The sequence below is a fragment of the Scyliorhinus canicula genome, chromosome 9 (assembly GCF_902713615.1).
Source record: "Scyliorhinus canicula chromosome 9, sScyCan1.1, whole genome shotgun sequence".
Classification (NCBI taxonomy): domain Eukaryota; kingdom Metazoa; phylum Chordata; class Chondrichthyes; order Carcharhiniformes; family Scyliorhinidae; genus Scyliorhinus; species Scyliorhinus canicula.
In genome coordinates this window covers 75,838,802-76,753,451 of record NC_052154.1, presented here as the reverse complement: position 1 = coordinate 76,753,451, position 914,650 = coordinate 75,838,802, and the positions used below count along the sequence as shown (strand labels likewise).

Here is a 914,650-nt window from a genome sequence, read left to right as displayed (position 1 = left end):
TTAATCTGACTCGATCTAGTCTTTACCGCTAGTTTTGTTCACTCTCATTGTTCATCCTTTCCTCAACTGCCTCCAAACACACTATTGGAAGATATTTTGTCACTGGTCCAAACTGATGGAGGTCTTATCTCAAGATTGTATGAACGCAGGCTTTCCTCTGGCCCTCTCCTCTTTGCAAGGTAAGAGATGACTAGTAAGTGGAACTTGGGCTTGACCTTATGGACAATTGGTGGCCTTTCTTAGGGTCAACTCCACACCCTCCTGCTCCTGTGCTCAGCTATGCTTAATTCAATTTAAAGTTTGCACTGAATTCTTCACCAAGGCCAGAATCAGCTTTTTGAAATATGAGCAACAAATGCGGCAGGTGTTCACTTGCCCCTGCAGAGCATATCCACATGTTCTGGTCGTGCTTGATTTCTGGTCATCTTTTTTGACACTCTCTCCAAAGTCCTAGATATTGACTTGAAGCCTTGTCTTTTGATAGCCATATTCGGAGTCCCATCGGAACTGGGCAGTCTAAGTAAGATTAATGCAGACACTATTGTTCACTTATAGCCTGCAGACGGTTTCTATTAGCTTGGAAATCCTCCAAGCTCCCACTGTTTCTTCATATTTAGAAGGCTTGATGTTTTTGCTTGGAGAAAATTAAATATACAGAGATCTACTGAGAAATATGTCATAGATGGCAGCTTTTTTCTTTCTTTAAACAGTTCATTGCTGTCCATTTTTAAATTGTTCCCTGTTATTGTGTAGTTTCTGTGTGTGCTTGCGTTTTGTTTGCTGGGGGTGGGGGAGCTGCTTCATTGTACTGTATTGTACTTTGTTTGACTGCTCCTTATCTCCCTTTCAAAACTAATTAAAAGACATTAAAAAAAATAATGGGCCATATGTTTAAAATGGAGGTGAAGCAAAAGTGTTTCTCTCAGAGGGTCATGAATTTTTGGAATTTTCTCCCTGAAAAGGTGGTGGAAGCAGTCTTTGAATATTTTTAAGGCAGAGGTAGCTGGATCCTTGGTAAGTAAGGGGCTAATAGGTTATCAGAGATAGGCCATATGCAGATTTGAGGTGATGACCAGATCAGCTATGTTCTTATTAAATGGTGAAGCATGATTCAAGAGCCGAATGGCCTACTCCTTGTCCGTAAGTTTGTATACAACTTCACAGCGTTTATCTCTTCCTCTTGACAGAATCCCCGTCTGGAGTCAACCTGATTGACAGATTTGATTAAGGGCATTCCGAAGCAGGCCAACCTTTTTTGAGGGCTAAAATTCACCTCTTTATTTAATTTGAAACAAGTTCAGTTTGATAATTACTTTGGAACTATCTGCGCTGATACAAGTAAATTATTTTCACACGAAACAGCTGATACAAAATGAAAATCAAACTTTCTCATGCAGGCTCTCGTGCCTGTACTTTTGTTCACCATGGCAATCAAATTTGTCTAATAACCATCACGACAAAATCAATGGCATATATTGAAAACCAATTGCAGGACTGAAGCAAACATATTAATTAAGCTACACATAAAAGCTAAGATAGCAACAAAAATGTCTTGCCTTATGTAATGTAATCTCTCTTCTCCAAACACTTCTGTTTGATCACAACAGAACTTTTACACACAGCCTCATATGAATGTTGATTTTTGATTTAGCACTGTTTGAATATTTGATACTGAAAATACAGAACCTAATACAAACAGCTGATATGTCCCAGAGCACCTGCCTAACCGCACTGCTGAATGCACTTATCTCAGAACCCAAACAACTCAAGATCTCAGACGCTGAATAAATACTGATTAACAAACCTGACCATCTTAAAGAATAAAGCCAAAGCTAACACATCAATTTATAATTCCTTTTGGGCATTAGCACAGTTTAATTGATAATGCTCTCCCTTTGCAGTGAAGAAATTGTGGGTTCAAATATAGTCCAGAACTTGAGCACATAAACTAAGTTGAAACTGCAGTGTGGTGCTGGGATGTGCTAGATGTTAAAGATTTCATGTTTTAGTTAAGACGTAGGCTGTGAAATTGGATCCAGGTATCGCAATGTGTAATTAATCCATGCCCATTGCTTCTGCTGCAAGCAGCACACAAACCTTGTGCTGCCTGCTGATCTGCATACAGCCAACGCTAAATTTGCTTTTGAACGGTCGTACACCTCAGTGGGGGTCTAAGGGGTCCTTAATTGTATAACTCAGTGAAGTTAGAACCACTTAAAGCTAGCTTACATTACTTAAACCCAGCCTGCATCTCTTAAAGGAATGTACATCCTGATTGGAGCAGGTGCTGGAACAGATTGAGGAAGAGTCTGTGAACAAGATGAACAAGAGAGCAAAGTTTTCTGATGTTGCACTGGGCATCTTGACAGAGGAGATGGAAATGCAGAAAAGTCCTCGATTCACAGGGGCTCAAAACAAACTGTGCAAAGGTATGCAAACATACAAATTAGGAGCAGGAGTTATTATGATCCCAGACTAGAGTCCAACAGTGGCGAGGATACTGGACCAAAATCCCAGTATTTTAGTTTATTTGTAAGACTGTGCAGAAAGAATGATTTGCTCCAAGAGTGATTGCATGAGAAAATAGGGCTTTGGTATTTCTAAAATAAAACTATTATAAATACAATATTAATCTTTTTAACTTCACACCCGAAAAAGGACAGCTTACAATTACCCCTTAACATTACGACTCAATTTCCCATTAAACACCAAGGAACACACGGCTCTCAATCCATCTTTAAAATCATCAGGGCAAAGAGTAATTCAAGATTCTGGCTCTTGTTCGAACTCTTTCAGACTCTGGCTGAGCATTTTGAAATAGCTGCTTTATCTGGGTTGTTTCAGCCTCTTCCTTGTCTTCAGCCAAGACTGTTCTGCTTTTTAAATATTACTCTTTTTTAAAACTATCCTATTAGGAAAGGAAACTGCTCTTACTTATGGTCTAAAAAAACAAGGGTCGCCAGATCAGACTTCACTTCCTTTCTCCAAAGAAAATCTCTGAGCTCCACCCAGCACTGACATAATCTCCTCAAGCTAAAAAACAAATGAACTTTCCAGGGACTGAAAGCACATTAACTCCCCAGGGACTTCTTCAGTCAAACCATTATGCATAAGCACAGACTGAAAAACAGTAAGAAGTCTCAACACCAGGTTAAAGTCCAACAGGTTTGTTTTGAATCACTAGCTTTCGGAGCACTGCTCCTTCCTCAGGTGAATGAAGAGGTGGTTTCCAGAAACATATATACAGACAAAGTCAAAGATGCAAAAAGATATTTTGAATGCGGGTCTTTGCAGGTAATTGAGTAACGGAGCAACTGGAGGGATAATTGCTGCAAACAATGGTTTGTTTGAGGTTGCGCGGTTGTTTGAAGACAAGTAGTGGGGGATGACTTTGGCAAGATGTTCGTCTTCATCGATGACGTGTTGAAGGCTGCGAAGATGTTGTAGTTTCTCTGCTCCGGGGAAGTCCAGGACGACGAAGGATACTTTGTAGGTTGTGCCCCATGTTGTCTTCTGAGGAGGTCGGTGTGGTCGGATGCTGCTGCCCTAGACGCGACATGCATGTTCAAGGCGTCAGGAGTCACGTTAATATCAGTTTCATCAGTCGCATTCACAAGACAGCCCCGAACGTCACCCAAGCACAACACAATGCCATCCGCGCTCTCAAGACCAACCGCAACATCGCCATCAAACCAGCAGACAAAGGAGGGGCCACCATCATTCATTTTTTTTCCAATTAAGGGGCAATTTAGTGTGGCCAATCCACCTAACCTGCACATCTTTGGGTTGTGGGGACCAAAGCCACGCAAACACGGGGTTAATGCGCAAACTCCACATAGACAGTGAGCCAGAGCCGGGAATGAACCTGGGACCTCGGCGCCGTGAGGCAGCAGTGCTAACCACACTGCCACCGTGCTGCCCAACTCCACAGTCCTGTCAACCCCGACAACCTTTCACCCCCATATTAATCAAGAATTTATCCAGCTCTGCTTTAAAAATATCCAAGGCTCTGTTTCTACTGAGGAAGAGAGTTCCAAAGACTCACGACGCTCTGAGAGAAATAATTTCTCCTCATCTCCGTCTTAAATGAGGAACCTCATGCATGATTCTCCAACCCCCCCCCTCCCCGACCGGGTCGGAGAATCGGCGGGGGGCGGGGGGGGGGGGGGGGGGGGGGGGGGGGGGCATGAATCCCGCCCCTCCGCTCCGACGCCGGCTGCTGAATTCTCCGGCGCTCGTTTTTTGGCGGTGGCGGGGATCGCGCCGCGCCAGTCGGGGGCTGTTGGCAGTGCCCTCCCCCCCCCCCCGGCGATTCTCCGGTCCCCAATGGGCCGAGCGGCCGCCCGTTTTCGGCCAGTCCCGCCGGCGTGAGTTACACAAGGTTTGTACCAGCGGGACCTGGCTCTGAGGGCAGCCTGCGGAGACCTCGGGTGGGCGCGGGGGGATCTGGCCCCCACGGTGGCTGGGCTCGCGATCGGGGCCCACCGATCTGCGGGCAGGCCTGTACCATGGGGGCACTCTCCTTCTGCACCGGCCTGTGTAAAGCTCCGCCATGGCGGCGCGGAGAAGAAACCCACTGTGCGTGCGCAGGAATCACGGCAGCGGTTCTGGGCAGCACGCTGGCCCTCCTGCGCATCCGCCAACTCGTGCCGACCGACAGAGGCCCATCAGCGTGGTTGGCGTGGCGCCAATCACTCCAGTGCCGGCCTAGCCCCCGACAGTGCGGAGGATTCTGCACCTCCCGGGCGGCCCGATGCCAGAGTGGTTCACACCACTCTTTGGCGCCGGTACGGCCCGCCCGCCAGATATGGAGAATCCTGCACCTCCTATTTTTAAACAGTGGCCTCTTGCTCCAGATTCTCCCGCAAAAGGAAACATCCTCTCCACATCCATTTCTACTGAACAACCCCGCTGACACCAGCACATCTCAAGGGTAGCGGGCATAACAGGGTGGCATGGCGACCCCAGTGACACTGGTAAGTCGGCCAAGGCTAGGCCCTCCAGAGGACATCTGCCAAGCGCATCAAAGGCCACAGGGCATGGAAAGCAGCAGGCTGTCTTCATCTCTAATGTGCATCTTGGGGCACAGCTAGATGTAGCACTAGACCACAGAAGATCAAGAAGAGTGAAGAGCACTGACTGGGCACTGACAGCGTGGGTGTGGTGGGGGTCATCATTTATAGTTAGGGGGAATAGAAATATGTCAGTGATATTCTCACCATTTTTGGCCGTGAGCTGGAAATCGCCATTGGGAGTGGGATGGCTGAATCACAAAATGGTTCATGTCTGGCGTAAATCTCGATTTTTCCCTCTCCTGCTATTCACCCTAATTTGCGCTGGACACAGATTGCTGTGTTGCTGAATCGCGCCCAAAGGCTTTAATCGGACGTATTGCAAAAAATCCGAATGGCCATGGATAATGAAATGCTTGTTGCATTGGCAGGCCTGCCAGAAAGCTCTGACAAGATGATGAACGAGTCCAGGTCAACATGGCACAGGGTTTTGCACAGAGCTCAGAGTCCTTCCTTCCAGCATGTAAGTGGTGGCCAACCCCTGGACATTTTCAGGCTCAACCATGATGCAACATCTGATGGCTGATATCTCAGCCATCATTGCAGCCCAAGTGAAGTCACCAAATGTCTGAATTCTGGAGTAGAAGTCATGCAAGTTCAATCTACTCTCACGTGAACTCCACCAGCAGCCATCATGGATGTGGGTACCAGTGTTCAAAGGGACTTGCAGGATGTCATAACTGTCCAGTAATCTGTCCTCCAACAAATTACTGCGAATGCTGATGCACTGCCTTGAGGAAATGGGACTGTGGAGCAGGAGCCTGCTGTCCTCTCTCAGGTTTACAGCATTCTTCCTCCCAACTTTGCCACTTGGCCAGTGCCCTCGTGTTACCAGTCAGTAAGTCTGCCCAAACTGCTGAGATAACTGTCCTAATCTGGGTCTTCCAGTGTCAGAGCTGTTCAATGTCATCCTACAAGGCTATCTGCAATCTTCCCCAGTGAAAGTCAGCAGTTTTTCAGTAGCCATGCTGCATCTACTGGGATAGCACTACACAGAAACACATGGAAGACAGGCACCAAGGGAAAACACAAACTGAAGCTAGCAAACAACATTGTGTGATTTAACACCTACCACTACTTCCAATTAAGCAACCCAATACAATTCAAATGCTATTTATCAATAAAGTTAACACAACAGGTTTACTTGTGGTCCTCTGTGTAGATACTTTTTAAGAGACCCTTTCAAGAGCAGGTCCAGTACACTTCTGTCTTGTAGGACTCAAGTCCCATGGCAAACTGTTGTTCAATTAACAATTTTATAAGACTGAAAAACTACAGACAGACATGGCTCCTCCCATTAATCACATCATCTGTATCCCACTATTAAGTTCCATGACCTGTTTAGCTAGGACTAAATAAAATCCTTCATAAATTATCTGCTCTCCAGGGAATCTCCACCAATCATAACAATATCCCATTACCCTTTACCTCTAACCAAGTAATAGTTGGAATGAATGATTACCTCACCATTTATGGCTCTTTAATTACAGCTTTAGCAGTCACATAGTCTCCTAGGTTCATTAATAATATTACTGTAACAAATATATATCTTAACCCAGGCTTTTAAAAACATTACTGAAACAAATATAAAATACAATATATGACAATTTCTACATCTATCAGAATTTGGTTTGGAATATTTGTGGTTGCTTTTATTTTTACACTATGGTCAAGAGGATGAAGTGATGATCAGTGACAGAGAGAAGGTAAGCTGTAGGACTATTGGTGCATGGGAAATTGGGGCTGCATTCACTGGTGCTATAGTTGGATGAGTCAATGACATACAGTGGCCAGAATGGAGATGTTTGTCGCTTGGTCACACTTTGTGTAGCAGTACAGCTTTCGTTGCGTGCGTGCTACCATGTGTGTGAGTTGTGCATGGAATTATGAACTGTGTGGTCAACCGATAGCACTTGTTGCCTAGTACCTACCCTCTGGTTTGTTGTGATGGCTTAAATAATAATAATCTTTATTGTCACAAGTAGCCTTACATTAACACTGCAATGAAGTTACTGTGAAAATCCCCTAGTCGCCAAACTCCGAGGCCTTTTCGGGAACACTGAGGGAGAATTCAGAATGTCCAATTCACCTAACAGCACGTCTTTCGGGACTTGCGGGATGAAACTGGAACACCCAGAGGAAACCCACGCTGACACGGGGAGAAAGTGTAGACTCCACTCAGAAAGTGACCCAAGCCGGGAATTGAACCTGGGACCCTGGTGCTGTGAAGCAACAGTGCTAGCTACTGTGCTACCGTGCCGCCCAATGCAGCTGGCACAGTGGACTACTGCAGAATGAAGGAATGATGACTACTGGGCATTGACTTACATGATACGTTACATATAATTGCACATCAGCTGAAAATTCAGGGTGTTGAATTCCTTTTAGTTACGGTGCATCTCATGTGTTGATATGTGCGTGCGTTCAATGGTACCCTGCACAATGATGAAGCCTACAATTGTCAGAAGGTTGCATGCATGCTTACTCTGCCTGCTTTGTTCCCGCAGGAAAATTAAATGCATTCACCTCTTTTGCAATACAGAGCCTCAGTGGTCTCTCCTCTTTCCAAGGGCTGGTGCAGAATCGATAGGCCGAATGGCCTCTTTCTGCACTGAAAATTTTATGATATGATTCTAATTCAACAGTGGATGGCAAATTGTTGCTGATATTACCTGCTCCAACCTGGAAGGAGTCCAACGCACACAGGTTCATGTTTACACCTTCACAACCACTGGCAATGCTCTCCTTGCCCTTCTCTGCGGCTGCAGCAAATGGCGAGGATTTCTTTTAGTGAAGCGGATGGGATGTGGGTGTTTTTGGCAAGATCAACACTCATTGCCCATCCCTAATTGCCCTTGGGAAGGTAGTGATAGACTGATCTATTGAGTGGCATGCTAGGCAGTTAAGAATCACATGCAAGAATGACATATTTCCTTCCCCATAGGACATTAGTGAACCAGCTGGATTTTAATGACAATCCAATAGTTTCATATTCACCATTACTGACAGTAGCTTTTCATTCCAGATTTATTTAATTCACTGATCTTAAATTACCCGGTGTCATGGTGGGATCTGAATTCATGTCCCCAGAGAAATACCCCAGACTTCTGGATTACTAATTCAGTAATATATCGAACATGCTATTGTACCCCTAGGTTGACACACTCTTTCTTGCTGAGATTCAAGTAGAATTAATTCTTGAACACACAAGATGGTTATGACCTCCTCCTGAGAGCCCTTCTCCCCTTCTTTCTCTATCTTACTGCTCTGTGTTACCTCTGCTCATTTCCCCGTTATGTTTCAGTCTGAGGGCAACTACTGCACCATGTCTGGGAGCAAATGACTTTCCTCCAGGATTCTTAAACTCAGGGCAAATTCCTTCAGCATGTACTATATCCTGTAGACTTTAACAGCTTTGGAAACTGCCAAATGTACCTGTAATCCAACAAGAACTAGCAGAAACCAATTACCAACTAACTTTAAAGTAGTTGACAACCCCTTTAAATAGTGCTAAGTGCATGTCCAGCTATATGAAGGTTATAAAAGCACCTTAACTGGATTAACTCCAAACTGGCAACGCTAGCATCAAATTAGTGTTACTTTCGCAATCTACCTATTTGGCATATTCCTCAGCTGGTACTCCCTGTGTGCTGTTAATGCCTTCATCAAAATGACATCTAGCATGGCTAACACCAGAAGTACGTATGCATCAGAGATGTATTTTGGAAGCAAACGGTTACCCGCAGCACCAAAAAACAGGTGTTACAGGACCACATTTTGTGGCGATGAATTCAATTCACTGTCGACTTGTCCAAATATTTATGAAAGACCCCACAAAAATTAATTGTAGGTATTTTTGATGAGATTTTGTTGTGCCTAATTTTAATTACTGCATTCCCTCACATGATTACGTTTCTAAAAGGAAAGCACCATTGGGATATTTTAAGGATACGATAAGGATATAATAATTGCATTCATTGAGAGGCTGTTCCTCCATACGTATGCTCTTTGGTGAAGAGCAGTGCTTACAGCACGCACTCTGAGAAAGAAACCGTGAGCAGACAATATTTGCTTTTTCCATAAATTAACTTAAATGCAAATCAGAACATGGATCTGCAATTTCCTGAACAGCAGTCCCTGTGAGTGCCATTCATTGCTGAGATTCCCCAATGGGGAATCAGTCTGAGATTCCCTTATTACTTCTGAACATCTCGATAGTACTCCAAACACTTACTTCTGCTGTTCAGCAACAGTTGTTGTATCAGTCAAAACACAAAGGAAATCAATGCTAAGCAGGAGGTCAACACAATTCCTAAGCAATTTTTTTCTCAATTCTGTCTGGAGAGGGAATAAGTAGAGTAGACAGTCAGAGACTTTTTCCCCGGGTGGAACAAACCATTACACGGGGACATAAATTTAAGGTGAATGGTGGAAGATATAAGGGAGGGATGTCAGAGGTAGGTTCTTTACCCAGAGAGTAGTGGGTGCATGGAATGCACTGCCTGTGGAAGTAGTTGAGTCGGAAACATGAGGGAACTTCAAGCGGCTATTGGATAGGTACATGGATTACGGTAGAATGATGGGGTGCAGATTAATTTGTTCTTAATCTAGGACAAACGTTCGGCACAACATCGTGGGCCGAAGGGCCTGTTCTGTGCTGTATTTCTCAATGTTCTATGTTCTATGGAGAGGGGTTAAACAGAATGTGCAACTGGGCATAACAATGTCAGATGAAATACAGACAGGTGAAAGGAATTATGGGACACACAATGAATGAGTGGGACTGAACTATCTGAGTGTGTTCTGGAAGTATCCTTAGGATAAAAATCAACAAAATTATATTACCAGATCAATAGAGTATAATTTGAGTTTTGGTGAACCTGTACCAATTTTCTGGCCAGGCCATTGCTTGAATGCTGTCCGTTTGTCAGGTCTGATCACTAAGAGGCAAGCATATAGAAGTAAAAAGGATTGAGAATTTTATCCATGAAATCACAGGATTATGTGATCGAGATAGATTGGAACTTAGGGGGAAATTCTCCTATTTTGAGGCTAGGTGCCATGACGGTGGGATCATGGAGTGTTTCCAGTTGTGGCAGCCGGCAGGAAAACACACCAAATCCCCTGGCCCCAACCTCACTAATTCTGCACTCGGGTGTTTTATGCGATATTCAGTGGCCTGGATGGCACGTAGACCACCATCATGTCTCAGTGCATATTGAAAGGGTGCCCAATATCGTTAACCCATTATTTTTTAAAAATAAATTTGGATGACCCAATTCATTTTATCCAATTAAGGGGCAATTTAGTGTGGCCAATCCACCTACTCGGCATATCTTTGGGTTGTGGGGGCGAAACCCACGGAAACACAGGGAGAATGCACAAACTCCACACGGACAGTGACCTAGAGCCGGAATCAAACCTGGGACCTCGGCGCCGTGAGGGTGCAGTGCTAACCACTGTGCCACCGTGCTGCCCTATCATTGACACTATTGAAACAATAAGGTAGATCTCTTGAAAATGAAGATAGAGTTCTGGAACATTCTGAGGCTGGAAGATGGATCCTCTTCAAACACCTAATCTGGAAGATCCAACTGCACCCTTGACCCACTGCTGTGGTGGTCCAGGGTCACGGGTGCCCTCCATCCTGAACACCGGAGGACCACCAGGCATTGCTCAGATGAATCCCGATATCTCCACCCCATGTTGTTCCAGACGTTTTTTTTGCTGTGGTGTGTATTCCCACCAGCATTGTGGAGAATCTAGTGTGGGTGTTGGGTCTTTATCTCTATCCCATTAACAAGATGCAAATGAGGTTCATGCTGGCCTTTGGTAGGCTTTATGACTCGCCATGGCGGGCACCGACAGAAGATCCCACAGTAAATTTATGCTGATTTGAAACAAATGTCTGGGCATCTTGCTATATTCTTCCCTGATTATTGCCATCAAACTTGCTGGCAGGAACTAGGGAGAGTTTGGCCCATACTCTTTCCAGCCTAAAAGAAGCCAAATGAAAGGGTATTTCAGAAATATTGAACCGGTTAGAGAAGATGCACCTGGAGCATAATTTTAAATTAACCTTCAACTCCCAATCACATGGACATGGTGATCAACTGGAAAAAGGTAAATTCTGGTCATGTATGAGGCAGCATTTCTCCATGCATTGATCAATGCCATTGGTAGGGTAGTTGAGACAAAGCCTGTCAGGTTATTCAAGAGGCTCTTCCATGCTGTGATAAGAATTGCAGAATACAAGGAAAGATGAGCCAATATTATTTGAATGTCCTTCTCATCTCAATTTCTTTCCTGAGCCTATTGGTTTGCAGGAAATGGCTCCACAACATGGTAATGATGTGGCAAATAACTTTGACTATCTGACTGCCAACATGTGGATCTTTTTTCACCTTCTTCCTGTCCCCACAAAAAGATTAGGGCTTGGTTCCTGATGGCTCTCCTGTCAGAAGTTGCCAGAAGAGCTGTTAATCAAACATGCAGATGATAGCAATTCAAATCTACCCATTTCCAAGTTTGACAGATGTAGAAGGGGCTTCCATGAGATTTTTGTTGATTGATTTATGGAATGCCAGTGTCACTGGCAAGGCCAGGATATACTGCTTATCTCTAATTATCCTCAACAAGATTGTAGTGAGTCGCCTTCTTGATCCACAGCAGCACAGCGAACTGTGCTGAAGGTACATCCACAATGTTGTGAGGGAGGAAGTTCCAGGATTTTGACCGAGCAATAATGAAGGAACAGTGATATATTTACAAGTCAGGATGATGTGTATCTAGGAAGAGAATTTGGAGGTGGCGTTGTAACCATGCATCAACTGCCCTTATCCTTCTTGGTAGGAGAAGTCACAAGTTTCGGAGATGGGGGGCAAAATTCTTCCCTACCCGGCGGGGCGGGGGGGTCCCGGCGTAGCGGAGTGGCGCCAACCACTCCGGCGTCAGGCCTCCCCAAAGGTGCGGAATTCTCCGCACCTTTAGGGACTAGGTCCGCGCCGGAGTGGCTCCCGCTCCGCCAACTGGCGCCAACAGCCTTTGGCGCTACGCCGGCCGGCATTGGGGCTGGCCGAAAGGCCTTCGCCGGCCGGCGTGAGTCCGTGCATGCGCCGGAGCGTCGGCGGCCGCTTACGTCACCACCGGCGCATACGCGGTGGAGGGGGTCTCTTCCGCCTCCGCCATGGTGGAGGCGTGGCAGCGGCAGAAGAAAAAGAGTGCCCCCATGGCACAGGCCCGCCCGCCAATCGGTGGGCCCCGAACGCAGGCCAGGCCACCATGGGGACATCCCCCGGTGTCAGATCGCCCTGTGCACCCCCCAGGACCCCGGGGGCCCACTTGCGCCGCCAATCCCGCCGGCACAGAGGTGGTTTAAACCACGTCGGCGGGATTGGCCTGTCAGCGGTGGAAGTTCGGCCTACCGCGGGCCGGAGAATCACCACCGGGGGCACGCCGAACGGCGGGGCGTGATTCCCGCTCCCGCCGATTCCCGGGTGGCGGAGAATTCCGGCCACGGCGGGATTTACGCCGGCCCCGGGCGATTCCCCGACCCTGCGGGGGGTCGGAGAATTCCGCCCGGGGTGGAAGAGGTCTTGGTAAATAATTACAGTGTTGCTTGTGTATTGTACACACTGCAACAATGGTGCATTGGTGATGGAATGAGTGATTAAGGTGATGAATTGTGTGCCAATCATGCGCTGCTTTGTCCTGAATGGTGTGAGCTTCTTGTGTATTGTTGGCGAGTACTCCATTTTGCTTTTGATTTGTGCCTTGTAAACAGTAGAATGGTTTTGGGGTGCTGGAGAGTGAATTAGTTGTCCTGGAATACCTTTGTAGCAACAGTATCAATGGGCTGAGTTCTATAAAGGAGGAGTGGGATCTATGGTCCCTAGCATAACTGTCAACGGCGAGCGTACTTGTGCTTGGGTGGACTTGTCCCCCCAAAGAAGAGAAGGTCTCACATCTGAGAGCTGCTGGTCAATATCTCTTCCCAACTACCCCATTTGCTGTCATCTTCAAATTTTGAAATTGTCAGTGGGATTCTCCGTCAGCTGATTCCAGAATCGGGATGCGCGATTGTGCAACCCAATACAATTCAAATGTCAATCCGTTCCGACGCCAAAATCGTGGTGGGCGCTGGTTTCATGCCAAATTATAATTCTCCATCGCCTCGACAGCAGTGTCAATGCATTCCACTCCGCACGTACAGTAACATCCTTGGAATATCATTACAGGGCCTGACACGGTATTCTCTGGGGCCTCCACGATTCTCTGCCTGCACTGGGGAAAATTCCTGACGGTGAGGTTCATTTGTGCGTTTAAAAATTCTGAAACTGGTGGCATGGCTGATGAGGGAGAGAGAGAGAGGAGATAGGTTCCGCAGAAGCGTGACTGTGGGCTGCTGGGCTGGACACTGGCCGGGGTAGGGTGTGGTGACAGGGAAACAGGCCGTGAGCCCGAGGTGACCTCCCATGGGACTGGGGTGGTGTCCAGGCTCGGACTGCTATTTCTTTTTTTTTTTTTTTTTAAACTCTCCACTGGTTGGAGTCAGACCGAGCACAAAGGGAGATGGTTCTGGTTGTTTGAACCTCAGCCATTTTCTGCTTATTCATATGTCACCTTCCCACCAGTGATGAGGATGTTCAGGCAATTTAGCATAGCCAATCCACCCCACCCGCACATCCTTGGACCGTGGGAGGAAACCGGAGCACCCGGAGGAAACCCACGCACACACGGGGAGGACGCGCAGACTCCGCACAGACAGCGACCCAGCCGGGAACCGAACCCGGGACCCTGGAGCCGCGAAGCACCCACGCCAACCACCATGCCACCCCGCTGCCCGGACTGCTATTTCTGCGGCCTGCCATCTTGCTGGGCACCCCACTGATGACCCACCTTGGCCCCTGGTTCTGCAGAGTGACAATGGCCGTATGGGTGCCCCTAACCCCACACCCCAACCCCTACTCTCCTACCTCACCACCCCCGCACCTCAGCCCCCACCCCCCCCCCCCCCCCCACCCCCCACACCGCACTCTCTGCCATACTTCCCCCAATCGTCCGGCAATAACCAGCAGGGCATCAGGGGGCCCACTCAGGATAAAGCCCACTGTAGTCCTTAGGAGGGCGCAGGATGGATGTCGCGGAGCATACTGCCAGCAAGGGCAGGGCCATCCAATGGTATCTCTGGCATCAGGGATGGCAGCCAAGGCTGGAGACCCCCACGGTTCCAGCCACCAATGGGGTCCAAGGGCGGAGACGAGGAGGGAACATGCAGGGGCAGAGCCCGCAGTGCCAAATGAGGGCACCATGTAGCCCATTGTACCTGAATGGACACGGGGGTGCGCACCATGCTAACATATTGGCCTTTTACCCACTGCAGGCAATGGATATTGGAATCCAACCAGCAATGGTGGCCTTCTCCTAGTCGCCGCAGCCCTGGGGGATGCGCTGCGGCATTACTAGTTCCAGCTGCTCGAGGAGGAGGAAGCTGCAACAGCGGAGCACACAGAAGCGGAACAGGAGGCAGCCGCTCAGGATGGAAAGCCTGACCCACAACAGGCCGAGAAGAAGGAGGAGTAGATGACGCAAAGGAGGCGCCGCATGAGGACTCGCGTATACCGGCACGCCTGTCATTTGAGGACCTGGTGAAGACTCTGGCTGAGTAGAGACAGGGCGACATATCTGTCAGATCATGGCGCACCTGGCACCGTGGGGGAATAGGGGAGGACATTCACTCCCTGTGGCCCTCAGAGTGATGGTCGCCCTGAACCTCTATGCCACGGGATCCTTCCGCGCCGTCACGGAAGCCCAGTTGGCACAATACATCCATTTCAATACGGACCGAGCCCACCAGGATGCCCGGGCAGCAGAGTTAGCCGCCATCGCTGACATGTCCCGGGTCTAGGGGGTGATCAACTGGATGCATTTCACCCTACGAGCACCTGCAGATGACAGGCCACTCTACACAAACCAAAAGGAGTTCCACTCGATGAACGTGTAGCTTATGTGCATCATGCACGTCTGCGCCCAATACCCGGGCAGTGCACACAACTCCTTTACCTGGCACACTCGATTCCTGGCTGGAGGGGTTATCCACTGCGGTCGTAGCTGATGACATCTATCAGGAGGCCACCGACTGATGTGGAGACCTGCTACAACGAGGCCCATGCTTTGACTACGTGCTCCAGTATGAGAGGGTTGTCCGTATTGTGGCAGCCTGCTGTGTCTTCCACAACATTGCTCAGCAGAGGGGCGACATGCAGGGGAGGATGAGCGGCAGTCGACGAGGAGGATGCAGGGGTGGGCGAGCATGGACGGGCCATAGGGCCCAGGCAGTCACGGGAGGCCGCACAGCATGTCCGTCAGGGCCAACGTGCACGGGATGCTCTGATCGCCTCCAGCTTCACCAACTGGGGGGGACGGGGGACGGACTGGCCAGGGGCATGGACACGGCATCGCACCCCTACACTCCACCCCTCTTCCCGGCACCCACCCATCTGCAACCCGCTCCATAATACATACCTGTCGTACTACGGGAGTGAGGGCCCTGGGTTGGCAGGTCTGGTCCATGGGATGGAGGATGATGGGAACTTGCTCTGCCATTAGATCTGGTGCTCCATATCACTCGTCAATGTCTGATTGCTGCCCACGGTAGCACTTCCCACAGTCCACCTGGGTGATCGCTGTGTGCAAGCTGGCCATTCCATCACACAGTCCCATCAGATCCCTGGGGTGGCGGAGGTGGGGATGGTGCAGGGGAGGGTGGGAAGCCCAGCCTCCCATCCCCTCCCCCTCCACATCCCCTCTCGGCCAGTCTAGACCAGCCCACCACTCACACGCTTCTGACAGAGCACCGAGGCAGGTTGTAACAGTGTGAACTGGTGTTAGTGTGAACAAATATATACAGTCGTACCCTTGACCCTATCACTGTACTGTGCCCTGCACCCATGCCAACCTAACTGGTGTTTCTGGCCTATGGGCCCTAACGCTAGATCTAGGTGGGTCCCCAGATGGTACATCAGGAGTGGAAGCAGCCTAGTGGGGATATTTTTAAATATATTCAAGCACTACCAAGTTTGATGAGAAAGATGCGGAAGTCTTTTTTAAATCTATTATGAGAAAGTAGTTAAACAATTGAATTGGCCAAAAACCATGTGGGTATTGCTGGTTCAGACAAAGTTGGTAGGTAAAGCTAATGAGATATTAACATCACCTTTAGTGAAGGTATCTTGGGATTATGATGAAGTGAGAAAAAACATTTTAAGTGCATATGAACTAATTCCAAAGCCTATAGCCAAAGGCTTAGCAATCTAGGGAAAGAATCTATGGTCAGATGTATGTCGCATTTGAAAGAATTAAACAAAACAGTTTTGATAGGTGAATATTAGCAGTAAAAATTGCTCTTTCGTATGAAGCTCTTAGAGAAACGGCTACTTTTGAGGAGTTTGAAGGTTCACTTGCTGTAGTAGTGAGAACTCATGTGGAAGAGCAAAGCATTAGAACTGCTAGCCAGGCAGCAGAAATGGCAGATTATTTTGAATTAATTCGTAAATCAAGGTTAGGTTTCCGACATTAATTTCAATCGGCGAAATTTGGGAAAACAAAAATCCACAATGGTCAAGGCAAAGGTTGGAGATATTAAAGAAACTTTGCCTCAGGTTAAAAAGGAAACTTATGAAGGTGGAAGAGAGAACAGAAAACTTAAATATATTAATTGTAATAAGGTTGGACTCAAAGTCGCAGTGTTGGTAGCTTAAGAAAAGTAGTGGGAAGACATACTCTTTAAAATGGGATAAGCCAGTAAAGTTTATTTAAGTGAAAAAAAAACATGGTTGAAACTGAAGACGTGCAAAAGAGTGATCAGAGGTTGGTTGATTCGGGGCGCGATTCTCCAATAATGGAGAATAATGAATAATTTTCCAATCTATCGATGACTCCCGACCCGCGCCACGTAGACTGTGCACACACGATTCCCAGCTTGGGTCTGATGCCCATTCTCCGCTCCCGCGCCGATCGCGATTTCTGTGATGCTGTTAAGTTCAGGAGGCAGGGATGGATGATCCAGTTGGCACTTCTGGCTGAGGATTGTTTCAAATGCCTCAGCCTTATCTTATGCACCAATGTGCTGGGCTCCCCCAGCAATGAGGATGGGGACATTTGAGGACTCCCCTCCTCCAGTTAGTTGTTTAATAGTTCACCACTGTTCACGACTGGATGTGGCAGGAGTGCCGAGTTGATATCTGATCCGCTGGTTGTGGGATTGCTTATCACTGTTTATTGCATGCTGTTTTCACTGTTTGACGTGCAAAAAATCCTGTGTTGTAGCTGCACCAGATTGACACCTCATCTTCAGATGTCTGGTGCTGCTCCTGGTATGGTCTCCTGCAATCATTATTCAGCCAGGATTGATCCCCCTTTTGATGGTAATGATAGAATGAGGGATATGTCAGGCCATGAGGTGACAGATTGTAGTTGTATTTAATTCTGCTGCTGCAGATAGTCCATAGTGCTTTGTGGATGCCTGGTTTTGAGTCGCTAGACCTGTTCAAAATCGATCCCATTTAGCATGATGGTAATGGCACAAAACACGATGGTGAGTATACTCAATCTGAAAACAGGACTTCCTCTTCACAAGGATTGTGTGGTGGTCCTTCCTAACAAAACTGTCATGGACAAATACACCTGCAACAGGTAGATTGGTGAGGATGAGGCCATGTATGTTTTTAACTCTTGTTGGTCCCCTCACCATGGTAATGTGGCACTCTACAATCGGTGGCATTACCATTGCTGAATCCCCCATTATCAATATCCTTGGGGTAACCATGACCAGAAACTGAACTGTAATAGCGATAGAAACAGTGGTTACATGAGCATGCCAGAGGATAGGAATCCTGCGGTGAGTAACTGACCTCCTGACCCGTCAAAGCTTATGCAACATCTACCAAGTACAAGTCAGGAGTGTGACAGAATACTGACCACTTGCCTAGGAGACTGAAGCTCTAATAACACTCAAGAGGCTCAACACCATCCAGGACAATTTGATTGGCACCTCATCCACAAACATTCACTCCCGCCACCACTGATGCACGATGGCAGCAGTGCGTACAAGTTGCTTGTAACAGCAACTTACCAAGACTCTTTGGACAGTATCCACCAAACCCATAACCACTACCATCTAGAAGGACAAAGAAAGCAGACACATGGGAACAGGCCACCTGCACATTCCCCTCCAAGTCACTCACCATCTTATCTTGGGACTCCCTCTGTAACAGAACTAAGGTTGTACCTCCATCACATGGACTACAGCGTTCAAGAAAGCAGTCCACTACCATCTTCTCAAGGTCAATTAAGGATTGGCAATAAATGCTGACCTACACCCATGCCCCTTGAATGAATAAAAAAAAAATCCAATTTCCCAATAAAAATAGATAGAGCTAAAATAAGGTACTGAAACAAGTAAGATTTATGTTTGGATATTCTTTTGCTCCATTTCATTTTATTTTTGTCTCTTTGTAGCATATGCTTTTAAAATTTCTCTAATGATTTATTGTCCTGTTTCCACCACTGGCTCTGGTAGAGCATTCCTTGTCCTAGCAACTTTCTACTTTATATAACAAAAAATCTACTAGCTGCTTGCTTCATTCTTTAGTTGATGACCGTAATCTTACACCTGTCAGCGACTGACTTACTAATCAGTGAAAATTGCTTTTTTCCGATGCATACTTAATAATTTTGAGCAACTCTATCACTTCAAATATACTTTCAAATGTCACTTAAATGAAAATCCCACCAGTTTCCTAGTATGTTTTCAAATCTGAGGTCCCTCAGCCCTGGTATCATTTGAGTGAATCTCTTCTGTACTCTCTCCATGGCTTCCTAAAGAAAGGTTAGTCATAACAGTCAAACTGTGGCCTAATGCTTGATTTATATATATATATGGCATTATTTGCTTTGATACCTCATAACGCTATCGATCAGATCTTATTTACATTTTAAGGCTTTATTAACCTTTCCTCCAATCTACCTTGTAAATTGTGTCTATAGCTATATGGACCCTGGTAGTTACATTTTCCATGAATAAATGTTTACAAATATAAACCAGATGAGAACCACATCCATAAAAAAAAACTATTACAATCACACTCACTTGAAAGCTTTGCAAACAGAAGTTCACCATAAACAACACTTCACCCAATCATATCATACAGGTAAAGAAGGCAGCAAATTTCAGACAGCATTAACACCTGCTCCTATTTTACAACTTTTACATAGTCCTCTTCACAAGCATCATAAATAATGGGTTCAACAGTTTTCAAGCCAATTTCTACTTATAAGGCTGATGGATGTTTTCTGCTTTTGCATTAACACAATTAAAAATGTTACATGTAGCATTCAAGCATCTGTTTGCTGCTGTTGGCCTGGAAGCACTATAATCGGACCAAAGTTGGTCGCAACATTCAGAAATATATTTAATAACTGGACTGCAGTCTCTTGGAAACACACATTGAATGTACAGTATGAAGTCTTACCACAGCAGGTTAAAGTCCTACAGGTTTATTTGGAATCACTAGCTTTTGGAGCTGAGCTCCGCTCCGAAGAGGGTGAGCTACGCTCTGAAAGCTAGTGATTCCAAATAAACCTGTGGACTTTAACCTGGTGTTGTCAGACTTCTTACTGTGCCCACCCTAGTCCAACGCCGGCATCTCGGCAACATTGACACCTTAGGGATAAATGCAAGGACTTGTACAAAATATTCATTACTTTATTTGATCTCCCATGATACTGTTCTTTTAAGAAAAGAGAACACATGAGCATTATTAAAAAAAAAAATGAGCATTATTGAAGCGACAGAAGAAAAGGTTCAGAGTCAAGTATGTTTTAAAAAAGCAAAAATAAACAGGACTTGGTGGAGGTCAGGAGATAAAATGAAGCAAGCAGAGCTGGGTCCATTTAAAATGAAAAGATAATTCAAACAGACAGACAAATAGAAGGTACAGACCAATAAATATTAAAAGAAAACAGCACAACAAATCTAATATTTAAAAATGCAGTGGGAAACTGCATTTCAGAAACTGCGTTTCAGAAATTAAGGGTGCAATTCTTCCAAAGCGTTTCTAAGTCTGATAGCGAGCGGAAACTGCCGCGAGCTCCCCGGCACTCAGCCCAGTGAGACCATCACTGCAAGTTAATTGGTCCACTTAAAGTGGCCCCATGGGCTTCATGCTGCAAATGAAGGCTCGCCAGCCGATTCACCAGGACCACGCTCGGCAGCCCCCCACAAACAGGATCAAGCAATACTTCAACAGAACTTGCACAGCCAATCCCATTCAGCTCGCATCATGGTGCTGCGATGACCGGCCCCACGATTCAGGCATGCAGATCTGGGGAGCCTCTTGGAGGCGGTCAAGGCCAGGAGGGATGTCCTGTTCACCTGAGGGTCCCAGAGTGTGAGTCACAGGGCAGTCAATGCTTTCTGGGTTGAAGTGGCAGTGGCCATCAGCTCGGGAAGTGTGACCAGGAGGACCAACACCCAGTGCCGTAAAAACGTCAATGACCTATACATGGCTGCACAGGTGAGTTGGCGCACCACCCCCCCACGAGCCTGCACCTGACACCACCCAGCACCGTGCCTTGGGGCCACCCATGCTGCCTCCTCCCCAAACCCCCTTGAATCATACTCCCTCCCACCCCAAACCCTCTCTCCAACCCCCCCCCCCCCCGCAGAACGCACCCCCCCACCCCCCTCCCCGTGCTCAACCAGACGCATGGCTAATGATGTCCTCTCTGTGTATTAACAGGAAAAGCTGTCAAAAAATTGTTGTGAGAGGACTCAGACAGGCGGCGGGGTGCCACCTTCAGGGAATGGGCCCTGGAGGTAACGGGGGTGGCCAAGGACAGAGCTGTCACCAACATGGAATTCGGCGCACTCCTCAGAGGTGAGGGTCTATCGGGCTAAACCCAGATGGACTGTCACATGTGAGTTGTGAATGCCATACTGAATGACCCATCCCTCCCACTGACCACGTTTCCAGTCTCCCGCAGGTCCTCCAGTTAACAGTGTCAGCATATCTGGGATTGTCCCCCACCCTCCCCCCATGAGACCACCTTGCTGGAGAGCTCTGAGGATTGATACATCACAGCTGTAATCCCCACCCTTCACCAGCGTAGACACACACCTCAGTGGGCAAGGTTAGTGGACAGGCTTCAGGGCACATTCTGATGAGCACCACAGAGTTGCTGATGCACATCAGGTGGAGGCGGTATTGCCCAGGCGAGACAGCAGTTGGAGGTCTGCTGGATTTCAGGCCCCAGCTGCATCCCAGTTAGATGCTGAGCCTCTGGACCAGGCTATCCCGGAGATGATGGAGGCATTAGGGTGCGGCCGGGACATTCATTGGGAGATGTCAGCGACATTCCAGCAGGTCCATCGCTGATTGGCAGAGTCAGAAAGCTATGGGTGCAGGATGTGTCGACGGCAAAGTGTGGTACCGAGGCCAACACTGCTAGGGTGGAGACTGCAGTGGAGAGTCCGGTGCACAATGTCAGCAGCATTAGTGGAGGTGTCCAAGGCGTGGCGCAGTCAGCGACAGCCATGGTTGAGGGCCTCGGAAGACTGTCCGACTTGACGTGGAACGTGACCCAATACCAGGTGGTCCTTGATGAGGTTCTGCAGGACATGTCCCTGTCTCAGATGGGAATGGCCGAGTCGCTGCGGAGTTTGCCCCATTCGCAGGTGGGCATTTCCGAGGCACTACATAGCATGGCCCGGTCACTGAGGAGCATCGACACCATGGTGCAGATATTTTGGAACTGCCAGGGCCAGCACAGCCAGATGATGCAGGGGCAGCAGGGACTCAATCCCAGTTCCTCTGTCCTGGAGTGAAGCCCAGGGGCCCAATGGGCACTGAGCGGGATGAGGGGGCGCTAGGTACCAACCCGGACCCATCCCATGGAGTCCACTCCTCTCACGATGCCAGTTCTCGCAGTCAGCACACGGGGCAGGGTAACGCGGGTGTGCATGTGCCGCCATCAAGTGTGCTAGGGCCATCCAACCCCAGAGGAGGCCCACCAGGGGCATCGAAGGCTACCCCCTGTCCTCGACAGTGGCCCGCTAACAGTGCCGCACAGTCCCATCACAATGGATTAATATAACACACACCCTGGGTGGGCAGACAAGGCCACGTCCTATGTGAAGCGGGTGAGTTTGAGGGCCTCCTAGGCCTTCCTGGCGGACCCTCGCCACAGCCGCCTGTCCTGTAGCCTCCGACTGGTCCTCCGGTCCCTCCCCGGGATCGTCCTCCAGTCTTCTGCTCCGGCACCTCCTCATCATCCTCGTCCTCATCTTCAGAAGTGGCCACATGTCCCTCATCCCCCACCTCTAGCACGCCGCCCCGCTGCTCTGCCAGGTTGTGGAGGACACAGCAGACCACCACAAAGCGTGTGAGCCTTCGGGGGGTGTGCTGCAGGGCACCACCGGAGTGGTCAATGCATTGGAACCGCATTTTGAGCAGTTCAAGGCACCGCTCAATGTCAGCGCGGGTGGCCATATGGGCCTCGTTGTATTGGCTCTCCGTTTTGGTCACCGGCTTCTTTACTGGCATCATTAGCCGGGTCCTCAGCAGGTACCCCATATTCCCCAGGATGTAACTGTCGTGCACACTTCCTGGGAAGCTTGCAACACGTGCATGGTCCTAAGGTGGTGGTCGCACACGAGCTCGATATTCAGGGAGTGTAACCCCCTTCCTGTTAATGTAGGGCACTCCCAGATGGCCTAGTGCACGCAAGGCAACATGTGTGCAGTTTGTCATCCCCTGGACCTGGGGCATACTGGCAATTGGGGAGAATCCTGCTGCCTGGGTATCTTATTAGGCTAAGTCCATGCCAAAGTTTTCCATCCAGGCAAACAGGGCACCCACAACCTGTCAGATGCACCTGTTGGCTGTAGCCTGAGAGATGCCACACAGGTCCCTGCTCAAGCCCTGGAAGGATCCCGAGGCGTAAAGGTTCAGGGCTGCAGAGACCTTTACAGCCACAGAGAGTAAGTGCCCTCCTCCTCTACGTGGTGCCAAGTCCACGAGGATATGGCACAGGTGCCGCACCATCTCCTGTTGAGGCAGTGCCTCCTGCAGCACGCGCTGTCCATCATCTGCTCAAATGAACATTAACGCTTGTACACCTTGGGCCGTCGCAGGCCACTCCCTCTGGGTCTCACCCAGGCCAGATGGGCAGCTGGGTCCTCAGGGTGTGGGCGGTGTTCGGCACATGGGTAGCCCACTCGAAGCTCTGCAGACGCTGCTGCCATCTCTGGCTCCTGGCCATGCTGCCTACCAGTAGCAACACTAGGGCTAGTTCTGCGGGGTCCAAAATACTGTCCATACTGTTCAATATCTGTAAGGAATTGGGAGAGGGTGTTAGACTGGAAAACAGCGGTGCTCCTCCATTCCCCCATTGATCCCACCTCCCCTCCCCCCTTCCTGCAAAGTGCAGGAGAGCGATAGTTATAGGGGGACTTTATATTAAGGGGCACAGATAGGCGCTTCTGTGGATGTGAAAGAGACTCCGGAATGGTGTGTTGCTTTCCTGGTGCCAAGGTCAAGGATGTCTCGGAACAAACACAGGACATCCTGAAGGGGGGAGGGTGAACAGTCAACGACCGTAGTACACACAGGTACAAATGACATAGACAGGAAGAGTGATGAGGTTCTGCAGAAGGAGTTCAGGGAGTTAGGCAGTAAACTAAAAAGCAGGACCTCTAGGGTTGTAGTATCAGGATTACTCCCTGTGCCACGTGCCAGTAAGGCTAGAAATAGGAGGATAGTGCAGCTAAATATGTGGCTAAACTAGTGGTGTAGGAGGGAGGGTTTCAGATTTCTGGACCACTAGGATCTCTTCTGGGGAGGTTTGACCTGTATAAAAAGGACGGGTTGCATCTAAACTGGAGGGGCATCAATATCCTGGCTGGGAAGTCAGCTAGTCATTTGGGAGGATTTAAACTAGTGGTAACCAGAGTGTTAGGTTAGAAGGTGTAATAACTGAAGGGGAAATAGAGAACAAAAATAAGAGAACAACATCATCCTGCCTGCTCAAACGCTGCGGTTTGAAGTGTAATTGTTTCAACACCAGGAGTATAGCAGATAAGGCAGATGAACTGAGAGCACTTATTAGTACTTGAAACTATGATGTTGTGGCTATCACAGAAATGTGGTTATAGGAAGGGCAGGATTGGCAGCTGAATATTGGAGGCTATAGATGCTCCAGGGGAGATAGAGGAGGATGTAAAAGGGGTGGGGATATAGCATTACTGGTTGTGGTGAATTCATACTGTATTGTAATTCACACTATTGCATTGCATTGTATTATGTCCTTGTGGGCTCTGTATGTGAGCCGTTGCACGGCTCTGCCCATAGGGAGAGATGAGGAGCTTATACAGGGCTCCACCCATGGCTCCGCCCATGGCCCCTCCCACTACCGGAGATATAAAGTACTGCAGCCGTGAGCCTGCCCTCAGTTCTTCTGGTCGCAGGCAGGCTCAGTTGTAAGACTATTAAAACCACAGTTTACTTCCAACCGTGTCTCTAGTGAATTGATGGTCACATTAATTTAATAGTCTTAGAAAACTTGAAGAAAACTACTATGGAATCAGCCCTCAAATCTGATCGACTAGAACTCGACCCGCAGGCTGCAGAGGCGAAGGAAATCTTCCTACACTGGCTTCGATGTTTCAAGGCCTACATGGCTGAATCAAGCACATCTGAGACTACAGAGGAGCAGAAACTCAGCCAACTGCACGCACAGGTGAGCCATCGTATCTCTACACAAATCAATTGTACCACCTCATATACGGAGGCACTGGCTATGCTCGACCGATTGTACGTGCGGCCGATTAACGAGGTCTACGCGTGGCACATTTTCACGACCCGCTGCCAGCGCCCCGCAGAGTCACTGGAAGACTTCCTGCACGACTTAAAAGCCCTTGCTCGGGACTGCAATTTTCAGGCTGTAACGGCCTCCCAACACATGGAACTCGCTGTCCGTGATATATACGTTGCAGGGCTCAGGTCAAATTATGTGCGCCAGCGACTACTTGAAAAAGGGGCCCAGAACTTGGAGGACACTGTAGAGTTAGCAACGACTATGGAGGTCGCGTTCCGCAGTCTGAACTCATTCCCTGCGGACCCAGCGACCCCATTGTGGGCCTCCGACCAGCGACTGCCCCAGGCCTGCACTGCGCGGCCACCCACCCACTATGGAGCGCCAGCGTGCCATTTGTGTGGCCAGCCCCAACACCCAATGCAGCACTGTCCGGCCCGCAACGCGACCTGCAGCGGCTGCAGTCGCAAAGGACACGATGCCCGAATCTGCCTGGCAAAATCGAAAGTTTCTAATTCCCCCGCAGTCCAGAGCACTCGCCTCCCAAACTCACAGGACCGCAGACCCCGTAATGCTGTAGCATGTCTGCCGACTCCGCCTCCGCCTGACACATGCGACTCATGGAGGCCGCCATCTTGGCAATCCTCCCCCACGCGGTCGACCATGTGCGAGTCATGGGGGCTGCCATCTTGGATGCCATCTTCCTCGCCACCCGCCACGTGCGATCCACAGGGAAGGCCATCTTGGAAGCCATCTTCTTCATCACCCGCCACGTGCGATCAACATGCGATTGGCCATCGACCGAATCTCACCTCGGCGACTATGACCTCAGTGGACAGTCACCACGGGGCCACTCCAGCACTGCTGATCGAGCCGCCGACTACCCTCAACTCAACGTGGTCACGCTGGACCAGTCGCGTCCGAAACACCTCCAGAGCTCGATGATGTCCGTTAAAATCAACGGGTGCAGGACACCGTGCCTCTTCGACTCCGGGAGCACCGAGAGCGTCGTACATCCGGACCTGGTAAGACGCTGTTCGCTCCCAACTTCCCTGCACGGCAAACTATCTCCCTCGCCTCAGGCTTGCACTCAGTCCACATACAAGGGCGCACCATCGCGACCCTAACGATTCAGGGCGCCAGCTACTCTAATTTCCAGCTGTATGTACTCCCTGACCTCTGCGCCCCACTCTTACTCGGGCTCGAATTTCAATGTAACCTTAAGAGCCTCACACTCAGCTTCGGCGGACCCCTACCTCCACTCACTATCTGCAGTCTAGCGACTCTGAAAATCGACCCCCCTCCACTCTTCGCTAATCTCACTGCTAACTGCAAACCCGTAGCCACTCGCAGCAGGCGGTATAGCCTGCAGGACAGGGTATTTATAAGAGCCGAAGTCCAGCGGCTCCTACGTGAGGGAGTCATAGAGGCCAGTAATAGACCCTGGAGAGCTCAGGTGGGGTGGTTATAAGGACCGGGGAAAAGTTCCGGATGGTGGTTGATTACAGCCAAACCATTAACCGGGTCATGCACCTCGATGCATACCCCCTCCCCAGAATTGCAGACATCGTCAATCAGATCGCCCAGTACCACATATTCTCCACAGTGGATCTGAAGTCTGCTTACCACCAGCTCCCAATCCGCCCGGAGGACCGCCACTACACGGCGTTCGAGGCAGACAGCCGCTTCTTCCACTTCCTCCAGATCCCCTTTGGCGTCACGAATGGGGTTTCGGTGTTCCAACGAACAATGGACCGAATGGTGTACCAGTACGGGCTGTGGGCCACGTTTCCGTACTTGGACAATGTCACCATCTGCGGCCATGATCAGCAGGACCACGATGCCAACCTCCACCGATTTTTCCAAACCGCCCAGAAACTTAATCTCACTTCTAATACGGAGAAATGCATTTTCCGCACTATCAGACTAGCCATCCTCGGCTATGTCGTAGAAAACAGAGTCCTGGGCCCCGACCTGGACCGTATGCGCCCCCTCTTACAACTCCCTCTCCCTCATTGTCCCAGGGCCCTCAAGAGGTGCCTGGGATTCTTCTCGTATTACGCCCAATGGGTCCCCCAGTATGCGGACAAAGCCCGCCCACTATTTCAGACCACACTCTTCCCTCTGTCAGCTGAGGCCCGCCAGGCCATCAACTGCATCAAGGAGGACATCGCCAAAGCTGCCATGTGGGCGTTGTATGAATCCGTCCCCTTTCAGGTGGAGAGCGACGCCTCAGAGGTCGCTCTCGCCGCCACTCTGAATCAGGCAGGGAGACCAGTCACCTTCTTCTCCCGAACCCTCTCCGCTTCGGAACGTCGACACTCCTCAGTCGAAAAGGAAGCTCAAGCCATTGTGGATGCCGTAGGCACTGGAGGCACTACCTCGCAGGTAGGAGGTTTACCCTCATCACCGACCAAAGATCGGTTGCCTTCATATTCGACAACTCGCAAAGGGGCAAAATTAAAAATGATAAAATCTTGCGGTGGAGGATCGAACTCTCCACCTATAATTATGATATCATATATCGACCGGGGAAGCTCAACGAGCCCCCAGATGCCCTATCCCGCGGCACGTGCGCCAGCAGGCAAGACGACCGCCTGAAGGCTATCCACAATGACCTCTGCCACCCGGGGGTCACCCGGCTCGCCCACTATGTCAAAGCACAAAATCTACCTTTCTCCACCGAGGAGGTAAAAGCCATCACCAGGGATTGCCCGATCTGCGCGGAGTGCAAACCGCACTTCTATAGACCAGACAAGGCCCACCTGGTAAAGGCATCCCGGCCCTTTGAAAGCCTGAGCATCGATTTCAAAGGGCCACTCCCCTCGACCAATCAAAACGTGTACTTTCTTAACGTCATCGACGAATTCTCCCGCTTCTCCTTTGCCATCCCGTGCCCCGATATGACCTCCCACACAGTCATCAGAGCCCTGCACAGTGTCTTCACCCTGTTTCGTTTCCCCAGCTATGTACACAGCGACAGGGGTTCGTCCTTCATGAGCGACAAGCTGCGTCAGTACCTGCTCGACAAGGGCATCGCCTCGAGCAGGACACCAGCTACAACCCTAGGTGGAACGGGCAGGTGGAGAGGGAGAATGCGACGGTCTGGAAGACCGCCCTACTGACCCTCCGGTCCAGGAATCTCCCGACCTCCCATTGGCAGGAGGTCCTCCCCGACGTGCTCCATGCAATTAGGTCCCTCTTATGCACCGCCACCAACCAGACCCCTCACGAACGACTATTTGCTTTCTCTAGGGGCACTACCATGGGGCTTCGCTCCCATCCTGGTTGAGGACACCGGGCCCGGATCTCCTCCGGAAGCACGTCCGGACACACAAAACAGACCCACTAGTAGAGAGAGTGCTATTGCTTCACTCGAACCCACACTACGCCTTTATTGAATACCCCGACGGCCGTCAGGACACCGTTTCCCTCCGGGACCTGGCGCCTGCAGGATCCACCACCACCACCACCACCACCGCCGAGGTACCCATCACACTACACCACACCCAACCCCCCATGCCCCGCGCCTATAGGTTTCCTGCGCCCTCCCATCGCCCGTTGCACCGGTCAGGAATGAAGCTTGGGCTGAAACACCCCCGGAGTCCACCCTCATACCCACACCGATCGTCACCACCCAGCCACCCGAAGAGGCTGCAACCCCGGTGCTCCGCCCTGAGGACTGGAGAATAGCTAATGTGGTACCGCTATTTAAGAAAGGTAGCAGGGATAATCCAGGAAACTATAGGCCAGTGAGCCTCATTCGGTAGATGGTAAATTATTGGGGAGAATTCTCAGGGACAGGATTTATACCCATTTGGAAACAAATGGACTCATCAGCGATAGGCAGCATGGTTTTGTGAAGGGGAGGTCGTGCCTCACTAACTTGATCGAGTTTTTTGAGGAAGTGACAAAGGTGATTGATGAGGGGAAGGTGGTGGATGTTGTTTACATGGACTTCAGTAAAGTCTTTGACAAGGTGCCTCATGGCAGACTGGTACAAAATATGAAGTCACACGGGGTCAGAGTTGAGGTGGTAAGAAGGATACAGAACTGGCTCGGTCACAGAAGGCAAAGGGTAGCAGTAGAAGGGTGCTTTCTGAATGGAAAGTTGTGACTAGTGCAAAAAAGACAGAAAAAGACATTGTTAGACGCATGCAGTTGGATGCATGTAGCATAGGGGGTGGGAAGCTGGTGGCCTTCATGGCCAGGGCATCTGGCCATGGCAGCCGGTATGGGTGCAGGCATGTGGTGCAGGGTGTAGGTTCGGTCACACTCTGGGTGGGGGGAGGGAGGGGTGGGGTTCTGGGTGTGTGGGTCGGGGGTTAGTGCCGGGGCACCGTGCTGCCTGCTCACCCTGGCCACCCTGAGGAGGTTGTGCAGTTTCTTACAGCACTGCTGGCCAGTCCTGGTGGTGTTTCCCCCTGTGCCAAGGCCCGGTGCACAGCAGCGGGTGGCAGCCTCCTTCCCACCCTGGGGTACAGGGTGGCCTGCCTCTCCTAGCATTGTCTCCAGTTCCACATTGGTGAAACGGGGTGCTGCTCTTCTTGCTGCCATCTTGTTGGCTGGGATGAGTGTGTGTGTTTGTTGCACGTGGCACCGGTGCTAGCCCATTAATGGTCGATGAATTGCAGACGACATTAAGCTGGGTGGCAGTGTGTGCTGTGAGGAGGATACAAAGAGGCTGCAGGGTGACTTGGACAGGCTGACTGAGTGGGCAAATACTTGGCTAATGCAATATTATGTGGGTAAATGTGAGGTTATCCACTTTGCTGGCAAAAGCAGGAAGGCAGATTATTATCTGAATGATGGCAGTTTAGTAAAAGGGGAAGTGCAACAAGTCCTGGGTGTCACAGTGGGACAGGTGCTGAAGGTCGGCATGCAGGTACAGCAGGCGGTGAGGAAAGCTAATGGCAGGCTGGCCTTCATAGCGAGAGCATTTGAGTATAGGAGGAGGGATGTCTTGCTGCAGTTATACAGGGCCTTGGTGAGGCCACACCTTGAGTATTATGTGCAGTTTTGGTCTTCTAGTTTGAGGAAGAACATTCTTGCTGTTGAGGGTGTCCAGCATAGGTTCACCAGATGTAGTTGTACTTGAAAGTGGATTCCAAACTTTGATGTTCGTTCAATATGCTTTATTGAACACGTTAAGCAGTGCACATAGTTCGCTGTGGGTTTGCCACTCTGCTAACCTAAGCATGCTTACTATAACTAACTAGACCAGACTAGCTCTGAGCCACGTGGAGAAGATGCTAACTGATATATACACCCTGACTGTCACTACAGTTGTCACCAGTGGAAAGAGGCAGAGTGCTGATGCCTCGTGTGTTTTATAGTGGGAAACTACCTTCTAGTGTTCTGCCTGGTGATTGGTTGTGTTCTGTCCTGTGTGTTGATTGGCTGTACTGGTGTCTGTCACTGCCTGTCTGTATCTCATTATGTGCATATCATGACAGTAGTAATGCCATTGAATGTCAAGGGGCAATGTTCAGGTCATCTCTTGTAGGAGATGGTCACTGCCTGGCACTTGTGTGGCATGAATGCTACTTTCCACTTGTTAACCCAAGCCTGGATATTTTCCAGGTCTTGCTGCATTTGGACATGGACTGCTTCAGTAGCTAAGGTGTCGCAAATGGTGCTAACATTGTGCAGTCATTTGCAAACATCCCCACTCTGACTTTATGATTGAAGGTTATTGATAAAGCAGCTGAAGATGGTTGGGCCTCGGACACTACCCTGAGGACTTCCTTTCAGAAATTACCATTTTGGGATACCAATATGTGCAATTTCAGGCATGATGTCGTAAATGTAGCGTGCTTGGGAGGAGTAGGTGACTTTGGACCAATGATTCCATAAGCTCTCAGCCCTTGGGCTTCCTCAGGCCATGAAAAATGTTTTAAATGAACAAGATGCCATTATGTTTTGTACAAAGACAATAGAGTACATTTAAAACATTTTTCTTGGTCAGCAGATGGTGAAGTTGCACTTGGTGAAAGGTTGATCTCCAGGGCTTTGCAATGCTTAGTAATTGCACTTCAAAAAGGACATTAAATATTTGGCTATTGTTGTGTGGTTTGACGGAACACAGTGGTGGGGCAAATCACTGGACCCTAGGCTTGTGTTCCTATTGGCCCTGAATCGGTTTCAGCAAACTCTTCTTTGTGATGATATGCCTAGGGGCTATAGCATAGTTGGATGGTGTGTGACCTCCAACCAGCAGGTCATATGACCTGTGACTTGGATATAAAGGGAGACACATCCGGCCATCTTCAGAAGAAAATTGAGAGGGTACTTAGACGTACATGTAATTGGTCAATGCGAGATGTGAATTCCAGAGGAGTAGCAAGACTCCACAATAACGTGCTCTGTATCAGATTGCCATCTTACCACATGAGACACAATAAAAGGATCCTGATTTGGAATTATCAAAGTGTTTGGTGAGTTACTTTGTAAAGTACAAGGGACCAAACACAACATCCTCAACTTGAACCAGGCTTTCTGACTGCCCTTTGCTGACCTTTTGGTAGATCTAGGAGAGGCTTTGACTGAAAAATACTGCTACATCCCACTTCTGTCTTCTTTATCCGCTTTCCTGGTGCCAAGCCCAGCAGATGTTCCCTTTATTATTTGAATGGATGCAAGGAAAGAGAACACAATGAGGGACATATGTCCTCCAATTTATTTCCAGTATTTGCATCATTTGAATATTGGATGCAAAGGACAAAACTTGCATTGGATAGAACTTTTAAAATAAAAAAACACCCCAACATGCTTCACAGAGGCATAATCAGACTAAAATCCACACTTAGCCAAAGGAACAGATATTAGAAAGGATAGCTAAAGGTTTGTCTAAAGAGATGGGTTTTAGAAGATGTCTTAAAAGGACACGAGGAAAGAAAAGTAGAAGTTTAGAGAAACAATTACAGAGCTTAAGGCCAAGACAGCGGAAAACACAGCAGCCAATGATCAGGCAAAGAATTTATTGAAGAATTTTGGATGATCTGAACTTCATGGAAGGGGAAAGATAGAACATAGAACAGTACAGCACAGAACAGGCCCTTCGGCCCTCGATGTTGTGCCAAGCAATGATCACCCTACTCAAACCCACGTATCCACCCTATACCCGTAACCCAACAACTCACCCCCTTAACCTTACTATTAGGACACTACGGGCAATTTAGCATGGCCAATCCACCTAACCCGCACATCTTTGGACTGTGGGAGGAAACCGGAGCACCCGGAGGAAACCCACGCGCACACGGGGAGGATGTGCAGACTCCACACAGACAGTAACCCAGCCGGGAATCGAACCTGGGACCCTGGAGCTGTGAAGCATTTATGCTAACCACCATGCTACCATGCTGCCCATAGGAAGCTGGCAAGCATTGCCTATGTTAAAGGCAGAGTTGAGAGTTTTGATAATGGATGGGATGAGGCAGGGGTGGAAATTGGCTATATTAGAGATATAATTCAGCAGTCTTTGTGCTGGAGACGATTATGGGATTGGCAGCTCAGTTAAATAGGAGGCTGAGGTTCTAGAATTAACTGAAAGATTAATCAGTAGCCAGGATGGAGTTAGCGCTGGAATGTAGAGTTTGAAGCTGGAATTGAAAACAATGGCTGGTGGGCTCGGATATCCAGTATTCAAAAGTAAATGGAAGGTGCCTGAATTTTTTTATGGCAACCCAGGACCGTTGCAAATTTTAAGAGAATGGACAGGATTTTCCCATAATTTGTCAGTGGGTTAGGCTTTGACTGAAAACCTATTATGTATTTTTTTCTTTTTCTTTTCATGTACTTAATGATCTGTTGAGCTGCTCACAGAAACATACTTTTCACCGTACCTCGGTACACGTGACAATAAACCAATCCAATCCAATCCAAACTGACTTGTATCCCTCCAGATACACTGCTGAGTTTACAGACCAGGCTTTCAGACGGCAGGATTCTTCAGCCGCTCCCACCCGCCAACCAGAAATTCCCACCCAAAGGCAACAGACCTTTACATGGTCCCTGTTCCGTCCGTGGTGATCTTGGTGCGGGCATGGCTGATGAATCCATCCCAAACTCTCGACAAAAAAACAGGATTGTGGTTTACGCCGTCACTCTGGCAGGGTGGAACCTTCTGGAGCTGGCATAGCCGGCTCCACAGGGAAGGGGGGGCGTCATCCCTCACACCAATCTCAATCAGCACTGATCTTAAAACGTCTCCCAGTATCCACACACCACAAAGGTATCAGGTACGTGCCCCCCTCCCACCACACAATTATTGGAGGCTCCCCCCACACCCACCGCACAATTATCTGGGGCTCTTTCTTCCCACCCTCCCACAACCACCATGGTAGTATCGTGGGCACCCCCCCCCTCACTGGCAGGTCCTCACCTCACAGCCACACATAATGTGAACTCCCCCCACCCGAGCCCAGGTGGCTAGAGAGCCCACCTCAGAGAGCCCACCCTAGCACTGGCCTCTGGCAAAGTATCGGGAGCAGTACCCTGCATGTTGCTCTACCCCCCCAGAGGCTGTACTTATCATGGGGCTCCCGGCAGGATCACCTCGACTGTTTCCTGTCCTCTCAGAGCTATTGTAAAGCTCACTGACGTGACATGCATGAAGGGTGATCACGTGGTGGGGAGGCCCTTTAATCATATTTAAATTCATTGAGATGTATTTAAATGAGGTTCCCACCATTACATGACCAGTGAGGAGCAGGGAAAATCTGGAAATGAGATCTCACTGGTGAGAATCTCGTTTCCCGACTCTTCTGAGATTTTGTGTCCGCATCGCCGTTCTTGCTTGTGACAAACGTGGGTGCAAAATCGCCCCAGTGACTTCAATAGACTAAAGAGGATGCAGCAACATTAAAAAAAACTTTTATAAGCAGCACACGATCACGACCTGCCAAACACATGTGCAGTTACGTGGGTGGCCAAGATTAGTGCGCAGAGTTACGGGTATAGGGCAGTGGAGTGTCGGTGCAGACTCAATGGGCTGACTCACCTCCTTCTACACTGTGGATTCTATAATCCTATGATTATGGGTTGTTCATCAGAAGGATATCTACTAGAGTGCTCAGCCTTTGCAGAGGTTTGGTTTAGCTCAGTTGGCTGGACTGTTGATGCAGTGAGGCCAACAGCGCAGGTTCAATTCCTGTACCGGCTGAAGCTATTTGTGAAGGCCCTGCCTTCTCAACCTTGCTCCTTGCCTGAGGTGTGCTGATCCTCAGATTAAATCACCATCAGTCAGTTCAAAGGTGAAAGCAGCATATGGGACTCTGGTGACTTTCTTATTCCAGTGTCTGCTATCCCACCAAGGTAGATTCTTGGATAACATTGCTTTCGACAAAGTGAGCTTAACTGCACACTTAAATATGCAAATTGGTATACCCCTCAATGACTCGCAAGATCCCGTTAGATCGCGGCCTGTGTTTCTTGTGGGGATCAAACATTATGCACCAGATTATCCTGTTTTGACATGGGCATAGTACGTCAGGCCAGCTTTAAAAGTGCCGGGCAGGACACAAATCTGGAATTACTGCCCTATTCCTGGGGCCAGCAATTTTTAATAGAGTGGGATAAGTGAGGTCAGGGGTCTGGATGCTGTCATCCCAATGTTGCCGGCATTTCTGAACCCACGCAATTTTGATGGAAGAAGGCAGGCATTGATAGATGACATGATTCATACCAGCAATGTGGTATTGTAAACCATGGTTTGGAGGTGGGAACATTTTGAGAGGGAAATACAAAAGGAGAAGCTTATTTCACATCATTATGAATTGCTGTAGCATAAACTATATCTCTTTTTACTACAGTGATTGACCACGGTGCTTTGTTTTGAAGAGGCTAGTGATCATTAAATAATGTGGTTGTCATGTTGTTACTTGTGGAAATTGGCAAGCAGTCATGGCAAAGAATAGCACTGTGAAAGTGGAAACGTTTCCAGATGCATTACACACATTATTAACTGGAGAAAGTATCTATCCTGCATAGAACTCTGCTGAAATCCAGATCTGATTGTGCGGAATATTCCCAATGCTTTATTTTATTCTGTAAAGTTCAGATTAGCCATCTATTTGGATATTTCAAAGCTTTGACAGATGGCTGAGCTTATGGTTGAGTTCCAAGACTCTAATAGATTCTGCTCAGCAGTAGTTTTTAAAAATAAAGTTAGAGCACCCATTGTTTTTCCAATTAAAGGACAATTTAGCATGGCCAATTCACCTACCCTTCATATCTTTTTTAGGTTGTGGGGGTGAGACCCATGCAGGGTGACAGGGAGAATGTGCAAACTCTACACGGACAGTGACCTGGTGCCGGGATTGAACCTGTGTCTTCAGCACCATGAAGCAGCAGTGCTAACCACTGTGCCGCCCCTCGCAGGTGTTCTTTATATAGTTGTTTAGTGGAATGTAATTGTAAATGCTTGGCTGCCTTCCAACCCATAAATTGATTATGCTCAGCAGTGTTTGTTGACACAGATGTCAAGGAGGTATGTGCGCTTCTTTATTATGACAGATTTCTGAGCTTTTAAGAGGACAATGGTTTTTAAGTGGCCATTTAAGTAAATATTCAATTATTTTGACAGATTTATGAACTTTTCCAAAGATTTCCAAAACCTATTATAAGGTGTAAGGGTTTTTCCTGTTTAATCCCTTATTTCCCCTTTCTTTTATTTTGCTGTTATCATTTTTGATCCAAGGGTGATTCATGGGCATGGATCTTTAAGTCAAGCAGCAGAGAGAATGGGGAATTCAGAACACTCTACAAGTTTCTGATAATTTGAACAAGAGCTTCAGCCACCAACAGCCGGTGGAATTTGAATTTAATTAATAAGATCTGGAATTGAAAACTAGTCTCGATAATGGTGACCATGAAACTATCATCGATTGTTGTAAAAACCCATCTGGTTCCCTCATGTCCTTTTGGGAAGGAAGTCTGCTATGCTTACCTGGTTTGGCCTACATGTGACTGCAGACTCACAGCAATGTGGTAGACTCTTAAATGCCCTCTCTAATGGCCTAGCAAGCAACTCAGTTCAAAGGCAATTAGGGACGGACAACAAATGCTGGCGTTGCCAGTGAAGCCCATATCCCATAGAAGAAGTTTTAAAAGTTGTCTCGTTGTCTGAAGATTGTGATTGTTGGCAAACAAGGACAGTTGCAGGTCACTACTATAGTAGTGGCTACACCACATTTGTCTTTCAGATTTGGTGATTATTGTCCAATCCAGTATTAAAGTCCTGAAGGAGGACACCCTGTCAATAAGAAACAAAAACAATGCGGTTTTGACAGAACTCAGCTGAGTTCAGTAGTCTTTATCATTGCTACTTACAGTTGGTGCAGATATGCTTGACTGCAGATGCACAACGGTACATTCTTACCATCATGTTTCTGTTGTCAATGTTCCTTTTGAAACTTACAAGTTTATCTCAGTGACCTGAATGATCGAAAAAACCAACCCCTTATTCATGTCTCTCATTTTCAGCCCTACGAATCCAATAGAATATGCACCACCCATTGATTTCCCTCAGCTGGCTTTCTTCTTTCTAAAAGGCCAGCAATGTTGATATTGTAAGGGATCAGCTCGCATGCTGTTTTGTCTCGGAGGTCACTGTCGACCCTCTGTCAGTGAAAATGTTATGTGTTGGGATTCGGTTTCTGAGTTTTCCAAGTGTTAGTATGCTTTCAGTAGAAGTAAGCTAGAGTACTATTATACAATGCTGCTTCATAAGTACTGACACTCCAGCTAATACAAATTCCTGTTGTTGACCAAAGACACAAGTTTCTCCATAAGTAACATTGAGTAGCACTGAGACCAGATGTCCCAGCACCATCACCACTCTACCACTAGGTCTAGATGCAAAATGAGAACTAAAAGGTGCAAATCAAGCAACTATGAGCAATGAGAGTAGTCCACAGGACTAAAAAAAGTTTTTATTGAGTTTGTTGTGGTGTACAAAACAAGGAGAAGTGTGGAAAAACAGTAGGAGATAGAGGATAAAGAAAAGTATTTACACGCACGCCGGTCGGTTTCAATTATTTACAGACATATATTGTCGTGCTTTTTCTTGCATTATTTGCAGTGGTGGTGGACATTTCTTGTTTTTCGTTCCCCATTGGTTTTTTGGTTCTGGCTGTTTCCCCTGCTCCCACCCTCCCTATCCTCCTCTCCCCCGCTTGGCCCTTTATCTTGCCTTCTTCCCTCATCTGCACATGTACCCTGCTCCTGTTACGTTATGTTGGTGTGATAGTGCTTCTCATGCTTCATTTGTTGGGCATGGTTGGGTTCCAAGTCTGCGCAACCCCCACACCCCTTTCCCCACCCCCCTTCCTTGCTGTGTTGTGACTACCCTCTCCTGTTCTTTGACTTCTTAGTTGTTGGCTCCAAACAGGTCTTGGAACAACCGAGTGAATGACTCCCATGTTTTGTGGACATCCTCACCTGACCCTCGGATGGCGAATTTAATTTTTTCCATTTGGAGAAATTCCGATATGTCGGACAGCCAATCTGCAACTTTGGGTGGTACTGCTAACAGCCAGCCGAGCAGGATTCTCTCGCGGGCAATTAGGGAGGCAAAACCAAGGGCATCCGCCCTCCACCTCATGAAGAGATCTGGCTGTTCTGATACCCTTAAGTCTGCCACTCTTGGGCAAGAACGTGGAGTTGACTCTGTGCAGGTGACTTTCCTGATTGGGCTTTTCTGTCCCCCGCTCTTGCGGGATCAACCATACTTACCTGGTGGATGCGCCCCTGCACTCCGGGATTTCCCTTTGATCGGGGGACGTCCAATATGGCCGCGGGCACTGTTCGCCCCATGATGTCAGGTCCCTGCGCTCTGGGGTTTCCCTTTGTCCAGGAGACACCCAGCATGGTCGCCAGCTGTGAGTACGTCATGCGAGTGAGCCTCTGCACTCCGGGGTTTCCCTTCGTTCAGGGAAACTCCAAATTGGTTTCTTGTAGCACCATTTTGTTCCAAGTCGCCATGTGTGGCCTGTTGTAGCCAGCCTAATGCCCTCATTCCCTCTTTGCCTGTCTTTCACTTGTAGTCCTTTGTACCCCCCTGTCCTTTCCCTCCCACCCTGTAGCTGCACCGCCCTTCTCTCTCCCCCCTGTTTCTTCCCCTGGTTGTCCCCTCATTCCTGATGTCTACCCCCCTTGCCAGGCGCTTTCCCCCCTGCGGGGATGCACCGTGGCCTCTCTCTCCTGCACGCTTCCCAGTGCTAGCTATCTCTCTAGGGTTGTGGCCCCTCTCCCGGGGATTGTTGTGCGTCCTCCCGTCGTCTAATCCCCAAGCTTCTTGTCTGCCATTCCACCACCATCTCCTATGCTTTGCTACACTCGTTTCTACTTTCCTCTCTTTCCCCTCTCGTCCCCAGAATGAGGCAGTATAGTCCTGTGCAAAGTGTTCGACATGGTGATGATTCACAGTTGGCAGTACAGAATGTAAAAGTAGACATTAAGCATTAAGAGTATCATCCAGTAGGCTTTTCAGCGCTGTCCCTGTTGTCACTTCTCTAGTCCGGTCACTGAAATGAATGTGTCCGTGTCTGCAGGGGCCGTGAAGAGGTGCTCCCTGCCTTGGAACGTGACCCAGAGCTTGGCTGTGTACCTTCTGCCATTTTTGTATAGCACGGCATTCGCCCTATTAAATTCGGCCCAGGGCTTGGCCAGGTTGGCTCCAATGTCCTGATGAACCAGAATCCGGTGACCTTCTCGGTAACAGTTTTTGGTTTGTTTGGCCCATCGCAGGACTCGTTCCTGGTCCTGGTACCGGTGCACCTTGCCGATTTTCGCCTTTGTCTGTTCCCAGGCTTTGGGCCAAGCGACCGTTGTGCTCTGACAATTTCTGGTGCGTTGGGGAAGCTATCCCTTCCCACCAGGTTGCCCAGCATTTGGGCCACATAGTCTGGGGGTTCCCTCCGGCAGGTCCACGATCCGTAGGTTTTGACGTCTCGATTGGTTCTCCTTGTCCTCGATTTCCCCTTTCAAATTCCCCTGCTTCGCGACCAGCCTTGCTACCTCCTTCTCCAAGGCGATGATCCAGTCACCCTGGTCTGTTGCAGCTTTTTCCAGTTCCTTAATCGTTTCCACCTGGGCTTCCTGTCGCCTTTCCGCCTTATCCAGGGCTACCTGCATGGTCGCCAGAGCTTTGGCAACCACACCCTTCACTACAGCTTGAATGTCCGACTTTGTCTCTTCCCGATGCTCTCTCAATTCTCTTGAAAGAAACAACCTCCACGCATGCCCTGGTGAGGGGGGGGGGCTTCTCATACGGCGGGCCAGTTCCTCTCGCTCTGGTGAAGCCCGGGTTTCGCCGCCTCGTTTGTCGGCTGGCTTGGTCGCTTGCTTGTCGAGGCTTTTTCCACGTCTGGTTTCCACCCATCCTCTGGAGGGCTGCTGTTTGGTATTTTTCTCTCCTTGTCTTGTTGCTTTAGTGGCGTGGGGATGATTTTTGGTGTTTGTGGGTGCTTTTCGGGCAAAAAGAGCCTATTTTTCAGGTTTGTGGGAGGAAAGCTACCTGATGTGCAACCTCTCAGCACGTCCCCAGCACCGGAAGTCCCACGGAAGAAGATGTTAGTGCTATCTATAACTGTGACATTCTTAGTTGAATGCTAAAGTGTATTCCATATTCTGGTAGACATCCCCACCCACCTCAGGTTCCATTCTATTGTGCAACACCTTATCAATGCTACTGCTGTCCTCACTGTTCAGCTTTCTGTCCATCACCAGATCTGACAACTGAATTGGCATGTGATGCTCACTCAAGCTGTTCCCATTTTGCCATATTACAAATGAATACTCAGATGCCATTGCAACACTTCATATATTTTTTATGCTGTTCCTTGTTTTGTGACACTAGTATGTCAGAAGACATTTTAAAATTGCAGAACAAGATGAGGTTATTTGCCTCATCAAACTATGTGCTTCGACAGACATTGTACACCCCTTTCACAGTATTTGGCTATCCTAACCCCGTCATACCTATTTATTCTCCTGATGGAAAGTTGAGTGAATATCTATCAAGTGATTAAAGGGAAGATACCTGTTTATACCTAAATCTTAACCACTTCATATTAGGTCAATCAACACATCTGGGGTCCATTAGTGAAATAATTCATTTTATACTTATCGTGCATTCAATCACCTTAATATACGCCTACAATCATAACCATTGATCACATTTCCCACCAAATACTTATTCAGCTTCTTTTTGAAGGAGCTCATTAACAGTGGGCGGGATCGGGCAGCACAATGGTGCAGTGGTTAGCACTGCTGCCTCATGGCACCGAGGACCCTGGTTCGATCCAGGCCACAGGTCACTGTCCGTGTGGAGTTTGCACATTTTCCCCTTGTCTGCTTGGGTCTCACCCCCATAACGCAAAAAGATGTGCAGTGTAGGTGAACTGACCACGCTAAATTGCTCCTTAATTGGAAAAAAAGAATTGGGCACTGTAAATTTATTAAAAAAAAAACAGTGGGCAGGATTTTCTAACTGTTCCTGCCAGCAGGATTTTCCGGTCCCGCCAACAGTAACCCCCCACCAACCAATGATGGTCCGCCTCTGCAAAAAACGCCGTGATAGGTGTGGAAAATCTCTCCCAGAATATATATTGGCTTGGTTAGGAGTCTATTCCATATAATACATTGTAGTGCAAGGATAAAATATCATTTCTAGTATCAATTTGTTTGTCAGTTTTGCACACCAGACCCTGGATACTAGCAGGGATTCCTAGGCATGTGAACACAGACATCAGCACGGTGAAAAAGCTAATTACTGCGGATGCGGGATTCTGAAAAATAAAAATAAAATATTGGTCAGGTCTGAATCTCATCCAGACTCGAAATGTTAGCTCCCTCTTCTCTCCACAGATGCTGTCAGACCAGCAGGGTGATCCCAGGTACGAGCATTCAGAATGGTCCCTGGGTACACGCATCCAGCTGCCTGCATAGTGGTCCCAGGCAGGCGCATCCAGGGACCTGTTAGACGTCTTGAGCTGTTTTGACAGAAATAATATGTGGGGTGTGCACTATCAATCAGCTATTAATTAAAAAGTTATCTTGTTATGTGGACGTTGAAAAAAACTCTCAATTAACATGCTAATCCATATGGATTGGCTATTATTTCCATGCAGATTTACATGCTCGTCCAGTTCCCAACATGTGGATGGCGAGCAATTCTATATGTGCATGCAAAACACATAGTGGGCTGGATTCTCCCCTGCTGGGATTATCCGTTGCACCGGCAGCCTGGGGATTTTCCGACGTCGTGGGGCTACCCACAATGGGAAACCCCATTGGCCGGCTGGCGAGACGAAGAATCCCAAGGGATTCCTGGTGCAGACGGGGAACCCGCCCAGCATTTATATTGAATTAAGTTCATCTGCAGTTTGAAATGAATGAAATTCACTCAAAGTGAGTCTCATGTGCCCTGTGCTGCAGCTGTTAGCAGCACCCTTGAAGACCCTAATTATTTGTGTGATACATAATTGGCTAGTAGACTTACACGCTGCATTAAATAATGGCCCACACCGCAGCCTCTGTAACGTTTCCTGGTGGACAGGAGCATCAGTTGCACCACTCGATCCCCTGACTTCCTGTGTGATAAAAGAGCAAATATTAGTTTGAGACTCATTACTATGGAAATTATTTGTACTTTACCACTTATCTGCAGTAGCACATGCAGCATTAATGTTGACCTACAAGTCATATTACATCTAATTGACATTTATGGTGTTACAATAAGCAGCTGCATTTTATTGCCATGATCAAGAACTTACTGTTGTTTACATTTCCTAATGACGCGGAATAATGCAAAGTTTACCTTTCAGCTCCCCTGGTCCAGAAAACTTCATATGTTATCTAACATTGCCTGACTAACTCAGCTGGACTTCTTGTCCATGGTACAGCCTCGTTTACAACTTACATCAAGTGTTCTTTGTGCCAATGATCTAACTCCTCTGGCAATTAGACATTATCCTAGCTACAATTTAATACTATTACAGTGAAAGTTCTTCTACAGTAACTGCACTACCATCCCAATTACTACCTCCTAATAATTGTCCCAATCCCAACTTGCGTGTACTTGCACTGTCTGCTATGGAATTTCCCTGTTGTAGCTGCAGTTTCATTTTACAGCTCCAATTTCACTTAAAGGAAAACTACAGCCATAAACATTAATCTTTGCCTTTCTGAATGACTTCAGAGTGAATAGCCTAACGGTATAGGTAGCAACTTTATCAAGTTACAGTTATCAAAATGTTACCTTATCAAAAATAGAAACTCAATAGAGTTCGAGTAACAAACAATAATTTGGTAAGTAAGATAGTAAGACATCTCTACAATGCCTAATAAACAGGTAATTTATAGTTACAATAGAGTACACTCGAGGGCCAGGTTTGTCTGACCCCGTCATGGTGGCCTGATGATATTGGCAGCGGTGTTAAATTACCTACTCCTGTTCCTATATTCCTAAAAGCGAAATACTACACATACACCTATAGGTCCACCTTTTGAACGTTCGTCGCATTATCATCCCCCTTTGTCTTGAACTGTCATCTTTTTTCAACATTTAATCCCTTAAACCTTCCACCCTGTCACAGAGCTTCCCTAATTCTTCCACTCTACACCATCCCACTCTCCTGTATCAATACTTGATTAAAACCTGTTGTATCTCTTATCTTTTTCCAACTGTTACGAAAGGCCACTGACTTGAAACATTAACTCAGTATTTTTTAACTTTATTCTTTCACATGATGTAGGTGTTGCTTGCTCGGCCTCCATTGCCCTTGAGAAGGTGGTTTCCAGAAGATATCTGATAAGGTGCCACATCAAAGGTTATTGTGGAAAATAAACGCTCCTGGTTTATGGGGTAACATAAATAGAAGATTGGTTAGCTAACAGGAAACAGACAGCAATCATAAATGGGTCATTTCCTGGATGGCAGGATGTAACAAGTGGTGCGCCAAAGGGATCAGTGCAGGAGCATTAACTTTTTACAATTTATATAAATGACTTGGATCAAAGATTTGGGGCGAGATTTACCAGCCCTGATGCGCCCGAAAGGCAACGCAGCATGGCGCAACACAACTGGTAGATGCCAGATGATCCCTCTTCCGGGACCTAACTGGCTCGTCATGCCTTGCAAGATCCAATACAAACTTGTGGGACGTCACGAGAATCCCGCCAATTGCGGGCGGGATCACTTTTTAGCAAATCTGCATATTAGAGTGAGACAGCTAAAATGTGTTCCCGAGGTCTATACAAGGCATGGGATCGAACCCACTCGTCTTGGAGATCTTAGGCAAGCGCTGTTCAGTGCTGACCCCACAAACGGGGACCAAACAGAACAGCACTCATGGGTGTCTCCAGGGGATCGGAGCCCCCCAGCTGTTTGTCCTCTGGACAGGGTGGCAACCTGGCACTGCCAGTCTGGCACCATGGGAGTGCCAGCGTGGCACCCTGGCAATGCCACCTGGGTCCAGGCCGGCAATGCCCAGGTGGCACTGACAGGCTGACAATGCCAGAGTGCCAGGCTGGCATTTCTCCCATGCTGTGAATCAGGCCTGGGGTGCCTTGTGTGAGTGCGGGGGGGGGGGGGGGGGGGGGGAGGTGGTCCTGAGGGCTCCTTATTGGTGAGTTGGGGCATTGGTGGGGGGGGGGGTCGGGGTTGTCAGGGGTTTGAAAGATCGGGATGTCATTTTAAATAGTGACCTGATCTCTCCTTGCACTGAGGAGTTCCAGCAAGCAGAGCTCCTTAGTGCAGTAAACAGGACTAAGTGCGTCCTCAGCTGCGTACTCCCCACTGAGGACTTCAGTCTACCCGAATGGCTGTTCGATATGATGTTTCTCGGTGCTCCGAGCGCCAGGAAACACCTGGCTAATCACGCGCTACGGGACTCTGTTCCTATGTAGGTAGATCACGCTAAATTTACCTCTGTTTGCTAAATTTGCCTGTGATACAAAGATAGGTAGGAAAGTAAGTTGTGAATAGGACGCAAGCTGACAACAAAAGGATATAGTTAAGTTAAATGAGTGGGAAAATGACATATTTTTGTTGATTACCACAAAGAGAAAAAGAAGTAGAGGCACCACGCTCATAAGTTTGTAAAAAACATGCTTGCCTAGACTGTGGGACAGCTGTCAGGTTTGGCACAAGGTGGGCGGCATGAGGCGCAGTGGTTAGCACTGGGACTGCGGCGCTGAGAACCCGGGTTTGAATCCCGGCAGGCCACTATCCATGTGGAGTTTGCACACTCTCCCCATGTCTGCGTGGGCTTCACCCCCACAACCCAAAGATGTTTACTCTAAATTTATAAAAAATAAGTTTTGGCACAAGGCTCCTGATATTAGTAAGGACGCCTTTGCACGGTCAACAGAGTTGGCTTTTCCATTGACATTTCTGGTGCCCAGGCCTGTTGTCCATTTAACTTCATTCCTTTTGACTTTGTTGCGGTTTGATACGACTGAGTGGCTTGCGAGGCCATTTCAGAGGACATATAAGAGTAAACACATTGCTGTGGGTCTGAAGTCAGACCAGACCAGATAAGGATGGCAAATTGTTTCCCCAATGAATAGTTCATTAGTGAACTCTTTCCAGAGAGAGTGCCAGACCTGTTGAACATTTCCACCATTAGTTGCACTGAACTTTTCATCAAAGCATTAATAGAAAGAAAACAGTTTTCCTTCTTGTACTGTTTGTTTATTGCATGATGCTTGTGTGTGACGCCAGAACTACAAAAAAAGTACTATTTGTTTGTGTAGAATCAGAGTTATTGCTATTGAAACACTGAAGTGCTGTTATGGAACACCCTCTATCAACATGACAGCTGGTATGGCTAAATAGTGTGCTTGGCAATAGCTGAAAGTCCATCTGCTGCATTTAATATGTGTGCAAAGAGGTAGATTTTCAAGAAAGATGGTGTTATCCTTTACATAATTGTCTCTAAAGCACGTCAACAGCAGTTTGGGGTGGCTTGTGAACATTTCCCCCTGTAACTCTTTACACAGTGATTAAGAACCTAAAAGTGTAATTTCCTGTTGCTATGCACTGCTTTTGTCAGTGCCACTTCATGTAAGGTATGTCAATAGTGTGATGAATAAAATTGATATATTTTATATATTTTTTGCAGTAATGTTATTAAAACCTGGGTTATGATGCATACAGTAAGTATGTCTGCTAAGGCTGTGATTAAGGGGTCATACAAATGAGATAATCATTGATTTTGCAGGTGAAGTGTTCTGATAATAGATGTGAGAACCATTTACTTGTTTACAACTAACTAGCTATTAGAATATTGTTTACATTTAAAGGACAATTGGGGGGTAGATAATTTATATGGAATATTTTATTTTGTCCTGGTTAAACAGGTCATGGGGCATCTTGTGGGAGGAAGCAGAAAAATGCCTTAAGCCTTGGGTACAGATGATATAATTAAGGGGAGGAGCCAGTTCTGTCTGAAAAAGTTAATTCTTCCTTGAATTTTAATCTGAACAGAGGAGCTTCAGTTTTGGTCCTGGATGATATGGTGGGATCAGGGAAGACGTGGGCCTCGTGTGGAGTCCCACACTGTTGTGAGAACCAGTAATCGGAAGGGATGTGGGGGACGAGATGGAGAGAGGAGGATAGGGTTTTGAATATTTATCTTTTTCTGTCTAGTTTGAGGGGGGAAGCGAGGGGATAGGATGGGAGGGTGCATCGAAGCTGACGTTGAAAGTAATGTTAGGACGCTGAGATATAGAAGTCGGTGGATGCCTTATGGAGGCCCAAAGGGGTGCAACTCGACGACTTGGGGGTGACTGGCTTAAACAATAATATGGATGATTGGGGGTGGTGGGTGCTAGGTGCCCCCTCACATGGTAACTTGGAATGTTCAGGGACCAAATGAACCTGTTAAGAAGTCGTGCGTATTTGTGCATTTGAAGAATCTGAGTGCGGATGATGTTTCTCCAGGAAACTCACTTATAGGCGGCAGATCAGATAAGACTAAGAGAGTTCTGGGTCAGTCAGGTCTACCATTCAGGATCTGACATGAAGAGGAAAGGAGTGGCTGTGTTAATAAGCAAGAGAGTGGCTTTCACACTGAAAACAATTGTTGCCAATCCGAGTGAAAGATTTGTGCTGGTGAACGGTTAGTTGGAGGGCTCCCTGGTTGTGTGGGAGGGGGGGCGGAAACCAAACCAAGTTCGTAAAAAGCAGACTATTAACAACCAAAATACTGAGGCTATTAGACGTAATTATGATGCCCGCAGGAGGAAGTGGGATGGAATTTGTAGTGTCAATGGATGCCGAGAAGGCGTTCGACTGAATTGAATGGGTGTACCTGTTTGACATATTGGAGCGGTTTGGGTTTGGACAGGAGTCTGCAAAGAGACATAGATAGGTTAAGTGAGTGGACAAAAAATTTGGCAGATGAAGGATAATGTAGGAAAACGTGAACTTGTCCACATTGGCAGGGAGAAAAGAAAAGTTGCATATTATTTAAATGTACAGAGATTGCAGAACTCTGAGGGTGCCTGCGAACCAGGAAAAGGTAGTATGCAATTACAGCACGCCCTTCTGCACTGTAAATTCTATAAATCTATAAATTAGGAAGACAAATGGAACGTCAAGATGTCCGGGTGGCATTTTGCCCATTCCGGGGACCGGGACCTGGGGTGCTCTGCCCTTATGAGGTGGGATGCACGGGGCTCCAGGACCCCTTTACAGGTGAGTTGTTGGGGGGTGGGGTTCGGAGGCCACAATGGGGGGGGGGGGGGGGGGGGGGGGGGTGTCGAGACATGGTTTTTAAATGGTGCTCCGATCTCTTCCTGCACTGGCAAGCAGAGCTCGTAGTGCAGAAAACAGTACTGAGTGCAGCCTCAGCGGGATGTTCCTAGCTGAGGTCCCGAAATGAAGCACATTCCTATTCAATAGCATGGTCTTTCTCTGCTTGATTGCATTGAGATTTTCGAAGTGCCCTGCTATAACCTGTTTAATAATAGATTCCAGCAATTTCCCTACGATAGATGTTCAGCTAACTGACCTGTAGCTTCTTGCTTTGGTCTGTGATCAAATACACATGCCGCTCTGAACCCAAGTTAGTGTCTGGGGATTTCTCTGCAGATTCCTCCCAGATGAGTTTCCAAACTCCACTCAGAAGACATTTTAGAGTCTTCTCCCTATGTATGTTTGTCTTGATTGTTGTGCAAACTGCTCGCAATTGCTTTAACCCTCCATTCCCAGACTGAATTAAAATGGAATCAGATGTTTGAATGCTGTTGTCCTACTTTAAATCTGATTACTGCAATTGTCTATCTCAGAAAATGTGCTTACTCTTCCTTGAATTCTTTTGAACCATACCTTGGTCTTTGCTCATTTAACTCCAGATTCCTTGGATACTCCTCTTCATTTCTCTAGTTTTGTTAGCTAGCTGGACTTTAGATTGCCAGCATTTGTTTTCTTAAACGTTACTCCATAGTTTGGCTTTTCGTCTAGTAAGGCAGAGGGAAATGTTACCTCTTTAGCCTTCTAAAACCAACTGCTACCAACAGAGCTGCCTTCTCTCTCACTACCTATCTCCAACTGTAATCAAATTAGCTAATCAAAACTTAAAAGTTTCTATCTTCCAAGGCCCCAGTTGCCAAACAGCCACTGCTGGTTTATTTACTCTTCACACCATAGCCCTATCTAAGGACAATAGAAACACAGTTGGAACTTAACCAACCCCTACACATACAAACACCTTTGTCCAGCATGAATCTAACTATAGCTTTTCCCCTTCCAGGCATAGAAACATTAAATTAAACATATTTAAATCTATTCCTTATTTATAATGTTAATCATTACAAATATAAATCCCTTAAAACTATCTTTGTTTTCCTAACAACTGGTTCAGATGCCTTCTGCAGTCCTTGGCATTGCTGACAGCCCATATGGTGCGTGGGTAATTCCCCCCCCCCTTAACGATAAAACAATGACATGGAGTCCAAAATTGATTTTCTCTTGATAAATATATTGCCAAATGTTAATGTCAATCTTTCCTCAAACATAATGTCCTTAATGAAGTTAATGCTTGATTCACCAACATCAGTCACTGACTATTTTCCCGTTTAGCCAAATTCTGGTTTCAATCAACTTAAGTATCTTAGGCTATTACGGCAGCCATGCAGGACTAGCAAAAATGGTTCTTAAGGGAAAATAGGCTGCATTACCCCAAATTGCAAAAGTGTTTTACTTGCTTTCAGTGAATCTAAAATTGGTGATTGGTGAATATTCACTTAATATTTATCTGCTCACTCGACTTATATTAAAACATTTGGTGATGGCTTTCTGCACATAACATGACTACTGTTTTTTTTAAAAAGATGATTTTCTCTTCCAGGTTTTGCTCTTCCTCTTTCAAGGTTGAAATATGGCTCCAAGGCCACCAGCTGTTCTTGTGTACCTCAGCTAAGGGCCATTCATCACGTGTCAGATTAGAAAATCAACTGTTTTTTTTCCACTGTAGGGAACATCACAGTCAACCTCGACTCCATTGTCACTTTCCACTCCCACGTGTCAAAACCCCAGAGGCCACTGGATGACATTCAGTTGTGAAAACCGTACCCTATTATAGCCCCCTCTCACCCAGAAGCATACGCTACAACCAAGATCAACAAACAGGCTGAGGGTCAAACCTAGAATCTTGTTTGGGTGTGCAGCTTACCTACCTTGTAGCCTTAGTAACTAAGCTACAAATAAGGTGCTCATATGAGCCTTGTTGCTCATATTTCCCTCAATTCCTCCCCAGCCAGAAAAAAAATCTTTCATAAATTAATCGTTTGGGTTTAAAACATTTCATACCTGAAGTACACAAAGCATGTTGACTAATGAAGTTAAAATGTAAATGTCGCTTTATCAGAAATAGGGCAATTTCCATAAATAGCTTGCTGATGTTTGTGCTCAGTGTCACAAATGGATTGAGGTAGAAGCACATTTTCATCTGTTAGAAGAAGTGCAGTTTAAATTTAGCTCCTGGATGGATAATGTTACTATATTTATTTTGGCTTTTAAAAAAACAGCAATCAACTCAAATACATCAGGAGCTGTGCTACTAAGCCTCTCCAATTATCAGTGACCACAAACAGCTGTCATGAGGAAGAGTGCAAAGGAAATCACATGTGGAAACAAGTTACTAACATCTAGTTTCAGAGTTGAATAACTTTTCATTACCAGCTCAACCCCACCCTTGTTGGAGCAATTTTACCACACCATATGGAAACTTCATGTCTTGGAGGTCTTACTTACTCAATGTCTATATCTCTAAAGACTTGTCCAGTCATCAGTGGTGTTTAGTTAATGACTATACAATGCTGCCTTTAAGTGGCATTATTTTGTATTTGTCCTTCCAAGCTTCTAAAAGCAAGTGCAGATACAAAAAGCAATCATAAAGACTAATGGAATGTTGACCTTCATAACCAGTGAGTTAAATTTCAAAGGGAGGAACTGATGCTTCAGTTGTCTGCAGCCTTGGTCAGACCACATCAAGATTGTTCACTCAGTTTTGGCACCATAAACGTGGGAAAGATATACTGACCTTGAAGCATAGATTTACCAGAATTATACCAGTACTTAGAGGGATGAGGACAGATTGCATACATTTAGTTTCTATTCCTCTGAGTTTAGAATGCTGAAGATCTCAAGATCTTTAAAACAATCAAACAATGGAGTAATCCGGGTGAAGAAAACATGATCTGAATTGAAGGGTATGATCTATCAGCCGCATTGTGCCTCGTAGATGCCGGGAGATCCCTCTTTTGGGATCAACCTGGCTCGCCACATGTCGCGATGTGAATCCCACCCAATCTGCGTATAGAGTGAGACAGCTAGTCTCACACTAATATGAACTCACACGATCTACCCAAGGTGTGGGATCTAACCCCCCTTGCCTTGGATATCTCGAATGAATGCCACTTAGTGCTGGTCTGCACAAACGGAGACCAGATGAAATGGCATTCATGGGGGTCTCCCAGGAGATCGGAGCCCTCAGATGTTTGCCATTGGGGCAGTGTGGCACCTTGGCCATCAGGGCACCTTGGCTCAGCCATCCTGACACTTGCACCCTGGCAGTGCCACCTGGATGACAGCCTGGCACTGTCAAAGTGCCCAGGTGGCAATGCCAGTTGGCAGGGTTGGTGCCAGGCTTGCATTGCTAAGGTACCAAGCTGCCATTTTCCCAGTGCTGCGGGTCAGGCCCGGGTGTGCCCCATGTGAGTGTAGTGTGGTGTGGGGGGCCTGAGGGCCCCTTTAAAGGTGAGTTGGGACTTTGGGGGTCACATCAGAGAGTTGAGAGATCGGGATGCCATTTAATCTCCTTCTGCACTGAGGGGTTTCAGCAAGCAGAGCTCCTCAGTGCAGAAAATGGAACCAAGTGCGGGCTTGTGGGGGTGTTCTCCGCTGAGGCCCCATATCTACCCGAATGGGCATTCAATAGAGTGGTGTTTCTCGGCGCTTTGAGCACCGGAAACACCTGGCTGAATGAACTCGCTATGGGACTCTGTTCCCAATCGGGTAGATCGCGCCTGTGATTCAGAAATCAGGCAAGTCTTACTGCATTTGCCATTAATGCAGCATTTGACCAAGTCAGGCACCAAGGAGCATAAAGTCAGGGAATCCAGAATCCCAGAAAGATTCTCTGAGGACACAGGTTCATATCCCACCTCAGCAACCAGGGGAATTTAAATTCAATTAATGTGTGAGTGGCACGGTAGCACAGTGGGTAGCACTGTTGCTTCACAGCTCCAGGGTTCGCGGTTCGATTCCAGGCTTGGGTCACTGTCTGTGCGGAGACTGCATGTTCTCCCAGTGTCTGCACAATTTCCTCCCACAGTCCAAAGATGTGCAGGTTAGGTGGATTGGCCATGCTAAATTGCCCTTAGTGTTAGGTGGGGTTGCTGGATTGTGGGGATGAGGTGGAGATGTGAGCTTGGGTAGGATGCTCTTTCCAAGGTCCGTTGTATACACGATGGGCTGAATGGCCTCCTTCTGCACTGTAAATTCTATGATCTATGATAATTCTGGAATTAAAAGCTAGTCTAGCCACAAAACCATGTCAAATTTGGCGCTAATGGGGATCAGGGGGAAACTGGTTGAAGTCATACCTAGCACAGGGGAGGATAGTTGTGGTTGTTTGAGGCTAATCATTTAAGCCCAGCACATTGCAGCAAATGTCCTTCGGGGACATTCTCCAGGTCCAACCATCTTCAGCTGGCTCATCATTGATCTTCCCTTCATCATAACATTAGGAGTGGGAATGCATGCTTATTATTGCAGTATTCACTCGCTTTTCTTCAGATAAGGGAACAACCCATGCATATACTTGGCATCGACAGTGGTTGATAAGTGGTAAGTAAAGCAAAGCTCTGTTTATCGGCGGCGGCAAGTGGCCTGCCAATCTCAATGGGATTTCCCATTTAATCTACCCCCCCCCCCCCCCGCCACCAGGAAACCCATGGTAGGGGTTCGCCATTGGCAGGAGCAGACGATCCCGCTGGTGACAACGACTGGGAAATCCTTCCCGGGGTCTGATCTGAACAGTGACCTGTATAATGTCACAAAGGTGTCCTCTGATTTATATTGAAGGGTTATATTAACACAAACCAGTATAGTATGCTGTTGTCTTTAACTATGGTTTCCTTATATCGGCAATCAACTTTCATGGCGTTGTGCACAATAGAACATTACAGCGCAGTGCAGGCCCTTCAACCTCAATAGCTCCCAGAACTTTGCCTCTCTTGACCTATTTCTGTATTGTTCATTACAAACATAGAGCAAAGATGGTGGCATATTGGTAACGTTACAGTACTAGTAATCCAGAGGCCTGGGCTAATGCTCTGGGCACATGCATTCAAATCCCACCATGGCAGTGGAATTTGAATTCAGTTAATAAATCTGGAGTATAAAGCTAGTCACTGTAATGGTGACCATGAAACTATCTTTGCTGCAAAAAAAACCATCTGATTTCTTAATGTCTTTTAGGAAAGGAAATCCGTTATCCTAAGCCAGTCTGGTCTACATGTGACTGCAGACTCACAGCAACATGATTGTCGTCTGAAATGGCTGAGCAAGCCACTTAGTTCAAGAGAAATTAAGGATGGGCAATAAATGCTGGCCTTGTCAGTGATGCCCACATCCCATCAAAGAATAATGGGAAAAAAACATACAGGAGACTACATTTATCAAAGTTAAATATTATTTAGGAAATTTGTGGCCCACACTCTTATCACCAAAATATTTTTGCATTTGATTGTACTCCTCTTTTGATTTAACCCACTCAGATTTTAGTGTCTCCTGCCCATACTCCCAATACTGTTATCCAACATTGATAAATAGCAAGAAGAGTAGCGGGCCTAGAACAAACCCTTAGGGACAGCAATAGCAATATATCTCTAAGCTCCCTCAATTGCCTTTGACCTTCTCTTAATTAGCCTCAACCTATCCTCTGTTATCCTCAACTATTAGGACTTCAGCACTGACCTAACCTCTCTAATCCTGTATTTCTCCACATTCATGTTTGACCTCCTATTTGTAGGGATTGATTCTCCCTGTGTAGTCCAGCTAACTCCAGCTACCTCCCTTTGTCCCTCCACAAGTCCTCGTAGGTCTGCCACAACCAACCCACTCTTGGTCAGCCATACACAAATCCTCTATGCACAGGCAGCATCCCTCCTCCCGACATCCCTTGGTTAGCTATGTTCCGATCCTCTTGCACTGCCACCACTCAATCTCAATGCTTCAGTGCCTCCTCTCCCATGGTCCAACAAAGCTTCCTATGGAAAAAAAAGCATCCAACTCCACAAGGAAAACTATCTGGCCTGCTACACGCCATATTTAACCAGTTGTGAGTCTGAACGCACATGTCTCTTGTTTGCTGCAGAGTTAATTGCTAAATTATTATTTAATCTGTGAAACGGTATATTAATAAGTATGGATGATATGCTAATGCATGTAATAGTAGGTTGCTGCCACTTGCTATCAAACTACCGCAAACTTAATTCTCTACTTTCATCCCGCCTTAGTAATCTGTGATGAATGTAGAAATTTAAGATATATATTGTATTATGTGTGTCTGGTGCAGTAATGGGTAAAAGTCTGGGTTAGTGTGTGTATATCTTTACTGCAGCAAAGTTTTAAAAATTCTGGTTTAAAAGACACAGACACTGGAACAACCGAAGGGGCAATTAAAGCATTGTAAAAATTAGATCATCATTCATTCGAACCATGTATAGAGTTTACTTAACTAGGGCTAACCGAATTTTATTCATGGAAAGAAGGTTCCCTTTGGTTTAGATAATTGTGGGGTTGTAGTTAACCTTAGTAAGATGGTCACAGCCCAGTTAGTGGGATAGAGATTTGCAGTTAATGGGAGGAGCCAGGGCTGAAGCAGTCAGGTGTTGAATTTCAGTTTAGATTTTGCTGTGAACAGAACAGGGTTTTTTTGCCAAATGTTGGGAAGTTAAACAGTAGTCTGACACAGGCAAGAATCTGCAGGATGTTTCCTGAAGAATCACTCTCTCAAAGCAGTTTCTCTAAGACATCTACATAAGCTATTTTCCAGTCTCGGAGAACTACCCCGAACTCTATAAACTACCAATGATATTGGCAAGGGGCACTTTCTTATCACCCTATTATATAGACCTGGAGCCCGATCAATTCTGAGATTTCTTAAACTATCTAAGATGACATTACTATTTCAATATTAATAATGCTGTTCAATCCAGGACCCCCACCTTCTGGAACATGAACATCATCCAGGAGTACAAACTGATGCAAAATAGTCAATTTAGTAGATTGGCCATAACTTGAGAATCTGTTTGAATCTGTTGGCTTTAATAGGTTCTTTAATGGTCTTTTGACTTCTAACACAGCTGAAAAATATTTGGTTATCAGAACCAGTTATGCACCAGAGATCCCCTGACTACACTTATGACTATTTTTGGTACACTGAATTACATGCAATATTTTTCCATGTTCTCCCATAAATTAAATGCCTTCATGGGCGGCACAGTAGCACGTGGCGACTAGCAACTTTTCACAGTAATTTCATTGCAGTGTTAATGTAAGCCTACTTGTGACAATAATAAAGATAAATTTATATAGAATATGTAAAAGGAGGAAAACAAGACCGAAAGAGCAGCACGGTAGCACAAGTGGATAGCACTGCGGCTTCATAGTCAGGATCCCAGGTTCGATTCCCCGCTGGGTCACTATCTGTGTGGAGTCTGCACATTCTCCCCGTGTCTGCGTGGGTTTCCTCTGGGTGCTCCGGTTTCCTCCCACAGTCCAAAGATGTGCAGGTTAGGTGTATTGGCCATGATAAATTGCCCTTAGTGACCAAAAACATTAGGAGGGGTTATTGGGTTACGGGGATAGGGTGGAAGTGAGGGCTTAAGTGGGTCGGTGCAGACTCGATAGGCCGAATGGCCTCCTTCTGCACTATATGTTCTATGTTTCAGCAGGTTGCACGTTGGGTGGCTCCAGCCAGAATCCTCAGTTTTTGGCCTTCTTCACCCGCTTTTGGGGGAGAATTTGATTGGAAACCTTTCCCAGTTAAATGTTGGTTATGAAAGGATGCCCAAAAGTCAAAGAAAGAATACTTTGAAGAAAGGTGCGAGTGCTAGTCTTCCGGCATTGTCGAGTTCAGTGAGGCGACGGTGGAAGGAAAGATGGCGGAGGTGAGCTTTCTGGGTGGGGCTGTATGTGGAGTGGTAACGATGGAATCGCTGGCGAAGGTGATAGCAGCTGAGTTTGAAGCAGTTCAGCAAGCATTTCGAGTGGCAGCGGAGAGAAATGTTGGAGAGTCTTAAAAAGTCGGTGGAAGACGGGGCAGCACGGTAGCATTGTGGATAGCACAATCGCTTCACAGCTCCAGGGTCCCAGATTCGATTCCGGCTTGGGTCACTGTCTGTGCGGAGTCTGCACATCCTCCCCGTGTGTGCGTGGGTTTCCTCCGGGTGCTCCGGTTTCCTCCCACAGTCCAAAGATGTGCAGGTTAGGTGGATTGGCCATGGTAAATTGCCCTTAGTGTTGGGTGGGGTTACTGGGTTATGGGGCTAGGGTGGAGGTGTTGACCTTGGGTAGGGTGCTCTTTCCAAGAGCCGGTGCAGACTCGATGGGCCAAATGGCCTCCTTCTGCACTGTAAATTCTATAATTCTATGAAAGGCCGGTTAGGCCCCGATGAGGGAGACGATTGGAAAGATGTCAGAGTCGGTGGGGAAGCATTGTGAGGTGTTGAAGGGGGCGAAGATAGTGCTCTCAAGGCACAGTGACCAGCTCGCTTCTTTGGAAGCTGAGCTGTTGAAGGTGGGGGACAGTAATAAGCGCCGAAAAGCAAAGCCCTGTGCAGCTGAAAGTACTGGGAGTATATGCTCACCATGGGAGCGTTGTATAGGAGCTTTACCCAGGGGGTGAACCCTGTTCCGAGCCCGAACCGCTCCAGTATCTCTATGACGTACTTCCACTCAACTCTGTCAAAGGCCTTTTATGGTGTTCTCTCCCTGGATGGGGTCATTACCATGTTCAACAGACGCCTGATGTTCGAGGTTAGCTGTCTACCTTCGACAAAACCCGTCTGATGGTAAATCCTGGGGAGGGGATTAGAATACCATCTTGGATTTGAGGGTGAACCCTTCAAGCCAAAGTAATTGTCCCCTTCAGGGGAGGCGAAGGTGTTGGCGGCGCTCATGAGGGAGGTGGACAGGGCAGACCCGTGGAGGTTCCTACACCCATGGGGCAGGGAGTTCTCTTTCTTCTCAACGGTGCATAAGGTCTTTTCATGTATTGGTTTTTTTTTATTATGAGAGGTCTCTGTTGCCAGGGATTCGGGGAGCGGAATATTCGACAATTTTAATTTCAGATCATGTCCTGCACCTGGTAGATGTGGTCCTGGAGAGGCTGCTGGCTAAACAGCCGGCCTGGAGTTTAGATGTAGGGCTGTTGGCAGATCTGGGGTTTGCTGTGAGGGTGGCAAGAGCGACTGATGAGTATGTTGGGTTTAATAAAAATGGGGAGGTCTTGCCGTCAGTGTTATGGGAGATGTGTTTGTGTGATAAGACAGTCCCACCATCCCCGGAACAAATCTGGTGACTTGTTGCACTCCCTCTATGGCAATAATATCTTTTTTGAGCTGAGGAATGTAAGATAAGATAATTAAAGTAAAATCATGTAAAACAATTGCAAGCCCTACTTAAACAATTACAGTTGGCAGATCTAGTAATAAGCCCTGCCAACAGTGAGTTTGCGAAGGCGTGAGTAACTTATCTTGTGCATATCATAGGGCAGGGACAAATGTTGCCAAGAACAGCAAAAGTAAAGGCTTTGATAGAATTCCCTGTCCCTAAAACAAATGGGAGATCATGAGATTTTTTGTGATGTGCTACTTCTATCATATGCTTGTGCCAAATGTCAGCACAGTAGCTGCTCCACTAACTGAATTGTTGCAAAAGAAAGAAAAGGTGATATGGTCAAGAGAGTGCCAGACAGATTTTGAGAATCTTAATGCCATCCGAACTAACCAACAGGTGTTAGCTGCCCCTAATTTTGATAAACCCCTCAAGGTGGCAATCGATGCCAGTGACTTGGTGGTGGAGGTGGTCTTACATAGAACATACAGTGCAGAAGGAGGTCATTCGGCCCATCGAGTCTGCACCGACCCACTTAAGCCCTCACTTCCACCCTATCCCCGTAACCCAATAACTCCTCCTAACCTTTTTGGACACTAAGGGCAATTTAGCATGGCCAATCCATCTAACCTGCACGTCTTTGGACTGTGGGAGGAAACCGGAGCACCCGGAGGAAACCCACGTAGACACGGGGACAACGTGCAGACTCCGCACAGATAGTGACCCAGCGGGGAATCGAACCTGGGACCCTGGCGCTGTGAAGCCACAGGGCTATCCACTTGTGCTATCGTGCTGCCCGCTTGTCTTATGGCAAGATGAATCGGGCATAGAAAAGCCAGTGGAGAACTTTTGTAAAAAATTAAATCAGCATCAAAAGTTATACTGAGGTAGAAAACAAAACCCTGGGATTGTTACTGACTCTTAAATATTTAGAGGCATATACCTGTCATGCTGTGAAGAAACCCTGATATAAAATGACCATAGTGCTTTGTGGAAACATTCAACACTCAGAATGATAGGCTGCTCCGATAGAGTTTGCTAATACAACCTTACATCTTTAAGATTGTTTGTGTTTCTGGGAAGGACAATGTAATTGCTGATGCATTATATAGAATGTAATTTATGTAGAATTACCTGGAAAGTAAGAAAGTCAGAAAAAACTGTCCAGACTCTCTATATAGAGTGAATGGCTGAATGAGTGCATGCTTGAATTTTCTTCATGTATTGTGCATATCTTTCCTGTCCACTTTGTAATGAAACTCATTTAGAAATGGTGCTTCATTTCTAATGGGCAGAGGTGTTGGAAAAACCATGGCTAATCCACCTAACCTGCACATCTTTGGACTGTGGGCGGAAACCGAAGCATCCGGAGGAGACGGCGGAAGCGTGTGGGACAGTGGCTAGCACAGCTGCCTCACAGCGCCAGGAACCTGGCTCAATTACAGCCTTGGGTGACTGTGTGGACTTTGTACGTTCTCCCTGTGTCAGCATGGGTTTCCTCCAGGGGCTCTGGTTTCCTCCCACAGTCCAAAGATGTGCAGGTTAGGTGGATTGGCCATGTTAAGTTGCCCCTTAGTGTCCAGGGATGTACAGGTTAGGTTCCAGGGATAGGGCAGGAGAGTGGACCCAGGTAGGTCACTGCAGACTTGATGGGATGAATGGCCTCCTTCCGCACTGAAGGAATTCTGTGGTTATATTCCATGGTTCTAAGAAACCCATGCAGACACGGAGAGAATGTACAAACACCACTCAGTAACCCAAGGTCTGAATTTAACACGGGTCCCTGGCATTGTGAGGCAGTAGTGCTAACTAGTGTGCCACCGTGTTGCCCGTGTTAAATATGTTCCCGCCTTGCTTACTTCAATTATCTTATTCATTTATAATTATCTCAATTAAATGTTGTGTTCTGATGTTTCGGTAAGACATTTGTAGAAGCTTGTCAGTTTAATGTGACACATTTATTAACAAAAGTATTTTTTTAAATACAAAACTTTGAAACCAGTCAACATTTAACTTAATGTTTAACTTTATCAACTGAACAATGACATAAAACTATCTCAACTAAAAATTTCTCACAATAAAATATATTTTCTCACTTAAATGCAAAATTTCTGTCTATTTGTGGAAGGAGGGGGGGGGAGGAGAGCAAGGAAAGATGGAGGGAGGATAAGGTTTTGACAATTGTTAATTGACAAGCTCAATGTCTGAAAGCAGCAGCTGCTGAAGCACAGTGTTCTGACACATAACTCTGACATCATTTTGCGGTGTCTTTTGGCAGTACAATCTTTGGGGTATTGATTCGCTGCAATATTTGTCACACAGATAGTTCACATTAGCTTAGAGGAGGCTTGCAGCTTGCATATATCAACTAAAGCAGGGAGTCTCATAAACAACTCACCGCAAAATACATTGCAAAATCCAAATGTACTTTAGTTCTGAATCACCTGGGAGGATAGTCGTGCTAATATTAGTGTCCTGGAAGGAATCAATAGCACCAGTTTCAAGGCCATAATCATCCAAAATCAACTCTGCTGGGCCGCCCATATGCTTAGGATGTCAGAGTCCCGACTGCCAAAGCAAACTTTCTTCATCCAGCTCAAGGAAGGATCCCGAGCAAGAGGAGGACAAAGGAAGCTCTTCAAAGACACCTTGTAGGCTTACCAAAAATGGAACATAGACTTCAATGCATGGGGGACCTTTGCTCAGACGAAAACTACTTGGAGGAACCTCCTGATTGAAAGGTCACAACACTTCGAGAACACCCGATGGCAAGAGGAGGCCTGGAAAAGGAGCCTGAGAAAGGAATCCCTGTGACTTGGCGTCCAAGGACTGATGCCACCTTTTGGAAATTCCTGCAAAGTGAGTGATTGAAGATGCGGCTCTAGGATCATGCTCATCACCTACGCAAGGACCCACAGAACCTGTAACCAGTAACACGGAGTATCTTAGGTGGACAATCATACCCGTTAGCGAGTGATCATTGCATTGGAAACATAGAAAAAATAGGAGCAGGAGGCGGCCATTCGGCCCTTCAAGTCTGTTCTGCCATTCATTATGATCATGGCTGATCATCCAACTCAATAGCCTAATCCCGCTTTTCCCATTTCCTTTGATCCTCTTCGCCCAAAGTGCTATACCAAACTGCTTCTTAAAACCATACAATGTTTTGGACTCATCCACTTCCTGTGATAACAAATTCCACAGGCTCACCACTCTCTGGGTGAAATTTCTCCTCATCTCTGTCCTAAATGGTCGACCCCGTATCCTCAGACTATGCCCCCTGGTTCTGGACACACCCACCATCAGGAACATCCTTCCTGCATCTACTCTGTCCAGTCCTGTTAGAATTTTACAGATTTCGATGAGATGCCCCTCGTTCTTCTGAACTCCAGCGAATACAATCCTAACTGATTCAATCTCTCCTCATACATCAGTCCTGCCATCCCTGGAATCAGTCTGGTATACCTTCGCTGCACTCTCTCTACAGCTAAAACATCCTTCCTCAGATAAGGAGAGCAAAACTGCACACAATATTCCAGGTGTGGCCTCACCAAAGCCCTGTATAACTGCAGCAAGGCACCCCTGCTCCTGTTCTTGAATTCTCTCGCAATGAAGGCCAGCATACCATTTGCTTTCTTTACCGCTTGCAACTGCATGCTTACCTTTAGTGACTGGTGTACGTGGACACCCAGGTCTCGCTGCACACTCCCCTCTCCTAATTTATGGCCATTCAGATAATACTCTGCCTTGTTGTTTTTGCTACCAAAGTGGATAACCTCGCATTTATTCAAATTATATTGCATCTGCCATTAATTTGCCCACTCGCTCAACTTGTTCAAATTACACTGAAGGATCTCTGCATCCTCCTCACAGCTCAGCCTCCCACCCAACTTGGTGTCATCTGCAAATTTGGAGATATGACATTTTGTTTCCTCATCTAAATTGTTAATATATATTGTGACTAGCTGGGGTCCTAGCACCAATCCCTGAGGTACCCCAGTAGTCACTGCCTGCCAATTTGAAAAAGACCTGTTTATTCCTACTCTTTGTTTCCAGTCTGCTAACCATTTTCTAGCCATCTCAATACACTACCCCCAATCTCATGTGCTTTAATTTTACACACTAATCTTTTATGCGGGACTTTGTCAAAAGCCTTCTGAAATTCCAAATACACCACATCCACTGGCTCCTCATCATCAATTCTACTGGTTACATCTTCAAAGAATTCCAGTAGATTTGTCAAGCATGATTTCCCCTTCATAAATCCATGCTGACTCTGTCTGATCCTGCCACTGGTTTCTAAGGGTTCTGCTATAAAATCTTTGATAATGGAATCTAGAATTTGCCCCAGTACTCATGTCATGCTTACTGGTCTATAATTTCCTGCTTTCTCTCGCCCACCTTTTTTAAATAGTGGAGTTACATTAGCCACCCCCCAATCTACATCCACTATTTCTCGAGCCATCTCCTTCAGTACACTGGGGTGTAGATTATCAGGTCTGGAAATTTATCAGCCTCAATCCCATCAATTTCCCCAACACCATTTCTTTACTGATATTAATCACCTTCAGTTCATCCTTCTCACTAAACCCTGCATTCCCCAACATTTCTGGTATCTTATTTGTGTCCTCATTTGTGAAAACAGAACCAACAAAGTATGTATTTAGTTGCTCAGCCACTTCTTTGTCCCCTATAGTACATTCCCCTGTTTCTCACTGTAAGGGACCTACATTTGTCTTCACCAATCTTTTTCTCTTTTTTTTAAATCGCTTATTGTCACAAGTAGGCTTCAAATGAAGTTACTGTGAAAAGCCCCTAGTCGCCACATTCCGGCACCTGTTCGGGGAGGCTGTTACGGGATTTCTTCACATACAAATTATGTTCCCTGCAAGCTTACCTTTGTACTCTATTTTCCCCTTCTTAATCAATCCTTTGATTCTTCTTTGCTGAATTCTAGACTGCTCCAAATCCTTAGACCTGTTGTTTTTCTTGGCCAATTTTTATGCTACTTCCTTGGATCAAATACTATCCCTAATTTCCTTGCAAGTCATAGATTAGCCACCTTTCCCGTTTTACTCTTGTGCCAGACAGGAATAAACATTTGTTACAGTTCCTCCATGCACTCTCTGAATGTTTGCCATTGCCTATCCACTGTCACCCCTTTAAGTAACATTCCCCAATTACTCATAGCCAACTCACGCCTCATTTTATCAGAGTTTCCTTTGTTAAGATTCAGGACCCTAGTCAGAATCAACTACTTCACTCTCCATCTTGATGAAAAATTCTACCATATTATGGTCGCTCATTCCTAAGGGGTTGTGCACAACCAGACTGCCAATGATTCTGTTCTCATTCCACAGTACCCAATCTAGGATGGCCTGTTTTCCAGTTGGCTCCTCAACATATTGATCCAGAAAACGATCCCGCATACACTCCAGGAATTCCTCTTCTATGGTATTGTGGTCAATTTGATTTTCCCAATCTATATGTAGATTAAAATCACCCATAATTACAGTTGTTCCTTTGTCACATGCATTTCTAATTTCCTTTTCAATGCCATTCCCAATAATATCACTGCAGTTTGAGGGTCTATATATAACCCTACTAACGTTTTTTGCCCCTTGCTGTTTCTCAGCTCTACCTATGCAGATTCTGCATTATCGGAGCTAATATCCTCCCTCACTATTGTGTTAATTTCTGCTTTAACCAGGAATGCAACACCACCGCCTTTTCCTTTTGTCTGTCTTTCCTAAATACTAAGTACCCTTGGATATTCAGTTCCCATTCCATGTCACCCTGCGGCCATGTATCCGTAATCCCGACTATATTTTACCGTTCACGTCCATTTGTGCGATTAATTCATCCACTTTATTGCGAATGCTGATATTTTCATCGATTGCACCCGTCCCGCCAAAGACAGCGGGAGCACATCCCACTTCCTAAAGTCCCCTTCATCTGTTCCACCAACCAAGACAAGTTCAGCATGTGCAGCTGCTTCCACCCACCCCCGCGTCACTTGAATGCCCAAGTACCGAGAGTTCCCCTCTACCACCCTAAATGGCAACCCCCCACCTCTTCTCCTGCCCCCTCGTTTGGATTTGAAAAACCTTGCTCTTCCCCATATTCAATTTATACCCCGAAATTCGTCAAATTCCTGATAATCCCCCAATACCTTCCAACAGGTCCGAAATATACAACAGCAAGTCATCTGTATACAGCGAGACTCTATGCTCTAACCCCGTACTATTCCCTGTCATTCCCTTGATGCTCTCAGCGCCATTGCCAGAGGCTCTATAGCCAAGGCAAAGAGCAGTGAGGAGAGGGACATCCCTGCCTCGTCCCCGGTGCAACCTGAAATATTCCGAGCTCACCCAGTTTGTCCGCACACTCGTTACCAGAGCCTGGTACAGTAACCGGACCCAGTCCACAAACCCCTGTCGAAACCCAAACCGCCCCAGTACTTCCCACAAATAGTCACACTCCACCCAATCGAAGGCCTTCTGCGCATCCATGACAACCACCACCTCCACACTTCGTCCCTCCGGGGGCATCATTATATCATTCAGTAACCTCCCAATGTTGTCCGACAGGTGTGCCCCCTTAACGAATCGCGTTTGATCCTCCCCTATCACCCCCATCACAGTCCTCAATCTTTGAGATCAAAATCTTGGCCAGTAACTTGGCATCCACATTTAACAACAAAATCAGCCTGTAGGACCCACACCTCTCTGGATCCTTGTCTTTCTTTAAAATTAAGGCGATCGAGGTCTCCGATATCATTGGGGGGGGGGGGGAGCAAACCGCTCCCTGCTCCCTCGCCTCATTAAACACCCTCACCAGCGAGGCCCCAGGTGCCCCGAAAACCTTTTGAAGAATTCCACTGGAAACCCATCCAAGCCTGGGGCCTTCCCTGCCTGCATCGCCCCGAGACCCTCCACCAGGTTCTCCTCCACCCTCGGGAACTCCAACCCCTCCAAAAATCACCTCAATCCCTCCACCCGGCGGGGGACTCCGACTCATACAGCCTCCTATAAAAATCCCTAAACACCCCATTCACCCCCCCACTGACCGTGATCCCCCCTATCTTTCACTTTTCTGATCTCCCTCGTTGCCTCCTCAGTTGATGTGCAAACATCCTGCTCAGCTTTTCCCCATATTCATAGACCGCCCTCTTCGCCCTCCTCAACTGCACTACCGCCTTACCCGTAAATAATAACCCAAACTCCATCTACAGTTTCTGCCGCTCCCTGAAGAGCCCCACCTCTGGGGCATCCGAATATCTCCTGTCCACCTGAAACATCTCCTCCACTAACCTCGCCATCTCCACCCACTCCGCCTTATCCCTGTGAAAAAAGAACAAGAACAAAGAACAATACAGCACAGGAACAGGCCCTTCAGCCCACACATCTCCAATAAACCTGTCCCCCCTCACCTTGAACTTGTGCCCCCTTGTGATTTTCAATTCTGCCCTGGGGAAAAGCCTCCAACTGTTCACCCTATTTATACACCTAATAATTTTATAAACTTCTATCAGGTTGCCCCTCCGCCTCCATCTCTCTGGGAGAACAAGCCCAGTTTATTAAATCTCTCCTCATAGCTAATACCCTCTATACAAGGTAACATCTTGGTATTCCTTTTCTGTACAGCCTGGACGCCTGGAACTCGACCCGCAGGATGCAGAGGCTAAAGAAATCTTCTCCCACTGGATGCAGTGCTTCAAGGCCTACCTGGCAGAAGCGAGCACAGCCGAAACAACAGAGGATCAGAAGCTAAGTCTACTGCACGCGAGGGTGAGCCACAGAATCTCTACGCAACTAAACTCGGCCAGTTCATATACTGCGGCGCTAGCAGTTCTCGATAAAATTTATGTAAGGCCTAGTAATGAAGTTTACGCTCGCCATGTGTTCACGACTCGCCGCCAGCGGCCTACAGAATCACTCGCCGAATTTCTAAGGGAACTCAATAATTTGTCCAATGACTGTAATTACCAAGCGGTTACCGCGGCTGAACACAGGGAACTTGCTGTACGCGATGTTTTTGTAGCGGGCCTCAGGTCTAACTATGTGCGCCAACGACTGCTGGAAAAGGGGGCCCAGAACTTAGAAACGACTGTGGAAGCTACTACCACGATGGAGGTCTCCTTCCGCAGCCTGAACTCGTTCCCCGCGGCCCAATCATTGGCCCCTGACCAGCAACTCCCCCAGGCCTGTGCTACGTGGCCGCACAGCCACCATGCTGCCCCAGCCAGCACTATGCTGTTCCAGCCAGCCACTATGCTGCTCCAGCCTGCCATTTCTGCAGCCAGAACCAGCACCCGCGGCAACACTGCCCGGCCCGCAACGCGACCTGCAGCAGCTGCGGGCGAAAAGGCCATTACGCAAGAGTGTGCCTTGCTAAAAGGTCCCCAGCTTCCAACTCCCCAGCGACTCGAAGTAATCGCTCCCCTCACTCGCAGGCCCGCGGGGCCTGAAACGCTGCGGCCTATGCCCCGAATCCGCCCCCTCCAGCCACGTGCGATCCATGGGGGCTGCCATCTTGGAAAACCTCCACCACGCGGCCGGCCACGTGCGACTCATGGGGGCCGCCATCTTGGACGCCATCTTCATCGCGGCCCGCCACGTGTGATCCACGGGCCCGATCGGCATCTCCGCGCTCGGCCAACTCTGCGGAAGAATTCGAATATGAACTCAGAGGGCCGTCATCACGGGGCCACTCCAGCACAGCTAATCGAGCCGCCGACTACCGGCAACACAGCGCGGTCACCCTGGACCAATCACGACCAAAGAATCTACGAAATTCGATGGCAGAGGTCCATATCAACGGGTACAAAACGCCATGCCTCTTCGACTCCGGGAGCACGGAGAGCTTCATACATCCAGACCTGGGAAGATGCTGTTCGCTCCCCGTTTTCCTCGTGCAGCAAACTATCTCGCTCGCTTCAGGCTCCCATTCGGTCCAGATCCAGGGGCGCACTGTCGCGACACTCATAATCCGAGGCGCTAGCTACTCGAAATTCAAACTCTACGTTTTGCCTGAACTCTGCGCGCCACTCTTATTAGGCCTAGACTTCCAATGTAACCTCAAGAGCCTCAGCCTCAGTTCGGAGGGCCCCTGCCTCCACTCACGATCTGCAGCCTCGCTATGCTGCGAATTCCCCCCCTCCTCTCTTCGCCAATCTCACAAAGGACTGTAAACTCGTAGCCACTCGTAGCAGGCGGTATAGCCTGCAGGATAGGGTATTTGTCAGAGCAGAGGTCCAAAGGCTACTCAGTGAGGGGGTTATAGAGGCCAGCAATCGTCCTTGGAGAGCTCAGGTGGTGGTCGTTAAGACAGGGGAAAAATTCCGTATGGTGGCCGACTACAGTCAGACCATAAATAGATTTACGCTCGACGCGTATCCCCTCCCCAGGATTACAGACATGGTAAACCAGATCGCCCAGTACCGGCTCTTTTCCATGGTGGATCTGAAATCTGCATACCACCAGCTCCCAATCCGCCCGGAGGACCGCCACTACACGGCATTCGAGGCCGATGGCCGCAGCTTCCATTTCCTCCGGGTCCCTTTCGGCGTCACTAATGGGGGTCTCGATATTCCAATGGGCAATGGACCGAATGGTGGACCAGTACGGGCTGCGGGCCACGTTTCCGTACTTGGACAATGTCACCATCTGCAGCTATGACCAGCAGGACCACAACGCCAACCTCCACTGTTTTCTCCAGACGGCACAGAAACTGAATCTCGCGTACAACAAGGAGAAATGCGTTTTCCGCACAACCAGACTAGCCATCCTCGGCTATGTTGTGGGAAACGGAGTCCTGGGCCCAGACCCGGACCGTCTTAGAACTCCCCCTCCCCCATTGCCCAAGGCCCTCAAACGGTGCTTGGGCGTCTTTTCCTACTACGCCCAGTGGGTCCCTCAATATGTGGACAAAGCCCGCCCACTCTTTAGGGCCACACGATTTCCCCTGTCAGCCGAGGCACGCCGGGCCTTCAACGGCATCAAGGAGGACATCGCCAAAGCGGTCATGCGGGCGGTAGATGAATCCACTCCATTTCAGTTAGAGAGCGACGCCTCAGATGTAGCTCTTGCAGCCACTTTAAATCAGGCAGGGAGACCAGTTGCATTTTTCTCCCATACCCTCTCCGCTTCAGAACTCTGACACTCTTCAGTCGAGAAAGAAGCACAAGCCATTGTGGAGGCTATCCGTCACTGGAGGCACTACCTCGCAGGTAGGAGGTTCACCCTCATCACCGACCACAGATCGGTTGCCTTCATGTTCGACAACTCGCAAAGGGGCAAAATTAAAAACGACAAAATTCTGAGGTGGAGGATCGAACTCTCCACCTACAATTACGATATCAAATATCGACTCGGGAAGCTCAACGAGCCTTCGGATACCCTATCCCGCGGGACATGCGCCAGCGCGCAGATCGACCGATTAAAAGTCATCCACAATGACCTCTGCCACCCGGGGGTCACCCGGCTCGCCCACTACATCAGAGCCCAAAACCTGCCTTTCTCCAGCGAGGAGGTAAAAGCGGTCACCAGGGACTGCCCGATCTGTGCGGAGTGCAAACCGCACTTCTATAGACCAGACAGGGCCCACTTGGTCAAGGCTTCTAGGCCCTTTAAACGCCTCGCGATTGATTTCAAAGGGCCACTCCCCTCAACTAACAAGAACGTTTATTTTTTAAACGTCGTAGACGAGTTCTCCCGTTTCCCATTCGCTATCCCGTGCCCCGACATGACCTCCCACACAGTCATTAGGGCCCTACATAGTATCTTCACCCTGTTTGGTTTCCCCAGCTACGGACACAGCGACCGGGGTTCGTCCTTCATGGGTGACAGTATCTGCTCGACAAGGGCATTGCCTCGAGCAGGACTACCAGCTACAACCCCAGGGGAAACGGGCAGGTGGAAAGGGAGAACGCGACGGTCTAGAAGACCGTCCTACTGACCCTCCGGTCTAGAAAGCTCCAGGTCTCCCAGTGGCAGGAAGTCCTCCCAGACGCGCTCCACGCTATTAGGTCCCTTTTGTGCACGGCAACCAATCAGACCCCGCACGAGAGGCTCTTCATTTTTTCCAGGGGCACTACAACGGGGGTCTCACTTCCGGCATGGCTGAGGACGCCGGGCCCCGTACTTCTGAGGAAACACGTCAGGGCGCACAAAACCGACCCCTTTGTTTAAAAGGTGCGCCTGCTCCACTCCAACCCCCAGTACGCATTCGTCGAGTTCCCTGACGGCCGTCAGGACACTGTATCCCTCCGGGATCTGGCACTCGCCAGATCCAGCGCCCCCTCTACCCCCACAGAAGGACCTCTCACCCTACACCCCATGCTGCCGCCCCCTCGCTTTCCCGAGCCCACGAGCTCGCTCCACCAGTTCCGCGCACCCGCGCCGGCCAGTCCCCAGCGCCCCCAGACCCTGGCCGAACCAGGAGAGTATGAAGCTCACATACAACCCTCCCTGAAGTCCGCCATCGTACCCCAGCACACAACACCATCCAGCCACCGCAAGAGGCTGCAACCCCGGTGCTCCACAGATCACAGCGGACAATTCGACCACCGGACAGACTGACGTTGTAGTCCACCCCCGCCGGACTTGATTTTTTTTTCAGGGGGTGAATGTGGTGAGTGCAATATATATATATTATATATGTCCTTTGTAAGCGCAGTAGCGCTATCCTACCACTAGGGGGAGTAGCTCTGGGAGTACTCAGGAACTTGTACTGGGCTCCACCCTTGGCTCCGCCCATGACTCCTCCCCCTAGTGCCGCTGTATAAATACCCTTGTCCAGAGTCAGCCTGAGTTCACTGAGAGTTCATCAACGGGTAACAGGCTGGCTCTGAAGTAAGTCGATTAAAGCCTAGATTCATATCGTAAACACGTGTCTGGTGAATTGATGGTTCCATCACTCTCCAAAGCCTCCATGTCCTTCTGGTAGCGCGGTGACCAGAATTGAACACAGTATTCCAAATGTAGCCTAACCAACGTTCTATAAAATTGTAACATAATTTTTGAGCTTTTGTACTCAAACCCCATCCTATGAAGGCAAGCATGCCATATGCTTTCTTTACCACCATTTCCACCTGTGCTGCCATTTTTAAGGATCTGTGGGCCTGCACGCCCAGATTTCTCAGTGTCTCTATGCTCCTGATGGTTCTGCCATTTACTTTATAGCTCCCACCCGAATTGGATTGACCCAAATCCATCACCTCGCATTTGTCTGGGTTAAATTCCATCTGCCCTTTCTCTGCCCAATTTTGCAGTCCATCTATATCCTGTTGTATTTTCTGACAACCTTCATCACTATCCCCAACTCCTGTAATCTTAGTATCATCCGCAAATTTGCTAATCAGACCCACTACATTTTCTTCCAAATCATTTATATTTATTACAAAGAGCAGAGGTCCCAGTACTGATCCCTACGGAACACCACTAGTTACAGACCTCCATTTGGAAAAAAACCCTTCCACTGCCATCCTCTGTCTTCTATGTTCAAGCCAGTTCTGAATCCATCCAGCTAGTTCACCCCTGACCCCATGTGATTTAATCTTTTGAACCAACCTGCAATGAGGGAGCTTATCAAATAATTAACTAAAGTCCATGTAGACAACATCCATAGCCCTTCCCTCGTCAATCATTTTTGTCACCTCCTCAAAAAAATTCAATTAAATTACTGAGACATGACCTCCCTCGTACAAAACCATGCTGTCTGTCGCTAATAAGACCATTCATTTCCAAATGTGCATAGATCCTATCTCTGAGAATCTTTTCCCACAATTTCACTATCAGTGACGACAAGGTCACTGGCCTATAATTACTGGATTATCCTTGTAACCCTTCTTAAATAATGATACAACATTGGCTATCCTCTGGGATCTCACCTTTGGCCAACGAGGACACAAAGATTTCTGTTAGAGGCCCAGCGATTTCATCTCTTGTCTCCCTCAATAATCTGGTATAGATGCCATCTGGCCCTGGGGATTTGTCTACCTTAATGCTTTTTAACACACCTAACACTTTCTTCCGCGTCCTAATGACCTGTTCAACAGTGTTTACACATCCCACTGAGACACCACCAATCAATGTGTCCCTCTCCTTTGGGCAGCACGGTAGCATGGTGGTTAGCATAAATGCTTCACAGCTCCAGGGTCCCAGGTTCGATTCCCGGCTGGGTCACTGTCTGTGTGGAGTCTGCACGTCCTCCCCGTGTGTGTGTGGGTTTCCTCCGGGTGCTCCGGTTTCCTCCCACAGTCCAAAGATGTGCAGGTTAGGTGGATTGGCCATGCTAAATTGCCCGTAGTGTCTTAAATAAGTAAGGTTAAGGGGGGGTTGTTGGGTTACGGGTATAGGGTGGATACGTGGGTTTGAGTGGGGTGGTCATTGCTCGGCACAACATTGAGGGCCGAAGGGCCTGTTCTATGCTGTACTGTTCTATGTTCTATGTTCTATACCGATGCAATATACTCATTAAGGACCTCACCTACTTCCTCTGGTTCTACACATAATTTCCCTCCTTTGTCTTTGAGTGTACCAACTCTTTCTCTAGCTACCTTCTTGTTCCTAATATATGTATAAAATGCCTTGGGATTCTCCTTAATCCTGTCTGCCAACAACATTTTGTGACTCCTTTTTGCCCTCCTTACTCCTTGCTTGAGCTCTTTTCTACTTTCCTTGTATTCCTCAAGTGCTTCATCTCTTTTTAGTTGCCTGTACCTCACGTATGCAATCTCAATTTCCCTGGTCATCCATGGTTCCCGAATCCTGCCTTTCCTGTCCTTCCTTTTTACCGGCACATGCCTGTCCTGCAGTCCCATCAACTGCTCCTTAAAAGACTCCCACATGTCAAATGTGGATTTACCCTCAAACAGCCTCTCCCAAACAACAGCCTCCAAATCCTGCCTAATCTGGTTGTAGTTAGCCTTCCACCAATTTAGCACCTTTACCCGACGACAACACTTGTCCTTTTCCATGAGTATCCGAAACCTGAAGGAATTGTGGTCACTGTTTGCCACATGTTCTCCCACTGCAACTTTGATGACCTGGCCGGGCTCGTTGTCTAGTACTAGGTCCAATATAGCCCACTCTCTACTCGGACTATCCACATATTGTTCCAAAAAACCTTCTTGGACACACTTAACAAATTCCCCACCATCCAGTCCCCTAGCCCCAAGGGATTTCCAGTCAATATGAGGAAAATTAGTCTCCCACTACAACAACCCTATTATGTCTACATCTATCCAGAATCTGCTTTCATATCTGTTCAACTTCCCGTGGGCTGTTGGGAGGCCTGTAGTACACCCTCAGCATAGTGACCGTCTCCTTCCTGTTTCTGAGTTCTACCTACAGTGCCTGGTTACTTGATTCTTCCATGGTGTCCTCCCTCTGTGTGCCCGTGTCGATATAAAATCCCCCTTACTACTGCCTTCAATGCCAACCTCACCTGTGTCGTTCAGCCTCGGACTCGACCGATCCAACTTTGGATCCAAAACTGTGTTAAAATCCCCCTCCATTATCAATCGGTGTGAGTCCAGGTCTAGGACCTTCCCCAACACCCGCCTGATGAACTCTACATTGTCCCAGTTCGGGGCATAAAATTCACCAATACCACCGGCACCCCTTCCAATTTCCCACTCACCATAACATACCTCCCTTCAGAGTCTGCCAGTATGCTCCCCAATTCAAAAGCCACCCGTTTATTTAACAATACCGCCATCCCCCCTCGTCTTCAGGTCCAATCCAGAATGAAACACCTGCCCTACCCACTCTTTCCTAATCCTAGTTTGATCCCCAATCTTCAGGTGCGTTTCTTGCAGAAATGCGAAGCTTGTCTTTTTAACATTATTAGTCCTGCTCCAAATATTTTTCACTGTGGCCCAGTTTGAATCTGGCTCTTGGTTTATCTGCCTATCACTTTTCTTATTCCCCTTTCTGTCTTTTGTTTTTGTCCTTATTTTCTCCTCCTCTCACTCCTCGCATAGGTTTCCACCCCCCTGCCATATTAGTATAAAGCCTCCCCAACCACTCTAGCAAATACTCCCCCGAGGACAGCAGTCCAATTTGTTCTGGTACCACCTCTTCCAGAACCGGTCCCAATTCCCCAGGAATCTGAAACCCTCCCCCTCACACCATCTCTTCAGCTACGTATTTATCTGATATATCCTGCTATTTCTACTCTGACTAACATGTGGCACTGGTAGTAATCCTGAGATTACCTTAGAGGTCCAACTTCTCAACTTTCTTCTTAACTCCTAATATTCTACTTATCGGACCTCATCCCTTTTTTAAAAAAACCTATGTCATTGGTACCAATGTGCACCACGACCACTGGCTGTTCACCCTTCCCTTCCAGTATGTCCTGTAACCAATCAGAGTCATCCTTGACCCGAGCACCATACCATCCTGTAGTCTAGTTTGCGGTCACAGAAATGCCCAGCTATTCCCATTACAAATGAATCCCCTATAACTATTACATTCTCACACTTTCTATTCCTCCCCTCTGCAGCAGAACCAACCGTGGTGCAACAAATTTGTTGCTGCTTCCCCTTGAGGGATCATTCCACCCAACAGTATCCAAAGTGTTTTGCAGGGGAATGGCCAGAGGAGATCCCTGCACTGCCTGTCTAGCTCTCTTGTCCTGCCTGGCGGTCACCCATTCCCTTCCTGCTGGTGGAGTCCGGGTCGGCTTTCTGACCAGCTCTCTACACGTGCTATCTGCGACATTCTCAGCTTCGCGGATGCTCCACTGTCCCCAGCCACTGCTCCAGCTCCGAAACCCAGACATCCAGGAGCTGCAGCTGGAGACATTATCCGCATACTTTATTGTTCCTTTAATGGTATTAACATCCTCATGAAAAACTAAAGTCAAAAAAATTATTCTTCCACCTTGTGTGACTTAGAACTCACTTTATACAGTAAAGTACACTTTTAATTCACAGCCTCATGACAAACCAAAGCTAAAATCAAATATATACCTTCCTTTCATTTTAGTTGCATTTTAAACATATTTATAAACGTCAAACACTAATAATATAAAACATTAGCCGACCAAAAAAATGTTTCCTGATGTCTCCCGTCTCTGCGAGACTGAAAAATCTCCATGTAAATAAAAAGGCGTAAAAACGCACCACAAATCTGGGTCAGTGGCCCAAGTTGGCTCTGTAGCTGGATTTTTCATTCAGCTGCTCCAGCACAATGCAGGGCTGTCAAAGAAAACAGCTGGGAGTTTTGAACATCATGCACTTTTAGCGCACCTGTCTGAAAGCCTGTCACGTCGCGCATGTGCAGCGCACTAGTGACTTAAATCGTGCAGGAAGTTATGGGCCCATACCTTCAGCAGCTGTCTTTTTCTTCTAATATTCGGGAGGATTTTGCATTATTTGGACATTGGATTTGTTTTGAAGGTCATAAGTTCACTACAGAATGTTAATAAGTAAGTTTTTTCTAGGAAATCACATGATTTCAGCTTCCGTGAGTTCCTCTGGGTGCTCCAGTTTCCTCCCACGATCCAAAGATGTGCAGGTTAGGTGGATTGGCCATGCTAAAATTGCTCCTTAGTGTCCAAAGGTTAGGTGGGATTATGCGGTTACTGGGGCGGGGCAGGGGCCTAGGTAGGGTGTCCTTTCAGTCAGATGGTCAGTGCAGACTCGATGGACCAAATGACCTCCATCTGTACTGTAAGAATTCAATTAATGTCTGATTAGCATGGCCCTTGAAGGGGGACAGCTGTTTTTTGTTTCAACTGCAATTATCTTAATTGCTACAAAAACCTGCTTTAAAGGCAAAAACTTGGTAGTTTTCTGGAAATCACCAGACAGAGGGGCTTTAGATTTTCAACCTGCTGTTTTTGAAATCAATTTTGGGGAATTAGCCGAGAAAGAACGTTGCCCTAACTCACTTTCTTCCTGCCTTACCTGAAATTCTGCGTGTGGTTATCAATCTTTAGTCAGGGGATCCTCATCTGAGTATAATCTTTCTACATTTGGAAAAATGTAAAGCTGAGGCAAGAAAAATTTATTCCAGCTCATATTCTTCTCCACCTCAAAGCTCTGTTGGTGAGAACCTCCAGTCTTCTACTGGGAGCAGCAGTACGTCATCATACAAAAGTGCTCCAGTTTGACAGTGTCAAAACCATGCAAATTTAATCCTTTATTTATAAAACCTATTCCCACCCCAATGACCATGCTGCGTTGGGCATGGATCCGGGCGCAACAGGTGAATCGCGAGTCACCTGACTCACTCTGCCCGGCACGATGAGGATCTCGCCCAGATCTGCATAACCGGATGCCGGATTCACCCGTCACCCGGGAGTCAACAGCCATTCCTGCGAGACCTCGCGAGGCGCCATTTAGCACTGGTTTCTACAAACGTGGACCAGGTGTGACAGTACCTCGGGGAGGTCTTGCAGGCCATTAAAGACCCCTGGATGGTCAGGGACAGGGTTGGTACCCTGGCACTTGGGCATCTTGGCAATGCCAGCCTGGAGAGGGGATGGAGAAAGATTGGGTCTGCCGGTCAAAATGGCGTTCCAATCTGTGAGCAGGAAATCTCTCTAAATGGGGTCTTGGCGGGGAGAAGCTCCCCAAGGCTCAAAAACCGGCAAAGTGCCAGTGAGTAGCGGGATGAATCTAGACATTGCAGCTACCGAGGAACACCCTGCCAAATGCGCCCAAAAGCAGACTTTAGCTTTTGTTCGCTGAATCATGCCCCTTATCGGTTTAGTTTGTTTGCGTATGTGTATGTGTTGGAGAATTTTTAAGAAGGGATTGATAGTCATACTTTCAGACTGCAATTGTGTGTGCAGCAGTTCTTGCAACTTGATTTTAAAAACAAGTTTTGTTTGATAATGAATCAATTTAATAGGCTGGCCATGAAAAAACTTGACAGTTCCACAGACCTAAACTGTTTTGTTATACTCTTGATGTAGCATCAGCTGCTTCCTTGATGTGCACTCTGACAAAGGAAGGTTCAGACTTGGAGATAGCTTTGACACATTTATTTATTTATTTATTTTTTATTATAAAATTAGATTACCCAATTATTTTTTCCAATTAAGGGACAATTTAGCGTGGCCAATCCACCTACTCTGCACATTTTTGGGTTGTGGGGGCGAAACCCACGCAGACACGGGGAGAATGTGCAAACTCCACACGGACAGTGACCCAGAGCCGGGATCGAACCTGGGACCTCAGTGCCGTGAGGCGGTTGTGCTAACCACTAGGCCACCGTGCTGCCCTGCTTTAACACATTTATTAAACTGTTAACGATTCTCCTACTTGGATTCGACTCTCCTGTTAATCCTGCTATAGCTACTCAGACTACCTAACCAGTCTGCTACAATCCACGTGGTGGGTGTGATGTGTTTCAAATCAACCCTGTCTGTACTCACTAAGTGTCTCCACTGGAAAGAGGAAGATCATGGGCTGGATTCTCCTCTACCCGGTGGGGCGGGGGGTCCAGGCGGGATGGAGTGGCATGAACCACTCCGGCGCCGGGCCACCCCAAAGGTGCGGATTTTCTCGTGGAAGGCCTTTGGCGCCACGCCAGCCGGAGACGAAGGGACTTCGCCGGCCGGCGGAAATCCGCGCATGCGTGGGAGCGTCAGCGGCTGCTGACATCATGCGCAGGGGAGGGGTCACTTCCATGTCAGCCATTGCGTAGTCTATGGCCGACGCGGAAGGAAAAGAGTGCCCCCATGGCACAGACCCGCCCGCGGATCGGTGAGCCGCGAGCGCGGGCCAGGCCACCGTGGGGGCACCACCCGGGGCCAAATCGCCCTGCAGCCCCCCCAGGACCCCGGAGCCAGCCCGCGCCGCCAGTCCCGCTGGTAAGGGAGGTGGTTTGATTCACGCCGGCGGGACCGGCATTACAGCAGCGAGACTTTGGCCCATCGAGGGCTGGAGAATCGCCGGGGGGGGGGCCCGCCGACCGACACGGCGCGATTCCCGCCCCCGCCGAATCTCCGGTGCCGGAGGGGGCGGGATTCATGCCGGCCCCCTGCGATTCTACGACCCGGCGGGGGGTCGGAGAATCCAGCCCCACGTGTGCTGTGTCCTTATATATGGGTTGGTGTAATGCCCCCCTGTGGTAGTGTCACCTCTGTGTGTGTCGTGAATGCCCATTGGTAGTGTCCTATCTTACTGACCTATTGGTTGACTGTCTTTGTGTCATGATGTCTCTGGTGTGATGTTTCGGGTGTTCCCTCTAGTGTATATCTAGTCTTAGTGTATATGCATTAACCCCTTGTGTATTTAGTGTCCTTGTGTGTCTGCATTATCCCCTTGTATATTTACAGTAATGCATATTGTATATGCATCAGGGCAGCAGGGTAGCATGGTGGTTAGCATAAATGCTTCACAGCTCCAGGGTCCCAGGTTCGATTCCCGGCTGGGTCACTGTCTGTGTGGAGTCTGCACGTCCTCCCCCTGTGTGTGTGGGTTTCCTCCGGGTGCTCCGGTTTCCTCCCACAGTCCAAAGATGTGCGGGTTAGGTGGATTGGCCATGCTAAATTGCCCGTAGTGTCCTAATAAAAAAAGTAAGGTTAAGGGGGAGTTGTTGGGTTACGGGTATAGGGTGGATACGTGGGTTTGAGTAGGGTGATCATGGCTCGGCACAACATTGAGGGCCGAAGGGCCTGTTCTGTGCTGTACTGTTCTATATCACCACATCCCCCTTTTTTCGTGTTACATATTTTCTGTACAGTGTTAAAGAAAATTGAACAAAAACAGGTAGATAAGTGATGCTATGTACAAGTTATGATGACTGTGGTGACTATACAATAGTATACAAGACCAAATAATGGTTGCGATGACTTTGAGGATAAGATAATACAAAATAAAAGTTATGAGTCCAAAGTTCATGAATTTATATGGTCTGGTATGGATGTGTCAATGGTGATGTTGTCATTCCCTTGTGAACACCGTCAGTGTCCCTGTGTTTACTGAACCAAGAAGTGGTCAAATTACTTTGTTGGCTGACGTGGACTCTTTCTTTCTTTCGATGCGTGTGGTGGTAATTCTTGATGGCCTGTGTCCTGAAAGCCGGGTTGCCTTTTGGTAGTGTAGCAAACGTGAATTGGTAAGATGCATCGTCCTGCCATGGTATGTCATTGTACTGAGCTGAACAGTAACAGTGTCCCGCATTTGCAGAGTCATACCATGTTATACCAGTCGTAGTTCCAGTGGCGTTGTGTTTGTCGAGCTTGTTGTCGACACTGTTGCCTTTGGTATGCTGCTTGTTATTGTCTCTGATGTTGTTGTTGTGTTGGTTGGTTTTGTTGTCGCCTTTGCTGCGCTCAAGGACCACACTGTGGATAATAGGAATCCTTCACACAGTTACTTGGGTCAGCGTGCTTTGTGGCATCTTCTGTTTCCTTGAGCGTGCCGTCACTGAGTTTGCGGCGCTCCCCGTCTGGAGGCATGTCCGCCTTACTTAAATCAGCTTTGGCTTGTCGATTCTCCCCGTCTGGAGTCTGGTCTGTTTCACCTGAGTCAGTTTTGGCTCGTCGATGCTCCCTGTCTGGAGCCCTTTCTGGTTCACCTGAATCAACTTTGGTTTCTTGCTGCTCCCCGTCCGGAGTCATTGCAGGTTCACTTGCATCTTCTGAGGTTTCTTGATGCTTCACGTCCGGAGTCAAAACGTCTCAGGCATGCATTTGCTTGTGGAGAGGCTCGAGCGAATGAGGTCTGAAGTAACGTGGTGTCACCGGAGACACCAGTAGTCTCACTGTGATTGTCGAGTGCCTCTGTACACACTAGCTGAGGTCTGTCACGTTGCACATCTTGTATGGGAAGTGGGATGCCGTCGTCACTTGTCGCACATACAGTGAGTGGAGCCTCAGTGTCTTCTTGTCGTTCACTTGAGCTGGGTAGACTGTCAGAGTCTTCTGGTGGCTCAAACAATCTGGGTGGACTGTCATAGTCGCTGTGTTGTTCACTGGAGCGTGGTAGACTGCCATAGTCTTCTTGCTGTGCACTTGAGCGTGGCAGACCTGCATCATCTGCTGCTGGTTGCTCAGAGGTTGCTAGACCCTCATGGTCTTTTTCATGCAAGGACTGCGCTCTGGAGTCTTGTGTTCCTTCCATCGTGGAGTCCGTCCACGAGCTCGCTGTGGTGGCTTGTGTCACTGGAATCACTTTCTGTGTGGAGACGTGCAGTTGTCTCGCTGTGGAGTCTTTCATCGTTTTCTGTGTGGAGGCTGGGACCCTTTGTGGTGCATGGACCACTCTCTGTGTAGAGTTGGGGACTCTTCATGGTGCGTGGACCACTCTCTGTGTGACAGCAGGCCGTTCTCTGTGGGCTTGTACCGCTCTGGGTCTCTTGACGTCAGGCCGCAGCATAATCCTGACACTCACAAGTCGGGATGTCATATATGCTGGGCTGAGGATTCCCCAATCCGAAGAACTCGTCGTCGGGGTCTTCAATGTGCACCTCCAGTTGCAGTTCGGATGTGGTCCTGGGGTAGCCACCTCCCAAAATGAAATCATCGTCTGAGTCATTGTCTTCCAAGATCATATCATCTTGTAGGGCGGTGCTTACTGCATGTTGCAGGCTCCTGCGAAGGTTACTTTCAGCTACTGGTCGAATTTCAGGCATTGTGCTGTCGTTCCAGGTGAAAGAATCTTGTTTTGAGACGTTTAAATGTTTTTCCGTGTTTTGGGACATTTCCCTTTTAAGTGGGCGTGGTCCGGGGCCTCCGACGTCACGAAGTGTGTGACGTAGAACGTAGGAAGCGATTGCGCATGCGCGGATCGCTGTTTCTTCACTTGGGGCCTTTTTCGCAATTGCGCATGCGCGGCTTCTCGCCCATGTGCAAACGGACCTTCCCGTTCTGTGCGCTCATCGCGCAACTGCGCATGTGCAGCTCCTTTTCCAAGATGGCTGCAAATCAAAACTGCCGTTTGTTGCTGCAGGCCTACCTCGTGGTGAGTGTTGGCGCCTCTTTTACTGATTTTTCTTCTTAGATCTCGAATCTCTGCCTGAACACACGCCAGTTTTCACTGAGATGCCTTGGTACCTGAGCTGCCGTGGAACCAGAATCTCGAACATCATCTTGCCCGAGTGCCGTTGCTGGTTGTCGCTGTTTGCTGAGTTGTAACTATATGGATTTAAACAGTTCACGCACTGGTACCATGTTTTGTTATGCTCTTGACGTAGCATCAGCTGCTTCCTTGATGTGCACTCTGACAAAGGAAGGTTCAGACTTGGAGATAGCTTTGACACATTTATTAAACTGTTAACGATTCTCCTACTTGGATTCGACTCTCCTATTAATCCTGCTATAGCTACTCAGACTACCTAACCAGTCTGCTACAATCCACGTGGTGGGTGTGATGTGTTTCAAATCAACCCTGTCTGTACTCACTAAGTGTCTCCACTGGAAAGAGAAAGATCATGTGTGCTGTGTCCTTTTATATGGGTTGGTGTAATGCCCCACTGTGGTAGTGTCACCTGTGTGTGTGTCGTGAATGCCCATTGGTCGTGTCCTATCTTACTGGCCTATTGGTTGACTGTCTTTGTGTCATGATGTCTCTGGTGTGATGTCTCTGGTGCTCCCTCTAGTGTATATCTAGTCTTAGTGTATTTTCATTAACTCCTCGTGTATTTACAGTGTCCTAGTGTATCTGCATTAGCTTCTTGTATATTTACAGATACATATCACCACATTAACTAAGTTTTCTGAGTATTTACGTCTACTCTAGAAAATCATAACTCTCACACTGTGCATTAAGGCCCTCACTCCAGCAAAGGTGGGTCTGTTTGAACTCAACAGTAAGTTCACTGGTCCTCCTGTGCTTCGGTTTCCCCCATTCGAGTCACATCACACCCCTTTCCTCTAGCGGCAAAAATAGGATCAATTGGAAATGGGGCATGAGTTATGGATCCGGGTTCCAAGTTCCATTTTGAATAAGCCATGGAGTCTCCAAAACTCCATGGAAATCTATTCATTAAATAAACATTCTTATTCCAGTCTCCAGCATTACTCCGGACTCTGCCTAACGATATTATCAATAGTGAATTGTGGTAATATTCTTCAGTATTACTAATTATGGCTAGAGAGTAATCCAATATACAGATATTATGCCTGCTTCCTTCAGTGTCATTATTCAAAATTCAATAGAGTAAGAAAGATTTAAGATTTATCCTAAATGTTAAAAGAAAAACAAATAAAGAGTTGCTGATATTCACATCCAATTTTAAGTAAAAAAGGATTGACTAATGCAATGAAGAGCAATAAATACCCAACCTGGTATCGAGTAAATGGTATCATACGCATTCATTAGTGGTAGTCTGCAAAGTATTGCAAGTGTGCAAGAGTTTGGCACGGTCATTACAAACAAATTCTGCCACGATACTTCAGATTTACCAAGAAATAATTTGTGTTCCTCTGTTCAGAACATACTTTACTCCACTGACATATTTTGAAAGACTAGAAGAGATAAATTCAAAAGTTCATAAGATATAGGAGTAGAATTAGGCCATTTGTTCCATCGAGCTTGCTCCGCCATTCGATCATGGCAGATCTCATCCTGGCCTCAACTCCACTGTCCTGCCTGTTCTCTATGACCCTTCAACCCATTACCAATTAAAAATCTGTCTAACTCCTCCTTAAATTTACTCACTGTCCCAGCATCCACCGCACTCTGGATTAACGAATTCCGCAGATTCACAACCCTTTGGGAGAAGTAGTTTCCCCTCAACTCTGTTTTAAATTTGCTAAGAGAAGGAAAAAGAAGGGAGAATGTGTGAAGTATCTGGATGAGTTCCTCAGCAGTTTTAAATACTCTGTTTTGGAGTTAAATAATATGTTTAGCTCCCATTTTGAAGTCTATCCTAATAGTTTCATATCAAATCAAAGCCTTCACTCTACTTTTATTTGTGGTTTCATGCTGTGTATTGTGGCGACATATTATTTTTATGCATGTAAAACCCAAAGCTGTTGGTAAATAGGGCAGGTCCCAGACTAGTTACTAGTCTAGACAACGGTGTTGAGAAAAGCTACAAGGGAAATTTAAATTAACCCGCAGACCTTACAGCAATTAGGGACAAAAGAGACATATGGTTTACAAAAAAAACTATAAAGGGATGTGGGATGAAAGGGGGAAGTATACTTTTAATGTGAGCATATCAGAATCAAATTTAAGAGGTTGACACGTCAGTAGGATGAAAAAATGAGAGAGTGGATGACCAAACCTGAAAATCAATAACCGACTATGTACGTGGTTCAAATATTGAATAGAAATCTCCAATCAAAGGAGGGGTGGAGGTCTTGGTGCTATCAAGAGACAATTTGCTGGAAATTTTATAAGTAATAAATATATCACTCCATCCCTCTCCATGGCAACGATTTGAGACTAAATCGTGATGTCATATTTGACACCAGGATTAGCGTTCAACCATATTTACACTCCATCATTAAGACCATCTATTTCCACTTCCATAACATCGAATGATTTTTGCCTGTCTCAGCTTATCTGCTATTAAAATCCTTATTCATGCCTTTATTGGGTGGGATGTTTTGGCCGTGCCTGTTCGACGACAGGAAATTCCGGCCCGACGTCAACCGACCCCGGCCCGTCAGTGGAGATCTTACGGCAAGCATAGCCGAAATATCCAGTCCTTTATCTCTAAACTTGACTATTCCAAATCATTCCTGACAGATCATCCACATTCACCCCTCTGTAAACTTGATGGCAACCAAAAATCACAGCAAATCCATTTCCCTTATCACACCTATTGCCTATACTTGCTAACCTCCACTCGCTCCTGGTGAAACAACGCCTTGATTTAAAATTTTTTATCCTTGTTTTGAAATCCCTCCATAGCTTTCATCCTCTTTATCTCTGTAATCTCCTTCAGCCCTACAACCCTCTGACATTTCTATGCTCCTCAAAATTTGGACTTTTGAGCATCCCTAATTTTCAGTGATCCAACATTAGTGGTTGCATATTAGGTTTAACTTAAGTGTATATGAAACTGGAGCAGAAGTAGGCCATTTGGTCCCTCAAGCCTGCTCTGCCATCAATAGGATCATGAATGATGTGACGTGATTGTGGCCTCAACTTCACCTTCCTGCCTTCCACCCATAGCCCTCGACTCCCTTGTAGATCAAAAACCTGTGTAACTCAGTCTTGAATATATTCAATGACCCAGCCCCCACTACTCTCTGGGGTAGAAAATTTCAACGATTACAACCCTCTGAGGAAAGAAATTCCTCCTCATCTCCAGCTAGCCTGAGCTCTGGAATTTCTTCCCTGCATCTCTCTGCCTCCTTACCTAGCTTTCCTCCTTTCAGACACTTGTTAAAACTTACCTCTTTGACCAAACTTTAGGCCATTGACCTAATGTCACCTTATGTGGCACAGTATCATTTTTTTAAATAATACTCCTGTGAAACACCTTGGGACATTTTATTATGTTAAAGGTGGTGTCTAAATATAAGTTGTTGTTGCAGTAGCTTGGAAAATAAATTGTTATAAACCTTGAATGAAAATAGAAGTTGAAATTTTACTCTGAAGAAGCCGGGCATGAATACGCAGTGTGAACTTGATAGGGAAGATGAAAAAAAACCAGACAGGAATTGCGTGTAATTGTGTTTAATGGGCAAATAGAACATAGAACATAGAACAGTACAGCACAGAACAGGCCCTTCGGCCCTCGATGTTGTGCCGAGCAATGATCACCCTACTCAAACCCACGTATCCACCCTATACCCGGAACCCAACAATCCCCCCATTAACCTTACACTACGGGCAATTTAGCATGGCCAATCCACCTAACCCGCACATCTTTGGACTGTGGGAGGAAACCGGAGCACCCGGAGGAAACCCACGCACACACGGGGAGGACGTGCAGACTCCACACAGACAGTGACCCAGCCGGGAATCGAACCTGGGACCCTGGAGCTGTGAAGCATTTATGCCAACCACCATGCTACCGTGCTGCCCATGGAATGAGAAATGGAAATGAATCAGGGAGAAATTACTTGGGAACCATGGATGTCCCAAGGGAATACGCTTTGAAGCAATCATTTATTACCGTGACAGAAATTTAGGCCGCACTAAGTTTATGAACACTTTTCTCAAAAGTACAGAGAAAAGTGTGCCCCTATTCCCAGCCACAGAAACTCCTGTACATGCAGCAGGAAGGCTTTGCAAAAAGGAGAGTTCTAAAGGAGGAAGCAAGAACTGTTCAGAAGCACAAAGACGGAGTCTAAGCACTTTGGCAGGTGTTTAAGGAGAAATTAAGGGAAGATGGAGACAAATATCTAGGAGATTGACAGCTTCAAGAAAGTGGAGGTGTGGGACCAGGTGAGAAGCCTGCCAGGAAGGAAGGCAGAATCCAGGTCATATAGAGGAGCATTGGCAGAATGAAATAGGCAAGAGGACAATCCAGAATCAAAATAAAATGTTAAGCGGCCAGAACTAATCTGATAAAACAATGGTGGAAATAATTGAGGAGATTTGTGGACTCACATAGTAGAAAGAAATAAGAAACCCTCAGCCCTGAATTTAAATCTGTGAGAATTGTAGATAATAATTATGATTTATAAAACTCAATAAATTTAATGCATTCAATCAGCACATTATTTAATAAGTTATTGGATACTTTAATTATTTATCAAGTTCACTCAGCAATCTATTCAATTATTAAACAAATTCAGAATTTAAATGATTTATTCAATTTGGTCTGCACAAATCTTGTCTTCTTTTCTTTGTCTTCTATTTTAGATTATATGCATATCTTAAAACTGAATTTGTAAAACCAGGTAAAACACTTGCACTTCCTTTAAAGATATAGCTATTATGGGCAGCACGGTAGCACACTGGTTAACACTGTCGTTTCACAACACCAGGGTCCCGAGTTCGGTTCCCGCTTGGATCCTGTCCGTGCGGAGTCTGCACGTTCTCCCAGTGTCCGTGTGGGTTTCCTCCGGGTGCTCCGGTTTCCTCCCACAATTCCCGAAAGACATGCTGTTAGGTGAATTTGACATTCTGAATTCTCTCTCTGCGTGCCCGAACAGGAGCCAGAATGTGGCGACCATGGGCTTTTCACAGTAATTTCATTGCAGTGTTAATGTAAGCCTACTTGTGACAATAATAAAGATTATTATGTTGACTTCTGTCTCTTTTACTAATATAACCACAGTGTGTTAGTATACCCGTGTATTGAACAAATGATCACACAAGTTTATTTATTGAACATAGTTCTATACTTTTTTTTAATAAATGTTTTTATTGGGTTTTTTGAACAAGGTATAATTACCGTTATGTACACAGAATAAGAAACACTTATATATATATATATATATATACACACACATTTAGAGGAGAAGGGCACACCCCAACATAAAAAAAAATACAATAACATATGAAATGGAATAACTGGTGGGGTATTGTGCACCAGCTCGACAGCGGCATCTCAGTACATCTGGCAAAATTACCCACCCCACATAAGTAGGCGACTGCCTGCGGGGGGGTGGGGACTGGGGGGGCAAGCACACCTTTGGGTGCCAGGGAGAAAATCACAGCGTGCGATATTCGGCTGTGCTGTGTGTTGCTGTCGCCCACCCTTCCCGGACAGGTCTCGTGCCGTCCCACGCTCGCCCCCGCTTCTACCGCTCCTCCCGTCCTCCATCTCCAGTTTTCTCGTTCCCCGCTCCTGGAGATGTCATGCACGTTTTGGCATCCCGTGTCCTCCCTCCGGCTCCCGCTTCCCTGCTCCCCCCCTCCACGGTTCGCCTCCCTCTCCCCAGGTTTAGCTGTTCCCCACCCCCCCCCCCCGGTTCGCCCATCCCTCCTCAGGTTTAGCCGTTTCCCCCCCTCCCTCCCAGTCCATCTCTATTAGTTCTATACTTAAGAAATCACACGTTCCTTCACATTAGACTATAGCTATCAGTTTAAACGACCTTGACTTAACTTCCAAATGACAGGCTCAATAAGGGTGGATAAGGCCTTTATCTGTTTCCTCACGTGTGGCGGCTGGAGGTCGGCTGGGTCGTCTGTGCTGACTGATCGTCTTCCAGTAGATGCTGTGGGACCTTGAATTTGGCAGGTGTCAGGAGCTGTGCTGCAGTTGGTGGTCAGGAGCCAGATCAAAAGAGACTGAATGCTGGTTGCGCAGTTCTTCTTATCCTCCGATCTTTCACGCCCTTTTGAGCGATCCCAGGTGGGGATCCAATGGATCGATAGGGTTTTGATCACCCTAATCGATCCTGGCCAATTAAGGGTGGGTACCGTGATGGCTGGGCAGGTCCTAGTCAGCTATGGCTGTTAATGTCCAAGGCACGTAGGCCCTCCCAAATAAGACAAACAGGCGTCCCCCCAGTCTGCCATGTATTGTTAGTTTCTATCTGGAGTCCATTGTCCCAGGAAGACCTTTGAGTGGCCTTCAGCAAGTGGGAGTTCCTGCATAAGTCTGAGCTGTTGTTTGTAAATACACAAGCTGAAGCTTGTTTGTGTCCCAAACCTGACCACAATTCCCATCATTCTTTGCGGGTGGCCATCTTACGGCCACAATTATTATTATTCATAGATGTCCCCAGTCCAGGACAAAAAGCACAGGATTTACTTCAATCTGCATCATCACTGATTTGACAGCTGGTTCTGTCTATCACAACAGTTCCAATTTGAGAACAATGGTAGGTTCAGCATGATTATAAATGTGTGTTGTAGGGGCGGCACAGTGGCTAGCACTGCTACTTCATGACGCGAGGTCCCGGGTTTGATCCGTGTGGAGTTTGCACATTTTCTCCATCTCTGCTTGGGTCTCACCCCCACAACCCAAAAATGTGCAGGGTAGGTGGATTGGCCAGAATAAATTGCCCCTCACTTGCAAAAAAAGAATTGGGTACTCTAAATTAAAAAAATATATATAAATAATTGAGTGCAGTAAAGTTCCTTTAGTGTGATGATTGGGAGCAACCCCAAAGCAATGGGTCCACCATGAAGATCTACTATTTATTTGACAATGGGTTCACAGAATTGACAAGGTAGTTGCCAGAATTGAATCTGTTTTCTTCTGTTGTCTGAACGTAAAACTGCAATAACTTGTGTTATACCTGTATTCGAAGGTGTTAACATTGGGCACCTGGAGTAAATGTTGTTGCATTCTCTCAAGGATTATCTTGGCAGGCACAGCAAAAATGTCTGAAAACATTAGCGTGTCAAAATCAGAGGAATGTTTGCTCAGAGTCACGATAGGAGAGGTAGATTACAAGGATAGAAAGCACAGGAGACAGTGGAAGATGTGCAGATAAGTAAATGTTTTTTAAAACTGGAATTCCCTCAGAACTAATGTTGGCATAATTCCACACTAAGCGATTTATAGAAAAAGGGATATTGCAGATGATGAACTGGCAGCCTGGCGAAATGCAAGGTTTGCATTTTCCTGTATGCTCAAGGTGGTGCTCAGTGGTTGGCTGTGGCAATCATATATTTCACAGGTTGATCAGCAGTTCTGGAACCAGCAAGGGTCAGCAAAGTTTCGAATATAGTGGAAAAGACTAAGAATAGTCGTGAAGCTATGGCCGTGAATTGGCGATCGTGTTGTTCCTGACGCGGATTGGGGCGTGCTGGGTGAATAGCGGGAAAGGGCAAAAATCAAGATTCGTGCTGGATGCAAACCAATTTGCGATTCACCTGGCCTGCTTTCGATGGTGTGTTCTGAATTATGTCCAAAAATGGCAAGAATATCTTTAACCCTCATTTGCATTTATTTCAAGCAAAGGGTGGGTCAAAATACAGCCAGTGCTGCCTGGGACGAGGTGGCGGCAGCAGTCAGTTTCAACAGTATGACCAAAAGGACTGGCCAGCAGCGCAGGAAGAACATCAACGACCTACACAGGGCAGCACAAGTGAGTGGACACCAATGCAACCGGCACCCCCTGCAAGGGAGCATCCACCCACCAACTCTCCAAGTGACCCGTCGCCTTCCCTCCCCTTCCCCCCCAATCCCGCCTTCACACCCCTCTCCCACCACTGTGAACCACGTGTGTGGCTAATGATGTCTCGGTGTCTCCTCAGGAAAAGCTCTCCCACAATCGGTGGGAGGGGGCCCAGACTGGTCGGTCTTGAGAATCCTCATGTCCTTCGAGGAGCAGGCCCTGGTGGTGAGCGGTGTGGCCATGACAGGGCTGTCACCAATGCAGAGGTTGGCGGATACCGCAGAGGTGAGGAGCCACCAGGACCAACCCGGAGGACGTGTCAAACATGAGTAGTGATTGTCTTACTGACTGACCCATCCCTCCCACTGACCCCGGGCGAAATTTTCCGACCCCACGCAGGGTCGGAGAATCGCCCGGAGCCGCCGAAAGTTCCGCCCTCGCCGTGGCAGAAATTCACCGCCACCCGGGAATTGGTGGGGACGGGAATCACACCACGCCGATCGCCGAGCCCCCTGCGGCGATTCTCCGGCCCGCAATGGGCCGAAGTCCCGCCGCTGGGAGGTCTCTCCCGCCACCGAGGTTTGAACCACCTCTGGTGGTGGCGGGATCAGCGGCGCGAGTGGGCCCCCGGGGTCCTGGGGGGGGGGGGGGGGGGGGGGGGGGCGCGGGGGGTGCCCCCACGGTGGCTAGGCCTGCGATCGGGGCCCACCAATCGGCGGGCGGGCCAGTGCCGTGGGGGCACTCTTTTTCTTCTGCCGCCACCACTGCCTCCACCATGGTGGAGGCGGAAGAGAATTCCCCCAGCGTGCATGTGCCGGTGGTGACGTCACCACCGGCGCATGCGCGAACCGTCAAAGGCCTTTCGGCCAGCCCCGGCGCTGGGCGTCAAAGGCCACTGGTGCCGGTTTTGGCGCCAGTCGGCGTGGTGTCAACAGCTCCGGCGCGGGCCTAGCCCCCAAAGGTGCGGAGAATTCCGCACCTTTGGGGAGGCCTGACGCCGGAGTGGTTGGCGCCACTCCGCTACGCCGGGACCCCCCGCCCCGCCGGGAAGGGGAGAATCCCGCCCCCCATGTCCATTCTTCTGCAGGCTCTCCAGCCGACGCCACTGGCCCATCCTGAATGGCCCCCTCTCCTGACTCCGAGGAGAACACCTCGGAGGAGAGCTCAGTGGATGCAACCGTTATAGTCACGGCACAGGTGTAATCACCATCCTCCACCAGCATAGATACACACATCTTGGTGCGACATGTTAGCGGACAGGCTTCTGGGGCACAATCTGGTGAGAACCACACTGCAGCCGATATACATCAGGTGGAGGCAGGAACTCCAAGCGAGACAGCAGTCGGAGGTCTGTTGGATCCCAGGACCCAGCTAGGTCGCAGCCTGATGCGGAGCCTCTGGAAGTGGATTACCAGATCTGATGGATACAATAGGGAGTGGCCGGGACATTCAGAGGGTGATGTCAGCATCACTCCACTAGATCCATAGCCACTTGGAGGATCCCAGAGGCTACGGGCTCAGTAGATGGTTTCGGCAATGAGTGGCACCGAGGCCAGCAGTGCTAGGTTGGCGACCGCAGTGGGGAGCCTGGTGCACAACGTCGGCACCATGAATGAAGGTGTCCAAGGCTTTGCGCAGGCAGTGGCAGCATTGGCTGAGGGTCTCGGCAGTATGTCTGCCTCGCTGAGGGATGTCACCCAGCACCAGGCTAACCTTTACCTGCGAGACATGTCCCATTCTCAGATGAACATGGCCAAGGCAATGCAGAGCTTGTCTCAGTCACAGGTGGTATTGCCAAGGCACTACAGAGCATGTCCCAGTCACAGAGGAGCATCGCCGAGGGCGTCGACTCGATGGTGCAGACCATGAAGAACTGCCAGGGCTGGCAGAGCCAGATGACGCAGGGGCAGCCGGGGCTCAAATCACCTGCCCCTCCGTCCCAAGGTTAACCCCAGGGATCTATGGGCACCTTTTGGGAGAGAGGGTGCTGGGTGCCAATCCTACCCATCCCACCGAGTGGCAACAGTGGTCAGCAGTTCCCCCGAGTTCCACCCCTCTGATGAGTCTGTGTCTCACAGGCGGGACACGGGACAGGGCGGCACGGCTGTGCATGTGCTGCCAACAAGTGAGCAGGAGCTCTCCGGTCTCAGAGGATGCCCACAGTCTCAGAGGATGCACACAAGGGGAATCGAGGGCCATGGGACGAGGTAAGCAGCTGGCTGCCTCCACCTCAGATGTGCATCCTGAGGAAACACCAAGACTTAGTGGTAGAGCTAGGAGGGCCAGGCACATTGAGGATCACTGAGGGCACCGGGGTAGGGGGTATTGTATAGCACATTAAACAACTTTTTGCACAACCATTATGATGCATCTGTCACTTTCCTCCACAATGCGGGCTAACCCACAGACCCTTTGCCCATCTCTCCAGGCAATCCCCCCCCCTCCCGTGGCACCCACCCATCCTCCAGCTGTTGTCATGTCCCCGGAGCTGTGCCCCATCCCCTGGGTGTTCGGATGTTGGCTGCTGCGTTTGTGATGTTGTCTCCCACAGTATTCAGGCACAGTGTCCAGGCATCAAGGTGCGATTGGAAAGCTAGGCAACGTGTCCCATATGCTAAGAGGCCCACCTACTAATGGGAATCCATTTGGCATTTGTCAAGTGCTCACTTATCCACGATTGCTAATTCCCTATTAGAAAAAGCCTTCAGCCGCGCAGTCAGAGGCCTCAGCAGTCGGTGGGTGGGGGGGGGGGGGGGGGGGGGGGGGGGGGGGAGGTTATGGGTGATCGGTGGGCCGCCAGGTTCACGTTTTTAATAAGGAGTACTAATCAGCACCAGCATGACCACTTACTGGTGAGGCCGATGAAAGACTGAGGCTGGTGGATATGGGGTCGCTCTTATTGATTGTATGGAAATGGGGCTTAAGTGGTGATAATTGGTTTCTTGCCATGCTACGGCGTGATCCCGATTTTGCCTTTGGGAGCGGGCCAGTTGCATCGCAGACTGTTTGGCGCTAGGGAGGATCTCGTTTTTGGCCTCTCCCGCTATTCACCGGCCTTGTTACACTTGAGCATGAGTGTACATATAGTTACATAGAACAGACAGTGCAGAAGGAGGCCATACGGCCCATCGAGTATGCACCGACCCACTTAAGCCCTCACTTCCACCCGATCCCCATAACCCAATAACCCCTCCAAACCTTTTTGGTCACTAAGGGCAATTTAGCATGGCCAATCCACCTAACCTGCACGTCTTTGGACTGTGGGAGGAAACCGGAGCACCCAGAGGAAACCCACGCAGACACGGGGAGAACGTGCAGACTCCGCACAAACAGTGATCCAGCAGGGAATCGAACCTGGGACCCTGGCGCTGTGACGCCACAGTGCTATCCACTTTTGCTACCGTGCTACCCAAACGAGGCCAGAAGATCGCGCCCAGCATTTTGAAGAAATCCAGCCAGAGTCTGCTGGGGTTCTAACAGGAGCCAAATCTGTCCTGGAAAATAAGTATTACTCTGTACCATTGGGATGTAGGTTCGATTGAGAGCCATATGTTTTATCTCTTTTGTTTAATTGGGAATAGAGATAGTAATTAAGGGTATTTACTGTATTGAGTAGTATTGTTTAAGAAGTAATTGTAGGCTATTTTTGGGTGTGTTGTTAAAGAGTTGAATATTGTGTTGACAGTAAAGTTTTGTTTTAAAAATACTAAATCCCCATTTCTTCATGCAATTATTCCTGGAGCGAATCATTTTTTCCCACATAGTTTTACAAAATAAACTAAAATATTGGGGTTTTAGTCCAGTATCCTAGACGGTGTTGGGGTCTAGTCTGGAAGCATGCTTAGAAACAATTCACCATCAGTGGCATAACAAAAGAAATTGATACTGCTTATTCTTCATAGCATCCTGCCCTCTGCTCCTCATTCCCCACATCACACTATCCCTGCTCCTCATCCTGCCCTTGTTACTCAGCACTCACGCCCTGCCCACTGCTCTACAGTCCCCACTCCATCCTGCCGTCTACTCCTCTTTCCCCACTCCATCCAGCCCTCTGCTCCTCTGTCCCCACTCCATCCTGCCCTCTGCTCCTCTGTCCCCACTCCATCCTGCCCTCTGCTCCTCGGTCCCCACTCCATCCTGCCCTCTGTTCCTTTGTCCCCACTCCATCCTGCCCTCTGCTCCTCTGTCCCCACTCCATTCTGCTCTCTGCTCCTCGGTCCCCACTCCATCCTGCCCTCTGCTCCTCGGTCCCCACTCCATCCAGCCCTCTGCTCCTCGGTCCCCACTCCATCCTGCCCTCTGCTCCTCGGTCCCTATTCCATCCAGCCCTCTGGTCCTCTTTCCCCAATCCATCCTGCCCTCCGCTCCTCGGTCCCCACTCCATCCTGCCCTCTGCTCCGCTGTCCCCACTCCATCCTGCCCTCTGCTCCTCTTTCCCCACTCCATCCAGCCCTCTGCTCCGCTGTCCCCACTCCATCCTGCCCTCTGCTCCTCTGTCCCCACTCCACCCTGCCCTCTACTCCTCGGTCCCTATTCCATCCTGCCCTCTGCTCCTCGGTCCCTATTCCATCCTGCCCTCTGCTCCTCGGTCCCTATTCCATCCTGCCCTCTGCTCCTCGGTCCCCACTCCATCCTGCCCTCTGCTCCTCGGTCCCCACTCCATCCTGCCCTCTGCTCCTCGGTCCCCACTCCATCCTGCCCTCTGCTCCTCGGTCCCCACTCCATCCTGCCCTCTGCTCCTCGGTCCCCACTTCATCCTGCCCTCTGCTCCTCGGTCCCCACTCCATCCTGCCCTCTGCTCCTCAGTTCCTATTCCATCCAGCCCTCTGCTCCTCGGTCCCCACTACATCCTGCCCACTGCTCCTCGGTCCCCACTCCATCCTGCCCTCTGCTCCTCTTTCCCCACTCCATCCTGCCCTCTGCTCCTCTTTCCCCACTCCATCCTGCCCTCTGCTCCTCGGTCCCTATTCCATCCAGCCCTCTGCTCCTCGGTCCCCACTCCATCCTGCCCTCTGCTCCTCGGTCCCCACTCCATCCTGCCCTCTGCTCCTCTTTCCCCACTCCATCCTGCCCTCTGCTCCTCGGTCCCCACTCCATCCTGCCCTCTGCTCCTCGGTCCCCACTCCATCCTGCCCTCCACTCCTCGGTCCCCACTTCATCCTGCCCTCTGCTCCTCAATATCCTGCTGCTGTTGCTTAGTCCCTGCCTTCCTTCCAGAGGCTGCTCAGAACCCTCTCTTCCCTTTGGCCAGCCCTCATGTTGTACTCAATGCCATCACGCTCAGCCCCCACCTCCTGCCCACTGCTGCTCAGCCCTCCCCACCTACTCACTGATCATCATTCCCCACCCCAAGGGGCGGTACGGTGGTGCAGTGGTTAGCGCTGCTGCCTCACGGCGCCAAGGACCTGGGTTCGATCTCGGCCTCGGGTCACGATCCATGTGGAGTTTGCACATTCTCTCTGTGTGGGTCTCACCCCCACAACCCTAAGATGTGTGGGGTAGGTGGATTGACCATGTTAAATTGTCCCTGCCTGCTGCAGCTTAACCTACCCATCTGCCCCCACACCACCACCCTGATGCTCATTGCCCTTCCTGCTCGCAACTAGTCAGCCCCTCTTCCACCCACTATGGCACTGCTCTTGCCTGCTGCTGCTGAGACCTTCTTATCATCTGCTGCTCATACCCTCTGTAATGTTGCTGTTGTGCATTGCTGTTCAATCTACCTTCTGCCCATTCCTCATTTCCCAAACACCCCCCCCCCCCCCCCCCCCCCCCCCCCACCCCCCGCACCCAATATCTCTCACTCTGCCTGCTCCATCCTCTCTCGCATTTTTCAGCCAAGGTCGATTTGGAGGAGCACAATTAAACACTCTCCTAATAGCCTTGCTTTTGTCTCTTCCTTTCAGCTGAATATTTATGTGTGGGTGTGCGTCTGGGAAATCATTTCTATATTTTATATTTAAAGCCTGAAGACAGATCAAACAACACAGCAGGCAAATGTTGCCTGAGTTGAATTAGTATGTCTGCTGAAGATATTTGTCTCCAATAATTGTGGAGCCAAATTTGGAATATGCCTTTGAAAACACCCTTACCAAATATACTTATGCTGATTAAAGGGATCGATAATTCCTGTAATTTTTCTGTTAAAAGAATGATAAAGTTAAATATAAACCTAGTTGCTGTATAACTATCGTAAGGACTGCTTAGGTTATACTTATGGTCAACATCTCAATCTCCTGACCATACATGTGGGTAGCAATGTTACTCATTAAAAAACTGGTTAAGAATCAAAGTACTGGGACAAGTCAAATTATGGACTTAAAAGGTTTAACTGCAGTTATTAAACATAGCCTGAATTCAAGCTACTGCATGAATAAGACAATGCTAGGAAACCAAGGGGCTAAAACTGGTCTGTGCAGCAGTGTGAAGCAGGTCTATAGCAAATCGACAATCTGTTTTACATCAAGCCTGAATTTATTTTCTCTATTCACGTCTAATGGCAAAGATTAATTTCAAGCCTCAACCTATTGACCTTCAAGTACTTTTGAACAGATTTAAAAAAAATGTAATTTGAAGATTGTCTATGAGCAGAAGTAGGGAAGAAAGCAAGATAAAGCAAATATTAGTGGTTTGGCTGTGACAATCTGTGGTATTAAAAGCCTTAAGATTGCAAGTGGGCAGGGCCATGGGAGGTAACAAGCTTCACAGTTTAGCAGTGAAAACGAGAATGGAGTTAGAAAGTGCAGTGAATGTTCACTCCAACACAGGATTAAATTTATAGGGTGGTGTACTTAGAAATTAAGTTTAAGAAGAAACTCAATCCAGTTCTAATAAAAAAGATAAAAATCAATCCTCAGCATTTTGACTGTTTACTAAAAGCAAAACGTGACCGGCTGGGCTTCTCCGTTCTCTGCTGTCGCCAGCAAAGAATCGCGACTGGTCTCCACTGGTGCACGAGAGTCTCTCCCCTCTACCATGCTAATTTATGCATGGAGGAGAGCTCACCAGATTCCATTAGAATCCTGGTATTTAGCCGCCATTCTGAGTGGGCGACTCGATACCAAGTTACGGCGGCAGGCACTCTTCCTCTGCACAATGCAAATCCTTCCCCTCCCTCCCGTCGACAAGTCGGGGCATCCTCGCACCCCCCCCCCCCCCCCCCCCCTTACACAGGAATAACGGGTCACTCCCCCACAGCATGTATGCATGAGGGTGACCCAAACCGCCCAGACTCTCCACCCCCACATCAGACCCCCTCATCGGAGACCCCCACCCCCCAGCAGAGACCGTCAACAGTCACACTCGCCTGAAAGCTGAAGAGCAGTGCAGGCTGACAACAATGAGCATCCTCCCAATCCCACCAGGGGAATAACAGGAGACTCCCAATAGCACACACAACTCCTGCCATCAGACCTCCCAATGAGTGACCCCTCAATCAGTGAAGCCCCATCAGAGATCCCCATCAGATACCAACCCCATCAGAAATCGTCCCCATCCCCATCATAGACCCCCAAGAGAGATCCCCAACAGTTACCCCTGCCTGAAAGTTGAACAGCAGTACAGAAGTAGAGTGAAAAATCACTGCATTTTCACTTACCCTTTCCTAATATCTACTGCCTCAGACAAAGGAAGCTGGATTGAGTTTCTGAGTTTCTGCCTCTTTCTGCAACGTAGGGACTCTATGATTCTATGAAGTGCAGAGGTTTCCTTTGAAATGCAAATCTTCAATTTAATTTCACATACCAATACATTTCACTAGCTTGAGGTTGTACTGGTCCAGACACAGCTGCATAGGGGTTTGTTTATTTATCTTTCCCTTTATGCTTGAATGCATCTCAAGTACCCTCCATTGATCCGAACCACAGGGCATGATTCTGCAGAAAAAGAGCTGTAGCGAGCGGGAACTGCCGCGTGTCTCCTGGCGCTCGGCCTGGCGAGGCCGGCAACACTATTCATTGTTAATTGGTCCACTCAACGAGGCCTCACGCCCCAAATGCCAGCTCGCCAGCCACCCCCCGCTAACAACGCTGAGCAGCACTTGCTCAGCCAACCTCAGCCAGCAATGACGCCGAGGAGACCGGCCCCAAGGTTCGGCGATGCTGACCAGGGGAGGCTCCTGGACGCAGTGGAGGCCAGGAGCGATGTCTTGTTTCAACGAGGAGATTGAGCCACAAGGCAGCCAGTGCCGCCTGGGATGCAGTGTCAGCAGCAGTCAGCTCAGGCAGTGAGACCAGGAGGACTGACCTCCAGTGTCGGAAGAAGGGCAGCCAGAGTGAGTAAACACCAATGCCCCCCCCCCACCCCCCAGGATGCATCCCTCCCAGACAACCCCCAACACTCCCTCCACCACTCTTCCCCTTCAGCACTCCCGCCCCCACCCCTTCAACTCTCCCTCCACCCAAACCCTCCCTTCACACCTGTGAATCACGCGTGTGGCTAATGATGCCCCCCCTGTGTCCCTTCAGGAAAAGCTCTCCCATAATCAGTGGGAGAGAGCCCAGACTGGCAGTGGGGTGCCGGACTTGAGAATCCTCACCTCCTTCGAGGAATGGGCCCTGGAAATGACTGGTTTGGCTGAGGACAGGGCAGCTACCCACGTGGAGGTCGGCCGATGCCGCAGAGGTGAGGAACCATCGGGCTCCACCCGGAGGATCTGTCAAACGTGAGTAGTGATTGCCTCACTGACTGACCCATCCCTCCCACTGACCACATGTCCATTCTCCCGCAGATCCAGCAGCCGATGGCGCCGGGCCATCCCGGGCAGCCACCTCTCCTGACTACGAGGAGAACACCTTGGAGGAGAGCTCTGAGGATACAACTGTTACAGCCGCTATCACCCTCCAGCTGCACAGATACACACAGCTTAGTGGGAAATGTCAGTGGTCAAGCGTCTGGGGCACAATCTGGTGAGCACCACACTGCTGCTGATGTACGTCTGGTGGAGGCAGGAACCCCTACGCACGACAGAAGTCGGAGGTCTGCTGGATCCCTGGACCCAGCTGGGTCCAGCCTGATGCCAAGCTTGTGGATGTGGGTTACCCAGAGCTGATAGAGGCGATAGGGAGTGGCCGGGATGTTCAGAGGGAGATGCCAGCTTCGCTCCAGCAGATCCATAGCCGATTAAAGGAGTCCCAGCAGCTACGGGCTCAGGAGATGGCACTGGCAATGAGTGGCACCCAGGCCAACACTGTTAGGGTGGTGACCACACTGGAGAGCCTGGTACACGACGTCAGAACAATGATTGAAGGTATCTAAGGCGTCGCTCAGTCGGTGATGGCCATGGCTTTGGGTCTCGGCAGTATGTCTGCCTCACTGGGGGATGTCACCCAGAATCAGGCCGATCTTGATGGGGTTCTGTGGGACATGTCCTCAGATGTGCATTCTGGGGAAACACCAAGACACAGTGGTAGATCTGGGAGGGCAAGACACGTTGAACATCACTGAGTGCATTAGAGTAGGGGGGAGGGGGCCGGGCACTCTCGGAATGGGGTATTATACAGCACATTAAATAACTTTTTGCACAATCATTATGATACCTCTGTCACTTTCTTCCGCTGTGTGGGCCGACCCCCGGACCCATTGCCTATCCCTCCTGGCAACCCCCCTCCCCATGGCACCCACCCACCCTCTGCCCATGGTCGTGTCCCGGGAACTGTGTCCCATCCCCTGTCGTTCGGATGTCAGCTGCTGCGTGTGTAGTGCTTTAAAAAAAAATTAGAGTACCCAATTATTTATTTTTCCAATTAAGGGGCAATTTAGTGTGGCCAATCCACTTAACAAGCACATCTTTGGGTTGTGGGGGTGAAATCCAAGCAGACAAGGGGAGAATGCGCAAACCCCACATGGACAGTGACCCAGGGCTGGAAATTGAATCCAGGTCCTCAGCGCCACAGTAGTGTTGACTCCCACACAGTGTCCAGGTATCAAGGTTTGATTGGAATGCTAGACAATGACTCCCACATGCTACATGGCCCGCCTACCGATGGGAAACCACTTGGCATACGTCAAGTGCTCACCTAACCACAATTGCCAATTCCCTACTGGCGACAGCCTTCAGCCACGCAGCCAGAGGCCTCAGCAGTCGGTGGGGGTTCTGGAAGATCGGTGGGGCAGATGGGCAGGGACAGGGGTTGCCCCCAGCAAAGGGTTGGGATCCAAGGGTTGGCATGGTGGTGCCACGTGGGATTGTCCTCCAGCCTGCACTGCTGCTGCTGCATTCCTCAGCATCTGGCTGCCTGGGCTGCCACCAGCACAGTGAAGGCTGCCTCTGCGGGACCGACAACACCAGCTATATTGTTACATTTGTAAGGAATTGGAGAAGAGGGACCAACAATCAGACAGGGCAAACCTGGAACCCTCAAATCCTTCAAGCCTCCCCCACCCTTAAATGTCCCGCCTTCTCTCAGCATGCCATCCACCGAGCCATTTGTGGAGAACCTCGCTCCACACACTCACCCCGGCCACATCAGGACCCCTTAGACACCAGACCCCAGCCTCTGCCAAGAACATTAGGGAACCGTGTACCAGTACCCACCCCTGTTCCACACACTTACCCTTTAGTTGGGAGAATATCCACAGTGCTGAAGCCCAGTTCTTGAGTGTTTGATTATTGGCTGCTGCCTCTATTATTGGCTGCTGACGCTCCTGGAGTTTTGGCACAGTGTTCAGGCTTCAAGATTTGATTGAAATGCGATGCACTAATCATCCTCTGAGACAGAGCACGTGTGCCCAGGAGAAGTCACTTGAGAATATTTTGTTTATTAAACGGTCAATAGTAACAAAGATTTGAAAATCAACTACGTAGCATTCCACATAGAAAATAGAACATAGAACGATACAGCGCAGTACAGGCCCTTCGGCCCTCGATGTTGCACCGACATGGAAAAAAAATCTAAAGGCCATCTAACCTACACTATGCCCTTATCATCCATATGCTTATCCAATAAATTTTTAAATGCCCTCAATGTTGGCGTGTTCACTACTGTTGCAGGTAGGGCATTCCACGGCCTCACCACTCTTTGCGTAAAAAACCCACCTCTGACCTCTGTCCTATATCTATTACCCCTCAATTTAAGGCTATGTCCCCTCGTGCTAGCCACCTCCATCCGCGGGAGAAGGCTCTCGCTGTCCACCCTATCTAACCCTCTGATCATTTTGTATGCCTCTATTAAGTCACCTCTTAACCTTCTTCTCTCTAACGAAAACAACCTCAAGTCCATCAGCCTTTCCTCATAAGATTTTCCCTCCATACCAGGCAACATCCTGGTAAATCTCCTCTGCACCCGTTCCAAACTTCCACGTCCTTCCTATAATGAGGCGACCAGAACTGTACGCAATACTCCAAATGCGGCCGTACTAGAGTTTTGTACAACTGCAACATGACCTCATGGCTCCGGAACTCAATCCCTCTACCAATAAAGGCCAACACACCATAGGCCTTCTTCACAACCCTATCAACCTGGGTGGCAACGTTCAGGGATCTATGTACATGGACACCGAGATCCCTCTGCTCATCCACACTACCAAGAATTTTACCATTAGCCAAATATTCCACATTTCTGTTATTCTTTCCAAAGTGAATCACCTCACACTTCTCCACATTAAACTCCATTTGCCACCTCTCAGCCCAGCTCTGCAGCTTATCTATGTCCCTCTGTAACCTGCAACATCCTTCTGCACTGTCTACAACTCCACCGACTTTAGTGTCGTCTGCAAATTTACTCACCCATCCTTCTGCGCCCTCCTCTAGGTCATTTATAAAAATGACAAACAGCAACGGCCCCAGAACAGATCCTTGTGGTACGCCACTCGTAACTGAACTCCATTCTGAACATTTCCCATCAACTACCACTCTCTGTCTTCTTTCAACTAGCCAATTTCTGATCCACATCTCTAAATCACCCTCAATCCCCAGCCTCCGTATTTTCTGCAATAGCCGACCGTGGGGAACCTTATCAAACGCTTTACTGAAATCCATATACACCACATCAACTGCTCTACCCTCGTCTACCTGTTCAGTCACCTTCTCAAAGAACTCGATAAGGTTTGTGAGGCATGACCTACCCTTCACAAAACCATGCTGACTGTCCCTAATCATATTATTCCTATCTAGATGATTATAAATCGTATCTTTTATAATCCTCTCCAAGACTTTACCCACCACAGATGTTAGGCTCACCGGCCTATAGTTACCGGGGTTATCTCTACTCCCCTTCTTGAACAAAGGGACCACATTTGCTATCCTCCAGTCCTCTGGCACTATTCCTGTAGCCAATGATGACCTAAAAATCAAAGCCAAAGGCTCAGCAATCTCTTCCCTGGCTTCCCAGAGAATCCTAGGATAAATCCCATCCGGCCCTGGGGACTTATCTATTTTCACCTTGTCCAGAATTGCCAACACTTCTTCCCTACGCACCTCAATGCCATCTATTCTAATAGCCTGGGTCTCAGCATTCTCCTCCACAATATTATCTTTTTCTTGAGTGAATACTGACGAAAAGTATTCATTTAGTATCTCGCTTATCTCCTCAGCCTCCACACACAACTTCCCACCACTGTCCTTGACTGGCCCTACTCTTACCCTAGTCATTCTTTTATTCCTGACATACCTATAGAAAGCTTTTGGGTTTTCCTTGATCCTACCTGCCAAAGACTTCTCATGTCCCCTCCTTGCTCGTCTCAGCTCTCTCTTTAGATCCTTCCTCGCTTCCTTGTAACTATCAAGCGCCCCAACTGAAACTTAATGCCTCATCTTCACATAGGCCTCCTTCTTCCTCTTAACAAGAGATTCCACTTCTTTGGTAAACCACGGTTCCCTCGCTCGACCCCTTCATCCCTGCCTGACTGGTACGTACTTATCAAGAACATGCAATAGCTGTTCCTTGAACAAGCTCCACATATCCAGTGTGCCCAACCCTTGCAGCCTACTTCTCCAACCAACACATCCTAAGTCATGTCTAATGGCATCATAATTGCCCTTCCCCCAGCTATAACTCTTGCCCTGCGGGGTATACTTATCCCTTTCCATCACTAACGTAAAGGTCACCGAATTGTGGTCACTGTTTCCAAAGTGCTCACCTACCTCCAGATCTAACACCTGGCCTGGTTCATTACCCAAAACCAAATCCAATGTGGCCTCGCCTCTTGTTGGCCTGTCAACATATTGTGTCAGGAAACCCTCCTGCACACATTGTACAAAGAACGACCCATCTAATGTACTCGAACTATATCTTTTCCAGTCAATATTTGGAAAGTTAAAGTCTCCCATAACAACTACCCTGTTACTTTCGCTCTTTTCCAGAATCATCTTCGCCATCCTTTCCTCTACATCCCTAGAACTATTAGGTGGCCTATAGAAAACTCCCAACAGGGTGACCTCTCCTTTCCTGTTTCTAACCTCAGCCCATACTACCTCAGAAGAAGAGTCCCCATCTAGCATCCTTTCCACCACCGTAATACTGTCCTTGACTAGCAGCGCCACACCTCCCCCTCTTTTGCCCCCTTCTCTGAGCTTACTAAAACACCTAAACCCCGGAACCTGCAACAACCATTCCTGTCCCTGCTCTATCCATGTCTCTGAAATGGCCACAACGTCGAAGTCCCAGGTACCAACCCATGCTGCCAGTTCCCCTACCTTATTTCGTATACTCCTGGCATTGAAGTAGACACACTTCAAACCACCTACCTGAACACTGGCACCCTCCTGCGAAGTCAAATCTGTGCTCCTGACCTCTATACTCTCAATCTCCCGTACCCCAAAACTACAATCCAGGTTCCCATGCCCCTGCTGAATTAGTTTAAACCCCCCCAAAGAGCACTAACAAATCTCCCCCCCAGGATATTGGTGCCCCTCAGGTTCAGATGTAGACCATCCTGTCTATAGAGGTCCCACCTTCCCCAGAAAGAGCCCCAGTTATCCAGAAATCTGAATCTCTCCTGCCTGCACCATCCCTGTAGCCACGTGTTTAATTGCTCTCTCTCCCTATTCCTCATCTCACTATCACGTGGCACGGGCAACAACCCAGAGATAACAACTCTGTTTGTTCTCGCTCTGAGCTTCCATCCTAGCTCCCTAAAGGCCTGCCTGACATCCTTGTCCCCTTTCCTACCTATGTCGTTAGTGCCAATGTGGACTATGACTTGGGGCTGCTCCCCCTCCCCCCTAAGGACCCGGAAAACACGATCCGAGACATCACGTACCCTTGCACCTGGGAGGCAACATACCAAACGTGAGTCTCTCTCGCTCCCACAAAATCTCCTATCTGTGCCCCTGACTATTGAGTCCCCAATTACTAATGTTCTACTCCTTTCCCCCCTTCCCTTCTGAGCAACAGGGACAGACTCCGTGCCAGAGGCCCGTACCCCATGGCTTACCCCTGGTAAGTCGTCCCCCCCACAAGTATCCAAAACGGTATACTTGTTACTCAGGGGAACGACCGCAGGGGGTCCCTGCACTGACTGCTTCTTCCCAGTCCCTCTTACAGTTACCCATCTATCTCCAGTCTTTGGTGTAACTACTTCCCTGAAGCTCCTATCTATGACCCCCTCTGCCTCCCGAATGATCCGAAGTTCATCCAGCTCAAGCTCCAGGTCCCTAACACGGTTTTTGAGGAGCTGGAGTTGGGTGCTCTTCCCACAGATGAAATCAGCAGGGACACTGACGGCGTCCCTCACCTCAAACATTCTGCAGGAGGAGCATTGTACTGCCTTCCCTGACATCACCTCTAGATTAAAAAAAAACAAGAAAAAGAAAAAGAAAGAAGAGCTTACCTGATATTACCTCAAACCCTGCTCCCGCTGAAAGGTAAGCAAATTTAAAGGCACTCACTCACCTTCACGACAGGCCCCTGCTCCCGCTTCCCAACCACCATGGGGTGGGGGGGTTGGTTAGAGGAGGAGGTAGGGTGGGAAACACTCACAAAGTGTTTCGGGTTTAACTGTCACTTGCCAATAGCCTCTCCACAAACCACCTTCAACTTAGGCTGACCGCACTGCACGTATGCAAATTTCCCCAGAACAGCTGATCAGTAGCTCTGCTCTGCTGCCCTCTGCTGGATGATTGCCTTCACTCAAACTCCTCGGGTCTACTTCGCAGATTCACCTTCAACTTAGGCTGACCGCACTGCACGTATGCAAATTTCCCCAGAACAGCTGATCAGTAGCTCTGCTCTGCTGCCCTCAAATATGCCCTCATATTGCAGTAACATTTAAACAACAAGGAAATGTCACTGTTCCATATTGGTACCAATACAAAGCTAGATCAGCTGATTTTCACAAAAACAACCTAACACACGGTATACCCCTCGCAGGTTCCTTAACAGAAAGTGAGGATAAGCCTGAGAATGTGTTATTATGTCCAGAACTTTGACGTAGAAATGATCTGTCTATCAATGTGTTACTTGTTCCATGCATCAGTGCCATTCTCTGTCCTGGTGCCACAGCTGTGCAGGCCCTCCCACACAGCCCAATATCACTGGAACCAAATCCTGGCATCCACATATTCCACCGGAGCTCAAGGTGCAGCAGAACATCCTTGACTTCCAACGTGTTTAACCCATGGTGACATGCCAGCTACATGTTACACTCATCACACCAGCAACAAAAGCATCTCTTCAACAGCGTCATCAGGAGGTTGATTTAAATTAGTGTTGCACACCAGATCCCATAACGTCATCTTGCCTCAAACCAGATTGCCTTCTGGATCCATATGTCCCCCCCAAGCCTGTTGTTCGAGCACCCAGGTATCTTAGAACAAATTGTCCTTCTTTTTGTTACAGAACAGGAAGGAAACAGCAACTGCAGTCTCCAGGCATCTGAAGCCACCAGCAGGAGAAAGCAGTAAAGTGCTCTCACAACTAACTAGGCCAAATACTCATTAACAATAGCCTTCATGTATGAAGCTTGAGGCTGCTCACAGTAAAAGGGAGTTAAAATGACCTTCAGCATAGAACCAAGAACAGGACTCTCTGCCCTGGAAGTGTTTGTTCAGATGGACAGACAGGCAGCAACTGTAGTTGGCCCTGTTTTGGGTCTCCGCAATATTTAAAAATGGCTTGAAGGCCTCACAGACGCAAAGCCCTCACCCCACCAACCCAGGGATGACCCCCAACCTGCAACGCTTCAGCCCCCCAAAAGAGTCCAACATCCCTGAGAAACCTCCCCAACCCCAATTTTGGCCTTTCCAGCTATTTAGCCGCCCAGATCCGCGGCAGGCGCAACACGGTGGTTAAAAAGCACTCTCTATCTACTTTCAGACAGTAGAAATGGTGCATTTCTGACAAGTTTATTTATGTCCCCTGCATAGCTGGATGAAATACCAATATGTAAGAAGGGACTGGATACATACTGAGCTCAAATCTCTAACCACTGCAGATAGTGCTCTTGTACCTTGGTAAATACTTTGTCATGTGTTTAAAAGCTGACTCATTACTCTTGTAGAAATGAGAAAAGGGACTTGTATAATGGAACTGGTTTGGATAGGAATATGTGGGTGTTTTATGTCTTAGAATCATAGTATCATAGAATCCCTACAGCGCAGAAAGAGGCCATTCGGTCCATCGAGTCTACACCGACCCTTCAAATGAGCACTTTGCCATTTACGAGTGTCCATCCCGCCCTATCCCGTAATCCCATAACCTAACCTGGACATTAAGGGACAATTTAGCACGACCAATCCACCTAACCTGCACATCTTTGGAAAAACCCGGAGGAAACTCATGCAGACACAGGGAGAACGTACAAACTCCACACAGTCACCCAAGGCTGGAATTGAACCCGGAACCCTGGTGCTGTGAAGCAGCAGTGCTAACCACTGCACCACTGTGTCACCCTTGCATACCTCATAATGAAACGTCCGTGCCCAGAAGTTTCATTCTTTGGAGGCGGGGGGGAGGTGGGGGTTGTAAGGATTCCCTTTTTAAATCCCTGTCGGTCCTCCTTCTTCCTTTTAATTTCAGTTAACCAGTCCGCTATTGACATTTTTTGACCATGGATGGTTAATGCCTTGAAAGACCAAGCAGCTTACCTTTAATTTAAAAACAGGAAAACTCCAGCAGGATGTGCTGTATGGTCTGACATCACTGATGACCCAGACTGACTGCCTTGGCTGGTGGCCAATGAGCTATTCCCAAGAGCCAGGTCTTCGAGGGTGAAGCAGTAATTGGTTCTGCTGTCTCTGGAATGTTCCTTTGGGAGACCAGGTTTTACTTTTGATTTGGTCAGAAGCTGGAGGGTTACAGCCCTGATCTCTTTGGATTCTTTCTGAAGACCCAAAGTAAAGACCTTTCTCTCTCCACAGCCAGATTGAACTGCAGATAGATTAAGCCCAGGCATTAGCAGCAGGCAGTGTTAGGTAGAATCATAGAATCCCTACAGTGCAGAAGGAGGGCATTCAGCCCATCGGGTGTGCACCGACCCTCTCTCAGAGCACTACACCAGGCCCATAACCCACCCTATCTCCATAACCCAAGAACCCCACCTAACTTAAGGGTTAATTTAGCATAGCCAACCCACCTAACCTGCACATCTTTGGACTGTGTGAGGAAAAATCCATTTTAAAATCTAGTGTGGGGAACTCTGTTCGCGTCTCATTAAGGCTGGTGGTGATTCTGGTGGAGCTGAAAACAAGTAAGAATTAACCTTTGTGAGGCGGATTCTCTGAATGAAGACCCAGATTAATAAAAGTTAACGTGAATCCCCAGAGGCAATCTTGCTGCTTGGGAGTTCTAACTGAATGCTCTAGCGAGAAGATCCTCGTTAGTTGGTGGTTCTAATCACTCCGTGTGCTGGGAGGACAGCCTGCTGCAACGACCTCAACATCTGCAACAAGGACACTCTTTTCACCCTAATCCCTCTCAATTGTACCCCTCCCCTTCCATCTGTGTTTGTCTGTCTTGTGTGCGTTAGGGTAGAGGGTGGGATGGTAAAAGGAGATTGTACTTTAGCTCGCCATTAGTGCGTCATAATTATTGCATATTTCAACTTTGTTCCTGTTATAAATAAACAGTTATTGTATTCAACCTACAAATCTGGTGGTTATAACTTATTGAGCAGTCAAAGGCCAAAGGTTCTGCAAACTTTATACAAATTATTGGTTAAGTCACTTGTGGTTGGGGTATGTTGGGCTGGAATGGACTGCAAAATAGCCCAGGGTGTCATAACACTTTGTACAATGACCTTAAACACAGCTGCAAGATACATTTTCACAATAGGGTCCAAGACAGCTACATGAAGGTTATATATGTTCAGAATTACTAAAATGTCTTTATGACGTTGGCATTATTTTCTCCCCATTCCGTATTTAGGTTTCAAATTGGATCACATCAATCTCCAGCGGATGATCTGCTGCCCTGTGCTCTGCAGTAATATCTGGGGACATCTGCCTTTTGTACATATTAATGTTTGAATTATTGAATTTCATATGATATTCTTCAGTTTCCTCCAAACTTTTCAATTCTATAATTTTGGAGAAGGGTGTCCAAAAGATTATAATGTATACGTAAGCCAAGAACTTGTATCCAGTATAACGCTGAAATTTTATGTTCTGGAGAATATACCAGGTGCTCCCAAGTCACACAAGCACAGGGTTAGATGCAAGGCAAAACTCCCCACAGTACTACCTCACCAATCACACCTCGGCCAGGTGCATCACAGGTTAGGTCAAAATAAAACAGGCTACACATTCTCCACAACAAGAGGAGCCCCATCTCCAAAAACCTGGCATCACATTGACCAGAGTGAAAGTGAAAACTGCTTGTGCACAAAAAATGGTTAATCTAAGGTGTACAATCAGGGCTGCTGACAGGAAAGATGGTGGTAGCCTAAACTACTGGTATTAAAATTCAGCTACATAGAAATCCTCGGTCACTTAATTTTCATTTTGCTTTTCCTATTAAATTTAAATTTTATATTCAGTTGATTTGTTATTCTTCATTTCTTTTGATCGATTTCAAATATTTTTATACTTGTCCTTTATGCATTTCCTCAATAGTTTTAATTTTGTCAGTTTTAATTTTGACCTTGCAGCTTTCTAGGTTTGTATTACAATAACCTGTGTAATGTTGAATATTAAGTTGAAGGAGAGTGAAGAAAACCTCCAGAGCCATTCATTACCACTGTGAACAGGTTGGTGGAAAATATTGTGTTTTGAAAGCTTGATGGTTCAAATTCCTGCTTTTCGGTTTGTGCATTAGGTTCTGTTTCTGTTTGACACAATTTCTACACAGATAATTGCTGTGGTTCCTGATCGCTCCCAACAATTTAATTGTATGTGTCTCTCTCTCCCCTGCCCCCGGAATACATTAGTCTGAATTTTACATGCCCCTGGCGGGTGTGTTTACCATGGGGAGCACTTAAAATAGGATGGATGCCCACCCTATGACCTTCCTGCCCACCCCCAAATAATAGGGGATGGGTGGGTTTTGAAATAAACAGTCCCCCACCGTATTTAAACAGATAATCAAGGATTAATGTGACTTGTTATGAAGCTAATTGATCCTGATTATACACTGCCTATGCCATAAAATGTTTGGCATTGGAAATCGGGCAACAGCGGTCAGCTCGATTTTTTCACTTTGTGTTTTAACAGAAAGGACGGAGGGCAATCATTCTTTGGGCACTGCCAATTACGGGGTGGCCCCCTAAGATCAAATACCCCTTCTTTCCTACCCGCTCTTTCCCTTACATCCACACCCTCTTTCCCCCCGCCCACAGCACTCCTCTATCTAATCTACTGCTACTGGCAGGCCTAAAATCCTGGACTTAGTTGCTTTCGGGATCCATGGGCCTTGGTCTTTTTCTGCAGTCCTGGCAGCAGCCAGTGATGGCCTCCAGGCGCTGCTGTAACTGGGACTATTGCAGAAGGGTGGAGGTCCCACTCGGCCCTCATTAATTTGCCCTGCAGCGCTTCGTGGCTGCAGGGCAGGTTGTCGTGGACTTTGTTTCCGGGACTCGGTGGGGCGCGCATTCCCCTCCCTCCTCTACTCTGCTCATTAATGCTCAACATGTCATACTAGTGCAAATCAAATAATGAACTGTTTGTTAGAGGCCAATGATCTCAGTCCCAGGACATTGCTTTCGGAGTTCCTCAGGTTAGCATCCTGGACCCAATAACCCCCAGCTACTTCATCAATGACCTTCTGTCCATCAAAAGGTCAGAAGTGGATATTTGCTAATAATTGCACCGTGTTCAGTGCCATTCATAACGACTCAGTTACTGAAGCAGTCCGCCCTTTGCAGCAAGACCGGACAACATTCACACTTGGGCTGAAGTGATTGGATTGGATTGGATATGTTTATTGTCACGTGTACTGAGGTACAATGAAAAGTATTTTTCTGTGAGCAGCTCAACAGATCATTACATGAAAAGAAAAGGGAATAAAAGAAAATATATAATAGGGCAACACAAGGTATATAATGTAACTACATAAGCACCGGCATAGGATGAAGCATACAGGGATGTAGTATTAATGAGATCAGTCCATAAGAGAGTCTGACAAGTAACATTAGTGCTACACAAGTGCCTAGCAATAACCATCTCTGACAATCTAACCATCTCTCCATAACATTCAACAGCATTACCATTGTTGAATCCTCCACTATCTTAAACTTCCTGGGAGTTACCATTGACCAGAAACTTAATTGGACGAGCCATATAAATATTGTGGCTACAGTAGCAGGTAAGAGGCTGGTAATTTTGCATTAACTCACCTTCTGACTCTTCATGATGATGGAGAAAACCCCCCAAATTATGTACAGACATACTGAACTTTAAAAACGGACATACAGTTACATCCTCAGCCAACGACAGCTGAAGATTTAAATTCTGGGAATGTAAATTCAGTCACTGCATGAATTGCTCTGGTGTGGGTGATACTAAGAGAGACAATAAAATATCACCACTTGTTTCCAGACAGGGACATATCAAAGTCATGAAAGCCATACAGAAACTAACTGCCATCAACTGATTATCATCACAGCAGGAATTATATTCTTATAAATTATGTCCTAGACTGGTTTGTCGATTTTCATCTTCCAGGAATATACAAGAGACTGGGATAAAAAGCCAGCTGAAAAACTTGGTCAGTGTGGCCTAATGCAGGGTGTGTCAAAGTGTGGGGTACAAAAACACAAAGACAGCAGAGTCCCCACTCCCCTAACCCCCCTCTCCAGGTCCAAGGCAGGTAATAATAATAATCTTTATTAGTTTCATAAATAGGCTTACATTAACACTGCAATGAAGCCACTGTGAAAATCCCATAGTCTTCACAATAAGGCGCCTATTTGGGCATACTGAGGGAAAATTCAGAATGTCCAATTCACTGAACCAGCACATCTTTCGGGACTTGTGGGAGTAAATCGGAGCACCCGGAGGAAACCCATGCAGACAAGGGGAGAATGTGCAGACTCTGCACAGACAATGACCCAAGCAGGAATTGAACCCAGGTCCCTGCCGCTGTGAAGCAACAATGCTAACCACTGTACTACCGTGCCGCTGAATACAAGCCTGGCTCTCTCTCTGATACCTGAATCAAGCCAAGTCAGCAAAGGCACAGCTGAAAAGGAAACAGGGCAATTTCTCAGCTAAACCACAGGTCCCTTGAGTCTTGAAACCAACCAGTCAACTGCTGAAGTGAGCACTTCTGGACTCCCGACTCTCAAACGCCCATAGCGTTTCACCTACTCCTCACGGACAAATAGTTAAAGACTGACTTGTATATCTTTTTTGAGACTTATTTTTGGACTCAATTATCATTTCTTAGCTGCGTGAATGCATATGCATGCATTTTATTATATTCCTCACATTTAGTATCTAATAAGCACACTTGTTCTTTAACTGAAGAAAGCTTGGTTAAATTGGCTCTTTGTTCATCCCTCCTCACCTGAGGCATAACAATGTCTGTTGGGGAGGGTGGATGAAGTGTTCTCCCCTCTGGAATTGAACAGGGCTCATCGGGCACTGCAGCAGAAACCACAGCTGAATGAACCAGCACGGGCGGTGATCGTCCACTTTCACAGTTTTCAGAGGAAGGAGCAGGTCCTGGAGTGGGTCACCAGCTGCGCATTACTGGGATGAGTCACACGATGCACATTTATCAGGACATTGGTACCGAGTTGGCAAAGCGGCAGGCGGACTTAAATAAGGTGAAGGCTGCACTGTACAACAAGGGTGTGTGGTTCGGGGTGGTGTATCCAGCGAGACTGAAAGTCACGGTGGACTCAAAGGATCATTACTTTGACATGCTGGAGCAGACAGAGTCCTTGATCAAGGATTAAAGCACTGGGACTGGATTGAGGAGGGTTAGTGGGATCATGTGTGTGAAAGTCGGGTTGGGTGGGTTGCAATAACGTTTTCGTTCTTCTTTTTCTTGGAGGTTGGCGGGGCGAGGGGGGGATTTGCTTTTTTTTTTTTGCTTTCTTCTCTTGGGGCCAGGGTCATGGGGGACGGTAAAGCGGGCGGATTGACATGGTTATTGAAGGGAAAGACAAATGTGGTAAGGATGCTGGGATTTGGCCAAGGGAGTAGGGGGCTGGTGTTGTTGCCCTTTGTGGTCATTTGTGAGCAGGGCCTTGGGATTCACCTTGCTAGCACTAAGGGGTATGCTAGTGAATGGGAGTGGTGTGGGGGGAGGGGCTGTGACTTGTTGGGCCAGTTTGGTGGGGCTCAATACTGATGTGTTAGGCAGGTTGGTTCGATGTGGACTGCACTCGATGCAGAGAAGTTAGAAACAGACATCTAACACTGGAGAATGTCCAACACTGTTTGATTCAACTATAGAACTTCTATACATATTCAGCTGCGGGTCGACACTATACTGATCTGACTGGTGACCTTGTAGTAGCCTGACCAGACTTACTAGCTACCGCATGGTGTTTGCACTTGCTAGCTCGTGGACTCTGACTGTCTCAGTAGCTGGATCCCGAGAGAGCGGGAAACCTAGTGCCCTCTGGCTTTATAGTGGTAGTGTCCTGTCTGGTAATTGGTTGTACTGTGTTGTATGCTTACTGGTCATCCTATGTGTCAATCACTGCGTGTCTGCATCTCATTATATACATGAGTGGATATTATGACAAATACTTCTGGAAAGAGAGGGTTAGTGAGGCAGCAGGCAGTCTGCCAGCTTTGTGTGCGCGTGTGGGGGGGGGGGGGGGGGGGGGGGGGGGGGGTGGAGCTATCAGTGACCAGGGAATTTTCTTTGTCTCACCCGCTGGGTGAGGCAAGTGACCACCTTAGGTGCGTCTGGGGTCTAGATCCTCGTGATAAAGGTATGATGCATCACAGTGGTAATGACTGACTCAAGGGTAAGGGGAGGGGGATGAGAGGCCCCCAACAAGGTTAGTCACCTGGAGCCTGCAAGGCCTGGGGAGACTTGAAAAGAGGGTGAGGATTCTTTCACACTTAGAGTTTGGGAGCCGGCATGGTGTTTTTACAAGGGATCCATTTGCCGGTACAGGACCAGATTAGACTCCGGAAAGGCTGGATGAGTCAGGTGTTTCACTCGGGCTTTGATAGGAGGGCCTGGGGGATAGCGATCTTAAGAGGGTCCGGTTCCAGGCAGAGAGGGTCATAGCTGATTAGTGGGAATTGTATGGGATGGCTGCAGGTACATTAGCGGGGAAGTCAGTGGTTCTAGTGAACGTGTACGCCTTGAATTGGAACAATGTATCATTTATGAGGGGGTTGCTGGCTACAGGACCGGATCTGGACACCCACCAATTGATTTTGGAGGTGATATGAACAGTGTATTGGACCCGAAAGTGGATCACACTAAGCTAAAGTTGTTGGTCCAGGTTGGGATGGCAAAGGTACTGTCTGGGTTTATGGAGGAAACGGGGTGGGGGAAGGCAGATGCATGGCAATTTACGCATCCTGGAAAGTAATTCTAGTTTTTTCCTTGGAATGCAAGTTGTATTTGAGGATTGATTATTGTATTATGAGTCAGACTCATCTCACTGGGGTGAAGAAGACTGAGTACTCGGAGCTGGATATTTCAGACCATGACTCCCATTGGATGGACCTGGTGTCGGAGGTCAGTTGGGAGCATCACAGAAGGTGACAGTTGGATGTAGGGTTGCTGTCGGACTTGGGGTTCTGTGCGAGGATTTAAAGTGCCATTTGGCAGTTTGTGGAACATAATAATAATGGGATGGTCTCGTCCTCGTCTTTGTGGGAGGCGTTGAAGGCGGTGATCAGAGAGGAGAGATCATAGCATATAAGGCACATGTGGATGGTGAGGTGACGGTGGAGTGACAGAAACTGGTGGTGGATCGTAGATATATGCAAGGGACCCGACCCTGAAGCTCTTGGCATGCAGGAAAAAACTGCAAATGCAGTTTGACGTGCTGTCCACGGATAGGGCCGCCAATTGAGGAGTGCAGGAGAGTTGATGTACGAGTATGGAGAGAAGGCCAGTTATCTCTTGGTTCACCAGCTAAGGCGGCCAGGGAGATTGTTCAGGTTAGCGATTTGGAGGGTAGGCTGGTCTCCGCCCTGGAGAAGGTGAATAGAGTTTTTAGGGCCTTTTATGAGAGGTTGTATAGGTCTGAGCAGCGGGAGGACAAATAGAGAAAGGCAGAGTTCTTGGAGGGGGTTTGGAGTTTCCCAAAGTGGGGGAGGAATTTGGGAGGATCTGGAGCCACCATTGGGCCTGAAGGGGTTCAGATAGCGTTGAGGTACATGCAGGCTGGGAAGACACCGGGGTTGGAAGGGTTCCTGGTGGAATTTTATAAGATGTTTTCAGATCATTTGGGCCCGTGGTTGCTGGGCATGTTTCAGGACTCCTTGGTGCAGGGGACGCTGGGGTAGGCATCTGTCTCTTTGGTCCTGAAAAAGGATTAGGACCCACAGAGAGTCTTTTTCTGAAAGATCGAGTGGCTTGTCTCCAGCTTTATTTGGGAGGGGAAGGCCCGAGGATTTGGAGGAGGTCCTTCAGCGGGACAGACAGGCAGGGGTTCTTGCGCTGCCAAACTTGCTGTTCTATGTGGAGAAGGTGTTGGGGTGATGCAGGGATCCGTGGGCTCTTTGGGTTCAGATGGAGTCTGAGTCATGTAGAGGGACAAGCTTGGGGGCACTGGTAACAGCGCAAGGTACTCAGCGAACCCAGTGGTGGTGTCCACATTAAAAATACGGAGGGAACTCCGCTAGCATTTTAAGTTGGGGCAGGCTCAAGCCTGACTCCCATTTGTGTGAACCACCTGTTTGTGCCGGCAAGGCTGGATGCCACATTTGGTGCATGTAAAGAGAAAGGGCTTGAGAGAGTGAGTGATTTTTTTGTTTGGAAGGGCAGTTTGCCAGCTTGGAGAGATTGAGGGAGAAATTTGGGCCGTCCGGTTTGAACATGTTTAGGTACCTCCAGGTATGGAGGTCTGTTAGGAGGAGTTTCCTGAGTTCTCGGTAGTGCCACTAACATGCTTAGTGGAGAGGATTCTCTCTTGCCAACATCTTCATGCACAAGTTTGAACAAGACCTCCTCACCGCACAGGACCTTCAACCAACGTTATACACCAGATACATCGATTTCCTTTGGACCCACGGCGAAGAATCATTGAAACGACTACACAATGACATCAATAAGTTCCATCCCACCATCGGACTCACCATGGACTACTCTACAAAGTCAGTTGCATTCTTGGACACACTCATCTCCATCAAGGACGGTCACCTCAGCACTTCGCTTTACCGCAAGCCCACGGATAATCACATGATGCTCCACTTCTCCAGCTTCCAACCTAAACACATTAAAGAAGCCAGCCCCGATGGACAAGCCCTCCATATACACAGGATCCGCTCAGACGAGGAGGAGCGTAACAGACATCTACAGACGCTGAAAGATGTCCTCGTACGAACGGGATATGGCGCTCGATTCGTTGTCCAGTACTTTCCCGGAGTGGAGAAACTACGACATCTTCTGCACAGCCTTCAACACATCATCGATGAAGATGAACATCTTGCCAAGGTCATCCCCTCACCCCCACTATTTTCCTTCAAACAACCATGCAACCTCAAACAAACCATTATTTGCTGCAAAGTACCCGGCCTTCAGAACAGCGACCACGACACCACACAACCCTGCCATGGCAATCTCTGCAAGACGAGCCAGATCATCGACATGGATACCACCATTACACGTGAGAACACCACCCACCAGGTACATGGTAAATACTCGTGCGACTCGGCCAACGTTGTCTACCTCATACGCTGCGGAAAGGATGTCCCGAAGTGTGGTACATTGACGAGACCATGCAGACGCTGCGACAACAAATGAACGGGCATTGCGCGACAATCACCAGGCAGGAATGTTCCCTTCCAGTCGGGGAACACTTCAGCAGTCAAGGGCATTCAGCCTCTGATCTCCGGGTAAGCGATCTCCAAGGACATGCAACAACGCAGAATCGCCGAGCAGAAACTTATAGCCAAGTTCCGCACACATGAATGCGGCCTCAACCGGGACCTGTGATTCAAGTCGCATTACATTAATTCCCCACCATCTGGCCTGGGTTTGCGAAATCCTACCAACTGTCCTGGCTTGAGACAATTCACACCTCTTTAACCTGGGGTTACCCCTATCTCTGGATCTATAAAGACTTAATTACCTGCAAATGCTCGCATTCAAAGCATTGTCTGCCATCTTTGAATTTGTCTATATATATGTTTCTGGAACATACCTTTTCATTCACCTGAGGAAGGAGCAGTGCTCTGAAAGCTAGTGTTTGAAACAAACCTGTTGGACTTTAACCTAGTGTTGTAAGACTTCTTACTGTGCTCTTGTTCTGGGTCAGAGGAGGGCAGTACGGTATGTATAAACGGATTGTAGCTCAGGTATTTCAACCCCACAACCTCAGGTAGTTCAAACCATCCAGAAATTCCTGCATCCCCCGATACTCCCCCAGTGGCCCCAACCTATACAACCTCTCATAAAACTCCTCAAACACCCTATTAACCTGGTTCGGAGCCACCATCAACTTCCCTGCCCTATCCCGCACCTGAACAATTTCCCTCGCCGCTGCCTCCCTCCGAAGTTGGCCTGCCAACATCTGCCCTGCCTTCTCTCCATACTCATAAACCACTCTCCTCGCCCGACTCAGTTGGCGCACTGCCTTCCTTGTGGACAGCCGATCAAAGCTCGCCTGCAACTCCTTCCTCTTTTCCAACAGTTCTGGATCCCCATATTCTGCATACCTCCTGTCTGCCTCCAACATCTCATCTATTACCCTTTGTCGCGCCACCCTCTCCTCCTTATTCACCTCTGCCTTAAACAAAATTACCTCCCCCCTCACCACCTCCTCAGAGCTTCCCATACCACTGCCTGCGAAACCTCCCCCGTACAATTAAACCTCACGTACTCCTCAATTACTTTCCCAATCTTATCACAAAACCCTCGGTCCCCCAACAGCCCACATCTAATCTCCAACTCTGCCTCTGCACTGCCCCCTTCTCCAACACCATATCCACCCAATGCAGCGCATGATCCGATTTCGCAATTGCCAAATATTCCGACCCCTTGACCCCGGACAACAGCACCTTCTCCACCACAAAAAAAATCTATCCGCGAATAGACCTCATGAACCAAAGAGAAAAATGAATACTTCCACTCCCTCGGGTGCAAAAACCTCCAAGGGTCCACTGCTCCCATTTCCACAATTAGTCCAGCCAACGCCTTTGCCCCCTCCCTGACAGGATAAATGAGCGCGGCCGTGACTTGCCAATCTTGGCTCCTGCACCAAGTTCCAGTCTCCACCCACTATCAATTCATGTGAATCCATGTCAGAGATGGCCCCACACACCTTCTTTACAAACCCTACATCATCCCAGTTGGGACCATACACGCTTACCAGCACCACCAACCTCCCCTCCAATGCCCAGTCACTATCACATACCTACCTTCTTACCCGCCACCATTTTCTCCATCTGGAACCGTACTCTTTTATGAACTAGAACCGCTACTTCCTGTCTCTGCCATAAAAACCCGAGTGAAACACCTGACTAACCCAGCCCTTCTAAGCTTCACCCTCAAGTGAGTCTCCTGCAGCATCGCCACATCAGCCGTCAAATTTTTCAGGTTCCGTAAGCACCCTCGATCTCTTGACTGGGCCTCCCAACCCCATCACGTTCCACGTAACTATCCTAAACTGGGGTCTCACACGCCCCCCCCCCCCCCTTCTTATCCGCCATCATCATATCTCCGGCCCTGCCCCATGAGCCTGACCCTCCCCTATCCACTGTTAACATCGACCCCCCCTCCCCAGTCCCAGAATCCCCCCTACATTTCCTCTCGCAAAAGCCTCCCCCAGTATTGATCCCACCTCTCCCATTTCACACCTCCTAGGCCCATTGAAACATGCTCGCCAGGCTACAATGTCCGTAGACCCCCCCCCCCCCCCCCCCCCCCCCCCCCGCCCCCTCTGTTCACTAGCTGATTTAGGTTTCCTAGTGCGGGGGCCCCTGCCCAGGCTTTCCTCCCCTCCCTTCTCCCAGTCCCAAGAAAAACAATCAAACACATACATCTCAGAAAGAAACATCGCTACAAAGCATAACAATAAAAAACTTAACCTCTATAACAGCATGAAGTAAAAATATAAGACAAAACTACATATATACACTCTCCCAAACCCCCTTCCACAGTCCACCACACCGCTTCAGTCCCATTCTTCACTTCTGTCCCAAGCCTTCCTACTTCACAAACACCTCTGCTGCCTCCACCCTCTCAATATGGAAGTCTCTGAAGTTGTAGGTTACCCTCAGTTTCGCTGGATACACCACTCCAAACCGCACCCCACTGTTGTACAATGCCGTCTTCAGTCGGCCGAAAGCCGCTTGCCTCTTTGCCAGTTCCACCATCAAGTCCTGGTAAATGCGAACACCAGTACCTGCCCACTGCACCTCCCACTCCTGCTTTGCCCAGTTCAAGATCTTCGCCTTCGTGTGGTACCTGTGAAAACAGATGATCGCTGCCCCTGGCGGTTCGCTCAACCTTGGCTTCGGCCTCAGCGACTGATGAGCTTGGTCCAGTTCATACTGAAAGGGTTCCACTCCCTCCCCCATCATTTCCATCAACATCTTGGCTAAGTACTCTGTCGGCTGCGGGCACTCCACCCCCTCGGGTAGGCCCACAATCCTCAGATTTTGCTGCCTTGAACGGTTCTCCAAGTCCTCCAGCTTTGCTCGCAGCCCCTTATTGGCCTTGACCACCCTCCACAGTTCATCCCCCATCGAGGTGAGCTGGTCACCGTGCTGCGACATTGCCTCCTCCACTCCCTTCATCTTCTCGCCCTGCTCCCTTACCTCGGCTGATATCATCGCCACGGACATCCTCACCGGGCCAATTGCCTCCTCCACCAACGCCTTCAATGCCACCGCCATCTCCTTTCTCAGCACCTCCATATATTTTGCAAACTGCTTCTCCAACTCTAAATACATCACCTCAGTCATCTTCTCTGCCATAAGCAGTGTGGTCCCACCCAGCAAGCAGCTTCCGCCATCTTGCCAGCTCCCGGGCTGGCCCTCTCACTCAACGGTGAACCCTCACTCCCTCCCTTCTTCACGACTGTTTTCCTTTGACTTTTTGACATTCTTTGCCTTCTTTATACCTTCCCACACCCAATCATTCACAAATTGCCCCCCGAACTGGACATTATAACTCCTAAAAACACACCTCGAGCAGGATCCACCCAACATGCCACTTCCCCTCTACATGCCGCCACTGGAAGTCCATGTTAAAATATTAATAAATAAGCATTTTGAAAAAAAGTTCCCCATCAACCATACATCATCTTGATTTGGAATTATATTGTCATTCCTTCACTGTCACTGGGTCAAAATCCTGGTTCTCCCTTCCTATCAGCACTGTAGGTGTACCTACACCATCTGAACTGCAAGAGTTGAAAAAGGCTGCTCACTAACACTATCTCAAGGCCAATTAAGAATGAGCAGCAAATGCTGGCTTTGGAAGAAATACTCAAATCCCATGAAAGAATAAAAAGATCTTTAAACTCTGATCTCTAAGGCCTTGGCAACTTTAAATTTAGAGTACCCAATTATTTTTTTCCAATTAAGGGCAATTTAACGTGGCCAATCCACCTCCCTGCATATTTTTTGGGGTTATGAGGGTGAGACCTATGCAGACACGGGGAGAATGAGCAGACTCCACACAGACAGTGGCCCAGGGGCCGGGATCAAACCCGGGTCTTCAACGCCGTGAGGCAACAGTGTTAACCACTGCGCCACCCTGCCACTCTAGGCCTTGGCAACTTAATCCCTCAGGATTCTAAGCTTTAGCGTGCTGGGCCCTGGTGCTTTGTCTTCTTTTAGCCTAATTAACTGAACTAAAATTTTGCTTTGATCCATAGTAATTGTTAATTGCATAAATACATGGTGTAGGGCATTGATTGGATAATTGCTTGATCACAATTCAAGAGACACTTATTTACACTGGAGTAGGAATAGACTTGGAGCTATTCACTTACAGCGCGGGATCCTCTCGTCTCCCCATGGCGCGTTTCTCAGTGGTGAGAGGTGGCCCTGCCACTGTCAATGGGATTCCCCATTTAATTCACCCCACGCCGCTGGGAATCCCACAGCGGGAGTGTGCTGCCAGCGAGACCGGGTGATCTGCAGCGCGGTAGCATAGTGGTTAGCACAATTGCTTCACAGCTCCAGGATCCCAGGTTTGATTCCCGGCTTGGGTCACTGTCTGTGCGGAGTCTGCACATGCTCCTCGTGTGTGCGTGGGTTTCCTCCGGGTGCTCTGGTTTCCTCCCACAGTCCAAAGATGTGCAGGTTAGGTGCATTGGCCATGCTAAATTGCCCTTAGTGTACAAAATTTCATTTAGTGTTGGGTAGGGTTATTGGGTTATGGGGATAGGGTGGAGGTGTGGGCTTGGTTAGAGTGCTCTTTCCAAAAGCCGGTGTAGACTCGATGGGCCGAATTACCTCCTTCTGCACTGTAAAGTCTATGATCCCGCCAGCCAGAGGGATTTGCCCATAATGTTTCACTCTGTGAATAAATCTAAAAAAGTGAGAAAGATTGGCATTTGGTCTCCTACTACACCCTGACTGTCAGAAGTCTAACACCAATATTGCTCATCTCATTCTCAAACATTTCAGGACTCACCTCCTCTCCAATATGCTCTATTTAACCAAGCATGCAATGTACTATCGTCGCCACTTTTTTATCATCACCTACAGATTGACAATCCTTGCCACTCAGGGATCCAAACCCTGAGAATTTAACAATTCTCATTTTATTGATATACTGATGTACTTGTAAAATACTTTATGGTTCCATTTGATCATTTTTCCCCTCAGTCCCTCATATCCTTTGTTATTCCACACTAACCTTCCAAACACTTCCGCAAAGAGGCAACATTCTCCACCTCGTGGCACCGCAAACGCAAACCGCACTCGGGTGAAGAATCAGGAATCTGGCCAAAATCAAAGCCTCTAAACATGGATGCGGTTGGTGGCACACGGTGCTTCTCTCCACCGCACAACCAGGTGCCACCCTGCTGGAGGGATAACACACAGCCCACCCAGTGAGGAGACCTACAGTAAGTCCCACAGGGGAGACAGGGCAGGGACCACCGAGCCTATCGCTGACACGGATTGTGGCAGCCATGGATACCCCTGTTGACAGGGACGGGTGGTGGGGATAGAGGCTCCCAGGTGCCACACATTACCGGCGATAGGGGTGCAGTGTGGAAGACAACATATCGGGGGGAATTGCTGAGGGGTGAGGTGGGAGAGGGGACATGTAGAAGGTGGAGCTGAAGTGCAACTCAGGCCTCCAGCCAGTTGGATCTGGATGGTCAAGGAAACACTCACCTTGCTCACGTGTTCTCTTCCCCCCTCCCACCCTGGAGAGAATGAATTTCGGAGTACAGTGAGGAATGTGCATTATCTACCTGGCCACAGCTGCCGTCGCAAATGCAGAGGCTGGAGGCACAGGGCTTGCTCAGGAAGGACCCTGCGCACGAGGAGCCTGACCCAGAAGAGCAGGGGCCAGCCAGTGAAGCTGAAGAGCCAGACGTCCAACAGGCCAAGGAGGAGGTGCGTCGCATCAGGCCACATTTATACCGTTGATGCCAGTCCTAAGAGGACCTGCCAGACCGTGTGTGCCACCAGACTCCAGCTAATCAGGGAGACCATGCACATGTGCCAGGGGTTTGGGGGAGGATACCTGCTCCCGGTGGCTGTCAAGGTGACGATCGCCCTGAACTTTTATACTTATTTGTTTTTCAGGAGCTAAGCGGGGACCTGTCTGGAATATCTCAGACATCTGCACACAGGTGCATCCACGATGTGACGGATGCTGTATGCTCTTGGGCAGCGGACTATATAAACTTCAATCTGGACGACATCGCGCAGCAGAGGGGTGACATGCTGGAGGAGGCGGAAGAAGACCAGGCATCTTCTGATGAGGAGGATAAGGAGGACGGCCAGGAAGAACCAGAATTGGAGCCCGGGCTGACACGGCAGGCCACCCTATGTGTGCTCCAGGGCCTCTGCACATGGGACAACCTCATAACCTCCAGATTTGCCAACTAGGAGGTATGGCCACTGCCAGCTCCGCCACCCTGTCACACCTCTCCATACTCTCCCTCCCAGTGAGGGGGGCCGCTGCCAACGGCCCCCAACCAGCGTGGTGTGATCCCGCCTGAAAAAACCAGCAGCGGAGAATACGGCAGCCGGCGTCGGAGCAGGAATAGCGCCACCCCCAGGGATTCGCCGACCTAATCCCCCCACCAAAGTCTCTCAAATGTAGAATTTTGCCCAAGGTGTCAAACAAAAGATTAATAGGCACAGTGATTAGCACTACTGCTTTACAGCACCATAGACCAGGGTTCAATTCCAGCCTTGGATGACTGCCTGTGTGGAGTTTACACGTTCTCCCAGTGTCCGTTTGGATTTCCTCCGGGTGCTCCGGATTCCTCCCATAGTCCAAACATGTGCAGGTTGATTGGCTGAGCTAAGTTGCCCCTTAGTGTCCATGCTAAATTGGACCTCAGCATCCAAAGATGTGCAGGTTAGGTGGAGATACAGGGATAGGGCAGGGGAGTGGGCCTGGGTGGGGTGCTCCTTTGGAGGGTTGGTGCATATTTGATGGACCAAATAACCTCCTTCTGCACTGTAAGGATTCTATGATAAGTATGCATGGAGTTGGAGGTAAGATATTAGCATAGAAAGACGATTGGTTAACAGATAGTGGACATAATGGGACTTGTCAAGTTGGCAGGTAGTGAATGGTGCGATACCACAATACCACAATGTTCAGTGAATCACAGACTCACAGAGGTCATTTGGCCCATCAAGTCTGCACTGGCCCTTGGAAAGAGCATCCTACTTAAGCCCACACCTCCAACCTATCCCCATAACCCAGTAACCCTACCTAAACCTTTTGGACACCAAGGGCAATTTAACATGGCCAAACCTCCTAACCTGCACATCTTTGCACTATGGGAAGAAACCAGAGCACCCAGAGGAAATCCACACAGACATGGGGAGAAAGTGCAAACTCCACACAGATAGTCACCCGAGGCTGGAATTGAACCTGGGTGCCTGGAGCTGTGAGGCAGCAGTGCTAACCACTGTTCCACCCTTGCACCCGGCCCAAATGCGTGGGTTGGTGCGACACCCATTTGGCGCTGGGAAGGGAGGCTGGAGCACCATGCTGGCCCCCCATGGGGGTCAGAATCGTTACTGCCCGCAGCCGTATCGCACCGTCGTGAAACGCGACAGCGTTCACAACGGCACAAACATTTAGTCTCCATTTTGGAGAATCGCGGTTGGGAGGACACAGCGATGCTGCAAAGTGATACAGACAGGTTACCTGAGTGGTCAACAAAATGGCAGATGGATTATAATGTAGAGAAGTGTGAAGTTATTCACTTTGCTCAAAAGAATAGAAAAGCTGAATATCTTTTTAAAAGGTGAGATACGTTAAATATTGACGTTCAAAGAAACTTGGGTGTGCTGTTACAAGGAATGCAAAAAGTTAACATATGGGTACACCAAGCAACTAGAAAGGCAAATGGAAGATTGACCTTTATTGCAAGGGAATTGAAGAATAGAAATACAGAATTTTGGTCTTTCAAGAATCAAGGGATATGAGGAACGGGCAGGGAAGTGGAATTGAAGCCCAAGATCAACAATGATCATATTCATTGGCAGAGAAGGCTCAACAGGTCTACTCTTGCTCCTATTTCTTGTGTTAATCTTCTCTTAATTTCCTGCAGATGTTTTCAATATTATATATGTTTTAAGTCCTCTTCAATTTTAAATGTTTTCCAATCTCTTTATTTATGCTCAGCATATTAAATCAAAAGTCTTTTTTTAAAAATGGATTCTATTTTCATTTTATACTTTTTTAAAACCATCCCACTATTAATCTGTGTGCCAATATATCTCCTCCAACTTCATCTCAGATAGCTCACTACTCATCTTTCTTGAATCTCTCCGAACCCAATCTGATTTTCCAATTTTTGGATTGACCTTTTCTTTTTGCAATAGAATCATAAAACCTTTACCATATGGCAGTCAATAATTACCACAACTACAGTATTTTTAGATTAAAAGGTTTATATCCATCTATTCCTTCTCCTGAGTCTTTCATCATCACCACCAAAGAAAGGTTCTTCTGTTGCACCTCAGACAGCTAATAAAATCAAATATAACTTGCCAATCCAAACTGATGCATGCTTCTTGTAAAGTTTCTGAAATCATCTTACACGCACCATCATGTTCCATTCTGAACCTTGTCTTAACTGATAGATGCATCAGGTGGCTGAAACTGAATTGCTGCTCAAATATAACTAATTATGCCTATTACTAGCCATAATTTTTTTTCAAAGAGACGATTCATATATAGTGATATAACTATACTGTCATGATTTATGTTCTGAAAATGGATGTCATGTTACAGCCATATTTATAAAGGAAAAAGATTGTTAGATTAAGAAGTTATGTAACTTTTCATGAATAGTTGAATATTCAGAACTACACAGATTTTTTTTAAAGTATGTTTATTAAGGTTTTATATTTTTGCAAACAACCCAAAAAATAACAAACATTTTCAGCGAGCAAGGAAAAACGGTTAAACATACATGAATACAGAGGGGGACATGATAATGTAGTGATATGCCTATGGGCTATATCATAGTTGGAAGGTGTGTGACCTCCAACCAGCAGGTGGCGATACAGCCACACCATGCGGTCGTAAGACTAAGTCATGTGATCTGTGACTCCAATATAAAGGGAGACACATCTGGCCATCTTCAGAAGAAGATTGAGAGGGTAATAAGACATACATGTGTATCATCAATGCTAGGTGCAAGTTCCAGAGGAGTAGTTAGCAGACTCCATGATGACGTGCTCTGTATCAGATTGCTATCTTACCACATGAGACTCAATAAAAGATTCTGGTTTGGACAAGCCAAGTGTTTGGTGAGTTCCTTCGTAAAGTACAAAGGACCAAACACACCATGGCACCACGAGTGCTGACGATTTAAAAGATAGCGACGGCAGTGACAACGTTAAGCATTCGGCTTGCAGACCAGTCTGGTGAACTGCAACCTTTGGCGATCCAACATGCAAGAAAATGCTGAAGCTCAAGATGGATGGACTGAGGCACCGCACCAGCTTCAGATATCCGGTAACGTAGATGAGAACGGGCGGCTGTTCAAACAACATTTCAAACTTTATGTTGGGTCTGTGGGCCTGCAGGCCCAGCCTGATGAAAGGCGAATTGCGTCGCTCCTAACAGTGTCAGGTCCACAAGTGCTCGAACTGTAAAACTCGTTTGTGTTTGGTAATGAGGAGGATCACAAGAAATTTGATGAAATGATGAAGTGATGAAGCACTTCGATAAGCACCGTTTCCCTAAGACGAATGAAATGTTTGAGCGTTATATGTTCCGTATACTTACCCAGAGACCTGGCAAATCATTTGACAGTTCTGTCACAGACTTGAGGCTAAAGGCCCAGTCATGCAACTTCAGTGACCAGAAATCTTCGCTAATCTGTGACTAAATTGTCTTTGGTTTACTTGATGATAAGCTTTGGGGCGATATTATTGCCGGAGGAAGATTTGGTGCTAGAAAAGGCAGTGAAGATTTGCCAGGCGAGCGAGATTGCTGCACAAAGAATAGGCACATTCTGCTCAAAAAATGTTGGCGCCAACATGGAAGTAATAAGACATACATGTGTATGATGAGTGCTAGGTGCAAGTTCCAGAAGAGTAGTTAGCAGACTCCATGATAACGTGCTCTGTATCAGATTGCTATTCTACCACACAAGACTCAATTAAAGATTCTGGTTTGGACAAGTCAAAGTGTTTGGTGAATTCCTTCATGAGGTACAGAGGACCAAACATAACAGAGAACAGCAGTGTAACTAGCTCGATACAATCATTAGGCATAGCTATGTACCTCTATAAGCTCTACCTGAGGTCAAGAGGAATACAGGATGAAGCCATGAAAACATGGTAAAATGGTACATTCCCTCCTACACAACTTTTGCTTGCAATTATCACACGAGTTCAGGATAAATTTACCGCACCATGTTTAGGTGCGCACCAATAATATATCTCCCTCAACTCTAGTAGCACCAAGGGCACCAATGACACACCACAGCCTCCTCACCTCGGATACCACACCTGTCTGCACCCATTCAGGAACCAATCACAGATTCTTTACACCAACCCTTACAAAGAAAAGAAAATACAAACAAAATACGTGAAAACACTAGTTCGAAAAGGGAGTTACATATAGATCACACCACATAACTTAAGTTCAGCCCAAGTTCAGGATTCAGCTCAACCCAGGCCCCTGTGCATTGAAGAAGCAAAAGCAAGCCTCTCTGGATATCCCTAATAACTGCCTTCGAGAAGGGGCAGCCCAAGCTCCAGGAGGCAACATGATACCAGCCACAGCACCAGACCTGACCTAGCCTAGCACACTGTGACACACAGGAATCAGTACCCCCAGGACTTCAAATACACCCTGAAACCTACATCCCAGCCATACCTACATCTCACCATCTACACCTAGAGCAGAGCATTACCCCCATTTACACTAACAAAAAAAGGATAATTACGCCAGCTCCAGCCGGGGAGACCCCATCACCAGAGAAGAAGAATCGTCCAGCACCTCCCTATATAGATTTTAAACCTAGTTTCTATTCCAATGAAATGCATACAAAATATCTGAGTTCCATGTTCATATCATACTCACATGGCAGAGCGCACATAGCTTAGGGCAGCGACAATCCTGGCCTCTATTCCTATTGCTGTACAAGAGAGGTCACCATTTTCCTGTCCACTTTTTCTCTGTTGACGACGCTCCTGCACACTGCTCAAAAATTGTTTCAACCCTGTCTTAAGCTGTTCCTCATTTTCATTTTCTTCCCTGGAAGAAGAATGTACAATTAACAAAGTACATACCTAAAATGCACTGTTTCCATTCAGAATGCCCATAAGAGAACTTTAAAGGAGATTTATTGTGTCATATCAGAACAATGGCACCAAAAACCTTTATCTCCCAGTCAAATTACAATTAAAAATTACTTGATGGAATGCAAAATCTTCCAATAGGCAGTTTATCTTGTTTTTCTTTTTCTGTACAGAGGACAATTTTGCAAGTTAGTTAGTTTGCAAGTTCCAGAATTAGTGTAAATCCAATTTGACTATTGAAATTGTTAAACATGTCATTATAATTGCAAGAGTAAGATGCTGGAATCTAAAGTGCCATTGTGGAGATACCACCCATCATAGACGCTGCCCAACTTATATATCCATTGAAATCAACAGCAGTTGGAATTGGACAGTTATTATAACTGGCAGCCAATTTGTAATGACAGTCTTACATGGGCAATAAGTCGTACACTTACTCCAGTACACCTACATATTTCCATCAGGAGAACGGGTAGGAACAAGGACCCTAGCTAATACTTCCCTCCTTTAAACCAAGGATGCTGAGGGTGACTATTACCCTTACTGTCACTCTGGCTGAGATCGGCTTACTCACCACACACTGGAGATCAAACTTAGAATGTTTCTGGTCTGTTTGGCTCAGCTTTTTAATGAAATTTGATAGATCATTGAGAAAATTGAATAGTAGAAGTCCAGTGTTTATACAATATTATTCTATAATTCACAGCTATACGAGTGATAATAAATGCTCAGTCCTCATCATATTTAAAATTATTCAACTCAGGTTAATGACAAACTCAAAAAAAATTCATAGTTACCTGAAACATAAAACAGTGTCTATTTTTACTTCAACATGATAGCACTTTACAGGGATTACTGGTTATTTGTATCTTGTGGTTTATGGTATATTAGAATCTCAAACTACAGTAACGGTCACGTGAGAGTACCTTTAAGAAATGGGCGTTTAAGAAATGTACCTTTAAGAAATAGAGCTGCTCATGTTACTGGAGTGATGTTAGAGTGTGGGTGGAGCTAAGCTTTACTGCTTTTTAGTCTCAGTTTGAGAAAAAGCTGGGTGTGTCTGTGTTTTTCAGTAAGCTGCATCTGGAGTCAAAACAAATGCTGTACTGTTGATCTCTGCCATCCAAAGACTATCTCTGGATCATTTGGAGAATTCAGAAGAATTATAAATGTTTTCAACAGTGACTGTAAACTCTGATGTGCTTATGTTTAAAGGTTTGTTAAGTCTTTTGGGTGAAAAGGGACAGCATACAGGTTACCTAGTGTTGTATTCTTTGGGGGGTGTATTTGATTTACTGGTTGCTAAGATATTCACTGTTTGTTTTGAAAAGGTTAACTTGAGTTCATAGAATAAACATTGTTTTGCTTTAAAAAAGAACTTGTCCATTGTCTGCTGTGCCACACCTGTAGAGTGGGCCATAACATAATTTAACACAAATAACATCAGAGTAAAAAATTAATTACCAATTTTGACAAAACTAGCTCAGAAAGGATAAACTAATGCTAGTAAATAGTGAGTCTTGCGTGGCACTACTGAAAGTAGACCCACTGGACAATATGCGTCATCGGTTTCCTAATGAGATTCAGCAGGCTTGGATTTTGATGGAATGCTTTCAATTTCAGTACAGTTACAAGAATACATACTATTGCTTTTCAATGTGTTGACTTTTTACTTCTGCTGATCTGTACAGCTATCAACTTGGAATGGAATAAAAGGGAGAAAAGGTAGGCACAGAGTCTGTTCTCCTGAAAGTCAGTGACAGAAATGGCATCGAAAATATATTAAAAGCAATCCAGAACATTCCTAGAAGGGGGACTCTCATAACTGGCTGACTTGCATGAATGACTTGACATCTCTCTATTGTTTCTCTGTGACTGATATGCTAAACAATGCTTTACATTTGCGAACAGATTTTTTTAAATGATTTGCTCAGAGACAAGAAGGCAACAAACTTCAGTTTCATTGCGCAAATAGCAGCTATTTAAAACCTACCTCGGTATACAATGTAGCTTAGCAAGGCATGTTGAAATGTTAATGTTACTCTTCCTACCTCATAACAATTGACATAATAATCTTTTTACAATGTACACAGTTGCCGGTCACATAATTAATCCTGAGTCAGCTCGTCAGCCCTAATAACACCATACAATGACAAGTCCTCATTAAAGATCACTTATATAATAAACCAAGGCAAAGCAATGATGACTCAGTTGATGGGCTTAGTTTCCTACAAAACTGACCCAGATTTTCAACAGATATGTTGACCAACTAATATGAATGAAGTGAATCTGTAAATTACTCACTGTAACAAATATGGAAACTTTGGACTCTGTTGCAGAACCTTCATAATTTTTGTTCTTATGTACTTTGCCCATTTATCTCATCAATAAATATACTTACTGATCTGAATTGGACTTGGAATCTTCTTCACTACTCTCAGTATCACTGAAGACAGCAGCAAAAACTCTCAATTTCTCTTCTTTTAAATTCTCTGTAATACAAGATGATTTGGTGCCAGTGATATTTACAATAGGCCTGATCACAGTCTTCTGGCTGTACTCCTCATACACCTCTGCAGCGGGACAGAAAGAGGCAGGGTTAAATCCTGGAAGGACTGGCTAGATTATCTGAGGATTACCACAGTTTGTTACCAGATTTAAGAGTCAAACACAACAGGTACAGCAGGTGGCAAAAGCTAAATCCCCCAGTAAATAATGAACAAACATGCCTTTATATATTGTTATGCATTGTTCAGGTCATTCAGTTATTTCAAAGTGCTTCTTTGCCAATAACTTATTTGAGGCTCAGTTACTTTCATAGTCAAATGTGGCAGGCAATTTTGCAGCTCTCAGAAAGAACAAAACAATGGAAGCTCCAATATTTTTATATTACTGGTATTGATCTAGTGAATGTTAACCAGGATGCTAGGAGAACTCATATGCTGGTTCAAATAGTGTAGTCGCATCTTCTACATCCACTCAGGGTTATTGAATTCCAAAATATTAATAGTATTAGTTCATGAGCTGAAGAGCTTGGCTCTCAAACAAGTTTTTTTGTTATCAGTTTCTGACATATCATGACAGTTAGCAGGTATTAGTGAGAGATAATTGTTATGGACGCCGGTCAACCTCAACAATGACTAAGATACTGAACCAGAAACAAAATGTTTTTAAATTTTCAGACTGCAGAAAAGATGGATTCATTCCGGGAGTGATGATATAAGAAATTTGGCTTTGTTATTTTATAAATAAAACCTTATTAAAAACAAAAGAAAAGAAAACAACATTTAAACTTTCAAACTTCACAGTTCTAACACTTAACAGATTATATGCAGTTTCTTAACACAAGGTCCCATTAAACAACACTTGGCATTAAAATACAGCTCTCGTTCCACTTGCACATCTAGGCAAAGGCAGCACTTTCATTTGAGAAGCAATCTTTCTTCTATTAAGACATCTCTTTCAGAATCCTTTTTTCACAGCTTTCTCTCTCTGTGGCAGTTTCCATGACCTATTCCATAGTTGCTTACACCTTTAAGCTACCAGGCTTCATGACCTGACTGGCTACTCTCCACAGGTTTCCTGACCTGTCTCTTTGGCTGCCCATCTGCTTTGTTCTTTGTTGCCAAAAGGATCTCTCTCTCTCTAAGCACCACCCAGCCCTTCGAACAAAGATTCTTCCCCTGAGGGGGTCAAACTTGAATCTATTCTCATTTTTTGGCTGATAGCCCATTCCCATTTATACAAAAGGCCAGAGCTATGCGAATCATATGAAACTATCTTCCATTGACCATTGGGGCATCAGACTCTGTTAATAGGATAATGGCTGGTCATGTAGGAATGTCCCTAAAGACAATGGGTCTTTGATGACTAACATTGTGCATCCCCTAATAAATTTTAAGTCTGAATGGGAGCTTGTGACTCAGCCAAGTAAGGGCATATCCCTTTGCATTCAGGCTAACAGCATTTTGCTTCAATCTGTTTAAATCTTTACATCGTCTGCTTCATTTTGGACTCAATTTCTGAACCCAAATGTCTAATATCTCTTTATCATGATATAGTACACTTGTGATTGGTTTTGCTTTATCGGTACCTTGCTCATTCCGCACCAGGATGATGGTTTTTGTTCCTATGGCACAGATAGTTGATCGAAGATCCTTTGGTCCAACATTGGGAAGGCAAATATCATAAAGTGCAGTAACTATATGTGCCAATTCTTGAGTGGAAACCTACAGAGGAAAAAGATCTACAGTTAAGTGAGTCATAAGATCATAAGAAATAGGAGCAAGAAAAGATCATTTGGCTCTGCAAATCTGTTCCGCCATTCAATAAGATGATTGTTGATCTGATTGTGGCCGTAACTCCATTTTCCTGCCTGTTCCCCACAATAACCCTTGACACCCTTATAGATCAAAAATCTAACTAAGCCTTGAATATATTCAATACCTCAGTCTGTTTTTCTATCTGGGAAAGAGAATTCCAAATTTTAATGACCATTTGAGAGAAGCAATTTCTCCTTACCTCAGTCATAAACATTTAAACTGTGCCACCAGGCACAGAATCCACCATGAGGTATGGCGGGACTGTCATATGAGGAAAGATTGACTAGGTTGGGATTGTTCTCGCTGGAGTTCAGAAGAATGAGGGGGAATCTCATAGAGACTTATAAAATTCTAACAGGACTAGACAGGGTAGAATGCAGGGAAGATGTTACCAATAATAGGTGTGTTCAGAACCGGGAGTCACAGTCTGAGGATTCAGGGTAAACCATTTCAGACAGAGATAAGGAGACACTTCTTCACACAAAGAGTGGTGAGCCTGTGGAATTCATTACCACAGGAAGTAGTTGATGCCAAAACTTTGAATGTATTCAAGAGGTGGCTGGATATAGCACTTGGGGAGAATGGGATCAATAGCTATGGTGAGAAAGCAGGATAAGGCTATGGAGTTGGATGATCAGCCATGATCGTGTTGAATGGCAGAGCAGGCTCGAAGGGCCAAAAGGCCTCCTCCTGCTCCTATCTTCTCTGTATCTGTGTATCTATGAAACATCCTTTCAGCATCTAACCTGTCAAGCCCCTTCAGAATTTTACATGTTGGAGAGTTTGCATGTTCTCCCCGTGTTTGCATGGGTTTCCTCCAGGTGCTCTGGTTTCCTCCACAGTCCAATGGTGCTAAATTGCCCATTCTCGGGTTACAAACTGAACCCAAGCAAAAGTGAAATCTTCGCGGTCAACCCCAAGGGAGAGAGGCAGAGCTGGAGAGACTGCCGTTTAAACAAGCCTGAAACAAATTCTGCTACCCGGGGATCCAAATTGCCCACGACTAGACACGGATCCACAAATGGAATCTGGAAAGTCTGATGGAGGAAGTAAAGGAGGACCTGCAGAGGTGGGACACACTCCCACTCTCCCTGGCGGGTGGATGCAGATGATCAATATGAACGTACTGTCCAGGTTCCTCTTCCTGTTCAGATCCATACTGACCTACATTAGAAGCTCTTCTTTAACACAGTAGACAAACTGATCATGACGTTTGTGTGTGAGGTGGGAGGAGAAGAATCCAAGGATCCCCAAAACAGTCTTGCAAAGAATGAGATCATGAGAGGCCAGGTCCTCCTAAACCTGCAATACTACCACTGGGGAGTAAGAGTGAGGGAATGGGGAAAGGAACCAGAGTGAGGGGATGGTTTAAGGAACTATAAGCAGATAGGGTAAGAATGGAGGAGAGCTCTGCACAGGGCGTCCCTCTGGGCCCCGGCCACAGCAGAGCTCCCATCCCCACCAGCCAAGCACTCAACAAGCCCAGTGGCAGTAGCCACACTCCGGACATGGAACCAACTCAGGCAACACTTCGATCTGAACGAAATGTCCACTGTGGCCCCCATCTGCAACAGTCACAGGTTCACGCCAGCCAAAATGTAGGCCATCTTCAACAGGTGGAGATAGGACAGTGGGTCACTAACAGTTAGTGACTTCTATACGGACAACAGACTGACAACGCTAGAAGAACTGTTGGAGAGGCTTCACTGACCAGTAGAAAGATTACAACATGTGTAAGTCAAAAACTTCCTCTGTAGAGAAACAACGTCCTTGCCGGGACACTCATTATTAGAAGAAGACCCAATCAGCGTCAACTAGTTACAAAACCGGACCGGCCTGAAGTGACCTCCTCAGGGCGGCCAGGGTGAGTAGGCAACACTGTGCCACTGACACGATCCATCATTCCACACACACGTGACTCTACCCCCGCCCACCTGGAGGGCAGCCAAACCCCCACCTTGCACCATATGCCGGCACCCATACCGGCCGCTATGGCTGGGTGTCCTGGCCACTGAGGCCACCAGCTTCCCACCCAATGGGCTGCATGTGTCGGACTGTCTAACACTGTCGTTTTCTGTTTCTCCCCCCACCCTACAACCCCCAGGAGAAGGCCGCCATAACCGCTGGGCGCGGGAGAAAATTGGAGGGGGACTGCCAGACCTACAGCCCTTTAACGTGGCAGAGCAGCATGCCCTGGCCATAGTTGGCGGCCCTGAGGAAAGGGAAGTCATCGGGGTGGAGGTTTGCCGCGGGCGAGGAAGTGACACCCTGCTTATGGTTCCCTCCCGACATTGATTTTTCATCACAGCTGTCTCCCAACACCCTCCACCATCCCAGACACTCACCTCGGTTAACCACTTTATAAAGAGGCTCCTGAGATACCCTTTCGTGCGCACCACACAACTGCTCCAGTACATCAGGTGGAGGTATGAACTCCCAAGGGGGCGGACGGTCAGAGGGCAGGCTGATCTCGGGGACTAGCTGCCATACAGATGAATTTGGGGCTTCTGGAACGGACAGTCCCATCTACAGTGGAGATGCAGTTGCAGAGCCAGGGACTACATGAGGGGTTGTCAGTGAACATTCATCACCTGCAGGTGCAGCTGGAGGAGTCCAACCACGTGCAGGAGTAGGAGATGGTGCCGAAAAAGCATGCCACCCAGACCAACACTGGGTGGTCTCTGTGGTATAGGCCTTGGGGACGAGTGTTTTGGCTATGGATCAGCATGTCCAAGGCCTGGGACATTCTGTGCAGGCGCTATATGCCAGAGCCACCTGGACATTGCAGCGGTGCTCCTGAGCATGGCCAAGTCACAGCAGGCCATGGCTGAGAACATCAGTGACATTGCCCAGCGCTGGCCGACGTGGCACAGACACAGAGGGAGGTGGCCCTTTCCCAGAGGGAGATGGCGCAGTCACTGGCTGTTGTGGCACAGACCCAGAAGGTGGTGGCACAGTCACAGCAAAATGTAGCGCAGGGTTATCCACTGTGTTTGTGGCTGATGATGCCAACAGACCAACTGTCATGGGAATGTCACTGTAAGAAATGCTTGTCAGCTCAAGTGGCTGCAGTGATTTGCAGAGTGTGGGTGAAGCTGAGCTCTGGCTCTGCTTTTTAGTTTCGCTTTGAGGAAAAGCTTGGGTGTGTCTGTGTTTTTTGGTTTTGTTTTAGTGTTGGAGCTGAAGCCAGCCAAAGAAGGTGTAATTTCAATCGCTCTGCCATCTAAAGACTATCTCGATCATTTGGTGAATTCAGAGTGATAACTGCTCTCAGTAGAGAATTTAAACTTGATGTGCTTCTGTAAAAAGGATTTTTGTCTTATGGATGGGCCAGCGCACCATGCAAAACATGTTCTGGGGCTGTGAGAAGTTGAAGAGAAACTGGGAAGTGGTGTTTGGGACACAATTGAAGATTGTGGGGGTAGAAGTCAGGCCGGACTCAATGGTGGCGATCTTTGGGGTGCCAGAAATGCCGGAGCTAGCAGAAGGGAAGGGGGACGATGTTGTGGTCTTCACCTCTCTAGTTGCCCAGCGAAGGATATTGCTAGATTTGTAGTCAGCAACAGTGCCAGGGGACCTGTATGACTTCCTTCAATTAAGTTTGAGTTGAGGGGATCAGTGGAAGGCTTTGAGACTCATTGGGACTGTTCATGACAATGTTTGAGGAATTGTTTGTCGCATGGAGGGAGGGGGTGAAAAGGGAAAGAAAATTGCACAAACTGAATTGTTTGGGTGTTGAGAATGTTATTGATTTGTGTTGTATTTTTGAAGATGTTTGGAACAAAATACATTTAAAAAAAAAACTGGTTGGCAGACCCGAAGCAATGAGTAAGAATAAACGGATCTCTTTCCAAATTGCAGGCAGTGACTAATGGAGTACTGCAGGGATCGCTGCTGGGTCTCCAGCTATTCAGTATATATTAATGATTTAGATGAGGGAACAAATGTAATATCTCCAAATTTGCAGATGACACAAAGCTTGGTGGGAAGGTGAGCTGTGAGGAGGATGCAGAGATTCTTCAGTGTGATTTGGACAAGTTGAGTTGAATGAGTGGGCAGATGAATGGCAGATGCAGTATAATTTGGACAAATGTGAGGTTATCCACTTTGGCAGCAAAAATGGGAAGATAAGCACGCAGGCGCAGCAGGCAGTAAAGAAGGCAAATGATATGTCAGCCTTCATAGTGAAAGGATTTGAGTGCAGGAGTAAGGATGTCTTGCTGAAATTATGCTGGGCATTGGTGAGGCCACACCTGGAATATTGTGTTTTGGTCTCCTTATCTGAGGAAGAATGTTCTTGCTAGAAGGATTGCAGAGGTTAACCAGAGTGATTCCTGGATGACAGGACTGACGTATGAGTCATGCTGCTCTTGAATGTGGGAAAACTGCCTGCCCGGGGTACTTACTGACCCTCTAAGCCATAATGTTGCTGCTGAGCTCATGTTAGCACTGAATCTGGCAACTCTATATGTCAATGAGCCTTCGGCATTGGCCATAGAGGCCAGCTGTGCCCCATTTCTCTCTCTTTGTCCTTTCAGGAGAAATGGACACATAAATGGGCACAAAAGGATACAGACTGGAGGAGGGGTTCCCATCCAATACATCGTCACTGCCGTGGAGGAAGGAGCAATGGAGATTGACAGGGTTACTGACCATGAGCAAGTTGAATAGGCATTCCTGGTGGAGAACAGAAACTGCAATGCCTAGATGATGGGGATGCAGTGCTGTCCAGCCTGTCAGTTGGCATTCTAAAAACTCAGCTTCACTGGGAAGCCTCAGCATTGCAGAGCTTCTTCTCTCCAACAGCGGTTCTCATGATCTCTTCTCGTGTCTGCCATTGGTTCAAATATCTCAGGGAGTACAGATTACTGTGTCGATATCAGGCCAAGCGCTGCCAGAAGAGAGCTCAGAGGAATCACCGTCATATCTTACAAGTACATCCTCAATCAGATCAGATACGCAGTTATCATAAGTGCCTAGAAAGAGTGGCACTGGTTGATGAGCACATCACAAATAGGCTGGAGGAGATGCCAGAGGAAGCTGTGGTCAGTACCCCTTGGAGAATGGAGCACAGGCACAGCCATGCTAAGCTGAGCAGAGTTGCAGGGCCTTACTAGAAAAAGGCTCTAATTCAACCATCAGGAACAGATGTACATCCAAATGTCAGAGTTCACTGAAACAATGCATAGGCTGAGAATAGGGGAATCCATTTAGCCCATGATAACCACCTAGGTTAAAGGCTTTTGAGTCTATGAGCTCCTCCTTTGAGAGAGTAGTCAACTCAGGGAGAGCCAAAAACGACAACATGAGTGCATGCAGGAACTTCACTCTGACATTCACAGAGTGCATGCCATACTATATAGTATAGACCATGGCCCTGGTGGTGCACAGATGTTTGGAGGGATTGCTGGCTGCACCCCAATTGAAGGCCTCTCCAGCCACCCAAAGATTCAGAATGAGGCATTCACCAAGGAGATGAGTCTCACTCCTCATGCGCTATCATTATCAGCATCCTGGGCCCCTGTGACTGAGGGAGAATCTGCACATCAGGGTCCCATGATGGCAGCTGCTCCCATAATGATGCTGATGCAGCAGCCTCTGGAGCTGCCCCATTGACACCTTCATAATGAGGGTGACTGTTACAAGCTTCGGAGTCGCAAGCAGGCTGCCTCTACCTAATCCGAGGCACCAATGGAAGCACCATATAGGGTATTTCACATATGATTCTGCTGGAAAGAGCAGCTTAGGAGAGTCGGTGGCAGAACAAAGCAGTGCTAGTGTGAGCTCCAAAGCAGTATAAAGATGATTTATTGAGGTATGGCTTTGTTAATTCTGCCAAAACAAATCAGGATGCCAAACCCATGTTTGTTATATGCAGGGAAGTCCTGGCAACTGAGAGAAGTTTCAGATTTTGAAAGAGCAGCGGTGGGTGGAAAATTCCTTTTGAGGTTGAGAGCCCAGAATCAGTTATTAACGTAGAGCTGACTCCAAAGTAAAAGTCTACGCTGCACTAGCTGACCTGTAATATCACATTAGAAACACGCTGTTAGCATTCTGCCAGCAGTATCCAGTGCTGAGCAAAACAGGCATTCTGTGCTATAGCCCTTCACCATGCCTACATGTATGTACGAGGTTGGATTTCCACTTATCATAAAGATGAAGATGGCATAAAGGAACCGGCTCAATTCAGCACCTGATATGCGCATTGTCCTCTCCTCCTTTGAAACTGATTCAAGTAAAATTGTGAGGACCAAGCAGGCTCCCCTTTTGCATTAAAGGTCAGAAAACGTGGCCTGTCACTAAGGGCAGCTGGTGGCAAAAGTGTGCCCTGGGAAAAAAAGTTTGAAGAACATTTCAATAGATCATGCCCTGCCCCTGAGAGAATCCAGCATTGGGGGTGAAATTCAATGCCTTTTGCGCCTTTGAAGCCCCCATTTTCTGGAATTGGATGTACTGTCCAGGTTTCACAAATAGGCTAACAGTGAACTGTATGAAATGGGGGTACAGTCTTTTGTGAGTCACCACCAAGGTCTGAAGCTGATACTTGGAAGGAACCAGAGGCAAAGTAGTTTATTGCAATAGTAATTTTTTTTTACAGCTATTGGCAGGACATGGCGAGCAGTGCTACAAGTTACGAGTGGGGACAAGTCTCCATGACCATCATCTCAAGGTAGCTCCATCTTCGGCGGTAGATCCTATGTTGAGAAACAGCCTCCATTTCCTTCCTACCATTCATCCCTTTTTTCTGCCATCCTGAAATGAAGGCTACTAACATTTGGTTGGTGGATGTTACTCCTCACTGCCACTCGACCAGAAATATGAAAGTCGTGATCCCATTGCTAACTGCTGCCTTCCTCGTGACCAGGAGGCTTCCCAATTATGTCTGGAAGCCTGGCCCTCTCCTCTCATCTATGGGACAGTGATGATTCCCTGCAATGCTCAAATGAGATCACTCTTCGCACAAACTGTGCACACCTGATGGCACCTGTGTGCCTGTGCCAATGAATAAGTGTCTTTCTCACCTGTTCTCCTTTGTGAATCCACCTAATTTCTTGGGATAACTATGACTTGCTCCATGCTGTGTTACAGCCTCCATTCACCTGACCTTTCCCCCCCCATCCCCCAACCCCAACAAAATCTCAACATAGCCCTCTCAGTGGGCTCCTTAACTACCTTAATTGGACTCAAAAGCATGGAAGGCTTTCAGGGCTGACATTCCTCCAGCCGAATGAAACTTAGATGTAGAAAACTGACACCACTATTTTCATCACCTCAACGTTTTACAACCATTGGAGTTTCACCACTTCGGCCTCTGAAACATTAAAGCATATGAATGGATCAAAGCTGCAGATGGATTTTACAAGCAGTCAATCACGTCTGCTAGAGGAGGCGTGAGCAGGCAGTGCATTGTTTGGGGGAGGGGGGTGATTTCCTTCCTTAGATGGGCTCTACCAGCATGGACTGGCATGATGAACCTTGCGGTGTGCCAAGGGGCAATCATTTCTCCCTTGGCCCACTACACCAGGGTCACAATTGCTGAGGCCACTAATGATCCACGCCCATGTGTTTCCTGGCTGCGGGGACCATAGAATCATGGGTGGCCAGAGCATAGGGTGCAATTGGGTCATTTAAGACCAATTTGCATTTGTTTACATCCCCCCGCCGCTACACATCGTGGACCTCATTCAGGCGCCGATACCAATTTTCTCCCGACCCGATTTTTTGTCCCTTTGGGGAACACATTCCTGGAGTCCCAGAATAGAGAATCCCGACCCTTATTTCTCATAAGCTCCCATAACAAATGGATATGTTAAATTAAATTTACTCAGATAATCACCCCTAATCGTTCTATCTGTATCTTGGACTTGGAGCAAGTGTTCCTGGGCACTTAAAAATCTCTAACTTTCTTTGCTACACCTCCTTCATCAGCACATTCAGAATTTTGTTGAAAGGGGCAGTTTGCCAATCTTTGTTCCAGGCAGTCAAGGACAAATTAAAGTGACCAGTTGTCTTTTAAGTGCTTTCAACAACTGTTACATTCCTCATCCTGATACGATAGTGGTCTCTCTGCATCTGAGAAACATATAATTTCCACAGCCCTGAAAAGTGTCTTTTCCTTCCCTTTTATTTCTCAATGCCACTATAAAGTTTCACAGCTATAAAGTATTTTCTTCTGCGGATCTGTATTATTATTTCCAGCCTCAGTCTCCAGTACAACCCAACAGCACATGTTATTGGAACCAACAGTTCATTGGCCCATTTTTAATTTCAGGCACTTTTACATTGGATATTATTGCAATGTAGATTATTAATATCCAATATGTATAATATAGATTAATCAATGGTGTTATTCTATCCATCTTTCCTATTTTTTCCAATGCTAATCCATTATATAACTTCTGCTGTTGTCAATTAAGTCATTTGCTCACCTCAATGTTTGACCCCCTTATTCCTCACAAACCAATCACTCATTCTCTGTTTCTCCAGTTGTCCCCATAGTTATTACACGCCAGGTCTGCAAATATCAACACAGTTAGCATATAGTTCATCAATCCAGCCACAAACTTAGAAAAGAAAACATGGAAAGAATTTATGCCACAGGAGGAAGTAATTTGGCCCATTGTGACCATGCCAGCAAAAACATGTTATTCAGCCTAATCTCCTCTTTCAGCTCTTAGCCTAATCCCCTCTTTCAGCTCTTAGGTCCCAGCCTGTAGGCCACGAAACCTCAAGTACACATCCAGGTAGTAATTAAATGAAGAGGGCTTTTGTCTGTACCACTCTTACAGACAGTAACCTCCAGACCTCCAAGACCCTCCAGATAAAAAAAATGACTCAATTCCTCTCTAATGCTTCTACCAATTACATTAAATCAATGGTCCCTGGTTATTTAGCTTTATGCTAATTAATAGGTCCATCTTATTCATTATATCTAGGAACCCTATAATTGTATACATATCAATTACAACCCCAGCCTATTCAATCTTTCCTGATAGATAAAATTCTGCATTCCTGGCAACTTTTGTCATAGGTCTCCTGCGTAAACCCACTAATATGATCGCATAAATCCGTACAGCGCAGAAGGAGGCCTTTCAGCCCATCGAGTCTGCACCAACTCTCCAAAAGAACACTCTACCATGTCTATTCCCTGCCGAACCCACCCTATCATGGTAAAATATGGCTTCGTCAAGGAGAGGTCATGCCTGACAAATCTGTTAGAATTCTTTGAGGAGGTAACAAGTAAGTTAGACAAAGGAGAGCCAGTGGACGTGATCGATTTGGATTTCCAGAAGGCCTTTGACAAGGTGTCATCCAGGAGGCTGCTAAATATGATCAGAGCCCACGGCATTAGGAGCAAGCTACTGGTATGGATGGAGGCTTGGCTGACTGGCAGAAAGCAGAGAGTGGGGAAAAAGAGGTCTTTTTCAGGATGGCAGCTGGTGACTAGTGGTGTTTCGCAGGGGTCAGTGTTGGGATCACAATTATTCACAATCTACATTAACGATCTGGAAGGAGGAACTGAGAGCATTGTTGCTACATTTGTAGGTGATACAAAGTTATGCAGAGGGACAGGTAGTGTTGAGGAAGTGGGGAGGCCAAAGAAGAAGGATCATGACAGGCGAGGAGAGTGGGCAAAGAAGTGGCAGATGGAATACAATGTGGAAAAGTGAGAGGATATGCACTTTGGTAGGAAGAGTAGAGGTATAGACTATTTTCTAAATGGGGAAAGGCTTCGGAAATTTGAAGCACAAAAGGACTGAAGAGCCCTACTTCAGAATTCTCTTAAGGATAACATGCAGGTTCAGTTGGCAGTTAGGAAGGCAAATACAATGTTAGCATTCATTTCAAGAGGGCTAGAATACAAGAGCAGGATGTACTTCGGAGGCTGTATAATGCTCTGGTCAGACCCCATTTTGAATATTGTGAATGGTTTTATGCCTGTATCTAAGGAAGGGTGTGCTGGCCTTGGAGGGAGGGAGTCCAGAGGCAGTTCGCTGATCCCAGAAATGAAGGGCTTGTCATATGAGGAACAGTTGAGAACTCTGGGTCTCTACTCGATGGAGTTTCGGAGGATGAGGGGTAATCGCACTTACACAATACTGAGAGGCTAGATAGAGTAATGGTGGAGAAGATGGTCCATGAGTAGGAGAGACTAGAACCCGAGGACACAGCCTCAGACTGAAGAGACAATCATTTAAAATTGAGATAAGGAGTAATTTCTTCAGCCAGAAGGTGATGAATCTGTGGAACTCATTGCTACTAAAAGCTGTGGAGGCCAAGTCAGAGTGTCTTTAAGACTAAGGTAGATAGGTTCTTGATTAATAAGGTGATTAGGGGTTATGGGGAGAATGGGGATGAGAAACATATCAACCATGATCGAATGGAAGAGCAGACCCGATGGTCTGTCCCTGTAACCTAACTTGCACATCCCTGAACACCTAGGGGCAATTTAACGTGGCCAATCCTCCTAACCTGCACACCATTCCTGAAGCATGGTGACCAGAATAGTACACAGCAGCCTATAGTTCAGTCATTTTCAAACTCAAGGACGCGGGCGGGTGTCAGGAATGATCAGTCACAGCGTTCCGTTTAAAAATGCCGCAACCGGCTTTCAAGAATGCCGGCTGTCCCGTGCATGCATAATCCCTCAGCTGGATCTAGCAGTGCGCAGATCCGGAGCACAGTGGGGCAGACCGCCTCCTCCTGATGTCAGCTCGCTATCCCAAGACCAGATTTTAAAAATAAATCAATGCTATCTTCCCACCAAAAGTTGTGGCAGAGAGCAAGCCACGCACCCTGTACACTGATGTCATGAGCTCTAGGTGCAAAATTGGAGGAGAGATTCCTCCATTTTGTAGCTGCCAGCAAACGAACAACAGGACTGAAGAACTGAAAATGGATCGTTTCATAATAAGGAAGAGAGGGTCTGAGGCACAAACAGCCATGATCTTGCAACTAAATCTGCTGGAGAGAGCTGCACAGGAGAGTCCAGGGCAGGAGAAAGCAGTGGTGGTGTGAGATGCACAGGAGAATCCCCAGCAAGTCAGAGCAGTGCTGGTGTAAGCTCCAGGGCCTCTCATGAACAACCCATTGAGAAAAAAGCTAAAATCTGGGACAAAGCAGCATAAAGATGATTTTTAGAGGTATGGCTTTATTAATTGTGTCAATGCAAATCAGGATGCAAAGTCCATGTGTGTTATATGCCGGGAGGTACTGGCAAATGAAAGATGAAAACCCTCAAAACTTCAATGGCATTGAAAGACCAGGGCATGGAGAGTTTGATCACAAACCTCTTGATCTTTTTCAAATGATGCAACGAGAACTTAAATAATCAGATGAAGTCCTTAACATTGAATGACAAAGCAAGTGAGATCATGAGGACAAGCAGACTCACCTGTCGCATTAAAGGGAAGCAAAAATGGTGTGTCACGAAGTTCAGGTAGCGTGGGTCACAAAGATCGGCTGGCGTGGGCCGCAAAGGTTGGCCGTTTGGTAAAAGTGGACCAAAAGACCAAACAAATGCAAATGGTCTTAATGACCCCGGGAAAAAAAGTTTGAAAAATGCTGCTATAGTCTGCCTAATGTTTTATGTAATGTTAGCATAACCTTCTTGCTCTTACATTCAAGGAATTGACCAAAAAAAGAAGTATTGTGTATGTTTTCTTGATCACCGTTGGAAATGTAGCCCAAGGAGCCTCTGATTCTCAGATTCCTACCATTTATTGAGTATTCCCTTGCCTTGTTTGTTTGGAAAATCCCACTGGATTCCAGTCCAATGCTTGTCCACCATTACCCTTTTCTTCCCGTCACTGAGCCAATGGATCCAACTTCCCTTGGATCCTCTGAACTTTTACATTTTCTAATCAGTCTGTCATGTGGGGACTTGTCAAAAGTCTTGCTGAACCAATGTAAACTGAAAAGGCACCATCTTCCATTTTACTCCTGAAAAAATTTAATCAAGTTAGTCATTCATAACCTTCCCTAAACAAATCCATGCCTTTCTAAATGACAATATATATATATATATAGTTGGGCAGATTTTTTTTCTAATAATATGCCCAGCATCAAAGTTAGGTTTACAGCCCTGGCTATCCCTTCCTCCTATTTTGAACAATAGTACAATGTGAACAGTCCTCTAGCATCATACCTGAAGTGAGGAAAATGACAATCGCAGCTTCTGCTATTTCTTCTCTTACTTCATTTAGCAGACTGGGATAAATTTCATCTGAGCTTGATAATTTGTCAACTTTCAAGTAGATTAAACACTTTTAATATGTCCTCCCTTACTATGTTTATCCCATCCAATATTTCACATGTCTCCTCCTCAACTATAATGCATGCTTTGTCCCCTCCTTTGTGAAAATAGATGCAAACTATTCATTAAAACAGACCCATGTCTTTCACCTCCACTCACATTATTTTTATTATTTTTATTGGTGATGTCACTGTTTAAGTCTACTTTGAAACATTAAAAGAACAAACCTTTAATCCAGTAACCATCCTAGAACCTGGCAACCTGTCATGCCCCAGTATCATACGGCCATAAAACGGAGGAACAGAAGTGAGCTATTCGGCTCATCAAGTCTACTCCACCATTCAATGGAATCATGACTGATCTGAATTAATAACCTTCAACTCCACTTTCCCACCTTATTCCCATAACCCTTGATTCATTTACTGATTAAAAATCTGTCTATCTCAGCCTTGAACATACCTAACAGACTAGCCTCCACAGTCCTCAGCGATAAAGATTTCCACAGATTCACTACCTTCTGAGAGAATAAATTCCTCCTCATCTCGGTCTTAAATGGGTGATTCCTTATTCTGATATTATACCCTCTGGTTCTAGACTCTCCCACAAGGAAAAATGCCTCTCAACATCTACCCTGTCAAGGCCCCTGAAAATCCTATATGTCTCAATAAGGTTGCCCCTCATTCTTCTAAACTCCAATGAGTACAGGCCCAACCTACTCAACCTCTCCTCATAAGAAAATCCCGGCATACTTGGGATCAACCTAGGTGAACCTTCTCTGACTGCCTCCAATGCCAGTATATCTTTCCTTACATAACGGGACCAAAACTGTTCACAGTATTCCAGATGTGGCGAACAAATGCTATTTACCATTTTGGAAAGACTTCCCTATTTTTATACTTCATTCCTTTTGAAATGAGGGCCAACATCTCATTTGCTTTCCCTATTACCGGCTGGACTTGCATGTTAGGTTTTTGAGATTTATGCATGAGGACCCCCAAATCCCTCTGAGTTACAGCTTTCTGTATTTTCTCCATTTAAGTAATATTCAGCTCCTTTGTTCTTCCTATCAAAGTGCATAAACATGATTCTGACTAAATAAGTCAGCACCTTATTGTGTGATTTCAATCTGCATAAACATTGTGTATGAACAAGTGCACGTTCTATTTTATTGTATCAAAGGATTGCAGATGCAATAGTTACTGACGGGAAGATTGGAACCCACTATAAAATGCTGACATAATGACTTCCTTAATCAGTGTGCCTTGTCAAAAGTTAGTCGTAAAGCTGTTACTTTTAGAGACTGAAGAATGTGCTGGTGTCCAGGATCTCCAAGAGAAAAAGGGGATACCTTATTTTCTCTGGCTTTACTTGATCAGATCATGAAACTGCTGCAGCACTTCTGCATTCCTGGGAGAGTTGATAAGTGTCACTTGATGCCAGAATGACACATGACCTTTTAAACAAAATAATAGATTTCTTGTCTTGGACACCCAATGCTTTAGATTGGATTGCCCCACAGGTTTCAAGACCTCAACATAGGTCATAGAATTTACAGTGCAGAAGGAGGCCATTCGGCCCATCGGGTCTGCCCTACCCAAGCCCACACCTCCACCCTATCCCCATAACCCAGTAACCACACTCAACACGGAGGGCAATTTTGGACACTAAGGGCAATTTAGCATGGCCAATCCACCTAACCTGCACATCTTTGGACTGTGGGAGGAAACCGGAGCACCCGGAGGAAACCCATGCACACATGGGGAGAACGTGCAGACTCCGCACAGACAATGACCCAAGCTGGGAATCGAACCTGGGACCCTGGAGCTGTGAAGCAATTATGCTAACCATTATGCTACCGTGCTACATTATGCTACATGACTGGGACCAATAGAGGTCCAGAACCCGCACTTGCGGACAGTGAGACCAATTTTACTGGAGGCACCCTCTTGATTAGCCCCTTCAAGTCTTCCATCCATTTAAGGTCAAAGGTGGGCCGGCTTCTGATGGTGCCAGCCCACCCAGTGCTAAGAGCTCTGAAGATTCAGCAATGCCAAAGAGAGAGATGGACGCTGCTGAGACAGGCAGGATATCTTGAGCCTCGGACAGTTAATTCAAATAAAAAAAGATTAGGGTGAAAGACCCCAAAGATTGGAGGGAAAAGGCCTCAGGAGGGGGAATCTTTGGGCTGCAAGATCTGGCTTTCCTGCCCATGGCCTCCTCTGCAGGCCACGGAGCCTCAGATTCCAGTGACACCCCTTTTGAACCCAGTCTGCTGCAGGGTTGCTGACTTGATGAAGCTGGCAGCTTCCTCAGAAGTTGCTGTAGTTGAACATATTTTTTTAGTTATGAGCAGAGTTGTAAAATGAACTATGGGTAGAAGTAACAGAATGATGGGAAAATTACAACTTCTGAGAAACCCACACTAACCAGCTAAACCTATTGGTTTGAGGGGATAACTAGAGTAGGAAGTGTACTTCATTCAAGGCTGGAAGTGGCGCAGACAACCCGAAAGAGATGCAACAGGGGGTAAAGAAGTCTATTTGAATATACAGTGCACTGCACATGTCCTTTAGACATTTTGTTCTTGTGAAACTAAATATGTATCTACAGTTTAATTTAGGATTTGGTTTACAAATAGTTTATAAATCTGAATGAATGTCCCAATAAAAAAAATCCAATTTTTAAAAAATATCCCATTTTATTTAAATATATTTACATTCTTCATACAAGGCTCTGATTTAAACCTGGAACCTCAATCACCTCAAATCAATGGCGTTACCTCCAAACATATATACGCTGGTAGATTTATATTTTTCCAAACATTGCACAATTCTGAATTCTCATTACAGTGTTTAGACTGGAGTTATTACAACAGATATAAAAGATATTAACTGCAAATAGATGACTGTATGGACTTCAAAGTCTTTAATTTCCGGTGATGGCAAAGTAGACTAGTCAATTAGATATCATATAAAGAAACAGCACTCCCAGCAGTTTCCCAATAGTACCACTGCATTTAACTGCCCACAGTCAGCTAATATGTTAAAGCAATTTCACTAACTGAAGATGGACAGGCAATTCACTGTGCTATTTTCTCTGAGCCAAGGCTGAGAACTGTCCATTAGTGTTAGTAACACAGTAAAGGCTTCTGGAAAAACCACAATCACAGCTTATCTATTGCAGCTTTAGAGAAACTTATCTGAATTGCAGCTGTGGTTTCAGATAGCAAAGGAAACATTTCTTATTGAACATTAAAGGATAACTACAATCTAATGCAAAAGAGTTCCAGGTTTAATGATTAACATGTGTACCTATTTTAGTTCTCAGGTTAATTACATTCTATTCATGGCCCACTCCAATTAATTCCCCTCTCCAAGTATACAATAACAATCGCCAAAAAAAAATACTCCCAAACTAACAATGTTTAACCAAGAGATTTGCAACGGTGGTACAGAGACATCTCTAAGCTCCATCTGTTAACAGTCGGAAATGGTTGTTTTTTCAGCACTTTCCAGAGCAATGTTCCTGATATAAGTTGCTGAGTGAAAGGTGGTACATTGGAATAGGGTTAAGCTATTTAGACCCTCGAACCTTGATGCGCTATCAATTGCACTTAAAGACTCGAATCGGTACAAGAGAGGCATTATTACCGTGAGATGTTTATCCTCCGACTGCAGCTGGTAGAATGGCAGCTCAGGAAAACTCATACACATATTTATACTGCTCCCTGTAGGCGTAGCTAGCCGGCAGGGGCTACCGACAAACCTGTAATACAGGTACTGCTGTACATCCCGTAATACAGGCACACACACAATTACACAGTGGTGGATCACCACAAACCTGTTCTGCCATTCAATGTGATCAAGGCAGATCTGAGACCTAACTCCATAAATCTGCCATTTTTTGTTGACCAATCTTAGTTTTAAAATCATTCGCAGAGGAGAGTGTTTCAACTTTACCAGTTTTGCAAATAAAAGTTTCAAAATATCGCTGCTAAAAGATCTGTCTCTGACTTATTTATAAGCTAGATTTCCGAACCAGCAGAAATAATGGGCGCGATTCTCCGGAAAGATTTCTAAATGTGGTAGCGACCGGGAACTGCCGCGAGCTTCCTGCCGCTTGGCCGGCAACGCGATTCAACGTTAATTGGTCCACTTAACGAGGACCCACAGGCTTCACGCTGCAAATTAAGGCTTGCCAGCCGATTCGCCGGGATCATGCTTGCCCCTCCGCCAGCAAGGTCGAGCAGCACTTAAACAACACTTGCACAACCAACACCACTCCAATCGCAGCCATGGCGCTGAGACAACCAGACCCAAAGTTTGAAGATGCAGACCTGGGGAGGCTCCTAGATGCGGTGGTGGTCTGGAGGAATGTCATGTCCCCCGCCGCCCCCCCCCCCCCCCCCCCCCGCGGGTCCTGGAGGGTGAGCCATATGGGACAAAGTGGTAGAGGCCGCCAGATCGGGCAGCATGACCAGGACAACTGGCCTCTGGTGCCGCAAGAAGGTCAACGACCTACACAAGCAGCGTGCGCGAGTTGACACCCCCCCCTTTGTGAAACCCCCTACCCCCCAATATGACCAGTACCCCCAACCCTCCATTTGCCCCCAACCCACCCATCGCCCCCTCCCATCACAACCCCTCAACCCTCCCTTCACACCCCCCCTCACCAATGTGAACTGCATATGTGGCTAATGTTGCCCTCTCTGTGTCTCCCACAATCGTCAGGAGAGGGCCCAGACCAGCGGAGGGCTGCCGGACATAAGAATCCTCATGACCTTCGAGGAACGGGAATCCTCATGACCTTCGAGAGGGAAAGCATAATTTAAAAGAAGATTTGAAAATGGAATTTGAAATCACTCGTGTGAAAGCTGGAGTTTAGTGAGACAAGGCGGTTCATGGTATAAGAATCATCTGGGGAGATTGTGAGAAGAAATCCACAGTACTTCATTTGGGTTTAGGGATGAGCGTGTCTTACCACAGTCATCTTAGAAAAATTTCAAACTGCAGTTTTGGGCTCGTTTGGCAGGGTGTTTTGCCACGGCTATGTTGGAGAGATTGAAATATATATTCAACGGCACTTGGTGCCAAAAATGAGCCCCCACGAGAATCTCGACATTACTGACTCCATCGCCAGACTTGTGATTCGCCTGACTCGAGCCTCAGCAGCTAGCTGCTATCAAGGGGGTGCTGCTTTTAAACATCCCTCACCACTCACTCTCAGTCAACACACAAGCATGGCATTTAGGGATGCCGAGCTCAAGTCTTCTCAACACTATGGATGAGAGGTGGGCACCCTGTTCTCCTGCGGGGGTTGGAGGACCAGCCACAGGGTCAGCAATGCCACCTTGGAGCAGTGGCAGTTCTGTCAGTGCAGGCACCACGATAAGGAGGACTGCCATCCAATGTATGAAGATGACAAACGACCTCCAACGAGCTGCAAGGGTAAGTTACCACCTCTTTCCTGGCATCAGTTCTGCCAAATTTCCAAACCCCACCCCCAAATCCACTTCACCTCGCACCCTCCCCATATCCGATCTTCGTGCTTGTTCCTCAGAACCCCCTGGCACCCACGAGCACAACCACTTCATATACAGATGCGGTGCCCACACATGACGCTTGCTATAAACACCCCTGACCCATCAAGCAAGTGGCTCATTATGTCTCCTCTTTATCCCCGAAGGAGAAGATAGCCCGTGAAAACAGGATAGGGCCAAGACTGGAGTCCTCACCTCCTGTGAGGAACAGGCCCTGGAAATCGTGGGCTTGCCCGAGGAGAAAGCAGTCACTGCTAACAAGGTTGGCCTGCGCTAGAGAGGTGCCCCTTCACACAGATGACCCATCTCAAGTTAGTTGCTCGTGCGAAACGAAGCTATCCTTCCCTCTCTGAGAACATGTCCATTGTCTCGCAGGATCTCCTTAAGATGGGACCGGGCCATCTGGAGTCATAGCACCCCCCACACCTCCACCCAAGAGAAATCTTGGAGGAGAGGTCCGAGGAGACCACCGCTCAGGTGTCACAGCTATCACTCGCAACTTCCACCAGCGCAGAGATACACACCTCCGGGGGTGGGGGGGGGGGGGGGGGGGGGGGGGGGGGGGGGGGGGGGGGGGGGAGACATAAATGGACAGGCTTCTGGGACACAACCTGGTGAGCACCACACAGTTGCTTATGCACATCAGGTGGAGGCAGAAATATCCAAGGGAGGCAGCAGTCAGAGGTCTGCTGGATCCCAGGACACAGCTGGGTCCCAGCCGGATGCTGAACCACTGGACAAAATTCTCCCAGAGCTTATGCAGATGATAGGAACAGCCGGGAGATTCTTGAGGGGATGCCAGTGACTCTCCAGCAACTGCAATGCCAATTGGAAGAGTCCCAAAGGCTTCAGGTGCAGGAGATGGTGCCAACAATGTGTGACATCAAAGCCAACAAAGCTAGGATGGTGACTGCAGTGGAAAAACAGGAGCACGTCTTGAGTGGTGTCCAAGGCATGGCACAGTCTGTGATGACCATGGATGAGGGCACAGTGGTCCAAGATCAAAACCCCCAAATTCAGATGGAGGACATGCTGCGGCAAGGGTCTGACATGCCAGGAGGACCAGGAAGCCTCCGATGCAGACCCCTTTCAAAGCATGGGTGTGAGCGCGCTGTCAGCAACAAGGCAGGAGTCAGGAGGACTTGCTGGAGGCCCACCCGGGGCCCGCCACCAAGGAGATTATAGTGGCCTTCAGTTCTTCCAAAATCCTCTTTCTGACACAGACACATCTCAAGAGCAGCAGGTAGATCAGGGTGACACGGCAATGCTAGTGACACCAATAAGTTCCCCCCCCCCACCCCGCCCCCGAAAGGCTCCATGTCTCCCAGAGGACGTCTGCCAAGGGCATTAAAGACCATAGGGCGCGGAAGGCTGCAGGTTGCCTCCGCCTCCACCTCTGATGTGCATCCTGGGAACACACCTAAACGTAGCAGTAGACCACGAAAGACCAAAAAGTGATGAGCATTAGGTGGGCACTGGTGAGGTCACTATCTACAGCTAGAAGGAATGGAAATCTGTCACAGGAAAATGCTCACTATTAAAAATGTCGCACTTCAACTTCCAGTGGCAGCCATGCGGTGAGTGGTTGCACATTTGGTAGCTCCCACTTGTGGAGGTGTTTTTAGACCTCTTCCCCGGCTAACGGGCGGACTTGTTCATGAGAAAATGTGCAGGAGTGGCAGAAGAAGTGTGTTGCACCGGTGAATGGATTTGTGGACCTGAAGTGGTTTTAAGTGAAAGGACCTGTTGGAGCTAGAAACTGCCTGGGACACAGAGAAAGATGGTGGAGGGTAAGGGACCGTCCCTAACATCTCAGTGGTCTATGGAGCAACTGGTGGACTTCTTGAACAAGTAGTTTACCCAGCAGAGAAAGGAGACTCTGGAGGAATTTGCCAGAATGGTGGATCAGATTAAGGCAGGGATTGACTACGTGGAGATGAGGTTGGAGTCTCCAAGCCAGGCAATCCAGAAGGTGGAGGAGACTGTGGGGGAGCACGAGGAGCAGCTTACTTCGATTGCAGCAGAGATGGGGGTGATGCGGGATAATCAGAAGCGGCTACAGGAGAAGGTGGAAGATTTGGACAACTGGTCCAGAGACAGAACCTAAGGATGGTGGGGCTGCCGGAGGGCAGTGAGGGAGGTGGCGGTCATGATAAATAAATGGGTAGCTTTTGAAATGGGGAGCATAATGGAAGATCCTGGGGGGTGATTCGTTATGGTGAATGTTGAGTGGGAAATTGGAGGGGATGCCGGTGGTATTGGTGACTGTTTATGCCCCAAAGTGGGACGATGTAGAGTTTGTGAGGCGGATTCTGGAGAAGATCCCAGACCTGGACTCGCATCGGTGGATAATGGAGGGGGGGGATTTTAACACAGTTATGGAGCCAAATTGGATTGGTAAAGACCGAGGTCAGGAAGAGCATCGGCAGTGGGGAGGGAACTGGGAGGGTTTATGGAGCGCATGGGGAGGGGGTAACCGTGGATATTCGGAAGGCCAAGAACGAGGGAATTCTCGTTTATCTCCCATGTGCATAGGTGCACTCCCAGATCAACTGTTTTGTGTTGGATAGGACGTTGCTGGCGGGGGTGGTCGGTTCGGTGTATTCAGCAATTGTGGTTTCGGACTCCAGTGGGTCCTTCCCCTTTTTCGGGATCAATGAAATCAATGCCTGTGCTAATGTAGCCGGCAACTCCCCCTTTTCCACCGCTTCACTAAACATTTTTTTTTTTTATAAATGTTTTTTTATTGAGTTTTCATATTTTATATATGACAAATTACAAGTTATTAGAGAGAGAGAAAAAAAAAAAGGAAAACACAAAAATTTAACATGAATATTTACAGGTAAGCATCTTCATAACAATAATTGTGGCCGCCCCCTTGAGCCAGCATACATATTTTACATTCCCCAATATGGCCGAGGCACATGTTTATAGGCATTTATTTATAGTTTGGTTTTGGGCCTTGGCTTGCCATCAAACCCCCATACCGAGCCCGTAGCCCCCCCCCCCCCACCCCCCCTCCCCCCGGCTACCTTCCCCCGATTCCCGCCCATTTTCCCCTGGTTCTTGGCCACCCGACTATTCTTCCTCATGTACGTTGGCCACAAACAGGTCCCGGAACAGTTGCATGAATGGCTCCCACGTTCTGTGGAAGCCGTCGTCCGACCCTCGGATGGCGAATTTGATTTTCTCCATTTGGAGAGATTCCGAGAGGTCGGACAGCCAGTCTGCAGCTCTGGGTGGTGCTGCTGACCGCCAGCCAAACAGGATTCTACGGCGGGCAATCAGGGAGGCAAAGGCAAGGGCGTCCGCCCTCCTCCCCAGGAATAGGTCTGGCTGGTCTGAAACCCCGAAGACCGCCACTATCGGGCATGACTCCACCTTCACCCCCACCACTTTGGACATAGCCTCGAAGAAGGCTGTCCAGTACTCCACAAGTCTGGGGCAAGACCAGAACATGTGGGCGTGGTTGGCCGGGCCTCTCTGGCACCGCTCACATTTGTCCTCCACCTCCGGGAAGAACCTACTCATACGGTTTCTCGTTAAGTGGGCTCTATGTACCACTTTTAGTTGCGTCAGGCTGAGCCTTGCGCACGTGGAGGTAGAGTTGACCCTATGCAGTGCTTCGCTCCAGAGTCCCCACCCTATCTCCATCCCCAGGTCGTCCTCCCATTTCCTTCTTGTTGTGTCCAGTACGGTGTCGTCCCTATCTACCAGTCGGTCATACATGTCACTACAGTTCCCTTTCTCTAGGATACTTGCGTCCAGTAGGTCTTTCAGTAGTGTCTGTCGTGGCGGTTGTGGGTACGTCCTTGTCTCCTTTCGTAGGAAGTTTTTGAGCTGCAGGTACCGTAGCTCGTTCCCCCCAGCTAGCTGAAATTTCTCTGTCAGTTCGTCCAGTGTTGCGATCCTGTCGTCCGTGTATAGGTCCCTGACTGTCAGTGTCCCCCCGTCCTGCCTCCACCTTTTGAAGGTGGCGTCGGTCAGTGCTGGTTTGAACCTATGGTTGTTGCAGATGGGAGCCTTGTCCGACATTTTGTACAGGCCAAATTGCTGCCGCAGTTGGTTCCAGGATTGGAGGGTGGCTGTCACCACTGGGCTGGTGGAGTGTTTTTTGGGTGGGGATGGGAGTGCTGCCGTGGCAAGGGCCCGGAGGGAGGTTCCCATGCAGGAGGCCTCCTCCGCACGCACCCACTCGGCTTCTGGCTCCTGGATCCATCCCCTTACTCGCTCGGCTGTTGCCGCCCAGTGGTAGAATTGTAGATTCGGGAGGGCTAGCCCCCCCCTGGATTTTGTTTTTTGTATGACCTTCTTTGGGATCCTAGCATTTTTACCCCCCCATACGAACGCCATGATATGTTTGTCCAGCGCTTTGAAAAAGGCCTTGGGGATGTAGATCGGAATGGATCTAAACAGGAAAAGGAACCTGGGCAGTACGTTCATTTTGATCGTCTGGACTCTCCCCGCGAGGGAGAGCGGGAGTGTGTTCCATCTTTGCAGGTCCTTTTTAACTTCCTCCGTCAGGCTGGTGAGGTTCCATTTGTGGATCCCTTTCCAGTCATGGGCTATTTGGATCCCCAGGTAGCGGAATTTATTTCGGGCTTGTTTGAACGGCAGGCCCTTTAGTGCTGCACCCCCCCCTTGCGGGTGTACTGGGAAGATCTCACTTTTGCTCATGTTGAGTTTGTAGCCCGAGAAGGCTCCAAACTCTTTCAGGAGCGCTATGATTCCGTCCATGCTGCTTTGTGGGTCCGAGATATAGAGGAGCAGATCATCCGCATAGAGTAAGACTCTGTGCTCTCTACCTCCCCTTCGGATCCCCCTCCAATTTTTTGCTGCCCTGAGCGCGATTGCTAGCAGTTCGATTGCTAGTGCGAACAGCAGCGGGGACAGTGGGCATCCTTGTCTGGTGCCCCTGTGCAGCTGGAAGTATTGGGAGTTGGTATTGTTGGTCCGTACACTCGCCATGGGAGCGTTGTATAGGAGCTTTACCCAGGCGGTGAACCCTGTTCCAAGCCCGAACCGCTCCAGTACCTCTATGAGGTATTTCCATTCGACTCTGTCGAAGGCCTTTTCTGCGTCCAGGGAGACGATCACCTCTTGTGTTCTCTCCCCGGAGGGGGTCATTATCACGTTCAGCAGGCGCCTGATGTTCGCGGTAAGCTGTCTACCTTTGACGAAGCCCGTCTGGTCCTCTGTGACCACCTCAGGTACACAGTCTTCTAGCCTTTTGGCTAGGATTTTGGCCAGTATTTTGGCGTCTGCGTTCAGCAGAGATATGGGTCTGTATGACCCACATTCCGTTGGGTCTTTGTCTTTCTTAGGTATCAGCGAGATTGAGGCCTGTGCTAACGTGGGTGGCAGTGTGCCCCTAGCTAGCGAGTCTGTGAACATCTCCCGCAGGTGCGGGGCCAGCGCTGTCGCGAATTTTTTGTAGAAGTCCGCCGGGAATCCGTCCGGTCCCGGCGCCTTCCCCGTCTGCATGGAGCTAATGCTCTCCATGATCTCTCCCAGTGCTAGTGGTGCTTCCAGATCCCGTTTTCTGCCCTCTCCCACGACTGGTATGTCCAGTCCATCAAGAAACCGGTTCATCCCAGCCTTCCCCGTTGGGGGCTCCGAGGTGTATAGCTCTTGGTAGAAGGCCTTGAAGGTTTTGTTAATCCTCTCTGGTTCTGTTTCCCACGTGCCTCTGGTACCTCTGATTTGCGCAATTTCCCTGCTGGCTGCCTGCTTTCTCAGCTGGTGTGCCAACAGGCGGCTGGCTTTGTCTCCGTGTTCGTACAGGGCCCCGCGTGCCTGGCGGAGTTGGTGTACTGCTTTCCTGGTGGAGAGCAGGTCAAAGTTCCTTTGTAATTCTTTTCTCTCCGCCAGGAGCTCTACGGTCGGGGCCTCGGAGTATTTACGGTCTACCTCCAGTATGGAGTCGACCAGCTTCTGCCTAGCCACCCTTTCCTCCCTATCTCTTTGCGCTTTGTAGGCAATGATTTCCCCTCTTAGTACGGCCTTAAGCGCTTCCCAGAACGTGGAGGATGAGACCTCCCCGTTTTGGTTGTTCTCCGTGTATTCCGCTATGGCCCGCGCTATCCTTTCGCTGAAGGCCTTGTCAGCTAGTAAGGCACCGTCCAGCCTCCATGTGGGGCGCTGGGCCCTTCCCGTCTCCAGCCGCACGTCCATGTAGTGTGGGGCGTGGTCTGATATCACAATTGCGGAATATTCCACCTTGTCTATCCCTGGAAGCACCGTTTTCCCCACCACAAAGAAGTCAATTCTGGTGTACACATTGTGTACTGGGGAGAAGAAAGAGAATTCTTTCTCCCCCGGGTGGGCGAATCTCCAGGGGTCCACTGCTCCTATTTGCTCCATGTAGTGACTGAGTTCCCTTGCCATGTTTGAGGTTTTCCCCGTTCTGGGGTTTGATCTGTCCGTCTTTGGGTCCTGTACACAGTTGAAGTCCCCCCCCCATGATTAGTCGGTGCGTCGCTATGTCCGGGATTTCTGCCATGGTCTTTTGGATGAAGCTCGTGTCGTCCCAGTTGGGCGCGTACACGTTAACTAGAACTACCGGCGCCCCATCCAGGGCCCCGCTGACCATGACATACCGTCCCCCTGGGTCCGTAACCGTCTTTGTCGCCCTAAACATTGTCCTCTTGCCAATCAGGATCGCCACCCCCCTGGCCCTTGCCCCATAACAGGAATGATAGGTTTGTCCCACCCAGCCCTTTCTTACCCGCAGTTGGTCCTGCTCCCTCAGGTGCGTCTCTTGGAGGAAGACTATGTCGGCCCTCATGTTTCTAAGGTGGGTGAGGACTCTAGATCTCTTCACTGGGCCGTTAAGTCCCCTTACGTTCCAGGTGACTATTCTGGTGGGGGGCTTCTGCCCCCTTGCTCCTGTGGGGTTAACCATATTTGTCCGGTGGACGCGCCCCTGCCCTCTGGGGTTTCCCTTTGTTAGGGGGCCGTCCAGGATGTCCACTATCACTGCTCTCCCCATGCGGTCGGGTCCCTGCGCTCCGGGGTTCCCCCTTGTCCCGGGGACACCCGCCATGGCCGTCCACTGTGTGTCCGCCACGCGGGTAGTCCCCTGCACTCCAGGGGGCCCCTTCACCCACAGACCGTACTGGGTGGGTGCTTGCAGCGGTTCCCTGTTTCGAGCCCTTGTCCGTGGCACTTTGTGGCCCTATTCCCTTTCTGGCCTCTTTTGTCCCTTCGTCCCTGCATTTCCCCTCCCTGGTCTCTCGCCCCCCGAGTGCCCCCCCCCCCGCTCTATCCCTTTTCCCCCCTCCCCTGTATATCCCTCCATTGCCCCTCTCTCCCCCATTCCTGTCCCCATTTGCACTCCCACCTTTGATGGGTGATCCCCCCCCCTCCCCTGCCTGGCGCCTTCCCCCCTGTTGGGGGTGTGCTGCGGCCCTGCTCTGTTGCGCGCCCCCGTCGCTAGCTTTCCTGCTAGCACGGTGGCTCCCCTCTCGGAGGTTGCTGTCCCGCTTCTCCTCTCCCCTCTCCAGTACTCCCGTTCCCTCGTGCCGGGGCCTGGCCTCCCACCTGGAGCGGGCCCTTGGGCATTGGGTTGTTTTTCGTTCTGGGTGTTCCTGCCAGGGGGGAGGGGGCTGGCTTTGCCTCGCCCCTCCCCACCCCCCCGTCGGCATGACGTTTCTCCTTGCCATGGGCCCCTCGTCCCTACTTCCCATGGCGTTTTTCCAGCCCGTGCTCCTCGACGAATCTATTCGCCTCGGCAGGGGCTGTAAAGAAATATTCCTTGTTTTGGTATGTGACCCAGAGTTTTGCTGGGTACAGCATACCAAAACGTACTTTGTTCTTGTAGAGAGCTGCTTTCGCTCTGTTGAACTCCGCCCGTCTCTTAGCTATGTCCGCTCCAAGATCCTCGTAGATTCGGATGGCGTGCCCGTTCCATTTAAATAAAAATTTATTTCCCCCCTTCTTTCCTTTACCCCTTTATTTTACCCCTTTCTCTTTACCAGTTTTCTTTTGGGTTTTTTTTAAAAAAAGAACAGAAATATAAGTCTCTTTTTTCTTTTGTTTTCTCTCCCCACTCACCCAGGAGAGAGAGAGAGAGAGTCCCTTTGTCCTTGCCACGTGGTGGTCACTGCAGTTGGGGGGGGGGGAGGGGCGAGTGGGCCGGTGGTCGCTGCCGGTTAGGGGGGGGGGGGTGTCCCCGCTGCTGGTTGGGGGGGGGGGGTCCCCGCTGCTGGTTGGGGGGGGGTCCCCGCTGCTGGTTGGGGGGGGGGTCCCCGCTGCTGGTTGGGGGGGGCGCTTCACTAAACATACCCACCAGGTTGGGACAATTCAGTCACAAACTGCTTGTAAAACTCTTGCCGGAAAGCTGTCCGGCCTCGGGTTTAGAGAACACCAAAGTGTATCATGGAGTTCACCTGACCCACACCCTTTAATAGATTGTGGTATGGGGAGCACAGGGGCCTACTTTACAGGTGTGATGCAACAGAGATCTAAAGTACTTTTAAAACACAACCATGTTTATTTATGAATCCCGTTAACACTTTATGAACACACAGTAAACATCTTAACAACCATCAACACCAATAATCCCCACAGATACAATATTCTACAAGTAACCCGTCATAATTTTCCGAACAACATCCATAAGTCCAAAAGACCCTTTTTACAGAAAGACAGCGGGTTTAAATACTCTACAGAAACAGGTATTACTTTGAAATCACCCAAATGAACATTCTTTAGCTTGTAGAGATATCCACACACATCTGCTTGCTTTCACTGCAGCTCTTCACTCTGAAAACGAAACTAAATCATACAGACACACCAGCTTTTTGCTCAAAGTGAAAGTAAAAGCAGAGTCACAGCTCAGCTCTAGCCACACACTGACATCACTGCAGCTATTTGATAAACACGCATTTCTTAAAGGTATTAACTCTTACATGACACACTCCATCACCTCCCTTAACCTCAATGGCTCCTTCGATGCCTGCCTCTTCCCCTCCTCCAACTGTGTACTAAGGTCCAGGGTTTAGAGAACCCCAAAGTGTATCATGGAGTTCACCTGACTTTTAACTTTTAATTTATTGTGGTTATGGGGAACACACAGGCCTGCCTTTCAGGTGGTATTCAACAGAGAGTTACAGTACTTTCAAATTAAACCAATGTTTATTTATGAAACCAGTTAACACTTTATAAACCCACAGTAAACATCTTATTTTTTAAAATTTAGATTACCCAATTATTTTTTCCAATTAAGGGGCAATTTAGCGTGGCCAATCCACCTACTCTGCACATTTTTGGGTTGTGGGGGCGAAACCCACGCAGACACAGGGAGAATGTGCAAACTCCACACGGACAGTGACCCAGAGCTGGGATCGAACCTGGGACCTCAGCGCCGTGAGGTGGTTGTGCTAACCACTAGGCCACCGTGCTGCCCTCACAGTAAACATCTTAACAACTATCAACACCAATAAATCCCCAAAGAATACAGTGCTCTATAAACAACCCTTAATGAATTCCCAAACAACATCCGGAAGACAAAAGACCCTTTTAACACAGAGATCAGGTTTAAATTCTCTAATGAGAGCAGTTATTCCATTGAAATCACCCAAATGAACACACTTTGAAGAGAGATCCATGCACGTCTACTGGCTTTCACTGCAGCTCTTCTCTCTAAAAACGAAACTAAAACTCACTCTGAAGCAGCCTGCTCATAAACGAAAGTAAAGCAGACAGACAACTCAGCTCCCCTCACACTCTGACATCACTGATAAACACCCATTTCTTAAAGACCCATATCTTAAAGGCACTCTCACATGACACCTCCCCCCAAGAAAAATAAATAAACCATCAACTTTAAGATGGTTTCATTTTTCACCTTTTCACTTTCCTTTAAGAAATATGGACAATGAACATACATTTTTTTTAACAAAACAAAACACGCAAACATTGATAATAATATAGTCCGTTTAGTTCTTCTTCCTCCAACAGGAATCCTTCTCGATTGACAGTCTCTTTGAACAACGAGGTCTTTGCTCAATCCGTCCATTACTCTATGCCTCGGCATTTCTCTTTAAAGTCAGATACTTTAGTTCAATCTGATCACAGAGTCCCTTGTAATTCTCCAACACAGGAACATCGGTTATCACAGCTTTCAGGCAGTCAAATGCCTGTTGACACTCCGCTGTCCACTGGAATTTGTTACGCTTTTTGAGCAAGTCCATCAGTGTCGAGGGTATCGGAAACTCCCAAATAACTTTGTTTTCACACCCCGTGGGACCATTCGACCCTGTCCTAATTGCATAGCCAAGGAAAGTGACTTGGGCATTTCCAAATTCACTTTTGGCTAGGCTTACCACCAAACCCGCCTCCTGAAGTCGATCGAATAACTCCATCAGATGTTTTAAATGTTCTTTCCATGTCTGGCTGAAAATTACCAGATCGTCAATTGGGTAATCAGGAAGCAACTTTGTTAGTTAACCGTTGAAATGTGGCTGGGGCGTTTTTCATGCCAAATGGCACAACTTTGAATTGGTATATACAATCTGGAGTCACAGAAGCTGAAATTTCTTAGCCCTGTCGGATAACCTTTAAGTAAATGCAGTTTGGAAATAAAAGCTGATTGTCCCACTTTCTCAATGAAATCCTTCAAACGTGGAATAGGATAAGAGTTAATTCTTGTAACTGCATTAACCTTTCTATAGTCCATACACAACCGTTGGGTACCATCCGATTTTGGTACCATCACTATGGGTGAGCTCCATTAGCTGCAACCCACTTCAATTATGCCATTTTTAAGCATACTTTCAATCTCTTTGTTAACCTGTGCCAATTTTAAAGGGTTAAGTCTACATGGATGTTGTTTCACTGGAACAGCATTCCCAACATCTACATCATGCATAGCCATTTTAGTACTTCCCAATTTATCTCCACAAACTTGCCCATGTGATATCAATAACTTTTTCAGGTCAGTCCATTTTTTCTCTGGAAGGTAACTCAACAATTTATCCCAATTTTTAAGAACATCCTAATTTTCCAATTTAATTTGAGGTATGTCAAATTCACAGTCATCTGGATTTGGTTCGTCACTTTGAGTTACAATCATTAAAACCTCCCCCGTTTGCTCTCCTTCAAACAAACAATTTTATTGAGGTATTTTTCGGCATTGTAAACAGTTACAGATAACCAAAAAAAAGCAAAAATGTGCAAACATCAACGTAAAATCAATACTTCAATCAAACCATACTGCACAAACCCGCTCCTCTCCCATAGACACTACCCGCCTATTTATCCCTCCTACTCTACTCTAATCTCCCCCCCCCCCCCCCGCTGACATTCACTCTCCCGCGAAGAAGTCAATGAATGGTTGCCACCTTCGGGCGAACCCCAGTACAGATCTCCTCAAGGCGAACTTAATTTTTTCCATACCCAGAAAACTTGACATGTCCGAAAGCCATAGTTCGGTCGGGGGTTTTGAGTCCCTCCATGCCCGCATTATTCGCCGCCGGGCTATTAGGGAGCAAAGGCCAAAACATCGGCCTCTTTCTTGCCCTGGACTCCCGGGTCTTCCGAAACCCCAAAAATTACTACCCCTGGACTCATCACCACCCTTGTTTTTAGCACCCGGGACAAATCCCTCCCAGTACCCCCTAAGCTTAGGACATGCCCAAAACATGTGAACGTGGTTCGCTGCTCCTCCCGCGCATCTAGCGCACTTATCCTCTACCCCAAAGAATTTGCTCTTCCGAGCTACCGTCATGTGGGCCCAGTGAATGACCTTAAATTGAATCAGGCTGAGCCTGGCACATGTTACGGTTGCGTTTACCCTACTCAGGGCTTCTGCCCACAGCCCGTCCTCCATCTCCCCGCCAAGCTCCTCCTCCCATTTGAGTTTCAGTTCTTCCCATGAGCATGAGCACCTTGTAAATATCCGAGACTCTACCCTCTCCTCCTTCTCCTCTAGAGACTATTCTGTCTTGGATCCCTATTGGTGGGAGGCGTGGGAAGAATGGTACTTGTCTGCGGACCAAGTCCTGCATCTATAAGTGCCTAAAGTCATTACCTCTTACCAGCCCAAATTTCTCCTCCAAGCCCCTCAAACTCGCAAAGCTCTCGTCCAGGAACATATCGACCACCCTCCTCACCCCCGCCCGCCACCATGTTCAAAACCCTCCATCCACGTTCCCGGGGGCAAATCGATGATTATCACATATTGGAGCCCAGACAGATGCACTCACCTCCCCCTACATGCCTCCTCCACTGGCCCCATATCCGCAGGGCCGCCCCCACTACCGGGCTGGTGGAGTACCTGGCCAGGGCTGCCAAACTGGTGCCCCTGCACGAAGCCGCCTCCACCTGCTCCCAGATAGACCCCGTACCGACCATCCACTGCCTTATCGTGGCTATGTTAGCCGCGCAGTAGTAGTTGGTCAGACTCGGCAAGCCAGCCCTCCCTCGCTGCGGCTCCTTTCATGCATCGCCTTCTTCACCCACGGGGATTTTCCCGCCCAGACAAAGCTCATGATGATTTTGCCAGTCCTTTTGAAGAAGGACCGTGGGATAAAGATCGGGAGGCACTGGAAGGTGAACAGGAATCTAGGGTGGATTGTCATCTTTACAGTCTGCACCCCCCCCCCCCCCGCCAGTTGACTGCGACAACTCTACTGGGTATCCATCTGGCCCCGGGGCTTTCCCCGACTGCATGGCCTTTAGGCCCCCCACTACATCCTCCGCTCTAATCAAGGCCCCCAGCCTGTCCACTAGTCCCCTGCCTACTTTTGGGAGTGCATCCCATCTCCGAAACTCCCTCTTCATTTGTTCCACCACTCTGATCAAATGTAACTTGTGCAACCTGCCCCAGTCTCATGCCACCTGTATCCCCAAGTACTGGAAACTTTCCTCAACCAGCCTAAATGGCAGCTCCTTCAGTCTATTCTCCTGGCCCCTTGCCTGCACCACAAACATCTCACTCTTGGCCATATTTAATTTGTACCCTGAAAACCGGCCGAACTTCCTCAATGTTTCCAGTATATTTTCCATCCCGGCCAGTGGGTCCAAAACGTACAGGAGCAGGTCGTCCGCATAGAGAGTGACCCTATGTTCCACCCCCCCCCCCCCCCCCCCGGTCATTCCCTTCCACCCCTTCGCAGCTCTCAACGCAATCGACAACGGCTCTATGGCCAGCGCGAACAGCAACGGGGAGAGTGGGCATCCCTGTCTGGTCCCGCGATGTCGTCTGAAATAATCTGACATTACCCTATCCGTCCTAACGCTAGCTTTTGGGGCCTGGTACAATAGTCTGACCCAATTCACCAGTCCCTCCCCGAACCCAAACCGTCCAAGCACCTCCCACTCCGCCCGGTCGAAGGCCTTCTCAGCGTCCATTGCCACCACTACCTCCACCTCCTTGCCCGTCGGGGGCATCATGATCATATTAAGCAATCTTCTCAAGTTAGCTGTCAGCTGCCTGCCTTTCACAAACCCTGTCTGATCGTCCCCAATCACCTCCGGTACGCAGTCCTCAATTCTAATCGCCAAGACATTTGCCAGGAGCTTGGCGTCTACATTGATCAGGGAGTTTGGTCTGTATGACCCGCAAGATTCCGGGTCTTTGTCCTGCTTCAATATCAGCGAGATGGTGGCTTGCGACATCGTCGGCGGCAGGGTCCCTCTGTCCCTTGCCTCATTAAAAACCCTAGTCAAGACCGGTCCCACTATCTCCGAGAACTTCTTGTAAAACTCTACTGGGTATCCATCCGGCCCCAGGGCTTTCCCCAACTGCATGGCCTTTAGGCCCCCCACTACCTCCTCCACTCTAATCGGGGCCCCCAGCCCGTCCACTAGTCCCCTGCCTACTTTTGGGAATGTTAGCCCGTCCAGGAACCTTTTCATCTCCTCCGGCTCTTCCGGGGTTTCTGAAGTATACAGCTTACTACAGAAGTCCCGGAATACCTTATTCAGTCCTGCCGTGTCCTCCACTCTGCTCCCCTCCCCATCAATCACTCTACATATTTCCCTGGCTGCCTCCCTCTTCCTGAGTTGCTGCGCTAGCAATCTGCAGGCCTTCTCCCCATGCTCATACACCACTCCCCTCGCCTTCCTAAGTTGTTCCACGGCCCTACTCGTGGATAGCACCCCCAGTTCCGCCTGTAATCTCCGTCTCTCCCCGAGTAGGTCCTCCCTCGGGGACCCCGCATGCTCCTCGCCTATCCGATAAATTTCCCTAACCAATCTGTCCATTTCTGCTCTGTCCGCCCTGACCCCGTGAGCCGAATTGAGATCAGCTCCCCCCTCACTACTGCCTTCAATGCCTCCCACAGGGTCCCTGCTGAAACCTCCCCCGTATCGTTCACCTGCAAGTAGTTTTGCGTACACTTCCGAAGTCTCTCAAATATCCCCTCCTCCGACAACAATCCTACGTCTAACCTCCATTGCGGGCGTTGATAATTCGCCCACCCCCAACCTACAGGTCCACCCAGTGCGGGGCATGGTCCGAGATAGTGATTGCCGAATATTCCGTATTCTTTACCTCCCCTACACAATCCCTGCTCAAGATAAAGAAATCGATCCTAGAGTATACTTTGTGAACATGTGAGTAAAACGAGTAGCCCCTTCCGGTCGGCTGTCTGGCTCTCCATGGGTCCACTGCCTCCATTTGCTCCATGAACCCTTTCAGCTACCTTGCCATTGCTGGGAGTCTACGCGTTCTGGGACAAGACCGGTCCAGCCCCGGGTCAAGGACCGTATTAAAGTCCCCCCCCCCCCCCCCCACCATTATCAACCTACGTGAGTCTAGGTCCGGGATCTTCCCCAGCACTCTTTTGATAAAGTCCACGTCGTCCCAGTTCAGAGCATATATGTTCACCAGTACCACTCTTCTCCCCTCCAGTTTGCCCCTTACCATAAGGAGTCTGCCCCCGCTGTCTGCGACTACGCCTTCCGCCTCAAATTGAACCCGCTTATTGATCATAATTGCTACCCCCCTGGACTTCGAATCCAAGTCCGAGTGGAAGACCTGACTAATCCAGCCCTTCCTTAGCCTAGTCTGGTCAGACACTTTCAGATGTGTCTCCTGCAACATAATTACGTCCGCCTTCAGAGCCCGCAAATGCGCGAACACACATGCCCTTTTAACTGGCCCATTTAGTCCCCTGACATTCCAAGTGATCAGCCTGGGTGGGGTGCACAACCCCCCCCCCCCCCCAACGCCGGTCAGCCATAACCTTTCTTGGGCCCGCCCCCGGCCCGTGCGCCGCGCCATTCTTGGCTCGCCTCTTGGCCACCTCCACCCCCGACCTCCTTCCCATTGCCTACTTCAGATCCCCCCCCCCCCCCCCCCCCCCCGTCAGCAGAATAACTCCCCCCCCCCCTCCTCCTCCCCCCCCCCCCCAGCAACATCCCCGGTAACCCCACCCCTGCCATCCATTGGCTGTATTCTCGCCCGCCACCTGCCTCCCTTGACTAGCCAATTAGCTAGCCGATGACTCATCACTCTGTCGCCCACTTGTCCCACTCTCATTGTTTCCCCGACCTCATCCCCATTCCCCAGCACACCATCCCCCACTCCAACCCACTGGAGCAGTCTCACTAACACAGGAAGGTCAAACAAGATGTAAACCTCAAACACCCCCGCAAGGCTGCTCCAGATGCAATACAGTTCCAGCCACGTACACAGAAAAGTGTTAACCCACATCCCTTTCCGAGCATTAATAAAATAACACCACAATAACCCAGTACCCATACAACACCCACCCGAAACAAACATAAAACCATAAACATAAATGAAACGAAAGCCCCCAACCAACGACTTTAATCCCCATTGCTGACTGGCCACCCCTTTGTTGCAATACCGGCTCCAGTGCACTCAGAGAGCCCAACAAAAGGTACTCACCACAGCAGAAAGACCAAGAAAAAATAAATAAAAGCAACAATAAAGGAAAAAGACCATACGAAGGGGGGGACGGGGGGGACCTCCCCCCACACCCCCCACAGGCAAAAACTGCCCACAAAAGAATACCCCACATGGCACCTTTAAAACAGTAAAGAGTCGACCAACAGTCCAGGCACAGTCGGCATCCCTTCAAACGGTAGTTCTCGGACCCTAGCTTGCGTCCGTGGGACCTCTTTTCGGGACCAGCCCCTGATCCCTCGCAAAGTCCATCGCTTCTTCGGGCTCGGAGAAGTAGTGGTGTTGACCCTAATGCGTAACCCAAAGACGGGCCAGGAAGAGCAGACCAAACTTCACATGCTTCTTGAACAACACCTCCTTAACTTGTTGAAAGGCTGCTCGCCGCCTAGCCACCTCCTGGCTTAGGTCCTGGTAGATGCGAAGAACACTGTTATTCCACGTGCTGCTCTTGGCGCTCTTTGCCCACCGCAGCAGCCGCTCCTTTTCCACAAACCTGTGGAACCTAATCACCATCGGACGGGGGGGGGGGGGGGACCCCCGGACGCACCCGTCTCGCCTGCACTCTGTGTGCCCCCTCCAGCTCCGGCGGTCGGGGAAAGGCTTCAGCCCCCATCAGCTGCGTCAACAGGTCCCCTCCGGGAGACCGATAATCCTCAGATTTTGTCTGCGGGCTCTATTTTCCAGCTCCTCTGCTCTGTCCAGCAGTCTTCTCTGCCTCTCCTTCAACCTGTCGACTTCTAGCGCCGCAATCGTCTGCGCATCCGCCTGCTCCTCCACCGCCTCTCCCAGCTCCTTAACTTTTTCGTCCTAGGCATCCAGTCTCAGGTTCAGCTGATCACTGCCTTCTGAAGTGGGTTCAAATTATCCCACTTCAACGACTCAAAGCTGCTCTTAATAACCTGCAGCATGTTTTCCAGTGCTTGCTGGATTGCTGGGTCCGAGGTCCGCAGGTCCGCCATCTTGGGTCCCGGGTCAGCTTCTCCTGCACCTTGTCTTTGTCCCTTCCTCTCCCGTTTTCGCTGCTTCCTGCTCTCCCATGGTTCCATGCAGCTCTGCCCGCTCCTCCGTGGCCGTCCTTTCACCGCTCCACAGTCCCGCAAAACCGGGGAACCAGGTCCTCAAATCCCGCCGGAGTGAGAGCCCCCGAATGTGCAGCTCGCTCACTCATTGCCGCAACCGGAAGTCAACTTTGGATTTCTTGTCCGCTACCTGTTTCATCACATGTTGTGCAACTTTTACATGTCGTCTAGCCAATGCCCCTGCTCTATTTAATCGTTCCCTAAAATTTGACACATAATCCAACAATGTAATTTCCGATTTCTCACTCACCAATTTTTCCGTAATCAATTTAAGTGGTCCTCTTACCTCATGACCAAAAATTAGCTCAAAAAGACTGAATTTGGTTGACTCATTAGGTGCATCCTTAATTGCAAACAGTGCGAATGGAATTCCTTTATCCCACTCCTCTGGATAATCTTGGCAATAAGCCCTCAACATTGTCTTTAATGTCTGATGCCACCTTTCTAACGCTCCCTGCTATTCTGGATGGTATGCAGTTGATTTAAATTGTTTTATTCTTAAGCTATCCATAATTTCTTTGAAGAACCTGGAGGTAAAATTTGATCCTTGATCCTATTGTATTTCTGTGGGTCGTCCATATCTAGTAAAGAATTGAAGTAACTCCTCCACAATCTTTTTAACTGTAATATTACGTACTGGAATAAGCTCTGGAAACCTAGTAGACACTTCCATTATAGTCAAAAGATATTGATTCCACTTTTAGTTTTAGGAAGCGGTCTTACGCAATCAATGAAGACACTTGTAAAAGGTTCCTCAAATGGTGGAATGGGTATTAAAGGCACTGGTTTTATCACTGCTTGAGGTTTCCCTATCACTTGACATGTGTGACATGATCGACAAAATGTAACTACATTTTTATGTACAGGCCAATAAAAATGTTTTTGGATTTTAGCGTGAGTTTTCCTTATTCCCAAATGACCTCCCATTGGTACCTCATGTGCAACTCGCAACACCTCCTTTCTATATCCTATCGGCAATACTACTTGATGAACTTCTGCCCACTTTTCATCCATCTGCATGTGTAAAGGTCTCCATTTTCTCATCAAGACATCACTTTTACGGGAATAACACTCTGGTATACACGCAGATTCCTCTTCCGTGCATGCTTTCTGATATATTCGGTTTATTTCTACATCTTTCTGTTGTAACGCCACCAACTTTCGTGAACTAAAAATATCTGCCTCATCCTCCACCTGTTCTTTTCCTTTTTCAACCAGCTGATCAAAAATAGTTTCTGATAATTGCACTTCAACTTCACTCTTTGATTTCTCCTCTTGTCTTAACCTGTGACTTTGCGACCCTTGTTACTACACAATCCGGAAAAATCCCAGGATATTCGTCCTTCAACACTTCAGTTGTCTGATTTTCCATTGGCTTATCAACCACAGTAGGCATCACTCCAACTTGTGATCCAGCTATATCATTACCCAAGATAAACTGTATTCCTGGACAAGATAGTTTCTCTATTACTCCTACTACCATTCACCACTCTTCACTGGACTTTCCAACCTTACCTTATATAATGGAACACTACTCTTTTCACCCTGAATTCCACATATTACCACTTTTTCTGGCAACGTCCTTCCCAAATTATATAACTCCGGTAAGGTCGGCCGGCGTGGGTTGTGAAGGTCGGCCGGCATGGGTCGCGAAGGTCGGCCGGCGTGGGTCGCGAAGGTCGGCCGGCGTGGGTCGCGAAGGTCGGCCGGTGTGGGTCGCTAAGGTCGGCCGGCATGGGTCACTAAGGTCGGCTGCGTGGGTCGCAAAGGTCGGACCGCGTGGGTCGCAAAGGTCGGCCCGCGTGGGTCACAAAGGTTGGCTGGTTGGTAAAAATGGTTCCCCGGAAAAAAAGTTTGAAGAACACCGGCCTCGTTTATTACAGTGAAAACATTTGAAACTTTTCATTTCTTTTCCACCCTCCTAGATTTTTAAAAAATCCGAGGTACACTCTCCTTATTATCTCCCATCAGATCTCCTTTACCTCTACCACTTGAGTATTTCTCATGTCCCCAGTTTCTATCCCTCACAGGTTGCAACTGATGTCGGAAACCAAACTTTGATTTATGAACTAATTCATAATCATCTGCCATTTCTGCTGCTAATCTCGCAGTTTTAACCCTCTGCTCTTCCACACGAGTTCTCACTACAACAGGAATTGAATTTTTAAACTCCTCCAAAAGTATAATTTCTCTGAGAGCTTCATACGTTTGGTCTATTTTCAAAGCCCTTATCCACCTATCAAAATTACTGTTTGACCCTTTCAAACTCCATACACGTTTGACCAAATTCTTTCCTTAAACTCCTGAATCTTTGTCTGTAGGCTTCAGGCACTAGTTCATATGCACCTAAGATGGATTTGTTCACTTCCTCATACGTGCCAGATACCTCCTCCGGTAGTGATGCAAACACTTCACTAGCCCTACCTACCAGTTTTGTTTGAATCAGTAATAGCCACATGTCCTGTGGCCATTTCATTTGTTTAGCCACCTTCTCAAATGAAATGAAAAAAGTTTCTACCTTCTTCTCGTCAAACCTGGGCAATGCTTGGGCATATTTAAATAGATCCCCACCAAGCCTTCGACTATGATGCTCTTTCTCACTATCCTCATCGCTATCATCCAACTGTACGTGTCCCTTTACGCCTGCCAATTTTAACTGACTGTCATGTTTCATGGCCATTTTCTGAAGTTCAAACTTTCTCTCTTTATCCTTTTTCCTGATCTGTATCTCCCTTTCTCTTTCGTTTTGCTCTGCTAGGGTTATTCTTTCTTTTCTCCTTCTCTTTCCTCTCTCTCTCTTTTGTATTCAAGCTGCTGTAATTCTTCCTCATGGTCCATTTGCTTAATTTGTAACTGAATTTTTGCCATTTCCAATGAGTCAAACTGTATCTCAGGCAATTTTGAATGCTTAGCCACCGCCATAGTTACCTCATTGTTTTGCATTTTGTCAGGTCATGCTAACTGCAATGTTTTTGCCAACTCCAAAAGCGTGTTTTAGTCTCTGTCCATAAAGGTACTGCATGTGACCGTCTCCAACCCAAAGACTTCAGAGCCTCTGAAAGAGCCATTGTCCACAACACACTCCCTACTTAAACTGAAATACCACACCTGAAAAGCAACCACAATATGCTCACCCTTCACTGTCTTTAAGTTCACTAAGCCAATCTAATAGGTAGACTTTTAATCCCGGACGAGCCCCCAATTTGTTAAGGTCCAGGGTTCAGAGAACCCCAAAGTGTATCATGGAGTTCACCTGACCTTAACTTTGAATTTACTGTGGTTATGGGGAGCACACAGGCCTGCCTTTCAGGTGGTATTCAACAGAGAGTTACAGTACTTTTAAATTAAACCAATGTTTATTTATGAAACCAGTTAACACTTTATAAACCCACAGTAAACATCTTAACTATCAACACCAATAAATCCCCAAAGAATACAGTGCTCTAGAGACAACCCTGAATAAATTCCCAAACAACATCTGGAAGACAAAAGACCCTTTTAACACAAAGATCAGGTTTAAATTCTCTAATGAGCACAGTTATTCCTTTGAAATCACCCAAATGAACACTCTTTAGTTTGTAGAGAGATCCATGCACATCTGCTGGCTTTCACTGCAGCTTTTCTCTCTGAAAACGAAACTAAAAACTCACTCTGTAGCAGCCTGTTCAAAAACGAAAGTAAAGCAGGACAGACAGCCCAGCTACCCCCCCCCCCCCCCCCCCAACACACTCTGGCATCATTGATAAACACCCATTTCTTAACCCATTTCCTAAAGGTACTCTCACATGACATGTGGTAACTCCAACCCATCCAGAAACTGAGCCATATCCTCTGCCTCCCCCAATCAGCACAGCCCTATACAACCCTTCGTAGAAGCCTTAAACACCTTATTTATGCTCTCTGGCTCCAACACCACCTACAAAATTTCCCTGGACACTGCCTGACGCTGGAACTGGTGGGCCAGCATACAACTCGCCTTCTCCCCACTCTTACTACAGCCCCCTTGCCCTCCGCAGATGCCTCACCGCCTTGCCCATTCTCAACCGGTCAAACTGCCCCGCAACCTTTTCGTCTCTGCCAACAGCTCCTTCATGGAGGTCGAGTAACTTCTGTCAACCTTAACTATCTCGTCCAATAACTGCCGGTGCTCCTCCCTCCTCATCCTATCTCTACGTGCCTCGAATTAAATAATTTCCCCTCGGACCACCGCCTTCAAGGCCTCCCAAAATGTAGCTCTAAGGGGGCAGCACGGTGGCCTAGTGGTTAGCACAACCGCCTCACGGCGCTGAGGTCCCAGGTTCGATCCCGGCTCTGGGTCACTGTCCGTGTGGAGTTTGCACATTCTCCCCGTGTCTGCGTGGGTTCCGCCCCCACAACCCAAAAATGTGCAGAGTAGGTGGATTGGCCACGCTAAATTGCCCCTTAATAGAAAAAATAATTGGGTAATCTAAATTTTTAAATAAAAAAAAATAAAAAAATGTAGCTCTAACACGTCACATTTCTGGTTGCGCTCCACATTGTTCTTAATTGCCACTCTCACCTTTTCACAAAACTCATTATCAGCCTATAGTCCCAAGTCCAACCTCCATCGCCGGCCTCTGCACCTGTCCCGAACAAAGCCTCACATTAAACCAATGCAGCGCATGGACCGATCACATTTTCTGCATATTCCACCCCTACTGTTCTCATCAGCACCACCCTGCTCCCACAAAAACAATCAATCCCAGATACACCCTATACACATGGGAGAAGGAATACTCCCTCCATCTTGAGTTCCCAAACCTCCACAGATCCACCAACCCCAACGTTTCCATGAACCATTCGTCATTCTCGACCTTCCCAGCGACTTGCGGCTCAACCTAGCCAACCTCGGCTCCATTAAACAATTAAAATGCAACCCCCTCCCATGATCAACAGGGCCGGAATTGCTCCCAGTAACCTCTTTACAAAACAGGCATTGTCCCAATTAGGCTCATCCACATTTACCAACACCTCAACACCACCGGCGTCCCCTCTAACACCCCACTCACTATCACATACCATCCCCGGTTCTGCACGTTCCTGGCACCCTTAAACCCCTTTCTCTTGCCCAACAAAATGGCCACCCCCTTGACTTTGAATTGAACCTCGTGAAACATTTATCCCACCCATCCCTTCCTCAACCTCATTTGATCTTTCATCCAGAGATGCATCTCCTGCAAGAAAATGACCTCAGCTCTCAAGCTCTTCAGATGTACGAACACCCGGAACATCTTGACTCACCCATTCAGCCTACGGACATTCCATGTCACGATTCCCACCGGAGGCTTACACCTCCACTCTCCTCTAAGTATTCTCCATCGCCACCCTTTCGGCTCGGCCTTGCCCATTCCCACTCTAGCTGGGCCCATCCAAGATGTCCACATGCATCCTCCATACCTGCCACCTCTTCCCACCCTCCCTCCACCAAATCACTGGGCCACGAAAAGGGCCAAAACCAACACCTTCAAGCAGGAGATCCCCTGTGTGCAACTACCCACTCCATGGCCACCATTGGAAGCCCAGGTGTTAAAATTAATTAGCGGTCCTGGACTATGTTCCTCCACGTTTTATAAGAAAACAGCAAAAATTAGTCTTTTGAGTCAGGGTCCATTGTGCGATTTTCCCGTCCAGTTAGAACACCAACTGGGTTCATAACACTAGCCACCATGATCTGGCACACCTTACATAAAACCTTCAGAGTGATTAGTAGAGATTTAAGTTCATATTCTATCGATTTTTAAATTGCTTTGGACACATTATCTGGATGAAAAGTGTTGAATCTACTCAGGTCCCTTTTGACAACTCCACCTAATATTTTATATTCCATTCAAAGCATGTTCATTTTGCACCCTACATTTTTCAGTATTGAACTTCACCTCGTCTTCCCAATTGCACAAGTCATCTAAATTGCTGAGAGTTGTTTACTGCATTCTGGATCCACTACTCTTCCTAATCTTCTGTTGTCTGAAACATTTGACAAACTTATAATTGATTCTAGTACCACATCAATTCCTTAAATTACCTTCCTACAGTCTGCTACTACATCACTCATTAAGTTTACCTTTTTCTCAATTTCTTATCCAAGCACACATGGTCTACCTCCATTCTATGGATACAGTTAAATTAGAAACATGTGTAATTATGAAAAACATCTTGGAAATCCAGATAACCCTTGCTAGAGAGTTCCTTTATCTACATTATCTGTATTTAACCTTAATCAAGTTGGAATTTTTGGACACAATTCTCTCCTTCTAAATCTATGTTAACCATTTCCAACGAAATTATTGCTGAATTGGCACTCTTCCATTTTGCTCAGAATGAGCCATTTTATTTATTTTCAGCCATATTTCCGTACCAGGTTTTTTCTCCTTCTGTGATAGATTTGTTTGCTTCCAGTTCTTTGGAAGAACCTCATCGTTGCAATTATAACCATTGGCAACATCTCACAAATCTTCTCCAATTTAGCATGCCAAAACATATGGCAGCATGGTAGCATAGTGATTAGCACAGTTGCTTCACAGCTCCAGGGTCCCAGGTTTGATTCCCGGCTGGGTCACTACCTGTGCGCAGTCTGCATGTTCTCCCCGTGTCTGTGTGGATTTCCTCCGGGTGCTCTGGTTTCCACACCAAAGGTAGCCACACCAAAGGTACTGGACAAGAGTAGCTGGGTTACAGTCAGGGGAAAGAAAATTAACAGGCAGACAGTGCAGGGATCCCTCGTGGCCGTTCCCCTTCAAAGCAAGTATACCGTTTTGGATGCTGTTGGGGGGGATGACCTACCGGGGGAAGGCCCCAGCGGCCAGGTCTCTGGCACTGAGTCTGGCTCTGGGGCTCAGAAGGGAAGGGGAGAGCATAGAAGAGCAATAGTAATAGGAGATTCAATGGTTAGGGGAATAGATAGGAGATTCTGTGGTCGTGAGCGAGACTCCCGAAAGGTATGTTGCCTCCCGGGTGCCAGAGCGAGGGATGTCTCGGATCGTGTCTTCAGGATCCTGAAGGGGGAGGGTGAGCAGCCAGAAGTCGTGGTGCACATTGGTACCAACGACGTAGGTAGGAAAAAGGGTGTGGAGGTAATAAACAAGTTTAGGGAGTTAGGCTGGAAGTTAAAGGCTAGGACAGACAGAGTCGTCATCTCTGGTTTGTTGCCGGTGCCACGTGATAGCGAGGCTAGGAATAGGGAGAGAGTGCAGTTGAATACGTGGCTGCAGGAATGGTGTAGGAGGGAGGGCTTCAGGTATTTGGATAATTGGAGCGCATTCTGGGGAAGGTGGGACCTGTACAAGCAGGACGGGTTGCATCTGAACCAGAGGGGCACCAATATCCTGGGGGGGAGGTTTTCTAGTACTCTTCGGGAGGGTTTAAACTCATTTGGCAGGGGAATGGGAACCGGATCTGTAGTCCAGCAACTAAGGAAGCCGATATTCAGGACGCCAAAGCACGTAGTGATGCAGTGGGGAAGGTAACGCTGACAAAGGAGAGTACTTGCAGGCAAGGAAATGGGTTGAAGTGTGTATACTTTAATGCAAGAAGCATCAGGAATAAGGTGGGTGAACTTAAGGCATGGATCGGTACTTGGGACTACGATGTGGTGGCCATTACGGAAACTTGGATAGAAGAGGGGCAGAAATGGTTGTTGGAGGTCCCTGGTTATAGATGTTTCAACAAGATTAGGGAGGATGGTAAAAGAGGTGGGGGGTGGCATTGTTAATTAGAGATAGTATAACAGCTGCAGAAAGGCAGTTCGAGGGGGATCTGCCTACTGAGGTAATATGGGTTGAAGTCAGAAATAGGAAAGGAGCAGTCACCTTGTTGGGAGTTTTCTATAGGCCCCCCAATAGCAGCAGAATGTGGAGGAACAGATTGGGAAACAGATTTTGGAAAGGTGCAGAAGTCACAGGGTAGTAGTAATGGGTGACTTCAACTTCCCAAACATTGAGTGGAAATTCTTTAGATCAAATAGTTTGGATGGGGTAGTGTTTGTGCAGTGTGTCCAGGAAGCTTTCCTAACACAGTATGTAGATTGTCCGACCACAGGGGAGGCCATATTGGATTTAGTACTTGCTAATGAACCAGGGCAGGTGATAGATTTGTTAGTGGGGGAGCATTTTGGAGGTAGTGACCACAATTCTGTGACTTTCACTTTAGTTATGGAGAGGGATAGGTGCGTGCAACAGGGCAAGGTTTATAATTGGGGGAAGGGTAAATACAATGCTGTCAGACAAGAATTGAAGTGCAGAAGTTGGGAACATAGGCTGTCAGGGAAGGACACAAGTGAAATGTGGAACTTGTTCAAGGAACAGGTACTGCGTGTCTTTGATATGTATGTCCCTGTCAGAGATGGTCGAGTGAGGGAACCATGGTTGACAAGAGAGGTTGAATGTCTTGTTAAGAGGAAGAAGGAGACTTATGTAAGGCTGAAGAAACAAGGTTCAGACAGGGCGCTGGAGGGATACAAGATAGCCAGGAGGGAACTGAAGAAAGGGATTAGGAGAGCTAAGAGAGGGCATGAAAAATCTTTGGCAGGTAGGATCAAGGAAAACCCCAAGGCCTTTTACACATATGTGAGAAATATGAGAATGACAAGAGCGAGGGTAGGTCCGATCAAGGACAGTAGCGGGAGATTGTGTATTGAGTCTGAAGAGATAGGAGAGGTCTTGAACAAGTATTTTTCTTCAGTATTTACAAACGAGAGGGGCCATATTGTTGGAGAGGACAGTGTGAAACAGACTGATAAGCTCGAGGAGATACTTGTCAGGAAGGAAGATGTGTTGCGCGTTTTGAAAAACTTGAGGATAGACAAGTCCCCCAGGCCTGACGGGATATATCCAAGGATTCTATAGGAAGCAAGAAATGAAATTGCAGAGCCGTTGGCAATGATCTTTTCGTCCTCGCTGTCAACAGGGGTGGTACCAGAGGATTGGAGAGTGGCGAATGTCGTGCCCCTGTTCAAAAAAGGGAATTGGGATAACCCTGGGAATTACAGGCCAGTTAGTCTTACTTTGGTGGTAGGCAAAGTAATGGAAAGGGTACTGAGGGATAGGATTTCTGAGCATCTGGAAAGGCGCTGCTTGATTAGGGATAGTCAGCACGGATTTGTGAGGGGTAGGTCTTGCCTTACAAGTCTTATTGACTTCTTTGAGGAGGTGACCAAGCATGTGGATGAAGGTAAAGCAGTGGATGTAGTGTACATGGATTTTAGTAAGGCATTTGATAAGGTTCCCCATTGTAGGCTTGTGCAGAAAGTAAGGAGGCATGGGATAGTGGGAAATTTGGCCAGTTGGATAACAAACTGGCTAACCGATAGAAGACAGAGAGTGGTGGTGGATGGCAAATATTCAGCCTGGAGCCCAGTTATCAGTGGCGTACCGCAGGGATTAGTTCTGGGTCCTCTGCTGTTTGTGATTTTCATTAACGACTTGGATGAGGGAGTTGAAGGGTGAGTCAGTAAATTTGCAGATGATATGAAGATTGGTGGAGTTGTGGATAGTGAGGAGGGCTGTTGTCGGCTTCAAAGAGACATAGATAGAATGCAAAGCTGGGCTGAGAAGTGGCAGATGGAGTTTAACCCTGACAAGTGTGAGGTTGTCCATTTTGGAAGGACAAATATGAATGCGGAATACAGGGTTAACGGTAGGGTTCTTGGCAATGTGGAGGAGCAGAGAGATCTTGGGGTCTATGTTCATAGATCTTTGAAAGTTGCCACTCAAGTGGATAGAGCTGTGAAGAGGGCCTATGGTGTGCTAGCGTTCATTAGCAGAGGGATTGAATTTAAGAGCCGTGAGGTGATGATGCAGCTGTACAAAACCTTGGTCAGGCCACATTTGGAGTACTGTGTGCAGTTCTGGACGCCTCATTTTAGGAAGGATGTGGAAGCTTTGGAAAAGATGCAAAGGTGATTTGCCAGGATGTTGCCTGGAATGGAGAGTAGGTCATACGAGGAAAGGTTGAGGGTGCTAGGCCTTTTCTCATTAGAACGGAGAAGGATGAGGGGCGACTTGATAGAGGTTTATAAGATGATTAGGGGAATAGATAGAGTAGACAGTCAAAGACTTTTTCCCCAGGTGGAACACACCATTACAAGGGGACATAAATTTAAGATAAATGGTGGAAGATATAGAGGGGATGTCAGAGGTAGGTTCTTTACCCAGAGAGTAGTGGGGGCATGGAATGCACTGCCTGTGGAAGTAGTTGAGTCGGAAACGTTAGGGACCTTCAAGCGGCTATTGGATAGGTACATGGATTAGGGTAGAATAATGGAGTGTAGGTTAACTTCTTAAGGGCAGCACGGTAGCATTTTGGATAGCACAATTGCTTCACAGCTCCAGGGTCCCAAGTTCAATTTCGACTTGGGTCACTGTCTGCGTGGAGTCTGCACATCCTCCACGTGTGTGCGTGGGTTTCCTCCGAGTACTCCGGTTTCCTCCCACAGTCCAAAGATGTGCAGGTTGGGTGGATTGGCCATGAAAAAGTGTCCAAAATTCTATGATTAACCTAGGACAAAAGTTCGGCGCAACATCGTGGGCCGAAGGGCCTGTTCTGTGCTGTATTTCTCTATCTATCTCTATCTTTGCCTACTGTTAATGAACTCCCTTTGTTGTTACTGAAATTCTCCAGTGTATTGTTGCGAGCCACCAGAATGGTGATGAGGTAAGCACTTCCATCGTTACTCTTCTGCAGGGATTTGGAGGCGGGAGTGTGTGTGTGTGTGGGAGGGGATGGGGGAGGAGTTGGAAGAAGCCTCCAAAGCAGGGTGAGAAATCGGGAACCATCTATCGTAGCACCCGGAAAGTGATTTGAAAATTAGAACCGTTTGACCGGGGCCTGAAGACTGGTGCCAGTACATACGGCTCCACTATTTCTTCACAGCGAATGAAATAGCTGGGGAAGGTGATACTTTTGATGGTTTGTGTGCCTCAAACCTACAACCTGATAAGAAATTTGATGTCCCCGGAGTCTCCGGACTCAAAAGTCTTCGACCATTTAGTCACGTTGGTCAAGGAACATTTTAACCCAGGCCCTCGCTCATCCTACAGCGGTATGAATTCACATCTGCTGTGGGGACCCAGAATCATAGAATTTACAGTGCAGAAGGAGGCCATTGAGCCCATCGAGTCTGCACCGGCTCTTGGAAAGAGCACCCTACCCAAGGTCAACAACTCCACCCTATCCCCATAACCCAGTAACCCCACCCAACACTAAGGACAATTTTGGACACTAAGGGCAATTTATCATGGCCAATCCGCCTAACCTGCACATCTTTGGACTGTGGGAGGAAACCAGAGCACCCGGAGGAAACCCACGCACACACAGGGAGGATGTGCAGACTACACACAGACAGTGACCCAAGCCGGAATCGAACCTGGGACCCTGGAGCTGTGAAGCGATTGTGCTATACACAATGCTACCGCCTTCGCAGCCAGCCTCTGTCAAATAGCTGAGCGTTTGGTGCAGCACTCAGCGATATGCTGCATGTCTATCTAGTGTATGGAATTAACAACCTCCGCATCCAGAAAAAGCTGGCTGAAACTAAAAACCCAAAAGACAAAGTGAGTGAGATAGCTCATGTGACGAAGTGCTCCAAAAAAAGACTCATTTGAGCTCCACAGCATGCCAGAAGGGGAAGTGAATCATTTGTGGGGTGGTATGACCGCAAGGTGCATGGAAGATAAACAGGCACGGTAGAAAACCTGACACGGTCCTAGGGACCAGGCTGAAGTCAGAGAACCTGGAAAAGAATGGGTCATCAGCCTAAGACGGAGGTGAATTGCTATCAATGTGGGGAGGTCACCCCCAGGAAGCTTGACATTGTCTTTGTCTGTTTTTGTTGCAATCAAAAAGGCCATACCCAAGCTAGCTGCCATGTGAGATAGAGCATGTCAATGCAAAGAAAAAACAGCAGCAGCAATCCACAACACCACTGAACCAAGTGGAGAAGAGTTCTGATGGGGACCACAAAATGTACCGTCTGAATGTTGTCAAAGTAAATAAGATAGCTCCAGTTGAAATAATTCTGCAAATGAATGGAAGACCTTTGGAGATGAAGGTCAACACCGGGGCATCGGTTACAGTTGTGGGGGTGCTGACGTTTGATTACATTCGAGAAGGGACTCAGATTCTGAATATGAGTAGCACGATGGCCAAGCTGTCAACCTATACGGGGCAAACCCTAAAAACTTTTGGGACCTCCTGTACACCAGCAGTTTACAAAGAACAAGAGGCATAGCTGCCTTTGATTGACTTAGAGGAGCACAGACCAAGTCTGACTGAAAGGGACTGGTTACAGCGAATTAAACTAAATTGGCTGAAAATCTTTAAAATCTCACAGCATTTTGTAAGATTCCTGCGCAAGATACGAGAATGTGTTCCATAATGCGTTAGGCCAGATCAAGGGCATGAAAGCCAAAATTCATGACAATCCTTACTTGACACCCAAGATTTTTAGGGCCAGACCAGTCCCTTATGCCCTGCATCAAAAAGGGTGAAACTAAGCTAAAGCGATTAGAGGAATTGGGAAGAATTAAACCGGTGCAATTTCTGAGTGGGTGTCTTCCATCGTACCCATGCTGAAGCCAGACTGATCAACAAGAATATGTGGAGACTATAGCTCACCATCAACCAGGCTGCCCAGGTGGATAAATACCCGATTCCCCGAATCGAGCACCTCTACGCCAAGCGGGCTGGAGGCCTCACATACTCCAAGCTGGATCTCAGCCATCCGTTCCTGCAGTTTGAATTAGACAAGAGTTCCAAAGGTTTGTCACGATCAATACACATAAACGAGGTTACTGTTCGGCATTTCCTTGGCCGCGCTATTTTCCAGTGTAACATGTAAAACCTTCCTCTGGGTATCCTAAAAGTGATGGCTCACCTAGACAATGTTTTAGTCACTGGAATCACACATGAAGAGCTCATATAAAGTTAGGAAGAGGTATTAAAGAGATTCAGAGATGCAGGAATACACCTTAAATGTGAGAAACATACCTTCCAAACTACAGAATTCACGTACTTGGGGTTCTGAGTGGAGGCCACAGTTCTCCATACACTTGAAGAAAACGGAAAAGCCATACAGGAGGTCGCAGCACCAAGGAATGTAGCTGAACTGAAATCCTTCCTAGGAATGGTGAACTATTATGGCAGGTTCATTCCAAACCTGGCCACTACATTGGCGCCACTGCACCAGTTGCTATGGAAACAACATTGGCAATGGAAAGGGCAGCAAGAGGAAGCTTTCTGCTTGGCAAAACAAGCTCTGCATCTTCGAACCTTTTGAGTTCATTTCGACCTGGGGCAAGCCAATTGTTCTCACATGCGATGCATCGCCATGGGGAATAGAGGCAGTTCTATCCCACAAGATGGGGGATGGATCAGAATGGCCAAGGACAGTCCTGAAGAGGATTAAACATTCCATTGATCCCGAGAGCAATGTCAGTAGTCTGAAGCTCTTGGCAGGGTCACCCATTATGGTAAGGTCAGAAGGGAGAAACCAGACAAAGCACAATCCAAACCAACAAGTCCTCAATGGCAGGTCAGGCGGAAGATACTCATTGTATCAATGGCTGCGATGGTGGATGAAGGCTGCAGCAGTAAGGAGATTCCCAGTCATCAAGGTTCTCTTGCCACTGGAACTGGGCCTAGACTCTGGCTAGGACTATGTGTCTACTGATGTCCAACGGCATACCCACGTTAAAAAATGCCTACACCAGGTATCTACCTAGAGGAAACCGGCATATCCCCCACACAGACAAGCTCTGCAGCAATCAGCGAGAGCTGACGGGGACAGCGCCATGAGATCTGAAAGTCCCTATTTCGGACTGTCATGTAGGTGGTGAAGTTTGATTCAGTCGTCTCACACTTGGAATAGGAACAGGTGAGCGTTTCTGAAGCTTTCTTCACAACTGAGCAGCCCTCTTCAGGATCCAGTCTGTTCACACTGCATGGGGAAAAAGGAGAGAAAAGTGCCCTAAAAATAGGCTGTACTGTCCCCAACCTGGCAGAACACCAAATCTAGCAGGCTCATCTACCTGCGGTCAGAAAATCAACGTCAAACTGTATTTCAGAACCTGTAATGTATGAACTCTCATGGATAATGAGCAAAACATTCAACTGGGCTGAATATCCTTATTGCTCATGAACTCAGGCACTTCAAAATTGATGTCGCTGCCCTTAAGAGACCCACAGAGCAGGCAAAAGTTAACTGAGGGAATTTAGTGGTGGCTACTGCAGAGGAAAACCCAATGATCAGTCCAGATAGAATTGTTTTCGCCATCAAGAACAAACTAGTCAACCAACTTGGAGTTCCCTGTCGGCATCAATGAGCACCTCATGGCCCTTTGTCTACAACTTGCTAAGAATGAGCAGGCAATGGTCATGAGTGCAATGGTCACGGGTGCCTACAACCCTTGATGCCAAAGATGAGTCCAAAGAAGGCTTCTACTCCACCCTAGGCATGATACTCTCCAACAGTCCTAAGGAATATAAAATCATTCTCCTTGGGGATTTCAACACCAAGGTTGGAAAGGACTCATAACACTGGAAAGGAACCATCAGAAAGGAAAAAGTTTGGAATTGCAACTCTTGGTGGGTTTCTCCTGCTCACCAAATGTGTAGAGCACCAGCTTGTCATCACTAACACATTATTCCCCAAAAAGGCAAATTCAAGGCTTCCTGGGGACATTCACGATCAAAGCAATGGCACATGATCAACTTTGCATCATCCGATCCAGAGAGCAAAAGGATTCCCTCATCACCAAATGACCAGTGCAGATGACTGCTGGACAGACCACCGGCTCATTTGCTCCTCTATGTCCATTAAACTCCATCAGAAGCAGCAAATGATGAAGAAACAGCTCAGAAAAAAGAACAATGTTGAACAGCTTTAAGAACAATGCATGCTAGCGAACTTCTAACAATGTCTTTGCCAAAATATCCAAACTATCCATTCTAATGGAGTGGAGGAAAACTGGAAAGAGGCTGAAGACAGCTATCATCTCAAGCTGTAAATAAACCATCGCTACAAGACCAGGAAACACCAATACGGTTTGATGATAACGACCACACCCTCCAAGACCTCCTCAGCAAGAGGAGGAAAGCTTTCCGCGCCTGGAAAAGCTACATAACCAACAACGCAAAGTGGAGAGCTCATCAATTCCCAAGGCGGAGGTATAAAAAAGAACTAGGTAAATCAAGAACCAATGGTGGACTGAGAAAGCTAAGAAGCTGCAATTCCTCACTGACACGAGATACACCCGGGCCTTTTTCGGTGCCACAAAGGCAAATATGGATCAAATACCCTAGGCATCAAACCAGTGCAGAATAAGGACAGAACCCTCGAGGGACAGGGAAAACATCAGTCTAATCTGCAAGCCCAACCTTTGGGCACCTAAAATACAAGGGTCTTTGACGACCGCGATATCGGTACTGACACCAAGATCCACTTTTACAAGGCGGTCGTCCTCCCAACTCTCCTATACTGCTCAGAAACTTGGACTATATACAGACGCCACCTCAAGGCCCTGGAGAAGTACCATCAATACTATAGAACATAGAACATAGAACAGTACAGCACAGAACAGGCCCTTCGGCCCTCGATGTTGTGCCGAGCCATGATCACCCTACTCAAACCCACGTATCCACCCTATACCCGTAACCCAACAAACCCCCCCCCCTTAACCTTACTTTTTAGGACACTACGGGCAATTTAGCATGGCCAATCCACCTAACCTGCACATCTTTGGACTGTGGGAGGAAACCAGAGCACCCAGAGGAAACCCACGCACACACGGGGAGGACGTGCAGACTCCGCACAGACAGTGACCCAGCTGGGAATCGAACCTGGGACCCTGGAGCTGTGAAGCATTTATGCTAACCACCATGCTACCGTGCTGCCCCTATCTGAGATGGACTCTCTGCATCAACTGGGAGGACAGGCATACTAACATCAGTGTCCTTGAATGAGCCAAGAGTACCAGCATCAAGTACATGATCATCTGCTGGGCCAGCCAAGTGCTTAGGATGTCAGAGTCCTGACTGCCAAAGCAAATCTTCTTCGCTCAGCTTAAGAAAGGCTCCCGGACAAGAGGAAGACAAAAGAAGAGCTTCAAAAGACTCCCTGACGGCTAACTTCAAGAAATGAAACATTGACGTCAATGTCTGAGAGATCCTTGCTGACTTAGAGAAACCACCTGATTGAAGGGACACAATTCTTCGACATAACCCGATGGCAAGAGGGAGCCCAGAATAGGAGCCTGAGAAAGGAATACCAGTGATCTGGAGTTCAAGGACCAATCCCACCACCCGGAAACACCTGCCAAGTGATTGAAGATGCAGCTATAGGATCAGGTTCATCAGCCATGCACGAACCCACAGAACCCATAACCAGTAACACGGAGTTTCTTAGGTGGACAATCATACTTATTGGTGAATGATCATCAAAGACGACAGCTATACCTTACAACACAGGCCTGGCACCCAAAAGCCAATGCAGGCGCATTGAGTCGACTTCCCTTGCCAAAGAACTTGGTGTTACTGCCTGGACCCCAAGAAATCATCTTGTCATTGAACTTCTTCGACAGCTTGCCACTGTCATCCAGACATATATGAAATTAGACTCAGTGAGATCCGGTATTATCCAAGGTGAAATGGATGATACAAATAGGTTGGCACCAAGGGAAGTCCGGAAAGTTGAGGCCCTGCTTAAACCTGCAGGTATAAACTAACCTACGAAGATGGAGTCATACTTTGGGGCTCTGGAGTCGTAATTCCACTCCCAGGGAGGGAACTCCTCTCACAAGAATTACAGTGCCCAGCCGGGCCTAACAAAGACAAAGGTTTGCAGTTATATATGGGGCCGGGAATCGATGAAGCTATTGAGGAAGTGAAATGGCAATTCAACAGTCATTACCTCCTTCAGCCAATCTCCACCCCTGGAAGTGGCCAGATCGCCCATGGACCTGAGTGCACGTCGACTATGCAGGCCCTGTTCTTGGGCAGAATGTTTCTTGTCTTGATGGGATGCTCATTCCAAATGGCAACCCATTCAAGAGATGGAAGCTACGACCTCAGCAGTTACTGTGGTTGCCTTATGCCAGGTATTTGCCATACGTGGCCTACCAGAAGCCATGCGTCCGCTAAAGGCACCCCTTTTACTTGCGACGATTCACAGCACTACATTCAGACAAACACAATTTGGCATCCTAGGATTGCCCCATATCACCCTGAATCCAAGGGGTTAGCAGAAAGGGCCTTACAGAATTTACAGTGCAGAAGGAGGCCATTCAGCACATCGCGTCTGCACCGGCCTTTGGAAAGAGCACCCTAGCCAAGCCCACACCACCACTCTATCCCCGTAACACAGTAACCACACCCAAACCTTTTGGACACTAAGGGCAATTTAGCATTGCCCATCCACCAAACGTGCACGTCTGTGGACTGTGGGAGGAAACCGGAGGAAACCCACGCAGAGACGAGGAGAACGTGCAGACTCCGCACAGACAGTGACCCAAGCGGGGAATTGAACCTGGAGCTGTCAAGCAATTGTGCTAACCAATATGCTACCATGCGGCCCTTGTTGAAAAATGGTGACAGATCATTGCTGGTCGTAGTTTGATATTTCATCTCAGGGCCATTCTGGTTGGCTGGAAGGATCGTCTCCCAGTCTGAACCCAAATCATGTGTGGTAAATGTCAATTGCAGGACTGTGCGGAAGCATGTCGACCATGTGAGGAGCTGGGGAACACTAACCCCATTCCAGAACAGATGGGTCCAACTGTGCCACCAGTACTCCTGTTGATGTTTCAGAGCGGAGGGAGCCGGGAACTTTAGTCAGCTGCGCCAGAGCTCCAGGTGGGAGCTGGCAATGCGAGCAGCTCTACAGAAGAGGCAGAGTCAACCGAATCGTTGTCTTCTGAAGAGAACAAGACTACCTTAGAGATGGTGGAACCGGCTGGGAGACGAAGGAGGGTCACGAGGAATCGTTTGTCCCTGGAGAGACTGACTCCATGATGAACTTTTTTCCTTCAAGTCTCCTGGCCTTGCATAAAGTTTACTTTGTAAAATGTAATGAGGACTTGAGGGGGGTGGGTTGTGGTGGCCCCATTCAGGGGGTGGGCTTTGTGGACTGCTTGAATGGCTCAGGACCAATTGCGTGGGAACCTGCGAAACTCGGCCAATAGAGTGAAAGCGTGGTGCCCTAAAAGTGGGACTTGGGCAGTGTGGACCCCAGCGCTGTAGAGTGAAGATCTAACTAGCATTACTCTGTTCCTGTGTATAGTTGCCTTTTCCTACTGTTAGTAAACCTCTTTTGTTGCTACTCGAAGTCACCATTGTATTGCCTTGAGCCATCATATTAACAGTCTTTCATGTGGTCCTCATTCCTTGCATTCTGGAACACTGATTTTTAAATTCTTCAGGTTGAAAGATCCCTTTTCAAATGGATCAGTAAAGACGGACCTTGAATAAGTTATATTATTTAATAATCATAATGTGAAAATGCTGCATGCAAACAATGTTTTAATAATGTTTGTAAGGAAACAGCTATGTACTCACAGATTACCTACAGTTCTACAAGCTGAAATCAGCACTCCTTTGGACACATTCCTGTTCCAGTCAGTCTCTCCAGAAACATAGGATTCCTCACGGACCTCCTTCGTCTCCCAATCCACTTTGCACTACACATGTGGTGGCCATACTCCATTCTTGCCTTATCAGGCTCATCACTGGTAGCCAACCCACAAGGTTGGCCCTGCTCAGTAAGCATGTTCACGCTATTTTGAAGATCCCCGAAATCTCTATGGACCCCAGTTTGAGAACTATTCTCCCCTATACCGAGAATTCAGAATGTCCAAATTCCCTAAAAGCACATCTTTTGGGATTTGTGGGCGGAAACAGGAGCACCCGGAGGAAACCCACGCAGACACAGGGAGAACGTGCAGACTCCGCACGGACAGTGATCCAAGCCGGAATCAAACCTGGGACCTTGGCGCTGTGAAGCAACAGGGCTAACCACTGTGTTACCGCGCCGCCCATTTTCCCCATGACCGTCATAATTTTATTTTGCCTTTTACCTCTTGGCTCATCCACTGCTGTTTTTTATACAATTTTAGCTCTTGCACCATAAGGTTATAAACTAGTCTGCTTCACATTTAATTATTTTTGAACACTATCCACTGATCTGTCATTTCACCCATTAACAGATTTACTTTCTTTCCTGTACACAGTCTGTCTCATTTCATTGAGGTCAATCTTACCCAAATCTTACATCTTCATAGAAGTTTCATGTTTCTCACATTCTAATGTTACATCGAACTCATATTATGAAGGCTTTTAGATATATGTTCCTGTTTGGTTACTGTTAATTCAATCTGGTTTGTGACTCATTAATAAATTGAATTTGGCATGCCCACTTGTTAGAATTCGGACTTGCTGCAGCAGAAAACTATTCTGAACACGCAATAAATTCACTACCTTTCTGACATTTTAGTTCATAAAAGTCTTCTATTTGTTTACAGAAATTTAATTGTGTTCACTGCAAAATTAAAAAGGGAGTCATTTTCCAAAAAGGATTCAATCTGTTTTTGGCACAAATATAGGTGCTCCAGCAGTGTGATCTTGACCGCAATTTTCAAGCACGAGAATAGTTATTATTTCCCCCCACGTGAAAAATGCTACGCATGAGGCATGAAGCGTTCGACTTACCTGCCCCGGAAAGCATCTGAGCATGTCAATGAAGTGGATTTTTAAAAAAAAATTATTTTCATCTTTTTATGGTGCATAGTCTGGCAATCACTGAAAGGTAAATGCTTCATATTCACAGAGCTCCCTTGGAGAGGCAATCAGAGACACATAAAACAGAAAGAGAACATATAAATATTCAAACAAGGAACCTGATGACTATTTACATGTGTCCCCCCCCCCCCCCCTTGCCCCCCCAATGGCTGCGGACCTATCTACCCATTCTGCCCTTGGGTTCACGATGTTGGCCCTGTGTGTGTCGCCCAGCATGCTGGTGTTGCCCCCGTTTTTCGCAATTGTCCTCAAGCCCATGCTCCGCGGCTATGCTGCTTGCATCCGTGGTCTCCTGTGGATTTTTTGCACCCCCCCTGCTCCCCCTCTCGCCCCCTTCCTCCACTTTCCCTCCCCGCCTGCTCCCCCTCTTGCCCCCTTCCTCCACTTTTCCTCCCTCCCTTCCGCTATGCGTTTTGAGGCTTGCTTGTGCCTCCCACTCCCCATCCCCCCACTCTGCTCTAGTGGTTGTTGGCTTCGAACAGATCTTCGAACTAGTTGGTGAATGGCCTCCACTTCTTGAGGCCCTCTTCTGACCCACATATGGAGAATTTTATTTTCTCCAGTTGGAGGAATTCCGACAGGTCTGACAGCCAATCTGCAGCTGCCGATCACCAGCTGAGCAGGATTCTTCGGTGGGCGATGAGAAAGGCAAAAGCTAGGGCATCGGATCCCTTCCTCACGAAGAGTTCAGGGTGGTCTGAGACCCCCGAAGACTGCCACTTTTGGCAAGAATCCGCCCTCAACCTCACAACCTTGAACATTGCCTCAAAAAAAGGTTGTCCAGAACCCAAGTCTGGGGCAGGCCCAGGACAGTGGGTTTGGTTGGCCGGCCTCCCTGGTACCATTCACATTTGTCATCTACCTCTGGGAAGAACTTGTTCATTCAGGTTCTGGTTAGATGCACTGTACTACCTTTAGTGCATTAGGCTCAGCCCTGCGCATCTGGAGGGAGAGATTGTCCTGTTTAGTGCTTCAATCCAGAGACCCCCCTACTTCTAGTTTTTCTCTCGTCTCATCTGGGGGGGAGCGTGCCTCCTCCAACAGTCGTCTGTACAGGTCCCCGCAGTTCCCTTTCCCCAAGTCGCCCGTGTTCAATGGTTCCTCTACCAGTGAGTGTCTTGGCGTCCATGGGTATGTCGTCATTTCCCTATGGAGGAAGCTTTTGATTTGTACGTACCTCAATTTGTTCCCTTTGGCCAGCTAGAACATCTCAGTCAGTTCCTCCAAAGACACTAGTCTATTGCCTGCGCACCTGTCGTTAACTGTCAGCGCCCCCTTGTCCTGTGTCCACTATTGTTGCTGGTGTGAACCTGTGATTGTACAAATGGGGGCCACAATGACATTTCAGTGAAGCCAAAGTGTTGCTTCAGCTAGTACCATGTTCGGAGAATGGCTACTACCACTGGGATTTTTGAGTGTTTGGTTGGTGGGGTTGGGAGTGCTGTGGTGACTGCGGCCCGGAGGGACGTCCCTGCAGATACTCTTCTCCATCTTTACCCATTCCCTCTCTCTTTTTTCTGAGGCCGCACAGTGGTAAAATTGTACGTTTGGAAGGGCCAGGCCTCCCATACTTCTTTTCCTTTGTAGGACCTTTTTTTAGATCCTTGGAGTCTTCCCTCCACACACAAACTGCTGAAGGTGGTCTTTGGGATGTAGATCGGCAGGGATCTGAACAGGAAGATGAACCTGGGAAGTATGTTCATCTTGATTGTCTGCGCTTTCCCTCCCAATGAGAGTGGGAGTGTATCCCACCTCTGCAGGCCCCTTTTTACTTCCTCCACCAGACTAGTCAGGTTCCATTTGTGGATCGTGTCCAGTCATGGGCAATTTTGATCCCCAGGCAGCGGAATTTGTTTTGGGCTTGTTTGAATAGTAATCCCTTTAGTTCTGTCCCTCTCCCTTGTGGGTTCACCGGGAAGATTTTGCTTTTGCTCAAGTTGAGTTTGTATCCTGAGAAGGCTCCAAACTCCTTCAAGAGCTTCATGATCCCTTCCATACTGGCTTGGGGATCCGAGATATAGCGGAGAAGATCTACCGCATAGAGTGAGACTTATACTCTCTGCCCCTCTCTGGATACCTCTCCAGCCTTTTACCGTTCTGAGTGCAATTGCCAGTGGTTCGATTGTCAGGGCGAACATCAGTGGGACAACGGGCATCTATGCCTTGTGCCTCCGTGCAGCTGGTAGTATTTAGAGCTGGTGGTGTTAGTCTGTATGCTCACCATTGGAGAACTGTCCAGAAGTTTCACCCAGGCGGTGAACCCCGATCCATGCCCAAATTGTTCCAATACCCCTATGAGGTATGTCCACTCGACTCTGACGAAGGCCTTTTTGGTGTCCAGAAAGATGATTACTTCCAGGTCATTAACACATTCAGCAGGCGCCTGATGTTCAACATTAGCTACCTGTCCCCTGACAAAGCGTGTTTGGTCCTCTGTGACCACCTGGGATACGCAGCTCTCCAGCTGCCTAGCCAAGCTTTTTGCTAGAATTTTCACGTCGACGTTGAGTGGCGAGATGGGTCTGCAGGACCCGCATTCAGTTGAGTCTTTGTCTTTCTTGGGTATCAGCGATACTGAGGCTTGTGCCAGTGTTGGTGGCAGGCAGCCCCTTATCAGCGAGTTGTGAATATCTCCCGCAAGTGCGAGGCCAGAGCTGGCACGAAAGTTTTGTAGAAGTCCACCAGGAATCCATCTGGCCCGGCACCTTCCTCGCCTGCATGGAGTTGATACTCTCCATGACATCTCCCAGTTCTAGTGGTGCACCTCAGGCCCCATCTCTTATATTCTCCCATGACTGGCCTGTCCAGGCCATTGAGAATGCGACGTGGCAGGATTGAGGATGAGTGGAGTGGATATGGAGGATGAGTGTGCAGTTTTGGTCTCCTAGTTTAAGGAAAGACATTCTTGCTGTTGACGGTGTCCAGCGAAGGTTCACCAGACTAATTCCCGGGATGGCAGGACTGACATATGAAGAAAGATTGGATCGACTGGGCTTGTACTCACTGGAGTTTAGAAGAATGCGAGGGGACCTTTTAGAAACATAAAATCCTGATGGAACTGGACAGGCTAGATGTGGGAAGAATGTTCCCGATGTTGGGGACATCCAGAACTAGGGGTCACAGCCTAAGAATAAGGGGTAAGCCTTTCAGGACTGAGATGAGGAAGAACTTCTTCTCTCAGAGAGTTGTGAACTTGTGGAATTCATTATCACAGAAAGCTGTTGGGGCCTTCATTGAATATATTCAAGAGGTAGCTGGAAGTGGCCCTTGCAGCTAAAGGGATCAAGGGGTATGGGGAGAAATCGGGAGTGGGATACTGAATTTGCATGATCAGCCATGATCCTATCGAATGGTGGTGCAGACTTGAAGGGCCAAATGGCCTACTCCTGCACCTAATTTCTATGTTTCTACGTAACAGCTGCACATGTCACTGAATTAAATATTATTATTCTTCACTACCTTAACACCTCACATTTTTCAATCCTCTTCCCAGTGGCTTAGAGCTTCCCCCCAATGGGAGACACTTGTTCTCATTGGCCCTCCAACCTACCAGACAGTTAGGCCCTCGCAGTGTGAATGTTTAATTTGCAGTGATAGGACTCGGGCATAATTCTGTGAACCCGAGACCCATGCCCCTCATCTCCCTCCCAAGTAAAGAGACAAAAGGAATGTAGGAAGATTCTCACTCGGACATGAGCTGGGGAGTCAGCATGCTGGCATCAACAGACAGACAGGATTCAGGCATAAGCAGTGGCTGAGGAGCACTACAGACCATTCCTCAATGTGAGCCATCATCACCCTCCTGCATTGACGGGGCAGCAAGGACGCATGGACTTCCCAATCCCAGAACCCTGACGATTAAGGTCTCTGCAACTGTCATCCCCTGGTCGCAGAGGGTTTACAACGTCCTTGGTGGTGGTGGGGTTGGCGCTGTTGGACAACATGCTGGTCCTAACCCAGGGGAGGCAGTGGGGTAGTGGTATTGTTGCTGGACTAGTAATCCAGAGACCAAGGATAATGATCTGGGAACCTGGGTTCCAATCCCACCATGGCTGGTGGGGGAATTTTATCTCTATATCTAGAATTAAAAGTCTAATCATGGCCATGAAGCCATTGTTGATTGTCAAAAAAGCCAGCTGGTTCCCTAATGTCCTGTAGGGAAGGAAATGTGCCACCCTTACCTGGTCTGACAACTCCAGGCCCACAGCAATGTGTTGACTCTTAAATGCCCTCTGAAATGGCCTAGCAAGCCACTCAGTTGTATTCAACTGCTACTAAAACACAAAAAAGGAATGAAACGGATGGACAATCCCGCATCGACCCAGGCACTGGAAAAGGCAATGGCAAATCCAGGTCTGACGACCCTGAAAAGTCCAATTCACTAACATCTGGGGGCTTGTGCCAAACTTGGGAGCAATATCTCACAAACTCGTCAAGCAACAGCCTAACCTAATCATACTCAAGAGAATCATGCCATACAATGTCAGAGACTCCGTTATCACCATTCTTGGGTATGTGCTGTCTCACCGGCAAGGAAGACCCAGCAGAGGTGGCAACACAGTGGTATACAGTCGGGAGGGAGTTGCCCTGGGAGTCCTCAACATCGACTCTGGACCCCATGACGTCTCATGACTTCAGGCTAAACAAGGAAACCTCCTGCTGATTACCATGTACCAACCATCATCAGCAGATCATAGAATCATAGGCTTTTACAGTGCAGAAGGAAGCCATTTGCCCCATCGAGTCTGCACTGGCCCTCGGAAAGAGCACCCTACCTGAAGGAAACCTGCTATTTCTGATAGGTAAAAGGATCATTGATTTAGCCATTTTGTTAGAAACACTAAAGCCCAGTTCAGAAATCATTTTAAAAAATGGATCACATCATAAGACTGCAAACACAACCTCAGATTACAAAAGCTCATAGCTTGCAATAATAAAAGCATGGATTTAGAAACATTTGCAGCCTAACCAGAAGCAAATGCAACATTTCTACTGAAGGTCAAAATGAGCACCATAGTTAAAATGAATCTACCATTGTTCAAAATGTGAATAGTATGGCAGTCAGCAAATACTAGACCTGATAATAAGTGTAAGTTTACATTCCAACACACAGAAGACACCCAAAAATGCAACATAGTCGTATCTATGTTGCACATTGATGATTGACAATTAACCATCCAATCAAATGCATTCTCATCCAAGCAAATCAGCATAATACAAAGGTAGGAACAGATAGACTCAGATTGATTGATAACATTTTCCTTAAAGATAGAGATCCGGGCAGCCATTTTCCATTCCAGGATCACTCTATAGGATATGCTTGACTATCTACTATCTTATTTTGTATTTTCATATTTCCACTAACTCTTAAGTCTGTGCAAGCTGTTTTGCTTTGAGCAAGAAACCATTATTGTATTTTGAAAGTTAAATTTGTTTGTACGCTACTATGTTTAATGGTATCTCTTAAAGTCTTCTGCTGGTAGAGGCTTTATTGAGAATATTTGATTTGTAACAACAAGAAGATTTCAAACTCTCAATTATAATCAATAAACACAATAAAGATTTCATTTCGCATCCGAGACGTGTAGTGCAAATTTCTACTTAGTTAGGTGTATACGAGACTACACTTAACCATGGGTAGGCTTCATCACTACCTAAGCCCACACCTCCACCCTGGGTGAAGGGTGTGCAGCCGCAGCCCATACAGGAATCCCCTTCATGTGGTCGTGAAAGGGCACGGGGGTGGGGGGGGGGGGGGGGGGGGGGGGGGGGGGGTGGCATTTCCACGAGGCATATAAGGTTGTGTGACTCTGGCTTCCCAGAGGGGGTTCAGGGCTGCTTGGGGCCAATGTGCAATTTCATACGAGCAAGGGTACACTCAGATGGGAGTCTACCGCACACCTGCACATCCTCGAGACCACGAGTGCCTAATGGGTTGGGTGGATGAGGTGGATGAGACCCCACAAGAGAGGGCAATACCCTTCACTTCCTTGCCCTCGCCCAGACACGCCTCAGTGGCGTTGTTGCCACTCCGAAGCGGAGATCCCCACTGGGAGGTCCTTCCATGGAGCAGTCCTACCCCTTAATCTCAAGGATCTGGGATGGAGGGTGTTGCACGCAGCAGTCCCATGCAACTGTCTATTGCCCCGGTTCACAGACTCCCAAGATGCCTGCCTTTTCTGCGGCCTCGAGAAGTCTGTGGACCATGTCTATGTTAATTGTTATAAGCTGTTTTTAAGGTTTTTAACAAACCTTTTACTACAGTTTTCTTTGCACTTCAGTCCAAGTGTGGCCGTTTTGAAGTCATGAATGGCATTGGCCACAAGCTGGATATCCAAGGTGGGCAACTGATATTGTAAAGGGACAACTGTTGATGGTCAATTGGTTTGACGATCAGGAGTCTCAGGAATGTCAGAGGGCACAATTGCTTTCTGCTTCAGGGATAGGCAAAGCTAATCGGCATCCTTCTTACTCAGACTGCACCATTCAGAGATCTCATTGCTGTCATGCCTCTGCACCTTGACTCTCACTGCACCCCCCCCCCCCCCCCCCCCAATGTGGCTCACAGCCAGCCCATATTCCCATACCACATACATCAGACTAACACAGCCCTCTTAAGAATTTTTAAACAACAGTGAGACGACCAGGACCACCCACATCAGCCATAGCCCCATCCCAAAACACCACCCACCCCTCCCCCAGAGCTAGCCAGCAGGCTCTGTCCCCTCAGACTCACTGGTGCAAGGTGGAGACTGTAGTGTTCACCTCCTTCCTCCATCTCGGAGGTCATGGCACCTTATTTCCATTTTTAAAAAGCAGTAATAATTCGCACCAGTGTGATGTCATGCCTGGTGGGTGGGAAGGTTCAATGAGGACTGAAGATGCGATGTTAACAATGCTAATATAATAGATACAAATTCACGCAAATAGAGTAAATGGAGAGGGCCCAGGAAGACAACATTCTGAACTCTCGTTGGTGCAAATCTCATTTTTGACCTCTCAAGATTTAGGGGCCATTATGGGATTTGCAGCCATGACTAATGTGCCCGCTAAATTCTGCTCAAAGCGTCACAACAAAGTCTGAATTGTAACAAAGTCTGAATTGTAATAATCCATTCCAATCTGTTGAATAACCAGAATTCAATTGAATACAAATGTCCTTGAAAATACCGTGAAAAGTGATAGAAAAATAATTTATGTAAAAGGTAACAGGCAAGCCAACAGAATGTGAAATGTTTGACACAATAGCACTGACTGAATTGTCTGAACAATGGCAATTTTATTATAGATTATGCTGGATACACTCATTTTTGAAAAGAGACAGGGTTCAAGAATGCTCAGAGTATTAAATGCCTACAACAGTGGTACCCAACCTTATTTTTTTATCTCATGGGTCATCTTTATATTGTAAAAGGTTTGAGGCACACCACCTATTTTCTCCAAATTAACTGCCCTCTCGCAAAAAAGTCTTTTATCTCTAAAACCTCAAAAAAAAATGTCAAGCCACCATTTAATATAATTTTCGTTAGTTGAAGAAGTTTACAATGAAAGCCCCATCACCATATGGAGCCTGGGATTTCTCCTATCTTAACTTTATTGGCTCAGGCTTCTTCCCTCACTGGGAACTTTTTTTTTTACTTCTCCCTATCTTCTCCTGTTTTTCTTTCAACCTCTCCCTGTCTCCCTCGCTTCTCCTAGGCTTTTGCGACCTTTTGTATTTTTGCTTATTGAACAGGGCCTATGGCTTCAACGCCGTGGTCGGCATCTCTTGGGATCTCATATGCTTGCGCCAGCTGGGAAAGGGATACACATGCGCAGTTCTGATTTTTTGTATCAGTTCGGCCCATGCACATGCATATGCGCCTGACAAATGTCAAAAATCTTAACAGCGCATGTGTGGCCCATTCCCAGCTTGCGTTGTATGGGAGACCCAAGGTTCATCGTGAGTTGAAGATGCCGACCACGGAGTTGAAAAGGAAGATTGGATTTACTTTATTTTCATTAATGTTTAATCATTTTGAATCTTATTTTGCAGTATGTGGTGAATGTAACTTAGTACTTCACACTGTATTTACCAATACCACTGTAAGCGCAGTAGCGTTATCCGACCACTAGGGGGAGTAGCTCTGGGAATGCTCAGGAGTTTGTACAGGGCTCCATCCTTGGCTCCGCCTATGACTCCTCCCCCTGGACTGCTGTATAAATACCCTTGTCCAAAGCCAGCCTGTCAGTTCATCGAGAGTTCAATGGGTAACAGGCTGGCTCTGTAGTAAGTAGATTAAAACCACTGTTCATATCTTAAAGCTCGTGTCTAGTGAATTGATGGTTCCATCAATTTAATCTACTTAAGAACAGTCAGGATCGATCATGGAATCAGCCCTCAAGCCTGGACCTCGACCCACAGGATGCAGAGGCAAAAGAAATCTTCTCCCACTGGCTGCGGTGCTTTAAGGCCTACCTGGCAGAAGCGAGCACAGCCGAAACAACAGAGGAACAGAAGTTAAGTTTACTGCACGCGAGGGTGAGCCACAGAATCTCTACGCAACTAAACTCGGCCGGTTCATATACTGCAGCACTGGCGATACTCGATAAGATGTATGTAAGGCCCATTAATGAAGTTTACGCACGCCATGTGTTCACGACTCGCCGCCAGCGGCCTACAGAATCACTCGCCGAATTTCTAAGAGAGCTCAATAATTTATCGAATGACTGTAACTATCAAGCGGTTACCGCGGCTGAACATAAAGAACTTGCTGTACGCGATGTTTTTGTAGCGGGCCTCAGGTCTAATTATGTGCGACGACTGCTGGAAGAGGGGGCCCAAGACTTAGAAACAACTGCGGAAATTGCTACCACGATGGAGGTCTCCTTCTGCAGCCTCACCTCGTTCCCCGCGGACCCTGCGACACAATCACGGGCCCCCGACCAGCGACTCCCCCAGGCCTGTGCCACGTGGCCGCCCAGCCACCATGCTGCCCCAGCCAGCCACTATGCTGCTCCAGCCAGCCACTATGCTGCTCCAGCCTGCCATTTCTGCGGCCATTATCAGCACCCGTGGCAGCACTGCCCGGCCCGCAACGCGACCTGCAGCAGCTGCGGGCGGAAAGGCCACTACGCGAGAGTGTGCCTCGCAAAAAGGGCCCCAGCTTCCAACTCCCCAGTGGCACGGAGTAATCGCTCCCCACACCCGCAGGCCCGCGGGGCCTGAAACGCCGCGGCCTATGCCCCGATCCCGCCCCCTCCCACCACATGCGATCCATGGGGGCCGCCATCTCTGGCAAACCTCCACCATGCGGCCGGCCACGTGCGACCCATGGGGGCCGCCATCTTCCTCGCCGCCCGCCTCGTGCGATCCACAGGCCCGACCTGCATCTCCACGCTCGGACAACTCATCAGAAGAGTACGACCTCCCCGGGCGCTCGTCACGCGGCCCGCAACTCGGCGCAGCCACCCTGGATCAATCACGCCCGAAGCATCTGCAAAATTCGATGGGAGAGGTCCAAATCAACGGGTACAACATGCCATGCCTTTTCGACTCCGGGAGCACTGAGAGCTTCATACACCCAGACCTGGTAAGACGCTGTTCGTTCCCCGTTTTCCCCGTGCGGCAAACTATCTCGCTCACTTCAGGCTCCCATTCTGTCCAGATCCAGGGGCGCACCGCCGCAACACTCACAATCCGAGGCGCTAGCTACTCAAAATTTCAACTCTACGTTTTGCCCGGCCTCTGCGCGCCACTCTTATTAGGCCTAGATTTTCAGTGTAACCTTAAGTGCCTCACCCTCAGCTTCGGCGGGCCCCTGCCCCCACTCACTATCTGCAGCCTTGCTACGCTGCGAATCTCCCCCCCTCCTCTCTTCGCCAATCTCACAAAGGACTGTAAACCCGTAGCCACTCGTAGCAGGCGAGATAGCCTGCAGGATAGGGTATTTATCAGATCAGAGGTCCGAAGACTTCTCAGTGCGGGGATTATAGAGGCCAGCAATAGTCCCTGGAGAGCTCAGGTGGTGGTCGTTAAGACCGGGGAAAAATTCCGCATGGTTGTCGACTATAGTCAGACCATAAATAGATTTACGCTCCTCGACGCGTATCCCCTCCCCAGGATTGCAGACATGGTAAATCAGATCGCCCAGTATCGGCTCTTTTCCACGGTGGATCTGAAGTCTGCATACCACCAGCTCCCAATACGCCCGGAGGACCGCCACTACATGGCATTCGAGGCCGATGGCCGCCTCTTCCATTTCCTCCGGGTCCCCTTCAGCGTCACTAATGGGGTCTCGGTGTTCCAACGAGCAATGGACCGAATGGTGAACCAGTACGGGCTGCGGGCCACGTTTCCGTACTTGGACAATGTCACCATCTGCGGCTATGACCAGCAGGACCACGACGCCAACCTCCAATGTTTTCTCCAGACGGCACAGAAATTAAACCTCACCTACAACAAGGAGAAATGCGTTTTCCGCACAAACAGACTGGCCATCCTCGGCTACGTCGTGGAAAACGGAGTCCTGGGCCCAGACCCGGACCCCTCCCCCATTGCCCCAAGGCCCTCAAACGGTGCTTGGGCTTCTTCTCCTACTACGCCCAGTGGGTCCCTCAATATGCGGTCAAAGCCCGCCCACTCTTTAAGGCCACACGATTTCCCCTGTCAGCTGAGGCACGCCAGGCCTTCAACTGCATCAAGGAGGACATCGCCAAAGCGGCCATGTGGGCGGTGGATGAATCCACTCCATTCCAGGTTGAGAGCGATGCTTCAGAAGTAGCTCTAGCAGCCACACTAAATCAGGCAGGGAGACCAGTCGCATTTTTCTCCCGTACCCTCTCCGCTTCAGAACTCCGACACTCCTCAGTCAAGAAAGAAGCACAAGCCATTGTGGAGGCTATTCGTTACTGGAGGCACTACCTCACAGGTAGGAGGTTCACCCTCATCACCGACCAAAGATCGGTTGACTTTATGTTTGATAACTCGCAAAGGGGCAAAATAAAAAATGATAAAATTCTTTGGTGGAGGATCGAACTCTCCACCTATAGCTACGATATTAAGTATCGACCCGGGAAGCTCAACGAGCCTCCGGATGCCCTATCCCGCGGGACATGCGCCAGCGCGCAGATTGACCGACTGAAAGTCATCCACAACGACCTCTGCCACCCGGGGGTCACCGGGCTCGCCCACTACATCAGGGCCCAAAACCTGCCTTTCTCCAACGAGGAGGTAAAAGCGGTCACCAGGGACGGCCCGATCTGTGCGGAGTGCAAACCGCACTTCTATAGACCAGACAGGGCCCACCTGGTCAAGGCTTCTAGGCCCTTTGAACGCCTCGCAATTGATTTCAAAGGGCCACTCCCCTCAACTAACAAGAACGTTTACTTTCTAAACGTCATCGATGAGTTCTCCCATTTCCCATTTGCTATCCTGTGCCCCGACATGACCTCGGACACAGTCATTAGGGCCCTGCATAGCATCTTCACCCTGTTTGGTTTCCCCAGCTACGTGCACAGCGACTGGGGTTCGTCCTTCATGAGCGACGAGCTGAGTCAGTACCTGCTCGACAAGGGCATTGCCTCGAGCAGGACTACCAGCTACAACCCCAGGGGGAATGGGCAGGTGGAGAGGGAGAACGCGACGGTCTGGAAGACTGTTCTACTGACCCTCCGGTCAGAAAGCTCCAAGTCTCCCAGTGGCAGGAAGTCCTCCCAGACGCGCTCCACGCTATTAGGTCCCTCTTATGCACAGCGACCAATCAGACCCCCCATGTGAGGCTCTTCATTTTTTCCAGGGGCACTACCACGGGGGTCTCACTTCCGGCATGGCTGAGGACACCGGGCACGGTACTCCTGAGGAAACACGTCAGGGCACACAAAACCGACCCCCTTGTTGAGAAGGTGCGCCTGCTCCACTCCAACCCCCAGTACGCCTTCGTCGTGTTCCCTGACAGCCGTCAGGACACAGTATCCCTCCGGGATCTGGCACCCGCAGGATACAGCGCCCCCTCTACCCCCACAGAAGGACCCCTCACCCTACACCCCATGCTGCCACCCCCTCGCGCTCCCGAGCCCACGAGCTCGCTCCACCAGTTCCGTGCACCCGCGCCGGCCAGCCCCCAGCGCCCCCAGTCGAACCAGAAGAGTATGAAGCTCGGACACAACCCTCCCTGGAGTCCGCCATCGTACCCCAGCACACAACACCCATCCAGCCACCTCAAGAGGCTGCAACCCCGGTGCTCCGCAGATCACAGCGGACAGTTCGACCACCGGACAGACTTACCTTGTAGACCACCACCCCCGCCGGACTTGATTTTCTTGCAGTGGGTGAATGTGGTGAATGTCACTTAGTAATTCACACTGTATTTACCAATACCATTGTAAGCGCAGTAGCGTTATCCGCCCACTAGGGGGAGTAGCTCTGGGAATGCTCAGGATTTTGTACAGGGCTCCACCCTTGGCTCTGTCCACGACTCCTCCCCCTGGACTGCTGTATAAATACCCTTGTCCAGAGCCAGCCTGTCAGTTCATCGAGAGTTCAATGGGTAACAGGCTGGCTCTGTAGTAAGTAGATTAAAACCACTGTTCATATCTTAAAGCACGTGTCTAGTGAATTGATGGTTCCATCACAGTACACATGTGGAGCCTACATGACACACGTTGGGAACCTCTGCCTTAGAGAGCACTGGAGTGCACACCTTATACATTGTCACAGAACAATGTAATATGCAAAACAAGTGGATTGTGGACTGCAGCAGCGAAATCCAGGAAAGCACTGTAGCAAAAAAGAATCAATTTCACCCTGGGTGCAGAAATTCTCCCAGGACCTGCCTGGTTACTTATTATCTTCATTGTGCTTCAAGAGCTCTCAACACAGAACATGTTAGAGGTTTTACAGCACGAGTGCAAAAATACTGGAAATGCTGCACTGTACTAATGAAACAACAGTTTAGGACTGACAGGTTACAAAAATCATGTCAAGTGATGGTAGCTGTGTTGAAAGGCTATTGAACTAAGTGAAATGATGAAGAGTTATCCAAACTCAAAATGTTAGCTCTGTTCTCTGTCCGCAGATGCTGTCAGATCCACTGAGATTTTTGTGACAGAATGGGCGCCCAGTTAACATAAGAATAAATTAATTGCGAAGCCAATTGAGTTAGCTGCATCCAGTTGTATCAAAAATTCTGCTGCTGCAATTGGCAATAAAATTTGAGTTAATGGTTCACTTTCAGAGATTTGCAAGTCCACTGTATGTATTACTTCAGTTCCTGTTTAATCAGATTACGATCCATTTCAAAGTTCTCCCAGAAGTAAGAAAGAAATGTAAACAGGACTTAAACAAATTAAAAAATAACCCATCATTTTTTGGATTGATGACCCGAACAGCTTCTTGAATGCCCATGCCAATTGTTATCTATACACCAAAGGGAACACCCCAGAGCAGATCAAACTGCAGCCAAGATTATTGTTATACAATCTCGTCTTCATTAAATGGTTCAGTTTACACTTCCAGAAATGATTTCAATTGCTGCTCACTTAGAATCTTTTTCATCCTCTCCTCTTCAGATCAAATTACAATATATTTCCCTGCAATTTAATTTAAAACTATTCTTAAATGTTCCACTTAAGAGTTATATTAAGAGTTCTGAACACTCTAGCTAGTTTCTAATTTGCACCTTTCATGTCAATGGCAAAAATTTACAGAACCCTTCCAAGAGTTCATCTAACTGCAGCATTGGTGTGCAAGAAAGGGACATAAGGAGGTTACAGATGGATATAGATAAATTTAGTGAGTGGGGGAAATCTGGAAGAATATAATGTGGGAAAATGTGAAGTTATTCACTTTGGTAGGAAGAATAAAAAAAGCAGATTATTACTCAAATGGAGAACCACTGCAGAATTCTGAGGTACAGAGGGATTTAGGTGTTCTGCTGTATTACTCACAAGAAGTTAGTATGCAGGTACCACAAGTAATTAAGTATGCTTGTGAGAATGTTATAAGTTATACAGGGCATTGGTAAGACCGTAACTTGAATACTGTGTGCAGCTTTGGTCTCTTATAATGACGGATGTAAACCCTTTGGAGGCAGTTCAGAGGAGGTTTATAGATTGATAACTGGAATGAGCAAGTGACCTTTTGCGGAAAGGCTGGACAGACTGGGCTTGTTTCCACTGGAGTTTAGAAGAGTGAGGAGTGACTTGATTGAAGTATACACGGTCCTGAACGATGTTGACAAGATGGATATGGAAAGGATGTTTCCTCTTGTCGGCGAGTCCAGAACTAGGAGTCGCTCTTTTAGGATGGAGATGAGGACATTTTTCTTCTTTCAGAGGACTCTGCCTCAGAAAGTGATGGAGGTGGGGGTCATTGAATATTTTTGAGGCGGAGGTGGATAGATTTTTGTTTGAAAACGGAATCAGTTTGAAAAGGGAATCAAAGTTGTTTTTAAGAATCTTTTTATGGGAGTGCTCAATTTTCTTTTACAGGAATCGCATCAAATAAAGGGGTGGGCACAGTAAGAAGTCTTACAACACCGCATTAAAGTTATACAGGTTTGTTTTGAATCACTAGCTTTTGGAGCACAGCTCCTTCCTCAGGTGAACGAAGAGATGGGTTCCACAACCACATATATAGACAAATTCAATGATACAAGATGATACTTTGAATGTGAGTCTTTGCAGGTAATTGAGTCTTTACAGGTCCAGACTGTGCAACTGGAGAGAGAGACAATCACAAGTTAAAGAGGTGTGAATTGTCTCAAGTCAGGACAGTTAGTAGGATTTTGCAAGCCCAGGCCAGTTGGGGGAGGGTGAATGTAATGAGGCATAAATCCAAGGTCCCGGTTGAGGCCGTACTCAGGCATGCAGAACTTGGCTATCAGTTTGGCTAACAATGGACAAGCAAAGCGCAAAACAATAGTCAATGAAAGAATGGGAACAAATACGACCGGATAAATCAGAGATGAAAGCCCCCAGGGCAGCATGGTGGCGCAGTGGGTAGCACTGCTGCTTCACGGCGCTGAGGTCCCAGGTTCGATCCTGGCTCTGGATCGCTGTCTGTGTGGAGTTTGCACATTCTCCCCATGTTTGCGTGGGTTTCGCCCCCACAACCCAAAGATGTGCAGGTTAGGTGGATTGGCCACGCTAAATTGCCCCTTAATTAGAAAAAAATTGGGTACTCTAAATTTATTAAAAAAGAGAGATGAAAGCCCCCATATATTCCTTTCATGGATACAAGACACGTCTGAATCAGAACAGAATACAGGCAACATGGCAGACTGACATACCCATAGCTATAAAACAAAATGACAGAAGGAAGAAAACAATATCCCGAGAATCCCAGAGCTAAAGGGGAAATCGACTACCACTCACAGTGCAAATTACACTCTTCTCCAGGTCCAGGCCAGAACAGGCAGCTAAACTGAAGGATGATGAGGGAGGACCAGGCACCACCAAGCCTAAAATCCTAACCTAGGGTCTCACATGGAAAAAAGGATACACCCATCCAAGGAGCAACAGGATACTGATCACTGATCCCAGAGCTAAGCTTGGCATGATCACCAAATTAAAAACTCAGGAGAGCTAAGGTACAAGGATTAACATCACACCCAGCAGTCAAAGAGGGAGATCTATATCAGGAAAAATGACTCACTCGCTCCTAAAGGGGAGCCACACAAATCCCATTCCTCAACATGGTAACACACCATCTGCCTGGGTCTGAAGAAGGAAAGGCACTAAACAAAAATAAGAGACTAACTCACATTGGGGGGTGTCCTTCCTTGAATATAGTAAGGACAAAACTAATCCTACCAACCACTCCCCTCCACTCCTCATCCCAGTCCGCTCATCCTCCTACCAAGGATACAGTAGCATAAAGAGACTCCACTAATCCCAAACTCAACATTCAGCATAACATGAATTGATTGAATCAGGATGATCAACTGTGCAGGACATCACACCCAAACTATTCACTTCCTTGAAAACAAATATATTGACAACATCAACGGACAGCGCATAATTATCAGGGAGCAAAGTCTAGGATAACAACTGTGATGTGAGGTCGCTATCAAGATAAAGGGTTCTCCACCAGCACAAGAAAAAGGTAGAATCAAGGATGATGCAGGATCAAAAATAGTGAGCAATCTTCAGGGATCTTCCATGGATTCTAATGATCAAAGCACGAATCCTCATTACTTCCAACATTCCATCTCACCCGAACCCAGGCAGTCAACAACCTAGGCTCCAGCAGCGAGAGGTGACCCTAGCCAGATCAATTACCTCCAACTCCTCTCAATCAACATCAGGAACAGGACAACGCAGGAGCAAGAATCTGGAGGCCAATCCCATCCCTAGCCTCAAAGACAGGTTTAAATGTGCTTCATCGACAGTGCTCACTCTGTAGCAAGAACCACCTTGTGTGCTTCCAATAAAACACCTTGAAACTCTTTGAAATTGGACTTTGACAATGTGCACCACAGAGCCAAGACATTCAGATGGATTAATAGCGTCATGAGCACCCATCATCTGTCAGTATACACCGCACCGTCAGGATGGGAGACCTCACAAAAAAAAAGCACTGAAGAGAATGGCCCACCCCAACTCCTTCCAGCCGCCACAGACCAACAACAATTTAAGCATTTTGGCTTTACTCAATGCTACCAAAACACTGACCGACAAATCTCGCAACATTATAAAAACTATGTAAATGATCACATGGCCCCCTAGGAATCATAGGTTATGTGGGGGGGCGGGGGGGGGTTGGAATCCTAAACATGAACAAGTCAGCCATGATGTTATTCAACCCAATGTCCTACTTCTGCTCCTAGTTTATATGTTCGGAAAATGCAGTACACCTCAGGGCTTGAATGGACTCCACTGAAACAGAGCTGGACTTCCATGTTTTGTGCACTCTCAAGTCAGGGTGGGAACTTTAGAATTCCGGTCAGCATCAATTCTTAACTGGGTCACTAGACAGTGAGACCTTAACAATGAGGCAAGCTCTCTCTCTTTGGGTGTGAATCCTATCCAACACCTGGGCATTGTTAAAATTAGCTATGAACATGCATTAACCTTTTCCAGTAGTCTGAATCCATTTTAGGTCACAGTATAACCTACCTTATTGTGTTGGCAAACTGCAGCTGTAATAAATGTATTTGTAAGGGCCCTTCCTGTTGATTCCCTTTTTTCCAACTCTCTGTATTTTTGCTGTCATCATTTTGATCCATGGATGCTTAATGGTCATATCGAGAAGAGGAAATGAGGAACTTGAAAAGTTACTTAGTATACTGTCCTAGTTTTGGACAGAAAAACTCAGACAATAGGTGGGAAAATGCCTGGAGCCATGGGCGTGATAGTTCACAGAAGCGCAGTGGGGGGGGGGGGGGGGGGGGAGCAAATGTTATGCTTGTTGAAGGGGGCTGTGTGTATAGTGCTGTTACTGAGGGGGTGGGGGAGAATGTTCTGCTGATGGGGAAGGGACTTTTGCTGTGGGACAATAGGGAGGTTGGGGATGGAGGCTGCCCACGGGCCGGCCTGTGGATGCGTGGGGTGCGGGCTGGAGACTGACCCAAGAAAGGTGATGGCTGATCAGCGGAGAGGGGGGGGGGGGGGGGGGGGGGGGGGGAGAAGCCCCCCAACCAGGCTGATGACATGGAATGTTAGAGGGCTAAATGGGCCGGTTGAGAGGGCACGCGTGTTCGCGCATTTGAGGGGGCTGAAGGCGGATGTGGCAATGTTGCAGGAGACGCACCTTTATTGATCAGGTCAGATTAAGGAAGGGATGGGTCGGGCAGGTCTTCCACTCGGGGCTGGACTCTAAGACTAGAGGGGTCGCGATCCTGATTAATAAGCGAGTGTCATTCGAGGCAGGTAGAATAGTTGCGGATGTGGGGGGTTCGGTACATCATGGTCAGTGGGAAGCTGGAGGGGCTGCCGGTGGTATTCGTGAATGTGTACGCGCCAAATTGGGATGATGTGAAGTTCATAAGGAGGATGTTGGGGAAGATCCCGGACCAGGATTCGCATAAGCTGGTAATGGGGGGGGGGGGGGGCGGGACTTCAACACAGTCATTTACCCAGGGCTGGACCGGTCTAGCCTCAAGGACAGGCAGGGTACCAGCAATGGCAAAGGGGCTAAAGGGGTTTATGGAGCAGATGGTGGGGGTGGACCCATGGAGATTTGGGCAGCCGAGAGTGAAGGAGTTTTCCTTCTACTCGCATGTGCATAAAGTGTACTCCCGGATTGACTTTTTTTTATCCTGAATAGGGCTTTACTGAGAGGGGTAGTGGACACTGAGTATTCAGCGATCACGATCTCAGATCATGCCCCGCACTGGGTTGACCTACAGGTGAGCAAGGGGGGTGGCCAGCGCCTGCACTGGAGGCTGGACATGGGACTCTTAGCGGATGAGGAGGTGCGTGGGCGGCTGACAAAATGTATCCAGAACTATCTGGAAGTCAATGACACGGGGGAACTTTCGGCTGCAGTGGTCTGGGAGGCGCTGAAGGTGGTGGTTAGAGGGGAGCTGATCTCGATACGGTCCCACAGGGAGAAGGTAGACAGAGCAGAGACGGACCGACTGATAAAGGAAATACTACAGGTCGATAGGAGGTATGCGGAGGCCCCAGAGGCAGGGCTTCTCACGGAACGACGGAGGCTTCAGGCGGAGTTTGGCTTGTTAACTGCAAGGAAGGCGGTGGTGCAGCTGTGGAAGGCGAGGGGGGCGATCTATGAATATGGGGAGAAGGCCAGTAGAATGCTTGCGCAGCAGCTTAGAAAGTGGGAGGCAGCCAGGGAGATTGGGAAAGTTAGGGACAGGGATGGGAACCTGGTTGGAGATTCAGCTGGGATCAATAAGGTGTTTAAGGAATTCTACAGCAGGCTGTATGAGTCGGAACCCCCAGCTGGGCCGGAGGGGATGATGCAATTCTTAGGGAGGCTGAAGTTCTCGAAGGGTGACGAACAGTTGGTAGAAGGGCTGGGGGCCCTGATCGGGTTGGAAGAAATAGAGAAAGGCTGAAGGCCATGCAGCCGGGTAAAGCCCCGGGACCGGACAGGTACCCCGTGGAGTTTTACGAAAGGTTCTCTGGGATACTGTGGTCACCGCTGATGAGGACATTTAATGAGGCAAGGGATAGAGGGGGGCTTCCCCCGACGATGTCACAGGCCACTATCTCATTGATCCTGAAGCGGGATAAGGACCTGGAGCTATGCGGGTCCTACAGACCGATCTCCCTACTAAATGTAGACGCCAAACTGTTGGCTAAGATCTTGTCCTCAAGGATTGAAGACTGCATTCCGGACATGATTGGGAGGACCATACGGGATTTGTTAAGGGGAGGCAGTTGGCGGCTAATGTAAGAAGGCTGCTGAATGTAATTATGATGCCCCCAGAGGGTAGGGACAAAGAGGTAGTGGTCGCAATGGACGCAGAGAAGGTATTTGACCGGGTGGAATGGGATTATCTGTGGGAGGACTGAGGCGATTTGGATTTGGATGGGGCTTCATTGACTGGGTCAGGCTGCTGTATCAGGCGCCCGTGGCGAGTGTTCGGACGAATTGGTTGACATTTAGGCTGCACCGGAGGACGAGGCAAGGATGCCCCCTCTCCCCGCTGTTGTTCGCACTGGCCATGGAGCCGCTGGCAACTGCGCTGAGAGCTTCAAGGGGCTGGTCCGGGGGAGGGTGGAACACAGAGTCTCACTATACGCAGACAGCCTGCTCTTATATGCATCGGATCCACTGGAAGGGGTGGAAGAAATTATGAGGATTCTGGGGGATTTTGGCCGGTTTTCGGGTTACAAATTGAACATGGGGAAAAGTGAGATGTTCGCGATCCAGGCAAGGGGGCAGGACAAGTGATTGGGGAAGCTGCCGTTTAGAGTGGTAGGGGGAACCTAGGCGTCCAGGTAGAATGGGAATGGCTGCACAAGCTAAATCTGGCCCGATTAGTAGACCAAATGAAGGAGGATTTTCGAAGGTGGGACGTGCTCCCGCTGTCACTGGCTGGGAGGGTGCAGACAGTGAAAATGACGGTCCTCCCGAGATTCCTGTTTGTGTTTCAGTGTCTCCCCATCTTTCTTCCACGGTCCTTTTTTAAGCGGGTCAACAAGGTGATCTCGGACTTTGTATGGGCAGGTAAGACCCCGCGAGTTAAAAGGGGATGTTGGAGCGCAGCCGGGGGGGGGGAGGGCGGGCTGGCACTCCCGAACTTTAGTAATTATTACTGGGCAGGGAATATAGCCATGATTAGGAAGTAGGTGGTGGGGGTGGGGGGTGGGGGGGTGTTGATGTGGGAGCGAGTAGAGGCAGCATCATATAAGGGCACTAGTTTGGAGGTGTTGGTAACGGCTCCTCTGCCGTTCCCGCCGGCACGGTACTCCACCGGCCCCGTGGTGGTGGCGGCCCTGAGAGTCTGGGGGCAGCGGAGACATGTGGGAGCAGAGGGAGCTTCGGTCTGGTCTCCAATTTGCAATAAACAACGGTTTGCCCCGGGGAGGCTGGATGGAGGATTCCGTAGATGGCAGAGAGCAGGGTTCGAGAGGTTGGGAGATATGTTCATAGAGGGGAGCTTTCCCAGCCTGAGGAAACTGGAAGAGAAATTTGAATTGACGGGAGGGAATGCGTTTAGCTACCTGCAGGCGTGGGACTTCCTACGCAGGCAGGTCTCAACCTTCCCACTCCTACCATCAAGGGGGATACAGGACAGGGTAGTTTCCAGAATGTGGGTGGGAGATGGGAGGGTTTCAGACATTTATAAGGAACTCATGGGGTCAGAGGAAACACAGACCGAGGAGCTGAAACACAAATGGGAAGAGGAGTTAGGAGGAGAGTAAGAGGATGGTCTCTGCGCAGATGCATTGAGTAGAGTCAAGTGTCCACAACATATGCCAGACTCAGCCTGATACAGTTTAATGATGTTCACCGGGCTCACATGACAGTGGCCCGGTTGAACAGGTTCTTTGGGGTAGAAGACAAGGTGCGCAAGGTGTGCAGTTTTCCAGGACGAGAAGATCCGGGATTCCAGGAGGAGAAAGAGGCAGACGTTCTGGCCTTTGCCTCTCTGGTAGCCCGGAGACTGATATTATTAGCTTGGAGGGATTCAAAGCCCCTGAAGTCGGAGACCTGGCTAACTGACATTGCTAGCTTCCTCTGTCTGGAGAAAATCAAATTCGGCCTGAGAGGGTCAATGTTAGGGTTTGTCCGGAAGTGGCAGCCGTTCATCGACTTCTTTGGGGAAAATTAACCGCCAGCACAAAGGTGGGAGTGGGGGGTGGGAGGTTGGGGGTTAGTTTAGTTTAGAGTTGGGGGTTAGAAAAGGTGGGACCTGTGAGGGAGGAAGACAGCTTTTGCACTATGTTTATATTTGTACGTACACTGTTTCTTCGGTTATTGTTATAAAACCATAAATACCTCAATAAAATGTTTATATAAAAAAAGAAAAACTCCGACCTTTTAGCATCTGAGAGATCGGCGCAACTTGGTCCGATTGGTTTGCTGGTGGCCAATATGCAGACCAAAATATTTCTTGAATTGACCAAAATGCTATATTCTGCCCGGTAACAAGCAGTGATCGGGTCCTGCCTGCGAAGGATGATTTTCAGAGAGCCAAGGAAAACACAGATCTGGACCCTCAGGGAAAAGGACCTGCTCTCGCTACCTCCTTCATGTTTTCTCCAGAAAGTCTGCTGTATTTCTGAAACTACAGAGGCCTGAATGAATCTACAGTAAAAACCATTACATATTGGAACAGAAATCTCAAACTGAAAGCCTTGAAGGAATGTGTGCTAGAAGCAACCATCTGAAACAAAAGACACTGTAAGGAACTTGTCAAATACTTGTCTGATTCATGTTTCTCTTTTTTAATTCCTGTCCAGCAACATTATAGACTTTTGGTTCTCAGCGGAAACTACCCTCTCCCCACAAGCTGCAATTTGGACTAACCAGTCAAACCCCTTGTTGATTCAGTATGTTCTGTGGCATGGCCCATGATGTCATTTTGATAGACATGGCAAGCAGCTTATCAGCGCTTTTGAAATCCGTGTCTTTTGTTAGTTTCTCGATTGTGATTGGTAGAGCTTTCCAGATGATTCTGGAAAAACCCAGGCAAGCTCCATTTTGTCCCTTAGTTCTGCACAGACATGGAAAGCAGCATATAGCCAGTCTAGGCTCTCTCTGTCACCTCACTGCATAGCGATTTAAAAAGCTTCTAGCCAGCCTGTGAAAAGTTCCACTGGAAGATCTCTCCCAGCTGGGGACTTGAGACAAAAATACTTTCCTCTTTCTATATAACCTGGGAGCTGTAGGCAAGTAGTCATTTATGTTCTGTTAAGACTCCAGGAACAGCCAGGAGCTGGTTTATGCACGCTCTCCCTATCAGGCCTGTGAAGGTTTAACTACTGGTTGAAAGACTGCATTTAATAGCCAGGTCTGTGAAAGTTTAAATCTTTAATTGGAAGGCTAGGGAGCTGAACTGACCTTTCTGTCTGCAGTCAGTTTAACCTGTGGGATATTTCCATTCCAGTGGCACCTGCTGGCAGAGAGGTTGTTCGAAAATCCAGTTCAACCCTATAGAAGTGAGTGAGATTGATAGTCCATTTGGTGGGTGCAAGTGAGAATTACACCAATCTGAGGGGAATAATCTGTGCAAGTCCTGAAGAAATCTTGCAGCTTGAAAGATCACATTGAAGGTAGATATTAAAGGATCCCAAACCCACCGATGGTTTGCAACACCTCACGTTCGGAGAAGAACATCACCTACAAAGACCACAACCTCAGCAGTTTAGATACTCATCTTTCATTTGCCAGTTTTATCCCTGATATTTTCATCCTTTCCTACCCTTCACCATATGTCTATCTTGTGTGTATCTGGGGAGAGGGTAGGACGGGGTATGGGGAATAGCTAGTTTAGCAGACCCTTGTTTTTGCCATTCCATGCTTGTTTCTTCTTGTGTTATAAATAAACAATTTTTTAAAATGTTTTACTTAAAATTTGGTGCCTGTAACTCATTGGAGCAATCAAGGGTCAAAGGTCTCAGGAAAATAAACAAATTATTGGTTACTTCACTTATGTTGGGGTCTGTGGGGTTGGAATTGACTGTGCACTCACCCAGGCTGTCATAATAAAACCCCTCTTTTTCCCTCTGTGTTTGTGTGTTTATATATATATATATATATATATAATATATATTTAATATATAGAGGATGGGGCGAGTTTAAGTGAGGGGTTAGGAATTAGATAATCGTAAACCCGTTGTATTTGCTGCATATTTAATTATACTTACTGTTATTAATATATTTAATGGGGTTTACATTTACAAACCTGGTGACTGTAGTTATTGGGCAGCTAAGGGCAAAGACTTTTGAGTGTTTTTTCTGCAAAATATTTCTTAATTTCAATTGTGTTGTGACTCTGGACCACGTGAGGCTGGAATTGACTGTGCACTAGCCCAGGGGGTAGTGACACAAGGTATTACAGGCCACTTCATGCAGTAATTGTTGCACTGATCTATTCAATAAGAATAATTCAGATCAAATTATAATCTTGCATCACTTGTGATGGAAGTTTTCAAAAATATTCAATCATGATAACGACAGATTATTTTAACCTCTCCTTCAATTTTGTGGCAACAAACCTGAAATCAAGATACCAGTGTTGCTACACCTTAGAGAGGAGCCATGTACACAGTTAATGGAGGAGCTGCTCACTGTGGATTTGTATCAGTGTCCGATGACAAAGAAAACAATGGCCAGAATTTTACCTCTAGCAGGCCAGGTGGCTGATGAATCTCTATCAGGGGATTGGACTTGAAACTGCAGCCACATTGTCATCTGACACTGAAGGTGCTGGTCACATGTTTACAGGGCCGAGGCCTAAATGCAGCTTGTCCAGGAGGCAGCCTAGTCACAGAACAGCTCTCGGAAGCAAGAAACTCCCATCCTCAACTGCATACCATCCCTCTTCAGCCTGAAAGCATCCCCTCTGCAGATCAAAAGAACACTCATCAGCCTGAGACCACCCTTCTGCACTCTGCATGCTTAATGTCTTTTAGGGAGGCAATCTGCATCCTTACTCTGTCTGGCCTACACGAGGTTCCAAATCCATAACAACGTGGTTGACTCTTATTTGAAATGGCCGAGTAAACTGCTCCTTCTCAAGGGCTAGTTGATCCCTGATGAGCCCGAGGTATAAAAAAAATCAAAGTCAAATGAGCTTGAGAGCCATTGCATTGGATACCCTCCAATGCAATCAATGGTCGCCTCTTTCACCATCATAGTGCACAGGTTAGCCATAGCCCCTCAGGACAGGCACAATCTTCAGCAATGTTGCTGATCTAACATCTGGAGGTAGCTCATGAATGTCTGCCAAGCACAGCAGCCCCAATGGTTTGTGGCCTGTGCACTGCTAGTAAAATTCTGAAGTGCTCATAAAAATTGGTGACAATTGCTTCCTCAACTATGTTAAATTGGCCTTTAGCTGTTCATTTCCAAATTGGAAGGGCATCCTCTCTTGGTTCACCATCCATCCCTGGTGAAATTGCATGCTGGCATGATGTCGTTGGGAATCATAATTTTACAGCCCACCCATACCTCCACGCCATAGTTTTGCAGAGGTAATATCCCAACCAATGTGTTAACACAAATCAAGTGGTAAAAGCAAAGCGAAGAAATAAATCTAAACTTTTTATAAGCACATCCTCCCCAAAAAGGTACTGAAGAGCCACCAGAATAACAAACAGTGACATTTCAACATTCAGAAATAAAATGCCAATGTTTCTCATATCTCAGTTGAAAGGATCAAAGGTCACACCCCCTCCTGTTGGAAAAGCTACAGGAGTTTTATCTTGCTGTTCCTCTATAGGTCTGATGTCCCCAGGTGCTCTTTGTACAGCCACAGTAATGAAAAGCTGTTGATTATTATAACTCGCATTTCAATAGTACCCTGTACAGTGCAAGATGAAATACTGAAAACACAGATCTACATTTTGGGAATAAAACCACAGAAGACACGCACAGGGCGGGGGGGGGGACTTGCCCATTACGTCAATGTATCCTTTGCTACACCGACTCAAAAATAATCCCTTTGCCCTGCTCTCTCCTATAGCTCTTTATAGAAAAACTACAAGTTACTCTTTTGCATTTTTGTGTTAGATATGGCCTTATCATCAATGTTATTGGTCGCTTCTATAAGCAGTCCTTCAATCCCTACAAGTGCACACCTTTATCTTCCCAATATTCAGGCAAATACAGTAAAATGCAAAGGTCAGACAGTGACATTGTTGCTGTCATTGTCCAGCTTACTGGAATATAGCTTATGATGAGGTGATTTCATGGACTTTTGGTGGACAAAAAATAAACCATGGTGTGAACAATAAATTATTAAATATAAAACAGACAAAAGAACTCAGTATAAACAGTACATTTATAGTAATTAGATAAAAGACTAAACTCCTTGAAACTGAAAAAACTCATTATACACATCTGCTGTCCTGATTATCAACACAGGACTAACCCTGAAAAAGCAAAATCATTGAAGGAAGGTTTTATACCCAAAACATCCTGTATTTTATGTTACAAGACTGACTTTAAAGAACTGAACATAGGCAGCCAAATACAAGTCCCTCAATTGGAGATTCTGTTCAATAGCCTACAAAGAATCGTGGACCCTGTCCCTCTCAGAACTGACTCCTGTGTATAGTCCTGCGTGTCTGTCACATGACATACAGTTGCTAATCACCTAGTGAATTACTTAAAAAGTTCTCAGAATGGCTATGATACTTGAAATATGTGGTTTGAACACCACACTGCACATCCCCCAAACCAGCAGAAAAAAAACATCCAATCAGAATGCAATTAACATCCACGATGTCAGAGATAAATGGTGACCATCAAAAGCCTGGTACAATCTTTTCTTTAAGTAAACCTTAGATTTATCCATGAAACAGTGACTAAACAGTAAGGAGCAGGACAGAGTCCAATAAATAACCGAATAGGTCAGATGCCCATTTTACAATCTGTTCAATTTTACTCTCCATTGGTACCTGTTGAAAGCAAAATCAGGGAGGATCAGTGACATATTTCTAATTCAGGACCTTGTGTGACTTGGAGTTGGTGATGTTCCCATACACCTGCAGCCTTTGTCCTTTTAGTTAGTAAAAGTACCAGACTTGGAACATGCGGGTGAATCCTTAAGTTGATGCAGTGCAACTTCCCGTAACACCCTCCCCGAACAGGCGCCGGAATGTGGCGACTAGGGGCTTTTCACAGTAACTTCATTTGAAGCCCACTTGTGACAATAAGCGATTTACATTTACATTACATTAATGTTATACAATGCCGCCGCAATTAATTCACTGGTGGTGAAGGGAGTGAATTTTTAAAAGGGGCAGATGGTTTGCCTATCAAGCAGATTATTTTGTTCTGGATGGTGCTGAGCTGAAGCTGCATTTATCCAGGCAAATGAAGAGTATTACATCACATTCCTGACTTATGCTTGTAGATGGAGGACAGGTTTGGGGAATCAGACGTTCACAGGATCACAGAAAAGTACAGTTCAAAAGAGGCCCTTCAGCCCATCGAGTCTGCACCGACACATAAAAAATACCTGACCTGCCCACATAATCCCATTTGCCAACACTTGGCCCTAGCCTTGAATGTTATGACGTGCCAAGTGCTCATCCAGGTACTTTTTAAAGGATGTGAGGCAACCCGCCTCTACCACCCTCCCACGCAGTGCATTCCAAATTGTCTCCACCCTCTGGGTAAAAAAGGTTTCCCTCAAATCCCCCTTAAACCTCCTGCCCCTCACCTTGAACTTGTGTCCGCTTGTAACTGGCCCTTCAACTAAGGGAGAACTGTTGCTCCCAATCCACCCTGTCCAGGCCCCTCATAATCTTGTACACCTCGATCAGGTCGCCCCTCGGTCTTCTCTGCTCCAACGAAAACAAACCAAGCCTATTCAACCTCTCATCATAACTTAAATGTTCCATCCCAGGCAACATCTTGGTGAATCGCCTCTACGTCCCCTCCAGTGCAATCGCATCCTTCCTATAATGTGGCGACCAGAATTATACAGTACTCCAGCTATGGCCTCAAAGTTCAGTACAACTCCAACATGATCTCCCTGCTTTTGTAATCTATGCCTCAATTGAAAAAGGCAAGTATCCCATATTCCCTTTTCACCACTCTATTAACTTGCCCTTCTGCCTTATGAGATCTATGGACAAACATCCATGGTCCCTTTGTTCCTCAGAACTTGACAGTGTCAGACCATTCATTGAATACTTCCTTGTCACATTATTCCTTCCAAAAAGTGTATCACCTTTTCAGGGTTAAATTCCATCTGCTACTTTTCTGCCCATTTCACCATCCCGTCTATATCTTGCTGTAAACCAAGACACTCAACCTAACTGTTAACCACCCGGCCTATTTTGTGTCATCTGCAAACTTACTGATCCTATCTCCCACATAGTCATCTATGTCATTTACATAAATTACAAACAATAGGGAACCAAGCACAAAACCCTGTAGTACGCCACTGAACACTGGCTTCTAGTCACTAAAGTACCAGCTGTCATCACCCTCTGTCTCCTACACCTAAGCCAATTTTGAATCCACCTTATCCAGTACCCTGTATCCCATGTGCATTTGCCTTCTTTATAAGTCTCCCATGTGGGACCTTGTCAAAAGCTTTGTTGAAATCCACTTGAACTACATCAACTGCACTACCATCATCTACACGCCTGGTCACATGTTGAAAAAATTCAATCAAATTTGTTAGGCATGATCTCCCTCTGACAAAGCCATGCTGACTATTCCTGATCAAACTTTGTCTCTCCAAGTGGAGATAGGTTCCCTCCTTCTGAATTTTCTCCAATTGTTTTCCGACCACTGATATGAGACTCATTCATCACAGAATCCACAGCTTTTAACCTGATCGTGTAGCCATATTATTTATGTGGCAGGAACAGTTAAGTTTTGGTTGAATGTGGAACCCCAGGTTTTGAGTGGTGAGGGATTTGACAGTGGTAATGCCAATGGACGTCAAGGGGAGTTGATCAGATTTGGATCTTGTTGTAGATGGTCATTGACTAGCCTTTGCTGTCCATGTCTTGCTACATGTGGGAAAGGATCTCTTAGTTGTGAATAGAACTGAACATTGTGCAATCATCAGCGAGCAACCCTACTCTTGACCTGCAATAGATGGAAGGCCAATGATGAATTTGCTGAATAATAATAATCTTTATTGTCACAAGTAGGCTTAAGTTAACACTGCAATGAAGCTACTGTGAAAAGCCCCTAGTCGCCACATTCCAGCGCCTGTTCGGGTACACAGAGGGAGAATTCAGAATGTCCAATTCACCCAACAGCACGTCTTTCGGGAGTTGGGTCAGGAAACCGGAGAAAACCCACGCAGACACAGGGAGAACGTGCAGATGCTGCACAGACAGTGACCCAAGCTGCAAATCAAAGCTGGGACCCTGGCACTGTGAAGCAACAGTGCTAAGCATTGTGCTACCGTGCAGCCCTAAGATGGAATGACACACTCGGATCACAAAGCATCAATCAAAGAAATGTCCTATACTTTTCAATCTCTTGTTTTAAGCCTTTTGCTGTGTATACATACACATAATATACATAAAATATATATACATTCCCACATATCTTTATATTATGGAAATATTTTATGGCAAGCTATTAATAAGTACAAAATTTAATCTGCCATACAGCAGTAACATTTGCATTTACAAACCAGTTTTACATAAACTGCCATTAAATAAAGTTACAATTTTAAATTTTTATCAGAATCACAATCTGATATTTTTAACAAATAAAACAAACAATTCAAACTTTGCCACATGTTGATTACACATATGCATCATATTACTAACATTGACAAAAAAAAAATCACTATTCAGTATTTTTAGAAGGTGACACAGTTAAGGTAATTACAGCAAAAGCGTCATTTTGTACTTCACTGCTACAACCATAAATGGTGGTAGTGGTGGGTGGTGAGGAAGAGAGAACAGTAACTACAAAATATTAAATGTATAACCAAGTGGTTGGGAGCTCTCTCAGTGAACTGTTATTCTGGTCATCGTACATGTTTTTACATTGTCCGTACATATTTTTCTCACTCTCCCTCTGCTTGACAACTATATCATGTCCTCCCCACCGTATATAACTAATGTTGCACAAAAGGGATCAATTAATCCAAGGCATGCGGTCTTCACCCGTTTCAACAGGAAGAAAAATTCTCAGGTTGGGAGCAGAAATTTCAATAATGGCATTCATTGATTTTTATTCAGTATTACAGGAGCACAAATGCATTGCTCCATCAAAAATAAACCTGGACAAATAAGAGCAGTGCAAATGAAATTCAAACTGTTTTTCATTAACACATTGTGATATCCACATATTAAACCTCACAGCAAAGACAAAACAATCATCTTGATTCCCTCACAAAGAACAAAAGTACAACCTTTAATTCAGCAAGTTGTCGGCCATAAGCATTGTTTTCCAACCAAGTCACAGTTACTACCCCAAAGCTACAGTCATAGAATTACTGAGGGGAAAAGAGTTCATATCACAGAATACAGATGGAATAGAATTGAGCCCTCGATGCACTGAAATGTACGAGCTAGGAATCAAATCAAACACTTGTGGCAGTGTGAACTCTGCTGCACTGTGGGCCAAGATGGAAAATTAGATCCTCCTGTCCGCAAATAATAAATTAGATTGTGTACTTAATCATGTGTTTCAAAGACAATAATGCAGAACATAGGTTGGTATCCTTCACATCAATTAATTTCAGTGTGATAATATTCAGCAAGACTACCGACAGAACTTCTCTTCCCCAAAGGAAAGTTTCCAGGAAGTACATTAAAAGATAAAGATGCACTGAGGGATCCCTGGAAGTCCCCAAGCAGAGACCGCATGGGAATTGCCCATGAGGTTCAAACCTCTGATGGGCAATTACCCTGCACTGGCAACTTTAGGATTTAAACTGGAGAGGTTGTATAGTTCCCACTCTCACAGCAGATTAGTTATGCAGGAAACAATACAAGGATTAAAAACAACTTTTAACTCCTGGTTAACTATAGAATCGACTCCCAACATCCCCCCACCCCAGAATCCACCAATTACACCCCCAACCATACACCAGTGCCCACCCCCCCCCCCAACTACCCTTCCAAACACCCTTCCCATGCCAAACTACCCCCTCCCACCCCCCCAACACCCACTATCCCTACACCACTCCCCCATCCTACCTTCTCCCTTCTTCCACACTAGAATGTCGTCCAATTCTGAGACTGTGAACTGGACAAGTTGTATCCTGGAAAATAGAATAGCCTAGTGGCTGAGAGGCTTCATTTGCCCATAGAGTTTCTCTGCTGCTGCTGCTAGTGACTTTGGCGTACCCCTTGAAATCTTCTCAAGTATGAGAACACCAGGGCAGCACGGTGGCCTAGTGGTTAGCACAACCGCCTCACGGCGCTGAGGTCCCAGGTTCGATCCCGGCTCTGGGTCACTGTCCGTGTGGAGTTTGCACATTCTCCCTGTGTCTGCGTGGGTTTCGCCCTCACAACCCAAAAATGTGCAGAGTAGGTGGATTGGCCACGCTAAATTGCCCCTTAATTGGAAAATATAATTGGGTAATCTAAATTTATTTTTAAAAAATGTATGAGAACACCTGAACTAGGTGTCAAGTAACGTCAATATTGAGCGTCTTCACTTAAAGTTGTGATTGCGTTCCTGAAAATTTCAACTTTAAGTGAATCGACTTTAAGTGAATGTGGGTTTCCATAGGAATACATTTCAAAGCCAGAGTTCGGTTCCTTCAGACATTTGTCGTCAGGAAAAACCAATGTACAAGTTGAAATACTGTACTGTGCGTTCCTAGTTAAAGTAACTTGAATACATCATTAAATATAAAAGAAATACAATACATTATGGGTAGGATTCTTCCAGCCCGGGGCCAGGCAGGAGATTCCCTGCAACCAGGCCACGCCGCCCCGACGCCGGAACGCAATTCTCCACAGAGCAGAGAATTGGCGCTATTGGCGCCGGCGAGTTTGGCGCGGCGCCGGTCGCAGGCCGCCAATTCTCAGCCCGGGATGGGCCGAGTGGCCGCTCAAAAAAGGCAGAGTCCCACCGGCACTGTCAACACCTGTTCACTGCCGGCAGGAAGTCTGCACGCAGGGTCGGGGGCGGCCTGCGATGGAGGGGGCGGGTGCGGCCTGCGATGGAGGGGGAGGGGGCTCCATCCCCGGGGGGTGGCCTCCGATGGGGCTTGGCCCGCGATCAGGGGCCCACCGATCGGCGGGCCGGCCTCTCGCTCCCCAGGCCTACTTTCTTCTGCGCTGGCCCCTGAACTCAAGCACCATGTTGCGTCCGGGCCGGTGCGTTGAGGGAGGCCGGCATGCGCGGGTTGGCACCGGTGCCATTGCGCATGCGCAGATCCCACAGTGCACAGTTCACGCCGGGATTTGAGGCTGGAGTAGCATGAACCGCTCCAGCGCCGTGCTGGCCCCCTGTAGGGGCCAGAATCGGTACTCCCAGCGGCCTGTTCATGCCGTGGTGAAACACGACTGCGTTTCCGACGGCGTGGACACTCTGCCGCCGAATGGAAGAATCCCGCCCTATATATTTATTTGAAATAACACCTAATTTTAGGCTGACGAGGCTCCATCTAGTGGCAGACATTGGGTAGTGCAGGAAGTTGCTGGAATTCTGGGACTACAGCACTGACTAACATCTGCCACTAGATGGAAGCTAGCAGTTCAGTTCGGAATCAGAGTCAGCAGCGAAGTGAGCAGCTGAAATAGACCCTGGTAAGAACAGAGGGTTGGAGTGAGGGCAGGAGGCAAGGCTACAGAGGTGGCAGGCTGGAGAGTAGTCAGGTTGGTGACATGCCAAAGTACCATGTTGAAGTAAACATATGCTCTGAGGCAAGGGAGGCAGCAGGGGGAGACGAGAATGAACTAGGGTGAGGAAGATTACAGGTTGTGTGTGCAGGCAGGTCACAGAAGAAGTCAGTGTCAAACAACTTTAAAGTGAAACTGGCGCCGTTAAACAAGTATTCTGACACTACTAATGATGTTAAAGTGAAACAATGTTAAGTGAGCCAACATTATGTTAAGATTTATACCATCGAGAAAGGAAAGCTCTTTGAGAAGGATGCATAATCTGTGAGTAAATAAGCAGTTAGCAACTGCTATCTTGAAACTCAAGAGGTGAAAGGAGGGTGGAACTTAAAACAAACACCATCACCAGGGAAATGGTACGAGGAAAGTTATTAGACCGAAAGGCTGACAAGTCCCCAGGACCAGATGGTCTACATCCTAGGGTTTCAAAATAAATGGCTGCAAAGATAGTGGAGACAGTGGTTAGAATCTTCCAAATTTGCTTAGATTTTGGAAAGATTCCAGCGGATTGGAAAATAGTAAACATAACACCATTATTCAAAAAAGAGACGCAGAAAGCAGGAAACTATAGGCCAGTTAGCCTAACACCTGTCATTGGAAAATTGATCAAATCTATTATTAAGGAGGTTATAGCAGGATACTTATAAAATCAAAATGGGATCAGACAGAGTCAACATGGTTTTGGGAAAGGGAAATAGTGTTTGACTAAGGTTGATAAAGGGGAACCTAGAGATGTGGTGTACTTGGGTTTCCAAAAGAGATTTGATAAGGTACCAAATCAAAGGTTACTACACAAAATTAAAGCTCAGGGTTTAGGGGATAACGTATTAGCACATATAGGCTTGGTTAGCTAATAGGAAGCAGAGAGTATGGGTAAAAGGGTCATTTTCGAGTTGGCAAATTGTAACTTGTGGAATGCCGCAGGAATCAGTGATACAGCACGGTAGCATTGTGGATAGCACAATGGCTTCCCACCTCTAGGGTCCCAGGTTCGATTCCGGCTTGGGTCACTGTCTGTGCGGAGTCTGCACATCCTCCCCGTGTGTGTGGGGGTTTCCTCCAGGTGCTCCGGTTTCCTTCCACAGTCCAAAGATGTGCAGGTTAGGTGGATTGGCCATGATAAATTGCCCTTAGTGTCCAAAATTGCCCTTAGTGTCCAAAATTGCCCTTAGTGTTGGATGGGGTTACTGGGTTATGGGTATAGGCTGGAGGTATTGACCTTGGGTAGGGTGCTCTTTCCAAGAGCCGGTGCAGACTCAATGGGCCGAATGGCCTCCTTCTGCACTGTAAATTCTATGAAAATCTATGAGGCCTCAACTATACAATCAATATCAACGATCTGGATGAGCAGACTGAATGTATGGTAGCTAAATTTGCCAATTACACCAAAATAGGTAGGAAAGTAAGTTGGCATGAGGAGGTAAATAGTCTACAAAGGGATATAGATAAAGTGAGTGGGCAAAAAGTTGGCAGATGGAGTATAACGTGGGAAAATGTGAACTTGTTCACTTTAACAGGAAGAATAGAAAAACAGGATACTATTTAAATGGAAATAGATGCAGAACTCAGTGGTGGAGAGGAATCTGGGTGTCTTGGTCTATGAATCACAAAACGTTAATATGCAGGTACAGCAAGTGATTAGGAAGGCAAATGGAATGTTGGAGTTTATTGTAAGGGGAAAAAGTGGGGAAGTTTTACTGCAGTTGTACGGAGTCTTGGAGAGATCACGTCTGAGTACTGTGTACAGTTTTGGTCTCCTTATTTGAAAAAGGATATAATTGCGTTAGAAGTAGTTCAGAGAAGGTTCAGTCTGCTCATTCCTGGGATGAAGACCTCATCTTATGAAGAAAGATTATACCTATTGGAGGTTAGAAGAATGAGAAATGATCTTTTGAAACATACAAGATCCTCAGGGGACTTTGTAGGGTGGATCAGAGGATCTTTCCTCATGGTTATGCTGAATTATACAAGACACCTGTTATACCTCAGCTGGAGAATAGTGTACAGATTTGGGTGTCACACGATAGGAAGGATGTGAATACATTGGAGAGAATGCAGAAGAGGTTTACAAAAATGGTTCCAAGGATGAGAACTTCAATTGAGTGTAGATCGGAATGGTTGGGACAGTTCTCCTGGGAGAGATTTGACAGATATGTTCAAAGTCATAAGGGGGTGGTGGGTTGGGCAGAGTAGATATGGAGAAATTGTTCCACTTGTAGATGGATTGAGAACTAGAGTGCACAAAGTTAAAGTGATATGAAAAAGAAGCAAACTTTGTGAGAAAAAATAAAAAAACGAATGGATCACATCTGGAATGCACTGCCTGGAAGTGTGGTGGAGGCAGGTGCAGTTGAGACATTCAAGAGGACATAAGATGATTATTTGAATGGAAACAATGTGCAAGGGTACAGGGAAAAAGCAGGAGAATGATGCTAAGTCACAATGCTCATCTTGAAAGTCGGTGCATACGTGGTGGGCCAAATGGCCTCCTTTTAAGATGGAGATGAGGAGAACTTTATTTTCTCTCAGGTGGTCGTTAATCGGTGGATTACTCTTCCCCAACAAACAGTGGAGGCTAGGTCATTGAAATTACTTAAGGTTGAGTTGGATAGCTTTCAAGGGCGTCAAGGAGTCTGGAGAGCAGAAGAAAGTGGAGTTGAGGCCACAATCAGATCTGCCATGATCTTATTATATGGCGGAGCAGGCTCACAAGAGCTGAATGTCCTACCCCTGCTCTGATGTTTCTACTGCATTTCACGTGCACCTCCTTTCAATTTGGGCATTCGCTGCTCCCAATGTGGTCTCCTCGGGGAGACCCAACCCAAACTGGGTGGTCGCTTTCTGAGCACCTTCAGTCTGTGCGTATTCAGGACCCTGGCCTTCCTGTTGCTTGCCATTTTAACACAAGGCCCTACTCCCATGCCCATATGTCTGTCCTTGGCCTGCTGCAATGTTCCAGTGAAGCGCAAAGCAAACTGGAGAAACAACATCTCATCTTCCGATTAGGCACGCTACAGCCTTCCGGTCTCAACATCGAATTCAACAACTTCAGATGATTAGCTCTACCCCACCTCAACCCATTTGTTTTCATCCCATTTCAATTTAATTGCCTTTTACCACTTCTTTCTTTCTTTATATATATTTAACCCCCCCCCCAATCTTATCCACCTTTCCTTGCCCTTTCTCCCCTTTGCTTCCCCCTTCCCCTCCCCCCACATCCACATCGGTCGCAGTTTACCCTTTGATGTTAGTTTCTCTGCTGTTTGGCCTTTCACATCTTTTGGTCTCTCTGGGGACTGCCATTAGCACTCTTTCCCCTTGGTTTCTGTGTCTATTAGCGCCCCGTTTGCCTGGGTTTCTGTGGCTATGACTCATCTTTCATTCTCACTCCACGGTATAAATATTTTCCACTTTCTCTGCCTTTTAGCTTTGACAAAGGGTCATCTGAACTTGAAACATTAGCTTTTTTCTCTCCCTGCAGATGCTGCCAGACCTGCTGAGATTTTCCATCATTTTCTCTTTGGTTTCAGATTCCAGCATCCACAGTAATTTGCTTTCATCTTTGAATACATGCACCATACTAGGTTGCTTACAAATCAAAAGTTACCTTCCAAATGTCCATTAATGCCATCAAGCAATGAGGCCAGGTGTAGGAGCAGCACAAATAGCAAGGCTGGAGATCAGAGAAGCAGAAGAAGAGAATTAGAAAAGGAGAGGCTGGGTATTGGTGCAGCTCTGCTATCAGGCTGAGATTCTTGACCGCAAGGGAGAAACGCGAACATTGCACAGTGAAGTCAGGTCAAAGGATAATGAGTCACGTGGGACGGGTATACTGGTAAGCTTTTAATTGAAATTAATCAACTATAAAATAAAACTTGATAAATTAATTAACATAAAAACTAAAGACAATTTGACAATTTATCATATAATTACAATCAATGTTCAACTAATTAATCAGATCTAGGGGATAAAATTAAACAGCAAGTAATTGTAATATCAAAAAGCTCTGAATTATTCTACAAATTAAAATCTGGGGTATACAGATAGTAAGGGTTAAGCAAAATACTTAAGTTAACTCCCTAAAAAATAAAGTGGCATCAGCAAAAGGGAAGCAGCTGATTTATGAGTGGCTATTGAGTATTCATTTAATTATTGAGTTTATTTGTATTAAGCCAGTTAAACATCTAATAAATAGAGGCACAGCAGAGCATCTCCTTTTTGTGGAGTGCAATGCATATCCTGTTCCATGTGGGAACCCTTTATGCATCCTGAACAAGCACATGTGCAGGAAATATCATCAGCTGGAACAGCTCAAGTTCCAGGTTTTAGAACTTAAGCAGAAGCTAGCATCGCTGCAATGCATTTACAAGGCTTAGACTTTTGTGGATAGCGCCACAGACATGAATTCTGGATGTTACCAAGATCAAGGATATCACTCAACATCTGCTGAACACTCTTGAGGGGAAATGGTGAACATCCAGCAGTCATGGTCCAGATTGGCATCAATAACAGGTAGGAAAAGGGGGGTGGAAAGACACATGATGTCCTGTAGGCAAACTTTACAGTTATTTGAAAGAAACTAGCAAGCAGTACCTCAAAGGTGGTAATTTTCAGATTATACCTAGTGCCACTTGAAACTCAGTATAGGAATAAGAGGATGTGGCAAATGGATGCATGGTGGAGAGATGGTGCAGGAGAGAGGGCTTTAGATCTCTTGGACATTGCAAATGGACCTGTGGAAGATGGGACCTGGACAGGCCTGTTGCACCTGAACAAAGCCTTTGCCAATCTCTTTGAGGTGCAATTTGCTGTGCTATTGGGAAGGGTTAAAACCAATTTAGTTTGGAAATCTAGAAGTAACAGAGAGGGAAAAACAAGGAACACAGAATTTGGAGAGACACGGCATTAGAGAAAGAAATAAGGTATTAGGTGGGGTAAGAGGAATGCAATGAGACGTAAGAGAGAGAGGGGATTACCTAGCGAACTCAAGGGGAGAAATTATTTTGCAAGAACTAAGAGCCACCTACTAGTGGATAAATACTGAGGCAGAAAATAGGAAGGAAATTTGAAAAAAGTACAAAAACTATATAATTATAATGGGGACAATCCATAATTATCCTAATATAAACTGGGATAGTAATAGTATAAAGGACAGAGATGAAAAGAGTTTCTGAAGTGATATTAAGGGATTTCTCTAGATCAGTATGTTTCAGGCACAATGAGGAAAGAGGCATTGCTGCATCTGTTTCTATAGAATGAGATGGGTCATGTAGATCAACTGTCAGTAGGAAACCATTTGGGGGGACAGTGATTATAGTATAAGGTGGTTTAGGTCATCTAGGTTAGAAAAGTCAAGGGAAAATACAATTTTTTTTAAAAATTGGAGAGGGGATACTAATCTTAAAAGGATTGAGAACAAATCTGGCCCAGGTAAACTACAATCAAAAGTGGCAAGTAAAACTGTATTGGAACAATCAGCTACCTTTAAAGAGGAGTTAGTCCGGAAGAAGATGTTGCCACAGTCAAAGTGAAAGAGGAGGGAGTTGAGACATTTGATGGAGTTAAAATTGGTTTTAAAAAAAGGAGTATATCGATAGCTGGCTGTACTTAGAAGTTGATAAGTGCTGGAAAACGGGATTAGGCTGGGGAGTCTCGTCTTTCAAGCATCACAAATATGATGGGTAGAGTGGCTTCCTTTGGTGCTGTAGATTTTTATAAATTTTTCTAAATATCACAAAAAGAGGAATATGCCTAGATGTAGTGAGGGTAGGGGAGTGGCGGTACATGAATTGTCACTTGGGAGAGCCAGCATAAACATAATGGGATGAATGATCTTCTATGCTGTAATCATTCCATGAAGGACTTCAGTGACATGGATAGATTAGAGAAGCTGGGACTTTTCCTTGGAGAAGGCCGAGATGATACTTGGTAGAGGTGTCCAAAATCATGAGGTATCTGGTCAGAGCAGATAGGTTATTTGTGGGAGAGTCTCGGACCAGAGGGCATAATGACAGATTATGGGGTTGCCTATTTAAGACAGAGATCAGAAGAAATTTATTCTCTGAGGGCAGTGAATCTGTGGAATTATTTACTGTAGAGGGCTGTAGAGTCTAGGTCATTAGGTTTATTCAAGGCAAAGATATCTTTTAATCAGTACAGGAATCAAGGGTTATGGGAACAAGGCAGAGAAGTGGAGGAGTGGATTATCAGAAGTTATGATCTTATTGAATGGCAGAGAAGACTCAATGGGCTGAATGACATACTTCTGCTCCTACATCATATGCTCTACAGGGATAAATGTAGCCATTGGCAGAAAGGTTGAAAACCAAAGGAGATAGTTTTAATGTATTTGGCAAAAGAACCAAAGGTACCATGAGGAAAAACATTTTGACACAGTAAGTGATTAGGATCTGGAGTTCACTGCCTGAGATTGTGATGACAGCAGATTCAAAGGAGAATTGGATAATTATACAATGGGAAACAATTTGCTGGGCTATGGGGAAAAGGCTGCCGAGTGAGATTAGCAGAGTTGCTCTTACAGAGAGCCAGACATGACAGACAAATGGTCATCTTCTGTGTTGTAATCATTCTTCTCTGGCCATTCTTTTACTGATGGTTCTTAAATTGTATGTATGATTGCACTGTATGTGGAAGTGATAAACTTGTCCCTGGTCAGTGCCTTTTCTAGCCTTAGTTTGAGTAGATACCTCTGATCCTAGACGAGCCATTGATTGTATCCTGTTGAGCGTCTCTTACACCTGACAGTGGTATTTTACAGTTAATTTCCGAGCCTGCCTCTCCCAATCTCCCTTTGCTCAACTGTCCTCCTTAGACTGGCTGTCTGCTGCCCCTCTTACCCCTGCAATCGGGTGACCTGCATTTTTTAGTCGGAGTAGTCTGCCGAAATCGACGACGAGGGGGGTGACAGTGAATGCTCGCCACCCTGCCGACTGCCGAGACCGGGCCCCCGCTCCGCTGAATCTCTGCGCTTCCAGCCAGACGCCCAGGTCGTCCGTCGCCATCCTCCCCTTCGCAAACAGAGGCGCGCGCTACCATGGCAACAACAGCTTCCGGTGTCGGCCGGCAGCTCGCACGCGCGCTTGCTCGAGCTTCCCATTTCAGCAATGACAGTTAGCCAAAATGCACGAGAGAGCAAGCGCGCGCGCCTGGCAGCACCGAACTCGTGAGAGTCAATGGAGCCGCCCCCACAACCCTCTCTTTCGTGGAAGAAAGAATTTACTTACAGATAGACGTTTGCCAAAAGTGCCACGTAAAAGGCTTGGCTAGGAATGTTAAAAGCCCTCGGGATAATGAGGACAGTGGCAACATGGACACAAAGTTGGCTGACCGACAGGAAACATTAATATCACTGTCTTTCTCGATCTATATTAATAAGTAGACTATCCTAGTCTGGGTATTGTGTAATGAGAATAGAATTATTGGCAATCTAGTTGTGTGAGCCACCTTGGGAATGAGCGACCACAATAAGATAGAATTTTTCATCAAGGTTGAGAGTGAAGTAGCTGGTTCTGTGACTAGGGTCCTGGACCTTAATAAAGGAAACTACGATGGCGTGAGGCGCAAGTTGGCTGTGATAGATTGGGAAATGTTACTTAAAGGAATGACAGTGGATAGGCAGTGGCAAACATTCAAGGAGCACATGGGCGAACTGCAACAATTGTTTATTCCAGAATGACACAAGAGTAAAATGGGAAAGGTAGCCAATCCATGGTTTACAATGGAAATTAGAGATGGTACTCAATGCAAGGAAGACACATACAAATTGGCCAAGAAAGACAACAGGTCTGAGGATTGGGAGCAGTTTAGAATTCAGCAAAGAAGGACCAAGGGATTGATTAAGAAGGGGAAAATAGAGTACAAGAGGAAACTTTCAAGGAACATAAAAACTGACTGTAAAAGTTTCCATAGGTATGTGAAGAGAAAAAGATTGGTGAAGATAATGTAGGTCCCTTACAATCAGAAACAGGGGAATTTGAAATGGGGGAATGAAGAAATGGCTGAGCAACTGAACACATACTTTGGTTCTGTTCACAAATGAGGACTCAAATTGGATATCAGAAATATTGAGGAACATAGGGTTTAGTGAGAGGGAGGAACTGAAGGAGATCAACATTATAGAGAAATGGCGTTGGGGTAATTGATGGGATTGAAGGCAGATAAATCCCCAGGCTTTATAAAAAATATCCCAGAGTACTTAAGGAAATGGTTCTAAAAATAGTGGATACATTGGTGGTCATCTTCCAGGATTCGATAGACTCTGGAACAGTTCCTGCAGATTAGGGGATAGCTAATGTAACTCCAATATTTAAAAGGAAGGTAGAGAGAAAACAGTGAATTATAGACCAGTAAGCCTGATTTGAATATTGGGGAAATTGCTAGAATCCATTACCAAAGATTTTATAGCAGAGCACTTAGAAAAACAGGATCAGACAGAGTCAGCATGGATTTATGAAGGAGAAATTATGCTCGACAAATCTACTGGAATTCTTCGAGGATGTAACTAGGTGGAGCCAGTGGATGTGGTGTATTTGGACTTTCAGAAGACTTTTGACAAACTCCTGCATCAGAGATTAGGGTGTGAAATTAAAGCACATGGAATTAGAGATAGTGTATTGAGATGGATAGAAAACTGGTTGGCAGGCAGGAATCAAAGAGGTCTTTTTCAAATTGGTAGGCAGTAACTTATGGGGTATCGCAGGTATCTGTGTTAGAACCCCAGCTATTCACAATATATATTAATGATTTAGATGAGGGAACAAAATGTAATATCTCCAAATTTGCAGATAATACCAAGTTGTGTGGGAGGATGAGCTGTAAGGAGGATGCAGAGATCCTTCAGTGTGATTTGGACAAGTTGAGTGAGTGGGCAAATGAATGGCAGATGCAGTGTAATTTGGAGAAATGCAAGGCTATCCACTTTGGTAGAAAAAAGAAGGCAGACTACTATCTGAATGACCATAAATTAGGAGAGGGGAATGTGCAATGAAACCTGGGTATCCTCGTACACCAGTCACTGAAGGTAAGCAGACAGTAAAGAAGGTAAATCGTATATTAGCCTTCATAGTGAGAGGATTCGAGTACAGGAGCAGGGATGTTTTGCTGCAATTATACAGGGCCTTGGTGAGGCCACACCTGGAATATTATGTGCAGTTTTGATCTCCTTATCTGAGGAAGGATGTTCTTGGTCTAGAGGGAGTGCAGTGAAGGTTTACCAGACTGATTCCTGGGATGGTGGGACTAGTGTATGAGGAGAGATTGATCAGTTAGGATTGTATTTGGTGGAGTTTAGAAGAGTGAAGGGAGAATCTCAGAGAAACCTATAAAATTCTGAACAGGACCAGACAGGGCAGATGCAGGAAGGGTCTTCCCAATGGTGGGTGTGTCCAGAACCAGGGATTACAGTCTGCGGCTATGGGGTAGACCATTTAGGACAGAGATTAGGAGAAATTTCTTCACCCAATGAGTGGTTGGCCTGTGGAATTTGTTACCACAGGAAGTAGATGAGGCCAAAACATTGCATATTTTCAAAAAGCAGCTAATATAGCACTGAGGACAAAGGGGATCAAAGAACAACTTCAAAGTTTGCTGGTGACACAAAACTTGGTAGAACTGTGAACATGGTAGTATTGTGAATTTCATAATAATAATCTTTATTATTATCACAAGTAGGCTTACATTAATGCTGCAATTAAGATACTGTGAAAAGCCCCGAGTCGCTAAACTCTGGCATGAGATAGGACTTAGGCTGGCGTTAATGGGCGGATACGTGGCAGGTGAAATTTAATGCAGAGTAGTGTGAAGTGATACATTTTGGGAGGAAGAACGAGGAGAGGCAATATGCACGTTTGTGCAGGAACAATGGCAATGGATGACCTGAGTGTCTGGTTGGAAGTGCAGAGATTCAGTGGAGCGGTCCATGCAGTCCGCACAGTGGTGATCCTTCAATGTTACTCACATCCCCCATCATCAGTTTTGGCTGACTGCCCTGTTTAAAGCTCACAATTCTAAAGGGGTGCAAGGTGGAGACATCTGGAGAAACGTGTGCACAAATTGTTGATGTTAGCAGGGTTGGGTGAGGAAAAAGATTTAAAGGGTACGTGGGATCTTGGGCTTTATGAATAGGGGCAACATGTTGAAAAGCAAGGAGGTTTTGGTGAACCTTTATAAAACGTTGGTTCACCCTCAACTGCAACATGGTGTCCAATTCTGGGCACCAACTTTAGATCGGATGTGAAGGCATCCAAGAAAATGCAGGAAGGAATGTTTCTACTGATGGGTTTTCAGTGACATGGAAAGATTGGAGAAGCTGTTGCTGTTACAGTCATAGAGTTTTTAACAGTACAGAAAGAGGCCCTTCGGCCCATCAGGTCCACGCTGGTCATCTAGCACCTATCTACTCTAATCCCATTTTCCAGCATTAGCCCATAACCTTGTATTCTATAGCTTTTCAAATGCTGATCGAAATATTTCTTAAAGATTGTAAGGGTTCCTATCTATACTACCCTTTCAGGCAGTGAGTTCCAAATTAAAACCACCCTCTGGGTGAAAAGCTTTTCCTCACATCCCCTCTAAACCTCCTGGCCCTTACCTTAAATCTATGCTCCCAGTTTATTGACCCCTCCACTATGGGGAAAAATTCCTTTCTATTCAGCCTATCATTGCCCCTCATAATTTTATACACCTCAATCAGGTCCCCACACAACCTTCTCTGCTCCAAGGAAAACAACCCCAGCCTATCCAGCCTATCCAGTCTCTCGGCACCCTCTTTCGTGCAATCACTTTGGTCCGATAATGTGGCGACAGAACTGCACACAGTACTCCATCTGTGAGTTTTATACAGCTCCATCATAACCGCCCTGTTCTTATATTCTATGCCTCAGCTCATAAAAGCAAGTACCCCATATGCCTTCTTAACCACCTTATTTACGTGTCTTGCTGTCTTCAGGGATCTATGAACATGCACACCAAAGCCCCTCTGATCCTCTGTACTTTCTCAGGTCCTGCCATTCATTGTATATTGTTCTAGGAGAACAGAATCTTTAATCGTACTTAATGAACACTTATGATAATTTGTGAGTGGGCATTCGTGAATAAAATGCCACGTAAGCACGGTAGCATAGTGGTTAGCACAAATGATTCACGCAGACACGGGGAGAACGTGCAGACTCCACACAGACAGTGACCCAAGCCGGAGGAGATTTGATAGTGTTCAAAATCGAGTGAGATCTGGATAGGGAGAAACTGTTCCCATTGGCGGAAGGGTCAAAAACTAGGGGGCACCCATTTGAGGCGATTGGCAAAAGAACCATAGGGAAAACTTTTTTACCCAGTGAGCGGTTAGGGCCTGGAATACACCACTGCCTGTAAGTGGGGCAAACGCAGATTAAATCATGACTTTCAATACCGAATTGGATAATTATCTGAAGAGATAAAAACAATTCCAGGGACATGGCACTAGCTGAAATGCTCTTCCAGAGAACGGGCATGATGGGCCAAGCGATTTCATTCTGTGGTGTCTCCAATCTATGATTACATAGAATTTACAATGCAGAAGGAGGCCATTCGGCCCATCGAGTCTGCACCAGCTCTTGGAAAGAGCACCCTAGCTCCACCCTATCCCCATAACCCAGTAACCCCACCTAACACTAAGGGCAATTTGGACCCTAAAGGCAATTTAGCATGGCCAATCCACCTAACCTGCACATCTTTGGACTGTGGGAGGAAACCAGAGCACCCGGAGGAACCCCACGCAGACACGGGGAGAACATGCAGACTCCACACAGACAGTGACCCAAGCCGGGAATCGAACCTGGGACCCTGGAGCTGTGAATCATTTGTGCTAACCACTATGCTACCGTGCTTACGTGGCATTTTATTCACGAATGCCCACTCACAAATTATCATAAGTGTTCATTAAGTACGATTAAAGAGTAAAGCGGTTCCCACCATTTCGCAAAGGACAGCGCAAGCTGTGCATGCAAAATCAGCAGAAACGCCTACAATTCCCACAAAAGCCGATATCTGGGCGCAGGCTCACTGTTAGTGTGGGATCCCGCTTGGTTGATTGGATGTGAAGACGTAAGGACGTGGAGCTGTTCACTAGCTGGGTGGTGCTGCAACTGGAGAGAGAGAGAGAGCGAGAAGGGTGGGAGGAAAGCAACGTGTAGGCTGGCAATCAGAGGCAGCATTACTACAGGGAGAAACTGTATGAAGCACTAGCTGTATTCAGCCACAGTAGAGCCTGCCCGTGCTCCGCCCGGGGAACTAAATCCACACTTGCTGTGTTCAACCACAAAGAGTATATGCCAGGGGCTGGTTGCACACACCCAGAGGATGAAACCAGAGACTGGGTTAATCACTGCTCATTTACGAATCACTAGCTGCATTCAAGCCACTGAAATTAGATCCAGGGATTAACTGAATTCAGCCACAGATAATATAACATTGGTTTAGCTTCAGAAAGTTGCTTCAGGGACTGGCAGTTACGATCCCGTCAAATATACCAAGGACCGGCAGCTTCAGTCGAGGATTACATGTAAATCTGGCAGCTTCAGCCACGATAAATAGGACCACCTGGCTTCGACTCGGAGCAAATAACCCCGGACAGGCTGGATTTGGAAGAAGTAAGTACAACTGTAGCCTGTCTACCTCTTGCCGAACGTATACTAGCTATTGGGTTCCTTCTACACTTTTTATTGCACGGTAGCTGGACCGGAGATGGATCCTTAAAAAGGTGCTGTGCCTTTCTTTAAACTAATTGTATGCTCTTCTTCTAACCCGCTCATTGCCTTTAATTCTAATCGCTTTAGACAAACAAGGATCATACCGCCCAGAGTGTGTATGGTACACAGCTTAGATTATCCATACTGATCTTGTACTTTTTGAAACGTTTTTTGCATTTACTGGAATGGCCATTATTTGAGCCCCTTGGGCACATTTTGAAAACTATATGTAACCACCGGAGTTAGGGTGTCAATAAGTAATGTATTTCCGAAATCGTGTTAACGGAGAACTGGATTACTTTAAAGTCTATCATTTTACTGTATGATTTTGGTTTATAATATTTCTCAGTGAAAATGTAGAATTATTTCTAGAGAATTAGCAGATCGTCATTCAGAATGCGAATATTACTTACTTGCAGTCGGATTTTCCTCATGCCCGCGCATATTATCTAACAAGTAATGGATATATATTTGTGTGTGTTAGGGGGAGGGGTTCCAGTTTACTATTGTGTTGGGAGGTGGCAAACTAAATGTTTGGGTTTGGACAGCGGGAGTCCATAGACTGCTCTTGTGTTCATTGAATGGAAGACAGCCATGTGCTGTGTAGTAGATACCTTGTGTGGAATAGCTAATACAATGATTGAGGTACGTGGCCATTAGGGTGGGTCTGCTCGTTCCTCGGCATCTTGGTCAGACAGCCTTTGTGTGTGTACTATGTGAATGACTATTTCTCCATATCCCTGGGAAATTCTGTTGTTCACATAGAGGAACGAAAATCGCTGGGAAATGTGTGTGATCTCTCTAGTCGCAACCTTTAGAAGCACTTGCAGTTTGGATTCAGGACGTTGCTATAGGGATTATTTCCGACCGTGTAACCATCTCCGGCGAGTTGGCAGACTCAAGAGTCAGGGAACTGATATTCCAAATTCCCTTGCTTGCCTACTCTCTGCCTCCCTCACTCTTTGTTCACCCCCCGCCCGCCCGCCCCGATCTCTCTTTCTCTGTTCTTCCCCATTATTCCTCACTCACTTTTGCTTTCGCAGCCTGTTTTCTGTTTCTCTCCCCTCGCTCTGTCATACCTCAGCTGTCATTATTTCTACGTCTGTTCAGTACATCTCCCTCCTCTACCCCTTCCTCACTTCACACATTCCGCACATCCCCCTCCCTCCAACCACCCTCCTCTTCCAATTAATTCCTGCTCCTCCCCACACCTTTCGGCCCTCCCTCGTTTCCCCTCCCGTCCCTCCCTCGTTTCCCCTCCCGTCCCTCCCTCGTTTCCCCTCCCGTCCCTTTCTTTCCCTCCAATTCTTTCCCTCCTCACCTCCCTACCATTCCTTCCCCGACCCCCACCCCTCCTTTCCCCACTTCCATCCCTTCTCCCTCCCTCCTATTCCCCCAATTCCATCCCTTCTCCCTCCCTCCTATTCCCCCACTTCCATCCTTTCTCCCTCCCTTCTATTCCTCCTCTTCATCCCCTCCCCTCCTCCAGCCCTTCCTCCTCCCCATCCACCCTCCTCCCCCCCGCCCACCCTCTTCCTCCTCCCCCCACCCACCCACCCTCCCCCTCCTCTCCCCGCCACCCCCACCCCTCCTCTCTCCCCACCCCACCTCACTCCCCAGCCCCACCGCTCCTCCCCCACCCCCACCGCACCTGCCCCACCCCCACCGCTCCTCCCCCACCCCACCTCCCCCACACCTCCTACCCTCACCCCTCCTACACGCACCCCTCCTCCTGCCACCCCTCCTTTCACCACTTCCATCCCTTCTCCCTCCCTCCTATTCTCCCACTTCCATCCCTTCTCCCTCCCTCCTATTCCCCCTCTTCATCCCCTCCCCTCCTCCCGCCCTTCCTCCTCCCCCACCCACCCTCCTCACCCCACCCACCCTCCTACCACCCTCCTCCTCCCCCACCCACCCTTACCCACCCTCCTCCTCCCCCACCCGCCCTCCTCCTCCTCCCCACACCCACCCTCCTCCTCCTCCCACCCACCTCCTCCTCCCCACCCACCCTCCTCCTCCTCCTCCCCCACCCACCCTCCTCCTCCTCCCCCACCCACCCTCCTCCTCCCCCACCCACCCTCCTCCTCCTCCCCCACCCACCCTCCTCCTCCTCACCCACCCTCCTCCTCCCCCCGCACCCACCCTCCTCCTCCCCACCACCCACCCTCCTCCTCCTCCCCACCTCCCCCTCCCACCCTCCTCCTCCTCCTCCCCACCTCCCCCTTCCACCCTCCTCCTCCCCCTCCCCCTTCTCCCTCTCCCCCCCTCTCCTCCCCTCCCCCTCTCCTCCCCCTCCCCCTCTCCTCCCCTCTGCCCCTCCCTTCCCCCTCCCCTTCCCCCTTCCCCTTCCCCCTCCCCCCCTTCCCCCTCCTCCCCTCTCCTCCTCCTCCCCCCCTCTCCCTCCTCTTCTCTCCCCTCCCCTCCTCTCCCCTCCCCTCCCCCCTCCCCCCTCCCCCTCCCCTCCCCCCTCCTCCTCAGTCCCCTCCCCTCCCTCTCCTCCTCCCCACTCCCCCTTCCCTCCTCCTTCCCCCCTCCCCCACCTCCCACGTCCCCCCTCCCCCACCTCCCACGTCCCCCCTACCCTTCTTCCTCCCTCTTCCCCCTCTCCCCCTCCTTCATGCCTCTCCCCCCCCCCGCTCCTCCTTCCCCCTCCCTCGTCCCTCATCCCTCTCTCATCTCTCCCCCCCTCCCTCGTCCCCCTCCCCCTCCCTCGTCCCTCCCTCCCTCCCTCCCTCCCTCCCTCATCCCTCTTCCTTTCCCATCCCTCTTCCTCTCCCTCAACCCTCCCCCCTCATCTCTCTCCCCCCTCATCCCTCATCATCCCTTCCCGCTCCTCCTCCCCTTCCCCACCCGCTGCACCCCACCCCCCCCCCCCCCCCGCCCCCCACCCCTCTACCCCCTCCCTCATCCATCTCCCCCCTCCCCGATCCCCCTCCCTCATCCCTCTCTCCCCGCCCCCTCATCTCTCCCCTCCCTCTCCCAAGAGGTGCGGTCTTGGTCCCCGGTCTTTGCCACTATTAGCACCAGTATGAGTAGTTATTTTGTCACACTGCTACCCTGATAAAATAACTAATGGTGTTTGGTGCTGGCAGTGTGGACACTGTCCTGAACACACTCTCCAGCGATGCACCGTTTCCTGTGAAATATTTCTGCTGCCTTTGTCCCAAGTTGTGCTGCTTCCTCGCTGAACTTGAACCTGGTCCAAATGTGAAATGTCTATGATCTCAGTTTGCTCTCTGACCCTTTGTCCGTGTGTTTAGCGCTTGTGTACCGCTTCATCGGCAAACCCGATAGGAGGCAGAAAGAGGAGGCTTTCTGGGCAGTTTAAGAGGTTGAGAAACGAGTCCTCTGACCGTCTGCGTTTTTCCCTTTGTTTGTCTCGCTGTGTTTCTGCCCAGTGTTTGTGTTTTTCCTTCAGTCCCTTCTCTCCCCGACTATTTATTTCCGTCTCCACCACACCCTCACCCCAATTTGGCTGGCGACCCCTCTCTTATACCAAGAAAGCTCAACCAATGGGGTGATGGAGTTAGCAAGAAGAGGACAATGCGTGAGAACTGACCATGGAATAGAAATTTCGACGAGTTGGAGCAATTCCCTGTAGGCGTGGTGCAAAAAAAATGAGCGCTGTGATCCTAGTTATATCCATTGTCGAAAGAGCTTGTGCCACTTGAAGCATTGTTTGAAAAATTCACCAATGACTCTGACGTTTCATACCAGAGATTCATCATGGTATGATTGGCGAATGTGAAGGTACCTTGCAAAAGTATTTTACAAAGATGTACATGCAAAATTAGACTCAACTAGATGGACAGAGACAATATAATCATTAAAACAACAAATAAACAGAGAAAAACGAATATCCTGACAATCATGAAATGTTGTATCCATAAGATAAAACTTGGGATTGGATTAGAAATTGATTGAAGTATATAACTGTTAAAGGGGTCATATCAGGGCGGGGAGGATTTGTTAATTGTATATTAATTGTGTGCAGGTGGTGAGCATTAACTTGAATCCCTATAAATAGACTGGAACTGTCCTTGTTGGGTTAGGATGTATATGATGTTTGCAAATAAATATTAAAATGGACACAGGTTTTCTCCAGTTCAGTCCTTCACCAACTGACTTTTGGGAGTAACAATTGGTGGAAGAGAGTGATTGCCTAAAGGTGAAGACCAAAAGTTAAGACAAATGTGTTCAGGCAGGAAACTATAATTCCAGTAGCCAATGTGGAAAATGGCCAAAAGCAAGAATAATTTTTTGGGATATGATTGCCCTCTGATGTTCTCCCATGTGACCAGTGGAAGAATAAGGTAGATAGGAAGAAACTTCCCCCCTTAGTTGCGGGATCAATAACCAGGGGCATAGATTTAAGGTAATGGGCAGGAAATTTAGAGAGAATTTGAGGAAAAACGTATTCACCCAGAGGGTGGTGGGAATCTGAAACTCACTGCCTGAAAGGGTGGTACAGGCGGGAACCCTCACAACTTTTACGAAACATTTAGATGAGCACTTGAAACACCATAGCATACAAGGCAGCAAAATGCGATCAGAATAGATAGGTGCTCAATGGCTGGTACAGACACAATGGGCCGAAGAGCCTCTTTCAATTCTGTAAAACTCTGTGACTGTATAGTGAAGGGGGTATGTAGATATCGGTTACCTCCCTACCAAAAAGGAGAAAGGGGGCGGCTTCAATGTTGTCGCTTCCTGCAAGGAGTAAAATCATACATAAAGTATTTTGTGAGGTGGATGCATGTCAGTTAGATAGTGATGAAGATTTAGAGCTTCTATTTGAGATGATGGATGACACTTACAAGAAAGACGGTCTTAAATGCCTCAGAGGTATGGTCAAACTTTGATCTACTTGAGAAAACAGATGGTCATTCCATGGTAGAATATAACTGGATTGTGCTGAGGTGCCTCATGAGGACAGGCTATTGGTTCCAACTAATGTTCAGTTTTTTGGAGAGGGCAATCCTGTTAGATCAGTTGTTTGCTGCCTTGAAAACAGAATGGTCATTTTAGTGACACAAAGATTAAAGGATGCAACGATTGTGAAATTTCAGAATGGTCCAGGTCTGGACACAGGTGCCAATATGATGGAAGTATTAAAGACAGGCAGAATGAGGATGAAAACACCTTTAGCAAGTCTGGATATTTCAACTATTATTATAAAATGGTTTACTCCAGCTACATTTACAAGTAGTAGTGTATTCTCCACTGAGATGTCCATGCATCGGAGTGAATCTTCTTTGAAAAGAGCAGAAAATAAACTTGAATTGGTGCGTGATTTTTGGAAAATCAGTGAACTTGGAGTTTATCCAGTCAGGACAATTTTCATTGGAATATAGATAAGTATCATTGGCACCGAGTGTTAAGATTGGGAGACAAAAAGCAGATCGTCTTAAACTTGCATAGACTTGTTTAAAATGCAGGTGTGGTTGATAGGGTTGCCAACCATCAAGAATTGGCCAGAGTCTCCAGGAATTGAAAATCAATCTTCAGGACACTACTGTGTACAGCCCTCGAAAAAAAAATTGTAGGGGCATAAAAGAGATTGTTTTGTCATTTTCTTTGAACATTTCTCTTTACCAGATAAAAATATTGAAAATGGAGGGAAAAAGATTTTTGCCAAGCATCATGCAATTGATGAATCAAATCCTGTGATGAAACCTCCAAGAATACATTTAATCACAGTTGGAAACCTTAATGGTGATGAACAGTATGCAAGGCTAATAAAATAGATGAATGAGAAGTGTCAAACCTATAAAACGTATCAGAAGATGCCATCACAACTTATTCTTATGTCTTCGATTGATATGTGACGTTAACAAAGTAGTTGCCATGGATCTAAAGATGGAAATATTTTCAGTCTACATTTTATAGACCTGTGACCAGATTTAGTATTTCCACAATAAAACTCAGTAAGCACAAAAAAGTTATTAAAGACAAAATAATGGAAAATGGACAGGGACCAACAAAGTTTCTGACTGATAAGGGAAGTGAATTTGCTAATGTAAAGAATTCATTCCAGATGGTTGGACAATATAACCCTATCAATTAGTCTTGTGGAAAAATCCCAAATTGCCATCTGTGCTGTGTGATATTCCTCCTGATCTTGAAGGTACTGCAATTAGTTCAACTTTTGTCTGAATATTTGAATGCTTTACATGCAGGGAGACAGGGGGCTGAATTCTCCCAAAATGGGACTATGTCCCCACGCCGGCGTAAAAATGCTGGCGTTTCACTCTGAAGATTCCTGTGGAAAAGCGGAGCCAATTCACTGACCTACAGGGGGCTAGCAGGGACCCAGAGTAGTGCACGCAGCTTTAGCTGCAGATACGGGCCCCTGCATGTCCGGTTTTGAGTCCGCGTATGCGCACACCAGTGGCCTCCAGCCGCCGCGCCAAGCGCCATGACGGACCCGGACCGCGGAGGCAGATGAAAAATGTAGACCCGCCCCGATCGGCGGCGCACCTGAAGATCCAACCCTGTCGATCTGTCGATTAAGTTGATAAATTAAAGCACCTTGTATTGCTATAACTAAGCCAATTAACAACATCTATACATTGCTTTTGACAGTATTGTTCCTCCAAGTCTGCCTCTCTAACAAATGGCGGCAGGTTAGTCCATCCTGCCGTGATATTCACCCCTGTGTTGGACACCCTGAAAATGTCTCCACCCGTGGCGCTGAGCACAGATACCAGAATTTACCCACACCCAAACTTGTGTCATATACTCCCTTTATGTCCACATTACCAGCCATGTAATTAGCGTGAAAGTTTGAGGAATGTTACCTTAGTCCCCTTTTGATAATACAACCTGAATGACACGTTGACTACTGGTCGCGTCTCTATCAGAAATCTATATGTTCGGTTTCCTTATCCATTCTCTGCTTCCTCCTTTAGGTAACTGCATGTACTGTCCTGGATGCAGACAGATGGTTTTATTGATGTGGTGGGCGCGTCCCGTGCTGTTGCTATTGTTAAGAGTGTGATGGCTGCTGCTGCCATCCTCCAGATTGCCGTTGCTCTGAGGATTTGTATGAAACAAAAGAGTTAATGGTTTCTTTCCTGATGACAGAAATAGACTCTGAGATATAAGGTCTTGCCTGTGACCAATGCTTCCAAACATACATGTGTCACTAGTCATTATTATCTGGTAAGGTCTTTACCATCGTGGTGCAAATCCACACATTCCGGTGCCCCCATAACCATTACCTTAACCCCTACTTCTGGTATGTCCTGGGGGAGGTGCACCCCTCATTTCCTTCCTGGTCCACTATCCCCTGCTGCTGACTCACCTTGGACTTCAATTCCTTGAGGAGTACATAACTCTACAATGCACCTTCTTACCCTATCATTCAATGGCCAGTATCATTACTTCCAGTTTTGGTTCCCTATTGGAGCGCATAGCCCTGCCTGTCACCATGGTGTTAATCCTATGATCCTACTGGATGTAGCTCACAGGTGCATTAAGATATCAGACATATAGGGGGCGATTTTGAGCCTGCACTCTCCACCTGTCAGAAACCCGGCACATGCTCAAAATCTGGAGAGAATTGAAAAATGCCATTCACTCCAGCATGATTATGTATTAGCAATTTCAACCCACCTCTCTGGTGCACCACGGGAGTCCGGGAATCTCATTTTAATCTATTAGCATGTCTGCTATAACCCCAATGGAGGACTATACGATTTCCTATGGCCTCCCTGGAATATGAACTTCCCCTGTAAGACAGGCAGGCTTTCACCTTTAAGGGGGCGGGGTTGCCCCTTTACAAGCAGAGCTCAATGTATAAAAACCCCTGCCTAGCTGCAGGTCAGGGAAGGTGACCCTGAGGGAAGTAGAGGGGTATTGTAATTATATAGAATTAAACCTTGTTCTATAATTTCTACTTTTGTCTATGCATTCTGCGAACCGCAGATTCAACAATGTCATTAATGCGCATTCTCCAGGCCTTCTCCCTTCACGGAATATTCACCAGACCACCCCGGCGTCATTTAAAATAGGGTTTCCCTAGACCCAGGTGTGAGGCAATTGAGGGGATTCCTCGGGAGCATCGGGCGTCGACACATTTAAATGAACCTAATAGCTCACTTAAATATGCTAATCTGGACCTCCTCCTCACTGGGCGAGATCCAGATTAGCATATTTAAGTGAGCCATTAGATCCCAACGTCTCGAGAGGTCTTGTTCCGAATGTTGCAAATCTAACGAGAGACGTCTCTCAAGATTTAAGAGCCTCATCACATCACCGAATCGGGCCAACAAGGCCATTCCGATCACGCCCTATGTCTCTGGATCTTTGCTTATCACCTGCTGTATGGTTCCAATGTCTAAACTGATGGCAAAATTATCAAATATAGTTCACAGTTAATGCTCATATGTTGTGTCCCTTTCCCCTAACTCTATCTCCTGCCCTTAATCATTTTCTCATACCGTTTTACACATGCAATAGTGCCATCTTATCTCGTTCAGTTCGGCTGGAGAGACTTTACAGTCCAATAAAATGTTCTTATAATACCCTTAAAATTGAAGTCAAAAATTTCAATTTGATTCCAGGCATTAACATGTTTTGCTTCTTTGTCTTCTTTCCCTTAAACAACATTTTGAATTTCTTGAAAGTAACCAACTAAATCGTGCCTGACCTTTTTCATTTTAAATTTATCCTCAAATCAAATGGCAGTGTTGTTCAGCTGACAGGTTTTGTTCGTGTTTAATTTATTTTTTCCAAAAAACAGTTCTTCTTAAACTCTGCCACAAATTGGATTTCTGCCAAACTCCTTCAAGACTTCAGGCTTATCTTTATTTAGGGAACAGACTTACAAGCACATTTTAAAAAATTTCCAGCACAGCAACTTGTAGCATTTTGAATTAATGTCAATTGTTTTCAAACCTTAAAAAAAAATCCCTTCCGTCTTTGAGAACTTTATCAGGAAACAAACCTCAAATCTTTAAACTTTGAAAGCAGTTTCCAACTGAATGTCGATCAAACTGAGGATCAATTGTTTCAGAATTACAATTCACACTATCAAAATTAAAGCTATACTGTTCTCATGTATGTGAACTTGTATCCAGATCAAAAGTTCCACGTTTTCAACATTTATTTTAGATGATAACATAGTTTTCCAAATAAAACTTGATGAAATGTTTGACATTCATTGGTCACAACTGGCCTAAATAGGTTGTCATTTTTTTAAACAGGTAAAGTAAAGCCTCTAGACCATGACTGTGTTGTGGCATTGAAAATCTACAGATAAATTCTCAGATTCTAGAAGCTACTAGGCAACTAGAATCCGCACAGAGTGAACACGCATGAAACAAAGGGTAGAATGCAAAAATACTGGTCTGTGCGCGGTACGGAGGCGTATACTGAACAGTGGACTGGTGCTAGTGCGTGGAGCTCATGGGCGGAGCAAGTGCAGCAGTGTAACGTTGAGAATAGGCTCGGCAGATTCAGCGTTGAGAATAGGCTCAGCTTTTTCTGTCGGTGGCCGAATTTCCACGTCAAAGTCAGATGGATTTGCGTCCGGCATCTTGGCATCCTGGAGCTCGACCGGCAGCGGAACCGGGAGCAGCAGGGGCGATGGAACATGCAGAACCGGGGTAGCTGAGATTGGGTCTGGCAATTCAAGGACGCCATTATGGAGGTGGTCCACGTGCCTATTCGATTCATGGCCTTTTGGGCGCATTTTGTGGGTGTCCGGTCAGGTCTGTGACAACACCACGCCCGGGATCCATGTGGTGCTGTTGCCAAAATTTCAGACATGTACAGAATCGCCTTGAGCGAAACCTCGCAGGGACGTATAGAGGGCCCTGTCCGCCTTGGACCTTTCCTAACTGCGGTGGACCTTCCCACCAATGTCCGGGAATGCCAACCTCAGCTGTGTGTGGAGGCAGCATCCCATCAGTAGTTGGGATGGTGCAAACCCTGTCATGGCTTGCAGCGTGGTCCGATAGCAGAAACGGAACCAGGCCAACCGAGTCTCCTAAAATCCAGAGGTCTGCTTCCACATGTCTTGCTTGAACATTTGGACCGCCCATTCGGCCAGTCCATTGGAGGCCCGATTGTATGGAACGCTGTGCACATGGCGAATCCTGTTTGCAGTTACAAGTGAGCTGAACTCAGTGCTGGTGAAAGCCGTGACATTATCTGAGACTAACACCTCGGGTATCCCATGAGTGCTGAAGGTCTGCCGCAGGCGTTCGATTGTGGCCTTCATGGCAGTTGCCTGCATCCGGTGGACCTCCATTCACTTGGAGTGGGCGTTTACTAAGATGAGAAACATGGAGCCCTGGAATGGCCCCGCAAAGTCAATGTGGAGGCGGGACCAGTGTCAACCTGGCAATTCCCATTGGTGAAGTGGCACATCCAGTGGCGATTTCTGGTGCTCTTGGCAGGGCACATAATGCTAGCCAAATTCCTGATGTCGGCGTCTATTCCTGGCCACCAGACATAACTGCGGGCCAGCAGCTTCATCTTGGATACTCCCTGGTGACCATTGTGGAGGTCTCATCCCAGAACCACGACACATGCTCCCTACGGAATAAAGCCATCCCCGACCCTCAACTGTTGGATCTTGGCCCTCAGGTCATCTCACAAAGCGCGTGCTGGGCCCCATTTAAGATCATGTGTTGGAAGCAAGACAACTGCTAAAAGGAGACACAACGAACAACAGTATGAGTAGTTTGGCTGGGTCAAAATGGGTCAACAATTTGGACGATGAGAACCATCTATTTACCTCAGAAAAAGCCGCTAATTGTGGTTGAGCCCATTCCCAAACGTTAGCCCTTTTTCAACAGTCATTGGTGGTGGGGGGGCTTAATAGTGTCGCCAAGTTGAGGATGAATTTCCTGCAGTAGTTTACGAGCCCCAGGAAAGAATGAAGGAAGTTCCGTTGGACCCTCCGGCACTGGAGCCTGTCAGATGGCTCGAACCTTGCCCTCGACAGGGTGCAAGTCGTGACAGTCCACGTGGTATCCTAAATACGTGACTTCCGCTGCCTTGAACACACATTTCTCCCAGCGCAGGTGAACGGCAACCTCCTTGAAACACCGTAGGACTTTGACCTGGTTCTGTGGATTCTCCTGGTCGGACGAGCCCATAATCAGTACATCGTCCAAGTAGACTGTCACTCAGGCAATCCCCGCAAGATGTTCTCCATCACTTTTTGCTGGAAGATAGCATATGCCGAGGAGACCCCAAAAGGCAAGTGGGTATATTCATACAGCCCTTGGTGCATATTGATTGTCACAAACTGGTGGGAGCCGGGGTCCAAAACCAGTTAGAAATATGCGTTGCTCATGTCTAATTTTGTAAAAATGCAACCACCACTGGGCTTTGGGTATAAATCCTCAATGTGTGGAACCGGGTAACGGTCCAGGCGGAAAACACAGTTCACCGTCATTTTGTAGTCACTGCAAAGACGTACAGAGGTTCATTGCGAGTATAACTAGGGTTGCCCAGTCAGAGTACTGTACTGTACTGTGTATAATGCCCAAGCTTTCCAAATGATCCAGTTCTGTATCCATTTCAGGCCTCAGTGCACATGGGATTGACCGAGCACGAAAATAGCACAGCTGCGCCAATGGATCAACACTAATTCTTGCCACTGCCCCTTTTATGGTGCCCATGCCCTCCTGAAAGACGTTGGTGAATTTTGCCAAGACCCCTTCTGGCCCATGTGGGTACATGCGGCAGAGATGCTGCCAATCCAAACGGAGGTGCTGCAACCAGTCACGACCCAGCAAACTCGGTCCGCCTCCGCGTACCAATACCAACTGTACATTTGCCCATTGCTGCCCATACGTGACCGAGACCACTGAGGTACCTGCAATTGGCAATGGCTCCCCCCCTATACGCCACCAGTCGGGCATCGGTGTCCCATGGAGCCAACATCTGGATGCCCAACCGGATTATGTCGAACGGCGACACGGCTGACCATTGAGATCGCCACTCCGGTATCCATCTCTATCTGTATTGGGTACCTGTTTACCTGAGGTGTGAGCTGGATCGCTGCCAGTGTAACTGCTGATACGAGCTGTCGTCCTCACCTTACTGATCGCCAGGCAGAAGCTACTGCTCATATGAAAGTCAACACACTGCCCTGGGCCTCAGAATGGCTCGCTGACCTGGTCGTATTGATGAGGCTGGAAAAAAATCAAATTAAAAATAAAAAGGTTCGAACAGAGATTCCACACCACGTGGAGCAAATTCACAAGCTTATTCACAGACCCGTTTTGTAACCAGCAGCCAGTCAGACTAGCTAGGTGGGGGGGGGGGGGGGGGGGGGGGGAGAGGGGAGGGGTAATAGAAATGGGGGTAGGGGGGGTAAGGATAGCTGCCCAGAGAGAGGAGAGCTGGAGAAGAATAGGGAAGGAAGGAGGAGGAAGGCCATCTCCTGTATGGAGCACAGGCCTCCCCTATCTGGGGAGAGGCAGAGGTAACAAGCAGAATCACCCCCTCTCGAAGGCCTAAAGACTAAGGGGGGACCCCCCCATCAACAGAATGAAGGCTAAAGACAAATATGGGGGAGACTCCAAATGTACCAGGATACAGAAGGAGGAAACAAGAAACGACTCCTTCCGCTAAGTGACAAATACCCTAGTGAAACCCGAAGTACTGTTCTGAAAATTGAACATTGGTGTATAAATGTAAATACTATCCAGTGTTAAAGCCCCAGTCATGACTATGGTGACAAGGAGGGGTCCGAGATTGGTCATTCAAGCCTATGTTAGTGTACAAAACTTTGTGTGAAAACCAGTTTTTCTTTTCATTTTTTTCCTCGTGTTTTCTTCTTTATTCTGTAACTGTTATTTGAATATCAATAAAAATATTTTCCAATCAATTAATCAATCAATAAATCAATAAATACATACATACATATATAAAGGGATCTTCGAGGTTTCCAGCTACAGCAAAAATAAAAATGACCAATGCTCACATTTCCTTTGCGCCTGGGTGTCACTGCTCACTACACCCTCCAGGGTATACCCTCTCTCACTCTCTCTCTTTCTCTCTCTCCAGAACAAAAAGCTTTAGTGACTTAAATATTCATTCTCTTTTACTAACATCAATTAAAACATTTTTCACTTTTTAACCCCTGCCCGTACTAACTGAGGTAAAAGGACGAATGGTATTGCTGCTGGACTAATAATCCAGTGATCCAACGTAATTCCCCGGGGACTGGGGTTCCAATCCCACTGTGGCAGGTGATGAAATTTGAACTCAAAGTCCAATGATGACCATAGAACCATTGTCAACCGTGGGTGGCACGGTGGCACAGTGGTTAGCACTGCTGCCTCACAGCGGCAGGGACCCGGGTTCGATTCCGGTCTTGGATGACTGTCTGTGTGGAGTCTGCAGTTTCTCCCCTGTCTGGCTGGGTTTCCTGGGCTCCGGTTTCCTCCTGCAGTGCAAAGATGTTGGGTGGATTGGCCATGATGAAATTGACCCATAAATTAGGTGGGGTTATGAGGATAGGGTGGGGAGTGGGCCTAGGTAGGTTGCACTTTCAGAGGTTTAGTGTTGGACCGAATAGCCTCGTTCTGCACTGCAGGTATTCTGTGGTTCTTAGGTGCAGAATATTACTCTTTCCTTCTCCTCTAGGTGAAAAGTAATCTTAAATATTTTCTACTCTTTTGGCCACATAATCATGGAAGCGGAAGAGTGCATTTCCGTCGGATAATACTATTCACATAAAGTCTTTCTGAAATCACCCAAAGAGGCAGATGGAAAACTACAAAAACTAAAAAATGCATCTATGGCCTAAATTATGCTTTCCAAGCTGCCTTGTCTTTTGGTGAGATCTGTTTTATTGAATATCAGCTTTGTTCAACTAAAAGCAAATGCTGCAATTTTTATTGGTTCAATGAGGAGTGCAGAAGAGCATGCCCAAGAGCAGAACCAGGCATACTCTACCCAAAAGTGTAATGCCAATCTGGTGAAACTACAACATAGGCTAAAAGGCAGAAGCAGCATCTTTTAGACTCTGCTAAGTGATCCCACATCCTAGCGATCAAATCAATGTTCTGCAGTCCTGCAGTCTTGAATGATGGTCGACAGTACAACTAACTGGATGAGGCTTCACAAAAATTCCCATTCTCAATGATTGGAGAGCCCAGCGCATTAATACAAAAGATAAGGCGGAAGGATTTGCAACCATCTTCAACCAGGAGTGCCAAGTGGATGATACCCTGATCACCCTCTGATGTCCCCAACATCACAGATGACAGTGTTTAGCCAATTGATTCACTCTGCTTGATATCAACAAACAGCTGAACATTCTGGATACAGAGAGGGCTATGGACAATGAGAACATCCCAGTCGTAGTACTGAAGACTTATGCTCCAGAACTAGCCACATCTCTAGCCAAGCTACAACTGCAAGATTGGCATATACCAACAAAATGGAAAATAGTCCAGGTTTATCCTGTCCACAAAAAGTAAGACAAATCCAATACGGCCAATTCTTGGTCTATCATTCTATTCTCAATTGCCAGGAAATAATGAAAGGTCTCATCATCAGTATAATAATAATAATCGCTTATTGTCACAAGTAGGCTTCAATAAAGTTACTGTGAAAGGCCCCTAGTTGCCACATTCCGGCACTTGTTTGGGGAGGCCGGTACGGGAATTGAACCCATGCTGCTGGCATTGTTCTACATTGTTCTGCATTACAAGCCAGCTGTTTAGCCCACTGTGCTAAACCAGCCCCTGTGACCAAATGACATTACCAAATGACACTTACTCAGCAGTAACTTGTTTTCTCAGTTTGGGTTCTGCCAAAGTCACTCAGCTCCAGATCTCATTACACCCTTGGTCCAACCATGAACAGAAGAGCTGAATAATTCCAGAGTTGAGGTGAGACCATAGGAATCTTACACTGGAGAAAGAGGCCATTCAGCCCATTGTGTCTGTGCCGGCAAAAAAAAGAGGAAAAATAAACTAGCCGCTCATTTCCAGTATCTAATCTGTAGCCTTGCAGGTTACAGCACTTCAGATGCTTTTAAATGAATTGTGTGTTTCAGCCTGGACCACCAACTTAGACAATGAATTACAGATGCCAGGTGAGAGTGACTGATCTTGTCATCAATCAGCTTTTGCCCAAATATAGCATCAAGAATCACTGGAAAAGTTAAAATAAATAGGAATTGAACAAGTGTGTATGAGGGGCAGGGGGCATAAAGGGGGTGCAGCAGGGTGGCACGGTGGCATAGTTGTTAGCACTGCTACCTCACAGCGCTGGGGTTCCAGATTCAATTCCAGCCTTGGGTGACTGTCTGGGTGGAGTGTGCATGTCCTCCTGTGTCTGCATGGGTTTCCTCCGGATGCTCCACTTTCCTCTCACTGTCCAAAGATGTGCAGGTTAGGTGGATTGGCCATGCTAAATTGTCCCTTAGTGTCCAAGGGGCTGGTTTAGCTCACTGGGCTAAATCGCTGGCTTTTAAAGCAGACCAAGCAGGCCAACAGCACGGTTCGATTCCTGTACCAGCCTCCCCGGACAGGCACCGGAATGTGGCAACTAGGGGCTTTTCACAATAACTTCATTGAAGCCTACTCGTGACAATAAGCGATTTTCATTTCATTTTTTCATTTCATTTTCAGGTTGGGCGGCATTACGGGGACAGGGTAGGGGAGTGGGCTGCGGTCGGGTGCTCTTTCGGAGGGTCGGTGCTGACTCGATAGGCCGAATGGCCTCCTTCTGCACTGCAGTTAAAAAAAAGATCTTGCCACTAGTTGTATCATATCTAGCACCAAGAAGCGGTTGTCGGAGACTAATCAGCTCATCCCCAGGATATACATGCAGGAGTTCCTCAGGATCGTGCTCTAGGTCCAACCATTTTCAGTTGTTACATCTATAATCTTCTTCCAACATGAAGTCAGAAGTGCAAATATTGCTGATGAATGCACATTTGCTTGTATAACTCCTCAGATACTAAAGGAGTAAGGCAACAGATGCTTGGGAACACTACCACCTGCATTTTCCTCTCCAAGTCATTCACCATCCTAACTTTAAACTATATGACCATTCTTTCACTGCTGCTGGGTCAAATTCCTGGTTCTCCCTTGACTATGAAAACAGCATCACGGATGTGCTTTCACCCCATGGATTGCAATGATTCAAGAAGGCGGTTCACCACCATGTTCTCAAGATTAGTTAGGGATGAAAAATTTGCTTGCCTTGTCCGCAACGTTCACATCCCATTAATTAATTTAATACTAGAATCGTAAAGGAAAACTTACAGGTATCTTCATGATTTCTTATAGGGTGGTACTGTGGAATTTATTATTACTATTGGGCATAATTTAACTGAAAAATGTCTTTTAAAAAAATGCTTATCAAACATTTTTCAAAATAAACACAATCATAAAAAACAATTCACCAAGTTACACAATAAAAGAGCAAGGCTAACAAGCACAAGCACATATTAACAACCACAAAAAACACAATTAAACCCTCTAACAGCTTACGGTGACTAGCTCTTTAAAAAAGGAAATGAATGGCTGCCATCTCATGTAGGACACTTCTACCGACCCACTAATGGTCTACAAATGTAAGAAAGACATGAGGTCACCCAACCAAGCCGAAGCACTGGGCTGAGTAGGAGACCTCCACCCAAGCAGAATTCCTGTTCGGGCTATCAACGAGGCGAAGGCAAGGACACCCACTTTCACCTCCATCTGAAGCACCGCCGCGTCTGATGCCCCAAAAATGGCCATCAGCAGACATGGATCCAAATCAACATTGAGTATCTCTGACATGGTGTTGAAGAAAGTGGCCCAAAAGTTTACCAACTTGGGACAAGGCCAGAACATATGACTGTGATTAGCTGGCCCCTGAGAGCAACGCTCACATTTGTTCTCCATCCCAGAAAAAAATCCACTCATCCTCGCTTTAGTCAGGTGCACCCTGTGCACCACCTTGAATTGGATCAAACTTAGCTGAGCATATGAAGATATGGAGTTGACCCTGTGAAGGGCCTCACTCCAAAGAACAAAGAAAAGTACAGCACAGGAACAGGCGCTTCGGCCCTCCAAGCCCGTGCTGACCATGCTGCCCGACTCAACTACAATCTTCAACACTTCCTGGGTCCGTATCCCTCTATTCCCATCCTATTCATGTATTTGTCAAGATGCCCCTTAAATGTCACTATCGTCCCTGCTTCCACCACCTCCTCCGGCAGTGAGTTCCAGGCACCCACCACCCTCTGTGTAAAAACTTGCCTCGTACATCTATTCTAAATCTTGCCCCTCGCACCTTAAACCTATGCCCCCTAGTAATTGACCCCTCTACCCTGGGGAAAAGCCTGTGATTATCCACTCTGTCTATGCCCCTCATAATTTTGTAGACCTCTATCAGGTCACCCCTCAACGTCCGTCGTTCCAGTAAGAACAAACTGAGTTTATTCATCTGCTCCTCATAGCTAATGCCCTCCATACTAGGCAACGTCCTGGTAAATCACTTCTGCACCCTCTCTAAAGCCTCCACATCCTTCTGGTAGTGTGGCGACCAGAATTGAACACTATACTCCAAGTGTGGCCTAACTAAGGTTCTATATAGCTGCAACATGACTTGCCAATTTTTATACTCAATGCCCGGCCAATGAAAGCAAGCATGCCGTATGCCTTCTTGACTACCTTATCCACCTGTGTTGCCCCTTTCAGTGACCTGTGGACCTGTACACCTAGATCTCTCTGATTTTAAAACTCTTGAGGGTTCTACCATTCACTGTATATTCCCTACCTGCATTAGACCTTCCAAAATGCATTACCTCACATTTGTCCGGATTAAACTCCGTCTGCCATCTCTCCGCCAAAGTCTCCAAACAACCTAAATCCTGCTGTATCCTCTGACAGTCCTCATCGCTGTCCGCAATTCCACCAACCTTTGTGTCATCTGCAAACTTACTAATCAGACCAGTTACATTTTCCTCCAAATCATTTATATATACTATGAACAGCAAAGGTCCCAGCACTGATCCCTGCGGAACACCACTAGTCACAGCCCTCCAATTAGAAAAGCACCCTTCCATTGCTACTCTCTGCCTTCTATGACCTAGCCAGTTCTGTATCCACCTTTCCAGCTCACCGCTGATCCCGTGTGACTTCACCTTTTGTACCAGTCTGCCATGAGGGACCTTGTCAAAGGCCTTACTGAAGTCCATATAGACAACATCCACTGCCCCACCTGCATCAGTCATCTTTGTGACCTCTTCGAAAAACTCTATCAAGTTAGTGAGACATGACCTCCCCTTCATAAAACCATGCTGCCTCTCACTAATACGTCCATTTGCTTCCAAATGGGAGTAGATCCTGTCTCGAAGAATTCTCTCCAGTGGGAGTAGATCCTGTCTCGAAGAATTCTCTCCAGTGGGAGTAGATCCTGTCTCGAAGAATTCGTACCTCAACATCCAGAATAGGACCCAACTCACCCTCCTATTTTGTCTCCAAACCTCTCCAACCCCTACCCCACCCATGACTTAAATGTTGAGTCCAAACCCGCTGGTAGGAAAAGGTGGCTATTGCAAATGGGGCCAGCAAAGACAGGGATCAAAATACTACCTGAACTGCTTCCAGATTCTCAGGCTGGATGCCACAACTGGATTCAGTAAAAATCTTACCTCAGAGAAAGGCAATGATATGATTACTATGGCACCAAGGCTAGAAACTGTGCAGGAGCTCTCCTTAATTTGTTCTCATATGGAACCAGATTCACTGAACCAGAACAATAGCTTCTGAATATTGGCAGCCCAATAGTAAAATAATAAATTGGATAGAGCCAAGCCCCGAAACTGCCTATCTCTTTGGTGAAAAGCCCAACGGATTCTTGGAGTCTTGACTGCCTAAATAAATGAGGACATACAATCATGGGGCGGGATTCTCCCCTACCCGGTGGGACGGGTGGTCCCAGCGGGATGGAGTGGCGTGAACCATCCAGCGTCGGGCCGCCCCATAGGTGTGGAATCCTCCGCACCTTCAGGGGCTAGGCCGACGCCGGAGTGGTTTGCGCCCCGCCGGCCGGCGTGAAAGGCCGTTGGCGCCGCACTTGAAAGGACTCCGCCGGCCAGCGCGGGTCCGCGCATGCGTGGGAGCGTCAGCAGCTGCTCACGTCATCCCCGCGCATGCGCATGGGGGGGGGTTCACCTTCACATGGGCCATCGCGGAGGCCTACACGGCCGGCGCATAGGAAAAGAGTGCCCCCACGCACAGGCCCGCCCGTGGATCGGTGGACCACAATCACGGGCCAAGCTACCATGGGGGCACCCCCCGGGGCCAGATCCCCCCGCGCCACCCCCCCCCAGGACCCTGGAGCCTGCCCGCGCTGCCAGGTCCCGTCGGTAAGGGACCTAGTCCAATTTACGTCGGCGGGACCTGCATAGAATGAGCGGGACTTCGGCCCATCGCGGGTCAGAGAATCGCCGGGGGAGGGCGCTGTGAGCGGGCGCCGACCGGCACAGCACGATTCCTGCGCCCATCAAATATCCGACGCCGGAGAATTCGGCAGCCGGCGGGGGCGGGATTCACGCCGCCCCCCCGGTGATTCTCTGACCCGGCGGGGGGTCGGAGAAGACTTTGACCAAAAAGGACTTGGACTGGAAAATGTGGGGGCATTGAAAAAGAAATAAAAATCTTGGGAGTACATTCATTTTAATAGTCTGAATCCTGCCCACTAAGGACAGGGGAGGTTATCCCACCTCTGTAAGTCTGACTTGACACCATGGACCAGACTATTTAATTTAATTTAAATTTATGAAATGAGGCCCAATTGTGGGCCACCGGATTCCCAGATAATGAAAGCTAGCCTTGCCAAGGTGAAATGTCCCCAGTTGGGCTCCCCACCCCGGGGGATTGATGGGGAAGCATTCACTCTTGTCCAAGTTCAACTTGTACCCTGAAAAGGAGCCAAAAGTGCGAAGCAGCTTCATTATGTTGTGCATGGAGGGTACTGGGTCCGTAATATGGGGAAGTAGGTCATCCGTGTAAAGGGACACCCGATGTTCCACCTCTCCCCACTTTATCCCCCTACACTTAACAGAGGACCTCAGCACTATTGTAAGTGGTTCTATTGCCAAAGCAAACAGGAGGGGACACAGTGGACACCCCTGTGCCTCTACTCACAGGAAGTATTAAGAATTGAGAGCATTCGCATGAACACTGGCAGTGGGGGCCCTATACAGTAGTCGAATCCAGGAGAAAAGCTTGAGTTCAAATCCAAACCTCCCTAGAATCTCAAAAAGATATTCCCATTCCACTTTATAAAATGCTTTTTCGGCATCTAGGGAAACAATCACCTCCTGTTCAGGGACTGAGGAGGGGAAAAGGACAACATTTTGCAGGCGACGTATATTGGCCGACAATTTCCAACCTTTAACGAAGTCTGTCTGATCCTGTGAGATTGCCTCTGGGAGGCAGAGCTCAAGCCGCAGTGCCACCATTTTGGTACGTAACTTAAAATCCACACTTAAGAGTGACATAGGTCGATTCTCTGTTGGATCTTTGCCTTTCTTGAGAATCAAAGAGTTAGAGACCTGTGTGAGGGTAGAGGGCAACAAACCCTGGGATAAAGTATCATTAAATCTATCCAGAATTCAAAACTGCTCTGCAAACTTACAAATTTCAATGCGGAAGCCATCCAGGTCAAGGCTTTACCGGTCTGCACCAACAGTCTATTTGGCAATAGAACTGCTTTCATAATTTCCTATGGGCCCAACAGGGATTCCAAGCTTTCCAAAAAGTCAGTCATGACCGATCCCTCAGCTGGAGACTCTGATTTATAGAGACCCCAATAGAACGACTCAAAAGCTCCATTAACTTGAGGAGGGACAGAAACCAGGCTGCCGCTCGTGTTTCATACCTGTACGATCTGCCGGGAAGCTGGTAAACTAAGTGGCAACTGGCCTACTCGCCACCCGGCACCTTGGGACTGGCGCCCTGACAGTGCCACCCAGGTCCATCGTAGCAATGTCAGGGTGCCCAGGTGCCATTGCCAGGCTGACAGGGCACTGCCTGGGTACCAGGCTGGCAGTGCCAAGGTGCCCAGGTGGCATCCTGCACATGCCGTGGATCGGACCCAGGGGTGCTCTGCCCTGATGAGGTGGGGTGAGGGAGGCTCGATAAGTTGGGACATTGGGGGGTCTGGGGGTCATGTTGGGTGCCTGAAAGATCGTGGCAACCCAGTCTTTTCTTGCACTGGCGAGCTGAGCTCCTCTGTGCAGGAAATGAAAGTAAGTGCAGCCTTAGTGGGGCATTCCTTGCCAAGGCTCAAAAAAAGAACAGAGTCCCGTTTAATAGAGCGGACGTTCTCGGCGCTGAATGTGCCGGGAAATACCCCGCTAAAGTGCCCACAACCGGCCTCTTTTTTTTCCATTAGATCGCGCCCTTTGGCTTGGAATTATCCAGACTTGGGTTCAGAACATAATTTAAGGCCGCCACCCAAAATAAACTATTGCAAATCCAAATCGTGGAGGAGGCCAGCAGATTATTAATAAAATTCATATTTTCCCAATTTGGAGCACAGACATTAACCAGAACCACCAGACTGCCCTCCAGAGAGCCACAGATAATACCATGTCTGCCAAGATCTTCGTGGCAGAAAACTAAACACTTTTATTAATTAATATAGCCGCACCCCGGGTCCTGCTATTGAAGCCTGAATGAAAGACTTGTCCCACCCACCCCTTCTGCAGCCTTGTCTGGTCTCTGATCCGCAAATGAATCTCTTGCAAAAATACAACACCAGAATTTAAACTCTTAAGGTGAGCAAATACTCTCAATCGTTTCACTAGGCCATTTAAGCCCCTGACATTCTGACATTCCAGGTAACCAAACAAATTGGTCTCCAAACCCCCCCCCCCCCCCCCTCCCCCCAATCCAGAATCAGCCATTTCCACCAAAAGAGATTAACCCAACCTATTCATAACAGGTACAGCAGCCAGGCCCACCCAAGATGGCCACAAATCACAAGACTAAACAAAGAAAAATCTGCAGACACCATTGGAAAACTACCCCCCCCCCCCCTTGTCCTCATGGTCAGATGCCATTACACTCAAAATTGCATAAAAATAGAAGGCAAACACAAACAACTAAACTCTACTTCTAACAAACCTAAATTTAAATAAAAGCAGAATTCTAAGTTCACTAACTGAAAAACAACATAATAAGCTGCAAGCAACCCTTCAACACCTCTCCCATTAGCTAACTCTTAAGTTAGCAGGGAGGTTCCCAACTAGAGTCCAGAAAAATTGTTACAGACAACAAAATACTAAAACCCCATACACCATTGTGCTCCATCAGGGAGCCATATATTTTCATAACTATTAGAACAGAAGCCCACATAAACTAAACCACAAACCCAAGCCCAAACTGTAAAAATTCAACTGCAACAAGAACAAGAAAATGCAAAAATAAACATGGAACCCCAACAATTCAACATGCCCGTCCCCAACCCCAAACAATTCAATCACACTGCACCAAACACGTGTCTCATAACTAAGGAATTCGTCTCTCCCAGTGCATCAAATAAATTGTCCTTTCCCTCGTAAGTCACTCTTTGCCGCACTGGGTGCACCACACCGAATCGGACTCTATTTTTGTCCAGAGTAGCTTTGGCTCTGTTGAACGCAACCCTTCTCTTCACCAGCTCCGCTCTCACATCTTGGTCAACCTGATGGTGGAGCTTCCCCATTTGAAGTCACAATGTTCTATCTCCCATCTCAGAACCCGCTCTTTCTCTTTCTCACCACCGCATGTGGTGTATCCTCAGGATGACCGGCTGCAGGCTCAGTCCAACTCAGGAGGTAATGTGAATCCACCCTCCCCCACCATTTTCCCGAACATCTCTGCAAATTACTCTTTGGGTGTTGGGCCTTCCAACTCCTCTGGCAGCCGTACAATTTGAACGTTTTGCCTCCTGGGGCTGATTCTGTAAATCATTTACCTTTGTCTTCAGCAATTTTTTCACTTCGGCCACCAGAAACATCACTGCTTCCAATGAGGGAATCTGATCACTATGTCTTGAAATGGCCACTTTCATGTTTTTATCGTGACTCCATGGGCTTTCACGGTTTCATTGGTTTTCTCCAGAGACACTCGGATGGGGCTAAGGCCTCCTCCATTGATTTCCAGAGGTCCTCCGACATTGCCCGCCAGTGTTTATCGAATTCATTCACCAAAGTACTTGAAAGCACTTTGGCCACCAGTGGAGTGGCCGGAGCCCCGGAGAATGCCTCTGCCTCGTTCTCTGCCAACAAGCAATGAGAGACCTCCGATTCTGTCGACGAACCTCTACCGTTTGCCTTTTTTACCTTGGCTTTTTTGGGAATTTCACCTATATAGGATCCTTATTCTATTAATTATGTGCGTATTCAGAAGAAAATATTCCTAAAACTATGAGAAAAGGGCAAAAGGAGCAGTACCCTAGCGAGAGCCACCTTGTGCGTGTCTTCCCCCTACATAACGTCACTGGAAATATCATTTTTGGGTGTGATTGAAGGAGGGGGTGTGTCTCGATGGCTGGGTTGGCGAGATCATGGCCCGTATTTAATGGCCCTTAGCATCGAAAATAAGCCCCAAAGAGCTTCCCACCATTACCGGTTGTCTCACCACCAGACTCATGCCTCAGCACCTCGCTACTTACGCTCCCTCACCGCAAACATGGCAGGGCTCAGTCCTGCTCCTCGTTTTGGGAATGTCGACTTGGCAGGCTTCTCAATGCCGTTGATGTGAGACGGGGCATCCTGTTCCCCCGAGGGGGTCGGAGCACCAGCAGCAGGGTCAGTAATGCTGCCTGGGAGGCAGTGGCAGCGGCTGTCAGTTCGGGCAACATGATAAGGAGGACCGGCGTCCAATGTTGGATGAAGACCAACGACCTTCAGCCATGATGAATGGGCCCTGCAAATTGTAGGGTTGACTGAGGAGAGAGCAGTCAACAACACCGGAGTTGGCCTGCACCAGAGCGGTGAGGATCCACTGCTTCCTCACCCAGAAGACCTGTCTCCAGTGAATACTTCTTGTCAGACAAAATGATCCTCCCTCTCACTGACCACACATCCATTGTCTTGATGGGTCACCATCTAATGAGGCCAGGTCATCCGGAGTCAATGACAGCACATGCGGAAGCATGGGCCTCATTATATCAGGCCTCTGCCTTGGTCTCAGGCCTCTGCACCGGCATCATCAGCCAGGACCTCATCGGGTATCTTTTGTCACCGAAGAGCCAACCCGCACAGGACCATCACAGGGTGGTCCTTGAAGACGCCGTGGATCTCTGAGTGCCCCATGATTTAGCTGTCATGCACACTCCCTGGGTAGCGGGCACACAAGTGCATGATACGGTGAGGGTGGTCGCACAAAATCTGAACATTCAGGGAGTGGAACCCCTTCCTGCTAATAAAGGGCACTCCCTGATTCCCCGGTGCTCACAGGGCGCCGTGCGCGCCATTGATTGCCCCTGGACCTGGGGCACCCTGAGATGGCAGAGAAGCCTGCAGCCCGAGCATCATGATGGACCTGGTCCAGCTCAAAAGTGATGTAGTTGGTGCCCGAACATACATGACATCCTTGAGCTCCCAGATGCACCTGTGGACTGTGGCTTGTGAAATTTCGCACAGGTCCCTGCTCGAATCCTGGAATGAGCCGGTTGCATAAATGTTCAGGGCTGCGGTTGCCTTCACTGCCACTTGGAGTGGGTGTCCTACTCCTCCATGGAGTGCCAGGTCCGTGAGCCGGTAGCACAGGTGCTGCACTATCTCTGTTGAGATGGAGTTTCCTGCGGCATATGCTGTCCACCACCTCATCGAAAGACCAACAATGCCTCTACACCTTAGGCCATTGCTGGCCTCCCCGTCTGGGTTTCCTCCTCGGTCTGATGGGCGGCCGGGTCTTCAGGGTGTGTGGCGGCGTCCTGCACAAAGAATGCTGCCTCCAGCCTGTGTCGCCGCTGCTGCCTTCTTCGGCATCTGGCCGCCTGGGCTTCCACCAATAACATAATGGCAACCGCTGCAAGACCGGCACCACCATCCATTTTGATATCTGTAAGGAAATGGACTGATAATCAGTCTGAGCTTCCATCCTGGGGCCCTCAAATTACCCAGGCTCCCCCACCCTTCCATGTCCTGCCTTCTCTCAGAGTGCAATCCAGCGAGCCAATTGTGCTGGAAAACCTTGCTCTGCACACTCAGCCACATCTGGAGGCCCTGGATCCCAGACCCCTGCCAGGAACATTAGGGAGACCATGCTCAGGAGTTCTCTCCTGATCCACACACTTACCCTTTGGTCGCAAGAAGATCCCCAGTACTGAAGCCCTGCTTTTTAGTGTTCGATTGTTGGCAGCTGCCGCTAGGGTGCTGACACTCCTAGAGTTTAGGCACACTGTACAAGCATCAAAGTTTGATTGAAATGCTGTGTACTAATCATCCTCTGAGACATGCCACGTATGCTCTCGAGAAGCCACATGAGAGTTGAGGATTGCAAAGTGCTCTCAGCTAACAAGGCCAATTCCTCATTTTCAATAGCATTCAGCTGTGAAGCGAGAGGCTGCTCACAGTCAAAGGAAGTTAAAGTGACTTTGAGCATAGAACCAAGAAGAGGGCTCCGTCCAGGAAGTGTTTGGTAGGACAGATAGGTTGCTATCCCCTGTTAGGGGTCTCCACAATATTTAAAAATGGCTTGAAGGCCTCATAATGCAAAACCCCTCACTCCCTCCAGCCCAGGGGCAACCTCCAACCTAGAATGCTTCAGCTCGCCGAACAAGGTCAACCCCCCTGAGTGGTGTCCCCCCCCCAATCCGAGCAATGGGCCAACACCTCCTGTGCCCTTAAGCTGCATGCCAGAAAATGGAAATGATTACTCACCTCCTCACTTACCCTCAGTAGCCACTGTGCCAAATTCACGTTTTTAAAAAGGATTATTAAACAACGCCTGTGTGATTTCTCATTGCGGAGTCAGTTAATTCCTGGGAGGCCGCTGCATTCGATTTCAACTCGCTGATGAGACTGAAATTAATGCAAGTGAGGGTTGATGATATGCTGACCATTTTTTTACAAGATCCGGAACTCGCCATCTGGAGCAGGCCTGGGAAATTGTAAACTGGTTTGCACCTGGTGTGAATCTCAATTTTGGCCTTTCTTTCTATTTGCCCGGCGCGGCCAGATCCACGACGGGCATAACATGGTGGTAAAATCATTATCTATTATTAGCAATTCTATCAGAGTAGATTTTAAAATTGGGAGTCAAGCTTGTGGGGTTTTAAATATGTTGGTTTAGCTATGAAGCAGAATAGGTCCGGAATAATTTTAAATCGACAATCCTATTTCGAGAGTGTTACTTCCATCCCAGTTAGTTGGGTGGCATTTTCTCAGCCCAGGGCCGGGCCGCAGAATCGCCGCGACCGGCGCGAATCGTTCCTTTCTTCCGCGCCGGCCCCTGTAGCCGTGCGCCATTTGCGTCGGGGCCGGCGTGGAGAAGGGAGCCACTGCGCATGTGCGCGTTGGCGCCGGTGCCACTGCGCATGCGCAGACCTGCAGCGCCCATCTGATGCCGCAATCAGCAGCTGGAGCGGTGTGGATCGTTCCAGTGCCGTGCTGACCCATGTAGGGGCCAGAATTGTAGATCCTGAGGCCATGTTGACGCCAGGAAATGCAATGGCGTTTACGACGCCATCAACACAGCCTCAGGATCAGAGAATTCCGTCGATTGTACTCGGCCCCACAAAACGTTGATGTTATATCAAAAAATATGTCAAGGCAATTGTTAAGATTTTTTGGTCAGTTCAACTTGTTGGATGCTCAGACTAGACCACATGCTGGTTTTTATGTGTTAACGTTTAGTACTACGGTAAAACACCCTAAAGTTTATAGTATTTTATTTGCTCTTAAAACATTGAAAACATTCAATTTGGTTAAATGCATCCTTTAAGATCTCTTTCTTGGGTGATCCAAAGACCATGAAACTCGTCATTTTCGGTATGCTTCACATGGTAATCTTTCCGATGGTATTCTATTGAAGCTGCTTTCACAATAGTTCTTATTGGATGAAAATGGGAAATGGTGTGCATTAGCTTGGTAAGCTAAGAAAGTAAAAAGGGCTGTTAAAAGTTCTTTGGTTATCCAAACAGTGGCTTTTGTAGAGGTATGGGATTCTACTTGTCAAATAGAATTCTGAGTATGATTTTGTACAATGGGTGTACTGAAGATAGTACTGATTGAATGTAATGTAGAAAATTGATTATTGTGGCATAATATACACTCTCCATTAAATGTTTTAGTAAAAAAGGTTTGACTTTGCTGGCTTGAAACAAATATTGGAAGAAAACGAAATCTCCAAACTAAAATGGGTGGATCAAGTCAGTTTTACAACGCAAAATGCATGTACAAAGAAATTGTTAGGGGTCTTAGAGGAGGTGTGTCTCATAAACTAATGCTTTGCCCAAAGTGTGGAACTTTTGGATTTACTTTGTTTTCAAATTGTTGATTTACATCTTCACTCTTTTTTTATGTAAACAGAGAGGGAATCTGTTAATTGTATATTAATTGTTTAATTGCAATATGCAGGTGATGATTCACTTGAATCACTATAAATATACACAGACTAAGATGTTGGTTTAGGAGATGTGTTCTTGTAATGTGTGTTACAATCCCAGTTGATGTTACAATTAGACGGGAGGATCCCAGAATGGAACCCTGGCTTAAAAGATTATAACGTTTTTTTATAAAGTATGGAAGAACTGAGTCACTGGACCGCTAATTATTTTTAACAACAAGGAAAAAACATTTATTGAACATGAAAAAAATTGGATTGTGATGCAATACATCTTTAAGGGCGGCATGGTAGCACCCCAGTAGTTAGCACTGTTGTTTCATAGCGCCAGGGTCCCAGGTTTGATTCCCGGCTTGTGTCACTGTCTGTGCGGAGCCTGCACGTTCTCCCCAAGTCTGTGTGGGTTTCCTCCAGGTGCTCCGGTTTTCTTCCACAAGTTCCAAAAGACGTGCTGTTAGATGAATTGGACTTTCTGAATTCTCCGTCAGTGTACCCGGACAGGCGCTGGGGTGTGGCGATTAGGGGATTTTCACAGTAACCTCAGGGCAATGTTAATGTAAGCCTACTTGTGACAATAATAAAGATTATTATTATTTACTCCCCACTTATCTTAACAAATGCACAAAGATTTAAAGATTAACATGGATTACAAAGTACATCTTAACCTATAATGGTCTCATTAACATAAAGACTATTTTAAGCACACTAGATGACTGTGTTCAAATACATGAACTCCACTCTGAACCCCAAGTGAATATTTGTGGATTTCTCCTCAGAGTCCCCCTTGATAATGACCACATGAGAGTTTCCATACCCCAATCCCAAAAACATGCGTTAAAATCTTCTCTCATAATAATACATTTCCTTATCAATTTGCATCATGAAGTCCAGTCCAGGTTTTACAAATGGTGCCTTTAAACAAAGCTTCTGCACCATTTTTAACAATGAATCCGTTCCGGGATTTTACACTTTAGGTTTCCTTCACGGGACTGTTTTTACACAAATTCCGAGATCCAGACACCGATTTTCACTGTTAGTTCAACTCATGTTCCACAGGCTGTAGTAAAATCTCACAAACATAAAAAACACTTCAAATATCTTTCTGGAATCTCAGCCTTCTTCTCAGTTCAGTCTGCCTTTACTGAACAGTGCTCTGTTCTAGTACCTTTAACCTCAGACATCTTGGAAGCTTCCCTTCATTTCTCTAGTCTCCTTAACTGGCTGCTCTTAAATTGTTTAAAATTCAGATCTCTGCAATCGTTTCTTCACCGTTACTCCCTGGTATGGCTTTTCTTCTAGCAAAGCTGAGAGATGTTTCCTTTCCAGCCTTCTAAATGTACTGCTTCTAGCAGAGCTGATGGAGCTGCCTTCTCTCTCACTACCCACCTTCGACTACAATCAAATTAGCTCAACTAAAACTTAAAAGTTCCTCTACCTTTACAAGGCCCCAGTCGCTAAACTGCTACTGCTGGTTTATTTATTTTTCACGCTGTAGCCCTCTCTAACAATAGAAACACAGTTCGAACTTAACCAACCCCCACACATACCTTTATCCAGCATGAATCTAACTATAGCTTTTACCTTTCCAGGCACATAACATTAAATTCAACACACTTAAAACTATACCTTATTTCTAATCTTTACCGATAAAATCTAATTCTCTTAAAACTACCGTTGTTTGCTTAACACTGCAAATAAATATGATAATAATCTTTATATAAACGTATGTACAGATTGGCTTCAGTTCTATCCTTCACCACCTGGTTTCTGGAGTAAAGCCATGTGTGGAAAGGTGCAGGGTGGTTGGTGGAATTAATTATTGGGGTGCCATGGTGATGTTGTTGAGATCCTGTTATTTAAAATTGCCACTTTCTGAATCACTTGGTTTGTTCTCACTGGAACAATGGAGGTTGAGGGGCGACCTGAAAGAAGTCTACAAAATTATGAGGGGCGTGGATAGTCAGAAGTTTTTCCCCAATTATTAGGGGACATAGGTTTAAGTTGCGAGGGGCAAAGTTTAGAGGAGATGTGCGAGGGAAGTTTTTTACACAGAGGGTAGTGGGTGCTTGGAACTAGCTGCTGGAAAAGGTGGTGAAGTCAGATACGATAATGACATTTCAGGGGCGTCTTGACAAATACATGAATAGGATGGGAATACAGGAAGTGTAGAAGGTTTTATGTTAGATGGGCAGCATGGTCGGCACAGGCTTGGAGGGCAGAATGGCCTGTTCCTGTGCTGTGCTTTTCTTTGTTTTTTGTCCGTTGTACTCTTGTGAATGGTGAACCAAGGTTGAAGCTGAAAGGGATTCTGGACATTTTAGTGTATCTGTCAATGAGCATGTCCCATAGTGTCACAACATCCTAAACTAGTGCGCGGTCAATTCCAGCCCTACTTGACCTGGAGTCGCATGCAGGTGATACTTTATAATACCTGAGTCCTTGGTTGAGCCCAATAAACTACAGTCATATTATTGTAACTTTAAAACACATGTAACCTTTTATTAAATACGATATTATAATTAACAGAAAATTTAACTATCGACTACCCTTTTCTCAAACCCCCTTCCAAACTCGCCCCACTCTCCATATATACACACACACACACACAAACAGTCAAATAACACAGAGGTGAAGGGTGGTGGAAAGGGAAAGAAAATATAAATAGAATAAAAGGTTAAGGATCTTTAATGAACTGGAATAACGTTCAGTCAATGTCTTTCTGAACTTCAGGCTTTCGGTTTGGTCATTCTTCCTTCTCGGCTTAAGATGGTTTTCTCTGGCAAGGTTGTCTATTTTCTCTGCAGACTCAGTATCATTTCATGTTCACAACAAAGGATATGCTGGGACTCACTTCTTTCAGAACAATAGAGCAGTTCTTTCACTTCAGCAAGCAGGAGAGAGAGAGAGAGAGCGAGAGAGAGTTCCTTTCCACTTCACCAAGCAAGAGAAAGATGGAGGGAGAGTGTTTCTTTCAATTCCAATGTCTAAACACTTCTGCCCTGTTCTCTCATAAAGCATCCTGCAGGAACCAATCATTGACCATTGTCGGGCAGAGCACTGCCCCTGGCCAACCCACCAGTTGCCAGTTAACCAATCAAACTGACTCCTTCCAAAGCTGGTTCCTAAGATCCACATGGTGCTGATGAGTCTGGCTTCTCCTTTCCAAAATACAAAACCTGGGAACACAGTGTCCTGGCGAGCAAGCTGTTTCAACTGAGTCTTCTGCTTAAAGGCACATCCCCATTTGGGACCACTGACCAAAATAAGAAAATAAAACAAATGGGAACAAAGTAAATAAACAGGAAGGACTCTTACACACAGCTTATGGAACATCAATTAACAAGACCAATAGAATATTGAACAATTGAACCAGAATAGAATACAAGTTAGGAAAAGTCTTGCTTAAAGTGTACAATGCTCTGGTCTGCCCACACGTTGAGTACCATGAGACACAAGGGATACATTCAGGACTTAAAGGCCGAAGGCAGTTCAGAGACAAGACACAATGCTGACTGCTGGCATCAGACAATAGTTCAAAAGAAAGATTGGAAAAACTTGGGTTTTTCAGAGTTCAAATGAGGTGACCTATTGAGGTATATAAGATAGCATCAACAGAAAATTACTTCAAATTCAACTGTGACTGTAGGACAATAAGTTACTGGTTCAGACTCGCAAAATGAAGTCTACGATTAATGGTATGAATTTTTCATACAGAGAATGAACACATGCAGTGAACGTCCAAAATAGGGTAATGTGAATTAAAATCTTGGAATCGTTCAGGAAACAACTGAATGCTGTGTTGGTGGGAATTGCAGGGTCATGCTGGAAGGATGAGCAAAGATGATCTTGCTCATCAATAATGGCTCAGTTGGTAGTACTGTCTGATGAGTATGAGACACACTCTAAGACATGAGCACATATTAACTGATACTCTCGTACAGGACTAATTGAGCACTATTATAAGAGATGTAATTCTTGGCATGAGATGTTAAAACAAAGCCCCATCTGTTGGTTTAGGTGAAAGATCCCATGATACTATTTAAAAGATGCTTTTATGTATGTGCCAGTTAGATCCCCAAGCACGGATCTTGCACAGCTAACTAAATATAAAATTGCCAAGATGTCATAAGACTGGCTATCTTAAAGACCCGCTAATTTCTAATGAGTCTTCTCAATTACTGGACTCAGTGAGCCCTGGAAGTTGTAGAGTTAGTTTGCAATCAGGATACTTGGGAACCTATAATGAGGAGTGCGATACATGGGTGTTAAAGCACAGATGTTGAACACTTAATTCTCCTAATAATTTGGCCAACATTCCCCGCCTTCCAACAAAAACAAATTAAGTGATAATTAAACTAATTTCTATTTGTCAGATCTTGCTTTGCAAAATGGTTACGGTGTTTGTTAGGCATGGAGGATTTGTACTTCAAAGCAATTTTCATTGTATGTGGAGCCTTCAGATGTTTCTGATCAGGCATTACGTAAAAATGTATTATTTTTCTAAACAAAATCAATGTGTAGAATCCCAACATTTTCTGAGATACTAATCTTTAAAATGTGGTTCATTAAAGACACTTTTTTGACAATGGATGTAGGGTGCACAGTGAAAAGGGTTTGTTCCACTAGATTGATTCCCAGTGATGCAGAGACCTGCCATGGTGATTAAATGATTCCAGAAATAAAACAGCATAATTTTTTTACTCCACTTCTAAAAGAATCTGCCCTCTCATCTCTGCCCTGTGCAACATTACAAGCTTTTTGTAATGCTCAGATGTGGTTGCATTTTTGCAATTTGTGAAATGGAACTTCCAAATGATTTGAGACCTGTTTATTTTACAAGCTGCATACTAAGCAGAGCATTGAAACCACAAGAAATCAATGCATCCTGTGGATTGTTCAAAGAAACTACAAAATCTATTATAAATATGAGTACTGGACTGGTAAACATGAAGAGCTGATCTTGCTCCAGAAATACTTACGATCTGGAATTTAGTGGAGGATTATCGTGAGACATGTATCAGGACTGGCACCAGGAATACAAACATTCTTATAGAACATACTTCAAGCTGTTTTTCTCTTTTTGATTTTGTTGTTTTTTTAATATTTGCTGCACTTGCACAGTTTTTAATAATTTTCACTTTGCACCCTAGATAATATATTTTCATTGCCCTGGACATGAGACGGCAGTTTATATTTAAGCCAATGGAACTGTTTATGTGATAACTAAAGGTGCAGGATAAACTGCACTGCATGTAGCATTATTCTCAATGGCTCACATTGATAGAGGTGAGGTGGAACGAGTGAGACTAGGAAAAGGGCAGAGGAGGCACTGGGCGAGCCAGTTGAGACTAGCTAATCAGTGCACGAAGCGGCGGAACGGAAGTATCGCCGCATCAAAAAGAGCTGGGTAGACAGGTGCATTCTCCCCCGGGGCCAGGGGGGACCTGGAACTGGAAGGCAGCCTTTTCCGAGGCGCTGAGGGAACATCAGCAGGTAAACAAGGCAGAGGCTAGGGCAGACATAGAAGCTGCAGTGCAGGCAGCAATGGCCAAGGCCCTGACGGAGGTGCAGCCTGCCCTGGCAGAGCAGAGGAGAAACTGGAGGCCCAAGGGGAGAAACTGGAAGCCCAAGAGGCGACCATAAAGGAGCTGGGGAAAGCAGCGACTGACATGAGCGACCGGATCACGGCCCTGGAGAGGGAGGTGGCGAGACTGGGCACAACACAGGGGAGCCTGAACGGCAGAGTGGACGACCAGGAAAACTGCTCGAGAAGGCAAAATGCCAGGATAGTGGGCCTACCAGAGGGGATCGAGGGTAGAAACCCCACGACATACGTGGCCGAGATGCTGTGCAACTTAATGGGGAGGGAAACCTTTCCCAACCCACCAGAAATGGACAGAGCACATCGGTTGCTGCGCCGAAGCCCAAGGCAGGAGATCACCCGAGAATAGTCATAGCTAAACTGAAACAATCCTGCGCTGGGCCAGAAAAAATAGAACATGCAAATGGGAAGGACACTCCATTAGAATCTACGAGGACATTGGGGCAGACCAAGCCAAGAGACGGGCCGAGCTCAATAGAGCGAAAGCAGCTCTTCACAAGAGCAACATGCGCTTTGGTATGTTGTACCCAGCGTAACTCTGGGTCACATACTGCCCCCACCGAAGCAAACAAGTTTGTCGAGGAACACAGGCTGGAAAACCAGCAGCGAGGGTAGAAACGAGGGACCCCTGGTAAGGTGCAACAACACGCCGACAGGGGGGAGGGGAGGGGTGAGGCAATGCCAGGCCCCCCCCGCCCCCACCACGGCGAGTGCACCCTGAACAAAGAACAAACCACTGCCCGAGGGACCGCTTCAGGTGGGAGACCAGGCCCCAGCATGAGGGAACGAGAGTAGCAGAGAAGGGAGAGCAAGCAAAAGGAGTGCAGGGTAGGATAGGGGAAGAGCGGGCAGAAAACCGCAGAGGCCGGGCAGGGGAGAAGCGAGACAGTAACTCCCGAGAGGGGGGGCCACCACACGAGCAGGAAAGCTAGCGCCGGGGGCAAGCAACAAAGCAGGGCCGCAGCACGCCCCCAACGGGGGGGAAGGTGCCAGGCAGGGGTTGGGGGGGACCACTCAACAGAGGCGGGAGAGCAAACGGGGATAGGAACAGGGGAAAGAGATCTCTCTCAGATCGTCTCCCAAGACGCAGAAAAGGCCTTCGACAGAGTCGAATAGAAATACCTCATAGAGGTACTGGAGCAGTTCGGGCTTGGAACAGGGTTCACCTCCTGGGTAAAGCCCCTATACAACGCTCCCATGGCAAGTGTACGGACCAACAATACCAACTCCCGCTACTTCCAGCTGCACGGGGCACCAGACAAGGACGCCCACTGTCCCCGCTGCTGTTCGCTCCAGCGATCGAACCAGTAGCAATCGCGCTCAGAGCAGCAAAAAGCTGGAGGGGGATCCGAAGGGGAGGCAGAGAGCACAAAGTCTCACTCTATGTAGATGACCTGCTCCTCTACATTTCGGACCCACAGACCAGCATGGACGGAATCATTGCGCTCTTGAAAGAGTTTGGCGCCTTCTCGGGCTACAAACTCAACATGAGCAAAAGCTAGATCTTCCCAGTACACCCACAAGTAAGGGGGGGGACTAACGGGACTGCCGTTAAAAAAAGCCCGACACAAATTCCGCTACCTGGGGATCCAAATAGCCCATGACTAGAAAGGGATCCACAAATGGAACATCACCAGTCTGACGGAGGAAGTAAAAAAGGACCTGCAAAGATGGAACACACTCCCACTCTCCCTCGCGGGGAGAGTCCAGATGATCAAAATGAACGTACTGCCCAGGTACATCTTCCTACTTAGATCCATTTCGATCTACATCCCCAAGGCCTTTTTCAAAGCGCTGGACAAACTAATCATGGCATTCGTATGGGGGGGGGGGAAATGCTAAGATCCCCAAGAAGGTCCGACAAAAAACAAAATCCAGGGGGAGGCTGGCCCTCCCAAACCTACAATTCTACCACTGGGCGGGGACGGCCGAGCAAATAAGGGGATGGATCAAGGAGCCAGAAGCCAAGTGGGTGCACGCGGAAGAGGCCTCCTGCACGGGGACCTCCATCCGGGCCCTCACCATCCCATCCCCACCCAAAAAACACTCCAGCAGCCCGGTGGTGATTGCCAGCCTCCAATCCTGGAACCAACTACGGCAGCAATTTGGCCTGACCAAAATGTCGGACAAAGTTCCCATCTGCAACTACCATAGGTTCACACCAGCACTGACTGACGCCACCTTCAAAAGGTGGGGGCAGGACGGAGGCACACTGGCAGTCAGTGACCTATACACGGATGGCAGGATCGCAACACTGGACGAACTGACAGAGAAATTCCAGCTAGCCAGGGGGAGCGAGCTAAGGTACCTACAGCTCAAAAACTTCCTACGAAAGGAGACAAGGACGTACCCACAACCTTCACAACAGACACTATTGGAAGAACTACTGGATGCAAGCATACTAGATAAAGGAAACTGTAGTGACATGTATGACCGACTAATAGAAAGGGCCAACACCGTACTGGACGTAACAAGAAAGAAATGGGAGGAGGACCTGGGGATTGAGATAGGGTGGGGCTCTGGAGCGAAGCACTGCATAGGGTCAACTCCACCTCCAGGTGTGCAAGGCTCAGCATGACGCAGCTAAAAGTGGTACATAGAGCCCACTTAACAAGACCCTGTATGAGTAAGTTCTTCCCGGAGGTGGAAGGTAGATGTGAACGGTGCCAAGGAGGCCCGGCCAACCACGCCCACATGTTCTGGTCTTGCCCCAGACTTGCAGGGTATTGGACAGCCTTCTTCGAGGCTATGTCCAAAGTGGTGAGGTTGAGGGTGGAGCCATGCCTGAAAGTTGCGGTCTTCGGGGTTTCGGACCAACCAGATCTATTCCTGGGGAGGAAGACGGACACCCTTGCCTTTGCCTCCCTGATTGCCCGCCGTAGAATCCTGTTTGGCTGGCAGTCAGCAGTACCACCCAAAGCTGCAGACTGGCTGTCCAACCTCTCGGAATCTCTCCAAATGGAGAAAATCAAATTCGCCATCCGAGGGTCAGACGACGGCTTCCACAAAACATTGGAGCCTGTCTGTGGCCAACAAACAAGCAGAAAAATAGCCAGGTAGCCAAGAATCAGGGGAAAGTCGCCAAAGCGTATGAGGGAGAGATAGATCCGGCCCGGGGGGGGGGGCGGGGGGGGTAAACCTAAGAGGAAAGAAAGGCGAATCGCAGGAGAGAGGAAGGGGGGGGGGGGGAGAGGGAAGAGACAGGGAACAAGAGAGGAGAACCAGGGAGGTGATGGGGAGGCAGGGAAATGAGAGTCGGAAAGAAGGCACAGGATACAATATTGAACATGGCATCTCCAGGAGCAGGGAACGAGGAGAATAAAGATGAAAGATGGGAGGAACGGCAGAAGCGGAGGTGACCGCGAGACGGCAGCGAGATCTGTCCAGGAGAAGCAAGTGACATTCGAGTTTGCCCACTGTAATTGTTTCTCCGGCACCCAAATGTATATTCATCTCCCCAGTCTCCCCCCTCCCCCCCTCCCCCCCACCAACAGTCTCCCATTTATGTGTTGTAAATAATTTTGCCAGGTGTACAGAGTTGCTGCTGTTGAGCTGGTGCACTATACCCTATCAGTTATTCTATTATTTTTTATTGCATTTTTCTTTTTTTTTTATTATTTACTATTTTCTTTTCGTTGGTTTGTTTGGGTGTGCCCTTCTCTTCTATATATGTGTATATATATGTCTCTTATCCTGTGTACATAACGGTAAATATACTTTGTTCAAAAATCCAATAAAAAACATTTATTAAAAAAAAGAGGAGGCATGGAAGCAAAGGAAGATGGAGAATTACTGTCCCTGGAAATATCAGAGCTGTATGTTGGTATTGACTGTGTTGCAACTGCAAAATAGATTATTGAAATACTATGGTAGAAAATTTTGCCCAGACTCCACTGTACCTCTTCCAATTAGGTTATATCCTTCTATAGAAGGAAAGGCTGAGAAGAGGTTACTGCAAAAGTTGTCTGACCAACACAGTGTTCTCATACTGGTGGCTCAAGGGTAGAATCAAGTTATTCGAAGAATGTACAATCCACTTCCATTGACTTGTCCACTAACAGATCAAGTCAGTTGTGAACAGTTTGGATGTTTTCATCATAGAACAATTTAAAGATCCATTAAACCCACAGTCTGTACCAGCTCCTTGTGAGAGCAATCTAAACTGACCCCACTGCTCTCATTACGTAGCACTGTGTCTTCTGCTTAAAATATTTATCCAATTTTCCCTTAAATTTTGAAATGGTCTCTGCTGCAAATCATTGCATGGTCTTACAAAACTCATTAAATTCTCCTAACCTTTCTCATTTGTTTTGCAACAACTTTAAATTGTTGACCCCTTATTATCACTGACTCCCCAACCAGAAGAAATAGTCTTTCATGATTTATTCTACCAGAACACTTCATGATACAAAACAATTCTATTACATTTCCTCTTAATCTTCATCACCTCAAGGGTACAATAACAATGGTTATGTTTCCAGACAAGCATTCCAGAGGCCTAATGATCTGGAGACATGAGTTCAAGTCCCACCATGGCAGCTGGGGAATTTAAATTTAGTTAGTTGAAAGAAAATCTGGAATAAAAGCTAGTATCAGTAATAATGACCATGACATTATCTGTTGTTGTAAATTCCCAATGGTTCACTTATGTTCTTTAGGGAAGGAAATCTGCTGTCCTTATCCGGATTGGTCTATATGTGTCTCCAGACTCACAGCAATGTGGTTGCCTCTTAACTACCTTCAAAATGGCCGAACAAACAATTCAATTATATTCAAGTCAGCTCACCACCTCCCTCTTGAGGACAGTTGGGGATGAGCCTTATCAGCGGCAGCCTTGTCCAGTGAATACATTTTTTAAAACTCCAGTTGAAATATACGACTCCTCATTAATTTTCTACCTGTGGCATAATGCCAGAATCTATGTTGTATGCTCCTCACTGCTTTATTATCTTTTCTGTATTGGGGTGCTCAAAATTATACACAATGTTCAAATTGTAGACCTAGCCATTAGAACTTTGAAGAGGAGTAAGGCTGCACTTGGAATATTGCGCTTAATTCTGGTTGCCACACTACCAGAAGGATGTGGAGGCTTTGGAGAGAGTACAGAGGAGGTTCACCAGGATGTTGGCTGGTCTGTACCAGAATGTTGGCTGGTCTGGTCTGGTTAGCTATGCGAACAGGCTGAATAGACTCAGACTGTTTTCATTAGAACGTCGGAGGTTGAGGGGTGACCTGGCAGAGGTCTACAAGATTATGAGGGGCACAGATAGAGTGGATAGTCAGGCACTCTTTCCCAGGGTGGAGGGGTCAGTCACCAGGCGGCATAGGTTTAAGGTGCGTGGGGAAAAGTTTAGAGGAGATATTTGAGGCAGATGTTTTAAACAGAGGGTGGTGAGTGCCTGGAGCACGTTGCCAGGGGACGTTGTGGAGGCAGATACATTAATGATGTTCAAAAGGCATCTTGACAAATAGATGGGTAGGATGGGTATAGAGGGATACGGTACTGGGAAGTGCTGAGAGATTTGGCCAAGGGTGGTATCATGACCGGTGCAGGCTTGGAGGGCCGAAGGGCCTGTTCCTGTGCTGGTTTGTTCTTTATTCCTTGCATCAAGGTGTCATTGGGATGCTAGGCATGACTCCCACAGGCTACATGGCCCACCCATCCACAGGTTGTGTGAAGTGCTCACTTAACCTAATTGCCAATTCCCGATTAGCACTAAACTTCAGCCGCACGACCAGAGGCCTCACCAGTGATTGGGGGTCGGTGGGGCAGAGCGGCAGTGACAAGCATTGTCCCCGGAATGGATACACATGATCCAGGGGTTGGCATGGTGGTGCCTCATGCGGTTGCCCCTCCCCCCCCCCCCCCCAACCCCCAGTCTAATGGGATATCCCCCACCCCCAGCCGTTCATGCCCCCACCCAACGCCAAGGACTGGGGTGGCAGTCCCAGCGACCCCCAGGCACTTTGCCTGTGAGCAAAGATGGCTATTCACCTCCTCGGCTCCCCACAGACGCTCTTCCGCCATGTTCACCTTTTTAAAAAGGAGTATTAATTGGCGCCAGTGTGAGCACTTGCTGGGGAGGCCACTGAATGACGTTGGATATGGACTGGCTTCCGTTATTTGTATGGAAATAGGGCTTAAGTGGTGATAATCGCCACCCTATGGTGCGGTCTGATTTTGCCTATGGGAGCAGGCCAGTTGCATTGCAAACTGCATGGCATCCAGCGCGGATCCCGTTTTTGGCCTCTCCCGCTGTTCACCGGCCTCGTTACAAGTCCACGGCCGGAGGATAGGTGAGGGGGCGTTGCCTGGAGAGATGGGCAAAAGGTCCGAGGTCACCCAAGGCCGGAATCGAACCCTGGTCCCTGGTGCTGTGAGGTAGCAGTGCTAACCACAGTGTCACCATGCCACCCTCTCTCTCACCTCCCTCCCCTTCAAGTCAGCCATTTCCACCGTGAGAGCGAATCCAGAGCCAACCCAAGATGACTGCTTACCCCGCCCCACAAATGGGACAACTTCCTGCCCCCAGCCACCATGAGCACGCTAACCCCCTCTCCTCCCACCATCTCAGAATTCTCTCATCCACTTCTTCTCAAACTGCTGCCTCGCTCTTGCAACCCCTTGCCCTACAATTCGTAACTTCTAGGTTCAACGACACCTGCCTAAACAGGTTCCACAAGCCGCAGCCCCTCCCCCCACCTTGCTCCCGTTCACTAGCCAATCTCATTCAGCTAGCAAGGCAGCACTCCCCCAGAGCCCATCCTATCCAAATAAAGCATCCAAGACAAAAACCGGACTTCTAACCGAAACCAAAAATCTACCACCGCCACCTTCCACCATCCAAAACTGCCCAACTCCTCCCGAACGCCCCTCATTAAAAAAACCCATACAACATAAGACAGAAGGATAGAATCCCCCAAACCAACCTGTATCAATTTTAATTGTCACCAACTCTGTACAAATACATGCGAAGGGGGTAGAAGGAATAAGGGAAACAAAAAATATACTTACAAACACAGTTACTACTACAATAACCCATCCCAAGCACCAACCAAGTTCCATGCAAGTCCCTTCAGTACAGTACAAGTTCTTCAGCATTAATAAATGCCTCTGCTTCTACCAGCGAATCAAAGTGATATTTATCCTTGTGTGACACCCACAGCCTCGCCGGCTAAACCATGCCAAACCGTACCCCAGTCTTGTAGAGCGCCAACCTCCTTGCCAATTCTGCTGCAATGTTTTGATAAATGCGGATGCTGCTGCCTTCTCATCGCACCTCCCAATTTTCCTTGGCCCACCTTAGGACTTCAAAATGGTTGCCGAACTGTTTCTCAAATTCCACAGCCATTACTTCCGCCAGGTTGTCTGCTGTGATAGGTGCGGCCCCACCCAATAAACTTGCCTCCGCTACCTTAGGTCCCCCTGAGCTTCCCACATTGCACGGTTCTTCTGACAGTCTACTGCTTCCACCTTTCTTAGTTATATTTTTTCTTGCGCCTTTTGGCAGCTTACACCAAATACTCTTGAATGGGACAAGTCTGTCCACTAATTACTCCCAGGAACCGGGTAAAAAGAACCAAAAACCAACGATTCTAGCGGGAGCTACCTTTCGTGTGACCTCCTTCTACATATCACCACTAGACGTCTCCCCAGAATATTTGAGCTTTAATAGAAGTGAGGAGATTTCACTCTGCTCGCTCTGGGAGATGCTGAAAGTGGTCATTAGAGGGGAAATTATCTCCTTTAAGACGCAAAAGGAAAAGAGAGAAACGGCAGAGAGGCAGAGTTTGGCGGATACCATCTTGAATGTGGACTGTCGAGGCAGCACGGAGGTGCAATGGTTAGCACTTCTGCCTCAATGCACCAAAGACCAGGGTTCGATCCCAGCTCCGGATCACTGTCGGTGTGGAGTTTGCACTCTCCCCATGACTGCGTGGGTCTCATCCCCACAACCCAGGGTAGGTGAATTAGTTACGCTAAATTGCGCCTTAATTGGAAAAAAGAATCGGGAGTTTTAAATTTCTAAAAAAAAATAAAAAAATTTTTGTAATGGTTCACTATCAATACTCGATCAATCAGACACTGGAATTTAAAAAAAATATAGAAATTTAGAGTAACCAATTCTTTTTTGTCCAATTAAGGGGCAATTTTGTGTGGCCAATCCACCTACCCGGCACATCTTTTTGGGTTGTGGGGGTGAGATCCATGCAGACATGGGGAGAATCTGCAAATGCCACACGGATAGTGACCTAGGGCCGGGATCGAAACCGGGTCCTTTGTGCCATGAGGTGGCAGTGCTAACCACTGCGCTGCCGTGCTGCCCGCAATCAGACACCAGAAATGCTGGCTATTAAGAAGAAGCTACAATTGGGGTTTGGGCAGCAGTGCACTTGCTGCAACATTTGAGGGGGGGCTCTTTATGAACATAGGGGAAAGGTTAGTCCAGGGGTGGGCAAACTTTTCCGTGCAAGGGCCACATTCAGAAATTCACAATTTTAAAGGGCCGCATAGTATTAATAGTCCCGGTTGTAACCAATTAGCGTGCGGCATATACCTCAGCGCTTTCCCCGGCGGCATCCTGCCTTTAGCCCTCTTTATCTCTACTTTTCAAAAATGGCGCTTCACCCGGTTATGATTCTGGGTGCCTCAGATAGAACATAGAACAGTACAGCACAGAACAGGCCCTTTGGCCCTCGATGTTGTGCCGAGCAATGATCACCCTACTCAAGTCAACGTATCCACCCTATACCAGTAACCCAACAGCCCCCCACATTAACCTTATAAAAAAAAATTTAAAAAATAAAAAAATTTTAAAAAGTTTTTTTTTATGACTTGATCTTGGTGGGCCGCATAAAGACCTTTGGCGGGCCGTAGTTTGCCCACCCCTGGGTTAGTCGCTTGTTAGCCCGTCAGCTGAGGCAACAGGCAGCCTCTCGGAAATAGTGGAAGTTAGGGATGGGGGAGCGGGGCGGTAGACTGATTTCTACATCGATCAAGGTTAATGGGGCCTTCGAGGCGTTCTATCGGAAACTGCGAGTCAGAACCCACAGAGGATGAACCCTCAATGTCAGAATTGTTAGACGGTTTGTCCTCCCGATATTGGAACAAGAGAAGAGGGAGGAATTAGAAGCTCCTCTGGAGGAGATTAAGGAGGGCATGTGTTTAATGCAGTCGAGGAAGGTTTCGGCACTGGATGGGCGTCCGGTGGAATTTTACAAAACGTTTGCCGGGTTGCTGACCCCAGTACTGCTCGAGATATTTGAAGGTTCTCTGACTCGAGGCATGTTACCAGCATCTTTGGTCAAGGTGATTATCTCCTTGATATTGAAGAAAGATAAAGACTGGAGGGGTGTGGGTCATACCACCCCATTTCATTTTTTTTTAATAAACAATTTTATTGAGGTATTTTTGGCATATAAAATAATGACATTGTACAGTACCGTACAAAAGGAAAAGCAAATAACACAGAGTGCAAACCATGACTCCAATCGCGCAAGGATCTGCCTAAACCACCACTCTACACTACTCTAGCCCCCCCCCCCCCCCACACCTGCTGACGATTAATTCTCCGCGAAGAAGTCAATGAATGGTTGCCACCTCCGTGTGAACCCCGATAGTGAACCTCTCAAGGCGAACTTAACCTTTTCTAGACCGAGAAAGCTCGCCATGTCCGATAGCCATGCTTCGGTTTTCGGGGCTTTGAGTCCCTCCATGCCAACAGTATTCGTCACCGGGCTACCAGGGAAGCAAAGGCGAAGACATCGGCCTCCTTCTCCTCCTGGACTCCTGGGTCCTCCGACACCCCAAAGATTGCCACCTCAGGACTCATTACCATCCAAATTTTCAAAACCCGGGACATGATGTCCGCGAATCCCTGCCAGTACCCCCTGAGTCTAGGGCACGACCAGAACATGTGCACGTGATTAGCCGGCCCACCGGCGCATCTAGCACACTTGTCCTCCAGCCCGAAAAATTTACTCATCCGGGCCACCGTCTTGTGGGCCCGGTGCACGACCTTAAACTGAATCAGACTAAGCCTGGCAAACATTGCAGTCATGTTTACTCTATCCAGAGCTTCTGCCCAAATACCGTCCTCCATCACCCCCCCCCCCCCCCCCCCCCCCCCCCCCCCCCGCCCCCCCAGCTCCTCTTTCCACTTAAGCTTCAGGTCATCAGTCTGTGTATCCTCTGCTCCCATTAGTTCTTTGTAAATATCTGACACTCTACCCTCACCTACCTCTCCCCTAGAAACTACCCTGTCCTGCCTCCCCTTTGGCGGGAGGCGTGGGAAGGACGGCACAAGTCTGCGCACAACATCCCGCACCTGTAAGTATCTAAAGTCATTCCCTCCCGCCAGCCCGAACATCTCCTCCAACGCTCTCATGCTCGGAAAGCTCCCTTCCAAGAACAGATCACATGCCCTCACAATCCCCGCCCTCCGCCACAGTCGATATCCACCGTCCATGTTCCCCAGGGCAAATCGGTGGTTGCCGCAGATTGGGGTCCACACCGATGCTGTCACTTCCCCTATATGCCTCTTCACTGGCCCCAGATCCGCAAAGCCACCACCACTATTGGGCTGGTGGAGTACCGCGCCGGCGGGAGTGGCAGAGGCGCCGTAACCAGGGCCGCCAAACTGGTGCCCCGCACAATGCAGCCTCCATCCGCTCCCAGACCGATTCCATGCCCTCATACATTTCCTCATCATCGCTATGTTGGCCGCCCAGTAGTAGTTGCTAAAGTTCGGCAACGCCAGCCCCCCCTCCCCTCTGCTCCTTTCGAGCATCACCTTCCTCACCCGCGGGACTTCCCCGCCCAGACAAATCCCACGATAATTTTATTCGGCCTCTTAAAGAAGGATCTCGGATGAAAATGGGGAGACACTGAAATATGAACAAGAATCTTGGGAGAATCATCATCTTGACAGTCTGCACCCTCCCCGCTAGTGACAGCAGGAGTGCATCCGAACTCCGAACCTCCTCCCTCACTCATTCCACCAATCAGGATAGGTTGAGCTTATGCAACCTGCCCCAGTTCCGTGCCACCTGTATCCTCAAGTATCTAAAGCTTTCTCCTACCAGCCTGAACGACAACCCCTTCAGCCTACTCTCCTGCCCCCTCGCCTGAATTACGAACATCTCGCTCTTAGCCATATTCAATTTATATCCTGAAAACTGGCCAAATTCCCTCAGGATTTCCATGATGCCGTTCATCCCCGCCATTGGGTCCGCTACGCATAACAACAGGCCATCTGCGTATAATGAGACTTTATGTTCCACTCCCCCCCCGGACCAGCCCTTTCCAGTCCTTTGAAGCTCTCAGAGCAATTGCCAGTGGCTCTCTGGGCAGCGCAAACACCAGTGGGGAGAGAGGGCAGCCCTGTCTTGTCCCGCGGTGTAGTCTGAAGTAATCTGATGTCATCCTGTTCATCCTTACACTAGCCTCTGGGGCCTGGTATAACAACCTCACCCAGTCATTGAACCCCTCCCCGAACCCAAACCTTCCCAGCACCTCCCACAGATAGTCCCACTCGACCCGGTGAAAAGCCTTTTCCGCATCCATAGCTATCACTATCTCTGCCTCCCTGCTCTCTGGGGGGCATCATGATTACATTAAGCAGCCTTCTTAGATTGGCTGCCAGTTGCCTACCCTTTCCGAACCCAGTTTGGTCCTCCGCAATTACGTTCGGTACACAGTCCTTAATTCTAGTCGCCAAGATCTTGGCCAGTAACTTAGCGTATGCGTTGATCAAAGAGATCCACAGGCCTCGGGGTCTTTATCCTGTTTCAGAATAAGCGAAATAGTGGCCTGCGACATCGTCGGGGGTAGGACCCATCTCTCTCTTGCCTTGTTAAAAACCCTGACCAGCTCCGTCTCCACTATCTCGACAAATTTTTTGTAAAACTCCACCGGATACCCATCCGGCCCCAGGGCTTTACTCGACACTGCATGACCTTCAGGGCCCCCAGTACCTCTTCGATTCCAACCAGGGCCCCCAGTCTGTCCACCAACCCCCTACCCACTCTTGGGAAGGTCAGTCCGTCCAGGAATCGTTTCATTCCTCTGGTCCCCTGGGGGGGTTCCGAAGTGTATAGCTTACTATAAAAGTCCCTGAACACCTTGTTCAGCCTTACCAGGTCCCCCACCAGATTTCCCTCCCCATCAGCTATCCTTCCTATCTCCCTAGCTGCTTCTCTCTTCCTTAGTTGTTGCGCGAGCATTCTTCTGGCCTTCTCTCCATGCTCATATATCGCGCCTTTTGCCTTTCTAAGCTGCTCTACAGCCTTGCCTGTAGTCAGCACTCCGAACTCGGCCTGCAGCCTCTGTCGTTTCCTGAGTAACTCTGGCCTCGGGGACTCCGCGTAGCTCCTGTCTGTCCATAAAATTTCCTGAACCAGTCGGTCCGTTTCTGCCCTGTCCTGTCCCTATGGGCCAGGATTGAGATCAGCGCCCCTCTCACCACTGCCTTCTGTGCCTCTCAGAGCACCGCTGCTGAGACTTCTCCGGTATCTTTTACCTGCAGGTAATTCTGCATGTATTTCCTGAGTCTCTCATACACCACCTCGTCCGCAAGCAATCCAACTGCCAACCTCCATTGTGGGCGCTGGAAGCTATCCTTGCAAATCCGTAGGTCTACCCAGTGCGGAGTATGGTCCGATATGATATTGGCCGAATATTGTGCCCCCACCATCCCGGCTAGCAAGTCCAAGTCCCTACTCATGACAAAGAAATCAATTCGGGAATACACCTTATGGACGTGGGAGTAGTCCGAAAACCGACGGCCGGCTACATCTCCACGGATCAGATCCCCCCATTTGCTCCATGAACCCTCTCAGTTCCTTTGCCATCGCTGGCAACATGCCCGTTTTTGAAGACGATTGATCCAGGCTCGATTCCAGGACTGTGTTAAAGTCCCCACCCATGATCAGTTTGCGTGAGTCCATGTTGGGGATCTTCCCTAGCAACCTCCTGATAAAATCCACATCGTCCAGTTAGGGGCATACACACTGACCAAGAATATTCTCACCCCTTCGAGCTTACCCCTAACCATAACAAATCTACCGCCCCCATCCGCAACTGTACCCTCCACCTCAAATTGAACCCTTTTATTAATCAGGATCGCAACCCCCCTACCCTAGTCTTAGTGTCGAGCCCCGAATGAAAGACCTGACTAACCCAGCCCATCCTCAACCTAACCTGGTCTGCCACTTTCAGGTGCGTCTTCTGCAGCATGACTACGTCCGCCTTCAGAACCCGTAAATGCACGAACACACGTGCCGTCTTCACTGGCCCATTTAGCCCTCTAACATTCCAGTTGATCAGCCTGGTTGGGGGTGCACTTCGCCCCACCCCCTTTGCCGATCAGCCATCCCCTTTCCTTGGCCAGCCCCCAGCCATGTTTCACGCTTCCTCTGGCCCGCTTCCTGGCCAGCTCCACCCATGACCTCCTGACTGTTGCCATGTCCAGGTTCCATCCTCGTCAGCTGATCAACTTCCCCCCCTCCCCCCCCTAGTAACACCATCCTACCACCTAACCCCTGCTCTAGTCTAACTATAAGAATCCCCCCCACCTGGCTTCCGTTGACTAGCCCACCCAGCTAGCCTGTTGTCCAGCTCCTCCAGCCTTTCCAGGAGCATTTTTTGTTGATCCCTCAGCCACCGAATCTCCACGTCCGCCACTGTTTGAAAGTCTGCCTGCTCCTCCACTGTCTTCTCCAGTTTCTGCAGCTTCTCAGCCTGGTCATCCAGCCTTTTTTCCAATCAGTCCATCGGCTTCTGGAGCGGCTCCAAATTATCGCGCTTCAGAGCTAAAAAGCCCTCCTGCAGGGTCTGTAGCAGCTGCTCCATTATAGGCTGGGCTGTCGGCGCCTTGCTCTGGACACTGGCCATATTGGTCTCTCTCAGAGCCTCCACCGTGCCCTTGTTTGACCACTTCTTCTGCTGTTTACGGTCCCTCCGGCTTCTTAAGTCCATACAACTCTGTATGGGTTCAGTGCCTGAGTACTATTGCTTTCCAGTTCCACGCTCAAAAGTGCAAAAAAGTCAGGGGAAAAGGTTCAAAAGTCCAACCGAAACGGGAGCCACCAAATGTGTGACCTACTCCTTCATAGTCGCCACAGGAAGTCTTATACCACCCCAGTTCTTTGTTGAATGAAGTTGCAAAGTTGCTGGCGAAGATCTTGGCAAGGTACATGGAGCCTGCCTCCCAGGGATCATACCGGAGAAGCAGACGGGATTTATCAAGGGGAGACAGCTGAAGGCTGCTCAATGTTCTTTGCCTCTCTCCATCCCCTGAAATGGAGATGATTATTTCTCTAGGTGCAGAGAAGGCGTTTGATAGGGTGGAGTGGAGCTATTTATTTTAGGTCTTGCACAGGTTTGGTTTTGGGCCTAGGTTTATATCCTGGATCTGACCTTTGATTGGAGGCCCCACTGCGAGAGTTCATCCAAATGCTTTTAACTTGAAATATGTTCAACTGGGAAGAAGCATGAGACAGGAATGTCCCCTGTCCCCCTGACTGCTTATGGATCAACTCCAGCCTCCCACGCGGTCTCGATCCATTGCAGTTCGCCTATCACCGCAACCAATCCACAGCAGATGCTATCTCCCTGGCTCTACAATCAACACTCGAACACCTTGACAACAAGGACACCTACGTCAGATGCTGTTCATAGACTACAGCTCCACCTTCAACACCATTATCCCGACAAGACCCATAACCAAACTCTGCAATCTTGGACTTGACCCCTCCCTGTGCAGCTGGATCCTTGACTTCCTCAACAACAGATCACAATCTGTCAGGATAGGTTGGCAGATACTTATCAATCTATAGGTATGTAGGTACCTACATACCTGTGGGGGTGGCATGTGGAACAGTGGTTAGCACTGGGACTGCGGCTCTGAGGGCCCGGGTTTGAATCCCGGCCCTGGGTCACTGTCCGTGTGGAGTTTGCACATTCTTACAATGTCTGCGTGGATTTCACCCCCAGAACTAAAAGATATGCAGGTTAGGTGGATTGGCCATGCTAAACTGCCTCTTAATTGGAAAATAAAATAATTGGGTAATCTAAATTTATTTTAAAAAGAGGATAGGCAACAGCACCTCCTCCAAAATAGTCCTGAATATCAGGGCCCCGCAAGGGTGTGTGCTCAGTCCTCTACCGTACTCCCTATACACACACGACTGTGTGGCAAGATTTAACTCCAACTCAATTTGTAAGTTTGCGGATGATACGACTGTGATGAGTTGTATCTCAAACAACGACGAGTCAGACTACAGAAGGGAGATAAATCACTTGGTTGCATGGTGAACTGAAAACAACCTCTCTCTAAAATGAAGGAAAGACCAAGGAACTGATCATCGACTTCAGGAGTAATAGAACGACATACACCCCCGTCAACATCAATGGCTCCGAAGTGGAGATGGTTGATAGCTTTAAGTTCCTGGGGGGTCACCATTACCATCAGTCTGTTCTGGTCCACTCACGTTGATGCAATAGTCAAGAAAGCCCAACAACGTCTCTAATTCCTAACAAGCTAAAGAAATTTGGCATGTCTACATCGACTCTCACAAACCTCTACATATGTGCCATAGAGAGCATCCTATCTGGTTGCATCACAGTTTGGCACGGCAACTGCTCGGCCCAAGATCGCAAGAAACTGCAGAGTGTGGTGAACTCAGCCCAACGCATCACACAGGCTTGCCACCCGCACATTGATTCTGTCTACACCTCCCGCTGCCTCAGGAAGGCAGACAGAATTTTCAGAGACTCCTCCCACCCAGGCTTTGCCTTCTTCCAGACCCTTCCATCAGGCAGATATACAGAAGTCTGAAGACTCGCACATCCAGACATAGGAACAGCTTCTTCCCCACAGCTAATAGACTTCTCAATGACTCTCCCTCGGACCGATCTGTACCCTGTAAGAACACTATTCACGATGCCCTATGCTGCTTTTGCTCATGTATTTGCTTTGTTTGGCCCCTTGTTTTGCACTGTAACAAATCACTGTTTGTCGATGTACCATTTGTCAATGCACTCTGTCGATTATTCTTTTTTGTCTACTATGTACGTACTGTGTACGTTCCCTTGGCCGCAGAAAAATACTTTTCACTGTACTTCGGTACATGTGACAATAAATCAAATCAAAATCCAAATCAAACGCTGGCTATTGAGCCTCTGGCTATCACACTGAGAAAGTGGAGGGGAATAGATAGAGGAGGAAGGAGTATAGTGTGCCCTTATAACGGATGACCTGTTATTGTATGTGACGGACCTTCCAGTGCAGAGGAGATAATGAAACTGCTTGAGAGCTTTGGCTCCTTTTCAGGGTACAGATTGAACCTGGGTAAAAAAGAATGTTTCTGCTGAATCCCCCTGGAAGGAAAGCTGACCTGAGGAAGTTGCCTTTTCACCTGGCCAGGTACAGTTTTTGTTATCTGGGAGTCTGGGTGGCCCACAATTGGGCCTCGTTACAGAAGCTAAATTTTGGGGTCCTGGTTAGAGCAGTGAAGGAGGACATAAAGAGATGGGATAGCCTCCCGTTGACTTTGCTGGAAGGGTCCAATCGATTAAAATGAAAATGATCTCAAGATTTTTGTTGTCGTTTCAGTGCCTTCCAGTTTTTCTTTCAAAGTCTTTTTTTACAGGAGTCAGTAAAGTGATTTTATCTTTGATTTGGGCGGGGGACCCCGCGGATCCGTTGGGGTTTTTACAAAGGAATAGGCAATCAGAGGGCCTTGCATTACTCAACATATAGAACATAGAACAGTACAGCACAGAACAGGCCCTTCGGCTCTCAATGTTGTGCCGAGCAATGATCACCCTACTCAAACCCACGTATCCACCCTATACCCGTAACCCAACACCCCCCCCCCCCTAACCTTACTTTTTAGGACACTACGGGCAATTTAGCATGGCCAATCCACCTAACCCGCACATCTTTGGACTGTGGGAGGAAACCGGAGCACCCGGAGGAAACCCACGCACACACGGGGAGGACGTGCAGACTCCACACAGACAGTGGCCCAGCCAGGAATCGAACCTGGGACCCTGGAGCTGTGAAGCATTTATGCTAACCACCATGCTACCGTGCTGCCCATGTTATATTATTTTTGGGCGGCGAATATTGAAAAGGTGCGGGGGTGGGATAGACAGAGTCAATGCGGGGGCAGATGGAGAGGAATTACTGCAAAGGCACCAGCTTGAGGATATCGGTTATTGTATCCCCTTCCGTTTTCCACAATGAAATGGAGTGCTTACCCGGTGGTGATAGCCATCTTGAAATTATGGGGACGATTTAGACGGCACGTTAAACTGGGGGCTATGTTGATGTTGGCCCCAATCTGTGGAAACCATCGTTTGTGGGAGGGGAGGGTTGGCTAAATATTGAGGGGTGGATAAATATTGTTTACTTTTGTACATAGATGGTTGTAATGGTGTTATTCTGAAAAAATGTCGACAACATTTTTAAAAAACTGGAATGAGGGGGGAAAACAGGTTGGGTGGCAGGGATATTTTTGTATATTGTATGAATCAGGTTGAATATTTTGTATGTTTGTAAACAGAAAATTTGAATAAAAATATATATTTTAAAAAATTATTTTTCAACGCTGATCATCCCACAAACAGATTTTGTCCTCCTTAACTCTTTTACACTTTTTCTTGCTATCTGACAACTCCAGATTTGTGCCATCATCAAATTTCAGGTTCTTTCTCTCTATGCCGAAGTCGGAATCTGAATATATTGAGCCCAAAAGTCAATCAAGCACTGACACCTGACCTGCACCATGTACAGTAATTCTTTAATCTGAGTAATGTCCACTATTTTTTACCTTTATCCTCCTGCTCATGGTCCAATTCTTTATTGATGTTTTTTTCTTGGACAATATATTTGCATATTTTTGTAAAACGCCTCCTGTGAAAGCCTTCTAAAAATCCATAAACACATCTCCTGCAATTCTTTTATGCAACTGGTCATTTCTTCAAAAGGAACTCGATTAAATTTGTTAACCAGTTTTAACAAATCTATGCTGGTTGTCCACGATTATACCCAGCATTTCTAAATGGTCACTAATTTTATTTTGAATTCTAAGAGCTTGTCCACAACTGACATTAAACAAATTGGTCTGATATTTCCCAGTTTAGCTTTCTGTCTCATCTCAAACAGAGATATTAGTTACATTGATTACACTCCAGTCCCAGTGCAATAACTTCACCAAGGCTAGCCTTCCAGCACCAAACCCTATTATTGAAGTAACAAACAAGGCCACTGCTGCGGCTAACAACACACAATTCCAAGTATGGGGACCTACAAGATGCCAGCCCATGTTGGAGCAGTGGGTTTTATGCCCCCATTGTACATGTCCTATTGGGCGAGCTACTACCGCTTAATAGGGGAATTTGTATTCCACAATGCCCATGGGGAGATCTATTGACGATCCCCCGTGTCCTTTATGGCTACAATAACACTCTCCCCACTCAAGTCCATTTTCCCCTCAGTATTCCTTCTGCCTCTTAGCAATTGGTCTGAGGTGTGTCGAGGATGGAACTGGATCTGGAGGTGTGAATCGAATTGAAGACCTTTGCTTCCAAAGAGAGGTCGAAGAGTTACTGACACGGGTTCCTCCTCGGGGTCTGCTTCAATTGGAGCACCAGCTTCCTCTGCCTCTATCTCGGAGCCATGACCTCGTTGCCAGGGGAGATGAACGCAAGGCTCGCTTCAAGCTGATGCTCTGTACTAGTGATGACCATCTCAATGGCTGGTAACAAGGTTTGCCCAGGGACAGACTTCCTACTTCTGAGGTGGTCCAGGTGTTTCCTCATGGCCCTATTCTGGACCTTCACTTGTAGGATACTGGTTTTGTGTTCTTCATTATGATTCCAGGGACCCACTGGAACCATCTCCGAAGTTCCTCACAAACCAGATCACTTGTCTTAAATATTCTTTCGGTTCTCGTAGAGTCGTAATTTATTTTCTGGTTCTCTTGTTGGGACTCCACTCACGACGCCAGGATTGGAAATAGAACATAGAACATAGAACAGTACAGCACAGAACAGGCCCTTCGGCCCTCAATGTTGTGCCGAGCCATGATCACCCTACTCAAACTCACGTATCCACCCTATACCCGTAACCCAACAACCCCCCCCTTAACCTTACTTTTATTAGGACACTACGGGCAATTTAGCATGGCCAATCCACCTAACCCGCACATCTTTGGACTGTGGGAGGAAACCGGAGCACCCGGAGGAAACCCACGCACACAGGGGGAGGACGTGCAGACTCCACACAGACAGTGACCCAGCCGGGAATCGAACCTGGGACCCTGGAGCTGTGAAGCATTTATGCTAATCACCATGCTACCCTGCTGCCCCAAAATCAAATAGTAGACTTAGTCTCGTATGAAGCCGCAATCCCATTAACAGTTCCATTGGAACGATTCCTGGTGTTATATGAGGAGTGGTCCTGTAGTCGAAAAAAATCTGTACCAATTTGGTCTCTGTGGATGCTGCCAGTTGTTTTTTCATGCTGATCTTAAAGGTCAGCACCACCTGTTCTGCCAGCCCATTTGATGAAAGGGTGACAAGGTGCTGTTGTGATGTGTCTGATGCTATTGGATTGCATGAAGCTTTGGTACTCACCAGTGCTGAAGGCAGTGACATTGTCAGAATCCAGGACTTCTGGAATTCCATGTGTGCAAAAACTCTGCCATCTCTTCTCAATCGTGGTTTGTGCCGTCATGGAGTCCATGCGGTATGTCTCCAGCCACCTGGAGTGCATACACCAGGATCAAAAACGTGCCCATAAAAGGCCCAGCAAAGTCCACGTGCACTTGCACCAATTGCCTGTCTGGTTACTTCCATGGATGTATGAAAGGCGAAGGGGGCACAAACCACATTGTTTCACCAAATCTATGATGCCTAAGTCGAGACTGGGCCACCAGACATAGCTCCTGGTGAACATTTCCATTTAGTTACCTCAGGGTGGCCATTACGCAGTTTCACTAGTAATGGGCGGCACCCTGGGTGAGGGACAACTACCCGGGACCCCCAAAGAATGATACCGACCTCAAAATTGAGTTCATTTTTCTTGGGTAGATAAGGTTTCAATTCTGCTGAGGGTTGTCCTTGAACTCCACTGGTCAGGATCATATGCTTCAATTTTGACAGTGTTGGGGGGCTGGTTTAGCACAGGGCTAAATAGCTGGCTTTTAAAGCAATCCAAGGCAGGCCAATAGCGCGGGTTCAATTCCTGTACCAGCCTCCCCGAACAGGTGCCGGAATGTGGCGACTAGGGGCTTTTCACAGTAACTTCATTTGAAGCATACTTGTGACAATAAGCAATTTTCATTTCATTTCATTTCACACTATCTTTCCTACAGTCTGTCTTCTAGCCTTCTCCTCAACATTCTCCCAGAAGTCTTAGCATCGATGCTTTATATAGTTCTGCATCCTTTAGTGGTTTATTTGGACATAACATTAACCCTTACAGTTCTGTACATTTATCATAATGTCACAGCCACCATAACATCTAGGCACAATTTAATCAGCCATATTCTGTGTATTATGTTCCCTTTAGATTTAATTAATCCAAATTGCATGAGAGTCATTGAGTGCTGATGAATTATTTTACTGACATGTTCAATGGTCGTGGTAAATGTTATGAACGGGCTATCTGTACATAGACATATGGCACCTATCAAGGTGTCAGAAAACACATGTGGCAGGTTGGTCTGGGACCAGAAAATCAGAATATATTAAGAGCAGCAGGGTAGCATTGTGGATAGCACAATCGCTTCACAGCTCCAGGGTCCCAGGTTCGATTCCGGCTTGGGTCACTGTCTGTGTGGAGTCTGCACATCCTCCCCGTGTGTGCGTGGGTTTCCTCCGGGTGCTCCGGTTTCCTCCCACAGTCCAAAGATGTGCGGGTTAGGTGGATTGGCCATGATAAATTGCACTTAGTGTCCAAAAAAATGTCCTTAGTGTTGGGTGGGGTTACTGAGTTATGGGGATAGGGTGGAGGTGTTGATCTTGGGTAGGGGGTAGGGTGCTCTTTACAAGAGCCGGTGCAGACTCGATGGGCCGAATGGCCTCCTTCTGCGCTGTAAATGCTATGTAAAAAAAAAAAAGAGAGGTACTGGTTCAGAGTCCAGGAGAAAACTGATTGGCTGAGAGAAGAACTGGTTCAAAGTTTTTGAACGATTGGGGTATATTACGAGATGTACTGGTGCACAGAGTCTGGGAGAAACTGGATACACTGTTCAATGCACCAGTCACAGAGGAGCACCAGTCACAGAGGCCTAACCCTAACATGGATAAACTGAGAAAATGCTGGTTTACAGATCTAAAACTTCTGAAATTATGAAATGTTCTGGCACAGAACCTGGGAGTGACTGGGATAAAGTGAAAGCTTTAAAGAGTTTGTGAATGACCAGGATAGACTGACAGACGTACAATTTCGCAAGTGTCACTATTGTGTTATTGTTTCAATTCTGGTTTTGATGTGGAATTAATCACAATTATATGCTTTTCACCCCAATACATTTACCTTGATAGGGGTTAATAAATTTATCATTCTGAATGCTATAGTGGAACATAGAGCAGAGAATCTCAATATCCCTTCATTGAAAATGTGTTCTTTCAATAAACCCAAGTCTGTTACACGAACAGTACTTGAGCTGAAAAGGAAACCATTTGTTTGGTCCAGTAATTTTCCTGGATTTGTTGGTACAGGAGGCTAAAGGTGAAGAGCTCCAATGTGAACCACATAAACTTAGACAGCTGCAAAAATACTGAGCAAATGCAAACATTCATAAACACGATTGGGAAAGCAGCTAAACTGTTTCAAACTAGACCAGTCACCACATAATCCCATAAATTGGTTATTTTCTAAACTCCCAGCTTTCTAGCTTCTAATAGCTTTAGCCTGGTAGAAACTGTTGACAGACTACTGGGAGCCAATAGTGGATCTGTGAAAATCACGCAGCAGTACAGGTACCGGTTCCATTCTCTCACAATTGCCTTATGTCGACACAGCGTATGCTGAACTTTGAGGTGACCTGGGGTTGCTAACCTTCAGGATTGTCCAAGAGTCTACAAAAGTTGAAAATTAATTTTCCAGTTTTGCTGTGAGCAATATATTAGAAAAAAGTTTATTTTTCATTTTCTTTGAACATGTTTTTTATTCTTCATAAAAATTATTGCAGGTGGAAAAATAGGTTGTTTGACTGTTTGAAAAGTTGTCAAAAGGCGACAAAACCGCCAGGAGTTCATCCAATCAGTATCCAAGTAATAAGGACTCATGGACTCTACTGTTGCAAAGCTTGGGACCTTGGGTGGAATCTATTCACACTAGTCCCTGTTGGAATGGTGGGACCTAACTCTCTTGTGCCTTGTGGTTGCTCTTTTCCAAAACAAATTAATTATCAGCCCACGAGGTACCCAACCAATCAGGGAGGGTGGGTGGAATGATGGAACTGAAGCTGTAATGAAGGAACCCCCGGCTGGAATACAAATGCCAGTAGTAAATGTAGGAAACAATCCAGTGTGGTGGAAGAATAAGCAGCATGAATGGAATATGTGGATGGGCTGATCCCTGGTTTACAGACTTGTCCATGGACATACTGATTGAACCATTAAAGACACAGCGAAAAGTAATCTTCTTTGAGGATGGCAGGAAGCAGCTGGTGTGGCTTCCAGTTCCTGAGGCTGCTAGTAGCTAAAATTGCCAGGATATGAGTCCAGTGCTGGAAAAGGTTCAATGACCAGCAAGATGCGTATCCTGGAACAATCAGCTAACAACCATCACTTTCTAACCTTCATTTTTTTGTCTTTAAGTTATTTTTCCAATTACGGGGCAATCGACCTACCCTGCACATCTCCAAGCTTTGACAAGAGTCATCCAGACTTGAAACGTTAGCTCCCTTTTCTCTCTACAGATGCTGTCAGACCTGCTGAGATTTTTCAGTATTTTCTGGTTTTGTCAAAGCTGAGCATCGGGGTTCATATATTAAATGGGTGCTTGTGGAGCAGCAATGGAAAATATGTGTCCTCTGTCAGAATTCCCAGAGGCAGTGTGCAGTCTTGCATAGAAAATGGTGGAGTTCATCTCTTGTATGAGTGCCATGATGTCTCAAGCATCTGGACTGATGATCACCACCTTCAAAAGAGTATCCAACCTTATGGCGAATCAAATTTTGATTTAAAAAAAAAATTGATTTATTATCACATGTACCAAATGACAGGGAAAAGTATTTTTCTGCGGCCAAGGGAACGTACACAGCAGACAAAAAAGAATAATCGACAGAGTACATTGATAAATGATATATCGACAAAGAGTGATTGGTTATAGTGTGGAACAAGAGGCCAAACAAAGCAAATACATGAGCAAGAGCAGCATAGGGCATCGTGAATAGTGTTCTTACAGGGAACAGATCAGTCCGAGGGCGTGTCGTTGAGGAGTCTAGTCGCTGTGGAGAAGAAGCTGTTCCTATGTCTGAATGTGCGGGCCTTTAGTCTTCTGTACCTTCTGCCTGATGGAAGGACCTGGAAGAGGGCAAAGCCTGGGTGGGAGGGGTCTCTGATAATTCTGTCTGCCTTCTTGAGGCAGCGGGAGGTGTACTCAGAATCAATGTGAGGGTGGCAAGCTTGTGCGATGCGTTGGGCTGAGTTCACCTCACTCTGCAGTTTCTGCACTGTCATCTACCGCCTAACTAATTTCCTTACCTAACCCAGTCAATAATTTGCCTTCAGTTCTATGAACTATAACCTTAGCTGCAGTATCTCAGGTTCTAGTCACATTAGCTGCACAGTTCTGAAAAATAAATTAAATCTTTCTAAATGGGTTTCTCGCAGATATTAAAACTGAATGGGTTTAAGGTAATCGACTTCCCAGCTCGCGGGAAACTGCACTTTTCCTCTGTCTCAACAGCCATCATGGGAGAGCTGAGAGAGGCAAATCCTTTAGAAAGCAAGGACTCGGGAGATTCCCCTGCTGGCTCCCAGGCTGATCCGCACTGAAAAATTCATGAGCAGCAGAAAGTCGGCCACGGCAGTAACTCTCACTCAAGAGAACCTTTTAGAACATCTTCTGCAAGTCCATCTGGGCTACACCCTAGACTTTTTCTGTCTACTATTTTAGTTATTCCCTGAAAAAATAAGTTAAGTTAATAAGACATGTCCAGCATTTACAAATCCATATTGTCTCTCTTTAATCATCTCAATTGTTTCTAAATGTTCATCATTTTGCCCTAAATTAGTTTCCAATAACTTCACAAGAACAGATGTTAGGGTGGCTGTTCGTCTGGTTTTATAATAGTCCATTTTCTGAGCTGGTCTGTCCACTGTCCAGAATCAGATACATGTATGTCCTGTATTTTTATTTTGGGGCCACGAACAATGCATAACAGTTGCTGCCTTGAACAGGATTGTCCCTCTGCCTCTGACTGACTGCTCTGCTGCAGTGACACACCATGTGGGCCTAAGCTCATTCCTTTCCCTGTTGTTATTTGCATGGTTATTATTATTTAGTTAAGTACTACACAAAAGCTTGGATGGGAGGCCCTTCACGACTATTATCTCTATGCACAGGGTGATGATGCATTTCTGTGCATCTCTGGTCTGGTGTCTATCTTCACCTCCAGTGGCGGACTGGCCAGGGTGTCAGCTTGCCCAATGGCAAGTGGGCCCCTGATGAAGTGGGCCCCCTATATCAAATAAAAATGCAATAAAGAAACAAACACAGACAACTGTTTTAGTAATAAAAAGGAATAAGAAAAAAAAGAGAACAGGACACAAATAAGCAGTGCATGAAAAGGAACGAAGCAGGGGAGGTAGTGGAAGGATGTGGAATAGGGGGGCCCGGGTCGGGCATAATAAAGGAAATTCCATGTTTTCAGCAAGAGTGTGTGAATTTTAAAATAAAGTTACAATTCGTGATTTGAGATGGTCGGCAACTTCAAAGGATATCAAGCAGTAGTCTTGGTTCAGCTGGTACATCGGTCCGGGGCCCGGAGAGCCAAGAAGGGGTCCGTGAATCTCTGAAGGGCCCTTAAAAATTATAATTAATTAGATAAATAAATCTCCAACTTCTTTCCTGAGATTTGTATTCTAACTTAATAAAATATAATTGTTTTTAAAAAGAGCAATACCAAATAAAAATGCAATAAAGAAACAAACAAATAATCACTCAGTGTATGAAGGAACAAAGCAGTGTTAAACGGATGTGAAAAGGAGTGGAGGGAAGGGGGGGGGGGGGGGGGGGGGCTGGTTCACCCGTGTCGGACATAGTTGGAAATCCACGTTTTCAGCAAGAGTGTGTGAATTTAAAGATAAAGTTACAGTTCGTGATTTGAGATGGTCGGCAACTTGAAAGGATATCAAGCAGTACATAAGGTCGTGAGGTCACCAAAAAGGAGACGAGGTACCTTTGACCGTGAATCATGAGGTCAAAGATATTGAAGTGATAAGCCATGATCGGTAAACTCAAAGGGTTGTGACTTGTAACACTACACTGGTATCAAACTGGACATGTTAACTTTGGTCGTGGGACCATTCTTAATGTCTTACTATAATCGGACCAAACTTCTAAGTTTCAACAGTTGTTTCAGTTGCTTGCTGGTGTGAACACTGAACAGTGGATTGTCTCCTCTTCTGAAGCTGCATAGGCTACAGTAGTATTGACTAATGAACATAGCCTATTGAAGTGTAAGTAAGTTATTTTATTTTTTTTATCAAGTAGGGGTTTATCTGGCGTTCCTTCAAGTTATTCTTGCAATCATCAATATTCATTTTTCCCAATGTGGGCTATTTTTAATTAGGTTTTTATTTCAGGAATATTACCCCTACCAGCATGGAAATGAAAAGGCATAAATCTGGGTCACTAAAACACAAAGAACAAAAAGAAGCAGAAAGGAAGGAATCAGCTAAGCGACGCAGGCCTATTACAGAGTTTATAATACCACAAGCACAATCCACATCAATATCCAGTTCTGCAACAAATAATCAAGAAGCAAGAAACAATGCTCCTGGTGATGACCTGCGAGTTACAAGAACAGAGAAGAGCTACTTTGAACGTAGAGACAAATATAAGTGCATCCATTACTAATCAATCAGGCCCAATATTTCTTCTGGCTTCCTTGTTCCGGTATCTGTACTGCCTGTAGTTGCAACATCTGAACACATAACTTCAACTAGTGACAGGGAATCAGATATTCCTTCAAGCATAAATGACTTGGCTTCTGAAGCACATCCTGTAAATGAACCTACGCAAGAAAATGAAAGATCAATTACTGGAATCTTCCAATATCCATCACGAGCAAAGCTAAAACAGTTTTTTGCTGAACATCCACTTCAGCCACTTGATGATCTGCCATTTGATGCTCGTTTGTGTGAGAGGAAAATTATAAATGACTCAGTCCCAAGAAAATGGCTAACATATAACAAAGAAAATAGATGCTTATATTGTTCATGCTGCTTAGCCTTTGAGTTTCCCAACACTTGTAATCCATCACCCTTTGTACGTGGCTTTAGTGACTACAGGCGTATTAGCCAGAGCTTGACTTTACATGAATCGACAACAACACATGTCAGAAATGCTCAGCAATATATCAGTGTGGTTAATGATGGCACCTTAGATAAATTTTTTACAGCATCACTAATTAAAAGGAAAGAAGAAGTATTGAAGCAGAGAAGTATTGTCATGAGGATTATAGACATCATAAAGATGTTAGGCACGCAAGCACTTCCTTTTCGAGGTCACAGAAATGAATCGGCCTACACTCTAGATAATGAGGTTCTGAATCATGGCAATTTTTTAGCTACAGTGCAGTTGATGGCAAAATATGACCCCATTATGGCAGCTCACGTTTCTGCAGTGCAAAACAAGTCTAAACAAAGAATCAAACGATTAGAGCAACAAGGAAAGGCTCAAAGTAAAGTCAGTGGTGGACTTGTTACATACTTGAGTAAAACAACTATAAACATGTTAATCAAAATTATGAAGAATACGATACAAGGAAGAATTAGTTGAGAAATTCCTCAGATTCTCTAGCTGATTTTCGAGTAAATGTGTTTAACCTAATAATGGATCGCATTGTCCAGTCACTAGAATCACGCTTTGTACAACACAAACAGTTGTATAAAGATTTGTCCTGCTTGGACCCAGCAAAGTTTAAAACTATTGCAGAGAAGGGCCTTGAAGATGAAGCATTGGAAGGTATTATTAAGCTGTTTCCACAAATCAGCAAAGATCAAGTAATATTGGAATTGTTTTCTTTTGCTTCAAACTTTGATGTATTAAAGCTATTGCTTAATGATGGTGAGAATATGGATTCCAGTTGCAACAATTGTAAAATTTGCAGCACTTGCCCATCGTGTGTACTAAAAATTCTGGCGTCCAACAGACTTCATGACAAGGCATATGATAACCTTTATGAACTTTATAAAGTCATCTGCACACTATCAGTTACTCAAGTCCAATGTGAGAGGACATTTTCAAAGCTAAAGATCATAAAGACAAGGTTAAGAAATTCGCTGTCTGAGGAGAATTTGGAATCATACATGATGCTATCCATTGAAAAGGAATTGTTAGATGAATTGGATGCAGAAGCAATTATTGGCAGATTCGCACAATCATCTAGCGAACACAAAAGATTGCTCTTAATATAGTGGACTGCATGCAATGCTCTATTGTGCTTTTGAACTATCTGTTAATGTGTAAATTGTGCAGTAAACTATTTAAAAATATCAACCAATTACTTAAAATTTAAAAAAATAAATAAAAAATTCAATAACATTCTGTATTTACATTTGGTATCTACTGCCAGTAATATGTACAGTCCATGTACACTGTAATTACTAAGAAATACACATTTTTTCCACAAACATTTTAATTGTACCTTTTTTCCATATGTATTTTTTGAAAATTTTATTTATTCGTTATGAAAATTAAATGATAGCATTGTAGTTGTGGGTGGGCCCCCTTTGTCTCCTGGCAACCAATATTTTTAGACCCAGTCCGCCACTGTTCACACAGTAGCCACCTTACTATAGCCACCTTAGATATTAGTTTGACTGATCGGTAATTCTTCACTCACTCATTCTTCTTAAATATTGAAGTTACATTTATAATGTTCCGATTTAAAGGGGTAATTCCTGAATCAAGAGAGCTTTAGAAGATTCCAAAGCACCTACTTTTTAAAAAACCATCAGGTCATGAGGATTTATTTGTCACCTGCAGTGCCATTATTTTTTCTAATATTGCTTTCATACTTAACGATAACTTTAGTGAGTTTCGGTCCTTGATTCCCTCGTATTGTCTCGTATATGATCCTCTTCCTCCACTGTGAATAGGGAGACAGCAAAGTCAGCGGGACTCTGCTTCATCACAAACAGGTACGGCTGGACTGCCAGGATCCAAATGCAAACTGGTTCGCCAGCCAGCTCTTGAGTGAGAGAGCTACTGCCGTGGCCTACTTTCTGTTGCTCATGAATTTTTCAGTGCGGATCAGCCAGCAGGGGAGCCTTCCGAGTCCTTGCTTTCTAACTGATTTGCCTCTCTCAGCTCTCCCATGATGTTGAAACAGGGGTAAAGAGCAGTTTCCCGCCGAGCTGGGAAGTCGATTACCTTAAACCCATTCAGTTTTAATATCTAAGAGAAATCCATTTAGAAAGATTTAATTTATTTTTCAGAACTGTGCAGCTAATGTGACTTTCTGTTGATTTCCCTCCCGTGGCATTCCTTGATCCATCTTCCGTGGTTTAGTTGAGACACAGATGGGAGCTCAAGGGGAATGGACGATAAAATAGATTCCGGGGGAAACTGGGGACGGAAATAAACCCGGGGCTGGAACAAACATCACACACAAATCAGACACGAAAGATCAATAGAAATGGGCTCCGCACTCGGGGCTCAGATGGTCAAAGCATCTTCGGGAGTGGTACTGAGCTGCAGTGTCCAAAGCATCGCTCGGTTAGTTCAGTTGGCTGGTCCATGATGCGGAGTCAACAGCAACAGCGCGGGTTGAATTCCCGTGTCTTACTCTCGCCTGAGAGGCGTGGCGACTTTCAGCTTCAAGCATCAGCCCTCAAAGGGGAAAACAGCCTCTGTTGATGCTCACTGATAAATTCACTTAGTTGAGGCACCGAACGACTTGAAGAGTGTAGAATGCACACAAGTATGAGTCAGTGGCTTCAGGAAAGTGAACGTTAAATCAATATTTAATTCTAGCAGTTGCAAAATTGCAGCGATTACTGAAGTTCTTGTGAGGCATCTTCAATTTTTCGCTTCTTTTAATGCTTGATCTTTGCTGAATTGTAGCATATTCATCAAAGCGAGGGATGTCGGTGCTGGTGAATTAACAACTTTTTTCCTTTAGACATGAGTACCAGCATGAAGTGCTCAAAGGTCAAGCATATAATAGCTGATAGCTGAGGAATTAACTTTCTCTTGCACAGCCACAGACAGGAAAGGAGGAATGAGACTGACGGATCCCATCTCCAGTAGTGAAATTGATGTTCCACATGCACAATCGGCAGACCACCTGAGACTTTAGATGGATTAAATTAACCTTTCACATGTAGAATAAACAAGAAGTTAGCCCACTAAAACCATGCTATTCAAACACCTGACGATTCAGCTACCAAGGCATACTTGTGGGACTTGGCAGATTTCTGTTGTGCTTTTCCTGGCTTTGCACACAAGCCTCAGAGATTTATTTTCACTTTTTCCTTCTCCAGTTTTTTCTTTAAAAGACTGGTTCTTTCAGCAGTATCAAAGCAAACAACAATGGTCTATCAACCATTCACTTAGTGTCAGGCTATCCTTTGTTAAGTAACAAGAATAAACATTTAGAAAGCAGAAATTATCCTTAGATGTACACCAGATTTTAGTTTTCTTTCTTCGCTCAGTTAATTCTCTCTCATACACATATACTGTTCCTATCTTTCACTAACTGTTGATTTATTTTTGTCTTTCTTCTTCGGTCTTCCTTTCTCTTGATCTACCTTAATATGTCTTTCTTTGTCACCATCTCCTTTCATGCTCTTGATCTTTGTCTCTCTCTCTTTGCCTGCCTCTTTGTTGATTTCCCTTTCCCTTTCTCTGTCTGCGGTTGTGTTTCTCCCTTTCCTATCGGCCCTATATTTCCTGTTTGAACTTAACCAGGATAAAGTGCATTATGATTTGATGCAATGCATCATCCATGAATGCTTCCTGAACATCCGGTTCCACCGACCGGTTGGTTGCTTCATGATTTTCTGTCCATTAAGAAACAAAGTATGCATTGATTAGAGAACCGACAGCTCAAATGTCAACGCTCATATTTCCAGAGATAAACTGCTGATCTGCTTTTACATCCCAGACCATATTTGTAATTGCTGGGCTGATGGTTCAATTCATGGAAACTATAAATGATATAACATGCAATTTCAGATGTGGCTCATTAAGCAGAATGTGCCTGCTAGCAGTGTGCCAATAACATATGTCTCCAAGGGCAGCACTTTAATTGTATCTGCATCAGTTTCCATTTTACCAGTTTAGTGAACAGCCACAATAAATGAGCAGAATTGAACTGAAAACAGTTGATGAACCCTGTTATGCCTGAGTGCAACACAAGGTGCAAAACCATTGCAAAGCAAATGTCCATCTGTAGCCATTCTGTGATTCAAAATATATTTTCCACTGACAGTAACCTTTGAAAACTCAACAATGGTTAGAAATAGGTTACTGATGGTTGGCTCATATATATGTATATAGAATCTCCATTTCTGTGGGTGTTTGTAATAGTGCATAAAATATCTCTTGGAACATCTATGCATAAATGTTGACATTGCATATCTACATTTCCTACTTCTGTTTAAATAGCAACACCATTAATACATGTTTACACAGGATGTGTACTTTGTGTACATTGTACACACATATGTATGATTTAAATGTGCATTGAATTACAACTGTGTGGTTATGGACACATTGCATGCATGTTTGTATTGTTTATATTTATGTCTGTATGTATGTCTAATTTAGATATGTTTAATGCACTTCTGACATATATTTTGTGATTTTAATACTTTTTCTTATCCTCAGTGTTTCAGTATATGCTGCAATTCTTTGATCAATGCTTTAACTCATATAATTTGTGTATTTCAAAATGCCAGGATAGGGAGGAACCTTTGTCACGCATCGAATGCCTTATTTTTAAAAGTATTTTTATTCAAGGCATTTTCCATTTTACAATATACATAACACTCATTCAACCTTATACAATTTTCATGACAAACAAACAACCCACCATCCCACCCTGTGTGCCCTATTTTATTATTACAAACTCCCACCCCTCCTCTCTATTTGCGGCGACTACCAATTCTTGAAGAAGGAGAAAAAAGCCTGCACCTCAAAGTGAATCCTTCCTCCGACCCTCTAATGGCATACTTAATTTTCTCCAGATGCAGAAGCTCCAACAGATTACCCACCCACACCCTTGCCCTTGGTGGCTCCGAAGCCACCTTAGCAAAATCCTCCTTCAGGTTATCGATGAGGCAAAAGCCAATGCATCAGCCTCTCTCTGCACCTCCGGCTTATTCGATACCCCAATTATCACCACCCTCGGACTTGGAGCTATCCTCACCCTAGAATCTAACATTATCTCAAAAAACGACTTCTGGAACTTCCCACTTTTGGGCAGGACCAGACATGTGTGTGCGGCTCGATGGCCCCTTGAACATCACTCACGTCTATCCTCCATCTCTGGGAAAAAAACTCATGCATGAATTGGTCGTATGCGTGCTGTGCACTACTTTAAACTGCACCAAGCTCAGTCTCATGCATGAGGAGGTAGAGTTTATCCTATGGCCTCACTGCACCGCCCACCCCTTCAAGTGCACTGCCCAACTCTTCTTCCCAATTCCTCTTTGATGCGACCATCAATTCACTCGAGACATGAGTAGAAGTAAACAGTGGCTTTAATCAACTTAGAACAGTGCCTGCCTGCGACTGAACCAATACTGGGAACCGCCTACAGGTCGACTGCTCTTCATACCTCCCTTCAAGGGGAGGAGCCATGGGCGGGCGGAGCCCATACATGCCCCAACATGTTCCCCTATGGATAATGCCATACAATGGCTCATCGGAGAAGCCCACAAGGGCAACAGCATAGCACAGATACAAATACAAAGGCAACAGCACAGATACAAATACACTGATGGATTATTGGTATAATACATTCACCACACTCTTGATCTCCTCCAGGGCAGCCTTTTCCCTCTCCATCAATTGCCCATAAATATCCAAAATACTTCCCTCCCCTATCTCATCTTCAGACACTGCCTTGTCCATCAGTGAGGGGGGTGGCAATCGCAGAAACATAGCCAGCTCCTTCCCCACAAAGTTCCAAACCTGTAAGTACCTCAACTCATTTCCGTCAGGGAGCTGGAACTTTTCCATCAATTTCTTCAACCCCATCAGCAGATTCAATAAGGGGGGAGGGGGGAGTCAGGCTATTTTTTGACTATATTAGGCGGGAACAATGGGAGATGGAGGGATGTGTTACGCACTGAACTATGTTCACATTTGTATCTTTTATTGTTATAAAACCATAAATACCTTAATAAAATGTTTGCAAAAAAGATTCTCCTCCACAAACAAATCCCTAAACTTCTCAACCCCCTCCCTTTCCCAGACCATTTATGTCGAGTCCAACCCCGCCGGCGTAAATTTGTGGTCCCACATATTGGTGCCACAACGATATCGTCTCTAACTTAAAAGGTTACACAAATGGGTTCTGTGGGAGTCACCACTGTTGTATTTCTACTGCATACGAGGGTATTACGGTAAGGCCCCTGTACTACAGGTTCGGGGGTAGATCCCTGCCTGCTGGCTCCGCCCAGTAGGCGGAGTATAATTGTGTGTGCTCACCGAGTTGCAGCCATTTCGGCAGCAGCTGTGGGAGGCTCCACATCTCTGCATAATAAAGCCTCGATTACTCTCTACTCTCGTCTCATCGTAATTGATAGTGCATCAGGTTCCAAACTCTTAACGAGGCTACCACCACCAGGCTCATAGAGTGCGTGCCCGGTGAGAATGAATGAGGAGTCATCACAGGTGCCTCTCAAACTTGATCCTCCACCTGCCCCCACAAAATTCTTCCTCCATGACCCACTTCCAAACCTTCTGAATATTCACCGTCCAGTAGTTCATCAAATTCAACAATGCCAACACCCCCCCCCCCCCCCCCCCCCCCCCCCCCCATCCTTCTGCAAAAATACTCTCCAGACCCAGGTGCCTTGCCTGCCCAAACAAAGGTGAAATCAACTTATTAATCTTCCCAAAGAAGGATTTGGGTAAAAAGATCTGGAAAATAATTAAAGATTTTGGGAGGAGCGCCATTTTCATCATTTGAACCCACCCTGCCAACAATAGCGGTAGAGCGTCACACCTCTTCAAATCTCCCTTTATGCCTTCTACCAGACTGGCCAAATTCAACTTATGCAACAATGCCAGTTGTGAGCCACCTACACTCCCAAATACCTGAAGCTTAACCTAGCCAGCCAAAACAGCAATCTCTCCAGACCTCCCTGTCCCCGCGTGCTCAACGGAAACACCACACTTTTCCCCACATTAAGTCTCTACCCCAAAAAGGAACCACACTTACTCAACACCTCCATAATCCTTTGCACACTGGAGAGAGGGTCTGTTACATACAACAGAAAGTCGTCCACATACAAGGACACTTGGTGATCCATACCCTCTACTCCATCGATGACCTCAGTGCGATAGCCATGCGGTTCAATTGCCAACGCAAAAAGTAACGGGGAAAGTGGACATCTCTGCCTTGGTCCCCTATACAGTCAAAAGTACATTGAACTTGAGGCTGAACGCTGGCAGAGGGGGCCTTATGGAACAATCTAATCAAGGAAATGAACCTGGGCCCAAACCCAAACTGTCCCAGTATCCCAAAGAGATAGTTCCATTCTACCCAGTCAAACGCTTTCTCCACATCCATGGAGATTATTGCTTCCAGCTCCAAACCTGAGGGGGGGGGGGGGGGGGCGGGGGGGGCGACATCACCACATTCAGCAATCTCCTCATATTGGTCGACAACTGTCGGCCCTTCACAAATCCGATTTGATCCTCAGCTACTATCCTTGGCAAACATTCCTCCAAGTGAGTTGCCAGCACCTTGGCCAATAATTCACGTCGGCATTCAATAGAGATATGGGCCGATAAGACCCATATTCCTCTGGATCCTTACCTTTATCAAGATTAGAAAGATAGAGGCCTGTGCCAATGTGATCGGCAACTCTCCTTAGATAACAGATCATTAAATATCTCCAGAAGATGTGGTCCAGCTCCTTCGCAAACTTTTTATAAAATTCCACTGGGAATCTGTCTGGTGCCAGGGCCTTCCCAGACTGCATAGAGAAGATGCACTTCATAATCTCCCGAGCCCAAGTAAAGCCTCCAGCCCTTGCACATTCCTCCTCCTCCACTGCCGGAAAGTCTAACCTATCCAAGAACCCTTTCATGACCGCGTCCCCCTCCAGAGGCTCCGACCTGTACAACCCCGGTAACTGGTTTCAAACATTCTATTTGCCTTTCCTGTATCCAAAACCACTCAGCCCCTCTCCCGAGTGCTTTATTTGCACTATTTCCCTCGAGGCCGCCTGCTGTCTTCATGTTGCGCCAATAGCCTACTAGCCTTTTCCCCTGCTCATAGAACGCCCCTCATACATGTCACAACTGGCCTACTGTTTTTCCTGTCGATACCAATTCGAACTCCATCTCTCCTTCAACAACTCCCCCTTTGAGGTAGCCAAGCACTGTCGGTCCACTGCCAGAATATCCTCCACCAACCGCTGTCTCTCCATCCTTCCCGCATTCTCTCTCTGCCTTAATCGAGATCAGCTGCCCCCTAATAATTGCTTTTAACACCTCCCAGAACATGGAAGGTAGACCTTCTCGCTCTTATTAAACTCCACCTTCGTTCCTATGGCCATAGCTATCCTCTCACATACCCCCTTATCTGCCAACAATGCCATATCCAACCTCCACGGTGGTTGCTGTGCTCAACCCCTCTCCAGGCAGAAATCCACATTGTGTGGCGCATAAGCAAATATGACAGTCGCCAAGTATTCCGACCCTATCACCCCAGCCTTACCCACTATAAAAAAGTCAATAACCTTTATTAGTGTTAGTGTTACAAGTAGGCTTATATTAACACTGCAATGAAGTTACTATGAAAAGCCCCGAGTCGCCACACTCCGACGCCTGTTTGGGTACACAGAGGGAGAATTCAGAATATTCAATTCACCTAACAAGTACGTCTTTCGGGACTGGTGGGAGGAAACCGGAGCACCCGGAGAAAACCCACGTAGTCACAGGTAGAACATGCAGACTCCACACAGATTGTGACCCAAACCGGGAATCAAACCCGGCTCCCTGGTGCTGTAAACAACAGTGCTAACCACTGTGCTGCAATGCCAGTGCACATATGAGAAGGAGAACTTTTTCCCTCTTGGATCCCTAAACCTCCTCGGATCCACCATCAGTTCAATGAACCCCAGCAGCTCCTTCGCCACCCCAATATCTTCAGGGATTTGGGGCATGACCTGTCCTGTCTGGGGGTCAAGCACACAGTTAACATCTCCCCCCAAACCTCCAGTTGCAGCATGTAGGTAGAGGTCGCATGTTTGGTGTCTCCTGTCAGCGCAGTCATTTTTGGCCCTTTAAGCTCAGTGTTTGGGGAAGATTTGTCTGTGAGAAGCTGTGGAAAGATTTGGGGCATTTATAGAATGTCAAAAACCGGAAAGAAGAATCCAGGGAAGGAGGCAGTGAGCGAAAGTCCGCCGCCAAGTGTGGTGAGGGGGGCAGTAGGAGGAAAGGTGGCGAGAGAGAGACCATCGAGTGGGGCCGTGTTCATCACGGTGGAATAGATAACAGGAGTGATGGCTGGTGAGTTCACACAGTTGTTTTCAAAGCATTTTGAATAGCATCAGATGGTGATGATGGCTTTGCTTAAGGTGTGGGTGGGTGAGACTCTTGCCCTGGTGAGAGAGATGTTGGTGAGAACTTCGACAGCGGGAGCAGGGGGAGAAAATGAAAAGGATGGAGGAGGCATTGTCGCAGCATAGGGACCATTTCACATCGATTGATGAGGAGCTGTGGAAGGTGGCAGAGATTAGTAGGGGGCTGAGAGCCATGGTAGAAGACCTGGGGAATAGGTCAGAAGACATAACCTGAGGATCGTGGGTGTGTCTGAAGGGGTGGAGATATGGACGCCGACAGAATATTTAGCTGATATGCTAGCGAAGTTGATGAAGGAGGGGGAGGACCCTTCCCAGTATGAATTGGGCAGGGCCCACTGGTCACTCCAGCCGAAACCGAGGTCAAACAAAATACCAAGGGTGGTGATCATGTGCTTCTATAATTTTTAAGAGAAGGAGAAAGTGCTGAGATGGGTGATGCAGAAGCACGAGGTGCGGTGGGAAGGTAAGGGTATACGGATAGACCAGGACTTGACGACACAGCTGGCGAGGAGGCGGGAGGCTTTCAGGCGAGCCAAGGCTGCGCTGTACAAGCGCAACATGCAGTTTGGTGTGGTCTACCCAGCAAAGTGCGGGTCACGCACAACAGCAGGGACTATTATTTCAAGACGGAGGCATTTGTGAAGGTGGAAGGCCTGAGACTGGATGGAACTAGAAGGGGCTGGTTTAGCACACTGGGCTAAATCGCTGGCTTAGAAAGCAGACCAAGGCAGGCCAGCAGCACGGTTCAATTCCCGTACCAGCCTCCCCGGACAGGCGCCGGAATGTGGCGACTAGGGGCTTTTCACAGTAACTTCATTGAAGCCTACTCATGACAATAAGCGATTTTCATTTCATTTGGACTTTTGACAATTTTTGACTGAGTTTTTCTTTGTTTCTCTTTTGTTGGGTTCTTTTTTCTTCTATAGGTGATATGGTTAACACTGTTTTTGATGTAATGGGGGTTTAGGTTGGGTTGGTTTGGGACTCAGGGTTTTTGGGGTTGGTGGGGTTTGCTAGGATGTAGGGTGTGGGGTGTTTGGAGGGGTGCATTGGGGTTGGTGTGGTTTCTTTTTCGATGTGGGGGATGAGGCTCTGGCAGGGGTCTCTGTGCTAGCAAACGTATTGTTGGGGAGGGAGAGGCCGTGGTCGTTGGAACCGGTATGGGCAGGTTTTGATGGGCATGGGAGGTGTAAATGATGAGGGGATGGGGATGGTGCTAGGTATTTTCAAGAGGAAGTGGTGAGGGGTTGCTGGGAAGGAGGGGTGCGGTGACAGTGTCTAGGGCGGGGGCTGGGTCCTGACCGTGAGGCATGGCCTGTGTGGTGATATGATCTGCATACCTGTCTGCCATTGGGCCAGAACGTCAGCTTACCATTGGCCCTGGTCAGTCATGTGCCTCTCGACCGATTGGCCGAGAGGCTGAGTTAACCACGCCTCTATTAACGAGGTATAAATGGTCAGACGCCTGACGATCGTCCTTTCCATTGTAGACGATCGCAGAGCTGTGTTCTAGTCAATTAAAGCCAGACTTTGGTAAATCACTCGCCTCGCGTACAATTGATGGTACATCAGCCTGGAAGGATGGTTTCGGTGGGTCGGAAGGGTGGTGGTGGTGGGGGGGTGGGGTTGGGGGTGAAAGACCCCCTGTCAGAGTGGTGAGGTGAAACGTGTGAGGGTTGGGGAGACCAGTGAAGAGAGCACGCGTTTTCTCACATTTAAAGGGCCTGAAAGCAGATGTGGTGCTGTTACAGGAGACCCATCTCTGGGTAAAGAACCAGATGAAGCTGAGGCAAGGTTGGGTGAGCTAGGTGTTCCATTCTGGCTTTGATAGTAAAGCGTAGGGGGTGGCGATACTGATGGGTAAACGGGTGAGGTTCCAGATGGAGAAGGTGGTGGCGGACCAGGGGGCAGCTGCGTGATAGTGATGGGTGCATTGGAGGGGCGATTAGTGGTGTTGGGTAGTGTGTGTGCCCCAAACTGGGATGATGCTGCATTTGTGAGGAAGGTTTTAGCGGCCATACCAGACTTGGATACTCACCAGTTGATACTGGGGAATGATTGGAATATGGTGGTGGACCCGAGGATCGAAAGAACCCTGCCGCACTCGCTGGTCCCTTTGGTGGGGAGAGCAAAGGTATTAGCCGGGTTTATGAAGGAGATGGGGGGGGGGGAGGGGAAGGCAGCATGGTGGCACAGTGGTTAGCACTGCTGCCTCACAGCGCCAAGGTCCCAGGTTTGATCCCGGCTCTGGGTCACTGTCTATGTGGAGTTTGCACATTCTCCCCGTGTTTGCGTGGGTTTCACCCCGACAACCCAAAAGATGTGCCGGATAGGTGGATTGGCCACGCTAAATTTCCTCTTAATTGGAAAAAAATAATTGGATACTCAATTTATAAATAAAACAAAAAAGAATGAAGGAGATGGGAAGGGTGGATCCGAGGAGGTTTCTGCACCCACGGGTCAGGGAATATTCACTTTTCTCACTGGCACATAAGGTGTACTCGAGGATCGACGTTTTTATGGTAGAAAAGGCGCTGCTGGCTGGAGTGAAGAAGGCAGAGTATACGGCAATCGTGATATCAGACCATGCTCCGTACTGGGTGGATGTGGTCTTGGAGAAGTGTCTGGTCCAGAGGCCGGTGTAGAGGCTAGATGTGGGCATGTTGGCAGACCTGCATTTTTGCATCAAGTTGGAGAAGCTGATTGAGGAGTATGTTGAATTCAACCGAAATGGAGAGGTCACGTTGTCAGTGGTTTGGGAGGCATTGGAGGGGGTAGTGAGGGGTGAGGTCATTTGATTCATGGCAAAGGGAGGTGTGAGAGGATCTGCAGCCGATAGAGGAGCTTTTAGAGGTGGATGGAAGATAGAGGAGCCAGGGCTATTGGTGAGGAGGAAGAGTTGCAGATGAAGTTTGACCTCCTGTCTATGGGGAGGGCGATTCGGTAGTTGAGGCGAGCGTGGGGGGTTGTGTATGAGTATGACAAGAGGTCCAGTCGATTGCTGGTGGGTCAGTTCATTGGCAGGCAGCGGCGAAGGAAATTGTGCGGTTTAGGGATGGAACAGGAGGAGTGTGGCTCCGGAGCAGGTGAATAAGGTGGTTGAGGACTTTTCTAGGGGTTTATATAAGTCAGAGCTGCCAGAGGATGAGTTGGAAAATAGGGAGTTTCTGGAGTGACTGGTTTGGCCGGAGGAGGAGAGAGCCTGGTTAGAGGAGCCATTGGGAGTGGAGGAAGTGAAGGCACCAATAGGGAAGATGCAGTCAGGTAAGACACCAGGGCCAGATGTCTTCCCGGTGAATTTCTGTAAGAATTTTAAGGACAAGTTGGCGCCGCTGATGGTGGAAATGTTTGAGGATGTGATGATAAAGGGAGGGTTGCCGGAGACAATAAGGCAGCCATCCAATTCATTGTTACTTAAACAGGAGAAGGATCCTCTCCAGATCACTCTATACGAGTGTGGGAGGTACAGGCCCATTTCTGTACTGAATGTGGATGCCAAGATACTGGTGAAGGTGTTGGCGGTGAGGCTGGAGGAGTGTCTTTCGAAAGTGTTTGGGGAGGATCAGACGGGGTTCGTCAAGGGCAGGCAGCTGTTGTCGAAAATGCGGCGGCTTCTGAATGTTGTGTTTTCTCCGGCAGAGAGGTGGGAGTTAGAGGTGGTGGTGCCGTTAAATGCGGAGAAGGAATTTGACAGAGCGAGTGGAGTTGTCTGTTTGTGATACTGGAGAAATTTGGGATTGGGCTTAAGTTTGTGGCTTGGGTGAAATTGTTATATGAGGATCCGAAAGCATGTGTGTGAACGAATGATACACAGACGGAGTACTTCAAATTATCATTGCAATGTTAATGTAAGCGTATTTGTGACACCATAAAATGTGATTATTATTCCGGGGAATGAGGCAGGGGTGCCCCATAGCCCCCCTCTTGTTTGCGTTGGCGATTCAGCCCTTGGCTATTGCGCTGAGGGGTTTGGGCCAAAGGAGGGGGATAGTGAGGGGGGAGGAGGTAGAGCTTAGGGTGTCTCTGTACACAGATGATTGCTGCTGTACATTTCGGACCCAGGCTTATTGGTGAGGGACATAATGGGGTTGCTAGGGAAACCTGGGGTGTTTTGGGGGTATAAATTGAATTTGGGGAAGAGTGAATATTTTTCCGTCTTCTCCAGGTGTTGGGATTGGAGTGAATGGGTTGCCATGTAGGGTAGTGACAACTCACTTTGGGTATTTGGGGGTGCAGGTAACACGGGACTGGGCACGGCTCCATAAGCTAAATTTCACGAGCATGGTGGGGAAGGTGAAGGAGGATTTAGGAAGATGGGATAGTCTCCCTTTGTGTTTGGCTGGCCGGGTGCGGGCAGTCAAAATGAATATTTTTCCATGGTTTCTGTTTTTATTCCAGTGTATACCGGCCTTTTTGCCAAAGGCATTTTTTTGAGGGGTGGATAGGCTGGTCTCGTCATTTGTGTGGGCAAGGAAGGTACTGAAGATAAGGAAGGCGATGTTCCTAAGGGGGCGGCAGTCAGAGGCTTTGGCCCTTGTGAATTTGTTGCATTATTACTGGGCGCCGAATGCGGAGAAGGTGTGGGGCTTTGTGTGTGCGAGTGGAGGTGGGTTCCTGTAAGGGGGTCGGTCTCCGGGCGCTGGCCTCATTGTTGGAGGAGGTGCTGTTGGTGGGGGGCTAGAGAGTGGGGTTGTTTCAGCGATCTACAGTAGGATTATGGAGGAGGATAAGGAGTCCATGGAGGGGATTATGGCCAAGTGGGAGGAAGAGTTGGGGAAGAAAGATTATGATGCAAAGTGTTGCGAAGGGTCAATGCCTCAACTTCATGTGTGAGGCTGGGGTGGATTCAGTTTAAAAATATGTGTGGGGCGCACTTAACAAAGGCAGGGATGAGCCCGGCTGTTTGAGGGGGTGGAGGATAGTTGCCTGTGGTGTGGGAGGGATCATGCCAATCATGTCCATATGTTCTGGTCCTGCCCGAAGTTGGGGAAATATTGGGGTTATTTTTTCCGCAACATGTCCGAATTTCTGCATATGGAACTGGAACCGGCTCACCAGGAGGCCACATTCGGAGTGTCAGACCTGCCGGAATTTCAGACGGGGGCAGGGCGGCCTTCGTCTTGTTGATTTCTCGTAAGTGGGTTCTGTTGGGGTGGAGATCAGCTACTCACCCGTTCCTCGGTGTGGCTGAGGAACGTATTGGAGTTCCTGCATTTGGAGAAGGTGAAATTTGGTCTTGAGAAGGGTGGATTAGGTGATGAGGGGTTCCACCAGAGATGGGGTTTGTTTGCTTTACATTTTGGAGACCTGGTTGCTGTCGGGAGGCAGAGGTTGGGGGGGGGGGGCAGCGGTCGGACATTGTGATGGTAAAAATGATGAATCAAAATATATATAGTCAGCCAATGGGAATCCAAATCCAGGACTGCTGTCAGCACCCTCTTAATAAACTCTATAGCCTCCCATTTAGGTACATATACATAAACTAAAACCACAGGGACCCCCTCCAACCTTTCATTTTCCGTCATGTATCTGCTCTCCTGGATCCACTGCGATGTTACCCACTAAAAATACCACCCTCTTATTAATAAACACCGTAGTTCCCCTCGTCTTTGTGTCAAATCCAGAATGGAATACTTGCCCCATCTACCCTTTGCTCAACCATTCAAATATCCCCTCGGCTATGTTCCTTGATAAAGTCAATCACCTCCTCCGGTGAGTTAAAACAATGTTCTCTACCCCTGTGTGTGACCCACAGGCAAGCCAGGCACACAATTCTAAACCTCACCTCGCTCCTAAAAAGAGCAGACTTGGACTTATTAAACCCAGCCCTCTTTTTTTCCAGTTCTGCTCCCAAGTCCTGGTAGATTCTAAGGTGTGGCCTTCCCAGCTATACTCTCTTGTTTCTTTCGCCCACCTCAGGATCTTTTCTTTGTCCAAGTGCCTGTGTAGCCGGACTATGATTGCCTGTGGCAGCTCCTCAACTCTGGGCTTCTTCCTCAGCGACCAATGGGCCCGGTCTACTTCAGGAGGACTTGCAAAGACCTCCTCCCCCGCCAACTGCTCAAACATCTTTGCCACGTATTCTGTGGCCTTCGCTCCCTTTATGCCCTCAGGCAGCCCAACGATCCTCAAGTTTTGTCGTCTGGAACAGTTCTCCAGGTCGTCAATCTTGGTCTTCATCATTTTTTGCCCCTCCAACATCATCATCACCTCTGCCTCCAAAAAGGCAATCTGATCCTCATGGTTTGAGACCGTCTCCTCCACCTTTTGGATCGACAAACTCTGCCACATGTTTGGTAGTATAAGTAGGATGCAGCTGTAGGAAATCGTAACATCTACAAATGTCTCTCAAATTTAACCCTGGCGGTTGCCAGAAACAAAGACAGTAGTACCCACAATTAAATCACCAATTTTTCGTATTGTGTGCAAAAACCAGCAACCCTAATTAACATATGATTGCCTCTACATTTAACTGAAGATTGGAACCATCTTCGACTTTGGAACCAATGGATGACAGTATGCATTATCAGGTCAGATTCACTGAAGGTTAGATGCAGGATAAAATATTTGTTACTTCCAATAAACACTTACAGACAAGTATAAAATGTGGTTGATATGAATAAAGTACCCTCCTCTCTAAGTCAGATCATGCTTTTTGTTGTGGTGTTTCCTCACATTCTTGACTGTTTTGATCATGATGGCAAAAATAAAGTAGTTTTGATTGACAGTTGTTCCTTTAAATCGATGCATAGTACATAAGCAATTTAAAACTGTCTAAAGTGCAAAGTTCAGTTAGTTGCAAGCTTCAGAGAGAATAATGGAAAGTTAAAAATGCTGTGTGATCGGTTCACTTAGTAAAGGACAAATGGGAAATGTGGAGCAAAGAAACTGTGCTGTTTGAAACTGTCACTTTGAAAATCTTTGGGGGAAAAGAGCCAGACCATTTAAAACTCCTGAGAGACAAAAATTGGTTTAAAACTTCCAGGAGGTAATTTCGATTAAATCTGGCTTGCAAAGTGATTCAAAATTTCAAAAAAGAAACCCAGTATAATGTAAAAGTTACTCACAAAAGATTAGTTGTACTTCGAGTTGTGATCCTCTTATTGTTTTTCCACTCACATTAGGTGGAAGGGTTTCTACTGTAAGTATATAACTGTACCATATAATTGCTTGTTCGATTTTTAAAAATTAAATATATTCACTTAGTTTTAAGTTCTAACAATTACAGAATCATGCAGAAGGAAGCCATTCAACCCAGCATGCCAGTGCTGGCTCTCTGAGAGGTCTTCAGTTAGGTTCTCTCTCCAGCCCTTTTCCCTCGCACTGCAACTCACTAAGTATTTGCCAATTACCTTAAATCTGTGGCTTCTAGTTACCGACCCTCTTAACATTAGAATGAATGAAAAAATGAAAATCGCTTATTGTCACGAGTTGGCTTCAGTGAAGTTACTGTGAAAAGCCCCTAGCCTCCACATTCCGGCGCCTGTCCGGGGAGGCTGGTACGGGAATCGAACCGTGCTGCTGGCCTGCTTGGTCTGCTTTAAAAGCCAGCGATTTAGCTGAGTGAGCTAAACCAGTCCCTGTTTCCCCTCATTTATTCTATCAAAACCCTTGATAACCTTGAGCATAAAGATATGACTATCTTTTTTAGAAAATATTTGACTGAAGCATTTGTAATTTTAAAGATCTGACTCTCTGTTCACTCATTGAAAATGAGAGCGATTCTACGATTGCCCAGAGGAAGTCCTGTAGTTAAAAGCAATTGATGGAAATGGTTTCTGCTAAGAGTTTATGTGTCACTTAAATTTCCTATACCAACTGTCCTTGAAGCCTCAGTCAGACCAGAATGTTGTTGACAATTAGCGTTGAATAATGGGCAATTTTGTACAATGGTTGCATGGCAACCAGGAGCGAAGTTGCGACACTCCAAACTCACTTCACCCTGTACTTTTAACGGTTGGCAGAAAAAGATTTTTACTGCACCAATCTGAATTGAATTCAAGCATAACATTTCAATATGACTGCATTAACAGTCTTAATGCATAAGAAAAGTAAACAGTTTGGTGAAAAGTACACCTTGAGATCATTACTGGGATGTCTGTATGATGCAGCCTTTATTTTAGCACTTCTCATTATATGATTTGATTTGATTTGATTTATTGTCACATGTACCAAAGTACAGTGAAAAGTATTTTTCTGCGGCCGAGGGATGTACACAATATGTACATAGTAGACAAAAGAATAATGAACAGGGAACATTGACAAATGGTACATTGACAAACAGTGATTGGTTACAGTGCGGAACAAGGGGCCAAACAAAGTAAATACATGAGCAAGAGCAGCATAGGGCATTGTGAATAGTGTTCTTACAGGGAACAGATCAATCTGACGGGGAGTCGGTGAGGAGTCTTGTAGCTGTGGGGAAGAAGCTGTTCCTATGTCTGGATGTGCGAGTCTTCAGACTTCTGTACCTTCTGCCTGATAGAAGGGTCTGGAAGAAGGCAATGACTGGGTCTGGCAGTCCCCATATCATGCAAATGAAGTGATGTATCATTTCAGTTACTTACCCATGGTAGCACAAAGAACCCACTTCAAGAGGAAAGGTTCAATATCTGAAACATTAACTTGTGTTCTCTTCTGGGATCCTGTTGACTGTTCCTATTGCTTTTTGTTTTTGTCTTAGATTTCCAATATATCCAGCATTTTGCTTATGTTTCTCTGCCACATCACTAGAAGCAGTAATGTTAATGCAGCATACAAAGCAGTCACTGGCTTGTATGGTCCTTTCCAGCCAGCAATGGTCTCAAATGCCATAGTCACATTTACTGTTTTTTTTGTTGTTGTTGCTGATACCACAAAATCTGCCTCAAATGTAAATGGGGCAGAATATTATTAAAAATTACTATAACGCCTTTTATGTTGAACAGTCTCAAAGCACTTTAGACAATGAACTTTTTCAAGTGCAGTGACTGTTGTTATGTAAGTTTCTTAGAAATAGAGCATCTTATTTGAAGTGATCTTTTTAACATAAAGTCACTGAAAGATGATCCTCTTCAAAAAATATGTAATATGAGCTCGAACTGGAAGGTATAACATGAGATTCTTAATTAACACAGCCAGCCGGGTCAACAGCTTCTATTCATCCTAACTAGTCCACTGAAATGAAATCAGGTAACTATTTAAAGAATGTTTGTTCTGGTCAGTTAACCACTGACATATATTGTGACAAGGATTGACAGCAAATAAACAGCCAGTGCAGCTGAAAACACAGTGGGTTAAGGTGATAGCAACCCCAAAGGTTACCAATCTGTGAGCTCCCTTCTCTAATCATTAGTTTTGATACAGTTCATGATAGCAACAATTTGGAGGATGTCTGAGACCAGGAAGGGAGAGGGAAAGAAAGGACTGTTGGTTTTATAACATGTACATCGACCAGAAACTTGACTGTCAGGCATAATAAATAGGGTATGTGTGAGATGAAGAGAGAAAGCGAACGAGAGAGAGAGAGAGAAAGGAAGACAAAAGAAACTCAATTAAGTTTTAAAGTACATTTTGCATATTTGGATGCTGTAGAACCCGAATGGGAGAGATAACAGGAACACACGGTAGGGTAGGATTGAACGACTGGTTAATTATGGTATACACAAAATTACAAAACTACTACAGTACTCCTCTCCCTGAAGGGTCACCCTCCCTGACCATTTTTATTCAGAGTAGTTTCCCCTTGTTAAGGGAAAACCCTGCCCCCAATTACTGGGGGAGTTCATATTCAGCTGTGTAAGGGAAAAATCGAATGAGCACAGTCCTTGGCCCCCATAAGCTGCCCAAAATCCAGGTACCATGATCATCAAATATCATACTTACCTCAGTCCGTTATCACATTGCCTTCTCACCTTTGGGATTTGGCTTTCATTCTTGCGTGGTTGGTTGGTGCAAATTATTTTTCTTTTTTTCTCTTGGGTGTAAGTGATGTAAAGAAGATTTGAGACAGACTCAGCCCACTTCAGGTCATGAGCTCACACCATAAAACAGCTTGTAATTTTAGTAATCTCAGCAAAAGGCACCATACAGATGATTGGCCGGGGAAATGGAAACAAGACACAATTAGGAATCCTTTCTGAAATTGTTTAATCTGGGTACTGAGTTGATGGCAAAGATTAAATGCTGAAAAATCTCAGCAGGTCTGGCAGCATCTGTAGGGAGGGAAAGAGCTAACGTTTTGAGTCCAGATGACCCTTTGTCCCGCATCCACAGTAATTGGCTTTTATCCTGAGTTGATGGCATTGGATTTTGTTTTAATCTATTAACCTAAAGGGAGCAAATTAGAAAGCAGTAATATTGTGATGCCAAACATGAGTTTTAAAGTCCTGAGGATTGTAGAAGGGGAGGATAAAGAGTTAGAATCATAGAATTTACAGTGCAGAAGGAGGCCATTCGGCCCATTGAGTCTGCACCGGCTCTTGGAAAGAGCACCCTACCCAAGGTCAACACCTCCACTCTATCCCCATAACCCAGTAACCCCACCCAACACTAAGGGCAATTTTGGACACTACAGGCAATTTATCATGGCCAATCCACCTAACCTGCACATCTTTGGACTGTGGGAGGAAACCGGAGCACCCGGAGGAAACCCACGCACACACTGGGAGGACGTGCAGACTCCGCACAGACAGTGACCCCAGCCGGAATAGAACCTGGGACCCTGGAGCTGTGAAGCAATTGTGCTATCCACAATGCTACCGTGCTGCCCTTTGTTATGTTCTGAGAAAAAATGAATAGTAGAAAACTGTCATAAGTTATTATTTTGAAACAAAGCTGAGGTTAGAGAGACAACACGCAATAAATTATTTGCAGCTTGGCAGAAGCAAGAGAGGAAACTTCAGAATTATAACAACTGTAGCAGCGTCATTAGAGAGAAAATGACAAGAATGATTAAGACAAGAAGAGTAATTGCCTATCAGATGGCAAACTTTCTTACATCCAGTTGAGGAGTGCAAGTAAGGACTGAGCAGACTCTTCATAGCATTGCTACAATACAGAGGCAAAATGCTGTGGATGCTGGACATCTGAAATAAAAACAGAATGTACTGAAAATGCACTGCAGGCCTGGCAACATCTGTGGAGTGGAAAAACAGAGGCCAAGATTCTCTGGCCTCCCTATGGTGTGTTTCTCGGCAGCAGGAGGCTGCCTGCTATTGTCCGGTGGCGGGAACTTCTGGTCCTGCCACTATCAATGAGATTTCCTATTGAATGCATTCCAAGCTGCTGTGAAACCCGCAGCAGTGGTGCGTCATTGGCAGGACCGGAGGATATCACCGGCGAGAACAGTCAGAAGATCCCGCCTTGAGTTAAACCTCCAGGTCAATAACCTATCATCAGGTCTGGAATAAATTGGAAATGTAGCATGTAGCAAGTACTAAAGTAGGCAAAGGTGGTGAGTGTTGATAGCGAGATGAATAAAGATTAAGAGGAAAGGTCTGTAATAGCGTGGAAGGCAGGATACATTCAAAGACAAAGGGGATGATGGTGCAAGGCAAAAGGAAATGTTAATGGAGCAAGTAAGGAAACAAAAGATGGGTGCAAAGAAGGTGTAAATGAGAATGGCAGAATCATCACCACCTACTGCCATTTGCAAAACTGGGGGGCAGAGATTATGATCTGAAACTGTTGAACATGATTTTGATTCAAGAGGTCTGTGAAGTGCCTAATTAAAGGATGAGGTTCCTGCTCTTTCTTTAGCTTTATTGAAACAGTAGGAGGCTGCAGAAAGAGAGATCAGTGGAGAAGTACAACAGAGAATTTAAATGACAGGTGACTGGAAGCTCAGGATCTTGTTTGCAGACTGAATAGAGGTATTTCGCAAAACAATTACCTGATTTGGATTTAGTTTTCCTCATGTAGAGAATACCAAATTGTGAGTAGTGAATACAACACAAAAATTTGAAAGAATTACATACAAATTGTTGTTTCATCTGGAAGGACCGTGGATGGGAAGGAGAGAGGAGATCAAAGGGTTGGTGTTGTATCTCTTGCACTTACATGGGAAGAGGAAGGGTGTGTTTGCGCTAATTGAGGGGCAGACTCCAGAATGTTGCAGAGGGAATGGTCTCTTTGGAGCAGTGAAAGGAGAGGTGATGGGGTGGATGTGTTTGGTGGTGACATCAGGCTGGACATGTGGAAATATCAGAGGATGACCTGTTTAATATGGAGACTGCTGGGGTGGAGAGTGAGGACAAGGGGAATCTAATCATGGTTCTGGGAGGGAGGGATGTTATGAATGTGGAAGTGTGGGAAATGGAGTGGACATAGATGAGGGCTCCATCAACCAGTGTTGCCTGTGTCATTATACTGACGAGTTTAGGTACCTAGACCTGGATCATTCTGCTTGTTCGGTTGGAGTTGGATAAACTGTGCCTGTACTCTTGGGTTAATTATATTGTACAAGTGAAGCAGGCACTACTGGGCGAATAGGATGGATAGGCTCTGTGTATACTCCCGACTGAATGGATTCGGATTGGTGGTGGATGTACTGCTGGGATAAATAGATTGGATTTGTTTTGCCTGTACTGCTGCGTGAATAAAAATTTATAATTACTTTGTAAATGAAACTTATGGAAAATAAATAAGACAGCCAGCTTGTTATAACCCCCATGAGGACCACAGAGAAACCATTGTTGATCTTCCCATAGGACTCATGGAGTATGAGCTTCCCAGATCGGGGCGGAGGCTACCCAGCTGGAGCTCATTACAAACGAACATAAAAGCCGCCTCCAAGGAGGGCCTGATGTGGTTAGTTCTCCCAGCAAGGCCTGTACTGGGAACGAGTTGCTGCCTTGAGCAGAATATTGAATATAGTTAAATAAACCTCTGTAGTCTTACTGCTGGCTTCCTCAAGTTGGTGGGAGAACTAATTGCCTCTCATTGTCGGCCCAACACAAAAAATAAATACCCTCCATCTGGGAGGAAAAGAACCCCCCCCCCGCAACCCCCCTCTACCCATATCTTCCATTACTCCAGAGTACCGGCACTTCCGTCTCCCAAAATTGTTCAGTTCTTCCCCCAGTTTGTGCTCCTTGATAAAGTCATTGGCCACTTCTGGGGTCTCAAAAATAATATTCACGGTCCTCATAAGTCACCCATAGTTTTGCTGGGTAGAGAACCCTAAATCTGATCTTCCATCAGATTGGCCCTATTGAACCCTGCACGCCATTTTGTCAGTTTAGCTGCAATGTCCTGGTATATTTGGACCTTGTTCCCTCCCATTCACAGTTCCATTTCTCCCTTGCCCACTGCAGGAACGTCTCTTTCTCCACTAATTTGTGGAGTCTCACGATCACCGCACGTGGTGGCTCCCCATCTCTTGGCTTCTGCCTCAGAGACCTGTGCGCCCTGTCCACCTCAGGGGCCTTATCCAGCATCCCCTCCGCCACCAGCCCCGCTAGCATCCTCGAAACGTACCTCGTGGCACTCGTGCCTTTCACTCCTTCAGGCATGCGATGATTCAGCTTGGGGAACAGCTCCCCGGGTTAGAACATAGAACATAGAACAGTACAGCACAGAACAGGCCCTTCGGCCCTCGATGTTGTGCCGAGCAATGATCACCCTACTCAAACCCACGTATCCACCCTATACCCGTACCCCAACAACCCCCCCCCCTTTAACCTTACTTTTTAGGACACTACGGGCAATTTAGCATGGCCAATCCACCTAACCCGCACATCTTTGGACTGTGGGAGGAAACCGGAGCACCCGGAGGAAACCCACGCACACACGGGGAGGACGTGCAGACTCCGCACAGACAGTGACCCAGCCGGGAATCGAACCTGGGACCCTGGAGCTGTGAAGCATTTATGCTAACCACCATGCTACCGTGCTGCCCATGTTTTGTAATTGTTTGTTTATGTTTTGTAATTATTTGTATAAGTTTGGAATAAACTACATTAAGAAAAAGGTACAACAAGCAAACCCACGCAAGATGGCCACGAACCCAAGTCAAAAGACTGGAAAAGAAAAATCGACAGACATTGTCAACAAATTACACCCTCCTCTACCACCGCCCTCCCCCCTCCACACCCCTCACGCCGTCGCCCTGGAATACAACCACACCCAAACGCAAATCCAAATAGAAGGAAAACAAACAAATCTGTGTTCTGAAAAGAAGCTATATTTTATCATAATGAATAAAACTCCACATGGTGCAAACTCTAAATTTAAACAAGAACTGTAAGAACTCAACTTCAACAAGAACAAGAAAAAAACAGAACAAACATGAAACCCCCAAAAATGAACAATTAAGCATGCCTGTCAACAGAACTGAAAACCTAATTACAACCCTCCCAATTTGTGTCTTTTAACAAAAGAGTCCGCAATTCCTGGTGTGTCAAAGAAATCGGGTCGGATTCTCCGTTTGGGAGACTATGGGCTGAATTCTCCGCCGTCGGGATTCTCCATTTTGCCGGTGGTGCAGTTGATGTACCATCAATTGAACGCGAGACGAGGTGCTGAACAAAAGTATGGCTTTAATATACTAGATATTAAGTACTGCGGTCGATTACAGTAGAAGGACGACCGCCGGGAGTACTGGGTATTTATACCCCGCCCTGGAGGCGGGGTTAACTCAGCCTCCCGACCAATCGGGGAGCCGTCACATGACTGGTCTCAACCAACCGGTCGAGAGGCACATGACCGAACAGGGCCAATGGTAAGCCGGTGTTCTGCACCAATGGCAGGCAGCTATGCTAATCATACCACCACATTCACCCCTTGCGGAGAAAGAAGCCGGGGGGGGGGTGTCAACGAGAGCTGGGGGGGGGGGGGGAACTGGTGGTATGAGTAGTAAGGAGAAAAAAAATGTATCCTTGGCTTCCCACTGGCCCAGACATTTAGCAACAGTACATAGTGTCCATACAACGTCCATGGTGGTGTTGAAGTTAAATGGACTCGATCAGCCTTTTCGTTGCCCGTGACGTCCTGGCAGACCGCCGCAGGGGAGTTGGTGACGTTGGTTCAGCCGATTGTGGTGGTTCAGCTAATGTCCTGGACTCCGGGAGCGATGTTCCTTGAACTGTCTCCGTACCCCGGGCTGGTGGTGGAGACGCCATGGATGGGAAAGGGGTGGCCTGGGTGGGGCGCTGGGGGGAAAGGGGCGGGGTCTGTGGTGAAGTGGGGGGAAGGCCGCACGCCGGCAGGTGCCAGGTCCCGGAGGGAGACCGTGTCCTGCCAACCGGCGGGGTACTCCACGTATGCATACTGCGGGTTAGCGTGGAGTAACTGGACTTGTTCCACCAACGGGTCGGACTTGTGCACCCGCACATGCTTCCGGAGCAAGATGGGTCCGGGGGCGGCCAGCCACGTCGGGAGACGGGATCCGGAGGACGACTTCCTGGGGAAAACAAGAAGACGTTCATGAGGTGTTTGATTAGTTGTTGTACAGAGGAGGGAGCGGATGGAATGTATGGCAGCGGGGATAACCTCTTGCCAACGGGGGATAGGGAGATCTCTGGACCGGAGGGCCAGTAGGATGGTCTTCCAGATGGTACCATTCTCCCGCTCGACCTGTCCGTTACCCCGGGGGTTATAGCTGGTCGTCCTGCTAGAGGCAATGCCCCTGCTGAGCAGGAATTGACGCAGCTCGTCGCTCATAAAGGAGGACCCCCAATCGCTATGTATGTACGCGGGGTAGCCGAACAGGGAGAAGATGGAGAGGAGGGCCTTAATGACGGTCGATGTGGTCATGTCAGGGCAGGGAATGGCGAAGGGGAAGCGGGAGTATTCATCGATCACCGTCAGGAAGTAAATGTTGTGGTTGCTAGAGGGAAGGGGCCCCTTAAAATCTATGCTGAGACGTTCGAAGGGGCGGGATGCTTTGATCAGATGCGCGCGCTCAGGGCGGTAGAAGTGCGGTTTGCACTCTGCGCAGATGTGGCAGTCACGGGTTACTGTCCTGACTTCCTCGATGGAGTAGGGCAGGTTGCAGGTCTTTATGAAATGATAGAAACGGGTCACCCCTGGATGGCAGAGGTCCGCGTGGTGGGAGCGGAGGCGGTCTATCTGCGCGCTGGCGCATGTACCACGGGACAGGGCATCAGGAGGCTCATTGAGCTTCCCAGGACAATACAAGATCTCATAGTTGTACGTGGACAACTCGATCCGCCGCCGCAAGATCTTGTCGTTCTTAATCTTGCCCCTCTGTGCATTATCGAACATGAAGGCTACTGACAGTTGGTCTGTGAGGAGGGTAAACTTCCTGCCGGCCAAATAGTGTCTCCAATGTCGCACAGCTTCGACTATGGCCTGGGCTTCCTTCTCCACTGAGGAGTGGCGGAGTTCGGAAGCCTGGAGGGTTTGGAGAAGAAGGCCACGGGTCTGCCCGCTTGGTTCAGGGTGGCCGCCAGAGATACTTCTGATGCATCGCTCTCGACCTGGAAGGGGAGGGACTCGTCGATGGCGTGCATCGTGGTCTTTGCGATGTCCGCTTTGATGCGGCTAAAGGCCTGGCAGGCCTCTGTCGACGGCGGGAAGGTCGTGGACTGAATGAGGGGACGGGCCTTGTCGGCGTAATTGGGAACCCATTGGGCGTAGTAAGCAAAGAAACCCAGGCAGCGTTTGAGGGATTTGAGGGTATTGGGGAGAGGGAGTTCCATCAGGGGGCGCATGCATTCGGGGTCGGGGCCTATCACTCCATTACGCACTACGTAGCCGAGGATGGCTAGACGGTCGGTGCTAAACACGCACTTATCCTTATTGTAAGTTAGATTAAGGAGTTTTGCGGTTTGGAGGAATTTTCGAAGGTTGGTGTCATGGTCCTGCTGGTCGTGGCCGCAGATGGTGACATTATCGAAATACGGGAAGGTAGCCCGTAATCCGTACTTGTCGACCATTCGGTCCATCTCCCGTTGGAAGACCGAAACCCCATTTGTGACATCGAATGGAACCCTGAGGAAGTGGTAGAGGCGCCCATCTGCCTCGAACGCGGTGTACTTGCGGTCACTCGCGCGGATGGGGAGCTGGTGATAAGCGGACTTGAGGTCCACCGTGGAGAAGACTTTGTATTTCGCAATCTCGTTTACCATGGCGGAAATACGGGGGAGAGGATACGCGTCCAGTTGCGTAAACCGGTTGATGGTCTGGCTGTAGTCGATGACCATCCGGTTTTTCTCACCAGTCCGGACCACCCGCGCTTGGGCTCGCCAGGGACTGTTGCTGGCCTCGATGACCCCTTCCTTCAGCAACCTCTGGACTTCGGACCTGATGAAGGTCCGGTCCTGGGCGCTGTACCGTCTGCTCCGGGTCGCGACGGGTTTGCAATCGGGGGTGAGATTAGCAAACAAGGAGGAGGGGTCTACTTTGTGGGACGCGAGGCTGCAGACAGTGAGGGGGGTATAAGGCCGCCGAATTGGAAGGTCAAGCTCCACAGGTTGCACTGGAAGTCCAGTCCTAGGAGTGCTGGTGCGCAAAGGTCGGGGAGGATAAGGAGTTTATAATTTTTAAAAACCTTTTCCTGGACTGTGAGGTCCGCGATGCAGCACCCGGTGATGCGGATGGAGTGCGGACCACCCAAGATGGCGGCGCCCGCAGAACCCTCGTGGTTGCTGGGGACGGGGTTAGCGGTGCCGGCGGGCCAATCAGAGCGGCTGAGAGTGGGGGCAGAGAGGCGCGCAGGCCGGGCGCAGGGGCCCGGGGGGAGATTGACGCGGTGCGCTGGAAGGGCCCGGAAGGTCCCGAAGGAGTATATCCCCGGTCGCTGCACGGCTCAGGGCCGGATAGCGCGGGCGGGGGTGTTTGGCAAGCCCACAGAAATAGCAACGGGGGGGCCCCGCGGACTTGTCAGGCGTTCCGCGGCGCAGGCCTGAGGGGGGTCGGGAGAGGCGGATGGCGGTGGGGAAGCATGCCAGGAGGCCCAGGGCGCTGCAGCGCGGCTAGGGACATAGGCGCGGGCTTTTAAGACGGCGACCTCCAAGGAGGTGGAGAGAGTCCGTGCCTCAGTTAGGCTGAGGTCGTCTTTTTCCAGCAGCCGCTGGCGGATTGCGGCGGACTCCATCCCAGCCACGTAAGCATCTCTGATTAAAAGTTCCATGTGCTCAGTGGCTGAAACTTGGAGGCAGGCGCAATTCCTCCCCAGGAGAGCGAGGGCCCGGTAAAAATCATCTAAGGACTCACCAGGGAACTGTTGTCTGGTAGCCAGCAGATGTCGGGCGTACACTCGGTTTACCGGCTTAAGAAATTGTCCTTTTAGCGTATCCATGGCCACGTCATAGTCGTTTTCTTCCTCTATCATCGCGTAGGCCGCCATGCCCATGCTGGAATGGAGAATATGAAGTTTCTGTGCCATGGTGGGGGGGCTGCTTGCGGTCGCCAGATAGCTATCGAAACACGCCAGCCAATGCTTGAAAATTGCCGATGCGTTCGGAGTTTGCGGGCTGATGCGGAGGCAGTCGGGCTTGATCTGGAGCTCGATCTTCAAATTTCTAGTATATTAAATTGATGTACCATCAATTGAACGCGAGACGAGTTGCTGAACAAAAGTATGGCTTTAATATACTAGATGTTAAGCCCTGCGGTCGATTACAGTAGAAGGACGCCTGCCGGGAGTACTGGGTATTTATACCCCGCCCTGGAGGCGGGGTTAACTCAGCCTCTCGACCAATTGGGGAGCCATCACATGACTGGTCTCAACCAACCGGTCGAGAGGCACATGACCGACCAGGGCCAATGGTAAGCCGGTGTTCTGCACCAATGGCAGGCAGCTATGCTAATCATACCACCACAGCAGGGGGACCGAGAAACCCGCCCTAGGAGCCGGATTCTCCGACCCACAGCACCTGTTTTCTGGTACGACGCCATCCCGCTGGCAGTGGGCTTCTCCATCCCGGCAGCCGGCCAATGGGGTTTCCCATTGTGGGCACCCCCACGCCGTCGGCAAATCCGCGGGCGTGAGTGCGCTGCCGGTGAAATGGTGGATCCCGCCGATGGAAAATCCAGCCCCATGTTCTCCTGCCGGAGTTGAATTACAGCAATTTTACGATTCCCTTGCATTGGAAAGTGGGATGCAATTCAGTGCTCCATGCCATGAAAATTTATTTATTTTTTAAATAATGTATTTTATTACAAACATGTATCAAAACAGGTTACAATGAATAAACACCCTGAGAAACATACTTCCCAACAATCAACTATACAGTGTGTACAGATGTTTCCCCTTTTTCAACCCCCCATGACGAAGAGCCCTCAAACAGGGTCACAAACATCCTCCACCTTTCCTCAAACCCCCCCTGAAGACCCCCTAACCTCATACTTAATCTTTTCTGTCATGATATGCAAACATGCAACCAATGAACACTCAGAATAGGACACAGCCAATGGGCAGTCAGGATACTCAGAGGTGGCATCACCACAAGAGAGCATGACATAAACGCTATAAAAGGGACTAGGCACTCACACCCTGCCTCTTTCCACAGACAGGCATCTAGAGAGTTAGACAGGGTTGATCAGCAGCATCACACCCCAGCACGTGGCTTAGAGCAAGCTGTTATTGTTAGACTGAGTTACTACGGTTAGATTAGCAGAGAGTCAAACTCATTTGAGAACTGTGTTAATAGTTCAATAAACACGTTGAACTCATTTCAGAATCTGGAGCATCCTTTAGTTAAGACTGCATCAAGTAGCAGTCTGTGTTATCCGAAGCGGCATAACACAACATTCTCTAATTGCAGGAAGTCGTACAGGTCACCCAACCAAGCCCCAACCCCCAGTGGCGATGCCGACCGCCATTCCAGCAAAATGCGCGCCCTGCAATCAGAGAGGCGAAGGCCAGGACATCAGCCTTCCCCCTCGCCATGAGCTCCGGCTTCTCTGAAACTCCAAATTCCGCCACCAAAGGTTCTGGGTCCACCTCCTCCTCCACTGTCCTGGCTAAGACCGCGAACACTCCAGCCCAGAGTCTTCCCAATTTTTCGAAACCCCAAAACATGCACACGTGATTCGCTGGCCCCGCCCATACCTCTCACACTCCTACCCCCTGAAAGAACCCACTCATTCTCGCCCGAGTCATATGCACCCTGTGCACCACCTCAAACTGTATCAGGCTCATGCTTGCACAAAAGGTGGTCCCATTTACCCTACGCAGTGCCTCTCTCCAGACTGCCATGCAAATTTATGCATGGCGCAGAGTACGAGGGATTGCCAGGGAATTCCACTATTGGCCCACCATCTTGAACGGGCGGCGCGATAGCGAGGTCCCACCGTTGTTCCCTCTCTGCACCGCAAATCGGCCCCGACACCCACCCCTGCACAGCAACTAGGCCCTAACTCCCCCCCCCCCCACACTTAATGGCAACCCCACACACCCAGATTGCTTGGGTGGCCCCCCCACACCAAGGTACCCTCTGGGGGTGACACGGCCCTCCCCGGGACCCCTGTAATAGGTGGACCCCCCAGGGACCCCTGTAGTAGGGTGACCCCCACAAGGACCCTATAATAAGGGGACCCCCATGAACCCCTGAATTAGGGGACTCCCCCCTCCCCCCACATGGACTGCTGTAATAGGGGGACCCCCCACATGGACCCCTGTAATAGGGGACCCCCCGCACATGGACCCCTGTAATAGGGGGGCCCCCATGGGGCCCTGTTGACTAATGGAACCCCCTCCACAGACCTCCCCCAACACACAGAATCCCCCTACACAGACCACCTCCTTTCCCCCTGATCCCGATTTTGGCCCGATGCCTGATTCTCCATCCCATCAGAGAACGCATTCCAGGCATCCCAGGACGGAGAATCCACCCACCCCATAGTCTTTTTCCTTGAAAATAACTGAGCCAAGCCAGAACCAAACCAGACTCCACTCTTATACAGGGTGACCTTTACTCCATTGAGCATGGCCCTCTTCTTTGCTAGCTCCGCATCCATGTCCTGATAGAACCTGCTGGAGTAGCCTTCCCACTTAAAGTCGCGGTGCTCATTTGCATATCGCAAAAGCCTCTCCATTTCTTTGAAGCTGTGGAACTTCACTATTACCGCACACGGTGGTACTTCAGTACGAGACCTCAGCCGCAGTGTACGATGGGCTCGGTCTAATTCAAGCGGGATGTGAATCCACCCTCGCCCACCATCTTGCCGAACATGCCCGAAAAGTACTTCATGGGCGTTAGGCCCTCCATCCCCTATGGCAACCCCACAATCCGAATATTTTGCCTCCTATTTTCTAGGTCATTCACCTTGGCTTTCAATAATCTATTCATTATGATCACTGTAGTAATCCACGGGAGGCAGGAGTTCCGTCACCACACCAATATTTATTTACAATAACGATATTACAGGAGCAGCTACAAACAGTGCTGCTAGCAGTCCAGTCAACTTAAGACTGGCTCACAAAGCCTACACAGGTGATTATATGGGCCCCCTCTATGAGCTATCATTGAGGGAGCTCATACTCCAATTGGCCAACCAATAAAGCCAATTGGAGTTCATTACAATTACCAAAGACAATTCCAATTCCAGTGAGGCAATCCGATCTCTGTGGCCCGACAAGGCCATATCCATATCTTTGATTGTGAAACTGTGATTAAGGGGTTAACACTCATGGAAGGGGTTGGGTATGCTTATTGTTTTGTTTTGCAGCCCTGCCTTGTGCCTATTGTTTTTAGTTTCATTTTTAGGATTCTGCTCTGGTTTCTGAGGAAAGGAGGTGTGTTTCTCATACTGACTTCTGAAATAATAATATTAATCTTTATTAGTATCATCAGTAGGCTTATATTGAAAATGAAGCCACTGCAAACATCCCCTAGTCACCACTCTCCGGCGCCTGTTCAGGTACACTGAGGGAGAATTCAGAATGTCCAATTCACCTAACAGCACATCTTTTGGGACTTGTGGGAGGAAACCCACGCAGACACTGTGAGAATGTGCAGACTCCACACAGACAGTGAACCAAGCTGGGAATCAAACCCAGGTCTCTGGCACTGTGAAGCAACAGCGCTAACCACTCTGCTACCATGCCCCCCCCCCCCCCCAGCTTCTTTCCCAAGGACTTTGTGCATAAATCTGTAAGCCACTGAATGTTAACGGTATTAATAAGTGGCACTTGACCTGTGTGTGTATTTTGCTTAATTGATAGTTTAGAAGCAGCTGGGAAAGTAAGGTCAAAGACCTTTCTTTACTTTTAGAACTATCTAACTTAATTCTAAAGCTGTTTTTTCCTTGGGTGTTAAGGGGTTAATTCTGTGTTAATAATAAAGTTTGTTTTGATATAAAACATCCCTAGCTGTCGGTGGAATCATTCCTGGAGCGAAGTTTACTCACAGTTTACAAATTGAAAAGTTGTTGGGATCTCGTCCGGTTTCCTAATATAAATAGGGCCCAGGTACCGCAACACTAGGACGTATCTTCATCCATGAAGCTCACAGGGAAATTATGGTAAGGAGCATTAATTATTCAAATACTCCAACCCCACCTAATTTAACAAAAGAAAAGCGGGGTGAAATGGTTCTTGGTCAGTAGCACAATATGGGCAGTAGCAAATCAGCTGCCTGTTTTCCACTTTGGCCAACTTGTAGTCATGGTAAAGAAACACAGGTAGAGTGTAAAGCAGGCGGCTGATTTCTTATCACCTATTATCCATTACCGACCTAGATCATTTACACCTCAAACAGTTTATGTTTTTCAAATGGGGTGAACTAAAGAATGTTCTGTGCATTTACTTTTTGAACTTGATATGAATTAATTTATTACACGTTACCTTAAGCAATACAATGCTACAGTGTAGTATATTTAGTACATATATTGTAATGTCCACAACCCAGACTTCTTGGGATAGAACATCCAGGAAATTACCCATGGTAGTCCAGCCAAAAAGATCAATGAGTGAAGGAAGCAAAATCAAAAAAATAGGAAATGTAACAGTGTATTTCTTGTGCATTACTTTTGAATCACTCCAACATGAAATGTATAAGGGTGCATTCATATTCTGCACGCTGAGCATTGATGTAGATAGATGTCAAGGCCTGAATAGATTATGCAGCAAAACAGAGTTGCCTTCTTCGTGGAATTTCACTTAGCTTGGTTTCAGTGTCAGGTTGTGTCCTGGTTCCTGATTTGAGCTTCTTTTACATTGTATTAACCATGTATATTGATAGTTATAGGATGTCTTGTGGAATACTGATAGCTCCCCTACCTCTGGATCGGAAGCTCCAGGTTCAAATGCAATGCCAGAACTTGCTGGCTGTGGAAGGAGCATTCATAACATGGATCATTATGCTCATTGTCAGCTCGGAAATCCTTCTGCCACTCTTCCCCACTATTCCGCAAAGGATAAAACAGTGTGGGTGTCGAGACAGGAGCAGGCTCAAGGGACTGTTCCTTTTTTGTATGTTTGTTTGTTCAATTATGAGTCATCATTATGACATCATAAGTCCTAATGGACTTTCTATTTGGCACTATGTTTGTATAGACGTGTCTGACAGCAGTGTATTGAATACAATGACACTGGCACTGTCTTTGGAATATCACACATAGTATCATAGAGGCATAGTACTTAACACGGTACTGCAAGTGTACTCCAGTAGGGAGTGTAGAATGCATGTCTACTCACCAGGTTAAATCATGTATTTCTCCAGCATCATCGATCAGATGCTTTGTTGAAACAAGGCTTTGCCTGTCCTATCAGGTGGGCATAAAATATCCCATGGCACTATTCAAAGAAGAGCATGGCGTTCTCTCCAGTGTCCCGGCCAATATTTATCCCTCAACCAATATCACATAAAACAGAGTATGTAGTCATTATCCATTTGCTGGTTTTGGAATTCTGCATATAAACTGGCTGCTGTTGTTTTTTACATTATAGAAATTGCTTCACTTGAAATGTTCTAGATTGACTGTAAAGTACTTTGAGGTTTTGTGAAAGGTGCTTTTTGTTGCACGTCTTTTCTTTTAACTGAGGCCCTAATGTGTGCAGTGCAGCACTTTACCCCAGAGCAGACTAAATTGTCCTCCAGCATCAGGCAGCACTGTACTGTACTGCAAAAGTGCACTGCACTTTATTGTACCCTCAATATCAGTGAGACTGCATTACACCCCAGTCGTCATTGAATCCCAATATATCCCCCATATTGATTATGGCACCATACTAAACACTAATGCAGATAATAAAGTACACAGAAGTGGACACATTCTCTCCATCATGCCCATGCTGACTCTTCCAGAGTAATCAAAAACAAACCTTACTATCCTGGTCCCCCCCCCCCCCCCCCCCCCCCCCCCCCCCCCGCCTCCCCATATCTTCCTCTACTTCAAATGTTTATCTGTAGTTCCATTAGAGCGTGTTGTGGTTTCTTCCTTAACTACTTACTACAGCAGAGCATCCCACACTCTAACAATACTTAGGGCGAGATTCTCCAGCCTGGTTGTGCTCTTGCTCGAGTGAAACGAGACCGGTGAATAGTGGGAGACGCCGAGCCCACAGGTGCATCTGACAGGTCACGGATGCCCTGTTTGCCCGGGTGGGAAACTACATCAACTTTGACATGGACCGAGCCCAGCAAGCCTGGGCAGCAGGTTTCTCCGCCATCGCTGGGATGCCCCAGGTCCAGGGGTAGTAGATGGCACGCATGTTGCCCTGTAACCCGGCCATCTGGTAGTGCCCTACAACAACGAGCTCGTGTGCGACCACCACATGAAGATCACGCACGTGTGTGCACGCTTCCCGGGGAGCATCCATGACAGCTACTTCCTGGCGCTGTCGGTCATCCCCGGCCTCTTTGATGGCTGCCTGTCTCCTGGGAATAAGGGGTACCCACTGAAGACCTGGCTAATGATGCTGGTACGGAGGCCAGTGACTGAAGTGGAGACCCAGTACAATGAGGCCCATGTGGTCCCCTGGCTGTGATTGAGAGGTGCATCGGACTCCTCAAGATGTGCTTCCGATGCCTCGACTGCTTGGGTAGTGCTCTCCAGTACACCTAGAGGGTCGCCTGCTTTGTGGTGGTCTGCTGTGTCCTCCACAACCTCGCACAGCATTGAGGCGAGGAGATGGAGATTGGTGATGAAGAACGTGTGTCCAACTCCGAGGATGAGAAGGATGATGAGGTGGCACCGGACCAGCAGGAGATGGAGGACCAAGCCAGGGAGGAGCGGAGGATTAGCCGGAGGCAGCAGGATGGGTGGCAGCGACGATGGGCTGGCAAACCCGGAGGGCCAGGGATGTCCTCATACTCGCCGGAATCACTTAGGATGTGGCCTGGTCAGTCATTCACCCCCATCTCCCACACTCCCAGGATATGTGTGCTGGGACTGTGTCGGCACTGTCAGTGGGTCACTGTCGAGAGCAGGGGAGGGATGATAACCCGCAGAAAGCTGAGCCCTGGTGCTCCTCAATCTATGCCATAGTCTGACCCCTGCCTGTATGCTGGGTGCTCACTCACACCTATCACCTGTATGCGGTGTCCCTGGAGAGGGGGGGAATGCATAGAGAGATGGGCCAAGGGTTTGGAGGTCGTCTAGCATTGCAGAGACTTCATACTGGTCGTGCACAAGGATGGTTATTGCGTTTTACAATTCCCCACACTCCCGATGGTGCCGCCCTCTCCCCGTCCAACCACCCCTCACCACCTACATACCCCCCACCCTCTTCCCCCCCTCCCCCGGTGCATTCAGTTACCCTCAACGTGCATTGTCTTCCTAACTCTACTGCTATGTCTAGGTGCACATCAGACATGGAGGCAGCCAGCTGCTGACCTCATCCTGTGGCCTTTGATGCCCCTGGCGGGCATCCACTGGGGGCTCTGGGGGCTGGAGGGCCCTGGTGCACTTGTCGCCGGTTGCACATGCACAGCCAGGTACTGACTTTGAGATGTGACCTCATCAGAGGAGTGGAACTCGGGGGAGCTAGTGGTCACCGTCACCACTCCATGGGACGGGTCCTGGTTGGTGCCCATATGACCCTGGGGTTCACCTTGCGATGGAGGGGCAGCTGGGTCATGCCCGGCTGCCCCTACATTATCTGGCTCTGCCAGCCCTGATGGCTCCTTATGATCTGCACCATCATGTCAATGCCCTCAGTGACTGGGCCATGCTCTGCAGTGACTTGGCAATGCCCACCTGCGGCTGAGACAAGGTCTGCAGCTCCTCGGCCATGCCCATCTGAGAGCTGGACATGTCCCGCAGAACCTCATCAAGGTCAGCCTGGTATTGAGTAATATTCCCCAGTGAGGCGACCACTCTACTGAGACCCTGGGCCATGATTCTCATTGACTTCACTGCGCCTTGGTCGCCTTCACTAATGGTGCCAACATTATGCATCAGGCTCTCCACTGGGATCACCACCCTAGCAGTATTGGCCTCGGTGCCACTCATTTCCGACGCCATCCCCTGTACCCGTAGCCTCTAGGATTCCCCCTCTCTGCATTGTATCTGCTGGAGTGTCGCTGACATCTCCCGTTGATGTCCTGACCGCTCCCTATCGTCTCTATCAGCTCCGGGGTAGCCTGGTCCAGAGGCTCAGCATCAGGCTTGTACCCAGCTGGATCTGGGATCTAGCAGACCTCTGACTGCTGTCTCCCCTGTGGGGTTCCTGCCTCCACCTGATGTGTATCATCAGCAGTGTGATGCTCACCAGAATGTGACCCAGAAGCCTGACCACTAACATTTCTCACTGAGGTGCATGTATCTGCGCTATGGAGGGTGGGGATGACAGCTGTGACACCTCGATTGTGTATTCCTCAGAGCTCCCTTCCGTGGTGGTCTCGTGGGAGGCTGGAAAGGGGCCCACCCGGGATGGGCCTGTGCCGTCGGCTGGAGGACCAGTGGGAAAATGGACATGTGGTCAGTGGGAGGAATGGATCAGTCAGTAAGGCAATCATAACTCATGTTTGACAGGTTCTCCAGGTGGAGCCCGGTGGTTCCTCACCTCTGCAGCATCCGCCAAACTCCGCATTGGTGACCACCCTGTCCTCGGCCACACCAGGCACCTCCAGGGCCTGTTCCTCTAAGGGGGTGAGGATTCTTAAATCTGGCACCCCACCGCAAGTCTGGGTCCTATCCCGCCGATTGTGGGAGAGCTATTCCTGAGAAGACACAGAGACATCATTAGCCGCACACGGGGTTCACAGTGGTGGGAAAGGCTGTGTGAAGGAATGGTTGGGGGGTTGAAGGGAGAACGGGGGTGAAAGGAAGGTTGACGGGGGTTGAAGGGAGAGGAGGGAGGTGGGAGGGTTGAGGCGTCGCATGGAGCGTTGGGGGGATGGCTGCTCGCGTGGGGATGGAATGGTCTTGGGGTGTGAGGGATGGTGTTGGTGTCTCGTCCCTCATGCTGCCCGGTGTAGACCGTTGACCTTTTCCCAGCACTGGAGGCCAATCCTCCTGGACACACTCCCGTATCTCAAACCCGGTGCCACCTCATCCCAGGCAGCACTGGCTGCCCTGTGGCTGATCCTCTGGTACCCTTGGGGGAACAGGGGCCGCGATTCTCCAAAATGGAGACAGAGTGTTTGCGCCTTCGTGAACGCCGTCGCGTTTCACGACAGTTCACGCCGCTCCAGCCTCCCTTCCCGGCTCCAAATAGGCACCACGCCAACACGCGCATGCGCAGTTGGGCCGTGCCAACCCACGCATGCGCGGGGGACTTCCTCAATGTGCCAGCCCAGATCCAACATGGCGTGAGGATTCAGGGGCTGGCTGCGTAATAAAACAGGGCGGGGCTGGAGAGGCCGGCTTGCCGATTGGTGGGCCCCGATTGCGGGCCAGACCCCATCGGAGGCCCCCCCCCTGGTGAAGGAGCGCTTTTCCCCACCCCACAGGCCACGTCCCGACCCTACGCTTAGAGTTCCCACCGGCTGCGAGCAGGTGTGAACGGCGCCAGCAGGACTTGGCCGTTTCCATTTCAAGGCCGGAGAATCGGCGGCCCAGCTGCGGCCTGTTATCGGCGCCGCACCAAACGCGCTGCCCCAAATGGAGCCGATCCTCCGCTCCTCGGAGAATCTCCTGCCGGCGTCAGACCGGCGCCACGGGAAAAAAATGGCGCGAACGGCGATTGTGCCATACGGCGCAGCATGGGAGAATCGCGCCCAGGACATCTCTCCTGGCCTCCACTGCGTCTAGGAACCTCCCCAGATCTGCATCTTTGAATCTTGGGGCCAGTCTCCTGGGTATCATTATTGTGAGCTGGCTGGGGTTGGCTGGGCAAGTGCTGCTTAAGTCCTGCTCAACCTTGTTGGCGGGGGGGGGGGGGGGGGGGGGGGGGGGGGGGGGAGCGAGCGCGGTGCCGGTGAATTGGCTGGCGAGCCTTCAATTGCGGCGATAAGCCCGTGGGGCATTGTTAAGTGGGCCAAGTGCCTGGAAGCTTGCAGTTCCCGCTCGCTACCACACTTAGAAATCTTCCCTGAGAACCGCGCCCTTAGTGTAAAGACATTTCTCCCAGCCTCATTCATCATTCTCTCAGTGACAATTTTAAATTGATAGAGGAAACAACATGATCATATTCACCCTATCAAAACTTTCATAACCTAAGAACCTCTATTAAATCTCATTTGTGGCCTTCTTCGTTCTAAATAAATAATCATGCTATCTAAAGTTTCTCCTCATAATTATACTTTCTCATCCTTTGTTTGATTTTTGTTCATATTGTGTGTTAACATTAATCAGATTGTACCTGATACAGGGCACGTGGTACTGCACTAAAAGTTAGAACTGACATTGTAAAGTATTTCCCTAGTGTACCTAATACCTTACAGATCACGCTTCTATACACAAGTGTACTTACATTTTTGTACTCCAGGATTGATTTTATGGGGCGCGATTCTCCGCAAATGCGGAGAGTCGTGAAGGCTGCCGTGAAACCGGCCGTGTTTCACGGCAGCCTCCACGCCCCCTCCCGGGACCCGATTCTGCTCCCCGGTCGGGGCTAGCATCGCGGCCCCGTGAACTTCGGCATCGCAGGCTTAACGAACTCCGCTAAGCCCGCGAGCCAAAGTTAACGGCGGCTGACGCGCATGATGACGTCAGCCGTGCATGCGCGGATTGGACGGCTCCAACCCGCGCATGCGCGGATGACGTCATCACGCATATGCGTGAAACCCGCGCATGCGCGGGCCGTTATGCCCCTCAGCCGCCCCGCGGACTGATCCAGCGGGGCGGCGGAGGAACAAAGAGTGCGCGGGATTCTTACCCGCTGCCCGCGATCGGTGCGGCCGTGCCAATCGGTGCCATGGTTCCCCAGAGCGGCACTTTGCGGCCGTTTTCACGAACGGTGAGAGCAGGTGTGTTGGAGTTCGTGAAAACTGCCGTAAAGGTCTGGGAAATCGGCCCATCGGCTAGGGGAGAATCGCTGCTCGCCGTAAAAAAACAGCGAGCAGCGATTCGTGTCGGGGGGCGACCGTGGGGGGGGGCAGAATAGCGGGAGGTCGGGAAAAATGTCGGGAAGGCCCTCCCGTTATTCTCCGACCTGTCGTGGGGGGCAGAGAACCGCGCCCCATGGTGTATAAATGTGTCCCAATACCAGCCAATACTAAGATATATCTCAATACTAGTAGTACCATATTGCACCTCCGTACACTATAGTTGTATGAACTCAAATTAGAAAATACTGCAATAAACACCTTATTACAGATTATAAATGAAATAACTTTGCCTTTTTATGGCACATTTCACAACCTCATGATGTTCCTTAAATGTACTACAACAGTGAGGTGGTTCTAAAAGGTAGTCACTGCTGTAATGTAGGCAAACAAAGAAAGTTTCTATTAACAACAATGAAATATTGACCGGATAATCTGGTTTTGTACTATTAGTTGAGGAATAAATATTGGGCATGACACCACGGAAAACTCTGCAGCACCTCCTTTGAATGGTGCCACCTTATTGCAGTCATAGAATTCCTACAGAGCAGAAGGAAGCCGTGCAGCCCATCGAGTCTGCACTTACTGGACCTAGGGCATCCAACCTAGGTCCAATCCCCCACTCTCTCCCTGTAACGTTGTGACCCCATCTATCCTTTGGACACTAAGGGGCAATTTAGCATGGCCAATCCACTTAACCTGCACATTTTTGGACTGTGGGAGGAAACCAGAGCACCTGGAGGAAACCCACACAGACATGGAGAGAACATACAAACTCCACACAGACATTGACCCAAGGCCAGAATTGTAACCTGGGTCTCTGGCGCTGCGAGGCAGCAGTGCTAACCACTGTGCCACTGTGCTGTGCTTCAATTTAGGTTCATCTGAGATGGTAGACTCTGTTTAAAGCTTCATCTGAAAGATGGCACCTCCAATAGTGCAACACTTCATCAGTACTGCAATGAAATACGTGCTAAAGTGGTGAGATCATATCCTGAAGTGGGGCTGGAATCCCCAGCCTTTGGATTCTGAGGCAAAATTTCTACAATTGAGTCAAGGTGTGGTGTACGTACTGCAGATAACATACTGCAGTGTTCTCCGGTGCAAATCATAAAATATTGTAGAGTATTCCTGTAGACAACACAAATGCAGTTTGTAAACTACTTATTGTTTGATTTGATTGATTTGATTTATTGTCACATGTACCAAAGTACAGTGAAAAGTATTTTCCTGTCGCAGAGGAATGTACACGGTACGCACATAGTAGACACAAGAATAATCAACAGGGAACATTGACAAATGGTACATCGACAAAACTGTGATTGGTTACAGTGTGGAACAAGAGGCCAAACAAAGTAAATACATGAGCAAGAGCAGCATAGGGCATTGTGAATAGTGTTCTTACAGGGAACAGATCAGTCCGAGGAGGAGTCGTTGAGGAGTCTTGTAGCTATGGGGAAGAAGCTGTTCCTATGTCTGGATGTGGGGGTCTTCAGACTTCTGTACCTTCTGCCTGATACAAGGGTCTGGAAGAAGGCAAAGCCTGGTTGGGAGGGGTCTCTGATAATGCTGTCTGCCTTCCTGAGGCAGCGAGAGGTGTAGACAGAATCAATGTGGGGGTGGCAGGTTTGTGTGCTGCATTGGGCTGAGTTCAGCACAGTCTGCAGTTTCTTGCGATCTTGGACTAATCAGTTGCCATACCAGGCTGTGATGCAGCCGGATAGGATGCTCTCTATCACACATCTGTGTAAGTTTGAGAGAGTCGATGCAGACATGCCAAATTTCTTTAGCTTCCGCAGGAAGTAGAGACGTTGTTGGGCTTTCTTGACTGTTGCATCAACGTGAGTGGACCAGGACAGACTGTTGGTGATGGTGACCCCCAGGAACTTAAAGCTATCTACTATCTCCACTTCGGAGCCATTGATACAGACGGGAATGTGTGTCGTGCTGCGCTTCCTGAAGTGGATGATCAGTTCCTTAGTCTTTCCAACATTTAGAGAGGGGATTTTTTCCGTACACCATGCAACCAAGTGATTTATCTCCCTCCTGTGATCTGAATTGTCGTTGTTTGAGATGCGGCCCACCAAAGTCGTATCACCCGCAAACTTATAGATTGAGTTGGAGTTAAATGTTGCCACACAGTCATGGGTGTATAGGGAGTACAGTAGAGGACTGAGCACACATCCTGGTAGGGCCCCGGTGTTGTGGAGGAGGTGCTGTTGCCTATCCTGACAGATTGCAGTCTGTCGGTGGGGAAGTCGAGGATCCAGCTGCAAAGGGAGGGGTCAAGTGCAAGATTACGGAGTTTGGTTATTAGTCTTGTCAGGATAATGGTGTTGAAGGCGGAGCTGTAGTCTATGAACAACAGTCTTACATAGGTGTCCTTGTTGTGGATTGCAGAGCCAGTGAGGTAGTGTCTGCTGTGGACCGGTTGCGGTGATAGGCAAACTGCAGTGGATCGAGACCGTCTGGGAGGCTGGCAGTGATCTGTCTCATGACTAGCCGCTCGAAGCATTTCATGATAACAGACGTTAGGGCCACCGGTCGGTAGTCGTTGAGACAGGCTACCTTGGTCTTCTTTGGTACTGGTATTATGGTGGCCTTCTTGAAGGAGGTGGGGACCTCAGAGTGGAGGACTGAGGTGCTGAATATATCTGCGAATACACTCACCAGCTGGTCTGCGCAGGCTCTGAGTGCTCGCCCAGGGACTCCGTCGGGGCCCGTCGCTTTCCGCAGATTTACTTTCAAGAAGGCAGCTCTTACCTCTGAGGCTGTAATAGTGGATATGGGTGTGTCCAGGGCTGTTGGGGCGGGTGGCACTGAATACATTGGCTGACTGCTCAAAGCGGATATAGAACTTGTTCAGATCATCGGGTTGGGATGCTCCAGCCCCAGATATTCTGCCTGGCCTTGCTTTATAGCCTGTGATCTTGTGTAGGCCCTGCCATAGTCGTCGTGGGTTAGTGTTGTTGCCTGGCACTCTAGTTTGACGCGGTATTGTCTTTGTGCATCCCTGATGGCTTTCCGTACATCGTACCTGGATTGCTTATATAGGTCAAGGTCGTAAGACTTGAACACCTCCGTCCAGAACTTCAGCAGGGAGGGAGCTTTTTGGTTGAGCCAGGGTTTCCGATTGGGGAATACCCGTATTGTCTTCTTTGGTACACAGTCTTCGACACACATACTGATGAAGTATGTGACCGTGATTGCGTACTCATCCAGGTTGGCTGCCACTGCCTTGAATATTGACCAATCCACAGTCTCCAAGCAGTCGCGGAGGATGTCCTCAGATTCCTCGGACCAGCACTGCACGGTTTTCTTGACTGGCTCAGCACACTTGAGTTGCTGTTTGTAAGCCGGAAGTAGAAATATCGACTTGTGGTCGGATTTGCCAAAGTGAGGTCAGGGAATGGAGCGGTAGGCTCCTTTGATGCTCGTGTAGCAGGGTGTTTACACCTCTGGTGGAGCAGGAGATATGTTGATGGAGTTTGGGTAGGACCTTCTTGAGGTTGGCCTGGTTGAAGTCTCCGGCCACGATTGTCAGGGCTATGGGGTGATTTGTTTCTTGGTTGTTGATGGTGAAATGTAGTTCGTCAAGTGCTTTCTTCACTTCCGCCTGGGGTGGGATGTAGACTGCTGTGATGAGTACAGAGGTGAATTCACGTGGGAGATAGAAGGGGCAACACTTTGCGGTTAGATATTCTAGGTCTGGGAGCAATGGCACTCTTGGGACACCACGTCCGAGTACCAGGAGGTGTTCTTCAGGAGGCAAACACCCCCACCTTTTGACTTGCCTGAGGTTTTCGTGCGATACATTCGGTAGATTGAAAAATCTTCGGGTTGGATGGCACAATCTGGAGTAGCTGGAGTGAGCCATGTCTCGGTGAAGCAGAGACACAGCAATTTCTCACTTCACTCTGGGAAGTGAGTCTAGCGGTGAGGTCGTTCAGCTTGTTCTCAATCGCTTGGACGTTCGCCAAGCCAGCGAATGCTGGGGAGAGGAGTCTTGAAGCCGCGCAATTTAAGTTTCACCTTCAGGCCGGCCCGTTTCCCCCACTTCCTGGGTCGACGGCTGCTCTCGACTGGCAGGGCTGGCTTTGCGTAAGGTAGGGGATTGCGTTCGGACGGGTGGTGGATGGTGGCGGTGTAAGGGTCACTGGATGGGGTTGTGAATGAGCAGGTCTGGTCTCGTGGGGCGGTGAGGTTGGGTTCACCTTCCGGTGGGGTCGAGCGGGTACCTGTCGCTCCGGAGTTGGCTCAGGCATTCCCGCTTCGCTGGCGAGGCCCTGCACCCCCACGGTCTAGTCACGCTGAGGTTGTCCGTGGTGGGGTCTGGAAAGGATCCGTCTTTTCCCTTTTCTTCCTTGAGGTGCTACAGGATGATGGACAGGCTGAACAACAGGTGGCTGGGTCAGGTCACGTGGTCAGAGTCTGGAGGGAACGGCAACGTGGTCGGACTCCGGTATGAGCCTAGTCAGGCCTCCACAGAGGAAAGGATGCAACAGTTCTCCTGGGCCAGGTAAGTTAAAGAGTTTTTGCTGGGGCCTTAGGTGTTCGCTGGGCAGGGGTCTGCGGTCTGGGTCGGTCGCTGCTCGGGGGGGCTTCGGTCTGCGGGTGATTGCTGGGCGGCAGGGCTCCAGTCCGGGGCCGGCCACTAGGCAGGTGGTCTCCGCTCGGGCGGGGCTTGGCTCCAGGGCCGGTCGGTGCGCGGGTGGACGCTGCTCAGAGGGGCTCGGGTCCGGGGCCAGTCTGTGGGCAGGCAGTCGCTACTTGGGGGGGCTCCGGTCTGGGTTCGGTTGCTGGGCAGGCGGTCGCTGCTCGGGGGAATTCGGTCTGGGTTCGGTTGCTGGGCAGGCGGTCGCTGCTCGGGGGGGCTCCGGTCTGGGTTCGGTTGCTGGGCAGGCGGTCGCTGCTTGGGGGGGGGGCTCGGTCTGGGTTCAGTTGCTGGGCGGACAGTCGCTGCTCGGGGGGGCTCCGGTCTGGGTTCGGTTGCTGGGCAGACAGTCGCTGCTCGGGGGGGCTCCGGTCTGGGTTCGGTTGCTGGGCAGGCGGTCGCTGCTCGGGGGAATTCGGTCTGGGTTCGGTTGCTGGGCAGGCGGTCGCTGCTCGGGGGGGCTCCGGTCTGGGTTCGGTTGCTGGGCAGGCGGTCGCTGCTCGGGGGAGTTCGGTCTGGGTTCAGTTGCTGGGCAGGCGGTCGCTGCTCGGGGGGGCTCCGGTCTGGGTTCTGTTGCTGGGCGGACAGTCGCTGCTCGGGGGGTGCTCCGGTCTGGGTTCGGTTGCTGGGCGGACAGTCGCTGCTCGGGGGGGCTCCAGTCTGGGTTCGGTTGCTGGGCGGACAGTCGCTGCTCGGGGGGGCTTCGGTCTGGGTTCGGTTGCTGGGCGGACAGTCGCTGCTCGGGGGGGCTTCGGTCTGGGTTCGGTTGCTGGGCAGGCGGTCGCTGCTCGGGGGGGCTCCGGTCTGGGTTCGGTTGCTGGGCAGACAGTCGCTGCTCGGGGGGGAGTTCGGTCTGGGTTCAGTTGCTGGGCGGACAGTCGCTGCTCGGGGGGCTCCGGTCTGGGTTCGGTTGCTGGGCGGACAGTCGCTGCTCGGGGGGGATTCTGTCTGGGTTCGGTTGCTGGGCGGACAGTCGCTGCTCGGGGGGGCTCCGGTCTGGGTTCGGTTGCTGGGCGGACAGTCGCTGCTCTGGGGGGCTACGGTCTGGGTTCAGTTGCTGGGCGGACAGTCGCTGCTTGGGGGAGTTCGGTCTGGGTTCGGTTGCTGGGCGGACAGTCGCTGCTCAGGGGGGGGGCTCTGGCCTGGGTTCGGTTGCTGGGCAGGCGGTCACTGCTCGGGGGGGCTCCGGTCTGGGTTCTGTTGCTGGGCAGGCGGTCGCTGCTCGGGGGGGCTCCGGTCTGGGTTCTGTTGCTGGGCGGACAGTCGCTGCTCGGGGGGGCTCCGGTCTGGGTTCGGTTGCTGGGCGGACAGTCGCTGCTCGGGGGGGCTCCGGTCTGGGTTCGGTTGCTGGGCAGACAGTTGCTGCTCGGGGGGGCTCCGGTCTGGGTTCGGTTGCTGGGCAGGCGGTCGCTGCTCGGGGGAGGGTCTCCGGTCTGGGTTCTGTTGCTGGGCAGGCGGTCGCTGCTCGGGGGGGTAGGGGCTCCGGTCTGGGTTCAGTTGCTGGGCGGACAGTCGCTGCTCGGGGGGGGGGGCTCCGGTCTGGGTTCAGTTGCTGGGCGGACAGTCGCTGCTCGGGGGGGCTCCGGTCTGGGTTCGGTTGCTGGGCGGACAGTCGCTGCTCGGGGGGGGGGCTCGGTCTGGGTTCAGTTGCTGGGCGGACAGTTGCTGCTTGGGGGGTCTCCGGCCTGGGTTCTGTTGCTGAGCGGACAGTCGCTGCTCGGGGGGGCTCCGGTCTGGGTTCGGTTGCTGGGCAGACAGTCGCTGCTCGGGGGGGCTCCGGTCTGGGTTCGGTTGCTGGGCGGACAGTCGCTGCTCTGGGGGGCTCCGGTCTGGGTTCGGTTGCTGGGCAGACAGTCGCTGCTCGGGGGGGCTCCGGTCTGGGTTCGGTTGCTGGGCAGACAGTCGCTGCTCGGGGGGGATTCGGTCTGGGTTCGGTTGCTGGGCGGACAGTCGCTGCTCGGGGGGTGCTCCGGTCTGGGTTCGGTTGCTGGGCGGACAGTCGCTGCTCGGGGGGGGGGCTCCGGTCTGGGTTCGGTTGCTGGGCAGACAGTCGCTGCTCGGGGGGGATTCGGTCTGGGTTCGGTTGCTGGGCGGACAGTCGCTGCTCGGGGGGGGGGCTCCGGTCTGGGTTCGGTTGCTAGGCAGGCCGTCGCTGCTCGGGGGGGTCTCCGGACTGGGTTCTGTTGCTGGGCAGGCGGTCGCTGCTCGGGGGGTGCTCCGGTCTGGGTTCGGTTGCTGGGCGGACAGTCGCTGCTCGGGGGGGGGGCTCCGGTCTGGGTTCGGTTGCTGGGCAGGCGGTCGCTGCTCGGGGGGCTCCGGTCTGGGTTCGGTTGCTGGGCGGACAGTTGCTGCTCGGGGGGGCTCCGGTCTGGGTTCGGTTGCTGGGCAGGCGGTCGCTGCTCGGGGGGGGGGGGGCTCAGTCTGGGTTCTGTTGCTGGGCAGGCGGTCGCTGCTCGGGGGGGGGGGCTACGGTCTGGGTTCAGTTGCTGGGCGGACAGTCGCTGCTTGGGGGGGGCTCCGGTCTGGGTTCGGTTGCTGGGCGGACAGTTGCTGCTCGGGGGGGGCTCCGGTCTGGGTTCGGTTGCTGGGCGGACAGTCGCTGCTCGGGGGGGGGGCTCCGGTCTGGATTCTGTTGCTGGGCAGGCGGTCGCTGCTCTGGGGGGCTCCGGTCTGGGTTCGGTTGCTGGGCGGACAGTCGCTGCTCGGGGGGGTCTCCGGACTGGGTTCGGTTGCTGGGCGGACAGTCGCTGCTCGGGGGGGCTCCAGTCTGGGTTTGGTTGCTGGGCAGGCGGTCGCTGCTCGGGGGGGATTCGGTCTGGGTTGGTTGCTGGGCGGACAGTCGCTGCTCGGGGGGGCTCCGGTCTGGGTTCGGTTGCTGGGCGGACAGTCGCTGCTCGGGGGGGCTCCGGTCTGGGTTCGGTTGCTGGGCAGGCGGTCGCTGCTCGGGGGGGATTCGGTCTGGGTTCTGTTGCTGAGCGGACAGTCGCTGCTCGGGGGGGCTCGGTCTGGGTTCTGTTGCTGGGCAGGCGGTCGCTGCTCGGGGGGGATTCGGTCTGGGTTCTGTTGCTGAGCGGACAGTCGCTGCTCGGGGGGGCTCGGTCTGGGTTCTGTTGCTGGGCAGGCGGTCGCTGCTCGGGGGGGGCTCGGTCTGGGTTCGGTTGCTGGGCAGGTGGTAGCTGCTCGGGGGGTACTCCGGTCTGGGTTCAGTTGCTGGGCAGGCAGTCGCTGCTCGGGGGGGCTCCGGTCTGGGTTCGGTTGCTAGGCAGGCCGTCGCTGCTCGGGGGGGCTCCGGTCTGGGTTCGGTTGCTGGGCAGGCAGTCGCTGCTCTGGGGGGCTCCAGTCTGGGTTCGGTTGCTGGGCGGACAGTCGCTGCTCGAGGGGGCTCCGGTCTGGGTTCGGTTGCTGGGCGGACAGTCGCTGCTCGGGGGGGATTCGGTCTGGGTTCGGTTGCTGGGCGGACAGTCGCTGCTCGCGGGGGATTCGGTCTGGGTTCGGTTGCTGGGCGGGCGGTCGCTGAGTGGGAGGGTTCTGGTCCGGGGTCGGTCGCTGGGCTGGCGGTCGCTGCTTAAGGGGGGGGGGGCTCCGGTTTGTGGGCGGTCGCTGGGCGGGAGCAGTGGTCTGGCGGCACGTGTGGGATGCCTTGGATGTCCGGTCCTCGAGGTTCGTAGGATCCTCAGATCTGAAAGAAAACGTAGAAGAGCATTGTTAGTAATTATATAAGAAGAAAATAGTTTTAATAGGTCAGAACGCTGATAGGGGAGAGAGCTCGCAGAGAGTCGCCATGCTCCGCCGCCATCTTGGAATAAACAATTGTGGCTTAATGCATGTTATAAAACGTTGTCGTTTGTCCAAATTTTGTACTCTGTACCCCAGTAGAGATTATGAAATGCTTTAGTATACCTAATGAAGATTAAATACCTTAGCCTTAGTTTACACATAATACTGTTCCTCTCTTCGGATAGTATTAGATAACACACCAATACGGACTGGAAAGGAGACTGTACCTAAATGTAGATAATATACTTGACTGCAGAAGGGAATCATGGTGGCACAGTGGTTAGCACAGCTGCCTTATTCAACACAAGGGCCAAGTTGGCCCTTTACAAGAACAACATGTGGTTTGGGATGCTGTGCCTCACCAAACTCTGGGTGATTTTCCAAGGTAGGTAGTACGACTTCACCGCATCAGCAGAAGCAGACAAATTTGTGCACAAGCACGAGCTGGGAAGGCAACAACACCAGCAGTGGGACAGAACACTAATTTTATTGGCTTAAAAAGAAGAGGCTATTTGCATGGGACAAGTGGCGGTCTGACTCACAGCTCCCGATGGGGAGAGTGCCTGGTTGCGGAGGGGTGAGAGAAAACTGCAGATGGGGGGAAGGGCGGGGGGGGGAAAAACTGTGGGGGGAGGCCCACAGGGGTGTTGGGGGGGGGAGGAAGGGGGGACGGAGAGGCCCAGGTGGAAAGTTGACTTTCGCGGGAGGGGAATAGAAGGCTGGCCTCGACAGTTCACATATGGTGACAACAGAAACAAGGGCACCACAAATGTCGCGAGAAAAGATTAATGAAGGACTTCCGGTGGCGGCCATGGAGTGAGTGGTCACACACAGAGCAGCACCGGCTCAAAAGTGTTGGCTTGAGCTCCTTTTACTCGAACGTTGGGTAATTTTGACAGGAAAATGTAGCTGAATGCGTGGAGGAAAAGTGCTTCCCGGTAACCGTGTCTGCTGGTTACCAGAGCTAGCAAAAAAAGATTAAGGACCTGGCCAAGGAACCGGAGGAGACCTGTGGGCGCAGTAGCAATTGTGAAGATGGCGATGGGGGAAGAATTGTCTAAGTTGGATATAGGGGGCGGAATTCTCCGCAAGGCCCAACGCCGTCGTGAAACCTGGAAAGGTTCACGACGGCGTCGGAAGCCTCTCCCGCACCCTATTCTCCCCTACCCAGGGGAATAGGCGGGCCGTACCGGGAAACTCGGCGGCCGGGCCTTGTCCCTGGCTTCAAGGCACGGCGCGCCAAGAATGACGCCGCGGCGGAGCCTAATGACGTCAGCCGCGCATGCGCGGGATGGACAGCTCAAATCCGCGCATGCGCGGTTGCCGTCTTTTCCCTCAGCCGCCCCGCAGGACGTGGTGGCTTGATCTTGCGGGGCGGCGGAGGGGAAAGAGTGCGTCCCCTTGAGACGCGGCCCGACGATTGGTGGGCACCGATCGCGGGCCAGTCCCCTCCCGAGCACGGTCGTGGTGCCCGATCCCCGATCCGCCCCCCCTAGGCCCCACACTTACCTGGCGCGCCATGTTCACGACGGCAGCGACCAGGTGTGGTTGCCACCGTCGTGAACAGGTGGGGAACGGCAGGCCGCTCGGCCCATCCGGGTCGGAGAATCGCGGGCCGCCGTGAAAAACAGCGGCCCGCGTTTCTCCGAGCGGCGTGTCGGAAAACCGGACACGCCATTTTTGGGGGGGGGGGTGGGAGAATAGCGGGTGGTGCGGGGATAGACCTCCCGCTATTCTCCCACCCATCGTGGTTGCGGAGAATCGCGGCCAAGATGTGAAAATCCAATAAAAACATTTTTTTTTAAAAAAGCACTGCTGCCTCGCACCCTTTGGACCCAGCTGCCCATCAGGCATCAAGAGAGACGCCTGGTGGGACAGCACGGTGACACAGTGGGTTAGCACTGCGGCCTCACACCGCTGAGGTCCCAGGTTCGATCCCGGCTCCGGGTCACTGTCTGTGTGGAGTTTGTACGTTCTCCCCGTGTTTGCGTGCGTTTCGCCCCACAACCCAAAAAAATGCAAGCTAGGGGGATTGGCCACGCTAAAATTGCCCCTTAATTGGAAAAAATGATTGGGTACTCTAAAATTTAAAAAAAGGAACAAAAAGAAAGGCCTTGGCCAGTACATTAGACCAGGGGTGTTTTCAGTTTGACCAATGTCTGCAGTTTAAAACAAAATCTGCAATGTTACAGGACAGAAATTTTTTAAGAAAAGAAACAGGGAACAGACAAGGATTTAACAAGTTCCAATATATCAATCACATCTATTTCTCATTCTCTCTGATTTAATTGAGTTGCAATACTTCAGATGTCCAAGAAAGAAAGGAAGCCGTGTATCGATATTCATTCTGAACTTGTGGAGGAATCAATGTACAATCTGTTACGACCAAATGAGAAGCGGTGAATTGGCTCCCCTCTCTTCAACCTCCTTGGTTGATCACAACAAAGGTTTAAGTTTCTTTATCACGAGCATATGTCTTTTTCAAATGAGAATATATTTAACTCTTTAAGCTGCGATCAATAAGGAGCCAATCAAACAAAGTTATCCTGAGTCAAAGAAAGAGCAAATTTAATAACCACGGAATCAAATAAAAATAAAAGCTGCAACATCAAGCATTCGGCCCTCATGCAGTCATTTGGGCCCACGCACAAACACACACGAGCAACCAGAGGAATTAGAGTCCAAACAAAGGTAAATGAATATCGGGCGGGATTTTCCGGCCGCCGAATTCTCCGGCACCGGACGTTCGGCGGTGGCGGGAATCACGCCGCGCCGGAGCGGCCTCCCCGGCGATTCTCCGACCCGCGATGGGCCGAAGTACCACCCGTTCTTTGCCAGTCCCGCTGGCGTAAATTAGACCAGGTCCCTTACCGGCGGGACCTGGCGACACAGGCGGGCTCAGGGGTCCCGGGGGGGGGGGGGGTACGGGGTGATCTGGCCCCAGGGGGTGCCCCCATGGTGATCTGGCCCGCGATCGGGGCCCACCGATCCGTGGACGGGCCTGTGCTGTGGGGGCACTTTTTTTCTACGCGCCGGCCGTGTCAGCCTTCACGATGGCCAAAGCGAAGTTGAACCCCCCCCCCGCCTCCGCATGCGCGGGGATGACGTCAGCAGTCGCTGACGCTCCCGCACATGCCCGGACCCGCGGCGGCTGGCGGAGTCCCTTCGGCCCAGGCTGGCGTGGCACCAAAGGCCGTCCATGCCGGCCGGTGGGGCGCAAACCACTCCGGCACCGGCCTAGCCGGATTCCACACCTTTTGGGCGGGCCGATGCCGGAGTGTTTCACGCCACACCATCCCGCCGGGACCCCCCGCTCCACCGGGTACGGGAGAATCCCACCCACAGAGTCTGATTGTTCTTGTGGTGTAGATTTTAAACATCAAAATGGAGAAAAGACTCAAATGTAATTGATATTTTGCTCATAGATGTCTTCAATATGAATGTGCTAGTAACACCTTATGGGAGAACATCACTTCTGCAGCTGACTATTTTCCTAATACATGTATATTGTTGAAAGAGTGTCCAGTGCAGACATTCTGAATCATTTCTATGGTTGCTAACTAGAAAGTTAAAAATTAAATATATGATTGGGCCATTTGGCCAGATTGAACCATATCATTGGGCACCCCTAGACTGTGGAAGTACAAATGGATAATGCTCATATAACTCTGTAGTATTGTGGCCACGTAACCCTATGTGACAACTAGCCAGTAGGTTACTTGTTCCTCATTGTGACACATTTCAGTTAAGTATCTATACTTACTTGATTGATTAAATGCTCTTTGTAAGAATAATGATTCTCCCATTGGCCCCGTGCAACAATAACTTTTTGAAGGTCTATAGTTCCTATAGGTTAGCATTCCATGGTTAGAAATCTATTCATATGCAGGGGCTCCAGTTTGGAAGCCCTGGTCACGGCTCCTCTACCGCTGCCGCCGGCCAAGTACACCACCAGCCCGGTAGTGGTGGCGACCCTGCGGATATGGGGCCAGTGGAGGAGGCATGTGGGGGAGATGGGGGCGTCTGTCTGGGCGCCAATCTGCGACAACCATCGGTTTGCCCCCGGCAGTATGGATGGGGGGTTCCGAGTATGGCGGCGAGCAGGGGCGGGAAGGGTGGGTGATATGTTCCTGGAAGGGAGCTTCGCGAGTTTGAGGAGCTTGGAGGAGAAATTTGGGTTGGTAAGGGGAAATGATTTTAGATACCTACAGCTGCGGGACTTTGTTCGTAGACAGGTCCCATCTTCCCCGCGCCTCCCGCCAATGGGGTTCTAGACAGAATAGTCTCTGGGAGGGACGAAGGGGAGAGTAGAGTCTCGGGTATTTATAAGGTGCTCATGAGGGAGGAAGGGTCCCAGACAGAGGAACTGAAACTTAAATGGGAGGAGGAGCTAGGCGGGGAAATGGAGGATGGGCTGTGGGCAGAGGCCCTGAGTAGGGTAAACTCGACCGCGACATGTGCTAGGCTCGGGCTGATCCAATTTAAGGTCGTTCACCGGGCCCATATGACGGTGGCTCGGATGAGCAAATTTTTCGGGATAGAGGACAAATGCGCTAGGTGCGCGGGAGGACCAGCGAACCATGTGCACATGTTTTGGGCATGCCCTGAGCTGAGGGGGTACTGGGAGGGATTTGCGGGGGTCATGTCCCAGGTGCTAAAAACAAGGGTGGTGATGAGTCCAGGGGTGGCAATTTTTGGGGTTTCGGAAGACCCGGGCGTCCAGGGGGAGAAAGCGGCCGATGTGCTGGCCTTTGCTTCCCTGATAGCCCGGCGATGAATATTATTGGCGTGGAGGGACTCAAAGCCCCCGAAGATTGAGTGGTGGCTTGCGGACATGTCAAGTTTCCTGGGGATGGAAAAAATTAAGTTCGCCTTGAGGGGATCTGTGCAGGTGTTCACCCGGAGGTGGCAACCATTTATTGACTTCTTTACGGGAGAGTGAGCGTCAGCAGGGGGGTGGGGGGAGGGGGGGGGGGGCGGGTAGAGTAGAGTAGGAGGGAAAATATGGCGGGAAAATATACGGTACGATGGAAGTATTGAAAGTACGTGGATGTTTGCACATTTTTGCCTTTTTTGCTTCCTTTCTGATGATGTCTGTAACTGTTTATAAAGCCAAAAACTACCTCAATAAAATTGTTTATTAAAAAAAAAGAAATCTATTCATAAGCGTGTAATTGGGCTTTGGAATAAAACAATATTGTTTAAGAACATTCAGGAGCAGCTATTTCTGGACCTTTCCAGTTGCCATCTTGACAAATTATTGACACTCTAGTATAATGCCTGTGGGAGAACACTTGAAATGTAAAGTAATTATCTCCTGCCTCTAATTGTATATTTATGGTGTTCTTTGTTAATGCCAGTCCAATCAGGTCTGCATTTTGAGCAGTAATATCTGTCATTTTCTGTGCACACCTCTTCATCTCCATTTAGCTATCTGTTCTTCTATTAAGTCTCCAATCTACTCAAAAGATGTGCATTAATGTGGTAGAGAGTTGACTTGTGCAGCTTTTCTTTCTGCATTCAGATGTTTTTCTGTGGTACCAACAAATAATCTGTGATTTGAAATTGGCCTGAAAGAGTTAACGTGATGAGGACAGATTACAGGGCAGAATCTTACCAGAATTTGGCAAAATGTCAGGCTCAGACTGAAAACTGGTGTGTAAATCTCCAGTTGCACAGATCAGTTTTCTCTCTAGATATTGAGCCTCATAGAGAAAAATAAATGAATGGGCGTGGTTTATGGCATCACTTTGGCAGGGCGGGGCCTCATAGAGCTGGCAACCAGCCCTACAGAGATCAGGATGCCATCTTAAAAGGTATTCTCCCCCCCGCGACGATCCTCGCCAGCATCCCCCCCCCCCCCCACTAACACCGCGGATGAATCATCAGCACACCAAACCCTCTCTTGGTATCTGCACTCCCCCCCCCACACACACACACACATAAATGAAAGTACCCCCCACGGGGCTCCCACTTGGGCCCGCACCTGGCATTTACCCTAGCATAGGTTGGCACTGCCAGGTTGGCAGTCATGCCCCCAGGGCTATAGTTATCTCTGCATCTCCAGAGGCTTGCCCTCAAGTGCTTCTTGTGTGGCCAAACCCGTTGTGAATCTCGCTGACGTTACATCACGTTGGTGAGGTATAAGAATAATAATAATCTTTATTAGTGTCACAAGTAGGCTTGCATTAACACTGCAATGAAGTTGATGGAACCATCAATTCACCAGACACATGTTTCCGATATGAATCTAGGCTTTAATCGACTTACTTCAGAGCCAGCCTGTTACCCGTTGATGAACTCGTAGTGAACTCAGGCTGACTCTGGACAAGGGTATTTATACAGTGGCACTAGGGGGAGGAGTCATGGGCGGAGCCAAGGGTGGAGCCCAGTACAAGTTCCTGAGTACTCCCAGAGCTACTCCCCCTAGTGGTAGGATAGCACCACAGCACTTTACAAAGACAGATTGGGGCAGCGCGGTAGCATGGTGGTTAGCATAAATGCTTCACAGCTCCAGGGTCCCAGGTTCGATTCCCGGCTGGGTCACTGTCTGTGTGGAGTCTGCGCGTCCTCCCCGTGTGTGCGTGGGTTTCCTCCGGGTGCTCCGGTTTCCTCCCACAGTCCAATGATGTGCGGGTTAGGTAGATTGGCCATGCTAAATTGCCCGTAGTGTCCTTAAAAGTAAGGTTAAGGGGGGGTTGTTGGGTTACGGGTATAGGGTGGATACGTGGGTTTGAGTAGGGTGATCATTGCTCGGCATAACATCGAGGGCCGAAGGGCCTGTTCTGTGCTGTACTGTTCTATGTTCTATGTTCTATGACAGTGTGAATTATCATATATACACATATATTACATTCACCACATTCACCCCCTGCAAAAAAATCAAGTCCGGCGGGGGAGGTAGCCTACAACGTCAGTCTGTCCGGTGGTCGAATTGTCCGCTGTGACCTGCGGGGCACCGGGGTTGCAGCCTCTTGCGGTGGCTGGATGGGTGTTGTGTACTGGGGTACGATGGTGGACTCCAAGGAGGGTTGTATCCGAGCTTCATACTCTCCTGGTTCGACCGGGGATTGGGGGCGCTGGGGGCTGGCCGGCGCGGGTGCGCGGAACTGGTGGAGCGAGCTCGTGGGCTTGGGAGCGCGAGGGGGTGCCAGCATGGGGTGTAGGGTGAGAGATCCTTCTGTGGGGGTAGAGGGGGCGCTGGATCCGGCGGGTGCCAGGTCCCGGAGGGATACCGTGTCCTGACGGCCGTCAGGGAACTCGACGAATGCGTACTGGGGGTTGGAGTGGAGCAGGCGCACCTTTTCAACAAGGGGGTCGGTTTTGTGCGCCCTGACGTGTTTCCTCAGAAGTACGGGGCCCGGCGTCCTCAGCCATGCCGGAAGTGAGACCCCCGTGGTAGTGCCCCTGGAAAAAATGAAGAGCCTCTCGTGCGGGGCCTGATTGGTCGCCGTGCACAAAAGGGACCTAATAGCGTGGAGCGTGTCTGGGAGGACTTCCTGCCACTGGGAGACTTGGAGCTTTCTAGACCGGAGGTTCAGTAGGACGGTCTTCCAGACCGTCGCGTTCTCCCTTTCCACCTGCCCGTTCCCCCTTTGGTTGTAGCTGGTTGTCCTGCTCGAGGCAATGCCCTCGTCGAGCAGGTACTGTCACTCATGAAGGACGAACCCCGGTCGCTGTGTACGTAGCTGGGGAAACCAAACAGGGTGAAGATGCTATGCAGGGCCCTAATGACTGTGTGCGAGGTCATGTCGGGGCACGGGATAGCGAATGGGAAACGGGAGAACTCGTCTACGACGTTTAAAAAGTAAACGTTCTTGTTAGTTGAGGGGAGTGGCCCATTGAAATCAATCGCAAGGCGTTCAAAGGGCCTAGAAGCCTTGACCAGGTGGGCCCTGTCTGGTCTATAGAAGTGCGGTTTGCACTCCGCACAGATCAGGCAGTCCCTGGTGACTGCTTTTACCTCCTCATTGGAGAAAGGCAGGTTTTGGGCTCTGATGTAGTGGGCGAGCCGGGTGATCCCCGGGTGGCAGCAGTCGAGCAGGTACTGATGCAGCTCGTCGCTCATGAAGGACGAACCCCGGTCGCTGTGTACGTGTCTGGGGAAACCAAACGGTGAAGATGCTGTGCAGGGCTCTACTGACGGTGTGGGAGGTCATGTCGGGGCACGGGATAGCGAATGGGAAACGGGAGAACTCGTCTACGACGTTTAAAAATTAAACGTTCTTGTTAGTTGAGGGGAGTGGCCCTTTGAAATCAATCGCGAGGCGTTCAAAGGGCCTAGTAGCCTTGACCAGGTGGGCCCTGTCCGCACAGATTGGGCAGTCCCTGGTGACCGCTTTTACCTCCTCGTTGGAGAAAGGCAGGTTTCGGGCCCTGATGTAGTGGGCGAGCCGGGTGACCCCCGGGTGGCAGAGGTCATTGTGGATGACTTTTAATCGGTCAATCTGCGCGCTGGCGCATGTCCCGCGGGATAGGGCATCCGGAGGCTCGTTGAGCTTCCCGGGTCGATATTTGATATCGTAATTATAGGTGGAGAGTTCGATCCTCCACATCAGAATTTTGTCGTTTTTAATTTTGCCCCTTTGCGAATTGTCGAACATGAAGGCAACCGATCTTTGGTCGGTGATGAGGGTGAACCTCCTACCTGCAAGGTAGTGCCTCCAGTGACGGATAGCCTCCACAATGGCTTGTGCTCCTTTCTCGACTGAAGAGTGTCGGAGTTCTGAAGCGGAGAGGGTACGGGAGAAAAATCCAACTGGCCTCCCTGCCTGATTTTACGTGGCTGCAAGAGCTACATCTGAGGCGTCACTCTCTACCTGAAATGGGGTGGATTCATCCACCGCCCGCATGGCTGCTTTGGCGATGTCCTCCTTGATGCCGTCGAAGGCCTGGCGTGCCTCGGCTGACAGGGAAATCGTGTGGTCCTAAAGAGTGGGCAGGCTTTGTCCTTATATTGAGGGACCCACTGGGCGTAGTAGGAAAAAAATCTCAAGCACCGTTTGAGGGCCTTGGGACAATGAGAGGGAGGGAGTTCTGGGTCGGGGCCCAGGACTCCATTTTCCACGACATAGCCGAGGATGGCTAGTCTGGTTGTGCGGAAAACACATTTCTCCTTGTTGTACGTGAGATTCAGTTTCTGTGCCGTCTGGAGAAAACGGTGGAGGTTGGCGTCGTGGTCCTGCTGGTCATGGCCGCAGATGGTGACATTGTCCAAGTACGGAAACGTGGCCCGCAGCCCGTACTGGTCCACCATTCGGTCCATTGCTCGTTGGAACACCGAGACCCCATTAGTGACGCCGAAAGGGACCCGGAGGAAATGGAAGAGGCGGCCATCGGCCTTGAATGCCATGGAGTCGCGGTCCTCTGGGCGGATTTGGAGCTGGTGGTATGCAGACTTCAGATCCACCGTGGAAAAGAGCTGGTACTGGGCGATCTGGTTTACCATGTCTGCAATCCTGGGGAGGGGATACGCGTTGAGGGGCGTAAATCTATTTATGGTCTGACTGTAGTCGACCACCATACGGAATTGTTCCCCGGTCTTAACGACCACCACCTGAGCTCTCCAGGGACTATTGCTGGCCTCTATAACCCCTTCACTGAGTAGCCTTCGGACCTCTGCTCTGATAAATACCCTATCCTGCAGGCTATACCGCCTGCTACGAGTGGCTACGGGTTTACAGTCCTTTGTGAGATTGGCGAAGAGAGGAGGGGGAGGGATTCGCAGCGTAGCGAGGCTGCAGATCGTGAGTGGGGGCAGGGGCCCTCCGAAGCTGAGGGTGAGGCTCTTGAGGTTGCTTTGGAAGTCTAGGCCTAATAAGAGAGGCGCGCAGAGTTCGGGCAAAACGTAGAGTTTGAATTTCCAGTAGCTAGCGCCTCGGATTGTGAGTGTCACGGCGGTGCGCCCCTGGATCTGGACCGAGTGGGAGCCTGAAGCGAGCGAGATAGTTTGCTTCACGGGGAAAAAGGGGAGCGAACAGCGTCTTACCAGGTCTGGATGTATGAAGCTCTCAGTGCTCCCGGAGTCGAAGAGGCATGGCGTTTTGCACCGTTGATATGGACCTCTGCCATCGAGTTTCGTAGATTCTTTGGTTGTGATTGGTCCAGGGTGACCGCGCTGAGTTGCGGGTAGTCGGCGGCTCGATCAGCTGTGCAGGAGTGGCCCCGTGATGACTGCCCTCTGAGTTCATAGTCAAATTCGAATTCTTCCGCAGAGTTGTCTGAGCGCGGAGATGCCGATCGGGCCCGTGGATCGCACGTGGCGGGCGGCGAGGAAGATGGCGTCCAAGATGTCGCCCCCCATGAGTCGCACGTGGCCGGCCGCGTGGTGGAGGTTTTCCAAGATGGCGGCCCCCATGGATCGCACGTGGCTGGAGGGGGCGGAGTCGGGGCATAGGCCGCAGCGTTTCGGGCCCCGTGGGCCTGCGAGTGAGGGGAGCGATTACTTTGAGTCGCTGGGGAGTTGGAAGCTGGGGCCCTTTTAGCGAGGCACACTCTTGCATAATGGCCTTTTCGCCCGCAGCTGCTGCAGGTTGCGTTGTGGGCCGGGCAGTGCTGCCGCGGGTGCTGGTTCTGGCCACAGAAATGGCAGGCTGGAGCAGCATAGTGGCAGGCTGGAGCAGCATAGTGGCTGGTTGGGGCAGCATGTTGGCTGGGCAGCCGCGTAGCACAGGCCTGGGGGAGTCGCTGGTCGGGGGCCCATGATTGGGTCGCGGGGTCCGCGGGGAATGAGTTAAGGCTGCGGAAGGAGACCTCCATCGTGGTAGCAGCTTCCACAGTCGTTTCTAAGTCCTGGGCCCCCTTTTCCAGCAGTCGTTGGTGCATATAGTTAGACCTGAGGCCCGCTACAAAAACATTGAGTACCACCAGCTCCCTGTGTTCAGCCGCGTTAACCGCTTGGTAATTACAGTCATTGGACAAATTATTGAGTTCCCTTAGGAATTCGGCGAATGTTTCTGTAGGCCGCTGGCGGCGAGTCGTCAACACATGGCGAGCGTAAACCTCATTAATAGGCCTTACATAAATTTTATCAAGAATTGCTAGCGCCACAGTATATGAACTGGCCGAGTTTAGTTGCGTTGAGATTCTGTGGCTCACCCTCGCGTGCAGTAGACTTAGCTTCTGATCCTCTGTTGTTTCGGCTGTGCTCGCTTCTGCCAGGTAGGCCTTGAAGCACCGGATCCAGTGGGAGAAGATTTCCTACCCTCTACATCCTGCGGGTCGAGTTCCAGGCGTCCAGGCTTGAGGGCCGATTCCATAATCGATCTTTAATCGATTAAATTGATGGAATCATCAATTCACCAGACATGTGTTTCCGATATGAATCTAGGCTTTAATCGACTTAGTTCAGAGCCAGCCTGTTACCCATTGATGAACTCGTAGTGAACTCAGGCTGACTCTGGACAAGGATATTTATACAGCGGCACTAGGCGGAGGAGTCATGGGTGGAGCCAAGGGTGGAGCCCAGTACAAGTTCCTGAGTACTCCCAGAGCTACTCCCCCTAGTGGTAGGATAGCGCCACAGCACTTTACAAAGACAGTGTGAATTATCATATATACACATATATTACATTCTCCACAGAAGTTACTGTGAAAAGCCCCTAATCGCCACACTACAGCGCCTGTTCGGGTACACGGAGGGAGAATTCAGAATGTCCAATTCACCTGCGAAGCATGTCTTTCGGGACTTGTGGGAGGAAACCGGAGCACCTGGAGAAAACCCACACAGACACGGGAAGAATGTGCAGACTCTGCACAGACAGTGAACCATGCCGGGAATCGAACCTGGGTCCCTGGCGCTATGAAGCAACAGTGCTAACCACTGTGCTACTATGCAACCCAAAATATGTAGTGAGGGGGCAATTATGTGGTGGGGGACCCGCTAATAGCATGGAAATTGATGCAAAACTATAAAAATGAAATTCATGCCCTTTGTGGGTGTGAACCTCGTGACGTCGACGATGAGGGGTGCGGAAAACTGGGAAGTGCTATCCCTCCGCGAGAATTACACTTCCCGATTCTCGTGGGATTTTCTGCCCATGTCGCCGATCACACGCATGGCTAGTGTGCTCTCAAGATCACTCCCTAGGTCTTTATTCCCTTGAGTATAGAGAATTGAGGGGTGATCTCTTTAGTTGTTTAAACTGATCAAAGGATTACATGAGGTAGTTCGAGCGACTCTATTTCTTCTGGTATTGAGTTCAGAACAAGGGAGCATAACCTTAAAATTCAATCAAGGTTGTTCAGGGATAATGCCAGGAAGTAATTTCACACAAAGGGCAGTGGCGATCTAGAACTCCCTCTCTGAAGATGTTATTGAAGATCGGAAACAATTGAAAATTTCAAAACTGAGATTGTTGGATTTTTGTTATCCAAAGTTTTTAAGGGTACTGAATTAAGTCAGGTGAATGGAGCTAAGACGCAAATGTGCCATGATCTAATTCAAGTTAAGTTTTAATCCAGCCTTATCTCTGAGAGCAACTGCAGCTAATTAATTAGATACCTCGCTCAAACTGGTTTTCAGAAGCTTAAATCAACTATTTTACATGGAGCATAAAAACAGGCTTTCCCAGTGCAGTTTTGGTCTGCACTGAGACTGCTGCTTCGGGAGCACACACATGAATGTAAAGTGGACGTTTGGTCAGGGCGGTGTTCCTTTCTTCTTCTAACCTTTTAAGCCTCCAGTAATTGTCTCTTACTTTGGTACAGGGGACTAAGCTGATTGATGAGTAACTGGTAAGTTATTCTACTTATTCTAATTGTAATAAAGAGCATTTGAAGTTAAGGTACAACAGATCAGATCGGCCAAGTGGAATGTACATCCTGTGGTATGTGAGAAGACATGGGTGCACCATTTGTCCTGGTTGACCACATTTGCAGAAACTTGTTCGCCAGATTTTGGATCTCGAGCAGTGGCTAGAGTCACTGCTATACATCCGAGAGGCAGAGAACTATGTACATAGCACTTTTAGGAAAGTGCAGGTTAGGAACTTAGGTCAGAGAGGGAATGGGTTTTGGCCAGGCAGTCTAAGAGAACCAAGCAGGCAATACAGGAGTCTCCTGAGTCTATTTTTCCTGCTAATAGGTTTTCAATTTTGGATACTGCTGATCGTAATGGTTCCTCAGGGGAGAGCAGCCAGAGCCAAGTCTGTGGCACCATAGGTGGCTCAGTTGCACAGGAGGGGAGGAAGATGAGTGGAAGAGCAATAGTGATAGGGATTCCATAGTAAAGACATCAAACAATAATTTCTGTACTCCCCATAGCAGTATCCCATCTTCCACAGTGATCTGCTCTCTTCTGCTCCAGTAGGGATGGAATTCTGCCTGGACTGGTCTTTCCATCTCCCCTGTTAGCACCATGTATTTATTTTTGCTAAAACAGAGTCCCTTTCTGTCCACAAACGAATGCTTTGTGCGGACACTGGAAGGGTGTCCAGGAAATATAGTGTCATCACCGTTCTTCTATTCTGGGCACCAATGGTGAGGTGTCCGGTAATGGCGTCCTGCCTAGTGCGTCGGCGTTTGCCACCCTGGTTCCCGGCCGGTGCTCCAGTTAATATTGGTACTCTACCAGTATAAGGACCCGGCGTTGGATCCGGGTCAAAACTATTGGTGGCACCGCTTTGTCTTCTTTCTAGGGTCTGGTTTAGCTCACTGGGCTAATCGCTGTCTTTTAAGACTAAGCAGGCCAGCAGCACGGTTCGATTCCCGTACCAGCCTCCCCGGACAGGCGCCGGAATGTGGCGACTAGGGGCTTTTCACAGTAACTTCATTGAAGCCTACTCGTGACAATAAGTGATTTTCATTTCATTCATTTCATTTCATTTTCAGCAAGCCCAGTAATGGCTTATGGTCTGTGATTATCGTGAACATCTGCCCATACAAAGACTGGTGAAATTTCTTCACCGTGATGATCACAGACAGTCCTTCTTTTTCAATTTGGGCCTACTTTTGCTCTGCTATTGCTAAAGTCCTGGAGGCTGTTCTGCCCTCTGTGTGTCAGAACTACCCCAATGCCATATGGAGAAGCATCGCAAGTGAGCACCAACTCTTTCCTGAGGTCAGAGTGTGCCAAGACATTTTCTGAGGAGAGCTGTTGTTTGATCTTCTTGAAAGTCCGTTCTTGATGGGCAGACCATTGCCCCTTTTTAGTAATTGGTGTAGGGGGTCCAAGATGGAAGCCCTGTTTTGTATGAACTTTCTGTAGTACGTCACCAGTCCTAAAAAAGATTTTAACTCCTGGATTGTGGTGGGGGTTGGGGCATCTTTAATCGCCCGATCCTCCAAAGGGTGTAGCCCTGATTTGTCAACCTTGTACCCCAGGTAAGTTACTTGAGGTGCTAGAAAAACACATTTCTCCCTCTTTAGATGCACGCCTGCTGCGGAAAATCTCCTAAGGACTTCCTCCAGGTTTTGCAGGTGTTCTGCCCTTGATTTTCCCATAATGAGGATGTTGTCCAGGTAAATGGCAACCTGTGGTATCCCCTGTAATATATTCTCTATTGTCCTCTGGAATATCGCACAGGCTGACGTTACCCCAAAGAGTAATCTTGTGTACTAAAAAACGGCCCTTCAGGGTGTTGACGGGATACTGCTATGGGGAGCAAGAGTAATAGTTCCAAGTCAGGACCATACTGGCCGAACTACATCATGGGCACCCTGGAGTTTCAAAAATGAAGATGCTGGCCAGGAGCTATGTCTGGTGGCTGGGCCTGGACACAAACATAGTGGCATTGGTAAGTCGGTGCCAAGAATGCCAACAAGGGCAGAAAGTGCCACCGGCAGCCCCGCTGCACCCATGAGAATGGCCGGGTAGACCATGGTTGCGACTTCATGTCGATTTTGCAAGCCCGTTTATGGGTTCAATGTTTTGTGTGTTAATAGACGCCCATTCCAAATGGCTGGATGTCTACAAAATGAACTCGGCAAATATAACAGCAACCATCGCAAAACTTCGCAACTCGTTTGCAACACGTGTCGGTTTCAGACAATGGGTCGGTTTTCCCCAGCCAGGAGTTCACAAAAGTCATGAAGTCAAACGGCATTCGGCACATAAGGATGGCACCATACCATCCGGCATCAATGGGTTGGTGGAGAGAGCCGCCCAGACTCTAAAAGTTTTAAAAAACAGCCAGCAGCATCAGTATACACCAGGCATTGTCAAACTCGGGGGAGCGACCCGCGGGTGTCAGGAGGGTTGCGGAGCCATCCATCGCGGCTCTCCCGATTGCGCAAATCCGCGCGGAGCAGCCAGCTTTTAACTATGCCAGCTGCAAGCGGCCTTCAAAATGGCCACGAACATATTTTAAAAGTTCGGCCGCACTGCGCATGCGCACCGATGATCTGGCACGCATGCGCAATGTGGCTGCATTTTTTATATGGTCGCAGCCTTTTTTTGTACAAGTTCGGTGGGGCAAAGGGACCATTGGGGCAAAGAGACCCAAAAGTATTTCCTCCATTTTGTCAGCAACAAACAAGGTAAGAGAAAATGGTGGGCTGCGCAGGTCAGCCACCGTGGGTCGCGAAGGTCGGCCGGCGTGGGTTTCGAAGGTCGGCCGGCATGGGTTTCGAAGGTCGGCCGGCGTGGGTCTCGAAGGTCGGCCGGCGTGGGTCGTGACAGTCGGCCGGCGGTGGTCATGACAGTTGGCCGGAGTGGGTTGCGAATGTCAGCCGGTATGGGTCGCGAAGGTCGGCCGGGTTGGGTCCTGAAGGTTGGCCGGATGGTAAAAATGGGTCCCCGGAAAAAAAGTTTGAAAAACACTGGTATACCCTAAACTATCATGCAGACTATTCGACTATAGGCCAACTCCACACGCCACAACGGGAATTTCACCGGTGGAGCTACTCATGGGCAGACGACTCCGAACCAGGCTGAGCCTACTCTTCCCAAATTTATCCGGAAGAGTAGAAAAACATCAAGATGCCCAATGCAGAGGCCACAACAACACTCGCCAGGAAAGGCAGTTCAACGCGGTGAAAAGGTATGGGTCAGAAATTATGCCAATAGCCCCACATGGGTAGCATGAACAGTCAAGGCCAGGACAGGACCTGTGTTGAATCTGATACATGTGGGAGAACACGTCGCAAAAAAAGCACCTGAACCAGATGCAGGCCTCGTATTCGTTTCCTCCCCCAGGAGCTGACTCAGACCAGCATACCGAGGACCCTGGAGAGTCCTCCCCGACAGACTATACATGGCCCTCTAGTAAGGACATTGAACTCTGAGATGGATACCATGGATGATGCTGCGGCTGTCCACCTGGAGGAACGGGGCGGAACGCTCCTCAGGCGCTCTCATTGGAAAAGACGGGCGACTAGCGTTATACACCCCATACGTCGGAGGCCGAAGTGGAGGATCCGGACTAATGGAGAAACAAAGAAAGAGACTCATGGGACCACGGGGCTCTTCGGACTTTGTGGGGGGGAGAGGGCTGTAAAGACTTAGACCAGACCTTTGAGATTGGCCAATTTGAATACGAGTTCCCTGATTAGTGGCTCAATCAGGGGACTTCTCTGTATATAATAGGGAGTGTCAGATCCTCTGCACTCCCAGTGTAGACAGCAATTGAATGCACTGTTGTACTGTTGTTGGTTTTGTTAATAAAAGGAAAGCTGGTGAAGGGTCCTCTGCCTCCGTGGACTTATTACAGTTTCTATGAGATTCCGCCCTCATTTTTCTAAACTCCAGCAAATACAATCCTAACCGATTCAATCTCTACTCGTACATCAGTCGTGCCATCCCAGGAATCAGTCTGGTGAACCTTCAGTGTACTCCCTTTATAGCCAGAACATCCATCCTCAGATATGGAGACCAAAACTGCACACACTATTCTGGGTGTGGCCTCACCAAGGCCCTGTATAATTGTTGAAAAATATCCCTGCTCCTGTACTCGAATCCTCTCCCAATGAAGGCCAGCATGCCATTTGCCTTCTTTATTGCCTGCTGCACCTGCATGCTTGCCTTCAGTGACTGGTGTACGGGCACACCCAGGTCTCATTGTACATTCCCTCTGCTAATTTATGGCCATTCAGATAATACTATGTCTTCTTGTTTTTGCTACCAAAGTGGATGACCTCACATTTACCCAAATTATACTGCATCTGCCATTCATTTGCCCATTCGCTCAACTTGTCCAAATCACACTGAAGGATCTCTCCATCCTCCTCACAGCTCACCCATCCATCCAACCTGGTGTCATCTGCAAATTTGGAGATATGACACGTTGTTCCCTCATCTAAATTATTAATATGTATTGCGACTAGCTGGGGTCCTCACACCAATCCCTGTGGATCCCCACTAGTCACTGCCTGCCAGTTTGAAAAAGACACATTAATTCCAACTCATTGTTTCCTGTCTGCCAACCAGTTTTCTATCCATCTCAATACACTACCCCCAATCCCATGCGCTTTAATTTTAAACTCTCATCTTTTATGCGGGACTTTGTCAAAAGCCTTCAGAAAATCCAAATGCACCACATCCACTGGCTCCCCTTCATCAATTCTACTAGTTACATTCTGAAAGAATTCCAGTAGATTTGTCAAGCATGATTTCCCCTTCATAAATCCATGCTGCCCGATCCTGCCACTGTTTTCTCAGCGCTCTGCCATAAAATCCTTGACAATAGATTCTAGAATTTTCCCCACTACTGGCATCAGGCTTACTAATCTATAATTCCCTGCTTTCTCTTGACCTCCCTTTTTAAATAGTGGAATTACATTAGCCACACCCAATCAGCATGAAACTGCTCCGCAACCAATAGAATCCTGGAAGATGACCACCAAAGCATCCACTATTTCTAGAGCCACCTTCTTCAGTACACTGGGAGGTAGATTATCAGGCCCTGAGGATTTATTAGCCTTCAATCCCATCAATTTCCCCAACACCATTTTTCTACTGATAGCGATCACTTTCAGTTCCTCCTCACTAAAGCCTGCATTCCCAACATTTCTGGTATCCTATCTGTGTCCTCACTTGTGAAGACAAAACCAAAGCATGCATCCAGTTAGGGATGGTTTTCTTGAGCAGTATGTTGAGGAGCCGACTAGAGAACAGGCTATTTTAGATCTAATATTGCGTGGTGAGAAAGGACTATTTAATAATCTTGTTGAAAAAGAATGTTTAGGGATGGGTGACTACAATATGATAGAATTTTACATTATGTTTTAAAGTGAGGTAGTTAAATCTGTAGCCAGAGTGTTAAATCTGAAAAAAGGAAATTAGAGGGGCAAAAGGGGAATGACGGGCTAAATGGCTGAGATGGATTGGGATAATACATTCAAAGTTATGACGGTACATGAGCAAAAATCATAATAGTGGACTGTAAAAGCTTTTGTCGGTACGTAAAAAGGAAATGTTTGGCTAAGGCAAATGTGGGTCCATTAAAGGCGCGATTCTCCGCTCCCCAGGCCGGGTGGGAGAATCGCGGCAGGGCCGCTCTGGCACCCCCCCGCGATTCTCCCACTCCCCCTAAAATGGCGTGTCGCGTTTTGCGACACGCCGCTCGGAGAATCTCCGGCCCAGATAGGCCGAGTGGCCTGCCGTTCTCGACCTGTTCACACCGGCGGCAACCACACCTGGTCACTGCCGGCGTGAACAGTGCGTGAAAGGTGGGTTTGGGGCCTGTGGGCGGCGGAGAGGGCATTGAGCACCACGGCCGTGCTCGGGAGGGGAATGGCCCGCGATCGGTGCCCACCGATCGTCGGGCCGGCGTCTCTAAGAGATGTACTCTTTCCCCTCCGCCGCCCCGCAAGATCAAGCCGCCACGTCTTGGTGGGCAGCGGAGGGGAAGACGGTAACCGCGCATGCTTGGGTTGGAGCCGGCCAGCCTGCACATGCACGGCTGACATCATTAGGCGCCGCCGCCCGCATCATTCTCGGCGCGCCGGGTTCTCCGCAACACCGCTCCTAGCCCCCCCGGGGGGGGGGGGGAGAATGGGGGCTGAGGAGCGGCCTCCGACACCGTCGTGAAACACTCCGGGTTTCACGACGGCGTCGGCCGTTGCGGAGAATTCCGCCCATTGTGTTGGAGAAATTAATGGGACTAAGAGTTGATAAATCCCTGGGACCTGATATTTGACATACCAGTTATGAGGATGGTGGATGCATTAGTGATTATTTTCCAAATTTCCATAGATTCTGGAACGATTTCTGCAAGTTTTAAGGTCATAAATGTCACTCCACTATTTACGAAGGAAGGGAGAGAGAAAACTGGGAGCTACAGACCTGTTAACTTTACATCAATAGTAAGGAAAATGCTCAAGTCTATTACAAATGATGTGATTAATAGGCGCTGAGACAATAATGATTTGATTGGACATTGTTTTTTTTAAAAAAGTATTTTTATTCCACAAATTTTCAACAGTTTTACAATTTATAACAAACCCCCCCAACCCACTAAGCCACCCCCACCGACCCCCTCCCTCCCTCAGCAGTCAATGGTAACCAACTCCCCAAAATGCTAAATAAACAAACCCCAACTATAGTCGAACCCACCACTCGACCACCTCAGAGCGAATTTCACTTTTTCTCGAGCCAAAACCTCCAGCAGGTCCCCCCACCACGCTGACACACAGGGTGGAGAAGCTGACCTGCATCCCAAAAGGACCCGCCTGAGAGCAATTAGCGAGGCGAAGGCTAAAACATCTGCCCCCGCACTCGTCTGCAGCTCTGGCACTCCGAATATGGCTTCTAGGGGACCGGGCTCCACCTCCACATGTAGAACCCCCAAAATGGTGAGGAACACTGTCCTCCAAAACGTTTCCAGCTTCAGACAGGCCCAAAACACGTGCACATGGTTTGCAGGGCCCCTCCCACATCACTCACAAATATACTCCACCCCTTTGAACAGCTGGCTCATCCTAGACTTTGTAAGGCGCACTCTGCACATTGCCTTCAGCTGTATCAGCCCCAGCCTCGCACACACGGTTGAGGCGTTTACTCTCCACAGCACCTCGCACCATAACCTCTCCTCCAGTGTCACCCCCAACTCTTCCTCCCATTTCACCTTAACCCCCTCCATGGACACCCCATCTTCCTTCAACATACTCCCATAAATCGCCGAGATGACCCCCTTCTCCAACCGCCCCGCTGACAGCACCGCCTCCAATAACAATGAGGCAAAGGTCGGGAAGATCTTTCTTGCAAAGTCCCGCACCTGCATATACCTCAAATTTTGGCCCCATGCCAGCCCAAACTTCTCGCTCAGCTCCTCCAAATTTGCAGATTGCTTTCCCAGAAACTCTGTCTTCCCATCTCCAGAGCCTTGAATCCTTCCTCCCCTGCTCAAACCCATGATTCCCCCTAATAGGCATTCCACCCCCCGACCCAGCTCCCAAACGAAAATGATGTCTAAACTGCCTGCAGATCCTCAGCGTGGCCACCACCACCAGACTCACCGAAGCTTGGAATCATCGGGAGCGCCACCTCTGCCAGCACCCGCAACCCCGACCCCCTACAAAAGCCCGCCTCCACTCTCACCCACAAAACTCCCCTCTCCCGATTCCATTTCCTTGATCCCTCCTCTCTTCCCATCTCCGGAGCCTTGCATCCTTCTTCCCCTGAATCTTTTCTGCATTTTCCACCCAATAGTAATACATCAAATTTGGGAGGCCCAGCACCCCCCAAGCTGACCCCTCTGCAATATCACCTTCCTAATCCTAGCCACCTTTGCTGACCAAACACTGGAGTTGAAATCACCTCGTGCAGGTTGTTATTACACCTGTTCATGTTATTTGATGGAGAAGCTCGAAACTGATAGGGTAATATAGGGCATCGCAAGGTTAAAATCCAGCCCATTTTGTTCGGTTGGTGAATTGATAACAAGGTACATAGATTCAAGATTGTTGCTTCAAGGACGGAGATAAATTTTGGAAGAAACTTTTTCATACAATGGGTTATTATACTCTGGACTATTTCATTTGTGCGTTGCCATGGTGGTGAAAGAATTGGACACACTTTTGAAAAGGAAATGTATAAAAGGCAGTTAGCACAAAGCAGGGAAATAGGATTAGAGTATTTGGCTTTTGCTCAACAGCTAGTTGAGGAAATGATGGATCAAATTATTTTTGTGCTGAAATTCTATGACAGAATAAACAACACCCTCTATCATTACACATGCTTATGATAAAGTATCTAATTGCTGGTTAGTTATGCTGACTGATTATGCAGCACTCTGTTTTGTCTGTACCCTTATATAAGAGGTAATATTACACAAGCTTCCACTAACCTACGTCATTGAGAGTTTGGATGGATAGTGTTACACAGACAGATGGGACAGTTGTTCACTGATGTGTAGACAATGCAATGGTTTGCACATAGTTTGCCACAAGGACAGTGTCAGCAAACAGCTTGTCACAAATTTAAGCCCAGCTTGTTGCTAGCACAGCTAATATATTATCTTCAGAGAAGAGTTTCTTTAAAGTGGACCAGAGCCAAATGTTCACAGTCTTTTTGTCGGCTTTCTGAGTTTCTAATTTGCACTAATTCTGCTACGGTAGACAAGGAAACATATTTATGCACCCTTTTGTATATATCTGCCTGCAAGAAAGTGGCTCACCACCCCATTCTCAAGACCAATTACAGATGGGTAACAAATGCTGGCCTTGCCAGCAACGCTCACTATCCATGAACAAATAAAGCAAAATCAATAACACCGTGTGCGCATACATATCTACATGTGTATTCACACATTTGTGCTATACAACTGGTGAAGAGAAGCAGAGTCTACAGAGAATGAACATTGGCTCCGGATAATTAGGGCACACTGTAATTGGTTAGGATAAAATTGAGGGTAGAGTCAATAAGAACAATCAGAATTTGTGGAGTGCAGTGATGTAACGGATCTTGGGGTGGTGAAAATTACAGAGATAGAGAGCAGTGAGACCATGAAGCAATTTGAAAACAAGAATGAGAATTTTGAAATCAAGGCTTGATCGAGAACCAGTGTATATTAGTGAGCACAGGGAAATGAGTGAGCAAGACTTGGTGTGAGTTATGTTGCAGGCAGCAGGAGGATTTGGAGGTCACAGAAAACGAGCATGCAGGTACAGCAGATAATAAAGAAAGCGACTGGAATGTTGGCATTTATAACTAAAGGAATAGAGTTTAAAGGTAAGGAAGTGTTGTGGCAACAATAGATAGCATTGGTGAGACCATACCTGGAGTACTTGTGCATTGTTTTGGTCCCCTTATTTGAGGAACAATGTAGTGACATTGGAAGTAGTTCAGAGGAGGTTCACTAGATTGCTTCCAGGGATGAGGGGCGGGATTCTCTGCTGCCCGACGCCGATATCGTAATCGGCAATCGGGCGGAGAATCCATTCTGACACCCAAATCGGGGGTGGAATTCGAGTCTCTGCCCCCTCCGAAATGGCATCATCGCATCGCATGCCGCACCCTGTAGCAACGCCATTGGCGCGTCATTGGCAGGCCATCCTGCGAAGCTCCACCCCCGATGGGCCGAGTTCCCGATCGCGCGGTTGACGTGTGATCTGAGTGGTCAAAGAACCCGGCGTGGAGGCTGCAGACTGTTTCCAGCGCTACCTCACTCGGCAAGTGGTATCCTGTGGGGTCGCGGATGGCGGGTGGGTCCGCACACGGCCGGCGCCATGTTGTACGGCGCGACCGCTGCAGAACATCGCCATGCACATGTGCAGTCAGGGACCCGCCCATTCTCAGGCCGCTTTCGGCACGGGAACCGGGAGAATCCATCCCGAAGGGTTTGTCATATGAAGAGAGATTGAACAATTTAGGCCTATACGCTCTAGAGTTTAGAAGAATGAAGGGAGATCAAATTGAGGTATACAAGATCATAAACAGTATGGATAAAGTAGACGTGAAGCGGTTGCTTCCTCTTGAGGAATTAAGGGCTACGGGGAGAATGCTGGTAGGTGGAGTTGAAATGCCCATCAGCCATGATTGAATGGCGGAGTGGACTCGATGGGCCGAATGGCCTTACTTCCACTCCTATGTCTTATGGTCTTATGGTCTTATGGTGAACTCTGGAACAAGAGGTCATAGTCTTAGGATAAGAGGTAGCAAATCTAAAATGGAGTTGAAGAGAAACTACTTCTTCCAAAGATTGTGGGCGCGATTCTCCGACCCCACGCCAGGTGGGAGAATCGCGGGAGTGCCGGGCGAATCACGCCATGCCGCCCTGGCACCCCCACGTGATTCTCCCCCCCTCCCCAAATGGCGTGTCGCGTTTTGCGACAGGCCGCTCGGAGAATCGGCGCTTGCCGTTTCTAACGGCGACCAGCGATTCTCCGGCCCGGATGGGCCGAGCGGTCTGCCGAATCTGACCGGTTCACGCCGGCGCCAACCACACCTAGTCGCTGCCGGCGTGAACATTGCGCGACTGCTGCGTGTGGGGCCTGTGGGTGGCGGAGGGAGGATCGAGCACCAGGGGCATGCTCAGGAGGGGTCTGGCCCGCGATCCGTGCCCACCGATCGTCGGGCCGGCGTCTCTGAAAGACGCACTCTTTTCCCTCCGCCGCCCCGCAAGATCAATCCGCCATGTCTTGCGGGGCAGCGGAGGGGAAGACGGCAACCGCGCATGCACGGGTTGGCGCCGGCCAACTTGCGCATGCGCGGGTGACGTCATTTAGGCGCGTGAGATTGACGCGTCGCCGCTCCTAGCCCCGGGGGGGGAGAGAATAGGGGGCGAGGAGTGGCCTCCGACGCCGCAGTGAAACACTCCGGGCTTCACTCCGGTGCCGGCACTTTGTCTCCCTTTGGGAGAATTTCGCCCTGTGAATCTGTGGAATTCGCTCCCCAGAGTGCGTTGGATACTGTGAAAGTGAGTAAATTTAAGGAGGAGTTAGACAGATTTTTAATTGGTAATTGGTTGAAGGGTTATAGTGAACGAGTAGGTCGGTGGAGTTAAGACCAAGATGAGATCAGCCATGATCGAATGGTGGGGAAGTCTCAATGGGCCAGATGGCCTAATTCTGTTCTTATATCTTATGATATATCTCATGAACGTATGAACTTCTGAGCAGAGGTTGCATGACAGCAAGTGTGTGGTGGGTAGAACGTGGGAAACAGGCCAGGAGTGCACTGGAATAATCAAATCTACAGATAACGATGTCATGGATGAGGATTTTAGCAGCAGATAAACTGAAGCAAGTTTGATATCGGGCGATGTTACGAAGGTGGAAATAGGTGGTCTTAGGTGAAATTGCATGATCAGAGTCTTCAATTATTTACAATCTATAGAACAGTACAGCACAGAACAGGCCCTTCGGCCCTTGATGTTGTGCCGAGCAATGATCACCCTACTCAAACCCACGTATCCACCCTATATCCGCAACCCAACAACCCCCCCCTAACCTTACTTTTTAGGACACTACGGGCAATTTAGCATGGCCAATCCACCTAACCCGCACATCTTTGGACTGTGGGAGGAAACCGGAGCACCCGGAGGAAACCCACGCACACACGGGGAGGACGTGCAGACTCCGCACAGACAGTGACCCAGCCGGGAATCGAACCTGGGAGCCTGGAGCTGTGAAGCATTAATGCTAACCACCATGCTACCGTGCTGCCCGTCTTGGGGTATACTTGTTCTATATTGATTAATGATTTGGTTGAGGGGACTGAGTGTATCATTGCCAAATTTACTGATGATGCAAAAGTAGATGGAAAAGCAAATTATGAGGAGGACACAAAGAATCTGCAAAGGGATGAAGATAGGTTGATTGAAGGGAAAAATATTCAGAGGTGGAATATAATGTGGGAGAATGTGAAGCTGTCCACTTTAGTAGGAAGAATAGTAAAGGAAAATATTTAAATAGAGATCACAGAATGTTGAAAAACAGAAGCATCTGAATGTGCACATGTATGAAGCACAAAAGGTCAGCATGAAGGAATGCCAAGTCGAAAGGTTAATGGAATATTAGCTTTTATTGCAAGAGGATGGGAGTATAAAATTAGGAAAGCCTGACCACAATTGTACAGGATGTGGGCTAGACCGCACCTGGGAGTGCTGTATACAGTTTTGGCCTCCTTATTTAAGGAAGGGTATATATGCTTTGGATGCAGTTCAGAGATGCTTCATAAAGTTTATTTCTGGGTTGAAGGGGTTGTTTTATGAGTAATGGTTGGGCCGAGACTCATGAGAGATCAGAAGGATGAGAGATGATATTATTGAAATGTATAAGATTCTGAGGGAGCTTCCGACAGTAGATGCTGAGAGAATGTTCCATGTGGAATGTAGTACCAGAGGCATAATTTCAGAATAAGGTGTTGCCCATTTAAAATGGAGGTGAGGAGGAATTTCTTCTCTCAAAGGGTCATTAATCTTCAAAATTCTCTAGCCCAGGCAGCAGTGGAAGCTGGGTCATTGAAATATCTACGGGTGAGTTGGGCGGATTTTTAAAATTTAGGGAAGAACAGGATTAAAGGGAATAGACAAGAAGTGGATTGAGGCCAAGATCAGATCAGCCAAAATCTTAATGATTGGCGGAGCTGGCTCGTGGCGTTATATGACCCATTCCTGCTCCTCCTATTTCTTACGTTCTTATGTATTCCTACTGAACCATGACCAAGATCTTGTATAAAGACAATGCAGATGTCCTCAAAGAAGTTCTGCAATTGCTTCCACGTTGAACCATAATCTGCAAAGTCAGTTCTTTTTTCCAGATAGATGTGCCTGGGTCTGTAGATACAAACGGTGACATAACACAGGGGGCCCGATCTAACCGAATTACAACAAGGTCCAGTATCGAGCATGTTTAGCCGCGTGTTTTACTTGAACAAACTCTCATTTTGACCCAGCCTTAGTTTCAGTAATTTTAATAATCAAACAATAAACAGAAAAGATCCAACTTTTGACTGCTCCATTTTTTTCCAGGGATATGCAAATTGACCTGTTAAATGCACGAGTAATCTGAACTCTTTTATATGTGCACAGTTGGAATTATGTTGTGTAGGCATGCGTTATTGTTACCCTACCATAGTCCAATTTTGGACTGGACGAAAGATAGCATCCACTTGGCTTCCTTGGGGCACCAGTCAGATCATTGGAGGCTTTTGCAACAAACACTAAACATTACCAATACTCATCCAGTCTCGAAACGTTAGCTCCCTTCTCTCTCCACAGATGCTGAGATTGTCCAGTATTTTCTGTTTTTGTTTCAGATTCCAGCATCCACAGTAATTTGTTTATATCTTTATGTCAGTTGCTTCTTTCCTTCCATTCTTTTATCATTTGTGTCTGATCACATGAACTGGTTTACTGTAATAAATTCAATAGGATGATGTGAATTGAGTTCTACATTCTCTCTGTTGAGACAGTGAATCAAGTATATAATTTACTCAGTATCAAGTGACATATTACAGGGGATGTTTCATATTGAATTAAAGTAATTTAAATGATGTGTTTTGCTTCCAAGTAATAAGCCTGTTGTTATTATTTGAAGGTTTTTAATGACATGTATAGTGACAAATCTGAATTGCATTGTCCTGCTTTGATAACCGTAATCAGTCAGTGCAGTGCTGCGTGCAATGGCTGAGGGCTCTTGCCACACACACCCTAATGCATAGGATGTTTGTGTGAAGTTCATTGGATACCTATTTATACGTTAGTGCTGTGTGCAAGAACACCCAAGTGGTCCATCCAACAAGTTGTGGATGCCAGGGTCGCTGCTGCTCCACAGAGAAATCGCACTCATCATTGACAAAGATCAAATTCAAAGGCATCCAGGCTGAGTCCTGTCCAGAATGAAAGGGCAGTTTCTAGACCTGCGGTGCCAAAACAAATGAGCAAGAGGATCAGGCAAAATTTTGGTGGAGGCTAGCCATGTACCGGGAGCCAGCACGTTGGCCTCAAAACAGATGACGATTGGTCAGCGGAAAGGCGCTATCCTTTATTCATGGTGAGATGACGAGCATGGGGGAACACATTGGCCAGCAGTAGCTGTCAGCTTTAACTTGGTGCTGGGGGAGCAGTAGAGTGAGGAAGATTTTGTTTCCTTCTGTGCCCAAGTGTCAGACACAGGTGTATTGTTCGGCTGCTTCCTCGAAAGGTTGTTGTGGGTATTCTTGAAAAATGTCACACAATTGATGAGATCTGCAGTGAAGTTATCTGAGAGTCATGTGAGTAAGTCCAAGCACTGTTCCTTCATTAGCTGGTTGTCTCCAAACTGATGCTAAAGTCTGTAGGCTGAAATCTAGTACAAAAACACTGCGGACGCTAGGAATCTGAAACAAAGAGAAAATGCTGTAAAAATCATGGCATGTTCACTCACGCCTCCTCCAGTCACATTTTTGTTTCCTTATTTATCTCATCACCACTCCCTTTGGTTTTGTATGATTGTGGTGAATGTAATTCACACTGTAATATATATTATACCATGTCACTGTAAACTCGACATACGAGCAGTTGCGTTGCCCTACCACTAGGGGGTGTTGCACTGGGAATGTACAGGAGTTTGTACTTGGGCACCACCCTTGGCTCCACCCACGGCTCCTCCCCCTAGACTGACGTATAAAGGATGATGCCGAAGAGCCAGCCATCAGTTCATCTGGAGTTCATCGTGTTACAGGCTGGCTCTGTTTTAGAACATAGAACATAGAACAGTACAGCACAGAACAGGCCCTTTGGCCCTCGATGTTGTGCCGAGCAATGATCACCCTACTCAAACCCACGTATCCACCCTATACCCGTAACCCAACAACCCCCCCCCTTAACCTTACTTTTAAGGACACTACGGGCAATTTAGCATGGCCAATCCACCTAACCCGCACATCTTTGGACTGTGGGAGGAAACCGGAGCACCCGGAGGAAACCCACGCACACACGGGGAGGACGTGCAGACTCCGCACAGACAGTGACCCAGCCGGGAACCGAACCTGGGACCCTGGAGCTGTGAAGCATTTATGCTAACCACCATGCTACCGTGCTGCCCCTTTTAAGTGGATTAAAACCACTGTTCACATCCTAAAGCACGTGTCTCGTGAATTGATGGTCTCATCAATGATGAACCCTTTTGTCATTTAATCCCTCCTGTCCTCCACTATCACAATCCTTTGCTTTTGTTCTCTTTCCATCCTCCACCTTTTTAATTTGCTCAAAACCTATTACATTCCTCATTATTCCTAGTTCTGATGAAAGTTCACAGACCTGAAAAATTAACTCAGTTTCTTTCTCTGCAGATGCTGCCAGACCCTCTGAGTATTTTCTGTTTATATTTCTGTACGATGAACTCTCATTTTAAAGATTGAACTCCAGTTTCCATGTCTCCAGCAGCCCACAAGCATGATGTCACTACCACTTGCCCTTACCTTCCCTGTCAGCATTCCAAAGGGACCATTCCCTCCGTCATTCCCTGTTCCATTCCTCTATCCCCCTCAACACCTCATCCCTTCCCACGGCATCTTTCCATGCAGTCACAGGAAATGTTATACCTGCCCTTTTAGCTCCTCTTGTCTCACTTTCCAAGGCCCCAATGACTTATTTGTATTTCTTTAAATTTAGTCTACTGTATACGCTGCTTACAGTACTGTCTGCTCTACATTGGGAAGACCAAATGCAGACTGATTGACTGCTTTTTAGAAAATCTCCACTCGGCCCACAAGCATGATCGTGACCTCCTGGTTGCTTGTCATTTTAATTCATCACCTTGTTCTCAGATATCTGCTGAAAAGTTTGTATGAAGCTCAAAGCAAGCTTGAGGAACAGCACTTTATCTTCCAATTAGGTACTTTACAGCCTTCTGGACTCAACATTAAGTTAAACAACTTCAGATCATGAACTTTGACCTCCACTTTGATTTTCATTTGGCCATGTGTCAGTCTGTATTTTGGTTTTATATTTTTGCTTTCAGACGGAGCCATTTATTATCCTTGTGGTAGTATGGCGAGAGAGATCATATTACCGGAGAACCAGGCTGCCATTGGTACAGCAGCCTCGCTGCCCATTGGCCCAGGCAAGTCATGTGCCTCTCTGCCAATTGGTTGTGGCTGGTCATGTGACTCCCCGCCGATTGGCTGAGAGGTTGGTAGTTCCGCCTACAAGGTGGGGTGTAAGAGCTCGTGTTGGCTGGCAGTCGGCCTTTCTCTGTACGACCACTGCCTGGCTCACATCTAGCGTATTAAAGCCTGTTGTTTGGAACTTCATTACGACTCAAGTCCAATTGATGGTGCATCAGTCCTGCCATTAGCACTCACGCTAGACCAAAGCTTTGTTTCTTTACAATAATTATCACTCCATTTGCATTTTCTTCGGTTACATTTTTGTTGTTTAATCTCTCCTTCACTCTAACCTATACCAGACATTCCCTTTGTTCAAGCTCTACCTGTCCCCTTTCAACAGCAGAAAACCCACAGTTCTACCTTCAATTCTGAAGAAGTCCTTCAACTTGAAACGTTAACTCTATTTTTCTCTCCACAGATGCTTCCAGGCCTGCAGAGTTTTTCCAGCACTTTCTGTTTTCAAAGTCGCAGTTTGCATGTTTTACACTGGATTTCGACCAATGACAATGCAAACAAACTACCCAGAAAACCTTTTTGTACATACCTCTCCTGACCACCAGTGGGTGCAAATCATCTTACACTGACCTAAAAACAGAGCAACACAAATATGGTAATTATCCCTCAGTATCCCACACCTCTTGAAATTCAGCTTTGCCATGCTGGACATTGCAGTGTGTTATATTTGTGTGTGAGAGTGTGCAAAATAAGGAGAGAACACTTGGAGAATGGACATATCATTGGCAAATGAATTTCAATAGTTAAGTGTACGGTATTGCGTCCTGGTAATAAAAATAAGGATGTCACACATTAAATGGAAACTAAAATTCTAAATGGGGTAGAGAAGCAAATGTTCTGGGAGTTCCAATATGCAAGTCACTAAAATTAGCAACATAGGTTTGTAAACTGTTGTTGAGCTAGTGCATAATACCCTACCAGTTTTTTTTGTGTTTTCTTATCTTCTAGTTATATATATATATTTTTTTTTTTTTATTCTGTGTATATAACTATTAATATACTTTGTTCAAAAACCAAATAAAAAACATATATAAAAAAAATAGGTTTGTAAAGCCATTGATAAAAGAACAGTAATCTTTAGGGTTTATTTCGAGAGAGATAGAAATTATGTTGAGTAGTCATGCTAAACTTCAACTAAACACAGAGTATAATAATAATCTTTATGTTCCTGCGCCTGCTGGGTACACAGAGGGAGAGTTCAGAATGTCCAAATTACCTAACAGCCTGTCTTTGATGACTTGTGGGAGGAAACCGGAGCACCCGGAGGAAACCCACGCAGACATAACAAGAACGTGCAGAATCCACACAGACAGTGACCCAAGCCGGGAATCGAACCTGGGACCCTGGAGCTGTGAATCAACAGCGCAACCCACTGTGCTACTGTGCTGCCTGCATTGTCACTGTGTCATAAAAAAGCATTGCACTGGGGAGGGTAAAAAAAGATGTACCAGAACTGCGAGGTTCTACCTATCAGGAAAGGATGAGCAGGCAAGCTCTCTTTTTTTACTGAAGATTTAAAATTTTCACAATTATCTCATCCAAACAAATTAAAAAGAGAAAAAAAGCCATAGGTATCAATGCAAAACAGGTACAGCACATAACAGAAGTTATTACAAGCAGAGGAACAAATAAGACTGGGTGAGTTGGGAACAATATCCCCAAAATGTTTTGTCAACAAATACAAGATCCTCCTGCACCAAAACAGGTTACAGTCAACAGCACAGAGTTGCATCGTACCTACAGCTTCAAGAAAAGTTACAGAGGAATAAAAAACCTGAGAACCCCAGAGCTAAGGGGGAATTACACTGATAAACAATGCAATCAACTCCATTCCATGATCAGGACAGAGCAGACAACTATCATATAACATGCAGTCTGCCTGGGCCTAAAAAGAAAAAGCATGGATGCTCTGAATCCAAATTAAAAAGTTGAAAAAAACCCCAAACTGGTTAGTTCTAACTGGTGGGAGCTTCCACGATCAAAGCGAGGATGAACTAACCTTACCAACTCTAACCCTCAACCCATTGCCCTGCTCCAGCTCCGCTCATCTTCCTTCTAAGCGAGATGAGGGTGGGGGGAGACAACAAAAAGCACCCTCTCCATCCACCACAAGGATTGTCAGACAATATAAGACCCACATATATTTAGGATAAAGATTGTGCATAAATCCCAAATTCAACATTCGGCTTGACATGATATGAACTTGTTAAATCAGGATAATCAACAATACAGGTCATCACACCCACATTATTCACTTGCCTGTAAATGTAAAAATATTGACAACATCAAGCTGACAACAACATGATCAACAGGGAGCAAAGTCCAGGATAATAACTGAGATGCAGAAATACAAGGCAGGCCTCAGGATAAATACTTCTTCACCTGCGCACGAAGAAAGCCAAAATCAAGGATGAGGCAGGATCAGGAACAATGAACACTCTTCGGGATCTCTCAATGATCATAGCATGAGACACCATTACTTCCACCATGCCATCTCTCCAGAACTCAGGTGGCTAACAACCTAGACTCCAGCTGTGGGGATGACTTATCTGGTTTGGCCACCCCCAACCCATCACGACCATCCAGAACAGGGCACCACAGGACCAGTGATCGGAAGGCCACACCAACTGCAGGTCTGGAAAACAGGAGTAAATGTGCTCCTTCGAATTTAATTTGCTCAGCTTCCAGATCGAGATTCCTCGAACATGGAACCCAATTCTCGAACTCAGCTGGGAACTTCTCCACTGCCTCACCTTGGGGACCGAGCCCAGCAGCAATCCTCTCCTGTTTCCCGTCTTTCTCTCTCCCGACTCCATCAGGATGGATGAAAGACGATGCAGCAAGACCTCGACTATACTGAGGAGGCTCCCACCAGGGACAGTGGTCCCTCTATTGCAAGAACCTCCTCGTGCACCTCCATTGCCTCCATAAAAACACCCTGCAAATCTTGGAATTGGACCTTAATATACCTTAGTGCCATGATTTTCAGCCAGAACATCATCGCCGCTGGTAGCCATCATCTTCCGATGCACACCACACCGTCAGGGTGGGAGCCCACTCGAAAATAACTGTGCCACTAAAGACAGGGTCCCAGACAAGTCCTTCCAGCCGCCATGAACAAGCAACAATTTGAACATTCTAACTTGGCTCTATCATGCAGAAACACCGACTGACAATTCTCGGAACATATTTTAAACTATGTAAACCAAGAAAAAAAAAAGAAATATGCACAAGGATGAAAAGACAGATTGAAAGCTGAGCAGAACCAGAGCTCGCAAAAATGCTTAAATCATCCTCCCCTCCCACAATAGAAAGTCCATTCGCATTGATGTGAGGGCAGACAAACGTGAAACCTGACTGGTCTCCCGAAGCGTGCACCTAACGAGCAGAACCCCAAGCGGAGCTCAGGTAAATGCATCGCTCAGGAGAGAGAGAGTAATTCCTGGGCAATGCCCAAAACAGCACCCTAATCTTCAAAAATCTAAGTTGCTGTTGGTGCAGGCTCATTCAGGATCCACCTCATCAACGTGACAATGTAGGAACTGTCCCTTGCCTTTTCTTTTTCTCAATGTCCCTAACGATGCGGCAGAGAAAGCCGCCGTTGGTGCCGGAGTCTTCAACACTGCTTTCCCCGCCCATTATTCAGGAAAATTCAATTCAGTGTTTTCATTTGTGGGAATGACATCAATATAGGATCATCACCAAGCAATCAAATAGGGAATACATGGGGAACATGTGATGTGAGCGGGGGAACGGCCCATGTTACGGACCGATTTCCACAGGCTTCTCTCTGTAACTGTTCAGAACAGCATTGTTTCTCTCTCTCTTTACCTCTCCCCAGCCCCTCAAACAAAGGTTCTCTGCTGAGGTGGCCAGACCTGAATCCATTATCGTTATCTTGGCTGTCTGATTTCCCACTCCCATTTTTGCAAAAGAACAGAGCTATGCCATTTATATGCAACTATATGCAACTAACCTTCCATTGATGGACAGATAGGTCTTCAGACTCAGTGATGGGCTAATGGCTGGTCAAACAAGGTTATCCCGAATGACAATTGATCTTGAGTTGATTATCCTGGCTGAACCGCTGCATCCTGTATATTCCCACTAGCAAAATTACATCTGAATGGGACAAGGTAACTGAGGCTGTGGGTGTATACCTCTAAATCTGCTGCAAGCAGTCTGTCCCCTCAGTCTGTTTAACCCCTAAAATGCCTGCTGCATCTTGGATCCCATTTCTGGAGCCAAGTTCCTAATACCTCTCCAACGTTACACCTCTCTTCCTAGAAAAAAATGAACCCTCAATATACACAAATGGCTTCATTTTCCGAACCCTTTTCAATTTTAAACATTTCTTAAGGTTACATACAGTTTACATTGTATACAGTATATATCTCTTTTCATTTTTAAATAAGCAAACATCACATGAATATAGTCTACTGTAGTCTTTTCCCATGCATTAGTTTTGTCCATGTAGTCCTGGTATTATCAGCCCTAAACGTGGTCTTGATGACAGTCTCCATACTTTTACACAACAAAATTTTTATCAATAATATGGCCATGCTAAGTGCCCAAAAAGGTTAAGTGGGGGTTACTGGGATGTGGGGATAGGGTGGAGTAGGGTGCTCTTTGTCGAGGCCGGTGCAGACTCGATGGGCCGAGTGGCCTCCTTCTGCACTATAAATTCTATGATTCAATAATTCAGTTTTCTGTGGCCAGCATGGTGGAACAGTGGTTAGCATTGTTGCCTACGGCGCTGAGGACCTGGGTTCGAATCCTGGCCCTGGGTCACTGTCCATGTGGAGATTGCACATTCTCCCCATGTCTGCGTGGGTTTCACCCTCACAACCCAAAAATGTGCAGGGTAGGTGAATTGGCCACACTAAACTGCCCTTAATTGTAAAAATAATTGAGTAGTCTAAATTATTTTTTTTTTCATTCAGTTTTCTAGCTTTACCAACAGAGTTTTCCATTTGATTGTACAACAAATTGTTGATCGTTGTTGCTGCAACAGTTTGTCACATTTATCAATGGTTTTGGATCCTGCCTCTTTTGCTGTCTGTTGAAGCTAGCAGAAAATAATTGGTAAGATCTGGTGCATTTGGATGTCAAACACCAGTCATTGCATGTTGAAAGGTTTGCTGACTATTTTGGCTACATTTGTACCAGCTCTTCAGCCTCCAGATTCTGTATTTCAGCACTGAGGATGCTCTCTGTGAAATGGTGAGATATCTTTAGTCCTTCATCTGTTCCTCCTGACCGGAACCGAGTATCGTCACTTCCTGTGTCACCATTATGATAGGAATTTGACTGCTCTTGGAACTCCACAGTTCCTGCAGTTTCTTTCATTACAACCTGATGTCTCGTGAGTAGCTCTCCCACTTGGTTAAGGTGTTTTCACTCCTCTACGATCTCATGCAGATGATTGCTGGCATGCTGGATTTTCTGTGCAATTTGATGTCTTCCTGAGTTACAACGACTAACACTTCCCGCGGCAGAGTGTCCACGCCATCGTAAACACCTCCGCGTTTTACGACGGCGTGAATGGGCCGCTGCCAGGACTAATTCTGGTCTCTCGAGGGGCCAGCATGGCGCTGGAGTGGTTCACGCTGCTCCAGCTGCCGATCCCGACATGAACTGGACGCCGGGGGAAGTGCGCATACGCAGTGGCTCTGGCGCTAGCGCGTGCATGCGTAGTGGCCTCCTTCAACGCGCCGGCCCCAACACAACATGGCGCAGGACTACAGGGGCCAGCGCGTAGGAAAGGAGGCCCCCAGCCAGAGAGGCCGGCCCGCCAACCGATGGGCCCCAATCGCGGGCCAGGCCACATCGGAGCCCCCCCAGGGTCGGCACCCCCGTCCCCCCTCCACAGGCCACCACCCGACCCTTCCGCGCTGAGTTCCCGCCGGTTGAGAGCAGGTGTGGACGGCGCCGGCGGGACTCAGCGTTTCCATGACGGTCGCTCGCCCATCCCGGCCCGAGAATCGGCGTAGAGCGGCCCGTGGCCGGCGTCAATGGCGCCAATTCTCCGCTCTGTGAAAACCTGCATGCTGGCGCCGGGGTGGCGTTGTCTGGTCGCGGGGATTCTTCAGCTCGGCCCTGGCTCAGAGAATCCCGCCCACTGTGTGAGTCCTCCTTCTGTCTGGTGTTCTTATCAAATGATTCACCTCACTCAGTTTCCCTTTTGATCTGATAAGGCCCACTAAATCTTGCTTTTAATGGTTCCTGGAATGTGGGAATGGGTATTAAATGCTGATTACCGCCTTGGTCCCTATTACCTGACATGTGTGACATGTACTGCAAACTTCAGCTACATCCTTATGCAGCCCAGGCCAATAAAGGTTTCTTCATACTTTTGCTTGAGTCTTACCCCTGAATGACCCCCTACTGGAACCGCATACGCTACCGGAAAATCTCCTTTCTGTAACCCACCGGTAATGCCACTTGATGAACTTCTGCCTATTTCTTATCTGCTTGGATCTGTAAAGGTCTCAATTTTCTCATTAATTCATTATTCCTCATGTAATAACACTTAGATCCCATTTCCGGATATGTTTTCTGTATAACTTATTTATCTCTGAATCTCTTTCTTGTAATTCAACCAACTTGCTTGAACGAAAGACATCTGCTTCATCCTCCACCTGGTCTGGTGCTGTACTACCAATCTGATCAAACATGGTTTCTGACAAATCAATCACAGCCTTCCTATTGGCACTCCTCAAATTCTCTTCCGCTTGTCTCAGCCTGTGGCTTTGTGTTTGGGTTACCACACAATCTGGAAACACTCCCGGATATACTTCTTGCAATATCTCTAATGTTTGATTTTCCACTAGCTTTTCAACTACAGTAGGCTGCACTCCCACCTGTGACCCAACTATATCATTACCCAGGATAAATGGGGCCAGCACCACTTTTCAACAGACTCTCTACCCTTACCTTACATCGTGGCACACTACTGCTTTCATCACCAATCCCACATATTACCACCTTTTCCGACAAGATGCCTTCCAAACCATATATCTCCTTGTCTCTCACCATTAAAGATTGACTTGCCCCTGTATCCCTTTAAGATCTTAATATTGTTACCTACTCCACCTTGTACACATGAGTAAAACTTCACCCTCACAAATAAAATCTTTAAAAGGTTCTGACATCTGCTTATTCACCAGTCTCTGAACAGTTTGTACATTCTGTGGCACCTCTTTTATTGGGACAGTGTTTTTTCTTCCTGCTTTAATAAACCCCACTGGCTTATCCTGTTTTACCCAGTCTGTCTTCCCAGTACTTTCCTCAATCCACCAACACTGTGACTTCACATGTCCAACTTTATTACAATTAAAACACTTATGTTCTCTTATCTCTCTACAACTATCATTGGTTTCCTTTTTATTCTGAGGCACACACTCTTTAACATCACCAACTACACCTCCTCTGCATGGACTCCCTGTGAATTTCTCATGTTCCCAGTTTCTATCCTTCACGGATTAAAATTGATGTTGGACATTAAACTTTGGTTTATGAACCAACTCAAAATCGGCAGCTATTTCTGCGGTCTGTCCAGCCGTTTTAACTTTCTGTTCTTCCACATGAGTTCTCACTACTGCAGGAAGTGAATCTTTAAATTCAACTAAAATGATTATCTCCCGAACTGCCTCATACGTTTGGTTTATTTTCAGTGCCCTTGTCCACCTATTCAAGTTAGCTTCTTTAATTTGAGTTATTTTTTTAAAAATGTATTTTATTACAAACATGTATCAAAACAGGTTACAGCAAACAAGCACCCTGGGAAACATGGGGTGGGATTTTCCGCAATCCCGCGGGGTGGGCTGTACTGGCGCCGAGGAGTGGCATGAACCGCTCCGTCGTCGGGCCGCCAAGTAGGTGCGGAATCCTCCGCAACTTCAGCGGCTAGGCTGGCGCTGGCGGGGTTGGTGCTGCACCAGCCAGCGCCAAAGGGCTTGGCACCACGCCAACCGGTGCCAAAGGGCCTCCGCCGGCCATTGCAAGTTGGTGCATGCGAGTGAGCGTCAGTGTGTACTGCCGTCATCCCAGCGCATAGGCAGGGGGGTTCTTCTCCGCGCTGGCCATGGAGGACTGTTACACGGCCGGCATGGATGGAAAGGATGCCCCCACGGCACAGGCCCACCCGCGGATCGGAGGGCCCCCCCGGGGCCAGATCTCCCCCCCCCCGAGGACTCCGCAGACCGCCCGCAGAGCCAGGTCCCGCTGGTACGAACCTGGTGTAATATACGCCGGCGTGACTGGCCGAAAATGGGCAGCCACTCAGCGCATCGCGGGGCGGAGAATCGGCGGGGGGGGGGGGGGGGGGGGGGGGGCACTGCCAACAGCCCTCGACCGGCGTGGCGCGATTCCCGGCCTCTGCCGAAATGCCGGCGCCAGAGAATCCAGCAGCCTGCATCGGGGCGGCGGGGTTGGATTCACACCCCCCCCCCCCCCCCCCCCATGGAGGGGGGGGGGGGGCAGGGAATCCTGCCCATGCTCCCTACAATCAACTGTACAGACCTTGCTCCCACGCAATGAAGAGCCCCTCAAAAATGGGCTTAATTTGAATTATATATAAGTCTGACCTGGTTCTTTTCATAGAGTTCTAAACTTCTGACCATAGGCTTCTGGCACTAGTTCGTAGGCACTTAATATGGTTTTCTTCACCACATCATAGTCTCTAGACTCCTCCGCTGATAGTGGGGCAAACGTCACTAGCTTTACCTACTAACTTTGTTTGAAACAACACCATCCATGTGGTCTTTTTCTCTTAAATATTTTTATTTGCCATATTTTTATCATTTTCACCATAAAAAAGAGAAACAAAAACAACCCCAACAATATAAAAAAGAAAACAAACCCGCCCAAACCCACATACCTCCTCTCCCCAATTACCCCCTCAACAGTCAATGGCAACCAACTCCCGAAAGTGCATAATAAACAAACCCCAAGAATTGTAGAACCCCTCCTTTGCCCCCCTCAGCTCAAACTTCACCTTCTCCAGGGTCAAAAACTCCAGTAGGTCCCCCGCCACATCGAGGCACAGGGTGCAGAGACCGACCTCCACCCCAACATGACCCTACGAGCGATCAGTGAGGCGAAGGCTAGTACAGTAAGTTTGGGAGGTCTAGCCCCTCTGTCACCCTCTCTGCAGGAGCACCCTCCTAATACTGGTCACCTCCCCCCCTCCCCCCCTCCCCCCCCCCCCCCCCCCCAGATAAATGAGGAGATCAATTTGTCCACCCCCATGAAGAAGGACTTCGGTAAAAAGACCGGCAGGCACTGGAATAAGTACAAGAATTGCGGCGACACATTGATTTTGACTGCCTGCACCCAGTCGGCTAACGATAGAGGGAGGCTGTCCCACCTTAACAAATCGGCCTTCACCCTTCCCACCAAACTAGTAAAATTGTATTTTTGGAGCCTTCCCCAATCCCGGGCCACCTGCACCCCCAAGTACCTAAAGTGAGTTGCTGTCAAACGGAATCGCTGCCCCCACCCCCCCCCCCCCCCCCCCCACCCCTCGCCTCGACTCCTGGCTGCGAGACCATGAAATACGCGCTCTTGCCTAAGTTCAATTTATGTCCCGAGAACGTCCCGAATCTTTGGATCAGTTCCATTACATTCCCACCAACGTGCTCGGTTCTAAGATATACGATAGTAGGTCACCGGCGTATAAGGTACCCTATGCTCCACCCCCTCCTCCCCTTCCACAGCCCTGTGCTCCTTAGCGCGATAGCCAAAGACTCACTATCCAATGCAAACCAGGAAGGACATAGGTCACCCCTGCCTCATACCCTGGTGCAGTGCAAAGTACCCCAAATTCATTTTATGAGTGCGAATGCTCACCATTGGCTCCTTGTACAACAGCTGCACCCACGCCATAAACCTCGGCCCAATTCCAAATCTTTCCAATACCGCCATCAAATAACCCCACTCTACCCGATCAAACTCCTTCTCGACGTCTAGTGCCACCACCACTTCTGTCTCCTTTCCCTCTTCTGGATACATGGTTATATTCAGCAATCTCCTCATGTTCGAGAACAGCAGCCTTCCCTTCACAAACCCTGTCCCCAGTCACCTTCTGGAGACATCCCTCCAACCTTACCACCAGAACCTTTGCCAATATCTTGGCATCTACATTCAGTAGAGATATGGGCCCATATGATCCACTGGGTCCTTATCCTTCTTCAGCAGGAGCCAAATGGAAGCCTGCCCATCGCCTGAGGCAAGATATCCCTGCGTATCCTTGAACATTCGCATCATCAGCGACGCCAACCTATCCTTAAATTCCTTATAGAATTCAACTGGGAACCCGTCAGGCCTGACCGCCTTACCTGCCTGCATCCTCCCAATTGTCCCTTTCACCTCCTGCTCACCAACCGGCCCCTCCAAGCCTGCTCTTGCTCTTCACCCAACCTTGGACACTCCAACCTGTCCAGGAACTTCCTCATCTCTTGCTCCTCCCCCACGTGGCTCCAAACTATATAGTTCCTCATTAAACTCTTCAAATACTTTATTGATCTGCACCTGGCCACCACCAACTTCCCCATCTTATCTTTCGCCTGAACTATCTCCCTCGCCGCCGCCTCCCTCTGGAGCTGGCCAGCCAACATACCTTCTCCCCGTGCTCATAGACTGCCCCCTCACCCTTCTCACTGGTGCTTCGCTTTCCCTGTGGGCAACTGTCGAACATTGCCTGAAGCTCCTTCCTCATAGCCAAGAGGGCCGGGTCTGGGTACCCCACGTACCTCCCATCCAACTCCAGAATCTCCTCTGTCAATTTTTGGCGCTCGTCTCTCTCCTCCGGTCCACCTTAGCCTTAAAGGAAATCACCTCCCCCCTCACTGTTGTCTTCAGAGCCTCCCAAACCACTGACTGCTAAACTCACCCCATGCAAATAGAACATAGAACATAGAACAGTACAACACAGAACAGGCCCTTCGGCCCTCGATGTTGTGCCGAGCAACGATCACCCTACTCAAGTCAACGTATCCACCCTATACCAGTAACCCAACAACCCCCCCCCCCCCCCCATTAACCTTATTTTTTAGGACACTAAGGGCAATTTAGCATAGCCAACCCACCTAACCCGCACATCTTTGGACTGTGGGAGGAAACCGGAGCACCCGGAGGAAACCCACGCACACACGGGGAGGACGTGCAGACTCCGCACAGACAGTGACCCAGCCGGGAATCGAACCTGGGACTCTGGAGCTGTGAAGCATTTATGCTAACCACCATGCTACCGTCCTGCCCTAAACCCCACACATTCCTTGATCACCTTCCTGATCTTATCACAAGAACTCTGGTCCGCTAACAACCCCACGTCCATTCTCCACCCAGCCTCTGGGCCATCCCCTTCCCCAAAACCACATCCAATCAATGCGGAGAGTGGTCCGAAATCATTTTGGCTGAATACTCCGACCTCCTAACCCCAGCCAATAGTGCCTTCCCCACCATGAAAAAGTCCATCCTCAAGTGCACTTTATGTACTGGGGAGAAAAACGAATACTCCCGTTCCCTTGGATGTAAAAACCTCCACTGCCCCTGAAACCGGGCATTAAATTCCAAAAACCAGAGCCACGAGCAGGAGCTACCCAACGCACGACTTTTACCTACATGCCACCACCGGAAGTCGCCCATACGGCCTTTGGCCAGTTCAATTGTTTAGCTACTTTTGCAAAGGATATAAAGTACGCTTCAACATCGTTCTCATCGAATCTTGACAAGGCTTGCATATATTTAAACGTGTCCCAACTAAACCTTTTGACTATGGGATATTTCTTCTTCCCCTAAAACTCCCTCAGCTCCTGACTTTGCCTCCTACATTTTAAGTTGATGTTTTCTTTGCAATGCCAGTTTCTGAAGTTCAAATTCTCTTTCTTTTTCCTTTGCTTCATTTGCCATCTCCATTTCTCTCAGGTTTTGTTGCTTTTCCAATTCTTTCATTTTTAATTGGATTCGAGCTAATTCTCATTCAAGCTAATGCTGGTAAGTTTAAATATTGAACCATGGTTATATTATCTTAGCCTTCTTTGCCCTTTTTGGCAGGGCTAACTGCAGTTTCGCTGCCAAACTCAACAGCTTTTTTTTCGATTCCCCTTGTAACGCCTCCCGAGTGGAGTGTGGGTCATATAGGCCCATTTCTCTATTGAATGTGGATGCCAAGACACTGGCAAAGTTGTTGGCATTCAGGATGGAGGAGTGTCTTGCAAAGGTGTTTGGGGAGCAGCAGACGGTGTTCGCTAAAGGCAAGCAGTTGTCATTAAATGTGCAGTCGCTGCTGATTGTGGTGCTTTCTCCGGCAAAAGGAAGTTAAAGGTGGAGAATCCCGGCCCGTCTGTTTGAACTGGCGAGGTTAGATGCCAAATTTAGAGGATGGGAGGACAAGGGGTGGAAGAAATAAGGGATTTGTTTTTGGAGGGGCGATTCGTGAGCTTGGAGGCATTGTTGCAGAAATTCGGGTTCCCACAGTCAGAAACCTTTCGGTATTTTCAGGTTTGTAATTTTGCAAGGAAACTTTTCCTGACATTCCCAGAAGTGCCACCATCTGCGTTGTTGGAGAGAGACAGAGAAGGGGCGTACTTTGAGAATTTATGGGAGGTTCCTGGCAGAGGATATAGCATTGCTGGAGAGGATTAACACCAAGTAGGAGAAGAGTTGGGGGCAAAATTGGATGATAGGGTGTAGTGTGCGGAGCTGTGGGGGTGAATGCCATATCCTCATGTGCAGGACTTGGGCTAATACAATTGAAGGTGGTTCACAGGGCGCATTCAACCAGGTCTAGGATTAGTAGGTTGTTCGTGTGAGCGTTGTGGAAGTGGCCCGGCCAACCATGTGCACATGTTCTGATCATGTCCTGAGCTCGTGAGATTCTGAGTCTCCTTCTTTAGCATCATGTCAGCAATTCTGTAAATTGAATTGGAGCCTTGTCCCTTAGGAGCTGTATCTGGGGTGTTAGACCTGCCAGAGCTTCAGACTGAGGCAGGGGCCGACGTTGTGGACTTCACCTTGCTGATCGCTCGCAGGCAGGTTCTGTTGTAGTGGAGGTCAGCTTCTCCACCCAGTGACTCAGTATGGCTGGGGGACCTCATGGAGTTTTTACACCTCAAGAAAGTCAAGTATGCATGAGGGAAGCTGTTGAGGGGTTCTACAAAAGATGGCAGCCGTTTATTTTGTACTTTAAAGAGTTGGTCACCGTCAGTTGTTCGGGAGGGGAAATGGGTTTATGAGGGGGTTTTGGGTGTGGTTACTGTTGCTTTTATTTGTTTTATGGTTTTATTGTTATGCAATTCCCAAAAGTGTTGAATAAAAATATATATTTTTAAAATTCCTATTGAGAGTTAGGCGGGTCCATGTGACAGTTGGTTGGCAGGTTTTGTTGTAATATGGTGGATCCGAAAGTTTAGTTCTGACAGTTCTTGTCCTTTTCCTTCCTCACTTTTCTTCAGATCTGGCAGGGTGTTAGGAGCATTACCTATATCCTTCATAATTTTGATGCCCTTGAGGACTTGTGTTGGTAGTGTTGGAAGATGAGTCTAGGTGGCACAGAGAAGCAAATATCCATTATTATAGTTATTGCTGGCTAAATCCTTTTCTTGTGTTGATGGTCTCAGTGGTCGGGGGGGGGATCCCATAATTATGGGATGAAGGGATGGGGACAGGGGTGCAGGGTGGCCCTCTCTCCAGGGCACCCCCCAGTTGGGGCCCTTTCTGATGACCCTTCCATCCTGGTGTGGGTTTCCCCTGTCTTTCTGACTGGGACCAGGATATTTTCCTACTAGGTCTTGGGTCTTGACCCCAAAGTTGCTTTTTGCCCTATTGAGGGTAGTGTTGGTGTTATAGTTTGATCACATGTTTTTCTTTGGTCTTGGGGCTGAGTAATGGGGTTTTGGGGTTTGATCCTTCACTCTTAGCTCTTGGTTTGCTCTTTTTACTTTCTCTGTGGGATACCGTTGATTGTTCATATGGTCTGGTTGTATCTGGTGCTCTCCTTGAATTTGTCTTTGTTTTTTTGCCATCTTGAAGTGAGAGTGGCTGCCTGTTCCAGTCTGGGTCAGGAGAAGGGTTCAAATTGAGCTGTAAGAATTAACCGAATTTCCCTTCCCGGGTATTGTTTTCTTCTTCTGTCATTCTATTTTTAAGCTCTGGGTATGATGTAGGCCTAAATGTTTGCCTGTATCCCGTTTGGATGCAGACGCTCATTTATCCGTGGGGAATCTGTTGGGGATTTAGTATCTGATTCATCTGGTCTTGACGTTGCTAATGCTGCAATGATTGTTGTTTTGGGCTGTACCTGTTATACATTGACACCTGTACCATTCTTTTTTGCTTTTGCGTGTTTTCTGCGAATCTGTAAAAACTGAAGAACTCCAATAGGCAGACATTTAAAAAAGAAACAGGGAATTCAGAAGAAACATATCTACCCAAAGAGTGGTGACAATATGGAACTCACTGCCACAATGAGTAATTGCGTTGTATTGTTCTTTGTTCTTTAGGGCTTTGGCCAAGGGTGGTATCATGACCTGTACAGGCTTGAAGGGCCAAAGGGCCTGTTCCTGTGCTGCATTGTTCTTTGTTCTTCAAAACATTTAGGGAGAAGCTGGATTAGGAAATGAGGGAGAAGGGAACATTGAGTATGCTGACAAAGCTAAATGAGGAAGAGTAGGAGGATGCTCGAGTGGAGCATTGAGATCGAATGGTTAGGCCGAATGGCCTGTTTCTGTGCTGCATATTTTATGTAATTTTATGTAATACTTTTAAAGGTATAATACTAACTATGCAGGACAAATACTAACAAGCTCCAACTGAGCAAACATGACTCCAAATGGACTAACAAAGAAATTAAAAGTGCGATAAAGCAAACCAATAGCCTCTATAAATCATGGAAAGAGAAAGGTGAAGGAGTTTACTGGGATAACTGGAAGAAAATGAAGAAACATGGTAAAAGAGTGATCAGAGGAACAAAACGATACCTGTGAAAATACGATGCAGCTGAGAGTAAGCTTAACAGTAAAATGTCTGTACCACAACAATGTGGAGTGATTAAGAGAAAAAAATTAAAAGCAGAAAAAAATGGCAATTTACTTGAAACTAAAATAGTAAATATTTGGGATTGGCTTCTCTGCCGGTGCGATTCTCTGTTCCGCCAGCAGCGCACGAGTTTCCCGGTGACGTGGGGTGGCCACAATGGGAAATCCCATTGGCAGGTGGTCGGAATGGAGAATCCCGCTGCCAGTGAGGGCACGATGCCATGGAACACACAGCTGGCAGACCGGAGAATCCCATCCTTTGTGCAAAAACTTCCTCCGAATATTCACAAGGGAAGAGATGAGCAACATGTTCTCCCCAGACAAAGAAATCCCAAGTGAAACCAGTGAGTTTTTTCATTTACACAATATGGATGTTCTGGGTTGGGCTAAATGGGTTCAAAACAATTAATTCCAATGGGATAGATGGTATTTATACCAGAATCCTGAGAGAGACAAGGGAAGAGATTTGTGAGGCATCAACTATCATTATAAAGGAGTCAGTGAATACTGGAAGGTACCAGTTAATCGTAAACAGGCTAGTGCGGAGCCACATTTAATATAGGAGGGGAAAAGATAGCCATAGTCTTTATTTACTTTATGCCCTTCACATTCTTATACACATTAACAAGATCATCTCTTGGACGCCCCTTTTGCCATGTGAAAGGCTGCAGTTCATCTGGTCTTTCCTCATAACTCACATCTCGAATTCCAGAGATCCGCCTCATGGCTGTCTGCATAGTCCCCAACAGTTTAATATCTCCTGTGTTCCTTGGCAACCCAGAATTACTTAAACTAGCTGCATGTAAGTTTAAGACTTATAGTGGGAAAATCCTCTCTGCACAGAATAATTAAGGTCTGAATGTGTTCCCAGGTAGAGTAGTGGCAGCAAAAGGTCTGGAAATATTTAAATAATAAAATACTGCAGTAGGGTGTGGGAAAGGGGAGGAGCTGTTTAAATCTCTTTGATAGATGTGTTACGATGCGTAAAATGGCTCCCTCATATGTGATTATCTTGTGATCTTGTAAAATCATAATGAAGAAATCATGACATGAGATATTAACTTGGAATGCTTTTTAGACTTTACTCCCTCTATTGCTGCAATATTGGGGAAGCATTGTGGTATTCTCACTGTACTAATAATCCAGAGACCCAGGGCAATTCTCTGGAACCATCACGGCAGATGGTGATGTTTGAATTCAATTAAAATCTGGAATAAAAGTCTAACAATGACTGTGAAACCATTGATGATTGTTGTAAAAACCCATCTGGTTCACTAATGTCCTTTAGGGAAGGAAATCTGCCGCCCTTACCTGGTCTGGCTTACATGTGACTACAGATCCCCAACAATATGGTTGACTCTTAAATACCCTCTGAAATGGCCTAGCAATCCATTCAGCTCAATTAGGGATGGGCAATAAATGCGGTCCTGCCACATCCCATGAATTAATATTTTTTAAAAACAGACCCTTCGGCCTTGGTGATGTCCTGTTCTGTGGAATTTTCAGCCACCCAAGAAGCCAATTGTCCAGTGACAACTCATACTCATCCTTCAGTTTAAAACATGGTGCTTATAATGAATTTTAACAACATTGGCTTTCCACTGAGGAGTTGTAAACACTGTTTAAAAGGTGCCAAAGATTACGGCAGAGCAAGCAAGACTGAATGTAACATTTGATTTAATGAATTGAAATACCACGAGCAGACAGAAATTGGCACAACAGTATATTGCTGCTGTAGAAATCCAGGATTCATAATTTCAGCCAGTTTTAAGACTTTCCCTTTACTCAGCCATTCAGTATGTAAGATTGGTGTTACTAGGAATCATTAAGATTAGATACAAAAGCAGTCATCTGTTGCAGATGCATGAAATCCCTCGTGGATCATTGTTATTGTCCACAGTACAGAAAGCCAATGTAAGCTGTAGAGCCATCCAGTAGAAGTGATATGTCTGAGGATAACTTTATTAAACCAAGTGTATGACAAGGTTATGTGACATTCAGGAGTACATCTCTTACTATAAGTTCTGTATGATATTTCAAGGGTACATCCCTAAACATAAGCTCTGTGCGATTGTTATGATCAGGTGAGGAGAGGTGGAATGGCTCCTCTCTTTTCACACTCACTGTTTGACTGCAACATTTTATTTTTAAAGGCTATCTTGCCAGTGCAATGAATGTTTAACTGTTCATGTGCAGTGACCATAAAGGACACAGACAGGTTTCTTTGCAATTTTTAAAAAAGGAAAAGAGCACTGTTTTACTCTGACCAGAGTAAAATAATAAAAACGCTCTTACTTTCACGCACGTATACACTCAGGTTCACACATAAAAAAATAAATGGCGAAGTCTCAGAGAATAAATTAGGTGATCATTTTAAAGTCCAATAAAATGTAAAATATGGTCCTGATAGGTTGATGACTTGGGTGGATCCAGGTTGAGCTTGGTGGTTGAGGCACCCTCAATTACGACGCGAGAGCGAGGTCGGTAATCAAAAGGCTTTAATCTACAGACAACTGAACAGCATCCGAGAGAAGTGTGCTCACCACATGGAGCCTTATCGTATATACCGTTTCCTGGGGGCATAGCCAGAGGCGGAGTCCCCCAGGGTTCCAAGCATCTTAAAGGGGCAAGGTATTAAAGGTCAGGTACCGTTTACAGCAGTTATTAATACTGTTCATCCCCTGTTTAAAAAAAACACATAGTCCGCGGGGGTGAAGGGGAGTTATAAGTTCAATCTTTGTGGTGATCTGATCGTCCGTGCTGACTTTCGCTGCTCCGGTGGTGGCGCCGTGGATGCGGTCGGTTCCGATGGTGGTATGTCCGGGAGCACGGTTCACTGAGCGTTTGCCCGCCTTGGAGGGGGGAGGGTATCAGGGGTGATTAGGGTGATCGGTGCCGGCGCCAGCTGGGACACTATGGGGGGGGGGGGGGCGCTGTCGGAGTCGGCACGAGACGGGGAGCGTCGGTAGAAGGGGGGGGGGGGGTTGGTGGGGAAAACGTCGGGGTCGGTGGGAGAGTCGGTGGGAGAGCCAGCGGGTGCCAGGTCTCGCAGGGAGACGGTATCCTGCCTGCCGTCGGGGTGCTCGACGTAGGCATATTGAGGGTTTGCGTGCAGCAGGTGGACCCTCTCGACTATTAGATCCGTTTTATGGCTCCTCACGTGTCTCCGGAGTATGACTGGACCCGGAGTCGTCAGCCAGGGTGGAAGCGAGACCTCAGAGATGTACTTCCTGGGGAAGACAAACAAACGATTGTGAGGGGTCTCGTTCGTGGCCGTACAGAGGAGCGACCTAATGGAGTGCAGGGCATCGGGTAGGACCTCCTACCAGCGGGCGATTGGGAGACACCTTGACCGTAGGACTAGGAGGACAGCCTTCCAAACTGTCACGTTCTCCCTCTCCACTTGTCCGTTCCCCCGCGGGTTATAGCTCATCGTTCTCCCGAGACGAACCCTTGCTGAGCAGGTACCGACGCAGCTCATCGCTCATGAACGATGTACCCCGGTCGCTGTGGATATAAGCGGGGAAACCAAACAGTGTGAAGATGCTGCGCAGTGCCTTGATCACGGAGGCCGATGTCATATCGGGGCAGGGGACAGCAAAAGGGAAGCGGGAGAACTCAGCGCTGATGGTGAGGAAATAGATGTTGCGGTTGGTGGATGGGAGGGGCCCTTTGAAGTCCACACTTAGTCGCTCAAAGGGCCCAGAGGCCTTTATCAGGCGAACCTTGTCTGGTCGATAGAATTTCGGTTTGCATTCCGCACAGATCTGGCATGCCTTAGTCATGGCCTTGACCTCTCCTGTGGAGTAGAGCAGGTTGCGGGACTTGATGAAGTGGGCAAGCCAGGTGACCCCCGGGTGGCAGAGGTCATCGTGGATGGATCTCAGGCGGTCCAATTGCGCGTTGGCGCACGTGCCGCGGGACAGGGCATCTGGGGACTCGTTGAGCTTCCACGGGCGATATTTAATATCGTACGTATAGGTGGAGAGCTCTATTCTCCACCTCAGAATTTTGTCATTCTTTATTTTGCCCCGTTGTGCGTTATCGAACATAAAGGCGACCGACCGTTGGCTGGTGACGAGGGTGAACCTCCTACCGGCTAGGTAGTGCCTCCGGTGTCGCACGGCCTCCACTATGGCTTGTGCCTCCTTCTCGACTGCAGAGTGCCGGATTTCTGAGGCGTTGAGTGTTCGGGAGAAGAACGCTACTGGCCTGCCTGCCTGGTTGAGGGTAGCAGCCAGGGCGACGTCTGATGCGCCGCTTTCTACTTGGAAGGGGATGGCTTTGTCCACCGCGTGCATGGCGGCCTTGATGATGTCGGCCTTGATACGGCTGAAAGCCGACTGGGCCTCAGCCATCAGGGGAAAAAAACGTGGTCTTAATGAGTGGTCGGGCTTTGTCAGCATATCTGGGGACCCACTGGGCGTAATAAGAGAAAAGCCCCAAGCACCGTTTGAGTGCCTTGAGGCTACGGGGAAGGGGAAGTTCCTTAAGGGGACGCATGCGGTCGGGGTCTGGGCCTAGGACCCCATTGTCTACGACGTAGCCGAGGATGGCTAGCCGGGTTGTGTGAAACACGCATTTCTCTTTGTTGTACGTGAGGTTGAGGGCCCGGGCAGTCTGGAGGAACCTCCTCAGGTTTGCGTCGTGGTCCTGCTGATCATAGCCACAGATGGTGACGTTGTCCAAGTACAGGAAGGTGGCCCTTAAGCCGTACTGGTCCACCATATGATCCATTGCCCTCTGGAAAACAGAGACTCCGTTTGTGACACCAAAAGGGACCCTGAGGAAGTGAAACAGCCGACTGGCTGCTTCGAAAGCCGTGTAGGGGCGGACCTGTGGACGGATAGAGAGTTGATGATAGGCCGATCTAAGGTCGACTGTGGAGAATACCCGATACTGGCCGATTTGGGTCACCATTTCTGCTATGCGGGGAAGTGGATACGCATTGAGTTGCGTAAAGCGGTTTATGGTCTGGCTATAATCCACGGCATTCGTTGCTGTTCCCCGGAGCGGACTACCAATACTTGAGCCCTCCAGGGGCTGTTGCTGGCCTCTATGACCCCCTCTTTTAGTAGCCGCTGAACCTCTGACTTGATGAAGGTCATGTCTTGGGTATTGTACCGGCGACTCCTGGTGGCGACGGGCTTACAGTCGGGAGTGAGGTTCACGAAGAGGGAGGGTGGCGCAACTTTGAGTGTCGCCAGGCTGCATACCGTGAGTGGGGGCAGGGGTCCGCCGAACTTCAGTGTCAGGCTCCGGTGGCTGCACTGAAATTCCAGACCGAGCAGCAGGGGGGCGCAGAGGCGAGGGAGGATGAAGAGTTTAAATCAGGTGTATTCAGCGCCTTGAATTGCGAGGCCAGTGACACAATACCCCGTGATTTGTACCGAGTGGGACCCTGAAGCGAGGGTGATAGTTTGGGAGTCGGGGTGGGTGCGCAGGGAGCAGCGCCTTACCGTGTCTGGATAGATAAAGCTCTCCGTGCTCCTGGAGTTGAATAGGCAGGGAGTGTCGTGGCCGTTGACTTGAACCCGCATCATCGAGTTCCGCAGGTGCTTTGGCCGCGATTGATCGAGTGTGATCGCTCCTAGTTGCGGGCCGTCAGAGTCGAACTCACAAAATGGCCGCCCGGAGTCGCAAGATGGCCGCCGCCGGTCGAACGTTTCGGGTTTCGAAGATGGCCGCCGCCAAGAGGGCCGCTCCCGTGACTCGCACGAGGTCGATGACGCGTCGGAAGTGGGTGTGCCTGGCCGCAGCGTGGGCACGTTGCGGGGTCTGTGAGACCGGCAGCTTGATTTCTGGGCCTGGTGAGGGTTTCGTTTGTGGCCTTTGGGCCCAGCGAGGCAGACTTTAGCGAAGTGCCCTTTCTTCCCGCAGTCGTTGCAGATCGCGGAGCGGGCCGGGCAACGCTGACGTGGGTGCTGGCCTTGCCCACAGAAATAGCATGGGGAACCCCCGGAGTGAGCGGATCGCCACGCGGCACAGGCCTGTAGCGTGGTCAAGTCTGGAGGGGATCGAGAGGGGCTCGCAAGGTCGGCGGAGTACGTACGGAGGTTACGGTGGGCCGTTTCGAGAGAAGAGGCGAGCGTTACCGTGCCATGGAGATCCTTTGCTCCGTCTTCTAGGAGCCGCTGCCGGATGTACGAGGACCTGACACCGTACACAAGGGCGTCGCGAATATGCAAGCTCCTGTGGTCTTCTGCCGTCACTGCTTTGTGGTTGCAGTTCCTCGCGAGCGCAGTGAGTCTTTCCACGAACTTGTCCAGCGTTTCCCCGGAACGCTGGCTGCAGGTTGAGAGCAAATGTCTGGCGTGTACCTCGTTAGTAGGTTTTTAGGAATCGTTTCTTCAGTATTTCGACCGCCGCATCATAGGTCGTAGCGTTCTCGATCACGGCGGAGAGTCGGTGGCCCACCCGGCCATGCAGTAAATGCAGCTTGCGAGTGCTGTCAACATCAGTCGTTGAGGAGTCCAGATAGTCCTCGAAACACCAGAGCCAATATTTAAACATTTCCGACCTGGCGTCCAGGTTGAGTTTCTCCGGTTTTAGAGCGCTGTCCATCTTGATGTCTGTAGATTAAATTGAGGCACCCTAAATTACGACGCGAGAGCTAGGTCGGTAATCAAAAGGCTTTAATCTACAGAGAACTGAACAGCATCCGAGAGAAGTATGCTCACCACATGCAGCCTTATCCTATATACCGTTTCCTGTGGGCGTAGCCAGATCCGGAGTCCCCCAGGGTTCCAAGCATCTTAAAGGGGCAAGGTATTCAAGGTCAGGTACCGTTTACAGCAGTTATTACAGCAGTTATTAATACTGTTCATCACAGTGGTGTTTCTGGTTTCAGCACGGAGGCAGTGTAAAGATGTAGTCAGATTATTTATCTGTTCTTCTGAAGACAATAGCTGCTGGGCTGAGATCTTTTTAAAAAACGGCCTACAGAACTTGCATACTCAAACAGCAGACAGAGTTCAAGCATGCAAGGCGGATGGGACTTGAGTGGAAGGCCAGCACAGTGACCTTGTCACGTTTGGTGTATTTTCTGCTTCTTTCTCTGACCTGGAATAGACAGTTTCTTAAAACACAAGAGAGTTATTTGGCGTGTCATGATCTCCCACACCAACTGCCCAGTTATCCAAATATAGTCATGCTAAGTGCAACATTTTGAATCCTGAATTTCTACAGCAGCAAGATTAGATTGTGGCTGGGTGAATTATTTTCTCAGCCAGAGTCTATTATCTGAGATAATTACTCCTAATGTGCAATCCCCACCCAGGTGATTGTCTGGATATTCCATGAATGGGAGAGGAGATTATCCCATTCACACTCCTTTAAGGTAATTGCTTCTGATGGGATTTTCTGGCTGCACTAATGGCTTTGGAATTTATCATGTACAGGGATGCAAATATTCAGCCATCTTGAATCTGTGGTTTCAAGTCATAGGAATGTTGTCTCAGTGTGCTTAAAATTCAATCAGTGCTTCTCAGCTAGCAAATATATAAAACCATTTTCAACATAAAGCAAGGCTTTGGGTACCATGGTGGCGCAGTGGTTAGCACTGCTGCCTCACGGTACCAAGGACCCAGGTTCGATCCTGGCCCCGGGTCACTGTCCATGTGGAGTTCGCGAATTCTCTCCGTGTCTGCGTGGGTCTCACCCCCAAAACCCAGAGCTGTACAGGATAGGTGGATTGGCCACGCTAAATTGTCACTTAATTAGAAAAAAATAATTGGGTAATCTAAATTGATAAAAAAAATAAGTAAAAAAATAAACCATGGCTTTGCAACTGTGATATTCAGGAGTAAATCTTTTAATTTAAGCTGTGTATGATATTCAGTGTATGCAGATCCTTAACAGAAGCTATGTGTAATATTCAGGCACCATCACCAAGGTTGAGTAGGGGGAACAATGAAGAAATGAGATTGCTGTGATTTTCTGTTCATCTACTTGTATGTCCGCAAAACCCATCCTAGAACAGAGGAATCATGTGCAGGTGAATCCAAAGCAGAAACCCTCCCTTCAGTTTGAACCAGCATGTGCAAATGACCGAATGTCCTCTTTCTGTTCTGATATTTGCATAATTCTGTGTGCAATATTTAGGAACACACCTGCCACATTATGCACTATGTTTGATATTCAGGATTAAATATTCGGGTATATTTCTGTTCTTCATGGCTGATGGCGCTAATGAAGAACAGTGAATGTGGCTGAAAAAATATGCAAAGAACCATGTTACTGGATCCTGTCACAGCACACAATCATCTAGCTAGTGTTTCAGATTATTCTTAAGCAGTTCTCACACAAAATGGCCTAGAATTCCTAGTATCATTGACAGAAAATTCCTGCTCCTCTGTCTCTACCACCTGCTCCTCCAGTGTTTTGCACTGTGACTCACAGAGATACCCTGGCAAACGCACTCATTTCAGCTTCCGAAGTGAATATTGACGCTTGTAATCATTGAGAGTAATGCAGAGTGCTGGAAAATGCTGTCTTATTCTGGGCCACTGGCAAGCTGCTGCTCCATGCCTACAATGACGCAAAATGAACAGATGTTAGAGCAGCTGTTTTCATAATGTCCCTTCCAATACAACCTACATCGCAAGATACATGCATGATGTTTGTGTGGTGATGCATACCCCTATGCATACTTCCTGAAGAAAGCAATAAATAACATAGATGAGTGAGGTAGAACCAACCCTGAGTTTTGGGTGCTTGATGATTGCACCTTCTCCCACTCTGTTCATGTTCTTATATCTAAGGATATCTAGGGTGGCTTCCTCCAAGGAAGTGGAGGGCCTCTAATTTCTGAATCCTCCTCTAGTTCAGCTCTGTCCCTTTATGTTATATGTCCCTACGGGAAAAAAACTGCGGGCGGAATTCTCCGCTCCCGCGCGGCATCGGGAAGGCCGTCGTAAACTCGGCCGAGTTTCACGACGGTCTCAGAGGCTGCTTCTCGCACCTTATTCACCCCCCCCCCCCCCCCCCCCCAGGGGGCTAGGAGCGTCGCTCCATAAATCTCAGCCGCCGGACCTTGGACGCTTGCACCGAGAATGACGCGACGGCGGTTCCTAAGTGACGTCAGCCGCGCATGCGCAGGTTGGCTGGCTCCAACCAGCGCATGCGCGGTTGCAGTCTTCCCCTCCACTGCCCTGCAAGACGTGGCAGCTTGATCTTGCGGGGCGGCGGAGGCGATCGCGGGCTAGTCCCCTCCCGAGCACGGCCGTGGTGCTCACTCCCCTCTCCGCCCCCCACAAGCCACAAATGAACCTTTGGCGCCATGTTCACGACGGCAGCGACCAGGTGTGGTTGCTGCCGGCGTGGACAGGTCGTGAACATCAGGCCGCTCAGCCCATCCGGGCTGGAGAATCGCCGGTCGCCGTGAAATATGGCGAGCGGCGATTCTCCGAGCAGGGGGTGGGAGAATCGCGGGGGGTGCCAGGGCGGCGTGTCGTGAGTCGCCCGGCCCTCCCGCGATTCTCCCACCCGGCGTGGGGAGCGGAGAATCCCGCCCTGAATCTTTCACAATTTCAGTACATCCCAAAGTTCTTTAATTCAATTAAGTACCTTTGAAATGTAGTCACTGTTGTAATATAACTGGGGAGTTGGTGGCATTATGGTAACATTACTGGACTACTAGTCTCGAGACCCAGGGTAATGCTGTGTGGATGATGAAATTTGAATTGAATAATAATCTGGGATTAAAAGTCTAATCATGAAACCATTGTTGATTGTTGTAAAAACGCATCTGATTCACTAATGTCCTTTCGGGAAGGAAATCTGCCATCCTTACCTGGTCTGGCCTACATGTGAATCCAGACACAGCAATGTGGTTGACTTTTAAATGCGTCTGGGAAATTATGGATGGGCGACGCCGCATCCCATGAACGAATAAGCAGAGAAGTAGACCCTGATATTCCTCTTATGTGTCTGGACAACACTACCTGAGGATTTCCTTGGGGAGTGGAGGTGGGTGGTGTATTTGTGTCCGTAACAACCGCATATAAATGAGGTGGCAGGACTTGGAGAGAGCCTTCTGCCTTATTTTCTTGCAGGGCTGCTCCAATGGGATCACCAGAATATGTTGGTGGTGTACCTTTCACCCAATCCCTTCAGATCAGTGTTTAGAAGGAGAGCAGGCATTAAGATTCAAGAGGCCTAAAAGGTAAGTGGTTTACTTTTCTGTACTGCACTAGATGCTCTTGGGTTGTGAGATCTCTGGTTATTTGTCTTGAGATGGCAGCCAGGAGACTTTGGATCTGGCATCATTCCAGTTTTTGCAGACCTCTCAGGGCTGTAGTAGAACTCAGAATTCTCTTTCACCAATTCCGGGTAACAGTATCTGCCTGCTGAATGGGACAAACGGAAGTTGGAAATGCAGGCAGGTTCAAGTCATGTGTGTTGAAGAGTATCCAAGTGGAAGATGGCTGGTGCTCTGCTGATATATTGAAAGGAGACAAGCCACAGGCAGTTCAAAATCAAACAAATGGATTTTCCACTCCCGTTACTGTTGGGCAGGCTCGGCGATAGGAGTGGGAATAACATGAGAAGGCTAAAGCTGCATTTTTTGTTGGCATAAAAGCTTGCCGTGATCATCCTATCTTCCATCGCTGACAGGCTGCGTTTCCCACCGTTCAATGTCGGGTACATCATTATTATACATTTGCATCTCATTTTGGGGCCCATACGCCGGAATCATAGCCCCTGTCAAATAATCTATCCATGGCGGTGTGATTTCAAAATGGTGTGAATCGTGATTGGCTTTGACTCGGGAATGACCAAACTCTGACTGGGGGTGACCAACCTTAGATTTGGGGGTACCGGTTCAACTTGGGGGTGACCAGTCTTCGACTGAGGGTGACTAGCCTTAGACTCAGGACAACCAACTATTAACTCGAAGGTACTGGCTCTAACGGGGGGGTGCCTAGTCGGGGGAGACTGGGGTAACACTGGAAGGGTACCGGGGCGAAGACTCGGGGAGACTAGGTGTTGACTCCAGGCAACCAGAGGAAAGAGTCCAGGGGAATTGGGGCGCTAGTGAACAGAGAATGGGGGGGAAGACTTGGGGGAGACCAGAGGGTTGACTCCAGGGTACTGGGAGCCTAGCTGAGGGAGACTGGGACATGGGGAGGGGGAGGCTGTCAAGAACTGTTCCTCAAATCGTCTTCTGCTGCTGGACCATAGATTTCTTGGAATGGCCTTGCAGAGGGAGTGGAAGCCTATGGCAGTGTGATGGGTGGGTGGGCAGTCATTCTAGACCAATGATTCTATTTAAATCTGGGAGAGTTTCTGGAAGCAAATGGAAATACATGTCAGTGACCATTATCCCATTGCAGCCATGACCGTTCAGCTGTAACTTAATTGACATGCTTGGAGTCTGACTACTCGCGCGACTATGCCCACTCAAGCACCACATGTGTGTGAGTGGCACTGATTGATGCTCAGCAGTTAACTCTTGGCACATTAAGTTCCAAAATGGCTGAGTGCCATGGTGTCCTTGCACCATTGGCTGACTGGGAAAGCAAATGCATTTCCTTAGACAGTTGATAATGACACACTGCCCGCGGAAAGTGCTCCTAACCCTTGGCTGTGTGCTGATGTGCATATTGACAAGTGCCCCCCCCCCCCCCCCCCCCCCCCATAGACCTGGTTGAGCACAAGGTCTTGGAGTGAAGTTTGGGTTGAAAGCTCAGGATGCAGTAGAGTGAACTAAGCTGTGGCCACTCTGTCAAGTGGCATGTGGCAAGGGTGCTGTAAATTCTTGCCCAACCAGTATGCGAATGAAGGACAGAACATCGACGTGGTGGCCAGGACATGAGTCAGTGAGCTTTGATGGGCAGTTTCAGATGACGAATGGGCAAGGAGTGGTCCTTAAGAGTAAATACTAACTGTCAAGTCTCTCTCTTTGATACTGTGATAAAGAGAATGTATGAAACATGGAGCCTGGTGATCTTGCTGTCATTGGTCCAATCCATAGTCACTATATTGCAGAAGGATGATGGTGACGTGCAGTGGGAACAGTGCATGAATCCTGATAGAAATTCTGTGGATGTCTGACTCCTGTCTGGCTGATGGCAACGCGCTTAATTTCAGTGACTGAGGTCATATCTTGGAAATGCAGAGGGGAAAGTTTCACCTCTCCTAGTCTTACTTCATCCTTCGTGAGCTGTATCTTTGAGGTTCAGTGTCACTGAAGGCTGAGGCATTTGGAATAGGGGGCCCATCCGCAGCGCAAAAGGTGCAGAGAGCACACATTGACAATGGCTGAAATGAGTGATGCAAGCACTTTACATTGTGGGAAACATCTTTATACCCTGCAAGAAATAGGAATGACTCATATATTCAGTCTTGTGAAGAGATGCCACCAATGTGCTGGAAACCTTGCCAAGAAACCTGGACTACGTACCTTGCCCTTTTCTGGTACAGGAATCGAGTTTACAGATTGGGACTACAGGAACACAGCTCATCAGAACAAGGAGCCACAGCAAGGGGGCAATTAGTGAGGGTTTATTTTCAGAGATGAGCAATGTGTGCAAGTGCTTACCACCAATGCCCATGCAATGCAACTAGGAGCTTCTTAACTTTTCTAACCTTGCGCCATGTCTTGGTACATCCCCAACATCCACAGCGGAGGTGGAGGCAACCTGCTGTGTGCCATGCCCTGTAGTCTGTGATGACCTTGCGGGCAAACTCTGGAGCGCTGAGACCTGAGGGGTCCTGGCTTTCATGGTACTACGATGTGGCAGTGCCGCCTTCTTGGCCCTATGGAGCAGAAGCGATCACAGGGAGAGGGCATTCAGATGGGTGGCCACTCCCGGAGTCACATGGGTGGATGGTTTTGGGCTGGGTACCAGGCGTTCCTCCTTCCTTTGGTGCCCAGGGGGCATGTCATCTGACTGGGACTCAGCACATCCCTGGCCTCCAGTAACCCTCTGACAGCCGGCACCCTGGGACATCCCTGTCTCTGCCTACTGTGGATCTGAAAGTGTGATGTGCTCACCAGAATGTGACCCCAAGGCTGCTCTGAAGGTAGGTCCCACTGAGGTGTGTGTTTCTGCACTGGTGGAGCACTGTGAAGGATTTTCAATATCAGCATGTGTGAATTCCTCTTCTACACTGTGCTTGGTGCTAGAGTCAGAGGACTTGGCTGGTGGACTCCCTGGGCTGCTTCCCAGATGTGATTGCAACAGAAAAGAGAGATCATTGGTGCATGGCTGGGGCCTTTGGAAACAGGAAACATGACTCACAGCATTGGTTGTGTGATTAATGATGCAGCGCTGAATCTTCACCTGGTTTATCACAGCCAATCTCACCAGCAACACAGGAGCAGTCAATGTCCTTCCTGGACAACTGGATGGCTCTGTCCTTGAAGTCCATGAAGACCTTCAGCTGTAGAATCCCTCTGCTCATCTGTGATCGCTCTTTCTTGTTGTGAATATTGCTGCATAAAAACAGATGCAGAGTGTAAGCAGGACATGTGCAAGGGCAGATGATAAGGATACCCGGTATGCGTGGATGGTGAGTCGGACCAGCGAGTTGATGAGGACACGGCCCGCAGAGGAGATGGAGGTGTGTGGGAAGCGAGTGGTGATGTCCCTTGAGCTGGCAATGAGTGAGATCCCTGTGGATATGTGATAGGTGTGTGAGTTGATAGTGATGAGGAGAGTGACTTACCCTGGCAGAATGGAGAATCCATCCTCTCCTTGCACTGGATGGCTGTGCTCTTCTGCGGGGCTTTATCGCTCACCTATGCTTGGGTAGAGGACATCATGTCAGACGTGAACTGCATCCAAGAGACTCTCTGGGGAGGTGTCTGAAAACTCGGGGGCAGATTTCCTGGCAGCCATGACTTCTTGGCAACCTGCGAAGTGTGGCTAGTGTGTGCTGGGGCAGCCTTTAAATGTGACACCCCGCTGATTGCAGCACTGGGATGATGGTAGGGTGAGCAAATCAGAGGCCTCCCCGCCAGCGATAAGGCGTGGAACCCATGACATGAAAATATTTGGCACAAAGTGCCGCATTATACGGTGGGAAAAGCTTCCATTGCCACCAGTGGGTTCCATGCTGCTTTTCCCACCCACTATCAATCAACCGTTGCCAATTTCCAGGAACATCTTACCCAACATTTTCGGAGAGTCCCCAGTAATTGTCCGACAGGTTGCCATGTATACTTGGATAATCTCATCAGTAAATTAAAATCCGATATTTGAAATTTGAAATAAAAACATAAAATGCTGGAAAAGCTCGGCAGGGAGGTGTGATTCTCCCAAAATATGACTAAGGGATGGATTCTCCACCACCGATAGCAGGGTTCCTGATTCGGCCGAGAATCAAGTGTCAGGCTAAAAATGGGATCGGCGTTCACCAATGCTCTAGTCATCTGATTAACAGGCTAGAAGACTGATTCTCCACTCTCCCGTGATGCCCTGGCCCACTTGGCTGGGATCCACATGGGCGTGGAGTGGTGCAAGCATTTTCAAGAGTGGCCTGATGCAGTGGATCCCGTGTTGGGTGAAGGTGGTAGGTATGTAATGTAGGTAACCCAAAAGTCCCTCCCCCCTGCAATGCAAATTCTGCCACTCATCCCCGGACCCGTCATCAGAGACCCAATAGAGACGTCCTCATCAGACCCCAAACAGAGCACCCCTCCCATAAGAGACCCAAAAGAGATGCCCCCATCAAAGATCCCGGCATGAAAGCTGAAGAACAGTCCAGGCGGTAGGTTCAGAAATCACTGCATTTTCACCTACCCTTTCCTAACATCTGATGCCTCAGACAGACATGTTCAAAGCAGCATCCATTATAAGTATCAGAGGCTTCCTGGAAGGTCCAGTGTACTTCAAAGGGCATGAAATCCCTTGATAGCCTTTGAAATGCACAGTGCCAAAATGCCAGGCTGGCATTTTTCCCGTGGCAGGGCTGAGGCCCCGGGGTGCTCTGCGCATATGAGGTGGGGTGCAGGGAGGAGTGCCGAGGATCCCCTTATTAGTGAATTGGGGCTTTGGGGGGGGGTTGAGAAATTGCCCAATCTCGTCCTACATTGAGGAGGTTCAGCGAGCGGAGCTTTTCTGTGCAAGACTAAGTGCGGCTTTGACTGGGTGTTCCCCGCTGAGGCCCTGAATTGAAACAGAGACCTGATAGATAGTGTTGTGTTTCTCGGTGCTGCGAACAGCAGGAAACAGCCAGCTAAAAGCACTCATCACGGGACTCTGTTCCAATTTGGTTAGATTGTGCCCTTTGTCAAAGAGGTAGGTTTTAAACAGAGGGCACATTTCTCCGGCCTTGTTGAGTTCTCGCTCAGGCATAACGAGGCCGGTGAATAGCGGGGGAGACAAAAAACTAGATCCGCGCAACGTGCCAAACAGTTTGCGATGCAACCGGAATGCTCCTCTGGGGGAAATCGGGATCTCACTGTGGCATGGCGAGAAACCAATTATCACCACTTAAGCCCCATTTCCATACAATTAACGAGAGCAACCCCTTTTCTAATGGCCTCCTGTCATTCAGCGGCCTCTCCAGCAAGCGCTCATGCTGGCGCTGATTAGTACTCGTTTTGAAAAACGTGAACCTGGCAGAAGGGCTTCTGTGGGAAGCTGAGGAGGTGAATAACAATCTTTACTCACTGGCAATGAGCCCGGGGGTGCTGAGTTTGCTACCCCAGTGCTCAATCGGGGGTGGGGACCCTCGGCTGGGGGTGGGGGGCCCTCTGCAATGGTGGGCCACTATGGGGGGCAACAGGGGGGCAACTGTTCACAGCACCAACATGCCAACCACTGGATCGTGTGTACCCATTCTGGAGGAAACCCCTGTCCCTGCTTGTCTGCCCCAACAACTATCTATAGCCCCCACGGACTGCTGAGGCCTCAGGCTGAGCAGTTGAAGGCTATTGCTAACAGGGAAATGGCAATCGTGATTAAGTGAGCACTTCACATGTGCCAAATGGATTCCCGTGGGTGGGCGGGCCATGTAGCATGTGGGGGTCAGTGCCTAGCATCCCAATCAAACCCTGATGCCTAGACACTGTGCTTGAACACTCCCGGAGGCAACACCAATGTGGTAGTCACCACTGTTGTATTATATTATATATACTGAACTGCATATTGGTATTACGGTAAGGCCCCTGTACAACAGGTACGGGGGTAGAGCCCTGCTTGCTGGCTCCGCCCAGCAGGCGGAATATAAATGTGTGTGCTCTCCAAACTGCAGCCATTTCAGAAGCATCTGTAGGAGGCCACACATCTCTGTGTAATAAAGCCTAGATTACTCTCTACTCTCGTCTCATCGTAACTGATAATGCATCAATTTATTACACAGAGATTTTAAAATGATGGATCTCCGCATCAAGCCTGGTCGCCTGCAGCTGCATCCTCAAGCAAACAACGCCAAGTCAGCCTTCGCACATTGGCTAGCTTGCTTCGAGGCATACATCGGATCTGCGACTGAACCACCCTCAGAGGCACAGAAGCTCCAGATCCTCCACATGCAGCTGAGCTCGGAAATCTTCCCCGTCATCCGGGACGCGGCGACTTACGCTGAGGCTATGGCGCAACTGAAGGAGAACTACACGCAGCAGACCAACAAGATCTACGCCAGGCACCTCCTCGTCACGCTGCATCAACTCCCCGGTGAGTCTGTGGAGGATTTCTGGCGTGCCCTCCAAATCCTAGCGAGAGACTGTAATTGCCAGGCCAGGCATAGAGTCGGCCGACATCCGCCAGCGACTCATAGAAGGAGCTACCCTCGACCTCACAGCGACCAAGAAACTAGCACTCTCGCTCACAGTCGCCTCGTGCAACATTCAAGCGTATGCCTCCGACTGCGCGGCCCACCCCTCCTGGACATCGTGGAGCCCGCCAGCGAACGCCCTACTGTGCACCCTGTCAGCGACAGCCGCCAGCCAACCCCAGGCCTGCACCACGCGGCAATCAAACAACCCTGGGGGATCCAAGTGCTACTTCAGCGAACAGTCAAAACACCCCCGACAACGCTGCCCGGCACGGAGCGCGCTCTGCAAGGTCTGCGGTAAGAAAGGACATTTTGCTGCTATGTTCCAGGCCCGCTCGGTCGCCGCCGTTGCCCCAGCGCTCCCAATGTGCGACCCCCGGGCGCCGCTATCTCCCTCCCCACAGACCACGTGCGGCCCGTGGGCGCCGCCATCTTGCCCGCCCCAGGACACGTGTAGCCCGTTGGGGCCGCCATCTTCCCCGCCTCAGGATCCCTGCTCATAGGACACCTCATCGGGCTGTTCATCGCCTGCAACCGCCGCCGACCAACCACGCCTGACCTCCATTACGATTGACCAGACACGACCGCACAACCTCGCGACCACGTCAACGATGGTGAAGATAGATGGGTACAAGGTTTCCTGCCTTCTGGACTCTGGGAGCACTGAGAGCTTCATCCACCCCGATACGGTAAGGCGTTGCTCCCTCACAGTCCACCCCACCAACCAGAGAATCCCCCTGGCCTCCGGCTCCCACTCCGTGGTGATCCGGGGGTTCTGCACTGCCACCCTCACCATCCAGGGCATAGAGTTCAGCGGCTTCCACCTCTACGTCCCCCCCAACCTCTGCACTGCCCTGCTACTCGGCCTGGACTTCTAGTGCATCCAGAGCCTCACCTTGAAATTTGGCGGGTCCCTACCACCCCTTACTGTACGCGGCCTCACAACCCTTTAGGTCGACCCACCTTCCCTGTTTGCTAACCTCACCCCGGATTGCAAGCCCGTCGCCACCAGGAGCCGACGGTACATTGCCCAGGACAGGACCTTCATCAGGTCTGAGGTCCAGCGGCTGCAACGGGAAGGTATTATCGAGGCCAGCAACAGCCCCTGGAGAGCCCAAGTTGGTAGTGGTATAAACTGGGGAGAAAAACAGGATGGTCATTGACTACAGTCAGACCATCAACTGGTACACGCAGCTCGACGCGTACCCCCTCCCATGCATATCTGATATGGTCAATCAGATTGCACAGTACCAGGGCTTCTCGACAGTGGACCTGAAATCTGCCTACCACCAGCTCCCCATTCACAAGGCAGACCGCCAGTACACTGCATTTGAAGCGGATGGCCGCCTTTACCATTTCCTTAGGGTTCCCTTCGGCGTCACTAACGGAGTCTCGGTCTTCCAACGGGAGATGGACCGAATGGTTGACCGGTACGGACCGCTGGCCACTTTCCTATACCTGGACAACGTCACCATCTGTGGCCACGACCAGCAGGACCACGATGCTAACCTTTCCAAATTTCTCCACGCTACCAAACTCCTTAACCTAACCTACAACAAGGAGAAGTGTGTGCTCAGCATGGACCGATTAGCCATCCTCGGCTATGTGGTTCAGAACGGAGTTCTAGGGCCCGACCCCGATCGCATGCGCCCCCTCATGGAACCCCCCCTCCTCCACTGCCCCAAGGCCCTCAAACAATGCCTGGGGTTCTTTTCATACTGCGCCCAGTGGGTCCCAAACTATGTGGACAAGACACGCCCACTCATTCAATCCACCGTTTTCCCACTGATGGCCTAGGCTTACCAGGCCTTCAACCGTATCAAGGCTGACATCGCCAAGGCCGCGAAGCGCACGGTCAACGAGACGCTCCCCTTTCAAGTCGAGAGCGATGCATCAGACGTCGCCCTTGCCGCCACCCTCAACCAAGGCAGGCAGGCCCGTGGCATTCTTTTCCCGCACCCTCCATGCCTCCGAAATTCGGCACTCCTCCGTCGAAAAGGAGGCCCAAGCCATCCTAGAAGCTGTGCGATATTGGAGACATTACCTGGCCGGCAGGAGATTCACTCTCCTCACTGACCAATGGTCGGTTGCCTTCATGTTTAGCAACACACAGCGGGGTAAGATCAAAAACGATAAAATCTGAAGGTGGAGGATCAAACTCTCCACCTCCAATTATGAGATTTTGTATCACTCAATGAGCCCGCCGATGCCCTATCCCGAGGTACATGTGCCAGCGCACAAGTAGACCGACTCCGCACCCTGCACGACGATCTCTGTCACCCAGGGGTCACCCGCTTTTATCACTTCATTAAGGCCCGCAATCTGCCCTACTCCATTGAGGAAGTCAGGGCAATCACCAGAGACTGCCAGGTCTGTGCGGAGTGTAAACCGCACTTCTACCAGCCAGACCGTGCACGCCTGGTGAAGGCCTCCCGCCCCTTTGAACGCCTCAGCGTGGACTTCAAGGGGCCCCTCCCCTCCACCGACCGAAACACGTACTTCCTCAATGTGGTTGACGAGTACTCGAGATTCCCCTTCGCCATCCCATGCCCTGACATGAGGTCTGCCACCGTCATCAAAGCTCTTAACACCATCGTTGCTCTGTTCGGCTTCCCCGCCTACGTCCACAGCGACCGGGGATCCTCATTTACGATGAGCTGCGCCAGTTCCTGCTCAACAGGGGCATTGCCTCGAGCAGGACAACCAGCTACAACCCCCGGGGAAACGGGCAGGTGGAGTTGGAGAATTGGATGGTCTGGAAGGCCGTCCAGCTGGCCCTACGGTCCAGAAATCCCCCGGCCTCCCGCTGGCAGGAGGTCCTCCCCAACGCACTTCACTCCATTTGGTCGCTCCTGTGCACCGCGACTAACGAAACCCCCCATGAATGTCTCTTTGCCTTCCCTAGGAATCCACCGGGGTTTCGCTCCCAACATGGCTGGCAGCTCCAGGACCCGTTCTCCTCCGTAAACACGTGCGCCTACACAAGGCGGACCCGTTGGTTGAGAGGGTACAACTACTCTACTCGAACCCGCAGTACGCATACATAGCGTACCCGTACGGCCACCAACACACAGTCTCCCTCAGGGACCTGGCACCAGCTGGGTCCCCACGCACCCGCCCGTCCCGTCCCGGCACCACCCTCCCTTCCCCCGGCGCATCCCACCACAGCCCCCGCTCCAGGACGATCCGTTCTCCCCTTGGTCCCACCCAGGGATGAAGAGGATGCCGACACGCTGCCGGAAGCACTGACGACTGAGCCGACGCCTGACTCGCCACATACACTGCGGCGCTCTTAACGACGGATCACGGCGTCTGATCGGCTGAATTTGTAACCTCCTCTGAAATTTTAATGACAACCTGTATGTAAATAATTTTCCACCACCCCCGCTGGACTCATTTTTAACAGGGGGTGAATGTGGTAGTCACCACTGTTGTATTATATTGTATATACTGCACTGCATACAAGGGTATTATGGTAAGGACCCTTTACTGCAGGTACGGGGGTAGATCCCTGCTTGCTGGCTCCGCCCAGTAGGCGGAGTATAAATGTGTGTGCTCTCCGAACTGCAGCCATTTCGGAAGCAGCTGTAGGAGGCCACACATCTCTGTAATAAAGCCTCGATTACTCTCTACTCTCGTCTCGTCATAATTGATAGTGCATCAACCAACACGCAACATCCTAACTCCTCAGGGATCGTACACAGCTCCAGGGAATGCCCATGGCCGGAGGGTGGGTAAGCACCATGGGGAGGGGGGAATGCCTGGAGAGATGGGCAAAGGGTCCGGGGGTCAGCCTGCATTGCCGAAGGAAGTGACAGAGGCATCATAATGGTTGTACAAAAGGTGTTTAATATGTTGCACAAACTCCACTCCCGATGGTGTCGCCCCCCGCCCCCCCCGCACACCCCAGCCCCCAACCCCCTACCTTGGTGCTCTCAGTGATCCTCAATGTGCTTGGCAGCTCCTAGCTCTACCACTATATCTAGGTGTTTACCCAGGATGCTTACCTGGTCTTGGGGCCTTCGATGCCCATGGTTGGCCTCCTCTGAGGGCTCTGAGGCCAGAGGGCCCCAGTCCACTTGTCGGCAGCACATGCACAGCCGTGCCGCCCGGTCCTGTGTGCTGACTCCGAGTCCCGGCCTCATCAGAGAGGTGGAACTCCATGGGACAGGTCCAGCTTGACACCCAGTGCCCCCTCCTCCCGATCAGCACCCACAGGGCCCCTGGGATTCACCTTGGGATAGAGGGCCAGCTGCTTCGAGCTCCGGGTGCCCCTGCATCATGTGGTTCTGTCAACCCTGGCAGTTCCTCATGGTCTGCAGCATAGTGTCGCACCCTCGGCAATGCTCCTCAGTGACTGGGACAAGCTCTGCAGTGCCTCCACCATGCCCATCTGAGAGTGGGACATGTCCCACAGAACCTCATCAAGGTCGGCCTGGTACTGGGTGACATCCCCCAGCGAGGCAGACATACTGCCGAGACCCAAAGCCAAGGCCGTCACCGACTGCACGACAACTTGGACACCTTCGCTCATGGTGCCAACGTCGTGCACCACGCTCTCCACTGCGGTCGCCACCCTCATAGTCTTAACCTCGGGGCCACTCATTGCCAGCGCCATCTCCTGCGACCATAGCCTCTGGGACTCCGCCAAGCAGCTATGGATCTGCTGGAGTGATGCTGACATCTCCTTCTGAACGTCCAGGTTGGTCCCTATCATTCCCATCAACTCCAGGTAACTCTGTTGCAGAAGCTCAGCATCAGCTGGGACCCAGCTGGGTCCTGGGATCCAGCAGCCCTCCGACTGCTGTCCCGCCTGGGGATTCCTGCCTCCACCTGATGTGCATCATCAGTGATGCTAACCAGATTGTGCCCCAGATGCCTGTCCACTAACATGTGCCACTGAGGTGTGTGTATCTGCACTATTGGGGGGTGGGGATGACAGCTGTGCCATGACTATGGTGGTACCCTTGGAGCTCTCCTCTGAGGAGATTTCCTCGGAGTCAGGAGAGGGTGACCACTTGAGATGAGCCGGCTCCATCAGCTGGAGGACCTGCGGGAGAATGGAAATGTGGTCAGTGGGAGGGATGGGTCAGTCAGTAAGACAATCACCACTCACATTTGACAGGTCCTCCGGGTGGAGCCCAGTGGTTCATCACCTCTGCGGCGTCCGCCAGCCTCCACGTTGGTGACCACCCTGTCCTCGGCCAACCCCATCACCTCCAGAGCCCGCTCCTCGAAGGACATGAGGATTCTTATGTCCGGCACCCCTCCGCCTGGGCTCTCTTCTGACAATTATGGGAGAGCTTTCCCTGCGGAGACACGGAGAGGTCATCGTTAGCCACACATGTGGTTCACAGTGTTGGGAGAGGGTGTGTGAAGGAGAGGTTGGGGAATCAAGGGGGGTGGGGGTTCGCATGGGGAGTTGGGGAATAGATGTTCCTTTGGGGCAGGGGGGTTACGTTGATGTCTATGGACTCATGCTGCCCAGTGTAGATCTTTGACCTTTTTCTTGCACTGAAGGCCAGTCCTCCTGGTCATATCCCCCGAGCTGACAGCTGTCGCCACCTCATCCCAGTGACTCCGGGACCCTCGGATGAACAGGACATCCCTCCTGGCCTCCACTGCATCTAGCAGCCTTCCCAGGTCAGCACCTCTGAATCTCGGAGCCAGTCTCCTGGGCGTCATTATTGCGAACTGGCTGGGGTTGGCTGAGCAAGTGCAGCCTAAGTCTGCTTGACCTTGTTAGCAGGCAGCTGGCGAGCGCGGTCCTGGCGAATCAGCTGGCGAGCCTTCATTTGTGATGAGAAACCCATGAGGCCTTGTTAAGTGGACCAATTAACGTTGAACTATGTTGCTGGCCTCACACGGCCGAGTGCCGGGAAGCTCGCGACAATTCCCGCTCGCTACAACACTTAGAATGTTTTCTGGAGAATTGCGCCCATAGTCTTTAAGACGTCATTTAATGGGAATGTACATATGCCTCTAGGACCTAAATACAATTTACCTTTTTATAAAGCTGTAGGGAGGCAAATATTACTGGCAACGTCCAGGAAAAGCAAAACACATCTAGAGGCAGGAAATGGAATCAACTGGCAATAGATACGAGTAGCACCCAAAAAGCCAGTGAGGAACACCCTGCCAAACTCACCCAAAATGACACTTAGAAACTTTTGGTTAAATCGTGCTGATAAAATGGTGGAAACATTAATCTGATCAAGCAGCTTCAGTGGAGAGAGAAAAACAGAGGTCTTGATATTGAAAATGATGGGTATGTTGTATGCTGTGCCACAGTGTGGAACCACATTAGCAGTTTAGCAGAAGGATTCATGTTTAAAACATCACTGAATCGTGTTTTGTGTTGTGGTGTTATAGAATACACTAATTCCCACCTCTCCTGCTGTGGCTGCCCGTGACCAAATGTGGAGTGAGACCTCACTTTGAATATTGAATGGGAGCTCGACAGGTGCCATATTGGCATGTGCAAAGCCTCCTGTGCTTCTGCATCGCTGCTCAATGCCAGCAATGGAAAACATATCTCCACAGGGTGCAGCCTTTAAAGTACAGCTCTGAAGGTGTCAGATCCTTCAGTCAAAGCTTAAGACTCTGTTACTGATTTCCTGACACATTGTCAGTTTGCTTTACTACCAGTCATAGACTGTATTGCCTGGAAATTAATGTGAACAGTTTTATCAAATTCCCCTCTCCACTTTACTGTTTATTTCAAGCATGTAACCAGAGGGAGGAGAGGAATCTGATGCAAACATTTTAAACTTTTGCACGATATTGTAATCTCCAGCTGTATATTTTTTGTAAACTGAGACATTGCTGCAAGGCTCACTGAAAGTATTTGGGCCAAATCCAAAGAGGAAGATGTTAAATGATATTTCTTAGCTGCTAGGCAAAGGTCCAGCAGGTCATCAAAGCTCGTTCAGGACAGCAAAATCCTTTTTTTCTCTCAGGGCAGTTCACGTTATTTATGACAGAACCATTCTCAGAAGATATTTGTTCCTGATTTTGTAATAGGGTAGATTAGACAGAATGAGTCCAGACAGCAGTATAATCCCCACAGGAGAAAAAGAGACATCAAGATGTAATATTTAGTAGAAGATACATAAATAATTTACACATTTCAGTGCATGCAGTCTGGCAATTCCGTTACAATTGGAAATTTTCTGAATGCAGCTCCTGATCTAGGTCCAGGCTCTGGGAGACTATTCCCTGTATTTTTCTGTAACTTCAAGCTGAATGCCCCTGGCATTTTCAGTCTTGTGTCCAACACTTTACAGCTATTTGCTCAAATGGACTGGGGCGCTGATCAAGCACCAGATGTGCGTAAAGGCATCCATGTCCAAAATATTTGAGTTGCAAAATGTAAAATACTGTTGCGCTGGTAATCTGAAAAAAAAAGAGTCCTGTCGGCATTCAGCACGTCAGACAGTATCCATGGACTTTTCAGGCATAAACCCTTCCTCAAAACTGCTAAAATGTTCCATACTATGCAGACCTGCACCATTTGTGTCATCATACGGAATAAAATGTGGGCGGGACCCATATCGTAATGCCTCACGAGATCTGGCGTACAGCTGTCAGGAAGCCCGGGGAGGCCTCTCCCGGAATCTCCCAGCCATGTCCCGTTCCGATTCCTGTGGGACGGGGTAGATCGTGCCACTTATTTCATAGGGGAAATTTATTAATGGAGTACATTTTTTTCGACACTACTCCTCTCTACACTGTTGTGGTGAATGAGATTCACACGGTATTATAAGTTACCAATGTCACTCTGTTCCAAGTATATATATGTACCAATATTGTAAGTGCAGTTGCACTACCTGACCACCAGGGGGAGTAGCTCTGGGAGTACTCGAGAGTTTGTACTGGGCTCCCCCCTTGGCTCCGCCCAGAACTCCTCCCCCTGGAGTGCTGTATAAAGATCCGTGCCACAGAGTCAGCCAGCCAGTTCACCGAAAGTTCAACGGCTAACAGGCTGGCTCTGTTGTAAGTATATTAAAACCGCTATTCTAATCCTACAAGCACGTGTCCGTAGAATTGATGGTTCCATCAACTGTGATGTTCATTGGTTCTTGAATATGTAGAGTGGGTCATTCAACATGCAAGTGTCAGAGATTAGTATGAGGGGTAAAAGCAAGTTACTGCAAATGCTGGAATCTGAAACGAAAGAGAAATCTCCCTACAGATGCTGCCAGACCTGCTGAGATTTTCCAGCTTTTCTCTTTCGTCAGCATGAGGGGTCATGGGGATGGGTGGAAGAGCAAAGACTGGCATTGGGAGCATGAAGGGGTGTGTGGAAAGGAATATCCTGCAATAGAGGCACAAGGGTACATAGGGTAGGGTGGATGGGCAGAGCCTGGCATAGGGAGCATGAGGAGGTGGATGAGGGTCCAGAGTCTGGCATGAATGGCCTGAGGGGGTGTAGTGGGGTGTACATTGGTTCAGGAGCATGAGGAGGACCTTTTGAACTTACCTTTTAAAGGTCCCATCGTGTATACCCCTAAGGGGCCGTGAACCACAATCATTAAAAACCTGATGTGGATTCACCTGAGGAAGGAGCAGTGCTCAGAAAGCTCGTGTTTGAAACAAACCTGTTGGACTTTAACCTGGCGTTGTAAGACTTCTTACTCTGCATTAAAAACCTGGTCCAACTCCATTAAAATTGAGGAGGAGTAGGGATGCCTATCTCCGCAACAGAGTCAAACAGGCCAGAAGTGCTTGATGTGGGCTTCTGACACGAAACATCCTTTAAAGGCATTCCAAAAATGCGATCGGCCTGGAAATGGGGCCAGTAATCCTGGAATCGGAATCTGCCTGCCATTTTAAAAGGATTCATGAGTCATCATTCATGAGTCAACCCTAATCCACAGGAGGCAGGAGTTCCGTCACCACACCAATATTTATTTACAATAACGATATTACAGGAGCAGCTACAAACAGTGCTGCTAGCAGTCCAGTCAACTTAAGACTGCTCACAAAGCCTACACAGGTGATTATATGGGCCCCCTCAATGAGCTATCATTGAGGGAGCTCATACTCCAATTGGCCAACCAATAAAGCCAATTGGAGTTCATTACACCCCTCCCCCCCAAGGTCCGAGGAATTCCTGCCAGCTGGCATTCCTCTGAGCTTCTTCCTGCTCCTCATGTCTGGGTCTGTCACCTCTGTGTCGTCCGCCGGGTCGTTCTCCGAAGTGGGCGGGGTGTACCTTATAGGTGCCCGTCTTTTCCTTGACGACCTCCTTGGAAGTTGCTCTTCCTCCTCCTCGGGGAGAGGTGTCGCGGCGGCCTCGTCGAGTGTGTCCATCTCCGACTCTGATGACTGGATGACGGGGTCTGGAGAAATTGCTCGGGGCTGGGGTGTGGGTATCCTTTCCGTTGGGCTATCCCAGCTTGAGGCGGTCCTGCTTCGCCTGCCTCCAGGTGTGGTTCCGCTGCCCTTATTTGGTCTAGGTGTTTCTTCAGCACCTTACCTCCTATTGAAACCTCATAGGATATGGGCCCTGTTTGGGACTCTACCGTGCCTTTGACCCACGTTGGTCCATTCCCATAATTCTTGACCCAAACCGGTGCCCCCACCTGGAAATGTCTCTGCTGCCGACTATTATCATGCCCCCTGCGTTGGGCCTCCTGTTGTTTCTCCACTTTCCCCGTTAAATTTCTGAAAAGGAGACTCAGCCTCGTTCGCAGCCGCCTTCCCATTAAGAGTTCAGCTGGCGGTATGCCCGTTGTGGAATGCGGTGTGGTCCTGTAATCAAACAGCCAGCGGGAGAGCTTTGTGTCTATTGACGCTGCCGGCTGCTTCTTGAGTCCCGCTTTAAGTGTCTGGACCGCACTCTCTGCCAGGCCGTTGGTCGCTGGATGGTAAGGGGCCGTTTTGATGTGACGGACTCCGTTTTCCTTCAGGAATTTTCCAAATTCCCCACTTGTGAATGCCGTTCCGTTGTCCGACACCAATACCTCCGGAAGTCCATGTGTTGCAAACGAGGCCCTGAGCTTTTCAATTGTCGATGCTGTGCTTGCCGTGTTTACCCGGTGGACGTCCAACCATTTGGAGTGGGGGTCCACTATCACCAAAAACATTGAGTCCATGAAAGGGCCGGCGTGGTCAGTATGCAGGTGGGTCCACGGTCTGCCTGGCCATTCCCACGGGTGCAATGGCACCGCTGGTGGCACTCTTTGCCCCTATTGGCACTCCTGGCACCGACGTACCAAGGCTGCTATGTCTGTGTCCAAACCTGGCCACCAAACGTAGCTTTGAGCTAGCATCTTCATTTTAGACACCCCTGGGTGTCCGTGATGTAACTCAGTTAAGATTGCCTGACGGCCCTGAGCTGGGACGATTACCCGGGCTCCCCGTAATAGGATACCGCCTTCTACGGTTATTTGGTCACTTCTGCTCCAGTATGGGTGCATCTGGGGCTCCACTGGTCTTTCCAGTTCCCCTGTTAGCAGTAAATGCTTCATCTTGGCTAAAACTAGGTCTTTTTGCATCCACAACCGAATATGTTGTGCGTCTACTGGTAGGGTGTCCAAAAAATTTAGAGTCATTACTGTCTCCTCTACTTTTGGTATTTGCGGCGGAGTGTCCGGGAGGGGAAGTCTGCTCAAATCACCTGCATTTGCTACTCGCGTTTCCGATCTGTGCTCCAGAACGTATCTATATGCTGCCAGTAACAACGCCCAGCGTTGGATTCTAGCTGATGCAATCGGTGGTATTGACTTGTCTTCTTTTAATGACCCTAATAACGGCTTATGGTCCGTCACTATGGTGAATTTCCGCCCGTACAGATACTGGTGAAATTATTTTACTGCGAATATCACCGGCAGTCCTTCCTTCGCGATTTGGGCGTACTTCCTCTCAGCCATCGCCAAGGTCCTCGAAGCATAGGCTATTGGCCGTTCTTCCCCATTCCTTCCTCTATGGGCTAAGATGGCTCCTACCCCATAGGGGGATGCATCACAAGTGACCACCAACTCCTTCCTTGGGTCATAATGCTCTAGGACATTTTCAGATGACAGCTGTTCCTTAATGTCCCTAAATGCTCGGTTTTGGCGGGTGGACCATTTCCATTCTTGCCCCTTTTTTAGTAGCTGGTGGAGGGGTTCTAGGATGAACGCCCTATTTTCAATAAATTTTCCATAATAGGTTACCAACCCTAGAAATGATCGTAATCCCTGGACCGTGGTGGGAGCTGGGGCTTCTTTTATTGCCCTTACTCTGTCTTCTAATGGATGTAAGCCTGACTCGTCTACTTTATATCCCAGGTACGTCACTTGTGGGGCCAGAAAAACACATTTTTCCCTTTTTAGCCGCACGCCTGCCTTTGCGAAACGCCTGAGCACTTCCTCCAGGTTCCTTAAGTGTTCCCTGTTTGTCCTACCCGTGATTAAGACATCGTCCAAATAAATCGCCACCTGCGGTAGTCCCTGCAGAATATTTTCCATCGTACGCTGGAATATAGCGCAGGCTGATGACACTCCAAAAGGTAGCCTAGTATAACGAAAAAGGCCCTTCAGGGCGTTGATTGTAGCGAACTTCTGGGAGCCCTTGTCCAGTTTTAACTGCAGGTAGGCGTGGCTCATGTCTAGTTTCGTGAACAAAAGCCCACCTGCCAATTTGGCATATAGGTCGTCTATTTTCGGGATTGGGTATTTGTCCAGCAGTGCTTATTTGTTTACTGTCTGTTTGAAATCTCCACAGAGACGTATCGAGCCGTCTGGCTTCAAAATTGGTACCACCGGCGCTGCCCATTCTGAGAACTGTACTGGTCTGATAATGCCGTCGCACCGTAACCTTTCTATTTCGTCATCTACTTTCTTCCTTAATGCAAAAGGTACCGGCCTGGCCTTACAAAATTTCGGAAGGGCTTCTGGGTCCATGTGCAAAGTTGCTTTGGCGCCTATGATTTCCCCCAAACCTTCCTGGAAGACCTCCGGGTATTTTTGGAGTACTCCACTCAACTGCCCGCTTCCACTCTGGAAAATTTTCATCCAATCTGATTTCAGGTCTTTCAGCCAGTTCTGTCCAATTAAGCTCGGTCCGGAGCCCTCTACTATCGTCAGCGGTAATCTGAGCAATTGTTTCTCATATTCCACAGGTACATGAGTCGTGCCTAGAACTTCCAGGGGTTCCCCGTGTAGGTTTTAAGTTTCGTCGATGTTTTTGTTAGGGTTAGTGGCTGGAGTCCATCTTTGATTTTTCTAAATGCTGCCACTCCCATTACTGATACGGCTGCACCCGTGGCTATTTCCATTTTGTCGGCCGCCCGTTCACCCGTGGGGTAATCCTAATGGTTTCTGCTTTCTTCGTTGCAATATTATATAATTGTTCCCCTTCGGAGGAGGATGGGGCGTCTAGGTTGTGTACTTCCCTGCGTCCCCACCTGCTATTCCTCTTTTGCCACCTCCTTCTAGGGTTTCTGTCGTTGTTACCCCACTCTGTCTGGTGCCAGAAACGGTCCTTCTCTGTTGAGGGAGCCTCAGCCGGTACTTCCCTCTGTCTCCAGTTAGTCCTGGCAGACTTGGGGGCAGTTCTGGGGTTTTCCTTTTCCCTCTATTCCTCAGGTTTTTCCTGAGAGCGGCTATCTGGTAGCAGGACCCGTTGTGGTAGTCCCTCTCACAGGTATCTACCTCCATTGGCGTGCCCTGTAGTTCCTGCACCCCACTTGCTGCCTTTTCTAGGGACAGTGCGAGCTGTAACGCCTGCCTGCAGTCTAGCTCCATTTCCGCCAACAGGCGTTTCTGTATTGTGAGGTCGTTTATACCACACACTAATCGGTCCCGAAGCAATTCATTTAGCGTCGGGCCGAACTCACATTTTTCCGCCAGCCTTCTCAGGCGGGTCAAGAAATTCGTGACTGACTCCCTGTCTTCCCGCTTCGCTGTGTAGAATCTGTACCTACGCAAAATGAGGGGTGGTTTTGGGTCGTAGTGCTCTTTCACCAATTCCGTTACCTCTTGGAAAGTTTTCGTGTCTGGCGCATCGGGATAAGTCAGACTACGTATAATGGCGAAAGCGGAAGGTCCGCACGCCGACAGCAGGATAAGCCGTCTCCTTTCGTCCGTCAATATATCATTTGCCCGGAAGAAGTAACACATTCTCTCCAAATACTGGGACCAGTCCTCAATAGCCGGGTCGAATGCCTCTAACCTCCCAAAAAACGGCATTTTTAAAATGGCAAGGCTTACCCTCCGAGTGCGACAGCTGGTCTCCGCAAAATTCGTAGTTTACCTCGTCGCCACTGTAGTAATCCACGGGAGGCAGGAGTTCCGTCACCACACCAATATTTATTTACAATAACGATATTACAGGAGCAGCTACAAACAGTGCTGCTAGCAGTCCTGTCAACTTAAGACTGCTCACAAAGCCTACACAGGTGATTATATGGGCCCCCTCAATGAGCTATCATTGAGGGAGCTCATACTCCAATTGGCCAACCAATAAAGCCAATTGGAGTTCATTACATTGCCCTTCATATCGGCTACTTCGAGGGTCTTACGCTGCCCACTCCTCCAGCCTCTAATGATTTTTTTTTCAATTTGAAAAATTAGCTGCTCCAGGGAAAAATAAATTGATATCAACCATTGAAATGAACTCTAAAGTGTTTGTGCTCTCTCTTTAATGCGGTTGGTCATTGGCAGTGAATGAACAGAGACACAATAGGGTTTAGGTTAACAGTTTTCTTTGGGCCAGTGTTCTCAATACCCCCTGAACTTTTTGATTGCTTGTTAGTCATCCATAAGTATATCATTTATTATTTGTAGCTGAGCCTTGATGTGTTCATAAGCTATTGAACATCAAAGGCCTTGCGACTGAACACAATCCTCCCCTCACTTGGGGCCCACGTATGCACATTCCGACAGGGTTACTGGAGAAGTACCACTGATTAATTTGCTTTCCTTTAACCTCAGCAGAGGCCAATTGTAGCATTCCTAAAATTGCCTATCCTGGCTGGCCAGGAATAGAGTGGACCATTTATATATAATAATAATCATTATTGTCACAAGTAGGCTTACATTAACTCTGCAATGAAGTTACTGTGAAAAGCCCCTAGTCACCACATTCCGTGCCTGTTCGGGTACACAGAGGGAGAATTCAGAATGTCAAAATTACCTAATAGCGCGTCTTTCGGGACTTGTGGAGGAAACCCACGCAGACACAGGGAGAACGTGTAGACTCCGCACAGACAGTGACCCAAGCAGGGAATCGAACATGGGACCTTGGTGCTGTGAAGCCATAGTGCTAACCACTATGCTACTGTGCTGCCCGAGGAAATGCTGTCTCCACCAAATGGAGCCATCAAACTCAAAGATTTTTTATAAATACATAAAAAGCAAGGGGATAAACTAAGGAAACAGCAGGGTCCATTAGAGGCCAAAAGGGAACCTACATTTGGAGGTGGAAAATGTGGACATGCTACTTAATGAATACTTCACAAAAGAGGGGGATGATGCAGACACTATAGTTAAGGAGAAAGTGTATGAAACATTTAATTGGATGAACATATAGGGAATATTAACGATTTAGCGTATTTTAAAGTAAATAACTTGCCAGATCCAGATGAAATGTGTCCCTGGCTGTTAAGAGAAGTGAGGGAGAAAATAATGGGAAACATTTTCTTGAACTCTGACAACCAGTTTCCAATCGCCTGTGCCTATTGGTCTGGTACTGATGGACCGCTTAAAAAGATAGGAAGGGATGGACCAAGTAATTGCAGGCCAGTCAATCTAGCCTGTCATTTGAGTGTCCCTTTAAGAAATGTTTTTGTCTTATCACATAGCTTCAGTGATGTAATTGTGTGGGTGGAGCTGGGTTGTGGCTCTGGGAGTTGGCTTTACTTTCGCTTCGAGTTTGAACTGTTTTGTTCTGCACAGGTTGAAAAGAAGTGTCTCTCTATCTTCATTTTAAAAGCTGTTTCCAGACTACTTGATAACTTAACAGAAGTAATTCAAACCTGCTGTTTGAATTTTCTAAACCCTGGCCCAAACCTTTGTGGGGACAAATTATTTGAAAAAGTCTGAGGATCTGTATAAATCATTGTTTAGAAAGGCACAGGTTACTTCAAGACAGTCACCGTGAATTTGTTAAGGAATCGTTATGTTGACTAAAGACTGATTTTTTTTCTCTTAACAAGGAAGGTTTATGAGGGTAGTACGTAGTCTGCATGGATTTTTGCAAACCTCTTTACAAGTGGCACACTGGCCATAAATAGGAGCTCATGGATTCCAAGGAAAAGTGACAAGTTGGATCCAAAGTTAGTTTATTGGCACAGGAAGGAAAAGGTCAGTGGGTATGTTTGTGACTGGAATGCTGTTTCCATCAGAGTTATGCAGCATTCAGTACTCGATCTTCTGTTATCATGGGATATCTCAATAATTCAGATTTAAGATAAAAGGTTTGCAGATAATACAAATATTGGTCCTGGTTGGAAATGAGGAAGGAAACTGTAAACTGAAGGAAGATATCAAGGAATGGTTAAGTGGGCAGAAAAGTAGCAAATAGTATTCAAATTGGATACGGGTGAAGTAATGAATTTGTGGAGGACATAGGGAATATACAATTAATGGTAGGATACTGAAAAGTGTAGACAAACAGAAGGACTTGGAGTGGATGTTCACAAATCCCTGAAAGTGGCATGACAGATAGATAAGGTGCTTAAGAAGTCATGTGGGATGCATTCACATCATTGAATATGAGAAAAGGAAGGTTATGATAGAGCTGTATAACACCAGTTAGGGCATATCTAATGTACGGCATGCAGATCTGATCATTACATTACAGGAAGGACTTTATCATATTTGAACTGGTACAGAGCAGACTTCCAGGTATGGAGAATTTATGGTATGAGGCAAGATTAGAAAGGCTGCCATTGTTTTCTTTGAAACAAAGAAAGTTGAGAGAAATTTAATTGAGCTGTATAAAATATATAGGGCTGGACTTTTCAGCCGTTGCTGCCGCAAAATCACCACCGGTGGGACGGGGACCATGTAAAGGTCTGTTGGCCTCGGGCGGGAATTTCCGGTCGCCAGGTGGGCGTGGCCAAAAAATCCCACCCATAGAGTGGATAGGAAGGATCTATTTCCCCTAGCAGAGGAGTAAATAACCAAGGGACATAGATTTAAAGTAATTGGTAGAAAGATTAGAAGAGAATTGAGAATTAACATTTTAACCCAGGGTGGTGGGGTATGGAATTCACTGCCTGAAAGGGTGGTAGAGGCTGACACGCTCACTACATTACATTTTAAAATATTTGGATAAGCATTTGAGGTGCTATAATCTACGGGGCCACAGTACACAGTCGATTCTAGCCCAGCACAACCCAAAGCCCAACACAAGCAAATTAATCAATAATTCGCAAAACGTTTCTGGGATCTTTGGCCCTTGACTGCTTCAATGACTTACAGGCACCAGATTTGTAAGTGAAAAACAACAACTGTTTATTTATAACAAAAATGCAGCTAAGACATGTAATAATTATAATACAATAACAGAATATTACTCCCCCCTTTCGCAGTCCCACCCTCAAACATACACAACTCAGACACACACAGAGGGAGGGGTAGGGGTAAAAATAATAAGAGGATAATATGGAATGGAAGATGAGGGTCCTGGCTTCGGACATTGAAGATGCTGCAGCAGCAGGCTGTCCTCCCAGGACGCAGAGTGATTTGAACCACCGGTTGGATCGCTAACAAGGATCTTCTGGCAGGACCATTCAGTCAGAACCCCCAGGCTGAAAGGGTTCCACTGGAGAGTCACTTTAACTTTTCTTAACCTGAGCCTTCACTCAAAAGAACAGCCTCAGGCCATTGTAATTTGTATTTGTTTCCAGTTCCATTAGAATAACCAGCAGTCATTTTAAAAGGGTTTATAAACTACTGACCCTGCTTTTAGCTGGTGGCTTATCTGGATGTGCTTAAGATTTTCTTTGTCTCTCCTCCAACCAATGAGAGCTGTCTCAGCCTGAGTGTTACTCTCACTTGGTTTCCAGTCTCACTAGTATGCCCTCCATCTTTACTGAGGAGGAAATAGTCTCTGATTGGGTGTCTGAGGGAGATTTACCCTTTCAGGAAGAGAGAAACTCAAAGAGCCTCCTTCAGCTCTGATTCAAAATTAGAAACATAGTCTCTATGAGGAGGGAACATTCCAAAATGGTCAGTACCAATCAGCATAGATTCATTGATAAGCCCTGGTAATCTGAAACGGTCCATTGGCTGACAGCCAAGTCCATCAAGATATGTCATCCTTTACGCGCCCAACTGGGACGACAGGAGCTTCATCCAAAAGACCATGGCAGAAATCCCGGACATAGCGACGCATCGACTAATCATGGGGGGGGACTTCAACTGTGTACAGGACCCAAAGACGGACAGATCAAACCCCAAAATGGGGAAAACCTCAAACATGGCAAGGGAACTCGGTCACTTTATGGAGCAGATGGGAGCTGTGGACCCCTGGAGGTTCGCCCACCCGGGGGAGAAAGAATTCTCCTTCTTCTCCCCAGTACACAACGTGTTCACCAGAATTGACTTCTTTGTGGTGGGGAAAACGGTGCTTCCAGGGATAGACAAAGTGGAATACTCCACAATTGTGATATCAGACCACGCCCCACACTACATGGACGTGCGGCTGGAGACGGGAAGGGCCCAGCACCCCACATGGAGGTTGGACGGTGCCTTACTAGCTGACAAGGCCTTCAGCGAAAGGATAGCATGGGCCATAGCGGAGTACACGGAGAACAACCAAAACGGGGAGGTATCATCCTCCACGTTCTGGGAAGCGCTTAAGGCCGTGCTAAGAGGGGAAATCATTGCCTTCAAAGCGCAAAGAGATAGGGAGGAAAGGGTGGCTGGGCAGAAGCTGGTCGACTCCATACTGGAGGTAGACCGTAAATACTCCGAGGCCCCGACCGTAGAGCTCCTGGCGGAGAGAAAAGAACTACAAAGGAACTTTGACCTGCTCTCCACCAGGAAAGCAGTGCACCAACTCCGCCAGGCGCGCGGGACCCTGTACGAACACGGAGACAAAGCCAGCCGCCTGTTGGCACACCAGCTGAGAAAGCAGGCAGCCACCAGAGAAATTGGGCAAATCAGGGGTACCAGAGGCATGTTGGAAACAGAACCAGAGAGGATTAACAAAACCTTCAAGGCCTTCTACCAAGAGCTGTACACCTCAGAGCCCCCAATGGGGAAGGCTGGGATGAACCGGTTCCTTGATGGACTGGACATACCAGTCGTGGGGGAGGGCAGAAAACGGGACCTGGAAGCACCACTAGCACTGGGAGAGATCATGGACAGTATCAGCTCCATGCAGACGGGGAAGGCGCCGGGACCGGACGGATTCCCGGCGGACTTCTACAAAAAATTTGCGACAGCGCTGGCCCCGCACCTGCGGGAGATGTTCACAGACTCGCTAGCTAGGGGCACACTGCCACCCACGTTAGCACAGGCCTCAATCTCATTGATACCTAAGAAAGACAAAGACCCAACGGAATGTGGGTCATACAGACCCATATCTCTGCTGAACGCAGACGCCAAAATACTGGCCAAAATCCTAGCCAAAAGGCTAGAAGACTGTGTACCTGAGGTGGTCACAGAGCACCAGACGGGCTTCGTCAAAGGTAGACAGCTCATCTCGAACATCAGGCGCCTGCTGAAGGTGATAATGACCCCCTCCGGGGAGAGAACACAAGAGGTGATCGTCTCCCTGGACGCAGAAAAGGCCTTCGACAGAGTCGAATGGAAATACCTCATAGAGGTACTGGAGCGGTTCGGGCTTGGAACAGGGTTCACCGCGTGGGTAAAGCTCCTATACAACGCCCCCATGGCGAGTGTACGGACCAACAATACCAACTCCCAATACTTCCAGCTGCACAGGAGCACCAGACAAGGATGCCCACTGTCCCCGCTGCTGTTCGCACTAGCAATTGAACCGCTAGCAATTGCGCTCAGGGCAGCAAAAAATTGGAGGGGGATCCGAAGGGGAGGCAGAGAGCACAGAGTCTCACTCTATGCAGATGATCTGCTCCTCTACATCTCGGACCCACAAAGCAGCATGGACGGAATCATCGCGCTCCTGAAAGAGTTTGGAGCCTTCTCGGGCTACAAACTCAACATGAGCAAAAGTGAGATCTTCCCAGTACACCAGCAAGGGGGGGGGGCAGCACTAAAGGGGCTGCCGTTCAGACAAGCCCAACATAAATTCCGCTATCTGGGGATCCAACTAGCCCATGACTGGAAAGGGATCCACAAATGGAACCTCACCAGCCTGGCGGAGGAAGTAAAAAAGACCTGCAAAGATGGAACACACTCCCACTCTCCCTCGCGGGGAGAGTCCAGACGATCAAAATGAACGTATTGCCCAGGTTCCTCTTCCTGTTTAGATCCATTCCGATCTACATCCCCAAGGCCTTCTTCAAAGCGCTGGACAAACTTATCATGGCGTTCGTATGGGGGGGTAAAAATGCTAGGATCCCAAAGAAGGTCCTACAGAAAACAAAATCCAGGGGGGGGCTAGCCCTCCCGAATCTACAATTCTACCACTGGGCGGCAACAGCCGAGCGAGTAAGGGGATGGATCCAGGAGCCAGAAGCCGAGTGGGTGCGTGCGGAGGAGGCCTCCTGCATGGGGACCTCCCTCCGGGCCCTCGCCACGGCAGCACTCCCATCCCCACCCAAAAAACACTCCAGCAGCCCAGTGGTGACAGCCACCCTCCAGTCCTGGAATCAACTGCGGCTGCAATTTGGCCTGAACAAAATGTCGGACAAGGCTCCCATCTGCAACAACCATAGGTTCAAACCAGCACTGACTGACGCCACCTTCAAAAGGTGGAGGCAGGACGGGGGGACACTGACAGTCAGGGACCTATACACGGACGACAGGATCGCAACACTGGACGAACTGACAGAGAAATTTCGGCTAGCTGGGGGGAACGAGCTACGGTACCTGCAGCTCAAAAACTTCCTACGAAAGGAGACAAGGACGTACCCACAACCGCCACGACAGACACTACTGGAAGACCTACTGGACGCAAGTATCCTAGAGAAAGGGAACGGTAGCAACATGTATGACCGACTGGTAGAAAGGGACGACACCGTACTGGACGCAACAAGAAGGAAATGGGAGGACGACTTGGGGATGGAGATAGGGTGGGGACTCTGGAGCGAAGCACTGCATAGGGTCAACTCCACCTCCACGTGCGCAAGGCTCAGCCTGACGCAACTAAAAGTGGTACATAGAGCCCACTTAACGAGAAACCGTATGAGTAGGTTCTTCCCGGAGGTGGAGGACAGATGTGAACGGTGCCAAAGAGGCCCGGCCAACCACGCCCACATGTTCTGGTCTTGCCCCAGACTTGTGGAGTACTGGACAGCCTTCTTCGAGGCTATGTCCAAAGTGGTGGGGGTGAGGGTGGAGCCATGCCCGATAGTGGCGGTCTTCAGGGTTTCAGACCAGCTAGATCTATTCCTGGGGAGGAGGGCGGACGCCCTTGCCTTTGCCTCCCTGATCGCCCGCCGTAGAATCCTGTTTGGCTGGCAGTCAGCAGCACCGCCCAGAGCTGCAGACTGGCTGTCCGACCTCTCGGATTCTCTCCAAATGGAGAAAATCAAATTCGCCATCCGAGGGTCGGACGACAGCTTCCACAGAACATGGGAGTCATTCATGCAACTGTTCCGGGACCTGTTTGTGGCCAACGTACAAGAGGAAGAATAGTCGGGGGAAGGTAGCCGGGGGGGGGGGGGGGGGGGGGGGGGGCTACGGGTTAGTTACGGGGGTTTGATGGCTAGCTAAGGCCCAAAACCAAACTAAATAAATGCCACTAAACATGTTGGGGAATGTAAAATATGTATGCCGGCTAAAGGGGGAGGCCACAGTTATTACTACGAAGATGCTTACCTGTAAATATATATGTTAATTTTTGCATGTTCTTTTTTTTTCTTTCTCTCTAACAATTTGTAATTTGTTCAATATAAAACATGAAAACTGAATAAAAAACATTTATTAAAAAAAGATATGACATCCTTGATGTCAGACCAAACAGCACATCCTGCTGGAGGTTCTTTTTAAAAAAATGAAAAGTGAAGTCCATCCTAAAGGCATAGAGCAATTAAATGTCCAGGTACAAAAACTGAAATTGTCGAATAACAGAAATTAATTGAATTGGATGTGTTTATTGTCAAGTGTACCCAGGTACAGTGAAAAGTATTGTTCTGCGTACAGATCATTTTGTATATGAAAAGAAAATACATAGGGCAAACATAAAATACACAATATAAATATATAGTCACGGGCGTTGGGTGAAGAATACAGGAGTGCAGTGCTACTCAATTAAGAAGATATGTGAATAGATCAGATCAGTCCATAAGAGGGTTGTTTAGGAATCTGATAACAGCGAGGAAGAAGCTGTCTTTGAATCTGTTAGTGGGTGTTCTCAGACTGTTGCATCTCCTGCCTGATGGAAGAAATCGGAAGAGTGAATAAGCCGGGTGGGAGGGGTCTTTGATTATGTTGCCCGCTTTTCCAAGGCACCAAGAGGTGTCGACAGAGTCAATGGATGAGAGGTGGGTTTGTGTGATGGACTGGGCTGTGTTCATGACTCTCTGTAGTTTCTTACAGTCTTGGGCCAAGCAGTTGCCATCCCAGGCTGTGATGCAGCCAGATAGGATACTTTCTATGGTGCATCTATAAAAGTTGATATTATTCAATGTGGACATGGCGCATTTCCTTCGTTTCATGAGAAAGTATAGGCGCTGTTATGCTTTCCTGGTTGTAGCGTCGGTGTGGGTGGACCAGGACAGATTGTTGGTGATGTGCACACCTAGGAATTTGAAGTTGTCAACCATCTCCACCTTGGCACCGTTGATGCAGACAGGGGTGTGTACGATACTTTGCTTCCTGAAGTCAATGACCAGGGGCAAAATTCTCCCATCGGGAGACTAAGTGCCGACGCTGGAGTGAAAACCGGAGTGTTTCACTCCGGCGTCGGAGGCCGCTCCTCGCCCCCTATTCTCCCACCCCCAGGGGGCTAGGAGCGGCGCCGCGTCAATTACACGCGCCGGGCCTTGGCGCCGCGTCAAAGCGGCGCCGCGTAAATCACATGGCCGGCGGTACGTACATGACGTCACCCACGCATGCGCAGTTGCCATCTTCCCCGTGGGCGCCCCGCAAGACATGGAGGATTGATCTTGCGGGGAGGCGGAGGAAAAGAATGCATCCTTTAGAGACGCTGGCCCGCGGTCGAAAGCAGTGGTCAAAAGTCTCTGATGGTCCAGACCCCTACTGAGCTGGTGCTCAATACCCCCCCCCCCCCCCCACAGGCCGCACACACACCTTTCGCGCGCTGTTCACGCCGGCAGCGACCAGGTATGGTTGCCGACAGCGTGAACCCATCGGATTGGGCAGGCTGCTCGGCCCATCCAGGCTGGAGAATCGCTGCTCAACCGTTAGAAACAGCGAGCGGCGATTCTCCGAGCGGCCTGTCGTGTAACGCGGCACGCCTGTATGGGAGAATCGCGTGCAGGTGCCAGGGCGGCGTGGCGGGAATCGCCCGGCACTCCCGCGATTCTCCCACCCGTTGTGGGGGTCGGAGAATTGCGCCCCAGATCTTTAGTTTTGCTGGCATTAAGGGAGAGATAGTGGCCATTACACTACTCCACTAAGTTCACTATCTCCCGCTTGTATTCTGACTCATTGTTGTTCGAGATCTGACCCACTACGGTCTTGTCATCAGCAAACTTGTAGATGGATTTGGAGCCAAATATTGCCACGCAGTCGTGTGTATGTAGGAAGTATATTAGGGGTCTAAGTACACAGCCTTGCGGGGCCTCAATATTAAGAATTGTCATGGAGGTAGTGTGGTTGCTTTTCCTTGCTGATTGTGGTCTATGGGTCAGAACGTCGAGGATCGAGTTGCAGAGTGAGGAGCCAAGTCCTAGGTTTTGGAGCTTTGATATGAGCTTGGCTGGGATTATGGATTTGAAGACAGAGCTGTAGTCAATAAACAGGAGTCCTTGTTGTTGAGATGCTCCAGGGATGAGTGTAGGGCCGGGAGGTGGTGTCTGCTGTGGACCGGTTGTGGTGGTATGCAAATTGCAGTGGATTTAGGCATTCTGGGAGTATGGAGTTGATGTGCTTCATGACCAACCTCTCGAAGCGCTTCATTATGATCAATGTCAAGGCACCGGATGATAGCCGTTGAGGCACGTTGCCTGGTTCTTCTTTGGCACCGGTATGATGGTGGTTGTCTTGGAGCAGGTGGACCTCAGAACGGAGTAGGGAGAGGTTGAAGATGTCTGTGAACACATCTGCCAGCTGGTCCGTGCAGGATCTCAGTGGACAACCAGGGACCCCGTCAGGACCCATCACCTTCCGAGGGTTCACTCTCAAGAAGGCTGTCTGACTTTGGAAGCTGTGACGGTGGGTACGGTTTGATGGCTTCCTGCTCAAACCGAGCATAGGATGCATTGAGTTCATCGGGGACGGGTGCGTTGCTGCCGGAGGTTCTGCTCTGCTTCACTTTATAGCCCGTTATGTTGTTTAAGCCTTGCCACAACTTGATATTGTCTCTTGGCATCCCTGATGACTTTGCGGAGGTCGTACCTGGATTTCCTGTATCAGTAGGGAGTCAATCTCCCGATTAAGCCATGGTTTCTGGTTGGGAAACGTATGTACTACTTTCTCTGGCACACAGTCGTCTACACTTGTGCTGATAAAGTCTGTAACAGAGGTGGCATACTCATTTAGGTTGGTTTCATGTTCTAAATATGGACCAGTCCACTGACTCCAAGCAGTCACGTAGGAGCTATTCTGGTGTCTCGGACCAGCACTGCACAACCTTCTTAGCCGGATTCTCCTGCTTAAGTTACTGCTTGTATGCAGGGGGAAGGAGCACCATCTTATGGTCTGATTTTCCAAAGTGCGGTTGGTGGGTGGATCCATATGCGCCCTTGATTTTTATGTAGCAGTGGTCGAAAGTCTCTGATGGGACAGGAAATGAGTTAGTGGAATTTTGGCAGTACACTCTTGAGGTTCACCTTATTGAAGACCCTGGCCACAATGAACAAGGCCTCCGGGTGAGCTGTTTCATTGTTATTTGTAACTGTGTACAATTCATCCAGCACCTTCTTCACTTCTGCTTGGGGTGGGATGTAGACCATTGTGATAATGGCTGAAATGAATTCCAGTGGAAGGTAGTATGGGCGCATTTCGGAGTCAGGTATTCCAGGTAAGAGGAAAAACAAGGGGCAGACAGTGATGAACAGGAGAGCCATTACACTGGAAAGCTATTTTTCAACTTGCACAGGCAGGATTAACCAAATTCCCACCTCCTGTGTCATAATTTCTGTGATGGTTTGACTTTCTCCCTTTCAATTTATTTCTTTTAGAATATGGGCTACGCTTTATTATTGAACACTCAAGAATAATTCTTACTTGAGATTGTACTTGGGGCTTTTTCTGTTTGTCCTGTTTCCTTTGCTTGGGATTGATCAGAAATATGCAATTACTTTGCAGATATTGAATTTAAAATTTAAAAAGTTTGTTTACGTCACAAAAACTGGCCCTTCAATATTCAAGAAGTTAGAGTTTAAATAATTCCACGTTTGTTTCTACAGAGTGAAGCTGGAGCAGACAAGACAACCACTGAACTGGGAGCTTGCAGGAAAGCCACATTCTCACCTGTGGTTGTGACCATTTGTCAAAGGTTAGTTAACTTTCATTATCAGATGGCAATTCTCCATATAATTTCAGGGAGCTTTCCTTTATTTATAGAGATTTTGAAGATCTAAATCCAGGAGTGTATAAACTGTAGGGAATGAATCCAGTTTGTGGATACTGTAGGAATCTAATCCCAGTTACTAGACATTGTAAAATTGAATTCTAATTTGTGGATGCAGCTGGGAATTTATCCAAATTGATAGATTCTGCAGAACTCCAATTGCAGTTTCTAGACACTAGCCAGAATTCTCCAGTCGTTGCGATTCAATTTTCCTGCCGGCAGCGCAGCCCCACCAGCGTGTTTCCCAGCAGCGTTGGGGTGGTTACAACGGGAAATTCCATCGACAATCGACAGGAAGATAGAATCCCACCGCCAACGAACGGCGCACGGTCGAGAAACAAGTGGCTGGCGGATCTGAAAATCCTGCCCACCATAAGGATCTAATCCCAATTTATAGATACAATAGGGAGCTCATTCTAATTTATGGGTACATTGGGTATCTAATTTCAGTTTCCAAATACAGGGCGAAATTCTCCGACCCCCAGCAGGGTCGGAGAATCGCCTGGGGCCGCCGAAAATCCCGCCCCCGCCGTGACAGAGATTCTCCGCCACCCGGGAAGTGGCGGCGGCAGGAATCTCGCCACTCCGATCGGAGAGGCCCCTGCGGTGATTCTCCGGCCCGGATGGGCCGAAGTCCCGCCGCTGGGAGGCCTCTTCCGCCGCCGAGGTTTGAACCACTTCTGGAATGGCGGGATCAGCGACGCGAGCGGGCCCCCAGGGTCCTGGGGGGGGGGGGGGGGGGGGGGGGGGGCGGGGGGCGATCGAACCCCGGGGGGTGCCCCCACGGTGGCCTGGCCCGCGATCGGGCCCCCCGCTCAGACTCCGTGCCAGCGCCCTGGGTGCACTATTTTCCTCCGCGTCCGCCACGGCCTCTGCCATGGCGGAAGCGTAAGAGAACCCCACAGCGCGCATGCGCCGGCAGTGACGTCAGCGGCCAGCTGCCGCTGATGTCACTGCCGGCGCATGCGCTGACCGGCGAAAGCCTTTCAGCCAGCCCAGCTGCCGGGGGCGCCGGTTTATTGCGCCAGTCTTCTGGTGCAAACCGCTCCGGCGCGGGGCTGGCCCCCAAAGGTGGGGAGAATTCCCTACCTTTGGGAAGGCGCGACCCCTGAGTGCTTGGCGCCACTCCCCTACTCCGGGACCCTCCGTCACGACGGGTAGGGGAGAATGCCGCCCACAGTTGGGATCTAATCCCATTTGCGATACCATAGAGCTTATTCATATCGTCACTTTGGTATTGGAGCCCAAAGCCATCATAGCAACGTGCAGAACATTCAAAGAGATTATGGGCGTGATTTATTTTTTAAATGTAGAGTACATTCTGGGCAGGATTAGCAAGACCATTCCAGGTGCTACCTGCTATCTAACGGCACTTTGTTGCTATTTGGCCCCTGACAGGAAATTTCCCCCCCAAGGCCACACTTAGCATCATTTCCTGCATTGAGGAATGATGAGGCATTACTAGGGTGCCAGGCTGGCAGTGCCAAGGTGCCCAGGTGGCGCCAGCAGTGCCAGGGTGCCACTCTGCAAGAGTCCGACCATCTGTGGTCCTCCAATCACCATTTGTGGGGACCTCTGGCTAGGGCCTCCTCAGCGATGTGAGTAGATGCCAGGTGGCTGTTTGATGTGGTGTATGCATAGTTAAGTAGGCTTTTTCTTTCAAATGTATTTTATTCCAAACTTGTATAAATGATTATAAAACATAAAAAATCCGGGGAGCAAACTCCCCAACACGTCATTATACAGTTCATACAAATGATTCCCCTTTTTCAACACCCCCCCTGCCCACGCCCCCCGATGAACAACTCCTCAAACATGGCCACGACTATCCTCCACCTTGCCTCGAAGCACTCCGCTGAACCCCTCAATTCGTATTTGATCTTTTCCAGCCAAAGGAAGTCATGTAAGTCACCCAGTCAGGCGTTACCGACCGCCATTCCAGTAAGATCCTTCGCCGGGCAATCAGAGAGGCGAAGGCTACAACATTGGCCTTCCTCCCCTCCATCAGATCCGGCTTCTCTGATATCCCCAATATTGCCACCAAAGGGTCCGATCCAACCTCCTCCCCCACTATCCTTGTTAGCCCGCAAATATTCTCGCCCAGAATCTCTCCAACTTCTCGCACCCCCAGAACATTTGTGCGTGTGATTCGCTGGTCCTCGCCCACACTTCTCGTATTCATCTGCCACTCCGCGCCCACTCATTCTCGCCCGAGTCATATGTACCCTGTGTACCACCTTGAACTGTATCAGGCTTATCCTTGGGCACAACAAAGTCGTGTTTATCTGCCTAGTGCCTCACTCCATAGTCTCCAGTTTATCTCCCCTCCCAGCTCCCCATCCCACGTCTCCTTAATCTTCACCATCTACTCGCCGCCCTGCTCTCCCAGCACACATATATGCCTCTAATCCTGCCCTCCCCTTCCATGTCCGGAAGCAGCAATCGCTCCAACAGGACATATCTCGGTAACGTGGGGAACCCTTTCCAAACCTTCCATGCGAAGTCCCTTTCCTGTCAGTACCTAAACTCACTTCCTGTCGGGAGCTCTGCCCTTTCCTTCAGTTCCTCTACACTGGCAAACCTCCCTTCCAAATACAGATCCCTTTCCCTGACCAGCCCCACTTCTCTCCACTTCTTATACTTATGTCACCCCCGGCTTAAATCCGTGGTTTTCGCACAGTGACATCAACACCAACATCCCCTTTATCCTCCTTAGCTGGTTCCAGACCTTTACTGTGGACTGTACCACCGGGTTCTCCGAGTCTTTCCTTGGCTCCATTGGCAATGCTGCCATCACCATTGCCCTCAGGCAGGACCCCCTACAGGATTCTTCCTCCAGCCTGGCCCACTCTGCCCCCTCTCCTTCCCACCGCCACCTCAGCTTCTCCGCAATCGCCGCCCAACAATAATGCAGCAGGTTGGGCCATGCCAACTCCTCTTCTGCCTCTGTTTCTGTAACAGGGTCCTCTTAAACCTTGGTAACTTCCCTGCCCACACAAAGTCTGAGATAATGGTAATGTCCCACTGTAAACATTTACATGTGACGGGTGCGTGGGGTGGGGAGAGAGATATTAATCGAGGTGGTAACACAATGGGGTAGGTCAAACCTCCTCATTTATGGGATGGGCTAGTAAAGGAAAATCCAGTCCTACATGACTTAGTAAACAAGTTATCGATGTTGGACAACTGAAAACACTTCAAATGACAATGATAACCGCTGATTTCCGCATGCATAGTTATTTCCTTGCAAGGTATACTGACAAATCAATGCAAATTAATTAATTTCCAACCAATTCAGATTCACTGTTCGCTATCTGATAGTAACTGGTTTTGTGTCTAATCATGTCAAAATGGGTGAAATCGATATGTGTTTGCACTATGCACCATCTTCCCTACTACTGTGTGAATACATCTTACAATTGTCCTATCTTAAGTGCTCTCCTCTCTGAAAACATATTAGGGGTGCAGATGTAAAGCAGTTACACTGCTGTGATTTCTTATAGTTCAGCAACCAGCAGAGGACTTTCCTACTGGTATAAGCTACATTAGAGCGTTCTTGTGCTTTGCTGCAGGTTTCAACAGAGTTACAATTGAAATGAGAGTGAACTGATGCCAATTGTGCTATTATAGCAGGATACCTCTTGATGGAAATGGGTTGTTTGTACACTGATCGTTATATCTCTCAGGGGCTGAAATCCTTCTTTCAAAACTCTCATTGAAATAGGGCTGAATAACCTCCGAGGGCTTCTTCCTGAAGCAAGAAAGGCTCGCAGTGTGAGCAGCTGTGGTGGTTACAAATTCTGTGGACCATCCAAGTATTCCTGCAACATTGACAAGCTGCTGCAAACATCCTTTATTCAAACATGTCAACAAAGACGTCTCTCTGAACATTCCAGGCAGAATCTTTCCACATTTTTCAACCGAAATCTGGCATTTAGCTCTCCAGCTGCATAGCCGATTTTTAAATCCAGATCTTGAGCCTCTCTGAAAACAATTCAGGGGACGTGGTTTACACCATCACTGTGGCCGGATCGGGGCCTGATAGAGCTGGCAAGGTCGGCTCCACAGAGATAGGGGCGCCCATTTGCGAAATTTTGTGCCTGCACTGACAACAGACGTGGACGCGGACGCGGACATAAAATTGCGCCCTCCTTCTTTATTCTTTCATGGGATTTGGACGTCGAGGCAAGGCTAGCATTTGCTGCCCATCCCTAATTTCCTTTGAACTGAGGACAATTAAGGGTGAACCACGTTGCTGTGGGTCTGGAGTCACATGCAAGCCAGACCAGGTAAGGATGGCAGATTCCTTCCCTAAAGAATACGAGTGAACCAGACGGGTTTTACGACAATCAATGATAGTTGTCATGGTTAGCATCACTGAGACTAACTTTATATTCCAGATTTATTCATTGAATTAAAATTCCATCAGCTGCCGTGGTGGGATTTGAATGCATGCCACCAGGGCATTAAACCTGGGCCTCTAGCCCAGCAGCACTGCTGTATCACAGCGCCAGGGACCCGAGTTTGAGTCTGGTCTTGGGTGACTGTCTATATGGAGTTTGCACGTTCTCCCCATGTCTGCGTGGGCTTCCTCCCACAGACAAAAGAAATGCAGGTTAGGTGGATTGGCCATGCTAAATGAGTGTCCAGGGATGTGCAGATTAGGCAGGGTTATGGGGATAGAGTGGGGTGGACAAGAGAGTGGACCTGGGCAGAGTGTTCTTTTGGAGGGTCCGTGTGGAATTGATGGGCCGAATGGACTTCTTCTGCACTGTAGGGATTCGACTCCACACCATCTCCCCTGTTGTTGAACTCCCACCACTATGTGAATCAGGTTGTATATCACGACCTCGCAGTTGAAGAGAAATTCCTTCACTGGTGAAGAGAGCAGATGGTCGGCTGTCAGTAATGAACCACTTGTTGAAATTTCTGTTGGCAGCATCACATTCGACTCTCACTCCCTGCAGTAGTGGTACTCAGCTGATAAGTCCTATTAACGTTACATGCCACAGGATTAAGCTCAGACATGCCGGCTTTGTTTTTCATTACTCTAACTGTGGGCTATTTACTTCTACACAGCCACATAGCTGCAGTTTGGGAATGATTGAACTAAGGGTGATTCCCTTAACAGCTGCATCCTCTTCCTGTAGTGTCCCCAATCTGTGCCAGTCATTATTTGGCTTTGGAATGTGAGCTTCACGTACAGGAAGTAAACCTTGCCATAGTGATAATACTATCCCACAGGATGCACACACATTTGTAATATCCTTCTGAGCATGTGAGTGTCAGAACATTCTTGCAGCAAACTTTTAAACGTACCATTTGTCCCTTAATGCGCCATGTAATGCTTTATGACAAATTGTTTATTGAGCTCTGTGGAAAGAAAGTGGCCCATGGCATGAAAGGTCAATCTGTTATTCCAGTGAGCAATCCGTCTTTGTTTGACATGCGATTTTTAAAACGCTACCTGATTCTTCATGGCTTTGCTCATAGTGAGTAAGCAAAAGCATTTTTTGATCAGGACAACAGTGTAGCACATAGCATACAATGATGTCCTTTGAGGAAGGAAATCTTGGCCTGGCCTTCATGTGACTCCAGATCCACAGCAATGTGGTTGACTCTTAAATGCCCCTGAAAAGGCCTAGCTAGCCACTCAGTTGAAAGGTAATTAGGGATGGCCTCTGCCAGCGATGTCCACATCCCATGAAGGAATTTTAAAAATGTTATTCTACTATCAAGGTGCATTATATAACTGACATGTACCTTCAAGGCTGTAGTAGCTGTTCTAGTTTCCGTTACTAATGGTTATTTGGACACATTTTGATCAAATAAGGAAAGTCAGCACAAACTTGTTCAGAGAAAAGCATGTTTAACTTATTTGGTTGAGTTTTTTGATGAGGTAACAAAGACGATTGATGAAGATAATGCAGTGGATGTGGTGTGCATGGACTTTGAAAAAGTGTTTGATAAAGTGCGACATAACAAGCTTGTCAGCAAAGTTAAACCCACTGGATAAAAGTGACAGTGGGAGCATGGATATGGAGTTGGCTCAGTGACGGGAAACAAAGAGTATTGGTGAAGGGTTATTTTTCAGACTGGATGAAGGTGCATAGTGGAATTCCCCAGGGGCCAGAATTAGGACCTCTGCTTTTCTTGATCTATGAAGTCTTACAACACCAGGTTAAAGTCCAACAGGACTTCACTCACCTGATGAAGGAGCTACGCTCCGAAAGCTAGTGATTCCAAAAAACCTGTTGGACTTTAACCTGGTGTTGTAAGACTTCCTACTGTGTCCAATGTCGGCATCTCCACATCATGGCTTTCTTGATCTATATTAATAATCTCGACATGGATGTGCAATTAAAACATTTTAGGATGACACAAAACTTGGGAGTATTGTGAACTGTGAAGAAGATAGTGATAGACTTCAAGGGGACATAGACAGGCTCGTGGAATGCACAGCCGAAATTTAATGCAGAGAAGTGTGAAATTATATATTTTGGTGGGATAATGGCAAAAGGCAAATTGGTTAATTGGGCATACGGAATCTAGGGCTTTATAAATAATAATAATCTTTATCAGTGTCGCAAGTTGGCTTACATTAACACTGCAATGAAGTTACTGTGAACAGCCCCTAGTCGCCACACTCCGGCACCTGTTTGGGTTCACAGAGGGAGAATTCAGAATGTCCAATTCACCTAACAAGCAAGTCTTTCGGGACTTGTGGGAGGAAAATAGAGACACAGGCTGGAATATATTGGGTTCATTGATTATGAACTGGGAGGCCAGGGGTGAAATCTGCCTCACGCTGCCGGTAGTGGAGTTCCCAGTGAGGCTGAGAATCCAGCGTCGGGGAGAAAACAGGATCAGTGCCCGTTTCTTATGCTCCAGCCCGCTGCTGGCAGCAGGCTCGGGAGTCACGCCTGTGCGGGCCAGGCACCATATTCCCTGGGCATGTGTGATTCTCCGGTCCTCTGGGCCGGGAATCACATGGGTGAGAATTACTGCAGGTGTGGACAAGTGTGGCCCTGACTTGGTGGACCTCACGGTGGGCAAAGGGGGTAACTCCTTAAGAGAGTTGCCCCCAAAGTCTATCTGAGGACCACCCCCTACAATGCAAGACCAGCCCACCCCACCCCCACCAGAACCCTCCCACTGCCCTCCAGAGATCCCCTAAATAAAGAAATGCCTGCAAAAGACCCCTTAAACAGGGAGACTCCTAGAGACGCTCTAAGAGACCCTCCAGAGACCGCCTAAATAAAGAGACCCCCAGAGACTCCCTAAATATAGAGACACTTCCAGAGATTCACTAAATAAAGAGACCGCATAAATAAAGAGACCCCTCACAGAGACCCCCTAAATAAAATGACCCCTCACAGAGACCCCCTAAATAGGGAGACCCCCTAAATAAAGAGACTCCCCAGAGATCTGCTAAATAAGGAGACCCCCTAGAAACCCTTTAAATAAAGAGACCTTAAATGAAGAGACCCTCCCACAACACCCCCAGAAACAAAACCCCTGTCTCAACAATAGAGAGCAGTCCGGACAAAAGCAGTGAAAAACATTACTGTTGGAACACTCACCTGGGCAATACACCTGCTGGTTCCGACACAAGAAGCACCACGTGTCAATTCTTGGAAAGAGAAAACCAGTCAGCTGTGTTTAAACCCCCTCAGATCCTTGAGCTGCAAACCATTCATTAATTTCCCTTACTAGGCTGTGATTGACAGCTTCCACATACACACAGCTGTCAGCTTTGTTCCATTCATCTTCCTTCACGGTTGAGTAACTCTGGCGTCAATCTTTGATTGACAGATCCTGGCCCACTTCAAACAAAATTAAATGCTGTCAATTAGAATAGCAAAGGGGGAACCCTTTGGGGGGTGTAACACAGGGGGCCGCAATCACCACAGCAAACACTGTAAGAAAGGAATAAAGAAAAGTGGGAAACTGGGATGTATCTATGTAAATAGCCAAATCTATGAGTAAATAGTTTTCGTTTTACTTCTTATATTCTCTTGTTTAAGTCCCACTGTTTGTTCATATTTATATTTGTTTTGCATATCAAAAACACAATAAAAACATTTCAAGGAAAAGAAAGGAAAGGGTTGCCCATTTAGACAGCGATGAGGATAATTGTATTTTCCTCAGATTGTCATGACTCTTTGAAACTCTCTATCTCAAACTGTTGAGTTAGTGCTGTCCGTCACCACTGGCTTGTCTTTAGTTCATGCATTTTAGTTTTAAAATTTAGAGTACTCAGTTAATTTTTTCCAAATAAGAGGCAATTTAGCGTGGCCAATCCGCCTACCCTGCACACCAATGGGTTGTGGGGGCAAAACCCACGCAAACTCGGGGAGGGATGTGCAAACTCCACACGGACAGTGACCCAGAGGAAAGATCGAACCTTGGACCTTGGCGCCGTGAGGCAGCCGTGCTAACCACTGCACCACCATGCTGCCCTATTTCATGCATTTTAATACAGAGAAACATGCCAGGCATTTGAGGCCAACCAGAGAAAGTTATATCAGGAAGGGGTGGCTGAAAGCTTGGTCAAAGAGATGGGTTTAGGGATGGTCTGAGAGGAGGAGAGGGAGGCAGTGAAGTGTAAGGATATAGGAAGAGAATTTCCAAGCAAGGGGGCTGAATGGCTAAAGACAGGGCTATCAAAGGCGGAGTTAATGGTGGTAGAGTGGGTTAGGTGGAGCTCAAGGAAGTTGCAGAGCCAGAGAGGCCATAGAGGACTTAGAAAATAGAACATAGAACAGTACAGCACAGAACAGGCCCTTCGGACCCTCGATGTTGTGCCGAGCAATGATCACCCTACTCAAACCCACGTATCCACCCTATACCGTAACCCAACAACCCCCCCCCCCCCCCTTAACCTTACTTTTTAGGACACTACGGGCAATTTAGCATGGCCAATCCACCTAACCCGCACATCTTTGGACTGTGGGAGGAAACCGGAGCACCCGGAGGAAACCCACGCACACACGGGGAGGACGTGCAGACTCCGCACAGACAGTGACCCAGCCGGGAATCGAACCTGGGACCCTGGAGCTGTGAAGCATTTATGCTAACCACCATGCTACCGTGCTGCCCCGACATGAAGATGAGAATTTTAAATCTGAGTCATTGTGGGGCAGGGAGCCAATACAGGTGAATGGGGAAGCAGGGTTTGGTGCACTACAGCATACAAGCAGTAGAACCTTGGATGAGTTAAATATTATGGAGCTTGGAATAGTCATCGGTGAATGACAAAGGCACACATAGTGGTTTCAGTAGCAGATGTGTTGAGGCAGAGACCAAGACAGGGCATGTTACAGAGGTCACGGTTGATGATCTTTGTGATGGATGGGTTATGGGATTGGAAGTTCAATTCAGGGTCAGTCTGGTTCAGTCCGAATAGTGGACTGGGATTGGGATGGAAACAGTGACATGGATATGGAGTTCATGACTTTGGCTTTTATCTTTCCTGCCTTTAACTGGTGGAAACTGTAGCTCATTGTGGTAGTATGACTAGGGGTATTACGGTACCTGGATGTGTGAGCTGCCATTGGTGCAGAGGACTCGCTGCCCATTGGCCCAGGTATGTCATGTGCCTCTCAGCCGATTGGCTGAGAGATAGGTAGCTCCACCTACGAGGCAGGGTATAAGAACCCATGTTCCCCGGCAGTCTGCCATTCTTCTGTACGTCTGCTGCCGGGTACACTTCTTGTGTATTAAAGCCTATTGTTCGGACTTTATCTACATTTCGTGTCCATTAATTGTGCATCAATCATCCAAGACTGTAGGACTGTATTGGGCAACCGGTCACTGAGTCTGTGGAAGGGTTGAGAGAGATGATGGAGAGGTAGAGCTACATGTCATCCCTGTACATGTACGAATACACCCTGTAGTCCCGATGGGAAGCTTTTGAACTGAGTCCAAGACACAAAATGGGAAGGTGCTAGCTGTCAGACAGGATTTTTTTAACATTGAATCATAAGGGTTAAAATCAATGTGCTCCAGTAGAAAAATAGGTTGACACCTAACATAGAATATATTATACAAACACCACAAAAAATAGTGGAAACATTGCAATAAATTGCAACCAAACTCCAAAAGAAGTTCAGGGTTTTTTTGACATTTTTTTTCCACAGGCTGTGCTTGGGAATGTGTTATGTGGGTTCTGTTTAAATCGTGTGTTTTAAAATTAAATGAGTCAGCATAATTGAATTAAATATTCAATAGGTCCAAGTAAATATTGGGAAGACTGAAACCATTAACTTCGGTCTCTGCCCCAAACTCTGTTTCCTTGCTCCCGCTGACATCCCTTTCCCGAGCAGCAGTCTGACACTGAACTAGTCTATTGATAACTTTGGTGTTGTACTATTTCCTGTTCAACAGTTAGATAAATAATGACTGCAACTTTTAACTACATATAACTCTGAGACAAAGGCTAGCAGTCTCATGGTTGCAAGTCAGATTCCAGGATTGAACTGGCAGAAAGCCGTGCTTTCTAGGGTGATCCACCAGCCTGGTCCCTGATTGCTTACCTGGGTCATGTGACTCTCTCAGCCAATCCCCACCCCATGAAGGGGACAAACATTACATCCCTCCCTCTCTGAAGTTATTTTACACATCGATAATTAAATTTCTTAGTCCATAATAATTAGAACAATAAACACATGCAATCAGTGCATCATAAATTGTATCTTTCAGGTGGTTTCTGATTTCTAGTGGAGCAGTGTAACTCCTCTGCCGGGGATGCTTCCACTGGGATGCTTTCTGTAGAAGTCACTATACCCGGCATTTTCTGAGATACTGGTAAATCAGCTTTGTTTGTTTCCGTAGGGACAACAGACTCACCTGTCACAGGCTATATTCAAGAGGCGGCTAGATATGGCACTTGGAGCGAATGGGATCAAAGGCTATGGGGAGAAAGTAGGATTAGACTATTGAGTTGGATGATCAGCCATGATTGTGATGAATGGCGGAGCAGGCTCGAAGGGCCAAAAGGCCTCCTCCTGCTCGTATCTTCTATGTATCTATTTATCGATGGTAGGTACTTCACTGCTTGGATAGTCAACAACGTTTCCCGCTGGCAACGTGGTTTTGGTGACAGTACTGGCTCTGGTACAACTCTCGTCCTCGTTAATGGTCTAAATGCGTCCGGACAATTCTTCCTTGTACATCCACTTCATAAGACAAAGGTTGTTTGATATAACAGCTCCTGGGACCCAGCTCAAGCCACTTCCAAAATTTCTGACATACACATCTTACTCCACTGAAGCGACCTTGTTGATGTGCCCGAATCATGGTTTTTCTTCTATCTTCCCTGAAAAATTCAGAAACACTAGACTTAGTCTGGTTGTAAAACGACAGCCCATCAACAACTCTGCTGGCGGCACTCCCGTTGAAGAGTGTGAAGTAGTTCTCTCGCCCAGAAGGAATTGTGAGATTCTGGTCTCCAGGTTCACCCCTGATTGCTTCTTAAAGCCTGCCTTGAAGGTTTGGACTGCTCATTCAGCCAGCCTGATGGATGCTGGGTGGTAAGGCACAGTCCTGATACGATTGACACATTTAAGGAGGTGACATTTTGAAATTCAGCACTCACGAAGGCTGTTCCATTATCCAACACTATGATTTCAGGTATCCGGTCGGTCGAAGAACACTAAAGCATTTCTCAATTGTGGCATGCGACGTTGGCGCCAAATTGAAAGAGCAAAAACATTGTGCCTAAGAACGGCCCTGCATAATCAACATGAACTCATATCCCTGGCTGGCCCGGCCATTCCTCAAGGTGCAGTAGGGCTGTAGCAGGAAACTGTTGTTGCATTTGGGACTGTTCACAGTGCTTCACCAGACTCTCGATGTCTGCAGCGATGCCAGGCCAGCGTACATAAGTCCTGGTGAGCATCTTCATCTTAGATATACCCGGGTGGGCACCGTGCAATTCGGCTAGGAGAAACGCCTGGTTCAGGGACGACTACTCTGGCTCCCAAAGTATATTGCCATCTTTGCAACTTCATTCATCCTTGCGTATAGAGTATGGTTTTGTCTCTTCAGAAACTGGCTCACCGGCCTAACCTCTTAGTATCCTGTGCCTTACTTTAGACAACACCGGTTCCCTGCTGGTCCAATACTTGACTCATTGCATCGAAACTGGCAATGTGTCCAAGAAATTCAACACCACAACAATTTCCTACATACTGGAGGAGATGCTACACTCTGGTAAAGACGGGCAACTAACCACATCTGCAACTGTGATATGTGTTCCAGTTCGGTGCTTGGAATATGGAGAGGCATCACAGGTTAAACCCAATTCCTTAGATAGGTCAAAATGCACCAATAAATTTGATGAATGTAACAATTGCTTTACTGTGTTAAAAGCTACTCTTTGGGGTGCCTTCCAAACCCAATGCTGGTCCTTCTTTAGTAGCATATGCAAAGGGCAGTGGGCTAGACAGCTGGTTTGTGATGCAGAACAAGGCCAGCAGCGCGGGTTCAATTCCTGTACCAGCTGAGAATTCTGAATTCTCCCTCTGTGTACCCGAACAGGTGCCGGAATGAGGCGACTAGGGGCTTTTCACAGTAACTTCAATGCAGTGTTAATGCAAGCCTACTTGTGACAATAAAAAATTTTTTTTTATTTATTTATGTCCACAAATTTGGTAGAATACACCCATAGTAATTCATGATTCCGAGGAATGACTTGAATTCAGATGTGTTTCTGTGACCGGTGCTTCCTTTATTGCTCTGACCTTATCTTCCATGGGGTGTAATCCTTGGGCATCTACATGATACCCCGGAGGGGCTACTTCAGTGACTTGAAAAGTAAATTTTTCCTTCTTGAGGCGTTCTTCAGACTCTCTAAAGTTCTTTGGCTTCACCTCCAAGTTAGCTAGGTGCTCAGTTTCTGACCATCCAGTTATCAGAATATCATCCAGGTATACTACGACTTGTGACAGATCTTAAAATAGACTTTCCACTGTTCTCTGGAAAACAGCAACAGCCAACGACATACCAAAGGGTAGGTGCGTATACTGAAGCAAACCTTTATTCATTTTTATTGTTACTCAAGTTGCTGATATGAATCGTATCTAGCTTTGTATAAAACTGACTTCCAGCTAGTTTTGCGTACAAGTCTTCAATCTTGGGGATTGGATACTTAGGTAACTTGGCAGCCTGATTAACTGTTAGTTTGTAGTCTCCTCAGATGCGAACGATCTCGTCAGGTTTTATCATGGGGACTATGGGTGCTGCCCACTCTGTGAATTGAACTGGCTGGATAATACCCAGTTCTTCCAATGTCTTCAATTCAATGTCTAATCTTTCTCGCAAGGCATATGTTATTGGTCTTGCTCTTGTCATGAAACACATTGATGTTATCTGCAAGGGTATCCCAACTCGGAACACCAGTTTGTGGGAGTGTATAGAATTGTTTTGGTATAAGGAGACAAGTGAAACCTCAGTGAGAATAAACAGTCCAGTCATTGTGAACAATTATTAAAGACTATTTATTAATGAAAAGACAAATATACACAAACAGACTACTCTCACGCAATTAAGATATATAAATTACTAAACACACACGCAGTTTACATAGGAATTAGCCCTTGTTCCAAAATATATCAATTAAAAACTGAACTCCGTAAGACATTCCCATTTCCCCAAACAACAGCTCAGTTGGCTGGACAACTGGTCCGTGATGCAGGGAAAGGTCAACACCGTGGGTTCAATTCCCATACCTGGAAACTAGAGCAGTCTAGACAGAAACAGTGAAAAAATTTAACTGCTTTAAAACTCACCTGTGCAATATGCCTGTTGACTCAGGCAGAGGACGCAGCACATGTAAATTCCAAAAAAGAGAAAACTACATCAGCTGGGTTTAAATCCCCTCAGATCTTTGATCTGCAATGCTTTCATTCACAATAATGGGAAATTTGTTTTACTAGGCTGTGATTGATAGCTTATACACACCCAGTTATCTGAATTGTTTCATCTCATTTCCCTTCATGCTTGAGTGGATCTCAAGTAACCTGCTGTGAAACTAATGGCAATGTTTATTAAAAAAAAGCTAGCTATGACTGACAGCTCCTGGACCACATCAGAGGCAGTTAAATGCTCTCACTTCCTCTTTTTCTCTGCTTCCAGGCAGAGGTCTCTGTAATGGGGGAGGCTACCAGACAGGGCTCTATGTAATGGGGGCTTCCAGGCATGGGTCTCTGTAATGGGGGGAGGCCTCCAGGCAGGGGTCTCTGTAATGTGGCGGTTCTGGTGGGGTGTCTCTTATGTGGGGGAGGGCATTTGTGATGAGGGTTTGTCTTATGAGGGGGCTTCTGGTGGGTGTCTCTCTTATGGGGGTTCTCTGGTGGAGGTCTCTTATGTGGGTATCTGGTGGGGGGTGCAGTGAGGGGGACTGGTGGGGGTGGGTGGGCAGGGTTCGCATTGTGTGGGGGAGAGGGGCCCTCCAATGGACATTGGGGGTAAGTCCCGAAAAGAGTTACCCGAGGTCCACCATGCCAGGGCCACGCTGGGAAATATCTGCATCAATTCTTGCCCACGTGAATCTCAGCCCAGAGGACTGGACATTTAAAGAATCTGGTGCCCCGTCCATTAATAGGATGCATATGGGTGAATTTGATCTATTTGCATCCTCCCGCTGGCGTGGGGTGGAACCTTGAGGCCGCACCAGTGGGGGACCGGAGCATCAGAATGGGCGCCAAACCTGTTTTTTGGATGATGCTGGATTCACCACCACATCGGCTGGCAGCCGGCGGAGAATCCAGTCCCGTATATTTTAATGGTGTTAGCTATACATTATAATATGACAATCTCTTCATACTAATTTCTCGCTGATTAAATTCACTCTGTGGAGACACAGCTGCAGCTTGTTCAGCAGCACCCCTAAATAAATGAGCTTTCATTGTCACATCCAGGGCAAAGTAATCCACTTAGTCCACTTAATCCACCCCCATCCAACAGCTTAAGCATTCACTGCCTTCACAATTTCCTGAGAATGAAAGAGAAACACTGTTGACAGGAAAATCATCTGGACTTCAACCTCCAATTTCAATTGACCTATTTTAGGATCATTATCACAGAATCACAGAATACCGTGCAGAAAACGCCCTTCGGCCCATCGAGTCTGCACCCCCGCATGAAAAACACCTGACCTGCCTACCAAATCCAATTTGCCAGCACTTGGCCCATAGCCTTGAATGTTATGATGTGCCAAGTGCTCATCCAGGCACTTTTTAAAGGATGCAAGGCAACCCGCCTCTACCACTGTCCCAGAGAGTGCATTCCAGGCTCCCACCACCCTCTGGGTAAAAACATCATTTTTTCCTCAAATCCCCCTAAACCTCCTGCCCCTTACCTTGAACTTGTGTCCCCGCGTAACTGGCCCTTCAACTAAGGGGAACAGCTGATCCCTAACCACGCTGTCCATACCCCTCATAATCTTGTACACCTCGATCAGGTCGCCCCTCAATCTTCTCTGCTCCAGCGAAAGCAACCCAAGCCTATCCAACCTATCTTCGTAACTTAAAGGTTCCATCCCAGGCAACATCTTGGTGAATCACCTCTGCACACCCTTCAGTGCAATCGCATCCTTCCTATAATGTGGTGACCAGAATTGTACACAGTACTCCAGCTGTGGTCTCACCAAAGTTCTATCCAACTCCAACATGACCTCCCTGCTTTTGTAATTTATGGCTCGATTAATAAAGGCAAGTGTCCCATTTGTCTTTTTCACCACCCTGTTAACCTGCCCTTCTGCCTTCAGAGATCTATGTACAAGCACACCAAGATCTCTTTGTTCCTCGGAGCTTCCCAGTGTCAGGCCATTCATTGAATATTTCCTTGTCACATTACTCCTTCCACAGTGTATAACCTCACACGTTTCAGAATTAAATTCCATCAGCCACTTGTCTGCCCATTTGACCATCCCGTCTATTTCTTCCTCTAACCCAAGGCACTCAACCTCACTGTTAACCACTCGGCCAATTTCTGTGTCATCCGCAAACTTAGGGGAACAGCTGATCCCTAACCACCCTGTCCATACCCCCCATAATCTTGTACACCTCGATCAGGTTGCCCTCAATCTTCTCTGCTCCAGCGAAAGCAACCCGCATAGTCATCTATGTCATTTATATAAATGACAAACAATAGGGATCCAGCACAATCCCTGTGGTTCCTTCTAAACTGATGGTGTTCCTCGCCATTACTTTCCAGAAGGGAGAAACTTTAGGGCAATGTTTGCCTCACAACACTAACCCCCACCTGCCAATGAGTATGCAGTTTAGCCATGTTATAGAACTATTCAACTTTCGTCAAGTCATAAAATACTATAAATGTGGAAAATGCTTTTATAAAGTTTTTCCTGTGTGGTGGATTATTTATATTTATTTCAATTAATTTTCCATCCAAACAAAAATGAAGTGTATTAACCCTCACAAAACCCATGGGGATCATAGACTCCCTACAATGCAGAAGGAAGCCATTCGATCCATCGAGTCTGTACCGACTCTCTGAAAGAGCACCCTTCCTAGGCCCACTCCCCTGCAAACCCATAACCACACCTAACCTTTGATTTGATTTGATTTATTGTCGCATGTACCGAAGTACAGTTGAAAGTATTTTTCTGCAGCTGGGGAAACGTACATAGTAGACAAAGTAGACATAGTAGACATTAAGGGGAAATTTAGCATGGTCAATCCACCTAACCTGCACATCTTTGGACTGTGGGAGGAAATCGGAGCACCCAGAGGAAATTTGTGCAGATACTGGGAGAACGTGCAAACTCCACAAGACAGTCACCCGAGGCCGGAATTGAACCCGGGTCCTTGAAGCTGTGATGCAGTGCCAACCACTGTGCCATTGTGCTGCCCTTGATCTCCCGATTGATGATTGACTCAATTGATCTCCCCTTGGGGCTTGTGGAATTTGAGCTCCGCTGATGGGCGGATGGGGCTCATAGAATGAACCCTTAAAAGCCAGCCCAGATTCGGACGGCATGATCGGTAGTCCCAGTTGGGACCTATGTGGTGTACGCCATGTTTCAGCCTTTTCTCTTGGTTATAAATAAACCTACATTTGAATCACCTTCTCTGATCTCCTGAGCTTTTATATGAAGTATGTTGCATTTAAAGTAAGTGAATCTGGTGCAGAATACAATACAGGAGTGAAGGTAGCTTTTAGTATTGTATATATAGGGTGGAACGTGCATTGTGAGGCTCTGGTTGAGCTTAAATAACATTGATGAAGAAGAAAAGCTGGTCAGATACATTAACTTATGGTCTGCTTGCTCATTCTGATCTTGCCCTCTGCATGTCTTGGTAATTTAATCCAAAAGCAGTAGAATTCCCCAGTTGAAACCAGTATCCTGCTTGCTTCCCAATTCCAAAATAAATAAGATGAGCCATTTCATCAAGCAGTGGTTAAAAGTTAACAAATAAAATAATAGCAGGGTTTTAACAAAGAGCAGGAATGGAAATGGTGATGGTTTATCTCAAGTAGATTAGGTGAAGACATTCAGTTTTAACTGTTTGTTAGTGCTCAGATCATCAAGCACTCCCATGCAATCTTGCCACCTATAACAATTAGATTCAGATGGAGCTAGAGTCCACTATGAATAGACTTATTTTCTTAATTAATCTTCGTGGAGCAAACTGTAGCTCAGTCATTCCAGGAAAACACAAATGCAACCTGATGCGCAATAGTTTGTAATATTTGTCAGCTTGTCAGAAGATCCAGAGCAGTAACCATGGTAACAGCTAAACAGTCGTGAAGGCAAATTACATTGAGGGTGTGAGTAGGCAGAGTAGGCATGTTGCAAAAATGTTGAGTTGTACATTAGGGGTAATTTGAAGTCCGCACGACAGATGCATTAAAATTTCATAAATCTGAAGCACAATCCAAACCTGCTTCAAACCTGCCTACCTCTGGTTTTAATGGAGCTATTGGAGAATCAGGCTCTCTGGAGGCAGATCACGTATTTAAATATGTTAATCAGGCTATGAGCCTCAGAATTTAGCAGCCCCTGACACATGGACTCCCCTCAAGCACTATCTCCTCACTACTCCACCAACAATATCCCTAACCCAGAATTTTCCCCAACCCTCAGTCTTCGTCCCCAGACAAATGACTCCCCTTACCCACAATCTTCCCAACATGGGTTCAACCCCCTCCCGCATTGTTTTCTTCAACCCCTCTTGTGATCATTTCAACTCTCAACCTACAACCTCCTCCCTATCATGATTTCCCCAAGACCCATGATCCCCTCATATTTGCAAACTTCCAAATCCATGATCCCCATTCCTGTGATCTTCCAAAATCCATGATCTCATATCGTGAGGGGGAGCACAGTAGCATAGTAGTTAGCACAATTGCTTCACAACTCCAGGGTCTCAGGTTTGATTCCCGGCTTGGGTCACTGTCTGTGCGTAGTCTGCACGGTCTCCCCATATGTGCGTGGATTTCCTTCGGGTGCTCCAGTTTCCTCCCACAGTCCAAAAATGTGCAGGTTAGGTGGAGTGGCCATGCTAAATTGCCCTTAGTGTCCAAAATTGCCCTTAGTGTTGGGTGGGGTTATTGGGTTATGGGGTTGGGGTGGAGGTGTGGGCTTGGGTAGGGTGCTCTTTCCAAGAGCCGGTGCAGACTCAATGGGCTGAATAGCCTCCTTCTGCACGATAAATTTTATGATTCTATGACCTATAATCCCACACCCAACCCTCATGATCTCACCAACCCACGGTGTGTTCCTTTGACCTGTGATTTCTCTCTCCCTCAATTCCATACCACACCTATGTATTCCGGCCTGATAGACAATGTGTCTCTGTCTAGCAGGGCGCTGACTGCATAAAGAAGGAATAGAGTGTTAAAAGAGTTCCGGCCGACATCCGATGATGGGGATGTGCCAAGAGGGTGCATGAAAGGTGGCTCTGCTCCTACAAGCCCAAAATTAGGCTCCTTTACTCAAAATTGCCAGCTAAAACAGGGAAAAAAGTATCCCCTAACCTTACCTAACAAAAGCACAAGAGACGATGCTGAGCAGCAGTAGCTCCAGAAGCAGCAGAATCCAGGAGAAATGAGCATCGAGACAGCAGACGCGTGAGGCGATGAAGTGCCAGCCACACCAGAACGAGAGATACCGACAAACCGCACACAGGGCACCCCCTCCTCCCCGGAGAGTGGATGGAGGAAGTTCCTCACTCGAGAGCTAAGGGAGCTCAAGGAGGAGATCAAGACCGACATTAAAGCGGCCGTCAAAGTGGTGGTCACAGAGGCCTTAGCCACCATGCAAGTGGCCCTGGACAAGGCAGAGAGACAATTGGAGGCCCAGGGGAGCACCATGAAGGAATTGGAAAAAGATTCAATGGACCAGAAAGACCTGATCGCTGCCCGAGAGACAGAAATAGTGAAGTTGGTGGCGATGCAGGGAAGTCTAAAGGGAAATAGCGGATCAGGAGAACCAGTCACGGCACCAGAATGTAAGGATAGTGGGCCTGCCGGAGGAAGCCGAAGGCAGGGGCCCCACAGACCATGTGGCCCAGATGTTGGTAAATCTGGTGGGAAGGGACAGATTCCCCAACCCGCCAGAAATAGCCAGCGCCCAACCGGTCACTCCAGCCAAAAAATTGCCGAGGGCAATAATCACCAAAATGCACTGGTACCAGCACCAGGAAAGAATCCTGTGGTGGGCCAGGCAAATTAAGAGCTGCAACTGGGAAGAATACCAGATCAGGATTTACCAGGACGTTGGGGCAGGCATGGCAAGCGCCGGGTGGAATTCAAAAGAGCGAAGAGCAAAGTGAAATTTGCGATGCTGTACCCGGCCAAACTTTGGGTCACATTCCAGGGCAGTGACCACTTTTCACGACCCCTGTAAACACTAACAAATTTGTCGAGGAGAACTGGCTGGGAAACAGCAACAAAGACAGCAGTGAAAAGATCACCCGAAGGGACTGAAATGACCTGAGAGACACATTGCGTGGGACTGTACTGCCTCGCTCTGAATCTGGGAGCCAAAACGTAGGAAGGAAGGGGCGAGGGCAGCGGAGGGCAGGAGAGGGTGAGGAGGAAGCAGAGAGGTGAAGCCATATAGTGGGCGAAGGGTAGGCTTATCACTGACCCAGGGTGGTGGGCACCACACTAGTGGGAAAGTTAGCGGCAGAAGGTGCGAGTGGGGGGGGGGGGGGGGGCGGCAGCGCATCTCCCGCAGAGGAGAGAGCACTGGCGAGGGGGGGGGTACACACCACCAGCGGGGGATAGCTTGGGGGGTAAATGGGGGAGGGGGAGTAGGGAAAGGGGACAGCAATATGATGAGGGGGAGAAGACAGGGGGGGAACAGAATCATGAGGGAAACAAAGGCACAAGGGGAGGGGCAAGGTCTGAAGGCTGGCTACAACAGGCCACATGAGGGAAAATGGAACAAACTGGCACCGCAAGCAGCCACTTTGCAGAGTCCCCAAACAAAGGGAAAGCCCGGAGTGCAGGGAAACACCCACATGGCGTACACACAGTTGGCAGCCATGTTGTGTGGCCACTGGACAAAGGTAAATCCCGGAGCGCAGGGGCTCTGCCTCATGGTGAGTACGGTGACCGCAACCATCGTGGATGGCCCCTTAACAAAGGGAAACCCCAGAGTGCAGGGATGCAACCACAAGGTAAGTATTTCCCATATAATAGTCTAAATGCTTTTTAAAAGACAAAATTCTACCCGTCTCTACTACATAAAAACATAAGAACTAGGAGCAGGAGTAGGCCATCTGGCCCCTCGAGCCTGCTCCGCCATTCAATGAGATCATGGCTGATCTTTTGTGGACTCAGCTCCACTTTCCGGCCCGAACACCATAATCCTTAATCCCTTTTTTCTTCAAAAAACTATCTATCTTTACCTTAAAAACATTTAATGAAGGAGCCTCAACTGCTTCACTGGGCAAGGAATTCCATAGATTCACAACCCTTTGGGTGAAGAAGTTCCTCCTAAACTCAGTCCTAAATCTACTTCCCCTTATTTTGAGGCTATGCCCCCTAGTTCTGCTTTCACCCGCCAGTGGAAACAACCTGCCCGCATCTATCCTATCTATTCCCTTCATAATTTTAAATGTTTCGATAAGATCCCCCCTCATCCTTCTAAATTCCAACGAGTACAGTCCCAGTCTACTCAACCTCTCCTTGTAATCCAACCCCTTTAGCTCTGGGATTAACCTTGTGAATCTCCTCTGCACACCCTCCAGTGCCAGTACGTCCTTTCTCAAGTAAGGAGACCAAAACTGAACACAATACTCCAGGTGTGGCCTCACTAACACCTTATACAATTGCAGCAACCTCCCTAGTCTTAAACTCCATCCCTCTAGCAATGAAGGACAAAATTCCATTTGCCTTCTTAATCACCTGTTGTATTAATATTTTATTGTTTAAATAATAATCCCGTTTGCTGTTATTCCTACCAAAATGGATAACCTCACATTTGTCAACATTGTATTCCATTTGCCAGACCCTAGCCCATTCACTTAACCTATCCAAATCCCTCTGCAGACTTCCAGTATCCTCTGCACTTTTCGCTTTACCACTCATCTTAGTGTCATCTGCAAACTTGGACACATTGCCCTTGGTCCCCAACTCCAAATCATCTATGTAGATTGTGAACAATTGTGGGCCCAACACGGATCCCTGAGGGACACCACTAACTACTGATCGCCAATCAGAGAAGCACCCATTAAACCCCACTCTTTTCTTTCTATTAATTAACCAATCCTCTATCCATGCTACTACTTTACCCTTAATGCCATGCATCTTTATCTTATTCAGCAGCCTTTTGTGTGGCACCTTGTCAAAAGCTTTCTGGAAATCCAGATATACCACATCCATTGGCTCCCCATTATCCACTGCACTGGTAATGTCCTCAAAAAATCCCACTAAATTAGTTAGGCACGACCTGCTCTTTATGAACCCATGCTGCGTCTGCCCAATGGGACAATTTCTATCCAGATGCCTCGCTATTTCTTCCTTGATGATAGATTCCAGCATCGAACATAGAACATAGAACAGTACAGCACAGAACAGGCCCTTCGGCCCTCGATGTTGTGCCGAGCAAATGATCACCCTACTCAAACCCACGTATCCACCCTATACCCGTAACCCAACTACCCCCCCCCCCCCAACCTTACTTTTTAGGACACTACGGGCAATTTAGCATGGCCAATCCACCTAACCCGCACATCTTTGGACTGTGGGAGGAAACCAGAGCACCCGCAGGAAACCCACGCACACACGGGGAGGACGTGCAGACTCCGCAGAGACAGTGACCCAGCCGGGAGCCGAACCTGGGACCCTGGAGCTGTGAAGCATTTATGCTAACCACCATGCTACCGTGCTGCCCTACTTCTTCCCTACTACCGACGTTAAGCTCACTGGCCTATAATTTCCTGCTCTCTGCCTACCTCCTTTTTTAAACAGTGGTGTCACGTTTGCTAATTTCCAATCCACCGGGACTACCCCAGAGTCTAGTGAATTTTGGTAAATCATCACTAGTACCTGCAATTTCCCTAGCCATCTCTTTTAGCACTCTGGGATGCATTCCATCAGGACCAGGAGACTTGTCTACCTTTAGCCCCATTAGCTTGCCCATCGCTACCTCCTTAGTGATAACAATCCTCTCAAGGTCCTCACCTGTCATAGCCTCATTTCTATCAGTCGCTGGCATGCTATTTGTGTCTTCCACTGTGAAGACCGACCCAAAAAAATCTGTTCGGTTCCTCAGCCAGTTCCTCATCTCTCATTATTAAAACTCCCTTCTCATCCTGTAAAGGACCAATATTTACCTTAGCCACTCTTTTTTGCTTTATATATTTGTAAAAACTTTTGCTGTCTGTTTTTATATTCTGAGCAAGTTTACTCTCATACTCTATCTTACTCTTCTTTATAGCTTTTTTAGTAGCTTTCTGTTGCCCCTTAAATATTTCCCAGTCCTCTAGTCTCCCACCAATCTTTGCCACTTTGTATGCTCTTTCCTTCAATTTGATACTCTCCCTTATTTCCTTAGATATCCACGGTCGATTTTCCCTCTTTGTACCGTCCTTCCTTTTTGTGGGTATAAACCTTTGCTGAGCACTGTGAAAAATCGCTTGGAAGGTTCTCCACTGTTCCTCAACTGTTCTACCATAAAGTCTTTGCTCCCAGTCTACCTTAGCTAGTTCTTCTCTCATCCCATTGTAATCTCCTTTGTTTAAACACAAAACACTAGTATTTGATTTTACTTTCTCACCCTCCATCTGTATTTTAAATTCCACCATATTGTGATCGCTCCTTCCGAGAGGATCTCTAACTATGAGATCATGAATCAATCCTGTCTCATTACACAGGACAAGATCTAGGACCGCTTGTTCCCTCGTAGGTTCCATTACATACTGTTCTAGGAAACTATCGCGGATACATTCTATAAACTCCTCCTCAAGGTTGCCTTGACCGACCTGGTTAAACCATCGACATGTAGATTAAAATCGCCCATGATAACTGCTGTACCATTTCTACATGCATCAGTTATCTCTTTGTTTATTGCCTGCCCCACCATAACATTACTATTTGGTGGCCGATAGACTACTCCTATCAGTGACTTTTTCACCTTACTATTCCTGATTTCCACCCAAATGGATTCAACCTTGTCCTCCATAGCACCGATATCATCCCTAACTATTGCCCGGATATCATCCTTAAATAACAGAGCTACACCACCTCCCTTACCATCCACTCTGTCCTTCCGAATAGTTTGATACCCTCGGATATTTAACTCCCAGTCGTGACCATCCTTTAACCATGTTTCAGTAATGGCCACTAAATCATAGTCATTCACGATGATTTGCGCCATCAACTCATTTACTTTATTCCGAATACTACGAGCATTCAGGTAAAGTACACTTATGTTGGTTTTTTTACCTCTGTTTGAATCTTAACATCACCAGTTTTACTCCTTTTAGTATTACTGGGCCTATTCACTGAGCTCCCCTCAGTCTCTGTACCTTGTACAGTCGCCCTTTTTGATTTTTGACTATGTCTTCTCTGTCTTGCACTTTCACCCTTACTTCCTTTTGCTTCTGTCCCTGTTTTACTACCTTTCAACTTCCTGCATTGGTTCCCATCCCCCTGCCACATTAGTTTAAACCCTCCCCAACAGCTCTAGCAAACACCCCCCCAGGACATCGGTTCCAGTCCTGCCCAGGTGCAGACCGTCCGGTTTGTACTGGTCCCACCTCCCCCAGAACCGGTCCCAATGCCCCAGGAATTTGAATCCCTCCCTCTTGCACCATCTCTCGAGCCACGCATTCATCCTATCTATCCTGACATCCCTACTCTGACTAGCTCGTGGCACTGGTAGCAATCCTGAGATTACTACCTTTGAGATCCTACTTTTTAGTTTAACTCCTAACTCCCTGAATTCAGCTTGTAGGACCTCATCCCGTTTTTTACCTATATCGTTGGTGCCTATGTGCACCACAACAGCTAGCTGTTCACCCTCCCCCCCAGAATGTCCTGCAGCCGCTCCAAGACATCCTTGACCCTTGCACCAGGGAGGCAACATACCATCCTGGAGTCTCGATTGCGTCCACAGAACCGCCTGTCTATTCCCCTTACAATCGAGTCCCCTATCACTATAGCCCTGCCATTTTTCTTCCTGCCCTGCTGCGCAGCAGAGCCAGCCACAGTGCCATGAACCTGGCTGCTGCTGCCTTCCCCTCGTGAGCCATCTCCCCCAACAGTATCCAAAGCGGTATATCTATTTTGCAGGGAGATGACCGCAGGGGACACCTGCACTGCCTTCCTACTCTTGCTCTTTCTTTTGGTCACCCATTTTCTATCTCCCTCATTAATTTTCACCTGCGGTGTGACCAACTCGCTAAACGTGCTATCCACAACCTCCTCAGCATCGCGGATGCTCCAAAGTGAGTCCATCCGCAGGTCCAGAGCCGTCAGGCGGTCTAACAGGAGCTGCAACTGAACACACTTCTTGCACGTGAAGGAGCCAGGGACAGTGGACGTGTTCCTGAGCTCCCACATTGCACACGAGGAGCTTGATACTACTGCCTCTGACTGCTCGTCCCAGACACTCACCACTCTCTGTGTGCAACAATTGCCCCTCAGGACGCTTTTGTATCTCTCCCCTCTCACCGTAAACCTATGCCCTCTAGTTTTATATTCCCCAATCTTTGGGAAAAGATGTTGACTATCTACCTTATCTATGTCCCTCATTATTTTATAGGCCTCTATAAGATCACCCCTAAACCTCCTGCGCCCCAGGGAAAAAAATGACCCAGGGCTAGATTCTCTGCTGGGCCACATTTCTGTTTCACCCCACCGGTGGGATTCTCCATTTCACCGGCTGGTCAATGGTGTTTCCCATTGTGGGGCAGCCCCATGCCATCGGGAAACCACCGGGCTGCCGGCAAAACGGAGCATCCCGCCGGCGGAGAATTCAGCCCCCAGTCCATCCAGCCTCTCCTTATAACTCTATAAGATCACCCCTCAAACCATAAAGTGCCAGTAGCATCTTAATAAATCTTTTCTGCACTCTTTATAGTTTAATGAAATCATTTCCATAATAGGGTGACCAGAACAGTACACAGTATTCCAAGTGTGGCCTTACTAATGTCTTGTACAACTTCAGCAAGACATCCCAACTCCTGTATTCAATGTTATGACCAATGAAACCAAGCATGCTGAATGCCTTCTTCACCACTCTGTCCACCTGTGACTCCACTTTCAAGGAGTTATGAACCTTACTCCTAAATCTCTTTGTTCTATAACTCTCCCTAACTCCCTACCATTAACTGAGTAGATCATGCCCTGATTCCAAAATGCATTACCTCACATTTATCTAAATTAAACTCCATCTGCCATTCATCAGCCCAATGGAGCAAGATCCTGTTGCAATCCTGGATAACCTTCTTTACTATCCACTATGTCACCAACCTTGGTGCGGCAGAGTGGTACACAGGTGCTCTATCCAGCACCCGAATGAACAGGTTCTTCTTCTCGGAGGTGGAGGACAAATGTAAACAGTGCCACGGAGGCCTGGCCAACCACCTACATGTTCTGCGCTTGCTGGGTTCTGGACAGCCTTCTCTGAGGCAATGTCCAAGGTTGTGGGGATGAGATTGGAGCCAAGCCTGAAAGTGGCAGTCTTAGGGGTATCAGACCAGACAGAACTCTTCATGGGGAGGTGGGCCGGATCCTGCTCAGCTGGCGATCAGCAGCACTACCCAAAGCTGCAGACTATCTGGTTGACCTGTCGGAATTTTTCCAATTGGAAAAAATCAAAGTTGCCATCCAGGGATCGGATAAGGGCTTCCACCAGATGTGGAATGAATTCACCAATTTGTTCCATGTCCTGTTTGTAGCCTACAGCAAATAGAGCGGCGGGGGGGGGGGGGGGGGGGGGGGGGGTAAGCATATGAGCCATAGCTAGCAAAAGGAAAAGGGGGGGGAGGGGGTTAAAAACTTCCAAGAAGACCACATGCTGCAAGAGGCACAGAGGCAAGGGGATAAACCCAAGAGAAAAAAGAAGACTAGAGGGTGATGCGACCATCAATTCACACGAAACAGGGAGTAGATGTAAACTGTGGCTTTAATCGACTAGAACAGTGCCTGCCTGCGACTGCTCTGCTAATGATAACTGCCTACAGGTCAGCTGCTCTTTTTACCTCCCCTCAAGGGGGCAGAGCCAGGGGTGGAGCCCACAGGGCACCAACATGATACATTCTGTGTAGTATCGTACAATGGTCCATAGGTGGAGCCCACATGGGCAACAGCGTGGTACAGTGTAATACAGTGGTGAATGGTTAGTACAAAAAGTTCACCACATTGGGCATACTTATAAATGATAATGCACAAGCCAGGGCCAACAACAGGCAATGCAGCAGAGGCTGACTGGCCGAATAAAGTACACAGCCACCAAAGAAAGAAGAAGCAGGCAACTGTAAATATGTAGAGCTATTCTAGTCTGTTTGAGCTCGGGTGAGCTTGTTTGATTTTCTTCTTTTTTCTCTCTATTATATTTTTTAATTCTTTGTTTTCTTGTAACATGCATCTCTTTTGGGTTTTTTTTCTCCTTATATAAACTAGAACCACACGCAGATTACTTTCTGTAAAATACTATTCGCAGGTACGCCACCTGTAACTTAATGTACAAGCAAGAAATATGTGATACAAAATTAATTGTCAAATTTATAACGTGAAAATCCAATAAAAACATTTTTTAAAAGAGCTCTGGCCATTATATTTGGCAAGATCATCATGTTGCTCACCTTTCTGTAAACTGCCCAGCTGCTACAACCACTACTCCCACCAGCTATCGATTCCCTTGTCAAATTGCTTGCAAATAATATGTCATACACAGTGGGCTAAACAGCTGGCTTGTAATGCAGAACAATTCCAGCAGTGTGGGTTCAATTCCCCTATCGGCCTACCCGAACAGGCGCCGGAATATGGCGACTAGGGGCTTTTCACAGTAACTTCATTGAAGCCTACTCGTGACAATAAGTGATTATTATTATTATTATTATTATTAACGGTTTGAAGTATGGAACGATTTCCTCCTTCCCACTCCTTGGTTCCAAAGACCTATTTGAGGTATGGGTTTGAGGGAGTGGGATTTTCCAGCCCTGCCCCAAATCGGCAGATCGTTTGCTGGTCCATCCAATTTTCCGTCTGCCCACAACGCAGCGGGCGGGACCAGCAAAACCACCCAAAGGTGTTGAGATTTGTCAGTGGTTTATATTTATTTGAGATAAACTTTCATCCCTTTATCGTCTGCGTGCTAGTCTCTTGTCTCCCCAACGATGTTGCACCTTCACCAAGGAAATTTGATTATAGGAGTCAGTCTCTGCCTCTTGATATTGCGATTGAGTTGTGTCCCTGTGGAGTTTGCACATTCTCCCCGTGTCTATGTGGGTCTCTCCCCCACAACCCAAAAGATGTGCAGAGTAGGTGAATTGGCAACACTAAATTGTCCCTTAATTGGAAAAATAAATAATTGGGTACTCTAAATGTATTTTTTTAAATTGAGATTGAGTTGGAATATTTCAATCTTTTCTCCATGGGGCATACTGTAGGAATATTAGCTTTTTGTGAATGTTGTACCAGCTGAAGTACAGTAGCACAGTTAGACACTGATACTCTAATTCAGAGACTTCCAGTTCACCTCCCAAATCTGTGCCCAATTTACATGGAACTTCTCTCAAATCACCCCTGCAGCACTGAAACAGCCAAAGTCACAAATAACAAGTTCTGTATATGTAGTGCATTAACCTGCCTCGATCTCTCTGTTGGTCAAGGGTGAGGTTAATCTGAAGTCAATCACACCATCCTCTTCGAACGTTCTTTTCCCATTGTCCAGCTCATTGCCCTTAGCAATGTGATTTCATCCAGACCTTCTCTTTCAACTTCTCCAGAGTTTCCAAGACCCTCTTTAAATCCACTGCTATGTTCAAACTTTGGTTGTCCCTCCCAGTATTTTTATTTGATTCGCTGTTCTTTTTTGTTTGATTATAGTTCTTTGAAGTGACTTCAGATGTTTTTCTAGATTAAAGGTGCTTTATAAATGTGTTGCTCTATTTATTTATCTCAGTGAACCACAAGCATTTCCCTTGTATCAATCAAATGACCACACAACCAGTTAGTTAGTTCAAAAGATGGTTTATTTACATACACAAGAGTTACCTCAACATGCAAACACAATATCTACTACGAGTTAAACTACACATATTAGCTACAATAACCTATACTTAACTTCAGGGCGACCGGCACTGTGCAAATGGATAAGGCCTTTATCTGGATTTCACTTGGCTGGTTCGAAAGAAATGGCTCTGTCTCTGCTGGGCTCATCCGTCAGGTAGCGATCGTTGGTCTTGAACTTGGCTGGCTGTTTCTGCTGCAATTGGGTGGCACAGGCCGGATCCAAGAGAGACAGAACACATGGCTGCGCCCACTTTTATCCCCCTGGGATTTTGCGTTCTTTGGGGCAGTCCTTAACCTTGGATCCAATAGTTTTATAGGGCTCTGATCACTCTTCGATTTCGGCCAATAAAGGGGCGGGTGCCTTAGTAGCTGGGCGGGTCCTTAGCGGTCATTGACCTTGGCACTTGTGCTTTCTGAGCAACGGAGTGGCGCCGATCAGCCTATGGCTGTACCGGTTGCTTGATTGGAGTTCTATTGTCCTGGGAAAATGGGCCATTGAAATGTAAACGAGCGGGGGTTTCGGTCAGGTCTGGTTATCTGTGTTTTAGATACACATAGGCTGTGTATCTGTCTGAGTCCGGGGTTGGCCATAATTCCCATGGTACTTTGCAGGTGGCCATCTTAGATGGCTATAAATGCACATTTTTATTGTTTACGATATTTTTTGCAAATCTAGAACTGATCTGCCTTTGAAGTTTCAGCATTCAGTACACTGAGTCATGCTAAACTGTTCTCACTGGCAGCAGCCTCTATTACAATCAGAGGTTATGCCTTCCAGTAGGATGCATTTTATGTTGTGTCTCTGTTAGCAAGGAAGCAGTATGTGTGTAAGATTAGAGAGTTACAGTGAGAAGAATAATCCCAAGGATGCTACAGTATCTAGGAAACATGACTAATGTGGAAAGATCACAGATATTAATAAAGTTTTATAAATTATGTAACTCTATAAAATCCTTTATTTCATTTTAAATATATTTCTTCATTTATTTATTGTATTTTTGAAAGATTTCAGGCAGCTATAAACAGGTGACCATTTTTATTCAACTGCAAATAGACCTCATTGTGAGTCCGAGGATTCACTGTTTGCAATAATAGGGGTGATCATGCCATGGAGGGGATAATGTCAGGCTGACTGAATTACAGTGACTAAGTAAACTCTATTTTTATCAAATTATATTCTGTGACCTTTCCTGGTGCTTTGAGAATTGAATTACCTATGTGCATTATTCTGTGAAAACTGTAGATAAGTAGCCTTTATGTCCATCATATTATCCTTTCCTTTCTGGCAGCCTTCCATCTTGTGAGATGACGGTTTGTACCTTGATAGTCAACTCTTACGTTAAATATCGCCTGGTGTGGCTCTGAAGACCCACACTGGCACTTTCTGCAGTTGATGGCAATAGACTACAGGATTTACTGGAGTCTGTTTTCTCTGGGCTCACATCTCAGTCGGATGAACTTCCAGTTTATCCTTGCACAGGCGATCGAAGACATGATCACCAGTCTTGAGAGTAGTGGCACCAACGTTGGTCTACAGATCAGTTGGGAGAAGGATAAGAGAATGAAGACTGGATGGCAACAAGGCCTGGCCATCGCCATCAGGCAACAGAACATTGAGGACATTGGTCACGTATCCTACCGAGATAGCAACATCTCCAGGAAGGTGGATGGCGAGATTGATGTCTACACAAAACTTAGCAAAGTTGTTTTGGTCTTCCAACGGCTCCACACAGAATGGACAGCCAACACCATCAACATGGCCATGAACCTGCGACTCCATATGCTCATCGGAGTACCAACTGCAATCTCTGCCAGTGGAGAATAGCAAAGTGTCACATCAGTTGAAATTCTTTCATGAGAAATTCCTAGATTAGATTCTGGTCACCATGTGGACAGACAACATCACCAATGAAGAAGTACTATAGAGGACTGGTCAGAGGCACCTGTGGGACATTGTGAGTGATGCTGGCAGGAGAATGGGCACCACTGCCAAAGAAGACCTAGTAAAGTACTTTAAGGAAGTCATCAAGGGCAGGACACCACCACCCTTGGAGTGAGATTTCAATGGACCAGGGTCAGTGGCGGAGTCTTGCTGCTCCTTGCCCTAGGTGAGACTGAAGGAACTAACTCAAAGAAAGTAAGTATTCCAATGCCCCTCTGAGCAGTACCGAACGTTCGCTGATGTTTCCCAGTTGTATGTGTCAATGTCCATAACTAGCAGGTGTTCATTAGCAATGGACGTCTAGTAGGTCATAACCCAGTGGACACATCACCAAACAAAATGTATAAGCTACGTGGCTGTCATCCATCCAGTGAACTTGGCCAAGCCTTCGCACAGCCATTGTCTTAGTAGAGTGAATGATATATGTTATTTATATTAAGATGAATATCAAGATATCTATTCAACCATTAGGTGCCATTGAATTGGTGCCATCTTGCATTGAGCTTTGTATTGAGCTTTGTATTGTATTGAGCTTTGACAAAGGGTCATCTGGACTCGAAACGTTAGCTCTTTTCTCTCCCTATAGATACTGCCGGACCTGCTGAGATTTTCCAGCATTTTCTTTTTCTTTATCACTTGATGTTTAAAATAGTAAGAGATAAAAATTAAACATTGGTGAAGGTATTTATACAAGGTATATATTTTAAGTCCACCTGAGAGGGAAGCTGAGGCTGTAGTAGAAAATGTCTCATCGGAAAATGAAACCTGATAATGATGGAGCACGTTATCAGTACTACACTGATGTTCTGGCCTAGATTATGCACACAAATCACAATGAGGCTTGAACCCATGGGGTGAATTTGCCATTGGGTGACGCCGAAACACGATTGGGCGGAAAATCGCGGCAGGCCAAATTGATGCCAAATTGCAATTCTTCGTCACCTCAAAAGCGGTTTCATTGCGGTCCGGAACACAGGTACAGTACACACCGTTTGCATATCATTAGCGGGCCTGACCCGGCATTCTCTGGGGCCGCCGCGATGCTCTGCCTCTGATGGTCTGAGTTCCCGACGGCGCGGTTCACTTGTGCTTTTAAAAATCATGAAACTGGCGTTGTGGCTGATGAGGGAGAGAGAGGCGGAAGGACATAGACAGGAGCAACAGTGGGCTGCCGGGACGGACACTGGCTGGGCTGGCTGTGGTGGGGGTGGGGTTTGCCAGAGCAGGAGGAGGGGGAGTGATGGGGGAATGGGCCAAGTGGCTGTGGTGACCCTCAGCGTGACTGGGGCAGTGTCCAATCACGGACCACCATTACCACGGCCTACAAGGCAACCTTCTTGCTGTGCACCCCATTGACCGCCTACTTTGGCCCTTGGTTCTGCAGACTGACACCAGCCGTATGGGTGCCCTGACCCCGCCCCCCCCACTCCCCCTACCAACCCTCCGCCATATTCCCCCCCCCCCGGGCCGCCATCTGCCGACGGGGCTGTAATGATATGTAGACTGACATGAAACTAAGGGGTTAATCAGAACACCCGGCTGTGGCACGAAGGCTAGAGGGTGCTACACAACTCATTATAAAACCAGACACACACTAGACCCTCCCTCTCACTCCTGGTAGGGACTGTAGGATTAGCACCAGAATAGTTTTGATCTCAGGCTGGGTCACCACATGTGGCCTAGATCCCAGTTATACAGTTAGTCATTATCACTGAGTTACTAGAGTTATATCAGCAGAGTGTTGAACTCATTTATCTAGTTGTTGTTACTGAATAAATCCTTTCAACTTACTTCAAGGACTGGAGTGTCTTTCAACGTTGTCTATGATCAGTAGCAACTTACGTTAATCAAACAGCATAACATAAGGGGCATCTGGCGGCCCACCCAGGGCAACGCCAATAGTAGCCTCGAGAGTACCGCTGGCAAGCGCAGCGCCAACCAGCAGTACCTCTGGCATCAGGAATGGGCGCCAGGGCCAGAGGCCCCCACGATGCCAGGCAATGGCAGGGCGAGATGTACAGGGATGGGGGAGGGAACATGTGGGGGTAGAGCCCGCAGTGCCAACCGGGGCCACCACATCGCCCGTTGGACCTGGGTGGGCACAAGGGTACGCATCATGCTATCATGTCAGCCTTTCACGACCTGCAGACAATGGATATTGGAATTCAACCAGCAGAGTCGCCGCAGCCCTGAGGGATGCCCTCCGGCTATAGGAGCTGGAACTGCTCGAGGAGAAGGAGGAAGCTACAGCAGCAGAGCGTGCCCAAGAGGAACAGGAGGTAGCCGCCCAGGATGGAGAGCCAACCATCCAAGAGGCTGAGGAGGAGGAGTTGCAAGGGGATGCCGCATGAGGCCTCGTGTGTACCGGCAGTGCCTGCCATCCGAGGACCTGCCGGACCAGGCATGCCGTCGAGGACGCCGGCTGAGCAGAGAGACAGTGCGACATATCTGCCAGATTATGGCGCAGCTGGCACCGCAGAGGTATGGGGGAGGGCACCCACTCCCGGTGGCCGTCAAGGTGATGGTCACCCTGAACTTCTACGCGACGGGGTCCTTCCAGGCGCCAAGTGGACACCTGTCCCGGATCTTACAGACCTTAGTTCACGGGTGCATCCAAGCCGTCACGGAGGTCCCAATATATCCAGGTGGCTCGATACATCTACTTCAATGTGGACCGAGCCCACTAGGATACTGGGCAGCAGGGTGGGGGGTGTTGAGGATGGGGTTGGTGTCGGGTGAGTGGGTGGGGGTGATGTAGGATGAGAGTAGTGTTGGGTGAGGGTGGTGTGGGGGTGAGGGTGGTGTTGGGTGGGGATTGACACATGTGTCATGGGGAAGAGCAACTAAGCAGCCCACGGCCGAACTCCACCTCGGCGACCTCCCTTTCCTCTGGCCCACCAACAACATCCAGGACCCTCTGCTCAGCCGGGTCCAGCGGTTCCCCTCCAGTCTTCTCCCTCTCCCGGTGATTGTGGGCGGCCTTCTCCTGTGGGGTGGGCAGCAAACAGAAAACGACAGTGTTAGACAGTCCGACTCATGCAGTCCAGAGGGTGGGTAGCTGGTTCCCTCAGTGGCCAGGGAACCTGGCCATAGTGGCCGGTATGGGTGCCTACATGTGATGCAGGGTGGGGGGTTCGGACGCCCTCTGTGTTGCGGAGGTGGGGGGGGGGGAGGGGTACGGGTGCGGGGACAGGGGTTGGCCAGGGGCACAGTGCTGCCTACTCCCCCTGGCTGCCCTGAGGAAGTCATTTTTTTTCAGCACTGCTGGCCATTACGGATGGTGTGCCCACGGCATTGACTGCCTCTGTCACATATGCCCAGGCAAGGCGAATTGCGCCAGCTGGCAGCCACCTTCCCGGGCCTCTCTTCCAAGAGGGTCTCCAGCTCAGCGTCGGTGAATCTTGGGGCCGCTCTCCTTGCAGCCATCTTGTTAGCTGGGATGGTGTGTGTGTGGAGTGAAGTATATGCAACTGCAGCTTGTCAGGCTCCTCAGTGTCAATTGCAAAACCAGCGAATCTGGCACTGTTTCGCATTGGTATCGATTCTGTTCCACGTGGCGCCAGTGCTAGCCCCTTAACAGTAGCAGAACCGGCCCAGGTGCAGAGCAGTTTTGCGATCATGGAACGCCACAAATTATGCGCCGGTGTCAACACTTAGTCTCAGGAACCGAGGGCGGGATTCTCCAACAGCCCGCCGGGTCGGAGAATTGCCGGGGGGCACCATGAATCCCGCTCCGCCGCTCCGACGCCGGTTGCCGGTTAGCGGAGTCCTCGGGGGGGGGGGGGGGGTGGGGGGATCCGGCCCCGGGGGGGCACCCGTGATTATCTGGCCCGCGATTGGGGCCCACCGATCTGCGGGCGGGCCTGTGCCGTGGGGTCACTCTTTCCCTCCACGCTGGCCTCTGTAAGGCTTCGCCATGGCCGGCGCGGAGAAGAAACACCCAGCGCATGCGCAGGAAACTTGCTGGCAGTTCTGCGCATGCGCCAGAACACACCGGCGGTTCTGCGTATGCGCCAACTTGCGCCGGCCCACAACGGCCCTTTGGCACCAGTTGGCGCACCGCCAACCCTGCTGCCGCCGGCCTAGCCCCCGACAGTGTGGAGGATTCCGCAACTTCCGGGCGGCCCGACGCCGGAGTGGGTCGCTCCGCTCTTGGCGCCGGTGTCAGGCCGTCCCGCAAATTGCGGTAGAATCCCGGCCACAGAATCCCACCCATGACCTATTCACTGAAAGGAAAGAGTTCTGGGCGGAATTCTCCCAGCTCGGTGCCAGGCTGGAGAAACCCCGCGACCAGCGCGAATCGCGCCACGCCACCCCGCCGGAACGCGAGAATCGGCGCCATTGGCCCTGGATTGGCCGAGCGGCCGTCGTAAAAAAGCCAAGTTCCGCCGGCACCGTCCACACCTGCTCTCAGCCGGCGCGAACTCGGCATGGAAGGGTTGTGGGGGCGGCCTGTGGGGGGTGGGGGGGGGGGAGGGGGGTCCGACCCCGGGGGTGGGGCCTCCAATATGGCTTGGCCCGCGATCAGGGCCCACCGATCGGCGGGCCGACCTCTCTGGCTGGGGGCCTCCTTTCTTCCGTGCCAGCCCCTGTAGCCTGCGCCATGTTGCGTCGGGGCAGGCGCATTGAAGGAAACCACTACGCATTCGCGCGTTGGCCCCAGTGCCACTGCACATGCACGGATCCCGGGGTGCTCAGTTGACGTCGGGATCAGCAGCTGGAGCGGTGTGAACCGTTCCAGTCCCGTGCTGGCACCTATTGCTGATCCTGAGGCCGTGTTGACGCCGTCGAGAAACACTTAGCCTCAGGATCACAGAATCCCGCCCTCTACTTCTGACTTGAAGTTAACACACGGGATCTGATTATATTCATGTATTTGGAAAGACATAATTAATTCCAGAACACATATTGACAATACTGCGTATGTTCTGCAGAACATGAAAATTAATTCAATATGTGCACTGTACATTAATTAAAATACATTTATTTCAGAATAAGATATCGACATAGTCCAAAACACACTCAATTCATTCCAGAAACTAGTCGTCTACTGTTGATTACCGTTTATACATTTTTTCAGAACAAATAAATACAAACTCAGGAAGCTGCACATCCTGAGAACACCAGCTGGTTTTGGTTATGTTACTGTGGAAGGCAATAGTGGATCAGGAAGTATATAATTGCACAAGTGTCTGACAACAAAGAACTCCACAAATCAGCATAGATCCTGGTGTACCAAGCAGTTGTCATCATTACATTCGCAGTGAAACCTGGGCCGGGATTCTCCACACCGCAATTGCGCCCGGCGCGGGGGCGGAGAATGGGGCGTCAGACCCACAAAACCTTTCCGTGATTCTCTGGTGACCTGAGAATCTCCGCCAGTCACGCGTGCGCATGCGCGGTCGACGGCCGCCGGTCGGTGGCCGTTGAAAGAGGCCCCTGCGGTGATTCTCCGTGGATGACCGGCCGGGTTCTCACCGGCGTGGTTCACGTATGGTTCCACCCGGCGGATCAGCAATAGGGGCCAGCACGGGACTGGAACGGTTCACACCCGGCGGGAGCTCGGAGTCGCGGCTGCGGCAGTCGTTCTGGCGGGGGGTTCCGTCACCGGGTGGAGGAGGGGGGGTGGGGGGTGGGGTCCTCCACGACGGCCAGGTCCGCGATCGGGGCCACCGATCGGCGGGCATGTGCGATCTGGGGCGGCGGCCTACTTCTTCGGTGCCGGCCCGCGGCCAGAAGTGCAGGGCTCCGTATCAGCAGTCGGAGCTGCATGGAGCATCCCGGGGCCCTTCAAGCCCCCTTAAAAACGGAGAATCACCGCAAAAAAAAGTCTGGAGTGATTTGCACCCGTTTTCTCGCGAGAGTGGGGACATAGCCCCATTATTGGAGAATCCCGTCCCTGGGGTCTGTAACAGCGACACATTTTGAGCATTACAGAAATATCATCACCATTGCATCAGCCACCTCTGAATTCAATTGGAGGACTGTTAAACAATGTTAGCGTCCTTCTTGAAGCCAGGTTCACAAGCATTCAGACAAAAATCATTCCCTCTCCAAGTCTTGTTTTCTCAACTTTCAAACAACACACCAGACCATCCTATCGTTTCAGGCAATGAGACCCTGTGTGAGAACCTCTCTGGCTACATCGAGGGCATCTTAAAACCCATCGTACAAGGTACGCCCAGCTTCTGTCTCGACACGACGGACTTCCTACAGAAGTCCTACAGGGACCAGTTGAACCAGGAACATTCCTCGTCACAATGGACGTCTCGGCACTCTACACCAGCATCCCCCATGATGACAGAATTGCTGCAACAGCCTCAGTCCTCAACACCGACAACTGCCAATCTCCAGACGCAATTCTGCACCTCATCCACTTCATTCTGGATCACAACGTCTTCACCTTCGACAACAAGTTCTTCATCCAGACGCACGGAACAGCCATGGGGACCAAATTCGCACCTCAATATGCCAACATCTTCATGCACGAGTTTGAACAAAATCTCCTCACCGCACAGAACTTTCAACCGACGTTATACACCAGATACATCGATGACATTTTTTTCCTTTGGACCCACGGCGAAGAATCACTGAAACGACTACACGATGGCATCAATAAGTTCCATCCCACCATCAGACTTACCATGGACTACTCTCCAAAATCAGTTGCATTCTTGGACACACTCGTCTCCATCAAGGACGGTCACCTCAGCGCTTTGCTTTACCGCAAGCCCACGGATAAACTCACGATGCTCCACTTCTCCAGCTTCCACCCTAAACACATTAAAGAAGCCATCGCCTATGGACAAGCCCTCCGTATACACAGGACCTGCTCAGACAAGGAAGAGCGTAACAGACATCTACAGACGCTGAAAGATGCCCTCGTACGAACGGGATATGGCGCTCCACTCATCGATCGACAGTTCCAACGCGCCACAGCAAAAAACCGCACCGACCTCCTCAGAAGAAAAACATGGGTCACAACCGACAGAGTACACTTCGTCGTCCAGTACTTTCCCGGAGCGGAGAAACTACGACATCTTCTTTGCAGCCTCCAACACGTCATCGATGAAGATGAACATCTTGCCAAGGTCATCCCCACACCCCCACTACTTGCCTTCAAACAACCGCGCAACCTCAAACAAACCATTGTTTGCAGCAAACTACCCAGCCTTCAGAACAGCGACCACGACACCACACAACCCTGCCATGGCAATCTCTGCAAGACGTGCCAGATCATCGACATGGATACCACCATTACGCGTGAGAACACCACCCACCAGGTACGCGGTACATACTCATGTGACTCGGCTAACGTTGTCTACCTCATACGCTGCAGGAAAGGGTGTCCCGAAGCGTGGTACATTGGCGAGACCATGCAGACACTGCGACAACGAATGAACGGACATCGCGCGATAATCACCAGGCAGGAATGTTCCCTTCCAGTTGGGGAACACTTCAGCATTCAAGGGCATTCAGCCTCTGATCTCCGGGTAAGCGGTCTCCAAGGCGGCCTTCAGGACGTGCGACAACGCAGAATCGCTGAGCAGAAACTTATAGCCAAGTTCCGCACACGAGTACGGCCTCAACCGGGACCTGTGATTCAAGTCGCATTACATTCATCCCCCACCATCTGGCCTGGGCTTGCAAAATCCTACCAACTGTCCTGGCTTGAGACAGTTCACACCTCTTTAACCTGGGGTTATCCCTATCTCGGGATCTGTAAAGATTCAATTACCTGCAAATGCTTGCATTCTAAGCATTGTCTGGCATCTTTGAATCTGTCTATATATATGTTTCTGGAACACACCTCTTCATGCACCTGAGGAAGGAGCAGTGCTCCGAAAGCTAGTGTTTGAAACAAACATGTTGGACTTTAACCTGGTGTTGTAAGACTTCTTACTGTGCTCACCCCAGTCCAACGCCGGCATCTCCACATCACAACTTTCAATTGGCCACCATTCCAGGGGAGGACAAAGAAAATGTTTCAAAGACACTCTCCTCAAAATTCTGCAACGCTAACCTTAGTGACTGGGAGGAGCTTACTACCTATCGTTCAGCAAGCGACAATTTTCCGATCAAGCTGCATCATGCCTTGAGTCTCACCTTAATGATGAGACAGAGCAGCGACAGAGAAGGAATCAAATCCCGCACTTCAGGCGTTGCTATTGCTGGAAAGATATATGGGCCGGGATTCTCCAACCCGGCGCCGGGTCGGAGAATCCTCGGGGATGCCCCAACGCTGGCATCTCCAATCTCCGGCGCCGATTCTCGGGCGTCCACGGGATTCCCACTGCGCCGGTCGGGGGCCGTTGACAGTGCCCCCCCCCATCCCCCCAGCGATTCTTCGGGCCCCGAGTGGCCGAGTACATAGAACAGTACAGCACAGAACAGGCCCTTCGGCCCTCGATGTTGTGCCGAGCAATGATCACCCTACTCAAACCCACGTATCCACCCTATACCCGTAGCCCAACCCCCCCCCCCCCCCCCCCTTTAACCTTACTTTTTTAGGACACTATGGGCAATTTTTCATGGCCAATCCACCTAACCTGCACATCTTTGGACTGTGGGAGGAAACCGGAGCACCCGGAGGAAACCCACGCACACACGGGGAGGACGTGCAGACTCCGCACAGACAGTGACCCAGCCGGGAATCGAACCTGGGACCCTGGAGCTGTGAAGCATTTATGCTAACCACCATGCTACCGTGCTGCCCAGGTAGTTTGCCGAGTCCCACCGGCGTGGGTTACTCATGTCCCACACAGCGGGACCTGGAAGGTGAGTGTGCGAGGGCCGTCTTGGGGGGGGTCCGACCCCGGGTTGGGGGGGGGGGGGGGGGTGGCCACGCTGGCCTGGCCCACAATTGGGTCCTACCAATTGGCGGGCGGGCTGGTTCCGTGGGGGCCTACTTTACTCCGCGTCAGGCCCCTGTAGGGGTCCACCATATTGCCCGGGGGCTGGCGCGGAGGAGGGAACCCCCGCACATGCGCGGAATTGGGCGGCCGTAGCGCGCATGCGCAAATATACGCCGGCTATTCCGGCACGAACCATGCACGAACTAGCGCGGGCCGTTCCACGCCGGTTGGAGCTGCAGGGACCACTCCGGCGCCAACCTAGCCCCCTAGGAAGGAGAGCATTCCCCATTATACGATGACGATTGACGCCGGAGTGGTTGGTGCTGCTTTTCACGCCAGCATGGGGACACAGCCGCATTATTGGAGAACCCCACCCATGATGTTGAAGGTTTTTACCTTGCACTCATCAGAACAATTCCACAAATGCCAAATGTAAAGGAAACAACAATTTATGCTTCATTAAAGGAGGGTGTTGATTCGTTGGCAAGTGGACTCTGATTGATAGAGGCATTACCATGGAGAATGCACCAGTTTACTGATGACTGACAGTTAACTGCCAAACTTTGTTTACATTCAAAGCAGGCAGGTTGACTTTGATTAGTCAACGCATAGCCCTGGAGAATAAACCAGAGAATGTCTGTTGCTTACCTTTTTTAGTTGAAATAGATGCAATGTGTATTCAATGTTCTTTTTGTCTGCAAATGTAGCTTCTACCATAACAAGTGCACCATACTGCGAGCCTGACTGATAATTTCCTGAACAATCCGGAGTGTGTTAAGAATTATGCCAACAACCAGTCAGTTGGGCTTGCAGTGTGGCACACCTACTTACTCACAGAAAAACAGAAAATTCTTGAAATATTCAGCAGGTCAGGCAACATCTATAGAGAAAAAAAAGTTAACGTTTCTGGTCAATGACGTTTCATCACAACTGGGTGAAATTAATAATGTAATGGGCGGGGGATTCTCTGTTGCCTGAAGCTGAAATCGACAACAGCGATCGGGCAGAGAATGGCTCCTGATGCTGAAATCGGGGAAGGTGCCGGTTTGTTCGTGATGCTCCACCCCTCCAAATCGGAGTCATCAGGACGAAAGCCGCGCGTATTCACAACCATGTTGGAGCGTCATCAGCTGACCCACCTGCGATGCGCTGTCACATTCGGTTGAGATCCGTGCTGCTGGCCGGGGGTTGTGGTGGGTCTTAGCCAGGAGGTGGGCTGTGGGGTCGGGGTTTGCGGGTACGTGGTCTAGCATGGCCGGTATCATGTTTTCCGGCATGACCGGTGCTTGTGCGGGGGGGGGGGGGGGGGGGGGGGGGGGGGCATAGGCGTGCACGGCATCCCAGCAATTATCCGACCGTTTTACGCATGTTCCGTGGGTGGTTCATGTGGCGCCAGTGCGAGCCAGTACCGGAATCAGTGAGGGTTTTGTGCCGGTTTTCCGGTCGTGAAACACCATGGATCCTCCATTGGCATCGGCACAGCCTCAGGAATGGAGAATCTAGCCCAATATGTTTTATACAGGCGAAATAGGGTAGGATAGAAACAGAACAAAAGGGGAAATCTGTGATAGGATGTCTCCCTTTTTCCCCTCTGTTGTTCTCCCTCTCCATAGATATTTGCCTGACCTGATTATGTCCAGTATTTTCTGTTTTATTATGTGCACCTTTCATGGTTAACATCTTCCTGTCTTGTAAAGGCAGCAGTGCCCTTGGCTGCTTCCCAAGACACTTCATTCTTACTGTGTCTCAGGTTGGAGGGCTCCAGCCCCTCTGATATGTTCAAGGGAAAAAAAAGCACACAAACTCACATTTAGCTGATGCTGAAAAAAAAAACAGTTTTGTAAAGCTGTAAATCGAGGTGCAGTTTGAACACAGCATTAACCGCTGATCAGCAGACTCAATCAGCAGGCTCCCTGACGTCAGCATTTCCCAAGACGTATGCTACTCCTGTAAATGTATGAAATTTGATTATCGAAAGGGCTGTTAAACCTTTAATCTGTGGATCAAACATTGAGATACTACCTGATTGTGTATTAGTCCGTAATGTGCGGGCACTAGCAGAGTTGGGTGGCACGCTGAGCCAGTGCTATTTCCAGCAACAAAAACAGACTCATTAATGAGAGCTGAACTAAGTAGACCTGCAGGACATTTATTAACCCCTGCCCGTGAACTTGCACTGTTTCCATTCCCTTCTGTGGCCAGCTTCCCCAGCAACCCATTAGTGAAAGGCTGCATCTGAAGAACTCAGTCAAAGACCTCCATTTCCCAGATTCAGCCTTGTAATGAGTCAAAGAATATCCTTACTCCGGAGTTAGCAGGACCACATTGAACTTCTGCCAGCACAAACTGTGACAGCACAACATAATGCACAATGAGTTCCTGAAAGTGATCATGTATTTGAGACGAATACTGCGCAAGTTGAATATTGCACATTAGAAATCGGGATAGATATCAATCATGAATTAAATAGATTTATGACTTGCAATTTTAGTTTTATTGATGTACCGTCTTAATTTAGCTGACTAAAAGTGTTGTAGTATTGTTAAGATGTTTAGATCAGGATCTGACTGTGACATTAGCGCATTACACTATCGGCTTACACAATAATAAGATAAGTCATGTGTCAGCTATTGTCTATGGCAGCCTAGTCATCATGTTACTTGACCAGTTGTCCAGAGACCTGAACTAATAATCCAGAGATACAAATTCAAATTGCACTGAGACAACTGGGGATATTAAATTCAGTTCATTAAATAAATCTGGACTAAAAAGATGGTGGATGAGCTAGTGTTGGTAATTGTGACCATGAAACTACCAGGTTGTTATAAAAACCCGTCTTCTTCCTTTGGGGAAAGTAATCTGCTATCCTCATCCAGTCTGGCCTTTATATGACTCCTGACCCATGGTGATGTGGTTGACTCTTAGCTGCACTCTGAAGTGACCTAGCAAGCCACTAGTATCAAAAATGTTAGGAAACGTCTATTAATAAATCCAGAAGATGAAAACATCCAAAGATGTGCAAGTCAGGTGGATTGGCCATGCTAAATTGCCCCTTAGTGTCCAGGGATGGGCAAGGATGGGGTGGGTTGAATGCTCTTTCGGAGGATCGGTGCAGTCTCGATGGGCCAAATGGCCTCCATCTTCACTGTAAGGATTCTATGATACAATGAATTTTGCTGAAAAAGAGACATGACGTAGAAGCTTTGACCCTTGAACGCATCAGAAGAGTTGGCAAGAAAATACAAAGAAAGTACCAAAATAATAGGAACAATAAGTTATACTGCAGCAGAAGAGAGTGCTGATTGATTGGCAAAGTGGACTCTGGTCGAGAGGTTGCCATGGGGAATGCCGCAGGATATAGTTAACTGCCAAGCTTTTTTGTTCAAATTCAAAACAGGCAGGTGGACTGATTGGTCAAGCCATTGCCATGGATAAAGAACCAGGAAATGGCTATCCCCCAAGCTTTTGTTTGGTTGGAAAAGGCGTAATGCATGGATATGTCCTTCTGTCTGCCAAGGGCAGGGCCCTGTGTGTGAATATAAGTGGCTTCTGCAAGCTTAAGTGAGCCATGCTGTGAGCCCAATTGATAATCTTAAATTGTTTTTCAATGTAATTCTTAGCATAATCAGGGCTGTTGTGGTTATATAGCACTTGCTAATGTTGGACATTATGTTTTGAGTTTTGCAGCACTGTCTGGTTGGGTATGGTCAGTACTTTTCCTGCCATTCATTGAGACACATGGCCTACAAACATATGCACATGTGAAACAGGAGCAAAAGTGGACCATTAGGCCCCTGACACCTTCTCTGCCATTCAACAAGATCATGTCTGATCTTTTTGTGTTGAGTTACATTTCCCCATCTGCCCCCGGTAATCTTTGATTCCCCTGCCCAACAAAAATCTATCCATCAGTGATCCCATTTCCACTGTCTTCTGAGGCAGAGAGTTCCAAAGTTAAATAAACCTCTGAGCGATAAGAAATTCCCCGAACAGGCGCTGGAATGTGGCGACTAGGGGCTTTTCACAGTAACTTCATTGAAACCTACTTGTGACAACAAGCGATTATTAATATTATTATTATTAAATTCCCCTCATCTCTGCCCTATAATGGCGACTCCTAATTTAAAAACATTGCTGCCGAGTTCTGGACTCAGCCACAAGAAGAAACATCTTTTCAACAGCCACCTTGTCAATACCGTTCAGGATCTTATATACTTCGATCAACCCCACCCTCACTCTTCTAAACTATAATGGAAACAAGCCCAACCTTTCTAACCTAGCCTCGTGATTACCTGCTCATTCCAGCTATCAATCTAGTATACCTCTTTTGAACCACCTCCCTACCAACCTGGCATCACACTGGCATGGAAATTCATATACCACGGGTGGAATTCTCCGTCCCGCCACACCAGCAACGTGATTCTCCGTCCTGCCAGCCGACCAATGGGATTTCCCATTATGGGCAGCTCCACGCCGTTGGGAAATCCCTGGGCGTAGGTGCACTGCCGGCGTAACGGAGAATCCTGACAGAGGAGAATCTAGCCCCATATTACTCATTTGTGCGATAGGCAGACCACGAGCTAGATTCGCCGATTTTGTGGCGATGTCGACACGGCGACGTGGGAACAGTGGCGTTTTACGATAGAAAATATGGCGTAAAAAGACCACCGATCCTCTGTTTAGTTGGGGGCTAGCATCAAGGCAGTGTAGAGCACCCGGCTCTCACTGTCGATACCGCCCGGAGAATTGACGAATCCGTGGCCTCGCATGCGCATGGCGGCAGCTTGCAGCAGCCACTTCGTGCAACATGGTGCTGGCCGCTCGCGGACCCAGCCTGCGAAATAGTGCCCCCCTTTTGGCTGGCTTGCGCGCTCCAGACCGCCCCCCGACTACGGGAATGCGGCTGGTCAGGGGCGCAGCATTGGGGGGTGGGCCTCAGGCGACGTCCTGAGGCAGTCGGTACAACGCGCTGTGGGGGTGGAGCATCGCAAAAGCAATGGCATCCCTGATTTGGTCGTGAACTGGGATTCTCCGTCCAATCGCCGAATGCGCTTTCGGCGTTGGCGACCAGAGAATACTACCGCATCTCTTTGGCTTGATGGTAGCATCCTGTTAGTCCAGAATAGCAAAAAAACTATCCAGCATTGACCTCGCAACCAGCCATGATATGATAAAGCCACATTAAGCTCAGTCAATCCTGCAAAGTCCTCCTCATTAATATCTAGGGACCTGTGCCAATATTGGACAAGCTGTCCCACAATTTAGGCAAGCAACAGCCTGATATAGTCATAATCACAGAAATGGGCATATCAGCCAACATCCCAGATTCCTCCGTCACCACACAAGGCGGCAGCACGGTGGTATACTGTAGGGTGGGGGGGGATTTACCCTTGGAATTTTCAGCATTGACTCCAATCTCCGTGAGGTGCAGACACAATGGGCTGAATGGCCTCCTTTGGCACTGTAAATTCTATGAATCTATGAAAGTCTAGTGGCATTAGGTCAAATATTGGCAAGAAAACCTTCTTCTGATTTCCATCTACTTTCCTTTCTCAGCCAACGAATCAGTACTCCTCCACACTGAAAGCACTCAGAAGAAGCTGAAAGTACTCTTGTTAAAGAAGCTTCAATGTCCATCACCAACAGTGCCTCAATACTCCCACAATTGATTGAGCTAGAGAAACGCTAAAGATTGGGCCTGTGCCAGGCGGCGCATGAGCCAACATGAGGCAATCAATCTCACCTGTTACAAGCTCCTCTGCTGAGAACAGTATTTGTAGAAGTCTTCATACAGAGGACACACATTGTGTTGTGTGGCACTATCACTGTGCTAAACGGGATAGTTTCAGAACAGATCTATATCTTAACAATGGGAATTCACGAGGCACGGTGGGCTATCAACAATGGCAAAATCTGTAACCTCATGGCCCAGCATATCCCTCCCTCTACCATTACCATCAAGCCATGGGATCAACCACAATTCAATGAGGAGCGTAAAGAGGATGCCAGAGCAGCACCAGGCCTACCTAAAAATAAGGTGCTGCCCTGATGAAGCTACAGGACAGGAATATATGCATGAAAAACTGTGGATGCAGCTTGCAATAGACAAAGCAAAGCAATCCCACAATCAACAAATCAGATTAAAGCTCTGAAGTCCCTTCACATCTAGTTCTGTGGTGATATGCCTATGGGCTATATCATAGTTGGATATGTGTGGCCTCTATTCAGCAGGTGGCGGTACAGGCACACCATGTGGACTCTAAACTAACGTCATGTCATCTGTAACTCGGCTATAAAAAAAGACACATCCGGCCATCTGGAGAAGAAGATTGAGAGGATAATAAGATGTACGTGTGAATGGTCAGTGCTGGGTGCAGGTTCCAGAGGAGTAGTTAGCAGATTCCTTGATAACGTGCTCTGTATCAGATTGCTATCTTACCACACGAGATTCAATAAAAGATTCTGGTTTGGCCAAGTCAAAGTGTTTGGTGAGTTCTTTCGTGAAGTACAAAGGACCAAACGCAATACAGTCATGAATGGTGGTGGACAATTAAACAACTATCGAAAGAAGAAGGCCGTATGAATATCTGCATCATCAATGATGGAAGAATCCAGCACGTGAATAGAAAAGATAAGCCTGAAATGTTTGCAACCATCTTCAACCAGAAATGGCAAGTGAATGATCAATATCAGCCTCCTCTTGAGGTCTACAAGATAAGAAAAGCCAGTCTTCAGCCAGTTTGGTTCACTCACTGTGATAGCAAGACGTGGCTGAAAGGACTGGATATGGCAAAGGAAATGGTTCCCAAAAACATCCTGGCTGTAAGTAGTGAAGATTCATGAATCAGAATTAACCATGCCTCTGATAAAGCTGCTCTAATACAGCTACAAGACTGACATCAGCCGAAAAGTGGAAACATTCCCAGGTCCTTCCTGTCTACAAAAAGCAGGACAAATCCAAATTGGCCAATTACCATTCCATTAATCTACTCTCAATCATCATTAAAGTGATGTATAAAGTTGTTAACAGCGCTGCCAAGCAACATTTACTCCCCAGTAACCTGTTTGCTGAGCTCAGTTTGGGTTCCTCAACACCACCTGGCTCCAGACCTCATTACAGCCTTGGTCCAGAAATGGACAAAAGAGCGGCATTCCAGAGGTGAAGCAAGAGTTACTAACCATGATGTCAAGGCAATGTTTGATCAAATGTGGCATCAAGGAGCCATTGTAAACAGTCAATGGGAATGAGGAGGAGAACTCTCCACCAGCTGGTGCCATACCTAGCACAAAGGAGGGTGGTTGTTGGAAGTCAATCTCAGCTCCACGACATCACTGTGGAAATTCCTCAGGATAGTGTCTTAGGCCCAGCCATCTTCAACTTTTTTATCAATGAAATTCTGTCATAAGGTTTGAAATGGTGACCTTGACGACTTCCGATGATGGTGATGTGTTGAGTGGACGCACTCAGGTGACTCCTCAGACCAGATATTCTGAGGCGCATTTTGCTTGACAATTCAAAGGCAAATTTACCTCAATGGCAAGAAAGCAACCTCATAATTTTTTTTAAATTCATTTACGGGATGTGGGCATCACTGGTTAGGCCATCATTTATTGCCCATCCCTAGTTGCCCTTCAGAAGGTGTTGGTGAGTTGCCTTCCTGAACTGCTGGGGTCCCTGAGGTGTAGGTAAACCCACTGTGCTGTTAGGGAGGGAGTTCCAGGATGTTGCCCCAGTGACAGTGAAGGAACAACAAAATATTTCCAAGTCAAGATGATGAGAGACTTGGAAGGAAACCTTCAGGTGGTGGGGGTTCCCAGGTAAGTGCTGTTATTGTCCTTCTAGATGATAGTGGTCTTGGGTTTGGAAGGTGTTGCCTAAGGAATCTTGATGAGTTACTGCAGTGCATCTTGCAGGTGGTGCACATGGCTGCCACTGTTCATCGGTGGTGGAGGGTTTGAATGTTTGTGGAAGGGGGACTTTATGGCCTAGTAAAAAGATCTAAAGTCTTCGACCACTTAAGGAGTTTGAAAGCTGACATAGTCTTCCTGCGGGAGACACACCGGAGGGAGAAGGACCAACTGCGGGTACGAAAGGGCTGGGTAGGACAGACGTACCATTCATGCTATGGGATGAGGGCTAGGAGAGTAGCCATACTGATTAGCAAGAGGACGAGGTTTACAGCGACAAGGACGGTCATGGACCAAGGGGGATGGTATGTCATGGTCAGCGGTGTCCTGGATGGGACACCGGTGGTACTGGTAAATGTGTACGTGTCCAACTGGGATGACCCAGACTTCATAAAAAAGACAATGGTGGAAACACACCGACTGATCAGGGGGCGACTTCAGCTGTGTACAGGACCCACTGACGGACCGATCGAGCCCCTTATCGGGGAAAAGGACAGGCATGGCTAGGGAACTGGGAGCATTCATACAGCAGTTGGGGTGGTGGATCCATGGCAGTTCCTACACCCCGGTGAGAAGGAATTCTCGTTCTCTTCACCGGTGCACAAGGCATACACAAGGATAGACCTTTTGCAGTGGGAAAAGCGGTGCTTCCAGGAATAGTAAGGGCGGATTACTCCACGATAGTCATCTCGAACCATGCTCCACATTGCGTGGATGTGAGGTTAGAGACAGGCCCACTCTTGGCCGACAAGGTCTTCTGCCAGAAAACATCACAGGCCACAGGCGAGTACGTTACTAATAACCAAATCAGGGACGTCTCATCTTCCACGTTCCGGGAGGCATTGAAGGCTGTGATTAGGGGAGAGATTATAGCCCACAAGGCAGGTAGAGATAGGGAAGAGAGGGCGGCCAGACAACAACTGATCGACTCCATTCTGGAGGGCGACAGAAAGTACTCCAAGGCCCCGACCATAGAGCTTCTAGCGGTGGGGAAAATGCGACAAATGGACTTTAACCTGCTATCCACTAGAAAAGCAATGCATCAACACCGCCAGACACGGGGGACCTTCTATGAATACAGAGAACAGGTTGGCCACCTACTGGCTCACCAGCTGAGAAAGCCAGCAGCCCCAAGGGAAATAGGTCAGGTGAAGGATAGCAGAGGCTGATTGGTAACCGAGCAAAAAGGGGTCAACCGGGCATTCTCAATCTTTTACCGAGGGCTGTACACCTCTGAATCCCCCGAAGGAGATGCGGAGATGAAACAGTTCCTCAATGGACTGGACATGCCAGTTGTGAGGGTGGACAGACGGGGGGAACTGGAAGAACCAATTGGACTGGGAGAGGTTATGGAGAGCATCAACTCCACGCAGGCGTGGGCAGCACAGTGGCGCAGTGCGTTAGCCCTATTGCCTCACGGTGCCGAGGTCCCAGGTTCGCTCCCGGCTCTGGGTCACTGTCCATGTGGAGTTTACACATTCTCTCTGTTTTTGCATGGGTTTCGCCCCCACAACCGAAAGATGTGCAGGCTAGGTGGATTGACCACGCTAAATTGTCCCTTAATTGGAAAAAATGAATTGGGCACTCTTAAAAAAAAAACTCCATGCAGGCGGGGAAGGTGCCGGGACTCAACGGGTTCCTAGTGGACGTCTATAAAGAATTTGCACCAGCCCTGGCACCACACGTATGGGACATGGTCGTAGACTCGCTAGCAAGGGGCACCCTGCCTCCAACGCTAACACAGGCCACAATATCGCTGATACGCAAAAAGGACAAAGACCCGACGGAATGTGTGGATCTTACAGACCCATTTCACTGCTCAACGTAGACACGAAGTTGCACCCGAAAGTCCTGGCCAAGAGATTGGAAAACTGCGTACTGACGTTGGTCGAAGAGGACCAGATGGGCTTTTTCATGGGTAGACAACTAACTGTGAACATCAGACGACTGTTAAATGTAATAATTAAGTCATCTGGGGAGAGAAAACCAGAGGTGATTGTCTCCCTGGATGCACAAAGGCCTTTGACAGAGTTGAGTGGAAGTACCTCCCTGAGGTAGTGGAGCGATTTAGGCTAGGGATGGGGTTCATCTCCCGGATGAAACTCCTGTACAATGCTCCCAAAACGAGCATTCGAACCAACACCACCAGCTCTGAATACTTCCAGCTACACAGAGACACAAGGCAAGGATGCCCATTATCCTCGCTGCTGTTCGCCCTGGCAATTGAACCCCTGGCGACCGCTCTGAGAGACGGGAATAGCATCCCAAGAGGAGCAGAGAGCACAGAGTGTTGCTCAATGCGGATGACCTGCTCCTCTCGGACCCACAGAACAGCCTGAAAGCAATTGTGCAACTCCTGGAAGAGTTCGGAGCCTTTTCGGAATACAAACTCAACCTGGGTAAGAGCGAGGCATGCCCGGTGAAACCTAATGGGGGAATGACAGAGCTGGAGGGACTACCATTCAAACTAGCCCAAAACAAATTCCGTTAACTGGGGATCCAGATAGCCCACGACTGGATACGGATCCACCAGTGGAATCTGACCACTCTGGTGGAGGGAGTTAAAAAGGACCTGCAAAGGTGGGATGCACTTCCGCTTTTCCAGGGGGCGGGGGGCTGTGCAGACAATTAAGATGAACGTACTGCCAAGGTTTCTTTTCCTATTTAGATCCATACTTATCTTCATCCCCAAGGTCTTTCTCCACAAGGTAGACAAAATTATCATGGCATTTGTGTGGGGGGGGGGGGGGGAGAAGAACCCAAGGATCCCTTAGTCAACACTGCAAAGGAGGAAAAATATGGGGGTATCTGGCCCTGCCAAATCTACAGTATTGCCATTGGCCAGTCACAGCCGAGAGGGTGAGGGGATGGATATGAGATCCCAACATGCGAGGCTGGAGGAGACCTGTTGCAAGGGAATGACCATCCGGGCCCTCACCACAGCAACTTTCCCATCCCCCCGACAAAGTACGCAACCTGCCCAGTGGTGGTAGCCACACTGAACACATGGAACCAGATGAGGCAGCATTTTGCTTTAACTGAGATGTTCCCCGTGGCCCCCATCTGGGGAACCACAAATTTCCACCATCCATGCTCGCCACCACCTTTAAAAAATAGAGACAGGATAGGGGGATGCTAGCAGTCCGGGACTTTTACATAGGGGACAGATTTGCGACCTTGGGCGAACTGACGGAAGCTCTGGAACAATCGACAGGACAGGACCTCAGGCACCTTCAAATTGAAATGAAATGAAAATCACTTATTGTCACGAGTAGGCTTCAATGAAGTTACTGTGAAAAGCCCCTAGTCGCCACATTCCGGCGCCTGTTCGGGGAGGCTGGTACGGGAATTGAACCGTGCTGCTGGCCTGCCTTGGTCTGCTTTAAAAGCCAGCGATTTAGCCCAGTGTGCTAAATCAGCCCCTATTAAATTAAACACTTGGTGGCAAGATACCCCAGGGCCCAGCGAGACACACTACAAGAGGAACTAATAAATACTGACAGTAAGGACGGTAGGGACTGTTGTATATGGATGGTTACTGGATAGGGCAAGTAGGTTGGGGACTCCGGAGCGAAGCACTGAGCAGGGCCAACTCCACCTCCTCCTGCACTGGGTTAAGCCTCATGTAGTTTCAAAGTGGTGCACGGAGCACACCTGACCAGAATCCAAATGAGCAGATTCTTCGTGGAGGTGGAGGATAAATGTGAACGGTGTCAGGAAGGCCTGGCCAACCACACCCCCATGTTCTCGGCATGCCCTAGACTTATCAGGTTCTGGAAGCCTTCTTCGATGCAATGTTCAAGGTTGTGGGGTGAGGGTGGAGCCATGCCCAAGAGTGGCAATCTTCTGGGTATCGGTTGTGTTCTGTCCTGTGTGTTGATTGGCTGTACTGGATGTCTGTCACTGCCTGTCTGTATCTCATTATGTGCATGAGTGCATATCATGACATCTCCCCTTTTTAAAAAAAATGTTGGTTGCTTAGAGCATATGTGACTATATTTACATGTAGAACTAGTTACATTAAATGGCGAGTGGATGAATATATACATAAAAGGTGTCTAGCATGCAGATAGAGAACAAAATTTACAAGATAAATGTCTATAAGTCCAATCTTTGGGGCTTGCCTCCGATCCTTGACGACCGACTGAGAGGTGGAAGTGAGGACGAGGGCGCCTTGACAGGCGGGATTGCTGCCAGATTGGTGGCCTCGTGGTGTGAGATGTCCGGAGAAGGCATAACAACATATGGAAAAGGAGGATCTGGTGGTGGGCAGGCAACTTTGCGCAGTACCCTTCTGTTGCGCCTGACAATGGAGCCATCAGCCATACAAACTACAAACGATCTGGGAGCAGCCTGTCGAACAACAACAGCTGGAGCTGACCAGCCTCCATCAGGTAGCATCAGGTGATCCGAACAGCATCCTCCGGAGATAGCACAGGCAAATTGGTAGCATGAGCATCGTATGTCAGCTTTTGCCGGTTCCTGTGTTGCTGCACCTTTTGCAGCACCTGGAGGTGATCCAGGTCTGGTAAGTGTATGGCTGGAACAATTGTCCTCAGGTCTCTATTCATGAGGAGTTGAGCCGGAGATATACCGGTGGACAAAGGGGTTGCCCTGTACGTCAACAGCGCAAGGTTGAAGTCAGAAGCAGAGTCCGCAGCCTTGCAGAGCAGTTGCTTCACTATATGGATCCCTTTCTCAACCTTCCCGTTGGACTGCGGGTAATGTGAGCTTGAGGTAATGTGGTTGAATTGGTACGACTTGGCAAAATTGGACCACTCTTGGCTGTGGAAGCAGGGACCTTTGTCACTCATGACAGTGAGTGGAATACCATGCCTGGCAAATGTCTCCTTGCTGGCCTTGATGACTGTCCTTGATGTGAGGTCTGACAGCTTCACAACTTCCGGGTAATTTGAGAAGTAATCTATGATGAGCACATAGTCACGCCCATTGGCATGAAAAAAGTCAATTCCCACCGTGGACCACGGAGAGGTCACGATCTCGTGTTGCTGGAGTGTGCCTTTTGTTTGAGCAGGCTGGAAACGCTGGAAGGTCTCACAATTGTGGACCATGTTGGATATGTCCTGGCTGATTCCAGGCCAATAGACAGCCTGCCGGGCCCGGCGCCTACATTTCTCGACACTGAGGTGTCCCTCGTGGATTTGTTTGAGCGCTAAGCTCTGCAGACTGTGAGGAATAATAATACGATCTACTTTGAGGAGGCTCCCGTCGACGACTGTCAGGTCATCCTTCACATTAAAGAACTGAGGGCATTGCCTTTTTGCCAGCCATTTGAAAGGTGGTGGATTACATGCTGCAGAAGAGGGTCTTTGGCAATCTCTTCATGAATGCTGATCACTCTTTCATTTGAGGCTGGGGAGGTTGCTGGCACGCAGCTGCACCTGTGCCTCAATCTGGTGGATGAAGTCAACATGTTCACAGGGCAAGATGATGGAGCGGGACAGGGCATCTGCAATTATCAGCTCCTTGTCTGGTGTGTATATTAACTCAAATCATACCTTTGGAATCGAAGGAGAATGCGCTGAAGCCTGGCCATCATGTCATTCAAGTCCTTATGAATGATATGGACCAAGGGTCTGTGGTCAGTCTCCAGTGTGAATGTCGGAAGACCGTAGACGTAGTCATCGAACTTTACATTGCCAGTTAGGAGGCCCAGGCACTCTTTTTCTATTTGGGTGCACCTCTGTTCAATAGGAGTCATGGCCCTTGACGCATAAGCAACTGGAGCCCAGGATGAGGAGGAGCACCACACCAATACTGTCCTGGCTTGCATCCGTGGAGATTTTTGTTTCCTTGTCCGGGTCAAAAAAGTGAGTACCGGAGCAGTGGTGAGCTTTGTTTTGAGCTCGAGCCACTCTGCTTGATGTGTGGGTAGCCACTGGAATGCAGTGGACTTCTTCACCAGATGCCTGAGAGCCGTGGTATGTGAGGCCATGTTGGGAATGAATTTTCCCAAGAAGTTCACCATTCCGAGGAAGCGTAGTACCGCCTTCTTGTCTTCCAGGGTCTTCATGGCGTTAATGGCCTTGACCTTGTCCGAATCTGGTCGCACACCCTGCTGGCATATCTGGTCGCCCAAGAACTTGATGGTTGACATGCCAAAGGAACACTTGGCCTTGTTCAGCTTGAGGCTGTTTGCATGGGACACGTCAAAAGACTTGTTTGAGACAAGATATGTGTTCCTCGGGGGTCGTGGACCATATGATTACATCATCTACGTAGACACGCACACCCTCAATGCCCTCCATCATCTGCTTCATGATCCTGTGGAAGATTTCAGAGGCCGAGACAATGCCGAACGGCATACGGTTATAACAGTACCTGCCAAATGGTGTGTTGAACGTGCAGAGCTTCCTGCTGGACTCGTCCAGTTGTATCTGCCAGAAACCACGCAATGCATCTAGCTTTGTGAAGAATTTGGCGTGTGCCATCTCACTGGCCAGTTCCTCCCACTTCGGGATCACGTAGTGTTCCTGCATTATGTTCTGGTTAAGATCTTTGGGATCTATGCATATCCGCAACTCTCCGGAAGGCTTCTTCACACAGACCATCGAGCTGACCCAGTCAGTTGGTTCCGTCACTTTGGAGATGATGCCCTGGTCTTGGAGCTCCTGTAGCTGTGCCTTTAAACGTTCCTTCAGAGGAGCCGGCACCCAGCGTGGTGCATGGATTACAGGCATGGCATCAGGCCTGAGTAGGATCTTGTAGCAGTATGGCAGAGTGCCCATTTCATCAAGCACATCTGGATATTGAGCAAGGATGTCATCAATGTCAGCCTAAAGATCCACATTGGAAGAAGACATGGCATGGACTCGCTGTACGAGGTTGAGTAGCTTGCATGCATGGGCACCGAGCAGGGATGCCTTATCAGGCTTGACGATTTAGAATCACAGTGTGACATTGGTGGTCTTGTTGGAGACGTGTTGCCTTTTCTGTGGCTCTGCTGTAACTATGGCAATCAGTGAGTTTGCCCTCCTTTCTTTTGATATCTATATTCTAATGCTCAGAGTCGCCAGGTATCAAATGATACCACCACAAGGTTCAACCAGCTATCGATCAAAGAGCCAAACACCAGTTAGTTAGTTCAAGGTCAAGGGTACTTTATTTACACACACAATTAGTCATGCAACATAAACACTACTAGTTAACTACACCTATCGACTAAGACAACCTGTACTTAACTTCAGGCACCCGGCTTAGGTCAGAGGAACAGTGGCCGCTGTTTGATTCTGGATCTATCGAGCCTGTAGCAGTAACTGCTGCTCAGCTAGGCTCATCCGTCTGGTAGCGGGCGTTGAACTTGAACTTGCTTCTGGTGGTGCTGCGATTGGAGATGGTCGGTGCCTGGGCACCAGGTGCAAAAGAGGACGAACGCATGGTGGACTCTCTTCTTATGCTTGGGGGTTTTTGCGCTCTTTTGGGCGGTCCTTCAGTTTGGACCCCACTAATTGGGTGATCCCTGATCACTATGTTCGATTTCTAACCAATAAATGGGTTGGTACCTGGATGGCTGGGCGTGTCCCAAGCGGTCACTGACCCTGTTGTTTACGCTTCCCTAGAACAGGGAGTGGTGCCAAAATGTCTGGGACTGTACCGGTTGCTCAAGTACCAGTCCTTTGTCTTGACGGTGATGGACCTCAAATGCTCATCGGTCCATCAAAATGCTAATTGTTCAGAGTTTCGATACCGCCTGTACTCCTCTCTTGCAAATATATATTTCAGGCTCTGAGCCTGCCTGAATCTTGCTCTGTCTATTTTACCCGCTAGGCCTTGCGAGTTTCTCTGTCCCTGGTTGTAAGTAACCATCCCAGATGGCTACAGACGAATAGATGACAAGATTCTCTAATGGCATTGCCATTATAATTGAGGAGCTGGCAGGCTGGCGAAAGAATTTTGGGTTGCTTTTTAATGCGGTCAAAATCAGCTTGAAAGATGAGATTGGCAGAAGCACCAGTGTCCAGCTTGAACTGGATGCTGCATTGATTTACTGTATGACAGCACGCCATTCGTCCTCGGAATCCACATTGAGGATAGATAGGTGTCTTGCTGAATTTGAGGAGGCATACTCACATGTAGTGATGATGCCCACATGATAGGGGGACTCCAGGCAGTCGTCCTCTGGATCTGTAGTGCTACCAGGATCAGAATCCAGTGGCCCTTGCTGCACACATCGAATGTGCTTTCGTTGGAATTGGGATCGCTGGCCCTTGACTGGTGGTGCAGACCTGCACAAGGCTGCATAATGTCCAGGCTTCCCGCAGTTTAAACATTGCCTGCCTTTTGCAGGGCATTGCCGCTTTAAGTGGGCGGTGCCGCAGTTCAGGCACGTCATGACGTTGACGTCATTACGCTCCGTGCGTCGTCGCACATGCGCAGTGCGGTCAGCCGACATTTGCACGTGCGCAGTTTGGTTTTCGGCCGCTTTGTTCTCCCATTCATGTTGGTTATGCGTGGGGCCCTGGGAAATGCGCACAAAATGGCCACTTTCATCGATACTGAGGCGCTGCATCCGGGCAATGGCCTGTACACTCTCTGCCTCGTGGGAGGCAAGCTTTTCGTATTCTGCCGATTTGAAACGGGAGTACCGATTTCTCGCATGCTCATGCACTACACACATCTCGATTGCGACTGGCAGGGTCATGTGCTTAACTTTGAGGAGTTGCTCCCGCAAGGAATCGGAGTGCACCCCAAACACAATCTGATCCCTGATCATGGAATCAGTGGTTGCACCATAATTGCAGGACTGCGCTAATACACAAAGATGGGTTAGAAAGGATTGGAAAGGTTCATCCTTACCCTGAAGGCGTTGCTGGAAGATATAGCGCTCAAAGCTCTCGTTTGTTTTGACTTCACAGTGACTGTCGAAGTTCTCCACAACGGTCTTGAATTTGGTCTTGTCCTGACCTTCGGTAAAATTAAGCGAGTTGAAAATCTGGATGGCTTGGTCCCCCGCAGTTGATAGGAACAGCGCGATTATTCTGGCATCGGACGCATCCTCGAGGTCTGAGGCCTCAATGTAGAGAAGGAACCTCTGCTTGAAGACTCACCAGTTGGCGCCGAGATTGCTGGAGATCCGTAGCTGTGGAGGGGACTGGATCTTCTCCATGCTGCTGGAAGGCACTTGCTGGTCGTCACGAAATCACTCGAGGTAAACCGCTTAGAGATAGTAGACTACAGGTACCATGTCGTATCACCCTGGGGTAACACAGACTGCAACTGGATGCAGTTGTACTTGAAAGTGGACTCCAAACTTTGATGTTAGTTTCGTACGCTTTATTGAACTGGTTAAGCAGTGCACACAATTCGCTGTGGGTTTGACACTCTACTAATCTAAGCGTGCTTACTATAACTAACTAGACCAGACTAGCTCTGAGCCACATGTAGAGGGTGCTAACTGATATATACACCCTGACTGTTACTGCAGTTGTCACCAGTGGAAAGAGGCAGAATGTCACTGCTTCGTGTGTTTTATAGTGGGAGACCACCTTCTAGTTTTCTGCCTGGTGATTGGTTGTGTTCTGTCCTGTGTGTTGATTGGCTGTCCTGGGTGTATGTCACTGCCTGTCTGTATCTCATTATGTGCATGAGTGCATATCATGACAATGCTTATCATTGCACTGGAGCTGGCCACATCAGGTATGCACGGTTTACCACCCAAACCAGCCTGCACCCTTAAAAGGCACTCCCAAAATGTGGAAATCCTGGGAATAGGGTCAGGAATCCTGAATTGGGCCTGGCCGCCATGGAAAAGATTCAGAGGAAGGCCATTTGAAGAATAATTTGTTTCAAGGTCCTTAAGCTACAACATTGAATCTTTCTGCTTTTATCATCGCCTTCAAAAGAAGGCACCTCTGACAAAGCAGCACTCCCTCATTACTCTCCAGCCATGCCAGCGTAGATTATGTGCTCAAGTCTCAGGATTGGGCTTGAACCCACTTTCAGTCTCAGATGCGAAACCTTTACCATTGAGCCAAGCCTGACAGTTGAAGTGTTCACTCTAGTCATCCTGAGTGCATGACCCTCTTTTGATTCAGAAATGCTCAATGCTTCTGATATTAATTTGAGAAGTCAGGATAGATGTCTTCCTGGGAATATGTCCTATATCATTCCATACTGTGCCCTGTGAATCTATGATCATCTCCTGTCCATTCTGTGCCTCTCTGACATCTCATGCGCCGCTCTGATGGCACATTATCTACTTCATTGAGCTGCACTCTTACTGAGACAAACCAAATACATACTTAAGCAGGCAGCCAGCATTACCATGACAACCGGTAAAGAAGATAACTGTGTGAAATTGAGTGCTTGTGTGGCTGCTGGTTGGATTATCAGTGGTTGCTCATTTACTGGTTGTGTTGTGGATCTAAGGTCCAAAAGGCTTTGAAGACACTTGTTTTTTTAAGCATTGTGCTTTAGGGATCAATTAGCAGGGGGTAAACAGCGCCTTGTAAGTGCAATTGCAAGCTTTTTAACAAACAAGTACACAAGGCTGGTGTGCAGCCTCATTCATAGACAGACCCCCACTCCGCACTCAGTCTAGACTCATTGACATTCTGTAAACAACCCTGGATCCACACCAAATGCAATCCAGAATTTATGTTCAATTACGCAATCCCGTGAGGTTGATTCAAATTTTGGGACTGTGATTTTAAGACTTCTACATTCCTTATGTTGTGAAAGCTCTTTAATGTACAGTTCTGTAAGGGTGCCGATTCCTGTGCCCTGAATCAAACTGATTTAATGCATTAGTTATTTTAGCCGGGACCCTTCCCAGTTAAAGACTTCCACTTTGGCTTTCCTGCAATGATCATCATATGCACATATCACAATCACTCTCTCGCACACTCACTAAACCACGTGCACCCATACACACTTGCTCATTCACAACAACACTAGTACATAGACTGACTCACACACAGACTCAGGGCGCGACCTTCCGTCCTCATTACACTCGCACTCAAGCGAAACAAGGCCGGTGAATAGCGGGAGAGGCCAAAAATGAGATCCGTGCCGGGCGCCAAACAGTTTGCGATGCAACCGGCCTGCTCCCATAGGCAAAATCGGGATCCCTCCATCGTGTGGCAAGAAACGAATTATCACCACTTAAGCCCCATTTCCATACAATCAAGGAGAGCAACCCCACATCCACCAACTTCCCATCATTCATCAGCCTCCCCAGCAAGTGGTCAAGCCGGCCCCGATTAGTACTTCTTTTTAAAATGTGAACCTGGCGGAAGGGCGTCCGTAGGGAGCCGAGGAGGTGAGTAGCCATCTTTGCTCACAGGCAAAGAGCCTGGGTGTGCTGGGCTTGCCAACCCAGTGCTCGGCGGGGGGTAGGGGACCCTCAGCAGGGGTGGGCTGCCATGTGAGTGTGGGGGGGGGGCACTGGGGGGGGAATCACTCATGACATCACCGTGCCAATCCTGGATCGTGTTTACCTGTTCCGGGGGCAACCCTTGTCTCTGCCCGTCTGCCCCAATGATCACGCATAACCTCCACCGACTGCTGAGGCCTCTGGCTGCATGGCTGAAGGCTACTGCTAATAGGGAATTGGCAATCATGGTTAATTCAGCACTTGACACATGCCAAGTGGATTCCCGTGGGTAGGCGGGCCATGTAGCATGTGGGAGTCATTGCCTAGCAACCCAATGGCATCTTGATGCCTGGACACTGCCTGAACACTGTGGGAGACAATACCACACACGCAACGGCCAACATTCAAACACCCAGGGGATGAACACAGCTCCAGGGACATGATCACAGCCAGCGGGTGGGTGGATGCCATGGGGAGGGGGGGGTTGCCTGGAGAGATGGGCAAAGGGTCTGCATTGCGGAAGGAAGTGAGAGAGTCATCATAATAGTTGTGCAAAAAGTTGTTTAATGTGCTGTACAATACCCCATTCCCGATAGTGCCATCCCTCCCAAAAAAACCCCAACCCTCTCCCCCCTACCCCGGTGCCATCAGTGATCCTCAACATGTCTGGCCCTCCTAGCTCTATAACTACGACTTGCTGTTTCGCCAGAATGCACATCTGAGGTGGAGGCAACCAGCTGCTTACCTCGTCCCATGGCCGCCATGCCACTGGCGGGCCTCCTCTGGGGACTCTGGGGCTCACTTGTCGGCGGCACATGCACAGTCGTGCCGCCCTGTCCCATGTGCTGCCTGCGAAACGCGGCCTTATCAGAGGAGTGGAACTCAGAGGAGCTGATGGCCACAATTGCCACTCCATGGGACGGGTCCGGGTTGGCACCCAGTGCCCCTTCCTCCCGATCGGGGCCCTTAGGGTTCTGAGTTCACCTTGGGATGGAGGGGCTGCTGGTTTGAGCCCCGGCTGCCCTTGCATCACCTGGCTCTGCCAGACCTGGCGGGTTCCCATGTTCCACACCATGGTGTCGACACCCTCAGCGATGCTCCTCAGTGACTGGGACATGCTCTGCTGTGCCTCACCAAGGCCCACCTGTGACTGGGACAAGCTCCACAGCACCTTGGCTGTACCCATCTGAGAGCGGGACATGTCCCGCAGAACCTCATCAAGGTCGGCCTGGTACTGGGTGACATCCCCCAGCAAGGCAAACATTCTGCCGAGACCCAAAGCCATGGTCATCCCCCGACTGTGTGACGCCTTGGACACCTTCACTCATGGTGCCAACTTCGTGCACCAGGCTCTCCACTGCGGTCACGACCGTGGCAGTGTTTGCCTCAGTGGCTCGCATTGCCAGCACCATCTCCTGCACCGGTAGCCTCTGGGACTCCTCCAAGCGGCTATGGATCTGCTGGAGTGACACTGACCTCTCCCTCTAAATGTCCCGGCTACTCCCTATCGTCTCCATCAGCTCCGGGTAACCCACTTCCACCAGCTCAGCATCAGGCTAGACCCAGCTGGGTCCTGGGATCCTGCAGCCTTCCGACTGCTGTCTCACTTGGGGGTTCCTGCCTCCACCAGATGTACACCAGCAGCAGTGCGGTGCTCACCAGATTGTGCCAGAGAAGCCTGTCCACTAACATTTCCCACCGAGGTGTGTGTGTCTGTACTGGTGGAGGGTGGGGATAACAGCTGTGCTGCAACCATCCTCCGAGCTCTCCTCCGAGATGTTTTCCTCGGAGTCAGGAAAGGGGGACCACCCGGATGGTCCGGCACCGTCGGCAAGAGGTCCTGCTGGAGAATGGACATGTGGGCAGTGGGAGGGATGGGTCAGTCAGTAAAGCAATCACTACTCAGGTTTGACAGATCTCCCACGTGGAGCCCGGTGGTTCCTCACCTCTGCGGCGTCCGCCAGCCTCCGCGTTGGTGACCGCCCTGTTCTCGGCCACACCAGTCACCTCTAGAGCAGACGCCTCGAAGGAGGTGAGGATTCTCAAGTCTGGCATCCTTTCACCAGTCTGGGCCCTCTCCAGCCGATTATGTGGGAGGTATTCCTGAGGAGACACAGAGAGAGCATCGTTAGCCACACGTGTGGTCAGTGATGGGAGGGGCTGTGAAGGCAGGGTTGGGGGGAAGGGGGAGGGAGGGCTAGGGGTCACTTGGCGAGTTGGGGTGTTGATGCTACCTTGGGGGGTGTGTGAGGCGTTGGTGTCTACTCACTCGTGGTGCCCGGTGTAGGTTGTTGATTTTCTTCCTACACCGCTGGCCAGTCCTCTTGGGTATACTGTTGGAGCTGGCTGCTGCCGCCACCTCATCCCAGACAGCACTGGCTGTCTTATGGCTCACCCTCCGGGATGCCCAGGAGCACAGGACGTCCCTCCTCGTCTCCATCGTGCCCAGGAGCTTCCACAGGTCTCCGAACCTTGGGGTCGGTCGCCTTGGCGCCATTATTGTAAGCTGGCTGGGGTTGGCTGAGCAAGTGCAGTTTAAGTGCTGTTCGACGTTGTTAGCGGGAGGAGCTGACGAGCGCGGTCCCGGCGAATCGGTTGGCGAGGCGTTATTGGTGCCAAGAAGCCCGTGAGGCCTCCTTAAGTGGACCAATTAACTTGGATTGCGTTGCCGGTTTCGCTGCGCCGAGCACCGGGAAACCTGTGGCAATTCCCTCTTGCTACAACACTTGGAAATGTTTCTGGAAGATCGCGCCCTCAGTCTCACATCCTTACTTATTCACACACAAGCCCGTATTCACTTACGTACACAATCTCACACATATACAAGCGTCAACTGAAATTGACACATGTACTCAGACTTAATCAATACACTAGAGTCATAGGGCGGGATTCTCCCGCACTTGGCGCGATGGCTCGACGCCAAGAACAGCGCGAACCACTCCGGCGTCGGGCCACCCGGAAGTTGCGGAATCCTCCGCACTTCTGGGCGCTAGGCCGGTGCCGGAGGGGTTGGCACCGCGCCAACTGGCGTCGAAGGGCTGCCGTGTTCCTGCGCATACGCAGGGAGGTTCTTCCCCGTGCCGGCCATGGCGGAGCCCTACAGAGGCCAGCGCGGCACGGCACAGGCCTGCCCGGAGATCGGTGGGCGCCGATCGTGGGCCAGGTCACCATGGAGGGCCTCCCCTGGGGCCGGATCCCCCCGCGCCCCCCCCCTCAAGGACCCTGCTAGATGGCCGACAAGCCAGGTCCCGCCGTGTCCATTTTACGCCGGCGGGACTGGCCAGGAAACGACGGCCGCCCGGCCTATTGGGGCCCGGATAATTGCCAGGGGGGGGACCGCTGCCAATGGCCCCCGATGGCGCACCGTAAACCCCGCCCCCGCCCGCAAACCAGCGCCAGAGAATACGGCAGCCGGCGCCAGAGCGGCGGGGCGGGATTCACGCCGCCCCCCGGGCGATTCTCCGACCCGACGGGGAGTCGGAGAATCCCGCCACTAGAGTTTTGACAGCATGGAAAGAGGCCCTTTGGCCCATCATGTCCATGTCAGCCATCTAGCATCTTTCTACTCTTATCCCATTTTCCAGCACCTGGCCCATAGCTATACTAAGACACTACTTATCACAAGCACATTAGCTCTGTCTCACACACATGAGTTCATTCTTACATTCTCACGCTTTCAAACATCCTGGGCGGGATTCTCCGACCCCCCGCCGGGTTGGAGAATTGCCCGGGGCCGGTGTCAATCCCGCCCCCGCCGTGTCCCGAATTCTCCGCCACCCGAGATTCGACGGGGGCGGGAATCGTGCCGCGCCGGTCGGCGGGCCCCCCGCGGTGATTCTCCGGCCCGCGATGGGCTGAAGTCCCACCGCTGACAAGCCTCTCCCGCCGGCGTGGATTAAACCACCTACCTTACCGGCGCGAGCAGGCGGGCGACGGGGTCCTGGGGGGGGGGGCACGGGGCGATCTGACCCCAGGGGGTGCCCCCTCAGTGGCCTGGCCCGCTATCGGGGCCCACCGATCGGCAGGCGGGCCAGTGCTGTGGGGGCACTCTTTTTCTTACGCCTTCGCCATGGTCTTCACCATGGCGGAGGCAGAAGAGACCCCCTCCCCTGCGCATGCGCCGGGATGACGTCAGCAGCCGCTGACGCTCCGGCGCATGCGCGGACTTACACCAGCCGGCGAAGTCCTTTAGGCCCCGGCTGGCGTGGCGCCAAAGGCCGTTCACGCCAGCCGGTGGAGCGGGAACCACTCCGGTGTGGGCCTAGTCCCTCAGTGTGAGGGTCTGGCCCCTAAAGGTGCGGCCCGCGCCGGAGTGGTTCACGCCACTCCAACATGCCGGGACCCCCTGCCCCACAGGGTAGGGGAGAATCCCGGCCCCTCTCTTTGCTTACACACAGCCATATAGACTAATTCTTTCATACAAAGTACACTAAATTCCTCACTCTGTTACACTTAAAAACATGCTCACACAAATAACCATGCACACACACTCCCAATCTATCATTTACTCGTACACAGACTAATCTTCGCTAAATAATTCACATTCTCATTCTGCTCTTACAAAGAAATTTACTCTCATGCTCATGTAGACAGACAAACGCTCACTCACATATCTCCCTACAGACACGCACTTGTAGTTGCGTGCACTGCACATTCATATACATACCCATCTACTCATGCACAAGCACACACTCTGAACTGACACATTAATTCACCCAAACAAAATGTGAATTTGCTCACATGCATACATACACACCTGTACATTCCACAGAATGGTCAGTCACAAAAACAGATTCCGACACACATACATTCACACACATTCTCACACATAGGGCGGGATTCTCCGCGCCGTCGTGAACGCCGTCGCGTTTCACAACGGCACGAACAAGGCCCAGGCACGACCTATTCTGGCCCCCACAGGGGTTCACGCCACTCCAGCCTTGGCGCCAACCTGCACATGCGCAGTTGGGGCAGCTCAATCCTGCGCATGCGCAGTTGGGCCGCACCATCCTGCGCATGCGCGGGGAACATCCTACACGCGGCGGCCCCTCACCAACATGGTGCCGGTGTTCTGGGGCCGGCCGCGGAAGGAGATAGGCCCGGAGGGCGGAGAGGCCGATCCGCCGATCGGTGGGCCCCAATCGCAGGCTAGACCCCATCGGAGGCCCCCCCCCCCCCCGGTGAAGGAGCACCCCCCCCTCCCCACAGGCCACCCCCCCCCCCCCAGTGTTCCCGCACACTTCCCGCAGGCAGCGACCAGGGGTTGACGGCGCCGGCGGGAACCTGTCGTGTCGGAGAGGCCGCTCGGCCCATCCGGGCTGTTTTGCTCGCGTTTGCGGCGATTCTCTGAGCGGCCCGGCGCAATTCCCGCAGCGTTGGTTTCGGGGGGGTGGGAGAATCGTGTGCGGGTGTCGGGGCGGCGTGGCACGACTTGCGCGGCACCCCGGGGATTCTCCCACCCGGCGTGGTGGGGGAGAATACTGCCCATAGTATTCGACTCATACAATTTGCAATGAACATTGCCAACATTACTTTGGAGACCAGATCAGCGCCTGTTGAGTTTATCACAATTCCTGGAACAATCAAATTGATTTCTGTCTGAACAGCTGCTGGATGTGAACCTGGTATTCTTATTTAAACCAGACAACATATCAGAAATTGCGTTTGTAACAGTGACCACAGAATGACCGAGTTTAACATAATTTGGGACACAATTATGCCAGTCATTCAAAGTCAATTTTAGAACTAAATTCTGAGGGACAATCGAAGAAGAATTAAAACAGATGGATTGGAGGCAGATGTTTGCTGACATTTGAGCAGAAGACAAAATAGAACACCTCTGAGAGGATAGTGCTGCACATGAAAAACAAGAATATAATCGAGGTCAGCAAGTTCTAAACAATTAAATGCAAATCCAGGTGGATAAACAAACAAATTAAAAATGAAACAAAGAGAAAGACTGACTCTTTAGGATGTTAGAGGAGGTAGGGGATATAGAGGTGGTATCTATAGAATCATACAGAATCAAATTCAAAAGGTGAACCATGACAGACTTAGAGAGAAGCAGAGGCAAAATACTAGTTTTAATTTCTTTCAGCCTTACATTAGTAAAAGGACTGTCAGAGAAATGAGAACATTAAAGGATGCAAATGAACTTTAAACTTCAGCACAAGAAAGTAAATATTTTCAACAGTAACTTCATCAACATATTCACAAGGGAAGGAACAAAGAACCTGCCTTGCCACAAAAAAGAGTCACTCAGCAATCAGCATGATTCAAAACTTCAGAGGGAGGAGGGAAGGGGCTGGAGAGGGTGGGTAATTTTTCCTGGAGGGGCGGTTTGCTAAGTCAAGAGGAATTAATGGAAAAGTTTGGGTTCTCGCGGTCAGACTTATTTCGATATTTACAAGTTCACAACTTTGCGTAACGGATTTTTCCCGACATTCCCCATGGTGCCACCGACCTCTCTAATAGAGAGGGTTCTTTCGCTCGCTAGGTCGGAGGAGGAGTGGAGCAGCTCCGGTATTTATGGATGGACTATGTTGGAGGATTCAGTGTTGGTGGAGGAGGTTAAGGCTTGGTCAGAGGAGGGGTTCAGGCCCACATTAGATGACGAGGTGTGGAGTGAGGCCCTGTGCAGGGTGAACTCTACGTCCTCGTGTGTGAGGCTTTGTTGAATCTAACTCAAAGTGATTTATAGGACTAAGTCCAGAATGAGTTGTTTCTTTGCAGGGATGGAAGACAAGTCTGAGCACTGGTCTAAAGGTCTGGCAAACCACGTGCACATGTTCTGGTCTTTCCCCAAGCTTGTGAGTTTCTGGGTCTCCTTCTTTAGCACCATGACAGCAATTCTGAAAACTGAGCTGGAGCCCTGGGCCTTTGTGGCCATATTTAGGGTATCAGACTTACCAGAGCTGCAGACGGTTGACAGGCCCGATGTCACGGTCTTCACTCTGTTGATTGTCCGGAGGCGAGCACTGCTGGGACGGAGATCTGCATCTCTGCCCAGTGCCCCAGTGTGGCTTGGAGATCTGACGGAGTTCCTATACCTCGTGAAAGTCAAGTACACCATAGGGAGAGCAACTGAGGGGTTTTACCGAAGCTGGCAGCCGTTTATTGTCTATTTCAAGGAATCAGTCACCCTTAGATGCTAAGGGAGGGAGGGAGGAGAAAGAAAGGTGGGGGGGGGGGGGGGGGGGGGGGCGCTGTGTGAAGGGTTAGTTTATGTTTTGGGGGGTTTATGTGTGTTTTTGTGCGGCATTTGTTCTTGTTATCTTGTGTTATATAAACTGAAAAGTCTGACTAAAATTTAAAAAAATAAATATGACAGAAGGTTTAAATACACCTTGAAAGCAAAAATCAAATCAATACTGTGAGTTTGATGATATTTGTCTCGGAATGGTGAGTGAGACTGGTGAGGCACTGACAATCAATACGAAGAAATTGGACCCTGAGGAGCTATTAGTTGATTTGAAGAAACTAATATAGCTGGCCATATTTAAAAAGGGAGACAAAGCCGACTCAGGCAACAACAGACTCGTTAATCTTACAGTCAAGAAATTCATTGTCAGTAGTTATGGATTATTTTGTCAAACAACCTAACAACCTCCCAGCTCCATAAAAGAGCTGAATGCCAGAGGTGAGGTGAAAGTGACTTCCCTTGATATCAAGGCAGCATTTGACAGAGTATGGCATCAAGGAGCCTTGGAAAAACTGAAGTCAATGGGAATCAGAGAGAAAACTCTCCGCTGGTTGGAGTCGTACCTGGTACAAAGGAAGTTGGTTGTGGTGGTTGGAGGTCAATCATCTCAGCTCCAGGATATCACTGCAGGAGTTCCTCAGGGTAGTGTGCTAGTCCCAACCAACTTCAGCCGCTTCATCAGTGACCCCCCTTCCATTATAAGGTCAAAGGTGGGGATGTTTGCAGATGACTGCACAATTTTCAACACCATTTGCGACTCCTCAGATGATGAAGCAGTCCATGTCCAAATGCAGCAAGACCTGGACAATGGCTTGGGCTGACAAGTGGCAAGTTACATTCGCGCCACACAAGTGCCAGGCAATGACCATCTCCAACAAGAGAGGATTTAACCATTGCCCCTCGACATTCAATGGAATTACCATCATTGAATCCCCCACAATCAAGATCCTGGGTGTTACCATTGATCAGAAACTGAACTGGACTAGCCATATTAATACTGTGGCTACCAGGGCAGTAACTCACCTCCTGACCCCCCCAAAGCCTGTCAAACATCTACAACGCACAAGTCAGGAGTTTAATGGAATACTCTCCACTTGCCTGGATGAGTGCAGCTCCAACACTCAAGACACTCGACACCATCCAGGACGAAACAGCCCGCTTGATTGCCCCCCCCCCCCCCCCCCCTTCAACAAACATTCAAACCCTCCACCACCGACGAACAATGGCAGCCATGTGCACCATCTACAAGATGCACTGCAGGAACTCACCAAGATTCCTTAGGCAGCAACTCCCAAACCCATGACAACTACCATCTAGAGGGATAAGAGCAGCAGATACCTGGGAACTCTCCAAATCACTCACCATCCCAACTTGAAAATATATCGCCATTCCATCACTGTCGCTGGGTCAAAGTCCTGGAAGTCCCTCCCTAAAAGCACTGAGGGTGTATCTACACCTCAGAGACTGCAGCGGTTCAAGAAGGCAACTCACCCCCACATTCTGAAGGGCAGCTAGAGATGGGCAATAAATGCTGGCCCAAACAGCCACACCCACATCCTGTAAATTCATTTAAGAAAACATAAAACTTGAAGACCATTGTCGATTGGCACATGCTGCCCTATCCCCATCATCTGATTGACCTCCGTAAATATGACCCTCCATTGCCTGGGCCAGCCCCTGAGCCAGTTTATTTTGGTGCATCCCTGGGTGTGTGGCCCAATGACCCTAGAATTGAGACTCGCAGACCAATTTTCTATGATCCTATTACCACTGATCTCATTAGATGGGTGCAGCAACACAACACTAGGGCTGCACCTCAATTTAGGCACGATCCAATTTCTAGGCTTGGTTCATGCTCGGGCCTTATCAATCAGCAACAGTTTACACGGGTACCCAATGGCAGAAGCTATGTGACCAGCAGATGGAAGTTGGGTTCAGGTAGCTGTCAGGGATCAGAGCTAAGTGGGTGTCTCAGCATCTAAGGCTCCTCCAGTGGAGCAGCATTGCCAGTGTCTGTAATAAACTGTCAGTGTGTGAAACCTTCAGGGTAACAGCACTCCCAGGTGGGACTAACCACCCTGACTGTAGATAAATTAATCTTTTGGAACCATTTAATTTGAAACAGTCTGAATGTCCTTCAGAGTCTTTTGGTGAGTTCCGGCAAATGTCAGGGAATGTTGCTGCATCTTCCTAAACAGGAAGAGGAAAAGGTTATCTGTCAGCATTGCAGGTTGCAACAGGCATGGGGACAACAGTGCCAGGGACAGAAGCTGTGCAGAGGGCAAACACCATGTCATGTCCTCTGTCAAGTTGGAGCTGAACTCCTCCATGCTCCTTCGCAGTGACAGGAAGCTGCCAATGCAACCAGCAATATTTCCCCAACATTTTCATGTATGGCGCCCCACCGAGGTCCTGATCTGAGTGCTCTTTTTATCTTGTACTTGTCTAGTATCTGTCTTCCACCCTCGTCCTACAGTGAGCTGGCAAATTAATTATCTCTTCACTGTGGTATGCTTGCAGCCCTTTCATGCCTGGTGACTCACCATGTGTGGATCCCAACTCCACACTCCCCACCAAGGTAAAGAAGTGCCAATGTCTGAGCTGATGACTGAGTGTCAGATCAAATGATGGTATTTCTTCCTCAGTACTGTTGCTCTCTTTCCTCCTTTTGGGACTTCTTGTGGCTGGACAAGTGGCAGTTCTTAGGTATCTGAAAGCCAGGACTCAGAAGGGGAGGTTGGTGGTGAGGAAAGGAGGGTGCGGTGGAAAGCAATATGTTCATGGTCACATAATCAGCAGTTTATTCATCATGCTGGATAGCAGGATGAGGGTGAGCTGGGAGTTGAGAAGTGGCGTGAGTGAAGAGGATATGTCATCATCAATGTTCTCAACAATGTTATATTCCTTATCTAAACAGACATCATGAAGCAGAGGGGGTATCCTCGCTGGAACTCAGAAGATGCAGGCTTTCTTGTCCCCACAATAGTTCTGCTCTGTTTCCTTTAATTGTGTCCTGCAGGAGAGAGGGCAGAACGTTAGTGGCTGTTTTGCATTGTGTTTGGTGGCTACCACGGTAGCACAGTGGTTAGCACAGTTGCTTCCCAGCTCCAGGGTCCCAGGTTCGATTCACGGCTTGGGTCACTGTCTGTGCGGAGTCTGCACATTCTCCCCATGTCTGTGTAGGTTTCCCCCAGATGCTCTGATTTCCTCCCACAGTCCAAAGATGTGCAGGTTCGGTGGATTGGCCACGCTAAATTGCCCTTAGTGTTCTGAGTTACGGGGATAGGGCAAGGTATGGGCTTGAGTTGAGTGCTGTTTCCAAGGGCTGGTTGCAGACAAATGGGCTGAATGGCCTCCTTCGGCACTGTGAATTCTATGAATCTATGATATTCCTGCCGTAGCTGAATAGATACAGGAATGTGGAGGCAGCGAGTGCGGATGTGAGTCTGGCAGAATTGGTGGGTGTGTAAGAGTGAGATAGAGAACTGGAATGTTAGGAAGAGAGTCCTGCGAACCAGGGAATACGGATGGATTAGTGAGAGATGTTGCGCATTGAGCAGCATGAGGCAAATGTGATGTGGTGGGTGGGAGATGTCATGTGAAGATGCATTCACTGAGCATGATCTATTTGTGAGATAAATTGACATCTTGCAGCACTCCTGCATGTCCTTGGGTCCAGTCTCTGGGAGTTGGCCTTATTGGCCACCTGCTCACTCCCCCTTGTTGATGGAGGTTACTTGAGGGTCTCCTGGCATCCTTTGGGACCATGGTGCATCTCCTCATGCCCTCCTGCACCACTGGTGCCCCCAGTGCCACATCTAACACTTCTCACTGCTCTGGTGTTCAGTTTGCGAGAAATTCAATTGCATCAATTTGTTTGTGCAGCTCCCTTTTAAAAGCTAGCCTGCCTTTAAGAAAGAGCAGGCTGCCTGTACCGCATGGTCATCAGCAACACTGGTTCATTGCTGCTGCCGTCTTGAGTATGTAGAGCTCACCAGTAATGCTGAGAAAGAGCGAGCAGCATTGGAGGTACAGTGTCAGTGCCACAATCATTCAAATATGATGATGAGACTAATTTTGTGTCCTACCCATTTTGGTATGAACAGGTATGGGCACATTTTTAACCCCTGCTTGATAATCAAGAAAGCAGATGGAATGCAAGTTTTCATTGGATGGGGCATCAATAAAAACTAGCTAGTCATGCTACAGTTGTATAGAATGTTGGTGCGGCCGCACTTGGACTATTGCGCACAATTCTGGTCGCCACACTACCAAAAGGATGTGGAGGTTTGGAGAGAGTGCAGAGGAGGTTTACCAGGATGTTGCCTGGTCTGGGGGGTGTTAGCTATGCGGAAAGGCTGAATAGACTCGGACTGTTTTCATTAGAACGATGGAGATTGAGGGGCAACCTGTACCAGTCTCCTCGAACAGGCGCCGGAATGTGGCGACTAGGGGCTTTTCACAGTAACTTCATTGAAGCCTACTTGTGACAATAAGCAATTATTATTATTAGAGGTCACCAAGATTATGAGGGGCATGGATAGAGTGGATGAGTGGGTCAGTCACTAGGGGGCATAGGTTTAAGGTCCATGCAGCAAAGTTTAAAGATGTGCGAGGCAGGTTTTTTACACAGAGGGTGGTGACTGCCTGGAACGTGCTGCTAGGGGAGGTTGTGGAAGCAGATACATTAATGGCGTTCAAAAGGTATCTCGACAAATACATGGATAGGATGGGTATAGAGGGATAAGGCACTAGAGTTTTGGCCAAGGGTGGTATCATGACTGGTACTCTCTTGGAGGGCGGAAGGGCCTGTTCCTCTGCTGTTTTGTTCTTTGTTCTTTGCTTCAATGTGCAAATATCCCAACCTTAGATTATGAAAAGAGTTTGGGGAGTGTGGTGAATGTGATTCACACTATATATAGTTGCCAATATCACTCCATGTATATATGTTCGTTATCTACCCATTGTAAGATCAATGCTGCATATAGTTGCCAATATAACTCCGTGTATATATGTTCACTATCCACCATTGTAAGTGCAGTTGCACTATCCGACCGCAAGGGGGAGTCGCTCTGGGAGTACGCAAGAGTTTGTACTGGGCTCCTCCCTTGGCTCCGCCCAGGACTCCTCCCCCTGAGACCAATGTATAAAGATCAGTGCCTTAGAGCCAGCCTGCCAGTTCATGGAGTTCAACGACGAATAGGCTGGCTCTGTTGTAAGTGTATTAAAGCCTCTGCTCAGATCCAACTACACGTGTTCGCTGAATTGATGGTTCCATCAATTTAATACACTTAAGAAGCTGCCGAAGTAAAGCATGGAATCTGCTCTAAAACCAGGACGTCTAGAACTCGATCCGCAGGATGCAGAGGCGAAAGAAACCTTCTGCCACTGGCTGAAATGTTTTAATGCCTACCTGGCCGAAATCAGCACCGCTGAAACTACGGAGGAACAAAAGCTCAGCCTACTGCACGCGGGGGTAAGCCACAGAATTTCTACACAACTAAATCCAGCCGGTTCCTACACACAGCGCTGGCGATTTTGGACAAAATGTATATTAGGCCCATGAACGAGGTCTTTGCCCGCCATGTGTTCACGACTCGTCGACAACGGGCTACTGAAACATGAGCTGAATTTGCACGCGAGTTGAACAATCTCTCAAATGACTGCAATTACCAGGCCGTAAATGCGGCCGAACATAGGGAGCTTGCTGTACGGGATGTTTTTGTAGCGGGCCTTCGATCTAGCTATGTACGCCAGAGACTATTAGAAAATGGGGCCCAGGGCTTAGGGACTACCGTAGAGGCTGCTATCACAATGGAAGTTTCCTTCCGCAGCCTCAACTCGTTTCCCGCGGACCCCGCTAACCCCGCATGGGCCCCCGACCTGAGGACCCGCCAAGCCTGTGCCGCAAAGCCCCCCAGCTATCGCGCTGCCACAGCCGGCCGCCCTACTGTCCCAGTCAACTACTCAAGCTATCCAGCTGCTCCAGCTGATTACTCAGCTCCCCCAGCCAGCTACTCAGCTCGCCAAACCAGTTATTCAACTGTTCCAGCCTGCCACTATTCAGCTCCCCAAACCAGTTATTCAACTGCTCCAGCCTGCCACTTCTGTGGACAAAGCCAGCACTTCTCAGCCCGATCGGCGACCTGCAGTTATTCAACTGCTCCAGCCTGCCACTTCTGTGGACAAAGCCAGCACTTCTCAGCCCGATCGGCGACCTGCAGCAGCTGCGGGAAGAAAGGCCACTATGCTAAAGTGTGCCTCGGCAGAAGGGCCCAGCCTTCAACACCCCAACAGTCCAAAAACATCGCCCCCAGCACCAGCAGGCCCGCGGGGCCCGAAACGCTGCGGCCTACGCTCAGGCTCCGCCCCCTCCCGCCACGTGCGATCCATGGGGGCCGCCATCTTGGCAAACCTCCACCATGCGGCCGGCCACGTGCGATTCATGGGGGGCACCATCTTGGATGCCATCTTCATCACCACCCTCCACGTGCGATCCACGGGCCCTGGCTGCATCCCCAGACTCAAACAGCTCATCGGAGGAGTACGACCTCCCCGGGCAGTCACCACATGGCCCGCAACTCAGCGCAGTGTTCCTGCATCAAGCTCGCCAGAACGCAGCGGCATCTACTCGACAGGACGCCCGATCGGAAGAATTCAACTCCCCCGGGCATCCACCATGCAGCCCGCAACTCAACACGGTCACCCTCGACCAATCTCGCCCCAAGCATCTGAGAAATTCGATAACGGAGGTCCAGATCAACGGGTACAACACGTCGTGCCTCTTCGACTCCGGGAGCACAGAGAGTTTCATACACCCAGAGCTGGTAAGACGCGGTTCCCTCCCTATTTATCCCGTCAACCAAACTATCGCCCTCGCTTCGGGCTCCCATTCCATCCAAATCCAAGGCCGCACTACAGCAACGCTAACGATTTGAGGCGTTAGCTATTCCAAACTTAAACTGTATGTCTTGCCCGACCTCTGCGCGCCACTCCTCTTAAGCTTGGATTTCCAATGTAATCTCAAGAGTCTCACCCTCAGCTTCGGCGGGCCCCTGCCCCCACTCACTATCTGCAGCCTCGCCACGCTGCGCATCGTCCCCCCCTCCTCTCTTCACCAACCTCACCCCGGATTTCAAACCGGTAGCCACCCGCAGCAGGCGGTACAGCCTGCAGGATAGGGTATTTATCAGAACGGAGATCCGAAGGGTGCTCAGTGAGGGGATCATAGAGGCCAGTAACAGTCCCTGGAGAGCTCAGGTGGTGGTCGTCAAGACCGGGGAAAAATTCCGCATGGTCGTCGATTATAGCCAGACCATCAATCGCTTTACGCTCCTAGACGCGTATCCCCTCCCCAGAATTGCAGACATGGTAATCCAGATCACCCAATATCGGGTATTTTCCACGGTGGATCTGAAGTCTGCATACCACCAGCTCCCAATCCGCCCGGAGGACCACCACTACACGGCGTTCGATGCCGATAGCGCCTCTTCCATTTCCTCCGGGTTCCCTTCGGCGTCACTAACGGGGTTTCGGTGTTCCAACGAGCAAAGGACCGAATGGTAGACCAGTACGGGCTGCGGGCCACGTTTCCGTATCTGGATAATGTTACCATCTGCGGCTATGACCAGCAGGACCACGACGCCAACCTCCACCGTTTTCTCCAGACGGCCCAAAAATTAAACCTTACATATAACAAGGAGAAATGCGTGTTCCGCACAAACAGACTAGCCATCCTCGGCTACGTCATGGAGAACGGAGTCCTGGGCCCAGACCCGGACCGCATGCGCCCCCTCTTAAAACTCCCCCTCCCCCATGGCCCCAAGGCCCTCAAATGGTGCCTGGGGCTCTTTTCGTACTACACCCAGTGGGTCCCCCAATATGCGGACAAAGCCCGCCCACTCTTCAAGGCCACACTATTTCTCCTGTCTGCTGAGGCGCGCCAAGCCATCAGGTGCATCAGGGACGACATCGCCAAAGCAGCCATGCGGGCGGCGGATGAATCCACTCCCTTTCAGGTTGAGAGTGACGCCTCAGAGGTAGCGCTAGCAGCCACTTTAAACCAAGCAGGGCGACCCGTTGCATTTTTCTCCCGTACCCTATCCGCTTCAGAACTCCGACGCTCCTCAGTCGAGAAGGAAGCACAAGCCATCGTGGAGGCTGTCCGACACTGGAGGCACTACCTCGCAGGTAGGAGGTTCACCCTCATTACCGACCAACGGTCGGTCGCCTTCATGTTCGACAACTCGCAAAGGGGCAAAATTAAAATTGACAAAATTCTTCGGGGGAGGATTGAACACTCCACCTACAATTACGATATCAAATATCGACCGGGGAAGCTCAATGAGCCCTCGGATGCCCTATCCCGCGGGACATGCACCAGCGTGCAAATCAGCCGCCTAAAAGCCATCCATGATGACCTCTGCCACCCAGGTGTCACCCGGCTCGCCCACTACATCAGAGCCCGAAACCTGCCTTTCTCCAACGAGGAGGTAAAAGCGGTCACCAGGGACTGCCCGATCTGTGCGGAGTGCAAACCGCACTTCTATAGACCAGACAGGGCCCACCTGGTCAAGGCTTCTAGGCCCTTTGAACGCCTTGCGATCGATTTCAAAGGGCCACTCCCCTCCACTAACAAAAACATTTACTTCCTTAACATTATTGACGAGTTCTCCCGATTCCCCTTCGCCATCCCATGACCCGATATGACCTCCCACACAGTCATTAGGGCCCTGCATAGTGTCTTCACACTGTTCGGTTTCCCCAGCTACGTGCACAGCGACCGGGGTGCGTCCTTTATGAGTGATGAGCTGCGTCAGTACCAGCTCGACAAGGGCATCGCCTCGAGCAGGACTACCAGTTACAACCCCAGGGGGAACGGACAGGTGGAGAGGGAGAACGCGACGGTCTGGAAGACCGTCCTACTGACCCTCAGGTCCAGAAAGCTCCAAGTTTCCCAATGGCAGGAAGTTCTCCCTGACGCACTCCACGCAATTAGATCCCTCCTGTGTACAGCTACCAATCAAACCCCTCACGAGCGGCTCTTCACATTTTCCAGGGGCACTACCACAGGGGTCTCACTTCCGGCGTGGCTGAGGATGCCAGGCCCGGTTCTCCTAAGGAAGCACGTCAGGGCGCACAAAACCGACCCCATTGTTGAAAAGGTGCACCTGCTTCATTCCAACCCACTGTACGCATTTGTTGAGTTCCCGGACAATCGCCAGGACACAGTATCCCTCCGGGACCTGGCACCCGCTGGATCCAGCCCCCCATCCACCCCCACCGAGGAACTCCTTTCCCCGTTCCCTATGCGGCCGCCCCCTTGCGCCCCCGATTCTGCGAGCTCACCCCACCAGTCCCGAGCGCCAGCACCAGCCCGCCCCCCGCGCCCCCAGTCTCCATTCGACCAGGAGGTGTGTGAGGCTCGGACAAGACTCTCCCCGGAGCCGGCAACCGTACCCCAGACCTCGACACCCGCCCAGCCACCGCAAGAGGCGGCAACCCCGGTGCTCCGCAGTTCAAAACGGACAATTCGTCCACCGGACAGACTGACTCTTTGAGCCATCACCCCCGCCGGACTTGATTTTTTTAACAGGGAGTGAATGTGGTGAATGTGATTCACACTATATATAGTTGCCAATATCACTCCATGTATATATGTTCGTTATCTACCCATTGTAAGATCAATGCTGCATATAGTTGCCAATATAACTCCGTGTATATATGTTCACTATCCACCATTGTAAGTGCAGTTGCACTATCCGACCACCAGGGGGAGTCGCTCTGGGAGTACGCGAGAGTTTGTACTGGGCTCCACTCTTGGCTCCGCCCAGGACTCCTCCCCCTGAGACAGATGTATAAAGATCAGTGCCTCAGAGCCAGCCTGCCAGTTCATGGAGTTCAACGACGAATAGGCTGGCTCTGTTGTAAGTGTATTAAAGCCTCTGTTCAGATCCAACTACACGTGTTCGCTGAATTGATGGTTCCATCAGGGAGTACCCATGGGAGTGGCAGGGGAGTAAAGAGGATAGATTGGAAGCATTCAACTGTAGCTCAGATTTGCCCCCAAATGAACTCTGAAATCTCTGGGTTTAAAAATCTTAAAGCCTTTAGCAATTTTTACTGTACTCTAAACAATTTGCATCATAATGAGACACAGTCAACTCATGGAATTAACCTCTATTCCGTAGCGGTAATGGAAGAAGAAACCTGAAAAATAAATGATACCATCCTGATTTTTAGGTTTCATTGCTCCTTTCATGTTCAACTGATGCAAATAAGATGAAATTAAGAAAACAAACAATCAGTGTTGGGGGAAGTATCTCAGATATGTGTTCCCACTTTCTGGGCAATGCTGAGCTGACAACTTAATAAACTTACTGAGTTGTCATATCCCAGTTTCTGTATCTTCGAAGTCTGGATCAAATTGTGAATGAGAAAAGAGGGATTTCCATTTATATCAGTCCTTTCATAACTCCAAAGCACTTTACAGCGAATGAAGTACTTTTGAATATTGGTCATTGTTGAAATGTAGCAAATTCAGCAACCAATCAGTTCACAGCAAGTTCTCATAAACAGCAACCTAGATAACCTGTTTGACTGTGTTTGCTGTAAACATTGCATATTGGCCAGGACTCCAGGGAATCATATTATCATAGAATTTACAGTGCAGAAGCAGGCAATTCAGCCCATCAAGTCTGCACCAGCCCTTAGAAGGAGCACCCATTTAAGCACACGCCTCCACCCTATCCCTGTACCTCAGTAACCTCACCTAACCTTTTTTGGACACTGAGGACAAATTATCATGGCCAATCCACCGAACCTGCACATCTTTGGACTGTGGGAGGAAACTGGAGCACCCGGAGGAAACCCGCGCAGACACGGGCAGAACATGCAGACTCCGCACAGACAGTGACCCAGCCGGGAATCGAACCTGAAACCCTGGAGCTGTGAAGCAACTGTGCTAACCACTGTGCTACTGTACTGCCCTATATAATAGCTTCCCTTTTTGTCTTAAAAATAGTGCCATGGGATCTTAGGGCAGGCAGGGCCTCAGTTTAACTTCCGCAGGTCAGCACCTCTGACAGTACAACACTCCCTCAGTATTGCCTTTGAGAGTTGGATTGGATTTTTGTGGTCAAGACTCTGGACTGGGACTGTGACCCACGATGTCAGGGACACAGAGATAAGAGCATTAACACTGATCCAAGGGCTGTCACAGTTTGATGTAAATGAATGCTGACTATAGATGTGACATGGGCCTACACTGGCCCTTTTGGGAGGATAGAGTAGAGCATTCTATGCCACTATCCTGATTACCTCAAGTGTACCAAAAACATCCCTCATCGGGCACGATTTTCCGGAAACATTTCTAAGTGTGGTAGCGAGCAGGAATTGCCGCGAGCAATCCTGCCGCTCAGCCCAGCAAGGCTGGCAACGCAATTCAACATTAATTGATCCAATTACCAAGGCCTCTCAGGCTTCTCGTCGCAAGTGGCAGCTCGCCAGCTGATTCGCTGGGACCGCGCTTCCCAGCTGACTGCTAACAAGTTCTAGAAGCACTTAAGCTGGACTTGCTCAGCCAGCTCGCAACAATGGCGCCGAGGAGACCAGCTTCAAGATTCGGGGTCTCTGACCTAGGGAGGCTCCTGGACGCGGTGGAGGCCAGGAGGGACGTCCTGTTCCTCCGAGAGTCCCAAAGGGTGAGCCACAAGGCAGCCAGTGCTGCCCGGGACGAGGTGGTGGCAGCTGTCAGCTCGGGGAGTGTGACCAGCAGGACTGGCCACCGGTGCTGGAAAAAGGTCAACAATCTACACCGGGCAGTATGAGTGAGTATACACCAAGCTTCCCCACCCCTCCCCAAACCCCCCCAAAGGGAGCATCCATCACCCCAACACACCAGGCTGGTGGTGGGGTGCCAGACATCAGAATCCTCACCTCCTTCAAGGAATGGGCCCTGGAGGTGACTGGTGTTGCTGTGGACAGGGCGGTGACCCAGGTGGAGGCTGGCAGAGAGCTGCAGAGGAACCACTGGTCTCCACCAGGAGCACCTGTCAAATGTGAGTAGTGATTGACTCACTGACTGGCCCATTCCTCCCACTGACCACATGCCCATTCTCCCGCTGGTCTTCCAGCCAACGGAGCCGGCCCATCCCAGACGGCCCCCTCTCCTGACTCCAAAGAAACACCTCGGAGGATAGTCGCGGCACAGCTGTCACCCTCCACCATGCAGATGCACACACCTCGGTGGGAAATGTTAGTGGTCAGGCATCTGGGCACAATCTGGTGAACACATCTGGTGGAGGCAGGAACCCCCAGGTGAGACAGCAATCAGAGGGCTGCTGGATCCCAGGACCCAGCTGGGTCCCAGCCTGATGCTGAGCCTCTGGAAGTGGGTTACATGGAGCTGATGGAGACTATAGGGAGTGGCCAGGACATTCAGAGGGAGATGTCAGCGATACTCCAGCAGATCCACAGAAGTCCCAGAGCTAGGAGCACTGGAGAAGGAGCCGGCAATGCGTGGCACTGAGGCCAACACTGCTTAGGTGGCGACCACAGTGGAGAGCCTGGTGCACGACGTTGGCACCACGAGTGAAGTTATCCAAGGCGTCGCGCAGTCGGTGACGGCCATGTTTGAGAGACTCGGCAGTATGTCTGCCTCGCTGGGGAATGTCACCCAGTACCAGGCTGACCTTGATGAGGTTTTGCTGGACATGTCCCGCTCTCAGATTTGAATGACCGAGGCACTGCAGAGCTTGTCCCTATCGCAGGTGGGCATTGCCAAGGCGCGGCAGAGCATGGCCCAATCACTGAAGAGCATCGACGAGGGCATTGACACAATGGTGCCAGCCCTGTGGAACTGCCAGGGCTGGAAGAGTCAGATGATGCAGGAGCTCGAACCAGCTGCCCCTCCGTCCCAAGCTGAACCCCAGGGTCCTATGGGCACTGACCGGGAGGAGGGTGCGCTGAGTGCACTAGCTCTCCCGAATTCCACCTTTCTGATGAGGCCGCATCTCGAGGTCAGCACACGGGACAGGGTGCCGCGGCTGTGCATGTGCCGCTGGCAAGTGAGCCGGGGGCCTCCGGCCCAGAGCCCCCAGGGGACTCCCGCTGGGGCATCAAAGGCAACGGGACAAGGTAGGTAGCTGGCTGCCTCCACCTCAGATGTGCACCCTGGGGAAATACCTCAACATAGTTGTGGAGCTAGGAGGGCCAGGCACGTTGAGATTCACTGTGGGCACCGGGAGAGGGTGGGGTGGGAGGGCTTAGGTAGGCGGTGGGGAGTGGGATTTGGGTGGTGGTGGTGGGGGGGGGGGAGGGGGGCGCACCACCAGGAGTGTGGTATTGTAAAGGACATTAAACTCCCTTTTGCACAACCATTATATTTTTTAAATAAATTTACAGTACCCAATTCCTTTTTTCTAATTAAGGGCCAATTTAGCGTGGCCAATCCACCTACCCTGCACATCTTTGGGTTGTGGGGCTGAGACCCACGCAGACATAGGAAGAATGTACAAACTCCACACGGACAGTGACTCAGAGCCGGGATCGAACCTGGGACCTCAGCACCGTGAGACAAGCAGTGCAACTCACTGCACCATCGTGCTGCCCTTTGCACAACCATAATGATGCCTCTGTCACTTTCTTCCGCAATGTTCCCTGACCCCTGGATCCTTTGCCCATCACCGCAGGCATACCCCATGGCACTCCCCACCCTCCAGCCGTGGACATGTCCCCAGAGCTGTGTCCCATCCCTTGGGTTATCGGATGTTGCATGTGAGGTGTTGCCTCCCGCAGTGTCCAAGCAGTGTGTATAAGGTGCGATTGGGGTACTAGGCAATGACTCCCACATGCTACATGGCATGCCCACCCAGGGGAATCCACTTGGCATGTGTGAAGTGCTCACTTAACCACGATTACCAATTCCCTATCAGCAATAGCCTTCAGCCACGCAGCCAAGACCTCAGCAGTCGGTGGGGGGTATGGTTGATCATTGGGACAAGGGTTGCCCCTGGAACAGGTAAACATGATCCAGGATTGGCATGATGGTGCCATGAAAGGTCGCTCCCCCGTTCCCCCCCCCCCCCCCCCCCCAGCGCTTCACCCCCCACGGCAGCCCATCTCTGCGGAGGGTCCCCCATTCCCAGCGCTCACAGTCTCTTTGCCTGTGAGCAAAGATGGCTACTCATCTCCTCAGCTCCCCATGGAAGCCCTTCCTCCAGGCTCACGCTTTTCAAAAGGAGTACTAATCGGCTCCAGCATAATCACTTGCTGGGGAGGCCGCTGAATGACGGGAGGCCATTAGATATGGGGTCATTCTCGTTAATTGTATGGAAATGGGGCTTAAGTGGTGATAATTGGTTTCTTGCCACTCTACAGCGAGATTCCGATTTTGCCCATGGGAGCAGGCTGGTTGCATTGCAAGCTATTTGGCACCCGCCGTAGATCTCATTTTTGGCCTCTCCCACTATTCACCGGCTCCATTACGCTTCAGAGCGCAACGAGGCTGGAGAATTGCACGTGTTGTCTTTTCTGATGTCTGCACCAGGCCGTGCCTAAAGAGGACGCAGTGATATCAGAATTCCTCTGCTAAAAACCATGGTAATACTGTTTCTCGCAATACTTTTTGGGCTCAATGTGACAGATTGGTATTAACGAGAAAATGACTATCAAATTGCTTATGAAATAAAATGATTTTGCTGCTTCATTGTTTGTTGTTGTACAGCACCAGTCTTGTGCACTTAATGAATGAGGCAATATGACTTGAAATACCTTTTTGATATTCGCTGAAGAAAATTACTTGGTCTTCTCTTGTGTTACTGACAAAGAGAAGCAACACTGCCCCTAACTACCAATACCATCCTGACTGCAGAGGGAAGCCATTCATATTCAAGCCAACAGCCCATTCCATCGTTCTTCCTGGTTTCACTGCTTTTGTTCTTTCCTCCATCCATTGTCCCCTCTAAGACAGATTGTGCTGAGGTTTTGTGTGGGTGGGAGGAAGGTGGGGGGTGGTGTAGGGATGGCATTTGGGCTGACTTCTATTTATGAGGTTTCTACCAACGTGCCAAGGACAAGGCAGCATCAAGTTTTAAAAATAGTAAGACCACATAAATGCAGGTGGGAGCTTCTGGCTTAGAGACTAAATCAAATGTTTGTTCTCTCAAATACCAGAAGTAGTCTATGCCCACACTCAGCATATCCTGGCTTCATTCAGTTCATTCAGGCTTAAGCTGATAAGTAGCATAACATTTGTGCAGTGGTGCTAATTGCCAAATCCCAAAGGAAAACAATAGTCTATGTATCGCAATTCTTTCTTTCGCATTTTCACAATGAAAAGATTAGTTTACTGAATTCAGAAGCCACAAATTCCAGTAGCACTTTCAGATTTTAAACATCAAATTGAAACATTTATTAAGAAAAGACAATTAAACACACAAGAGTATATTTACACGGTTAAAATAAGTCTTACAGAACATTTCCAAAAATACTTCCTACTACTTAGCTCATATGTAAACATCCCTTTAGGCAACTATCCTTTATGTTCAACTATGAAAATTCCTGTAATATTACCACAATACAAACCCACTGTTGCTGTGGGGAAAGTATGTCACAGGACATCTCACCCTCTATTCCACTCTGCTGTGGAAATTCAGTAACTTCTAAATGCCAGATTGTTTTTTTCACAATTGAAAATACACTTCCTTATCTCCTAATGCAAATTTCTACCCACACCTTAGTTACTTATAGAACATTCAAATTGGCCATATTTACTTCACGTCCTTGCTTTTCTTATCTAGACATTTTGATGTCCTAACCTTGTGGACAATCAGTCTTAACTTAATTAAATTATACTCACACACAGACACACATGCAACCACAATCCTGCTTCACTGAATAACACAATAAACCCCCAAAATATTAAAAATAATAACATCTTACTTCATACATGCAATGGCTATATTCAACAGTGAGAATCCAACTATCTCCCCTTGTCATTCGATGGCATTACCATCACTGAATCCCCTACCATCAACATTCTGGGAGTCACCATTGACAAGAAGCTTAACTACATACATATTGTGGCTGTAAAAGCAGGTCAGAGGTTGAGTATTCTGTAGCAAATGACTCACATCCTGACTCACTGAAACCCTTTCCCCATCTACAATACATAAGTGAGGAGTGTGACAGACAACTCTCCCCTTACTAGAATGAGTGAAGTTCCAATAACACCGTGTACCTGATCATTATCCTGCGATCCCTGCTAAAAAGTAGTTAAGATGAAGTTAGGTCAGGCTTTGCTGTGATGCCCCCTTCAGCAGACTAACTCATTTTCAAGGTTCAACCATAACAAATAGCTAGTTGGACACAGAGCATCAGTAAAACCAGGCACCAGCAAGGAGTCAATAGCTTCAAGAAGAGAGGGGAAAGAGAAAAGGGCAGGGGATCTTGTTAATTGATTATTTACATTGCAGTAAAGATCATGGAAAAAAAACTTGCATTAATCATAATTCAGGCAGGACTCCATCCAATCAGATTTGATTATAAATTTGTTTTGCGGTCTAATAACACACTATTTGTCTTTGATTATCAGCAATTTGTTTCTCTGTAGGTGCCTATTTTAGCTGCCCACATGCTGCCAGTGTGCTGCCACTTCCCTGTGGTGGCACTTGCAGTGGTGACTGAGAAGAGATAAGAATGTTGAGCTGAGGTCTGCAGCAAGTGCACGGCATGCAGACACTCAATCCTGTGTGGGTTGTGTGGTAACTGCACCGTGCCTGTCTCTTAGCAATCAGGAAATGAAAAGTAAAGCAAGTACATCCGTTCTCAAAACAGGCTTCTGTTCACAATGGCAGCAGTATTTCCAGGCAAGATGCCATTGCAAATACCTCCAGTTCCCTGCAGATTATTCTTCAGACACTTGTAATGCTTTGTGTCAGGTACTTTTCAACCTGTGTGCAGCTTGGTAAATTTACATCATGAGTGAAGAATGATAACCAAGAATTACCAGCACTACTGCAAGAGGACGTAGTATTCCTGTACAGTAAGTGAACAATATCAGTACTTACTAAAATTCATGAAGGAGCCTCTCAACTAGCTCATTTGCATGCTGATAAAATCCTGTTGGCTTTCGCTTGCACTGCCTGAGGGGTTTCCATGGTCACTTCAGAGATGGAAATGGATGCCCTGGTCAGACATGCCGCAGCTGCAGACACAGGTAACGTTCCACTTGTGAGATCACCGTACTTCTGTATGTTGCACAGGATAAGGTCCTGGCTATGTTTGCCCTGCATTTACTAGAGTTGCTAAGGGAAGGCAATGAGACAGGTAATACATTCAGTTGAGCTGGAAGGCTGAGATGCTTACGTTGGACTGGTCGTGCATTATGACTGCTTAGTGGAACCGAGTGTGTTGGTCTAGGGGTAACGTGCCGGCTTACAGTATGACTGCTTAGTGGATGGAGTCTGTTAGGCGCAGTCTAAGGAGCAGGAGAATGTGTGCAGAGCCCTGATACCTGTTGTCATCATATCCCTTACAAGTAATGTAAGATGTCTCGGATATTCCAATTTATGGAGCCGCTCACTCTGCTCCCTCTAAGGAGTCAAAAATGGTGGTGGCACTCTTACTTCTGAGTCAGGAGATTGACAGTTCAAGCCTCACTGCGGAGGCTTGGGCGAACATTGGCCAGTGCAATACTGTCAGAGGTGATGTCTTTCAGATGAAACATTTAACCCAGGTTTTGCCTGCTCTCTCAGGTGGGCTCAAAAGTTTCCAAAGGCACTATTTGAAGAAGAGCAGATGAGTTTCCAGTGTCTTGGTCAACATTCCCTGTAAGCTATGTGAGTGCCTTGCCATGTGGCAGTCCAGAACTTAACATGCAGGTGACAAACTGGACATGAGTGAGAAGTAGCCCCTTTAAGATGTCCACATGGGCAGCCATGCAGTGCAACAAACAGGCCATACCCAACAAAGGGAATTTATAGGCAAACATAGTCTTGGCCAATATTTATTTCACAGCCAACACCTATTGCATATGATCTGGTTGTTTATTTTATTGTTGTTTGTGAGTGCTTGTCATTTACCACAATTCTTGCGTTACAACAGTGAGTACACTTCAAAGAATTTCAGTCGCTATAAAAGTACATCCTGAGGCTGTGGTAGCTGCTTCCTCACACTTTTATTCCACACTCCTACCCTGTCATTGTACAATCACTGTAACTCCTGCTGCCAACCTGAAAGACATCAGAAACGGTTGTGCATGTGCATTGTGCATAGGTAGGTTGTGCATTAGCCTACCATGTGGCACAGTCATAGAACAGAATCATAGAATACCTATAATGCAGAAGGAGGCCATTCAGCCCATCAAATCTGCGCCCCACCCCAGGTCCCTTACCCCACCCTCTCCCTGTAAACTGGCGCATTGATCATGGCCAACCCATCGAACATGCACAACTTTGGACAGTGGGAGGAAATTAGTGCATCCAGAGGAAACCCCCACAGACATGGGGAGAAAGTGCAAACTCCACACTGTCACCCAAGGCCAGAATCAAACTTTGGTCCCTGGTATGGTGAGGCAGCAGTGCTAACTACTGTGCCTACGACCTATATATTGTGTGGAACCCAAATGTACCAAGTGTGCTTCTTGTTCTTCATCCTACAATATATAGACTTTATTTCAACAATAAACAGGAATAGGTTTTTACTGTGACAGTTCCTCTTCTAGTAAAAATGAAGCTGGGAAATCAGGTAATGTATTCAATTTTTGCTCTTCACCAGTCTGAGCAGAAACCTTTGTACAAGGACGTTTTGGCAGTTCTTTGTAATCTTCAGAGTTTGAATAACAACTTTAAAAATCCCTGATGTTCCTGCCACCTGCCGATTGGAAAAACATCAAGAACAATTATGAATACATGGGCGACCTTGGTCCCTGAAGGTAGTAGAGCAGGTGGATTCAGTGGTTACGAAGGCATATGGTATATTTGCCATTATTAGACGAGGCATAGAGTTTACAAGCAGGGAGGTTTTGCTGCAACTGTAAAAAATGTTGGTTAGGCCACAGCTAGAGTATTGTGTACAGTTCTGGAATCCAAATTACTGGAGGGATATGATAGCACTGAAAAGCGTACAGAGGAGATATACCAGGAAGTTGCCTGGGCTGGAGAGGTTTAGTTGTGAAGAGAGATTGGGTAGACTTGAATTGTTTACCTTGGAGCAGAAGAGACTGAGGGGGAACATGATTGAGATGTATAAAATTAGGAGGGGCATAGATAGAGTAGGTAGGAAGAAACGTTTCTGCTTAGTGGAGGGATCAATGACCAGAGGGCATAGATCTGAGGTAAGGGGCAGGAGGTTTAGAGGGGATGTGAGGAAAAGCTTTTTTTAGAGGTGGTGGGAGTTTGGAACTCGCTGCCTGAAAGGTTGATGGAGGCAGAGACCCTCATAACATTTAAGAAGTATTTAGATGTGCACTTGCGATCCGAAGGCTATGAGCCGAGGAAGGCACGGTGGTGCAGTGGTTAACACTGCTGCCTCATTACGCCAAGGAACAAGGTGCGATCCCGGCCCCCGGTCACTGTCCGTGTGGAGTTTGCACATTCTCCCCATGTATGCGTGGGTCTCAGCCCCACAACCCAAAGATGTGCAGGATAGGTGGGTTGGCCACACTAAATTGCTCCTTAATTGGATAAATAAAAATAATTTGGTACTCTAAATTCAAAAAAGATACAAGGCTATGAGACAAGTGCTGGGAAATGGCATTAGAATAGTTGTTTTTGACCGTCGCAGACTAGATGGGCCGAAGGGCCTTTTCTCTGCTGTATGACACTATGACCCTATGATTCTATGGATCTGGTGCTGTTAGTTGAAGAAAGAACCAGAACACCAGATAAGTTCCATTTTGATGTTTTTGCATCCATCTACAGAATTGGATGGGAATTCTGCTGCATATTGTATATAAGAAACGGCACCTCTGAATGCAGCATGCCCTCTGAGCTCTATTGGAGACGCCACCCTAGATTATAGGTTTACGTGAGAGAGGCATTTAATCCCACAATCTTCTCATTAGGTGCTGGCACTAATGACATTGAATGTTTCTGAAAGACTCTTTTATGCATGTCTTGCCTGGGCGATAAGTGTCTCCAGACTGAGTGTGTGATCACTCGGTATCATATCATACAGTAAATTGCAGCAGTCCTGGATCGCAAAGAGTGTGCATGGTAGTTACAAGTGCAAGCAGAAAGTGCAAGCAGAAAAGGTTTCTGTTTGTGTTTCAGAACATCCCAATCTTTGCCCCCAAATCGTTTTTTAGGAAAGTCAATGGGCTGATCTCTGGGTTGGTGTGGGCGGGGAAGACCCCATGGGATAGGCGGGCTTTCATGGAGCGGGCGAGGGGGAGGTTGCTGGCATTGCCGAATATGACGAATTACTACCGGGCGGCGAATACTGCTATGGCTAGAACAAAGAACAGTACTGTTGCTCTGTTTATCTGGTTATAAATACAGCGGTCAATATGGTCGCCTTCCTTAATCCTAATTACGTTTGCTCTAGAGTCGCCAGGTATCTTTCGATACCGCCACAAGGTTCAAACCCAAATACTGATCAAAGAACCAATGTACCAGTTAGTTGGTTCAAAGTCAATACTATTTATTTACACACACAGAAATATCTACTCATGCACAAAATATCACCAACTAAACTATCTCTAACGCTAACCCCTACACTTAACTTTGGGTGCCCACTCTGTCATAGGAACAATGGCCGTTCTTCGGATCTGAGGCTGTTGGGTACGAAGGTGTAACAGGAGAACAGTTAAGGTCGTCCGTCTGATGGCGAGCGGTGACCTTGGACTTACTTGCTTCTGGTGCAGCTGGTGGACGGGTCTCTCCGTTTCGAGAGCCAAGTCCAAGAGAGCGATTCTCTCTCGGGGGCTTCTTCTTATACCCAAAGGGGCTTTGCACGCTTTTGGGCAGGCCTTGAATTTGGCCCCAATCAATTGGGCCGTATCTTGATCACTCGTATTGATCTTGACCAATAAAGGGGTGAGTGCCCTGATGGCTGGGCGTGTCTTAGGTGGCCATTGGCCTTGCTGTGTTTGTGTCTTTCTGGCACCGGGCTGTCTGCTATAGTATCGGTTACTTGAATGTCATTCCTTTGTTCCCGGAGATGGGCCATCAATATGCCAATTGCCTTACAGTTTCAGTCTCGTCTGGGGTCTGAGGTTCCAATACGCATACAGGCTCAGTGCCTGCTTTCTTAGCATTGTCCATAGTTCCCTATAGTCTTTGCAAACATCCATTTTGTATTCTGGAAGTGGCCATCCCAGATGGCTATAGTACAGCACAGGAACAGGCCCTTCAGCCCTCCAAGCCTGTGCTGACCATGCTGCCCATCTACACTAAAATCTTCTCCACTTTCGGGGTCCGTATCCCTCTATTCCCATCCTATTCATGTATTTGTCAAGATGCCCCTTAAACATCACTATTGCCCTTGCTTTAACCGCCTCCTCCGGCAGTGAGTTCCAGGCACCCACTACCCTCTGTGCAAAAAACTTGCCGAGTACATCGCCTTAAACCTTGCGCTCACACCTTAAACCTATGCCCCCTAGTAATTGACCCCTATACCCTGGGGAAAAGTCTCTGACTATCCACCCTGTCTATGCCCCTCATAATTTTGTAGACCTCTATCAGGTCGCCCCTCAACCTCCGACGTTCCAGTGAGAACAAAACGAGTTTATTCTATCTCTCCTCATGTCTAATGCCCTCCATACCAGGCAACATCCTGGTAAATCTCTTCTGCACCCTCTCTAAAATCTCCACATCCTTCTGGTAGTGTGGTGACCAGAATTGAACACTATACTCCAAGTGTGGCCTAACTAAGGTTCGATAAAGCTGCAACATGACTTGCCAATTTTTATACTCAATGCCGCGGCCAATGAAGGCAAGCATGCCTTCTTGACTACCTTATCCACCTGTGTTGCCCCTTTCAGTGACCTGTGGACCTGCACACCTAGATCTCTCTAACTGTCAATACTCTTGAGGGTTCTTGAGGGTACTACCATTCACTGTGTATTCCCTACCTGCATTAGACCTTCCAAAATGTATTACCTCTCATTTCTCCAGATTAAACTCCATCTGCCATCTCTCCGCCCAAGTCTCTAAACAATCTAAATCCTGCTGTATCCTCCGACAGTCCTCATCGCTATCTGCAATTCCACCAACCTTTGTGTCATCTGCAAACTTACTAATCAGACCAGTTACATTTTCCTCCAAATCATTTATATATACTACGAACAGCAAAGGTTCCAGCACTGATCCCTGCGGAACACAACTAGTCCCCACACCGACCCCTCCCCCATGGCCCATCTCCTAATATTGAATATTGAAAAATATTACGGTAGATAAGTCTCCAGGGCCTGATGGGATCTACCCCAGAATACTGAGGGAGGCAATCAGAAAAGCACCCTTCCATTGCTGCTCTCTGCCTTCTATGACCTAGCCAGTTCTGTATCCATCTTGCCAGCTCACCTCTGATCCCATGTGACTTCACTTTTTGTACCAGTCTGCCATGAGGGACCTTGGCAAAGGCCTTACTGAAGTCCATATAGACAGCATCCACTGCATCAATCACCTTTGTGACTTTCTCGAAAAACTCTATCAAGTTAGTGAGACAAGACCTCCCCTTCACAAAACCATGCTGCCTCTCGCCAATACATCCATTTGCTTCCAAATCGAAGAAATCTCTCCAGTAATTTCCCTACCACTGACATAAGGCTCACCGGCCTGTAGTTCCCTGGATTATCCTTGCTACCCTTCTTAAACAAAGGAACAACATTGGCTATTCTCCAGTCCTCTGGGACATCACCTGAAGACAGTGAGGATCCAAAGATTTCTAGTCAAGGCCTCAGTAATTTCCTCTCTTGCCTCCCTCAGTATTCTGGGGTAGATCCCATCATAAGAACATAAGAACTAGGAGCTTCACTGGGCAAGGAATTCCATAGATTCACAACCCTTTGGGTGAAGAAGTTCCTCCTAAACTCAGTCCTAAATCTACTTCCCCTTATTTTGAGGCTATGTCCCCTAGTTCTGCTTTCACCCGCCAGTGGAAACAACCTGCCCGCATCTATCCTATCTATTCCCTTCATAATTTTAAATGTTTCTATAAGATCCCCCCTCATCCTTCTAAATTCCAACGAGTACTCCCAGTCTACTCAACCTCTCCTCATAATCCAACCCCTTCAGATCTGGGATTAACCTAGTGAATCTCCTCTGCACACCCTCCAGTGCCAGTACGTCATTTCTCAAGTAAGGAGACCAAAACTGAACACAATACTCCAGGTGTGGCCTCACTAACACCCTATACAATTGCAACATAACCCCCCTAGTCTTAAACTCCATCCCTCTAGCAATTAAGGACAAAATTCCATTTGCCTTCTTAATCACCTGTTGCACCTGTAAACCAACCTTCTGTGACTCATGCACTAGCACACCCAAGTCTCTCTGCACAGCGGCATGCTTTAATATTTTATCGTTTAAATAATAATCCCGTTTGTTGTTATTCCTACCAAAATGGATAACCTCACATTTGTCAACATTGTATTCCATCTGCCAGACCCTAGCCCATTCACTTAACCTGTCCAAATCCCTCTGCAGACTTCCAGTATCCTCTGCACTTTTCGCTTTACCACTCACCTTAGTGTCATCTTCAAACTTGGACACATTGCCCTTGGTCCCCAACTCCAAATCATCTATGTAATGATGTAATAAGCCCTGGCGACTTAATTACTGTAATATTTTTCAATATTCAATATTAGGAGATGGGCCATGGGGGAGGGGTCGGTATGGGGACTAGTTGTGTTCCGCAGGGATCAGTGCTGGAACCTTTGCTGTTCGTAGTATATGTTCGTAGCAGTGGTGGTGGGGGGGGGGGGGGGGGGCAGTGGTGGGGGGGGGGGGGCAGTGGTGGTGGTGGGGGGGGCAGTGGTGGTGGGGGGGCAGTGGTGGTGGGGGGGCAGTGGTGGTGGGAGGGCGGTGGTGGGGGGCAGTGGTAGTGGGGGGGCAGTCGTGGGGGGGGGGGGGCAGTGGTGAGACAGTCAGGCACCCCTGTACTGTGGGGGGGGGGGGGGGGGGGACGAGAGGAGGTGGCCCAGAAAATCCATGGGGGGGGGGGTGTTGAATTGTACTGTAAGAGGGGCTGAATTGCGATGCAGGGGGCCCAGCCACCAGACCTCGCTATCAAGCCACCCACTCAAATGGCGGCTTGATAACTAGTGAGTCCCTCACAATCCTCGCCATGCATAAAATTGCATGGCTAAGAATTAGGAATTGCTTCCTGATTTGTGCTTCCAGTGTGAGTGCAAATCAGGTACAATTTAGCACCCACATGAGAACATATTAGTCTCCCAAACAGAGAATCCTGCCCCTTGTATTTCTATGTTTGCTTAATAGAAATTTACCAATCTCAAGTACAACTGGCAAATTAAATGGAGGTTAGGTTTATTTGAAGATGTAGTACAGGATCGGCTCAGCAGACAGATTTACTATAAAACCTCAACAGCTATTATTAACAGGAAGGTGTAACTCTAATTCATTCACACCACATGCAACAAGCTAAACTGAAAGCTCCTGCGAACAATTTCTGCTGGTCACATGATCTACATCCTGGCTACTTACTTATTAGCATATTCTATCTTAAAGCCACATCACAACTGTTAACTACTGTGTGTCGGTAGTAGAGGAGTGAATGTTTAAGGTGGTGGATGGGGTGCCAATCTGTAGGCTGCTTATGTCGAGCTTCTTGAGTTGTTAGAGCTGCACTCATCCGGTAGAAATTATTTTATCACACTTCTGACTCATGCCTTGTAGATGGTAGGTGCGTTTGGGGGGTCAGGATGTGAGTTATTCGCTGCAGAATTCTCAGTTTATGAGAAAGAAAGACATGAATAAACATGAATGGAACGATAATTTGTCATTAAATGTGAGGTTGCATATTTTGTAAGAAGAATATGGAGGTTACTTATTTCTTAAAAGGTGCAAGTCTCAGTGGAGTAGAGGAACAAAGGGATCTTGAAGTACAAATATATCAATCACTAAAAGTTGTGCCACAGGTTAGCAAGCCCAGACTCTGCTTTTTAGCCACAGTATTTATATGGTTGTTCTAGTTAGGTTCTGGTCATTGGTAATCCCTAGAATGTTGTTGGTGAGGGATTGAGCGATGGTAATGCCGTAGAATTTTAAGGGGAGATGGTTAGATATTCTGTTGTGGGAGATGGGCATTGCTTGGCACTGTGTGGTATGAATGTTACTTGCCACTTGTCAACACAGGCCTCAATGCTGCCCAGGCCTTACTGCATATGGATACAAACTGCTTCATTAATAGAGGAGTGATGAGTGATATTGAACACTGCAATCAACAGCGAATATTTCCACTTCACACCTAATGATGGAAGAAGGTCATTGATGAAGTAGCTGGAGATGGTTGGGTCGAGGACGCTACCCTGAGGAACTCCTGCAGTAATGATTTGGGACTGAGATGATTAACCTCCAATAACCACAACCATCTTCCTTTGTGCTGGGTATGTCTCCAACTAGAGCTTTCCTTAAATTTCCTTTGGCTTCAATTTTTTTAGGGCTGCTTGATGCCACACTCAGTAAAATGCTGCCCTGATGTCAAGGACAGTCACTCTCATTTAACCTCTAGTTGAATTATTTTGTCCATGTTTGGACTGAGGCTGTAATGGGATTGGTAGTGAGTGCCTTTGACAGAACCCAAACTGAGCATCGGTGAGTAGATATTGCTGTGTAAATGCCACTTGACAGCATTGCCGTCAACATCTTTCATCACTTTGCTGATGATCAAGAGTGGATTGATGGGGCAGTAATTTACCAAATTGGATTTGTCTTGCTTTTTGTGGAGAGGACATACCTGAGCAATTTGCATATATGATTAATTTGATATCTTTACAACTGACATTAATTAAGAATCTATACACCTGATTTGTTTGGAACCTGAACACCTGGATAATTAAGAATCTGTACACCCAACAAATTAGGGATCTAGACACCTGATAACTTTGAATTCTGCACATCTGGTTAATTTGGCATCTTTACAACTAATTAATTATGAATCTATGCTCTGATTTAATTAAGAATCTGAACACCTGGTTAATAATGAAAGTGTACACCTGATTCATTTGCAATCTCTGCACCTGGTTAATTAGGCATCTATGCACCTGCTTGATTAAGAATCTGCACACCTGGTTAATTTAAAATTTGTGTTTAATGAAGTCAATTGAGTAGATGGAGTGAAACTATTACATGGAGATTTATATTTAGGATTAGAGCTAGGCCATTCAGGGGTGCTGTCAGGATGCACAAAGAAGAGTATACAACTCGAGCTCTATCCTAAAGAGCTGTTGAGGCAAGGGGTCAATTGAAAATGTTAAAACTGGGATTTTGTTAGGCAAAGCTATTAAGATTCAAAGTGCATGCATACTATCCAGGACTGCAGAGGTTCAAGAAGGCAGCAAGGAATGGACAATAAATGTTGGCCTAGCCAGCAAAGTCCACATCGTGTAAACAAATTTTTTTTAAATACCAACATATGAAAAAGGAGCAGGTCGGCCATTCAGCCCCTCGAGCCTGCTCTGCCATTTGAAAAGATCATGGCTGAGCTGATTGTGGCCTCCGCTCTACTTTCCTATCTACCCCCTAAACCCTTTAACTCATTTGTCAATCAGGGATGACTCAGCCTTAAAAATATTCCCCCTCCATGGGGGAAGAGAATGCCATAGATCAACGACCCTCTGAGAACCAAATTCTACTCATCTCCATTTTAAAATTAGAATGCCCTGTGTTGCTTGATTCTAGTCTCTCTCATAAGAGGAAGCATTCTGTCACCATCCACTCTATCAATTCCCCTCAGGATCTTACATCTTTCAATAAGATAATCTCTCATTCTTCTAAACTCAAATGGATATGACACCCAGGATTTATTATAATTGTACTCCAGGACTATGGACCTTGTGCATGGGATTAGTGAACTGTTGTATGCTGAGAGTTTCATAACAGTAGGTTTCACCATGACATTCCATTTCTCTGAAGTCTTAACACTTGCCCCTGTGTTAATCTTGGCCAATAACGGGGTAGTTACCAACTTTCTTAAGGCAGATCATTTTAGTGGAAAAAGATGTTTTCCACAAGATTGACGGTGTGAAACATGTCTTCACCAATCTTCATCTTTTGCACATCATCATTTTCTGGTTTGTCAATCACCTCTATGTTTGCATGTATATGTTTCTGATGGGATACTGGATGGCCATTCTTGTTGCTTGAAGGTGCCCTTTGTGTATGGTCTGTTAGGATCAAGGCATGGCTCTTGGCAGCTGCATCAGCCCTTGCTCTGGTGCACTGCTACTGCTAATGGCCCTTTCTGCCAAATGCTGTGCATTTTTGGTGCATGCAGAAGGCCACACCTTCCAAATGTCTTGGTATATTTGCGTATTCTAGTAAGTGTGTAACCAACTGGGGTTGTGATTAGGACTTGTAATTTTTATCAACCTCTGAGGATCGCTTTGTGTTTACGTCCATCCTTGATGGATGCTCTTTAATGCTATATGTTTCGAGCTCATCTGGCAGATCTTTCTCAAATGCTTCCATGGGAGTGGATGCGACCACCAATTCAACAATTCTGTCAGCTCGTTCTGAATCTGAAAAATCACAGAATGCACCCTTTTTCTGCATCTGCGTCTGTGGATTCCATAGGCTGTTGTTAGAATGACATGATCCCTGATTGATGAATATGGAAGTTTAACCTGATATTGAATCAGTCTTCCAAATAGTCAATTTGGAGATTCTTTAGCTCTTCTGCTGTTAATCCTGACATGTTCCGCCTGCATAGATCTTTATTCCTAATTGTTCGGTGAATTTTGATGGTTTGCTTGTCTGGTTCAGACACATCTGAAACAAAAATTACTAACTCTGTACTTGGTTTAAAGATTTTGTCATTTGTTAGTAGGTCATTTGCTTTCCAAATGAAACTGGGAAATTTTGTGGACATTCTGACAATAGCCTTTTGACCTTCTTTCTTCTATCGTACCTGAGATGAGTGTTGCAGTGTCACGTGCTTATTCAGAGCTCTGCCCATCTTAATCGCAACCTCCTCTGGCCCTATTTTATGCTTGTTTTATTTGTCTGGTTGGACTCTCCCTCACTCGCTATTGATCCAGCCCACACTCTGATCACTCGCCTTTCCCCACTGAGCTAACCTGGTGCTGGTCCTCTTGATGTGTTGTCCCACCAACCACAAAGGATCCATCTGCATCCCAGCTCTTTATTTGAACACCACCTCTGCATTGTGTCTTCAAAGCTTTTCTGTGCAGTCACCACACTGCAATTTCAACACTCTCCGTACTGCGGTATTTTTGCAATCTAAGCAAAACTTTGAAGGTTTTCTCTTGCCATGTAGCATGATCTAAAATGGTTCACCAAGTCGTACCTGTACTTAATATTGCAGCCATGTTGTTTAGAAGGAACCAATACTGTACACCATGCCTTGTGTGTTGTAATGATGTAAAGGCAGCAATCACTTATGGGATTGTGCAAACATGTTGTGGTTTATTTATTAGTTCCAGGTAGATGCGAACATATATGCCTAGACGGAGAGTTTGAGGACATCAGAGCTGCAGAACTGTGAGGCTGTGTTCTGCTCCAGGTCAAAGAGAAATTGAGACAGGATTTCATGACATACTTCCCATAAACTGATGACATGCTCCCATTCCTTGAAGACATATTACAACTTTAACAACAACATTCCATTTGCCTTCCTTATCACTTACTGTACTCTGCATTTAAACGTTTTCTGATTCATGTACCCAGGACACCCAGATCCCTCTGGATGGCCGAGTTTTGGAATTTTCCGCCATTTTAGCAATATACTGCTGTTTTATTCTTCCTGCCAAAGTTAACAAGTTCACATTTTCCCACATTGCAGTCTATCTGCCAATGTTTCACCCATTAACTTAACCTATCTAAATCCCTTTATTTTCCTGCATATCTTTGAGTCATTTGCAAATTTAATAACCGTGCATTCGATCCTTTTATCCGAGCCATTTATATAGACTGTAAATAATTGAGGTCACGGCACTGATCTTTCTGCCACTCAATCGGTTACAGTTTGCCATCACAAAAATGACTTATTTGTCCTTTGTGCTCCCTATTACACGACCAATCCTCCACCCATGATGTGTTACCCCGACACCATGTGCTCTTATTTTTCTTTTTTTTAAAGTATTTTTATTAAAATTTCTAGCATTTTACAAAACAAAACAAAGCAAATACATGACATCCCAAAATACAATAAACCCTGCCCCCCCCCCCCTCCCCAACAGTTGACGATAACCAGCTCTCCTAAGTGCAAAATATACAAAACCCCTTTCTTATGGAACCCCTCATTGTCGCTCTTAGGAAAAATTTCATTTTCTTAAGATGTTGGAACTCCATTAGACCCCCCAGCCATGCCGAGGCACAGGGTGGAGAAGCTGACCTGCGACCCAGAACCCACCTGCGACGATCAAAAAGGCGGAGGCTAAATAAATCTGCTCGGCACCCGCTTGCAACTCCAGTAGGTCCAACACGCCAAGTATGGCTCCCAGAGGACCTGGCTCCAAATCCATATGCAGGTTCACCGACATGGTGCTGAAAAACGACTCCCAAAATTTCTCCAACTTCAGGCAGGACCAGAACATGTGCACATGATTAGCCGGGCCCCTCCAATACCGTTCGCAAGTATCCTCTACCCCCTCAAACAGTCGTCTCATTCTTGAGTTCATCAAATGCGGCCTGTGCACCACCTTCAACTGTATCAACCCAAGCCTTGCTCACTAGGTTGATGCATTCACCCTCCGTAACACCTTACACCACAGTCCCTACTCCAGCACCATCCCTAACTCCTCCTCCCACTTGGCCTTAACCCCATCCATAGATGTGGTATTATCATAAATGTAAGAACTGCAAGGGTTAATGAAATGTCTAGATCAGCCACTAGAGGGAGCTAGAGTTACAAGTATAGAAGACATTGATGCTAAGCCTTGTGGGGGAGAGACGTGAAGGAGTTAGCTGGAGTACAGACTGAAGGAAAGATAGTGTGAGTAAAAGTAGATCATAGTTTATAATAGTGTAGAGATTAGTTGTAGGTGAGTGTAGATTATATGTTAATTATCAACTATTATTTAGGAGTACATGTTGAATCCAAATTAGTAGTGTTAATAAATTAATAGCTTTGTTCAAATTAAAGCTATTTTGTGGTCTTTGTGAACACTACGCCAACCAACGCAAAGAACACCTCAATAGACACATTATCCTTCTCCAAAATCCTCCCATAAATCGCTGAGGCGACCCACACTCCATCCCCATCACCGACAGCTCCTCCTCCAACACCGAGGGGGCAGGTGTGAGAGAAATGGTCAGAAAAACCTTTCCAGCAAAGCCACTCACCTGCATATACTGAAAACCTTTCTCATGCGGAAGCCCAAATTTCCCCCTCAACTCCTCCAAGCTTGCGAAGCGCCCCTCCAAAAACAAATCCTTCATCTTCTTCACCCCCCTCTCTTCCCATTCAGGAAACCAAGCATCCTTCCTCCCCGGCTCAAATCCATGATTCCCCCGGATTGGCATTACCCTCGACCCCGCTCCCAACCTAAAATGCTGCCGAAATTGCCTCAAAATCTTCATCATGGCAACCACCACAGGACTTCTCAAATGCTTCCCTGGGGCAAAAGGAAGCCATCACATCGCCAGGGCCTACAACCCTGACCCCTACAAGAACCCGCCTCCACCCTCACACATAAAGCCTCCAGCTCCCTACTCCAGCCCCCCACCTTTTCCGCCCAGTAATAATACAGCAAATTGGGAGGGCCAAACTCTCCCAACTGCCAGCTCCTCTGAAGTGCCGTCTTCCTTATCCTGGCCACCTTCCCTGCCCAAACAAATGACAAAACCAACCTGTCTACCCCCTTAAAGCTCTGACCTATACAACTCCCTTCAAAAATCTTGTTCACCTACTCCGGAGCCACCACCAGCTCATCTGTCCTGCCTCTGACCCAAACTATCTCCTTCGCCTCTGCCTGACTGTTGAGCTGGCCCGCCAACATGTGGCTGGCCTCCCCATGCTCATAAACAACCCCCCCTCACCCTTCTCAGCTGCCAAACCACTTTCTCCATAGACTGAAGATGGAACCTTGCCTTGTAACTACAATCTCTTCACCAGAAGATCCAGGTCCTCCGCATACCTCCTATCTACTTCCAAAATCTCCTCTATCAACCATTGCCATTCCTCCCTCGCCTCCCTATCCACCTGTGCCTTAAACAAAATTACCTCACCCCTCACTACCGCCTTCAACGCTTCCCATACCACTGACGGTGAAACCACCCACATCCCCCCCCCCCACCCCCGGTGAGGTCAGCAAACGCAGCTGGGACCTGTCCACCTTTGGCACCAACACTGTGTTCCAGTAACCCCCGCCCCCGAGTATTCCAGCTCCCCCACTTCTGAGTAAAAACTCGTGAGGATCTAAATTCAGAATGGTGGCCAGCTTTTCTTTGCAAACCCAACATTATCCCAACTTGCGGCACATACGCTAACCAGCACCAACAACCTCCCCTCCAACACACCCTTACTATCACGTACATACTCCCCTGATCCACCACCACCTTCTCCATCTGCACCCTCGCCCTCTTGCCCACCAGAATCGCCACCCCCAGACACTGCTGTCAAAGCCTGAGTGAAACACCTGGCTCTATACAGAATGCATTGACAGCGGCCCCTCCCCCCGCCTTCTTCCCGTTCACTAGCTAACCTGTGCTTGCTAGCAAGGTGGCCTCTGTCAGACCCCATCCCCCACACAGAAACAAAGCCAACACCCAATCCCCCTACGTCCCAGATCTTCCAAACTCTCCATCCCATAATCCCACAAAACAAACATAAAAAACCATACAAAATCCCAGCCAATCCCTACCAACCCCCAAACCTTCACTTCCCCACTACCACACCAAAAATAAACAACAGGCCCCAAATAACAAGAACAACGAGAGGGGCAATAAATCAAAAAAAAGAAAAGAGAAAAGATCACACTTAGCATCATTAAAGTCCAAACTCATCTCTATCCCAGTCCTTCAGCCTTCATGAATGCCTCCTCTTCCCCCGCCGTCTTAAAATAAACGTCCTCTGAGTTGTGAGTCACCCTCAGCTTCGCCGGTTAGACCACTCGAAAACTCACATTGCTACTATACAACACCGCCTTTACCCGATCAAAGGCCTCCTACCTTCTCGCCAGCTCCGCCGTAACATCTTGGCATATTCGAATACCAACGCCTTCCCACTTTACCTCCCGATTCTGATTCGACCTTCTTCTACACCTGGTAGCCGTGAAAGCAGACTATCACAGCCCTCAGTGGTTCCTTTGTGTTTGGCTTCAGCCGGAGTGACCAATGGGCCCTGTCCAACCCGTAAAGGCAGGGGTGCTCCTCCTCCCCCATCAACTTATCGAATATTTCCACAAAGTATCTGTCGGCCTCCGGCCTTCCACCCTCTCAGGCAATCCCACGAACCTGAAATTCTGCCATTGTGATCTATTCTCTAGGTCCTCCACTTTGGCTCTCAGCACTTTATTGCCCTTCATCACCCTGTGCTGCGATAATGCCTCCTCCATCCCCTTCAATTCCTCTCCTTGCTCCTGCATCTCCGTCAACATCTTAGTCAAAGCTGCCTTTATTGGGGCAAGAGTCTCATCTACCCACTCCTTGAGCGAGCCCATCATCTCTTTCCGATGCATATCGAAGTGCCCGGCGAACATTCGCTCAATCTTTCCCACTTCAGTCAGCATTTCCATCGTAATGGAAGCGGCCTCTCCTGATGAATTAGCACCCGCTATCTTCTCTCCTGTTGGATTCACAGCCACAGTCACCGATGGACTTTCTCTCGCTCCCTTCCTCCCCTGATTCTTCTCCTGGAACTTAGACATTCAGGAACCTCTTCAGATCATCCAACACGTAATCATTCAAAAACATCCCCCAAAACTGGGCACAAAGGGCAAAAACCAGAAACTCTAGCAGGAGCCACCCAACCTGCAATCTCCACCTACATAACCCAGCTCTTATTTTTCTTAATAACCTTTGATGTGGCACCTTATAAAATGCCTTTTGTAAATCCAAGTGCAGCACATTTACAGGGTCCCCTTTATCCACGTCGCTTGTTACTTCCTCAAAAAATTTATAAATTATGCAAACAATGACATCCTTTTCTCAAAACCAGGTTGACTCTGCCTAACTGTATTAAGATTTTCTTCGTGCCCGGCTATATATTTCAGCATTTTCCCTATGACAGATATTAGGTCAGCTGGCCTATTGTTACCTTTCTGTCTCCTTCCTTTCTTGAATAGAGTTACAGAATCTGATTGGAACTATTCAGAATCAAGTGAATTTTGGAAAATTAAAGCCCATGCATCTACAATCTCCACAGCCATTTACTTTATGACTTATCAGCCTTTACCTTTAATAATTTTTCAGTACCCTTTCCCTGGTGACTGTAATTATTTTACATCCCTCCATCTCTTTCATCTCCTGATTTATGAGTATTTCTGGGATGTTATTTGTGCCTTCTAAAGTTGAGGTAGACACAAAATATCTGGGGCTGGATTCTCCGCACCCCGACGCCGGAATCGCGTCCGGCGCCAGGGCAGAGAATCCACTTCCGTGAATGGAATCGGGACCAGCGCCAGTGCCACGATTCTTTGGGCCCCGAAAAGCGGGGTACTGAGTATGTCGCGCCACATGCCCCCTACCTGCGGCCAATCCAGGAAGCCCACCCCGCCATTCTCCGTCCCCGAGCGGCCGAAGTCCCGGCGGCGTGGATCGAATGTGGTCCTGCTGTTCGGGATACTTGCGTGGCAGCTGCTGACTCAGTCCTCGGCCGCCATGGTCAGGGGTGGGCCGATCGGAGGGCGGGGGCGTCATACGGGCTATTTTTGAGTGGGCGATCAAGCATGCAGTTGGTCAGGGGCGCTATTTAGGAGGTCCAGCTCCGCGGCCTGGGTCTGCCATGGAGCACGGCGCAATCGCTGGAGGCCGCCGTCGTGCGCATGCGCGGCCTCTGACCCGGACGTGTGGGGGCCCGTATCTGCAGCTAAAGCTGTGAGCTTCCTGACGGGTCCCTGCTAGCCCCTGCAGGTCTAGGAATAAGGGCCTTTTCACACCAGTTTTTCTGGTGTGAAAGGCCACAGTTTTTACGACGACATGGGGACATAGTCCCAAAAATGGAGAATCCAGCCCCTGATTAATGCTTCCGCCATTTCCTTATTTCCCATTATTAATTCCCCAAGCTCACCCTCTGGATGACCCAAGCTCACTTTAGATATTCTTTTCCTTTTTAAATATTTGTAGATTTTTTTTATATTTCTAGCTAGCTTTCTCTTGTTTGCTAATTTATCCCTCCTTATTACTTTTTTAGTCATTCTTTGCTTGTTTCTAAATTGTGTCCACTCTTTTGGCTTACCACTGATCTTCACAGAATTGTATGCTTTTACTTTCAATTTGATACTATCTTTAGGTGGATAAATGGAGTTGAGATGCAGATTAGCCATGATCTAACTGTATGGCTCAAGGGGCTGAATGTCCTATGCTGGATCCAGTATTCCAAGCATAGTATTCCAGGGGGGACACGATAGCACAATGGTCAGCACAGTTGCTTCACAGCTCCAGGGTCCAAGGTTCGATTCCCGGCTTGGGTCACTATCTGTGCGGAGTCTGCACGTTCTCCCCGTGTCTGTGTGGGGTTTCCTCCGGGTGCTCCGTTTTCCTCCCACAGTCCAAAGATGTGCAGGTTAGGCGGATTGGCCATTCTAAATTGCCCTTATTGTCCAAAAAGTTTAGTTGGGGTTGCTGGGATAGGGTGGAGGTGTGGACTTGGGTAGGGTGCTCTTTCCAAGGGCCGGTGCAGACTCGATGGTCTGAATGGCCTTCTTCTGTACTGTAAATTATATGATTCTATATTTGTCCCTTTCCTTCATAAATACTTCATTCCTATATTAGAAGTGGCTGTGTGGATTGACTAAAATGAATTAGTATGTAAATGCACTCTTTACCCTGGGATATGGTGACTACTATATGTGACTCAATCAAGCCCTGCAGTCTGTTACTGTTACAGCACCACGGTATTAGGTCTTTCAGCTGCCAGGTTCTGACAGTGCCCCTTGCTGAAGTTACCTTGTGCGTGACAAGACAATGTGGAATGTGGAGCCTCCATGTTGAATTTTTCAGTCACCTCTGGCTGCCCAAAGAGTGGACTGTGTGCAGAACCCCTACACATTTTACCCATTCGTGGGTGAGTTTTTATTTGGGAGCGTGAACCTCGTGAGGCTCATCTCACTGAGCTTTTATCTTCCAGCGATTGAGGCAGGTGATGCTTTTGGCAACTAGCCTTTACTCAGGTACAATTATACAATCTCCTCCTGTCAACTGTTTGCATCTTCACCATCGAACAGCACAAACAACATATCGGGTGCTCCACATGGGCACAAGGGGAATGCCATTGCTCCTGATATTTCAACAACCTGACCGTAGCGATATAATCGGAATTATCACACGTGTCGGAAAGCACTTCCATCAATAAGAGGGCATGTGATGAGAGGGCATGCCAATGGGGAACATGCGTGCCAATTTAAGGTTGTCACTCACCAAACGAGTAGTTATTCTGCCAATCCTTCACGGAGTCTACAGGAACTAAAGATTAACCTCCAGGAAACTGCTATGAAACCCAGGAGAAAAATAATCGGGGTGATTTTAGAAAAAGTGTTTTCTTTCAACAATTTTATTTATTGTTCTCTTGCGCAAACTCAATTTTAATCACTTTACTGTTCGTAAATGTGCATCATTGCTTGACATTTAACAACAACAACTTGCATTTATCGAGCACCTTTAAAATAGTAACACATTCCAATTCACTTCACTGAAGAGTTATTGAACAAAATTTGACACTGGGCCACAAAAGGAAATAATAAGATAGGCTTGGGTCAGGCTTGGGTCAAAGGGGTAGGTTTTAAGGAGAGTGGCATAGAGATTTGGGAAAGATAAATTCCAGCGCTTAGAGCTGATGGCACAGCTGCCGGTAGTGGAAGATTTAAAATTGGGGAAACGCAAGAGATCAAAATTGGAAGAATGCAGAAATCTACAGAACACTGATTCTATCAGAAACAGGATAATTCAAGGAGTGAAGAACTCCGATATTTCTCTTTAGGTTTCTGTTCCCATCTTAAATGGTCGTCCATTTTCCTGTTCATTAGCCAATGTAGCGCAGGCCAAGAAGGGATTGTCACCATTGCAAAGTGTTAGGCCTTCCACACTGATACTTTGCATTGAGTCCCTGACAATGTTTTACTTTTCATTTTTAGTATACAAACATGTTGCTCTCACACGATTAGTCTCAGGGGTCAGCTGGTATGAATAAAATGCAGCCTCAAGGCTGTTTAGCATTTTCTTGGGAAACCAGTGGAAATGGCAATTGGGAGAGAGGTAAATCGTGTGGCTGCATTGATATCACCCATTTTATACAATTAACCAAAGTCAAAGTGATTCCATGTGTGTGTGGGTCTGTGTGTACGTGCAGTACATTCAATACCTCTGATGCCAGTGTAAATGGTTACTGTGTGCTAGCAGTGCGCCCAGTCCCAAAACCTTGTCCGCTCAGATAAAGATATCACTTACAAAACAAAGATCATGAGAGGGTCTCCTCTAAAATACTGAGGTAAGGAGCAATGAGCTTCAGGAAATATTTCTTGTTCCTGACTTTTGCTTTACTCTTCCATGTGTTGTGGGCCTTGCTGCCATGGTAAGCATTTATTGCCTATTGCTGAATTGAGAACATGGTGGTGAGCCACCTTCTTGAACTGCCGCAATCATCTGGTGTAGGCACACCTTTAGTGCTGCTGGGAAGTCAATTCCAGGATTTAATTCCCAGACAATGAGGGAATGGCGATATAGTCCTGAGTCAGGATAGTGTGTGCCTTGCAAGGGAAATTGCTGTTGGTGGTGTTCACATGTGCCTCATGAATGCCCAGTTTTGTGCTGCTTGATCTGTATCTATTCGTTTAGCACAGTGTTAGTGCCATAAAACACAATGGAGGGCGTGCTCAGTGTGAAGATGGATCTTCGTCTCCACAAAGACTATGCAGTGGTTACTCCTCCGTATGTTAGAATCGTAGAATTCCTACAGTGCAGAAGGAAGCCACTCAGCCCATCAAGTTTGTACCGACCCTCTGAAAGAGTGCCCTACCTAGGCCAATCTCCCACCCCGTAACCCCACCCAGTCTTTGGACATTTAGGGGTAATTTAGCGTGGCCAATCCACCTAACCTGCACATCTTTGGACTGTGGCAGGAAACCGGAGCACCCCGAGGAAACCCACGCAGACACGGGCAGAACATGCAAAGTCCACACAGACAGCCACCCGAGGGCATTTAAAAGTCAACTACATTGATCTGGCGTCCCTGACACTGTGAGGCTGCAATGCTAATGCTAATCACTGTGCCACCGCGGCCCCCCCAGCCCCCGTTCATGGGGCGGCATGGTGGCACAGTGGTTAGCACTGTGGTTGTCAGGACAGATGCACCTCTGCCAAGTAGACTGGTAAGGATAAGGTCCAGTAGGTTTTTCTCTCTTGTTGGTTATCTCACCACCTGCCGTAGGCCCAGTCTGGCAGATATATCCTGCAGGACTCGGTCAGTAATCGTGTTACCAAGACACTTGTGGTGATGGATATTGAAGATCCCCGCCAAGTGTACATTCTGTGCCCTTGCCATCCTTATTGCGTCTCCAACTGGTATTCAACATGGAGAAGTATTAATTCATCAAATGAGGGGTAGGTTGTTAATGATAATCAGCAGGAGGTCTCCTTGCCCATGTTTGATCTGATGCCATATGAATTCATGGGATCATGAATCAAATGACGACACCCAGGACCTTCCTAATTGTATAACACTGTGCCGTCACCTCTGGTGAGTCCGTTCTGCTGGTGGGACAAGATGAACAGAGGGATGCTGATGGTGGTGTCTGGTAAATTGGCTGTAAGATACAATTCGGTGATGTCATACTTTTGCTTGACCTTCTGGTTATTGCTTTTTCAATTTTCAGTAGTGGTTTAGTACAACTGCATAGTTTGTTCTGCCATTTCAGAGGGCATTTAAGTCTCAACCACATTGGTCTGGTGTCACATGTAGGCCAATCCAAGGAAGAACGGTAGATTTCCTTCCCTAAAGGAAATCAGTGAACAAGATGGGTCTTTAAAACAATCGATGTTAGTTTTGTGGCACTTTTACTGACACTAGCTTTCAATTCCAGATTTTTAAAAACTAATCAATTGATTAATTATCAAATGTTAAATTCCACCAACCACCATGATGAGATTTGGACCCTTGTGTCCAAGGCATTGGTTTAGGTTTACCGAATTACGGGTCCAGTGACATTATCGCTATGCATCATCTCTCCCTAATTGTTCTTATTCATTCTAGTAAGCTGCACAATTTAAGTGAGTAAAAAGTAAATTTTCACGGTATTTTTAATAAATGACAGCCAACAGGAATTTTTTTAAGGCATTAGGCGTGATTCAATGGGACAAAAAAAGAGTCCCATTTTGCTTGTGTTTAGTGGGGTGCTTCTCGCCACCTGTAGAGCCGAGAAGCATTGTGCTAGTTTACAGGACTCTGCAGGGTTTTTTGGCCTCCGGGGAGGTCATTGGAAATAGTATGGTCCTGATTCCGGGACCTCCATTGGGGTTATAACAGTATCCAGCACTGTGGAGGCTCCAGGTTACTCGGCAATGTTCCCAGAATATCCAGCAGTGTAGAGACTCCCTGTTACTCGGTAACGTTCCCAGAATATCCAGCAGTCTGGAGGCTCCATGTTACTCTGCAATGTTCCCAGTGTATCCAGCAGTGTGGGGGCTCCAGGTTACTCAGCAATGCTCCCAGAGTATCCAGCAGTGTAGAGGCTCCCTGTTACTCGGCAATGCTCCCAGAGTATCCAGCAGTGTGGAGGCTCCCTGTTACTCGGCAATGATCCCAGACTATCCAGCAGTGTGGAGGCTCCCTGTTACTCGGCAATGATCCCAGAGTATCCAGCAGTGTGGGGGGCTCCAGGTTACTCGACAATGCTCCCAGAGTATCCAGCAGTGTGGAGGTGCCCTGTTCTTCGGCAATGATCCCAGACTATCCAGCAGTGTGGGGGGCTCCCTGTTACTCGCCAATGATCCCAGACTATCCAGCAGTCCCTGTTACTCGGCAATGCTCCCAGAGTATCCAGCAGTGTAGAGGCTCCCTGTTGCTCGGTAATGATCCCAAACTATTCAGCAGTGTGGAGGCTCCATGTTCCTCGGCAATGATCCCAGACTATCCAGCAGCGTGGAGGCTCCATGTTCCTCGGCAATGATCCCAGACTATCCAGCAGTGTGGAGGCTCCATGTTCCTCGGCAATGATCCAAGACTATCCAGCAGTCTGGGGGCTCCAGGTTACTCGGCAATGATCCCAGACTATCCAGCAGTGTGGAGGCTCCATGTTCCTTGGCAATGATCCCAGACTATCCAGCAGTGTGGAGGCTCCATGTTCCTCAGCAATGATCCCAGACTATCCAGCAGTGTGGAGGCTCCATGTTCCTCGGCAATGATCCCAGACTATCCAGCAGTGTGGAGGCTCCATGTTCCTCGACAATGATCCCAGACTATCCAGCAGTGTGGAGGCTCCATGTTCCTCGGTAATGATCCCTGGGTATCCAGCAGTGTGGAGGCTCCATGTTCCTCGGCAATGATCCCAGACTGTCCAGCAGTGTGGAGGCTCCATGTTCATCGGCAATAATCCCAGACTATCCAGCAGTGTGGAGGCTCCATGTTCCTCGGCAATAATCCCAGATTATCCAGCAGTGTGGAGGCTCCATGTTCCTCGGCAATGATCCCAGTCTATCCAGCAGTGTGGAGGCTCCATGTTCCTCGGCAATGATCCCAGACTATCCAGCAGTGTGGAGGCTCCATGTTCCTCGGCAATAATCCCAGACTATCCAGCAGTGTGGAGGCTGATGATTGCTGGCTCCCTCACCACCTGCTAGAGTCCCAGCCTAGCAGCTATGCCCTTTAGAACCTGGCCAGCTTGGTCTGCGGTGACACTACCGAGCCACTCTTGGTGGTGGACATTAATGTCCCCCACCCAGAGTATATTCTGGACCCTTGCCACCCTCAGTGCTTTATCCAATTGGTGTTCAACATGGAGGGGATCTGATTCATCAACTGATGGTGGCCAGTATGTGATAATCAGCAGGAGGTTTCATTGCCCATGTTTAACCTGAAGCCATGAGGCTTTGTGCGGTCCAGAGTCGATTTGAGGACTCCCAGGACATCTCCCTCCTGACTATAGCAGAGTGCCGCCACCTCTGCTGAGCCTGTATCCAACAGTGTGGAGGCTCCATGTTACTCGGTAATGATCCCAGAGTATCCAGCAGTGTGAGGGGCTCCCTGTTACTCGGCAATGATCCCAGAGTATCCAACAGTGTGGAGGCTCCATGTTACTCGGTAATGATCCCAGAGTATCCAGCAGTGTGGAGGCTCCATGTTACTCGGTAATGATCCCAGAGTATCCAGCAGTGTGAGGGGCTCCCTGTTACTCGGCAATGATCCCAGAGTATCCAACAGTGTGGAGGCTCCATGTTACTCGGTAATGATCCCAGAGTATCCAGCAGTGTGAGGGGCTCCCTGTTACTCGACAATGATCCCAGAGTATCCAGCAGTGTCGGGGGCTCCCTGTTACTCGGCAATGATCCCAGAGTATCCAGCAGTGTGAGGGGCTCCCTGTTACTCGGCCATGATCCCAGAGTATCCAGTAGTGTGGGGGGCTCCCTGTTACTCGGTAATGCTCCCAGAGTATCCAGCAGTGTAGAGGCTGCATGTTACTCGGCAATGGTCCCAGAGTATCCAGCAGTGTAGAGGCTCCCTGTTACTCGGCAATGCTCCCAGAGTATCCAGCAGTGTGGAAGCTCCCTGTTACTCGGTAATGCTCCCAGAGTATCCAGCAGTGTGCGGGCTCCCTTTTACTCGGCAATGATCCTAGAGTATCCAGCAGTGTGGGGGGCTCCCTGTTACTCGGTAATGATCCCAGAGTATCCAGCAGTGCAGAGGCTCCCTGTTACTCGGCAATGATCCCAGAGTATCCAGCAGTGTGGGGGCTCCCTGTTACTCGTCAATGCTCCCAGAGTATCCAGCAGTGTGGGGGGCTCCCTGTTACTCGGCAATGCTCCCAGAGTATCCAGCAGTGTGGGGGCTCCATGTTACTCAGCAATGCTCCCAGAGTATCCAGCAGTGTGGGGGGCTCCCTGTTACTCGGTAATGATCCCAGAGTATCCAGCAGTGCAGAGGCTCCCTGTTACTCGGCAATGATCCCAGAGTATCCAGCAGTGTGGGGGCTCCCTGTTACTCGTCAATGCTCCCAGAGTATCCAGCAGTGTGGGGGCTCCATGTTACTCAGCAATGCTCCCAGAGTATCCAGCAGTGTGGGGGGCTCCCTGTTACTCGGTAATGCTCCCAGAGTATCCAGCAGTGTAGAGGCTCCCTGTTACTCGGTAATGCTCCCAGAGTATCCAGCAGTGTGCGGGCTCCAGGTTACTCGGCAATGATCCCAGAGTATCCAGCAGTGTGGGGGGCTCCATGTTACTCGGCAATACTCCCAGAGTATCCAGCAGTGTAGAGGCTCCCTGTTACTCGGCAATGCTCCCAGAGTATCCAGCAGTGTGGAGGCTCCCTGTTACTCGGCAATGCTCCCAGAGTATCCAGCAGTGTGGGGGCTCCCTGTTACTCGGTAATGCTCCCAGAGTATCCAGCAGTATAGAGGCTCCCTGTTACTCGGTAATGCTCCCAGAGTATCCAGCAGTGTGGGGGCTCCCTGTTACTCGGTAATGCTCCCAGAGTATCCAGCAGTGTAGAGGCTCCCTGTTACTCGGTAATGCTCCCAGAGTATCCAGCAGTATAGAGGCTCCCTGTTACTCGGCAATGCTCCCAGAGTATCCAGCAGTGTGCGGGTTCCAGGTTACCCGGCAATGATCCCAGAGTATCCAGCAGTGTGGGGGGCTCCCTGTTACTCGGCAATACTCCCAGAGTATCCAGCAGTGTAGAGGCTCCCTATTACTCGACAATGATCCCAGAGTATCCAGCAGTGTGGGGGCTCCCTGTTACTCGGCATTGCTCCCAGAGTATCCAGCAGTGTGGGGGCTCCCTGTTACTCTGTAATGCTCCCAAAGTATCCAGCACTGTGCGGGGCTCCCTGTTACTCGGCAATATTCCCAGAGTAGCCAGCAGTGTGGGGGCTCCCTGTTACTCAACAATGCTCCCAGAGTATCCAGCAGTGTGGGGGGTTCCCTGTTACTCTGTAATGCTCCCAAAGTATCCAGCAGTGTGGGGGGCTCCCTGTTACTCGGCAATATTCCCAGAGTAACCAGCAGTGTACAGTGTAGGGGGCTCCCTGTTACTCGGCAATTATCCCAGAGTATCCAGCAGTGTGGGGGGCTCCCTGTTACTCGGCAATGATCCCACAGCATCCAGCAGTGTGGGGGCTCCCTGTTACTCGGCAATGCTCCCAGAGTATCCAGCAGTGTTGGGGGCTCCTTGTCACTCGGCAATATTCCCAGAGTATCCAGCAGTGTGGGGACTCCCTGTTACTCGGCAATATTCCCAGAGTAACCAGCAGTGTGGGGGCTCCCTGTTACTCGGTAATGCTCCCAGAGTATCCAACAGTGTGGGGGCTCCAGGTTATTCGGCAATGATCCCAGAGTATCCAGCAGTGTGGGGGGGCTCCCTGTCACTTTGCAATATTCCCAGAGTATCCAGCAATGTGGGGGCTCCAGGTTACTCGACAATATTCCCAGAGTAACCAGCAGTGTGGGGGCTTCAGGTTACTCGACAATATTCCCAGAGTAACCAGCAGTGTGGGGGCTCCCTGTTACTCGGTAATGCACCCAGAGTATCCAGCAGTTTGGGGGCTCCAGGTTACTTGGCAATGCTCCCAGAGTATCCAGCAGTTTGGGGGGCTCCCTGTCACTCGGCAATATTCCCAGAGTATCCAGCAGTTTGGGGGCTCCAGGTTACTCGACAATATTCCCAAGTAACCAGCAGTGTAGGGGCTCCATGTTACTGGACAATGTTCCCAAAGTATCGACCTGTGTAAAGGTTCCATGTCAATGGGTATTACTCCCATAATACACACCACAATGGGGTTCCACGTTACTGGACAATATTCCCTATGTATCCAGCAGTGTGTGAGCTCCATTTACTGGACAATATTCCCAGTGTATCCAGCAGTGTGGGATCTCCATGTTACTGGCTACAAAATACATACTGAGCCCAGAGCATAATTGATTATTCACCATTTTGTGAACCACAGTTTTGAATCAATAGTTTGCTTTCAAATTTGGCGTAATCAAGTTTCAAGCAAGTTTTGTATGCAACTGACAAGGTCCTGTAAATTTGGTCGCTGATTATGTTTGAAAAGTAATGGAAAGAAAAGACTGACATGATGTGCTGTTGGGACTTGATACATCCATAGAAAAATGCACAAAGGAAGGAAAGATCATCCCAGTAGGAACAGATTTTGACAAGCAGCCCATGCTGAATTCCATTCTGCGCTCTCACACCCTGAGAGCCTCACACGTCAGCCCTGATAATCATTCCCCATTTCTTAATGATCTAATAGGATTGACCTCGGACCTTGCCTTCTCTCTTCTTATCACATCGGAAAGGTCCTGATGTTGCTATACTGTGTATAAAAGACTAAAGAATCCTTACCACCATTAAGAGCAACACTGGCTATTTTACATTCTTTCTGGAGTACTCAAGCAAGAGTTATGTATCTGCAACAGAGCCTGCCAGTTCACTGACCTCTCTCGAATGGAAGGGCACTCAGCCCCAATATGGTTGCGCTCCTAATGAAAGAAAGAAGACTTTTTTTTAATGTATTTTATTACAAACAGGCATCAAAACAGGTTACAGCAAATAAAGACCCAGGAAACATACTTCCCAGCAATCAACTATACAGTCTGTACAGATTTTTCCCCTTTTTCACCCACCCTCATCCCCCACCCCACCCTGCGATAAACAGCTCCTCAAACACGGCCACAAACATCCCCAGCTTTCTTCAAACTCCGCTGCTGAGCCCCTTAACTCATACTTTATCTTCTCCAACTGCAGGAAGTCGTCCAGATCACTCAACCAAGCCAACCGCCACTCCAGTAAAATTTTCCACCGTGCAATCAGAGAGGGTGTGGTAGACACCACTAGTGTTATATTGTATGTATTACGGCACTGCCCGTATATTACAGGTACGACGGTAAATCCCTGCCTGCTGGCTCTGGTGGAGAGCGATGCATCAGATGTAGCTCTGGCCGCCACCCTCAACCAAGCAGGCAGACCCGTGGCCTTCTTTTCCCGCACCCGCCATGCCTCCGAAATTCGGCATCCTCTGTCGAAAAGGAGGCCCAAGCCATTGTGGAAGCTGTGCGACATTGAAGGCATTACCTGTCCGGCGGGAGATTCACTCTTCTCACTGACCAACGGTCGGTCGCTTAATAATACACAGCGGGGCAAGATCAAAAATGACAAGATCTTGAGGTGGAGGATTGAGCTCTCCACCTATAATTATGAGATCTTGTATCGCCCGGGGAAGCTCAACGAGCCCCCTGATGCCCAGCCCTGCGGCACGTGTGCCAGCGCATAAGTGGACCGACTCCGGGCTCTCCACTATGACCTCTGCCAAACCGGGGGGTCACTCGGTTCTTCCATTTTGTGAAGGCCCACAACCTGCCCTACTCCATTGAGGAGGTTAGGACCGTCACCAGCGACTGCCAAGTCTGCGCAGAGTGCAAGCCACACTTCTACCGGCCAGATCGAGCGCACCTGGTGAAGGCTTCCCATCCCTTTGAAAGCCTCAGCGTTGACTTCAAAGGGCCACTCCCCTCCACCGACCGCAACGTGTATTTCCTCATCGTAATTGATGAGTACTCCCGGTTCCCTTTTGCCATCCCATGCCCCGACATGACATCTGCCACGGTAATCAATGCCCTGCACAGCATCTTCACTCTGTTCGGTTTCCCCACCTATATCCACAGCGATCGGGGATCCTCTTTCATGAGCGATGAGCTGCATCAGTTCCTGCTCAGCAGGACGACCAGCTACAACCCCCGGGGAAACGGGCAGGTGGTGAGGGGGAACGGGACGGTCTGGAAGGCCGTCCTGCTGGCCTTGCGGTCTAAAAATCTCCTGGTCTCCGGCTGGCAGGAGGTCCTTCCCGACGCGCTCCACTCCATCTGGTTTCTCCTCTGCACCGCCACTAATGAGACCCCTCACGAATGTGTGTTTGCCTTCCCCAGGCTATCCACCTCCGAGGTCTCGCTCCCAACATGACTGACAGTTCCTGGACCCGTCCTCCGGAAGCATGTGCGGAGCCATAAATCGGATCCCTTGGTCGGGAAAGTCCACCTCCTACATGCAAACCCGCATTCCGCCTACGTGGCACATCCCGACGGGCGCCAAGACACAGTCTCCCTCCGGGACCTGGCACCCACTGGGTCCCCACCCACCACCTCCGGCCTGACACAGCTCCCCCCCCTCCTCCTCCCCCCCCCCGCTGCTTCGTTCACCCCTGTGCCACTCACCCTCCCTCCAGCGAACCTCACCGCAGCCCCCACCCCAGCAGGATCCGTCCCTTCACTGAATCCATTCGGGGTGACGAAGACGAGGACAACACGCTCCCGGAGCCGCAGGTGACCACGTCAGCGCCCACATCACCACCAGGACTGAGGTGATCGTGGCAGAGGGTCAAAGCCCCCGACAGACTTAATTTGTAATGTTTTCGTCACCCCCGCCAGACTCTTTTTGAACAGGGGGTGAACGTAGTAGACACCACTGGTGTTATATTGCATGTATTACGGCACTGCCCGTATATTACAGGTAAGATGGTAAATCCCTGCTTGCTGGCCCCTCCCAGCAGGCGGTGTATAAAAGTGTATGCTCTCCTGCGCTACTTCCATTCTGGTTCCAGCTGCGGGAGGCACACAATCTTGTGCAATAAAGCCTCGATTGTCTCACTATTCTCACTCGTGGTAATTGATGGTACATCAGAGGCGAAGGCCACGACATCGGCCTTTCTCCTCTCCATGAGCTCCGGCTTCTCTGAAACACCAAATATCGCCACAAATTGGTCCAGGTCCACCTCGTCCTCCATTATCTAATCAGCTAAGACCGCAAACACTCCCGTCCAGAACCTGTCCAATTATTCGCAACCCCAAAATATGTGCGTGTGATTCGCTGGTCCCTGCCCACACCTCTCACACTCATCTGCTACCCCCTGAAAGAACCCCCTCATTCTCACCCTAGTCATATGCACCCTGGGCACCACCTTAAACTGTATCAGGCTCATCCTTGCACATGAAGTCCCGTTTACCTTCTGCAGTGCCTCATTCCATACCCCCAATTTGATTTCCCCTCTCAACCCCGCTTCCCATTTCGCCTTGTTCTTCACCACCCGCTCGCCCCATGCTCCCCCACCCAGCTCATTCCAGCTCATCCAGAAACCACCCCATGTCCCCCTTCCCACCCCCTTGTTCCACCTCATAAAGTCCCTGGAAGTTTTCCTAAAGGCCTCGTTTATCTTCCCGGGCTCCGACACCACCTTCCAAGCCCCAGTCTGTATCTGCAATATTTCCCTGAATGCAGCCTGCATCCGCAGCTGGTGCGTCAGCATGTGGCCCGCCTTCTCCCCATACTCATATTGCACCCCTCTTGCCCATCACAGTTGCCCTACCGCCCTCCCCATTGTTAGCCTGCCAAACTGCCCCCGCATCTTTTTCCTCCTTGCCAATCCCTCCACGGTGGATACATCGAATACTCCCTAGCAACCTCCCCTATCTTGCTCACTATACGGTCATGTTCCTCCTCCATTTCCCTATCCGCACAAACAAAATAATTTCCCCCTGGACCAGTGCTTCCCAAAAAATGCTCACCAACACCTGCCCGTTCTGATTCAACACATATTCTTTAATCACCGCCCGTACCTTATCACGTAAACCTCCATCTGCCAACAACCCCGAATCAAACCTCCACCCCAGCCTATGCTCTCGTCCCGATCTAAACTGAATCTCCAGCCAGTGGGGCACATGGTCTGATTTAACTACCCTGCATACTCTGCCCCCTCCACCCCAACCAAAATCTCCCAATTCACTACAAAGTAATCAACCCTCGAATACACATTATAGACGTGTGAAAGAAGGAATACTCCCTTACCCTTGTGTTCTGAAAGCGCCATGGATCCACCATACCCATCCTCTCCATAAACCCCCCCAGTCCCTTGCCATTCGTACCCTACCCATCGACCTGGGGCTCGACCTATCCACCCTCGGCTCTAGGACACATTTAAAATCTCCTCCCATCATCAACTGGTGCATGGCCAAATCTGGGATCGCTGCCAGCAACCCCCTCATAAAACTCACATCATCCCAATTTGGGGCATACACATTGACCAACACTACTTGCACCACCTCCAATACCCCACTCATATTCACATATCTCCCACCCGGATCCCTCACCTCCTTCACACTCACAAATCCCATTTTTTTGCTCATTAAAATCGCTACCCCTCTCGATTTCGAATCAAACCCTGAGTGAAAAACTTGCCAGACCCACCCTTTCCTTAGCCTAACCTGGTCCTTCACACCGAGGTGTGTCTCCTGCAGAAAGACCACCTCTGCTTTCAAGCTCCTGAGGTGCGTGAACACCTGCGACCTTTTAACCGGCCCATTCAGTCCCCAGACGGTCCACATTACCAGCCTTACCTGAGGCTTACGCCTCCAATCCCCTCTACCATTCGTCATCTTCCCCACTTAACACCCGCCCCCTTAATTCCATCCTATACCTAGCCAATCCCAGATGACCTCCTTCTCTGCCCCTGATCAAGTCATCTCTCACCCCTGGCACATCGCAACAGCCTCCCCCACGCCCCCACCCACCTGTCTCGGCCTTCTCCCCCACCGCCTCACTTCCGTTCACCAGCACTACTTGCAAGTGCGGCAGCCCCTGCCCAAGGGCACCTCCCATTCCTCCCCCCCCCCCCCCCCCCCCCCCCCCCCCCCACCAGTCCTCGGCTCAAGGAAGAAGGCTCCCTGCTGACCGTACCCTACCCCGATGAAAACAAAGACTTCTCCTAAACTCCAGGCCGCCTCCTCCAAAAGCAAACAAAGAGGGCCGGCTCAAGGTACCGGCAACTCGGGCAGTCGCCCGGGGCGCCATGTGCTAGGGGGCGCCATCAGTACTGAGGTTGTAAGATTCTAAGGACGATCTGCGCATTTGCAACATGTTGCCTCCGCTTGACGGCAGCTACGCATGCTCAGTAGCTGCCCACGCGCAACCCGGAGTCACGTGGGGTGCTCCTTCAGCCCCGGCCCCAGCCCCGCCCCCTGTGCGGCCGCCATGTTGATTGGCCTCGGCCGCCTGCCGGTCTGGTTCAGCCGCTGGCAGCTGCTCAGTGTCTGTGTGAGGCAGTAGCTGCACAGAGGGTCCTCGGCGGGAGGGGGGCCGCCGAGGGGAGCAGGAAAAGGCTATCCGCAGCGGGAAAAGGTGATGGAGCGCAGCGCTGGAGGCCTTTAAAATTGGCACTTGTAAGGGCTGTTATGTAGGATCACTACAAGGGCGCCGAAGTTCAGCTTGCCCTGGGCGCCAGCAACCCTAGGGCCGCTGCTGCAAACAAACAAATGCGGAACACAAACAGTCCCATATAACAGGAGGGAGGGATGGGAACCTCCAACTCCACATAAACGTTTCATGTCTACAATCCATTACAATCCCAACAGTAAACAGCAAACCCCAAAAAATGAACCCCTACAAACCGGAGGGACCGAAAATCCCCCAATTCCTACCCTCACTTCAAACATGCTACCAACCATTACGAAGTGCAAGCACCACAGTTCCCAAGCATTGTCCACTCAGTTCCTCCCCAGTTTATACTCCTTAATAAAGTCTTCGGCCGCTCATGGGGTCTCAAAATAATATTTCCGGCCTCTGAACGTCCCCCATAATTTCGCCGATAGAAGCACCCCAAACCTGATCCACAGCACTGCTTTGTTGAACTCTTTCCTCCGCTCCGCCTACTCGGCTCCAATGTCCTTATAAATTTGGATCTTATTCCTCTCCCAGTCGCAGGTACGCTTCTCCCTGGCCCAATGCAAAATCTTCTCTTTCTCCACAAATTTGTGGAGTATCATGATCATCGCCCGTTCTAGGCTTCTGCCTCAGGGACCTATGCGTTTGGTCCACCTCAGGCGCCTTATTTAGCACCCCTTTTGCCACAAGCCCATCAGCGTCTTTGAGACGTACCTCGTGGCACTCACACATCCACTCCTTCAGGCAGGCCCACTATTTGCAGGTTCTGCATTCTTGAGGTATTCTCCTGCTCCTCCACCTTTGCCCTCAACGTTTTACAAAAGTCTCCTAGGAGCTGCACCTCCAGAGCCACCACACGATCGCTGTGATCCGAGGTCACTCCTTAGATCTCCCGAATCTGTGACCCCGTGCATCTCCAACACTTCTCCACCCTTTCCATCAAACTCTTCAGGGGTGCCGCAGCTCCCCCAATAGCCTTCGAGCCATCCTCCCAAATTTCCTTCTTCTGTTAGTGGAATTCCTCCTTCATAAAAGCCATCAACTGCTCCATTGGGGCTTTCCACCTTGCACCAGCCCTTCCCCCGCAGCCATCCTTACACTGGCTGCTGCAGCACAGGTTTCCTCCAACTCTTTCGTCGGGTCTCTCACCGTCTTCTGCCGGGTTTGGTAACCAGCAGATATACCACTCCCGGCGGAAACCCTCGGAAGGCGACGGGTCCGGACGGGATCCCTGGTCGTGCACTCAGAGCCTTCACGAACCAGCTGGCAGAGGTATTCGCAGACATCTTTAACCTGTCCCTACTCCACTCCAAGGTCCCCACCTGCTTCAAGAAGACTACCATTATTCCGGTGCCAAAGAAGAACCAGGCAACGTGCCTCAATGACTACCGCCCGGTGGCCCTGACGTCAGTTGTAATGAAGTGCTTCGAGAGGTTGGTCATGAAGCACATCACCTCCATACTCCCGAAACGCCTTGATCCACTGCAATTCGCGTACCGCCACAACCGGTCCACAGCAGATGCCATCTCCTACACCCACCTTGGAGCATCTTGACAACAAGAACTCCTACATCAGACTCCTATTTATTGACCACAGCTCCGCCTTCAACACCATAATCCCAGCCAAACTCATATCAATGCTCCAAAACCGAGGGCGTGGCTCCTCACTCTGCAACTTTCTGACCCACAGGCCACAATCAGTAAGAATAAACAACAACACCTCCTCCACAATAGTCCGCAATATCAAGGCCCCGCAAGGCTGCGTACTTAGCCCCCTACTATACTCCCTCTACACACAACTGCATGGAAAGATTTGGTTGCAATTCCATCTACAAGTTTGCTGACGATATGACCATAGTGGGCCGGATCTCGAATAACGACGAGTCAGAATACAGGAGGGAGATAGAGAACCTAGTGGAGTGATGCAATGACAACAATCTCTCCCTCAATGCCAGCAAAACTAAAGAGCTGGCAATTGACTTCAGGAAGCAAAGTACTGTCCACACCCCTGTCAGCATCAATGGGGCCGAGGTGGAGATGGTTAGCAGTTTCAAATTCCTCGGGATGCACATCTCCAAAAATCTGCCTGGTCCACCCATGTCGATGCTATCACCAAGAAAGCACAACAGTGCCTATACTTCCTCAGGAAACTAAGGAAATTCGGCAAGTCCACATGAACTCTTTCCAACTTTTACAGATGCACCATAGAAAGCATCCTATCTGGCTGCATCACAGCCTGGTATGGCAACTGCTCGGCCCAGGACCGCAAGGAACTTCAGAGAGTCGTGACCACAGCCCAGTCCATCACACAAACCCGCCTCCCATCCATTGACTCTATCTACACCTCCCGCTGCCTGGGGAAAGCGGGTAGCATCATCAAAGACCCCTCCCACCCGGATTACTCACTCTTCCAATTTCTTCCATCGGACAGGAGATACAAAAGTCTCAGAACACGCACAGATTCAAAAACAGTTTCTTCCACACTGTTACCAGACTCCTAAATGACCCTCTTATGGACTGGCCTGATTAACACTACACCCTGTATGCTTCACCCGATGCCAGTGTTTATGTAGTTACGTTGTGTACCTTGTGTTGCCCTATTATGTATTTTATTTTATTTTCATGCACTTTTTAATGATCTTTTGAGCTGCTCGCAGAAAAATACTTTGCACTGTACCTCGATACACATGACAATAAGCAAAATCCAATCCAATCCAATCCTCCAACCTTCACCTACACCTTGACATCAAAATTCCACCCAATATCGGGTAACAAGAGCTCTTTTCTGTGTCTTCAAGCAGGAGCTGCCCTGTGTGCGACCACTCACACCATGGCTGCCACCGGAAGTCTCGAAAGAAAGCAGACTTGCATTTGGATCAGACCTTCCACTACATCAGGGTGTCCCAAAGCACTTTATAGCTAAGGAATGAAGGCTCTCCACGCCCTCACAGGACCGCCCCCGCACACTTACCTGCCAGGTCCCACCATGAGTAATTCAGGCCGGCGGGTCTGGCCAAAACTGGACGGCCACTCAGTCCACCGGGGCCCGGAGAATCACCGGGGGGGTGCCGGGGGGGGGGGGGGGGGGGGGGGGGGGGGGGCGCTGTCAATGGCCCCTGACTGACGTGCTGGGAATCCCGCTGCCACCCGAAAAACAGCGCCGGAGATTAGGGCAGCCGGCAACGGGACGGATGGGCAGGATTCACGCCTCCCCCCGGGGTTTCTCCGACCCAGCGAGGAGTCGGAAAATCCCAACCAATCTGTTTGTGATATTGGTTTGAAGGATAATAATGGGCCAGGACCCAGGGGAGAACTTCCCTGCTCCTTGAAATAGTGCCATGGGATCTTTTATGTCAGTGGGAAAATGGTGCCATGGTTTGAAGATAACGCATTCAACGGTATGGTATTCCCTCAGTACTGCACATGTGCACCAACCTAGCTTTTGAATCCAAGGCTCTGGAGTGAGACTTGAATCCACAACTTCTGACCCAGGGCCAAAACTGACCATTAGCACTGACAACTGTACAACTGACATCAGCTAACCTAAATTGGGATTATCTTGTTATGTGTGGTTCAGCTACTTACTACCTTAATCAACTGAATCACTAGAGAGGCTTTGCTGCTGATCAAATCTGTGTCAAACCACTTGGGTCTGTACAATGGCAGAGCTTGCCAAGGTTAAGAGGTCTCAGTAAATGTGAATTCTGTCTAAATGCATTTCTGTGCTGTGGCAGTAATTTCCTTTGAACTTTGATGCTAGTTTGAAGGCAACAAAGCAGAAAGGATTTATATATTTTAATTTAAACTAAAATCACCAATAAAGCTGTTCTATCAAAGCAGGTGATGCTTTCTTTTATAACCCGCCAACGGATTCATGACTTGTTAACACTCAGAAAAGGGCACGGTCACCGCCTCCTGGTAACATTGCCTGAATTTGTTCAGATTGCCAACAAGCCTCACAGCAGACAGTTTGGGTGAAATTTTTTGTTTCATCAACAGCATTACCTTCATCAACCCTTGTTGTTACCTCCTCAAAAAACTGCACCAAATTAGTTAAGCATGATTTCCCTTTAGAAATTCATGCTGTCTCTTCCTAATCAACATCTAATAATAATAATAATAATCTTTATTGTCACAAGTAGGCTTACATTAACACTGTAATGAAGTTACTGTGAAAAGCCCCTAGTTGCAACATTCCGGCACCTGTTCGGGTTCACAGAGGGAGAATTCAGAATGTCCAAATTACCTAACAGCATATCTTTCGGGACTTACTAGAAGAAACTGGAGCACCCGGAGGAAATCCACACAGACACGGGGAGAACGTCCAGACTCCGCACAGGCAGTGACCCAAGCCGGGAATCGAACATGGGACCCTGGCGCTATGAAGCACAGTGCTAACCACTGTGCCACTGTGCCGCCCTTGCGATATTGTTACACACCCTGCCCTGGGCTAGTGCACAGTCAATTCCAGCCCCACTTGACCCAGAGTCGCAACACAATTGACTTAACCAATACACCTCAGAAAAATACCGAAGCTTTTTGGCCATTGGCTGCCCAGTAATTACAGTCAGCAGGTTTGTAAGTTTAAACACAATTACTGTTTAATTATAACAAGAACTATCATGAAATATGCAGCAAACACAACTGTTAACTATTATCTAATTCCTAATCCCCCCACTTTAACTTGTCCCCCAACCCTCTACACACACAGACACACAAAACAGACAAATACAGAGGAGCGGAGAGGGGTGAAAATCATAAGTAAAAGGAAAAAGAGTCTTTGTTTCAGATGGTTATCTTTAAGCAGACCTCCCTTCAAAGTAAGCTTTCAGATCCAGGTTGTGTTTTCAGCCTGCAATGGTTTCACTGTAGATTTGTGCAGGTCTCTGCAGTTTCAGAAATACAGCAACTCACAGCCTTTCTGGAGATTGAGAGAGAGAAAGCGAGAGAGAGAGAGAAGAAGAAGAAGATCAGGTCCTTTCCCTGAGTGTCCAGAATTCAAACTGAGCTCCTTGGGTCTCTGAAAATTATTGCACTCAGGCAGGACCCAATCACCATCTGTTACCGGGCAGAATACAACTCTTGGCCAATTAATTGGCCACCAGCCAATCAATCAAACCAAGTCCCACCCCATCTCCTGAATGCCGAAAAAGTCTGAGTTCTCCTGTTCGAAAAACCAGTACCATATACTGTTGAAACTTTTTGAATTCCTCATTCTCGCTGCTACTTGACTTAAAGATATAAGTCCATTAAGCATCCATGGATCAAAATGATAACAGCATAAATAAGGAAAGGGGAAATAAGGGAATCAACAGGAAGGGCCCTTACAATATAGTTGTTTCTAGAAGCTTGCCCACCACTAATGTTAAACTGACTGGCCTATAATTTCCAGAGCTCTCCTGACAACCATTTTGGAACAAGGGAATAACATTTGCAATTCTCCAGTCCTCTGGCACCTCCCCTGAGTCGAGAGAAGACTGGAAGATTATGGCTAGAGCCCCTGAAATTTCCATTCTCACTTCCTTCAATATTCGTGGATGCATCTCATTCTGTCCTGGTGCCATGTCAACTTTCAATATCAACAGTCTATTCAGCACTTCGTCCTTATCAATTTTGAATCCTTCTAGGGGCAGAATTTCCTCATCTGTCACCATGTCCTTTGTACATCCTTGGTGAAGATGGATGCAAAATATTCATTTAATATCTCAGCTTTGCCCCCACCCTCCATGTATTAATTCCCTTTTAGGTCCCAATCGGCCCTACTCCTCCTTTTACCACCCTTTTACTATTTATATGCCAGTAAAAGACTTTGGGATTCCCTTTATGCTGGCTGACAGTCATTTCTCATAATCCCTCCTTGCTTCTCTAATGTGCTTTATCACCTCCCCGCTGAGCCTACTATATTACTCTGTCTGTGTGAGAGCTACTTTGTATAGTGAGAGGTCAGTGTGTGTGAGGGGTCCACATGTGTGAGTTGGCAATATGCATACAGCGGAGTCAGAGTTTATGCAGGATCAATATGTATACAGAAGGGTTTGTGTGTCTACAGGAGGGGTCAGTTTATGCATCCTCAATTCCCAGCACCCTGTCCTCTGCATTAGTGACTTCAGTTGCAGATGGTAAAGAGCTGTGAGATATTATTCTTTGTGATGTCTAAATGTAAGTGATGGGTATGGATACATTCCAACACAACCTATTTTCAAATTAAGCTCTGTTCGCAAGATCCAGGACCTGTCAAATTTCTATCTGCAACTACAGTTCATATTTTGCAGCGGTTGATGGTTTGATCATACATGATTTGCTGCTGTATATGAGCAAGTATGTTTCTGCAGTTCCGGTACCATTTTCCTTGCATTATCTGCTTCTTGCTTATGGAATAGCATAGGGGGTCCAGGATGTGTGTAGATCTTTGCATGGAAATCCCAAATGTGAATGTGTAAACCCTACCCAAATCTAATTCCTTTATTCAAAAAGGGAGAGAGACAAAAAGCAGGATACTCCAGGCCAATTCACCTAGCATCTGCCATGGGGAAAATGTTAGAAGCCATTATTAAAGATATTATTGCAGGACTTTGGAAAAGTTCAAGGCTATCAGGCAGAGTCAACATGGTTTTGTGAAAGGGAAATCATGTTTCACCAATTTATTTGAGTTCTTTGAAGGAGTCACATGTGCTGCGGATAAAGGGGAAGTGGTGGATGTACTCTACTTAGATTTCCAGAAGGCATTTGATAAGGTACCACATCAAGGTTATTGCAGAAAATGAAAGCTCACGGTGTAGGTAGTAACACATTGGCATGAATTAAATATTGGCTTGCTATCAGGAAACCGAGAGTTGGCATCCATGGGTCTTTATCTGGTTGGCAGGAGTGGTGTGCTGCAGGGATCAGTGCAGGAGCTTCAACTTTATATAATTTATATAAATAACTTGGATGAAAGGACTGACAGTATCGCTGCTAAATTTGCATACAACACAAAGGTAGATCGGAAAATAAATTCTGAAGAACAAAGAAAAGTAAAGCACAGGAACAGGCACATCGGCCCTCCAAGCCTGTGTCGATCATGATGCCCTAACTAAAAAAAAACCTTCTGCCCTTACTCTGTCCGTATCCCTCTATTTCCTCCCTATTCGTGTACCCATCCAAATGCCTCTTCAAAGTTACTAATGTGCCTGCTTCCACCACATCCTCTGGTAGAACCCACCACTCTGCATAAAAATCTTACTTCCCCTTAAACTTTCCCTCTCTCACCTTGAACCTGTACCCCCTTGTAATTGACACTTCCACCCTTGGAAAAAGCCTCTGACTATCCACCATGTCCATGCCTCTCATAATTTTGTAGACCTCTATCAGATCTCCCCTCAGCCTCCAGTGAAAATAATCCCTAGTTTATTCAGCCTCTCCTCAAAGCCAACACCCTCGAGACCAGGAAACATCCTGGTGAACCTTCAAAGCTTCCACGTTCTTCTGGTGACCAGAACCGCATGCAATATTCCATATGCGACTTAATCAAGGTTTTATACAGCTACAACATGATTTCCCAACTCCTGTACTCAATGCCCCAGCTGATGAAGGCAGGCATGCCTTATGCCTTCTTAATCACCTTGGCCACCTGTGTTGCCACTTTTAGGGAACTGTGGACCTGCACGCCCAGATCCCTCTGTATGTTAATGTTCCTAAGGATTCTGCCATTTACAGTATAATTCATACCAAGATTTCATCCTCCAAAATGCATCATCTCGCATTTGTCCAGATTAATCTCCATCTGCCATTTCTGTGTCCAAGTCTCCAATCTATCTATATCCTGTTGTATCCTCTGACAATCCACAGCATTATCAGCAACTCCGCCAATCTTTGTGTCGTCCGCAATCAATCAGACTACCCACATTTTCCTCCAGATCATTTATATATGCTACAAACAATGGAGGTCCCAGCACTTTGTTCTTTACAGAGGGTGGTGAGTGCCTGGAACGTGCTGTCGGGGAGGTTATGGAAGCAGATACATTAACGGCGTTCAAAAGGCATCTCGATAAATACATGGATAGGATGGGCATAGAGGGATACGACACTAGGAAGTGCTGAGGGTTCTGGCCAAGGGTGGTATCATGACCGGCACAGGCTTGGAGGGCCGAAGGGCCTGTTCCGGTGTTGTATTGTTCACATGTATGCCAAGCAAGGTAAGGATGGCTGATGTACGTCCCTAAAGGACGTTAGAGAACCAGATGGGTTTTTATGGCAACCAATGATGGTCTCATGGTCACCATTACCGAGACTAGTTTTTAATTCCAGATTTTATTAATTCAATGCTGCTAGCCCCCTGCTGGGGCCACGCCGTACAACATGGCATCAGCCACGTGCAGAAAAGGCTGCAAAAAACTACCCCCCCCCCCCCCCGTAACCCCCCTCGCCACCCCCTGACCACCCCGCACCAGTCCCCCCAGCCCCCGCCAAAGTCCCCTCTGCCAATGGAATGGCTCCCCCCCCCCCCGACTGTGGTGGCACTCGATACAGTTCGTAGCTGCCACGCAAGATCCCGAAGGTTGTGAGGACACGTGTCTCAAGCCATCGGGGACTCGGCCCAAAGAGTGGCGAAGCATTGGGGGAGGACCTCAGGTGGCGTCCTTAGGCCGTCCCGACGGCGTACGCCTTTTTTGAGGGGGCGGAACATCGGAAAAACAGCACCAGCCCCGATTCCAACGTAAAAACACATTCTCAAGCCAATTGCCAAAAGCGATTTTGGAGTCAGCAATCGGAGAATCCAGCCCTTTTTGTTCCAAATTCTTTAGATTTCTGCTTTTAAGTACAGTTATTGATTTTCAACATCACTTTCTTTAGCGGTCTTCAGACAAGTTGTTACGTTGCAAATACAATTATCTTTCTATTGATTGACTTTTTGTTGCAAATCCTGTGACTTCATTGTCACGTGACAAACTGTTCATCAAACAAGGAATGAATTTCGCCCTAAATTGGCAGCCTTGCTCTGAGAGACTGTCGTCGCTGAAGGAAAAAGCAGTTCAAAATTTCCCTGTCCCAACAGAAATCAGCAATACTGGGTCCAGTAATACTGAAATTCCATTTTAAGGTACACAAGACCAGTTCAGACATGTTTTCCCAAGTTTTATCGTTTTTTTTCCTTTTGAGATGGAGAGACATCATGCTGGTGGTATAGGGGATAATCTCATGAGGTTGGTGCCAGGGCAGGATTTGCACTTGGATCATGGAGTCTGATGTTCCAGAGCAGTGGCTTCTAGAACATGGTGCACTTAAATTGGGAGTGTGTGATGCTGTGTACTGGGTGTTGTAAAAATGAATCAATCCACCACTCACCATAAAAACTTCTTTGAAAAAACTTAAAAGCAATTACCAAGTGTGATTCGGTGCCACCACCACTGATTGAAGTGGCTGAGTCCTGATAGGACATAACTGCCTGACTGGGCCTGCAGGAGTTGATAAGACAACCAACATTTTTTCATCACTGGTCTACCTGTTGTCATAATATCCACTCATGTATATAATGAGATGCAGACAGGCAGTGATTGACACACAGGATGGCCAATGAACACACAACACAGAACAACCAATCACCAGACAGGACACCACCACTATAAAGCCCATGGGGCATTAAGACTCCCGCTCTCTCGGGACCCAGATGCTGAGACAGTCAGAGTGCACAAGCTAGTGAGCACTATTACCATGTGGTAGCTAGTAAGTCTGGTCGAGCCAGTAAGAGGTCGTCAGAAGGATTAGTAGAGTGTCAACCCACAGCTGAACATGTACAGCAGTTCATAGTTAAATAGAACAGTGTTGGATCATCTCCGGTGTCAGACGCTTGTTTCTAGCTTCCCTGCATCCAGTTGAAGTCAACGTCGAAACAACCTGCCTAAAACACCATGGTACCGGAGTGCTATTAATCTTGCCGAACCTACCTCGAGTGAATCTGCAACGACCAGCAAGCGGCCATCCAGCGAAATGGAAAACATCCAGCCTCCTCCGCAGCTCCGCATCTCCGGCAACCTCGCCGCCAATTGGAAAATCTTCAAGCAAAAATTCCTCCGGTATATCGAGGCCTCTGACCTCGAGGATGCATCGGATGCAAGGAAGATCGTGCTATTTCTCTCGACCGCGGGGGATCACGCCATCCATATCTACAACTCGCTTACGCCGACGGCGAAGGCAAGACGAAGTTCAAAACAGTTCTGCTAAAATTCGACAGCCACTGCGACATTGAAGTGAATGAGAGCTTTGAACGGTACATCTTCCAACAGAGGCTTCAGGGTAAGGATGAAACTTTTCAGTCCTTCCTGACCCATCTCCGCATCCTGGCGCAGTCCTGTAATTATGGCTCAACGGCTGATTCCATGATCCGGGCTCAGATCGTTTTCGGGGTCCACTCTGATACCCTGCGGCAGCAGCTCCTCAATATCAAACAGCTCACCCTCTCTATCGCTATCGAGACGTGCGTAGGCCATGAGCATGCCAAGAATCGTTACTCTCACATCAGGGTGGCAGAAACTGCAGAACTGGCCTCCCACAAGACAGAACGGGTGCAGACCATTGCAAAAATGCAAGGCCTGAGTATCGAGGAGAGTGGCCGTTTTACGCGCTTATCCCGGGTCCCTATGCATGCGCGCCATGACCGGGTGGACGACGAGGCCGAAAACCCTAATCCGCAGGTGCGTACGTCGGTCGACAGCACTGCGCATGCATGTTGGCGCATGGAACGCGTTGACGTCAGCGTTATGACGTGTCCAAATTGTGGCTCCGCCCATTTAAAGCGGCAATGTCCAACCAAAGGACGGCGATGTCTACAGTGTGGGAAGCCTGTCCATTACGCGGCCTGCTGCAGGTCCGCTCCACCGATTATCAGCCAGCGATCCCAGACACAGCGCAGAAGTGTCCACTCGGTACAGCTAGACATGCAGGATTCTGATCCCGACAGCCCAACGGACCCCGATGCTGACTGCCTCGAGTCTCCATATCGGGTGGGCATCATAACCACACGTGAGCTGGTTTCCACCGCACCTGCAAACCGCCTTTCGATCCTCAGTGTGGATCCCGACGATGAGTGGTGTGCTGTCCTCACAGTCAACCAGGCTCGCATCCGATTTAAACTGGACACCGGCGCGTCTGCGAACCTATCACAGTCAAATCCCGACAGCATCCATGACCAACCAAGCATTCTTCCACCAGCCTGCCAGCTCCTTGACTACAATGGCAATGCCATAGCTGCCAGTGGATCGTGTCAGCTAGGGGTATCTCACAAGGTAATCAAGGCAACTTTACGATTCGAGATCGTCCGGCCTGACAGGGTGTCCTTGCTCGGTGCTCGCGCCTGCAAGCCCCTGAATCTGGTCCAGCGAGTCCACACCATGTCCTCGACACCGGCGACTGCCTCGCCCGATGTGAATCTCCAGGCCGAGATAGACGACATTCTCACACAATACCACAACGTGTTTGATGGAATGGGCATGCTCCCATATCGCCACAAAATTTTGCTCAAGCCTAACGCCACCCCAGTGATCCAGGCACCACGCCGGGTGCCGGCTCCTCTCAAGGATCGTCTGAAAATGCAGCTGGAAGACCTCCAAGACCAGGGCATCATCTCAAAGGTCACGGAACCAACAGACTGGGTCAGCTGCATGGTCTGCGTAAAAAAAACCTCTGGTGAACTCCGCATTTGCATTGATCCCAAAGACCTGGGGCGGGATTCTCGCCTACCCAGCGTGACGGGGGGTCCCGGCGTAGGGGAGTGGCGCCAACCACTCCGGGGTCGGGCCTCCCCAAAGGTGGGGAATTCTCCGCACCTTTGTGGGCTAGCCCCGCGCCGGAGCGGTTGGCACCAGAAGACTGGCACAAAAAACCGGCGCCCCCGGCAGCGGGGCTGGCCGAAAGGCTTTCGCCGGTCCGCGCATGCGCCGGCGGTGACGTCAGCGGCAGCTGGCCGCTGACGTCACCGCCAGCGCATGCGCAATGTGGGTTTCTCTTCCGCTTCCGCCATGGCGGAGGCCGTGGCGGCCGCGGAAGAGAAAGAGTGCACCCAGGGCAATGGCCTGGAGTCTGAGCGGGGGGACCCAATCGCGGGCCTGGCCACCGTGGGGGCACCTCCCGGGGGCCGATCGCCCCGTGTCCCCCCAGGACCCCGGGGGCCCGCTCGCGCCGCTGATCCCGCCGTTCCAGAGGTGGTTCAAACCTCGGCGGCGGGAGAGGCCTCCCAACGGCAGGACTTCGGCCCATTGCGGGCCGGAGAATCGCCTCGCCGATCGGAGTGGCGTGATTCCCGCCGCCGCCACTTCCCGGGTGGCGGCGAATCTCTGCCACGGCGGGGGCCAGATTTTCGGCGGCCCCAGGCGATTCTCCGACCCTGCTGGGGGTCGGAGAATTTCGCCCCTGAACTGCAACATCAAGCGAGAGCACTACCCGATCCCGAAGCATGAAGCGTTAACCAGTGAGATGGCTCATGCCAAATTCTTTACCAAGATGGACGCCTCCCATGGCTTCTGGCAAATACAGCTGGATGCGTCCAGTCTGAAGCTGTGCACGTTTAACACTCCGTTCGGCTGCTATTGCTGCAACCGCATGCCCTTCGGTATCATATCAGCTTCCGAAGTATTTCATCGCATAATGGAGCAAATGATGGAGGGCATCGAGGGGGTGTGAGTCTATGTGGACGACGTGACCATCTGGTCCACAATGCCCGGGGATCACATTGCTCTCTTCAAACAGGTCTTCCAGTGGATTCATGAAAATGGCCTCCAGCTCAACAGGGCCAAACGCTCATTTGGTCGATCCGCTATCAAGTTTCTGGGTGACCACATTTTACAGCAGGGTGTGCAACCCGACGCCAACAAGGTGCTGGCGATCAACGCCATGAGGACCCTGGAGGACAAGAAGGCAATCCTCCGCTTCCTCGGGATGGTAAATTTTCTCAGGAAACTCATTCCCAATTTGGAAGCCCACACCATGGCCCTCCGGCATCTCGTAAAGAAGTCAACGGTGTTCCAATGGCTGCCCACACATCAAGCGGAGTGGCTTGAGCTGAAGGCGAAGCTCACCACAGCCCCAGTACTGGCATTCTTTGACCCAACCAAAGATACCAAGATATCCACAGACGCAAGCCAGGACGGCATTGGGGCGGTGCTCCTCCAGCGAGACGACTCCTCGTCCTGGGCTCCAGTGGCATACGCCTCCAGGGCCATGACGCCGACCGAGCAACAGTATGCCCAGATCGAGAAGGAGTGCTTGGGTTTCCTGACAGGAATAGTCAAGTTTCATGACTACGTATACAGCCTGCCAAAGTTCACGGTGGAAACAGACCACAGGCCTTTAGTCCACATAATCCAGAAGGATTTAAATGATATGACACCTCGGATACAGCGAATTCTTCTTCGTCTCCGCTGATATGACTTCGAACTCGTCTACACACCAGGTAAGGAGCTGATCATCGCGGATGCCCTATTCCGATCCATCACCACGCCGCGTGAACAGGGCGACTTCATCTGCCACAGAGGCACATAGGTGCAGTTGTGTGCCAGCAACCTACCAGCCACTGATGAACGATTGGGCCAAATACGGGAAAAAACTGCCAAAGATCCTCTACTGCAGCACGTGATGCAACACCTCGCCCATGGCTGGCAAAAGGGGCAATGCCCCCAGTTCTTTAACGTTAAGGACGAGTTAACGGTTGTTGAGGGAATCCTTCTTAAACTGGATAGGGTCGTCATTCCTCAAAGCATGCAAGCTATGGTGCTCGGACAGATCCATGAGGTCACCTTGAGGTCGAAAAATGTCAACGCAGAGCTCAGGAGGCGGTTTATTGGCCGGGCTTCAACCAGGACTTTCTGACACGGTCCTCAACTGCCCAACCTGCCAGAAGTTTCAACCAGCTCAGTCCAAGGAAACGCTGCAACAGCACGAGATTGTGACCTCTCCGTGGTCTAAAATGGGGGTAGACCTCTTTCACACCAATGGGCTTGAGTACGTGCTCCTGGTCGACTACTTCTCCAGCTACCCGGAAGTGGTGAAACTGTTGGACCTCACGTCCAGGTCCGTCATCAAAGCCTGCAAAGAGACGTTTGCCAGGCATGGGATACCACTCACTGTAATGAGTGACAACGGTCCATGTTTCTGCTGCCAAGAGTTGTCCGACCTTGCACGATCCTACAACTTCAGTCATATCACATCCAGTCCCCATTATCCGCAATCAAACGAAAAGGCTGAGAAAGGGGTCCATATTGTCAAGCGGTTGTTGTGCAAGGCTGCAGACTCCGCCTCGGATTTCAACCTGGCGCTGCTGGCATACAGGGCAACCCCTCTGTCGACTGGTTTATCTCCGGCGCAGTTGCTCATGAACTGCAACCTGAGGATGACTGTTCCAGCCATCCATATTCCAGACCTTGACCACCTCACGGTACTGCAAAAAGTGCAGCGATCCAGGGACCAGCAGAAGATCACATATGATGCTCATGCCACGGATCTGCCTACGCTGGCTCCAGCCATGTTGTTCGCGTTCAGCTGCCTGAGGGTTGGTCAGCCCCAGATGTTCTCGTCAGACAGGCTGCTCCCAGGTCTTTTGTTGTCCAAATGGCTGATGGCTCCATTTTACAGCGCCACAGGAGGGCGCTGCGTAAAGTTCCCTGCCCATCACCCGACCGCACTTCTCCACATGTCATCATGCCTCCTCCGGACGTCTTGCACCACGAGGCCACCGATCTGGCAGCGATCCCGCCTGTCCACAAGGCCACCGAGATGGCAGCGATCCCGCCTGTCCAGGTGCTGGTGTCCCCCCCCCCCCCCTCCACCTCTGCGGCGATCGACGAGAATTCGTCGCCCACCACAAAGACTGAATCTATAGACTTAAATCTTGTAAATTTTGCTCAGTTTGCTCTGTATCTGCACAATAGACACCTTCCCATGTACATATGTTAATTCATTTCCCACTTGTAGATAGTTATGCATGTATATACAGCCACGTTCCAAAATTTATTTAAAAAGGGGGAGATGTCAGAATATCCACTCATGTATATCATGAGATGCAGACAGGCAGTGATTGACACATAGGATAACCAATCACCAGACAGGACACCACCACTATAAAGCCCACAGGACACGGCTAGGGATATAGTCGCAGTGCACAGGCCAATGAACATCATCACCATGTGATAGAGAGCTAGTCTGGTCAAGCCAGTAGGAGGTTATCAGTTAGGTTAATAGAGTGTCAACCCACAGCAAATTATGTACAGCAATCAGCAGGTTCAATAAAACAGTGTTGGACCATCTCCTGTGTCGGAAGCCTGTTTCTCGTTCCACTGCATCCAGTTGCAGTCGATGTTAGACCAACACAGATAACACATCAGTGGCCACATGAACAAGTCAAAGGCTGGGTATTTTGTGACATGTAGCTCACTTCTTTACTTCCCTAAGCCTCCTATCATCTGCAAGGCCGAAGTAAGGAGTGTGATGGAGTACTCTCCACTTATCTGGATCAGTAACACTTCAACAACATTCAACGGCACCATCGACGACACAGCAACTCACTTGACTAGTACACCATCCACCACCTGAAAGGCTCACCATCTGGTGTATAGAGGCAGCAGTGTGGGTCATCTACAAGATGCACTGCAGAAGCTCGCAAGGATTCTTTGACGGCACCTTCCAAACCCATGACCTTGACCACCTAGAAGGACAAAGGCAGCAGACAGATGAAACATCACCACATACAAGTCCCCACCAAATCACACACCATCCTGACTTTGAAATGCATCACAAGTACTTCAATTTTGCTGGTTTAAGATCTTCAAACTCCCCGCCGAACAGTACAGTGGGTATAGTTACACCATACAGACTAGAGTAATTCAAGAGAACAACTTACCATCAACTTCTCAAGGGTAATTGTAAATGGACAATAGATGTTGGCTTTGCTATCAATGTCCACATCGCATAAATAAAACTAAACGCAAAAACTAAACATGTACACAGAAGTGCCGAGGCATAGTTTGTTCAAGGGGTTTGTGTTGTCGAAAAGACAGATCACAGCAGCAAATTCCCTGCATCTTCTTTGTATGACAGTCATTTATCCAGTCATCATGAACACTTCTTGCACCCTAACATTATCTTGTTTTAGGGTTCATACACCAGTCCTGGACTTGTCCTGGGTAACTAGCTATAATTAATAGTGACCATAAATCAGTGAAGCGTAAAGAACAAAATCAAAATATTGTGGACACTGGCAATCTATATTAAAAACAGTGACTACTTTGGTTTCAAAAGTACTCCATTGGCTGTGAATCCCTTTGGAATATTCATAAGTTGTGAAAGTTGCTGAATAACCAAATCACAGTATTGTTACCGCGCAGAAGGAGGCTTTATGTTGTTCTATTCATTTGCGGGATGTGGATGTCGCTGGTTAGGCCAGCATTTATTGCCCATCCCTAGTTGCCCTTCAGAAGGTGGTATGAGTTGCCTTATTGAACCGTTGCAGTCCTTGAGGTGTAGGTACACGCACTATGCTGTTAGGGAGGGAGTTCCAGGATTTTATCCCAGCGTCTGTGAAGGAACAGCGATATATTTCTAAGTCAGGGTGGTGAGTGACTTGGAGGGTGTTGCTCTTTTATAACCACAGAGTGTGTTTTAACCCGTATGGTGGACAAATAATCACACAAGTATTTTAGTTCAATCAGAGTTTATTTATTAGACTCAAGGTTATTTACTTAAGTAATCACACGTTCATGCACATGACTATAACTAACACACTTAAACAACCTTAACTTAACTTGCAGGTGACCGGCAGACATAGAGTAGATGTGACCCTATCTGTTTCCTAGCTTCTGGCAGCTGGGGTTCTTGTAGATAGTCTGTGTTGTGTTGTCGTCCTTCGATGGATGTGGCGGGCCCTTGAACTTGGTTGATGTTGGTAGCTGTGCTGCAGTTGGAGATCAGTCAAAAAAAACAGTCCAAAAGAAGAAGAACGCAGGCCTGCGCTGCCTGTTTAACCGGCTTGAGTTTTCCCTGCCCCTTTTGTGGGCGGTCTCTAAGTCGCTGTCAATCAATTAATCAGGGCTCCACCTGCTAATCGGTCACATCCAATCAAGGGATGACACATCACTTTTGGGGTGGGCACTCAGTGGCCAATCCTGGGAGTGCTCCGAGGAGGGGCTGGTGCCGCTTCGTCTGGGAGATGTAATGGACAAGATTGTCCTATTGTTCCGTTAATTGCCTTTTAATGGTCCTTTTGCAGGTGTGAGTTTCTGCATAAAGTCTGGGCTGCAGCTTGTATATTTGCAAACTGCAGCTTGCCTGTGACCCAGCTTGGCCACATTTCCCATCATTCTTTGCAGGAGGCCAGGTAGTGGGGTTCCCAGGTATCTGTTGCTCTTGTCCTTCTAGATGGTAGAGGTCATGGGTTTGGAAGGTGCTGTCTAAGGCAGGCATTGTCAAATTCAGGGACGCGAAACGTGAGTGTGTCGAGGGCAGGTGTCGGGAGGGTCGCGGAGCTGTCCGTCGCGGCGCTCCCAATCGCGCAAATCTGTGCGCAGCAGCCGACTTTTAATAGGGCGGCACGGTAGCATTATAGGGCAGCACGGTAGCATTGTAGGGCAGCACGGTAGCATTGTAGGGCAGCACGGTAGCATTGTAGGGCAGCACGGTAGCATTGTAGATAGCACAATTGCTTCACAGCTCCAGGATCCCAGGTTCGATTCCGGCTTGGGTCACTGTCTGTGCGGAGTCTACACGTCCTCCCCGTGTTTGCGTGGGTTTCCTGCGGGTGCTCCGGTTTCCTCCCACAGTCTAAAGATGTGCAGGTTAGGTGGATTGGCCATGATAAATTGCCCTTAGTGTCCAAAATTGCCCTTAGTGTTGGGTGGGGTTACTGGGTTATGGGGATAGGGTGGAGGTGTTGACCTTGGGTAGGGTGCTCTTTCCAAGAACCAGTGCAGACTCGATGGGCCGAATGGCCTCCTTCTGCACTGTAAATTCTATGAATGCCGGCTGCGAGCGGCCTTCAAAATGGCCAGGAACAGATTTTAAAAATTTGGCCGCACTGCGCATGCGTGCCCGATCATTGGTGCGCATGTGCACGGATGATTGGGCACGCATGCGCAGTGTGGCTGCATTTTTCTTTATATGGTCGCAGCCTTTTTTTTCAAGTTCGGGGGGCCAAAGGGACAAAGGGACCATTGGGGCCAAAGGGACCCAAAACCATTTCTTCCATTTTTGTCAACAACAAACAAGGTAAGAGAAAATGGTGGGTCGTGCAGGTCAGCCAGCGTGGATCATGAAGATCGGCCGGGTTGGAAACAATGGTCTAAGGTATCTTGGTGAGTTACTGCAGTGCATCTTGTAGATGGTACACAAGGCTGCCACTGTTCTTCGGGGTGAAGGGTTTGAATGTTTGTGGAAGGAGGAGCAATCAAGCGGGCTGCTTTGTTCTGGATGGTGTCCAGCTTCTTGAGTGTTGTTGATGGAACTGCACTCATCCAAGTACGTGGAGAGTATTCCATTACACTCCTGACTTGTGTCTTGCAGATGGTTGACAGGCTTTGGGGGGCTCAGGAGGTGAGTTACTCGTCGTAGGATTTCCAGCCTTTGACCTGCCCTGGTAGCCACAGCATTAACGTGGCTAGTCCAGTTCAGTTTCTGATCATTCGTAACCCCCAGGATGATGATTGCGGGGGATTCTGTGATGGTAATGCCATTGAATGTCAAGTGGTGATGGTTAGATCCTCTCTTGTAGGAGCTGGTCATTGCCTGGTACTTGTGTGGCGCGAATGTAACTTGCCACTTATCAGCCCAAGCCTGGATATTGTCCAGGTCTTGCTGCATTTGGACACATATAATATAGAATTTACAGTGCAGAAGGAGGCCATTTGGCCCATCGATTCTGCACCAAGCCTTGGAAAGACCAGCCCACTTAAGCCCTATCCCCGTAACCCAATAACCACTCCTAACCTTTCTGAACACTAAGGACAATTTAGCATGGCCAATCCACCTAACCTGCACATCTTTGTACTGTGTGAGAAAACCGGAGCACCCGGAGGAAACCCATGCAGACTCGGGGAGAACATGCAGACTCTGCACAGACAGTGACCCATGCCGGGAATCGAAGCTGGACCCTGGAGCTGTGTAGCCACAGTGCTAACCACTGAGCTACCATGTTGCTGGTGGGCTGCTTCACGGACTGCTTCAATTTCTGAGGAGTCGCGAATGGTGCTGAACATTATACGGTCATCCGCAAACATCCCCACTTCTGACCTTATGATGGAAGGCAGGTCATTGATGAAGCAGCTGAAGATGGTTGGATCTAAGACACTAACCTGAGGAACTCCTACATTGACCGCCAACCACCACAACCATCTTCCTTTGTACCAGGTATGACTTCAACCAATGGATAGTTTTACCCCTGATTCCCATTGATTCCAGTTTAGCTAGGGCTCCATGGTACCATACTAGGTCAAATGCTGCCTTGATGTCCAGACATTCACTCTCACCTCACCTCTGGCATTCAGCTCTTTTGTCTACGTTTGAACCAAGGCTGTAATGAGGTCAGGAGCTGAGTGACCCTGGCGGAACACAAAGTAAGCGTCCATGAGCAGGTTATTGCTAAGTATTGCTTGATAGCATTGTTGCTGACTCTACCATCACTTTGCTAATGATGGAGAGTAGACTGATGAAAGAGAGAGCAGACTGATGAAAGAGAGAGCAGCTGGAGCAGGAAGGTTTTTGTTGTGCGCCACAGGTGAAGATGGTGGGGGGCAAGGGGACAGTGTTGCCAGCCCAGTGGTCAACACAACAGCTGGTGGAGTTTGTGAATAATAAATTTCAGCAGCAGAGGAAAGAGTTTTTGGAAGATTTGACTAAGGTGTTTGGCCCGCTCAAGGTGGCGATTGAGCGTGTGGAACAGAGGCAGAAGGCTCAGGGCCTGGCGATCCAGAAGGTCGAGGAGTCGGTGGGAGAGCATGAAGATCGGCTGGCCTCGCTGGAGACGGAAATGGAATGGTATTGAGCAGTCAAAAGAGGCTGAGAGAGATATTGCAGGACCTCGAGAACTGCTCCAGGAGGCAGAATTTGAGGATTGTCAGGATGCCTGAGGGCATTGGGGGAGCGGAGGCCGCCAAGTGTGTGGTGAGCATGCTGGAGAATTTGATGGGGGAGGGGGCCTTTGACCGGCCCCTCGAGGTGGATCAGGCGCGCAGACGCTGAGGAGGACTTCGCAGGTGGGAGAACCGCCGAGGGCGATGATTGTGTGGCTACATTCATTTTTGGATAAAGACAACGGCCGGGATTCTCCCCTACCCGGCAGGGCGGGGGGTCCCGGCGTAGCGGAGTGGCGCCAACCACTCCGGCATGGGGCCTCCCTAAAGGTGCTGAATTCTCCGCACTTTTAGGGGCTAGGCCCGTGCCGCAGTGGTTTCCGCTATGCCGACTGGCGCCAAAACCGGCGCCAACGGCCTTTGGCGCTATGCCGCCCGGCATCGTGGCCGCCAGTCCGCACATGTGCTGGTGCGTCAGCAGCAGGTGACATCACCACCGGCGCATGCGCGGTAGGGAGGGTCTCTTCCGCCTCCGCCATGGTGGAGGCCGCGGCGGCGGCAGAAGAAAAAGGTGTGCCCCCACGGCACAGGCCCGCCCGCTGATTGGTGGGCCCCGATCACGGGCCAGGCCACCGTGGGGGTACCCCCCGGGGTCCGATCGCCACGTGCCCCCCCCCAGGATCCCGGGGGCCCGCTCGCGCCGCCAATCCTGCCGGCACCAGTGGTGGTTTAAACCATGTTGGCAGGATTGGCCTGTCAGCGGCGGGACTTCGGCCCATCGCGGGCCGGAGAATCGCCGCGGGGGGCACACCGATCGGCGCTGGGGGCACACCGATCGGCGGGGCGTGATTCCCGCTCCCGCCAATTCCCGGGTGACGGAGAATTCCGGCCACGGCGGAGGCGGGTTTACACCGGCCCCGGGCGAATCCCCGACCCTACGGGGGGTCGGAGAATTCCGCCCAACATTCTGAAGTGGACGAGGCAGACCAAGAAAAGCATCTGGGAAGGGAGTGAGCTGCGGATTTATCAGGACCTGGATGCGGAGCTGGCGAAGGAAGCCCAGATCAAAGGAGTTTTCATATTTTTCCTATGTGTAGCAGGTGTATACCCGGCTTGATTTTTTTGTGATGTGCCAGGGTTCTGCTGATGGGGGTGGCCGACTTGGAGCATTCGGCGATTGTGGTTTCGGACTACGCATCGCATTGGGTGGATTTGCAGCTGGTTCAGGGGGAATCCCAATGGCCACAGTGGAGGTTAGATGTGGGGCTGATGGCGAATGAGGGGGTGTATCAGCGGGTGAGGGCTGCCATTTGGGGCTAGGTGGAGGTGAATGACATGGGAAAGGTCACAGCCACTACGGCACAGGGAGAGGGTTTAGTGGGAGGAGATAGCAAGGCTGGTAGATGAGATTCTGAAGGTGGATCGGAGGTACTCAGTGGCACCGAGGAGGGGCTGTTAAGAGAAAGGCAGCAGATGGAGCAGTTGGGCAGTTGCAGAGGGCCAGAGTACGGGGAGAAGGCGAGCAGGATGCTGACCCACCAGTTGAGGAAGTAGGCAGCGGCAAGGGAGATTGGTAGGGTGAGGGTTGAGAGGGATAAGATGGTGATGGATCTGGAGGGGTGAATGGGGCATTTGAGGTCTTCTATAGAAGGCTGTATGAGTCAGAGCCCCCAATGGGGGAGGAGGGGCTACACCAGTCCTGGATGGGTTGGAGTTCCGTAGGGTGGAGGGGGAGTGGGTGCAGGGGCTGGGGGAGGTGATGGATGGCGTGGGTGCGATGCAGGCAGGAAAGGCCTCGGGCACGGATGGATTCCCCGTCGAGTTTTATAAAAAGTTTGGTATGGAGCTGGGGCCGCTGCTGGTGAGGATGTACAATGAGGCGAGAGGGAATAACTCTCCCCTACATTGTTGCAGGCTTCCATCTCCCTGATTTTAAAGGAAGGTAAGGACCCAGAGCAGTGCGGGTCATACTGCCTGATATAGCTGCTGGACGTTGATGTGAAGCTGTTGCCGAAGATGTTAGCATCAGAAATTCAGGACTGTGTGCCTTGGAGTGATAGGGCAGGACCAGATGGGATTTGTGAAGGGAAGGCAGTTATCGGCAAATGTGCGGAGGCTACTTAATGTAATTGTGATGTCCTCGTAGGGGCTGGAGGTAGAAGTAGTGGTGTCTATGATAGCGGGGAAGGCTTTTGACCGAGTGGAATGAGCGTACTTGTTGGAGGTGCTAGGGCGGTTTGGGTTTGGGCAGGGGTTTGTTGATTGGGTCCAGCTGCTGTACAGGGTGCTGGTGGCGAGCGTTCGGATGAACCGGATGAGTTTGGGATACTTTGGTTTACATCGTGGGTGAGACAGGGGTGCCCTCTCTCCCCGTTGCATTTCACCTAGGCGATAGAGCTGTTGGCAATGGCGTTTAGGGCATCGAGGAATTGGAAAGGCATTGAGCGGGGCGGTGCCAAGCATAAGGTTTTGTTATATGCAGATGATTTGTTATTATATATCTCGGACCCAGTGGGCAGCATTGGAGGGATTATAGAGGTTTTGGGGAATTTGGCCGGTTCTCGGGGTATACGTTGAACGTGTGAAAGAGCGAGGTGTTCCCGATCAATGTTAAAGAGCAGGAGAGGAGATTAGGGGAGTTGCTGTTCAGGATGGTGGGGGTGAGCGTTAGATATTTAGGAATCCAGGGGTGCAGAGCTGGGCCCAGCGACACAAATTGAACTTGGCACGATTGGTGGGGGGAATGAAGGCAGATTTTTAAGGGGTGGTATATGTTGCCGCTGTCGCTGGCTGGGTGCGTGCAGATGGTGAACATGATGGTGCTCCCCAGATTTCTGTTCGTGTTCCAGAACCTTCCTATCTTGTCCCCAAGTCGTTTTTCAGGAAGATTAACTGGACAATTTGGGGGTTTGTGTTGGCGGGGAAGACCCCGCCTGTGAGGCGGATGTTCCTGGAGAGGGGTCGGGGCAATGGTGGATTTTTCTGCCGTATAGTTCAGCGTTTAGAATAAAAGAAATTGAAGTCGTAGGTTCCACAACATATCGCTGGTGGGGAGGCTTCTGATTCACCCGTCTGTCAGCAACCTAGATGCATGAGTATTGGGATGGCATTTTTAAAGGCCGCCGCAGCACAGAGTGAACAAACCAGTTCACCCTGGAATCCCCTCAGGTACTACCCTGGCACCCCCTCCAACACTACCCGACACTGTCCCTGGCACTGCCCAGGCTCTGCCCCCACAAGCTGCCCAGTTCATTCCGGGGGCAGTGCCAGACAGTGTCAGGAGATGCCCAGGCAGTGCCTGTGCAAGAGCCTCTCCCCACTGAGTGCTGCACTCGTGTGAGCTCCCCTGGGATGTCATCTCACGAAGTACATGCCCTCTGAGACCAGCCGTGATTCACACTGTTCTGCCATCACGCCGCTGTAGATGGACTTTCTGATGGGTGGGATGATTGCTGCAAAGGGGCCTGATAATATCTGTATATTAGCACACTGGGCTAAATCGCTGGCTTTGAAAGCAATCCAAGGCAGGCCAGCAGCACGGTTCAATTCCCGTAACAGCCTCCCCGAACAGGGGCCGGAATGTGGCGACTAGGAGCTTTTCACAGTAACATCATTTGAAGCCTACTTGTGACAATAAGCGATTTGCATTTCATTTCATATTTATTATCGTGATGTTCTTGATGTTGAAAGTCACAAAATGTGCCCTGTCACTGACGGGGGGAGCAGACAATCGCGTCATGCATTTACACCGATGTATACCATGACTTTGCAGTTCTCACAATATTTTCTGCTCCTATTGTTGAACCCGCCTGACGTGAAGGGAATGGGAAATCCCGGCCGTGGTCTCAATGATGCCCTGTTCTCCCTACTTTTGTATTCGCTTTCCCCCACAGTAAACAATCACATTCTATTGGCTTTCCTAATTGCAGTACCTGCATATTAACCTTTTGTGATTCATGCAATAGAACTCCAAATGCCTCTGGTTTCAATGCTCTGCAATCGCTCACCATTCCGAAAATACGCCTCTTTATTATTCTACCTGCCAAAATGGTGATGTACCATCAATTGAACACGAGACAAGTTGCTGAACAAAAGTATGGCTTTAATCTACTAGATGTTAGCCCTGCGGTCGATTACAGTAGAAGGACGACCGCCGGGAGTACTGGGTATTTATATCCCGCCCTGGAGGCGGGGTTAACTCAGCCTCTCGACCAGTCGGGGAGTCGTCACGTGACTGGTCTCAACCAACCGGTCGAGAGGCACATGACCGACCAGAACCAATGGTAAGCCGGTGTTCTGCACCAATGGCAGGCAGCTATGGTAATCATACCACCACAAATGGATAGTTTTCCCACATTATACATCATTTGCCAGATCCTTTGCCCACTCACCTGAGCTAACTATATCCCATTGCAGCCTCCTATGTCCTCGTTACAATATACTTTCCTGTCTATCTTTAAGTAATCAGCAAATTTAGCAACCATGCCTTCATTTAATTGCAAAACATTGAGGCCCCAGCAGTCATCCATGTGTCACGGCACTCATTACATCACACCAGCATTCACTCATATCTGCTAGTCAGAACTGCTGTTCTGGTTACAGGACCATCCTCATAGACCAGAGTAAGAAGGCCCTATGTGAGCTTTGGATTGAAATGGCCCTACATAGGGTAAACAAATGTGAAGTACTTTAAGAGATTGAAACTTATTTTGACTGCTTGTCCCCATGTAAGGGTCCTTCCTGTTTATTCCCTTGTTTCCCCTTCCTTTTATTTTGCTGTTCTAATTATTGACCCATGGGTGATTAATGGACATATATCTTTAAGTCAAGCAGCAGAGAGAATGAGAACTTCAGAGGTTACAGGGGAGAACACTCTGCTAGTCTCTCTAGTTTGAACAAGAGCTTTGAACTTTTCAACACCAGAGAGAGAGACAGGGTGGGACTCGTTTGATTTTTTTTTAGAATTTTTTTTTGGGGTTTTTGAACAAAGTATATTTACCGTTATGTACACAGAATAAGATATATATAAGAGAAGGGCACACACAAACATTAAAAAAAAAAATAATAAAAAATAAAATAAAGTAACTGGTAAGGTATGATGCACCAGCTCAACACTCAGTACAATTGGCAATATTATCAATATTATTTATAACACATAAGTGAGCATCTATTTGTGGGGGATGGCGGGAGGGGTGGGGGGGGGGCAGACTGGGGAGGTAGATATGCATTTGGATGCTGGAGAAACAATTACAGTGGGCAATATGCGAATGGGTCTCGTGTTGGTGTTGTCACTTGCTTCTCCCAGATGGATTTCACCACCGTTGTCTCTTCACTCTCCACCCCCCCTTCTGCACCCTCCCCCCGCTCCTGTGGTTCACCTTTCTTTCCTCTTAGGCTTCGCTGCCCCCCCCCCTCACCCGTCTATCTCTCCCTCTCATGCCTTGGCTACTTTCCCTGATTCTTGGAGACCTGGCTGTTCTACTGCTTGTTCGTTGTCCACAGACAGGTCCCGGAACAATTGGGTGAATGGCTCCCACGTTCTGTGGAAGCCGTCGTCTGACCCTCAGATGGCAAATTTGATTTTCTCCATTTGGAGAGATTCCGAGAGGTCGGACAGCCAGTCTGCAGCTCTGGGCAGTGCTGCTGACCGCCAGCCAAACAGGATTCTACGGCGGGCAAACTCGTTTGATTGATTGGTTGGTGGCCAATGAATTGGCCAAAGGCTGTACTCTGCCCGGTAACAGGTGGTAATTGCAACCTATCCCAGTGGAATAGTTTTCAGAGACCTGAAGGAGTAGGTGAGTCCTAGACACAGAAACACAAGGACCTGCTTTCTCTTCCTCTCCGGAAAGGCTGTGAGTGCCGAGAATCTGAATGAATGTATCTACAGGGGAACAATACAGGCTACAAACAAAGACAATAACCTACTCTTTCTCTCTCTCTCCAGAAAGACTGTGAGTGCTGTATTTCTGAAACTACAGAGACCTGAGTGAATCTACAATAAAACCTCAAACTGAACACAAATTTTGAAGAGGGGTAAGGTGCTAAAAACCACCATCTGAAACAAAGACTATTCTTTCCCTTTTACTTATTTTGTTTTTGACCCTTTCTTCCCCTCTATGTTTGCCTGTCTTGGGTGTGTGTACTGAAGGTGGGAGCCAGGTTAAAATGGAGATTAGGAATTAGATAATAACTAATCAGTTCTATTTGCTGCATATTTCTTTACAGTTCTTATTATTAATAAACATAATAGTCTTTACATTTACAAACCTGGTGACTGTAATTACTGGGCAGCCAAGGGCCAAAGACTTTGGGTATTTTTCTGAGAATTTTTGGTTAATTCACTTGTGTTGTGACTCCGGGTCAAGTGGGGCTGGATTTGACCACGTTCTAGCCCAGGGCATCATAATACCCCAGATACCTTGTCCCACATTTCTAGGACAGCCTGTGGGAGGCTGATCCTGCTAGACTCCAGGGTGAATTTGAGTGATTTGAGCAGGACTGCAGGTGAGTGAGTCGGCCAACAGACAGATGATAATGTTGTGGCTCAACAAGGAAACTTTTATATTGATTTTCAAACTCTCCCCCACTATCATGGTCACAAGACACACCCTCCCTCACCCTGCCCTGCCCTCATGGTCAGCATCACCACCCTGGTCAAAATGTCCCTTATTTATTTCAAGGTTTGGTCATCCTGGCTGTGAGTTTCAGAGTTCCAGACATTTTCTAATTTCTCCCGTCACAGACAAAATTGCAAATGGATCCTAGTTAACAATTGTCTTTATATTATGATATGCAACATATGAACGAAAGTTTTGCAGTGCCATGATGGCAGTGCCAAGGTTCCAGTCTAGCAGTGCCAAGGTGCCCATGTTCCAGGGGGAGGGACGGAGTTCCACCCTGCCCTGACCACCCTGAGACATCCAAAGTCCCCCCCCCCCCCCCCCCACCCCCAACCCCCCCCCCCCCACCCACAGAAGGGTTTGCCTTTGTGTAGGGCGCCTGGCTGGGAACTCCCTGGGGAGATAATTAGATGCAGGGAGCCTGGTAGATTACGGGAGAGCCCGCCTATGTGGGCTTAAAACCAATTTTGGCGTGTGAGGCTTGGTCACACCCATTGTGGGCGGGAACTTGATTGCAATGCCTCACGAGGTCTGGATAGATCTCACAAGACATACTGCTGCTGGGAAGCCCATGGGAGGCTTCTCCCGGCATCTACCAGCTGCATCGCGCTCTCGTTGAGACGCAACATGGCCGGTAGATTCTGCCCATAATTAACATATGGAATGACTCAATTAATTCCCACATTGACATTGTGCCAGGATGGATACAGGATGGATATTCTCTTTGTGAGCACCAAGATTTGGCCTGATTAAGGACCATTTGTGACAGACAGATTTGTGTTTATATGGTGACTTCCATGATCACTGAACACCTTAAAATGTCAATGATGTGGTTTTGAAGAGTGGTCAGTGTCGTCATGTAGGAAACACAGCAGTCAATACTGAGCACAGCAAGCTCCCAAAAATAGCCGATGCTCAGATAATGGACTGGATTTCCTGGTCGCCGACACCGAAATCGCGTCCGGCCGGTGAATCCAAGTTTCTGACCAAATTGGCGGAGGTGCCGCTTTCGCGATTCTCCGCCCCCTCCAAAGTGGCATAATCTAGGAATACGCCGCACTACGTATCGACAGCCTCAGGACATTGCCCCGATGCTCCGCCCCCGACCAGCCGAGTTCCCGACGGCGGGGGTCTCTCATGTTCTCACCCGTCGGGAACTCGGCATTACTGCTGTGGACTCAGTCCAGCGCCGCCACAGTTAGGGGAGGGCCAATCCGCTGACGGGGGGGACATTATTCACGGCTGGGGGCACTGTGGGGGGGGGGGGGGGGGGGTGGCCCGGGTTGTGCGAGCTTGCCGAAGGGGGGGCTATTTTGTGGGTTGGGTCCACGAGCAGCCGCCACCATGTAGCTCGACGCGGCCGGGGCCTCTATGCTGCCAGCCTGCTAGCCCCCAGGAAAACGGAATCGTTGGCCGTTTTGCGCTGGTTTTTCTGGCGTGAGAGACCACTGTTCCCACGCCGGCGTGGGGACATAGCCCCAGAATCGGAGAATCCAGCCCCATGTATTTTGATAATGTTGATTGAGGGGTAAATATTTGTTAGCTGAACAGGGAACCCCCCACCCCTCCTCCGCCCCACCCATGCCCCCTACCCTTCTGCAAAATAGTGCCACAAGATGTTTTATGTTATTTCAGAGAAAGGTGGGCTTCGGTTTGATATTTCATCTCATCTAAAAGATAGTACAGCACTCCCTCAATTCCACACTGGATAACAGCCTATGTTTAGGTCCTGGAGAGGATCTTGAACCACCAACCTTTTGACTTTGAGATAAGAATTATAGAATCATAGAATCCCTACAGTGCAGAAGGGGACCATTCTGCCCATTGGGTCTGCACCAACCCTTCGACTATACCCATTTACACTCCCTCACCCAGCCTGCCTTATCCCCATAACCCCAAACCTGGACATTGAGAGGCAATTTAGCAGGGCCAATCTACCTAACCTGCACAACTTTGGAATGTGGGAGGAAACCGGAGCACCCGGGGAAACCCACTCAGAAACTGGGAGAACGTACAAACTCCGTACAGACAGAGACCAGGATTGAACCCGGGACCCTGGCTCTGTGAGACATCAGTGCTAACCACTGCACCGCTGTGCCGCCCCTTGTACCACCATGCCGCCCCTAAAGAGTACTACCCAACTGAACCATAGCTGACACATTATCATTCAATCAATATCAGAGTACTGTAGACATCCAGTTCATGTGCAAAAGCCAATAAATGCTAAACACAATGAACTACTTGGAAGGAGAGAGCATAGACAGTATCAGTAAAAACATTCTCAGTGTGATGATAACACATATATGTGTGGGTGGGTCAAATGTCATGATCTTTATCTCAAGTGAGGAAACTTTATTGTTTCCATCTGTTGCTGAAGTTCATTGGAGGTTATCATCACCACTGTTTTCAACGTGCAATAAGGTTGAAATTTTTAAACTGAACATTTTATTTGTAGCGTGTATGTAGCAAATCAGCTGCATCTGTCATTGAGTGAACCTCCAGTGTTTATTTCCCAATAGGTTCTTTCTGCATTGTCTGGAAAAGAACAATGATAATGGCCAAACTTTTCCGGCCATTCCCACTGTTGGGATCTTCTGGTTCCGCCAATGGCAATCCCTTGCCGCAGGTTCCCCAGTGGCTGAGGGTGTGACCAAGGGGAAAATCCATTGGCAGTGGCGGGATTAGGAGATCTTACCGCTGGCCAATGGCGGGTTCCCTCTACAAATCACGCAGAGAACTGAAAAATCCAGCCCAATGGGCAGAACTTTCTCATTTTCCGTCTGTGAACACAGATGGGAAAAGTGGAGTATAGCCCGCAGGCTGCACTACCAGCTCTTCCTGACACATTTTTAAACAAAAAAAAAACGTGATGGGGTGGGTCCCACGGCCAGCAACCTCGGCTCCTGACAGATCAGGAGGGGGGTATTTTTAAAAGACGTAAAGAAAATAAAAATAGAAGAGGACACTCCCAACCTCGGATTTCCCTGCATCACAGAATTCCCCCCCCCCCCACAGACATGTGGACCCCACAAACATGGAACCCTTATCACCTCTCCCACAGATCCACCCCAGCACTGTCCCCAGGCACTGCCCCCGGAACTGCCCGGGCATTGCCCCATGACCCCCTCCTTCTCCCTGGCTGGTTCTGATTGCCAGTTCCCTGTTTTTAAAAACTGGTTGTAAACCTTGCTGACATGATGTCACACTGCTGGAGGAGGGGTGATTTCCTACATGCTGGGGGGGATTTTACAGTGGGAAGGCCTGCTAATTATCTTAAAATGTATTTTATGTCACTGGCGGGGCGGCAGGGGAAATCCCACAGGCATAAAAATTGTTTTGGACTCCCCCCCCCCCCCCCCCCCCCCCCCCCCCCTCGATTCTCCGCCCCCTCCACCATTCCTGTCCCCTGAAGACAGGGGGTGGGAAACCCTCCTGGGAAACCCTCCCTAATGTGTTTTTTTCTCTATTTGCTCCCCTTCCTGATTTCCTCCCCTGATATTTAACAGAACAGTTTCAGAAATGGGCTGACCACCCATAACTCATGCCGCACGGCTGAATGCTACTTTTTTTTGTAAAATATTTTTATTCTCCATTTTCACATTTTCTTCAGAATTTACACCCCACCAACAAGCAGTAAACAGTAACAAATGCAAAGTCAATCCCCTTATCAACAACAACAATCTCATGCCCCCCCCCCCCACCACCCCAAACAATGCCCCACCTGATAATATAAGCATCAAATAAAACAAACCCTCCTACGTTGGGAAAAACAAAGGCAAAAAAAGAAAAAGGAATCAGGAATCGCCTATGGTCACTATTGACCTATAGAGACCCCCCCCAACATTCAATGCCATCCAATCCCTAAAAGAGTACCGTAAATGACACCCATGAATTATAATCCCCCCGACTCCTCCTCTCCACTTCCTCTTATAAAACTCCTCCCCCCAACCTCTGTTCCTTTCCCCCAACTTTCCACCCCGGCTGGACTCATCAGAACCTGTCGCAGCCCCTCCCCCCCCCCCCCCCCCCCCCCCCCCACCTCACTCCCGTTCACTGGCCGGCTAAACCGGCCAGCATGGCGGCCCCCGCCCGGGTCTCTTTCCCCCTTGCTCGGTCCCAGGAAAACCAAGAAATCCCCTTTAGCACACAAACCCCGCATACACACCCAAGCCCCAAAGAACCATCATTTCAAGCGAAAGTCCCATCTCTTCTCTTGCCAAATATATACAACGTTGGCTCGTTTAGCACATCCACCAACCGCAGTGAAAAAATACAGTTACATGGGCTACATCGATACATGTCCACTTCTCAATTCAGCCACAGTCCTTCTGCCTTCGCAAACTCCTCCGCTGCTTCCGCCGCCCGAAATAAAAATCCTTGCATTTGTAGGTCACCCTCAACCTAGCTGGGTATACTATGCCGCACTGCACCTTACTGATGTACAGTGCCTTCTTCACCCAGCTGAAGGCAGCCCGCCTCCTCACCAGCTCCACCTTGTAGTCCTGATATATACCAACTCCAGCCCACTGCACCACCCGCTTCTGCTTCTCCCAGCACAGGACCTTCTCCTTCACACTGTACCTACGAAAACACAGAGTCACTACTCTTGGCGGCTCACTCTCCTTTGGTACAGGCCTCCACGACCGATGAGCCCGATTCAGTTCAGATCGGGACGGATTATCCCCCTCCCCCAATAGCTTCGCCAACATCGTGACAAAATACTCAGTCGGCCTCGGGCCTTCCACTCCTTCGGGCAGACCCACAACCCTCAGATTCTGTCGCCTGGATCTGTTTTCCAAGTCGCCCATTTTGGCTCGCAGACCCTTGTTGATCTCTATCACCTTCCGCATCTCCTTCCCCATCAAGGTAATTTGATCACTGTGCTGCAATAATGTCTCTTCCACTTCCTTCAGTGTCTCACCTTGCTCCCGCACCTCTGCCACTGCACTCAATACCGCCGCCCTCACTGGGGCAATCGCCCCCTCCACCAGCACTTTCAATACCGCCCCCATTTCCTTCCTCATCGCCTTCATGTGTTTTGTGAACTGCCTTTTGAGTTCCACAGCCATCACCTTAGTCATTTCTTCAGCCATGGGCAATGCGGCCTCGTCTGGTGCCCCAGCCTCCACTTTCCTTGCCGTCCCCGCGGTGACCTTTCCACTCCCTGACGGACTTTCAGCCGCTTTTTTTACGGCCGTTCTTTTACTTATTTTTGACATTTCCCTTCACTGTGCCTTCTCCCTGCTTTTGCCGCCTCCGTTGCCCCTGGGACCGGGCGTTAAACCCCGAAAATGCCGTTGCCGAACGGGAGCCCTCCAATGTGCGGTTGCCTCCCGTCCGCCATCACCGGAAGTTCCACCGGCTGAATGCTATTGTTAATAGAGAATTGGCAACCGTAGTTAAGTGAGCACTTCACAGCTCCCAAGTGGGTTCCCGTGGGTAGGTATGTCATGTAGCATGTGGGGGTTATTGCCTAGCATCCCAATCAGACCATGATGCTTGGACACTGTGCCTGAGCACTGCAGGAAGCAACACCATGAACGCAGAAGCCAACATCCAAACACCCAGGGGCTAGACGCCAGCACCGAGGACATCTATGCAACTAGAGGATGGGTGTGTGCACCAGGGAGAGGACCAGCGCCCCGGCCAGGGAACGTTACATGCACTGTCTGGGGTACAGAGTCTAGGGTCCGGTGACCAGGGACCCCCACTGCGGCCAGGGCGTGTCGAAGGTTGGGGATGTGGGGTGGGGGGGAGCAATGGGGAATGGAGGGTCCTGAATTGGAAGACACTGCTGGTCACCAGTCCCTCACCCTCTCCAACTCCTTACAGATATTACATGGGATGGTGATATCTTGGACTCCGCAGAGACTGACCTCGCGGTGCTGCTGGCAGGCCAGGCAGCCAGACACCGGAGAAAGCAGTGGCAGAGGCGTCAACAGAGGATTGAGGCAGCGGTCCATGTGCAGGCCCCCGTCTCACACCCTGAGGATCTGGCCGTCCATCAGGCCAGGGAGAGACCCAGAAGGGGGAGGCCAACGACGGCCTAAGGTATGCACGCACCGCTGGTCTTTCGAACAGATGGTGGACAATGTGTGCCGCAGGAGGCTCCGCCTCAACAAGCGGACGGCGTGGCACTTTGCCATGTAACCTGGTGCCACGTGGTTGATACCCACTCCCAGTGGCCATCAAGGTCACCCCACCCTTGAATTTCTACACCTCAGCATCTCACAAGCTACAGACCACAAGTACATCCGTGAGGTTTGGATGCCCTATTTGCCCAGGCAGCTAACTATATCAACTTTGGCATGAATTTGGTCCAACAATATGCCAGGGCAGCAGGATTCTCCACCATCGCCGGGATTTCCCAGGTCCAAAGAGTAATAGATGGCACACATGTCACCTTGCGCTTCCCAGGCGGTATGCAACAGCTACATCCTGGGGCAGTCGGACATTCCCAGCCTCTTCGAGGACCACCCCATGATGGCTGGTTTGCTCTTTGAGGATAAGGGGTACCTGCTGAGGACCTGGTTAATAAGGCCAGTGCGGAGGCCGGTGACCAATTCGGAGGCTCGATACAAAGTGACCCATACGGCCACCTGGGCTGTCATTGAGCGGTGCTTTGGACTCCTCAAAATGCGGTTCCAATGCCTCGACCGCTCTGGTGGTGCACTGCAGTACACAGCCCCAGAGGGCGGCCCACTTGGTGGTGGCCTGCTGTGTCCTCCACAACCTGGCACAGCAGCACGTACTGAGGACGGCGGGGGAGGAACATGTGGCCATGAAAATGGAGGACAGGTGGCAGGGGCGAAGGCCTGACAAGCCAAAGGCCCTCATCACCGCTCCCTTCACATAGGACGTGGCCTCGTCTGTCTTCGCAACCCCTCCCCCCATATCCCCCCTTCACACTCTCCTTCCATTCACCCCTACCGATTTCACCCACCCATCCCCCTCCACTCCCCCTCCCCTCTCCCCCTTTCCCCTTACCCATCTCCCTCTTCCCCCCTCTCCCTTCCCTCTCCCCATACCCCCTCACCCATTTCATCCCTAACCCCCCCCCCCCCCCCGCCCTGTTCCACCCTCACAGGGTCTGTGTAACATCACTCCAGGGTAATGGGACTGTGTTGGCACGTGTCAGCGGGTCACTGTCGAGGGCAGGTGGGTGATGATAACCTGCTGACAGCTGAGCCCTGGTGCTCCTCAATCTATGCCATAGTCTGATTCCTGCCTGTCTGCTGAGTGCTCGCTCACACCTATCACCTGCACGTTGGGTGTCTGGGTAGGGGGGGTGCCCAGGACCTCCATGCTCAGGAGGCTGGGGCAGGGGATTGGTGGTCGGTCCACATTGCGGGAGCAAGTGCCAGAGTTGCCATATATCTCAGGTGCAATGCTGTACATATGTGTCCCCAACTGCCCCTAGCTCACAATGGTGCCACCCCACCTTCCCCACCCCTCCTCTCCCATCCCCTCCCCCCACCACCCCTCCTATCCCCACCCTCCCCCTTTATCCCCTAGTGCAGCACCTCAATCTGCTTAGCTCTTTGTGCTCTACCGCTGCCTCTAGGTGTGTCCCCAAGATGCACATCAGAGGTGGAGGCAGCCTGCTGCCAACCGCGTGCCCTGGCCTTCGATGCCTCGGCACATTCTGTGGGCTGGCCCTGGGGCCGGAAGACCTCGGCCCACTTGCCAGCGGCACATGCCCCACCTTGTCACCCTTTTCTGGCGGTTGACTATAAGATGCATCGTTGGCGGGGGGGGGGGTTGGAACTCAGGGGAGCTGTTGGCCGCTATCACCACTCTGTAGGCTGGCTCTGGGTTGGCACCCAGCATCCCGTCATTCTGGTCGGTACCCATAGGCCCCTGAGGTTCACCTCGGGATGGAGGGGCAGCTTGACTCCCCAATTTTTGTAGCATGGTATAGATGCCCTTGGCGATGCTCCTCAGTGACTGGGACATGCTCTAAAGCACCCCAGCAATGCCCACCTGTGACTGGGACTCCTCCCCCAGTGACCGGGACATGCTCTGGAGTGCCTGCCTAAGACTGGGGCATGCTCCACAGCACCTCATGAAGGTCCACATGGGACTGGGGCAAGTCCCCCAGCGTCTGAGGCACGCTGTTGAGGCACTCAGCCATGGCCGTCACTGACTGAGGAACGCCTTGGACATCTCCACTCATGCTGTTGACATTGTGCACCAGGCTCTCCACTGCGGTCGCCACCCTAGTAGTGTTGGCCTCGGTGCCACGCATTGCCGAGGTGCTATCTCTTGCATCCTTAACCTCTGGGACTCCTCCAATTGACAATGGACCTGCTGGAGTGTTACTGACATCCCCCTCTGAATATCACGCCACAGTCTATCGACTGCATCAACTCCGGGTAAACCTGGCTCATTATCTGACTGGGACCCGGGTGGTTCCTAGGATCCAGCAGACCTCCGACTGCTGTCTCACCTGGGCATTCTTGCCTCCACCTGATGTGCGGCAGAAACTGTGTGGTGCTCACCAGAATGTGCCTCAGAACCCTGTCCACTATTATCGCCCACTGAGGTGTGTGTCTGCACTGGTGGAGGATGGGGATGACAGCTGTGCTGCGAATATAGTGGTCTTCTCGGAGCTCCCCTCCGAGGTGTTGTCATGGGAGACAGGGTGGGGGGTGGGGGAGACGACCGGATGGACTGGTACTGGTGGATGGAGATCCTGGGGGAAAATGGACATGTGGTCAGTGGGAGGAATGTGTCAGTCTGTATGGCATTATCAACTCACGTGTGACAGGTCATCTGGGTGGGGTCGATGGATACTCACCTCTGTGCCGTATGCCAATCTCTATGTCGGTGACCAATCTGTCCTCTGCCACCTCCACAACCTCGGGGGCCTGTTCCTTGTAGGGGGTGAGGATTCTGATGTCCGGCACTCCCCTGCTCGTCTGGGCCCTCTCCTGCCTGTTGTGGGCCAACATCTCCTGTGAGGACACGGAGGGGGCATCATGGGCCTCACGCTACGTTCATTGTGGATGGGGGAGAGGAGGTGGTGTGGAGTATGGGGGATGGGGAGTGTGAGGGGATGGATGGGGGGGAATAGGGGGGTGAGGAGTATGGGGGGCAGCATGGGCAGCATTGCTGAACATGGGTGGGCCAGGCACGGTACAGTGCTGGACAGAGGCGGTACCAGACGCATGCCCACAGAGGGGAGTGTTGGCGGGCGGAGGCGGGGGAAGGGGCATGGTCGGTGCCGGGGGAGGGGGGGTGTCAACCCAGGCTTGCGGCCCGGTGGAGGAGGTCGTTGAAAATCTTGCGGCACTGGGCGCTGGTCCTCCTGGTGATGCTTCCCGAGCTATGTGAAAGGGGCGGTGATGAGGGCCTTCCTGCCCCTCCCAGGCGGCACTGGCTGCCCTGTGGCTGACCCTCGGGGGAATAGGGCATCCCGTCCGGTCTTGACTGCGTCCAACAATCTAACCAGGATGGCATCCCTGAATCGTGGGGCTGGTCTCCTCGGTGGCATGGCAGCTCTGCAGAATTGGTTTGAGTGCTGCTCCCCCTTGTCAGCGGGGAGCTGGCGGGAAAAAGCCAGCAGGACCACCATTTGGGGCGTTAAGTCTGTGGGGCCTCGTTAAGTGGACCAATTAACATTTGATACCGGTAACGGTCATGCTGGGCCGATCGTCGAGAAGCTTGCAGCAGCTCCCGCCCTCTACCACACTAAGAAACTTTTCCATTAAATCGCGACCCCGTCAGGTGAATGCAAAAGATTGTTTTGGGTTATTTTGAGTACGAGCAGGGTATAAGGTTTCCCCGGTGTACTGCCAATATTTATACCTCAACAAACATCACAAAAGCAGATTACCTGATCCCTATTTCATTGCCGTTTGTGGGAGCTTGTTTTGAGTGAATTGCATTGGTTCTTGCATTACAACATTGATTTCTCTTCAAAAGCACTTAATTAGCTGGAAAACATTCTGGGATAATCTGATACCAATGGCCAGGATTTTGTGGCCCCAATGCAGCTGGTCTCACCAAGGCAAATGCTGTAAGCCACCCAAAATTTAATTGATATTGGTGGGAGCGGCAAATCCCTCCAGTGGTGGGGTGGGGAAATGCTGCCCATTATAAAAATGCTTCTTTCAGTTGATATGTAATATTAGAGCACATAGAATCATAGAATTTACAGTGCAGAAGGAGACCATCGAGTCTGCACCAGCTCTTGGAAAGAGCACCTTACCTAAGGTCCACACCTCCACCCTATACCCATAACCCAGTAACCCCACCCAACACTAAGGGTAATTTTGTACACTAAGGGCAATTTAGCATGGCCAATCCACCTAACCTGCGCATCTTTGGACTGTGGGAGGAAACCGGAGCACCCGGAGGAACCCCTCGCACACACGGGGAGAACATGCAGACTCCACACAGTGATCCAAGCCGGGAATCAAACCTGGGACCCTGGAGCTGTGAAGCAATTGTGCTAACCACAATGCTACCGTGTCGCCCTCATAGACCCCTCAGAAAAAGCAAGGCTATAATCAGGCAGTAAAGTGGGAGTTAGAGGTAGGGGAGGAGGCACAGAGATACAATAATTATCTTTCCAACTAAACACCCATCCACTGTGGCTGCAAGCAATAAAGGGAGCGCCTTGTTTGCATTTAGCTTGAGATACTAGTCTGAGATGGCCAGTAACAAAGTGGATATCAGCCAGAAAGCTTGGGTGGGATTTTCTAGCCCTGCCCACTGATGGGATCTTCTGGTCCTGCTGAAGTCAATGGACTTTTGGCTGGCTCACCGCATCTGCCGCGGTGGGATCCACCATGCCAAGGCCAGAAGAACCCGGCCCTTGTATACATTGCCTGACTGGACCTGCTTTCTCCACACCAGAAGAGAGGGAGGCTTTTGTGGACATACAGTTAAAGGTTAAATGTTTTAAGGATGTGGGGCTGGATTCTCCGTCGGCGGGATCCTCTTTCGCTGGCAGCGCACTCGTGCCCGTGGATTACCTGCCGGCGTGGGGGTGCCCAGAGTGGGAAACCCCATTGGCCGACTGCTGGGACGGGGGTTCCCGTTGCCGGCGGAGGCACGGCGCAGCAGAAAATGGATTGGGCAGGACGGGGAATCCTGCTCGTGGCGTCTAAACATTTAAATTAACTGCAGATGGGTTGAAAAAATGTCACAAGAAGCCCTGATGAGCTGGTGAGCAGTTTATAGACCATAAGATTTAAAAGATTCTCATCCTTGTTTTCAACTGCCTCAATGGTCCCGTCTCTCTCTATCTCTGTGATCTCCTTCAGGCCCACAACCCTCTGAGATCTCTGTACTTCTTCAATTCTGGTATTATGCACAAACCCAATTTTCATCTCTCCCTCATTGGTGCCTGTGCTTTCAGCTGTCGAGACCCAAAGCTTTAGAGTTCTCTCCCTAAACCTCCCTGTCTCTGTACCACTGCTCCTTTAAGATGCACCTTAATATTTACTTCCTTCGTCAAGCCTGTCCTAATTTTTAAATATATTTCTTCATGAGATGTGGGCATCGCTGGCTAGGCCAGTATTTATTGTACATCCCTAATTGCCCTTCAGAAGGTGGTGGTGTGGGCGCCACGGTGGCTCAGTGGTTAGCACTGCTGCCTACGGCTCTGAGAACCCGGGTTCGATCCCGGCTCTGGGTCACTGTCCGTGTAGAATTTGCACATTCTCCCCGTGCCTGCGTGGGTTTCACCCCCACAACTCAAAGATGTGCAGCGTAGATGGATTGGCCAGACAAGTGGCCCCTTAATTGGAAAAAATAAATAATTGGGTACTCTAATTTAAAAAAAGAGAAGGTGGTGGTCAGCTGCCTTCTTCAACTGCTGCAGCCCATGTGTCGTAGGAACACTCACAGTGCGTTTAGGAAGGGAGCTCCGAAGGATGGAACGGTGGTGCAGTGGTTAGCACTGCTGCCTCACGGCGCCGAGGGCCTGGGTTCAGTCCCAGCCCCGGATCACTGCCCGTGTGGAGTTTGCACATTCTCCCCATGTCTGCATGGGTCTTACCCCCCATAAACCAATGATGTGCAGGGTAGGTGGTTTGGCCACGCTAAATTGCCCCTTAATTTTTTTTAAATGAAGGGAGTTCCAGGATTTTGACCAAGCAACGTGATATATTTGAAGTCAGGGTGGTCTATAAACTGGAGGGGAACTTGCAGGTGGTGATGTTACCATCCATCTGGTAGAGGTCATGGGTTTGAAAAGTGCTGTCGAAGGAACTTTGGTGAGTTGCTGCAGTGCAACTTGTGGATTGTACACACTGCTACCACTGTGTGTCAGTACTGGAGGAAGTGAATAGTGATTGTTGGTGGATGGGTGCCAATCAAGTGGACTGTTTTGTCCTGGATAGTGTTAAACGTTTTGAGTGTTGTTGGAGCTACGCTCATCCAGGCAGGTGGAGAGTATTCCATCACACTCCCGACTTGTGCCTTGTAGATGGTGGAGAGGCTTTGGGGAGTCAGGAGGTGAGTTACGCACTCCAGAATTCCCAGCCTCTGTCTGCTCTTGTCGCCGCAGTATTTATTTTTAAAATCTTTTTATTCTCCTTATTTTCAACATTTCCATGAAATAAGCAAAAGAAAAAACAAACAAAAACAAATACAATAGCAATCCCCCAAACAAAAACAGCACCCCTTCAATATACAGACTGAAACATCCACCCGTACATTCCAGGTAAAAAAAAATTAACAATCAGTAAACAGTGTAATCAAAAACAATAGCCCCAGCTCCCCCTTCCCCACCCTCAATGTTCGATGGCAACCAATTCTCGATTTGAGTGCATAATAAATGTGCTGATATGCATATGCACATCAATGTACACAGTTATCAATCAATGTATATAAGTAGCGGTACGACCTCCGACCAGCAGGTGGTGATATAGATCCACCATGTGACTTGAGAGATTTGGCAGTTGGTAGTGAGTCGTGCTAGAGGACAGTCGCATTAGAAGTAGCTCCAGCAGAATTCACTGAATTTATTAGTTACCGTTTATATTATAGATCGTTAGTTATCCTTCCACGTGTTAATCTTGCTAATAAATTACCTTACTAGTCCAGGAACTAGATGTTTTGTGTGCATCTGTAATACAGAAATAACATAAGAGCATAACAATAAACAGTCCCTATGAATTGTAGAACCTTTCCTTCATCCCCCTCAGCTCAAACTTCACCTTCTCGAAAGGCAGAAATTCGAGTAGATCCCACCGCCATGCCGAGGCACAGGGAGGAGAAGCTGACCTCCACCCCAACAGGACCCACCTCCAGGCAATCAGCAAGGCAAAGGCTAAAACATCTGTCCCCACATCCGGATGCAGCTCAGACTGGTCTGACATCCCGAGAATGGCTTCTCGGGGCCCTGGTGCCATGTTCATGTGTACCACCCCCTAGTTGACACTGAAAACCTCCGTCCAATACTTCTCCAGCTTCGGACAGGACCAAAACATTCATACATGGTTTGCGGGGCTCCTCCTACAGCGCTCACATATGTTCTCCGCTCCCTCAAAGAGTCGGCTCATCCTCGCCCTCTTCAGGTGCACCCTATATACCCCTTTTCCAAGTTCAATTTGTATCCTGAAAAATACCTAAATATTCGGAGAAGTTCCATTATGTTCCCCATGTACTCGACTCATATATATATAAAACGATAAATCGTCCACATACAGAGACTCCCTATGTTCCACTCCCATCCATACTATTCTTTTCCACAGTCCCAAGCTCCTTAAAGCGATGGCCAAAGTCTCTATCGCTAATGCAAATAACAAAGGGGACATAGGACACCCCTGCCTGGTCCCCCTGTGCAGAGCAAAATACCCCAAACTCATGTTGTTTGTGCGGTCACTCGCCATCGGTTCCTTATATAATAGCCACACCCATTCCATAATTTCCGCCCGATCCCAAAGCTCTCAAGAACCGCCATTAAATACCCCCATTCTTCTTCATCAAATGCCTTTTCCACGTCTAGGGCAACTACCACCTCCATCTCCTTTCCCTCAGGTGGCGTCATGATTACATTTAAAACCCTCCTAATATTTGAGAATAGCTGCCTTCCTTTCACGAACCCCGTCTGGTCCTCCCCTATCACCTACAGGAGGCACTCCTCCAACCTAACCGCCAGTACCTTCACCAGTATCTTTGAATCAATATTCAGTAGTGATATAAGCCTGCTAATGCACCTCGGCTGATGCCTTCAACACCGCCGCCTTCATTAGGGCACTCGCCTTCTCCACCAGCATCTTCAATGCTGCCAACATCTCCTTCCTCATCACTTCCATGTGCAATGCAAACTGTTTTCAAATTCCACAACCTCGGTCATCTTTTCTACCGTGAACAGTGCGGCCCCACCCAGCCTCCCCCATCTTTCCAGTTGCTGAGCTGACCCTCTCGTTCAACGGTGAACCTTCACTCGCTCCCTTCTTCACGGCGGCTTTCTTTTGGTTTTTGTACATCCCCCTCCTTCCTCATGTCTTCCTTCACTTATTTGATGAAAAATTGCCCCTGGGACCGAGAATTAAATTCTAAAAAATAAAGCCTCGAGCAAGAGCCACCCAACGTGCAACTTCCTCCTACATGCTGCCACTGGAATTCTCACCACAATATTTATATGGCTTGTCCCAGTCAGTTTTTGGTCAGTGGTAACTACAGGATGTTGATAGTGGTGATTCAACAATGATAATTCCACTGACTGTCAAGGGGAGATGGTTACGTTCTTTTTTTTTGGAGATAATAATAATAATCTTTGTTGTCACAAGTAGGCTTACATTGCAATGAAGTTACTGTGAAAAGCCCTTAGTCACCACATTCTGGTGCCTGTTCGGGAACACAGAGGGAGAATTCAGAATGTCCAAATCACCTAACAGCAGTCTTTCAGGACAAGTGAGAAGAAATCGGAGCACCCGGAGGAAACCCATACACAGACACAGGGAGAATGTGCAGACTCTGTATAGACAGTGACCCAAGCCGGGAATCGAACCTGGGACCCTGCCGCTGTGAAGCAACAGTGCTAACCACTGTGCTATCGTGCTGCCCATGGTCATTGCTTGACAGTTGTGTGGCAATGGTACTTGCCACTTACCAGACCAAGTCTGGATATTGTCCAGGTCTAGCTGCATATAGATGTGTGGACTGCTTCAGTATCTGAGGATTCATGACTGGTGCTGAACATGAACAACCATCCACAAACATCCCTATTTCTGACCTTATGATGGAACAGCTGAAGATGATTTGGTTATGGTGGAACAGCTTGAGATGATTTGGTTATGATGGAACAGGTGAAGATGATTTGGTTATGATGGAACAGCTGAAGATGATTTGATTATGATGGAACAGCTGGAGATGATTTGGTTATGGTGGAACAGCTGGAGATGATTTGGTTATGGTGGAACAGCTGGAGATGATTTGGTTATGATGGAACAGCTGGAGATGATTTGGTTATGATGGAACAGCTGGAGATGATTTGGTTATGGTGGAGAGCTGGAGATGATTTGGTTACGATGGAACAGCTGGAGATGATTTGGTTATGATGGAACAGCTGGAGATAATTTGGTTATGATGGAACAACTGGAGATGGTTGGGCCAGGACACTACCCTGAGGAACTCCTGCAGTGATGTCCTAGGATTGAGATGACAGACCTCCAATAACCAAAACCACCTTTCTTTGTAATCAAAGCAAAATATTATGAATGCTGGAAATCTGAAATAAAAACCAAAAATGCTGGAAATGCTCAGCAGGCCTGGTAGCATCTGTGCAGAGAAAAACACAGCTCTGAGGAAGAGTCATTCAGACTCAAAACATTAACTCTGTTTCTCTCTCCACATGCTGCCAGACCTGCTGTGTTTTACCAACATTTTCTGTTATTATTCCATCTTCCTTTGTGCTAGGTATGACTCCAACCAGCGGAGAGTTTGCCCTTGATTCCCATTGACTCCAGCTTGCTGGGCTTTCTTAGTGCCATACTTGGTCTAATGCAGCCTTGAAGTCAAGGGTAGTGCCTCCCATCTCACCTCTTGAATTCAGCTCTTTTGTCCATCTTTGGACCAAGGCTGCAATGAGGTCAGGAACTGTGTGGCCCAGGTGGAACTGAGCGTCAACTGAGAGCAAGTTATTGCTGAGTAATTGGCATTTGATGGAACAGCTGATAACACTTTCTATCGCTTAATTGATGACCACGAGCTTACTGTTGAGGCGGTAATTGGCCAGGTTGGATTTGTCCTGCTTTTGTGTTCAGGACATACCTGGGTAATTTTCCACATTGCTGGGTAGATGCCGTGTTGTAGTGTACTGGAACAGTTTGGCTAGGAATTTGGCTAGTTCTGGTGCGCAAGTCTTCAGTGTTATTGCTTGAATATTGTCAGGGCCCATAGTTTTGCAATATCCAGGGATTTCAGCGATTTCTTAATATCATGTGTATTGAATTGGCTGAACACTGGCAATTGTAATGCTGGGGACCTCAGGAGGAAGCCAAGTTAGATCATCCACTCGGCACTTCTGGCGTAAGATGACTGCAAATGCTTCAGTCTTTTCTTTTGTGCTGATGAGCTGGGCTCCCCCATCATTGAGATTGGGGACATTTGCATCATAATTATCCACCACTATTCATGACTGGATGTAACTGGACTTAGATCTGATCAATTGGGATCGCTTAGATCTGTATTGCATGCTGCTTCCGTTGCTTGATAGGCAAGTAGTCCTGTGTTCACCAGGTTTACACCTCATTTTTAGGTATGCCTGATGCTTCTCCAGACATGTTCTCCTGTGCTCTTCATTGAACCAGGGTTGATCCCCAGGCTTGATGGTAAAGTGGGGGATATCCCAGGCATATCTACAGATTGTGGTTATATACAATTCTTCTGTTGATAATGGTCCACAATGCCTCATGAATGCCCAGTTTTGTTCGAAATCTATCCCATTTAGCTCAGTGGCAGTGCCACACAACACGATGGAGGGTATCCTCATTGGGAAGTCAGAACTTTGTCTCCACTTGGACTGTGCGGTAGTCATTTCTACCAATGTTGGCATGGATAGATGCATCTGCAACAGATAGATTAGTGAGGATGAGGCCAAGTAGGTTTTTACCTTTTATTGGTTCTCTCACCAAGTCCAGCAGTTATGTCCCTTAGGACTCAACCAGCTCAGTGTATAGTGGTGCTATCATACCGCGGTGATGAACATTAAAGTCGCCCACTGTAAAATCTCTTATTTTACTTCCAAAATAAGGTAACCAGTCCGGTTGAATAGAGGTGTCCAAAACACAATTTTATTGCTAAATATTCACTTATTACACTTACATAAAAACTGAATCAAAACTTAGATCAAAATAATACATAAACTTGGCAAGACATAGCAAAAAAGCGTTAAAACATAAACACAAGAAAAATGAAAAGAAAATGCTTTGAAAATAGAAGTAATTTCAACAGATGCTTCAAGAATTCTGGAAGGCTAGAATTCAAGAACAAAACCTCGCCCACAAGGTCTTACTTTGAAGGGAATTCATATCTATGGTGGAACTCATTATTTACTCTCATTGGTTCTAATTCTCAGCTGAGGCTTTATGATTTATTCAAACAACTGTCTGTCACTTAGAACATGATTTATTACCCAGGCATTGGTCATTACTTAAGATTCATTAATGTCTATCAAATTAATTAAATGTCTACGTGCACCCTCCACCTATGCCATCCCTCCAAAGATAAGGAGCTGGATTCTTCATCGTCGGGATGCTCCATTTTGCCGGCAGCCCGGGGGTTTCCCGACAGTGTGGGGCTGCCCCACAATGGGAAACCCCATTGACCAGCCGGCGAAAGGGAGCATCCTGCTGGCGTGCTGAACCAGAAATCTGGCGCGGGACGGAGAATCCAGCTCATGGTACTTGCATTAGCCTTGCTTTTTTATAAGACTATGCTACATTCTCATTTTGTTGCTAAGACTATGATACATTCTTATTACTAAATGTATTGTGGAACAATGGTCTTCATTACGAAGGCTTTTATGCAACTTCTCTTGAAACAATGTCAGCTTTGTACAGCAATTCTCATATTTTGATCTGAAACCCAGGACATGGGATTCTGTGACCCTGGGCCGGGTCGGAGAATTGGCGGGGGGGGGGGGGGGGGGGGGGGGGGGCACGATTCACACGATGTCGGTCCGACGATCCTCCAGCGCAGTTGGCACAGTGCCGGTCAGGGGCCGCTCTACGTGCCCCCCCCCCCCCCAGGCAATTTTCTGCGCGGGGTGGGCCAAGTGGCAGCCGAGATAGGCCGAGTCCCGTCGGTGCAGTGCACATGTGGTCCTACCCAGTGGGACCTCAGCATCCATCCTGCAGGGGGCGGCCTGGTGAGGGGAGGGGGCCGGTCCGACCCCATGGGGGGGGGGGGGCCTCCACCGTGGCCTGGCCCACGATCGGGGCCGACTGATTGGCAGGCCAGCTTCTCCTGGTGGGGGCCTGTTTTACTCCGCGCCAGGCCCCTGTAGCTCTACGCCATGCTGTGTTGGGGCCGGCACGGAGAAGGAAACTAGCGCGCATGTCCGAGTTTTGCGGCGGTCGTAACACGCATGCGCGAATTCGCACCAGCCACATTGGCATGCGCAGACCCGCAGCGCCCGTTTGACGCCGGTATCGGCAGCTGGAGCTGCGTGAGTCGCTCCTGTCCTGGCCCCCTGTGGGGCGCAGGATCGCTGACCCTGGGGGCCTGTTGACGCTGTCATATAATGCGACGGCATTTACAACTGTGTCAACACTTAACCTCAGGACCAGAGAATCCCGTCCCATGACTTTGGCTTTGTGAATATTCCATTTTCAGCCTAAGTACTGAATTTAAAAATGATCTTGCATCAGTTCTTAATGGTCCCAAATGAATCAATGAAGCAATCAATAAATCTGTAATCTATCACCCACCCAGAGCACATTTTGTGCCACTGCCATCCTCAGTGCTTCCGACAAATGGTGTTCAACATGGAGGAGTACTGAGTCATCATCTGAGAGGAGATAGTAGGTGGTAACCATCAGAAGGTTTCCCTGCCCATGTTGACCTGAGACAGGGTCCAGAGTCACTGCTAGGACTCCCAGGGAAACTCCCTCCTGACTGTATACCACTGTGCCACCACCTCAGCTGGTCTGGACTGCTGGCAGGATAGAACATGCCCAAGTGTCGTCATGGAGAAGGGTGGTGGAAGCAGATTCAAGGGTAACTTTCAAAAAAGAATGGGTTAAACATGTAAAGGGAAAACAAATTACCGGGTATGAGGAAAGAGCAAGGTAGTGAAATTAATTATGATGTGGAGATGCCGGCGTTGGACTGGGGTGAGCACAGTAAGAAGTCTTACAACACCAGGTTAAAGTCCAACAGGTTTGTTTCAAACACGAGCTTTCGGAGCACGGCTCCTTCTTCAGGTGAAGAAGGAGCCGTGCTCCGAAAGCTCGTGTTTGAAACAAACCTGTTGGACTTTAACCTGGTGTTGTAAGACTTCTTACTGTGAAATTAATTGGCTAGCTCTGCTAATGAACTGGCATCTGCGTGAAATTCCAAATATCCTTCACCTGTGCTGTATCATTCTTTGTTTCCATGTGGCTCCTCAGTGATCGCTTCTGCTGGGGACCTGGTTAGTGATTGAATACTCATTGGAATGGTGATGGTGAGGGTGGCACGGTGGCACAGTGGTTAGCACTGCTGCCTATGGCACTGATGGCCCGGGTTCGATCCCGGTCCCGGGTCATTGTCCGTGTGGAGTTTGCACATTCTCCCCATGTCTGCGTGGGTTTCACCCCCACATCCCAAAGGTGTGCAAGATAGGTGGATTGGCCACACTAAATTGCCCCTTAATTGGAAAAAAACATTTGGGACTCTTAATTTATATTAAAAAAGAAAAAAAAAGGAATAGTGATGGTGGTGTTTGGGATGTTGTCTGTAAGGTATGATCTCGTGAATGTGAATATGTCAGGCTGTTGCTTGACTAGTCTGTGGGATAGCTCTCCCAATTTTAGCACAGGTCCCCAGATGTCAATAAGGAGAACATTACAGGATCGACAGGACTGCATGTGCCGTTGCCATTTCCGGTGCCTAAGTCGATGCCAGGTGGTCTGTCGGTTTCATTCCTTTTAGATGTCATAGCAGTTTGACACTGAGTGGCTTGTCATTTCTGAGTCAAGCACATAGCTTTAGGTCTGTAGTCCAGACCAGGTAAGGACAGCAGATTTCCTTCCCTAAAGAGTATGGCATTAGATAGCAATGGTTTTGTGGCCCCCAATAGACTAGTTTTTGATTCCATATTGATTAATTGAAGTTAAATTCCACCATCTGCTGTGGTGAGATTGGAACCTGTGTCTCTGGAGCATCAGCCCAGGATTCTGGATTACTAGTCCTGTGACATTACCACTAAGCTACTGCCTCCCGCTAATATCTCCTTATGTAGCTCTGTGTAAAAATCTGCCTGATTACACTCCCGTGAAGTGCCTTGGGATGTTGTACTATGTTAAAGGAGACATCTGATTGTAATTTGTTGCTGTTTGTCTGGAATTGCATCCCACACAGCTTCAAACTCAGGAGGTAAAGGCTGCTTTTTCACATAGCGTCTCTCTGGAATGGTTTGTACAGCTGTGAAGGCAAAATTGTGCATATCAGTGCCATGCTCTGTTACTGCCAGCTGCTAGAATCGGAGCTCCTGGAGCATCAATTCCACTTTAATCTTTTAAGGATTAATAACGTTGGATCCTTTCTTCTTATTTAAAAATCATTGCAAGGCTATTCGTGGAGATAGTGGCTAGTTTCAGTGATGCTGCGAATACAGCTGTGATATTACGAATTAAGGATAATCTGGACACCAGGGATATTGCGTGCCGAGCTGCACTTGCTGACAGCTCAGCACAGTATGTTGTATGATGGTGAAACTGTTCAGTGACGTCTCAAAGCTAAGCCTGACAACACTTGAAAGCCAAAATGCTGAATGCCAGAATATGTTTCTTCATTGATTGTTTTAAAGCTAACCAAAAAATAATACTATCAATTAGCAATTACTGTACAGCCGGCACATTCCTTACAATAACTACTGAACATAATCCCCAAGTATTGAACAATTAATTAAAATAAAGGCGTTGACAGCTTTTTTTCCCCAGTGATTACATTAATAGTGTACAGTCTCATGCTGACAAACCAATTAACTGTTTTTTTTAAACAAACAATTTTATTGAGGTATTTTTCGGCATTGTAAACTGTTACAGATAACAAAAAAAAAAGCAAAAATGTGCAAACATCAACGTAAAATCAATACTTCAATCAAACCATACTGCACAAGCCCGCTCCTCTCCCATAGACACTACCCGCCAATTTATCCCTCCGACTCTACTCTAATCTCTCCCGCCCCCCTGCCGACGTTCACTCTCCCGCGAAGAAGTCAATGAATGGTTGCCACCTTCGGGCGAACCCCAGTACAGATACCCTCAAGGCGAACTTAATTTTTTTCCATACCCAGAAAACTTGACATGTCCGAAAGCCATAGTTCGGTCTTCAGGGGTTTTGAGTCCCTCCATGCCCGCATTATTCGCCACCGGGCTATTAGGGAAGCAAAGGCCAAAACATGGGCCTATTTCTCACCCTGGACTCCCGGGTCCTCCGGAACCCCAAAAATTGCCACCCTGGACCCATCGCCACCCTTGTTTTTAGCACCCGGGACATGATCCCCACAAATCCCTCCCAATACCCCCTAATCTTAGGACATGCCCAGAACATGTGAACGTGGTTTGCTGGTCCTCCACCGCATCTAACGCACTTGTCCTCTACCCCAAAGAATTTGCTCATCCGAGCTACCATCATGTTGGCCCGGTGAACGACCTTAAATTGAATCAGGCCGAGCCTGGCACATGTTGTGGTTGAATTTACCCTACTCAGGGCTTCTGCCCACAGCCTGTCCTCCATCTCCCCGCCAAGCACCTCCTCCCATTTGAGTTCCAGTTCCTCCGTCTGGGACTCTTCCCCCTTCATGAGCACCTTGTAAATATCCGAGACTCTACCCTCTCCTCCTTCTCCTCTAGAGACTATTCTGTCTTGGATCCCTATTGGTGGGAGGCGTGGGAAGGATGGGACCTGTCTGCGGACAAAGTCCCGCATCTGTAAGAACCTAAAGTCATTTCCCCTTACCAGCCCAAATTTCTCCTCCAAACCCCTCAGACTCGCAAAGCTCCCCTCCAGGAACATATCGCCCACCCTCATCACCCCCGCCCGCCGCTATGTTCAAAACCCTCCATCCATGTTCCCGGGGGCAAACCGATGGATATCACATATTGGAGCCCAGACAACCCTACATGCCTCCTCCATTGGCCCCATATCCGCAGGACCGCCCCCACTACCGGGCTGGTGGAGTACCTGGCCGGCGACAGCGGTAGGGGAGCCGTGACCAGGGCTGCCAAACTGGTGCCCCTGCACGAAGCTGCCTCCACCCGCTCCCAGATAGACCCCGTACCCACCATCCAATTCCTTATCATGTCTATGTTAGCCGCCCAGTAGTAGTTGATCCAACTCGGTAAAGCCAGCCCTCCCTCGCTGCGGCTCCTTTCAAGCATCACCTTCTTCACCCGCGGGGATTTTCCCGCCCAGACAAAGCTCATGATGATTTTGCAAGTCCTTTTGAAGAAGGACCGTTGGATAAAGATCGGGAGGCACTGGAAGATGAACAGGAATCTAGGGAGGATTGTCATATTTACAGTCAGAACCCTCCCCGCCAGTGACAGCGGGAGTGCATCCCATCTCCGAAACTCCCTCTTCATTTGATCCGCCACTCTAGTCAAATTTAACTTGTGCAGCCTGCCCCAGTCTCGTGCCACCTGCATCCCCAAGTACCGGAAACTTTCCTCAACCAGCCTAAATGGCAGCTCCCTCAGTCTATTCTCCTGGCCCCTTGCCTGCACCACAAACATCTCACTCTTGGCCATATTTAATTTGTACCCTGAAAACCGGCCGAACTTCCTCAATGTTTCCAGTATATTTTCCATCCCGGCCAGTGGGTCCGACACGTACAGGAGCAGGTCGTCCGCATAGAGAGAGACCCTATGTTTCCCCCCCCCCCCTGGTCATTCCCTTCCACCCCTTTGCAGCTCTCAATGCAATCGCCAACGGCTCTATGGCCAGCGCGAACAGCAACGGGGAGAGTGGGCATCCCTGTCTGGTCTCGCGATGTCGTCTGAAATAATCTGACATTATCCTGTTCATCCTCACTCTAGCTTTTGGGGCCTGGCACAATAGTCTGACCCAATTCACCAGTCCCTCCCCGAACACAAACCGTCCAAGCACCTCCCACAAATAGCCCCACTCCACCCGGTCGAAGGCCTTCTCAGCGTCCATTGCCACCGCTACCTCCACCTCCTTGCCCGTCGGGGGCATCATGATCACATTAAGCAATCTTCTCAAGTTAGCTGCCAGCTGCCTGCCTTTCACAAACCCTGTCTGATCGTCCTCAATCACCTCCGGTACGCAGTCCTCAATTCTAATCGCCAGGACATTTGCCAGGAGCTTGGCGTCTACATTGATCAGGGAGTTTGGTCTGTATGACCCGGAGAATTCCGGGTCCTTGTCCCGCTTCAATATCAGCATGATGGTGGCTTGCGACATCGTCGGCGGCAGGGTCCCTCTGTCCCCTGCCTCATTAAAAACCCTAGTCAAGACCGGTCCCACTATCTCCGAGAACTTCTTGTAAAACACTACTGGGTATCCATCCGGCCCCGGGGCTTTCCCCGACTGCATGGCTTTTAGGCCCCTCAATACCTCCTCTGCTCTAATCGGGGCCCCCAGCCCACCCACTAGTCCCCTGCCTACTTTTGGGAATGTTAGCCCGTCCAGGAACCTTTTCATCTCCTCCGGCTCTTCCGGGGATTCTGAAGTATACAGCTTACTACAGAAGTCCCGGAATACCTTATTCAGTCCTGCCGTGTCCTCCGCTCTGCTCCCCTCCCCATCAATCACTCTACATATTTCTCTGGCTGCCTCCCTCTTCCTGAGTTGCTGCGCTAGCAATCTGCAGGCCTTCTCCCCATGCTCATACACCACTCCCCTCACCTTCCTAAGTTGTTCCACGGCCCTACTCGTGGATAGCACCCCCAGTTCCGCCTGTAATCTCCGTCTCTCCCTGAGTAGGTCCTCCCTCGGGGACCCCGCATGCTCCTCGCCTATCCGATAAATTTCCCTATCCAATCTGTCCATTTCTGCTCTGTCCGCCCTTACCCTGTGAGCCCGAATGGAGATCAGCTCCCCCCTCACTACTGCCTTCAACGCCTCCCACAGGGTCGCTGTGAAACCTCCCCCGTATCGTTCACCTGCAAGTAGTTTTGCGTACACTTCCAAAGTCTCTCACGTATCCCCTCCTCCGACAACAATCCTACGTCTAACCTCCATTGCGGCCGTTAGTAATGCCCCCCCCCCCCCGACCTGCAGGTCCACCCAGTGCGGGGCATGGTCCGAGATAGTGATTGCCGAATATTCCGTATTCTTTTTTTTTATAAATGTTTTTATTCAGTTTTCATATTTTATATTGAACAAATTACAAATTGTTAGGAGAGAAAAAAAAAACAAACACGCAAAAATTAACATACATATTTACAGGTAAGCATCTTCGTAGTAGTAACTGCGCCCCCCCCCCCCCCCCCCCTCAACATGTTTATTTAGTTTGGTTTTGGGCCTTAGCTAGCCATCGAACCCCCGTAACGAACCTGTAGCCCCCCCCCCCCCCCCCCCCCCCCCCTCCCGCTACCTTCCCCCGACTATTCTTCCTCTTGTACATTGGCCACAAATAGGTCCCGGAACAGTTGCATGAATGGCTCCCACGTTCTGTGGAAGCCGTCGTCCGACCCTCGGATGGCAAATTTGATTTTCTCCATTTGGAGAGATTCCGAGAGGTCGGACAGCCAGTCCGCAGCTCTGGGCGGTGCTGCTGACCGCCAGCCAAACAGGATTCTACGGCGGGCGATCAGGGAGGCAAAGGCAAGGGCGTCCGCCCTCCTCCCCAGGAATAGATCTGGCTGTTCTGAAACCCCGAAGACCGCCACTATCGGGCATGGCTCCACCCTCACTCCCACCACTTTGGACATAACCTCGAAGAAGGCTGTCCAGTACTCCACGAGTCTGGGGCAAGACCAGAACATGTGGGCGTGGTTGGCCGGGCCTCTTTGGCACCGTTCACATCTGTCTTCCACCTCCGGGAAGAACCTACTCATACGGTTTCTCGTTAAGTGGGCTCTATGTACCACTTTTAGTTGCGTCAGGCTGAGCCTTGCGCACGTGGAGGTGGAGTTGACCCTATGCAGTGCTTCGCTCCAGAGTCCCCACCCTATCTCCATCCCCAGGTCGTCCTCCCATTTCCTCCTTGTTGCGTCCAGTACGATGTCGTCCCTATCTACCAGTCGGTCATACATGTCACTACAGTTCCCTTTCTCTAGGATACTTGCGTCCAGTAGGTCTTCCAGTAGTGTCTGTCGTGGCGGTTGTGGGTACGTCCTTGTCTCCTTTCGTAGGAAGTTTTTGAGCTGCAGGTACCGTAGCTCGTTCCCCCCAGCTAGCTGAAATTTCTCTGTCAGAATATTCCGTATTCTTTACCTCCACTACACAGTACCTGCTCAAGATAAAAAAATCAATCCTAGAATATACTTTATGAACATGTGAGTAAAACGAGTAGCCCCTTCCTGTCGGCTGTCTGGCTCTCCATGGGTCCACTGCCCCCATTTACTCCATGAACCCTTTCAGCTCCCTTGCCATTGCTGGGAGTCTACCCGTTCTGGGACACGACTGGTCCAGCCCCGGGTCAAGGACCGTATTAAAGTACCCCCCCCCTCCCCCCCATTATCTTTTTTTTTAAATAATTTTATATTAAAATATTTAGGAAATATAAACATCACAACAATATTAACAAAACAACCGCGGCAAAAACCCAAGAACAGCACCCACCCAACTTCAAAAGCAACTGCAAACAAAAGAAAAAACAAAAGAACACCCAAGCAACAAAAGGGAAAGAGATAACACCCGCCACATCCCACAAACCCATGTACACAGTTTTCCCTCCCACCGACCCAAACCCCCCCCCCCCCCCCCCCCCCTCCGGGTTGCTGCTGCTGCCAGCCTATTTCCCTACCGTTCCGCCAGGAAGTCCAGGAAAGGCTGCCACCACCTAAAGAACCCCTGTACTGATCCCCTCAGGGCAAATTTCACCTTCTCCAATTTAATGAACCCCGCCATATCATTGATCCAGGCCTCCACGCTTGGGGGCCTCGCATCCTTCCATTGGAGCAAGATCCTCCGCCGGGCTACTAGGGATGCAAAGGCCAGAACACCGGCCTCTTTCGCCTCCTGCACTCCCGGCTCCACTGCAACCCCAAAAATTGCGAGTCCCCAGCCTGGCTTGACCCTAGATCCCACCACCCTCGACACCATCCTTGCCACCCCCTTCCAAAACTCCCCCAGCGCTGGGCACGCCCAAAACATATGGCGTGGTTCGCTGGGCTCCCCGAGCACCTAGCACACCTGTCCTCGCCCCCGAAAAACCTACTCATCCTCGTCCCAGTCATGTGGGCCCTATGCAGCACCTTGAACTGTATGAGGCTAAGCTTCGCACAGGAAGAGGAGGAATTCACTCTCTCCAGGGCATCCGCCCACGTCCCCTCCTCAATCTCCTCACCCAGCTCCTCTTCCCATTTACCCTTCAGTTCCTCCACCGAGGCCTCGTCTACCTCCTGCATTACCCGGTATATGTCCGAAATCCTCCCTCCTCCAACCCACACCCCCGAGAGCACCCTGTCCCGTACCCCACGTGGGGGCAACAAGGGGAACCCCTCCATCTGCCGCCTGGAAAACGCCCTCACCTGCATGTACCTAAACATGTTCCCCGGGGGGAGCCCAAACTTCCCCACTAACTCCCCCAAGCTCGCGAACCTCCCCACCACAAACAGGTCCCTCAACCTCCTAACCCCTACCCTGTGCCAGCCCAGAAATCCGCCATCAATGCTCCCTGGGACAAACCGATGGTTCCCCCGTATCGGGGCCTCCATCGAGCCCCCCACTTCTCCCCTATGCCGTCTCCATTGCCCCCAAATTTTGAGGGTAGCCGCCACCACCGGGCTCGTGGTATACCTCGTTGGAGGGAGCGGCAACGACGCCGTTACCAGCGCCTCCAGGCTCGTGCCCACACATGACACAACCTCCATCCTCTTCCATGCTGCCCCTTCCTCGTCCATTACCCACTTACGCACCATCGCTGCGTTGGCAGCCCAATAGTACCCACAGAGGTTGGGCAATGCCAGCCCCCCTATCCCTGCCCCGTTCCAGGAACATTCTTCTCACCCTCGGAGTCCCATGCGCCCACAGAAATCCCGTAATACTCCTGTTGACCCTCCTAAAAAAGGTCTTCGGGATAAGGATGGGGAGGCACTGGAACAGGAACAAAAACCTCGGGAACGCCGTCATCTTAACGGACTGCACCCTCCCCGCCATTGACAGCGGTAACATATCCCACCTCTTGAACTCCTCCTCCATCTACTCCACCAATCTTGTGAGGTTGAGCTTGTGCATGGCCCCCAACTCCCAGCCACCTGGACACCTAGGTACCTGAAGCTCTTCCCTGCCTGCTTCAGTGGGAGCCTACCAATCCCTTCCTCCTGATTCCCCGGGTGCACCACAAACAACTCGCTCTTGCTCAGGTTCAACTTATACCCAGAGAAACCCCCGAATTCACTAAGAATCCTCATCACCTCCGGCATCCCCCCCACCGGGTCCGCCACATACAGCAACAGGTCGTCCGCATACAGCGACCCCTGATGCTCCTCCCCACCCCGCACCAGGTCCCTCCATTTCCCTGACTCCCTCAACACCATGGCCAGGGGCTCAATCGCCAACGCGAGGAGCAAAGGGGACAGGGGGCACCCCTGTCTCGTCCCCCGGTACAGCTGAAAGTAGTCCGACCTCTTCCTATTCGTGGCTACACTCGCCATCGGGGCATCAAAGGCTTTCTCCGCATCTAATGCCACCACTATCTCCGCCTCCCCTTCCACAGCCGACATCATAATAACGTTGAGGAGCCTTCGTACGTTCGTATTCAACTGCCTTCCCTACACAAACCCCATCTGGTCCTCATGAATGACCCCCGGCACGCAATCCTCTATTCTAGTGGCTAGGATCTTTGCCAGCAGCTTGGCGTCGACATTTAGCAGCGAGATCGGCCTATATGTCCCGCACTGCAGAGGGTCCTTGTCCCGCTTCAGGATCAAGGAAATCAGTGCCCGTGACATAGTTGGGGGCAAAGCCCCCCCCCCCCCCTCCCTTGCCTCGTTAAAGGTCCGGACCAACAGGGGGCCCAACAGGTCCAAATACCTTTTACAAAATTCCGCCGGAAACCCGTCCGGCCCCGGCGCCTTCCCCGACTGCATGCTCCCTATCTCTTTAACCACCTCCTCCAGCTCGATCGGCACCCCCAGTCCTTCCACCTGCTCCTCCTCCACCCTCGGAAATCGCAGCTTGTCCAAGAAGCGCCCCATTCCACCCCCCTCCACCGGGGGTTCCGACCGGTACAGTTCCCCATAGAAGTCCCTGAAGATCCCATTAACATCTACCCCCCTCCGCACCACCTTCCCAGCCTTATCCGTCACTCCCCCAATCTCCCTGGCCGCGTCTCGCTTTCGGAGCTGGTGTGCCAGCATCCTGCTCGCCTTCTCCCCATATTAATACACCGCCCCCTGTGCTTTCCTCCACTGAGCTTCCGCCTTTCTGGTAGTCAATAGGTCGAACCTGGCCTGAAGGCTACGCCTCTCCCCCACCAATCCCTCCTCCGGAGCCCCCGCCTATCTCCTATCCACCCTCACCATCTTCCCTATCAGTCTCTCCCTCTCCCTCTGTTCCCCCCTCTCCCTATGGGTTCGGATGGAAATCAATTCCCCTCTAGTCACCGCCTTTAATGCCTCCCAGACCGTCCCCACTCGGACCTCCCCGTTGTCGTTGGCCTCAAGGCACCTCTCGATACATCCCCGAACCCTCTCAGCCACCTCCTCGTCTGCCAGCAGCCCCACCTCCAAGCGCCAGAGCGGATCTCTTCCCCCAGCCCGAGGTCCACCCATTGCGGGGCATGATCTGAAATTTCAATGGCGGAGTATTCCACATCCTCCACCCTCGAAACCAGCTCCCTGCTCAGGACAAAAAAATTAATCCTCGAATAGGCCTTATGTACGTGGGAGAAAAACGAGTATTCCCTGGCCCTTGGCCTCGCAAACCTCCAGGGATTCACCCCCCCCCCCCCCCATCTGGTCCATAAATCCTCTCAACACCTTAGCCGCCGCCGGCCCCCTACCCGTCCGGGACTTGGATTGATCCATTGGGGGATCCAGTACCGTGTTGAAGTCCCCCCCCCCATGATCAGGCCCCCCACCTCCAGGTCCAGAATGCGGCCCAACATACGTCGCATAAACCCCGCATCGTCCCAATTTGGGGCGTAAACATTCACCACCACCACCCGCTCCCCCTGCAGCTTACCACTCACCATCACATACCTCCCGCCACTGTCAGCCACCACATTTAACGCCTCAAACATCACCTTCTTCCCCACCAGGATCGCCATCCCCCGACTCTTCTCATCCAGCCCTGAGTGAAATACTTGCCCCACCCATCCCTTCCTCAGCTGAACCTGGTCCGCTACTTTCAGCTGTGTCTCCTGGAGCATGGCCACATCCGCCTTCAGCCCCTTCAGGTGCGCAAACACCCGGGCCCGCTTAACCGGCCCATTCAGCCCCCTCACATTCCAGGTTATCAGCCAGATCAGAGGGCTCCCTGACCCCTCCCCTGCCGATTAGCAATAACCCATCCCTTGCCCACCATCGGCCAGCGTCCCCCGCTCTGCCAGTTCCCCACGGCGGCAACTCCCCCCCTCCAGCACCCCCTGCGTCCTCCAGCTCCTTCCTGACCGTTTCAGCAGCAACCCGGTACCCCCCCCCCCCCCCCCCCAGGCTAGGACCCCTACTAGCTGCGCCCCTCCCTCCATAGCACTCCCGTGAGACAGCTAACTTCTGCTGACCCCGGCGACTCCCGCGCTACCTTCGACTCCTCCCCACGCGGGACTGCTCCTCCTCCATCGTGCCCATCAGCGGGTTCCCCCCCCCCCCCGCTCTTGCGCGGGAAAAGAAAACAGCCAGCAACGGCCCGCGCTTCTCAGCCCCGACTCCGCCCCCACCATCTCCCAGCGCGGGAAACCCAAGAAAAGCCCGCGCTTTTGCCCTGCCCAGCCACGCCTCCTCTAGGGCAACACCCATTGTCAGTCCCCCCCACCAGCTCCCTGAGCTCCCCGTTTACCCCCCTGCCCGAACCCGTCCACCAGACCCATACAGAAAAACCCATACAAAAAAGACATAACGACATCACCCCACCTACCGTAAGGCCAACCCACATCTTAAATTAAACAGAGCAAATACAAGTACATTATTATACAGCATCCCCCATCTTAGATCGTCAGTTTGAGTCCAGTTTCTCGGCCTGCACAAAGGCCCACGCCTCCTCCGGGGACTCAAAATAATGGTGCCGATCCTTATAGGTGACCCACAGACGCGCCAGCTGCAACATGCCAAACTTCACGCTCCGTCTGTGGAGCACCGCCTTCGTCCAGTTGAACCCGGCCCTCCGCTTCGCCACCTCTGCACTCCAGTCCTGGAAGATCCGCACTTCCGTGTTCTCCCACTTGCTGCTCCGCTCCTTCTTGGCCCACCGGAGCACACACTCACGATCCACGAACCAATGAAACCACACCAACACCGCCCGTGGCGGCTCGTTCGGCTTGGGCCTCCTAGCCAGAATTCTGTGGGCCCCCTCTAACTCCAGGGGCCCCTGGAAGGACCCAGCCCCCATCAGCGAGTTCAACATAACAACCACATAGGCCGCCAGGTCCGACCCATCCAGCCCCTCCGTGAGGCCCAGGATCCGCAAATTCTTCCGCCTTGACCGGTTGTCCAGCTCCTCGAACTGCTCCTGCCACCTTTTATGGAACGCCTCGTGCATCTCCACCTTCCCCCGCGACGGCCACGGCCTCATCCTCCCTTTCGGAGGCCTGCTGCTGCAGCTCCCGGATCGCGGCCCCCTGGGCTGTCTGAGTCTCCATCAGCTCTCTGGTGGTAAACTTCAACGACTCCAGCAGCTCCACCTTAAGCTCCTGGGAGCAGCGCAGCAGAGTCGCCTGCTGCTCCTGCGCCCACTGCCTCCACTCCTCCGGGCCTCCACCGGCCGCCATTTTGTTTTTCTTCCCTCGCTTTTCCAGGGATGTTTCCACCGTTTTTCTTCTTACCCCACTCCTGGTCCGGACCATAGAACCGTAGGGATCGACTCCTGTCCTCTTCCCACGTCGGGATTTGCCGACAAAGGGCCGTTGGGGGCCCTGAAAAGAGCCCCCAAAGTCTGTTTTCAGTGGGAGCTGCCGAACGTGCAGCTTAGCTCCGCTACCGGGAAGTCTCTCCCCCCCCCCCCCCCCCCCCCCCCCCCCCCATTATCAACCTACGTGAGTCTAGGTCCAGATCTTCCCCAGCACTCTTTTGATAAAGTCCACGTCGTCCCAGTTCGGAGCATATATGTTCACCAGCATCACTCTCCTCTCCTCCAGTTTGCCCCTTACCATAAGGAATCTGCCCCCGCCGTCTGAGACTGAGACTACACCTTCCGCCTCAAATTGAACCCGCTTATTGATCATAATTGCTACCCCCCTGGACTTAGAATCCAAATCCGAGTGGAAGACCTGGCTAATCCAGCCCTTCCTTAGCCTTTCAGTGTCTCCTGCAACATAATTACGTCCGCCTTCAGATCCCGCAAATGCGCAAACACACGTGCCCTTTTAACTGGCCCATTTAGTCCCCTGACATTCCAGGTGATCAGCCTGGTTGGGGGGCACAACCCACCCACCCACCCACCCCACGCCGGTCAGCCATAACCTTTCTTGGGCCCGCCCCCGGCCCGTGCGCCGCGCCATTCTTAGCTCGCCTCCTGGCCTCCTCCACCCCCGACCTCCTTTCCATTATCTACTTCAGATCCCCCCCACGTCAGCAGTATAGCACCCCCCCTCCCACCCCCCCTAGCAACATCCCCCGGTAACCCCACCCCTGCCATCCATTGGCTGTATTCTCCCGCCCCCCACCTGACTCCCTTGACTAGCCAATCTGCTAGCCCAGTGACTCATCGCTCCGGGGCCCACTTGTCATCGCTCCGGCGCCCACTTGTACCAATTAACTGTTTAAGGATTTGAATCTCAAGGGCCTATTTTGGAGTAAATCTAATGTGAACTAAACTCTAGAATGATTAAAGACCATATTTTCTGTAGATTCAGCATGCATCCACACCTTCTGCAAATCTGCAAAGGGGATAATGTTAAAATACTGACCTACTGTACAAACATGGAATTCCATTTCACCACAGCAACAGGAATTCAATAGTCCCACATGGTGTTATGTTCAGACATTTGAACTGTGAATTCTCTCTGAAGAGCTAGATTGCATCTGTGTCAATTCATCTTACATTTGTGATGTACCATCAATTGAACGCGAGACGAGTTGCTGAACAAAAGTATGGCTTTAATATACTAGATGTTAAGCCCAGCGGTCGATTACAGTATAAGGACGACCGCCGGGAGTACTGGGTATTTATACCCCGCCCTGGAGGCGGGGTTAACCCAGCCTCTCGACCAATCGGGGAGCCATCACATTACTGGTCTCAACCAACCGGTCGAGAGGCACATGACCGACCAGGGCCAATGGTAAGCTGGTGTTCTGCACCAATGGCAGGCAGCTATGCTAATCATACCACCACATTCACCCCTTGCGGAGAAAGAAGCCGGGGGGGGGTGTCAACGAGAGCTGGGGGGGGGGGGGGGGGGGGAGAGAGAACTGGTGGTATGAGTAGTAAGGAGAAAAAAAAAATGTATCCTTGGCTTCCCACTGGCCCAGACATTTAGCAACAGTACATATTGTCCATACAAGGTCCATGGTGGTGTTGAAGTTAAATGGACTCGATCAGCCTTTTCGTTGCCCGTGACGTCCTGGCAGACCGCTGCAGGGGAGTTGGTGACGTTGGTTCAGCCGATTGTGGTGGTTCAGCTGATGTCCTGGACTCCGGGAGCGATGTCCCTTGAACTGTCTCCGTACCCCGGGCTGGTGGTGGAGACGCCATGGATGGGGAAGGGGTGGCCTGGGTGGGGCGCTTGGGGAAAAGGGGCAGGGGGGGTCTGTGGTGAAGGGGGGGGCAGGCCACACGCCGACGGGTGCCAGGTCCCGGAAGGAGACCATATCCTGCCGACCGTCGGGGTACTCCACGTACTCATACTGCGGGTTAGCGTGGAGTAACTGGACTTGTTCCACCAACGGGTCGGACTTGTCAACCCGCACATGCTTCCGGAGCAAGATGGGTCCGAGGGCGGCCAGCCACGTCGGGAGAGGGGATCCGGAGGACGACTTCCTGGGGAAAACCAGAAGACGTTCATGAGGTGTCTGATTTGTTGCGGTACAGAGGAGGGAGCGGATAGAATGTAGGGCATCGGGGATAACCTCTTGCCATCGGGAAATAGGGAGATCTCTGGACCGGAGGGCCAGTAGTATGGTCTTCCAGATGATACCATTCTCCCGCTCAACCTGTCCGTTACCCCGAGGGTTATAGCTGGTCGTCCTGCTAGAGGCAATGCCCCTGCTGAGCAGGAATTGACGCAGCTCGTCGCTCATAAAGGAGGACCCCCGATCGCTATGTATGTACGCGGGGTAGCCGAACAGGGAGAAAATGGAGAGGAGGGCCTTAATGACGGTCGATGTGGTCATGTCGCGGCAGGGAATGGCGAAAGGGAAGCGGGAGTATTCATCGATCACCGTCAGGAAGTAAATGTTGCGGTTGCTAGAGGGAAGGGGCCCCTTGAAGTCTATGCTGAGAAGTTCGAAGGGGCGGGATGCTTTGATCAGATGCGCGCGCTCGGGGTGGTAGAAGTGCGGTTTGCACTCTGCGCAGATGTGGCAGTCACGGGTTACTGTCCTGACTTCCTCGATGGAGTAGGGCAGGTTGCGGGTCTTTACGAAATGATAGAAACGGGTCACCCCTGGATGGCAGAGGTCCGCGTGGAGGGAGCGGAGGCGGTCTATCTGGGCGCTGGCGCAGGTACCGCGGGACAGAGAATCAGGAGGCTCATTGAGCTTCCCAGGATGATACAAGATATCGTAGTTGTACGTGGACACCTCGATCCGCCACCGCAATATCTTGTCGTTGGCGCGCATCGTGGCCTTTGCGATGTCCGCTTTGATGCGGCTAACGGCCTGGCAGGCCTCTGTCGACGGCGGGAAGGTCGTGGTTTGAATGAGGGGACGGGCCTTGTCGGCGTAATTGGGAACCCATTGGGCATAGTAAGCGAAGAAACCCAGGCAGCGTTTGAGGGTATTGGGGAGAGGGAGTTCCATCAGGGGCCGCATGCGTTCGGGGTCGGGGCCTATCACTCCGTTACGCACTACGTAGCCGAGGATGGCTAGACGGTCGGTGCTAAACACACACTTATCCTTATTGTAAGTTAGGTTAAGGCGTTTTGCGGTTTGGAGGAATTTTCGGAGGTTGGTGTCATGGTCCTGCTGGTCGTGGCCGCAGATGGTGACATTATCGAGATACGGGAAGGTAGCCCGTAATCCGTACTTGTCGACCATTCGGTCCATCTCCCGTTGGAAGACCGAGACCCCATTTGTGACACCGAATGGAACCCTAAGGAAGTGGTAGAGGCGCCCATCTGCCTCGAACGCGGTGTACATGCGGTCACTCGCACGGATGGGGAGCTGGTGATAAGCGGACTTGAGGTCCACAGTGGAGAAGACTTTGTATTTCGCGATATCGTTTACCATGGCGGAAATACGGGGGAGAGGATACGCGTCCAGTTGCGTAAACCGGTTGATGGTCTGGCTATAGTCGATGACCATCCGGTTTTTCTCCCCAGTCCGGACCACCAGCACTTGGGCTCCCCAGGGACTGTTGCTGGCCTCGATGACCCCTTCCGTCAGCAACCTCTGGACCTCGGACCTGATGAAGGACCGGTCCTGGGCGCTGTACCGTCTGCTCCGGGTCGCGATGGGTTTGCAATCGGGGGTGACATTAGTAAACAAGGAGGGGGGGTGTACTTTGAGGGACGCGAGGCTGCAGACAGTGAGGGGGGGTATAGGGCCGCCGAATTGGAAGGTCAAGCTCTGCAGGTTGCACTGGAAGTCCAGTCCTAGGAGTGCCGGTGCGCAAAGGTCAGGGAGGACAAGGAGTTTATCATTTTTAAAAACCTTCCCTTGGACCGTGAGGTCCGCGATGCAGCACCCGGTGATGCGGATGGAGTGCGAACCTGAGGCTAACCCGATTTTGTGTTTTACAGGGTGGACAGGGAGCGCGCAGCGTCTTACCGTCTCAGGATGTACGAAGCTTTCCGTGCTCCCGGAGTCCAGTAGGCAGTCCGTCTCGTGCCTGTTGAGGTGGATTAGCGTCGTCGTCTTGGCGAGCGTGCGAGGATGTGACTGGTCAAGCTGAATGGCCGCGAGCCATGGAGAAGATCCATAGTCGTCGGCGGCCAGTCCAGGATAGCGGCGCCCAGGACCCACACGTGGAGTCGGGGCCCCAAGATGGCGGCGCCCAGGAACCGCACGTGGGGTCGAGGCCCCAAGATGGCAGCGCCCAGGACCCGCACGTGGAGTCAGGGCCCCAAGATGGCGGCGCCCAGGACCCGCACATGGCGTCCGGGGCCCAAGATGGCGGCGCCTGCAGGACGCCGTGGTTGCTGGGGGCGGGGTTAGCGGTTCCGGCGGGCCGATCGGAGCGGCTGGGAGCGGGGGCAGAGAGGCGCGCAGGCCGGACGCAGGGGCCCGGGGGCGGGGGGGAGGGAGATTGACGTGGTGCGCTGGAAGGGCCCGGAAGGGCCCGGAGGAGGAGATCCCCAGTCACAGCGCGGCACAGCAGCGACCGATTTGGCCTGGCAGACCGTCGAAAGATGGCCCTTCTTCCCGCAGCTCTTACAAAGGGCAGAGCGGGCCGGGCAGCGCAGGCGGGGGTGTTTGGCAAGCCCACAGAAATAGCAGCGGGGCCCCGCGGACTTGTCGGGGAGTCCCGCAGCGCAGGCCTGAGGGGGGTCGGGAGTGGCTGATGGCAGTGGGGAAGCGTGCCAGGAGGCTCAGGGCGCTGCAGCGCGGCTGGGGACATAGGCGCGGGCGTTTAAATCGGCGACCTACAGGGAAGTGGAGAGAGTCCATGCCTCAGTTAGGCTGAGGTCGTCTTTTTCCAGCAGCCGCTGGCGGATAGCGGCGGACTGCATCCCAGCCACGTAAGCATCTCTGATTAAAAGTTCCATGTGCTCAGTGGCTGAAACTTGTAGGCAGGCGTAATTCCTCCCCAGGGCAGCGAGGGCCCGGTAAAAATCATCTAAGGACTCACCAGGGAACTGTTGTCTGGGAGCCAGCAGATGTCGCGCGTACACTCGGTTTACCGGCTTAAGAAATTGTCCTTTTAGCGTATCCATGGCCACGTCATAGTTGTTTTCTTCCTCTATCATCGCGTAGGCCGCCATGCCCACGCTGGAATGGAGAATATGAAGTTTCTGTGCCCTGGTGGGGGGGCTGCTTGCGGTTGCCAGATAGCTATGAAACACGCCAGCCAATGCTTGAAGATTGCCGATGCGTTCGGAGTTTGCGGACTGATGCGGAGGCAGTCGGGCTTGATCCGGAGCTCCATCTTCAAATTTCTAGTATATTAAATTGATGTACCATCAATTGAACGCGAGACGAGTTGCTGAACAAAAGTATGGCTTTAATATACTAGATGTTAAGCCCAGCGGTCGATTACAGTAGAAGGACGACCGCCGGGAGTACTGGGTATTTATACCCTGCCCTGGAGGCGGGGTTAACTCAGCCTCTCGACCAATCGGGGAGCCATCACATGACTGGTCTCAACCAACCTGTCGAGAAGCACATGACCAACCAGGGCCAATGGTAAGCCGATGTTCTGCACCAATGGCAGGCAGCTATGCTAATCATACCACCACAATTTGTATCTTTGAAGAGACCCATGGCATTTGGTTGGAAGTATAATAACATAATGATCTGAAACTGAATCTTGACTCACCTCCGATAACCGATCAATAGGTTAGATATGAACAGAGGCTTAATCCTTCTCCCACCATCACAATAACAGACAAATAAACTGGTCATGCAGTAGACTCAATATAGCCCTTCGTGATCAATATTGGGTTTGTTTAGTAGGCCACAAATGAGTCTGAACCGAATTGCTAAAAAGAAAACTTGGTTTATTGCAAAACCATTATATTTACAATATATGGGCGGCACAGTAGCACAGTGGTTAACACTGTTGCTTCACGGCGCCAGGGACCCAGGTTTGATTCCCAGCTTGGGTCTTTGTCTGTGTAGAGTCTTCACATTCTCTCCATGTCTGTGTGGGTTTCCTCCGGGTGCTCCGGTTTCTTCCCACAAGTCCCGAAAGACATGCTTGTTAGCTGAATTGGACATTCTGAATTGTCCCTTTGTGTACCCAAACAGGCACCTTAGTGGTGACTAGGGGATTTTCCACCAATGTAAGAGGGAAGGAAATTAAGGATGTGTAAGTGGCCAGTATTTCAGAAGCACAGAGATCTTGGAGGGGTTGTAGGGTTGAAGAGATGGATGAGGTGAAACCATGAAGATATTTGAAATCAAGGATAAGAATTTTAAAACCTGCGGCTGGATTCTCCAGTCGCCAAAATCGTGTTTGACGAATAGTCGGAGAATCATAGTTCCCGACCAAATTTGGGGGGGGGGGGGGGGGGGGGGGGGGGGGCGCTGCTTTTGCGATTCTGTGCCCCCTCCAAAGCTGCGTACTCTCTGAGTACGCCGTGTGACGTATCGACGGCCTCAGGACATTGCGTGAGGCCCCCTCCCCGATGCTCCTCCCCCGACCGGCCGCGTTCCCGACAGCGTCGGTCATGTCATGTCTGGTCTCATCCGTCAGGAACTCAGCATGGCGGCTTTGGACTCAGTCCAGTGCCACCATAATCGGGGGAAGGCCGATCCACGGGCAGGGGGAACACTATCAGAGGCTGGGGAACTGTGGGGGGGGGGGGGGGGGGGGGTCCAGGGCACGCGAACCGGCGAAAGGGGAGACTATTTTGCGGGCCAGATCCACGAGCAGCTGGTGCCATGTAGCACGGCATAGCCGCTGCAGGCCACCACCACGCCCATGTGCGGCCACAGACTCGGCAATTCTCCAGGCCGTATTGGCTGCTAGAGCCAGGTGCACTATGCTGCCGGCATGCTAGCTCCCAGGCAAACGGAGAATCGGTGGCCGTTTTAATCTATTTTTCTGTCATAAAACGCCGGCGTGGGGGCATAGTTTCAAAATCGGAGAATCCAGCCCCTGATGTTTTAAAGTGCACAACTGGTTTGAAAGGTGACCACATTGATTGTTGTCAAGTATCCTTGGAACCACAAGCTGTTAGATTCATCCTACTCCAGAAATCAGATCCTGTGTGTACTGCTGACATTTGTGTGAGATATTGCATTGAGGGAACAATCACACAGCAACATTCTTTATTTAGAATGAATAGTGAAAGAGACAAGGATATAAATGTTGCAGTAATGAACCAGGGTACAGAGTTATTAATGAAACTGTCCCAAAATATGCAACTGTCAAACCATAGTCTTCATCACACAGCTTGTGAAGGCACAAGGGGATTGAAACAATGCTTCAGTCGTCATTCGGTACTCATGTATCTTTCTTCAGTCAGCTCTGTACTTGCTGCAGGTGAACCTGCACATTAAAAAATGAGGCTCCTTGTATTAGACTCAAAAACGGCGATTTTCCATTTCATCAATTTGCAAACATTTAATTTGGCAGCTCTAGCGTTGAACACCCTCAATCTCAACACCCTATAAATCAGCCGAAATCCATAGAATCCCTACAGTGCAGAAGGATGCCAAATGGCCCATCGAGTCTGCACTGACCCTCCAAAAGAGCACCCTACCTAAGCCCAGTCCCCCGCCATATCCCCAAAACCATATAACCCCAGCTAGCCTGCACATCTTTGGACACTAAGGGACAATTTTGTATGGCCGATCCACCCAACCTGCACATCTTTGGATTGCCTCTGCCTTCACTCTATCTGAGCATCAGTGTGCTACTTTATCTGTCTCACTAGAGGGTATTGTTTAATGGTGTCAATTTGGGTTTCTGTAGGAAAAATTGTGGAATCAGGGATTCCCATCTGATATCACGGCATCATAGTTGACAATGGGCTGAACAAAAAGTGGAACTGATGGCCTTTGTGAGTGATTTACCTTCCTATCAAAAGCGCTATGGAATCAAGAGGTGGAATTCTCCGCGTTGGAATCAGGAAACTCGATTGGGTGGAGAATCGGTTCTGATGCCAAAATCTTGGCGGGCGCCGGTTTCAAACCAAATCGCAATTCTCCATCGCCTCAATAGCGGCATCAATGTGTTCCAGAATGCACGTACAGTAAACACTCTTGGCATATCATTAGCAAGCCTGACACAGTATTCTTCGGGGCCTCTACGATTCTCCACCTCCACTGGGGCAAATTCCCGACGGTGAGGTTCGCATGTGCTTTTAAAAATCGTGAAACAGGCACAGTGGCTGCTGAGGGAGGGAGAGGGGGTACGGAAAGTATTCAACATCGCCATAGTTTGCTAACAGTGTGCCTCTGTCCGGGGTGCTTCTGCCAGGGCTGGGAGGAGTAGTGGCGGGGGGGGGGGGATCAGGAGGTGGGCTGTAGGGTCGGGTGGGCAGGCACGGAACACCATTGCCATAGCCTGCAAGCCAGCCGTGCAGCTGCGCATGCTGCTGATGACCCACCGTGAACTTAGGAGCGCAAGTGGTATGGGTCTCCCGCCTGGGCACCGCCATAGGTGCCCTCTGGCCCCAGCCGACCCGTCAGTGGGATGGGCGTGCCCCAGTGCAACCAGTGCCATCTTGTTGGCTGGTATAAATGTTTGTGAGGAGTGAAGTGTGTATATGCAGCTGCAGCTTGTCAGCCTCCCAAGTGCCAATCACAGACTCGGCGAATCCCACAATGTTTCTCATTGAAATCAATTGTGTTCCACGTGGCGCCGGTGCTAACCCTTCTACAGCCGCTGAATCGGTTCAAGTGCGGGCCAGTTTTGCTGTCATGGAATTCCACAGATTCTGCCCTGATGTCAACACACAGGGAGAATCAGAAACAGAGAATCCAGCTGAAGGTGTTCAGTAAAAATAAACTTTCCACCCAGTTGAATTCGCTGGTGAAAACTCATAAGATACAAGTGAATGGCGATAACTCAAAAACTTAGAAACAAAATCTACTTACATCAGAAGAACCCATGTTCAGCATAAATGAACAAAGTGCCATTTAAAGAGAGAATATGTTATGCAAATGAAAAAGCTACTAAAGGATAGTTTTGACATTGTGATTTTTTTTCCCTTTGCCCTTGTAGATAGGCCTGATACAGATAACAAGAGGAGAGCTCATTAGATGCTCCCATGCTGAAAATGTCCTCTAAAGATGCTCAAGGCTTTGCATTGGGCTAAAGATTGAATAAGAAAATACCATTTTCCCTTCACCCTACCAGGTGTCATTTTTGGTGAGAAATCCATGTTCTCATCAGTATCTTTTCAATGAAAACCAATATTTTGCCTCTATCCACAAACTCCTCCTGATGTATGTAAAGAGAAAAATATTAATAAAAACAAATGTACAGTCAGGCAAGGGGGGAATTCATAATGGGGAACAAAGAAATGGCTCAGGAACTAAATTTGTACTTTGCTTCTCTCTTCACAAAGGAAGACATGAATAATGTACCAGAGGTTCTGAGAAACACAAGTTTTAGTAAGGAGCTGAAGGAAATTAGAATTAATGGAGAAAATGTTTGAGGAAATTTATGGGATTGAAGACTGATAAATCTCCAGGGCCTGATAATATTCATCCCAGAGTACTTAAGGAAATAGTCCTAGAAATAGTAGATCCATTCGGGGTGATTTTCCAAAATTCTTTGGACTCTGAAATGGCTCCTACTGATTGGAAGGTAGCTTATATAACCCCGCTATTCAAAAAGGGAGGTAGAGAGAAAACAGGGAACTATAGACCTAATGAGCCTAACCTCAGTCATAGGAAAGTTGCTGGAGTCCATTATCAAGGATTTCATGGCACAGCATTTGGAAAATAGTGGTATAATCAGACAAAGTCAGCATGGATTATGAAAAGTAAATTATAGAACAGTACAGCACAGAACAGGCCCTTCAGCCCTCGATGTTGTGCCGAGCATTGCCCGAAACCAAGATCAAGCTATCCCACTCCTTGTCATTCTGGTGTGCTCCATGTGCCTATCCAATAACCGCTTGAAAGTTCCTAAAGTGTCCGACTCCACTATCACAGCAGGCAGTCCATTCCACACCCTAACCACTCTCTGAGTAAAGAACCTACCTCGGATATCCCTCCTATATCGCCCACCCTAAATCTTATAGTTATCCCCCTTGTAACAGCTACATCCACCCGAGGAAATAGTCTCTGAACGTCCACTCTATCTATCCCCCTCATCATCTTATAAACCTCTATTAAGTCGCCTCTCATCCTCCTCCGCTCCAAAGAGAAAAGCCCTAGCTCCCTCAACCTTTCCTCATAAGACCTATCCTGCAAACCAGGCAGCATCTTGGTAAATCTCCTTTGTGCCCTTTCCAATGCTTCTACATCCTTCCTATAATGAGGTGACCACAACTGCACACAATACTCCAAGTGTGGTCTCACCAATCTATTGTAATTCTTTGAAGATCTAACTAGCAGAGTTGACTAGGGAGACCCGGTGGATGTGGTTTATTTAGACTTTCAGAAGGGTTTCAACAAGGTCTCACTTGGCAGATTATTACATAAAATTAAAGTGCTTGGGATTACGGGTTTCCCAATGCAAAGCCTTGAGCATCTTTAGATTTCTTGAGATGGATAGAAAGCTGGTTAGCAGACAGGAAGCAAAAAATTGGAATAAATGGGTCTTTTCCGATTGGCAGGCAGTGACTAGTAGGATACCGCAGGGATCTGTGCTGGGACCCCAACTATTCACATTATATATTAATGTTTGGATGCGAGAACTAAATGTTTTATCTCCAAATTTGCAGATGATACAAAGTTGGGTGGGAGAGTGAGCTGTGAGAAGGATGCAGAGATTCTTCAGCAGGATTTGGACAGGATTAGTGAGTGGGCATATGCATGGCAGATGCAGTATAACATGGATGAATGTGAGGTTATCCACTTTGGTAGCAGAAGTAGGAAGTTAGCCTAGTTGTGCCAGACTCCTTGGGGAAGAATGACCATAATATAATACAATTTTTCATCAAACTGGCGAATGACACAGTTGATTGAGACTAGGGTCCTGAGTCTTAATAAAGGAACCTACAATGGTATGAGGTGTGAGTTGGCTATGATGGATTATGAAATGATACCTAAATGGGTGATGGTGGAGAGGCAATGGCAAATATTCAATGAGTACATGGGTGAACTGCAACAATTGTTTATTCCTTTCTGGCACACAAGTAAAACTGGAAAGGTGACCAAACCATGGCTAACAAAGGAAATCAGAGATAGTACAAGTTCCAAGGAAGAGGCATACAAATTGGCCAGGAAAAACAACAGACCAGAGGATTGGGAGCTTAGAGTTTAGAATTAGGCAAAGGAGGATCAAGGGATTGATTAAGTTGGGGGAAATCGAGTATGAGAGTAAGCTTGCGGGGAACATAAAAACTAAATAAAAATTTCTATAGGTATGTGAAGAGACTGGGCATCCCAGTGGCACAATGATTAGCACTGCTGCCTAAGGGTTCAATCCTGGCCCTGGGTCACTGTCTGTGTGGAGTTTGCAGTCTCCCGTGTCTGCGTGGGTCTCACCCCCACAACCCAAGGATCATAGAATTTACAGTGCAGAAGGGAACCATTCAGACCATCAAGTCTGCACCGGCCCTTGGAAAGAACACCCTACCTAAGCCCACACCTCCACCCTATCCCCTAATTATTTTTTCCAATTAAGGGGCAATTTAGCATGTCCAATCCACCTTATCTGCACATCTTTGGACTGTTGGAGGAAACCGGGGCACCCGGAGGAAACCTACACAGACACGGGGAGAAAGTGCAAACTCCGCACAGACATGGGAATCGAATCTAGGACCTTGGAACTGTGAAGCATCAGTACTAACCACTGTGCTACCGTGCCCCCCCCCCCCCCCCCCCCCCCCCCCCCCCATGTACAGGCTTATGTGGATTTGCCATGCTAAATTGCCCCTTAATTGGAAAAAAATAATTAGGTATTCTAAAAAAAATTTTAAAGTATGTGAATGGGCAGCACAGTGGCGCAGTGGGTTAGCCCTGCTGCCTCACGGCGCTGAGGTCCCAGGTTCAATCCCGGCTCTGGGTCACTGTCCGTGTGGAGTTTGCACATTCTCCCCGTGTTTGCGTGGGTTTCGCCCCCACAACCCAAAGATGTGCAGGGTAGGTGGATTGGCCACGATAAATTGCCCCTTAATTGGAAAAAATAATTGGGTACTCTAAATTTATTTTTTTTAAAGTATGTGAAAAGAAAAAGATTAATGAAGACAAATATAGATCCTTGACAGACAGAAACAGGGGAATTTATAATCAGGAACAAAGAAATGGCTGGCCAACTAAATACATATTTTTGTTCTGTCTTCACAAAGGAGCACACAAATAACATACCAGAAATGTTGGAATGCACAGGGTTTAGTGATAAGGAGGAACTGAAGGACATCAGTATTAGGAGAGAAATGGTGTTGGGGAAATTGATGGGATTGAAGGCCAATAAATCCCCAGGGCCTAATAACCTACATCCCAGAGTACATAAGGAAGTGGCCCTAGAAATAGTCGATGCATTAGTGGTCACCTTCCAAGATTCTATAGACTCTGGAACAGATTGGAGGGTAGCTAATGTAACCCCACTATTTAAAAAGGGGGGTAGATTGAAAGCAGGAAATTATAGACCAGTCCGCCTGACATCAATAGTGGGGATATTTCTACAGTCGATTATCAAAGATTTTATAGCAGTGCACTTGGAAAACAGGGGTAGAATCGGACAGAGTCAGCTTAAATTTACGAAAGGGAAATTATGCTTGACCTATCGATTGGAATTCTTCGAGGATGTAACTAGTAGAGTTGATGAGGGGGAGCCAGTGGGTGTGGTTTATTTGGACTTTCAGAAGGCATTCGACTAGAGATTAGAGTGTAAAATTAAAGCTCATGGGATTGGGGTGCTGTATTGAATTGGATGAAAAAATGGTTGGCTGGCAGGAAGCAAAGAGTAGAAATAAATGAATCTTTTTCTGAATGGCAGGCATTGCCAAGTGGGGTACTGCAGGACCTCAGCTATTCACCATATATATTCATGATTTAGATGAGGGAACTAAATGTAATATCTCCAAATTTGCAGATGACACAAAGTTTGGTCGGAGGATGAGCTGTGAGGAGGATGCAGAGATTCTTCAGCAGGATTTGGAGAGGTTGAGTGAGTGGGCATATGCATGGCAGGTTCAGTATAACGTGGATGAATGTGGGGTTATCCACTTTGGTAGCATAAATAGGAAGGCAGATTATTATTTGAATGATAGAAATTGAGAGAGGTGAATATTCAGTAAGATCTTGGTGTGCTTGTGCATCAGTTGCTGAAAGTAAGCGCGCAAGTACAGCAGGCAATAAAGAAGACAAATGGTATGTTGGCCTTCATAACGAGAGGATTTGAGTATAGGAATAGGAATGTTTTACTACAATTGTATAGAACATTGGTGAGGCTACACCTGGGGTATTGTGTGCAGTTTTAGTCTCTTTATCTGTAGAAGGATATTCTTACTATGGAAATGAAAATGAAATGAAATGAAAATTGCTTTATTGTCACGAGTAGGCTTCAATGAAGTTGCTGTGAAAAGCCCCTAGTCGCCACATTCCGGCACCTGTTCAGGGAGGCTGGTACGAGAATCAAACCGTGCTGCTGGCCTACTTTAAAAGCCAGTGATTTAGCCGAGTGAGCTAAACCAGCCCCTGGAGTGCAGCGAAGGTTTACCAGGCTGATTTCTGGGATGGCAGGATTAATGGATGAGTTGGTTAGGATTATATTCGCTGCAGTTCAGAAGAAAGAGGGCGGGGGGGGGGGGGGGGGGGGGGGGGGGGTCTTATAGAAACATATGAAATTGTTGCAGGACTAGACAGGGTAAATGCAGGAAGGATGTTCCCATTGGTGGGGGTGTCTGAGCCATGGGTAGTGTAAGGATACAGGATGCTGAATGGCCTACTCTTGCTCTTGTTTTCTGTTTCTGTGAAGCTAATAATGCCTCCTGTCAAACACAGCACTAGTCAGCAGTGTCAGACTATCCAGCTCTGAACAGGACCATGCCTGAGCTTTGGCCGCAGGGCATGGAGTAATGAAGAGTTCAGTGAGCCATCGGGATGGCAATCTGCATGTTGAATAACTGATGCTTAGTGTAAGTCGCAGCAGCTGATAAGTGATTGATTGAAGTTTTCAGCACACCGAGTAATAATATAAATATGCTGCTTAATAATATTGGAAAACAGTGCCATGCAATAGCAATGCAAAACATTGCATAATGCACCAATAATATAGTAGCACTGCTTTGCAATGTGATTGATAATGATATAGTGGTATAGTAATGTGATGTACTAATAATATTGTAATGCTGTACTCCATTGAAGTACAATACTGATGTAGTAATGCTCTCTCATGATGAGACACACTAATGAAATAATATACTGGCACAGTAGTGTTTCATACCAGTATAGTAGTACAATACTGCAGTGATTATTATAATTATACTTTCAATAACTCTTAAGGAGCTCAACAACACCTAAGACAAAACAACCCATTTGATTGGCAACGACCCATCATCAGCGTACAATGCAGCAGAGTGTACTATCTACAATATGTACTGGAGCAACATGTCAAGAAACACTATTATATATAACCGAGCTGTATCACAGAGCTGAACACATGATATACAGTGTCATGCTGATTTCAGTTTGGCAGATTTATGATGTAAAGCTTCAGATACGTGGATAAGATTGGTGAAATTGAGACTGTTCTACCGATGTAGAACGTTGAGAAAATGTTGAAAGAAGATTTGATAGAGGATTTCCAAATAATGAAAGGACAAGACAGAGTCGATTGGCAGAAGCTGTTCCCATTTTGGGGCAGCACGGTAACATAGTGGTTAGCACAATTGCTTCACAGGTCCAGGGTTCCAGGTTCGATTCCCGGCTTGGGTCACTGTCTGTGCGGAGTCTGCACATTGTCCCCGTGTCTGCGTGGGTTTCCTCCGGGCGCTCCGGTTTTCTCCCACAGTCCAAACATGTGCAGCTGGGGTTACTGGGTTACTGGGACAGGGTGGAGGTGTGGGCTTAAGTGAAGTGCTCTTTCCAAGAGCCGGTGCAGACTCAACGGGCCGAATGGCCTCCTTCTGCACTGTATGTTCTATGATTCTGTGATTGACGGCAGAGTTGAGAACCAAAATATACTGATTTACGGTGATTGACAAAAGATCAGGGGCGGGATTCTGCGACCTCCCACCGGGTCGGAGAATCGCCCGGGGCCAGCGTCAATCCCACCCCCGCCGTGTCCCGAATTCACCGTCACCAGAGATTCGGCGGGGGCGGGAATCGCGCTGGTCGGTGGGCACCCCACGGCGATTCTCCGCCCCGCGATGGGCCGAAGTCCCGCCGCTGTCAAGCCGCTCCCGCCGGCAGGAATCAAAACACCTACCTGACCGGTGGGATTGGCGGCGCGGGCGGGCGCCGGGGTCCTGGGGGGGGCGTGGGGCGATCTGACCCCGGGGGGTGCCCACACGGAGGCCTGGCCCGCGATCGGGTCCCACCGATCGGCCGGCGGGCCTGTGCAGTGGGGGCACTCTTTTTCTTCCGCCTTCGCTATGATCTTCACCATGGCGGAGGCGAAAGAGACCCCCACCCCTGCGCATGCGCCGGGATGATGTCAGCAGCTGCTGATGCTCCAGCGCATGCGCGGACTTACACCATGGTGAAGACCATGGCGGAGGCGAAAGAGACCCCCACCCTTGTGCATGCGCTGGGATGACGTCAGCAGCCGTTGACGCTCCGGCACATGCGCAGATTTACGCTGGCCGGCGAAGTCCTTTCGGCCCCGGCTGGCATGGCGCCAAAGGCCGTTCACACCAGCCAGCGGAGCGAGAACCACCCCGGCGCGGGCCTAGCCCCTCAATGTGAGGGCTTGGCCCCTAAAGGTGCGGGGACTTCCGCACCATTGTTGCGGCCCGACGCCGGAGTGGTTCACGCCACTCCAACACACCTCGTGTTGAGACCCCCCCGCCTCGCCGGGTAGGGGAGAATCCCAGCCCAGAGCAGCCATGAATAAAAAAAATTATGCAGTAAATGGTTATGATCTGGACTGCACTGCCTAGAGAGTGTGGTGGTGGCAGATTCAATCATGGCTCTCAGAAGGGAATTGGATAAATATCTGAAGAGAAAACAGGGTTGCATGGCAAAGGTGGGGTGCGGGATGAGCTGAATATCTCTTTCAGGCAGTGACACCACACAGCAGGCTGAATGCCCTCCTTCTGTGCTCTAACTATTTTATGGTTCTAGAGGATTGTTAGTGGGTGAAGTTCTCCTGTCATTGGATGGTGTTAGTGCTCATGTTGGGACCTGTCCACCCTCAGTTCCAGCACTGTGTTCCAATCCCCCATCCCCCACAATCAACTCATGGGTATCCAGATCTGGGATGGCACTCAACACTCTTCACAAACCCCATTGGGGTCGTAGAGATTTACCAGCGCCACAGCCTCCCCTCCAGTTCACCCATCACCATCATATACCTGCCCCTGATACGTCACCACCTTCTCCATCTGAAACCTCACCTGCCTGCCCACCAAGATCGCCACCCACCGGGCCCTTTCTGTCAAACCCCGAATGAAACACCTGGCTCACCTACCCGATCCTGAGCTTCACCTGATCCTTCACCCTCAAATGGGTCTCCTGCAGCATCACCTCATCAGCTTTAAAGCTCTTCCAATGTGCAAAATCTCTCACTCTCTTCACTGATTCCCCCAGCCCTCATGTTTCATGTCACCATTCTGACCACACATACCCCTCCCCCCCCACAGCCCCTCCTATCTGCTATCTCCATTGCCCCAGGCCCTGCCCATCTGGCCGGATCCGCCCCAACCTTTGGTTTACGTAGACCCCTGTGCCCCCGCTCCATTCACTTTCTCTTGCAAACACCTCACCCAGTATCGATCCCCTCTCCCCATCATTCACATCTCCCAGGCCCATCGAAACCTGCACGACAAGGCTCCAACAACCGTGGCCCCTCCCCCATCACACGCCTGTTCACTAGCCGACCTACCTTTGCCAGAGCCCCCCACTCCTCCCCACCCACTCCTCAGTAACCTGGCCCCTCATGCCCAAAACACACCTCCCTCGATCCAAGAAACAAAACAGAACCGCACCCATAAGGAAAAAAACCAAACACATGTAAATAAGCCCCCCCATTTAAGAGACAGAAACAAAACCCCAATCAAAAGAAGACCTTCAATACGAAAAAAACTAACCCTGTCCCCATCAACCAAGTCCAAATCTCATCTCTCATCTCAGTCCCAGTCCTTCAGTCTTAACGAATGCCTCCATCGCCTCCATCATCTCAAAATAAAATCCTTTGAGTTGTGAGTCACTCTCAACTTGGCTGGGTAGACTACTCCGAATCTCATTCCACTGCTGGGCAATGCCGCCTTCAGCCATCCAAAGGCCGCCCACCTTCTCACCAACTCCACCGTCAGACCTTGGTATATGCATATGCAAACGCCTCCCCACTTCACATCTCGTCTCTGCTTTGTCCAGCTCAAAACCTTCTCCTTCACACGGTAGCTGTGGAAGCAGACTATGATCACCCTTGGTGGCTCATTCGCTTTAGGTTTTGGCCGAAGCAACCGATATGCCCTGTCCAACTCGTAGTGGGAGTGTTCTTCCCCCTTCCCCATGAACTCAGTAAACATTTTTGCAAAGTACTCAGTCGGCCTAAGGCCCCCTCGGGCAGACCCACAAATCTCAAATTTTGCCTCCTCGCCCTGTTCACCAAGTCCTCCATCTTGGCTCCGAGCCCTTTGTTGACCCTTCACCACCCTCCGCAGCTCCTCACCCATCGAGGTGAACTGGCCGCTTTGTTGCGACAGAGCCTCCTCCAACTTCTATTCTTGTTCCCACTCCTCAACGACATCTTCATCACTGCCACCTTTGCCAGGGGCAGTCACTCCCTCCACCCACTCTTTAATTGAAGCCATCTCCCTCCGAAGCACCTCCAAATGCCTGGCAACAGCCTCACAAACTCCACCAACATCACCTTGGTAAGACCTTGGTCACTGTGAGGGGAGTGAACCTGCCCGATGACCCGATGACCCAGTCCCCGCTATCTTGCTTCCTTTAGAACTCATAGCAATACTCACCGTCGGACTTTGGCTTGTCCCTTCTTTCCAGGACCTATCCTCTGGGACTTCGACATTCCCCAACCTCCTTATAACTTCCTATACCAAGTTACCCAAAATCTACCCCTGAGACCAGGCATGAAAGTCCAAAACCAGAGACTCTAGCATGAGCCACCTAACGGGCGACCTCCACCTACATGCTGCCACCAGATGTCCCCTCATGAAGCCTGTTTGATCTTCCAAAATTATACTTGGTGGGGAGGGGCAAGGCTCCAAACAGAGCACCAGTACCTTAGCCAGCAGATTAACGCTTGTGTTTAAAAGCAGGATGGGTCGGTATGAATCACACTCAGTCGGGTTCTTGACCCTCTTAAGGAGCAAGGAAATAGAGACTTAAGTGAGGGTTGGAGAAAATGAACACCGAGATAGGGAGTCATTAAACATATCCAATAACAGGCACAAGCTATTCCAAGAACTTCTTGTTAAAGTTGATCGGAAAGCCTTCCGGACCAGAGGCCTTGCCCCACATTACCCCAATACATTTTAAAATCTTGTCAGGGCATAACGGGGAGCTCAAATCACAGCCCTAATCCACCCCAACAATTGGGATGGTCAGACTGTCCAAAATGTCAGACATGATCAATATATCTGCAGGGGGTTCCCATTTTTAAAGGTCACAGTCGTAAGATTCAAAAGCCGCATTGACTTGGAGAGGGGTGAAAACGAGGCTGTCGCCCAGATTGATTGTCTGAGGGATATCATGGGAGGCCACTTGACGTTTCAGTTGACAAGCCAGGAGACGACTGGCCTTCTCCCCGTACTCATAAAAAGTACCCCTGTTGTGCTATAACTGACATATAGCTTTGTTAGTAGACAGTACTCAAACTGGGACTGTAAGTGTTTCCTGCTTGCCAATAGCTCTCAAGTAGGATGAGTGAGTATTGGTGATCCATCTCTAGAATGGAATCCACCAGCCTCTGCTGCTCCAACTTTCTTGTCCTCAGCAGGTATGCCCCATAAGAAATAATCTCCCTCCCCTAAGGATGGCCCTTAAGACCCCCCCACAACGTGGAAGGGGAAATTGAGTCGGACTTGTTTAATTTAATATAATCATGTATGGAGGTGGACAAACACTCACAAAATTATTTATCTGCCAGCAGAGTAGTATCTAATTTCCAGAGTGGGCGTTGGGTGGGGCCGGACTCCAGCCAAGATGAGGGGCGTGGTCAGAAATAACAATTGCTAGGTACTCAGCCGCCACAAGCGAAGGGAGGAGAGCCCTACCTAAACTGAAAAGAATCAATGTGGGAATATGCCAGGTGGACATGTGATAAAAAGGAAAAATCCCTGTCATTCGAGTGCAATAAAGCACCAGGGATCGATCATCCCCCCATCCGTGCCATAAAAGAAGATAAAGTCCTGGCCATCCTGGATGGGACACGAGATTTAGGTTTGGAACGATCCAATTTAGCATCAAAACACAGTTCAAGTCACCTCCTAGAATAAGTTGGTGCGAGTGAAGATTAGGTAGGGAAGCTAACAGAGTAGATGAATCTCATGTCATCCCAATTGGGGGACCATGACTACTGGGGTGTTTGACAGTGGGCCACAAACAATAAAATATCGATCGTTAGGGTCAGCTATAATCTGAGAGGAAGAGAATTGAGCGCTCTTATTAATTAAAATCGCCGTACCCCTGGCCCTTGCCATTGAAAGCTCTGATGATTGTTGCTGGCTGATGTTCTCCTATCTTAAATATGGCAGTGGAAGATTCAAAGTGATGGTAATTTTACCCGTTTGATCTGCACAAACCTGTAGCAGAAGTCAGAAGAATTGCTGCAATACTGGCTTCTGGGGAAACAAAGGTGTTGAATACTCCTGTTCCCTGTCTCGTGCTGCTAAGCACGATCTGAAGTTGTTTGATTCTGTCGTGGCATGCCAAAGAGGGAACAGTATTAATAATTTAATATACTTTTAAAATGTGCTATAAGTTCTAAAATATCTTGCCTACATATTAGAATGCGCTACTGGAGGACTGGATAAATAGTTTTTCTTGTCTTCATTCAGACCTCTGGAGGATGGGAGAGTGAGCAGCTAGACAGTGGATGTTTTAATAAATCCAAACCCCATAGTGTACAGTTTTGTCAGCACAATACAAATTCCAGTTCACGCTATCCACAATAATTTCCATTTTGCTTTTCCTACAGGTGATTTCCTGCTGCCGTTCTGTGGAAAGATGTATTAAGCTGAACTATTTCCAATGGGCTTTGAATGGATCTGCACAGACCAGACCTGCATAGTCTCCAATTTTTGACAAGCAGCTTTTTAAGCTTATTAAACACTGCCCCTTATACGCCTTCACTTTCCTTAAAAAGAAAATGGTGAAATTGTCTCCTAGATGATTAAATCTAGAGTCATCGGAGATACCTGTCAACTTTCCCAATGCAGTGATGACTTTGGCATGATGTAGGAGTTTGTAGACTGCAGCCATCATTCTGTTGCCATGGTTTTGTACACATCCGCTTTTCCAAACTCCTTCCTACAAACTCTTCACTCCCTGGCCTGGGCACTGATATTTCCCTGCTATTGGTTGACTGACCGGCTGTTGGTGTCTTTTCTGCCTACCACCTATGAGAAGCATCAAAGAGGAGATGATCCATGTTACCTGCGGGCTCTCTGTCTTACCATTATCATTCCCATCTGCCTGGCTTTGCTGATTGCTTCTCTGCCATTCGCATTGATAGGCTTTGTGATCTGGGCACCTCTCCAATCTGCCCGGAGACCATATGTTTACTCAAGATTTGAGGAGAAATCTGAAGCTGGCATGGTAACGGGGCCTAGTAATTGGAAAGCAGCAGGTGGGAGAAGCTTCTGCTTTGCCACAGCCAACGTCTGCCTGTTGCCGGATTCCTTGGCCCGTTTCACCAACCTCTCCAACACCCAGATTAGATCCTGTGAGGTCGGCAAAAGAATCCGAAACGGGGCCAGCAGACCTCAAATTAAGATTTACATTGACTCCCCGACCAACACGTCCATAAGTGCAGCAAGTTGGAGCAGCCTGGCGTGCCCCCAAGGTGGCGAGAATGTCAATCGTGCAAACAGCGCAAGCATCAGGCGAACTTCATCCATGGATTACAAAGGAGATAACTTCATTGGCAACTGCAGCGAGGATGGCAAGGACTCCAAGCATGGATGGGAGCAGAATGATGGAGACAGCAACTCCTGCATTGTTCGCATCAGTGGCGATGAGGCGACCCAATTTCCAAGCAAGGAGGTAGACACCTCTGGTGTGCAGGTAACCATAACCGAGCCTGCAGAGCAGCTGGCAGAGAATGAAAGTGAAGAGGAAAAATGCCAGACCCCCAACCATAAACAGAGAGAAGGGGATGTCGTCAGTTTAGATAGCAACACTGCTTCTCGAGAATCTCTGATCAAGTTCAGGATTGCTGATGGTGCAATGGAGAGCAGTGGTGCACCCACTAACAAATTTGTCTACAAGGCTTCAGTCATGAAGAAGGCTTCACTAAAGAAAAAGAGGCACCTGGGTGACACATTTGACCATGAGCTTTCGGCTTTCTTCCCTGCCAACCTGGACTTCCTTTGCCTCCAGGAGGTGTTTGACAAGCGTGCGGCAGAGAAGTTGAAAGCGCAATTAAACCCCTACTTTCAATATATACTATATGATGTGGGGAGGTATGCTTGGCACAGCTGCTGCAGCTTCAAGTTTTTGAACAGCGGGCTATTTTTTGCAAGCCGTTACCCAATTTTAGATGTTGAATTTAAGTGTTATCCTAATGGGAAAGGAGACGATTCACTGGCAGACAAGGGTGCCCTGTTTGTTAAGGTAGGCCACAATTGTTGGAAATATTTATTTGTCTTCACAGCGAAAGGAATCATAAAAAATAACTAATGCTGAGTGAGACAACACATGAGGGAATAACTGACAACAACAGCAACTTGTATTTATATAGCTTCTTTGATGTAATAAAATATCCCAGGCACTTCACAGGAGCATTATACAACTGAATTTGACACCAAGCGATATATCGAGACTTTAGTGCAGATTGGTGGAGTGATTAACATTAAGGATGCTGAAGAGGCCAGAGGAGTGCAGATATCTCAAAGGGCTGGTCTGGAGGAGATTACAGAGATAGAGATTTTTTAATGTATGTTTATAATTTAATATTTTGGATGCAGGCAAGGCTAGAATTTATGTCTATTCCTAATGTTTAACGTGCACTGAAAGCATAGGAATTACCACATTCGCTAGTTATGTAGAATGGTTACAACACAGAATGGGTACAGGCCATTCAGCCTGTTGAGAGCAGTCCAGCAAGTCCCACTCCCTGCCCATTCCTTGTAGCCCAACAGTTTTTTTTCCCCTTCAATAATTGACCTAATTCCCTTCTGAAAGTCTGAACTGATTCTGCCTCTATCACCCTTTCAGACAGTGCATTGCAGATCATAACCACTCACTACATACAAAGCTTTTCCTTATGTCACCTTTGGTTCTTTTGGCAATCATCTTAAATCTGCGTCATCTTGTTTTTGACCTTTCTGCCAATGGAAATGCTTCCCCCTGTGTAGACTCATTGAATCTCTCCTCTCTACCTCTCTGCCCGAAGGAGATAACCCCAGCTTCTCCAATCTATCCACTCAGCTGGAGTTCCCCCATCCCTGGAACTATTTTGACAAACATTTTCTTAACTCTGTCTAAAGATTTCACATTTTTCCTAAAATGCGATGCCCAGAATTGAATACAGTACTCATTATCACCAATTAAGCCCCATTTCCATGTAATTAACAAGAGCGACCCCATATCCTTTTTCTAAAAATAATTTTTATTAAGATTTTCACAAAATATAAACAACAAAACAATATTAACAAGACAACCATAGTAAAAACCAAAGAACAACAACCAACCCCCCAGCAACTACAAAAACAAAAAAGCAAACAACAAAAAGGAAAGAGATAACATCCGCCACATCCAACCAACCTATGTACACAATTCTCCCTCCCACCGAACCAAACCACCCCACCCCGGCGGCCTATTTCCCTACCGTTCCGCCAGGAAATCCAGGAAAGGCTGCCACCGCCTAAAGAACCCTCTCAGGGCGAATTTCACCCTCTCCAACTTGATGAACCCCGCCATGTCATTGATCCAGGCCTCCACGCTTGGGGGCCTTGCATCCTTCCACTGAAGCAAAATCCTACGCTGGGCTACTAGGGACGCAAAGGCCAGAACACCGGCCTCTTTCGCCTCCTGCACTCCCGGCTCCACTGCAACCCCAAATATCGCGAGTCCCCAGCCTGGCTGAACCCTGGATCCTACCACCCTCGACACCGTGCTTGCTACCCCCTTCCAAAAGTCCCCCAATGCTGGGCATGCCCAGAACATATGGGCATGGTTCGCTGGGCTCCCCGAGCACCTAGCACACCTGTCTTCACCCCCGGAGAACCTGCTCATCCTCGTCCCGGTCATATGAGCCCTATGTAGCACCTTGAACTGTATGAGGCTAAGCCTCGCACAGGAAGAGGAGGAATTCACCCTTTCCAGGGCATCCGCCCACGTCCCCTCCTCAATCTCCTCACCCAGCTCCTCTTCCCATTTACCCTTCAGCTCCTCCACCGAGGCCTCATCTACCTCCTGCATTACGTGGTACATGTCCGAAATCCTCCCCCCTCCAACCCACACCCCCGAGAGCACCCTGTCCCATACCCCACGTGGGGGCAACAGAGGGAACCCCTCCACCTGCTGCCTGGCAAATGCCCTAACCTGCATGTACCTAAACATGATCCCCGGGGGAGCCCAAACTTCCCCTCTAACTCACCCAGGCTCGTGAACCTCCCATCCACAAACAAATTCTCAACCTTCCACTACCTACACTGTGCCAGCCCAAAAACCCGCCATCGATGCTCTCTGGAACAAACCGGTGGTTCCCCCGTATCGGGGACTCCATCGAGCCCCCCACCTCCCCCCATGTCGTCTCCATTGCCCCCAAATTTTGAGGGTAGCCGCCGCCACCGGGCTCATGGTATACCTCGTTGGAGGGAGCGGCAACGACGCCGTTACCAGCGTTTCCAGGCTCGTGTCCACACAGGGCGCCATCTCCATCCTCTTCCATGCTGCCCCTTCCCCGTCCATTACCCACTTACGCACCATCGCTGCGTTGGTAGCCCAATAGTACCCACAGAGGTTGGGTAGCGCCAGGCCCCCCCCCTATCCCTGCACCGCTCCAAAAACACCATTCTCACCCTCGGAGTCCCATGCGCCCATACACATCCCGTAATACTCCTGTTAACCCTCCTAAAAAAGGCCTTCGGGATAAGGATGGGGAGGCACTGGAACAGGAACAAAAACCTCGGGAGCACCGTCATCTTGACGGACTGCACCCTACCCGCCAGAGACAACGGTAACATACCCCACCTTTTAAACTCCTCCTCCATTTGCTCCACCAGCCTTGTGAGGTTAAGCTTGTGCAGGGCCCCCCAGCTCCTAGCCACCTAGACTCCCAGGTACCTAAAGCTCCTCGCTGCCTGCTTCAGTGGGAGCCTACCAATCCCCTCTTCCTGATCCCCCGGTGCACAACGAACACATCGCTCTTACCCAGATTGAGCTTATACCCAGAAAAGCCCCCAAATTCGCTGAGAATCCTCATCACCTCCGGCATCCCCCCCACCGGGTCCGCCACATACAGCAACAGGTCGTCCGTATAAAGCAACACTCGATGTTCCTCCCCACCCCGCACCAGGCCCCTCCAGTTCCCCGACTCCCTCAACACCATGGCCAGGGGCTCAATTGCCAGCGCAAAGAGCAAAGGGGACAGGGGACACCCCTGTCTCGTCCCCCGGTACTTGCGTGGGGAAATAAAGACAAGCAAAGGCCCGCGCTTCTCAGCTCCGACCCCGCCCCATCACCCCGCAGCGCGGGAAACAAGAGGAAAGCCCGCGCTTTCGCCCTGCCCAACCCCGCCTCCTCTAGGGCAACTCCCATTGCCGGTCCCCCCCCACCAGCTCCCCGCACTCCCAGTTTACCTCCCTGCCCGAACCCGTCCACCAGACCCATACAAAAAGACATCGCCCCACCCACCCTGAAGCCAACACATATCCAGCATGAAACAGCGAACCTCCCCTCCAAAAAAATAGACACAGTTACATTTACATACAAAACCCCCATCCCTGACCCTCAGTTTGAGTCCAATTTCTCGGCCTGCACAAAGGCCCACGCCTCCTCCGGGGACTCGAAATAATGGTGACGGTCCTTGTAGGTGACCCACAGACGCGCCGGCTGCAACATGCCAAACGTCACTCTCTGTCTGTGGAGCACCGCCTTCGTCCGGTTGTACCCGGCCCTCCGCTTAGCCACCTCCGCACCCCAGTCCTGGTAGATCCGCACCACCGTGTTCTCTCACTTGCTGCTCCGCTCCTACTTGGCCCACCGAAGCACGCACTCCCGGTCAACGAACCGGTGGAACCGCACCAGCACCACCCGCGGCGGCTCATTCGGCTTGGGCCTCCTGGCCAGTATTCTGTGGGCCCCCTCCAGCTCCAGGGGCCCTGGAAGGACCCAGCTCCCATCAGCGAGTTCAGCAAAACGACCACATAGGCCGCCAGGTCCGACCCCTCCAGCCCTCCGTGAGGCCCAGAATCCGTAAATTTTTCCGCCGCGACCGGTTCTCCATCTCCTCGAACCGCTCCTGCCACTTTTTATGGAGCACCTCGTGCATCTCCACCTTCCCCGCGAGGGCCGCGGCCTCATCCTCTCTTTCGGAGGCCTGCTGCTGCAGCTCCCGGATTGCAGCCCCCTGGGCTGTCTGAGTCTCCAGCAGCTTACCGGTGGTAGCCTTCAGCGACTCCAGCAGCTCCACCTTAAGCTCCCTAAAGCAGCGCTGAAGAGTCTCCTACTGCTCCTGCGCCCACTGCCTCCACTCCTCGAGGGCTCCGCCGGCCGCCATTTTGTTTTCCTTCCCCCGCTTTTCCAGAGGCGCTGCCACCGCTTTTCTGCTCGCCCCACTTCTGGTCCAGACCATAGAACCCTGGGGATCGACTGTAGACCCCTTCCCACGTTGGGAATCGTCGATCAAGCACCGTTGGGGGCCCTAAAAAGAGCCCCAAAGTCCGTTTCTGGCGGGGGCTGCTGAACATGCGGCTTAGCTCCGCATCACCGCCACCGGAAGACGCGACCCCATATCCAATGGCCTCCTGTCATTCAGCGGCCTCCTCTGCAAGTGCTCATTCTGGTGCTGATTTGTACTCCTTTTGAAAAACGTGAATCTGGTGGAAGGGCTTCTGTGGGGAACCGAGGAGGTGAGAAGCCATCTTTGGTCACAGGCAAAAAGCCCGGGGGCGCTGGGATTGCCGCCCCTGTCCTCGGCAGTGGAGGAGGGGGGAAGGGGGGGGGGGGGGGGGGGGAGCTTGCCAGGGTGGGGCAGGGATGAGAGGCGGGCCGCCGTGGGGGAGGTTGGGGAGGAGGCAACCGTGGGACAACCGCTCATGGCACCACCATGCCAGCCCCTGGATCATGTGTACCAAGTCCGGGGGCAATCCTTGTTCCTGCCTAACTGCCCCAATGATCACCTGTACTCCCCACTGACTGTTGAGGCCTCTGGCTGCGGGGGCTAAAAGCTATTGCCAATAGGGAATAGGTAATCGTAATTAAGTGAGCGCTTCACACATGCCAAATGGATTCCACTTCGGGGGCGGGCCATGTAGCATGTGGGAGTCATTTGCCTGACATCCCAATCACACTTTGATGCCTGGACACTGCTTGAACAATGCGGGAGGCAACACCTCACACACAACATCCGAACACCCAGGGATGGGATACAACACTGAGAACATGTCCACGGCCAGAGGGGGGGTGAGCGCCACGGGGAGGGGGCAAAGGGTCCGGAGGCCGTTCCGCATTGTAGAAGAAAGTGACAGAGGCATCATAATGGTTGTACAAAAAGGAGTTTAATGTGTTTTACAATACCACATTTCCGATTGTGCCACACCCCCCCCCCCCCCCCCCCAAGCCCCCCCCCCCCCCCCCCCCCCAGCCCCCTGTTCTCAGCCACACCAGTCATCACCAGGGCCGGCTCCTCGAAGGACGTGAGGATTCTCAAGTCTAGCACCCCACCACCAGTCTGGGTTCTCTCCCGCTGGTTATGGGAGAGCTTTTCCTGAAGGGTCACGGAGAGGGCATCGTTAGCCACACGCCTGGTTCACAGTTGTGGGAGGGGGTGTGAAGGGAGGGTTGGGGTGGAGGGAGGGTTGAAGGCGTGGGTGGAGGGAGTGCTGAAGGGGGGGTGGAGGGAGGATTGGGGGTTGTCTGAGGGGGATGCTCCCTTGGGGGGCTGGGGGGTGGGACATTGGTGTCTACTTACTCAGGCTGCCTGGTGTAGGTCGTTGACCTTCTTCCGACACTGAACGCCAGTCCTGCTGGTCACACTGCCCGAGCTGACTGCTGCCGCCACCTCGTCCTAGACAGCACTGACTGCCTAATGGCTCACCCTCTGGGCCCCTCGGGGGAACAGGACATCCCTCCTGGCCTCCACCGCGTCCAGGAGCCTCCCCTGGTCAGCATCCCTGAATCTTGGTGCTGGTCTCCTCAGCGCCATTGTGGCGAGCTGACTGGGTTGGCTGAGCAAGTGCACCCTACGTGCTGCTCAAACCTGGTGTCGTGGGGCTGGCGAGTGCAGTCACAGCTAATCAGCTGGCTAGCCGGCATTCGGGGCGAGAAGCCCATGAGGCCTCATTAAGTGGGCCAATTAACGTTGAATTGTGTTGCTGGCCAAGCCGAGCTAAGCACCGGGAAACTCATGGCAATTCCCTCTCACAACAGCACTTGGAAATTTTTCTAGAGAATTGTGCCATATACCTCTATTTACCCTATATGCTTTTATTAACCAATTTCACAACCTGCCCTAACACCTTAAATTATTTGTGCGCACCCCTGTTTCTCTCTGTTTCTGCACCCCATTTAGAATTGTATTTTTTGGATAATACTGCCCCTCTTCTTACTTCCAACCAAAATGTATTTCTTTGCTTTTCTCTGCACTAAATTTCATCTGCCATGTGGCTGACCGTTTCACCAATCTATGTCAGATTTTGAATTAGTGCCCGACACATCCAAAACCTAGCCATTAATATATATCATGAAAAGTAGTGGTCATGGTAACAACACCTGGGGAGCTCCGTTTTATACCTTTCCCCAGCCTGAAAAATAACCTTCCACCACGACTTTTACCAATTTCATATCCATGTTGCCACTACCCCATTTATCCTGTGACCTTTGACTTCATTGACGAGCCTAATATTTGGCATTTTACTCAGCACCTTTTAGAATCCCATTTACACAACATGAATGCCTTCATCAATCCAACGTTACCCAAAAAACTCAATCAAGTTGGTTAAACATGATTTGCCTTTAACAAATCAATTCTGTTTCCCTAAGATGTAAAATAGATATTTAAGCAGGAGAAAGTGAATTACAAAGAACAAGAAAAAAACATTGTAAACACACACTGTAACTACCAGATATGGGTAAATTTTTTTATTCAACCGTCAGCTTCAAAACAACAAAACCCACAGAGCAATTTTGTTAAACTTCCTTCCTCAGGTTTCACCAGAACAGCTGAAAAACACAAAAGAGGTCAAGGTGTGAGCAATAAAAATGAAGCTACCATTAACCTTGCAAAGCTAAGGAAAAACAAAGATAGTTGCTTGAATTTCAGTTTTATTTGTGAGGTATATCATGTATAATTTATGTAAAAATGCTGTCCAATGAATCTTTGGAGCCCTTCAAATTACAGAGGCATTTAATTGCTGAGCATGAAATACATAAGGACAAGCAATGTTTGTTTTTATAATTTTTTGACTAATTTGCATCCAGAAAATATACCGTGTTGTGTTACAGGAGGTTTGTAGAATGTCAATGACACGGCTGCAGGTTGGCTGCCAATATGAAGTTTATTTGAACCTCTCTTCTCACCTGGCATGGATGGGATGCCAGCAGAACCACAAGGTGCCTCATCCATGTCTCATATTGGCAGTGACCTGCCAATGTGTGGGCTCACAGATCTGATTGCAACCCCAAAAAACCCTGATTGAGTTCCTGGAGCTACCTCTCCATCAGAATCAGAATCATCCTTTCTCTATGGAAGAGACTGTGCATTCACAACTCTGGGCTAATGCCATGCTCGTACTCCACATGGACCTCTCCAATGCAGAGACCATGGCATGCAGACCCGCAGAAATCTCTGCCAGAATGCCTGCTGGGTATTCAGCATTTGCCATCTAATAGACAACTCCAGAGGTTTATCATTTGCCTCGGGTTCAACATCATCCTGATGTCCATAAATCCTCTAATTGTCGGCATGCTAGGGACTCTTTGCCTTAAACGACTGTGACATGCCTTCACCATTGTGCACGAGCATGAACGCTTAACACATATGCATCTGTATCTGGTGCATGGTGCACAGGAGGGATGTGACATGGGTGCATCAGGGTGCAGGTCACCCTCTCATGTCAAGGGATGATCTTCAGGGTCGATCTGCAATCTCGAGGGTGTGCTATTTGAGGAAGGGAAAGCATATATGCCTTGAGCAGCACTAAAAACTCAGAATGTTTGTAATCTGGGAGCTTCTCGGAATGGAAAACTGGCTGAGCAAATAATTGTGAATGGAGAAGCAACAGAGATTAGTGGGTTTCACATGTCAGACTAACAACCGCTGTCCTACATCTCTTATACCCTCGCCCAATATCTTCCTTGCCCACTGAACTTTTATCTTCCTCCGAGATCCTTGCCTTTCCATGACTAGTGGACCTGGCTCCTCGTTCACAAGCCATCTCACAGAACATCTCCTCTGCCTGACTCAATATCAGCAAATTAGGGACATCGGCACACTTCATCCTTGTTCCTGTGCATTGTGAGGATTGTAAGGACAAAAGTGTTTTCAATAGTAGCCCCCACCCTACCCCCCCTACATGCCAAAACATACCAGCCTCCCCCCACAAAGACAGAGTTCAGGTGCCCATCACATTGCGGAACTTCACCTTTCACACATGCCACCCACTCTGTCTAATTACTTGCCGTCTTGTTCAGCACAGGAAGATGTGCCTAATTAGCCTGGGGATTTCACACCTGTGAGCCTCAACGAGTGCTGCCACACACAGACACATCTCTCAACGGTTACATCTGGAATCAATACTCACTCTTGAAGAGCACTGTAGGTCATTGAGCCTGTTCCTGCACTGTATCCAGGTCCTTTGAGCCACATCATGTCCACTGGCCAGAGTTGCCACCCTGTGTATGCCTCGTTGTTAAGTGTGGTGGACTCCTCTTGCCATCATGCAGTAGCAAATTTTGCCAACGTGCACTGCCAGCCTCCAATTGAACTCAGCTGAAAAGTTGCCGGGGGGTGGGGGGGGGGGGGGGGGGGGGGGGGGGCTGATTGGTCCAGCCATTTCCATCCCACCTGGCATGGATTCAGGGTCCAGAATGAATATTCCAGCCACACTTTACAGCACAGTGTTTCAACACTGTAGTCTTTTCCGTTATATGTGTAAAAATACGCAAGCGAGGGAAGGAAACATTTCAGTTACATGATGAGAGGCTAGGGTGGTGCAGGCAGGGTAAACCTTCCCAATTTCACAATGAGTTGAGGTCAATCTTTCTTTCACAAGAGGGACATTTCCAAACCACCTGCAGCCTTAAGAAGGTCTCCATCTATCTCCCTCTCCACATTTTTGCACTCTGCAGTGTAGTTACTGTAAACTCATGGCAGGTGTTTTGAGGAACTCGATGACTCAGAACTTCCCTTGTATATTTTGACTCACATGAGGCTTCATTCTCACTTGTGTGTCTGTTCACCCTCTCTGAATCGGCAATGAGGATGGAAATCAGCCAAGGGTGACACTCCCAAAATGATAAAGAAAATGATGAAGTCAGTTTATCACAAGGGTGTTTAACATGCACATTTTAACCTGACCCCACTCTAAATTGCTCCTCCCATTGTACTTTGCCAACAAAGACTGCTCGGATGACAGCTGGACAATTGGTGGAATTCTCCCAAAGATTTTCTAAGTGTTGTCCCCAGCGGGGAAAGTGGTGAGATTCCTGCTTTCATATTGCAATCCACCCACACTTAGTCATTTTTTATGGAGCTTGGTGGGATGTGTAGGACCTAAAGATGTCATCAAGGCCAGCTCCATGGAGATGCCCCGATCTCCAGAGAGCCCTATGGCCCCCTCCCCTTTCTACTCGCTGGCAGAGAATCTTCCCCCGCTCAAAGTGTCCCCCCCCCCCCTCATTTTTGTTCAAACGCCCCTCCCCCAAGTGAACAGTACCCTGGTATGGGTTGCTGAAGGTCCCCCCCCCCCCTCCATGACCACCTTCATGCCCCCCCTTTCATGGCACTGCCCATTGTCAGTGCCTCTTCACACGCTATCAATATCAACCTGGTACTGCCAGGGTACCGGGAGACATGGCCCTGCCCCCGACCACCTCGGGTTCCAATGACACCTGAACCCCTTTACGCTGGGCTGGTGTGGACGGAGAATCGCAGGAGCCAGGAGACTCCGGCCTGAAACAACCTGAGCATATTTAAATACACATTTGAATATGCTCATCTGCAGGGCCTGAACCAGATTACATCCAGTGCCGCGGGATGGGAGCATCGGCCACCGTTTGGCATCCGGCCTTTAGGGGCTCTCCCGCTATTCTCCAGGAATAGCAGGATGTGTGCCAGGCACATCGCCCGGGAGACTCGCTCCCAAGGTGCTTGAAATGCCTGCTCCTCTCTGAGCTAACATCGCCCTGTTAGAGCCAAAAAATCCAGTAACATCAAAAGCAAAATACTGCAGATGCTGGAAATCCGATACTCAACAAGCCAACAAGCCAAGCGACATCTATGGAGGGAGAAACGGAGCTAACATGTCAAGCAATTGATCTTTTAAAAATGTTCAGAGATGTAGTAGATTTTAACCGTACAAAGACATGGGGAAGAGCTCGAGGGAAGGTCTGTGACAAAGTGGAAAGCAGGAGAAATGAAGTGACAAAAAGAATGGCAGTGGAAGGCAGAAGAAGATAATTCATCAAGAATCAAAACAAAAGATGGTACAGCAGAATAGCAGAGGATGGGGGGGACAATGGTAAATCAAGAAATGCGCAGAAGGTTCTAAGGCACTGGAATGTCTGAGGAAGGCAAGTAGATTTCAGAGTGCCAACCACAGTGGGAGATAGGCAGAGCTACTGGCGAAATGGCTCAAAAACAGTAATTTCTCTGTGGGTTCTTTGCATGTCCAGCTGAAAATACAGCAGGAGGTGGAGAGAATCCCTATGGAGTTCCTAGACTTCAGTGATTTTGTCCAGTCAATACTACTCTGATGTCCTTTTTGGATTTATTTGCTTATGACCTCAGTTGGTAAAATTAATTGGAATGCGCATCAGCTCCCGACCAACATTATCTGTTGTCCTAGAAGTGGCTGAGGGGAAGACTGAGAATGTGATATATTTATGTTTGTCCTAAACAATCATGGGGCGCTCTTTAGCACCCAGTCCTTTGGCACTATGAGTATTGCTTTGGATCCAAAATAGCGTCCGCGACATGTGCACATACTTCTGGTGTGAGCTTCGGAGGATACTATTTTGGCGCACATGAAGTGTAAATATGTAGAGCAGGCAGATCGTAACATCAATCAGTGCAATACTGATTTGATGCCAACAAGACCATTTTGGAATCAATATTCCAGCTAATGCCCTCTTTTTGCCTCACACAGCTGAACACACGTTCAGCACCACACTCATACCATTTGAAGGGATCATCAGCTTTTTTGGATTAGTTGCTGACTAATTTCTATTGGCTGTTGCTGTGATTGTAGAAATGTTTATTTCCTTCTGGCTGAGCTGCCCCCGATTGATCCATCTGACTGCAGTATGAGTAAACATAACTCAAATTCCTCATTCATTAACAGTCCCACACTTTCTCTCTATCACTGGCCATTATGACATCCTCTTGGTCCCAGTGCAAAAGCCATCATAAGATAAATATTAAAAAGCAAAATTATAAATATCACATGCAGAAGTGGACCAATCACCCTTGTACTTTCCTGTAAGAGCCTACGCAGGGCCTCCGGGGTGTGAATGATTATCTTCCTGTGACCCTTGCCGAGTATAAGCTCCCTCGCTAGGGTACTGACCAGAATAGGAACCCGATTGGGATCTCCCGGGTAGAGTATATATCGTGTTGTAAATAAAACTATGTTTCTTTACTTCACTCGGTGTGGACTCCCCGTGTCCTTATTAAATTCCCTTAATAGTCATCCCTGTGTGCATTTGACTGTCATTGCTCTCCAACACAGTGATCCCCAATGCTTCCAGCCTGGCTGGTATGTTGTCTTTCAGTGTAGGAGACTGCATATGCCTGAGTACATTTATTCTCTATGGAGCTACCACCACTACCCTGGGGTGGTGGATCAGCAGTCCTAGTAATCCATGGAGCACAGGTTGCTGGATTTTTGTGATACTCTGTAAGCCCCTTGAACACTGGTATCCACAGCCATGGAGGCAACAGTGTGTGTCACAGCAAGCGGAGATTTCATGAGAATAGTGTGGGTTGGCAACAAGCTGACCTTGCATTACAGAAGGCTGAGCTTCTACTGTTGTACTCGGATGTTGGTGGCTTCTGCTAAGATATCAGCTGTTATCTGCTGCATCATAATCGGGTTCACAAGTGTGCTAACAAAGTTGGCTATCAATTCCATTTTGTAAAGTTTGGTCTCAAGCTCCAAAACCATGTGGCAAGTTGGAACCAGGCCTTTCCATGCTACTTGGCATTGATCACAGGCTTTCTGACAAGCCTGCAATGCCTTAATTATTTCATTTCACATACTCAATAACCATTTGCTGTAGTCTGCCATATCAAATTCCTCATCAGAGATCTCTGTAACAGAACTCATGTACAACATTATCATCTGGGGAACTGGCACCTTCACCTATCCCTTTCCCAGGTGCAGGTCACACTTGCCTGGTGATTCCACAATTAAGTTATCCTTTAAAATACACAACTGGTGTGATTTAAACACAGCGTTGCACAGCGTGGATTGGGGCACGCCGGGTGAATAGTGGGGAAGACCAAAATCGAGATTCACGTCGGACAGGAACCAGTTTGTAATCACACGGCCTGCCCCTAATGGCCAATTCTGGATCTCACCCAAAGAGAGCAAGGATATAATAAACCCTCATCTGCATTCTATTCAATCTCATTAGCAAGAATGAAGTCAAATGCAGCGGTCTCCCGGGAATTAACTGACTCCCCTGAGAGAAATCGTGTGGGGTTAGTACTGCTTTTAAAAAACGTGAAGCTGGCGCAATGGCTTCTGAGGGAAAGTGAGGAGGTGAGTAGCCATTTCCATTTTCTGGGCTGCAGGTCAAGGGCACTGGAGCTGCTGTCCCAGTACTCGGGGTGTGTGGGGGGCCCCTCAGGGAGCTTGGGCTTGGTCAGGGGACTGAAGCATTCTAGGTCGGGGGTCGCCTCTGGGCTGCGGGGTGGGCGGGGGGGTTGCATCTGTGAGGCCTTCAAGTCATCTTTAAATATTGCGGCGACCCAAAACAGGGACAACCACAGCTGCAGCCTGTTGTCCTACCAACATTTTCACAATTAAGCCCTGCTGTGGTTTCCATCCTGAAAGTCAATTTCAAACCCTTTGACTGTGAGCAGCCTCTAGCTTCACAGCTGAAGGTTATTTCAAATCAGGGATTAGCCTTGTTAGTTCTGATAGCACTTCACACTCCTCAACTCTCAAGTGCCTCATAGAGTGCACACGTGCCATGTCTCAGAGGATGATTAGTGGATAGCATGTCAAGCAAACTTTGATGCCTGAACAGTGCGTGTGAACTTGAGGAGCATCAACATCATAGTAGCAGCTGCCAATAATCAATGACTAAAACCCAAAGCTTCAGCATTGTGGATCTTCTTGCGACCAAAGGGTAAATGTGTGGATCAGGAGAGGACACCTGAGCACGGCCTCCCTAATATTCCTGGCAGAGGTCTGAGAACTGGGGGCTCCTGATGTGGCTCGGGTGAGTGTGCAGAGCAAGATTTGCCAGCACAACTGGCTCGCTGGATGGCACTCTGGGAGAAGGCGGGACATGTAAGGGTGGGGGAGGCTTGGGGGATTTGAGGGTCCCGGGATGGAAGCCCTCACCTATTGTCAGTCCCTTGCCTTCTCCAATTCCTTACAGGTCAAAAAATGTTTGCAGGGTTGATCCCGCAGAGGCTGCCTTCGCGTTGCTATTGGCAGCCGAGGTGGCCAGACGTCGGAAAAGGCAGCAGCGACGAGACAAGCTGGAGGCGGCACACCGTATGCAAGAGACTGCCGCACACCATGAAGACCCAGCCACCCATTAGGCTGAGGAGGAACCCAAAAGGAGAGGCCAGCAACTGCCCACAGTATACAGGCGTTGTTCATTCAATGAGCTGATAGACACCATGTCCTGCAGAAGACTGTGTCTGAGCTGAAAGACAGTGCAGCACGTGTACCATGTCCTTGTGGACTTGGCACCCCGTGGAGGAAGGGGAGGACACCCTCTCCCAGTGGCTGTGAAGGTCATTCGTGAACCTTTATGCCACCGGGTGATTCCAGGGCTCCGGCGGGGACCTGTGTGGCATATCACAATCTACAGCCTACAGGTGCATCCGGGTGGTGACGGATGCTCTGTATGTCCGGGCATCAGACTATATCACCTTCCAGCTGGACCAGGCCCACCAAGGTGCCCGGGCTGCAGGATTTGCTGCCATTGTCAGGATGCCCAAGGTCCAGGCGCAATCGATGGCTCGCATGTCACCCTGCACTCACTGGGGCATCAGGGAGTATCCTATATTAACAGAAAGGTATTCCACTCCATGAATGTTGAGATTGTGTGGAACCACCACCTCCATAGCATGTACATGCGTGCCCGCCATCCAGGGAGCGTGCATGACAGGGGCACTTGGAGATCCCTGGTGTATTCGAGGACCATCCGAGGATGATGGGTCGGCTTGTGGCGAACAAGAGATCTCCACTGAGGTCATGGCTGATGACGCTGGTGTGGAGGCCTGAGACCAAGGCAGAGAACCGATACAATGAGGCTCATGTTGCTACCCGTGCTGTCATTGAACGGTGCACCGGACCTGCTGAAAATGCAGTTCTGATGCCTGCACCGCTTCAGTGGTACCCTGCATTCCATCCCCCAAGTGGCCGCCTGCTTTTTGGTGGCCTGTTGTGCCCTCCACAATCTGGCACAGCAGCGGTGTGATATGCTGGAGGAGGAGGAGGGACATACAGCTTCATCTGACAAGGAGAAGGCAATCAGGAGCAGCCGGAGGACGAGCCCAAGGAGGAGCCGGAGGACGGAGGACAGACAGCAGCAAGCTTCCGAAATGCCAGAAGGGCCGTGAGGCATTCATCATCTCTAGATTCCCATAGGACAAGGCTGCATCCGTCAGCTCAACGCTCTCCAATACCCCCTGGCCCCCATTTCCCTACTCGCCCAGTCCCCCAATCCCTTCTCCTTCCCCCAATCCCCCTCCCCCCATTTTCTTCCTTTTCCCCAATCCCCCCTTCTCCCAATCCTCCCCTCTCCCCCATTTCCCCCCCATCACACCACCCCCTCTCCGACCACCCTGTTCTCCCCTCCAAGGGCCTGTGTAACATCACTCCATGGTGATGGGCCTGTGTTGGCACTGTCAGCGGTTCACCATCCAAACAGGAAAGTGATGACAGCTCGCTGGTGCTCCTCAGTTTATGCCAAAGTCTGACTCCTGTCTTCCTGCTGAAAGTGCGCTCACACCCATCCTCTGAACGGAGTCAGCAACAGGGCTTTTAATCTTGGACCACTGTGCCCATGGGGGCAGGGAATGGAGGGGGTGGCAGAGGGCAACAGGGGGCGAGGATGCGGGCAAGCCTGCTGTGAAGATTAATATTACAGTGACTTCACATGTATGAGGTGTGACATGTTTTAATAGTAAACATTTTCCTGTGACAGATTTCCATTCCCCCTAGCTACAATTAGTGGCCTCCCCAGTGCCCACAGCGTTCCTCACTCTTCTTGGTCTTTTGTGGTCTAGTGCTATGTCTAGGTGTGTTCCCAGGATGCATATCAGAGGTGGAGACGGCCTGCTACCTTCTACGCCCTTTGATGTCCTTGGCGGACATCTGCTGGAGGGCCTGAAGCTGGGGAGGCCCCAGCCAACTTTCTGGGGTCACTGGCGAGGCTGTGCCACCCTGTTCTCCCCATTGTCGTTGTTTGCATCAGGAAGAGGAGATTTGGAAGAACTGGAGACCACCATCATCTCCTTGGTGGCAGGCCTCGGGTTCGCCTCCAGTGCTTCCTCCTCCCTGATTGGGCCCGCAGGGTCCTGGGAGACTCCATGGGACAGAGGGGTCACTGGCATGAGCTCCAGAGACTTCTGGGTCATTTGGAGCTGCCAGTTCTGGTGGCTCCCCATTATCTACACCCTGGTGTCGACACCCTCAGCGATGCTCCTCAGTTATTGGGCCATACTCTGGAGTGCGCCGGCAGTGTCCACCTTCATCTGGGCCATAACCCTCATCAAATGGGAAATGATGTCAAGGGCCTCAGTCACGATTGTCACAGACTGAATCATGCCTTGGGCACCACCACTCAAGATGCAGATGTCGTGCTCCAGGTTTGCTATTAAGTCACAACCCTATAATAATATAATAATAATCTTTATTGTCACAAGCAGGCTTACATTAACACTGCAATGAAGTTACTGTGAAAAGCCTCTAGTCGCCACATTCCAACACCTGTTCGAGTACATGGAGGGAGAATGCAGAAGGTCCAAATAGATGGCTGTGCTGATTGGAGGTCAATCATCTCAGCTCCAGCACATTACTGCAGGAGTTCCTCAGTGTAGTGTCCTCGAGCAAATCAACTTTAGTTGCTTCATCTATTCCATCATAAGGTCAGAAGAGGGAATGTTTGCAGATGATTGCACAATGTTCAGCACCATTCGCGACTCCTCAGATACTGAAGCAGTCCATGTTCAAATGCAGCAAGATCTGGACAATGTCCAGGCTTGGGCTGACAAGTGGCAAATTACATTCGTGCCATACAAGTGTCAGGCAATGACCAGGCCATACAAAAGAGAATCTAACCATCACCCCTTGACATTCAATGGCATTACCATCACAGAATCCCCCACAATCAACATTAACACAATCAACAATCAGTGCATGAGGCTAGTGATGCAAATCGTGGAATGCGGCATTTAAAGTTGTATTCACTGAACACGACCAGGTCACTGAATGATTTGCTGCACTGTATTAAAGGTTGTTGGCACTATCATGGTGTTGAACACCAGAGCTGTCTAGAACCAGTACATTCACAAAGTGGAATACTGTACAGATACTGAGGTTTGGGCCTCAGCTGTTTGAAAACTATGTCAATGGCTCATATGAAAGGACGAGTATAATATATCCAAGTTCCCTGATCATTAGATAAACTGTGAGAAGGGTGTACGGAGGTTGCAAAATAATTTAGACTGTTTAAATGATTGGGCGAGAACATGGAAGATAACGTGGAGAAAAATGAAAGTTATCCACTTGCATAGAAAAAATAAATGGTAGGGGGCTGGGAAATGTTAGTATTGAGAAGCATATGGGGTTAGTATGGGAAGCTCGATTTGTGGTAGAAGACCACTCATGATCTTATTGAATGGTGAATCATTCCTGAAGGGACTGATCCTATTTCTTATGAAACAGTCTGATCTTTGTTCTTTCTCTTCTTCCAAACTATTTAACTTAGACGGAGACTCAACAGCTGCAGGCACCTGTAGTGCATTAAATGCAATCAGCTTTTCCAACGTGTTTGTTGTCGGTGCTACTAATGGTGCTGCAGGATAGAAATAGGCAGACTGTCAAACCACTGCTGGTTTCCTGAGACATGATAGGCCCTGCTGTGTCCCTGTCTGTATGTACATCTGTATAAACTCCTTCCGGAGCTTCAGACAGGAGTAACCAGGAAGAGTTTATGTTGCTGTTTTAATTGGTGGCACCATCCCCAAACAGTTACATTTGACACATGATTTTTGGATATGTGAGCAAACCACGAGGCCCCACAAACAACAATGAGATACTCTGATTTAATGATCCAGCACTAGATTCTCATCCTGAAGGAGAGTGAAGGAAGTCGAGGAGATTTCAGGCTTGGCCCACCAGCCTCTGGAGAACGTTCTCAGAAACGTGGGGTCTTCATTGCCAGGGGGGTGGGCATGGGTTGGCATCAGGCCAGCCGCCACGGGAAAAGGTTTGGTGGCAGCCACAAGTGTGTTCGGTTGGAGAGGCAGGGGTGTTTAAAGCGGCTAGATTGACTACCGTTTGCCATTGGTAGCTGAGTTCCTGATGTGGCAGAGAATCCAGCACCGGCCAAAAAATGGGCGTCGATCCCATTCCAATGCTCCAGTCGCCCGCTAGCGGTGGCATTGAGGTTCATGCCCTGCACCGGAGAAAATCCACGCAGACATGGCGAGAATGTGCAGACTCTGCACAGACAGTGACCCAAGCGGGAATCGAACCTGGGACCCTGGCGCTGTGAATCAACACTATGCTACCATGTCTTCCAATACAGCTGTTGATATTTTGCATCCATCTGAGATGACAGATAAAGGCTGGTTTAGGGTGCAAACTAACGGGCGTGTTGCGCCCAGCACGGAACCATGCGAGCCGGTTAGATCGTGGGAGAGGCCGAAATCAGGATCCTTGCCGGCTGCCAATCCGTTTCCCACCTAACCAGCCCGCTCCCATTGGCGGTTCCAAATCCCAAGTGCACGTGGCGGAAAACTATTATCACTAAGTAAAGCCAATCTCCATATTGTTAACGGGATGGACACCCGAACAAACAGCCTCCCGTGATCTAACTGGCTCCCCAGTGAGCGGTCACGCGTGCATCTTTTAGTACATCTATTTAAAAACATTAAACTAGCGCAATGGCTGCTCAGGGGATTGGAAGAGGTGAGTAGCCATCTTCAAGATCAGGTAATCAGCCAGGAACTCTTAGCTATTGTCCCAATGCTCGGGGATGGGAGAGGTGGTGGTGGGGGCCTGGTTGGGGGGGTCACCCCTGGGCTAGGGGGTGAGGGGGGGGAGGGGTCAACCCTTGGCTAGGGGATGAGGGGCTCAACGCCCACAGGTCCAACATGCCACCCGCAGATTGTGTGTACCCTGGATCAGCGCAGCTCCAACAACACTCAAGAAGCTCAACACCATCCAGGACAAAGCGCCCCGCTTGATTGCTCCCCCTTCCACAAACATTCAAACCCTCCACCACCGACTAACAGTGGCAGCCTTGTGTACCATCTACAAGATGCACTGCAGGAACTCACCAAGGTTCCTTAGTCAGGACCTTCCAAACCCACGACCACTACCATCTGGAAGGACAAAAGCAGCAGATACCTAGAAATCCCACCTGGAGGTACCCGTCCAAGTCACTCACCCCCCCCCCCCCCCAACCCCTGCAACGAACAACAATTCCTCAGCCACTGGCACAAACACCCCCTACCTGTTCTCAAAACCCTCTGCTGAACCCCTTAACTCGTATTTGATCTTTTTCAGCCAATGAAAGTCATCCAGCCAGGCCGTCACCCCTGGTGGCGTTGCTGACCTCCACTCCAATAAAATCTGTCGCCGGGCAATCAGAGAGGCGAAGGCCACAACATCGGCCTTCCTCCCCTCCATCAGCTCCGGCTTCTCCGATATCCCAAATATCACCACCAAAGGGCCAGCCCAACCTCCTCCCCCACTATCCTTGCTAGCGCCACAAACATTCCCGCCCAGAATCTCCCCAACTTTTCCCAGCCCCAGAACATTTGTGCGTGTGATTCACTGGTTCTCGCCCACACTTCTCACACTCGTCTGCCACCCCATGGAAGATCCCACCCATTCTTGCCCGCGTCATATGTCCCCTGTGTACGACCTTGAACTGCATCAGCTCATCCTTGCGCACGAGGAGGTCGCATTTATCCTTCGCAGTGCCTCACTTCATACTCCGCATAGTTTATCTCCCCTCCCAGCTCACCTTCCCACTTCTCCTTAAATCTTCACCACCCGCTCACTTCCCTGTTCTCCCAGCCACCTTTATATGTCTCCGATCCTGCCCTCCGGAAGCAACAGTCGCTCCGGAAGGGTGTACCTCGGCAACCTGGGGAACTCTATCCAAACCTTCCGCACACAGTCCCTTACCTGCAGGTACCTAAACTCACTTCCTCTCAGGAGCTCTACCCTCTCCTTCAGTTCCTCTATACTGGCAAAACCCTCTTCCAGGTATAAATACCTCACCTTAACCAGCCCCACTTCTCTCCACTTCCTATATGTGCCATCTACAAATCTACAACCCCCCGCCCCGGTGCGAAACCATGGTTTTCACACAATGGCAATAACACCGACATCCCCTCTATCTTAAAGTGCCTCCTCAGCTGGTTCCAGATCTTCACCGTGGACTGCATCACCGGTCTCCCTGAGTATCTGCTCAGCGCCATTGGCAATGCTGCCGTCATCATTGCCCTTAAGCTGGACCCCCTACAGGATTCCTCCTCAATCCTAACCCGTTCTACCCCCTCTCCTTCCCACCATCGTCTCACCTCCACGTTCGCTACCCAATAGTAATGTAGCAGTTTCGGCTACGCCAACTCCCCGTGCTGCCTCTGCCTCTGTAAAAGGGTCCTTGTGGGTGGCACTTAGTACAGAGGTTAGCACTGTTGCTTCACAGCACTAGGGTCCTAGGTTCAATTCCCATCTTGGGTCACTGTGCAGAGTCTGCGCGTTCTCCCCGTGTCTGCGTGGATTTCCTCTGGGTGCTCCGGTTTCCTCCCACAAGTCCAGAAAGACGTGCTGTTAGGTGAATTGGACATTCTGAATTCTCCCGCTGTGCCGAACAGGTGCCGGAGTGTCGCAGGGCAGCACAGTAGCATTGTGGATAGCACAAATGCTTCACAGCTCCAGGGTCCCAGGTTCGATTCCTGGCTTGGGTCACTGTCTGTGCAAAGTCTGCACTTTCTCCCCGTGTGTGCGTGGGTTTCCTCCGGGTGCTCCGGTTTCCTCCCACAGTCCAAAGATGTGCAGGTTAGGTGGATTGGCCTTAGTGTTGGGTGGGGTTGCTGGGTTATGGGGACAGGGTGGAGTTGTGGACCTTGGGTGGGGTGCTCTTTCCAAGAGCTGGTGAAGGCTCGATGGGCCGAATGGCCTCCTTCTGCGCTGTAAATTCTATGATTATCTATGATAACTAGGGGATTTTCACAGTAACTTCATTGTGGTGTTAATGTAAGCCTGCTTGTGACAATAATAAAGATTATTATTATTAACCCTTGACACCTTCCCTGTCCATACAAAGTCCAAAATAATTGTGTCCAGTTTCCAAAAGAAGGCCTTTTGCATAAAGATCGGGAGCTTCTGGAATATGAATAAGAATCTCGGCTGAATGTTCACCTTTAGCACTTGAACCCTCCCTGCCAAAGTCAAGTGCAATGTGTCACACCTCTTGAAATTCTTCCTAATCTCCTCCACCAGTTTTGTTAAATTCCATTTGTGAAGCAGCGCCCATTCCCTCGGTGCCTGAATCCCCAGGTATCTGAACCTGTCTCTAGCCAGCTTAAATGGCATCCCCCCTAAATTGGCTCGCCAGCCCAACTCATTCACCGGGAAGACTTCTCTTTTCCCGACATTTAACCTATATCCCGAGAACGCTGCAAACTTCCCCAACAGGCCACTAGGATTGAGGATTGTGTGCCGAGTGTTATTAGGGAGGACCAAATAGGGTTTGTTAAAGGGAGGCAACTGGGGGCGAATATAAGAAGATTGCTCAATGTGATCATGATGCCCCCAGAGAGAAAGGAGGTGGAGGTAGTGGTGGCAATGGGACTACTTATGGGAGGTGCTGGGACGGTTTGGATTTGGGGTGGGTTTCATCAACTGGGTCAGGCTGTTATATCAGGCCCTGGAGGCGAGTGTGAGGACAAACAGGATGACTTCCAACTATTTTAGGGTTTCATTGTATGCAAATGACCTGCTTTTGTACGTTTCGGACCCGATGGCAGGGATGGACGGAATCATGGAGACCCTGGGGGAATTCGGCTGGTTTCCGGGGTACAAATTAAATATGCCAAAAAGTGAAATGTTTGTAGTTCAGGAGAGGGACCAAGGGGACCAGCTGAGGGAGCTGCCATTCCGGTTAGTTGGGGACAGTTTCAGGTACCTGGGAATACAAGTGGCGCGGGATTGGGGTCGACTGAACAAGCTGAACCTGTCCCGGCTGGTAGATCAAATGCCAGGGGAGTTCCAGAGGTGGGATGCACTCCCGCTGTTGTTAGCTGGGAGAGAACAGACAGTTAAAATGACGGTCCTCCCGAAGTTCTTATTCGTGTTCCAGTGTCTTCCCATTTTCATTCCACATTCCTTTTTTAAGAGGGTAAGTGATGTGTGCCATCAATTGCACGAGAGACGAGTTGCTTTACAAAAGTTAGGCTTTAATAAGCTAGAACTTAGCCCTGCGGTTGTCTACAATAAAATGGACGACCGCCAGGCGGTTGACTATTTATACCTCGGCAAGGAGGCGTGGTTAACTCAGCCTCTCGACCAATCGGTCGAGAGGCACATGACCGACCAGGGCCAATGGTAAGCCGGTGTTCTGCCCCAATGGCAGACAGGTATGCAAATCATATCACCACAGTAAGCAAGATCATTTTGGGTTTTGTATGGGCGGGCAAGTCCCCGCGAGTGAAGAGGGTGATGCTCGAGCGGAAGAGGGGCTTGCACTGCCGAATTTCAGCAACTACTATTGGGCGGCTAACATAGCCATGATAAGGAAGTGGGTCGTGGGGGGGGATTGACTTGAGAGCGGGTGGAGGCAGCCTCATGTAGGGATACCAGTCTGGGGGCATTGGTGACGGCACCTCTGCCATTCCTGCCGGTGCGCTTCTCCACCAGTCCTGTAGTGGTGGCGGCCCTTCGGATCTGGGGACAGTGGAGGAGGCATGTGGGAGCAACGGGAGCATCGGTCTGGTCCCCAATATGTGACAACCATCGGTTTGCCCCAGGGAGGTTTGACGGGGGGTTTCGGGTATGGCGGAGAGTGTGGATTGAGCGGATGGGAGATTTGTTCTTGGAAGGGAGCTTCCCTAGCTTGAGGGTGCTGGAGGACAAGTTTGGGTTGACGAAGGGCAATGAATTCCGGTATATTCAGGTGCAGGACCTTTTGCACAGGCAGGTTTCATCTTTTCCACTCTTGCCTCTAAGGGGGATCCAAGATAGGGTCGTGCCTAGAGGATGGGTGGGGGAGGGAAGTGTCTCGGATATTTACAAAGAGCTCAAATGTGCGGAGGAGACGCAGACCGAGGAACTGGGAGGAGGAGTTGGGAGGGGAGATTGGGGAAGGCCTGTAGGTGGACGCGCTGAGCAGGATTTAAGGTTGTCCACCGGGCCCACATGACAGTGTCCCGGATGAGCATATTCTTTGGTGTAGAGGACAGGTGTGTAAAGTGTCTGAGAGGACCGGCAGACCATGTCCACATGTTTTGGACGTGTTCAAACTTAGGAGATACTGGTAGGGGTTTGAGGACGTCATATCTAGAGTATTGAACACAAGGGTGGCAATGGGTCCAAAGGTGGTGGGGTTTCAGAGGCCGTGGAAGTCCGGGGGGGGTGAAAGAGGCCGACATTTTGGCCTTTGCTTCCCTGGTAGCCCGGAGATGGATACTTCTAGCTCGGAGGGAGTCAAAGCCCCCGAAGTCGGAAGCCTGGCTGTCAGACATGGAGAGTTTCCTCGGCTTGGAGAAAATCAAGTTCGCCTTGAGAGGGTCGTTGTTAGGGTTCACCCGGAGGTGGCAACCATTCATTGACGTCTTTGCGGAAAATTAATTGTCAGCAGTGGTGAGGGGGGGGGGCGTTAGGGGAATGTAGTATAGGGGGTCAATTAGGCAGATCTGGGTGGGACGGGTTATGGCAATTGCACTATGTACTTTGTTTATTGTACAGTCCTTTTGTTTTCTCGTTCTGTAATTCTACTGTTCACAATGCCAAAAAATACCTCATTAAAATTGTTTATCAAAAAAACTTGCCCAACAGGCCCATGATCCTCTCCATGTTCTCCAGCGGGTCCAAAACATTCAATAGTAGGTCGTCAGCATAGAGCGACACCCGATGCTCCCTTCATCCCCTCGTAATCCCTTGCCACTCTACCGACCCCCTAAGAGCCATTGCCAGAGGCTCTATAGCCAACACAAACAGCAGCGCCGACAGCGGGCATCCTACTTTGTTCCCCTATGTAATTCGAAGTTTCGTGAACCCATGTCATTGTTTCGCACACTCGACCTCAGTGCCACATATAACAGGTGCACCTGTGCCACAAAATTCGGCTCAAGCCCAAACCTTCCCGGGACCTCAAATGGGTACTTCCACTCCACCCGGTTGAATGCCTTCTCCACATCCATGGAAACCACTACCTCTGATACCTGAGCTCCCAACTGGATCATAATCACATTTAACAGCTTCCTTATGTTATTAGAAAACTGCCTGCCCTTTACGAAGCCTGTTTGGTCCTCCGCAACCACACCCGGGACTCAACCTTCCATCCTTCCTGCCATCAACGTAGCCAGCACTTTCGCATCTGCAATTAACAGCGATATGGGCCTATGTGACCCACATTCCAATGGGTCTTTCCCCTTTTTTGCTATCAATGTGATTGTTGCCTGCGTCATCGTCTCCGGCAACTCCCCCTTCTCCAATGCCTCATTAAACGCCCCCAAGAGATGTGGTGCCAGGTCCTTCGGGAATTCCTTCTCAAATTATGCCAGTTAGCCATTGGGCCCCAGGGCCTTCCCCGACCTCATATCCCTTATACTGCGCAATATTTCCCTGAGGTTGGGGCTCCTCTACTGCCTGCCTCTTCTTTTCCTCCAGCTGCGAAAACTCAGTTCACCTAACATTCGACTCGCCTTTTCTCCAATACCGGAGTTGTTCCCTGATCGTTGGCCTGCCTTTGTTTTAGCTAGTTTTAGATAGTTAGAGGAGAGTCTGTCTTGGTCCAAATTTTTACCTAAACAATTTTACATACACATCATCAAAACTCTATGGGGGCGCTATGTCATTAAGGACATGCATTACAAAACAAAAAAACTGGAACCTCTAACTACCCTCAATAAACTACTCTCACTTAAACCATTCAAAAATATACTAACTTCTTAACTGTAGAAATAGCAGCATTCAAATTCTCTCTGGTTTGGCAGTCAAACGCAGAGTTTACATTTCTTTATTCAACAATGAAGACACACAAACGAAAACGAATGTTCTTTATTCCATGTCATGGGGTTCGGGGGCCTGGTGGAAACCGAAAATAGGGGATCTTATTCTGTATACCGGGGTGCAAGAGCGGTAGGCTCTCCTTTGCCACTTCTTCATACGAATGGTCTGCACGATACTGCAGAGTATCGGCAGTGCTAGAAGTGCTTCAACAACATACGACAGGGAATACCATGTGATAAACTTATCACACCATGTTGGGGTACTGTTGACTGTTACTGGGCTCTGTGTGATATGGGTGAGTGAATCATTGATGGCCTGTGGGGTGGGGGTGAGGGGGTTCATGTTCGCACGCAACCAAATGGATCCTATGATCCATGCAACAAACATGGAAACATGCAACCATCCACTGCCTGAGTAACCGGAAAGAATGGGCAAGAATGTAGTCATCGTGGGGGTTGCAGTACTGTCTCTACCGTCAAATCAGAAGAGCAGTTATGAACTAGTTTCTGGCAAGATCTCAACGGTTTCAGCTGATAAGCTTGCTGGCAAGTTTTCAGAGGTGTCTGCGGACAAACTAGGCGTGGGGCTGTGAAACCCTGTTTAAATTTAAAACACTGAACATTAAACAAACACAAACGAACAAACATGCAACAAATATCGTGCAGGCTCCATCAGAAAGGACACCGTTTCTCTCTAGCGGTTCCTTTTTAAAACATCTGGACACCTCAGTTTTCAGTTGCGAAAAGGGTCGCAAAGGGATTTGCGTGGTGGGAGTCAGACGCAATGTCATAATCTTCTCCCAGCTGCCATACTCTTGACTGGATAAGTCTTGCTAAAACTGCATGAGGTGACTTGGGGTTCATCTCATCGTTCCTGATGAGCCTGAATGAGTTGTCGTGGTGCCATATGTGTGAGTCAAGTTGGGAGGTACTGGAGTTCAGTTTGTCCTCGTTGGGCGGTGGGTCTGGGTCTGGGGCTTTAATGTATGTGATCTCGAAGGGATCACTCGAATTGTTCTCAGAGTCGCTGGGATTGGGGCCTGTTGCAGGGGGATAGTATCGTGGTGTGCTGTGGCTGTCGTCAGTGCTTTCGCAGTCACTGTCGCTGCTGTCTGTGGGCGGGGATAGGTGGAGTTGTGTCCCGGGGGCGGAGTCGAAGTCGAGTCTGTGGACGGGCTGGAGTGGCTAGGGGAGGGTAGGAATGCGAGCGGGGCTCAGTTGCGAAAAGGGTCGCAAAGGGATTTGCGTGGTGGGAGTCAGACGCAATGTCATAATCTTCTCCCGGCTGCCATACTCTTGACTGGATAAGTCTTGCTAAAACTGCATGAGGTGACTTGGGGTTCATCTCATCATTCCTGATGAGCCTGAATGAGTTGTCGCGGTGCCATATGTGTGAGTCAAGTTGGGAGGTACTGGAGTTCAGTTTGTCCTCGTTGGGCGGTGGGTCTGGGTCTGGGCGGGGCGAGCTCGTCTGCTGCGGCGAGCAGGATGTGGTGTGTGTGGTTGGACTGCGAGCCATAAGCCTTGAACTGGTTAATATGAAACCACGCAGACTTTCCATTGGGGTACTTAATCTTGTAGACAGAGGGGCTTACTTTGTCCGAAATGGAGTACGGACCTGAGTACTTAGGTGACAGGAATGTGCTGGGGTTGTAAAGGGATAGCATAACCTGCTGCCCTACTGCAAACTCAGTCAAATGCACTGTCTTGTCGAAACAAGCCTTGCTCTGTTTCTTTCTTGTGCCCATCCTTACTGTGGCTGCTAGTTGTACTGTTTTAACATAATCTATTAGCTGTCGCACAGCGTTCTCGTGGGTGAGGGCCGTCACCTCAGGGCTGGTCAAGTCTAATCCTAACAAATATTCCGGTCCTTTCATGGGGCGTCCGGTCATGAGAGTGTGGGGGGCGTATCCTGTGGACGTGGATACCGTGTTTCGTAAAAACATCAGTGCAAATGGGAGAACTGAGTCCCATGTGCTATTGTTTTGCTGAACCATCTTCCTAAGTGTGGCCTTTAGTGTCCTATTCATTCTCTCAACAATACCACTTGACTGGGGGTGGTACGCGATGTGAAATTTTTGAGTGATTCCAAATATTGTCAGGACGTTTTTCATAACGCGTCCTGTGAAATGGGAGCCTTGATCGGACTCTATGCTGCGGGGGAGTCCCCATCTCGTAAAGATGTGGTGGGTCAGTATTTTGGCTGTGGTCTTTGCCGTATTAGTTCGCGATGGGAATGCTTCTACCCATTTTGTAAATGTGTCGATGACCACCAACACATATTTATATCCATTTCTGCAAGGGGTTAAGGGTCCTATAAAGTCAATCTGGAGGTTAGTCCATGGGCCATTAACGGGGCGGGTGTGGCTAAGTTGAGCCTTCTTTGCATATCTGTCCGGATTGTTCTGGGCACAGATCAAGCAATTCTCAACGTAGTGCGTTACGTCTGCTTTCAAATTTGGCCACCAACAGAGCGGTCTGAGGTGGGCTAAAGTGGGTTCAATTCCCTGGTGTCCATGATTGTCATGGAACAAACAAATGAGTTAGTTCCTATCCTGCTCAGGAACCACATAAAGGCCATCTTTAAGAATCACACCGTCATGTGTGGTCATAGAATTCTTAAATTTGTCATAAGGGGCTGGGAAGGTTCCCTTTAAAACTTCCCTGAGCTTCTCATCTTGTCTCTGCGCCTGGGTTAAATCCTGTATGTTGGTCTGTGAGACCTGAACTGCATGTACTGGGGCGCTTTCGGGGGGGTTCCAAAAATAACCATGCCTGGAACCTGCTTTTGCTAGGGCGTCTGCTTTAACATTTCCAGGTGGGGAAGAACGGTGGTGACTATGAACTTTTATAATGCCATATTTTCTGTCCTTTGCCTGTTTTAAAATATGGCAGAGTAATGGGGCCGAGGGTAGGGGTTTTCCGTCTGCGGAAACAAATCCTCTTGCTTCACACAAGGGTAGAAATTCTGTCAAGTTGTTACAGACATACAAGCTGTCCGAGTAGATGTCTGCTGGGCTGGGGAACGAATCGGGGTGATCAACTATGTACGCTATTGCTGCCAGTTCTGCTGCCTGCGAGCCTAAGTGTCCTGGCAACTTTAGGGAAATCTCTTCTAGGGCGCGTCCTCTACGTAAATACCGCATCCTGTTATGCGTTTTCCATCTAACACTGTGGAAGAGCCATCCACATATATCTTCAGGGGTGCGCACGTGTCTGTGGGCTGGGGTCTCTGGGGTGAAGTACCTATCTTCCTGGGAGGTGTCTTTGGAATGAATGGGCCTGTGTTGTGCTGTGTGGAGATAATCTCACATTCATGAGGGGGGCCTGGGTACTGTAAATTGTCTGCGAGGAATGTGTGTGTCTCTGTACATTTAACGGTGATGTCCCGTCCCTGTAAAGGAAGAGTCCAACGGGCTGCTCGGATTTGGCTGACTGTGCCATCTTTAAGTCGGCCGTCTAATAATAGCTGTGTCGGGGTGTGTTCTGTGAGGGCGGGGATGGGGTTGAGTCCTGTTATGTATGAAAAATACTGAGCTGCCAAAAAAACTGCGAGAAGGTGCCTTTCACAGGCAGAAAATCCTTGCTCGACAGGGTCTAAAATTCTTGATGCGTATGCCATGGGGTCGTAACTGTTCATGCCGTTCCTGGAGGAGCACGGCCGAAAGGGTTCGGTCGGTGCTTGCTACTTCAATAGCGTAGGGGGAAAGAGGGTCTGGGACCTGTAGTGCGGGGGCAGTGCTGAGTGCTCTTTTTAAAGCATCCACGGCATCTGTATGCTGCGGAAGCCATTCCCAAGGTGCTTTTTTCTTGAGTAGGTCAGATAGGGGCGCTGCTTTAGTGGCGAAACCGTCGATGTGGTTTCGGCAGTCGCCAACCAGTCCTAAAAACGACCGGAAGACTGAGATGTTGTGGGGAAGGGGCAATTTGACAATCGAGTCAATCCTTTTGTGCTCGATCTCATGTTTAGCATGCGTGATAATTGTTCCCAAATATATCACCTTTTCTTCCAAAATCTGGGCCTTTTTGGGATTAATCGTACATCCAATTTCTTTTAGGAGTCCCAGGAGTTCTGCTAGAAGCGAAATGTGCTCTGTCTTTGTGTCTCTCTGGAGTAACAGGTCGTCTACGTACTGGACCAGACATTCGGGGCAGGAAAATTTAGCTAATCCATTTGGCAGCTGTCTGTGGAAAATGGAGGGGGAGTTGTGGAATCCTTGTGGAAGGCATGTCGACGTGTACTGCTGTCCTTTAAAAGTGAAGGCGAATTTGTACTGGCACGCTTTAGCCAATGGAATGGACCAGAAGCCGTTGCTAATGTCCAAAACCGTAAAGAATTGTGAATGGAGTCCCTTCTTGAGCATGGTCTAGGGACTTATGGCTACAGTGGGGGCTGCGGCTGGGGTTACTTTGTTAAGTTCCCGGTAATCAATGGTCAGTCGCCATGATCCATCGGGTTTTCTGACTGGCAAATCAGAGCATTATTAGTGGAGGCTACTGATCTCAGTACGCCCTGTTCTAATAAGCTGTCTATAACCTTTGAGATTTCTCCCTCTGCTTCCTGGGGAAATCCGTACTGTTTCTGTGGTCAGGTGCTGTGCAAATGCTGCTTTGTGGTCTTGCAGGACTGCTCTAACCTGTTTGTCTGAACTAATTGTCCTTGTATCAAACCAGTATTCGCCTACTGTGCTGATCCTATTAGCATAATCTCCTACTGTGAGCGTGGCGGGGGCTCTAGGGGCTGGTTTAGCACACAGCTAAATCACTGGCTTTGAAAGCAGAGCAGGGCAGGCCAGCAGCACGGTTCAATTCCCGTACCAGCCTCCCTGAACAGGCGCCGTAATGTGGCGACTAGGGGCTTTTCACAGTAACTTCATTTGAAGCCTACTTGTGACAATAAGCGATTTTCATTTCATTTTCTTGCTGTTTTTGCCATTCTCCAGACACATTTGTTTACTGGATCAAATGATAGGTTGTGGGAGCTCATAAAATTGGTTCCAAAAATGTGTTCTGCTGTGTGGGGTAGATCAACTAACACTATGAGGTGTTTGGTTGTTGTATTGCCGATTTGTATGGATACAGGGGCTGTGATGTGTCCTTGCTGTGAGTGGCCTGTAAAGCCGCTGAGGGTGATGGTGTCTGTAATGGGCCATGTGTCCCTCTGAAACAGAGTGGAGGAATTGAGTGTGGTGCGGGACCCTCCTGTGTCCCAAAGAAATTCAACGGGCTGACCCCGTACTTTTGCTGCAATGACCGGTCGGCCGGACTTATCCAAAAGGGTGTCGCAGACCCAAATTGGGGAGCCCGGTCACCGTCAGTCTGTGCCGTTCATGTCTCCCTAGTCTGAACGGGCACTTACACTGTGAATAGGCTTCGTCCTATTCCTATTTAGGGTGCCTGTCTGTTGGGCTCTCTGTGCTTTCTGCGGGGCATTGCACTCTCGAGCAACGTGTCCTAACTGACCACAGTTGTAACACTCCTGTGATTTGGGCTGGGGTGGGCTATATGAAATGAAAATGAAATGAAATGAAAATCGCTTATTGTCACGAGTAGGCTTCAATGAATTTACTGTGAAAAGCCCCTAGTCGCCACATTCCGGCGCCTGTCCGGGGAGGCTGGTACGGGAATTGAACCGTGCTGCTGGCCTGCTTGGTCTGCTTTAAAACCAGCGATTTAGCTGAGTGAGCTAAACCAGCCCCTTAGTGAGCTAAACCAGCCCCTTAGTGAGCTAAACCAGCCCCTTATCTACCCTCATTCATCCATGCGGGGTTCTGGTGCGCTTTAAATGCATGCATATCTACATCTGCCTGCTCTTCATCGGGTTTCCTAAAATTGGTCTTATTGTGTACGGATTGCTCCAAAGCGCGGGACAACCTTTTCAAAACCCATTTCTCGTTGTGGGCCTCATCTGAGGGGTCATAATTTGCGCAAGCTCTCTGTCCTGCCTCTGTGGCATGAGAGATCAGGATTCAAGTCCATTTTGCAATGTTATCTGAGGACAAATGGGCGCGGGCTAATTCTCCGAAAACTGCAGTGAAATGAACCCACAAGCGTCCAGCGAACGCTGTGGGGTGCTCTGTCTTTTGCCTGCATCTATTCAGGCCTTCTACCAGGTCCCCTTTGTTATAGCCGATCGCATCAAGGATCGCTGTGTGCATCTCTGCTAGGGTGCCTCCTCCTACATTCTGTGGGTCGGGAAGGGCTGCTACCACTGAAGGATCGAGGCTCAAAATTGTGAGCTTCACCTGCTCTCGCTCGTCCAGGCCGTACATGGTGGCCTGCTGTTTAACTTTTGCAAAGAATTGGTGGGGGTCTGAAGTGGGGAGGAACGGTGTGATTTTCTCGCACGTGTCCCGTAATTGGGTCACGGTTAAGGGGGTTGTGTACAGGAAATCTGTGTCTCCGTCTGCTGCGGCTCTGCAGTGGGCGGTTACCGGATTCATAGGGGTGTGTTCTACCTGTTCTGTGGGGGGTTGGGGTGCTCTTCTTTTCTGGGGCTTCTCCTGCATACATGCTCCATGTACGTACCTATGGGCTGTTTCATTTAATTCCTGCCAATCAGGGCCGTTTTCCTCATCTAGCTGGGATCCAAATGTGCTCTGAAAGCCATTTTGGACTGAAAGCAGAGATTGCAATTCTGCAATTTGCTTCCGGCACTTTGCATGGTCTACAGAGCTCTGCCTTTGTTCCGTTGTGGAAACATGGAGTGCTCGTAGGGCCGCCTTTAAATCGCTGCACTGCTTCTGCAGTGCCTCTACCTGCTGTTCTGTTTCTTGTCTTACCAGGACCGCACGTTGTGTGTCCTGGTAGGCCTTGTCATAGTGGGTCTGGAAGCTGCTTAAGTGTGCCAGACAAGACTGGTGTGCCCTCTTGGCATCATCCACCTCTCTGTCTTTTGCTGCCAACTTCCCTTTTAACTCTGTGTTCTCTTTCTCTATCTCGCTCACATCTACTTTGCTTGTCCTATCTCTCTCCTCTATCTCTCTACGGAGCGTCCTAACAACCTCCTCTGTGCCTCGCACTTGTGCCAGACAGGACACGATTGCCATCGGCTTGCGAGCTTTTCCCAAGCTCTTCTTGTGAATCTCTGTCAGGTTCACCCACCAGGTATGTCCTATACTCCCGGGACCTGTTTCTTCATTTGCACAAAATTCGCTCCAAAGGGGCCATCCTTTCCCTTTGAGGTACTTCCTAATCTCATCTTCCCAAACGGGACACTGTCCTACTCTACTGGTCGCTGCGACCACGAATTCCTGCGGGTTCATAAGGCGTTCCATTGCCTTCATTGCCATTTTTCTATATCTGGGTTCGTTACTAAATTTGGAACAGGGGGTTATAAAGCGGTGATGCAAACACGGGTACGGCTTAGGCTAATATCCGGCCTACAAAACTCCCGACAGTTTTTCGCAACAAAATCTCTCAGGTTTTTCTTATATCCTTGTTAGTATGCATGCAAATAACACACTTCCGAATTCTGGAGGATTGATGAGTACTGCTTAAACTCTTGGGTTCTTTCTGTTTCCAATTGGATTTCTAATTCAAATTTAGGGTTCTCTCGGAGTGGGGGGGGGCCACTTCTAAGTCGAATCCCACCAGAGTCGCCAGTAAATGTTGCTCGTTATGCTTTCCCTTAATTTGCTCTGTTTTAATTACCTTTGCTCTAGAGTCGCCAGGTATCTTTCTGATACCACCACGAGGTTCAAAGCCAAGTACTGATCAATAACTCAATACACCAGTTAGTCAGTTTGAAATCAATACACATTTATTTACACACAGTCAATTATTACTCATGCATAAACTCTACTCGCTAAACTACATCTACTACTAAAAGCCTATACTTAGCTTCAAGTGGCCCACAGGGTCAGAGGGACAATGGCTGTTGTCCGGTTCTGATACTGCTGGCTTCGAACTGGTAACTAGGAGCGTCTATTTCGTAGCGTGCGTTGATCTCAGACTTACTTGGCTGGTGCAGCTGCTAGGCAGGTCTCTCCTCGCTGAGAGCCAAGGCCAAGAGAGCGAACTGAACTTGGGGATGCTATCTTATAGTCCCCAGGGGTTTCGTGCCCTTCTGGGTGGACCCCGGACTTGGTCCCAATGAATTGGACCATGTCTCAATCGTTCCTATCGATTTTCTCCAATACCGGAGTTGTTCCCTGATCGTTGGGTGGGCCCTAGGTGGTCGTTGGCCTGCCTTTGTTTTAGCTCCCATTGGCGCCAGGGAGTCTGTCTTGGTCCCGATTGTTTCAATGTTTCTTTTTGTCCCTGGAGATAGCTCATTAATATGTTAATGGCTATTGGTTTCAGTTCTGTCTGGGTTCTGCAAATCTTAATACACAGGAAAGCTTGCACCTGCTTGTTTTCTCTGGTGTTGTCCGTTTTTCCCTGCACTCCTTGCGAGTGTCCATTTTGAATTGGGACGTGGCCACCCCAGGTGGCTATACCCATCACCCTCCCTCCCCCCCCCCCACTCTCCCCCTCGCCTCTCCTTCCGCGCCCCCCCCCCCCCTCTACGGCCACCTCTCTCGGCCTTCTCCCACACCTCACTTCTGTTCACCAGCATTACTTGCCAGCATGACAACTCCTGCCCGAAGGCTTCTCCCACTGACCTCCCCCCCCCCCCCCCCCCCAACCCTCCCCCGCCCTCACCTCCCTGTTCTGTGAAGATGGCTGACCTCGCCCTCCCCCATCCGAACAAAGACCCATGTTGAACTACAGGTCACCTTCCCCAAGAAGAAATAGAAAAAATCACACAGCCCCAGGCATCAGGAGGGAGGATGGGAACAGCCACCCCTTACAAACGTTTCAACCTGCTACCCTTTGTCAATCCAACTGTAAAAATAAAAGAAAAAAACCCTCCACATCGGAGGAAAAGAAAATCCCCCGCTCCCTCCAACCCCACTCTACCCATATTCCCAATTAGCTCAAGGCTCCGGCACCTCAGTCTCACAGAGCTCAGTCCTCCCCCAGTTTATGCTCCTTGACAAAGTCATTGGCCGCTTCTGAGGTCTCAAAACAGTATTCCTGGCCTTCATACATCACCCAAGTTCTGGTGTATATGAATACCAGCTCCTTCCCACTCCACCTCATGCCTTTGTTTAAGCCAACTCAGGATCTTCTCCTTGACATGGAATTTGTGGAAACAAATTATGACCGCCCTTGGCGGCTCGTTTGCCTTCGGCTTGGGCCTAAGCGACCAATGAGCCCTGTCCAGTTCGTAATGGGAGGGATTATTCCCCTCCCCCAACATCTCCGCCAACATTTTCGCAAAGTACTCAGTCGGCCTCGGGCCCTCCACCCCTCAGGCAAGCCCACAATTCTCAAATTCTGCCGCCTCAACCTGTTCTCCAGGTCCTCCACCTTGGCTCCAAGTCCTTTGCTGGCTTCCACCACCCTCCACAGCTCCTCACCCATCAAGGTGAACTGGTCACGGTGTTGCGGAGGAGCCTCCTCCACCCCCATCAACTTCTCTCCGTGCTCCTGTACCTCGGCCGATGTCTTCTTCACCGCCGTCTTCACCGGGACCATCGCCTCCTCCACCAGCTCCTACATCGCAGCCATCATCTCCTTACTCATTAGCTATGTGTTTGGCGAACTGCCTCTCAAAATCTCCAGACATCACCTCGGTCAAAGTCTCGACTGTGAAGGGCGCGGCCCCACCCAGCGACCCAGCCTCCGCCATCTTTCCTGCTCCAGGCTCACCCGTTAACACAAAGGTGAACTTTCGCTCGCCCACTTCTTCCCAGCGGCTTTATTTTGGGGGTCTGCGACATTCCCCTCCTTCCATATGTCTTCCTGCACCAGCTTATCCAAAAACTGCCCCTGGAACCGGATATTAAACTTCAAAAACCAGAGCCTCGCACAGGAGCCAGCCAACGTGCGACTTCCATCTACATGCCGCCACCAGTAGTCTCTACAATTGTGATCATAACTGCTCCTAGCTGCCGTTGGTGCCTCCCCCCAGCATGTGCCTATTTAGTGATCGTCAAACTGCTTAGTCCTCCGTCCTCTGCCGCTACATCTAGATGTGTCCTCAGGATGCATATCAGAGACAGAAGCAGTCTGCTGCATACCGCACCCGGTGGCCTTTGATGCCCCGGGCGGGCGTTCTCTTTGGGCGCTGCGGTCAGAGGGCCCCGGCTGCCTTGCAGGCAGCACAAGACTCGCCGATCCACCCTGCTCCGCCCACTGGCCCCTATATGCACTGTTGTCAGGAGGGGGATACAAGGGAGAGCTGGTGACCGCGGTCGCCTCCTTGTACGGAGGTTCCTCATCAGACTCCAGTGCTCACTCCTCCTGGCTGTGCCCGTAGGGCCCTGGGGCTCACCTTGGGACAGATGGGTGCCTGCAGTGAGCTCCAGTGGTCCCTGCATCACCTGGCTCTGCCAACCCTGATGGCTCTGCAGTGTTTCCACCGTGGTGTTGACACCCTCAGCGATGCCCCTCTGTGATCGGCAATACTCTGGAATGCCTAGGCAAAGTCCGCTTATGTCTAGGACACGTTCCTCAGCAACTGGGACATGCTCTGGAGTGCATTGGCAATGCCCACCTGGGACTGGGACATGCTCAGCAGCACCTCAATAAGGTCCAGTTGAGTGAGGGATACGCCCCCCAGTGACTGGGACATGCTGTTGCAGCGTTCAGCCATGAGCAACGCCTTGGAGAGCATCACTCATGCTGCTGCCGTCATGCCCCAGGCTCTCCACTGCAGTCGCCACCCTTGCAGTGTTGGCTTGGTGCCATGCATTGCTGATGCCATTTCCTGCACCCGTAGCCTTTAGGACTCCTCCAATCGGCTATGGACCCATTAGAGTGTCACTGACATCCCCTCCTGAATCACACAGTTGCACCCGAGCATCTGCATCAGCTCAGGGTAAACCTGGTCCAGAGGCTCGGCATCTGACTGAGACCCAGCTGGGTCCTGGGATCCAGCAGACCTTCGACTGCTTTCCTCTTTGGACATTCCTGCCTCCACCTGATGTGTATCAGCAACTGTGTGGTGCTCACCAGATTATGCCCCCGAAGCCTGTCCACTAATGTTGCCCACTGCGGTGCGTGTGTCTTTGTGCTAGTGGATGGTTGGGATGACAGCTGTGTGCTCTTGGAAGGTGGGGGGAGGGCCACCCTGGATGGGCCGGCACCAGTAGATGGAGATCCTGCTGTAGAATGGACATTTGGTCAATGGGAGGGAAGGATTATTATGTCTGGCATGAAGAACGCAAGTGTGACAGGTCATCTGGGTGGGCATCGGTTGATCCTCACCTCTGCAGTGCAGGCCAACCTCGATGTCGGTGGCCACTCTGTCCTCGGTCACGCCAGCGGCCTCCAGGGCCTGTTCCTTGTTGAGGGTGAGGACTCTGATGTCCAGCACCCCGCCGCCCATCTGAGCCCTCTCCTGTCTGTTGGGCCTACTTGTCCTGTGGGGACAAAGAGAAAGCATTGTGAGCCACACACTCCATGCATCGTGGGGGAAGGGATGGAGGGTGGCTATGGCGGGGGACAGGCGTTGACACCACTGCTGGGCATAGGTGGGGTGTGCTGGTGGGTGCCAGGGTGTGCTGGGGAACAGGTGTGATTTTGTGCTGGGGGGGGGGGGGGGGGGGTAGTGCCATCCGGCAATTCGTTGCGTGGGGGGGGGGCAGGGAGTAAGAGGCAGTGCCGGTACAAGCGGGCCGATGCCAACTCCCCCATGTGGCCCGGTGGAGGTTGTTGAGCTTCTTATGGCACTGGGTTACAGTCCTCCTGGTAACGCTCCCTGCGCTGGCGGCTGCTGTCACTGCCTCCCAGGCGGCATTTACTGATCTATGGCTGACTCTCCAACCCTCTCGGGGTACTGGGTGTCCCACTCTGTCTTCATTGCGTCCAGCATACTGGCTAGTTCAGAGTCTCCGAAACGTGGAGCAGGTCACCTTGGTGACATGGCTGCATGCTCTCTGAGGTTTGCTCGGAGGGAGTGGCTTGAGAGCTACTGCCCCTTGTTAGCGGGGAGCTGCCAGGCGCCATCTGGGCGAATCAGCTGGCACGACTGCCATTTCTACCATGAAGCTCACGGGGCATCGGTACAGGTCCTAATTGGTTAGATACCGGTCGCGGTATCGCTGCCTCGGCCGTCGGGAAGCACCTGACAATTCTTATCACACTTAGTGCTTCTTACGTTCGATTGCGCCCTTAATGGCTGATCCAAAAGTCCGCAGTTCCGACAGTGCAGTACAAGTATCAGCCTAGATTATGTACTCTAGTCCCTGTAGTCTGTTACCAGATTTATGGCCTTTAGAATGTGATCACTGGTAATCTGGGTTTGAACCCACAGCCTTCTGACTCAGAGACAACAATGCTACCAACTGAGCCACAGCTAACATTTTGTTTCACTTTTACCTGGTAACTCTTTATCCAGCAGTAGGTTAAAATTCTATTTGATTCTTTCGAAAGGCTTTAAGAATTAAAGTATTTCACCTTTATCCAAATTTTCCAGATCCTCCAGTTAGCCATTGACGCTTGTGAATAATCGTGTAAATGAGCCAACCGTGAAGAGTTGAATGCAGTCAACACATTTCACTCCAGGAGAGATTTGCTCAGTTATTACCCATTGAGGATCAAGCCTCACAGGGCTTGAAAATCCAATCTTTCCAAGCATTGAATAATTTTCCACCAGAGCACCTTGAGCCTTCTTACCAGTGTGACCGAACTCAATCAAGTCTTGTGTGGAATTGGATAAATGGCTCTTATGAAAGTCCTTGGCTCTCTGCTCTATTCTGCTGGGTCCCTGTTACCAGATGTGTGGGTTTTACGAGTGTGATCACTGGTAACCTGACCTCTGCGCAGATGAGGGATTTGCAAAATAATCATATCTGCGTGAGCACTCTAAGCTGCTTTGCTGCCTGTTATGAATAATGAAACAGAAAGCCCCTTTTATCTTGGCTTCTGGGTTCAGGATGGAGTTACAAATGTCAGAAACTGAATACAGATCTGAAAAGCACTTGTTTTCCCAGCTGCCCCCCACTCAGCTGGAAGTCCCAATAATTCAATCTATTGGTGCTTTACACCCAATGAACTAAATGGCTTTCTCACAGCGGTAAAGAGCAATCAGCCTGCAGACGGCATTGCTTTGAGTCAGCCCAGCTCCTTTTATTCCTTCCAAATCTCTGTTTCACCTTGCGATTGTCAGAGTAGGTTTTTGGAACAGCAGCATGGGGAAGGATTGTAACCGGTGACACTTTGTTCCCAACAATAAAACTGGAAATGAGAAGCGCTTCTGCTCTCTTGCTTTTTGCCGGCTCCCATGCAATTCCTTTTTTTTCAAATAAAAAATAGAGTACCCTATTATTTTTATTTCCAATTAAGGAGCAATTTAACGTGGCCAATCCACCTACCCTGCACATCTTTGGGTTGTGGAGGTGAGTCCCATGCAGACACAGGGAGAAACTCCAGGGTCGGAATCGAACCTGGGTCCTGAGCGACGTGAGGCAGCAGTGCTAACCACTGCGCCACTGTGCTGCCCTTGCAATTCCAATTAACATTTAAAGTGCAGGCAGCATGCAAAGACAACCCATGCGATCCCGTGGCAGGGAATCATGCCATCAGCAGACAATGGTGTATGGCTGGGCTATAAAAGAGCTTCCTGGACAAACATGGAGGTTCTGCAACGCGGCCACAAATTTCCTGCCCACTCCCGCTGCTATAAACATCAGATGAGAGCACAAATTTCACATTACATTCATTTCCTTTTATTCTTATGTTTCATTGTTATTTGTTGAGACTAGCTTAGTCAGAGAACTAAATGTACTGCAAGACACAATAATGAACATAAGAAAGAAAATGAGAATGGGAGATCATAAGAAAATGATCAAATGCAAGAGCAAGGAGGTGAGAGTGTGAATAAAAATTAACAGGCTGGAGCTCTTTTCTCTAGAAGGGGGAAGATTGGGGGTGATGTGATATGACAGAGATTTTTTAAATTAGTTTTGTAACTTAATAGGATAAATGTAGAGAAGATGATTCCATATGGGGGAGACCAAACCTCGTAGTCATTAATATAAGATAGTGATCAATAAGCCTAATAGGGAATTCAGGAGAAATTTCTTTAGCCAAAGAGAGATGAGTGCGTGATACTCATTACCACAGAGTTGTTGAGGATCAGTATTTAAGGACAAGCTAGATAAGTATATGAGGATGAAAGAAATAGAAGAATATGTTGATATGGTAAAATGAAAAGGGGCAGAAGATAACTCGTGGGGAACATAAACAAACGAGAAAGAGACTGTTAGCGAAAACAATAGAAAGAATTACAGAAACAGAATGTGAGAACAAGAGTGGGAACAAAGTGCAGAATTGCAGTAAGAATTAAGACAAGGAAGAGAATTTTAGGACAAGAGAAAAAGAGAGCACAAAACCTGGGGGGATGGGTGGGAGTGGGTGGGGGAGGAATTGGAATTACTGTCATTTTCAGATGATCATTTTCAATGCAATTTGTGTCACCACTGTATGTGTATACTGTGAAAAAATACATAAATTTAAAATAACAAGTTAATCAGACTGAAGGGTTGTTCAGTGAATGGTGAATTATTTTAGTTCCTGTTAATTCCTGAGATTTACCTTCATAAAATGTTGATAGCAGTAGAGAGGAAACAGTTTATTCTAATGGTTCAATCTGTCTTTGTAGAATATATATTCTGTAATTGACCACCTCTTCTTCGAATGTTGATGGTTCTCGCTATGATGGTTATCTTGTACACTACCTCTCTCAGCGGGCTTGAGAATGCAATGCATCCAACAGAATCATTAAACAGTCTCAGACACCAATGTCTCTTAGCCTAATCAGTCCCGAAGAGCATACCAGCTGGGCATAGGCGATCCATCATGCAGAGCATCACCAATCTAATGTGTAATACCTGAGAGTGAGCCTCCATTTGTGTGAGGTTCTGTGTACAGAGCTGGTACAAAATGATGAATCCTGAAATGTATTTTTAAAAACAAAGCATACAAATGCCTTAATAAAAATATTTTAATTTTTTACATGCCTTAAAAGCTAACGAGTGAGAAAAGGGCATCAGTCTCTGGGAGAAGCAGGTGCAGGTTAACTCTCATGTGACTCAAATCTACAATCCTGGAAAGTATTGGACACAATGGAAATGTGGAGCATGTTCAAGGAACAGCTACTGCGTGTCCTTGATAAGTGTGTACCTGTTAGGCAGGGAGGAAGTGGTCGAGTGAGGGAACCATGGGTTACTAAAGCAGTTGAATCACTTGTCAAGCGGAAGAAGGAGGCTTATGTGAAGATGAGACGTGATGGTTCAGTTGGGTCGCTTGAGAGTTACAAGTTAGGTAGGAAGGCTCTAAAGAGAGAGCTAAGAAGAGCCAAGCGAGGACATGAGAAGTCTTTGGCAGGTAGGATCAAGGATAACCCTAAAGCTTTCTATAGGTATGTCAGGAATAAAAGAATGACTAAGGTAAGAGTAGGGCCAGTCAAGGACAGTAGTGGGAAGTTGTGCGTAGAGTCCGAGGAGATAGGAGAGGTGCTAAACGAGTATTTTTCGTCAGTATTCACACAGGAAAAAGACAAAGTTGTCGAGGAGAATATTGAGATACAGGCTACTAGACTAGAAGGGCTTGAGGTTCATAAGGAGGAGGTGTTAGCGATTCTGGAAAGTGTGAAAATAGATAAGTCCCCTGGGCTGGAAGGGATTTATCCTAGGACTCTCTGGGAAGCTAGGGAGGAGATTGCTGAGCCTTTGGCTTTGATCTTTAAGTCATCTTTGTCTACAGGAATAGTGCCAGAGGACTGTAGGATAGCAAATGTTGTCCCCTTGTATAAGAAGGGGAGTAGAGATAACCCCGGTAACTATAGGCCAGTGAGCCTTACTTCTGTTGTGGGAAAAGTCTTGGAAAGGTTTATAAGAGATCGGATGTATAATCATCTGGAAAGGAATAATTTGATTAGAGATAGTCAACATGGTTTTGTGAAGGGTAGGTTGTGCCTCACAAACCTCATTGAATTCTTCGAGAAGGTGACCAAACAGGTGGATGAGGGTAAAGCAGTTGATGTGGTGTATATGGATTTCAGTAAAGCGTTTGATAAGGTTCCCCACGGTAGGCTATTGCAGGAAATACAGAGGCATGGGATTCAGGGTGATTTAGCAGTTTGGATCAGAAATTGGCTAGCTGATAGAAGACAAAGAGTGGTGGTTGATGGGAAATGCTTTGACTGGTGTCCAGTTACTAGTGGTGTGCCACAAGGATCTGTTTTGGGGCCGTTGCTGTTTGTCATTTTTATAAATGACCTGGAGGAGGGCGTAGAAGGATGGGTGAGTAAATGTACAGATGACACTGGAGTTGTGGACAATGCAGAAGGATGTTACAAGTTACAGAGGGACATAGATAAGCTGCAGAGCTGGGCTGACAGGTGGCAAATGGAGTTTAATGCAGAAAAGTATGAGGTGATTCATTTTGGAAGGAATAACAGAAAGGCAGAGTACTGGGCTAATGGTAAGATTCTTGGTAGTGTGGACGAGCAGAGAGATCTCGGTGTCCATGTCCATAGATCCCTGAAAGTTGCCACCCAGGTTGAGAGGGTTGTTAAGAAGGCGTACGGTGTGTTAGCTTTTATTGGTAGGGAATTGAGTTTCGGAGCCATGAGGTCATGTTGCAGTTGTACAAAACCCTGGTGCGGCCGCATTTGGAGTATTGTGTGCAGTTCTAGTCGCCACATTATAGGAAGGATGTGGAAGCATTGGAAAGGGTACAGAGGAGATTTTGAAGAATGTTGCCTGGTATGGAGGGAAGATCATATGAGGAAAGGCTGAAGGACTTGAGGCTGTTTTCGTTAGAGAGAAGAAGGTTAAGAGGGGACTTAATTGAGGCATACAAGATGATCAGAGGATTAGATAGGGTGGACATCGAGAGCCTTTTTCCTCGGATGGTGATGTCCAGCACGAGGGGACATAGCTTTAAATTGAGGGGAGATAGATATAGGACAGATGTCAGAGGTAGGTTCTTTACTCAGAGAGTAGTAAGGGCGTGGAATGCCCTGCCTGCAACAGTAGTGGACTCGCCAACACTAAACGCATTCAAATGGTCATTGGATAGGCATATGGACAATAAGGGAATAGTGTGGAGGGACTTTAGAAGGGTTTCACAGGACGGTGCAACATCATGGGCCGAAGGGCCTGTACTGCGCTGTAATGTTCTATGTTCTATGTATCCATCAGACTGCCATTGGAGCTGGCCTCCAGCTCAACGCTGAATGCCTGTCGCTGGCTGATTAATTAGAATTGCCAGGAGCAGCATATTATTATGTTAAAATAATCTAAAGAAGATAAAGTGGTCTAGCCTGAAGAACCCCAGCAGAGTGAGAACAGAAGTGCCAGCATTTTGCTCAGCTCTTCCAGAAGTCTCTCAGACAAAGTGTGGCCAGCTACATTATCACTATCAAACACCCAGGGGAATCTGTCAGCATATTTAAATAGATAATTACATGCATATAAAGTGATGCTAAAGAGCACCAAAACCCAGTGAGAATTTATATAGTAGTGGAGCTCCTATGGAGTGCACACGATGAGTCAAGGAAGCACTCCATTATAACAGCAAAGGGCAGGATTCTCCGTTCAGGAGACTAAGTTCTCCCGCCTGAGTAGAATCGCTCCTGGTCTGCACTGGCGCGAGGAGCGGAGCATAGGAGCGGTTCCTTCTCGCTTGTCATGCAAGTTTATACATGGCGGGAAGCTTGCGGGATAGTGTCGGAATCCCAGGCTACCATTTTGAACGGGTGACCTGATACCGAGGTCTGGCAGCATCCCCCCCCCCCCCCCCCCCCACAATGTAAACCCTCCCCCCCACCCCCACTGGCAAGTTGAGGCATCCTCCCCCAACCACTATGGGAATTCTGGGTCACCCCCTCCCCACAGCATGCACGAATGAGAGTGACTCACCCCCCCAACTGGCCCCGCCATCAGACCCCCAGCAGAACCCCCCATACATCCCCATTAGAGACCCCATATCAGAGACCTTCCATCAGAGACCCCCATATCAGAGCTGCCCTGTCAGAGACATTCATATCAGAGGACCACAATCAGAGAGCCCAATATCAGAGACCTTCCATCAGAGAGCCCAATATCAGAGATCCCCATCAGACCCCCATATTAGAGCCCCCATTAGAAACCCCCATATTAGAGGACCCCAATCAGAGACCCCAATACCAGACCCCCATATCAGAGACCTCCATGTCAGAAATCCCCCAAACAGAGATTCCCCCATCAGCAATTCCCCCATCAGTCACCCTGTCTTGAAACTAAAGAGCAGTCCAGTCAGGAACAGTGAAAAATGACTGTGTTTTCACTTACCAGTCCCTTACACCTGCTGCCTCAGACAGAAGTGTTGATAGCAACAGCTGTTACAGGTGTCCTAGGCTTCATAGAAAGTCAAAACACACCACAAGACTTTAAACCCCCTCATATCCTTTGGCCTGTGAGGCTTCTGTTCACTTTCAAAGAGAAATAGCTTTTGTAGGCTGTAATTGACAGGGTAATAGCTTCCAGACAGACCAGTATCTGGATTGTTGTTTATTTTCATTATCCTTCATGCCTGAATGCATTTCAAGTGTCCTGCTTTGAACCTAACCACAGTGTTTATAAACATATAGGAGGCAACTGCTTTCACTTCCTCTTTTTCTCAGCAGAAAATGCTTAACTGCTTTTGACTGGTCAGGAGCTGTCAATCATAGCTAGATGTTTATAATGATTGACTGCTCATGGACATCGAGTCGGCACCAACCCTCTGAAAGAGCACCTTACCTAGGTTCACACCCCAGCCTATCCCCTGATTACTCATTTAAATATGTGGATCTCGATCATGCCCAGCGAGGGCAATATCCAGATTGCAAAAGGCGGAGCGAGTCGAGTGACTCACGGTTGGCCGCCGTGGACCTCGATTTGGGGCTCTCGCGGGATTAACCCGCTGTGCCTGGCTCCATGTTGGGTACAATGCATTCACTAAGTTGCCCGAGGAGTTTCTGCCGGGACTAAATAGCATGCGGTTTGCGTTCCCATTGCGGCACTATTCAGAAAGCGAGTCAGGACATGCAAATTGGCCAGCACTCTACTGGCATGAATTTAGAGCAATTCCCGACCCAGCGGATGTTCTAACAGCATGGTCTTGATGCTGTGGACCCAGTGGTGAGTCAAGGGGTTCAGTGCATAACTGACGTATCCCCCAAAGTCCACTCCCGCATAACCCAAATCCTGCCCAGCCCCCACCTGCCCCCCATCGACCCCTGAACCCCCATCAAACTACCCCATCAGACCTTCAGTCCTCCCATCAGACCTCCATCAGAAAACCCCCGAGACCCCCAACGGAGACCCCCAATAGAGACCCTCATTGGAGACCCACAACTGAGATTCCCATCAGAGACCCCCCAACAGAGACCCCCCAACAGAGACCTCCAACAGAGACTTCCATCAGAGACCCCCAACAGAGACCCCCTAACAGAGACCTCCAACAGAGACGTCCAACAGAGACTTCCATCAGAGACCCCCAACAGAGACCCCCCAACAGAGACCTCCAACAGAGACGTCCAACAGAGACTTCCATCAGAGACCCCCAACAGAGACCCCCCAACAGAGACGTCCAACAGAGACGTCCAACAGAGACTTCCATCAGAGACCCCCAACAGAGACCCCCCAACAGAGACCTCCAACAGAGACTTCCATCAGAGACCCCTACCTGAAAGCTGAAGAGCAGTCCAGGCAGTATAGTGAAAAATTACTCCATTCCCTTACATCTGCTGCCTCAGACATAAGTGTTCAAAACAGCAGCTGGTACAAGTGGCTTTCTCAAAAGCTCAGTACACTTCAAAGAGTTTCAAATCCTTTGACTTCCTTTGAAATGCAAATCTTCCATTCAATTTCACACAACAGTATTGCATTAGCCAGTGATTGACAGTTTTGTAACTCCAGAGGCATGTGCTTGGTGGATTCATAGAATCATAGCATCCCTACAGTGCAAAAGGAGGCCATTTGGCCCATCGAGTCTGCACCAACCCTCTGAAAGAGCACCCTACCTAGTCCCATGTCCCCACCCAATCCCCGTAACCCAGTAACACCGCCTAACTTTTTTAGACATTGAGGGGCATTTTTAGCATGGCCAATCCATCTAACCTGCACATCTTATAGTAAGAATAATAATCTTTATTGTCACAAGTAGGCTTACATTAACACCACAACAAAGCTACAGCATTGGTGAATGTCTAAATCACAGAGTAGTGACTGCACAGTAAAACTGTGAACAGTGCTCCAATAAAGCGCCGATAAGTAGACGCGTCCCTTGTGGCGAGATTGCAGCTCATAGCCTGTCAGTTCAATGAATGGGACAGCAAGTCAAGAGGCCCAGCTTAGTTGGTAAAGATACTGACGTTACTGTGAAAAGCCCCTAGTCGCCACATTCCGGCGCCTGTTCGGGTACACAGAGGGAGAATTCAGAATGTCCAATTCACCTAACAGCACGTCTTTTGGGACTTGTGGGAGGAAAAGGAGCACCCGGAGGAAATCCACACAGGCACAGGGAGAACGTGCAGATTCCGCACGGACAGTGATCCAAGCCGGGAATCGAACCTGGGCCCCTGGCGCTGTGAAGCCATAGTGCTAACCACTATGCTACCATGCTGCCCATCTTGGGACATTGAGAGGAAACCGGGGCACCTGGGGGAAACCCACGCAGACATGAGGAGAACATGCAGACTTCACACAGTCACCCAAGGTTGGAATTGAACCCAAATTGTTGATCTATCTTTTTCTTCACACTTGAAGTGAGCTCTGCTTGATGCAGAAATTAGTGGTAGAGGGAATCACACCTGGGCGCCACTCCTAGCGGCAATGGAGACTAGGAGCCCGTCCTTGCTGGCGGGAGCATTTAGTCTTCAGAACGGAGAATCCAGCCCCTGATGTCTTCAAGCTTTATGCCTTTGTATAAATATTCTTATGTGCGAAGTCTTATAAATGAACCTATATGTTTGCACAATCTCTCAGGAGCAATTCGTACCTTTATATAATTTAAAAAGCATGACATGGTATGCAGCAGTGGTTCCTTCTAAACAACATGGTGGCCAGGCAACAAGATTCAGCGCAGATACAACATGATAAACAGCCTTAGATCATGGTGCATGGCATGAGAAAACCCTCAAAGCTTTGGTCAGACCACAACAAAGCTATAGCATTGGTGAATGTCTAAATCACAGCATAGTGACTGCACAGTAAAACTGTGAAGAAACAGTGCTCCAATAAAGCGCCGATAAGGAGACGCATCCCTTGTGGCGAGATTGCAGCGCATAGCCTGTCAGCTCAGTGAATGGGACAGCAAGTCAAGAGGCCCAGCTTAGTTGGGAAAGTCACGTAATCAGGGTGTGGGCTGGATTGATAGCGAGTGAAGGAGCGTCAAACATAAAGACCAAAATGATCATCAAAATCGGACAACAAGCAGAGCTTTGGAAAAGCGTATGAAACCGTTACACTATTCCTAGGTACTACAGCAGAAGGAAGTTCAAAGGGAAATTGTCAAAATGTCCATGAAATTCATCATTTTGAATTGAGAAACAGTTGACCTACGATCTGAATGCAGAATATTTAAACAGCGTACAGAGCTCTGGATTCTCCGAGCCTCCACGCCGAACGCAGATCGGAGAATGGGTGTCGACGCCAAAATCCGGCGCGACACTGCTCCCGCGATTCTCCGGTCGCCGGTGAATCGCCGTGAATCGCGCGCATGGTCTATTTGCTGCGAGTAGGGGGCCACTGACAGAGGCCCCCGCGCCGATTCTCCAAGTGTAACTGGCCAAGTTCCCGACGGCGTGGTTCTCTCATGGTCCCACCTGTCGGGTACTCGGCGTGGTGGCTGCGGACTCAGCCCACAGCCGCCCTGGTGAGGGGCGGGGGGATCTTTCACGGGGGGGGGGGCCTCACAGACGGCCAGGCTATCGATCAGGGACCACCGATCCTCGGGGGCACGTGATCTCGGGGGGGCCTGTCTTTTTGTGTGGGTCTGGCATGTCACGCGGGTCGGCCGACATAGACCGCCGCCGCCGCCTTGCGCATGCGTGGGCCCCCGACCGGGATTGCAGGGCCTCGTATCAGCAGCCAAAGCTGCGAGGACTACTCCGGGGCCCTGTTAGCCCCCTCCAGGTAGGAGAATCACTCTGGACTTTATTCAGGAAAGTCCGGAGTGATTTGCCAGCGTTTTCACGCTGGAGTGGCGGCATAGCCCCATTATTGGAGAATCCCGCCCGTGGTTTGTTGTCTGAGGTATATCTGAACCAGGCAGGCACACCATTAAAATTCACCTAGCAAATGGGAACGAAGATCCAGGCAGGCTGAGCATGTCAGATTAACATTAGAATATCTAGAGGAACTCCAAAAGACATGGATTACAAAGGAAGACCAGTTCAAAATCAGGTTAAACTTCTATATTCATCAACTAGAGTTCATGTGCATGTCATTTCGACAAGGGACTACAGAAATCACCTTGTCAGCAGGTGCAGTGAAGAGGGTACTTCCTGTAATTTTTCAAATGCAGAGCAAGCAGACAGAATTGTTGAGTTGGTCATCTACTCCCATGGAGGGATTGCAGAAACATGTGCTCGACAAGCCCAAAACATGTAACACCAAAGAACTACTCAAGGATGGATACAAGTACAAACTGATCCTTGCAGGTTGGCAGAGCTTACGAGTGTACAATGGTTCACAAATTCCATGTGCAAGTTCTATAGTCCTAGAGTACAAGCACAATCAATCCTCCTGGACGTTACAGATGTTCTACATACTAAAGTCCCAATGATTGCAGGTCTCCTGGCATGCCATGACCCCACACCAGTCACAATCCATGGAATTAATCAGACAGACCAAGATCAGAACCCAGTCCGATCACCTCAGTTCACCACCTAAATTTGAAATATACTGAATGTTTCAACAACATTGTCAGTTTCAAGGGAGCTGCAACATTACACTTGCAGGAGGTTGCATGTCCATCAATTGATCTGGTGTATTTCGCCCAATGCAAATGCCAGCAGCTACAAGAAGAAACAGCAAAATATTCCACACCAGACAAACTGTAGAAAACCACCATTGAAGGATGGCCAGAATCAATTCAGCGTGTCCATGAACATGTGAGACCATTTCAACCGTACCAGGGTGAGCTGGCATTTCCCGAGGGAGTCTTCTTTTAAGACAGGCGGGTCATCCAACCGGAATCTTTGCGACCTGATATTCTTCAACAATTTCATCAGTCATGCATCGGCATAGATCACACAAGAAGGCTCATAAGAGAGACAGTCTATTGGACTGATATGAACAATGATATTGAAGTCAGCATCAGGAAGTATGCCATATGCCAAGAGCAAATGCCAAGTCAGCATAAGGAACCGGTAATTCCACATGAAGTTCCGACACAATTTTGGTCCAAAATCACACGCTAAAAATTCAGGTACAGAATTGCCAAGCTTACTGTTGGAGCAACAAGTTCACATCCAAGACCAGGCCCTATGAAGTCATTACAAACAAAGGCTCAATTATCTGGCATAACCAATGACAAATCAGATCTCCTTCCAGCCCCTCAACCACCTTGTAGTCCTATTGCATCTAGGACAAGATCACAAATGTAATCAGGAGCAAAATCCAATAATGACAATCCCACAGGTCGCTGTGAGCAATTAAAGAAACCTCTGGAGAAAAATCTGGGTCTGACTTCCAGTGGCGGCCATGGAGTGAGTGGTCGCACATTTGCCAGCTCCTGCTCGAGGTGGTCTTTTCAGTCCTTTTCCCCGATCGCCGAATGGATGTTTTGAAGGAAAAGGGTGCAGGGGTGGTGGAGGAATACTTTACTCCACCAGAGAATGGATTCATGGACCGGAATTGGATTTCGAAGAAAGGAGCTGCTCTTTGTGCGACACAGGGAAAGGTGGCAGAGAGCAAGGGGTCGGCCCCACCAGCTCAATTGGTCGACAGAACAGCTGGCGGACTTTCTGAAAGAAAGGTTCAGTCAGCAGAGGAGGGAGGCTCTTGAGGACCTGGCAAAGGTGGTAGATCCACTGAAAGTGGAATCAACCGTGTGGAGCTGAGGCTGGAGATCCAGAGCCAAACAATCCAGAAGGTGGAGGAGGCGGTGGGGAGCACGAGGAGCAGCTTACTTCGTTGGTGGCCGAGATTGGGATGATCATAGAATTATAGAATTTACAGTGCAGAAGGAGGCCATTCGGCCCATCGAGTCTGCACCGGCTCCTGGAAAGAGCACCCTACCCAAGGTTAACAACTCCACCCTATCACCATAACACAGTAACCCCACCGACCACTAAGGGCAATTTTTGGACACTAAGGGCAATTTATCATGGCCAATCCACCTAACCTGCACATCTTTGGACTGTGGGAGGAAACCGGAGCACCCGGAGGAAACCCACGCACACAAGGGGAGGATGTGCAGACTCCACACAGACAGTGACCCAAGCCGGAATCGAACCTGGGACCCTGGAGCTGTGAAGCGATTGTGCTATCCACAATGCTACCATGCTGCCATGATGCGGGAGACCCAGAAGCAGCTTAAGGAAAACATGGAGGATTTGGAGAACTGCTCCCAGAGGCAAAGTTTGAGAATTGTGGGGATGCCAGAGGGCATCAAGGGAGCAGATGCTGGCTTTTATGTAGCCAAAATGCTGGAGAAGCTGCTGGGGGAGGGGGCCTTTGATTGTCCCCTGGAGTTTGATCGGGTGCACAGGGCACTGATGAGGAAGCTGCAGGCGAATGAGCCACCGAGGGCAATGGTGGTGTGGTTACATCGATTCCTGGATAAGGAGAAGATCTTGAGGTAGGCCAGGCAGACGAGGAGATGTACCTGGGAGGGTAATGAGCTCCGGGTAGACAAGGACCTGGGTGCAGAACTGGCAAGAGGAGGTGAGATTTAACCGAGTCAAGACTGCTTTCTATAAGGGGGTGAAGTTCAGGATGCTGTACCGGGCCCACCTCTGGGTGACCCATAATGGTCATGAGTATTATTTTGGAGCACCGGAGGAGGCAATGGAGTTTGTGAGAGACAATGGACTGACAGGAGAAGGAGGACATTGAACTCTGGAGGAGATGTAAGGAGATGCTGGTTCTCTCTCCCCACTTTTGGTTGCTTGTTTTTTATTGTATTGTTGTTTGGGGTGACTCGGGGAGAACCTCGTTTCACTCAGGGTTCGTTTCTCTTTCCTGTGGGGTTCTTTGGTGGGAGGCTGGAGGATCATATTGGGTGAGGGCACCTTTTTTTTCTCATTGTTATTGATGTTTGCACCATGGAAGTATGCGATCTGGGGGGGGGGGGGGTGGGGGGGGGGGGGAATTAGTGGAGGGTAGGATGTTTGGCTGCCTGGCTAGCTGGGCTAGCTCGTTCATGTGAGCGCTTAAGGGGGAGTTTATGTAGATATGGACACATAGGGACAAGGTGGAGTGGGCAGAAATGGCTAGGCAGTAGATAAGATGCTGCAGGTTGATAGGAAGTATTTAGAGGTCCCAGAGGCTGGGATGTTGAAAGACTGGCAGAAACTCCAGATGACGTTCTGGCAGGTGTCATCGGTAAGGCAGTGAGGCAGTTGCGGACGGCCGGGGGCACAGTAAGTGAGTATGAATGGGGTTTCAAGGACTTTTGCAAGAGGTTATGTGAACCGGAGCCCCGACCAGGGGGAGGGAATGAGGTATTTTCTCGACGGGTTGGAGTTCCTCAAGGTGGTGTAAATGATGGAGGGTATAGGGGTGATGCAGGCAGGGAAAGCCCGGGTCCTGATGGCAGAATATTATAAACAGTTTTGGGAGGGGGCCTGGTGCCCCTGCTGGTAAGGACATTTAATGAGGCGAGGGAGACGTTATCGCAGGCCTCGATATCCTTGATTTTGAAGAAGGAAAGGATCCGGAGCAGTGCGGCTCCTTCCATCCAATACCACTGTTGAATGTAAATGCCAAGTTGTTGGCCTTGCGTATTGAAGACTGTGTGCTGTGGGTGGTAGGGGAAGGCCAGACGAGGTTTGTAAAGGGAAGGCACCTGTCGGCTAACTCTAGGCCATTTCAGTGGCATTTAAGAGTCAACCACATTGCTGTCGATCTGGAATCACATGTAGGCCAGTGTGGTAGTCACCACTGTTGTATACATCACGTACGAGGGTATTACAGTAAGGCTCTTCTACTACAGGTATGGGGGTAGATCCCTGCCCTCTGGCTCCGCCCAGTAGGCGGAGTATAAATGTGTGTGCTCACCGTGCTGCAGCCATTTCGGCAGCAGCTGTAGGAGGCTACACATCTCTGTGTAATAAAGCCTTGATTACGCTCTACTCTCGTCTCGTCGTAATTGATAATGCATCAATTTATTAAGCAGAGATTTTACAATGATGGTCCTCCGCATCAAGCCAGATCGCCTGTAGTTGCACCCTCAAGCAGACAACGCCAAGTCGGCCTTCGCCCACTGGCTAGCTTGCTTTGAAGCCTACATCGGATCTGTGACAGAACCACCCACAGAGGCACAGAAACTCCAGATCCTGTATACACGGCTGAGCTCGGATATCTTTCCCCTCATCCAGCACGCGCCCACCTACGCTGAGGCCATGGCGCTTCTGAAAGAGAACTACATCCAGCAGACCCACAAACTCTACGCCAGGCACCCCCTGTCAACACGGCATCAACTCCCCAGTGAGACTGTGGAAGATTTCTGGCGTGCCCTGCACGCCCTGGCGAGGGACTGCGATTGCCAAGCCGTTTCGGCCATTGAACATTCCGAACTCCTAATCAGAGACGCTTTCATTACGGGCATAGGGTCAGCATACATCCGCCAGCGCCTCTTAGAAGGGGCTACCCTCGACCTCGCGGCGACCAAGAAACTCGCGATCTCACTAACGGTCGCCTCCCGTAATGTACAAGCAACACCCCCCGACCGCACGGCGCCCCCCTCCTGGACACCGTGGACCCCACCAGCAAATCCCATCATTCACCCCACCAGCGACCGCCCCCAGCCAACCCCAAGCCTGCGCCACACGGCAGCCAGCCAACCCCGGGGGAACCAAGTGCTACTTCTGCGGACAGACAAAGCACCCCCGGCAGTGCTGCCTGGCGCAGAGCGCACTCTGCAGGTCCTGCGGGAAGAAAGGACATTTCGCTGCTGTGTGCCAGGCCCGCTCGATCGCCGCTGTAACCAGGCCCATTGTTCCTGCACCCCCCACGTGTGACCCGTGAGCGGCGCCATTTTCGCCCCCGCATCCCATGAGTGGCCCGTGGGCGCTGCCATCGTCCTCACCTCAGAACACGTGCGGCCCGTGAGCGCCGCCATCTTCCCCCCATCAGGCCCGTGGGTGCCGCCATCTTTAACGCCGCCCGCCACATGCGCCCCGTGGGTACCGCCATCTTCCCCGCCTCAGGACCCCTGCTCGTCGGGCACCACATTGGGCCGCTCATCGCCTGCAACCACCGCCAACCAGCCAGGGGCCTTCCAAAACCAGCTACAGCTCGCCTCCATCACGATCGACCAGACCCGGCCGCACAACCTCGCAACCGCGTCAACGACAGTAAAGGTCGATGGGCACAAGACATCATCCCTTCTTGACTCTGGGTGCACAGAGAGCTTCATCCACCCCAATACGATAAAGTGCTGCTCCCTCGCGGTACACCCCATCACACAACAAATCCTCCTGGCCTCCGGATCCCACTCCGGATCGACAAGGAGTGGGATCCGGAGGCCACTGCACCACCACCCTCACCATCCAGGGCGTAGAGTTCAGCGACTTCCGGCTCTACATCCTCCCCAACCTCTGTGCTGCCTTGCTACTCGGCCTGGACTTCCAGTGCAACCTCCAACGTCTCACCCTGAAATTCGGCGGCCCCTACCGCCCCTTACTGTATGCGGTCTCACGATCCCTAATGTCGACCCACCTTCTCTGTTTTCAAACCTCACCCCGGATTGCAAACCCATCGCCACCAGGAGCAGACGGTACAGCACCTAGGACAGGACCTTCATCAGATCTGAGGTCCAGCGGCTGCTACGGGAAGGCATCATCAAGGCCAGCAACACCCCCTGGAGAGCCCAAATGGTAGTTGTGAAAACTGGGGGAAAAAACAGAATGGTCGTTGACTACAGCCAGACCATCAATCGGTACACGCAGCTCGACACGTACCCCCTCCCACGCATATCTGATATGGTCAATCAGATTGCACAGTACCGGGTCATCACAACAGTGGACCTGAAATCTGCCTCCCACCAGCTCCCCATTCGCAAGGCGGATCGGCCGTACATTGCATTTGAACCTGAGCTGGTTTAGCACACTAGGCTGTATTGCTGGCTTTTAAAGCAGACCAAGGCAGGCCAGCAGCACGGTTCGATTCCCGTACCAGCCTCCCGAACAGGCGCCAGAATGTGGCGACTAGGGGCTTTTCACAGTAACTTCATTGAAGCCTACTCGTGACAATAAGCGATTTTCATTTCATTTTTCAACTCTGTAGTTTGAAAGAAGATGACTAAATTATTTATATGAATTGAAAGCAAAGGATGGCTGATGTGGTAATTAGGAAAAGGCCACGTTGAATACTCTTAGTGAAGATTTGGCAGAGGCATGCTGTTGGGCCATTGAATCAAGTGATCTGAATATGGTTGACAATGGTTCCAAGCCTACTTGTGACAATAAGCGATTTTCATTTCATTCATTTCAAGCAGACGGCAGCCTTTACCACTTCCTTAGGGTTCCCTTCAGCGTCACTAATGGGGTCTCGGTCTTCCAATGGGAGATGGACCGAATGGTTCACCGGTACGGACTGCGGCTACCTTCCCGTACCTGGATAACGTCACCATCTGTGGCCATGACCAGCAGGACCACGACGCTAACCTTTCCAAATTCCTCCACACCTCCAAACTCCTCAAACCTATGTACAACAAGGAGAAGTGCGTGTTCAGCACCAACTGCTTAGCCATCCTCGGCTATGTGATGCAAATAGGAGTTCTAGGGCCCGACCCCGATCGCAGGCGCCCCCTCATGGAACTTCCCCTCCCCCACTGCCCCAAGGCCATCAAACGATGCCTGGGATTCTTCTCATACTATGCCCAGTGGGTCCCTAACTATGCGGACAAGGCCCGCCCACTCATTCACTCCACCGCTTTCCCCCTGACAGCCGAGGCTCACCAGGCCTTCAACCGTATCAAGACCGACATCGCCAAGGCTGCGATGCACATGGTCGACGAGACGCTCCCCTTTCAAGTCGAGAGCGATGGATCAGACATCGCTCTGGCCGCCACCCTCAACCAACCAGGCAGGCCCGTGGCATTCGTTTCACGCACCCTCCTGCCTCTGAAATTCGGCACTCCTCCGTCGAGAAGGAGGCCCAAACCATCGTAAAAGCTGTGCGGCATTGGAGGCATTACCTGGCCGGCAGGAGATTCACTCTCCTCACTGACCAACTGTCGGTTGCCTTCATGTTCAATAACACACAGCGGGGCAAGATCAAAAATGATAAAATCTTGAGGTGGAGGATCGAGCTCTCCACCTACAATTATTAGATTTTGTATCGCCCCGGTAAGCTCAATGAGCCCCCCGATGCCCTATCCCGAAGTACATGTGCCAGCGCACAAGTGGACCGACTCTGGAACCTACACGACGATCTCTGTCACCCAGGGGTCACCCGGTTCTTTCACTTCATAAAGGCCCGCAATCTGCCTGACTCCATTGAGGCGGTCAGGGCTATCACCAGAGACTGCCAGGTCTGCGTAGAGTGCAAACCGCACTTCTGCCGGCCAAACCGCGCGCAGACAGCACGGTAGCATTGTGGATAGCACAATCGCTTCACAGCTCCAGGGTCCCAGGTTCAATTCCGGCTTGGGTCACTGTCTGTGCGGAGTCTGCACATCCTCCCCGTGTGTGCGTGGGTTTCCTCCGGGTGCTCCGGTTTCCTCCCACAGTCCAAAGATGTGCAGGTTAGGTGGATTGGCCATGATAAATTGCCCTTAGTGTCCAAAATTGCCCCTAGTGTTGGGTGGGGTTACTGGGTTATGGGGATAGGGTCGGGTGCTCTTTCCAAGATCCGGTGCAGACTCGATGGGCTGAATGGCCTCCTTCTGCACTGTAAATTCTATGAAAAATATGAAAAAATCTAGTGAAGGCCTCCCTCCTCTTTGAATGCCTCAGTGTGGATTTCAAAGGGCCCCTCCCTTCCACCGACCGAAACACGTACTTCCTGAGCGTGGTCGACGAATACTCCAGATTCCCCTTCGCCGTCCCATGCCCCGATATGACGTCTGCCACAGTCATCAAAGCACTCAACACCACCTTTGCCCTGTTCAGTTTCCCCGCCGACATCCACAGTGACCAGGGATCCTCCTTTATGAGTGATGAGCTGCGTCAGAACCTACTCAGCAAGGGCATCGCCCCGAGCAGGATGACCAGCTACAATCCCCGGGTAAACGGGCAGGTGGAGCGAGAGAATGGGACGGTCTGGAAGGCCGTCCAGCTGGCCCTACGGTCCAAAAATCCTCCGGTCTCCCACTGGCAGGAGGTCCTCCCGTACGCCCTTCACTCCATCCGATCGCTACTTTGCACTGCGACTAACCAAACCCCCCATGAACGTCTCCTTGCCTTCCTCAGGAAGTCCACATCCGGGGTTTCGCTTCCAACGTGGCTGGCAGCTCCAGGTCCCGTTCTCCTCCGCAAGCATGTACGGCTCCACAAGGCGGATTCGTTGGTCGAAAGGGTACATCTACTCCATGGAAACCCGCAGTACGCCTACATGGCGTACCCTGACGGCCGCCAAGACACAGTCTCCCTCAGGAGCCTGGCACCAGTTGATTCCCCACTCCCCCCCCTGCCCCGGCGCCACCCTTCCTCCCCACAGCGCAACTCACCACAGCCCCCGCTCCAGGATGATCCATCCTCCCCTTGGTCCCACCCGGGGATGAAGATGAGGTCTACACGCTCCCGGAGTCACCGGCAACCGAGCCGACGCCTGCATCGCCACCGGGACTGCGGCGCTCACAACGGAGGATCAAGGCACCTGACCGGCTGAATTTGTGAACTTTCCCCAAAATGTTTACCTTAAAATGCATGTAAATAGTTTTTCCACCAACCCGCTGGACTCTTTTTTAACAGGGGGTGAGTGTGGTATATATCACATATGAGATGTAATACGGTAAGGCTCCTGTACTACAGGTACGGGGGTAGACCCCTGTCTGCAGGCTCCGCCCAGTAGGTGGAGTATAAATGTGTGTGCTCACCGAGCTGCAGCCATTTCGGCAGCAGCTGCTTAACAGATGAGCTGCTTAATAGGCTGAAGAGCATAATCATCTACCATTTCCATCACCATCCAGTCCATTGGCACCATTTGTGATTGTCCGCACTGCCAGCAATGTATATGTTGTTAGTTAACCCATACTGAAATCAGAGTTACCTTTTCCTTGCTGGACTGTCAATGAAGCCTAATAAGATCAACCAATCAGGAGCTGTCTGGTTTCGAGGCACCAAACACGTGCCTTCATATCTCTAAAAAGGGATCAGCAAATTAAGCCAGGCAGTAGGAGTTTGATTAGGAGAGAATATTTGAGATGCTGATCACGTGGGACTTTTTGCGAATGAAGAGCACCTCAACTCTCTTCACCAACTCAGTCCTTCCTGACCCTTTGACCTCTAAATTAAATATTTGATTAATACCCAACAGTTGATTTCTCGTTTTGGACAATCATTAGTTTTTACCCCATGGATGTGTGACATTTCAAGTGCGACACCTTTGAATGTTATGAGATACATGCTTGTATTGAAACGCCACATAAACACACATACAAAAAAGCACTTTGGGCATGCAACTTTACATAGACCAGATGTGCAATCACATATGCATGCATGAACCACACACCTGAGCAGTCACACTTACATACGAAGGTGGGCAAGTGACCATTTCCTCTGCTTCGGATCCTCTCCCCATGCCTCTATACTGATTGAAACACCTGACCGTTGCTGCATAACAGGCAGATACTGCCTGATCCCTACCTGCTTCTTCACAATGGACTGCAATTAAACTCTGATTGGCAGCATTCTCTGAAATGGTAACGAAAAGGTCACGACACAGACTCATCTGGCAAGAATCAATCTGACATTTGGAGTTTTGTGCTTCAGTGTGCCTCATTACATTTGGTGATGGAAATGACGCATTCAATTGCTCCTTAATGATAAAATGGAATTAGTTGCTAGGGACCGGAGTTCTGCGCCCGAATATTGGGTTTTCTGAATCCATGCCACTCACGTAAAGTGTAAATTATAATTTCAACATGTAATAGTCAGGCAAAAGCTTTGAAATATCTGAATTATGTCAGGCCTTCACAGCATTCAATGGTAATGTGAAATTATGCCTTCCTTTTTATGAAAAGTGTAATTCCAAACTATTGTACGATAATTATTTGTTACGGTGCTGAATCATTATCGAAATAGAAATAATTTGCATTTATGAAGTGCCTTATGATGTACAATCATATGAATTAGGAGCAGGAGTGGGCCATTCGGCCTTTTGAACCTGCTCCGCCATTCAATAAGATTATGGTTAATCTGACCAAAACCTCAACTCCACATTCTCGTCCACCTCCAGTAACCTTTCACCCCCTCACTTTTCACAGCCCAAAGTTTTCCAAAGGATATGGGTGTGGTGATAGCAGAAGGGCTTGTCATAATCTTCCAATCTTCCCCAGATTATGGGAAGGTGCTGGAGGATTGAAAAGTGCCAAATGTGACCCTCTATTCAAGAAAGTGTGAATGAGCGTTCCTAGCCTGGTCAATTGAATGCAACAGGGCTATGTGTAGACAAGACGCAGATGGAATCTAATACAAAGAAGTATGATGTGATGCTTTCCAGTAGAAGGGATAGGGAGAGTCATTGTAGACTTTTTAAAAATCATTTTATTTGGGTATTTGTATTTTTTAGAATAATAACGATAACAGCAACATTAAACATGGTACATAAAACATTTCCATCCCTATCACATTCTTCGAACCTCCAACAATGAAACAATAGCCTAGCCCCCCCCTCCCCACCCCAGACTTCTGCCTCTGCTGACACTTTATTTTTCTCTGAGGAAGTCGACGAACGGCTGCTACCTCCAGACAAACATTGACCCTCTTAGGGCGAACTTTATCTTCTCGAGACTGAGAAACCCAGCCATGTCGCTAACCCAGGTCTCTAGTTTTAGGAGCTTCAAGTCCATCCACATTAACAGAATCCATCTCTGGGCTACCAGGGAGGCAAAGGCCAAAACGTCAGCCTCTTTCGCTCCCTGGACTCCCGGCTCTTCCGACACTCCAAAGATCGCTACCTCTGGACTCGGCACCACCCGTGTTTTAAGTACCGTGGACATTGCCTCAGCAAAACCCTCCAAACTTCGGGCATGCCCAAAACATGTGGACACGATTTGCTGGACCACTCGCGCACCTCGCACACCTGTCCTCTACCCCAAAAAACTTGCTCATCCGGGCCACCGTCATGTGTCCCCGGTGAACTACCTTAAATTGTATCAGGCTAAGCCAGGCACATGATGAGGATGTGTTAACCCTGCTTAAGGCATCCGCCCACAGACCTGCCTCTATCTGGTTGGTTTAGCTCACCAGGCTAAATCGTTGGCTTTTAAAGCAGACCAAGGCAGGCCAGCAGCACGGTTCGATTCCCGTACCAGCCTCCCCGGACAGGCGCCGGAATGTGGCGACTAGGGGCTTTTCACAGTAACTTCATTGAAGCCTACTCGTGACAATAAGCGATTTTCATTTTCATCTCTCCCCTTAGCTCATTTTCCCACTTGTCCTTTAGTTCCTATATCGGAGTTTCTTCCGACTCCATAGGTTCTTTGTAGATATCTGATACCTTCCCCTCTCCCACCCATGTTCTGGAAACTACCCTGTCCTGTATCCCCCGTGGTGGCAGGAGCGGGAAGGTTCGAACCTGCCTTCTCAGAAAATCCCGTACCTGCAGATATCTGAACCCATTCCCTGCTGGCAGTTCAAATTTCTCCTTCAAATCCTTCAAGGTAGGGAAGCTCCCATCTATAAATAGATCTCCCATCCTCTCAATTCCTATCTCTGCCATTTCTGAAATCCTCCATCCAGTCTTCCCGGTACAAACCGATAGTTGTTGTAAATCGGGGCCCAGACCGATGCTCCCTCCGCTCTCCTATATTTCCTCCACTGCCCCCAGACTCTCAGAGCCGCCACTACCACCGGTGGCTTGTGGAGTACCAGGCCGCCGAGAATGACAGAGGTGCCGTTATCAGTGCCCTCAAACTTGTGTTCTTACACAGTGCTGCCTCTACTCGCTCCCACACCGACCCCCCCTCCCAACTACCCACTTCCTAATCATGGCTATATTAGCTGCCCAGTCGTAGTTACAAATGTTCGGCAGCGCCAACCCACCCTCCCTCTGACTACGCTCCAACAACACTTTCTTCACTTGCGGGGTTTTACCCACCCACACAAAGCCCAAAATCACCTTATTCAACCGTTTAAAGAAGGCCCTCGGGAAAAGATGGGGAGACACTGAAAGACAAACAGGAATCTGGGGAGGACTGTAATTTTCACAGTCTGTACCCTCTCCACCAGTGACAGCGGGAGTGTGTGTCCCATCTCCTAAAGTCCTGCTTCATTTTACTACCAGCCGGGATAGGTTTAACTTGTGCACTGTCTCTCATTCCCATGCCACCTTGATTCCCAGATAGCAAAAGCTCTTCCCTACCATTCTAAGTGGCAGCTCTCCCAGTCTCCCCTCCTGCCCCCTCACCTGGATCGCGAGCATCTCGCGTTTCCCCATATTCAATTTATACCCCGAGAACCTGCCTTATTCCCCTAAAATCCGCATAATCTCCCCCATCCCCTCTAACGGGTCCGAAATATACAGGAGCAGGTTATCTGCGTAAAGCGAGACACGATGCTCCACCACCCCCCCCCCCCCCCCCCCCCCCCCCCCACCCCCGGACCAGCCCATTCCAGTTCCTGGAAGCTCTTAAGGCTGCAACCAAGGCTCTATGGCCAGAGCAAACAGCAGCGGGGAGAGGGCCCCCCCCCCCCCCCCCCCCCCCCCCCCCCCCCCCCCGAGGGCATCATTATAATGTTTAAGAGCCTTCTAACATTGGCCGTGAGTTGCCTGTCCTTTACAAACCCCGTCTGGTCTTCCCCTATCACGTCCGGGACACAGTCCTCTTTCCTTGTGGACAATATCTTAACCAGCAGTTTGCCGTCCACATTCAATAGGGAGATCGGCCTGCCTGACCTGCATTGCTCAGGGTCCGTCTCCCGTTTCAGAATCAATGAGATCGAGGCCTGTGACATTGTTGGGGGAGGACTCTCCTCTCCCTTTCCTCATTAAATGTTCTCACCAGCAGTGGGCCCAATATCTCTGATAACTTCTTGTAGAATTCCACCGGGTAGCTGTCCGGCCCCGGGGCCTTGCCTGACTGCATGGCCGCCAGCCCCTTCATTATTTCCTCAATTCCAATTGGGCCTCCCAGCCCTTCCACCAGTTCTTCCTCCACCCTCGGGAACCTCAGCTGACCCAAGAACTGCCTCATCACTCCCACCCCAGCTTGCTATATAACTTGCTACAAAAGTCCTTAAACATCTCATTCACCCCTACTGGGTCCAGGACCACATTCCCACCTCTGTTCTTTATTCTCCCTATCTCCCTGGCCGCATCCCTTTTCCTCAGCTGGTGTGCTAGCATTCTACTGGCCTTTTCCCCATACTCATACACCGCTCCCCTTGCCTTCCTCAGTTGTTCCACCACCTTCCCTGTAAATAACAGCCCAAATTCCACCTGTAACCTCTGCCGCTCCTTTAGTGGCCCAGCAGTAGAGCCCTGCTCAGGATAAAAAAAGTCGATCCAAGAATATACTTTGTGGACATGGGAGAAAAAAGAAAACTTTTTCACTTTTGGCCGTCCGAACCTCCATGGGTCTATTTCCCCCATCTGCTGCATAAACCCCTTTAATTCCTTCGCTAAGCTGGCACCCTCCCAATCCTAGATTTTGACCGGTCCAATCCTGGATCAATGACTGGTTCTCCCCCCATGATCAGATTATGTGACTCTAAGTCCAAGATCTTACCTAACACCCACCTCATAAATTCCACATATCCTAGTTTGGTGAATATACATTCACGAGTACTGATGTGACCATCAATTCACAAGACACGTGGTTGGAAGTGAACAGTGGTTTTAATAGTCTTACAACTGAGCCTGCCTGCGACGAGATGAACTGGCAGCAGGCTCACAAATGCAGATCTTTATACTTCCAGTTAGTGAGAGGAGCCATGGGTGGAACCATGTGCGCAGCCAAGGGTAGAGCCCAGTACAAACTCCTGATCTCCCCCTATGGGCAGAGCCACGTATCTGCTCGTACACCGAGCTTACAGAGACACAACACATACAATATAACACAGTGTGAATTACTAGGATTGTGATTCACCACATTCACCCCCTGTAAAAAAAATTAAGTCCAGCGGGGGTGATGGGTCTACAAATTGAGTCGCTCCGGCGGTCGAGTCGTTCTCTGAGATCTATGAAGCATCGGGGTTGCAGCCTCTTCTGGTAGCTGGGTGGTGGCGGTTGGCGAGGATACCATGGCAGACTCCAGGGGTGATTCAGTCCGAGCTTCGTACCCGACTGGTTCGACTGGTGCCGGGGAGCGCCGGAAACCCATAGGCGCGGGGGCGCGGTGCACGGGCAGTGAACCTGCAGGCGGGGGGCGCCAGGCGCGGGGGGTTGGGTGGGGTGTAGTGTGAGGGGCGCCTCGGCGGTAGTGGTTTCGGAGTTGAATCCTGCAGGCGCCAGGTCCCAGAGGGAAACAGTGTCCTGACGGCCGTCAGGGTATTCGATGAACGCATATTGGGGGTTCGAATGGAGTAGGAGCACTCTCTCCACAAGTGAGTCAGTTTTGTGGGTCCGGACGTGCTTCCGGAGGAGAACCGGGCCCGGTGTCTTCAACCATGCTGGGAGCGAAACCCCCGTGGTAGTGCCCCTGGAAAAAACAAATACCCGCTCGGGAGGGGTCTGTTTGGTGGCCGTACATAGGAAGGACCTAATAGCATGAGCGCGTTGGGAAGGACCTCCTGCCAATGGGAGGTCGGGAGCTTCCTGGACCGGAGGGTCAGTAGGACGGTCTTCCAGACCGTCGTGTTCTCCCTCTCCACCTGCCCGTTCCCCCAGGGTTGTAGCTGGTGTCCTGCTCGAGGCAATGCCCTTGTCGAGCAGGTACTGACGCAGCTCGTCGCTCATGAAGGACGAACCCCTGTTGCTGTGTACGTAGCTGGGGAAACCAAACAGGGTGAAGATGCTGTGCAGGGCCCTAATGACTGTGTGGGAGGTCATATCGGGACACGGGATAGCAAAGGGGAAGCGGGAGAACCCGTCTATGACATTTAGGAAGTACACATTCCGATTGGTCGAGGGGAGTGGCCCTTTGAAATCGAGGCTCAGGTGTTCAAAGGGCCGGGAGGCCTTTACCAGGTGGGCCCTGTCTGGTCTATAGAAGTGCGGTTTGCACTCTGCGCAGATTGGGCAATCCCTGGTGATGGCTTTTACCTCCTCGGTGGAGAAAGGCAGATTTCAGGCTTTGACGTAGTGGGCGAGCCGGGTGACCCCTGGGTGGCAGAGGTCATTGTGGATAGCTTTCAGGCGGTCGGCTTGCGCGCTGGCGCTCGTGCCGCAGGACAGGGCATCTGGGGGCTCGTTGAGCTTCCCCGGTCGGTACATGAGATCGTACTTGTAGGTGGAGAGTTCGATCCTCCACCGTAGGATCTTATCGTTTTTAATTTTGCCCCTTTGTGAGTTGTCAAACATAAAAGCAACCGATCTTTGGTCGGTGATGAGGGTGAACCTCCTACCTGCGAGGTAGTGCCTCCAGTGACGTATAGCTTCCACGATGGCTTGTGCTTCATTTTCGACCGACGAGTGTCGAAGTTCCGAAGCGGAGAGGGTTTGGGAGAAAAAGGCGGCTGGTCTCCCTGCCTGATTTAGAGTGGCTGTGAGAGCGACCTCTGAGGCGTCGCTCTCCACCTGGAAAGGGACGGATTCATCCACCGCCCACATGGCCGCTTTGGCGATGTCCTCCTTGATGCAGGTGAAGGCCTGGCGAGCTTCACCTGATAGAGGAAAGAGTGTGGCCTTAAATAGTGGGCGGGCCTTGTCCGCATACTGAGGGACCCACTGGGCATAATATGAGAAAAACCCCAGGCACCTTTTGAGGGCCCTGGGACAATGAGGGAGAGGGAGTTGTAAGAGGGGGCGCATAAGTTCCAGGTCGGGGCCCAGGACTCCGTTTTCCACGACATAGCCGAGGATGGCTAGCCTGGTCGTGCGGAAAACGCATTTCTCCGTGTTATACGTGAGGTTGAGTTTCTGGGCAGTCTGGAGAAATCGATGGAGGTTAGCGTCGTGGTCCTGCTGATCATGGCCGCAGATGGTGACGTTGTCCAAGTACGGAAACGTGGCCCGCAGCCCGTACTGGTCCACCATTTGGTCTATTGCTCGTTGGAACACCGAGACCCCATTCATGACGCCAAAGGGAACCCGGAGGAAGTGGAAGAGGTGGCCGTCGGCCTCGAATCCGGGCGGATTGGGAGCTGGTGGTATGCAGACTTCAGATCCACCGTGGAGAAGACTTTATAATGGGCGATCTGATTCACCATGTCTGCAATCCTGGGGAGGGGGTACGCATCGAGGAGCGTGAACCGATTAATGGTTTGGCTATAGTCCACTACCATTCAGAATTTTTCCCCCGTCTTGACAACTACCACCTGAGCTCTCCAGGGGCTATTACTGGCCTCTATGATCCCCTCACGTGGGAGCCTATGGACCTCGGTTCTGATAACCACCCTGTTCTGCAGGCTGTATTGCCTGCTGCGAGTGGCTACGGGTTTGCAGTCCAGCGTGAGATTGGCAAAGAGTGGAGGGGGGTCGATTTTTAGCGTAGCGAGGCTGCAGATAGTGAGTGGGGGCAAGGGCCCACCGAAGCTGAGAATGATGCTTTTGAGGTTGCACTGGAAGTCGAGTCCCAGTAAGAGTGGGGCGCAGAGTTCGGGGAGTACGTATAGCTGGAAGTTCGAGTAGTTAGTGCCCTGGATCGTTAGGGTCGCGACGGTGCGCCCTTGGAGGTGAACAGAGTGAGAGCCCGAAGCGAGGGAGATAGTTTGCCGTGCAGGGAAGATAGGGAGCGAACAGCGTCTTACCAGATCTGGGTGTACGAAGCTCTCGGTGCTCCCGGAGTCAAAGAGGCACAGGTGTCCTGTACCCGTTGATTTTAACGGTCATCATAGAGTTGTGGAGGTGTTTCGGACGCGACTGGTCCAACGTGACCGCGCTGAGTTGCGGGTAGTCGGAGTGGCCGCGTGATGACTGCCCTCTGGGTTCGTAGTCTTCGAGGTGAGTTTCAGAGTTTGAAGAGGATGGATCCCAAGATGGCCACCCCCGTGGATCGCACGTGGCGGGCGGCGAGGAAGATGGCGCCCAAGATGGCGGCCCCCATGAGTCGCATGTGGCCAGCCGCGTGGAGGGGGGTTGCCAAGATTGCGGCCCCCATGAGTCGCACATGTCGGGTGGGGGCGGAGTCGGAGTACAGGCTGCAGCATTTCAGGGCCTGCGGGCCTGTGAGTTTTGGAAACGAGTGCTCTGGGCTGCGGGAGAGTTTGGAGAGAGGGATTTCTTCACTGGGCATACCCAGGCATAGTGTCCTTTGCGACCGCAGCTGCTACAGGTCGCGTTGCGGGCCGGGCAGTGCAGCCGTGGGTGCTGGGGCTGTCCGCAAAAATGGCACACTGGGGCTGCGTAGTGGGTGGGTGGCCGTGCGCACAGGCCTGGGGCAGTCGCTGGTCGGGGGCCCAGGATGGGGTCGCTTGGTCCGCGGGGAATGAGGTGAGGCTGAGGAACGAGACCTCCATGGTAGTAGCTAATTCTACAGTGTCCTCCAAGTTCTGGGCCCCTTTTTCAAGCAACCGCTGGCGCACATAGTTTAACCTGAGCCCTGCCACGTACACATCTCTGACAGCGAGCTCCATATGCTGTTCAGCTGATACAGCTTGGTAATTACAGTCCCGAGCTAAAGCTTTTAAATCCCGCAGGAATTCATCCAACGACTCCGCGGGGCGCTGGCGGTGGGTCGTAAAAATGTGCTGCGCGTAGACCTCGTTGATGGGCCTCACGTACATTCAATCTAGCATGGCTAGGGCCCCCGTATACGAGGTAATACTGTTAAGTTGAGTAGAGATACGGTGGCTCACCCTTGCGTGCAGTAGACTGAGTTTCTGCTCCTCTGTACTTTCTGATGTGCTTGATTCAGCCAGGTAGGCCTTAAAACATCTGAGCCAGTCTTGAAAGATTTCTTTCGCCTCTGCAGCCTGCGGGTCGAGTTCTAGTCGAGCAGGTTTGAGGGCTGATTCCATAGTCGTTTTCTTCAAGTTTCCTAAGACTATTAAATTGATGTGACCATCAATTCACAAGACACCTGGTTGGAAGTGAACAGTGGTTTTAATAGTCTTACAACTGAGCCTGCCTGCGACGAGATGAACTAGCAGCAGGCTCACAACTGCAGATGTTTATACTTCCAGTTAATGGGAGGAGCCATGGGCGGAACCATGGGCGGTGCCAAGGGTGGAGCCCAGTACAAACTCCTGATCTCCCCCTATGGGCAGAGGCGCGCAACTGCTCGTATACCGAGCTTACAGAGACACAACACATACAATATAACACAGTGTGAATTACTAGGATTGTGATTCACCACAAGTACCACCCGCATCCCCTCAAACTTCCCACTCATCATAATGTACCTGCCCCCCCCCCCCCCACGTCTTACACGATTCTCCCAGCCTCAAATGCCACCCATTTATTAATCAGGATCGCGATTCCCGTGGTCTTCGAGTCCAGACCTGAATGAAATACCTGGCCAATCCACCCCTTCCTCAATCTGGTCTGGTCCACAACCTTTAGGTGTGTCTTTTGTAACATTGCCACGCCGCCTTCAATCCCCTCAGATGCGCGAACACGCGAGCCCTCTTAAGCGGCCCATTTAGCCCTCTGACATTCCAAGTAATCAGCCTAGTCGGGGAACTCCCCCACCCCCCACCCCGGGTTTGAACATACATATCCAAAGCATCGCAGTCCCCAGTAAACAAACAGTAGAAAAAATCCCTCCACCCAACTTCCAATGAAACAGACTAAACTTTACATTTCTGAGCAGCTGCTCAAACATCTTATCACAACGAAAACCAAAGAAAAAAAGGAAAGGGCAAAAGCAACCAAAGGAAAAAAAAGAACAAGAGTCAAAAATAACTCCTTGTTACAGAAAGCAGTGCATATTCGAAACAAAACAGAAGTGATTTTGACCAAATTGCCACCTCAATGCCCTCCCCGAAGTTCAGTGACCTTAATGCCCTGCTAGGCTTTTGTCCTTGATAATGTTCATCACTTCATCCGGTGATTCAAAATACAGTTCCTGGCCCTCAAACATGACCCAAAGACGCGCTGGATACAACATCCCCAACTTCACCCCCTTCTTGAAGTGGGCCGATTTTGCCCTATTAAATCCGGCTCGCCTTCTGGCCAGTTCCGCACACAGGTCCTGGTGGATGCGCAACATACAGTTCTCTCACTTGCAGCTCCGTCCCTGCCTGGCCCACCGCAAAATCTGTTCCTTGTCCAGGAACTGGTGCGTTCGCACCAACATTTCCCTCAGCGGTTCATTCGCCCGCGGCTTCCTTGCAAGAGCTCTATGCGCTCTGTCCACTTCCAAGGGTCGCGTAAACGCCCCATCTCCCATCAGTGTTTCCAGCATACGTTCCACATAAGCCCTTGCATCAAGGAGGCCGACGATCCTCAGGTTCTGTCTCCTGGACCTGTTCTCCAAGTCCTCCAGCTTCTGCAACCTTTTCTGGTGGTCCTTCATCAGCACCCCCTTGACCTCCAAAGCGGTTAGATAATCCTCGTGCTCGCACACCTTTTCCTTCATCTTCTGAATCGCCCGTCCGTGGGTTTCTAGACCCTGTTCCACCCGATCAATCAATGCCTTAATCGGGTCCAGCGTATCTTTCTTTAGCTTGGCGAAGCTCTCCTCAAAGATCGCCTTCTGCACCATCGACCACTGTGCCACCACCCCAGGATCCTGCACCTCCGCCATGCTTTCCTGTGCTGCTGACTCTGCACGCATCTTCCTTGCTTGACTATGTCTCCTTACACGGCCACTACTAGTCCACAGCTCCATACACTGGTGGGGGATTTCTCCTCACTGTCTCACTCTTCACCGATTTATCAAGTAAAATTCCAGAAAAATCGGGAGAAAAGTTCCAAAGGTTTCGTCACAAGTAGGAGTAAAAATGTGCGACCTTCTACTCCATGGCCGCCGCTGGAAGTCCCACCGAGGCATTGTAGATTTAATGGAACATTTCTAAAGAATGTGCAGGAATGGAGGGGCTTGGGTTCATCGATCTTTGAAGGTGGCAGGATATAATGAGAGAGCAGTTAGTAAGGTGAAAGGGATCTTGACCCTCATAACTAGAGATATTGAGAACAAAAGCAGGGAAATTATGCAGAACTGTTTAAAACTCTGATTATACCACAACCGGAATATTGCATCCAGTTATACTCACCATTCTGTCCAATGCATTTGAGGGTCCTAGAGAGGGTGTGGATGAGATTTACAAGAATGGTTCCAGGGTTGAAGGATTTAGCTACAAGATCAGGTTGGAGATGCTGCAATTAATCTCTTTGGAACAAAGGAGATTGAGGGGAGACTTGATAAACGTATGCAGGATTATGACAGGTTTAAATAAGGTAGACAAAGCAAAGCTGCTTTCATTGGTTGACGGTGCAAGGGGTGAAGGGCTCAGCTTTCAGGTTTTGGGCAAGAGATACAGAAGGATTGCGAGGAAGAACTCTTTTATGCAGAGAGTGGTAATGATCCACTAGGGCAGCACGGTAGCATGGTGGTTAGCATAAATGCTTCACAGCTCCAGGGTCCCAGGTTCGATTCCCGGCTGGGTCACTGTCTGTGCGGAGTCTGCACGTCCGTGCGTGGGTTTCCTCCGGGTGCTCCGGTTTCCTCCCACAGTCCAAAGATGTGCGGGTTAGGTGGATTGACCGTAGTGTCCTAAAAAGTAAGGTTGGGGGGGGGGGGGGGGGGGGGGGGTTGTTGGGTTACGGGTATCGGGTGGATACGTGGGTTTGAGTAGGGCGATCATGGCTCGGCACAACATCGAGGGCCGAAGGGCCTGTTCTGTGCTGTACTGTTCTATGTTCTATGTTCTATGATCCGTTTCCTACAAGGATGGTTGAAGCAGCAATGATGAATGATTTCAAAAGGAACTAGAGGGAAATAGACTTCCAGAGCTACAGGGATAGAAGGAGAGAATGGGACTGATTGGATTGTTCCACAAAGAGTCACAGACTCAATTTGCCAAATAGTCTCCTTCTCTGTCTTTGTGACTCTTTCAAGCACGTCACAGAATAAATTGTGTGATTGGTGCTCTCAAAGTAAATGTAGCAGACATTTTGAACATTGTCCGGTTCCACAAACAGCAATGAGGCAGATGATTAATTATAATAACAGAAGATACTGGAAGCAGTCGCCAGGTCAGGCAAAGTCTGCGGAAAGAGAAACAGAGCTAACTTTACAGGTTGGTTTACCTGTTTTAGTGTTACTGGTTGAAGTGTGAATATTAACCAGAATATTTCTCCTTTGAACAATATCATGGAACATTTAATTTCTGCTCAAGCCATCAAAACAGATGAGATTTCACTTATGAGATAGGATAGCTCCGAAAATAGCAATCTAGATTTTGTGCTTAATTCCTGTAATGGGATTTGAACCTGCAGGTCTAGAAATCTGATGTAAGTGGAGGAGCACATGCTCTACACGCCTGATCATGTAGTGCCTTGTTGATACCACACAGCTAGCTAGGACAGACTGTCAAAGCCTACATTGAGATGCTGCAACTGGACCATTAAGGCCTAGAACTGCTAACAGTTTACCAACACAGCATTCAGAGGTGCCCTCAATGGAAACTAGCTCCCAAGCTGTAGTCATTGAGGAAATACTTTGTTGGGACACCAAGTTAGGGATGGGCACAGAAGGTGGGCACTAAAGATGAATCTTTATTTTTGTTGATTATTCGACACACATTGGGTTGTTGGTTCTGAGTTTGGTGTTGATGTTTATTTTGGTGAATTGAGGGCAATTACCATAAGATAGGGCTGAAGGAAAACAATTGGATGATGCTAGAAAGAACAATGGTGATAGGGTTCTGGGATTGTTGGTATATTAGGGAAGGGAGGGATGATTCATATGAAGTGACCTTTGATGAGCTGTTCTCTGAGACTAGAGGCAGCAGTTCATGACAGGATTAATAAGCCATATCTGAAAAGAATAGTCCTTGTTGCTGAGCGACCAGTCTGTAAACTGATGGTGTGGCTGCAATAAGGGCAACACGGTGGGGTGGTACAGGTGAATTAATCATGACCGCTATCTGGAAACTGGGCACAGATACGAATGATGAATTGCCTATGACAATAAACACACTGCAAGTTAAGAAAGTAAAACCCCTTCCAATTGATAAAGACACTAGACTGTGAATAGAAACAGATAAGGAGATGCATGTGGTTGCAGTTTATGGTACCTTTGACCATGGAGAGTCTGTAACATAGGTGAAGTCTAGTGCACTTCGCCCTAAAAATTTGGAAAGAAACATTGGGGTTTCTCCTGGTGTAGAGGCCTTAGCTATATTCCTGATGGAAAATGTTGCTGGTGCCACCCACTGCAATATGGAAAGCACCCGCTGCATTAAATTAAAGGCAGGCAATATTATCCATGCCTTGGCATGAGGCTCCTTTGTAAGTGAAGGTGCCTTAAGCATCGCTCCTCTATGAAGTTCAAGAAGGAGAAATGCTCCATGAAGAGTCACCATGGGAACGGCGTCCAGCAGAAAGTTCTCTTCTACCTGGCCGCTCCTGCTAACTCCTATATTCTTGCTACTATCTCTCACCCTTTACAATAAAGGAAGCCTACCAAACCAGCCATACCAGCAATAAAACTGTTTTGGAAGGAACCAAAGAGAATTCTCATCCAACCTGGTGGGGTGGGAGGGTGGGAAGAGGGATTAGCACACTTTTGCAGGGGAGCAACTCAACACTCCCCAGAATAGATGCAATAGGAATAGGTACCAATTCACACCTGCAAATTAGGCATGTGGTAACATATTTCAAGGCCGCAACCATCAGATGGAACAAAGAACAAGTGACTATCGAGTTAAATAACCATAAGACATAGGAGCAGAATTAGGCCACTCGGCCCATTGAGTCTGCTCCGCCATTTAATCATGGCTGACATTTACTCATTCCCAACCTCCTGCCTTTTCCCCATAACCCACGCACCCGGAGGAAACCCACGCACACACGGGGAGGATGTGCAGACTCCGCACAGACAGTGACCCAGCCGGGAATCGAACCTGGGACCCTGGAGCTATGAAGCATTTATGCTAACCACCATGCTACCGTGCTGCTTCTAGTTTTTCCTACAAGTGGAAACATCCTCTCCACGTCCACTCTATCCAAGCCTCGCAGTATCAATAAGGTCCCCTCTCATCCTTCTAAACTTCAGCGAGTACAGACCCAGAATCCTCAAACATTCCTCATACAACAAATTCTTCATTCCAGGGATGATTCTTGTGAACCTCCTCTGGACCCTTTCCAAGGACAGCACATCCTTCCTTAGATACAGGGCCCAATACTGCTCACAATACTCCAAATGGGGTTTGACCAGAGCCTTATACAGCCTCAGAAGTACATCCTTGGTCTTATATTCTAGCCCTCTTGACATGAATGCTAACATTGCATTTGCCTTCTTTTTTTTTTTTTTAAATAATTTTTATTGAAAGAGTTTTTCCATACAAACATTTACCCCTACTAATTTTTAAATTATTTACAACACAATCCCTCTAGGCAAATGTCCCTCCCTCGCCCGCCCTCCTCGCGCGCACGACCGTCCTCCCCCCCCCCCCCCCCCCCCCCAGGCAACCTTAACAAACAAGGCAGCCTACAGTTTCAGACATGAGCAGCGAGCAGACTTGCCCGCGTTACAGTCGTGCATGTCCCCCCACGACCCTTGCTGCCCCCCCCCTCCCCCCCCCTCCCTCCCCCCCCCCTCCCCCCCTCCCCCCCTCCCCCCCCCCCCCCGGGTTGCTGCTGCTACGACCCCGAACGTCTATCTCTGATCTAAAAAGTCAAGGAAAGGTTGCCACCGCCTGGAGAATCCCTGTACCGACCCTCTCAGGGCAAATTTGATCCTTTCTAGCTGAATATAGCTAGCCATATCGTTAATCCAAGTTTCAACGCTTGGAGGCCTCGCGTCCTTCCATTGAATTAATATCCTTCGTCGAGCCACTAGGGATGCAAAGGCCAGTATTCCGGCCTCCCTAGCCTCCTGTACCCCCGGTTCTACCCCGACCCCAAAGATCGCAAGCCCCCATCCTGGTTTGACCCTGGACCCCACCACCTTCGACACCGTCCTTGCCACCCCCTTCCAGAACCCTTCCAGCACCGGACATGCCCAGAACATATGCACATGGTTCGCTGGGCTTCCCAGACATCTGACACACCTGTCCTCACCCCCAAAGAACCGGCTCATCCTTGTCCCCGTCATGTGAGCTCTATGCAGCACCTTAAATTGAATGAGGCTCAGCCTCGCACACGAGGAGGAAGAATTGACCTTCTCCAGTGCATCCGCCCACGTCCCGTCTTCTATCTGCTCTCCCAGCTCCCCTTCCCACTTGGCTTTCAGCTCCTCCCCTGATGCTTCTTCCGCCTCCTGCATTATCTTGTAGATGTCTGATATCTTCCCCCCTCCGACCCAGACCCCCGAGAGCACCCTATCACTCGCCCCCTTACTGGGGAGCAGGGGGAACCCCTCCACCTGCCGTCTAGCAAATGCCTTCACTTGTAAATATCTGAACATGTTTCCCGGGGGGAGCTCAAACTTCTCCTCCAGCCCTCCCAGGCTCGCAAACCTCCCCTCTATAAACAGGTCCTTCAGCTGCCGTATGCCCACCCTGTACCAGCTCTGAAATCCCCCGTCGATGTTCCCCGGGATGAATCTATGGTTCCCTCTTATTGGCGCCGCCAACAGACCTCCCATTTCCCCCCTATGTCGCCTCCACTGCCCCCATATCTTGAGGGTGGCCGCCACCACCGGGCTCGTGGTGTACCTCGTGGGGGGGAGCGGCCATGGTGCCGTTACTAGGGCCCCCAGGCTTGTGTTGCCACAGGACGCCCTCTCCATTCGTTTCCAAGCTGCCCCCTCCCCTTCCATCATCCACTTGCGCACCATTGACACATTTGCCGCCCAGTAGTACCCCGAAAGATTGGGTAGTGCCAGCCCTCCACTGTCCCTACTCCGCTCCAAAAAGACCCTCCTCACCCTTGGGGTGCCATGCGCCCACACGTAGCTCATGATGCTACTCGTCACCTTTTTGAAGAAGGCCCTAGGGAGGAAGATGGGCAAGCACTGAAATAAAAACAAGAACCTTGGGAGGACCGTCATTTTGATTGACTGCACCCTCCCCGCCAGCGACAACGGTACCATGTCCCACCTCTTAAATTCCTCCTCCATCTGTTCCACCAGCCTGGAAAAGTTCAACTTGTGGAGGGTCCCCCAGTTCCTTGCCACCTGCACCCCTAAGTACCTAAAGCTCTTTCCTGCTCGCTTGAAGGGGAGTCTCCCAATACCCTCTCCCTGGTCCCCCGGGTGTATCACAAAAACCTCGCTTTTGCCCAAATTTAGTTTGTACCCCGAAAAGTCCCCAAACTCTGCTAATAGTTCCATTATCTCCGGCATTCCCCCTTCTGGGTCTGCCACGTACAGCAGTAGATCATCCGCATACAGCGATACTCGATGTTCCTCCCCTCCCCTAGTCAGTCCTCTCCACCCCCCTGAACCCCTCAGTGCCATCGCCAACGGTTCAATCGCCAGTGCGAAAAGTAGGGGGGATAGGGGACATCCCTGCCTGGTCCCTCGGTGGAGCCCGAAATACTCCGACCTCCTCCCGTTTGTCACTACACTCGCCGTCGGGGCCGAGTAGAGCAGCTTCACCCACTTAATAAAGCCTTCCCCAAACCCAAACCGTTCCAACGTCTCCCACAGGTACTCCCACTCCACCCTATCGAATGCCTTCTCCGCGTCCAGCGCTACCACTATCTCAGCCTCCCCCTCCACTGCCGGCATCATAATTACATTCAGCAATCTCCGCACGTTCGTGTTGAGCTGCCGCCCCTTCACGAACCCCGTCTGGTCCTCATGGATTACCCCTGGCACACAATCCTCTATTCTAGCTGCCAGGATCTTTGCCAGCAACTTGGCATCCACGTTCAGAAGCGAGATAGGCCTGTAGGACCCGCACTGCACGGGGTCTTTATCCCGCTTCAATATCAGGGAGATCAGAGCCTGCGACATTGTCGGGGGCAGAACCCCCCCCTCTCGCGCCTCATTAAAGGCTCGTACCAGTACCGGTCCCACCAAGTCCACATTTTTCTTATAGAATTCCACCGGGAACCCATCTGGCCCCGGCGCCTTCCCCGCCTGCATCTGACCTATTCCCTTGACTAGCTCCTCTAGCCCTATTGGCGCCCCCAGCCCTTCTACCAGCCCCTCCTGGACCCTTGGGAACCTCAATTTGTTTAGGAAGTCCTCCATTCCCCCTCTCCTCGTCGGCGGCTCAGACCGATACAACTCCTTGTAAAAATCCCTGAAGACCCCGTTCACTTCTTGCCCCTTCTGCACTACCTTCCCGCCCCTCTCCTTCACTCCCCCAATCTCCCTAGCCGCATCTCGTTTGCGAAGCTGGTGTGCCAGCATCCTGCTCGCCTTTTCCCCATACTCATAAACCGCGCCCTGTGCCCTTCTCCACTGCGTCTCTGCCTTCCTGGTGGTCAGCAGGTCGAACTTGACCTGCAGGCTGCGCCGTTCTCCCAGCAGCCCCTCCTCTGGTGCCTCCGCATATCTCCTATCCACTTCCAATAGCTCCCCCACCAGCCTCTCCCTCTCCTGCCTCTCCTTTCTTTCTCTGTGCGCCCTTATGGAGATCAGCTCTCCCCTGATCACTGCCTTCAGGGCCTCCCAGACCATCCCCACCTGCACCTCACCCGTGTCATTCAAGTCCAGATAGCTCTCAATGCTCTTCCGGACCCTTTTACACACCTCGTCGTCCGCTAACAGCCCCACATCCAGCCGCCACAACGGGCGCTGGTCCCTCGCCTCCCCCATTTCCACATCCACCCAATGTGGTGCATGATCAGAGATCGCAATGGCCGAGTACTCAGCTTCCCGTACCCTCGGGATCAGCCCCCTGCTCAACACGAAGAAATCGATTCTGGAGTACACTCTATGGACGTGGGAGAAAAAGGAATACTCCCTCGCCCTCGGCCTACCAAACCTCCATGGGTCTACTCCTCCCATCTGCTCCATGTACCCCCTCAGCACTTCTGCCGCTGCCGGCCTCCTATTGGTCCTTGAGCTCGATCTGTCTAGCCCGGGGTCCAGCACTGTGTTAAAGTCCCCCCCCATGATCAAGCCCCCTGCCTCCAGTCCCGGAATGAGGCCCAATAGGCGCCTCATAAAACCCGCGTCATCCCAGTTCGGGGCATATACGTTGACCATCACCACTTTCTCCCCCTGCAGCTTACCCTTCACCATCACATACCTACCCTCCTTATCCGCCACCACCTCCTCCGCCACGAACGACACCCTCTTTCCCACCAGAATCGCCACCCCCCGGTTCTTTGCGTCCAATCCAGAGTGGAACACCTGTCCCACCCACCCCCTTCTCAGGCGAACCTGGTCCACTACCTTCAAATGGGTCTCCTGTAACATTGCTACATCAGCCTTCAGTCCCTTCAGGTGTGAGAATACCCTTGATCTCTTGACCGGCCCATTCAACCCCCTCACGTTCCAAGTGATCAGCCGGGTCGCGGGACGACCCGCCCCCCTCCCCTGCCGATTAGCCATGTCCTGTTCCCTGCTCGCCCCGGGTCGACCCTCCCCTTCTGACCCGCTCCCCATGGCGATGTCCCCCTCCCCCCACCTCTCCAGTCCTCCACTTCTCGTTTCTGGTCTTTTCAGCAGCAACCCGGTGTCCCTCCCTAACCCCCCTCCCCCCCCAGGCTAGGACCCCTCCTAGCCGCGATGTACCCTCCATTGTACTCCCGTAAGTCAGCTGGTTCACGCTGACCCGGCTGCTCCTGCCACACTCCGACTCCCCCCGGCTCGGGGGGGGGGCCTCCCCCCCCTTGCCACTCCTCCCTGGCCCCGCTCCAGCACGGGAAAGGTCGCCATTGCTAGCCACGCCCCGCACTCCTCCCCTCCCCCCCTCCTCTGCCCCGCGCGCGGGAAAACAGAGGAAAGCCCGCGCTTTCGCCCTGCCACACCCCACCCCGCCATCTTCAGTTCCACCCCCGTCCCCGTCCATGCCTGTAAAAGAACCCCCCCTAGGAGCCCATATCCCCGATCTGCTCTCCCCCCCCGTCCCGCCTCCCCAACTTAACATTATAAATAACAGATAAATAACAAATAACAATGTACTTAACAGTCGCCCTCTACCAAACAGCATAAATAACCATAAATAACCATGAATAACCACAATAACAATAACTAAGGGAAGTTGGCAAAGGGGGAAAAAACATCAGAAGAAAAACCACAGCAAGAGTTCAAAATCCAAACAAAGAATTCAGCTGAAAGTACCCGAGCGGCTACGGCCGCCAAGTATCCCCTGGGTCTAATTCGAGTCCAGTTTCTCTTCCTGCACAAAGGCCCACGCCTCCTCTGGGGACTCAAAATAGTGGTGTTGGTTCCTGTAGGTGACCCACAAGCGCGCTGGCTGCAGCATTCCGAACCTGATCCGTTTTGCATGTAGCACCGCCTTCGTCCGGTTGTACCGGGCCCGCCGCTTTGCCACCTCCGCACTCCAGTCCTGGTAGACCCTCACTGTCGAATTCTCCCACTTGCTGCTCCTTTCCCTCTTGGCCCACTCCAGCACTCTTTCACGGTCGCTGAGTCGCTGGAACCGCACCAGCACCGCCCTCGGGGGCTCATTTGCTCTTGGCCTCCTAGCCATGACCCTGTAGGCCTCTTCCAGCTCCAGGGGCGAAGGGACGGCCCCTGCCCCCATCAGGGAGCTCAGCATTTCTGCTACATATCCCGGGAGGTCTGACCCCTCCAGGCCTTCTGCCAGGCCCAAGATCCTCAGGTTCTTCCGCCTCATTCGGGTATCCAGCTCCTCAAAACGGCTCTGCCATTTCAGGTGGAGTGCCTCGTGCACCTCTACCTTTCCCACGAGGACCGTGGCCTCCTCCTCCCTCGCAGTCATCTCCTGTTGCAGCTCCCGAATCGACGCCTCTTGGGTCGCCTGGGCTCCCATCAGCCTGGTGGTCGTCGCATTCATTGACTCCAAGAGCTCCATTTTCAGCTCCGTAAAGAAGCGCAGGAGAGCGGCCTGCTGCTCCTCCGCCCATTTCCTCCATTCCTCGGGTGCACCACCGGCCGCCATTTTGGTCTTCTTCCCCCGCTTTTTTTTGGGAGCTGCTGTTGCTCTTTTTACCACCCCACTCCGGGTACCGACCATAAAGTTGGTCTGGTTCTCTTCAGGGAGCCTTCCCCCACCGGGATTTGTCCTTACAGCGCCGTTGGGGCCCTCCAATCGGCCCGAAAACACCTTTGTAGCAGGAGCAGCCAAACGTGCGACTTAGCTGGTCATAGCCGCAACCGGAAGTCCGCATTTGCCTTCTTAACTGCCGACTGAACCTGCACATTAACTTTAAGAGAATCGTGAACAAGGACTCCCAAGTCCCTTTGTGCTTCTGATTTTCTAAGTATTTCCCCATTTAGAAAATAGTCTAAGCCTAGATTCCTCCTTCCAAAGTGCATAACCCCACACTTTTCCACATTGTATTTCATTTGCCACTTCATTGCCCACTCTTCTAGCTTGTCCAAGTCCTTCTGCAGCCCCCTTGCTTCCTCAATACTACCTGTCCCTCTACAGATCTTTGTATCATCTGCAAACTTAGCAACAGTGCCTTCAGTACCTTCTTCCAGATCATTAATGTATATTGTGAAAAGTTGTGGTTCCAGCACAGACCCCTGAGGCATATTTATTCTGCTAAATAATAGTTATACAGTGATTAAAATTTTTATCCTGTTCAAAAAGAATAACTCTACACAGTTCTATAGTAATAAACTTATATCCTGCTGAATAAACAGTTATATTGTAATTACCTTTACTCTACCAATTAGCCTGTAGCTTCTCAAATATGCACTCTGATAGGAAATGATCACACTGTTGTCAGTAAGAAGTCTTACAACACCAGGTTAAAGTCCAACAGGTTTGTTTCAAACACTAGCTTTCGGACCACTGCTCCCTCCTCAGGTGAATGAAGAGATATGTTCCAGAAACGTATATATAGACAGATTCAAAGATGCCAGACAATGCTTAGAATGAGAGAATTTGCAGGTAATTAAATCTTTTCAGATGCAGAGATAGGGGTAAGTCTATGTTAAAGAGGTGTGAATTGTCTCAAGCCAGGACAGTTGGTAGGATTTCGCAAGCCCAGGCCAGATGGTGGGGGATGAATGTAATGCGACATGAATTCCAGGTCCCGGTTGAGGCCGTACTCACGTGTGCGGAACTTGGCTATAAGTTTCTGCTCAGCGATTCTGCGTTGTCCAGCGTCCTGAAGGCCGCCTTGGAGAACGCTTACCCGGAGATCAGAGGCTGAATGAACGGACATCGCGCGACAATTACCAGGCAGGAATGTTCCCTTCCAGTCGGGGAACACTTCAGCAGTCAAGGGCATTCAGCCTCTGATCTCCAGATATGTGGTGGCGGGGGGATATGGAAGCTTGAAGCAAAATACAGGCTGTATTAAATTTTAAACAAAAATAAAGTGACCCTAAATATTCAGGTCTAGTGAATCCAGATGATTGGAACCCTGGACGGGATTCTCTGACCCCCCAGCCGGGTCGGAGATTCGCCGGGGACCGGCGTCAATCTCGCCCCCGCCGTGTCCCGAAGTTTCCGCCTCCAGATATTCGGCAGGGGCGGGAATTGCGCCGCGTTGGCGGGCCTCCCCCCACCGATTCTCCGGCCCGCAATGGACCGAAGTCCCGCCACTGTCAAGCCTCTCCCGCCAGCGTGGATCAAACCACCTACCTTACCGGCGGGAGTAGGCGGCGCGGGCGGGTTCTGGGGTCCTGTGGGGGCGCGGGGCGATCTGGCCCTGGGGGGTGCCCACACGGTGGCCTGGCCCGCGATCGGGGCCCACCGATCGGTGGGCAGGCCTGTGCTGTGGGGGCACTCTTTTCCTTCCGCCTTCGCCATAGTCTTCACCATGGCGGAGACGGAAGTAACTCCCTCCCCTGCGCATGCATGGGGATGACGTCAGCAGCCGCTGACGCTCCAGCGCATGCGCGGACTTCCTCTGGCCGCCAAAGTCTCTTTGGCCCCAGCTGGCGTGGTGCCAAAGGCCTTCCACGCCAGCCGGCGGAGCGCCAACCACTCCGGCGCGGGCCTAGCCCCTCAATGTTAGGGCTTGGCCCCTAAAGGTGCGGAGACTTCCGCACCTTTAGGGTGGCCCGACGCCAGAGTGGTTCACGCCACTCCATCACACCGGGACCCCGCCGGGGAGGGGAGAATCCCGGCCCCTGTTCTAATGATGACAAAACTTCAGCCTATTACCAAGAAGAAACTACTCAGCAACTCTACTAGATGCTGCAGTGCTAAGTGTTGTTTTTTGTCACTTATACCTACATCAGTACTCAGTGTGAAAATTGATAGTGAGCATCAATTTTGTCCATCATATCTGGCTTGCATAAGTTTCCCTCATAGATAGTGAACCATTAGCTCCTGCACAGCGCAGGAGAAAATATTTCAAGACATTGAATGATTACCCTCTTCCCTCACACCATCTCTGCTACTGTTTCCACAGACTTCATGCTTCAGATGAAGTGATAGTGTTTAGTTTGACAATTTTTTTTTTAATTTAGAGAGCCCAATTATTTTTTTTTCCAGTTAAGGGGCAATTTAGTGTGGTCAATCCACCTAACCACATCTTTTTGGTTGTGGGGGTGAAACCCACGCAGACATGGGGAGAATGTGAAAACTCCACATGGACAGTGACCCAGGGCCGGGATTCGAACCCGGGTCCTCAGCGCCGCAATCCCAGTGCTAACCACTGTGCCACGTGCCACCCCAGTTTGACAATGGTAACTGGAAGTCAATGTTTAATTTAGGTCTCAGACTTTAGTTACAGAATAAGGATGAACAATGTTACTTCTACTACAGGATCCAGAGTGAGTGAGATGGTTCTGGCCTAGTTACCTTAGATCCTGATCTTTTCAGGTATAAAAGTGTGACCAGGAATTGATAACGTTGAACTATACTGCCACAGTCTGGAGCTCTCGAGGCACCACCTCATACCATCTTGAAACCAATGTCTGTCCTGTGAATATACTTAATGGAATATTCTGCAGTTGAATGAGTGTTAGACATCTAAGTTTACATCCTGTGTTAGACAGCGAGAGGACTTCACTTCCTTTCCTCCTTTCCTATAGTTTCAACAATTCAGTTTCTATTTGGAGAACCCTTTATCCTCAAGAGTGTTGTCCCACACTTCCCATTCAGAGAGATTGGTTGAGGATAAGGCAATCGATTCACATTATGCAACACTGTCTTCAGTTAGAGATGGAGAATGTTGGGAGAATGTGATGGTCCAGGAACTGAACTGATCCATCACAAGATACTTAAGGGGAGGAGAACCTTTAGGTAACATTCATTAAGGGTAGGGTAGCTCAAGAAGCAGAGGGTTGGGCGGCAATTAGGTCAACAGGTTTGAAGGTCACGTAGCTCTCGGGATAGACTCTCATTCCAAATCTCTACTCGTTTGAACAGTGGCATTTCAAAAGGATGAATGAGTTTGAGAAAAATAGATGACCATTCTCATGGTGGTGCAGTCTGTGAAAAAAGGTCTGTGGAAACACCCATCACATCCAGAAAGTTCGTGTTCTTTGCAATTTCTAGGGACAGCATTGTTTTAATTTTCGGAAGAGTTCTGATTCTAGTCATCTCTCCCACATTGCATTTACCAGTCAGGCTGAAGATGGTCTATTAATTGGCTTGAAGTCCAAATTACAGGAGGCGGGAAATGTTAAAAAGATTGTTTCATATGTAGGAGCAGAATTAGGCCATTTGGCCCATTGCTCCATCATTCAACGAGATCATGACTGATCTGATATGATAATCCTCAACTCTGCCTGTCCGCCTTATCGCCATAACTCTTGAGTTCCTTCCTGACCTTCCTAATTATCCTTTTATTGCTTCCCACAAGGTGCAAGTTGGAACCACACCTCAGGACCAAAGAATTGTGGGATATGTTTCCTGCACTCATTTGCAAGCTTTGGCAGGTAAGCACACACTGATCAGTTCATTCACACATTTATTTGCCAATCCTAGCCTTTGCTTCATTTCAACCTCAATCCTTTTCCTTTAGTTTATTTCTTCTCCCTCAGCAGAGCAGAAGAATCAATCAACAGATTTCTCCAGGAACCAACTTTTCATATATGAGCAAACTCTCCCCAACCCTCCTGAATACTCCCCCCACAGCCACCCCCACCCTCACCAACTCCCCTTGCCATCTATCGCACCCAGCTATTCCAACACCCCCTGCCCTCCTCACCACCCTCAGTCAACGCCATATTCCACCCCACCCTGCCCATTTCAATTGCCCATGCCCATCCAGCTACCCCCACTCTCCTCAAACGCTCTCACTCTCACAAACTCTCCCGTTCTTGGCAGCTTTCAGTGAACTTCCTCTATCCTCCCTAACTCCATTTTTAAATTCCCCCATCCTTGACATGTCCTACCTTTCCTAACATTCACTGCCTTCCCCATCTCACCCGACCGTGCCATCACTGGACCCTTATCAACCCACCCCACGCACAACCCCACACAGCTTCTCCCTCTCGTGTACCAACATCCCCAACTCCCTCACCATGGTTAAGTCATAGCATCCCGCCCCCATCCTCGTTCAGTCTCCCAACAATTCCTCCTGCTCGCGCCAATGCACCTGTCCAACTACACCACCAAATCCCTTGCCAACTCCCCTTGTCAACACCCAACTCAACTCACCAACTCCTCTTGTCAGCTACCCTCACCAACTCCCAACTCAACTCACCAACTCCCCTTGTCAACTCCACAATTCCACCCACCAACTCCCCTTGGCAGCTACCCTCACCAACTCCCAACTCAACTCACCAACTCCCCTTGTCAACTCCACAATTCCACCCACCAACTCCCCTTGGCAGCTACCCTCACCAACTCCCAACTCCCAACTCCCGTTGTCAACTCCCCAGGTTGACTCGCCAACTCCCCTTGTCAACTCCTCAGCTCCATTGACTGAGTCCCCTCACCAACTCTCCAACTCCCCTTGTCAATTCCCCAATTCCACTCACCAACGTCCCTTGTGAACTCCCCAACTCCACTCCCAAACTCTCCTCACCAGCTGCCCTCACCAACGTTCTAACTCCCCGTGTCAACTCTGCAAGGAGCCTTCCCTGCTGGGCGTGCCAGTAGGAAATGACTCAAGTGTGGCCTCAGCAGGGAGAAACTCCCCGAAGCCAAAGAAAAGGGTAAAATGCCATTGAATAGTGGGGTGTTTCTTGACATTGCAGCCACTGAAAAACACCCCGCTAAATGCGTCCAAAGCCAAATATATATTTATTTCTCTTGAATGGCGCCCAATATGTTGTCCAATTTCCTGAGCATGATGGGTGGAAAAATGTTGAATCTCCCCTGTAGCTTCGTGGAAACTGAAAAGCCCGGCGTTAAGACGTACAAGCAGATTGTAGATATTTTGCAAGCACATTTTCCGCTGAAATTCTTGGTGATTGCAGAGTGCTTTAGAATCATAGAGTCCCTAAAGTGCAGAAGGAAGCCATTCAGTCCCTCGAGTCTGCACCAACCCTCTGAAACAGCACTCTACCTAGGTCCACTCCCCCGCCCTATCCTGGTAACCCTATCTAATCTTTTGAACACTTAAGGGGCAATTTAGCATGGCCAATCCACCTAACCTGCACATCTTTGGACTGTGGGAAGAAACCAGAGAACCCAGAGGAAATTCACGCAGACATTGGGAAAAGGGGCAAACTCCACACAGACAGTCATCGAATGCCGGAATTGAACCTGGGTCCATGGCACTGTGCCACCCATACATTCTGTGAAATGAAACCAAGAAGAGATGGAGTCAATTGCACAATTTGTGGCTGTACTTAAAACACTTGCAGAATATTGTGAGTTTGGATACATGTTGAATGACACTATTTGGAACAGATTGGTTTGTGGTCTCCACAGCAAAGTGAGTCAGAAATGCTTGCTAACTGAGAGTAATTTTACTCTGCAAAAGACTAAGGAAATCATTGTTTCTATGGCTGCAAAGGAAGTTCTGGAATTTAGTTTACGTACTTGAATACACAAAATGGCTGCTGAATCAACACCCAAGGATCTCAAGATTCATACATGTTGCCGATGTGCAAAGTCAGGGCATTCTGCTGTTGAATGTTGGTGTAAAGACGTGTAACGTCAAATCTATGGATAAAAGGACATGTAGAGCATGCCTGCAGGGGAAAAAAGCAAGCTCTAAATTAAAATAATAAGCAAAAACAAACCAAGACAGCACTTAAACAAAATAAAAGGAGTAGGGCGCTATTCTCTGGCCTTGTTGAGTTCTTGCTCAAGCGTAACAAGGCCAGTGAATAGCGGGAGAGCCCAAAAACGAGATCCCGCCAGGCACCAAACAGTTTGCGATGCAACCGGCCCGCTCCCAAAGGCAAAATCAGGTTCTCAACTTGGCGAGGCCAGAAACCAATTATCACCACTAAAACCCAATTTCCATACAACTAACGATAGCTACCCCTTTTCCAACGGCCTCCCATCATTCAGCGGCCTCCCCAGCAAGTGCTCATACTGCCGCCAATGAATACTCCTTTTTAAAAACATGGAAGGGCTTCTGTGGGGAGCTGAGGAGGTGAGTAGCCTTCATCCCAATCACATCCTGATGCCTGGACGCTGTGCCTGACACTACGGGAGGCAAGACCACACACGTCACATCCGAACACCCAGGGGATGGGACACAGTTCCAGAGACATGTCCATGGCTGGAGGGTGGGTGAGTGCCATGGGAATGGGGAGGCCTGGAGAGATGGGCAAAGGGTCCAGGGTTCAGTCCACATTGCAGAGGCATCATATGGTTGTGCAAAAAAGAGTTTAATGTGCTATACAACACCCTATTCCCGGTGGCGCTAACCCCCCCAACTCCCAAACCACTACTTCCACATCCCCTACCTATCCCCCCAAACTCTCCATCGGTGCACTCAGTGACGTTCAATGTGCTTGGCCCCCCCTAGCTCTACAGCTACATCTAGGTGTGTCCTCAGGATGCACATCTGATGTGGAGGCAGCCAGATGCTTACCTCATCCTCTGGCCCTCGATGCCCCTGGCGGGCATCCTCCAGGGGGCTCTGGAGCTGGAGGGCCCCGGTTCACTTGTCGGCGGCACTCAGTTGGCCAATTCCCCAACTCCATCCATCAACACCCATTGTCAACTCCCCTCACCAACTCCTCAACTCTCATTGTCAACTCACTAACTCCCCTCAACAACTCTCGTGGTCAACTCACCAATTTCCTTCAACATCTCTCCTTGTCAACTCCCCAACTCCCCTCACCAACTTTCCTGGTCAACTCCCCTCACCAACTCTCCTTGTCAACTCCCCTGAGCCTCTTGTCACCTCCCGATATCCACTCAGCATCTCCCCTTGTCAACCGCCCTCACCAACTAGCCTCAGTAACTCTCCGACTCCCCTTGTCAACTTCCCAATCCCTGTCATCAACTCCCCTGGCCAATTCCCCAACTCCATCCATCAACACCCATTGTCAACTCCCCTCACCAACTCCTCAACTCTCATTGTCAACTCACTAACTCCCCTCAACAACTCTCGTGGTCAACTCACCAATTTCCTTCAACATCTCTCCTTGTCAACTCCCCAACTCCCCTCACCAACTTTCCTGGTCAACTCCCCTCACCAACTCTCCTTGTCAACTCCCCAACTCCCCTCACCAACTGTCCTGGTCAACTCCCCTCACCAACTCCCCTCACCAACTCTGCATGTCAACCCCTCATGCCCACACACCATTTTCCCTGGTCAAATTTCCTCACCAGCTTCCCTCACCAACTCCTCTTGTCAACTCCACAACTCCACTCACCAACTCCCGTTGTCAACTCCCCTCACCAACTTCCCAAGTACCCTTATCAACTCCCCAAATCCCCTTGTCAACTCCCCTCAACAACCCACCTCACCAACACATCAACCCACTTCACTAACTCCCCAACTCCCCTCACCAACTCCCCAACTCCTCTTGTTAATTGCCCAACTCCACTCATCATTTCTCCTTGTCAACTGTCATCACCAATTCCCTTCACCAACCTTCCGACTCCCCATGTCAACTTCCCAACCCAAGTCACCAACTCCCCTTGTCAATTCCCCTCACCAACTCCTCAATTCCCCTAATCAATGTCCCAACTCAACTCACCAACCCTCATTGTCGACTCCGCTCACCAAATCCCCTACTTCATTCACCAACCCCCTTTGTTGACTCCGCTCACCAATTCAACAACTCCCCTTGCCAACTCCCCAACTCCCCATGTCAACTCCCTAACTCCCCTTGTCATTTCCTCAACTCCCCACACAACTCCCCACACAAATCCCCTTGTCAACTCCCCACACAACTCCCCTGGTCAATTCTCCAACTCCAGTCATCAAGTCCCCTTGGCAACTGTCCTGAGCATCTCTCCTCACCAACTCCCAGATCCCCTTATCTACTCCCCTCACCAACTCCCGAACTCCACTCACCATCTCCTATTCTCAACTCCCCTCACCAACTCCCTAACTTCTGTTGTCAACTCCCCAACTCCACTCACCACCTCCCCTTGTCGACTCTCCAACTCCACACACCAACTCCCATTCTCAACTCCCCTCACCATCTCCCCAACTCCCCTCACCAACTCTCCAACTCCACTCACCCCCTCACCTCGCCATCTCCACTCTACAACTCTAATTTTCAACTCCCCTCAACTACTCCCCTCACTAACTCCCCAACTCCCTTTGTCAACTCTCCAGTTCCCCTCACCAACTCTCCAACTCCGCTCACCCCCTCCCCTTGCCAACTCCACTCACCAACTCCCATTCTCAGCTACCCTCAGCTACTCCCCCCACTAACTCCCCAACTCCCCTTGTCAACTCCCTAACTCACCTCACTAACTCCCTTGTCAACTCCCCTCACCAACTCTTCAACTCCACTCATCCCCTTCCCTTGCCAACTCCACTCCCCTTGTCAACTCCTTAACTACACTCACCAATTCCCATTGTCACCTATCCTCATCAACTCCCTTCACCAATTCCCAACTCCCCTTGACAACTCCCAACTCCTCACACCAACTCCTCAATTCCCTTTTCTATCCAAGCTATTATGTATAATAGATTTGACAGGGCATGGGGGATTTACTTGCAACCAGAGTATCTTTTTCTGTATTAAGTTTTTGAAGAATCTACTTAATGCTGTTTTTATTTCCAATCTCAATTTAGCTGCTTGACCTGTTGCTCAGCAGTATAATATCTGGAAGCTCACCTTGAAGCTGGCCTATTTTCTTTTCAGTAAATACACAAATCAGATTTGTCCACTGAACTTTACTTCTTCCCTCTTGAATTAAATCCATGCTCTGGAGTCTTCCATCTTTTGGGTATTTAAAATTAGTTTTCAGTTTATATTATTGGAAGGACTCTCCGAGTGGATGAAGCATGCAAGTACTCTCACCCAACTCATTCTTTTTTCATGGCCGAGGAAATGTAAAGCTAAGAATTGCCATGGTCCGGTAAATATGGCGAGAACAAATTGGAAATGTCGGGAGTGTAACTGCTTGCAAGTTAAGCACGCCCAGTGCTGTTGGTTAATATAATTTACAGTCCACCTCTCTGCTGAAGGTGTCATGTGGCTACATGTTGATTTTCTGTTACATCAACCACTGTATTTAATTAAGAAAATGCTGCAGTGTTGTTAACATCTGCCTCTTACTTAGGAGATGCTGCCATTCGCTGTGAACAGATGGACCACCTGCTGGACTGGTTGGCTGAGTTCCAAAAATCTACCTCTTCAGCAAGTCCTTCCAATCCAGAGGATCTGCTGGCATTCGACGTCTTGTTAGGAGATCTCAACTTTGACAACTGCTCTTCAGGTGAGTTCTTGCTTCAGCACTGCCTGAGGGTGCAGTCACGATGGCTTGGGGCATTAATCCTCCAGTGGCATCTTGTCAGTCGTGTCATTGATTTGCCTGGTGAACTAAACTACATCTATGGTAAAACAAAATAGTCAGCACTACAGCTGCCCCAATGCTACCTACTAGATCCATGCAGAAGCCAGGCAACATTTAATTCTTACTCAGAACATTTACAAAGTCCAGACACACAGACTGTGTGCCATTCGCTGTCAGGGCTCTTTCCTCTCAAAGCTTTCACCACTTCACCATCTTCCCTGCGTCCTGTCTTTTAAGTGCCTTCCAAAAATCTTTCCTAAACACACACCAAAAATATCTCAACATCCTCCAGGAATTACTCATAAACTCCTTCCAAATATCTCTCCTACTCCATTCCAAGATCACTCCTAAACTACCTAGAAATCCACTTCTAAATTTTTTCCAAAAACCACTCTTAAACACCCTCCAAAAACCATCTCTAAATGCCTTCCAGAGATCTCTCCTCTCTCATCACTCTTAAATTCCCTCTTGACATGCTTAGCACTGACTAACTATAATTGACCCTGTCTGTAACATTGCATCCTGCCTAGCACTGACCAATGTAGCACAATGACAAACAACAAAGATCTATTCTGTCTGGATTGATGTTCATTAATCCTTTCAATGGTGCTGCCTCCATCCTGCTCTTACAACAGTGCAACACTTCCTCAGTTCAGCCTCTCCAACAGTGCAGCATTTCATCAAGACTGACCTAGCAACATGCAACGCTCACTCAGTACTATCCTTCATACAGTGCAGCACTCCCTTAGTACTGCCCCTCCGACAGTGTAGCACTTCTTCAGCACTGCCCCTCTGACAGTGTAGCACTTCTTCAGTACTGCCCCCTGACAGTGCAGCACTTCTTCAGTACTGCCCCCTGACAGTGCAGCACTTCTTCAGTACTGCCCCTGTGACCAAGCAGCACTCCCTCAGTACTGCCGATCCAAGAATGCAATGGCGGTCCCTCAGCACTCCAACAGTGCAACACTCCCTCAGTGCTGTCCCTCCAATAATGCAGCACTCTTTTAGCACTGCCCCTTCAACCAGTGTAGCACTCCCTCAATACTGCCCTTCAATCAGTGCAGCACTTTCTCAGTACTGCCCCTCTGACCATTCAGTGCTCCCTCGTGTTAGAATACCAGGCCAGACCCCAACATTTGTTGGAATGCCAGATGAGAACCCCATAACAATTTTTTTTAATTTGTAAAATTGCTTGGAAAGGATACTTCACCCCAAGAGTGATGACTCTGACCAAATGGGTACCTTTTACGTTAAAACAAACTTTAAATTAAACACAGAATTAACCACATTACCATCAAAGAAATAGCTTTACAATTATCAGTGAAACAGTTCTTAAATAAAAGGAAACACTTGGCAACTTACAATCTACACCTGTCACTAATTCCAGTTAAGCAGTCAAATACAGTTCAAATACCACTTATAAATAAAGTTAAGAGAACAGGTTACTTGTTTAGCTGTGTAGAGACTTTTGGAAAGAGTTCCTTTCAAGAGCAGATCAAGTACACTTCTGCTCAATCTAATAGCATTTGGCGAAACTGCTGTTCAACTGAAAATCCTATAACAAACTGCAAAACTACAGACAGACCTGGCTCTTCCCATTAATTACATAATCTGTATCCCACTAAGTTCCATGACCTGCTGAGCTAGGAATAAACACCACTCCCTCATAAATTATCTGCACTCCAGGGAATATCCAGCAACCAAAACACAATTCCATTAATCCTTTATCTGGAACTAAGTAAGTGCTTGGAATCAATCATTACCTCACCTTTTACAATTCTTTAATTACAGCTTTAGTAGACATACTGCCTGTATGTAATTTAAACCAGGGTTTTTAATACCATTACCGCAACATAATATAAAATAAAATATATAACAATTTCTGCTACATTCATTAAATCAGGACTGACCATCCATCAGTGCAGCACTTCACCAGTACTGTCCATCCAACAGAGCAGCACTTTCTCATTACTGGAACGCGTCTTTACCCTGTGAACCCTCTGACACAGGTGAGAGAGCTAACACAGAGCCATGGTTGATACCCTCAGCTCCCAAATTTGGATGGGGGTTCACAGCTTACCTGCGGTCCAGCTAAATGTTTTATCCATGCGGCTGACAAAAACTGTGCAGATTTTAAACTGCAGCCTTTAAAGAAAGATTTCAGTTCAGAGAATCTTCAAACGCTGGGTTACAGAGACATACATGTGTTCAAGGAATGAATATGAACAGTTTGAGAGTTGGGACAATGAGTGTCAGCGGTTTGAGGATTGTGTTGGGAAGATACGTGTGAGGAGTTTGAGCTTAATGAATTAGAAGGGCTTGAGTTTGAGTCTTACTCAAGGTTCGAGCGTGTAATCCAGAATGCACTTCAGTACTGAGGGAGAGCTGCATTGTCAAATGAGACAGTAAAGTTCCACCCTTGGTGGTCACACTGCACTTTAATATTGATATCTTCATCCATATTCTCTGCTCAAGTAACAACACTATAAACATCTTACTGGTCATTTATGTTACTGTTTGTGGATCTTGCTTTGTGTAAAATGATTGCTCCATTTGTCTACATAACAACAGTCTCAGATCTTAATAGAAAGGAATTAATTGAAACAAAATGCTTTGGGATGTTTCTGAGAAATGTGAACCATAAATGAATGTCTTGCTACTGATGTGGAGACTTCAGCAGTCAAGGACATTCAGCCTCTGATCTCCGGGTCAGCATTCTACAAGGAGGCCTTCAGGAGACGCGACAACGCAAAATTGCTGAGCAAAAACTTATAGCTAAGTTCCGCACGCATGAATGCGGACTCAACCGGGATCTGGGATTCATCTCGCATTACATTCGGCCCCCACCAACAAGCCTGGACTTGCAGAGGCCTACCGACTGAACTGGCTTGGGACAATTCACACCTCTTTAACCTGGAGTTACCCCTCTCTCTGCATCTTTGATGATTTGATTGCCTGCAGGTGCTCGCATTCCGGGGCATCTCTGACTGTGTCTATATAAACATTTCTGGAACAAGCCTTTCCATTCACCTGAAGAAGGAGCCGTGCTCCGAAAGCTCGTGTTTGAAACAAACCTGTTGGACTTTAGCCTGGTGTTGTAAGACTTCTTACTGTCTTGCTACTGGTTAAGGTTGCCAACTCTGGCAGCACGTATTCCAGGAGATGTCAGTGTAAGTGAGGTCTCAGAAAGCTGCCAAGATAGTGTGAGCGAGTTCAAAGAGGGCACAAGAGGAGAAAACACAGCGCAGCCTTTATCAAACTTAATTAAAAGCAGATTTTATTTCAGCTAAAACGTCCTGTATAAATTCTCACCAATTCATACAACTGTTTCATTTTTTTAAATATCAGCTAGGACTAAGATAAAAGCTTCTTTACCTCAAGTCATGACATTCATGAGCTCAGTACCCTGTGTGCGATCTGAACCAGTGCCAAGTTCTGCTTTAAGTCATCAGGCTGCTAAATGTGCAATGAGGTCACCACTTTACAATGAATAATAAGCTTGGGTGTCCAAATTATTGTGCATATTCATTTATTTGACGGGGTGTTTATTTGCTATAACCTGTTTCGATACATATTTGTAATAAAATACATTTTTTCTTTAAATATTAATTTATTTACTTAAAGTAATGTTTTAAAATCTATCGGATTGTTTCAGTAGCCACCAGGAGATTGATGTTGATTCTGGTAGACACCCACCCATTCTGGGGAGTTGGCAACCCTACTCCCAGCGTAGGGGCGGTGTCACGTTACTTGGGCTCCCTCTCCTGGCAAGACTATTCATGGTGACTCCGCAGTGATTGCGAGACTCCTTGCTCTGCTTGACCCACACCATCTATGGTTGGGAGTCTCTATAAAGGGGATTTGTTTGTATCTAAAATGAAATATGGCTTTTTGGCAGCGAGGAAGACAGGATAGAAGCAGTCCCTGAGGTGATAGCCACTGCAGCTTGCAGACTGAGCTGGCAAAGGTCCAGAAGCCGCAACAATCTGTGTAGTGCTAAGTGAGCATCACAGTTAAATGTACAGAATAGCTTTGAACTGTATTGGTATAGCATTAATCCACTGGAGGACACTAGTGCATTGTGGGTAGCATTCATAGATCTGTTATTCAATGATTTCATTCAGGATTTCACTGTAACTTCATTGCAGTGTTAACATAAGCCTACTTGTGACACTAATAAAGATTATTATTATTTTAACAATAGTCTTGCCCTTTCACATTCTCCCTTTTCATGATCGGTCATCGAACTGGGCCTCTGCAAAGAGCATGATCTGAAGGTGAATTACTTGCCACAGAATTCCCAGCCTTCAATATACTCTTGTATACACAGGAATAATATGGCTGGCCCACTTAAGTTTCTGGTCCATGGCCATTGATGAAGAAACTGAAAATGATTATCTGGAGCTGTACTGGAGTTGGCCTCAGGGGTGGTATCATGACCAGTACAGGCTTGGAGGGCCGAAGGGCGTGTTCCTGTGCTGCATTGTTCTTTGTCCAGAAACTACAACCATCTTCCTTTCTGCTTTTATGACTCCAACCAGTGGAGAGTTTTCCCTTTGATTTCCATTGACTTCAATTTTACTAGTGTTCCTTGATGCCTGCCTCAGGCAAATGTTTATTTGATGCCAAGGACAATCACATTCACCTCACCTCTGGAATTCTGCTCTTTGGTCCACGTTTGGAGCCAAGTGGCCCTGAAAGAACCCCAAACCTAGTATCGGAGGGCATATAATTGTTGAATGATTGCCGCTTGTTAGCACTGTTAACGACACCTTCCATCACTTGATTGAGTATAGACTGGTGAAGCAATAGTTAGTTGGATTGGGTTTTTAGAAATTCATTCATGGGATTTGACCATTGCTGGCAAGACTAGCATTTATTGCCCATCCCAAAATACTCTGAGAAAGTAACAGCGAGAAAATAAAACAGAAGAAACAGAAACAAATGTAGGCGCAGGATTCTCCACTTGCCGATGTGAAATCGCGAAACACGATTGGGCGGAGAATAGCTTCCAACGCTGAAATCGGAGTAGGCGCCCGTTTAACGCCAAATCGGGATGCTCCGGCACCCCAAAATGGTGTAAATGCGCCGCTCATCGCACGGGCTGAAAGTATAGGAGGCATAACATTAGTGGGCCTGACACCCTATGATCCAGGGCCTCCGCGATTCACCGCCTCCGATGGGCCGATTTTCCGACAGCGTTGTTTACTTGTGGGTATAAAAATCGTGAACCTGTCGTTCTGGCTGCTAAGCAAGAGAGAGGAGGTAGGAAATGGCATGGAGTGATTGCGATGGGGGCCCCCCTTGCTAGAGCCAGGTGAGGGGAGGGGAGGGAGGGGGAGCAAGCCAAGCAGCCGGGGTGCCCCCCCATGGGACTAGGGCAGTGCCCAGGTACCGACCGCCGTCTTGCTGAACACCCACTGACCACCCACCCCAGCCCCTGGTTCCGGACAGTGGCACGGCCGTATGGGTGCACCCACCCCCCGCACCTTACCCCCCCCCCTCCAAACCAGGCAAACCCCAGCCCCGAACACCCCGCCCAAATGGCAGCCACTCACCGGGGGACCACCCAGGGCCAGACCCAAGGCAGCTCCCAGCGAGGGAAATGCTAGCCAACGGTACCCCTGGCAGCAGGAACGGGCGCCAGGACCAGGGGCACCGATGGGGCCGGATGCCGACGGGGCACGATTGTGGGGGTGGGTGGGGTGGGGGGGTGTGTCATGCATGGGTGGGGCCCGCAGTGCCAACCGGGGTCACCGTGTAGCCCATCTTATCTGGATGGGCATGGGAGTATGCACCATGCAGAGGGACTGTGCAGACATCTGTCAGATGATGGGGAGGACACCCGCTCCCAGTGACTGTCGAGGTGACGGTCGTCATGAACTTTTATGCGACGGGGTCCTTCCAGGCACCGAATGGGGACATGTCAGGGATCTCCTAAGCCTCGATGCACATCTGGTCCATGGGATGGAGAATGATAGCAACCCGCTCTGCGATGACCTCTGGTGCACCACATCGTATGACTCATGCCCACAGTAGCACCTTCCACCTTGATGATCCCAGGCAACCTGGCCAGTCCATTACATGGTCCCATCAGATCCCTGCGGTGCTGGGGATGGTCGGGGCAGGGGGGGGAGTGAGGGAGGGTGGGGAGGACGGTCCACCCATGGGGCCTTTACTAGTCCCCCACCCACCACTCCCCCCAGCCAGCACTGACTGGCCCACCCCCACACCCATCAGACAAAGCACCGAGGCAGGTTTTAACGGTGTTTACAGTTGTCTATTGTGGAGAAATATATACATTCTGTGTCATAGGCCCAGAACTCAACTGTGCCCTTCATCTGTGCCAACTTAACTGGTGTCTAATTTTCAGGCCCTAACACTGTACTCCAGACTGTCCCAGACTGTATAGCAGGAATGGAGACACCTGCTGTGACTCCTGCGCTGCGGGAAGAGTCATTGTTGGTGCACGTCTCCTGGGACGACCCGGCTGGATGGGCCCGGCTGCTGCTTGGGGGGCCCAGGTAGCGTGGGGCTGCCCTGTTCTGGCCGCTTTCCACCAGATGTACCAGGGACCGGAGGGAGGAGTCTGAGATGCTGTGGTGTTCCGGCATCTCTCCTGCTGGAGTCACTGGCACGGGCCCCAGCACCTTCTCCTCCCTCGAGGTGCCCAATGGCTCCCAGGCTACTCCACGGGACGGAGGTGCAAGTGGAGCGATCCGCTGAGGCTCCCGCATCACCTGGCGCTGCCAGTGCTGGAGGCCCGCTCTGGTCTTGAGCAGGGTCTGCGCATTCGCGGCCATGAAGCATAGGGAGTGGCCCATCTCTGTCTGGGACTACACCACATCACACTGTGATGTGCCACCACCCTGTGGGTCTGTGCCATATCAGACAGTGACTGGGCCACCTCCCTCTGGGTCTGTGCCACCTACTTCTGTGACTGTGCAACGCCGGCCAGTAGCTGGGCAATGCTGCCGACTTTCTCAGCCATGGCCTGCTGTGACTGGGCCAGGCTGAGGAGCGCCGCTGTAATCTCCAGGTGGCTCTGGCACATGGCTACCTGTGAGAGGGCAGAGGTGTCCTGTGCCTCTGCCCCCGTCTGCATAGAATGCCCCAGGCCCTGGACACTCTGAAACAGATCTGACACCGTCACCCCCATAGCCTCCAATGCATACGCCACCCGTGCGGTGTCAGCCTGGGAGGCACACATGACCGGGACCACCTGCTCCTCTTCCGACCCGAGCTCCGGGGTGTCCAGAGTCTCGGGCGGAGGGCTGGTGTTCGGGCTACTCTCCCCGCCAGTGCTCGGCAGTCTAGGAGGCACCGGCTCTGACACTGGCTGGGGGCGGGGGGGGTTCCGGATGGAGCAGCCCCATCTCCAGCAGGTCCTGTAAGACACAAGGTGACATGTATCTTTAGTCGGGGGGGGGGGGGGGGGGGGGGGAGTGGGTGAGGGGGATGAGGAGGGTGAGGGGGTGTGGATTGAGAGGGGTGCAGGTTGGGGGGAGGGGTTGAGGGGTGGGGAATGTGAGGAGTGTGTGGGGGTGGTGTCCACACATGTGTCATGGGGATCCGCAACTAAGCAGGGTCCCTGTTGCTTGCCCGCCGACGACCTCCATCTTGGTGACCTCCCTTTCCTCCGGTCCGCCTTCGACGTCCAGGGCCCTCTGCTCGGGCATGGTGAGGGGCCAAAGGTCTGGTGGTCCTCCTCCGGTCTTATATCTTGTAGATGGGACACACTGCTGCCATTGTGCATAACGGTGACAGATGGGGTGCTGATCAAGGAGGCTGTTTTGTCCTGGATTGTGTTGAGCTTCTTGACTGTAGTTGCAGCTGCACTCACCAAGACGATGGATCACTATTCGGTGACCCACTTCCCAGGTTGCTATGATGTTGGCTGTTTATATAACCCATTACACTGGCCAGATTACACACAAATAATCTCTGACTGGATCGCACCCCATGCCCTTGTCCCTCGCCTCATCACGTCCCATTCCCTCTTCATATCCCTTATGATACCAGCTCCTTCTGTGTTCTTCCATTAAACTATCCCCGTCCTCACTCTTGCATAATGAGTTTGTAGACATACCTGGGATGTACAGCAGTCCAGTTGTGGGGATTTGGATCCCTACTCATTCTGAAAGTTAATTTTGAGACCAGGCTGTAGCTGGGCTCAGTGCTGTCAGCTCCCTGGCATCAGATCATCCCCAGATTCCCAGCCGAAAAGGTTCGAGCAGCTTGAAGCATTTTAACTGTTATTTGCTGCCATCTAGTGGACAGCTTCTGAACAAATACGTCTGTATAAATTCCCCAATTACAGCTCCACCATCCCCACCCCACATCCCACCCTACCCCCCTCGCACCTAAGGCACTTTTTTGCGGGGAGGTGGGGGGCACATTCTGATGTCTCACCCGAGTGGCTGTTCTTCATGTCCAATTTGAGCGGTGGAGAAAATCTGTTCTTGCTGAAAGACAATGACCACATTACAGTAGGGCCGAGAAGGGAGATGGGAATGATGGGATCAGGATAGGGTGAGGATAGCAATCAAATCAGGGTGAAGTAAGAGTAGGAATCAGATTAGAATTGGAAGAGGGTGGTGGGGCGAGAGGGGGGACTGGATAGGTATAGTGTTGGAATAGAATCAGGATATTGAGAGGCTATGGATGGGTTCAGGGTTGGGACAGGTCAGCTTTCGGATTATGAGAGCGATATGGTAGAGAACGGATAAGGGCTGAGATTTGCTCAGCAGTTTATAAAAAATCACTGGGCATTAACATAAAGCAGATTACTAATATTAGGGACATTGTCAGCATTAGCAATATTACTAAGATTAGGAATATTACTTTCATTGGTAACATCAGTAACTGATACAGGTTTTGGGTTTGTCTTGAATATTCTGTGCCAGTGTCACTGATCGCTTCCCAAGAATCCTTGACGATCAGGAGGTGACTTTAGCTAATAATATTGAGCGATATGGTAGTATGTCCCAGAGAGGGTAATAATGATACATTATTCCTTTATTACAAAGAATTGAATATTGTGATCATGGCATTTCTACAACTTTCTTAAGAAGGACAAATTAACGATGCCAAGATGTGATTTTTACCATTAGTAAGAGAACATACAAAGTAAAAGTAATATTAGATTTTGATTTTAACTTTAACTTCAGATCCTCTTTGATTTCAATAAGGTGATGAATTGCTTCAGTTTCCTGATTTTTAAACAAATTTAGAGTTCCAATTAAGGGCAATTTAACGTGGTCAATCCACCTACCCTGCACATCTTTGGGTTATGGGGGTGAGACCCACGCAGACACGGAGAGAATGTGCAAACTTCACACGGACGGTGACCCGAGGCCAGTATCAAACCCGGGTCCTCGGCATTGTGCAGCAGTGCTAACCACTGTGCCGCCCAACACGGTTTCCTGACAAACGGCCTCAGTAACACTTCTAATTCTGCTTCTGGCCAGGCTAGCCCCAGAAACCTCACTTATTCTTCGCAGGAGCTCTTCCCAGTTAATGGCAAACATTGGTCTTGTTGCTCGCTATCTGTTCTCCAATTGACACAAAGGTTGAGTTAACAAACTCGTGGCTGATAATGCTGTCAATTAAAATGTCGTTTATGGATGGATTTTCAAGCCCCTGTCCATATCAGAAAGGAGGAAGAAGGGTTTTAAAGAAGACAGGCTGGACACGGTTCCAGAATTCCCATCCTTGTTTCTGCCCATTTTCACCAGCAATAGTCAGTGTTTTTCAATCTTATTTTCCTGGACCCACTTTTGCCAACTGGCCAACCTTCATGACCCACGCAACGTTCGCTCACCTTTAATGCGAATGAGGAACCAGTTTGGTCCTCACGATCTCACTTCAATCAGGTTCACAGGAGGAGAGTGCAATGCACATATCAGGTGCAGACTTCAGCCAGTTCCTTTGTGCCATCTTCATCTTTATGAAAACCAAAAATCGTACCTCACACATGTTGGTCATCATGAAGGACAATAAAAACAAAATGCTTGTGTTACTCAGCACTAGATATTCCTGGGTGATGCTACTCCAGAATACTGACAGCATGTGCTTTTGGCGTGTTTTTAATGTGGTATCAATGGTCAGCTACAGCAGCATAGTCTTTTGATTTACAGTCACCTGCAAGTTGATAACTGACTAAGGATCTCAAACGCAAAAGGAATTTTTCACCCACCACTTCTCTTTCAAAATCTGAAACTTCTTTCGTTTGTCAGTACTTCCCTGTTTATAATACACTTGGGCTTCGCTTCCTTATTTGCATTGGTACAAATGACAAAACCATACTTCAAGAAATCATCTTTATACTGCTTTGTTCCTGAGTTAAGTTTCTTCTTTGTAGGCTGTTAACTAGAGGCCCCTGAGCTCTGTACAGAATTAACACTAGCATTGTTCTATCATAGAATCATAGAATACCTACAGGTCATTCATCCATCGAGTCTGCATCGACCCTCCGAAAGAGCATTCCACCCAGGTCCACTCCCCCGCCTTATCCCACTTAACCTTTGGACACTAAGGGCCAATTTAGCATGGTCAATCCACCTAACCTGCCCATCTTTGGACTCTGGGAGGAAACCGGAGCACCCGGAGGAAACCCACGCAGACATGGAAGGAAAGTACAAACTCCACACAGTCAGCCAAGGCCGGAATTGAACCCGGGCTCCTGGTGCTATAAGGCATCAGTGCTAACCACTGTGCCGCTCTGCTACCCTTCCTGCCCTGGACTCTCCTGTGCAGCTCTCTCCAGAAGATTCTGTTGTGAGGTCCTGTCCAGTAGGTACACTGCCTAATGAGTCTCTGGCCCCCTGTTATTTATAAAAAAGACAATGCATCTTCACAGCCCTCTTGGCAGCAGCTGGAATATAGAAGCAGCTCTGCTCCATGATTTACCGCTAAACGCACATACACGGAGGGCACTTGACGTTAAGTGTACGTGCAGGGCACGTGACCTGCTCACTGTTGTTACGTCTGGCAGGAAAACACTGCACAGCCTCATTTATTTTCATTTAAAAGGGGGCAGCGGCCGCCATTATCAATATGAAAGCTGGTAACAGCTGTTAGTCGCTTCTCCCGTAAACAGGACCACCGCAGGAACGGTTCGACCAATCGCTCTGCGGCCCTCCCGACATCCGCTAATACCCACCCGCACTTTGGCGGATAGTGAGATCACACACAGCACTCCACACCATGCCAGCTCCATTACTGGTTGGATACTCAGTAAATCAGCATGGAGGATACACATGGATACCATGGGAGATGTGAGGTGCATGGATAGTGTGAAGGGAATATGGAATGAGTTGGAGGTGGGGCGGAGGATTGTAGGGGCCGAACAACCATGAATATAATTGATCCGATATCCCAGTAAACAGGGGTCAATTTACTCACCTGACAATCTTGCCATCCAGCAGCTGCCGTTGATGCCTCAGACAGTAAACCTGTCTCCAGTCCATGCCTGCCACCCTGACATGAAATTTGGGTATCTGGGCTCCTCCAGGACTGGGACAGGATTGTGGAGTCAGGAAAATTCCTAACTCCTAGTGCCCATCGCTTTGACAAAAATTTGGTTCTATGTCACAGGTTTGTAATGGCACAATAAAGCGAGTCAATGACTACTTTGGGGAGATGGATCCCCTTTAGGCATTGTTCTATTATTAACTTCTTGTGACCTTGACCTCTCAACTGTTTAATTTTTCAGAAGACAAGCTGGAACAGCAACATTCACTGTTCACCCATTACAAGGATCCCTGCCGCCTGGGCCCTGGGGAGGAACAGCCTTGGGTCATCGGTGAGTTAATGTCCCAACGCAACATCTAGCATGCCCTCTTCCTACAGTTAAGGCAAGGGACATGGAGCTTGGTGAGGATCAAGGTTAGGGATATGAGATACAGTGAGAGTGAGGGACATAAGGCTCGGCAAAGACGGGGGACATCAATAACACCCTTGTACACAGGCCTAAATAAGTGTGAGGAACTTGGGGCTTAGTAAGGGTGAGGAACTTGGGGTTAGTAAGGGTGAGGGACACGGGTCTCAGGGTGAGGGACACGGGTCTCAGGGTGAGGGACACGGGGCTCAGTGAGGGTGAGGGACACGGGGCTCAGTGTGAGGGACACGGGGCTCAGTGAGGGTGAGGGACACGGGGCTCAGTGAGGGTGAGGGACACGGGTCTCAGTGTGAGGGACACGGGTCTCAGTGAGGGTGAGGGACACGGGTCTCAGTGTGAGGGACACGGGTCTCAGTGAGGGTGAGGGACACGGGGCTCAGTGAGGGTGAGGGACACGGGGCTCAGTGAGGGTGAGGGACACGGGTCTCAGTGAGGGTGAGGGACACGGGGCTCAGTGAGGGTGAGGGACACGGGGCTCAGTGAGGGTGAGGGACACGGGTTCAGTGAGGGTGAGGGACACGGGGCTCAGGGTGAGGGACACGGGTCTCAGTGAGGGTGAGGGACACGGGTCTCAGTGAGGGTGAGGGACACGGGTCTCAGTGTGAGGGACACGGGGCTCAGTGAGGGTGAGGGACACGGGGCTCAGGGTGAGGGACACGGGGCTCAGGGTGAGGGACACGGGGCTCAGTGAGGGTGAGGGACACGGGGCTCAGGGTGAGGGACACGGGTCTCAGTGAGGGTGAGGGACACGGGTCTCAGTGAGGGTGAGGGACACGGGGCTCAGTGTGAGGGACACGGGGCTCAGTGAGGGTGAGGGACACGGGGCTCAGTGAGGGTGAGGGACACGGGGCTCAGTGTGAGGGACACGGGGCTCAGTGAGGGTGAGGGACACGGGGCTCAGTGAGGGACACGGGGCTCAGTGAGGGTGAGGGACACGGGGCTCAGTGAGGGTGAGGGACATGGGGCTCAGTGAGGGTGAGGGACACGGGGCTCAGTGAGGGTGAGGGACACGGGGCTCAGTGAGGGTGAGGGACACGGGGCTCAGTGAGGGTGAGGGACACAGGGCTCAGTGTGAGGGACACGGGGCTCAGTGAGGGTGAGGGACACGGGGCTCAGTAAGGGTGAGGGACACGGGTCTCAGTGAGGGTGAGGGACACGGGGCTCAGGGTGAGGGACACGGGGCTCAGTGAGGGTGAGGGACACGGGGCTCAATGAGGGTGAGGGACACGGGGCTCAGTGAGGGTGAGGGACACGGGGCTCAGTGAGGGTGAGGGACACGGGGCTCAGTGAGGGTGAGGGACACGGGTCTCAGGGTGAGGGACACGGGGCTCAGTGAGGGTGAGGGACACGGGGCTCAGTGAGGGTGAGGGACACGGGGCTCAGTGAGGGTGAGGGACACGGGGCTCAGGGTGAGGGACACGGGGCTCAGGGTGAGGGACACGGGGCTCAGGGTGAGGGACACGGGGCTCAGGGTGAGGGACACGGGGCTCAATGAGGGTGAGGGACACGGGGCTCAGTGAGGGTGAGGGACACGGGGCTCAGTGAGGGTGAGGGACACGGGGCTCAGTGAGGGTGAGGGACACGGGGCTCAGTGAGGGTGAGGGACACGGGGCTCAGTGAGGGTGAGGGACACGGGGCTCAGTGAGGGTGAGGGACACGGGGCTCAGTGAGGGTGAGGGACACGGGGCTCAGTGTGAGGGACACGGGGCTCAGTGAGGGTGAGGGACACGGGGCTCAGTGAGGGTGAGGGACACAGGGCTCAGTGTGAGGGACACGGGGCTCAGTGAGGGTGAGGGACACGGGGCTCAGGGTGAGGGACACGGGGCTCAATGAGGGTGAGGGACACGGGGCTCAGTGAGGGTGAGGGACACGGGGCTCAGTGAGGGTGAGGGACACGGGGCTCAGTGAGGGTGAGGGACACGGGTTCAGTGAGGGTGAGGGACACGGGGCTCAGGGTGAGGGACACGGGTCTCAGTGAGGGTGAGGGACACGGGTCTCAGTGAGGGTGAGGGACACGGGGCTCAGTGTGAGGGACACGGGGCTCAGGGTGAGGGACACGGAGCTCAGTGAGGGTTAGGGACACGGGGCTCAGTGAGGGTGAGGGACACGGGTCTCAGTGAGGGTGAGGGACACGGGTTCAGTGAGGGTGAGGGACACGGGGCTCAGGGTGAGGGACACGGGGCTCAGTGAGGGTGAGGGACACGGGGCTCAGTGAGGGTGAGGGACACGGGGCTCAGTGTGAGGGACACGGGGCTCAGTGTGAGGGACACGGGGCTCAGTGAGGGTGAGGGACACGGGTCTCAGTGAGGGTGAGGGACACGGGGCTCAGTGAGGGTGAGGGACACGGGGCTCAGTGAGGGTGAGGGACACGGGTCTCAGTGAGGGTGAGGGACACGGGGCTCAGTGAGGGTGAGGGACACGGGGCTCAGTGAGGGTGAGGGACACGGGGCTCAGTGAGGGTGAGGGACACGGGGCTCAGTGAGGGTGAGGGACACGGGGCTCAGTGAGGGTGAGGGACACGGGGCTCAGTGAGGGTGAGGGACACGGGGCTCAGTGAGGGTGAGGGACACGGGGCTCAGTGAGGGTGAGGGACACGGGTCTCAGTGAGGGTGAGGGACACGGGGCTCAGTGTGAGGGACACGGGGCTCAGTGAGGGTGAGGGACACGGGGCTCAGTGTGAGGGACACGGGGCTCAGTGAGGGTGAGGGACACGGGGCTCAGTGAGGGTGAGGGACACGGGTCTCAGTGAGGGTGAGGGACACGGGGCTCAGTGAGGGTGAGGGACACGGGGCTCAGTGAGGGTGAGGGACACGGGGCTCAGTGAGGGTGAGGGACACGGGGCTCAGTGAGGGTGAGGGACACGGGGCTCAGTGAGGGTGAGGGACACGGGGCTCAGTGTGAGGGACACGGGGCTCAGTGAGGGTGAGGGACACGGGGCTCAGTGAGGGTGAGGGACACGGGTCTCAGTGAGGGTGAGGGACACGGGGCTCAGTGAGGGTGAGGGACACGGGGCTCAGTGAGGGTGAGGGACGCGGGGCTCAGTGAGGGTGAGGGACACGGGGCTCAGTGAGGGTGAGGGACACGGGGCTCAGTGAGGGTGAGGGACACGGGGCTCAGTGTGAGGGACACGGGGCTCCGTGTGAGGGACACGGGGCTCAGTGTGAGGGACACGGGGCTCAGTGAGGGTGAGGGACACGGGGCTCAGTGAGGGACACGGGGCTCAGTGAGGGTGAGGGACACGGGGCTCAGTGAGGGTGAGGGACACGGGGCTCAGTGAGGGTGAGGGACACGGGTTCAGTGAGGGTGAGGGACACGGGGCTCAGGGTGAGGGACACGGGTCTCAGTGAGGGTGAGGGACACGGGTCTCAGTGAGGGTGAGGGACACGGGGCTCAGTGTGAGGGACACGGGGCTCAGTGAGGGTGAGGGACACGGGGCTCAGTGAGGATGAGGGACACGGGGCTCAGGGTGAGGGACACGGGGCTCAGTGAGGGTGAGGGACACGGGGCTCAGTGAGGGTGAGGGACACGGGTTCAGTGAGGGTGAGGGACACGGGGCTCAGGGTGAGGGACACGGGTCTCAGTGAGGGTGAGGGACACGGGTCTCAGTGAGGGTGAGGGACACGGGGCTCAGTGTGAGGGACACGGGGCTCAGGGTGAGGGACACGGAGCTCAGTGAGGGTTAGGGACACGGGGCTCAGTGAGGGTGAGGGACACGGGTCTCAGTGAGGGTGAGGGACACGGGTTCAGTGAGGGTGAGGGACACGGGGCTCAGGGTGAGGGACACGGGGCTCAGTGAGGGTGAGGGACACGGGGCTCAGTGAGGGTGAGGGACACGGGGCTCAGTGTGAGGGACACGGGGCTCAGTGTGAGGGACACGGGGCTCAGTGAGGGTGAGGGACACGGGTCTCAGTGAGGGTGAGGGACACGGGGCTCAGTGAGGGTGAGGGACACGGGGCTCAGTGAGGGTGAGGGACACGGGGCTCAGTGAGGGTGAGGGACACGGGTCTCAGTGAGGGTGAGGGACACGGGGCTCAGTGAGGGTGAGGGACACGGGGCTCAGTGAGGGTGAGGGACACGGGGCTCAGTGAGGGTGAGGGACACGGGGCTCAGTGAGGGTGAGGGACACGGGGCTCAGTGAGGGTGAGGGACACGGGGCTCAGTGAGGGTGAGGGACACGGGTCTCAGTGAGGGTGAGGGACACGGGGCTCAGTGAGGGTGAGGGACATGGGGCTCAGTGAGGGTGAGGGACACGGGGCTCAGTGAGGGTGAGGGACACGGGGCTCAGTGTGAGGGACACGGGGCTCAGTGAGGGACACGGGGCTCAGTGTGAGGGACATGGGGCTCAGTGAGGGTGAGGGACACGGGGCTCAGTGTGAGGGGCACGGGGCTCAGTGTGAGGGACACGGGGCTCAGTGAGGGTGAGGGACACGGGGCTCAGTAAGGGTTAGGGACACGGGTCACGGAGTGATGGACATGGGGCTCAGTGTGAGGGACACGGGTCTCAGTGAGGGTGAGGGAAATGGGGCTCAGTGAGGGTGAGGGACACGGGTCTCAGTGTGAGGGACATGGGCTCAGTGAGGGTGGGGACACGAGGCTCAGCGAGGGTGGGGGATATGGGGGTCAGTGGGGGTGAAGAACATGGGGCTCAGTAAGGTTGAGGGATATGGGGTTCAGAAGTTGAAGGTGAGGGACACGGAACTTAGTGAGTTGAGGAACATGGGGCTCAACGAGGGTCGGGACACAAGGCTCAGCGAGGGTGGGGACACAAGGCTCAGCGAGGGTGGGGACACAAGGCTCAGCGAGGGTGGGGACACAAGGCTCAGCGAGGGTGGGGATATGGGGTCAGTGAGGATGGGGATATGGGGTCAGTGAGGGTGAGGGACATGGGGATTGGAGAAGGTGAGCTGGAGGGACACAGGGCTCAGTGAGGGTGAGGCTGAGGTGCAGGGGCCTCAACAAAGTTGAGGGACAGGGAATTCAGTGAGGGTGATGGGGATGACAATGAGGGTTAGGGGTGATTGGTTTTGAGAACAAGATGAGACTCTGGTCAAGGTGAGCGGTATGTGTCTCAGGTACGCTGGGCTCACAGAGAAGGTGATCATGAGGAACTCCAGCCTTGCACAGAGGGTGTGGATGGTGGTAAAGGTGGTAGGATTGTGGTGGTTTCAGGGTAGCGGGGACAGTTCAGTGTTGGGATGGGGGTCATCCACATCATGAAGGGTAAATGTGCCCGCTGCACTTTGGAAATTAACAAGTGGACACATTTTCAATTTGTGCCTGCCGCTTCTAACTCTTATCCCAGAGTGTGCACAGCAGTTGTGGGCTATTTAAATCTGTGCCAATTGAAAGGGCTAGGCTCAGCTTGCAATGTTACTGACTGAGGGACATGGCATGCCCAGTGTAGGCAATGACATATTATGAACTTTCTTTTTTTTAGTAATAATAATCTTTATCTATAAGTAGGCTTACATTTACACTGCAATGAAGTTACTGTGAAAAGCCCCTCGTCGCCACATTCCGGCACCTGTTCGGCTACATAGAGGGAGAATTCAGAATGACCAATTCACCGAACGGGACATCTTTCGGGACTTGTGGGAGAAAATCGGAGCACCCGGAGGAAACCCATGGCAGACACAGGGAGAAGGTGCAGACCCCACAGAAACAGCGACCCAAGCCGGGAATCAAACTTGGGACCCTGGCGCTGTGAAGCAACAGTGCTAACCACTGTGCTACCGCCCCTTTTATTGTGCTGTCAAATACAAACAGTAATATACATATCGACAAAAATATACACATTATAGAAATTTCATAAACAACAAAATAAAATAGAAAAGAAACAACCAAATCAAAAGTAGGAAGACAGTCGACGAATGCAATGGAACAAGGAACCCCTATTACTAAACTACCCCTCACTAACCCTCTAATGTGTCTGGATCCTTAAAGAAAGAAATTAATGGCCGTCATCTCTGGTAGAACCTCCTCAACCGAACCTCTGATAGTATACGTGACCTTTTCCAGATACAAGACTGATATCATATCTTCCACCCATGGGGATGCCTTGGGTGGGTAGGGGGTTCTCCAGCTGAATAATATCTGCTTCATAGCTGTTCAGGAAGCGAAGGAAAGAACATCCACCTTCGCTCCCGAGTAGAAAAACAGGGAGTCCGAAACCCCAAATATTGCAACCAGCGGGTAAGCTTCTAGGGTTGTCTGCAAAACCTTGGATATTGTGTCAAAAATGCTACCGTGCTCAGGGGGGCACGGTAGCACAGTGGTTAGCACCGTTGCTTCACAACGCCAGGGCCCCAGGTTCGATTCCCAGCTTGGGTTACTGTCTGGGCGGAGTCTGCAAGTTCTCCCTGTGTCTGCGTGGGTTTCATCTGGGTGCTCCGGTTTCCTCTAACAAGTCCCGAAAGATGTGGGGTGCGATTCTCCGCTCCCACGCTGGGTGGGAGAATCGCGGTAGGGCCGCTCTGGCCACCCCCGCGATTCTCCCACCCCCCCCCAAAATGGCGTGTCACGTTTTGCGACACGCCGCTTGGAGAATCGCGGGCCGCCATTTTTCACGGCGTCCCGTGATTCTCCCACCCAGATGGGCCGAGCGGCCTGCCATTCCCGACCGGTTCACGTCGGCGCCAACCACACCTGGTCGCTGCCAGCGTGAACATGGCGCCAAAAGATGGTTTGTGGCTTGTGAGGGGCGGAGAGGGGAGTGAGCACCACAAATGTGCTCGAGGGGACTGGCCCGCAATCGGTGCCCACCGATCGTCGGGCCGGCGTCTCAAAGGGACGCACTCTTTCCCCTCCGCCGCCCCGCAAGATCAAGCCGCCACGTCTTGCGGGGCAGTGGAGGGGAAGACGGCAACCGTGCATGCGCGTCATTCTCGGCGCGTCGAGCCTTGATGCCAGCGACAAGGTCCCGCGGCTGAGATTTACGGCACGGCCCTCCTAGCCCCCCCCCGGGGGGCGGGGGGAGAATAGGAGGCGAGGAGCGGCCTCCGACGCCGTCGTGAACCTCTCCGGGTTTCACAATGGCTTCGGGCCTTGCGGAGAATTCCGCCCGTGCTGTTAGGTAATTTGGACATTCTGAATTCTCCCTCTGTGTACCCGAACAGGCACTGGAATGTGGTGACTATGGGCTTTTCACAGTAACTTCATTGCAGTGTTAATGTAAACCTACTTGTGACAATAAAGATTTTTTGAAAAAAGGAAGCCCAGTATCCAGCAAACTTAGGACAGGACCAAAACACATGTGTGTGGTTAGCCGGTGTAAGTGAGCAGCAGTCACACTTGTTCTCCACGTCTTGAAAGAATCCACTCATCCTTGCCTTTGTCCAATGCATTCTTTGTCGCACTTTGAACTGAACCAAACTTAGTCTTGCACAGGATTAAGTGGAGTTCACCCTGTAGAGGGCTTCTCTCTAAACCTCCTCAGTCCGCACAGAGCCTAGTTCTCCACCCATTTTCCATATACTCCATCCAAAGGGGCAGGATCTGAAGATAAAATGAGGTTGTGCAGATTAGAAATTGATCCTCTCTTCTGCTGTGCCAAGGACTATACCTTTTCCAGCAGGGAAGAAGGAGGGGCCGGGGGGAAGGAAGTAAAGAACATAGTGAGAAATCCCAAATTTGAAAAATGAGGTTGGAACCAGTCAGATTGTATCTGTCTTTGAGTTTTTCGAGGCTGTTAAAGCCTCTATCGAGAAATAAGTGCGCAAAGTGAACCAGACTTCCCATTCTCAAGGACCTGATTGATGGGTCCAAGCTTGAGGACCCTGAGGGGTGGTTGTCACATATCGGGGCAAATGAGGACAGTGAGGGAAGATTGAAGTGCTGCCGAAACTGCTTCTAAATCCTGAGTGAGGAAATCACAGTGTTCGAGGAACGACCTACTGGGCAAAGGGCAGCGGTGTGGTAATTATGGCATGTAGGGAGGAGGCTTCAGCACAAAACCATGTCTCCAATCTACTCCAGTTCGACTTTCTGTATGTTGGCAGCCCAGTAATAAAACAGGAGATTCGGGATAGCTACACCTCCCAATCCTCTGTCCCTCTGAACCAGAGTGCTGCGGACGATGGGACTCATATGCCTAGATAAACGCCTATATTAATTTGTTAACTGTAGTAAAAAATGTTTTGGCTAAAAAAAATGAAATAAGAATAAAAAACCTTGGTAGTAATTCATCTTGATATTTGGATCCTTCACACCAGTCAGAGGGAGATTATTCCACCTCTGAAGGTCCATTTTAACCTTTACAATGAGGCTTGAGAAGTTCAGTTTGTGGAGTAAGGCCCAGTCATGAGCCACCCCAGATATCAGAAACTAGAGGGTAAGAGCAGCGAACCAAGCTGAGCCCCTCCGGCTGTTGGGTTCACTGGAAAACATTCAGATAACCCACATTTAATTTAGAACCTGCAAATGTGCCAAATTCCGGGAGTGTCTTCATGATGTTTTCTATTGAGGAGATTGGATCCGTAATATATAAAAGTCGATCATCTGCGTATAGCGAGACCCGGTATTCCTCTCCCTCCCTCCCAGTGTATTCCCCTCCACCCCTCCAATCACCTCCTTGCTGTTGCCAGAGGTTCAATGGCCATCGCAAAGAGCAATGGAGAAAGGGGGTAGCCCTGTCTACTGTCCGGCCTAGTGGAAAGTATTCCGAGGAATCATGGGCGGGTTTCTCTGTTGTCTGACGCCAAAATCGCAAAACACGATTGGGCGGAGAATCGGTTCCAATTTAAAAAGCTGCTCACATAAGGAAGACCAGCAGGAAAACCAGTCTTCCAAACGCATCACGTCAAAAGGCCAAACAAGCTGATAATACACGAAAGACCTGCCACAAAAGTTGTCTTTCGGAAACGAAACCAACATCGACCAACTGCTAAAAGTTCAGAAGACCAAAGGGACGATATTGTTATGAATGTCCCATAAGCTGTGTACCAGGGACACGTTCATCAGGCATATCATGTTGTATGATGCACAGGTGCATCTGTATATATGACATGTGTAAAATGACAATGCAGATCATGTTTTGTAAAACACAGTTATAACTGAATACAAATGTTAAAAGTTCCAGAAGAAGGGGGATTTGGTGATATGCCTGTGCACAGTTCTGCATATAGTCAGTAATGCAACCTCCAACCAGCTGGTGGCAGTAGAGATCCATCATGTGACTCAACACACCCGCCATTTGTTAGTAAGACATACAAGAAGACAGTCGCACTTAGAGTAGGTCCAGGAGAATTCACTGAATCCATTTAGTAGCTATCATCTTTACTGTAGTTTTTCAGTTATCTTTTCCACGTGTTTATTAATAAATCATCTTTATAGTTAAACAACTATATGTTCTGTGTACATCATTACAATGGTTACAACACAGAATACAACATCTTGGTGGTATTCTAATGCTTCTGCTACCATTGTTCTTGCCAGTGGTGGAGGTTGGGCGTTTGGAGAATACTGTTGAAGGAACCTTGGTGAGTTACTGCAGTATGTGGTACACACTTTTGCCTCTGTGTACTAATGGTGGAAGGAGTGAATGCTTAAATGATAGATAGGGTGCTGGTCAAGTAAGCCGTTTTGTCCTGGATGGTATCAAGCTTCTTGGATGGTGCAGCACTCACTCAGGCTCCATCGATCTCCATGGGGGAGAGGGTGTGCACTCTGTCAATCCCTTGAGCAATGTCATCCTGCTCCTGGTATGGCCACCCATGTGTGCAAAGTTCAGGGAGTGGGGGGGCAATGCCAGACAAAGTGCGGTCCTGTAAGTCTTCAATGACAGAACAGGTCAAAGAAGATTGTGTCTCAACAGTGGTGAAGGTGAAAGAAGGCTACAGCGGCAAGGTGGTCCCGGTCAATGTTTTTGGACACAGCACCAAAATCTAATCTGTCGAGATCATCTGGATAATGACAACATCCCAAGCCGCCTCCATTAATGAAAGTCACATGCTTCTACAGGGTCTTTTATGATGAAGCAGAGGTGTGGCAGAGAAGGAAATAAAAAGAAGTAAATCCTGCACTGCGGATCCCACTACCTTGCCAGATGGCCTGCCCCATATATCCAAAGGTCTGTGGATCGAAATTGGCCTCTTCAGTCATGTGGGACTCTATTTTATGGGGTGATGGGTTGGATTGGGGTGGCTTTCTTGACCCTCACTCTCTCCCCATAAGGAAAGTTGGCTGACAACGGACACTATGGAAAGAAGCCCACCCTACAGCCACAACACACTGGAGGTGGACTAAACTATCTAAGAGAAGGGCTTCCTCTCCTTAGTGGGGGAAGTCCCACCCTCAAGATCTGCCAGCTGATTTGTTGGTAGTTTCAGGTTTCCTGGCAGCGCTAAAGCTCAGTGGTGGATACTGCAGGACTGCAAGAATATTTTGGAGGTCAGGCAGCGCTTAAGGAGGTAGGTTAAACCTTGAAGGCATGTCCCCAATGTCCGTAGTGGTGCCAGTAGTTAGCACTGCTGCTTCACGGAGCTGAGGACCGGGTTCATCCCCGGCCCCGGGTCACTGCCTGTGTACAGTTTGCACTTTTTCCATGAGTCTGTGGATCTCACACCCACAGCCCAAAGATGTGCAGGGTAGGTGAATTGGCCACGCTAAATTGCCCCTTAATTTGAAAACAAATTGGGTACTTTAAAAAAATAAATAAATAAATAAGTATGACAGGTAGGCTGCTGACTTTGGAGCCCTTTGGATGGGCAGGAAGGTGATCAGCTAGCCACTTGATGTCACCCCTCGCCATCCTGTCAGAAACACACCCAGCGGGCAGGCTGTGAAATCTAGCCCATGAAGACACAAGGCAAAATCAGTGACTGTGAGGAGGCATCATCCTCGAATCAAGGGACAGTGACAATGATGATGACTCATCCAAGCAAGGGGAGAATATTCCATCACACTCCTGACCGTTGCCTTGTAGATGACGGACAGGCTTTGGGGAGTCAGGAGATGAGTTACTCGCTGAAGAATTCCCAGCGTTTGACCTGCTCTTGTAGCCACAATATGTTTCTTCCAGTCTGTCAGAGTCCATTGTGTTTCAAAATGTTTAATCCCTTGTCACTGAACTTGCTGCCTTGTGTTTATTCTGAGTGCTTTGTGTTTGCTGTGAAGCCTTTAATACATGAAATATGTCTGTGTGACAGGTACTTTAATGGACCCAGAGGGACTATATGATGAAGACACCATCACACCAGATAATCTGCAGAAGTAAGTTTTCTGCCTTCATTCCCATTCTTAAGGTTTTCTGTTTTGTAGATCACCTTTTCTCAGTATAGGGGAAGGGCTAAGAGGAATCTTTGAAATTCACGCTTTATATGATCAATGTCTGTTTTACACTGCTCACCACATTGAAAGTAATACTATATTGTTTTCTGTACAGCCCACGCAGTCACCGTTTTATCAGTTCCTTAACTGACCACAGTAAATGGTCACTCTACCAGTTCCAAAAATGACCGCACTAACAGCGAACATTGTATCATTCCTTGTGTGGGACCACAATAACAGTAGCCATCCTGTGTCAGCTGCTGTACTGACCACAGTGAAGTACCTGGACAGAAGCTTATTTTGAAAAACATTTTATTGAAGACATTTTGGTGCACAGTAGTTAACACTGTTGCTTCACAGCGCCAGGGTCCCAGGTTCGATCCCTGGCTTGGGTCGCTGTCTGTGCGGAGTCTGCACGTTCTCCCTGTGTCTTTGTGGGTTTTCTCCGGGTGCTCTGGTTTCCTTCCACAAGTTCCAAAAGAAGTTCTGGAAGGTAATTTGGACATTCTGAATTCTTCCTCTGTGTATCCGAACAGGCGTCGGAGTGTGGCGACTCGGGGATTTTCACAGTAATTTCATTGCAGTGTTAATGTAAGCTCACTTCATAGAATTTTTCATAGAATTTACAGTGCAGAAGGAGGCCATTCGGCCCATCGAGTCTGCACCAGCTCTTGGAACGAGCACCCTACCCAAGGTCAACACCTCCACCCTATCCCCATTACCCAGTAACCCCACCCAACACTAAGGGCAATTTTGGACACTAAGGGCAATTTATCACGGCCAATCCACCTAACCTGCCCATCTTTGGACTGTGGGAGGAAACTGGAGCACCCGGAGGAAACCCAGGCACACACGGGGAGGATGTGCAGACTCCGCACAGACAGTGACCCAAGCCGGAATCGAATCTGGGACCCTGGAGCTGTGAAGCATTTGTGCTAACCACAATGCTACCCTGCTGCCCTTTGTGACACTAATAAAGATTATTATTATTTTAATATATACATATTCACAAACATACAAAAACTAACCACAGCAACAGGAAACAAAACCCCTCCTTTCCAGCATCTTCCCCAACCACTGCCCCTACACACACCCCTGCCACACCTGTACCCACCACCCTTTACCAGCCTATACCTCCCCCAAACAATAAAGTAAACTCCACCCCACCACTGACGACTCAATACTCCTAAAAGAAATTGATAAGGAACTTCTGCTTCAAGGTGAAACCCCTCCTCCACCCCACGAATGGCGAACTTAACTTTTTCCAAATGCAAAAATTCTGCCAGATCACTCACCCATATCCCCGCCTTTGGCAACTCCGAATCCACCAACCCAACAAAATCCATCCCCAGGCTATCAGGGAGGCAAAGGCCAAGACATCAGCCTCTCTCTCCACCTGAACTCCCGGATCCTCCGACACTCCAATTATTGCCACCTCTGGGCTCAGAACTATCTCTACCCCCAGAATCTTTGACATTACGTCCAAAACCCTTCCAGATCTCCTGCAACCTCCGACACGCCCAAAACATGTGCACATGGTTCATAGGCCCTCCCACACATTGCCCATACCTATCCACCACCCCAGAAAAACGGAGTCGTCCTGGACACTGTCACATGGGCTCTATGCAACCAATTTAAAAAACCTTGCAAACAAAGAGGACACACTCACTCTCCGCAAGGCTTTGCTCCATACTCCGGCCCCTAATTCCGGCCTCAACTCCTCCTCCCACTTGCTCCAAACCTCCTCCATGGGAGCCCCCTCCATCTTAATCATACTACCACACTCCCCATACATACCTGCCAGTCTATCTCTCCAATGTTATCCTTAGACAATAACTTATCCTTCAGCACTGTGGGGTCGGCAGAGCCAGAAAAGACAACACTTCCTTCCTAACAAAGTCCCAAACCTGCAGATACCTGAACCTATTCCCCTTTGGTAGCTGCTAAATCTCCTCACGTTCCTCCAGATGATACTCCAATTTAGAGTATCCGATTTGCTTTTCTCAATTAAGGGGCAATTTAGTGTGGCCAATCCACCTACCCTGCACATCTTTTGGGCTGTGGGGGTGAGACCCACGCAGACACAGTGAGATTGTGCAAACTCCACACAGACAGTGACGCAGGGCTGGGATTAAACCTGGGACCTTGACGCCGTGAGGCTGCAGTGCTAACTAATGTGCCACCGTGCCGCCCTTAATTGGAAAAAGAAAATTGATTACTTTATATTTATTTTTTTTAAAGTTCCTCCAGGCCCTCAAACTTTTCTCCCACAAATAAATCCCTTAAATTCTCCATACTCACCTGCCACCACCCCTGCAACCTCGCATCCAATTCGCCGGTCCAAATCTATGATTGTCACATATCGGCACCCACAGCAAAATACTCTCTAATCCCAAGTGCTGCCTACACTGGTTCCAAACTCTCTATGTCAATACCACCACCGGGCTCATGGAGGACCGAGCCAGCGAGAATGGAAGGGGCAACAACAACAATGCCCTCAAGCTGGGGGCAGCAGGATGGGAATGACAGCACCTCCCTAACTTCCAGATACCTGAAATTATTCCTCTTTGGTAACTGGTACGTCTCCTTGAGCTCTTCCAGGTCTGCAAACTTTTCACCAAAAGTGTTGTCTGCACTGGTTCCAAACCCTCAGCTTTGGGATGAGCTTCACCCTCACCATTGGCTCATTATACATCCCAATGAACAGGGTCCCAATTCCAACCCAAGGCTGGAATTGAACGCAGGTCCCTGGCACTGTGAAGAAACAATGCCACCGTGCCGCCACCCATGTATGACAACTCACTCCATGGCCGCCGACGGAAGTCAATGGGGAATTTGATGTTTAATGATTTGTATCATTTTAGTTTACACATAATTGATGCATGTCAACCCAATATGGGTTTATACTGAATTCTGGGACACAGGATCATCACATGACTTGTTCTTTGCATCACACTCAAAATTGACAAGGTACAAAGAACATATGGCCTTAAGTTAGTGATGTAAGACATAAGATGAACAATTAATGGTACGGAACCATCCAACTCTCTAGCAATTAAAATTATCAGCTCTGCTCTCTACATTCAAAGTCCTATTAAAACATTCAGCCTGTGCATTACATTAGTACAGTTTAAACTGTGATGCTTAAGGGGAGTAATTTTGTAACTCTAGTTATTTTAAATTTTAATATTCATTAATTTAATGTATTGTATTATATTTCGATTACCAATCACTTTCAAGCAATGATACATATTTAATATTGACTTTGTGTAATTTCTGTAACTTGTAAGGTGGAAAACTATTCTGTAAGTTTAATTAATTTATACCAAGCACTCACAGATACAACAAAAACATACTGTAGCAAAGCAGTTGTCTCAGCAAAAACACATTGATAAGTGTCTGTTTTACTGAAGTCCTATAGATCAATGAAAACTATTCTCACTTATATTCTGTACATAACACTTTGGGAACGATTTAACAGCCAAGTCGCACTTGAGCATCGGAAAGGCGAAATTTTAACCAGCCCATCACCGTTAGCAAGAATCACATCCAGCTGTGGCATGGCGAGAAACCAATAATCGCCAATTAAAGCCAATCTCCATACAATTAATGGGAACAGCTGCCCATTTAATAGCCTCAGGTGATCTAACCGCGTCCCCAGCAAGAGGTCACTCGGGCAACGATTAGTACACCTTTTTAAAAATGGAATGGCTTGTGGAATGCCTGCTGTAGAGATCCGAGGAAGTGGGTAGCCATCTTTGCTCTCAGACAATGAGCTGCTGCCCCAGTGCTCGGTGTGATAATATACATAAGCAATTATGTAAATCGTAATGTATATGACCTCCAACCAGCAGGTGGCAGTAGAGAACAACCACATGACTCTGTTACCTCAGGGGTCTGGAGATAGTCATCACAGTGGATAGTCATATTTGTAGTAGCTCTTGGATTATTTATCATAGTGAGTAGTTTTTTCATATATTTCTCATAGTTATCTAACCCACGCATTTATTTAATAATAAACATTTAGCTAGTAAAGCACTAGATGTTCTATTGTGCATGATTCCTACTGGCCAAGCACCAGGGCATAACATGGTACCAGGTTGAAAGATCTAAGAAGACCAGAGTCAAAGATTACTGAGAAGAAGAAAAAAAACAGAATTTTCTACTAACCATGTAGCGTACTGGCAAATCTCACTCAATGCACTACGAGGCTTCGAAATTCAGAATGGAAGCTCTGAAGACACCACACCAGCTTCACGTCACTGGTAATGTACATGCAAATTGGCATGCTTTTCACACTCTACCTAGCAGCACTACGTCTGCAGGCACAGCCTGATCAACAGAGAATAGCATTGCTGCTTACTGTAGCAAGTCCACAAGCGATAGAAATGTTTAACACATTCGTTTTCGATAATGAAGCTGAAAAAAAACTTTGATGAAGGCGTGAAACAATTTGATCGGCACTGCACACCCAAAAAAAACAAAATTTTCCAGCGTTATGTTTTTCGCACGCATACACAGCAGGCAGGTGAATCGTTCAACAGTTTTTTTAACCGACTTGCGGTTGAAGGCTCAGACATGTAAATTTGTGACTATGCAAGCGTCGATGATCCTCGAGCAAATCATGTTCCGGTTTAATAATAACAAAGTTCGGGAGAGATTGCTAAAGGAGAATGAACTCCAGCTCGATGATGCCATTAAAATTTGCCATACCAGCGAGCTAGCTGCGCAGCAGATTAGCATGCTAAACCTAAAGAATTTTGGCACAAAGATCAGAGAGGCAGCTGATGCCATTAGTGTTGTGATGCACCCTAAGGCAAAACGTGATCCCAGCAGCGATAGCGATTTTAGATGACCGACCAAAATCACCATTTTATGCAAGCGATGCAGCAACAAGCATTTGCAAAGGCAATGTCCAGCATTTGAAAAAATCTGTTCCAAATGCGAAGGCAAAAGTGACTTTGCTAAACAATGCTTCATCAATAAAAAATCAAAAGTATCAAAATCAATCATTGTGATTGATGAGATAAATCTCATAAATTTGCAGTAACAGTGATGCAAATGCAAGTGTTCAAAGAGATAACTGAATATAGAACATTACAGCGCAGTACAGGCCCTTCGGCCCTCAATGTTGCGCAGACCTGTGAAACCACTCTAAAGCCCATCTACACTATTCCCTTATCATCCATATGTTTATCCAATGACCATTTGAATGCCCTTAGTATTTGCGAGTCCACTACTGTTGCAGGCAGGGCATTCTACTCTCTGAGTAAAGAACCTACCTCTGACATCTGTCCTATATCTATCGCCCCTCAATTTAAAGCTATGTTCCTCGTGCTAGACATCACCATCTGAAGAAAAAGGCTCTCACTGTCCACCCTATCTAATCCTCTGATCATCTTGTATGCCTCAATTAAGTCACCTCTTAACCTTCTCTCTAACAAAAACAGACTCAAGTCCCTCAGCCTTCCCTCGTAAGTTCTTCCCTCCATACTAGGTAACATCCTGGTAAATCTCCTCTGCACCCTTTCCAATGCTTCCACATCCTTCTTATAATGCGGCGACCAGAATTGCACGCAATACTCCAAATGCGGCTGCACCAGAATTTTGTACAGCTGCAACATGACCTCATGGCTCCGAAACTCAATCCCTCTACCAATAAAAGCTAACACACCGTACGCCTTCTTAACAACCCTCTCAACCTGGGTGGCAACTTTCAGGGATCTATGTACATGGACACCGAGATCTCTCTGCTCATCCACACTACCAAGAATCTTATCATTAGCCCAGTACTCTGTCTTCCTGTTATTCCTTCCAAAATGAATCACCTCATACTTTTCTGCATTGAACTCCATTTGCCACCTCTCAGCCCAGCTCTGCAGCTTATCTATGTCCCTCTGTAACTTGTAACATCCTTCTGCACTGTCCACAACTCCACCGACTTTAGTGTCATCTGCAAATTTACTCACCCATCCTTCTATGCCCTCCTCCAGGCCATTTATGAAAATGACAAACGGCAGTGGCCCCAAAACAGATCCTTGTGATACACCACGAGTAACTGGACTCCAGGCTGAACATTTCCCATCAACCACCACCCTTTGTCTTCTTCCAGCTAGCCAATTTCTGATCCAAACTGCTAAATCACCCTGAATCCCATGCCACTGATGATTAATAAAACATTAATTAATGCCAAACACAAGGGCAACACGGTGGTGCAGTGGGTTAGCCCTGCTGCATCACCGCGTCGATGTCATTGGTTTGATCCTGGCTCTGGTTCACTGTCGGTGTGGAATTTGCACATTCTCCCCGTGTTTGCGTGTGTCTCGCCCCCACAACCTAAATATGTGCATGTTAGGTGGATTGGCCATGCTAAAACCCCTTAATTGGAAAAAATTAATTGGGTACTCTAAATTTATTTTTTTTAATTAACGTCAAACCCGACACGGGAGCGACAGCCTATCTTATAAGTTTGTTGGATATGCAAGAAAGGAAAATTAAACCATTCGTTTTAAGTAAAACAATACTACTGAATGATCACAATGGCAAACTAATTAATACTCTGGGAGTATGCGAGCTAGCGGTCAGCGTAATGAACAGGGTTCATAAAGTGAAGTTTTCCAGTGTAGAGACTAAGCATAAATCACTGCTGGGAGTGGAAATATGTGAAGCACTCGAGTTAGTTAAAAGAGTTTACAGTGCAGACTGTTCTGTAATTATGCAAAGTACAGCAGTAGATTCATTCCTGAAATATTTTATCGATGTGGCACATTACCATTCACTTATCGAATCCAGTTAAAAGAGAATGTGCAACCTGTCATACACACACCAAGGAGAGTACCAGCTCCATTAATTGAAGAACCAACAGATTGGGTGAGCTCTTTGGTCTGCGTTACGAAGAGAAATAACGACCTAAGAATCTGTATGCACAAAGAGCTCAATTTAAATGTAAAGTATGAGCATTATCCTATTCCGAAGAGAGAAGAAATCACATGTGAGATGTCAGGAGTGACATGTTTTAGCAAACTAGATGCATCAGTTTTTTTGGCAACTCAGGTTGGATGAGGGGAGCACAAAGTTGTGCAGCTCCAATACTCCATTTGGGCGATGCTGTTTTCTCAGAATACCATTTGGTATTATTTCGGCATCCGAAATTTTCCATCGGGCAATGGAACACATCATGGAAGGAATTCCAGGCGTCAGAGTATACATAGATGATATTATAGTTTGGGGCGGAACAAGAGAAGAGCATGTCAAAGGGCGGGATTCTCTCAGCCCAGTCCGGGCTGGAGAATCACCGGGATGGGCGCGAATCGCATGACGCCGCCCTGACGCCAGTCCACCGATTCTCCGGTGAGCGGAGAATTGTTGCCATTGGTGCCAGCGCGGTCAGTGCGGCGCTGGGCGTGGCACCCCCCCAGCCATTCTCTGCCCGGGATGGGCCGAGTGGCCGCCCAAAAAAACCTGAGTCCCGCCCGCGCCGTCCACGTGTGCTCTTACCCGGCGGGACCTCGGCGTGCATGCCTCTGGGGGCAGCCTGGTGGTCGGGGAGGGGGTTACAACCCGTGGGGGGGGGGCTCCGCTGTGGCCTGGCCCGCGATCGGGGCCTACCAATCGGCAGGCCTGCCTCTCAGGGTGGGGATCTCTTTTGTCCCACGCCGGCCCCTGTAGCCCTACGCAATGTTGCGTCGGGGCCTGCGCAGAGAAGGGAGCCACTGCGCATGCGCGCATTGACGCCGGTCCCACTGTGCAAGTGCAGACCCGCGGCGCCCATCTGACGCCGGGATTGGCAGCTGGAGCGGCGTGTGTCACTCCAGTGTCGTGCTGGCCCCCTGTAGTGGTCAGAATCGCTGCTCTTGAGGGCATGTTGACGCCGGCGAGAAACATGACGGCATTTACGATGGCGTCAACACTTAGCCTCAGGATCAGAGAATCCCGCCCAAGGCTTCTCAAAGTGCCGAGAAGCATCAAAAAGCATGGTTTGAAGGTGCATAAAGCCAAATGCCAGTTTGGTGTCGACAACATCAAAATCTTGGGAGGCAAACTTTCTTTTTTTTTAGAAAATATTTTATTGAGGCATTTATAATTTTAACAATTTTCAACATCAAATTTCAACAAAATCAAAAACCTAATAATGTAATCAACAAACCCATTGAGCACAAACCCCAGCCATCATGACCCCCCCCCCCTCCACCCCCCCCCCCCCCCCCCCCTGCTGACAAATTAATTTTTCTCAAAGAAGTCAATGAACGGCTGCCACCTCCGAGCGAACCCCCGAAACGAACCCCTCAAGGCGAATTCAATTTACTCAAGTCTGAGAAACCTCGCAATGTCGATAACCCACAACCCCGACTTCGGGGGCTCCAAGTCCCGCTATCCTGATAAGATCCGTCTCCGGCCATCAGGGAGGCAAAGGCCCGGGCGTCAGCCTCTCTCACCCCATGGGCTCCCGGGTCTTCCGACACACCGAAGATTGCCATCTCTGGACTCAGCACCGCCCTCACTTGTAAGACCTCTGACATGACATCAGCAATCTCTGCCAGAAACCCCTCAGCCTCGGAAATGCCCAAAACATATGGACATGGTTCACAGGTCCCCCTGCACCGCACCCACACCTATCCTCCACCTCCTCATAGAACCTGCCATCCAGGCCACGGTCATTGGTGTCTTGTGGACCACCTTAAGCCTGGTGCACAACGAGGATGCATTAACTCTCCTCAGGGCCTCCTCCCATAACCCAGCCTCCATCTCCCCACCCAGCACTTCTTCCCACTTTCTCTTCACGTCCCCTGTCGGAGCTACCTCCCACTCCTTCAGCTCCTAAGGGATCTCGGAGAACTTCCCCTCTCCTACTCCTGTTCTCGACATCACCTTATCTGTAGTCCCCAGTGTGGCAGGTGCGAGAAGGTCAAAACCTGCCTCCGTACAAAATCCTTCACCTGTAGATACCAGAACCCATTCCCATCTGGCAACTCAAACTCATCCTCCAGCTCCTCCAAGCTCGGGAAACTCTCATCACCAAATCAATCCCCAAATCTCTCGATCCTCACCCTCTGCCACCTCCAAAATCCCCCATCTAGCCCCCTCGGAGCGAACCAGTGGTTATCACATATTGGTGCCCACACCGGCGCCCCCTCTCTAACTTCATGTGCTGCCTCCACTGTCCCCCACACCCTCAGGGCTGCCACTACTACCAGGTTGTAGAGTACCGAGCCGGCGAGAACGGCAGAGGTGCCATTAACAATGCCCCCAAACTAGCGTCCTTGCAGGATACCGCCTCCACCCGCTCCCACACCATCCCCTCCCCCACTACCCACTGACCATTGCAAAATTCGCCACCCAGTAGTAATTAATGAAATTCAGAAGAGCCCAGCCCCCCCCCCCCTCCCCCCCGCCCCCACCCTCGCGCTCCAGCAGCACCTTTATCACCTGCCCAAAGAAATCCTGAGATCTCTGCATTCACTCATTTAAAGAATGCCTCGAGGATAAAAATTGGGAGGGTCTAAAAAACAAACAAAAACCTCGGCAGGACCGTCATTTTAACTGTCTATACCCGCCCCACCAATGACAACGGGAGCACGTCCCACCGCCGAAAGTCCCGCCTCATCTGATCGACCAACCAATCCAAATTCAGTTAATACAGCTGCTCCCTCTCCCGCGCCACCTGGAAACCCAAATATCGAAAACTCCCTCCCACCACCTTGAACGGCATCTCACCCACCTCTTCTCCTGCCCCCTCGTCTGGATCACAAAGACCTCACTCTCACCCATATTCAATTTATACCCTGAAAACTGGCCAAATTCCTCTAATATCCCCATAATCTCTCTAATTCCATCCCCCAGCGGCTCCGATATGTACATAATTAGCTCGTCAGTGTAAAGTGAGACCCTGTGCTCCACCACCCCGCAATACCATAAGGCCATAAGACATCCGCTGCCAGACCTTCGACACTCTCAATGCTAATGCCAACGGCTCTATAACAAAGGCAAATAACAATGGGGAAAGTGGACATTCCTGCCTCGTCCCCCAGTGTAACCTGAAGTAATCTGATCTCACCTGATTCGTCCGCACACTCGCCACCGGTAACTAATATAGCAACCAGACCCAGCCTACAAATCCCTGCCCAAACCCAAACCGCCCCAGGACATCACATAAGTATTCCCACTACACCCAATCAAAGACCTTCTCTGCGTCCATGGCCACCACCACCTCAACCTCGCACCCCTCTGGAGGCATCATAGTTACATTAAGCAACCTCCTAATGTTGGTCGCCAGATGCCGTCCCTTAACAAACCACGTCTGGTCCTCCTCCAATTACCCCTGGGACTCAGTCTTCGATCCTTGCATCCTTCGCAATAATTTGGCATCCACATTTAACTGGGAGATCGGTCTGTATGACCCACAGTTTTCCGGATGCTTCTTTCGTTTTAAAATGAGGGAGATCGACGCCTGCGACATCATCGGGGGGGGAGCACTCCCAACTCTTTTGCTTCATTGCAGGCCCTTACCAATAGCAGTCCCAACATCCCTGAGAACTTCTGATAAAATTCCACCAGGTACCTGTCCGGTCCCGGGGCCTTACCCGATTGCGTTGCCTCCAACCTCTCTACTATTTCTACAAGCCCAATTGGGACCCTCAGGCCCTCCACCGGCTCCTCATCAACCTTCGGGAACTCTAACCCTCCCAGAAACCACCTCATCCCCTCTTCCCCGGCTGGGGGTTCCGACTCGTACAATTTGCGAAAACTCCCAAAACCCCCCGTTCACCCACTCCGTATTCCCACCTGTGTCCTTCACTTTCCCAATCTCTCTCGCCGCCTCCTGCTTCCTCAACTGGTGTGTTAATATCCTGCTCGCTTTCTCCCCTTACTCATATACCGCCCCTCTCACCCTTCTCAACTGCCCTACCGCCTTCACCATGGATAACAGCCCGAATTCCATTTGCAGCCTCTGGCGTTCTTTTAACAGCCCATCCTCTGGGTCCTCTGCGTATCGCCTGTCCACCTGCAGGATTCTTCCAGTAGCCTTTCTATCTCCACCTGCTCCTCCTTCTCCCTGTGTGCCCGAATTAAAATATACTCCCCCTGACCACTGCCTTCAGTGCCTCCCAAACCGTACCTGCCGACACCTCCTCCATATCATTAATCTCTACATACCCCCGGTTGGCCTTCCTCATCCGCTCACACACCTCTTCCTCCACTAACTGTCCCACATCCAGGCTCCATTACGAGCGCTGGGCCCCCACTTTGCCCACTCGTAATCCACCCAATGCGGGGCATGGTCCGACACCGCTACTGCCGAATATTCGACATCTACCACCCCTCCCGGCAACATCTTATCCAACACAAAGACATATATTCAGGAGTACGCCTTGTGCACATGGGAATAAAATGATAATTCTTACACCCTCAGCCTCTCAAATCTCCATGGATCCACCCCCCCCACCCCCACCCCCCTCCATGTGCCCATGAACCCCTAAAGTTCCTTATCTGTAGCCAACACAGTCCACGACCTCGAGCTCGACCGATCTAGTCTCGGATCCAGGACCATATTAAAGTCCTCCCCTCATAATCCACCGATGAGAGTCCAAGTCCGAAGTCTTCCCCAGCACCCACTTCATAAATTCCACATCGTCCCAGATCGGCACATAGATGTTTACTAACACCTCCGGCATCCCCTCCAATTTCCCACTTACCATAACGTACCTACCCCTGAGTAACCCACTATATTTTCCACCTCAAACGCCACCCGCTTATTGACCAAAATTGCCACCGCCTTCATTTTAAAATCCAATCCCGAATTAAATACTTGTCCAACCCATCCCTTCCTCAGCCTAATCTGGTCCCCCACCTTCAGCTGTGTCTCTTGTAGCATGGCCCCATCCGCCTTCAATCACCTTAAGCGTGCGAACACACAGCTGTCTTGACTGGCCCATTCAATCCTCGCACGTTCCACGTGATCAGCTTGGTCGGGAGGGCAGTCCCCCCCCCGCCCTTCCCCCCCCATAAATCAACAATAGTCCCTCTTGGGTCTGCCTCCAGTCAGTCTCCCGCACCTCCCCAGGCCGCCCTCGGGTGCCCACCATCATCGATTCTCCTCCCCTTACATTTTAAAAGCCCTACCCCTGTCAGCAGTACCTCTCCCCCCACTCCCCTCCCCAGAGCCCTTAGCAACATCCCCTGTCCCCATCCACCCACTGACCTTCCATTCACCCCCCATTGCGCTTCCATGAACTAGCCTGCCCATCTAGCCTGGCTGCCCCCTCCCCAAGCCCAAACAAAGAGACCAATTCCCCCATCACTTAACAAAGAGCAAACCTGAAGTGAAAAAGAAAGAAATGGCCCCAAACACAACTTAACAGCATCAGAGCAACATCTCCACCAATGTTCAAAGTCCACCTTCTCCTGCCAGTCCGCTGTCTTTAACAAAATCTACCATCTCCTCCGCCGATCCAAAGTACAATTCCCGGCCTTCGTAGGTCACCCACAGATGAGCCGTGTACAGTGGCCGAAACTTCACCCCCTTCGTGTAGAGGGCTGCCTTGACCTTGTTAAAGCTCGCATTCCTCTTGGCTCGGTCCCCTGGGGCTTCCTCATTAGTGCACTGTGCACCCGATCCACCTCCAAAGGGCGTGCAAATGCACCCTCTCCTAGCAGCTTCTCCAGCATCCTCCCCACATATGCGCCAGCATGAGCTCCTTCACTCCCCTCGGACAGGCCCACGATCCTTATATTCTGCCTGCATAAGCGGTTCTCCAGGTCTTCAACCTTCTCCTGGAGCCGCCTCTGCTGGTCCCGCATCAGCCCCATTTCCGCTGCCATCGAGGCGTAATGCTCCTCGTGTTCCCTCGCCACCTCTTCCATCTTCTGGATCGCCTGACCATGGGCTGCCAGCTTCGTTTCCACATGGTCGACCCCGCCTCGATCGAATCCACCACCCAGGCCAGGTCCTCCAGACTCTCCTTCTGTTGCTGGGTGAACTTCTCGTTCAAGAAGCTCACCAGCTGGCCCGTTGACCGCTTAGCCGGCAGAGCCGCTCCCTGCCCCTCTGCCATCTCCACGTGCATCCCAAGCACCGCACCATCTCCAGCCGACTGATTTTCTCTTTTTCAACCGCTTCTGGCCCTCAGCTCCATACACCTTAGGGCCACTCATTCTCCTGCACCATTTTCCCACCTCACATCCACGTGTTTACCGAGGAAAAGGTTTGTAAAAACCGCCACGAGCGGGAGCCACTAAATGTGCGACTAAACTCACTCCATGACCGCCATTGGAGGTCAGAAGATAAACTTTCTGCGAAAGGTATACAATCTGACCAAGAGAAGGTGAAGGTGATCGTGAACATGCCTCGTCCTACAGACAAAGAAACAGCCCTCAGCATGCTTGGTATGATACATTTTGTAAGAAATGTTATTCCTAATCTCACAGCAAAAACTAAGGGCTTGAGAGAAATCATCAAGAAAGACATTGGGCGAGATTCTCCGTTAGCCAACAGCGAAATCGGGAAATGCGATTGAGCGGAGAATAGCTTCTAACGCCAAAATTGTGGCAGGCGGCGATTTAAATCCAAATCGCAATTCTGTGTCACCTCAAAAATGGTGTCAATGCGTTTCACTCCACGTACAGTCGGCACTGTTTGCATATCATTAGCAGGACCGGCCCGGTATTCTCCAGGGCCTCCACAATTCTCCGACTTCGATGGGCCAAGTTCCCACAGCGTGGTTCCCTTGTGCTATTAGACTGGCATGGTAGCTGCTGAGAGAGAGAAAGTGGGACTTCCGGTTGCGGCTATGACCAGCTAAGTCGCACGTTTGGCTGCTCCTGCTACAAAGGTGTTTTCGGGCCGATTGGAGGGCCCCAACGGCGCTGTAAGGACAAATCCCGGTGGGGGAAGGCTCCCTGAAGAGAACCAGACCAACTTTATGGTCGGTACCCGGAGTGGGGTGGTAAAGAAAGCAACAGCAGCTCCCAAAAAAAAGCGGGGGAAGAAGACCAAAATGGCGGCCGGTGGCGCACCCGAGGAATGGAGGAAATGGGCGGAGGAGCAGCAGGCCGCTCTCCTGCGCTTCTTTACGGAGCTGAAAATGGAGCTCTTGGAGTCAATGAATGCGACGACCACCAGGCTGATGGGAGCCCAGGCGACCCAAGAGGCGTCGATTCGGGAGCTGCAACAGGAGATGACTGTGAGGGAGGAGGAGGCCACGGTCCTCGTGGGAAAGGTAGAGGTGCACGAGGCACTTCACCTGAAATGGCAGAGCCGTTTTGAGGAGCTGGATACCCGAATGAGGCGGAAGAACCTGAGGATCTTGGGCCTGGCAGAAGGCCTGGAGGGGTCAGACCTCCCGGGATATGTAGCAGAAATGCTGAGCTCCCTGATGGGGGCAGGGGCCGTCCCTTCGCCCCTGGAGCTGGAAGAGGCCTACAGGGTCATGGCTAGGAGGCCAAGAGCAAATGAGCCCCCGAGGGCGGTGCTGGTGCGGTTCCAGCGACTCAGCGACCGTGAGAGAGTGCTGGAGTGGGCCAAGAGGGAAAGGAGCAGCAAGTGGGAGAATTCGACGGTGAGGGTCTACCAGGACTGGAGTGCGGAGGTGGCAAAGCGGCGGGCCCGGTACAACCGGACGAAGGCGGTGCTACATGCAAAACGGATCAGGTTCGGAATGCTGCAGCCAGCGCGCTTGTGGGTCACCTACAGGAACCAACACCACTATTTTGAGTCCCCAGAGGAGGCGTGGGCCTTTGTACAGGAAGAGAAACTGGACTCGAATTAGACCCAGGGGATACTTGGCGGCCGTAGCCGCTCGGGTACTTTCAGCTGAATTCTTTGTTTGGATTTTGAACTCTTGCTGTGGTTTTTCTTCTGATGTTTTTTCCCCCTTTGCCAACTTCCCTTAGTTATTGTTATTGTGGTTATTCATGGTTATTTATGGTTATTTATGCTGTTTGGTAGAGGGCGACTGTTAAGTACATTGTTATTTGTTATTTATCTGTTATTTATAATGTTAAGTTGGGGAGGTGGGACGGGGGGGAGAGCAGATCGGGGATATGGGCTCCTAGGGGGGATTCTTTACAGGCATGGACGGGGACGGGGGTGGAACTGAAGATGGCGGGGTGGGGTGTGGCAGGGCGAAAGCGCGGGCTTTCCTCTGTTTTCCCGCGCGCGGGGCAGAGGAGGGGGGAGGGGAGGAGTGCGGGGCGTGGCTAGCAATGGCGACCTTTCCCGCGCTGGAGCGGGGCCAGGGAGGAGTGGCAAGGGGGGGGGAGCCCCCCCCCCCCGAGCCGGGGGGAGTCGGAGTGGGGCAGGAGCAGCCGGGTCAGCGTGAACCAGCTGACTTACGGGAGTACGATGGAGGGTACATCGCGGCTAGGAGGGGTCCTAGCCTGGGGGGGGGGGGGAGGGGGGTTAGGGAGGGACACCGGGTTGCTGCTGAAAAGACCAGAAACGGGAAGTGGAGGGCTGGAGAGGCGGGGGGAGGGGGACATCGCCATGGGGAGCGGGTCAGAAGGGGAGGGTCGACCCGGGGCGAGCAGGGAACAGGACATGGCTAATCGGCAGGGGAAGGGGGCGGGTCGTCCCGCGACCCGGCTGATCACTTGGAACGTGAGGGGGTTGAATGGGCCGGTCAAGAGATCAAGGGTATTCTCACACCTGAAGGGACTGAAGGCTGATGTAGCAATGTTACAGGAGACCCATTTGAAGGTAGTGGACCAGGTTCGCCTGAGAAGGGGGTGGGTGGGACAGGTGTTCCACTCTGGATTGGACGCAAAGAACCGGGGGGTGGCGATTCTGGTGGGAAAGAGGGTGTCGTTCGTGGCGGAGGAGGTGGTGGCGGATAAGGAGGGTAAGTATGTGATGGTGAAGGGTAAGCTGCAGGGGGAGAAAGTGGTGATGGTCAACGTATATGCCCCGAACTGGGATGACGCGGGTTTTATGAGGCGCCTATTGGGCCTCATTCCGGGACTGGAGGCAGGGGGCTTGATCATGGGGGGGGACTTTAACACAGTGCTGGACCCCGGGCTAGACAGATCGAGCGCAAGGACCAATAGGAGGCCGGCAGCGGCAGAAGTGCTGAGGGGGTACATGGAGCAGATGGGAGGAGTAGACCCATGGAGGTTTGGTAGGCCGAGGGCGAGGGAGTATTCCTTTTTCTCCCACGTCCATAGAGTGTACTCCAGAATCGATTTCTTCGTGTTGAGCAGGGGGCTGATCCCGAGGGTACGGGAAGCTGAGTACTCGGCCATTGCGATCTCTGATCATGCACCGCATTGGGTGGATGTGGAAATGGGGGAGGCGCGGGACCAGCGCCCGCTGTGGCGGCTGGATGTGGGGCTGTTAGCGGACGACGAGGTGTGTAAAAGGGTCCGGAAGAGCATTGAGAGCTATCTGGACTTGAATGACACGGGTGAGGTGCAGGTGGGGATGGTCTGGGAGGCCCTGAAGACAGTGATCAGGGGAGAGCTGATCTCCATAAGGGCGCATAGAGAAAGAAAGGAGAGGCAGGAGAGGGAGAGGCTGGTGGGGGAGCTATTGGAAGTGGATAGGAGATATGCGGAGGCACCAGAGGAGGGGCTGCTGGAAGAACGGCGCAGCCTGCAGGTCAAGTTCGACCTGCTGACCACCAGGAAGGCAGAGACGCAGTGGAGAAGGGCACAGGGCGCGGTCTATGAGTATGGGGAAAAGGCGAGCAGGATGCTGGCACACCAGCTTCGCAAACGAGATGCGGCTAGGGAGATTGGGGGAGTGAAGGAGAGGGGCGGGAAGGTAGTGCAGAAGGGGCAAGAAGTGAACGGGGTCTTCAGGGATTTTTACAAGGAGTTGTATCGGTCTGAGCCGCCGACAAGGAGAGGGGGAATGGAGGACTTCCTAAACAAATTGAGGTTCCCAAGGGTCCAGGAGGGGCTGGTAGAAGGGCTGGGGGCGCCAATAGGGCTAGAGGAGCTAGTCAAGGGAATAGGTCAGATGCAAGCGGGGAAGGCGCCGGGGCCAGATGGGTTCCCGGTGGAATTCTATAAGAAAAATGTGGACTTGGTGGGACCGGTACTGGTACGAGCCTTTAATGAGGCGCGAGAGGGGGGGGTTCTGCCCCCGACAATGTCGCAGGCTCTGATCTCCCTGATATTGAAGCGGGATAAAGACCCCGTGCAGTGCGGGTCCTACAGGCCTATCTCGCTTCTGAACGTGGATGCCAAGTTGCTGGCAAAGATCCTGGCAGCTAGAATAGAGGATTGTGTGCCAGGGGTAATCCATGAGGACCAGACGGGGTTCGTGAAGGGGCGGCAGCTCAACACGAACGTGCGGAGATTGCTGAATGTAATTATGATGCCGGCAGTGGAGGGGGAGGCTGAGATAGTGGTAGCGCTGGACGCGGAGAAGGCATTCGATAGGGTGGAGTGGGAGTACCTGTGGGAGACGTTGAAACGGTTTGGGTTTGGGGAAGGGTTTATTAAGTGGGTGAAGTTGCTCTACTCGGCCCCGACGGCGAGTGTAGTGACAAACGGGAGGAGGTCGGAGTATTTCGGGCTCCACCGAGGGACCAGGCAGGGATGTCCCCTATCCCCCCTACTTTTCGCATTGGCGATTGAACCGTTGGCGATGGCACTGAGGGGTTCAGGGGGGTGGAGAGGACTGACTAGGGGAGGGGAGGAACATCGAGTATCGCTGTATGCGGATGATCTACTGCTGTACGTGGCAGACCCAGAAGGGGGAATGCCGGAGATAATGGAACTATTAGCAGAGTTTGGGGACTTTTCGGGGTACAAATTAAATTTGGGCAAAAGCGAGGTTTTTGTGATACACCCGGGGGACCAGGGAGAGGGTATTGGGAGACTCCCCTTCAAGCGAGCAGGAAAGAGCTTTAGGTACTTAGGGGTGCAGGTGGCAAGGAACTGGGGGACCCTCCACAAGTTGAACTTTTCCAGGCTGGTGGAACAGATGGAGGAGGAGTTTAAGAGGTGGGACATGGTACCGTTGTCGCTGGCGGGGAGGGTGCAGTCAATCAAAATGACGGTCCTCCCAAGGTTCTTGTTTTTATTTCAGTGCTTGCCCATCTTCCTCCCTAGGGCCTTCTTCAAAAAGGTGACGAGTAGCATCATGAGCTACGTGTGGGCGCATGGCACCCCAAGGGTGAGGAGGGTCTTTTTGGAGCGGAGTAGGGACAGTGGAGGGCTGGCACTGCCCAATCTCTCGGGGTACTACTGGGCGGCAAATGTGTCAATGGTACGCAAGTGGATGATGGAAGGGGAGGGGGCAGCTTGGAAACGAATGGAGAGGGCGTCCTGTGGCAACACAAGCCTGGGGGCCCTAGTAACGGCACCATGGCCGCTCCCCCCCACGAGGTACACCACGAGCCCGGTGGTGGCGGCCACCCTCAAGATATGGGGGCAGTGGAGGCGACATAGGGGGGAAATGGGAGGTCTGTTGGCGGCGCCAATAAGAGGGAACCATAGATTCATCCCGGGGAACATCGACGGGGGATTTCAGAGCTGGTACAGGGTGGGCATACGGCAGCTGAAGGACCTGTTTATAGAGGGGAGGTTTGCGAGCCTGGGAGGGCTGGAGGAGAAGTTTGAGCTCCCCCCGGGAAACATGTTCAGATATTTACAAGTGAAGGCATTTGCTAGGCGGCAGGTGGAGGGGTTTCCCCTGCTCCCCAGTAAGGGGGCGAGTGATAGGGTGCTCTCGGGGGTCTGGGTCGGAGGGGGGAAGATATCAGACATCTACAAGATAATGCAGGAGGGAGAAGCAGCATCGGGGGAGGAGCTGAAAGCCAAGTGGGAAGGGGAGCTGGGAGAGCAGATAGAAGACGGGACGTGGGCGGATGCACTGGAGAAGGTCAACTCTTCCTCCTCGTGTGCGAGACTGAGCCTCATTCAATTTAAGGTGCTGCATAGAGCTCACATGACGGGGACAAGGATGAGCCGGTTCTTTGGGGGTGAGGACAGGTGTGTCAGATGTCTGGGAAGCCCAGCGAACCATGTGCATATGTTCTGGGCATGTCCGGTGCTGGAAGGGTTCTGGAAGGGGGTGGCAAGGACGGTGTCGAAGGTGGTGGGGTCCAGGGTCAAACCAGGATGGGGGCTTGCGATCTTTGGGGTCGGGGTAGAACCGGGGGTACAGGAGGCTAGGGAGGCCGGAATACTGGCCTTTGCGTCCCTAGTGGCTCGACGAAGGATATTAATTCAATGGAAGGACGCGAGGCCTCCAAGCGTTGAAACTTGGATTAACGATATGGCTAGCTATATTCAGCTAGAAAGGATCAAATTTGCCCTGAGAGGGTCGGTACAGGGATTCGCCAGGCGGTGGCAACCTTTCCTTGACTTTTAGATCAGAGATAGACGTTCGGGGTCGTGGCAGCAGCAACCCGGGGGGGGGGGGGGGGGGGGGGGGGGGGGGGAGGGGGGGAGGGGGGGGGGGAGGGGGGGAGGGGGGGAGGGGGGGGAGGGGGGGGGCAGCAAGGGTCGTGGGGGGACATGCACGACTGTAACGCGGGCAAGTCTGCTCGCTGCTCATGTCTGAAACTGTAGGCTGCCTTGTTTGTTAAGGTTGCCTGGGGGGGGGGGGGGGGGGGGGGGAGGACTGGTGCGCGCGAGAGGGCGGGCGAGGGAGGGACATTTGCCTAGAGGGATTGTGTTGTAAATAATTTAAAAATTAGTAGGGGTAAATGTCTGTATGGAAAAACTCTTTCAATAAAAATTATTTAAAAAAAAAAAAAAAAGAGGGAGAGAAAGTGGGTACGGAAAGTGTCCAACATCGCCATAGTTTACTGACAATTGTGCCGCTGGCCGGAGGCTTCTGCCAGGAGTGGGAGGAATAGTGAGGGTGGCCAGGAGGTGAGCTGTGGGGTTGAGGTGGACGGGCACGGAACCATTGCAGCAGCCAGCAAGGCAGCCATGCAGCTGCGCACACCACTAACAGCCCACTTTGAACTTGGTGCCACGGGCCGTATAGGTGTTCCCCCAGCCGACCCATCAGCGCGCTCCAGCACAACCAATGCCATCTTCACGGATTCTCCATTGGCGTCAACACTTACCCGCCCACTATTTTCCAGTGGCCTAACAGACATGAGCATGAATAGTAAGTATTACAGGAAGCATTGGCAACAGCTCCAGTGCTGACATTTTTTGAGCTGACAAAGAAGACAAAAATATTGACAGATGCATCGAAAGATGGGTTGAGAGCAATGTTATTGTAGCAGGACAATGATGGCTTCCAATTGCCTGCACTTCAAGGTCAATGACTGAAACAGCACAGAAATGCTCAAATAGAAAAAGAATGCTTTGGCTTGATAAATGGATTAAACAAATTCCATGACTACGCATATGACCTAATGACATTCTTCGTGGAAACTGACCATAGACCACTTGTGGCGATAGTAAAGAAAAATCTGAATGAAATGTCACCAAGGATACAACTTATGATGATGAAGTTACAAAGGTACAATTTCGATCTCATCTACATGCCAGGTAAACATCTCGCAGTAGCTGACGTGCTATCTCGTGCAATGGACGTGAAAGAAGAACACCAAATGAATGAGGATGTGCAAGTCCATGTGAATCTTGCAGCAGAATCCCTTCCAGTATCTGATGAGAAGTCAAAATTAATCAGAGATGAAACCATCAAAGATGAAATCTTACAGAAGATAATAAAATATCTCACAGAGGGATGGCCAAACGGATCCTGTTCCAAATATTATAACATCAGAGCAGAGCTAAGTGCAGCCAATGGATTTTTGCTTCAGCCAAATAGGATTATGATACCGCAATCTTTACAGTCAATGATTCTAAACAAGATTTATGAAGGGCACTTAGGCATAGAAAAGTGTAAGCAAAGAGCCAGGGAAACGGTATACTGGCGAGGCATCAAGACATTCAAATCATGATAGAAAACTGTCCAACTTGTCAGAAATTTCAGTACAAACAACGCAAAGAACCATGGCAGAAAGTGGGAATGGATCTGCTTTATCTGTCAGGAAAAGAATACCTGTTCGTGATCGATTATTTCTCTAACTTTCCAGATGTGGTACAACTAGCAAACTCATCAGCTAGTGTGTTATCAAGTATACCAAAGACATTTTTGCTCGCCATGGAATACCTCAAATTGTCATAAGTGACAATGGCCCATGTTTCAGCAGTCATCAATGGACAGAGTTCACACGTCACTATGATTTCTAACATATTACTTCTAGTCCCCTCCACAATCCAATGGGAAGGCTGAAAAAGGTGTTCACATTGTGAAGCAGCTACCCAAAAAAACTATGGACAGTCGGGAAGATCCATATCTCGCGTTACTTAGCTTTGAACAGCACCATTAATTAATAGATTTTTACCGTCACGGTTATTGATGAATCGACAGCTCAGAACAACCTTACCAACATTCCAAAGGAACCAAAGAATCAAAACTTGCGAGAAAACTCACATTTCAGAAAAGAAGGCAGAAGAGCATTATGACAAATCCAGAAAGCTACAGCCATTATTAAAAGATGACACAGTCAGGGTGGAAGATCCTGATGGAAATGGATGGTTGAAGTGTGTTAAGGTAGTACAATCATCAGGTCCTCAATCGTATATCATCACCGATGGCGGGACAGTTCTAAGGAGGAACAGGAGAGCTTTGCTGAAGGTTGAGCAACCCTTTGCCAGCAGCACGGTTCAAGTCCCGTACCAGCCTCCCTGAACAGGCGATTGAATGTGGCGACTAGGGGCTTTTCATAGTAACTTCATTGAAGCCTACTCGTGACAATAAGCGATTTTCATTTCATTCAAGTGCAGGATGACATTGAAAGTTATTTAAGGACAACAGCATACAGATACAGAACAAGCTGAAAATGAACATTACACAGAAACACAGCAAGAGTCATCTTCAACAACAAATGAAAATCAAGCAAACTTACAGGTTCAACCAATGCTCAGAAGGTCGACAAGACATAAAAGAAAGCCGGACAGATTGAATTTGTGATGGACTGTAAACATGTGAACAATCTAAAGTATTATGCATAGTATAGTATATGCATCGTATAGTAAACTGAAATAATGTATGTAGATATTTCACATTTCCAAAAGAAAAGGGATGTGATGAAATGCATAAGCAATCATGTAAATAGTAAAATAAATGACCTCCAACCAGCAGGTGGCAGTAGAGAACAACCACATGACTCTGTTACCTCAAGGAATCTGGAGATAGTCGACATTGTGGATAGTCATATTGTAGTATCTTCTCTTCCCCCTTTCCTGTGCTTCGCTGACAGGGATGCCTGCTATCCTCACTCCTCTTCGCCCTGGCAATTGAATTGGATTTGTTTATTGCCACATGTACCGAGTACAGTGAAAAGTATTTTTCTGCGTGCAGCTCAAACAGATCATTTAGTACATGAAAAGAAAAGAAAATACATAATAGAACAACACAAGATACACAATGTAAATACCTAGATAAAAGAGAAAGGTCACCGGTAACTATAGGCCGGTGAGCCTAACGTCTGTGGTGGGTAAAGTCTTGGAGAGGATTATAAAAGATACGATTTATAATCATCTAGATAGGAATAATATGATTAGGGACAGTCAGCATGGTTTTGTGAAGGGTAGGTCATGCCTCACAAACCTTATCGAGTTCTTTGAGAAGGTGACTGAACAGGTAGACGAGGGTAGAGCAGTTGATGTGGTGTATATGGATTTCAGTAAAGCGTTTGATAAGGTTCCCCACGGTCGGCTATTGCAAAAATACGAAGGCTGGGGATTGAGGGTGATTTAGAGATGTGGATCAGAAATTGGCTAGTTGAAAGAAGACAGAGAGTGGTAGTTGATGGGAAATGTTCAGAATGGAGTTCAGTTACGAGTGGCGTACCACAAGGATCTGTTCTGGGGCCGTTGCTGTTTGTCATTTTTATAAATGACCTAGAGGAGGGCGCAGAAGGATGGGTGAGTAAATTTGCAGACGACACTAAAGTCGGTGGAGTTGTAGACAGTGCGGAAGGATGTTGCAGGTTACAGAGGGACATAGATAAGCTGCAGAGCTGGGCTGAGAGGTGGCAAATGGAGTTTAATGTCGAGAAGTGTGAGGTGATTCACTTTGGAAAGAATAACAGAAATGTGGAATATTTGGCTAATGGTAAAATTCTTGGCAGTGTGGATGAGCAGAGGGATCTCGGTGTCCATGTACATAGATCCCTGAAAGTTGCCACCCAGGTTGATAGGGTTGTGAAGAAGGCCTATGGTGTGTTGGCCTTTATTGGTAGAGGGATTGAGTTCCGGAGCCATGAGGTCATGTTGCAGTTGTACAAAACTCTAGTACGGCCGCATTTGGAGTATTGCGTACAGTTCTGGTCGCCTCATTATAGGAAGGACGTGGAAGCTTTGGAACGGGTGCAGAGGAGATTTACCAGGATTTTGCCTGGTATGGAGGGAAAATCTTATGAGGAAAGGCTGATGGACTTGAGGTTGTTTTCGTTAGAGAGAAGAAGGTTAAGAGGTGACCTAATAGAGGCATACAAAATGATCAGAGGGTTAGATAGGGTGGACAGCGAGAGCCTTCTCCCGCGGATGGAGGTGGCTAGCACGAGGGGACATAGCCTTAAATTGAGGGGTAATAGATATAGGACAGAGGTCAGAGGTGGGTTTTTTACGCAAAGAGTGGTGAGGCCGTGGAATGCCCTACCTGCAACAGTAGTGAACTCGCCAACATTGAGGGCATTTAAAAATTTATTGGATAAGCATATGGATGATAAGGGCATAGTGTAGGTTAGATGGCCTTTAGATTTTTTTCCATGTCGGTGCAACATTGAGGGCCGAAGGGCCTGTACTGCGCTGTATCGTTCTATGATAGTGTTAGAATTAAATTTTAAGAGATTAGGAGATGTATAGGAGATGTAAAAAGAGGATCTGTTTGAGAATGCTCGCAGAGAGTCGCCACACTCGGGCGCCGTCATGGACGGATGTATGATTGAACCCCTGGCGATTGTCCTGCGAGACACGAGAGACTGGTCGGGTATCCGACGAGAAGGCTGAGACACAGAGTCTCACTCTATGCGGATGTTCTGCTCCTCTACATCTCGGACCAGCAGAACAGCCTGAAATAAATCATTTGGGGCCTTCTCGGGCTACAAACTCAACCTGGGCAAAAGTAAGGTTTTCTTGGTGAACCCAAACAGGGGAGGGACCGAGCTGGAAGGTCTCCCATTTAAACTAGCCCAAAACATATTCCGCTACCTGGGGATCCAGATAGCTCACGACTGGACACAGATCCACAAGTGGAATCTGACCAGTCTGGCAGAGGAAGTTAAAAAGGACCTGCAGAGATGGGATGCACTCCCACTTTCCGTGAGGGAAGGGTGCAGACGATCAAGAAGAACATACTGCCAAGGTTCCTCTTCCTGTTTGGATCCATATCGATCATCATCCCCAAGGCCTTTTTCCAAAAAATAGATAAAATGATTATGGTGTTTGTGTGTGGGGGGGGCAAGAATCCAAGAATCCCTAAGACAACACTACAGAGGAGAAGAAGCATAGGTGGCCTGGCCTTCCCGAATTTGCAATACTATCACTGGGCAGCCATAGCCGAGAGATTGAGGGGATGTAAGGGAACCGAACATGGAATGGGTGAGGGTGAAGGAGTCCTCTTGCATGGAAATGACCCTCTGAGCCTTCGCCATGACAGCGCTCCCAGCCCCACCGGCAAAACACTCAACCAAAGAACCTGGAACCAGATGAGACACTTCGATCTAACCGAGATGTCCACCATGGCCCCCATCTGCGGCAACCGCAGGTTCCCACCAACCATGCTAGATCCCACCTTTAAGAGGTGGACCCAGGACAGGGAGACGCTAGCGATCAGAGACTTTTACACGGGGGACAGACTTGTGACCTTAGAAGAGCTGACGGAGAGACTGGAACTACCAAATGGACGGGAACTCTGACATTTACAAGTCACAAACATTCTCTGCAAGGAGACGACGTGGTACCCTAGAGCCGCGAGAGACACAATGTTGAAGGAGCTACTGGACACAGACAGTATGGAAAAAGGGAACTGTGGGGACATATACAGACAACTTTTAGAAGGGATGGTGCAGTGGTTAGCACTGCTGCATCATGGTGCCGAGGTCCCAGGTCCGATCCCGGCTCTGGGTCGGAGTTTGCACATTCTCCCGTGTTTGCGTGGGTTTCGCCCCCACTACCCAAAGATGTGCAAGTAGGTGGATTGGCTCGCTAAATTGTCTCTTAATTGAAAAAAATGAATTGGGAACTCTAAATTTAAAAAAATAAAAAATAAATAAAAAACTTTTCGAAAGGATGTACTTGTCATGTTAAAGCACACTGAGATAACATGGGCTGCAACTGGATGCAGCTTTAATTGAAAGATATTCCAGACCTTGAAGTTAGTTCAATCTGATTTATTGAACCTGTCACACAGTTAGCACAGTTCTCTGTGAGTTCGACTCTCTGCTAACCTAAGTGTGATTACTCTGTCTGACTGAACCAGACTAGCTCTTAGCCACGTGCTGGAGGGGTTATGTGATATATACACCCTGACTCACTCTGTAGATGTCCCCAGTGGAAAGAGGTGGAGTGTGAGTGCCTCGTGCCTTTTATAGTGGGAAACCACCCCAAGTGTTCTGCCTGCTGATTGGTTATGTCCTGTTCTCTGTGTTCATTAGCTGCCTGTCTGTATCTCATTATATGCATGTCTGTATTTCATGACAGTACTCACCACTGGATGGAACAAGACAGAAATGGGTGGAAGAATTAGGGTCAGAAGTAGGGTGGGGACTCTGGAGCGAAGCACTGAGCAGGGCTAACTCCACCTCGTCCTGTGCAAGACTAAGTCTCACACTTGACAAAATTCTGAATGAGCAAGTTCTTCCTGAAGGTGGAGGAAAAATGTGAACAGTTCCAGAGAGAACCGGCCAACCACACCCACATGTTCTGGTCTTGCCACAGACTTGTCAGGCTCTGGACAGCCTTCTTCAAGGCAATGTCCAAGGTTGTGGGGGTGAGGGTGGAGCCGTGCCCGAGATTGGCAGTCTTCAGAGTGTCAGGCCAGCCGGAACTACATATGGGGAAGAGGCCCAACGCCCTTGAATTTGCTGCCCTAGGGCAGCACGGTGGCCTAGTGGTTAGCACAACCGCCTCACGGCGCTGAGGTCCCAGGTTCGATCCCGGCTCTGGGTCACTGTCCGTGTGGAGTTTGCACATTCTCTCCGTGTCTGCGTGGGTTTCGCCCCCACAACCCAAAAATGTGCAGAGTAAGTGTATTGGCCACGCTAAATTGCCCCTTAATTGGAAAAAATAATTGGGTAATCTAAATTTATTTAGAAAAAAAAAAAGAATTTGCTGCCCTAATCTCCCACCGGAGAATCCTGCTCAGCTGGCAATCAGCAGCGCCACCCACAGCTGCAGACCTTCGGAATTTCTGCATCTGGAGAAGATCGAATACACCATCTGAGGGTCGGACGAGGGCTTCGACAAAGTGTGGGGGGCCATTCATCAGCCTGGTCCGGGACCTGTTTGAAGCCAATAACAGATAGAATGGGGGGAAGGGGCCGGGGAGAAGCATGGGAAGCACCAAGGCCACAGAGAGCAGACAGGACCGAGGGTGGGGATAGAGGGGGGAGGGGAGCGATGTTGGGCGAGGGGGGGAGGGGGGGGGCAACGGAGGATAGATCCAATGAAACTCCAGGAAAGAACCCAGGGGGCCACGGGGCGAGAGGGGCCCCCACAAAGCTATAGATAAACAAACCGTCTACGGCGAAGGGTCTAAGGCCAGACCCGGAGTCAGTAGAAAAGGGGAGGGGGTGGCAGGGGGTGGGGGAGATTTGTGTACAGTTCTGGCCACCACCAAAACTCCAGCTGTGGCCAAACCAGCATTTTATACAGTTCCATCCCTGTTTTTTGTATTCTATTAGCTCAGCCAGTAGATATAGGCTGGGTGTTCGCCTCGACACTGCTGCCTGTGAGAACGGAGAACTTGGCGCTCTACCAAAACTCCATTCAATGCAGCGGGACCGGAGAATCCCACCTGCGGGAACCGATGGAGAATTCCGGCCATAGTATACTTGTTTTACAAGGTGCCATGTAAAAGGTAAAATTCTGTAGGTCCCAGCTGATAGGCCCAAAAGCAGGGAGTTGTGGTTATAATAGATAAGCAGAATATATCTTAAAAGGCGTGAAACATTTTAATGTTGATATTCAGAGAGACCTGGGTGAACTAATTCCTAGAACACGGGAAGTTAGCACACAGATACAGTAAGCAATTAGCAAGGTAAATGATACGTTGGCCTTTACAGCTCCACCTTCAACATCATAATCCCAACCAAGCTCATATCAAAGCTCCAAAACCTAGGACTTGGCTCCTCACTCTGCAACTGGATCCTCGACTTTCTAACCCACCGACCACAATCAGTAAGAATAAACAACAACACCTCCTCCACAATAGTACTGAATACCGGGGCCCCGTAAGGCTGCATACTTAGCCCTCTACTCTACTCCCTGTACACACACGACTGCGTGACAAAATTTAGTTCCAACTCCATCTACAAGTTTGCTGATGATACGACCATAGTGGACCGGATCTCGAATAACGACGAGTCAGAATACAGGAGGGAGATTGAGAACCTAGTGGAGTGGTGCAGCGACAACAATCTATCCCTCAATGCCAGCAAAACTAAAGAGCTGGTCATCGACTTCAGGAAGCAAAGTACTGTACACACCCCTGTCAGCATCAACGGGGCCGAGGTGGAGATGGTCAGCAGTTTCAAATTCCTAGGGGTGCACATCTACAAAAATCTGTCCTGGTCCACCCATGTCGACGCTACCACCAGGAAAATGCCTATACTTCCTCAAAAAACTAAGGATATTCAGCATGTCCACTTTAACTCTTACCAACTTTTACAGATGCACTATAGAAAGCATCCTATCTGGCTGCATCACAGCCTGGTATGGCAACTGCTCGGCCCAGGACTGCAAGAAACTTCAGAGAGTTGTGACCACAGCCCAATCACACGAACCTGCCTCCCATCCATTGACTCCATCTACACCTCCCGCTGCCTGGGGAAAGTGGGCAGCATAATCAAAGACCCCTTCCATCCGGCCTTCTCACTCTTCCAACTTCTCCCATTGGGCAGGAGATACAAAAGTCTGAGAACACACACGAACAGACTCAAAAACAGCTTCTTCCCGCTGTTACCAGACTCCTAAACGACCCTTTTATAGACTGACCTGATTAACACTACATCCCTGAATGCTCCACCCGATGCCAGGTTTATGTAGTTACATTGTGTACCTTGTGTTGCCCTATTATGTATTTTCTTTTATTCCCTTTTCTTCCCATGTACTTAATGATCTGTTGAGCTGCTCGCAGAAAAATACTTTTCACTGTACCTTGGTACACGTGACAATAAACAAATACAATCCAATCCAATTACAAGGCAACTGGAGTACAAGAATAAGTAAGTGTTGCTGCAATTATACAGGGCTTTAGTGAGACCACACATGTGCAGTTTTGTTCTCTATATCTAAGGATCGGTATACCTGCCTTGAAGGCAATATAGTAAATGTTCAGTAGGTTGGCTCCTAGGATGAGAGATTGTCTTGTGAGGAGTGTCATTTCCTGGGCTGGCCACATCAACAGTGACCATGTTATCAATTCCTGTATTCATCAGAGTCAGTGACGGCTGTATCAGTTCCTATTCTGACCACAACAACAGTCACCAATACATCCATTCCAGTGCCAGCCACCCTTACAGTCACGACTGTCGTGGTTGTGTACTGACCACAGTGAGTAACTGTGGTGAATTCATACTGTATTGTAATTCACACTGTATTGCATTGCATTGTATTATGTCCTTATGGGCTCTGTATGTGAGCCGTTGCGCAGCTCTTCCCATAGGGGGAGATGAGGAGCTTGTACAGGGCTCCACCCTTGGCTCCGCCCATGGCCCCTCCCACTACTGGAAGTATAAAGTGCTGCAGTTGTGAGCCTGCCCTCAGTTCTTCTGGTCACAGGTAGGCTCAGTTGTAAGACTATTAAAACCACAATTTACTTCCAATCGTGTCTAGTGAATTGATGGTCACATCAATTTAATAGTCTTAGAAAACTTGAAGAAAACTACTATGGAATCAGCCCTCAAACCTGATCGACTAGAACTCGACCCGCAGGCTGCAGAGGTGAAGGAAATCTTCCTACACTGGCTTCGATGTTTCAAGGCCTACCTGGCTGAATCAAGCACATTCGAGACTACAGAGGAGCAGAAACTCAGCCTATTGCACGCACGGGTGAGCCATCGTATCTCTACGCAACTCAAATGTACCACCTCACATACGGAGGCCCTTGCTATGCTCAACCGATTGTACGTGCGGCCGATTGACGAGGTCTACGCGCGACACATTTTCATGACCCGCCACTAGCGCCCTGCAGAGTCGCTGGAAGACTTCCTGCGTGACTTAAAAGCCCTTGCTCAGGACAGCAATTTTCAGGCTGTAACGGCTTCCCAACACATGGAACTCGCTGTCCGTGATGTATACATTGCAGGGCTCAGGTCTAACTATGTGCGCCAGCGACTACTTGAAAAAGGTGCCCAGAACTTGGAGGACACTGTAGAGCTAGCAACGACTATGGAGGTCGCGTTCCGCAGTCTGAACTCATTCACCGTGGAACCATTAACCGGTTCACGCACCTCGATGCGTACCCCCTCCCCAGAATTGCAGACATGGTCAATCAGATCACCCAGTACCGCATATTCTCCACGGTGGATCTGAAGTCTGCTTACCACCAGCTCCCAATCCGCCCGGTTCGAGGCAGACGGCCGCCTCTTCCACTTCCTCCGGGTCCCCTTTGGCGTCACGAATGGGGTCTCGGTGTTCCAACGAACAATGGACCGAATGGTGGACCGTACGGGCTGCGGGCCACGTTTCCGTACTTGGACAATGTCACCATCTGCGGCCATGATCAGCAGGACCACGACGCCAACCTCCACCGATTTCTCCAAACCGCCCAGAAACTCAATCTCACTTACAATACGGAGAAATGCGTTTTCTGCACTACCAGACTAGCCATCCTCGGCTATGTCATGGAAAACGGAGTCCTGGGCCCCAACCCAGACCGTATGCGCCCCTTCTTACAACTCCCTCTCCCTCATTGTCCCAGGGCCCTCAAGAGGTGCCTGGGATTCTTCTCGTATTACGCCCAATGGGTCCCCCAGTATGCGGACAAAGCCCGCCCACTATTTAAGACCACACTCTTTCCTCTGTCAGCTGAGGCCCGCCAGGCCTTCAACTGCATCAAGAACATCGCCAAAGCCGCCATGCGGGCGGTGGATGAATCTGTCCCCTTTCAGGTGGAGAGCGACGCCTCAGAGGTCGCTCTCGCCGCCACTCTGAATCAGGCAGGGAGACCAGTCGCCTTCTTCTCCCGAACCATCTCCGCTTTGGAACTTCGACACTCCTCAGTCGAAAAAGAAGCACAAGCCATTGTGGAAGCCGTTCGGCACTGGAGGCACTACCTCGCAGGTAGGAGGTTTACCCTCATCACCGACCAACGATCGGATGCCTTCATGTTCGACAACTCGCAAAGGGGCAAAATTAAAAATGATAAAATCTTGTGATGGAGGATTGAACTCTCCACCTATAATTACGATATCATACATCGACCGGGGAAGCTCAACGAGTCCGCAGATGCCCTGTCCCGCGGCACGTGCGCCAGCGCACAAGACGACCGCCTGAAAGCTATCCACAATGACCTCTGCCACCCGGGGGTCACCCGGCTCGCCCACTACGTCAAAGCCCGAAATCTGCCTTTCTCCACCGAGGAGGTAAAAGCCATCACCAGGGATTGCCCGATCTGCGCGGAGTGCAAACCGCACTTCTATAGACCAGACAAGGCCCACCTGGTAAAGGCTTCCCGGCCCTTTGAACGCTTGAGCATCGATTTCAAAGGGCCACTCCCCTCAACCAGTCGAAATGTGTAATTTCTTAACGTCATTGACGAATTCTCCCGCTTCCCCTTTGCTATCCCGTGCCCCGATATGACCTCCCACACAGTCATCAGAGCCCTCCACAGCATCTTCACCCTGTTCGGTTTCCCCAGCTATGTACACAGCGACAGAGGTTCGTCCTTCATGAGCGACAAGCTGCGTCAGTACCTGCTCGACAAGGGCATCGCCTCGAGCAGGACTACCAGCTACAACCCCAGGGGGAACGGGCAGGTGGAGAGGGAGAATGCGACGGTCTGGAAGACCGTCCTACTGACCCTCTGGTCCAGGAATCTCCCGACCTCCCATTGGCAGGAGGTCCTCCCCGACGTGCTCCATGCTATTAGGTCCCTCCTATGTACGGCCACCAACCATACCCCTCACAAACGACTATTTGCTTTCTCTAGCGGCACTACCATGGGTGCTTCGCTCCCATCCTGGTTGAGGACACCAAGCCCGGTTCTCCTCCGGAAGCACGTCCGGACACACAAAACAGACCCGCTAGTAGAGAGAGTGCTACTGCTTCATTCAAACCCTCAATACGCCTTTATTGAATACCCCGACGGCCGTCAGGACACCGTTTCCCTCCGGGACCTGGCGCCTGCAGGATCCACCACCACCACCGAGGTACCCCTCACACTACACCCCACCCAACCCCCCACGCCCTGCGCCCCTGCGCCTATAGGTTCCCTGCCCATGCTCGGCGCCCCCGCGCCTATAGGTTTCCTGTGCCCCCCCGTCGCCCGTCGCACCGGTCAGGAATGAAGCTCGGGCCAAAACACCCCCGGAGTCCACCCTCATACCCACACCGATCGTCACCACCCAGCCACCCCAAGAGGCTGCAACCCCGGTGCTCCGCCGATCCCAAAGAACGACTCGGCCACCGGACTGGCTCAACTTGTAGACCCGTCACCCCCGCCGGACGTGATTTTTTTGCATTGCATTGTATTATGTCCTTGTGGGCTCTGTCTGTGAGCCGTTGCGCGGCTCTGCCCATAGGGGGAGATGAGGAGCTTGTACAGGGCTCCATCCTTGGCTCCGCCCATGGGTCCGCCCATGGCCCCTCCCACTACCGAATGTATAAAGTACTGCAGCCGTGAGCCTGCCCTCAGTTCTTCTGGTCGCAGGCAGGCTCAGTTGTAAGACTATTAAAACCACAGTTTACTTCCAATCGTGTCTCTAGTGAATTGATGGTCACATCAGTAACCATATTGTGATGTAACCAGCTGTAGTAAATTAGGTAGCACTAGATGCTACCTCAGGTAAATGGGCCTCATATCCCCTGACCATGAGTAAATAAACCTTTACCTCTTTACTGCCCGATATCTAGTTACATGACCCAGGGGCTGTAGCAAATAATCCTGCCGTGACTCCGCTAATCTCTCTTGCAGTTGGCACAAGGATAAACAATAGTCCATAAAGGCCAATTGCAAACCAATGAATGGATTTATTTTACGAGACCCACAACTGCACAGAAAACATTTTCAGTGAGCGTTATTTATTTCCTATTTCCACATAACATTGAAAATAATAAATCAGACTGAACCATAACCTTTCACCTTCTTCGCAGGGTACTGGAGAGTGAAGAGGGGCGCAGGGAGTACCTGGTCTTCGCCAACTGCAAGAACCACCCGTCTTCTCAGAAGGGGAGAAAGGTACCACTGAAGAGCGGTGGGAGAAGGATCGACTATGCGCTCTACTCTGAGGACGGCCTCAACCCTGACTGGAAAGTGGTATGGTTCACAGAGCCCACCCCCACCTGACAGGGAAACTGTCCAAAAAGTCCATTAGCAGTTGCAATAAATGCTGAAATCCCAAATTGGAATGAGAGACTTCCACAGCCTATGGAGGAAGGACAGGGGAATGAGATTAATTTGCATATCCACGTCAAAGCATTGGCCTTGGGTCAAATGACCTCCTTCTGTCCTGTATCATTCCATGATCCTGCAGGAGGGAGGAGTGAATAATCCCTATGGGAAACATGATGAAAAGGTGATGTTGTGGGTCATAGACAAATCTGGACATGGGAACAACTGAAGGTATTGAACATAGTGGTATTCATTTTCCTCAGCATCTCTTAGCAGGGCAAGATCACCAACTCAGACGTCCCGGAACATGCTAATTCCATCAGCATTTACTCACTACTAAGCCAGCGACTACTCCACTGGCTCAACCACCGTTCACTGGATGGCTAAAAACAAAAGTGCTGGAAAAACGTAACAGGTCAACTGGAGAGAGTAACTGAGTTAATCATTTTAAGTCCAATATGACTTCTTCGGAACTGAGGAAAACCAGAAATGTGATGGGTTTTATGCTGTTGAAAAGGTGGGAGGGTCAGGTGGAGCAAATAGGGAAGGTCAGGGATAGGTTGGAGGGTGGAGGAGATTAAATGAGAATGATATTATAGAGTGGAAAAGGTAGTATTAATGGAACAAAGCATTGACTCTGGGTAGGCGTTAAAGCAGAATAAAGGTCAGTGCTGCCTTCAAAGAAAAATAGCAGAATGTGTTAATAGTAGAATAAAATGTACAGAAGTACAAGTAAATCGCTGCTTCACCTGAAAGGTGTGTTTGGGGCCTTGAACAGTGAGGTGGGAGGGGGTAAATTAGAAGGTGTTACATCTCCTGTGGTTACATGGGAAAGTGCCATAAGAAGGGAATGAGGTGTTGGGCATGAGAGAAGAGTGGACTAGGGCAGGTTTTTTCAACATGCGGGTCGTGTCTCGCAGGTGGGTCGCAAACAGGTGTCGGAGGGTCACGCCATTCCCGGGGTGGTCGCGATCATGGGAGAAGCGACCAACAGCTGCTACCGGCATTTATATTGGGAATGCTCTACCGCCTTTTAAATAAAAATAAAACAGGTAGTGTGAAGTCTTCCGGCAAGAAGCAACAACAATGAGCAGGCCACGCTCCTTGCATGCACAGTTGATATCAAGTGCCCTACATGTACGTGTGTTTGGTGCCAAATCACGGAGCAGAGCTGCTTCCATTTTCCAGCTGCTGGCAAGAGGACTGTGAAGGCGGATCATTTTCTTAAAAGTAAGAGACGGCCAGAGACTCAAATAGGCAGTGTGCCTACTGGACAGGATTTCACAACAGAATCTGCAGGAGAGAGCTGCTAAGGAGAGTCCAGGTCTGAGAAGGTAGTACAGTGGTTAGCACTGAGTCTCACAGCGCCAGGAGCCCGGGTTCAATTCCGGCCTTGGCTGACTGTGTGGAATTTGCACTTTCCTTCCATATCTGCGTGAGTTTCCTCCGGGTGCTCCGGTTTCCTCCCACAGTCTAAAGATGTGCAGCTAAGGTGGATTGAGCATGCTAATTTTCCCCTTAGTGTCCAAAGGTTAGGTGGGGATAAGGCAGGGGAGTGGGCCTGGGTGGAATACTCTTTCAGAAGGTCGATGCAGATTCAATGTGCCAAATGGCCGCCTTCTGCACTCTAGGTATTCTGTGATTCTGGGCGGCATTCTCCCCTACCCGGCGTGACGGAGGGTCCCGGAGTAGGGGAGTGGCGCCAACCACTCAGGGGTCGGGCCTCCCCAAAGGTGGAGAATTCTCCCAACCTTTGGGGGCCAGCCCACGCCGGAGCGGTTGGCACCAGAAGACTGGCGCAAAAAACCGGCGCCCCCGGCAGAGGGGCTGGCCGAAAGGCTTTCGCCGGTCGGCGCATGCGCTGGCAGTGACGTCAGCGGCAGCTGGCCGCTGACGTCACTGCCGGCGCATGCGCGATGTGGGGTTCTCTTCCGCTTCCGCCATGGTGGCCGCGGAAGGAGAAAGAGTGCCGTCAGGGCACTGGCCCGGAGTCTAAGCGGGGGGCCCCGATCGCGGGCCAGGCCACCGTGGGGGCACCCCCCAGGGTTCAATCACCCCCGCCCCCCCCCCCCCCCCAGGACCCCGGGGGCCCACTCGCGCCGCTGATCCCGCCGTTCCAGAGGTGGTTCAAACCTCGGCGGTGGGAGAGGCCTCCCAGCGGCGGGACTTCGGCCCATCCGGGCCGGAGAATTCCCTTGAAAAATTCCCTTTGAGTTTGAGATCCCAGAGTCAGTTACTAACTTACAACTGATTCTAAACTAAAAGACTACGGTGCTGCAGTTGACCATTAATACCACATTAAAATCAAGGCAAAAACTTATGAGGCTGTCAGCATTCTGGAGTAGCATCCCCCAGGAGTATCTTTTTTTAAATAAATTGCAAGTGCCCAATTCTTTTTTTCCAATTAAGGGGCAATTTAGTGTGGCCAATCCATCAACCTGCGATTCTTTGGGTTGTGGGGGTGAAACTCAAGCAGACACAGGGAGAATGTGCAAACTCCACTCGGGCAGTGAGGCAGCAGTGCTAATGACTGCACCACCGTGCCACCCGAGGAGTATCCAGTCCTGAGTAAAACAAGCATTTTGTTGCTATTGTCCTTCGCAATGACCTCCGTGTATGAGGTTGGATTTTCCGTTTTCATAAAGGCGGCACAAAGAAAATGTCTGAAATCTGCAGCTGATATGCGTATTGCCCTTTCCTCCTGTGTACCTAATTCGAGTGAGATATGTGAACCAAGCAAGTTTCCCATTCACATTAAAGGTACCTGAAAGTGGCATGGGTCACAAAGGTCAGCCAGTGCGGGTCCTGAAGGTCGGCTTGTTGGCAAAAGTGGGTCCCAGGAAAAAAAGTTTGAAAAACACTGGACTAGGCTGTCGAGGTGGGAACAGAGAGAAGATGATGCATTTGATGGTCTCATCATTGTATCCCTTGTAGAACCATGATAGGGTCCCACTTGTCCTCATTTTCAACCCCACCCGGCTCCACATTCAAATAATTATCCTCTGCCATTTCTGCCAACTCCAGCAGCGACGTACTTGTGCTTCTTTCAATTTAGTCTATTGTGTTTGCTGCTCAAAATGCAGTCAAAATCTCTACCTGTTGGAGTTCAAACAGAGACTGGGTGACCACTTTGCAGAACACCTTTGTTCAGTCCACAATTGTATTCTGCTATTAACATCTACTCTGGATCCATGATTGTTTTTATTCACGTGGACTTTGATGGCTAGGCCAGCATTTATTGCCCATCCCTAATTGCACTTGAGAGGTTTTGTTCCTTTATTCCTGCCATTGACGCTCTCATTCATTTTGTCCCATGGCACCTAACCTATCCCTGACCTTCCCCTTCTTTTTAATTAATTCATGGAATGTGGGTATCGCAGGCTGTGTCAGCATTTGTTGCCCATCCCGAATTGCCCTTGAGGGGGGAGGTTAAGAGCCAATCACATGGAAATGGAAATCGCTTATTGTCACGAGTAGGCTTCAATGAAGTTACTGTGAAAAGCCCCTAGTCGCCACATTCCGGCGCCTGTCCAGGGAGGCTGGTACGGGAATCGAACCGTGCTGCTGGCCTGCTTGGTCTGCTTTAAAAGCCAGCGATTAGCCCTGTGAGCTAAACCATTGCTGTGGTCCTGGAGTCACATGTAGGCCAGACCAGGTAAGGATGGCAGATTTCCTTCCCGAAAGGACATTAGTGAACCAGATGGGTTTTTACGATAATCAACAATAGTTTCATGGTCGCCATTAGACTTTTAATTCCAGATTTTTATTGAATTCAAATTTCACCATCTGCCATGGCGGGATTGGAACCTGGGTCCCCGGAGCATTACTCTGAGTCTCTGGTTTACTAGTCCAGTGACAATACCACTATGCCACTACCTCCCACTGCTCCACCTGAACCTCCTCCTTTTTCAAAAGCATAAAACCCATGATAGGATGCAGAGCTGGGCCGAAAAATGGCAGATGGATTTGAACCCTGATAAGTGTGAGGTGATTCATTTTGGTGGAAAAAAATTTGAATGCGGATTATAGGGTCAACGGCAGGGTTGTGAGGAATGAGGAGGAACAGAGAGATCTTGGGGTTCATGCCCACAGATCTCTGAAGGTTGCCACTCAAGTGGATAGAGCCATGAAGAAGGCCTATAGTGTGTTAGCATTTATTAACAGGGGGCTTGAGTTTAAGAGCCGTGGGGTTATGCTGCAACTATATATGACCCTGGTGAGACCACATTTGGAGTATTGTGTGCAGTTCTGGTCACCTCACGAGAGGAAGGATGTGGAAGCATTGGAAAGGGTGCAAAGGAGATTTACCGGGATGCTGCCTGGTTTGCAGGATAGGTCTTATGAGGAAAGGTTGAGGGAGCTAGGGCTTTTCTCTTTGGAGCGGAGGAGGTTGAGAGGCGACTTAATAGAGGTTTATAAGATGATGAGGGGGATAAATAGTTTGGACGTTCAGAGACTATTTCCTCAGGTGGATGTAGCTGTTACAAGGGGGATAACTATAAGGTTCAGGGTGGGAGATATAGGAGGGATGTCCGAGATAGATTCTTTACTCAGAGAGTGGTTCGGGAGTGGAATGGACTGTCTGCTGTGATAGTGGAGTCGGACACTTTAAGAACTTTCAAGCGGTTATTGGAAAGGCACATGGAGCACAGCAGAATGACAGGGAGTGGGATAGCTTGATATTGTTTTCAGACAATGCTTGGCACAACATCGAGGGCTGAAGGGCCTGTTCTGTGCTGTACTGTTCTATGTTCTATATTTCTGCCGCTTCAGTTCCAAAGAAGAATCATATTGGACTTGAAACATTGACTCTATTTCTCTCTCCACAGATGCTGCCAGACCTGCTGAGTTTTTCTAGTACTTTTTCTTTTTAAGATCGCCACCATCCATGGTATTTTGCTTTTAACTGATTGGATGACTGACAGCCGAATACCCAAAGACTTTCATTAAGCTGAACTGACCTCTGGGTCATGACATGCTGGACACCCATACCTCAGCAACTAGGATACTTACAACTGAGATATGACCATGGCAGAAATCAATCCTGACAACTGGCTGACAGCCACCGAAGACCATCACCTCTGGTAGCTGACTCCTCAGAGGGGTATCAGAAGAGGCAAGGAGAAACAGAAAGCTCAGCCAGCTAAGAGGGCCCAGAGAAAACAGAGACCAGTGAATCCTGTCATTCTCAGCCACTGTCATTATCTGCAGCAAGTGCATCATAGACTGTCCTGACAGACTAGGGCTCCTGAGCCACAGCAGGCAATGTCCACAGCAGGCAAATAGACTTATTAGTGATGGACAGCATGGTTTGGTGAAGTGGAGGTCGTGCCTCACTAATTTGATTGTGTTTTTCAAGGAAGTGACAAAGCTGATAGATGAGGGAAAGGCAGTAGATGTTGTATACATGGACTTCATTAAAGCCCTTGACAAGGTAGACTGGTACAAAAGGTGAAATCACATGGGATCAGAGGAGAGCTGGCAAGTTGGATACAGTACTGGCTTGGGCACAGAAGACAGAGGGTAGCAGTAGAAGGGTGCTTTTCTGAATGGAAGGCTGCTGTGACTAGTGGCGTTCCACAGGGATCAGTTCTGGGGCCTTTGTTATTCATGGTGTATATAAATGATTTGGAAGAAAATGTAGCTGGTCCGATTAATAAGTTTGCAGGCGATACAAAAAAGTGAAGAGGATTATCAGAGGCTATAGCAGGATTAAACTGGTTGGAGTCTTGGGCGGAGAAATGGCAGATGGAGTTTAATCCGGACAAGTGTGAGGTAATGCACTTTGGAAGGTCCAATGCATGTAGGAACTACACAATAAATGGTAGAACTCTTGCGAGTACTGACAGGCAGAGAGATCTGGGCATGCATGTCCACCGATCACTGAAAGTGGCAACCAACGTATGTGGATAAGGTGGTCAAGAAGGCAGATGGCATGCTGGCCTTCATCGGTCGGGGCATTGAATATAAAAATTGGCAAGTCATGTTGCAGCTGTACAGGACCTCATTTGGAATATTGTGTACAATCTGGTTGCCACACTACCAGAAGGAGAGGGTACAGAAGCGGTGTACTAGGATGTTGCCTGGTAAGGGCATTAGCTATGAGGAGAGGTTAGATAAACTCAATCTGTTCTCACTGGCACGACGGAGGTTGAGAGGCGACCTCTCCGATATCTATAGTACATAAAACATACAGTGCAGAAGGCCATTCGGCCCATCGAGTCTGCACCGACACACTTAAGCCCTCACTTCCATCCGATCCCCCTAACCCAATAACCCCTCTTTATCTTTTTGGTCACTGAGGGCAAATTATCATGGCCAATCCACCTAACCTGCATGTCTTTGGACTGTGGGAGGAAACCGGAGCACCCGGAGAAACCCACTCAGACACGGGGAGAACGTGTAGACTTCGCACAGACAGTGAGCCAGTGGGGAATCAAGCCTGGGACCCTGCCACTGTGAAGCCACAGTGCTATCCACTTGTGCTACTGTGCTGCCCGAATTATGAATGGCATGGACAGGGTGAATAGTCAGATGTTCTTTCCTAGGGTAGAAGAGTCAAGTTTCAGGGGAACTGATGTGCGAGGCAAGTTTTTTACACAGAGGGTGGTAAATATATGGAACGCGCTGCTTGTGGAGGTGGTGGGAGCAGGGACAATAGCGGCATTTAAAGGGCATCTCGAAAAATATATGAATAGGGTGGGAATGGAAGGGCAAACGGTTTTAGTTTAGGCAGGTACCATGGTCGGCGCAGGCTTAGAGGGACAAAGGGCCTGTTCCTGTGCTGTATTGTTCTTTGTTCTTTAGCACTGAGTTGACCAGCAAAACGCAAACCATTGGTTGATGAGAGAAGCCAGAGAAGGGCCGATTGGGATGCTTTATCGTTTTCTTTCCAGGAGCTGTTTAGTCGATCCATTATAAATATGTATCGTGGAATCTCACAGCAGCGAAAGCGGCCATTCAGCCCTTCGTACTTATGCCTGTTCTTTGAGTTATTCAATTAGTCTCACTGCCCTGAATTATTTCCATACCCCCGTAATTATTCCCCTTTTCTATGTACATAACCAATTCCCTTTTTGAAAGTGAACAAAAAATGTATTTCCATCACCCTTTCAGGTGGTGCACTCCAGTTAATAAGCTGGATAAAAACATTCCTCTTCATTCATTGTCATCGTCTATGTTCACTCGTTCACTTATTGTTCAATATTGTACTCATTACTTAAAGTCTGATGTTGTGTGGCTGAACTGCTTTTCGAGAATAGATCCGGTCGCTGAAGCAATTTGTACAAAGGCTGTTATTAGAAATGTTGCTGAGCTGCCACCGAGGCCCGCCGGACACAAGGCAACAGTGTCAGAAAGTACTAAAATACATCAACTGAAAACACACAAAAACATAACTGGGGGCGTCAAGTAGTGAAGTATTTGATGTGTGATGTGCCAGCAAGAGATAAACAGGTACAATCTATAGGGTTTGTGATGCACCATCAATTACGACGAGACAAGAGTAGAGAGTAATCGAGGCTTTATTAAGCAGAGATGTGTAGCCTCCTGCAGCTGCTGCCGAAATGGCTGCAGCTCGGAGACCACACACATTTATACTCCACCTACTGGGCGGAGCCAGCAAGCAGGGATCTACCCCCGTACCTGTAGTACAGGAGCCTTACCGTATTACAGCTCGCATGTGATATATACAACAGTGGTGACTACCACATTCACCCCCTGTTAAAAAAAGAGTCCAGCGGGGGTGGTGGAAAAACTATTTACATCCATTTTAGGGTTAAAATTTTGGGGAAAGTTCACAAATTCAGCCGATCGGGTGCCTTGATCCTCTGTTGTGAGCGCTGCAGTCGCAGTGGTGATGCAGGCGTCGGCTCGGTCACCGGTGACTCCGGGAGCGTGTAGACCCCGGGTGGGACCAAGGGGAGGATGGATCGTCCTGGAGCGGGGGCTGTGGTGAGGTGCGCTGGACGGAGGAAGGGTGGCGCCGGGGCACGGGGGGGAGTGTGGGGAACCAGCTGGTGCCAGGCTCCTGAGGGAGACTGTGTCTTGGTGGCCGTTGGGGTATGCCACGTAGGCGTACTGCGGATTTGCATGGAGTAGCTGTACCCTCTCGACCAACGAATCCGCCTTGTCGAGCCGTACATGCTTGCGGAGGAGAACGGGACCTGGAGCTACCAGCCACGTTGGGAGCGAAACCCCGGAGGTGGACTTCCTGGGGAAGGCAAGGAGACGTTCATGGGTGGGTTGCATTAGTCGCAGTGCAAAGTAGCGATCGGATGGAGTGAAGGGTGTTGGGGAGGACCTCCTGCCAGCGGGAGACCGGGAGATTTTTGGACCATAGGGCCAGCTGGACGGCCTTCCAGACTGTCCCATTCTCCCGCTCCACCTGCCCGTTTACCCGGGGATTGTAGCTGGTCATCCTGCTCGGGACGACGCCCTTGCTGAGCAGGTACTGATGCAGCTCATCACTCATAAAGGAGGATCCCCGGTCGCTGTGGATGTAAGCGGGGAAACCGAACAGGGCGAAGATGGTGTTGAGTGCTTTGATGACTGTGGCAGACGTTATATCGGGGCATGGGACGGCGATGGGGAATCTGGAGTATTTGCCGCCCACGTTAAGGAAGTACGTGTTTCGGTCGTTGGAGGGGAGGGGCCCTTTGAAATCCACGCTGAGGCATTCAAAGGGGCGAGAGGCCTTCACTAGATGCGCGTGGTCTGGCCGGCAGAAGTGCAGTTTGCACTCCGCGCAGACCTGGCAGTCTCTGGTGATAGCCCTGACCTCCTCAATGGAGTCGGGCAGATTGCGGGCCTTTATGAAGTGAAAGAACCTGGTGACCCCTGGGTGACAGAGAGCATCGTGTAGGGTCCAGCGTCGGTCCACTTGTGCATTGGCACATGTACCTCGGGATAGGGCGTCGGGGGCTCGCTGAGCCTACCGGGGCGATACAAAATCTAATAATTGTAGGTGGAGAGCTCGATCCTCCACTTCAAGATTTTATCGTTTTTGATCTTGCCCCGCTGTGTGTTATTGAACATGAAGGCAACCGACCGTTGGTCAGTGAGGAGAGTGAATCTCCTGCCGGCCAGGTAATGCCTCCAATGCCGCACAGCTTCTACAATGGGTTGGTCCTCCTTCTCGACGGAGGAGTGCTGAATTTCGGAGGCGTGAAGGGTGCGTGAAAAGAATGCCATGCGCCTGCCTGGTTGGTTGAGGGTGGTGGCCAGAGCGATGTCTGATCCATCGCTCTCGACTTGGAAGGGGAGCGTCTCGTCGACCGCGTGCATTGCGGCCTTGGCGATGTCGGCGATGTCGGCGATACGGTTGAAGACCTGGTGAGCCTCGGCCGTCAGGGGGAAAGCAGTGGAGTGAATGAGTAGGCGGGCCTTGTCCGCATAGTTAGCGACCCACTGGGCGTAGTACGAGAAGTACCCCAGGCATCGTTTGAGGGCCTTGGGGCAGTGGGGGAGGGGGAGTTCCATGAGGGAGCGCATGCGATCGGGGTTGGGCCCTAGAACTCCATTTTGCACCACATTGCCGAGGATGGCTAAGCAGTTGGTGCTGAACACGCACTTCTCCTTGTTGTACATAGGTTTGAGGAGTTTGGAGGTGTGGAGGAATTTGGAAAGGTTGGCGTCATAGTCCTGCTGGTCATGGCCGCAGATGGTGATGTTATCCAGGTACGGGAAGGTGGCCCGCAGTCCATACCGGTCAACCATTCGGTCCATCTCCCATTGGAAGACCGAGACCCCATTAGTGACGCCGAAGGGAACCCTAAGGAAGTGGTAGAGGCGGCCGTCCGCTTCAAACGCAGTGTATGGGTGGTCCGCCTTGCGAATGGGGAGCTGGTGGTAGGCAGTTTTCAGGTCCACTGTCGAGAAGACCCGGCACTGTGCAATCTGATTGACCATATCAGATATGCGTGGGAGAGGGCACGTGTCGGACTGCGTGTACCGATTGATGGTCTGACTGTAGTCAACAACCATCCTGTTTTTCTCCCGTTTTCACAACTACCATTTGGGCTCTCCAGGGGGTGTTCCTGGCCTCGATGATGCCTTCCCGCAGCAGCCGCAGGACCTCAGACTTGATGAAGGTCCTGTCCTGGGCACTGTACCGTCTGCTCCTGGTGGCGAAGGGTTTGCAATCTGGGGTGAGGTTTGAAAACAGAGAAGGCGGGTCGACCTTAAGGGTCGTGAGACCGCATACAGGTAGGGGCCCACTGAATTTCAGGGTGAGAATTTGGAGGTTGTACTGGAAGTCCAGGCCGAGTAGCAAGGCAGCACAGAGGTTGGGGAGGATGTAGAGCCGGAAGTCGCTGAACTCTACGCCCTGGATGGTGAGGGTGGTGGTGCAGTACCCCTGGATCTCCACGGAGTGGGATCCGGAGGCCAGGGAGATTCGTTGTGTGATGGGGTGTACCGCGAGGGAGCAGCGCCTTACCGTATCGGGGTGGATGAAGCTTTCTGTGCGCCCAGAGTCAAGAGTCTTGTGCCCATCAACCTTTACCATCGTCGACACGTTTGCGAGGTTGTGTGGCCGGGACTGGTCGATCATGATGGAGGCGAGCTATAGCTGGTGTTGGAAGGCCCCTGGCTGGTCGACGGCGGTTGCAGGCAATGAGCGGCCCGATGAGGTGCCCGACGAGCAGGGGTCCTGAGGCGGGGTAGATAGCAGCGCCCACGGGCCGCACAAGGCCTGATGGGGGGAAGATGGCGGCACCCACAGGCCGCACGTGTCCTGAGGCAAGAAAGATGGCGGCGCCCACGGGCCACGCGTGGGGGGTGCAGGAACAATGGGCCTTGTCACAGCGGCGATCGAGCGGGCCTGGGACACAGCAGCGAAATATCCTTTCTTTCCGCAGGCCTTGCAGAGTGCGCTCTGCGCCGGGCACCGCTGCCGGGGGTGCTTTGTCTGTCCGCAGAAGTACCACTTGGGTCCCCCGGGGTTGGCTGTCTGCCGCGTGGCGCAGGCTTGGGGTTGACTGGGGCGGTCGCTGGTGGGGTGAACGATGGGGTGGTCGCCGGTGGGGTCCATGATGTCCAGGAGGGGGGCGCCATCCAGTAGGGGGCGTACGCTTGTACATTACAGGAGGCGACTGTCAGTGAGATCATGAGTTTCTTGGTCGCCGCAAGGTTGAGGTTAGCCCCTTCTAAGAGGCGCTGGCGGATGTATGCCAACCTTATGCCCGTAACGAAAGCATCCATGATTAAGAATTCGGAATGTTCAACGACCGAAATGGCCTGGCAATCGCAGTCCCTCGCCAGGGCGTGCAGGGCACGTTAGAAATCTTCCACAGACTCACCGGGTGTTGATGCCGCGTGGACAGGAGATGTCTGGCGTAGCGTTTGTTGGTCTGCTGGGTGTAGTTCTCTTTCAGAAGCGCCATGGCCTCAGCGTATGTCGGCGGGTCCCGGATGAGGGGAAAGATATCAGAGCTCAGCCGTGTATACAGGATCTGGAGTTTCTGTGCCTCTGCGGATGGTTCTGTCGCAGATCCAATGTAGGCTTCAAAGCAAGCTAGGCAGTGGGCGAAGGCCGACTTGGCGTTGTCTGCTTGAGGGTGCAGCTGCAGGCGATCTGGCTTGATGCGGAGATCCATCGTTGTAAAATCTCTGCGTAATAAACTGATGCATTATCAATTACGACGAGACGAGAGTAGAGAGTAATTGAGGCTTTATTACGCAGAGATGTGTAGCCTCCTACAGCTGCTACCGAAATGGCTGCAGCTCGGTGAGCACACACATTTATACTCCGCCTACTGGGCAGAGCCAACAGGCAGGGATCTACCCCCGTACCTGTAGTACAGGAGCCTTACCGTAATACATCTCGTATGTGATATATCCAACAGTGGTGACTAGCAGTTTGTAACATTTGTTGATTGACATATCACTGATGCCTGTTGTCTGTTTATGTGCAGGAAATGGAAGAGTTCAGCTTTGTCACCCAGCTGGCTGGCCTGACTGATCATCTGGCCGTAGCCATGCGTCTCTCAGTATCAATGGGGGAGGAGGACCCTTGACTTCAGCAGACAGCAGAAAACGTTCGGGGAAGTGTTATCTGTGTGGGAACAAGGGTGGCTTGTTTTTCAGGTGCACAGATAAGGATGAAACCCGGCCAGACCTAGGCCCGATGCCTCCCACTCAACTTGTCTATAGAAATTATTTAGAAGAAGGTGTCGTGGGCAATGATCAAAGATGGTTATTTCCATGTTCTACTCCAGAAGGCCGAGGCCTTGCTGTGAACTCACAGAACAGTGGAGAGCGAAAACAATATAGATATTCCTCACTGCCTTGGACTAGTGCCATTCTTGAGGTGTTCTGTCTTTTTCTAACTGCCTAGCACAACTTATGTTTGTGACCAGTCCGTGAAAGTGTTTGATGTTCCTTTTCTTTTTGCATAATCCTTTGTATATCTTTCAAGGAATCTTGTCACATTTTTTGCCTTTCAATGAGCATGGCTACGTGGCAATGACACATTAATTGTTAGCGTGTGTCCCATTCCTGACAGCTTTAGTGCATGTCCCCTCTCTGAAGGTGTGTGTGTCTGTGTATATATCTGTATATATAAAACCAACAGCAGACAGGCAAATGCGGTTAGCTGCCGAGTTACAGATATGGATCTTTCTGTCAATGTTGCTCTAATCAGCCACTGCCCTCCACTGGTGTTTCAGCTGTGGATGTTATATGACCTCTGACATATTCAGTCACATGATAAATCCCTCAGGCAGGGTCAACAATGGTAAGGGGGGACTGATGAAGCCTGCCAATCAAAAATTATTGTGCTTTTGGTTTAATGTAACCCCCTGCTTGAGATCCGTTTACTCTGGAAGCTTTTCATTTTTCATTTCATTAATGTAAATATACCCTCAGCACCATTACTGCGAGTTCCAAGGTAGAGGAAGGATGGAGCTAGGGAGCAATCCTGCTTTTAGTCTGGTAAACAGATATGGGATGGTAGCCAGTCTTGTCTGGTCCTGCCTACCTCCCAATTATCGCACTGAGTGTCTATACTGGAGCAAATTATATGCGCACTACAGTGCTCAGTATTGTAATGCAATTTTGAACCGCGTCTTTCACTTTCAGCGAATGGAATCCTCAAGCTATCAGCAAGTACAACGTTGATCCTATGCGAGGAGTACGATATGAACATTGCGAACATTATCTGAAGCATAGAACAGTGATTACACCCAGCCCTTTCAGAGAATAGCCGACATTGTGGCAGTGGTATGTCACTGTGAACTGCTGACCCTGTGTGAGTGATGTTAGTAAGCACGGGGGACCCTGTGCGAGTGATATATCAGTGTGCACTGCTGACCCTGTGTGAGTGATATATCAGTGTGTACTGCTGATCCTGTGTGAGTGATATATCAGTGTGCACTGCTGACCCTGTGTGAGTGATATATCAGTGTGCACTGCTGACCCCGTGTGAGTGATATATCAGTGTGCACTGCTGATCCTGTGTGAGTGATATATCAGTGTGCACTGCTGATCCTGTGTGAGTGATATATCAGTGTGCACTGCTGACCCCGTGTGAGTGATATATCAGTGTGCACTGCTGACCCTGTGTGAGTGATATATGAGTGTGCACTGCTGACCCCGTGTGAGTGATATATCAGTGTGCACTGCTGATCCCGTGTGAGTGATATATCAGTGTGCACTGCTGATCCTGTGTGAGTGATATATCAGTGTGCACTGCTGACCCTGTGTGAGTGATATATCAGTGTGCACTGCTGACCCCGTGTGAGTGATATATCAGTGTGCACTGCTGATCCTGTGTGAGTGATATATCAGTGTGCACTGCTGACCCCGTGTGAGTGATATATCAGTGTGCACTGCTGATCCTGTGTGAGTGATATATCAGTGTGCACTGCTGATCCCGTGTGAGTGATATATCAGTGTGCACTGCTGACCCCGTGTGAGTGATATATCAGTGTGCACTGCTGACCCCGTGTGAGTGATATATCAGTGTGCACTGCTGACCCCGTGTGAGTGATATATCAGTGTGCACTGCTGACCCCGTGTGAGTGATATATCAGTGTGCACTGCTGATCCTGTGCGAGTGATATATCAGTGTGCACTGCTGATCCTGTGTGAGTGATATGTCAGTGTGCACTGCTGATCCTGTGTGAGTGATATATCAGTGTGCGCTGCTGACCCTGTGTGTGTGATATATCAGTGTGCACTGCTGATCCTGTGTGACTGATATGTCAGTGTGCGCTGCTGACCCTGTGTGTGTGATATATCAGTGTGCACTGCTGATCCTGTGTGAGTGATATGTCAGTGTGCACTGCTGACCCTGTGTGACTGATATGTCAGTAGTGCGCTGCTGACCCTGTGTGAGTGATATATCAGTGTGCACTGCTGATCCTGTGTGAGTGATATGTCAGTGTGCACTGCTGACCCTGTGTGACTGATATGTCAGTGTGCGCTGCTGACCCTGTGTAAGTGACATGTCAGTGTGCACTGTTGACCCTGCGAGTGATATGTCAGTGTGCACTGCTGACCCTGTGTGAGTGATATATCAGTGTGCACTGCTGATCCTGTGTGAGTGATATATCAGTGTGCACTGCTGATCCTGTGTGAGTGATATGTCAGTGTGCACTGCTGACCCTGTGTGACTGATATGTCAGTGTGCGCTGCTGACCCTGTGTAAGTGACATGTCAGTGTGCACTGTTGACCCTGCGAGTGATATGTCAGTGTGCACTGCTGACCCTGTGTGACTGATATGTCAGTGTGCACTGCTGACCCTGTGTGAGTGATATATCAGTGTGCACTGCTGACCCTGTGTGTGATATGTCAGTGTGCACTGCTGACCTTGTGTGAGTGATATGTCAGTGTGCACTGCTGACCCTGTGTGAGTGATATATCAGTGTGCACTGCTGATCCTGTGTGACTGATATGTCAGTGTGCACTGCTGACCCTGTGTGAGTGATATGTCAGTGTGCACTGCTGATCCTGTGTGATGATATGTCAGTGTGCACTGCTGATCCTGTGTGAGTGATATGTCAGTGTGCACTGCTGGCCCTGTGTGTGATATATCAGTGTGCACTGCTGACCCCGTGTGACTGATATATCAGTGTGCACTACTGATCCTGTGTAAGTGATATATCAGTGTGCACTGCTGACTCTGTGTGAGTGATATGTCAGTGTGCACTGTTGACCCTGTGTAAGTGACATGTCAGTGTGCACTGTTGACCCTGTGTGTGATATGTCAGTGTGCACTGTGCACCCTGTGTGAATGATATATCAGTGTGTACTGCTGATCCTGTGTGAGTGATATATCAGTGTGCACTACTGATCCTGTGTGTGATATATCAGTGTGCACTGCTGATCCTGTGTGAGTGATATATCAGTGTGCACTACTGATCCTGTGTGTGATATATCAGTGTGCACTGCTGATCCTGTGTGAGTGATATATCAGTGTGCACTACTGATCCTGTGTAAGTGATATATCAGTGTGCACTGCTGACCCTGTGTGAGTGATATATCAGTGTGCACTGCTGATCCTGTGTGTGATATGTCAGTGTGCACTGCTGATCCTGTGTGTGATATGTCAGTGTGCACTGCTGACCCTGTGTGACTGATATGTCAGTGTGCACTGCTGACCCTGTGTGAGCGATATATCAGTGTGCACTGTGCACCCTGTGTGAGTGATATGTCAGTATGCACGTCAGACCCTGTGCGACTGATGTATCAGTATGGATTGCGGACAATGTGTGAGTGATATGTCAGTGTGCACTGCTGACTCTGTCTGAGTGATATATCAGTGTGCACTGCTGATCTTGTGTGACTGATATGTCAGTGTGCACTGCTGACCCTGTGTGAGTAATATGTCAATGTGCACTGCTGATCCTGTGTGAGTTATATGTCAGTATGCACGTCAGACCCTGTGCGACTGATATATCAGTATGGATTGCGGACACTGTGTGAGTGATATGTCAGTGTGCACTGCTGACTCTGTCTGAGTGATATATCAGTGTGCACTGCTGATCCTGTGTGAGTGAGATATCAGTGTGCACTGCTGATCCTGTGTGAGTGATATGTCAGTGTGCACTATGCACCTTGTGTGAGTGATATGTCAATGTGCACTGTGCACCCGCTGTGTGTGATGTCAGTGTGCACATCGGACCCTGTGTGAGTGATATGTCAGTGTGCACTGTGCACCCTGTGTGAGTGATATGTCAATGTGCACTGCTGACCCTGTGTGAGTGATATGTCAGTGTGCACTGTGCACCCTGTGTGAGTGATATGTCAATGTGCACTGCTGACCCTGTGTGAGTGATATGTCAGTGTGCACTGTGCACCCTGTGAGAGTGATATGTCAATGTGCACTGTCCACACTGTGTGAGTGATATGTCAGTGTGCACTGTGCACCCGGTGTGTGTGATGTATCAGTCTGTACATCGGACCATGTGTGTGATATATCAGTGTGCACTGCTGACCCTGCGAGAGTGAGATGTCAATGTGCACTGTCCACTCTGTGAGTGATAGGTCACTGTGCACTGTCCACCCTGTGTGAGTAATATATCAGTGTGCACTGCAGACCTTTGTGAGTGATATGTCAGTGTGCATTGCTGACACATGTGAATGATATATCAGTGTGCATTGCTGACCCGGTGCAAGTGATATATCAGTGCACACTGCTGATCCTGTGTGAGTGATATGTAAGTGTGCACTGCTGATCCTGTGTGAGTGATATGTAAGTGTGCACTGCTCACCCTGTGTGTGATATATCAGTGTGCACTGCTGATCCTGTGTGAGTGATAAGTGAGCACTACTGACCCTGTGTGAGTGCTATGTCAATGTGCCCGGCAGACCCTGTGCGAGTGATATATCAGTGTGCACTGCTGACACCAATGTGAGTGATATATCAGTGTGCACTGCTGACCCAGTGTGAGTGATATATCAGTCTGCACTGCTGACCCGATGTGAGTAATATATCAATGTGCACTGTGCACCCTGTGTGAGTGATATATCAGTATGGATTGCGGACCCTGTCTGAGTGATATAACAGTGTGCACTGTGCACCCTGTGGGACTGATATATCAGTGTGCACTGCTGATCCTCTGTGAGAGTGATATGTCAGTGTGCACTGTGCACTCTGTCTGAGTGATATGTCAATGTGCACTGTTCACCCTGTGGGACTGATATATCAGTGTGCACTGCTGATCCTCTGTGAGAGTGATGTCAGTGTGCACTGTACACCCTGTGGGACTGATATATCAGTGTGCACTGCTGATCCTCTGTGAGAGTGATATGTCAGCGTGCACTGTGCACCCTGTGTGAGTGATATGTCAATGTGCACTGTCTAGCCTGTGTTTGTGATATGTCAGTGTGCACTGCTGATCCTCTGTGAGAGTGATATATCAGTGCGCACTGCTGACCCTGTCTGAGTGATATGTCAGTGTGCACTGTGCACCCTGTGAGAGTGATATGTCAATGTGCACTGTCCACCCGGTGTGAGTGATATGTCAGTGTGCACTGTGCAACCGGTTTGTGTGATATGTCAGTATGCACATCGGACCCTGTGTGTGATATATCAGTGTGCACTGCTGACCCTGTGAGAGTGATACGTCAGTGTGCACTGTCCACCCTGTGTGAGTGATATGTCACTGTGCACTGTCCACCCTGTGTGAGTGATAGGTCAGTGTGCACTGCAGACCCTTGTGAGTGAATTGTCAGTGTGCACTGTTGACCCGTGTGAATGATATATCAGTGTGCACTGTTGACCCAGAATGATTATATCAGTGCACACAACTGACCCGGTGTGTGTGATATTTCAGTGTGCACTGCTGATCCTGTGTGAGTGATAAGTGTGCACTGCTGATCCTGTGTGAGTGCTATGTCAGTGTGCCCAGCAGACCCTGTACAAGTGACATATCAGTGTGCACTGCTGACCCGATGTGAGTAATATGTCAATGTGCACTGCTGACCCTGTGTGAGTGATGTCAGTGTGCACTGTGCACCGTGTGTGAATGATATGTCAGCGTGCACTGTGCACCCTGTATGAGTGATATATCATTGTGCACTGCTGTCCCTGTGTGTGATATATCAGTGTGCACTGTGCACCCTGTGTGAATGATATGTCAGTGTGCACTGTGCACCCTGTGTGAGTGATGTATCAGTGTGCACTGCTGTCCCTGTGTGTGATATATCAGTGTGCACTGTGCACCCTGTGTGAATGATATGCCAGTATGCACTGTGCACCCTGTCTGAGTGACATATCAGTGTGCACTGTGCACCCTGTGTGAGGAATATGTCAGTATGCACGTCAGACCCTGTGCGACTGATATATCAGTATGGATTGTGGACCCTGTGCGAGTGATATATCAGTGTGCACTGCTGATCCTGTGTGAGTGATATATCAGTGTGCACTGCTGATCCTGTGTGAGTGATATATCAGTGTGCACTGCTGATCCTGTGTGAGTGATATATCAGTGTGCACTGCTGATCCTGTGTGAGTGATATATCAGTGTGCACTGCTGATCCTGTGTGTGATATATCAATGTGCACTGTGCACCCTGTGTGACTGATATGTCAGTGTGCACTGCTGACCTAGTGTGAGCGATGTATCACTGTGCACTGCTGACCCTGTGTGAGTGATATGTCAGTGTGCTCTGCTGACCCAGTGTGAGCGATGTATCACTGTGCACTGCTGACCCTGTGTGAGTGATATGTCAGTGTGCTCTGCTGACCCAGTGTGAGCGATGTATCACTGTGCACTGCTGACCCTATGTGAGTGATATGTCAGTGTGCACTGCTGACCCTGTGAGAGTGATATGTCAGTGTGCACTGCTGATCCTGTGTAAGTGATATATCAGTGTGCACTGCTGATCCTGGGTAAGTGATATATCAGTGTGCACTGCTGATCCTGTGTGAGTGATATGTCAGTGTGCACTGCTGACCCTGTGAGAGTGATATGTCAGTGTGCACTGTTGACCCTGTGAGAGTGATATGTCAGTGTGCACTGCTGATCCTGTGTAAGTGATATATTAGTGTGCACTGCTGATCGTGTGTTAGTGAGATATCACTGTGTGCTGCTGATCCTGTGGAAGTGATATATCAGTGTGCACTGCTGATCCTGTGTGAGTGATATATCAGTGTGCACTGCTGACCCTATGTGAGTGATATATCAGTGTGCACTGCTGATCCTGTGTGAGTGATATATCAGTGTGCACTGCTGACCCTGTGTGAGTAATATATCAGTGTGCACTGCTGACCCTGTGTGAGTGATATATCAGTGTGCACTGCTGACCCTGTGTGAGTAATATATCAGTGTGCACTGCTGATCCTGTGTGTAATATATCAGTGTACACTGCTGATCCTGTGTGTGATATATCAGTGTGCACTGCTGATCCTGTGTGTGATATGTCAGTGTGCGCTGCTGATCCTGTGTGAGTGATATATCAGTGTGCACTGCTGATCCTGTGTGTGATATATCAGTGTGCACTGCTGACCCTGTGTGAGTGATATATCAGTGTGCACTGCTGATCCTGTGTGAGTGATATATCTGTGTGCACTGCTGATCCTGTGTGTGATATGTCAGTATGCACTGCTGATCCTGTGTGAGTGATATATCAGTGTGCACTGCTGATCCTGTGTGTGATATATCAGTGTGTACTGCTGATCCAGTGTGTGATACATCAGTAAGCAATGTCCATGCTGCCGGAGGAATGTAACAGTGAACAGTGCTGAACTTGTCTAGAGGTATGTTCGGTTACACATCCATGTCACAAGTCACATGGCATGCATGAAAACATTAATATATTCCAACTGCTTTTTCTTTCAGGCATGTTTGTTATATTTCTCCCTGTTCTTCCTGCTATCCACCAACCCTCGGATTTCTTACTTACTTTGTATCTAGCCCCTAAGAGACTAATTTGTCCAGGGGGAAGCTCCCTGAAATTATCGCTTTCCTTTCTTGTGGCCAAAACTAGGCCTCTGTAGAATAATAATGTTGAGCAACAGTACCACAGGAACAAGGGGTTTAAGGGAGGTCTTGACTGAATAGCCAGCACTGCTGGGCATTATGAACTCCTAATGCTGCAAATGTGACTTTCCAGGGTTGTGGGGCGGTGCTGGCACAGAGAGGAATTTGGAACCACAAATCATCAGCAGAAACAGAATTGAAATGCCAGACTTGTAGACTGGCTGGTACTGTCTTGTAGTATTACAGGATAAGAGCATGGTCCCAATCCATTCAGTAGTAGGCCATGGGTTGGAGCCTCAACTTCCTGCTGAGTTGAAGATCCCTATGCTCTGAAATGAGTCTCAACAGTCATTTCCAAAGCAAAGTGAATGGAAGTGAAAATTGTGCAGCATCTATATAAGGTGGCTGATCTATGAAGAGTTTCAGGCCCATTAATCCATCATCGATGGGGTGGAGGTTTATTTCCTGCCACAGTATTTCACTATAAGTGGATCGTACTGTAACACATCTGACAGGTCCTAAGCATTGCTGCCTTCAGGTGCCATTCAACATTCCCCATAAACAGAGTTCCTTGAGCTTGTCCGGACAATGACAGTCTATTGTGGGACCAGTTTTACCTGAGTATGGGATCAGTTTGCCTGGAAAGGCATTAAACCTGTGTTTGGTATTTACAGATTACGCTCTCATTAGTGCAGGGCTGGATGAGCTCCTTTATCTCGAACATAGTTTGCTATTGCGAACAGCATGGAGAGCTGGAAGTGGCTTCCAGCCACTATCCATAAGTAGCTCTGTGTGACACAGAGACCTGCTGGACAGACGTGATTCTGTTAAATATCACTCAGTCACCTCGGCAGCTTGCCCAGCAGGCGCAGTTCCCAAGAAACAGCTTGAGGTGAGCATCTGGTGTGTTGGCCTCTTGAAGGAAACTCACTCCCTGGACTTAGCACCAGCTGCTTCACCGGCTGCTAACTTCTTTATTTGTCATTTTTATTTGTCATTAAACCAGCAAGGTATCATCATGGTGTCTCTCCTTCAACTGACTCTGTCCCAGGGACCCACAGTGATAGAATTCCTCCCTTCTTTCATCTTTCCTGTCTCCAACAATCTTCAGACTTTTAGAACACAAGCTTCTTGCCATTTATTCAGGCTTTATCTTTCGTTTTCTCAATCTTTTTTATAGAAGCCTTGGATATCTAACACTGGAAATCCTGTGTAGAAATTATTGAAAAAATATTTGCATTTATAGAACACTGTGCTTTACAACCAATTAAATACTTTTTGAAGTTGAATCACTGTTCTGTGGAAAATGCACCAGCAAATTTGTGCACAGTAAACTCTCTCAAACTGCCAGGTAATAATGTTCAAATAATCAGTGTTGGTGATTTTGTTGAGGTACAAATGTTGACCAGGACAATTGGCAGAACACTCCTGCTTTTCTTCGTGGGATCTTCTACATACACATAAGATGACAGAGGTTGGGGGGGGGGGGGGGGCTTGGTTTAATTACATCCAAAAACACTTTGTCCTGAGGCTTGTACCTACCCAGCTGTCCTCACATTGTCTTCCAGTCCAAGGACTGATAGAGCTGACCAACATTAGAACGTAACCCCTGGTATATCCTGCATTCTTGTAGTCAGATGTGAAAAAGCCCAGAACCCAGTGAACTCATTGGGGAATGCTTGGGTTAAGTTTGATCTGATTGTTTTTTATTCCTCATATTAACATACCCCACATACTTTAGGAACCATATGAAGGCATTAGAGGGTGTATGAAAGATTCAAGACAACGGTTCCGGGAATGAGAAACTTAAGTTATGTAGATAGTGGGAGAAGTTGGGGTTGTTCTCCTTAGAGAAGGTTGACAGGTATACAAAATCATGAAGGATCTTCATTAGGGAGAAACTGCTCCCAATGATGGCAGCATCAAGAACCAAGGGACACCAATTTAAGACTGGCAAAAAGAGCAATGGTGACGTGAAGATGGCTTTTTTTGGTAGATGCATATTATGCCTGTCCATCTGCCAGGTGATGACATAGTCATTGTAGCCAATGTATACAATGTCGATCCATCCACAATGTCTTATGATTAGGGAGCCAGAAGACAGCGTTGGTGACCGAGAGATCCTGCTCAACACACATCTTCAGCAAGAGACCATTTCTGTTACAACTGCCAACCCATTTTTTCGAATGACCTCTTCCTGAACCTTGCGATCTGCACCAACTCTTGCACTGATATCACAAAGAATGGTTGTATGAATGCTGAATGAAGCTCCTCGGACTTTGGCACAGTTGCAATCAAGGAGTGGAGGGTTAAGCACCAATCATGAATCTATATCATAAATTGTATGGAATGCACAGCCTGAGTGTGGTGAATGCAGATTTAATCATGGCTTTCAGAAGATAATTATCTGAAGAAGAATTTGTAGTGCTACAGGGAAAAAGCATGCAGTGGCACTAGATGAATTGTCCTTGCAGCATACTGGTAGACAAGAGGCCTCCTTCTGTGCTGTAACCATACTACGATTCTATGGGTCTCAAATTATCCTGGAATAAAGCAGAGATCATTCCCCTCAACCAGTCCTGTTGTTCGCCTCCACCTTGCTCATTAAACAGCCTTCTTCCCCAAGTAATAAAATATAAAATATTTAGCAAATCAGTTAAATTACAGCTAATTCTTATGAACATTCCCAGGATTGTGACAGGCACTCCAGGCTTAGCACTGATGTCTGGGAGCTGCCAGCAAAGGCAGCGCTGATTCTGTATTAAGAAGTTCGAAATTTATCCAGTTGAGCAGCTTCATGCAATACTATGCAAAAAGGTAACATAAATCTGGCTTCAATATGTGACTTTACACCTGCCAGTAGCTGAATGTGCGAAGTTTGGGTGAAGCAAATTCATTAGGAGGTATATCCGACCCGTTTATAATTCACATTTCATATGGAGACATACATTAATAAACTAACACCTACCTGACTAATGCCTGGTACAAACAGCCCTTAAGCCCAGCATCAGATTGCAAAAGTATTTCTGCTGGTATAATGTTTTATGACACCCTAACTCAGTGTTAACCTGCGATATGCTGCATGCTTAAGAGATAGCTTTACAAAACTGAAACCTGTTCTGCACTGTGGAAGGAAACGGTAAGATTACGACTCAAGGTAGGATATAATGTCTCATAGCATCACTGTTACAGGTTTACATTAGTATAAGGTCTGCTGCTTATTGCCCTGCATGCAACTCACAAAGAGGGTCATCATTAATCACAGCCTCACCCGAGTACAATGACCTCAGAGGTTGAAAACTGAGGGTAGGCACTCTATGCGGGTGACATACAAGTTAGAACATCTATGGTGTCCTTGAGGCAAGGCTCAAGAGTTTAAGAGACCTTCAAAAGATCAAAAAATGAAGATGCCATATTTTCCAGTATTCTTCTGCAGCCTGGCTAAAGCAGTGAATAGAAACATAGCACGAATGGTTGTTCAGCCCTCAGTGCCCGCGCCAAATTGCTGATTTGTATCTCAACTCCATGTACTATCATGGAAAATTAACTCCCAGATGAGCATGGATGATAAATAGTGGAATTTACAGATAGCAACAAATATGCCACCTGATCTATAAGGATGATGCACTTTGATTGGTGATGGGGGTTAGTTCGAGGCACTGGGCGGGATGATTTGATAAATGGATATACAATGTAGGGTGCAGATTTAAAAAATATATATATATTGGAAGCGTAAGAGTTGCTGAGTCTGTCTCAGTCAAGAGAAAAACACAAGGTAATTGCTAGGTAGGATCCCTCTTCAGAACTGAAAGTTAAGAGATGAAGATTGAAGTAACAGAAAAAGAGGTAGAGGAGTAAAGTGATGACTCTTTACATTCACCCTGATAATCTGTCTCTTACCCAATTTACCAACAAATGCAATTTCAAGGAAATGGAAGAGAAAAAGTACCCCCCCCCAACCAAGATGCGAACAAACCCCAGGTTAATAGTGACACAGGCAGCTTTGTACAACCAATGTTCCTGTGAGTCTGTCTCCATACAGCTGTTTTCTACTCTGCTCAGATTACACTTTTGTACCGTTCCTCCTCTCTACTGCTTTCACTAGAATCTAAGAAATGGTTTTAATATTTTTTGTAATCTGCCATGGATCTTTTCCAAGTGTATTCGACCTGTTTTATCAGTAAAGAAAAAGCACAATTGTTAGCCACGACTCGCTGTCTAAGTCCTTTTTCTTCGGCACCTTTCTTCAATTTATGTCTGGTAATGGAAATAGAATAGGAACCAAACTGCCAGTACGGGTATGGAGGAGATGGAGGTGAAGGAACATGTTTTTTAAAAATAAAAATATATTAATTCTTCGCGTGCTTTAGCGTACTAGGCAAGGCCAGAATTTAGTGCTCAGCTGTAAGGGCCACTGAGCAAGTGGTGATGAGCAGTCTACAACTGAGTGGCTTACTTCGCCATTTCTGAGGGCAGTTAACAGTCAATTGCAGGTTGCTAGTGTCTGGAATTATATATAGGCCAAATCAAGTCAGGATGGCAGATTTCCATCTCTGAACGACTTTAGTGATTCATCAACAATCCAATTATTTTTTTTTTTTTTAATATAAATTTAGATTACCCAATTATTTTTTCCAATTAAGGGGCAATTTAGCGTGGCCAATCCACCTACTCTGCACATTTTTGGGTTGTGGGGGCGAAACCCACGCAGACACGGGGAGAATGTGCAACAATCCAATTATTTAATGATTATGAGACCAGAATTTTAGTCCAGGTTTATTAATTAATTGAATTTAAATTCCCTCGTTTGTCATGTGTGATTTGAATTCATGTCTCTGACACATTAGTCCAGATATCATGTTTACAAGTTCAGTTACACTACCACTATGCTAGGATTCCCCAAGGTTGGTGTATATATGGGGAGGCGAATAGGGATTCTCTCGACAGAGAAAGGAGTGCTGGGAAACAGTAGAGGCTGGAGCACAAGCAAGTACTTCTTCACCTGGGACTCTGGGGAGGAGAGCTCAAGCTCAGCCCTGTCACTGCATGCAAGGACAGCCACTCCTTAAATGGGAGATGGTTGAAGCAATGAGGAACTCTCCCACTTAAGTAGCCAGTGACATTTAGCCAAACAGCACAATTCCAGGTTCAATTTGTCACGTGATGCATTAGGAGACCTCAACTTTAGGTGGAGGTAAGGAGTGGTGACGGGGCAATGACATTTCAACTTAGCTCAGATTGGGGAAAGGGTCATCAGCAGCTGTCGTTTTCATTGCTGATGAGTGACCCTATTTTCCAGTAAAGACAAGTGACTGATGGTTAAAGATCTTACCACTGCCCAGCTCAAGCTAAATTTATACACAGTCAGCCAGTTAAATTCAACACCATTGGTTTGCATATAAATAAAAACATTTCACTTGTACAGGGATCCACATCAGTACCTGCAAGACCCACATATTTCACCTCTCTGCTCTTGGGCAGTTTAACTCAAAAGAAGATGATTCCCCCACTAATTTATCTATCAAAGTTAAATTTTAAGCAAACACATGTATGAAGATACACCTATTTAATTTGTAATAGACAAGTAATGATAGTGACTCTCTTGGCCGTCTAATCCAGACTCTGCGCAAACTGTGGGACATGCCCATGGGCTCAGCAGCAGCAGTGTCTGAGGCTGTCGGCTTCCTGCACTGGTAGATACTCCTGTGCTGAGAAACAACAACACACATCGACACAGTCATCACAATCCATCCATGGATCAAGATCCATAGCTGCTGAGTGCAGCGGAGGGCTCAGACCACCAGGCAGCACTTCAGTCAGATGCTGAAAGAGCTTGCAGCCAACAAACACATGCTGAAAAACAGGGTCTTCATGTACCCCTCACTGATGAGGACACATAGATTGACGAGTCCATTACTATATTTTGAGTAAAACAGGATCTATGCTCTCACCCCTTATAATCTGAGGGCAGAGATCAATGTTGTGCACACCAAATGTCAGAGCAAGGAGAGAATGCCAACAGTGGGTGAGGCACATGGAGGATAGTACAAGGGAGAATGTAATGCGCATCTGAAATGCTAACAGTGGTTTGTTCAGACTAATTGCCGTGCTATACACACAGCCAAGAGATGGAACCTGCTTGTTTTAGAAAAAGCTTTAAAATTGTGCTGTAACTTACATAACAGAATATGGTTTACAGACAGCACAAGCTGAGTCAGTGATCAGTGCATTCTCAACACCGTGTTGTAACAGTGGGCCCACAGCTCAGGCAGATCCGTGGCACCCGAGGTCAAGCAAGACAACTGGACAGAATACATTTCACACAGCTCTTGACATATATTAAATAATCTCCAGCAAGACTGGCTGAACAAATCAAGGATAAATCAGTCAGGGTGACTTATTGGGTTTATACTGAACACAGTTATTTGAACAGATAGGCTAAAATTACATACAGCAATGAAGCACAAGGCACCTCTTATGAAGAGTCAGCCTGTTCCTGACGATGTGCAGAGCTGGGAGGTGAATCACGTTAATAAGGGACAGAGGGCCAGCACAAAACAATTTACATTCTTCCTTTAATCAGGGCTGCGCATACTGCCAGTGGTAATGGAACAGCACAGCACAAGACAACAACCCTTGCTCCAGCAAATTGAAGTTCCATCATCAGTCACATCTGCAGGGAGAGAAATATCCTTAAATCTGGCGAGGAGGAAAAAGGTACAGAAATCTGCGGTTATATAATGGCTTATTGTATCTCATAAATACTTTACATACTACAGGTCTGCAATTACATTCACTGTTACCACAAAGATAACCCCTGGTAGCCATGTACACACAAAGATCTCATTAACAGCTAGGGAGGGGTCAGGAGAGTCTGTTGCATATCAGTTTAACAAAAGACCCAACAATGCAGCACTCCCTCACGACTGCACTGCTGCCAGCATCTTTCAAGGTCTGGAGTGGAGTTTGAACCCAGAAAAGTGCTGAGTCTGATGAGCATGTAGTACATGTGCAATGAAAGAGGGTTACTCCAAAGTCACAGAACTAACCAGTGCCATTCTCTAGAATGGTCTATAGTTCTGTGAAAACATACAACACAGGACAGGTGAATCAATATCTGCTCCACACGCACTCAGCTATAGTTGTGAATCTCTATTGACAAAACTTAGAGATGGAGATTTCCAGAATGTTTTAATCTGGGGAAAGGGGACAGGACTTGAACAACAAGTCTGCTTCTTAAATAAAATAAATTTTGTACAATTCAACACATTTTGGATGTAGCACGAGTGCTGACTGCACATAATGAAGATCAACATCTTGCACTGAAGATGTGATGTTAAACTACCTCATAGGAAATACCTACATTTGTAGAGTACCTTTCAGTCAATGGGTTAGTTTTGAACAGTTAGTCCCACAAACTGACGTGAGAGGAAAAACACAATCTGTTTTGGTGGTGCTGTTTGAGAAATAAATGTTTTCCAGGATACTGCTAGAACTTTCCATCTCCTTTCAATGATGCCATGGGAGCTTTTACAACCACTTGAGCAAGCAGATGAAGCCTCAGTTTAATGTCTACTACCAAAGATAGTATCTCCAATAATGCAGAATTGCCTCTGTGCTGCACTGGAGTGTCAGCCCAGATTGTGTCCTCTCGTCCTAGAGTGGAACTTGAACCCCAAACTCATTAGATTGCCAACACGGAGCCAAGCAGTCACTATATATACTAACTCTCTCCTCTACCTCCTGTCACTGTCTACACTGCACGGTCCTCGAATTCAGCTGTAATGACTGAAGTAACTAACTTTGTTTGTTCCACCTTCATTCAAAGGAAACAGGGTGATTCAATTCTTCATTTCTGCAGCATGCTGAGGGTCCATAAGATTCCTAAGAGCAACATCTGAGTCTAGCTTCAGAGGTATACAAATTTACTGTGGTGTTTAGTGCAGGCTACCTCTCCAGCTACTGATACCATTCCAAGTGCAGCATCAATTGCACAATCACTCATTCTTCAATTTGCCACGGCTGCTCAGGGAGCCCGCTTGAAATCCATGCCTAGCTTGCCAGTCTCTGGGTGAAAGGTCACACTGTAGGCAACTGAATTTAGCCCATCAGTTAAGGTCTTGGGATAAGTCGCCGAGTTAAAGAAGTAGACGCCTTGCTTGCAATGCGGGTTCCAGTCGCAATCACCCTGTCAACGACAAAACAAGAAATTCAAGAACAAACAACATGCATTTTTATAGCTCCTTTAATATAGTAAAACATTCCAAAATGTTGCACAGAACCAGTAGGAAACAAAATTTGATAATGAGTGAGAATTAGAGTACAGTATTACAGAAGATTGTGGGGCTGGAGGAGGTGACCGGTTTGGTGGGTTACAGGGTAGGGTGCTCTTTCAAGAGGGTCAATGCAGACTCGATGGGTCAGATGTCCTTCTGCACTGTAGGGAGTTTATGGAGAAATATTGAGGATCTGAAAATAAGGACAAGAATTTTGAAATTGAGACTTTGTTTGACCGCAAGTCACTGTGGGTCAGTGAGAAAGGGATTGATATGGGAATGTGACTTGGTGTGAATTAAGTCAGCAGAATTTTGGAAGAGCTTACGGTTATGGAGGATAAAATGTGGGAGGCCGATCAGGCGTGCATTAGGATAGTTAATTCTAGAGAACAAAAGGCTCCACTGAGGGTTTCAGTAGCACTAGGCTCAAGCAGGGGTAGCTTCAGGTGATGTTGACAGAGATGGAAATAGGTGGTCACGGTGATGATATGTGGTCAGAAGCTCATCTTGAGGGTCAAATATGACACAGAGGTCTCGAATGGGGAGGCCGTTGCAAGGGGGAGGGATAGATTTGGAGCACAGGGAACAGAATTTGTGGCAGGGACTTCAGCCATCCAATATTTAGTTAGAGAAAGTTTTTGCTCATCCAGAACAGGATGTTGGGCAAGTAGTGTGGCAATTTAGTGTCAGTGTAGGGGTCAAGTTGAGTGGTGTTGAGATAGAGCTGGATGCCATCGGTATACATGTGGAAACTGGTGCTGTGTTTTTGAGTGATGTCGTCTATGTGTTGTCTCTCAACTACAATGTACACTGGTATAGAGCATTGAATGTAACAAAACACTTCATGCTTCACTCAAGTATTATAAAACAAAATGTGGGTGCAGGGGAACAAGACAGGCGTGTCCACTTCCCACGCTACTGTTTGCCCTGGCCATAGAGCCTTTGGCGATGGCGCTGAGAGCATCGAACATTTGGCGGGGCAGAGGGGGTATGGAACACAATGTATCGCTCTATGCGGTTGATTTGCTCCTTAATGTAACAGACCCGTTGGGGGGGGGGGGGGGGGGGGGGGGGGGGGGGGGGAGAATTGTAGGAATTAATGGAATACTGGAGGAATTAGGCTGGTTCTCAGGTTACAAACTGAATATGAGCAAGAGCGAGGTCTTTGCAATCCAGGCAAAGGGGCAGGAGAGGAGACCGAGGGAGATGTCGCTCAAAGTAGTGGGAGGGAGTTTTAGGTATCTGGGGATTCAGGTGGCTAGGGACTGGGGTCAGCTTCATAGACTAAATTTGGGCAGGTTGATTGAGCAGAAAGGGGACTTCAGTAGGTGGGACGTGCTCCCGCTGTCATTGCCAAGGAGGGTACAGACTGTGAAGTTGACAGTTCTCGCGAGATTGCTGTTTGTGTTTCAGTATCTCCCAATCTTCATCCTCAAGGCATTTTTTTAGGAAGATGAACGTGGCGATCTCAGGTTTTATATGGGCTGTGAAAGCCCCGAGGGTGAACAAGGTCCTTCTTGAGCGGGGGTACGGGGCGGGGGGCTTGGCCCTTCCGAACATTATTGACTACCACTGGGCGACCAATATTAAATGGTTAGGAAATGGGTAGTGGGGGAGGGGTTGGTGTGGGAGCGAGTGGCGGTGGCATCTTGCAAGGGCACGAGTTTGAAGGCATTGTTAAGGGAACCTCTGCCATTCTCGCCGGCTCGGTACTTCACACACCCAGTGGTAGTGGCAGACCCGAGAGTGTGGGTGCAATGGAAGCAGCATACGAGACTGGAGGAGGCGTCTGTGTGATCACCGATCTGTGACAATCACCGGTTCGCTCTAGGGGTGGACGGCGGCTTCCGGAGCTGGCAGCGGTCAGGGATTGAGAGATTTGGAGATCTCTTCATTGATGAGGGTTTCCCGAGCCTGGAGCAGCTAGAGGAGGAGTTTGAGTTGCCAGGTGGGAACGGATTTCGGTACCTGCAGCTTCGGGACTTTGTCCGGAGGCAGGTTCCAAGCTTCACTCACCTCCCTCTAAAGGGGCTACAGGATAAGGTGGACTAAAACAGGGGTTGGGATGGGGAGGGTTTTGGAAATATATAAGGAATTGATGGAGTGGGAAGGGATCCCAATGGGGGAGATGAAGGGGAAGTGAGAGGACGAGCTGGGAGGAGAGTTGGAAGTCGGGGTATGGGAGAAGGCCCTGAGGAGAGTCAATGCATCCTCATCGTGTGCCAGGCTTAGCTTGATCCAGTTCAAGGTGGTCCACAGGCCTCATATGACTGTGGCCCAGATGAGAAGGTTTTTTGAGGAGGTGGAGGACAGATGTGGGCGGTAGGGGGGAAGTCCTACGAACCATATACATGTTTTGGATGTGTCCGAAGCCAAGGGGATTTTGCCAGGGATTCTCAGATGTCATGTCAGAGGTCCGTGATGGGAGGGTGACTCCAAGTCCAGAGGTGGCAATGTTTGGAGAGTCGGAAGATCCAGGATCCCGGGGGGTGCATTTTGGCCTTGGCCTCCTTGGTGGCCCGGAGACGGATTTTGCTGGGATGGGACTCAGCCTCCAAAGTCAGGGGTTCTGGGTCAGTGACTTGGGAGGGTTTCTCAGGCTACAGAAGATTAAGTTCGCCTTAAAGGGTTCAATACAGGGGTTCGCTCAGAGGTGGCAGCCATTCATCGACTTCTTTAAGGAAAACTGACAGTCAGCAGGTGGGGGGGGGGGCATGGAAGTGAAGAATAAGGGCAGGGAATCTAATATATAGGTAGCTAGGAGTTAGGGCGTGGGGGGGGGAAGAAGATGAGTTGGGTATGATATTGTGGGATTTTTGCGTGTGTTGGACCGCTCTCTTGTTTCGAACGTCAAAATGTTAAAATTATATATGCCTCAATAAAAAAAAATGACACTAAGTCACAAAGGGAGATATCAAAAGTTTGGTCAAAGAGGTAGGTTTTAAAACAGGAAAGGTGATGTTGAGGCAGAGAGGTGTAGCAAGGGAATTCCAGAGTGCAGGACTGAGGCAACTGAATACGCAGCTACCAGTGATGAACTAATTAAAACCTGAATGTTCAAGAAGTTGAAATTAGTGTTGGAGGTGATTGTGATAGGGAGGAATTTGAAAAAGAGGATAGTTGTCAATGTCAGTCAGAGACCAGGAGGCTAAAGGGTCAACAGGACCAGGGTGTGAGGGTTGTCATGAGTAACAGAACTTTGGATAACCTCATGTTATCGGAGGGTAGACTGTGTGAGGCCAGCCAGGAAGGCAGTGAACGGAGACCAGGTCATTTTACAGCGTTGGAATGAATGAGCTCAGAAGTTCATCTCAGGGTAAAAGTAACAGACTGGCCGAAGCTCACACCGCTGCCAAGGAGAGAGACAGAGTTGGTAGTTCAGGAACAGATTTCAATCGGGGACCAAAAAACAATGGCTTCAGTCTCCCTAAAATTTAGTTGAAGGAACTTTCTGCTCTTCCAGTGCTGGACGTCAGATAGAGTCTGATAATTTAGCAACAGTGGAGTCGTGAAGAGAGGCGGTGGTGAAGTAGAGCTGGGTGTCACCAGTGTACATGCGAAAACTAAAGCCCTGCCTTCAGAAGATGTCACCAAGGGGCAAGCAAGTTGATGAGAAATAGAAGAGGTCTAGGATGTGATCCTTGAGGGACATCAAAGGCAATGGTGGGGGAGCAGGAAGAGGGGCCACTGCAAGTGACTGGCTATGATTCGAGGGCTAAAAATGAAACCAGGAGAGAGCAGCACTGCCCAGCTGGACAATAGTGAAGGAAGGTTGCAGGAGGATGACGTTGTCAACCGCGTCAAAGACTGCAGACAGGTCGAAAAGGACAAAGACGGAAGTTTAACTTTTTCACAATCCCATAGGACATCATTTGTATAAGAGTTGTTTTGATACTGTGACGGGTTCAAACATGAAATTATGGGAAAAATGAGAAATAGAATGAGACCAAGGCTAAATCCTTGCGGGATACCAAAGGCAATGGTGTGGGAACTGGACGAGAGAATTTACAGGTGATTCTGTGACCGTGACTGGGTAGTTAAGAATGGAACCAGACATGCGCAGTGCCCCCAATGGAACAACGATGAAACGGTATTGGAGATAATGGTTTGGTCACCACGGTCACAGTCACATAGGATGTAATTTGTAACTTTGGAAAGGGCTGTTTTGATTCTGAGACAGGGCAGACACCCGACTGGAGGGATTCAAACAGAGTTCTGGGAAGATGGGCATGGATTTGACAGGTGACAGCACATAAGGATTTTGGAAAAGAATGGGAAGCATTAGTTTGAAAGAACAGAGAGATCAAGGTCATCACTTACTATAATATCGCCTCTATATCTTATGCATTGCGCAGTTCCTTATGGACACCACGTCACCCTGCATCTTAAAGGGAATGTTAAAAACTAGTGGTCTGTTTATTCCCTGCCGGTAATCTCCAGATAGCCAAGGTGCCTTGCATGCTCACAGTTTAGGAGGGAACAATGACCATGGTTTTTTTTTTTTGAAGAGTACACCGGTCAAGGCAGATGCCAGTTAACCCAGGCAGTCAAACCTACAGGTCACCTGTAAATACAGGCGGGAACAGCCCAGATCCAAGAGATAAAAATACCCCGTCAGCACCTTTCACAACTCAGGGCCCTGTTGTATTGAACACAAATTGGTTCCAAATACTCACAAAATGACGGAGCTTCTTGCAATCAGGTGTCTCTCCCAAACTTTGCCTCCAGCAGCATATTGGCATTTTTAAATTACCTGCTGCAGTTCCCAAACCGTCCTGTCCCCCCCCCCGCCTCCACAATCTCTGCTGTGTGATGTTACTAACTGTTGCCTTGCGTTTGGTGACATTACTCGACCACCGGTGCTGAAAGCCACAGCCACGTGGAGTGCTGTGGGCAGGAATCTGAGAAGTCAATAACTGGAAGTTTGGGAAAATCGCAGGCATTGGTATTTGGGGAGTCTTCTGAACTCTTGACGGCTGTATAAATTGAGGGGGAGAAGTGCTGCATTGATGCTTGAAATTGGAAACCGAAGAGGGCTTTACTTACAAGTGTAGTAAGAGCTTTAATTCTACTATACCTAACCTGGGAGTACTTGTCACTGCATATCCAAAACTGAAACTCCCCAGTATGGATGTCATTCACTGGAGACTTAAAACATTAAATTCTCCATCAAGACTTTGGCAGATGAATGCTCCATTCATGACACCATTATCAATATTCCACTGCCAGTTCCTCAACATTGCCAATTCACCATTAGTTGTTTCAGTCCCTTCACCGTCATCAATGCACTATAGAAGAGATTTATTTTGTGGTCAAGTAGCCCAATGCCCAGGGACATCTGGGCTCCAGTCTACTGTGAAATTGAATAAAGGATTACCGTGTTAGAGTGGGGACTGGTTAATCCTGTGCTGATGCAGATGTCATTGGTTAGGCAATAGTCCATCCAAAGCACCACTCCATGGCAAGTGCCAGATCTAGAAATTTAACAATATTTTAATTTTAAGTAAACATTCAAAATGTAACATTAAAAAATTACAGGAATTTAAAGTTCTAGAGGAAATGATAAATAGAACCTTAATAGTCCATCACAAACTAAAGAACAGGGAAGGCTGGTAGATTGCAGGAAACCAAAAGGAAGCTGAACAGAGTGTTCCGATGTTAACTATTTCACTGACAGCAATGACTACAGAGCAAACTCGCTGGTGAACAACAGAGAAACATGCTCAACGACAACAACATGCAACTGAATGGACAGGTACTGATGGAGAAATGGTTGAGAGGCATGATGCAGCACCGTACGGCAGAACTCTCTGTGATTGATAGATAACATAAGATGGATTGATAGTAGGTATGGCGCAGTGGTTAGCACTGCTGCCTCGCAGCGCTGAGGCCCCGGGTTCGATCCCAGCCCCAGGTCACTGTCTGTGTGGAGTTGCACCTTCTCCCCATGACTGTGTAGGTCTCACCCCTACAAACCAAAGACGTGCAGGATAGGCGGATTGGCCACACTAAATTGCCCCTTAATTGGGAAAAAAAAATTGGACACTTTAAATTTTTAAAAAGGAGGGGGAAAAAGATAGATTGATAGAGAACTAGGACAAAGCAAATGATTTTTTTTTAAACTTCAGGGATCATACCTAAGACTTTAAATTCATGTAAACAGAGTTTATTCACTGCACGCTATAGTTCATAAACTAATGGATTATTAATTTGGATTCAACGGGCTTTCAATATGTGCTCATCTTTCATTCCACATGCATTTCTCTTCCAATGTTTTATCAAACTCTTTCCTGTTTAACATACCTCAACAGTTTCATTGATCCTGTGCAGTAAACTGGCTGCTCTGGTACCTCCTGGCGAAAATCAAAGCTGAGAATTTGGCATGGTTCACTGAGTGCCCTGCAGGGGTACTCCCACAGTGGATGGGGTTCAGCCTCTTGATACTCCCGGAAATTCAAGGAATTCTGAAAAAATGTAGCACAACAGAAATGAGAGGGATATGGAGAAATATAATGTGGGGAGGGTATGAATGAATGATGATAAGCTGGCAATGTTACGACATTCAACAACAGAGAAAGTGGGTCCTGAACTTCCCAAAATCTGTGCAGTCAAAAATACATACTGCTGATACGAGTCAGTGGTGGCTCAGTAGTCGGAGTCAGAAGGTTCAAGCCCCACTTCAGAGTCTTGAGGACAAAATGCCAGCTGGCGCTTGGGCTGAACACTGAAGGAACCCTGCACATTTAACCCAGGCCCCGTCTATCCTCTTGAGACGACATGAAAGATCCCATGGTGGTATTAGAGTAGGAGCTCTCCCCAACGTTCTCCTAATATTAGCCCCTCAACCATCATCACTAAAACAGATTATGCGGTCATTACCACATTGCTCCCCGTGCAACTTTGGTGTGTGCAGAACGGCTGTGGGAATGTCGAAAACAGCAGCAAACACGTTGGGATATTCTGAGGCCATAAACAGATACTATCTAATTTTAAGTCTTTCAAGATTTTTTTACCATGGAAACATGAAGTGAATTTGTAAAATGTCAGGAAATCAATTCCTCAGTAGCCTGCAAAACAGTAAATTTCTCATGATAGGCATCGTTCTGTTTCTTTGCGAGGCTAAATGCTCTACGATTATTTCACTCCTCACCACCTCAACTCCACAACGCAAACACAAACTGAACAAAAGTACTGTCCAGAAGAATGTGAAAGTTAGTTTGTACTTTTAAAATCAAGTTATTTCAGTGATTGAAGAATTATCACTACCATAGCAAAGTCCAGGAACAGCAATCTTAACTGCAGTCCCGGAAGACGTACAGTTAGAATCATAGAATCCCTACAGTGCAGAAGGAGGCCATTCAGCCCATCAAGTCTGCACCAGCCCTTGGTATGAGCACCCTACTTCTCCTTGTATCTGCGTGGGTCGCACCCCCACAACCTAAAGATGTGCAGGTTAGGTGGATTGGCCACGCTACATTGCTCTTTAATTGGAAAAAAAAGAATTGGGTAGTCTAAATTTTAAAAAAAGGAAAGAGCACCCTACTTGAGCCCATGCCTCAACCTTATCCACGCAATCCAGTAACCCCACCTAACCTTTGGGCACAAAGGGGCAATTGACCACGGCTAATCCACCTAAGCTGCACAATTTTGGACTGTGGGAGGAAACCAGAGCACCCGGAGGAAACCCACAGACATGGGGAGAAAGTGCAAACCCCATACTGTCACCCGAGGCCAGAATTGAACCCGGGTGACTGGAGCTGTGAGGCAGCAGGGCTAACCACTGGCCACTGTGCCGCCCATGAGTTACACATGAAAATAGATGTTTTACCGAAAGCCATCCAAGACCCCACGAGGGCAGATCTTCTGACACTTGGAGCTCAGCAAATATTTCTCAGTCAGCCAAGTGCTGTGTGAACTGAAGGATCATTGCCTCTATTTTCTCTCCTCAGTCTGGTCAAGGAGTTTCTGGGCAACTACCTTTGTCCCTTACTCTGCATCTTCCCCAGAACAAAGTACTGGCCTCCCTCTGCACCTTTGCCACTTAATGTTGAGCGAAGTATTGAAAGCTCATGACATACACATCAGAACAATCACGAGTTCTCACCTGGATCATATCATCCATAAGACTGACGTTAAATCCCTCACACACTCCACAGGGAGCACGGATACGCCAGAGGTTCTGCAGAGATAGACAGTAAGTGTGATCGGTTTGAATAGGTTACACTGATAACAGCTCCTCCAAAACAAGGAATCAACACTTGAAGACAATGGAAGCAAATAGAAAATAATTCCCATTTCCTACCAAGCAAATTGAGAATTTTCTAGTGCTTCATTCAAATACAAATTAGATAGATTTCTTTCAGAAAATAATATTTTGGGGTGGAGTACGAGTAATTTGAGACATGATATGTTCAAATGTCCCATGCCTGGGAACAGCTGGTTACTTTAGACTTAAAATTCCCCAGGTTCTCCATCCCTGGAGTTTTTCCTTTGTCATTCCTAGGTGTTATAAATAATTGGTAGAGATTAATTTCTATGATTAGTCAACAACTGCATTATCATTGTATCATGCAACAACCTGGATTGTTAGAAGGGGATTGTAATGGACAGTGGTCTTTCATCACCCAGTGTTCCAATGACGATGGATGCAGTTCCAGAACAATGCACCAGCTGCCATGAAAGAAACTTTAAAGGAGCCGTATACTTGAACAAAGCCACCATGCACTCCAGAATAAATAAAGGGAATGCTGTTTCAGAGATGTCCCCAGTTGCTGTCCAATACCTTGTTTAACAGCTAAGATAACAATGATCGGCTTTTCAAACCGTGAAGTGCTGGACATTGCGAACATACTGTTCCGAACAAACATGGACACGCAGGATTGTTGGATGCAGGATTGTTGGACGGTGATCAGGAGTGACTGATTTCCTTTCCCCAGCTCAGAAGCTCATACCAATTGCAGGACATTTACGGTTGTCCCAGTTAAAAGACCAGTACAGCATCAGATGATGCACAACCCCCCCCCCCCCCGGGCAGGTTTTTAAAGTTAATTTACGGGATATGAGCGTCGCTGGTTAGTCCAGCATTTATTGCCCACCCCTAGTTGCCCATCAGAAGTTGGTGATGAGCTGCTGCAAACCCAGAGTTGTGGGTAGACCCACCGTGCTGTTAGGGTGTTCCAGGATTTTGACCCAGCGACAGCGAAGGAGCGGTGATATATTTCCAAGTCGGGTTGGTGAGTGACTTGTGAGGGGAACCGCCAGGTGGTGGGGTTCCCAGGTATCTGCTGCTCTTGTCCTTCTAGATGGTAGTGGTTGTGGGCTTGGAAAGTGCTGCCTAAAGAACCATGGTGAGTTCCTGCAGTGCATCTTGTAGATGGTACACACGGCTGCCACTGTTCGTCGGTGGTGGAGGGATGTTTGTGGAAGGAGGAGCATTCAAGCGGGCTGCTTTGTCCTGGATGGCGTCGAGCTTCTTGAGTGTTGTTGTAGCTGCACTCATCCAGACAAGTGGAGAGTATTCCGTTACACTCCGAACTTGTGTCTTGTAGATGGTGGACAGGTTTTTGGGTCCAGGAGGAGAGTTACTCGCCGTAGATGCAAAGCCTTTGACCAGCCCTGGTAGCCACAGTATTAATGTGGCTAGTCCAATTCAGTTTCTGATCCATGGTAACCCCCAGGATGTTGATTGTGGGGGATTCAGCGATGGTAATACCATTGGGGTTAGATCTTCTCTTGTAGGAGATGGTCATTGCCTGGCACTTGTGTGGTGCGAATGTAACTTGCCACTTGTCAGCCCAAGCCTGGATATTGTCCAGTTCTTGCTGCATTTGGACATGGACTGCTTCATTATCGGAGGAGTCACAAATGGTGCTGAACATTGTGCAGTCATCTGTGAACTTCCCCACACGGACCTTTTGATGGAAGGGAGGTCATTGATGAAGCAGCTGAAGATGGTTGGGCCTAAGACATTACCCTACGGAACTCCTGCAGTGATGTCCTGGAGCTGAGGTGATTGACCTCTAACCACCACAACCATCTTCCCTTATGCTAGGTATGACTCCAACCAGCGAAGTTTTCCTCGATTCCCACTGACTCCAGTTTAGCTAGGGCTCCTTGATGCCATACTTGGTCAAATGCTGCCTTGATGTCACTCTCACCTCTGGCATTCAGTTCTTTTGCCCATGCTTGAACCAAGACTGTAATGAGGTCAGGAAATGAGTGACCCTGACGGAACCCAAACTGAGCATCCGTAAGCAGGTTATTGCTGAGTAAGTGTCGTTTGATAGCACTTACAGAATCATAGAATTTACAGTGCAGAAGGAGGCCACTCGGCCCATCGAGTATGCACCAGCTCTTGGAAAGAGTACCCTACCCAAGCCCACACCCTCACCCCATAACCCCACCCAACACTTAGGGCAATTTTGGACACTAAGGGCAATTTAGCATTTCCAATCCACCTAACCTACACATCTTTGGACGGTGGGAGGAAACCGGAGCACCCGGAGGAAACCCATGCACACATGGGGAGAACGTGCAGACTCCGCACAAGTGACCCAAGCCAGGAATCGAACCTGGGATCCTGGAGCGGTGAAGCAATTGTGCTAACCACTATGCTCCATGCTGCCTCATGACTCCTTCCGTCACTTTGCTGGTGATGGAGAATAGACTGATAGGGCAGTAATTGGCTGGGTTGTATTTTTCCTTTTTCTTGTGTACAGAACACACCTGGGCAATTTTACACATTGCCGGGTAGATGCCAGTGTCGTTTGTTCACTGGAACAGCTTGGCTAGGGGTGCGGCAAGGTCTGGAGCACAAGTCTTCAGTACTAATGCTGAATATTGTCAGAGCCCTTGGCCGTTGCAGCATCAAGCACCTTCAGCCATTTCTTGATATCACCTGGAGTGAATTGTATTGGCTGAAGACTGACATCTGTGATGCTGAGGACCTCTGGAGGAGACCGAGACAGATCATCCATTCTGCACTTCTCGCTAAAGATTGCTGCAAATGCTTCAGCCTTGCCTTTTGCACAGATGTGCTGGGCTCCTCCATCATTGAGGATGAAGATATTTGTGGAGCCTCCTCCTCCAGTGAGTTGTTTAATTGACTGGCAGCATTCGTGGCTGGATGTGGCAGGACTGCAGAGCTTAGACCTGATGCGTTGATTGTGGAATCACTTAGCTCTGTCTATTACTTGCTGCTTATGCTGTTTGGCATACAAGTAGTCCTGTGTTATAGCTTTACCAGATTGACACCTCATTTTTAGGTTGCTCCTGGCATGCTTTCCTGCACTCTTCATTGAACGAGAGTTGATCCACTGGCTTGGTGGTAATGGTAGAGTGGGGGGGATATGCTCGGCCATGAGGTTGCAGATTCTGGTTGAAAACAATTCTACTGCTGCTGATGGCCCGCTGCACCTCATGAATGTCCAGTCTTCAGTTTCTAAATCTGTTCAAAGTCTATCCCATTTAGTACGGTGATGGTGCCACACAACACAATGGAGGGTATCCTCGTTGTGAAGACGGGACTTTGTCTCCACAAGGACTGTGGGGTGGTCATTTCTATCGATACGGTCATGGACAGATGCATCTGCACCAGGCAGGTTGGTGAGGATGAGGTTAAGTATGTTTTTCTCTCTTGTTGGTTCCCTCACCACCTGCTGCAGTCCCAGTCTAGCAGCTATGCCCTTTAGGATCATGTCAGCTCGGTTTGTTGTTATACTACTAGGCCGGCCGGTTTAGCACAGTGGGCTAAACAGCTGGCTTGTAAAGCAGAACAAGGCCAGCAGCGCGGGTTCAATTCCCGTACCAGCCTCCCTGAACAGGTGCCGGAATGTGGCGACTAGGGGCTTTTCACAGTAACTTCATTGAAGCCTACTTGTGACAATAAGTGATTTTCATTTCATATCTTGGTGATGGACATTGATGTTCCCCACCCAGAGTATATTCTGCGCCCTTGCTACCCTTAAGTGCTTCCACCAAGTGGTGTTCAACATGGAGGAGCACTGATTGATCAGCTGATGGTGGACGAACGTGGTAATTAGCAGGAGGTTTTCTTGCCCATGTTTAACCGGAAGCCTCAAGACTTCATGGGGTCTGGAGTAGATGTCGAAGACTCTGGACTTGAGGTCACATAGGGACTTCTTGTTGTATTGACAATTCCAGCTAATTAGCAGCTCTGCTGGACTGACTGATCATTTCATACTCTTCTTGCATGAAAGTAAGGAAAAGGATAGAAATGCTTCATCCCTGGACAAAGGCTACACATACATTCATTAGGAAGGCATATGTTGTCTGTGCCAAAGCAGGGTTTCACTCTGCAGGGGATATGAGGGCATTCCGCTAACTCAATACCCAGCCCAGAAGCTGGAATAGCACAAAGATCTGGGCATCGTGCCTCATAAAGGTTACATTAAATGTTGGCGTGGGTACAGTGGAAATCAACCAGAATGATACAGGGGCTAAAAGTGTTAAATTGAGGACATATTTCACCGGCTCGACTAGTATTCCCTTGAGCATTGATTTTTGTCAGGGAAGAACATTAAGGAATACGGAACAGTGGTGGGTAGATGGAGCTATGACGCAGTTCAGTCACGGTCTAACTGAATGACAGAGGGGCTGAATGGTCCATTCCTCTTCCCATGTTTCCCCAAATTCCGGTGTCTGCACGTTTCAAACCCCATGACTGGATACTTTCCACTCACCTCAAACTCCACGGCCATCGCTAAGAGCTTAGCGGACTGTGGCAGCACGGTGAACTCACTGCTCAGGAGCTTGGCCAGGTAGGTCCTCGCATACCAAAAGTAAAGGTTGTGCCAAGGCAGGAGGCTGGTGGTGAAGAATGGCTCTCCAATCAGTACAGACACCTGCAGAAAAAGGGAGCACCCAAGAAGAATCAGATAGAGACAAAAGAAGGGATCTCATGGAACAAAACCCAGCAGTTATTCACCTACTGATTAAAATCAATGAACTTTTGCCAAGCTGCACACTTCATCTTTATCTCTCCATATTCACAGTCAATTATGACCACAGTGCTACACTGGACTCAGCATTTCTTTGGACAGGAATCCAGCTAGGGTCCCAGCTCCCAAACTATCCTCTGATTCCAACAAATAAAAAGCTCCTTCAATATAGTAAAACGCCTGAAGGAATTTTACTGAAGCAAATTAAAACCAAGCCACATATTAAACAGTCGACCAAAGGTTTGGTGGGTTTTAATGAAAAGAAACAAAGAGGTTTGGAGAAGGAATTCCAATGCTTAGGAGTTGAGCTCCAGCATTCTCTCAAATACAGCCGGATTATTTCTCCAGCACAAGGGAGCAAATGCTCCATATTCAGGAAATCATCCGAAAGTGCAAAGATTTTTTTTTTAATGTAGAGTACCCAATTCATTTTTTCCAATTAAGGGGCAATTTAGCATGGCAAATCTCCCTACCTGCACATCTTTGGGTTGTGGAAGCGGAACCCACGCAAACACGGAGAGATTGTGCAAACTCCACACGGACAGTGACCCAGAGCCGGGATCGAACCTAGGACACCGGCCCCATGAGGCAACAGGGCTAACCCACTGTGCCACCATGCTCGAGAATGCAAAGATAACCCGCAGCTTCTTTGCTGTAAACCACCTTCTTAAACCCTGCTACCCTATCTCTTCTAGCCCCACCTCCAAACATAACAAGGGTGGAGCTCAATCTTTGTGACAAAGATGTCCTTGAGACCATCCAATCTGCTGCCTCTGTCATTTGTATTATGTAAATGAAAATGAAAATCGCTTATTGTCACGAGTAGGCTTCAATGAAGTTACTGTGAAAAGCCCCTAGTCGCCACATTCCGGCACCTGTCCGGGGAGGCTGGTACGGGAATCGAACCGTGCTGCTGGCCTGCTTGGCCTGCTTTAAAAGCCAGCGATTTAGCCGAGTGAGCTATACCAGCCCCTTATACCACCACGGCCACCTTTCTCTTCAAATCCCTCTGCCATAACCCTGAGCTCATGTTTCTTTAGTTTCCTATCTCCTCTACGGCCCTCTCCAAGCCCTTGTCCATGAGGCCCAGCTTCCTGGACGATATTCCTACCAAATTGCCAACTACAACTTCCCCTCCTGGTCCCCCGATATTGTTAACAGTTCTTCGTCTGGTGTTGTCTCTCTCTTTTTCCTGTAAATCTGCTGTCATCGCCCAACTTCACAAAAAGTACAGCTTGGTGGCACAGTGGCTAGCACTGCTGCCTCTCAGCGCAAGGGACCCGGTTTCAATTCCGGCCTTGGGTCACTATCTGTGTTGAGTTTGCACTTTCTCCCAGTGTCTGAGTTGGCTTTCTCCGGGTGCTCCGGTTTCCTCACACCGGTTTCCTCACACAGTCCAAAGATGTACGGGTTAGGTGGATTAGCCATGCTAAATTGCCCCTTAGTGTCCAGGGATGTGCGGGTTGGGGGCGTAGGGTAGGGTGGATGGGTGCGTGGACATAGTTTGAGTGCTCTTTTGAAGGGTCAGTGCAGACCCGCTGGGCCGAATGGCCTGCTTCTGCACTATAGGGATTCTATGAACCCTTGGGCCCAAGTCCTTGCAAACTACTGCCCCATCGCCAAAAGTTCTTTAATATGTTGTCACCTCCAAATTCCATGTCCACCTTTCCAGGAGCTCTATGTCTGTATCCCTCCGATCAGATTCCCACTCCCGCAAGAGTACCAAAGCAGCTCTCATTCCAGTCACTAATGACATGTGACTATGATAAAGGTAAACTTTTCTTTCTCGTCCTTCTTGACCTGCCTGCAGCCTTTAACACGGCTAACCAGACCATCCTCCTCCAAAGCTTCTCCACGGTTGTCCAGCTGGGTGGGACTGCTCTCACCTTGTTCCATTCTTACATATCTACACTTCTCATGGCTTCTCTTCCAGCTCCCACAGCATTACCTCTGGTGTCCTCCCAGGACCTATCCTTGCCCCCACCTATCTATTGCTCATCTACATCTGCCCCTTGGTGACATTATCAAAAGGCAACAAATTCGTTTGCAAAAGTTCGTTGATGACACACAGCTCTACCTCACCACCACATTTCTCAATTCCTTCATTGTTATTAAATTATCAAACCCTTACCCGACACCCAATAATGGATATGCAAACATTTTCTCCAATTAATTATTGGCAAGACTGAAGGCATTTTTTCAGTTCCCTCACTAAAGTCAATTTGCTAGCTACAAACCCCATCCTCCCTCCTTGAGAACAGTCTAAGATTATATCAGCCTGCTCCCGGACTTCCGGTGGCGACCATGAAGAAGGAGGTCGCACATTTGGTGGCTCCCGCTCTGGCTAGACATTCGGACCTTTCCCCCTGACTTTGTTTGCGCTTTTAAGCGCTGGATTTGAAGAAACGGTGAACAAGTGTTCGGTGTATATATTGGTTTATGGAACAGAGAGCCCGAAGAGATCGAAAGGGAAGAAACAAAAAGTCAGGGTCGAGCTGGGTGTTGGCTGCAGCAGCGGACAAGTTGGCCGGTGTCCAGACCCCTGGGGCTTCGACCCAACCATCAACGGAGGAGCTTATGCAGGTCATCCGGGAAGGCTTCACCAGACAGAAACGGGAATGTCTGGACCCGATTAAGGAAACGGTGGAGAGGATGGAGCAGAGGCTAGATGCCCAGGACAGGGCAATCCAGAAACTGGAGAAGGCGCAAGCTGAACAGGAGGAACACCAGACGGCAGTGGAGATGGAGGTGGGGATGCTGAGGGACCGGCAAAAAAGGCTGCTGGAACAGGTAGAGGATTTGGAGAACAGGTCCCGTAGGATTGTTGGCCTCCCAGAGGGGGCTGATTCCGGGGAGTTTATAAGAACATAAGAACTAGGAGCAGGAGTAGGCCATCTGGCCCCTCGAGCCTGCTCCGCCATTCAATTAGATCATGGCTGATCTTTTGTGGACTCAGCTCCACTTTCCGGCCCGAACATCATAACCCTTAATCCCTTTATTCTTCAAAAAACTATCTATCTTTACCTTAAAAACATGTAATGAAGGAGCCTCAACTGCTTCACTGGGCAAGGAATTCCATAGATTCACAACCCTTTGGGTGAAGAAGTTCCTCCTAAACTCAGTCCTAAATCTACTTCCCCTTATTTTGAGGCTATGCCCCCTAGTTCTGCTGTCACCCGCCAGTGGAAACAACCTGCCCGCATCTATCCTATCTATTCCCTTCATAATTTTAAATGTTTCTATAAGATCCCCCCTCATCCTTCTAAATTCCAACGAGTACAGTCCTAGTCTACTCAACCTCTCCTCATAATCCAACCCCTTCAGCTCTGGGATTAACCTAGTGAATCTCCTCTGCACACCCTCCAGCGCCAGTACGTCCTTTCTCAAGTAAGGAGACCAAAACTGAACACAATACTCCAGGTGTGGCCGCACTAACACCTTATACAATTGCAACATAACCTCCCTAGTCTTAAACTCCATCCCTCTAGCAATGAAGGACAAAATTCCATTTGCCTTCTTAATCACCTGTTGCACTTGTAAACCAACCTTCTGTGACTCGTGCACTAGCACACCCAAGTCTCTCTGAACAGCGGCATGCTTTAATATTTTATCGTTTAAATAATAATCCCGTTTGCTGTTATTCCTACCAAAATGGATAACCTCACATTTGTCAACATTGTATTCCATCTGCCAGACCCGAGCCCATTCACTTAACCTATCCAAATCCCTCTGCAGACTTCCAGTATCCTCTGCACTTTTCGCTTTACCACTCATCTTAGTGTCATCTGCAAACTTGGACACATTGCCCTTGGTCCCCAACTCCAAATCATCAATGTAAATTGTGAACAATTGTGGGCCCAACACGGATCCCTGAGGGACACCACTAGCTACTGATTGCCAACCAGAGAAACACCCATTTATCCCAACTCTTTGCTTTCTATTAATTAACCAATCCTCTATCCATGCTACTACTTTACCCTTAATGCCATGCATCTTTATCTTATGCAGCAACCTTTTGTGTGGCACCTTGTCAAAGGCTTTCTGGAAATCCAGATATACCTATCCATCGGCTCCCCGTTATCTACTGCACTGGTAATGTCCTCAAAACATTCCACTAAATTAGTTAGGCATGACCTGCCTTTAATGAACCCATGCTGCGTCTGCCCAATGGGACAATTTCTATCCAGATGCCTCGCAATTTCTTCCTTGATGATAGATTCCAGCATCTTCCCTATTACCGAAGTTAAACTCACTGGCCTATAATTTCCTGCTTTCTGCCTACCTCCTTTTTTAAACAGTGGCGTCACGTTTGCTAATTTCCAATCCACCGGGACCACCCCAGAGTCTAGTGAATTTTGGTAAATTATCACTAGTGCATCTGCAATTTCCCTAGCCATCTCTTTTAGCACTCTGGGATGCATTCCATCAGGGCCAGGAGACTAGTCTACCTTTAGCCCCATTAGCTTGCCCATCACTCCCTCCTTAGTGATAACAATCCTCTCAAGGTCCTCACCTGTCATAGCCTCATTTCTATCAGTCGCTGGCATGTTATTTGTGTCTTCCACTGTGAAGACCGACCCAAAAAACCTGTTCAGTTCCTCAGCCATTTCCTCATTTCCCATTATTAAAACTCCCTTCTCATCCTCTAAAGGACCAATATTTACCTTAGCCACTCTTTTTTGCCTTATATATTTGTAAAAACTTTTACTGTCTGTTTTTATATTCTGAGCAAGTTTACTCTCATACTCTATCTTACTCTTCTTTATAGCTTTTTAGTAGCTTTCTGTTGCCCCCTAAAGATTTCCCAGTCCTCTAATCTCCCAGCAATCTTTGCCACTTTATATGCTTTTTCCTTCAATTTGATACTCTCCCTTATTTCCTTAGATATCCACGGTCGATTTTCCCTCTTTCTTCCGTCCTTCCTTTTTGTTAGTATAAACCTTTGCTGAGCACTGTGAAAAATCGCTTGGAAGGTTCTCCACTGTTCCTCAACTGTTCCACCATAAAGTCTTAGCTCCCAGTCTACCTTAGCTAGTTCTTCTCTCATCCCCTTGTAATCTCCTTTGTTTAAACACAAAACACTAGTATTTGATTTTACTTTCTCACCCTCCATCTGTATTTTAAATTCCACCATATTGTGATCGCTCCTTCCGAGAGGATCCCTAACTATGAGATCATGAATCAATCCTGTCTCATTACACAGGACAAGATCTAGGACCGCTTGTTCCCTCGTAGGTTCCATTACATACTGTTCTAGGAAACTATCGCGGATACATTCTATAAACTCCTCCTCACGGTTGCCTTGACCGACCTGGTTATACCAATCGACATGTAGATTAAAATCCCCCATGATAACTGCTGTACCATGTCTACATGCATCAGTTATTTCTTTGTTTATTGCCTGCCCCACCATCTCGTTACTATTTGGTGGCCGATAGACTACTCCTATCAGTGACTTTTTCGCCTTACTATTCCTGATTTCCACCCAAATGGATTCAACCTTATCCTCCATAGCACCGATGTCATCCCTTACTATTGCCCGGATGTCATCCTTAAATAACAGAGCAACACCACCTCCCTTACCATCCACTCTGTCCTTCCGAATAGTTTGATACCCTCGGATATTTAACTCCCAGTCGTGACCATCCTTTAACCATGTTTCAGTAATGGCCACTAAATCATAGTCATTTACGATGATTTGTGCCACCAACTCATTTACTTTATTCCGAATACTACGAGCATTATGGCGAACATATTCCAAAAGCTGCTGGGAGATGGGGCTTTCCCCCAACCGTTGGAGGTGGATCGGGCGTACAGAGCGCTGGTGAGGAAGCCGCGGCAGGGAGACCCCCCTCAAGCGATGGTGATCAGGTTCCATAGGTACCTGGATAAGGAGCGTATTCTCCAATGGGCCAAACGCACTCGGGGCTGTAAGTGGGACAACAGCATTTTGCGGGTGTACCAAGATCTAAGCGTGGAGGTGGCCAAGAGGAGGGCAGGCTTTAATCAAGTCAAGTCGGTCCTGTTCAAGAAACAGGTTAAATTCAGTCTGTTGTATCCGGCACGACTTTCAGTTACATATGACGACCAACATCATTACCTTGAGTCGCCCAAGGACGCTATGGAGTTTGCCAGGAAGAAAGGACTGGAACATTCTGCTCTAAGTTTAGGAAACTGTTTTTCCTGTTCGTTTCAAATGCTGTTTGCATTGATTTATTTGTTTTTTTGTTTTTGTTCTTGGCTTTTCTCTTCGAAAATTGTGTTTTGTTTAAGAAGGGGAAAGTAGTTAAACAATTATTCGATTTTGGTGGGTTTTGTGTGTTGTGAGGGGGACGGTGGTGGGAATTTTTGACTTTGTATTATTTTGAGTGGTATTATTTTGATCTGTATTATGGCGAGAGCCTGACTTTGTTTTTCTTTGTACTGACTTTGGGTGGCGTCTGTTTCTTAAAGGGGGCAGCCGGAGGGGCTGGGTTGACGAGGGCGATGGTTTCAAGGGCCAGGGATAGGGCAGGTAGGCAACAATAGGTGGGAGACATGCTGGCGCCGGAACCACGGGCCACTGGGCTAGCTGGGTGAGCTAGTCTGTGGGAGCGCAGTGGGGGGTGTGTATACAATCAGATTAGAGATGGGGTTCGGTTACAGAGTGTTGTTGAGGGGGGGGGGGTTGCTTGTCTGACGAGGGAGGGATTTGATTTTAGAAGTGGAGAAGAGGTTGGGAATGGGCGCTGCCAGGAGGCAGGGCTACAGAGACGCGGTGCCCCCCAACTAGGCTGGTTACGTGGAACGTTAGAGGGCTAAATGAGCCCGTGAAGATGGCTAAAGTGTTCACGCATCTTAGGGCTTTAAAGGCGGACATGATAATGTTGCAGGAGACGCACCTGAAGGTAGCGGACCAGATCAGGTTGAGGAAGAGCTGGGTTAGTCAGGTATTCCACTCAGAACTAGACGTGAAGACCAGGGGAGTCGCAATTCTGGTGAACAAGCAGGTGCAGCTTGAGGTGGGGAATATTGTTTTGGATGGGGTTGGTCGCTACGTTATGGTTAGTGGTAGGCTGGAAGGGAGGAACGTGGTCTTGGTCAACATATATGAAATTGGGATGATGCGGATTTCATAAAGAGGGTGCTGGGGAAGATACCAGACCTGGATTCCCACACGCTGGTTATGGGAGGGGATTTCAATACAGTTATGGATCCAGGCCTGGACCAGTCGTGCTCAAGAACGGCTTTCCCATTGAGTGTCAGCAATGGGAAAAGAGCTGAGGGAGTTCATGGAGCAGATGGGGGAGGCCGATCCGTGGAGGTTTCGTAGGCCGACAGTGAAAGAGTTTTCCTTCTTCTCGCACGTTCATAGGGTCTACACCCGGATCGATTTTTTAATACTGAGTAGGGGTCTACTGACAGGGATGGTGGATGCGCAGCATTCGGCAATCACCATTTCCGACCATACCCTGCATTGGGTTAAGCTTCAGATGAGTGAAGAGAGCTTCCAGCGCCCGCAGTGGAGGCTGGATGTGGGACTGCTGGCGGATGAAGGGGTGTGCGAGAGGGTGAGGAAGTGGATACAAAACTACCTGCATGTCAATGATACGGGGAAGTCTCAGCAGCGGTGGTGTGGGAGGCGCTCAAGGCAGTGGTGAGGGGGGAGCCGATTTCAATCCGGCTCACAGGGACAAGACGGACAGGGCAGAAACGGACCGACTGTTAGCGGAGATTCTGCAGATTGACAGGAGGTATGCGGGGACCCAGAGTGCGGAGTTCTTGAGGGAACGGAGGAGGCTGCAGGCGGAGTTTGGGGTAGTGTCCACAGGCAAGGCAGTAGATCAGCTCAAAAAGGCGAGGGGTGCGATATATGAGCATGGAGAGAAAGCCAGCAAGATGCTGGCTCAGCAGTTCAGAAAGAGGGAGGCGGCTAGGGCAATAGGTAAAGTGGTGGATGGAGGCGGTAACTTGGTAGGGGATGTGGCGGGTGTGAACAGAGCTTTCAAGGACTTTTATTGCAAACTTTATAGCTTGGAGCCCCCCGCGGGGCCGGAGGGGATGAGACGCTTCTTAGACGGCCTGACATTCCCAAAAGTGGGCAGGGAGCTAGTAGAAGGGCTGGGCGCCCCGATCAGAGTTGAGGAGATATTAGAGGGTTTAAAGACCATGAAGTCGGGTAAGGCCCAGGGGCCGGATAGGTACTCTGTAGAATGTTATAAAAAGTTCTCCAGGATATTGGGGCCGCTGCTGGTCAAGGTTTTTAATGAGGCAAGGGACAGAGGGATGTTTCCCCAGACGATGTTGCAGGCTACCATCTCCTTGATTTTAAAACGGGACAAGAACCCGGAGTCGTGTGGGTCTTATAGGCCGATCTCCCTTCTTAACATGTATGCCAAACTGCTGGCAAAGCTTTTGACCACCAGGATTGAGGATTGTGTGCCGAGTGTTATTAGGAAGGACCAAACAGGGTTCGTTAAAGGTAGGAAACTGGGGGCGAATAGAAGAAGATTGCTCAATGTGATCATGATGCCACCGGAGGGAAAGGAGGTGGAGGTATTGGTGGCTATGGACGCGGAGAAGGCATTTGACCAGGTAAAGTGGGACTACTTATGGGAGGTGCTGGGATGGTTTGGATTTGGGGTGCGTTTCATCGACTGGGTCAGGCTGTTATATCAGGCCCCAGAGGCAAGTGTGAGGACAAACAGGACGACTTCCGACTATTTCAGACTGCACAGTGGAACGAGACAGGGGTGCCCCCTCTCCTCACTGCAGTTTGCGCAAGTGCGCTAGCTATAGAGCCGCTGGCAATTGCTCCGAGGGCTTCAGGGGGTTGGAAGGGGCTGGTTCGGCGGGGGGGGAATGGAGCATAGGGTTTCATTGTATGCAAATGACCTGCTTTTGTACGTTTTGGACCCGATGGCAGGGATGGACGGAATCATGGAGACCCTGGGGGAATTCGGCTGGTTTCCGGGGTACAAATTAAATATGACAAAAAGTAAAATGTTTGTAGTTCAGGAGAGGGACCAAGGGGACCGGGTGAGGGAGCTGCCGTTCCGGTTAGTTGGGGACAGTTTCAGGTACCTGGGAATACAAGTGGCGCGGGATTGGGTTCGACTGAACAAGCTGAACCTGTCCCGGCTGGTAGATCAAATGCCAGGGGAGTTCCGGAGGTGGGATGCACTCCCGCTGTCGTTAGCTGGGAGAGTTCAGACAGTTAAAATGACGGTCCTCCCGAGGTTCTTATTCGTGTTCCAGTGTCTCCCCATTTTCATTCCACATTCCTTTTTTAAGAGGGTAAGCAAGATCATTTTGGGCTTTGTATGGGCGGGCAAGTCCCCGCGAGTAAAGAGGGTGGTGCTCGAGCGGCACCGGGGTTTTGGGGGGGGGGGGGGGGGGGGGGGGGAAGAGAAGAAGAGAGAATTTCAGCAACTATTATTGGGCGGCTAACATAGCCATGATAAGGAAGTGGGTGGTGGGGGGTCGACTTGGGAGCGGATGGAGGCAGCCTCATGTAAGAGCACCAGTCTGGGGGCGTTGGTGATGGCACCTCTGCTGTTCCCGCCGGCGCACTTCTCCACCAGTCCTGTAGTGGTGGCGGCCCTTCGGATCTGGGGACAGTGGAGGAGGCATGTGGGAGCAACGGGAGCATCGGTCTGGTGCCCAATATGTGACAACCATCAGTTTGCCCGGAGAGGTTGGACGGTGGGTTTCGGGTATGTTGGAGGGCGGGGATTGAGCGGATGGGAGATTTGTTCTTGGAAGGGAGCTTCCCTGGTTTGAGGGTGCTGGAGGACAAGTTTGGGTTGACGAGGCGGAATGAATTCCAGGATATACAGGTGCAGGACTTTTTGCGCAGGCAGGTGCCAACTTTTCCACTCTTGCCACTAAGGGGGTTCCAAGATAGGGTCGTGCCTAGAGGATGGGTGGGGGAGGGAAGTGTCTCAGATATTTACAAATAGCTCATGGGTGCAGAGGAGGCACAGACTGAGGAACTGAGGCATGAATGGGAGCTGGTGTTGGGAGTGAAGACTGGGGAGGGCCTGTGGGTGGACGTGCTGAGCAGGGTTAATGGGACTGCAACATGTGCCAGGCTCAGCCTGATTCAGTTTAAGGTCGTCCACCGGGCCCACATGACACTGTCCCGGATGAGCAGATTCTTCAGCATAGAGGAGAGGTGTGTAAAGTCTCTGAGAGGACCAGCAGACCATGTCCACATATTTTGGGCGTGTCAAAACTTAGGAGATACTGGCAGGGGTTCGAGGACATCATTGAAGTGTTGGCTAGTGTAGACTTGAGAGATGAACAGACACTTCCAACACTGATGAAGGTTCAACTCAATTTTATTAACTACTCTAACTACCTAACACACAATGACAGTGGGTCTACATGATGCTAACTTAAACCAGAGACCTAAGCCTTATCCGAACCAGTTGATTCTCTCAGCACGTGGTGTGAGTCTGTGCTGGGCTGGATGAGTTCTTGTTACACTGAGAGGCAGCACCCAGAATGAGTGGGAACCGTGTTGCCCTCTGCCTTTATAGTGTGTGTATTCTAACTGGTGATTGGCTGCGGTGTTTGTACATGTTGATTGGTCCCTGTGTGTGTCCATCAGTGTGTCTGCACCATGATATATTGGTGTATATTATGACAGTCACGTCTAGAGTATTGAACACAAGGGTGGCAATGGGTCCAGAGGTGGCGATTTTTGGGGTTTCAGAGGCCCCAGAAGTCCGAGGGGGGAGAAAGAGGCAGACGTTTGGCCTTTGCTTCCCTGGTAGCCCGGAGATGGATACTTCTAGCTTGGAGGGAGTCAAAGCCACCAAAGTCGGAAGCTTGGCTGTCAGACATGGAGAGTTTCCTGGGCTTGGAGAAAATCAAGTTCGCCTTGAGAGGATCATTGTTAGGATTCATCCGGAGGTGGCAACCATTCATTGACTTCTTTGCGGATAATTAATCGTCAGCAGGGAGGCGGGGGGGGGGGGGGGTTAGGGGAATGTAGTATAGGGGGTCAATTAGGCAGATCTGGGTAGGACGGGTTAGGGCAATTGCACTGTGTACTTTGTTTATTGTACAGTCCTTTTGTTTTCTCGTTCTGTAATTCTACTGTTTACAATGCCAAAACATATCTCATTAAAATTGTTTATCAGGAAAAAGACAGCCTGCTCCCAACTTCAGATGGACTTCTGATCACATATTTACGCCAACACTAAGACTACTTAATTCTAACTCTGTAACATCACCCCTAACTCCGCCCTGCCCCAGTTCATCTGCTGCTGAAACCCTTATTCATACCTTGCTTACCTCTAGATTTGACAATTGCAATGCACTCCTGGCTGGTCTCCCATATTCTACCCCCATTAATTGAGGCCATCCTACACTCGCTCGCTGACCTACACTGGCTCCTGGTCAAGCAATGTTTTGATTTTAAAATTCTCATCCTAGTTTTCAAACCCATCCATGGCCACGTAGCACCTATTTCTGTAATGTCCTCCAACCATGCAGCCTGCACAGGTACCTGCACTTGTCTAATTCTAGCCTCTGGTATCCCCGATTGCTCCATCATTGGTGGCCGTGCCTTCAGCTGACTCTAAATTCTGGGTTTCTCTCCCCTACATCTTTTCACCTTTGTGTTTAAAGCAATCTGCTACTTACAGGAGTGTATTATTGACATGGGAATTAACCAATCCCCTACTGGCATTAGGATAGTTAGCTTCTTTTTGAAGACATCGCCTGGAGCAGGATCACCCACCTCTGCACAGGAAATCCACAAGATACCACAAATAGATTAACAGGGTGCCGCCTTCTCCCATCGCACCAGACGATTTTGGAGTTTTGGAGCCCAGGCATATTAACTGAATGGACTAGGATCACAGATGGTGCAACCCACACGATGCACACATGAATGAACCACATTAGGGGCAGCACGGTGGCGCAGTGGGTTAGCCCTGTTGTCTCACAGCGCTGAGGTCCCAGGTTCAATCCCGGCTCTGGGTCACTGTCCGTGTGGTGTTTGCACATTCTCCCCGTGGTTGCGCGGGTTTCGCCCTCACAATCCAAAGATGTGCAGGGTAGATAGATTGGCCATGCTAAATTGCCCCTTAATTGGAAAAAATGAATTGGGTACTCTAAATTTATTTTAAAAAATGAATGAACTACATTTACCCCATTCCTCTTCCAGGCACAAAGACTCACCTGCTTGTTGTCCAGGTCCACAGGTGTTAACTGCTCCGGACGTTTCTCAAAAACAATCACCTTTCCAGTCAGTTTGTTAGCTTCTAAAATCTGAGATGTAAATTAAAGATCCTGGTCACATCACTGTCAGCGTGAAAGAACTTTCATTTAACTAACACCGTATAACATCCTTAATCGCAAAGCACTTTTAAAGTGCTGTTACCATTGTTTTATAGACGAGTTAACAAACAGCAAAGAAACAAACAGCGAGTAAACCCATTTTTGGCGGAATTGGCTGAAGATCGAATAATTTTCCAGGGCGACTGGAGAACTTCTGTTTATCAAAAAATATTATAGGTCCATTTATATTCACACCAGCCATTGAATGCAACCTCACTTTAACACCTGGGCAAGCAACACCACATTTTAAAATCTTATTCATGTTTTTAGATTCCTCCATGGCCTCATAATTCCCATCTCTCTAATCTTCGCCAGCCCTACAACCCTCCGAAACATCTACACTCATCTTATTCTAGCGACTTGAGCAACCAGATTTTAATTGCTCCATCATTAGTGGCTCTGCCTTCAGTTGCATAGGCCATAAATTTGGGAATTACCTCCTTGAACCTCGATGGCCATCTTTCCTCCTTTAAGATGCTCCTTAAAACTTGCCTCTTTGACCAAGCTTTTCGCCAACTCTCCTAATATTACCTCATGAAGTTCAGTTCAAATTCTGCGCTATAACACTCCAATGAAGCGCATTGGGACATTATGTTACATTATATGAAGTCAAGTTGTTGTTGTTGCCTCAGCTCAAATATGGCACCTTTCAAAATGCAGCACTCCCTCAGTTACACACAAGTATCAGCCTCAACTAATGTGCTCATGTCAGTGGTGCGGAATTAACCCATATCCTTCAGACTGAAGAAGGAGAGATTGTTACCTGAGCCAAGCTTAAGAAATAGGAGACGGCCATTTGATCCCTCTAGCTTGTTCCACCATTCAATAAGACTCTGGCTGATCGAATTGTGGTCTTAATTCCACTTTCCAGCCTGTTTCCTATAAGCCTCGACACCCTTGTAGATTAAAAATGTATCCAGCAGGCAGCACGGTGGCGCAGTGGGTAGCACTGCTGCCTCGCGGCACTGAGGTCCCAGGTTCGATCCTGGCTTTAGGTCACTGTCCGTGTGGAGTTTACACATTCTCCCAGTGTTTGCGTGGGTTTCCCCCCATAACCCAAAGATGTGCAGGCTAGGTGGATTGGCCATACCAAATTGTCCCTTAATTGGAAAAAATTAATTGGATACTGGTAATTTTTTTTTAAAATCTATCTAGCACAACATTGGATATATGCAATGACCCATCCTCCACTGTGGAGAAGGGAATTAATTTTTAAGGTGATAGATGGAGTGTCAAACAAGTGGCTGCTTGTTGGTGTCAAGCTTCCTGAGTATTACTCGAGCTGTCTCAACCAGGAAAGTGAAAACTATTCAAATACACAACTGGCTTTGTAGATGGTGGAAGGTGGAAAGGTTTTGGGGTCAGTAGGCAAGTCGCTTGCTACAGAATTCCAAGCCTCTGACCTGTTCTTGTAAGCTACAGTATTTATTGGTCGGTTCCACTGGAGTTTCTGATCAATGGTAACCTCTCACGTTAATCATGAGAGATTCAAAGTTGACAATGCCATTGAATGCCAAGGAGAGGATTGCTGAAGATGGTCATTGCTTGGCAATGCTTGGTACAAATATTATCTGCCACTTACCCACCCAAGCATACATAGTAGCCAGGTTTTGCTGTACGACTGTTTCATTATTTTGTTATGGGCCAGGGTTTAGAGAACCCCAAAGTGTATCATGGAGTTCACCTGACCCACAACTTTTAATAGATTGTGGGTATTGGGATCACACAGCCCACTCTACAGGTGTGGTACAGCAGAAATGGAAAAGTACTTTTTTAAGCAAAACAATGTTTATTCTATGAACTCAAGTTAACCTTTTTAAACATAGTGAACATCTTAGCAACCATCAATTCAAATACAACCCCCAAAGAATACAACACTAAGTAATCCTTAATACCTTCCCAAACAACATCCAGAAGACAGAAGAAACACCTTTTAACAGAAGCACATTAGGTTTACATTCACTACTGAGAACATTTATAATTCTGAATTCACCAAATGATCAAGAGATGGTCTTTTCATGGCAGAGAGAACAGCAGTACACCTGCTCTGTCTGGCTTCAGCTCCAACACTGAAAATAAAACTAAAACACATCCTGCAGCAAACAGCCTAAAACGCAAGTAAAAAGCTGACAGACAGCCCAGCTCCACCCACACTCTGACATCACTGATAAACAACCATTTCCTGAAGGTACATTTCTTAAACCCATTTCTTAAAGGTACTCTCACATGACAATTTGAAGAAGTACAGATGGGGCTGGACACTGCAATCATCAGTGAGTATCCAGACATGTGGAGGTCACTGATGAAGTAACTGAAGATAGTTAGGTCTAGATCCTAGCCCTGAGGAATTCCTGCAGTAATGTCCTGGGTCTGAAATTATTGGACTCCAGCAACTACAGCTATCCAAAACACAATTTGGCATGCAAAGGAATGGTGTCAACTAGCCTGGATGAGTGCAACTCCAGCAACACTTAAGTAGCTTGACACTACCCACAACTAAGCAGCGCATTTGTTTAACATCTCACCCATCACCTTCTCCCAAAGAGGTTTCTAGGGTAGTAAATGGCTGGATTGGATTGATCCTGGTTTTTGTGGACCAGTTTACAGCACCAAACTCTGTGACAGGAAGCAAGTTGCACTATACCATTGGGCAGGATCCCGTCAGATAAAGATCGTCCAGCATACACTGTAACAGCAGTGTAGATTGTGACAAACGTCAGCTCATTGAGTGCAAACTCACCTTTTCCATTACTCGCCTGGACATGGCAGAAATTTCCAGGCTATAAACCTACAGAAACACAAAGTCAGTGAGCAAAGGAACAAATTAGTACGTCAGACTAGTTGTACCTGCGATATAGAACATAGAACAGTACAGAACAGGCCCTTCGGCCCTCGATGTTGTGCCGAGCCATGATCACCCTACTCAAACCCACGTATCCACCCTATACCCGTAACCCAACAACCCCCCCCTTAACCATACCTTTTTAGGACACTACAGGCAATTTAGCATGGCCAATCCACCTAACCCGCACATCTTTGGACTGTGAGAGGAAACCGGAGCACCCGGAGGAAACCCACGCACACACGGGGAGGACGTGCAGACTCCGCACAGACAGTGACCCAGCCGGGAATCGAACCTGGGACCCTGGAGCTGTGAAGCATTTATGCTAACCACCATGCTACCGTGTTGCCCAAGTATCTAGCGCAAGTCTGATTAAGGTCCAGTTAATGTTGCACTCTCAACCCCCCATCACATTTTAGCACAAGGATTGCAAATAAGATGATAAGATTCGGATCAAGTTGCTATGCCATGAATAAGATCATGCTGATCTGAATTGTGGCCTTAACTTCACTTTCCTGCATGCCCCCCACCCCCCAATACCCTTGGAGATCAAAAGTCTGTCTAACTCAGAGCTGAATATATTGAATATCCCAGCCTCCATTGCTCCGTGGGACGCCAATTCCAATGTCTAACAACTCGGAGAACAAAAATCCTCATTTCCATCTTAAATGGGAGATCCTTATTTTCAAACTGTGCCCTGGTTCTAGACTCCCCACAAGTGGAAATGTCTTCCCAACATCCAACCCTGTCAAGTCCTTTCAGAATCTTATGTTTCAATAAAATCACCTCTCACTCCTCTAAATTCCAATGAGTGTAGGCCCAACCTTCTCAACCTTTCCACATAAGATAACCCTTTATTCCAGGAATCAACCGAGTGAGCCTTCTCTGAACTGCTTCCAACACAAGTACATCTTCCTTTAGTAAGGAGGCCAAAACTGTACACCATATTCAATCTCACTAAGGTTGTATAGCTGCAACAACACTTTCCTACCTTTGTACTCCATTCCCCTTGCAAGGTTAACATTCAATGTGCCTTCCTAGTTACTTGCTGTACCTGCATGTTAGCTTTCTGTGATTCATGTACCAAGACACCAAGACCCCCCTTTAACATAGATTCTGAAATCTCTATTTAAATAATACAACTTTTCTATTTTTCCTGCCAAAGTTCATTATACTCCATATGCCAAATTTGTGCCCATTCACTTCATCTATCCGTATCCCTTTGCAGACTCACCCTCTTCACAACTTGCTTTCCTACCTATTTTTGTGTCATCAACAACATTGGCTGCCATAAACTCAGCCCCCTTCATCCAAGTCATTGATATAGTTTATAAATAGTTGAGGCCCCAGCACTGATCGATTTGGCACTCCACTAGTAATGGTTTGCCAACTCGAAAACAGCCCGTCTATTCTGACTATTTATTTCTGGAAACTAACACGTTCCCCCCCTACCCCCATCTCACACCATGAGCTCTTATCTTGTATAGTAAGCTTTTATGTGGCACATTATTGAATGCCTTTTGGAAATCCAAATATACCACATCTACTGGTTTCCCATTAATTACCCTGCTTGTTACATCCTCAAATAACATTGCCAAATTAACACAATTCAGACAAAGATGGAAGTACGAACTGGGGATAGAGGTACGGTGGGGACTCTGGAGTAAAGCACTGAGCAGGGCGAACTCCACCTCTTGCGCAAGGCTAAGCCTAATGCAGCTCAAAGTGGCGCACAGCGTGCAACCGACCAGAACCCAAATGAGCAGGTTCTTCCCAGAGGTGGAGGACAAATGTGAGCGGTGGCAGAGGGGCCCGGCCAACCACACCCACATGTTTTGGGCTTGCCCCAAGCTTGCTGGGTTCTGGACAGCCTTCTGAGGCAATATCCAAGCTTGTGGAGGGTGAGGGTGAAGCCATGCCGAATAGTGGCAATCTTCAGGATATCGGAGCAGCCAGTTACACATGTGGGTGGGGGCCAACGCCCTTGCTTTCGCTTCCCTAATCGCACACCAGAGAATCCTGCTCGGCAGGCGATCGGCAGCAGCACCCAAAGCTGCAGACTGGCTCGCTGACCTCTCGGAATTTCTCCACGTGGAGAAGATTAAGTACGGCATCCGAGGGTCAGAGGAAGGCTTCCTAGATACTTGGGGGCAGTTCGTCGGCCTGTTCGGAAACCACAGAGGAATTATAGACCAATCCAGAGGACAATGAAATGGACATACAGTTAGTTAAATGAAGGACAAAATAAACCTCTCTGTAAAATAAAGTAAATTAGCGCAGGCAAGGAAAATGTAATGTACATACACAACAGCTGTTTATGAATGAGAAAAGCCGATAAAAGGATTTTCAAAAAAAAAATAAAAAATTACCCGTGGAAAGGTGAAAAAAAAATGAACACAATTTCCCTTTCACAAACCCATGTTGATTCTGCCCAATAGTCTGATTATTTGAAATGTCCTACTGTTAATCGATTGTCCTCATGACAGGTGTTCGACTGACCAGCTGATAATTTATTGCATTCCATCTCCCTCCTTTCTGGACGAGGTGTTACATTTGTAGTTTTCCACTTGACTGGAACCTTTCCAGAATCCAGGGAATTTTGGAAGATCACAATCAATGCACCCACTACTTCGGCAGCAAATGTAGATATGGGACATTGGGCAAGAACAAGATCAAACTCACCCACATCACTCTCATGGTCAAATAGCATGCCAATGCCCACCAACTTAATTTGCATATAAATGACAACCAGGTTAACTGATGACAAGTTTACCGTAAAAAGGGTCATGGATTGCCATTAGTTCAGAGGAGGAAAAATAAACTACTGCAACTCCCAGTCAGTCAAATCAGGCATTACATTGCAACCGCAAATCTAACTCCCACTCTTCCTCCAGAAATGTCTATACCTGTGCAGCACCCAACAAGTGAGCAAAGAGAGACAGGAGGCTTCCATCGCTGATGGTCATACACACGCTATCCGGTTTCACAACCTGTGGAAAGACAACGGTAGATTTGCAAGCATCACAGTTACACAATGGTAACAGAAACCTTGATGGGTCATTTCACAGCTGACATTAATTCTCAAGTTAAAGCTACCATCCCTACAACTGTTGACTGTTGGTCTAATTCTTTATAAAATATTTAATTGTTCAAATAAATCTGGTCTATGAAGTATGCTGTCTACAATATTGATTTAAAGGTAAAATAGAATATCACAAGCTCCTTAGAGGTTTTTCTGAACATCACAAATTTCAGTGCATGGGGAGCAAAGGCCTGGATGACAGCTGAAAAGTAGTAACATGTCCAACAGTACAGTGTGATCAAAGGTAGTTATTGAGAGGAATACACAGAGGCTCAGCCAGCATTTACATCACCTCCAAGAACCTCTCATCCGTCTGTTCTCCCACTCCTCCATGTGCTGACCACAGAGTATCATGCTCGCCACCGGGTTACTAACCGAGGATTTATGAGCAGAATCTGGACCAATCTACATGCCCTACAGCACGATGATAACCCGAACATTCATCACTTTGCCATGGGTATGATGAATGGCCTGCACTACGTGGCTCAGTGAGTTCCAGCTCCGCTCTATTGGATGTACATTTTGGCCTTGACACACGGTCTAGTCTCTTCATAGCACGGGCCTTAAAAAGCTGTAGATTGTCGAGTACGAAGGAGTGTCCCTGTCGTCCGTCAAAAAAGTTGGATCATTCAGCAAAGGCCCAGAGAGCGCAAAGTAAATTCCTTCCGTATCCTCCAGCCCCCATAAAGAATATGGGCGAATGTTATGGAGGGTTTATTTAATGGAAGATTTACCATCTATCTGGTTTTATTGATACATCAACTACAGTAAGCACATTCTATGCCTATATTGTTGGATAAAATCATAATACCTCAATGGATCGACAGCACATTTAATTCAGGTTGTCTGCATGACACTAGGGTACACAGGCTTCTATAACACATCTAATTCTGTCACAGGGTATGATGTAACCATAGTACCAGGTGCTATTCTCTTGCTTGGGAAAATGATAGAAATGCAGATCCATTCTGCAGTACAGGCATTAGGCCTCATATCATAGCCCTTCAAGGTTTCTCTGTCCAATAGCAGAGTCTTACAAGTCTTATTGAATTCTTTGAGGAGGTGACCAAGCATGTGGATGAAGGTAAAGCAGTGGATGTAGTGTACATGGATTTTAGTAAGGCATTTGATAAGGTTCCCCATGGTAGGCTTATGCAGAAAGTAAGGAGGCATGGGATAGTGGGAAATTTGGCCAGTTGGATAACAAACTGGCTAACCGATAGAAGACAGAGAGTTGTGGTGGATGGCAAATATTCAGCCTGGAGCCCAGTTATCAGTGGCGTACCGCAGGGATCAGTTCTGGGTCCTCTGCTGTTTGTGATTTTCATTAACGACTTGGATGAGGGAGTTGAAGGGTGGGTCAGTAAATTTGCAGATGATACGAAGATTGGTGGAGTTGTGGATAGTGAGGAGGGCTGTTGTCGGCTTCAAAGAGACATAGATAGAATGCAGAGCTGGGCTGAGAAGTGGCAGATGGAGTTTAACCCTGACAAGTGTGAGGTTGTCCATTTTGGAAGGACAAATCTGAATGCGGAATACAGGGTTAATGGTAGGGTTCTTGGCAATGTGGAGGAGCAGAGAGATCTTGGGGTCTATGTTCATTGTTCTTTGAAAGTTGCCACTCAAGTGGATAGAGCTGTGAAGAAGGCCTATGGTGTGCTAGCGTTCATTAGCAGAGGGATTGAATTTAAGAGCCGTGAGGTGATGATGCAGCTGTACAAAACCTTGGTCAGGCCACATTTGGAGTACTGTGTGCAGTTCTGGTCACCTCATTTTAGGAAGGATGTGGAAGCTTTGGAAAAGGTGCAAAGGAGATTTACCAGGATGTTGCCTGGAATGGAGAGTAGGTCATACGAGGAAAGATTGAGGGTGTTAGGCCTTTTCTCATTAGAACGGAGAAGGATGAGGGGCGACTTGATAGAGGTTTATAAGATGATCAGGGGAATAGATAGAGTAGACAGTCAGAGACTTTTTCCCCGGGTGGAACACACCATTACAAGGGGACATAAATTTAAGATAAATGGTGGAAGATATAGAGGGGATGTCAGAGGTAGGTTCTTTACCCAGAGAGTAGTGGGGGCATGGAATGCACTGCCTGTGGTAGTAGTTGAGTCGGAAAATTTATGGACCTTCAAGCGGCTATTGGATAGGTACTTGGATTAGGGTAGAATAAGGGAGTGTAGGTTAACTTCTTAAGGGCAGCACGGTAGCATTGTGGATAGCACAATTGCTTCACAGCTCCAGGGTCCCAAGTTCGATTTCGACTTGGGTCACTGTCTGTGTGGAGTCTGCACATCCTCCCCGTGACTGCGTGGGTTTCCTCCGGGTACTCCGGTTTCCTCCCACAGTCCAAAGATGTGCAGGTTGGGTGGATTGGCCATGACAAATTGTCCAAAATTCTATGATTAACCTAGGACAAAAGTTCGGCGCAACATCGTGGGCCGAAGGGCCTGTTCTGTGCTGTATTTCTCTATCTCTATCTATCTATCTAATACTGCTCCATTAGGCCACAGCTGGAGCCTGCCTTTCCAGGATAATACTTCAGCTGTCTGGCTTTAATTCTTTCACCATCAAAGTCTCAGTTTCATCTTCCACAATAATTCTTTCATTCTGTTTGTTGGGTATTAACATATATTCATTTATGTTAGGAACTATTCCATTAGTTATTAAATCATTGATCTCTGTGTCGAGTGCTCGCAGTCTATGGAGGTTGTAACATTTAATGGACAGAATGTTTCATGCTTGTTACATTGATTGGTTTGTGCCTAGTAACATGGGTAAGGCCGTCAGAGTGTTTTGATAGGTCACCAGATCAGTTTACGGGTCAGTGAACATCTCTTTTATGAGGCAGTCAGCCAGCCAGCATGTGTCAGAAAGACAAAAGGGACAGAAACAGAAACAGGACAGAAAGAGCTGCAAGCAGCATCAAAAGGGCCATTGGGACTAGAATGAGTAGGTTCTTTGGGTGTGAGGATAGGTGCACCAGATGTTCGGGGAGTCCAGCGAACCACGTCCATATGTTCTGGGCATGCCCAGCACTGGAAGAATTCTGGAAGGGGGTGGCGGGGACGGTGTTGAGGGTGGTCGGATCCAGGGTCAAACCAGGGTGGGGACTCACGATTTTTGGAGTTGCGGTAGAGCCGGGAGTGCAGGAGGCAAAAGAGGCCGGTGCCCTGGCCTTTGCGTCCCTAGTAGCCCGTCGAAGGATTCTGCTACAGTGGAAGGATGCAAGGCCCCCAAGTGTGGAGACCTGGATCAGTGACATGGCGGGATTTATAAAACAGGAACAGGTCAAATTTGCCCTGAGGGGATCAATACAAGGGTTCTATAAACGATGGCAGCCTTTTCTGGACTTCCTGGCGCAAAGATAGGTAACTTGGTCAATAGCAGCAGCAACCAGAGGGGGGTTCCTTATTGTAGTTTCTATTCTGTAACTTTATATTGTGTTAATTTGCGTTGTTGTTAAAATGCTGTGTTGTGCATGGGGGTGGGGCGAATGTTTATGATTGTTAATATTATTGTTATTTTTGGTATTTTACTATGGTGCGTTATTGTTGTGTAAATTCAAAATTTTTCAATAAAAATTATTTACAAAAAAAAAAGGGCCATTGGGGAAAAGGTACCCGTGCTTGGCTTGGCCATTGATCTGAAAGTTTGCTTGTACGCTATTGTTTGTGTGTACCTGGGAATCTAGGAGGAAGGAATCTTGGAAGGTGAGATTGAAACCCTGTGAGGCAGGCCATTGCTAACTGGGATCAACATTTGGAGAGAATTCCAAGGCAGGATCTTCAACAGTGGAGATTGAAAACCCTTGTGAGATTAGGTGACTCACTGGGGGACTAACATCTGGGTTTGTTGAGAAATCCAACAAATCAGACTTCATACTTACCCTGAATGTTAGAGTATAAAATAAATAAATATTCCAAATTGTTTTATCTTTCTGGCCAAGAATCGTCACATATTACTCAATCTTAATTTAGGCTGCATTGTTATCAACAAGTCACATCTTCCACAATTTCTACTTCCTCATTTGCTTTCTGTCCTTCCCTATCTCTACCTAATATGTTTTGCAGTTAACAGTTCCTTGACTGAAGGTCTTGCTCGCATTTTCCCCACACAACTCGTTCTTGTACTTCTTTGGGGAAATCAGCCATAATCCTTTGTGTTGAAGTCAACTTACCCTAACTTGACAATTGTCTCTGTACAGATTCCAATCTTAACTGTTTCTGTTGCGAAAAAATTCAGATACTCACTGTTTTTAGGGCCTTGATATAGGCCTCATTTCTTCGATGGTCATTTAATTCTCCAAAGCGCTGCCTGTTGCACATGAGATGGGCCTGACAGGAACAGAGGGGGCGTTCATTCAGCACATCATCATCACATGTATCGCTACAGAAAACAAAGTTAAAGAATCAGATAAAAGGATACATTAATTTTCTGGTTTTCCTCTCCTGGTTTTTCTCAGCAATGGAACATATCCAGATGGCAGAAGACATAGGAAACACATGAGAACAGATAATTGGAAGATATTGGCAAGACAATACATATCATGCACACAGTAAGGTACGTTTAGAAAGTACTCTGTTCATGGGCAGCACGCTGGCACAGTGGTTAGCACTGCTGCCTCAGTGCCAGGGACCCAGGTTCAATTCCTACCTAGGGTGCCTGGGTGGAGTTTGCAAGTTCTCCCAGTGTCTGCGTGGATTCTTCCGAGTGCACCAATTCCCTCCCACAGTCCAAAGATGTGCAAGTTAGGTGGACTGCCCATGATAAAATTGTCCCTCAGTGTCCAAAGATGTGCAGGTTAGGTAGGGTTACGGGAATATGGCAGGTTGGGTGATCTTTCAAACTGTCGGTGTAGACTCAATGGGCCGAATGGCCTCCTTCTGCACTGTGGCGATTCTCTGCACAGTAGCTAAGGCTTGACAATAAATTGTGCACACACAGGATGCTCAGACAATGCACACAGTACAGCTCAGTCAATATCAATGTGCTAGACTCCACTCTCCCAGCAGATTGGAAATTAGCCAATGGAATACCGCCATTAAAGAAGGGAGAGATAGAACAGGGAAATACAGGCCAATAGCCTGATGTCATCAGGAAAGCGCTGGGACCTGTTAAGAAAACCTTAATGCACTCAAAAGGTTAGCACGGTTGCTTCACAGCATCAGGGACCCAGGTTCGCTTCCCAGCTTAGGTCACTGTCTGTGGCAAGTCTGCACATTCTCCCTGTGTCTGTGTGGGTTTCCTCCATGTGCTCCTGTTTCCTCCCACAAGTCCCGAAAGACGTGCTAGCTATGTGAATTGGATATTCTGAATTCTCCCTCAGTGTACCCGAACTGGCGCCATGTGCGTTGACGAGGGGATTTCCACAGTAACTTCATTGCAGTTTTAATGTAAGCCTACTTGTGACACTAATAAAGATTATAAAAAATATGACTGAGAGAAAATCAATATGATTTTATGAAAGGAGAATAGTTAAATCTAGTTTTTTTTTTTAAGTTGCAACAAGTGAGGGAGATAATGGGAAACAGCAGATGTAGTATTACCCAAATTTCCAAAAAGCATTCAATAAGGTGTCACACAAAAGGTTAATCTTCAAAGTAAGGGTCCAATGAGTTTGGCGGTTACATATCAGCACAAATACAGGATTGGTTCAGGACAGGAAGCAAAAGTACACATAATTGCGGCATTTGAAATGGACAGGCTGTGACTAGTGGAGTGTCGCAAGGTTCAGTGGTGAGGCATCAGCTGTTTACAATTTATATTAATAACTTTAACTTAATGTATCCAAGTGTGATGATTCAAAGCTAGATGTACATTTAAGCTGTGAGGATAGGGACAGGCCGCAGAGAGATACAGATAGGTTAAGAGAGTGGGCAGCAAGATGGATGATGCAGTGTAACAGGGAAGTGTGAAGTTATTCATTTCGGTAGTTAGAATAGAAAAGCATAATACTTTATTGGAAGCATTCAACTTCTAAAAGTTGATGTTCAGAGACACCTGTATAAAGAATACATTAAGTTGGCACACGCATGTACAGCAAGCATTTAGGAAGTGAAATGGCATGTTGGCCTTTATTTCAAGGAGATTGGAGTACAAGAATAAAGAAGGCTTGCTATAATCGTACAGGGTCTTGTGAGACCGCACCTGGAATACTGCATGCAATTTTGATCGTCATATTTAAGGATGTACGTGAAATGGACAAAGTACAGCAAAGGTTCACAAGATTCATCCCTGGGATGACAGGGTTGCCCTGTGATGAGATGTTGAGTGAATTGTATCTATATTCTCCGGAGGTTAGAAGCATGAGAGGTGATTTCATTGAAACATACAAGATTCCCAAGGTATTTGACAGGGCAGATAGAGTTTGTTTCTGCTGGCTGGGGGAATCTAAAATATGGGGAGCAGTGCCTCAGGACAAGGGGATGATCATTTAGGACTGAGAAGAGCTTTCTTCACACTAATGGCTGCGAATCTTTGGTATTCTCATCCCTGCAGTGAATGCTTCAACATTGAATATATTTAAGGCCAAAAGAGACAAATTTTTAGTCTTTCAGGGAATCATGCAATATGAGGAGTCTGGGGAAATGGAGTTAAAGTCTAAGGTCGGCCATGATTGTACTGACTGACAATGCAAGTTTGTAGTTCCTATGGTCGATTCCTATCTTTTTTATTGGTCTGTATTTCTTGTGTAACTGTACCAAGTCAGCAAGTGTGTGTAGGGAAAAACTATTGGGACCATCATCCCCACTGCATCTTGAATTTCTGTACCTTTAGCATCATTACAGATTCCATACCTGCCAAGCTCCACTTTATACCACAGAGAGTAGTTGTCATGCATTGCTGAAACATGTAGGCACTCCCCCTCAAGAATGGGTATCGCTTTGGGTAAGAAGTATACACACTGCATCCAGTGATCCCGCCACTGCTAAAACATAAAAATAACAGTTTCAAACTAGCCTTGAAGTCTGAGCCCAGTCAAAGAGAGGAGAGACACAAAAGCTGAATTACAAGGTAAAGTGACAGCTCATTATTTTTGGCTGAACATGGAAATGTAGGAAAACATAAGGTGGAAAAGGCCTCTCAAATAGTAAAGCTGTGTTTAAATTAACTCTCCCTCGATACTGCAAATTAAAAATGTGAAGATAACTGGGTCAATAATAAATATTATGGATTCCCATCTAACATGCAAAGTGAAACATATCTTAAAACAGTCCATTCTCATGTCTCTTTTTTGGTGGGTTAGAATTTTGCATTTAGTGACACTATTGCTCAACACCGCCATTCTCTTTGTTAAGAGCAAAAACAATACATAAAGATACATAGAATTTACAGTCCAGCCCTTCGAGTCTGCACCAGCCCATGGAAAGAGCACCCTACTTAAGCCCACACCTCCACCCTATCCCCGTAACCCCACCTAACCTTTTTGGACACAAAGTACAATTTAGCGCTGCCAATCCACCTAATCTGCATTTCTTTGGACTGTGGGAGGAAACCGGAGCACCCGGAGGAAACCCACGCAGACAAAGGGAGAACGTGCAGACTCCACACAGACAGTGGCCCAAGCCGTGAATCAAACCTGGGACCCTGGAGCTGTAAAGCAACAGTGCTAACCACTGTGCTACTGTGCCTCAAGATCTTGGCTGTTTCTAGTTTCTACTCTCTCCTTATCCCTCTGTCCCAGAAACTCATGTGGAGAGATAGTTCCAGCAGTGGCAACTGCCCTTCAGTAGCTCAGCCAAACACATGTACACGAGTACAAGCCCAAATAGTGATGTATGTCAGGTTCCTTGCCTATATGGCCTATTTAGAGTAATAACTGTGGGTTCAAATCCCACTCCAGAGCCTTGAGCAGGCAATCTAGGCCAACACCACAGTGCAACATTAAGGAAGTGTCGCACTATCGGAGGTATCTTCTCTCAGATGAGAATTTAAATGAAGATGTCATCTGCCCCCTCAGGTGGAAGTAAAACATCACATGGGACATTTGAAATAGAGCTGATATGTTTAAATTGTAGTCTGTACTTTCGAATCTACATTTTTTGCAATTTAATCTCATTTCCTGCTCCAGCCAAAGGAGGGGTGTTTCTGTCAATACTTCCAGGTGTCAGTTGCACATTTCATGGAACAGGAACCAAGTTATCTTACCTGAATATTATCTGGAGTTGGACGGGCCCAGTATGGTGCCATGGTGCATTTGATATTCCCTTCGGGGTCCATGTCTATGTCCCACCAGGACAGTGCAACCTGAGCCAAGCCACTGGCAGTTGCTGGGGTCTGCACAGTGTGCCGAGCTGGTGAACTGCTCACTGCTTTACTGAAATCCACCCTACAGAAAGAACAGGACACAAATAAAATCAATACGGCACTTATTTTCTCAGATGAGCCGAGGCAATGTAATCACAGCTTCAGTAACACAAATAAATTCCCAATTAGGCACTTCAATTGTACATTTCATGGGCATTTTGAATCCTCAACCCCTACCTGATGGCCTAAAGGATTCTAAAATAGGTAGCTGCAGATATATAGGTTAAAATTTCCCAGATTCCAACACTGTCCACAGATTGGAAGATAGCAAATGGAGAAAGTACTCTATTTAAAGGAGAGAGAGAGAGAGAGAGAAACAGAGAACCACAGGCCTGTTAGCCTGATATTATTTAACATAGAACATAGAAAAATACAGCACAGAACAGGCCCTTCGGCCCACGATGTTGTGCCGAACTATTGTTACCCAAGTTATTGCCATTCTGCCGTACTCCTTTTATGTCAAATTCTTTTCTGATAACTTGATCTCCCTCAGTTCTTCACTCTCACTAAACCTTTCATTCTCTAACATTTCCGGTATTTGATGTGTCCTCTTTTGTGAAGACAGAATCAAAGTACGTATTCAATTGCTCAGCCATTTCTTTGTCCCTCATTATACATTCCCCTGTTTCTTTCTGTAGGGGGCCTACAGTTCTCTTTACCAATCTCTTTCTCTTCACATGTCGATGGAAACTCTTAGTGTCAGTCTTTATGTTCCCTGCATGCTTACTTTCGTAATGTATTTTCCCCTTCTCAATCAATCCCTTGGTCCTTCTTTGCTGAATTCTAAACTGCTCCCAATCCTCAGACCAATTATTTTTCTTGGTCAATCTCTATGCTTCTTCCTTGGATTAGATACTATTTATAATTTGTAAACCATGGATTGGCCCTTTTACCTCCTTTGCTTTTGTGCCAGACAGGAATGAACAGTTGCTGCAGCTCCCCCAGGCGTTCCTTGAATGTTTGCCATTGCCTATCCACTGTCATCTCTTTAAGTAACTCTCCCCAAACTATCAAGGCCAAATCACGCCTCATATCTTCATAGTTTCCTTTATTAGGGATGTCCTGTTTGCTAGAGCTGTTGGGGAGGGTTTAAACTAATGTGGCATGGGGGTGGGATCCAATGCAGGAAGTCGGAGGGACGTAAAACGGGGCCAGAAACAAAAAGCAGTAAGGGGAAAAATGTACGGCAGAGAAGCCATAGTCAAAAATCAAAAAGGGCCACAGTACAGGGTACAGTGACTGAGGAGAGTGTGAAAAGACAGGTGGCCAATGCAGGATTGAGGGTGTTGTACCTAAATGCGCACAGTATACGGAACAAGGTAAATGAGCTTGTTGTGCACACTGAAATTGGCCGGTACAATGTTGTGGGCATCACAGAGACGTGGCTGCAAGGGGATCAGGGCTGGGATCTAAATATCCAAAGATATATGGCCCATCGAAAGGGCAGGCAGATGGGCAAAGGGGGCAGGGTTGCATTGTTAGTAAGGAATAAAATTAAATCGATATGCAAGGAGCAATATCGGATCAGAAGACATAGAGGGCGAGATTCTCCCAAAACGGGAGAAATCGTAAAGCTGCCGTAAAACCCGGGCGGGTTTTACGGCAGCGCGCCCCTTCCCGACGGGGGACCGATTCTGGTCCCCGGTCGGGGCTAGCAGCCCGACGCCGTAGGCTCCGGCAAGACGGGTTTAACGAAAATCGTTAAGCCCGCTTACCGGAGTTAGCGCCGGCTGACGCATCATATGACGTCAGCCGCGCATGCGCAGTTTGGAAGACTCCAACCCGCGCATGCGCGGGTGACGTCATCGCGTTTTTGCGCGAAACCCGCGCATGCGCGGGCCGGGTTGCCCCTCAGCCGCCCCGCGAATGGATACTGCGGGGCGGCGGAAGGACAAGTAGTGCGCGGGCATCGGGCCCGCTGCCCGCGATCGGTGCCCACCGATCGCGGGCCCATGGCACCCTTGGCACGGCCGTGGTACTGCCGTGCCAATCGGTGCCATGGTTATAAAAAGCGAGTTGGTGACGCCGTTTTTACGAACGGCAAGACCAGGTGTGTTTGCCGTTCGTGAAAACGGCGGAAAGGGCTGGGACTTCGGCCCATCTAACAGCTGTGAATCGCTGCCGGCCGTAAAAAAACGGCGGCAGCAATTCGGGTCGGGACTTCGGCGGGGGGGTGGGAGAATAGCGGGAGGGCGGGAAAAATGTCGGGAAGGCCCTCCCGCTATTCTCCCACCCGTCGTGGGGGGCGGAGAATTTCGCCCAGAATCTCTGTGGGTAGAGTGAGGAATCGCAAAGGTAAAAAAAGACCCTGATGGAGTTATGTACAGGCCCCCGAGCAGTAGCCAGGATGTGTGGCAGAAAATAAATCAGGAGATAGAAAAGGCATATAAAAAAAGGCAATATTACAATAATCATAATTACTTTAATATGCAGGTGGACTGGGAAAATCAGGTTGGTAGTGGATCCCAAGAAATGGAATTTGTGGAATGTCTAAGAGATGGTTTTTTGGAGCAGCTTGTGGTAGAGTCCACTAGGGAACAGGTAATTCCGGATTTGGTGATGTGTAATGAGGCAGACTTGATTAGGGAACGGAAGGTGAAGGAACCCTTAGAGAGCAGTGACCATAATATGATAGAATTCACTATGCAGTTTGAGAGGGAGAAGCTGCAATCAGATGTAACAGTATTACAATTAAATAAGGGTAACTACAAAGACATGAGGGAGGAGCTGACCAGAGTTAATCGTAGAAGGAGCCTAGCAGGGAAGACAGTGGAACAGCAATGGCAGGAGTTTTTGGGGGCTATTAGGGAGGCACAACAGAAATTCATCCCAAGGAGGAGGAAACATGCTGAGGGGAGGACAAGGCTGACGACGGACATCAAGAACAGCATAACGGCCAAGGAAAAAGCATACAAAGTGGCAAAGATTAGTGGGAAACCAGAGGATTGGGAAACCTTTAAAAGCGAGCAGAGGACAACTAAAAAAGCAATAAGGGGGGAGAAGATGAAGTACGAGTGCAAGCTAGCTAGTAATATAAAGGAAGATAGGAAGAGATTTTTTCAACATATAAAAGGCAAGAGAGAGGCAAAAACAGACATTGGACCAGTGGAAAATGTGGCTGGAGAAGTAGTAATAGGAAACAAAGAAATGGCAGATTTGTCAGGAAGAGACTGGAATCTATGGTTTGATCCAATAAAGTCAACATGTATTTAAGAAATGGAAATAGTGTCTGCCCAATTTATTTATTTTTTCTAAGGATATAGCCTGTAGGGTAGATAAAGGTGATGCAGAATACTTGGATTTCCAAAAGGTATTTGATAAGATGCAACGCAAAAGGTTAATATTCAAGATAAGGTCTCTTAGAGCTGGGGGTGATATCTTAGCACGGACAGAAGATTGGTTAACAGATAGGAAGCAAAGATTAAGGATAAATGGGACATTTTCAAGTTGGCAGACTGTAGTAAGTGGATTGTGCAAGGATCAATGCTTGGGCCTCATATTTATATATATTTACGGCTAAGAAGAAGGGTCAAAGATACAAAGCTCAGTAGGAATGTAAGCTGTGAGGACACAAATGAGCTGTAAAGAGATTTAAAAGGGTTAAGCAAGTGGGTAACAAGGTGGCAGAGTATAGTATAATGTGAGGTTATTCATTTTGGTAATAAGAATAGCAAATCAGAACTTTAAAAAAAGGCATGAAACTTTTAAATGCTGTGCTTAGAGAAACTTGAGTGCCTTCACAAGGAACAGAGCAAGCTTCATGTAGGTACAGCAAACAATTGGCATAAATTGCAAGGGGACTGGAGTACAAAAAGAAGGAAGTCTTTACAATCTAAACTGTACAGGGCTTTGTTAAGACCACATCTGGAATATTGTGCTCATTTTGGTCTAAATTTTTAAGGAAGTATACACTTGCATTGGATGCAGTACAGCAACGGTTCAATGGATTTGTTCTTGGTCATGAAAAAGATGTTTCCTCTAGGGTGAGTCAAGAACTAGGGGGCATATTTTAAAATTAAGCGTTGCCCTTTTCAGACAGAGATGAGAATTTTTCTTTCAGAAAGATGTGCAAATTTGGAACACTGTCTCAGAAGGCAAGGCTCGTTCAACATTTTTAGGGCAGAGGTAGATTGATTTCCTTGCCAAACTAGAATCGAAGGTTATCAGAGGTAGATGGCAAGGTGGAGCTGAGACACAAATTGATCAGAGGAGGCTTGAGGTTCTGAATGGCCGACAGTATAAACACTATGGCTACAAGAGCAGGTCAGAGGCTAGGAATCCTGCAATGAGTAACTCACCTCCGGACTTCCCAAAGTCTGTCCACCACCTACACGGTACAAGTCAGGAGTGTGATGAAATACTCTCCACTTACCTGGATGAGTGCAGCTCGAACAACACTCAAGAAACTGGACACCATCCAGGACAAAGCAGCCCACTTGATTGGCACCCTTTCCACATTCACTCCCTCCACCACGACACACAGGAACTCTCCTTCGGCAGCACCTTCCAAAACCACAACCACTACCATCTTGAAGGACAGGGGCAGCAGATACATCTCAACTTGGAAATATATCACTGTTCCTTCACAGTTGCTAGGTCAAAATCCTAGAACACTCCCAAATAGCACAGTGAGTGTACATGGACTGTAGCCATTCAGGAAGGCAACTCACCACCGCCTTTCAAGGACAATTAGAGATGAGCAACAGAAACTGGCCTTGCCAGCGAAGCCCACATCCCATAAAAATGAATTTTATAAAGCCTCTCTCCTATTTTACATGTTCATATCTGGGGGCTATCCCATGAGGAGAGGCTGAGTAAATTGGGGCCATATTCTCTGGAGTTTAGAAGAATGAACAGTGATTGTATTGAAACATGTTTCAATGTGAAATGGCTTGACAGGGCCTACACTACAAGACTCTTCCTCCTGGCTGAGGAATCTAGAACACAGGATCAGAAACACAGATAAGGAAACCATAGGCCATAAGACACAGGAGCAGAATTAGGCCATTCGGCCCATTGAGTCTACTCTGCCATTCAATCATGGCTAATATAGGTTTCTCATCCACATTCCCCTGCTTTCTCCCCATAACAACTGATCCCCATATTAAAGAACCTGGGCGAAATGCTCAGACCCCCTGCAGGGCGGAGAATCGCCCGGGACCAGCGAAAATCCCACCCCCGCCGTGGCCGGAATTCTCCGCCACCCGGGAATAGGCGGGGGTGGGAATCGCACCGCGCCGATCGGCGTGCCCTCCGTGCCAATTCTCCGGCCCACGATGGGCCGAAGCCCCGCCGCTGAGAGGCCTCTCCCGCCGCCGTGGTTTCAACCACCTCTGATGGCGCCGGGATTGGCGGCGCGAGCAGGCCCCCAGGGTCTCACGACAGGAATGCTAACGTTGTATTTGCCTTCCTAACTGCCGACTGAACCTGCACATTAACCAAAAGATAATTTTGAACTAGGACATTTAAGTCCCTTTGTGCTTCTGATTTCTTAAGCCTTTTCCCATTTAGAAAACAGTCTATGCCTCCATTCTTCCTATCAAAGTGCATAACCGTACACATTTCCACATTATTGCATCTGTCACTTCTTTACCCACTCTCCTAGCTTGTCCAAGTCCTTCTACACCCCCCTGCTTCCTCAATACAACCTGTCCTTCTGCATACTTTTGTATCATCTGCAAAGTTAGCAACGGTGCCCTCACTTCCTTCTTCCAGATCATTAATGTATATTGTGAAAAATTGTGGTCCCAACACCGACCACGGAGGCACACCACTAACCAACGGCTGCCATCCTGAAAAATGCCTTTTTATGCCCACATTCTGCCTACTGCCAGTCAGCCAATCCTTTATCCATGCCAATATCTTAACCTCAACACCATGGGCTCTTAAATTATTTAACAGCCTCCTCCGCAGCACAATGTCAAAGGCCTTCTGGAAATCCAAATAGATCAGGTCCACTGGTTCTCCTTTCTCTAACTTCCTTGTTATTTCCTCAAAAAATGCTAACTGATTTGTCAGATATGAACCCTTGACGAAGCCGTGCTGACTCAGTCCTATTTTATTATGCATTTCCAAATACTCCGCAATCTCACCTTTAATAATGGACTCTAAAATCTTACCAATGACCAAAATCATGCTAACCGGCCTATTATTTCCTGTCTTCTGCCTTCCTCCCTTCTTAAAAAGGGGCGTTACATTAGCCATTTTCCAGACCTCTGGGACCCTCTCTGCCTCCAGTGATTCCTGAAAGATCACTATCAACGCATCCACAATCTCCTCAGCTATCTCCTTTAGAATCCAGAGATCATTTATGACTGAGATGACAAGAAATTTCTTGAGTCAGAAAGTTGTGAATATTTGGAATTGTTCATTGCAGATTGTGAATACTCCATCGCTGAGTATATTCAGGACTGAGATCCATAGATTTTTGATCTCATGGAATCAATGGCTGAAAAGTGCAGTTGAAGTAGACGATCAAGTGAACATTAATGCGATGAATAGCTGAGCCGGCTGGAGAGGACAAACAATCTACTTCAAATTATTCTTATGTTATCGATCCACAAATACCGATGATGCCATTGGAGACACTATACTGTACCTGAATATCTCGATGACCTCTGTGAGGGTGGTGAAGTGGTTCCTGTTCACCTGGTTCAGCTGGATGTCATAGACACAGGAAGTCCCAGCACACGCCTGCATGTCCCCTGGTGGCACAATGACTCTCTCGCCCTTGCCTCCCTCCAATCGGATGGGAATCGGCAGCACTTTATTCCAGGCCCACATGCGCTCCGACTCTACCAGCTGTGCATAAACTGTGGCTCTATGTGGAACTGCCTCGCATTCTTCCTGTCAGCCAACGGTTGGGATAGATAGAAGGAAACAAAGGGTTTTGAGGCTCTAGTAGAACTGATTAAATAATCATAGCAATTATCAGAAACCATATAATTATAAAGATCAAGAAGAGATATTTGCAATGTGGTTATAGATCAATTATATTAATACATTTCCTTGATAAAAGGCCTGTAAAAAACTCCAGATTAAGGACTCACAAGGCATCACGACTCCACACCTGCAAGCACTATCTCACCTGAACAAGGTATTTGTGAGCATGCTCATAACTTGGCAGTGCACCCTCTCCAATAAGTTCCGTGTCAAACAGTTCTGTGACCAAGATATTAGCTTGACATGACATGTCACCATCTAAAGAATGGAGATCACTTGTGAGAAAGATACATACTGCAGTCTGCTAAATAAAGATACCATTAAAGATGATCTGACCTTAGAAGCAAATGCACAAAAAGTAATATGTTGCTTAAGCACTCCATGCAGTCTTTTTTTTTTTTTAAAGTTTTTACTGGATTTTCACAACTTATATTTAACAATTCATAAGTCATGTATTACAAAACCCCACCACAAAGGAACATTTTTTTTTTAAAAGTCAAACAGAAACCAACACATATTTACAAGCAAGCGTCTTCCCTCCCGCTGTGGCCATGACCCCCCCCCCCCCTCTTTAGCTAGCATACATGTGTTATAGTCCTCAGTATGGCCAGACCATGTATTTATAAGTGTCTATTTACAGTTTGGTTTGGGCTTCAGCTTGTCCTCGAACCAGTCCCCTGTGGCTTTGTCCCCTGTCCCTCTCAATCTCTTCGACTGCTGCCACCCCCCCCCCCCCCCCCCCCCCAAAACTTGGGCTCCCCTTCCATGCTGGTCCGGAAGTGTCCATGCTGCCTGCCCTTGACAGAGGGGGTTCAGAAGCATTACAGTCCTCCGTCAAAGGCGGCAGAGGCTCCATCAAAGGCTGCACTATGATTATATCAGCAGTCCCAGACCTTTCAGGAACCAGGCTCTCATTGGCAGTGCTAACTAGGAGTTGATTGTTTCTCTCCTCCAGGCACTAATGGCTTTCGGTTTGCACTGGGCATCTCAATATTCAGACAAGAACTGAAGTGCAGAAGTTGGGAGCATAGGCTGTCAGGGAAGGACACAATTGAAATGTGGAACTTGTTCAAGGAACATATACTACGTGTCCTTGATATGTATGTCCCTGTCAGGCAGGGAAAAGATGGTCGAGTGAGGGAACCAATGACAAGAGAGGTTGAATGTCTTGTTAAGAGGAAGAAGGATACTTACGCAAGGCTGAGGAAACAAGGTTCAGACAGGGTGCTTGAGGGATACAAGATAGCCAGGAGGGAACTGAAGAAAGGGATTAGGAGAGCTAAGAGAGGGCATGAAAAATCTTTGGCGGGTAGAATCAAGAAAAACCACAAGGCCTTTTACACATTGAGAAATAGGAGAATGACTACAGCAAGGGTGGGTCCGATCAAGGACAGTAGCGGGAGATTGTGTATTGAGACAGAAGAGATAGGAGAGGTCTTGAACGAGCACTTTTCTTCAGTATTTACGAATGAGAGGGGCCATATTGTTGGTGAGGACAGTGTGAAACAGACTGGTAAGCTCGAGGAGATACTTGTTAGGAAGGAAGATGTGTTGGGCATTTTGAAAAACTTGAGGATAGACAGGTCCCCCGGGCCTGACGGGATATATCCAAGGATTCTATGGGAAGCAAGAGATGAAATTGCAGAGCCGTTGACAATGATCGTTTCATCGTCACTGTCAACAGGGGTGGTACCAGGGGATTGGAGAGTGGCGAATGTCGTGCCCCTGTTCAAAAAAGGGAATAGGGATAACCCGGGGAATTACAGGCCAGTTAGTCTTACTTCGGTGGTAGGCAAAGTAATGGAAAGGGTACTGAGGGATAGGATTTCTCAGCATCTGGAAAGACACTGCTTGATTAGGGATAGTCAGCACGGATTTGTGAGGGGTAGGTGTTGCCTCACAAGTCTTATTGAATTCTTTGAAGAGGTGACCAACCACATGGATGAAGGTAAAGCAGTGGATGTGGTGTACATGAATTTTAGTAAGGCATTTGATAAGGTTCCCCATGGTAGGCAAGGGATAGTGGGAAATTTGGCCAGTTGGATAACGAACTGGCTAACCAATTGAAGTCAGAGTGGTGGTGGATGGCAAATATTCAGCCTGTAGCCCAGTTACTAGTGGCTTACCACAGGGATCAGCTCTGGGTCCTCTGCTGTTTGTGATTTTCATTAATGACTTGGATGACGGAGTTGAAGGGTGGGTCAGTAAATTTGCAGACGATACGAAGATTGGTGGAGTTGTGGATAGTGAGGAGGGCTGTTGTCGGCTGCAAAGAGACATAGATAGAATGCAGAGCTGGGCTGAGAAGTGGCAGATGGAGTTTAACCCTGAAGTGTGAAGTTGTCCATTTTGGAAGGACAAATATGAATGCAGAATACAGGGTTAACGGTAGGTTTCTTGGCAATGTGGAGGAGCAGAGAGATCTTGGGGTCTATGTTCATAGATTTTTGAAAGTTGCCACTCAAGTAGATAGAGCTGTGAAGAAGGCCTATGGTGTGCTAGCGTTCATTAGCAGAGGGATCGAATTTAAGAGCCGTGAGGTGATGATGCAGCTGTACAAAACCTTGGTACGGCCACATTTGGAGTACTGTGTGCAGTTCTGGTCACCTCATTTTAGGAAGGATGTGGAAGCTTTGGAAAAGGTGCAAAGGAGATTTACCAGGATGTTGCCTGGAATGGAGAGTAGGTCTTACAAGGAAAGGTTGAGGATGCTCGGCCTTTTCTCATTAGAACGGAGAAGGATGAGGGGCGACTTGATAGAGGTTTATAAGATGATCAGGGGAATAGATATAGTAGACAGTCAGATACTTTTTCCCCAGGTAGAACAAACCATTACAAGGGGACATAAATTTAAGGTGAATGGTGGAAGATATAGGGGGGAATGTCAGAGGTAGGTTCTTTACCCAGAGAGTAGTGGGGTCCTGGAATGTACTGCCTGTGGAAGTAGTTGAGTCGGAAACATTAGGGACCTTCAAGCGTCTATTGGATAGGTGCACGGATTACGGTAGAATGATGGGGTGTAGATTAATTTGTTCTTAATCTATGACAAAAGTTTGGCACAACATCCTGGGCTGAAGGGCCTGTTTTGTGCTGCATTTTTCTATGTTCTAAACCAATTAGCAACCAGCTGGAAGATTTTTAACAAATAACTTCAACAGCCCAGCCTCTCAGATTTTAAGCAGAATTAGCTCTTTGGGAAATTGGGACCACCATTATTTACATCAGAATCTCCACTTAAACGTGTAACTTGGAAAGATTTTCAATCATGGCTCGGAAGACAACAGGAAAATCAAACTCCACGGCAAACACAATTGTCTCAGCTCTTTGCTAAGTGCATAAATTGTGTTTCCTGAGAATGTTCCGAATACTACAGGTCCAACAATCAGACGTGGCCATCTAAATCCTGGGGTGTGAGCCATGTTCAGCAAATTGTCCCGCATGGAGGGCCACAATTATTTTGACTGTATTTGACAGGTGACCTGTTGTTAGAGGGTCTTAGAAATCAAGGTCGTAAACAGTGATCACATGTCATCCCAACCCAATAGCAATATGCACTAGCCCAGCAATCCAAGCAACTGTTTCAACGGGGTGTAAAACTCAACACTCACCCTGCTGTTTCCCACCAACCATCTTTTTTTATATTATTTAAAAATAATTTTAAAATAAATTCAGAGTACCCAATTCTTTTTTTTTCCAATTAAGGATAATTTAGCGTGGCCAATTCACCTACCCTGCACATCTTTTTGGGTCGTGGGGGTGAGACCCACGCAGGCACGGGGAGAATGTGCAAACTCCACACGGACAGTGACTCGGAGCCAGGATCGAACCCGGATCCTCGGTGCCGTGAGGCAGCAGTTCTTACCACTAACAGTGTTCCATTGCGCTGTCCCCCCACCTCCAACCACCTTAACTACTCCAGGTACCTTACCTGGTCCCACTGTGACCTCAGTCGAGTGTTTGTTGATTATTTTTATTTTGTTGCCAAATTCATTTTTATTCACAATCTTCTGAGCAACATCAGCCATTGGCTTAAAAACCTGTGGGGAGTGGCAAGAGGGAGATTACATAAGTCACATTGCCCCTTCCGATCTAATTTTCTATTCTGTATCTTTCTATGGAAACCTGCACCAAACAGCAAACAATCAGCTTCCCTCCAAGATCAATGTCAGTTTATCAAGGAAACAAGAGATCATATGAAACATAGAGCTTTCAGTAAACAATTTTAACCCATGTATTCAAGTAACTAGTAACTTAAATAACAATTAGCACTATTACTTTGCTAAACAAGGCCATAATGGATCAGATCACAGCCAATGATGGTGGATTCTTACACAAGTAACAGGAGGTGAAAGCTTCACAAATACTCCTGTCCCCAATGTTGGGGGAGCCCAGCACAAGCCTAAAACATTTACAATATCCTTCAGCCAGAACTGATGAGCAGATGATCCATCTCAGCCTCCACCTGAGCTCCCCGGCATCACAGATGCTATCGATTCACTCCACGTGGCATCAAGAAACGGCTGAAGACACTGGACACTGCAAAGACTTTGGACCCTGACAAGATTTCAGCTTCATATTAAATACTTGTGCTCGGGCCACACCCCTAACTAAGATTTTCCAGTACAGTTAAAGAATTGCCATCTAACAGTGGAAAATTGTCCCATACCATCAATCGACTCAATCACAAGCAAAGTGACGCAGAGAGTCGCTGATAGTGTCAAGAGCGACATTTACACAGCATTAACTTGCACACCAGTGGTCAGTTTGGGTTCTGCCAGGGGCCCTCTGCTCCTGGCCTCATGACAGCCTTGGTCTAAACATGGACAAAAGGGCTGAATCCAAGGTGAGTGTGACTGCACTTGACATCAAAGCTGCATTTAACCTGGTATGGCATCAGGGTGCCCGAGCAAAATTTACATCAGTGGGAATGGGAAGCGGGGGCACTCCATCATCCACCTTTAGCACTCATTCACAGCACAGAGTAGCAGTGCTATAAATCAAAATGCAGCAACTCACCAGGCCACTTTCGACAGTTCCCTCTAAACCACAAACTCCCAGACCTAGAAATATATGAGCAGCAGACATATGGAAACACTACCATATACACATCCCCCTCCAAGCCACCTACTATCTTGACTTGAAACTATATCGCTGTTACTGGATCAAAAACCTAGAACTCTCTTCTAAACAGCACTATGGATGTAGCTGCATCACACATTCAAGGCGGTGGCTCACCACTTTCTCCTCAAAAGGCAATGGCACAAATCCCATTCATTAATTTTAAAATTTGTCAAATGTTTGAGACAAGAGGGAGAGATTTCAGAGTCAAGTGGCATATTCGCCACAAGCAACTAACAGGCCACTTCCACATTCAGTTAATTCTGGCAGTACGTTTCTGGATTAAATAGCTCTTTCTGCATTTTGTATTGCTGTTTAATAAAGTCATTAAGCTGTTGCTGTAAGGTTGTTCATTTGATCTTCAAAACCATAAGACTCAGAGGATCAAGATGACTCTAGAAAAGATTTTACTGGAAGTATATAAACTCAAACACAACCACCAAATGGAAATCTCAAGCGCAACACATCCCTGAAATCTCACCTCAATTGCATAACAATAATCAGCACCAGCTCTCACTGCCATCATGGATAGCAGGCCTGTCCCAGTTCCAATATCCAGGACAATTGCCCTCTGGCCCCTCTTTTTCACCCTGCAGACTGCAGCCTGGATTCCACGGTGATACTTTTCATTCTGCAAACACAATTTCATAGGGTTAAGCATCTGCAGCACTAAAGTGATTCAAATAATATAACACATTCTCCCAAACCCTTCACTTTTTAAAGTTTTTCCTATTTTCACCTAATCATGTTGCCCAGGTCTCCACAGTGAGCAGCTGACAATAAGGCCTCTAGTAAAGTTACTTTGAAAGACACAACTCATCAAGAAGCATTCATTTTTAGCTACGGAGAAATGCTCAGAGAACGAAGATCTTCAGTATTGTTCATCTTCTGGTGGCCCAGCCAACCTAAGCTGCTGGTAAGCAGCATACAACCTGTCAAAGTTTAAAATTAAAACTAAACTCCTGATCCGTGCCATCTGCTGTTTGTACCAATGCAGTGCCAAGCTACTATTACTGACCATCATATCCTGGATTAGGCAGGGAAACTGGTCTAAGGATCTAGCTGCTAATTACAGTTGAGTAACCCTGCTTGAATCCTGTACTATTTAAGACTGTGGGATGCCCCATATCCACTAAATTAATACACATTCAAAGTGAAAAAAAACATCATGCATTAAATGCTTACCCTGTCTTTGTCATGTAGCATATCTGCATAAGATGACCTAATAGAAAGATAATGAAAAATGAGCCAGGTAACTCTAAATAGTTTAACATTCTTCTGATAAAATAGTTCTCAGTAATTTATTAGCTGTAATCTAATTGAAGAATTCAGGTGGCTTGCAGCCATATTAACGGATGCCTGGGAGTCCTTACAGGTTCTAATCTAAATAAATCAATCAAGTGGTTTTCTTTCGAATATTAGCAATGAGGTTGAGACTATCTACTGGGAAAGGTTCAGTTGACATTGAAACATCCAGCAATTCTTATGTTAGTTACCTTGAACTGGCTGAGATGCCCAGCACAATTTACACAGAATCCCTCTCCAAAGTTCAACGTAGGTCCTCACACTACTCCCAGTCCGTGGACTCTCATAAAATCCATCGCCTTCTCCGGCGAGTCAAAATAACTTTCCTGCGCTTGATGCGTCACCCACAAGCGGGCGGTGGGTACAGAACCCCCAAAAAGATTATTCAAAATGGAGATAGCGTGGACATTTCTTTACATGACACTCATGGATATAATGCAGGATTTGATAGGATGACCAGTTTGTGACATTGTGTAAATTAATGCTCAATCCCCAGTGCATTCTTACTTGGGTGCTCACTTTCCCATTCCTTTGCCACTGCCTGCTGTGATAGTGGAGTCGGACATTTGAGGAACTTTCAAGCAGTTATTGGATAGGCACATGGAGCACACCACAATGACAGGGAGTGGGATAGCTTGATCTTGGTTTCAGACAAGGCTCGGCACAACATTAAGGGCCAAAGGGCCTGTTCTGTGCTGTACTGTTCTATATATGTATATTACAGGCCATTATATCATGAAGGCCCTGCAACTGACTCCCTTCTCCTGTGCCATATGGAGGACTGGCGAATTGCTAATGTTGCCCCTTTGTTTAAGGGTAGCAGGGATATTCCAGGGAATTATAGACATGTGAGCTTGACGTCAGTGGTAGGCAAACTGTTGGAGAAGGTACTGAGGGATAGGATCTATTCACATTTGGAAGAAAATAGACTTATCAGTGATAGGCAGCATGGTTTTGTGCAGGGAAGGTCATGTCTAACAAACCTAATAGAATTCTTTGAGGAAGTGACAAAGTTAATTGATGAGGGAAAGGCTGTAGATGTCATATACATGGGCTTCAGTAAGGCGTTTGATAAAGTTTCCCATGGCAGGTTGATGGAAAAAGTGAAGTCGTATTGGGTTCAGGGTGTACTAGCTAGATGGATAAAGAACTGGCTGGGCAACAGGAGACAGAGAGTAGTGGTGGGACTGTCTCAAAATGGAGAAAGGTGACTAGTGGTGTTCCACAGGGATCCGTGCTCGGACCACTGTTGTTTGTGATATACATAAATGATCTGGACGAAGGTATAGGTGGTCTGATTAGCAAGTTTGCAGACGATACTAAGATTGGTGGAGTTGCAGATAGCGAGGAGGACTGTCAGAGAATACAGCAAAATATAGATAGATTGGAGAGTTGGGCAGAGAAATGGCAGATGGAGTTCAATCCAGGCAAATGCGAGGTGATGCATTTTGGAAGATCTAATTCAAGAGTGGACTATACGGTCAATGGAAGAGTCCTGGGGAAAAATTATGTACAGTTAGATCTGGGAGTTCAGGTCCATTGTACCCTGAAGGTGGTAACGCAGGTCAATAGAGTGGTCAAAGGGCAGCACGGTGGCCTAGTGGTTAGCACAGCTGCCTCACGGCGCTGAGGTCCCAGGTTCGATCCCGGCTCCGGGTCACTGCCCGTGTGGAGTTTGCACATTCTCCCCGTGTCTGCGTGGGTTTAGCCCCCACAACCCAAAAATGTGCAGAGTAGGTGGATTGGCTACACTAAATTGCCCCTTAATTGGAAAAAATAATTGGGTAATCTAAATTTAAAAAAAAAAATAGAGTGGTCAAGAAGGCATAGAGCATGCTTGCCTTCATCGGACGGGTATTAAGTACAAGAGTCGGCAGGTCATGTTACAGTTGTATATGACTTTGGTTAGGCTACATTTGGAATACTGCGTCGCCACATTACCAGAAGGATGTGGATGCTTTAGAGAGGTGCAGTGGAGGTTCACCAGGATGTTGCCTGGTATGGAGGGTGCTAGCTATGAAGAAAAGTTGAGTAGATTAGGATTGTTTTCGTTGGAAAGACGGAGGTTGAAGGGGGACCTGATTGAGGTCTACAAAATTATAAGAGGTTTGGACAGGGTGGATAGCAACAAGTTTTTTCCAAGAGTGGGGGTGTCAATTACAAGGGGTCACGATTTCAAGGTGAGGGGGAAAGTTTAAGGGAGATGTGCGTGGAAAGTTTTTACGCAGAGGGTGGTGGGTGCCTGGAACGCTTTGCCAGTGGAGGTGGTAGAGGCGGGCACGATAGCATAATTTAAGATGCATCTAGACAGGTATATGAATGGGCGGGGAATAGAGGGAAGTAGATCCTTGGAAAATAGGCGGCAGGTTTAGATAAAGGATCTGGATCGGCGCAGGCTGGGAGGGCCAAAAGGCATGTTCCTGTGCTGCAATTTTCTTTGTTCTTTGTATATTATAGACCATTATATCATGAAGGCCCTGCCTCCTCAACCTTGCCTCTCACTGGAGGCATGATGATCCTCAGGTTAAATCACCACCAGTCAGCTCTCCCCCTTAAAAAGGGAAGGCAGCCTATGGTCATCTGTGACTATGGCGATTTTACCTTCCCTTATTCATACCTTCAGCCATACTGTGACTAAAATCAGCATTCAACATTTCAAAAAACAAAACTCAAAACAAAGCAGCACATTAGTATACTCCGATACAAGCATATGATGGTTTCCTGATTCTAGTAAAGTCAAAGTAACAATGCTTTCCTCACAAGGAGGAAGAGAGGAGGCTGGGTTTATCCTGGACCATTTACTGAACAGAAAACATAAAGTGCAAAAGGAGGCCATTCGGCCCATCGAGTCTGCAACAACCCACTTAAGCCCTCACTTCCACCCTATCCCCGTAACCCAATAACCCCGCCTAAAGTTTTTGGTCACCAAGGTCAATTTATCATGGCCACTCCACCTCTTTGGACTGTGGGAGGAAACTGGAGAACCCGGAGGAAATCCACGCAGATACAAGGGGAACGCACAGCCTCCGCACAGACAGTGACCAAGGGGGGGAAATCGAACCTGGGACCTTGGCGCTGTGAAGCCACAGTGCTATCCACTTGTGCTAATGTGCTGCCCAAATAATCAATTACTCTCAAATAATCCAAGCTTTGGAGTTGAAACAAAAGGAAAAGTTTTTTTCAAGCCTTTGTAGATCAACTAGCAAAATTTCACTTTCTAAAAATAAAATCAAATTTTATCTTAATTTGGGAACTGTTACAGCTTTAAAATATCAGAGTAGACAGGGCAAAGATTTGGGCATTTTATCAAAAAGGTCACGTTTACTATACATAGAGAATAGGAAAGGACAGTTGCTGTACTCTGGTGGCTGCTGCCTATTGCCCAGTGACACACTATTACTGTATATTAATCGACCCACTGACAGAACATTGCAACGATTTTACTTAATGCTCATTGGTCCAGTTACTGCACATGGCGCCTGCAATATAAAGCCTCGTTAACCTCAATGTGGAGATGCCGGCGTTAACCTCAGATAATATGCAAATAGCAGGTGCTAAACTAAGCCAATGGCTCGTCCCGGGTGGAGGTCGAGCTCGGCCCAGGCCGGGCTCCATGGAAGCGAGCCGGCTACACCAAACCCTCGTGTCAAACTGGCACCGGCTCCGTACCGCGCTATCTCCTGGTGATAATCATAGTCTTCGTCTTCTTCCTCCCATTCGATGGCGCCCGTCGTAGGGTTCGCCCTCCCGCAGAAAGTCTTCATGACGCCAGGAACAATTGGTCACTCTTGAGGATCAGTCCGCAATGGCATTCCCCTGCACCGGCGCCGCCATATTGACAATCCCTGATGCGATGCGGGCCGATTGCCAGGCCCAGTGCGCAGCGCAGGGGGGGGGGGGGGGGGGGTGGGCGCTGTACGTAAACGCGGAGTATTCTGGGTGCCGTACGCAGACGCGAGGGATGATGGGTGCCGTACGCAGGCACGGCGACGATTGACCTGCGTCCACGGTCACGTGACATGTGTGATCATTCTGTGCAACATCCCAGTATCCAGTCTGTCAGCCCTGTTAGAATTTTATACCTTTCAATTAGATCCCCTCTCATATAAATTTCAGTGAATGTAGTCCTCATATAATACTCCTACCATCCCAGGAATCAGTCTGGTGAACCTTCACTGCACTCCTGCAGCAAGGATTAGGAGAACAGAACTGGAATATTCACAACCCCTTGACTTGGAGAATTCCAAAGATTCATAAATCTGAGTGGGAAATTGAGCAGGGCAGGTGACTGTGGGGACTTTGGCACCAGTGAACATAATTCTATTAATTTTAAAATAGTTAGGGAAAGAGACAAAACTGGTCCACAGGTACAAGTTCTAAATTGGGCAAGGCGAATTTTGATGGAATTAGTCAGGAGCTTTCAAGGGTTGACTGGAGTAACTTGTCTGAGGGCAAAGAGACCTCCAGCAAGTGGGAAGCCTTTATAAGTGAAATAGCTAGAGCCCATATATGTACCTGTTGGGGGAGGTTTAATGGGGCTGTTTAGCACAGGGCTAAATCGCTGGTTTTGAAAGCAGGCCAGCAGCACGGTTTGATTCCCGTAACAGCCTCCCTGAACAGGCGCCAGAATGTGGCGACTAGGGGCTTTTCAAAGTAACTTCATTGGAAGCCTACTTGTGACAATAAGTGATTTTCATTTCAAAGGGCAATGTTGGCAGGATGGACAACCATGGATGACAAAACATACTGAGGTTTTGGCCGGGAAAAAGAAGGAGGCATGGCTCAGGTACAAGCAACTCGAATCAATTGATTCCTCGGAGGTGTACAGAAGATACAGGACTATACTCAAGAAGGAATATAGGAGGGCAAAAGGGGAGATGAGAAAGTTTTGGCTGAGAGGAATAAGGTGAATCCAAAGGGATTCTTTAAGTATATTAAAGGAAAAAATAACGAGACAGAATAGACCCCTCAACTACCAAAGTGGACACATGTGGAACCACAGGAAATGGGCGAGGTTCTCAATATTTCTTCTCTAGTGGGCCCTGTTGGGGTGGAGGTCAGCTTCTCCGCCCTGTGCCTCGGCTTGGTGGGGGGACCTGCTGGAATTTCTGACGCTCGAGAAGATGAAATTTGTGTTGAGGGGGAGGATGGAAGGGTTCTACAATTAATGGCATTGTTTATCCTGCACTTTCAAGAATTGGATGCAGTAGAATATTAGGAGGAGAGAGAGGGTGGGGGGGGGGGGGGGGGGGAGGGTTGAGTGTACTGTTTATTGCTTATCATGTATGGGATGACCTTGGAATCTCTTTGGCCTTTCTTGGTTTGTTCACTGTCTGTGTGGAGTCTGCACGTTCTCCCTGTGTCTGCGTGAGTTTCCTCCGGGTGCTCCGGTTTCCTCCCACAAGTCCCGAAAGACGTGCTGTTAAGTGAATTGGACATTCTGAATTCTCTGTGTACCCGAACAAAGCGCTGGAATGTAGCGACTAGGGGTTTTTCACAGTAACTTTATTTTTATTTTGTAAAATAATTTTTATTGAAATTTTTACAAAATATAAACAACTCAACTCTATTAACAAAACAAACTCCCCCAAGCTCGCGAACCTCCCCTCCACAAACAGGTCCCTCAACCTCCTAACCCTTGCCCTGCGCCAGCCCAAGAATCCGCCATCAATGCTCCCTGGGACAAACCGATGGTTCCCCCGTATCGGGGCCTCCATCGAGCCCCCCACTTATCCCCTATGCCGTCTCTATTGCCCCCAAATTTTGAGGGTAGCCGCCACCACCGGGCTCGTGATATACCTCGTTGGAGGGAGCAGCAACGGCGCCGTTACCAGCGCCTCCAGGCTCGTGCCCACACATGACGCCACCTCCATCCTCTTCCATGCTGTCCCTTCCTCGTCCATTACCCACTTACGCACCATCGCTGTGTTGGCAGCCCAATAGTACCCACAGAGGTTGGGCAACGCCAGCCCCCCCCCCCCCCCCCCCCCATCCCTGCCTCGTTCCAGGAACACTCTTCTCACCCTTGGAGTCCCATGCGCCCACACAAATCCCGTGATACTCCTGTTGACCCTCCTAAAAAAGGCCTTCGGGATAAGGATGGGGAGGCACTGGAACAGGAACAAAAACCTCTGGAGCACCGTCATCTTAACGGACTACACCCTCCCCGCCAGTGACAGCGGTAACATATCCCACCTGTTAAACTCCTCCTCCATCTGCTCCACCAACCTTGTGAGGTTGAGCTTGTGCAGGGCCCCCCAGCTCCCAGCCATCTGGACCCCTAGGTACCTGAAGCTCTTCCCTGCCTGCTTCAGTGGGAGCCTACCAATCCCCTCCTCTTGATCCCCTGGGTGCACCACAAACAACTCACTCTTGCCCAGGTTCAACTTATACCCCGAGAAACCCCCGAATTCACTAAGAATCCTCATCACCTCCGGCATCCCCCCCACCGGGTCCGCCACATACAGCAAAAGGTCGTCCGCGTACAGCAACACTCGATGCTCCTCCCCACCCCGCACCAGGCCCCTCCAGTTCCCTGACTCCCTCAATGCCATGGCCAGGGGCTCAATCGCCAACGCGAAGAGCAAGAGGGACAGGGGGCACCCCTGTCTCGTCCCCCGGTACAGCCGAAAGTACTCCGACCTCCTCCTATTTGTGGCTACACTCGCCATCGGGGCCTCGTAGAGCAGCCTCACCCACCGGATAAATCCCTCCCCAAACCCAAACCTCTCCAACACCTCCCACAAATACTCCCACTCAACCCTATCAAAGGCCCTATCTTTTGTTGGGTGTATATTTGGTGAAAATGAGGAGAATAAAAATATTTTTCAAAAAAAAGAATATTCCTCCTCTGTGTTTACCGTGGAGAAAGACATGAAGACTTGGGAACCTGGGAACTTAGTGCCGATATATTGAGGACAATTTGCATTACAGTAGAAAAGGTGATTGACGTATTAAAATATATGAAGGTGGCTAAATCTCTTGGCCTTGACCAGGTATATCCAAGAACACTGCGTGAGGCTTGAGAAGAAATTGCGGGAGCCCTGGCTGAGATATTTGCCTCATCGGTAGCCACAGATGAGGTACCAGAAGACTGGAGGGTAGCAAATGTTGTGCCCTTATTTAAGAAGGGCTGCAAAGAAAAACTTGGGAATTATAGACCGGTAAGCCTAACATCTGTGGTGGGTAAGTTACTGGAGAAGATTCTGAGGGATAAGATATACAGGCATTTCGAAAGACAGGGTTTGATTAAGAGTGGTCAGCACGGCTTTGTGCATGGGAGATCATGCCTTACAAATGTGTTCAAGTTCTTTGATGAAGTGACCAGGAAGGATGAGGGCAGGGCAGTGGACGTATTCTATTTAGACTTCAGTAAGGCCTTTGATAAAGTTCCACATGATAAGCTGATCTGGAAGGTTAGATCACATGGAATCCAGGGAGAGCTGGCAAATTGGATATACAATTGGCATGATGGTAGGAAGCAGAGGGTAATCGTGGAAGGATGCTTGTCAGACTGGAGGCCTGTGACTACTGGTGTGTCTCGGGTCAGTGCTGGGCCCATTGCTGTTTGTTTTCTGTATCAATGATTTGATTGAGAATGTACAAGGTATGATCAGTAATGATGTGGATATGCCAGCTTTGGACTGGGATGGGTACAGTAAGAAGACTTACAACACCGGGTTAAAGTCCAACAGGTTTGTTTTGAATCACAAGCTTTTGGAGCACAGCTTCTTCCTCACCTGAGGAAGGAGCTGCGTTCCGAAAGCTAGTGATTCAAAACAAACCTGTTGTACTTTAACCTGGTGTGGTAAGACTTCTTATTATGATCAGTAAGTTTGCAGATTACATTAAAATAGGTGGTATTGTAGACAGTGAAGAAGGTTGTCAAAAATTGCGGCAGGATCTTGATCAGCTGGGGAAGCAGGCTGAGAAATGGCAAATGGAGTTCAATACAGATAAGTGTGAGGCGTTGCATGTTGGAAAGTCAAATCAAGGTAGGACTTTCATGGTGAATGGTAGGACCTTAGGGAGTATAGTGGAATATGGGAACTTTGGAATTCAGGTGCGTGGTTCTCTAAAGATGGAGTCACAGTTGAAAGGGCAGTGAAGAAGGCTTTTGGCATGCTTGCCTTCATCAGTAAGGGCATTGAGTATAGAAGTTGGGAAGTTATGATGCAGTTATACAGGACGTTGGTGAGGCCGCACCTGGAGTATTGTGTTCAGTTTTGGTCGCCTTGCTATAGGAAAGATGTAATTAAACTGGAGAGAGAGGAGATTTTCAAGAATGTTGCCAGGACTCAAGGGACTGAGTTTCAGGGAGAGATTGGAGAGGCTGGGACTTTTTTCTTTGGAGCGTAGGAGACTGAGGGTTGATCTTATAGAGGCGTATAAGATCATGAGAGACATGAATGCACTCAGTCTTTTTCCAGGGTTGGGGAATCGAGAACTAGAGGGCATAGATTTAAGTGAAGAGGGGAAAGAATTAATGGGAACCTGAGGAGCAACTTTTTTTTACACAGAGGATGGTAAGTTTGTGGAATGAACTGCCAGAGGACGTGGTTGAGACAAGGATATTGACAACATTTAAAACGCATTTGGACAGATACATGGATAGGAAAGGTTTAGAGGGATATGGTCCAAATGCAGGCAAATGGGGTTAGCTTACATGGGCTTTTTTATTGGCATGGACCGTTTAGGCCGAAGGGCCTGTCTCCGTGCCATAGATTCTCGGATTCGATGATTCTATGAAGTCATTTCTCCCCATCTCAGTATAGGATCTGGATTAGGTTGCACTTAAAAGTACTGTGCAGATGACTTCAGGTGGCCACCATGGTGTGAGTGGTTGCACACTTGGCAGCTCCCGTTCGAGGCAGTTTTGTTGGTCCTTTTCCCCTATTGTGGTTGTTTTAATGGAAAACGGTGCAGGAATGGTGGAGGAAGACTATACTCCACCGGTGAATGGATTCGTGGATCAGAAGTGGTTTTAGAAGAAAGGAGTTGTTAGAGCAGGAAACCTTTCCTGCGACACAGGGAAAGATGGTGGAGAGCAAGGGATCGGCCCGACCATCTCAATGGTCGATGGAGCAGCTGGTGGGCTTTTTGAATGAAAATTTCAGCCAGCAGAGAAGAGAAACTCTGGAGGACCTGGCGAAGACGGTGGACCCGCTGAAAGGGGATCAATCGTGTGGAACTAATCATGCAATCCAGAAGGTGGAGGAGATGGTGGAGGAGAATGAGAAGCAGCTTACTTCATTGGCGGCCAAAATCGGGATGTCGAGGAATACCCAGAACTGGCTCAAAGAGAAAGTGAAGAATCTAGATAACCACTCCCAGAGAGACTTTGAGGACAGAGGGGATGCCAGAGGGCATTGAGGGAGCGGACGCTGGCTCCTATATAGTCACAATGCTGGAGACGCTGTTGGGGGTGGGGGCCTTCGACTGGCCCCTGGAGGTGGATTGGGCACATAGGGCGCTGATGAGGAAGCTGCAGGCAACGAGCCGCCGAGGGCGATGCTGGTGTGGTTACACCAATTTCTTGATAAAGAAAGGATCTTGTGGTGGGCCAGGCAGACAAGAAGATGAATCTGGGATGGTAATGAGCTGGGGGTATATCAGGACCTGGGTGCGGAACTAGCCAAGAGGAGAGCGGATTTCAACTGAGTCGTCAAGGCTGCCCTCTTTAGGAAGGGGGTGAAGTTCGGGATGTTGTACCCAACCCAGCTATGGGTGACTCACAATAGGCACAAATACTACTTTGGAGCACAAGATGAGGGGGGGGTGCTGGGGGGGCCCAAGGTGGGCTATGGTTGATCGACCGGGGGGTGGGAGGGTCCTTCGACCAGCCTTAGAATGCCCCCAACGGATAGGTCATCAATCTGCTCAATCCACACCCGCCAACTCTCCCGTAACCTTGTGTTTAGCCCACCCGGAGCAAACCTATGATTCCCGCAGATCGGCGCCCAAACCGGGTCTATAAACCAGCTCCACCCACATGCTGACATCACTGATAAACACCCATTTCTTAAAGTTACTCTCACATGACACTGCCCATGGCACCTAACATCCTACCACCCCCCTCCACTGATTTCCCTACTTCGCTGGACACTCTCCCATGGTTCAAACAACAATAACAATAAGAAAGAGAAAAAAGGAGAATAACACACGGAAGAAAAAAGAGTGCACTCATCCAGCACGACCCTCCAGCATTTCATCAAATAACCCTGAGAGAACTTGGAATGCGAGAGGACTGAATGGGCCGGTCAAAAGGTCTTGCGTGTACGCGCATTTGAGAAGCTTAAAGGCAGATGTGGCATTCTTGCAGGAAACACACCTGAAGTTCGGGGATCAGACCAGGCTGAGGAAAGGGTGGGTAGGTCAGGTCTTCCACACTGGATTAGATATGAAGACGTGGGGGTTGGGGTCCTAATAAATAAGCGGGTAACATTTGAGGTGCGGGATATAGTAGCAGACTCGGGGGGGGGGGGGGGGGGGGCGGGGAGGGGGGGGGGGGAGGTTCATAATGGTGAGTGGGAAATTGGAGGGGATGCCGGTCATTTATCCCCAAATTGCGATGATGTTGAATTCATGAGGCGGGTGCTGGGGAAGATCCTGGACCTAGACTTGCACCGGCTGATAATGGGGGGAGATTTTAATGTGGTAATTGAGTTGAAATTGGATCAGTCGAGTCCGAGGTCCGGGGGGGGTATCGTCGGTGGTGAGGGAATTGAAAGGGTTTATGGAGCGCATGGGAGGAGTGGACCCGTGGAGGTTTGGTAGGCCGTGGGTGAAGGAATTTACGTTCTTCTCCCATGTACACAGGGTGTACTCCCAGATCGACTACTTTGTGATGTTGTTGACGGGGTGGTCGGCTCGGTGTACTCAGCGATTTTGGCCTCGGACCACATGCTGCATTGGGTGGCCTTGCAGATGAATCGGCACCCGCAGTGGAGGCTGGATGTGGGATTATTAGCAGATAAGGAGATTTGTGAGCGTTTGGGGGCTTCTATTCGGTGGTAAGTGGAACTGAATGACACGGGTGAGGTCTTGGCCGCCACAGTATGGGAGGTGCTGAAATCAGTGGTCAGGGTGGAGCTTATATCGATACGGGCACACTGGGACAAGACGGAGCGGGCTGTGATGACGAGGTTGATGGACAATATCGTGCAGGTTAATAGGAGGTATCCAGAGGCCCGGAGGTGGGGTTGTAGAGGGAGCGGCAGAAACTCTAGATGGAGTTTGGACTGATATCTACAGGTAAGGAAGTGGGGCAGCTGAGGAAGGCCAGGGGGCAGTCTATGAATACAGGGAATAGGCGAGCCCGATGTCGGCAATCAATTGAAGAAGCAGGAGGTGGTGAGGGAGATTGGAAAGATGAAGGAAAGGAGGGGTAATATTGCCTTAGACCCGGTGGGGGTCAATAGGGTATTTGAGGACTTTTACAAAAGACTATATGATTCAGAACCCCAGGTCAGGGTGGAGGGAATGAGACATTGTTTAGATGGGTTGGAGTTTCCCAAGGTGGAGGAGGACCTGGTAGAGGAGTTCGGAGTGCCCATTAGATTGGTGGAGGATATGGGGGCGATACAGGTGGGGAAGGCCCCGGGCCTGGAATTTTAAAATGTTCTCAGGGGACCTGGAGCCACTGTTGGTAAGGACATTAAATGAGGCAAAGGAGAAGGAGGAGCTCCCCCCTCCCATCTACATTGTCGCAGGCCTCGATTGCCTTAATTTTAAAGAAGGATCAGGACCGGGAGCAGTGCAGGTCCTACCACCCAATTTTATTGCTGAATGTGTTCGCTAAGTTGCCGGCTAAGATCTTGGCCTCACGGATTGAGGACTGTGTGCCAGCATTGATAGGAGAAGACCAGGCGGGGTTTGTTAAGCGGAGGCATCTGTCAGCTAACGTTAGGCATTTGTTGAACGTTATAATGATGACCTCGAAGGGACGAAATGTTGAGGTGGCGGTCGCTAGGGATGCGGAGAAGGCCTTTGACTGGGTGGAATGGGATTACTCGTGGGAGGTGCTGGGGTGGTTTGACTCCGGGCAGGAGTTTGTATATTGGGTCCGGTTGTAGTGCCAAGCGCCGGCAGCGAGTGTGTGGACGAACCGGGTGAGTTTGGAGTATTTTAGGTTGCATCATGGCAACCCATTCTCCTCGTTGTTTTTTGCCTTGGTGATCGAGCCACTTGCAATGGCGCTTAGAGTGTCAAGGGTTTGGCAGGGGATAGTGTGGGGGTGAAGGGGAGCATAGGGCCTCACTGTATGCAGACCATTTATTGCTCTACATATCGAACCCACTGGAAGGTATTGTGGGGAGCATGGGCACATTGGAGGAACTCGGCCAGTTCTCTGGAGGAATTCGGCCAGTTCTCTGGGTACAAATTAAACATTTGGAAGAGGGAGGTCGTCCCGATCCAGATTAGGTTTTTTTAAAGAGGGTTAACGCACTGATTTGGGGGTTTGCGTGGGCAGGTTAAGACCCATGGTTGAAGAAGGTGCTGCTAGAGCGGGGACATGGGCGGGGGGGCGGGGGGGGGGGGGGGGGGGCTGGCCCTGCCAAATTTGATGAACTATTCCTGGGCAGAAAATATAGCCTTGGTAAGGAAGTGGATAGTGGGGGAGGGGTTGGTATGCGAACGGATGGAGGCAGCCTCTTGTAAGGGCACTAGCTTAGGGACACTGTTGACGGCGCCTCTGCCTGTCGCGCCGGCCAGGTACTCCACAAGTCTAATGGTGGTGGCAGCCCTGAGGGTGTGGGGACAGTGGAGGCAGCACCTGAAGATGGAGGGGGACTCGGTTTGGGCGCCGATCTGCGAGAATCATAGATTTGCTCCGGGTGGGCTAAACACAAGGTTACGGGAGAGTTGGCGGGTGTGGATTGAGCAGATTGGTGACCTATTCGTTGGGGGCAGCTTTTCGAGCTTGGAGGGCTGGTAGAGGAATACGAGCTGCCCAGCGGGAATGGGTTCCGGTACTTGCAGGTGAGGGACTATATGAGGAAGCAGGTGACGTCCTAACCATGAACAATATTCAGGCTTCGGCTGGTAAGTGGAAAGTACCATTCACAAGTACCAGCCAATGACCATCTCCAATGCGAGAATGTAACCATGTTCCCATGACATTCAATTGCATTACCATCGTTGAACCCCCACGATCAACACCAGGAGCTATCATCAGAAACTGAACTGGACCAGCCATATAAATACTGTGGCTACCAGAGCAGGTTGGAGGCTGGGGATTCGACTGGGGAGGTGAGTAACTCACCTCCTGACCCCCCCCCCCCCCCCCCCCCATTCAAGAAGCTCAACACCATCCAGGACAAAGCAGCCCACTTAATTTTCATCCCAACCACCATCTTAATCATTCACTCCCTCCACACCTATGCACAGTCGCAGCAAAGTGTATCATTTGCAAGATGCACTGCAGCAACTCACCAAGGCTCCTTCAACTGCACCTGCCAAACAAACAGGGCGGGATTCTCCGTTTCTGAGACCATGAGCGGGACTCACCATTCCCCGAAGCCGACATCGTAATCGGTGATCGGGCAGAGAATCCTGCCTGATGGCGAAATCATGGACGAAGCCGGTTTTCTATCCTCCGCCCACTCCAAAATGGAATCATTGCGTCGTGCGGCGCACGCCTTGGAACAGCATTGGCGCGTCGCCTGGAAGCGCTCCTCCGATTCTCCGCCCCCGATGGGCTGAGTTCCGTGCGGGAACCCGCCGTGGCGGCTGCGGACCGTGTCCAGCGCCGCTACAGTCAGCGGGGAGCCGTGCTGCTAGCCGGGAGTGGGATTCCGCGGGGGCAGGGAGGACTGGTGGGGGATGGCCAGGAGGTGGCCTGGGGGACACTATTCGGCAGGTTGGGTTTGCGTACGGCCGGCGCTATTTCTTACAGTGCAACCGCTGCAGGTCGTCGCCGTGCCGAGTTGGCCATCTCCAGGTGTTTATATTGTGGTAGCCGGGAGTTTTACTTGCCGTGGCTGCTAGCCCCTCACCAGTTGCAGGATCGGTGAGGGTTCGGCGTGTCGTAAAATTCCATAGTTCCCACGCAGCCGTCGCCACTTAGCCTCCAAAACAGTGAATCCAGCTCTAGGTGTTGACACCAACGGAGAATCCATAGACTTTCACAACAGAAAAATCGGCGCCACCCCTGCACTGATTTCGCTACTATTAAGGCGCTAGCACCCGTACCCCGTGGAACACAATCGATTCCGATGAAAAACGGTGCACGATTCGCCAGGTCTGTGATTGACACTCTGAAGGCTGACAAGCTGCAGCCGCACATACACATTACAATCCTCACACACATTTATCCCAGCCAAAAAGATGGCACTGATTGTGCTGGAGCATGCCCATACAGCTGATGGGTCATCTGGGGCCAGGGGGCTCCCTGGGGGGCATCTATATGACTCATGGCACCGGATTCAAAGTGTGCTGTTGGCGGTGTGCACAGCTGCATTGTTGCCTTGTCGGCTGCAGCAATGGTGCTCTGTGCCCGTCCTCCCCAACCCCACAGCCCACTTCCTGGCCACCGCCCACTACTCCCTCCAGCCATGCCAGAAGCCCCATGGCCAGCAGCATAACTGTCAGCAAATTATGGCGATGTTGAACACCTTCCGTACCCCCTCTCCCTCAGCAGCCACCATGCCGGTTTCATGATCTTTAAAAGCACAAGGGAACCACGCCATCGGGAACTCGGCTCATCGGATGCAGGGAATCGTGGAGGCCCTGGAGCGTACCAGGTCGGGCCTGCTAATAGAACATAGAACAGTACAGCACAGAACAGGCCCTTCGGCCCTCGATGTTGTGCCGAGCAATGATCACCCTACTCAAACCCACGTATCCACCCTATACCCGTAACCCAACAACCCCCCCCTTAACCTTACTTTTTAGGACACTAAGGGCAATTTAGCATGGCCAATCCACCTAACCCGCACATCTTTGGACTGCAAAGATAATGATATGCAAATAGTTCCTACTGTACGTGCGGAGTAAAACGCATTCACGCCGTTTTTGAGATGACGGAGAATTATGATTTGGTGTCAAATCGGCGCCTGCCGCATGATGGAACCATCAATTCACCAGACACGTGTTTCCAATATGAATCTAGGCTTTAATAGACTTACTTCAGAGCCAGCCTGTTACCCGTTGATGAACTGTTAGTGAACTCAGGCTGACTCTGGACAAGTGTACTTATACAGCAGCACTAGGGGGAGGGGTCGTGGGCGGAGCCAAGGGTGGAGCCCAGTACAAGTTCCTGAGTACTCCCAGTGCTACTCCCCCTAGTGGTTGGAAAGCGCTACTGCGCTTACAAAGACAGTGTGAATTATCATATCATATATTACATTCACCACACCGCGCTTTTGCCGTCGGAAGCTATTCTCCGCCCAATCTCATTTCCGGATTTTGCCATTGGCTAACGGAGAAACCCCACCCACAATGTCTATCACCTAAAAGTACAAAAGCAGCAGATGCATGGGAACGCCACCACCTGCAGGATCCCCTCCAGGCCATTCACCATCCTGACTTGTAACTGTGTCACTGTTCATTCATGTCACTGGATCAAAATCTTGGAACTCCCTCCCTAACAGCACTGTGGGTGTATCTACACCATTGCGGCAGATCAAGAAGGCAGCTCAATGTCTCCTTTTCAAGGGCAATGAGGGATGGGTAATAAATGCTGGCCAAACCAGTGACGCCCACATCCTATGAATGAATATAAAAGTACAGTTCTGGCTGATAGAAATGAGTTGCATGATATTAGGACTGATATTCATTTTGATCATTTCATTTTCATGTAACTAATTCATTATATAACTGATTGAACCTGGTGCAAGAGTTATGAGAAAGTGCTTGTCCAACCTTTTTGTCAGGATGGGGAAAATACCATATGCATTATTTTTAACATGACAGAGTCAAACACAAGTTGCACTGGAACATAACTGGAAAAGTATTATTTTTCATACTAGCTTCTTTAAAACACAAGGAATAAATAGCATTGGACAAAGCACTATTTTGCAAAGACAAACTGGTTGGCCTACGGAAAATAAAGCATGCTATTTGTGTCACTGAATTAAGGTCAACAAATATTTTGTTGAAGGATTTATAAATTTGTGTTCCCAGATGGTGTTTGCTGAAGGTGCTCTGATTTATTTCTTTTCACCATTTGTAACAGCTCATTTCGCAGCATGAATTGTTTACAGCATTAACATTCACATTCATTTTAACTGAAAGATAAAGGTGCAAGTTTTACTCATCTTAAAACTCTTACATAATAATGTGATCATAAGAAATACCTTGGAGCGTATTAATCCATTATCGTTATGACTTTGTAATCTTTTTTGAGACCATTGACAATAGAAATGCAACCACATATTTTGAATTCAGGGAAGGTTTCAGCTACCCAAAACTTCAGTGGGTGTTCTTCACCTACGACTCAAATTCATAGAATAGAATTTAGAGTGCAGAAGGAGGCCACCCGGCCCATCGAGTCTGCGCCAGCCCTTGGAAAGAGCACCCCACCTAACCTCTACCCCCATCCCCATAACCCAGTAACCCTACCTAACCTTTTGGACACTAAGGGCCAATTTAGCATGGCCAATCCACCTAACCTGCACATCTTTGGACTGTGGGAGATAATCGGAGCACCTGGAGGAAACGCACACAGACACAGGGAAAAAGTGCAGACTCCACACAGACAGTCAGCCGTGGCCGGAATTGAACCCGGGGCCCTGGAGCTGTAAGGCAGCAATGCTAACCACTGTGCCACCTAATTGTTGTATGTGTGATGACTTTGTGCTTTTGGGAAAAGCCTGTATTTTCTTTTGTGACAGGTATCTTTAATTTCAATGTGCAACTGGTGCATTCTGAAAAGGGTGCAATTGGACTTCCTAGCAAGCATGTTGGTTCCAAGAAATGCCCAGGTGACCTGAGGTTGCTATGGGGAGGAAAGTTCAAAGCAAAGGTTAAATAGAAAGCTAATTGGAGATCAAATTACAGCTGGTCTCAGAACCTGCAGTTCAAAACACAGAATTAGTGTGAGGGGAAGCAAGCGGAGCTCCCTATGAATAAATCAACTTTGTGATGGCAGTAAGTAGAAAATACAACTCCAGACTCCCTTGATGAAGAAACATGCGAGGGAGCTGAATGTTTATATCAGAGGACTAGACTGTGAAGTGGGTGTGCTAGTTTGTCAGTGGAAAAGGAACTCTGGGAGGCTGCGTCATCAGAACTATCACGACCCGAGCGTGAGGATTCATAGATGGTCAGTATTAACCACAAAGTGAACTTTGGATGAAATATGCCTTGAAAATGCTCAAGTGCCAAACCTACATACTGGATCCTACAAACTGAGATTGTATGTGGTGCCACAATCGTACTGAAAGTGATGTGAGTGCTTGTGACTACATGAGTTGCATTTTTGTTGTATTGGCTGTTTAAAGTGAAATTTATCTTCTGACTTGCAATATCATTTGCTTGTTAACTTTTGAATCGTGTGGATTTTTGTTTGAATGTTACAGTAAATAATTTTTAAAATGAGGTCCATCTTTTTTCCCCCATTGGAGTATTGGGAATTCCTTTATTTTAAAAGTTATTGATCTGAACAAAGATTGTAGCATATGTTTGACAAGATGGTTGGCACCCATATGCAATAGAACATGGCAACAGAACATTTCACCATTTCATGCACCCAGTCCGTGTCACAAAGTAAGTTTGTCTCTAATATCTCAGAATGTTTGCTGTTTACTAACTTGAAAAGTATCCATGTGGTGTCTCATCATAGTTGGTATTTCTGATGGTTGTTGAACACTGCACTTTCACTAATACTGTCAGCGACCAGCACCTCATCATTAACAATGTCAGGAAGCACTAATATTGCCACGCCCGGAGCTCCTACAAACTGCCCCTAAACATTGCCGCACTCACTTCAACATAGTCATCATCCCATAGTTAGTTGTCGGATGCACCATCAAGATCTGTGACGCCAAACCCGACCCTATAACCAACATTGCCATTGAATGCAGTAGTCTCAATAGGACTGCTAACTAATTTTGCACTGTCACCAACACTGTCATCAAACACTCCACACTCACTAATACTATACTGTACTCCCATCCTACTAGCAAAAGAGATAAATGTTAGCCAGGCTTGCACCTTAAACAGAGAAAATACTAACTATTATTCAGAAAATGGAATGCAGAGCTCAGTTTAGAGACAAAGTTTGCAAGGGAAAAAGAGGCTGGAAGATCTGCATAGCTTGGAGCTAGAGGAAGAACTCTATAGTAGTCCTCATGGTGAAACCAAGCAGTTAGCTTGGAGCAGGCAGTACTTGGCCCAGACTTGAGCTGAGGAGTCTACAGTTGCGAGGTCTTAAAAAAGGTTGGTGGGTTGCTTAGCCAACAATGGAAGGATCCCTATAAAATCTTGTATCTCGGAAGAGTAGGTGGAACATTGAGAATAAATCAGAGGAGAAAAGATGTGCAGGTTAGGTGGATTGGCCATGATCAATGTGGGGGGTTGTGGGGGAGTGGGCCTAGGTAGAGTCTCTTTTGGAGGGTTGGTCCAGACTCAATTGCACTGTATGGATTCTATGGCTATTAGGGTGAATTCTGGAGGGCATACTTTTGGGTTGCTTCCAGAAGAAGTGAATGAACTCTCAAGATCTGGTAACGTATACCAGAACTCAGGTGGAACTAAAGAGTAAAACAAGGAATATAACAAATAATTACAAAACATAGCCATCAGCTAATCATGTTTGTCTTGTTTATTTTTTTTCTATACACAGTAAAGTTTGTTTTTGTTTAAATACATGACACTTGTGGCGTGTTTCTTCCAGTTGGTGACTGGATTCTCAGCTTCTCTTTCAACGGTCTCTATGGGGATTGGCTGTAATGTAGGAAATGTGGCACACAATCAGTGCACGGCAAGCTCCCACAAACATGGTCATGGCCAGCTAATCTGTGGTAGTGATGGAGGGATAGATATTAGCTCGGGAACTTCCTATCTCTTCTGCAAAACACACCATAAGACGTTGTACACCTGAGAGGATATGTGACGCCTCAACATCTTACCTAAAAGGCAGTAAAAGTAACACTCCTTCCGCCTGAAAAATTGATATGTTGAAGCTAACAAATCTGAGATGTCTCTGGAGCCAAACTCAAGGCGAGAATGTTGCCACTGAAGCAAATATAAGGCTCTCTGAAGTGATTGATGACAGGGGTCTGGTACAGGCTGTGCTCTGTAGTCTAGTCACACGCTGCATTCTCGACAGTCTCCAACCACTGGGTGTTTGTTTAACTCTTTAAAGGGGTGAGGGATGCGGCCCGAGTTAAGACGGGGAGGAAATCAGCGCCCGGACTGAAGCGAGAGGAGAATTGGCGCCATTCATGAGCAAAGCAGAACTCAGTTCGGTGAGGCGGTTCGGTGCTGACCTTCAAGCACTGTTTGGAATGACAGACTCCCCAACCCTCCCCCTGACCAGCCAACTCCCAGTCTCACTAATGCAATCCAGATGTGCTGTCCTTGGCTCCCACGGATTCCTGGCGAGCTTCTTGCCTGATGAAGCTGTCCCTTCGCCGCCAGCTTCACGGGCTCGGTTCTCCAATCACTGTGCGGTGCTCGGCACCGACTCTTCTCAGGTAAGGTGTGTGTTTCAGAGCAGCAGCGCTGAGAGGCTGCGGACGGCCTGCAAGCCAACTCCCCCTTCAGAAAGGATAGGTTGCAGGAGGGGGAGGGGGGAGTCCCGGGGACGGGACGGGAGGGGGTGGCCGGGGGTCCCGCGGAGGGAGGGGGGACACCAGGGACGTCCCGGATACGGGGGCTGGAGTGGGATGGACGTCCCAAACACGGGGGGGTGGGATGGGGGGGGGGGGGGGGGGGCTGGCATAGGGGTACTGGTGAGGGGGGTTGGGGTGGGATGGGACGGGGGTCCTGGGGAAGTGATTGGATTGGGATGGGGTCCTGTGGAGGGGGGTTGGGATGGGATGGGGTCCTGGGGAGGGTTTTTGGGATGGGATGGGGGGGCTGGGGTGCATCCCAGGGAGGTTCGGATGGGTTGGGGGGGAGCAGATCTCAGGAGAGGGGGTAGCGTGGGAAGGGGGCCCCCGGGAGGGAGTGGGGGCCCCAGGGTGGAGGAGTGAGTTGCGGAGAGGTCCGGGAGGGGGGGCAAAGTTCAGAGTTTACTCAGGCCTCCTATCAGGGAAAAAGGAGCCTCTTCCTGCGACTTTATAACAGATGTTATTTCATAACAGGGTCATGTGAGAATCAAGCATAATCTTCCTGGCTCCAATGTGATGTTTTATTTCTGGTAGATTGTATAAGAATGTAGCAGCACCGCCAGTTGTTAAGGGCATCCTACGATGCTGAGAGCAACTACTGGGGAAAAGCCTCTGACTATCCACTCTGTCTATGCCCCTCATAATTTTGTAGACTGTGGTAGTATGACTAGGGACATTACGGTACCCTAGAACCGAGCTGCCATTGGTGCAGAAGACTCGCTGCCCATTGGCCCAGGCAAGTCATGTGCCTCTCTGCCGATTGGCTGAGGCAAGTCATGTGCCTCCCTGCCGATTGGCTGAGAGGTAGGTAGCTCCGCCTATGAGGTGGAGTATAAGAACCCGTACCGGCTGGCAGTCGGCCTTTCTCTCTGTACGTCTACTGCCGGGCACTGTTGCTCATTCTGGGTGTGTGTGCTTCACACTCAATTTGGCTCTGTTTCGTTACTTAGCTCTGGAGTCGCCAGGTATCGTTAAGATACCGCCACAAGTTTCAAGGTCAAGTTCAAAGCAATAAGCCATACACCAATTAGTAAGTTCAAACAACTGAGTTTATTATAATACAATTATAATACTACCCATGCACACGCTAAGAGGATTAAACTATTCCTACCACTAAATAAACCAATACTTATCCTTAAAGGGAACTGCCAGATCAGGGGACAAGGCCTCTTGCTGTGCTCTGGTCTGCAGACTTCAAGTTGGTACGTGTTAAAAAGGGGTCAGGAGTGTCTATCTCTGGTAGCGATCATTGTGAGACACTTACTTGCTGGCGGCTGCTGTCCCAAACCTCTCCTCTCTCTCGTTCAAGGTCTTCTTTGGCAAAAGCTGGTCGAAATGCTGGTCCAGAGAGGAGGGCTGGTTAAGAAGAACGAACTAAGTGTGGGACCTGTCTTTTAAAGGTCCTAGGGCTTTGTGCCCTTTTGGGCGGACCCTTTACCTGCTCGGAATCAATCGGGTCTCTTCCCAATCGATTTGTTTGAATCTCCCCAATACTGAGGCTATCTCTCGGCTACTAGGCGGGCCTTCAGGTGCTTTGTTTTTGAACCCCGTTGGTGCCGGGGTGTCTGGTTTCCCATACACTGTTGCAATCACGTCTCTATTTGTGTCCATTGTCCCTGGGATCGTTCCATTGCTATGTTAATTATCCTGGAGATTGCCTCATTAGTGTGCGGAATGTTCGTTTCGGTGCTGTCTGCTCTCTTAGCAGACAGAATACACATTGGCTTGGTGCAGCCTGCTTGTGCTGTAAACATTGTCCATTTTAACCTGCAAGCTTTGCGTTCCTCCATTTTGTATTTAGGGAATGGCCAACTTCAGTGGTTACACTCCCTCCTTGTGATCCTCATGAGAAATCATGAAGGATCACCCAAGTACGGTGTCTTTGGGTCCCCTGACCTCAGCGAGTTCCATGGCTTCTATCCTTTCCTCAACTATGGCAAAAATAATTTAACTAACAATTTCTGATTGGCGCTGTCAAAGGTGACATGTATTACCAATTGGAATCGGGAACCTCTAACTATCTCAATAAACTACTCTCATCTCATATTTAGACATTCTACAACATTCTAACCCTTAATCATTTATACAACAGCATCTTTACATTTCATTTTCTGACTCGGCAGTCGAGCTCAGAGCATTAAAATACATCCGCAAAAGTCTTTATTTACAGGTCATATCAAAATTAAATCCTTTATTACACATCAAGGGGTTGGGGGGATTGGTGGAATCCGAAAATGGGCGATTGTACTCTGTACACTGTTGAGGCACGAGAGCGGTGGGCTCTCCTTCTCCATTTCCTCATCCTGAGGGTCTGGACTATAATACATAGAACTGCAATCACCAAAAGTGATTCTATTACATACAACAAGGAGTACCATGTCAGAAATCTGGTGCACCAGGTCGGGGTACTGTTACCATTGACTGGGCTGGGGGTGGTCTGGGTTTGGGAGAAGCTAGCGAACATTGTACTGTGGGAAAGGGGGTCCGCGTCCACGCGCAACCACACAGATGCCACAATAGCTAAAAACATAGCAATTGGAGTGCTCTTCATCTTCTCTGTCTCTTCTCTTCTCTTCCTTCCTGGGATCTTGCTGTGCTGTTGCTTCGGTTCCTCTCCGAACGTCCGAAAGCTAAGGGATCAAGCATATTATCTGTTAGTGTTCAGCTTAATATCTTGACTTTAAGTATATCTGTCCTCTTGTTCCAATTGTCCCTTTATGATGGTCACTTCCATGTGACTCCCTCATTTTTTTTTCAAAAACGGATTTAGGACCAGACATATACTTATCTACTAAACCAGTGCGCGCCGTCTCGCAGAGTGTTGCAATTTACCATCCCAAAATGTTCCTGGATGTAAATAGCATATGGAGTGGCGGCCGAAGGGCTACCTTAAACAAAATGAAACCAAGCTTTAGAAATGAAAAGTCGAATGAGTAGCGTATGGGCCGCAACGGGTAAGAGTTGAATGGGATCCCCGGGTAGGGCGTGCTGTGCTGTACCTGAGCTTAGCTGACCAGAGGGGTGGTCCTCAGACAGGGCGGGTCCTCAATGCCGTTTCTCCACTGCCTGAGCAACCTGAAATGAACGGGCAAGAATGTAGGCATTGTGGAATTGCAGCCTCTATTCCCGGAATAGAGGGGCACCTAAAAAAAGGGAGGAGCCAAGATGCTCCTGGTGAAGTGTTGAGCTGGGCTCCAGACATTTCAGCTGAGTCAAGTTCTCAGAAATATCTGCGGACAAACTAACGTGCATGTGAGGTGGTCACAAGCTTTTCGGCTGAAAAGCGAGTGGCCAATCTCCATATCAAACATTTAACATACAAACATACAAACATAACCAACATGCGTGCAGGTTCCATCAGAAAGGACAGCGCTTCTCTCAAGCGGTTCCTCTTTTTACATCATTTGGACACCTCACTTCTCTGGATTTTTAATGTAAGTGATCTCCATGGGGTCACTGGAGTCGGGGTCGAAGTCGCTGAAGTGGGGGCTGTAGGGTGGAGTGCTGTGGCTGTCCTCAGTTTCACAGTCACTGTCACTGTCTCTGCTGTGGCAGCTTGTGGGCGTTCCGGGGCGTGTCCTAAAGTTGGTGGGCGGAGTCGAGGTCGAGTCTGATGAGGAACTGGTCTGTGAGGGGGAGGATGAAAATGTGTCTCTTGTGGGCGGGGCGAGATGTTCTGCTGCGTCTAGCAGGACATGGTGCAAGTGGTTTGACTGTGTTCCATAAGCCTTTAGCTGGTTAATGTGGAACCACGCAGTCTTACCGTTTAGGTACTTTATCCTATATACCGAGGGGCTGATTTTCTCCGAAATTGAGTACGGGCTGGCAGATTTTGGTGACAAAAACGTGCTGGGGTTATATACGGATAACATCACTTGTTGCCCAACCTGAAATTCTGTGGTGTGGACATTTTTGTTGAAACAGGCTTTGCTCTGTTTCCTCCTTTTACCCAATTTTACCGCAGCTGCTAACTGAGCAGACCTTACAGTCTCAACTAGTTGTTTAACTGCTTTCTCGTGTGTGAGGGCCGTCACTTCTGGGCTGGTCATGTTGAGTCCTAAAAGGAATTCAGATCCTTTCATAGGGCGTCCGGTCATGAGTGTGTGTGGGGTGAAACCTGATGATGCTGAAACAGTGTTTCTTATGAACAGAAGAGCGAATGGGAGCACTGAATCCCAAGTCGAATTGTTCTCCTGTACCATCTTTCTAAGGGTCGATTTTAGAGTCCGATTCATGCGTTCCACTATCCCGCTTGACTGGGGGTGATACGCAATGTGAAAGTTCTGTTTGATTCCGAATACGGTCAGGACGTTCTTCATGACCCGTCCTGTGAAGTGAGATCCCTGATCTGATTCTATACTTCTGGGGAGTCCCCATCTCGTAAAGATGTGGTGGGTCAGGATCTTTGCAGCTGTCTTTGCTGTGTTGGTGCGTGAAGGGAATGCCTCTACCCATTTGGTAAAGGTATCTATGACCACCAGAACATATTTATAGCCATTCCTGCAAGGGGGCAATGGACCTATAAAATCGATCTGGAGGTTTGTCCAGGGGCCATTAACGGGGCGAGTGTGGCTGAGTTGTGCCTTCTTTGAATACCTCTCCGGGTTATTCTGTGCACAAATTAAACAATTCTCGATATATTGGGTAACATCTTGTCTTAAGTTGGGCCACCAACAGAGTTGTCTAAGGTGAGTTGTGGTAGGGACGATCCCTTGGTGTCCATGACCATCATGGAATAAGGCAATCATTTGATTCCTGTCCTTTTCAGGAACCACATACAATTTGTCTTTTATGATCACACCCTCATGTGTGGTCAAAGCGTGTTTGAATTTATCGTACTGGGCCACAAAGTTTCCTTTTAAAATCTCCCGGAGATTTTCGTCCTGCTTCTGTGCCTGTACTAAATCTTCTATGTCTGTCTGTGAGACCTAAACTGAACTCACAGGGGCGCTAGCTGGTGCGCTAGCTGGGGGTGTCCAAAAATGACCTCGCCTGGAACCTGCTTTTGCCAATGCATCGGCTTTCACATTTCCAGGGGGGGATGACCTGTGGTGACTTCTAACATTGCTAATGCCATACATCCTACCCTTTGCCTTCTCTAGGATATGACGGAGCAATGGGGCTGATGGAAGGGGCTTCCCGTCTGCGGAGACAAAACCTCTTGTCCTCCACAGGGGTAGAAAGTCTGTGAGGCTGTTACAGACATATAAACTGTCCGAGTATATGTCTGCTGGGCTGGGGAACGAATCTGGGTGGTCCACTATATAAGCAATGGCCGCGAGCTCTGCTGCCTGCGCGCCTAAGTGACCTGGTAATTTTAGAGATATCTCCTCTAAAGCGCGTCCCTGCGCATCTTCCACATAAATCCCGCATCCAGTGATGCGTTCTCCATCTAAAACTGTGGATGAACCGTCCACATACATCTTTAAGGGGGCACATGTGTCTGTGTGCTGGGGGCTCTGGCTTGAATTCCCTATCTTCCTGGGGGGCGTCTTGGCAATGAATGGTCCTGTGTTGTGTAGGGGTGCTAGTATCTCGCATTCATGGGGTTGTCCTGGACACTGTAGGTTGTCCGCTAAAAGTGTGTGTGTTTTGGTCCGTTTAACTGTTATGTCCCGTCCTTGTAACAGTAGTGTCCACCTAGCTGCTCTTATCTGGCTCACTGAACCGTCCTTCAGTCGACTGTCTAAAAGTAACTGTGTGGGGGTGTGTTCGGTCAAAATGGTGATGGGATTGAGTCAGGTAATGTACGAGAAGTACTGAACTGCCCAAAATACTGCTAGTAGGTGCCTCTCGCAGGCTGAAAATCCTTGTTCTACGGGGTCTAAAAGTCTGGAGGCAAAAGCCACTGGTCGTAGCTGCTCGTGCCGTTCCTGAAGGAGCACGGCCGAGAGGGTCAGATCGGTGCTAGCTACCTCTATTGCATAGGGGGAGAGTTGGTCTGGGACGTGTAGCGCGGGTGCTGCGCTGAGGGCTTTCTTTAACTCTTCCACAGCCTCTGTATGCTGCGGAAGCCATTCCCAAGGGGCTCCTTTCTTAAGGAGGTCTGAGAGTGGGGCTGCCTTGGTTGCAAAACCATCGATATGTTTCCAACAGTACCCAACCAGTCCTAAAAACGACCGGAGGGCTGAAACATCTTGGGGAAGGGGCAATTTGACGATCGAGTAAATTCTTTTGAACTCAATCTCGCGTTTGCCGTGCGTGATGACTGTACCCAAATACATCACTTGATTCTCCAATATCTGGGCCTTTCTGGGGTTAACTTTACATCCAATACTTTGTAATAGTTCCAGGAGCTCGGACAGAAGCGTGATGTGCTCTGCCTTGGTGTCTGTCTGCAGTAATAGGTCGTCCACGTACTGTACCAGACATTCGGGTCGGGAAAATTTTGCTAGCTCATTTGCCAGCTGTCGGTGGAAAATGGAGGGGGAATTGTGGAATCCTTGTGGGAGGCATGTCCATGTATATTGCTGTCCTTTGAATATGAAGGCAAATTTGTACTGGCACGCCTTTGCCAATGGGATTGACCAGAAGCCATTGCTAATGTCCAATACCGTGAAATATTTGGAGTGGAGTCCCTGTTTGAGCATGTTCTCGGGACTTGTTGCTACCGTGGGGGCTACTGCTGGGGTAACTTTGTTGAGTTCCCAATCATGTATGGTCAGACGCCATGATCCGTCGGGCTTCCTCACTGGCCAAATAGGTGCATTATTAGTTGAGGTTACTGTCCTAAGTACACCCTGCTCTAATAAGCTCTCTATAACCTTTCCAATTTCTCCCTCTGCTTCTAGGGGAAATCGGTACTGTCTCTGTGGCCTCAGGTCAGGTCCAGTAACTTGAACATATCCAGTCATTCTGCCGCAGTCGTGCCGGTGACTGGCAAATGCTGTCCTGTGTCTGTTCAAAACTGCCCTAACCTGTTTGTCCATGCTAAGCGTGATCGGGTCAAAACAATAGTCGCCTACTGCGCTAATCCTGTTTGCATACTCTCCTACTGTGAGAGTTGCGGGTGCTCTGTCAGATTTTGCCATTCTCCAGACACACTGATTTACTGGATCGAACGACAGGCTGTGGGCATTCATAAAATCAATGCCCAGTATGTGTTCTGCTGTGTGGGGCAGATTAACTAACACAACGGGGTGTCTGGTGGAGATATTCCCTAGCTGAATTGATACAGGGGCTGTAATGTGTCCCTGCTGTGAGTGACCTGTAAATCCGCTGAGTGTAATTGAAGCTGTAGTGGGCCACGTGTCTGCTTGTGCTGTAGTGGAGGAATTAATGGTAGTGCGGGACCCTCCTGTGTCCCAAAGTAATTCTATGGGCTTCCCTCTAATTTTTGCTGTGACCACCGGTCTTCCGGATCTGTCCCAGAGGGTGTCACAGACCCAAGTGGGGGAGCCCAAACACCGTCAGGCCGTTCCGTCCACATCGGTCTGTCCTGACTGTGTCTCTATACTATGGATTGGCTTTGCTTTGTTCCTGGTCAGAGTGCCTGTCTGCTGGCCTCTCTGAGATCTCTGTGGGGCGTTGCATTCCCTAGCAAAATGTCCTAACTGTCCGCAGTTGTAACATTCCTGCGACTTCTGTGGGGGGCTGTTCTTTCCTTCATTTACCCATGCGGGGTTTTGGTGCGCTCTTACTGCCTGTCTATCTGCTGCAGCCTGAGCTTCTTCTGGGGTCTTTACTTTAACCTTGCCTTGGACGGATTGTTCCCAAGCACGGGACAATCTTTTCAAAACCCATTTTTCATTATGGGCCTCTTCTGAGGGGTCATAACTGCTGCAGACATTCTGTCCTGCATCTGTGGCGTGGGAGATTATGGTGCGGGTCCATTTAACCATATTATCGCGGTTTAAATGTGCGCGGTCTAAATCGCCAAAAAAGGCAGTGAAATGAATCCACAGCCTTCCTGCGAATGCTGTGGGGTGCTCGGTCCTCTTCTGCCTACACTTATTTAGGCCTTCGATTGGGCCTCCTGTGTTGTGCCCTATCGCGTCTAAAATAGCTGTTTGCATCTCTTCTAGTGTGCCTCCGCCAACGTTCTGTGGGTCGGGGAGGGCTGCTACAACCGATGAGTCTAAACTCAAAACTGTGAGCTTCACTTGCTCTCGCTCATCCAGGCCGTACATGGTCGCCTGTTGTTTAACTCTTGCGAAAAATTGGTGGGGGTCTGCAGTGGGGAGGAACGGGGTGATTTTCTCACCGGCGTCCCTTAGTTGTGTTACGGTTAAGGGGATGGTGAAGGTGACCTCGGGTGCGCATTCTGTGGTTGCCTTTCTTTGGGTGGTGACTGGGTTCATTGGTGCGGGTGCTGTCTGATTTGTGGGGGGTTGGGGCGCTTTCCTTTTCTGTTGCGCTGCTGGCGCACATGTTCCCTGAACATAGCGCTGCGCTGTCTCGCTCAATTCTTGCCAATCTGGGGCATTTTCCTCATCTAATTGGGTTCCAAATGTCTCTTGGAATCCATTCTGTACAGAAAGCAGAGATTGCAGCTGCGCAATCTACTTCCTACACTTCGCATGATCCACTGTGCTTTGCCTTTGCTCAGTGGTGGCAGCATGGTGTGCTCTTAAAGCTGCCTTTAGGTCAGAACATTGCCTTTGCAGTGCCTCTACCTGCTTTTCTGACTCTTCTCTTATCAGAACTGCGCGCTGCACATCCTGATAGGCTTTCTCATACTGGGTTTGGGAACTGCTCAGATGGGCTAGACAAGACTGATGTGCCCTCTTGGCATCATCCACCTCTCTATCCTTCTCTGCCAACTTCCTTCTTAATTCTAGATTCTCCTTTTCGATGTCCCTGCCATCCACTTTGCTCATCCTATTCCTCTCTTCTAATTTTTTGCGGAGCGTCCGAACGACCTCCTCTGTGCCTCGCAATTGTGCCAAGCAGGACACAATTGCCATCGGCTTGCGTGCTTTTCCTAAACTCCTTTTATGAATTTGAGATAGGTTCTCCCACCAAGTATGTCCTATACTCCCGGGACCTGTCTCCTCATTCAAACAAAACTCACTCCAAATGGGCCATCCTTTCCCTTTGAGGTACTTCCTGAGTTCCAGCTCCCATACGGGTCACTGGCCTACTCTGCTACTGCTGGTCGCTGCGACCACGAACTGCTCTGGGTTCATGAGGCGTTCCATTGCCTGCATGGCCATTTCCTTTTCTCTATGCTCTCTTTAATTTCGAACGAGGGATGATAAGGCAATGCTTATAAAATACGGGTACGGCTTTCGCTATGTTCCGATTATAAAACTGCCGACAGTTTGTCGCAACAAAAATCTCTCGGTTTAACCTTACAACCCTGTTAGTTACGCATGCAAAAACACACTTCCGAATTATGACTATTGATTTGAACTCCTTGAACACTTATGGATTTTCCTTTTCCCAATTGGATTTCTGATTCAAATTTCTGGGTTCTCTCGGAGTGGGGGGGCCACTTCTAATCGAACATTGGCGGAGTCGCCACTAAATGTTGCTCGTTCTGGGTGAGTGTGCTTCACACTCAATTTGGCTCTGTTTCGTTACTTAGCTCTGGAGTCGCCAGGTTTCGTTAAGATACCGCCACAAGTTTCAAGGTCAAGTTCAAAGCAATAAACCATACACCAATTAGTAAGTTCAAACAACTGAGTTTATTATAATACAATTATAATCCTACCCATGCACACGCTAAGAGGATTAAACTATTCCTACCACTAAATAGACCAATACTTATCCTTAAAGGGAACTGCCGGATCAGGGGACAAGGCCTCTTGCTTTGCTCTGGTCTGCAGACTTCAGGTTGGTACGGGTTAAGAAGGGGTCAGGAGTGTCTATCTCTGGTAGCGATCGTTGTGAGACACTTACTTGCTGGCGGCTGCTGTCCCAAACCTCTCTTCTCTCTCGTTCAAGGTCTTCTTTGGCAAAAGCTGGTCGAAATGCTGGTCCAGAGAGAAGGGCTGGTTAAGAAGAACAAACTAAGTGTGGGACCTGTCTTTTATAGGTCCTAGGGCTTCGCGCGCTTTTGGGCGGACCCTTTACCTGCTCGGAATCGATTGGGTCTCTTCCCAATCGATTTGTTTGAATCCCCCCTGAGGCTATCCCTCGGCTACTGGGCGGGCCTTCAGGTGCTTTGTTTTCGAACCCCGTTGGTGCCGGGGTGTCTGGTTTCCCATACACTGTTGCAATCACTTCTCTATTTGTGTCCATTGTCCCTGGGATCGTTCCATTGCTATGTTAACTATCCCGGAGATTGCCTCATTAGTATGCGGAATGTTAATTTCAGTGCTGTCTGCTCTCTTAGCAGACAGAATACACATTGGCTTGGTGCAGCCTGCTGGTGCTGTAAACATTGTCCATTTTAACCTGCAAGCTTTGCGTTCCTCCATTTTGTATTTAGGGAATGGCCAACTTCGGTGGCTACAGCACATATCTTGTGCATTAAAGCCTGTCGTTTGGAACTACTTCTCGTCTCGTGTCCGATTGATGGTGCATCAATTTAATGCACAAGATTTTTTGAAATGGAGCTTTGAATCAAGCCAGAATGCCTCCAAATCAGCCCGCACGCCACAAATGCGTCAGCAACGTTTAAACACTGGCTGGCGTGTTTTAACAACTACCTCAACACAGCAGAAAACCGCCCGACGAGGGAACAGAAACTCCACATCCTCCACTTGTGCGTGGGAACCGCTGTCTACACTCTCAGAGAGGATGAACCCGACTATGATGCAGGTATGGACCTGCTGAAGGGACATTTCATCCGGCCCATGAACCAGGTCTACGCACGGCACCTCCTGGCTAAGAGACAGCAATCCCCGGTGAGTCCCTCGGCGAATTGTACCGGGCCCTCATTGTCCTGGGGAGAAACTGTGCCTGCCCGCAAGTCTCTGCGGCCGAGCATACCGAACTTTTGATCAGAGACACTTTCGTTGCGGGTATGCAATCGTCCCAAATACGCCAGAGACTCCTAGAAAAAGACACTTTAAGCCTCGCTGAGGCAAGGACACTCGCATCCTCCTTAGATATCGCCGACCGCAACGCCCACGCGTACACTCCCGACCGCGCGGCGGCACCCTGGGCAGCGTGGAACACGACCCCCCTCACCTCCGCAGACTCGGGCCACCCACCCAGGCCTGCACCGCGGGGCACCCCGATAAACCCACGGGGCCCCACTGCTACTTTTGCGGCCAGGCCAAGCACCCCCACCCGCGCTGCCCGGCCCACATCGCAACCTGCAAAGGCTGCGGCAAGAGGGGCCACTTTGCGGCCGTCTGTCAGTCAAAGTCGGTCGCTACCGTCCCGAGCAGCGACCGCGGGTCCCCCCCCGCACTCCTCTAGGGCCCCGTGCGGCCCGCGGGCCTCGCTGTCCCCACCCCCCACTGCCACGAGTGATCCCCGGACGCCGCCATTTTGGGCCCCGCAAGTGACCACTCACTGCTGGATGACGACTCTGAGTTTCTGCCATGACTCGCCTCAGTGACGTTGGATCAGTTATGGCCCCGCACGCTTTCCACGGCGACCATGAAGATCTTTCTCAACGGTCACGATACGAGCTGCCTACTGGACTCCGGGAGCACAGAGAGTTTTGTTCACCCCGACACGGTAAGATGCTGCGTGCTCCCCGTCCACCCGGTGAAACAAAAAATCGCTCTGGCCTCCAGTTCGCACTCAGTCCAGATCACAGGGTGCTGCGTAGCAGACCTAACGGTCCAGGGGAGGGTGTTTAAAAACTATAAGCTCCTCGTCCTTCCCCGCCTCTGCGCAGCAGCACTCCTGGGATTGGACTTCCAGTGCAACCTACAGAGTTTAACTTTCAAATTCGGTGGCCCTATTCCCCCCCTTACTGTCTGCAACCTCGCGTCCCTCAAGGTCGACCCCCCATCTTTGTTTGCAAACCTCACCCCGGATTGCAAACCCGTCGCCACCAGGAGCAGTTGGTACAGTGCCTAGGACCTTCATCGGGTCCGAGGTCCAAAGGCTTCTGAAGCAGGGGGTTATCGAGGCTAGCAGCAGCCCCTGGCGAGCACAAGTGCTGGTGGTTAGGACTGGGGAGAAAAATAGGATGGTCATAGACTACAGTCAGACCATCAACAGGTTTACGCATCTGGACGCATACCCTCTCCCACGTATCTCCTACCTGGTCAACAGGATCAAGCAGTACAAAGTCTTTTCCACGGTGGACCTTAAGTCCGCCTACCACCAGCTCCCCATCCGCGCGAGTGACCGAAAGTACGCTGCGTTTGAAGCGGATGGGCGACTCTACCACTTTTTAAGGGTTCCATTCGATGTCACAAATTGGGTCTTGGTCTTCCAAAGGGAGATGGACCGAATGGTTGACCAATACGGTTTACGGGCAACCTTCCCGTATCTCGACAACGTCACCATCTGCGGCCATGACCAGCAGGACCATGACACCAACCTCCGCAAATTCCTCCGTACCGCAAAACTCCTTAACCTCACTTACAATAAGGATAAGTGCGTGTTCAGCACCGACCGTCTAGCCATCCTCGGCTACGTAGTGCGTAACGGAGTGATAGGCCCCGATCCCGAATGCGTGCGCCCCCTAATGGAACTCCCCCTCCCCAACTCCCTCAAAGCCCTCAAGCGCTGTCTGGGCTTCTTTTCCTATTATGCCCAGTGGGTCCCAAACTACGCCGACAAAGCCCGCCCCCTCATCCAGTCCACCTCCTTTCCCCTGTCGATGGAGGCCCGCCAGGCCTTTAGCCGCATGAAAGCAGGCATTGCAAAGGCCACGATGCATGGTATTGACGTGTGCCTCCCCTTCCAAGTCGAGAGCGATGTGTCTGATGTAGCTCTGGTGGCCACCCTCAACCAAGCGGGCAGACCCGTGGCCTTCTTCTCCCGGACCCTCCATGCTTCCGAACTCCGCCACACCTCGGTGGAAAAGGAGGCACAGGCTATAGATGAAGCTGTGCAACATTGGAGGCACTATCTGGCCGGCAGGGGGTTTACCCTCCTCACAGACCAACGGTCAGTAGCCTTTATGTTTGATAATGCACAGAGGGGCAAGATCAAGAACGACAAGATCTTGCGGTGGCGGATCGAGTTGTCCACGTACAACTACGATATCTTGTACCGTCCGAGGAAGCTAAACGAGCCTCCCAATGCCCTGTCCCGCGGCACCTGTGCCAATGCGCATGTGGACCGCCTCCGAACCCTCCACGCGGACCTCTGCCATCCGGGGGTCACCCGCTTCTTCCATTTCATTAAGACCCGCAACCTGCCCTACTCCATTGAGGAGGTCAGGACTGTGACCAGGGAATGCCACATCTGCGCGGAGTGCAAGCCGCACTTCTACCGCCCCGAACAAGCGCACCTTATTAAGGCTTCCCGTCCCTTTGAACGTCTCAGCATGGACTTCAAAGGTCCCCTCCCCTCCAACAACCGCAACACGGATTTCCTAAATGTGATGACGAGTACTCCCGCTTCCCTTTCACCATCCCCTGCCCCGACATGACCACGGCAACGGTCATTAAAGCCCTCCACACCATTTTCTCCCTGTTCGGTTACCCCATTTACGTCCATAGCGATCGGGGGTCCGGATGAGTGACGAGCTGCGTCAGTTCCTGCTCAGCAGGGGCATCGCCTCCAGCAGGACGACCAGTTACAACCCCCGGGGAAACGGACAGGTCGAGAGGGAGAACGGTACGATCTGGAAGACCGTCCTGCTGGCCCTGCGGCCCAGAAATCTTCCAGTCTCCCACTGGCAAGAGGTCCTCCCATACGCCCTCCACTCTATTCGGTCACTTCTCTGTACCGCCACGAATCAAACACCTCACGAACATCTTCTTGTTTTTCCCAGGAAGTCTACCTCAGGGACCCCGCTCCCGACCTGGCTGGCTACCCCCGGGCCCATCCTGCTCCGGAAGCACATGCGGGTGTACAAGTCCGACCCGTTGGTCGAAAGAGTCCAGCTACTCCACGCGGACCCGCAGTATGCGTACGTGGAGTATCCCGACGGCCGACAGGACACGGTCTCCCTTCGGGACCTGGCACCCGCCAGAGTGCGGCCACACCCCCCAGCACCAGCACCCCCCCTCCAGCCCCGACCGGCCCCGACGCCTCTTCTCCCGGCCCCACCGACACCCCCGCAACCCGGCGGCCAGGAACCACCCCCCCGGCCTGGGCCCCGCTAGCTCTGACCAGGGGTACGGACACAGGACCACGACCATCGTTCCCGGAGTCCAGGACGACCATCGCTCCGACGCCGCCGACACCGCTGCGCAGGTCCAGCAGGACATCAAACGTACCCAACTGGCTGATTGAGTCAATATGATGTACTGATGGACTTTATGGACTCTTGTGTTCTTGTGTGTGTTCCTTGCCTGTTGCTCCATTTTTTTGCCCCCCCCCCCATACACTGTAAATAGTTATTATCGCTCTCTTGCACTTTAGTCACGGGCCAGTGGGCAGCCATAGATACATCGGTACGGCTTAAACATCTCTAGACATACTACCAGTCTTACGTACCCGCGGGGCAACCCCCCCCCTCTCCCGCCTCTCTTTCCCCCCCCCTCCCCCCCCGCTTCTTTCTCAACAGGGGGTGAATATGGTAGTATGACTAGGGACATTACGGTACCCTAGAACCAAGCTGCCATTGGTGCAGAAGACTCGCTGCCCATTGGCCCAGGCAAGTCATGTGCCTCCCCGCTGATTGGCTGAGGCAAGTCATGTGCCTCCCTGCCGATTGGCTGAGAGGTAGGTAGCTCCGCCTACGAGGCGGAGTATAAGAACCCGTACCGGCTGGCAGTCGGCCTTTCTCTCTGTACATCTACTGCCGGGCACATATCTTGTGCATTAAAGCCTGTCGTTTGGAACTACTTCTCGTCTCATGTCCGATTGATGGTGCATCATAGACCCCTATCAGGTCGCCCCTCAACCTCCGGCGTTCCAGTGAGAATTAACCAAGTTTATTCAACCGCTCCTCATAGCTAATGCCCTCCATACCAGGCAACATCCTGGTAAATCTCTTCTGCACCCTCTCTAAAGCCTCCACATCCTTCTGGTAGTGTGGTGACCGGAATTGAACACTATACTCCAAGTGTGGCCTAACTAAGATTCTATACAGCTGCAACATGACTTGCTAATTTTTATACTCAATGTCCCAGCCCAAGCATGCCTTCTTGACTACCTTCTCCACTTGTGTTGCCCCTTTCAGTGGACCTGTGGACCTGTACACCTAGATCTCCCTGACTGTCAATACTCTTGAGGGTTCTACCATTCACTGTATATTCCCTACCTGCATTAGACCTTCCAAAATGCATTACCTCCCATTTGTCCGGATTAAACTCCATCTGCCATCTCTCTGCCCAAGTCTCCAAACAATCTTAATCCTGCTGTATCCTCTGACAGTCCTCATCGCTGTCCCCAATTCCACCAACCTTTGTGTCGTCTGCAAACTTACTAATCAGACCAGTTACATTTTCCTCCAAATCATTTATAGATACTACGAACAGCAAAGGTCCCAGCACTGATCCCTGCGGAACACCACTAGTCACTAGACCACTAGTCAGAAAAGCAGATTAGGTTTGGATTGGAGAGCGTGTGCATTGGGATTAGGGTTGGGATGGAGGGTGTGTGTATTGGGTTTAGTTTTAGATTGGAGGGTGTGTGAAATGGGATTAGGTCTGGGTTGGAGGGTGTATGAATTGGGATTATATTTGAGATGGAGGGGTGTGAATTGGGATTAGATTTGGGATGGAGGAGAGCTTCTTGTGATGTCATGTGGGAGCAAGTCGCACGCAGGGCGGCACTGTGCCACAGTGGTTAGCACTGTTGCCTCACAGCTCCAGGGCCCTGGGTTCAGTTCCGTCCTCGGCTGATGGTCTGTGTGGAGTTTGCACTTCCTTCCAGTGTCTGCGTGGGTTTCCTACAGGTGCTCCGGTTTCCTCCTACAGTCCAAAGATGTGCAGGTTAGGTGGATTGGCCATGCTAAATTGCCCCTTAGTGCCCGAAAGGTTAGATGGGGTTACGGGGTTACAGGGATAGGGTGGGAACATGGGTTTAAGTAGGATGCCTTTTCCAAGGGACAGTGCAGACTCAATGGGCTGAATGGCCTCCTTCAGCGCTGTTGATTCTATGAAAGGTGACTCCCGCCAAGTTCTTTGTTATTTTTATCCCTTTTGCCCATTTTAGGGGGAATTTGTGCTGAAATTCAGCTGGCCAAACTAGATAATGGTTAATCGATGGAATTATGTCGAAGGACTTGACAAAAAAAACCGGCTTGGAAGAAAACCCAGTCTGGTAGCCCGAAGGAATCTGAGGGAGAGAAGATGGTGGAGGTGACGTGTCCATCACAGTGTGGTGTGGTGATGGCGCAGAAAAGTTGTGGTGTGGTGATGGCGCAGAAAAGTTTGGGAAGTAGATGGAACGGCAGTCTGAGAGGCAAGCCAAAGCGATGGAGGAGTCTTTTAAAGCCACCATCATTGGGCCCGATCCAAGAGCAGCTGGGAAAGATATTGAAAGGTGTGGAGGAGGCCTTGCCGCAGCATGAGGGGTGGTTTGCTTCACTGGAAGCAGAGCTACTGCTTGTGGCAGAGAGCAACTAGGGCTGGGGGCAAAAGCTGAAGATTTGGAGAATCAGGCTGAGGCGCTTGATCCTCAGGATGGTGTGGCTGCCGGAGGGAGTGGAGGGCTCAAAGCCGACCGAGCACATCTCAAGAGATGTTTTCTTGGCTAGTGGTGGGGGGGGGGGGGGGGGGGGGGGGGCGGTGAGGTGTTCTCCCCTCCGGAATTGGATAAAGCTCATTGGACGCTCCAGCAGAAGCCACGCTGAATGAGCCACGGTTGGCAGTGATTATCCACTTTCACAGCTTCCAGAGGAAGGAGAGAGTCCTGGAGTGGGCAAAAAGGAACCGCAACATTGACTGGGATGTGTAAGAATTGCGAATTCAGCAGGGCATTGGGACCAAGTTGGCAAAGAGGTATGTGGCCTTCAATAAGGCGAAGGCAGTACTCCGGCACAAATGAGAGTCATGACGGACTCGGAAGATCATGGGCTGGATTCTCCGTTCCACTCCTCCGTTTTTCTGATGCGCCACACCCCTACCAGCAGTGGGATCCTCCATCCCAGCAGTCGGCCAATGGGGTTTCCCATTGTGGGCACCCCCACGCCGTCGGGAAATCCGCGGGAATGAGTGTGCTGCCGGCGAAGCGGAGGATCCCGCCAGCGGAGAATCCAGCCGCATTTCTTTGTTGGAGCAGGCAGAGGCCTTTATTGAAGAGAAGGGACTGGTCTAAGGAGGGCCAACGGGAAGCTTTTGATGTGAAAGATGGGATGGAGTTGTTGATGATATTGTATCATTGAGTGTTAAATCTTTTTTTCTTATGCTTTCCTGGATGTCGGGGTTGTAAAAGGGGTGTTTTGATATGACACAGTTGGCTAAACAGCTGGCTTGTAATGCAGAAGAAGACCAGCAATGCGGGTTCAATTCCCGTACCGACCTCCCCGAACAGGCACCAGGAGCTGGCGACTATGGGCTTTTCACAGTAACTTCATTGCAGCCTACTTGTGGCAACAAGTGATTATTATTATAATACAGTCCACCCTCCCCCCCAACCCTCCCAGCCCACAACCCCCCTAATGTGTTCCAATTCTCGAAAGTGCATAATGAATAACGTCCATGAATTGTCGAACCCCTCCATCCTTCCCTTCAGTTCAAAGTTGACCTTTCAAATGTTAAGAATTCCAGCAGGTCCCCCCGCCACGCCAGGGCACAGGGTGGAGAGGTTGATCTCCTCCCGAACAGGATCCGCCTTCAGGCGAAGGCTACAACATCTGCCTCCGTGCCCTTTTCCAACTCCGTCTGGTCCGAAACCCCAAATATGGTCTCCTGGAGGCCCGGATCCAGTTTCACGTACACCACTTTAGAGATTACCCTAAACACCTCCTTCCAGTAATCCTCCAGCTTTGGACAGGACCAAAACATATGAATGTGGTTTGCTGGACGCCCCCCCCCCCCCCCAAACGTTCACACACATCTTCAACCCCCTCAAAGAGCCGGCTCATCCTCGCCCTTGTAAGTGCGCTCTGTACACCACCTTCAGCTGTATCAGCCCCAACTTGCACCCTAGACGTAGGCCTTTACCCTCCGGCGCACCTCACACTAGAACCCCTCCTCCATACCCTCTCCTAACTCTTCCTCCCACTTTAACCTGGTTCAATTATGACCTTGGGTCACTGTCTGCGCAAAATCTGCACATTCTCCCCATGGCTGCGTGGGTTTCCTCCGGGTGCTCCAGTTTCATACCACAGTTCAAAGATGTGCAGGTTAGGTGGATTGGCCATGATAAATTGCCCCTTAGTATCTGAAAGGTTAGATGGGGTTACTGGATTACAGGGGTAGGGTGGAGCCGTGAGTTTAAGTAGGATGTTCTTTCCAAGGGCCGGTGTAGACTCGATGGGCTGAAAAGCCTCCTCCTGAACGGTAAATTCTATGATTCTATGATTTTGCACCCTGGGAGGAAGGAGTTCTCGTTGTTTTTCCAAGTGTGCAAAATATACTTGAGGATATATTTTATTTTTGTCATGGTTCGGACTCCTCCCCGGGTGACAAAGGTAGAATATTCGGTGATGGTTATCTCTGACTGTGCCCTGCATTTGGAAGATGTAGTGTCAGAGGTGGGCTGGGTGCCTTGCATGGAATGGAGGTTGGATGTAGGACTTTTGTCGGACATTGGGTTCTGCGTGAAGGTTTCGAGAGCCAGAAGAGAATATGTAAAGTTTAATGAGAATGGGATGGTCTCGCCCTCTACTCTGTGGGAGACGTTGAAGGCAGTGATTAGAGGGAAGATCATATAAGGCACATATGGATGGGGAGGCCAGGAAGGAGCGCAGGAAGTTAGTGGATGAAGTTAGAATGTGAGTGACCCAACTCCAGAACTATTGGCATGCAGGAAAAATCTGCAAATGCAGTTTGACCTGCTGTCTGTGGACATGGCGGTATGTCAGTTCAGGCGTTTGAAGGGGATGGTGTATGAATATGGGGACAAGGCCAGCCATCGCCTGGCTCACCAGCTAAGGCAGCAGGAAGCTTCTTGGGAGATCATCCAGGTTAGGGATTCGGAGGGTAGACTCATTTCCGCCTCTGATAAGATGAATGGGCCATTTCGAGCCTTTTATGGGAAGCTCTGTAGGTTGGACCCGCCAGCGGGGAATGGCAGAATTTCTAGAGGGTCTGGAGTTTCCCTAGGTGGGGGAGGAACTGCGGGATGAGCTGGACTCACCATTTGGATTGAAGGAGGCTCAAACTGCGTCAGGAAAGATGCAGACAGGGAAGGAACCGGGGCCGGACGGGTTCCTGGTGGAATTCTACAAGATGTTTGCGGATCAGTTGGTTCTAGTACTGATGGGAAAGTTCAACAATTCTCTGGCACAGGCATCTCTCCCGGAGACACTTGGGAAGGCATTCATCCCTCTTCTCCTGAAAAAGGATAAGGATCCCACAGAATTGCTTAATGTAGACGTGAAGCTGTTGGCCAAAATCCTGGCGTTGAAGTTGGAACCCTGTCCCCCGGAGGTAGTTGGGGAGGACCACATTGGATTTGAGAAGCGCCGAATGCTGCTGTCCAATGTGAGGCAACTGCTCAATGTGCTTCTCACGCCAGCAGCTTTTGATAGGGTTAAGTGGAGGTACCTTTTTGCAGTTTTGGAGAGGTTTGGGTTGGGCCTTGGGTTTGTGTCATGGGTATGGCTATTGTGCGAGGCTCCCTCTGGCAGCGTTTGTACCAACACCATGAGTTTGGGATCTTTTCGACTGCTTAAGGGGACGAGGCAGGGGTGTCCTACGTCTCCCCTTTTGTTTGCCTTGCCGATTGAGCCACTGGCTATTGCCCTGAAGGCCTCAAATTAGTGGAGAGGGATAATTAGGCGTGGGGTGGGACTGTTCTAGATGCGGATGATCTCCTGTTATATATGAGGGACCCGACGCCAGTTATGGGGGACATAATGAGTATATTGAAGAACATGGCTCCTTCTCTAGATACAAGTTAAGTTTAGAGAAAAATGAGTATTTTGTGGTCAACACTTCTGGCGAGGGGAGCCAGTCTGGGGGTCTACCTTTCTGCCTGGCAGGACTAGCTATTAGTATTTGGGGATCCGGGTGGCTCGGAATTGGGCATGAGTATGTAAAATAAATTTTACCAGCCTAGCGGGCAGGGTTAAGGCTGACCTGCAAAGGTGCGACAGCCTTCAATTGTCCTTGGCGGGCCGGGTTCAGTCCATCAAAATGAACATTTTATCCCTATTCTTGTTCTTATTTCAGTGTCTTCCAGTATCTTTACCCAAGCCTTTTTTTTCTCGGGGATTGAGCGGCTTAGATTATATTTCATATGGTCTGGAAAAAGCCAGAAGATTTGGAGGGGGTCTTGCAGAGGAATAGACGGGGAGGACTTGTGCTGCCAAATTTGATGTTTTATTACTGGGCTGCCAATGCGGAAAAGGTGTTGGGGTGATCTGGAGACCAGGGTCTACCTGGGTGCGAATGGAGTCTGGGTCATGTAGAGGATCCAGTTTGGGGGCGCTGAGGATGGTGTCTCTGCCATTTGCTCCAGCAAAATATTTGTCAAATCCGGTGGTTTTCTCCACTTTAAAAAGATGGAGGCAACTACATCAGCAGTTCAAGTTGGGGTCAGTGTCAAAGCTGACCCCCAATGGTAGGAACCACTATTTGAGCCGGCGAAGTTGGATGCCGCATTTGAAGGGTGGACGAGGAAGGGCTTGGAGAAAGTGAGTGATTTGTTCTTGGAGGGGATGTTTGCCAGCCTGGAGGAGTTGAAAGTGAAAGTCGGGCTCCCGGGCTCCAAAGCGTTTAGGTACCTCCAGGTACGGAATTAGGTTTGGACGTTCCTGATATCCGAGGTGGTGTCACCATGCACCTGACTGGAGAGGATTTTAGCCAATGCAGGGTCGGAAAAGGATAGTATGCCTGGCGTATATGGGCAGATTTTGGGGGAGGAGCTGGTCTTGATGGAAGGGGTCAAGGCCATATTGGAAGAGGAGCTGGGACCTTTTTTGCAGGACAAGGTATGGAGTGAGACCCTCTGCAGGGTCATTCTGTGCGAGCCGGAGCCTGGTCCAGTTTACATACCCTTTAGGGCACACTTTACTAAGGCCAGACTGAATCGTTTCTTTAAGAGCTGAGGATAGGTGTGAGAGCTGTTTGCTTCGGCCTGTGAACCATACACACAAATTCTGGTCCTGTCCCAAGCTTGTGAGTTTCTGGCAATTTTTCTTAGCACCATATCAGTGATTTTGAACATTGAACTGGAGCCCTATCCTTTAGTGGCTATATTTAGGGTATTGGACCTGCCGGAACTGCAGGTGGGTACGGGACAGATGTCCTGGCCTTTGCCTCACTGGTTGCTTGGCGGTGGAGCCTGGTGAGTTGGAGGTTGGCGATGCCACCTAGTGCTTTGGCATGACTGAGTAACTCGAGGATGTCAAATACACTGTGGGGGGGGGTCCATTGAAGGGTTCTACGGAGATGGCAACCAGTCAGATTTGAAGGCGTTGTCACTGTTAGCTGTTGGGGGAGTTGGGGGGCGGTCAATGGGGGGGGGGGGGGGGGGGGGGGGGGGGGGGGGGTTGTTTTGCCAGATAAATGTTTTTGTTCTTTTAGTTTATTGGATATTTTGTAGATCTTGTATTTTTTCGTACAAAATGACAAACGTTTAATAAAAATATATTTTTAAAAAAGGTTTGGGTTGGAGGGTGTGTGAATTGGGATTACATTTGGGATGGAGAGTGTGTGTATTGGGATTAGGTTTGGGATGGAGGGCGTGTGAATTGGGATTAGGTTTGGGATGGAGGGTGTGTGAATTGGGATTACATTTGGGATGGGGGTGTGTGTATTGGGATGTGTTTTGGGATGGGGGTGTGTACATATTGGGATTAGGTTTGGGATGGAGGGTGTGTATATTAGGATGGGGTTTGGGATGGAGGTTGTGTGTATTGGGATGTGGTTTGGGATGGGGGGGTGTGTATTGGGATGTGGTTTGGGATGGAGGGTGTGTGTATTGGGATGTGGTTTGGGATGGAGGGTGTGTGTATTGGGATGTGGTTTGGGATGGAGGGTGTGTGTATTGGGATGTGGTTTGGGATGGGGGTGTGTGTATTGGGATGTGGTTTGGGATGGAGGGTGTGTGAATTGGGAATACATTAAGGGCATGTGAATTGGGATAGGTTTGGGATCGAGGGCGTGTGTATTGGGATTAGGTTTGGGATCGAGGGCGTGTGTATTGGGATTAGGTTTGGGATGGAGGGTGTGTGTATTGGGATGGATGGTGTGTGTATTGGGATGTGGTTTGGGATGGAGGGTGTGTGTATTGAGATTACATTTGGGATGGAGGGTGTGTGTATTGGGAAGTGTTTTGGGATGGGGTGTGTGAATTGGGATTAGGTTTGGGATGGAGGATGTGTGTATTGGATTAGGTTTGGGATGGAGAGTGTGTGTATTGGGATGTGTTTTGGGATGGGGTGTGTGAATTGGGATTAGGTTTGGGATGGAGGATGTGTGTATTGGATTAGGTTTGGGATATAGGGTGTGTGTATTGGGATGGAGGGTGTGTGTATTGGGATGTGGTTTGGGATGGAGGGTGTGTGAATTGAGATTAGATTTGGGATGGAGGGTGTGTGAATTGGGATTAGATTTGGGATGGGGGTGTGTGTATTGGAATGTGTTTTGGGATGGGGGTGTGTGCGTATTGGGATTAGGTTTGGGATGGAGGGTGTGTATATTAGGATGGGGTTTGGGATGGAGGGTGTGTGTATTGGGATGTGGTTTGGGATGGAGGGTGTGTGTATTGGGATGTGGTTTGGGATGGAGGGTGTGTGTATTGGGATGTGGTTTGGGATGGGGGTGTGTGTATTGGGATGTGGTTTGGGATGGAGGGTGTGTGAATTGGGAATACATTAAGGGCATGTGAATTGGGATAGGTTTGGGATCGAGGGCGTGTGTATTGGGATTAGGTTTGGGATCGAGGGCGTGTGTATTGGGATTAGGTTTGGGATGGAGGGTGTGTGTATTGGGATGGATGGTGTGTGTATTGGGATGTGGTTTGGGATGGAGGGTGTGTGTATTGGGATGTGTTTTAGGATGGGGGTGTGTGAATTGGGATTAGGTTTGGGATGGAGGATGTGTGTATTCGGATGTGGTTTGGGATGGGGGTGTGTGAATTGGGATTAGGTTTGGGATGGAGGATGTGTGTATTGGGATTAGGTTTGGGATGGAGAGTGTGTGTATTGGATGTGGTTTGGGATGGGGGTGTGTGAATTGGGATTAGGTTTGGGATGGAGGATGTGCGTATTGGGATTAGGTTTGGGATGGAGAGTGTGTGTATTGGATGTGGTTTGGGATGGAGGGTGTGTGTATTGGGATGTGGTTTGGGATGGAGGGTGTGTGTATTGGGATGGATGGTGTGTGTATTGAGATTACATTTGGGATGGAGGGTGTGTGTATTGGGATGTGTTTTGGGATGGGGGTGTGTGAATTGGGATTAGGTTTGGGATGGAGGATGTGTGTATTGGATTAGGTTTGGGATGGAGAGTGTGTGTATTGGGATGTGTTTTGGGATGGGGGTGTGTGAATTGGGATTTGGTTTGGGATGGAGGATGTGTGTATTGGATTAGGTTGGGGATGGGGGTGTGTGTATTGGGATGTGGTTTGGGATGGGGGTGTGTGAATTGGGATGTGGTTTGGGATGGGGGGTGTGTGAATTGGGATTAGGTTTGGGGTGGGGGTGTGTGTATTGGGATTAGGTTTGGGATGGAGAGTGTGTGTATTGGGATGTGGTTTGGGATGGAGGATGTGTGTATTGGGATGTGGTTTGGGATGGGGGTGTGTGTATTGGGATGTGGTTTGGGATGGGGTGTGTGTGTTGGGATGAGGTTTGGGATGGGGGTGTGGGTATTGGGATGTGGTTTGGGATGGAGGGCGTGTGTATTGGGATGTGGTTTGGGATGGGGGTGTGTGTATTGGGATGTGGTTTGGGATGGGGTGTGTGTGTTGGGATGAGGTTTGGGATGGGGGTGTGGGTATTGGGATGTGGTTTGGGATGGAGGGCGTGTGTATTGGGATGTGGTTTGGGATGGGGGTGTGTGTATTGGGATGTGGTTTGGGATGGAGGGCGTGTGTATTGGGATGTGGTTTGGGATGGGGGTGTGTGCATATTGGGATTAGGTTTGGGATGGGGTATGTGTATTGGGATGTGGTTTGGGATGGAGTGTGTGTGTATTGGGATGTGGTTTGAGATGGGGGGGTGTATTGGGATGTGGTTTGGGATGGGGGTGTGTGTATTGGTGATAATAATAATATAACAATAATAATATCTTTATTAGTGTCACAAGTAGGCTTACATTAACACTGCAATGATGTTACTGTGAAAAGACCAAGTCACCACATTCTGCCGCCTGTTCGGGTACACGGAGGGAGAATTCAGAATGTCCAAATTACCGAATTGCACGTCTTTCTGGACATGTTGTAGGAAACCGGAGCACCTGGAGGAAACCCACGCAGACACCGTTCAGACTCCACAGTCAGTGACCCAAGCCTGAAATCAAACCTGGGACTCTGGTGCTGTGAAGCAACAGTCTACACACTGTGCTACCAAGCCGGTTGGGGGTGTGTGTATTGGGGATGAGGTTTGGGATTATCATAGAATTTACAGTGCAGAAGGAGGCCATTCGGCACATCGAGTCTGCACCGGGTCTTGGAAAGAGCACCCTACCCAAGGTCAACACCTCCACCCTATCCCCATATCCCAGTAACCCCAACCAACACTAAGGGCAATTTTGGACACTAAGGGCAATTTGTCATGGCCAATCCACCTAACCTGCACATCTTAGGACTGTGGGAAGAAACCGGAGCACTGGGAAGAAACCCACGCACACACGGGAGGATGTGCAGACTCCGCACAGACAGTGACCCAAGCCGGAATCGAACCTGGGACCCTGGAGCTGTGAAGCAATTGTGCTAACCACAATGCTACCATGCTGCTGATGGAGGACTTCCGGTGGTGGCCATGGTGTGAGTGGTCGCATACAGGGCAGCTCCTGCTAGAAGCCGTAGAAAAGAGCTCTTTTTACCCCAAATTGGGTGCAACTTCGACGGAAAAGTGGAACTAAAGGTCCGAGGAGAAGTTCCCCCCAGGAGTGGTATGTCTGCTGGTTACCAAACCCGGCAGAAGATGAAAGACCGGGCCAAGGAGTTGTAAGAGACCTGTGGCGCAGCAGCCAGTGGAAGGATGGCTGAGGGTGAAGGGTCAGTGCAAGTAGCAAAGCCCCAGATGGAACAGTTGATGGGCTTCATCAAGGAAGAGCTCCGCCAGCAGAGGGTGGGGATGCAGGAGGATCGCTCGAAGGCCATCGAAGGGGCTGTGGCACTCCTGAAGGGATCGATGGAGAGCGTGGAGAAATGTTTGGAGGTGTAGGGTCGCAGATCCGAGAGATCGAGAGGGTGATGTCGGACCACAGCGATCGGGTGGTGGCATTGGAGGCGGAGGTGGGGCTCTTAGCAAGACGTTGAGAGCAAAGGTGGTGGGGCAGGAAAATAGATTGAGAAGGCAGGATCTGCAGATAGTGGGCCTGCCTGAAGGAGTGGAAAGTGAAAGTGCCACGGGGTATGTTTTGAGGATGCTGGCGGTGCTGGTGGCGGAGGGGGTGTTGGAGAAGGCCCCTGAGGTGGACAGAGCGCACAGGCTCTGTGTGGACGGTGATCATGAGTCTCCACAAGTTCGTGGAGAATGAGAAGATTCTGCAGTGGGCCAGGGAGAAGCGCACCTGTGAATGGGAGGGGAGCAAGGTCCGAATATACCAGGACATTGGAACTGAGGTGATGGTGGGAAGGAGAAGGGATAGAATGGCTTAGGATGGGGGAGGAATCCTGTCGGGGAGGGGTGGTATAGTGGCACAGTGGTTAACACTGCTGCCTCATGGCATTGAGGACCTGAGTTCAATCTCAGCACTGGGTCACTATCCGTGTGGACTTTGCACATTTTCCCCATGTCTGCAGGGGTGTCTCCCCCAGAAACCCAAAGATGTGCAGGGTAGGTGAATTGGCTATGCTAAATTATCCCTTAATTAAAAAAAAAGAATCCTGTAGGGGGTCCAGCTTAAGAACTATGCTGACGATGGCGTTCCCAATGGTGCCAAGCAGATACTCGGATAGCCCTGGGTGCAGTCCGCAGTGAGGATCTGGAACCAGCTGAGGAGGCACTTTAGGATAGAGGGGATGTCGGTGTTAACACCGTTGTGTGAAAACCACAGTTTTGAGCCGGGGAGGGGGGTTGGGGGAGGTGGATAGCTGGCACGTAAAGGAAATGGCTGGTTAAGGTGAGGGATTTGTATCTAAAAGAAGGGTTTGCCAGTTTAGATGAATTGAAGAAGAGGAAGTGAATTTAGGTACCTGCAGGTAAGGGATTTTGCGTGCAAGGTTTGGAAAGAGTTCCCCAGGTTGCCGAGGTACGCCCAATTGGAGCGAATGTTGCTTCTGGATGTGGAAGGGGAGGGCAGGATCGGTGACACATACAGGTGGCTGGGAGAACAGGGAGGTAATTGGGTGGTGAAGATTAAGGAGAAGTGGGAAGGGGAGCTGGAGGGGAGATAAACTGGAGAGTATGGAGTGAGGCGCTACAAAGGGTAAATGCGACCTCCTCGTGCGCAAGGATGAGCTGATGCAATTCAAGGTCTTACACAGGGTACATATGACACAGGAAAGAATGAGTGGGTTCTTTCAGGGGGTGGCAGACAAGTGTGAGAGGTTTGGGCGTGGTCCAGCGAATCACGCACATATTCTGGGGCTGGGAAAAGTTGGGGAGATTCTGGGCGGGAATGTTTGTGGCGCTAGCAAGGATAGTGGGGGAGGAGGTTGGGCTGGCCCTTTGGTGGTGATATTTGGGATATCTGAGAAGCCGGAGCTGATGGAGGGGAGGAAGGCCGATGTTGTAGCTTTCGCTTCTCTGATTTCCTGGTGACTCATTTTATTGGAGTGGCGGTCAGCAACGCCACCGGGATTAGTGGCCTGGCTGGGTGACTTGTATGACTTTCTTCGGCTGGAAGAGATCAAGTATGAGCTAAGGGGTTCAACGGAGGGTTTCAAGGCAAGGTGGGGGATGTTCGTGACCATGTTTGAGGAGTTGTTCGTCGTGGGCGGGTGAGGGGGGCGGAAGAGGGGGAAAATGTTTACAAACTATAGTTGTGTGTTGGAAAGTTTGTTTCCTGAACTGTGTATATGTTGTAACTTTTTATAACTTTTTATATACTTTTGGAATAAAATACAATTTTAAAAATGTTTTGGGATGGAGGGTGTTTGTATTGGGATTAGGTTTGGGATGGAGGGTGTGTATGTTCTGATTTGGTTTGGGCTGGGGTGTCTCTGTATTGGGATGCGGTTTGGGATGGAGGGTATGTGTATCGGGATTAGTTTTGGGATGGAGAGCGTGTGTATTGGGATGTGGTTTGGGATGGAGGGTGCTTTTATTGGGATTAGGTTTAGGATGGAGGGTGTGTATATTTAAATTTGGTTTGGGATGTAGGGTGTGTGTATTGGGATGTGGTTTGGGATGTAGGGTATGTGAATTGGGATTAGATTTGGAGGGTATGCTTTTTGGGGATTAGGTATGGGAAAGAGCTTGTGTGTGTCTAATGATTATTAAATGTGGGATGGAGAGTTGTAAGAATACAATACTTTAGGCCTGTAACTATTATGAGAGAAATAGATATTTTTGCAAACAAGTGGTACATAGATTTGTACACAGATGTGATGGTTCTCACTCTCTAAAACCTGCTTGAAACCATGATTCAACAGCAGAAATTCCTGGGAAGGACAAAGAAGCACCACCTCAGTTGGCTGTGATATTTTTCAAGTTTGATATGTGTGTCAAGGGCGGGAGGTATGGCAACAGCTGCAAATGCTTGAAAATATGTCTCCACTTCAATTTAAAATCGCTAGTCTAGGATCATGTGGCGCTAAATCTGAGGAGCCTGAAAGGAAGCAAGCAGACAGAAGTCTTTTTCTAATATTATTAAACTGCTACCGAAAAAAGAGCAATATTGCAAATCTGGTGTGAAAACACAGAATATCTGTTGAGATAAGGGGTAGAACTGCAAGCACTTTAACTCTGGTTCTGAGGCACGGTCACATGGAACAGTACAAGGGCAAGGTGATTGTGCCTGTGTCAAAACCAAGACCTGCAGTTCCTTACTGGCTTGCAACACACTCCAGACTGCATTATTCCAAATGGTATGCACCAGTGGATCAAGTTTGATTCCGTTTGCATGATTTGGTTTTGGACAAGTAATGGGAATATTCAGTAGGCAGCAATAGTTGGTATGTGCCTGTCATCAGATCACATGATTGGAACAGTAACTTTTAATGTTGCATTTTATAGAATAATATCACCTGTGTAGTAATCCACGGGAGGCAGGAGTTCCGTCACCACACCAATATTTATTTATAATAACGATATTACAGGAGCAGCTACAAACAGTGCTGCTGGCATTCCAGTCAACCTAAGACTGGCTCACAAAGCCTACACAGGTGATTATATGGGCCCCCTCAATGAGCTATCATTGAGGGAGCTCATACTCCAATTGGCCAACCAATAAAGCCAATCGGAGTTCATTACAACCTGAATGTTTGTAAGTACAGTATTAGCACAGTGGAGGAGGAGGTGGACCCGGAGCCTTTGGTGGCGATATTTGGGGTTTCAGAAAAGCCTGTGTTCATGGAGAGGAGGAAGGCCTCTCTGATTGCACGGTGGAGAATGTTGCTGGAGTGGAGGTCGGCATCGCCACCGGGGGTAGTGGCTTGGTTGGGTCACCTGTATGGCTTCCTGCGGTTAGAGAAGATAAAGTATGAGTTAAGGGGGATTTGAGGAAAGGTGAGGGCTGTTTGTAACCTGTTTTGATACATGTTTGTAATAAAATACATTTTTTTTAAAGTACAGTATTTGCTCTTTAGCTGTATCTGCACATATACATGTGAGTCTGCTGTAAGTGTCTGTATAGATTTAAGGGTGGCACCATTTCTAAACTGCAGCTGAGTAACAGTGAGAGAGTTCAGGAAGCAAAATACTAAGGCCGGGGGAGGGTGTTATTAAATTCCATCCTTGTTTTCTAAGGCTGTTGTTTCTTGTCCGACCTACTTTCCAGGACTGGCGCTCTATTTGGCAGTGAAGGCTCCACGTGGCAGACCAGACAGCTGTTTCCTTTAACTGTGTGTTTCTCTGCTCTACAGATGTGACAATATTAAAGAAATCCATCAAGAGCCTGCCTGTGAGTTTCAGCCCTTTATTAAATTACCCGGACCAGACTGTAAACTCCCAACTGTGTACAAAAGTAGCAGAGCCTTCCAGTGAATTTCAACCGTGTATGTAATCACGCGGAACAAGACTGTGAACTTCTTTAGAAATTTACCCAAACCAGACTGTGAACTCCCAACTGTGTTTCAAATCGCCTCGAACCAGACTGTGAAGTCCAGTCCTGTATAACTCACCCAGAGCCATCCAGTGCACTTTAACCGTGTGTGAAATTACCCAGTCTGTGAATCCCCAAGTCAGCACTAACCAGGCCAGCTGTGTTCTTTAAAAATTAGCCAGAAATTCCTCTGATCTCCAGTTGACCTCTGCAAACACAACCCCTCAGATCATGAGACTGCGACGCAAAGGAGACCTCATCTGCACGTTCCTCCTGCTAACAGCATTTTGTATTTTGCTTTACGTCCAAATGTACTTTGAAAGTCCACAGCTAAACAAACATGTGAACCAAAGGGAATCAGGAACTGAGAGATCCATTATGGAAAGCACAAAGGCCAAGTCTCAGCTGGACGTCACCATCAGCGCAACAAAGTTAGAACGCAACTGTCAGCCGGGGCAAGAGCTGGAGAATGCCCAGGTGAAAACATCTCCAATCCCAAACCTTTTACCCTGGAACTACCGCCAGTACCTCTGGCAGAAGGACTGTCGGGAATTCAATCAGATCATTAACCAGAAGGAAAAGTGTCGGAAGATCCAAGGGGAACAATTGCTGTTGATCTCCATCAAGTCCATGGTGGAGGAGTTTGAAAGGCGAGAAGTGGCTCGGAAAACCTGGGCCCAAGAAGGTCGTGTCCACAACCTGCAGGTCCGCAGACTCTTCCTCCTGGGAGTCCCAGCCAACCAAAGTTCTGTGGCTTCATGGAGCCGCCTGTTGGAACATGAGAGTCAGATGTACCAGGACATTCTGCTGTGGGATTTCCAAGACACCTTCTTCAACCTCACACTCAAGGAGATCCACTTTCTTAAATGGTTTGACCAGTTCTGCCCTGATGCGGAGTTTGTGTTCAAAGGAGATGATGATGTCTTTGTGAACGTGGAGAATATTGCTGATTTCTTGGCAGACACTGATCCCAAGGACGATCTATTTGTCGGACATATTATTTATCAGGCGCTCCCCATCAGATCCAACAAAAGTAAATATTACATACCCGAGATGATGTATGGCCAAGGGATTTACCCTCTCTATGCAGGAGGTGGAGGTTTCCTCATGTCTGGACACACAGCAAAGAGACTGTATCACGCCAGCAAAGAGGTGGATCTCTTCCCAATTGATGATGTCTTTTTGGGGATGTGCTTGCTGCGGATTGGCCTCGAACCCTTAACTCATGAAGGATTCAGAACATTCGGCATCGTCCGACCCTCTGCGGCTCCTCACATGCAAATGTTTGACCCATGCTTCTACAAGGAGCTGATGGTGGTCCATAGTCTTAAAGTGCCTGAAATCTGGTTGATGTGGTCACTTCTCCATGACCCTAAGCTGAACTGTGCTCGCAAAGGGTCAATGAAGCGTCCGTTCCGTTGGCGGGTCAAACGAAAGACCACACCCGCCTCTATAAAGAAGCGAAGACACTGAAAGTAGGCAAAAGGGAAATGTTTCCCTCAGTAACTATCCCTGCAAATTTATACTTCAAATGTTTTATAAATGTCTGGATCTTTTTTATTATTTAATGTCACTTGAGGCAACAGTGCACTTGTATTAAACACATTAAGCTTAAAAGTTAAGCAATGATATCAAGCCTGACGGGTGTGTCTTTGTGAATCTAATCAATTGGTTGGTATTGGGATGCTGTTCCTGGCACTGGCCATTTTTGGGGAGGTGGGTTCAGGGACTAGGAAGACTGCCCTCCCCATGAAGCATGGAGACAATTATGCTCAAGAAAAGTCCTGTTAAAGGCCTGTTTAGAGTTACCTGACACAACAGGAGCAGATCAACTGCCCAGAGTTGAGCACCAGTGGTGGGTCAGGGTGCCAGCCCCTGTGGTGAATCAGGGTGCCAGCCCCTGTGGTGAATCAGGGTGCCAGCACCAATGGCGGGTCAGGGTGCCAGCCCCTGTGGTGAATCAGGGTGCCAGCACCAGTGGAGAATCAGGGTGCCAGCACCAGTGGTGGGTCAGGGTGCCAGCCCCTGTGGCGAATCAGGGTGCCAGCACCAGTGGCGGGTCAGGGTGCCAGCAGCAGTGGCGGGTCAGGGAGCCAGCACCCGGGTGGGGGTACAGCCAAAGACCATCCAGGAGATGAGTTCCAACTTTGCTCCCCCCCCCGGTGTTGGGGTGACTGAGTGTGCACCTTCTTACAGAAGCGCTCTCTGGATTACTTACCTCGTACTGCAGCTAGGTGCTCCTCTAAAGATGGAAAATGTCTGATTGGCCCTGCAACTTTGAAACCCTGGACATGGAACCTGCCTTCATGCCAATTAACGGTTCACTCACGTGAAAATCTTAACTTTAGGCGGCACAGTGGAGCAGTGATTAGCACTGCTGCCTCATGACGTAAAGGTCCCAGGTGCGATCCCGGCCCCGGGTCACTGTCAGTGTGAAGTTTGCACATTCTCCCCATGGCTACATGGGTTTCATCCCCACAACTCAAAAGACGTGCAGGGTAGGTGGATTGGCCATGCTAAATTGCTCCTTAATTGGAAAAAAATAATTGGGCACTTTAATTTTTTTTAAAACTTCAATCGGTGTTCCCCCCACCCCTCCCACCGAGGGTGGGCTTCTGATCTGAACGAAAAACTAGCTCCTGTTTCTTGCCTCCGTGGTGAAGATTCAGCCCTTAGAGCCATTATGATACAGGAGGAGCACATTTTTCCATGGAGCTCTCTGTATAATTACCCAGTCAGTCCCACTCCCTCACTCTATCCCTAGTCCAGCAAGCTTATTTGCCACAAGTGCTCATCCAGTTTCCCTTTGAAATCCTGCATTGTCACTGCTTCCACCGCCTCACGTAGGCAGTAAACTCCAGGTGACAAATATTCTTCATAATAATCGCTTATTGTCACAAGTAGGCTTCGTGAACAGAACATAGAACATACAGTGCAGAAGGAGGCCATTTGGCCCATCGAGTCTGCACCAACCCACTTAAGCCCTCACTTCCACCCTATCCCCGTTACTGTTACTGTGTCACCACTTAGTCGCCACATTCTGGCGCCTATTCAGGGAGGCCGGAATTGAACCCCCGCTGCTGCCTTGTTCTGCATTACAAGCCAGCTGTTTAGCCCACTGTGCTAAACCAGCCCCAACGTCCTCCTTGTATCACGTCCTCCTTGTATCTCTTGCCCCAAATCCTGAAACCTGTGTCCCCCATGTCCATTTACCATCAGCTCAGACATAGGGGCAGCTTTTCTTTGCCTCCCTTATCTAAACCTGCCAAAGTCTAGATCTCCTTTCAAACTCCTTTGCTCCAAGGCTTCTCCAGCCAAACTTTGTGGCTAAAATTCCTCATGCCTGGAACCGTCTGGTAAACCTCCATTTGCTTTGTAAGCTAGTCTCTCAGTATACCCAACTACCGTTAAAGATCACTGTCCATGAACCCCAGGAAGCTCTGTATATGCACACCTTTTAGCACTGTGCTGTTAAATCTGGATTATTTATCACTATTCTCTCTGCCAATCTGCATCACCTCTCATTTTTGGGCAATAAATTCAATCTGTCACCTGTCTGCCCATTCTGCTAGCCTAATCACTAGCCCATTACAATCGACAGGTATCATCCCTCACTGTTTGCCAGACGTGAAAGTTTGGTAACATCAGCTAATTTTGAAGTTTTACTCTGTATTCCAATATCTAAGTCATTTACTGACCCAGAAACAGCGTTTTCTACCATCCACCAGCCAGAAAAGGACTCATTTACCACGAGTCGCTGTTTCCTGCCTTGAAGCCACTTTTTATCCAAGCTGATACTGACCCTTCTGTTCCATGAGCTTCAGTTTTGTTAACCAACCGTTTAATAATAATAATCTTTTATTGCCACAAGTATGAAGTTACTGTGCCACATTCCGGCACCTGTTCGGGTAAGCTGGTACAGGAATTGAACCCGCGCTGCTGGCCTTGGTCTGCATTACAAACCAGCTGTCTAGCCCACTGTGCTAAACCAGCCCTTTTATGTGCTACTTTGTCAAATGCTTTCTTAAAAGACAACAAAGATTGCATTCCCTCCATTAATCTTCTTTGTTGCATCATCACAAAACATGGCCTGCCTTTTACTAATCCATACTGACTCTCCTTAATTAACTGAAACATCAAACAGCCTCATGATTTTTTGTTAACCTGTTTATTGTTAAAGCAGTCACTTGGTACTTCAGGGTTTGAATATTGTTGAAGTTGTTTGACTTGCACTCATCAGAATAAACACAGGAATGGCAAATTTCAAACTCTCCCAACAAGTTATACTGCAGGAGAAAACGGTGCTGATTGGTTGTCAGGTTGACACTGATTGGCTGAGGCATTGTCATGGAGAAATTAATGGAGAACTATAGGCTGGGAAAGCACCCAGATGACTTTAAAAAAGTGCAAGGCTTGAAATTGTTCCTTTTGTTTGCAGAGAACGTGTCCCTGAATATGAATGTATGCAGTTGCTACCAAGCGTTAAGACTGTTAAAATGGGGGAAAATTAGGATTTAAAAAAAAAAAGAAAAAAACAAAGTAAAACAGAGGGATAGATTCTCCACTGCCGGCTGCCAGCAGCAGGGTTCCTAATGCAGCGGAGAATCGAGCATCAAAGGGCATGGATCCCGTTCCGATGCTCCGGTCCCTGCCAGTGTCTACAGCAAGCTACATGCCCTGTGCCAGCCTGTTCCGATTAACAGGCTGGAAGCCCGATTCCCTACACCTCCGTGATGTTCCAGCCCTTTCAGCTGGGTATGAATTGGTGCAAGTATTCACCATGTGGCCCTGACATGGTGGACCCCGCGGTGGGTCAAGGGGGTAAGTACTTAACAGAGGTGGCACCAAAGTCCATTAAATAGCCCCCTCCCCCACAACACAAATCCTACCGCCAGACCCCACCATCAGAGACCCCCTATTAGAAATGACCCCCATACCAAAGACCTCCCCATGTCACAGACCCTTCATATCACAGAACCCACCACACCGCCATCAATCACCCCTGCCTGGAAGTTAAAGAGCAGTCCTGGCATAAACAGTGAAAAATCACTGCCTTTTCACTTTCTAGTCCCTTATACCTGCTGCTTCTGACAGAAGTGCTCGAAGCTGCAGCTGTTACTTCAAAGAAAGCCAAAACATATCATAAGGCTATAAGCCCCTTTCAAGGCTTCTGTTTACTTTAAAAAAGAAATAGCTTTTAGTATTAAATTTAGTAATTGACAGGGTAATAGCTTCCAGACAGCCAGGTGTCTGGATTGTTTATTGTCATTTCCCTTCACCCTTGAATGCATCTGAGGTACCCTGCTGTGAAGCTAACCACAATGTTTAAAAACATCTAGCTTTTGATCCCACCCCCGGATCACTGTCCGTGGGGTGTTTGCACATTCTCCCTGTGTTTGCATGGTTCTCACCCCTCAGCCCAAAGATGTGCAGGGTAGGCAAATTGGCCACACTAAATTGCCCCTTAATTGGGAAAAAAAAAGAATTGGTACTCTAAAATTTGAAAAAAAATCTAGCTATGATTGACAGGTCTTCAACACATCAAAAGCAGTTAAGTGCATTCTGCTGAGAAAAAGAGGATATTAATGCACTTACCTCCAAAATGTTTATAAATGTTGTGGTTAGCTTCACAGCAGAGTACTTGAGATATATCCAAGCATGAAGGGAAATTACAATAAACAATCCAGGCGCCTGGCTGTCTGGAAGATTTTACCTGGTTAATTACAGACTAGTTATTTTTCTTTGAAAGTGAATAGAGACTCACTGATGGGTTTAAAGCCTGGAGATGTGTTTTGAATTCTGTGAAATAAAAGGTGCTGCTTTGAAAATTTCTGTCTGAGGCAACAGGTATAAGGGACTGGAAAGTTAAAAAATGGTGATTTATAATTGTTTCTGCTTGGACTGCTCTTTAACTTCCAGACAGGGGTGACTGGAGGGGGGGAGGTGTAACCTCTGCTGTGAGAGGTCTCTCATATGGGGGCCTCTTGTGGGGGGATCCAGTATGGGGGTTTGTATGGGGTGTCTGATGGGGAGGTTTGATGGGCGGTCTCCGTTGGGGGTCTGATGGAGGGGGCCGTGTCACCCTCATGTGTGCGTGCTGTGGGGGGGGGGGGGGGGGGGGTGACACATAATTTCCATGGTGTTGAGGCGCGGAGTCTTGTCAGTGGGGGGGGGGGGGCAGGTTTTGTGTTGTGGGGGCAGGGGAGGGGGCCAGTCGCTAGACCTTGGGTTGCCTTCTCAAAATGGGAGCTGGAGAGCGGGATTCCAAACGGAATTCCACAAACTCCCAGCCATGCATGAATTGCCATGTCAAGGGAGTGTGAATCGCTCCTGGGCACTGCTCCTAGCACCAGTGCAGACCAGGAGTGATTCTACTCCAGCAGGAGAACTTAGTCTCCCAAATGGAGAATCCAGCCCAGAGCATTGATTAGAGGCAAACATCTAGAGAAATGATGAGATGCAAATTTGCCTATCAGTGGAAAACAAGTATTTTAAATATGTGATTAGAAAAAACAATGGGGTTTTAGAGGTGGCAACCTCAAAATGGAGAGATAGTGAAATGGACACGTACCTGCCAAACGTCTACTCCACAGGGTGAGTAACATCAAAGGGAAAGAAATAGTATAATTATAGAATTAACTGAAGAAAAAGAGATAGCGACAGCTAACGTCAGAACTGCATCAAATTGAAGATACAGACTCCCGAAAGAAACAACCATTTTCCCCCTTCACTGAACTGAAAGACTATTTACCAGACGTGGCCACCTTAACCTGGTTCTGTAATTATTTTCCGGACTTAGTTCATAAAGTGACTTTAAATTGGATGTTGTTTGGGGAAAAGAGTGTCTCGGAGTCCAGGTAAGCATAGTTAGTTGAGGGACCAAGAGATTGTTTCATGTAAAATTATGTGTGTATAGCCATATTTAAGTGTCATAGCATATTATAGTCCTTCTTGTTGTGTGTGAGTTTGTCTTGCTTTTAAGTTAATAAATATTCTTTATTAATTGTTCCCACAACAAGACTGTTCCTCACTGGGATGTACACCATTCCTCACATAATACCAAAACAATCACATACATCACTATGGACCATTGGCCCAATTTACCCTTCAGGATTGATTGATTCATTGATTGATATTTATTGTCACATGTACCGAAGGACAGTGAAAAGTATTTTTCTGCGGCCAAGGGAACGTACACAGTACGTACATAGTAGACAAAAGAGTAATCGACAGAGTACATTGACAATGGTACATCAACAAATAGTGATTGGAGAGGGCAGCACTGTGGCGTAGTGGGTTAGCCCTGCAGCCTCACGGCGCCGAGGTCCCAGGTTCGATCTCCTGTCTGTGTGGAGTTTGCACATTCTCTCCGTGTTTGCGTGGGTTTTGCCCCCACAACCCAAAGATGTGCAGCGTAGGTGGATTGGCCACTCTAAATTGCCCCTTAGTTGGAAAAAATGAGTTGGGTTTATTTAAAATTTATTCAAAAAAAAAGTAGAAAAAAAACAATAAAAACAAATAGTGATTGGTTACAGTGCGAAACAAGGGCCAAACAAGAGCAGCCTAGGGCGCCGTGAATAGTGTTCTTACAGGGAACAGATCAGTCCAAGGGAGAGTTGTTGAGGAGTCTGGCAGCAGTGGGGAAGAAGCCGTTCCTATGTCTGGATGTGCGGGTCGTCTGTATCTTCTGCCTGATGGAAGGGTCTGGATGAGGGCAAAGCCTGGGTATGAGGGGGTCTCTGATAATGCTGTCAGCCTTTCTGAGGCAGCAAGAGGTGTACAGAATCAATGGAGGATGGCAAGCTTATGTGCTGCGTTGGGCTGCATTCACCACACTCTGCAGTTTCTTGCCATCTTGGGCCAAGCAGTTGCCATACCAGGCTGTGATGAGGCCGGATAGAATGCTCTCTATGGCACATCTGTAGAAGTTTGAGAGAGTCGATGCAGACATGCCAAATTTCTTTAGCTTCCGTAGGAAGTAGAAACGTTGTTGGGCTTTCTTGACTGTTGTATCAATGTGAGTGGACCAGGACAGACTGTTGGTGATGGTGACCCCCAGAAACTTAAAGCTATCAACCATCTCTACTTTGGAGCCATTGATGTAGATGGGGGAGGGGGTGTTGTACAATGCTTCCTGAAATCGATACCCTCATATTTAACATCAATGTGGTTCATAACTTGAAATGCAGGAAAAGCAAACTGAATGAGAAAAAGAGAGAGACTTCCAAAAGGGAATTGGAAATCCAGAAGTCAGAATGGCAGAGTGAGGAAAGGAGAGAGAGAGAGAGAATTTCAACTTTAAAATGCAGGCATGGGAAAAGAGAGACCAGAGCATGCGGAGGAAGGAAGTAATTCTCAACATGAACCTAGTGGAGAGATGTTTAGATTAGTGCAGGCATTTTCAAAATTTGACAAAAAGGTCATTGAGACATTTTAAAATTCCTTTGCGAAAATAGCCAGACGAAAGCAATGGTTAGAAGGTAGTAGGACACAGCTCTTCCAGAGTAAACATGTAGGTAGGGCTTGTGAAGTCTGTGTCTTTATCAGAGGAAAAGTCTGGGGAGTATGATACAGTGAAGAAAGCTATATTAAATGCTCATGAGTCAGTATCAGAGACTTACATTTTTTTTTTAAATTTAGAGTACCCAATTCATTCTTTTTCCAATTAAGGGGCGATTTAGCATTGCCAATCCACCTCCCCTGCACATCTTTTTGCATTTGTGGGGATGAGACCCACGCAGATGCGATGAGAATGTGCAAACTTCACACAAACAGTGGCCCGGGGCCAGGATCGAACCCAGGTCCTCAGCGCCGTGAGTGCTAACCACTGCGCCACACTGCCGCCGGGTACCAGAAGCTTACAGCCAAAAGTTTTGAAATGTAAGAAAACAGTCTGGACAGACTTACAATGAATTTGAAAGGGTTAAACAAAGTCATTTTGATAGGCAGGTGAGGGCATGAAAAATAGAGGAAACCAATGAGGCCCTTAGATAAATAATTCTGTTGGAAGAATTTGAAGATTCATTACCTGCAGCGATAAGAACACATGTGGAGGTACAAAGAATTAAAACTGCTGACGACTATGAGTTGGTTGAGAGGTCAAAGCCTTTTCTTTACACTTTTTAAAATCTGAGACTTATAAATGCATTTGAAGAATCTCAGAGTTCTGTAATTGCTTAACATTTAAATAATGTGCTTTTTTATTTTTCCGTCAGTGCAGACAATTTTATATTTTTCCACATTATACTCCATTAGCCAGATTTTTGCCCACTCACTTAACCTGTCTATAGCCCATGCGAGCCTCCTTATGTCCTCTTCACAGCTTACTTTCCTACTTAGCTTTGTGGCACCACCAAATTTAGCAACCATACCTTTGGTCCCTTCAGCCAAGTGATTTAAATAAATGATAAATTGAGGCCCCAGTACTGATGCTTGTGGCACACCACTCATTACACCTTATCAACAGGAAAAGAACCATTTGTGCCAACTCTCTGCTTCTTGTTAGCTCGCCAATCTTCTATTCATGCCAATATATTAGCCCCTACACCATGAGCTTTTATTTTCTGCAATAATCTTTGATGTGGCACTTTATCAAATGCCTTCTGAAAATCATGTTAGTTCTTCAACAAACTTCAATAAGTTCAATTATTGTCACAAGTAGGCTTACATTAACATTGCAATGAAGTTACTGTGAAAATCCCAATAATCGCCACAGACCGGCACCTGTTCGGGTACACTGAGGGAGAATTCAGAATGTCCAATTCACCTGACAGCACGTGTGGGAGGAAACAGTGACCCAAGCCGGGAATCGAACCTGGGACCCTGGCGCTGTGAAGTAACAGTGCTAACCACTGTGCTACCGTGCCACCTGTAGCCACCTGGGGTGGCCACGTCCTGATTTCAAAATGGACACTCATAAGGAGTGTAGGGAAAATTGGACAACTACAGAGAACACAAGCAGGTGCAAGGTTTCCTGTGTATTAAGATTTGCAGAACCCAGACAGAACTGAAACCAATAGCCATTAACATATTAATGGGCTATCTCCAGGGACAGAAAAGCAACATTAAAACAATCGAGACCAAGCCAGACTCCCCGGCGCCAGCGGGAGCTGAGACAAAGGCAGGCAAACGGACACATAGGGCCCGCCCAACGATCAGGGAACACCTCCGGTATTGGAGAAATCGATTAGAACGATTGGGACATGGTCCAATTAATTGGGACCAAGTCCGGGGTCCGCCCAAAAGGGCGCGAAACCCTTGTGACCTATAAGATAGCGTCCCCAAGTTCAGTTCGTTCTTCTTGGCCTTGGCTCTCAACGAGGAGAGACCTGCCTAGCAGCTGCACCAACCAAGTAAGTCTCAGATCAACGCACGCTACGAGATAGATGCTCCTAGTTACTATTCCGTACCAGCTCGAAGCCAGAAGTATCAAAACCGGACAAAGGCCATTGTTCCTCTGACCTGGTGGGCCATTCGAAGCTAAGTATAGGCTTTAGTAGTAGTGATAGTTTAGTAAGTACAGTTTATGCATGAGTAGTGATTGACTGTGTGTATAATAAATGTGTATTGATTTGAAACTTACTAACTGGTGTATTGAGTTATTGATCAGTACTTGGCTTTGAACCTCGTGGTGGTATCAGAAAGATACCTGCCGACTTTAGAGCAAAGGTTACTAAAACAGAGTGATTAAAGAGAAAGCACAACGAGCAACACACCCATATGTGATTATGGTTTCAAAAATCTCACCGACCAAAGATGATAAACTGATTGGCCTGGAGCTACTTGGGAATGTCCTTACACCTTCCTTGAACAAGGGTGTCAAATCTGCCACTTTCCAATCCTCTGGCACTTCCTTGTGTCAGGAAGATTAGGGGCGCGATTCTCCAGTCGCCAACTCAGTCCAGCGCCGCCACAGTCGGGGGCGAGCCGTTCCGCGGGCAGGTGGGACTGTTGGGGGGGGGGTCGAAAGTCGTGTGCTGGCCAAAGGGGGGGAGGGGCATATTTGGCAGGTTGGGTCTGCGCGCAGCTGGCGCCATGTTACACACTGCGGCCGCCGTGGGCCGCCACCGTGCGCATGTGCGGCCACGGACCCGCCCATTCTCCGGCCGTATCAGCAGCTAGAGCCGGGTGCTCTACTCTGCCTGCCTACTAACCGCCCACCAAAAGGAGGATCGGTGGCTGTTTTCACCGAATGTTCGATCGTAAAAGGCCACCATTCCCACGCCGGCATCAGGGCATAGCTTAAATATCGAAGAATCCAGCCCTCAGTTTCTCAAAAATCCTGCCCATTAACTTTCACCCCATCCATTATCTCTACCAGTTCCACTTCCACTGATACTTTGTCAGCATCACTTTTCCTAGCAGACACCAATGCGAAATACTTATTCAGTATTCTAGCCTTGCTCTGTGCTTCTAAGCATATATCACCTTCTTTGTCTTAGATTTCTGGGAAATCCTCTTGAAACTTTGTCAATTAGAGTTGGCCAGAGGTAAAAATCGTAAAAATAAAAAGCTGATATTTTTCACAAGACCACAACAAGTTCAAATTTAGCAAGCCAGTAAAATTTACAGCTTCCGTGGTTTCCCGATATCTGGGCTAGATCCCTGCTGGAGCGATCCAAAATTAATTTCATCGCACTGAATGGAATTAATTAACGAACCAACAAGTCTAAATAAAAGCCAGATCCAGTTGAGGAAACTACATAATACACTCAAATGGTTAGATACTTAAACCCCATCTCCCCCAACTACCACCCCACCCCTTCACAGTGCACAATCCATTGTGACATAGGGCCGTACAGACCAGGAAAATCCCAGGTTTGACTCTTGGTGCGTAGGAAGGTCATTGATCTCAGCTAGGGTGACAGCAGACATGTTAAAATTAATCACTATGTCCTGGCCATGGAATGCTTTTTGGACTGGAAAAATGATCAGCTGAAGTTCTCATTCTTGATGGTTCCCCATTGGACTGGCCCCCTCTGCAGATTGTGGAGGTCAGATGTGTACAGAATCAAGCTTGGTTATGGTGCCTGCACCGCTGGATAGCCTGATGATATTCACAGCCTTTGCTCACTCATAATATGTGGCAGCTTTTCAAGTACCGGGGTCCACCTGCATTACCAGTGCAACTGTGTGGGGTGAATATGTAACCACTATAATTCACACTGTACATTACTGTGTCCCTGTGGGCGCCACCTGTGAGCCGTTTCGCGGCTCTGCCCACAGGGGGAGATGAGGAGCTTGTACAGGGCTCCGCCCCCGTCAGGAAGTATAAGTGCTGCGGTCCTGCAAGTCCGCCCTCAGTTCAGCACAGTCGCAGGCAGGCTCAGTTGTAAGCCGATTAAAGCCACAGTTTACTCCAACTCGTGTCTCTGAGTGAATTGATGGTCGCATCAATTTAATCGACTTAAAGAACTGCTATGAAATTGGCCCTCAAACCTGACCGATTGGAACTCGATCTAAAGGCCGCAGAGGCAAAGGACATTTTTTTGCATTGGCTTCGGTGCTTCAAGGTGCTACGTCGATGACTTCCTCCGTTACAGACGAACAGAAACTAAGTTTTCTCCATGCACGGGTGAGCCATCGTATTTCTACTCAACTTGATGAAACTGACTCTTATATTGAGGCCCTCGCGATACTCGACCGTCTGTACGTGCGGCCCGTGAATTAAGTCTACGCGCGACACATCTTCATAACTCGCCGCCAGCGCCCTGGGGAGTCGCTAGAAGACTATCTGCGTGACCTTAAAGCCCTAACATGCGACTGTAACTTCCAGGTCGTGACAGTCTCCCAGCACATGGAACTCGCCGTCCGAGATGTGTAGGTTGCAGGGGTCCGATCAAATTATGTGCGGCAGCGTCTTCTTGAGAAAGGGACCCAGGACCTGGAGGACACAGTAAAACTAGCGACCTCATTAGAGGTCGCTTTCCAAAGCCTAACTGCGTTCACGGCCGATCACGCGACCCCATCGTGGACCCCCAACCAAAGGCTGCCCCAGGCCTGCGCCTCGCGGCCACCCGCCCTCCACGGAGGACCATCGTGCCATTTTTGCGGACTGTCCCAAAACCCCCGACAGCAATGCCCGGCCCGCAGCGTGAACTGCAGCAGCTGCGGGCGAAAAGGGCACTTCGCTAAGGTCTGCCTTGCCAAATCTAAAAACTCGAACCCTAACCCGAACACTCGCTCCTCTGACTCCCAGGCCCGCAGACCCCGTAATGTGGCAGTGTGTCTGCCGACTTCGCCTCCGCACAACATGTGCGACTCATGGGGGCCGCCATCTTTGCAATCCTCCCCCACGCGGCCGGCCATGTGCGATCCATGGGGGCCGCCATCTTGGGCGCCATCTTCCTCACCGCTTGCCACGTGTGATCCATGGGGATGGCCATCTTGGATGCCATCTTTCTCACCGCCCGCCATGTGCGATCAACGGGGGCTGCCATCTTGGCCATCACCCCCTACGCCACTCGAAGATTATGACCTTCGTGGACAGTCATCACGGGGCCGCTCCAGCACCGCCGATGACGCCACCGACTACTCGCAGCTCAGTGCAGTCACTTGGACCAGTCGCGGCCCAAGCACCTCAAGAGCTCCATGATGTCCGTCCGGATCAACAGATACGAGACACCGTGCCTGTTCGACTCCGGGAGCACTGAGAGCTTTGTTCACCCGGATCTGGTAAGGCGCTGCTCGCTCCCGATATCCCCAACACAGCAAACAATCTCCCTCGCCTCAGGGTCGCACTCAGTCCAAATACAGGGGCACACTACTGCGACTCTGACTATACAGGGCGCCGATTACACTAATTTCCAATTATATGTGCTCCCAGACCTCTGCGCCCCTCTCCTCCTAGGACTGGATTTCCAGTGCAACCTCAGGAGCCTAACGCTTAGCTTTGGACCCCTTTCCCCACTCACTATTTGCAGCCTAGCAACTCTGAAAATCGACCCCCCTCCACTCTTCGCTAATCTCACCACCAACAGCAAACCAGTGGCCACTCGCAGCAGGAGGAATAGCCTGCAGGACAGGGTGTTTATCAGATCCGAAGTCCGCGTCTTTTGCATGAAGGAGTCGTAGAGACCAGTAATAGCCCCTGGAGAGCTCAGGTGGTGGTTGTCAAAACCGGGGAAAAGCTCCGGATGGTGGTTGACTGCAGCCAAACCATTAACTGGTTCACGCACCTTGACCCCCCTCCCACAGATTGCAGACATGGTAAATCAGATCGCACAGTACCGCATATTCTCCATGGTGGATCTGAAGTCTGCATACCACCAGCTCCCAATCCGCCCGGAGGACCGCCACTACACGGCATTCGAGGCAGACGGCCGCCTTTTCCATTTCCTCCGGGTTCCCTTTGGCGTCACGAATGGGGTTTTGGTGTTCCAACCAGCAGTGGACCGAATGGTGGACCAGTACGGGCTGCGGGCCACTTTTCCGTACTTGGATAACGTCACCATCTGCGGCCATGACGCCAACCTCCACCGATTTCTCCAAACCGCCGAAAAACTCAATCTCACCTATAATAAGGAGAAATGCATTTTCCGCGCTACCAGGCTAGCCATCCTCGGCTATGTCATGGAAAACAGGGTCCTAGGACCTGACCCTGACCGTATGTGCCCCCTCTTACAACTCCCTCTCCCTCACTGTCCCAAGGCCCTCAAGAGGTGCCTCGGATTTTTCTCATACTACGCCCAGTGGGTCCTCCAGTATGTGGACAAAGCCCTCCCACCCTTAATCAAGCAGGCAGGCCGGTAGCGTTCTTTTCCCAAACCCTCTCTGCTTCGGAACTTCAACACTCCTCAGTCGAAAAGGAAGCCCAAGCCATTTTGGAAGCCGTGCGGCACTGGAGGCACTACCTCGCAGGTAGGAGGTTTACCCTCATCACCGGCACAAAATCTTGCGGTGGAGGATTGAACTCTCCACCTATAATTACGATATAGTATATCGTCCTGGGAAGCTCAATGAGCCCCCAGATGCCCTGTCCCGTGGCAATGCGCCAGCGCACAAGACAACCGACTACAGGCTATCCACAATGACCTCTGCCAGCCGGGGGTCACCCGGCTCGCACATTACATCAAGGCCCGCAACCTGCCCTTCTCCACCGAGGAGGTTAAAGCTGTCACCAGGAATTGCCCGATCTGCGTGGAGTGTAAACCGCACTTCTATAGACCAGACAAGGCCCACCTGGTAAAGGCATCCCAGCCCTTTGAACGCCTGAGTATTGATTTCAAAGGGCCCCTCCCTTCGAACAACCATAACATCTACTTTCTCAATATTATAGATGAGTTCTCCCGTTTCCCTTTTGCCATCCCATGCCCCGATATGACCACCCCCATGGTTATCAGAACCCTGCACAGCGTCTACACCCTGTTCGGTTTCCCCAGCTATGTCCACAGTGACAGGGGTTCATCCTTCATGAGCGACGAACTGCGTCAGTACCTTCTCGGCAAGGGCATCGCCTCGAGCAGGACTTCCAGCTATAACCCGAGGGGGAACCCCAGTGAGAACGCCCTACTGACCCTACGGTCCAGGAATCTCACGACCTCCCGCTAGCAGGAGGTCCTCCCTGATGCGCTCTATGCTATTAGGTCCCACCTTTGTACGGCCACAAACCAGACTCATCATGATCGCTTATTTGTCTTCCCTAGGGGCACTACCACAGGGGCCTCTCTTCCATCCTGGTTGAGGACACCGGGCCATATCCTCCTTCGGAAGCACATCCGGACACATAAGACAGACCCCCTGGTAGAGAGGGTCCAGCTCCTGCACTCGAACCCCCACGACCCGTTTGTTGAACACCCCGATGGCCAACAGGACACCGTTTCCCTCCGGGACCTGGCACCCGCAGGCTCTATTACCACTACCGCCAATGTACCTCCCACACTACACCCCACCCGACCTCCCATGCTCTGCTCCCCTGCACCTATTTGCTTCCCGCGCTCCCTTCCACCCGGCACACCGGTCCGCACGAACGAAGCTCAGGAAGAACCACCCCCGGAGTCCACCCTCGGACCCGCACCGAACATCCTTCCACAGCCATCCGAAACAGCTGCAACACCGGTGCTTCGTCGGTCGCAATGCACGATTTGGGTGCGGACCGACTGAACTTGTAGACCCGTCAACCCCACCGGAATTGATTTTTAACAGGGGGTGAATGTGGTGAATATGTAACCACTATAATTCACACTGTACATTACTGTGTCCCTGTGGGCTCCATCTGTGAGCCGTTGCGTGGCTCTGCCCACAGGGGGAGATGAGGAGCATGTACAGGGCTCCGCCCTTGGCTCCGCCCCCGTCAGGAAGTATAAGTGCTGCGGTCCTGCGAGTCCGCCCTCAGTTCAGCACAGTCGCAGGCAGGCTCAGTTGTAAGCCGATTAAAGCCACAGTTTACTCCAACTCGTGTCTCTGAGTGAATTGATGGTCGCATCACTGTGTTCCAACTTGGATCCTGATTTCTACAGTGATTATGAAATGAAATGAAAATGAAATGAAATGAAATGAAAATCGCTTATTGTCACAAGTAGGCTTCAATGAAGTTACTGTGAAAAGCCCCTAGTCGCCACATTCTGGCGCCTGTCCGGGGAGGCCGGTACGGGAATACGAACCGTGCTGCTGGCCTGCCTTGGTCTGCTTTAAAAGCCAGCGATTTAGCTGAGTGAGCTAAACCAGCCCCTTAGCAGTGTTCTATAGAATTTTTGTATGATCAAGCACTTATGTGCTCCAGCATTTTAAAAATTATTATTCTTATCTTAGGATATGAGTGTCCCTGGCAAGGCCAGCATTTGTTGCCCACTCCTAGTTGCCCTTGAACTGAATGACTTGCCAGGCCAGTTCAGAGGGCAGTTAAGATTCAACCAAATTGCTGTGGATCTGGAGTCGCATGTAGGCCAGATTAGGTAAAGTGGCAGATATCCTTCCCTAAAGTGACAATTGATGACAGTTTCATGGCCACCATTACTGAGACTAGCATTCAATTCCAGATTTCTTAATGAATAAAACTTTAATTCCACTAGCTGCCATGGTGGGATTTGAACCAGAGTCCCCAGCGCAATAGCCTGGGCCTCTGGATTACTAGTCCAGTGACATTACCACTGTGGTGCCATTTCTCAATTCCGTTTTTGTCTCCCATCCAAACTCTGAACAACTTAACTCTCAATACCCTAACCTAACTCTTTATACTTTCCACCCTGATCACAGATGGATTGTACCAGTCCCTAGTACAACAGATACACATGATCATGTTAATCTTTACCTGTCTCAATCTATTACTAATGACCCCACATGAAATGAAAATCGCTTATTGTTACAAGTAGGCTTCAAATGAAGTTACTGTGAAAAGCCCCTAGTCGCCACATTCCGGCGCCTGTTCAGGGAGGCAGGTGGCAACTTTCTTGTAGTCTCATTCACACTGGGCTGGATTCTCCGCCGTCGGGATGCTCCATTTTTCCGGCAGCCCGGGGGGGGGTTTCCCGACGGCGTGGGGCTGCCCCATTATGGGAAACCCCATTGACCAGCCGGTGAAATGGAGCATCTCGCTGGCGTGCTGAAATCTGGCACGGCGGGATGGAGAAACCTGCCCCTGGTCTCTTCTACAAGCTAGAGAACCAGGTGTCTTCTCATTCACCTCTTATCACCAGCTTCATTTCACAGTTTCACAGAAACAGTCAAATTCTTAAAAGTCTGGAGAAATACTTTAAAATGTGATATACTTTTAAATCCAAATTTTTCCAGCAATGGATGTGAAATGTTTTTCATCCATAGTTGACAATGCTACAGCAGTTTGATGCATCCATGTTTCTATTAAATACCTCACTGGTAATTGTTATCCGCCATTTATCTTCTCCATTCTTTTTTTTAATAAACAATTTTATTGAGGTAGTTTTTGGCTTTATAAACAGTTACAGACATCATCAGAAAGAAAGCAAAAAAAAGGCATAAATGTGCAAACATCCATGTACTTTCAATACTTCAATCATAACATATTTCACAAGCCCGCTCCTCTCCCACCGGTACTACCCGCCATATTTTCCCTCCTACTCTACTCTACCCCCCACCCCCCTGCTGACGCTCACTCTCCCGCAAAGAAGTCAATAAATGGTTGCCACCTCCGGGCGAACCCCTGCACAGATCCCCTCAAGGCGAACTTAATTTTCTCCATACCCAGGAAACTCGACATGTCCGCAAGCCACAACTCCGTCTTCGGGGGCTTTGAGTCCCTCCACGCCAATAGTATTCGTCGCTGGGCTATCAGGGAAGCAAAGGCCAAAACATCGGCCTCTTTCTCCCCCTGGACACCGGGTCCTCCGAAACCCCAAAAATTGCCACCCCTGGACTCATCACCACCCTTGTTTTTAGTACCCGGGACATGACCCCCGCAAATCCCTCCCAGTACCCCCTCAGCTTAGGGCATGCCCAAAACATGTGAACGTGGTTCACTGGTCCTCCCGCGCACCTAGCGCATTTGTCCTCTATCCCGAAGAATTTGCTCATCCGAGCCACCGTCATATGGGCCCGGTGAATGACCTTAAATTGAATCAGCCCGAGCCTAGCACATGTCGCTGTCGAATTTACCCTACTCAGGGCCTCTGCCCACAGCCCGTCCTCCATTTCCCCGCCTAGCTCCTCCTTCCATTTAAGTTTCAGTTCCTCTGTCTGGGACCCTTCCTCCCTCATGAGCACCTTATATATACCCGAGACTCTACCCTCCCCTTCTTCCCTCCTAGAGACTATTCTGTCGAGGATCCCCATTGGTGGGAGGCGTGGGAAAGATGGGACCTGTCTACGAACAAAGTCCCGCAACTGTAGGTATCTAAAATCATTTCCCCTTACCAACCCAAATTTCTCCTCCAAGCTCCTCAGACTCGCAAAGCTCCCTTCCAGGAACATATCACCCACCCTTCCCACCCCCGCCCGCCGCCATACTCAGAACCCCCCATCCATACTCCCGGGGGCAAACCGATGGTTGTCGCAGATTGGCGCCCAGACAGACGCCCCCATCTCCCCCACATGCCTCCTCCACTGGCCCCATATCCGCAGGGTCGCCACCACTACCGGGCTGGTGGTATACTTGGCCGGCGGCAGCGGTAGAGGAGCCGTGACCAGGGCTGCCAAGCTGGAGCCCCTGCACGAAGCCGCCTCCACCCGCTCCCAAATAGACCCCGTACCCACCATCCACTTCCTTATCATAGCGATGTTGGCCGCCCAGTAATAATTGATCAGACTCGGCAAAGCCAGCCCTTCCTTGCTGCGGTTCCTCTCCAACATCGCCTTCTTCACCCGCGGGGATTTTCCCGCCCAGACAAAGCTCATGATCAGCCCGTTAACTCTTTTGAAGAAGGACTGTGGGATAAAGATCGGGAGGCACTGAAAAATAAACAAAAATCGAGTGAGGATTGTCATCTTTACAGTCTGCACCCTCCCTGCCAGCGACAGTGGGAGTGCATCCCATCTCCGAAACTCTCCCTTCATTTGCTCCACCACCCTGGCCAAATTTAATTTATGCAGCCTGCCCCAGTCTCGTGCCACCTGGATTCCCAAATACCGGAAATTTTCCTCAACCAGCCTAAACGGTAGCCCTCTCAATCTGTTCTCCTGGCCCCTTGCCTGGACCACAAACATTTCACGCTTGACCGTATTTAATTTGTATCCTGAGAACTGGCCGAACTTCCTCAGCTTTCCCAGTATAGTTCCCATCCTGGCCACTGGGTCCGACACGTACAGGAGCAGGTCGTCTGCATAAAGAGAAACCCTATGTTCTACCCCGCCCCTCACCATCCCCTTCCAACCCTCTGCGGCTCTTAGCGCAATCGCCAGCGGCTCTATGGCCAGCGCAAACAGCAGCGGGGAGAGTGGGCAGCCCTGTCTGGTCCCTCGGTACAACCTAAAATACTCCGACACTTCTCTGTTGGTCCTGACGCTGGCCCTCGGGGCCTGATATAATAATTTGATCCAGTCCACCAATCCCTCCCCATCTTCTCCATTCTTTACACTTTGTTTACTTGGATAATTAATCAGCTTGCTCTATTTCTATATTATTCACTTGAAGTAAACTTGCCATGAGGTCACACCTGGGTGAGTGTGCAGTTTTTGCTTTCTTTACCTACCCCAAACTGCAAGGTTATGTTGTGTCCCCTGCCTGCCCGTGGCTCTCCACCCTTCTGTCAGCCTCCGAAATGTCGCCTTGAACCCACATGCGACCACCTCGCTGGTTCCCAACACCTGACCGGTCACCAGCATCCTCATGATCCCCGCACCCACAGATACCCCATACCTCCACACCAGTAACAGCTGTCATTCAAATTTCATTTCAATTTCCTGATAACCCCCTCTCTGAAGCTGGCCAGGGTGAACTGTCCCCTTGTACATCGTGGTACAAGGTGAAGAGGGGTGCTCACCTCCTTCCTCCGTCTCGGAGGTCATGCTGCCTGGTTCCTGTTTTTACAAACCATAGTAATTCAGGCCCGTAAGACTTCACGCTGCTGGGTGGGAAGATTCAATGAGATCTGAAGATTCTACTTTAAACTCACTAATGTTATTAAAAATGCATTCAAATCACGTTCTCGTACTTTCTGGGTGTGAACCTGATCACGTCATCGGGGAGGACTCGGGAAAATGGGGTGGGATTCTCCAGTCTCTGACACCGAAATCGCATTCAGCGATCGGCTAGAGATTCCCTGTTGGCGCTGAAATCAGGGGCGGCGCCACTTTTACGATGCTCCACCCCCTCCAGAACGGCATACTCGCAGAGTACGGCGAATGCCGTCGGGATGGCTTCAGGACGTTACCTGGCCAAAGGGGGGGGCATTATTTGGCAGGCCGGGTCTGCACACAGCTGGCGCCGTTGCTGCAGGCCACTGCCATGTGCATGCACGGCCATGGACCCGGCAATTCTCCGTCCGAAGGGCAGCACGGTGGCACAGTGGTTAGCATTGCTGCCTACGGCGCTGAGGACCCGGGTTCGAATCCCGGCCCTGGGTCACTGTCTGTGTGGAGTTTGCACATTCTCCCCGTGTCTGCGTGGGTTTCACCCCCACAACCCAAAGATGTGCAGGTTAGGTGAATTGGCCACGCTAAATTGCCCCTTAATTGGAAAAAATAATTGGGTACTCTAAATTTATTAAAAAAAATAACAATAATTCTCCGTCCGTATTCAGTTAGAGCCAGGGGCTCGACGCTGTGTGCCTGCTAGCCCCCCACCAGACGGAGGATCGGTGCAGCTTTTGCGCTGTTTTTGTGGGCGTAGAACTCCTCTGTTCCCACGCCAGTGTCGGTACATAATCTCCCAAACGGAGAATCCAGCCATAGTGTTCCAAAATCTCTCCATTTGTAAATCCCAGTTTTTGTCTCGCGCCATACTTTGCGGCCATTATGAGATTTGCACCTGTGACTAATGAACCTGCAAAATCGTTTCCAATATACACAACACAAGACCAATGATGTAAATTACATTTTTAAATGAAAACTTCGAGGTATTTTTGGTTCAATATTTTGATATTCTTTCCATGTCTGTCATCTGTGGGCCAAGTGTTTAACACTTCCATTTGCCGTTCACATTTGTTGTGCCTATTTGATTGAAGATATGAGAGAATTTCTATTCAGGCCTCAACATTCTCTTTCTGTGAAATAAGCGAAGAGTAGAGGTTGGAAGGAATCCTGAGAGGTCATCAATCTCACCCATCATATTCACTTTCAATCTATTATTTCGGTCATTTTCATCTCCATGCTGAACTGGCATCAATCCATGGTGGATAAATATCATATCAGTTTACTGATCACACATCTTTTGATTACAATGAGTGACTTTTACTCACTGCTCTTTTTCGAGTTGATATTGTATTGTAATCTAATATATGCCAGTTGTGGTTCACTTGGTAAGCACTCTCACCTCTGAATTACAAGGTTACCATTCAAGTCCCACTCAAGGGCTTCAGCATATAAATCAAGGCTGACACAAAACTGATTGCTTTCGGATGAGACATGAAACGGAGGCCCTATCTACCTGCTTGGGTCGACATAACAGAGCCAGTGGTACTACTCTGAAGATCAGGGAAGCTATCCCCAATGTCCCGGCCAACTCTGTCTCTCCTGCTAACACAAGGTGGATGCCAATATCCCTCTATGCATGCACACTTGCAGTAAAGCAATGACGTCATTGGCCGTAAATACAGTGCCAGTAAAACTCATTTTTAAAAGAACCTCTGTGGGGATTTTATAATTAAATTTAAATAAACTTTATTGTCACAAGTAGGCTTACATTAACACTGTAATGAAGTTACTGTAAAAAGCCCCTAGTCGCCACATTCTGGCACTTGTTTGGGTCACAGAGGGAAAATTCAGAATTCTCAGCTGCTATGGGAATTGAACCCGTTCTGTTGACCTTTGTTCTGCATCACAAACTAGCTGTCTAGCCCACTGAGCTAAACCAGCCCAGCTGATTTGTGCCCAAAATTTATAATTGTATTCAAATCGCTAAGATTTTAACTTTTATAAATTCTGATCTTTGTCATTCCAAGAGCCCCAGAACCACTCAGAACCCCAACCTCTTCATTCACCTGAGGAAGCAGCAGTGCTCCGAAAGCTAGTGTTTAAAACAAACATATTGGACTTTAACCTGGTGTTGTAAGACTTCTTACTGTGCTCACCCTAGTCCAACGCCGGCATCTCCACATCATAAATTTGTCATGGCCAGTAACCAGACACAGTAATCTTTGTGAACAAGTTGACTTAGGGAAGGCAATTCTTTGTTTATTTTGCCCAAACATGTGTCAACTTGTCTGTAAATTGTGATGACTGCAATGTCCTAAATATGGGAAGGGGATGGCAGGCAGGTGTAGAAGTTCCATTACCTTGAATCACTGCAGTCGCTCACATGATAAGTGCAAACAAGGGTGTCTCTTTGTCCAGTCTGAATGGAATTGGTTAAGGCAGGTTGATTTGATCATCTGTATCGACATTCCTGGAAGCTTCTCATTCATTATGCAATCCCAGAGGCAGACAAATTAATCAGCTTCTTGTCAAAGTGTAAATCAAGTACAAATGTTCTGTCATTTTGGGGAGCATACTAGGCGCCTGGATGGAGATGCTCTGGCTGGGCAATACCAACTCTTAGAGGCTCTAAGAGTGGGGGAAGGAGTTTACTCAACTGAGTACAATGTTGTATCAATTTGTACCCTAGTAATGACCCTGTATTTTACACAAGTCTCTCATTCCCACCATCCCATGAATGCAAACACCAATCTAATTGCTCCCCTCCAGTGATGAAGGCAAGGGAAAGCTGGAAAGTCAGACGATCCTAGGATTCCACCGGACATAGAATTTACAGTGCATAAGCAGGCCATTCGGCCTATTGAGTCTTCACCGTCCCTTGAAAGAGCTTCCTACTTAAGCCCACACCTACACCCTATCCCCGTAACATCACCTAACCATTGGACACTAAGGGGCAATTTAGCGTGGCCAATCCACCTAACCTGCACATCTTTGGACTGTGGGAGGAAACTGGAGCACCCGGAGGAAACCCATGCAGACACGGAGAGAAAGTGCAAACTCCACATGGTCACCCGAAGCCGGAATTGAACCCGGGTCTCGGAGCTGTGAGGCATCAGTGATAACCACTGTGCCACCATGCTGTCATGATTAACTGAGGTTGAATTAGGGACTCTATCACCATCTAGTATTCCTTCTTGAAAATGGAATGGAAATGATGTTGAATTATACCACTGGGCAACGACCAACATAAGATGTGTCTAGAAGACCATTGAATTTGTGTAACCAGTAGCCTGCCCAAAGGTGCCTGCTATGCAATGCAGAGAGCGACTACACCTGGGGGCTTCATATGAAAAATTTGAATGACAATGGGCTTAGCAAACATGAAAAAGTTTAAATAGAAAAGTATCAATGTTTGTCACTGAAATGAGGGAGTTCATTAGAATAGATGAGAGAGGTTACCCATTGGAGGTCAGAAGATTGCGAGCAGAGACCTGATAGAGGCCTTCTAAACAAAGAATTATGATTGCTTCAACTGACAACTGACAATAACAAAAACTCACAATTGTAAGATAATTGCAGAAAATTAAGTTTAGAAAGATAGTTTCACAAGTGGCTGACTGGAATGTGGAATTCTTTGCTCCAAATTCTTGAAGTTCTATAATTCTTAAAATCAGATAGTTACTCGTTAAAAGGGAAATATTAAAAATGTTGGGGGAATGGGGATTTAGTGAGACATGAGGTGGTTCCTCATGTCATGACAGACACACTGGTTCCCATACAAAATAAATGGAAGGAGCATTCACTGAAATCCTTTTACGGAGAGGTATTCTGATCGATTTGCTCTTTGGACATTGTGTACTGAAGGAATTTAGGACATCTTTTGTTACAATCCCCGTGGAGACCAATAAGGTGAAAGAACCGAAACTCCCAAAAGATCCCAGCAGAAGAAACTGAAGGACAAAGATTTCACTTTTTAAAACTTTTACTGTAACAATTAAATCCAAAATCAACCAAAAGTGAACATGAATTAATGGGCAAATTGTATTCAGTACAAACTATAAATTACAATTTAAATAGCTGATACAATAAAATCTCACGGGTCTCTCAGGCAGCCCTCTTAGCACATATGTGGCACCAAATGCAGTCCGAATATCTTTCACCACTCTTGTGTAGAGTCCAACCATCTTCATTACGTAGCGTTTGATTAGGTATCCTCCAACGACCTCTTTATTCCATCTGCGATCCACAGGTGTGATTATCACCAACAAGGTGCACTTCTGAATAATCCCTTTCATTCAGGTCGCAATGGTCCTGATGGGATAGCCTTCCCAGGTCCCCTTCATCCATTCATTCAATAACACCCTTGTACACAGTATGGTCAGCTCCGGTAAAAAGCACAGTCTGCCTGGGTAGCTCATACAGCTTTTTAAGTTTCAATCCTTTCAGTTGACCCATATACTACTTCGCCAAGAGTCCGTGTCTGTTCTCTTCCTGCTGAAAATAAACTGAACTTTCACAGCCCCTTGTTCTGACCACAGGCTGAATTACAGCTGGTTTTATTCTTCCCAATTAGCTTCAGTTTCCTTAACAACCAACGGCACAGATCCATTTCTCAGAGGTCTAATGTCGCAGCCAGGAAATCCAATTGACAAACTGTTTCGGATCCGGAGTCAAAAAATACAAGATTTATTCACATTTTGCACCATAGCTGCCCTTACATATTTGACTGTACTAATTATTCAGTTATTCATTGGTGCATCTCAATGAAATGCCGCATAATTGCCCATTGTATGAGGGAAGATGCCTGTAACTTGATTGCTATTTATTAGTTATGTCTCTTTTAGCATATCTGTGGCAATCTGAAAAACAGGAACTGGTGCAAACCTTGCTGTCAAGCATGATGGTGAACAGAGGCAGATTTATGATCACCATACCCTATTTTTTCTTGCAAAAAGTGTGGCAAGTTCAATTAAGCCCACAGGCAATTTAAATTATTTTACACAATTGTGTTTATGCAGGAACTCAAGGAGACAACGTGTGCACAACTCAGAGGGAACATTGTTTGAGATTAACCATCGTTCTACAATAACTAGTAAGAGATGGATAGAAATCCTGGATATCACTATTTCTAAGCTGAGAGGCTAGCAAGTAACTTGAATTCCGACAAAGTGTCTATGACTCAAAAAGTTAACTCTGTTCTCACGACTAGAGGAATTGCTGGACGCAGACATTTTAGGCAGAGGGAACCGTAGCGACATCTACGGATGACTGAAAGAGAAGGCTGACACCAAACTGGCCGCGACAAGGGTGAAGAACTTGGGACTCCTAATAGGGTGGGGACCCGGAAGCAAAGAATTGCACAGGGTCAACTCCACCTTCACATGCGCAAGGCTTAACCTAACACAACTAAAAATGGTACATAGAACCCACTTGACCAGAACCCGAATGAGCAAGTCCTTCCCGGAGGTGGAGGACAGATGTGAATGGTGCTAGAGAGGTCAACCACACCCACATGTGCTGGTCTTGCCCCAGACTTGCCGGGTATTGAACAGCCTTCTTCGAGGCAATGTCCAAAGTAATGGGAATGAGGGTGGAGCTATGCCCCAGAGTTGCAGTCTTCAGGGTATTGGAGCAGCCAGATCTCTTCATGGGGAGGAGGGCCGAGGCCCTTGCCTCCCTAATCGCCTGCAGTAGAATCCTGCTCGGCCTACGGTCAGCAGTGCTGCCTAAAGCTGCAGACTGGCTGTCCGACCTGGCGGAATTTCTCCAAATGGAGAAAATCAAATTCACCATCCGTGGGTGGAAAAGGGCTTCCACAGAATATGGAAGCTAACATATTCTATGGGGCCAACAACTAGGTAGCCAAGACCCAAAAGGGAAGAGGGGGGGGTCGGTGTGGAGGGTCTGGAGAAATAGGAAAGTGCAACCAGGAGCCACAGGGGAAGGGCAGGAACAACAATGGTGGGAGGCAGGAGGGAGAAAAGAGGGAGGGGGGGAAGAAACACAGGCAGGAAATGAGACATGGGACCACAATGGCCAAAGCAAACACGGCAAGTAAAAGACAAAAGAGTGAAAAGAAGAAACAACAAAAGAAAATCCACTTGAATAGTAAAAAAAACAACCGCGATGTCGGGGTACCATCCTTGCAAAATGACTATTGTTCTGTTTGTATTTAGATTTTGTTATGTATACCAAAACCCAATAAAAATATTTTAAAAAAGAGAACCAATGTGCTGAGTTTTTCCAGCATCCTCTGCTAGTTTCAGATTTGAGTAGCCACAGTATTTTACTTGAATTCTCGTTTGCTAACATTTAGGACAGTCAAAAAGACCAGTGAATATTTCTTCCCTTTTTGAAAGAATTTATATATTTTTTTAGAGCACAATATTTCATAACCAGTGGAGCACTTATGAAGTGCAATCACTGTAATGTTGCCAGTCCGCTTTTACACAGTATAATTCCAATTAATAAATGGCCACTGCATGTTGTTGCGCCTATTAGAGGCATGGGGCACAAACCAAACAATAAATGGTTGGCAGAAAATTCTGGAAATACTCAGGGTAGGTAGCATCAGCAGAGAGAGAGTGTTAATGTTTCAGGTTAATGATCTTTTGGCAGAACTGGCAAGAGTTAGAAACCTCTACACAAATATTACAGACCTGCTGAGTATTTCAAGTACATCTTATTTTTATTTCAGATTTCCAGCTGCTGCGGTAGTTTGTTTTTGTTGAATGACTGAATTTACATCACTTTCTTAAACTGCTCTAATCAGCACAAATATCCCCACCTCTGACTTTGCACCCTGTCATTATCAGAGCTTGTGTTTTTAAAAAAAATTACACCCATTATTAATGTCACCCCCAAGGTTGAACTGCAGGATTTAAGAGATCCATTTTCTCCCCAGTATGGAAGATTAAAAAGTAGTAGTTTAGAGGTGTTTAGAGTTTAGAACACAATGGGCAGGTTGGCTCCTGGCATTGGAGGGCAGTTGGGTTTGTTGTTTCCAGATAGCCAACAAAATGCTGCATTGACAGCCATTCCAAACAGTTCTGCAATGGAGATATACCCAAACACACAAATGAGTCCAAGTGCAGTTCAGTAAAAAAGTCACAGTGGGTTTTGAATCCGTCACCTTCAAGCCCTCGGTAATAATGAATTACTGGGTAATCGATTCTGCACCTGAAGATCAAACAGGTCTGTTGTGAAATACTCAATGGAAGGATTTGAGCAGTGGAGATCAAACCCAAGCATCTTCCACCCTTCTGAAGTGGATAGGTCTTGCGAGTGGGTTGTGCAAACAGCAGTTTCAAGGACTCCTGCAGGTTGTGGCTGTCCGTAAAAAAAAAATTAACTCAGCACCAACTTCCATCTGGTGACTATGGGTAAATGTTCTGTAAAGTTCTACCTCTCCTTCAAGGTAGCCCCTCAAGCTATTGAGATTGTTACTTCAATTCAATGCCCTACCCTGAGAATATTAATTGCCATGGCCAGCGTTCTGCCACTCATCCATGTAAAATCCGTGTATAACACTGCTCTGCATACTACCTGTCATTCCAAAAATAAACCCAATCCCTACACTTAATTTTGTGATTTGCTAGCCCTGGTCCACTTTTATATCTATCAGCCACACTCCCTTCTCCAGCACCATTGACCCTTTCAATTCATTTCCACGTGCCTTTGTAGCTTATGTGACCGCCTGTCATCAACCCAGGCTCAAATCAATCTTGAACAAGTTTATGGTCTCCTCTGACATTGCACTTATTTTCTGCCACACCTTTTACTGCTTTTACCCTGCTCACAGTAAAGACCACTCTGCCCAAAGCCACACATCAAGTGCAATTCCAATGTCTCATCCCTCTTTATTTACAAAGTTTAGCACTGGCTCCTTTTCCATCGTCCAGCTCTGTGCAGTCATTCTTGTGTAGTTTTACTCCTATCGTCCAAGACAGCTGGTACATCTTCAATAGATTCTGTTCTCATCTCTGCTGGAATTCCTTAATTTATCTACGATTTCCTCTTCATCCGCAACTTGGATCTTGCTGACAATTTAAAGAAGAGGTCTTAGCTTCTTTTCTGT

General features: G+C 48.9%; 4 protein-coding genes across 12 annotated transcripts; 2 read left to right on the top strand and 2 right to left on the bottom strand.

The window, feature by feature from the left end:
- Positions 1–31,189: 31,189 nt before the first annotated feature.
- LOC119971435 lies at positions 31,190–221,258 on the bottom strand. Of its 5 annotated transcripts, none has more exons than XM_038806952.1 (7): positions 221,057–221,257; positions 217,807–217,872; positions 127,506–127,641; positions 125,814–125,985; positions 123,195–123,368; positions 41,449–41,539; positions 31,190–31,562 (listed from the first exon to the last, which is right to left on the bottom strand). In XM_038806952.1, the coding sequence occupies exons 1-7, from the start codon at positions 221,219–221,221 to the stop codon at positions 31,503–31,505; spliced, it is 864 nt and encodes a 287-aa protein (XP_038662880.1). In that variant the 5' UTR covers positions 221,222–221,257; the 3' UTR covers positions 31,190–31,502. The 5 variants fall into 5 exon arrangements, with proteins under 5 accessions (XP_038662880.1, XP_038662878.1, XP_038662881.1 ...); XM_038806950.1 differs by lacking the exon at positions 31,190–31,562 and adding an exon at positions 40,424–40,735 and having other exon boundaries at positions 221,078–221,258; XM_038806953.1 differs by lacking the exons at positions 31,190–31,562; positions 221,057–221,257 and adding exons at positions 40,427–40,735; positions 220,907–221,032.
- A 4,983-nt stretch (positions 221,259–226,241) lies between these two features.
- Positions 226,242–779,950, top strand: smpd3 (sphingomyelin phosphodiesterase 3). 3 transcript variants are annotated; one of them, XM_038806945.1, is made up of 10 exons: positions 226,242–226,843; positions 419,239–419,327; positions 560,053–560,141; positions 612,398–614,034; positions 693,859–693,934; positions 699,657–699,812; positions 711,607–711,696; positions 722,937–723,000; positions 755,575–755,737; positions 767,728–779,950. In XM_038806945.1, the coding sequence occupies exons 4-10, from the start codon at positions 612,694–612,696 to the stop codon at positions 767,827–767,829; spliced, it is 1,992 nt and encodes a 663-aa protein (XP_038662873.1). In that variant the 5' UTR covers positions 226,242–226,843; positions 419,239–419,327; positions 560,053–560,141; positions 612,398–612,693; the 3' UTR covers positions 767,830–779,950. The 3 variants fall into 3 exon arrangements, with proteins under 3 accessions (XP_038662873.1, XP_038662876.1, XP_038662875.1); XM_038806948.1 differs by having other exon boundaries at positions 560,053–560,146; XM_038806947.1 differs by having other exon boundaries at positions 226,842–226,953.
- Positions 779,951–782,052: 2,102 nt separating this feature from the next.
- On the bottom strand, positions 782,053–840,813 carry prmt7 (protein arginine methyltransferase 7). 2 transcript variants are annotated; one of them, XM_038806943.1, is made up of 17 exons: positions 840,577–840,813; positions 836,788–836,824; positions 836,084–836,233; positions 834,413–834,521; positions 830,630–830,742; positions 830,141–830,388; positions 823,384–823,564; positions 822,033–822,163; positions 819,486–819,621; positions 815,057–815,140; positions 812,049–812,096; positions 809,150–809,239; positions 796,718–796,879; positions 792,121–792,195; positions 790,320–790,480; positions 789,394–789,490; positions 782,053–783,928 (listed from the first exon to the last, which is right to left on the bottom strand). In XM_038806943.1, exons 1-17 carry the CDS (start codon positions 840,669–840,671, stop codon positions 783,767–783,769), a joined length of 2,079 nt encoding a protein of 692 aa, XP_038662871.1. In that variant the 5' UTR covers positions 840,672–840,813; the 3' UTR covers positions 782,053–783,766. The 2 variants fall into 2 exon arrangements, with proteins under 2 accessions (XP_038662871.1, XP_038662872.1); XM_038806944.1 differs by having other exon boundaries at positions 822,033–822,160.
- A 15,305-nt stretch (positions 840,814–856,118) lies between these two features.
- On the top strand, positions 856,119–887,723 carry b3gnt9 (UDP-GlcNAc:betaGal beta-1,3-N-acetylglucosaminyltransferase 9). Of its 2 annotated transcripts, none has more exons than XM_038806941.1 (2): positions 856,119–856,547; positions 885,914–887,723. In XM_038806941.1, the coding sequence occupies exon 2, from the start codon at positions 886,324–886,326 to the stop codon at positions 887,563–887,565; it is 1,242 nt and encodes a 413-aa protein (XP_038662869.1). In that variant the 5' UTR covers positions 856,119–856,547; positions 885,914–886,323; the 3' UTR covers positions 887,566–887,723. The 2 variants fall into 2 exon arrangements, with proteins under 2 accessions (XP_038662869.1, XP_038662870.1); XM_038806942.1 differs by having other exon boundaries at positions 885,829–887,723.
- The last annotated feature ends 26,927 nt before the right edge of the window (positions 887,724–914,650 follow it).

Excerpts from the sequence above, each read along its gene's own strand:
- LOC119971435 (XM_038806949.1), bottom strand. The coding sequence starts at position 221,221 with ATGGCGACGGACGACCTGGGCGTCTGGCTGGAAGCGCAGAGATTCAGC. Across the intron at positions 217,873-221,056 it reads CAGGTCACCCGATTGCAGGG|CCTTGCTATTTGTGCTGCTC; the intron begins GTAAGAGGGGCA and ends TCTGATCTCCAG. Across the intron at positions 127,642-217,806 it reads CATTAATGGACATTTGGAAG|GTTTCCACTCAAGAATTGGC; the intron begins GTAACTTTTGAT and ends TTTCCTCTGTAG.
- smpd3 (XM_038806945.1), top strand. The coding sequence starts at position 612,694 with ATGGTTTTGTACACATCCGCTTTTCCAAACTCCTTCCTACAAACTCTT. Across the intron at positions 699,813-711,606 it reads CTTTGACAACTGCTCTTCAG|AAGACAAGCTGGAACAGCAA; the intron begins GTGAGTTCTTGC and ends TTAATTTTTCAG. Across the intron at positions 755,738-767,727 it reads TCAACCCTGACTGGAAAGTG|GAAATGGAAGAGTTCAGCTT; the intron begins GTATGGTTCACA and ends GTTTATGTGCAG.
- prmt7 (XM_038806943.1), bottom strand. The coding sequence starts at position 840,671 with ATGAAGACTTTCTGCGGGAGGGCGAACCCTACGACGGGCGCCATCGAA. Across the intron at positions 815,141-819,485 it reads ATATCAAGGCCCTAAAAACA|GTTGTGAAACCGGATAGCGT; the intron begins GTGAGTATCTGA and ends GTCTTTCCACAG. Across the intron at positions 790,481-792,120 it reads TTATGGATGATATGATCCAG|AATTCCTTGAATTTCCGGGA; the intron begins GTGAGAACTCGT and ends ACATTTTTTCAG.
- b3gnt9 (XM_038806941.1), top strand. The coding sequence starts at position 886,324 with ATGAGACTGCGACGCAAAGGAGACCTCATCTGCACGTTCCTCCTGCTA.